The following is a 1153433-nucleotide window of genomic DNA, read 5'->3' as shown; positions in this document are numbered from 1 at the left end:
ACACGGGCCTCTCACCGTTGTGGCCTCTCCCGTTGTGGAGCACAGGCTCCGGATGCGCAGGCTCAGCAGCCATGGCTCACGGGCCTAGCCGCTCCGCAGCATGTGGGATCTTCCCAGACCGGGGCACGAACCCGTGTCCCTTGCATCAGCAGGTGGACGCTCAACCACTGCGCCACCAGGGAAGCCCTATCGCCACTCATTTGACAATGCTTTCTATGTAATTTAACATAGCAAATAAGCCTAATTAGTTTATTATTCCTCTCTCTGAGATGCTTCAGGAGTCCTCTCTGAAGCGTCCCAAAATTAGCTAGAGGTCAAAAGAACGTCAATTAGAATTTGATATTTGGAAATTTTGTCAAAATATCAAAAAGGTTTCAAAACACCTGGTCAAATAGTATCATGGGTCACTGTAGAATAGTACTTATTCACTTAATCAAAGTGACAATAAAAGATTTCAGAAGAAAATTATAACAGATTACCAGTTAAAGAACTTATGGTTACTGGGGGGAAGGGGGGGGATAAATTGGGAGATTGGGTTTAACATATACACACTACTATATATAAAACAGATAATTAATAAGGACCTACTGTATAGCCCAGGGAACTCTTCTCAATACTCTGTAATGGCCTATATGGGAAAAGAATCTAAAAAAGAGGGGATATATGTATATGTACAACTGATTCACTTTGCTGTATAGCAGAAACTAACACAACATTGTAAATCAACTATACTCCAATAAAAATTTTAATAAATAAAATCCTCCCCCCCCGCCCAAAAAAAAGTCGATCAATATTTTAAGAAAACTTTGTCCTCTTAATAGAGAGAAAACCAAAGTCAGGTTTTGTACCACATTAACATTAAAATTTACTTACTTAAATTTATTCTAACCTTAGCCCTGACTACACATAGTATTCCTTTCTAAAGATTCTTTTATTTCTCACAAACCTCCTACAACTTTCTATATCCATATTAATTTGTCCCTTATTTTCTTCCCCATTTAGAAATAACCAGCTTTAGGACAAAATTACTTTCTTTTCCCCTTAACAAAAAAAATTTCCATTCCTTACACCTTCTTTTTCCTTGGATACAAAGATATTTTACTTACTAATTTTTAGTAGTTTTAATTGCATATTTTAATTAGAATTCTTAACCTTAAAAGATCTTAGTTTCTAGCAAAAACTAAGTAAGCAATTATGAACTGTTTGTCTTATCAGCACATTCTGGTTGGCAAACTTATAACATTTCTATAACCTAATTTCTTTCCTCAGTGGGGTATAAGGCATGTCCAAGGAACCTAAACATCTCAGTTTTTCTCTAATAAGACAAAAGTAGGTAAACTTAGACTTGTTTAGCAATTAATTTTCCAGTATCTTATTTGGAAATGATCTGAATATTCAATGAATTCCCATCATTTAACTTCATTTAGCAGTTTCAAGTTACCAAAAATCTAGAGAAAATATTTTAAGTAGACAGTCCTAAAACATAATTATTCCTAAAGAGTTCACCTAAAAACTCTTATCTCATTGACATTTAATTTACTTAAAAGTTTCATCTCATCAAGTTATATTTCTTGCTGACAAATTTTAATAACAGGAGTAATAAGATCTTATTTGATTTCTAGTAAACCTAGGTACAAGTATTACACTTAAATAATGATGACTCTATTGACCTTTCTTAATACTTAAAGGCCTTTAAAGTAAATAGGGGAGGTTTGGGGAGTGGTAAAAGGATTGGTAGGCTGTGGATTGTTTCTCGATTCACATTTCTAGTCCTGTAAAGACTAGATCTGTAAAACAAGGATAGCTGTTTTTAATTCCTCAAAGAATTGGGTGACCCCCTTAATGTTATCAAAGGAATGACATACCAATTCACCTACGTTGGAATGCTTTTCTTTCCCTCATTTTAGCTCAGAGGAGGTCCAAAAAAAAAATTTTTTTTTTTTCTATCATCAGGCTCTGAATATCAGCTAAATTTAGGAGTTTAGTCAGACTGGTGGCCCCTCATCTTGGTAATCCATTTACAAAAACTTTTGAGGATGCTCCCTGGGTTTAAGAAATTCTTTAATTATGGCCCTCAGTTTGGCCTTTGATCTGAATAGTTTCACCTACAGCCTCTTGCCTACAGCCTCAGGTGGTCCCATTTCTAAAGTAACCATTTAATAGTCTCTTCAGAGTAGAAAGGCAACCCAGACAGAGGATTCCTAGGATGAGTACTCAAATAAAGGAGGACAGAGGGAAGCAGTAGTTATGTCATCCTTAAACTTTGTCTGTTTTAGGTACCTTTTATATCATTCATCTTTCATTAGCCTTCTACAACAAATCTTTCAATGAGGCTATTTTGGAATTTTGAAGCCTTTGGGGGCTTCTGCATACCAATTAAAATAGGTAAAGTATTTTAAGATGAGCGCTCTCTAAAATTTTAACAATTTAGAAGACTCCAACTCAAAGGGTCCAAGGAGCTAGCTCTGCAAATATTTTCTCTGGCTAATCTAATTTTAGAAAAGAGAAAAATTCTTACCACTCTTGCTTCCAGCAGACCCTGCAGGAAGGGAATCCAGGAGACTGACTGACATGATAAGAAATTGCTTTCTGCTGGCTTTCTCTGTGTGCACAAAATTCAGTTTTGGAGGGCCAAAACCCCATCTTGGCCATTTCAGGGCAGGATTTCTTTCAATTCTCAATTAAGTACTTGAAAGCATACATAAAACCAGCTGGTATCCCCAGAGTTGGCTGTCTGTTGGCCTTTGAGGCACAACTTCCCATTATCAATTCAGTAGTCTAATTCGGATATGAGATGTGATCTGAACAGCTTTCTGAGGACAGTGTGGTGGAGCGGATATGAGCTGCTTCTGAGTCTAGCTCCCCAGGGAGTTACCCTTGGGCCAGTTAGACTCTTCTAATGTCTCAGTTTCTCCCTGTGACAGTTTAAAAACGCCATGGGCGCTTACAGCACTAAATGATCAGTCCTTATATTGTGTGTCCCTGGAAGAGCAGTATTTACTTAATGGTTTTAGTGGGGTGCCTCTGTAGGACCACTACACATCACAAGGATTGATCCTCAGGCACTAGTTAGGTTCTAAGTCACCTGAGAACACCTTGTGGCTCGAAGCAGCAAATGTCCCTTGTTCTTTGGAGCTGAATAATTCAGTCTCTCACTTTACTAACAGAAGTTTTGTTCAGACCAAATTTACACATATTTTTTCTAATGTGTTTCTCATATAAATTGTAGCATTCTCTTGATACTTTCTACATCCTACATCCTACATCCTTCTTTTAATATCTCTTAGCCAGTTCTATATATAAACCTATTTCTCTTTAATGGTTACATGGTATATTATTTCTGGATGTACCAACTTTTTTTTTTAATCTTAAAAAGTATTTATTGATATCTCTCTGTAAGTGAATCAAGTGGGTGTAAAGCATTGGAAATCAGCTAAACCCCGTTATAAAAATAAATTACAAAACAAAACAAAGACAGTGAAAGAGAGAGAAATTCTTACAAAATTCGTTCAGGGGCTGAGATGCAACCTGGATTGACCACATCTAGACCCACAGCTGGATGAGACGTAAGGCTGGACACTCTTGGGGCTGAGAGGTTTGGTGAGGTTGGGTGAGCAAATGCAGACCCTTTAAAGTAATACTGCGTGGTACCCATTCCATGGGTCCCAAATCTCCAGGTTCAGGGAAATCTTCCTACAGCTAAAACATGCATGGGAAACCCAGAGGATGTGGATGTACCAATTTTAAAAAAATAGAAACTTAAATGGGATGGAAAACTTACAGATTTTTCCCAATCTCCTACATTTAGAGAACTCTATAACAATAGCTAGTATTCATTATGGTGACACAGACTTGTCTTTGGAATCATTTTTAAAAGACTAAAACTTATGTTCAGGATAATTTTGCTTTAAAGCATATTTTCAATGAAATTGTGGAGACCAAAGACCCCTGAATGCTCTTTATCTTACTATCCACCCTTTGGAAATATTCCTTATATTCATTCCTGACCAGCACTACTCTTTGCCGCCACTAGGTGACGCTCCAACCACAATGTCTCTATGAGCCTCAGAAAACCTTCCTACACAGTCCTAGGTCAGGCCCCACGTTAGACAATGCCGTGTTGAATGAAATCACATTGCGTGAAGTTTGTTTATAAGCCCAGTGAAGTTTACACAGAACCCCAGAGTGAGGATGACAATTGTAAAGGCCTCTATTTAGGAAAGCAGTGGTAAGGAAATGACTAAGGCAGGTGGGGTACTAGTGATAGGCCCAGCCTTTTTTTCCTCCTGGGGATGCCGTCATCACTGGTTGGCCCAGTGATGCTGAAAGGCGAGGCCACGACCCAGCTCACACAGGTATCTTCCAGGACCTTCCAACTACCACAGCCTGGCTAATGTGTGCACTAGGGTGAGAAGGTCTGGGAGAAGGATGACCGATGTGGGGGCCTTAGGTCTGCACTGGCCGTGCTCTGCCCTGGTGTGATGAGGCCAGACTTCCACAGTCTGTGAATAAAGCTTGTGTCCCCATTTCCTGGAGTTCTTTCGGTTACATTCGGCTTCCCAAGTGAGTTTTGAGTCACTTCCCAAAAGAAAGACATGGACATGTCAGCTTCAAAGGAAGACAAATCTCCACACCGAGGTCAGTTTAAAAACATAGGCCAGAGTGTGTGATGTACTCACAAATGTGAAAGTGCTGCAGAAAAAGAAGAAATCTGTGTGGGCCGGGGTACTAGAAAGGTTTCATGGCAGAGGGGGCACTTAGAATGAGAGAGCTGCAATGTGTGCAGGGGGCTAGGACCTCGGTGAACATGTGGGCACTCCACAAGGCCCCTCAGAGTCCTAGAGGCTTGGGGAGGCACCGCAGGAGGCCAAACAAGGCGGGCTCCCAGCCCAGCACTCCCACCTCAGCCCAAGCAGCCCCAGTTTGGTGGGCTTCTGTACAAGCCATGTCAAACCAAGCCCCCCACTGCTTTTTTCTTTTCTTTAAGTTGGAATCACTGATCCAGTCCAAAAAGCACACTGGGGGCCATCCCAAAGTCACACACACAGTGGGGAACATTTTGGACATGCTGAAGAGGGGAGAACAGGGTGTCCACGTAGACAAGAAAGAACCACATCTCACCTGACCCACAGTTTAGAAAAGCACGTTTGTCAAACCATGTAAAACTAAAGACAGTTTGTATTTGCCTCTCAGGTTCAATTAAGAGACATTTTCTCTTACCAGAGACACACATGGAGGCTCAGATGCAAAACACATTTAATACCTACTAAACCCCAAACCACACCCTTAGAACCCGAAAAGTAATTGAATCATCATTTCCATTGTCCAGATGTTTTTTCTTTTTCTTTTCCATCTTTTTACTTACTGTCTTAAAGCTATTAGTTACTCTTTGTCAGGATGCAGTGAGGGACTTCCCTGGTGGCGCAGTGGTTGGGAGTCCGCCTGCCAATGCAGGGGACACGGGTCGGGAAGATCCCACATGCCGTGGAGCAACTAAGCCCGTGCACCACAACTACTGAGCCTGTGCTCTAGAGTCCACGAGCCACAACTACTGAGCCCACGAGCCACAACTACTGAAGCCTGTGTGCCTAGAGCCTGTGCTCCGCAATGAGAGAAGCCACTGCAATGAGAAGCCCGCGCACCGCAACGAAGAGTAGCTCCCACTCACTGCAACTAGAGAAAGCCCACACACAGCAACGAAGACCCGATGCAGCCAAAAATTATTTAAAAAAAAAAAAAGATGCCGTGAAGAAGGCAGCACTTCCTCCAGGGCTTAAATCTCTGGCTCTGAACCAGCCTTGGCAGGGGACACACTGGTAGACGTTTGACCAAAAAAAAAAAAAAAAACTATCTCGTAAAATACTCTCTCACCAACTTCTGTTTCCCCTTATTTTACAAGATGTGGAATTAATTTCAGACTAGCTTCAAGAGCTTGAGTCAAGACATGAGTTGGGAAAACCAAGGGTCAGCATGAAGAGATTAACTCTTAAAAAGTCAAGAGAAGTCTATAATGCAGGTCTAAAGGAAAAGGTCGATGTTGCTTTTCTACTCCACTGGTGAAAACAGAAGGTGCCCCCTCAGTTTCCTGCTGTATTTCAGTGAAAGAAAACCCATCTCAAACCAACTTAAGCAAAAAAGAGAAATTACCAGCCCCGGCAATGGAAAAGTGCAGGGGAGGATCCACACAATCAGAGGCAGGTGCTCAAATGGTCTCATCAGGCATTTATCTCTCCCTCTCTTGTCTCCACTTTATTCTGATGGCCTCCATCCTCATTCAGGCTCTCCTGGAGGGAAGGCAAAACTCCAAGAGTTGCAAGCAGACAAACTTAAAGCCCTCTAGGAAGACAGCACCTGTGTCCCAATGTGCCAGGTACCAGGAGTTGCATCTCATCGTCTTGGATTGTATCATGTGCCCCTCCTTGAACATACTGGCTTGGTTCTGATTGGTTAGTTTGTGTCACGTGACCACCCCTGGCATTGGGATTTAAGAACTTACCAGAAGTCACCTCCTGCTAGAACTGAGTCTTAAAGGATGGAACCCAAATCAAGAATAGGGGAGGGGTGATTCCCCAAAAGGAAAAGATAGATTCTTTGCTGGAAGAAGGGATGTTGCCCTGGCAGAAACCACAGCTGTGTAGCCTCTTCAACGGCCCAGCTCTGCTGCTCTCTGTGTTGATCAGATAATGCACACCTGATGCCTTTGGTGGGCTGGAGAGCAGTTAAATAACAGAAACTATTGGCTAAGCTAGCTTGCCCATTCACTTATATGTTCATTAAGTAAATATTTATTTGTAGCAAGCCACAAACTTAGACCCAGCACAGGTAGGGAGTGTTCCTGGGTAAACTGGCTTCCAGGAGCCACTATGTCAGGAAGCACCGCAGGCTTGCAGCTGGCTGGGCCCCCAGGGCCATATTTTGAGCCTTGTCTGGTTGTCAGCTACTTCTTCTGCCTTCCTGCGGGCCCCAGGATACCAGCCTTTTTTGTTTTTTTGTCTACTCTGTTTCCTGAGAGTTTCTCTACTCCCAACTTTGGCCTAGGACAGAGGACAGACTTGTCTTTCCAGCTACCTTTGACATTCTTGAAAACCAGGAAAAAGATTTTCTTCTTCACTAGAACTAGAGGTATACTGAGGACTGGGAAAACTTCAAAGATTCAGAAGTCTTACAGTTTTCTTATGGTCTTTATTCCTGGTCATCACCCTTTTCAGGTTCCTAAACAGGGATTCCCTGAGCCTTCGTGACATTTCTGCCTTCTCTTTCTAGCATGAAATCAAACTCCCAGTATCCCTCTCCCACCCCTGTGGGTCAGCAGTACCAGCTACCACTTAGGAGCATGGTGGCATGTCAGGCACTTACAGGATCTGTGTGCAAGCAAGGCTCACAGCGCAGAGCTGTCAGCGTGATGTCGAAAGTATGGAACTTTCTGCTCAGCCCAGCAAAACAGCAGCAGGGCCCAAAAGAGATGGAGCCAGAGTCAGGAGGAAGGTAAAAATTATCAGGGACGTCAAGCAGCCACTGAAAGGGCTTATTACTAAGGGCATGTGAAACACCCTCTGCTGCTCCCCAGAAATAAATGGAAGGTCTTTGCAAGGACTGCAGTTCTCCATTGGAAGATTCAGAGGAAGAAAACATCAACAGTGAAGCAGATGCTATACTTCTGTTCACAAGAAAATTAGATTCAATCCAATCATATTTTCTGGGGGGCCTGTAAGTGATGCAGGGACGGTAAAGGTGAGTCTACCTTCTCAAGACCCTACTGCAGGCACATTGGGGAAGGTTAGTCAAGGGACTCCTGGGATTCAGAGGAGGGAGAAAATGAATGAACAGTCCTTGAGATCTCTTTAGGATCCCTCAAATCTCTAATTCTCAGGCTAGAGAAGCCCCAAAGTTTCCCAATATTAACATTCCCTGGCATTCTTTTTTTAATTTATTTGTTTTATTTATTATTTTTGGCCACGTTGGGTCTTCGTTGCTGCACATGGGCTTTCTCTAGTTGCGGTGAGCGGGGGCTACTCTTCGTTGCGGTGCGCGGTCTTCTCATTGCAGTGGCTTCTCTTGTTGCGGAGCACGGGCTGTAGGCACGCGGGCTTCAGTAGTTGTGGCTCACAGGCTTTAGAGCGCAGGCTCGGTAGTTGTGGCGCACGGGCTTAGTTGCTCCGCGGCATGTGGGATCTTCCCGGACCAGGGCTCGAACCTGTGTCCCCTGCATTGGCAGGTGGATTCTTAACCACTGCGCCACCAAGAAAGCCCCATTCGCTGGCATTTAATCTCTCTTGGTCCTCTGACTTCAGGTTTCTGAGTCCCGTCTGGGTGTCTCTGCAACACGGTGGACTCTGGATTCCCCTCTGAGTGCCCTGAGTTCTCTGAAAGAATACACTCACAGGACAAGGAGAGTCATTGTAGCCGTCCTACTAGACTGAACCAACCCCAAACTCCAACCACAGGAAACCGGTTAAATGTATTAGAGTCCATTCATAAAATGGGATACTAAGTAGCATTATAAAGATGCTTTGGAGCTCCAAATACTCTAGATAAACTGTCATGTGACCAAAACAAAGGCAGAACAGTGAGCCGGTGGTATGTTACTGCTTAAGAAAAAATATATAAACAACCATCTCCACAAACAAGAAACAGGGAACCAGGAACCAGGGAACTGTGGTTGCATTTGGAGAGAGGAATTTGAGGCCAGGAATAAGAGGAAGTGTCTCTTCATATGATTTTTTGTAACAGTGACCCAGAGTTACTTTAAAACATTTCTAAGAGGAAGTAGGGGGAGGAGAAGCCAGCCACCCAAAAGCATCCGAACAAGTTTCAACTTCACTGTAGGTGTCCTGGAGGAGTCAGGGGAGGTTTTTGTAGCCACACCCACAGAAAACTGTAGGGATTTCTGGTCCCCACGTCCCTTTTTAACACCTGCTGCCAGGAGCTCCTCTGCAGGCCTTCCCCATCACACCTTTGGCTCTGCTGGACCTGCTCATGCATTGTTGTTCTTTCTCCACACACCAAACTTCAATTCTACCCGCTTCTTTAAAGCATTGGATGAAACTCCCTTCCTCAATGATCTACCAACAAATCTGTGTGTGGTGGGAATCACTCCACTGCCCTAGAGCATAAAAATTGCCATATTTTTAATTCCTCTAATGAAATCTAACAGCCCTAGCCACGCTGGCCCTGCCCCTCCTTTGGGATCGGCAAAGAACTCTAGGGTTCTAAAGTTTCCAGGATCCAGGAATACTGGACAGGGGCCTTGGGTGCATTATGGTAGCCAGCAAGCTGCCCAATGTCCAGCCCCTGGCTCCACCTGCAGGATCCTCTGGTGGCCTCCACCCCCTCCAGGCCAGGCCCCCAAGTCCTGACACTCAGTGCTCACTGACACGTGTCCACAGCCTCATTCGCTTGATTCAGCCCGGGTGTATCACAGCTTGGGGTGCTGGATGGCGAGAGGCACACAGGTGCCCACTACTCAAGACCCGCCACCCTCTTTCTACCATTGGAGCCAGGCCGTCCCCTTCCTCCCCTCAAAGCTCAGTCCCATACCCTCACTCCCTCCAGCTCCTCCTTACATTTCAAAACTAATTTTTGCATTCTAAAACACAAAAGAGCTGACACTGGCCCCTTCCCCATCCAAGACAAGGGAATCTGGGAACTCAGAACACAAAGCCCTGAGCATTTTTCCTGTTGAGGGGAGGGGAAGTTACCTGCACCAGAGAAAAATCCACATAGGAATTATCAACCTGCTACTCTATTATATTCTCCTCTCAATAAATCTTTGGGTTTTCTTTTTAAGGACCTTGATATTATAATTATATTTTATTTGGTTTGGTTTCTCTGAAGCAAAATATGAAGGAAAAGTGGGTTACAAAATAAGCTAAAAAGTGTGGAACGCATATTTCCTTTTGTTTTGTTTCCTTGTATTCGTTTGCAAATATTTTCTCCCATTCTGAGGGTTGTTCTTTCATCTTGTTTATAGTTTCCTTTGCTGTGCAAAAACTTTTAAGTTTCACCAGGTCCCATTTGTTTATTTTTGTTTTTATTTCCATTACTCTAGGAGGTGGGTGAAAAAAGATCTTGCTGTGATTTATGTCAAAGAGTGTTCTGTGTATATTCTCCTCTACGAGTTTTATAGTGTCTGGCCTTACATTTAGGTCTCTAATCTATTTTGAGTTTATTTTTGTGTATGGTGTTAGGGAGTGTTCTGATTTCATTCTTTTACATGTAGCTGTCCAGTTTTCCCAACACCACTTATTGAAGAGGCTGTCTTTTCTCCATTGTATATTGTTGCCTCCTTTGTCATAGATTAGTTGACCATAGGTGCATGGGTTTATCTCTGGGCTTTCTATCCTGTTCCATTGATCTACATTTCTGTTTTTCTGCCAGTACCATATTGTCTTGATTACTGTAGCTTTGTAGTATAGTCTGAAGTCAGGGAGTCTGATTCCTCAAGCTCTGTTTGTTGTTTCTTTTTCTCAACGTTGCTTTGGCTATTCAGGGTCTTTTGTGTCTCCATACAAATTTTAAGATTTTTTTCTTCTAGTTCTGTGCAAAATGCCATTGGTAATTGATAGGGATTGCATTGAATCTGTAGATTGCTTTGGGTAGTATAGTCATTTTCACAATATTGATTCTTCCAATCCAAGAACATGGTGTATCTCTCCATCTGTTTGTGTCACCTTTGATATCTTTCATCAGTGTCTTATAGTTTTCTGAGTACAGGTCTTTTACCTCCTTAGGTCGGTTTATTCCTAGGTATTTTATTCTTTTTGTTGCAATGGTGAGTGGGACTGTTTCCTTAATTTCTCTTTCAGATTTTTCACCATTAGTGTATAGGAATGCAAGAGATTTCTGTGCATTAATTTTGTAAACTGCAACTTTACCAAATTCATTGATTACCTCTAGTAGTTTTCTGGTGGCATCTTTAGGATTTTCTATGTATAGTATCATGTCATCTGCAAACAGTGACAGTTTTACTTCTTCTTTTCCAATTTTTTTTCTATTCATTTTATTTCTTTTTCTTCTCTGATTTCTGTGGGTAGGACTTCCAAAACTACGTTGAATAATAGTGGCAAGAGTGGACATCCTTGTCTTGTTCCTGATCTTAGAGGAAATGTTTTTCCCCATTCAGAATGATGTGTGCTGTGGGTCTGTCATATATGGCCTTTATTATGTTGAGGTAGGTTCCCTCTATGTCCACTTTCTGGAGAGTTTTTTATCACAAATCGGTGTTGAATTTTGTCAAAAGCTTTTTCTGCATCTATTGAGATGATCCTATGGTTTTTCTTCTTCAATTTGTTAATATGGTGTATCACATTGTTTGATTTGTGTATATTGAAGAATCCTTGAATCCCTGGGATTAATCCCACTTGATCATGGTGTATGATCCTTTTAATGTGTTATTGGATTCTGTTGCTAGTATTTTGTTGAGGATTTTTGCATCTATATTCATCAGTGATATTGGTCTGTAATTTTCTTTTTTTGTAGTATCTTTGTCTGGTTTTGGTATCAGGATGATGGTGGCCTCGTAGAATGAGTTTGGGAGTGTTCCTTCCTATGCAATATTTTGGAAGAGTTTGAGAAGGATGAGTGTTTAGTTCTTCTCTAAATGTTTGATAGAATTCACCTGTGAAGCCATCTGGTCCTGGGCTTTTGTTTGTTGAGAGATTTTTAATCACAGTTTCAATTTCATTACTTGTGATTGGTCTGTTCATATTTTCTATTTCTTCCTGGTTCAGTCTTGGAAGGTTATACCTTTCTAAGAATTTGTCCATGTCTTCCAGGTTGTCCATTTTATTGGCATATAGTTGCTTGTAATAGTCTTTTATGATGCTTTGTATTTCTGCAGTGTCTGTTGTAACTTCTCGTTTTTCATTTCTAATTTTAATGATTTGAGTCCTCTCCCTCTTTTTCTTGATGAATCTGGCTAAAGGTTTATCAATTTTGTTTATCTTCTCAAAGAACCAGCTTTTAGTTTTATTGATCTTTGTTACTGTTTTCGTTGCTCCTATTTCACTTATTTCTGCTCTGATCTTTATGATTTCTTTCCTTCTACTAACTTTGGGTTTTGTTTGTTCTTCTTTCTCTAGTTCCTGTAGGTGTAAGGTTAAATTGTTTATTTGAGATTTTTCTTGTTTCTTGAGGTAGGATTGTATTGCTATTAACTTCCCTCTTAGAATTTCTTTTGCTGCATCCCAAAGGTTTTTGATTATCATGTTTTCATTGTCATTTGTCTCTAGGTATTTTCTGATTTCCTCAGTGATCTCTTGGTTATTTAGTAGTGTATTGTTTAGCCTCCATGTGTTTGTGTTTTTTATGGGTTTTTTTCCCTGTAATTGATTTCTAATCTCATAACGTTGTGGTTGGAAAAGATGCTTGATATGATTTCAATTTTCTTAAATTTACCAAGGCTTGATTTGTGACCCAAAATGTGATCTATCCTGGAGAATGTTCCATGTGCACTTGAGAAGAAAGTGTAATCTACTGTTTTCAGATGGTATGTCCTGTAAATATCAATTAAATCTATCTGGTCTATTGTGTCATTTAAAGCTTGTGTTTCCTTACTTATCTTCTGTTTGGATGATCTGTCCATTGGTGTAAGTGAGGTGTTAAAGTCCCCCACTATTACTGTATTACTGTAGATTTCCTCTTTTATAGCTGTTAGCAGTTGCCTTATGTATTGAGGTGCTCCTATGTTGGATGTATATATATTTATAATTGTTATATCTTCTTCTTGGATTGATCCCTTGATCATTATGTAGTGTCCTTCCTTGTCTCTTGTAACAGTCTTTATTTTAAAGTCTATTTTATCTGATATGAGTATTGCTACTCCAGCTTTCTTTTGATTTCCATTTGCATGGAATATCTTTTTGCATCCCCTCACTTGCAGTCAGTATGTGTTCCTAGGTCTGAAGTGGGTCTCTTGTAGACAGCATATATATGGGTCTTGTTTTTGTATCCATTCAGCGAGTCTGTGTCTTTTGGTTGGAACATTTACTCTATTCACATTTAAGGTAATTATCAATATGCTTGTTTGTATTACAATTTTCTTAATTGTTTTGGGTTTGCTTTTGTAGGTCCTTTTCTTCTCTTTTATTTCCCACTTAGAGAAGTTCCTTTAGCATTTGTTGTAGAGCTGGTTTGGTGGTGCTGCATTCTCATAACTTTTGCTTGTTTGTAAAGCTTTTGATTTCTCCATCAAATCTGAATAAGATCCTTGCTGGGTTGAGTAATCTTGGTTGTAGTTTCTTCCCTTTCATCACTTTAAGTATATCATGCCACTCCCTTCTGGCTTGCAGAGATTCTGCTGAGAAATCAGCTGTTAACCTTATGGGAGTTCCCTTGTATGTTATTCGTCATTTTTCCCTTGTTGCTTTTAATAACTTTTCTTTGTCTTTAATTTTTGTCAATTTCATTACAATGTCTCCGCATGTTTCTCCTTAGGTTTATCCTGCCTGGGACTCTCTGTGATTGCTGGACTTGGGTGGCTATTTCCTTTCCCATGTTAGGGAAGTTTTCGACTATAATCTCTTCAAATATTGTCTCGAGTCCTTTCTCTCTCTTCTCCTTCTGGGACCCCTACAATGCAAATGTTGTGTTTAATGTTGTCCCAGAGGTCTCTTAGGCTGTCTTCATTTCTTTTCATTCTTTTTTCTTTATTCTGTTCCACAGCACTGATTTTCACCATTCTGCCTTGCAGGTCACTTATCCATTCTTCTGCCTAGTTATTCTGCTATTGATTCCTTCTAGTGTATTTTTTATTTCAGTTATTGTATTGTTCATCTCTGTTTGTTTGTTCTTTAATTCTTCTAGGTCTTTGTTAAACATTCCTTGCATCTCCTTGATCCTTGCCTCCATTCGTTTTCCGAGGTCCTGGATCATGTTCACTATCATTATTCTGAATTTTTTTCTGGAAGGTTGCCTATCTCCACTTCATTTAGTTGTTTTTCTGGGGTTTTATCTTATTTATTCATCTGGGACATAGTCCTCTCCTTTTTTATTCTGTCTGTCTTTCTGTGATTGTGGTTTTTTGTTTCTTTGTTTGTTTTGATTTTTTTCATTGTGGAGCACAGGCTCTGGGCGTGCAGGCTCAGTGGCCATCGCTCATGGGCCCAGCCACTCCACGGCATGTGGGATCTTCCCGGACCGGGGCACGAACCCATGTCCCCTGCATCGGCAGGTGGACTCAACCACTGCACCACCAGGGAAGCCCTGTGATTGTGGTTTTTGTTCTACAGGCTGCAGGATTGTAATTCTTCTTGCTTCTGCTGTCTGCCCTTTGGTGGATGAGGCTATCTCGACAGTTTCATTATCAGAAAATACACGCAGTTTCTGATCATCTGCTATTTCTATCATATGCAGACTGGCCTTCACTGCCACCTGTCCCTACATGTTGGTCCACATCACAGGGCCAATGGGGCCGTCTCATGCCCTAGCACTCAGGCATCACCAGCCACATGGTGACAATCTGTCTCCTCCAAAAACAGTTGTGTTTTTAGTAATTCAGAGTCCAAAGGGGAAGCCCTACAATTCCATCTTCTCCTGGGAAGTGCAGAGAAATTACTCCTCAGCAGTCTGGATAAGGCCTCTCCCCTCCCTGCTACCCCATAGCTGCTGAGGGATCACAATGTCTTGAGATGAACTTTCAAGCTCAGTCTCCTCACAGCTCTCTGGTGGTCCCCAAATCTGTAGAAATGAGGGGCTTGGGCCTAGCATCCTACCAAACTCTGTTCCCTTTCTCTTTTATGACCCTCTGTTGGGCAGCTCCCAGCAAGGTCATGCTTAGTAAACTGGGATGTGTCACCTCGCGTCTGTACCACCACACTCTGATTCTCTAATTGCCCAGGAAAGTATCAAGAGTTGATCACATAGTTGTTTTTTTGTTTGTTTGTTTTTTGCGGTACGCGGGGCCTCTTATTGCTGTGGCCTCTCCCGCTGCGGAGCACAGGCTTTGGACGCACAGGCTCAGTGGTCATAGCTCACGGGCCCAGCCACTCCACAGCATGTGGGATCCTCCCGGACCGGGGCACGAACCCGTGTCCCCTGCATTGGCAGGCGGACCCTCAACCACTGCGCCACCAGGGAAGCCCGATCACATAGTTTTAACTTTTGGTGTTTTTGCTTTTTTTTTTCTTATCTGAGTAATACATGAATACATCCTATTGTACAAGTTTCAAACAATTTAGAAGTCTACGGAGCAAAGCTGAAAACCGGCACCATCCTTCCCACAGCCAGTCTCCCCTCAGAGGCCACATGCCCACAGTTTGCTGCACAGTCTTCCAGCCCCCTTTCTGGACATATCCGTCATAAACAGTACATGGATCCATGCACATATATCATTTTTTAAGATATAGATATTTTTCAACTTTTAAAAATTGATATATTTTTCACTTGGAAATCTTTCATGTTAGGATATGTAGATCTATCTCATTCATATACAAATACATGTATAATAAATACACATACATATAAATAATCTCATACCCCACATTTTTCTTTTCTTTTTTTTTGAAGATGTTGGGGGTAGGAGTTTATTAATTAACGCTGTGTTGGGTCTTTGTTTCTGTGCGAGGGCTTTCTCTAGTTGTGACAAGCGGCGGGGGCCACTCTTCATTGCGGTGCGCAGGCCTCTCACTATCGCGGCCTCTCTTGTTGCGGAGCACAGGCTCCAGACGCACAGGCTCAGTAGTTGTGGCTCACGGGCCTAGTTGCTCCGCGGCATGTGGAATCCTCCCAGACCAGGGCTCAAACCCGTGCCCCCTGCATTAGCAGGCAGATTCTCAACCACTGCGCCACCAGGGAAGCCCCTACCCCACATTTTTATATTCATACAAAGGAGATTGTCCTATACACATGGTTCTGCACTTTGATTTTTAGACCCTAGAAACCTCAGCACATATAGAGATAGAGAGATACCTTGTTATTATTAACAATTGCATCCTCTTCCATCATTTGGATGTGACCAAATTTATTAATCAGAAGCCCATTGAAGAACATTTGTCTATCTTTAATTGAACTCCATGCCTATGGAGGAATCATGAAACCTGAGAGTTGTTACATGGGGAAAGGATGCTGGGTAGAAAGAAATGAAAGGGAGGATTCCTGGGTGTGGAACAGCTAAGACACTGGTGTTTCCTCTTGATTCATCTCCTAACACTCTGGATTACCAGAGTTCAATAGTTACTGTCAGCCCAGAACTTTATTTTCCAGTTTCAGCTTCATTTAAGTTTTACCTCAAGCACTTTGGACAAGTTATTTCAAATGACAGCTCCGTATACGTGTGCCCAGCAATTGTCTCTGGGTGGGACAAGCTGTCTTTTTCCATTAAAGATGCTCTGTTCCTAAGTGACTCATTTCCTTTAGCATCTCAGCTCATGTATAAGGAATTTTTCTCAGAACGAGTTGTGCATGAATGTAGCTTCTACTTCTGTAAGAGGCAAGTGCTGTACAGCTGGTAATCTGAAGAGATTAATTTAATGTGTTGATGAACTGGTAGCTAATTGGCCTCAGTGGTTTGCTTCCCTCTAGTGTCGCCTCCCTGGTCAAACAGACCGCGTTTAGTTGTGGGGTCATTTTAGCCAAAGGAAAGTTGTGTTTCCCAAGAAAGGCTTGAAACTGCTGTTTGAAAATCGTTCATAGCTTTGTTTCAACATTTCTGACATTGCTGCTAATATTTAGTCATGCAGCCAAGCATCTACCGAGTGCACGCTTATGAGCCTGAATTTCCTGTCACTGAGCATAACTTTTAAAAAAATTATTGTTTTTTTTAATTTCTGCCACTGAACCAGTTTTTCTTCTTCATTTTGACGTCAACCCCTCCTCACTCTGTTCTTTCACCATCTTTTCCTGGCTTCACTTGCCTCCTCTCCTTCCTGGAGCCCACCATTTGCTGTTTCAGCCATGTGTCAGTCTGGAGTCCCTTGGGCTTCTCACTGCTGCCACTTGGCTTGCCCATCCTCGGCCCCAGAACCACTCCCCATGAGGCCCCCAACGCAAGCATTCCCCTGAAGATGTGTCCCTCCTTCTGGCCAAGGTTAACCCCACTGCCTGGCCCTCTGTCCCCTACCCTCAGCTCTGTCTCTGACCTTGTACTAGCAAGCATCCACTCTCTCACTATATTTTCCTCCCTCAACTTCCTGTAAAAAAAAAAAAAAAGTACACAATGCTCCCTCATATTAAAGATGCTTTTTTCTCTGCCCTGCTATTTCCTTAAGCTATTGCCCTATCACTTTCTCACTTCCCTTTCTCCTGGCGAAGCTCTTTTAAGGCTACTCTATACTGCTTTTCTCCACTCCCTTACTGCCCAATCACTGCTTTAAAAATTAAACATAAAAGTAATATGCATATGGCAAAGAGTCAATGAAGAAGGTATAACATGGAATAAAATGCTCCTTCTTGAGAGGAAGAAATGAATAAGCAGAGCACAGAGGATTCCTAGAGCAGTGAAACTACTCTGTAGGGTAGATACACGTCATTATACATTTGTCCAAACTTGTAAAACGCACAACAGCAAGAGAGAACCCTAATGTAAACTATGGGCTTTGTGTGATTATGATATGTCAATGTGGGTTCATCACATGGGTGTGGGTGTTGATAATGGGGGAGGCTATGTACGTGTAGAGGCAGGAAGAATATGGGAAACCTCTGTACCTTCCTCTCAAATTTTTTGGTAAACTTAAAACTGCTCTAAAAAAACAAAGTCTATTAAAAAAAAAAAAACTAAAAAGGTCCCATAACTAAAGTAGGATTCATAGTCACCCTGGGGGCAAAGGGCACATAAAACAGACTCCTTTTTTCCTTTATGGAAGGCTCAAGGGAACAACACTTATTCACATACCCACATATTGTACACACACACACACGCCTCAAACTGCCTCACCCCTTCCCATATGTCAGCTCTGAAGACCTTTAGGCTGAAGGTTGAACATACCCTGTGTTAGCAGAAGTCCTACTCCCACCTGCAAATGGTGCTGGAGTAGTTGACTATCACGTCCCCTGTTGCATGTGGGGTGAGGCCCAGGGTGCCTAGGCCTTCATATCAGTTCTTCATCGCAGCACAACAAATTACCTCAAAACTTATCTGCCTAAAACAACAGGCATTTATTATCTCACACAGCGTTTGAGGGTCAACAGTCCAGGGACAATTAGGTGGCTCAGGGTCTGTCAGAAGATTGCAGTCAAGCTGCTGGCTGAGGCTGCTGTCATCTAAAGCAGGGCTGGAGGACCCACTTCCAAGATGGCTCACTCAATGGCTGTTGACTGGAGGCCTCAGTTCTTTGCCTCATGGACCTCTACATGGGGCTGCTTGAGTGTCCTCACACTGCGGCAGCGGTAAGGCAGAGTAACTGATCCAAGAAAGAGCAAGGAAGAAGCCACAGTGTCTTTTATGTCCTGACTCAAAAGTCATGCACATCATTTCACTCTATCCTGTTGGTACATACAGGTCAGCCCTATGCAGTGTGAGATGGAACTACACAGGACATGCGTTCCAGGAGGCCAGTGTCACCAGGGGCCAGCTTGGACGCCACCCTTCCACGGCTTTACCACCGCACTTCTGCCCGGGTCCTAGTGTCCCACCAGTCCTTGCTGGTTCTTGGCTGGCATCCTACTTCTTCTGGCAGGGTCGGCCTCAAACTGCCACCTGAATAGTGATCATTGTGACTTTAAATACTTTTATATTGTCTGAAACTCTTACAGGTAGAATGTGTTTTATATTTTAAAATATTTTCAAAATAAAATACTACCGACTTGATCAAGTTACCCTACCCTCCTCTGATTGCTAGTCATTTTCCTAAAGATAATTGAAGAAATTAATTAATCAATTGATTGATTAATAGGGTCCTGAGTTGCTTTTCAGAAAAACTATATTGCTTTTATATACTGTACTGTGTGTATATATATACATATTATGCATTATATATATGATATATTTTATATACACACATCTGCACATATACATACTTTAAAATTTTATGCAAATGGAATTGCATGCTGTTTCGACCCTACTTTTTTAAAAAGTTCAGTAATATATCCTGGCACATGTATTTGGGAACAGTGGCTGCTCCTGGTGAGAGGATCTAAGCAGCTGGGAAATGGGGGTGAAGGAGCAACTTTGCTTTCACTGTCTACTAATACCATCTTGTATCATTAGAATTTTGTAATATGTCCTCATATTGCCTATTTAGATCACTTAAAATTATATATCTTGAAGACCTTTCCATATTAGGACATACATATATAACTCACGTTCTAATGACTTCAAAGTAATCGGTTATATAGGTTACCATGATTTGTATAATTAATTCCTATTCATGAGTGTTTGGGTGGTTCTTAGGTTTTAGGGCTGTTGTTATTACCAACAATGCCACAAGGAAAATCCTCATACATACAACTTGTAATGCTTTGTTGACATTTCCTCTCTTCCTGCTTCCAGACTTTTCCTCTTGCACAGTCTGTACACACATGTCGTGATGGCTCCTTTTTGATTACTCATCCTTGCATGTTGAGTTTTTCTAGTTAAGCAGGACGGGCAGGTGGAGGGCTGTGTGCACTGCAGTCCCTCTTCTGTGCCCTGCCATTGGGACAGGCTGCTTCCAGCACGTGGCTTGTATGTGAGCGTCCAGATTCATTCTCATCTTCTGCTTCTCAGGAACAACCTGGGTGCAGAGTAGCCCCTACCATCCCCATACCCCGCTCCTGCTGGGGCAGAAAGGAATTTGGGTTTTACACCTCAGTGTGAGCCCGTTCCCTTAAAGAGGTGAACTTGGCCAAGTTTTTCTGAGATCTAAGGGTCCTGTCTCCACTTCTTCCACCACTCCTGTTCTATCTCACCGCTTTTGGCATGACTTCTGCCAATTTTGTGTCGTACACGTACATACCAACAAGCAAACAAAAAGCACCCCAAAGGTATGCAGGAAGTAGGTTTTCCTCTCATCCTTGAGATGCATTCAGTCCCCAAGTCACCCCCAAGAGTCAGTCTCTGCTCCCCATTTCTTGTGTGTCCCTCTAGAGATAGTCTATACATATTCAGATATATGAAGCTGCAAAAAACTAACCTGGGGTGTTTTTATTTTTCACTGACTGTGACTTCCTACTGTGCTCTGTCCAATCTCCCTTCTCTGCCGGGTGGGCAGAAGATGAACAGATCCCATAGCTTTCTGTTTGCCTTTAGTTATTAGGAGTCTCATCTAATCTAGTTTAAAATTCCAATCTCGGGCTTCCCTGGTGGCGCAGTGGTTGAGAGTCCGCCTGCCGATGCAAGGGACACGGGTTCGTACCCCGGTCCAGGAAGATCCCACATGCCGCGGAGCGGCTGGGCCCGTGAGCCATGGCCGCTGAGCCTGCGCGTCCGGAGCCTGTGCTCCGCAACGGGAGAGGCCGCAACAGTGATGGGCCCGCATACCGCAAAAAAAAAAAAAAAAAAAAAAATCCAATCTCATATCAGCTCAAACTCCACCCCCATTGCTGGCTGGGGGACCTGCAGCAGGCATATCTACTCCTTCACTCCTGACCCAGTCCAGCTCTTGGGGTGGACACGGGAGGGACATGATCGGCTCTATGAGATCTCTCCCCATCTTTTTTCAAGGCTGGGGACTGAGAGGGACAAGAGGGAAGGAAGGCAAATATCTCTTAGTGGCTTACATTGTGGTCCTCTCCCTGTGAATGGTCACAGCTCCCTGGCCACCACTAGCCCTTGGTGATGTGTTCTGAGTGGCTAGCATCCTAATACAGGCTCTTTGGGGCTCACAGGTAAGTTCTTCAGAGAGAGTTCCTCCCACAAAGCTTCCCCAGTGTGGGAGATCCAGCTGCAGGTTAACTTCTTCCAACCTCCTCAGGTTCCTGCTGCTACAACAAGACGGCTCAGTGCTGTCACCCTTCCTGGTGTTCATTCACCCCAGGGGAAACTCACACATCTTCTTCGAGCCAGGCCCTGCCATCTCTCCCGAGGCTCTTCGCCCTCCTCGGTAGGCACCAAGGTACTGACAACCTGAGCAGCTGACCAACTGGCAAGTGAGGTACCAGTCTCCCTCGTTGCAGGTACATGCCAATCTTTAAGAATGCTTCTCCTGGAGCCCTTCTCACTTGGCCTGGAGGAGGAAAAGGAAAAACACCCAACATTCTTTTCTAGGCCCCCAGGGTCGGGGGAGGTGGTGGGGAGAGCATGCTGATCACAGGGTCAGCTCCGTCATCCTTTGGCAAGCCCTGAAAAGGAAGTCTCACCAGCTGTTGGTGGCTTTCTATAGGAGGTGCAGTATTTACCCTTCTTCATCCCCAGCTCTGGCCTTCCCAATTCTAGTGCAAAAAGAAAGTCTCACTCAACATACCATTTCTTTGTACACAAGTGATGATAGCGTACTGCTGCCATCCTGCTGCATCTTAATAAGAGACTGTCCCAAACCAGTTCACATGTGTCTGCCTCTTCATGGGACATTCCCTGGCTGTCCAGTGATTGAGACTTCGCCTTCCAATGCAGGGGGTGTGGGTTCGATCCCTGGTTGGGGAGCTAAGATCCCACATGCCTCACAGCCAAAAAACCAAAACATAAAACAGAAGCAATATTGTAACAAATTCTATAAAGACTTTAAAAATGGTCCATATCAAAAAAAAAAAATCTTAAAAAAAAATTTCACAGTCTTCCATCATATTCCTATATTATTACTAAATTCATGCCCACCGATGGGTATTCAAGTTGAGCACTCATCAGTGTTTTCTTTTGTACTGACATCAAGGGAATTAGCAAGAAATAAAACCAGCTTGTAGACTGTTCAGGGGAGTGGATGTGTATCAACAAGAGGTATCCAGATAAAAGTTAGACTAGAACTTACATGATAACAGGAATGTCTAATTTGCGTCATAGGGTGAGTTCACCATAGGTCCAGTTAAGCTTTCTGGGCTTTACCAGCTTTGTGGAATCAAGCTGAGCTTCAAGGAGCGAGTTGGCACTCAGGCCACCAGCTGCGGGAGAGACACGGCTAAGAGACTTCAATATGAAAGAAGTGTGCTCAGGTGTGCTCTCAGAAAAGCCTGGCAATGTGATTTTATCTTCACTCCCATTTGGAACCACTATGTTCTTTGTCACAAGCAAAGCTGTGATTGTCTCTCACATGACGTCCTTGCACACACCTGCTGCTTTCTTCCTCGTCCTGGCCCTATAATCCGCATGAAAGTATCAAATGTTCCCTCCTTCTTGAAAGCTGTGTTCGGGTGGGGCGTGGGCATTTGCTTCACAGCCAGGAGCAGGCTCCACCCTCCGTGGGAGATGCCCAGTGTTCCTTCCATTGATTCCAGTCCCTGCCTGTTCCGCGGAGGGGCCCTAGGGCAGGCTGAACGAGCACGGCAGAAAAATGCCCTGGCGGGGATGCCAGCACGCGACAGGGCTAGTGTAGGTGGCCTTTGAGGCCCCTTCCAGACTGACGCTGGCCTTCCTCTAAGACCAGGGGCTTTGCTGGGCAGAGCAAAGCAGAGAGCGCCTGCTTTGGGCTCAGACACGCCTGGGCTTGAATCCCAAGTCTATCGCTGGAGGGCCCTGGACAGCCTCCAAACCTGCCAGGGGCTGCTTTCCTACCTGCAAACGGCAGGTATACAGAGGGGATACTTATCAGATAAATATCATTTTGATAACCTGCCTTCGGAAAGGAGGAAGTGACAGATCTGAAACCGCTGAAAACATTTAGGCTTGGAAGGCTTTGCGTCAAAAAAGTGGATACAACCATCTATTCGACAGCAGAAGCTGTCATCCTTTATTTCAGTGTTTTCAGCTTCGTTTGACTAAACAAGATAAAGTCCCTGCTGGCGGCTCTCTGCTTCCAAGAAGTTTGTCCTGGGAGCTGGTGGTTGCCTCTCCCACGTTCGTGTTCCCCTTCCTCCTCCCAGCTTTGCCCAGGAGTTCAGTCCTCCCCAACATGGCCCCCTCCCTCAGGAGAGGCTAAACTGTCTCCACTCCAGGCATGGGCCTACTCTCTCCAAAAGTGTGGTCATTCCATGTGCTAATCTGTGTCAGGAATGAGCTTGTGAGGCAAAGCAGACCAACACCACCAGGTGAGGTTTGGGAAATCTTCAGAAGTGACCCTCTCTCACTTCCCCTGGACACTGTTGTTCACAGAGATGAGGGATTCCACCGCCAGGCTGAGGGTGAAGGCATCACGTGGACAAGGGCAGGGGAATGGAGCTGAGGCCTCTCAGCTGTGCCAGCCCCGAAGCTGCGCTACTTCAGACTTTTGTTTTTTTGAATATTATTATTTAAGCCAGTTTGAGTTGGGGTTTCTGTTCCTTACAGCCAAAGGCATCCTAGCACATACAGGAATGATGGACTAGTCCAGAAAATCCCTTCACCTCCGATGTAGCTACCTTGGGAAGGAGGCACCAGTGAAAAGCAGACCCCTGCTCTTGATGGTGAAAGGTGGGTGTTAGTCGATAAAATCAGAGTGCCACGTATGACAGAGAGTAAGGCGGGTCGATTATCCAACAGCTGTGCTGTCTCTTTGTGCTGGCCCAGAGAACTCAGGTATCAAGCACACATCAATGGGCTTAGGGGAGAGAGCCCCTAACCTTGGGGAGGGTACGTGAACCAGTTCCAGCCCAGGAAGTATAAGGGGAATGTGCTGAGGGGAAGGCATGGAGGAGAGATGCCCTACCTGTGTCACCCCCTGGCGGGGCCACCCTCTTCCTCCTACCTTTGAACACAGTTATGTGAGGACGGACGCTTGGACCAGCTGCAGCCAACCTGCAGCCATGAGGGGAGGACCACGACAATCTCAGATACCCCCACCCAGAGCCCTGGATCCCTGAGCCTCTGAGCCTGCCTCCTACCTCCAACTTCCTGATGGCCAAGAAAATCAACCCCCTAATGAAAACTGGTTTAAACTGGGTATTTTGTTTCTTTCTACCTAAAATATCCAAGCTGATAAACCCGGTTAGAGGCTGGGGCTATAAAAGCAGGAGTTATCATATTTTGCTTGTTTATACGATGCTCTGAAGTCTAAATCTATGTGCTTTCTCTCAGAGTACCCTAGAACCCCTTAGAGGGAATCCAAGTCACAGCCCAAGGGGAATCCTTCACCTTTCATCTTTCCCCAATCACAACCATCCCAAAGGAGACAGGCCAGACGCCCTGTGAAATATCCTACCTTGGCACCGAGAGTTGGGAAAAGAGAGAAACATAAAGCCACTTCCTTCCTGCTGTCCCTAATGAAGAGATTCCTAATAAACGGCTCAGTTTGGTTTGCCTGACACGATTCGGTTGAGGAGAGCTCAAGAGAAAGCCCTCCCATGAAGCCAATAGAAAGAGTAAGAGCTGCATGTGGTGAAACACTTGGTAAAGGATACAGTCTTGAGCTCAAATGATAGCAAGAAACCTCAGTGGGTCCCAGGGACTCTCAAGGCACCAGTATCAGTGGGTGACATGCTATAGCGAACCGAGCCTGGATCTTAGAAAAGGTGGCAACTTTTGGAGAGACGTCCCAAGTATATGGTGGAGCCTATTGCAAAGCAGCCTCTACTCCTGACCTTGGTTGAACTTCAAGTCCTTCAAGTCAGGGACCCTCTCCTTATTCCTCTAGTCAGTTTGGGATCCAAAGTATCTACCTTTCAAAGTCGCTGTGAGGATTAGAGATGATGTATGTAAAGCTCCTAGCACTGAGCCTGGCACACAGTAGGTCCGTAGTACATGAGAGCTGTAGTGTTTCTGAGTTCAGCACCGAGCAGCCGCCCTCAGCGGTAGAAGGTGAGGGACCACAGTTAGAGTCAGCATCAGTGTCTCCTGAGGTCAAACTGGAGTTAGAGTCTACAGTGAGAGTCAGATTGGTGCTCTGCGGTCAAATCTAGAGAGATCCAGAGAGAGAGCATCAAACAAGATAGACTCTGAAAACGGGCACAGCCACACACCAGAATCGTCATGTGTCTGAGGCTGGAAAGGGTTGCTGGCAACGAGGTTCATTCACCTGAACTCCTGCAGGTGCACATAGACAGGGCCAAGGGCAGCCATGATGAGTCTAGAGGTCTTGAGGGCAGCTCAGAACACCGGCAGCCCATCACCCACTGAGCTGCCCTTCTGCACACTCCAAGCCTTGTGGAAGCCAGGACCAGTCCCAGGGTGAGCCTTGAAGGACCCTAAATGTTTACCTGCTTCAAAGCATCCCTACCACTCCTTCTGTGGTCAAATTGCATTTAGACACTCATTGTGCTAAATGGAAGATGTCACAACATGCTGAATTCATCAGACATTGAACTGCAAATCTACTCATGCCTAAAATATATCTATTACTGCCCCTCACTGCCTATATGTAAAGTCCTTAGTCTTCAGTTTGGTAAAAGACACCCATGATCCGCCTGCTCTCCAGCTGTCTCTCTCCTCTCTCCCCACCTCGCACCCTTAATGCTCTATTCACACGTGACTACACTTAACACCAAGTGCCCTCTATGTCGTTCTTGCACTTCCTGTTCCCTCTGCCTGAAGTGCACTTCCCTACCTTGTAGACTCCAAAACATCTCCTCTCTCAAGATTCAGCCTAGCTCATCTTTGTCTACCTTTCCCTAAGCACCCTCCAGGCGGGAATGACCAGTCTCTTTTGGTCACCCTCATTCCCACACATACTTCTATTATACTACCTAGAATACTTTATAACACTGGGTTCACTTTCCATGTCTGTATCGTCTCCCCTAGACTATAAAGTCCTAAGGGCTGGGGCTGCATGTGGTCTTTGTGTCTGGCCCAGAGGCGCTGATTCATGTTTGTAGAGTGGATGCATGGGTGGCTGGATAAGGACCAGTGTGCATCTGGCCTCTGGTAATACAGGGATGAAAGCTCTTTCCCTGCCCTCAGGGAGCTCACTGTAGATGACAGAAAGAGAGTAAAAAAGAACAATGAAATGGCATGAGTCAGAGTACAGCATGTTGTGTGAGCTCAGCTGAGGGGCACCCAACCCAGTGGGGAAAAGAGATCTGTGTTCGGGGGTACTACCTAGAGGAGTCAAGCCATGATCTGGGTCGTGTTGGACCAGCAGGAGTCCGCCACACAGAAATGGGGGCCGGGGCACCATGGACAGAGAGGGGAGCAGGTGCAAAGGCTCAGACTCGAGATAGCTGTGGGATAAAGGAGAAATGTGGGGCAAAGGCAGTGACGTGGCTAAGGCAGGGAGGACCAATCACACAGGGCCATATTCCCACTAGGGAATCTGGAGTTTATCCTGGAGAAAAATGGAAGTTTCCTAAGAAAAAGAGAGAACGTGACAGGATGTACATACACAAAGATCATCCCAGCAGCCGTGTCAGGCCAGGCAATGAGGTCAAGGTGGAGATTCTAACAAGATCTAGCAAAGAACTGATGAGGGCTGGCCCAAGGCAGGGGCCGTCAGACTGGAGAGCTACTTAGGAGGCAAAATTGTTAGAGTTTGGTCACTCTGCATAAATAAAAAGCAGGGAGCAGGGGAAGAAGCAGCAGTCAAGATGCCTCCCAGGTTCCTGCCCTGGCTGATGGATAGATGACAGTACTCCCGGGAGGATAAGCAGGGAGGGAAGAGACAGGAGGTTGCCTTCCATTTTGGTCACGCAGAGGCTGAGACGCCTGAGGAACCCCAAGCGGGTCTTCTCAGTAGGCAATGAACTATCAATTCCTGAGGCTTAGGAAAGAGTTCTGGATGAGAAAAATAAATGTGGAAGTCATCAACAAAAAGATGACAGCCACCTTTCTGGAGCCACGTGTGCAGACAAAATCTTTCAAGGAGGGTGTACACAGAGTGAGAAGAGGACCAAGCCCCAGGATATATCCCACGTGCGGGCAAAACTGAGGAAGAGGCTGAGACAGAATACCCAGAGACACAGGAAGGAGAAAGAGATCAAGCTGCAGAGGACATTGGGAACAAGAGAGCTGGGGGGAGGAGGGGAAATGGAGAGACAGTGATCTACGGGGTCAAATCCTGCAAAGCGGGCAAGTAAGCAACAGAGCCTGAAAAATGCTCATTTGTGGCCAGATTGTCCCAGCCCTCAACAGCCTGCGGTACAAATGAGATCGCATTAATAGTAATAGCCCGTATTTCACATTTCACATGGATCACTAGCTTGTTGCCAACTATCTGCGGAGCAGGACCTCCACTGCCTTGAAAAAAGTCCTTGCTTCCCAGTATTTCTGGGAGTGCCTGGGGGTGCACAAGCCCAAGAAGAGCCCTCACGTCTCTTCCACACACACCCCCTCTTGACGTCCACAGCACTCCAGGACGGCAGCCCCCATGGTGGCTGCCCACCCTGAAATACCCCCGAGATCCATGGGTTCCATCTCCTGACGTGCCAAAGCTATAAACTCATGATGTTAACACAACAGAGTATTCTATGCTTTGAATTCTCCACTGAAGAGAAGCCACGGCACTTTCTGAAAAGTGGAGAAGACGCCCCCTCTTTGCCATCTGTTTTTGTTCCAAGTCTCATGAAAAGGCCTTCTTCAGCTGTGTCCCGTGGCCATCCGTCCTAAGGCTTCAGACACCAGTCCCTGGGCCTCAGCGGTAGGGCAGACAACAGAAGCCCTCTCCTCCCACACCCTGATCTCTGCCCGAGGTACCCAACCCTCCAGGGACCCTATGCAAACAGATCCTTTGGGAGTTTCACTCCACCAGTTTATCAGAAACTCCACACCCACACTTCTGGGTTAGTCTCAGGCAGGACACCTGGCTGCAAGGTGATTTAGCAACGTGGTGGTCATGATCGACGTTGGCCAAAGGAGTTTCAGCAGAACGGTTGAGAAGGAGGTCAGACTGCACTGAGGTGAGGAGAGGATGGGAGGTGGGTCACGCTCAGATGGCAAACATAACAGCAAGTCCTATGAGACTTGGCTTTTCGGGAAGGGCAGGAAAGCAGGGTCGAGATGGAAGGTGGTGGTGGTGGTTTGTAACAAGGCAGAGACTTGACCACAGTCACATGCTGAGGAAAAAGAGCCAGCAGAGCGGGAGGGGCTACGCCCAGACGCTGAGAAGAAAGCGGTTCGGAGGGAAGTGCCCGGCGCGAGGCGTGCTGCGGACCCTTGCGCGGGAGAGAAGAAGGCGGCCCTGAGGAGGCCCCGGGCTTCAGCGAGGGGCCCGGCCACAGGAGTCCGAGCGAAAGGACGAAACGAAGAGAGACAACAAGGACTCTGCCAGGAGCTTATTCGGGAGAAAATGAAGCTGCAAGTCCCAAGACTGAGTGGACCCGTCACCTCAGGCCTCCCGCCCCAGCACATTCTTTCTGGTGCCAGAGATCTCGTATCTTAGTGCCTCTCTGTGACTCACAATCTGGGATTCTTGCTTTGCCATTTAATTTTAGTAATAATTAGAGTTGCTTCCAGGAGTCAATTTTCCTCCCTTCTCTCAATCATGCTATGCTTGGGATTCTGACGTGGCAATCAGTGAAGGTGTGCAGCTCCAGCTTGGGCCCTAGTTTCCGTGGAAAACCTCCTGGGGAAAAGGACAGTTCCCTTTTCAAGGAGGTTTTTTTCCTTGCTTTGTTTATTTAACTTACTGCACATGGAGAGGTCAGAACTGGCCCTAGAATAAAAGACTTCTCTCGCCCCACTCGGGAGCGTGGGCACCACAGGGAAGAGCATCAGGTCCTAAGCGTCTTACCACACTCAGGTGAATGTGAGAAGTGGGTTATTACACCCCTTAGACTCACAACAGTGAAAACCAAGGGTCACACACAGAGGGTCAAACAGAGAAAAAGACCTTCATTGGACCTGCAGGTTGAAACGTGGGTTTGTGTTGGAATTCACTTCCATGCTAAAGTGCAGTTCAAGGGTCACAAACTCAAATGCTTAGGGACGCACAGCAGGTGTCTGGAAGGCGTGAGCCAGCCCGGAGGGGGGTGGGGGGTGGGGGGCGGGCAGTGGCATACCTGAGCCGCTGTCTGCCCTACCCAAAGAACAACAACTCCTCAGCCCCAGCTGCTGCCACAAATGAAGACTACCTGACTTTTCAGAGAGAGGTCGCGGGTCCAGATTCTTTTGTGAAATCTCCAGATGTTTAAAAGTGGGGAACTAATTCCACTAAACAGTGACCGCGACAAACAGTGCAGGCCAAGCAAGACGGGACACAGAGTCACCATCTGAATTTCACTCCTTCTAAAGAGATTTCGGCGCATTCTGTTTCTTGAATGATTCTGTTTGCATGTGTTTTTAGAAACTGTGTCTGAGACAACAAAGGTTTGACTCTGCCTTCTCCGCCCCCTCCCTGGGGCTGGGCTGCACACTTTCTGCTTCCCCAGAGAGTGACAAGACTCTGTTCCCTTCCCAAGAGCAGGCGCTCCTGAAAGGGCTGAGGACAATGACACCCTGGACATAGCTACTGATGATGACATACCAGCGGGCGTTCCTCCGAAGCTCTAGCTGCTGAATCACTCCAGACTGAAACGACTTCAGGACTGGCCCTTTAAAAATCGAGCGCGCTACCGGGCAAACTCCTCCTCCAGGGAGGTTCCTTTAAATAAGAGCCAGCTGGCCAGGGCCCCGCTTTTCTCCCAAGCAATACCTGCAATCGAGGTTTCCTCCCCAGGAGATAGCAGCCTGTGAGCATGGCTCAAGCATTTGTGAACAGTAAAATCCAGCCTGGGAAGGTAGTTGTGTTCATCAAGCCCACCTGCCCCTACAGCAGCAGGGCCCAGGAGCTCCTCAGCCACTTGCCCTTCAAACAAGGGCTTTTGGAATTTGTCGATGTCACAGCTCGCAGTGACACCAACGAGATTCAAGATTATTTGCAACAGCTCACCGGAGCCAGAACGGTGAGCCTGGGGTTTCCTTCTAAAAGGCTGGGGAGGAGGCTCCCAGATTCCTTTTTCTTGTCGGGGCTGTGAACGTGGTATGCCTGTGCCTTTCTCTAGGACACCGCTAAGGTTCTGTCTGTCACTCCAGGCGGCTGGAGGGCTGTGCAGGTGGGGGAGGGCGCCTGAGAGAGGACACTGCTTCCTTGAATGGACGGCTGGACTTCGGCCAACGGTGCTCAGATCAGAGGAGGGAGCACAGCTGACTGTGTTGGGCGTCAGGGGCAGCGGGCCCAGCAGCCGCCCAGGAGTCACTGAGGAACTATCTGGACTCTTTGTTTCAAGCGCTGACAGTCTGCGCGTGCAGGGCTGGGGTGGAAGGAGGCATGCAGGGGCCATGTGTGATCGGTGCGTTTCTGTTGTGCAAGAATCGCGTGCACTCTGCGTGCACAGGGCCAAGTGGGATTTGCTGTCCTTCCATCTTTTCTCTAGGCTCTCTTTAACCTTCATCTAAATCGCTCATTCTTCCCTATCTTATCTAACTCCTCCCTCTGGAAACATCTAACGGCTCATTAGTGCTCCTTAATCTAAATTATGGGATGTTTCCAGGCCTGTTAGGGAGTCCAGAGGCCAGAGCTCCGGATGGCTCTCACAATGGTTTGCTGTGTGATCCTGGTAAGTCACCAGCTCTGTGACTCTCAGGGACCTCCTGGCTGCAGCACCAGGCTGGAGGAGGTGACCGCTACATCCCTTCTTGCTATAAGTAGACAGTGGGACCCTAAGAACCGCTGTCCTTTACGTGAACAGCCTTCCTCTTCCTCAGCACCCACGGCTTCCCAGTGAGATAGCCAGCCAACCAGATCGCCAGCATCAGTTCAGGTGGTAAGTCCTGTCCCACCAGGTCACCCAAACTCCCTTTCAGGGCGCACATTCTAGGACACAGCGCTTGCAGAAGCACATATCCTAGCTCAGGTTTAGTTTGACTTACCGTGTTCTTTCTGGCTTCTCAGTGTAAAGCCTGGGAGGCTGTTCTGTTCTTCCCGCCTCTCCAGTCAGAAATCAGCCTTCTGGTGCAGGAAGAGGCAAAACACGCTACCCCCATTGCTTCCAGGGCCCCTGCTGTGAGCTGAGGACCCTCGTCTCTGGAAGGAGGGAAAGGGCAGTGTAAGGACGCCTGTGGGCCCCGCTGTGAGGCATCCCTCTGGGCCAGCGGTTCCCAAATGTTGCTGCTCATTAGAATCACCTGAAGCGCTTTTAAAAAAAAAATTCCCAATGCCCAAGTCACACCGCATGCCAATTAAATCACAATATGGGAGGGGGCAGCTAGGCATCAGCAGTTTTAAAGATCCCTAGGACATGGATACACACATTGAGTTATAAGATGAATAAGTTCTGGGGATGTAACGTCCAGCATGGTGACTATAGTTAGTAATACTGTATCGTATGCTTGCAGTTTGCTACGAGATTAGATCTCAAGTGTTCTCACCACACACACGTGCAAATGGTAGCTGTGAGGTTATGGGTATGTTAATTAACTTGATTGCGGTAATCATTTCTTAATTTAGTATATGTGTATCAGACCATGACATTGTGTACCTTAAATACACACATATTTATCTGCCAGTTATACCTCAAAAAATCTGGAAGTGAAAATAGAGTTTCTCTCCTGTCAAAAAAATAAAAAGGTAATTCTAATTTGCAACCAGGTTTGGGAGCACATCTTTCAGCCCGGCAGCACCTACTCTCTAGCAGGAAAAACAAACCACTTCACGCATTCATTCAACACCTGTTTTTTCAATTCATTGTAAAGCAACACTTTTTCTTCTAGTGGTCTTTTGTTTTTGAATTTTTCAAAATACTTTTCACAGGTTCTTGAGTCCTGAATGACATTCCTCCAAGGGGAAAAACAAACCCTTTGAAGTTGTATACTTCATGATCCCGAACAGTGAAGGGTTTCTATTAGAAGAGACTGGAAACCTTGAGAGCTGTCGCTATCTTTGCTTATCCTGGGATGCCTGTGTGCTGTGCAAATAGTAGGAGCCCAGCAAGACTTGACTGATTACAGAGACGTAGGCCTTCTATCAGGCCATGTACTGGAGAAACTGGTTCTGGTTTCGCCATAGCCACAGCTCCTAGATCAGTGCGTTCACTTATTCCTTTTCCTGATGTTCTTTCTTTATGTAAATCCAAGTTTCTGACCTCTATCATTTTCCTTTTCTCTGAAGAACGTCTTTGAATGTTCCTTACGAGGCAGCTCTTTGGGCAACAAATTCCCTCAATTTTTGTTTGTTTGAGAAAGTCTTTTTCTCCTTTGGTTTTGAAGGATAATTTTGCTAGATACAACAAATATTTTTAAGCACCTACTACACTAGGTGCTTTTCTGGACATTGGAAATACTGCCATGAACAGAACAAACAAAAATGACTGCCTTTGTGGAACTTACATTCTAGTAAATGCAATTAATAAAATAGTATGTTGGAAGGTGGTAAGTGATGTGTGCTATGGAGAAAAAAACAGACAGGAAAGGCAGGTGGGCTGTAGGCAGCAAGGTACGGTTTTAAATGGAGTCATCAGGGCCTCACTGATTTTAGTAGATCTCTAAAGGGAGTGAGGGAGCAAGGCATGCAGAAATGTAGCGGTAGGGCATTTCATGCAGTGGGAACAGCAAGTGCTAAGGTCCTGGGGTAGAAGTATGCCTGGCAAGGAGGCCTCCATGGGTGGAACATTATGAGTCAGGAGGAGGTGAGGTCCGAGAGATCACGCGGTATAGGTTGGCGAGGCCTTTCAAGCTATCACACGGAGTGTGCTTGTGACGGGAGATGAGATGCCACTGAAGGGTTTTGAGCAGAGGAATAACCCTATCTGACTTGATTTTGAAAGGGTCACTCCAGTGGCTGTGGGGAAAGAGACTACAGGAAGGCCAGGGTGAGGGTTGAAGCTGGGAGACCTCTGGAGGCTAGAGCAGTAATTCAGATGAGAAAAGATGGTGGCTTGTACCAGGGAGTAGCCAAGGAGGTGCTGCAGAGTGTTGGGAGGCTCTGAGTAACACCAGAGTGCAGGAGATGCCACCTAGCTGGAGCTGGGGCTGGAGAAAGCTCCGGGAGAGGAAGGGCCCCAGAATTCCCAAGCTTGCTTTTATGGTGGCAGTTCTCTGCTTCTTGGCAGTAACAGACTCAAGTTCCTCCGAAGAGGCGGATGGGCCAGGAGGGGAGGGCACGGAGGACGAGTCTCCCTTCCTCAGCTGCATCAACAGCTTCCTGTTTTGTCACCACAGCCTCCCACACTGTCCTGCTGCCAACTGATCACACTGACCACAGCCAACTGTTGCCTAGCCTAGAGGGTGGGTGTGAGGGCAACGGGGCCTTTCAGCTCTCAGGCAAGCCAGCTTGCGTGCCAGATGGTCTGCACAGAAGTCCGCCTTGATCATGTTTCAGGGCCTGCCTCAGGTGGCTGGGGGCTGCTGCAGAGCTGTGTGTTCCCAAAGCCTCAGTTACCGCAGGAGGAATGAACCACTATCAGTGCCAACCAGCGGTTTGCAGATGTGACCGCTGAGAGTCAGCATCACCTGGGAACTTGTCAAAATGCAAATTCTTGAGCCCCAGCCCGGATCTCCTGTATCAGAAATGTGTGGGGAAGGAGTAGAAACCTATGTTTTAACAAGCCCTCTGCAGTTCTGATGCAGGGTTCAAGTTTGAGAACAGCTATCTGAGAAGACTCCTTACTCCTCAGGGCCTTCTCTCCAAATAACTGAACTCTAACCCCCTGGGCCAGCACCCTGGCCAAAGGTGGAGATGTGGCAAGTGGCAAGAGGAGTGACCATTGCTCAATTCTTTCTGAAAATAACAGAATTGACAGAAGTTCAAGAATGAATACATCTCGTCCTTATTGAAAGCTCAGATGAGTTTTACTCATTTAGGTAATGGCTTCAACAGAAGGAGCCCTGTATTAGAATTACATTAGGATTCTGTTTTATTTACCATTGCAACTGACCACAGCCAACTGTTCCTGGGGAGATAGAAGCCAGAAGGCCCCCAGCAATTTGAGAGGTGCTTTATTTTCCCTAAAATGGCCAGATCCAGGGGGCAAGTTAGGTCTCTGACCTATGTTTCTGCATATTCTTCCAGCTAGTAAAAAAGCAACGCTGCCTTGGTGGCACTTCCACTTGCAAGGCCCCCACACAGGCGGGCAGTGCAGGCGGGACGGGCGTCACCTTGTGTGACTGAGGTGGACATGACCAGGCTTTCTCGCCAGAACACAGTCCTGTGTGCTCTTCCCCACTCTTGGGACATAGGAAATAGCCATGGCAATGGAGTGTAGGAGTCTTTCAATTGGGGGCCTTAATTTTTAAAGCCTACTTCCACCCAGACCCCCTTCTTAATAAAAATAAGGTTAAGGACTTACCTGAAATAATCCTGCCCTTTTTCTCAACTCTCACACTTAAAAAAAAAAAGTCATCTGAACATGCACCCCAATGTTCATAGCAGCATTATTGACAGTTTCCAAGATATGGAAGTCACCTAAGTGTCCATCAACAGATGAATGGATAAAGAAGATGGGGTGTATATATATATATATATATATATATATATATATATAATGGAATATTAATTACTCAGCCATAAAAAAGAATGAAATAATGCCATTTGCAGCAACATGGATGGACCTAGAGGGTATTATGCTAAGTGAAATAAGTCAGACAGAGAAAGACAAATACTGTATAATATCACTTATATGTGGAATCTGAAAAAATACAACAAATTAGTGAATATAACAAAAAAGAAGCAGACTCACAGATATAGAGAACAAACCAGTGGTTACCAGTGGAGAGAGGGAAGGGAAGAGGGGCAATACAGGGGTAGGAGATTAAGAGGTACAAACTATTATGTATAAAATAAGCAACAAGAATATGTTGTATAACACGGATAATATAGCCAATATTTTATAATAAGTGGAATATAATTTATAAAAATTTTGAATCACTGTGTTGTACACCTGAAACTTATATTGTACATCAACTATACCTCAATTTAAAAATGCATCTGAATTACTATGCCTTCTGAGGAAAGTCAAAAGCTTTGGAAATATTCTTGCCGCCTTCTGTCTTTCACCTCTCCTGCCCCTTCTGGTATGTTCCTAGTGTTCTGGGAGAGGACCTGCTTGCTCCTGACCACTCAGGGTACCCGCATTGTGGTTGTTTCTTCACTGCCAGTCAGCCTTTCTGTAACATCCCTGGCCTGGAATTTGCCTGAGCCACAGTGAAAAGACTTCCTCCTCTCTCCTCCTTCCAAGAGCCACCTAGAAACCTGGAACACGCCTTACCTAGCAGCAGGGAGGGAGCCTGAGGTTGACTCAAGATGAACATGTTCAGCAGGTAGAATGACTGTGTCAGCCTGGCTGACCCTGGGCCACCCACCCATGCCAGGTGTGAAACCAAAGCAGATGCATGTCCTTGCTCCCGGGGCTGCAGCACTTAAACATCTTATGATGGGCCAGGTATTAGAGAAGGAGATTCAGACACCACCACCCCTTCCCCAGCTGAGGACAGAGCTCACAGATGAGAGAGACGACTCTAATAAACTGTGAGTCTAAAATCAGAGACAGAGAACTGATGCAAATACTTTTCCAGCTATACTTAGAGACAGACTCCTTTCTGGTTGCCATGGGTCAGTTTAAGGGCTCAGGTGTGGTCCCAGCTGTAGAGAAACCAGAATTCAATCAGGGTGGTCCAGCTGCGGCCAACCAAAACTCTTTCCCTGAAACATAGAGTAAAATTTTTAAATCCCTTTGACAAGTTAGACAATCTCACACACACAGAACATTCTATTTGAAAAGCATCTTGGCTTAAGAAGGTTCTTGAATGAATAATTTTATGCGTATAATAAAGTTCTGCCCTGAAAGAGTATACATGAGGAGGTTGTGAAGTGATTTGAAAAGCTTTGGATCATGGGAAATATTTAGAGGAAGGATAAAATGTCTAATCTAATAATGATGTTCTCTAAATGTCCTGGCTTGTTTGCTTTTTTAGGTACCTCGGGTCTTCATCGGTCAAGAGTGCATAGGTGGATGCAATGATCTAGTAAATATGCATGAGAAAGGGGAGCTCTTGACAAGGCTAAAGCAAATTGGAGCTCTACAATAATTATAGGTGAGTGACAGGTGGGACGCTGGGCCAGGAACACTGGGAGATGGTGGAATTGTACCGCCACGTTTTATTACAATCTAGGAAGGCACTCTGGATAGGGAAAGAATGATCGGGGTGATCTGAGGAACTGTGATGTCATGTATGAGTTTCCCATTTTACAAATGGGTTAATTTCATCAATGGGAGGAAAGCTTTTCACTCAACCTTCATTTAACAAATATTTATTTAGCACTTACTATGTGCCAGACACTGTACGAGGCACTGGGAATACAGAGATGAACAAAAAGATAATATGGAACTTATATTCTAGAGAGGCAGACTGATTCAAAACAAGTAAATAATTCCTGAAACAAATGAATAATTTGATAGAACATAGCAGGGGGATGGGGAGCAAATTAAGCTAATGTAGTAAGGGAAGGCCTTTTTCAGAGGGGCTGGTTGAGCTGAGACCTGATTGACAACATGGAGATGGCCATGTACAGATGAAGCAGAAGGGCTTTTCGGGCAGAAGGAATAATAGCAAGTACAAAGGCCCTGAGGTGACAAGTATGGAATATTCAAGGAACTGAAAGCAAGACAGATCAGACTGAGTGAAGCGCAGAAAGAAGGAAAAGTAGTAACAAATGTGGGCAAGGACCAGAGCACACAGGCCATGGGAAGCAACCTAGATTATTCTAAGTGCAATGTGAAATCAAGGTAAGTTTTGCTTTACCTGTGTTCACCCTGCAAATCCATTCAATCTAATTGGCTTCCCAAATGACAAAACAGAGTTTTCTAAAATTGTAACTTAAAGGAGATCTTTGACTGAATGGAAAACCACAGGGTGATGAATTCTTCAGAAAGGAAGCAAGATACCTTTGGGGTCTGATGGACTCTCCTCCCCGCAGCTCTTGTTAGTGCAAGCTAGCTTCTAAGCAGGCCAATTGCACTGACTCACATGTGGAAAGACTCTGTTTTAGCCAAAGGAGAAAGGGGTTCAAATTAAAATGTTCTTTGAAGAGTATTTATTGCCCACTAATTAATAATTAACCCTTGAGCAATGAGTACGTATAATTTGTGGTGGTTACTCAGAATAGCAACAGGAAGTGACAAAACAAGGTCTGAAAAATGCAACTGAATCCCTTGAAATAAAATAGTCAATGTTATAAACTTTTAATCACAATTCTACAACATCATCCCCTCAAATAAACACTGTGTCTGTTTGGGTTAGCTTTCTGGCCTCACCCCATGCACAAAGCACTCAAAACCCAATTAACTGCTGTACCAAATGTTTCCTTTTCTGGAACACTCTTTAGCAATTTAGGCTTAGATGAGAATGAGAGAAAACTTACAACTTTCCTGGGAAGGTGGGAAACACCATTTCCCCAGCTACCTCTATGTTGGCATGGGCACTAGAGTCTGCCATATTCCCCAGGTCTCTTTATCTGCATTGTCCTTCCGTATATTATACTCTCAGTATTCTACTGGCAACTTGCATCTCAAGGCCATCTGTAACCGATTATGCTTAAACAGCAAGAGTAAATGTTCTGGTAATGAAAGGGAAATGAGAGGAATTGATCTTTTCCAAGAAAATCCAATTCTTTGTATTTTTTCCTAGCAGAGCAGACCCCAGGCTGATATCCCCCTTGAGAGCTGGATGGCATTGCAGATACTGACACCACTTCCTGATGGATGGACCTGGGGCTACGTTTACCCAGCTACAGCAACTGTTTACTTAAAAGTTTGAAATATGTTAACGCAAATAAAGTGGGTGGGGGGCATTCTGGGGGCAAAAAACAGCTTTTTCTTCTTTTGACTCAGTATTAAAAGGGGACCAACTTGCCCAAAACAACAGGTCTGAGAAGTTCGATGGGTGTCTCAGGTTTCTTGTGGATTGCCCCTTTGGTTTCCAAAAAGACAAGATATGCTTAGGATTCACTCACTGACCCAAAAGATGTTCCTTCTCTTTGGCACATGTTCCTTACTACGTGTTCTCCACATGCTGGGGCTCCTCTACCTCAACACCAGTGTTTCTCAACCAAGTATATCCCAGACCTCCTGGGTTGAATCTATAGTTGGTTTTCTGCTACTGTCCAAAGATTATTTTGTTGAGTTTGACTTTATAGAATTTGCATTATGAAATCAATAGATATTCTGAATATGCTTTATCAAAGGGTATCTCCTTAGCCACCATCCCCACCCCACCTCCTACCCCCTCCTACTGTGAGAATCACTGCCGTGAACCAGTTTTCTGAACCGTGACAACTCATAGACCTCATAGGAAATATTCAACAATTCCGTGAAGGGTCTGAGCACGCAGTCTGAGAGACGCCACTGAAAAGTTAAGCACGGTTGGTCTTCATTTTGGGCCACAGGGATCAGAGGTATAAATGCAGATGCTACGATCACGTGGCAACACTCTGTTATGTAACAGGTTGTCCAGGGAATCCTGAACAAGTGTGTATTAATTTGTTTATAAGCAAAAGTAAAACATAAGGGCTTCCCTGGTGGCGCAGTGGTTGAGTCCGCCTGCCGATGCAGGGGACACGGGTTCGTGCCCCGGTCCGGGAAGATCCCACATGCCGCGGAGCGGCTAGGCCCGTGAGCCAAGACCACTGAGCCTGCGCGTCCGGAGCCTGTGCTCCTCAACGGGAGAGGCCACAACAGTGAGAGGCCCGCATACAGCAAAAAAAAAAAAAAAAAAAGTAAAACAAAAAATTTTAAATGTTACATAGACAACTTGTATACCCACCTCCAAGAATATGTCTGTGAAAGTAGCCAAATTTGGGAAGCTCTGTTCTAAATGATTTTCTCTCTCTCCTTTCTTTCCCCCTCACTCTATGAAAACTTAAGAATTCCTTATTGTGAAAGTTATTCTAGAATTGCAAGCTTAAGTTAATTTCCCTCTGTAGTCTCTGGTATGAATGGTTAATTTCTTCTCTAATAAAGAAGTACCCGTGGATCACACAGTGATTTTTGTCCTATTCTTTTCTAGTTCTCAAGACCTTAAGGAATGTGATTATTGCAGAATATACCAATTTAAAGTGTTTTCATGTTCAACCCCTGCAGGCGCATGCTATTGTCCTTCACTGAGTAGAAACGGTTGGTGTAATTTTGTAAATTTCATAATTTGACTATGTCAACACTAGCCTATTGAATAATGTTTAGGATTCAGTAATAGTCTTTTTCATACCACATTCCATTTTCCTATTTCTCTCCTAATACTCTCGTAGTCTTGGCTTCCTCTCCCTTCCCTTATGCACCCTAACCACTCCCTTCAACCAGATGGCTGTGGATGATCGAGTAGGTTACACACCGCACAACACTATGAATGCCACCTCTGGAGGCTGTGCAGTGTGCAAACTGCACCGTCCCTGATCACCTCCCGACCACTTGCCTGCTCTTTCTTTCACATTTCTATGTCCTTGCTCATTGTGTTCCTTCCTCCTGAGATACCCTTTCTTATCCTTTGTTCTTCTTTCAAACCCTGCCTTCACGGCCTGATTTACAGACTCTCTCCTCTGGACCTACCCTCTCCTCTCACTGCCTCTTGACTAAAAAAAGTCATTGCTCCTTCTTCTGTAATCTTAAAACATCAGGCTGTATTGTAGTTAATCATCTGTACTGGTCTCTCACCATATTCAGAAATACTCAAAGGCAGTAGCCTCGACGTAAAAACCTTCATATGCCCAGTTTCTAGCACAGAGGTTCTATTTTATCAAAGCAATACATGCATGTGGTTTAAAATGTCAGACAACACTACAACACTACTCAAACCCCAGTCCTGGCCACACATTTATCAGTTTCGTAGGTATTTAAGCTATTTAGAAATACTGTAAAATGTATTAGACATATATAAGAATATATAGAATGCATAGTTCTATTTAAATGAACACCCATGTAATCTGCTTCCAAAGTTAAGAAGTAAAGCACCCATATAACAGTGTGCTTCCAGAGGACTGATAAAGTACCTTAGAGGCCCAGGACTTCCCTGGCGGTCCAAGATCCCACATGCCGAAAGATTAAAAAAAAAAACGTACTGTAGAGGCCCATGTGCCCCCTCCCAATGTATCCCCTTCCTCCCTTCACAGAGATGATCTCTAGTTCATTTTGTTGTAATCATTCTGATCCTTTATAGTTCTACTTCCTACAATATCCCTCAGCAATACATTTTAGTTTTGAAAAGCAATAGCAAACACCAACCTAGCTGTGTAAGGAAAGGGCAATATTCTCACCATCAGATGGAGGGCCCCAGGAGAAGATAAGCTGAACAGAGGCTCTGAGTCATAGATTAGCTTCTGTTTCCCTGGGAGTTTACCAGAGGGGTATTCCCAAATGAGTCTTTGGAAACACTAGGCAACCCATGGCTGGGGAGGTTATTGTATGAACAAGTACTGGGCATCCCCCAGAAATATGTAATGGAAATGGGCTGCTCTGCATTTTCGGCTTCCATGGCCAGCCTCCAGCTTTCAGGAACAGGTCCAAGCACACTACGTCCATAGCAGTGTGTCAAGCCCATACCCCCTCTACTAGCCAAGGTTGTGTCATGGAGAACAGAAATGTCATCAACACAAGGCAAACTAAGTTCAGATAACAATCTGCTTCAGGCTCATTTAAGCATTCTCACCTCAAGTTAAAAAAAAAGACAACAGTTGAGCTCTCAACATGGGGCATTTCACTGCTCCAATCTGGACTGTTTGCTGTCCACGTCAGAGCACAGCTCTCTTCCTGGGATCTCCCTTCACTGTCATCCTGGGGATTCCATTGCTCTCTATCCTGAGTTGGATCTCCTGTTTCCCACACCCCATAAGTATTTGTTATAGCTAAAGTGCTGTAACAAAAACATAATGACAGTAGCTTATTTCTCTCATAAGAGTTCAGAAGCAAGCAGGTGGCTTTGCTCTCTGAAATCACAATCAACCCAGGGGTTGTGTGCACCTCTTCTGCTCATATCCCATTGCCCAGAAGTTAGCTGTGGGTGACACTAGGCAGTGGTGTCCCTGCTGGCAAGCCCCTTGCCCAGCTAAAACTCAGGGAGGTGTACATTGAAAGAAAATAGGAGTTTGGGATTAACAGATACACCCTACTATACATAAAATACATAAACAACAAGGACCTACTGTATAGCAGAGGGAACTATACTCAATATCTTGTAATAACCTATAATGGAAAAGAATCTGAAAAAGAACATATATATGTATATAAACGAATGATTTTGCTGTATACCTGAAACTAACACAACATTATAAATCAATTTCAATAAAAAGTTGTTTGTTTTGAATAAATAAATAAATGCTTAAAAAAAAGAAAGAAAGAAGAGGAGAATGGCTGTCAAAGGAAAATTAGCACATTGTATCTTTCTCTTTTTAGTCTTGTTCATTTTGGAGGACCATATATCCTCCATAAGTTTTAAGGAAGAGAATGGGAAGTAAACTTTTTGAAACCTTGCTTTTCTAAAACTATTTTTATTTGATTGATATTTGATTGACAGTTTACCTGGATAGAGCTTCTCGTTGGAAGTCATCTTCCTCTGGAAGTCTGAAGACACTGCTTATGGTCTTCGGCTTTCACTGTTGCTGTTAAGAAGTCTGAAGCCGTTCTCATTCTTGATGACCTGTTTGGTTTTCTTGTTTGTTTTATATTCTGGAAACTTAGAAAATCTCCCCTTTGAAATATCACAGTGATGTGCCTTGGGGAGGGTCTATTTTCATACACTTTAGTGGCTACTTGGAGGTTTGAAAGGCCCATTGGAGATTTTATTGGATTATTTTATGGATACTTTCCTCCCCTCCATTTTCCTTGTGTCCTCTTTCTGGAGCTCCTAGCAATCCGATACTGGCTTTCCTGGACTTGTCCTCTAGTTTTTGCTATATTTTCTCTCCTATTTTCTTTGTTTTATTCTGAGGGATTTACTCATTTTTCCCTCCTTGTTTTTCTATCAAGTTTTAAATTTCTGATAATGTTTTTAACTTTCAATAGCTCTTCAATATTATTTGAGTGTTTCTTTTTTTTCTAGAATTGTTTTTGCTTCATAAACGCAGTACCTTACCTTGCTGAGGTTATTGAGATTTTTTAAAACATTTTTACTGAGGTTTTTTTCCAACTGTGATTTTTTTCTTATTTCCAAGAATTTTTCCTTGTTCTCAGTTGTTTCCTTTTTAATATTTTTTTGTTCTTGTTTTATGGATGCAATCTTTTCTTTTCTCTCTCAAAGGATATTAATTATAGTTGGGGCTTTTTAAAAAAGCTGTCTTCTGATTCCAGCATTATCTCTGAGTTCCTATGTTCTGTTTCTGCTTAAATTTGAAGATCTTCCAATGTTCTGCATTGAACATTTGCAATCTGGCTGTGCGTAAATATTTAAGAATGAGGCACCAAAACCTGGTTGGAAGATTTGTGTGTGCATGAGTTGGGCTTGTCAACTTGCTGGGCTTCACCACAGAGCCTTTGTTCAAATGTCACCTTCTCAGCAAGTCCTCCCACATCACCCTATTTAAAATTTCACTTGGCATTCTCTATCCCTCTTCCTTGTTTTTTCTCTATAGCATTTATCACCTAATATGTTGTATAATTTGCTTATTTACTTTATTTACTATCTGTCTTCACCACTAACCCCTTGAGACCAGGAATTTGTGTCTGTTTATTTACTGCTGTATCTGCAGCCTCAAGAAGACTGCTTGCACATAGTAGGTACTTCATAAATATCTGTTAGGTGTTTGAATGAATGAATGAGTGAACGAATGAATGATTAGCTGCAGACCACCCATCTGTTAGCTCCCGGACGTTTTTCTTTTCAGCTGTTCAGTTTTCCAGGTGGGGGTTGAGGCATGCCACCAGGTTCTGGCTGCCAAGCAGGGGAAAGGGATTTGGCAGCCCCCTGGTCAGTGTGCAGACTCTCATGTAATCTTCTGTTTTCTGTCTGTTCCTTGCTGAGTAATTCTGTGTGATATACAGGAATAGAAAGCACTGTCATCCAAAGACCACCAAGAAGTTGGCACACGGGGTTGGCAGAGGGAAGCAACAAGAATAACCAGGCGAAAACTTCATAGCCAAAGCTCTATTCCTTTGGTTTACTTTAAAAAGCAAGTGATTCAATCTCCTGCATGTATCTCATTTTAATAACTGCCTTCAGTCTGCCCCTTCCAGCCTGGCCCCTGGAGTGGGACACCTGACAGCCATTCTTCCCAATTCAAGGTTGTCCAAAGAGATGGCCCTTAAGGGGAAACAACAGCCAGGGGTGATCAGTGTGGCCCAGATCACACTATTCATATCCCCAGTGGGTATCATTAGGCCATTATCTTGAAATTTGGTCGTAAGAGAAAGCCATGCTCCCTCATTCACTGCGCCATAACAATTTTTAGTGGGTCCTGGGAAATATTTTAAAGAATTGGGCTGAGATATTTTAACTAAAATCCCTTTGCTATATTAATAGTGATCTTTTCTTATTAAGTACATTGGACATTTGAAGGGGAAGAATTTAATCTTCCTAATTAGTGGAAGAGAATTCTGGCCTGGTCCCTTTAAGCATAAGTGATATTTAAACACGGGTCTATATTTACACATGATTTATGTTCCCTATCTGCAGGTGACTTTTCTGGTGAGCTATGCAGAGCTGAAGAGGGCAGGGATGAAGGGGTATCGCAGAGCCAGTGAAAGCGCAGAACTTTGCGTAACCTCTCGGGGGCCTCGCCTAGTACGCCTGGGATTTTATTCCTAGTGGCTCTTCCTGCTCGTTTGGGGTCCTCCGTCCCACCCAGCAGGGCTGGAGCCTCTGGATGCCTGTAGCTGAGCTTTCTCAGGAGAGAGCAGAGCAAATGCCTTCTTAGTTTTCTGTCGTGTGCCTTGTGAAACTTGGAATAGTCTGTACATAAAATTACAAGTTGTGGGGCTTCCCTGGTGGCGCAGTGGTTGAGAGTCCGCCTGCCGATGCAGGGGACACGGGTTCGTGCCCCGGTCCGGGAGGGTCCCACATGCCGCGGAGCGGCTGGGCCCGTGAGCCATGGCCGCTGAGCCTGCGCGTCCGGAGCCTGTGCTCCGCAATGGGAGAGGCCACACAGTGAGAGGCCCGCGTACCGCAAAAAAAAAAAAAAAAAATTACAAGTTGTCTTTAAGGTGGGAAGGTGGGGATTTTGCACTTCCTTTCTTTATGATTCTTCCAAGTCATCCTGAGGGCTGAGGATGGATGACCTTTAACCTAATCTGCCCTGGGTTCTAACTCTGGTTAGACTATGGGGACCAGAGGACTCACTCTAGGAATGGAGGACTGACAGCTCCCCGGAAGACCAAATTAGCTCAGCTGGAACCTGTGGCCACCCAGGCTGCCCCCCAACATCTAGAATGCAACCCCCCTGTGTGGCAAGAGTGGACGTGCAAAACTGACTCTAAGTGCCCTTAGCCCACTACTTGGAATATCCCAGTCACAAGCACAGTCGCTGAATGTTTGGAGAGTGCCAGAGAGGGCAAGAGAGTGCAAGGGAAGGAAAGGATGGGTCTCAGGCTGCCTCCAGAAAGGGAAGAATGTGGGTATGTGGGTGGTCCCAGATAGATAAACCACAGGTTAACCAGAGAGGAGCCCTGGTTCTTCTCTCCATCTAGGAAGCCCCAGGCAGGTAGCACTAGTGAGGGTACAGTGTGGCTTTAAGCCACTTTCCCTTTTTTCATAGTCTGATTCCATTTATTTTGTTGACATATATTAATATTCTTTTTCATATTCTTTTCCGGTTTATCACAGGATATTGAATATAGTTCCCTTTGCTATACAGTAGGATCTTGTCATTTATCCACCCTATATATACAGTTTGCATCTGCTAATGCCAAGCTCCCAATCCTTCCCTTCCTCGCCCCTCCTCTTAGGCCACTTTTGAGGCCAATTTACCCCAAACTCTTTGCATTCAGGTGAGGTCCAATGGCTGATGGACTGTCCTTAACCTAACTGAGAAATTCCCCTTGTCCAGATGAGGGATGGATCAACGGATGCAGAGTGTTCCCTTAAACACCCCTGAGCTGGCACAAGAAGGGACATCCCCCCTTTGTAAGATTTTGAGGAGTGAGGGATAAGGGTTTCTTACTAAAAGGATGGTCTTTGGTATGAGGACCCTTTCTCCACTGATTATTCTTTGACTGCAGGAGAGTGGACTCTGTGACCTGCAACCTGGGGAGGGGGTCTCAGGGTTACTGAGAGGGTCAGAGAATATACAGATACTCTGATTTTCCACGGGTACATATAAAGAGGTGCCGCTGCATGTATCTTTCACTGCATCTATATTTTCTAATATTTTAATAAAGGTGAATAATTGATTTACCCAGTTAAAAGGATTTTGGGGGGACTTCTCTGGCAGTCCAGTGGTTAAAACTCCGTGCTTCCAAGGCAGGGGGTCCGGGTTCGATCCCTGGTTGGGGAACTAGGATCCCACATACCACGTGGCATGGCCAGAAAAATAAAATAATAAAAATAAAAGGTTTTCTTGGTCTATTTCCTTACATGGCAGCAGCAGCAGGGAATAAAACATAAATTCCTTTCAAGGATCACTGCGTGTACATATAATTATCTATTTAAAACATTTACTTTTTAAAAAAGCATCCTAACATTGATAATAGCTTTTGATTATTACTGTTGTCTCAGTCGATGGTTAAAGCACAATGACTACATGTGGAGAGGCTGTGGCCTGTCCCATTTTTTAATATTGAAAAAAAAGAGGGGTGTCTACAAGTTTGGAAATATTGGAGACTAGTTCCCTGTATCAGAGAGGGCTAACACTGGTCCTCCTCCGTCTTCCTACTTATACAGATCAAAATCTAGAAAACAGCTGCAGAGTAAAGGTAGTATCAAATAATGGTTAACTCATACCAAAATCAAGGTATGGGTTTTATCCCATGTTTCCTAGGCATTTTAAAGAGGCTATATAGTGTCCCCTTTGGTTGCAACAGGTGAATGTGAGAGTCTGCAGGGTACACTGACGGAAGAAGCTTGGAAAGACCCAGCTGCACACACTGGGTGCCAAGCACTTTCTAAGTTTTGACCATGTTTTCACTCATGTGATCCTCACAGCAGCCCTATAAGCCAACTAACATGAGTCATTGTCATTTCCATTCTACAGATGGCAAAACTAAGGCGCAGAGAGGTTAAGTTGCCCAGGAGCTCTCAGCAGAGCCAGGATTCGAGCCCAGCAGGGTTCCAGGAGCACACAGCACTGCTCTGCCTTTAACCAGGGCTTTCATTGTAAAGGGGACTGTGTTTCCTGGTTTAATGGAATGACCAAAGGAGGGCCTCCCTGGGCCTCTGGGTTCTGAGCCACAACTTCAAGGAACAACTTGATACTTCTCCAGCATGGACTGTGCTCGAGCTCAGTGTTCCTCAGAGTAGGTTCTTCAGAAAACTGGTTCCATGGCATGTTGATAAATGGTACACGAGGAAAGGGGCTTCATGGTCAAATGCGTTTGGGAAATGCCGGGCTACGTGATGTGCTGGCCTGCAGGACTTGCACTCATTTTGAGAGTCCGGGCCTTTTATCTGATAAACTTTTTTTGTGTGTGGTACGCGGGCCTCTCACTGTTGTGGCCTCTCCCGTTGCGGAGCACAGGCTCCAGACGCGCAGGCTCAGCGGCCATGGCTCGCGGGCCCAGCCGCTCCGCGGCATGTGGGATCTTCCCGGACCGGGGCACGAACCCGTGTCCCCTGCATCGGCAGGCGGACTCTCAACCACTGCACCACCAGGGAAGCCCTAATAACCTTTTAAATGTATGCTACTGAGGACTTCCAGTTTCCAATTCGGCATGTAAGATGCTTGGAAGTTGCCACTCCATCCTAACAAAAAGTGAAAAGCTGAATAACTGAAAAATCAATAACTCTTCTTAGATCCATAAGAGAAGTGAGGTCATAGAGCAAACCAGTGCCCCCCAAACTGGGGAGACTGTCAGGCAAATACCGAGAATCTCAACTTATATGAGAATTAGTGGTGGGGGAGGGGAACCTGAGCTGTGATCCAGGAACGGCTGGAGGCTCCATGTGGACCACGCTCAGAGCTAAAAACTCCAAGGGGACCCAGTCATCAGAGGGTCCATGCTTTTGTGAGTTTTACCACCTGGAGTTCTAATGAGGTTCTCACAGTGAATGCTGGAGGGAAAAGCCCTCATGCTTTAAGCAGGGGGAGCAGAAAAGGAACCATTTGGAAATAAACCAGAGCATTCTGTCTTTCTTAACAAGGTCTGTTTTTAAGAGTTAACTCTAACTACAGCCTAACGTTCTGGGGTTTTATCAGAGCCTAACTGACCTGGGGGAAGGGAAAACCCCAACTCCAGCTCCCTCTGGCCTTCCTTAAGGGAAAAGGGAAATACCCAACTCCATTCTAGCCACTCTACTCTACTTAGACAGGGCAACCCACCCCAGGGTGTGGGCACCAAGAAGCACATGTGAAGCTCACAGGCTCCCTAAAAAGACTGAGACCTAATCAAAGGGATGTAACAGGCTCCCCTCCTTCCACACATCTTACCACTCCATTACTAAATACCTACTTAACAGCAGTTACCCAGTTCATTGTCTCATGCTATAGAGAAAACATTTCTAGTATATTAAAAGGCAAAAACCACTGTTGGAAGAGATAGAGAAGCCTTAGGCAGGGCTGTTGGAATGATCAGACTGGGAATTTAAAACAGCTACGATGAACATGCTAAAGGCTATAATGGATAAAGTAAACCACATGAAAGAACAAATGGGCAATGTAAGCAAAGAGATGGAAATTCTAAGAGCCAAAAAGAAATGCTAGAGAGCAAAAACACTGTGACAGAAATGAAGAATGCCTTTGATGGACTCATTAGTTCACTTGACATGTGCTATGATCTGAATGTTTGTGTCCTCCCCAAACTCATGTTAGAATCCTTATACCCAATGCAATGGTGTTAGAAGGTGGGGCCTTTGGGAGGCAATTAGGTCATGAGGGTGAATTAGTAAATGAGTGGGATTAGTGCTCTTATAAAAGAGATCCCACAAAACTCCCTTCCACCACGTGAGGACGCAGTGAGAAGCCGCAGGCTATGAACCGGGAAGAGGGCCAACACCTTGATCTTGGATTTTCCAGACTCCAGAACTGTGAGAAATAAATTTCTGTTGTTTATAAGCTACCCAGTCTGTGGTTTTGTTATAGCAGCCCAAACTAAGACTGAAGAAAGAATCTCTAAGCTTGAGAATGTCTCAAAAGAAACCTCCAAAACTTAAGAACAAAGAGAAAAAAATACTTGACGCAGGAGAGAGAGTGGGACACGAAAGGATGGTCACATCCCAGGTCATGTCTGAGTCCCTGGGACGGCCGCCAAGTCTGGGTTCTTGGCTTCGTGCAGGAAAGAATTTAAGAGCCAGCCACAGCAAAGTGAAAGAAAGTTTATTCAGGGAGAAACACACTCCATAGACAGAGTGTGGGCCATCTCAGAAGGTGAGAGAGGCACCAGGGTATGGGGTTGTCAGTTTTTATAGGGGTGGGTAATTTCATAGGCTAATGAGTAGGAGTAGTATTGTGGCTATTTTGGGGAAAGTGTGGGGATTTCCAGGAATTGGGCCACCACCCACTTTTTGACCTTTATGGTCGGCCTTGTAACTGTCATGGCGCCTGTGCGTGTGTCATTTAGCTTGCTGATGTGTTACAAGGAGCATATACTGAGGCTCAAGGTCTAGTGGAAGTCAACTCGTCCACCATCTTGGACCTAGTTGGTTCTAATCAGTCGTGTCCTCTGGCTATGTCATTCTTGTAAATGTTGTGCCCTACCCCCTTCCTGTCTCATACTGAAAAACCCAGAACAGGATATCGAATAACTATGGGACAACTACAAAAGGTGTAAGATATACATAATAGGAATACCAGAAGGAGAAGAAAGACAGAAAGGAACAGAAGAAATATTTAAAGCAATAATGACTGAGAATTTCCCCAGACACCAAACCACAGATCTAGAGAGCTCAGAGAACACCAAGTAGAAAAAAAATGACGAAAAAACCCACTACACCTAGACATATCATTTTTAAACTGCAGAAAATAAAAGATAAAGAAAATATCCTGGGCTTCCCTGGTGGCGCAGTGGTTGAGAGTCCGCCTGCCGATGCAGGGGACGCGGGTTCGTGCCCCAGTCCGGGAAGATCCCACATGCCACGGAGCGGCTGGGCCCGTTAGCCATGGCCGCTGAGCCTGCGTGTCTGGAGCCTGTGCTCCGCAACGGGAGAGGCCACAACAGTGAGAGACCCACGTACTGCATAAAAAAAAAAAAAAAGAAAGAAAGAAAATATCCTGACAGAAGCCAGAGGAAAAAACACTTTACTTATAGAAGAGCAAAGATAAAAATTACATCTGACTTCTCAGAAATCATGAAGGCAAGAAGAGAGTGGACTGAAATATTTAAAGTATTGAGAGAAAAACCCCACCAAGCTAGAATTCTGTATACTGGGAAATTACTCTTCAAAAGTGAAGAGAAATAAGGACTTTCTTGGGCAAACAAAAATTGAAGGAATGTGTTGTCAGCATACCTACCTTTCAAGAAATGTTAACAGTTCTTCAGAGAGAAGAAAAATGATATAGGTCAGAAATTTGGAACTACATAAAGAAAGGAAGAACACTGAAGAAGGAACAAGTGAAAAATACTTTTATTTTCCTTATTCATAATTGATCTAACAGATAACAGTTTGTTCAAAATAATAATAACAACAATGTATTTGATTATGGATGCTTATGCATATATATGAGTTTATGTATGCTTATGTATGCATGAAATGAGTGACAGAAATGATACAAGGGACAGGAGGGAGGAATTACGATTATTTTGTTATTATAAGGTACTTGCACTACCTGTGAAGCAGTATATTGCTTTTTGAAAGTGGACTTGAATTAGTTGTAAATGTATATTGCAAACTCTTGGGCAACCGCTAAAATAGAGAAGGAAAAAAAAAGTATAACTGATACACTATGAAAGAGAAAAAACACAATCAAATAAAATGCTAAATTAAAGCCACAAATGGCAGGAAAAAAAATGGAAAACAAAAATTGGAACAAAGAACGTGGGCAACAAATAGAAGGCTTTAACAAATATGATAAATAATCCAAGTATATCAGTTATCACTTTGAATGTCAATGGTTTAAAGGCACGAATTAAAAGACAGAGGTTGTTAGAGTGGATCAAAAAACAAGACCCAACAAGATGTTGTCTACAAGAACCCCACTTTAAATATAAAGACACATAGAGGTTAAAAGAATGGAAAAAGACATACCATATTAACACTAATCAAAAGAAAGCAGAGCAGACTTCAAAGCAAGGAAAGTTACCAAGGATAAAGAAAGGCATTACATAAAGATAAAGGGATAAACTCTCCAGAAGACATAACAATGCGTAACATGTATGTGCTTAACAAAAGAGCATCACAATACATGGGGCAAAAATTGACAGAACTGCAACAAACAACAGATGAATCCACCATTAAAGTTGAAGACTTCAACACTTCTCTGTCACAAATGGACAGATCCAGCTGGCAGAAAATTAGTAAGGACATAGTCGAACTCAACAACATGATTAATCAACTGGATATAATCAACATCTGTAGACTACATCCAACAACAGCAGAATACACATTCTTCTCAAGCTCACATGGAACATTCACTAAGATAGACTACATTCTGGGCCATAAAACACACCTAAAAAATTTAAAAGAACAGAAATCATACAATGTGTGCTCTTGACCACAATGGAATTAAGCTAGAAATCAACACAGAAAGATACCTGGAAAATCCTAAAATACACGGGGGTTAAGCAACACACTTCTAAATAAGACGTGGGTCTAAGAGTAAATCTCAAGAGAAATTTAAAATATTTTTGACCTCAATGAAAATGAAAAGACAACTTATCAGAATTTGTGGGGTGCAGCAAAAGCAGTCCTTAGAGGGAAAGTTACAGCATTAAATTCATATATTAAAAAAAAAGAAAGATCTAAAATCAGTCATCTAAGCTTCTACCTTAGGAAACTAAAAAAACAAAAACAAATCAAACCCCAATTAAGTAGGAGAAAAAAATAATGAGAATGAGAGCAAAAATCAACAAAATTTTTTTTTTTTTTTTTTTGGTACACAGGCCTCTCACTGTTGTGGCCTCTCCCGTTGCAGAGCACAGGCTCCGGACGAGCAGGCTCAGCAGCCATGGCTCATGAGCCCAGCCTCTCCACGGCATGTGGGATCCTCCCGGACTGGGGCATGAACCCGTGTCCCCTGCATTGGCAGGTGGACTCTCAACCACTGCGCCACCAGGGAAGCCCTCAACAAAATTTTTGAAAACAGGAAATCAATAGAGAAAATCAACAAGACCAAAAAATGATTCTTTGAAAAGATCAGTAAAATCAATAAGCTTTAGTTAGGTTACTTAAAAAAGAGAGGGAGAGAGGAAAAAAGAGAGGGAGGGAGAAAGGGAGTGAGGGAGAGAGGGAAAGACAGAGAGAAGAGACAAATTACAGATATCAGAAATGAAAGAAGGTACATCACTAAAGATCCTATAGACATTAAAAGGATAATAGGGACTTCCCTGGTGGCACAGTGGAAAAGACTCCATGCTCCCAATGCAGGGGGCCCAGGTTCAATCCATTGTCAGGGAACTAGATCCCACATGCATGCCGCAACTAAGAGTTCACATGCCACAACTAAGGAGCCCACGTGCCGCAACTAAGACCCAGTGCAACCAAATAAATAAATATATATATATATATTTTAAAAAGGATACTAAAGGAATACTAAAACAAATCTATGCCCACAAACCTAGATGAAATAGACCAAGTCCTTGAAAGACACAACTTGCCAAAACTCACCCAAGAAGAAATAGACAATCTGAATAGGACTCTATTAAAGAAATTGAATCAATAATTAATGATCTTCCAAAACAGAAAGCACCAGGTCCATATGGGTTTGCTGGTGAATTCTAATCAAGCATTTAAGGATGAAATTATACCAATTCTCTACAATATTTTTCAGAGAATAGAAGCAAAAGAATTCTTCCTAACTCATTATATGAGGCCAGCACTACCCTAATACCAAAACCAGACAAAAACACTACAAGAAAACTACAGACCTATACGTCTCATGAACATAGATGCAAAATTCTTCAACAAAATATTAGCAAGTGAAATCCAGCAAAGTATAAAAAAAATTATACACCTCAATCCAGCAGATTTATCCCAGGTATGCAAGACTGGCTCAATGTTTGAAAATCAATTAATGTAACCAATCACATTAACAGGCTAAACAACAGAAATTACATGATCATATCAAAAGATCTAGAAGAAGCATTCGACAAAAATCCATCACCCATTCATGATAAAGACTCTCAGTATACTAAGAATGGAGGGAACATCATCAATCTGATAAAGAAGATCTACAAGAAACCCACAGTTAACATCACATGTAATGGCAAGAAATTTAAAGCTTCCCACTAAGATCAGGTACGAGGCAAGACTGTCCCCCTCCTTTACAACATCATACTGGAAGTTCCTGCTGATTCAATAAGAAAAGAAAAGGAAACAGAAGGTATACAAATTGTGAATAAAGAGATAAACAGTCATTATTCATAGATGACATGATTGTCTATGTAGAAAATCCAAAAGAATCGACCAAAGAACTCCTAGAACTAATAGGCAGTTACAGCAAGGTTTCAGGATACAAGGGTAATAATATATGAAAGTCAATCGCTTTCCTATTTAACATAAATGAACCTGAGGATTTTTAAAAAACTCAAAGGGAATTCCCTGATGGTCCAGTGGTTAGGACTCAGCGTTTTCACTTCCAGGGCCTGGGTTCAACTCCTGGTTGGGGAACTAAGATCCCACAAGCAGTGCAACATGGCCAAAAAAAAAAAAAAAAAGTTAAAGAACTAAATAACTGGAGAGATATTTGATGTTCATGGATAGGAAGACTCAATATTATCAAGATGTCAGTTCTTCCCAACCTGATCTATAGATTCAATGCAACCCTAATCAAAATCCCACCAAGTTACTTTTGGATTTTACAAACCGATTCTAAAGTTTACACAGAAAGTCAAAAGACCCAGCATAGTCAACAGCAGAACAAAGTTGGAGGACTGACATTATGAGACTTCAAGATTTACTATAAAGCTACAGTTATTAAGATGATGTGGTATTGGCAAAAGAATAGACAAATAGCTCAATGAAACAGAATAGAGAACCCAGAAATAGACCCACATACATACAGTCAACTGATCTTTGACAAAGAAGCAAATGCCATGCAACAGAGCAAAGAGAATCTTTTCAATATATGGCACTGGAACAACTGGGCATCCACGTACAAAACAATGAACCTAGACACAGATCTTACATCCCTCACAAAACTTAACTCAAAATGGATCAAAGACATAGATGTAAAATGCAAAACTATAAAACTCCTAGAAAATGACATAGTAGAAAATCTAAATGACCTTGCGTATAGTGATGTCTTGAGATATAACACCAAAGGCATGACCCATGAAAGGAAGAATTGATAAGCTGGTCTTCACTAAACTTTTAAAAATCCTGCTCTGTGAAAGTGTTGGAAGGTGGAGATATTGAATAATGTCCTCCAAACTGAGAAGGAACTTTGAGACCAAAAAACAAAGCAGGCAATTCCATAAAGTGTAACTATGAAGTTTATTGGGGGTAACTGACACAGACAGGATCGGGTGTTTGATGATCCAGAGGCATTAGCAGCTGTATGCCACACTGCCTAAAGGGGTACAGGGGAATTTAAAGGGGTCGAAGCTAAAAATAGAATCTGACTAGTAGGGCAAATCACATCCTCACTGACAGGAACCAGGGGTCTCATTACCATCTGGTTCAGCAAAAGGCATTCTTCCAGTTTTCATATCAGATGAAGGAAAGGGTAAAAGTTGATAGGGAACCTAGCTGGCTTGGGTGCATTCCTTGTGAGTAGACTAAAGCTCAGTCCTGCAGAGAGGAGGGCAATCCAACTGTGGGCTTAAGGTGGAGCTGACAAAGTGGAGTCAGTGGAGTTCAGCCACACCCAAAACACTGTGAAGGGAATGAAACAACAAGCCAGAGACTGAGAGAAAATATTTGCAAAAGACATATCTGATAAAAGACTGAAATGCAAATTAAAACAACAGGGAGATATCTCTGCACACCTATTAGAATGGCCAAAATCCAGAACACTGACAGCAGCAAATGCCGATGAGGTTATGGAACAACGGGAACGCATTCATTGCTGGTGGGAATGCAAAATGGCATACCCACTTTGGAAGACAGTTTGGTGGGTTCTTACAAAACTAAACATACTCTTACCATGTGACCCAGCAATGCACTCCTGGTAATCACACAAAGGAGCTGAAAACTGATGTCCACACAAAAACCTGCACATGGATGTTTACCGCAGCTTCATTCATAATTACCAGAACTTAGAAGCAACCAAGATATCCTTCAGTAGAAGGTACTGAAAATAGACTGTGGTACATCTAGACAATGGAATATTATTCAGTACTAAGAAGAAATGAGGTATTAAGCCCTGAAAAGACATGGAGGAACCTTCAAAGCATATTACTAAGTGAAAGAAGCCCATCTGAAAAGGCTACATACTGTATGATTCCACCTATGACATTCCAGAAAAAGCAAAACTATGGAGACAGTAAAGATATCAGTGGTTGCCAGAAGTTGGGGGTAGGAGCGATGAACAGGCAGAGCACAGAGGATTTTTAGGGCAGTGAAACTATTCTGTATGATACATGTTGTTACACCTTTATCCAAACCCACAGAATGTACGACACCAAGAGTGAACCCTAATGTAAACTACTGACTGTGGGTGACTATGATGTATCCATGTAGGTTCATCAATTGTAACCAATGTATCACTCTGGGGCGGGGTGGGGGGGATGTTGATAATGGGGGAGGCTATGTACGTGTGGAGGCAGGAGAAATATGGGAAACCTCTGTACCTTCCTCTCAATTTTGCTGTGAAGCTAAAACTGCACTAAAAAAAGTCTATTAAGGACTTCCCTGGTGGCGCAGTGGTTGACAGTCCGCCTGCCGATGCAGGGGACACGGGTTCGTGCCCCAGTCCAGGAAGATCCCACATGCCGCGGAGCGGCTAGGCCCGTGAGCCATGGCTGCTGAGCCTGCGCGTCCAGAGCCTGTGCTCCGCAACGGGAGAGGCCACAACAGTGAGAGGCCCGCGTACCGAAAAAAAAAAAAAAAAAAGTCTATTGAAACAACAACTATGCTCTTAAACTCACCAAACCCCACACATATACACACTTTCATCTCTCTCCCTTTGCTGAGATATAGGAAGAGGACAACAAAGGATAGATGGCAAGGAAACAGCCTCCCTGAGGGGCACCTCCAACTTGAAGGGATAATGTGGGAATGGGTCACAAAGGGTCATAAGCAGGTGAGCCTAACCAGGCCCTAAATCCAGTCTAACTCTTTAGCCCCTCCAGATGTACGAAATCAGCATCTGGGATGTGTTCGTAAACAACACAGTCCTAAGCATCAGCGACTGTATCAATGGCATCCTTAACACAAAACTCTTTCAGTCAGTCTGAGATCCTAGGACTCTGTGGATTGCAGCAAGCATGCCTTTACCAAAAGCAAACATACGCACAAAAAGGTGTTTATACTTGCTCTTCATGGAGTGTAGAATTCTCTTGTCCCAAGGCTGTACTGTGGGTGTGATATGCAGTGGGGAAGGGGGAGGGGGGAAGGCGGCGGGGGGCGGGGAGGGGGGAGATAAATTCGCAAGAAGTTCACAAGGGCATATGCAAAGCGTTTACCCAGAAACAAAGTTTTCCAGTTTTTATCCAGTTCTGTGGGGCTTCACTGAACCCAGGCCACTGGTTCACAGTAGTTATTAAACCAGTCAGAAAATATTTTTCTAGCTACTCATATTTTTCCTTCCTCCTTCCCTCCCTCCCTTCTTTTATTCCTTTTTTCCTTTCTCTTTCCTCCTTTCTTTTTAAAATAATTTTATTCAGGCATACTTTATAGCTTATGTAATTCATCCATTTCAGTTGTACTATTTAACAAGAGAATGTTCATGTTAAGCTGCACATTTCCCAGAGGAACTGGCCCAAGAACCCAAAATTGCTGCTCCAGGTATATTCTCCTGGAGTAGAAGCCACATGGACATTATTCAAATCCTGGTTAGGCCATTTCTTAGCTGTGTGCCTGTGGCTAAGCAAATCTCTCCAGCTTGGGTTCTTCCTATGAGAATTAAAAGTAACTAAGTTAACTAATTAAATTAAAGTTGATTAAAAGGAAAGAGGACTAACAGAGAAAGCTCATTCCCTGGCTGTTCGTGCCCTGAAACCAGCTGCCTTCCTCTCTGACACTTCATACCAGGATATGCTGTTTGTTTTCCAGTCATCAGTCTCAGGTTACTTAACTTCAAATATTAACCACAGGGTGGTGTGCTAACCCATCATAACATTTGAAGAATCATGATCAGATTAGACCTTGGAATAGCATCCTGGGAGGAGGGTGGGGATGAAGGTGGGAGAGGAGTGATGACCTGGATGACTCCTTGACCTTGGAGCCAGGACATGTCCAGACTCCATTTGTTTTCCCACATTGAAACAAAGCCAGCGGTGTTACAACACCTTCAAAGGGAGCATCAATTCCCTCCTAAGCTGGATGACTTTACATTTTTCTTAGGATGCTTATGGAGGCTGTTTGCTAGTGGGTAGAGCATGTGGGCTTTGCAGTCAGGTATGAGTTCTGCCAGCTCTGCCACTTACTGACTACGTGGCCTTAGGCCGTCACTCACTGCTCACGCTAGAATGGAGATATGAGAGCACCTTGCTCACATGATTGCTGGGACAATGTGATCATACTAATCCTTACAGAGCACTAACTCTGCGCGAGACACTGGTTTCAGCCCTTTACATGTATGATCTCATTTACTCCTCCTAGCGAATCTACGAGTTTGCTACGTCCATTAGCTCCATTTTATAAATGAGCAAAGTCCAGAGAGAGCCTACCTCACCTATCCGCGGTCACACAGTAAGAGATGGAGCCGGGATCTGAGTCAATCCGGGCAATCTGGCTTCGTCACTGGTGTTTAATCACCTCACCAGATGACTTTTCTGTGCTATGTATTATCTTTTTGAAGAGGAAATAACATATGCAAAATGCCTGGCACTTAGTAAAAGGGCAATAAATAGTAATGTTGAAATAATAAATAGTACTTCAATTTCCCCAAGCCTCGCCAGCTTATGGAGTTCCTATAAAGAGTAGTAACAGAAATTTCACTCGATTACATCTCTGCCTGCAGGACACGAGCCCCAAAGTCTCCTGAAGTTATCCCTCGGGTGTCTCCTGTCCTTCCACACTCACCCCTCCCTGAAGGCCCTGCCCTTGAAGTCCCTTGTGAGTGGGGCCTCACTCTGCTTCTGTTTTGAGGGGCTTCGCTGCCCCTCCCTGGGGCCAAACCTCTGGTCAAGTTCCTTGGTCCCTAAGCAGAAATGGGGCCTCTGGGCCACAGCAGTCAACACTGTCAACTTGGAGGCCAGGAACTCTGCTGGGTTCTCCATCAACTGTGCCCCATTACATTCAACAGACATTTCTGAAGCAACTATTATGTTTTGGAAATGGTGATAAAAGACACATAAAAATGAAGTAAAATACAAGTAATCAGATGCCTATTAATACTAAGGTCCCATACAAGATCAGCCTTCCTTACCATATCCATGAAAACTAGTGAGGGATATAAAAGAGGAAGTGTTGTTTCTTACCATATCCATGAAAACTAGTGAGGGCTATAAAAGAGGAAGTGTTGTTTTTGTTGTTGTTGGTGGTGGTGGGTACCTACTTTAAGTGATCATCTTCACGTCTAAATTCTTGCAAAGGAAGTCATCCTAACTTCTTCTTTCTAAGTCAAGGAAAGCATGTGAACCGTACCTGGACATTGCAGCACTGTAATCTGCCTTTCTACCCTATTACCAGGGGTTTTACCCATAGCCTCTCAAGGACTTTGGTATGTAGTTACTCTAGACTAAAATGTCCTAATTTACTCTGCAGCAATTCATTCCTCAGAGAAACTCACTATAAATTTAAAAAAAACACCCTACTCCTCTTCCAACAAAGGGGCCATAAGACCCAAGAATCGTGACGTGTCCAGTTATCCAGGTGACTCTGGGGAGAGAATTAGACAAGAGATTTCTAGGAAAATATAGTCTACATAAATTTTAATTTTATGAAAACTGCAACTGAGGAGTTTGTAGTTATTTTTCAATAGCCTTAAACTTACTAAAGTTCAGGCAAAAGCAAGATACTTCCATTCAAGAGGAGGAAGAGAAAAGCACTCAGAAGTTGGAAGCAAGCCTGTGTGAGGGGACAGTGGTCACCTGCTGCCTATAAAAAGAATTCCCAGGACTCACAAAACTGGTTTAACCAAACTTTGTCCTATGAGGCCCTCTAGAGTAAAAAACATAATTTATTTATGATTGTGCTCCAATATTGTTTCTAATTCTTACAGGGAAGGTGAATATATATTTTTTTAATTGGAAGATAATAAAAAGGTAGACAATTTTCAGGAAAAAAGTAGATTCTGAGATAGTAGTAAAATCTGTCATTATAAACAGAAAAGATTGATGGACTCAGATTTTCTGTTTAAAAGTGCATATAGGGGGCTTCCCTGGTGGCTCAGTGGTTGAGAGTTCGCCTGCCGATGCAGGGGACATGGGTTCGTGCCCTGCTCTGGGAAGATCCCATATGCCGTGGAGCGGCTGGGCCTGTGAGCCATGGCCGCTGAGCCTGCGCGTCCGGAGCCTGTGCTCCGCAACGAAAGAGGCCACAACAGTGAGAGGCCTGTGTACCACAAAAAAAAAAAAAAAGTGCATATAGGGCTGTTTCTAAGTCCTTTCAGAATTTAATTTTACATTAATTCACTGAGAATTCCCAGCCCTATATCATCTGTTGGATAACAGGGTAAAAGGCCCAGTACTCAGCATAAGCCTAAAGAAAGCCCAAGCTCGACAGAAGATTGGAAGGTCAACGGCAGTGCGAGGTGAGGCCTGCAGGCCTAGTGTGTGATTCTGAGAGTGTCTGAGTCGAGACCCCACCTCCTGAAACCTCCCTCATGGCTTCCCCAACCAGCAGAAATCATCCTGGGTTGCTCTGCTCTGCCTGACTGCTCGACAGGCCCAGGCCTCAGGGGGAAACTCTGGTCTTTTGGTCAAACCCTTATGAAGCAGAATTAGCAAAATGAAGGGAAGGTGAAAGAGCCAGAAGAACTATCAAGAAGACAGAGAGGGACATGGGTCTAGAAGTCAAGTTAAACTGATGGAGGAGGGAGCCCTGGAGTAGTTGGGTGCTTCAGACCCAAGAGACATGGAATTGTTTAGTGGGTTCTCAAGGCCCAACCAAGACTGACAAAATCAGAACTCTGGGGCTAGAGTCCAGGGTTCTGTTTTTATTCTATTTAAACTTTTTAAAAAATGTGGATCGTCTTTATTGAATTTGTTACAATATTGCTTCTGTATTATGTCTTGGGTTCTTGGCCATGAGGCATGTGGGATCTTGGCTCCCCGACAAGGGATCGAACCCACACCCCCTGCACTGGAAGGCGAAGTCTTAACCACTGGACCACCAGGGAAGTCCCGGGTTGTTTTTAAAAGGCCTTCAGGTGATTTGATGATGGCTACGGTTTGAGAACAACCAGTTTAATGAATTACTAATGTTCAAGGTATTGAGACCCACCCAATCCTCCTTAAAGAGAACAAAGGATATAATTCATGTCATTTTTATATAAGAAAAGAGGTATATTTGTTTCCTTTTGCTGCTTTAACAAATGATCATAAACTTAACGGCTTTAAAACAATACAGATTGATTGTCTTACAGTTTTGGGGGTCAGAAGCTCAAAATCAGTCTGACTGGGCTAAAGTCGGGATGTCAACAGGGTTGGTTCCTTCTGTAGGCTCTGAAGGGAGAATTCTGAAACCAAGCAGAACCAAATGGGGCTCCAGGGCATGAAAGTCTTTCTACGTCCCCCACTTCCTGTTTGTAGGAAATAGGCTTCATTCAGCCTCTATGACCTTCCCTGAGTTCTAAAGGGCAGCTTCAAACAGTTGCTAAAATCAGGGAAGTGAGAGAATGCAGAGACAAGGGAGGAGCAGTCAAGAAACAACAGTGTAGCCTTGGGGCAGGGTCCTGGTTCCCCCTCAAGGGATGTACATAACAATATCTTTGAGCTCTTCTGCAGAACTAAAACCCCCAACAAATGGAAGATGTTAACTACTGGATGAAGCATTCTTCATTCCAGAAAGCAGGTCACAGTTCAATATTCTGAGAACCACCACAGATCACCGGATCACCGGATGCCAGATGATCTCTAGATTGAAGGGATGCAGGCCCTGCACGCACCCTGATCCTTATCAGAAATCCCGCCCCTTGACTATAAGACTCCTCACAACCCTCACCCTCACCACCACCCCCACCCCCACCCCTGTATGGGATACACTGTTTTGAGGATATTAGCCCGCTGTGGCCCCCTTTGCCTGGCAAAGCAATAAAGCTATTCTCTTCTACTTCACCCAGAACTCTCTCTCCGAGATTCAGTTTGGTGCCGGTGCACAGAGGCCAGGGCTCGGCATCGGTTCGTTGCCTTTTCCAGCTTTAGAGGCAGTCCTTCTCCCTTGACTCATGACCCCTTCCTCTATCTTCAAATGGTAGCGTCTTTAAATCTCTCATCCCCACGTTGCCTCCTCTCCTCTTGCTCTACTGCCTCCCTCTTTTAAGGGCCCTTGGGATCAAAATGGACCACTCGGGATAATCGTCCCTTATCCAGAGTCTTAACGTAATCATGCCTGCAAAATCCCTTTTGCCATGAAAGGTTAAAATTCACAGGTTTGGGGGATTAGGATGTGGATGTTGGAGGGAGGGCATTATTCTGTTGACCATAGGGAGAAAGATGAGACTATGCATTTTCCTTTGCCTGTACTACCATAAATAAACACTGTAATGATGCATAAAAAACAAAGGAAGGTGATCACCTATGGGAATGTGGGAAATGGGGTGATGAGGGACAGAGATGGGAGCAAGAACTCTCTTCCCAAAGTATACTTTTTGTAGTATTTTGAGCCAGGTAAATATATCACCTATCACAAAATGACAACACTAAAATATAAAAAGAATGAGAAACCTTTTAAATAACGTTTGGCTGTTCTGCTTGAACATGACACATCAGAGACTAAACCACTAGGAACTCTGGAGTAAGAGAAGTTATAGGTATTAAGAGAAAAGTATTTTAGTGGTGATGCAGTTACTAGGGGAAGAAGAAACACGATGAAAGGATGCACCATTTGGCTTGGATGTGAACAAAACAAGATAAGCACTAAGTCCTGGATGAAGGACTAAGCTCAGCCTTTAAGGAAAAGTTACTGGTTCAGTTTTGGTTAGTTTGTTTTGAGTTAAAGAGTTCTGCGGACTCTCCAGTCCAAGTTGCCAACAGAGGAAGAGGGGCTGAGATCCCATCTCCTTTTCACTTAATTTTTTAAAATAAGTAATATATTGTGTCTACTAAATTGTGTTTTCTTAAATAGGAGTAAATAAGAGAGCTCTTTGCTCTGAACATGTAAGAGAATCTCAGATACTCTCATAATAATCTGATCATTACTGAACATTAAGTTGTGATAGTAGAACAGGACAATTAAGATTTTGAGAACACAGCCAGCGCATGCCAGGGAAATTATTTGTATGCTGTTAAACATTATGTGTAACATTGGAGTGGTTTCGCCTTCATTATGCACAACAGAAACTTTTCTGTCCGCCACAGCCCATCTCACTGCTAACTGTTGTGGTCCAAACGCGGGTTGGAAAAGAATTTCCAGACACAAGGCAGAATGTAAAGAAGATAGAATTTATTAGAGGGAAGGGTCACTGCCAGAACAGCGGGCCAACTTCCTAGCAGTCTGCGAGAGTCGAGCCCGAACATGTGCTATTGACCTGTTTTTATAGCCAGAAAACAAAAGAATGGTCTGAGGTGAAAATTTCGTTCACTGATTTGTCGAGGCACATATACCTTCCTTCTATAGGGTGGGAGAGAGACAGGCCAGATGCCTTTCCTTATTTGGGACAGGTCCCGTTGCCCAGGTGGGCTCAGGAATTTTGTAACCATCGCAACATGGTGGGGAGGGCGATTAAGAGTCCGGTAGAGGGTGTAACGCCGACACTTTTTCAGGCAGGGTCGTCCTTTGTCCTTAAAGCATCATTGTCCTTGGAGCACCACACTAACCTCCAGTGGAGACTCGCAGGCAGAAGTGTCCCCAAGGATCATTTTGTACGTGTTCTGCATCCCCTCAATGACCTACCACTCTTCCAGTCTATCTGTTCATCAACTCCCCATTCAGCCAACCACCTGGGTCACAAAGATAAATCAAGACATGATACCTGCCCTCAAGTTATTACCATAGAGAGCCCAACAATACGTAAATACCTAAAACGCAATAACTGCCGTAAGAAAGGTATGAATAAAGAGCTAAGGAAAGACACAAGCAGAAGCAACTAATTCTTCCTGGGAGAGTCACGGAAAGCAAAAGAGATACGATAATATAAGTGTCACTCTACAGCATATGCTGGAGTTTGCAAAGTAGACAGGAAACGGCAACACAACCCAAGCCATGGGAAGAGCATGAAGTGTGCACGTACACAGACATCTGGATGGACAGTTCTACCTGTCAAGGCAGAAAAGATGGGGCTAGGTTAGGAAAGGCCTTGCTGGCAGTGAGGACTGTGGAGGTTCTCTAATAAGCAATGGGAGTTTTCTAGAAGGGTACGTTCCCAGGTCATATTTGTGTTAGGAACAGAATTCCAATGGAACTGTGGAGGCCTTTATGGGTTTAGGAGACTTAACTGACAATTCAGGAAACTTCTAGGGAGGAGTTGTTGTATTATATAGCACACATTCCATCCTCACGTTATGGCTGCCTGATCTCTCTCCCCCTCCTACCTGGGCTCCTCCACCCTGGAAAGGTCTAATTTTTTAAAATTGAGATATAATTGACATATAACATTATATTAGTTTCACGTGTACAACATAATGATATTTGCATATACTGCAAAATGATCACCACAAAAAGTCTAGTTAACATCCACTGCCGGACTTGAGGACACGGGGAGGGGGAAGGGTAAGCTGGGACAAAGTGGGAGAGAGGCATGGACATATATACACTGCCAAATGTAAAAGAGATAGTTAGTGGGAAGCAGCCGCATAGCACAGGGAGATCAGCTCGGTGCTTTGTGACCACCTAGAGGGATAGGATAGGGAGGGTGGGAGGGAGACGCAAGAGGGAGGGGATATTGGGATATATGTATAGCTGATTCACTTTGTTATAAAGCAGAAACTAACACACCACTGTAAAGCAATTATACTCCAATAAAGATGTTAAAAAAAATCCATTGCCATACATAGTTACAAATTTTTTTCCTTGTGATGAGAACTTTTAAACTCTATTCTCTTAGCTTCCAAATATACAGTATAGTAATATTAACTATAGTCACCATGCTGTATATTATATCCTCATGACCAATTCTGTAAGTGGAAATTTGCATCTTTTGATCCCCTTCATCCATTTCACACTCCCCCCATCCCTTGCCTTAGAGAACCAATATGTTCTCTAAATCTATGAGCTTAGTTTTTGGGGGGGTTTTAGTTTGTTTAAGATTCCATATATATGTGAGATCATATGGTATGTGTCTTTCTGTCTTTTTTCACTCAGCATAATATTCTCAAGGGCCATCCATATTGTCACAAATAGCAAGATTTTATACTTTATGGCCGAATAATATTCCGTTGTGTGTGTGTGTGTGTGTGTGTGTATATATATATATATATATATATATATATATAGCATATTTTCTTTATCCATTCATCCATTGATGGATACTTAGGTTGTTCCCGTATCTTGGCTATTGTAAATAATGCTGCAATGAACACAGGAGTACAGATATCTTTTTGAGTTAGTATTTTCATCTTCTTCAGATAAACACCCAGAAGTGGAAATGCTGGATCATATGGTAGTTCTATTTTTAAGTTTTTGAGAAACCTCCATAGTGGCTGCACCAATTTACCTTTCCACCTACAGTGCACAATGGTTCCCTTTTCTCCACATCCTCGCTAACACCTGTTATTTCTTGTCTTTTTGATGACAGCCATTCTGACAGGTGGGAGGTGATACCTCATTGTGATTTTGATTTTCATTTCTCTGAAAATTTATGGTCTTGAGAATCTCTTCATGTACCTCTTGGCCATCTGTATGTCTTCTTTGGAAAAATGCCTATTCAGAACCTCTGCATATTTTTATTTGGATTATTTGGGTTTTTTGCTATTGAGTTGTATGAGTTCTTTACATATTTTGGATCTAACACTTTACCAGACATATGACTTGGAAATACTTTCCCATTCAATAGGTTGCCTTTTCATTTTGTTGGAAAGATCCAAATTCTCAACCCTCTATTATGTGAAGTTGCTTCTCCATTTCTCAGAAGTCTTGCCCCCAGCCAACACTAAAGCCTATAAGGGCTCATTTCTAGGCTACATAATTATCAAAGTATTTTTCTAAATAATTGCAGTTATTTTTGTTAAGAGAAATTCTGCTATCAGCTGTTAAAGGTAATATAAATTTCTTTATCTCATCACACACATCTAGCATATCAACAACATTCTAAATATTTTACGCATAGTGGTTTTCATGAAGCACAATTACGCTTGAGAAATACAAGGCAGAATTCCCAAAGTTACTTCAGCAATTCAACAAGGTGAAAATAACTACATGACACTGTGTTGAACTTGTTTTAAAAAAAGGTTTATTTGTTACAAAAATGTTAAATACTAAAACTAAAAACATATAAATTCAGGTCAGGCTATATTAAAATACACACATACCCTTCTTTGCAAAATTATTAAAGATTGAATTAAACAGATGCCTTAAATTAAATAAAATACTCTTGAGGATGTTTTTGTCTAATTAGCTATATCAGTGTAGTGTAGTTTTTAAAACTACAGTTGAAAAGTTCAGCTGTCTTGGAAGTCAAATTTATCCAATTCTTCAGTTTTCTGCTTCTGCCCAATATGAAGCCACCATGCTGGCTTAGAAAGGGTGAATTTCAGCTATGTTACTGAACCTTCTATATTATAAGCCTACTCTCTACAATATGAACACAGAGTAGTCAGAATTATACAAGGGTTATATAAGGTGAAAACCTGGCCCAGAAAGAAAAAGCCTTAGTTCTACCATACAGTATCTTCTCTAATTAAAATGACTGGTAAATATATTGAAGCACAGATCAGCACAAAGCATACATTCATCTAGAAATAATCTTTCAATTAGAAAAACTCAAAAAGAGCACTCATTTCTCCAAGACAGTCTGTAAGGTTTTTTCTAAAAAAAAAATTCTTGTTATTTTAAATTGAGTTAATTCAAAGGTACTGAAGAGTCTAGTCTAATTTGACTACTGTTCTGACTAGCCCAGGAGAGCTGTGACATCGGGGTGTTTGAGTTACTCACAGGTGGCAAAGAACTTTCATAATAAAAACTACATGCAAAGCACCAGCAGAGCACCAGCTCCCAAACCCAACTTCCACTTTTGTTCAACAACCTAGAAACTATCTATGGTCTACTGAAATGCTAAATAGTATTTTCAAGAAAATATTTTGCTTTAGAACTTATATTTTTTAATTTCCTAGATTAAAAGTTAAGATTGACTTAGAATTTTAAGTGTTGTAATTAATGCACGGGTAAGAAAATGCTTATGAAAAGCAAAAGGCTATCACTGTATTTTAAAAGGCCTTAAATGTGAATGAATTTCTAAAAATTTACTACAGTATCTACTCTTTCCAATGCTAATCTTTGTCAAGTGGAATTTGTCAATAGTTGATTAGCTCAAGTGAGTTAAATACAAAAAATAAATGCATTCCAGTAATATTTATCAACACAATCCAATTAAAATCAGGTTTCTTGTAAGATATTTGTAGGGGACTTTTACTGTTTTACTCTGACGGTGTTGGTATACATCCAAGGACTAACTGTATAGTATTGTGTCTATACTATGGTATAAAACTGTTTAATCAAACCTTTGAACAGCTGGAAAAACTATGTGTATTCTAAAGTCACTGGCAATTAAAAGAAAAATATATTCCAATACTGAATTACAGATGAAAATGATGCTAACAACAAACAGTAATCTGGTTTTCCATCTCTCAGCTTGTGAGCTTCTGATGTAACTGTTTCTGTTGACATGTGATACAAGAGAAACTATAATTTTGTCCTGTGTCTTAGTACCATTTTCTCTACATGTAACAAGTCTTGATTTATATCCTTTCTCTGAACTTATTAGATAATCTTGAAGGACAAGGTTCATGCTATTCCTCATCAAATACCCTTTCAGTCCTCAGAAAGAATTCACAAAATTCAAGCCACTGACATCCTAATCTTAGTAAATACACTGAAAGAAGAAAAACTCTTGAGCCTTTGATTGCAAATTCTCTAGAAAGCGTCTTTTCCTATGAGCATTTTTATAAGTGCATATTAAAGTCACACTGGTCAGTCACTTTTACCAACATCCTGGTCTTAAGAGAATGATCAAGAAAGTATTCCTCTGTGTAGTGCCAGAATTGTGAGTGTTACAAGGTGAAACCAACATGATGCATTTCTCACTTGCCAGCGGAGGTGGCAGAGGAGGGAGGCCATGGGTGGTACAGACTTTCCCATGGGGGGAACCCCATATGATCTCTTCCCTCAGCAAGCTTCCTTCTCTTTCCTTGATGTCAGTGCCTCTTTTCTGCTTTCAGAGATAATAACGTTTGAGCAAGAAAACATACCCTGCTAGGAGATATGCATAATCTGGGGGGCCCAGTACACAGTGAAAATGCAGGGCCCTTCTTCAAATTTTAAGATGGCGATCGCAGGGCACTGAACTGAGCATGGGGCCCTTCTAAGCAGGAGGCCTTGTGTAAGCACACGGGTTACATGGCCACAAAGCCAGTCCTCTATAGATTTCTTGCCTAATCAGAATACCAGGCGAGAGACAAGGTAGCTCATTGTTCAGATAAAAACCAGATTTTTTTTTCCATTATGGTTCAAACACTGTCATTGATTCGGAATGAAGTGGCAGTTCACTTTCAAAATCCTAGGCAAATTTCTATTCCTAAGACCTCAGCCTCATCAGTCTTCTCCTAGATTTCTCACTATAGAAACAGTCATACTGGGTCTTTAAAAGGCCCTTATTTTAATAGAGCAATTAATCAGACATGATGAAATTTCTGTATTAATCCTACATAATTTTTTAAAAATTTCAACATTTCTTAAATGGAAGGGGTATTAATATCACTAAACCAATAGGGCATCTTAAAGGGAAAAATAGCTGTACACAGCCTTATATACTCGGGTGAAGTCTTAATTTTAGCCTATGGTATATTTTGTTCCCTTTTAAGATCATAATAGTAGTTTTTTTCAATAAGAACTAATAAGCATGTTAAGCTGTGTGGTGATTTTTTTTTTTAACTCCCATACCGGTTGCAGTCACAAGAATTTTCCTAGAACCCAGAAGTACCCCATTCTTCATAACAAGAAAAAGTGTGTGTACATAAAAACTCCAGGGTTACATTACTAAGCAACGACATTTCCGCGAGTGAATATACTTCCTGTATTCCGCAAGCTGCTTCAAGTACATATTTGATGGCCATCTGTGCTTTTCAACAAAACTGCGTTCTTCCACTAAAAGTTTCAGAAAAAGAATATTAATTGAATATATTTTATTTGGGATCAAGTTTCGATATTAACTATTGGTTTCCTATGTAATAGGTGAGATCCAAGCTCTGCTGTATACTTCCTCCCCTCCCCTCAATCAGTCATCAGTATTTATGTTATTCTGTGATTCACAATTATATACTGTTTTAGTTTTTTTCCTTTAATTAGTTTTCTTTGTAGCTAACTCAACCTTCCAAACTCTTTGAAGTCCTCTCAATTCTGTTTTCCACGGGGCCACAGTTATCAGAGGATCTAGCCATTCCTATGGGGGTGGTGGCGGTGTTCCCCTGGAGACCCCTCTCTTCACAGCCCTGTACCCTCTTGCCTTCTATGCCTGCTTCATGCTTTTGCATTGGATCCCTCCACTCCTGGACTCCAGATTCTTCACTCTGTTTTCTCTAGTTTTGGTGAAGCACAACTTTTATTAGCTTCCTGAAGCAGAGTATGCATAAGAAGTATTTTTGAGACCTTGCTTGTGATGAAACGTCTTTAATCTGTCCTTACACCCAATAGATCATTTGGTTTGGTATGGAATTCTAGGTTGAAAATTTTCCCTCAGTATGTTGAAGACAGTACTCCACTGCTTTCTAGTTTCCAAGGCTATTAAGAACTCTACTACCATTCAGATTCATGGTCGCTGATAAGTGATCTGTGGGTTTTTTTATTCTGTAAACGTTTAGATTTTTCTATTTATAGTCGGTGTTCCTGCACGTCCCAGTGATAGACCTTGTTATTTGTTAAGCTGAGCACTTAGCAGAGCCTTTTAATCTGTTGACTCAGTTCCTCAGTACTGGGATAACTTCTTGTATTATTTCTTTGATAATTTCCTCCTCAGCATTGTTTTTCTTTTTTCTTCCTGTACTAACTTCTATTACTGAGATACTTCACCTCCTGCATTGAGCCTCCAACTTTTTAAAAAAACCTTTTTCTGTCTCTTCATCCTTTTTGTCCTACTTTCTAGATTTCCTTACCTTTATCTTTCTACTCTTTTATTTATTTAGTTGTTTGTTTTTTTTTGTTATGGTTTCATTTTTGCTATCCTAATTTTCAAGAGCAACTTCTTGTTCTTTTATTGTTTTTTTAAAATTATGGTAAAATACACATAATATAAAATTTACCATCTTAACTATTTTTTTTTGTTTTTCCATCTTAACTATGTTTTTTTCCACTTAACTATTTTTTTTTTTTTTTGCAGTACGCGGGCCTCTCACTGTTGTGGCCTCTCCCGCTGCAGAGCACAGGCTCTGGACGCGCAGGCCCAGCAGTCATGGCTCACGGGCCCAGCCGCTCCGCGGCATGTGGGATCTTCCCGGACCGGGGCACAAACCCGTGTCCCCTGCATCAGCAGGCGGACTCTCAACCACTGCGCCACCAGGGAAGCCCCCATCTTAACTATTTTTAAGTGTATAGTTCAGTAGTGTTAAGTACATTCACACTGTTGTCAACCAATCTCCAGAACTCTTTTCATCCTGCAAAACTAAAACTCTATACCCATCAAACAACTCCGTTTCCCCTTTCCCCAAGTCCCAGCAACCACCATTCTATATACTCTGTCTCTATGAATATTGTTTCTTTTTTATAACATTCTATCCCTGTTTTATGAATGTATATCTCTTATTCTTTGAAGATATTAATTACAGGTTTTTTTAAAAGGTTTTCTTCTACTCTTTGTTCTTGTAAGTTCCTTCTCTTCTGTTTTTATTCATTTTGTTTTGCTTTTGGTATTCATCTTGCACATTGGACACTGCCTCAAATATCTGTTGACCCTCAGTTAGCCTCTTTATATTTAAGAGTGAGACGCTAGAGAGCTGTTTGGAAATCTTTTGGGGCATGGGCAGGACTTGCTGACTGGTGGGATACACTGTAGCACAACTGAACAGATATCCACTGGGTTAACTGAGAGAATTCTCCAATGACTGCACCTACAGTTTTTTATGTGAGGTCAGGGAAGGATGCTTCAATTTCATGCCCAGAGTATGAGTGTCAAAGTGGTAGTCGAGGTGGGAGTCAAATACCCGGCTGCCAGAATTCCGGAACCTGGATATGGGAAGAAGGCTGGAGGGTTACTATATAATGTGACACTTTCACATGATCTCTATGTTTTCAGTCCAGCTCCTTGCCCCAATCTCCGCTATACTCTGAGGTCATGATTCTATAACTTTTTTGGTTTAACTTATCCAGGAATAAACCTCCAAACTCCTGTGATGATGAGGGAGAAGCACTTGCCTGCCTGGGTGGGATGGAGTGTAGCAAAAGCATTCAACTAATCCTATGGCTTTCAGTCCCAAGCCTCATCCTGCTTTTTGAAGTACCAGGTACCTCAAATTTCTAAGGCTTTACAGTATTCTGCTGGGTGAATCAGTTTGTCTTTCATCGGTATTCCCTTCTGTGGGCACTTAGGTTTGCTTCTGCTAAGTCAGTTTTCACTTCTCCATCTACTGTTTGACCCCGTCTATTATAATTTGTATTAACAAGGTCTTGATCCAGGCTGCAGGGCCTGGATCAGAAGAAACAACCTAGCTGCCCGGGGAAATTAGTTGTAGGTTTCATTAGGGAGCAAAGGTGACATAAGGCTGCTCCCTCAGTTAAGATTAAAAAAACAAAAGCAAAAAAACAGAGAAAACTTGTCAGAGATGAGCTCTGGTAGCCAGCAAAACTCAAAACGAGACAAAAAACTCCATAATAATATATAACATAATACTGAGATAAATGAAACTGTGAGAATAACGAATCCATAAATGCCAAGGGTAACATATTCCTGTGCATTGCTGTTTGTTTTCGTATAAGAGTCCAGTATATAAAATATGCCTAGTATTTAATGAACTATTTCACTGAGTTCTGATGTATCGGTGCCAGCATTAACCTGAGAGCTTTTCCAGTCTCACTTTTAAATTTCTAAACACCCTCTAAAGAAGAAAACCCCCCAGTTAAGGGAAAACATGTCACAGAATTCCAATAATAATTTGATGATTTTTGAAGTTGAAAATGAGCAATTCTTTAAGGAAACTGTAAAGAGACTGTGACAAGAACCCTTTTCAATTTCAAGTGACCATGTGAGGTAGGCCAAGAGTCAGGCAACAGGGAGGAGAGGGGACTATGGCACCATGGAGAGGACACGCGCCTTTAAATGAGTAGCCACTGCTCAGTTCCAGGTTGTTGCCATGTGGGAAGATGGGCCCAGAGAAGCCAGATCTTCCAACTTTGTCAAAAGAAGCCAGAAATTTGGATTTTCAAATGTGACATGTTACAATTTTTAATACTGACACTAAAAAAATTATAATACCATGTGGTCCAAATAAAATCCCTTAGCAAGTTACATTCAACCCATAGACTGACGGTTTATGACTGCTGATATAGACTATCAAATTCTCCCTTATCCACAGGGGCTTTCTTTTGCTCTGCCCAAAAGGACACATCACAGCAGGTCCTGGACATGAACAAGGACCGCTAAATCAGAGCACTCAGGATACTGTTTTAATTCCCATCAAAGGAACATAAGACCATCACTGACACAGCCTCATTTTCTTACCCTGCCTTCTCAACTTACACCCTGGAGTCCTGCTTCTCACTGTGCCAGGTGGCGGTCATAACATACTTTATAGGCAATTGTATAAGTATCAGAATAAAATAAAGATTAATAACTCATAGGATTTAGAGAGCATCCTTCCCCCAAGGCTGTAATAGTACTCTACGTATATCACATATCTACACAAAATAGTAAGTAGAAAATCATCTGACTAGTCTTTTACAAATGAAGGTGACCTCAGGTGGCATAATAAAGGGGGTCCTAAAATCACAATGTTCATTTATTTCATTTTTAATTGCCTCCTTAAAGAATAACTGTGGAAGAATGCCCCTACTAACTAACAGCAAGGGGAAGTATGCCTTATGTTTATGAATGAACTTTGTTTCTTGCACAAAGTAAATGGTTAGTAAATATCTATTGTCCTGCTATGATTTATTATGTTACTCTTCCACACTAATAGTTATGTAAACAGCCTCCCAATAGGCATACAATGTTTGTTGACTGGCTGAATACATCTGCCCAAAACTGACTGTCTGTTTCTTGGTTTCCTTAAATATGCAATGTACAGCTGAATGAAACCAGAGATGCTCACCTCTTCTAGCAGCAGATTCTCTTTTACAAGCAAAATTTTACATAGAATTCTAAGATCTCAGCAGGTCAAAGTGAAACCACTCTGGATGAAGGTGAGAGGGAGGAGTCCAAGAACAGCGAGTGCTAGCCTCTCCTCCCCTCTCCCTCTTCTGCGCCACCCACCTCGCTCTCTGCTCCCACCTCACAAGAACTGCGGGCATCATCGTCAAGGAGGTTTCTCCACTTAGAGTTTGAAACTACTTGACTAGGAGATCTTTCATTTCCTTCTCCCCTTACCTTGATTATTCCTTGGGTCTGTTCTAGGCAATAACATGAGCAAACCATTGTATCTAAACTGTCTACTTCGATGACTATTCTATTTTCATTTTCTTTCATCTTATGCAGCACTCAGAAGCTCACCCTTTGATTGGTTTTAATCTTTATAATTTACCTTAAAAAATCACATTAAGTATACTCTCTGCTCAGTAAATTTTGCACCACTCTTTGATCAATAAAAAATTGTTATTGTCGAATGATATAATGGACTCCTGTAGAGACAGGAGATACCAGTACAACAGAACTATATACTAGGGATAATTTTTTCTTTTTAAAAAGAAAATTTAAAAAGCTGTACTATTTAAATTTTGCTTCTGACTTAGGTGGTTAAAACCAAATCCCATTTATCACAACCAAATGTCATGTGAGGCCCCCTTCTCTCTCTGCTTCAGAAGAAAAGGCACTTAAAAATGGATGGGAGCTATGAAACAATCATTAGGAAACTTCTTGTGTAACACAGGTCAAGCTTCTTATGAAACACCGGTTACTGTAAGTGTCCTCAATTACAACACTGCATACTTAAAAGGAATGTCTTACACTGCCTTTTTATTTTTAAAAACTACTATTCCTACAAATTATGTCTCAAATCTAAGAACAAAGAACGTAAAGGTTTTTCATTCCAAAAACATTAATTAGCAATCTACCTGAAAGATCCTGAAATTCAGGCTTCTGACTGAAGATGAGGTAGTTAGTGGCAATGAAATGAAGCAGCCAGGCTGAGAGGCAATCAGAGTGGTGAAACTGCAAGAAAAATGGAAAGTGAAACAATATTGTACATAATGACCATCAACATGATGATTAGATCGAGAGAATGGTTCAGGAGAACTCACGGAGGGCCCAATTCCACGTTTAATGTGTCTGTATATGATTCAGCCTTCAGTCTACTCAGACAGCAGAAAGGAAAAGGGAGCATTATTAACAAGTAATAATAAAAGCACATCAATGAAGAAACCAAATCAAATGAAGAACAAGCTACGGCTGCTATAGTGGCTAAATGTCTTTAAGCAGATGCATGGTTGCATCTGTGGGTAACAAAGACTACTAGAGGTTCTTGAGGACTTTGATTTAAGCTTTTCATCTAAGGTCATGGCCTTCACTAACTGCACTTATATCTGTGTAGCAGAGAGAAGATTATGGTTAGCAAAGGTATACATCTGGCCATATCTCAACAAATTCACCTGCAGAGAAAACCAAAGAATATTTTGAGGAGGAAAGGTCATCAATCTAAGGGTATGGGTTTCCACATGTAATTATTTCTATGAGAAGGTTATGTCTGAATAATTGCTTTTAACTGGGATGTACTGTTACACTGAGCAGGATTGCCAGCACATTTATCATCCATCCTGAATTCCAATAGCTCATGGAAGGGAAACTCAGAAACTTGGCCATGACATCATTACCTTGGTGCCAACCCAGTGACACTCACTAATCCACCTAACCACACAATTCAGATTACAGTAGCATGCTGCCAGGTAACTTAGGAACATGAGTATAGTTCTTTTATTATTACTGTGGTAAAATACACATAACATAAAACTTACCATTTTAACCATCTTTACGTGTACAGTTAAACAATAACTCCCCTTTCCTCCTACTCCCAGGTTCTGGTAACCACTATTCTATTTTCTATGAATTTGGCTATTCCAGGTACCTCGTATAAGTTATACAAGTTATACAAAATTATACAATGTTTGTCCTTTTTCTGACTGGTTTATTTTACTTAGCATAAGGTTCATTCATGCTGCACCATGCATTAAAATTCCATTCCTTTTTAAGGCCAAGTAATATTCCATCGTGTATATATACCACATTTTGTTTATTCATTCATCTGTTGATGGACTTTTAGGTTGTTTCCACCTTTAGGCTAAATATAGCTCTTTTAAGGACACTCAAAAATAGTATGTAAGCGATAAGTAATGCTAAATTGAAGACAGATTTGTAATCTCAAATCTTAAGAATGAAACTCAAGCATCACTCTTTTTAAAAGTTATAATGTGTGAATATTTTACATATAAATTCACAGGTCCCTCTGATTTTAATTATATAGACACTCAATTTTTGAATTGTAAGAGACTTCATGGTTCATCTAATACCACATCACATATTAACAATCGTTCTTCACTTAATGTTTTAGCAGATGAATATGAGTGATCTCAAGGGAATACAGCAAGAATGTGGAGCTATTTTAACAGAAGCCACCAGCACTACTAGATGGTTAACCCAGAGGAGAAAACCTACCAACAGACGTTCAGAACACTGCCTAAGGACTGTGACTTCGAAAGAGAGGGAGACCACAGAAATGAACAGCTGGCTATAAAAACATGGTTCAAATGCAGAATTTTATTTTTGAATAAGACTTAAGATTTCATAATTGTGGGCTCTTGGCAAGAGATGGAATGCATCCCACTGGAAAGACTACATTTTTGGAAGAATATCTGCTGACTTGAGAAGACAGTTTAAACTGAAATAAACAACAGAATTTTAAAAAGAAAATTTAAAATATACCATAAACCAAATGCTACAGCATTTAACAGCCCTGTGAAGAATAATAATGGTGGAAAAAGTACCCCAAAACTCACAAGGAAAAGGTCAGAAACAAAACTGGTGGCCTGAAGAAGCCAAATATTGAATGCACAGATTATAAGCAAGAATTTGAGTTTAAAACTTTAATATGAGAGTAAACAGAACTTCATAGGAATCACCAAAGTTTGCCAAGATAAGGTTTAAAGGGGAGGAGGAATAAGGAAATCTCTACCTCAATCCAAAGGAACTGATCCGATTAAGGGAAAAAAGCCTCTGTTGTGTGTTAAGATTTCAACGTCATGGAAACATATGAACCTGAAGGTAGAATCATGGTAAAGAACTGAGAGAGGTTAAAGGAGAGTTCCAGCTCATCTGTATCAAAACTGCTTATTTGTATCAAAAGTATGAATGATGCTTTCCTGATACACAACACAAAACTGGCAGAGATGATAGAGGGATTGGAAATTTCAATTATTCAGAGAGCTACTGGAAAGCTAATTCTGCCAAAAGACAATTTCACCTCCTAGAAGTCAGAGAAGCAATGAGGGAAAGGTTAACTGAAGTCTGACCAACAGATGAACTGGTTGGCGAAGTTGAACCTCAACCTAAGAACTTCAAACAGGAAGAAAATTATCCTGTTTCTGTGATTCATAATTGGCAAATTAGGGACCACCAGGAATAGACTAAAGGAAAACCGGTAAAGGTAGGCTTAATCTTAGCAAACAGAAAAGTCTTCAGAAACAAACAGTAAAATTCAAGAAAAGTTGGTATCTTACACTTTTAAAATTCAAAGGGAAAAAGGATAATCACATAGTCAGAAACCACACATTCAGGGAACACGGGTCAGGAAGAATTTCTGACAATACAATCATAAATGATGCTAATGAGGAACTGTGTGTACGTGTGTGTGTGTGTATGTGTCTGTGTGTGTGTGTTTGGGGGGGGCACTTAAAGAAATCAGTGCAACCAAGTAGGAAGTTCTCTTATGCGTGAACTATATAAAAGGATATTACAAGATAAGGAAAGAAAAGCTTGTGCCCATTTTTTAAAAGTATGACAGACTTGTTAGAACGTACGAAAATGATACATCAAAAATGCAGGAGGGACTTCCCTGGTGGTGCCGTGGTTAAGAAGCCACCTGCCAATGCAGGGGACACAGGTTCAATCCCTGGTCCAGGAAGATTCCACATGCCATGGAGCAAGCCCGTGCACGACAACTACTGAGCCTGTGCTCTAGAGCCCACAAGCCACAACTACTGAAGCCCGCGTGCTGCAACTACTGAGCCCATGTGCTGCAACTACTGAAGCCCACGCACCTAGAGCCCATGCTCCAAAAGAGAAGCCTGCGTACTGCAACAAAGACCCAACGCAGCCAAAAAACAAAAAGGAGGTTGTAAAAATGCGAGAAACAATAAAAAGAATTTTTAAATCTAGAGAATAGCTATTAATCCCAAGCTCAATGTAATTATATTACAAAGAGAGATGAAGGTTACTCATTTTTTGAAATTTTTTTTCCCTAATATTCAATATGTATGATCTGAAGACTTGATTATGAGAGAAATGAACTCCAAAATAGTTATGGAGATAATAAGAGAAGACCTAGGTGCTTTAAATGAATTCTCTTCCATTCTGAGCAATAGACATATTGATTAATAAATTCATCTCAGCGTGGAGGCAAGCTTTTAGCTGTCACAGAGTCAGTCCTTTGCCCCATTACGTGGCTCTATTTTAGAAACTTGGGTGAAGACAAATTTGTCATATTTTCCTAATTCTGGATGTCAACGTTCATAGGGACAGTCAATATGTTGTACACCAGGTAATATTTTACAAAGTCCTGATCATCTGTAACAATGGATCAAATATATTCCTATGAAAAAGACTTAGAAGGTTCAGCTTAATGCAAGTTCAGTACCCATCACTGTGCCATGACTGCTGCAACCCTACAACTGTCTTAGGGCAGGCGATGGAATGGTAGGATAACTCCTCGAACAATGAGACATTTCAACAAAAGGTGTTTGAAAGAATTGATGAAGTACACCAATACCTCCTACAAACAACCAGAACTTTAAAACATGCTCGTGAAGTGAATGAATGAACGAATGAATGAACGAACGAACAAATAAATGAGTTCTGCGTAACCATCTCTATCAGTATGTACGGACCAATCCTGTCATTTTCCATTCAGGAACCCTAAGATGTGATCATTTGAGGGAAATTCAATGTAAATTCTGTTTTCTATAATGCCTATACAAAATAATACAGCACCACACTCAACTGACACTAATAAGGGCCACCATTCAGTTGAAAAAATTCTGTATTGATAAATCCTACCTCCTTAGAAAGGGATTGCTCAAAAACACTATGCTTCAAAATTATCTAGCTGCAGAAATGGTTGTGAGGGCACATTTACTTCATTTAGCCAAATTTCCAAAGTACGACAAGCACTAATATATCTCTTAATGAACAGAAAAAATGAGTGAATAAAATTTTTGTAATATTTTTTAAAAAATCAAACCACCAGATACATAGGGCCAATTACCTTGGCTTTTTTGAGCAGGTCAACTATATCGAGGTTCATAGATGCCAGTTCCCGGCTTGGCATGCTTTGCAGCTGTGTAATGATGAACAGCTCACAGATGTGCTGCAGCCTGGACACTTGGTACATCTCTGCACAGATCAGGAGACACATAGCCTGGAAAATGCCAGCTGATGCAAGAAGGGAAATAAGAGAAAATGGACCATAAAACCATTTCTTTTATGACCTAAAAACAAAACAACAACAAAAAAACAAAAAATGCTGACTGTATCATCCAATGTAGAATAGAATGCCTAAAAAAGCCTTGAAGGGGTAAGTCAGCAATCTAAACTATTACTCCATTTTAAAAGGAATTCATTCAAGCCTTCACACACAGAAGTGAATCTGTTGCTATTGTTTTTAATTCTCCAGAGAAAGAGATTCTACAATTGCCCTTAATAATCAACTCCAGGGCTACCGGGTAATTCTGTCTGCTAGCTATACTAAATCCTTGCAATTCTTCTTCTTCTGGCTTTAGTCCCCAGGTTTGTTTGTTTTGTTTTTGTTGTGGTAAAATAAACATAACATAAAATTTACCATTAATCGTTTTTTTGTCTTGTTTTTGTTTTTTAAATTTATTTTTTGGCTGCATCGGGTCTTTGTTGCAGCATGCAGGATCTTTTGCTGTGGTGTGCAGGCTTCTCTCTAGTGGTAGTGTGTGGGTTCTCTCTCTCTAGTTGTGGCGCACAGGCTCCAGGGCACGTGGGCCCTGTAGTTTGTGGCACGCAGGCTCTCTAGTTGAGGTGCGGGTTTAGTTGCCCCGCGGCATGTGGGATCTTAGTTCCCCGACCAGGGATCCAAGCTGCGTCCCCTGCATTGGAAGGTGGATTCTTTACCAGTGGACCACCAGGGAAGTCCCTAGCATTAATCAGTTTTAAGTGTAAAGTTTAGTGGCATTAAGTACATTCATGTTGTTGTATAACCATCACCACTACCTTCTCCAAAACGTTTTCCTTCTTTCCCAACTGAAACTCTGCACTCATTAAGCACTAACTCCCCACTTCCCCTTTCCCTCAACCCCTGGCAGTCACTAAGGTTTTTTTGTTTGTTTTTTTAACACTTCTCTGTAATTCTTTCTTGTCCCTCTTTAAACGCCTTATATTCTTTGTAGCTAGGAACCAAGAAGAGCATGTATGATAACTATTTATCATAATGAATAGATTATTTTTCTTTCTACAATTTTCCCAATGCAAATTTTCCAGTATCCAGCTTAATTTTTTGATTATTCATTTTGACTCATTTCCCCACACACACACACCTTCACCTTTTACCAATTTTTAAAGTGTTTTGTCTTATAGTTATTATTGCTTTTCTGAGCATTTTTTCTAATTAGTAAGATAAAACTTAAAATCCAAACCTTCAATTACTCTAGTAAGAGGATGATTAAGAAACCAAATTTCCTTATTATTTCAAAACTGGTCAAATTTTTAAATTTAATATATAAATTTGCCCATAGTGAAATAATAAAATACACAATAACACACGATCTGATGAGAATCAATGATGTCTTTTTTTTTTGGCTGCATTGGGTCTTCGTCGCTGCGCGTGGGCTTTCTCTAGTTGCGGCAAGCGGGGGCTACCCTTCGCTGTGGTGCGCGGTCTTCTCATTGCGGCGGCTTCTCTTGTTGCTGAGCACAGGCTCTAGGCGCGTGGGCTTCAGCAGTTGCAGCATGCGGGCTCAGTAGTTGCGGCACGTGGGCCCTAGAGCACGCAGACTTCAGTAGTTGTGGCGCACGGGCTCTAGGGTGCGTTGGCTCAGTAGCTGTGGCTCACGGGCTCTAAGGTGCAGGCTCAGTAGTTGTGGTGCACAGGCTTAGCTGCTCTGCGGCATGTGGGATCTTCCCGGACCAGGGCTCGAACCTGTGTCCCCTACATTGGCAGGCGGATTCTTAACCACCACGCCACCAGGGGAGTCCAATGGTTTCATTTTTATTAAACAGAAATGATAAGCCAGTCTTTAACACTGATTTTGTAACTGGCTCCAAAATACTCTACAGAAAGCTGCAAGACCATAATTAATTCAATTAAAAGAATGTTCTGTTCTGGAACTTCTAAAACTTTTCACTAGAGGGCTCATGACTTGTTTAAAACTTAGGAGATTTCAATAACGAACACTGGAAGTCTTCCAAATCTAAAATTAAAGCAGTAAACCTGAAGAGAGGTATGGTCTGAAATGTGTATTTTCTTGGCCAGGTTCTGTAACCAAGGTCTCAGGCTCCTGGACTAAGCCACCACGGGCTTATTCTAGTTGTGTTTGTGGTGGGAGCCATCTGTTGGCCAAAAGACAAAGACTTATGAAAATGGGCTTCCATGCCTGCATCCCAAGGCTCCAGGCCTGTTGAAAGGATTCTGCAATTTCTCCAAAGTGCCTCCAGCTACAGGAAACCTTACAGGAAACCTGCAAGATCTGTTCCAACCTGAAGCTGCCATAGACAGTTCCTAGTTAATGGTGAGTAGGAAAATAAATCCCACAGTCCACTGGGCATTCTAAACCATTTAGGAAAAGTTTTTGGATAAGTCAGCTTTAGGACAGTCTGACTCTAGGAGAAGTCAGGAAAAGTCAGACTTTTTAGTTTTTAAATAAAAGTCAGAAAAAGGCCATCCTCTGGGCCAGAGAGATGACCAAAGGAGTCTCAGAATATTGAAATTCCTTGAAGTGCCTCAAACAGAAGTCAGAGCCATAACAGCAGCTGCCCAGCCCTTTTCTCCTCATGAAAGGGACAGTGTTCTAAGGAGCTCTTTGCTCCAGTGTGTAGAAGTGAAGTAGCCACTGGGTACCACGAGACACCTCCGTTTCCAGGGTGCCTACAGCGATCAGCATGCTGTTGGTGCTGGCTGGGACATGTGAGCTTATCCCAGGGTCTGAGCGCCCAGAAGAGGTACCCAGTCACTGCTCATCCACGTGAATTGACTGAAAGTTCATTGCTGTCCCCAAATCACCTCCACCTGCTTATTAGCACATTCCATGACGTCAACTCTCATACACCTTAAACAAAAAGAGATTTCATAGAAAGCAATTTCTCAAAATGGGTTATCAGGAAAGAAAGAGTTATGAGATTCTGTCTAACATTTATAATGGCTCACCTGGGCAACAGGAGTCTGTGTATAGGTATTCCAAGAATGACAAGAAAGTCTCTTTGGAAACACCATAAACTGGAATCAGAACACTCTTTGCTTCCATGTAATTCCCATTAAACATGGCCGCCATCACTTCACACCGGGCCACCAGGACGGCCCTGTGGGCTGGCACCGTCGTACCTGTAAGGTTCGACAGGGAAACAAAGCTAAGGGAGATAAACTTGCAGAGTTATTGTCCTAGCAATTTTCCTTCTAATTAGAATGGTATTGCATTAGGCACAGCTAAGCTGATATTCAGAAACCAGATGTGGGTGTGATAACCTGTATTAAACTTTGGAGACTTCGTAGTTTTAAAATAAATTGAAAAATTAAGAGTTCAAAAGTTGACTCTGAAACCAACAATTTGCAAGTCAGGCAATTATTTGTTACTTAGTTTTTATTTCCTAAAGATAGAAACACTGAAATGCAATATTTTGCTTCATGTCTTTTTATCATGAAACATCTATTCTTTGCAATTGGCTTGAGACACCACCACCCTCCCCTGCCCATGTGTCTCACAAGAAAACACAACCATTACTCACAGTACAGTCCTGGCTGGGCTTCCCTGTATCAGAAACAGTAAACCATCCTTAGCCTAAGTAGTCCATAGATCACAGCAGGAATGGCAAGGGAATCTCTTCTGGGGCCAAGGGGAGCATTGCAGACTTTATGGGTGATGTGGATGGGGATGACCTAGTCCCCTGCTTCCTCCCTGTCATATTACCTCCACAGGGAAACTCTTTCCTAAATGAACAATGCCTGCCTGCTTGTGGGAGCGCCAGAGCGGCTTTCAATTTTTTTATTTTTATTTTTTGCGGTACGCGGGCCTCTCACTGTTGTGGCCTCTCCCATTGCAGAGCACAGGCTCCGGACACGCAGGCTCAGCGGCCATGGCTCACGGGCCCAGCCGCTCCGCGGCATGTGGGATCTTCCCAGACGGGGGCACGAACCCGTGTCCCCTGCATCAGCAGGCAGACTCTTAACCACTGCGCCACCAGTGAAGCCCGGCTTTCAATTTTAAAGGCCCCTCAGCACACACCCCTCACTGAAGCTCATTACACTAAAGTGACTCTCCAGTGAAAGCTTGCTAAGCTCTCCAGCTACTGCGCCACCGCACCAAGGCAATGCCAGATGGGACGCATGTGGCCCAGGGCTCACAGGTGGAGAAGCAGTTCTTACCACTCCCACCACCTTAGGAAACCACGAACCCATAGTGAGCCCTCAGTTCAGTCTAGATCAGATCAACAGACCATCACCAAGCACCCACCATGTGCCAATCACCATGTTTGGTACAAAGATGAGAAACATGGAGCTACCCTGCTTTGGAGCAGCCAAGCTTTTAGTTTGGTGGAAGACACCACAGCCAGTGTAAGTGACAAAACTGTGGCTTTCCAGAAAGTAACACCATAAGCCAGACCACTCTGCTCTGCCCAAGGGTCTTCACCCGGCAGCCCCTAAATCTCATACTTCTCAGGGACATATATTCTTCTCCAAAATATTTACAATTACTGTTCTTCATCCTCTTGAAATCCACGCAAAACATCTTCTGGCTCAGAAAAAGAAGAAAAAAGTTCTACGTAAACCCAGTGACCTTCTCCAAAGCCAATAATCCCTCAGGATCCATACGCAATGCCTGACAGTGCCAGTTCTGAGCTCGCTCCTTGGCACTGTCACCCACACAGGCGCACCTCCCCCAGGAGGGCGCAGGGAGAAGCCACAGGAGCTCTCTTCCCAGGTCCTCACACCTATGAGCAGGCAGCCTCCCCTCTCAGCCCCTTCCCCTTCCTCTCTGCCTCTTTGCCTTTAGGTCACCTGCCCTCAAGGTTACAGTGTCCATCTCTGGGGGATAACCAGTTTCCATAACTAAAGCATGCTGGATATATTTGTACACAGTAATTAAAAAGGAATTCAGGGCTTCCCTGGTGGCGCAGTGGTTGAGAGTCCGCCTGCCAAGGCAGGGGACACGGGTTCGTGCCCCGGTCCAGGAGGATCCCACATGCCGCGGAGCGGCTGGGCCCGTGAGCCATGGCCGCTGAGCCTGCGCGTCCGGAGCCTGTGCTTCGCAACGGGAAAGGCCACAACAGTGAGAGGCCCAAGTACCGCAAAAAAAAAAAAAAAAAAAAAGGAATTCAAACAGGCAATGTTATTTGACTTGCAACTTTAGCCTTAAAATCTTAAATAGGGAACCATGAAAAAAAGAAAAAGAAAATTAGAAGTATGGCTTAAACAAACTAGATAACCTATCACTTGGATTAAGCAGAGGGATTTAAGATTGGCAAGAAAATACGTAGTAGATAGTAGCAGATGGGAACGAAGCTTGATGGGTAACCTTAAAATTTTAACAGAAATTTTCCGTTGATAATGTAGTTACAACAGAGTTACAAAACCAGCAACAAAACACTCAGTACCTTAAAGCATTTTCAAAGCCCATTTCAAGCTTCGAATTTAGTTTGAAAAAACATTATAACTCCAAGAAAACATCCATTTCTGCTTCTCACCTTTTCAAACTACTGTTTTGGTGTTACAAATTGTTCTATTTGAAACTGTAATACAATACCTCAGTATAGTCACATTTTTAAACATTGTATATAAACTGTATAAATGTATAAGCACTGTATAAAACATGCTGAATGAAAATAATGCAATGATTATTTATGCAACAGCAACAGGATAGAGCTGAAGAATTACTGGGGGGAAAAGGACATCAATTTTCAAGCTAAGAGATAAACATGTCCTTTCAAAATGTCAAGGCCTAAAGTAACTTTCCTTTGGAGTATTTAATTGTTGTTATTGTTTTTTAAGAATTTTTTTTAAGGAAAAGAGTTTTAAGAGTGAAACAAAATTTAAAAGCCCAAGTTTCTAGTAACTTTGCACAGATTATCAAAGATCTTTGTTTTTATCATATACTAAAATAAAACACTTCATTTGTCATACCTTCTTCACACTACTTGCCAAGTTTCAAAAATGAAACTTTTAGAATCATTTTTTGTTTTATTCTGAAAACAGGAAACCTGCCTAGCTCAAGAGAGATTTAGAATATGTACTAAGTAAACAAGACAGAATATAACTCTGTACAAGTATTTTTCACAAGGCACAGATTCAAATGTCAAAAGGAAACACATCTTTCTACATCAGATCCAAAAGTTTACCATGACTAGTTTTAGAGCTGCTTTTTTAAAAAGTATTTAATGGAAAAAGATACAAACTCAAACAATAAATTGTGGGTGGTACTTTTATATATATACATACATGTACACATATATTTGTGTACATATACATATATATATATTTGTATATGTATATATTTGATGACTATTTATTTCAGAGATAGTAAATAGGTTTTATATCCCATGTCAACTCCAGCCAGTTGTCAGTGATGCCTGGAACATTTCTTAAAAAGGATTTGCTGCAGCCCTCGGTTCAGAACACAAAAAAAGCAGTGATCCACCAGTGTTGGATGCCACTGTAGGAGAAGAGTCGTGGAGTCTGCCCATCAGGCCTCTAAACACACCTTTATATGCACCATCTCATCTCCATGACCACTCACCACTCTCCCAGGTAGAAACTAGTATCCCCATTTTATAGGTGAGGAAACAGAGGAACAGCAATGTAAAGTAACACAACAAAACCTATTATATATAGTATTATATATAAATAATTATATATTATATATATATTATATATATATAAACCTATTATATATAGGAAATATGCATCCAAGCAAGACCCTGACCTGGTCTGTTACTATCATCTCATCAAGCTTAACACTAAAAAGGACCTTTTAGACTCTACATGGTTCACTTTCTCCACTACAACTGAGAAGACTCAAGGCCAGACATATTAAGGACTTGCCCAAGGACACACACTGGTTGGAATGCAAAGCCAAGGCTAGAGCTAGGGCTCCAGACCCTCCTCCAGAGCAGACAACACTGCTGCTTCTACACACTGGAAGCTGCCCTCCCCACACTCCTCAGAGCGCAGTTTGCCTCTCCTCCAGCTTCTGGCAGAGAAGCTGTTGCTGGACCCTGCTTCCACCCATTCCTGCTTCACTCTGCTCCTGATTCCCTTGGAGGCCTTGGTTGTTGAGCTGAGGAGGCTACAAAGGGCACTAGAGCAGCTGCCGTTCAGCATCAGCACAGGCATTACAAGGACCCTTGCAGATCCAGCGTCTGCAAAGGTGGGGTGTGAGCAGGTGCCTGCAAAGGGTCGGTAGGTGGAATCATGGAAGAAAAGCAAAAGACTATGAGAAAGGATTCTCCACATCCCTGCTGTTTCTTTTCTCTTAATACAACATATATTTTCATGCATTAAATATTCCCCATGAAAATCTTTTCAGTAGGTTACATTAACAATGTTTGGTGTCAGTGCTTCCTATGCAAATTATAAGCAAATTTAGTCCCTTGTTAGCTTTCTTTTTTCCAAATCATTTTTTATATAATTTCAAGGTCACTCACTGTCCCATTCTCAGTGGCCCACGCTAACATTGCAGCTACTAACAGTAGGTTAGCCAAAGGCACCTTGGAAAGTTTCCAATTCACTGTTTGTCTTGGCAAGTGACCAGAGTTACAAGTAAAACGATCTTTCTGGGGAAAATTTTTGAAAAGTAAATTACTGTTAGCTGCCATACATTTCTACCATAAAATTAAATTATATCTTCCTTTTGGTAATAGCCCACCTGAAGTGCTACCTAAGTCATCTGAAACAACTCCTTCTAGCCTTCTTGCATAACTGAAGGTATTTCACAATTCATTTTTAATACTATGCTTTCAATCTACTAAAGTGACCAAAAGTATCCAAGCAAATAATCAATAATGGGCATTAACACAGTTCATGTTTATTAAAATTAGGTAGCATTACTTTCCTACAGAGATAAAAAGCAGCTCTCCGTTGCTCTGGTGATAATTCTGAGTGCCATAAGGAGAAAATGTAGCAATATCTAAGGATGCCTGATGTAAGCCAGGCATGACGCTCAACCAGAGTAGTTCCTTTTGCTCAATTAAGAGAGCTGAAAAAATAAACTACAGGTAATATAATGTTAAGGGGGCTGGTTTCAGATGATTCAAAAACTAGGACCTTAAAGAAACACACAAACAACAATATACAAGGGGGTGATATTACAGATCACCCCATCCCTTGCTGGTGCCTAAAAGTTAATGAAACATTGGGTAAGGAAATAAAAAGAAAGAAAAAATATATCCATTTCTTTTCTTATTTTAATAAAATATCTCATTTCCCTAGAAAATTTTTGGAGAAATTCAAGCCATGTTAATCTACATCCTACAATAGAGGACAGTCATTCCTTCACCCAAAATATTCGAAGCTGAAATAGAAAGTTAGGTAAGAAAACAAGAAATAAAAATGAATAATGAACTTTGTAAAAATTGAACTATACCTTGTATTTCGAAGACAACATCAGCAAGCATTGGTTTATTAAGGAAAAACTTGAGGGAAGTGTTATAAAACCATAGAGGTTTTCTGGCTTGATAGGTTTTGCAGTTCCTCAGGCAATTAAACTATAAGGAAAAGTAAAAATACAAGGGGAAATGTTATACAATATGCTTTGGTAATTTGCCTAGAGAATTTGGAAAACTGTGCTAAATGTCTAAAGAAGTAATGATTATCTACTCTATGGCATCTCTGATCACAGCTTTCACGGAAACTTACCCTCAAGAACTACATCTGCTATCTGTCAATGAGCAACACTGCCCTATGCGGCACTCACGGCGGTGAAGGAATTGGCTAAGTGAAAACTCGACTCTACAGCTGAGAAGCTGTGGGGTCCTGAACCCCCACGGGCTTTTGTTAGCTGGGAAACAGACAACAGTAGTGCAATCTCATATGAACACCCAGTAAAATATGTTTGCATATACAACCTGCTTGTTTATTCACTAATTAAGAAAATATATACACAAAACTTAATTTGTAATTAAGAAAACATATGTTTCACCTATCACACCATGTCCCACTGCTCACTAGATCCAACATTAAAACACCTGAGAGTGATGGATTAATTCGTCTCCGTCTTAATCTGCAAACTTATAATCCTAAATATCTTTCCTGCCCACAGTCGTCATTGCTGGAATCTTGATTATCAAAGGTTGCCTGCATCTATAACCTGGAGCTCTAAAGAACCTGTCCCATGACCACACCTATCTGTCCTCTCACAACTGCTAACTGGCAGGCTCCCCGAACACCATGTCTGACCTTGGGGTTTCCAGCCTTCCTCTGCTCCCCACTCAGGATTTGGTGCTTTGTTTATCCTTTCTGTGATCCTTCAGACAATCCTTTCTGCCAACCCCCGAAACTGAGGGCCAGCTGCTCTTCCCTCACCCATCACCCATGTCCCTGGCTGACGCTCAGAACCTCAGCCTGGGTCAGACTCTGACCCTCTGCTTGGCTAGGTAGGGAATTCAGAAAGCTTTATCCCTAAGAAATAACCAAGCATACAACTTTAGCAATAAGAATAAACGGCACCTACTCCCCACTCTGGGTTAATCTACTATGGTGGGAAGTTAAAATGTCTGGAGAGAAGGAAAAAATGTTATCCTTCCTCCCAAAGAAGAACATACACTCCAGAATGACATCCATGAGCTAAACAGACGACCAAAACAGGATCATACAAATCCTGCTCTTATAGTCTCAGGTCCTACACACAATATACTTTAATACACATTGAAGGAACTCGTGGAGAGGGTTTGGGTGACTGCCACACATAAAGGAGAGGAACAGTGAAAAAGCGTCACCAGAACCTGAGGGCTAGCAGGGGCTTTAGAAATCAGCCAGTTTATCCCTCATTTTATAAAAAGCCCTGAGAAGACTTACTCAAAGCCACAGGTTATTTGTGGCAGACTCACAGGTTAAATGTTTACTTCCTGATTCCCAATACTCAATGAAGGAGAGAGTCCCTTACCCCAAGAAAGCCCAGGAAGAAACCACAGAAGAACTCTTCTGTCCTCCTCTGCAAAGGAGGGAATTTAGTTCAATTTCATGGAATAATATAGTCCCCAGCTTTCCCTTCCCCCAGAAGAATTTGTTTTATTCTTGGTACCCAAAGGAATGACTGTGTTCAGAATCCAACCCAAGGAAAGGCTCAGGTTTAGAACAAAAGGCAACACTTCCATCCTAACCATTTATATAAAGCTTATGAATTTGTACATCATGAGTATGTGTAGATTTATTTCAGGTATGGATATATACAGATTCTGAATCTGTATAACAGATTTCCTTGTCACCTATGCCTTGAATTTTTTTTTTTTTTTTTTTTTGGCTGCATCACGTGGCTTGTTGGATCTCAGTTCCCCGACCAGGGATTGAACCCAGGCCATGGCAGTGAAAGCCCAAACCCTAACCACTGGGCCACCAGGGAACTCTCACCTACGTCTTGAATTTGAAAAAAAATGGGAGGGCAGAAGTCTGCAGAGAATACAGATGTACATTTTCACTGGTCCATGAACAAGTTAATCTAGGGAACTTATGAAAAGCAGAATGCAAGTTTATGTGCATGTTTCTACAAAAGAATTATTTAGTTGAATTAAATTGTAAGAGAGCTACCACCCAGCCATACACCTGTACAACTGGACAGCTTCTGTGTACCTACTTCAATGTGTTAGTAAAACAAGAAAAGAAAGGTCTTGCCCTTTAATTCCATGTTACTTTGTTTAAAAAAAAAAAAAGAGAGATCATTTTCTCAATTAAAAAATAGTTGGGAGTCTTTATAAAAGTTGATGCAGTTTTAAAATATTACCTTAAATTGTTAATAAACTTAGGTTGTAGAATTGACAGTCATCTGTATAAAAATTAAAGAAATAATCTTTTTTTTACAGTTAATATAAACCTATATTCTGCTAAGCATTGTACACAACTTACCTTTTTTATCTACTGTAGCCAATTTGTTTATCACAGAATCTGAAATAAGAATACACTGGCTAAACTGTATAATGCAGTCATCTTAAAATTTAACAGACCTCCTTTTAAGGCCCTTATAGACTCTGCACAATCTCAGTTACTAGAGCTTTCATGTGTACAAGTTTATGACCATATACGAAGTCTACATTTTTATCTTTGAACCTAATGTATAATTTTAAATCTATACTAGGTGAGAAACAAATCCTTAACTGTCTACCTAGTCAAACAGATTTCTCAGAACTCTTGAAAAAGACACACACAGAAACTGGCTTGCCCCTGAAAGCTGTTTGGAGTGAAATCATGAGCGGTGAGAAGGCATCCCCCCACAGCAAGCTTAACTGTAACTGGACAAATTCAACAGCCCTTCATTCTTGACATAGATTGCATATTCCCAGAGCCCCAGGGGAATGTCTCAGAGAATGGAATTCACAAACCAACATTTTAAAGACATGACTCACACATATTTGAATTCTTACATGAATTAAAATCACAGATAGCAAGAAATCATGTTTATATTTAAAATATTTAAATGGAAAAAAATACACTTAAAGGAAAACTATATATTATTGACACTCCTCACGACTCAGTATATTCATCCATAGTATATCAGTTATAATTCAGAGAAAGTCAAAGTAATCTAACTTACAATAAACTAATTTACCTTTCCTGGTGTTTTTAAAATACATTTAACTTTCTCAATTACATTTGAAACATCCCCAGAATCTTTCAACTTCTTCCTGATATCTTCTTCCAATTCTTCCCACTGGAAGGCGCCTGTGAACAAATTAATATACATTGGATTTTCTGTTAGAGCAGGAATAAAAATAAATCTTTTATTAGGTATCAATGTTCCCTTTTTTTTAGTATTTTCTTTTAATTTTTATTTATAAAATATATATCCATGTAATTACACTAAAACATTTAAACAGCTCTCACATTAAAAAAAAAAAGTTTGGGGCTTCCCTGGTGGCGCAGTGGTTGAGAGTCCGCCTGCCGATGCAGGGGACACGGGTTCGTGCCCCGGTCCGGGAAGATCCCACATGCCGCGGAGCGGCTGGGCCCGTGAGCCATGGCCGCTGAGCCTGAGCGTCCGGAGCCTGTGCTCCGCAACGGGAGAGGCCACAGCAGTGAGAGGCCCACGTACCGCAAAAAAAAAAAAAAAAGTTTGCCTTCACCTAAATTATTTCTCAAAACCTGGAGTCCTTCTTCCTGAACAGCTTCTATCTCTTTATAGCAGGTGATCAGCTAGTGATAACAGCAGTGGCTAGTATATGAGTTCCCGTCACAAGTGGTCCAAACCCAAATTATTTACTTGCCCTGAGTAAGAGGTAGTTGTGGTCCTTTCTAAGGTTGAGTTAAATCATACTCATCATGGAGAGTAGTGACTGCCATCAGGCAAAGGCGCAGAATGTATTCAGAAGGTCTCATGCATTGTCAGGGTCAGAGTAGGATGTTCCATAGCCAAGTCTACAGAACCAACCTGAAGAAGGGAGCTCGATAATTTTCTGATGAGCTACACAACCATGACATTAGAAAAAATCACCCCACCTGGTCCCTTCCTCCCTTGTTTTCACCCCAACCCACTTTCAAGCCATCTCTTTCTAGGCTCACTTCAATTCTGTCAGCCCCTTTTCCTCCGTGTCTGACAAAACACAGGGTCAACAAAAGCTCCCCTTTTCCCCAAACACTCCTCTCACTTGGCCTACAGCAGCCTCCTACCCAGCCTCCCTGCTCCTGGGTGGCCTTTTCCCCATCAAATGTATCTTGTTATCAATGCTGATAAATTTCCAAAAGTGTATTTTGAGATTACCCCTATCCATCCCATGGCTTATAGAAAGTCCTAACTCCTAAAAATATAACTCAAAAAGGTGTAGACACAACTGGGAGACCCAGTTTCTAGTTTTATCTCTGCCAGTAATGACTGGTGTTAATTTAGGCAAGTCGCTTCACCTCTCTGGGTAACTCGAGATCCTTTCCTATCTACTCTCAATCTAGCTCTTCTGATGTTTCCCTTCATGTACCCAGAACTTTGCCAGATGCCTTCATGAATACTGGGGAGTGGAGAGGGCACAGAATAAACATTTATTGAACCAATGAGATCAGGCAATTGCAGTTAGGCTGTACCAAGGAGATCCAAAGCTCATCGGAAGAGTCAAATTGACAGTCCAGTTGCTCTCAGGCCTCATTACAGCTGAGCCCTGCAGTACTTAGCATGTTTGCCTAACTTCTCCTTACCTGCCCTTGACAAGAATGCTGACAGAAGCGAAGTGTAGTAGTTTTCCTCTTCCTCGACTAATAATTTTCAACTTAAAGTCACATACTCTTTTCACAATCTGATAAATTTTTGGCTCACCACTCCCGAAAATTTCCAATGCACATACAGACATTGCAGTCTGTATAAAAATGTTAGGAGTATAGGTGATTCACTTTGTTACAAAGCAGAAACTAACACACCATTGTAAAGCAATTATACTCCAAAAAAGATGTTAAAAAATAATAAAAAAGGTAATTAAAAATATTTTTTTAAAATGTTAGTAGAAGAACCCCTTAGAAGCCAAGGGACCCCAAATCAAGAAAATTCACTCTATGTCAGTGATTCTCACCTCTAGCTGTGCATTACATTTACCTGGAGATCTTTTATAAAATACCATTGGAGGAGGTTTTATCCCCAGACCAGTTAGGTTAGAATTTCTCAGGCTGAGGCCCAGACAACAATTTTAAAAGCCTCCCAGGTGATTCTAATGTGTATTGAGAGCTGACACCTATTGCTCTTCCTTTAGACATTTCATCCACTATCAAAACCCAGGGTCAGGGCTTCCCTGGTAGCGCAGTGGTTGAGAGTCCGCCTGCCGACGCAGGGGACGCGGGTTCATGCCCCGGTCCGGGAAAATCCTACATGCCGCGGAGCGGCTGGGCCCATGAGCCATGGCCACTGAGCCTGCGCGTCCGGAGCCTGTGCTCCGCAACGGGAGAGGCCACAACAGTGAGAGGCCCACGTACCGCAAAAAAAAAAAAAAACAAAAAAAAAACAGGGTCAGTGGCATGCAACAGTGTATGTATGTAGTTTTGACTGTCTACACTTATGCATGTTAAAGGACAGCACAGATATTGTTTCTTAAAAGTAAAATTATATTAACTAAAGAACATCTACACAATATATCTCCATTCAGAAGAGTATCTGAAAGAAAGTAAGCATCAAATCTAAATATATGGGATTAGTAGCAGGTAAATCTCTACAGTCCACCAATCTGTTTGAGAACAGACACAGAAAGATCCAATAACTGAAAAGGAAAGTAAGACTAGTTCATAAGGGCACTCTAATGATTGGGCTGTTTTCATAATTAGAAATGCTAATCAAACCATCTTTGACACTTAGGTCCTAATAAAGCAATAGTCAGACTAAGATTTTCTTTTCTTTTTTGTGTGTGTGTGTGGTAATAACATTTAACATGAGATCTATCCTCCTAACATCATTTTAAGTACACAATACATTATGTTAACAATAGGCATAATGTTGTATGTACAGCAGAGCTCTAGAACTTGTCTTGCATAACTGACTGTGATTTTCTTTAGTTAACTTCTCAGAGCACCTATTTACTTAGACCCTTAGAGAGCATGGTCTACCCGTGTGCATTCAGCTGTGTTTTCATGCAGTGCAGAAAAATTTCAGGAGCTGGAGAATACTATGCTCATTTCCACAGATTCATTTACTCTGGCAGCATTTCATTAAGTGATGTGAAATTCTAAGGGCCATCTGTGGCAGGAAGAGCTCAAAGCTAAATTCTTGAGGCTCTTACAAAGGCTTCAATTCCTCACCATCTGAGATCGCGTGATTCAGGAATTTGCCAGCATAAAGACTGGGTAGTATATTATAAGAATGTTACAATTGTACACCATTTAAGGATTACTCCTCAAGACCAGGAAACCACTGGCCTCACTTTTCAGATTATTCTTCCCTCAGTGTTAGTCATTAAGTACTCAGACATTATGCAGTGTTAGCAGTTTCCAAGAGGAAATTAACATATGCAAAACATACACACTTTCACTGTATCTGTTTGCTCAGAAATTTGAATAGGAAAATAAACAGCAGCCTTTATTATATGGGTAAAGTGTTAACCAGAGGATTAAACAGGCCCTTCCTAAATACAGGACCCAAACGTCCATGGTGACACAGTACCTCCAAAATTTCAAATTCCTAAAGGTTAAAAAAAAAGAAACATGTTATTTAAAAAGAATTAAGACAGGCTTTGTAATTTGGTTCATTTTTTTAAATATAAAGCAGGAGATAGGTTTAATAGGGTTTTCCAGCCCATGTTTTTGCTCAGGGCAAATATTCCCAAGCACGCCCTGTCATGGAGTTCTGCCTGTGTATCCCAGCCCAACTGACGTGAGTACAACTGGCTCCTGTCCTCCGCGGTTCCCTACATAACCCGCGGGCAGGCCTGGGCTGCTGTGAGGAAACCAGTGTGTAATTGGGTCTTAAGACTTGTGCTCTGTTCAAAAGTTTTTAAATGTTCAACAACAATAAGACAAACAAACAAACAAAACACACAAACCTGGCCTCTTTATTGAAGTCTCTAAGAAAATAAAAATTAGGTTTAATATTTTAGTTTGCTTTGATTAAAAAAAAATTTTTTTTTTTTTTAAAGTAACCTATTCAGGGCTTCCCTGGTGGCGCAGTGGTTGAGAGTCCGCCTGCCGATGCAGGGGACACAGGTTCGTGCCCTGGTCTGGGAGGATCCCACATGCCGCGGAGCGACTGCGCCCGTGAGCCATGGCTGCTGAGCCTGCGCGTCCGGAGCCTGTGCTCCGCAACGGGAGAGGCCACAACAGTGAGAGGCCCGCGTACCGCAAAAAAAATAAAAAAATAAAAAAAAAATAAATAAAGTAACCTATTCAGAAAGACTAAAAGGGTAAAATAAAACATCAATAAACGCTTAGACATTTGAGAATGGGAATCTGGTTGATTTTTCTTCTCTTAACAAATTTTCTGCATTTTTCAAAATCGTCTTTACTGTGCAAATATAGCTTTAATGTCTTTTAAACACAGCAAACAATATCATTTTTGCTTGAGTCTAAGGTTATACTTTGTAAATAATTAAAGAATAATTAACAGGTACCTGCTGAAGCATTTATTTTCCCGTTTCCTCAACCCACATCCGGGTCTCCCTGTAGCCCCAGGTCAATGGCCTGTGGCCCTGGTCATACCTGACACCACCTCTTGACTGGGTCACGTACAAGCAGAGTTCAAAGCAGAAACGTTAATAGCTCAGTATCAGACTACAAAGCCTGAGCTCTGAACTGGTCAAGGGCTTGTAGCTCAGCAACTCCTCCCTGCCATCATGCCCCTCTGCCCTCTAATCACTATTCCCAGGCTCACTTAGTTTCCACCCAACTGCTAAGCATTCACTTTCCCCAACTTCAGGCAGGGGCTACAAGAAGGCCCAGGGAGCCCCAGTTCCAGAGAGCTCCGCATCAGTCAGCCTTGCAGCTGACTCCATTCTGACCCTGTGCCCTGAGACTAATAACTGGGTTCCTCTCCTGGGCCTCTGGGCTGAATTCCAGGCCCTTATCCGCGGTGGCTGGTCCCAGTTCTTCCAAGAGCAGGTGCTGCAGCTACTTGTGATCCATGGTATCAGCACTGCCTGGAGACTGTTGGAAATGCAGAACCTCATGCCCCACCCCAGTCCCACTGAATCAGAACCTGTACATTAACAAGATCGCCAGGTGACTTGTATGCACTTTAAGGTTTGAAAAGCACCGGTCCAGATGATGGACAAGCCGCAAGACCAACCAACTACCTATTGTCAGAATGTTGGCCTTCCTAAGGCTGAGCTCCAGAATAACAGGGCCTTCTGACTGGACTCCTGTCTTCCCACCATCACCAGAGATGATCTTTCTAAAGCCCAGTCTGATCATGCATAAAATTCTAGATCAGCTTCTAAGGACAGCAGGAAGAGCTCCCACTGGCCTTGCCAGCCTCAGCTCCTTCCAGCCATCACCTCCCACTCTGTGCTCCAGCCATGGAAACTACCTGTGGTTCCCAGAAAACAGCACTCACCAAAAATTACATTTTCATTAATGCAAGTTTCTCAATATATTAATTTCTTTCAAAATGCATCAGAGTGAACACATGAAAAAGTTATAATGGACTCTGGGGAAGGGGATTGGGGGATGAGGATAACTTTTTCTTTTCTTTCCCTCTTTTTTCCATCTGCAAGTATTAATTTTACAATTTAAAAAAAATTACCCCCTAGGAGAAAGACAAGCTGGTTCTGTCACTGGAAAGACATCTAGCTATTTTATTGCTACCATATTAAAGAGGATAAAACTGACCTCAAAGTGTTTGTGTGCCTTTGAAAGTATTTAATGGATACTGTGGTAAACTTGCTAAATAATTTATAATTTCAACAGCAAACTCATTGAAAAGAAAAGCCAAACACTTCCTTCATGGTTCTCTGACATATCATTAAGGACTTTTTTTTCTTTAACATGTAAACATTTTGGTTTTTCAAAATTAGTCTTAAATTCTGAACTGTGAGATTCTAAGTTTAAACAAAAATCCATAGTACTAAATGAAGTCTCTAACTTATCTGGTTTATTCATATGATTCACTGCTACTAGAGTCTACTCACTAGTTCAACCAGCACTTACAGAGAAGCCTCCATGCTGAAGGCACTGTGCTGGTATGCTCTCTAGGAGTGGTTATTTATGCCTTTTCCAAGCCAATATTCACTGAACAATGGATTTAATACCTACCATCACATTCTACTCCAATATGTATATTTTTAATCCACTTAAATCTGCATGCTGCAACTGTATTTTTCACAACCATTAATTTTTATTTTAACTTTTAAAACTAAAAACAACCCAAATGAAAAAAAGGGAATTCTTAACATCAATCATTTCAACTGAAGGCTACCCAAATCTTTGATGCTAAATAATACTTTTTTCTTTATTTGCAAACTTTTATAAACTTGTCATCAATCTCCAATTCTGAAGTCTAAAAACAGATCATAAATGTTTCTCCCGACACATTGCAGAGAAGGATCTACTTCAACCTAATAATTCATCAGCACATGATTCCAAGTAGAAAAAGAAAATTAAAGAAGAGAGAAATCTGGGACTTCCCTGGTGGAGCCATGGTTAAGAATCCACCTGCCAATGCAGGGAACACAGGTTCAAGCCCTGATCCGGGAAGATCCCACATGCCACAGAGCAACTAAGCCCGTGCACCACAACTACTGAGCCTGTGCTCTGGAGCCCGTGAGCCACAACTACTGAGCCCACGTGCCACAACTACTGAAGCCTGCACGCCTAGAGCCCGTGCTCCGCGACAAGTGAAGCCCACGCACCGCAACGAAGAGTAGCCCCCGCTCACCGCAACTAGAGAAAGTCCGTGCGCAGCAACGAAGACCCAATGCAGCCATAAATAAATAAATAATATTTTTTTTAAAAGAGAGGGATTCCCTGGTGGCGCAGTGGTTGAGAGTCCGCCTGCCGATGCAGGGGATGCGGGTTCGTGCCCCGGTCTGGGAGGATCCCACATGCCGCGGAGCGGCTGGGCCTGTGAGCCATGGCCGCTGAGCCTGCGCGTCTGGAGCCTGTGCTCCACAGCGGCAGAGGCCACAGCAGTGAGAGGCCCACATATTGCAAAAAAAAAGAAAAAAAAAAGAGAGAGAAATCTTCAGAAAATGTATATTTAGATGCTTACTTTAAAAATCACTTTACATCCATGCTTTTCCATTCCTATATAGGACACTTAGATGTGAGACCTTTAGTTCATTTGCTAAAATAACTCATAAAGAGTCTAATTTTTAGAATATACATGCTACTCAGTTTTTTAAAGGACAAGAAGAAAAACAATTGATAAGCTGAATATTACAAAGAGCACAGTAAATAAAAGAAGTAAAGTCTAAAATAATCATAGTCAAAGTTGATCAGATCTCAGCTTGAACTAACTTTAGACTAACTTTAGCAACTGTTTCTAGTTGCTAAACTGAATGCAATGACCATGCTAACTTCTCTCCTCAATTCCCTCCAAAATCTGGGTCAAACAAAACAAATGAATAAGTAGCTAAAGACACTTATTTTCATATATACTTGAAGTATTTTATTTCTTTAAAGTTAAACTGGACAATAAATTCTTGTATTTTCACGTTTTGGAGTTTTTTAAAAATAAAGTACTAACATAGCTGTTCAATAGGAAAAGAGATTATTGTTTTTACAAGTAGATTTAAAACCAAGGCAAGGAAACTTGTAAAGAGACAGAAAGCTTGGACCAATTCCTATCGATAAAGCAAATACTACTTCATGTATAATCGTCACCTCAGATGGTAGGAAGAAAAGAAACGTGAAACCAACCAGTATACCTGAGACCACAGGCCATACTTCATTTCAAAAGCTTATGAGAATGTGCCAGAACCATTTGACAAGATACCTGAATAAATGAAGCGCAGAATGTCCGATAAACAAGAACAGAAGAGGGCATCTTTAACAATGACTCGTAAGGGTGGGTTGCCTGGAGACTCCTGGCTAGCACCTGGAAACGCAGGATCTCTGTTTATAGCAAAGAGATCCTGGGTAGTTCGGATGATACTGGAATCCTGAATGTCAGCAGGACTCTTCACATTGAAAAGCAGCATGAAAACATGGCTGACGGCACAGAGAACGATCTTGTGAGCCTCAGCCACTTCCTTTAAATCTGGGTTGTAAAATACCACGTCCACGCACTGGCAGCAGAACAGCAAGTTATTTAGGTCAGCATTATAATGTGATGCTTCAGCCTTCAAGACAGGCATTTTTTCTGTTTCAAAGAAGAAAAAAAATAATAAATTATTCTTTAGGTCTATGGGCCCCCATCATTTCCGGTTTATTTTAAACACAACAAAACAATATTTTTTAGTATTATTAGGTTGAATTATATGAAGTTGCCAATATTTGGCCATTTTTGACCTATAAAACAGCACTTTCTGTATAGCTCAATCTAATTATGAACACATATAAACTAACTATCCAGGGATTAAAACAGACACACAGAAATACTGTATTTACTCTGTGTAGTGCAAATGAAAAATGTACTAATGCCATAAAGAGCATTTCTCACTATGTGTGTCCCAAAATAAAATTTTTCTCCAAATACTGAATTTTAGTATGTTGGTTGCCATCATCCTTTACTTTCACCTGATGAAAAAACTCAAAGAAATTACTGAATAAATTCTGAAGAACCCAACCTCACATCTGAAGTTGTTTTCTTTCTGGGACTAGAAATGGAGGTGGAGGGATAAATTGTTAAAACTGCAGCCGTTCAAAGCTAGGGCTCAGAGTCTTAGACTCTACTGTTTGAAACCATCGTGAACATTTTATTCTGATGCTAAATATTTTTTTTTCCTCCTAGTAAAACACTATACTTCCTGAGAACACGCTCCTTCCCCTCAGCACACCTCAGGGAGATTGCTGTTAGGCTCCCTGAGTTCCAAGAGGGGATGTTACCTTCCATTTCCTAGCGTGATTGCTAACAAAATTAGATTAGCCTCCATCAATGCAGGACCTCCACACAGAGGACCACACTCTAGGCCCTCATCATAGGTCCTAATTGTGAACTCTCTGCAACAGCTGCGCTGAGGACAGTGTGATCTGTGAAGGGTTGCTTGAAGGTTATGCAACCATCTAAACAAGTGCAATTCAAACTTCTTCAGGAATAAAAATTCTTTATTCTAAAGCAAAACTCCTGTCTACAAAATGGACAACAACAAGGTAGGTTGGGAGGCAGACTCTTTCTGCATTGTACCCTACCCAGCCTCCTCTCCACTGCCAGAGGCACCTTACAGACCCTTAAAGTCTGAGAACAGTTTGAAAACCATGTGCCCCAGAGCCCAGGATCTGTCCTTAGAACAAGTCAGCACCAGAACAAATGTGTACTCAGACTGGGTTATGTTCAGTGTGAACCCAGACTGGACCCTGGGTTACAATCAGTGCAATTCCACATCTCTCCCATTGGAAGGGGTACAAGAGACAGCCTTGTGGAAGCTGAGGCTGTACTGCTGACAGGACACTCCTGAAGGCCCTGCCCACGATCCCACCTAGCATTCCCAAATGAAGACCCACAGGAGAAACTCCTTTTAGTGCTAAATGACATGAAATGCTTTGCTTTCTCTGAGGAACTGGTATGTTTTCTCTTCTTGATTAATAAGAACTAAGAAATTATCTGTCAGTATTATTTACTTGGCTATTCCCCACTCCTCTTCTCATCCAGAAGGTACTTAAGGCTCCAGTGTTTGCTACATAACAGACCACGTGGCCCCTTTCACTGTGCACACCACAAAGTGCAAAGTCAATTTAACGGTCTATGTATTCACATTTTTTAAAACTTGGAATTGACTTCCTGTACAAATCTATACTTTCCTGGTTTGTTAACTTACATTCATTCATTCAACAAATATTTATCAAGTACCTTTTAAAAATAATATCCATAATTAATTGACCTGAATAGAGTACTAGTCTACCATTGCTATCACAAAATTATGCAATAAATTCTGATAACAGGGCTTCCCTGGTGGCGCAGTGGTTGAGAGCCCACCTGCCGATGCAGGGGATTCGGGTTCGAGCCCCGGCCTGGGAGGATCCCACATGCCGCAGAGCGGCTGGGCCCGTGAGCCATGGCCGCTCAGCCTGCGCCGTCCGGCGCCAGTGCTCCGCAGCGGGAGAGGCCACAGCAGTGAGAGGCCCGCGTACCACAAGAAAAAAAAAAAAATTCTGCTAACAGTTGATGTAATTTTATTTATTTTTAACTATTGTCTTCTAACCTTGTATTATGAACATTTTCAAACACACAAAAAAGTTGAAAGAATGATACAATGAGCACACATATATCTTGCCCTTAAATTCTATAATTATTAATATTTTGTCATTTTTGGCTTTATCTCTAGATTTTCTCTCTCCCTCTCTCACTCACGAACCATTTAAAAGTAAGTTGTAATCATCAGGATAGTTCAGTTCTAAATACTTTCACATTTATCTCCTAAAAATAAGGACATTCTTCTATTAACCACAATACTATTATCGTACATAAGAAAATTAACAGTAATTCCATAATATCATCTAATTTCCTGTCCATATTGAAATTTTACCCAACTGTCCCAAGAACATCTTTTAGATGTTTTTATTGAACCAGGATCCACTCAAGTTTCATGCATTACATTTGGTTATTTCTCATTAGACTGTAATCTAGAACAGCTCTCTACCACACACACTATTTTTAAGAATACATAGGCTCAAGTTTTCAAGACAACAGTCCTCAAAATGTGGTCCAGGTACCACCTGCTTCTGAATCATCTGGGAAGCTTATTTAAAAATCAGATTCAGGCTCCATACCAGATTTACTGAATCAAAATGCCAAACGAGTCCCGAACACACTCAAAATTGAGAACAACTGCTATGACTTCTGAAATGATCTACAATAAATATCAACTGAATGTCTAGACATTGGCTAATAAATGCACCTGGTTGTTCAAGCTGAGGTGGTCTAATTCCGTGAAACGAGTTGCTCATTTTCCTTTTCTTCATTTTTTCACTTGTCTTCTGATTTAAAGCTTGAATCATAAAATACTCCAACTAAAACATGAATCAAATTTTAATTAAAGCTCCAACGAAATGATGTATCTGACATGATTATTTGTACCCCAAACCACATCTGCCGTGTTTTTAATGCCAGTACATGTATGCTTTAGCAGACACTTTTAAACAATTTGTTTTATTAAAAAAAGACAAAAATCTTTCAAGTATAACAGATTGTGCCTTGTCTAAACATAAATAAACTATCAATCAAGCAGGAACTGTATTTTCTCTTGAATAATCAAGAAAGCCAAGCAGTACAACTGTGTGACTGCCAATAACCATCTTGTGGGCAACCACAGCAACTAATACTAGAGAAATTCAAGGCAAGAACAGATCTGGCTCTACGCTACATACACCCATATCAACTAGGAAAGTTCACACGCACTCTACTTTTTTTCCTGAGTAAGTTACTTTGAAATACATCATTTATTTTATAAATTAAATATCTTAACCACATGCACTTACATAGCTCTAGGCGTACGAGGCCTGGGGCAAAAGTACAAATGGAGGTCCACATACCACATACCTAAATATTTAAGCATTGTAAATCAAGAAAATAAACTGTTATGTAAAATATATTCTATCCTCCTGCTTTGACCAGTATGTCATCATTAAAGCCTGGAAAGCCAGGCTCAGATTTAAATTCTTAGAGTCCTCGGAGTTTCATGCAGCATAGGGAGAGCTGGCCCCTAACTCCTGGGACCGAAAACCACCCCTCCTCTTCTCTCCCCCTCCTCCAACACACACCTGCTCACCTGAGGAGGCTGGTGCATACAGGTGGACATCCACACCTATACAACCAAGCTCCATCCACTGTCCCCTCCCCAACTCCTCATATGCAGTCACCCCTCAGCCACCACTCAGGACTAGGGGTGCAAACACCAGCCATGCAGTCCACCTTCAAGAGGACAGACCCAGGAAAGAGGCTTGTACAGACCTGGGAAATAGATTCAGAGCCAGCTGGTCAGAGAATTCTGGGGTCCCGGGTTTGGGAGCATGGTTACAGCACTGTTCCACAGAACTCTCTGCTTTGTTTTGATGGAAATGTCCTATAACATTGGTGCTAATCATCGGAACAGTAGCCACTAGCTACATGTAGCTATAGAGTACCTGAAATGTAGATAGTTCACCTGAGGAACTGAATTATTTTTTAACTAATTTAAATATAAACAGCCACGTGTGGCTAGTGGCTACCACATGGATGATACAGGTCAGGAAGGGAGCTACTAGCTGTAGTGGGCACATCCCCATGGCTCCATCAACTCGTGCCCTATGGGAAGGGGTGCAACCCCCTCCCCCTGGAGGACCAGATAAGGCTTTCTAGAGCTCCACGGCACATGCCACCCTTGCCCAGGTCTGAGGGTAACACTGCACAGCTCTTCCTCCCCGACTCTTAAACACAAGATAGTAAAATGCTCCTTTCACTCTGACATTATCACTCCATCCATATTCCTGCAAACACCATTGTTTCTTACACTCAAGATCCCAGCTGTAGTTTACTATTCAAGAGTCTAAAACGAGACCTTTCTCATCTTATTTTCATATTCTCATTAAGTCTTGAGTTAGCGAAAAAAGAAACCGCCAAGTTTTTCTCCTGACTTCGACCACATCTTCAATTCTCATCATGCCTCCAACACTAGGTGTCAGGAACAAAGAGAAACAATGAGAGAAAAGAAGAGAAAGTGGGAGTTGGGAAATGCAAAGAGCGATCCTGAGAAGTTCAGGGTCAGGAACCTGGAAAGGGGAACCAGGAGACCAAAGGCCCCCAAGAGCTCCATCTTCTCCAACAAATGAAACCAGACTATCTTCCCCGACACACCCACAACTCCCTAGGAATTTCAGGGAAATGTAAAATTCTTAGAACTAGGATTTTTTTAAGCCACTACAATATAATCAGCTTGACAGAAAAATTATATTTCACCCCTCTTTACCTTTCTACCCACTGCTCATCACTAAACAAATAAGACAGAAGATTCTCACAGTCATTGATAACATCAATTGTGAGTGTATCTTCCTTAATGCTGTATTATTGTTTCTTTACATTACTGAATGAATAATAGCCATTTATATTTGACAGAAATCAGAACTATTATATTGGGTTCTTATTTTATCTTTGGTTCTTATTTGGAGTTGAGTAACTCTAGAACAAATGAAATTTCTCTGGTCATCTGTAGAAACCTCAACATTTTGACATGAATATATACAATGAATAGCCTGGCATACTGGATAAAGTACTTGATGAAGAGCTAGGGAACTGATGGGGAATCCAAAGTGCTCCCGTTTAATGTGGGGTTTACTTTGGTTTAAGTCTCTTGTCAATGTTTACTAGATTTGTCTGTTGAAAGGAGTCACTCCTTAGAGGGTTGGAAAGAGAGTTCCAAAGTCAGTAGTGCTTAAATGATACAACTCCACAGGTATTCTCCAAGGGCCACGCAGTCCTAGTGTCGTAGGGTAGGCGCTGTGGGCTAAGGTGGGCCTCAAAATGCCTGCAGGACCCAATGGATGCCTCTGCAACACAGCAACAGACGCTGGCTCCCCACTACCTGTCTAACAAGAAGCCATTTGTACACGTAGTTCCTCTGGATATTTTTTGAGCTACAGCAAAATCAGGAGTATATGAAACCTTGCCGAAGCACACATAGTGAAGAAAAATCATTCTTCTCAAGTAGCAGACAGAAATGAAGGAGAACTTTCAGGCCCTGCTGGTTCAGGTCGCCAGGCTCATCAAGCTGTGTAAAGATTACTACATCTTTTCACTAAAAGTGACAAAATGTCAGTTGCTAAACAGACATCACGGGTTTGTGTAAAGTGTCATCAAATGGAAAATTCAAATTATCATGTTAGACAACAGAAAATGTTTCATTTGGAGAGAGAAGCAAACTTAGAGAGCTTTACTCTGACAAAACCTTTTTTGTATTTGCTCCCATTTTATTTCACAAGGTTAAACACTAATCCTGCTTTTAAAACTAAAGTTCTAATTGATGCTATGGAAAACAGCTAAAGAGCCAACCTGACAAATGACTCTAATTTATGTGACTGGAATTTCCACTTACCACTCCTCCAAAATATTTTCCTATGTAGAAGTCATCAAGGCTGTGTAGTTCCAGATAGGTGGCTCCTAGTTCTTTAGCAAGTTGGATCCCTTCCGTCGTACTGACACAGCTCCCTCTGTCTGAGGTACACAGTGGGCATGTGCAAGGTAACTCTTCTGAGAAAATGAATATGAGGAACAAAGACTTTTGAAATTAAACATGAAAAGATGTACCTAGACAACCTGGACATTAAACAGCAAATTAAGAGCTCATGCCAGAATCACACTTCAGGGCCATTTAATATACCCACTATTCACTAGACTCTGAATGAGAAGTGTCAGTGATAACAGCAAGGTCCCTAAAATAAACAAGCTTTAAATGCAAGAAGAATGAATAGGACCTTAGAAAACAGAAGAATTTTTAAATAGGTGAATGAATATTACCAAGGCTATTATAGTAATTAGACCAATCAGACGGTAATGCCAGGTCTGCTTCCTTTTATACAACCTTGACATCCGGAATATCAATACAAAATCAACAACCTGACTGCCCACAGAAACCATGGATTGGAGCTTTTTTTTTTTTTTGTAATAAACTTTAAATTTATTCACTAAGTTTGAATAGATCTTATACTTTTATTTTAATAGAATCCTCAACTTGACCTCAACCTCTAAGGCTGCAAAATTGCCAGTCTTTGTAAATTGCATATGAAGTACATTCTTATTCATCCACACATTTCAATTATTGAACTCTAAAGTATTCGACTGCAGAGATCAAATCCAGTCACTTTTTATCTTCTGCTTCAAAATTAAAAAATTAAAAACTGAAGGAATAAAAAGTAATTACTCAAAATGTGAACTGTCCCAAGAGTCATGGCTGTACCACGTACAGATCTATGGCTGGGAAGGTTGTACATCAACCCATCTCTAAGGACACACCTTCATAACGCTGAAAATGTATGTTCAACTCCATATCCGTCAGCCAGCTTTGTTTTGTTTCATGCTACATTATCAGATATGTCATTGGTCAAAAGGCAGCCAAGTTAAAAGGGGGTAAATCCGTTTCTAAAAGAGCATTTTGTTGTAGGCTGGCTTCCCTGAGAAGCAGACTCTGAGATGGAGACTGATGTGCTGGAGGTTTACTCGGGGGTAATCTTGAGAACGTCTCTTCTCAAGGGTGTAGGAAGCAGGTCTGGGCAGAGGAAGAATTTGAACTGCAATGCTGTTGCAACAGAGACCTGAGCCATTTGACAGGGGCCTCTGGAGCTTTGATGGCTCTTTAGAGTGGTTCTCCATACAAAGCTGGGCCTTTGTATCCCTACATCAGCCAGTAATTAAAGGAGGGCTGCCCTGTGGAGGGAGCAAAGCCTTGGGCAAGCGGCTTCTATCAGCACAGGGATAATGCCTGGAAAGGGACTCAGCTGTTCACCATCAGCGGCCTAAAGACCAGGTAACTGAGGGAGTAAGTACAGTGGTCCTGAAAGGGCATTTAGGCTACTCCCCACCACAGCATACACAACAAATGTCCTACCAATGAACTGCATAGAGATGGAGCAAATGTATGTACACATGGCGTGCACGCTAAGGATATTCAGTGCACGTGCATACTATACATGTAACATGCACGTGTGCACATACACATACGACTTAGATAATTTAGCTTCACTGAAAGCATTTTGAGCTCAGAAACCATGTATTCACATCCTCATTTTGCAGAGGAGGAGGCTGAAGCTCAGAGAGGTTAACTGACTTGTCCAACTCTCCTTGTGTGTTAGAGATGGAGAAACAATACAACTGTTACTTGCTCTACCTGATAAGGAGCCATCAAAAGATAAGATAAAAATTTAGTTTGAGTAAAAAATTATTAATTCCAAAGATGTGGTGATTTAAAAATGAAGCCTTGGTTTCTCTAAATTATACAACAAATCCTAATCTGAGTTCTTGCATTTACTTTTTCTAAGATCATTTTTGGTTCGGAACAAATAAAGTTACCAACACAATTTAGCCTATCTTGAAAAATAACACATTGGTATTTCACATTCTTTACAAAGCCTTCATAAACAGCGCCTTTGATTTTCTGAAGACAGAGATCTTCTTATGACTACAAAGCTCTCCTTATGCTGATGGAATGGGGTGGGTAGGCAGATCATCTTATTAAACTTTATTTCTGGACAAAAATAAAGTCAGCAGTGTGTTGAGTGAAAAATTAAGAGAGCATAATGTAAAATAATGGCTAGGAAATAAACTTGGTTTCAGGGAAAATCCCGCTAGTGTCAGGTTTAACCCAGCTGAGCGAGGTTTTCCATTGTGGGTAGCAACAAGCATCTTACCAACCTAGAAAGTGCCTCCTTATATCCAATCATTATGTCTCCTCTATGTCACAGAAGACTTTTTTTTTTGTTGTTCACTTGCACCCAAAAGGAAAAATGCCTAGTCATTACATATTAGGTAGGAGAATCAATAAAACATTATGGATTAAATAAACCTACATTTAGCATTTCATCAGGAACAATGAGAAGACCCAATATAATCTTAAATTGTGGTGCCTTCTTCAGGACTCGCTCCTATGAGCCTACCTCAGAGTCCTGGAACTTCAGAATCAGTGTTATTCTTCTAGTTAACACTGTAGTCTTTTATTTTTTTTTCTTATATATTATCTTTCAAGGTGTTATCACAAAATGTCTATTATTTTTAAAAGCAAACACAATGTAACTCTTGAATTAAAATGAATGGCATCTCTTTCAAAGCAATGGACTTGAGAACATATAGGGTGATTCTTACAATCTTGCCAGTGCTTGAGATTCTTAGAAATCCTTTGAGGAATTCCAGCCTTGCAATGTACTAGGCATTGTCAGAGTTCCAAAAAGAAAAGATAGGATGCCCGCTTTCAGGAACTTAAGGCTATGAATACACCTTTGTCAAGTCTGGAGAAAAATTTCTACTCTAAAGATAGATTCAATATTTAGTAAAGCCAAAAATTTATTCAGAGCCAAGTATTATGAAGACACACACACAGTCAAGCTTGTCAAAACATGTATAACAAAGGAAAGAGATGAGACTGATTGTGTTTGCTGAAGTTGTTCTTAAAGGAGCTGGAGAGAGGAGTTACCAGAACACCTAGCACAGTTCCACAGACTGCAAGGGATTGGAGGAGGGAGGAGCAATACGTGTCCTTGAGTTGAAGAGACAGATTTAGCTTTGTAATCACATCTTACAAGGTCAATTAATTTCATCCTGTTAGTGAAAATGATCTTTTCACTTCTGTATATCATTCATAAAGCCATTCATTCACTCACTGAACAAACTGAGCACCTACCACACCTCAAATAGCAGGGATATAAAGATACACAGATAAATGAAACTCATGGTCAACTGAGCCAAGACAGATACGACTGCAGATAATTATAAGTACTGGGGCTTGCTTGGTGGTGCAGTGGTTAAGAATCTGCCTGCCAATGCAGGGGACACGGGTTCGAGCCCTGGTCCGGGAAGATCCTACAAGCCGCGGAGCAACTAAGCCCGTGCGCCACAACTACTAAAGCCCACGCACCTAGAGCCTGAGCTCCGCAACAAGAGAAGGCACCGAATGCAAAGTCCGAGCACCACAACGAAGAGTAGCCCTCGCTCGCCACAACTAGAGCCCATGTGAAGCAACGAAGACCCAACGCAGCCAAAAAAAAAAAAAAAACTAAAATAAAGGTGTACAAAATCACCATAGGAACAGAGGAGAAGAAATTAACTCTGCCTGGGGGATTGTGAAAGGCTTCACAGAAGAGGCAATGATTTAAAGGGTAAGGATGAATTCGCTATGCAGATATGACAGGGGTTGTGCTGAGGGCCAGTCCACTCAGAGCATGACACAGTATAGCACATGCTGAGGCCTGAAGGTGAGAAAAAAGGGAAGACATCGCTTCCACTTTCAAGAGAGCAAGCTAAGCCCACACTGCAATCTCCTCTCCCTGCCAAATCACAGAAATCATGAAATAATGAGGGGGAGGGGGAAGAGGTGGGAAGGAGAAAGGAAGGAAGGAAGCAAGGGATGGGGGAGGGAGAAAGAGAGAGGAGGAAGGGAGGTGTGCACATGCAGCAACATTCAAACATTAGGAGAGACTCTCGTCAGCCCAGAAACTAGGAACACCTGAGGGGCTGCAGGCAGTACGCACAGGATGACCAAAGAGGGATGCTGAGGCTTGGAGGACAGGTGGGACCTCATGCACTGCAGCAACATGTAAGTGCTCATTGCCTCATGAAGGGGGTCGAGGAGGAGACCAAGGGCAAATGAGGGGAGGTTAGCTGGAGGACCCCAGCAGAAGTAGAGAGGCCCATGGGTCCTAGAGCAGCCCAAGCCTAAGATGAGCCTGGAACATCTGTGCCAGAAAGCAAGGAAGGACTCAAATTAATTGGAGACAGTATGAAGAGGCTCCCTCTAGGCAAATTTGGGGTAACTGGAGTATCAGAAAGAATAATGAGAAGAATAGATTATAAAATACTGAATTTAAAAAACAAACCCGTGGGGGCTTCCCTGGTGGTGCAGTGGTTGAGAGTCCGCCTGCCGATGCAGGGGACACAGGTTCGTGCCCCGGTCCGGGAAGATCCCACATGCCGTGGAGCGGCTGGGCCCGTGAGCCATGGCCGCTGAGCCTGCACGTCCGGAGCCTGTGCTCCGCAATGGGAGAGGCCACAACAGTGAGAGGCCCGCATACCGCAAAAAAAAAAAAAAAAAAAAAAAAAAAAAAAAAACCATGAATCATAGTGACTCAAAGAAAGATGTGGGAGCAGAGAAAAGGGAAAGCCCTATTTACAGAAGAATGCCAACTAATAAGTGTAGAAGGAATGATAAGAAATCACTATTTTGTAACCACAGCTATCACAACTGAAGGAATCATGCAAAATAATGGGCTTGGATTCTTTAAAAATGTCATGAAAGATACCCCACCCCCCAAAAAAAGGCTGGGTGATTGGGAACTGTTCTGAATTAAAAGAGACCAGGGAGACTTGACAACTAAATGCAATGCATAGTTCTTAATTTCATCCTGGATTAAAAGAACAAAAAACAATAAAACCAGCTTTGGAATACGTGGAAAAATGTGAATATGGGTTATATTTTAAATAATAGTATAACAGGTAATAGTATATTTCTTGAGTGATGATTGCATTACGGTTAATAGGAAAATGGCTCTGTTCTTAGATGAGACATGCTTAATTAATCAGGATTGAAGAAATCCCATAATGTTTACAATATACTCTTAAATGGTTCAAACAAAACAAAGTGTGTGTGTGTGTGTGTGTGTGTGTGTGTGTGTTTGTATTTGTAATTTCTGGAGTTCACTGTCCTATTCTTATCAAGTTTCTTGGATTTGAAATTTTGCAAATAAAAGTTAGAAAAAAAAAAAGAAGAAAGTTTCTCAAGATTTTAAAGAATTGAGTACCATGATCTGACATATTCTAGAATGATTATTCTGAGAGGATTCATTTCAGAAAGAAGCCAAGCAGGAAAAGGAGGCCAGAGGCTGATTTACCAGGAAGCCTAAGTTTCAAGGCCCTTCCTTGTGGGCTGTTTCCAAGCCTTGGGAGAAACCTAGACATTAGATCCTTTCACATGACGTATGCTTTTGTAAAATCTGCAAAATAAGATATTCTGACTATGTCTGGTTAAGACATAAGTCTCTCTCCAGTCCAGCTCACTTCACCTTGCATCAGGCAGCTCTGGAGTAGCCACGGACATTTTTAGGATCCTGCTAAGGGGAATTTAAATTTAGGTTTAGCGAGATATTATTTGTGGTTTGTAGTCACTTCCTTGTAAGTGTTTGCGAGCTGTCTTGGTACATGAATGGCCTTCAGGAATGCTTCTTCCACCCACTGTGCAGACTAATTTGGCGTCACGACACAAAGAGGCAGAGCTGAAAAACAAACACAACAAAAACCGAAGTGCCCAGCATCACAAAGATGTGGAGAGTGAAGAAATACCCTGGAAGAAAAACTATCATTCTCTTCTCCCTATAGAAAATCTCAAAAAGTGGTTATCATGTGAAGAAATGCAAAGACTGTGAGCGCAAAAAACATAAGAAAAGTTAAAGAAGTGTCAGGTTTTTTTTGTTCTTTTAATTATTTTATTTATTTATTTTTGGCTGCATTGGGTCTTAGTTGCTGCGTGTGGGCTTTCTCTAGTTGTGGCAAGCGGGGGCTACTCTTCATTGCGGTGCACGGGCTTCTCATTGCCGTGGCTTCTCTTGTTGCAGAGCACGGGCTCTAGGTGCGCAGGCTTCAGTAGTTGTGGTTTGTGGCCTCAGTAGCTGTGGCTCATGGGCTCTAGAGCGCAGGCTCAGTAGTTGTGGCCCACGGGCTTAGTTGCTCCATGGTATGTGGGATCTTCCCAGACCAGGGCTCAAATCCGTGTCCCCTGCATTGGCAGGTGTATGCTTAACACTGTGCCACCAGGGAGGCCCAGGTTTTTAAACAATAGAAACTTTTTTTAATGTCTGTGGTATTTGACAGCTTTTTCGGAGTTGTAATTTCTTGTGGTTTCTTTTCACATTCTAAATAAATATTCATTTGTATACATATATGTATCTGTAATTTTGTAGTTTTTTTTCTTACAAAGGACCTCTAAAATTGCGTAAGTTTCAGATCCTGCAAATCTGGAACTGCCTCTTTAGACCAAAATGAAGGTCATTATGAGAGATAATTAAATGACTAGGAACTGAAATCCAGTGAAGATGATGAGAAAGCAATGAATTATTTTTGAATTTTTGAATTTTATTTATTTTTTATACAGCAGGCTCTTATTAGTTATCTATTTTATACATATTACTGTTTATATGTCTAGGGGTATGATTCTTGGTTTGGATCCAAGAAAGCAATGAATTTGAGGTTAATTTAAAATATAAAATCAAAAGAGCATCTTAGTCAGCTGGATATGGGGAACAGGAACGGAAGTTGGGTTGGATGATTCTAGTTTGGGTGAATGGATAGGTTTGGCATCATTCACCAAGACAGGGAACTCAGCAGAAAGAGGAAGATGTCTGTGGAGACATGGGTCAGGAGAGAGACTGGAGCCAGAAAAACAGTCTGGGTAATCACCAGTGTCTATACAGGGGAAGCTAGGGCAACAGATTAGCAGGTCCATGGTCACAGTAAATAGCAAGAGGTGAAGCTGAAGGATGGGACCCTGGGCAACAACTACTGGATGTATTGATTTGGTATATGTGTGTAAGGGAGGATGAGGGTGCCAGGAAAGAAGAAAGAGAATTAGAACAAACAGGAAAGAAAGAGTAGCTTTATTAAGTGGAGGGAGAGGTGTATTTGAATAATTTCAAAGAGAGGATTGTTATTAAAACGTAAATTAAATTTGGCAATAGGCATATAACTGGCAGCCCTGAGTGAAAACCAACCCAGTGTAATTGTGAAAGTCAGTCAGACTGTAGTGGACTGAAGAATGAATGGGAAGTCAAGAAGTGCACTCAGGAAGTGTGGATGACTTGTTCAAGAATCATGACCAGCAATAAAAAGAAAGTTAGGGAAGTAGAGGGGACATACGGTCAAAGAAGGGTCAGGCCTGCTTTATTCATATCTACTAATACTAGACACATACCTACCACATGACCCAACAATCCTACTCCTAGGAAACTACCTAAGCATCACTAAAAGGAGAATACAGAAATAAATCATGGGGGACTTCCCTGGTGGCACAGTGATTAAGAATCTGCCTGCCAATGCAGGGGACACGGGTTCGAGCCCTGGTCCGGAAATATCCCACATGCCATGGAGCAACTAAGCCCACGCACCACAACTACTGAGCCTGTGCTCTAGAGCTCACGAGCCACAAACTACTGAAGCCCTCATGTCACAACTACTGAAGCCCATGCACCTAGAGCCTGTGCTCCACAACAAGAGAAGCCACCGTAATGAGAAGCCCACACACCGCAATGAAGAGTGGCCCCCACTCTCCACAACTAGAGAAAGCCCACGCACAGCAACAAAGACCCAATGCAGCCAAAAATAAAAATAAATAAATAAATAAAAGGAAAGAAAGAAAGAAAGAAATCATGGCGTATTCATACAATGGAATAATACACAGCAATAAAAAGAATGTATTACAGATAAGTTCAGCATGGATGAATCTCAAAAGTATCACGCTAACTGAAATTAGGCCAACACAAGACACTACATACTATATAATTCCATCCGTATGAAGGTCAAGAATAGATAAAACTAATCTATGTTGTCAGAATCTAATCTATGAAGTCAGAATAGCAATTATCTCTGCAGAGGGGTGTTATCAACTGGGAAGAGGCATGAGAAGCTTCTGGAGTGAGGCAAATGTTCTAGATCTTGAGATATGTGATGGTTGCATAGCTGTATATATGTGCAAAAATGCATTAAACTGTGCTCTAAAATTAGTGAAGTCTAATGTCCTTTATTTTGCTATACTTCAATAAAAATGAAAAAATGAGTAAAAATGACATTTTAAGACACATTTACTGAGGAAATAACCACTAAGAACTATAAAATACCACCAATTCAAAGTGGATTCTGAGTTGACCCTGAGATATCTGCCAACAGTATGCACAGAAGCAACTACTGAAATTGACTGAACCAAATTAACCCATCAGCTACGGAGTCAACAATCCTCTCTCTTAGGTGGTGTTGTCAGTGTATTCAGCTCACTCATTGCTACCTACCTAAAAATGCTGCTCCCAATCCCACATCCTTATGGGAACAATCTGTCCTTCCCAACTGAATAGTCCCTTAGATTGTCAAAAAGAGTTTTCCAGGGCTCAGGGTCAGCCTAATACCTCTCCTATATCAAAAAGAACACAATTACTGACTTCCTTCACTTCTACAGAACAGCAGTTTAAAAGACAAACTTGTACCCATCAGAATCACAGCAGTAGTTTGTGATACTTTCCTTTGATGTCCCATTATCATATCCAATGATGAAGAGATAACAGATGGCATTTAAACCCAGTCATTTTGCTTTCAAAAAAAAAAAACTGTACTAATCATTAATAAGCTTAATGCTATTCAAAATTAATATGGTACCTGCACTCTCATATAAAAGAAAAATTAAATACTTACCATTTTGTCTTGTACCAACAGCAGCAATGATTACTGGAACTGAATTTAATGCTCTTTTTATCACTGGAATATAATTATCCTTCACTTCGTGAAATGAAAACTTGTCATTTACGTTGTATTTGATCACAATGATGTCAGCACCTCCAATTAGATTTCGAGAGGTGTACCAATCACTGTCAAAAATGTCCTAAACCAAAATGTAAAGAGCAATCTTTAGTCTGCTTATCTTCAAATCCATCATGAAATAAACTGTAACATATTAGATTAACTTCTTTACTATATTTTAATTTTTGGAATTCATTTTTAAAATTTATTTTTAAAAAAGTAACTACGTAAAATTTAAAACGTTTGAAGTCTATCAAGTCTTTAAATTTTTTAATTTATTCATTTAGCCTGGACAACTATGTAGTGATAAAATAGAATCTAGAGAATTCCTGAGACTCTGATGGAATAAGCAACCTCTTTAAACACCTGTACTTAAAAATGAACACTTTGTTTTAAAATTATGCCACAAAACATTAGCCAGACTCATCAAGAAAAAATGGGAGAAGACTCAAATCAATACAATTAGAAATGAAAAAGTAACAACTGACACTGCAGAAAAACAAAGGATCATGAAAGATTACTACAAGCAGCTATATGCCAATAAAATGGACACCCTGTAAGAAACGGACAGGGGCTTCCCTGTTGGCGCAGTGGTTGAGAGTTCGCCTGCCGATGCAGGGGACTGGGAGGATCTCACATGCCGTGGAGCGGCTGGGCCCATAAGCCATGGCCACTGAGCCTGCGCGTCCGGAGCCTATGCTCCGCAACGGGAGAGGCCACAACAGTGAGAGGCCCACATATTGAAAAAACAAAAAAAAAAGAAATGGACAAATTCTTAGAAAAGCACAACCTTCCAAGACTGAACCAAGAAGAAATAGAAAATATAAACAGGTCAATCACAAGCACTGAAATTGAGACTGTGATTAAAAATCTTCCAACAAACAAAAGCCCAGGACCAGATGGCTTCACAGGTGAATTCTATCAAACATTTAGAGAAGAGCTATCACCTATCCTTCTCAAACTCTTCCAAAATATAGCAGAGGGAGGAACACTCCCAAACTCATTCTATGAGGCCACCATCACCCTGATACCAAAACCAGACAAAGATGTCACAAAAAAAGAAAACTACAGGCCAATATCACTGATAAACATACATACAAAAATACTAGCAAACAGAATCCAACAGCACATTAAAAGGATCATACACCATGATCAAGTGGGGTTTTTATCCCAGGAATGCAAGGATTATTCAATATATGCAAATCAATCAATGTGATAAACCATATTAACAAATTAAAGGATAAAAACCATATGATCATCTCAATAGATGCAGAAAAAGCTTTCAACAAAATTCAACACCATTTATGATAAAAACCCTCCAGAAAGTAGGCATAGAGGGAACTTACCTCAACATAATACAGGCCATATGTGACAAATCCACAGCCAACATTGTTCTCAGAGGTGAAAAACTGAAACCATTTCCTCTAAGATCAGGAACAAGACAAGGTTGTCCACTCTCACCACTATTATTCAACACAGTTTTGGAAGTTTTAGCCACAGCAATCAGAGAAGAAAATAAATAAAAGGAATCCATATTGGAAAAGAAGAAGGAAAGCTGTCACTGTCTGCAGATGACATGATACTATATGTAAAGAATCCCAAAGACGCTACCAGAGAACTATTAGAGCTAATCAATGAATTTTGTAAAGTAGCAGGACACAAAACTAATGCACAGAATTCTCTTGCATTCCTATACACTAAGGATGAAAAATCTGAAAGAGAAATTAAGGAAACACTCCCATTTACCACTGCAACAAAAAGAATAAAATACCTAGGAATAAACCTACCTAAGGAGACAAAAGACCTGTATGCAGAAAATTATAAGACACTGATGAAGGAAATTAAAGATGATACAAACAGATCAAGAGATATACCATGTTCTTGGATTGGAAGAATCAACAGTGTGAAAATGACTATACTACCCAAAGCAATCTACAGATTCAATGCAATCCCTATCAAACTACCAAAGGCATTTTTCACAGAACTAGAACAAAAAATTACACAATTGTATGGAAACACAAAAGACCCCAAATAGCCAAAGCAATCTTGAGAAAGAAAACTGGAGCTGGAGGAATCAGGCTCCCGGGCTTCAGACTATGCTACAAAGCTACAGTAATCAAGACAGTGTGGTACTGGCATAAAAACAGAAATATAGATCAATGGAACAGGATAGAAAGCCCAGAGATAAACCCACACACATATGGTCACCTTATCTTTGATAAAGGAGGCAAGAATATACAATGGAGAAAAGACAGCCTCTTCAATTAGTGGTGCTGGAAAAACTGGACAGCTACGTGTAAAAGAATGAAATTAGAACACTCCCTAACATCATACACAAAAATAAACTTAAAATGGATTAAAGACCTAAATGTAAGGTCAGACACTATAAAACTCTTAGAGGAAAACATAGGCAGAACATTTTATGACATAAATCACAACCAGATCCTTTTTGACCCACCTCCTAGAGAAATGGAAATAAAAACAAAAATAAACAAATGGGACCTAATGAAACTTAAAAGCTTTTGCACAGTAAAGAAAAACATAAACAAGATGAAAAGACAACCCTCAGAATGGGAGAAAATATTTGCAAATGAAGCAACTGACAAAGGATAAAAAATTCTCCAAAATTTACAAGCAGCTCATGCAGCTCAATATCAAAAAAACAAACAACCCAATCCAAAAATGGGTAGAAGACCTAAATAGACATTTCTCCAAAGAAGATATACAGATTGCCAACAAACACATGAAAGAATGCTCAACATCACTAATCATTAGAGAAATGCAAATCAAAAATACAATGAGGTATCACCTCGCACCAGTCAGAATGGCCATTGTCAAAAACTCTACAAACAGTAAATGCTGGAGAGGGTGTGAAGAAAAGGGAACCCTCTTGCACTGTTGGTGGAAATGTAAATTGATACAGCCATTATGGAGAACAGTATGAAGGTTCCTTAAAAAACTAAAAATAGAACTACAATATGACCCAGCAATCCCACTACTGGGCATTTTTTTACTGAGAAAACCATAATTTAAAAAGAGTCATGTATCACAATGTTCACTGCAGAGCTATTTACAACAGCCAGGACGTGGAAGCAACCTAAGTGTTCATGGACAGATGAATGAATAAAGATGTGGCACAGATATACAATGGAATATTACTCAGCCATAAAAGGAAACGAAATTGAGCTATCTGTAATGAGGTGGATGGACCTAGAGTCTGTCATACAGAGTGAAGTAAGTCAGAAAGAGAAAAACAAGTACTGTATGCTAACACATATATATGGAATCTAAAAAAAAAAAGAAGAACTTAGGGGCAGGACAAAAATAAAGACACAGATGTAGAGAATGGACTTGACATGGGGAGGGGGATGGGTAAGCTGGGACGAAGTGAGAGAGTGGCATGGACTTATATATACCACCAAATGTAAAACAGATAGCTAATGGGAAGCAGCCCCATAGCACAGGGAGATCAGCTCGGTGCTTTGTGACCACCTAGAGGGGTGGGATAGGGAGGGCAGGAGGGAGACGCAAGAGGGAGGAGATATGGGGATATATGTGTATGTATAGCTGATTCACTTTGTTATAAAGCAGAAACTAACACACCATTGTTAAGCAATTATACTCCAATAAAGACATTTAAAAAAAATAACAATCCACTAGGACTAAGTACAAAAAATCAGAATGCTAGATTTATGCACATGAAGTAAAACATAAATAAAATACCATATACAATAAAATAAAATAAAATTATGCCATAGCTTTAACACCTAATAGTTTCAAAAATTAACACTATGCATTAGATGCAAGAGCATCAGTGTGAGTAAGGAAGCTTCAGAGGATTTTCTGTGACCCAGTTAGATAATGCAGGATTGTTCAGTCATTTAGATTGTATTGATAATACCCTGTGAATTCTGTGGAGTTCCATATATTTTATCCATATCTCAAAATTCATATATATTTTTCAACTTTATCCATTCTTTGGACAGTACTGCATATATGTAGTGTGCATGTGAGGGGAACAAGGGGCGCGGAGGGGTATGCCTCCACAAAAAGATAGTGTGTATTATAAGATGATGTTAACATGGTAAGGAGTATATGTGCAATTCATGTATTTTGTTCATATCAATTAAAAATTCAGGATAAACCTTTCCAATTTTGAAATGTTTACTTTTGGACTACAGCTAATAATATTCATATTTAGAATTAGGGCCAAAAGTAATTTATTACGGACGCTACTCCTTAAAACTTTGCACCTTGGTATTTTAAAAATAATTTTTCAAAGTTACTGTGTGAATAGTGGTAAAAGAAAAATATCGTTATGTACCTTAATACCATTGCTAAATATGCACAAGTGGCTTCCTTCTCACATTCTGGTTAACTATTAATCATTATTTGTCCTTTCATGTGGCCTTTGGTATGTATTCCTAGGATGTAATAAAGCTAGATTAAGAAAATAGACAGCTAGATATGGCTAACAAGTCCAAAACTGTTGGGCTATGAAAGTCTGCACTTTGAAATATGAGTCCAAACCAGGGTTTGAATCAATCAGTTGTGACAGAGCTTTTATCCTGTTAGAAAATTCTGGAGAAGTGTCACAGCAATGCCCTTTTGCAGAGAGCTTCTTCTCACCAGTACACCGCCATGCCCCAGCAAAGCCTCTCCCAATTCCCTACACCCTCACAACCTGCCCGTTTCCTACAAGTATATTCTGCATAACAAGAATTGCAGAATTTTTAGATAGGAATACTTTACTGAGAGTGGGATGGACAGAGCCTTTTTAGAGGAAGATTTAAAAACCAAAAAAAAAAACAAAAAACAAAAAAACGCAAACTATGGGGATATAAACAGCAAAGGCAAAATTCTTGAACTTAGTGGAGGATGTAAGAGGAGGGAGAAGTGAATTGGGACACAGATCAAGAAAATGTGAAAGCTTCCCAGCAGAGCTCTATGCTAATTTCCAAATCCCAAACCACAAAACCCATTCAGTTCCAGCTGTATCTGTTACAGTATTCAAGCTCAAAGTATATACGTACAAAAGGGTATATAAATACAATAAAGAAAGAGGACAAAGTTAGATGAATGGGATGAACAAACTCAACTTAAGTGGGACCAATATCAAGCAGCCATTTAACTCTGAGAGAACAAATCAAAAGTAACTGCTCTCTGCATTCCAAATAGTTCAAAATTCCAGAGTTACTGGAGACGTGTAGAAAGAAAAAGGAGACATTTAAGGGAAAATGTCACGAGGAAATGGGTTTTGGCTTCATTAACTCTGTGGTACTGAGGATATAAATCTATAAATAATTTTATTTTTAATACAAATCAGAGCTTCAAACCCTGCCCAAGAAAAGTGTGCATATATTATCTCATTGCTTTTTATGGAATATTTTTGGTAAACAGGAAAAGATCTAGAAATGAAATAATAATATAACAAAAAAGGGTGGGTTTCAGAGACATACTAAACAATAAGCTACATGTAATGAATTTGAAGCACATTTATTTAAAAAGTGCCAAGTATACATGGCAAAGATCCAGAGTGAGGCTGCGGATATACAGAAGAAAACTAGGGAAGAGAAGCACAACTATCTCACTCTAACTCCAAGAAAACAATGCTACATTTCTTCTCAAACTGTCTCAAAGAGAAAATGCTCCACTGGTTTCTAGAAATATGAAGGAAATCAAATTCTCCCACCCCTTGTAAATCAGTTCCAGGATTTCCTCTAGGCAGTTATGCAACACGAGGCTTGGAGCCACATTTGAGGAATGGAACTCATCTGTTGAAAAATAATCTTAATTTTTACAGCAAAACAACAATTTTATTCTACTTGGTTGTGAGGCTGCAATACAGCATCTACTAAGTACTAACACGGCTGCCTCTATGTACTTTATTTGTGTGGAGATCTTGAATGATGTGTGGGAAAACTTTACTTTTGCTTCATTTAAGCAATACACGGATATACTAAAGTTGTGATAAACACTTTATTATTACCGTAGCTACCGCTTATTGATTACTTACTACATGCCCGTCTAGATGTTAAGAACTTTACACATACTAACTCATTTATTCTTCAGCACAGCTCTGGGAGGCAGGGATTATTATGTTTATTTTACACACAGAGTAAATAAAGCTAGGAGAGGATGAGTGACTTTACCCAGGAACACAGCCACTAACTCGCAAGGTGAGGATCTGAAATCAGGTCCTTTTGATATCAAAACCTGTGCTCTATCTGCTCTGCTATGTTTCATATTCTGATTCAGTACATGGCAAATACCAGCTGATGAATACAATCAACTTTCATATCTCTGACGGGCTTTTACTTACCACCAAGAGAAGAAAAGCACCTCATAAAGAGTAGCTCTACAAATGTATTCTACTATGTCTGAAGACCACTATAACCCAGAAAACTGTGCCTGGTTACAAACTCAATGTCTTAAAAAAGGCCAGAGTCTAACCAAACAAAAGGTGATTAACATAATAAAACATAACAATAAACTTAAGACCAAAAAAATCCAGACTGTGAAGGCTTATTTCAATCGATTTGGAAGATTTCATTTACTACAATCCATGGGATCACAAGTGTTTGCTTTTGCTAAACTAACAACATAAAAAGGAAAGAGTTCACTGCTCAAAGAAAAAGCAGGAAAGGTTAACCTAACATCCTAATTCAGCTTATTTTATTTTCCTTACATTTATTTACTCTATTCACTCAACATTTGTTCAACTGAGTGTAGAACCAATTAGTTTTTAGACTGTAAGATTTTTCACAATGAAATGACCAAAGTAAAAGAAGGGTTTCATTTGCTTGCATGGACTCCAGCCAGTAAGTTCTCTACCAATGCTTCCATGATCAGCATCAGCACTGTCATAATTAGGAATTTAATAGCATCCCTGTTATTGAAAAAGCCCATTTTTCATTTATTTTAGCCTATTAAATTTACTTTAGCTGAAAATTTATTTGGGCAAGTGATCTTTTCTTTCAGTAATATGGAAATTTGCATAAGAAATGTTTTTATGTACATTTCTTTGGAAAGGTGTATTAGTTCCCTATAGTCCCTAATTCGGTTTTCTTAAAGTGCAGTTTAAATGTAAATCTCACATAATGATATCTGTATTTTTTTAGACATTAAACTTTCTTCTGTTATAAAATATAATACTTAGCTGCAACATAAGTTTTATACTAGTAAAGAATCAGAAACTTTCGAGTAAGATTACATGAAAACATTCAAAACATGATGCTATTGTGTACTGAAAACATTTATACATGTCAGAGAGTAGATTTCTTCTTTTATCACTCAAGAATTAGACTAGCATTTATCAACTTCATTACGATTTCTTTTAATTATAGCAAATTTTAAAGCTTTTTCAAGTCCCAAAACAGTATTAGCAATATTTCTGATTTACAGGTCACTAAAAAGAAATGGCTAAATATATCAAGAATATCTGCATTATTAAAATTAAAAACACTAATTAAATTTTTTCAAAGGTGGATAGTGCTATAAAAGAATCGTTTAAAATTAATTCTCAGTCCCTGTCTTTCCCGCCCCCTTTCCAGGGGTCCTATTTCTGAGCCGCCCCAGTGAAATGTATTTTTGCTGTGTTGAGCTTTCAGAGATCTTTATTTTTAGAACACTAATATTTTATATCACCCACAGGGTAGGCATGAAAAAACATTGCTGTCTGCTGGTGAAACTTAGTGACCTCGTCCCTTGGGGTTGGGACATTCAGTCATCTGTCTACCAAGGGACAACCCAGAGTCGTGAAGTGTACGCGTTAAGTGCTTCACATTCCCACTGGGGCTTTTTCCCTTCTAAGAGTGTTCTCTGACTAGGCTGGCCCCTGCCCAATGAAACGAAGGACCAAAGATTTTCCCCAAAATGTTTTAAAAACTCTCCCCAGGTGACCCAGACGTCCACATTCATGAAAGGGGAAAAAGGGGGAGGAGAAAAAGAAAAGAGAGAAAGAAAGAAAAGGAAAGCTCCATCAGCCTCTGCACAGAGCAGCTGCGGGCCCTTACCCAGACGGGACAGTCGTGGACCACTAGCTTGACATTCCCAAACGCGCTGGCCTGATACTCGGTGAACACGGGACGCGCGACCGTACTGGTCGCGTTCAGCAACAAGCTGCTTTCGTCCCCTGAGATCAGCGGGCTTCTCCCCAGGTAAGTGCGGATGAGCCCCGACGGCCGATTGTCCTGGTGAAACGCGTCCCCCTCGTTCCCCAGCGCCACGATGTGAATGGACCTACACGGCAGAGACGGGGGCGAGAGGGAGAAAAGGCGCGTGGTCAGCGCGAGGCTCCCTTTCATCCCAACAGGAAGTGCGGGGGGCAGCGCGCGGCGGGGGTGGGCACGAGCCCCTCGCCCAGGGGCGCACGGCACGCGCTGGGGTAGAGACAATGGCAGGACCGCGACGCGTACATACATGATCTCAAATCCAAGGGCAGGGCGGCGACTCGGAGAAAAGCGGCTCCTCACGGCTTCTAGGAGCCCGTCCGCGGCGTATCCACCCGCAATCAACTCATGCCGGGCCGCGTCCCCCCTAGCGCACCTCCCCCGCTGCGCGGCCGACGCAGAGCGGGCCCGCGCGAGCCAGCGAGCGAGCGAGCCACGGGGGCCGAGGGCGTGCGAGTCTGGCCGTGTGCGCGCGGCCAGCCAGTCAGGAAGTGCCAGGGAACATCCCGGCCGGCTGCGCCGCTCCCGCCTCCCCGGCGGCCGCCGAGCGTTGCCGGACGCCGTAACCCCGCTCCGCCGCGCTCCCTCGGCCGGTCAGTAGTCGCCTCCTCCGGCTGCTGCTGCTGCTGCTGCCGCCGCCGCTCCTCCTCCTTCTGGCCCAGAGCGGGTAGGAGAAAAGCCGGGCCTCCGCCCCCTTGGCGGGCCGGGCGGGCCGGGCGGGCGGGCGGGAGCAGCACGTGCCGGCCTTGGGGGTCGGGAGGACGAGGGGGCCGCGCTCCTCGCTGAGGCCCCGAAGCCCGGGCGGCGGCGGCCGGGTACAAAAGAGCGGCCCGCGCGCGGGGCGCCGCGGAATATAAATTAATAAATACGACGCCCCAGCCCGAGAGCTCCCGATCGCCAATCCGCCTGCAGCAAGTTTGTTCAACTCGACAGGCTGTAACCAGAGCCGGGGAAAGGGGAGGGTGGGTCGGTGAGGCCCCTGCTCCCTAAAGACTGGAAAAAAAAAGAGGTGAGGGAAGCCAGCTTCCCTGGGAGTCCAGCTCGCTGGCCGCTCCAGCAGCCCCAATTTTTTTTTTTTTTTTTCCCCTCTTGGCCTTGACCAAAAAGTGTTTTAGCAAGTCTGCCGCTTTGTCATTTGTCAACATGTAGTACAGCTGTTTTCTAGAATCATACTTGTGAGGAAAAAAATAAAGGCAACATTCATCCTGGTGCAGAAAGGGTTCTTTGTTCACGCAGCAACTAATTCGCTAATATCGCTTCAGAAGGATTATTTACTACTTCAAGCTATATTCGGCATCTTTTACCAAAAACTTAAGGGTTTTTTGCTTTTTTTTTTAAGTGTTGAGGTTCTTATTATGATAGTTTTAGAAACCAGTTACGAGTGAGGTGTTTGTGTTTACATGCTAAATGCTAGTTTACGTGGAGATTTTTCTGTACATATTATGGCCACATGTTTAATAATACCTCCTCGGACCAGCTGAAAAAATAACGATCATGCTAATGCAAGGATACTTTAGATTCTTTCATGATAACGCCCTGAAGTAAAGGCTGTGAATGTCCCCAAAGGGCCTCAAACTGCCTCAATGCAAATGAAGACTGGAATCCACTAATTCCAAGAAGGGCCAGAGTTTACTCTGGGGCTCTGCTTCTCCATAAACATGAAAATTCTTACAAGTGCTCTGTGTTGAAAGAGTTCTTGTTTATCCTTTTATTTATTTATGTATTTAGCCCGACTTTAAAATGTTGCTGTTTCTTTTCTCAACCGAGCTATTTTGAGGGTATGAAACAGGAGGTGCTGAGTAGGACAGTGAAAAGCCTAGGGTAAGAGCCCTTTGGAATGTGAACTACTTTTTATTATGGGCCCTTGGTTGCTCAACTGAAAGTAGTTTAATAGTTTCTCATGCTCAAATAGGGTATAATGGGGGGCATTCTTTATGTTGTCACTGATTTTTTAAAAATCTAATTTCCTTTGCACTCAGTATAGTTTCTCTTTTAGTCTCTAGAACCTAAAACATCCTGAAATCTTTGAGAGTACAGGATCACCTTTTCTCTGGGGTCATCAATCCTCTCCAGTAACCACAAGTCAAAAACAAAGACACTAGAATGGGTGAATGAATAAAGAAAAATGTAGTATATACATACAATGAAATATTATTCAGCCTTAAAAAAGGGGGAAATCTTGTCATATGTTACAACATGAATGAATCTCCAGGGCAATAAGCTAGTCATAGAAAGACAAAGACTGCTTATTCCACTTACATGAGGTATCTAAGGCAGTCAAACTCTTAGAAACAGAAAGCAGAATGCTGGTTTTAAGGGGCTGAGGGGAGAGGAAAATGGGGAATTCTGTGAGTATAAAGTTCCCATTTTGTAAGATGAAAAAGTTAAAAGATCTGTTGCAAACAAGGTGCATATATTAATGTATACTTTTAAACGGTGAAGATGGTAAATTTTGTGTTTCACCACTATATATATATATATGAGAAAGAGAGAGAGAGTTAAGAGTTAGAGTTGCTGGGAAGTGGAAGGAAGGGAGACAGTGTTCATTTTTTCCTCAGTTATTGAGTATGTGAGCCAGGTCTGTGCTGGTAGGCATGGGAGATACTAAGATACATAAGACTCTGTCCTCACCCTTGAGAAGCTAAATCTATTCAATATTGTTAATGGTCACCGTGTTGTGAATATTAATGCATTCAATCCTTTTGAAAACATACTTGTTCCGTAAAAATTATAATACAGCCTTATGCATTCAGTAATAGAGGTAGGAACAAAGTACATGGATAAAGTTCAGTGAACGCTAAGAAGAGATATGTGCCTTGTGTGTCATCAGAGAGACGTTCATGGAGGAAGTAACCATTGTGTTAGGTCTTAGAAGATGAAGAGAAGCTTGCTAGATTTGGAGGAATCAGTGGTTAGAAGTATTGGTGGAAAGAATGGACAGACGTCATATACAAATCACATGCAGAGGTAGAGATGTGGAAGATCGTGGCTGATTCAGGGAACAGCAAGAGCTAAAATTAGTGCTGGTGTTCTGATTCCTTTATTGCAGCAGGCAGAAAAGAGAGTGGTAGAGGCTTCCCAAGGGATTTCCAAAGTCAGACCTGGTGATACTCAAGTTATAGCTTTGGAATCCCTAGACCAACCTCTGTTTATATGACAAAAGCCTGTCTAGATGCTCACCAAACCCATTTCCTCTTCCGGAACCCATAGATAAAGTACATTTCCCAAAGTTTTTGCATGTAGATAGGGCCATGTAATTAGTTCTCACTAGTGAAATACGATCCCTGCTGAGCAGTTAAGAGAAGGTGGACCTTCTCCATTTTTTTTCATCCATCCATCTACCAACTGGATGAAGCCGGGTCAACCTTGAAGCCATGTGTTGATCTGCAGCTTAGAAGAAGCCTGAGTCTCTGAATGACGAGTTATAGCAGAGCCTTCTCACAGCATGCTTTGTACTGTGATATGGGTGAGAAAATAGATCTTTATTGAGTTAAGCCAGACATTCTGGGGTCAATTATTACAGCAGCTAGTATTACTTATCTTGTCTAATACAGTGTCACAGATGGTCCATTTCCTGATATCTTAAAGATTCTTTTCATAATTATCTTAAGACTACTTTTTAAATAATTAATTCTCTTTTATGTACGATTTTTATTTGGTTTATATATTTGTAGTTTCCCTCATTAGTAGCATTAAGTGTTTGTTTATCTGTTTGTTTGCACTTTTACCAGGGTGTAACAAATTGGATTATCATATGTCCTCCAACTTCAAGGTCACTGCAGAACACACAAGGAAGGTCCTTCAGCCCAAACAGTATGTTTTTCTATTTTCCTGGCTCGAATGCCACTGTTTCATATTCATTCTGATAGATGTTCTTATCCCCAGATAAAATGTAGCCACATATGAGTGTAAGATACAGAAGTTGACCCCTGAAATTCCAGAAAAGATATTTGAACTTTTATCTTCAAATACATATATTCCCCCCCCAAAGAGGGAAAGAAATTAAGCCCTACTAATATTTAATGTGAGGATTGGTAGTGGCACCCCAAACTTGATCCATTAAGTGGGCAGGCACTCAGGGTGCTCTGGGGAGAGGGTGGTAGCACAGCTGCTCACTGTGTGGGGAGGGGAGGACTCTCCTGTGTTCACTTTTAACATATTGCCACATGTTGCAGTTTCTGTATCTAACTAGATGGATTTATAGATCATATTTAAGTAAACTATTATAGCATGGATCAGTGGAGACAGTGTTAATAATGCAAGAACAGGCAAACACAATGGGCTGAGCTGACATTTCTGGCACCCTTTTTGGAGCCACACTGCAAGATGAAAAACTAATGACTAATTAGATCTGACAAGAAGTTGGCAATGCTAGTTAAAATTATTTCTAAAACTGTTTTAAGTATGAATTTATATCTACTTTTACTAACATCTTCACCCAAATTATGTATTACAGATAATGATGTTCTGAACTGATCACTGTTAGCTAACCACTTAAAAAGCAGACATCCAAACTCATAAAGCTCAACAATATTTCTAAAATATTTAAGGAGTGTATGATTCAAGCCAATACTTTAAAGAAAATTCACCAATTATAAATGCTATGAAGCCTTTTCTGAGCTTCCTTAAAAATAAAAAGTCAAAAAGCAACATACCATTGGGAAAATAGTTTTCTTCTTGTGAAGATAAAAATGTTTGAAATAACACATGGAACACAGATGGAAAAAAGAAACTGCATTCCTTTGACAGCAAATACCTTGAGAATACGCATATAAAACATTGCTAAAGGCCTAATGACACAAGTATTGGAACATGTTACACAATGTGGGAAGTTTACTATAATGTTAAATGGAAAGCACAGATGTTTTTAATATGTCTCACATTATGGTATTGGATAGATTCTGTTTCAGTGCGGTGTTTACTAGATTGTGTTTCAATAATGAGATGCATTTTAAAGTGACAATTCTGTGAGCCGCCAAAGGAAAGCTATAGTAGAGAAGGTATTTTTTCTCGAATACATCTTTGAATGGTATTTTCAACAATTGACTTAAAAAAATAAAAACTGTGTTTTATGCAAAACTTGTGTAAGTGTAACCACCGATGGATGAGTTACTTAGACTTAAAAAAATTTTTTTAAAGAAAGGAAGGATTCCAAGTTAAGATTACAGGGAGAGCAACCACATGAAATTCATTTGAGGTATATCTCATAAGCAGTTATTCCAGCAAAGAAGCTGGAGCCAGAAACTGAGGTTAATTTTGTGGAAAGAAAACTTGTATAACAGTTTTAAGATTTTTCTTCACTGGGAAATATAATCCATACAGAAAAGTGCATAATACCTATGCACGTAGTTAATAAATAATTATAAAATAAACATTCCTAAGCAATCTCCTAGGCCAGAAGATAGAACATTATCACCACTCATGCAAGGGTGCACACACCCAAACACTGCCCCCCACACACACACAGGTGCCCCTCCTCAGTTACAGTTTTCTTCTTTTTCTTAAAGATAATCATGAGCCTGACTTTTGTGATGATTATTTATTTATTTTTCCTTACAGTTTTGCTACCTATATGTGCATTCCTAAGCTAATATTTTGTTTTTTCCTCTCTTTGAACTTTATATAAGTGGCATCACACTCTACAGACTCTTTTGCATCTTGTTTCTTGTACTCATCATTATTTGTAAGATTCATTTATGTTGATGTAGCCGTGGTTTGTTCCTTTCATTCCTTTGTATTGCTGAATAGCATCCAGTGGATACATAAATTATCATTTTCTTATCCATCCCATTTTATTTTATTTATTTTTAAAAATTTTATTTATTTATTTATTTGGTTGTGTCAGGTCTTAGTTGCGGCATGCGGTCTTCTCTCTAGTTGTGGTGCATGGGCTCTCTAGTTGTGGCACATGCGGGCTGTAGAGCGCGCAGGCTTAGTTGCCCCTGGGCATGTGAGACCTTAGTTCCCCGACAAGGGATGGAACCCACTTCTCCTGTGTTGGAAGGCGGACTCTTAACCACTGGACAACCAGAGGAGTCCTTATCCATCCCATTTTAGATGCACATGTGGATTATTTCTAGTTTTTGCCTATTACAAACAAAGCCACTAGGACCACTCTCGTTTTAAAATATAATATCTTGGTGGGTATGCTAGATCACAGGGCATGTGTATTTCCAACTTTGGTAGATAGTACCCAACTGATTTCAAAAGTGGTTTTAAGTATTACACTCCCAATAGCAGGGCATGAGAAGTCTCCCTATATTTCTTAACGTACTTAAATAATACTTAGTATATGCCAGATATCATATTAACTGCTTTATAAATGTTGACTTTTTAAATTCTCAAATAACCCTATTGAGTTGGTTCTATTACTATCCTAATTTACAGGAGAGAAAATTTTGGCACAGAGAGGCTAAGTAATTTGCCCACAGCTATACAAGTAGTAAGAATCCAGGAGCTGGGATTCTTAGACAATTGGCTCCAGGGTCTATGTCCTTACCGACTATGCTATGTTTGTTTGTTTAAAATTAATTTATTTATTTATTTATTTTTGGCTGCGTTGGGTCTTCATTGCTGTGTGCGGGCTTTCTCTAGTTGTGGTGAGCGGGGGCCTACTCTTCATTGCCCTGTGAAGACTTCTCACTGTGGTGGTTTCTCTTTTTTATGGAGCATGGGCTCTAGGTGCACGGGCTTCAGTAGTTGTGGCGCATGGGCTCAGTAGTTGTGACTCACAGGCTTAGTTGCTCCGCGGCATGTGGGATCTTCCTGGACCAGGGCTCAAACCCATGTCCCCCACATTGGTAGGCAGATTCTTAACCACTGCGCCACCAGGGAAGTCCCCACTATGCTATGTTGATGTTTGAAAATTTTCCCTTTATATGTAATTTTTGCGATTGAAAATGCATGTAACCTATAAAAACTCTGATATCTTATAGGATTTTTTAATCCACTTGAGTAACATTAGGTAAAATGGAAATGCATCCATCAGATTTAACCAAAATCTTTGCATAATGAGTGATGAGACTGAAAAATAGGTATGATTTAGCAACCCAGCTAATGAAGCAGTTCTTCCATTTAAATACCCGTATCTTTGTGAATTCTTTTCAGAGAGCCTTTAAATAAACTGAACATAAAAGCAGACATCTGTGTTGCTGTATCACAAAATGTTGACCCAAGATCTAAAGAATAATGAGGCATATTCAATTATTGTTCCCCTAAAAGGCTTTGTTAACAATAACATGCTAGAGAAAAGTATATTTTGTATTATTAGTAATACATTTTGAAATTATTTAAAATATGATTTACTTCATCTTTATCTCATCTATTGAAAATTTTCAATTTCAGTATGTTTTATTGTATTCATAATATATTAACAGTAATACATGCATGTCATTTATAAAGATATTGGGGGTATGCTCAAAATTCTTTCCAGTAGGGGACTCAGTCAGAAAAGTTTGGAGACTACTGGTCTGGTGTCTAACGCTGTGTCTTAGAGAGCAGGCTTAGAAGGAAACCACAGTGGAGTCTTGGACTGCCAGGAAGCAGAACAGGGCATTGGACTGGGAACTGCTGAAGGAAAGCTGTGGGAGAGGAAGTAAAGGGAAGATAGGAGAAGGTAACACAGATAAACTGCACACCTACTTGCCTAGAAATCAGCCCAGTGAAAAATGTATTTGTATTGTATTAAGTAATCTAATGAGAGATAAAGTTTGCAAATTTACACAAAAATCACAAAATTCAAGATTAGCTTTTTTTTTTTTTTTTCAAACAACTATAGCTTGCAGTACTTCACATAGAGTAACCTAAGCAAAGTCATGTACCAGGGTCAGTAACCATACAGTCAGTCATAAGAAAAGTTGTTACTCATTTTATTACTTGGATAAATCTTCCCAGAGAAATAGCCAACAGCTTTCTTCTAAATTGTGGATTTCTTCTAAACCACAAGGCTGCAATACCATTAATTCTGTTTGGAGAAGCTAAAGTGAGAATCCAGAATGTTATGTATGTGCAAAATCCAACTACCCTAAGCTCTTTCGGAAAAGGTCTAAAATGTTCATTTGAACTTATATTATCCACCCACCTCTATTATTGTGCTCAATCATGTTTTTCAAACAATTGTTCTGTTTTTCAGTTAAAATGTTACTTTAAAATGCCAGAAAATTTGTTCCTTGGAATCAGGATTGCCCATTTCTTACCAGCATTTTTCAAAGGTTTGAACTTCAAAGAAACCTGGTTGTTTGGCCTTTAATAGGACTGCTCTGTTATTCAGCCCTGGAAAAATATATATGCGAGTATCATAATCAAGCACTATTGATTGTGTCATTTATTTATGCATAATATTTTGTGAAATGTTCCATTTGTAGCCATACAGAAATATAGGGTATTAGATTTAAATGGTATAATACTTTGCTGATAGACCTCCTTTTGGAAGAATTCGAATACATTAAAAAATAGATTGTTATCATCTGGCTCTAGTTTTAACTGTAATAAAAGTTATGCAATTTCCAACGGCAAATCCCTTTCAAGTCTTCCCCATCTCTTGTACTCCTTTTACTTGTTCAGGTACATGCATCTCTGCCATGGCCATCCATTGGGCATTACCCCAACTGGAGCATTTCACAAGCATGCTTTCAAATGTTCTCCTTTTTCATTCAACAGCTATCACTAGCTGCGTAATGTGACTTCTGCCCTCAGACAATACTGCTGATTCTATTTTTCTAGACTTGCTTTTTACTTTTCACTTCTGAGTCTTTAATCCTGTCTGCAGTTAAACTCTTTTTACAGTGAACAACAATTGACATTTTCTTAGCAATCTTTTTTTTTTTTTTCGGTACGCGGGCCTCTCACTGCTGCGGCCCCTCCCGCCGCAGAGCACAGGCTCCGGACGCGCAGGCCCAGCGGCCATGGCTCACGGGCCCAGCCGCTCCGCGGCACGTGGGATCCTCCCAGACCGGGGCACGAACCCGTGTCCCCTTCATGGGCAGGCAGACTCCCAACCACTGCGCCACCAGGGAAGCCCTTAGCGATCTTTTTTTCTGAGGAAAGCCCTACTGATACCATTAAATATTACGTTGGCAGCTTGTATCCTTGGGGAATAGTCCTTCTGGTGTTCTAACAGCTCATCTAGCTTATCTGAAGGATGTTGTTTTGTCTTCCCTTTTTCCTGCTTCTCACTTTCTCTAGAGATCCCCTGGGGCACATTTTTACTGGCATTGCTCTCTACACTCCTTTCTAGAGCCCATTCAATTTTAAAAATCTAAATCTGGGACTTGAGAACTATTTTTGGTGGGTACTGTCTCCTCTCACCTTCAAACTAAAATGTCTGGACTTGTGTGATTATTATCATCTCTCCAACGATATTACAGTTTCTCCTCCCCCCCGACCCCCACCCCCTCTGTAGCCAGATCCAACCCCTTTTCACCCAATAACTGCCCTACTCCTACAGGGCCAATACAGTTTCTGCTAATGAAGGGGCTTGTTCCATGTCCTTCCTCAAGACGTTCTAGTACTAGTTACAAGCTCCTTCTGGAGTTAGGACTAAGGTGAGACCAGGCAATTCAGTCTACATTAAACGGCATTCAGACCTTCCTCCATGAAGCGATAAATAGGGAAAACTAAAAGCAAAGGCACTTCTGAACTAATCCCAGTGGCAAGCACAGCCTCTCAAATTTTCCACTGAATATCCCCCAACTGAGAGGTACTTGAGCAAAGCCCCTAACATTCCCATCTCTAACCTGCCACCCAGGTAACAGCATAAGTTCCCCACCACAAACCCAGATTTTTTTTTTTCTCTTCTCAAGTTTTGTCATTAAGTCATAGTATCATTGTTGATTTAATATAAAAATAATAGTTAAACTACTTGACACCAGGTAAAATTAAAGGATGGGCCTTGTTTACCTTATGACTTAAAGAGAATTTATGAAATCTTAAAGAGAATTTATGAAGTTCTGAGGGGCAAGAAAACTCTTTCCTTCTGGAAAGAAACCACATTTTGTTGAACTGGTTAGTTAGAAACTATCTTTTTGTGGGTGAACAGAAACAGTAGGATAATCAGTAATTGTTATTGGAACGTTTGCCATGTAGGAAAAAATCTTGTTTTTACGGGTCATTATGTCTAACTCTTCAGAATTCTGGGAAAGATCTATGATTCCATGAACAAAAAGAATGAAACTCAGAAATGTGCAACCCTGGCATAATGCAGGAAGCAGTGAAGTATAACATAATACAAAAAATACAAAACTGACAAGAAAAGCAGTGTTTCCTTTGTTTTGTTTTGTTACAAGAGTTTTAGTACTCATTAGCTGTAGCCTTAAAATGGAACAGTCTGTTACTAGGTTGCTACCCATGAACAGTCACAAATTGTACACAATTAGTAACTCCCCATGCTGGACTCTAGAATTAGGAGTCATTTTCAGCCAGTGTATTTTATTAACTCACTATGGTTTCTAATAATTTAGTCAGTCGTCTCGCATTAATGATGATTACAACAGTGTTTTGCTAATGACTTCATCATGGTCTCAAAGATTTTTATTGCAGGAGGTCAAATTGATTTAAATAGAGTCACTGTTCTAAACAACCATGCCAGAAATGTCACAGGGAGAGGCCAGCTGGGCTGCTCAGGCTAGCCTCAGGATGACATTGCCTCAGTCAAGTCACATTTTCCAGGGCTCATTCCTTGGTTTTACAAGTCAGAAACTTTATTTTGTCAAGGTGTCCAGAGCTGATCATACTCAAGAGATGAAGCTTGTGTTAACCCAATGCACAAAGGGGCTGTGCAGAAACTAGAATACCAATTTGTTCATTTATAATGACAAGGTTAACTATCAAAGGGCCTAGAAATCTAGGATACGTGACTACCTTCTTTTTCCTTGAGGAAAGTCTACATGGGAAGCCCTGTATTACCTTTTCAGTTCAACAAACATTTATTAAGCACTTAAGGTACAGGTCATTTTGATCCCAAAGATGTTTTGCATATATAAACACTTTAATTAGAGTTATGGCAGCATTAAATTGTTATAGAGACATTATTTTCCAGAGCAAACTGCATTAAGTCAATTTATGCCTTGATCAGTTTTCTCGAGTTTTCTCTTCTGATTGGCAGGTTCAGTCTTTTAGAAGAGGCTAATATCTGTCTGCATGATGGAATTAGCAACAAAGTTTATCCAATAGCCACATTCACAAATCCACCTTCTAAATATGGTTCTTAACAAAGACTTCAAAGGAATCTGATAACCTGCTGAACTGGTATGCAAACAACTGTGTATAATGCACATGTGTGTTTTACTACTACATTCTCATAGCAAGGAGTGACCTAAAAACTTGGAGCCTTCCAGAGCCAACCTGGCATCTAGGCCACCAGTACTACCCACTACTCAATATCAGGGCATTTCTAGGGAAATTCTTCTTGAAAACTTTATAGCCCGTTCAACCTAACATGCTCCATTCCCCGATATCCTTATTACAGGCCCAACTATACGTTATCCTGATCATCTAGGTTTGCCCATACTTTCCTTTCTGCCAAAACTTTCCAGTTTACCTTCTGGAATTCCAATCAGAGTAGAAAGGGAGAACCAGACCATTACTCCTCCATCCTCCTGAAGAACTTCTGTTCTCTGAGACCCAAGAGAAACTATACTCCCCTCTCTCTCTCCTGTTGCTGAGCAAACTTCCAGTCAACCCCCCTACCTCACCCCCTTACACGTAGACTGTTCCCTGTTCGTCTCTCCACCCCAAGAAGTCCATGGTCCTCCATGATGTCAGTATCCACATGAATTCTCTTTTCAACATCTTAGCCTCTTCATCTTCAGTGACCTTCACTTCTACTCCACTTCAACCCACCTTTCCCGTGGTCAGATCTTAGGTGTTCTCACTATCTGCAACTGCTTCACACCTAAACAATGCATTCCAACATTCTACAGCCTGGACATACAACATTCTGTGATTTTTTTTCCATCACTCGGTTGCTCCCTGCTCATGCTCGCAAAGAACCTCCAAACCGTTGACCCTTCCACTTTCTCCCTCCCTGCTAGCCCTCTTCTCTCTTCATTTCTTTCCCTATCCATTTGAGGTCTCGTGGTACATCTCCTGTCTTTATCCTCACGTGCCTTGTTCTATTGTCCTTCAGTCCGAAACCCCAACAACCCTGGATCAATCCAGGTGTCTGATTTTTCTGTGCATATCTGGGTTGCTACATTTTACTGTAGAAATCCACAAAACTCTGCACATTAATGGTGCTACAAATTCATGGTCTCCATCTTCAATCAGGCATTCGGTACTGCCTGGCAAACCTAGTTAATGCTCTTGTTTTCCAAAGTGGTCCAAGCCTTCTCACTGTCTGCCATCTCTGACTTTGGCATCTTTTTCTTCCTTCACCTCCCTTATGTTTTCTGTCACAGAGGAAAAAGGAAGCATCAGATGGGGAACTCTCCTCAACTTCCCACTGCTAAGCTGACAAATTGATATGTAGCCACATACATCCTTTTCTTTTTCCTTCAGTCACAGTGCAGTAAATATCCTTCATCTTATTCAAGGCTAGTCCCTCTGATGGTGCTGTGTGTGCTTCCCCTTTTGACATTGGAGGGACTGCGCTCCATCTATTTCCCCTTTCTTCTGTGCCTTCAACATTTACCTCTCTACTGTTTTTTTACTATCAGCGTTTAAACACATCCAAGTCTCCAGCTACTATTCTTTCTTCCCCCTCTGGCTGGAAGGAACTTTTTACAAGTTTTGAGTTCTGAGTTATTTAGTTCTTTCACTTGTCAGGACTTGTATGCTTGTCTATAATAATTTCTCTAGTGTTTTAGACAGACTTAAGTGCTACAAACTTGCTCACCTGGAAAATTACTATGACTCTTAGAACTCATATATTATACAAGTTCTTATTGTTGAATGTTGTTTTCTTCTTTAAACTTTTAAATTATGAAATACAGAAAAAGCACAAAACATAAATGTATAGTTTAATGAATAATTGTAAGACAAACACTCATTGACCCACCCTGCTGATCAAGGAAATACACCCAACCCATGGGTCCCTTCTGTATCCTTACCTTCTCACCCCTCTGTAGGTGACCACCTTCCTGAATTTTATGGTAATAATTTCCAAGCTTTTCTTTATGAGTTTAACTCTTTGCCTGTCAAGGCCTGCTCTTCTCTCTTCTCCACCCTGCTCTGTATACTAGGAAGCTAACTTGTATGAACTATATCAACAGGCTTCTTTTCCTTTCTGGCTTTCAGTTTCATTTAGTCAATGGGGAGATCAGAGGGAGAAGAATGAGACAGGATATTTCCCTCCTCTGGCTGCTGTGCTACGGCGTCTCTCCAAGGGCTAACTAGGCTGGTTTTATTCATCGGGGTTAGCCAGAGAAATAGAAAAAATAGGATATGTGAGTATGTGTGTGTGTGTGTGTGTGTGTGTGTATACATATAAAAAACACTTTTATATATATATATTTATACGAGAGAGAGAGATTTATTTTAAGGAATTGGATCATGTAATTGTGGATGCTTGGTAAATCCAAAATCTGCAAGTTAGGCTAGCAGGCTGGAGACCTGAGGAAGAGTACAGATCAAGTCTAAAGGCAGTCTGCCAGCAGACTTCCTTCTTAATTGGGGAAGTCAGTCTTTGTTCTATTAAGGCCTTCAACCCATTGGATGAGGCCCACCAATATTATGGAGGGTAATCTGTTTCACTTGAAACCCTGATTTAAGTGTTAATTTCATATTTAGAAAAAAAAATCTTATCAAATCCAGAAAGAGTTTGACCAAATATCAGTGCACCGTGGCCCAACCAAGTTGACAAATAAAATTACCCATCACACCAACCAAAGGCCACAGTTCCTGTGAGGCTTACCTCTTCATGCAACTCTCTCCTTCTGGGTTCCCTCTGCTTACCCCTTCCTGCCTAGGGATCATTATGGCTCCTGCTGTTATGAGCCCTAACACTGCACTGTTTCCTATAGCTTCTCTTAAACCCTTCCCACACCTTTTATTAAACAATCCTCAATTACCTGGCTTGAGTATACCAAAACACTACCCAAGTATGTAGTCTTAGAGAATGTAGTTGCCTGCTTTTGAACTTAATATAAGTGGAGTCATGGTGTATGTATTATGTTGTGTCATGCTTCCCTTGTCAGTGTTATTTACAGAAGTTTCATCCATGCTGTTATATGTAACAACAGGTCATTCATTTTCATTGCTGTATATAATTCTGGTACATGAAGGTACCATGGCTCATATGTCGATTCTAGTATTGATGAATATGTGTGTTGATTACAGTTTCTGGCTATCATAAATAATACTTATGAACATTTTTGTACATGCACCTATGTACATATTTTTTATACAGCATATACATAGGACTGAGATTACTATATTATAAAATATGCATACATTTAATTTTATGAGATAATGCCAGACAATTTTCCAAAGTGGTAGCTCCAATTTACACTATACTACATAAGTGAGTCTGTTACTCTATTTATTCACCAAAGTAACCATCTTGTTATTTTCAGACCTTTGAATTTTTGCTGGTTCTAGTGGGAAGTCATTGTGATTTTAACTGGCATTTCCCTGACAAATAATAAGGTTGATTTTATTGGCCATTTGGATTTATTCTTTTGAGATATCTGTTGAAGTCTTTTGTCCATTTTTACATTGGGTAGTCTTTTCCCCTTGATATGAATTTCTGTATTCTAGATTATAGTCCTTTGTTGGCTATATCTGTTGTAAATGTGTCTTCTCATTCTTGTATCTTCTCACTTTCTTCATTTTTCTGAAGTTCTTCAATTTAACGAAGTCAATTTTATCAGTATTTCCTTTTTAGTTAGGACTTTCTCTGTCTTGTTTAAGAAACTTCTCCCTAACCTGAGATCATAATTTTCTTTTCTGTATTATTTCAAAAGTTTTATATTTCACCTTTCACAGGTAGGTCTTTAATCTACCTTGGAAATGACTTTTGTATATGATGCAAAGTGGATGTACAATTTTCTTTTCCTCCATATGAATATCCAATTGTTCAACAAACATCATGTATTGAAAGAGTATCCTTTCCCTATTGCTCTGCAGTGCCACATATTTCCTATGTTGAGTCTATAAATGCATGGGTCTGTGCTTTACATTGGTCTTTTGGCTATCCTGCCAATACCATGCTGCCTTGATTATCATAGTGTTAGGACAGCTCTTACATCCAATTCTACTTTTTCAAGTGTCCCTTGCTGTTTTGACCTTTTGCAGTCCTATCTTTAGAATCTTTAGAATCCGATTGTCAAGTTCCATGAAAAAAATCAGTTGAGATTTTAATTGGGATTGCATTAAGTCTGTAAGTCAATTTGGGATTTAGTCTTCCAGTTTATGACAATAGTATATCTATCCATTTATGTAGGTCTTCTTTAACGTTTTTCAATTAGTTTTATAATTTTCTCCATGGAGGTATTACATGACTCTTTAAAGTTTATTCCTAGATACTTGATATCTTATACTTCATTATATAGGGAAACTTTTCCCTGTTTCATCTTTTACCTGTTTGTTGTTGGTGTATAAAAATACAGTTGATTTTTTTTATATAGATTTTTGCCTTCAGGAACTTTTGCTAACTCCCATTATTAATTCTAATAATTAAACCAAACTTATTCAAAGAGTTGTTTACATATAAGTCTCTCTTGCTCATGTGCTACTCATTTCTCAACTCACTACAGTCTAGTTTTCATCCCCACCATTCCAGTCAAACTGCTTTTTCCAAGGTCACCAATGGCCTCCATATTGCCCAATCCACAAGACTCTCCTCAGGTTTCTCAAGACCTTGCAGATGTTTTCCCCATTCTTGAAATGCCATCTTTTTTCCTTTGTTACAAAGCACTCTCCTTGTTTTTTCCTACCTCTCTGTGGTCACTCTCAGGGTTACCTTGTTCTGCCAATCTTTTACATACTGGCATTTCTTAGGGTTCTGTCCTAGACTTTCTTTCTTCTCATGCTATACACTTTTCCTCCTGGAGCCCTTTCATCTGTTCTCATGGCTTCTGCAATTGTCTATACATTGATGATTCTCAAATTTCAAACTCTCAGACCCCAGTTTTCTCTCCTGAGCATCAGAACTGTATATACAATTGGCAAGCCATCTTCACTTGGTAGTTCCCCAGGAAACTTACTCATAAAAGAAAAGTTTGATAACTTTAACCACTTAAAAATAAATTTATGTAAACTCAGCATGTATAAAACATAATTTACCTAAGACAAATAGAAAATAAAGGTAAAATAGAAACATAAGAAATTGGAAAAAGGAATAAAATCATTTTCAGATGTTATGATTGTATGCCTGGAAATCCCAAGAGAATCAATAGGAAAATCATTAAAACAATAAGAAAATCAAGTAAGTTGGTTGGGAACAAATGAATACATATAATCCATATATATATAAACAACATCTAGTTAGAAAATACAAGAAAATATTCCACTTATAATAGCAACAAATAGGCTAAAATGTTTTGGAATGCAATTAACAAGAAATGTATGAGATCCATATGAAGAAAACTAAACATTAGTAGGAAAAACAATAAAAGAACTGAACCAATGGAAAGGCATTCCCTCTTCCTCTAGTTACTATTTCTAGGATAACAAAATTATCCTGAAAATAGTGGCTTCAAACAGCCATCTAATGCTCACCATTTCTGTGGATCAGAGATTCAGACAGGACGCAGTAGAAATGGTTTGTCTCTGCTCCATGATGTCTGGGGCCTCAGGTGGGTAGACTGTAATGGCTTGCAGTAGTGCATCTGCTTTGAGTGGTCCGATGATTTGGGGCTGGAATCATCTGGAGGCATCTTCACTTACATGTCTGGCAGTTGATGGCTTGTAGTGACTGGGACTTCAGCTGGGGGACAACAGGATGGCCTACACGTGCCCTTCCCTTGTGGCTTCCTCACAACCTAGAGACCTTACGATAGTTGGATTTCTTGCATGGTGGTTCAGGAATACAGAAGTGAGTATCTCACTGAACAAGGAGGAAACTGCATCACCTTTCATAACCTAGTCTTAGAATCCATACAGTGTCACCTCAGCTGTATTATGTTGCTTACAAATGTGTGACAAGTAAAGGGAAGAGGACAGATTAAAGGGAAGAGGACATAGACCCCCATCTCTTGATGAGAGGAATGCTAAGGCCACATTGTAGCAGAGCTTGTGGGTTGGCAGATATTGTTAGAGCATCTTTAGAAAATGTAATCTAGCACACACCACACACGTTCCTGGATAGAACAATTTAACATTATGTGAATGTCAAGTCTTTATCAGTTAATGTGTAAACTTAATGTATAATGTCCCCACCCCACCCCAACTTACATGTAATTGGTGTCCAGTATTTTAGCTTGTGTTTTTTAACTGCTAAACTTAGTCCTTGTTATTATTACTTTAAAGGTTAATGTTTGTTTAGTTTTATCCATGGGCTAACAGATCTTTTATTAATATTACTTCTCACATCCATCCTTCCTTCAGAATTTTCTTCTTTTAAAATTCTTCAGCTAAGCTGTCATTCAAAAATAAAATGAGCAGGCCCTCTCTGTGGTAAATCCTTCTGATTTTTGTCTGAAAAAAAGTTATTTCACTGTTATTGTTGAATGGTAATTTAGCTGACTACAAAATTCCAATATTCATTAATGTTTGTTTCTGATATTAATTATTTTTATTAAAAAATGCTTTTGTGTGAAAACACCCTCAGTTCAAAAACAGTAGGGTCAACATGGCAAGAACAAACCCTCTATTGCCCCATTGTATCATACAAGTGACTTGATGAGTCTTGTTCTTATTAGCAAGGAGCTTATTATCTCTTTAATATAAAGCAGAAATATTAAGCAAAAAAAGAATAGATATACTTTACATACAGATTTTATAAATATAATGTATATATCAAACAAAATAAATATTGTTTAAAGTTTGGATGATGTACTCAGAGTTTCCGTTTAGATAAGATTGAGAAGGGGAGAAATTGCCCTCTTTTCTAGTTACTGAAAGAAATGTTAGAATTTAAGAATTTATGTAAATGATTAAAGGAGTGAGCCAGGGAAGGAAACATCTAATTTACCTTTTGGATGTCAAGCAGAGGATCTGCCTGAGATCTACCTGAGACTGAACTGTTGTGCAGTTCCTCTGGGAAGTAACTGAGTCCTCTCTTGATACCGAAAGACTTCCTAGTCTCAAGGAATCAAATGAATCATCAAAGGATTTGTTACTGGGACTTCTCTGGTGGCGCAGTGGCTAAGAATCCACCTGCCAATGCAGGGGACACAGATTCGAGCCCTGGTCCGGGAAGATCCCACACGCCGCGGAGCAATGAAGCCTGTGCGCCATAACTACTGAGCCTGCGCTCTAGAGCCCACGAGCCACAACTATTGAAGCCTGCGCGCCTACAGCCCGTGCTCCGCAACAAGAGAAGCCGCCGCAATGAGAAACCCACGCACCGCAAGGAACAGTAGCCCCCCCTCGCCGCAACTAGAGAAAGTCCGCGCGCAGCAACAAAGACTCAACGCAGCCAATAAATAAATAAATAAATTTATAAAAATAAAAGAAGGTCTGGGGAATGTTGTTTTTTTTTTTTGTTTTTCATTGAGGGTGGGAAGAGGTCAAATTGCTGTGCTTTGGGAATCGGTGACCCCCCCACCCCAAACACTGTAGGAAACGTTTTGTCTTTCATCCCTTTCTCACTGCGTGCCTCCCTTACTTTCCTTACAGAAATAGAAAAGTAAGGAGATAGATGACTCCCTCTGGAATATCAAAAAGGAAAATCTGGGAAAGTTTCTGAGTAATAGAAACCTTGGATTATTTATGTTTGAATAGAAACCATGGACAAACACTAGAAATATAGTACCCTTGAGATAGGTTTTGACTAACTCCTGTGTTGTTTGAGATTTCAGTTAATATTCGTGTGCTTCCTGACAGTTATTAGCTATAAAAATCATTTAAAACGAAAAGGCTTCTAGATAAACAAAAATCAAACAAAAAAATGAAAAGCCTTCTTACATAACATAAAAAATTGGGTAGCTATTAGAGTATAGTGAAATTCAATCTAGTCTATAGTCATTCGAATAAATGTATAGTGTTAGGCTTAAAGCAGATTCTCCACAAATACTCAGTTAATTTTCTTTTTACAAAACTGTATTAGGGCAATGTAATACTTCATAAACATTATTACCAGCTGACATTTATTGGACTTTTAAAGAGAATTTTAATCACTAGCTCTGTACATAATTATAAAACTGAAAAAGTTGAGAATCAGAAAACTTTTCATTGTGACTAAATCATTTAAGTGAAAAAATTACTGTCTCCTATCAACTGTTCCATATTAATCTGATTTGATTCCCCAAAGCCATTTGCCATTTCCTTAGACTACCAGCTGCTACAGCCATGTATCTGTCACATGTCCCAAGATAGTCTAATACCCAAAACAAATAGATGGAACAGACGATCTAGGCACAAAAACCAAAACCCAAAAGGGGGTCAATCAGAGAGCTATCATTATACATTTTGTAATATGCAAGCATGAAAAATATTGCATTCAAGGGTTTCAAATGAAAAATAAAGAGAAATTTAGAGAATAATGAAAGCTATTTCCGAGATTAAAACCGTCAGATCTCTGCCAACTCTTTCTCTTACACTAAAGTAAGTTTTCATGAGACTGTGTATCTCTGTGTGTGTTTCTGTGTGATGTGGTGTGGTGTGGTGTAGCTTGGTGTGGTGTGTGTCTACTGTGTAGGAGACTGTCTTATATCCATGTATTTGTATCTCTGAGTGCATGTCTGTATGTCAGTGTTGGTGTATCTGTTGTGTCTTGGGGCAGGATCCAGGAAGCGGGATTTATAGTGGTATAAAAGAAAGAAAGGAATCCATTTCTACTGGAATCCATCTTCCATTGGATAAGAAAAGAGAGGTATATATTTATTACCAAACCCCCCACCCCGGACATTAGGTGAAATAACTGAATAATTTTATGCCTATAAGTTTTATACTTTTTAATAAAAATTTATTACAAAAGAAATGCATGTTCATTATTTTGTTTCAAATAAACACCCATTGAGAACCACTATATATATGTCCTTCCAGATTTTTTATGTATATATACATTTTTTCAAGGTGGAATTATCCTAAATAAACCATTTTTTAGCAATATGGCATGAAGTCAATAAATACTTACTCATTCTATCCCCAACACATAGCAAAATGTAGGGTATATGGAAGGCATTCAGAAAATAGCTGTTAGGTAAATGGAGGACTCCTTTGTGATTGTCTTTGCCAATATTTTTTCTTTTGGCACGTATATATTTATTTATGAATTCGATATGAATTGAAGATTTTAGCCCTTTGTTATATATGTTACAAATGCTGTTTTCCCCTATTTTACTTAATTTTAATTCTCTTTTTCCAAAAAGTAGAAAATAACATTCAGTTTAATTTAATTGAATAAAAAAGTCATCTGATTTAATACAACTGCTGCTTTATTGAGACTTTTAAGTAAATAAATAAATGCAATATACAGGAGCAAAATGCTGAATGCTCCCTAACAGAAATTCTGTTGTTTATATAAGTAAAGATATGGGAATGATTTATAGATATTAGCATAGAATATGCCTGAAAGCAGTAAATGTTTGCGTCAGACAGACTTGGTCCTTATCTCATTTCTGCCTCTCAGCAGCTGTGTGGTAGGGGAAAATCACTTAAGGCCTCTGAGCATCTGTAAATTGGGAATATTCAGGCCTCCCTCCCTGAGTTAGTAGCATTCCTCCCTTGATGGGTATTTCCAAAATGGATACTTATTCCTAAATATGAGAGTAAACTAGGTCTACAGCCCAAATTAGGTTCAGGTTCTCTGCCAAAAATTTATATGTGCAGTAAAAAAGTAAAACTTTACACTTATTGGAGAGAAGTTTTTTGGTTTTTTTTTTCCTCTACCAACTCTATTGATTAAAAGCAAACACTTTGTGTTCGTAAGTTTTCCCTTGAGAGAATCTTGGTACCATGAAATTGGAACTACTAGTACAGTTTTAAATGGAACAAGCTACTGAACAATTCTTTAAGAATTTAAATTACTCCATTAACTTTAGTCCAGTGAAAGTAACATCATGAAGTGCTTTAGTTCACTGTTTTTTTCCTAGAACATTACTGAATTAGAAATCTAACTTGACTACTGCTGTGTTTTGCCATCAATACGTAAAACAGGAAGTCTGTCAAGCTTTCTAATGTGACCACTGTACAAAGTCTATATCTCATGGCAATTTTACAAAGTGGTGTTTACTCAGCCTACAAATATTTACTTTAACCCTGAGCTTCCTTACATGGATCTTCTACTAACACTTTTGTCTAAGCACAAAATCTTTTACTATTTTTGTGAAATCAATTTCAGATCGTTTTGGGAGGGATAAAGGGGATCCAGTTTACAAATATTAATTTTCTTGGTAGTTGATCTAATACTATTGTCTTCCTAAACAGAGGAGGCCTCCCACTTGTCTGGCCCAGGTCAGAGTATCACAAATTTTGATGATGTTTTAGTTAAATTATTATTAAAAATAAGCAGGTAACAAATATTTTTGTTCAAAAATATGTTTTTGAACAATTATTAGTTTTTTCTCCCATTACCTAATATATGCAAGCCCTTCTGAGGCATCAGCCACATGTGGAAGCTATGTAAAATCTTTCAAGCTAATAGGGTCTTATTTACAATAAGACAACGATGAACTGCCCCACTGGTCACCTGTCTGATAAAGTATGAGACTGACCCTGACTCAAAAGAATTAATGCAGTAATCACAAGTTTCTGCTTTATGTCATGAGAACAAGCGATCTTAGAATTTTAAAATTGTAGAACTGCAGGGTTATAAAGGACTTCAGAAATCATAACTCACATTTTACTGATAAAGAACTTGGGGAACAGTGAGTGACTGGCTAAAGGTTTCAGAAGAATCTGGTTCAATATATTCAACAGTGTGAAACATTTACCAGTTCCTTGCTAATTAAATGTTTTAAAAATCTTTATGATCTTTGCTATCCTTGGCTGTTTGAACATTAGGGAATATCAGTAAACTACCAAAAAATGCTTTAAAAAAATTTCTGTGGTGTGGATTCTTCAAGTTACATAAGTAACTGGAATGAGGAAAAAAAAAATTTTAACAATTGATGAAATACGACATGAATCCATACATGGTGTAATAACATGGCATAGAACTATACACATATAGACACACAAGTGAGTGCATGTAAACCTGGTGAGATCTGAATAAAGTCAGTGGATTATACTGACTCCACTTTACTGGTTTTCATATTGTACTATAGCTATGTAAGACGTAGTCATTAGGGGAAACTGGGTGAAGGGCAAATGGAACCTTTCTACTATTTTTGCAAATTCCTGTGAATCTATGATTACTCCAAGATAAAGCGTTTAAAAAATATGAACAGCTACTATAGAACTCCTTTTTTTTGGTCATAATTAAATATAAACTGTAGATGGTTAAAATTTAATATAAAAATAATTACAACATGCGATCCTGATTATTTCTCACCCATAGGCCATTTCTTGTGTCTCCTTAACTGTGAATATACCCAGAAATTATCTTCTCTTGACACACTCCATTAGAAAATTGACTAATATTCATGGTTTCAGGGAACAGCTTTATGATAAAGGCCCCCAAGTCTGTCTCTCTGGCCCAGATGTCCCATTTAAACTCCAACTCTTTACCAGGTTGTTCTCCTTAGAGCCTAGCATCGTGTCTGAATCTAAGTAGCCTCTCAAGACAGATGAATAAATAAATAAATGACTTTCCAAATATCTATAGGATATTTGCACTTGGAAGTCCCACTGTCACCTAAATTTGAAATGTAACAAAACAAATATTTTCTTCCCACCACTCTGACTCACCTAATCATGCTCATTGTGCCATGGCTCTATTGCTTCCATTTCTATTATTCTCCCATCTAACCAAGCTTTAAAAATTTAAGCTGCTTTTGACTCTTCCTTCTCCTTTATTTACCATATTATATCTAAGCAGGTACTTCTTACGTTCATTTTCCTCTCAAATAGCCCTTATATTTGTCTATTCACCTCTTTTTCATCCCTATGTTTACCACTCTAGCCTCATTTTATTATACAATGTTCCTAATTTTTCTCCCAGATTCTAATCTTGACTCACTTTCAATCTATCTCACATGCTAATAGCTGGTAAATTTTTCTAAAATAATATTTTTGGTCACTACACTGACTAAGATCATGATGATCGATTCACTTTGTTATAAAGCAGAAACTAACACACCACTGTAAAGCAATTATACTCTAATAAAGATGTTTAAAAAAAATTTAGTGATAAAAGACTCTGGCTTCTGTGTTGCTTGCTCTGGTGGAAGCCACCTGTCACATTGTGAGCTACCCTATGGAGAGGCCCACATGGCAAGGAACTGAGAGCCACCTTTGACCAACAGAGAGCAAAGAACTGAGGATCTCAATCCAACAGCCCATCAGGAACTGAAATCTGCTACAAGAAGTGAGCTTGGAAGGAGACCCTTTCTCAATCAAGCTTTGAAGCAGCCTAAGCTCACATCTTTATGTAATCTCATGAGGGGCTGTGAGCCAGGGGACCCAGAGATGCCACCCCTAGATTCCTCACCCACAGACACTGTGATACTAAATGTTGTTGTTTAAAGCCACAAAGTTTGGGGGTAACTTGTTACACAGTAGTAGATCACTATACACATAGCCAAAAAGGGGGGAATTTTTTTGGCTCACTTAACTGAAAAGTCCGGGAGTAGAGTTTGTTTCAGGTTGGGCTGGATCCAAATGCTCAAAGGTCAACAGGAGATAAGGATTGACATATATACACTAATATGTATAAAATAGATAACTAATAAGAGCCTGCTGTGTAGCACAGGGAACTCTACTTCACTTTGCTGTACAGTAGAAACTAACACAACGTTGTAAAACAGCTATACTCCAATTAAAAGAAAAGATCATAATCATTGCTACCATTTATTGAGGGCTCACTATGTACCAGGTGCTGTGTTATGGCACCTATATTATCTCCTTCACTCTTCACCACACCCCTGTGAGGTAGGCATTACTTATTTTCATTTTATAGATGAAGAAACTGGGAGTTCAAGAGATTAACAATGTCACATTTTTTAAGTAGCAGAGCTAGGATGTGAACTCTGGGTAGCCTGGTTCCAATCACTCTGAAAACACCATTCTCCTAAACATAAATACATCTTGGCCATTCATTGAAACATGGCCAGCAGAACCTCAGCCTGCAAAAATAAGTGCTCAATAAATAGTTATTGTAACCACTTCGTTACAGGAGGTGAACTTAGTAGGGTGCAAGCTGAAAGCAACTATCTTTTTGTCCACTGTCCTTCAAACTTGCCCTGTCAATTTGTGCCAGCTCACTGTGCTCCACCTCTACTCCCTTGAATTCTCAGGTAGATTTTTAGTTTTGTGTTTGCTCTCAGGTAATAACAGTCTCTTTTTAGTAATTAGAGTCTGGTCCAGGATAAGAATCCAAACTCTAATCTCATTCCATTTAAAACTTCTTCCCTTTCGTACCTGTTTTGTGCCAGGCTTGGAAATCGACAGTGGAGGAAGGAGGCAGCTGTGGTAAGCTGCGCTTCCTCTTCTCAGTACCCCTTTTCTCTCATCGGTTGCTGGTTTTGGCCCTTTCAAAGATGCAAGAGGGAAGGAGAAAAGATAAGATGGGGAAAAGCTCTTATTTAACTGTATGGTTTTGACTAGCATTGGTGCCCTCAGGAGTGGGAAATAGAATAGTCAAAGGTGATTCTGTGTCTCATGGAAGCCTGCTGGGACCCTCCCGCTGCATTTCCCGGTAGTTAACAATCCTGAGCAGCCCTTGGACTTCCAATAGTCCTCCTCTCACACTGCCACTTCAGGTGGGGTCTATTTTATGAGGCTATCAGGCTGTTTCCCTTCACAGGTGCCTGTATCAAGTCCACAGCTTGCTCCCAAATTAGCCTTCTTTCCCTTCGTTCTTGAACATAACATGCTCATCTCATTCCAGTCCCACTGTTTTGCTTATTTTCCTCTCCCACCTTTCTTCCCCGCTGCCAGTCTTAAAGTAGCTCCCACCCAATGTCAATATACACCTTTCTCCTTGAAGCTTTTCTTGATTTACCTGCTCCTACAATGATTTTCCTAGTCAGAAGTTCTGAGTAGTCTAGTCTGTACCCCCCAAAAGTCAGTTTTACCTAAGAAGATGCAATAAAAATGATTAATTTTATTAAATATTTACCCTTGAGTATACATCATTTTAATATTTTGTGTGATTTAATAGGAAGTATGCATAAAGCTTTTCTGTGCATACTGAAATATATGATTGCCCCAAGGAAAAGCAATAGTATACTTGCTGGAGTCGTGAGCTAAAGTTGCTGCTTTCTCACAGAAGATCATTTTCACTTGAAAGAATGACTGACAGAAAAACTATGGTTATATAGAGTTGAGTGTTTGGCAAGATATTTTCTCAAAAATGAAAGAAGCCTGTCATTTCGAGAAAAACAACTGACAGTGTTTGTTGCCAATGATAAGCTTGAGCTTTAAAGGAAAAATTATAATTTGGGAGGAACTTGCATCCGGCATCATGAGTTTGACAACTTGTGGTGGTTTTGTAGCTATGTCTCCACATTCTTTGATCCAGCTCCCCTCAAGAGGTGGAGCTTAGCTTCCCTCCCGTTGAGTTTGGCCTGGACCATTTCTAGTGAACAGAACATGGCTGAAATGATGAGCTATCATATTGACACTAGTCTATGAAATGACTGTGACTTCTGTCTTGGGTTGGCTCTCTTATTCTCTCTCTCTCCGTGTGTGTGTGTGTGTGTGTGTGTGTGTGTGTGTGTGTGTGTGTGTGTGTGTGTGTGTGTGTGTCTTTTATCCCTGGGAAAGGGAAGCCAGCTGCCCTGTCATAAGGAGACTCAAGCAGACCATGGAAAGGCCCACATGGCAAGGAACTGAGGCTTGCAAGTAACCATGTGAATGAACTTGGAAGTAGATCTTCTGAAGCCTGCCAAGCAGCATGTTGAATGAGTTTGTAAGTAGATTGTCTCTCAGTTGCACTTTCAAATGACTGCAGCCCAGCCAACAGCTTGACTGCAACCTCTTGAAAGACTTGGAGGCAAACCACCCAGCTATGCCACTCCTAGATTCCTGACCCACTGAAACTGTGAAATAATAAAAGTTTGTTGTTTTAAGTTGGTAACTTGGGATAATTTGCTATGCAACTGTACATAACTAATACAACAAGCGCCCCAAACTTAAAGCCTTTTCTGGTAAGAATGGTGGTGATATTAACAAAGATTTTTTTTCTTTTTTTAGTGGGAGGCAGGGAGGTTGTTGTATAATGAAACTAATGCAACGTATCAATGGAAGATTTGCATAACTCAGAGAACCAATATTACTAAAATGATCAATACATGATGTTACAAAGTCATGCATTAGTAAATGATTGATTCAAAGTGCAAGACAGACCAATAAATTTTAATGTAACAAGAGTATATGGTTTCTACATTGAAACTCACCTTTAGGAAATTATCACTTGCTGAATGCTGGTATAAGACTAAAGAAGAATATCCACAGTTATCAGGAAAGACTATTAAAATACTCCCTCCACAACTACATGTCTGGGTAAGGCTGGGTTTTCTTCATGTATGTCAACCAAAACAATGTACTGCAACAGGTTAAATTCAGAAGCAGATATGAGAAATCAGATGTCTTCTATGAAACTAGACGTTAGGGAGATTTGCAAACATTGAAAACAATACCACTCATCTCACTACATTTTTCTTTTTGGGAAATAGTTATTTTTCATAGAATATGTTATTATTGTTATTTTAAGATGAATTGTATTAGTTATATGTTGCTGTGTAACAAATTGCCCCCAAATTTAGCAGCTTAAAACAATAAATATTATCTCAGCATATCTTGGGTCAGGAATCCAGGTGTGGCTTAGTTGGGTACCTCTGGCTTAGGGTCTCTCACAAAGCTATAATCAGGATGTCAGCAGGGCTGCAGTAATCTTAAGGCTTGACTGGGAGGGGGATCTTCTCAGCTCGCCTATGTAGCTATTGACAGAACCCAGTTCCTCACTGCTGTTGGCCAAAGATATCAATTCCTTGCCACATGGATCTCTTCATAGGACAACTTACAACATGGCAGCTGGCTTCCCTCAGAGAGATTGAGAGAAAGAGAGAGAGAGAGAGAGAGAGAGAGAACAAGCAAGGCAGAAGCCACAGTCTTTTTGTAACCTAATTCTGGAAGTGACATCCCATCATTTCAGCTGAACTCTGTGTTTTGAAAGGAGTCAATAAATCCAGGCTGCAAATCAAGGGGAGGGGATTTCACAAGGGCCTGACTATCAGGAGGTAGGGATCATTGTGGGCTATCTTAGAGGCTGCCTACCATATGAATTAATAAATATTTTATAAACGTATCAGTATTAATTTCTAGTAAAGTATTATCAGTAGGTACAACTCACATAAACAAAAGCTATCTGGGGTCTTCAATAATTTGTAAGAGTGTAAACAGGTTTTTAATAATTTGTTAGAGTGTAAACAGGTGTGTGTTACTACTGTTCTAGTAGTACAAACATAGGCTTCCCACGTGGTAAAGATTCAGGGCATTATTCAGGAGTTGATGATACATGTCTTATTTTTATTATTATGCATAGCTATAAACTCTTTTCCCCCAAACAATAGTATTTATAATAGCATTACAAGATACACAAATGCATATTGAAATATAGTAGCCTTTGTCACATGTATCTACACACTGGGTGTGATAAGACTAAAAAGTACTCAATATACTGTATATTAATCACATATCTGTGAATACTTCATTTTTGAAAATTTAATAATATTTATTCAATGTTAAGTGCTTAGATTTGTCAGCATTCAATAATTGGTGATTTTATTATTATTTTGTTCAGTAGGTATTTTGAAAACTCTGAACAGAGAATAGTATCAGAGTTAGGGATTTGTGAAGTTTCTACCAAGAAATAATAATTTAAGCCAATGTTCAGATGTGATTGCCATGGAAAAGAGTTTAATGAAAAAAAGGATAAAGTAGGAGACTTTGGAGTATGGAGAAAAAGGGAGAGGAAGAAGGGAGAGAAGACACAGAGAATATCCAGGTAAATAAAATAGGAAATTATCTTATGAAGGAAAAAGGCTATCTTAGGAATTATGGGCAATCAACAGCATCAGCTAGTATAAAGCTTGAAAAGGGTGAAGACTGAGAAAAGGCTTAGAGGTGGTGAGGAGACTTTATAAAGAAAATCCCCCACAGGGCCAGAATGCAAAGGATTAATCTAAAGAGGAAGTAAGAAAGCTGAGAAAGTAAAGGGAAGAGAAAACTTTGGCTAGTAACAAAAGAAAGTTGCAAGATCTAAGGAACAGGGAGATCTAAATATCTGTCTTCTTCCTGTTTGCTACTTTAAGCATTGAAGAATTTTAGCAACAGCCTGCTTTCTGTATACAAACCAAGAATGGCCGGTTTCGAAATGTATTCGTTTTTATATTTTTAAAACCGTATGGTTTAATGAACTAAACTTTAGAGATTTTGCTTTGACTGAGATTGTTTTTTTTTTTTTTCTTGCCAATATTTTATAGGTACGTCCTTATTTTCCCTGCACTGTGCCCTAATTTTTGGTTTTCATTCTGGGGAAATTACAGCTACAAAAACATGTAGTCATTATCTGTGATAATGTATCAGAGTTGCTAAGGTCAGACACTCAAAATTTTGAAGACCTCTATTTCAACTCCCTCAGTTTACTGATTAATAAGTTTGAGCTGAGGGATTAAGTGACTGGTAGTTCCTACAGGTAGTCAAATCAAGCCTGACACTAATATCCCAGGGTCTCTTGACTTCTAATCCTGGGGTCCCTTATTCACATCACATCATACTACATTATTTTTTTAATGACTTTTCCAAAATTATTACTGGTGTAATTTAACAAAAACTTGATACTTTAGGTTAGGGAGTGGATTGAGGGTGAAGAAACCTCTGAAAAATAAAGGTTATTGGGTTGGCAAAAATTAGTGTTAAGTCTTGGATTTAAATCTTTCTGCTGATACTATTCTGGGGCTTTCTCCCTAAAACTATCATCCATTTTCTTCAAAATGATGTATGGCAGGACCCCTATCACTAGAGCCCGCGTTTTCATCGCAAATGAATCAACCGCAGTCAGCACCATTTGCTCTTCTCCACAGGCAGTTCCAAACCCCTGGGGCCTAAGTGTCTCTGATTTTAGGCGAAAGTGCAGTTCTCTGGGTTGGCATTTCAGTCTCCAAGGGCATGCAAAGTTCGGGGAGGGGTGAAGTGGAGGAGAAGCCAAGACAACCGATCGGTGCCTGCGCCATAACCGGCCCTGGGGGTACGTTTGGACAGGCGCAGAGTACGGCAACACCGAGGCCAGCGGTTCGCGAACCTCCGGGGTCCGGCGCCTGAAATTTATCACAGGCTTCCTCACCCTATGCCCGGCTTTGCTACGCCCTGTGTGTGACGCGTTGACGTCACAGGTCAGGGCACATGCCGCGGGGCCTATGAGAACAGGCCCAAAGGTCTCCATCACAGATAAGTGGTAGTAGTCAGGGGTGAGTGTGCCCATTTGCAGCTGGGTGAGAGAGGCTGCGGTGGAGGCGAAGGCTGAAACCCCGAGGCCAGCGAGGGCCCCGGGGAGATGCAGCAGTAGTGGCTGAACGCCAGTGTGAGTTGGTGGCCTCCGCCTGCCAATCTGCCCACTTGCCCGTGCTTGAGGTGCACCGGGAGCACAGCAGCCTCATCGGAACCTGCACTTCCCGGAGAGCTGGCCAAGGTGAGGACAGCCCTCAGTGCAGTGAGCACCAGGCCGCTGCTGGGGCCAGCCTAGCTGAGAGCAGCCCTGTTGATTGGGAAAAAACCGAGATTTTTCTTCTTTTTTATACTGGGGAAGGATGAAAATTGAATCAAGAGATTTTGAGCTACGGATAAGTTATGCTATTAGGCTGAAGGTAAACTGTGTAGAATAAAGGTGCTGAGTTTTATTTTATTTTGTTAATTTATTTTTATATTTTATTTATTTGTTTTTTGGCTGCGTTGTGTCTTCGTTGCTGCGCACGGGCCGTCTCTAGTTGTGCCAGCGGGGGCAACTCTTCGTTGCAGTGAACGGGCTTGTTATTGCCGTGGCTTCTCTTGTTGCAGAGCATGGGCTCTAGGCACGCGGGCTCAGTAGTTGTGCCTTGCGGGCTCTAGAGTGCAGGCTAAGTAGTTGTGGCACACGGGCTTAGTTGCTCAGCAGCATGTGGGATCTTCCCGAACCAGGACAAACCCGTGTCCCCTGCATTGCCAGGTGGATTCTTTTTTGCATTCTCTCATTTGCTTTATTTACTTATTAACATCTTTATTGGAGTATAATTGCTTTACAATGGTGTGTTAGTTGCTGCTGTATAACAAAGTGAATCAGCTATACATATACATATATCCCCATATCTCCTCCCTCTTGAGTCTCCCTCCTACCCTCCCTATCCCACCCCTCTAGGTGGACACAAAGCACCGAGCTGATCTCCCTGTGCTATGTGGCTGCTTCCCACTACCTATCTATTTTACATTTGGTAGTATATATATGTCCATGCCACTCTCCCACTTCGTCCCAGTTTACCTTTCCCCCTCCCTGTGTCCTCAATTCCATTCCCTACGTCTGCATCTTTATTCTTGTCCCACCCCTAGGTTCTTCAGAAGCATGTTTTTTTTAAATTCCATATATATGTGTTAGCATACGGTATTTGTTTTTCTCTTTCTGACTTGCTTCACTCTGTATAACAGTCTCTAAGTCCATCTACCTCACTTTAAAAACTCAAGTTCATTTCTTTTTATGGCTGAATAATATTCCATTGTATATATGTGCCACATCTTCTTTATCCATTCATCTGTTGATGGACACTTAGGTTGCTTCCTTGTCCTGGCTATTGTAAATAGAGCTGCAGTGAACATTGTGGTACATGACTCTTTTTGAATTATGGTTTTCTTAGGGTATATGCCCAGTAATGGGATTGCTGGGTCCTACGATAGTTCTATTTTTAGTTTTATAAGGAACCTCCATACTGTTCTCCATAGTGGCTGTATCAGTTTACATCCCCACCAACAGTGCAAGAGGGTTCCCTTTTCTCCACACCCTCTCCAGCATTTATTGTTTGTAGTTCCTTTTTTTTCTCTTGTATGAATACTTTCTTGACTAGCAGCCATATGTAACTCTTTACTGCCCCCCCCGATCAGTTTTAGAAATGTTGATTTTTAAAAAATTTTTTTATTTTTTTATACAGCAGGTTCTTATTAGTCATCAATTTTATACACATCAGTGTATACATGTCAATCTCAATCACCCAATTCATCACACCACCATCCCCACCCCCCACCCCCCCCGCAGTTTTCCCCCCTTGGTGTACATACGTTTAATCTCTACATCTGTGTCTCAGTTTCTGCTCTGCAAACTGGTTCATCTGTACCATTTTTCTAGGTTCCACATATATATGTTAATATACGATGTTTTTCCCTTTCTAACTTACTTCATTCTGTATCACAGTCTCTAGATCCATCGACGTCTCAACAAATGACCCAATTTCGTTCCTTTTTATGTCTGAGTAGTATTCCATTGTATATATGTACCACACCTTCTTTATCCATTCGTCTGTGGATGGGCATTTAGGTTACTTCCATGACCTGGCTATTGTAAATAGTGCTGCAATGAACATTGGGGTGCATGGGTTTTTTATTTTTTTTTTGACATGTTTATTGCAGTATAATTGCTTTACAATGGTGTGTTAGTTTCTGCTTTATAAAAAAGTGAATCAGTTATACATATACATATGTTCCCACATCTCTTCTCTCTTGCATCTCCCTCCCTCCCACCCTCCCTATCGCACCCCTCTAGGTGGTCACAAAGCAGCGAGTTGATCTGCCTGTGCTATGAGGTTGCTTCCCACTAGCTATCTACCTTACGTTTGGTAGTGTATATATGTCCATGCCACTCTCTCACTTTGTCACAGCTTACCCTTCCCCCTCCCCATATCCTCAAGTCCATTCTCTAGTAGGTCTGTGTCTTTATTCCTGTCTTACCCCTAGGTTCTTCATGACATTTTTTTTCTTAGATTCCATATATATGTGTTAGCATACGGTATTTGTCTTTCTCTTTCTGACTTACTTCACTCTGTATGACAGACTCTAGGTCCATCCACCTCACTACAAATAACTCAATTTCATTGCTTTTTATGGCTGAGTAATATTCCTTGTATATATGTGCCACATCTTCTTTATCCATTCATCCAACGATGGACACTTAGGTTGTTTCCATCTCCTGGCTATTGTAAATAGAGCTGCAATGAACATTTTGGTACATGACTCTTTTTGAATTATGGTTTTCTCAGGGTATATGCCCAGTAGTGGGATTGCTGGGTCATATGGTAGTTCTATTTATAGTTTTTTAAGGAAACTCCATACTGTTCTCCATAGTGGCTGTACCAATTCACATTCCCACTAGCAGTGCAAGAGTGTTCCCTTTTCTCCACACCCTCTCCAGCATTTATTGTTTCTAGATTTTTTGATGATGGCCATTCTGACTGGTGTGAGATGATATCTCATAGTAGTTTTGATTTGCATTTCTCTAATGATTAAAGATGTTGAGCATTCTTTCATGTGTTTGTTGGCAGTCTGTATATCTTCTTTGGAGAAATGTCTATTTAGGTCTTCTGCCCATTTTTGGATTGGGTTGTTTGTTTTTTGGTTATTGAGCTGCATGAGCTGCTTGTAAATTTTGGAGATTAATCCTTTGTCAGTTGCTTCATTTGCAAATATTTTCTCCCGTTCTGAGGGTTGTCTTTTGGTCTTGTTTATGGTTTCCTTTACTGTGCAAAAGCTTTGAAATTTCATTAGGTCCCATTTGTTTATTTTTGTTTTTATTTCCATTTCTCTAGGAGGTGGGTCAAAAAGGATCTTACTGTGATTTGTGTCATGGAGTGTTCTGCCTATGTTTTCCTCTAAGAGTTTGATAGTTTCTGGCCTTACATTTAGGTCTTTAATCCATTTTGAGCTTATTTTTGTGTATGGTGTTAGGGAGTGTTCTAATCTCATACTTTTACATGTACCTGTCCAGTTTTCCCAGCACCACTTATTGAAGAGGCTGTCCTTTCTCCACTGTACATTCCTGCCTCCTTTATCAAAGATAAGGTGACCATATGTGTGTGGGTTTATCTCTGGGCTTTCTATCCTGTTCCATTGATCTATCTTTCTGATTTTGTGCCAGTACCATACTGTCTTGATTACTGTAGATTTGTAGTATAGTCCGAAGTCAGGGAGCCTGATTCCTCCAGCTCCGTTTTTTGTTCTCAATATTGCTTTGGCTATTCGGGGTCTTTTGTGTTTCCATACAAATTGTGAAATTTTTTGTTCTAGTTCTGTGAAAAATGCCAGTGGTACTTTGATAGGGATTGCACTGCATCTGTAGATTGCTTTGGGTAGTAGAGTCATTTTCACAATGTTGATTCTTCCAATCCAAGAACATGGTATATCTCTCCATCTATTTGTATCATCTTTAATTTCTTTCATCAGTGTCTTATAGTTTTCTGCATACAGGTCTTTTGTCTCCTTAGGTAGGTTTATTCCTAGATATTTTATTCTTTTTGTTGCAATGGTAAATGGGAGTGTTTTCTTGATTTCACTTTCAGATTTTTCATCATTAGTGTATAGGAATGCAAGAGATTTCTGTGCATTAATTTTGTATCCTGCTGCTTTACCAAATTCATTGATTAGCTCTAGTAGTTTTCTGTTGGCATCTTTAGGATTCTCTATGTATAGTATCATGTCATCTGCAAACAGTGACAGTTTTACTTCTTCTTTTCCGATTTGGATTCCTTTTATTTCCTTTTCTTCTCTGATTGCTGTAGCTAAAACTTCCAAAACTATGTTGAATAAGAGTGGTGAGAGTGGGCAACTTGTCTTGTTCCTGATCTTAGTGGAAATGCTTTCAGTTTTTCACCATTGAGGATGATGTTGGCTGTGGGTTTGTCATATATGGCTTTTATTATGTTGAGGAAAGTTCCCTCTATGCCTACTTTCTGCAGGGTTTTTACTATAAATGGGTGTTGAATTTTGTCAAAAGCTTTCTCTACATCTATTGAGATGACCATATGGTTTTTCTCCTTCAATTTGTTAATATGGTGTATCACGTTGATTGATTTGCATATATTGAAGAATCCTTGCATTCCTGGAATAAACCCCATTTGATCATGGCGTATGATCCTCTTTATGTGCTGTTGGATTGTGTTTGCTAGTGTTTTGTTGAGCATTTTTGCATCTATGTTCATCAGTGATATCGGCCTGTAATTTTCTTTCTTTGTGACATCTTTGTCTGGTTTTGGTATCAGGGTGATGGTGGCCTCGTAGAATGAGTTTGGGGATGTTCCTCCCTCTGCTATATTTTGGAAGAGTTTGAGAAGGATAGGTGTTAGCTCTTCTCTAAATGTTTGATAGAATTTGCCTGTGAAGCCATCTGGTCCTGGGCTTTTGTATGTTGGAAGATTTTTAATCACAGTTTCAATTTCAGTGCTTGTGATTGGTCTGTTCATATTTTCTATTTCTTCCTGATTCAGTCTTGGCAGGTTGTGCATTTCTAAGAATTTGTCCATTTCTTCCAGGTTGTCCACTTTATTGACATAGAGTTGCTTGTAGTAATCTCTCATGATCTTTTGTATTTCTGCAGTGTCAGTTGTTACTTCTCCTTTTTCATTTCCAATTCTATTGATTTGAGTCTTCTCCCTTTTTTTCTTGATGAGTCTGGCTAATGGTTAATCAACTCTGTTTATCTTCTCAAAGAACCAGCTTTTAGTTTTATTGATCTTTGCTATCGTTTCCTTCATTTCTTTTTCATTTATTTCTGATCTGATCTTTATGATTTCTTTCCTTCTGCTAACTTTGGGGTTTTTTTGTTCTTCTTTCTCTAATTGCTTTAGGTGCAAGCTTAGATTGTTTATTCGAGATGTTTCCTGTTTCTTAAGGTAGGATTGTTTTGCTATACACTTCCCTCTTAGAACTTCTTTTGATGCATCCCATAGGTTTTGGGTCGTCGTGTCTCCATTGTCATTTGTTTCTAGGTATTTTTTGATTTCCTCTTTGATTTCTTCAGTGATCCCTTGATTATTTAGTAATGTAGTGTTTAGCCTCCATGTGTTTGTGTTTTTTACATTTTTTTCCCTGTAATTGATTTCTAATCTCATAGTGTTGTGGTCAGAAAAGATGCTTGATATGATTTCAATTTTTTAAATTTACTGAGGCTTGATTTGTGGCCCAAGATGCAATCTATCCTGGAGAATGTTCCGTGTGCACTTGAGAAGAAAGTGTAATCTGCTGTTTTTGGATGGAATGTTCTATAAATATCAATTAAATCTATATGGTCTATTGTGGCATTTAAAGCTTGTGTTTCATTATTAATTTTCTGTTTGGATGATCTGTCCATTGGTGTAAGTGAGGTGTTAACGTCCCGCACTATTATTGTGTTACTGTCGATTTCCTCTTTTTTAGCTGTTAGCAGTTGCCTTATGTATTGAGGTGCTCCTATGTATGGTGCATATATGTTTATAATTGTTATATCTTCTTCTCAGGTTGATCCCTTGATCATTATGTAGTGTCCTTCCTTGTCTCTTGTAGCATTCTTTATCTGAAAGTCTATTTTATCTGATATGAGTATTGCTACTCCAGCTTTCTTTTGATTTCCATTTGCATGGAATATCTTTTTCCATCCCTTCACTTTCAGTCTGTATGTGTCCCTTGGTCTGAAGTGGGTATGGGTCTTGTTTTTGTATCCATTCAGCAAGCCTGTGTCTTTTGGTTGGAGCATTTAATCCATTCACGTTCAAGGTAATTATCGATATGTATGTTCCTATTACCATTTTCTTAATTGTTTTGGGTTTGTTTTTGTATGACCTTTTGTTCTCTTGTATTTCCCACTTAGAGAAGTTCTTTTAGCATTTGTTGTAGAGCTGGCTTGGTGGTGCTGAATTCTCTTAGCTTTTGCTTGTCTGTAAAGCTTTTGATTTCTCCATGGAATCTGAATGAGATCCTTGCCGAGTGGAGAAATCTTGGTTGTACGTTCTTCCCTTTCATCACTTTAATTATATCATGGCACTCCTTTTGGCTTGTAGCGTTTCTGCTGAGAAATCAGCTGTTAACCTTATGGGAGTTCCCTTGTATGTTATTTGTCATTTTTCCCTTGCTGTTTTCAATAATTTTTCTTTGTCTTTAATTTTTGCAAGCTTGATTACTATGTGTCTTGGCATGTTTCTCCTTGGGTTTATCCTATATGGGACTCTCTGCGCTTCCTGGACTTGGGTGGCTATTTCCTTTCCCATATTAGGGAAGTTTTCAACTATAATCTCGTCAAATATTTTCTTGGGTCCTTTCTCTCTCTCTTCTCCTTCTGGGACCCCTATAATGCGAATGTTGTTGCATTTAATATTGTCCCAGAGGTCTCTTAGGCTGTCTTCATTTCTTTTCATTCTTTTTTCTTTATTCTGTTCCACAGCAGTGAATTCCACCATTCTGTCTTCCAGGTCATTTATCCGTTCTTCTGCCTCAGTTATTCTGCTATTGATTCCTTCTAGTGTAGTTTTCATTTCAGTTATTGTATTGTTCATCTCTGTTTGTTTGTTCTTTAATTCCTCTAGGTCTTTGTTAAACATTTCTCGCATCTTCTCAATCTTTGCCTCCATTCGTTTTCCGAGGTCCTGGATCATCTTCACTATCATTATTCTGAATTCTTTTTCTAGAAGGTTTCCTATCTCCACTTCATTTAGTTGTTTTTCTGGGGTTTTATCTTATTTCTTCATCTGGTACATAGCCCTGTGCCTTTTCATCTTGTCTATCTTTCTGTGAATGTGGGTTTTGTTCCACAGGCTGCAGGATTGTAGTTCTTGCTTCTGCTGTCTGCCCTCTGGTGGATGAGGCTATCTAAGAGGCTTGTGCAAGTTTTCTGATGGGAGGGACTGGTGGTGGGTAGAGCTGGCTGTTGCTCTGGAGGCCAGGGCTCAGTAAAACTTTAATGTACTTGACTGCTGATGGGTGGGGCTGGGTTCCCTCCCTGTTGGTTGTTTGGCCTGAGGCAACCCAACACTGGAGCCTACCCGTGCTCTTTGATGGGGCTAATGGCAGACTCTGGAGGGCTCACACCAAGGAGTACTTCCCAGAACTTCTGCTGCCAGTGTCCTTGTCATCAGGGTGAGACAGAGCCATCCTCCACCTCTGTAGTAGACCTTCCTACACTAGCAGGTAATTCTGGTTCAGTTTCCTATGGGGTCACTGCTCCTTCCCCTGGGTTCCGATGCGCAGACTACTTTGTGTGTGCCCTCCAAGAGTGGAGTCTCTGTTTCCACCAGTCCTGTCAAAGTCCTGCAATCAAATCCTGCTAGCCTTCAAGGTCTGATTCTCTAGGAATTCCTCCTCCTGTTGCTGGATCCCCAGGTTCGGTAGCCTGACGTGGGGCTCAGAACCTTCACTCCAGTGGGTGGGCTTCTGTGGTATAAGTGTTCTCCAGTTTGTGAGTTACCCGCCCAGCAGTTATGGGATTTGATTTTATTGTGATTGCGCCCCTCCTGCCACCTCACTGTGGCTTCTCCTTTGTCTTTGGACGTGGGGTATCTTTTTTGGTGAGTTCCAGTGTCTTCCTGTTGATGATTGTTCAGCAGTTAGTTGTGATTCTGTTGTTCTTGCAAGAGGGAGTGAGAGCACGTCCTTCTACCAAAACCACATGGGCAGGCAGATTCTTAACCACTGCGCCACCAGGAAAGTCCCGGTGCTGATTTTTTAAAAACTTAATGATTTTGCCCCAGAGGTTAAGTGATAACGATTGGTAGCAGCATACACCCCTGACTTCTCAGGTGTTTCTCGTTGTCTCAAATGTTCTTCCTTGACATTCCAACTGAAAGTGGTGGCCCAGTTGTCTCTCTATGTTGCTCAGTTTAATTTCCATTATGGCATTTATTACTACATGGGATGACCTCATTTATTTGCTGTCTCTTCTCCTACAGTAATGCAAGCTCCATGAGAGTGACAATACCATCTGTTTTATTTATCACTGTCCCCAGTTTCTTGCACAGTGTCTGACGTGTTTCTCAAATAAAATCTTTTCAGACTTTGGCCACCCAAAGTTGGCACCCTTTCTCTTGCTTGCATAGAGCACTTTGTGTTACTGCTTTTATAATATTTTATTGTAATTTTCTTTGAAAGTGTTTGTTTTATATTGCCTGGTCCTTTATTTCGATCAAGGACTTTTTCTGTTCGTTTTTGTGTCCAGGTCCCTGGTATACAGTGGACACTCAGATTTTGATTGAGAAGGTGAAAGCCTTCCATAATAGAATTTCTGATCATCTGAACCTTTTTCTAAATTTCTTAGACCATTTTAGAGTATTTCACCTGTTGTTATTCTCTCATTTTTCTTTCTGCTCTTGAAAGTCACTCACTCCATCTAAGAGAGGCCATATGCTGGTAAGGAGAATTCAAAATTTTGAAAGGGAATCTAGACAAGAGTCCTTGCTCTGCCACTTCCTGGTTTGGGGATACTTTCTAAATTCCTCAGAGCCTGGTTCGTCATTTGTAGAGAGATAGTAATACTCATGTACGGTCTACAAAACCATCCTGTTTTCTTAACATAAATAGAATCTGAAAAAATAATCTGGCTTTACTACATCTGTTAAAAGAAAAACAAAGCTTGATTTCCCAATCTTCTAATTGCCTAGATAACGCATATTAGACATGTTTAGTTTTGGGCTTTATTGACTTGTTTGTGTGAAAATTGAATACCAACTACAAATTAGGCAGAGGCAATGTAAATCATTGGTCAAGAGGACTTCATTTTAAAATAAAGGGCATTGTTATTATAATTGTATAATTTGTCACACTTTTAACTTGTAAGAATATTTTTGTACAAATACCTTAGAAATACTTAAGAGGATTGGTTGGTACTGGCTGAACATAAATGTAGTCTCATGGTAAGTTTACATAAATGTGCACGTGGTGAATTATATCTTGTCTGGGCTCAGCTTTAAAGACGTGTCATCAACTTGCTGTCAAAGTGTTGGGTCAAAGAAAGAGTGGACTGCATCCTTCAGTGTTTTCATGTTTTGCTCCTTTGAGTGAACATAACAATTTTCTTTTTTATAATTATATAGAATTATTTGGAATTCACTGGTTTTCTTTTTCATTATGTTTGAATATTATTGGTTTGACCAGGGAGAGCTGCTTAAGTATCTAGGCAGTTAAGCTATACACTCTATGTCTATAAGGGAAAGGACCGAAATACAAAATCCATATTTTTAGTCACTCCTGGCAGAGGTTACAGCATAAAGTAGATAAGTCTGAGACTCTAACCAAAGCCCATAAAAATATGCGGACTATGGATACTTAAATGTGTTTAATATTGCTTTTCTTGAAAGGCTTCACTTATAGATTGCCTGTTTCCAAAGTGGAGATGTCTATCAGAAGATATGTAGCTGCTCAAAGTATCTTATTTCTGGTTATGACTACAGATTTGATGAGGGAGATGTAAGAAAAGAAAGATTTTCATCTAAAACATAGATTTGTAACATAAACTTTTCTAAGACTAAAATAAGATCTTTTCAATCAGAAGAATGTTTTATATCAATATATAGTTAGTTTTTTACACATTATGTAGAATATAGTTGTGAAACATTCACCTCAAAATCTGAGCAAGTTACTAATGAAAGAAATGGCTTTTCTAGGTCCATAGAAAATAGCAAATAGTTTGATTCTGTTCCACTGGATGTAAGTTCCAGTAGAGCAAGGGTTTTTGTCTATTTTATTCAGTACCCTATTCCCAGTGCTGAACAGTGATGACACATAGTAGGTGCTCAGTAAATATCGAATAAATGAAAAAAGTCCCTTTACCATTATTACTGGAATAGCTTTTAATGACAATTTTTTACCAAAGTTTTTACAGCAATTTGTTCATCAGGTTATTTCCTTTCATTGCTTTTATTAAATATTGAGAAGATATATTTATATGTCGTTGTAAGGGATAAAGATTATAGTCCTTCGATACCCATACACATGATTAAGTTTTAGAAAAATTACACTACCGTTACCTTCAAAATCCTTATGTGGCTTTGTCCAACCCCACCTCTTCATTCTTCTCTCAGAAGTAGTAACCACTATCCTGAATTTTATGTTTATGGTTCCCTTGGTTTTTTTCTCTATTTTGCCACATATATGTGTACTCCTAATATATTGCTTAGTTTTGAGTGTTTTTGAACTTCATATAAATGAAATCATGCTCTGCTTTTTTTTCTGTATCTTGCTTTTTCTCATTCAAAATTATTATATTACTGAGATTTATTCACGATGTTGCATGTAGCTATAATTCGTTCATGTTTACTGCTGTAGAGTAACCATTATGGGTATATTATAATTGATTTATTAATTCTGTAGTTGAAGAATGGATGTTTGGGTTGCTTACAATTTCTTGATATTACGATTAGTGCAGCAGTGAACATTCACATGGCCTGAGTCTTCCATTGTAAAGGAGGCCTTTGTAGCTCCTTCCAGCTGCCTTCTGTGTCCTCCTAATAGGACCCCATTAACCTTCAAAAAGCTTTCTTCCTTTCTGGCCTGAGATCTCCCTGCTTCATCTTGTACTTCTGCTGCTGCAGACTGATGTCAGCTATTTCTTCAAGGAGTCCTGGCTCATGGTAGGGGAGAATTATATTAAAGCCCAAAGGGACTTCCCTGGTGGTGCAGTAGTTAAGAATCCAAATGCCAATGCAGGGGACATGGGTTCGAGCCCTGGTCCGGGAAGATCCCATATGCCGTGGAGCAACTAAGCCCGTGTGCCACAACTACTGAGCCTGCGCTCTAGAGCCTACAACTAATGAAACCCATGTGCCTAGAGCCCATGCTCCACAACAAGAGAAGCCATCGCAATGAGAAGCCTGCACACCACAACGGAGAGTAGCCCCTGCTCACCGCAACTAGAGAAAGCCTGCATGCAGCAACAAAGACCCAACACAGCCATAAATTAATTAATTAATTAAAAAAAAAAGAGTCCCAGAATCTGGGTGCTAGGGGTGCTCTTTTCTACTGAGTTGGCAATGTTTCTAGTTATTTCATTCTGTACAGCTTGAAAAAATGTATTTTTGAAAATCGTGAGTTTATGATGATATAGTCAATTCTGTTTAACATTACAGTGTTTTACTCTGTTCTTTGATTTTATAATTAGGTGTTTTTTTCTCTTATCCTGAAATTCTTGATGCCTAACATTATTAACCTCAAAATGTGTTTAGACTGCATTATGAGGAAAATGATTTCAGATAACAAAACCGATATCAACACTTCCAAGGAAATGACTGAATGAAATCTAAAATGGCTTTTCTAGTTCTTTTTGTCCTTGGAACGTTCTGAACTGTGTTCTAAAGTCACTCAAAAAACTTCTAATTCGAAAAGATACATGCACCCCAATGTTCATAGCAGTACTATTTACAGTAGCCAAGACATGGAAACAACATAAATGCCCATCGACAGATGACTAGATTAGGAAGACGTGCTATATACATACAATAGAATATTACTCAGCCATATGAACGAACGAGTATTGAGTTCCCTGTGCCATACAGTAGGTCCTTATGAGTTATCTATTTTATATATAGTAGTGTGTATTACAGGTATATTCTTTTGATCTCTACTGCATCATATATTTTCATTTACTCATGTTATTATCAGTACTAAATCCATGAACTTGCTACACTTTTATTTTCTATCCTCAAATATATAGAATAATGGGCTGCAATTAATCTACTCAGTAGTATCTAGCTAAAAAAGTGTAAAGAAAAATCAAAGACATGTTCTCTATTTGTGTATCTACTTGCTAGTTCTTACTGAGCTCATCTTGAATTAATTCAGTTAATTATTTAGGTTATGTCACTGTCATGGGTAAAATAAATTAAAATGTAGTGCTTTGTGTGTGGGGAAAAAAAGTTTTCTTCCCATAGTGTTTGATAAACATTATGTGTGTGTATGTATATGTAATGTGTCTTGTTTTGCATTTACATATCATTTAATTGATTCCACAATGAATTTGTTAATGATAAAAATTTTCATCCTGCCTAGGACATAAGTAACAACTATGATTATATTCTTCCAGGAAATATTTTTGTAAAATTGTAAAAGCATTATCTACATATTGGGAATATAGCCTTGAGCCAACCAAAGACCCTGAGCTCATGAAGTTTATATTGTGATACAGGAAACAGACAACAACAAATCTGCTTCCTAGCTTCCTACCATCTAATGAACCTCAGCAGTTCCCAAAGTTCAGTAGCAATGCCAATGTTGTTAATTCTGTTCCCTGTGTGGCCTATCATTTTACTGTAACTATTTGAGGACTTGCATCAGTCTTTTCATCCATTAATATGGTTGGGTACCATACTAATGGTACCCAACTGGAATTGTAGAATATAGTTATTAAATAACTTTAAGGAGAAGCAAAATGTTATCTCTATTTTGAAACATCTTTGAAAATCTGTATTTACAAGATACATAGCAGGTATTTATTTTTCGTGGGAAAAAGATGGTTATTTACCTTATAGAAGAATTTATCTAGGGTTAGTTACTTTTAAAGAATAAGTTCCCTTAGTACATTTCAAATGATTCAATTTTCAAACATCCTACATACAAACTGCCTCAGATTCTTATTAGAATTTATTTTGTAAGTATGGACCACTCAATTATGAGTTGTAAAGAATAACAATTAAAGATAGCCATTGACATTATTTCATCTAACTTTATCTGTAATAATGTAAGATGTGTAAGGATATAGGTATAAGATATGATTAAATAAAAACCAAAACATTATCAGATATGGTCACAAATGTTAAGTGTGGCAAGGTGGAATTTTTTTTTTTTTTTTTTTTTTTGTGGTACACGGGCCTCTCACTGTTGTGGCCTCTCCCGTTGCGGAGCACAGGCTCCGGACGCGCAGGCTCAGCAGCCATGGCTCACGGGCCCAGCTGCTCCGTGGCATGTGGGATCTTCCCGGACCAGGGCACGAACCCGTGTCCCCTGCATCGGCAAGCAGACTCTCAACCACTGCGCCACCAGGGAAGCCCAACGTGGAATTTTTTTACTTATCACCCCCTGCCTTTTTCTACCATTCCCCATCCTGAGAGGGGGTCATTAAGAAAGAAAAGACAAAAAGAATTTTGTTAGAATAATTAACAAAGAGTCAGTTAAGCTTGAAGTGTGGGAAATATTAACATGATATGTTTTTCTTGTAGATTTGTTTGTTTTATAGGATGCCTAGGAGGGTGAGAATGGATGAAAAGAAAACTGAGTGAAACAACTGGGAGCTAGGACATTGAGGGTGGGCAGATGGAAAAAGAATTAGGGAGTTGATGGGAGTGGAGAACATAGAATAAGACCAGAGAGAGCAGGTCCTAACAGGTGTTACTCTGGTAGACTCTGATAGCCAAGTTATCTTAATAGGACAAATAAAGTTTTCATTTTCTTATAGGCTCCCAGTTTGTGTGTTCATCATTGTCTAATAATTCTTTCTGGCAATAGATTTCACTTTCCAAATGTTAGGGGTATAATTATCTTACGCATTAGATTTATGATGGAGGAAAGCAGGATCTGTTAAGGTTCAGAGAGGTGGTTGTGCTGTGATGGAGAGTATTCTCAGGCAGATAAGGACTAAGGACAAAGTGAAAGCTGGGGATCTGGCAGGCTTCACAATCTAGAGGAATCCTTTGATGAACATTTCTCTTTCCTGGACAGTTCCCTAAATAGACCTCCAGCAGCCAGTTTTGTGCTTGCCGAAGAAACCCATCTAGCTGCAGTTAAATATAAAGGCTTCAAATTAAAATGGGATTTGAGGGCTTCCCTGGTGGTGCAGTGGTTAAGAATCTGCCTACCAATGCAGGGGACACGGGTTCGAGCCCTGGCCCAGGAAGATCCCACATGCCGCGGAGCAACTAAGCCCATGCGCCACAACTACTGAGCCTGCGCTCTACAGCCAAAGCAAGTAAGCCCATGCGCCACAACTACTGAGCCTGCACTCTAGAGCGCGCAAGCCACAACTACTGAGCCTGTGTGCCACAACTACTGTAGCCCACGTGCCTAGAGCCCATGCTCCCCAACAGTAGAAGCCACCGCAATGAGAAGCCCACGCACTGCACCGAAGTATAGCCCCTGCTTGCTGCAACTAGAGAAAGCCGCACACAGCAACAAAGACCCAATGCAGCCAAAAATAAATAAAATAAATAAATTTATTTTAAAAAAATAATAATAAATAAATAAAATGGGATTTGAGTTAACCAACTCAGCTCATCCACACTAAAATATAACCAGGTAGTCAATCAAGTCTGCATAATATGCAGTTCTTCCCATGTTTGATAAGAGGAAAATAATGGTCATCTGAGGTGGGAGAGTGCTAGAAGAGACAAAGATGAAGAAGAAAAAAAGGTTGAGGTTTTAAAGAAGGCAAACCAAAGACTTCACGATTTTGCCTGGGTCTGACCTAGTGATCCTCATTTGGGTGAAGGAAAAACAACCTGTTCAGAAGTCTTTCTGAGTTAACTGCTGGTGTTTCTTTTCCACGTGGCATCAAGTGTGAAGTATTTCTTTTAAAGCGTATGCCAGCTTTTTTCAAAGGGAGCTTTGTTCTCAGGTGATCCAGTAATTGAAGTATCACTGCAGAAATTGGGGCAAAATTTAATTCATATTGCAGAACTCCTTAGTGTGCTTCACTTTCCAATCCCATTTCTCCTCCCCTTGTGCCTCCAAACACACTCTTCCTGCTCACTGCCAGAGTGATTTCAGAGGATTCTGTAACAAGTTCTCAGAGGCCCATTGTGAAGTAACAAAGAATCCCTGCAGTGAGCTGCAGGTTCTGTCCTTGCCTGCGTTCCTGAGTGGAAGGCTGCCATCATCCCTCACTAATGGTAGAGTAGGACAAGCAGTGCCCAGGCCTGTAAGCTTGCCTCGAACTAGGAACCCAGGCAAGAACTCAACATGCCAGTCAAACCTGTTGGGCGGATATGTGGGCAGATATTGAAGAACTTCTCTGGAAGAAGTATGCACAGTCTTCCTGTAAAGGGGATATGGGTGTGGAAACTGGGAATTAAATCCCCAAGGTGGACCCAGTGTTCCATGATCTTTTAAATTATGTTTAGGGGATTTTTAGTTAAGTTTTTTTTTTTAACCCCCTAACTTCTTTTTGTCTTAGTCGAGGGGATCCAGAAAGCAATCATGGTCCTTAAAGATAAGTTTAAAGATGAATTCCCTACCGTCCTAAGATTATCACAGTCTAATCAGGTAATGTGATTTTATAACTTTGAAAGGATTATAAAAAGTATATTGTATTTTTAGTACCAATTATTTAATTTGTGATTTTGAGATCAGTATTTTAAGCTTAGGAAAACATTACTTTCACCTCAGAAAAACACCATTTCAACTCTTACTCATTGCGAGGGGTATATGGAAAACAGAAGGACTGTGGACAAGGAAGTGAGGTAGAAAGATAAATAAAGTTTAAGGACAGTCACTCTACCATTAGATTGGAAATCTAGAACTTTCTCATAGATACAATTGCAATGTAGTTTACTTAAGATTTGCTTAATATAAAGTCAGAAAAATATCTAGATGTACTTTAAAATCTGTGGCAATTAAGTCAGTGAAAAAACATAATTCATATGTTATAACAATGGAAAGATAAATATGGCATGGGTGTGTGTTTTAATATGGAAAGAAAATAGTGATATCAATTTAAACAAAGTACATATGCATATGTTTTAAACATCTGTTGCAAAAAGGTTTTAGATATAATATTGGGAGTGGAAGGAGATAGGTAGAGAATCATAAAGACATTTAGTTAGGAAAAAGTAACATCTTGTTTAGGGGACACAGGTAACCTGATTTACTCAAAAGTACACAACTCGTTTTTTTAAAATATTTATTTGGCTAAACTGGGTCTTAGTTGGGGCATGTGGGATCTTTGTTGTGGCATGCAGGATCTTCGTTGTGGCATGCGAGATCTTCATTGTGGCACGTGGGATCTTTAGTTGCAGCATGCAAACTCTTAGTTGTGGCATGTGGGGTCTAGTTTCCTGACCAGGGATCGAACCCGGGCCCCCTTGCATTGGAAGCACAGAGTCTTAGCCACTGGACCACCATGGAAGTCCCAAAAGTACGCAACTCTTAATGGGAAAGTGCTGTTTTAGTCATTTTGGCCACAGTTGGAATAGAATATGTTGTAAAGTTATATGGTACAGTAACAACTTACTTACCCAGAAATCAGACTTTTGGCAATGTCAACATGAGGAACATAGCTAAAACCTGGAAGTAAACAAAAAAGCGCTGTGAGTAACATAGTAATCACAAAGTCTGTATATTTTATTCCAAAGGAGAGGTATTAGAGCTACCTTTAACCATTCATCCAGATAACCAGGCATTAGACACTTAATAAATACTTTGCCTGGAACTGGGAAGAAGGAATACAGAGATTAAACAAGGCACGGTTCCTTCAGTCGGTGAGCTTAATCTCATGGAGACACAGCCATAAACAAGTAATTGCCATGGAATATGGTAAGAGGCATATACAATTTAGAGGAAGGAATGACTCTACATAGGGTAGTCAGAGAAGACTTCATGGAGGAAAGATGCTTAGACTGGGTCTCAGAGGATGAATAGGGAAAAATATTCCAAAGGAAGCAGTGTCATGCCAAAAAAGTATGAAACATCATAGCACGTTTCCAGAATGTTAAGTAAATTTGAATAAATGGCGTCAGTCTTGGGTCTAGACTTTAGGAACGGGTGATACTGAAATGTAAGTATCTGGATGCACAGTGGTAAGGTGGCATCTAGGTGGTGGCTGGCTAAGTAGGAGAGGATAAGCCTTAAAAGCTCTAGAGGGCAAAATGGATTTTGTCATTCCATATCTTAACCTTGGTGTCTAGTTGCTTCCTCTTTTTGTATCCCCCTAGTCTTGGTATAAATTCTTTTGAAACATGAGAGATTTTTCTTGGCTATGCTCTGGGGTGTTAAGGAAAGAGATGCTTGGTCTAGGATGTAAAATGGTTAAGGCCAGCACAGTAGTGTCAGTAATTATTGAGAAAACCTCAAGGTAAAGCCAAGGAAGCCTAGGCCTGGAAAGCCCTGTTGTCCTTCCAAGTTGTGATTCTCCCACCATTGCCAACATTAGAGAAACTGGGTTTTATTTAATCGAAGTTGCAACTTTCTTTACAACTTCCTTCATCTCTTCCTACCCTCTGCATAGCCTCGTTATCACTAGAGCCATAAGTATGCTTTATGTGAAATAGATTGATATTCTGATCCCCAAAGAAATCTAAGTTCCTATTTCCAAATCCCTGAAGTCGTTCACTTATAAGAACTATATCCCATCCAAGTGAAGAATATAAACATAAAGTTACTTTATTTCTCATTTTCAAAACACTTACATTGTTCTTTTTCCACCATTTACTTTGAAGAAAGTGTTGCTGAGATTGGCAGGAAACCTGAGTAGTTAGGGGATATTATAACACATTGAAGTTATTTGCTCTTCAAAAATAAATTATCCAGAAAACAATGCTAATACTCTGTTCTTAACTAGATTATTTTTAAAGGTCAGATTAGAAATGTTGCAGATTTTATTATTTCTAGTGTGGTCCATAGTTCCCAAACATACTGAAAAGAATGGTTTTAAGACTACTTAGAGGGCTTTATTAATTGGGTTGTATTTTAAATCTCTAAGTTTTGTGATTGGCATTTAATTTTATTTATTTAGGAAAAAGCCATGTTGCTGGCCTGGAATAAAAAAAAAAAAAGATTTAGAGATTTGATAGGAGTGATGGTGGTGGAATTTTTATAGAGGAATACACCGAGAATACTGGTTATTAAATAGTTCTTCATGGCTAAAGATTTTGAAGGACATTTTTTTTCTGGGGCTGGGGAAAGTTAATTTTAGAATTTTGCCTTGAGGTCCTGGCTTCTGAGGTCTTGTACTCTCCACTCCCTCTCTTCCAAGCAGCCCAGACCCCAATATGCTCAGTATCCACATCTTTTAGTAAAAGTAACTTTTTAAGGTTTACACTTGCAAATTGCAAATGATTTCCATATGAGGACTTTAAAATATTAAACTTTTAAATTTGAACGAATGAAAAGATGCATGCTACAATTAGGGAATTAAAATTTTTTAATTCAGATGATCTTTACTTGAATGAGAGAAATCTTTTATGGTAAATAGGGTCAATTTTGTGGATTTTAATTATGAAAGGTGGTTTGTATTTTATTCTGTAATTATCTTGCACTTAACTGTATACTACAGAATTGAGGATTGTAGACAGAGCATAATAGAATCCATGCAAAATTTTGGCCTTTACATATGTAGATACATTTTTCTGAATTCTCTATGCTTTCTTTTTTTCTTTTTAAACATGTGGGACAAAAACTGCTGGTGTTACCAAACCAGGTTTCTTTGTCTGACATGCAGAAAGCCTAATGCTGAGACGCTGAGGTTTGCAGCAGAGAAAGGGTTTATTCAAGAGGCAGCCAAGTGAGGAAACAGGAGAGCAAATCTCTGATCCACCTCCCCAAAGGCAAGGGGCTTGGATTGTTTGTGCATGAAGAGTATAGCGTAGTCAGAGAGGCCCGTGAAGGTGTTTGGAGGCAGGAAAAAGGTGAGGTAATGTCTGCTCTTTGCAGGCATATCTGAGTTACATGCTTCTTCACAGGATGTATGTTCAGAAAATGTGGGTGTTAGCATGATCTGGGGGTGGAACTTTTGGCCCTCAGATGTCAAAAGGTCACCCATTGCACACTTGAGCAGGCTCAGTTGAATGGTCAAGTGGTCTTGACCAGTTTGAACTGGGCAAGATTAGCTCCATGTTTCTGAAGCAGCCATTACTGTAGCGACCCATATGTCAGAGGTGTTATCTGTAGGGGGTGGTTAAAGGAGTCTTGTGATATACAGTATTTGTCTAAGGTATGTGAAGCTTGGAAGGTACGCAATTTGCAGGAACAATTAAGGCAAGTTTGATGAGTGGAGGCAGATTACAAGCATAGGGATTTTTAACAAGACTCTCCCTTATCTGCTGTTCTGTAAGACAAGCTAAAGAATTGCTGTCAGTCGCCAGTTTCTGTTAACCCTATGGGGCACAGGTTCAGAATGAGCTTTCTAACCTTGTGGGGCACGGTTTCACTGGGGATGCACCAGTGATGTCTGGAAATTACTTGTATTGGCATTGGGGTTTCTAAATATAATGAGAGTAGAACTGTAACTAGAGTGTTCTATAATTCAGTTGTATATTTGTCTTTGGTGAGTTGTTTCTTGTGGGACACTATCATTGTGAAAATTCGCAGAGCACGTTGTGCACTGAAATCTTTCTGGGTAGTTTCTAATTTAATATTTGTTATATTTTTCCAATATATATCTATACTAACTTGTTATATTTTTCTGATATTTTTCATTCATTCACTGAAATGAATATATTTATAGAGCACCCACTATGTACCAGACACTATTCTAGGCACTGGGGAAAGATCAGTGAGCCAGATGGATATAGAACACTGCTGCCATAAAACTTATATCCTAAAAAACCCCAAACTTATATCCTAGTCAAATAGAAAACCAATAAACAAGGAAAATAAACTACAGATTATATTAATGGTAGGTCTTAAGGGGAAGAAAGCACATAGCAGAGAAAGGATATGAAGTAGGGGTAGGGATAAGGAGAACAATTGATGGGAAAGGTAAGACCAAGAGAGTCTTAGTGAGAAAGTGATTCTTGAATTAAGGCTTAAAGGAAGTATCCACCTCCTAGAGTAATGAAAATAAAAACAAAAATAAACAAATGGGATCTGATTAACACATTATTGACCCAGGGGATTTTTGCAGAAACTAATGCCTGTGGCCGTAATACGTCTCCCGTCAAATATGTGTTAAACTTAAAAATTTTTGCACAGCAAAGGAAACCATAAACAAAACAAAACCCTCAGACTGGGAGAAGATATTTGCAAATGAAGCAACCGACAAGGGATTAATCTCCAAAATATACAAATAGCTCATGTAGCTCAATATCAAAAAAACAAATAACCCAATCAAAAAAGGGGGGAAGATCTAAATAGACATTTCTCCAAAGATGACATACAGATGGCCAAGAAGCACATGGAAAGATGTTCAGCATCGCTAATTATTAGAAAAACGCAAGTGAAAACTACAATGAGGTATCACCTCACACCAGTCAAAAAAATCTACAAACAACAAATGCTGGAGAGGGTGTAGAGAAAAGGGAACCCTCCTACAGTGTTGGTGGGAATGTAAACTGGTGCAGCCACTATGGAGAACAGTATGGAGGTTCCTTTAAAAACAAAAACTAGAACTACCATATGACCCAGCAATCCCACTCCTGGGCATATACCCAGAGAAAATCATAATACAAAAAGATACATGCACCTCAGTGTTCATTGCAGCACTATCTACAATAGCCAGGACATGAAAGCAACCTATGTCCATCAACAGAGGAATGGATAAAGAAGATGTGATACATATATACCACATGGAATATTACTTAGCAATAAAAAAAGAACAAAATAATGCCATCTGCAGCAACATGGATGGACGTAGAGATTGTCATACTGAGTGAAGTAAGTCAGACACAGAAAGACAAATATATGATATTGCTTATATGTGGAATCTAAAATAAAGGGGGAGTACAATTGAACTTACAAAAATAGAAGTAGAGTCATGGATATAGAAAACAAACTTATGGTTACCAGGGGATAAGGGAGGGAGGAGGGATAAATTGTGAGATTGGGACTGACATATACACACTACTAAATATAAAATAGATAACTAATAGGAACCTACTGTATAGCACAGGGAACTCTACTCAATACTTTGTAATGGCCTATATGGAACAAGAATCTAAAAAAAAAAAGAGTGGATATATGTATATGTATAACTGATTCACTTTGTACACCAGAAACTAATACATTATAAATCAACTATATTCCAATAAAAATTTAAAAAAGAAAAAGACTTGAAGGAAGTGAGGGAGCAAACCTTGGCATCCTTGAGAATCAAATGGCATAGTTAGTTCAAAGTCCCTGAGATGGGAGTATACCTAACAAGTTCAATAAATAATGAAGGAGGAAAAGGGAGAGAAAAAGACTGTGAGGCCAGGGAGGTAAAGAAGAGGCAGCCTTTGTAGGACCTTGCAGACCATTGTATGTACTTTGGCTTTTACACTGAGTGCACCAGGAGGCCACTGAAGTGGTTGAGCAGAAAAGCAAGATCTGATGTGATCTAATTTTTAATTGTGTCTCTTTGGCCGATGTGTTGAGGAACAGAATGAAAGTAGGGAAGGGTGGAAGCAGGGAGGCCATTGATGAGGCTAATTTTCAAGTCTGGAGACGAGATGACAGTGGTATATAAATAAAGTGGACTGAGTGTTGGTACTGGGGCTAGTGAGGAGTGGTCAAATTCTGGGACTATTCAGAGAAAGAACTGAATAAGATTTGCTGACAGGCTGGTTTTATAGATGTACGGTAGTAAAAAGCTGATGTTACTAGAAATTGGAGTTCAGCATTAAAACTGCTGATGATAGAAAAATGGGCATGGCTCTGGAAAAAAGAAAAGTAATGGGGAAAGCAGGATATATATTCAAAGAATGGAGCTCAAATAGAGAAATATGGAGCAGGATTCTTGAATAAATCTGATTAAATGATGCTAAGTTTGTTTTGGCAAATGGTCTTTAAGTACCTTTGTTTATCTCTGAGGTGTTGGTGGTGGTTGGGAGTTGGACTTTCTTTTCTGACATTTGCTGATATGCTCAGATGATGAACATATGACAAAAAATATCATCTGAATTTGCACACTTTGCCACTGACTCCAGGATGTTTAGGCCAAGGGTCAAAAAATTAAAAAGGGAAAAAGAAGGAAATGAGGACTTCTTAATTTCAGTTCAACATTTAAATTTACACATATGGTTTGGTAGGAAAATACATAGCATAGAGAGTAGACAAAAAGGAAAAGCTGGTACCTCAGAGGGGAAAAACCTTTTATTTAAAAATTTTCTGTTAGAGCTAATTTAAAAAAATAACTCATTGAAAGTAAAAGTGAATTGGAACCATCATCATAAACTGGTGACTGTTTATTTAAAAAAGAAGAACGTCTCCTTCTGCATCTTAAGGAATGTAAGTAGCCTTTCCCTGCTGTCATCTTTGTATTCCCAGAGCCACGAAGAACCATTGACCATGCACCCCCAAGCCCAGATTTTCTAATATACTATTCTTCTTAAAAGCAATAATGGTCTTCTTGGGAACAAATTTATTTCATGTTTTGTGGCAGGGAAAATAAAAGGGGTCAGAAACATATTTTGTTGTTAGAAATAATTCTTTCAGTTATCTAGGAAAGTATCAAAAAAGGAAGGCATTTTAAAAGGGAAATGCAGTCGTCATATTGTAACCATTTAAGCATTAAAGGGAAACAAAAATATTAATTAGGAACAAGTTGAGTCTGTTGGAAAAAGCCATACACTCACGAGGATACTAAAATGAGAAAGATAACACAAAATGCGCTAAAGCATTATTATAATGCACTCGAATTTTTAAAAATATTGTCTATAATAAATGCTGTATTTTGGTGAACACATTATATGAACCTTGCAGGAGAATTTTTATTAATAGATTATTTATTACAAATAGGCTTATTTTTCTACAGAGATAAAAATTTAGAATTTCTGAAAGAGAGGAAAGTTGAATGGATCAATCTAGTATAATGTTTGGGGGAATGCATCAATACTGGTTAATAGAAATACATGTGTAAAAGTCAGTGAAATCCAGGCCAACACGTACAGATCACTAAGATTTTGTGAAGGAACTCACAAAATCAGAAGAGGGAAACTACAGGATGTTGTTTTGCAACTGAAGAAATGAAGGGTCCCTAAAACACTGAATGACCACATAGACAAGGTTTCACTAAAGGTGGAACTGCACATATCCAACTCCTGTTTGCCCTGGCAATGTGGTCCTCACCTCTGGTTACAAATTATAATGAGAGAAAACACAGTACTGTCAGCCCTTGGTATCCAGGGATTCAACCAACCTGTGATTGAAAAAAATTCCAGAAAGTTCCAAAAAGCAAAACTTAAGTTTGTTGATTTACATAGCACTTACATTGTATGAGAGTTTATAAGTAATCTAGAGATGATTTAAAGTATAAAGGAGGATATGCATAGGCTATACGCAAATACTATGCCATTTTATATAAAGAACTTAAGCATCCACGGATTTTGGTATCTTCAGGGGTTCTGGAACTAACTAATCCACATGGGATGCCTAGGGACAACTGTAAATTGTAATCAGAGGTAAAACCAAACTTATTCCAGCTGCTCCACCTTGAGGAGGAGTTAGGAGGAAGAGTCAGTGCAGCAAAGCATAACGTCACAAGAGAAATTGAATCTGTATGTGCAGGAACTTTGGATACTGCAGACAATGTGGTTTCTCTTCAAGGTGTGCATGCAACCAGGTTAGATAATATCAAGTGATTGCACCTGTGTGTTCTTTTCACTTGTTCTACCTACCATGTAACTGCTTGTAAGGATTGCTGTGCTCTAAAGTGGCTTGAAATTATAGCAACTGTAGCAGCCCACAACTTAGTCCATCCTCTACTGTTCTACTGACGAGGAGGGTTGAGACCACAGGTGGGCTACTGGGACTTTTTTGCTAAAGTTAATAGATTAAGCCACGGTAGGACACCAGGTGTTGCAGAAGTACATCTTCATTGACAGGCTAGAACAGCTTTTGGTTATCTCCACTGACAAATGCTGAAGAGTAAGAGAAGTACTGAACTTTGATGACAAAAACAGCACTAATAAAATTATGACTTCAGGATAAAAGTTGAGGCATTTAAAATAAATATACAGCATGTTAGCTCTTAACCAAATATATGATGCTTATTATAGACAAAAAAATCCAAAATATGTTTTGCACTTATATATTTGTACTCAATAATTAAATGAGATTCAAAGTTGTTTCTTTGTGTTATTAACCAACTCTTTCTCCCAAGTTATGTACTGAAAAGCCAGAATAGCTCATAAAATTACTTAAATGAATAATGGAAATTATACTTGTCTGTTGCCTGGAATGCAGTCTAACCTGTGGTTCACTTTCTGCTAGAACAGAGAAAGAACTACATGTCCTGTGTTTTAGAAATGCCAGAATTTTTTCCTGTCAGAGTGCTCATAGAAGATTTGAAGTTTTCAGAACTACAAGTTTTGTAAGCTTGTGGATTAGTATATAGGGTTTTTGTTTCATTTTTCTTTAAACAGTACAATGCAGTGTGTATATATGCTATATTTTAACATTAAAAAATTTAAAGTAAATTGTACATTATGATTATGTATATATGCTATATTTTATATACGAGGCTGTCCACTCTTACCACTTTTATTCAATGTAGTTTTGGAAGTCCTAGCCACAGCTACCAGAGAAGGATAAAAAGTCAAAGGAATCCAAATTGGAAAGGAAGAACTAAAACTGTCACTGTTTGCAGATGACATGATACTGTACATAGAAAATCCTAAAGACGCCACCAGAAAACTACTAGAGCTCATCAATGAATTTGGTAAAGTTGCAGGATACAAAAGTAATATTTAAAAATCTGTTGCATTTCTATACACTAACAACAGACTATCAGAAAGAGAAGTTAAGGAAACAATCCCATTTACCATTGCATCAAAAAGAATAAAATACCTAGGAATAAACCTACCTGTGGAGGCAAAAGACCTGTACTTGGAAAACTATAAGACACTAATGAAAGAAATTGAAGACACACAAACAGATGGAGAGATATACCATATTCTTGGATTGGAAGAATTAGTATTGTTAAAATGACCATACCACCCAAGGCAATCTGCAGATTCAGTGCAATGCATATCAAAGTATCAATGGCATTTTTCACAGACCTAGAACAAATAATTTTAAAATTTATATGGAAACACAGAAGACCCCAAATAGCCAAAGCAATCTTGAGAAAGAAGAACAGACTGGAGGAATCAGGCTCCTGGACTTCAGATTATACTACAAAGCTATACTAATCAAAACAGTATGGTACTGGCACAAAAACAGACACATTGATCAATGGAATGGAATAGAGAGCCCAGAAATAAACCCACACACTTATGGTTAATTAATCTGTGACAAAGGAGGCAAGAATATACAATGGAGAAAAGACAGTCTCTTCAATAAGCTGTGCTGGGAAAACTGAACAGCTACTTGTAAAAGAATTAAATTAAAATGTTCTCTAGCACCACATACAAAAATAAACTCAGAATGGATTAAAGACCTAAATGTAAGACTGGATACTATAAAATTCCTGGAGGAGGGCTTCCCTGGTGGCGCAGTGGTTGAGAGTCCGCCTGCTGATGCAGGGGACACAGGTTCGTGCCCCGGTCCGGGAAGATCCCACATGCCGCAGAGCGGCTGGGCCCGTGAGCCATGGCCGCTGAGCCTGCGCGTCCGGAGCCTGTGCTCCGCAATGGGAGAGGCCACAGCAGTGAGAGGTCCGCATACCACTCAAAAAAAAAAAAAAAAAAAAATTCCTGGAGGAAAACATAGGCAGAACACTCTTTGACATAAATAGCAGCAATATTTTTTTTTGATCCATCTCCTAAAAAGCAAAAATAAACAAATGGGACCTAATTAAACTTAAAATCTTTTGCACAGCAAAGGAAACCATTGACTAAACAAAAAGACAACCTACTGAATGGGAGAAGATATTTGCAAATGATATGACTGGTAAGGGGTAATGTCCAACATATATAAACAGCTCATACAACTCAACATTTAAAAATCCAACAACCTGCTTAAAAAATTGGCAGAAGAACTGAACAGACATTTTTCTAAAGAGGAAATGCAGATTGCCAACAGGCACATGAAAAGATGCTCAACATTGCTAATCATCAGGGAAATGCAAATCAGAACCACAATGAGATATCATATCACACCTGTCAGAATGGCTATCATCAAAAAGAACACAAATAAATGTTAGTGAGGGTGTGGAGAAAAAGGAACCCTCCTACACTGTGGTTGGGAATGTAAATTGGTGTAGCCACTATGGAAAACAGTATGGAGATTTCTCAAAGAAAACTAAAAATAGAACTATCATATGACCCAGCAATCAGACTCCTGTGTATATATCCAAAAAATCAAAAACACCAATTCGAAAAGATACATGCACCCCAATGTTCAGAGCAACATTATTTACAATTGCCAAGATATGGAAGCAACCTAAGTGTCCATCAACAGATGAATGGATAAAGAAGATGTGGTGTATATATACAATGGAATATTAGCCATAAAAAAGAATGAAATTTTGCAATTTGCAGCAAAATGGGTGGACTTGGAGGGCATTAAAATGAAATAAGTCAGACAGAGAAAGACAAATACTGTATGTTATCACTTATATGTGGAATCTAAAAAATACAACAAACTAGTGAATAAAACAAAAAAGAAGCAGACTCACAGATATAGAGAACGACCTAGTGGTTACCAGTGGGGAGAGGGAAGGGGGGGTAACATAAGGTTAGGGGATTGGAAAAAAGGGGTTATTATGGGATTATATGAAATCATGTATGTTAAACTTCTGAAAATTGTAAAGCACTGTAGAATTTAAAGAACTTTTCATTCAATTAAAAAAAACCAGATGTCTCAAGTTAATGAATTTAGCACTTTTCTATGTATGGGAAGAAGCAAGAGTCTGGGATCATTAAAATCATTCCTTTGATATGCACCTTAACTAATAAAAATTTTTTTAAGTAAATTGTACATTATGTATTATGTATATATGCTATATTTTATCATTTAAAAATTTTAAAGTAAGCTGGGAAACTATTTGTAACAGTTTTGAATAAGAATTATTATTTGAACAATTCAAACACTGAATGATATTTGAATACGAATTGTTTACTTTTGGGACTTCCCTGGTGGTGCAGTGGTTAAGGCTCTGAGCTCCCAGTGCAGGGGGTCAGGGTTTGATCCCTGGTCAGGAAACTAGATCCCACATTCATGCTGCAACTAAGAGTTCGCATGCCACAACTAAGGAGCCCATGTGCCTCAACTGAGGAGCCAGAGAGCTGCAACTAAGGAGCCTGTGAGCCACAACTAAGGAGCCCATGTGCCACAACTAAGGAGCCCACCTGCACAACTAAGATCCAGTGCAACCAAATAAATAAATATTTTTTTAAAAGATTGTTTACTTTTGAAAGAGCTCTTTTTAAAAAAATCAATGCAAAAAACAGATAAATCCAGAGAGAAAAATGAAAAATTTATATCTTTAGGCTACTAACTTAATTCTGGATATTTATCCTAAGGAAAAAATCATATATTCATATAAATATTTAAATACCTGGGGTGGGGCCAATGAATTGTAAGGAGGGTGGGAGATAATTATTGGACACTTAGTATCAGGCACAGTGTACAGTTATATGGTACTTGTCTCTGCCTGAAGTAGATTTTAAAAAATGCACTGGAAACAAATGGGTGGTTGCTGGTAGGGTGAGGGGGAATGGAGGGAGGGAGCAGTGTGAGTGAAACAGGTGAAGGGGATTAAGAGGTACAAATCTCCAGTTCTATAATAAGTAATGGGAATGCAATATACAGCATAAGGAAGATGATCAATAATATTGTAATAACTTTGTATGGAGACAGATGGTTACTAGACTTGTGATATTCATTTCATACTGTTTGCAAATGTCAAATTATATAGTATACCTGAAACTAACAATACTGTACATCAACTATATTTCAAATAAAAAATTTTTAATAAATAAATACTGCACTGGAGAATCACACATCTGTCACTTTTCAAAGGCTTATTTTCCAGAAAAGAGAACCCGTGCAAAAAACATCCAAAATCAGAATGGCTGTTGCTTTAGCCAAGATCAACCGAGGAACATTAATTTGAGGATTAAACAGCATATCCAGATCCTCCAAATCAGTTGCCAGACTTCTGCAGCCTCAGCTTGCTTGCAGACTTTTAGAGTTAAGGGACGTATCTCATCGTCTGCTCAAGGAAGTTAATGCACCAAAGCAACCCCTATATAACATGCAGGTAAGTAAATATTGCATTTGCACAGGCTATGGATCTTTTTTTAGGAAGTATTTTGAAATTGTAAGATTTGGAAAATGAAAATGTAGCACATTTGGTTGTCCTAGATGTAAAACAAGAATAGTTGGATAAGAGAAATAAATAGATGGGCCTTTTTTCAGTATAGTATATTCTCTTGTTTAAATAAATGTGAAAAAGGAAGTAATGCAGACTTTTTTCTCCCTTGTTATTTGATTGAACTAAATGAAACTATCAATTTCAAATGGTTCAACCTAAATATAAGCATGCAAATTACCACCTATGTCAAATCTGAAAGAAATTCTACAACAAGCCTTAAAAATGATTGTGCTTTGTGTCCTTTTCCCCATAACCTTGTTATGTTTCCAAGATAATCTTTGACATAACATATTGAGTATATTTAGCTATAAACTCATTTCGATAGACCTGTCAGTGTCCAGGTCTATTTCAAATATGTGTTCTATGTTGTTTTATTGAGGTCCTATTATATTTTGTCAAAGTTTTTCAGGACCAGTTTCTTTTTTTCTGAACTTTATGGCACAGAACTCTGGGTTTTTCAATCTGGGCATTATTCAAAGCATTCCTTTGTTGAAGGGAGAGTTAAGCCAGAAAGGAGATGTATTAGTTCTTGTACTCGAACAATCCAGAGTTGAGAACGTTTCAGGCATAGCTGGATATAGGTACTCAAATGATACCTTCAGGATCCTGTTTCTCTCTTTTACTGATCTCTTGGCTCTGCTATCTCTGTGTTGACTCCATTCATAGACTGACTTTCCCCTCGTGGTCACAAGATGATTTGCAATTGTTCCCAGGCTACATCCTTCCAGGTTCAATTACAGCAGAAAAGAATGAGTCCTTGACCCAGCATTCCTGGCCAAGTCCTGAGGTTCACTCTAAGAGAATGGCTTACCTCTAAACCAGGGAAATGGGGGTGCATTGATTGGCCTAGGACTTGATTACCTGCTTCATTTCTAGAGTAGGGGTTGGAGCCCCATCCAGACAACATGACTTAAGAATGGGGAAAGGATGAATCCTCAAACAAAAATCTGTGTTGTTTTAAGAATATGAGAAAATAGATGATGGGTCGCTAAAATAAATGAAATATTCAGTATATAGGAATCTGTTTTTAATCAAAGATTTTGACATTTCCAGAAATCATCAGATATTTCAATTATGAGTTGCCTGAGACAACATTTATAAAAGACACCTTTATAATACCTGATGTTTGAGAAAGTAAAAAATGGTTTCTGTTTGTTAACCATTGGATTTCTGAGCACTATTAAGGCTTATCCCTGTATCTTTAGATCATCAAAAAGAAACATAGCTGAACTGTATTATTTTAAATTCCCAATGAAATGTCTTTCTGAATCTAATGTTTTGCCTTGCTGTTTCTTTCCTTGCATTGTTAGACCCATAGTTTTCATAGAGAGTTGATGTAAGAAGTGTCCTTTGAAGAATATTTCTGTATTTATTATGAAATTATGTTTAAAGACACTGTCCATTATTGTTATTCAGAGTCTTTCTTTTTTCTCCTCTTTGCTAAGTTAAAACTGTGAAGGAGCTGAGATTTTACACTATTTATGAGCTAACAAGTTAGTTTGCCACAGTTATAGAAATACACAGGCACACACACTGACAGAAGAGACAAGCAAAAGTAGCAGCCAGAGCAGTATCTTGTGTCAGTTCCCACAGGGCAATGTGGTGACAGCCGGATGTTAACTATGCGTGTAGTAAGTTGCATTGCAGGAGAGGAACCTTGAAATCAGGAGACTCATCTTTTTATAGGGATCCTGGCACATCTGCCCAGCATCCGAGAGAGAAGCGGGGGTGGGGGGGAGGGAGAGGGGGAGAGAGAGAGAGAGAGAGAGAGAGAGAGAGAGAGAGAGAGAAGAGAGGAGAGAGAGAGAGGAGAGAGAGAGAGAAACAAATGTTTCTGGAGGGTAAGGAGAAGGTTTTATCTTTAGTGCCCTGTGACATATCTTGGGAAGTACATCTCTAGATCTCTCCAAAGGAATATACTTTCTCTAGCTTACAAAGCTGTTTGCTATTCATCCATATCAGAAGGCCCAATCTGCACAGCTGGGGGTCTGCACAGCAGGAGGTGAGCGGCGGGTGAGCAAGCGAAGCCTCATCTGTATTTACAGCCGCTCCCCATCGCTCGCATTACCACCTGAGCTCTGCCTCCTGTCAGATCAGTGGCGGCATTAGATTCTCATAGGAGCGTGAACCCTACTGTGGACTGCGCATACGAGGGATTTAAGGTGCGTGCTCCTTATGAGAATCTAATGCCTGATGATCTGAGGTGGAGCTGAGGAGGTGTTGCCAGTGCTGGCAGTGGCTGCAAATAACAGATTATCATTAGCAGAGAGGTTTGACTGCACAGAGACCATAATAAATCAGTTGCTTGTTGACTCATTTCAAAACCCTAACAATGGGGCTTCCCTGGTGGCGCAGTGGTTAAGAATCTGCCTGCCAATGCAGGGGCACAGGTTCGAGCCCTGGTCCAGGAAGATGCCACATGCCGCGGAGCAACTAAGTCCATGAGCCACAACTACGGGAACCTGTGCTCCCGTAGAAAAGCCACCACAGTGAGAAGCCTGCACACTGCAATGAAGAGTAGCCCCTGCTCACCACAACTAGAGAAAGCCCGAGTGCAGCAATGAAGACCCAACGCAGCAAAAAATAAAATAAATAAATTAAACAAACCAAAAACCCTATCAGTGAGTGGCAAGTGAAAACAAGCTCAGGGCTCCCACTGATTCTGCATTGTGGTGAGTTGTGTAATTATTTCATTATATATTACAATGTAATAATAATAGAAATAAAGTGCACAATAAATGTAATGCACTTGAATCATCTGGAAACCATCGGCACCCACCCCTGGTCCATGGAAAAATTGTCTTCCACGAAACCAGTCCCTGGTGCCGAAAAGGTTGGGGACTGCTGCTGTATAGGAATGAGAGATATCTATGGAGGATTGTCTCACAATACTCATGAAAGTTCAGTGGCAGGAAGATAATCTCCCTTTCCAGTGGAATCTGTTTCCTTCTATCCAATAATGAGAACTAAAAAACACAATGTGCTTGCCTTTTGCCTTGCCTGACAGTGAGTTTCCATAGGTGAAGTTAGAGCTCATTTGTGATAACTTATTCCAGGAAATGAGATGAAGGAACCAGGTTGAGGGACTAAGTGATTTGTCCAGGGTCCATATACTGTCTCTTTTGACATCAATACAGAATCAACACCTATGAAATATCTTCTCCTTTGCTCTTGTTCTAATTGTCTTAGGAACTAGCTTTAATTTTTTAAATTCTTATCAATAAAATATTTCAAAATATATAAAAAATAGTTTATCAGAAGTCCCACCCAAATTTAAACTGGTAGTAATATTTTGCCATATTGCCTTTAGATATCTGTTTTATAAAAAGAAATATAATTAACCATGCTCCGATCCCTTCCTTTTTTTGTCTACCAAAGGTAATCATTATCCTGAAGTTGATGTAAGCATTTTCATGCATGTTTTATAGTTTAACTACATTTGTATACATCTATCATCCTATGCATATTTAAAATTTATATAAATGATATGATACTGTACTTACTCTTCTGAAACTTCCTTTTTCACTCAACATTTTTGATATATATATCTATGGTTCTATGGTTTATTACTTTAACTTCTTTGTGGTATTCCATTATAAGAAAAAGTAATCCACAGTTTATCTGTTACTGAACAGATGGACAATTTAGTTTCCAAAATTTTTGTATTACAAACAGTGCTTCACTGAACACTCTTGTAAATGACTCCTCGTCCATATGTATGAGACATTTCTCCAGGTATATATCTACAAGGGGGATTGCTGGGTCATGAGGGATACACATCTTCAGTTTTTTTTTTTTTTTTTGCGGTACGCGGGCCTCTCACAGTGTGGCCTCTCTCGTTGCGGAGCACAGGCTCCAGACGCGCAGGCTCAGCGGCCATGGCTCACGGGCCTAGCCGCTCCGCGGCATGTGGGATCTTCCCGGTCCGGGGCACGAACCTGTGTCCTCTTTATCGGCAGGCGGACTCTCAACCACTGCGCCATCAGGGAAGCCCCACATCTTCAGTTTTATTAGCTGTTGTCAAAATGCTTTTTGGAATGGGTACGTATTCTTGGGAGCCTTTGTGATTTTTGAATTTGAGGATAATTTCAATTCTGGAAAACTCTTAGCCATTATTTCTTCAAGTATTGCCTCTTTCTCATTTTATCTAATCTCATCTGCTGGAATGCCTACTAAACATACTTTGGACCTTCTCATTTTATTCTTTATGTCCACTTACCTTCTTCATATTTTCCTTTTCTTTATCTCTTTTTGATACATCCTGAATAACTTCCTCTGATCTGTCTTCCAGTCAACCAGCTCTCTCCAGCTGTATCTAATATGCTCTTTTACTTATTAAATGTATTTTAAATTTCAAACATTATATTATCTCTAGAAATTCTATTTGGTGTTTTCCCCCAAATTTCCACTTCTTTCAAAGTGTCCTTTCATAGGTTTATTTCTTTTTAAAAATCTATTTTAAAAATACTTATTTATGGTCTTTTAAAATATTATTCTTTAAGATTTTGGAGGGATGCTAATCTTTCTGACTATTGTGATCTATATTGTGTCTCCTCATTATTTCTTTGTTTTTTTTTTAAAGTTTTTCTCCAATAAGGATTTTTTAAAAATAGAAATCCCTTCTGGCCTTGGTAGTAGAACTGTTCCTCTAGAGGATTTTGCTTGTGCTCTGGAGATATCAGTCCCTGGTGGAGACCAGCTTCCTCTCCTTCTTTTTGGACTGGTGGGTGCAGTTTTTCTATTCCCCCTTTCACTGAGATTGCAGCTCTGTAAAGGCCTGATCCTCACCTCACGTGCATCCAAGTCTCATCTCCAGGATCTTTATTAAAACTCAAGCCCCCAGCCATTATTTCAGGATCCAGTAGCAACCCCAGTGTTCCTGGGACATAATCTCACACGCTTACTGCTTGGCTTTTAGTTCCCTCTTCTTTCCTAGCATAGGAGGACTTCTTTCTTCCTTCCTCTCCCCTCCCTCCCTCCCTCCCTTCTTTCTTTCCTTCCACTTTTTGTGAACTCAGTCTTGTATTAAATTTTTGGAGTTTGATTTTATATAGAATTTCTAGATTTTTTTATGTGAGAGGTTCCCCACTAGCTCAGTCTGCCACGTTACTGGAACTAGATATCCTTCAGCTTTACTTCTTAATATCTTTTACAAGTTATAAGGTGGTTAAATTTCTTCTTGGAAGTAAATGAGGTGTAATTCTACTTTTTCATTCACTTGGTAAACATTATTCTTATTGAAAACCTGACATATAAAATCAAGAGTTTAGGTACTAGGGATTCATAGATGTCCTATGGACTCTAGGGATGATAGGCAAGTAAGCAATGTCAGTAGAGTGTACTGAGTGCATGATTAAAGTGTGCAAAGTGTACTATGGAAGCATCAACAAGGAGCGTATAATTCCTAAGTGTAATCAGTGTAGGCTTTCTAGAAGATGATACTGGATCTGAGACTTGAAGGAAGGGAAATTAGCCCAGTGAAGAAGTAGGAGAATCATTCAAGGAAGCGAACAGTGTATATTAAGAAGCTGAGGCAAGAGAGAGCATGACTTATGTAGGAAATGTAAGTAGTTCCATATGGCTGAAGTGTGATAAGTGGGAACAGTCCCAAGTCAGAGCTTCTGGGGTCCTTGAGGGTTAGGAGTGAGGAAGAAGCTTTTCTTGGGTAATATGTATTAGCTAGGTAGAGATTCAGGATTGCCACTGAAAGGAACCTAAGTTGTAGCAAGGAAGAAAACAAAATAGCTCAAACGTAAAGTCTCAGTGAGGAAAGATACAGAAGTATGAATAGTGAAGATACTGGCCTGGAGAATTAAAAGAACAACAGAGTAATATATGAGGTGTGGTGGAGGTCAGTGAATTGGTCTGTGAATGGAATGTATCCATGGTGCCAGAGTGTGCTGAGAGGTAAGTGGCACAGCACAGAGTTCAGCTTACCTGGAGTAGATTCCAGCATGAATTACTTCAAGAATTGTCAGGCTGGGGCTTCCCTGGTGGCGCAGTGGTTGAGAATCCGCCTGCCAATGCAGGGGACACCGGTTCAATCCCTGGTCCGGGAAGATCCCACATGCCGCAGAGCAACTAAGCCCATGTGCCACAACTACTGAGCCTGCGTGCCACAATTACTGAAGGCTGCGTGCCTAGAGTCCGTGCTCTTCAACGAGAGAAGCTACCGCGATGAGAAGCCTGCGCACCGCAAAGAAGAGTAGGCCCCGCTCACTGCAACTAGAGAAAGCCTGCGCACAGCAACAAAGACCCAGTGCAGCCAAAAATAAATAAATAAAATTTAAAAATTTTAAAAAAAAAGAATTGTCAGGTTGCCTGTGTCAAGATGGAACTTTGTGGCATGTAGAAATACAAGGAGTGAAATATGGAATTACTATACCAGGGGATATGCTTTGTGGCTGCATGGAGGGCATCACTTTAGAAAGGTAAGCAGCCTAGTTAACCTATCAGAAGCAAAGTTTTAAAGATCCTCTTCATGTGCTCTGTCTCATCACTGATCTGAGGATGATGAATGATGGAAAGATGCATTTCTACCTTAAATGGTTCTACCAGAACTCTGCTGGCTATCAGGTAGCTTGGAATGCCAGTCAGGCAGATTACTTCCCTCAAGAACTCGAAATAGAGGGGCATTGTCATTACTGCCTGTAACTAGGTAGTGTTTCAGCTTTTTGGTGTGGTCTGAGATGTAGCATATGGTGATGGTCTCGTCAAGATAATTAGAGTATAGACGCTGTCACAGGAGCTCTCTTGACAATCTATCCAGGCCTTTTGGTTGCATGCTCAGCTGTAGAGCATGTACTGTGTATCTTAGCATATTTAATGATATTGTGCCAAATATGAACTACCCAAAGACCCAACCAATATAAGTGACCTGAAGAGATTCCAGTGGCTTGTGACATGAGCACAGAGAGTTGGGGTCAGGGCTGTCCAACTGGCCGTCTTGTTAAAAGAGGCTTTCTTTGCACCTGGCTATATGGGTGCTGAGTCAGGTTGCTCCTCAAACATTTCCCCATTCTGCTGGGCTGAGATTATAGTAGTATACCTGCCTCTTCTACAAGGGGCCTTAGAAACGGAAAACTGAGAAGTTCCTGGTGATTTTTAAGATCCCCAGCAGCAGTACTTACAGAATGCTGCATCTGCTTAGCCTTGTAAGCTGCCTGGCTGAGCGAAGTTTGCAGCCTAGGCTTCAGTGACCTAGATAATTGCTTTGAATGCTGACTTCAGCCAAGACACGTCAGCTCCCAGACATAGTCGTTGACTTTGGCAGCCCAACGCAGGGCCACAGGACCAGGAGCTCTTTCTGTGATAGAATCTTCCTTATAGTGGCATTAGAGATGGCTATTTCTACTTTGTACAGACTCTGTGGAGTGGCATAGGCAAGAGATGGGCAAAGTAAAGAAAACTCTTAGCCTCAAAAGTGCGTGTGCCGTAAGTGGATCCCAGTGAACTTGTGCTCCCTTTTTCAGGATGAAGGTCAAAGGCTTATCTAAGTAAAGTTTCTTCCTCACCCCCACCCTCCGAGGTAGACTCCAGTTTGGGGTTTAAACTGGAAACCTCACAAATATCAGGAACTTCTGTAGCTCCTTGATGGGCTTGCCATGAGGCTATCTTGGGTGGTATAATTCAAGACCTGGGAACAAAGGACAATTCCTAGAAAGTAGAAGTCTCGGAATCTTGAAGACGTACTTTTGCAGGTTGGCCAAGAGTTTGGGACATTTGAGCTTTTATAGGACCACCTGATTAAGAGCTCATTCAACAGCACTGCTCCACAGGATGTTAATACTGGGGTAAATAAAGTCAGATAGCTTTCTTTTCTGTGGACTGTTAGGAGTATTTCCTGTCTTCACAAGTATTGTGGGTTGCTAAGCAAAGACATGATCATGTAGCTTTCCCAAACCTATAGGAAACACTATTTTCTGAACCTATAAAAGCAGTCAGTGCTTCTTCCAACACTTATTTGTGAATCACTGTTAGAGTTTTTTCCCCTATAACTCCCTTGATATCTCTCATCAAGATGGTTTTGGACAACATAAATTAAGTTGGACCTGGTAATTCTCCAACCTGCAGGTTATCTGTAAGTGGGTCTCTATTTTCTAAACAGCTTATAGTTTGCTTTTTTGTGATTTATCTCATTATTAGTGAAAATAAGATGAATATAGATATTTCTTTTATTAGACAAGGCAGTCAGAATTATGTGGGAGAAGTGGAACATGAGATAATGTGGGAGAAATTTAGTTAAAGATTGAAATATCCATGTATCTTATATGTTAATATTTCTAAATTCAAAAAAGAAATATATGGGTATAATGATATCAAGATACTTTTAACTTAAAATGCAAATAAAATTCATGTAATTATGAGGTTAAGATAAAAATTTTTGAAATAGGCCAAGACAATCTAGACAAAGCCTTCCATTTTCCAAATTTCTCCTGTTTATCTCAGTTTTACCATATACTGTTCCTGCTCATAGCAAACCAAAATGAAACAGTGTGGTTTATAATGTGAAAAACATGTATTGCAAGTGAGTCATAAAATGGAAAAATGGCTACTTAGCCAGTAGCCACATAAATTTTGGAGGAAATATATTTTCTACAGGGCTGATTTATTACAGGAATAGCAAGTATTTATTAAAAGCATTAAAATGGTGAAAAAGTGACCCTTAGGCAACATACAGGTTCATGGCTGAGAAGCATAACATATATAAAATACATATTTATTTTGAAACTCATCAATTTTAATTATTTTTAGGTGAAGGACAAAAATCTGAAAAAGAAAGATGCAGTGAAACAGAAACAGAGTAATTTTCCCTGCATGCAGACACCACTTTTATTTTTTATTGTTTATGGCCTACCAATTATTGACTATGGACCTTCCACTTAAACATTCATATATTCACAAACTCATGAATCTTTTACTCTACTAGAAGGCATTCTGTTGGAGTATATCTGATTTCCTTCCTGACCTCTGCTCCCTATTTATATGTTTGTCTCCTTATAGCCCAATAGTGGGATTCAATGTCAGGCTATCATTTTGATTCTTTCAGCAAGAGGGAAAGAGCAGCAGCTGCTTCATTTCATGGAAACTCTTTCCAGAAGCCAGGAACTTCTGGGAAATTTTCCAGACTGACTTATGGAAAGAGTGGGCTGAAACTGCCCCCACCTATACCTATGCGTAGGAGTTGGTATGGCCTGAAACGTAGGGAATAAAAAGGGAAACTCCCCTTCCCCCTCCCTCCTTACCCCACCATCTCTTAGCTACTAGGCTAGATAGTATTCTTGGCTTCGGCATCCCATAAATCACTTGAGAGAAGAAGAAAATTGTGATGGGCAGTTTTGTTCTTCATCAGTAGTGACAGCAGTAAGCAAAAACTGAGTATAGTACAACAACAAGCACTTCGAACAGAACCTGGTAGACAGTGCCATATAAATGTCTGTTCAATAAAATATTATCACATGTTCTTCAGAAGCACCTTTTAAAAGGCTGCAATATACCATTGGGTGGATATAGCATAATTTACCGAGCCATTCTGCTATCATTGTTTCAGTTTTTCAGTGTTATAAATAACTTTTTAATGAACACATACATACTCTTCTTTCTAATTTGTGTGCATTTTTACTATGCATTTACATGATTTTAGGATACAGCCTGTACCTTTGGGGAGTTATTGAAGCCTCTGAGTGGCTTGGCTCTTACTGCAGAGGAGCATGGCTAACTGCCACTTCACTGCTGAATGGGAAGGGAGTGTTTTTCCTAATGTCATCATTTCATGTCCTTATAGCTCAAGGCAACAGAGGTAGCCTATAAGAGAGTATAGGTCCCTTAATCTGAATATATTATACTAGTCCCTTAAACTGAATATATTATACTGTTATGTTGAGGCAGGGACACCTTCTAGAAGGTAGAAACATCTGAGAGACAAATTCTCTATTGGTGTAAACATCTACATTTCAAAAAGCATATGCTGAATATGAACACAGAGTATTTCTTGAAGCTTAATGATCATCTAAGGTTAATGCCTGGCCTTCAGCATTCTCATGATTAACATTTCCAAGCAGGTCATTAATCTCCAGGAAACGCTCGGTATTTTGATTGCTGTTTGCTTAATTGAAGAGGTGAAGAATTTAGTAAAGGATGACTACATTAATTTGGACAAAGACTGTTTTTCTAACAGGCACAGCGGCACCCCCTAGTGAGCACACTTGGTAAATGTAAGAAAGTTAAAAGTAATTCAGATTTTGGAAATGCAAGGTTTTTTATAGATTTGTCATAGATTTAAATTAGCAAAAGAAAGTATCTTTTTGTAAAGGAGAAAAACAATATATTTTCAGGATGTGAGAAAACTCAGAACTAAAGTAGATGACTTTATAAATATTTGAATTCTCATTTTACAATAACATTGTAAAATTTAACATTGTAACGTTGAAAATTTTTTGTTTTAATGAGAAAACTCTTTCGTTTTTTCAGGTCAGGAACGGATCTTTGTTTGAAATCATTTCTTTCCCAGCAAAGACTGCTTTAACTAGCATAATGTATGCTTCATACGCAGCACTCATTTATTTGGTAAGTTAATAAAATTATTAGAATCTAGAAATAAATATACTTATTTTATGTAAAGATATACTGTATAAACTGTATAAACCAAAGTATTTAAATTCTCTTGTTACACAGAATAATTTTACATTAAAAAATTACATTTCTAAGGAGCCAAGTCAATCCACCAAAAACTAAGTTGCTTAGATAACTAAACTTATTTTATTTTTATAAAACGTATTACTATTTGCTCAAAACATTTTGGTTTTGCTTTCATTTAGCTACAGTTGTTTTGTTCCAGCCATTGTGCCATGGTTGGTTAAAGTTCACTATTCTGTCTTTTGAATTCCAGAAGTGTTCATTAAAAAGCATGACAAAAATATAAAGAATATTATAAATTATAAGGGTTATTTTCTTTTAATCCACTGCCATTTATACTTATCTTTAATTTTTTAAAAATGTACAACATACAAAGAGAAAAGTACACACCTTGGTGAATTATCAGAAAATTTATTAATCTATGTATCACACAGGTCAAGAAACAAAACATTATACCATCATGTTAGAAGACTCTTTCTTGCACCCCTCACAATCACTAACCTCTTTTTTTTAAAATTAATTAATTTTATTTATTTATTTTTGGTTGTGTTGGGTCTTTGTTGCTGCGTGCAGGCTTTCTGTAGTTGCAGTGAACAGGGGCTACTCTTCGTTGTGGTGTGCAGGCTTCTCATTGTGGTGGCTTCTCGTTGCGGTGCACAGGCTCTAGGCACGCGGGCTTCAGTAGTTGCAGCACACAGGCTCAGTAGTTGTGGCTCACGGGCTCTAGAGCGCAGGCTCAGTAGTTGTGGCGCACGGGCTTAGTTGCTCCATGGCATGTGGGATCTTCCTGGACCAGGGCTCAAACCCGTGTCCCCTGCATTGGCAGGCGGATTTTCAACCACTGCACCACCAGGGAAGCCCCACTAACCTCTTCTGTAAAGGCAACCACTATTTTGACTTCTAATACCATAGTCAGTTTTGAGTTGTATATAAATGAAATCATATACTATACTTTCTTTTGTATTTGTCGTTTTGCTTAACATTATCATTGTGAGATTTGTTGCCTGTAACAGTAGTTTGTTGATTGCCATTGCTGTGTAGTATTCCATTGATTGAATATATAGCTATTTATCCGTTCTATTTTTGAATATTTAGATTATTTACAACTTTGTCTATTGTGAATAATGTTGCTATGAATATTCTTGTACATATGTTTTGGTGAAATTGCTGGACTGTAGAATTTGCATATGTTCATCTCTAGCAGATATTGCCAAAGTTTTCCAAAATGGTTTTAACAATTCATCCTGGCAGATTATTAATCCTAGTTGCTCTGTATCATCACTGACACTTGGTATTGTCAATCTTTTCCAGTATAGCCGTTCTTGTGGGTATGTAGTACTATCACATTGTGGTTTTAATCTGCATTTTCTTGATTGTTAATGAGATTGAATACTTTTATACAGTAATTGGACATTTGGATATCCTCTTTTGTTAATTTCTGTTAGTCTCTTCTCATTTTCCTACTTGGAGTTGTCCATCGTTTTATTATCAAATTGTACTTTTAACTATATTACTAGAACAAACCCTTTTTTGGCTGAATATGGGCAGAGTTATTTTGTGACTAGCCTTTCACTTTCAGCAATGCCTTTTAAAACAGAAGTTCTTAATTTTAATGTAGCCCAATTTATTAATCTTTATGTTAAGTGCTTTTTATGTCTTAATTAGGGAATCTTGACGTACATCCTAGGTCCTGAAACTACTCCCTCTGATATATCCTGGGAGCTTTGTTATTTTGCCTTTCACTTTTAGATTACATCTGGAATTGGTATGAGGTAAGGGTAAAATTTTTCCTCCATTGGTATCCAGTTGATCCAACTCAATTTATTGGGGGAAAAATACCCTTTTCCTGTTGCCCCAGAACACCTCTTTTTTAAATCAAATGTCCTTAGATATGTAGGTCTGTTTATATTCTCTTTGTTCTAGTCAGTTGCTCTGTTTGTCTTCTTGCACCAATTCAACACTGTATTATTTACAGGAGTTTTACAATAAGTCTTGATAACTGGTAGAATTTCTTTTTCCAATCTATGAACATGGTGTATTCCTCTATTTATTTAGATCTTCTTTAATTTCTCTTAATAATTTTATGGCTTTTTTGGTTAGAGGTCTTTTACATATTTGTTAATATTTTTGATCATATTGAAACACACAATAATAAAGATTAAAATTTCCCCATAATCCATAGATTCAGTGCAGTCCCAATTAAAATCTGAGCAGGTGTATATGTGTACATTGACTAGTTTATTCTAAAATTTATAGGGAAATGCAAATGGTAAAGAATAGCCAAGACATCCTTGAAAAAAAAACAAAGTAAAAGAACTTTTTAAACATATTTACAGTTTCAAAAACTCTGAATTCATCGAATAAAAAATGTTGCAAGTCTTTTGAATTTTTGAGACATGCTCAGTATCTTAAATGTGAATCTCATACAGAATTGATGCAAATACATTGCAGAAAATGGGTGGGGTGAAACAGCTATGGTGAAACTAAAACAAACTAGATTAAAAACCAAAATTTCTCTAATTTTTCAAAGGCTTTTGAGACCATCCTACATGATTTGTCATGCTATAAACTTTCTAAGTAGGTAACAGAAACCATTTTTTGGTGACCTCTGATAATTGGTCATATATGCATCCAAGATGTAGGAAAGGTCAGGGCTAGAATTACGCTTTTGAAGGCAAATAACATATATTTTGGAAGTTAGTGCCCTGTGAGTGGAACCATGCCAAGTGAAAAGAGTAGAAAGTCGACAGAAATGTGAAGAACAGCTTACATTTAAGGTGAGCTAAGAAGAAATCCATGAAGGAGACAAAGGACCAATAATTAGACAAAAGTAGGAAGTGAATCAGGAGAAACACTGGCAAGGAAGTAGAGACTTAGGAAGTTGTGAGTGGTTAAGTGTCACATACAAGCAGAAAAAGTCAAGTAAAGTGCAGATCTGAAAAGTGTCCATTAGATCTAGTAGTAAAGATGTTGGAATTAACCATCTTGAGAACTATTTCAGTGGTGTGATGGGATAAGGAAGACAGAAATAAGCAGGAAGAGTGAAGAGATGATAAAATGGAAATCATGAATGTCGGCCCTGGTGTGATGAAGAAAGAGTGCGTGTAGCAGTCAAGAGGGACACAGAGCCAGAGTGATTTTTAATTTTTAAATTTTAGGATAGAAGATACTTCAGCATGTTACAGGTTGCAGGGGAGGAGCTAGTCAAGAATGAGAGGTTGAAGAAGCAGGGAATAATTGATAGACAAAATGGTAGAGTATAGGTTAAAAGCAAAGATAGAGAGATGCTGACCTTGGTCAAGACCCTTCATTTTCTGAGACTTGGACAGAATTGGTTAGAATGGGCACAGATAAAATGTTGTAAGTGAGGGAAGAAGAAATGTATCAAATAGGATAGGGCTTCCCAACCTTTTTTCACAGCATGGCATACATAGAAAATGATCATATTTGTGATAAATGGCTAAAGCTGTTTGCATCTGGAAGTGATGGACCTCAAGGTTTATAGCTCTAGATTTGGCTATACTCAGATACAAGTAACAAAAAATAACTGAGAATACCTTAATCAATACAGACATTTAAATCTCTCTCTTAATTAGAAGTCTGGAGTTAGGCAGTTCCCGGGTTTGTACAGTGGATCTACAATGTCATCATGAACCCAGGGCCCTTCCATCTTTCTCTTTGGCTATCCTGTTTGTTGTTTTTGGTCCTTAGGTTTGTTGCCTCATGCTCAGGCCTTATATCCATATCAGTGTCCAAAGCAAGAGGGAGGAGATAGTAGAGGCAAAAGACAGAGTCTTTTTTATATAAAAGGAGGAAGAACTCTTCCAAAAATCCTATCTTCCTCCACAGCAGACATTTTTTTTAGTTGGCCAGAACAGGGTCACATTGCCATACAGTAACACAGGGAAGTGAAGGAAAGCATCTGGTGTCCGCCCATTCTATAGTGGGAGACAGGCAAGAAAAGAGGAGGAAGGAGGTCAGGAAAAAAAAGGCTATCCAAGCCAAGGCCCTGAATCCTTTCTGTTACCCTCTTCAGAAAAACCTTCTAAGCATTTATAGCCTATTATGTCACCTGGGAGGCATCTCTTTGGTAAAATAAGCTAGTTTAGGTGTTTTCATATTTTATACATTTTATTATTCTTGTTGCTTGCCTTAAATACTTGGCATCATCATCTTCATCAGTAAACTTATAGGTTTAACAGATACAGCTCTTAGTGATTCTCAATTTTTGAAGTTATTTTTCTCTGTGTGCTTTGTTTTGACACACTAAGTACTGAATGGCATTTTTTGAGGGAAAATGGATCACAAGTTTGCTTATAAATCACTGATCCATTAACTTACTAAATTCTTGCCAAAATGTTTATGCCCTTCCAATTGCATACAATTGGTATAAGCAAAGTCTAGGGGGGAAAATGTAAAAACAAAAAACCTACTTTGAGATATTAACATGTTTGAGGACAAATTCCATCTCTCAGAAAATGTTTCAGAAAAGTTTCATTTAATTAAATCAGAGAATAAAGATGTATAACATCTAATGAATTGGGGAAAATATAAAGCATGTCTTTATTAAAGCACACTATGTTTTAATTTTCTTTCTAGATTATGGTGTATTTATAATAAGGAATCAATCTCCTCATGTTTATCATGTGCCAGGGGTACCTGGAAGAAAGCGCTTAGATGTTTTAAAAAATATTTATTTATTTATTTGAGTGCGCCAGGTTTTAGTTGCAGCATGCAGGATCTTCGTTGCAGCACGTGGGATCTTTAGTTGCAGCATGCGGGATCTACTTCCTTGACCAGGGATGGAACCTGGGTCCCCTGCATTGGGAGCACAGAGTCTTAACCTCTGGACCACCAGGGAAGTCCCAAAAGTGCTTCTTTCTTAGAATATACAGATTGATGACTTTATGTTAAATGTTTTATTGGATTTTTATCTGTAAGTTTAGTAGCTTAAAAAGAAACCTTACTTAAAATTTTTTATTATTATTAGACAGTCTGTGTTAATGCTGTGCTGGAGAAGGTAATGACAATTTTCCAAGAAGAAGAATCCATAAGGCAAAACAGAGGGGAGAGTGAAAATCTTAGAAAAGCCTTTTCTGAGCCTGTGCTTTCTGAGCCTCTGTTTCCTGAAGGTGAAATCAAAGCAAAACCTTACAGGTCATTACCGGAGAAGCTGGAGAATATTTCAGATCGCCCCAGACTTCCTGCTAATAAGTTGAGGAATAAGATCCAGGTTTTACATTCTGTGTTTGACCCATCAACTGAAATGAATGAATGAGCAAATCTGAACTTAAATATCACTGAACAGAGCTTAAGAGTTATCTAATGACATTGCATCTGACAAAATTAGGAAACTAGTTTTCATATTCTAACTGCTCTGCTTTGAAAAAATAAAAACGGTCGGGGGGACTACTGCTAAAATGTCATTCTCAAGTATTTATATGGTGGAGAAAATAAAATGAATCGATGTAGTATATATGACTATGGATATTTTTTAATGAACCAGAAAATTGGTGGGTTAGACGCTATGCTATGGTTTATAATATGGGCATGTTTATAATATGTTTATGTTTTTATTAGAGACTCATTTAGAATATCTCTCCAATTACTTATCTGGGAGGGGAAAAAACCCTCCCTGTTAAAATGCTACATATCTTTTTCAGAGATAATAAAAGGATATATATATTTTCTATCTACAGGCTGTATAGTTTCAGTCTGCCTATTATCAGTTATTTTAAAACTCATCTGTAAAGTTATGAAGAACTTGTAATTCATAGATGTAAATTTATAAAACAAAATATTGTTTACAAATCTGATGAGGTCTGTATATGAGAGCAGGACATGACATGACATTTTTAATTTCCACATCTAGAGGAACAAATTAAGAACCAGAAGCCAAGTCCATATGACTCATTGTTGCCACTGGATCCTGAGAAAAAATGCTTGTGATTGGCCCTGCAAACCAGGGTCCTGGTTTTGCCTGCAGGAGGTACTTTGGTTTCCTCCATGCATTTTAAAATCTGGACACATGTTAAGTCACTGGAGGATTAGCACCTGATATAATAGGCTGGGATGTACCCATCCCAGAGATGGCACATTTCCTGTACCTGATGAGTAGCTGCTGCCAAAAATAGTATTTATAAAAAGCCCAGCCCTGGCTCATTAGTCGTCTAATGAATAGCAAGTGTTGGAATATGGGTAGCATGTAGCAATACATCAGAAAAAAAATGTAATAATATGTAGCAAAGGGCTCTGTAAGCACAGCCTTAATGATACATACTTTATTCACTTATTTTAATAATAACCAAGGGAAAGGACCCAGGTGGGCCCCTTAGAATATTAAGCCTTAATTCAGTTCTATGTCACTAAGAAGATTACTGTGGTTTGAAACTAAGTTCCAATTTTGACAAACAGCTTTTCTCACTCCGAATTGATAATCTGTGCATCCTAGTTCCTTCTGGTCCCACTTACTCTTACATTCTACTATGTGCTGCTGAGTTTTAGATGATCAGTACCCAGGGTTTTATAGTACAGTGTGGGCACGACGCAACCAGAACAGCGTTGGCCATAAATAACTGGCATAGAAAAAGCAGGGTGAACCAACTTAATATCAACCCTGCCTATGAACTCAGAAGACTCTGAGAAACAACACCCTATATCTCTTCTCTCTATAACATTTACATGAAACACTTAGTTGTACATACATGCACAAAATTCTATAAAAATAAAATTAAAAAAACTTTATTTGAAAATTTCATATAAGCATTCAAAGTACTTTGGTTCGCTGAAACTTTCACATCTCTTATGGCTGGGGAGCAGCTGTATCTTCCTTACTTTGAAACTGTCTGCCTTGACTGGAGAGAAACGGAGCCAAAGTTTACTTGGTTTTGATGTCAGGCAAATTAAGGTTCTTGTTTTTAAATTCAGCATGTAAACTGATCCCATTTGGGGAGGTATTTTTTAAGTGTAAATGGTCTGCTATATATTTGGAAAAACTGAACAGTTAAGATTTAAGTATTTCAGTGTGTTTAAATTTTACCTAAAAAAAATTATAACGATCAGTAGGGGAGGTGGTGAATACATGCATCAATGAAACAAGAATGGAAGAATGCTGGTAATTGTTGAAGGTGGGTGGTGGAGGTTTATTATTCTGTTTACTTTGTATACATTAAAATTTTTCCATGATAAAGTCTGCTATATCAAGTAGGGATTTTCCCCTAAGTTTTTCTTAGTAGATCTAATTTTTTTAACCTTTCTTCACTTTGGTTATTCTAAATTATTTTCATCCTTCTTAAAACGCTTATTCTAAACCTATAACCTTCAGGTTCCAATCAATCCAGAGGATTGGCTAAAATGTATTCTATACATCCTGATGATGATCCTTACATCACACTAAGTACATGTGCTTTGAACCTTTCATTTATATGATTGTTAAAGATAATAAATGTGCCTATTTTGGAAAAAGTTAATCATCTTTGGTATTGAAGCAAGGTTATTCTAAAAATACTTTCAAAACATATACAACATTTTTCATTGCCATAAAATTTTATCAGGAAGAACTCTGAATTACTTTGAAGATTCCAGTGGCATAAAAATCAGAGTCACACCTAAAAGGCTCGTTAGAAAGAGTCACATAAATATTCCCATTGTCCACTGTCACCGTGTGAATCCTTTGCTTTATTCCTTTGGAGCACCACTTGGGCTTTGCTGATGGATCTTTAGGGTTTATAGACTGATACAGTCCTTCTCCTGTGGCCAAAGTAATTTTGTATTTATGCCAGGGGCAAACTATACATGGTCGTCCATCAAATTCCTGGGGAAAGAAATAATTGATTTTATAATATGACATTTCCAATGTTGACAATAAACCTCAGGCTCAGAACAGAATCTGTTGCAGAAGCACCAGGTTAAAAAACAGGCTTCTCTTTTTCCCTGCCATTTACAAATTATTCAGCATAAGGCAGAATCTAATCTTAGCAGTCATCAAGTTCCTTTTGCAGCTGATAAGAAACCCAGTTTGTTAGAGCTCTATCAGAAGATAACTAGCTCAGGCAACTACACCATGTGACTGCAGTGTGTTGTTATCTGTTAGATATTAATGTCACTTTCTTGACAGAAATAGGGAAAGGGCTTCAAGTGCTTCCAAACGAATTTTCACTAGCTGGTGGAAGAATGGTAAGCTTCAGATATAATTTCAAGAGAGGTTACTAAAGGCATAAGTGCATATGTTAACTGAAGAGCAATTTATGATCCAAAGTAGTTAATTCCCAACTTTTAACTGTCTTAAAGCAGTGCTTCTAAAATTTTAAAAAGCATGGGAATCACCTGGATCTTGTTTAAAGGCAGCTCTTGTTTAAGTTCCATAGTCCAAGAGCAGGGCACAATATTCTGCATTTTTAAGACACTCCCAGGTGTCACCAGTGTTGATGGTCTATGGACCACACTTTGAGTAGTCTTTCAGCTCTCATTATGGTCTGAAACTGAGGGAAATTCTTCCACGCTATCATCCAGATGCTTACATTTTATCTCTACACCAGAAGTGCAGAAATGCTGTTTTGTACCACCCTCCCCTGACAGAACCGTCAGCAAACAACAGTTTCATAATTCATAAATTCATTCATAATTTAAACTCACATGTTTTAACATGAGGACAGGTGTGGAACTAGGTAGATATGAAGTGTAGAGAAAGTGGAACACTAAATTTAAGCATGTACTTTGTACCAGTCAGAGAGAGAGAGATAGTGAGGGGAGAGGGAGAAGGGGAGAGAGAAAAGTTTCATGAAGTAGAAAACAGGAAATTAGGCAGCTGGTTTGAGAATGCAAGGAAGTAAGACATTGCCCCCATTCCTCAGTTAAGCCTTCACAGTGTTACTTCTTTCTTAAAATATATATTTTTATACCTTTATTAAATCATAAAAGTAATATATACACATTGGAAAAATTCAAACTATGTAGAAGTGTATAAAGTAAAAAGTGAATGTTATTTTTTATTTTTAAAAAATGGGATCTCATTAGACCTATTATTCTACAACTTGCCTTTTTCACTCAAAAATATATTGTTGACAACCCATGCCTCATTAATTTAATGGTTGTATACTATTCCATAGCATGGCTATTCATAATTTAAACTGTTTCCTATTGTTAAAACATTTAGATTTCCTTCAACTTTTCGCTACACTGAACCTCTCCTATATGTGTGTGTGTGTGTGTGTGTGTGTGTGTGTGTGTGTGTGTATACTTTAGTATATATATAGGTAAGTGTATATATACTTAAACATTTGTGCAATAATATGCAGGGTAGATCTCTCGGAGTATATTTGCTAGGTCAGAAGACAGGAATATTTTTCATATTTACCTATAAAATGGTTTTCTTTACATTGTAGTGTTGTGAATTCCTAGAATATTGGTAATTGTACTCAAAGCATTAAAATATAGTTCAAGGGCTTCCCTGGTGGTGCAGTGGTTGAGAGTCCGCCTGCTGATGCAGGGGACACGGGTTCGTGCCCCGGTCCAAGAGGATCCCACATCCACGGAGCGGCTGGGCCCGTGAGCCATGGCCGCTGAGCCTGCGCGTCCGGAGCCTGTGCTCCGCAACAGGAGAGGCCACAACAGTGAGAGGCCCACGTACCGCAAAAAAAAAAAAAAAAATATATATATATATATATATGTAGTTCAAACCCAAATATAAATTATTTTTGAATAGAGACTGTAAATATAGTAAGAATATAAATAGGAAACATCTGAGTTTGTTGAGAATAGATTTAATCTTACATACCTCTATTTCTCCTAAATGTAAAGGTCCTCCTGAGTCTGCAAAGGAATTGAATATTACATCTAGTCACTAAAAAAAAAAATGAAATTTTGAAGTTTCGTGGATAGTAAACAAATACAAGGTTTACAAATGAAAAATAAAATCTTACGGTAACAGCGAATATCCATAGCATGATATTCTCCTCTGTGGTAGAAAATGACCACTTCTCTATCATGGACAACAGCTGTCATTCTTTCAGATTTTTTAATATCTTCTTCTCTGCCAACACAGACAGAAGAATATTTCTTCGTTTCAGGATCTTGCTCAGAGCCATCAGGATCCATGCTAGTTGAACAACAACAAACCACAAACAAAAAAAGAAAGAAAAAAAATTACAGGTGGTCTTCACTAGTTCCACTACACTTGACTCACAGAGATAATCATATCATAAGAGAAGACTTATTTCTCTGAGACTGATGGAGGTACTTTTTTGTAGCTATATAAAATAAAAAATAAATACTGGATTATAGTTAGTCATGATTGTCAGCTAGAGCTCTTAAAACTTGCCAAAATTAGGGAGGACTGCCTACTTTGAGGCTGGACTAGTACTTGATTCACTTCATTGCATTAGATATTTCAGAACAGATATTGAAGATACAGACACTAAAGTATCACTATCCTTTTATTCCCTCTCAAATTCAGTGGTAAACAACATCTGCGTATTATCCATGTTGTTTTCAGCTTCTGCTGAAGGTAGGAGTTTTCAATAGTCTGAATAGTCTTGGACCCCTTGGTTGACGTGGCTCACTTGGTTTTGCCTGGAGTGGGCAGCCAGCTCTTATAGATCCACCAAGTAACTGTGTTCTAGTGGAAGGGGGTAAGTGTGAATGGATGTCTTCCATTTTCTTAACTCACACAGAAAATGTCATTACGTACTTCTGTCTTATTTGGGCATTCAAAAAGATGACTTTCTCCTCAATTAATTTATAGAAGTATATAAATTTTAGAGAAGTTGTAGGTATTCTAAATATAATTTTTTCTTAGCACAGATATTCAGCCTATTTCTTTGAAAGCAACCCTTTCAAAGAGACTTCTGTGTACTTTAAGAACATAGCCATAGTCTGTTAATTCCATAAGAAAGAAACATCAAGATATATCATTGTCAGGCATTTAAGGCCCCATGTAGAGGATTTTCCCAAGGGCCTCCCATATGAGGGTATTTAAGTTTTTTTTCCTGTGATAGTTTCTGAATAAAACTATATATCCTGTTTTGCCAAGAATTTCTATATTTGTTCTTTCTCCACTTCTAATTCGAAATCTGTCCTATTATTCCTATCCTCTTTTCATTAGGGTTGCTATCCCAAAGTTTCTGGAAACATTCCTGCTTTTTCTCCCTATCTCAGGAGAGAGATTGTGGTGGTCCAGAACTTTCAAAAAGTGTAAAGAACCGTGTATCTTAGGATTGACAAAGAGCTTTCTCCCCTAGGCAAGAGTATATTTTGAATCTTTGCATGTAATGCAATAAAAATCACAAGACAAAAATTGAGGCCACTCAAAGGGTTGTGCTTTTTCCTTTATCTCCTAATAATTGGAGCAAGGGTTAACAATGCAAACTTCAGTGTACAAATTTGACATCTCTGTTATTTCCTAAACCTGATTTGTGTAATGCTTTCCTTTATACATTGAATTCAAAGCTCCTTCCTCTCCCCACTAAGAAAATTGAGTGAGGCACAAGAGGCTGGGCTCATGAACTACAGTGAAGGAGCAACAGAACAGAAATAAAGGATAGCTCCCAGGTTTTAGGTTTGTGCAACTACATGGTTTGTGAATGTGATTGGGAAGACTGAGAAAGGAATGATATTTTGCAGGAAGGGAAGAATCAGGAACTAGTTACATTTTGCACATAGTGAGTTTGAGGTACTTAAAAGACATCCAGGGAGATATCAAGTCGAAAGTCAGATATATGAGACTAGCATTGAGAATCAGTAAAGATATAAATTTGGGAGTTTTCAAATTACAGAATTCAACAGAATCACTTGGAGTGGGAGTATCAATAGGGAATAAGGTCTAATACAATTCTTGAAGTACATCCAACATTTAGATTTTCTGGGTTAGCCATGGCTGACCAGAGGCTGGATTACAACATCTCTAAATGGTTACCTGGTTTTACTTGACTTTGGCAGGCACTCAAAGTACACAAATTACTCAGGTGGTAACATTTACTCCACACCGTTGGATGTGCAGGCTTTATCACATTTTGTGACAGAACAGACAGAGGGGCAACAATGATAAGAAAAATGGGAACAGACAGATGAACTGAAAAGAGAAGAGGGGGAAATTGGCTAAAGAACAAGAAAAATATGGACTATGAAACACATATAACTGACAAAGGACTAAGATTCAGAATATATGAAGAACTCCTATAAACAAGTAAGAAAATGCCAAATAGCCATTACAAAAATAGGCAAAAGACGTGAAAAAATATTTCACAGATGAGGAAATTTGAATGGCTAATAATCACACGTAAAGATGCTCAACCTCATTAGTAGGAAAATGCAAAAGAAATGTAAAGCAAAGTCAAAATAGGATACTATTTTCTACCAACAGACTGGCAAAAACGTATAACAAGTATTGGTGAGCATATGGAGCAACTGATATAGTGATGACATAAATTAGAGCTGCGACAGTCTGGCGTTACCTAGCAAAGCTGAACATATTCATGACCCAGTAATCCCACTGCAGCTGTATTCCAGAGAAGTGTGCACAGGTACACCAGGAGACATGCACAAGAATGGTTATAACAGCAAAAGACAGGAAACAACTCAAAATCCATCAACAGTAGAATGGATAATTTTTAGACTCGTTCAATGCAATGCTGTTTAGCAGTGAAAAATGTATGGCTACGTCAAGCTGGATTAATTTCAAAAACGTAACTTCAAATGAAAAAAATTTTAAGAATTCAGAGTATGCTTCCATTTTTATCAAATGGGAAAAGGGGCAAAACTAAATATATTATTCATGGATAAATGTATATAGGGAAAACTTACAAAGAAAAGCAAGGGGATAATAAACACAAATTTTCTTAAATGTCAATATATTACATTTAGTCTTATATTTAAAATTACTTTTTTTCAATATTTGTATCCTACTTTATATTTATGTAGCAAATGATCCAAAATCCAAGAAAAGGGATAAAATGGTACTTTCTATCCTCAGAGAATGTGCCTGTACATAGGTCATGAATGGACTATTTGAAAGTTTTGTACAGCTTATTTCAAGACTTGCCACTACAGGAGGAAATAAATGAATAGTTCTCTTACTTTTTTTTTTCCAGGCAAAAACTGGAAAAGAAATACTAGTATCAAGCCAGTAACAAAACACATGAGATGTGGAGTAGCATCAGAAGTTAATTAAGTTCTACCCAACTCCTAAATATATGAGAACCAAACATTATCCTTCCTCGTTTAAGTCTCTTAGAACATAAAGTCTTTGCAGGGTGTTCCCCCAACTGAGGAAAACGGTAGGCAACTTTGCAGGGGCTGATAAATGAGCAGAGAAAGCTGGGGCTAAACGATAAAGATTTCAGAGAAATCTTTCCTGGCACAAATGCCAGGAAAGCTTGTTAAAAAAGGCCCACGGAGGCGGCAGGTCCAGGGTGCGGCTCAGACTCGACGGTGAACAAGCGCGGTGACCCCGCAGTGCACGGGCGGAAGCCTGCGCTGGGGGTTAACGGTTAAGGAACGCGGCATCGAGGCCGGCAGAGCTGCAGTGCTCAGAAGGGCCGGGACCAAAGGCCACACAACACCCGCCCTCGCCTGCTCCAACTCGCCGCCGCCGCCGCCGCCGGAAGCCCGAGCCCGGGCCCGCCGTCCGGCCGGAAGCAGCCAGCCTCGTGAGCCCCGCCCGGCATCCGGCCGCCCAACCCCGCGGCCAGAACAGAACTTACCTGCCTCAAGTCACCTGCTCCACCTCCGCGAGACCCGGCTGCAGCGCCCCCGCGTGAGGCTACTGAGCCAGCCAGGGCTCCGGCCACCGCGTGGAGCTCCGCGGGGCGGGGCGGGACGAAGCTGCCCACGTGACCCGAGCGCGCGTGACCCCGCCCCCGGGACGGCATCTGGGGTTCAGCTGGTCGACGACCCCATCTGACAGCGGCCGCCAACCACCCGCGCTCCGCCGGGACCTCCGAACTGACAGTCTTAATCGTGTTTGACAAACGTAGGTGCCATCAGTTTATTTTTAAATGTTTGTTGAGCTCACCACGTTTATCCAGACTTTAAACTCACTCAGGGGTCTTATAGGAATTTAGCTTATAAAAATATTTACCAAAGTTCGTCACGATGCATATAATCTATTTATAAAGATGTTTATTGCAAGGAAAGAGTGACAGTAGCTCAACTGGGCATCAACAGGGAAGTGGTTAAATAAAATACAGTGTAGACATGTGAATTACTTTGTAGCCACATACTCAAGAGCACATTGGAATGTGCTTTCTTTGGTGTAAATAAAAATTATTTCTCGAGATACAAATATGTAGATATATACATAAGCTTTAAAAAAAATTAAGAGTGGTTACTTGGGGGAGATGGGTTTCACTTTCAGTTTTTGAACTTTGCAACTTTGTTTTTTCTCTTTATACTTCTCTGAGAAAAAAACAAAACCAAACCAAAACAAAACCCACACACCTCATACTTGTGTTCAAAGTTGGAAGCTAGATGAGTCTCGTAGGTTTTTTAAGTTTCCTTGGCTATCTCCTAATGCAGTGGTTCTTAACTTTGGTCCCACTTTAGTCACCTGGGACTCGTGATGCCCAAACCAATGAAATCTCCACGGGTCATGGGAGGTGGGGGAATCGACATATTTTTTCTAACCTCCCAAGTGATTCCAGTGTGACCTTAAGGTTGAAACCCACAATCTATATTTAATATGCTGACATACTGATCTCAGGTCCTTGAGAGGCCTAACGGGCCAGGGGCAGCTGAAGCCCCAGAGCCTTATTCATTTACCCCAGTATGCCATACAAATGCCATTTTTTTCTATGAGCCAAAACATGTAAAAGATTGAGAAGCTCAGAATAATGGATTTGTCTCCAGTGCTATTTCTATTCCTTTCAGTATAGTTTCAGGGTGACAGTCATATTTTATGGGATAATTTCGTTTTTTGACCATTTGTTTCAATGAGCCAAGTACAAATTAACCATCTAGTTTTGTTGAATCGCTTTACCAAAGTGATAATAAAATATGTTTGGATTTATTATAATTTACATTATCTCTTAGCTGTCCCAAATTATTTTATTGGCACGTGGAGCGTGTTAGCAATCCTCGGCTTGTGTCATTGAAGGACTAAATAAGTTTGCCATTTTTAATGAAAAGTACTTCTTTTTTTCTTTGGCATAATTCGGGCATTAAAATAAGACACATCTTAGATCCACTGACCTTTAAATATGATTTTGAATCAATTGGAGACCTCAGTAGATAAGCACTCTTAGGTACCCAAGAAGAATGAGAGAGAAATGCAACACTTTCTTTTATCTCTACCTAAAGTATTAACGTGGTTGGTCACATGAAATGCTTAGAAAGCTGTCGTGGGAGGCAGAATAAACTACCCCTCCCCACTTCTGAGATTCACATGCACAATTGGGTGTGTGCCTAGCCTAGCTGGCACAGGCATGTGAGTTAACAGCAGGAACCCATAAAGTCCATTTGAAAGTCATTACAGTTCAGAATAAAATTCATGATTCCTACTGTCATTTTCCTTTTCTTTCCTTTCCTCCCTCCCTCCTTTCCTTCCTTCCTTCCTTTCTCCCTCTCTCCCTCCCTCTCCCCTTCCTTCCCCCCAACCCCTTTCTTTCTTTTCTTGGCAGTAGAACAGTTCCAGCCAGTGTGAGCAACACTTCCACAAAGTTCTACCTGAGGACATTTGGGGGCAGTTTCTACATCTCTCCTTGGAACCAATTTTTGTGTCAGTTCCTTCCATTTGTTCTTTCAGGCTTCCCTTTCCTACTAGTGACACCTAGTGGTAGCCCTGGCAGGAGTTTTGTTCCCAGTCACCCAAAACAGCTTTCCCTCTATGATCTTGCCCCTCAATATCTTTGTCTATAAATAGTTTCAGATGGCCCTTCCCACCTTTGTGAGCCCCCTGCTCTGCTCTTAGCAGCAAGCTGTTTCTAGGCGAGCTTTTCTGAGACCAAACGTTTCCTTCAGAGAGGTTCAAAAACTGCCTTCAGTCCTAAGCCAAAGTCCATCTTGTGAGCTAGTGAAAACCTTTGTATGTTGCTAGTTTCACTACAGAGAGTCTTGAAGAGTATCAGTTAATCTGGATTTCCTACTCCTTCAAACCAGAAAAGGGTGATAACATTGCCTGTATTCAGCCATTGGGATTATGATCATGAGAAAGTGATGGTGGCTTTATATACCACCTATCTGCTTACAACTTGAAAATGAAAGTCTGAACAACATGCATGTGTGTGGATTCCTACGTAATATTCCCACCTGGATATTATGACAGAAACTGTGGTGTTCATCAAACATCCCGTCTACTAGCCCACATTTCCCAGCCCCACCTATAGGCAGTTGAGGCTGTCACTCCCAGACTGAAGCATAGAAGGGCAGATATGAGACCTCATCAGTTGTGTCTTTTTCTGTCACAGTTGACTTTCTAGATGGTGGAGGCTCCATCAGCACCCCCAACTCACCAACGTCTGTCAAGCCATAAAAGACATGTAACTAATGTGAGAAATAAACTTTTGTGGTGTTAAGCCACTGAAATTTTAAGGTTGTTTACAATTACAACAGCACAGTTTAACCTGCTGTCTCATACACAGGTGTCTCCAATTTTATATGTTCAAAATTGAAATACTAAATTTGTCCCATAAACCTGTTCTTCCTTTGCCTTCTCCATCTCCATAAGTGACAACACTGTCTATTCACATGCTTAAGGTAGAAACCTAAATGCCATACTTGAGATCTCCCTTTTCTTCATTCTTCCTATGCAGAACAGTTAACACATCTGACCTGAGACTACTGTCCTTAAAAAGCTCTGCTGGCAAGGTTGGCCCTTAGCTGGCATCTGGGAACTCGGTTGGTAAACGTTTCCTACACTGATATAAAAATTTCCCTGAGCAATAAGGGTGACTCACTGTGCCTAAACAGTACAAACAGTATGGTTCATGCTAACCACAGCCTGCTTTCCTTCTGGGAGATTGGAACTTTGATATATGCTGGGCAGAGGTGCCTATGTGACCAGCCCCCAATAAGAACCTTAGGTGCTGAGTCTCTAATGGGCTTCCCTGGGCAGAAACATTGCATACATGTTTCTGCATTTTCATTGCTGCATTTTCATTGCTGGAGGAGCTAGCTGTGTGTGACCCCTCATGAGAGGGAGCATGTATAAGGAAGCCTGCACATGGATCCTTCCATATTCCACCTGTGTTCTTTTTCCTTTGATCCAACTGTGTATCCTTACAACATCATTGTAATTGTAATAATCTTAGCGTGAGAAGAACTATATCATGAGTCCCATGAGTCCTTTTAGTGAATCCCTGAACACGAGCTGGTTTTAGGGATACCCCTAAAACCACGTGTATCTAATCCAGCACTGAGTTCTGTCAATTCTGTTTCCTAAAATGTATTTCAAATGACTCTGCTTCTTTTCTTATCTGCTGTCATCACTCTGGAAGGTGATTTTGTGTTGGATTTTGAGAGGACCCAATAAATAACACGTTTCTTTCCTGCCTGAGTTTGGAATCAACTGAGATACAGAAAGTGATCAAAGTGTAAGCTGTGTTTATAATAAAAATCTAGATTGGAGTGGGTTAAATGTGCAGGCAAATGGACTTGCTAACAGTCTCCTGAATTAAACTGCTGCCTTCTGCCTTAGAGCTGTCCTCTTGAGAAGACAGGTGAGATTGTACTCCGCAGGCACACAGATCTGTAGAAAGGAGAAGGAAGGGGCTGAGCTGAGCGTACCAAAAAGGGAGTGAAGGTTGGAGATTTTAAGAAAAAATTAGAAGGCTTCTTGCTCACTTCTGATTTCTGTCTTCCAGGTGGAACTCCAAGTCCTGGGCATGAAGCAAATGAAACACAAGCTGGCCATAAGTGGGGTGTGGAGAAAGGAGTGTAGTCAGTGAACACCAGGGTAGTCTGCCCTGAGCCTGAAGCAAAACATGGGCCATTAGTACCAAGCCAGGCTTAGCAAATATGCACAGAGCTACGTGGGCCCAGCAAAGGCACAGCCCAGAGAGCCTTAGGTGATGTGGGCCTTAGGGTGCAGACTGCTGCTCCTTGACCTTGAACCATGTTCAGAACATATTTATTCTACCACACTGGGACTCAGCAGAGATAGGGAGGCCACAAAGACCTCAGAAATCAGGCATAACTAAGGCAAGGACTATATTATAGGAAAAATGTCTTTTGCTACATTGGCCTTTCAGACAATACTGGGTAGAATAATATTTGCTGCAGTTAGAGGCAGTGAGGTTAATGAAACTTATGCTTCAGGTCCCCTCGCATTTGTGGGCCCTTTCCAAGATCCTAAGGGACCCTAGTAATGTGTTCACATGGTCGTCCTTTATATCCTTTTAATGTAATTTGGAAACATACAAAATTACAGAAAAGTAATACAGGGAACTCTATCCCCCAAACAGCCATTTGAGAATATGTTGTCCATCTGATTGCCCATCAGCCCCTAATGCTTTAGTGTGTGTTTCCTCCAACAAAAAAAAAGGATATTCTTCTATAGAACCACAATACAACCCTCAAAATCAGGAAGTTAACACTGACATATTTCCACTATCTAATCCTCACACCTAGTTCAGAATCAAGTTGGCTTTAGTTGTCATATCTCTTTAGCTTCCTTGGCTGGGGCAGTTCCTCAGTCCCTCCTTAACATTCATGACACTGATATTTATTTTGTGGAATATCTCTCAATTGAGGTTTGTCTGACATTTCCTCATGATTAGATTCAGGTCATGCATTTTTGGCAGGAACATCACAGAGGCGACTCTGTGCCCCTGTAGGGTTGCCACTCCACTCCCTTCTCGCTCAGCACAAGCTAGACTCACTCCACCACCATGTTGACATCTACCCCACTCGTGCTTTCACCCCACTCTGAGCCAGTGTGCGTCACCCCACTCCCCCAGCCAGCCAGCATGGGTCTCTACTCTGTCCCACCTGCTGGCTTTAGGACTGAATTGTTCAGGAAGGAAAGAGAAGAGGGAAAAGAATAGTGGTCATATATTTCTGTAAAATGTACAGAAGTGAGATGATTTAACTTAAATGGATTAAGGCCTTTGTCTCTTTTCCTTCTGTCACTCAGGCATTTTAGGAATTTGGCTAAGAGGTAGTTGAGTTGGAAATACATGGGTTTAGTGGGATCATTTATATAATTTGCATCCAGTTCTGTGTATAGTTATGTTTTTGCTGGCTGTCCTAGTGTAGAAATGGCTTCCAAAAATACTCCCACTGTCCACTGTAATGACTCTCCTCGTTTGCTGACATGGAGGTGAGGACTAGGGTTCTATTAACATGTGAATATGTGCTGTGATGTCTGGCTCAGAAAGTATGGGAGTGCTGGAGGAAAAACAGAGTTTGAAATGGTAGAGCCAGAAACTGCTTTATGGAAAATTCTGTCATCAGATTTTTTGTAAAATTGTAAGCATAAGATTCTGTTCTCGTAGACATAGTACACATGGGATATGCTCAATAATACAGCATTTAAACTATGAATCCACCATATACCTTTCTTGATGGGAATCATGTGAAACAGAATTTATCAGGAGTCCTATGAGTACACAAACCTGTACTAGGACTACAAGCTGTTTTATGCTTCTTGTCAATTAAAAATGTTTAATGCAAATCAAAACCACAATGAGATATCACCTCATACCTGTCAGAATGGTCATCATCAAAAAGTCTACAAATAGCAAATGTTGGCGAGGATGTGGAGAAAAGGGAACCCTGTTGCACTGTTGGTGGGAATGTAAATTGGTGCAGCCACTACGGAGAACAGTATGGAGGTTCCTCAGAAAGCTAAAAATAGAATTACCATATGATCTAGCAATTCTACTCCTGGGTATATGTCTGAAGGAAACGAAAACACTCATTTGAAAAGATACATGCGTCCCAATGTTCATAGCAGTGTTGTTTACTATAGGCAAAATATGGAAGCAACCTAAGTGTCTATCAACAGATGAATGGATAAAGAAGATGTGATACATGTATGCAATGGAATATTACTCAGCCATAAAAAGAATGAAATTCTGCCATTTGCAACAACATGGATGGACCTAGAGGGTATTATGCTTAGTGAAATAAAACGCTTTATAATAAAGCGTAAAAAAAAAAAAATAAAGCGTAAAAAAAAAAAAAAAAGAGGGAAACCTATTTAACCTAGTGTTCCAAACATTTAACTATGAAACTCTTTTTTTCCTTTAGAATATATTAATATGGAAGCACCTGCTGCTTCACAAAGTATACTTGGACATGCTGGCCTAGGGCAGGCTCTCAGTGGCTACATTTAAAAAATATAGTGTAATGATAAATGCTCAGTGAAGAGTAAAAATCTTAAAGAAAAATTCAAAATATACTTAAAAAATTTCATCCAGCTGGTTGAGGAAATGTTCGCTATATCATTTACAATGGGACCATTCTAATGCTCTTAACAGTGGTGTGACTTTACTGGCCAGAGGAATGAAGGTCACAGCTTACATTGTGATTCTTGAATGTCCAGTTTGCGTTACCCAAGTCCTTTCTCTTAGTATAACCTCATGGATGATGGTACAGGCTGAATTTTCAATCATCTATATCCTTCTGTGCTTAAAGAATTAGATGAAGTGATAGATCATTTAGAGCACTTTAAGGAAGAGAAACAAATTTGCAAGCATAATTGACGATTCTTACTAGGGATGAAGTTATGAGACTTCATAGTTTCTTTTGTGTGTGTGTGGGGGGGGGAGATCTTCCCGGAACAGGGCTCGAACCCATGTCCCCTGCATTGGCAGGTGGATTCTTAACCACTGAGCCACCAGGGAAGCCCCTATTTTTTATTTATTTATTTTTGGCTGCGTTGGGTCTTTGTTGCTGCGTGTGGGCTTTCTCTAGTCGCGGCGAGGGGGGGCTACTATTCGTTGCGGTGAGCGGGCTTCTCATTGCGGTGGCTTCTCTTGCGGAGCACAGGCTCTAGGCATGCGGGCTTCAGTAGTTGTGGCATGTGAGCTCGGTAGTTGTGGCTCGCAGGCTTAGTTGCTCCGCGGCATGTGGAATCTTCTTGGACCAGGAATTGAACCCATGTCCCCTGCACTGGCAGGTGGATTCTTAACCACTGTGCCATGAGGGAAGTCCCCTCATAGTTTCTTGTGATGGCTAATTTTATGTCAACTTGACTGGGCCATGGGCAGCCCAGATGTCTGGTTAAACATTATTCTTGCCTGTGCCTGTGTGGGTGTTTCTGGATGAGATTAGCATTTGAATTGGTAGATTGAGTAAAGCAGATTGTCTTCCCTAATGTGGGTGGACATCATGCAATCCACTGAGGGCCTGAATAGAACAAAACAGTGGAGGAAGGGAGAATTCGGAGAATTCACTCTGTCTGCCTGAGTGCTCATCTGGGACATCCATCTTATACTCTTTTTTTTTTTTTTTTTTTTTTTGTGGTACATGGGCCTCTCACTGTTGTGGCCTCTCCCGTTGCGGAGCACGGGCTCCGGATGCGCAGGCTCAGTGGCCATGGCTCACGGGCCCAGCCGCTCCGCGGCATGTGGGATCTTCCTGGACCGGGGCACGAACCCATGTCCCCTGCATCGGCAGGTGGACTCTCAACCACTGCGCTACCAGGGAAGCCTCGTCTTCTACTCTTGATCTTGAACTACACCACCAACTCTCCTGGGTCTCCAACCTGCAGACAGAAGATAGTAGGACTTCTCAGCTTCTGTAATCACTTGGGCCAGCCAGTTACTTATAATGAATCAATCTCCCTCTCTCTCTCTTTCTTTTTCTTTCTTTGTCTGTCTCTGTCTCTCTCTATATATATATGTACTGTTCCTCTGGAGAACCCGGAAGAATGCATTCCTTATATCCATTTAGATGCCTTTAGAGAAAACAGCAATTCAAACTGATTAAACAAAAAGGAAATTTATTATTTCACATAACAAGATCTGAGGTTAGATGGCTCAGACTTTGGTTAATTCAGGTGCTCAGCTACATAATCCAAGACTTGGGTTTTTTACCTTTCTGCTGTTCTAGGATTAAGGTGTTGGCCTTCTCTTAGGGTTATCTTCCCTCTCTGGTTGCAAGATGGCTGTTAGAGCTTTAGGTCAAATCCATAAACTATAATATCCAGAGAAAGAGGAGGAATTGCCTCTACTGGTATCTACTATTTAAGGTTACAAAACCTTTTCCAGTAGCCTCCGGAAGGTCTTACCTCTAGTTTCATTGCCCCAAACCAGTCAACTAGCAGGAGGAATGGTATTACCGTGGTTGTCTTAGATATATCTCCCAGAGCGGGGGATAGGGTTATCTTCCTTGGGGGATGGTGTGGCAGTTTTAAAATATGACTGTAAATTCTTTGACACCTCTTCCCTTAGAGGGTAGGGTTTATGTTCTCTGCCTTTGAATCTGGACAGGTTTGGGACTGCTTCCACCAGTAGAAACAGAGGATATGCTTCTGTGAGACTTTTGAGGCAAGGCCATACAGAGCCATGTGGCTTGTTCACTAGAACACTTGCTCTTGGAAACTTGAGCTGCCTTAGGAGAAGTCTGACTACTCTCTGGCTGTCATGCAGTGAGAAAGCCAAAGCCACATGGAGGGCGATAGGTAGGCACTTTGGTTGATGTTCCTGTTGAGTCCAGCTTTGAATATCCCAGCCAAGGCATCAGACATATGAGTAAAGAAGAAGCTCCCAGGTGATTTCTAGCCCTCTGGACACAATCAGGATTCTTCTAGCAAGGCAAGAGAATAAGAAATGTTCATGTGGACAACCAGAGAGCCTGCCACATTTTGGATGCCTGCTTCTGTATTGATGTCCATGGACATGAGGTTTCTCTAACACACTCAACTTTTAGATTAAAATTTTTTTAAAAAAGTATTTCCTGAGGTTAAGGACTTCTTTGGGGACAATAAAAGATGCATCTCACAGGTATGGTTTGGCTCAGACATCTTGGACCTCTGAGGAGTTTCATATTCTAGACTTGGCTCCAGCTAAATTCACACCAAGCTCCCCTGGAAACACAGAGGGCCTCTGGAACTGATGAGCAAGACCATCTCCTAGTCTAATTTAGTACAACCTCAAAATATTAACTGAGGTAAAGACTAATCTACTGTAATAAACACACTCCCAGAGTTCATGGCTTAAAGAAGACAGAAATTTATTTCTGTCACATAATCTTCTGAACAGTTTAGGCTGTCTGTGCTCCCACAAGATCCTGAAGGAACCTCTAGGACGTTGTCCTCATCTGCATGGCTGAACCTGATCATTGTGTCTTCCAGCCAATAGGAAGGGGAAAGAGAGCTCGGAGGAGCCCAAGCCCTATGTCTTAAGGCCCAAGTCTGGAAGCCACACATATCATGTTTGCTCACATTCCATCACTGAGAACAGGTCACAGAGCTGTAACTAACTGCAAGAGAGACTGGGAAATATAGTCTGTGGCAGGGCAGCCACGTAAGAAAGGGAGAATGGATTTTGGTGACCAGTCTCCTCCATTCCTAGCAAGTGAGTTCTTTATTTGGATCGTTTGGAGGCTGAAATGATGAAACTCTCTGACATAATTAGGTACTGTTTTTCTAAAATGCATTTCACCCTTCTGGTAACCATTTTTATCCAACATCCCCCCTCTCCCACCCCTGTCCCCCACTTGTGTATGTCTAGGCCGTGTCTCTAACAGACACGTAAGTCTGTAAAGCAAGACCTTTATCTGAGGCTCAGCGAAACTTCTTGGCTATTACCTGTTCAGATGATGAAAAAACCCCCAAAACAAACAAACAGAAAACCCCACAGCTCTGTCACTTACTAGCTGTTTGATCCTGGGCAAGTTATCTGTAGACCCAGTTTCCTTATCTATAAACTGAAGGTGGTTATGATATATTCCTTTTAGTCGTTATGAGGATTAAATGAATTAATGCTTGTAAAGTGCCAAACTTAGTAGAAATTATTTAATAAATTTTGTCTGTTATTATTGTTGTGGTTCCCATTATTTATCTTATGGGTATTTTGTAAGGCAGACAATAGTACCTTGCTTAATAAAACGATACCCAGAACTGCCAGGGTTTGGCCATAGAAGGAGATTTCACCTTGTGGAAATGGAATTAGAGTTGGGGCTCTAATTCTATCCCCTGACCTTGGGGTTCTCTCATTTCAAGTTAACATGAGGCCTCATCATATTACATGGTAAGCAGTTAAATCTCCCAATTTAACATGTGGTTGGAGACTAGAACCCAGGTTTCTGATATCTGTGTCTTTTGACTCCCGTTTTTAATGCATCCAACACCACTTCACTACTCCGCCCATGATTTAGTGAACTGTTGCTGCAAAACAAACCACCCTAACACTTAATGGCTATGGTTTGTTATTCCTCACAAGTCTGTGGGTTAGCATGGTAGTTCTTCCTTTGGTTTCCCCTGGGCTCACTCATGTGGGTGCATTGAGCTGGAGGGTCATCTGGGAACTGCGCCCAGATAGAATGGCTGAGTAGCTGGGCCTCCGCTTGGCTTTTTCATGGCATGGTCATCTCAAGGCAGCTTTTCTGAGAAGGCAATCCCCATGCATAAATGCTTATCAAGACCCTGCTTGTGAGGGACTTCCCTGGTGGCACCGTGGTTAAGAATCCACCTGCCAATGCAGGGGAAATGGGTTCGATCCCTGGTCCAGGAAGGTCCCACATGACGTGGAGCAACTAAGCCCGGGTACCACAACTACTGAGCCTGTGCTTGAGAGCCCACGAACCACAAACTACTGATACTGAAGCCCGAGCGCTCTAGGGCCTGTGCTCCGCAACAAGAGAAGCCACTGCAATGAGAATCCCGCGCACCGCAACGGAGAGTAGCCTCTGCTTGCCACAATTAGAGAAAGCCCGCGTGCAGCAACGAAGACCCAACGCAGCCAAAAAATACCCCAAAAAACAAAAAAGACTGCTTGTGAAAGATCTGCTGATGTCCATTGCCAAAGCAAGTCACATGGCCAAACCCAGATTCTGTGGGAAAAGATTACACAAGGGATGGATATCAAGAAGAGTGATTCACTGGGGGCCATTATATAGTAGTCTATCCCAGCACATTTTAGGGTTGTTACTTCCAGATCTGGCCATAGAAAATACAGTAATGGTTGGCCTAAGTTCACACCCCAAAACCTAAACTTTAAATATAATGTATGTCTATGATAAGTGACATAGTACTTTGCACGTGATAGATCTTTAATAAATATTGAAATGAATGAATTAATAAGTCAATAATATTACCAATGGTAAGAATTTGCAAATAATGTCAAATAACAGTAATAATGACAGGTTGAGATTTCTCAACAAAGTCTTTACCACAAAAATTATAGTTCTTCATAGAGTATAAATTTTTTAAAAAAGAAGAGTTACATCTTTGATTTTCTTCCATCTGCCCCACTAAGCCCCTCAGTACCTACTGGCTGATGAACTAAATGAAATTACACTTGGAATGTTCCTATTTTTTTTGATAAAGAACGTGAAGTAAGCTAAAATGAGATACTTTTTCTTGCCAAACTTCTTCAATTAGAGGCTGTTTGCTGCTATAGATAACAGGAAATCCAGTTTAACTGCCTTAAGCAGTAAGAAAATATATCAGCTTATTTAACAGGACATCCAGTAGGTCGGCCTCAGTGGTGTTTACCGTTACAGCTCAGTGAGGTCATTAAGGATCTTAGTTCTTTTCATCTCTCCAGTGTGCTGTATCCACTGTTGGCTTCATCTTGTGGCTGGTGCCCCTCATGGTGAGAGGTGGGCTGCCAGCAGCCAGCAGCACTACATGCTCCCTCATTTACCTTCGGAGGGAGAGAGATGGAGAGAGCATGCTGGCTCCCATGGCTCTCTCAGAAGAGTTAAGGACTTCCTTCCTAGATGCCCCTATAACCCTACCCCCAATCTCATTGGTTTTAACTGGATCACATGACCATTTCTGAGTGGGACATGGTGGTAGGGGGGTGGAATTACTTTGATGTGCTTAGACTAATTAAGGCCCAGTCTTAGAGTGGGAGAGGAGTCAGCTTCCCTCTAAGCATTTAACTGTTCATAAGAGACATAGATAAGCTAATAATGAAACCGTGTACAAGCCCCTGTCCCCTGTGTCCTTGTCTTTTGGAGTAAAATGATGACTCAAGAGTTAATGTCGCCTGCCCATGCAGGGGACACGGGTTCGAGCCCTGGTCCACGGAGATCCCACATGCCGTGGTACAGCTAAGCCCTTGTGCCACAACTATTGAGCCTACACTCTAGAGCCCAGGAACCACAACTACTGAGCCCAAGTGCCACAACTACTGAAGCCTGTGCGCCTAGAGCCCGTGCTCTGCAACAAGAGAAGCCACTGCAATGAGAAGCCCACGCACTGCAATGAAGAGTAGCCCCCACTTGCCACAACTAGAGAAAGCCCACACGCAGCAACGAAGACCCAACACAACCAAAATAAATAAATGTATATATATATTTTTTAATTTAAAAAAAAGTTAATGATTAGGAAATTTGAAGATGTAGAAACAAAGAATAGCTGGTTGAGGAGCTAGTAACAATTTAGACTATAATTCTGTCACATTGCAGAATCACCAAACTCCCAATTCCCTGAAAGCTATAGATAAAGGCCTGACACACATTCCTAAGTTGTTTTTACAGGCAAGGTAGCCCCTCCAGATGAAAACCGCTAACCACAAGAACATGGACCCTAGACTGGTTGAAACCAGAAGGTTGATGATGCTTAAAATTTCGCCTTTGTGCCAACCAATCCGAGAATTGTCCATGAGCTAATCATGCCCTGCTCCTTGAACACTATAAAACACCTCACTAACCTCCCCGGGGTGGGCACGGTCCTTGAGGCACTAGCCTGCTGTGTTCCCTCTTTGCCTGGCAAAGAAATAAAGCTACTCCTTCTCTTTCCTCCAAACTCCATCTCCATATTTCTATTTGACATCGGTGCACAGAGAGCCAAGATTTTGGCAGCAATGAGAACCTGAGAACTGCTAGAAAAGAGAAAGTGGATTCAAGGAAGGTAGTTGACAATTACTGTGAGCATTCTCCCTTCTGTAAGGCCTAACTTCCTTATTACTGTGTAGCACCATTGAGTGCATTAATCTTTCATAGATTCTCCAATATCCCTTCCTTCGTTTCATGTGATATTACTCAGCTGGATTTTATCCCTCATAGCCCAGTGTTAGAGAATAACAATAGCTATCATATATTGAATACTAGGGTGAAACTGAAGAGACAAGCTGACAGGACCCGCCTCCCCAGCAATCAAGTATTTTACATACATGAATCCTATGAAGCAAGGTAATAGAAACCTCATTTTATTGATGAGAAAACCAAGACTCAAAAAGATTCAGCAGGGCTTTCCTGGTGGCGCAGTGGTTGAGAGTCCGCCTGCCGATGCAGGGGATGCGGGTTCGTGCCCCGGTCCGGGAAGATCCCACATGCCGCGGAGCAGCTAGGCCTGTGAGCCATGGCCGCTGAGCCTGCGCGTCGGAGCCTGTGCTCCGCAATGGGAGAGGCCACAACAGTGAGAGGCCCACATACCACAAAAAACAAAAAACAAAACAAACAAAAGATTCAGCAAACAGCTTAAAGTCACACAGCCACTAAGTTGTAGAGATGAAACAAGTCCAAGTCTTTAGGCTCCATAGACTCTGCTCTTTTCATTATATTACACTGTCTCTCAACTCAGCAAAACATGTTTAATTTAATTAGAGTATTCATTTGTATTAGTATTTTATTAATGTTTTCCCTTTGATCGAGGGAACTTTAGGAATGGGAGAGAAACTGCTCAAATTTTCTACTTCCTTTCGTGTTTCCTAGGAAGTGGCTTAGAAAAAAATATTTTAAATCTATCTCTTCCACAAATGAGCTAGACTATTCTATTTTTAGTAAATGATTTATAGCTAGTTGTGGTTTTAGTTACACTCCTGGCTGTTTTCTACATATCTTCTCCTTCAAATTATGTAATAGCTCATGTTTACTTATTTTAGCTGTATGTTACTGTGTGGCTAGTTCTTTTTAAAAAATGCAGAATTATTTGAATTTAGTCTTTTAAGTTGTGGTGACATTTGCATTGTTGTCTATGTAAATAGTGCTCTCTGGAGTCCTGAAGTCCAGACCTGTTTGCAGCAGCTTAGTTAAAATCTAACTCCAAGGGGAATGTACAGTGGGTGAGGGGATGTTATTTGTTTCCTCCCAAACTCCAAATATGTGGTCTTGATGGTCCTCTAGTCATTTCCTGTTTGGGTGATACCTTGAAAAGAGATCAAGTTCAGGGTCACCCGCTCATTTCCCTTTGCTGTGCAGTTTGAGTGGTATGTCCTACTCTAGGAAGAGTCTAAATTTAGAATAACCTTTGGGGGCTTCCTTGATTGGGACAGAGCTGAAATTATGAGTTGTCTATAGCAATGTAGATTCCTAGGATCAGTGGTCATGATTCTGAGGTGGTGCTTTAAGTTTCTTAACCTAGAAATGCCACCAGGGATGGGAATGAAGTCACCTAGATCTACCTTCAAATTTCAGATATAGTTAAAGTTAGAGAAAGTTTCTTAGTTATAGAAGAGAAGCATTTTAGTATGAAGTGGATTTAACCAAATCTTCCACAAAATCTAGGGAAATGTAGTTTAATTGTATTTTAAATTAACTACTTGAATTGGAATTCTGTATTTTTGACCCAGATGGAAATTTCTCTTAATTTCTAGATAGTAATCAGCTGTAAATCTTTAATAGATTTAAAAAATCAATCTTTTTAACAATTTTGCAATTGTGTAAAAGTTTAGTCTGGCCTCCCAACAAGCATTTCCCCTTCTTTCTTTCCTAAAAGAAAGAATGAGAGTCTCATTTTTCACCCCTTCTCTATGCAACTCATATCTTCAGTTCCAGGTCCAAGTCAGTCATGGTGGCCCTGTTTCCCTTGCAATGATATGTCTAGATATGGACTGGCCAATGAACCATGTGGGAAAGTCTATCCAGGACATCCAAAAAATGTTTCTTCATTCTTATAAAGAGTGAAAAGAAGAGAGAATCTCCTTCTGCACATTGTCATGTTTGAATGTGATGCCTGGAACTGCAGCAGCCATTTTGTGACCTCAAGGGAAACTGACTTTAATGTCAAGCCCACCAGCTCAGGATGGCAGACTAGAAAGACGAAAAGGATTGAGGTCCTTGGTTATGAAGTTATGAAGCTACTCAATTAACCAATCCTGGAGCAGCCCTACCACTGAACTTCTTGTTATGTGAGATAATAAATTTAAGCCAGCTGTATCTGTTTTTCTGTTAGTGTGTTCTCAACTGCAGAAAACAGAAAATCTGACTCAATTGGCTTAAATTACCTTGTTGAGAGCATTCTAAGTGATAAAACATTATAGGTTATATTTTGAGGTCTCTGAGCTTCTTCCTTGATCCCTGCCTCTAGGTATTCCCCCCTTCCAATTAGTTGATCCTTCACACCATCATTGGAATGACTTTGCAGAATTCAAATCTGATCATATTGCAACTCTGGTTAAATCTTTCAAAGGCTATTTTTGGCTTTCTTGGTGTGGCAAACAGACTTTTCTTCACTGGGTCTGGGCTGGATCTCTGTGGCCACATATCCCATCAGGTCAGACCCCACAGGCACCCTAATGCTAGATATTTCAACTATTGCCATTCCTTAACCATGCTATGTTCTCTCTCACTTATGCTTTACAAATGCTAGTCCCAACTGCATAGAATACCTTCCCCTATCTGATGGGTCACCCCCACCATCCCCCAGCCTCCCAAGGTTGTTAGATGTTCTTCTTCAGTATCCTGACACCCAGACTGGAACCCCTATTAAAGCACATCTGACTGTTTTTGTGCTGTATTTGTCAGATTGTCTCCTACGTATGATTATAAGGTCTTTGAGGGAAAATGTGTCTTATTCATTTTAGCATCTCCAATGCCTCGTACATTGCTTGGCACAAAATAAGCAAGTAAAAAATGTTTATTAATGAATAAAAATAATGCTATAACCCAGATTTAGGTTCATGAAGACAATTGTGTTCTTTTCTCTTTAGGTGGCTTATTCTTGGTATACTGCATGCCATACCTTCCTCAGCAGGGTAGCGAAGATGAAAGAGAGGAAGGAAAACCTCTAACTATATAACATTTTTGGACAAGATTTTGGAGGAAGGTAAGCCAAGTTTAATGAAGATTTCTTTTTGTAAATCTTTTTTCTATTCTATCTATGCCTGATTCATATGATGAATTAATCAACAAATGTGTGTTGTGTGCCTACTGTGTATCAAACATTGTTTAAGAGTTTGGGATTCATCAATGAACAAAACAAGGAAGTCCTCAGAGAGCATTGGCTTCACAAGTGAACTTTCCCAGTCATTTCTCCTTTCTGGATCTTAGTCCTGCGTTTGTGCATGAACAGGAAAGACTGTAATGGAAAGCCTGCAGATTCTCAGATGAAACATTGGTAAACAGATGGATATTTGTTCCTAAGAGCTGCCACTTCTCTCTAGAGCCAAGGACAGTTAGGAGGAGGAGGTCACTGACTAAATCTGCTCCTTGACCTTGTTCTCAGCAATCCACACCAATAGGCATTGCCTTTGTTTGTAAAAAAGAGAGTTTTATATATCCATGCAGCATTGGGAGGTTGTAGCTTTCTTCCTAGCTGCGAATATCCCTAAGGCTCCACCTGGGACAGTGAGCCTCACCCCTATGCACCACTCAGGTGCTTCCCTTCTCTAGTCTGCTGGCGATTCTGCTCAGAGGCTCCACCTGTGCAAAGCGTCACAGCTGTAGAGGCTGCTCTGGGCACAGGAACAATTTCCTACAGAAACGGGGCATATTTGAAAGGTTGGAAGGCAAGCTTTTATGTCTCCCTCCTACAATCCCGGCTTCTCCTGAAGTGGAAGCTAGACCAGAAATAAAGGCCACACTGATTTTCTTCTGACAAAACACATTACCATGTTAAAAAAAAAGTCCTAACTGCTCTGTGGGAAATGTTTTTATTTTACAAATACTCTGTGGCTCTGAAGTGACAGCAAGATTACATTTCTGACAGTATCACTGGTACAATTTCCAGGCTCCTCAGGGCAATGTGAAGATATTCCTCCAGGAAAGAGAGGCACATTCTCTGGTCCCCAAGCTACAGTTAAACACGACCCCAAACAAGGAAAAACAGATGATAACACAGCAAGTAATGAAAGCTTGGCAATTTAACTAAAGCAAATGGTCTTATCCAGAATGCTATGGGAGTGAAAAAGAACTACAAAAATAACTCTGTAACTTTGCTTTTACAAACAAATGGCTCACTCTCTGTCTCCAGATGGGGAAATGTGAGAACTGAAAAGGAGAAAAGAACCTGGAAGAGTGTAGAAAAATGTAAACATTAGAAAGAAATGTAATAGGGGAGTGGAGGATGGGGACAGCTTCAGTGTAACGCTCTTGGAGACGGTCCTGACGGTTGTGATCTAGATAGAGCCCGGCCGGCCTCGTGTTCCGTGGAAGCGGTGCTGCAGCGACAGATGACCTGACTCTGGCCAACGAACACCTAGAAGACGCTTTCGCAGGAGCAGGGCAGCGACCGGGGACGCGGCGGGGGTGGGCGCAAGTAACGCTCCTCCGGCTGATCCCGCCGAGCGTGGTGATAATGTGGGTGGGGCCAGCGGTGGCGGTGGAGCGCCTGGTGGCCCCGGGCGCCCTCGTCGTCCTCCGCGACTCCCTGCCGCGGGCAGCACACTGCACCCAGGCGCCTCCGCCAGCACCGCCGGAGCTGACAGTCGCCCGCCTGGAAGAACAGGTAGACGAAGGGATTGAGAGCGCTGTTGGCCACCCCCAGGAGGCGCAGGGCCACCGCTAGGTCCTCGGCCTCCCAGTCTCCCATCAGCCCAGACGACCACGTGGCCGCCAGCCGGGCAGCGAAGTAGGGCAGCTCGCACCCCACGAACAGCAGCGCCAGCACCAGGCTCATCTTCAGGCTCTGGACCTTGGCGCGGGGCAGCGCGTTGGGCGCGGGGGCTTGGCCGGGACTGGCCGACCTGGGCGCCGCGGCCGATGGGGCCTGGGGTGGGCGCTGCCGCCAGGCGCAGAGCAGGCGGCTGCCAGCGATGCCCATGACCGCGACCGGCGCCACGAAGCCCGCGACGGCCTCATAGAGCGCGTAGACCATCAGGTGCCAGCGCGGTAGCGGCGCGAAGATGTCGCGGCAGCGACGCTCCCCGGGCCAGGCGCGAGCGGCCGGGGGCGCGGCGGGCGGCTGCGAGGGGGCGCCCCCGCGCACCACGAAGGCCGGGGGCAGCGCCAGCAGCAGCGCCAGCAGCCAGCCCAGGGCGGCGAGGGCGCGCGCGGGCAGCGGCGGGCCCTGTGGACGGCGCACGGCGCGCTGGCGTTCGAGGGCAATGATCGCCACGAGGTGGGCCGACGCGCTGTGGCCGGATGCCCGTAGCAGATGCACGAAGCGGCACGCCAGGTCGCCCGCGGCCCGGCGCGGCTCGCCCAGCAGCTCCCAGGCCAGCTGCGACAGCGCGGTGCCCCCGCACGCATACAGGTCGGCCAGGGCCAGCTGCACCAGCAGGAAGTCCATCTTGCGACGCTTGGGACCTGCCCAGGGCCCGCCGCCCCCGCACAGGCGGCACAGCACCGTAGCGTTGCCGGCCACCGTCACCACCAGGATGACCCCCAGGAAGACCAGGCGGACGCGGCGGCTGGGCGGCCCGGACGGCGGCGGCGGCCCCGGGACTGGGGCTCCCTGTCCGGAAGTCAGGTTGAGACCCCAGCCCAGCGAGATGGGTACGGAGAGGTTGGGCGCCGGCGCCGGAGTTGAGGGGCTGAAGGGATCCTCCATCCCTAGCCTGGAGGAAGAGGAGGTACCGAACAGGGCAGGCAGGGCGCGGGAAACCAAGGTGGAGGCGAGGCTCCGCTGGGCGCGATGCCGGGTCTTAACGAGTTCCCAAAGTTAGTTGAAAACGCACACGCACGGAGAGGGAGATAGATGCAGGTAGCTTTGCGCTTAGTTGTTTTTATAGGTTGTCCTCGTCATTTGTCACTCAAATGGGGGGGGGGGTGTACGCTCGAGGAACACACATGATTCCTCTTCTCCACCTTCCTCTCCGCGTCTCCCCTCCCAATCCGGGTAGATCCCCTTCCAGTCTCTGCCGCAGCCCCGGTGCAGCCCTCGCGGGAGCCGCGAACCGCTGGGCTCTAGAAACCTCTCCCGTTGGGTGGTTACATATAGCACAGCCAGACAGAAGGTCGCTTTGCCTGGCCAGCGTTAACCCGGGACCAGCACACTGGAGAGGAAAGTCCTGACTGAGACTATACCCCTCAAAATGGTTTCAGATTGACAGTAAGAAAAAAAAAAAGGCACTAGTTTTGATTAAAATACAGAAGAGAAAGATTTGAAATGCCATGGTTCTGCACTAGCTTGAGAAAAACAGGAACCCAAGAAACCTAACAGTGTTTTGAGCAAAGAGGAGCCCAACAGATAAATCTTCCTCTGGCCAACAAGAGTATTTTACTCGGAGAGAACTAAAGTCAAAGGTGTTGCTTGGCAATTAGGAGCAGCAGTGGTTTGCAGATTGTTTCAAATACTCCTCATTACTAGAAACAGCAGATCACAGCTGCTCTCCGTGATGTAAAATTCATTTCATTAGTCTGAAGAGGGCATTAATAGGTTTTATGCAAATGGATAGTACATTTATTGCTTTTCTCCTAATATTTTCACTCAGTGACAGATGTATCATCGAGGCTCTTCATTCTCTTGATTCTGTTTTTTAGCAGATGGGAGGTTGCTAGGAGGGACTACGCCTCCAATAAGCCTGGAGAAAAGGTGACTAAGAAGATGATAAGGCGGCCAAGTTTTAAAAAAGAAATCCAACTCACAGGAAATGGTTTAGATTAAATGCAATCTCTTTTATTTTAGCCCTACCTCCTCAGAAACAGATTTTAGTTTTCCTGTTGGAAGCATCAGTTTGGTTTTTTATGCACCCTCCACATTAATTATGGTGAAAGTACAGCCTATGCTTCCTGGTCTGGGTGTCTGCTGGGGTTCACATTCCCAGGCTGAGGAAATATTTGACACTTTAAGATGTCCGGGATAGGAGGGTTTGGTGGGTGCAGTGGACAGGCCTGCCAGGTGGAGTGGGAATCTCATTTCTCAAGCTGTTGCTCTTTGTGGCCAGAGAACTTTGTCATTTTTATTATATCCCCAGTGCCTATCACTGGACCTGACCCATGGTAGGTATCAGTAAATATGTTTTGAGTTGATGAATTAATGGATATATGATGCATTTCAGATAATTTTGAGCAAATGTTTCTACCTTGATTATAAATCCATCAACCTAAGAAAAAAATGCCTGTTATACCTGTGCCAGTATCATCCAGAAGAGCTCAAGGAAGCTCTGGGGAGATGTAGGAATAGCCATTCTTGGTGGAACATTTAAGAGGTAGAGTGATAGCCTTGGGAAATCAAACTCCTGGTTTAATTTTTTTTTTAAATTTATCTTATTTATTATTTTTGGCTGTGTTGGGTCTTTGTTGCTGCACGCGGGCTTTCTCTAGTTGCGGCGAGCGGGGGCTACTCTTCGTCGCGGGCTTCTCGCTGCAGTGGCTTCTCTTGGGCTCTAGGTGCGCAGGCTTCAGTAGTTGTGGCACGTGGGCTCAGTAGTTGTGGCTCATGGGCTCCACAGCGCAGGCTCAGTAGTTGTGGCACAGGGGCTTAGTTGCTCCGCAGCATGTGGGATCTTCCCGAACCAGGGCTTGAACCCGTGTCCCCTGCATTGGCAGGCGGATTCTTAACTACTGCACCACCTGGGAAGTGCCTATGTGTGTTTTTCTTTGTATTCTGCTTGGGCTTCTCTAAACGTTTAGGTTGGTGATTTGTTGTCTTCCATTAATTTTGGAAAATTCTCAGCAATTGTCTTTTCAGATATTTCTTCTGACATTTTGCCTCTATTCTTCTATTATTTCAATTGCATATATATTATACCTTTTCATATTGTCCCACAGTTCTTGGATGCTCTGCTCTTTTTTCTCTACCTTTTACTTTTTCTTTTTTTCCTTCTTTTTTTCCCTCTTTTTTTCCCTATCCCATCTCTCCTCAGAGGAAGTTGTTACCCTTTGAAATTCAGTATTTTATCAGTATTTTATTCAGTAAATTCAGTATTTATCAGTATTTTATTCAGTATTTTATTGAAAAATTTCGCTTGGCCTATATTCAAGTTCACTAATTCTTTTTCTCTCAAGTTCACTAATTTTTTGTGTGTATCTAGTCTGCTGATAAGCCATTTGAAGGACTTCTTCATCCACAATAGCATGTTGTTTCTAGTGAATCAGTTTTATTCCTTTTTTAAAAAATAGTTTCCATGTCTCTGCTGAAATTCCCACTCTGTTCGTGCATGTTAACCACATTTCCCCCTAGATCCTTCAATAGATTAATCATAGTATTTTCAAGTCACTTTCTCATGGTTTCAGCTTCTGGGCCATCTCTCAGTCTGGTTCTGTTTACTGCCTTCTTTCTTCAAAATGGGTCTTTTCTTGCTTCTTTGCCATGTAAGTTTGACCAAATGCCAGATATAATATGTAAGTGAAAAACAGTGACTGATGTAAATAGTATTCACTCCTGAAAATGGGCATGCTTCAGATCTGTCAGGCTAGTAGGGTGGAGGGGTTGACTGAATGTAGGCAGTAGTTGAGCTAGGCTTGGGTTCTGATGTTGGTATAGTTATCATTATTCTCCTGCAGACTTCAGATTCCTGCAATACTGCTGCTGTCTTGCTTTAGTGAGAGGCTTGGAACACTGGAGGGTTTTTCTCAGTCTTCCTTCTCCACCCCTAGCTTTCGGCACACCTGGCCATAGGGAGTGCGGTGGGTGGTTTCTTTCTCCATGCTTCTTATCTTTCTCCCAGAAGTAGTGTGCTGTTGTTCATGGTGGGGGCAGGGTGTTTTTTTTTTTTAAAGAAACTCACTTAACTCCAGCTTCAGTCTTATGTAGGCCCTGGGGGCCTGAGCCTTAAGGGTGGGACTTTATCCATATTTGTCACTTTCCCCTATGGCAGCTGAACTCAGCCTTGTAACTTGCAGAAGAGCAAGTTTCTTGTCTGTACCGCTGTTGCAAGAAATCTCTGCTTTCTCTCAGTGCAGGACTGTGAGCATGACTGGGGTTCTGCCTCTCCTCAGGAGCAGAGAGCTTTTGCTATAATCTACCCCTTCCCGGTGATAGCTGACCTTTTGCTGAGGACTGGGGCTGAGAGGGTTTTCTGCTCCTTCCCCAGTGGCCGATGAGTTTTCGCTTTGTAAGAGAGAAGGTTCTGGGTTTTATGCTTCTGCTACAGAGGCAGCCCCTCCCCATCTGTTCGTCTGTCCCACTGTAGAGGCTCTGTCAGGTCACCTGCCCTGCTCCCATCTTTCTCATGAGTGCTGGTTAAGGTCCATGAGAAAAAGCTCATTACTGGAGGTGGTCTCCCTTGTGTGTGCGGCTCCTAGTTTCTGCTGCTTTTTTCACACACATTTGGCTTTTATGAATTTGTCAAAATATCAGTTGTTTCCTTTTTTTTTTTTTTTTTGTGCTACGCGGGCCTCTCATTGTTGTGGCCTCTCCTGTTGAGGAGCACAGGCTCCAGACACGCAGGCTCAGCGGCCATGGTTCACGGGCCCAGCCGCTCCGCGGCATGTGGGATCTTCCCGGACCGGGGCACGAACCCGTGTCCCCTGCATCGGCAGGCGGACTCTCAACCACTGCGCCACCAGGGAAGCCCTCAGTTGTTTTCTTACCTCCTCTTTTGGCTTCTAGTCTTTCTTCCCATGTACTGCCAAAGGTGGGACAGTTTGGGTGTCTCAGCTGTCCTCAGAAGGGCTTGCCACCCTTTTCAATTCAGTTCACCTGTCCTATGAGAGGCTCAAAAAAGTTTTAATTTTGTAGATTATCTAGCTTTTTTCTTTTCCTTTTGATTTCTTTTCCTGTGGGAGCAATAATCCCTATCCTATGTGGAAGCAGAGCTCTCAAGACACTGAGGATACCAATCCTTTACCATCAATATTACAACATTTATGATTATTTTGTTTTCTAACTTCTTGAACAGTTTATTTATTTTTTATTCCCCTTAATAATAAAAAGCTTAAGGCTGAGTATAGCTTTGGTTGTGCCATATGTTCTTCTAAGTTTTCTCATTTTCATTATTTAAAAAATAGCCTATACCTTTGATTTTTTGACCCAAGAATTTAAGATTCTGCTTTGTAACTTTAAGAGAAGAAAGGGGGCTAAAAATCTTATCTGAGAGTTTAATATACATAATTGTAAACATCACACACAGATACCTAGAATATCTGACCAGTGTAGAAGGGATCTAGATCTTTTGTTTTCCACATTGAGCTTCTTTCACCTAATTTGTGTTGAGATCTCTCTTTTTTGCTCATGGCCCCTCATCACCAAGTTCTAGTTTGATTCAGTGATTTACAATATGCTTTAATAGCCAGTAAGAATTGTCCTACCTCAATATTCATTTTCCATACTTTTATTAGTTATTTCAGACATTCAATGTTTTTTGAAAACTTTCAGATCATTTAGTCCAGTTAAAAGAAAAACAAACCCTTACTGGGACTAAGATCAGGATTGCATGAAATGTATGCATTAATTCTGGAGAAGTGGCATTTTAATATTAGAGCCTCCTATCCCAGAACATGCTGTCATTCCATGTTTATAGTTTGTTTGTAAACTTAATAGAATTTTATAATTTTTTTCATCTAGATTTGTGCTTCTTGTTGAACTTTAAGCTATTTTTATAGAATGTCATACTGTGAGTGGAATATTTTTCCTGATTTCTATTTTTAATTAGTGATTATTCTTACAGATAGGTATTGATTTATGTATATGCAGCCATTTAACAAATTTCATCAATTATAATAGTTTTTACTAGGATCTCCTGGGTTTTATGAAATGGAAAACCACAAACAGTAGAAAGAATACAGAATCCACTTTTTTTTCTTTCTGCAAAGACAGAAATATATAAAGCTTCCAGGTGATGTGGATGCTTCTGGTCCAAGGACCATAGTTTGAATAACAAGGTTCCAGACCCATGGTTCCCACATTTTGCTGCACATTAGAATCACCTGGAGAGTTTTAAAACCTCTCAATGCTTGCAGGTGGGAGCTAGGCATAATAGTTTTTAAACATCCTCAGGTGATTCCAATTTGCAGCAAGGTTTGAACCATTGCTCTAGACTAGCAGTTAGCAGTCTATGGCCCCCAGGTCAAATCCCGTGTTTTTGTAAACAAAGCTTCATTGGAGCATAGCCGCTCTCATTTGTTCACGTAGTGTGTGCTGCTGCTTTCTTGCTACTACCGCAGGATTGAGCAGTTGTGAAAGAGACCATATGGCTCACAAAGCCTAAAATATTTAGTATCTGGCTTTTTCATAGAAAAAGAAAAAACAGAGGGATAGAGTCCCTTTATCAATTCTCCTGTGCAGGATTTTCTAGAATTCACTGTTTCTAGAAAGCTCTGTTTTATGAGAAGCCTACTCCCTTTCACCCTCTGCCCTGCCATGGACAAATGTGTTGGTTTTCCAATACAACGTGATATCTGAGAAACTCGAATTCCTCGCATATTAATTCAACAAATATTTACTGAGCTGCTACTATGTGTCAGGCCCTTGGGGTACTTTAGGAAACAAAAAGGACAAAAGGCCATTCCTGTATGGAGCTTCCATCCTAGTGGGTAGGAGGGGTGGGAGACAGTATCAACAAATTAAGTATGTAAAACATACACTAAGTTGGACGGTAATGATTTATATGCAGAAAAATAAAGCAGTGAAGCCCTTGTGATTAGGTAACATTTGAGCAATGACCGGAAGGAGATAACAAAGAGAGCCATGTGTAAATCTGAGGGAAGAACCGCATTCCAGGCCAAGAGTTGATAAGCACAGAGGTCTTGAGGTGGTACTTGCCGAGTGTGCCTGGGAAAGGATAGGAAGGCCAGTGTGGCTGGAGCAGAGTGAACCAAGTAGAATGCGGGAGATGTACAATGTGCCGCCGGATCATTTAGAGCCCTGAAGGCCACTGTAATGATTTGGGCTTGTGACCAAGAATGCCACCTGCCATATCAATAAACAAAGGATCAAGCCATCAGTCACTGCAGCCACCCCCGACTGTGCACTCTGAAGGGATTCAGGATCTAGAAAGTAGGATACTGGCCCTAGATAGTTCAGGTGCCTATCAAAGGAATGACTTCATTGAGCCCAGACTCTTGCATCTTCCCATACCTAGAAAAGCGCTAAATTCATTAACTTGAGATGTCTGGTTTTCTTTAATTAACAGTAATCTTTTGATATTCCGACTGCCTGGTTTTTGTTGCAAAAACTACATATCCTGGATCCTCCCTTACCTCTTCAGAGCAGCCTCTCCCTCAGAGTTATCTGAGAGGCTGCCTGCTGGGCTCAAGTCCTCAGCAAGTTCGCGGAATAAAACACAATTCTCAACTTTTAGGTTGTGCTTTTTTTTTTTTTTTTTCATTCGACAGGCTTTCACAGAGTAAGGTGAGAAACCAGTGGAGGGTTTGAGTATCCAGTGATGTGATCTGATCACTCTGGCTGCTGTGTTGAGAAGAGACTGAGGAAAGCCAAGGGCAGACTCAGGGAGACCTCCTAGGAAGCTATTGCAAAATTCCATACAACAGATTATGGTAGTTTGGAACAGCGGGGTAATGGTGGAGGTTGGGAAAGATGAAGCCCAAAGATTGTCCTCAATCCAGTTTATAATTAATGTCAGTTCCTCTCAGATTCTGGCATTAGATAATTTGTCTCGTTTTCCAAGTTTTTCTTCTTTTTCTGTTTTCATGGTTGTTAGAAACCATGTTTGAATTAGATATTGTCTTAAAACCTCAATTTTACCTAATTATGATCCTATATTGAATATGCTTAAACCATTGCAGACGCTTGGTAAATTCTAACGATGAATGCATCTTAAAGAGTGTGAATAGAATGAGGTGGATTATGTTTATCTTCACATGCTTCTGTTTTCAAAACCACATTTCTATTATTATTGCTTTATTTTTCACTATGTTTAGCATATACATCACACATTAGCTATTTTTTATTCCTTAGGTTTAATTAGGAGATGAGAAGTAGATTTGTATATTTTAATTTTAACCTCAATAGTTTAAATCTTGAGATCTTTCTCTTAAGGGTTTTACTTCAGAATATATCTGAAGTGAAAATTATTTCTCAGAAATTCATACATAACTACAAAGATAAGCTCATACCAATTCACTGAAGAACAATAAAGAAAGTAAAGGTGATGAGCTGTCTAATGAAGAAAACTTCCAAGACAGTTGGAAAAAGGAAGTTAGGTTAAAAGGAAATTGGGTAAAATTATTATTTGCAGATAAACTTTTTACCAGAGAAATACAAGATACCAACTGGAAAACTATTAGTACCAAAAAAATTGTATTATTGGTACAAAGTAAATATATAGAAATAAAATTTGTATATACAAATAACCAATTAGAAGATACAATGGAAGAAACATCTACTTAAAATAGCACAACACCAACAAATGATAAAACACCTAGGAATAAACTCACCTCTGGCTGCACATTAGAATCGTCCGCTGGAGGGCTTACCAAACAAAACAGCAATAAGAACAAAACTGCCCAGGTGCCGTCCCTAGAATTCTAATTCCACTGGTGTGGGACGGGTCCTAGGTGGTATTTTTTTAAAGGTCCCTACTTTCCAAAAATCTTTAAGAAGAAACTAATCTATATGAAGAAAACTTAGAATGCTACTGAGCAATATGAAGAAGGCTTGAAGAAAGGGAAGAGTGGACTATATTCTTTAGAATAACCGAATATCACAAAGAATTCAGTTTGCCCTAAAGTAGGCTATAAATTTAATATATCATAAAAAGACTAAAAAGATTTTTCATTTTTGGAACTACACAAACTTATTCTAAATTTGTATGGGAAAAATAATTTAGCAAGAATAGCCAAGGACAATTCCAAAAATGAAAACTGTTGCAAAGAAAATAGTATCACCAGATATTGCCTACCCTATTAATAAACAAAATAGACTGGTCCACTGCAAAGTAAGAAATGTTTTGAAAGGACCCAAATGTCATTGTGACTTGTATATAATGAAAAAGGCATTTCAGATCAATAGAGGAAAAGATAATTTGTTCAATAAAAGATGTTATATAATAGAGTGGCATTTTCTAACTAATGGGACAAATATTAGCTTACTCAATAAAAGGTCGATTGGGGTGGCCATCTTAAAAAAACAAACGAAAGTTAGATCTCTAATATGTAATACATTCCAATGGGTCAAAGATCTAAGGGTAAAAAATAAAACTCTAAAAGAAGATAAGTGGGGAAGGCCATTCTAAATATGACACAAAATCTCCAAGCCACAAAAGCAAAGATTCATAAATTTGCATGAAAATACCAATTTCTACATGTCAACAAACACCAGGGCAAAGTCAAAAGACAAATTATGAAAAGGAAAAAAATATTTGTAGCTTCTCTCACAGACAGAGAGCTAATATCTAAAGTATGCCTGTAATAAAAAAGACAACCAACCAACAGAAAAATAGGCAAAGAATAGAAATAAGAAAGGTCATGTAAAGGAAATTCCAGTGGCTATTAAATATATGAAAATATGATCTACTTTACTCATAGTAAGAAAAAGAAGAAAAACAATAATAAAGTATTTTTTATCTACCCAGTTGGCAGCAAGTGTGAGGCCATGCATTGCTGGTAAGAGTATAAATTGGTATAACTTCTTTAGGGGTCATTTGGTGGTATCTAGAGTAATTTTGCTAGATATAGTCTTGCCCCAGTAATTTCACTTCTAGGTGTTTTTTTATTTTTCATTTTTAAAATTATTTATTTGTTTATTTATTTGGCTGTGCCGCACGGCATGTGGGGATCTTAGTTCCTGGACCAGGGATCCGTGCCCGCCACAGTGGAAGCGCGGAGTCTTAACCACTGGGCCACCAGGGAAGTCCTCGGTGTCTTTGTTAAATGGAAAAAAAGAGAGCAAGCTGTAGAACATCTTTTATAGTATGCTACCATTTGTGTGTGTGTGTCAGGGGCGGGTGCTGGGGAAGAATATAAAGTTTGTGGGAGCCTGTCTGTCTCTCAAAGGATACATAGGTGGTTACAGTAGTTGCCACCAGGAAGGGGTACTGGGTGGCTGGGGGACTGGGAAAGGAGAGAGACTTCATGCTCACTGTTAACTGTTTAGTACCTTTTTGAAGCTTGTACCTTGTGCATGTATTACCTATTTTAAAAAATAATAATTTCTGCCATATCCATGGTCTGTGTACCATTAAAATACTCCAAATACTCCCATCAAATACATCCAAATGATCTATATCCCATCAAATAAAAATAACTCATCAGACACCATCAAATACTCAAAAACAACTATTTTATGGGTCATAAGTAATAAAAATTGTTAAAATATTTTATATTCCATAATATTCAGAGGAACACAACTTTATATGATAGTATTTGATTCTACCCTTTTAATATTTTGGTTAAGTTGTCAGAAGTTTATAAGAATAAGGTCTTGATAGTAATGTTTGAAAATATGTATTTCTATAATGATTGATATTTTATTTTAGAAGAGTACATTCTTTAACTGAAAATCAGTAATTATTAAAACTAATGTTTAAAATGCATAATTAATCATGATCTTTTAACATATTTCTATATAGTTCTAGAACATTATTTTCTTATTTTTGTTCAAATATTTTATGGATCAGAGTGGCTTTTAAGCCACTGATCAATGGCATTTTCATACTTCCATGGTTCTTTCAGCCAGTCCTGATGCCACCTAAGATTTGCTATGACATTTGAATAGTTTTGCCCTATACTTTGTTTCCACTTGATAAACTGCTCTTTATTGTATCGGTGGACAGAATCAGAAACCTTAGGGTAGTTTATAATGGAACGAAGCTTCTGATCCAAAGAAGCAGTAACTTCTGGAAATTTTGTAGCAATATTTGTTAGTTCATCTGGATCTGAGGAAAGATCTGAAAGAAAAAAAAAAAAATTGAATACCTCTCAAAACAGTTATGTAACCGAGCAGGACCCTGTGGGTACCTCTGTCAAGTTTATGATTAACCTCCTTATCTGAATCTTTAGTCCTTTTCTCATTCAAAACTTGTTTTCCTCAAGATTGAGGAGTATCAAAGAAAAGGGGGCAGTTGTAACCGAGCAGGACCCTATGGGGCCTTCCTGGGACGCAAGTTCGTGTGCCTGATGCACAGTGGGGCTATAAACACACTGAAATGTCGCAGTTTGGAGCAGAGAAAGGTTTATTGGGTGGCTCACGCCCTAAAACCCCCTGAGCTCCCGGAAGAGTTTCGGCAAAGCATTTTTAAAAGCCAGGTTGAGGGAGGGGGCTCGCAGGGCACAATTCTCTGATTGGCTGATGAGGGAACAGGGTGGTGTCACAGGGGTTAACTTGATCAGTCCTTAGGCTCCAGGAGGCCTGGGGCTATGTGCTCATGGTCATCAAGTAGTTATAACATCTTCCATTTGGTGGGGGGTTTTCACATCTGTAAAACAACTCAGGAAATGTGCATCAAATACTGTTATTTAAGTACTTCAAAGAGGAGCTAAAGCAGAGGATATGGGGGAAGGCCTGTCCCAGGAAGGCCCCATAGGGTCCTGCTCTGTTACAATTATCTGCTTAAAAACCATCTTTTAGAATGTCATTACTCTGTGACGAATAACATATTAAAATTTATTTTTATTCTCAGTTCTTTTTTTTTTCTCAGTTCTTCTTAGTATAGTAAGCTAAAGGACAGTGTAAATGGAAAAATAATATACTGAAAGTTAAACACCTCTCTAAATGTATGTCCAAATTATCTTCCTTCTTACCATCATCCTGCTATCCCTTTTTTTTTTCTTATCTATTCTTAGATGGCTTAGCCACAATTCTTCCTATCTGTGATGCCTTGCTTACTTTGACATGCAAAAAAATATGTATATATATGTGTATATATATATATATATATTAATTATAGTAATGTTTATATTGTCCCATTTCAACAACCCCAGATGTTCCAGCTGAAGAATTTTTTATATAGTGGAGTCAAGTTCTTGCAACTTCACTAACTCCTAGTTTTTTTTGTTTTTTTTTAGCATCCTATGCTTGAATTTTTGGTTTTTTTGGTTTTTTTTAGCATCCTATGCTTGAATTTTTGAAAATTACATTCATTGATTGTGTCTATTTGAGCAAATAGCCATGGAAATAAAAACTCTCAATCACTATCATCAAGAAAATGATAAATATTTCAGATAACATAAACCCCCCTTTTACCTACAATGTAGGAAGACAGAGGGTATAACTAGGATGCCAGTCTAATTGGAAAAATCAAAGATCTTATGACAAGTTACCTAAGACAGTAAATGAACAAGTCACAGTGAGGGAGAACCCCCTACAGGCCTATTTGAGCGCATTGGCCAGAAGATCCTGAAGACATTTATGGTTTTGCTATAGGTGATTTCAGATGGCACCTCTCTGGGAAAGGGACGTCAGTGAATAAACCCCAGAGAATACAGGAAAGGCAGGCTCCCGCACTGATTCTTTGACAGGCACACCTCCTTTTTGCAGAACGTAACTCATGAATGAACAAGAGATGCCCATTATTCAACAGAATGAAAACTTAAGGACTTGTTTTGAAGCCAAGAATCTCCTCCTTTTAGAGTTAAGGGGGGGGGGTGTCAATCAGTTTGGCCTCTGAAGAATTATTTTGAGTTAATGATTTTGACATTTGTAACTGGGAAAAAAACTTAGGGAGAAAGGAATATTAAAAATAGCTTTAGCACATATTTTATATGCAAAAGGAGGACAAAGGATAAGTAAAACCATACATCTAATAATGCTGCTTAAAAACAAATTCAGAGTAGTGAATCTAGCAGGCTTTTGTAGGGTGGAAGGAGCATGGATTTTGGAGTCAAACCTGGGTTGAAATCCCAGTTCTGCCACTTCTGAGCTGTGAGACCTTGTGCAGGTATCTGAACGCTAGTCTCTGAACTCTAGTCTTCTCTATAAAATAAAGATGATAGTAACATCTTGTAGGGATGGGGTGAACATTAACTAATAAATGTAGAATGTCAGGCTCCATAAGAGAGCAGTTAATTTTCCAGAACAACTGAATCCAAAGTACAATAAGAGGGTGTTGACTACTGATTGGGAAAGATAACCATGAGTATTAGAAGACACCTTGATCAGAGAAAACAATGGTGGCAGTCTTGAGACCCAGATCAAAAGCCTCAGGGCACTTGCTTTGGAATTCAGATGCTGATTTGCAAAGAAGCTGCTCCTCACAAGGGCAACCTTTTGTAAACTGGCCTAGCATGAGAAACTGCAGATATTTATTTAGATGATTACTGGCTCCCTTGAGCAAATGCTGTGTAGGTCAACTCATTACACATAATCTATACTTAAAAAATATATCAACAAATTTACCAAAGAGTTGAGGCAATACTGAAGCACCATCAGAGTAGGCTACATACTTCCATTGGTTAGTTCGAAGCATGTAGGCGGAAGCGTTTACATTGCATCCATGGAATTCACTCAGAATCCAGGGCGGATGTAGGTTTTTGAATTTTTGTTCATTCTTAAACATTTCTGATGATAATGGCAGCAGAGAGTATCCACTCAGGTTCTGAGGCAGAGGAATTCCAGCAATATCTAAATAACACAGTATTTTAAAATAACTCATTCTTTCATTAGTTGGACATTCATAAATGACATCATTAAAGGTTGCAGAGACTAGAGGCTGTATATGGATTTTTGTAAACAGACTGCCTAGATCCAAATGCTTATTCCTCCACTAGACTTGTGACCTTGGGCATGTTATTAACCACTCTGAACCTCAATTTTGTCACCTGTAAAAGGGGTATAATAATAATGCCTGTATTTCATAGGTTTATTTTAGGTTTGAATATGAAAATTCATGTAAAATTCTGAGAACAGTGTGACACATAGGAAACCCTCGACAAATACTAGTTAATATCATAAGTACTGTATTTCCAAATGATGGAATGATCACAGGTGTTTTTCAAATTGGTCCCACAGGATATTAACAAGACCTATACGAGAAAGGAGTCTAGTAGTTACATATGTTTGCAAACAGTGGTTAAAATTAAATAAATTTATTGATGATGTGTATCATAAACCTTCAAGCGTGGTATGTAGTACGCCATCTGTCCCAAAGTTATTTGATGACAGAACATCTTTTTACCCCGAAGTAGCATTTGAGGAACTAGTATTTTGCAGAACAGACGTTGGAAATCCTGGATTATACTGATTTAGAGAAAAATAATCTATTTTTTCCTTATCAAATATAGACATAGAAAACAATAGCATGAGAAATGTTTAACGTCAAAGAAAGGTTGTATTTTAAAAAATTGCTTTTAAGTTATTTGTTTGGCACTCAAACTGTCTTTTTCCTATAGAAAAATTATCATTGGGAATTCCCTGGTGGTCCAGTGCTTTCACTGCCATGGGCCCGGTCCAATCCCTGGTCAGGGAACTAAGATCCCGCAAGCCGCGAAAAAAAAATTACCGTTAATTATGGCTGGGTCCTTGCGATAGTTCCAAAAGGAATCTGTAGTTGCCTCCCCTGCAGCTTTTCTGGTTTCAATGTTCCATGTTTTTAGAAACATTAATTTAGAAATAATTAAATATTTCCAATAAAAAATAGAATGTAATATATCTGCAATGCTAGAAATTAAAATTGAATAAGAAAATTAATTTAACTTGACTGTACATATTTGAGGAAAAACAAGTGAATTAAAAGACAATAAGGAAAAAAGACAATAAGGAAGTAGACAAAGACCTCTATAAATCTTCTGAAGGTACTTGTTTTACATATAACTTAATTAAAAAATTTGTATCTTCCATTTCCTTGGAAGGAGCATATTACAAGTACTAATCTTCTGCCAACCAATCATCATCAGGGACTTTTTCGAGAAAGAGTGAAAGAACAAGTGAAGGAAGGAAGGAAAGAAAGAAGTATTTCAGAGATAACTGGTTAAAAACGAAGAAGAAGGAGCAAAGATGTTAAAGAGGATGTGCATGAGAGAAAAAGATGGCCCAAGACGAAACTAATTGAGCTACAATACAGTCGACTACTTACTGTAAGGAGAGAAAGTAGCCAGGGAATAGGCTGGGTCGGGCTGGTCTGTGTGTCAGCCGTCAGGGGGCACCACTGCGAGGCAGAGGAAGGGACAGAAGAGGGCTTTGAAGATGGCTGGGAAGCAGCCTGGCAGATACCCATGACTGGGAAGTTCCTGTATTCAGCAGTTTAATCACCTTTAATACTTAGAAATACCTTATTTCAGATCTGTTCTTAGCCTAATTTTCCTAAAGAAGCTTGTTAGACTAAGAAAATTTAAATAATTCTGCTATGTTTATATGAGAAGTCAGCATTAAACTAGGATGAGTCCATTTAAGTATTAATTCTTTTTACTCAAAAGAAAAACCACCCCAGCATCTAACAAACTAGGTGCTGTTCCAGGTTTAGGGCAACAACAGTGAACGAAGCAGATAAGCTCTCTCAGACTCTTGGAGCTTACCTTCTAATGTGGGGAGACAGACAAATATGTCAGATGGTGATAAGTGCAGTGAAGAAAAATAAAGCAGGATCAGGGGAATAGAGAACGGTGGCAGGTATGTGTTTATGTGCTGTGTTATATAGTGTGGTCAGGGAAGGCCTCTCTGATGAGGTGACATAGACAGAGACCTGAGAAAGGGCTAGATGAGCTCAATAGATATCTGCATGGGGAGGAAGGGCATTCTTCCAGGGAATAGCAACTGTAAACACCCTGAGGCAGGAAGCTGCTTCATTCCGTTCCCCAAACGCAAAGGAGTCCAGCATGGCTGGAGCAGAGTAAGTGAGACGTAAAATTCTACAAGATGTGTTAGATAGGGGAGGAGATCATGTTGGACTCCCAGGCCCAATTAGAGATTCTCAATTTTACTCTAAGTGATTTTGAGCAGAATCGTGACATGTTTGACAGTAACTACTGTATGGTGAATTGACTAAAAGTGAGTACGGGCAGAAGGAAAGAATTAGGAAGCTATTGCAGGAGTTCAGGCAAGTGATAATGTGACTTGTTTCCTGTCTAGGATCAGTAGAATAATACACCTTTGTAAATTGATGTTGAAGAATAAAATCCTTGTCAAATATCCACAGTATTTAATAAATATGTATTTAATCTTTATTAAATTTTCTGTGCTTCGGGAAACTGTGTATTCATTTTTCATATGTTTATCAATTATTTCCTTAAAAGCACTTCAGCTTAAACTGCTTTTCAGAAAGCTCTTTGATCTTTGTTTAAAACCATTTTTCATGTTTTTTTCTTCTGGAAAATCTATCGTTAGAATTCCGTGTTAAGCAAGTTTCATCATTCTTGGCAGTAGAAGCAAATAGTAGTAGTAACTGCATGATTCTTAATAAAGTGACTTAAATTTAAAACAGTAATCAAATGGGTAAAAATGCAGACCTGGATATTTGTGATGGTCTCCTGAAGAAAGATAAGCTTATATTTCTTCCCAAGTGTATGGGTAGATAAGGGATTAGCCTGGTATGGCAATGATACAAGCTATGTACATTTTTTAGGGCATACCTAAGAAGAATAAAAAATATTAATGATAATAATATCTAACATTTAATTGTTTACCATGTTCCAGTCATTGTTCTAAGCTATGGAATAGCCACTATTATTTCTATTTTATTGATAAGAAAACTGAAGACCAGAGATGTTAAGTTACTGGCCCAAGGGTATACAGTTGGTAAATAATGAAGGAGGATTTGAATTTAGGCAGTGTTGACTCCAGGATGTCTGGACTCTTCAATACTGCTCCTCAAGTCTTGCCTTACTGTAGTTATTCAACTTCCCAATATTTTTCAGCCAATAAAAACAAAATAGTCTATGTAGAATGACCCTCCCAACCCTCCACTAAGATCCTGTGATAAGGAGGGTTTTGCAATTTAAATCACTAGCAATGAAGCATCCTTTTAAACACAACTGCATTTTTATACAATGACATTTTCACAATTCAAAAAAATTCTGGATTTATCCTTTATGTGAAAAGAAGTTAGGTGTTTTACAAAAAAGGCCAACTATTAATGAAAAAAATTCACCTGAAAATAAGAAGTTTAAAAGAGAAAGTCCAAACAATTTTAATTTAAAAATGAGATTACCTTTATTTCTAACTGAGCTAAAGGATGTTGATACTAGATTATTAGAGAAGAAAATATTTTGGGGAGTAATTTTTTTTAAATTTATTTTATTGAAGTATAGTTGATTAATAGTGTTGTGCTAATTTCTGCTGTACGGCAAAATGATTCATATATATATATTATATATATATATATACATACACATTCTTTTTCATATTCTTTCCCATTATGGTTTATCACAGGTTGGGGAGAAATTTTTAAAGAATAATCTATGCAATAATGATATCAACTTTAATAGTATAAAGAATTCCTATTCATAAAATGGCACTCTTCTGCCAGTACTAGAAAATGATAATGTGATAGGACTTACAAAGATACACAGACTAAGAATACTCTTCCTACTTTATCATAAAATATCATTTTATAGAAAATAATCACTCTTCTAAAACACCTTTAAAAACTATTTGTAAATTCAGACCTTTTTATAAATGCATTATACCATCTTAAATTTCAACAAGCTCTTTATAGTAAGGTAGGTTTATTAAAACAGGAATCCCAGTTGGTTTTTCCTATTTACTATCTTTCTATTTAAGGTTTTTTGAATCACCATCTTTTATACATTTCTAAGGTCCACAGAATGGAAGGGAAGAGGAAGTCTGGCTTGAGGCTTTGATCTGAGAAATTTAATCCCATACTCTTGTGTATAAATTGTTTCATACAAAACAACACAGCTGTGGCTAAGGTAATAAAGAAAGGACCTTTGGAATTCTAAGAATAGATTATATTTTATATCTATTTTAAGCTCCTAGTTGGTTAGAAGAATCACAAAATAAGAAGTCCTTCATAGATACTTTATCAAAATCTATTTATTAAGCTTAGGAAAAATAGAATACACTGTCCCACAGGTCAAATTTTAGAGTTACTAATCACTACTAAAAGTATTGATAGCTTTAAACCCTTCTAGAAGTAAATAATTTCATTTTACAAGGTTGAATTAAACATCAGATTAAACATAGACCATCAGAATTATCTTTGCCTTATTGATTGGTAAGGCTGTTCAACAAGGCAGCAGACTCAGTTGATGCTAATCCTGGTGTAATTGTTTTTTTTTTAAAGCAATATCTGGGAGTTTTTTTGTTTGTTTAAGTTTATTTATTTATTTTTGGCCGCGTTGGGTCTTTGTTGCTACGCGCGGGCTTTCTCTAGTTGCGGCGAGTGGGAGCTACTCTTTGTTGCAGTATGCATGCTTCTCATTGTGGTGGCTTCTCTTGCTGCGGAGCACGGGCTCTAGACGCACGGGCTTCAGTAGTTGTGGCACGCGGGCTCAGTAGTTGTGGCCCGCGGGCTTAGTTGCTCCACGGCATGTGGGATCTTCCCGGACCAGGGCTCGAACCTGTGTCCCCTGCATTGGCAGGTGGATTCTTAACCCCTGAGCCACCAGGGAAGTCCCTGGTGTAATTGTTAATAGTATCCTTTTACTCTAAAAAATGTGCTGATCTGGACAATAAATTAGATAGATACCTTATCTCAATAAACAACAAACCAAACCAAAAAAAATTTATACAGTTTTAGAACCTACATTTTCTTTTCAATAATACATGGGAGCCATTTCCATGTATCATTTCACTTTTTAAAACAAAATTGACTAATTTTTACCCAGTTCATTACTACTAAATATTCATACTGTTTCTAATTCTTTAATATAACATCATAATACAATAATATCCACGGAGATAAATCTTTCTGTATATCTACAGGTTAATTTCTAAAATTGGAATTTTCTAGGTCAAAATGTATGCATATTTCTAAGTAATTTGGAATGTAATGCCACATTTGCCTCCAGGAAATCTGTGCCAGTTTATACTCCCAACGGCAGAATATGAGAAGGCCTATTTCCAATATAAGCTTTTCTGCTGTTTAAAAATCTTTGCAGACTCTATGTGTGAAAGAAAAATGGTATCTTCTTATTTTAATATTTTTCAGACTACTGAGTTTGAATCTCTGAAAATATCTTGGCCATTTGTGTGTCTTCTGTTGTGAATTGCTTATTTATATATTTTGGTCAATTTGTTAATAGGGTATGTCTCTTTCTCTTATAGATTTGTGAGAGTTCTATTAATATTAACCCTTTATCACTTGTAAAAGGTTAATTTTAGATAAATAATGTTATAATGCTGTTTCCTGGCTCCAGCATAAGGTTCTTGTTGAATCCCCCTTGCATCATTCTCTTTCTGCCTTATCTCTGGTTAACATCTGGTTAATAGGATGTTTCAGTGGGGTTTTTTTGTCTTTTTTTTTTGTGGTGCGTGGGCCTCTCACTGTTGTGGCCTCTTCCGTTGCGGAGCACAGGCTCCGGACGCGCAGGCTCAGCGGCCATGGCTCACGGGCCCAGCCGCTCCGCGGCATGTGGGATTTTCCCGGACCGGGGCACGAACCCGTGTCTCCTGCATCGGCAGGCGGACTCTCAACCACTGCGCCACCAGGGAAGTCCCTGTTTCAGTGTTTTATATAAAGATCCATGCATAGATATTCTCTTCACTCTCCTCCACCAATCATATAAATGTAACTTTTCCCTTTTCATAATAAAAATGTTCGTTATGAAACACATTAAGCCTTGAAATGTTAATTTCCAGCTTAGAACTGGAGAGACACTAATTTTTGGCTTTACTGACTTTAGTTGGGCAGGTCTAATCAACACATGATCAAAATGCTGTTAATAAAACATGTTCTGCTGGGAAATGTGACTCAGAAGGACTCTATTACCAAACATCAGTCAAAGATAAAAACAAAACAAAACAAATCTATGTAGAACTATGAGTTTTAAAAAATTGTAATAATTGACAAATTATAGGAAAAAAATCTACAATTTCAGAGAACCTACATAATTTCCAGAAGAGTGGGGAAGGAATGCAAAGGGGTTTCTGGGAATGCTTTGTTTGGCTAAAGAAGTGCTAATTGTCAAGTAACATAAACTAGGCAGGGACAGGCAGGTTGTCCCTCTATGTGGATAAATGAAAATTCCCTCACTCCAAACAACTTTATTTAGTATTTTCTTATATAATCTGTTAAGATATATACATTGTGAAATCTTCCAGTTTGCAGATGACTTTTAACTTTTATGTATGAAATGGCAAGTAATGATAATGGTGTATCAAGACTGTAGAGAAGAAAATTTGCATTATAGGCAAATATAAAACAATATTCAAAGAAAAATGATATAAACAGTGCATATTAATCAACTAACATATAAAGTGACAGAATGAGTAGGAATAGACTAGAACTCACTGCAGACAGATACTGGATTATTTAGCTGCTACAGTCAAAAAGACAAACAAAATGCCAAATATCACTATGAAATATATTGAGGGAAAACTGAGATCATCCCAACCTTTAATAATCTTTTGCAGTTCTGATCAGTGTACCTCAAGAAAGCAGAACAAGGATAAAAAGATATGCAAATTAGGAAATGGGGTAGGGGAAGTTCTATAAGGAAAAACTAAGGGAGGAAACTAAAGAAATGCCACTGTAAAAGAAGCATATACTGATAAAGCTACAAAGATGATAATAAGAGAGACACTTAAAATATTTAAAAGAAGACACTTAAAACACAATTGCACATACATTTCTTATAAAAACAGAAATGAGGTGAGGGGAGGGATAGTTAGGGAGTTTGGGATCAACATGTATACACTGCTATATTTAAAATGCATGACCAACAAGGACTTACTATATAGCACAGGGAACTCTGCTCAATATTCTATAATAATGTAAATGGGAAAAGAATTTGAAAAAGAATAGATACATTTATATGTATAACTGAATCACTTTGTTATACACAGGAAACTAACACAACATTGTTAATCAACTATACTCCAGTGTAAAATAAAAAGTTAAAAAAAAAAAGAAAAAAAAAAAACCCCAGAAATGAGGAAAAGTAATAGGGATTGCCTGGAAATTGATAGAGCCAGAAAGTGGCAGAGACATGGCTGTGTGATAATTGCTTTGGGACAAAGGGGAACCAGCAAATGATGAGTAAGAAACTGAAGAGATTAAAAATATACATCAGGCAAAAGAACAACAAAGAAGTGTGCCCAAATATACAAGAGATGTGAAATAAAAGACAAAAGGAGGGCACTGATTTTTTTTTTTGGCCGCGCAGCTTGTGGGATCTTAGTTCCCCAACCAGGTATTGAACCTAGGTCCTCAGCAGTGAGAGCTTGGAGTCCTAACCACTGGACTGCCGGGGAATTCCAGGCACTGATTTAAATTAACTGTGAAGAAATTTAAGACCCTATAACAGTCTTTAGTTAAATGAAGGGAAAGAGTTTGTAGCAGAAAAAAGGAGATAAAAAGAACTTTCTTATTTCTTTAATTTCCAGATACATGTTTGTTTCGCATTTTGATATGAACATATTAAACACATATGTCTCATGCTGTGTTAGCTTTTTCTTTCACCAAAATCTATTTATAAATTGATGGTACTTTTTGCAATTTATGGTGCCTTCAAACAGAGTATTTAGATGTTATTGAATTTAAATGTTACTGAATTTAAAGTACTCTTCTAAATTAGATAGAAACAGTTCTATATAACTTCTGAATTTACGATGGCTTTATTCTTGTATCTTTAACAAAAACTGCTAACTACCCATATCCAGATGTTGCTGTTCTAGACCTATGGTTATGCTAATAGACATTAGAAGCTAGTAAAATAAATAGTACAGAACAATCTAAATATTCTGGGGAGAAATATGTTCATAGCATTAACATTAAGGGACATTTGTAACATTGTAAAAAAATTAGTAGTTTCAAAGTGGATGGAATAATCCAGAAGGGAAATGCTTACATTTTAGGTAGGTGGTGGTAGAGAATCAAATGATACACAAATCATATCTATAAAGTTATAGACCTGAATATCATATGTGGCTTACTTTATTGTCATATCCTGGTTGTGAATCTTTTGAAGGAAAAATGACTAGAGTAAGTGAAGGCCAAAGGAACCTGAGAAATATTATCCTCATTTTTCAGATACGGATTTGACTCACAGTTAAGTGAGCTGGTCAAGGGTTGTGAACAAGTCCGCAGGGCCTCTGACTATTTTGCTTATTCATTTTCCAGCATTATTACAAACAGATATTTACATAATTGCATTACTTACCAAGCATAGTAGGGTAAATATCCACAAGAGAAACCACATTTGATACTTGTAGGTTGGTCTTAATTCCCGGTCCCATGATCAAGAGTGGGACATGGGCACTAGCTTCGTACATACTCATTTTATAAAACTGACGATGTTCCATGGCCAGCTCTCCGTGGTCTGAGGTGTATATGACAATCGTTTTCTGAAGAAGATCTAACTGGTGAAGAGCCAAAATAATTTCACCTGTAATATAAATCAAGGTAAATCTTAATTAGCTATTAGCTCATGTTTTATTCTATCACAATAAGTTCATAAGAACTCTACCCTCTAAGAGTTTGTCAGGATGCTTCTTAACATCAGAATGTTATCTACTGTACTTTTTTTTTTTTAAATAAATTTATGTATTTATTTAGGCTGCGTTGGGTCTTTGTTGCTGTGCATGGGCTTTCTCTGGTTGCAGCGAGAGGGGGCTACTCTTTGTTGTGGTGCGCGGGCTTCTTATTGTGGAGGCTTCTCTTCTTGCGGAGCACTGGCTCTAGGCACGCAGGCTCAGTAGCTGTGGCTCGGGGCTCTAGAGCACAGGCTCAGTAGTTGTGGCGCCCGGGCTTAGTTGCCCCACGGCATGTGGGATCTTCCTGGATCAGGGCTGGAACCGTGTCCCCTGCATTGGCAGGCGGATTCTTAACCACCGAGCCACCAGGGAAGCCCTATCTACTGTTCTTAAGTAACTTATACCAGAGTTCATGTGCCTGCTTCTCAGTGGATGGACTAGAGAGAGGAAGGAGAAAATACAATACCCATAGGATAAGTTTCTTTATTTGGAGATCATGCTGGCTTGCTTTCTATGTTTCTATCAGACAATGGGGGAAAACATTACCCCCAGTGACTCAAATGAGAAAGGAAAGACAAGCCTGGATGTCAGCACTGTGCATGTCTCATGAAAGGACTGCTATCACCGTCGACCCACAATTCCTGCCCAGCGGGAGGTGATAAAAGGGTCAGAACCCCTCCTCCTGCTACCCTTTCTCTCAAATTCCCAGTCACCAGATCAAGATCATGCCCATGAAGTTGGCTGAGTGTTATGGAAATCCTACCTTTGAAAAAGAGCTGGAAGCAGTACAGATGGTATATGAATGTGATTTGGCATATTCTTGGGCAGTAAAATTTCTCTGACCACTCCCTCTCTCTAAGTGACGTGAAACTTCCTCCTCATTGCAATTAAGAGAACACAGTAAGGCGTAGTCCAGAGAGAAGCATCATCTCTACTTTGGCAGTTTCTGAATCTGGCCTACAGGAGTCTGTATTATTTAAAAAAAAACAAAAAAACCCCCCACAAAACCCACAGGTGATTCTGAAGTCCAGTCAGATTTGAGACCCACGGCTCAGGAGTTATTAACGGAGTTCAGATCATCAGGGCATCAGGGTCTTTCAGCTGGACAACTGTAATTGCTTCCTAATTAGTTTTGTGCCTCCACTCCTCTTTCCCCTTCATAATATCCCTTGTACCACTCTGGTGGCTATCTTTCTAAAATATCTGATCATGTCACACCCCAGCTTAAAACTTTCCCACAGCTTCCCACTGTCTAATTCTTGAGCAAGTGCAGCACCTTCAGCTACCCCCTAGACCTTTACCTTTCACAATCCTAACTCCCTAATTCAGTATAATTCTGGATCAATGTACATGGGGAAACTGATTTCAGCTTTAGTTAAGCCTTGCTCTAAACGGCCTACGGAGAATGGATTCGTTTTACACTTATTACATGTCTGGGAGAAGTCACAAGGTTCTACATCTCATCTGTTTAATCTCCTAGAACCCAAGATGCCTTATAATTAACTGTGTTTGGCTGAATACTGATTCCTGATTAAATCCAGCAAAACGTTTTGTTTCTAACAGATGATAGTTTTCTATGACCTTTTTTTTATATATATATGAACAAATCTAAGTATCTGTTAATTTATGAATAATTAAGATAGAAAAGACTTTTATTCTACTATTAATAATGCAAATTATCCAATTTTTATATGTGTCAGGAATCTTAAAATTCTAAGTCTGAAGTATCTCAGCAACTGTTGCAATAAATTTTCTGAGGATGTTCATACAAGTCACCAACCAGCATAATCACAGTTCGTTGGAAAAATATTTTACTTTTTCCTCATGTGATTGCTTTTGAATTATACCACTTACCAAGCATAGCATCTGTCTCAGCACACATAGCGTAATAAAATGCTCTAATATCCTTAATTTCTTTTTCTGTAAACTTCCCAGTGCAGTTTTTGGTATAAGAAGAGTAATAATCTATAGGGTGCATTTCTGACAGAGGTGACCACTTTGGGATTTTGATGGCATCATAGGACACCTAAAAAGGGGAGAAAAACAAAGTTGTAATATTCCTCTCTTCCAACAAGAATATATGGTAAACTAGACAAAGTTTTATTACTTAGGTTAGTAGAAAAGCATGGTTGTGAATTATGTAAAGAAAATAGTAAATCAAATACATAAATTAGGAACAGATTGTTAGTATTCCCAGTAACAACAAAAGGTATATATCAATATCTGTATATATAATAAGACAGCTGTGAAATTATTTTAAAGATTATATATGTCAATGAAAAGCATGAGCTATATTAGACAGTATTCTAATCCATAAGTATCTAATCACTTTAATATAGTTGTGTGATCAATTCAGAACTTCAGAATCAGTAACCTAAGAATCTAGACTCCTTTTTCCCAGTAGTTCACTAGTAAAAATGCCAATATCTAGTGAGATAGCCAAATGTTTAAGAACAAATACAACTTTTTAATACATATAAATGCTTACAGTTTTGGTGAAAACCATTAAGACTAGACTTAAGTCATACATATCTTCTAGTCATGTAGCTTTAATAAACTCAAATATCTACTTAAATTATTTGACTCATTTCATTAGGCTAGTACTGACTCCTGACAAGTTTTTTAAGATAGAGCCAGTTGGAACTTTTAATTTAATTTAATTTATTTATATTTTAAAATTTTTATTGGAGTATAGTTGATTTACAATGTTGTTAGTTTCTGCTGTACAGCAAAATGAATCAGTTATACATATATACACTCTTTTTTTAGATTTTTTTTCCATATAGGCCATTACTATTGAGTAGAGTTCCCTATGCTATACTGTAGGTCTTTATTAGTTATCTATTTTATATACAGTAGTGTGCAGATGTCAATCCCCGTCTCCCAATTTATCCCTCCCCCACTTACCCCCTGGTAACCATAAGTTTGTTTTCTATATCTGCGACTCTACTTCTGTTTTGTAAATAAGGAACTTTTTAAGAAGACATGAAGTATCTAAAACTTCGACACTGTTTCCTTTAAAATAGGGTGCACTACATAGTGTTTCTGGTTAGAGGTTTTAAAGTAACTTAAATTTGATTTAAGGTAACACACTTCAAAACACAGGCAGTCCTCGCTTTACATGGTTCAGGTATGCACGGATATCAGTTACCACAGCTTAGTTAAATAGCACCAGTTCCCCAACAACAGGGTTCACATTTTAATTACTGTTAACCAAAATTTCAGAAATGGAGACCTGACTGAAATAAAAATGTGTTTATATGGGGTTTGTTAGGACTGAAGCCCAAGAGACATGGATTCAGGAAGCACTTTGCAGTGTTCCATAGGACTATACAACGGGAGAGACTTATAAAGGCAAAAAGCTGCAGGGCCACAGTTAGTTACACGAGTTGTTTATCAAGAATTATAATTGGAGTTGATGAGAAGTAAGAAGGCTTAGGTTGTTTGGGGTCTGAAATGTTTGCATAGTTACAAGGGGAGACCTTGAGACCGTAAGGCTGCAGCTGGCAGGTGTTGTTCTGAATACAGCTGGTGGTGTCCCTGGGCCTGGTACAGTTCAAAGAAAGTTCAAGTTTTCAGTGGTGCAGAGACGTGTCTGAAACCAGATCCTCAATGGCTGCTCGACTCCAGTTTGTATGCCTGACTCTGACTGCTCTATTATCATATAAATTTGTCATCATTACCCAGGTATATTAACTGCGAGTTATTGCATAAAGTACAAACTTTCACATTCATATGCTGCTAGTTCTTTAGTCTCTACATCACCATGTAGATTACATATGTGTATCACAGTCAGTGATTAATTGTCATTTCTTTCAAAGTTTGTCTGTGTTTGATCACTGCACATCTTTTATTTAGTACATAAACAGACTGCAAAGGTGTGTAGGTATGCTGCCTCCTTGTCTCCCAGTGATAAATCCATGTGATATAAAAATGGATACTCAAAAGAGGAAATTGATCAACAAAGATGAACATACAGTTAAGAAATAAAAAGTGATAACACTGCAAGTAAAATTTGAATCAAAAAAAAAATTTTAAGGATTTTTTTGATGTGGACCATTTTAAAAGTCTTTATTGAATTTGTTATTATATTGCTTCTGTTTTATGTTTTGGTTTTTTGGCCGCAAGGCATGTGGGATCTTAGCTCCCTGACCGGGGATCAAACCTGCACGCCCTGCATTGGAATGCGAAGTCTTGACCACTGGACCACCAGGGAAGTCCCTGAATCAAATGTTAACTGGAGTTATAGAAGAAATAGCTGACCTGGGAATGCTGACACTGCCACCATTTGATACACTCAAGATATACAGCCAGAGGAACTTAGTGAAAACATAGATATAAGTAAGGAAGGTCGTTATGAAGAAAAAGATGAACATGTCCTAGAGGAAGTGACACTAGCAAAAATCTTCACATTATAGGAACTCTCAGGAATATATTATGACATTGAAAGTGCAAAGGGTAAAATGTTGGAAGGTGATCCAAATTTAGAAAGGAATATGACAATTTCTTGAGACATAGAGAAGATGCTTGCTTTGTATCTTAAGTTACACAATGAGAAGGCAAGCACTGTTCAAACTATTCTTGATTCTTTTTTTTACAAAAAAATCAAAACACTTTAATTCTTAATGTTTCTAGTGTTTTCAATTACGGTACATTAAATAAACATTAGTTTTACTATTTTGTCATTTCCCTATACGTTTATAACCCAAAAGAAGAGTTTTTAATGTTTTGACAAATGTTTTTAGAGTTCTAGAAAAACGGTCATTTTCCCAATTGATTATTAAGATCTCTTTATACAGTTTCAGCTTGCCACAGTCATTTTTACGCTCCTGAAGCAATGCAAAGTGAGGACTGCCTGGACTCCTAAGAGAGTATCTTTTAGTTTAGTTTTTTTTTAATAGACATATTATATGCAAATGTATTCAACTTAGAAGTAGGTTCTGAGTTTTAACACATTATATTTTTGTAAAATTGTCCCTTTAGTTTCTGTCAACCAGTTATTGGTCAAGTTTGATTTAATGTGACTATGCAATTTTCCAATTTTTCTTTAAAAATGATAATAAAAGAAACAGTGAGCAAACACCAATAATATACAGATAAAATGTTAGCTTTTACCTCTGAGCCCACACAGTATACCTACTTTTTTAAGCCAATAAAGAGATGTGTGAAATGTTGAAGATCCAAAATTTTCTCCTGAAGATGGTGAAGGATATGGGTGTGGCAAATTTAATCCCAAGTACAGAACAAATGGTTGAGTGTAATTAATTGCTTCCTTTCTTAACCAATTTACTGCTCTATCTGTATTCTTCCAGTCCCCTTCCATCACTCTTACTTTAGTCTTTTTAGGGACAAGATTAACCATAGGCCGGCCTTCTTGTCTGAGTAAGAAAGCAACATCTCTTGTCCAGGCTTCCACACGATTGCTGAGGGGGCAAAAAGACAGGTATACTGTAAGGTATTTTAGAAGTTTTAAAAACTGACTAAGCATAAATAAAAGAGAGCAATATGGAAAACAATTTTTAGACTCAGTCATGTAAATGTTCAGACTGACTGTACTAGATCTCATTAAGGTACTGAGCATTGCAAATTCAAAAACCAAGAAAAAAAATAACAAGAATCAAATATTCACCTATGTGTTCTTTAAAACTAAGACATTATTTACAAAGGTTACTTTTTTCTCGTAATAAAATATTTAGTAAAATAAATATTTCAAATTCCTAGTATTTCTTTTGAATTTTTTAGCATTTTGTCTTTTTTTCTGTCAGAATAAGAGAGATAGTATTTCTAACCAAAGCTACAATAATTTCCTCCTATCACTGTCTTTATATTTAGAAAAATCTTACCTCCCATGTGTACCTTAGGTGTTTCTGAAGCCTCAGGTTTTACATTGTTTTCAGCTATATCTTTTCTCATTATAAGAACAATTTTGACTATGATTTAAGCTAAGCTAATGGTGATGCAAATTTCTAGATGTATTTTCTTTAGCTGGTAATTTAAAAGCTAAATGATTTGATCAATTAAATTACTGTAAATACTTTATCTAACTGCTTCATAAGTATATAGTAGTACCACTACTTTTTCCTCAATAATGTATGTATTTTTTTAACATCTTTATTGGAGTATAATTGCTTTACAATGTTGTGTTAGTTTCTGATGTATAACAAAGTGAATCAGCTATACATATACATATATCCCCATTTTATGTAAGTATTTTTAGTTGGCATAATTGTTTAGGAAGAACTCTTGGACATTTCTAAGAAGCCTGTTTTTATGTTCTGGTTGAGGCAAACACCTCTGAAGTGCCCTATCAATTAAGAAAAGAGCTTAAAAAATTCAGATACCCACGTGAAAATAAAGGCTATTTTATATTAAAACATTATACTCCATATAAGGGAAGTTTCAAACCACACAAAATGACTAATGGCTTATAGATGAACTAAGTAGAACTTTTATCTGCCTTTTGAAGACAGGTAAATAAATTTAAGCAACCATAATAAAAATATAATTTTTCATAGTTGATATTCAATATATTTTGATAAAAACAATGAAAACTAGAATCTCAGCAGAATTGCATCTAACAGATTTTAATTAATTCTATCTAACACATAGAAAATCCTAACGTAAGTTTTGTAAAATTTATCATACTACCAAACAATGTAAATTTTGCTTAAGTCACTGCTGAATGAGAGAACTACATGTGGCTATTATCGGAGCTACTGCAGAGGAGTGAGATGCTAGGGGTTTATCACACCAGCAGTACTTGCGGTAGAGCTCTAGGATTTTGTGATAAGCAGAAATAGGTTACTGAGATTCACACAGGATGTTTAGGAACCAAAGTGCTTTCTTTTCAACAAAGAAGTGTTACGTGGGAAAATATGGCTGAGAAATTATTGCAGGAAGCAAGAAAATTACAAGAAAGATTGTAATACAACCTAACTAGTTGTCCGGTGTGATATTGTGATTTATAATAAAAAAATATACATTTGGTCTTCTTCCCTGATTCTGGTCCAGAGTTCCTAAAATCCTCAGATTTTCTAAGTGAAAGACACAAAGGTGTCTTTTGTTATGTTAATGAGGTTACTTTTGGGCTGGTTGCCAGAACCAAAGGAGAGATTAGAGGGCTGAAACTTTTAGTCCCACCCCACTGATCTCCGGGGAAGGAGGAGGCTGGAGAGGGAATGGAAATTGAGTTCAATCACCAGTGGTCAATGATTTAATCAATCATGCCTGCGTAATGAAGCCTCTATAAAACCCAGAAAAGGAGCGGACTGGGGAGGGGTGGGAGAGTGGCACCGCCTTAGGTGAGGGTAGGGAAGCATCATGCCCTTTCCCCATGCATCTCTTCCATTTGGCTGTTCCTGAGTTATAGCCTTTTATAATAAACTGGTAGTCTAGTAAGTGAAATGTTTCACCGAGTTCTGTGAGCCACTCTAGCAAATTAATTGAACCCAAGGAAGAGGTCATGGGACCCTCTGATTTTACAGCTGGTCAGTCAGAATCATAGGTGACAACCTGGACTTGTGATTTGCATCTGAAGTGGGGGAGTGAGGGCAGTCTTGTAGGACTGGGCCCTTAACCTGTGGAGTTCAGTTGAATTGAAGGACATCCACTTGGTGTCCAGAGAGTTGGTAGTGTGTGGAAACCACCCCACACAATGGAATTGGGTGCAGAAACCCTAATTGGTGATCAGAGCCTTTACCAGGCTTTGGATTAACTCAAGTATAGACTATTGTTCTGACTGTGCTAACCAAACTACTCAGTTCACCTTACAAGGCAGTCATGAGTGAGTCTAGAACATCTCAAGGAAAGATCTTGCCTTGAAAGATGGCTATATTGAACCCAGATTACCATCTTTTTTTTTTTTTTTTTTTTTTTTGCGGTACGCGGGCCTCTCACTGCTGCGGCCTCTCCCGTTGCAGAGCACAGGCTCCGGACGCACAGGCTCAGGGGCCATGGCTCACAGGCCCCGCTGCTCCGCGGCATATGGGATCTTCCCGGACCGGGGCACGAACCCGTGTCCCCTGCATCTGCAGGTGGACTCCCAACCACTGCACCACCAGGGAAGCCCCAGATTACCATCTTTTGCCACAGCAATGAGTAACTGTGATTTCATTTAATCTTTCTGGCAAGGTTATGCCCCTTTCCTTTCTTTGTTTTTTTTTTTTTTTTAAATTCTTTGTTTCTGAGATTCTTTTAGCCCAGGTTGGTTCCCTTAAGGGTAAAAAGGCTCAAATCAACTTAATTTTGGCCTGGTCTTACCATTATGGCTAATTTCAAACTTAGTTTCACTTTTGTCCTCTCACTAAATAACACGTGATTTACCCTTCTTTCTTAGTGGCATCTTCTTTTGTCTATTCCTGAGTGTGTGGGCTTTTGGCATGATTGCCATAACTGCTGGTAGTGAAGTAGAGTATAACAAATGCTTTCGGCATTACTGGGGCAGCAGAAACAGGATTATGGTTGAAGGTAAAGGTGCCTCTCATAATTTTCCCTTTTAACTCTTTCTGGCTATTCCAAGAATCTTGAGTAAGCTAGCTGATCAAGAGGGTAATACTTTGATTAGCTGACCCATGATCAAGCATTGTGCCTAAGTGTAAAATTAAAATTTACTTCGTTATAACTCAAAAACATTTAGCACTTTTTAGATATTCAATACATATTAATAGTTATAATCAATGATGATTCTCTCTTCTACTCTCACTACTCCCTGGGCCAACCCAATCCTCCTGGGCCATTGTTAAGTGTATGTAGTATAAGCAGTAGGTGCTCCAGGAGCTGCAATTCTCAGCTCAAAGTCCCTTTTCCCAGCCCAAATTTCTCCTGGCCAGTAACACTAATGAGGAAAATCGGGAAAGAGAATGTGAATATGCAGCCTCATAGTCGATGACAATTACTGTGACAGAAAGATAACTTAAAATTATAATTCTCTCTACTAAACAACGAATGTCTCCATCCCTTTTTTCTTTCTTTTTTTTTTTTTTTGCGGTACGCGGGCCTCTCACTCTTGTGGCCTCTCCCGTTGCGGAGCACAGGCTCCGGAAGCGCAGGCTCAGCGGCCATGGCCCACGGGCCCAGCTGCTCCGCAGCATGTGGGATCTTCCCAGACCGGGGCACGAACCCATGTCCCCTGCATCGGCAGGCGGACTCTCAACCACTGTGCCACCAGGGAAGCCCTCCATCCCTCTTTAACCAAACTGTTAAGGTCAAACTGTTGCACCAGGAAACATTATCTTTTGACCATGTGCTTAGACCTACTTTTTATTACTGTTCAGTGTTGTCTTCCCCTACCCGCTACCCACCATTACTTGCTATATAACCTCCTCCAAATATAACCTTTCTAATTAGTTGGTCACAGGGGTATTTTGAATAAATTTCTTTCCATTCCATTTCTATGTACTTTGTCTGAAATATTAAGAGTACGGCTTCAATCAGGACAATAAACAAGGGCTTGTGTTAATGGGGAGGAACCAAAACTACCTGTGGTTTAGATACTTTGATTCATTGGCTCCTCTCATTATAAATTTACCCTGTTACTTGCAAATAGACACAAACATACACTGTATAGTTTCCTATATGCCAGCATTTCTCAAAGTGTGGCTCAGGGATCTCTGGGACGTACCCGAGAGGCTTTCAGGAGGTCCACAAGGTCAAAACTATTGTCATAAAGATAGTAAGACATCATTTTTTGACTTTTTCACTCTCCTGCTCTCATGAGTGTACAGTGGCGGAGACCACTGTAACGAAGCCTCAGGTGGGAGTTTGGATGTGGAGTACCCCTATCTCAAAGGAAATTGTTCTCTATAAACTTAGGCTTCACTGTGTCATTTTGTGCATATATACTAAGTGCCCCTCCTAAGTGGTCCAAGGTTTACTTTACCTCTTTGTAGAAATGTAAGAGAGGCTTCTCTTCTCAAAGGGACACAAAAGTAACCACATGTTTCTGATAAAGGCATTCACAATTGGCTATACCTTGTCTTACCTCTCTCTGAGGTCCAGTTCCTTATATCTTTGCTATTTCAAGCAGCATCAGCATCACCTGAGAGCTTGTTAAATATGCAGAATCTAGAGCCCCATCCCAGACCCACTGAATTGGGAAGGGCATTTAATAAGACGCCCAGGTGATCTGCATGCATGTTACATTTTGAGATGCACCACTCCACATAACAGTGTAAGAATTTTTATGCAAAAAAGCCTCAATTTTTAGAGAAGATCATTAAAATAGCTTCCACAGTAGCCCATGAATAGGAGAATTATTCTACCTTGGATCGATTCCAGAAAATGGCTAAATGCACTATCCAGCAATCAGCAATTTTATTCTTTTTAAAAGCAAAATCTCCTCCTAATATAAATGGCATATAAAACTAACATGTTAGCAACGAATTATTGCATAAATTTGTATCTATGCCATTGCTTTGTGCGTTTTCTGTGCCAATGTGCCGAACTCCACTGCTGCAGTATTGGAGACAATCAGCTCACAGGTAGCACCAGGTGAATTTACATAGGGACTATAACATTTGAAAAAGTATCATACATTAAAATTGATGAGAACATAACAGTTTTCTTTCAAAATGAATTAGGAGCGTCGACTTAAACCTTCAGCTTCCTAAGATTACTAAATAATTCAACTATCTCAGACTTTAAGAGTTATGTGCAAATGGATCCCTTTCACACAAAGAATCATTGTTCTCGATGGGACTTTAACAGCTAATGTGTCTCAGATAAGTCTCTTGCATGGAAAAATTACAGTTCTGAATCATGCCCTTGCAAATTTCACTATCGGCCTGATAAATTCGGTAAGAGAAAATGGAATCCATATTCATTCCCATTAAATGTTCTTTTCTCAAAGCTGAGAAACACACTGTTTTTTAAGGGACTCACAAGGCTGTCATCTATCTTTACATATATGATCACTCACAAAAAGTCTGTTTTAATTGAATGAATAACAATTGTTATTCATTCTGTGTCTTATATTTTATTATATATTTATTGTAAATATATTTATGCAATTATATATTATAAAATTATATAATAGTAAATAAATTTCAAACAAAAGGTTTGTTTTGCATGAGTGTGTGTGGGGGTACTCAGGGGTTTCATGGACTTCAGGTTATGAACTCCCATTTAGCCATTTCCTAGCCTGCTAGTGAATTCATCACTGTTGGAACATCAATATTTAAAACTTTGAGTTCTAGGTGACAGTGACTGTAGCCCTTAACAGAGTATTTGCTGCAGTTTGGTTTTAAATAAAGGCAGGCTTTTTGATTTAATTCAAGAAAGAGTTATTGAATGTCTACCATGTACAAGGCATTGTGCTAGGCTGAACTTGAGGTGACTCCTTTAGCTACCAAAATGATACTACCTCCTCATATGCACTCAGGCATAAACTCCTACTACTATACTTTAAAAAATAAAGGCCCATTTGCTACCTTGTGGAAAAAGCAATTGTGATGAAATAGTTTGGTTATGATTATAACTCTAATGGTTTAGATCACATTGACTTCTTTTACATCGCATAAGGGGAAGATTCTTCTTACACTTTTAAAGTAATTTAATATATCAACTTAAGCAACTCTAACATTTAAAATTTTTTGTAAGCTTTTGCTTTTCAGTATTATACAGAAAATACAACCTGGACAAAATGTCATTATATCTGAAAGATAAAGTGGGTGGATTATCCCCCAGTAAATCTTTCATTAGTAATTAACCAAACAGTCACTGCATTGAATATGTTACCATGTCCATAGCCCTTGCCGAAGAGGTGACCCAGATGACCACACTGTGTAGGATTTAACTCTTCTCCTATCCTGTCCACTGGCCAGGGGTGCGCACCCAACCTAAGGACCAGATCCTTGGGTCCTTAACCTGGTCAGTGATTATGATGGAGTCTGGGATGAAATATGTGTTGGGCCTATCATCCTTGTTTACAGAATTTGAATTTGGAAAGGAAAAACAGGTGACTGGCAATTACCTAGAATGCAGCTATAAGGTAGAGAACGTCACTAAAAGGAGATGGAGTTTGAGTCAAAAAGCGTCATGCAGGTCAAAGTTCTAGTTGGAAATGATGTAGCTGAGAAAAGACCCAGAGAGGAGACAAGCAACTCATAAATTATGTTAATGACAGAGAACCAGGATAAAGTTTTCCTAACTCCTGCAACTGAGGTCCTTAAAGTTGTATTAGAATCAGAATTATTGGGCTTCCCTGCTGGGGCAGTGGTTGGGAATCCACCTGCCAATGCAGGGGACACGGGTTTGAACCCTGGTCTGGGAAGATCCCACATGCTGCAGAGCATCTAGGCTCGCAAGCCACAACTACTGAAGCCCGTGCGCCTAGAGCCCGTGCTCCGCAACAAGAGAAGCCACCACAGTGAGAGGCCCGTGCACCGCAACAAAGAGTAGCCCCTGCTCGCTGCAATTACAGAAAGCCCGAGCACAGCAACAAAGACCCAACACAGCCAAAAATAAATAAAATAATAAAAAAAAGAATCAGAATTATTCCCAGTTCCATCTCCTGAGATTAGTATCAGTACAGCCTCTGTTCTTAGACGGATAATCCAAATTCCTTTTCACTGCATAATTAGTCTTTTGGTAAATCTGCAAATTGTTCCTTTACCTACTAATAGATATTAAGTGTTCAATGTATGCTTCTGAATATATGACTCTACCAAGCCTACGAAGATACATAGTGACTTTTTGGAAATATTTTACCTTAAACCTAATGCAGTGCCTAGTAGGTAGTAAGAGCCTAATAATGATAGACATCATTATTCTCTAGGTCACTTTGATCAAAGAAATTCATTTAAACTGGTTAACTTTCATGGTAATGGAGGTATGAATGACATGTGTGAATTATTTAAAATCTCTTAGGTAACTAAAACTTGGCAAGTTAGCTCAGTGAGTTACTGGACATGGTGCAACTAAGACAGCCAAGTCGTGGATATGACATGTTTTCCAAACCACTTGCCCTTGGTGGGGGGAGCGGGGAGAGGAGGCAGAATTTCCCTGTGTGCCTTTTTTTTTTTTAATCTTTATTGGAGTATAATTGCTTCACAATACTGTGTTAGTTTCTGTTGCACACCAAAGTGAAACAGCCATATGCATACACATGTCCCCATCTCCCCTCCCTCTTGAGCCTCCCTCCCATCCTTCCTATGCCACCCCTCTAGGTCATCTCAAAGCACTGAGTGGATCTCCCTGTGCTATGCTGCTGCTTCCCACCAGCCAACTATTTTACATTCGGTAGTGTATATACGTTAATGCTACTCTCACTTTGCCCCAGCTTCACCCTCCCACCCCACATCCTCAAGTCCATTCTCTATGTCTTACCTCTTTATTCCTGCTCTGCAACTAGGTTCATCAGTACTATTTTTCTTTTTTTTTAGATTCCATATATATGTGTTAGCATACGGTATTTGTTTTTCTCTTGCTGACTTACTTCACTCTGTATGACAGACTCTAGGTCCATCCACCTCACTACAAATAACTCAATTTCGTTTCTTTTTATGGCTGAGTAATATTCCATTGTATATATGTGCCATATCTTCCTTATCCATTCATCTGTTGATGGACATTTAAGTTGGTTCCATGTCCTGGCTATTGTAAATAGTGCTACAATGCTTTGTGTGGGTTTTTTGTTTGTTTGTTTTTGTGGTACACGGGCCTCTCACTGTTGTGGCCTCTCCTGTTGTGGAGCACAGGCTCTGGACGCGCAGGCTCAGCGGCCATGGCTCACGAGCCCAGCCGCTCCATGGCATGTGGGATCCTCCTGGACCAGGGCACGAACCTGTGTCCCCTGCATCGGCAGGCAGACTCTCAACCACTGCGCCACTAGGGAAGCCCAGGAAGAATCTTTATAGAGTCATCTAGAGTAAGCTAATTTGATTAAACTGGGATCCTGAGTAGATAAATAACTTGCCCTGGTCTTATAGTTGTTAGTAAGTGGCATTTTTTTAAAAAATAAATTTATTTATTATTTTTGGCTGTGTTGGGTCTTCGTTGCTGTGCACGGGCTTTCTCTAGTTGCAGTGAGCGGGGGCTACTCTTCGTTGTGGTGCGCAGGCTTATTGCGGTGGCTTCTCTTGTTGTGGAGCACAGGCTCTAGAGCGCGCGGGCTTCAGTAGATGCGGCACGTGGGCTCAGTAGTTGTGGCTCACAGGCTTAGTTGCTCCGCGGCATGTGGGATCTTCCGGATCAGGGCTTGAACCCATGTCCCCTGCATTGGCAGGTGGATTCTTAACCACTGCACCACCAGGGACGCCGGTAAGTGGCATCTTAATGAGTAGTACCACCAGCACTTGTTTAACAGTTGTCTGGAAGAAACAAGCGTGTAGCCCTTAAAGTTCCCAGTCTGGTGCAGCATAGTATATATGGTAAGGGACACACAGCTGGACTATGTCCTTAAACTGGTAAAAGAAGAAAGCATCATTTGATGTTGAAAAAAATACAGATGGAGAATTGTAGTAGTAAACTAAAGGGACTTGTAATTCTGGCTGAAAATATAAACAGGTTCAAAAATGGCTAATTTCAGTGGTAAAGGTAGCTCAAAGTTATAAAAACGTGTTTTGAGAGTCAGTCTATCAAAAACATTGAATTCATCTATTTGATATTGAGAGACCTTTTTTTTCTGAGACCCATCTTTAAACTTGCACAGAAAAATCTGAAAGATAACGTGCTGTAATTCATATAACCTTTGCAGACATGCTATTAAAAGCAGCCTTGACCTATCTGTCAGTCAAATGACTATGTGGGTACATATAGCACTAATACAAATAGTCTTGATAGCTTATTTAAGCTTCCTAAGCTCAGGTGAGACAGTAAGTAAAGTGAAAATATGCTACAGCAATTATTATACTGAAAACCATCTTTGATTTCCCAAATGTCAACGTTTAAGTGGCTCTTTTCCTTTTAACCCAGGTGAGATAGAATATCAATGTTTATCAAATAATAAGTTGTAACTTTTTATTCCGTTCATTCATTCATTAAACAAATATTTAATTGTGTACCTACAACGTACAGGCACTACGTTGGAAGTGGGAATAAAGTAGTGAGAAAGAGAAACAGGGTCTGTGCCCTCCAAGAATTATTATCCCACTGAGGAATAAAACTCAGATCATATTTTAACCATCTCACACAGAGAGTGATAGTGATATGCAATACAAGGCATTCAACCTTAGATTCTTTTTATTATTGGACTGACTGAGAAAACAAAGAAAGAAAACAATTTCAAATAGGATAATATGAATAGTTGTATCTTACTTTGGATTAACCTTACTTTCCAAAAAAGTAGAAGGATTTTAAAGAGAAACTGGTGAAACTTTGTGAAATGAGCACATATTATTTCATTTAATGCTCACAACAAAGAAATTAAACTTCAGTTAGCTTAGATAATATTCCCAAGATTATACTACAAGTTAGTAGTAAACAGAGAAACTAGGATTCAAAAGTAGACAATCTGATTCTAGATCTCTACTCTTATTCCCTATGCTTAGTTGCCTAATTTTCGAGGACTGAGTAAAATGAAAGAAAAAAAAAGTTACAATAGAATAAAGTTGGGGAGAACTGAAAAAAGCAAGTAGCAAGAAGATTATGGTCTTTAGAACAAATTGTAAAGTGAGTAATAAAGTAGCCATTGTATAACTAAATCAAAATAAATCATGGACTAAACAATTTTATAGACCTTTAATGTTTAAGAAAAACAAAATTACTAGCATATAATTTCAATATTTTAAGAAGATTAAACAAAGCTAAAGATTTAGCCAAATTAACACAATCTAGGGATTAAGAGATTTACATTCACCTTTGTGGAGAAATAAAAGAAGTCAAAAAGGGTACATGTATGTATTATAGCAGTGGGCTGCCTGTTAGAATCATTTTTATTTTATTTTTTACCTGATGGAGTGATGCCCTGAAATATAGTCCAGTTTTCCAAATTTTTGTGTTCGGTAGCCATGCTTCTCCATGACATCCATCCATGTTGTATAATTTGGATCTAAGCCCTTAAAGTTATTCCAAGATTCTGTTAAGTGAGTGAAGAGGCCACTCCACATTGCTGGGGGAAAAAAATGGGATCAGTGTAAATAAAGCTTAACAATTCGTTTTAATGATTAAGACAATTATACCGAGAGAAAAGAGACTGACTACTAGTTTAGAGCTTGTGCTCTGCAACAAGATATATCTGCATTAAGTGTTTTACCTAACATTTTTGATTGTTACCTTGTTTTATCAAGGGGAAAACTGAAATGAATTACTATTTCCATTTTACAGGTGAGCCTCTAAGGCTTGCAGCAGCGGTCCCCAACCTTTTTGGCACCAAGGACCAGTTTCGTGGAAGACAATTTTTCTGCAGACTGGGGAGGGGGGGATGGTTTTGGGATGATTCAAGTGCATTACATTCATTGTGCACTTTATTTCTATTATTATTACATTGTAATATATAATGAAATAATTATACAACTCACCATAATGCAGAATCAGTGGGAACCCTGAGCTTGTTTTCACTTGCCACTCACTGATAGGGTTTTGATATGTCTTCAAGCAATTGATTTATTATGGTCTCTGTTTAGTCAAACCTCTCTGCTAATGATAATCTGCATTTGCAGCCACTCCCCAGCACTAGCATCACCGCCTCAGCTCCACCTCAGATCATCAGGCATTAGATTCTCGTAAGGATTGCACAACCTAGACCCCTCACATGCGCAGTTCACAGTAGGGTTCACAGTCCTATGAGAATCTAATGCAGCTGCTGATCTGACAGGAGGTGGAGCGCAGGTGGTAATGCAAGCGATGTGGGGTGGCTGTAAATACAGATGAAGCTTCGCTTGCTCATCCACCACTCACCTGCTGTGCAGCCCAATTCCTAACAGGTCACAGACCAGTACCGGTCTGTGGCCCGGGGGTTGGGGACCCCTGGCTTACAGGTTAAGTTGTTTAAGGTAAATAAATGGAATTAAATATAAAGCTTGTCTGACTTGAGTCATAAAAATAATCACTAAGTATTTGTTGGTTAATTTTCCAAGTTGGTCAAATGAAGTACAGATCTCATTTCCCAAAAATCCTCAAGGCTTTTCCCTATTTCTTGTCTATATACTGGCTTGCCACAAAAAACTTACATGTTCTATGTTTTCTCTCTCATTTTCTACAGCTATCATTGTTTAGTCAATAAATCTTTTTTTTTTCCAAATATTAACATACCTAAAGGGAGAAATAGATAGCAATACAATAATACTAGGGGACTTCAACAGCAGATAGATCTTCCAGACAGAAAACCAATAAGGAAACACTGGATTTAACCTACATGTTAGAACAGATGGAATTAAGATTTTCAGTACATTCCATCCAAAAGCAAAAGAAAGTACATTCTTCTCAAGTGCACATGGAACATTCTCCAGGAAGATCATATGTTAGGACACAAAACAAGTCTTCATAAATTTAAAAAGACTGAAATCATATCAAGCATCTTTTCTGACCACAATGATATGAAACTAGAATCAGTTATAAGAAGAAAACTGGAAAATTGACAAATATATGGAGTTTAAACAACATGTTCCTGAACAACCAATGGGCCAAAGAAGAAATCAAAAGAGAGGTCAAAAAAATATCTTGAGACAAATGAAAATAGAAATACAACATAGCAAAACAAATGGCATGCAGAAAAAGCAGTTCTAAGAGGGAAGTTCACAACTTTAAGTGCCTACATTATAAAAAAGAAATAGCTCAAATAAACAACCTAACTTTATATCTCAAGGATCTAGGAAAAGAAGAACAAACTAAGCCCAAAGTTAGTAGAAGAAAGGAAATAACAAAGATCAGAGTGGAAATAAATAGAGACTAAAAAGACAATAGAAAAGATCAATAAAACTAAGAGTTGTTGGGGCTTCCCTTGTGGTAAAGAATCCGCCTTACAATGCAGGGGATGCGGTTTTGATCCCTGGTCAGGGAACTAAGATCCCACATGCTGCGGGGCAACTAAGCCCGTGAGCCACAACTACTGAGCTCGTGCACCTCAATGAGAGGGCCTGCATGCCGCAAACTGTAGAGCCCATGCACCCTGGACCCTGCACGCCACAACCAGAGAGAGAAAATCCTGCACACCACAACTAGAGAGAAGCCCGCGTGCCAAGACAAAGAGCTCGTGCCACAACGGAAATCCCACACGCCTCCAGTGAAGACACCATGTGCCACAACTAAGATGCAGCCAAACAAACAAACAAAAAAACTAAGAGTTGTTTTTTTTCTTAAATAAAATGGACAAATCCTTAGTTAGACTTTCCAAGGAAAAAACAAGGGGACTCAAATAAAATTAGGAATTAAAGAGGAGACATTACAACTGATAACCACAGAAAGACAAAGGATCATAAGAGACTAACTACCATGAACAATTATACTAACAAATTGGAAGAATTGGATACGTTCCTAGAAATGTAAAACCGACCAAGATTGAATCATGAAGAAACAGAAAAGCTGAACAGACCAATTATGAGTAAGGAGATTGAATCGGTAATCAAAAACCTCCCAATGAAGAAATGTCCAGGACCAGATGGCTTCACTGGTGCATCCTATCAAACATTTAAAGCAGAATTAAAACTAATCCTTCTGGGGCTTCCCTGGTGGTGCAGTGCTTAAGAATCCGCCTGCCAATGCAGGGGACGCGGATTTGATCCCTGATCCAGGAAGATCCCACATGCCGCAGAGCAACTAAGCCTGTGCTCCACAACTACTGAGCCTGTGCTCTAGAGCCCACGAGCCACAACTACTGAAGCCTGTGTGCCTAGAGCCCGTGCTCCTCAACAAGAGAAGCCACCACAATGAGAAGCCTGCACACCTCAACGAAGAGTAACCCCCGCTGGACACAACTAGAGAAAGCCCACATGCAGCAACGAAGACCCAACACAGCCAAAAATAAATTAATTAAACAAATTTTAAAGAATAAGCCAAAGAGGTACATTTAAAAAAGAAAACAATCCTTCTCAAACTCTTCCAGAAAAGAGAAGATGAGGAAACATTTCCAAACTCATGAGGCCAGCAATACCATGATAGCAAAACAAGACAAGGACACTACAAGAAAAGGAAATTATAGGCCAAGATCTGTGATGAACATAGATGCAAAAATTCTCAACAAAATATTAGCAAACCTAATTTAACAATACTTTGAAAGAATCGTACATCATGATCAATTGGGATTTACTCCAGGAAGGCAAAGATGGTTCAACATCTGCAAATCTATCAATGTGATATACCACATTAGCAAAATGAGGGATAAAAAAAAAATATGATCATCTCAATAGATGCAGAAAAAGCCTTTGACAAATTTTAGCATTCATTCATGTGGGATTAATTGAGAGATTAGGATTGACATATATACACTACCATGTGTAAAAAAGATAGCTAGTGGGAACCTGCTGTATAGCACAGGGAGCTCAGCTCAGTGCTCTGTGATGATGTAGATAGGTGGAATGGGGGAGGAGTGGGAGGAAGGTCCAAGAGGGAGGGGATATATGTATACATATAGCTGATTCACTTCCTTGTACAGCAGAAACTAACACAACATTGTGAAGCAACTATACTCCAATTAAAAAAAACCTCTTGAAAAACTGGGTATAGAAGGAATATATAGAAGCCCACAGCTAACATCATATTCAATGGTAAAAAGCTAAAAGTTTTTCCTCTAAGATCAGGAACGAGACAAGGGTGCCCACTCTCAGCACTCTTATTCAACACAGTTCTAGAAATCCTAGCCTGAGCAGTTAAGCAAGAAAAAGAAATAAAAGGCATCCAAATCAGAAAAGAATAAGTAAAATTGTCCCTATTTGCAGAAACATGATATTATATATAGAAAACCAAAAAGACTTTACCAAAAAACTGTTAGAACTAATCAATATGTTTAGTAAAGTTGCAGGATATAAAATCAATATGCAAAAATCAGTTGCATTTCTATATACTAATGATGAACTACCAGAAAAAATTACCCAAAAAATCCATTTACGATTGTATAAAAAAGAATAAAATACTAACGAATAAATTTAACCAAGGAGATGAAAGATCTGTACACGAAAAACTTTAAGACACTGATGACAGAAACTGAAGAATATACAAGTAAATGAAAAAATAGAAAGCAAAGATGAGGAACTAGTCAGTAGCAAATGTGTGATTACTTATGTGTACTAACCTAGATTGCTGATTGAGACCAAATGAAATTTTTAGTGAAGAGATGTTGCATCTTAGTGTATTTGCTGTGTCTTATCTGATTTATCACCTTGTCTACCTGTGTGCCTTTATAATTCAGTATAAGCATCCCTTCAGTACTTTAGCCTCCTCTGCTTTGTGCAGATAGAGTGTGGAGTTTTTCTTTATGTTATCTCATTCCACTTGCTCAATAAAGAATAAAAACTTAACTTCATACCTGCTTTCATTAATTGTTATAATTATTTCCTAAAATGTCTGTTTCAGATTCTGAAAACCTGGTGATCAGGCAGATAGCAGGTCCTTACTGATTGCGGGTTGACTATGGCATTTATCATGTGTTCAGCAGTTATGTTGCTGTTGGGGACACAAGTGTTAATAAGGCCCCAGTGTTTGGAGCTTAGCTTTGGTAGTGACCTCATTGTTGGTTTTTTGGGAGGTAGCATTATGGCTGTATATTGGGGACAGATTGCCAGAAGTGTTATGTGGATGCACATAAGCCTAATCTGACTGGTTCAAGTCATGGAAATGTTCTTATTTTCTCTAGAATATGGTGTATACCTTAAACTAATACAGTGTTATATGTCAATTACATCTCGGTAAAACTGGAAAGAAATCCCTTTCCTTTTCCCTTTTCTGTGTACACACATGGCAGGGCTGAATCCTTTTCTCATCTAACAAAATGCTTTCTTTTTGAGGAGTGGAATGGGGCATTTCCCAGCTTTGAATCCCAATGATGCTAGTTACTGAGTGACCTTTGATAAGTTATTTAACCTTTCAGTACTTTAGTTTTCATCTGCAAAATGGGGATAATAAAAATATCTACTTTGTGAAAATGTGGGGAATTATATAAATTAAGACATATAAGGCAGTTATATTGCCAGGCACATAGTAAGAATGCAATAAATGTTAGTTTTTATTACTATTATTCCTTCTCTTTGTTCAAACTCTCCAAAATATACTTCTTCCAGAAAAAGCATCACCTAACATTTTTGAAACCTTTAGAGTTCATTGAGCACTTTTAAAAATCCATTATCTCATTTGATGCTGGGAACAACACTGTGAGGGACACAGCACATACAGCGTTCTGTAGATAAAGAAACTAAGGGACTTGCTTGACGTGGTCCATTGAGGATTGGAATCCAGACATCACCTCACCCTGGTCCATTGCTCATTTCACTTGCTCAATAAAGAATAAAAAAATTAACAAACGTGTTTTTAATGTACCTGGTCCTTCACTATTGAAATATTTAAAATAGAGTTTAGGTTTCCTTTAATCATTGGTGATTATATAGTTGATGGTGCTGAAAATGTAGGTGAAAGAATTTGTGACTCAAATCACAGAGAATATGATGTCAGGAATTTATGGACAAAAGAAGATTGTTGGGTGCTATTTATGAGTTCCAAAGCAAACAATCATAAATTAGAGGAGAAAGAAAACAACTCTATCAGACAATAGAATTTATAAAAATGTCAATTTTACCCGATTTTTCAGTTAGTCATGGCTTAATATCACTGTTATTTTGCCATTAAAACTATGCCTATTTGTTAAGTTACTATAATAAAAGTGAACAATTAAATTTGGGATAGAAGTGAATTGAAACTGAAGAGAAAAAATATGTAATCTGAAATAATACAGAAAAATCCAGATATATCTGAAAAGTTCTAACGACTTTGTGGTATACTTTGAAGTCTCCTCCCAGCTCCCTATCTCTTACTAAAAAATTTCCTTGGAAATAGAACTCTTCAAGGAAATATGAGCATTTCCTAATTTGCCTGGATAGTCAAAAGATTTTTTGTCACCAATCCTAAGGGAAATGAAACAATAATACTTGAACTAAATACCAATTTAGGTGATAAAATTCCTATTCTTAAAAAACCCCAATACCCAATACATACCTTATAACACACATCACATATATTAAAATTTTTTAATTAGATGCCAAATGAGACTTACTATCCTATTTGGGGGTATAATTTTTTAAATTGTGAAAACATTTTCAACATGGGACCACTTCCAGTAATGTTAAAGCATGCTCATACCTGCGCGCGATGGGCAGCAGATCGGAGAGTTTGTGTAGGCATTCAGAAAGGACGTGCCATGTGCTTTCATGAAGCTGATAAAAGGAAGTTTCACTACTTGACTCCCTGGATAAAATGTTAGCCTTCCATCCTGGAGTAAAGAAATTTAATTACCATTGATTACATCACAAAAGAAAATAATTTCCTTTCATTTTAACCATAAAATTCACAAATAGCAAAAGACTTCAATATGATCCTAAGAATCCTCAAAAGATAAAAACGGGTAGAGAAACTGTTATCATTCTCTGATTCATAATATTGAGAATTCAATGTAGTGTGACATTTGTGTGTGTGTGTGTGTGTGTGTGTGTGTTTTTTGCGGTACGCGGGCCTCTCACTGTTGTGGCCTCTCCTGTTGCGGAGCACAGGCTCCGGACGCGCAGGCCCAGCGGCCATGGCTCACGGGCCCAGCCGCTCCGCGGCATGTGGGATCTTCCCGAACCGGGGCACGAACCTGTGTCCCCTGCATTGGCAGGCGGACTCTCAACCACTGCGCCACCAGGGAAGCCCTGTGGTGTGACATTTGGATCCATTTGAATATAGTAAATAAATTAAAGGAACTTCCTGGAAGGTTTCTTTTTGGGGGATGATGGACTGAGTGAACCAATGTTTATTGAGTATTTAGTATGTGCCAGGCACTGTGAAAGATCTAGAGATACAATGGTGAATAAAAACAGAGTCCCTGGCCTCATGAAGCTTACAGTCTAGTAGGGGAGGCAAAAAACATACTCGTGAATAAACTAAGAATAATTACAAGTTACTGTGATATGTGCTTTGAGAAAAATCTAAGATACAGAATAACAAGGGAGACCTACTTTGATACAGGGAAGGCTTCTCTGGGAAGTGAGACCTAAAGAATGAGAAGAATCAGCCATTCAAATAACTTAAGGGACATGTAAAGTTAGAGATACCTTCATGACTTAAGTGGAGATAACAACTAAGCAGCTAGAGAAATGAGCCTGAAGATTGGAAGAGATGTTTGGGTTGGAGATACGTATTTTGGAATCGAATTGGGAATTGAAGAACTCTTCTTGGTAAAGAGCAAAAAGAGAAAAAAGGATGTTCCAGTCCTGGAGTTATATCTATTGTATGTTTTCAATGTAATTGTAAATAAACAGTTTAAAAGTGAACCAATCCAAAATACGGGATATACATAAATCTTTGAGATGTCTGAGATTTCCAAATGGATATATAAATTAGGCTGTAGGGTACAGACAGGAATCTGGAGCTCAGAGAATTTTATCCTGGTGAAATAAGTCTTTAACATATTCATGGTATTGAAAAGTGTGAGACTGACTCCTTTAAGACTCCTTTAAGGGAGAGAGTGAAAAGAGAGGAAAGAAAGGAACCCTGAGGAGTCCCGAATAAGAGGAGAAGGCAGCATGGGAAACTGAGAAAGAATGGCCAGTGAGGGAGGAAGATATCAGTAGACTGAGTCTCATGAAAGCTGAGAGAAGACAGTGTGTCAAGAAAGGGTAATAGCTGTGTTGAGAGGGTGTGTAAAAGAAGGCCAGAAAATGCACACTGGAATTAGTACAATGGAGATAGTTGGTGATGCTGACAAGAGCACTTCCAATGGAGTTGTAGGGATGGACACCTAAAGCAGACAGGGAAAAGAGAATGGGAGGTGACATGGTGAAAAAACCTCTTCTAAGTAGTTGTTTTTGCAAAGCGAAACAGAAAAATGGGATGGGTGTTAGAGTTAGCTGGAGGATAAATGTGGGATTAAGGTCAGGTTTTTTAAAAGATGGGGAATATTATAGCATGCTTGTATGTTGAAATAAATACCACTTCTAGCAGGAGTAATCGCTGAATGCTAAGCAAACTTAGCTTCCTGAATGATGAGCTAGGGAGCCTAAGACAAAAGTGCATAAGAATTTTGTTAAATTCATAAATTCAAACTCTCAGAAACATCCTCGTAAATCCCAAATGCCTAGATGTATTATTCCTACAATCTTTTGGATATGGGGGATAATAACCATTTGTGGCCACTGGCCACTCTGGACAACCCAGCCACTCAGGTTCATCTAGCTGGAGGGATGCAGCACATAGTCATGTGGCAGAAGCACTGCAATGATTCAAACAGTGAGGCTTGGACTCCAAGTCCTGCAGGCTAGGCTCAAATGGGTGTAACGACCACTGCAAATGGCTACAGCAGCATATCTATAACTCATGTTAGCAATTTCTTGGCTCATTTCTATGACTGGTACAAGGACTTCATCTGCATTGAAAGCAGGCTAGAAAGCAGGGATCTTTAAAGTGCAGAGCAGCAGGGATAGCAAATGGCAGAGGGGATAACTGCCTCACTTGGGGAAGTTTCTAACGTGGAATGTGTGAAAGGTGGTCCACGTGAAGATTACTGCCTAAGATATATAAGGCACTCCACAATATTTAGTGAATTAAATGAAACGAGTCTTTAATCCAGAGCTGTTCAATTTACAAAAGGCAAATTTAATATGTTCAAAATTCAACAGTGTATTTTTGCAAAGCTTAATAAACCTGGATTAAGTACATCAGTGGAAAGATTTGTATTTGATTAGGTTCTTAGAAAATATTTAAATTATGCTACACATATTCTCAATGTCAAAAGCATACCAATACTCTAAACAAAGATCAAAATTACTATATTATTAGAGAAAATATTAAACATTTCTAGAAGTTTTGGTTTTTTAACTTCCTGTAGTTTTTACACATTAGCAAATACTTTAAAAAATAGACTAAAACTGGTACCACTGCTCATGGTATCAATGGGAGGTGGTCCACATAATAATTAATTCTGAACTGAAATGGATCTTAACATGGTTAGCTGATAAAAACACAGAGAAAGTTAAGTCTTCCATAGTGTGGTACTGTGGTTCACAATGGATAGTCAGTCATAGGTCAAACTATAGTTCTATCACATTTAGTTGGGAGAGGAAATCTTACAGAATGGCTTTCAGAATAACTTCCATCATTTAACAATAGCCCATTTCAATTTTCTCAAGGTCATTCCTACAGTTCAGAACAAATACAGTACTCTAACAGGGGGCATTTAAAAAAGAAAAAGAGGCCCACTAATTGGCTTTCTGCATAAAAGTGACAAAAATGATACCAATTGCCTTAATTTCTGAATTCTGCTATTATTCTGGACTCTCGTGGGTCCAGGCATTTTCCCCCTTGGGATGGATGAGCTTTTTGTGTAGATATGATTTTGTGATCTGGATTGCTCCTTCTAGAACCATGACTTGGTTCTCAGTTCCTCATCATTCTGGGCCAGGGAAAACCAGTGAAGTTTAGATTTCAAGATATCATTCTAATGAAAGAATGTAACAGTAACTTTAACTGTCTAGATGTATTATCAAGCAAGACTGTTAAGAGCATGCTTTTCAGATCTGTTCACCAGACTGAATGAGATCCTCACTAGACTCTGGTATACAGTCCTGTGCCCACCTCCCACTCCTGAAACCTCACCCAAACTAAAAACAATGCAGGTGCAGGGGTGGAAGGAGGGAGGCAGAGAGGATGCTTGTGCCCTTTAGGACCCAGGCAGAGGTGCTTATTTTCTCTTTTTTAAAAAAGGTTTAAGATGTAATTCACACATCATAAAACCCATTTAATTTGTACAATTCAATGTTTTTTAGTATATTCAGAGAGTTGTGCAACCATCACCATAATCAATTTTAGAACATTTCCATCATGTATTCCTTGTATCCCTTAGCCACCACCTGCTAATCCTCCCATTTTCCCAAACCCTAGGTAATTGCTGACCTGTCTCTACTTTCTGTCTCTGTAGATTTGCTTTCTCTGGACAAACGGAATCATACAATATGTGGCCCTTTGTGAGTAGCTTCTTTCTCTTAGCATAACAATTTCTAGGTTCATCCACACTGCAGCATGTTATCAGTACTGCATTTGTTTTTTTATTGTTGAATAATATTACTAAATTTTATTTATCCATTTACCAGCTGATGTATATTTGGGTTGTTTTCAGTTTTTGTCAGTATTAACATTCATGTACAAGTTTTTGTGTGGACATATGTTTTTATTTCTCTTGGATATACACTTCGAAGTGGATTGCTGGATCATATGGTAACTCATGTTTAGCATTTTAGGAATTGCTAAACTGTTTTCCAAAGTGGCTGCACCATTTACATTCCCACCAGTAGCGTATGAGTGTTGCAGTTCTCCCATATTCTCGTGACCCTAGTTATTGTCTCCTTTTATTTTTCTCCTTTTATTTTTCTCCTTATATTTTTATTTCTCCTTTTATTTTTATTTATTTATTTTTGGCTGTGTTGAGTTTTCGTTGCTGCGCGCGGGCTTTCTCTAGTTGCAGTGAGTGGGGGCTACTCTTCGTTGTGGTGCACAGGCTTCTCATTGCGGTGGCTTCTCTTGTTGTGGAGCATGGGCTGTAGGCACGCAGGCTTCGGTAGTTGTGGCACGTGGGCTCAGTAGTTGTGGCTCATGGGCTCTAGAGCGCAGGCTCAGTAGTTTTGGCACACAGGCTTAGTTGCTCCGTGGCGTGTGGGATCTTCCCAGACCAGGGCTCTAGGCATGTGGGATCTTCCCAGACCAGGGCTCGTAACCCGTGTCCCCTGCATTGGCAGGCGGACTCTTAACCACTGCGCCACCAGGGAAGCCCTATTGTCTCTTTTTGATTATAGTCATCTTAGTGGGTGTGAATTGGTATCTCATTGTGGTTTTGATTTGTATTTCCCTAATGACTAATGATGTTGACTATCTTTTCATGTGCTTATTGACCATTTGCATATCTTCTTTGGAGAACTGCCTTTTCAGATCCTTTGCCCAGTTTTTAATTGCCTAATCCAGAGTCACAAAGATTTGCCCCTATGTTTTCTTCTAAGGGTTTTATAATTTTAGCTTTTCTGTTTCATTCATCAATTCATTTTGAGTTACTTTTTGAAAATGGTGTGAGGCATTTTGCATATGGATAGTCAGTTTTCCCAGCATTATCTGTTGAAAAGACTATTCTTTCCCCATTAAATGGTCTTTGCACCCTTACTGAAAAACCAACTGACTATAAACCTGAGAGTTTATTTCTCTACTTTCAATTCTATTCTGTTGATTTATATGTCTATCTATTGTTATGCCAGTAACACACTATCTTGATTACTGTAGTTTATGGTAAGTTCTCAAAGTAGAAAGTTTAAGTCCTCCAATTTTGTTCTCAGGTATTCTGGGTCCCTTGAATATCCACATGACTTTTAAGATGGGTTTCTCTGTTTCTGCAAAAACGTCATAGGGATTTTTATAGAGATTGCATTGAATCTGTAGATCAATTTGATGATTATTACTATATTAATATTAAATCTGATTTCAGTATAAGAATTGAACTTCTTTGGTTAGATTTAATCCTAAGTATTTCATTTTTTGGATGCTATTTTATTTTTACTTTTAAAAAATATTTATTTATTTATTTGGCTGTGCCAGGTCTTAGTTGCAGCATGTGGGATCCTCGTTGCTGCGTGCAGGATCTTTAGTTGCAGCGTGTGGGATCTAGTTCCCTGACCAGGGATTGACCCCGGGCCCCCTGCATTGGGAGCATGGACTCTTAGCCACTGGACCACCAGGTAAGTCCCTGGATGCTATTTTAAATTGAATTGTTTTCTTAATTTTACTTTCAGTTTGTTCATCAATCAAGTGTATAAAAATACAACTGATTTTTATATATTGATCTTACATCCTACAGCCTTGCTAGACTAACTTATTAGTTCTAGGATTTTGTAGTAGATTCCCTAGGATTTTCTTTATACAAGATTATGTTAAGTGCAAATAGAGATACTTTTAATTTTTCCTTTCTAATCTAGATGACTTTTATTTCATTTTCTTGTCTAATTTCCTGTCTAAAACCTCCAGCATAATTGCAATAAACATAGTGAGAACAGATAGGCTTGTCTTGTTCCTGATCTTTGGGAGAAAACATTGTCTTTTATAGTTAAGTATAACATTAGCTGTGGATTTTTTGCAGATGTTCTTTGTTTTTAAATACATTTTTTTAAATTAATTAATTTATTTATGGCTGTGTTGGGTCTTGGTTGCTGTGCATGGGCTTTCTCTAGTTGCGGTGAGCAGGGGCTACTCTTCATTGCAGTGTGCCGGCTTCTCACTGCGGTGGCTTCTCTTGTTGCGGAGCGCAGGCTCTAGGCTTGTGGGCTTCAGTAGTTGCAGCACGCAGGCTCAGTAGTTGTGGCTCACGGGCTCTAGAGCGCAGTCTCAGTAGTTGTGGCGCATGGGCTTAGTTGCTCCGTGGCATGTGGGATCTTCCCGGACCAGGGCTCGAACCTGTGTCCCCTGCATTGGCAGGCGGATTCTTAACCACTGCACCACCAGGGAAGCCCTGTAGATGTTCTTAATCAGAATGAAAAAATTCTCTTCTATTTCTACTTGGTGGAGTGCTTTTATCATGAAGTGTTATTGAACTTTGTCAAATGCTGTTTCTGCATCTATTGATATGATCACATGTTTTTTGCGCTTCATTCAATTAACGTGGTCTACTACACTGACTGATTTTCAGATATTAAACCCACCTTACATTTCAGGGATAAATCACACTTAGTCATGGTGTATAACCCTTTCTATATATTGCTGAATTTGATTTGTTTGTATTTTTTCAGGATCCTTTCTTTTATATTCATAAGGTATTAGTCTGCATACAATATTTGTATACACAAATATATAAAAATCTATGTGCTTTTACTATACTAAAAAATAAACCAAATATTTCAGTCATCTTCAGAAGCTTCTAGGATGTTTTGATGCACCACCCAGGTTCCCTTTTAGAGTGAAAGATTGCCTCTGCTGAAGAGAGTTGTCTTGCCCAAAATGGTGCCTCATTCTGGGAGCATTCCACAAGTAATGGCCATCCAACATGAGGGTACAAAGGCCTGGTCTCCTCACCACAAATGGAAACAGTTCTGAAGCATCATACTAGTTTGAGAACTACCCATAAGATCAGCTGAGGCCTCCAGTGAGACAGTGACAAAACTCAACTTCTCTCTGCACAGTCCTGCTTTCTTCCTTTCCCTTTGATCTCATGAGTACTCCCTAATAAACCTCTTTCATGTTACTCTCCAATATTGCCTGTTTCCTAAGTTTAGATAATCATAAAGATTACTTTAATATTCTCAGCAAACCCTATGGGTATATCCAGATTATGTAACTTTAATAATCACGGGTTAATCTATGAGGAAAGGCAATACAACATAATGATTAAAAGCACTCTTTGGTGCCAGACATGCTTAACACCAATAATCTATGTGACCACAGTAACACCCAGTCATAAAAAACTAATATTATAATTAGTAACCAAGCATATATTATAATTAGTGTCCAAGCATTAGGTTTAATATCATGGATAATACTAAAAGTATCAGGTAATGTTGACAGTAGTATTCTTTTTAGTTGATGGCTTGGGAGAGTTACAAAAACTGTTTAAGTTTGGGATTAAACAGCAACAACAACAACACACATACACACACATACACAATTAATCTGCAATATGGGCGAGTGTCAAATTATGTCAACTAATGAATATAAATCAGACTAACAGGATTATCAGACACCTGAGTAATAAAAATAACGTTGACTGCTGGAAAGCTAACAGGCTTTTATGTTGAAATAGAATGTTATTTTTCCCCACAATTGAATCAACCGGGGGTATGGATTGAAAGTTTATTAGTAGTGGTAAGATAATTTAGTGGGTCGAGGTCAGCAATTAAAAAAAATTTGCAAAGATGCTAATTGGAGTGCATCTTACTAAAGTATGTTTGTTTTACACGCATATCTATGTGGTGCACGTATGTGTGTACGGGGGCCTCAAGGTAAAATGCATTTCTTACTTTGCATCAGGGTAAAACACGTTTGAAAGTCTCAGATTCTGCTCCCCAAAGCCAGCAGCACAGGAAGGGCTGTGGGCCGGTCGCGGGTGTATAGCGGGGCGCCCCCTCCCCTGCCTTTCCATACTTACGAAGGAGTCGCTCACGACTAGCACCACGTTAGGCGCATCTGGCCAAGCCTTAACTGCTCCCCGCCTCTGCCCACCTGCCCCAGGAGCTGGTGTTGCCAGCGCCGAGACTGCGACCACCGCCACCCACAGCGGCAGCATCACGGGGAGTTGTTCTGGGAGCCCGGCCTCTGGGCGCTGGACCCTGCCCCTCCCCCTAGGAAGTTCCTCCCGAGAAAAGGAGGGCGGGGATCGCAGAGATCGCAGTTCGGTTTCCTTCACCCATGGAACTACAACTCCCATCAGGCTCGGGCTGAGCACATGCGCAAAGGAGGAATTTCCCTTTCTCGACTCACGTTAAGACCTTTTAATCAAATACCGAGCGAACTAAAACCCAGCCGTTTCCAGTCACGTGAGCGATGCCTGGGAAATGCGCATGCGCTCTGACTTCAGATTTGGCTTCTGCAGGAGAAGCATCTGTCCCAGGTTGGTTTTGGTTGCTGTCGCTTTTGCAGAAGTTGGAGCCGGTAGGCAGTTGAAATGTTACCTAGAGAGAGAAAGGATCAGGGGCCGAGGCTGCTTGTTTTGCGCAGAGCAAGCGTGGCTGAGTGTTAGGTGAGACCGTGAACTGGGAGATGATGAGGTGGCAGCGCGTCTGTCACTTAAGTTGGATTGGGCGGTTCTTTGTGGGGCCTCTGTCTGGACCGCCTAAGGTGCGATATGGATACCGGGTGGCCCCTCGAATACCTTCCTCCCAAGGATGTTTCTAGCCTGCCTCATCCTATTCGCCGCTTTGCCTGTGCAGTAAGGATTTATTTTGCTCTGGTGGGGTGAGGAGCGGGGCCTGGTAAGAAAAGTTTCATCTTCTATGTGGGGATAAGCTTAGGTGGACTTTACCTTCAGAGTGCGAGGGAGAAGCTGGATAGGTTCTCAGAGGGAGAAACGTTGGGCTGTGTGACGTGTTCGATTAACTGACGTAGATTCAGAATACCATTATTTGGCAGTGGTTTTGAAAAATCACTGGTCCTGTTGACTGTTGAACTCCTTTGGAGAAATCTGGAAGAAGCAGATTTCTGTCCCAGAGCCAGATTCCTGATTTCATTATTATAGTTTCAGGTATATAATTTGTGCCTCACATTAGTCGTTTCAGTATTTTGACAGGAAAAGGAGTTGTAGTATTTATTTACATAAAATCAACCTTTAATACTAATATTTGACAGTATTTTTTGCACACAGTAATTGTAAAAAGGACAGACCTTATTTATTTAACACTCATATGGTGCTTATTATGTGCTGGGTATTATACTATGCATTTATTGAGCACCTGTTTTGTGCCAGGTACTTTTACATGGAGTATTTTCTATAATCCTCACTTTCATCATTTTTCAGATAGGAAAGCTGAGACTTGGACAGGTTAAATGACCTGCCTAAGGTTACACAGGGAGCCAGTCTGAGTAGGACTTGAATTTGAGTAGTCTCTGCCCTAACTCATTGCCATGCTGTCTCTAATTAACTGCAAAATGTTATGCCATTCTAGTGATGTTAATCTCTGTTAGTGAAGCAGCGTTGTTAATCGAGCAGCATGCTAACGATCTATGGGAGCAGGCAAATATATAAACAATAGTACCTGACCGTAAGGAACTTACACTCTAGGGAAAAAAACAAAATAATAATACAGTATGAAAGGTAATATACATAGGCTCCCTCATGAACAGGCTATATTTCAAATATTTGTTTTGAGTTAATTTGGAATGTAGAACACATTTTACCATAGAAACAATGTTGACTGACATTTAGGTTCATAAAAATATATTTAACTTTATCTGTGGCATAGTATTGATTTTTGTAAACTATTTACTCTCTCTGGCCTTGTTTTCACAGGACGTGTATTCTGAGTTTCCGGTCAGGATGACAGGAACACATCTTTTTCTTTCTCTCTGTCTCCTTGGCAGTGTCAGTGGGAGCAGGTGCTGTACTGGGTTGGAGTGAGATAGATATTTTAGGGGCCCAGACATATAGCGCTGGAAAAATCTAAGAGACTTCTAGTCTTATTCTCATCTCACATTCAAGTTGTCGTACAATATTCCTCCCAAGTGGATTGTGCAGTCTGCGCCTTTTCATCTCCAGTGATGGGAAACACACTTCCTTCGAGGGGCCTGTGCCATATTTGTACAGGTTTAATTATTAAAAGTTCATATTTTGAGCTGCAGTCAGTCTCCCTCTACTTTTGATTGTTCATTAGTCCATTTACCTTCACTTTTACATGAATAATCTCTCCCTTTCAACAGCCCTTTTCAACTTCCCCACCATTTCTTTTTCCCCCAGGTCTCCCCCAGTTCCTTCGGGTAATTATCATGTAATTTCAGGTTTGTTTGTTATTTGGTCACTCTTTTCTGGACATAAAGCATGTTTGCTAATCAGTAACTTACCCTGTCGGAAAAGGTACTTCTGAGTTGTTTGTGCACACCTTTCTGTGTGTACATGTGTGTATATAGTATATTGTAGTGAGGGAGGGCTCCATTATGTGTATGTTTAGGTCATCAGTTAAAGATATCTACATTACGGGTTACCTGCTTTAGTGAAATACTTTGCGGTTCAGAAAAGTCTTCAGTTGAAAGTCTTGGTCTAGGTTTTGGCTCTTCATAGTTTTTTAATGTCCAGAATACCAGCAGCACTATATTCTGCCCTAAGTGTGCAGTTAGTGACTATCTGGAACAAATTCAGTATTATCTTCACCTGCTGAAGAGACAGAATACATCTGTATAGAACATAAAGCATCTGTTAAGTTGCAGGCTTTAGTCTAGTATTTGTGTAATGACTAATTTGAAGGAGATACTTGCATTTGATGATAGCTGTCTTTTGAAGAACATAGGCAAGAAGGTTGCTTCTTGAGAGATCAAGGAAGGAAGGATTGGGGTTTTTAAATGTGTAGAGAAAGTATATAATAACCACTGTTGGTTAGGAATGGGAAAAAAGTGGTGAAGTTGATTGAGAGGGTGGTAGGAGATACGGACAACAGAACTAATAGCTATTGTGTTCAGGTGTTCTGTCTATGTACATATCAGGGAAGTGATCTCGTTCTCACTTTACCAATGAGGAAATAGGCTTGGAGGTGAAGTAAGGTGCCCAAGATCTGCGGAGACTTGAATCCAGATCCATCTTTCTTGACTTGGTGGCTGGATATGGCAGAAGGAAGGGGCTGACAAAATCTGGGGCATTTTGTAAGAACAGAGTTGAAACAACTGAGTAAATCAGTAAAATTAGGTTGAGTGAGGAGGGTAATCATTTGTAGCTGGATGGCGGCTTAAAGAAGTTAGTGAAATGGGAAGTCAGGCTTTAACTTTTATTTAACCTCCTCACACCGTGTTTAACTTTTATTTTACTTTCCTAAACGTTATTAGGATCACAGTACTTTCTCTTCTTACCAGTAAGACCCTTTTCTGTGGAACTAACCCTTCTATTTAAGTACGTATATCACTAGTACATGTCTTCATCCCTACCAGGTTCACCTAAATTTTGTTCATTTCCTAGTTCTAAAGTAGCATTTTTTCCATTTTTACTTTATTCAGTTTTTCAAAATACCTCCATTCTCTCCGGGAAGCATTCTAGATTAATTTTGTTTGACAGAATCTGTTCCAGAGATACCATCGAAAGATACTTAGAATTTGTAGTCGTGTAAAGTTTGTGTTAGTATTTCAGATGGCTATTTAGATGGATTTTTAATATTTTAAAAAAAGTCTGCTCTATTTTATTAAATTACAAACTAGTCTGGTTGCGTCATATGGGCAACTTTTTTTCATGTTTATAATTCCTTATGTGGTTTAGAACAAGATTCACTTTAGTGTAGTCAGCTCGCAGATTGTGAGTAAATAGTGCCCTTTACTGTCCTAGATTCAAAGCAAAGTAGCGTAGAAATAGGTGACATTCTCTTCTGGCTCAGTTTTTTATGTTGAAGTCCGTGTATTTTGAGTTTCTGTAATTTTTTTCTGAGTCTTTCTGATTTTTTATGATGTTCCTTTTACACCTTGTGGCTATAGCAACACAGTTTAGACTGATTCAGAAATTTGGAGATTACAATTAGTGTCTCATGTTTTAAATTATGAATTATGAAAATTGAACCTGAATCTGATGTTTTAAAAAATTCAATATGTTTTGGGTTGTGTATGTCATCTTTTTTATGTGCCTGTCTCATATTTTACTTAATTTAGATGGATAAACATTTAAGGAACAATCTGAAAATCAATTTAAAGAGAAGATAAAGTGATAACAGCTAAAAGGTAAGTGTCTAGAATGCTAAATAATAGGTAATTGGAGTCTACTTTTACTTAATGATTGTTTTTACTGATTCTTTTCGGAAGGAAGATGTAATGGTGTAGGTTATGGTCATCACAAAGTACCTTTAGACTTTTGTAATTAGATTTAAAGGTATCATTTTTTGCTTTTCTGTAATTAACTTCCAGTGTCATTATTGTTACTATTTTTTAAATTATTCTTCTTATTTGTGCTTTGTGGAATCTTTGTTATCTCCACAACTTAAGGTTGTGGAGGTAGCATAAGGTTCCATAGCTTTAGCTGGAGTGTGTAGGACATATCAGTACATCTACCTATGTTAGTTTTGAGGTATATCATTGTCTTTTGGCATGGTTTTCACTTTCTTTTTTTTTAGATATAGTTATTGCTCTTTATGCTTGATTTGTTGAATAAAAACCCTTTTAGGTTGGTAGTAAAAAAAAACCTTCATTGAGTGAAAATGGGCTACATGAACACTCTTATTTAAAAAAGTCATTGAGATCGAGGAGAAAAAATGGGAGGAGAGGTATAAGGGAAAAATGTGTGGGGCTGTGGAAAAATATTAAAGACACTTGTAAGAGAGCCAGAGTTTTCTCTGAAGTGTTGGAAGTGCTTGGAATAGAGGGAAGTATCCCAAAGAGAGGAATATGAGGTCACATAGACTCATTTTGGGTATTAGCTTTCCACTTTGTGAAAGGAAATGGGTTTGATGGTACCTAGTAGATGGTTAGTGTTCCTTAAAGCTTTGTCTAGAATATGAGTGGGTGAGCCTCTTCCTTCTCCACACCACTTCCCAAAAAAGGGGAAGAAATTTTCAGGGCTAGAAAGCGGCAGATTGTTTTGTCTTTAAAAAAAAAAATCTCCTGAAACTAATATTTATGTGTATATATATATGTATTTTAGGTGCAGAGAGGGGGCCTCAGTGCTAGCTTATTATGCTAAATGCCACATCAGATGAATAAGGAACAGGAGGAGGCGAATAGAGGATTCCACTGCAGCAAGTGTAGGTGTAATTATATGTGGAGACATATAGAGATGTAGAAGGGTATTAAACATTAGAACTGGTTACCAAGAGAAGAATGGAGTTTGTCTCATATGGTCTTTAAAAGTAACCTACTTATGGGCTTCCCTAGTGGCGCAGTGGTTGAGAGTCCGCCTGCCGATGCAGGGGACACGGGTTCGTGCCCCAGTCCAGGAAGATCCCACATGCGGCAGAGCGGCTGGGCCTGTGAGCCATGGCCGCTAAGCCTGAGCGTCCGGAGCCTGTGCTCCGCAATGGGAGAGGCCACAACAGTGAGAGGCCCGCGTACTGCAAAAAAAAAAAAAAAGAAGTAACCTACTTAGAAGTATTTGACAGCTCCATGTTTGCTGCTCCATTTAAATCCAAATTTTTCTGTCTCATTTTCAAGGTCTTCTGTAGTCTGGTGCTCTACTTTACCTACCCAGCCTAATTTTCCTGTTCTTCAGCAAGTCCCTTCTGTTCCATTCAGCCTGGTTTCCTTATTGTTTCCTCCACGTGCCATGCTCATTCCTGTCTCTCCAACTTTGCTCGTGCAATCAGTGTCTCTGGCTGGAGTAATTTTCCTTCTTCCCTCCATTCTCAAATCCTTTCTCCATCTAGTAGCTGTTAATTACTTCACCCCACACTTCTCTTCTCTGAACTCCTATTGCACTTGCACTCGTTATCCTTAATTTAGCATTTGATTCTTCAATGACTCATATGTCTTAGGTCTTTCTCTTGATTGAGATTGTAGTCTTTAGAGCAGAGGCCTTCCTTTCTGTTTCTTTTGTGTCATGTACAGCATATAGCTTGAGAGCTGCATAGCTGCATGTTGTTTTAGTGCTAGTTGGTTCTACTTTGTCCAGATGTGCTTTTACTCGTATGTTGGGTAATAGAAAAGATGGTGATCTTTATCCTGGAAAAGTTGCATTCTTTTTTTTTTGCTTGGTCTTGTCTTAAAACTGCCTTTGTTCTTTTTTTTTCTTATAACTTAAAAAAATTTTTATTTATTTATTTTTGGCTGCATTGGGTCTTTTGTTGCTGTGTGCGGGCCTTCTCTGGTTGCGGTGAGCAGGGGCTACTCTTCCTTGTGGTGCATGGGCTTCTCATTGCCGTGGCTTCTCTTGTTGCGGAGCACCAGCTCTAGGCGCACGGGCTTCAGTAGTTGTGGCATGCGGGCTTCAGTAGTTGTGACTCATGGGCTCTAGAGCGCAGGCTCAGTAGTTGTGGTGCACGGGGTTAGTTGCTCTGCGACATGTGGGATCTTCCCGGATCAGAGCTTGAACCGGTGTCCTCTGCATTGGCAGGTGGGTTCTTACACTGTGCAACCAGGGAAGTCCCTCTTGATTTTTTTTTTTCCCTTGGATGCCTCTTTTTATCCCTTTCAGTTGGTCCAGATTAGTTATCATCATCATTGATGTTCTCTTCTTTTTAGTCTCAAGGTTTATCTACCAAAGATAACTTTGGTGTGAGAAATTTAAAGTGAAATCAGCATAGAAATTTGTTGCCTGCTCCAAACAAGATTTGTAGACTATAAAAAAAATCCTTCTCAAGTTTGCCTCTATAAATTTATGCCAAGATAATTTTAGGTAACAGAGCAATTTCTAAAATAAGAGCATATGAAATATGTTGCTTTAATTATCTAATTATTGTAACTACGGAAAAAGTCACTTTTCTGCCTATTTAGGAAATCTCGTTTTGGCTGTAGATAAATTGATATTATGATATCTTAATTTTTATATTATTTGAATCTAAAATTCCTTAAGTCAAAAGGATTGTTTTTTAAAAAAATTCCCTAGCTTCCTTTTTTGTTTTCTTCTTTTCCGGTACACGGGCCTCTCACTGTTGTGGCCTCTCCTGTTACGGAGCACAGGCTCCGGACACGCAGGCTCAGCGGCCATGTCTCACGGGCCCAGCTGCTCCGCGGCATGTGGGATCTTCCCGGACCGGGGCACGAGCCCGTGTCCCCTGCATCGGCAGGCGGACTCTCAACCACTGCGCCACCAGGGAAGCCCTCCGTAGCTTCTTAAATTTCTTTGATCTTGTACTTCTGCCTCAGCCTCTTTGGAAATAAAGGACTGTCTGTGTACCATGTCAGCAAGCCATCTTCTTGGTTCATTTTGCTGCCTTGAACATCAGTGGTCTATAATGACCTAATGTTTACCTAGCTTTGTTTTGCCTTCTTGAGATTAGAATTCAGTGGAGTGGGCAAAAAAATGTTTCTTTTTTCAACATCAAGTTGTAGTTGGATTTGACTGGTTTATTGGTAAACCAGAATAAGCTGTGAAATCTTAAGATATGTTTATTTAAAATTACATTAGTGTATCTTATATTTTAAGATTAAGTGAAGAAATACTTTGTCTACCAATTAAAATATCTGTCTATTTATGTTGGAGTTGAAATATCTTTTTATGGCTGAAATTAGTATATAGTCCTCTTGCATATTAAGTGCCTTCATTTAAGTGTGAACATTACATTTATTTCTCTTCAAAGAATACCATATTACAAAGAATACTATATTACTGTAATCCTAAAGTAGTTCTTACTGTGAAGAAAGTTAATATCCTGATTTATATTTTATAGAAACTAACATTAAAACAGAATGCTTTCTTAAACTCTTAACATCATAGTTACTGAAATTTGTTTGTGTTTGTGTTTTCACTCTGTGACTTAGACTGATTCTTCTTGCTTCGTGTAGAACTGGATTGAGCTTGGCATGTGTTTTCCATCCTGGCACATAAGATCATCTGTGTTTTAACCTACTACATGGGGAGTGGTTATAATTCAAATAACAATTCAATTCAACAAATGTTTATTAATATATACAGTTTGTCAGATACTGGGTACTGAGGATGCAGCAGTTAGACAGCAACAACCCAACAACAACAGATAAAAATCCCTGCCTGCCTGGAACTTAACGTTCTGGTGGGGTTGGGGAACAGATAATAAATAAGATAAAGAAGTAAAATATATACTGATGTATTAGATGGTGACAGGTGCTTTGAAGAAAAATAAATGCAGTGTTCAGGAGATTAGGGACTATTGAGTGGTTGGGAGTTGGGGGAAGGAAGTGTCGACACTTAAAATAGTGTGGCAAGGGAAGGTTTCATTGAGGAAGTGACATTTGAGTAAAAATCTGAAGAGATGATCTGGTTTTATGTTTTTTAAACATAAGATATATTTATTTTAGGGGAAAGAATGTTCCATGTAGAAGGAATTACATGTTCCTTTTTCAGAGGTTAAGTTTGTTAAATTTGTTGGAACTGTTGCAGTAGGCAGGTCTCACTGTAGATTCATTCAGGCTTTTTGTTTTGACAGCATGTCCAGCAAGGAAGTAAAGACTGCTCTAAAAAATGCTAGAGATGCAATCAGAAACAAAGAATACAAAGAAGCTTTGAAACATTGTAAGGTAACCAGTATTTTTTTCTTCCACAATAAAAATGTTACCCGATTATGAGCATCACTGATTTGTAATGTGAATCCCTTACTGTCTAAATACAACAAAAGTAGTCAGGCTTTTTGAGTAGGACCGTCCCAGTGGCTGTGCCAGGACAAGCTGCTTCTGCCACTTAATTTCGTCTCCCTCTGTGTTGGTAACTTACCAAAGCCAAGTTGTCAAAACCTGAATGTCTCTTAGGTGTTTTTTGATGGGTTGTACTGCGGAACACTATTGTATCTTAAAGTTTTTGTTCTTTAATGGTATGTGGACATTTCGATTCTGTTTGGTTTGTGGATGGGAGAATCAAGATTCCAAAGTTCCTTTCTATGCTGATGGGGATGTTCCAGTCCAGAGGGAGAACTTGAAGGTGCAGGAGAGATGCAGAGTAGTGCTAGGAGTGAAGTCCCTGGGAAGGTGGGTGAAGATGGGATCCAGAGCGTGAGAGGAGGGCCTTTGATACTTCTTCCATCTTAACAGAAGGGAAGATAGATGTAGATCCATAGCTGTCGGGTTTGCAGATTTGGGGATGGGAAGATAAATGTTCCCCTCTGACGGCTTCTATTTTCTTAGTGAAGTGTAACCTGAGGATGGAGGAGGAGTTGTATAGGAGGTTTGAGACAAAAGAAGGTATGAAATAGTTGTCATTTATAGTGAGGAAAGAAACTTACTAGTAAGGATTAGAAAGCTTACGAGGCCCTAATGAGTATCCATTTGAGATTTCATGTCATTAAAGTGAAATCGGTAAACTCAGCTGTGTAGTTTCTTCCTTTGTGTTAAACTTCTCAGGCTTGGCGATGGGCATGATGGAATTCAACTGTGGGTAGTAAGAAAGTTGAGGGGAAAGAGAGGGCAAGGAGTTGAGGATGTTTGCAAGGGAGTGATAATAGTGATTGGTCATGGAGTCAAAGATGGGAAAGGAGAGGTAAGAATTGAGCAGTGGGGTGACAATGCAAAGGGAGTGAGGTAAAAAAAAATTGGACATAACAGAGGTTAAAGAATTGTTACCATTACAGTGATTGAACTGGGAGGATAGGAGAGGTGCATACTGGAAACCCAGGTTTTGGATGGCTGAGTAATGCTGAGGCTAAGTAACTGGGAGGCCATGGCATTCATTGGGTCGTCTGCATGAATGTTAGAATGATTAAAGGAATTGAAGTGGAGAGGAAGAATACAGTATTTTCACTGAAGGAAAGGGGAGTTCCTAGGAGGCTAGTAGATGGTAGCAACAAGAAGGATATTTTTTGTAGTATAGCCAGATGGCTTGACCTTCAAAAGTACTGGGGTTTTTTTGGGCTTCCCTGGTGGCGTAGTGGTTGAGAGTCCGCCCGCCGATGCAGGGGACACAGGTTCGTGCCCCGGTCCGGGAAGATCCCACATGCCGCGGAGCGGCTGGGCCTGTGAGCCATGGCCGCTGAGCCTGCGCGTCTGGAGCCTGTGCTCCGCCACGGGAGAGGCCACAACAGTGAGAGGCCCGCGTACCGCAAAAAAAAAAAAAAAAAGTACTGGGGATTTTGAAGGAGGGAGGAGTAGAGGAAGAATGTAGGTATCAGTGTGAGCAAGGAGAACCCTTTCCTCACCTGCTCGTTGGTGGGATGTGGGATGTTCGAGAAAAGAAATCAGCTGCAGCAAGTAAGATCTGTAGGGGAATAGCCGAGTTTTGTTGAGGCAGAACTTGGTACAGTTAAAAGAAAGATTGAAAAGAGAGAGGGCCCTTGGCTGTCCAGATTGGGAGTTCCAGAGGTTACAATAAAGAGTTTAGACAGTGGGAGGGAGAGAATTGGGTAAGATTGGGGGAAATAAATACATAACAGTATAGGATGAGAGCCTTAAGGGGTGAAGGATGCCCTTGTGAGGTTAGGTTTCTAGTGGTGACTGAGCCCAGCAGGGATGGAGACCACGACAGGACTAATCCTGATATGGAAGAAGGTGGGCAGTCTGTTTAAACGGGGAGAGAAGAAGGAGGAGTGGGAGGGGAGGGACTGTTTCCTTCAGCACTAGGCTGATCTAACTAATGCACATCTGAATCTGCTTTTATTATATACAGCAGCGCCATAGCACTCTTCTTTGTGATTCAGACATGAATTCCTATAATTTATGCCATAGAGACTCAAATGGAAAGCAAAGATGGGGAGCTAGTCAGTGGCAAATGTATGATTACTTATGTGTAGTAACCAGAGTGTTGATTGAGACTAAAGGAGATTTTTAGTGAAGAGATTAGTGTATTGGCTGGGTCTTGCCTGATGTATCACCCTGTCTGCCTGTGTGCCTCTATAACCCAGTACAATCATCCCTTCAGGGAGCCTCCTCTGACTTGTGTGGATGGAGTTTGGAGTCAGATACTCTTTTCTTCACACTGTTTCAGCACTCCATGCTTGCTTTCACTACATTGTTATAATTATTTCCTTAAAAGTCTGTTTCAGATTCTGAAAACCTGGTCATCAGGCAGATAGCCAGTCCTTACTGATTGTGGGTTGACTATGGCATTTATCGTTTGCTCAGCAGTTATGTGCCAGTCATTGCTCTTGGTGCTGGGGACACAAATGTTAATAAGGCCCCAGTATTTGGAGCTTAGCTTTGGTGGTTACCTCATCGTTGCTGGTTTTTTGGGAGGTAGTATTATGGGATAGAATGGAGCTTGTGCTGCATATTGGTGACAGATTGCTAGGACTGCTATGTGGATGCACAAAAGCCTAATAATCTGACTGCTTCAACTCCTGGAAATGTTCTTATTTTCTCTAGAATATGTAAAACCTTAAGAGCTAATTTCATTTTAGCTGCTAGTTTTTTCTTTCACTAGAACATCTTTGCTTTCTGTTTCAAACTATTTTACCTTAGCAAGTAGTTGTTACTTGTGAAAGCAGCTCTGCATATAATTTTTATTGTAGTTGATAGGTGTTGTTTAAACATTCATTGCCACTATTTATTTATTTACTTATTTATTTTTGGCTGCTTTGGGTCTTTGTTGCTGTGTGCAGGCTTTCTCTAGTTGCGACGAGTGGGGGCTACTCTTCGTTGCGGTGCGCAGGCTTCTCATTGCGGTGGCTTCTCTTGTTGCAGAGCACGGGCTCCAGGCGCACAAGCTTCAGTAGTTGTGGCACGTGGGCTCAGTAGTTGTGGCTCATGGGCTTAGCTGCTCCGCAGCACGTGGGATCTTCCTGGACCAGGGCTCAAAACCGTGTCCTCTGCATTGGCAGGCGGATTCTTAACCACTGTGCCACCAGGGAAGTCCCGCCACTATTTATTTTGAACATATTTAGTACAGTCACACTGGAGTCAACCTTTCTTAGCGTATAATTTCAATGAAAAAAATCTGTTAAATATGGAGAGATGTTATAGTGAAGGAAAATATGGGAATTGGATAAGGTGAAATGATGTGGAAAATTTTGTGATTTTAGTTTTGTGAGGGACTAGCGGCAGTGTGGCATGGAGGCAGGCAGGATGGTTGGGTGGTAAGAATGATCTTATTGTTCTTTTTATACTCAGTATTCTCAAGGGACAGAGGGAGGCATTTGGTAGAGGCATCAGGAGTACTTGGGCAGCTTTTTAGAAATATACCTCATATTTCATACCCCTTACAGTCACTGATCCAGTCCAACTCCCTCTCCCTGAGGAAACTGAAGACCACAGGGGTTAAGTGATATTCTTAAGATTGTCCATTTAGTGGTAGATCCAGATTTCCTGACTCCTAGGTAGACTGTCTTTTGATTATTGTTTGTCCATGAGCTTCCAAAATTTAATTACCTTCTCTTTTAATTTTTTAATCAGACAGTGTTAAAACAAGAGAAAAATAACTATAATGCCTGGGTTTTTATTGGTGTTGCTGCAGCCGAGCTAGAACAACCTGATCAGGCCCAGGGTGCCTATAAGAAAGCTGCTGAGCTAGAGCCAGACCAATTACTAGCTTGGCAGGTACGTAGACATTTTTATTTACTATGTTATAGGAAAGAACTTTTTCCCATTTTTCAAAATACAGCTAACAGCTTTGCAATTTAGCATTTAAACCTCCATTTACTCAGAATAAGAAAAAAAAATTAAATTTATTGATCTTCTAAACCTGAAAATTAGTTGAAAAAAAAAAAGGTGCCAACAATGCTGTTTACCACTATTTAATCTCCAATCCAATGGATTATTTCCAAATGTTAGGACAGAAATTGAAACATGATTATATAAATCTTCAACTTAATTATATGTGCATATTAGAGACTTATGAAGAATATTCTTTATGCTTACCTGAGAGAAAAGAAATGTATATTATGTTTTTAAAATATGTTTTTGAAAATGAAATAATATAAAAAATTTGAAATTCTATGTCTCTGAGTACTAGTTAAATTCCTTCTTCTCATTTAATGGTCTTCATGGTTTTTACTTGGCTTCTCCAGCTTTTTCATATTTAATAACTGTTTCATATCTCAATCACATCTTGGAAACTATGATTAATAGGGGTAGTAGGCTCTGGAGAACATGAACCTGTTTGTCTCAGGTTTACATGAACAGCAACATGAGTAGGGTTATCTAGTAACATCTCCCTAATGCCAACTTTTATTATGTACTGATTGGTTTAGGATATCTGATCTTTATTTGAAGCAAAAATGACAATTTCCAAAGACTACTTGGATTTTTCTTGTTTGACCATGTGAAAGTAGTGTCACATGGTAACGTCTTAGGTGTTAAGATTGCATAATAATTATTAAAAGGTATTTTTTTTATTGTGGAACATTTCAAGTATATTTTCAAAAGTGAAGAGAATGGTAAAATGAACCCCTCTATGTCCACCATCCAGCTTCAGTAAAAACTCACTCATGGCCAGTATTTTTTCACCTACTCCCTCCTACCCCCAATTATTTGGAGGCACATCCCAGACATTTTATTTCATCTGTAAATTATAATAATCTCTATCATAAATAATCTTCATAGATTGTCAGTTTATTTAGCAAAACAAACATGAGCACACTAGATATCTTTGGAAGAATAATCTCTGTTGTTTCCTCTTTTAGGGGTTAGCAAGCTTGTATGAGAAATGTAATCACATAAATGCTAAGGATGACTTACCTGGTGTTTACCAAAAGCTCCTGGATCTTTATGAAAGGTAATCAATATGTGAGGAAAGGCTAGTTTCTTTAATGGCTTGAATTAGAATAAAACTGATTCAAAATTATATGGAAGTAGTCCAGACATTTACTGGGAATTGTGAATCATTTTTCTTTCAAACTGTTGTTACAGAATCTCTTGATTGTGATTGAAACACTAATCGTAAGGGGATTGACTTATTTGAGAACTTTGATATTATTTTTAGTCAATATAATAGAAGATAATATTTCTTAAACCTTTTCTTTTTTATGAGATGCTCATTTTATAAAATTTTACTGTAGTGTGATAGAGGATATGTTCTAATTTAAAATAGTGCCTAACATTATTTTGGGGATATTTTAATTTTTGTGTCTTAAGTCCTCAGTTGTATTCATTAATCAGATTCAAAATCCTTTTCTTCTATTCTAAGTGTTGACAAACAGAAGTGGTGTGATGTCTGTAAGAAACTTGTGGATCTGTATTACCAAGAAAAGAAACACGTAGAGGTTGGTTAATGATTTGCTGGGGTAGTAGATTTCTTTTAATAAAACCATTATTAAAAGAAAGCTTTCCTTTAGCTTAAGGAAAAATTTAGAAAATTAATTGTAGTGTGGTATCAAAACAAATCACAGTGCTTTGAAAACTGTAACTTGGAATTCAAATTTCAGGTGTCATTATTTCCAGACTTTTTTGAAACTGGGCAGGGATAAATAAAATAAGTAAAAATATCATCTGTAGAATTTATTGTCCTGTTTGTGGTGTGCGACTCCTGATGCTGTAGGTTATGAAGATTGGGGCATGTAGTCATTATCCCTGTATGTACTCTGGTATCTCAGTCATACTTGTAATATAAGCACTATGTGGACGTGCCCAATCATCTTATTTTTTATGGAATTCATAATAGATGGAGTTCTGTGCTTTTGCTATTTTTGTGTATTAGCAGATAAAAATATTTTTACTTATAGATTTAAAATTTTTTAATAGCACTTTAGTATTTTAGATAAAGTAACCATTTTAAATCTCCCTGATAGGTGGCCCGAACATGGCACAAATTGATAAAGACACGGCAGGAAGGAGGTGCGGAAAACCAAGAACTTCATCAGCTATGGAAGAAATTGACCCAGTTGCTGGCTGAGAGTACTGAGCATCAGAATAATGAGACCCAACAATTGGTACTAGCCATTTATTCCCCACAATTTGTGTCATGAAAGTTGATCATTTAGTTGAATTTAGAAAATGGAAACATAACAATATGATATAGAAAAGTACTGTACGTCAGACTAGATATTTTATAAATGTTCAGTTTTAAATTCATAGAAGCTCTTCCTGATAAAATCAGAACTACAGGCCTACAGTTTCATACTAAGTCTGGACAGAGTGGAAATAATATTCAGGGTATCAGAATTTTACTTCCTTGTATTCATAAGAATTCACAATAAATCAGTTACTTAATCACTGTATAAAAAGATACTATGAAATTGGCTTTTGCAAAACTGCTATAATTTCTAAACAGTTGTACCTTAAAGGTGTGTTTCTTTATATTTATGAACTAAGAGTACTAAATTACTTTCAGATTTAACAGTTCAACTAGAGTATTTTATTTACTTATTTATTTAACTTTTTGTTGGAGCATAGTTGATTTACAGTGTTGTGTTAATTTCAGGTGTACAGCCAAGTGAGTCAGTTATACATATTATATATATATAGCCACTCTTTTTTAGATTCTTTTCCCGTATAGTTCATTACAGAGTATTGAATAGAGTTCCCTGTGCTTTACAGTAGGTCCTTATTAGTTATCTGTTTTATATATAGTAGTGTGTATATGTCAATCCCAATCTCCCAATGTATCTCTCCCCTGCCCTTTCCCCCCTGGTAACCATAAATTTGTGACATACATCTGTGACTCTATTTCTGTTCTGTAAACAAGTTCATTTGTACCATTTTTTAAAATTCCACATGTAAATGATATCATATGATATTTGTCTTTCTCTGTCTGACTTACTTCACTCAGTTTGACGGTCTCTGGGTCCATCCATGTTGCTGCAAATGGCATTGTTTCATTCTTTTTTTATGGCTGAGTAATGTTCCATTGTGTATATATATATATATATGTACACTACATCTTCTTTAGCCATTCCTCTGTTGATGGACATTTAGGTTGCTTCCATGTCTTGGCTATTGTAAATAGTGCTGCAATGAACATTGGGGTACATGTATCTTTTCAAGTTGTGGTTTTCTCTGAGTATATGCCCAGGAGTGGGATTGCTGGGTGATATGGTAGTTTTATTTTTAGTTTTTAAGGAACCTCCATACTATTCTCCATAGTGGCTGCACCAATTTACATTCCCACCAACAGTGCAAGAGGGTTCCCTTTTCTCCACACCTTCTCCAGCATTTATTGTTTGTAGATTTTTTGATGATGGCCATTATGATCCGTGTGAGGCGATACCTCATTGTAGTTTTGATTTGCATTTCTCTAATAATTAGTGGTGTTTAGCATCTTTTCATGTGGTTTTTGGCCATCTGTATGTCTTCTTTGGAGAAATTTCTATTTAGGGCTTCTGCCCATTTTTGGTTTGGGTTGTTTGTTTTTTTGATATCGAGCTGTATGAGCTGTTTGTATATTTTGGAGCTTAATCCCTTGTTGGTTGTAGAGTATTTTATTTAGAGTATTTATATTTCGTATTTAGAGTACTTATACCTAGAAATATTTCTTTTTTTTTTTTTTTTGTGGTACGCGGGCCTCTCACTGTCACGGCCTCTCCCATTGCGGAGCACAGGCTGCGGACGCGCAGGCCCAGCGTCCATGGCCCACGGGCCCACCCGCCCCGTGGCATGCGGGATCCTCCCGGACCGGGGCACGAACCCGCGTTCCCTGCACCGGCAGGCGGACTCCCAACCACTGCGCCACCAGGAAAGCCTGAAATATTCTTTTTTAATGTACACATTTTCAAGTAATTGAAAAGACTTTTTAAAAGACTTAAAAAAACCTATTGGTTTTGAACCATAATTGGAAAATATTTTCATCATTCTATTTTTTATATTTGTAAGTTTAAAAGTAAACTTAATTTCATATTATAGTAAATAAACACTCAATGTACACTTGCTAAATTTAATAGAATTTTTAAATGTGAACAATTATAGACTCCATATAGGATTCGAAGCTCATTTCTTTATACGTTTGTTCATTTGTTCACTCATTAATTTGTTCCTTTAATTAGAAAATATTTATGGAGAACTTATTACTATATGTCAGGCATGTCCTAAGTGGTAGGAATAAAAACATGAGAATAAGATTTGCATTTGTTTTTGTATTGGTTTATCTGTGTATAGATTCAGTTGTGGAAAAAAATTGAACGTTGACAAAATTAGGTGATTTATTAACTTCTTTTAAACCATGTCTTCATATTATGACTTATTTCCTTAAAACAGTATCAGTTACCAGGATATCAAACACATGTCAAAATAAGTAAAAATATTTTGAATTATCTACACTATACTCCTCCATGAAAGAGAACTAATTATACTTATCATTTTAAGAATTGATTTCTAATTGTTAAATAGGATAAAAGGATTTTTTTGGGGGGAGGGTTATTTTCACCTTGAATGCTAGTGATACTCTGCCTTATTTAAGTCTGTTCAGAAAAAAATGTATCACATATTTACCACGTGGATTAATTTCATTACTATTTTTTTTAAACGTGTTATGCTAGACTGTTCATTAGGCTTCTTCTTTTTTTTTTCTTTATTTGCAAGATCATTAAACTTTATTAGCACAGTAAAATTTTACTTATTTATACAGACTTTATACCATACCTTAAAATGAAAATTTGAGGTGGTGAACTGTATTATGAATTTTTATTATAAAGTCATGGAACTTCATTTTGAAAAATGTAGAACTTACGTAACCAAATGAATGGTATTCTTTATTTTTATTATATATTTTTAAAAAATATTTATTTTTGGCTGCATTGGGTCTTCGTTGCTGTGTGCGGGCTTTCTCTAGTTGCGGTGAGCGGGGTCTACTCTTTGTTGCGGTGCATGGGCTTCTCATTGCGGTGGCTTCTCTTGTTACAGAGCACGGGCTCTAGGCATGTGGGCTTCAGTAGTTGTGGCTCGCAGGCTCTAGAGTGCAGGCTCAGTAGTTGTGGCTTACAGGCTCTAGAGTGCAGGCTCAGTAGTTGTGGCGCACGGACTTAGTTGCTCCGTGGCATGTGGGATCTTCCTGGACCAGGGCTTGAACCCCCCGTGTCCCCTGCATTGGCAGGCGGATTCTTAACCTCTGCGCCACCAGGGAAGTCCCATGAATGGTATTTTTTAAAGTGCTTGCCTTGGATTCTGGTATTGCTGTCCTTGCTGAGAAAATATTTAGGAGGCTTCTTTTGGAATTTTCTTCAAAGTCAGTTAATAATACTATGTAAGAAGAATGATTTCATGATAGTTCAGTCATATCTCTGTTTTTTTACCAAAAGTATAACTTAATAAAAATTTTTTTTTTGAGGTTGAAGATTTGCTATCCTGAAGATGTTCCAAAGACTGTGCTGGTGATTTCAGAAGAGATGTTTTAAAAGTGATCTGAGCAGTAACAGCTACACTAACATATGAGACTGTACCTCTCAACTAGTTAGTAGGGAGCAGCAAGCACTTACAAGAATGTTTTGTTAAATTAATGTCGCTAATTTATAGTTATCCCTTATTAGTTCAGTGCAGTCTGCTGGCCAATTGGAGTTAGATGTATTCCAAACTTAATTGTACATTTTTTTCCTCATTGAAATTGTAGGGCCAGACAATAAAACACATTTGCAGTTACTAGTTAAGGGTATGGTTTGTATAAGTAAGTCTTTTGTGTTCAACTATTTATTGTATTTGTCATTTAAGTGTGCCACAGATAATAGCTTTTTGTGTCTTTGTTTCAGCTATTAACTGCTTTTGAGAATGCACTGGACTTATCAGATAAGATTCCTAGTGAAGATCACCAGGTGCTTTATAGACATTTCATTCAATGTTTATCCAAAGTAAGTTGATTTTTAAAATCTCTAACGTGACTTTCTATTCTAATTAGGAAAGTGCTCACAAGTATATTTTTCTGCTACTCACTTTATTTTACTTTTATATTTTCAAGTTTCCTCATGAGACTGCTAGGTTGAAGAAGGCTTGTGAAGGAATGATAAACATCTATCCTACTGTACAGTATCCATTAGAAGTGCTTTGTTTGCATTTAATTGAAACAGGTAATTTATTCTTTGTTATATTGTGTGTCCCAGAGGTGTGAGAGTGATGTTGCTATGAATCAAAAATTGTTTTAGTGCCCGTTGTGTGTAAGGCATTGTTTCAGTATTTCTGGACATGAGAGGAAGTACAATATGTATTCTTTGTGCACATGAAAAGGCTAAGAAATACAGGAAGGTATAGTGACAGACGAATTATGAGCTACTGAGTTTATTGTTGATCAGTGAAGTATTTTTGAAGGTAAGAATTGAAGAAGGTCTTGAATTTTCCACAGAAATTAGATGAACAGGAGAAGGTGAAAGATACGCCACATGGCATGAGCAGAGGAATGGGACTAGGTGTGGTTTGGGGGAATAGTAAAATAGTTCTATTTGCTGTAGTAGAAAGAATAACTAAGATATATTTTGATTAAGTAAGTTAGACTGTATTACACAGGGATATGAATGTCATGCAAAAGATTTTGTGAAAGATTAACATTCTCAGTGTTGATGTTATGTGGTATGTCAATGTCACAACGACATTGTTACAAATACTATAGTATGATAAAGTAATGAAGTTTGTGAATGATCTACTTTTTTAATTAAACAGAGCAGATTCAAGTCAGAGAGTGTGTCTTAGTGTATGCTTCATGCTGTTGCTTCTTTGTGTACTTTTGTTGGGGGAAGAGAGAGAAGTGATGGCAGCTAGCCTTCTGGGAGTTGCCAAAACTTGTAGCTGTGGATATCTTGTGCTTGTCAGTTTACAGGATGTTGACCATATTGGTTTCCACAACAGCTGCTGTCTGTTTTGCCAGTGTCTGTGCTGAATAGGTGTTTTAAAAAGAATTTGAATATCATTCCTGTCCATTCCTGTATTCACCCGATAGGAATATAATTCATAGAAGTCAGTCATTGGAATGGAAATAACAGTACCAGCACCAGTGTGGTAGTGATTGTAAATTATTGCAGAGCTTTCCTAATCCATTTAAGTTTTTTCACTTTGTTGCTAAATGAGTATAGACATGAGAATGCTTTGTATGTTAATGACCATCGCATGTTTCATAATTGAAAAATGGTTGAAAACTACTGCTTGAGATAAATGAGGGAAAATTCCTGTTACAAAAGTCTCATTGCACTTATCTTGGCTCTCCCCACTCTAAGTTTCCCTTGTAAGTCCAACTTGTACTTTTTTTCCCCCTGGTGTCTGAATTAAACTCCAGAACTCTTCAGTTTTGGATTTTTTTATGGTGAGAAGTAAGCAGACCCCCTTTTCCTTACTTTAACTGAGTCAAAGATACATGTGCAAGAGCAGTTTTCACTAACATGAGAAAAGAAAACATTAAAAAGTGTTGTAGTGAGTAGATTTATGAAGTATAAAATCTTAAACTAATATGGTGTGCAGGATAGATTGTACAGAAGATAGACTAGATTGGGTAGAATAAGTGATGCTAGGAATGAATGAACTATAGGAATGAATGAACTGGGAATATGATAGCAGCAATTGAAAGTAACAGGTGAATGCAAAAATGGAAGAGATTTCTTAGAGGTGAAGGGAGGGAGAAATCAATTTTAACTTTCAACTCTCCTGAAAAGTTGCACTAATATGGAATGATGGTTTGTACGAAAGGTAAGTTGTTGAGAGGAGCTGTTAATGGGTATTCAGAGGGAAATGTTCATCAGGGTTTGCCCGTGAGAGATCAACAAGGTTTAGAAGCCGTTTGCGTGTACATGAAAGTGAACGGAGTGGATGACTTCAGAGGATGCCTGAAGGGCGGAAAGGTGAAAACTGTACCTTGGGCAGTGTTGGCTGCCTCGAAGGGAAAGGGAGGAAGAGGGGGAAGAGGGGATGGAGGACAGAGAAGCGAAGAGGGTCAGAGAGGAAGGTGGGGGAGCCGATGCAAAGCAACACGGAAGGTAAGGAAAGAGCATTTCAGAAAGGAGGTCTGTCTTGAGAGATTGAGCAACTAATTTTATGATTAGGAGGCCTTTAGTAGGGCTGTCTTTTTTTTTTTTTTTTTTTTTTTTCTTTTTTTGCGGTACGCGGGCCTCTCACTGTTGTGGCCTATCCCGTTGCGCGGAGCACAGGCTCCGGACGCGCAGGCTCAGTGACCATGGCTCATGGGCCCAGCCGCTCTGCGGCATGTGGGGATCTTCCCGGACCAGTGCAGGAACCTGTGTCCCCTGCATCGGCAGGCGGACTCTCAACCACCACGCCACCAGGGAAGCCCAGGGCTGTCTTTTTTAATCAAAGTGATTGAATTGGAACTTAGAATACAGCAATGGGAAAAGAGTAGGAAGAAATGGTTAGCAGGTATAAAAAGAAGCAATCCAGGGACGGACTGACTTCATTTAAGGGAGAAGAGGAGGAAGTGTGAGAGTGGGATAGTAGGCTTTTAGAGGAGAAAGAGAATTGCAGTAACTCTTCTGGCAGGAGAGTTTCAAGAAGAAAGTGCTAGTTAATGTTATGGACGTTGCCTTGAGGTCAAGGAGGAAGAGGCATGTTAAGAGACTTTCAGTACAGGAAGCATGCTTATGATTTTTTTTTTAATTAATTAATTTATTTTTGGCTGTGTTGGGTCTTCGTTGCTGTGCGCGGGCTTTCTCTAGTTGCAGCGAGCGAGGGCTACTCTTTGTTGTGGTGCGCGGGCTTCTCATTGCGGTGGCTTCTCTTGTTGCAGAGCACGGGCTCTAGGTGCGCGGGCTTCAGTAGTTGTGGCTCGCAGGCTCTAGAGCACAGTCTCAGTAGTTGTGGTGCACGGCCTTAGTTGCTCCGCGGCGTGTGGGATCTTCCCAGACCAGGGCTTGAACCCGTGTCCCCTGCATTGGCAGGCGGGTTCTTAACCACTGCGTCACCAGGGAAGACTTCTGTGATTTTTTTTGTGTGTGTTTTTTTGTTTGTTTGTTTTCCTCTAATAGGAAGCATAGTTCTAAGTCACCCAGTTTCTTCAACTTTTAGCATGAAACCCAGTGTGTTCCCAAGATAAGTGGACTGATTTTCTTTATTGTGTGGCCTCTGGTACTCATCCCTCCACCCCTTTTTCTGCTATTGCGAAATTCATGGCTGTTCACCCTTTTCTCTCTGTTCCTGTTCAGCTATTCATGGTTTGTGCCATTCCCTCATTCTTGACGTGCTTACATGCTAATTGGCACAAGAAGATACACTGATGTTTCTTTCTGAGGACTGATCAAATGTTTTCTTAATAGGCACATATAAGCCTATAATGTAGATTTGTTGAGTAAATATGCCCTAGTATATCAAAAAGCCTACAAAATTATAGAAGCAATAAGCTCAACAAATAGTCTGCAGAGTTTTGCCCATAAATTCAGTACTTGACAAAATGTTTTAGTAAAGAGATAGCAAAGGGATTTTCGGATTGATTAGAGAGAGTGTTGATTTTTGTGGAAAAAAAAAAAAAACATTCTCAAAGAGGGTTTGGGGATGGGTATTTTGCAGAATTACAAATGTCCTGGCAAAGGGGAGTGAGTAGGTGGATATTTACATGTATGGTACTCCAAGGAAGACTTCTTTCCCTGCTGAAATGTTGGTTGTAAGGATTTGTGGAATGGGGCAGTTCAGGCTTAGGTACATTCTGAGGTGAAGCATTATTTTGGGGTGGAAGTTTAATAGTTAATGTAGGAGAGTAGGAAGCTGTGCTTAATGATTTCTTTTTTTCCTTCTTTTCATTGCTCCTTTAAGCCAAACTTTCTATGTATTAAGAACTTCTGAAAATCTGTGAGGTCTCTTAAAGGCTGATCTATCCTCCCCCAGAGTACTTTAGTGCCTGCAGAATTTGCTGCCTCACAGCAGTTAATCACTGGGTTCTTTTCCACTGGGGACAAATATATTTCATTCTCTTTTGTCCTCCTTTGCATGTTGAGGCTTGAAGACTCATTTGCAAAATGACTCAGTTTATAAAGCTTCACATAACAAGTAGTGAATAGCTTTCACAGTTGTCATCTGATGAAATGTTATTTCATGCTAAATGACCTTTTTGATTTATTTTGTTTTGCTTTATTGCTGAATTGCAGGAGGATAAGAAAGCTTGTTTCTTCAAATCCAAACAGAAAAGAGTTTAAGATTTTCTGTTCCAGAAATACTAGAAAATCCAGGTGGAAATAAAAAAATGAGTACATGTTGTTTTTCTCCCTCCAAGCTAGGTTAATTTAAAAGAAAAATTCTACAGCACTGTTGGATTTCTTTGGGATGTCAGAAATAAATTTAAAAAACCTCTTGCCTTTTTTTGTGATAAACTTTAGGAAACAGAATTCTTATAGGTATTACTGAGCATCTACTCTGAACCTTTTCAGAACATCGTTTATCAGCTCCAAGTCTACCTTGCCTTATTGACAAATAAAAATAATATTGACAAACTGTTCTAAAGTCACTAAATCTGGAATCTTAGACTCTTTTAAATGTTAAAAAGAGCAGATAAGTTAAATAAACAATTTTCTATTCAAAAACAATGAAGTCTATTTCCTTTCTGGTTTTATCCTCCACATTTATTTAGGTAGTATTTTCAACAAGAATTAGTATGGAGAAGTGGATTGAGAGTTGAAGCTAGAATATTCCTGTCTCTTTACACAGGATCACTAGTGTTGTTATTACTGTTGATGGTTTTTGTGAACACTGTAGAGAAACCCTCTAAGTGCCACTTGGTCTTATGTAGAGAGTATGTTATCCAGGACTAGACGTGAATATAGTCTCCCCGAATCTCTTTTTCCTTTTATAATTGTGCTCCCAGATGTTAGCAAAGGGGAATATGTTAGGAAAATATACCTTGTTTAAAAGATTTTTGTGTTAGTCCTAGACCTTTTGGAAACTATTTTCATCTGCCTATTCACACTTTGCTCACCTGTGTGCAGTTTTTAGTTACCCTAAATATGGATGATTTTTTAGAAAAGATGCATGATTGGCTTTTCTTCTTTTCATCCCAGGTGTGTTTTCTGTAATAAGGGCAGTTTTTATAGCCAAGATAGACTATCATGAATTGTGTTTCTGTGGAGTAAGAGAGAGTTTTGACTCAGTTGGATAGAAATCGAAGGTAAAATTTTAGTAGCCATTTTATTTTCTTTTTTAGAATGGTGAATGTTTTTAATTTTCCATAGTAATTCTCAGCCTTTACCTATTAATAGACTAAGCCTTTTGGGACATCAATTCATAACGGTATTTTTAAAGGATCATTACAATATTTAATGAATGGCTACATGTACAAGATACTATACTAGTCCCTACCCTTCAGAAATTACTGTTTAGCTACAGAGGCAACAAAGGTAGGGTATATATGCTATAAAGCTAGTAATACAGTTGGTATATGGTATTGGTAAATACTGTAGACTGGTGATTCTTAAAGTATGATCTCTGGACCAGTAGCATCAGTATCACCTGACAACTTGTTAGAAATGCAAATTCTCAGGTCTAATATCAGACCTACTGAATCAGAAATTTGAGAGTAGCGTTCAGCATTTTTTGTTTTAACAAGTCCTCGAGGTTATTTTGATATCTAGTTTAGACAATACCGCTGGATATAAAAGGGGTGGGGGAAGCCCCCAGTGGTTTGCTTTTGGAGGATAATAGGGTGTATGGAACTAGGCATGTCTATTCTTGGAATTCATATATACGGAAGCGATAGTGAGAACATATTGATGGAAGGGAAATTCTTGTCTAGAAGCAGGCTTGTGTCTTTTTTACTGGCTTATTAACCGAGATAGTATTTCTTCCAGTTTATTCTCATATTTCACCAAACAGTATTGAAGTTTTAATTCTTTAGCCTTTATGAATTCTTTGAATTTTTGGTGCTAACTTGGACTTCTAAATTAATATATAAAATATTACTTAGGGATTATATACATTGTTGTATATCTGGTTTTAAATATTTTGAAATATATAAGCTAAATGGTATCATGCAAAGAATTCACCTTTGACATCTGTTACTGAAACAGTGGTTCCATATGTGGTTTGGGGCTGTTTTATAGAGATATTAAAGCATCAGGTCTCTTTTTCAGATAAATTATTTTTATTTGTTCCACTTATTTATTGCTTCAAGTTGTAAATTACTGTCTCAATTACTTTTTAAGAATTTCCGTATGTGATTAAACAACTTATTAAAGTGGTGAATGGTAGTCCCAGTTTATTCTCAAAACAGAAATCATATTTTCCACCTGTTTTTGTGCTTTTCTGGGAACAGGAATTCTGAGAATGATTGAGGTTGGAGAAAATGGAAATACAATATAACAGAACCTACAGTGTTTTCTAAACTAATTTTTTTTACCAAAATAAACTCAAAATGTAGGCATTGGATGACTACTACATAAGCCTAACTGTTAACTTATATAGGAAAGGAAAGTTTTGAATGTAAACTTAAGAAGAATGTGACTAAGTCTTTGTTCAGTATCCTGCTGAGTAGGCTGTCTTTTGATTCTGGGCTGCTGGAAGAGTCCACTGCATCTGGCATCTTGGCTGCCGCATCTCTAGCAGCACGTTGTTGTCCAGGGAGAGAGGTTGGCAAAGATACTGTCCTTTGACAGGGATTCCTTCATCTAACAACCAGAGTTCTTATTGCTGAATAGCAAAGGGAGACCCGGTGGCACGCAGAGCGCTGAGTCTTAGCCTTGTGGCAAGTAGCAGTAGGTTTCTTGCTTGAAACCCTTGAGTACGACAGCAAGTTCGGTTTACCCATACTGCTGTGTGTAAAGTGGTTTCTACTTCTGGTATTTAAGAAGAAGGAGGAACATCATTTTCTTTATGAGATGTTAATATTTTCTACATTTGTTGGTCTATTTAAGTTTCAAATTCCTGGAATCAAGATATGGAAGTGTATGCATAAGACAGCTCTTGGGATTTAAGTGTACAGGTGTTGGCACATATTGTTATATGTATGCTAATAAATTTTTCTTTTAATTCCAGGAAGCCTTACTGATGAGGGAGAACAGTACTGTTGTAGATTAGTGGAAATGGATTCAAAAAGTGGTCCAGGTCTCATTGGTTTAGGCATTAAAGCATTACAAGACAAAAAGTACGAAGGTGCTGTTAGGAACTTAACAGAAGGTGAGTGTTCAGTGTGCAACGTATAACATGAGGTATAGTTGTTAGCAGGCGTTTATCTTTGGGCCTTTCTTTAAGGAATATATATATTTAGGATAGAAGCAAAAAAATGTACTTACATACTCTGGAGTCTGCTTAAGTTTGAATTCCAACTCTGCCACTCACTAATTTCAAGACCTTACGAAAGTTAATTAAACTCTTTGTGTCTCAGTGTTTTCGTTTGTAAAATAAGGATACTATCTCCATGTAAAATAAGGATGCTATCTCCATGCTTAGGAGGCTTTAATTTAGTCTTATCAGGTATGACAATTCTGGATGAACTCTCTTTCATATTGAGGTCTGAATGACAAATACAAGCCTGGCAGCGGGAGGAGCATTTTAGGCCAAGAGTTGAAATAGCCTGAGGTGAGAGAAAAGCTAGTGTTCAGGAAACTCCTGATCGTTCAGCAAGATTTGAAAATAAAGTATGGGAGCAGGAGGGGACAAGAATTGAGGCTGGAAAGGGGCCTTGCAAACCTTGTTAAGAGGTTTGCATGTTATCCAAAGGGCAGCTGGGAACCAGCGCAGTCTTAAGTAGGGGAATTTCATAATCCCATTTGTATTTTTAGAAATATTCTGGCCACAGTATAGAGAATGAATTGGTGTAGATGGCAAGCACTTGCATTGATCTGGGATAGATAATGGAGCTCTGAACTGAAGTGGTGGGCCGTGGAATCAATGTGACTTTGTGACTGATTAGATATGGACTACAAGGGAGCGGGGAGGAGTCTGATCTGGGGAGTGGATTGTGGTGCCATTCATCTCAGTCGTAATGGAAACCTTGGATTTTGTGATTACTCTTATCCTTTTAGGATTAAAGGAAAGCCCTCTCTGCACAGCTGGATGGTATCATCTGGCAGAAGCCCAAGTCAGAATGCATAAACCTAAGGAAGCTGTTCTTTCATGCAATCAAGGTATTCTTGACATCTTCCAGGGCGGCCAATGCTGTTTCTTTTCATCTTAAAGGAGAATGATAATGGTGCTTTATTTTGTATTTTAAGTTACCAACTAATTTAAATTTCATTGAGGAGGTTAAAAAAAAAAACACACCAAGTCTGTGTGCATGTCTACTACTATATTTTTAAACCAACAGTGAGTATTTATCACAGGTTTCCTACACTTGGAATTTTGACAAAGTCAGTTTAAGCTTGTGTGGTGATGCTCTGTCTTTGTAACAGGGAAGCTTCTTGTGTGACCGACCTTCACTCTAACGTAGATTCTTGATTCCTTCAATGTAGGTAATGGACAAGGAGAGGTATCTTAGAGCCTATCTGCATGTGCTCATGTAGGTCAGGTGTGGGGTAAGAAATCAGAGAAATGATGCACTGCTCTTGGCCTGGCTGGTGACTTTGCCTCTGCAGTTGGGAAACAGTTTACCTTGGTTCATCCTAATTCAGCTTCTTTTCCCTTCCATTATCCTTAATGTGCTATTTTTGTGACAGATGCTTTGGATAAGGGTTAACCTCTATTATGTAGCAGATATAGACAGCCATTGTTGTGTTTCAGGATGTTCAGTTTTATTATATGTTACGTAAAGATGGAGGTTTTAAATTTAGATCTATTCTGTTTCAAATTCAGATATTTTCATAAAAAGTTCAGGGAAGAATTTATATTTAGCTTTGAATTATTCTTCATGTATATTGTTTTGACAGTTTATTCTTACTATATCTACAATTTGTTATATGTTACCCTTAAAAAGAAAAAAAAAAGTGAAGTGATATGATTGTCTTCATTCAGATGTCCTTAATTTTGTCAGCTCTGAAGAACATAGATAATCTTGGTGTGTCTGGTGGCAATCTTCATCAGAAGAATCTTTGTCTTCATTTGAAAGCAGAGGCTTTGATTAAACTCTCAGATTATGAATCTTCAGAGGAAGCAATTCGTACTCTTGATCAGGTAGTCTCATCATTGCATTTTTCCCTTCACCTTATTTAGTTTTCGGTCAACCAGGCATCAACCACTCTCTGCTTACCACAAATATTTACTTACAAAAATTTTGTGTTAGAGGTTTGAATTCACCACCTCTGCACTTTTTGGAAACTCCTAAAGTTATTTGTTTGCCTCTTGCTTAAGTACTTACAATGTTCTTCATATAATGCAATTTCTTTCTTTAGTTCTTGCTCTTATTCTCCTTTTCTCTTTTTGCCCTGTTGGGTTATCAATACTTGATTATTATTAATTTGGTATTCTAAATTTTTCTCTCCAGAAAATATTTCATAGATTATTGACAAGAATTATTAAGGACACTTGTAGCTTCATGGTAGAGAATGTTGCTTGTTTTATTCAACTTAAAAAACACTCTGAGAAAGATTGATATTTAAGAAGGAAACTGATTTCTTACTGTTTTTGATTCAAGCAGTTTGAAATTCCCTAGCAAAAACTAGTAAATTATGAATTATAACAACATGGGGCCTTTAACAATATAAAGATATTTTTCAGATAAAGGCTATTTTTGGTATAAAATTAAAATTATATCACTCAGCATATTGCAGAGTTCTGAATTTTTATAAAAAATCATTGTTTTTTATGTTTCAAAAGGCTTTGCATTTCATAGTTTTTCTTTAAAATTAGAACAGTTGTCAGGATCCTTCAAGAACAGATATCTTATTTTCTTGTTTTCTCTCAATACTTGCCTTCCACCAATAGTGTGTTTTGGGTGAATGCTTTGGAGAGGTCTTTCCATACTCTTTTTTTTTTACAAAAAACAAAAACCAAATGAAAAGTGCCTTGAAGAACTGGTAGAATCCAAGTCTGAGACAGAAAATGTACAAGATGAGCCCAGGACACCTTATAATGCTAGAAACCAATGAAACCATAAAAGGCTATTAGAATTATGTCAGAAGTGCTCAGGAACTAGCATGAATTGATTTTTACTGGCTAAAGAGGGGATGGTTTGAGCAGTAGTAACTGCAGTAGATTAAACCACATCATTTAAGTTTAAATCCATGTGTTAATGATGATACCAAAAAAAAATCAACAAATCATCCTCAGTAAAGTGAATCTTTGAAGGATGCTAAGGAACCAATTGGAAAAAATCGAGGTATTTATCCTATGTTTCCTTTATGAACTGTTCCTCAGAATGATCAAATAGATAGAGGAGGGGAAATTTCTCTTTGTTGAAGTATGCCATCGAATAAGGAAAGAAGGAATGATAGAATTAGGAAATCACCATTTTGCAGTCCATAATGAATTAATAGATCTAGGCATTGAGGATCAATGGCTGCTTAACTTCACAAGAAAAAAAGACAACTAGACATAACCAGGTGCAAGTACACATGAGGTATTCTTGCCAGAACATCAACCCTGAATCAGATCAAAGGTCTAGACCTACTAATTTATAGAAGATACATGGGACCAGGGAACATGTCAATACCATGACAATACAATCATCAAGAGCCAGACTCTGAGAAACTGTGAAAGTGGCCCATATTTTTCAACAGTTAAATTTTAAGGGAGAAAAAAAGGGATGGAAGGGAACCCTATAGATTAAAAGAGACTTAAGAGACATATCAGCCAGTTGAAATGTATGTATCTTATTTGGATTTTGATTAAAACAAATTCTTTAAATATTTTATGAGACAACTGATAAATTTGAACACTGGTTAATTATTTGATGATGTTAAGGATGTATTGTTGGTTTTGTTTATGTGTTTATAATGGTAGTATGATTATGTTATTAAAAATAAACATATTTTTTAGATACAGATACTAAACTATCAGATGAAAAGCTATAATTTCTGGGGTAATCTAAGCAGGAGTGTGGTGAAATGGGTGGAGGTATAGATGAGAAAAGATTGGCTTTGAGCTAATAATTTTGAAACTAGATGATAAGTACATGTGGGTTCATTATGCTGTTCTCTAATTTTTTAATGTATTTGAAATTTTCTTTAATAAGATTGCAAAGAATGAAAGTGTTAATAGTGATAGAAATCAAGACCTCTAAGTCTTTATACCATGGTCATTCTTTAGTTAAAGCAAAACATTGCTGCATTGTGTTGTAGGAGATTTATAGCAATTCTTTACAATTATTTTCTAGGTTTCTGATGCAAATAATATCCCAGGACTTTTGGTTCTCAAAGGCTTGGCCTATCTGAACAAAGGCTCATTAGATGAAGCTTCAAAGGTTGGTGTTTTCATTTAAACTGAGGGGTTTTTTTTTAAGTTAAAAGTTATTTTTATCTGGATATGGAATTGATAGATATATACTTTATAGATTATGGAAGACCTTCTCTCTTCTTACCCTGACCTAGCTGAAGCTCATGCACTGGAGGCTTTGATTCATTTTACCAAAAAGGAATATCTACAAGCAGAAAAATGGTAAGGATGTATTTAGATTGCTCATAAACCTAGTCCTATCTTAATTTAATATATCTTGAAAAATTCAAAATGAATGGGTTTGATAAAGATCTAGTTTTGCATAAATTTGATCTTTGTAAGCCTAAGTTTTTTTTTTTTTTTGCGGTACGCGGGCCTCTCACTGTTGTGGCCTCTCCCGTCGCGGAGTACAGGCTCCGGATGCGCAGGCTCAGCGGCCATGGCCCACGGGCCCAGCCGCTCCGCGGCATGTGGGATCCTCCCACACTGGGGCACGAACCCGTGTCCCCTGCATCGGCAGGCGGACTTTCAACCACTGCGCCATCAGGGGAGCCCCAAGCCTTAGTATTTTTAAGAAATGTATTTGGCATAACTATAAGAAATGTATTTGGCATAACTATAGAAAATTTCATGATGGGTTTGAAATCTCATTAGCTGATTATAATGTTCAGTAAGCACATATAATGTTTGGTTTTAAGTTTGGTTTCCTCTTCTAATCATTTTTTTTTCTCATGATCTATATCCTAAAGTAATGACTTGCTTCTAATTTACCATCCTTGAATAAGTCAAACTTTGATTGTTCCAACTAGGTGTCTCCTATTTTTTTTTTTTATCTATCTATCTATCTATCTGAATATTCCTTTCTTCCCTTTTGTGACTTAGTTTTCAGCTAGCTCTTGAGAAAGATGCTGAAGTTGCTGAATATCATTACCAACTTGGGTTAACATATTGGTCTATGGGTGAAGAAACAAGAAAAGATAAAACAAAGGCTCTTACCCATTTTCTAAAGGTAACATATGCTATTTAGTTCTTAGTTGAAATGGATTCATTATGAAATCAAATCTAATAATCACATAAGTTAGGTACTTAAAATTACCCTTTACTGATTTTTTTTTTTGTGTTTCATCTCTCACACATAAGGTTTTGTGAGAATGTTGTATGGGTTTTCAAGGAGAAAATTAAATCATAAAAATGTAAAAGTTACTAATTTAAGAAACACGTGTTATAGAAAATGAGACATCAGTACCTTTGGAAAACAATACTGTTTTTAGGTAATTTCCACTGTACTTTTATTGCCATGTGAGTCTTATATACTTCTACGTGTTTAACTTCTTATATTTTAGATGTGTAACAGCTAGAAGTTTTACATTCCTATCTTGACTCTTAGAAACAGATTGATGAAATAATAACTCTAATTTCGCATTTCTTTTAGCAGAGAAATAGTATTTTTATATTTGTTTGTTTTCTGTAACCGGTGATGGCCAGTTTTCATGTCTGCTTTAAATCTTACGTTAAAGGATGTTTTGGCATATTTTTGTATATTTATTTATTTTTTTAAATCTGTATATTTATCTTTTGTGTTTTTAAAGGGACCCATCCAAACAAACTTTAATATTCTGTTATTATCAATTTTTATTTTTCAGGCTGCCAAACTGGATACATACATGGGCAAAGTTTTCTGCTATTTAGGTCATTATTACAGGGATGTAGTAGGAGATAGAAACAGAGCCCGTGGATGTTACAGGAAAGCTTTTGAATTAGATGACACTGATGCTGAATCTGGAGCTGCAGCAGTTGACTTAAGTGTAGAGCTTGAAGAGATGGTATGTCTAATAATTTAAACACTTTTGTCTTTTTTTTAATCCTGAGTATAGAAATAGAAATATTTTTATATGTGTACTTGAAAGTTATTTTTTAATTTTTATTTGTAGATGCTATAGAAATATTTCTGCCACTGCTTATAGAGTAAATTTTCTTTTTATTGGCAGATATTAAATTACTTAATGTTGAAAGTGTGGTTCAGTATATACCAGTGTAAGTTTAAAAAATCAAAAGTGGTAAATGAAAATATATCTGTTTACTTTACATAAGTGTTCAGTATTTTTATAATATTTAATATCTCTAATACTAGTCTTTTCTTCTTATTAGGAAACTGCCTTAGCTATCCTAACAACAGTCACTCAAAAGGCAAGTGCTGGAGCGGCAAAATGGGCCTGGCTTAGGCGAGGACTATACTATTTAAAAGCTGGTCAACATTCTCAAGCAGTGGCTGAGTAAGGCACCTTTCTATATTTAACATCTGATAGACAACCTAATGGTTCCTTAAATTAAACTCCATTTATATCCAAAATGAACTTATAAGTTGCCTCATACCAGGTTGTATTTCAAGGGAAGAAATAGCAAAATTTATTTATGGTTCATTGGTTCTTACTATCTGCACGGCACTGGAATTACAAAATTGCATTAACTGATGTCCTTGTGTTAAGGAGAGAGCCGTCCAGGGAAGTGAAGTCTTAATAGTATCATGTATATAGCAGGTTCTCAATAGAAATTTAAGGAATGATAAAAAACCAAGGTTAATATCTTTGTTGTTCTCCCACTGACAAGCATTGTTTTGGGGAAGGGGAGACACTGGCAGCTTGAAGGGCATATGGAGCAGCTCATTTTTAATAGTTTGGTTTGAACCATGTAAAGAAAATATGTTTGAGTCAAAGTTGTTCTGATTTATGTTAATACCTAGAATACAGGCATTTAAAATTTTTTCATGGCTTTGGAATCTGATCAGAAATTTAAAGCATGCCTGTTGTTCCTATTTTTCAACTCTCATATTTTTGTTTTGGTAGGAGGCTTGGTGGGGGCTTATAGACTGTGATGAGGCATATTGAGATATATACCTATTCTGGTAGGATAGGAAACTGGAGTTCTCCTACATAGTCCAGGGAAAGAAATTTTGGTGAGCATTTCTTCAAAAATTTATTTTGTTTTTATTCATTCTAAAATTACAATAAAATTTCTTAGTATGAAAAAACCCATGTCATAAAAGGAACAGGTATACTTGCTTTAAATAAATACGGTTTTTCACTTTTATCCATAGGAGGAACCATGGATATGTGTGATTCAGTTAAATTACTTTGTATTTTTCTTTCAGATATGGAAGTAGTTCTATTACTTTTAGTTCTCTTACTCTTTCTTGAAATTTTAGTTTACAGGCAGCATTGAGGGCAGACCCAAAGGACTTCAATTGTTGGGAGTCATTAGGAGAGGCATATTTAAGCAGAGGTGGCTATACAACAGCCTTGAAATCCTTCACAAAAGCCAGTGAGCTGAACCCCGAATCCACATACAGTGTGTTTAAGGTTGCAGCAATACAGCAAATCCTAGGCAAATATAAAGAGGCGGTAGCTCAATACCAGCTGATCATTAAAAAGAAAGAAGATTATGTGCCTGCTTTGAAAGGTAATTTCTCTTTCATAGCTCCTTTGTCTTTTGTGATACTGAAGTATAAAATCCTTGAATAAATTTCTAAATGTATCGAGTAACTTGAAAGCGACTTCTTTAGTCAACAGCAAGTGTCTGGTATGAACTGTTTATAGTATAGCTTTTTACATAGATTTGAATATAGAAAGATGAAATTTTGTTTCATAACAGTTAATAAATAGTAATATGATAGAGATTTAGCTTTTAGATAAGTAGTATGATAGCTGTGGGATCTAAAAACGGATCTCTAAAACAAGAATTTCCCTGCTCTTATATTTTGATAATTAATTCACTATATTCTCAGAATATCGTAATACCTTTTAGTTACTTTGTAAATTATAGAATCTCATTTTTAAACTTTTTGAACTTTAGAGGCAACTTGCATTGTTTTGTAATTATCTAAATTAATTTTAGTTCCTTTATAGATACTTGTTCCTTCTTAACAAATTATTTTTGGTAATTTAAAGTAAAACACCACCATCCATATTTAATTAATTTTTTAATGATTACTTCTAACCATTAAAAAAACCTGGAGCTCATTATATTTGCTTCTCTCTTTCCTTTTTAAAGAAACAGTGGGGGGTTTAATTCAGAAATAGTGTTATGTTTTAAGTGACATGTAACTTAGGCCTTGAAACCCTTTTTAAAAATTTTTTTTATAAAACTCCTTAACAGAAGGAGAACTCACATTTATTACATGTTTACTGGCCACTTTAGGAAATTGCTATTTAATTTTGATAGTATAGTTTGCTACATAGTTTTGAATATAAAGAGGTCAAATCTTGTTTCACAGCAACCTAATAAATAGTAATATGATAGCAAGTAGCATCATATTAGATATTATTAGGTAATATCCCCATTTTCAAAGCTAAGATTTTAAGAGGTAAGTAATTTGCCCAAAATCAAGGAAATTCTTAGGTTCCATAGATAGTTTTTATCTTTTAGTACATGTTTACTCCAGCAGAACCTTGCCATTTGAATTCTTTAATAAATGCATCAAGACCATGCTTAAGATAACTTTTATAAAATACCATTAAGTTTTGTTTTCTGGAAAGTGGCTGTAATATAACACCAATGAATTTATTTGATGTTCATTCTCAGTGTTTCTTTTACATATTTTAACAACTACAAACTTACCTGATTTTAGGTTTGGGTGAATGCCATCTCATGATGGCAAAAGCAGCTCTAGTTGATTATCTTGATGGAAAAGCTGTAGACCACATAGAGAAAGCACTGGAATATTTTACTCGGTTAGTATCATTATTTATGAGTCTATTTTCTTAGTATTATATAATAAAGCCAATTTTAGGAAATCATGCTTTGTTTATCCTGTTAGCTATAGCAATCATTATTCAGAATCTCAAACATAAAAGAGTAACAGACTAGTCAGTTAATTCTGTAACATACATATTGTATTAATTTTGCACTGGGGAACAGATACAATTTCTTGCTTTTAGCAGCTAACATGCTGGAAGCATAGAGAAGGATGGGAAGGGAGAAGCAGTCAGCTAGTGGAGCAGCAGCTTGGGTACCACGTGTTATTGTTCTCTTTCAGGAGACCTAGAGATGCAAGTATCTCTAATTGGAACTGATTGGAAAATGGGGCTTCAGGTGCACAATAGGCTTTACATTCAGTGATCAGGGCCCATTTTAGACTAATTAGTAGGGCTGAAGGTGAAGGGAGATGAGCAATCTGATTGCTCCTGGAGAGAATCTGTGTAGGAAAAGAAGTGATGTCAAATAACAAGAAATAAATCAGAAAGATTTCAGTAAATCTGGTGATTTTATAGAACTAAATTCATTAGTTAGGTAGAAGTGTTATTTGTGATAGATGACTAAAAAGTACTCAAGTTAGACATAGAATTAAATTTTTTTGCTCTTAAACATCTTTCTTGTGCTTCACTTCCTTTCTTTCCCTACTTGCCCTCTCCTGTGTGTCGTGTTGATTTGCTTGCTCTAGAATTCCTTTGCTTTGAGCATGAACCAAATCTGAAATGAAAACTTCATTCTTTTCTCCCACTGATTTTTATTGCTACTTTTCAAGTCTTATGTAATACATATAGCTCTTTCCAAAGGAAGGTATTGTGAAGAGGGGTGTAATTTGTTTGAACCAGTATTTAAGGGTAAATGTGAACCTTTGAGTGATGATACTTCAGCTACAAATACTGCCTTTCTGAGTCTGGGAAATTTTGTTCTGGATAACACTCACAACTAATTATGAGGAGGTATACAAAACTTTTAAAGTGATATTCCCACATTTATATTTACTTTACTTCTAGACTTAAAGTTCACACTACCACAGTTCTAGTGTAAGGGTGATAGAAGTTATTTCACTTTACAGATATTTTATTTTTTATTGAACTTAAAAGGAGATAAGAGTTTAGGTTGCTAAAATTGCCAGTGTTTTCTTTTCTGTTTTCCTCTCTGCTTTCTTCTTTCCTGCTGTCAAGTTTAGAAATTACACTAAGATATTTAGGCAAAAGAGCTACAAATAGTGTCCTTCCTTCTGATCCTCACAGTGGGCTTTCAGTGATGACTGCAGTAATTAATCTTGTTTCTCAGGAAGACATTGAAAAATGATTTTTGGCTGGACTCCATGAGTAGAAAAGGCTATGAAAAATGTTCCATCTGCTTGCCCATCTGCCAGCAACATAGCTGTTTGTGATAGCTGATTATTGAGACTTGGCTTAATTGAGAAATTGCTGTGTTTTATTTGTAAGATTTTGAGAAGAGAAAAGTGAAGAGAAATGAATAACTGAGATTTTCTCATTCTAAAAAGAAGTGCCCTTTATCACCATAGTTAATATTTTTATTTACTTTTTGAGCTTGTCCACTGAGTCTTTCTTGCTTCAATAAATACGGTTTTTCACATTCTCATATTTAGATTTTTGGTATTCTTGATCTCAGAGAGTAAAAAGCATTTGGACTACCAAATATATTTTATATTTACTAGTCCTTTTTTTTTAATATGTAAAGGAAGATCTTCAAGCAAAACCTAAGTTTACAATAATCAACTATGAGACAGTTACCAACTTTACTGCTTTGCTTTTTGTTTAAATAGACAAACACAAAAAGCATAATTTAAAAAATTCAGCATTAAAGATAAATTGGTCCTGGAAAATTCATTGATTTATTTATGTGATTTCTGCTGCTTCTAAGAAAAATGATAAAGAGTACCAAAGAAATGTTTGCAAAGTTTCTGTCACTTAAAACAGTCAATTTCTTCTCCTTCCCCTCTTCCTTTCTTCATAATAAGGAGGTGATAAGATATAAGATGGCTAGAAGGAATTCAGTAAAGCATTTGCTGCATTTAGCTGAGGAACTAAATCAAAATTGTATGTATACTTTTTCTGTTTTAATTGTATGTAGTAGTGAGGGAGATAAACGCCATACGTTTTGGAAATAATTTGTAAGAATCACACCGTTTCTTTTTTTTAGGGCTCTGCAGCATCGAGCTGATGTGTCTTGCCTTTGGAAGCTAGTTGGGGATGCTTGTACCAGTCTGTATGCTGTCTCACTATCTAAAGTGAATGTTAGTGTCTTAGGAGTCCTCCTAGGTCAGAAAGAAGGAAAACAAGTATTAAAGAAATATGAGCTCCTCCATCTTGGAGGAAGGTAATTTTCAATGATTGCCAGTGGATGACATTCAAATCGAATTAGAACATCATAACACAATATAACATTCACTTTTATATTTCTATAGGTGTTATGGTCGTGCATTAAAACTGATGTCTACATCTAACACGTGGTGTGATCTTGGAATTAATTATTATCGCCAAGCACAACATCTAGCAGAAACAGGCAGCAAGTCGAATGATCTTCAGGAGCTATTGGAGAAATCTTTGCATGTATGGTTTTGAGAAATTTTTCATAAACTTTTAAAAAAACTAAGGGCTTTTCTGAAAGATGCTTTTGATAAATTCTGTAGTGTTTTCACATAAAACCACACTTACCTTGATATAAATGCTGATATTCTGAGAAAAATTTATCTACTTTTATTTTTCAGTGTCTGAAAAAGGCTGTGAGACTTGACAGTAATAATCACTTATACTGGAATGCTCTTGGTGTAGTTTCATGTTACAGTGGTAAGAATTGAATGACACTTCAATATTTTTAGAAGATTGCCTGTTTTCAGGCAGTAAAGTTCAGTTTTATTGAAATCTGTATTTTTCAGGTATTAGAAATTATGCCCTTGCGCAGCACTGTTTCATCAAATCAATCCAATCAGAACAAATTGTGAGTGTTACGTGTCTCTGTCTATGCAAAATAACTTCAAAATTTAGTGTTAATGATTTTCTGAGACTGCTATGTAGACAAGGGACCTAATTTTGTATATGTGTGTTTTTTAGAATGCTGTTGCATGGACCAATTTGGGAGTGTTATACCTTGCAAATGAAAAGATTGAGGTACATATATTGTCTGTTTTGTCCTATTAAAAGTAAAGAACATTTTCTATATATGTCCTCTTCATAATAGCTTAACTTGTTGTGGAGAAATACTTTGCACATTGTTATCTATCCAGCATGCTCTCTAATATGCTAGATCATTGATAGCATTCACTTTATTATATTGAATAATGAATGTGTAAGATTTCCCTTTTCATGTCACAAGAAATTTCTGGTTTTATAATTATGTTGTTTTTTTCATTTGGAGATTAAAATAATTCTGTTATGAATTATTTGGGTGTGTTTCTTTTTATCTTTTACACATTAAGAGGAGTCCCATGTAGGCTGTGTTGGGGGTGGGGTGATGAAGTAAGGGCATTTATTAGTACTCTCTAGAAACTTAAATTTAACCTTTGCTTGGTAATTTAGATTTGGCTTTAGCAGATATTAATCCCTTTACATGCCACGGTGTAAATTGTCATACGTGAAGAGTTGTATATAGAGAATTGGAACTACAGTAATGGGGAGCATGTTTATAGGTCATGTTTAGAAGTTTCCACAAATCTATATATAATAGCACATCTGTACTGTTTTGTGTTTCAGCCGGTATATTAAATATCATCCTTTTAAAATAGCTTCAGTGGTATTCTCAGGGATACATGAAGTCACTGCGGAGATTGCTTTAGAAGATTGTAAATAGAATGAAGAAAAATATTAATTTGGATCTTAAAATATGTGAAAATATTTTTTTAAAATTTAAACAAAGATAAGTCTTAGTTAATAAGCTACGAATGTGGTTTTATGGTAGTGTGGTGCAGTTGTTGTCCATGAGCTTACTTTCTTAAGAGAAAAAAAGACTGTTTCCTGCCACACATAGATAGATGGAAAACAATACAAAGCAGCATATAATAAGTTATTCTTTGTAGCAGAAAAAAAAGCATATGATTTAAAGTGTCCAGGTGGGGTAACTTGAAAGTTTCCTAACTGTTAGCTCAGATTTATGTTGACCACTCCTTTCACCCAGTAGCAGGTCTCAGACCTCACTTGTTGGTAGTTTTTATCTTCCCAGTTGAGCTCCAAGAGAGGGGAATAGATTCAGCCTTCTCTAATTATTTCCATCAGACCTGTGGCTTAGCAAATAGATGGGTAATTGGTTCAAAGTTCTGCAGGCTATGAGGCAGACACCTACAGTGCCCTTTCATTGAGGACCAGAATCCCTAAGCCTGTAGAGAAATCTGTTGAATTCGGGACTCTTTCAGGACTATATTTAAGACATAGTTGTAAGCATTGCCAATTGTGCTTAAACAGTGAAGTTTTAGGTTCATTTGTATTTATGTTTACAAGTCTGGCTTTTCTTATTCTCTTACGCTTTTTAAATATAAGTGCTTTAATATAAAGTTTATAACATGGCTTGTTATTTTTTGTCTTTTTTTCCTAGCAAGCTCATGAAGCTTTCAAAATGGCTCAATCCCTTGATCCATCTTATTTAATGTGCTGGATTGGACAAGTAAGATATATAACATATAGTTATTAATAATCTGTTTTATAACTAACATGTTAATAGAAAGTGGTATAAATAACGTGTCAATATAAACAACACTGATAATAATGATAGCATTTGAGGGCTTACTTTGTGCCAGTTGCTGTGCTAGGCTCTTTGTGTGTGGAAGCTGAAGCTAAAAGATCCTAAGTGTCATGCCCAAGGTCATACAGCTTGTAATGATTAAGCTTTGATTTGAGGGGCTGTGAACACCATCATTCTGCCATTATTATTCTTAAAAAATAAACCTAGAACTCTGTTAACATACATTTATCAAAAAAATGAACATTTACAAGATCATTTTGATTATGTTTTCTCATTTTCTGTAAAATCTTCATATTTGATTTGGTACTTGTTTATGAGGGCCCCCCACCCCCGCCCGGCAAAGTTTAGATTTTTGTACTGCCAAATAGGAATCAGGTTACTAGTCTGAGTCTGTCACTTACTAATTGTTTTACCTTAACATATCACTTCTGGATTTCATTTTTCTTACCTGAAAAAGAAGGAGATTGGCCTGAGTGGCCTCCAAGGTCTTGTCTAGTTGAGAAGTTGTAATAAATTAGTAAGTGGTTGATTGTTTCAGTTCAGAGACTAGTGGGAGCATCATCCCTATTAGAAAATCATTAATCAGGGATTAGATATCTTCTCTTATACTTTGACTCTTGAGTCTGATTCTAGTTAATCGGTGAAACATGCAGAGTTAGGAAAGGCAAACTCCTGTTGCCATTAGCTATGGTAGCATCTGGGAGCAGTGGCGTTACTACACTAATCTCTATGTAAGGTTTTGGACCTAGGGGGTCTGAGAATTTGCATTTATAACTGCTCCCAACTGAGGACGATGCTGGTGGTCCAGGGCCTTCACTTTGAGTAGCACTGCTGTAGGTCAGTAGGTCTGAGATGCTCATCAGAGTCACTTAAGTATTTTTTTTCTTATTTTTATTTATTTATTTTTTAAATTTTATTTATGTTTGGCTGTATTGGGTCTTCATTGCTGCACGTGGGCTTTCTCTAGTTGTGGCGAGCGGGGGCTACTCTTCGTTGCAGTGCGTGGGCTTCTTATTGCGGTGACTTCTCTTGTTGCAGAGCGTGGGCTTCAGTAGTTGTGGCATGCAGGCTCAGTAGTTGTAGCTCGTGGGCTCTGGAGCGCAGGTTCAGTATTTGTGGCGTACAGACTTAGTTGCTCCGTGGCTTATGGGATCTTCCCAGACCAGGGCTTGAACCCGTGTCCCCTGCATTGGCAGGCAGATTCTTAACCACTGTGCCACCAGGGAAGTCCCTTTTCTTATTTTTAAATTATTTCTGTTCTTAAAAATAATTTATTTCAGGAGGTAATTAGTAGATTTAATTAAAATGGTAACAATAGAGTGTGGCTTAATATTAATTTCTTAGTTAGTAATGTATGATAACTAAAAAAAAAAACCCTGCTTTCTTATAAAAGATAGATGAGCTTGAAAGTAATTTTAACTATCACATAATCTATGAAGTCAGTGGCATAGATATAATATTTAAAATCCTGAGGCAGTTTTAAAAAATAAACATGAGACTCTACCCAGATCTATGGAAGCTAGATTTCTAGGGGAGAGGATCTCCTTTTTAAAAGCTTTCCAGTTGAATCTGAGGGGACCCTGTGATTAACAACTCTAATCCAGACAAATACCAGTATGAATAGATTGGGGGGAGGGAAGGGAGAAGGTAGCATAACTTTATCAGTGTTCTAAGGAATTTTACGTGGATTATTTCACTAACTCCCTGGTTGCAAATGGAGTTCTGCAAGCATCTGTCAGCTTAAGGGCTAATTTAACAAGTCATTCTGGTCCTCTGAGCCATGGGAATACGGTAGCCAAGATTGAAAAAGAAGTTAACTTTGCTTTTAAGCACAGCTAGTAAACCTTTGGTTCCTCCAAAGAGTTTCATTTATTATTATTGTTAGTAAGAGTAGTGGTAGTAGTAATAGTAGTAGTAGTAGTCCTTTTAAACATATTAAGAGCCTCCTTTTTCCTTTTATAGGCTCTAATTGCAGAGACAGTTGGAAGTTATGACACCATGGATCTCTTCAGGCACACTACAGAACTCAGTATGCACGTAAGAATTTGAGCATTCTTCAGGATTCATTAATGAATAAAGTACTGTCCTTCTTGAAAAATTGAATACATAGTGGTATTAGATGTTAATGATAGCAGTTGTCCCTACTCTTCATTCTTTCTTAAAAAACAGATTGAACTGTCATTAAAGAGCTGATGAAGAAATGACATTGGATTCAGTAGATGAAGTAGTCATGTAGAATAGAAACTGAGACTCTAAAAAAAAAACCACGATCGACAGGTGAATGGATAAAGAAGATGTGGCACATATATACAATGGAATATTACTCAGCCATAAAAAGAAACGAAATTGAGCTATTTGTAGTGAGGTGGATGGACCTAGAGTCTGTCATACAGAGTGAAGTAAGTCAGAAAGAGAAAAACAAATACCATATGCCAATACATATATATGGAATCTAAAAAAAAAAAAGGTTCTGAAGAACCTAGGGGCAGGACAGGAATAAAGACACAGATGTAGAGAATGGACTTGAGGACATGGGGGGGGGGAATGGTAAGCTGAGACGAAGTGAGAGAGTGGCATGGACATATATACACTACCAAATGTAAAATAGATAGCTAGTGGGAAGCAGCTGCATAACACAGGGAGATCAGCTTCTGCTTTGTGACCACCTGGAGGGGTGGGATAGGGAGGGTGGGAGGGAGACGCAAGAGGTAGGGGATACGGGGATATATGTGTACTTATAGCTGATTTAGTTTGTTATACAGCAGCAACTAACACAACAATGTAAAGCAATTATACTCCAATAAAGATGTTAAAAAAACAAACAAACTGGTACGTCCATACCTACGGAATGCTAAGCAATAAAAAGAAGTTAACTATTAATACAAAAAAAAATGAGATAAATACTAGACTGGGTTGACATTTCTCGATTATTTATGAAAGTGTTTTAGAATTCTTTTGATTGGTAATTATTTGTTTGACCTATGGAAATGATGCTGAGAAGAAGCAAACCAACCCATCAGGAGGGGCTCTGTTTTTTCCCCTTTATTTATCCTGCTTGATTCTTCTACTTAGGTTTGAAGCAAGTGATTTAAATATGTTCTTAGCTGTGTTGTATCATAGTGACCCTTTATTTAAAGGCACTTACCAGTTGACTTAGAAGACTGAGATGTGATATTTACTGTATTGAAGTACATTGTTTCATTTCTTAATTTTTCTTGGAAGATTTATTACCCTGTGTCTACTTGTTAACTTTGGCCTTTTTACAGACGGAGGGAGCAATAGGTTATGCGTATTGGGTCTGTACAACATTGCAAGATAAAAGCAACAGAGACACGGAGCTGTACCAGTACAACATCCTCCAGATGAATGCAATTCCAGCAGCACAAGTGGTTTTGAGTAAATACACAGGTAAGGCACCTGTTATACAATGGCAAGATACATGAAGAATTGTTGAGATAATTTAAAGAATTTAAATTAATTAAATTTAAAATTAATTCCAAATTAAATATTAGCTCCTTAAGACATGAATTTGCCCTTTCCCCCCACGGCCAAGTATTCTGCTTTTTAAACTTTTCTAAAGATTTTTGAAGAGTGCTGAAAATTGTTATTACCTATTGATTCAAGGTAGAAGTGATTTCCATGTTGTAGTAGGAAGCATTTTGGAGCCTAATGGTCCTGAGTTGCTGCTGTTCTAGCTCTGCTGTTTACTTTCTCTGCAGTCTTAGGCCAAGTATTTTACTTGCCTTAACTTCTGTTAATCTTGGGAAGTAGAGATGATAATACTGAGGTTGCAGAGATGTGAGAATTCAATGAGGTAATATGCTTTAAGTTCCAAACCCAGTGCCTTTAACGTCCCACTTTAACACCTAATCTTTCTTCAACATACTGGAAATGTTTAGGCTTAGGAAAAGGACAGAATGGTGAAATTTAATTAGCCATCTATTGTAATAACTTTCTTCCTTAATAAAACTAACATTGGGTGTAGTCTCAGCTCCACCACTTAGTAGCCATGATGAAACCTTGGGCTTATTACCAAATTGAATTTTAGTTTTCCTACCTATAATCCAAGAGTGAAAGTATCTATTGCTTAGGGTTTAATGAGATGATACATATAAAATGTTATGGAGAGTACCTGGCATATCCTAGATGCTCAAGAAATATTAGTTTCACTAGCATCTTATTTATCCCTCAACAAAATTCTAATAAAGAAGCAAGGCGTTTAAGCAGTAATATTGACAGTTGAATAATATGAAGAATCAGATAAACTGAAAAGCAGAGGAGAAAATGCCTCATCATTGTAATATGCAGGATGGTAATACTCTTCCTGCATTGAGCCTGGGGCACTTGAGCAGAAGGCAGTTCATTTATAAACATCAGCACTTCGGGACGTTAAAATGTTATGCAGTGTGCCCAAATGAATGACTCTAATGAATACCTAGAGCCTCTGAGAAAGTGTATGATCAGAAATTTTATTGATAGGTTTCCTTACAGAATGGGAAACATTTGTGAAGTGTTTACATAAAGAGGTAAATTTTTAGCTGTCTGCAAAATTCAGATACCTAGAACAACAAACAGTCTCTGACAGTTATAAATAGCTAGGTTTTTGAGTCTGTAGTGGAGCCGTATCATATATTCATTTAACAAATTCAATTATATGTGCTTGACCAAAAAAATATTAATTTAGAAGCAGAAAAGAGAGAGGGGGGACAAGAGAAAATGCAGATAAATCATTTGTCCTGCTGACCGTTGGCCTCAGGGTGAGAGTGGATGAAGGTTATGGGTCTCCTCTTAATTTGACTCAGTTTGGTGACCTTCTCCTTGTGTGATGACCTAAGAATTTTGCAGGAATCATTTTAACCGTGTGATTTTTACCTTATGCTTTGACAGTTAGAACCTAACCATCACATAAGATGTGATTATACTCTACTCTGTTAAACAGTTTAAGAGATTTGAAGGCTTGCTTCCCAACACAAGTTGATCAGATGTGTTTTTTTCTCCTTTGCACGTTAGTAGATGATATATGATGTTTTTTGACATTAGAATTCAAAATACTACACTGAAAGTGCCCAAATCATCTTCTGTTTCTAGAGTACAATACTGAATTTTTTAAAAAATACATAGAAATTGGAACAGAACCACCAAGAGAAATTGTTGCTAAATTTAATCCCAGGAAGGTTTAAGTGACTAGCCAAAGAACTGGATTTCCTTACAATTCAAATGACCCGTTTTAACATGAGCTATGATTTCAAATTGTTATACCTTTGGGAATAAAAAAGTGTTTAAACTTTAAAACATAAGTAGAAGCCATATGTAACTATAGATGTTACTCAGTAATTTAAAAGAGTTCTGAAATGATTACTGGTATTTTATAGTCAGGATAAAATCAGACTACTATTCTTAGCAATGCCCATGACCTCAGGAAATAATCTAGTGTTTAAAATGTTGAAAAAAATTGAAAATAAAACTCATATTTTACAAACACAACCATTATGCACATGCAAAGAAAAGATATTTTTGGATTTCCAGAAAGAATTCAGAATTATGCTCCAGCTTTCACAATGTTGGGTTACTTAAATGAACATCTACAACTGAAGAAGGAAGCAGCAGATGCATACCAGAGGTAAAGGCGCCCTTTAATTGAAATGTGGTCCTTATTTGTCAGTTGGCCTTTTTAAGATATAGTTTCATTTTCATGAAGAAGGTACTAATAAAATGTTCTGATTCTTTTCCTGATCTTTCATTATTTATTATTATTACATTTTGTATATGAAAAGATACAGTTCTAAATTTTCAGCTATATTTTCGTTTCTGTTGCTCAACTTGAGAGAAAGAGAGGAAGAGAGAGACAGAGAGAGAAAAAAAATAAAAACCAAACCAGAAAACCTCTCAGGTTTTAGAAAAATCTGTCCCTTTACAGTTTGTCTCGCTTTATTATTAAAGACATGTGTTTATTCAGAGAAGAAATGAGATTTAAGGCATGAGAAAAAATTACATGTTATTTTGAATCACTTTAATGTCTACTATATCGTATTTATTCATTCAGTAAATATTTGTTAAACTGCTATGTGTCAAGCAGTGTCCTTGGCAGTGGCAATTTAGCAGTGAGTTAAAACAAACACAGGCTCAGTTCTCATGGAGCTCATGTTCTGGTGGAGGGGAGGCACAGTGTAAGCTAATAAACATCTGTGATGGTAACAATTGCTAGGAAAGAAAATCAAAGTAAAGGGCTAGACACTAGAGAGGCAAGCAGCAAATTTGAGATAGGTTTAAGAGGTAGGTTTCCTAAGGAGGCAATTAAGACCTGACCTGAATGAAGCGAGGCCACAAGCCGTTTGGTTATCAGGGAAAGAGCATTCCAGGCAGAAGGAACAGCAAGAACAAGTGCTCTGAAGCAGGAGTGGACTTGGTATATTGAAGAAACAAGGACAGCGTGCTTGAGTGAGATGACCAGCCGGGAGAGTGAGAGGAAATGAAATCAACTTGAAGTTTTATTCTCTACAAATTAATTGATCTGTGGGGCTTCCCTGGTGACGCAGTGGTTAAGAATCTGCCTGCCAATGCAGGGGACACGGGTTCGAGCCCTGGTCCGGGAAGATCCCACATGCCGTAGAGCAGCTAAGCCCGTCCGCCACAACTACTGAGCCTGCGCTCTAGAGCCCGCGAGCCACAACTACTGATCCCGCATGCCAGAACTACAGAAGCCCATGCACCTAGAGTCTGTGCTCCACAACAAGAGAAGCCACTGTAATGAGAAGCCCATGCAACGCAACAAAGAGTAGCCCCCGCTTGCCACAACTAGAGAAAGCCCGCACGCACCAACAAAGACCCAACACTGCCAAAAATAAATAAAAATTAAAAAAAAATTAATCGATCTGTGAATAAGAAAATCACTGTTGATCTCATGAGTACTAGACGAAAAGTTAAAAGACCTGATTGCCTAACCTCTGAGGCACATCACTGCCCTAAATCTAAATAAACAGATATTTAGAAGAAGCCTTGTCAGATAATAAATAATTGAGGTGTCCCAAATGCTTTGCCATCCTTGTATGGATCTCTCTGTAGTTAAAGAAGTAATCACTAGATGGTACTGGAGGCTGTATAATCAAGAAGTTATTTTGCCAGGTGTATGTGGAGAGAGGTTTATGAAAACCCACAATTCTATTTCTTTCAACGTTACAATAAAGTTACCAATAAAGAAAATAGAAATTTGATAGGATACAACAGTGAGCAGGATTTTTAAACAGAGAAAACTAGGCAGCTTTAGAATGCTTGCTACTTTTTTCGGTATACATTATAATCACAAATATTGTGAGTGTAACACTGGTTATACCTTTGCTTAAAATGGCAACTCTATAGTCACTTGGGTATACACCACTCTTTCTTGACTGATCACCACCGTTGTTTTCTCCTTAAACAAGTATTTGAGACTTCAAATTACAAATTAGGTATAAATATAACCACAGGTACAGTCTTTAATATGATACTGTTTCTGTAATACTGTCTTTTAGACTTCTCTGGCAAATTTTTGTTTTTCATGTAACATCAGGGGCATTAAAAGCTTTTCTTGGCTATTTCTCCCTGGCTAATCTTTAACAGAAAAAAAAAAGTCATTAAATATCCAACTGCTTTGGTGGTTGAGACATTTCCCTGCTTGCCCAAAGGGGACTGAGCCTGAGAAGGTAAAAATGTGGGCTGTCAGCATGTTGTTGTAGTTATTCTAAGCCTCTTGGGACTCCTGATGACTCATTCCCTTCTCTGAATTCATTATTGCCTAAATATCTTTCTGTATGTAGCAGGAAAACGCACATGAAAGCACTCAATTTCCTGGCTTCCTACCTCAAACTTCTAGTAGATAAATAATTTTAAGAGTATACTATGTACTTCAAATTCTGTATACTTCAAATATGTCAAAACTTTAAAACATCAACCCAGTTGTTCCCCATGTTTAGATTAAAATCTTTGGAATATTTAAAGCTCAAGTATGGTAAGTAATTTCTCTTATTAAGAGGTCACTTTTTATTATTTTCCTGACAATCTAAAATCTATTAAGTGCTTTTGTGGTACCAGTTTAATAAAATATAAATAAGCTGTTATGGAACTAGTTAAATAATTAGTAGAATTAAATGAAGAAAACAAAAATCTGTAGATTCAGTTAAGGAGGAAGAGTAAAAGAATGCTATTGCACGTAGATAATTTAAAATACCTTGTCCTTTTTTTAAAGGGCAATTTTGTTGTTACAGACTGCAGAAGACAGAGATGCTTATAATGTTACAATAAGAAATTATGGCAGATTGTTATGGTAAGCATATTTTTACCCATTAATTCCATGAACCTAACAGGTTTTTCTGGTGAAAGCTGTGGGGCTAGTGAAGTGATGACCAGTTTCCAGAGTAGCGGGTTGTGTATGAATGAGTACGATGATGACATTCCCCCAGGATACATCATTCCCACTGTACCAAGCTGTGTTAACAGTTTACTGTCCCTGTAATGACCCCTAGTCCCAGTGTCCTTTGTGAGGACCAGGTTTAGAACTGATGTTTGTGAACTAGACAGGAGAGGTAGTTACTGTTTCTAATAGTAGAAGCCTAGTTAATTGGAAGAGGATTCGATTTATTCTGATATGATGTATATTCTTAAACTGGGGGTGGGATTAAGGGTCCAGAAACCCTTTTGAGATAGTACACAAAAATTTTTGTATGTGTGCATTTTGGGGGTGGGGAGGGAGCAATATCACTTTCTTCAGAGTCTCGAAGACTTCCCGACTTCAAAAAAAAGACTGAAAAAAAAAATAGGCTGGAAACCAATTGTTTCAGAGGATAGGACTCGGTTGGGACAGTAGGAGTGTTAATGGGAGGAAGACTTTTGGCTCAAGGAGGCATTCCTCAAATTGAGAGCTGCCCCAAAATTGAATGTTCCAGTTTGAAACACATTATTAGAACTATAGTTTGATATTTTGGGATTAGTACCTACATCTTTTAAGGAGCTACATAGTAGAAATCGGAAGTAGCCAGTTCGTTTCTTTTATAACCGTGTAACTGAATCATATCTACAGACAGAAAATTTTCCCTGTTTTGATTGCTTCTCCTTTTAATTCTTTTAAATCATTGTGTTTAGGAGTTGATAGAGCTCTGTCAGTTCCAACATTTGTTGTAAGAAACTGTATGGAGCAAAGTTTCTGTTCTCTTTAGTTAGATGTTTCATATAATGTAACTGTTTTAGAAGAAAATTTATACCTCCCATTGAAAATAGGTCATCTGATTTCTTTTTAATTTGTTTCTATTATGAAATATATTAAACATGCAAAACATAGCAATAGAGTATGGAGCATAATTTAGTGAATAGTCACCATTCAGATATAACAGGTCTTAAAATTCTGCTAATAGGTTTCAGGTTTCTTTTTCAAAAAAAAGTTACAAATAAAGTTGAAGCCCCTTGTGCCCTTCTCTAGTTCCATTCTTTTCTCTACAGAAGTTATCAAATGTTTGAAGATAGTGTTCATTAAAAAAAATACTTTAAAAATACATGTATGGGGGGCTTCCCTGGTGGCACAGTGGTTAAGAATCTGCCTGCCAATGCAGGGGACACGGGTTCGAGCCCTGGTCTGGGAAGATCCCACATGCCGCAGAGCAGCTAAGCCTGTATACTACAACTACTGAGCCTGCGGTCTAGAGCCCGCATGCCACAACTACTGAAGCCTGTGCGCCTAGAGCTGGTGTTCCACAACAAGAGAAGCCACTGCAGTGAGAGGGATGTGCATCACAACGTAGAGTAACCTCCGCTCACCACAACTAGAGAAAGCCCATGCGCAGCAACGAAGACCCAGTGCAGCCAAAAATAAACAAATTAGATTAATTAATTAAAAAAATACATGTATGTATCCATAAACAATCTAAGGTAGTCCTCTTCCCTTCATTAAATATTTATCAAAAGTTGAGTTAATGGATTTTTAAATTCTTTCACCTTCATAAAATTAATTTTAGAAGCAAATATTGCCTATATTTTTAGCTCCCATCCACACCTCCAAGATTAAAAAGATTTTATGAAAAGATTTTTCTTTTATGAAAAAGATTTAAAAATAGAAGCAGTTTCTGATTATAGTGATAGATACCAGAAATCAGAGTCTCAGAGGTTCAGTGAGTCTGTTCCAGGTCGTGGCAGCCTCTCTTCATTTTTAAGTAAACAAAACACGTTTTTTTATTTTGTTGTTATTAAAAAGCATTCTACTTTAGTATCATGTATAACAATTTTTACTTTTATTCCTATTAAATACCAAAAAGATAATGTATAGTTTTGTCTGTGGGATTTTAGTGTATCTATATGCCCTCCAAAAACATGGATGTGCAGATAAACAGTTTACCCGAAGGCTGAGTTTGGTTATGACTTGCTAAGCTTGTCAAAGATGCTCATAGGGTAATATTTAACTAACATATTAAGCTTAAAAAATTAGAGTTCTATATCAAAGTCAACTTGAAATTATTTTTATAACAGAGTTTAATTCAAGTTTGTTAAAAAAAACAGTTTGTAATTCAGCAGAACTGTTCATTTTCACACATAATTTAAAAGTGTGAAATTAAATCCCCCTAGTGCATCCTGTTTGAAATAAGTGATAATGCCTTCTATTTTAATCTGAGGCTTTTCTACAGCTTTAACACTGATAGATGAAGTAGGTTAAGTTGTTAAAAGAGCTTTAGTATAATAATATTTCTGAATTTTGATGATATAAGCCAAAATGATTTTTGATATTAAAAGTAAGTTATGTTTTGCTTCTTAGTTCTATTGGTGAATATGATAAAGCTATCCAGGCTTTTAAGTCAACACCCCTTGAGGAGTTAGAAGACATCATAGGTTTTGGATTGGCTTTATTTATGAAGGGTCTGTATAAAGAGAGCAGCAAAGGTAAGTGCGTTGCTTAAAGGATACTTTCTACTTTTCCAGAGCTGAGAAGAATTTAATCATGATGAGCTTACATACAGAAAGATGTAATATTAAGATGGGGGTAGGGGTTGCAGTGTTTATTAAAAATCTGACTAAAAGTCAGGAACGTTAAGAGGTACTTTTTAACTGTTCCTTCCTTTAGTACATTATTATGATGAATAGTCTTTTTATCAGTGTTACGAACTGAATTTTATCTTTATTATTTAGATGAGGAAACAGACCCAAGATTACTTAGGGTACATGTATAAGGTAGCATTTGAAAGCAAGTATTTACTACTCCACAGTGTTTCAATATACATTTCTGATAAATGACGGCCTCAACCATTGTTAGTAATAATACATTTTGGTTTCTCCAAAAATGCTTATTGAGTGCATTTTCACATATATGGCCCAGCCTATGTGTGTGCAGCTCATTTTAAGTACTGCTTAATGGAGTTGCTGGTCTGTACATGGGAATGTGGGTGATACCTCAATGGCTCTAGACCTCCACTTCTTTTGAAGATAGTAATTCAAACCTGCCTATAGATTCTAAAGAAGGAAATTGAGAAATACCACATAATAACCCAAATGATATTCCCAGAATCACCTTGGAACAGCTAAACCAAGTTAGATATTCTAAATTTTTATTCCATTCACTTGAGAGCAAGGGAACAATAAGATGTAATTTTAGTTAGACCCTTTTAAAAAATAGGATTAGGTGGGCTTCCCTGGTGGCGCAGTGGTTGAGAGTCCGTCTGCCGATGCAGGGGACACGGGTTCATGCCCCGGTCCGGGAACATCCCACATGCTGCGGAGCGGCTAGGCCCATGAGCCATGGCCACTGAGCCTGCGCGTCCGGAGCCTGTGCTCCGCAACCGGAGAGGCCACAACAGTGAGAGGCCCGCGTACTGCAAAAAAAAAAAAAAAAAATAGTATTAGGAAAGGAAGTATCCCACCATTTGTCAGTCAGGATTGCTTTTATATTGTTTTGTTTTTGTTTCCAACTCTATGTAACAGCCTATGAGAGAGCCTTGTCTACTGTTGAATCAGAGCAAGACAAAGCTCATATCTTGACAGCTCTGGCAATAGCGGAGTATAAACAAGGAAAAATGGACGTAGCCAAGACATTGTTATTTAAATGGTATGTATAGTTGACATCAACACTCGACATGACCAGATACTTAAATATTGGGTTAAAATTTGGAGGAACGTAAAATGAAGTTCTTAATGTTTCAGGAACATTTTTGTGAACAAAAGGGATTGGACCCACCTGGTTCTGAACTGACAGTCACAGGTGGAGCTAGAGATAATGGCTTAATTTTAAATTCTGGATTCATCCAATCCTTCGAAACCATCCTGTACTCTGTGTGTATTATTTATTTTTTAAAAACAGTAATTGATCAGCTGATCTCTTCGGATCATAAAATTTTAATGAAGGCAGTCATTAACTGGCTTGTTTTTGGCCCCGTAAGTTCCCAAAGAGACTTTTTTTCCTCTTTCATATTCAGGATAACCTGATAAAGTTCATTTAAAGTTGAGTCTTTAAAAATGTGTATATACACCAATATAAATTGTAACTGTTTCTTTATTTTTGGAATAATTTAATAAAATAACAATCTCTGATATCTGTAATTACTTATATGGTATTTTTAAAAAAATAATTTATTTTATTTTATTTTTGGCTGCGTTGGGTCTTGGTTGTTGCGCGTGGGCTTTTCTCTGGTTGCAGTGAGCAGGGGCTACTCTTCATTGTGTGCAGGCTTCTTTTTCTTTTTCTTTTTCTTTAATTTTTAAATTTTATTGTATTTATTTTTTTATACAGCAGGTTCTTATTAGTCATCAATTTTATACACATCAGTATATACCTGTCAATGCCAATCGCCCAGTTCATCACACCACCATCCCCACACCCCGGCCGCTTTCCCTGCTTGCTGTCCATACGTTTGTTCTCTACATCTGTGTCTCAGTTTCTGCCCTGCAAACCAGTTCATCTGTACCATTTTTCTAGGTTCCACATATATGCGTTAATATACGATATTTGTTTTTCTCTTTCTGACTTACTTCACTCTGTATGACAGTCTCTACATCCATCCACGTCTAAACAAATGACCCAATTTCGTTCCTTTTTATGGCTCAGTACTATTCCATTGTATATATGTACCACATCTTCTTTATCCATTCATCTGTCTCTGGACATTTAAGTTGCTTCCATGACCTGACTATAAATAGTAAATAGTAAATAGTGCTGCAGTAAATAGTTCTGCAATGAACATTGGGGTGCATGTGTCTTTTTGAGTTATGGTTTTTTCTGGGTATATACCTAGTAGTGGGATTGCTGAATCATATGGTAATTCTATTTTTAGTTTTTTAAGGAACCTCCATACTGTTCTCCATAGTGGCTGTATCAATTTACATTCCCACCAACAGTGCAAGAGGGTTTCCTTTTCTCCACACCCTCTCCAGCATTTGTTGTTTGTAGATTTTCTGGTGATGCCCATTCTAACTGGTGTGAGGTGATACCTCATTGTAGTTTTGATTTGCATTTCTCTAATAATTAGTGATGTTGAGCAGCTTTTCATGTGCTTCTTCACCACCTGTATGTCTCCTTTGGAGAAATGTCTATTTAGGTCTTCTGCCCATTTTTGGATTGGGTTGTTTGTTTTTTTAATATTGAACTGCATGAGCTGTTTATATATTTTGGGGATTAATCCTTTGTCCGTTGATTCGTTTGCAAATATTTTGTCGCATTCTGAGGGTTGTCTTTTCATCTTGTTTATGGTTTCCTTTGCTGTGCAAAAGCTTTTAAGGTTCATTAGGTCCCATTTGTTTATTTTTGTTTTTATTTCCATTACTCTAAGAGGTGGATCAAAAAAGATCTTGCTGTGATTTATGTCAGAGAGTGTTCTTCCTATGTTTTCCTCTAAGAGTTTTATAGTGTCCGGTCTTACATTTAGGTCTCTAATCCGTTTTGAGTTTATTTTTGTGTATGGTGTTAGGGAGTGTTCTAATTTCATTCTTTTACATGTAGCTGTCCAGTTTTCCCAGCACCACTTATTGAAGAGACTGTCTTTTCTATATTGTACAGCCTTGGCTCCTTTGTCATAGATTAGTTGACCATAGGTGCATGGGTTTATCTCTGGGCTTTCTATCTTGTTCCATTTATCTATATTTCTGTTTTTGTGCCAGTACCGTACTGTCTTGATTACTGTAGCTTTATAGTAAAGTCTGAAGTCACGGAGTCTGATGCCTCCAGCTCCATTTTTTCCCCTCAAGACTGGCTATTTGGGGTCTTTTGTGTCTCCATACAAATTTTAAGATTTTTTGTTCTAGTTCCATAAAAAATGCCATTAGTAATTTCATAGGGATAGCATTGAATCTGTAGATTGCTTTGGGTACTATAGTCATTTTCACAATATTGATTCTTCTAATCCAAGAACATGGTATATCTCTCCATCTGTTGGTATCATCTTTCATTTCTTTCATCAGTGTTTTATAGATTTCTGCATACAGGTCTTTTGTCTCCCTAGGTAGGTTTATTCCTAGGTATTTTATTCTTTTTGCCGCAATGGTAAATGGGAGTATTTCCTTAATTTCTCTTACAGATTTTTCATCATTAGTGTATAGGAATGCAAGAGATTTCTGTATATTAATTTTGTATCCTGCAATTTTACCAGATGCACTGATTAGCTCTAGTAGTTTTCTGGTGGCATCTTTAGCATTCTCTACGTATAGTATCATGTCATCTGCAAACAGTGACAGTTTTACTTCTTTTCCAATTTGTATTCCTTTTATGTCTTTCTTCTCTGATTTCCACGGTTAGGACTTCCATAACTGTGTTGAATAATAGTGGTGAGAGTGGACATCCTTGTTCCTGATCTTAGAGGAAATGCTTTCAGTTTTTCACCACTGAGAATGATGTTTACTGTGGGTTTGTTGTATATGGACTTTATTATGTTGAGGTAGGTTCCCTCTCTACCCACTTTCTGGAGAGTTTTTATCATAAATTGGTGTTGAATTTTGTCAGAAGCTTTTTCTGCATCTATTGAGATGATCATATGGTTTTTATTCAATTTGTTAATATGGTGTATCACATTCGTTGATATGCGTATATTGAACAATCCTTGCATCCCTGGGATAAATCCCACTTGATCATGGTGTATGATCCTTTTAATGTGTTGCTGGATTGTGTTTGCTAATATTTTGTTGAGGATTTTTGCATCTATATTCATCAGTGATATTGGTCTGTAATTTTCTTTTCTTGTAGCATCTTTGTCTGGTTTTAGTATCAGGGTGATGGTGGCCTCATAGAATGAGTTTGGGAGTTTTCCTTCCTCTGCAATATTTGGAAGAGTTTGAGAAGGATGGGTGTTAGCTCTTCTCTAAATGTTTGATAGAATTCACCTGTGAAGCTATCTGGTCCTGGACTTTTGTTTGTTGGAAGATTTTTAATCGCAGTTTCAATTTCATTACTTGTGATTGGTCTGTTCATATTTTCTATTTCTTCTTGGTTCAGTCTTGGAAGGTTATACCTTTCTAAGTATTTGTCCATTTCTTCCAGGTTGTCCATTTTATTGGCATAGAGTTGCTTGTAGTAGTTTCTTAGGATGCTTTGTATTTCTGTGGTGTCTGTTGTTACTTCTCCTTTTTCATTTCTAATTCTATTGATTTGAGTCCTCTCCCTCTTTTTCTTGATGAGTCTGGCTAATGGTTTATCAATTTTGTTTATCTTCTCCAAGAACCAGCTCTTAGTTTTGTTGATCGTTGCTATTGTTTTCTTTGTTTCTATTTCATTTATTTCTGCTCTGATCTTTATGATTTCTTTCCTTCTGCTAACTTCAGGTTTTGTTTGTTCTTCTTTCTCTAGTTCCTTTAGGTGTAAGGTTAGATTGTTTATTTGAGATTTTTGTTTCTTGAGGTAGGCTTGTATAGCTATAAACGTCCCTCTTAGAACTGCTTTTGCTGCATCCTATAGGTTTTGGATTGTCATGTTTTCATTGTCATTTGTCTCTAGGTATTTTTTGATTTCCTCTTCGATTTCTTCAGTGATCTCTTGGTTATTTAGTAACATATTGTTCAGCCTCCATGTGTTTGTGTTTTTTATGTTTTTTTCCCTGTAATTGATTTCTAATCTCATAGCATTGTGGTCAGAAAAGATGCTTGATATGATTTCAGTTTTCTTAAATTTACTGAGGCTTGATTTGTGACCCAAGATGTGATCTATCCTGGAGCATGTTCTGTGTGCACTTGAGAAGAAAGTGTAATCTGCTGTTTTTGGATGGAATGTCCTATAAATATCAGTTAAATCTATCTTGTCTATTGTGTCATTTAAAGCTTGTGTTTCCTTATTTATTTTCAATTTGGGTGATCTTTCCATTGGTGTAAGTGAGGTGTTAAAGTCCCCCACTATTATTGTGTTACTGTCGATTTCCTCTTTGATAGCTGTTAGCAGCTGCCTTATGTATTGAGGTGCTCCTGTGTTGGGTGCATATATATTTATAATTGTTATATCTTCTTCTTGGATTGATCCCTTGATCATTATGTAGTGTTGTTCCTTGTCTCTTGTAACATTCTTTATTTTAAAGTTTATTTTATCTGATATGAGTATTGCTACTCCGGCTTTCTTTTGATTTCCATTTTCATGGAATATCTTTTTCCATCCCCTCACTTTCAGTCTGAATGTGTCCCTAGGTCTGAAGTGGTTCTCTTGTAGACAGCATATATATGGGTCTTGTTTTTGTATCCATTCAGCAAGCCTGTGTCTTTTCGTTGGAACATTTAATCCATTTATGTTTAATTTAGTTATCGATATGTATGTTCCTATTACCATTTTCTTAATTGTTTTGGGTTTTTGTAGGTCCTTTTCTTCTCTTGTGTTTCCCACTTAGAGAAGTTCCTTTACCATTTGTTGTAGAGCTGGTTTGGTGGTGCTGAATTCTCTTAGCTTTTGCTTGTCTGTAAAGCTTTTGATTTCTCCATCGAATCTGAATGAGATCCTTGCTGGGTAGAGTAATCTTGGTTGTGGGGTCTTACCTTTCATCACTTTAAGTATATCATGCCACTCCCTTCTGGCTTGTAGAGTTTCTGCTGAGAAGTCAGCTGTTAACCTTATGGGAGTTCCCTTGTATGTTATTTGTCGTTTTTCCCTTGCTGCTTTTAATAATTTTTCTTTGTCTTTAATTTTGCCAATTTGATTACTATGTGTCTTGGCGTGTTTCTCCTTGGGTTTATCGTGTATGGGACTCTCTGCACTTCCTGGACTTGGATGGCTATTTCCTTTCCCATGTTAGGGAAGTTTTCGACTATAATCTCTTCAAATATTTTCTCTGATCCTTTCTCTCTCTCTTCTCCTTCTGGGACCCCTATAATGCGAATGTTGTTGCATTTAATATTGTCCCAGAGGTCTCTTAGGCTGTCTTCATTTCTTTTCATTCTTTTTTCTTTATTCTGTTCCACAGCAGTGAATTCCACCATTCTGTCTTCCAGGTCACTTATCTGTTCTTCTGCCTCAGTTATTCTGCTATTGATTCCTTCTAGTGTAGTTTTCATTTCAGTTATTGTATTGTTCATCTCTGTTTGTTCGTTTTTTAATTCTTCTAGGTCTTTGTTAAACATTTCTTGCATCTTCTCGATCTTTGCCTCCATTCATTATCCGAGGTCCTGGATCATGTTCACTATCATTATTCTGAATTCTTTTTCTGGAAGGTTGCCTATCTCCACTTCATTTAGTTGTTTTTCTGGGGCTTTATCTTATTTCTTCATCTGGTACATAGCCCTGTGCCTTTTCATCTTGTCTGTCTTTCTTTGAATGTGGTTTTTGTTCCACAGGCTGCAGGATTGTAGTTCTTGCTTCTGCTGTCTGCCCTCTGGTGGATGAGGCTATCTAAGAGGCTTGTGCAAGTTTTCTGATGGGAGGGACTGGTGGTGGGTAGAGCTGACTGTTGCTGTGCTGGGCAGAGCTCAGTAAAACCTTAATCCACTTGACTGCTGATGAGTGAGGCTGGGTTCCCTCCCTGTTGGTTGTTTGGCCTGAGGCAACCCTACACTGGAGCCTACCTGGGCTCTTTGGTGGGGCTAATAACAGACTCTGGGAGGGCTCATGCCAAGGAGTACTTCCCAGAACTTCTGCTGCCAGTGTCCTTGTCCTCACGGTGAGACAGAGCCATCCTCCACCTCTGCAGGAGACCCTCCAACAGTAGCAGGTAGTTCTGGTTCAGTCTCCCCTGGGGTCACTGCTCCTTACCCTGGGTCCCGATGTGCACACTACTTTGTGTGTGCCCTCTAAGAGTGGAGTCTCTCTTTCCCCCAGTCCTGTCGAAGTCCTGCAATCAAATCCCACTAGGCTTCAAAGTCTGATTTTCTAGGAATTCCTCCTCCCGTTGCCAGACCCCCAGGTTGGGAAGCCTGACATGGGGCTCAGAACCTTCACTCCAGTGGGTGGACTTCTGTGGTGTAAGTGTTCTCCAGTCTGTGAGTCACCCACCCACCAGTTATGAGATTTGATTTTACTGTGATTATGCCCCTCCTGCCATCTCATTGTGGCTTCTCCTTTGTCTTTGAATGTGGGGTATCTTTTTTGGTGAGTTCCAGTGTCTTCCTGTTGATGTTTGTCCAGCAGCTAGTTGTGATTCTGGTGTTCTCACAAGCGGAAGTGGGAGCACGTCCTTCTACTCCACCATCTTTGTTCCAATCTCTGCAGGCTTCTTATCGCAGTGGCTTCTTTTGTTGTGCAGCATGGGCTCTAGGCACATGGGCTTCATAGTTGTGGCACACAGGCTCAGTAGTTGTGGCTCACGGGCTCTAGAGCACAGGCTCAGTTGTTGTGTCTCACGGGCTTAGTTGCTCTACAGCATGTGGGATCTTCCCAGATCAGGGCTCAAACCCATGACCCCTGCATTGGCAGGTGGATTCCTAATCACTGTGCCACCAGGGAGGCCATATGTGGTATTTTTTGACTTTTCGAAATATTTTGTGGGGGGGGAATGTTGAACTTATTAATTCCTTAAAAAGCAGGAGATGATTAATGGATGCTGTTGGACAGTGGTTATCAGTGAGTGCTCTGTTGGCATTTTCAGTGGTACAGATCTTCATAGTACAGAATTGTTTCCCCCATTGTAGGAAGATCTTATCCTTGTCCCCCATCTGTTAGATGCTAACAGCACTCCTCAATCATTGTGGAAATGAAAGAAGTGCCTCCACATCTCCAAATTATGCTCCCGTGCCAAAGGTTAGGGGGATGGAGATGACTAGATGGTACTACTTGAGAATGACTTCTATACGATAAGCTTTGGTTTTGTTTATTCGTGGTGATACTTTTGTTCCATCCTGATTAAAGTAATTTTCCTGTATAATAAATAAGCAGTTCTTTCTCCTTCTCTTAGCTGTTTTGAGAAGACCAATCAGAATTTTAAAAATCTTGTCACTTTACATGGATATACTAATGTAACGTGAATATATGTTCAGAATATCCAAATTTGCAAATAGCTTGAGAAAAAGAATCATAGATGCTAATATGTTGCTGCAGTAATCAAGAGCAAAAGTAACACCAAATTAGTTATGATTAGATTAGTCTTGGGTTACTGTTTAAAACAGTAAATGAAACTGTTTTGAACATTAGTAGAAGTGGGGAAAATAGTAGAATATTTTCTTGTTCTTTTCTCCTCTTATGAGGGAAAACCTTTACCTCCTTTTTTTTGCGTTGTTGGATCCAGGGCTAGGTATTTTATCTGATCTATGTTTTTTTCTTTGTTTTTGGTTCTCTGCATGTCATCTTTCAAACTTAACACTGCAGACTGCTCCCTTTCCTGCCCCTTGGCATTCTTTTCTTTGACTTCCTTTCTATGAATAATTCAGTTACATGTTCTTTATTCACCTTGTTTGGCATTCTCATGTTGGGAACAAAGCAGTGTCTTCGGTGCTTAGGCGGAGTGTGAATAAGTTCAATACATAAGGGGAAAAAATCTGGTTACCAGCATCATAGAATTTTTGATATAAATAACTATATGTAAAATTCTAGCACGTGGTACAGGACAACATGCAGGTACCGTGCATTCAGCATGTGTTAGCTTAATGGGATGTAGTCATTTCAGTAATAATTTAGATTTTGTTTTGTTTTTTTTTTTGGCTGCATTGGGTCTTCGTTGCTGTGCGCGGGCTTTCTCTAGTTGCGGTGAGCAGGGGCTACTCTTTTTTGCGGTGCACGGGCTTCTCATTTGTGGTGGCTTCTCATTGCAGAGCACAGGCTGTAGGTGTGTGGGCTTCAGTAGTTGCGGCATGCTGGCTCAGTAGTTGTGGCTCGTGGGCTCTAGAGTGCAGGCTCAGTAGTTGTGGTGCATGGGCTTAGTTGCTCAGCAGCATGTGGGATCTTCCTGGACCAGGGCTTGAACCCGTGTCCTCTGCATTGGCAGGCAGATTCTGAACCACCGTTCCACCAGGGAAGTCCCTAGATTTTGTATATTAATACATATTAGAGTATATGTTTGTTCTCTTTTGAACCAAGGCACAAATTAGAATTTCTTCTTTTGTTGTTAGTATTGGAATATATATTTTACTATTTGCTTTTTTTTAGTTACAACTTACCGTGTGGTTTATTTATATTGATGGAAATGACTGTAACTAATTGATATTCTTCCATATTTGGATGCCTCCATCTATTAACCCTTATCGTAAAAAGAGTTACTATGGATGCTTTAAGTTTACTCCAGAGCTGCCCATGAAAATTCATGACTTTGTAGCTGTTTGTCAAAATAAAATTCTAAACAGCTTGTTGTCTCCTCCCCCAAAATAATAGAAAGACGTAGTGGTAGGTATGTGATATTTTATAATGTTACAGCTATTTATATTATATTTTAATGAACTTTGTTTAACAAAATTTTCAGAGTTCCTATGTTTTGTTACAGTACAACATTCATAATTATTATTAGAAGTACTGTTAAGTTTATAAAGAGCTCAGGTTTTCTTCATTTTAATTAATAAGGATTCCTAAACATTATTGACTTTTACCTCCATAAGCTTAAATCAGATTTCACAGCTGAAGAAGGAAAAGAAAAAAGCTGGATGTTTACACACAAAATTTAAATTCTCCTTCAATTATAAATGTGCTCACGTGGAATATGGCGGATATAGACAGTTTTTATAATTATTATATATTGCTCTTGTTTCAAATACCACAGAACAGTAAGACAAAAGCTTTTTGCGAATGATAAAAATCAGAACTTAGGTTAAGGATTTTTCTTTATTATTCATACCTTTTAGGATTTTATTGGAACTAAAGATTTTAGCAAAATTATTCTAATTATTTACCTAGAACGGTGACCCAAAGAGACTGTGCTGTATATTTGTTTCTAAACGTAGATAAAATGACCAGAAAGGAAATTTGGCTATTGATGCTCTGCAAAGGCCATTGGTACTTTTAACTGCTTCAGAAATTCAGGGAAACGGGACTTCCCTGGTGGTCCAGTGGTAAAGAATCCGTTCTGCAATGCAGGTGACATGGGTTTGATCCCTGGTTGGGGAACTAAGATCCCACATGCCATGGGGCAACTAAGCCACACGCCACAGCTACTGAGCCTGCGTGCCGCAAACTACAGAGCCCACGCGCCATAACTAAAGACCTGACACAGCCAAAAAAAAAAAAGAAATTCAGGGAAATTACTGTTCCTAGAAACCATGGAACTTAGTTTTATAGTTATTTTAAGCCGGACTGTAGTTTGGTGAATCTATAAGTAAATTGTTTCTTCTACCAACTGTTAAGTATGTTTTAATAGTTACAGACTATTGTACTCATGGCTAATAGGCAATTAAAAATATATTTACAGCTCTATCTTAAAAGAACCAACCACGGAAAGCCTTCAAGCCCTGTGTGCTCTAGGATTGGCAATGCAGGATGCAACACTGTCCAAAGCTGCACTTAATGAGTTACTGAAGCACTGCAAACAGAAAGACAATGATTATCAGAGGTGCCTTCTTACTTCAGCGATCTATGCACTGCAAGGTCGCACTGTGGCAGTGCAGAGACAAGCATCTAAAGCTGTTCACAGGTAAATTCTGTACTTGTGAACTTGGGGTCTAGTTATACTTGATGAAGTTGTCTTTGATGTTTGGACCTTATTAAGACTATATAATGAGGTAAGCATATAAATTTGGGAACCAAGTTGTGGTTTTATGAAACTGTACATAGGATCAGGTAACTGACTCCACATTATTTCACCTCTAACAATTTAAATAAAAAATTCAGTTGGTAAAGAGAGAACAGAAAATCTTTCAGATTAAGCCCCAAATCTCGTTTTTTTTTTTAAGAACATGAAAAGTTTATTCACAAATGAAGGAATAAAAATGGTTAATATACAAGAAAATATCTGAAACTTCATTAATAATACAATTAAATGCAAATTTTAAGATATAATTTTTGACAAATTGACAAAGATTTTTAAGCTTTTTAAAAAAATTAGAAATACTGAGTAAAGGCAGTTTATACATGGAGGACTCATACGGGACCTGTAACTGGCCACAAAACATTTTCCCCAAATTCTCCTGAACCAAATCTTGTTTTAATATGAAAGCCCTTACAAATTCTCAGGTTTGTGTTATTGTCAGTTTGTTATCTGATACCGTCCAGTTTGATGGTTTTAGGAATTTTTTGGCCACTCAAACATTCATTAATATTCAAAATTTGGAAAATAGAAACCTGTTATCACTAGCAACAGCAGTTATTTATTAGATTTATTTTTAGCAGTAAAGTGTTACATCTGTAGTTTATTTTCCTTCCACAGTTCTCATCTCTGTGTTTTCTTTGAACACAATGTATTAAAATTTCCTTAACCTTTCCTAATTGGATCTCATGGCTCTGTAATCATCACATTGCTGAGTTTTCTTTCTTATTTTAATAAAAACTGTAGGTGTATATAGGAGATATAAAGTATGTTTCTAAAAATTCAGTCACTTTTAACCACATGTAGAGAATTAATTTGAACTTGTTTTAGATGTCTAAAAGATTTTTAACTTAGATACTAAATAAAATGTTGATTTGGGGGGGTACTTTTTGTGATTAAAGTAACTACCATCTCTAAGCCCTGTGCTTTTGATGATCATTATAGTAACCCAGCTGATCCTGCTCTTTGGTCTTTGTTGTCCCGAGTAGTTGCTCAGTATACTCAACGAAATGCAAAGGTGAGTAATGTTCTAAATTCTAGCAAAAGACAAAATAACTTACGATGTGGTATATAATATAATTTTAAAGTATCAATATTAACATTATCATTCTGGAAAATAATTAACTAATAGAGCAAGGGAGTTCTGTTATTTAGTGCAGTTTTTCATTAGTCATTCAACAACTAGTACACGGAGTTTCTTCCATGTACTGTTGTACTGCTCTGGGTGTTATGGAAGATACAAAGAAGGAGGTGGACTTTTTTGAACATGTATAGATTGTTATGTTATTCTTATAATTCACTTTCTTTTCCAGGTAAAATGTCCAATTGAATTTTTTTACATTAAGGATTTCAGATCGACTTTATGAAAACTATCGTGCTGCGTATATTTTCCTTACATTTAGTACTGAGTTGAATATTGAGGTGGTGGTGGTGAGGTTCATGATGCTCTGAACTTTAGCTACTTATTTTACTGGGGACTGTGGACATTTTAAAAATACTTAATTTTCATGGAGTAAAACTATGTTAGTTTATCTTAAAATAAGTTTTGTGGTCTCTCTTTTTTTTCTTTCAGTCTTTATTTCACAATCTTGTATATTGTTATAAAATTGTATATTTGTTTGTTACTACTGTAAAGTCATGTAACTTTTGGACCTTTAATGAATATTTTAAAAGAGCAGAGTTGAACTGATCATAGGAGAAAAGATTTTCTTTTATAAAAATATTAAACTGCTTTTTTAAAGTTCGTACTTAAGGAGTTTAAAAGTTACAAACGTGATAAAGCTGAACCTTTCAAATGACTTAATGTAAAGATTTTATCAGTCTTAATTTTTACTTTTTTGTGAAAGTTTATGCATTTATATAAGTAATAATTTGTTTACTATTATAGGGAGGTGCGGTAGCAGGAAATGTGGCTTATATTCTGGACTCAAATCATGGAAAGGTTAGTTTACCCCAATTCAAAGGAAATGTTAAATAATATTATTATTATTTAACATTGGAAATGTTAAATAATATTATTTACTGTTAAATAATATTGTTAAATAATATTATTGATGAATAATTTTTCTTCTTAGGCTTAGGGGTCATACAATATCCAATATAGTACTACTTTTAGTCACTTTGAAAGTCAGGGAGCTATAAAGAGAATTGATTAACACCCTTCCTTTCTCTTTGTAGAAGGCACTACTATACACTGCAGTAAATCAGTTGGCTGTGGGAAGCAGTTCAGCAGATGGTGAGAAAAATACTGCACTAAAAGCCATTCAGAAGGCAGCTCTCCTTTCTCCAGGTGAATATAATGTGATCCATTTCATTATTTAGGATTCCGTCCATCTTGCATTTGTGTTAAAGAGGCAAAGTTTGTATTTTTATGAAATAAGAAGGGAATTTTAAAATATTTTAAGATCTTGCATATTATTTGATTACTGCATTCAGCTACTGATATTTAAGAGATAATCAGTTATTGAAGCAGGCTCAAAGGAATATCTGTATAAAGATACTTCATTAACCATTATCGAAACTCTGCATTATATATTTTCAAAAAGTGGTTTTATTTCTGTTTTCCATCAGTCTGGTTTAATGAGGTTTATTTATAGCTACTAAATTATTTAATAAACATGTTTAGTTATTTTTATGTGTAGTTAACTTCTTGAAGAGTGGAGATATGTCTTGTATGGTAACTGTTAGAACTGCCAAGGTGCTGGCCTCACATGAACTAATTTCTTAGTTCTAACCAGAGTCGTATGTATGCCATTGGCCACAAAAGGCACTGAGGAACTGCATGTAACCTGCATCAGCATGCTTCCGTTACCACGGCTGGAGAAATGCTATAGAGGATTGGAATGTCTAACAAAGTAGGGTTATGGGATGTATTTTTACATAACATTATTTTTAACATGAAATATAACTTTAAACAGTATATTCCCCCAGAGCACTTCAAACATTTGCTGGATCAGAATGCTATTGCTTTTGGCCAGGGACTGTGGGGAAACATACAAAGAACAGGTTCAGTACTGTCTTCACAGTAAATGAGAAGGATCCTAACTAAACTTCAGAGATCATTTTATAAAACAAGTAAACAGACCAATGTCCTGTTGTTTATGCTTTCTTTCATTTTTGAACTAGAACAAAAAGAAATCCTAAACATTTGGTTTTATCTATGTTCTATGTTAGGTAAGTTTCTGATTTTAAAGGTGTTCCCAAACAAGTATTAGATATAGAATTACTCTCAAGAATTCTTACTGTGGATCTAGAATGATAGATGTTAGCCTCTGATTGTGTACATGGCATACACTTTAGAAAGGTGAGATTGCCCAGCTAAGATCTTCTCTAATCATTTTTTCTGATTTTCCCATTTTATCTGGAGAAATTCATAAACAAGGAAGCAGAGTCATATAGGAAGCTTAAAACAAGGACTGACTGATGAAGCTGAGTGCTTATTTGAGACTTGTTTGGAGTCCAGTGAAAGTGAATGTAATTGTAGTTATGTGTAGTAGCTGTACATCTAACCTTTGTAGATCTTTAGTTAGACAAAGTACAATTTTGATAGATGGTACTCCAAGGAATCTTTTCAGAAATTTAAATATAATCCCAGGAATTTAGAATTGAATGGAAAGAAATCCAATGTCTGTTAGATTAGTACTTCTGTGATATTAAAAGGTATTTTTAGCAAACCATATTAATTTTTTTTAGGTTTTTAGTATATAGTATAAATTATATATATGTGTAAATACATATATATGTATAAATTGTATATATATGTGTATACACATATATATGTATAATATTTATATTATCACTTTGTTTCATAGGGAATTTGAGTTGCTGGTTATCTGTAGAAGAGTTCATGAAGACAGCAATTCTTTTGAATTGTGACAAAAGAAATTGCTGCCAGCTAATGTCCATCCCCCTCCCAAAATCTAAACTATAGAATACCCTAAGATCCTTAAATGAGTTGTTCACTTAATCTTACAAACACAAAAATTGAGTCCACTTCAACTGGAATTATAGGATTTTAGACCTGAGGGCACCTGAGCCATCATCTGATTTAGATGCCTTATTTTGTAGAATTATGTGTTCCAAAGGAAGAGCGGCTGCACAGTTAATTAGTGGCAGTTAGACCTAAAATCCAGATCTAAGATTCAGTCATCTGCCTTTCATTATATAGTATTCAGATCTCACCATAAATTGTAGGAAATGGTCCCTGTTTTCTTATTCTGGATTTAATTATGTCTTATGATATTTAAAATAAGGTAGGCATTATCTGGGCAGAAATTATTTTATAATATCAAGGTATGTATTTAATTTTTTATAAACATTTTTGGTCTACATAAGATTTCTAATGATTCTTGTACAATTAGCAGTAATACTGACTGTCTATAAATGAAATACATGTATTTCAGCCATTTGATAGGAGATATATATTGAATGGGGCAGTTAGGTAAGAAAAAAATAAAAAACTAGAGCTAAGAAGTATGTTTAAATGACTGTATTGTTAATTGGAACCCCTTGTAGGATTTAAAAATTATCCATTTGTTTTTTTAAGGGTAATAGTACTGAAAATATTAACCATGTAAATATTAACTTGCAAAATATGATTTGTGAAACAAAAGACCAATCAAATTAAAAAGCCTAAGTTCCAAATCCCAATCCAGCTTTCTCTTTTCACAATTAACTTTCTTGAAAAGAGGAGTCTATACTCATAATCTCTTTTATTACCTTCTCAACCCACTGCTATTGGGCTTTCCCTCTTCCCCTGAAGCTATATCAAGGTGTGAAGGAAGGAAGGAGAGATCAAATGGATGAAGGGATACATCAGTGTAATCATAAGTGCTTCCTTGGAATGATAAAGTGACTTTTATGCTTGGCTGTTAGAACATAGGTAAAATGGAGTTGTCTTGAGCTTTTCCTTTGTCTCAGACTTTTCTTAAGAGCTGAGAAATTGTGTTATCTTCCTTTTCCCATGACTGAGTCTTTAATATAGGGACAGTGATGAACACAAGTGTCTCTGTGAGACTTGCCCTTGGTATTCAGTGAAAGTAAATATAATTGACCTTTCCACAACAGCGTAGTACTCTAGGCAACTCACGTAACCAGCCATGGAAGAAGAGTTAAATAGGATATTTTTTATCCTCTGATGTGTTTGGAAAAAATGGCAATTTTTTTTTTTTTTTTTTTCGATACGCGGGCCTCTCACTGTTGTGGCCTCTCCCATTGCGGAGCACAGGCTCCGGACGCGCAGGCTCAGCCGCCATGGCTCACGGGCCCAGCCGCTCCACGGCATGTGGGATCGTCCCGGAGCAGGGACGAACCCGTGTCCCCTGCATCGGCAGGCGGACTCTCAACCACTGCGCCACCAGGGAAGCCCCAAAATGGCAAATCTTAAAGGATGAATATAGTAATGTGCCTTATGAACTAGTTTTTCTTTAAGAAAATGGAATTTTTCTGGGGATACTATTTTATTTCATTTGTTGGTATTTGTAAACTCTTACTTTCATTTGTGGTAGTTTTTCAGCAACATGTTGGTATTGACAGCCTCCTAACTGTATTTCCTGTGTTTAGGTGATCCTGCTGTCTGGGCTGGGCTAATGGCAGCTTGTCATGCTGATGCTAAACTGGCCCTAGTGAAGAACACTCAGCCAAAGAGGATGGATTTACACTTGGCACTGTTATCTGCTGTTTCTGCTTCAAGTAAGTTTAAAGAAGCATTTCATACATGATATATTCAAGATAAAGAATTCAGAAGGATATTGCCAAAAGGTAGTAGGCAGAATTAGCCCTACATGAAAGGCTATTATATTCTCATCTAACAAAGCTTAAAAACAAGGCTTAAGGAGTTTACCTGCATACAGAACAAAGCTCAAGAACATTATAGGAATACAGAAATATCCAGCATTCAGCAAGGTAAAATTCACAATGTCTGGTATCCAGTTAAAGCTTAATAGGCATGCAAATAAGCAGGAAAATACCACCCATAATGAGAAGAATCAATCAATAGAAACAGATCCACAAGTGACACACGATAGAAATCTCTTTAACATGTAATTTACTGTTTAACGCACATATGACAATAGCACAGAGGCCAGGAGGGGAAAATGGAAGTATTTTGTTGTAAAGTTTTTATACTGTAAGTGAAGTGGTATAATATTACAGTCATCCGTAAGGATTTGTGGGGGATTTGTTTCATGACCCTCCTCAGATACCAAATCTACCGATGCACAACTCCCTTACATAAAATGATGTAGTAATAGTTGACTCTGCATATCGATGGGTTCCATATCCATAGATACAGAGGGTCAACTGTACTTAAAGGTAGACTGTGACACGTTAAAGATGAATACTCTAAACCTTAAAGTAGACAGTAAAGAAAAAATGGAATTATATACTACAAAAAGGAGGAAAAGGGAACATAGAATAAAGAGAAAACAACACAATAGAGTTAAACCCAACCATATCAATAATCAAGTTAAGCATAATGGTCTAAATACCCCAGTTAAAAGGCACAGATTGACAGACTGGATAAAAAAGCAAGAGCTAACTATATACTGCTTAAAAGAAACATAAACAAAATATAAATCTATATTTAAAGACCAAAATAACCTCACAGTACTATATATAAGATAGAAGAACAGCAAGGACCTACTTTATAGCACAGGGAACTACATTCAGTATCTTGTAATAACTTATAATGGAAAAGAATCTAAAAAAGAATCTATATGTATATATTTATATATATGTATAACTGAATCACTTTGCTGTACACCTGAAACATTGTAAATCAGCTATACATCAATTTTAAAAAGATGCAAATAAAAAGACAAAAATGACCTAAAAAGTAAAAGAATGGAAAAAGATACACCATGCCAACACTAATCAAAAGACAGCTGGAGTGGCCACGTTAATTTCCTACAAATTAAGATTTCAGAGCAAAGAATGTTTCCAGTGATAAGGAGGGTCATTTCACATTGGAATCAATTCATCAAGAGGACAATTTAGGCACCCAGTAGCAAAGCTTCAAAACACATAAAATCTGTGTTGTATTTCCCAATAAAATAGGTAGAAAATAGGTAGAAAAAATGAAATTATGGAAAAATACATGAAACAAACTTATAGAACTGAAAGGAGAGATAAATAAATTCATAATTATAGAGATTCAACACTCTTCTTTTGATAATTGATAGAACAATTGGACAGAAAATTAGTAAAAATATAATTAAAAACTTGAAAAACACTATCAACTAACTTGACCTAGTTAGAACTTATAGAACAATTCTCCTAACAACAACAGAATGCATATTTTTGTCAAGTGTACACAGACTATTTACCCATATATATCATATTATGAGCCATAAAACAGGTCTAAGTAAATTTAAAAGGATTCAAATCATACAAAGTATGTTACCTTAATACAATGGAATTAATTTAAAAATCAATAACCAAAAAATCTGGAAAATTCTCAAATATTTGAAAACTTAATAACATACTTCTGAATAATCCAGGTCAAAGAATATGGCAGAAGGGAAATTAGAAAATATTTTGAACTTCATGAAAATGAAAAAACAACATATAAAATTCTATAATACTCCTAAAACACTGCTTATATGAAAATATTAGCATTATATATCCACATTAGACAATAAGAAGGGCCTCAAATCGATGATCTCAGCTGTGCCTTGAGAAATTAGAAAAAGGAAGGGGAAATTAAATCCAAAGTAAGCAGAAGAAAAGAAAATAGAGTAGAGATCAATGAAATAGAAAACAGAAAATCAGCAAAAGCAAAATCTAGTTCTTTGAGAAGATCAATGAAATTGATAAACCTAGCCAGGCATCAGGAAAATAACAGAGAGTACCATTGTCAGGATTTAAAGCAGGTACAACACTATAGCTATTAAAAGGCTCATAAGAGAATCTTAAGAAGAACTTTATGCCGTTAAATTTGGCGATGTAGATACAATGGATAAATTCCTTAAAAGATACAGAGCTCACTTAAGAAGAAATAAACTGAATAGCTTTATATCTATTAAAGACACAGAATTTATAGTTAAAAATCTTCTTATAAAGAAAACTCCAGGACCAGATGAATTCCAGCAAACATTTAAGTAAGAAATAATACCAGTTCTATACAAACTCTTCCAGAAAATTGAAAAGGTGGTAACACTTCCTGACTTCTTCTGTGAGATCAGCATTATGCAGATACCAAAACCAGACAAAGACATTACAAGAAAACTACAGAACTACAGATGTAGAAATTTATAACAAAACTTTAGCAATTCAAATCCAGTAACACATAAAAAAGATAGTAATACTTAATGATCAAGTGAGGTTTATTCTAGGAATGCCAGGTTGCTTTAATATTTGAAAATGAATGTAATTTACCACGTTAGCTTCTATGAAAGATGCCAGAGTTTATATTTTATGATTCCATTTATATGAAATTTTAGGTAATGCAAACTGATCTATTGTGAGTGAAAATGATTAGTGATTGGGGACAGAGGAAAGGAGGAGAGATGGGTTGGAGACAGAAGTGATTACAAAGTAGTAGGAGGAAACTTTTCATGATGATGGGTATGTGTATTATCTTGATAGTAGTGATGGTTCACAGATATATTCTTATGTCAAAAGTCGTCAGATTTACAGCTTGAATATGTGGATATGTGCAGTTCATCATAAGTCAGTTATATTGCAATAAATCTTCACTTTTTTTCAATGAAGTATTTTCAGTTTTACTGAAGATAGTGATGTTTTTTAATGTAAGTCACAAGTATATAAAGTCTTAAGTTATTCAGCTGTAAATGTTCCTGCTATGAAACTTTGCAGAAACCTGTCTCATGTTGAGATAGTCTATGGTATTCCAGTGGTATGTGTAAAAGTTGTATATGCATGGTAATTTAATTTTAATACTTCTTAACAACTGATTACTTCTCTGAGAACACATTATAAATTGCAGAAAAAAGTAACATTGACTTTTTTTTTAATAAAGACAAAGAATTCTTTGAAAATTACAACCAATCTCTTGAAAAGTGGTCTCTCTTCCAAGCTGTCACTGGTCTAATAGACACAAGAAGAATAGCTGAAGCTGAAGCCCTCTGCACAAAGGTATTGTTATGGAATTGAGATTCATGGATTCTTATCCTACTTGGAAAATAACTTCAAAAATAGAATGCACATTATTTAAAGAGCATTTGGTGGTGGTGGTGGTGGCGGTGGTGGTGATGATGATGATAATAATACCCAATATTAACTGAGTAATTACTGTAAGCTAGTTAATACATTTAGTACTTTGTATTTGACCTTCACAACAATCCTATGACATAGGTATTTATTATTATCCCCATTTTTACAAGTGAGAAAACTAAGGCTTAAAGAGGGTAAGTAATTTGCACAGGAGTTCACAGGTAGAAATTGATGGAGTTGCTGTTTGAGCTCACATTTTTCTGACTCTTAAGACTCAAGGTTTTAATCTATTTTTTTTTTTGGCACCATTATGGAAGCAGTATTTTCCTTTGATTTCTAGTTACTCTCTTCAGAATGCTATGTTTTCCAGTATCCCTACATTTTTCCAAAGTTCTGAACAATGTAGAATGACTGTGGGGATTGTTAAGTGGGTGACGGGAACTATTGAGTAGTCAGTTTTTACCTACCTGGATTGTAGGCTGTGTGAATAAATTCTTACACCTTGCCCAACCCATAGTAGGGTCTCAGTAAATATTTATTGAATGAACAAATCAGTTTCATAAACCAACTCAAAAATAATTTAATGAATAAGGGGAGTTTTAAACATCATTTTTTCCTGAAAACGTCTGTTTTCATAAATGCTTACCAGGGAGGTGGTGTCTTTCTAGAAATGTTTTTTGAAAGATCAATATAAATTTTGCAGAGAGAGAAGAATGGATCTTTGAAGATCCCTTTGGTCCTTGAATTCTCTGAAAATCAGAATAATACATTTTCTCTTTTATTTAAGAAATTCCACCTAGGTTCAGGACAGTTTAGTATAATACAGTGAATGTTTAGTAAGCATAAATTGACAGTTGATTCGTGCTCCCTCTGACAGAATAAGGGATACTTTTATGAACCTTTACTTGTCATTTTAATGTCCCAGTCTCTTACTTAGAAGAAAGCAGTCACATTTCAGAAATAAGGACATTTAGGACTATGACCTAATAATAGAAAATAAAGAATTATGTCATTGAGAGACAAGCAATAAAGAAAGAAATGTTTAAAACAATAGTGGAAGGACTTGTTTAGAGAATCTCCTTAACTTCTTCTTGTATGTGTATATTGTATGTATATATGTATATACATATAGAATATATACACGCACATATACACATATACAACATACACATATGGTGTATGTATATATATATATACACACACACACACACATACAATACATTTATATGTGTGTGTATGTGTTTTAAGGTATAAATAAATGGCCTGGGTAAATGGGTCATTTCTCTTACTCCCAGTGTGTAAGAAGTCTGTGCCTGGAGGAAGGACAATGAGTATCTTTGTTAAGAGGTTGAGAAAGGAAAAAATTTATAACTCTTTCCCTCTTAAAAAAAGTTAAGTTTGGGCTTCCCTGGTGGCACAGTGGTTGAGAGTCTGCCTGCCAATGCAGGGGACACGGGTTCGAGCCCTGGTCTGGGAAGATCCCACATACCGTGGAGCAACTAGGCCCATGAGCCACAACTACTGAGCCTGCGCCTCTGGAGCCTGTGCTCCGCAACAAGAGAGGCCGCGACAGTGAGAGGCCCGTGCATCACAATGAAGAGTGGCCCCCGCTTGCCGCAACTAGAGAAAGCCCTCGCACAGAAACGAAGACCCAACACAGCCAAAAATAAATAAATTAATTAATTAAAAAAAAAAAGTTAAGTTTCTTCCAATAAGGATTAGTTTTAGCTTTCACTGTTAATTTTATGTTTTCTTAGTTCAGCTGTTTATATGTAGTACCTAAATTTTTCAAGATATCACTTAAGAATAAACCAAGTCAAAGGGACATACTAAATCTAAGATTAACAACTTATAGCTACAGTAATAGCATTACTGATTTTAGAGCTTATTTAAGTGTAGAGTTTGGTATTCCCAAGATGTTCAGTGTTCTGTTGACTTTTGCTGTTGTTTACTTTTTAATAAGAAAAGGTTAAAGTCAGGGGTTTTTTTTCAATATGGAGAATAGCTTATTTGCCTTTTACATTTAACACTTAAGAACCTGTTTGATGTATTTCTGTTTGGGGTTTGATTTTTAGAATTTAAAAAGTAACCCTGATCAGCCAGCTGTTATCTTACTTTTGAGACAAGTTCAATGTAAACCACTCCTAGAGTCACAAAAACCTCTCCCAGATGCTGTACTTGAAGAGCTGCAAAAAACAGTCATGTCCAACTCAACCTCTGTTCCAGCTTGGCAGGTAAATAAATTCTCTCTTTTCTTATGTGAGTCCTGAATTAAAATGCTCTGTGATATTAAATGAGGTCAGGGGTATGCTACATTTTTGTCTTGCCTTTAGATTCACTGTATATCTCTCATTTTCAGGCTTTAAAGGGTATTGTGGTTAGAGAAACTAAGGAAGTTGAATATTCATTTAGAATCTGCTGCTGCACGGCTTCGAAGCTTTTAACATTGTTGATTGTAAATTTTCTCCATTTAAAATAGTGTTGAAAATACTGTCTTTTACATAGGATTGGTGTAAGAGAGCTAAGTGTTACAAACATTTTATAATAAAGTTACCATAATGGTGTTTAACTCTGTCTTTAGAGGGGATGTGTGTAGTTTTTCCTTAGCTACTTTACAGGTAACCTATATCCAAGATTTTAATGGGTTTTTAGTGCCTTTAGAAATAGTTCTTTTCAGGACTGATGCCTCAATCAATAGACTGTCTGCCCTTTTAGCTGGCTCTGCTTACCACAAGGACAAATACATAATGATCACTGTGTACTTTATTCTAATTGATAGTAAAATACAAAAAGCATATAATTACTTTACTCAATTTGTTATAGTTCTTTCTGTACCACAAGATAGTATCAAGGGACTTCTTGATATAGGTTTTACAGAAGCTTATTTTACTACAGTTCTTCATTTTGATCTTTTGTTATGTCAACAGTTTTGATGTCCTACTTAAAAAGATTATCTAATGGTGTAAAATAGTTGGACTATGCAAGTTAAGCCACTTTGTTTACTCTAATCCTTGAAGAAATATGGTGCTTTTTTCCCTCTCAGAGTAAATTTGCCATATGAGAGTTAAGATACTTTAATTCTAAGGTCAACTGGATATTGATGATCTCATGTTCTTTATCAAGGGGAAAAACACCTTGTCAAACTAAAAGGGAAAATTAAAGGATAAATTATACAGTAGGTAAAGTCTTAGAGATAGTATATGTGTTTTCTTTTATACTGTGATATAATTCACAAAGAAAAGAGTGTAAAAATCTTATACTCATTATATGTATGTACCTTTTTAACCACGACCTATATCAAGATATAGAACATTTTCTGCAGCCTAGCTGCCTTCCCCATGCTCTCCCTTTGTGATCGCCCCCTACGTCCAAAAGAAAAGGGGAACACTATTCTGTCTTCTATCACTTCTATCTAATTTTGCCTGTTTTTGAACTTGATATAAATGGAGTATCACTTTGTATCTGGTTTTACTCAACATCACGTCAGTGAAATTCATTTAGTTGTTTCATTTAGTTGAAATTCATGAAGCCATAGTTTTTTTTCATTTATTTTTATGAATATACTGTAAAATATCCCTTTTACTGTTTGGATTACAGTTGACCCTTGAACATAATGGGTTTGAACTGCACGACTGCACGGGTCAACTAATAAATGGATATTTTTCAATAGTCCATGGTTGGTTCAATCCTTGGAACCATGGATACGGAGGTTGACTATAAGTTACATCCGTGTTGTTCATGGGTCAACTGTGTTTCCAGGTTTTGGCTATTATGATTAATGGTGCTGTGTCCATTCTGGGATATGCCTTTTGTTGGGTGATAGAGTATGTGTATATTGACTTTAGTAGATTCTGTCAAATGGTTTTTTTAAATGGATGTCCAGTTTACATTCCCACCAGCAAATTATGAACATTCCAATTGCTGATATTGCCAGATCGTGGTTATTGTTTTCCCTTTCCAAAGGATATGTAGGTAATAGTATCTTGTGGTGGTTTTAATTTGAATTTACCTGATGACAAATGCTGTTGAGCCACTTTTCATATACTTATTGGATCTTTGGATTTCCTCTTTTTAAATTACCTTTTCTTTACTGTAGTTTTTCATATGCTGTTTTCTTACTGAATTGTTGGAATCATATTTTCTGGATACAGACACATTTTTGGATATCTGTATTGCAGATATTTTCTCACATCTGCACCTTGGCTTAACATTTTCTTAATATTATTTTTTGATGAATAGTTCTTAATCTTAATGAAGTCTAATTTATCATTTTTTTAATGGCTAATGCGTTATTGAGGTGTTCTACTCAAGAACTCTTACTCCAAGTTTATGAAGATATTTTTCTGTTTTTCTTTAGAAACTGTTGTTTTACCTTTCACATGTAGGTCTATGATCCATACTGGATTAATTTTTGTGAGTGTTGCAGGGTCAAGGTTCATTTTTTTCCATATGGATGTGTAATTGTCCCAGTACCATCCTTTGAAAAGACCATTATGTCCCCACTAAATTGTAGTGATGCTTTTGTCATAAATCAGGTGACTGGGTCTTTTAAGGCTCCCTGTTCTTTTCCTTCTTTTTCATTGATCTATTTGTTTATTCTTGCTTATAGTTTTATAAGTAGTTTTGATATGTGGAGGTAATATTAAGACCTCCAACTTTCTTGTTTTCCTTCAAGTGTGTCTCAGTCACTTTAGGTGTTTTGCATTTACATGTAAATTGTCAAGTACCCTTACTCTCCCCACCAAACAAAAGTCCTACAGAGATCTTGATTGGAATTACATGAATCTATAGTTTAATTTGGGGAGAATTGACAAAGTATTACTATTGAGTTTCTCTATCCATAAATGTTATATTCCTCCTTGTTTAAGCTCTGAATTTCTCTCAGCAGTGTTTTAAAATTTTTGCAATAGAGGTCTTTTACATTTTTGTGTTAAATTTATTTCCGGGTAGTTGATTTTTTTTGTTGTTCCATTGCAAGTGGTATTTTTTTCTGTATGTTGGTGTCAAACATTTAAAAATACCGTTGATTTTTATATACTGACCTTCCAGAAACCTTGCTAAATTCACTTATTCTTTTGAAATGGTTTTGGGTTTTCTGTATACACAATTACGTCCTTTAGAAATAATGAAGTTTTACTTTTTTTTTCTAATATTTTTATGTTAAATTTTTTTCTTGCCTTATTGCACTGTTTATAGAGCCTCAATTACAGTGTTAAGCAGAGTGGTGATAAGGGAACATTCTTGTCTTATTCTCTACCTCAGATAGAAAACATTTGTGATTTCATAATTATAATTTTTGCTTTAGGTTTTTGTAGGTATTTATCAGATTCTAAAATGGCTGTCCAAATTATGTTTCAGATTAAGGAAATCCTTTTCTGAGTTTGTCAAGAGAGATTTGTTTTTTATCATGAATGAGTGGATTTGGGGTGGGGGCCATCTATGAGAATGCTTCTTTATTCTGTTAATGTGGTAGATTGCATTGATTTTCAAATGTTACATCTGTAATGTATAAAAAATTATATTGCATTTTGATTTTGTTCCTGACTTGCCATCTTGGGAGACTTTTTAAGGCTTCAGACTGGATGTGGCTGTTGCCAGTAGAATGGGCAAGATGGCTACCCCTTTTTTGACCTGTGATTTTTGTTTTGGAGGCACAAAATTTATCAATAATTAAATTAAAAATTTAGTTTCATCAAAGTTTATTGAATTTGTTGGAAGTAGACTGTGTACGAAACTAAAATCTTTTGGGTCCTTTTCTCTTGCTGTTCCTCAGTGGCTGGCACACATATATCAGTCCCAAGGAATGATGGGTGCTGCAGAGATGTGTTATAGGAAGAGTCTACAAGTAGCATCCCAACAGGGTAGCTGGAGTGGGAAACTCTCAAGCCTGTTGAGACTAGCACTGCTTGCATTAGAAGTCTGCATGGTAAGATCATGTTATAATTATGATGTGAAAAGTTGACTCTTTTATTTTTCTTTAAGATAAAAGTTTTTTACATAGTGATATTCCATTGAGTTCCTATAGTTTCATCACCTTCTAGTGTGATCTCCTCATAGACTTTGTATTTGGGCTTTTTGATGGACATAAGAGTAACATAACATAAACCTATAGACTCTAGCAGGACACTGTCAGTGTTTAGGGGGAAAAAACAAAGATTGCAATTTTAAAAGTTGAATTATGGCAGAATATACATTTTTGTTTCTTGGTGATTTAAGTTAGAATTAACCCAGCTACTCATCAGTGACAAAGATACCAATAATTAACATTTTAGTCATTTCTTAGTTCAATTTGACATTCTGTAAGAGGAATTTCTAGTAATTTTTGACTTGATATGTTTTCTGATACCAAGGTAGGTATATTAATCTAGAAGTCTTATATACTAGTGTGGAAAACTTTTCAAGATAAATATTTAAGTGGCTGCATGGAGGAGCAAACTCCAGAACAGTGTGTATGATATGCTATTTGAGTGTATATGTGTGTGGTATGAATTTTTAAGAATATATATCTCTACATCGTGTGTGTGTGTGTGTGTGTGTACATGTGTGCACGCTAATAGGCACATGGAAAGATACAAGAAGATACAAAGGAAATTTAATGGCAGTTATTCTGGAGGATAGTACCTAGGGGTCTTTAAGGGATAGTGGAGGAGAATTTTTCATTTTATATCCTTTGATAGTGTTTGAATTTTTTATCATATGCATGTTATTTCTGTAATTAAAAGATAAAATGTCATTTTTTGTTTTGGAAGAAATTACCTAGACAGGCCTGAATTAACTCATGCTTTTGCCATAATAGCCCATTGTCAACGTTATTTACTTGCTTTAACTAGACATTTTGCCAAAGAAATATAAGAATTAGGAAATTTATTCAGCTTTGGTGCTATTACTGTGGAGCACGTTTCAGAGTTCCTTAGGTTGGGGCCATGTTTTGTTCATCTTTGCATCTTTGCTTTACCACTCTGCCTTATATATAGGAGCTCCTCCACCAATGGTTTTTGAATGACTAGACTAATGGTAGTCAAATTTGAGATGATTTGGCTGGAAAGAAATGGTGGTTAATGGTAATTCTAGATCACCAAACATTTTGTTTTGTTTGTCTCATGTTTATATTTAACAAAAGTCTTTGTGACATTGGCAGTCGGTGGGCTATGGAAGCCACATGTAGCACCTATAAATGCTCTTGAATATGTGAACTGGAGAAGTCGATACCCTTTTAGTCTAACTTATTATTTGTTAGTTAAATATTATTAGTGATGTGGTTTTTTGTTTGTTTGTTCTTCATGCTGGGAAATTAAATCTGCCCTGAAATAAAATAAAAATAGCAATAATAATAGCAAACATACAGAACACTTAGCCTGTGCTAGGTTCTGTTACAGTGCTTTATACATATTAACTTCATTAATATTCATAAGAACCTTATTTTACAGATGGGAAAATTAGCTTACAATTTAGTAATACCCAGGTATACCTGCCCCCATTGCCCCACCACTACTACCACCACAAAAGTGTTTTCTATAAGAGCCTTGGTTCTGGTTCTACCAGTTACAACCTGTGAAAACTTCAGCCAATTAAGCTGTCTAGAGCTCCCCCAACCTTTTTTGGTAATAGTGGAGGTGGTAATACCTACTTTGCCTAGGTATTAGGAATATCAAATGAAGTTAACATTACAAATGCCTTTGTAAACTTTAAAGCACCATCCACATCTAATTTGCTTGTTATAAGATTTGATACCCAGCAATTATTATAAGGAGATGTCATATTTCTCTGGTAAAGAGCTGGCAGTGTGCAGAGGATGGGTATATTAAAATTAGACTGTTTTAAGAGAAGCTATTGTATGTGTAATAATATATGAAAAGGCTATTAAACTGAAAGTTTCCCCTGAGATATTAAATATCAGATTCCAAAGAGAAATATCAGACCAAGATACAGATTTCTGAAGTGTGTAGAAGAGTAACCTATAAGGAAGCTATAAAAGGATTAGAAGAGCAGAGTTGGAGGATTGGGAAGAAATCTCTCTGGAGAAAGCTGTTGCCTCCCCTGTCGTCCCCCTGGCACGTTTCCACACACAGGTGCCCACGAGAGGAAGGGAGTCTCGCTGCCAGAGAGAGCGAGGCTTTGATGTGTGACCTCTGAGGTCCGGGAGGCACACGTCTAGAAGCACATGGACAGGTATCTGACACATGCCTCGGAAGCTTTGGCTCTCCACCTGCTGGGAAGAGTTGCTCATGTTGTAGAAAGTGACTGCATGCTTCTGGGACAGAGTAGTCAGCAGTGGGTGAATCCCAAAAGTGGGTAGGAGTGAATGTTTGGGTACAAGATGCCCTCCGTCTTGTGAAGGAGGGTTGCTGCAGCGTGGGGTCAGCAGTGCTCCTAGAGCTTGTTAGGGCCAGTAATGAGTGATGCCAGCTGAGATAGTGGACTGCCATGGGAATTATCTTAGATCCTGACATGTAGAGCCACCTAGAGGAATGATGGGATCTAGCAGAAAGGAAGCTAAAGGTTTCCAGATTGCCATAGCATGTGAGGAGAGTAAGTGGAATAGTTCATTCACCCAGGTTAGTGGAACTGCAGCTGAGCAGGACTGCTTCGTGGGTGTGCATCCTACCTGTGCACCTGCATAGGCCTCCACACTGGGTTTAACGCTCTGCAACCGCCATCTTGAAATTAATCATTTTGTAACAAAGGGCCCTGCATGTTTTTGTTTTTGTTTTTGTTTTTTGACATTGAGCCCCACAGATTTCATAGCTGGTCCTGCAATAAGAGACTATGCGTAAAGTTGAGAGTCTCTGATAAAGCTAGGAAAGTCTGGATGAGAAAAAGATCTTTAAATATCTGTCAGGCCTAAAGAGCATCATCTTATGATGGCATCAGTCAAACTTCTGATATTTCAGTTGGTTCCTGAAACTACAGTTAGTAAGAAAAGGTGGGAGTGTTGGGCGGAGGAACAAGCCATGTGCTGCTCCCTGTAAGCATACCCTAGCTGGGAGCTGAGGAGATGGGAGTGGGATGTAAATATTACCTTTGAAAGAAGATTGAAGTATTGAAAAGAGAACATTCTAGTTAAGACCGTGTTTGTGAATGGATGTCAGAGTCATGGGACCTACTGTAATTTACATCCTTATTATATGAGGAAAAGTCTCCCTTATATAATAAATTTTAAAAACATAATGGGAGACAAAAATATACTTATTTTTCTAATCACATTGTTTAGTATACCAGTTACATATAGAAACTGTTATATCATAATATGGGCTAAACTTACGGGATACTTTATATGAATTCTTGGAATTTAAAGAGTGCATTATAAAAGCAACCAGTGAGAGTTTTGTGTTATTAGTTTTTAAAAATATATTAGGAGTAATTTTATTAGTATGGGCTTTGCCTTACATTCTTTTCCAGATGTACCCAAGGTGACATTGCTCCCGTCTTTATGGAGGATGCCTCATTATCTCTGATCTCTGTTTTCATATTCATTATCCCTATGGCTTCCTCTTCCTTGATTACACAAATTACTCTTGCCTGTGCTGAACTCAGAGTTTATTGCTCTAACATTTAAAAAAATAATTTAGTGTTTGAAAGTGACTGTGTATTCACTCATTATATTGACTTTATTAAAATGTGTATTCTAGATACCTGTAATTATGAATTCTTGGTTACAATTTGAGGTTTTCAATGAAAGATTTTAAATACATTTTTTTCCTTATGTAATTCAGTAGAGTGTTCACCATTTTATTTGCAGTTACTGTTTCTTTGGAACTACTTATCTATATTATTTCTGAGTCAGTACATACTATAACAAACTAAAGTTTGCAACCTAAGTAATGTATAGATATCTTAACATTTTCCCCATAAAGTGAAATTCTTAAAATGTTTTTCAGAATTGATGACTTTGATTTATCTCTGATCTGCTTTGCACCTTTTTTCCTATATTGGGATTTTATTAACATATTTCATTTCAGTCTTTCTTCTCTCCTTAGATAATTTTTGAAATGTGGAACTCATACACTACCAATTAAAGAATCACGTTAAATTGAGTTTTGTATATTTGGTAGACCAGAGGCTTAGTAATTGATAGATTTCATTCACCCATGTAATAGAATAGTGCATTTTCTTTTAGCAAATATTTTAGTGTTTTTAAAGTGATATCTCCTTTTTGAAACCTTCCTTAATCCCTGTCAGCCTTGTTTTGTAGTTCCATAAGGGCAGGAATCAGATTTTAATCATTTTGAAGAATTTTTATCCCTGTAGCATTTACATGGCAACTTAGACAAGTAGGCAGTCAACAAATAAGAGCTGATAACATTTTTTAAAGTAAACATGTCAGAACTTCCCTGGTGGCACAGTGGTTAAGAATCCACCTGCCAATGCAGGGGACATGGGTTCGATCCCTGGTCCAGAAAGATCCCACATGCTGCAGAGCAACTGAGCCTGTGAGCCACAACTACTGAGTCTGTGTGCCACAACTACTGAAGCCCGTGCGCCTTGAGCCTGTGCTCCGCAACAGGAGAAGCCACCGCAATGAGAAGCCCATGCACCGCAGCAAAGAGTAGCCCCTGCTCACTGCAAGTAGAGAAAACCCACATGCAGCAACGAAGACCCAGTGCGGCCAAAAATAAATAAATAAATTTATTTAAAAAATAAACGCGTCAAATGTTTAATGATTTAATATTTGTATTTTATTTTTATAGGCTAATATTTCCAGTGATCACTGGCCATCCTTGGTTCAAGAAGCTACAACTGAGGCCTTGAAACTTTGCTTTTGTCCGCTTGCTGTCCTTTTACAAGCTTTGTTACAATTCAAACGCAAAATGGGAGCAAGGTATGAAGAATCTTTGTTCATTTTTTTCTTCAAAGTGATTCTTCACTTTTAATCCTTCTACAAAACAAAGGTTTAAAAAAAAAACAAAAAACCCACAAAGGTTTAGAATTAGTTTAACAAACTTTGATATTATTCATATATATGTTTCTACTTTGGAAAGGCTGGTTCTAGTAACCCAGTAAGGAAGAAAATAAAGTCTTACTTAAAAAAAGTGATTTGGTACCCAGATATAGAATATGAGAGATTTGCATGACAGCATTTTGAGTGAAGAAGGCCTTGGAATTTTTGCTCTTCACTGTTTTAGGATGAGCCAACAATGTAAATGTGGATTCTAGAAACAAACAAAACCCAAAAGGCTCAAGTTGAAGGCTAGATTGACATAAATTCCTGCAAGGCAATAAGCTATGAAAAACAGTAATAAATATTAAAAAGGCAGAGATATTATAAATAATGTGGTTTTTATATCTAGAAAATCTAGAAGCTTTACAGATTTAAATATAAAAATTTTAAGTTATAAAATTTAAATTTTAACAGTCTTTTTATTGGAAGCAGAGATGAGGTCAGAAATAAATTTGAAGAAAATTACTTAAAAGTCATATGGATGAAAAAACAGGCAAGAATATTTTTGAATTCTGAGAATATTTAGCTCTAATGGATATCACACATAATACAAAGCATAAGTGAAACAATGGTTTAGGAGCATATATTGCTGAAACAGAATAAGCATTGTAGACATAGAGCTTAACACATATAAATGTGTGGCAAAGGTCACATCAATACCACAAAATAGGAGTGAAGGAAGAGATAAGACCTATGACTAATTAGCAATTCCAGCATCATTTACTGATATTTATTTATTTTTGCCACTTCTTATATGACTAATTTCACCAAGAAATGTTTTAGGCTATAATGTGAACTTCCTAATGAACTCTTTCTGCCGCAGCTCAGTATACATGACTTAGAGAGCCTTAACCCCCAATTGCCTGTAATCTCTGTTAGCACCTCCCATAATTTTTATCACCACCCAAAATCAGCTCAAATAAACATACCGCCTAAGAAAAAGCAGTGTGCTTTACTATGTGATTCCTATGTAAAAGCGTCTTCAGGGCATGTTCTTCTTTAGCTCCTACTTCAAACCAGTTGCTACCTACAAAATCTTCCTATTCAGCAGTTCTGAAGTTACCACAATTTGTGTTGTTTCTACCCATACAGAAGTGTTTAGAGCCATAGATGTTAGTAAATTTGGAAAGAAAAAATTAGAACACAACTGTAAATCAGCCTGTTATTACATAGGTTCATATATTGTACACGTTCTTAAAAATATATACTAAAAGCCTGATATTATACACTTAGCCTCTAGTGTAGATGTTAAATATTTCTTCTTGTTCCACTCTGTATTATCTTTGCATAATTTATTTTCTGTCTACCTTCAAGAGGGATTAGAAGTAGAGTAGTCAGAAGTGCTCATGAAATAGGGGTCATTTTCCCATTCTATTTGGAAAGAGCCTTAATTTACTTATTTGTAAAATGAAAATAATAGCAGCAGCCTACATTATAAGGTTGTGAATGTTAAATGTGACCATATGAGTAAAACACTTGGCATACTACGTAGCACATAATAAATACTTAGTAAATGTTAACCATTATTACTATCTTTTTCATTACAAGGATGAAAGAATTCATGAAGTAATCAGCACGTTGTCTGCAAAAGAATGAGAAAGATAATGTGTGTTTGAGGCTAGTATATGAAATATCTTATATTAATTTATATGCTTTGGACTGAAAGTAAATATCTTTTCCCCAGAGAGACACGGCGACTTTTAGAGAGAGTGGTGTATCAGCCTGGGTATCCCAAATCTATTGTTTCAACAGCACGTTGGTACCTTCTGAGACACTTACATGCCAAAAATGACTACGAGCTCATTGATGTAAGGCATTGATTGTATTAAAGTTCTTAATCTTGGACCTTTGTTGGGTGAGGGCTAAGGGTTGCTTTCCTGTGCGTTGTAGGATGTCTAATAGCATCCCTAACCACTCTAACCACTAGATGCCAGTAGCATTGTCCTCCTTCCTCCACCCCACTTATAACAACTGAAAATGTCTTCTAGACATTGCCAAATAATATCTGAGGTGTAATCACCCCTGGTTGAGAACCACTGATTTAACCTGTAGGAAATATATTCTCCTGATGTGCTATGTAGCATAAGAAAAGATAGATGAAGACTCTGGGTTCTGGTTGTAGTATTTCTTATGACCATTGCAGTGGAGGCAAATAGGTAGATAGGATAGGTTTAGAAGTAGCAGAAATTAATGGAATGTTCATATTATCTTTGGAAAGATTATTTTACTTCTTATTGTCTTTTCTGTAAAATTCATATGACAATTTCTACTCCACTTCTCGTGGGATGGGTCTGGTTTCTAAACATATAAACATGTACAGTTGAGTCTTGAAGAATGCAGGTTTAAATAAATGGTGTGGGTCCCCTTACACTTGGATTTTTTTTTTGATAGTAAATACTACAGTACTACACGATCCTTGATTAGTTGAATCCATGGATACCAAGGAACTGCCTATTTGGGTGGCTGACTATAAGTTATATGTGGATTTTTGAGCATGTAGAGGGTCTTCATCCCTAATCCGCATGTTGTTCAAGGGTCAAATGTATGTGTGTGTGTGTGTATTCTTTTTAAAAAGGTAGAGTCTGTATGACATGTACTGAGTTAAAATTCTTATAACTTCAGCCAAGAGTTTTAAAAACAATGAAAATTAATGAGAAGCCTTTTTTAAACACCCCCAGCCTTGGGCGATGGAGATAAGTGTCTCCCTCCAGAGCAAGGAATAGGCATGTTTACTGCCAATTATAAAAGATTCAAGTCTCCTAGGTGCCTAGGCTTAAATCTAAGGTTCCCCTTTTGTCAACCCACTGTGTATGTGGGAAACTATATGCATCCATCCATGTCACCCCTTTGAGACTTAGGAGGGGAACAGATGCAAATATGTTGATACTCATGTCGTTTGCTACACCATGAATGATAAAGACATTTGTCTCTGACCCAGGTGTCCCATCATGAAACTGTGACAGGCTAACTTGTTAGCTTGCAGATAGAGCAACATCTCGGATCCTTCACAGTGTTTGAAAATGAACAACCAAAAAATGTTTTAGTAATCAAATGATAAACTAAAATTAAAGCTTCTAGTTTGTGGAACTGATGAAACTTATGGAAAGGTTCTTAATAGAGCTTAGAACCCAAGCCTTGATCCTAAGCTGTGGTTTTAAAGGAGAGCAATGTCATTTGAACAATTCTATGCATAAAATGGTCTTTTGGGGTAAGGGTTTAAAGGTGACAGTATTGTAAACCAAAGCCTCCAAACAAAACCTTTAACTTTATGCAGTGCTGGCGGTGGTAACAATCAAAATGTTGACATCTGTACTGTTGAGCATTTGAGTAAATTGTGCTTATCTCTGATGTTAGCTTTGTTAGAACAGTTTATTTCAGCAAAAATGACAGAAAGTTTGCACATAGTCACTTTTGTGTAGTTTGATATTGCCTGCTGCCCTTTGGCTTACTTGACTTCTATGACTCTAAATGTAGGTATTGTTAATAAAGAAAATACTAACATTTCCTGTATATAATTTCCCACAGGTGCTGGTAAACAATGCCAAAACTCATGGAGATACAAGAGCACTGGAACTGAATCAGAAATTGTCCTCACAATAACAATGCTTTATTTTATAGTAAGCAAGCAAAGAAAAAGCTATTAGAGAGAATGAAACAAAGAATCAAGACTTTTCCCCAAAGCAACATTTAAAAAACTATAGTTATAATCATCCATTCCTTTTTTAAATCTAAAGATGTTTAAGTTCTTAAGCTAGGGGTATAATTTTCCATAAACTCTTAATATAACTTTAATTTGAAAAATATCTTTGATTTTGAGAAGTCTATAATGAAAGGAAAAACCATGGTTCCCTTAGTTGTTCATTAGTTATTTGTAAATCATTATTTTCTCTATCTTGCATGGTTCACCATTGGACTGTTTTTTGGTAATCCCTTACAATAAAGCCTTAATAGCCATTTGCTAAATAATATGCAAAAGGAGATTAGCACAATGCAGAATTGTATTTGTTAAACAACAAATTCAAAGATTTAATTCCTTCTGTGAATTCTAGAGTTCAGCAGACCAACTCATCTAAAATCCAGATAATCTTATAATCTGTTTTACTAGTGGTTCATCTTGGATTCTGTTGAAGAAGATGTTAGGTGAATCTTAGACTGCTAATGGATATGTTTATGTAATTCAGAACACTCAGGTGTAAGGTTGCATGTAAAACATTAATGAAAAATTTTGGAAAATAGTGCTGACAATATTTAACTGGTCATGCAGTTCCTTCAATCATGATGAAAAGATGAACTTCCTTAAATAAAAAAAAAAGAAATGGCTGTTTTGTTTTCTTTATAGTATCGATATCAGGTATAATTTCAGAATTTCACATTTTAAGACATGAAAGCACATTTTCCTATTTTATTTTAATTTACAAAATGCCCTTTATGGAGTGTTCTAATTTCATTCTTTTACACATAGCTGTCCAGTTTTCCCAGCACCACTTATTGAAGAGGCTGTCTTTTCGCCATTGTATATTCTCGCCTTCTTTATCAAAGATAAGGTGACCATATGTGCATGGGTTTATCTCTGGGCTTTCTGTCCTGTTCCATTGATCTATATTTCTGTTTTTGTGGCAGTACCATACTGTCTTGATTACTGTAGCTTTGTAGTATAGTCTAAAGTCAGGGAGCCTGATTCCTCCAGCTCCGTTTTTCTTTCTCAAGGTTGCTTTGGCTATTCGGGGTCTTTTGTGTTTCCATACAAATTGTGAAATTTTTTGTTCTAGTTCTGTGGAAAATGCCATTGGTAATTTGATAGGGATTGCATTGAATCTGTAGATTGCTTTGGGTAGTAGAGTCATTTTCACAATGTTGATTCTTGCAATCCAAGAACATGGTATATCTCTCCATCTATTTGTATCACCTTTAATTTCTTTTCATCAGTGTCTTATAGTTTTCTGCATACAGGTCTTTTGTCTCCCTAGGTAGGTTTCTTCCTAGGTATTTTATTCTTTTTGTTGCAGGCCCAAGTTCCTCAACACGAGTTAACACAGCTCTTTGTGATCAGATACCCCACTCCCCTAAAGTCTGCAGTGTTCTCTTTCCTGCTGACCCCCCTCCCCTGGCCCCCACCTCAGCCATACACGCTTTAGGTTCTGACCGTGTTGAACTTCTTCAGCTCCTGGCATGGGCCCCATTCTTTTGGTCTCCAGGCCTTTGCTCAGGCTGCACCATCTGCCTGAGCCCCGACCTTTACCAATCAAGCCCCTTCCCCCGGGCTAACGTCTCTTTATACTTTGGAGGTCTCGATTTAGACACCCCTTCTTCTGGAAGACCCCTGTGCCTGATTGCCCATGTTTATGCTGAATGCCTCTCCCACGTGCTCCCATCACACCCTTTACTTGCCCAAGTATTTGCAAGTTTGATTGTTGGTCTTTTCCACTAGACTATAAGTTCCCTAAGGGCAGGGTCCATGATTATTTTGTTCTGTATTGTATCCCCAGTGCCTAGGACGTGAATGAATGAAAATATAAAAAGTAATATCAAAAAAGTTCAGAGGCCCCATTTATAAGGTAAAAACATGTATATTACAGATCCAGTTTTTCCTTCTTGGTGTTTTTGGATGCTACTTGCTGATATTATTGGTGACACCATAGAAGTGAGATGATGTTTCGTGAGTTTCTGCAGAAAAGGGGAGAGCTGATCGTGTCCAGAGCACTCTGGGAATGGTATTTCTTTGACCTTGAGCCTTATTGCTGTCCTGGCTAACAGGTGGTGAGCACATCCACCTCACAATGGGGCCAAGAAGGAAGTTACCTGGGTAACATAAGGTGAGGGATTTGTCCTTCATCTTTAATAGGGAAGCAAAATACTTTAAACATGCTCAGACATTCTCTTGTATTTGTGGGGAGAGAAGTCTCACATTTCCCAGAGGATTAAGTATTGGTGTTTGATAAAGAATAAAGCGCAATGTATATTGAGCTTCTCAAGGGGAATTATTCATTTTTATCATCTTTTTGGATCTGTGGCAAAATAAATGTAAAAAGAGGGAAACCCAGTGCTCAGCTGGTCCTCCAAGCAGAGGTGAATTTACTGTGAAATGATGGCTCTTGAGTTCCAGGGTCCCTCACTTACATGAGCTTTACGTGTTGTAAAATTTGTATTTTAACTTCAGTAAGTCCATTGATTAAGACCACTCTTTCCACTCCCACTTCTGCTGATGTCAGTTGACCCTGGAGTGGCGGTGGACATCTTTGGATCCAACTAAAGGGAAGTTCAGTTGGGGATACATTTGGGTTAGAGGGTTATATAGATTAATATGTTGTTCACAGTCACTTCTGTTTGGAGTTAAGTTGTTGCTGTCCTGAGGTAGCAATGGCTTCCAGGAATATTCCTACATACTACTGTGCCCACTCATCAGGACAGGATATCAGCAACAAATTAAAACTGTATAGGCTTTAGGCTCTACAAAATGTGTCTCCACCTTCTCACTAGGCATAGTTCTCAGGCCATCTAGAGTCTGCAAACCTCTGAACACCCCAACTTGGGATCCCAAGCAAGAGAATTCTAGCAGAGGATCCTTTGAGCCCCTACTCGCTTGCATTACATTCAGTTCTACATGGTTTTACCCTGTCAACACCAATACAAAATAACCATTCTAGGAAAGCTTTTGCCTTGATCTTGCGCTATTATTTGAATTACGAGTTAGAGCATTTTTGCTTACAAGGAAAAGAAATGCATCAACATCTTTTTTTTTTTCCTATCTATGGTATATCATCACAGCTTTTGTTGCTAAATGGGTAGAATAAAATGTGGGTCTGAGTGAGATGACTTGGCTCTTGATCTGTGTGAATTTCTAATTTAACCCTTCCTGCAACCACTTATTTGGTTTATTATAAAGAGTTACTCTTTGAGCCCTGTAGTATATTTGTTGTTGTGGTTGTTTTCTAAAACATTTTTACTGGAAACATATTATATTGTGATAATATAAAAGCATTAATAATTGCTTAATGTAGAAAACAAAACTCTTCTTAATTCAGTCACTGCTAGTCTGTTGTAAAGTCTTACTTTTTTTTTTGCATACTGTAGTATGTGTATTTTAACTTATTTTAAAATATTTTTGACACAGGTGGGATCACATCCATTTAGCTTTGCAACTTGCTTTATTCTCTTAACAGCATATCTTGGATATCGTTCTGTGTTCTTTTTAAGTGTTGGATAGCATTTTTTGTTGGTGATATCATTAATTTAGTCAATCAGTTCCTTTTAATTCAGTAGTTTTCAGTTTTTTTACTATAAAAAATGGTGTTATAATGAGCATCCTTGTTCATATATCTTTCCACATTTTGGAATTCTTTTCCCCCCTGCAATATATATTTCTAGCAGTAGAATTCCAGGGTCAAAGGTTATATACATTTTAAAATGTTAATAGATGTTTCCAAGTTGCCCTTTAAATTATTGCACCAATTTGTAGACTCTCCAATAATATAAGAGAGTACACATTTCTCTACAAAGTGCAAGACATGAATATTTTATTTTTCATGATTTTACTGCCCAATACCAGGCTCTCAATTTAACATTTATATCTACAAAAGTTAGATATATTTTAATTTTATGGGAAATTAATTAGCGTTTTTGAAGTGCTTCTGAGTTTAGCACCAAGATGAAATTATGTTGGATGTTTTTCATGGAAACTGTTGTATTCTTTTATATCGTTAACTCTTACTTGCTCGTAATTCTGATACATATTGAGTACAATGAATCAATATTTTAAATATGCATAAGTTAGACTTGCTATAAATATTGGGATTGTTAGAAAACTAAAACCTCTGGATCAGAAGTTGCAGTCTGACAGTTCATTTGACTGTATCTGCCCTACAGACATTCCCTCACAGTTTAAGAACTATTTTGCACTAGTTGCTAATGCTTATAAATGGTTTCATATAAAATCAGATTTCTGGTTTCTTTTGAAAACTAAAATTTTTGGCAATAATGGATTTTATGCATGTAAATAATGGACTGGAACTGCATAGTTGCTATTATTTTTAGACAGGTAAGTGGTCTCCAATTTTCCACAGTTTCCGCCATTCTTTAATATATTACACCAGGCCTGCTTCACTCGTTTATGTACAACATTCAGATTTGTGGGCAAATAAAAATATAAAATGCATGTATGGAAAGAAATTCCTTAATTTTTTCACTAATAAATTAATGAAGACATAATAAAGCTTCTTTGCTTTATTGGGTTTCCTGGTGCATTCATCTCCTTAAAAAGGTGGTAAGAAATAGAAGCAGTAAACATCCCAGAGATATTAGCTTTCTTCTTCCCAACTTTTGCCAACAAACCACTTCACTGGCTGGTGTAAAGGAAGATGACTGGAAAGTTTATACTTCCTGGAGTTCCACTACCTTACGCTGCAATTTCTTTAGGTCTTTCTGTACTTTATATTTCTCTAAATCCATCTTTGTTTTCTGGATTCGTTGGAGGGAGTTGAGTGAGTCATGAATCGATTTAAATCCTAGAAGAGGATATGAAAATAGGTATACTGAAACTAAACAATGCATTGGAACTTTTAAACGTTTTAACAAAAGTTGCTAATCAGCAGTCCTGCCATAATTGATCATTGTTTAATTCAAAGCATATTAAATTCCATTAAGACCAGTCTAAAAATGTACAATAATTTATTTCTTGTATGTCATGAAGATGCATTAGCAACAGTGTTTCAACTTATATCTGGCTTCATTGTGAAAATTCAATTCCTGTCCTTCCCCTCCATCCCAATATATTGCATAATGAAATAATTCTATATTTCAAGAGAGAAATTTAAAATATCTTCTTTCTATACACTTTGACAAGAAATTTGGATGATCTTTTTATTCTTGTTACCAAATTGAAGGTAAAGGCCACATGAGATTTTAAACCTGAAAGCAACCTGTTTGAAGGACCTAAGGAATGGTCCCTCGCTGGCTGCTGCCCTGCCCCTGGCGCCAGCACTTTGTATCTCTCTTATGCAAGTCTAGCCACTCATGACCACAGCCTACCAGACCTCAAGCTTCGTAGGGTACAGCCCATATCTTATTCACTGGAGGCTTTCACAGGGTCATTTCTCAACACATTTTTATTAAAGGCATAAAAGAGCAAACTATTAGTTGGGAGTCCTCATTTGCTAAACTCACAGTAAAACGCAGAAACATGTAGATTGCAAATTGATCTTCAGTTCATCCTGGGGTTGTACTAGAATGAGTAAATTCAACTTCTGGTAGCTAAGTAACAAGCAGGGCCCTGAAAGAATGGTTAAGTTAAGTTTGGGGCAGGATTCCTGGCCAGATAATTCATTCTTTTGATTTGGTGGTGGAAGTTGGTGGGGAAGGGTGGCGAGGGTCTGATTTCTAGGCAGGAAATATTCCTTATATGCTTGGAACATCTGGCAGATTGAGACCATATCTTTCTAAGACACCTCCAAGGCATCTCCATACAGGACCATTTCCATGAATTTTTCTGAGATCTAGAGGACAGAGAATGAGTTGGGGCTGCCTCTCGTAAAGGAACCTTCTGATTCGTGGTAATTCTCTCAGAATTGTGGCCCGGGACACATGGTTGCTCCACAGCACTTGTCCCCCCCCACCCTCTCCAACCCCCGTCCTTCCCTTTGACAAATTAGATGAGCCTTTCAAATTAATCCTCTTTGATGTTAGCTCAGCTTGACACTGCTGCCATTAGCCTCTTTAAGAAGAAAAGCAGTCATTATACTGGACTTTGTTCATTCATCTCTCTTTCTTACTTCTAAAGGTCAGGTCTCCAGTTTGACAACTATCCAGGCTCATTACCTGCAGTTCAATGAGGGACATTTGATTTAGGCTCCTAATTTCATGATATACCTACAAATCAGGTCTTGATGATCTCCAAGGACTTTCCAAGTCTAACAGTTTTATGATTCTATGATCTTGGTTAAAAAAAAATCTCACAGCAATGGCAAGCCTGTGACACTGCCAAGTGTGAATGAGAAAGGGAATCTACATATTCACCCACCTTCTGGTGGTATGCTGACATTCTATGGGATATTTAGGAAAGCTGGATTAAATACAAAGGATGTCACTTCGCTAATGACAAGATTGCTCCCTGGCCATTAGCTCAAAGTAGAAAACCCTGAGGGACTGGATAGGAAAGGACTGACGTTCTTTACTTAATCAAAGGTATCTGCTCACCTGATTGATATTCATTCTGCATTTTCTCTAATTCACCCCAGATGTGCTTTTCCAGTTGGTTCATCTTTTTGGACAGTTCATTTTCTATATGCTTTACTTTGTTTAGATCTGCTTCCTGTTTCTGCCTGTTAATGAAATTCTCTAATTTGCTTGAAAGCTTCAGTAATTTTTCTTCCATTTTTTTTTCAGACATATCCTACAAAAGATATCATGTGATAAAGCTTCAGAACACCTTTGTGGATTTGACTTTCAGCTTAGAGAATGCTTTTTAACAAGTTTGGATTTCTGTGCTAAACATAAGAATTCAAACCAAGTTCCCTTGTATCTAAAGCTATTCACAAGCGGAAGTTTGGCCTTTGTTTGGCCTTGTTAGTTTCTGGAATTCTACATGCTATGGGAGAAAAGAAAGGGCTGTGGTATTTATGAAATGCCTGAGGATTTGGAATTTTAGCGTTTAAAGAAGTGTAGCCAAGTAAGGCGTTTTAGATACTGCTTGACCAGAGCTCCTTGGACGTGCTTGTGTGTTAGACGTCATTCCCTCAAGCTGCCTATCTCTACGTGGACAGGCTTCAGGTAAAAGTGCTTCTCTTAACCCTGCTGTCTATTAGAATCACCTGGCCCATAATTCCCCTACCAGCACCTCCCCACCTCCACAATTCTGATTTAATTGGTCTGCGATGGAGCCCGGGGAATCGATGGCATTTAAAAGCTCCCCAGGTGATTCTGATGGGCAGCAGGTTGGGGGCTGTAGAGGCGGCTTGACGCTAATTAGCTTCTTTGCTCCTCCTGGCTCCTGTGCGGGCAATTTACCAGCAGGGCCTGAGACTGACTTGGCCCCTTTGATCCTCTTTGGTCCCACCTGCCTGAAGAACGGGTAGATTCCGGTCTCTCTCTTCCTTGTGATGGGCGGCTTCTGCCTGCAGATGACCCTGTGGTCACCTAGGTCTGCCTAGAACTGGTGGAGGAGTCTGCCTAAATCCGGAGCAGGACCAACAGGCCCAGTTGGCTGCAGATCTGACCACACATCCTTCAACAGCCTGTCAGTGAGAAAGCTGTAACATTTACCTCCCTCTCTTGGACTCCTGCTTCTATCAGTTTGAACAAACTCAGGTGGGGTAACTGGAGCGTCGTTTACTGGCTGCCTAAAGCCCCTCTACTGAAGTTCCAGAAACATCTGAATCATCTGCAAGACTGGCAGCCACTGGTGAGACTCATGGCCCTGTGCTGTCCTGCCATCAGGGCTCAGCAGCGTGCTGGCTGTGCTGGCTGGCGTGGGAGAAGGGAGCCTGCGACGGGTCTCCTGTATGTCCCGGTCACCTCACCCCAAAGCGTGGGGGCGTCTCTACAAGGTCTGACCTGGAAAAGGAGTTTTGATAAACCTTTGATCTACCAGTGGATCTCCGGAGAGGTAAAACGACTTGTTTAAGGCAGTTTTCAGGCTTTATTGTATCTAAGCATCACCCAGGGAGCTTGTCCGGGAGCACAGATTCCCAGGGAAGGCCCTGGAGGGTCTGATGCTTCAGCTCTGGGTTGGGACCAGGAATCTGTACTTTGAAAAACTCTCTTTGGGTTATTCTGGTACAGGCAGAGCCCGTTCTGAGAAGTGTGGGTTCACAGAGCTGGGGAGTAGCAAACAGGACCTGAAGACAGGCCTCTGGATTCCTGTTCCAGTGCTAAGAAATCAGTGACTGGCGCAGGGAGGGTCACTGTGAATTTTTAAGTGTGGCTTTCGAGACTGACTCGTGGCTCACATCTAGACAGTGGCCGTGCGGCTGTTAACTTCATGAGCAACACAACCCCTTACCAGTTTCTCCTGCAGGAGCTTCAGACACTGATTTATGTGGCCAAGGTGGTCTTGTTCACATCTGATGGACTGGTTTTCTGCCCATTTTTGATGGTTCTCCATTTCCTTATATAGGCTCGTTGAAAGGGCGTTAAATCTAGGGGGAAAAGTGGTTTGTTCTATCTTAATAAGTAAATTTAAACCTAAACCCAAAATTTATTGAAAAGTCTGCAGTTTTTTCGGATGAGGGTCCATGTGCCCAGCAAGCACTTATGGGGTGAAGGGGGGGTGAGGGAGCACATGCTGTGTCCCTGCCCCAAGCTGGTGTTCAGCCCACCTGCTGACGACACCCATCTGCACCGCCCAAAATGCAAGTACACACAGTGGCAGGAGCACGCGCACGCAGAAAGGCCTGTGTCATCCACGCAGGCTTCCTCTCGGGGCCCAGGGCGCAGTGAGTGTGTGCAGAAAAATTACTTCGACAAGCCACTTAGCATGGTGTTACTCTATGGTAGAGGTTAGCACGCTTTTTCTGTAAGGGTTAGATAGTAAATAGTTGAGGCTTCTCAGGCCATGTAGTCTCTTTTGCAGCCCCTCCACTGCCAGTGTAGTGGGAAAGCAGCCACAGATGACACAAATTAGCCTGGCTTGTTTATAAAGAAACAATGAGCATGGCTGTGGTCTGATCAAACTTTATGTACACTGAAATTTAAATTTCATATAATATTCACATGTCATGAGGTATAATTTTCTTTTCTTTAAAAAATGATTAGAAAGTGTAAAAGCCATTCTTAGCTACGGGAAGACTGGCTAAGGGCAGTAGTTTGCCGAATCTTTGCTCTACAAGGGCCACTATGAGGTTGGGGAGGAGCTAGGCCAGAGAGGACTTGCATTGTCTAGTAAAGGAGAGAACAGTCAGAGGGAGAAGCGGGGAGGGGAGAAAGAAGAGAGCCCCAGAAGGAATCTGGGGAAGCAGAGTGTCCAAAGGAGACACTTCTTGGCTGTCATCTCTGCTTTAGGCAAAATCTTCAGTAAAGTCCCCATGGTCAGCAATGGATCTCTGTGAGTGGATTCTTTTGGGGGTGTTGGGGGGACTTAAAGAGATGCTGAGTTACTCATGTGAGGCAAAATCAGAAATAACAAGAGGTGTGCAGGAAGGAATCGCTGGCATCAAGTTGATGCAGCCTAGGAGTGTTAAATAACAGAGAACGAAGGATTCTCAACAACAGAGGTAGATGGCATTACAGAGGTTAAAATGATTGGAATCATGTATCAGCAATTTGAAAATTCACTGTGGAGGGGTTGAGAGTGTGAGAGGGGAATCCTCATCTGCAATGACAGAAATACGGGATTGAGAAGAGGCGGGAGGGGGACTGGCAGGTAGTTTCTGTGTATGTTTTCTGCTTGGGACCTGCTCTTGGTAAGAAGTTAATTTCAGACTCCCTTTTAGACTAGGCTAAATATTAGATTGGCAGGAACAATGCATGTTGTTTGTTGTTGAAAATATTCAGGACTCCCTTACAATGTGGGGTGACTTGAAATAATTTACTCTAAGGATCAGGAAAAGTTACATGCAGCTAATTTAACTTGTGATATTTATCACTGGAAACTGCCTAAGGCATGCTGGACATATACTGCATGGATACACTTCTTTAGCTCTCCTGAAAAAGCGTTTGGACTAATAGTTGGAAAAGACAAGTTATGTGAGGCCACTTCCATTTTTATTTAGACTCTGGGTCACTCTGCAGTGTCTGCAGTCATTTTTGGTTGTCACAAATAGGAGGTGCTACTGACCTGTGGTGGGTAGAGGCCAGGATGCTGCTAAACATCCTACAGTGCACAGGGCAGCTCCACAGCTAAGAATTATCCAGCCCAAATGCTAATAGTGCCGAGGTTGAGAAACTCGGATTTGGATGATGAAAGCAAGGAACGGAAAGGTAGTTACTTTTCCAATACTTATATTTGTTGTAGTATGATAGTTAAATTCCGATCTTCATTTTTCACCTAGAAGGCATACCTGATGCAGATGAGTATCTCAACATTGAAGAAGATGAAGTTGGTCACTCTTCCTGTTCTTAGTCTCATCATGACTTTTAAACACTTGTGCTGCTGGCTGACAACAGGTGTTGGATCTCAGACAAATAAGCCCCCAGCTGATAGGTGGACAACCTCTTTTTAGCCAACTGTTACCTCTATCTGGAACATTCTTCTTTGGAATATACAATGGCTCCTGCCCTAATTTCATTCAGATTTATAGTCAAGCACCACCTTATCACAGAAGCTTTTCTTGTTTTTGACAACATTAAAAAAAAAAAAAAATGTGTCCAACCTGACACTCCCTATTCCTTTATCCTTCTTTATTTTTCTCCAAAATGCTCATCATCATGTGATATATATTATATATATATCTTCTCCACTAGCACATGAAAGCAAGGATTTTGCTTTGTTCATGGCTGTGACTAATGCCTGGAATATAGAAAGTGCTCAGTTAAGTAGAGGTTGAATAAATGATTTATTATTTTTCATTGAATACCTTTTATTAGGACCATTCACAAATAACAAATCATAGACTTGTCAAGCTATTTAGAGACCTAATCTTTGATTTTCATCTTCCCTGGTCTCTGGTGGAAGAATTAATTAATAGTGATGGTTAAGGGGGACAGTAAATCTCCAGATCTCTAAGAGGTGGCTTTACAATCAAGAATCCGTCCTTCAGTGCTCACCTTCACTGTGTAGATAAATGAGAGCATTTACTCTCGTCACTGATAAAACATTAAAATCCCTCTGAAAATCAAGGAACCATTAAATGTACCCAGGTAATGTCTCTAGAGGGACATGGCAGTAATTGAAACTCTGAAATTAAAATAAACCATAAAGACTGAATTACTTCTTATGATCCTTATTACAAGGTTTTGCCTGCAATTGGAGACTCACTTTGCTGATAACAATCAGAAGTCAGATTCTGTCTGCTGGTAGTTTATTAAAATATGAAAGCATTATTTAAAAAGCATTCTCCTTGAAAGGTATGAAGCATAAAAACAGAGGTTTATGTAAATCTTTGTCTCTCTTTATACTTTTTCCTAACATAGTGGACATGATTTACTAGGTAAGAATGATTTTTCTGTTAATTATAACATACAGTTATTGTGTCAACTGTATGTTAATTTTAACATACAGTTAAAATCTCAATAGGATGAATTTATCTAGTATGACGCTCACATTTTAGTTCCCAAATCTCCTATACAAGTGGTTATGGGAGCACTTCAGTCAGATATAGTTAGATACAGATAGGTAGCTAGGTAGATAGATGGCTAGGTAGATAGATTGATAGATAGCTTTTTCTTTCCTTTTTCCTCTAAACACAAGTCAGACTTTTAAATTATAACCAGAGACCTCGCTAGGATAAATGTGAGATAAAGGCTGTTTTTTTAAAAAAAAATTTCATACTAATGGTATCAGGTTAAAATGTACACCAAGTTCAATTATAAGGGAGAAAGTTACAGAAAACTAAAAGAAAATTTAACAGGGCTCTATAGACATAACCGGAGCCCAGGGTAGAGAGCTGTGGCGAGAGTGAATGGTGAGGGCAGTGTATGGGGCTTGGAATATTCCAGTGACCTCCCTGGTTCTGGATGACATACATAAATGAGGACATAGCTCCATCCTGGGCTAGTTTTACCAGTTCACTTATGTCTCAAACCCAGTTGTCTTGCATTCAGCAATCTGTTGCATGAACTTTTTTAGAAGACATGAACATTTTGAATTCTTGGAAACTGTTACTATTACCAGGCTCTCAAGAATTCAGATGGTGGCTCTAACCAAATGGGAATATAAAAAGATTTAGTGCTCTTTGATGGGCTGTAAACACAGAAGATGTTTTCATTTTTTGTAATCATATCTGAAAAAGGGCTTTAGACTTGGTACTATTGCTTCTTTAGAGATTGAGTCTAAGAGTCTTAGTTTCATGTCAGAAGCAAGAAATAAATTTCAAGAAACTTTTTTCTACTAAGTTTATACCAATATATCTTAAATTAATTTCTTCTCAATGTTCTGTGGTTTCTAATTAGTGAGACTAATTAAAAAGCAATTCCGACTCCACTCTGATACAAAGACTTTTGTTAATTGTTCATTCTAAATTGTACTTGAGTTTAAATATCAGTACCTTTATAGCCTCATACCATCATAGTTTTGAGCACATGTGATTTTTCCCTTCCCTAAATTTCTGTAGCACAGTTAGTTTACTACAGTAGGTGGAATTATGAGATGGAGACATCACAAACTGACAAAAATAACCTGAGATTTGGAGTCAGAGACTTTCTAGCTGTGTGACTTTGGGTAAATTGTTTAATTTCCATGACTATAAGTTTCCTTGTCTTTAAAGATAAGACCCAGACTGCAGAGCTGGGTGTACCTGCACATCTTGAGCACTTAGGGATTGGTAGGCATTTAAAAATGACAATGAATATTTATTATTTCTGCCTACTGATATATCTCATTTAACACCATCTCAACTTTTACTTTACCTGTTACGAGCGTGTCACTTATTTATGTGTTTTCTCCCCCACTGTATATGGCCATGATTATGTCTTTGGATATTCCAAAACACAACTTACATATTATAGGTGCTCTAAACATACGTTCATTCACTGGCTTCTATTTGTGTCTGAATGTGCTGGGTGTGAAGGATACAAAGATAAATGAGACAGGTCCTTGCTCTGGTCCACTTTCTACTGTGGTAGCATTTTCAAAGCTGTGTGGTAAGGTTTGACTCTGCATTTGCTTCATTCACCGAATGCTTTTTCTTATAAATCACTATCAACTGAACAGCGTCAGCAACAAGAGCTATCCAGGGAGTGACTGTTCGGTGCTGACCTGCCCACCCCTTGCTGAAAGACAGCCGTAGTTCATGATGGCTGAGACTGTTGCTCTATAAGCACTCAGTTGTCAGCTTAGGACATTACTTAGCTGAACATCTGACTAAGGCCCTTCTGGAAAGAGAAGGCTCAGTGCAGGGGTCCAGTTGCACAGCCTGTGCATTTTCTTTGTCAAGTCTAGTGATCAGTGCCAAAGTCCCAAAGATTCACTAGAAAACCCCAAGAGAGTATGGTGGCTTTTAAGTTCAATATAAAATATGTTCAGTTGACCATTAAACTTGAATTTGTTAAAGTTTCTAAATGGGAAAATTGCTCAGTTAAACTTACACTTTAATGTTATCAAAAGAGTTTAATCCCTTTGTTCAGAAACAGTTGTTTCTTAAAAAAGTAAAGCAAATTCTATACCCCATCCACTTTGCTTTGAGAAGTGCTCTGACTGAAAAGAAGAAAAAAAAAAAGAGCCTTACCTGCCTTACTTTCTCTTTGAGCAAAATACTTTGCAAATACATAGCTCAGTCAAAGGGTTAATATCCCTAATGTGAAGGAATCCTACCAATTGATAAGAAAGTGATGAAGATAAATGGTAAGAATGGGCAATTCACAGAAAAGGAAATTCAAAGGGTGAAGGGAATGCAAATGAAAACAAGAGATGCTATTTTTTATCCTTTAATTGGCAAATATTAAGAAGAGTATCCATTGTGGATGAGAATGTACAGAAAGGTCTTCTCATGCATTGCTGGTGTGAGTAAATTGCTACAACATTTTTAGAAAGAAATTTATAAAAATTAATAAAAACATAAACTCAGACCTAAGAATCTTGCCTGTAGAAATAAAAGCACCTATATCTAAGGAAATTTAAGGATATGCACACAATAATTTTTGTTTGTGGTAGCTATAAACTGGAAAGAATTTATTCATCAATAAGATAAATGAGTGAATTAATTATGACATCTGTAAGTTAAAATATTATGCAGCTGTAAAAAATAATGCTAGAAAAATATTCACTGATCTAGAGAGAGATATCCAAGATGTCCTGGAAAACCACAAATTATTGAGTAATGTGTGTAGGATTTATTTTAAAAAACCATGCTCTCTCTTTGTATATAATGTATGTTATATATATTATATATGTATATACATAAAATCTCCCTTTTCTGTTACATATTTATATTAATGAGGGGGAAATTGAGGAAGGATACACCCCTGGTGTTAGCATTGGTTACATTACGAAGCTTGAATGGTTACCTCTATTTTCAACTTTGCCTTATTTTATTTGTTATGATGAATGCATATTACTTTCTAATTTAAAAGAGTCAATTGTGTAATTGAATTACTAGAGCTTATAAGTGTTTGCCTGGGGAAAAAAATCTCGTTTATAAATTCACTACTACCTACTGTAATACTAATGAAATTTTAAGACTTCATTATTAAAAGTGAGAGAAAGATTCCAGTTTATACTGTTACAAAAGTGTCCAGATGCAGATTTAACTATTTAGATGATTCATCTGTAAGCCGATTTCCCACTGGACTGCAGGTGGAAAAAGTATGCAGCACCTGCAGTGAAGCAGACAGCCCTAGATCTCAAACATTTCCTTTTCCCCTCTTTTCTATTTGTTAATATTCTTGATCCCTTTAAGCCAGTCTTCCACTCCAGATTATAAGTCCCTTTCCTCCCCCAGTAAAATCCCTTCTTAAATTATACTTCTAGAAACAGTTTACTTTTCTATTTCTCCTTTGGACACTTTTCTCTATCTTAATTCTAAGCTAAAGGGATTAGATCAATCATGACACAGATATCTACTGAGCACCCTCATTGTGCTAGAATTTAAGAACCTGCTTTTTTAGAATATGAAGAAAGTAGGTATTTTCTGTTTACCCAAGACACCTACTTCTCTGAGTTTTAGTGATGACTACTGTTGTTCATCAATTTCTAAGACACACGTTTTTCCTAACTTAACATCTCTGAAATTGGGAGGTGTCATAAAATGATAGCATGCTATGGTTTAATTGTTAGCTTCATGTCTTCGAGGTACAAGAATGTAATGGTATATCTTATAGTCAATGGCACTTAGATTTAATGAGATACGGTAGAGATGGGGAAAAATGGAGAAAGAGTATGCTCAGAATATGATCTGACCAAGGCATTAAGCTCAAGTGATGTGGGACAGAGAGGAAAAGAACAAGAATAGAAGGAGCAGTAAGGTGGTATCATCTAAGTGCCTAGAATTTCCCTTTGCCTGAACCATGGTGTCAGGAAATGGTGTCATTTAAATAAGAAAGGAGGATTTGAGGATAAGGAGGCCAGTAATCTGAATGTTTGTGGCATCTTGTCTCCTTAGTTGCTCTCTCCATTGTACAGGGGAAAACTCAGTGTAATGTGGGGTAGAGACCAGTATTAAAATAGGGAGACTGTAAAGAACTAAGGAGAGGGTCTTAGAAGAAATCATTAAAAAAAAGCTTGTGAATCAAAGTTTTTAAAAAATTATTTGATAATCTTGTGGAATCAGTGTATGTTCAATAGTGCTTTACATTGAGGCATTTTAATGTACGATTGATAAGTTAAAATTATACTCTATCAGAAAGTATCATTTTAGTTGAGATATTATACAAAAAAGAGAATGACAAATTAATATATATATTTTAAAATTAAGAATATTGTATAAATTACTTTAGTGTAAAATATTCTCTGCATCAGTTTGTTGCTTTAATTCTTGGACAGGTTCAAATTCCTGGGATAGGACTTTATTTAATGCCAATGCTTTCATTAAGCAAAACCCTTTGGAATGCATTAAACAATTAAAAATCTTCCATTCACTTACTTGAACTCCAAAAGGTTCATTTCTTGGTGATAATCCCTCTGGACCATCTTTAAATTTGAGATTTGCTCAGAACTGGAAGCCTCTATCTTTCCTAAGAGCGGCATTACCTAATGAAAGTACAAAAGGCAGATTTTTTGTGTGTGAACAAAACCACTAGCACTTACGTTAATTATACTTTATTCCTAAAGGAGCCCAGAATAAAAGTCCAGCTTTGAGCCTAAAGCATGTCTGCATTTGAAAATTATTTTTTTTCAAAGGAACGATTCAACAGTTATAGCACTATCTTCAGGGAAAGAACAATAGGGGAGTGTTCCATTCTGCTGTCTATAATATTCTTTCTGATAATAGATTACCTGATGATGTGACAAAAACATGCTAATGTATCAGTTTGTTAATTTGATTATTTCTTTACTTTCTGTCTCCCCAGTTACAATGTAAGCCACTCTAGCCTGTATCACCACTGTATCCTCAGTGCACATTAGATGACCAATGGTAGATGCTCACCAAATGCTATTGAATAAATGCTTAAGTGCACAATTGCGCTCTGCAAAGAAAACACCTGAGTGGCCTAAGATCAGACCTCAGGAATTTCCAGGTAGGATTCTGACAGGAGCACAAGTAAATCCCAAGTGAAATGACTTATGGCATTTTAAACATAGGAAAAAACAAGCTCATGTTTGGAAGTTAGGGTAAAAGCGCCTTCCACATTGCTGGAAGCATTGAAGAAGTTCTTCAGGTAAAAGGACTGGATTGAGAAATAGATGCATGATTATGCAGCCCATAATCATGTCAAAAGTAATCGCTGTCAAGGGGAATGAAACTACATGATTGCTTTTGGCCAAACTCAAGTGCTGAAAGAGATGGTCATGTGGGGGTGAGTGGGTACTTAAAATCCAAGTTCTCTTAGAAAAGAAAGAGGTGAATAATAGAAGGATTTGAATAGGTAAATGTTGGGTGGGCAACCAACAGCACACGATTGGTTATTTATACGAGATACACGTAAAACAGGCTACTTATAGAAAGTACACTGAAAAGCAGAATTGTTTACAATGAAGCATGGGCAAATTAAGCCTGGCCAAAGCAAAGGAAAAGAAAGCAGGCAGAGCAACATCATTAGATAAAATGTTATTCAAGGCAAAATACGTAAAAGGGAACAAAGATGATCATTTTATAGGTAAAAATCATTCTAAAATACACAGTGAAAAATAGTTTTGAAACTTTACCTTATATATTGAGCAGTTGTAGAATTACAAGGATAAACTAACAGAGACAATGTATTACAGATTTTAAATGACTTCTCTTGACTTACTGGTCAAATAAGTAAAATATAAATAAGTATATAAAAAGATAAGACAAATATAGTTTATTTATACATTTACATGCCAAACAATCAAACTTGCAAACAGAAAACACTCATTCTTTCCCAGTGCCCACTGAGCATTTACAACTAAGTACACATGTGACTACAAAGAAACTCTCAAATTATTCCAAAAAGCAGCAAAAGCAACTAACTACACTAGAAATTAATAAGAAAAGTATAAAGAAACAAGAATCTAACCATTTGAGTAAAAAAAACTTTAAAAATTCTATTGTTTAATTCCCCAGTGTTTCACATGAAAATGCCTCTCAGGTCACCTACAATAAAGAGCATATTATGGCCAAGGGCCTTGACTGCTGTGCTCAAAACCCATCACCATCCCTTTCCCACCAAATCATCAGGCCCTGACACTTTCAGAAGTAAAGCTACCAAATCCTTAATGAATAGATAATTATAATGCTCTTTAAACTGTTACAGAGCATAGAAAAAGAAGAGAAATTTCCAAATTATCTTAAATCAGTGCAACATTGATTCCAAAATCTGAAAAAGATTGCACAAAAAATGCCCCTGGAGACTAATCTCATTTGTAAACATTGATGCCAAATTCTTAAATAAAATATCAGCAAACAGTGTTCAGCAGCCCAATGGAAAACACATCATAATCAAGTGCAACTGATTCTTTTTTTAAAGTAAGGATGGTTTAATAATAGGAAATTTAGGGCTTCCCTGGTGGTGCAGTGGTTGAGAGTCCACCTGCCGATGCAGGGGACACGGGTTTGTGCCCCGGTCCGGGAAGATCCCACATGCCGCGGAGCGGCTGGGCCCGTGAGCCATGGCCGCTGAGCCTGCGCGTCCGGAGCCTGTGCTCCGCAACGGGAGAGACCACAACAGTGAGAGGCACCCGTACCGCAAAAAAAAAAAAAAAAAAGGAAATTTATTAATACAAATAATTATGCTAGTATAGGAGAAAACTGACATTATTTGCACAAATGCTACAAAGTTATTTAACATAATTCATAATTACTTTTTAAAATGAGATGATTGACATTTAACATTGTGTTAGCTTTAGTTGTAGAGCATGATTTGATATATGTATATACTATAAAATGAGCACCACAATAACTTAACATCCATCACCTTACAATTTTTTTTCTTGTGATGAGAACTTCGAAGATCCACTCTCTTAGCAACTTTCAAATACACAATACAGTATTGTTAACTATAGTCATTATGCTGTACATTATATCTACAAGACTAATTTATTTTTATAATCTTTCTTGATTTTCACAACCTTAGTAAAATAGGAACAATTGCGTATTAAACAGACTTATTGAGAAAACTTACTTCCTCCATCACAGGAGAGACAGTAGGAACATTTCTGTTAAAGTCAGGAACAAGACCAGGATGCCCACTATCGCTGCATTACTATTTAATATTGCACCAGAGTTATTATTCAAAACAATTAGAAAAAAGAAATTATGTGTATAAAATGGAAAAAGATGAGGTCAAATTATTATTGTTTAAAAATGATATGATTGTGTGCCTGGAAAAACCAAAACCAACTGAAAAATTATTATAATCAAGAGAATTCACTGAAGTATAAAATTAATACAGCCTTTATAACACACAACTAACAACTAGTTAGAAGATATAATGAAACCCCCATTACAGTAAACTAAAAAAAAAGATGATGAAATCTCAAAATACATTTAAGGTGTTACCTAACCTACATGAGGAAAATTTGAAACCACTCCTGAAGGATATAAAAGTGAACCTGAACAAACAGGAAGTATGCTGTCTGTGTTCTTGGATAAAACACTCAGCATTATGACTATATCAGTTCTAAAATTAATTTATAAATTTAACATGATTTCAATAAAAATTAAGGCAGAGTTATTTGTTGATTTATTTGCTGGAACTAGACAGGCTGATTTTAAAATCATATGCAAAAACAAACAATTATCACCAGGAAAAGGCAAAAAGGAAAGCAGTGGAAGGGACTGGCCCTACCAGATAGTAAAAATACTACAAGGTCTCAGTAATTAAAATAATAATTAAGACACATCCTATTCTAGGGAAAACTCCAAACTCCAAGAATTTAAATATAAACAATAAAGCCATGAAAGTGCTTGAAGAAAATATGAGCAATTCTTTCAAGCCTTTGTGTGGGGAAGCTCGGTCTAAATGTGACTTAAAATTCCAGAAGCCACATACACAAAAAAAGACTGATAAATTTGGCTACAAATAGAGAACATATGCATATCAAAAGTCAAAAGAAAACACACTGGAAAAATGTATTTGCAGCTCATATCATCTCCCTAACATATAAAGAGCTCCTAGAAATTGAAAAGAAAAATAACCCAATAGAGAAATGAATAAAAGCTATGAACAGACAGCTCACTGGAAAAGAAATACAAATAGTTCTTGAATATATGAAAAGATGTAATAAGAAAGGCTAATTGTAATACAGAGATGCTATCTTTTTCCTTTAAAAAAGGGCAAAATTCAAAAGTCAAACACTCATTGATGAGGCAATGGGGATATAGGACATTTTATTTATTGTCCGTGGATATGCAATATGGTAAAAGCCCTGCAGAGAGCAAGATCTTTCAAAATAACAAACACAGGTACCTTTGGCCCAGCAATCCCACTTCTGGGTATTTATTCTACAGACATACCTACAGACACACTAAATAACATAAGTGCAGCAATCCCACTTCTGGGTATTTATTCTACAGACATAACTACAGACACACTAAATAACATAAGTGCAAGTTTATACATTGCAGCAATGTTTGAAAGAGCAAATTAGTGAAAAGAATCCAAATGTTCATCTATGAGAGACTGGTTAAATGAGGCATTATACACAGAGGGAGAGTACACAGTTGTGAAAAAGAATGAGGAAACTATGTATTGATAGGGTAGATCTCTAGGATATGTTTGTTTAGTTAATAAAACAAACAGGTGCATAGTAATACACATATGTTTTGTGTAAAAAGGAAAAAAAATATATATTTGTTTTTGCTTCTATCTTTTTAAAGGCATACTGAAAGGATTCACAACAGACTAATAAAAAATGTTACCTGTGAGGGGCATGAATGGTTGTGATAACTGGTGACAGAAGTGGGAGTGAAAATTCTTGGGCTGTATTTTCTCGTATAGTTTTGAGTTTGAATCATATGTATGTATTATCTTAGAAAAACTAAGGAGAGGGAACTAGAGTCTAATATCACCTTTGAAGTTAGATGCAAAATTAAATACTGAATTATTACAAAGACTGTATAGCTTTCATTATAGAAATTCCAGAATGTTTCAGCATTGGGAAATGCTCTGACATAGCACATTAGAAGGCCGAAGAAATAAATAAGCTAACAAACAGAAAGCCAAACCAAAACACAACCATGCTGAGTTAGGCATTTGTTAACGTCCAAAAGGTGTTTTATAAAATTAAATGTTCAGTTCTAATAAAAACTAAGTAAAGTAGGATTGATGGATACTTCCTTAATTGTTGGATACTTACTTAATACTTCCTTAATAAGTCTGATAAAAATATATCAAACCAGTAGCCAACAGCAAACAACAAAGACATTTCCAATGTAATCAGGAACAAGATAAGCTGCCTTCTTTGACCTCTTTTATGTAATATTATTCCAGAAGTTCTGGTCAAGGCCTTAAGAAAAAAGTCATGAAGTTTTACCAGAAAACTAGAGATAAAACTGTTATGATTTGTTGTTGATATGATTATCTTGAAAAACTGAGGGAATCGACCCAAAAGCTATTAGGACTATTGAGATGGGTTTGTAGGAGGATGGACAAGCCTGGTGGGACTGGAGTAAACTGTGTGCCCCTGTGCACCTTCCACTCTTGATAAACTGGCTCCATGAACAAATAAACAGCAAGATTTCATCTCCCCCAATTCCCAAAGGATTTCCACTTTGTTCTGCCCAAATGACTTCAGAGGAGATGTGTTTGCCTCACATAAAGTACGTGACAAAGTGGGGCATGGAAGAGTTTGCATTGGCTCCTTTCAGTAAACCATTGCCTGGGAAGGTGAAAAGGGGGAGAGACATTTCAGGCAAAAAGAGCACAGAGAACATGGATGCAGTGCAGTATCTTGGAGTGAGTGGGACCTACCTACAGGCAGCTCAGTGTCACTGGGTCTAAAGGGTGAGCCAGGAGGCATGAGGGTGAGCTGTAGAGAAAAGCAGGGGCCAGTGTAGAGATGGCCTTTAAAATCCAGGCCAAAGGACTTGTGTATTATTTTGTAAGAGACGTAACCCATGGCAGGGATGTAACGTGATCAACTGACATTAATGCTGAACCTTTAATAGTATTATAATAGCTTCCATGGGAAATTCCTTTGCTTATTCTCTCTAGTTACACAGCCTTTGAGAAGAACCCAGAGAGTAAGGAAATAATGGCAACAGTAGAATCAAGTAGCATACGCTTACAAGGGGCGGCCGTTTTGGAACATCGGAGGCACTCATTCAATATTTGTTGATTACCCTGGCAGTACTCATGGTGTATATACATGAGCTGTCGTATTTAAACCTTTTGGAGGAAAAGAGTTCTTTTGAACAATTACCTCTTGACTGAGCTTTTTGATAAGCTATAATGATCTTACTTCCGGCAGTAACACGTAAGAGTTCCAAATATTTTCAGTTACCTTCATATCCAAGTTTTTAGAAACAGTTTCTAGGGCGGACATGAGCTCTTGAATTGTTTTTTCGAGTCGCCGGTGCTCGTGCCTGATGAAGTGAATGTCTCCAGAAAGCTTCATGATGCTGGAATCACATCTAGTGGCAAGATGAAAATTGGTTGTGAGATTGATAGGCTTATACCAGTTTTAATACTATAGTAGAATCCGTGCATTCATTTGATGGCAAAAGTTCTAAAGTTCTTTGAACAGTGAGTTGGCAGGTGTAGGAGCATATACAGAAATCTCCCTCATCTTCCTCTTTTTTTCCAGAGGGAGAGAAACCAGGTTGGATAATGATACATTGGCCCAAATCAAAGCACTGAGATGGAGTAGATGAAGACTTTGGGGGAAATTGGGTAAATTGGGTAAAATTTTAGATTTTTGGCCTGATATGTTAATTCAGCCATAGGAGTTCCAACAGATTTTGATGTTTTGGGCATACTCCCTGCTGCCCATGGTTAAGGCATTGTGTTCTGAGTCCTCTTTCCTCCCTTTAGCCTCTTCCCTTGGCTCCCAGACTGTCAGTTCTCCTTTGGCTAAAAGAAGTGTCCCAACACACCAAAGTCTTCCATCCCATCGTCAAAGGACAACATCCTTTCTCTTAGCCCCAGTGAAAACTCGCGCTCCTTGAGTGGTGTCAATCAAGTGTTGTCTTAGGTTAGGACAAAAATAATCCACACTAACGTGTGTATTGAGCTTTGGCCCATTGGGTGGCATTTGGTATTTCCAGGAAGGAACCCTGGTGAAATGGGGTTGGAGTTCAGATTAACAATCTTCCCAGCATATCAGGGAACCCCACCCACTATCCCAACTCACGGCCTCCCTTGGGAGAGAACAGGTTACATACTGTATTACCAGTTTCAATACACTCATGTTTGCATGAAGGATAGGGTGGAGAGCGCTGTCGTGTTGTGTCTTTTGTATGTGAGTCACCAGAGATCACTTTGAAGTTTGTCATTCTATAAAATAACTGTTTTGACTATCATCGAGTAATATTTATTAGGAATTATATTTTCATATTGTCATGCTAAGTGCTATAAATATTGTTTTATGACTGTCAACATTTTTTTAGGCTCTAGAAGTGAATTTCTTAAGATTTTTGGTGCCAAAGTTGAGCCAAAGGTGAGCTAAGGATGGTAATTTTCCTGAGAAACCTCTTGAAAGGGATACCAGATAAATGGTGAGGGGTGGGGAGACTGCTGGGAGGAAAAATTAGGAAGTATTCTGATAAAAAATGGAAGCACCAAAGTCATGGGCGAAAGCCATTTCACACGTTTGTATATCTAAACTGTTATTGTCAGAACAACCTCTACTGTTGGTTAGAATATTCTTACGTGAGTTCACATTAAGACACCCAAAGGCTACACGGGAGTAGTTGCTGCTGCCCCCTCTCCCTGCCCCCTCTCCCTGCCACCTCTCACCCAGCGCCACCTGCTCCCACGCTCAGGGACCGCTGGTCTGTGCGTCGTAGGCTAGTGGTTGAGGATTTAGTCAGATAGATGCGTCTTTGAGTCTGGCCTCTACTACTTCCTAGGTTTGTGATCTGGGACAATTTTCTTAACATCTGTAAGTTTCAGTTTTCCTTTTCTGAGAAAAAGGGATAACGATGCTGAGGTCACTGCATGTAGCTGCACAATTTGTCCCCTGCACAACTCCAGGGCGTGCCAGACATATGGTGAGGGGGACAATGTGAACAATGTCTCCCGGAGTGCTGTGTGCTCAGCTTTCCAAACCATAAGCGGCTGTCTTGAAGGGTGGACCTGCCTAGGGTTATTGAAGGATGAAGGAGGTAATGAATGCAAAATGTTTAGCCAGTGGCTGGCACAGAGGAAGCACCCACACAGGATCAGCAGCTACTGTTTATTTCCTCAAATAAATAAACAGTTGAGAGTTGCCACCTTTTCATTCTCGCCCCACCTCACCAGCTTAACCCCACACGTTGAAGTCAAGGGTTAGTGGTTTTTCAAAGCTGCACTCCATATTTCAAAAGGAAGTTTCTCTCTCTCTCCTTTGAAGTGATTTTATTGTTTCTTTTAAAATAACACATGCTCGTTATAAAAAAATTACACATAATACAAAAAGAAAAGAACAAAGAAGAGAGTTAACATCATCCCAAATTCCACTTTTCAGAGATAGTCATTGCTAATATTTGGTTATTATTTCATTCACCATTATACAAAATACACATATTATATAGATGTGTAGTTATATGTATATATATGTATATATATTACACATGGAGAGAGGAAGAAAGAAATATAATAAATTAATTTTAAAATATTAGGATTATAGGTACCAGTTTTAGTTAAAAACCTTACATTGAATTTTTTTTTTTTTCGGTACACGGGCCTCTCTCACTGTTGTGGCCTCTCCGGTTGCGGAGCACAGGCTCCGGACGCGCACGCTCAGCGGCCATGGCTCACGGGCCCAGCCGCTCCACGGCATGTGGGATCTTCCCGGACCGGGGCACGAACCCGCATCCCCTGCATCGGCAGGTGGACTCTCAACCACTGCGCCACCAGGGAAGCCCCATTACATTGAATTTTAATTTAACCTAAGGAAAGGAAACTGTAGTGAAAAATGAAGAAATTGCTGAACTTCAAATATATATATATATATATCTCCTCACTACAAGAGCTATTTCTAAAGAATGAAGTTATAAAAAGCTAACATAGATTGGAATCATTATACTTTTTACAACTGCCATTTCAACTTTAGACATTATCTATTGGCCATATGCCAAAAAGTGAGCAACTAAATGTTTATATCCTTGCTCTTTCAACAGTTTTTGTTAATACTTTTCTATTTTAAAAATAACAGTTTTTATGACATTTACAGTGCGTTCTGCAACTAAATTTCCCACTCTTATTGAATCTTCATTCTATATTTAGAGTCTATGTTCAATGACAGTCCTTTAAAACTATGATTTCTTATCTGAAATCCTTATTTTGATTTTTTTTTGGCTGCGTTGGTTCTTTGTTGCTGCCCGTGGGCTTTCTCTAGTTGCAGTGAGCAGGGGCTACTCTTTGTTGAGGTGCTCAGGCTTCTCATTGCAGTGGCTTCTCTTGTTGAGGAGTGTGGGCTCTAGGTGCATGGGCTTCAGTAGTTGTGGCACGCGGGCTCAGTAGTTGTGGCATGCAGGCTCAGTAGTTGTAGCGCATGGGCTTAGTTGCTCCACAGCATGTGGGATCTTCCCCGACTAGGGCTCGAACCTCTGTCCCGTGCATTGGCAGGCGGATTCTTAACCACTGCACCACCAGAGAAGTCCCCCCTTATTTTGATTTAATTCTTTGGTTGGCCAGATTTTGTCATCCAGATTTCAAAAGAAGGATCCAGGAAGTATTGGAATCTTTACATTCATGAATACTTGAGAATGTCTGTTCTCTTATACTTGAAAAGTAATTTGGTTAAGAAGACATTATTGGGTCACTTTTTCTTCTGTTCAGAACATGATAGACATTGCTCCATTCTTATCTGGCACGGTTTGAGGTGGAGAAGTCTGAGATGACTATGTTTTTTCATTATTCTTTTATGTGATCTGTTTTGTCTACCTAGATGTCTAATGATTCTTTTTGGTTTTTCTCTTCTCTTCTATTGATTCTTTATCCTTGATATTCAGTAACTTCAACCAGGTATCTTGGTTTAATTGTTCTTATGTACATTTTTCTGGGGTTGCAGTTTTCCTTTTGATCTACAGATTCAAATCTCTTGTTTCAAGAAAGCTTTCTCTCTTATAAGCATAAATATTTTTTTCTTCTGAAGAATTTGTTCTTTTTCTTCTTTAGGAGCTCCTCTTATGTCTCTGTTGAATGAGGTCTGTGTTGTCTTCCCTGTACATCATTTCTCTAACCATTTTTATATAGAAAAGCATTTTTGTTTTGTACAGTTTGCTCATGCCTTTTGGAAAAAAAATAACTTATTTTCACTTGTATGTATCCTCTTTTGGGGACTTCTAAAGTAGATTGAACCCCTGTAATATTTTAATGTTTTCTTTCACCTATCCCTGAGCAATTCCAGTTTATCTATCTCCTTTTGTTATTTGATAATCTCTTTTTGGGGGGGAACACTTTTATCTCTTATTTTTATCGAAGTAAAGCATGTTTATAGTTTAAAAGTCAATAATAACAAGAAGGCTAATAACACACTGCAGTGGTTCTTGGTTCTGCCTCTCCCTACTTCTCTCAGTTCCTCTCCCAGGAGGCAAGAGCCCACCTTCACCCACACTCTCAGAGGTGCCTGGCCCAGCCCTCCTAAGCCTGTGAGAGGTCTGTGGTGTGAAACCAGGTCATTCTCAGCTTATCCCACAGCTTTAAAACTGGTCTCATTACATCTGCTCAGTCAGTTTCCACATGTCTGTCTGTCTTCTAGGTTCCAGTATTTCTAGGCTGATATCCCCTGTCTTTGTGGGTTTATGTTTTAAAGGGAAAACTCTTTTTTACTGTAGACTTAGTGGGGCTTTTGGAAGGAGCAAAATGACATGTGACAGTTCAATCAGCAATCTTCTTTTATCTCTTTTGTTTACTCTTAATTTCTTTGAAACCAGGAGAACTTTAATTTGAACTCTTCCTCTGTTTTTCTGGGTAATTCCTGTCATGAGATATATTCATCAGTCTTACACTTTTATCTACCTACGTACCTATCTATCGATCGATCGATCGATTGACGGTGGTGGTGGTTTTCACGCACAGGCCAGATTCTTCCTAAGTCCCACTTTCACATCTTCCTGAGATTCTGGCCACTGGCCTATGAGTGAGAGTATATATATATATATATATATATATATTTTTTTTTTTTATTAAATAATTTTTATTGGAGTAGAGTTGATTTCCACTGTTGTGTTAATTTCAGGTGTACAGCAAAGTGAGTCAGTTATACATATACATATCTCCACTCTTTTTTAGATTCTTTTTCCGTATAGGTCATTACAGAGTATTGATTAGAGTTCCCTGTGCTATACCGTAGGTCCTTATTATCTATTTTATATACAGTTGTGTGTATATGTCAGTCCCAATCTCCCAGTTTATCCCTCCCTGCCCCCCTTACTGCCAGGTAACCATGAGTTTGTTTTCTACATCTGTAACTCTATTTCTGTTTTGTAGATAAATTCATTTGTAACCTTTTTTTAGATTCCACATATAAGCAATATCATATGATATTTGTTTTTCTCTGCCTGACTTACTTCACTCAGCATGACAATCCCTAGGTCCATCCATGTTGCTGTAAATGGCCTTGTTTCATTCCTTTTTTATGGCCGAATAATATTCCATTGTATATATGTGAGTTAGTGTGTGTTTGGTGGAGAGTAGATCACTTCCTCTACTCAGCCTTATCGTTATCAAATCTGTTGTTTCTTTAGGCCCAGGGAAGAGGGCACATCTCCCCGTTTTCTCCTCAAAAACCAGATTGGTGTATCTCACAGCAAATCATCATGATAGATTCTTTCATGTGATGTTATCGCCTCCTCTCCTTCCTCAGCCCGTTGCGCCCCAGCTGGTTTCTCTCAGGCATGAAGTGGCAAGAAGGGAGGCCCCAGATGATAAATAGCACGATTGCATCTTCAGCTCTACCCACTCTGCTCTTCTGTGTTGCTGACCTGAATCTCTCAAGGGACGTTTCCTATCTCTCCTGTGACTCACCCCATCCCCTAGGTAACATTGCTATATTCAAAATATTTGGTCTATGCCTTTCTGAATTATGCCTCTTGATTTGGAGGAAATCATTATGTTTAAGGTCTAAGGAGAACGCTGTCAGTCCACACATCTCAGTATTTGCTAAATGTGCTCTGTTTGTGGTTCGTGGTTATGGCAACTTCCATGTTCTAGTAAAGATGAAGTTTTTTGTTTTCTTCCTTTTATTTTTACTGGCATTGAGATGTCTCAAGTGGAGTAAAAATATCTTTAACGAGAAGTCCCCACTCTTTTCAAAAGTTGACAGTATCCAAATAATATCGTTATTGTTTCTCCAAAGGACATGACTTATGCTTTTAATCCCACATCAACACAACTTTTTTTTTTCATCTGCAGATCTGCCTTGGGGTCCCAAATAGTCAAGTGTGGATAGAGGGTTGGCCTCCTCTGGCTGCTTCTACAGATTGTAAGCCGTCTGTGTGGCTGCCTTTTACATACCTGCCTTTTTCTTTCTTTGCACATGAGACTAATCTATCAAATACAGTACAGAGTGTCAAAAGCAGGCCAGACAACTTCGCGAACCTCATCTCATTGGAAGTATTTGCTTTTAAACTGCCACTATATTGGAGTGGAAAATAAGATATAAAATTCAAAGCACATTGTTGTTATCAAATATTGAGTTTGATTTATGAAGCAGTAAAAGGTTTGCTAGGAATTATGTTAAAATAATCAACTTAGGACTTCCCTGGTGGCGCAGTGGTTGAGAGTCCGCCCGCCGATGCAGGGGACATGGGTTCGTGCCCCGGTCCGGGAAGATCCCACATGCCGCGGAGCGGCTGGGCCCGTGAGCCATGGCCGCTGAGCCTGCGCGTCCGGAGCCTGTGCTCCGCAACGGGAGAGGCCACAACAGTGAGAGGCCCATGTACCGCAAAAAAAAAATCAACTTTGTTTCACTTATGCCAAAACGCTAACTGGAATTAAGGTCAATATATGTGGGAAAAAAGTAATTAATCTGCCTCAGCTGGTCCATGGGTCACTTGCCTGCAAAAATACGGAAAAGAAAAAATGGAAGTGTGAATTTAAATCTCATGGGTTTTAGCCAGAATCTGTCTCAAATCACTAGATTTAAGAAAGTTTCATAAAAGGGAGACATTTCAAGGAAAAATAAGACCTTGTCCTAAAATCACTGCTTCATATTAAAGGGGAAGGTAAGTAAGCAATCAGAGAGCAAGTTGGAGGAATAGGGGGCTGTTGATTTTTCCCTCCTCCCTCAGATGCACCAAATAACCAGCAAAATGTGGATCAAGTCCTTCTGAGTAAAATTCAGAAACTGGTTTAGAGACTTCTACACATCAGGCAACTAATACCCACATCAAACTGGGTGGAAAAAGTTGAGACACACCCATGCCATAAGCCCCATCCCTGGTGCAGCACCTTACTGTTGGGAGGAAACCCCCAAATCCGATTCTCCATGGGGAGCAAAGGGTGTGGACCATACATCTAGCTGCCACCCAAGAGACTGGCTCCCAAATCACCTAGCCCTGAGACCCGATGGGGCTCATCTGTGAATCCCTTGGGATCACAGAAAACAAAGAGGGCGTTTTAAATGGTCACATGATTTAAAAAAATGGGCAAAAACCTGAACAGATATTTGTCCATAGATGACGTACAAATGGCCAACAGGTACATGAAAAAGAGCTCTATATTACTAATCATCAGGGAAATGCAAATCAAAACCATATCACCTCATACCTGTTAAGATGAGAATTATCAAAAAAATAAAAGATAACAAGTATTGGTGCAGATGTGGAGAAAAAGGAATCCTTCTACATTGTTAACAGGAATGTAAATTGGTATAGCCATTATACAAAACAGAATGGAGGTTCTTTTAAAAATTAAAAATAGAACTGTTATATCATCCAGAAATCCCCCCTCTGGATACATATCCAAAGGAAATGAAATGAATACCTGGAAGAAATATGTACTTTCATGTTCATTGCAGCAGTATTCATAATAACCAGGATATGGAAACAACCTAAGTGTCTTTGGATGAATAGATAAAGAAATTGTGATACACACACACACACACACACACACACACACACACACACTCTCTCTGAAATTTTCAGCCTCAGAAAAGGAGACATTGCCATTTGCAACAACATGGATGAACCTGGAGGACATTATGCTCAGTGAAAAAAGCCAGACACAGGAGGAAAAAACTGCATCATTTCATTTATATGTGGAACCTAAAAAAGTCAAATACATAAAAACAGAGAGGAGAACAGTGGTTATTAGGGGTGAGGAGGTGGGGGAAATGGGGAGACGTCGATCAGGGGCACAAAGTGGCCGTTCTGTAGGCTGCATAAGTCTAGAGACCTAATGCACCGTGTGATGACTACAGTGAATAATGCTGTATTGAAGAATGGAAATATGCTAAGAGAGTAGATTTCAGGTGCTCTCATCACACACACATTAAGGTAACTCTGTGAGGAGAAGATATGCTAATTAGCTTGACTATAGTAATCATTTTAGTATGTATATGTATATCAAATCATCGTGTACACCTTAAATACATACAACATTTTGTAAAAAGGAAACAAAAAAAAGAAACTGGAGCAGAACAAAAATAGTTGCACATCTTTTCCTTGATATTATTCCATTCATCTCTTGGCTTCATCTGAATCTGTTTGTGACTTTGTCTTGTACGTAAGAGAGGATTTACAAGAATGAAATAGTAGGGTCTTAAGTGGTTTGCAGAAAAAAAACTAGTTGAAGTGTCATCAGCACCAAGTTGAACCAAATTCCAAATTCCATTCAAGAGATTTTTGGTGTTTATCTTCTTTGTAAAATCATGGCACATCTAAGTAGGGTGATGGGTTTGCTGGGGTTTGTTTTATTATCTTGCTTCATAGCTTACCCAAATATTATAAAGATTCTTTTCCATGTATCAAATATTATAGAATAAAATATACAATTTTATATATTTTAAAATATGTATACATATAATATATAATTATATATGTATATACGTATGTATGTTTATGTTTGTGTATACACACATACACACACATATGTACTAATCCTGTAGATTCTGTTTTCTGAATGTCTGTTACGTGCTCTGGACTTGCACGGCCAGTGCTTTCGTTTAGACATTTCTCACCTTGATTGCTACAATAGCCTCCTTTCATCTTCATGCCTTCTTTCTGTACCCCACCAGTTTGGCTACTACTAGAAGGTCACTAAATGTCATCCCCTTACTTAAAATCTTCCCATGGCTATTTATAACTTTCTACATAAAGTTTAAACTTTTTACCTTGGCCAAAGATCCTCATCACCCAACTCTGGACCATTTCTCTAGCTTCATCTCCCAATCTCCCATCTCTCCCTAAGTGCAAATCCAAAATAACATAACTAAAATACTCTTCTCACAGGTAGCCCCTGAACATGTCACAGTCATTTACCCCTCAGTTCTTTTGCACATATCTTGCCTCCTATGTGAAGTGTCTTTCCTTTCCTTCCCTGTCTAGTTAACTGCTACAAACCTTTCAAAATTCATGTCAAGTGTCACCTCCTCCAGGAAGCCATCTTTATGCCCCCATCTGATTTGGATATTCCCATAGCACCCCAGGCTTTCATTATAGTGGTCACCTCATTGATTTATGTTTTCCCAGGTAGACTTTGAATTTACAGGAAAGGGACCATGTTGCTGAAACCCTGAATATTAGCACACTGCCTGGCATATAGAAGTGTTTAATACTTTTTTTGTCGTTGTTGTTGAATTGAATGGACGGATAAACTAGAAGAGGTTTGTCTTAGGTGTTAATCACCTAATTATTATTGGTCATTAATAATAATTATTGGTCATTAACACTTGAGAGCAGATTAATGAGATGAAGGTGGGGGTATTTCAGGAGAGAGGAGAGAGGTGCTGGCAGAAGATGTAAAGGTGGAAAGGTGTCCACGCTCAGCCACTCACAAGTCATCTTTCATGTGTCAACCAGAGTGGTCCTGCCATTGTCAATGCCTACAAATTTTTGCTGAACTGTACACCATGAATTCTTCCAACTTACAAGTCTCATACAAAGGATATCATTTAAAATTTTATTCACTTGACCATTAAATCCCTTTTGCTAGGCTTCTATATGTAATTATTGTATATTTTAAATGTTTTAATCACTAGATTTGATACATCTGGGGATCTTGTGTGTGGTTTCAAGGGTATGTCTTTGTATAGATGTTGGCATTTGGACAGCTGAGGGCTGTAAAGACAATACTTGTCATTTGCAGATGAAACCAAACGGGGCATTCTGTATGAGAGGTCCTTTATAGAACCCTTGGATCTCACAGGGAGCATGAGGCTTTCAAATTTCATGATACACTTTCAAATTTCATGATACACTTTCTCATCATTTAGCTTAAAGGCAGTATCTTGTTTTCTACAATATGGGAGTTGTTTAGGGATGAGAACTCAGTGGCCAGCAACTGACCACTAAGCATTAGTTAACACGCTTCTTCTCACCTGGCTACTCTTCCTCGAAGATCTCCAACTCCTTGAAGGTGTTTGGTGTTTAGGTCCTGTACTGCAAAATTAATTCCTGTGGCTGCCACGTCTCGAGCTTTTATTTGTTCCTCCAACATCTGCAATATTTGAGTTAAAATTCCCATTAATTTCCCATCAGACATGATAAGAAAATATTTAAAGTAGAGGTTACAAAATTGGGTGCATTTCCTAGTTAGGCTGATAGTGTAAGTGAGTGAGAGGGTCCTGTATCGGAGAGAAGCCATCTTTGCTTTATTTGAGGGAGATAGTGATGGCGTTGAGTCCTGCCGATTGTTGCCAGGTGGGCATGATGGTTCAAGATGTCTCAACAGAAGCCAGAAATCCAGATTTTATGTTAAGTTTCTCATTTTAAAATATTGACATCTTATTTAAATTCTTTTACAGACACCATATGGGCCAAACAAAACATATTTATTGTGTTATTATGGCCATGGCCATCATCGACATAAAAGCTTTTCACAAAAACCTCTTTCAGAATTGGTGGTACAGTTTAGAAGAAGGAACCTTTCATACGGCATCAAGCAAGGCCCTTTACAGATTGAATCAGAACCACAATGAAGCTAATACAATTAACACAAGCAAATCTGAATCAAACTGTTTCACATACATGGAGTGAAAAACATTTATTGTTTTAGATTTTTTAGAGAACATGAGAAATGTATGGCTTGAGTGTGTTCAGATTTTGCCGAGTATCCTTTGTCATGCCTTCATTATGTCTTGGTGTTCTGCAATGAAGCTGACTGTCCTATACCACCAGGTCGGTGTTCCCCCAAACAGTGGGTTTTAATTTTTGGCACTCATACATAAAAATTAAAAAATTTTGCTTGTCTATAGAAAAAATTTATATCTTGCTTGACATTCAAACACATTTCAAAATAAAGACATAAAAATTAATTTATGTTTACTCAGAAAACCGTTTAGAGGATAGGAAAACACAACCAACTTTTTGATTTACTGAAACATTAAAGGTTAATTGCTATATTTTACCAAGGCCTGAACAGTGTTAAATTTGTGATTATGAATTTTTGGAGGAAAAGAAGGAATTTTATAGGAAATGAACTATAGAAATTTCAAAGACTATATACAGAATCTTTCCCATTTGTAAACTGGCAGATTGAGACAATCCAAGAACAAATATAGCTTTAACTGGAGACATAAAAGTGTCAAGAACACTGGCTAGAGGTGTTTTTGTTTTTTGTTTTAGCTTGTTTGTTTGCTTTTGCATGCCTATAGGTGTTTTAGTTCGTTCGGGCCACTATGAAAAAATACCACAGACTGAGCAGCTTATAAACAACAGAGATTTATTTCTCACTATTCTGGAGGCTGGAAGTGCAAGATCGGGGTGCCTGCATGGTTGGGTTCCGGGGAGAGCCTTCTTCTGGGCTGCAGACTGCTCACTTCTTGCTGCATCTTCACATAGTGGAAGGAGCCAGGGAGCTCTGTGAGATCTCTTTTATGAAGGCAGTAATCCCATTTATGAGGACTCCACTCTCATGACCCAAATACCTCCCTAAGCCCTCCTGATACCATCACATTGGGCAGTAGGATTTCACATATGAGTTTTGAATGGGGACACAAATGTTCAGACCATAACAGTAGGTGTTGTTTTGCTTTGTTTTGTAAGGAATAGTGATAAACAGGAACTTGCCCTATTAAATAGTAAAGCATTTTGTAAAAACGAGGATAAGTAACTGAGTGTAGCTAAATAGCTGAGTGTAGCTAAATAGCTGTGTATAGCTAAATCAATCATTGTAATTTAATGAAGATCTTTGTAAATGTAAGAAAGAAATATGCTATATATGAGACTCAAAATCCCTGGGGAAGGAATTTCACAAATGCTGTTGAGATTTTTGGTTACTTATTCAGAAAACAGTCAGTTTAGATCCTTACCTTACACCATACATGAATATAGATTTTAGAAAAAAATAGATTTAGAATATTAAAAAAGTGAAGCCATAAAACTAACAGATAATAGAGGAGATTATTTCATCTTTGAAATTTCTTAAGGAAATTTCTATTCTTGAAAGTAATGAGGGAAGTCACAAACCAAAATATTGGAACATTTAACTTCATCTAAAACTTGTGAAAAACAATATAAATATAATTAAGATATAAACAACCAACTGGAAAAACATTTATAATAAATGTTACTGCCAAGGGTTTCAATGGTGTGTTGCAATCATTTATACACCTGTCCTTGAGAGCCGATTGTGCATGTACATCTCTTCCCATCTTTGTGTTTAGTAACATCAGTTGGTTTTCTAAATCAATCATAGTGAGAGTATTTACACCATGGAAATAGGTAAACACTATAAACCAGGTATTTTATCCCTCAGAAAAAAAACTGATTGCTGATTGTTAAATATTTACCAAAGCATCACTGCTTATTATTCTTTTTTTAAAATAAATTTATTTATTTATTTTTGGCTACATTGGGTCTTTGTTGCTGTGCACGGGCTTTCTCTAGTTGTAGTGAGTGGGGGGCTACCTTTGTTGAGGTGCACGGGCTTCTTGTTGCGGTGACTTCTCTTGTTGCAGAGCACAGGCTCTAGAGCGCAGGCTCAGTAGTTGTGGCACATGGGCTTAGTTGCTCTGCGGCATGTGGGATCTTCCCAGACCAGGGCTTGATCCCATGTCCCCTGCATTGGCAGGCGGATTCTTAACAACTGTGCCACCAGAGAAATCCCACTGCTTATTTTTCTTAATAAAAAAAACTCATAAATAAAAACTAAAAAGCACTAAAATCCAAAAATACAAATTGGCAAAAGACATTAGATAGATTATTGACAGAGAAAATGTAAATTGTTATAGTCACTTTTAAAAAGTGAAAAAAAGGGAAAGATCTCATTTCTATCTCATCAAATTAGCAATAATTAAAACAATAAATCTCAATGCTGGGATAGGTGCAGTGAAAAAAGCACTCTCATATAAGGCTAATGGAAGTGTAACTAGACCAATGTGGCAATATGTGTAAAGAGCTTTTATAGTGTTCTTATCCTGCTAATTCCATTTCCAAGAACATATACAATAGGAATAATCCAAATGTGGACACATTTATGCACAGCGATATTTCAATATTAGGAGAATAATTAAGCAAACCATGATGTACACACCATGCAAAGAGCTTTTAATGACATACGAAAGGGTTTATGATATAATTTTATATTAAAAATTGTGCTTACAAATGTAGTCTCAGCTTCCTAAAGGGAATGCCTGGAATGACCAGAGGGAGATGCATCTAGGTATTTGTAGAGAATGCCGTTTGGTGGTGAAATTGTGAGAACTCTTTCCTAGGTTTTAAAATTGTTTCCTAAACTTCCAAATAATTACAGTGAACAAGTATTGCTTTTATAAGTTGGAGGAAAAAAATGCAATTAAGCAATGTTGTACATGAAATGCTCTTTTCCTGAATTAAAAATAAATTAATTTTCAAACTTTAATTAGCTGCCAGCTTAAAAAATAAATATTTTGATTTAAAAAGGAACAAGCAACTTAACACAACATTGTAAAGCAACTATACTCCAACAAAAATTAATTAAAAAAAATAAAAAGGAACAAGAAACTTAACTGCTACAATTATTGTTGATTAAACAAAAAAATCTTTTTTTCATTTCTTTTAAAAACCCAAGTCAAGCTTCTGCTCACACTTGGATCTAACTTGTTGGCTAATTTACAAATGGGCTGATCTGATTAAAGAGTTTAGGTTTTTAAAAAATACTTGGATAGCATCCATTTCTCTATAAATGCTTATTACTTTATAGTCTTAGTTATTTACTAATGGTAGTTTAATACTTTCTTCTTCATAATGTTTTAACTTCATATCTATAGTCTTTAAATACTTCCTAATTCCGTTTTCTGCACAATCAGACCAGTCCTTGTCATTTTCCCTATATATGCCAACTCCTTAACAGGATTGCAAGTATTTTGAGATTTTTATGGTATTTGGAAAATGCTTTGGCTTTGTCTTTTTTCAGAGCTAATCTAAGGTAGTTATTATAGGAAAAGAAGCTCTTAGCAAGATTTCAGGTATCTGGAAACTTTCTTCCCCTTAAAGCTAATAGTATTTTATTGGGGTATAATTAATATGTATTAAAATATATAAATCAAAATATATCTCTGGATGGATTTTGACAAATATAATCAACTATGTAACAAACACTGAAATCAAAATATAGAACATTCTAGAAGCATTTTGATATTTCTGAGAATGCTGTTCTTTTCAATTACCAAGAAGTTTTGACTCCTAAATTAGGATCTTATTTTAGTCCTGGTGCTGTACCTGATTTTCTCATCATCTCAGAGGCACTGAGCCATGTGTCTCTTGTCACTTTCATGAAAGTTCATTATGCCTGGAAACACCTTTGACCACTTTGAGAAGTAACATTGACTCTTTAGGTCCTGCTGTCAATTCAATATGTGCTAAATACCAAAAAAGTGCCTTTTAAAAGCTCACCAAGATTTTTTGACTTTCCACAGTCCCTCAAATGCAGTATGGCATTATGGGGTCTACAGATAGAAAATAAATTGACAAATATCCTTAGCCTTAAATGTATAGTCATGAGTAAGTCATTGCTGGGTCAATCTCATGGTTTTTGTTTTTTTGTCTAATCCACTATTCTATCTGATAGGAGAAAAGGACATTATTGTGTGAGGGCACTGTTGTCAATTCTCACAATTCCACACGTTTTGGGCCAGATTTTTCAACTGTATTCTCTGGAACTTTTGCCTGAAAGTTGCTACCCCAGAGTCATAATGCTCATTAGTACTTTAAAAACTCTGAAAGACCTGTAATAAGAATCTACTTGTCTTGGTTTAACCCAAGCATTTCATTTTTTGATCAGAAGCTCTATTTTTCCTTTAGCACCTTAAATGTCATTCATTCATTCATTTATCTGTTCAAGAAATATTTACAGATTGCTGACTGCCTCTCATACACTGTCATCAGTTTGATGTGTGATTTAGCAGTGAACAAAATGAAGTCCCTGTCCTCACAGAGATTATATTTTAGAAGGGAAACACACTAAACAAATAAAGACCATGGTCATTTGCGATAAGTGCTATAGATAAAAATAATGTAGGGTTTAAGGGAGGTTGTGACTGTTGGAGTGAGGAGGGGGTATTTTATGGCATGTCAAGGAACCACCCTCTGATATGATGATTTTTGAGCAGGGACTGAAGGAATGAAGAATACTTTATAGAAGCATCTAGGGGAAGATGATCCACCCAGAATACACAGCAAGTGCAAAGGCCCTGAAGCCTGAGCGTGTTTGGGGTGTTCTAAGAAGAGCTGGGAGCCCAGTGTGGCCAGAGTGAAGGAGAAAGGGGTAGGAGATGGGGTCAGAGTGTGATGGGCCTATGAACTAGCATCCCCACTGCCTAATGAAGACCTCTGTTTGAAATGATTATATTAATAGAATCTTGGAGATTAAGATGAAAATAAGCACCTTAGCACAATGTCTGACATTTAATGTTAGACAGTTGCCTTTTCTGTCACAGAGACATTCAACAAACATTTTCTGAACGTAGAATTTCCTTCTACTTTTTGGCAGAAATGAGAAGTTGAGATATTGACTATTTCCCTCTGAGGCAACTAAACTAAAATCATTTAAACTTAAGTAATAGTGACTCATTTCTCTAGTTGAAAAATGACACTGGTGCTCGATAAACTTTGTCAAGCAATGATGCCAACATATGGGAAATAAAGAACTACCTCAATGTTCTGGCTGAGTTTTTTGACGATGCTGGTGATGGTCTGGATGTGGTTTTCCAGAAGCTTCCTGGCAAGTGACTCCTCCTTTTGAAAGCCATGCGTCCCCTGAAGACAGGCAGAGATATCCTCCTTGATGTGGAAAGCTTGTTCAAGGAGGAAAGCTATGGTGCGACCCTGGTTGTTCAGTCTGTCTTCTAGCTGACTTCTCTGGGTGTTTGGAATGGCAGGAAGAAAAGAATGACCCCTGGTCCGGAAAAGGAAACAACACTGCGGGTGTTACAAGGATGAACTGGACGAGCCAGAACCAGATCTTGCATCCGCACTCCTACTCCTGTATAGATAAAATCCATATATATAAAATCCTATATTTTCTCCCCTGTGAGAAGTCTGTCTGTTAGGACTTTAAACCCTGTGTAGTTAGTATCTCGGTTTATGTCTCATCTGAGAACTGGATCTGCCTTATGCCCTGATCTTGTATCATGTATTTTTCCTGTTTCCCAAGCAGGAATTGTTCTACATTTTACCTGCTATTCTAACAAGCCAAGTTGGAGCCACATAAATTTCATGCCTGATGATTCTATACTGAGGAGAGAGCTGCTTTCCAATTGCTGGAAGAAATAATAGCTCAAAGGCAAAGATTAACAAAAGAGTCAGAAGGTCAACAAAAAGTAAAAAAATAAATTAGAAAAGGAAAATACAAAGACTAGGGCTATTTAGTATTCGGGCAAAGAAACATGGAAAATCCCAATAGCTCCTACTGGCATTAGCAAATTACTCCTTCCCTTCACAGATGAACTTCTTGGAGAACAAGTTACTTTTGTTGTGTCTTTTTCTTTATTTAATTTACTTTGCTTATTTTTGTGACCTAATCTCGAAGTCATACCCCATAACTTTTGCTTTAGTCCATTCCCTAGAAGCAAGTCACTAAGTTGTGCCTATATTCAAAGCAAGGGGAGTTAGTCTCCACTTCTTGAAAAATGGAGTGTCAGAGAATTTGTGGTCATTTAAAAACCACCACACTGTCACAGTCATCTGACTGGCTTCTCAAGAATATCAAAATGCTTCTAGCATGTTTTATATTTTGATTTGGGTGGTTGTTAATAATTGATTATATTTGTCAAAATCCATCCAGATACATACTTCGTATATTTTAGGACATATTAATTATACCCCAATAAAATACTCTTAGTATTAAGAGGAAAAAAGTTTCTGGATCTCTAGAAATCTTGCTAAGAGCTTCTTTTCCTATAATAATTGATTATCCTAGATTGGCTCTGAAAAAAGACAAAGCCAAAACATTTTCCAAATACTGTAAGATCTCACTACATCCACATGTCCCAGGGGTGGGAAAGCAACTGCTCTTCTAGTGTTGCTTCTTCCCGAGGAGCAAAAGGAGAAGACCTGACAGGAGAGGTTATTCTGTAGGATGGGGAGTGGCTGACTACGGTTTTACTGTGTCTGGGGCTTATCCACACCCCACCTCTCAAGCTCATTGGAGCTGACAACACTTCATTGGCGACCAGGCTCTGACTGAAATCTTCAGGGAAAGATGAACTCACAGGCCAAAATATCAGGATATTTGAGGAGCACAGTCTTTTTAAAAGCAAATTAGCCAACAAATAAACAATCTATTGGATTATCAATTCCTACAAAAGAGAATTACTGAAATATATGCAATGAGAAGTTTTTTAAAGAGCTAATAAAGGTATTAAAAGGGAAGCTATGGGAAGATATTAGCAAAATGAAAACAACTAGAAAACATAAACAAGTAGAAATATTAGGCATGAAAAATATAATAGTTGAAATAAAGAAACATAAAAGATGGGATAGCTATGACACAAGAAATAGCTGAAGAATGAATTAGTGATTTAGGAGAGAAGATTGAGAAAATTTACCAGACAGAAGAAGGAGCGGTCACACAACTTGGAGATGCCAAGAGTCAGAATTCAAAACTCACGTCTGTCTGACTCCAAAATCAAATGTTAACCTTTACTCCCATATATTCCTGTCATTCTACGAGATAATAAGCAGAAGCAGAAGACACACTTTGATTAACGCTCCTGATGTGGCCTAATAGAGTGACAGCAGAAATGACAAACAGAAGTGTCCTCAGCCTTCAAAGCTTCTCTTTCCATAGTTCTTTCTTCTCTTCTCGGTCCTGGCCGCCGTTATCCCCTCCACTTTCGCCTCCTAACAAAGAGTGCATCTTCCACACAACAGCTAGAGTCATCTTTCTAAAAGTGTGAAGATAGAACTTGCCTACTGAAAACCCTCTGATGGCTCCTCCATTCTCCGGAAATAAAATCCTGGCTCTCCTTTCCAGCCTCATTTCCTCCCACTCTTCCCTACACAGACCAATGTCTTTCTGCTCCTCAAACACGCCAAGCAGTTCCTAGCTCAGAGCCTCGGGATCTGCTGTTCCTTCTGCTTAGAGTGCAGTCTCTTCATGGCTGCCTGCTTCCCATTCTTTAAGTATCAACTTCAATATCCCCTCCTCAGGCAAACCTTCCGCTCAGTCACTTTCTATCATAATACCCCATTTCACCTTCTCCATAACATTTGTCATTACCTAAAATCATCATATTTACTTGTTTGTGTTTATTTTCTGCCCTTCATCACTAGAATGAAAGTTCCCTGCAGGCAGGCACTTTATCTAACTTGTTCTCCACGGTTTCCCCAACACTGAGAAGAGTGCCTGACACATAGCAGGTGGTCAATAAATATTTGTTGACTGACTGATTGCTGTAGCTGGACTGTTTCCTTAAGTCTCAGTTGTTAGAAAATTGGAGGAAAAAATGGTTCCACAAAGCTCCAAGTTGTTAGAGGCTGAAAGTTTTCAGTTTCCTTTCTCGAGCAGTATAAAATAGCTTCAGCCTGGGTGAGACTCATCTTTCCTATCACCTGCACATCTGAGGAACAGAGATGGCTTAGCTAAGTGTTTCAGTAGTAAGATTCCATCCACCACTCATTTGGCTCAAAAATGTTCTTCTGGAAAACTACCAAATGGAGCCTCATATATATAAAATCCATTTTTCTCAAACCCCAGCATGCTGACAGTGCTACCCTGGATGGGATGTATGAGTCACAGGCAGAAGGGAAGAGGATGTCAGGCCCTGCTGATGGTGACACGTAGCCTACCAGTGGATTGCAGATTTACTCATTGTTTTCCTTGAGCTGGTGCTTCTTTCTGGACTCCAGACAATCTGCGGCCTGGATTTGCCGGTGAGAGAGGTCTTCATTTGTTCTGTACAGACCTTTGTAAATCACGCTGAATTCCTCTCCAAGTTTAGAATTTGTTCTCTCTTAGGTGTTCTCATTGTGGCAGACACAGTTGGTTAACTTCTTAATAGCCATCCCTGCTTCTGCCTGACTCGGTACGTCCTCCTGTCCCCCATGTCCTTCAGGGTGGGGTGGGGCGCAAGCTAACCATGGTGGTCCCATTCTTCTGGGCTGAGATGCAGTTGGTTTAGGTAGGAGCACGTGAAGCAATACTGGCCAATGAGATGCAAAGGGAAACCTACTGTGGGGATTTTGGGTAAGGTTGCTTTGCCTTTAAGAAGACATACCCAAGGAGAACCTTCTCTCTTTTTTGCTGGATGTAGTCATGTCTGTGTGTGATGCCTGGAACTGCTGAAGCTACCTGTGATCATGAGGGGAAAGAGGATGGCTGGGAAGAAGGATAGAAAACACCTGGGTGTTTGATGATGTTGTTAAGCCTCCAAATTAACCAAATCCTAGATTTTTAATGTGAACTAATGAATGACCTTACATTTAAGCCGTTTTGGTTGGAGTTTTCATGGGTAGCTGAAAGCACTGTATCTGTAACTAGTAACTTACCAATGAAAATGTCAGTTGAAATAGAAATGGATCAGTAAATATTTACTAAATGTCTACTCTAGTCCATGTACAATGTATAAAGGTCCTGTCCCTCCAGTAACTTAGTCTGATTCAGTGTTTCTTGTGAAGAAACTTGCATTAGTATCATGGGGGTGGAGAAGGGAGGGAAGTCGCTAAAATGCAGATTCCGTGGCACAACTATAGACTTACTAAATCATAATTTTGGGGGTGAGGGGAAGAACAAGAATATGTATTTTAAATAAGGACTTAGATGAATCTAATATATTCTTAGGACTAAACATCACTGATTTATTTAAGACTGGTCATATGAGTCATGACCAGTCTTGAAGGCATAAAGGTAAAGAACATATAATGAGGTGCTGAGGTGTGAAATGTGGACTCTGAGATTTCAAATCATGCAGATATTCAGAGGCAGCTTGGCAAGTTAGAAGGCAAGGTAGACCAAGGGTAGAATACAGGTTCCACCACTTACCAACCAAATATTTCTGTTCATTCATTTTAGACAGAGGTCATGGGGCCACTTTGCCATATGGCTGTTAAGTTCTGAGATCACATGTAGAAGCAGGTGGTAGGGAGCAGTGAGACCAGTGAGACCTGCACTGCCGTCCAGGCTCACACGGGGCCTATGTGCACTCAGTCTTCGGGTGTGTTGTTGGCTGGTATCAGGATTGTATTCAGAAAGAGCATTGTATCCAGAAAGGTCTGAGGAAACAGACCTAAGCCAGTAGATGGGCCAGTGGAACAGGGCTGCCACCTCTGCTCAGATGCCAGCCTGTGGTCCTGCCTTCAGAGTTGGCCTCAATGTTGTTGCTCTTTGGCACATGGAAGGAAGCCTTGCAGGGCAGCACCTAGCGCTATGTGAATGTATTTGCCTGCAACCATGGGGCATTAAATGGCACATAAATGATGGACTGTAGTTACTTATTTTCTTTTAGCTCTTAACATTTATTTTTAAAAGTTATTTTATATTTAAGTGGAGAATGTTCCTTTTTGAAATGTCTTTTCATGTCTGAGATTTAGTATTGGAGTATTGTTGTTGTTTATTAATGATGCTTAATGAAGCAACAAATCATGCTCTGTTTAGTTCTATTTGCATGATTCCTACAGGATGAAGATAGAGCTTATATATATGTTTCCTATTTTTTGCTGTAAGGAAAGAGAATATTAGTTTCCAATTGACTTTTCTAAATCAGTGACTGGAATAACATTCAACACACGAACATTCTCAGTCTTCTAAGAGAGATTCCTAGTAATACTGTTGTTCAAAACATCAGATCATCCACAAGTTTAAAAACTGAGGCTTTTCATTAGTAGCGAGATGTGGCTACCATGAATTTAAAAAATTCACTGCTTTATTAGCATATCATAGCAGTGGGACTTATATATCTAAATTTAACTGTGAAAGAAAGATATAACGAATATTCCAGACTCGTGCAGATGGAGTTACTAACCACAGGAGGAAGTATTCCTAGGGGGCCTTTTCAGAGGGATATTTGGACTTTATATAAATCATTGATTATGTAGCTGACAACTGAATCTGAACAGATTTTCCACAAACTCTGAGTTCTATTTCTCTGCAACTCAATGTGACTTACACCAGCTGTGCTGTTGCTGGCAGATGCATTGGTACATAGTAACTCTCACTTCTCTGCCCGTTCTGTTCTTGCGACTAGAGCACTAAATTTACTTAGATTTTAATAACCATTTCGGCAACCTGTAATATTCAAGAGACAAAAATTTGAAAATTTAAGCCCCTTTCTAGAACACGAAAGGGCATAACTGAAGAGAATTTTCATTTCCGTGAGATTTATTCTATGACTAGTTACATTCTCAGTGCACAGAGTCCTGCAAAAAAAAAAAAAAAAAATTAGAAAGTGGCATTTCAGAGAATATTTTGCTGCCTCACAAAAATAATCTGTGAGTGTGTGCGTAGAGGGGTGGAACTGAAAATGTCTTTTCTATTGTTTCTCCATTGCTTGTTCCTAAGCATTACCCTGGCAGATGGTTTTGGTGACTCTAGAAGCCTCCATTGCTGAGTTTTACACAGGGCTGAATGCTGTAGGTGGGTGAGGGAGGCATCTCCTGTTTTAAATAACACATAACAGGAAGAAGCAGCCCAGCGGGGCTGGGTCAGCATGGGGTCTTCGTGGAGGAGCTAGGAAAGGGAAGGACTCCAAATAATGACCTGGCCGAGAAGAGACTGGCTGTGGATCTTTTCCAGAGGCAAGTTATGTAATATGTGAGGCAAACTCCCCGTGTTCAGTAACATTTTCAATACAATTACAGAATTAGTAATGTACCTATTGTGATTGGCTTTCTGGTAGAGGCATTCGGGTTGGCAGGTCTTCCTGAGTCCCTGTGTGAATGGGGGCTCGGTGGACACCCGGGTGACACAGGGGCAACATGTAAATGGCAGCAGCAAGTTGTTTTGAGGGTGTTTGGAGTTCTTAGAGCATTTTCTAGGGCTCTTGAGATGCTTACCTATATTACCTTGCTAATGTTGGGCTCTGAGAGTTATTTATGTGAGTCTCCAGGGGAAAGAACATTCTACTTGGAGTTGGAAGACTGGGGGCTCGAGCTCTGCCTCTGCCACTTAGTACCCTTAACCCGTATTAAGCTGTCCAGAAGCGAGCTCCTTATTTGTCCTGTGGAGATGACTCCTACCCTACTTATTTGGCTGAAGGTTTTCAATTTACATAATGTATCTGAAGTGCTTTGTAATGTCTACAAGGGTCACGTACGTGTGTTCTTGTTCTAATTATTAGTAATGATTAGATGGTGCCATGGGCTGAACTGTGTCCCCACAAAAAGATATGTTGACGTCCTAACCCCCCCCAACCCCGTACCACAGAATGTGACCTTAGAGGTCATTGCGGATGTGATTAGTCATACCTACTGAGGTCTTACGGGGTTGGTGGGCCCCTAATCCAGTATGACTGATATCCTTGTAAGAAGATGGCTGTGTGATGGCAGAGACACAAGGAGGAGACCACGTGAAGGTGGAGGCAGAGACTGGAGCGAGGCAGTTACAAATCAAGGAACACCAGGCCTGCTGGCTGTCACCAGAAGCTAAGAGAGACCAATGGGACATGTTCTCCCCAGAGCCCTCAGAAGGAATCAACCTGCAGACACCTTGATTTCAGACTCCTAACCTCCAGGATTGTGAGATAATACTGTTTGAAGCCACCCAGTTTGAGGTACTGTATTGTGGCAGCCCTAGGAAACTAATACAAATGGTAAATTATTTGAGGGGAGCTTCTAGCCCAAGAGAAATGTAAGGAATCTATTATTATTACTGTTTTATCTCTCCATGATGCTTATAGTCAACATAGCACTTTCATAAACATGATTTCATTTCATCCCCACAACTTGTCCTTGGCATAAGTAAAATTTTTCTCAATTTAGGTGGAAACTAAAGCTTAAATATGATCAGTAATCCAGCTGGGAAACATTTCAACCTGCCCCCTTGACTCTTTTTCCCTACACCACAGCACATTTGTTTAGACCAGTTAGTAGTTCTGCCTGTTATATTTGAATTTTTCTCAGAGAGATAAGATATATTGATTCCTCTGCATATATTTATATAAATATAAATATATATTCAAGGTATATATATTTATAGGTATAAAGTTATATACATATAACTGGCATATATATTTACACATGTATATTCCTCTGCATATATAAATATGTATTCAAGATGCATATGTTTATATATAATGTTATATATAACTTGTATATATAAATATATTCCTCTGCATTTACATATATATATATACATATACATACATATATATATATATATATATATATATAAAACTTGCTTCCAACATCATGTAATTTTTCACCGCAGTTACCTTTGCTTGGCTCACATCTCTCCGTGGAGCACTAAGTGTCCTCTTCGTGGCCCAGAGGTTGGAGGGGCTCCCTCTCTGCTCTAGTGAACTGAGACTAGCCTCGGCCTCACCTCCGCACAGTTCTCACACTTGAGCAGAAACTCTCAGGTGTGGGAAGAATTCAGTCCCTCCTGGGGTAGGAGGAACTAAGCTTCATGTGGGCAGCTCCTGCCTGGACTGATATGGGAGTGCTGTGGGTAATGCCCAGTTCCTGTAGCTGTGTCCACCCCCAGCACAGTGAGATGATGCCAGAGAGAGTAAAAGACTGCACTGTGGCTGATGGTAGCGCCTCCCAGGCTGCCTACATCCCACACAGGGACACCCATGGAGGAAGATCAGATATGGCTGCCTTCACACCTTCCATGCTGCGAGGGATGGGCTGGAGGTGACGATGTCCCAGGCTCTATGTGTGTGTGTTGAGAAGATAGCTGGCAGGGGGTGTGGGTAGCGAGTGGTTAAGAAAATAGGCTTTGGAATAACGTAGACACAGATTTCTGTGTTAGAATCTCGGTCTGTCATTGCACTGTGTGACCTTGGGCAAGTATTTGACTTCTCTGTGAACCCCAGTGACTTCATCTTTAAAATAGTGACACTCTCCACCTCTTAGGGTTATTGTGAGGATTAAATGAGATGATTAACACGGAGTAAGAGCTGGAAACGTTAACGCTGAATGCGGTCAGTGGGGCTAGAGTACTGTGCAGGGTGGGAGGGGGTCTGTTAGGTAATAACTAACTTGCTAACATCCCAGAGTGCCCCATGTATCTTTTTTTATAAGCTATGCAGACTATTTTGAGCTTTCTCACCTGGAAGCTAGTTGCCCTTGAAGATGGATACGATACTGCAAAATAAAACCCAAGAGATCTCCAACCTAACACGACCTATCCCATAAAAAGCTCAACCAACAGTGTTTGGTCTTCCTTTCCTGTGTACTCTAATGTGAAATATGTGTCTTCATGTAGCAACAAAAGCAATGCATCACAGTATAATAAAATGGCTGCCACGGTACTAAGACAAAAACCTTGAAAATGAATACTTCCCAGACCCTGAATGCCCTATTCTACTTACAAGTAGAGATCATTACTAATTTATTATTTTGCCCGTTTGACTCACTGATAGTTTTATACATCCAAATTTTGCATACTATTCTTTGGCTGTCAGCCAGACCCGCATCTTCCCAAAATGTACTCCTGAGAGAATTCCTGAGATGTATATTGGCTGTAGCCCAGCCTGGACAACTCTTCAGTACAAAACAATTTCATTTTCTTGGCCTAGATAGCATTACAGTTCGGGTTTATACTTCCCTCCTTTTTATTCCAGTCCTTTTTGTCCCTGTGTTGTTTCTGCCTCACCACAGGAGTGTTCCTGCCTTAGAAACTTAGCTTTCCCCTGTATGTCCCCATGGCCCACTTTCTCATCTCCTGGTTTTTGCTCAAATGCTAACTTCTCAATGAACTCTACCCTGGCCAGACCACCTAACAATGTGTATCTCCTCCTCTTACTAGAACAAAAGCTCCATGAGGACAGGGTCTTTGTTTTGTTCACTGAAAACCCTCCAAGTGCCTGGCATAGTGCCTGGCATGTAGTAGATTGTCAATAAATATTTGTTAAGTGAATAAATGGTTATAACCAGTTTTTGAAGACCAAAGAATCTAAGGGAGGGAAGAGACCTTAGAAATTATTTGATTCGGTGGTGAGAAACTTATTTTTTTCAGGAGAATCAACTGAAGGAGAATAAAAAGTAATTTATGGGCAGTATTTGTTTTCTACACCATATGAAATCCTGTGGGGGAATAACATATGTTCTTAAATCTTAACCACTTACTTTATTACATAAAAGAGTGTTTATGAGTTTAAACTGTGGGCAGAGTTAAGAAATAGAAAGTAGTGGTGGCTCTGATCTGCATTCTGGAAATGAATTCTGGGTCTTACCTTGAACAGAGACAGCCCTTGGGACTCAGGCACCTAAAACCCCACCCCATTTTATAGAGGAGGCAGAGATTGCCTGGAGAAGCAAAGACATTTTAGTTTTCTCAAGGTCACATAGCTGATTACAGGCAGATTCAAGAGTGGACCTAGGTGCCTAGCCTCCATGCCATGCTCCTTCTACCAGCAGAAGAAAAAGAAGAAAAAGAAAAAGCCTCTGGCGCTTTTCTGCTTAATTAAGCTTAAGTGAGCATTGACTACACCGTCATGAACTCAGCAGACATCTGTTCATTGTGAATCTATAAACACATGTGGAAATCAGAATTATTTACTGCCTTTAATATAATGTCACCATAATTGTCCTAGAAATGATTGCAAGCATTCTGCCTGCCCCTGCTGCATGGATTATTAATATGACCTAACATTTAGCAAGTGTGGGTGATGCTCCAGCTGCCTGAGGCTGAGAAGGGCCCTGTACGTGCTCAGTCTACCTTTCTTTTTAATGTGCTCATCTCTAGACAAACCTTGTTCATAGACTAGGCATCATCTCTTTTGTTGCTGAATTTTTACTCTTTTCAGTTGTTTTTATTATTTGTTTTTAGTATTGCCTATAAGTATGCCCACATAGATTTATAAGGCAGAACCTCTGAGAGTATGCAACATACATTCAGGCTGTTTAATGAATCGATAATGACTTTTACTTGTGTGAGTACCCCACTTGCATATCAATACATTTGTTGCCATTCGATACATACTATGACTGTGAGGAAGAAGTTATTTTTAAAATTATTGTTTTTTATGTTTATTTTGTTGGATTCGATATGTCAATTCAAAATATCTGCACTGATGATTGAAATGCCCGAATGCCATTTTGCTTTTCCAGTTAATCAGCTACCCAGGAGTCTGCTGCTCTAAGCAGAGCCCTAAAGATTCAATTGCTCCACCATTATTCTCCATTAAATCTGTCAACTACAGTTCCTTAGGAATTGATATTCAATGCATCATGATAGGCTACTGTAGGGGTATCAGAAAGCATTAAGGACAGAGAGTCCCTGCCTTTAGGGAGTTTGCAGCCTGCTCTGGGAGATTAGAGGAGTGAGACCAAAGGAAAACCAGCCATCTTAGGCAGTACATAGAAAGTTCTTAGATATATGACTTGGACAAAAAGAGAAGGAATGTGGGAGGGATCACGGCGGAAATGAATGTTGGGGTCATCATGCTTTTGCTCTGAACTATAGACTACTTCTTTCCCTTTGTCTTAATTTTAGTTTCTCTGGAATCCAAGAAATGGCAAAAATTTCCTTGGATTTCGTTTTAAGCTTGTTGCCATCTTCCAGGAATTTTCTCTCATTTCCTATGATGTAAGTCACCATCCTGAGCTAAAGAAATCCACTTGGGTTCATACTGGAGTTTGACAGATCAGAAGAACTATTTCTATTTTGTTTGTCATGTGGAGAGTCAGGTGGGAATAGGTCTTTGTGTTCTCCTTGGATGGCAAGGTTAGCCAATACATCTTTATAATAATTATTTTTGTGCATACCACATTCATTGTACTTAACTAAGAAAAAATGCCATCGATCCAAATGTCTCATTTCTAAACATTAAAAAAATCTTTCAGGCTTCCCTGGTGGCGCAGTGGTTGAGAGTCCGCCTGCCGATGCAGGGGACGCGGGTTCGTGCCCCGGTCTGGGAAGATCCCACATGCCGCAGAGCGGTTAGGCTCGTGAGCCATGGCCACTGAGCCTGTGCTCCGCAACGGGAGAGGCCACAACAGTGAGAGGCCAACGTACCGCAAAAAAAAACAAAAACAAAAAAAAACCTTTCCCCTTGTTTGGTTCCATTCTCTAAATTACAGCCTCATTGTCACATAAGCAAATACAAATCATGGGTAGCATGAAAAGAGGGGCTGAAATACTGTGGTTGAACTTTTTGGAATGCCTTAAGTTCAGCTGGCTAAGGAACAGGGAAATTCTTAATTGTGAACATACTGTAATATTAGTGATTTTTAAAACTTTGTCATCTTCATTGTTAAAAGTAATTTAAAAAATGAAAATCCATTTTCTTTTCATGTTGAATCATTTTCTTTGTTTGGTCAATTTTTTTCACTGTGGTCATGATGTATATTTTAGAATCAGAATTATTTTAAAGATACAGTGAGTGGGTCTTAGAGAGTTTCTAGTTCAGCCTCTTCATCTGGCAAATGAGAGAACAAGCCCAGAGACATATGGGACTGCGTGAAGTCATGCAGAAAATTACTGGAAAGCCTGAGACTAACTCCCAAGTGCCCTGAGAACATTAATGCGCACATCAGACGGAATCCCCCTCTGACATACTCAAATAGAAACTCAAACTAATATGCCTTGCCCTGTATCCTTCCTTTACAAATTGGAATTCTAGGATCTTTTGGACAGTGTGCATGTTATCAATTGTATGCTATATTTCCAAGTCCCCGGAGCTCTCCCCCTTTTGTAGACCTTCCCTGGATGAGCTCCAGGTGTGACACTGTAAATAGCAGAAACAAAAACGTTCTGATGATTAGTTTAATATATTTCAAAATTTCCTGAGTTTTTATCATGAAATGTTAACATATTTATTTGATTTATTTTGAAAGTCACAGTTAACTATATCCGATCTTGTCGTATGTCATTCATTGCCTATGTTGTGTTATTCATAAATCTATAGGAACCTATGGCGGTTACTTAAAGAGGAAACAGTAAAATTGGCTTGTTCTGTTAATCAGAGAGGAATAAGAGAGAGGTTCGTCTTCTTGAGATGTTTTAATGCAGTCCTTCTGAAAGCAGAGAACTAGTTTAGATGAACTCAAAGATCTCATTCAGGCACTTTAATTTCTAACGTAATCATCAAGTATAGTAAATAGTTAAAACTGTTGTAATTCACAGACTTACTTGTCAACATATTCAACTAGATCTGTAGAATTCTTGGTTGACATTTTGGCTGGAGATAATCTTACCTAAAACAAAGATCATGGGTTTAAAATGTATCATTAGCTACTTTACAGGGAAATCTTATCCATCTTATAATGTTTTAACTGAAAACAAAATATGTGCTATAGATCATAGATCACCAGCCCAGTTAATCTTGCACATACCCCCATTTGTACTGCTCAAGGCTAAAATCAAAATCAAGTTCTGGGAAGATTCTAGAGTGTTACATTTCATAGATTTGGTATCATAGTTAAGAAAAATTTTCAGGAAAAGTCAAAGCCATAGATTATTCTTGGATAATTTTTTAATGAAATAGCAAATGATTATTGGCGGAGTTACTAAAGATGTCCTCATAGAGTGAATTATTCCTGACATGGTGAATTCTGAGGGGAATCAGCTAATTTTTGAAAACAAAGCCGAAACCTAGAAAAGTAGTCTATTCAAATAATTTTGTTTTCTAAGAAATCTGGATGTCAGATTCTTATAGTCAATGAGAAATAAAAATACAGAGCACAGTTACATACATAACTTCTAGTATTAAACATAGTTGGCCGTATGAACACAACTAATTCAATAAAATGGTACTAGAAAGTTCTACTTGCATGAAAATTCATAATTTTGTAGCATTTCTAGGAGGAAAGAGGTTACCAAATGTACTCACTATTTTGCTTATGCTGAAAATGTTTTAACCTCTAATGTTCTCTTATTTAAGTTTAAAAAACAAGACAGATTTACCTTCATTTTAATAGCCTCTCACTGAATTGGATTCAATAGGGAGAGTATGAGTTGTATTCCACCTCAGTTAAAAACTTAAGCAAAATATGTTTCTGGGATATTTTTTCTTGGTTTACGTTATTATATACTAGAATGATGAGCAGAATATGTTAAGACCCACTACAGAAATCATTCCTTTTGCAAATGCCTTAGGAATGACCACATTTTGCTTCTTAATTTAGGGCCAAAGAAACTTAATTGGAACCCCTCTCCTCCAATAAAAGTTAAAGAAAACAAGTAGGGTAAGTTTCTTATCAAAGAAGCTAATATAGGACACCTGACAATAATCAGGCTCTCCTGACCAGGCCACTCCGTGGTGGGAATCAGAAAAAGCTTGAGGTTGCTCAGATGGAGCCAGTGAGCCGCTGTGACTGTGCTTTAGATCCTCTCTCCCCAGTGCTGAGTGGGCTTTGCAATGGGTCTGATGCTCCGAAGCCAGGTCTTCCCTTAGAGAGTGGATTTACTAATACACTGGGCACCCAGGTGTCCGCGTTATGGAAACCATCCTAACTCCCTAGAGAATGAGATTGGTCCTCTGCCCTGGTTCCTGTTTTCACTCTGGATTCCAGCTGGAACAGTACTGTGCCCTGGGCTCCTCACCTACTTAACGGCAGCTCTTTCCTTCTCGTCTCTCCGCTGCTACAGTCTGGCCTGTGGGAGATTGTGGGCTGGTCCCTGGCCTTGTATGTTTGGAACCTAGTAGTCCTTTGTGAGTACTTGTGGAATGAAAGGGTGTGATGAATACTGTGTCCAAGGGCACTACGTTACTGGACTATTGTCTTCCTTTCTCCTTCCGAGGTGAAGCAATTGGATATGCCTGTTTTATTTATTTATTTATCTGTTTTATTTTTATTTTGTTCATTTTTAAGTCTTATTTGGAAGACTATAAATAGCATCCTCTTAAAAGCACACCTACAACTTACATACGTGTAAAGTAACATGCGAAACCTGACAATGCAGGGAAGTTTGGAAAAATATAGAAAAAGTAAAAGGTACAGAAAAAAAATTCTCGTTAATTCTAAAGCAAAAGCTGTTAACATTGTGGCATATTTATTTGCTCTTCGTGCAATTTTTTGATGTATCTAAGACTAAATTTTTATATTTTTGCTGACTGAATATGTCAGCTCTTCCACCCCTATTCCTACAGACTAAGCATAATTATATCAAATTTGTTTCACAAACAACTTTATGATTATTATGGAACATTTTACATGTATTAGTTTTCATCTGTTTCATAATAATGCTTCATGGCTTAACGGACTATAAAATACTTTCACATATATGATGTGATTTCATTCTTGAAACAGCCCTTTAAGGTGGGAATCATTACCTTTAACTTATGGATAACAATAGTTACCTTAAGTAACTGAAATCTTTATTACAGAAAGAACTTAAGATAATTATTTTTATAGGTGAGGAATCTGAGGATCAGAGACGGAACTTACTTAAGATCATATAGATTATGATAATAATCAGACTATGTCCTTCCTACCTGCCAAGCCCTTTATCTTAGTGGCTCATTCAAACTCCACATCTTTATCTGATAGGCCAAATTAGCCCATTTCACCACAGAGGAAACAGGAGAGTTTAAGTAATTGTCCAAGTCACACAGCCAATATGTGGTACAGCCAATAGATACCAAAAATCAGTCCTTGACATTGTGCTAGCTTTCCAGTCCTCTTCCCATCACAAGAGGCTGCATCTGCTGGTCAGGTGTTTGAGAATTACAATGCAAGGTCTAAAAACCCTGCTTATTTGAATGTTCTTTTTCATTAATGGGAAAGATATGACAAGTCCATACCAATAAAAATTCTAGTTAGCTATTCTCTGTTTTATGTTAGAGATAATGTCTCCACTTGGAGTTTATCATCTTTCCTTTTAAATCTTCACAAAAATAATTGTCAAATTTTTGTTAATTTTTATCTCCACATATTAAAAGTCAGTGCAATGAACGTATCGACACATTTTTCTTTGCAGCTTGTGCTGGCATCAGTCACTTTTGCAAAGCAGGACAAACAGGAGATGTGGGAGAATGAAAAGAAAAGCAGCTCTTCCAGGACTCCTTAGATCTCTCTAAGCAACATTAAGCTTTAAAGAAGCTGAGCAAAATATTCTATTTTGAATATGAATATCTAAGAGTACTTGCTTTCTTTTCTTGGTCACTGGCTGAGCCAACAAGGGGGCCATCAGGTTCATCTGGCTCTTCCGCAGCAGTGGCAGTCGTGGCAGTCGGGGAGGAACTTTTGTGTACATCCGTATCTAGGCAACCAGAACGCTGAGTCAGATTAGGAACTATGGCAAGTGAATTTTTGCAGTGGTGGCAATTTTCTACTTTTTTAAATTGAGGGCAGTTTCTATACATACAGTGAAATTTAAAGGGAGGCTTCCAATTTCTTTTAAACTTCTTCCCTTCTCCCCACCCCAGTTCTCTCCCAGGTCCCCATCACACCTACAGAAAGAGCTTATCACCTCAGGTACTGCCATGAGACAGTCAGGAAACTGTTAAGATGCACTCATTTAGATCAAGCTGTTCTAAAATAATAGGAAATGATTCCTCACCCTGTTGTGCCGAAGCCATCTGAGGATCTTCTTTGGGATTTGCTACGTTGTTTGTATGGAAGAAGAAATAGAAGTAAGATAGCAAAGTATGAGAAATTTAGAGTCCTTGAGTAATCCATGAGATAAATACCTGAACTCCTGATGCCTGATTTCCTGACTTTATTTTTTTGTTGATTGGATTTTTTTTGAAAGGGCACAGATATTTTTAATTTTCTCTCCCAGAAAGCCAAAGTACTAAGGAGTCTTGATCGCATCCAGACTAAAGTCTTCATGTTTCTGGGGCATCTTCCTGGGGTGGCCCAGCAACACTGTGACTGCAGGAAGGATCTGTGATGTCAGTGGGGTTGGTTCTCACTCTTTAAGTCGTTGAGTCCCTGGATTTAGGAGCTTCAAGTGTTTTCCTTAATGCTCAGTGTTGTAAAAATCACTGGGTCCTTCAACACCTCTTTGTCTCAATGGATGGGAAGTGGTTATTTTTAAACTGATATTTCACACCCTTCCCCTGATCTCACCTTCACCGTTTGGTAAGAGACCACTTTCCATCAAATTAGACAAAGAAAATGAGATGCTGCCATACTCTGGAATCTTCCTCCAAGTATACTAGTTAAGGCAGCTAACTTTTCTAGGCCACCAGGGAGAGCATCACGAAGAATGCAGCCATGACAGGTGGGTGGGTGAACTTGGGCTTTGTAGACAAAATTTTGTTCAGTGATTTGGCTTGTTTAAAAAAGATGTGGATTGTTTTAGCTCTGAAATAGTTTCATGAGGTTTAAAATTAGAATTTGCGTTCTTTGCTAATACCACTTGACCCTCACATACAGAAATGATGTTATTGGCTGAGTTACTTTTCAAATGATGGTGCTGAGTTTGCCTTGCTCCGAGGACATGCAGGAGGTACAGGATGCTGCATGACAAATTTTGATCCCACAGATAAAAGAACGCATGATTTTTGGCTTCGATGGTGTGTCTTCAAGTGTAAAGCTAAGTCCCTAAAACTTAGAGATATAATATTTCACGGTCTGCAAGCAGTCTAAAACGCTCATGACACCACTCTAATTGTCATTTTATAGAGTGCCAAGTGAGACGGACACACCAGTGACTGAGCGCAGGTGGATATGGGTGCTAAGGGAGTTGGTTAGGACCCTGACTTCTCAGCCTTCTGGCTATTTACTTTGGGCAAAATTACCTCCCTTCTTCAAGCCTCAGTTTTCTCATCTGTTAGGGGGAGCTAATAATATCGATCTCATAAGGTGGTTGAGAGGATTCAATGCAATGATACGCTTAAAGTACCCAGCTGAGTGCCAGGCTAGGTATCCACTAAACGGTAGCTATTATCAGTGATTATATCACGAGGTGGCAATTATCCAAGAAATGGATAGAGTCTGTGAGAAAGGAAAACTGGATTTGACCTTTTGCTAAACAACTTCTTATGATTCTTTCTTTCCTTAACTTGAGCTTCTAATCCACAGGATTTGGCTAGAAAAATGGGCCCCAGTGAAATGAGCGTCTAACTTGTTTGTTCTCTAAATGGCTGCTTGGCTTTTTACAAAATGTTTTTAATGTATTTATTTTTATTTATTTTATCTTTGGCTGCGTTGGGTCCTCGTTGCTGCGCACGGGCTTTCTTCAGTTGTGGCGAGCGGGGGCTACGCTTCATTGCGGTGCGCGGGCTTCTCATTGCCGTGGCTTCTCTTGTCGTGGAGCACAGGCTCTGGGCACACGGGCTTCAGTAGTTGCAGCACATGGGCTCAGTAGTTGTGGCACATGGACTTAGTTTTTTCACAGCATGTGGGATCTTCCCGGGCCAGGGCTCAAACCCGTGTTCCCTGCATTGGCAGGAGGATCCTTAACCACTGCGCCACCAGGGAAAACCCGGCTGCTTGGCTTTTAATAGGACAGTGCACGTCAAATACATGTACCACTGAATTCCCACCTGCCGAATGTGTATGAAAATCCTTCCTGGAAGTCAATGGTCTTCAAAGAGCCCTCCTAATCCAGGGCTACCAAGAGTATAGCCTAAAGCAAAGAAGCCAATGATGTTCAATTTCCACCTTAAAAACTTAAAATGACATTATATTCTGATATTACTGTAAATATAGGCATAAAGGAATAATCTTGAGATGGTGGTCAGTGAAGTGGGTTTGTTAGTGCTGAGGGTCAGCGGAGACAGTATTGCTGTGTGCTGTTGTGCACTACACAGCCCTAGGGGGCACCATGCACACAATAACAGTGCAGATTTTCATGTTTGTTAGGCCTAACAAAATTTTCAATTTGTTGCCTGAAAAATTTTCAAGTGTAGGTCAAGAAAATATTCTAATACGGTAAGTATACTTGGCCAGTTTTCTCATGAGTGGAAGTAAAGGAAGGGTCTTGAGAAAGGGGTGCCTATTTCTAACTCACACAAGAGTGTCAATGGGTCAGTGGCAGCCCTGACTCTGGGTGTCTGCTGAATGCTGTGTCCTCAGCTAAACTAGCCTCACCAGCGCCGGGCCACAGTAGCCAGTACTCATTGGTAATGTCCTCCTCGACTTCCTTTTCTTTTCATGTCACCTCTCACCTGTTGTCCTAAGTGCCCTCAGGCCATCTTTCCTGGAAAGACCTCATTTGGACCTGAGGACCCCTTAGGGCCCTTCACCTTTCCTTGGGCTATTCTAATTTTACTCAGTCTAGTCTTCTAGTAATCTCTGAAGTGTTTAGCACTTGACATTTTAGAAGATATTCTTCATGTTCCATCTCATGGTTCTTATGAGGAAGCCAGTTCAGGTGTGAATATCCTGATTTCACAGGCAAAAATACAAGGAGGTTCAGATAGGTTAAGTGACTTACATTAAGTGAATGATGAAACTGATTGACCAGACCCCAAGTCTTCTGATCATTCCTTGGGCACCATCCATCCTGGGATGCATTATACTAAATTATGCTAAGGTGTGAGTGTTTACTTCTAGTCTAAAGGGGAGCTCAATGCTAAGTGGATCCTTAATGCTCCCTGGCAATTGTATGTCATTTCCTTAGTCCATCACTCTCCCATTCTCCTAAATTACTCTCATACTTTTTCCTCTGAACTCAAACTGTCAGCTGACGACCTTTTTTTTCTATTTCACCATGAATATGGAAGTAAATAGGAGGGAATTTTGGTAAGCCCACCCAATGCGTTTATAGACCTGTGTGCATTTGGGTCCATAAATTCTGACTCCACTCATTCAATGGATGAACAATCTGTGCCCTCATTCAGGTCCATCCCCCAATTGTCCTGAGTCCCACTTTCTCTCACTATTCAAGGACCCTTCTTCCCTCTACTAGATAACTCCCATTGGCATTAAACATACTTTTTTTTTTTGGTCTTCCACCCACCTAAAAACACATAACTTTCATTTGATTCTATATACTCTTCTAGCTACCATTCACTTTTTCCCTTTTCTGCACAGGAAAAGATCCTGAAACGTTGTTTTGCTCTTTCCAATTTCTTTCTTTGCTGTGGTCTGAATTGTGTCCTCCCCCCCACCCACCCACCCCTGCCAATTTCATATGTTGAAGCCCTAACCCCCAAGTGTGACTGTATTTGGAGATAGTGTCTTTAGGATGTAACTAAGGTTAAATGAAGTCATGGGTTGGGGTCCTAATCTGATAGGATTGGTGGCCTTATAAGAAGAGAAAGTGATCTCAATCTTTTTCTTTCCCTTTCTCTCTTTCTCTCTCTCTGCACACACACACAATGATGAAAGTGTGAGGACACAGTGAGAATTCAGCTTTCTGCAAGCCAGCAAGAGGGTTCTCACCAGGAAGCAAATCTCTTAGCGCCTTGATCTTGGACTTCCTAGCCTTCAGAACTGTGAGAAAGAAACTTCTGCTGTTTAAGCCACACAGCCTATGGTATTCTGTTACAGCAGCATGAACAGACAAAGACACTACTCTTGAATCACTAAAATCAGGCTTTCTGCCCCTTGCACCTTCCATTAAAATTGCTCTTGTCAAGGTCCCTGGTGACCTCTCTGTGGCTAAATCCAGGGCTCAATTCTCAGTCCTCATCTGGCCCCATCAGCAGCATTCGACAGAGTTGAGAGCTATCTTCTACTTGAAGCTCATTCTTTACTTGGCTCTCAGGGCTATGAGTCTCCCATGGCTCTGCTCTTCCTTTTCAGCGGTTTCTCATTCATCTCTCTGACTCTGAGCCAGGTGATCAACCATCTCAGTTTGCTTAGAGCTTTCCTGAAAGTCCCGTGTCCTGGGAACCCTCAGCCCTGGGCAAAGCAGAACAGTCGGTCACCCTACCTCTGAGGGATGAAGTGTCCCAGAGCTCAGTCTTGTACCTCTAGACTCACTACCTTCATGATCTCACCCAATCTCATGGCTATCAGCTGATGATTCCCCCAAATCCCTGTTTCCCCAAATGTGACCCCTCCACATCCAAGCTTCCCCATTGCAGTAAATGGCAGTAGGCTTTTTCCAGTTGCTCAGGCCCCCAAACTTGGAATTCTCCTTCACTCCTCTCTTTCTCTCTTACCCTACCTGCTCATCCCACCTTCAAAATATATCCAGAATGTGTCACTTCTCCCCACCTCCTCTGCTGACACATTGGTTTAAACTATCACTGTTTTTTCTTATATTATTGCAGTGGCTTCCTAAAACCAATATCCTTTCTGCCAAACTTCCCCCACCTCCCCAACCAACTATTCTCAACAAAATAGCCAGTGACGATGTCGAATTTAAGACTCACCATGGAACTTATCTGCTCAAAATCCTTCAATAGTTTTCCATCTTATAAAGGACAAAACCTTTCTAATAGCTACAAAAGCTTTCTGAGATCTATGTGATGGGGTCCTTCCATAGCCATCTGACCTCATCTCCTATATCTCTTTCCCTTGTTTACTCTCTTCCAGCCACAAAGGCCACCTTGGTACCCCTTGAACAAGCTCTTGCTTCTGGGCCTTTGATCTTGCTGTTGCTTCTGCTTAAATGCACTTTCCCTGGAGAGACCCTCTGCTCACCCCCTTGCTTTTTTCTGGTCTTAATTCAAATACCACTTTCTCGAAGAGGCCTTCCCTATCTAAAACTTATAATTCCTCTTATGTACACACACTTCCTGTTACTCTTTCCTGCTCTACTCCCCCCTTAGCATTTATCTATCTAATATGCATTTACTTTTCTTACTAATTGTTTCCCCTGCTAGAATCTAAGTTCCATGGGGCAGAAATTTTTATCTCCTTTGTTCATTGCTCTGCCCTGGTGTCTAGAATAGTGTCTGGCACATGGTAAGTACACAGGAAGTATATGGTAAATAAATGAATAAAAGAACTCCGTAAAGATGTGTAGACAGAATTCTACAGGGGAGCTCAGAAATACGGGTGACAGTGGATGAATGTGATGTGAGTTGGGAGGAGCTGGCATTTACCTGAGCTTTGCAAAATGCACAGACTGGCTGTCCCTAAAGTCTGAGTGGCAACCGCAGGAGTTTGACTCTTCTCTTGCCGCCCTAACAGGCCTAGAGACACCTCCAGGAGCTCTTACTGCCTAGGACTCTCCTGACACTTGGAGAGAGGAAAGGCCTCTCTCTCTATCACCGAACGTTCCTTGTCCTATCCTCTGCCTGTGTTTCAGCCAGTTATCTATCAGAAAGGATCTAATAAATTCAGCATGGCCTTCACACCCAACAAGGGATAATATCCTAGTCCAGGCATTTTAAACATTAGTGTGTATAAAACTTGCCTGGAGAGCCTCTTAAACTGTAGACTCCTGGGACCCACCTGCACAAGTTTCAAACAACTGGTTTTGATCCAGAGATCCAAGGGCCACACGTTGAACAACTCAAAACAGAATTTCTAAAGGTGACATCCCTGCAAACCTACAGGGAGCATACTTTTCATTGGGGGGATCTCCTTCATGTTCGTAAAATTGCTACTATATTCCTGTAAGCAATCAGCTGTCTGTCTACCCTCCTGTCCGTCTGCCTATGCATCCATCAGCATCTTAGATTCTGTGTCTATGTGGATTTTCCTACACTGTAGTGGTACTGGAGGAGTTTTCCCTTTCAGAACAACTTCCTTGGGTCGTATTTACCATCTGCACCTCCCCCCAAGGCTGAACCACATCCTACCGGGTTCTGGTTCATCCTACCACATACTGCCCTCAGGTGCCAATGGGCAACTTGCTGTCATCCTTACCTTGTGTTTATACCTTGCTACTCCTCCCATCTGTCAGCGAGGCTCTCTTTTTCCATTCCTGGTTCCCTGTTACCACTTCTGTCTCACCCACCTCGGAACAGACAGCTTCTCCCCAGATACCTAATTGTAGCCAAGCTGCTATAGTGAATTCTCACCTCCCTCTGCTATGTTTCCTGCCTCCGGACTCCTACCGCCCTTTACCGGGCTTCGGCTAATATCAGCCAAATTAATTGACTCACCACATTATGAAGTGCAACACATTAAAATATAGTAACTTTGGACTTCCCTGGTGGCGTAGTGGTTAAGAATCCACCTGCCAATGCAGGGGACATGGGTTCGAGCCTTGGTCCGGGAAGATCCCACATGCTGCAGAGCAACTAAGCCCAGGCGCCACAACTACTGAGCCTGCTCTCTAGAGCCCGCCAGACACAACTACTGATTCCACGTGCCTAGAGCCCGTGCTCTGCAACAAGAGAAGCCACAGCAATGAAAAGCCGGTGCACTGCAACTAAGAGTAGCCCCTGCTCTCTGCAGCTAGATAAAGCCTGCACCCAGCAACGAAGACCCAATGCAGCCAAAAATAAAATAAACAAAATAAATAAATAAAATAAATAAAATAGTTAAAATATAGTAACTTTGATCATTTACAATGAAATAAAATGTCAAGGGAAAAAATACGCCCTGGGGACATGAATTCATCTTTGTATACAGTCTGCCACACGTACTCACATGTGCAGAGTCCAGGACAAACAAAACACAGCAACTAAAAAAAAAACCGCCATGGTTTATAATGACAAAGGTAGATAAACTAATAATTCAAAGACAATAACAATTCGAGTGGCTAGTTATTATGTTGCCATCCGATACAGAAACCATGAGTTTTTGTGGAGGCAATAAAAGCTTGTGCTCATTGTTAAATTAGTTTACAGAATCGCTATGAGACTGGGAACGGGAATATTTATTCTAGCTGCTCTAGTCCCATGGCTTATTTCCCTCATTTCTCTGCAAAAATCTCTTCTGCTACAAGGAAGTTTCTTGCTCTGCAAGGTGAGTGAGCCTTGTGCCTTCAGCAGCCTGCCCGGAAAGACCTCAGTTCCACATCCCTGAGGGTGTCAGCTCGCCAGGCACAGGTGCTAGTGGGCAGCCATCCCACTTGCTGATCTGATGATCTCCAAGAGCCTTTTTGCTGTGTAATAAGACCAGTGTCCCCAGCCATCCAGCCTCACACAAGCACCAGCACTTCAAGGTGAACGGAAATATCTTTTTGAAAAGCATGTAAGTAGATTCTAATCCCCAAATCAATGAATGTATTTTTGGCCCTCGACATCCACATGTTTAGCCAAATGGCTCTAGGACAGAATTTAATATTGCATCTGTTTGTCTCATCAGTAGAAAGGGTAATGGAATCCATAAGAGGGAAGTTTTTCCTTGCTCTGGGAATACCTTTATGTCCCACCATTAAAATATATGAGATTCTGTTCTGTACAAAACTTACCTCTGGGGCTCATTCCTTCAGTATGTACTACAGACTCACATCCTCTCATGGTCAGGATGCCTAACCTTGCAAGAGTTTGGGCACCTTCCCTTTGCCCTTCTTCTAGCTTGGCTAGCTTTTAAAATGAAAGTGAAAATAATTTTGTCCAGCACATTCTTTTCCCTAGAAAATTTGTAATCGGCTTTTCATGGTTATAGAAATAACTAGACCAAACTATAACCTAAGAGGATGGGAAAACATTTACTGAGTGCCCATTATGTGCAGGGTTCTCACAACAACTAAATGAGCATAGTATCCCATTTTACAGGTACAAGTTGAAGAACTTTCTCAAAGTCATATAGCAGTGTGGCTGACTAAAGTCTATGCTCTTTCCACATTGCCAAGCTGCTTATCTTTGACGTCTCTATATATCTTCATCCTTTTCTGCCCCCTTCTTCTTTGTGGCATCTCTTCTGCCTCTTTCTGTTGAATTCATTCAATCATCAATCACTCATTTATTCTCTCAGTCAGTTACATAAGCATTCAAACGTTTATTGGGTAATTTCTAAGTTCTTTCCTAGACATACAGCAGTGAGTGAAACAGAAAAAAGTTTTCTCTGATGTTATTCTAAAAGGCAATGTACAATAAGTACACAGTCATTTAAGATGAAGTATGGTGAGTGTAATTATAAAGGAAAGCAGAGGTGCTGGGCAGCCCAGCAGAATTCTTGTATACTCATCCCCTCTGAAATTATTATTGAAATAATCATTACACACTTTGATGTGTCTTTAGCCTTTCTTCTATGAACATATGCATATATATGTATGTGTCATATATATACGTGTGTGTGCGTATGTATACTAAACATCATGTTATACATATAATTTTATATCATGACTTTTCCATTTAGTCTTAATGATATGCTATATTTTGACATTTTACCTGTTTTTTTTTGAAAATAGGATTTCAATAATTGGCTAATCATAATTCTATTTCACTGCTTTTTTATTTTTGGATCTTTAGATTGTGGCCAACTTGTTTTGGTAATAGTAATAATACTGTGATAATATTTTACACAAAATCATTTCATATACCTCTGATTGTTCTCTAAGGAAACGATGGATCAAAGGATAGGAATATTTATGAGAATCCTGATACACATTGCCAAACTGCCCCCCCAAAATTATATTTTTGCAAGGCAAATTGAAAATATGTAACAAGAGACATAAAATTTCTATACCCAAATGTAGAATTTGTACATCTTAAAATATATTCCAGGGAACTATCCCAAAATACAGAAAAAGACATACAAACACATTCACCATACTGTTAAAATAACTAAAAATTGGTGTTTGTCTTAATTGTCCAAGATGAGGGAAATACTAAGAGTAATATTCTGTAGGACTTAATTATGACAACCATTAAAAAATAGTTTTATTAATGATTACTTATGATATGTTAAATGTATATATTACAATGTTAAGTGGAAAGCTGAGATACAAAATGTTAGACACAGTTTGATTTCAACTACGTTAAGAGAAATTCCGAAAGGAATTTTATCAAAGCTTTAATGGGTTTGAGGAGGTAAGATTATGGATAATTTGTTTTCCTTCTTTCTAGTTTACTATATTTTTATTAATATGAATTGCTTCTATATTTTAAAAACGACTAAGGCAACTCTTCCTTTGTTGTGCAATTATGTTTTTCCCCCAGATTTCCTTACCAATGTCAATATGGGGACAAAATTTCAGCCATATTTTCATTTTCTAATGGCGTGCACCAGTTTTTACATTTTGTTAAGAAGTCATACTAGAAATCACAAGTTTCCTGGCTGCAGGCTGCTTTGAAGTGAGCAGGCTGAAAATGCCTGCTAATTCCAGATGCTTTCACAGAATACACCCGACAGAGATGGGGATGGGGTGTAAGATGAGGAATTCTGGTTGCATTCACGACTTGCTCAGTTCCCGCATCTCTTAGAAAGCAGCAGCAGCAGGGAAGGTTCCTATCTGATCTGCTATTGATCCCTAGAGAAGCAGGCAGGGAAGCACTTTCAGAGCAGAAGATTCTGCTTCAGGCTGAGAAAGCACTTTTCAGTCCAGATCTCAGACTCGATTTCCATCCGTCAATAACTGTTTTAGACTTTAGTTTGTGTTTATTTTTTAAGATGGAAGAGAACATTATTTGATCTGACATAGAATAAGAAATGTCTTGAAGAGGATTCACTAGGAGACATTTAACATTTTTCTAAGAATTGAGGTGTCTCTGTGGTTATTTCTTATATTTTAAATTCAATATCCTTATATATCCATATACACTTTTACAGCAAATGCATAAACCTGACATATTTTTCAAGTGAAGTCTTTTTTTCTTTCTATTTTTACTTCCTCCTTCCCTCAACCCTCTCACCCATGTTAACTACCTACCATGTAGCCTTTGTAGGAGATCTTTGTATCTTCAGAATATGTCAGGTAGATTAAAACATCTCTTTCCTACTCAGATTTTTGGGGGAATGTTAAACATCAAATGTTAGCCAGGTTTGAGAGCTCTGTGGCTCTCATTAGTAGCTAGTCTGTGCTAAAACTATACTTAGAGAAGTGTTATCTGAGTTTATGTTAAGAATCAAAGATTTGAATGTTGTTTTTGGCAAGTGAACAGATTCTTTTTTATGCTACCTCAACTTTAAAATGTTCAAATAAATGTCCTATGACTTAAGAAATAAAAAACTACTTCCAGTGGGCATTTACAGGGAAGGGCACCAGGGAAATTTCTGGAATGGTAGAAATCTTCTATGTCTTGACTGTGTTGATTACCTAGGTGTATAGCATCCATCCAACTGTACTGAATGATATGCTTAAAATGGGTGCATTTTTTATTAAGTTATACTTGACATATATTATTATATTAGTTTCAAGTATGCAATATAGTGATTCGATATTTTTATACATTATGAAATAGTCACCAGAGTAAGTCCAGTTACCATCTGCCACCATACAAAGTTGTCACAATATTATTGACTATATTCTAAAATTGATGCACTTTATAGTAGGTAAACTATACACAAATAATGTTTATAAGACAAAAGCACTTCTGTTTATCTAAACTCTGAGTTTTTAGAATTTGCCACAAAGACATTGTTGCTTGCCACTACAGTCCTCACCCCTCTCCCACCTGTGATGATATGTGGATTTCAGAGGATTTATTCTATGGGGCTATTTATGGACTGGGAAGTGATGAAGAGGCAAAAGTGGCTCTGCAGGTGACAGGTGTCACTCAAGGAAATGTCACCAGAGCTGTTTGCAGAAGCTGAGATAGGCTTAGTTCTTTCATGAGCATCTCCCAGGTGGTGGTGAAAGATGTAGGAGGCATCTTGACTTGATGTCATGGAGACAGAGTCCAATTCTCTGTGCATATTCATCTCCCTCTGCTCCCTTTCTCATTACTGTATCAGAGGTCAGGCAGAACGATAGGTACCAGTTAATAAAACAAACATCATTATTTCTGAACCAGGCAACTCTCCAACTGCTTGTTATAGTCTCTCTAAAGGCAATTTGGGGCTAAACTTTATTGTGGCTTAATTCTACTGTTTAATTATGGTGGTGACTAAATTATTTTTTAAAGAAACAGCTTCATAATGCATCTAACTCTAAATTGCTCTTGGTTAGAAACAGTGAAATTTAGACTGTGAAATGGCCAACGTAGATAATTTCCTTTCCTTATTCCCCAACATTTGGCCTTTTTTTGTAAACGCTTTTTAAAAAGCTCAAGTCTCAATAATAATGTTAATGCTATAAATAAAATTGAAGAAGGATATTGAAGATACTTATGAGTAAAGACTTCAACTACTTTGAAGAAAGTCAGAGGAATGGATTTATCTGTGCAGGTCTAGTATGTATTATTTATTTTAAATTTTCTTCAACAAAATCTTTGGGAATTTCACTGGATAATTCTTTGTTTGCCTAGTATGTTTTAGTAATAAATAAACTCTATGTTTAAGTAATAAAACTATCCAATAATGCAATTTTTCAATTTATCCAAATTGACAGAGAACAAGCTATTTACCTGATAACACTGAAAATGTATGATCATGTCACTGACCAAGCGGTGAAGACTGTAGAAAGTCATCCAAACATCCAATTGGAGTTTACTTTTTACCATCTCCCCAGGCAGTATGTCTCAGTGGATGGGCCGGGCATGCTGCCACACCTGGTGGAAGGGGTGGGGATGGGGTTGCCTCTCTCTAGGCCTCAGTTCCTGCAGGGGTCCTTCCCCTGCCAGACTGGGTGTGGTGAGTATATCTCAAGAAGGAGCCAACCACTTATTAAAGGAAAATGCCTCCATTATCCACTGGGGAGCGTGTCCACTAGTGCCCTGGCTTCAGGGAGGAGGGGAAGAGCTGCTCTGCAGGAAGCCAGTGAGGACATTTGCTCCTGGAGGGAAGAGAATTGCTGGGATGTGTGTGCAAGAGTGAGGATACAGTTTCACTTAAAGAGTGTGGACCATTTGGGGCTTGAGGCGACCCCTCCTTGGACTGCAAATCTTCAGCTGTTTCTAGAAGCATTAAATGCTTAGGAAGAATAGTATATATATTTTTTCTTTTTATTATTTTTTTAATGTCTTTATTGGAATAAGAATAGTATTTGTGTTTGTTTGTTTTTAGAAACCAGTGAACAGGCAGAGTTTTGTGACTGGTTTACACTTGTGGAACAGATATCTGAGCACAGATGTAGGAGCTGGACACAAGGGAGTATCAGGAAGTAAGCCCTGAGGATTTCACACAACCCAGTTTGAGACAAAAACCAAACCCCTGTCGGGGGTAATGGTTCCAGTCTTAGGATGAAGCAAAACCATGAAAGGCAGAGCAGACGATGAAAACAATATGAGATCCTGGGTGACTTCCCTGAACACTAAGTCAAACATCTTTTGCAAATGTCCCTATTAGACTTTCAAGTTTTATGAAATAATATAATTCCTTTTTGAATAAATCAGTTGGAAGAGGATTGTATATTACCTGCAATAGAAACAACCGAATTGATATAAGTAATATAAAAGAGTATTATTACCATATATGTAAATCATACTCTTTAGAGTTTAGATATACAAATAAGTAAATGATATTTTAATTTTAAAAAGCTTTGAACAAGCAAATCAAAGATGTAAAACAGGCCACTGACTTAGCAGTATGTGAAATGGATATTAAATCACTTGATGTGGAATAGTTTTTAATGTTTTAAATATCTTTTATGGAAGGTTAGTTGAACACTAAAAAGCATAAAAAATTTACAACATCTTGGCAACATGTTTAGGTCTCAACTCCAAGTTTATGTTTATATTTTCATAGTTTTTTTATATACAGATAAAGGATGATAAATCTAGTCTGGGATAAACTTAAATTAACTCTCTCTCTCTACAAAAGCAAATTTTTTTTTTTTTTTTTTTTTTTTTTTGTGGTACGCGGGCCTCTCACTGTTGTGGCCTCTCCTGTTGCGGAGCACAGGCTCCGGACGCGCAGGCTCAGCGGCCATGGCTCACGGGCCCAGCCGCTCCGTGGCATGTGGGATCTTCCCCGACCGGGGCACGAACCAACGTCCTCTGCATCGGCAGGTGGACTCTCAACCACTGCGCCACCAGGGAAGCCCTACAAAAGCAAATTTATTTCATATTATTCATAGTTGCTCACAGACCTGTGGTGTTGAAGAGATGTGGAACAATTTCCCCAAAGTGTGAACTTAATCATTTTTTTCCTGTACCCTTTGTAATAATTCAGGTTTTTAAAGCTTCAGAAATGAAAATGTTCCAAGTAACAAAAGAGTTCTTAAGGTGAGAACATAGATCAAATCTTATCACGTGAAGTAGAGCAATTTAATTATAGACCATTTGAACAAAGCTTGAAATATTAATATAGATGGCTGAAGGTACAGATTCCAGTCCTTCGATATTTTCACCTCCAAACAGGAGGAGCAGTCCTGGGAACATGAACCCAGATCCATTTTCCCTGCAGCAACTTTCTTTAACCTTGAAGACTCTTTTTCTTCATTGACTGAAGAACCGTGACTTGTCCTATTGGAATCGTGCTCTTGCAGCACGTCTCTGTTACTGTTCCTAGTCCGGGAGGCTTGCTGTAAGGGACAAAGAAATGGTGCTTTGTGACCACCTAGAGGGGTGGGATAGGGAGGGTGGGAGGGAGACGCAAGAGGGAAGAGATATGGGAACATATGTGTATGTATAACTGATTCACTTTGTTATAAAGCAGAAACTAACACACCATTGTAAAGCAATTATACTCCAATAAAGATGTAAAAAAAAAAAAGAAATGGAGAGGGAGAAGTTGACATATATGCTCATTCAGTTTTCTCTATTCCGTATGCACTCTTTGAAAGAACATGGATATGTATTTCTCTGTGTAAATGGGGAAGGGTGGATTCAGCAAGCTGTGAGTCAGTCAGACAATTCTGGAAGGACTGTATCAGACCAGGAAGGTTTATTAACCCAACTGGTCACAACTAACAACTAGGTAGAAAAAGCACTGGCGTTCCTGCCAGGAGATGGATGTGCCAGCCGTCCTCACGGGGCATCTGACTCTGCCGGTTCTGTTCAGACTCAAGGGAGATAAAGTATCTAGGTGACTCTCCTAACTAGAATGAGCTGCCAATAAGGCATGATAAAGGAAATGATAAACTAAAGTGGGGCATTCTGTGACCAAGACTTGAAGGACATAGGGATAGAAAGAGGAGGCTTCAGGGGGGAGTTGGAGGTGTTGAAGGGGAGGAGAGAGGGAGACAGGAGCAAGCATTCGCACTGCGTCATTATCTTGGCCTGGCTACAGCTGGTTGCTAGCTCCCCAAAGGCGAGGGCGTTCAAGTAAGAATCTCATGAAAGGCGGTTCTGCAACCCTGACCCTGTGCTCCTACTAGGAAAGACTGCTGTCCAGGTGGTTTCTTTGAGAACGGAGTGACCAATGTCAGTCTGCCCAGAACTTTCCTGCCTTTTTTCACTGAAAGTCCCGCACTGGTTGGTCGCCCTGGGGTCCTGGGATATTCGATGCAGGCTGGTGGGTAGGACCTTGCAGGCAGTGGTGCTCTCTTGGACACAGTATTACTATCCAGGGCAGGTCAAAGGAGGAGCAATGGAAGCAAATCTGAAAAGCATGGTTCACATGGGAAATTTACTTTTCTCTCATTTTAATTTGGGTTCTAGGATCCCTTGATTCAGAGAAAGCAGCACAAAACTGTTACTACTGAGGTTCTAGATAACGCTCAGGTATCAGGAGGCCAACAAACCTGGTTCAGGGGACAGAAATAAAGAGATTAGAAATATGAGGTACAGGGGCTGGCAGTAGAGGCCTGGCCATGGAGTACGTTTCTTTTACCCTCCACCTCTACCATGGCAAGAAGCTGGCTGTTCATTTAACTTTACTGTAGTTCCTATTGGAAGAAGCCCTCACTATATGAAAATAACCATGGGAGAGGCAACTAAATTACGTAGAAAAAAAATTCCACTGATTTCAATTCAAAATATGTGTACACATAGCAAAACCCCCTGGAGGAAATGTATAAGGAGGTTAAAATAGTGCCATGGAACGTGTTAGCTACCTGTCCTTTTGTAGGAATTAGAAAATAAAAGTTATATTACGTTCTATTGAAAAGGCTTTCCAACACATGGGCTGAGTACCTGTTGATGTTAATCCATGAAGGACACAGAGCGGAAGACGTAAAAGAATCTGGAGGGTTGTCAGTAAGAAGCTGTGCAGGTCCGTGGTGACCTAAATAGGAAGGAAATCCAAAAAAGAGGGGATATATGTATACGTATAGCTGATTCACTTTGCTGTACAGCAGAAACTAACACAACATTGTAAAGCAACTATACTCCAATAAAAATTAATAATAATAATAAAAGTAGCTGTGCAGGTAACAGTGGGGCAGGACATAGAGAAAGAGATGATTTACGTTTGAAGCTACCTCAGTGGCTTCAAATTCTTCACTGAGACATTTCATCATTTTTCCTTGAAAGGAGAGTTCATGGTCAAGTAAGTTTGGGAAACTGTTTCCCTTTGCTCCCTCTTCAGCAGGTACTTTAGCAGGTCGAACTGCTTAACTTTGTTTAGGTATAGTATTTCCCACAGTTATAGAACCAAGTAATCTTATTTTATTTTCAATTGAGAAACAATTATTATCATCCCAGGGAAATAGTGAACCACAGAACATACTTCAGAAAAACTGCTTCAGAGAGTTTGTTCCTGAGAATACTCCCAGTGACATTCTTTTCAAGGTCAATGGCATCTTCAGTTGGAATATGTGGCCTTTCCGAAAAGAAGCATTGTCTTAATTAACTGGAGCTCTGCATGATTGTATCTTTGTGAATCTTCTCTTTGAAACGACATCTAAGATCCAAAATGTAAAACGAGACCAGTCTTTTGGAAATGCTGTAAACAAGAGAAGAGTTAAAAAGGCAAATATGAAAATTAAAGTGGCCATTTGAAGATCAGAATGATATTTCAATTAAAATCATTCAAAACAGGTGTTGAAATTCTTGCTAAAATTTGGATGGAATTAAACGTAAAAATTAATGAGTAAGGGCCCATTGGGAAAAGATTGCTGTTTACTTGAGAAAATGGCTGAACTAGAAAAAATACATAGTTCCTACCCAAACACTACCCTTTCAATTGCAAACCTGTTGAAAGTGCAAAACATAGGAAAATTATAAATATTTTATAACTAGAGGACATTTTAGCTGAGCAGCCTAAACATAGGCTTTTAGGCTAGAAGCAATATACTTTCGTTTTAATATGATATAAATAGGTCATCCATCTTTACCGGAGAACATTATTTTGCACTGAGTCAAAAAAAAGGGAGGCTTTATTCAGATGTGAGGAAACAACAGGCATTCATTAAGAATATTTAGAAAAAGGGTGTGGGGGGAGGGATAAATTAGGAGTATGGAATTAACAGATACACACGATTATATATAAAATAGATAAGCAACAAGGATTTACTGTGGAGCACAGGGAACTATATTCAATATCTTGTAATAACCTGTAATGGAAAATAATCTGAAAAAAATATAACTGAATCACTTTGCTGTATACCTGAAACTAAAACAATATTGTAAATCAACTATCCTTCAATTTAAAAAAAAGAAAAAGGGGGCTTCCCTGGTGGCGCAGTGGTTGAAAGTCCGCCTGCCGGTGCGGGGGACGTGGGTTCGTGCCCCGGTCCGGGAGGATGCCACGTGCCGCGGAGCGGCTGGGCCCGTGAGCCATGGCCGCTGAGCCTGCGCGTCCGGAGCCTGTGCTCTGCAGCGGGAGAGGCCACAGCAGTGAGAGGCCCGCGTACCGCAAAAAAAAAAAAAAAAAAAAAGAAAAGAAAAGAAAAAGGGTGTATTATCTTTCAAGAAGTCTCTGAAGATTTGTCTCGATTGAATTGTCCTTTCCAAAATAAATGAAGCACTAAAGAGCTTTGTTATCACTTGACTGAAGTCTTCTAGAAAAGTAGTTTCTCTCTATGAGTTATGTGACACAGGAAGGTGAGTAGATGTCTTGGCCTTGGATGAAGCTATGTACTCTTTCTGGAGTTGTCACATCCATACACAGGACCATGCCCAGGAAGATTTGTGAGCAGTTTTCCTTGGGGATTTCCACATGCCCAAGAATATTCCTCCTCCCCTTCTCAGTATCTCCATAAGCACCCAGTGTTTCAGGTCTCCAGCTGCCAAGAGTCCCTTCTTTGGTACTCCACGCTGGCCCGCTTAGGCAATGCATCTTTCCTGCATCTTATTGAAACTTCAAATCTTTTCCTCCTTCCTATTTACAAGAGCAAAACACTGGAAACAACTTACATGTGAAACAGTAAAAAAATTTAAGAAATGGATTCTGATGAAATATAAATCAATCACTAAAATGATGATTTTGTTCACCAGCGAAATGTTAAGTGAAAAAAAACCGATATAAATTCTATGTATTATATAATCCATATATATAAATTCTATATATGCATTCTTTCTCTATACAGGTATGTATACATATTCTATGTAAGTACTCTCTATACACACATATTTACACATACATGCAGCACTAAAATGTTAATAGCACTTATGGTACAATTACAGTTGATTTTTGTCTTCTTTACCCATTTTATTCATTCCAAATTCCTCACAATAGTTGTGTATTACTTTTCCATTAAGAAAAAAAATTGTTTAGAAATAATAGAACTATTTTCACTATGATCCATTCCAGTCTTTGAATCCCTGGTTTTTGCTACAGGAACTGGACTTATTCATGCAATTATGTTAATATATGTGGCACAGACCTTGAATTTTGTGTCAAGAGGTCTGGAGACTAGACTTGTCCTCTGCTGATCGGCTCTGTGACCATCCTTGGACAAATGCCCTGGCCTCTCTGGGCCTCAGTCTTCTCATCAATAAAGAAGAGGCTCAGGCTTCCCTGGTGGCACAGTGGTTGAGAGTCCACCTGCTGATGCAGGGGACACGGGTTCGTGCCCCGGTCCAGGAACATCCCACATGCGGCGGAGCGGCTGGGCCCGTGAGCCATGGCCGCTGAGCCTGCGCGTCCGGAGCCTGTGCTCCGCAACGGGAGAGGCCACAACAGTGAGAGGCCCGCGTACCGCAAAAAAAAAAAAAAGAAGAGGCTCGGTCCTGGCATCGCGGCAAGGCGGAGTCCAGAGGGCGGAGTCCAGAGGGAGGAGTAGGCGTGCGAGCCCCGCCCCTGGCGCCTCGCGGATGACTGTGGTGGCGCCTTTACCATGCGCAACGTAGGTGGTGGTATCTTTCAAGCCCTCAGAGGTTTTCGCAGTTCTCGGGTGGGAAGAAACCACAAACCAGGAGGGAGTTTGACATCTTAAAGCCAGGGCTCCGCAGTTGGGAGATAGCTTTGCAGTCTGGGGAGTTCAGTTTTCCATGACTGACGGCAGTGTGGTTCAAGTCAGAGGGCAAGAAGATCCCTGGAATTCCATCACAAGTGGTGCCTGCAGAGGAGCCATTCTGGCATCAAGAAACGGACCAGTGGTTATGGTTGGGTCAGCCGTGACGGCTGGCTTTTTCCGAGCTCTAATTGAAGGAGCTGGTATCTTGTTGGCAGGACTTGCCTTCACACAATTCCCCAACAGTCCTCCGTTTGCTGAAGACTTCTCCCAGTTGCCTTCAACCCAGTTTACCATACTCACCTTTCAGAGACTATGGACGAAACCAATAGGACTTCTTTCCCAGGATTTCTTTAATGGAGTGAGCTGTCGTTCAAGGAAGGATTTCAGAAAATCAAGTTACAGTCTGTTTTTAAAGCCATAGGTGGGACAACTATGGCCAAATAGGCTATGAAGAGACATTTGGCTCCTTTTTCTATTTAAAGGAAGATGGTGGGAGGGGGGTTCTTAAAAGATAATACATTTATTTATTCATACTTGGCTTGCATTTGTGATCCAAATAGATGTCTAAAATATTTAAAAGGAACTACAGTAAGTCCTTAGAAGATGAAGGACCAAACGCCAAACGGCAATGAAGCACAACCATCATTTCCTTGGGGACTTCTCCGCCTGGTTTTGTTGTTAGTCAAACAATAAAAAAACACCTGGAGATTGCTCTTTATTTAAAAAGAAAAGAGAAGAGGTTTGGATGAGACAGATGACCCTTGAGGCACCTCTCTGGTGAGTCTGTGGCTCTGACTCCCCCAAGTAAGGTATGGTCACTTTAAGGGGCTTGTGCATCCATCCCAAAAAGTACATTTAAATGATACACATTTTTTGTGACATAACTGGCAGTCCTGTATGAGAATATTTGTGGGTTTGTGGGCTTTTCCAGGCCTTACTTTTGTCTCTAGGACAATGGTTCTTAAACTTGAGCCGGCATCAGAATCACCTGGAAGGGTGTTAGAATAGAGACAGCTGGGCCCCAGCCCAGGATTCCTCATTCAGCGGGTCAGGGTGGGGCTGGAGAAATTAACGTTTGGAACAAGTTCCAGGTGATGCTGGTGACCTGGAAGAACCCGCCTGAAGAAAATAACGTGGTTGGGGGAAGGCATTTCTCATGTCTGTAAGTATCTTGGATTTCTGTTTTTTCCCCTTTCCAAAATTCTTAGAGAAGTGTTCTGAAGATTATGCAAGGATATCTTCAAGACAATTTTATTTTAAAACTTCCTATAAAAACAATGAAAACATTATTCCTCTGGATGCTCTAAGTAGGAGCAAATGAAGAGATTAATGAGAGGCTTGGGTCTGAGGGTGGTCTGAGGAAGAGAGTGTGTTGTTAGGTTGACTAGAGTCTCCTGCACCTAGAAGGCACACAGTTTCTTTGATGAATTCGACAAGAAAGTGAGACGGTTTTCTCTGTAGAGCATGTTTAACCTAAATACCAAGATGGGCTCAGGATGTCACAGTTACTTGATTGGTACCTGGATAAGCCCTCATAGACATTTCCCCTGTCTTGTTACTCAACTTACAGAATCAATAGCATCTATGGGCGTGAACATCAGAGTCGGCAAACTCAGGCAAGGACGCTGACGAGGCAGCCTCCTCTGCCTGTGGAACTAGTTCCCATTGCAGGAATAAATCATGTATTGTCACTTCCCGTATCTTTTGCACACACACCACCCCATCTACCTATAGTGCCTCAGACTAAGCTACTTGTTTGCTGTTGTTGTTGTCCTACTAGCCCTCTGTGAGTGACTTGACCGTGGAACTTGTCACATCTTACTGTCATTGTTCAATGATGTGCTGCTTCTTCCGTGGAACTGGAAGGACCTTGAGTACACAGCTGGTCTTCGATTCATCTCTGTATCTCCAGAACCTAGTAGAGCATTGGACAAATGTTTTCTGTTGAAAATAGGGCCGTGAATATTCACAGGCAAAATTTTATCTTTAATATGAGTAAAATGATCAATAAAACAAGACCATAACTCAAAAGTAGGCAAACGGAGTGTGAAAGATCAAATCTCTTTGTACTTTCTCCACGTTCAAACTAACAAACCAACAAACTTCCCCTAGTTTCCAAACACTCTCGGCTCTCAGCCTCTCCTGGTCTCTGTCTGCTCCAGGATCTGCCAGGGCTCTTCTGGAAATTTTAGAAATCCACCTTGGATTTCTCACCTGACTTCTCTCCTGCACTCTCTGAAGGAGATTACTGCTTGTTTTTTCTCCTTAAAGGCAAATCAGAGCCCTGATATTTCCACCAATAAAAAAATGGAGGCTAAAGTACTTCGTGCTTAGAAAGAAGCTTGGAGGTATTTGATGCTACGTTAGATTTTATTCTTGCTTTTAAAAGAAAGAATTTGATATTTCTCTCTATTTTTCTATCTAGCTATTCAGTATTTAAACCAGCTATACTTATACTTGTTTGTATGTATAGAAAAGTGTTTGAAATGATGTTTACCTGCTCGTAATTATGGATAATTTATATAGTGGGATTCAAGTGGCTTTTAAAACACTGTTCTTTATCCTGGTCAGTATTGATTCTTAAAAAAAAATAAGCATTCATGATTTTTACAATTGCTATTCCAAAGTAATTGCCTCTATAAATATTTAGAAGATCCCATGCCTCATATAATGTCAAACCATGGATTCATCTGTTCTGTTTCTTAAAAGACACAAATGTCAAGATGCATAGACTCAAGTTACCAAAGCCCAGAGCAGAAAGGCGAGTTGTTTTTGTGTATAAATAATTCTGCAGAACTGACCTTTTGTGACTTTTCAACCTGCAGTACATGGAGCATTCTTTGGGGGAAGGAATCTGACACTATTACAGGTAGATCAAGGAGGGAGTTATTTCAGGCAGCCAAGGTGGTTCTGTCTTTAGAGTGAGTCAAGGCAATGCTGTTTGGCTAGTTTTCCCCCCAAAGCCATGTAACCTCAGAGATGAGAAATAGAGCACAAGGTGATCATGACCTGACTGTTCTCCTGGTGAGACATGATGAAGGGCTGTTCTAAATGTGAATGGTAAAGAATCTTCTAATTTTTTGTCTGGATGACTTTATGGGGTTTTGGTGTTGCTACAGGCTAGCTATATGTCCTTGCTGGGACAGGAAATTAAAATGGAATTTTTGGCTGAATTCTCTGGTGATAGATTGCAGATAACAATGTGAGCTGTGAGACAGAGCATCCTATAGGAATTTCCAAGTTAATATCCCAAAATCAGTTACATGATTTTAACATATCTCATCCACCTCAAGGATAAAAAAGGGTCCAGTTGTTGGGGATCAAGGAGAATTTGTGAGAAGGATTTCCTTGGAGATCAAACTTCAAGGGGACAAGGTTTATACGTGTGTGTCAGGGCACTTCTCTTGCAGAAAGCGGGGAGTTCCCTGGTGGCCTAGTGGTGAGGATTCTGGGCTTTCATTGTCATGGCCCGGGTTCAATCCCTGGTCGGGGAACTGAGATCCCACAAGCTGTGTGGCACAGCCAAAACAAACAGACAAACAAAGAGAAAGGGACTCCAGGGCTTCCACGGGATCACGTGGAGAACTTGATATGTGACACAGTCCAACCGCTACCTAGGAAATGTTCAGGGTGAGAGATGGGCTGACTGCTGGCTGTGGTCTGATTGAGTCTATGGGGTGGGATAAAAGCACTGGTCAGGATGGGAGGGAATAAAGACGGCCTGGAGGCAGAGCTCTGTGGGCTCCCATTGGGTTAGTGGCAGAACATCCTCCCTCAGGAAGTGGAATCCCACAAGGACAATAGCCACTCCAGTACTAGGATCCAATGCAAGCAATGTCCTTCTCCAAACCAGGGATGACAGGCCAAAGGCAGGATATGACAGCAGGTCGATCAAGTCATGAGTTTTTAAGGTATGTTAAGGTATAGTTAGCATAAGTCAGAATTATGGCCCCAGTTACTTCACGTGTCCACGTGTGACCTCTTACATAATGACTGAAACATGAATTGGTCCCACTCCTGCTGAAGAAAGCACTGCCCTGAAGTGGAAATTAAAACAACCTCAACAGTGAACCAAGCAACCAAAAACCAAAAACTGCTTGCTGGCAGTTCACGTAGTCATTTTGAATTGAATTTTCTATAAATGACAACAAAGAGAATAGGTACGTGTATGTGTATAACTGAATCACTTTGCTGTACACCCGAAACTAACACAACATTGTTAATCAACTATACCCCACTATAAGATAAAAATTAAAATATAAAAAATTTTCTTATAAAAAAATGACAACAAAGAGAATTCTGAATGATAGACAAGTGGTGAGGCCCATATGAGTCAAGGAAATCCTCTGGGTCTCAATCAAATGTTGAACAATTAGAAGTGGGGGGAAGGCAGATGATTAGCCTGACCTGGGACACCCACATGTCATAGTTTAGCCTTGTGCCTGGGACTCTTGACTCATATGGTTTGGTCCTAAGGTCACCGTTCCACTCTGTGGAGTCATCCCTCATCCCTAAAACCTATCCCACATCCTGCTTGCCTCACAGAGAAAACACAAGATTAGGGCATTTTAAGTCCAGACTTGTAAGATTGGAAAATTATAAGCCCTATTTTATTTAAATCAATGTTGGATAGAAGGTATAACTGAATTTGATGGATTTCCACTTCCCACTAGAAATTGTTTATAAAGAACCAGGAAAGAATGAGTCTGTTGACACATCAGGTTTGAAAAGACAAGACTCAAATCAGCCTTTACATCTTGAATAAAGTGAAAGTGACAAATACGTTCAGAACAGTTACTATAAAATTTAAGTTAAATATAAACTTATTCTGTATCTTGTCATCATAAAAATGAATATTTCTGTCTGTTTATTATGAAGGACCTTCAGTTTTCCTAGTATATTGAGATGCTGACTTGAGTAGTTTCAAGGATTGTTATAAGTTCCAGAATAGACTATGATATACACAGAAATCCAATTTATTAGAACGTTTGTTGCAGAAAACTGTGTTCTTTTCTAAAGTTGAAAGCTGTTTTTCTTGGGAGGTTCATTTACCTTGGGAGGTTAAGTGTTAGATAACGGACGGTATCGTTGATCTAGTGCAAATTAACTCAATTAGAAAAAAAGGACTGTAGATTGTCTTAAAATTAGGAACATAATTAAAGGCATACTTCTTCTTTGAGATATTTGTTTACAACTAAAATAGTCTAACACATTTACTTTGAAACACTATGAGAATCTCAATTTCTTTTCCATAGCTTATAGTAACCTTTACCCCTATTGATTCAACCAAGTCTACCCCAAGTGTAGGGGCAGAAACAGATCTGACCCTGAGACCCAGAGGATTTCCTTAACTCATATGGGCCTCACCACTTGTCTATTACTCAGAATTCTCTATGTTGTAATTTTTTTTGATAAGAATTTTTTTTTATATTTTAATTTTTATTTTATATTGGGGTATAGTTGCTTAACAATGTTGTATTAGTTTCAGGTGTACAGAAAAGTGATTCAGTTATGCATATACATGTATCTATTCTCTTTGTTGTAGCTTATAGAAAATTCAACTCAAAATGACTCAAGCAAAAAAATTATTCGCTCCCACAACTGTAAATTCTAGGTAATATGTGAGGCAAGATCCAGCAGTCATAGGATGCCATTAGCATTGGCTTGCTCAATCCTGGTTCTGCTTCCTCTATGTTGGCAGCTTCTCCCCCCATATGGTCAGATGACTACCAGCAGGTCTGGGTTTTCATTTGATCAGTTTAGCAATCGCAGTGGAAGCAGAGCTTATCTGAAGAATATTGGTTCTGATTGGCCCAGTTTGGTCCACCCCAAACCAATCACTATTTTAGAGGGATGCAGGCTCCAACTGGCAAGGCCTGGGGTACGTCCACCCTCCCTGCCAACAAGAGGGGAGTCAGATAGACCTAGAGTGTGTGCGTGCAAGGTTGGGGGCAGCGGGGATGTTTCAAGTAAGGAAAAAATCTCCCTCATCTATGTCCAGCCCTCTTTCATTCTTTTCCTCCCGGGTGGAGTTTTTCAGGGTGCCCACTTCACACTGTATGCCTGGCCCTCTACCTTCTCCGTCTCTTCCTCATGCCTAAGCCCGCTAGCCTCATAATCATAGCCCCACTTTAGAAGCTACACAGGGCACTTTAACTTTGAAAATTACTGGTGTCCAGGCCCCATCCCTTGAGATTCTAGTTCAGTTGGTCTAAGGTAGAGTCCTTTCGGTTGTGTCTTGTAAAAGCTTTGTAGGCGATTTCAGTGTGCAGGCTGGGTTGAGAACTGCTGCTGCCAGTTAAACTTGATGCTGGGAAGCACCTGCCCATCCTCCATACAGAGCAAGATGAAGTTTGAGTCCTCATCCTCCCTGGGTATTGCATTTAGCCATATCCAGCCCTGCCGCTAAAGGAATGAAGCAATAATGATGACGTGTCAATCAGTTACTAAGACAGAGAAAGCAGTTGGAGAAGCATCAGGGCCTTTTCATTACTCCTGCAATAATATGAAAAGGATCCCTCAGTTTGCCCTCACATACGGTTTACCCAGTTTATAATTAATCTGACTGAGATGAGCTACCAAAGGGATGTTGTTTATTGATTTTTAGAATAAGAGATGCTTTAAAGTGCAGGGGTGTGTGTGTATGTTTCCTTCATCAAAAAAAAAAAAAAATGATTCTCTTAAAGAGAGAAATTTTCTGTCTGTACCACTGGGTTTTTCTACAGATCCTTTTTGCATTTTCTCTGCCACAGGATTGAATTGTCATTGCTTGGCTCTCAAGAAACAACTTGTATATTTTCTGCTGCATGAATCATTATAAACAACAGCTTTGGGAAGGCATTCTAGGGCCAGTAATTATACTGATGAAACAGAAAGACTGTATTCCAAGTGAGGTTAATTTTAGCAGAAGTCAGATGAAAATGTTGTTGACTAACAGCAAATATGCTGGCAATAGAGCCCAAATCACTGGTGCCAGTGACTTGTTGTTTGGGCTGAAAAGTATCCAGGGTTACCACAGAAATCCAGATTGCACCTCTGGGCAGGCTTCAATTGCTTAAAAGTTTGAAGTAGACATATTGAGCTGATTACATAATAACTCTGAGAAATCAGAAGTAAAAAGTAATCCTAAATTAGAAATGTGACTGAGAATATAGAATGCTAACAATTTAAAGTCTCTGTGTGTGTGTTGTGTGTGTGTGCACACGTGTGTGTGTGAGTGAGTGTCGGGGTGGAGAGAGGCTCGTAACCTATGTAGTTGATAACTGACACAAACATGTTTATTTCTCCACAGAGTAAGCTCTTCGGTGAAGGAAATTTCCAAATGGAGAAAAAAATATATTGCATCTTATTATGAAAGCAATTTAGATGTCTTTAAAAAAATCCACGTTTAAATTTTGTTCAGAATTCTGTTTTCTACAAAGAATACAATTCTTTTAGGAAATCAGCTAGGCTCCTTGTAGCCAGCATCTCAACTCAGTTTGCAGAAATGAGTGTTACCAGATGATTCAACAAATGAGTCCTTCTAGAAAAAAAATTAAGGCAGAAAACACAAAGGTAATTGGTAAAGAAGTCTGCAACTAAAGAGAACTTTGGCATAAGGAGGAAAAATGCAGTTATATTCTCATTGGAAACGTGCCACATGTAGCTTTTCTCTTCCTTTTTTCTCACGTGGAGAAAAGAAGCAGAAACTCTGACCACGAAAATCTTGAGTACAAAAGAATGTTTTCCCTACGGTTAGTTTGAATCAGTTAGGCCAGGGTAGTATACTGACTTGGCATCTGGTCTAGAGATTAGAGATTGGTCGACAGAAAAACAATTTATTAGAAAGAAAAAAATTTCAAATTAATCAAAAAAAGAAGGAATGAACCATGGTACTGAGATATTTGTGGGTGGAAACACTATTTCAGGATCTACTGGATAAGGAACCTTTAAGGATATCACTAGGGGTCTGGCCCTCCCCATCCTCTCCCACACACTCATTCATTCCTTGCTTCTGATTTTTCCAGACTGACTTAAATCTGCTTCAGTCTCTTTAATGGCCATGTGTTAGATAAACAAAACTGGTAGAAAGAGATTAAATTTCTCCACATCCACATATCAACCTTAGACAATTCTTTACTTGTCTCTTATTGGGCTATAAGCTCATTCTTGAAAAAGCTTTGTGGCCAGGGCTATTGATACTTGGACTGGCCCAGTGTAGTAGGCTGAACCACTGGGCTCTGTGAATATGTTGCCATAAAACGCAAAAGGGACTATGCAGATGTGATTAAGTTAAGGATTTTGAGATGGGGAGAGTATCCTGGGTTATTTTGATAGGCCCAATGTAGTCACAAGATTCCTTATAAGGAGGAAGGCAGAAGGACCAGAGTCAGAGAGAAGGCGATGTAACAATGGAAATCAAGGTCAGAGAGAAGGAGAGTCTGGAAGAGACTAGGCTTCTGGCTTTGAAGATGGAGGATGTGGCCATGGGCCAGTGAGTTCAAGGCAGACTCTAGAAGCTAGAACAAGCAAGGAAATTAATTCTCCCTGCAACCTCCAGAAGGGTTGCAGTCTTGTGACACCTTGATTTGAATATTTCTGACCTCCAGCACTGTATGAGAATAATTTGTATTGTTTGGGCCACTAAATTTGTGGTAATTTGTTGCAGCAGCAATGGGAAACTCATGCACCCAGTCTGTGCCCAAACTACTAGGGGAACCAGGGCACAGTGATTGGTAGCCCAACTAGGAACCCATGAAGGATGGGGGAGAGGTGATTTTTCCGGAGGGACACTGGAAAACAAAAACAACGTATGTATCATATTAATCAAGAAAATTTGATGCTGAGCAATCCGAAAGTTGGGGAGAAAACTTTAGAAGTGCAATTGGAAGAAAGGAACCAGGACCCTTACAAATGAAATTAATGGAATCCATTTGTAAAGCCCCTTCAGAGCTTGTTTTCTCTGGACTTTGCCCATCTTTTGCTCGTGTCTTCCCCTGGGAGGGAGGATCTTTTGGAATGGTTTGCATTATTTTGGTGGACATATTAGGATGAATCAGTGATACTTATCCTTGCAAGGAAGAATCAGTCACATTTGTCTTTGTAAGGCATATCTCTATGAACTAATATATTTAAATTAATAGCTGTTCCTAAAGTGTTCATTTCTTATGTTTAGCTATATGGCTTGGAGAAATGAATCATGATAGGCAGATATGTTTATTCAATGTAGTTTGAAGATGCTAGCTGGCTTAAAGCTAGGGCTCAAGATGAAGAATTAATTTATATTTTGAATAAAGCCAAAAAAAGGAGTATCTCTCCCACTTATCTATGTTCCCTACCATCATTTGTAAAAATTCAGTTTCTTCTAACTACAGTTATTTGTGAAAGCTATCAATGATTTTTGCCACATTTAAACACTACCTTTTTTCTTGTTAATGCTTATTTATTTATTTTTATTGAGGTATAGTTGATTTTCAACATTAGTTTCAGGTGTACAACATAGTGATTCAAAATTTTTATAGATTATACTCCATTTAAAGTTATAAAATATTGGCTATATTCCTTGTGCTGTACATTATATCCTTGTAGCTTATTTATTTTATCCATAGTAGTTTGTTCCTTTTAATCCCATACCCCTGTCTTGCCCGTCCCCACTGGTAACCACTAGTTTATTCTCTATATCTGTGAGCCTGTTGCTGTTTTCCTATATTCATTTGTTTGTTTTATTTTTCAGATTCTGCATATTAGTGATTAACGTACAATATTTGTCTTCCTCTGTCTGACTTATTTCAGTAAGATTAATACCCTCCAGGTCAATCCATGTTGTTGCAAACAGCAAAATTTCCTTCTTTTTTATGGCTGACTAGTATTCCACTGAATATATATATATATATATATATATGTATATATATATATATATATATATATCACTTCTTCTTTGTCTATTCATCTGTTGATGGACACTTAGGTTGCTTCCATATCTTGGCTATTGTAAATAGTGCTGCTATTAACATTGAGTTGCAAGTATCTTTTCAAATTAGTATTTTCATTTTCTTCAAATATATACCCAGGAGTGGAATTGCTGGACCATGTAGTATTGGGTTGGCCAAAGGTTTGTTCAGGTTTTTCTGTAACGTCTTATGGAAAAACCCGAACGAACTTTTTGGCCAACCCTATAGTCTATTTTTAATTTTTTTTTTTTTTTTTTTTTTTGCGGTACGTGGGCCTCTCACTGTTGTGGCCTCTCCCGTTGCAGAGCACAGGCTCCAGATGCACAGAATCAGCGGCCATGGCTCACGGGCCTAGCCGCTCCGTGGCATGTGGGATCTTCCCAGACTGGGGCACGAACTCGTGTCCCCTGCATCGGCAGGCGGACTCTTAACCACTGCGCCACCAGGAAAGCCCTATTTTTAATTTTTTGAGAAACCTCCATACTGTTTTCCACAGTGGCTGTACCAATTTACATTCCCACCAACAGTGTACAAGGGTTCCGTTTTCTCCACATCCTTGATAACATTTGCTATTTGTGGTCTTTTTGATGATAGCTATTTTGACAGGTGTTAGGTGATATCTCACTATGGTTTTGATTTGCATTTCTCTTATGATTAGCATCTTTTCATGTTCCTGTTGGACATCTGTATGTTTTCTTTGGAAAAATGTCTATTCAGGTGTACTGCCTATTATTTAATTGGTTATTTGCTTTTTTGATATTGAGTTGTATGAGCTGTTTATATATTTTGGATATTAATCCCTTATTGTTCATATCATTTGCAAATATTTTCTTCCTATTTAGAGGTTGTCTTTTCATTTTGTTGATGGTTTCCTTTGCTGTGCAAAACTTTTAAGTTTAAGTAGGTTCAATTTGTTTATTTTTGCTTTTGCTTCCTTTGCCTTAGGAGACAGGTTAAAAAAAATATTGCTATATCAAAAAGTGTTCTGCTTATATTTTCTTCTAGGAGTTTTATGGTTTCTGGTCTTACATTTAGGTCTTTAATCCACTTTGAGTTTGTTTTTGTATATGATGTGAAAAAATATTCTAATTTCATTCTTTTACATGTAACTGTCAGTTTTCCCAGCATCACTTATTGAAGAGACCGTGTTTTCTCCATTGTATATTCATGCCTTCTTTGTCATAGATTAATTGACCATAAGTGCATAGGTTTATTTCTGGGCTCTCTATTCTAGTCCATTGATCTACGTGTCTGTTTTTTTTTTTTTTTTTGCCAGTACCATACAGTTTTGATTATTGTAGCTTTATACTATAGCCTAAAGTCTGAGAGCATGATACTTCCAGCTCTGTTTTGCTTTCTCAAGATTGTCTTGGCTTTTTGGGGTCTTTTGTGTTTCTATACAAAATTTAAAATGATTTGTTCTAATTCTGTGAAAAATGCCTTTGGTATTTTGTAAAGGATTGCAAAAATTGAATCTGTAGATTGCCTTGGGTAGTATGGTTATTTTGACAATAGTAATTCTTCCAGCCCATGAACATGGTATATCTTTCCATCTGTTTGTGTTGTCTTCAATTTCTTTCATCAGTGTCTTACGGTTTTATGAGTAGAGGTCTTTTACCTCCTTAGTTGGATTTATTCCTAGGTTTTTTTTTTGATGTGATTGTAAATGGGAATGTTTCTTTAATTTCTCTTTCTGATAGTTTGTTTTATTAATATTTTTCTTTAAATAACTCATTTTTAACTTTCCACAAAGAAAAGGAAATTTTAAAAATTAATACATAACTGTTAAAATTAAAAAGTTCATTTGTCACCTAAAATCATTTCATATACCACTAGTTTTTCAGATTTAAAACTTTTGAGTACTCTTTGTTCACAGAGAGAATAGCTTTAGTTAACTTTCACCCTAACTATGCTAGTAATCTAAAAGCATAGACATCAGCCTTTGGCTTCTAATAAAGGCAGGGTAACATTCCCATGAGTAATGGGACTAACATTCCCATTAAGAACAATGAAAACTTTGGGAGAAAATAATCTTTTTGAAGGCATCATAGAGCTACCGAGTCTGCAAAGAATTGTAGGACTAAGATTCAGGACAGGTAAACCCAGAAAGATGAGCTCAGAATTTGGGGCTGCTTTTCCCACAGTGATACTTACCAAATCCAGAAATGTTGGTTGAGAACCTGTAAAGCTGAGCAGATGTTTCAAAAGACTCATGTGGCCAGGGGGAAAGCTGGAAGGAAGGAGGTCTCTGATAAACGTCTAGGTGTTGGGTTGGTATCTCATAGATCCATCCACTACCCAAGTAAGGGTGTATAGAAATTAGGCCAGTGCTCTCAGGTACTGAAGCCCAGCTTCAAAAAATTTTCATCCCTTGTTTTATTAAGCAAATCCAGAATTGCAGTGTTCATGGTCCCTACCAGAAATAAAGGTAAATTCTCTTTGGAGAAAGATAACATCATCATGGGGCTCACATTACATCTATTATTTTCAATTGACAGTATCTGGCACTCAGTAAGAAAAGGCATATGAGGAAACTAGACAATATAACTAAAAACTATAAACAGAAACAGATCCACAGGGGAGCTACATAATAGAATTCAAAACTATATGCATAATTTGATTAAGGAAATAAAAGAGAGGATCTAGAACTTTTGCAAAGAACTGGAAATAAAATGAAAAGAAATGAGAAATATAATGTCTAAAACTAATGGCTCGAAGTTTGCACTTAACAGAAGATCAGATACCACTGAATGGAGAATTGATATCAGAAGAAGGTATCTAGAATGAAGCACAAAGGAACAAAACATTGGAAATACTGAAAAAAATGAAAGACACAAAGGAGATATAGAAAAAAGTAATATGTATATTGTTAAAGTTACAGAAGCAGGAGAAACAGGACAGAAGAAATATTTGAAGAGATAATGGCTAAAGATTTTTCCAAAGCTGATGAAAGACATCAAGCATTTGTTTGAGAAGCATTACAAACAAACCTCAAACAAGGTAAATACAAAGAAAATCACACCTAGAGACATCATGGTAAAACTGCTGAAAAGAAATGATCAAGATAAAAAAATTTTTTTTAAGTAGCCAGAGTAAAAAGATAAAAATTAGAAAACAACGGACTTCAGAAAACAGTGAATAGTATTTTCCAAATCACTGGAAGAAAATAATTTCCAACCTAGAGAAAATGAATATAAGATAAAGACTTTTTCAGACAAATAGAAACTGACAGAATTCATCACCAGAAGATCTGCACTAAAGGAAATAGTAGAATTATTCAGGTAGAAGAAGATCTCAGATGAAAGCTCAGAGATGCAGGAAGAAATAATGAGCACTGAAAGGGGTAAATCTCAATGAATACTGACAGTATGAAAAAATAATACTATATAAACATATAAATAAAATGCATACACTTTTAAATTATGTAAGATGATTTAAGTTGAGAGAAGGGATGAGTGAAATCAGATTGTTGTAAGGTCCTTGCATTATCTGGAAGGCGATGAAATACTTTTTTATATTAGGCTTTGCTAGTCAAAGACAATTGTTATGACCTCTAGTAACCACTGAAAGGACATTAAAATACTGTTAAAACTATGAAATTAATAAAGGTGGGAGTTAAAATTTTAAAAAATCAGTCCAAAATAAGAATGGGAATACAAAAAAAGGAATATAAAACAGTTCTACAACCAACCCAACAGCAATGAATACTTTTAGTTCTCAGATTGTGATATCTAAGTACCATTTCCCTTTGAAGGAATAAGAGCATCGTGCAGAAATATCTGGTTCAAGGAAACACTCAAGACTAGCCTTGTTCAGCAAACAACAAGAAAGCTACCAAAGGCTACTGAGGTTGTGTCAAATGAACTCAAGAGCCAACCTGAACTGATCTTCACCGGTTTAAGTTGGGAAAATTGCTAATAAATAAGAATAAAATCAAATATATTAAAATCCATCAGTTCAAAAGAGCATTTTTTAAAAGTCTCCAATAAACTAAGAGATTGCCTTTCCAGGACACGAGGGCACCAACTCATTCTAAATAATGATAAATACAGGGAAAGAATCAAGCATTTATTGTATTTTTCCTACAAGGACCATACCTCAGTGTAACCAAGTGGTTGATAAAGAAAAATTACTCCTTATAAAAGTATATTAACTAATCAAGAAGGAATGATAAATAGAATTAGCAAACCATATTTTAAACCCTTAATGAATTAATGCACCTATGAACCAACTATCAATGCTTCCTAGCATTACATGAAAAAAGGCAACCGGATATCGTGTTCCTTCTAATGGAAGCACACAGCAACTCTGATGAAGTTGTCTTGCAAAAACAAACAAACAGGGCTTCCCTGGTGGCGCAGTGGTTGAGAGTCCGCCTGCCGATGCAGGGGACACGGGTTCGTGCCCCAGTCCGGGAAGATCCCACATGCCGCGGAACAGCTGGGCCCGTGAGCCATGGCCACTGAGCCTGCGCTCTGCAATGGGAGAGGCCACAACAGTGAGAGGCCCACGTACAGCAAAAACAAACAAACACCCCCCCCCAAAAACCCAACCTGAATGAGATTAGGCTTCTAGATATTACTATCAATTTGTAGGAAAAAAAAGAGACAAGAACATGTTAAAAAGACACCTTGAGGATACAAATGGCTGAAGTCAGACTGGGAAACTCCATAAGACAAACAACCTGGTTTCTTCAGCAATACAATTTCAAGGAAAAAGTAATTAGATATAGTCGGGAGCTGTAAATTATTACAGATGTAAAAGTCATATTAACTAATTGTAATTATTAACTAATTGTAACTAATTGTAAAAAAAAAAAAAGGAAAAGAAAGTTTGGGTAGATCAGAAATCATAAATGTAATTAAATGAGTCTAGAAAGCAAGTCCTATCTGGGGAAAGAAGAGGAAATATGGAGAGAACAGCACTGCAGTGACTCAGCTCCAGCCTAGATTATTCTCCTAGGTTCCTGCTTTCTCTCTGACACAGCTAAAGTTGTTTTTTACGCACTGACGATTTCAATGTTAAAAGTAACTTCAGGCAGAAAACAGAGTATAATGTAATCCATCCAGGTAGCATGTGTTATTGGGTGTCTACATAAGCCAGGCACAGTTCTAGGCACTGAGCATCTACCTGTGGCCAAGGCTAGACCTTGCCTCTGCCCTTACGGGGCTTACAGTTTAAAAAGGCGCTTGTTGTTGGGTGGGGTGGGACAGATCCAAAAATGTTAGCTAACTAATTAATTAACATCTACAATTGTGATATGCGCTACAAAGAAAATAAGCAAGGAACTGAAAGAGAATAACGAGGAATGATGACCTCGATGGTGATGATGAGGAATGGAAGAAGCAGGGCCAGGCTTTGTGGATTTGCTCAGCATCGCATGCTTAGAAGGGTCCCAAGCTTGGTGGAAAGCACTGCTGTCTCCATCTTCAAATTCTCAGTAAGTTTTTTTTCTTTTTTTTGTGGTACATGGGCCTCTCACTGTTGTGGCCTCTCCCATTGCGGAGCACAGGCTCCAGACGCGCAGGCCCAGCGGCCATGGCTCACGGGCCCAGCCGCTCTGTGGCATGTGGGATCTTCCCAGACCGGGGCACAAACCCGTGTCCCCTGCATCGGCAGGCGACTCTCAACCACTGCGCCACTCAGTAAGTTTTGAACAAGAACCCCTGCCTGCATTTTAATTTTGCCCTGGGCCCTGCAAAGTATGGAACTGGTTCTGGGGAAAAGCATTCCAGTTAGAAAGAACAGCCTGTGCTCAGACTTGAGGCAGGGAAGAGCAGGTTGTATGAGAAGGAAGGACAGGAAGGCTGAGGGGAAGGAGGAAGGAGCAGGGTAGCACGAGGTGAGGTTAGAGGCAGGCAGAAGCTCTGGCAGCTGTGGGAGTGGACTCTCTGCCATTGCCATAAACTCAAGTGTTTCCAGTGGCTCAGGGACACTCCCTTGAGAAGTTCTCCTGGAGACGCCTTTCCAGAGAACCCATCACTAAACTGGGGCTCAAGTCCTGGGATGCGGGCCAACAGTAGATAGCGGTTGTAAGGCAGCCAGTGACTTGAGGCTTCCTGTTGATGTTCTCATCTCCAGGCAGAGGCAGCTAGGTCCGGAGGCAGAGCCCACTGTGGCCAGTGCCGGGATCCAGCCTTTGGAGGCCTATCATCAGGGGCCCAGGAAGCTGTGAGCACCAAGTAGAAGGATCTTCAAAATGCTTAGGAATTCTTTTTCTCCATGTTCTTGCTTTAAAGTAACGTTTCAAGTCCTGGGTTCGTGCTTTGTAAGAAATCTGACATTTTAATTGAGTCTGTTTTGATTTGAAGAAACTTTTTTTTGTAAAGCTGGTTGGCTGTTACTGTTACCTTTTGAATAGCAAATAGCACCATCAAGTGATGAGTATCTGAAATCATTTGTAAGTTTCAAGTGTTTTTCACTGTATCCAGGACAGGACATTCTAGACTTTTTTATCATGTGAAAAGCAGCTACTGTACTTTTTATTTCTTTCAAACTGTGAGATGGCCAGATATCCAGGAGACAGGGTTTTAACAGAGCTATCTTAGAATTGGTGGGGGAAGGGAAGTTGCTATCAACTGCTTTTTCTTCCCCTTGGGAATCCAGGAGACCCTTGGAGAGAAGGCACAGGGCAGTAAGAAGGTCGTGCTGGAATCATTCTGCAAGGTATTTCTCTAACACGTCTAAATCTGAGACCCCTCAGCATTGGGAACCCCAGTCCCATGGTTCTACTGAGGTCCCTCGCCTTAGGTAAAGGGGACAGGGTAGCAACTGAGCTGGTACAAGATGGCCTTGGTAGGTTGGTGGACTTATATACCCTCAACCCCTGCCATATCTCTATGGAAACGGGGAATTGCTTGGGGGGTGTTCCTCTACTCAACTGAAAAATGAAGTTTATTATTAAGACTAATGAAAAAGATACCTGCTATTGTTGAACAACTACTATGTGCCACACACTTTAAACACATTCTTGTACTTAATTCTCACAACAAGTCAAATAAGTAGTTATTACAATTTTCTACAGTTGCTAAAAGCAAAGCTTGGAGAGGTTAGGTAAGTTACATAGGGACTGAGGTCTTAATGGCTGGCAGTGGCAGCCTAGAATTTGTGCTCAAGTCTTCCTCATGTCAAAGTCCATCCTCTCTTTGGTTACCGCATTCCTTGCCAAGGAAGCCTCTTTTCCCAATTGTCACAGAGCTGGAGCAGAGCTGGGGCAGCACTCAGCATTTTGTCCTCTTTAGATCTGCTGAGTCCTAGTTGGCTCCGTGCTTACAGGAAGCAGATGGAAGAGACACTAGGATCCTGCTGAGCTGAAAAGAGGCAATCAAGCCCTGCTCCTTCCGTCCTTTTCACATGACATTTTGTTAGGCAGTTTGAAATGTTATTAAAACCTGGTCCCTAAAAGGCAAAGATTAGTCCAGCCTAGTTCAATGGATGTATGCATTTAAAACCTAGATTGGTTGCATTATGTTTAAAAATGCTGACCAGTTCTGCACAATAGGTTTTGTTTTAAATACCAGATGGCTACCAATACCCAGCCAGATTCTCTCAGAGTATACAGGATTTCTTGGCAGTAAACTGGACGTTTTGGGAAGTGTGTTAACTCTTTCTGACCACTGGAGTGGTAGCTGATGCTTTCAACACATTCACTCTCAAAAGGCTTCTCCAGGGTTGAAGACAGACTCATTCAGAAAATTCAAAACTACTTAACTGTATAAGAAAAAAAAGTCATTACTAAAGTTAAGGAAGAAGTTATGTTCCAGGAAATTAAAATGGTGCATTAGACACGAGAAATAATGTCTCTAAATTGGGTTTAACGGTGATCAATGAGGTGAGTGAAAATAATGATCCAGCTAGACTGGCCTCCTTTCTATGTCCTGGCCTTGGTGAACCCTTACCAGACTCTAGACATGTACATATGTGTTCCCTCTGCCTGGAGGGTTGCTCCCCTACACCTCCACGGTGTGGTTGTCTTTTACTCTTCCCCTTGGCCTCACTGCACTTGCTATGTCCTCAGAGAGGACTTCCGTGAGTGTTCTGGTCACTGGCTACTCCTTTACCTGGTTTGTTTCTCGCAACACGACATTCTGTTGTTGCCCATGTGTTTATTTCCTGCCTCCTTCTCTGGAACAGGACGTCCGTGAGGGCAGGATCTAGCGTTTGGTTCAGTGCTGTGTCCTCGTCTCCTAGACCATAATGACTGGCACATTCAGGGGATCAATAAATATTTGTTAAAAGAATGAATGGTTGACTATGTCTCGATAGTTGATGGTACTTTAAAATCATGATGTCTCTTTAGAAAAAACTCAATTTTATCTTTACATTTGATCTTCATCTTAATAATTGTGAATGCTTTATTTCTAAAACAGAAGTTGACCCACACATTATGATACATTAGAGATAGCAAGCAGATGTGCGGGACTATAGATTTTTTTCTCTTTTTGAGGGAAAAAAATGAAAGTACAGTGTAACGTGGTGATTCAGGGCAGAAATAGCCTTGAAGCAATAAAGACAGGAATCAGCCTTCACATTTGCCTGAGAGAGAAAAGTGAGGACAGAAAGAACAGAAACAAATCTATTACTATGTTGAGAATTCATATTGAAGGGCTCTTGACTGAATTAATGATAGCAGAGATGAAAAGTAGTCTGAAAAACACTGGGAAATGGAGGATAATATTGTGGTTTTTACGTGAACTAGGTTTGGAAATTCTTCAGAGTCCAGTTATTTCTGGAAGATATATGCTGGGTTGCATTTTATGAGACTAGGCTAGATTATTGGAAATAGAAAAATAAGTTCAACATTCTAGATGAAGAGAAAAAGAAAAAGGCAAATCCAGGAAAGGACAGGAGGCCGTCTGAGCACAGATCTGCTGCTTCTGTGACCAGGGCCACCCAGGGCCCGCCCTCTGTGGTTGTTGGATCATTACCCAAAAGCGAGGGGCAGAAGACAGGCGACGTCCCTGCGTCCGGTGCAAATTCCTGTGAAATATGCCTAGAAGTATTCAAATCCAAAAATGTACGTGTGCTGAAATGTGGGCACAAATTTCACAAAGGGTGCTTCAAGCAATGGCTTAGGGAGCAGAGCACTTGCCCAGCCTGGCCTGGCTCGTGATCTCCCGTCAGAAGAGTAGCCTGCCCTTCTGGAAGAGGCCCACCCACTATTCTAGGTAGTTACAATTCACTTAAGAGTATATACTGTTTGTTGAGTTGGAAGAATAACAATATACTACCTTTGATACAAAAAGCAACATGTGAAGATTCTTTGCACCGTGTTTCACAGTGCTAATAAATGGAAATCTTTAATACAGTTGACAGTAAGTAATTTCCCAACTCTGACTAGCTACTTAATAAGCCCAATGGTGGCTGATAAAGTTATGTGTGACCACATCCTTATGTTGCTGGGGCTGCTGCAGAGGTGCTCTCTGAGATGGAAGGAAAATATGGTGAGTGCCTCAAAGCAGGACTTAAATTATAAGTAGCCTTGATCTTTTAAAGTGCCCCACGTTAAAGTTTTTTGAGATCAGTATTGCTAAACAAATGCCTATGTTTTTCCTTAAAGATTCTGCGTTTTAAAATATGGGCTTAAGCAAACCACATTTGAATAGGTTGTAGCTGATGTTAAAATATTGGCTGATTCAGACCAAAAGATTCAGATCTCCTTCCTCTTCATGTGATGTTGATTTTTCATTTCATTATTTTATTTCTCCCCAGTAGATTGATAAGTGCTTGTTTTTCACATTTTAAAGACATAATGATTTTTGAAAATCACACGAAAAACTTATTAACATCTGCCAAGACTTTTTTTAACCCCTGAAACTGAGGCTCCGTATCCATTATCCCAGCCCCACGCTGGGAACTTACTCTGAATACTTCTCTATTCTCATTCGTGATGTCGTCCCTCTTTATGAGTTAGACAACAAGTGTTTGGGTGTCTCTGTCTAGCACACAGTGGGCACTTTCCTTATCCTACCACCAAAAAGAGACACTTGTGTAATTAGACTGTCCCGAGGAGTCCCTGTTACAATTGTTCTGTGTTTGACATTTGTGTAAAGTAACGCATGCTCTCTTGTACTGTGGCCTGAGAACAAAACTGTAACTGCATTAGAAACTGTTAAAAAATTAGTTCTCTTTAGTGACTTCATAGGCAGTAGTAGTAAATACAGAAACATGAATTCTGGACACATTCCATTTCTCTCAAACAGGAAGGGTTAAAAAATGTTTTTCCGTGTGTTCTTTGTTACCCCCTAGAAGCTCACAGTCCCAAGTTCATGAGCTGATTTGGTCGCTTCCCTCTGCCTTGGTTCCCTGTGAGTTTTGATGTCTTAGTGACTTAGTGCATAGAAGCTTCCTCCGTATTTTGAAGCAGGTCCCTAAAACATTGTCTGCATGTTCAGAATAACTGAGGAGTTGTGGATATGAAGATACACAGGGCCCAGTTTGTAGCAGCAGGTACAAAGGGAAAGAAGAGCAGCTGGAGAGAAAGAGAACGTGTTTTGTACATAACTTCAAACAAATACTTGTGAACATGCCTTACACATGTCCTGTAAGTGTCTAAATAAAAAGCATTCTAAAATAAAAAAAGAAAAATAAGTTCAGCATCCTGGTATAATTAGAATAAGAGAAACCAAAACGATGGCACAGGTCTTTCAAAAGATTTGGAGAGATACAGAATTCTGTAGGACTTGGATTGAAAGCCTGAAACTTTGTACTAATCTAGGTAAAGTAAAAGCATATTGAATTATACTAAGAATCACCAAGTTAAAAAAGAAGGAGGGCAATACATTTCAGAAGAAAAAATTATGTGACCTTGATAATACTAAGTGCTGGATGTCTTTATTTTGAATCTTTTGTCACAGATGGATTGACACCAATAGCATATAAAAATATTATGATAGATGGGGAAACCGAGTTTTTAATTATCCCAAATTTATCTCATTTAAAAAAGTTAATTAATTAATCTTTGGCTGCATTGGGTCTTCGTCGCTGTACGGGGGTTTTTCTCTAGTTGCGACAAGTCGGGTCTACTCTGTTGCTCTGCACAAGCTTCTCATTGCGGTGGCTTCTCTTGTTGCGGAGCACGGGCTCTAGGCACTTGGGTTTCAGTAGTTGTGGCATGAGGACTCACTAGTTGTGGCTTGCGGGCTCCAGACTGCAAGCTCAGTAGTTGTGGTGCACAGACTAAGTTGCTCTGAGGTATCTTCCTGGACCAGGGCTTGAACCCATGTGCCCTGCATTGGCAGGCGGATTCTTAACCACTGTGCCACCAGGGAAGTCCCTCTTATTTGTTCTTATATTCTTATTAAAAAACAGTTTACATTTTAAATTAATAAGCTTGCCTTAGCCCAAGAATTTGGCATCTGGATCTATCTTGGTATGGATAAGAGCACATTTTATTTGAAATATGTTGCCTGCTTGATTATTTTTTATTTTCCCTTGATCTTCAAAGTGCTTCATTGAAAACCAATTCCTCTCCCATGTTTTGTTTTAAATCCCACTGAAAATCTGGGCAGAGTTCTTGCTTAAGGTCTTCTGCAGCATTTTGGCACCCAAGTGTGAGGAATACCATAGGCTATGATGATATTCTCTAAGCTTCTTCATGGCAGGTTGCCTCAGTCACAAATAGGATTTCAGAGCTGGAGAGGCATTGGAAGTTGATGTAGGTATCTGTCGTTTTGACCACATGAAGCTCATCCTCCTATCTTCAGGTAACAGAACATGCACATTTTCCTTGAGGAACCAGCCCTTGATGTGACCCATGCCTGGCCACACCCACACATGCTGTCTTCCTGGCTGCAGTGTTTGGTTCGGGTGGGCACATGACACAAGCTAATCCAATCAGGACTGATCCTGAGACTTTTCAAGCAGCCACAGGCTTTTATTCTTACTGGACCTGGAGCTATGCTCATGATAGCCTGGAGAAATGAAGCCCACATGAGAACTGAGCCTGCTGGAAATGAAGCAACACAGAGATGGAGACAGGCTGCTTCCTGACAGCTTTATTTGAGCAAGTGAATTCAGCCTGCTAGTTGAGTTCTCATTGAATGGAGAGTCATCTGTCCTAGAGCTTCAGGGTTGGTTCATGGACCAATGCCTATCAATAATGAAGTTTTCACTTATTCATGGTGAAATGAGAAAAATCAGGTTTAAGGCAATGAGTTTTTCAGAGAGCTGCCTTTCCAATCTGAAGGACTGATCCTGTTTCTAAGGTTGTATGCTTCCTACAATTTTGATGTTAAAATGTCCTTTCTTTGTGATAGTAGATGCTTTTTTAAAATATCCTTACCTGCTATATAAGCTGCTGTAATTCCCGAATATCAATGGATTAACCCAATACATTTCATGTCTTCCTTAAGTAAAATCTGAATATAGGAAAACTTACTCATTCTGGAACGTCCTGTTCCAGTTCACTCAGGGATCCAGGCTGCTTCCTTCTGTGGTTCTGCTCTCATCTAGATCCCAAAGTGTTCTCCATCCAGCTGGAAATGTAGAAAGAGAAGGAAGACTTCAGGAGGGAGGTTTTTATTGGCCATGCCTGGAACTGCAGCACATCACTTCTATTTCCATTTCATTGGCCAGAACTCACTATGTGGCCAAACTTAACAGCAAATGTTGCTGAGAAATATAGGTTAGCTATGTGCTCAGGAGGACAAAGAAGCAGGATTAGTGACAAATTAGCCAATCCCTGCCCCATTTGGCAAAATTAAGTTTCAAGCCTCGTCATGTCTCCTTTTGTTCTTTGAAAATTTAGTACTGCATAAAGTCCAGAAAACTTGGTAGCCACTGATCTAGTTCAATTTCTTCATGTTATAAATAAGAAAATAAGTTATAGAAGGTTAAATGACTTGCCAGGATAACACAGCTAAAGAATAGCACATCTGTACTTAAATGAACCGAAGCCAGGATGGACAGTTCCCATTGAGCCAGTGCTACCCAAACTTCAGTCATTTAAGTCATTCCTTTGTTATTGCATGAATTGTGCCTCCCCCTTCAAAAGATGTGTTGAAGTCTCCCAATACCTCAGAATGTGACCTTATTTGGAAATAAGGTCTTTACAAGGGTGATCCAGTGAAAATGAGGTTATTAAGGTTGGCTCTAATCCAATATGACTGGTGTCCTATGCTAACACATATATATGGAATCTAAGGAAAAAAAAAAAAGGTCATGAAGAACCCAGGGGTAAGACAGGAATAAAGACACAGACCTACTAGAGAATGGACTTGAGGATGTGGGGAGGGGGAAGGGTAAGCTGTGACAAAGCGAGAGAGAGGCATGGACATATATACACTAACAAACGTAAGGTAGATAGCTAGTGGGAAGCAGCCGCATAGCACAGGGAGATCAGCTCGGTGCTTTGTGACCACCTAGAGGGGTGGGATAGGGAGGGTGGGAGGGAGGGAGACGCAAGAGGGAAGAGATATGGGAACATATGTATATGTATAACTGATTCACTTTGTTATAAAGCAGATACTAACACACCATTGTAAAGCAATTATACTCCTATAAAGATGTTAAAAAAAAAAAGGGATATTTACACACAGAGACAGACATGAATAGGGGGAAGATGATGTAAAGACACAGGGAGAATGCCATCTACAAGCCAAGGCATGCCTGAGGCTATCAGAAGCTAGGAGAGAGGCATAGAACAGATCTCCTTCACAATCCTCAGAAGGAATCAACCTTGCCGTCAACTTGATTTTTGAAACTCCAGCTTCCAGAACTGAGAGGCAATAAATTTCTGTTGTTAAGCCACTCAGTTTGTGGTACTTTGTTATGGCTGCTCTAGACAACTAATATAACCTTCATGATTTTTGCCACGTGAACTTCTTGCAGTTATAAATTAATACTTATAGTTTTTTCCCAAGATGACTCACTTTTAAAATTGAAATAAATGTAGTACCCTTAGTCCCTTGCCATATAGCTGGGGCCTGTCTGCGTCTTCATGGGCCCATGTCTTCAGCGTGGGTGACAGCCCGCACCTGGCCTCCTTCCCTCACAGAGCGGGGTAGTGGGAAGGGAGTTGCCTCAGTAATGGGAGGAAATTAAGTACAATGGCTGACTGCAGAAGGCAGGCCATGGTGCAGGGGATGCCTTACCCCTGCTTGTTTTAGGTAAGTCTGGCATCTCCTTACCTGTGTGGTTTTTAACTGTTAAAATATAAAATTAGTTTCCTTGTATCAACTAAAATCATGTAGTGCCTCTGCTGTTACATGGTCCACACTTCGGAAATATTGCTGCAAGCCAACAGCTCCTGGCCAAATGTGGTTTAGATTTTCTATTCTCTATACCTTTGCTCACACTGTCGCTTCCACCTGCAGTGTCCTCACCTCTTCACTACATTATCCAAATCCTTGAGTGCTCAACAGTGCCTCTTCCTTCAGGAAACCTTCCCAGACCTGGAGGACCACAGTAGCGTCCTCCTCTTTGGGCCACAGCACCTACTGTTCTCCCCACTCATTGACTCTTACGGTGGGACTGTACTGCTTCACCTTCAGCACCCTGCTCTTGGGTTATTATTTACTTTTTCATTGCCCCATGTCATACACATCTCTATATCTTTATGCCCATTTTTATGATTAAACATTTATTGAACTGCAAGGGCACGAGAGATGTGGTAAATAGAAAGCAAGAGAAAAAAAGCAGTGACATCTCAATTTTTCTTTTTTTAAAAGAGCCAGCACTCGTAAAGATGGAAAGGTACTTAGGAGGCAGGTCATCTGAGAACTGAAGTAGAAAATACCAGATGGGTTCAAACCTATTCCAGTATCTTAAGCCTCCAAACGGATTCTAAAAATGGTCCGGAAGATGGAGAGGTGAAGGACGGTAAGTCGTACGTAAAGGGAGATGGCTTTACTTATAAAGAAAAATCGGAATAATAATTGGAAATATAATAAAATCAAATTACTCTGTCCGTCCTCCCAACCTCTTGGATTATTGGATTTGTCGCTTTGTTGGCCTCATCTCTTTGCTGGAACATTTCCTTGCTTGTTGGCACTTCAATCAGGGAATTTCTTTTTGCAGCTTAAAAATGGCAGTAAAGGTCAGGTGAGAGAGGAGGCTGAGTTCATGCAATGATGTGAGTTGGGCTCTGCAGGGAGAGAGTTCACCTTGTTCCCTTTTGGGAGGTTCCCTTTTGGGAGGTTCCCTTTGGGGAGGTACAGAGGTTTCTCAAGCCCGTTTTCTCATTTCTAGTGTCCTTGAGTTCACTTAGGGTTTGAAATGGGTTTTTTTTTTTTTTTAAAGAATCAGAATCTGCTGAGAGATACAGTATTGTATTTCATTTTCTGCAACTGATGCCACAGGGAAATATATATATATATAATTTTTAACTGGCAGATTTACTGTTTATTTTATTTAAACTAGGGATTTGAAATTATTGAGGAAATTAGTAAAGGGTTAAAATTTATACATTTAGTTTTAAAATGATTTAGGTGGGGGGGGGGTTGGATAAGGAGTGAAGAATGAAAGCTAAGAGTTTTTCAACACTTAGTTTATGCCAGATATTGTGATTCATCCATCCATCCATGTATCCATGTATCCAGCCATTCTTTATCAAATAGGCAATACGTTTGATGGTTTAAAATGTGAAAAGTACAGAAGGGTACACAGGGAGTTTCCCTCCCACCTCTGTCCTCCAGACTCCCAATTTCCCTGCTCAGAGGTCACCAAAGTGATATGATCCTTGTGTGTCCTTACAGAAATATTTTCTGCATATTAAAACTAATATTTTTCTTTAAAAAAACACACAAATGGTGGTATGTTACATACTTTCTGTATGTTGGTTTTTCACTGAACAAGTTGTCGTGGAGATCATTCCATATAAGTACTCAAAAACGTCCTCATTTTTCTTATAGCTCTGTAATTTTCTTTTGTATGGATGTGAATTTTTTGAGCCAGTGCCTGATTTTTGTGTGATTTGGATATTTCTAAACCTCTGTACTATCCTGTAATGAACAACCGTGCGTGTGATGTCATTTCCTAATTTTGTGAAGCTGTGTGATACATTTCTTGAAGTGGAATTGCTTGTTCAAAGACTGTGTCCACTTTATGAGATAGATGTTGCCACGTGTCTCTCCTCAGATGCTGTACCAGTTTCTATTCCCACCAGCAGAGTAGTAGGATTTACTATCATAGTTTATTTATTTATTTAATTTTATTTTTGGCTGCATCGGGTCTTAGTTGCAGCACGTGGGATCTTTTGTTGCGGCGCGCGGGCTTCTCTCTAGTTGTGGTGTGCGGATTTTTCTCTCTCTAGTTGTGCCGCGCAGGCTCCAGGGCCCATGGGCTCTGTAGTTGTGGCGCATGGGTTCCAGAGCCGGTGGGCTCTGTAGTTTGCGGCACGTGGGCTCTAGTTGAGGTGCTCGAGCTCAGTAGTTGTGGCGCAAGGGCTTAGTTGCCCCACGGCATGTGGGATTTTAATTCCCTGACCAGGGATGGAACCCACATCCCCTGCCTTATAAGGTGGATTCTTTACCACTGGACCACCAGGGAAGTCCCTACTATCATATTTTTTAAATTAATTAATTAATTAATTTATTTATTTATCAGTCGTATCTTCATAAACTTTATTAGCATTTTAAATAAGACTCTGTGTGAGAGTGCTTATTTATATTGAAAAGAACTTGAGAAACAATGGATATAATTTATCTGGAAACAATATTACCTCTTCATAGATGTTCATGTGGAATAATCTGCTATTAGTTATATGTCATTATGACCACATAACTTTAGTTTGAATTTGGAAGAGTTAAGTGATGGTGGTGGGATTTACATTTAGTGAATTTACATTTAAATTTGAATAATTTACCTCCTAAAGATGTTTTCACTCTTATTTTCAACACCTTAGGAATTTGGGGTTTTCTAAAGAAACCTGCGATAGGGTTCCTGGAACAATTACTTGCCTCCCAGCTTGTCTCTAGATGCAAATATGTCTACGCTGAAAATAGCGTTGGGTGAGAGCTCTGACACAGGTCATGTCTGATTTGTCCCTGCCCTCACTCCAACTGCAGGAGCAGCTCATCTCTCAAATTAAGATGGTTACAAGAGTGATGTTCCTGTATATTCCTCTCCCCATGTTCTGGGCCTTGTTTGATCAGCAGGTAGTATGAAACTATGTTTCCGTACATCTTCATTAACAAAACATTCTTTGGGCGTTATCGCATAGCAAGCTGTACCTACTCAGTATTTAGCTCCTGAAAATATTCTCTTCCAGTTCCTTTTTTATATTTCATTTATTTGGTAACTGTTAGATCACCTTGGGTTTCTTTCTTTCTTTTCTTTTCTTTTTTTTAAAATTATCTAGATGGTTCTAGCCACATTTCTGTGACAAAACAATGAAGGAAATTAGGTGGGGTCAAGTAAAGGAGCCTTGGGAAAGAGAAGTATCAAGGACTCCTGCCAGTCAAAGTGAGAATACAGAGTTTTTCTACTGATACAGCATGTAAAAGCTGTATTGTCTTTTATGGGATCCACAGAATATTTAGACTGAGAGGGACTTGATATCTTCCACACTGAAATGGGATTCTTGGGCTAGAAGCACCATCCAGAAATGTGAAATGCCTGCCAAAGTCATTCTTTTTTTTTTTTTTTTTTCGGTACGCGGGCCTCTCACCATTGTGGCCTCTCCCGTTGTGGAGCACAGGCTCCGGACGCGCAGGCTCAGGGGGCATGACTCACGGGCCCAGCCGCTCTGCCGCATGTGGGATCTTCCCGGACCGGGGCACGAACCCACGTCCCCTGCATCAGCAGGCGGACTCCCAACCACTGCGCCACCAGGGAAGCTCCCAAAGTCATTCTTATCAGAGCAGGAACTAGAACACATCATTGACTTGTCACCCTGCTCTTTCTCCCACAGCTGGAAGATGCGTGCCGAGGAATTTTTCTAAACGGGGTTAGAAAACCCAATGCATAATGCTCAGTAGCCAAAGTAATAAGCTATCCTTTCTTTTAGAAACTGGGGTTTAAGAAGAAATTTACACACATGTATGGTTTTATTGTGCAGGGAGGATTATTAAAAGGGTAAACCATCTCTTGGAAAAAACTGAGTATAGACATTAATCTCCTTATCTGTAAGTATGGAATTTAGACCAACATCTTAAGAACAAGTTTTGCATGTTGGGCAGGAACTGGTTATTAGAATCAGGCTTGCACTAGAAATGCACCGAACACCTTTTATCTGTGTGACTTAGTGTAATCCCTTAACCCTTCTGAAAGGGTAATAACCCAGGGCAAGGCTGTGAGGATCAAAAGAGAGAAGGTATAGTAAGTAATCAGTGACTGGCTTATATTAAGAACTCAGCCGGTGGCATATTTCCTGACTTTCAATGATGATCTCCTAGTAGAGATGATAGATTATGTTGAAAAATTCACATATCCAGTTCTCCATGGAATATATAACATATACTTGTACAGTCCTGCATCATCTTTTACTACAAAATAGATTGAATATAACTAGGCTGCCCACGTTTAAATCCATCACTCTCTTGATGGAATTACATTTCAGGACAATCTGGGCTGTCAACAATAGGCTCTTTTTCTTTTTTTTTATAGTCATCATAATTTTTATTTTAGAATAAAATAACAGAAATATTTTTGGAAAATGATATAAATTTGTTTCATCAAAAAGGAAGTTAGGTTGAGTTATTTTTCCTGTTTTCATAGAAGTAGAATGTAAGAGACAAAGAAACCATATTGCCTTAAAGAGAGGAAGGAAGAAAAAAATGCTCTTCATCAACTACTATGAAGCAAGGACTTACGTTTGTCCTGTAATTTTTCCAACAGCTTTATGAATAGGCATTATCTCTAATGTACATGTAAGGTAACAAGCTCACAGAGGTTAAGTAATGGTTCCAGGGCAATAGTTCCAAGTGAGGAACTGGTATTCCACTGAAGAGAAATTTGTGAGGGAAAGGAAAACATTAGTGACCTCACAATTTCGTGCAGGTCTGGCTGTTCTATATGACTTTTTTTTTTTCACACACACACACTATATTTTATTTTTTCAAGAGATAAATAAACTGACACCAAGGATTATAAATGGATGACAACAACAAAAGCGACAATGATTGCAATTACGAAACACGAAACACACTCATACTATGCCATAATATTGACATTCCTTCCAGTAATCCTCTGCTGTAACAGCTCCTTTACTTTGCAGTGAAAATTGATTTCTATATTTTTTGCCTCTGAGTTCTTATGGGATTTTTTTTTTTTCAAACAGAAAGTCACAAAAATTATAATCATCCTAATCAGTTCATTCAATCCCATGCAATTAATTTTTTTTAACCTTGATCTTTTGTTAGCACTTTTATGAATTCATCAGTTTTCCATTAGAGTTCTGAAAATGCTTATTCATTCAGTTCATCAGTATAGTCAGTTACTAGAAACCTGTACTTGTCAGAGTCTTTTCCATGAATTCCTTGAAGATGAAACCCTTTTATAGGAACATATTTGCAAAAGCATCAGAGTAGACCCAGAAATGTCTGTAAATGACAAAAGACTTAAAAATGACCACGGTTAAAGATTTGATGAAAGTTCATAATAATGCAATTGACAAGGAAATTTAGTAATTTCTGAGATATACATTTTAAAGTAATAACTAGAATTATAACTTATAACATTATACCAGAACATACAAGATTTTTAGAAATTTTATGTAATGTCTGAAACATTTATATTAACCTATTTCCATATAAATAACCCAGAGAAAGATTAGTATTAGTTATTTTGTTTGTTTGTTTTTTTATACTGCAGGTTCTTATTAGTCATCAATTTTATACACATCAGTGTATACATGTCAATCCAATCACCCAATTCAACACACCACCATCCCCACCCCACCATGGCTTTCCCCCCTTGGTGTCCATACATTTGTTCTCTATATCTGTGTCTCAACTTCTGCCCTGCCAAATGGTTCATCTGTACCATTTTTCTAGGTTCCACATACGTGCGTTAACGTACGATATTTTTCTCTTTCTGACTTACTTCACTGTGTATGACAGTCTCTAGATCCATCCATGTCTCAACAAATGACTCAGTTTCATTCCTTTTTATGGCTGAGTAATATTCCATTGTATATATGTACCACATCTTCTTTATCCATTCGTCTGTTGATGGGCATGTAGGTTTTTTCCATGACCTGGCTATTGTAAATAGTGCTGCAATGAACATTGGTGTGCATGTGTCTTTTTTTGAATTATGGTTTTCTCTGGGTATATGCCCAGTAATGGGATTGCTGGATCATGTGGTATTTCTATTTTTCATTTTTTAATGAACCTCCATACTGTTCTCCATAGTGGCTGTATCAATTTATATTCCCACCAACAGTGCAAGAGGGTTCCTTTTTCTCTGCACCCTTTCCAGCATTTGATGTTTGTAGATTTTCTGATGATGCCCATTCTAACTGGTGTGAGGTGATACCTCACTGTAGTTTTGATTTGCATTTCTCTAATAATTAGTGATGTTGAGCAGCTTTTCATGTGCTTCTTTGCCATCTGTATGTCTCCTTTGAAGAAATGTCTATTTAGGTCTTCTGCCCATTTTTGGATTGGGTTGTTTGTTTAATATTGAGCTGCATGAGCTGCTTATATATTTTGAGGATTAATCCTTTGTCCATTGATTCATTTGCAAATATTTTCTCCCATTCTGAGGGTTGTCTTTTCATCTTGTTTGTGGTTTCCTTAGCTGTACAAAAGCTTTGAAGTTTCATTAGGTCTCATTTGTTTATTTTTGGTTTTTTTCCCATTACTCTAGGACGTGGATCAGAAAAGATCTTGCTGTGATTTATGTCAAAGAGTGTTCTTCCTATGTTTTCCTCTAAGTGTTTTATAGTGTCCAGTCTTACATTTAGGTCTTTAATCCATTTTGAGTTTATTTTGTGTATGGTGTTAGGGAGTGTTCTAATTTCATTCTTTTACATGTAGCTGCCCAGTTTTCCCAGCACCACTTATTGAAGAGACTGTCTTTTCTCCATTGTATATCTTTGCCTCCTTTGTCATAGATTAGTTGACCATATGTCCGTTGGTTTATCTCTGGGCTTTCTATCTTGTTCCATTGATCTCTGTTTCTGTTTTTGTGCCAGTACCATATTGTCTTGATTACTGTAGCTTTGTAGTATAGTCTGAAGTCAGGGAGTCTGATTCCTCCAGCTCCGTTTTTCTCCCTCAAGATTGCTTTGGCTATTCGGCGTCTTTTGTGTCTCCATACAAATTTTAAGATGATTTGTTCTAGTTCTGTGGAAAATGCCATTGGTAATTTGATAGGGATTGCATTGAATCTGTAGAATGCTTTGGGTAGTATAGTCATTTTCACAATATTGATTCTTCCAATCCAAGAACATGGTATGTCTCTCCATCTGTTGGTATCATCTTTAATTTCTTTCATCAGTGTCTTATATTTTTCTGCATACAGGTCTTTTGTCTCCCTAGGTAGGTTTCTTCTTAGGTATTTTATTCTTTTTGTTGCAGTGGTAAATGGGAGTGTTTCCTTAATTTCTATTTCAGATTTTTCACCATTAGTGTATAGGAATGCAAGGGATTTCTGTGCATTAATTTTGTATCCTGCAACATTAGCAAATTCATTGATTAGCTCTAGTAGTTTTCTGGTGGCATTCTTAGGATTCTCTATGTGTAGTATCATGTCATCTGCAAACAGTGACAGTTTTACTTATTCTTTTCCAGTTTGTATTCTTTTTATTTCTTTTTCTTCTCTGATTGCAATGGCTAGGACTTCCAAAACTATGTTGAATAATAGTGGTGAGAGTGGACATCCTTGTCTCGTTCCTGATCTTAAAGGAAATGCTTAATTTTTTCACCATTGAGAATGATGTTTGCTGTGGGTTTGTCGTATATGGCCTTTATTATGTTGAGGCAGGTTCCCTCTGTGTCCACTTTCTGGAGAGTTTTTATCATAAGTGAGTGTTGAATTTTGTCAAAAGCTTTTTCTGCATCTATTGAGATGATCACATGGTTTTTCTTCTTCAATTTGTTAATATGGTGTATCACATTGATTGATTTGCGTACATTGAAGAATCCTTTCATCCCTGGGATAAATCCCACTTGATCGTGGTGTATGATCCTTTTAATGTGTTGTTGGATTCTGTTTGCTAATATTTTGTTGAGGATTTTTGTATCTATCTTCATCAGTGATATTGGTCTGTAATTTTCTTTTTTTGTAGTATCTTTGTCTGGTTTTGGTATCAGGGTGATGGTGGCCTCATATAATGTGTTTGGGTGTGTTCGTTCCCCTGCAATTTTTTGGAAGAGTTTGAGAAGGATGGGTGTTAGCTTGTCTCTAAATGTTTGATAGAATTCACCTGTGAAACCATCTGGTCCTGGACTTTTGTTTGTTGGAAGATTTTTAATCACAGTTTCAATTTCATTACTTGTGATTGGTCTGTTCATATTTTCTGTTTCTTCCTGGTTCAGTCTTGGAAGGTTACACCTTTCTAAGAATTTTTCCATTTCTTCCAGGTTGTCCATTTTATTGGCACAGAGTTGCTTGTAGTAGTCTCTTAGAATGCTTTGTATTTCTGCAGTGTCTGTTGTAACTTCTCCTTTTTCATTTCTAATTTTTTGATTTGAGTCCTGTCCCTCTTTTTCTTGATGAGTCTGGCTAATGGTTTATCAATTTTGTTTATCTTCTCAAAGAACCAGCTTTTAGTCTTATTGATCTTTGCTATTGTTTTCTTTGTTTCTATTTCATTTATTTTTACTCTGATCTTTATGATTTCTTTCCTTCTGCTAACTTTGGGTTTTGTTTTTTCTTCTTTCTCTAGTTCCTTTAGGTGTAATGTTAGATTGTTTACTTGAGATTTTTCTTGTTTCTTGAGGTAGGCTTGTATAGCTATAAGATTCCCTCCTAGAACTGCTTTTGCTGCATCCTATAGGTTTTGGATTGTTGTGTTTTCATTGTCATTTTTCTGTAGGTATTTTTTGACTTCCTCTTTGATTTCTTCAGCGATCTCTTGGTTATTCAGTAACGTATTGTTTAGCCTCTATGTGTTTGTGTTTTTTTCCATTTTTTTCCCTGTAATTGATTTCTAATCTCATAGCGTTGCGGTCAGAAAAGATGCTTGATATGATTTCAATTTTTTTAAATTTACCGATGTTTGATTTGTCACCCAAGATGTGATCTATCCTGGAGAATGTTCTGTGTGCACTTGAAAAGGAAGTGTTATCTGCTATTTTTGGATGGAATTTCCTATAAATATCAATTAAATCTATCTGGTCTATTGTGCCATTTAAAGCTTCTGTTTCCTTATTTATTTTCATTTTGAATGATCTTTCCATTGGTGTAAGTGAGGTGTTAAAGTCCCCCACTATTTTTGTGTTACTGTCGATTTCCTCTTTGATAGCTGTTAGCAGTTGCCTTATGTATTGAGGTGCTCCTATGTTGGGTGCATATATATTTATAATTGTTATATATTCTTCTTGGATTGATCCATTGATCATTATGTAGTGTCGTTCCTTGTCTCTTGTAACATTCTTTATTTTAAAGTCTATCTTGTCTGATATGGGTATTGCTACTCCAGCTGTCTTTTGATTTCCCTTTGCATGGAATATGTTTTTCCATCCCTTCACTTTCAGTCTGTATGTGTCCCTGGGTCTGAATTGGGTCTCTTGTAGACAGCATATATATGGATCTTGTTTCTGTATCCATTCAGCAAGCCTGTATCTTTTGGTTGGAGTATTTAATCCATTCATGTTTAAGGTAATTATCAATATGTATGTTCCTATGACCATTTTCTTAATTGTTTTGGGTTTGTTTTTGTAGGTCCTTTTCTTCTCTTGTGTTTTCCACTTAGAGAAGTTCCTTTAGCATTTGTTGTAGAGTTGGTTTGGTGGTGCTGAATTTTCTTAGCTTTTGCTTGTCTGTAAAGCTTTTGATTTCTCCATCAAATCTGAATGAGATCCTTGCCCAGTAGAGTAATCTTGGTTGTAGGTTCTTCCCTATCATCACTTTAAGTATATCATGCCACTCCCTTCTGGCTTGTAGAGTTTCTGCTGAGAAATCAGCTGTTAACCTTATCGGAGTCCCCTTGTATGTCATTTGTCATTTTTCCCTTGCTGCTTTCAATAATTTTTCTTTGTCTTTAATTTTTGCCAATTTGATTACTCTGTGTCTCAGCGTGTTTCTCCTTGGGTTTATCCTGTATGGGACTCTCTGCACTTCCTGGACCTGGGTGGCTATTTCCTTTCCCATATTAGGGAAGTTTTTGACTATAATCTCCTCAAATATTTTCTCTGGTCCTTCCTCTCTCTCTTCTCCTTCTGGGACCCCCATAATGTGAATGCTGTTGCATTTAATGTTGTCCCAGGGGTCTCTTAGACTGTCTTCATTTCTTTTCATTCTTTTTTCTTTAGTCTCTTCCGCACCAGTGAATTCCACCATTCTGTCTTCCAGGTCACTTATCCGTTCTTCTGCCTCAGATTTTCTGCTATTGATTCCTTCTAGTGTAGTTTTCATTTCAGTTATTGTTCATCTCTGTTTGTTTGTTCTTTAATTCCTCTAGGTCTTTGTTAAATATTTCTTGCATCTTCTCGATCTTTGCCTCCATTCTTTTTCTGAGGTCCTGGATCATCTTCACTATCATTATTCTGAATTGTTTTTCTGGAAGGTTGCCTATCTCCACTTCATTTAGTTGTTTTTCTGGGGTTTTATCTTGTTTCTTCATCTGGTATATAGCCCTCTGCCTTTTCATCTTGTCTGTGTTTCTTTGAATGTGGTTTTTATTGCACAGCCTGCAGGATTGTAGTTCTTCTTGCTTCTTCTGTCTGCCTTCTGGTGGATGAGGCTATCTAAGAGGCTTGATGGGAGCGACTGGTGGTGGGTAGAGCTGACTGTTGCTCTGGTGGGCAGAGCTCAGTAAAACTTTAATCCGCTTGACTGTTGATAGGTGGGGCTGGGTTCCCTCCCTGTTGGCTGTTTGGCCTGAGGCAACCCTACACTGGCGCCTACCTGGGCTCTTTGGTGGGGCTAATAACAGACTCTGGGAGGGCTCATGCCAAGCAGTACTTCCCAGAACTTCTGCTGCCAGTGTCCTTGTCCCCATGGTAAAACAAAGCCATCCCCCGCCTCTGCAGGAGACCCTCCAACACTAGCAGGTAGGTCTGGTTCAGTCTCCCCTGGGGTCACTGCTCCTTCCCCTGGGTCCCGATGCGCACACTACATTGTGTGTACCCTCCAAGCGTGGAGTCTCTGTTTCTCCCAGTCCTGTCGAAGTCCTGCAATCAATTCCCACTAGGCTTCAAAATCTGATTATCTAGGAATTCATCCTCCCGTTGCCAGACCCCCAGGTTGGTAAGCCTGATGCGGGGCTCAGAACCTTCACTCCAGTGGGTGGACTTCTGTGGTATAAGTGTTCGCCAGTCTGTGAGTCACCCACCCACCAGTTATGGGATTTGATTTTACTGTGATTGCACCCCTCCTACCATCTCATTGTGGCTTCTCCTTCATCTTTGGATGTGGGGTATCTTTTTTGGTGAGTGCCAGTGTCTTCCTGTTGATGTTTGTCCAGCAGCTAGTTGTGATTCTGGTGTTCTCGCAAGAGGGAGTGAGAGCATGTCCTTCTACTCCACCATCTTGATCCCTCCAAAAACCCTATTATCATATTTTAATTAATCTTTCCAACAGTCCTATGAGGCTAGTAGTATTATTCCATTTTATAGGTGCAGAAACAGAGGTTCAAAAGAATGAAGTTACTTGACAGATGACACAGACAATAACAAACAGAGCCAAAGTTTGAACCCAAGCTTGTCTGGCTACAAATCTACCTTTTTTGTGCCACACTATGCTCTTGCATCTTATTATTTGTATTGAATTATTAAGCACAAACTCCTTTACAAATGTTTATTAAATTCACATACTTGTAATAAGAATACTCATCATAGTATTTTTTTATTGCTTTACAATGTTGTGTTAGTTTATGCTGAACAGTGAAGTGAATCAGCTGTATGTATACCTATATCCCCTCTCTCTTGGACCTCCCTCCCACCCCACCCCTCCTTCCACCCATCTAGGTCATCACAGAGCACAGAGCTGAGCTTCCTGTGCTTTATAGCAGGTTCCCACTAGCTATCTATTTTACGCATGGTAGTGTGTATATGTCAATCCTAATCTCCCAATTCATCCCAACCTCCCCTTCCCCCACTGTGTCCACATGTCCGTTCTCTATGTCTACATCTCTGTTCCTGCCCTGCAAATAGGTTCGTCTTTACCAGTTTTCTAGATTCCACATATATATTAAAAAACCCCCACAGAATATTTGGTTACTTGTATACGATCACACAACGAGCTAGTGCTAGAAATGGGTCTAGAAACACTTTTCAACTATTCAGCCCTGTGTTAGACGTGAGGTGTGCCAGGGGCTGACCCTGCCTTGAGTTCCAGCAGCAGGAAACAAGCAAGCAAGAACCAAGTGCAGCCATCGCTCTTCTCATTAGGTGGCAATGATCCTTGAACCTCTGAATTCAGGATAGACGATCACTTATGAGTTAATAATGCTCTTTAATTAACAATTTTTTAAAAATTTAAGTGCATACAGTTTGATATTTTCCGTAAAAAGGGGTGACAGACTTCTAAGCATGGAGGAGTGAGAGACTGTGGTTACAGTTCAAGATATAAGAAATAGCTAAGTGACCACAGAAGGCTACAACCTCCTTAAAGCAGAAATTAGTTGTTTCTTTTTAAAATAAATATTTGATACACCAAAAGAACGTAAGTAGAGTATATGTATGTTATAAACATAATAATAGAACAAACACCTGAGGACCTACCGTCCATACCTTTGGGATTACCTGCATACTCCTTGCGCATCCCATCTCTGCCTCTCCCAGAGATGACACTTTTCTAAATTTTGTGGGTTTTAAACATCAATTTAATCACATGTATATATGTTCCTAAACAATATGTGATTTAGCTTTTGAGGGAGATTCATAATTCCTGGAACATTGCATGAGCTTAACAAACATTTGTTGAAAGAATGAATACATGAATGACTGAATGGCAAGCCAGAAAGCTCAATCCATTCTCTTTCACCTACCATTGAAATTAACAAAGATGTAGTCCATGACTAATACCTCTTTTCTAAACAATGCTCTGTGGTATTTTTTTATGTATATTGCTGTCAATCATAATAAAAGAGCTTCCTGTTATTGATCACCATTAAGAGTATAAGGGTGGGACTCTTCAGACTAATGCAAAACCAGCTCTTTTTTATGCTTTGTATGCATGAAGATGGATTTTGTTTAGGGTTGTGATCTCTTAGGGGATCTCAGAACTTATTAAAAATAAAAGGACTTTATGTACCTAAAAAAATTTTTCTCTTTTGAAAATGTAAATTAAGTTAATCAAATACTGAAAACACATTACATTTCTCAAATAAAAGGGCTAGATGTACTGTAAACACACCAAATATATGAAACACAGTATACTTCAAAAAGAATTAAAAGTTCAGAAACTGCCAAAATCTGTAATGAGAGTCAGGTCATTGGCAAGTGTGGTTAATTTTATCCCATCATCATGGTGCACCCTTAAGCTGACAAGCTAATCAGAGAATGCACTTTCACTCAGTTGTATCAAGAACTGAAATGACTGTGTTTATTTCAGGGTCTTGGCTTAAAATGCAAACTCATCAACCAGCAGCATTATAATTAAGTCCTCAAGAAGTAATAAAGTACTTTTAAAATATGGTGTTAGCACAGCTTCTTCTAGCACATTAGAAACGAGCAAGATGAGTTAGATGTTCACAGCTGAAAACAACATCCTAAGAAGGTACTCCAGGCAATTCAGGATCTTAAAGCTGTTAAACATTTAGTAGGCATTTTTCCTGTGCTATTTAAATGGATGTAGGAAAAACATTATTTGCAGTATGGTTCTCAGGTGAAATCTCATGATAAAAATCAAAGAGGAAGGTAAATACAAAACAACAATAGCAATATTTAACATTTTTTGAGCATTTACTATGTATCTGGCATTATTCTAAATGGTATATGTATTATCTCATTTAATCCTCAAGTAGATAGTATTGTTAGTCTCATTTTACAGATAAATAAACAGGAATAGAAAAATTAATTAACATTCCATAAGTCCCACCAGTGATAAATGATAGGATTTGAACAGTGTAGTCAGTATTAGTTTTCGCCAGCTGCCATAACAAATTGCCATGAATTTAGCAGGTTAAACAATACAAATTCATTATATTCCTATAGGTCACGAGTCTGACAAAGGTCTCACTGGACTAGAATCAAGGTCTCAGCAGGACTGCATTCCTTTTTGGAGGCTCCAGGGGAGAATTCGTTTCCTTGCCTTTTCCAGCTTCTAGATGCTGCCTGCATTCCTTGGCTCCTGGCCCCTTTCCTCCAACTTCAAAGCCAGCAAAGGCAAGTTGAGTCCTTCTCACATTGCATCACTCACACCTCCTCCCTTTCTTTCCTCGTATGCTTTTAAGGGCCTTTGTGATAACATTGCCTACCTGTATAATCCAGGATAATACCCCTATTTTAAGTTCAGCTGATTAGCAATCTTAATTCTATCTGCAACTTTAATTTCCCTTTGCCATGTAAGATAACACCTTCACAGTTTCCAGCGTTAAGACGTGGAGTTTTGTTTCTGGGTTGAGGGACTTGACTGCATACCACACAATCTTATTCCAAAGAACATGCTCTTAACAATTTCACCCTACTAATGGAATGCACAAATACTAGCATTTATTATTTTGGGAAACCTGATTTGTAGATTTTGGGTTATGTATTGCACAAAATGAATATGCCTTAAGAGAAAAATCATAGTAATTAACTTGGTAATGTTACGTCAATGTTATTTTATTTAGAAATGTTGACTTGTTGTAGGCATGCTAGCCTTAACTGTTTTCTGAGTGTAGTCCATTAAGTAGAGGGATGGGGCTCTCATTACTGAGTAGAAAGCCTGGGGAAGCCAAGTTCTGCTGTGAGAGAGTGGCCTGTCTGTCTACTGAACAAGAGCAATCATGCACAACCAAGTTATAGAGGATTCAACTCTGCACCTCCTTGCTGGGTTAATTGGACTGAATCCCCTCTCTACGGCTTCCCTGGGACTTTGACTCAACCTGTACAGTACATTTATCCCTACAGATTTGTCCTCTACCTGATGCTTCTCCAACTTCTTGGCATGTACCCAACTTCACTGACTGGTATTGGCAACTGGATCCTGTTTAAATAATGGACCTCCCTCCCCAGTACTCCCTGCCCCACTCCCACATGCCTCTGGTCCATCCTTATCATGTCCTTTAGCTGGTTTAACCCACTACCTGGCTGAGCATTAAATGTGGACATGACATGTGTAGGCTATTCTCAAAAGGTGAGAAGTAAAAAAGGAAAGAAACAGGGAAATCACTTGAAGAGTTATTTTAAGAAAAGGGATTGGGTTCAACCTGGGAGTGTCTGTAGACTAAAGAAAGGAGCCCGTAACTGAGCATACAGAAAGATTAAATTTTGAAAGAGGCAGAAAGGGATTAGATCACTAAGGGTAGATCTGAGAAATTCTAAGAAAGGTCACTGTAGCTATGCATATGGTAGGGGAGTTTAGGGTTGAAGCCAATGGAAGATATGGGGGAGGAGGCAGAACATCTCTGAAGTAAGGGCAAAGCTCAGCTGCAGAGAGAGCTAGGTAAAGGAATGGGAGAAGTTACTAGTGGCACGTAGAAAGTATTATTGTTTCAGTTACTTATTGGTTGGTGGCAAACCACCCACAACAGTGGCTTAAAAGAACAGCCACGTATTATCTGTGATTCTGTATTCTGGGCTAGGCTCAGCTGGGCAGTTCTCCACGTGGAGATGGTTTCTGTGTTCTTTTGTCTGGTGCCTCAGCTGGGATGCCTGGAACAGCTCAGACTCGTTCACAGCGTGCTGGTCTCAGGATAGTCAGACTCCGTGCATGGTAGCTGGCTGCCGAGAGGGAGCCAGCAGGAGCTGCTTAAAGGGCAGGCCTGGGATCGGCACAGTGTCACTTCCATCTTACTCTGTTGGTCAGAGCAAGTGACGAGGCCAGCCCAGATTTAAGGGGCGCGGAAAATAGGTTCTACCTGTTGATGTGGAGAACAGCCGGTGCATACAGGGAGGGGAGGAATTGATAACAGTCATGGTTGAAGTCTCTCCCCCACAATTTCTGAGAGTTTGCAGACTCATCTGAAGTTAGAGACGATTAGTTTCCTACTGCCACTGGAACAAATTACTGCAAACTTGGTGGGCTTAAAACAAAGCTTATTTATTTATTTACTTACTTCCTTATACTTTATTCAACTCTGGTCGCAAAATACTGGGAAGCAACAAGGGCGACGCCTCTAACCGCTTGGTTGCACACGTCTTTCCCGTCTCCATCTGTATACGCCTCTGTGCGACACTAGGCTCATGCTGTCCCGTGGCGTCTCTCACGCTCTAACAGCTGCAGAGGATGATATATGACCATGTAGGAAGTTGAAACAGATGCCTCATTCACAATTCAGTGTTCTCCTTCAATTAGTTTTCCAGCTCACTTGTGCAAATATTGGAACTAAAGTTGTTCCTACTGTTGGTGTTTAAAAACTCTGTCATGAACCAGTGGATTGTAGACAGATTTTGTCTGCACAACCGTTAGAGCTGTGTAAAGTAAATTTTTAAAAGACAGGCCTTTCTTAAACTGTAACAGTGACTAAGGTCCCTTCTGTGCCCCCAGCTTCCTAAGTCCCAGGCTGTCTTGTCCCCTGGATGGCTGCCCCTGGATCCCCACATCCAGGGCAGTGATGAAGGAAGGGCAGGCCAGGCCAAGCATGAGGAATAAACAGTCTCTACTGGGCTCAGACCAGTAGTCCATGGTTCTTGATCACCCCTGTGTATTCGTTGATTTTCTTTACGTGTTCTTTTCATCCTGTTTCCATAGCCTCATGAGCTGTTTTCTCTTTCAGTAATGGACCTTGGCCTTTTCCTTTCTCTTCTCCTTCAGGGTGGCCACCACTGCCTGGTACTTCCAGCCAATCACATGGCACCCCAGGTAGGCAAATATTCGTATAGACTTCAGATGCATAACCTAGAGGGCAGCAGGAATCATCCACTTTGCCTTGTCATAGGGCAGCAGGATCCCATCAAACATCTTGTGGTGGTCCAGGGACCCTAGTCTCGTTTGGTCTTGTGAGGCAGCATACCTCGAATGGTCTGCCCTTGTTTCTGTAGAAATTGCTGGAAATGCTGATGCCCTCACAGCGTACAAACACCACCTTCTGGCCCAGCAGTACCTCCTTGGTCGTGATGCCCCTGGTTGGCCAGTAGATGGCATCAGCCATCGAGCTCCATCTGCCCCTCTGCCATCTTCGGCAGCCACCTGGGAAAGCCACATACTTATTATCTTACAGTTCTGGGCATCAGAAGTCTGAAATGAGTCTTATGGGACTAGAATTAAGGTGTCTGCAGGGCTCTGCTGCTTCGGAAGATAGAGGGGAGAATTTGTATCCTTGCCTTTTCCAGCTTCTAGAGGACACCTGCAGCGTTTGGTTCATGGTCCTCTCCTACATCTTCAAAGCACATCACTCCCTCTCTGCTTCTATTGTCCCACCTTTTCTGTTGATTGACCCTTGGGTCTACTTGGATAATCCAGGATAATCTCCTAATTTCAAGACCCTTAACTTAATCACACCTGTAAAGTTCCTTTTGCCATATAAGGTCACATGTTCCTAGATTCTGGGGTTTGGCACGTGACATCCTTGTGGGGAGCGTTATTCTGTCTACAGAAGCTTGACGTATGTAATACTGCCGCCAGATGAAGTTGTGAGATTTCTCCAGTAGTACTCAGCTTTGTAGCAGTAATGGTAGAGAAAGTAAACTGTTGAACTGATCCAAGTTTAGAGATCGATAGGGTAGGATTAAGGTATAAGGACATTGAGGTAAGAGAATTAGGGAAGCTGGTACAGGTGATTGAGTTGACTGATCAAGGGGCCTGCTAGGGAGGGAAGGAAACCCAGGGGGAGTTTGATAGATTGGGAGAAGAGTGAGCTTCTTCCTTCAACTTCTTAACTCTGTTTCCTCTTTGATATGGCTTTTGCACATCATTAGCCTCCCCCTTGAGGGGGTTTCTGAATGGCTGCAGTGAAAGACCTTTATCTGATTCCTATTACCGAATCTTTCCCCTGTGTTAGTAACACCCAACATTACTGTATTCACGTAGTGGCAACCAGTGTTTGAATTCATGGGTAATTTCTGTGGGGGAATCATGTAGGATGAGAGATTACATACTCTACTCAGGGTGGATTTCACCATGTCCCAAGAAGACCAATGGACATCAGACAGGGGAACATAAGTTCTTTTGCGGGACATGAGGTTAACTCTCCTTACAGAATTTTCCTGAATAAATAAAACTAAGGGTTTTTATTCCTCTTAGGAGGAAATCCAGTGAAATGACAACATTGACAGAGATTTTGTGATTGTAAAAAATGGCAGTTTGCTTGATCAAGGTCTTGATCAAGGTGGCCTTAAAGTTCCCTTTAGCTTTAAGCAGGTTTCCGCTTGATTTGATGCCCCTGACCTACCTTTTCCTAGAGCATTTACTTCAGAAAACTTGTCATTATGAGTCCTTTCTCGGCCCTTTGAGAAATAAATCTTTTAAAAAGCCTCTTGCCTGTTTTACAACCCAGGAATGTCTTTCTCAAGGACCTGGGAGCCTTCACTTTGAAATGTAATCATTGAAGGAGATAGAGCCCCTCTCTCGTGGTCTCAGTGGGAGGGTAGGAGCCTACCCTCAGACTCTTTGGTCCAAGTTGTAAAACTATCTCTTGTCATGAAGATCAGAGGAAGTTTACTTTTCCTTTGGGTAAGGCCAATTAGCAAACACAGGTGGCCTATGATCCCCCCATCCCAGCTCTCCAGCCCTTCGTTTCTACAGAGCCAGGCATCTAGACATGGTCTGTGCTCTCTCTCCTTGTTGCTGGCAATAGTATCAGAAAAAAATAAACTCTCTGTAAGATTTTTTCTTTAACAACCTTCCAACAGTGTCAATTCAACAACCACAAGGGAAGAAGGTATGAAGAGAATGAGGGATTGGATTTTTTTAAATTTACATGTTATTACTATTACTTTATTTTGTTATTTTATTGGAGTATGGTTGCTTTACAATGTGGTGTAAGTGGTCGGATTGAGTTGTAAGTAACAAGCAGGTAACAAAGAGCTATGATTTCTAATTCAAGTCACAAGACGACTGCACTCTGATTTACTTCACGTATTACAAGGGCAGGTGGAATATTATGCAACTTAATGAGTATGGGCTTTGCTAGGGAAGGAGTAGCTAAGGAATACATATATATATATATATATATATTTTTTTTTTTTGGCTCGGATTTTTGGGAAGAGTAGATTTGTATAGAAGAGTGATATCTTAGTGTGATATCACAACCTTAGTTGCAAATGACAGAAATCTGACTCCAAATGGCTTACCCATAAAAGGTAATTTATTGGTCCATATAATTGAAAAGCCAGGGGATAATGCTGTATCTGGGGCTCAGACGATATGTTCTATGAATATTTACCAAGTGCCTCCTACGTGTGAAATATAGTTACAGGCACATGCGATACAAATTGTTGTCAATAAAGCAGGTAACATTCTGTGCCGTCATGGAGCTTAGGGTCTAGTGTTCATGTCATTGGGACTTTGTCCCTCTCCCTGTCATCAGGGCCTCTTCATTCTCCATTTGCTGGGTGGGTTCTGTGTTGCCTTCTGCTGGTTCATGAGAGGAAGAGAAGCTGGCCTGTACAGGATGGGGAAAGGGACGACCAGGAGCCCTAGCTTCTTAAGCAGACTTTCAGGCTGCCTTTCTGTTGCTGGTCCCCTTCGTCTATTCCAGAGGTGCCTAGTGCTGTTAATTCCTGAGTCTTTGGGAGAATCTGTGATGTAGATCCAGTTCCTTTTTGGCTTTCCCCGGTACCTATTTAGACTTCAGCTTTCTCAAGTCTGTGCAGTCTGTTATCAATGATCCATGTGCTTTCCAGCTTCCAAAAGTTTGTGGCTATTGCTGCTTCCCCTTTTGCCCTTTGTTCTTGTAGTTTTATGCCTTAAAACATTCCCTTTACTGTCATTTTAGTGGGGTTTCAGGAAGGAATGATATACATGCATTTGTTAAATTTGTGATAGTAATCAAAATGACCAATTATTTTCATAAAATAAAATTTATTGTGTATTTTACTATGATGAGATCAATAGATGCTTATTGTAGGTAATGCAGAACTGTATAAAGAAAAGGAAATCCTTTTAAATTCCAGAAATACCATAGTTATATGACCACTCAGTGGCTGAACATTTAGGTTATTTCCAATTTTCTGATATTGCAAGTAGCATGTGTTGAAAATCTTTACAGCTAAATCTTGATGAACATCTACAAATATTCCTTTGGAATCAATTTCTATAAAAGAACTTCAAGGGCAAAGAGACTGCATAATTTTACTGCTTTCAAGAAAGACTCTACCATGCATTAACATCTAATGGTAGAATTTCCAAACCAATAGCGGATGGGGAGCAACAGCAAATAACACACAAGATCAATGTGTTTTATTTTTGAACTTAACTTTTTGTAAATTTTTTATGCAGTGGTATATTTAAAAATTATTCTGAATAAGAAGGAATTTCAAATGATTATTATTAACTGAAAGAAAGGAAGCTATATGTTTTAGTAGAAGCAGTTAGAATAAAATAGAAACATAGATGAATCTTTCAACTTTTATGTTTTAATTCTTCATTAATTACTAGCCACAAGGTAAACTTTACCCCACTTTTCCTCTAGTAAGTTACCTTTGTTTATTTGAGGAGCAGAACTTTTCAGCCAGGAGTGAGGACAGGATGAGTAGAATCTGTGCCCTTAGTGGAATGTGAATGTCTTAATAGATTGTCTTTTCTGTTAGTCAGGGGCTGTATTGCTGCCTTCTTCATCAGCACTACCATCACCGCTATTTTCAACATGATCCCTTACAATTTACTTTCACAATCACTATCTCATTTTATTTTATTTATATCTTTATTAGAGTATAGTTGCTTTACAATGGTGTATTAGTTTCTGCTGTATAACAAAGTGAATCAGCTATACGTATACATATATCCCCATATCCCCTCCCTCTTGCATCTCCCTCCCACCCTCCCTATCCCACCCCTTAGGTCTTCACAAAGCACTGAGCTGATCTCCCTGTACTGTACAGAAGCTTCCCACTAGCCATCCATTTTACATTTGGTAGTATATATATGTCAGTGCTACTTTCTCACTTCGTCCTAGCTTCCCCTTCCCCCTCTGTGTCCTCAAGTCCGTTCTCTACATCTGCGTCTTTTTCCCTGCCCTGCCACTAGGTTCATCAGTACCGTTTTTTTTAGATTCCATATACATGCGTTAGCATACGGTATTTGTTTTTCTCTTTCTGATTTATTTCACTCTGTATGACAGACTCTAGGTCCATCCACCTCATTACAAATAGTTTCGTTCCTTTCTATCACCATCTCATTTTAATCTTCAGAGCAATTTCGTGAAGTATGTAGGACAGATTCTTTTATCCTTCCTGTTATACAAATGGGGATCATGAAGGACTAGGTTTAAGGGACTGGTTTCCCCAGCTGAAAAGAAGCAGAGGAAGGATTATTTTTTTAATTTTTATTTTATTTATTTTTTTATATAGCAGGTTCTTATTAGTTATCCATTTATACATATTAGTGTATATACGTCAATCCCAATCTCCCAATTAATCCCACCACCAACACAAACATCCCCCCCCACTACTTTCCCCCCTTGGTGTCCATATGTTTGTTCCCTACATCTGTGTCTCTATTTCTCTATTTCTGCCCTGCAAACTGGTTCTTCTGTACCATTTTTCTAGGTTCCACATATATGCGTTAATATACGATATTTGTTTTTCTCTTTCTGACTTACTTCACTCTGTATGACAGTCTCTAACTCCATCCACGTCTCTACAAATGACCCAATTTCGTTCCTTTTTATGGCTGAGTAATATTCCATTGCATATATGTACTACATCTTCTTTATCCATTTGTCTGTCAATGGGCATTTAGGTTGCTTCCATGACCTGGCTATTGTAAATAGTGCTGCAATGAACATTGGGGTGCATGTGTCTTTTTGAATTATGGTTTTCTCTGGGTATATGCCCAGTAGTGGGATTGCTGGGTCATATGGTAGTTCTATTTTTAGTTTTTTAAGGAACCTCCATACTTTTCACCATAGTGGCTGTGTCAATTTACATTCCCACCAACAGTGCAAGAGGGTTCCCTTTTCTCCACACCCTCTCCAGCATTTGTTGTTTGTAGATTTTCTGACGATGGCTATTCTGACTGATGTGAGGTGATATCTCATTGTAGTTTTGATTTGCATTTCTCTAATGATTAATGATGTTGAGCATTCTTTCATGTGTTTGTTGGCCATGTGTATGTCTTCTTTGGAAAAATGTCTATTTAGGTCTTCTGCCCATTTTTGGATTGGGTTGTTGGTTTTTTTTAACATTGAGCTGCATGAACTGTTTATATATTTTGGAGATTACTCCTTTGTCTGTTGATTAGTTTGCAAATATCTTCTCCCATTCTGAGCGTTGTTTTTTCATCTTGTTTGTGGTTTCCTTTGCTGTGCAAAAGCTTTTAAGTTTCATTAGATCTCATTTGTTTATTTTTGTTTTTATTTCCTTTACTCTAGGAGGTGGATCAAAAAAGATCTTGCTGTGATTTATGTCAGAGAGTGTTCTTCCTATGTTTTCCTCTAAGAGTTTTACAGTGTCAGGTCTTACATTTAGGTCTCTAATCCGTTTTGAGTTTATTTTTGTGTATGGTGTTAGGGAGTGTTCTAATTTCATTCTTTTACATATAGCTGTCCAGTTTTCCCAGCACCACTTATTGAAGAGGCTGTCTTTTCTCCATTGTATATCCTTGCCTCCTTTGTCATAGATTAGTTGACCATAGGTCCGTTGGTTTATCTCTGGGCTTTCTATCCTGTTCCATTGATCTATAGCTCTGTTTTTGTGCCAGTACCATATTGTCTTGATTACTGTAGCTTTGTAGTATAGTCTGAAGTCAGGGAGTCTGATTCCCCCAGCTCTGTTTTTTTCCCTCTAGACTGCTGTGGCTCTTTGGGGTCTTTTGTGTCTTCATGCAATTTTAAGATTTTTTGTTCTAGTTCTGTAAAAAATACAATTGGTAATTTGATACGAATTGCACTAAATCTGTAGATTGCTTTGGGTAGTATAGTCACTTTCACAGTGTTGATTCTTCCAATCCAAGAACATGATATATCTCTCCATCTGTTTGTATCATCTTTAATTTATTTCATGAGTGCCTTATAGTTTTCTGCATACAGGTCTTTTGTCTCCTTAGGTAGGTTTATTCCTAGGTATTTTATTCTTATTGTTGCAGTGGTAAATGGGAGTGTTTCCTTAATTTCTCTTTCAGGTTTTTCATCATTAGTGTATAGGAATGCAAGAGATTTCTGTGCATTAATTTTGTATCCTGCAACTTTACCTAGTTCATTGATTAGCTCTAGTAGTTTTCTGGTGGCATCTTTGGGATTCTCTATGTATAGCATCATGTCATCTGCAAACAGTGACAGTTTTACTTCTTCTTTTCCAATTTGTATTTTTTTCCTTCTCTGATTGCTGTGGCTAGGACTTCCAAAACTATGCCAAATAATAGTGGCTAGAGCGGACATCCTTGTCTCGTTCCTGATCTTAGAGGAAATGTTTTCAGTTTTTCACCATTGAGAATGATGTGTGCTGTGGGTTTGTCATATATGGCCTTTATTATGTTGAGGTAGGTTCCTCTGTGGGTCCTCTATGCCCACTTTCTGGATAGTTTTTTTATCACAAATCGGTGTTGAATTTTGTCAAAAGCTTTTTCTGCATCTATTGAGATAATCATATGGTTTTTCTCCTTCAATTTGTTAATATGGTGTATCACATTGATTGATTTGCGTATATTGAAGAATCCTTGCATCCCTGGGATAAATCCCACTTGATCATGGTGTATGATCCTTTTAATGTGTTGCTGGATTCTGTTTGCTAGTATTTTGTTGAGGATTTTTGCATCTATATTCATCAGTGATATTGGTCTGTAATTTTCTTTTTTTGTAGTATCTTTGTCTGGTTTTGGTATCAGCGTGATGATGGCCTCATGGAATGAGTTTGGGAGTGTTCCTTCCCCTGCAATTTTCTGGAAGAGTTTGAGAAGGATGGGTGTTAGCTTGTGTCTAAATGTTTGATAGAATTCACCTGTGAAGCCATCTGGTCCTGGATTTTTGTTTGTTGGAAGAATTTTAATCACAGTTTCAATTACATTACTTGTGATTGGTTTGTTCATATTTTCTGTTTCTTCCTGTTCAGTCTTGGAAGCTTATACCTTTCTAAGAATTTTTCCATTTCTTCCAGGTTGTCCATTTTATTGGCATAGAGTTGCTTGTAGTAGTCTCTTAGGATGCTTTGTATCTCTGCAGTGTCTGTTGTAACTTCTCCTTTTTCATTTCTAATTTTATTGATTTGAGTCCTCCCCTCTTTTTTTTTTTTGCAGCACGTGGGCCGCTCACTGCTGTGGCCTCTCCCACTGCGGAGCAAAGGCTGCGGACGTGTAGGCCCAGTGGCCTTGGCTCACGGGCCCAGCCGCTCCACGACACGTGGGATCCTCCTGGACTGGGGCATGAACCCATGTCCCCTGCATTGGCAGGCGAACCCCTAACCACTGCGTCACCAGGGAAGCCCCTCTCCCTCTTTTTCTTGATGAGTCTGGCTAATGGTTTATCAATTTTGTTTATCTTCTCAAAGAACCAGCTTCTAGTCTTATTGATCTTTGCTATTGTTTTCCTTGCTTCCATTTCATTTATTTCTGCTCTGATCTTTATGATTTCTTTCCTTCTGCTAACTTTGGGTTTTGTTTTTTCTTCTTTCTCTAGTTCCTTTAGGTGTAATGTTAGATTGTTTACTTGAGATTTTTCTTCTTTCTTGAGGTAGGCTTGTAGAGCTATAAACTTCCCTCTTATAACTGCTTTTGCTGCATCCCATAGGTTTTGGATTGTCGTGTTTTCATTGTCATTTGTCTCTAGATGTTTTTTGATTTCCTCTTTGATTTCTTCAGTGATCTCTTGGTTATGTAGAAACGTATTGTTTAGCCTCTATTTGTTTGTTTTTTTACGTTTTTTTTCCCTGTAATTGATTTCTAATCCCATAGTGTTGTGGTCAGAAAAGATGCTTTATATGATTTCAATTTTCTTAAATTTACTGAGGCTTGATTTGTGACCCAAGATGTGATCTATCCTGGAGAATGTTCCGTGTGCACTTAAGAAGAAAGTGTAATCTGCTGTTTTTGGATGGAATGTCCTATAAATATCAATTAAATCTATCTGGTCTGTTGTGTCATTTAAAGCTTGTGTTTCCTTATTTATTTTCATTTTGGATGATCTGTCCATTGGTATAAGTGAGGTGTTAAAAGTCCCCCACTATTATTGTGTTACTGTCGATTTCCTCTTTGATAGCTATTAGCAGGTGCTTTGTGTATTGAGGTGCTCCTATGTTGGGTGCATATATATTTATAATTGTTATATATTCTTCTTGGATTGGTCCATTGATCATTATGTACTGTCCTTCCTTGTCTCTTGTGACATTCTTTATTTTAAAGTCTATTTTATCTGGTATGAGTATTGCTACTCCCGCTTTCTTTTGATTTCCATTTGCATAGAATATCTTTTTGCATACCCTCACTTTCAGTCTGTATGTGTCCCTAGGTCTGAAATGGGTCTCTTGTAGACAGCATGTATATGGGTCTTGTTTTTGTATCCATTCAGCGAGCCTGTGTCTTTTGGTTCGAGCATTTAATCCATTCATGTTTAAGGTAATTATTTATATTTATATTCCTATTACCATTTTCTTAATTGTTATGGTTTGTTTTTGTAGGTCCTTTTCTTCAGAGGAAGGATTTGATTTTATTATTATTTTTTTGCGGTACATAGCCCCCTCACTGCTGTGGCCTCTCGCGCCACGGAGCACAGGCTCCGGACGCGCAGGCTCAGCAGCCATGGCTCAGGGGCCCAGCCGCTCCGCGGCATGTGGGATCCTCCCAGATCGGGGCACGAACCCGTTTCCCCTGCATTGGCAGGCGGACTCCCAACCACTGGGCCACCAGGGAAGCCCCCAAGAGGAAGGATTTTAATCTGAATCTTCTGGCTTCAAAAGCCACTGCTATTTCTTCTATGCAGTGTATGCTCTGTCCTGTCCAGCACTAGAGCTTCAGATAATAATATTTGAGTGAATAATTTTGAAAGGTCCAGAGTCAGAACCAGTGTTCAAAAAGCAATAACCATCAGAAAAAAAAGTGAAACAGTGTCACATATTAAACTGTACAGTGTTTTTTCTGGCATCTCTATTCCAAATGACTGTCTGTAATGACTCCAGGAATAATATCATATTTCCTAGCAAATGGTTGAAACCGAAATTACTGCAAATTTTATGCAGAGCATTGCCCTGAATGGTAGGAGAAATGCATATTTTCTCATTTGATTAAGTTTGTTCATTTAAGTTGTCTGGAAGGAGAATCCATTTTTACAGAAACGAACTGTTGTACTGAATTTGCTGTGCTGAACAATTTTTCTGGTTGGTTACCAGTTCCTAAAAAGTGAGAATTTATCAAGGCTGTCCTTCTCTTTGGATTTGTCTAGACTGCAAAGTGTTTTTCGTTCTTTACCACTGATTAATAGGTAATTGGTGGCAATGGATGAATGTACGTCTGAAACGTAACTATTATTGGGGGAATTGGGCCCCAGATTCACTGTCAGAGAGCTTCTCAGGAATATAGATATAAAACTTAAAAAACCCTTTGAATATTTCTCATGGATGATTGATTATTTATTGATTTGACTTGAATCTAGTTCACCTTGACTAATTTGATAAATTTCTCGAACTATTAATACTACCAATTCACAGCTGCATACCAGGTCAATCATTATGCCTGGAGTTTGAATAACAAAAACAAAGGGACCGAGTTCCTTCACTTTGACACTGATTTTTGTTTTTATCAATTCCAAATAAACAATCATTACAACAGGCTAGGGATCCATTTCTCCTCAAGGCAAGCATACTTGGATAAATGAGTTAGTGAATAAATAGAGCAGTTTTTATGAGTCATTTCTATAAACGTTTAAATGTTTTATTGTGATAAAAATAACAAAATTTATCATTTAAACCATTTTAAAGTGTAAAATTCAGTGCCATTTAGTACATTTACAATGTTGTGCGACCATCAGCATTATATAGTCCCCATCACCCCAAACGGAAACTCTGTCCTCATTAAGCAATCACACTCTATACCCCTCATCCTAGTCCTTGGCAACCACTAAACTGCCCTCTAGGTCTACCGATATGCCTATTCTGGATATTTCGTATAAGTGAAATCATACAATATGTGGCTTTTTGTGTCTGGCTTAGTTCAATAAGCATAATCTTTTCAAAGTCCATTCATGGGGTAGCGTATATCAAAGTTTCATTCCTTCTTATGGCTGAACAGTATTCCATTGTATATCTATACCATGTTTTGTTTAGCTGTTCTTCTACTGATGGACATTTGGTTTGTTTCCACCTTTTGGCTATTGTGAATAGTGCTGCTATTAACACTGGCGTACAGATATCTGTTCAAGTCCTTCCTTTCAGTTCTTTTGTATATATGCTTAGGAGTGGAATTGCTGAGTCATATGGTAGTTGTATGTTTAACTCTTTGAGAAACTACAGTGGCTCTACCATTTTACGTTCCCACTAGCAATGTATGAACGTTCTGATTTCTCTATATCTTGCCATCACTTGTTATTTTCCACTTTTTGTTTTGTTTTGTTTTGTTTTTAGCGATACGCGGGCCTCTCACTGTTGTGGCTTCTCCCGTTGCGGAGCACAGGCTCCGGACACGCAGGCTCAGCGGCCATGGCTCACGGGCCCAGCCGCTCCGCGGCATGTGGGATCTTCCCGGACCGGGGCACGAACCCGTGTCCCCTGCATCGGCAGGCGGACTCTCAACCACTGCACCACCAGGGAAGCCCCTATTTTCCACTTTTTTGATTATAGCAATCCTAGTAGGTGTGAAGTGGTATCTCACTACGGTAAATTTCTATTGCTTTTTTTTTTTTTTTTGGCTGTGCCATGTGGCATGTGGGATCTTAGTTCTCTGACTAGGAATCGAACCCATGCCCCCTGCATTGGGAGCATAGAGTCTTAACCACTGGGCCACCAGAGAAGTCCCTGTTGCTTTTTTTTTTTTTTTTTTTTTTTGCGGTATGCAGACCTCTCACTGTTGTGGCCTCTCCCGTTGCGGAGCACAGACTTCGGATGCACAGGCTCAGCGGCCATGGCTCACGGGCCCAGCCGCTCCGCGGCATGTGGGATCTTTCCGGACCGGGACACGAACCCGTGTCCCCTGCATCGGTAGGCGGACTCTCAACCACTGCGCCACCAGGGAAGCCCCCCTGTTGCTTTTTATTACAGAGAAATTTACTCTCACTTCAATCCTGAACCCAGACATGTTATTTTATTTTTATTTTTTAAATACATTTATTATTTATTTATTTTTGGTTGCGTTGTGTCTTCGTTGCTGCGTGTGGGCTTTCTCTAGTTGCAGTGAGCCGGGGCTACTCTTTGTTGTGGTACTCAGGCTTCTCATTGTGGTGGCTTCTCTTGTTGCAGAGCAAAGGCTCTAGGCATGTGGGCTTCAGTAGTTGTGGCACACGAGCTCAGTAGTTGTGGCATGTGGGCTACAGAATGCAGGCTCAGTAGTTGTGGCGCGTGGGCTTAGTTGCTCCACGGTATGTGGGATCTTCCCGGACCAGGGATCAAACCTGTGTCCCCTGAATTGGCAGGCAAATTCTTAACCACTGGGCCACGAGGGAAGTCCCTAGGACATTTAAAATTGTAGAATAAAGGCTCAGGGCATGTGAGGTTCGTCTTGAGTGGTTTTGCTTGACTGGGAGGCCATCTAGGTGTGAGGACGGGTGGAAGATGAAACGGAAACATTACACTGGGGCCAAATTGTACAGGGACTTCAAAGCTAAGCAGAGACACTTCAGAGGGTAAAAGGACAGTTTTAAGAAAACAAATGCCGTAATGAGAGTTGGCCATTAGAACAATAAAGGGCACGATGATGTAAGCTGAACTGGAAAGAACAAGGGTTGAGAATGGTTACTCCATTGTTGAGGTGGTGCCTAGGGCTCAAAATATATAAATTGCTCGTGTTTTACTGGATAGCACCTTATAATTTATCAAATTAGCCAAAAATTGTGGACTATCCCTGCCTTCCACAGAAATGCCACACTATCCCCAGTTTGGTAGAGATAAATATATTTGGAAGTATTTTAGACAGTGAGCAGTTCACACTAAGAATTCTAGAGTTCTTTGAGTCTAGGTAGAAATCTTTTTTGAGCTAATGGTTGACGGTCTCACACACGGTAAATTTTGTGGTGAAAAACATGAGACTTGACATCTGACAGACCTGGATTTGAATCCTGTCTATCCACTTACTGATTGTGTGGCCATGTTCAAGTACCTTTCCTTCTCTGAGTATCAGTCTTCTGTTTTAAAGCACAATGATATCTATCTCATTGTGTTGCTGAGAAAATAATTGAGATTATGCATGTGAAGCATGTAGCAGAGAGCCTGGCACATAGCTGGTGCACAGTACATGTACCACCAAGGCAAAAGTACTGAGGCCACCTCCTTTGTAAGTGGGCACTTGAGTTATGGTTCAGGGGAAGGTCTGTGAGAGTAGGAATCATCTTGGAACTTGTAAAAAGTGTGTGTGTGCGAGGGAGAGAGAGATTTTTGCCCAGAGAAAGACTTGAGTCACTTTGATGTGAGGATAACCTGGGAACAAGGATTAGGCAAATAGGACCTAATTCAAGCCTACCCCCTGGTATTTGCCTTAAATTTGACTTTTGCATTGACATTAATTCAATTCATTGACATTAACTGACATTAACTCAACTGTTGACCGAAATGATTTGCAGATTATCTACAGACCAACTTTTATTTCACTGGGAAATTAAAATCCTTGTAAAATTGTACTGCAGTCTGTTCTCAGAGCAGACACATGGTGGCAGGCAATGGATCACAGAAGTGTGTAGCACATAGCTGGGCCTCTGTCCAGCTCTGTGCTCCTCTCTGAGAGAAAGACATAAACAACATAAGCAAGCTAGAATACCATCACTTGCTATTGGGAGATGGTAGTGATATTTTTAGCTCTTGGATGAGATGATTTGCCCGATATTTCTAGCTATGTATTTTCTTGAAAACATGGTGCCCAGGGGATCAGGATACCAGAGTGTGGTATCTCAGCTTCAGTCTGGCACGTCAGCTACTGGCTGTGAGTGTTGGCAAATACTACCCAAGTGGTTGTTATTAATTACCCTTTCCAGTGGAAATTTATGATGCTTAATAATATCAGCAGCTACCATTTGGCAAGTATTATGCTGGGCTTTTACATTTCATCTTCATAACAACCAGATGAATAGGTGACTAAACTGAGGCTCAGCTGAATTAATTGTCTTGTACACATTCGTGTGGCTACTGTCATGTAAAGGAAAAAAATGCTATTTAAAAGGACGACTGTGGTGGTTGCATTAAAATTCCAGGATAGCAATATAATTAATTTCAGGGGTAGAGAGCTTGTTTTTGGCTATTTAAAGGACCCAACAAGCAGTCTAAGATGGAGTTTGAGAAACAAAATGGCTCTGCATAATCAAGTAACTGAAATGCCTAGTGACTTGAGAGGAGGACAGGATTTCTGGAAGACATAGGAATGAAGAGAATGGAGAGAGTGCTTGGAGACCGTGTATGGCCAGGCACCCAGTGGCAAGTCAGAACCTGAAGAAGAAAGACCATCTGATTGAAAATGGTCAAAGCATTTTTAGGCACAGTGAGCTATGCATTGAATTCAAAGCTCTTTTTTGCACCATGTTGGATTATTCTTGGTTGCAGTCAAAACTTAGTAAAACCTTGTTACACTTAAGAGTCTTGCATAGAAAGTGCTTTGGTTGTGTGGCCCATGTTTAGGGTGAAGTGAGGAAGAGGGAGGAGAGTGGTTACAGGAGAGAAGATATGAGTGGGGATGGAGAATTGAATTTGGAGTAAGAATTTAGAGCAAGAAAGAGTGGGAACGTGAATGTCTCTCCTCCTAAAATCCTCAGAAATATTGGGAAGGTGCTGGACTGTGAGTCATTTTGTTTAGATCGTAAAAGAAAGGATAATTCTAGGAAGTGAGAGTCTTGGCGCTTTTTATCACATAAGTGGGTGACAGAGAAGAATCTTGAGGCCAGGTTTGCCTGACCCTACAGCCCAGTTCCTTCCTAGTTGCAAACTGCCCTGCACTGCGCTGACAGTATTCACACTGAATGAAGGGCAGGAGATTCAACTTGTTAGTCTCATACTCTGTCTTGACGTCCTAGACTGGAAAGGACCTACCACTGAGGACTCTCTTTTCCTCAGAGCTTGTGAGAATTCTTGTTCTTTTACACATCACTCCCACATCAGTTTTCATTAGAGCAACTTCCTGGTGTCAAGGAATTTCTATTGCAGGGCAGTGAAAAACTAAAGAAATAATTATAGCTCAACAGCCACAAAGTTCTCAGATTAGCTAAAAGTAGATTTATTGGCTAAAAGTGGATTTGCTGTCTCCGAGACTACTTTGAAGCTGAGTTTGTTCTATTCTATTTCGAGCAGAATCCCTATGTCTCAGTTAAATATGAACTGACACTATGCAATATGCAGTGGATGGACTAAGAAGCATGGTGGTGACTTGATGACAGTATTGTGTGAATAACAATAATTTCACAAGAGTAGGGTTGATGACAAATATGGGTTGGACATTCTGAGTTATTGTCTTATCTTTGTAAAGACTTTACTGAGAAAATCTTTGTAAAAATGAATGTCGCTCTCTCTGTAAAGCGAGGTTATGTAGCAATAGCATCTAACCATTTTTCAAATTTAGTAGATATCTTTTAAGTTACATGTCCTCTAAATGACTATTACAGTTATCGCTCACTTATTCCACATTTATGTGGATAAAAATACTTCTTTGAAGCTCAGCTAGGAGTCAGAAAATAAAGCAAGCAAGGTCTGTGAGTAGCCAAAATAGATGCAGCTCAGGCCTTTTCTCTGAGTGATAGCCTGGAGAAAACTCAAATACATGTTGGTTGAATGAAGAAATGAATAAATAAGCCTATTTATGCACTTATTTTAAAGAGGGTTCTAATAAACTTGCATGTTTATCTTCTGAATCAACAGGAAATTAGAAGAAATACCTTAGAAGGAATAAAAGGAATTAGAAGACTAAGCTCGTTAGGGACAGGTATACTGATAACGGACACCTAAGACCAGATGCTGATGGACTACAAAATGCAGGCATAAGAATGAAGAAAGAAAGGGACAGCTATCTGAGATCACTGAGTACAGTCTGTGCTTCTCACAGTGTGATGCCTGGACCAGCAGCATCAGGACCACTTGTTAATTTAGAAATACGAGTACCAGGCCCAACCCCAGACTGACTGAATCAGAAACTCTGAGGGTGAAGCTCAGCAATCAAACAAGCCCTCTGGTGATTGTGATGCCGACTAGGGTGTGAGGTCCAGTGGTGTAGCAGTACAGAGTACGCTAAATCCAGAGGGCATCATTGCATTTCAACAGAGTGAAATGAGTGTTCATGACTTGGATCATAGTGGAAAAGTTACTTTATATAGAATACCCCATCCAAGAACGTAGGAGAGTTACTGTGGGTAAACATACATCTGGTTTTACTGGGATAGTCCTGGTTTACACAAGCCCTGGCACTGTTAAAAATAGCATTCCCTTTCATTCTTGAAAGTGTCCCCATTGGTTTGGTAAATTATATGGTCACCCTACTAGTAGGCTTAGAAAGATTATAGTCAAAATAGTTAAAATCAAGAGATGTGTTGGAGTTTAGATGAGGGTTGAGTTATTTGGTAAATTTCCACCCCTCATCCTGTGATAACGATAGATAATAAGATTCTAGCTTCTCAGTACTTTTCTTGCCCAGACTTATTACCAACTTTATTTGGTTAAAGGTGGATTCTCACCATTCTCTAAGCCAGGTTTTAGGCTGTTCTTATCCTTTGCAGAACAGTACTTCGATCTCTTGTGAACCATGGCATCTATGCAGATCTGTTGAGAACTAAAAAATCTGGGTTTAGGGCCAGTTTCTTTTGCCTTCCAGCCTCTTTGTTATCCACTTTTTAACCCCTGATGGTGAAGTAATCTCTTCTCTTTTCTCATCAAAATTTTATCTGAGGAAAGGGTCTATAAACTCATGTACACTGAAGAAAAACTGAATACACTCTCACCTTGGGATGTTTGCATTTGAACAGCAGAGACTGTATTGAGTTACTGAAATAAACTGTAGGTATTGCTCACTGAGTGGAATAGTTGTGAGTCTCAGGAAGTGATGCAGTAGCAGGGGGCATAAGACCAAGGCTTTGTGCCTAATCTCCTAACTTTACTTAAGGTATCATGAGGCCAGCGATGGGATCTGACCTCAGAGAGTGTCCCAGAACTCAAACCTACTGTCAATGTAGAGAAAGACCAACAATCACTGCATCTTGCCCATCTCAATTTGTTCCAAATCCCAAATATAAATTTACTTTCTCGCAAGTAAATGCAGTCACTGAATTCTTCTTTCTCTTAAGTCTCCAATTTCCTACTTCCTCCCCACAGCCTGATCAGACAAAGTCTTCCTAATGTCAAGGCAGAGACTGACTTACTGAGTCTGTAAGTGAAGTTGTTTCAGTGAATTTGCTGTTAAAAATTATTTGTTTTAGTGTTGTGGATTTTTATAGCTAGAGGGATGGCGCTCAAAATGAGGGAAGTCCAATTCTCTCATTTTGCAGATGTGGAAACTGAGGCCCAGAGAGGTTAATGACCACACAGATGGTTGTTTCAAGAGTTGAGGAAGGGCTTCCCTGGTGGCGCAGTGGTTGAGAGTCCGCCTGCCGATGCACGGGATGCGGGTTCGTGCCCCGGTCTGGGAGGATCCCACATGCCGCGGAGCGGCTGGGCCCGTGAGCCATGGCCGCTGAGCCTGCGCGTCCGGAGCCTGTGCTCCGCAACAGGAGAGGCCGCAACAGTGAGAGGCCCGCGTACCGCAAAAAAAAAAAAAAAAAGAGTTGAGGTAAAGACCCAGATTTCCTGACACAATTTCCTTACTTCTTGTTCCTTTTTGGATACCCAAGGTTGAGGGTGGGGGAAATTTCATGGTTACCTCAATTCTGGTTTAGACCTTGAAATGAGGAATAAAGTGGAGACTTTGGGATTGCTTTTGTGGGTGATGATATGAGAATACTTTTCTGAAGCCTCTTTTGGAGACGATAAAAGTGGAAACATCATTAAGTAGAGTCTCATTTTAAAAATTCCCTGCTGCTGTTTAAAGACAGCACACTGTGTAGTCCAGGTGACTTTCATGTTCAAGTGAAACAATAGAAAAAGTTTATTCACGCACAATTTTACATCTTGCTTTATAGTAACAGGAATCCTATTTTAGTCAAATGCTTTTTTCAAACTTATGAGCAACTTCCTCCTGTTTCAAGTAGAAAAGGAGACTGCCAATTTCACAGTCAATGCTGAGAGAATGGGGTGGTTTGGTACCCCATTTGTACTTGCAGTTCCCCCCACCTCGTTCTGGGTCTAGGAGGAAGGGCAACTGTTCCTGGAGAGAGCTGTCACTCTGGGCACTTTTCTTCCTCATAGGTAGTAAGAGACAGTGCAAGGACATTACCCTGCACTGATAGAGAAGAAAGACTCAGGAGCAGGGATGATGACAAAAACATGTTCAAGGTGCAGAGTTTTGAATAACAAAATTTTCTATTTTGCTTTATGAGAAAATACAGATATTGAATTGCAATTTATTATAAAATTTGAACCCTTATTAATGGATAAAAAGTGTTATTATTGAAGTGCTCATTCTTCATTAAGTTTTAAAACATCATCAATCTAACAAAGTATATTGAAATAATCAACTAATATAGAGGCAGAGAAATGTTTTTTTCAAAGAAGTACATTTCTCAAATTGACTTTTCTTTCAACAGAAATATCACTGGTTAAAGTATATTTTGTTATATTACTCTATGCTATTTCTTATAACTTCTTATAAGAGATAGAGCAATATAAATTGTTGTATTTTTTAGCATATGCTCAACTGAAGACAAGTTTCATCTCTGCAGGGAAACTTAGAGTTTATTTCTTCAACACTTTATTACAAAAACAAAAGAACCAAAAAAAAAAAACACCCAGAAGCAAAAAACCAAGGCCAGGGAGGTTGAGTGCCCAATACTGGAGAACAAAAGAGAACTGGGATCCATCCTGGGACTGTGGTGCCCAAACAAGACTCAACTAGACTTTACTGTAGGGCGAATTGTTAGAGTCCCTTTTGTTCTTATCATTTTTATTTCCAAAAGATTAAACATGGTAATTGATTTAATTTTAACCCCAAGTTCTCTATTTAATTTCTGTATTAAAATACGATATAGAGGAGAATATAAAAACAAAAGAGTAATAACAGGAAAGATAGCGAAAGGAAAGGAGAGCCAAGAATGCCTCAGCATCTAGTTTATTGGCAATGATATAAACAAGTGTGTTATTCCCCTCATGAATATCCTTTGATTTTATCAAATGTAGAGAAACATAGTAAAGATTTGCTTTTTCTTTTTTTTACATCTTTATTGGAGTATAATTGCTTTACAATGGTGTGTTAGTTTCTGCTTTATAACAAAGTGAATCAGTTATACATATACATATGTTCCCATATCTCTTCCCTCTTGCGTCTCCCTCCCTCCCACCCTCCCTATCCCACCCCTCTAGGCAGTCACAAAGCACCGAGCTGACTTCCCTGAGCTATGCGGCTGCTTCCTACTAGCTATCTATTTTATGTTTGGTAGTGTATATATGTCCATGCCTCTCTCTCGCTTTGTCACAGTTCACCCTTTCCCCTCCCCACATCCTCAAGTCCATTCTCTAGTAGGTCTGTGTCTTTATTCCTGTCTTACCCCTAGGTTCTTCATGACATTTTTTTTCGTTAAATTCCATATATATGTGTTAGCATACGGTATTTGTCTTTCTCTTTCTGACTTACTTCACTCTGTATGACAGACTCTAGGTCTATCCACCTCATTATAAATAGCTCAATTTCATTTCTTTTTATGGCTGAGTAATATTCCATTGTATATATGTGCTACATCTTCTTTATCCATTCATCCAATGATGGACACTTAGGTTGTTTCCATCTCCGGGCTATTGTAAATAGAGCTGCAATGAACATTGTGGTACATGACTCTTTGAATTTCTCAGCGTATATGCCCAGTAGTGGGATTGCTGGGTCATATGGTAGATTTGTTCTTGTTGCCACAAATATTGAAGCAACTCAGAAAATATTTTAAAAATATCGGTAAATAGTCAAAAAGAGACAAGGATGATGTGAGCACTAGGACAAGGAAACCAGCCACTATGACCAACTCCAGTGAGGAAAGAGTCAGGGCATGAGGAACTGCCTCACCAAGACATCTACTTACAACCTACAGGATAGTTCCTCATAGAAGTGAACTGACTATTTTTTAAAAAGTAAAAGAGGGAGACCTTCAAGATGGTGGAGGAGTAAGATGTGGAGATCACCTTCTTCCACACAAATACATCAAAAATACATCTACATGTGGAACAACTCCTACAGAACACCTACTGAATGCTGGCAGAAGACTTCAGACTTCCCAAAAGGCAAGAAAATAACCACGTACCTGGGTAGGGCAAAAGAAAAAACAGAGACAAAAGTATAGGGATATGACCTGCACCTCTGGGAGGGAGCTGTGAAGGAGGCAAAGTTTCCACACACTAGGAAGCCCTTTCACTGGCAGGGCCAGGGGTGGGCCAGGGGGAAGCTTCAGACCCACGGAGGAAAGCCCAGCAACTGGGGTGCAGAGAGCAAAGCAGATAGATTCCCACACAGGATCGGTGCTGACCAGCACTCACCAACTTGAGATGCTTGTCTGCTCACCCGCTGAGGTGGGTGGGGGCTGGAAGCTGAGGCTTGGGCTTTGGAGGTCAGACCCCAGGGAGAGGACTGTGGTTGGCTGCGTGAAGACGGCCTAAAAAGGGCTAGTTTTCCACAGCTAGCCAGGAGGGAGTCTGGGAAAAATTCTGGACCTGCCGAAGAGTCAAGAGACCATTGTTTCGGGGTGTGCGAGGAGAGGGGATTCCTGCTCCATGTACCCACAGAAGGCGGAGCACCACCTAAACGAGCTCCAGAGATGGGCACAAGCCATGGCTATCAGCTTGGACCCCAGAGACAGGCATGAAACACTAATGCTGCTGCCGCTTCTACCAAGAATCTGTGTGCAAGCACAGGTCACTACCCACAACCCCCCCAGGAGCCTGTGCAGCTTGCCACTGGCAGGGTCCCGAGAACCAGGGACAACTTCCCCAGGAGAACATGTGGCACACCTCAGCTTGTTGCAATGTGACACTGGCCTCTGATGCCACAGGCTTGCCCCGCATTCCAATTATGACTATTGTACCCCTCCCTCTCCCTGGCCTGAGTGAGCAAGAAAGCCCTAATCAGCCCCTGTTTTAACCCCCTCCTGTCTGGGCAGGGAACATGGCTGAGGCAGCCTACATGCAGAGGCAGGGCCAAAACCAAAGCTGAACCCCAGGAGCTGTACAAAGAAGAGAAAGGGAAATTTCTCTGTACAGCCTCAGGATCAGCAGATTAAATTCCCACAATCAACTTGATGAACCCTACATCTGTGGAATACCTGAATAGACAACGAATGTTCCCAAAATTGAGGCAGTGGACTTTGGGAGCAACTGTAGACTTGGGATTTGCTTTCTGTGTATGACTTGTTTCTGGTTTTTCTGTTTCTCTTAGTTTAGTTTTTAGTGCTTATTATCATTGGTGGATTTTTTTTTATTGGTTTGGTTTTTCTCTTTTTAAAATTTTTTTATTTTATTTTTTAAAAATTTTATCTTTTAAATTAAAATTTTTTTTCCTTTTTTTCCTCTTTTTGTGAGTGTATATTTCTTTCTGTGATTTTGTCTATTTGGGTTTGCTTTTACCATTTGTCCTAGGGTTCTGACCGTTCGTTTTTGTTTTATCTTGTTTTTGTTTGTTTTCTTTTTATGACTGTGTGTTTGTATGTTTCTTTGGATGACTTTGTTTAGTTCTTGCTTTTCCATTTGGTTTGGGGTTCTATCTGCTTGTTTTTTCCTTCCTTTTCTTCTGAGCTGTGTGGCTGTCAGTGTCTCGGTGCTCTGGCCGGGTGTCAGGCCTGAGGCTCCGAGGTGGGAGAGCTGAGTCCAGGATATTGGACCACCAGAGACCTCCCGGCCCCACGTAATATCAATCAGCGAAAGCTCTCCCAGAGATCTCTGTTTCAACAAAAAGACCAGCTCCACCCAATGGCCAGCAAGCTCCAGTGCTGTATGCCCTATGCCAAACAACTAGCAAGATGGGAACACAACCCCACCCATTAGCAGAGAGGCTACCTAAAGTCATACTAAGTTAACAGACACACCAAAATGCACCACTGGACATGGCCCTGCTCACCAGAAGGACAAGATCCAGTCCCACCCACCAGAACACAGGCACCAGTCCCCTCCACCTGGAAGCCTACACAAGCCACTGAACCAACCTCACCCACTGGGGACAGACATCAAAGACAACGGGAACTATGAACCTGCAACCTGTGAAAAGGAGACCCCAAACACAGTAAGTTAAACAAAATGAGAAGACAGAAAAACACACAGCAGATGAAGGAGCAAGGTAAAAACCCACCAGACCTAATAAATGAAGAGGAAATATACAGTCTACCTGAAAAATAATTCAGAGTAATGATAGTAAAGATGATCCAAAATCTTGGAAATAGAATAGACAAAATACAAGAAACATTTAACAAGGACCTAGAAGAACTAAAGAGCAAACAAACAATGATGAACAACACAATAAATGAAATTAAAAATTCTCTGGAAGGAATCAATAGCAGAATAACTGAGGCAGAAGAATGGATAAGTGACCTGGAAGATAAAGTAGTGGAAATAATTACCACAGAGCAGAATAAAGAAGAAAGAATGAAAAGAATTAAGGACAGTCTCAGAGACCTCTGGGACAACAGTAAACACCCCAACATTAGAGTAATAGGGGTCCCAGAAGAAGAAGAGAAAAAGAAAGGGACTGAGAAAATATTTGAAGAGATTATAGTTGAAAACTTCCCTAACATGGGAAAGGAAATTGTCAGTCAAATCCAGGAAGCACAGAGAGTCCCATACAGGATAAATGCAAGGAGAAACACTCCAAGACACATATTAATCAAACTATCAAAAATTAAATACAAAGAAAAAATATTAAAAGCAGCAAGGGAAAAGCAACAAATAACATACAAGGGAATCCGCAAAAGGTTAACAGCTGATCTTTCAGCAGAAACTGCAAGCCAGAAGGGAGTGACAGGACATATTTAAAGTGATGAAAGGGAAAAACCTACAACCAAGATTATTCTACCCAGCAAGGATCTCATTCAGATTCAATGCAGAAATTAAAACCTTTACAGACAAACAAAATTTAAGAGAATTCAGCACCACCAAACCAGCTATACAACAAATGCTAAAGGACCTTCTCTAGGCAGGAAACACAAGAGAAGGAAAAGACCTACAAACATTAACCCAAAACAATTAAGTAAATGGTAATAGGAATATACATATCGATAATTACCTTAAATGTAAATGGATTAAATGCTCCAACCAAAAAAGACACAGACTGGCTGAAGGGATATAAAAACAAGACCCATATAATGCTGTCTACAAGAGACCCACTTCAGACCTAGGGACACATACAGACTGAAAGTGAGGGGATGGAAAAAGATATTCCATGCAAATGAAAATCAAAAGAAAGCTGGAGTAGCAATACTGATATCAGACAAGATAGACTTTAAAATAAAGACTATCACAAGAGACAGAGAAGCACACTACATAATGATCAATGGATCAATCCAAGAGGAAGATAAAACAACTAAAAATATTTACGCATCCAACACAGGAACACCTCAATACATAAGGCAAATGCTAACAGCCATAAAAGGGGAAATTGACAGTAACACAATCATAGTAGGGGACTTTAACACCCCACTTTCACCAATGGACAGATCATCCAAAATGAAAATAAATAAGAAAACACAAGCTTTAAATGTTACATTAAACAAGATGAACTTAATTGATATTTATAGGACATTACATCCAATAACAACAGAATACACTTTCTTCTCAAGTGCTCACGGATCATTCTCCAGGGTAGATCATATCTTGGGTCATAAATCAAGCCTTGGTAAACTTAAGAAAATTGAAATCATATCAAGTATCTTTTCTGACCACAACGCTATGAGCTAGATATCAATTACAGGAAAAAACACTGTAAAAAATACAAACACATGGAGGATAAAAAATATGCTACTAAATAACCAAGAGATCACTGAAGAAATCAAAGAGGAAATCAGAAAATACCTAGAGACATATGACAATGAAAACACAACGACCCAAATGCAGCAAAAGCAGTTCTAAGAGGGAAGTTTAAAGAAATACAATGCTACCTTAAGAAACAAGAAACATCTCAAACAACCTAACCTTACACTAAAGCAATTAGAGAAAGAAAAACAAAAAAACCCCAAGTTTAGCAGAATGAAAGAAATCATAAAGATCAGATAAGAAATAAATGAAGGAAACAGTAGCACATATCAATAAAACTAAAAACTGCTTCCTTGAGAAGATAAACAAAATTGATAAACCATTAGCCAGACTCACTAAGAAACAAAGGGAGAAGACTCAAATCAATAGAATTAGAAATGAAAAAGGAGAAGTAACATTGACACTGCAGAAATGCAAAGATCGTGAGAGATTACTATAAGCAACTATATGCCAATAAAATGGACAACCGGGAAGAAATGGACAAATTCTTACAAAAGTACAATCTTCTAAGACTGAACCAGGAAGAAATGGAAAATATAAACAGACAAATCACAAGCACTGAAATTGAAACTGTGATTAAAAATCTTCCAACAAACAAAAGCCCAGGACCAGATGGCTTCACAGGCAAATTCTATCAAACATTTAGAGCACAGCTAACACCTCTCCTTCTCAAGGTCTTCCAAAATATAGCAGAGTGAGGAACACTCCCAAACTCATTCTACGAGGCCACCATCAGCCTGATACCAAAACCAGACAAAGATGTCACAAAAAAAGAAAACTACAGGCCAATATCACTGATGAACATAGATGCAAAATCCTCAACAAAATACTAGCAAACAGAATCCAACAGCTCATTAAAAGGATCATACACAACGATCAAGTGGAGTTTATCCCAGGAATGCAAGGATTCTTCAGTATATGCAAATCAGTCAATGTGATACACCATATTAACAAATTGAAGGACAAAAACCATATGATAATCTCAATAGATAGAGAAAAAGCTTTTGACAAAATTCAACACCCATTTATGATAAAAAACCTTCCAGAAAGTAGACATAGAGGGAACCTACCTGAACATAATAAAGGCCATATATGAGAAACCCACAGCCAACATTGTTCTCAATGGTGAAAAACTGAAACCATTTCCTCTAAGATCAGGAACAAGACAAGGGTACCCACTCTTACCACTCTCATTCAACATAGTTTTGGAAGTTTTAGCCACAGCAATCAGAGAAGAAAAAGAAATAAAAGAAATCCAAATTGGAAAAGATGAAGTAAAACTGTCACTGTTTGCAGATGACCTGATACTATACATAGAGAATCCTAAATATGCTACCAGAAAACTACTAGAGATAATCAATGAATTCGGTAAAGTAGCAGGATACAAAATTAATGCACAGAAATCTCTTGCATTCCTATACACTAATGATGAAAAATCTGAAAGAGAAATTAAGGAAACACTCCCATTTACCATTGCAACAAAAAGAATAAAACACCTGGGAATAAACCTACCTAAGGAGACAAGAGACCTGTATGCAGAAAACTATAAGACTCATGAAAGAAATTAAAGATGATACAAATAGATGGAGAGTTACACCATGTTCTTGGGTTGGAAGAATCAACATTGTGAAAATGACTCTACTACCCAAAGCAATCTACAGCTTCAGTGCAATCCCTATCAAATTACCAATGGCATTTTCCACAGAACTAGAACAAATCATCTTAAAATTTGTATGGGAACACTAAAGACCCCGAATAGCCAAAGCAGTCTTGAGAAAGAAAAATGGAGCTGTAGGAATCAGGCTCCCTGACTTCAGATAATACTACAAAGCTACAGTAATCAAGAAAGGATGGTACTGGCACTAAAACAGAAATATAGATAATGGAACAGGATAGAAAGCCCAGAGATAAACCTATGCACAAATGGTCACCTTATCTTTGACAAAGGAAGCAAGAATATACAATGGAGAAAAGACAGTCTCTTCAATAATGGTGCTAGGAAAACTGGATAGTTATATGTAAAAGAATGAAATTAGAAAACTTCCTAAAACCATACACAAAAATAAAATGGATTAAAGACCTAAATATAGGGCCAGACACTATAAAACTCTTAGAGAAAAACATAGGCAGAACATGATATAAATCACAGCAAGATCCTTTTTGACCCACCTCCTAGAGGAATTGAAATAAAAACAAAACTAAACAAATGGGACCTAATGAAACTTAAAAGCTTTTGCACAGCAAAGGAAAACATATACAAGACAAAAAGACAACCTCCAGAATGGGAGAAAATATTTGCAAATGAAGCAACGGACAAAGGATTAATCTCCAAAATACATAAGCAGCTCATGCAGCTCAATATCAAAAAACAAACAACCCAATCCAAAAATGGGCAAGAGACCTAAATCGACATTTCTCCAAAGACATGCAGGTTTGCAACAAACACATGAAAGGATGTTCAACATCACTAATCATTAGAGAAATGCAAATCACAACCACAATGAAGCAATTATGCTCCAATAAAGAATGTTAAAAAAAAAACACAATGAGGTATCACCTCACACCACTCAGAATGGCCATCATCAAAAAATCTACAAACAACAAATGCTGGAGACGGTGTGGAGAAAAGGGAACCCTCTTGCACTGTTGGTGGGAATGTAAATTGATACCGCCACTGTGGAGAACAGTATGCATGTTCCTTAAGAAACTAAAAATAGAATTACCATATGACCCAGCAATCCCACTAATGGGCATATACCTTAAGAAAACCATAATTCAAAAAGAGTCCTTTGGGCTTCCCTGGTGGCGCAGCGGTTGAGAGCCCGCCTGCCGATGCAGGGGACATGGGTTCGTGCCCCGGTCTGGGAAGATCCCACATGCCGCGGAGCGGCTGGGCCCGTGAGCCATGGCCGCTGAGCCTGCGCGTCCGGAGCCTGTGCTCCGCAACAGGAGAGGCCACAGCAGTGAGAGGCCCACGTACCGCAAAAAAAAAAAAAAAAGAGTCCTTTATCACAATGTTCATTACAGCTCTACTTACAATAGCCAGGACATGGAAGCAACCTAAGTGTCCATCGACAGATGAATGGATAAAGAAGATGTGGCATATATATACAATGGAATATTAGTCATTAAAGGAAACGAAATTGAGTTATTTGTAGTGAGGTAGATGGACCTAGAGTCTGTCATACAGAGTGACCTAAGTCAGAAAGAGAAAAACAAATACCGTATGCTAATGCACATATATGGAATCGAAAAAAATGTTTCTGATGAACCTAGGGGCAGGACAGGAATAAAGACACAGATGTAGAGAATGGACTTGAGGACACAGGGAGGGGGAAGGTTAAGCTGGGACGAAGTGAGAGTGGCATTGACATATATACACTACCAAATGTAAAATAGATAGCTAGTGGGAAGCAGCTGCATAGCACAGGGAGATCAGCTCGGTGCTTTGTGACCACCTAGAGGGGTGGGATACAGAGGGTGGGAGGGAGATGCAAGAGGGAGGGGATATGGGGATATATGTATACATATAGCTGATTCACTTTGTTACACAGGAGAAACTAACACAGCATTGTAAAGCAAGTATACTCCAATAAAGATGTTTAAAAAAAAAGTAAAAGAAAAGAAACCCCTAAGATATAATATTTATGGCTTAAAAATATCCCAAAATGTGAATTCAATTTTATTCAAAAGGAGAAGACAGTTTTCATAGATGCAATACTTAAAATAGGCCCAAAGAAATAGAAAATTACTCTAAGAACTCATGAATCAGCGCCATGAGTGTAAACTTTATCTTCCTGACACATCATGCTTTATGAAGCCATAAAAAATGGTAAAACAGTAACCAGAAAAGAGTAGCTCATGTCAGTGTTTCATATTCTTCACTTTAATGAAGATAAATGAAAAGACGATTGTACTATATGTACCAAACCCCAATACGATCAGTCTTAGAAATGTAATACATCAATTAGCGTGCTTTGAGGTATATTTGCAATATCAACCTAGTTTATTTGCAACAAAAAAGATCAAATAGCCTGATTCAAGCCCTTTTAAATACTTTGTTAATAGCCAACATATAATGAGTTTTATTATATTTATTGAACATTCATTATATATTTGTCACAAGGATTATGATAAATGCTTTGCATGGATTATCTCATTCAGTCCTTCCAAAAGTTCTTTGAGATAGACACTAATATCATCATTATCCCAATTTTGTTAGGAAATTGACCCCCAGAGAGCTTCCAAAGATCACACAGCTCATAGTGGTAAACACGGAATTAGAACCAGCTAGCCTGACTCAAGAATCTAAATGCTGAGCCATTATTCTGTCAACACTCTACTAAGTGATGCCTATGATATGGTGAACAAAATGGACATGGTCCTGGCCTTCCTGGAGCTTAAAGTCTAACATTTTTTTTTAATTGTAAAGTTTAGAGCAATAATAGTCAATTAGACCTGCCCTTTAAGACAGGCTAGAAATTAAACCATGGATCTCTTACAAGCATTTTTCATATTAAGTATAGTAAAGACCATATGTTTCAAATTTCATGGAAAGGATTAGTGTTAATCCTGATGTTGGAGGAAAAACCAAAACACCCAAAAGACAAGGAAATAAAGAAAAAGAAACAAGGGATATTCTACTTTTTCCCTGAAAAAGTCCAGGGAACTCAAGTAGATATAAATGGTCGACATTCTGGTGTTCAGGGAGATGCCTGAGACTGGTATCAATGGATTAATTCTCCTATGGTGTCTGTATGATCCAAAGATGAACTACAGTGGACACTTGCTGGGAATTATGTCATCAGGCAGATTGGACTGCCTTATGTGAGGCCAGATGACCTCTGGCTGAACTGGGCCATACCTGCTCTTTCTCTCTCTGAAGTCCTTGTTTTGACTCCCCACCCCTGCTGCTCTCCTTTCTTTGTTGCTTCCCTGGCATCAGAAAGACTTATTTGGAAGATGCTGAACTTACTTACAGGCCTTCAATCTCTCCTCAGGCCTCCCAGAGGCCAAACTGGTTTTCTTTAAAGGAAAATGATGTTAATTTATTAAAGGCAAGAAACAAACCTAAGGCGACGTTGACAGTTAAATATATTGGAAGCTTTGAGTCATTTTCTTCTTATACTTAATTTGACTAAAATGCAATTAGGATGGAATAAATGCTAAGATTGTGGTGATATATATTTTAGTCTCACTTCTCTGGAACCTTTTCATTGGGTTAAAATACTTTGCTGAGGTATTGAGAAGCTTAGTTCTTAAGAGCTAGAAACATTTATTTCCTGTTAGTTGTTTTAGATTATTCAGATAAATTTTGCCCTTAATGCGATTTGCTCAGGCAATTGTAATTACCTTTAGATGTGCTGTGCTTTGTTGGAATTAGGAAAAACTTATTTTAGCAAAGGGGGAATAAATATCCCCAAAGTGTGAAGCAGACACTAATCATTATTAGGGCATTTTTTTTCTTTTTTCTTTCTCTTTTCTTTTCTTTTTTTCTTTTTTATTTTTTTGTAGAAGGGAGATGGGGACAGTATCTTATATATAATAGGCTGTCATATTTGTTGATTTAGGTTAATGAAATTTACACTCAAAAAGAAGGTACCACAATCCAAAGAATTACACTTACACCAATGCCCTTAGTCTTCTGATGTTCAAATAATATACTCCAGAAACTAGTCTTATGAGCTCAGAATACATCTTCTCTTTCAGAGAGACAGCTTCCTTCATGAAGTTATTTTGGGCATTTTCCATGAACTGTAGCTGAAAATATTTATTATATACTTGACTTCACAGAAAAAACAACTCATGGAACATAAAACTTTATACTTCTCTAAATTAACTTCTGAACTTCACCAGCTTAGGTATATGTTTTACACAGTTGTACTTTATTTTACTTTTAAAATTTCTTCTAATTTATACTTCTTCCAGTTTTATTGAAGTATAATTGACATATATCACTGTATAGGTTTAAGATGTACAGCATAATGTTTTGACTTACATATATTATGAAATGATTTCCACAATAAGTTTAATTAGCATCTATTATCTCATATAGATAAAATAGAAAGAAAAAGTAAAAAAAGAGAAAAAAATTTTCCTTGTGATGAGAACTCTTAGGATTTATTTCATGTATATTATATAGCAGTGTTAACTATAGTCATTGTTATACATTACATCCCTAGTACTTATTTATCTTATAAATGCAAGTTAATTTATATTATCTCTTATGTGTTATATATTCTTCAAAGTGACCAATTTTTTTTCTGGCAAAAGCAGAGTTTACGTAAATAAACTGTAATAATTTTAAATAGCATGTACATTATATTTTGCAGTTACTTTAAAAATGAGCACCATTTTGTATACATATTTCCACTTAAACTATTAGTATATTTTACATACTTGTAATTTGAATGAAAATGCTGTATTTCACTGGTTGATATATCATTATTTGTTTAACTGTCTTCCTCCATCCCATGGTAAAGCGTCCCATGGTGTTGCACAGATTTGGTGAAAAGAATGATGATCAACACTATTAAAAATATCTGTCATATTTAATCTTGAATTATGTACTTGAACATTTTTTCATGATGTCCTAAAAAATAGAGCCACCATGGATAGATCTTCAGCAAGGGAAAATCAAATGCTTGTATGTGCTCCTTTAGATAGAAAATGTCCTGTTTCAAATTATAAAATATGGGCACGAACTGAACTGGTATAATAGTATTGCAGGAAAAAAAAAAGTTGAAGGATAAAAGTACAGTTTCATTTTCTGGGCCTACTTGTCAAGGAGAAACTATCACACACTTATAAAATTGAACTGGGGGACTTGAAAGTCTTGGAGTGAAAATCTGTGGAATGTATATGCTCATGACGGAAAGGCTATTTATCCTCCCTGTAATGCATTTTAAATTTCTTGGTGATTTATGGTAAATAAATGCAGTAAAGATTTCAAAGGAGATGAAAATTATTTGACACATTTTACCATTGAGAAATATAATACTTCAGGGCAAGGGAGTATGGACATAATTTTTAACTCCACATGGGTTTGTTTCATTAATTGTTTTTATTTTAGCAACCATCAACACTGTCTTTCTGTTGCTATGTACAACTATAACATGGTTCCACACTAATTACGGAAAAGGTACTGTCCATAAAAGCATGTTATAGCCTAATGGCAGAAAGGAGATTTTTGCAGGTGAAAACAGCAATTACTGCCAGGTCAAATCTCAGCTGTGTGAAATCAGTCAGTGAAGGACAAGGATAGTTGGCTCCTTTTGAACTGAGGTGTGGGTCGTCCTGTGAAGCAAAAGACTGAGAAGTAGCCAGAGAGGTCACCCTTGTACCCCACAGGAAAGAATTATGTGCTTGTTTCCATACTGATCATCTGTTTTCATACCTAGTAATTTTGTCATCAAGGACTGGGAGAGGCTAACATTTTGGTATAAAACTGTTCCATGTCCCATTATATTAATTTGTTCATCAGTGTTCAAGTATCAGTTATAAAATGATTATTGGTATTAGTTTTCCATGTTCTGACCGAATTCTTACAGTTAGAAAAAGAGCTGCCAGAGGTTTCTTGGCTGCTTGGAGGAAAGACCATTCATCCCCAGGAGGGGTCAAGACTGACCCAGGGATTCAGAATATGCCCACCCCTTCCCATACCTCCAGACCTCCATCAGCAGGAATGACCAAGGGGCTCCACCTTCTTTCTACCCCTCTTTCTTATGCTGCCTCAGCACGCCCAGTCTTGCCTCGCTCTGCCTTATGACATGTAGACTGTGGGCAACAGAATCATGTCGGGGGCTTGTTCCAAATGTAGAGTCCCAGGCCCCTCTCAGCATCACTGACAGGGAATTTCTGGGGAGAGATCCCTGGAATCTTCAATTTTACCAAGTGTCCCAGCTGATTTTTATGCACATAGAAGTCTGAAGCACTGCTAGATAAACACAGAGAATCTCCATATATATATATTTTACAAATGTAAAGTACTTTAAAGTGTACAAAGCACTTTTATACACCTTCTCATGAGATCCCTAGAAGAATCAAATGAGATAAACAAGGCAGGTATTGACATTTTATTTTATAAATGAGACAATGGGTATCTGTAATATCCAATGTCATGGCCAAGCGGTAGTTGAGCTGAAGAACTAGCTTCTCTTAGCACAGCAGGCTGCCTGCAGATTATATTGGCCCTGGAACGGACAGATGTATAGTTTACTCCTCCTCTTATGCTATCTCCTCTATTCTCCCTAATAATCCTGTGAGGTAGATTAGGCAACTATTATTAAATCTATTTCACCGACGAGAAAACTAAGACTAGAGAGTCGAAGTGCCCAAAGTCATAAACAACAAAGTGGCAGGACCTGGACTCAAACTCGGGTTTTTCAAGTCTAAGCGCTACCTCCGGTCTACCTTTCACTATGAAGAAGTTGCAATGAAGTGTATATATTTTAATATTTTTGATTGCTTAGTATTTAATAAATATTGCTTATGTCATAAAATGTTTCTTGTGTATGTTTGGCTTTCTCGCTAGTGTAGCAAATAAAATCTTTTCTGGATTCCACTGTTTTGATAACTTAGCATCATAAAACTTTTTTATGAGATAATTGCTTTAAGAACTGTTCTTTTTAAGGTCATAGTAACTTTCGAAATGTAGTCAACATATCCCATTACCATTTCTTGGTTTTTATCCTCCTGTCTCTTCACAGCACTTGACCCTGTTGATCACCCCCTTTCTTCCTGAAAAATTCTGTCTGTGAAGTGGCATACTCACGATTCTGAGCTCTCCATCTGTCCCTTTCTGGCTTCTTTTTTTCCTACTCCACCCAAGACGTGTCTGTAGTTGCCTTCCTTTTGCTTTCATCGATTTCCCCTGGTAATACATACATTTCCACAATTTCAGCTATTACAATCATTCTGATGACTCTCAAATAGATCTCTTTTTTCCTGAGCTCCAGATCTACTCAGAATCTTGAACAGACTAAATACATCTTATTTAAATTTCTATCTGTTTGCTAAACATCTCATTTATTTGATGGATATTTACTGAGTACCTACTAGGTGTCAGGCAATGTTCTACGTGCTTGGGATACATCAGTGAAGAAAACAAAGTTACCTGCCCTCACAGATCTTAGTTTTTAGTGGCAGAAGACAGACAAGAAACCATAAACATGAAAAATACAAAAATTAGATTTTATGTGAGAGGCAGTATGAAAAAGGAGACAGAAGGATAGAACATGATAGAGGGAATCCAGAGTTCAGCTAGAGGATGAGAGTGCTGGTTGCACTTTTCTATAAGGTGGTCAGGGTTGGCCTTGCTGAGAAGAAACATTTGAGAAGATCTTAAAGGATGTGAGGGAGTTAGCTCTGGGGGAAATGCATTTGGGGCAGAGGAATAGCCATTGCAAAGACCTTAAGGCACAAGTGAGACTGGTATATTCAAGAAATAGTGGTAGGCGAGCAGGTCAGAGAGGAAATGAGAAGTCAGATTGTGCAGGGTCTTGCCAGCCCTTGTAAAGGCTTTGGCTTTTATCCTTTGTGAAATGCGGAGCTACTGGAGAGTTTTAAGTGGAGAATGACAAGATATTTTTTATGTGTTTAAAGGATCATTCTGGCTACTGTGCTGAGAATAGGCTATATGGTAGTAAAGGTAGCATTGACAAGCCAATTGTGAAGCTACTGTAGTAATCTGGGCAAAGCTTGGACCAGAATGACAGGAGTGGAGTGGACAAGGTGGGCAGGTTGTGGATATATTTTGAAGATGGAGTCCTTAGAATTTCCTGATGTAGCAGATACGTTTAGCATGAAAAACTAGAAGGCTGGAGCTGTCATCAGTTGAGATTGGGAAGGCTGCAGCTAAAGGAGGAAGGTCAGGAGATCAGTTTTGCACATGTTATATTTGAGGCATCTATTTGATGTTCAGGTGAAGATGTTGGGTAGGATGTGAGATTACAGAAGTCGTCTGGAATTCAAGAGTGATATTGGGCTGGAAGTGTAAATGTGACCATTGGTGGCAAATAAATTTAAATTTAAATTTAAAGCCATGTCTCTGGATGAGATCACCAAGAGGATGAGCATGGATGGAGAAGACAAAACGACCAAGGACTGAGCCTTGGGGTACTACATCATTACAGGTTTGGGGAGAAGAGGAAGGACCAATGAAGGAGACTGAGAAGGTTATCTGTGAGGCAAGGGGAAAAGCAAGAGAGCATAAGGTCTTAGAAAGCAAGTGGAAAAGAAAATTATCAGGGAGGAGAGAGAGCACAGCTACATCAATAATGCTGCTGATAATTTAGGATGAGAATAGAGAATTGGTCATAGGATTTAACCATGAGGCAGTTAGTGGTGACCTTCACATGAGCAGTTTTGGTGCAACAGCAGGGATGAAAGTCTGATCTGAGTGAGTGAACAAGAAATAGGGTGACAGGAATTAGATACAATGAATATTCACAAAACTTTTGAATTGATTCAAACTCAAAGGGTCTAAAACTTTGACCATCATTTCCCACCTAAATTAATTCTTTCTCTAGGACATTTTATTTTTATTGGTGGCATCTCCATCCTCTAAATAACTCATGGCCAAAGCCATGGAGTCATCTTTCACTCCTTTCTCTTTCTTGTTCCCCCACATTAATCCACTAGTAAGTCTTGTCCATTTTACTCAAGAAGGCAGAAAGGTACATTAGAAAGAATATGCACTTTCAAATCAGACACATCTAGTTAGCAAGTCATTTAATCTCTCTTAGCCTCAGTTAAGGAGGATAATATTCCTTACCTCCTAGGATTCTTGTGAGGATTACAAATGCTCATATATAAAACATGGAGAACAAAATAAGATCTCAATGTGTGTTAGTTTCCCTCCTATGTGCCACTTGTCCCAGGTTTCAAGATCTCTTTTTAACCCAAGGCTCCAAGGCCCTTGTGACTTACCTCTTGTCAGTGTAATCCAAAACTGTCCTCCCAGCTTCCAGTTTTGCCCGTGTCCAGTACACTTTCAGAGGAACCTCTCTAAATCACAGCTCTAACCATTTCATTTCTATGCTAAAAATTTGTTTTAGTGACTCTCCATTACTAGAATGAAGTCCAACATACTCTATAAAATACAGTACTATCCTGCTCCTACTTAATACAGAACACCACCTCCCCAATACTATTCAATATAATACTACTCAATATTATCTATGAAGAAATTCAGCCTCAGAGAAACAAAGTATTTTCCCATTATTTTTAAAATAAATTTATTTATTTATTTGTTTATTTATTTATTTATGGCTGTGTTGCGTCTCTGTTGCTGCGCGCGGGCTTTTCTCTAGCTGCGGCAAGAGGGGGCTACTCTTCGCTGAGGTGCGCAGGCTTCTCGTTTCGGTGGCTTCTCTTGTTGTGGAGCTCAGGCTCTAGGCGTACGGACTTCACTAGTTGTGGCATGCGGCCTCAGTAGTTGTGGCCGCACGGGCTCTAGAGTGCAGGCTCAGTAGTTGTGGCCACACGGGCTTAGTTGCTCCACGGCATACGAGATCTTCCCAGACCACGGCTCAAATCTGTGTCCCTGAATTGGCAGGCGGATTCTTAACCAATGCGCCACCAGGGAAGTCCTATTTTCCATTATTGCATAGATTCTTTTTTTTTTTTAACATCTTTATTGGAGTATAATTGCTTTACAATGGTGTGTTTGTTTCTGCTTTATAACAAAGTGAATCAGTTATACGTATGTCCCCTTATCTCTTCCCTCTTGCGTCTCCCTCCCTCCCACCCTCCGTATCCCACCCCTCTAAGTGGTCACAAAGCACCAAGCTGATCTCCCTGTGCTGTGTGGCTGCTTCCCACTAGCTATCTATTTTACATTTGGTAGTGTATATATGTCTATGCCACTCTCTCACTTCGTCCCAGCTTACCCTTCTCCCTCCCCATGTCCTCAAGTCCATTCTCTAGTAGGTCTGCGTCTTTATTCCCCTCTTGCCCCTATGTTCTTCATGACCTTTTTTTCTTTTTTAGATTCCATATATATGTGTTAGCATACAGTATTTGTTTTTCTCTTTCTGACTTAACTTCACTCTGTATGACAGACTCTAAGTCCATCCACCTCACTCAATTTTGTTTCTTTTTATGGCTGAGTAATATTCCATTGTATATATGTACCACATCTTCTTTATTCACTCATCTGTTCATGAACACTTAGGTTGCTTCCATGTCCTGGCTATTGTAAATAGAGCTTATTGCGTAGATTCTTAAGCAGATTGTTACATAGATACGTAAAATAATGCCTACATGAGCTATTGTGAATTCAAATTTAGGGAGAACATTTTAGAGAAAAAGAAATGATTATACATATTAAAAACATATATCGGGCTTCCCTGGTGCCACAACTACTGAAGCCCACGTGCTGAAACTACTGAAGCCTGAACACCAAAAGCCCGTGCTCCACAACGAGAGTGGCCACCACAATGAGAAGCCTGTGCATCAAAACGAAGAGTAGCCCCGCTCACCGCAACTAGAGAAAGCCCACACACAGCAACAATGACCCAATGCAGCCAAAAATAAATAAATGAAAAAAATATATATATCATACACTGTGGCTAGATATTTACTGTTTACTTATGGAGTGTGTTATAAAATGACTTTCAACATCAGAGACCTAATCAGCTCAATGCCAGCATCCCTTTTGAATGGAAGAGTCTATCATCTCTGTTGTTTGCATAAGGATTTTGATTTTGGAATCTGAGTAGAAGAAATTATCATATGAAAATCTTGTCTTCCAGACATTTGTGCCCTGTATAGAAGTAGTAAAGGGAGGTATCAGCGTTCTGTAGAAGGGAAGACAATATAGTCAACTATATATGGCATGACTAGAAAACTCCTTCCTGAGGAATTTGGTGTGTCGATAGTGATTTGGAACTCTTTAAGGGCTTATCACTTGGAATATTGGCAAGAGTTCAAGTCAGAGGAGAGTCAATAGTCCTAAGATTATACCTATGAGGTCCCAGAAACAGACGAGTATTCTAATACTGTTTGCTTTTTCTTTTTTCTTACATCTTTATTGGAGTATAATTGCTTTACAATATTATGTCAGTTTCTGCTGTATAGCAAAGTGAATCAGCTATATGTATACATATATCCCCATATCCCCTCCCTCTTGTGTCTCCCTCCCACCCTCCCTATCCCATCCCTATAGGTGGTCACAAAGCACTGAGCTGATCTCCCTGTGCTATGCGGCTGCTTCCCACTAGCTATCTATTTTATATTTGGTAGTGTATATACGTGAATGCCACTCTCTCACTTCGTCCCAGCTTACCTTTTCCCCTCCCTGTGTCTTCAAGTCCATTCTCTACATCTGCGTCTTTATTCCTGTCCTGCCCCTAGGTTCATCAGAACCTTTTTTTTTTTTATGATTCCATATATATGTGTTAGCATACGGTATTTGTTTTTCTTTTTCTGACTTACTTTACTCTGTATGACAGACTCTAGGGCCATCCACCTCCCTACAGATAGCTCAATTTCATTTCTTTTTATGGCTGAATAATATTCCATTGTATATACATGCCACATCTTCTTTATCCATTCATCTGTCATGCCATCTGTTGATGGACACATCTGTCCTGGCTATTGTAAACAGTGCTGCAATGAACATTGTGGTACCTGTCTCTTTTTGAATTATGGTTTTCTTAGGGTATATTCCCAGTAGTGGGATTGCTGGGTCATATGGTAATTCTATTTTTAGTTTTTTAAGGAACCTCCATACTGTTCTCCATAGTGGCTGTATCAATTTACATTCCCACCAACAGTGCAAGAGGGTTCCCTTTTCTCCACACCCTCTCCAGCATTTATTGTTTCTAGATTTTTTGATGATGGCCATTCTGACCAGTGTGAGGTGATATCTCATTGTAGTTTTGATTTACATTCCTCTAATGATTAGTAATGCTAAGCATCATTTCATGTGTTTGTTGGCAATCTGTATATCTTCTTTGGAGAAATGTCTATTTAGGTCTTCTGCCCATTTTTGGATTGGGTTGTTTGTTGTGTTGATATTGAGCTGCATGAGCTGCTTATATATTTTGGAGATTAATCCTTTGTCCATGCTTCATTTGCAAATATTTTCTCCCATTCTGAGGGTTGTCTTTTCATCTTGTTTATGGTTTCCCTTGCTGTGCAAAAGCTTTTAAGTTTCATTAGATCCCATTTGTTTAGTTTTGTTTTTATTTCCATTACTCTAGGAGGTAGGTCCAAATGGATCTTGCTGTGATTTATGTCATGGAGTGTTCTGCCTATATTTTCCTCTAAGAGTTTTACAGTGTCTGGCCTTACATTTAAGTCTTTAATCCATTTTGAGTTTATTTTTGTGTATTGCATTAGGAGTGTTTCCTTAATTTCTCTTTCAGATTTTTCGTTGTTAGTGTATAGGAATGCAAGAAATTTCTGTGCATTAATTTTGTATCCTGCTACTTTACCAAATTCATTCTTTTACTTGTAGCTGTCCAGTTTCCCCAGCACCACTTATTGAAGAGGCTGTCTTTTCTCCATTGTATATTCTTGCCTCCTTTGTCAAAGATAAGGTGACCATTTGTGCATGGGTTTATCTCTGGGCTTTCTATCCTGTTCCATTGATCTATATTTCTGTTTTTGTGCCAGTACCATCCTTTCTTGATTACTGTAGCTTTGTAGTATTGTCTGAAGTCAGGGAGCCTAATTCCTCCAGCTCCGTTTTTCTTTCTCAAGATTGCTTTGGCTATTCGGGGTCTTTTGTGTTTCCATACACATGATATTTTTTTTTGTTCTAGTTCTGTGAAAAATGCCCCTGGTAGTTTGATAGGGATTGCACTGAATCTGTAGATTGCTTTGGGTAGTATAGTCATTTTCACAAGGTTGATTCTTCCAATCCAAGAACATGGTATATCTCTCCATCTGTTTGTATCATCTTTAATTTCTTTCATGAGTCTTATAGTTTTCTGCATACAGGTCTTTTGTCTCCTTATGTAGGTTTATTCCTAGGTATTTTATTCTTTTTGTTGCAATGGTAAATGGGACTGTTTCCTTAATTTCTCTTTCAGATTTTTCATCATTAGTGTATAGGAATGCAAGAGATTTCTGTGCATTAATTTTGTATCCTGCTCCTTTACCAAATTCATTTTTTTTATTCTTCTAGTTTTTAATGACTCTTACATACAGATTCAAATATTTGGCCCTTTCTTTTGACATGTAGCACATAGAATTAACATGTTTTCACATTTCACAGTAACGTATGTAAAATTATATGCTTTCTGTTGTTTGGCCAAATCCTCTCTTTGTGTATTTTATTTTTACAAGAGATAAATAAACTGACACCAAGCTTTGTAAATGGATGACCACAACAAAAGCAACAATGATTGCAATTACCAAACACAAAACACACTCATACTATGTCATAATATTGACATTCAGTCCAGTAATCCTCCACTGTAACAGCTCCTTTACTTTGCAGTGAAAATTAATTTGTATATTTTTTGCCTCTGAGTCCTTGTGGGATTTTTTTTTATTATTATTCAAACAGAACATCACAAAAATTATAATCATCCTCATCAGTTCACTCAGTCCCATGTAATTAATTTTTTTTCACCTTGATCTTTTGTTAGCACTTTTATGAATTCATCAGTTTTCCATTAGAGTTCTGAAAATGCTTATCCATTCAGTTCAGCAGTATAGTTAGTTACCAGAAACCTGTACTTGTCAGAGTCATTTCCATAAGTTCCTTGAAGATGAAACCCTTTATAGGAACGTTTTTCCAAAAGCATCAGAGTACACCCAGAACTGTCTGTAAATGACAAAAGACTTAAAAATGACCACAGTTAAAGATTTGATGAAAGTTCATAATAATGCAATTGACAAGGAAATTTAGTTATTTCTAAGATATACATTTTAAAGTAATAACTAGAATTACGACTTATAACATCATACCAGAACATAAAAGATTTTTAGAAATTTTATGTAATGTCTGAAACATTTATATTAACATATTTCCATACAAATAACACAAAGAAAGTTTAGTATTAGTTGTTTTTTTTGTTTGTTTTTTTATACTGCAGGTTCTTATTAGTCATCAATTTTATACACATCAGTGTTTACATGTCAATTCCAATTGCCCAATTCAGCACACCACCATCCCCACCCCACTGCAGTTTTCCCCCCTTGTGTCCATACATCTGTTCTCTACATCTGTGTCTCAACTTCTGCCCTGCAAACCAGTTCATCTGTACCATTTTTCTAGGTTCCACATACATGCTTTACCAAATTCATTGATTAGCTCTAGTAGTTTTCTGGTAGCGTGGATTCTCTATGTATAGTATCACATCATCTGCACACAGTGACAGTTTTACTTCTTCTTTTCTGCTTTGTATTCATTTTATTTCTTTTTCTTCTCTGATTGCCATGGCTAAAAATTCCAAACCTATGTTAAATAATAGTGGTGAGAGTGGGCACCCTTGTCTTGTTCCTGATCTTAGAGGAAATGGTTTCACTTTTTCCCCACTGAGAATGATGTTTACTGTAGGTTTGTCATCTACGGCCTTTATTATGTTGAGGTAGGTTCCTCTATGCCCACTTTCTGGAGAGTTTTTATCATAAATGGGTGTTGAATTTTGTCTAAATTTTTCTGCATCTATAGAGATGATCATATTTTTTTTTCTTTTTTTTTTGGCTGCATCGGGTCTTCATTGCTATGTGTGGACTTTCTCTAGTTGCAGTGAACAGGGGCTACTCTTCGTTGCAGTGCTCAGGCTTCTCATTGCAGTGGGTTCTCTTGTTGCAGAGCACAGGCTCTCGGCACATGAGCTTTCATAGTTGTGGCACGCGGGCTCAGTAGTTGTGGCTCGCAGGCTCTAGAGTGCAGGCTCAGAAGTTGTAGAGCATGGGCTTAGTTGCTCCATGGCATGTGGGATCTTCCTGGACCAGGGATCAACCCCGTGTCCCCTGCATTGGCAGGTGGATTCTTAACCACTGCACCACAGGGAGGTCCTGATCATAGGGTTTTTATCCTTCAGTTTGTTAATGTGGTTTATCACATTGATTGATTTGCGTATATTGAAGAATCCTTGCATTCTTGGGATAAACCCCACTTGATCATGGTGTATGATCCTTTTAATGTGCTGTTGGATTCTGTTTACTAGTATTTTGTTGAGGATTTTTGCGTCTATGTTCATTAGTGATATTAGCCTGTAGTTTTCTTTTTTTTGTGACATCTTTGTCTGGTTTTGTATCAGGGTAATGGTGGCCTCCTAGAATGAGTTTGGGAGTGTTCCTCCCTCTGCTATATTTTCGAAGAGTTTGAGAGTGATGGGTGTTAGCTCTTCTCTAAATGTTTGATAGAATTCATCTGTGAGGCCATCTGGTCCTGGGCTTTTGTTTGTTGGAAAATATTTAATCACAGTTTCAATTTTAATGCTTGTGATTGGTCTGTTCATATTTTCTGTTTCTTTCTGGTTCAGTCTTGGAAGGTTGTACTTTTCTAAGGATTTGTCCGTTTCCTCCAGGTTGTCCATTTTATTGGCATTGATCTTACTTTCTACAATTGTGCTTTTACTTATGCTCTTCCCTCCCTTTGGTATTCCTTCTCCTTATCTCCTCCTGTCAGACAAAATCTTATTCATTTTTCAAGGCCTAGCTCAAATGTCACACTGATCACAGAAACTTCCATATCACCTCCCCCATCTGCCAACCAAAAGTTTCTCTCTCCTCTATTCCTAAAGCATCTTTTAAAGGACATAAATCATTCTTTATTATTTAATCATTATTTGTGCATGTGTCATGGCTCCCTCTCTAGAATATATGCTCTGCCAAGGCAAAGATCAGTCATGATTCATCTCTGTGTCCACTTAGCACCTAGGACAGTTCTCTTTGCTTTGGAAATGCTCATAATGTGTTTGCTGAATTGATTATTGGTTTCTTTTATTACATTTTTGACTATAAAATTGAAGTTATTGTTTTAAAATTTACTCTTGTCCCTCGATTTTCTTAGTTTTTCAATTTACTATCAGAGAGAATAAATCACAGAATAATCCAAAAAGCACCAAAAAAAAAAAAAAACAAAATGCCTTGCCTGAGATAAGCGTGATCACTCTTCACCATGTCTACTATAGTAAAATAGCAGAGTCACCTCTAATTCAAGTTGACCAAGTGATTTCCAAACTGAAATGCCTTTCAACCTTTATATATGAGTAATATGGGTAGAAAAGTAATTATCTTTAATGTTATCAATGGGTTTAACATAAATATGGTCTATTCTTCCCTTTTACCTCCTTCTTATTGATTTTATCCTTTTTTCACTTCAACTTAATTTAGTTGAGTAAACCAATGAAATATAGTTGCTTGCACAGTATCATAATAACAATCTTTAAGAAAGATTGTTAAAATACTTTTAAAGTAAATATTTTAAAAGGAAAGTCAGGTTAGTCAATATTTGAATGAACTTATGCAATATCAATTCTGTCATCTTTCATTTACAGATTCAAGCTGGGAATCCTAGGATGTGAGCCTAGCAATAATTAGCAAACCCAATCACATCCCAAGAGCTTTTTTTGTGATGACATATGCCAGTTTGACATATCAAAACTGTCATTTGTTCACAGGATTGCTGACAAATGCACTCAAATAAAATAATATTTCTATCTTGGTTGATGCTTAGGAGGGAGTAATATCCTCTCATGAAATGAATGAATGTATTGGTATCTGTTATGGACTGAATGTGTCCTTCCCCAGATTTACATGTTGAAACCCTTACCCCCACTGTGATGGCGTTTGGGGGTGGGCCTTTGGGAGGTAATTAGGTTCAAATGAGGTCTTGAGGGTGAGGTCATCATGATCAGATTAGTGTCTTTATAAGAAGAGGAAGAGAGACCAGAACTCTCTCTCTGCCATGTGAAGACACAGCAAGAAGGTGGCCACCTGCAAACCAGGAAGAGAGCTCTTTTCAGGAACACAATCTATCAGCATCTTGATTCTGGACTTCCCAGACTCGAGAATTATGAGAAAAAAATGTCTGTTTAACTCACCCAGTCTATGGTGTTTTTTTCTAGCAGTCGGGGTGAGTAAGACAATATCTATCATTTATTTTCCAAACAAAGGTACTTTCTATTTCCACAAAAAACCCAGGCTAGTGAAGTCAGATGTGAATGCACACACTTTATATTCAGCAAATATTTCCTGAGGGCTTATTATGTTCCAGGCACTAGCTAAATACTTTCACATGCATTAACCCTTTTAATTTTTACAATAGTCTAGGAGGTGGGCACTGCTATTCCCATTTTACAGATGGGGATACTAAAGACCAGATAGATTAAATGATATAACTAGAAAATGGGATTGTTGGCTCCATAAGGGAAAGGTCTGTTCTGTCTCATTAATTACTAGAATTCTGGTAGTTAGCACAGAAGCTCTAGTATCTCAGTAAATATGGGTTTGATAAATTATTGAGAGTAAGTAACAGATAAAGCTGAATTCAAACACAGGTTTTCTAATGCCAAGCCTTCTAATGCTCATTATATTATGTCCCATGTTAACATATAGTTAGTATTAAGTTGATATTGATTGACTAATATTAATATATTGTGTTATATATTAAATTCATTCTTTATTGTTAGAAATATTAAGCCTCTTCCATATTATTTTAAAATTTTAACCAGTTTTTTTAAAGGTTATTATTATAAAGCTAACAAATGACTGTAAAGATCTGACAGCTCAAAACTGGGTGATGTGAGAAATCCTCTGTGCTTCATGCCAGAAGTAACCACTCTTAAGAGTTATGTGTGTTTCCTTCCAGATGCCCTAAGTGCACACATGGACTGTATATATACCTACATATACACTTTTCTTTAAATGTCAAAAATGGCATTCTCATGTTATTTTGTGATTTTCTTTGAAATTTAAATATGTATTATAGTTATTTTTCATATTTTGCAAATTTACTTTATTTTAATGGCTGTGTGGCATTCTCTTGTTTTCATACATTTCTATTTAACTAGACTCCTACTGATAAATATTTAGCTTGTTTCCAGATTTTACTATTATAAACATGCTGAAATAAATATACATCTTTGAACATTTGTGACAGTATATCTGTGGACAAATTCTCAGAAAGACTTACTGTTGGTGGAGGAAGCCATGGAGAGAACATGAAGGCTCCTTGACCCGAGGTGGTGGGTCCCTGTCCTTAGAACGTATGTCATGCCTACTACCCACTTACTAGCAGCCCTTTCAAGGATGCAGCCTTGAGAGAGTAAGGTGTTGTTTAGACCAGCTGGACTGAATCCATGACTGAAGCTACTTAAAGCCTCTATATAAACTTTTAAGATTCTGGTGGGGGTGGGGTACAGAGATCTATTTGCCTTGTAGCTGCTCAAGAAAAGCCTCCTTTGTAAGTTCCCTTGTTTATTAAACCTGTTTAAGGGGCCAGTTGCAAATTTCACCCAGGGAACTCCTGAAGTTGCAAACCAACAATTACTGGATCGAACTGTAAGCATTCTTAGCATTTTGATCTATATTGCCAAATTACCTTACAAAGGTGTTCCAGTTTATATTTCTACTAATAGTGCATGAGAGTTCCTCTTTTAAAAAAAAATGACACATATGAACACTGGGTGTGGCCCACTTATCTTTTCCAATATTTTAGGTTAGAAAATGTGGCATTAAAATTTTTGTATTTACTTAATTATTGATGAAGTTACTATTGATCGTCTGTACTCATTTATCTCTGAGTAGTGTATTCTCTATTCATGAATTTCTGCTCATTTTTTCTGTTGAGTTATTGGTGTTTTAGTATTGATTTGGAAATTCTTTTTGAAAGTTAAAGAAGTTTGTCTCTGCCTCTCAAAGACAAATGTTACTAGATGAGAATTTTTATTGAGAGAACAAGTTTAATTTTCATCTGACCAGGCTTATCAGCCTTTTTCACCCCCCAGTGGTTTCTGGATTTCCTATTATAATGAGAAAGACCTTCCTAATTCAAAGATTTAAAAAGAATCATTCCTGTTTTCTTCTGTAGTTTTATATCTTTATTAATTTTTTTGGTTCCTGCATTTATCAAACAAATATTTACTGTAACACCTACTGTGTGTCAGGCATCATATGTTAGTGAACAAAACAGACAAAAATGTCTGTGTCCATGGAATGATCGATCCACTGGGGTTATTCTTGTAATATATTCAACTTGATTTGCTATGATATTGTCAATTATTTTAGCATTAGATTAACTGTTGAGTTATATGAAATTTACTTTGGTAAAAGGAATGAGGTAGGAATCCATTTTTGTTTTTCTCCATAAGATTAGCTGTTTATCTCAATAAATAGTTAATCTTTTACTATTGACTTTGGAGTAGCACCCTTACGAAAAACTAAATACCTGTAGGTACTTGGGTTTATTTCTAGACACCATTCTGAACATTGATCCTTTGTGGCTGTTCCTTAACCAGTGTTGTAATTTTAAAACTACTGTAGCTTTATAATAATTTTCATTTCCAAAGTGACTCATTTCCCCTTAAAACTCTTCTTTTACAGATTTATTTTTCTTGACTCTTATATCGTGTTTAGTCTTCCAAATGAACTTTATAACTGTTTAGTCATGTTTTAAAAATTCTCAGTATTGTGATTGAGATCCCATTGGTTTTTATGGATTCCCTTAAGTAGGAATAATTGCTAATCAATAGTGAATCTCCACACCCAGGTGTTTTCATTTATACAAGTCTTCTTTTGCATCCCACAATAAAGTTGTAAAGCTTTCTTCATATAGCTCTTGGGTTTATCTTATTTTGTTCACTTGGTTTTTATTTTGTGGCTATTATTATTATTTTTTTTCATTTTGCTTTGCATTGTTAAGTTCATTGTATGCCTTTCACAGTTTGCAGTGTTTTCAGGCTATTTAACAAGATTAATTTTGTAACTTACACCTTCACTGGCTTTTCTTATTGTTTTTTATGGGGTTTTTTTGAGTTTTTCAAATACACAATGATGTCATCTATAAGTAATGAAAAATTTGCCTCATACTTTCCAATATTTACACATCTTATTTCATTTTTTAATTTAAATGCACTGGCTCACTCTTAGAAAACACTTTTAAGTAGCCGTGCCCTTGTTTGGAATCCTTGCCTTATTCTTGACTTACACAGGATTGCCTCTATTACTGCTTTGCTATGAAATATATTGCTGGCTTTGGGGTTTATGTACTGATATATATTATTATATCACATTAAAAATTATTCATCTCTTTCTCCTTTACTAAGATTTTTGTATTAGAAAAGCATGTTGAATTTTGTTACATACTTTCTAAGTATTGATCTCATTTGACCAATTAATAGGGCATACTATTTTAATAAATTATCATCAAACTGTTTCCTATTATGAAACTATTTTTCCACTGTGAAGATGAATCTAAGCATGTTGTGGTATATTATTTTTTAAATACTACTGATTTCTACTTGTGAATTTATTTATTAATGTAAATATGCTATCATAACATAAATATCAATTTACAACTTGCTTTTATTGACTCAGCAATGCTTTGGTGATCTTTCTTATGTAAACATATTGATCTAGCCCTTTCTTTTTGTCTTTTGTCTGTTACATAGAATTTCACAGTGTGGATAAATTCACAATTTATATAATCATTACTGTGTTGAAGAGCATTCAAATTTTTCCTTTTTAATTTTTCCTTTTTAATTTTTTTTTTGCAAATACTAGCCATTATTGATTGCTATTTCTAACAATGCTGCAATACTATTCTTATACATACCTCCCAGTCTATGTGCAGAGTTTGGGGGGTGGGGAAGAGGCCTAGAAATGGAATTTGGGAGTCATCAATTACGTGCAATTATGTTTAAATAATGCACACAAATTGACCTCTGAAGTGGCTGTAACATTTCACACTGCCGTTAGTAATGACTGTGATATTCATTTCCCACACACATACCAAAGCTGACACACTCAAGCAATTTTATATTTTACTCATCTCTATAATAAATTAAAAAAACTGTATCTTAGTGGGGTTTAAGTTTGCACTTTTTTTTTTTGCTATTAATATTTTTCTTTTGTGAATTTCCTGTTCATGTCTTTTGCCTATTTTTCTGTTGAGTTGTTTGTCTTTTTCTTACCAGTTTAAGGAGTTCTTTATAATTTCTGCATTTTGATCTCTTGCCTATTATATATTTTACAAATGTTTCCCCCCATTTGTTTTTTTTACCTTTTACTTTGTTTATGATGTCCTTTGTTTGTGAATATTACATGTTATGTAGCCTCTGGGAAACCCCACTGGACACTTGTGAGAGACTGAAAAAGGCACAAGACATCTTAGAATTATTGAGAAAATAGTTTTGGCCTGAAAGGATCTCAGGTCTCCTGACCACATTCTGAGAGCCACTGCTCTAAACCTTGCCACACATTTGAAGATAATTAAATTTATTAAGTTTATATTTAAATTTCCTTATTTGAGGGTGCCATCTATTTCCTACCGTAACCCTGACTGATAAGCCTATCCTGTCTGGGTACCAAAGGCCAGTCCACAAGGATGGAGGAAAGGCAGGGGAGATACAGAGAGAGAGGGAGAGACAAGAGCAAGAGTTCCAACTATTTACTCCCAGAGGACAGAGCTGTTGCAAACCAATTTAGGGTGTAGCAACATTAACAAAAACTAGGCGGCTCTCTGTAGCTGGCAGGAGGAGGCCCTGACGTTCAGCTTTTCTGAGCCTACCTTATTTTTTAATGTTGTGGGTACTGAGTTGAGAGCCAGTGGGCCTAGATGTACTCCCAGCAAAGGCTTAGTATGGATAGTTGGGTCCAGGCTGGATAAGGGATGTACAGATAGATGTCAGGGGCCCCAGCCAGTGAGAGCCAAGGGCAGGTCGAGTCATCTGGGAGCTTCTCTGGGCTCTGATTCTGGTGGGAGAGACCAGATCGTGTAAGCACAGACTTGCTTAGGATTGTTAGCAGGAAAACCCGGTGGACAAGAGGCATCACCCCCAGAGCAGAAAAGGCAGATGACACCGCCTTCAAACACTCTTTCCTGCTTTCACGAAGACGTGGAAAATCACACCCTTTCTGCATCCACCGAAGATACCTTCTTAGGAAGAGTTGGAAGAGAAGGCTCCCTTGAGAGACAAACGTTTTGTCCCAAGAAGACTGTGGGCATTTTCTAAAGGGATTCTCAAAAGGATTCAATCTTGATGAGTGTTAAAATTGGGTTGAATATTTTGTTATTTTTTTCTCCATTAACCTCTGGTTGAGTGGCGTTACTCTAAAGGAAAACCAGATTCATTACAGAAAACATAAAGGAGACTATATTTTTCTTCTTATCTGCACAAAAGTTAGCAGGACTGATTTTTGATCCCAGTGCACTGCTGTTTGCAATGAGAAACTGTCCCTACACGTCCCTAGCCCTCTTGCCATATATCAAACCTCATCACTGCTCAGAGGTCCTATTTATAGATGACAGCCCCAGTAAATGATGAATACCATTTTGTTTATTTTTGGCAGCAATATTTCCACCTCAAATTAGTTTCTTAACCCGATGCTTGGGGAAAAGCACCAAGTTCCCAGGCACTGCTGTCCAGCCTGAGCCAAGTCTGTGCAAGGCCAGACCTGATGTCTTCGGAGTTCAGGCTATTGTCTGATATATCCTGACAGAGACAAACAATTCTCGATCTTGGAGTGGTTACACTGTGGTGAGATCCCATCTGCTGAATTGTAGAATTGAATGAGAAATAGATCCACAAATACTGGGGGTGGTGGGGAGTAAGGATGGATTACACCTAAGGTCCCCTAAAAGGTGTTGCTACCTGTAATGATCTCACTGGTTCCACCACTGACTTTACATGAGGCCTGGGCTAAGTCCCCTCATATCTTGATTTCGCAGGTGTTCAATTGAAGGGGGAAAACATACCTGTACTTTCTATATAACTGCATGACCAGAATTTAGAGGTTTAACTGTGGATGATGGCAGAAGTCAAGATTAAGAACAAACACGGGGGATGGACTTACAGGCTACAAATCAGGGTCTGAGAAATATATTTTAGCCAACTGAGTTTCATTTAAGGTAATTTTCTTCATAAAAGACATTGTACTTGATTTAATTTTTCTAAGGATGTTTATAGACATTTAGTAACTCCATTTTTCCTTCCATTTTCCTACTTCCCCTATGTGATTCAGAGGAAAGTTCAGTTCAGAATAAAACCATACAAAAGGGCTTCCCTGGTGGTTTAGTGATTAAGAATCCGCCTGCCAATGCAGGGAACACGGGTTCGATTCCTGATCCGGGAAGATCCCACATGCCGCAGAGCAACCAAGCCCATGTGCCACGGCTACTGAACCTGCGCGCTAGAGCCCGCGAGCCACAACTACTAAGCCCATGCGCTGCAACTACTGAAGCCTGCGCACCTAGAGCCCGTAGTCTGCAACAAGAGAAGCCACCGCAATGACAAGCCCGCACACTGCAACGAAGAGTAGCCCCCGCTCGCCACAACTAGAGAAAGCTCGTGCGCAGCAACGAAGACCCAACACAGCCAAAGATAGATAGATAGATAAATAAATAAATAAAAAGAAAACCCTGCTTTATTAAAAAAAAATCAAAAATTTCATCTACTTAGTTCTTGCCTGTGCATTTTTTAGGCAGGCATTTTTAAACAGGGCTTGCCAGAAAGGCAGTTAAATTTTCAGGCACCGGTTTGAAATCAATAATGTATATTTCTTAAATAACCATTTTATCTCACTTAGGGGAAAATGTGTGAGTTGGGGGATTGGATTCGAAATAAACTAAAAACTGGTTGCAACCTGGAAAGCATTATGTTAGAAGAAAATAGGGGAGAAGTATGAGTCTAATTAGCAAAAGGGCCAGAGTCAAAATAACACAGCAAAGATGAAAGGTCTGCCCTGTTTAGCTAGTCTCTTAGTGTTCTTATCATTGATGAATGTCAGTCTTCATTCTGTTACTTTGTAAATCTGAGCCAGTTCCTCTGGGTTTAATACCCCACTGTGAATGAGGCAATCTGGGGAGATGTAGCCTTTTTTCTGGTCTACAATGAGGATGTGTCAATCAGGATGCTTTGGGCTCTAGGAAACTGGTGGTACGCAGGATTTTAAAGATGTCCCCTCAAGATTCCTGTCCCTAGTTACTCAGTAGAATGCTAGTATAGGTACAGGTGGGGAGGGACTTTGTAGATGTAATTAAGTTTTCTAATCAACTGACCTTAATATAGGGACATTATCCTGGGTTACTCAGGTGGGCCTAATGTGATCACATGAGCCTTTAAAACTAGAAGACAGCAGAGGAGTCAGTAAGAGAGATGAAGCAGAGGGTGAGGTCTGAGAGACTGGAAGTGTGAGAAGGACTCAATTTGTCCTTGTTGGCTTTGAAGACAGGGAAGAGGGCCAGGAGTCAAGGATGTGGGCAGTCTCTAGAAGCTTAGTATGACCACTGCCCCTCGTTCCTGTGGAAAACCAGCAAGGAAACAGCAACCTCAGATCTGCAAGTCCGTAGAACTTAATTCAGCCAACAATCTGAATGAGTTTAGAAGCAGATTCTTCTCTGGAGCCTCCAGAAAGGAGTGCACTCCTGCCAACACCTTGATTTCGGTCTTGGGAGAGCTGAAGCTGAGGAAGCAGCTGAACCACCCCATGCCCGGACTTCTGACCCACAGACACTGTGAGGTAACAAGTGGGTGTTGTTTTAAGCAGCTAAATTTATGGTAATTCGTTGTGACAACAATAAGAAACTAATATAAAATTCGGCTAAAACTAGCTAAAAACCTAGATAAATTAACTTTCTAATGAATAATAAATGGATAATTACATAATAATAGTATCAGGGTTAAGAAAGGCCTCAGGTTGACTGATTCTGTAGCTCAATGACATCCTCAAGCGTCGAGGTTGTTTTCCATCTCTCTTCTCTGCTAACTTGGGTGTTCGCTTCACCCTCAGTTTCATAACAAAATGGCTGCGGCAGTTCCAGCCATCGCACCAAACACCAAAACGTGTAGATAAAGAGATCATTTCTTGTGTGCTTCTTCCTTGTGAGTGAAGAAGCCCTCAAATGACTGCTCCTCTGTGTCAGAGTCTGCTTGTTGTCCCCCCATATTCACCTTCTCCTTTTTCCTCAGTAACAAAATCCAGATTTTTAGCTGGGCACATAACTGCCCAGAATAAAGATTTATGGCTAGGCATGGCCATGTGCTGAAGTTCTAACCCTCGGGCTATTAGAAGAGTTGGGAAGTAACTTTAAAGCAAGAGGCATGTTCTTCTTCACCCTTTCCTCCTGTTTGCTGGCTGGAAGGTGACTGTCATGGCAGAAGCTCCACTGACGATCTTGGAATTTACAGTGACTTGGGGAATGGTAGGCATGTGTGGTGGAGCAACAGGATAGAAGAAATGCCATACTAGGTTTGGATGATGACCTTCAGGCTTATTGAACACACTTAAGGTTTATGTGTTACTCACAGTTGAATCCAGTCCCAAGTAATACACTCTTATAGTTTCCAGGAATGGTTACAGGTCTGAGAAAAGGGATAGAATGATCATGATCAGTTGCGAATAATTTTCCAGTGCGTAATACTTAGGCGTCTACTCTAGGAGGTCAGTGGACCATATCAAGGAGGTAAATCATAGATGAATACTCTGGTTCTCAAGGGGTCTCACTTTCAGGGGTAGACTATAGGCTCTGGGATAACTTATGTCTTTCTAGTCTTTAAAAGAGAATTGTATGACCCAAAGGAATCTTGCTGGAGGACATTACTTTTATTCTCATAGAGTGCTCAAATTGGGAACCTCATTGGCTAGAGTTGGAAATGTCTCTATAATGTGCCTTACTTTGGGTCCCCCAGAAGCTAAGTTGGCAACAAGGATTCAAATGCAAGCAGTTTATTGATGAGGCACAGGGACCAGCGGTAGGGTAGGGGGCATGTGAAACAGGAACAAAAGGAAGCTGAGAAGGGGCATGTTTCAAGCCAACCAGTAAAAAGGGCACTGGAACTGGGAGCAGTATAGAGTCCCTGCCTCTGAGTTATTGAAACACCGGCACATCAATGCCAGCACTCATTGGTTGAGGGCTGTTCCAGGCACTTGGAGGGAGAAGGGATGCAATTTGGAAGACAGCCTTCAGGTGGAGAGATCAGATACCTTCATTGAAGTGCTGAGGCCTAAGGGATAGGAGTAGGGCCCTAACAGCTTCTGCAGCAGGGTATATATTCAAAGGTATTTTTTTCCTTTTTTTTTAATTGAAGTATAGTTGATTTACAATGTTGTGTTAGTTTCTGGTTTACAGCAAAGTGATTCAGATATACATATACATATATATGTATATTCAGATATATATATAATTTTTCATATTCTCTTCCATTATGGTTTATTACAAGATATTGACTATAGCTCCCTGTGCTATACAATAGGACCTTGATATTTATTCATTCTATATATAATAGTGTGCATCTGTCAAAGGGGGTTATCTACACGCCCATCCAGTAGTACCTGTCTTTGTATCACCACGGAAAGTAGGAAATCAGACCAGGCACGAGTAGATGGATCGTATCCTACACTGGAGATTTGTTTCAGAAGCTTACATCATCTTTAAGCTGAAAGGGACCTTAGAGGGAAACTAGTTCTTTTATTTTTTTTTTTCATTTTACTAGTGAAAAACGGAGGCTCCAAGGGCTGCCTGTGGTGACAGAGCCTTCAGATGCAGCACCAAGCCCATGTCCATGTCTTCTGACATTGTGTAGCACAGAACTGGCACTGAGAGGCGGGCAGGGGAGGCTTTGGCTCCCTGCAAATCTCCAATAACCCCTTCTTCTCTTCTTTTATATGGACAAGTGAGTTTTTAAAAATTATGCAAGCATAGCTTCAATTCCCCCCTCTCTAATGTAAGCTGCATAGACAATCCTATGTCCTTCCCACACAGAAATTCCAGAACATCTCTTGGTCTAGGACTCTAGAATTGTTTACCACCCTGGTTAAGATGAAAATAGGAAGTGGCTTACGTTAAACAGAATAAACAGAAACAGCTCCTCTGAAGTTACCTAACATTAAACTGCTTTTGAGAACTTTGAGAAAACTTTCAAGGAAGAAATGAAAACTTGTTTATGCCCGAACGGGAATTTATTCTGTTAAGTTGACTGTATAGTCAGCAGCCATCTCAACATGTGGAATTGTGACAACTGGCTTCTTGGTTTTGAAGGGTTCAAAGTGCTTCTTTCCACACAGGCAAGGATTTTCCATGTGAGGAGGAACAAGTCCGTCTGGTAGCTTTTCTTGGTTTTGGTTACAATGTGGTGATAACTTCTCTCTTGTGGACAGGCTTTCCTCTTCAGAAATGCTGCCTCCATTTGGCTTTTTGTTGGGTCCTTGTGAGGTGGGTCAGCCCAATAGATATTATTGTCCCCACTTCAGAGACTGAGAGAGAACATGACGGCCTGAAGGCATCTGGCCCAGTGCCATGAGCTGGGACTGCAGCCAAGGCTCCACTGATGAGAGGGTTCTGTAAGTGCCATTTAGTTGGCCTTTAACTCAATTAGTCCCAGAAACGTTGTTTTAGGGCCTGCACTTATGTCCTTGATCTCATCAAGTGGAAGTTGTGGTTCTGCCCAAGACGGTCTTGTTGCTCACCCAAGGTAAGGACATGGATCACTGCCTATTTTGAGGCCTCTTTCAATTATTTTATTCTATTTATTTATGCATACATTTAAAATTAAATAAGTTCTGTGGCTTTGGAATCTTGTAGACTTGGGATCTGCTGATTACTCAGTGAGTGACTTTGTAAGATCACTTAACATGCCTCATACTTGGTTCCTTCGTCTATAAAATGGGGTTGCTGTGAAGATTACATATGGTAAAGGACACAAACCATTTAGCATTATGCTTGAGCACCCCACATCCAAACTATGGCTAGTTGTCTCAGTTCTATCTTCAAAACATTGTGTATCTAGAATTTCACCACTTTAACCACTTCTCACCTACCACCTCTGTCAAAGCCACCATTGTCCCTTACATATATATTTATAGTGATGGTCCTACCCAAGGTCTGTTCCCACCCATTCCCTCCCTGCACTTTATTGCCTAGGGGCCAGAGTGAGTCTTTTATTTTTTTAATTATTATTATTATTTTTTGTGGTACGCGGGCCTCTCACTGTTGTGGCCTCTCCCATTGCGGAGCACAGGCTCCGGACGTGCAGGCTCAGCGACCATGGCTCACGGGCCCAGCCACTCCACGGCATGTGGGATCTTCCCGGACCGGGGCACGAACCCGTGTCTTCTGCATCGGCAGGCGGACTCTCAACCACTGTGCCACCAGGGAACCCCCAGAGTAGTCCCCAGAGTGAGTCTTTTAAAATGAAAGTTGGATCACAGAGAAACTCTACTCAAGCTCCCCAGTGACTTCCCATCCCAACCAAGCCCAAAGTCCTCACTGTTGACCACAGAGTCCTCCGTGATCTGGCCCTTAGCGTCTCTCAACACCTTCTCCTCCCATCCCCTCTTGCTCTCTGTTCCAACTATTTTGTCTTTCTTGCTCTTCCTCAAGCTGAGCATGTCCCTGTTTCAGCCTCTTTGCATTTAACGCTCCCTTTTCCTGGAAAAATTTGCCCTTAGATTCACTACTTGGTACCCTCCCTCACTTCCTTGAGTTCCTACTCAAATATGACCTTATCTGTCACCTTCCCAGCCTCTTGTATATCAATGTGTGATGCATATATTAATTTCATATTCATTCAAGCAATAGATGCTCTATAAATATTTAAGATGCTTAGTAAATTGTCATGAAGGAATAGCTAACCTTTACTGAAGTCTTGCTATGTGCCCTGAATTTTGCTTTCCTTTGCAGGTGGCAATCTATCTTCTTGGTGTATTCTGTCACCTGTTAAAGATCTTAGCTCAGATGATGTCTCCAACAAATCTTCCTTGATCAGTCAAGCCAGAAGTGATTCTTGACTCTTCTGTATTCCCTTAGTGATCACTTGGTACCATTCACTGTCCCCTGGTGTTGTAGAGTTTTTTTATAAGTATCTTTTCTTAAATATAACAAGACATTTGATGGCAAGGACCATATCTAGTGCAATTTTATGTAATACACAATTTGTAGGGCAGCCTCTCAATTTATAATCCATTTCAGATATTTAGGAAGTTTCATATGCTCTCACCAGTTCTATAAATGAATTCACATTGATGGATAAGTGTTACTTGGGATTGTAGATTTCAGAATCCAAAATCTCAGAGTTAGTATGTCCAAGGCAAAATTAGGTAGAAGAGAAAAATGAAAACATAAAGCTACAAAAGGCCATTAAATGTATCATTAAAGACTATATGAACATAAGGTTGAATTGTGTAGAGTTATCTCCATGGGTCCATGGCTCCTTGTGAAAAAATCTGACAAACGACCTATTTATAGAGTTTTGGTAAGAAGCAATGATCATTTCTTCTCAATTTGCTATAGTAATCATTTATCTCTTTACTTATCTTCTCTGTGCTTTCATTTATGACATCCTAGAAAAACTAGTAACAAAATATTTTTCCTATGCTGCAGAGAAGCCTTCTGGATGTAACAGTTTCTTTTCCGGGCTATCAGAGTAGCTCTATATTGAGGTAATTTTTAATGGTTGTGATATTTTCAGTGTGACTCTCTAGTGTGGAAAAGCCTCGGGCACTGAGTGAAGTCGTTTTTCACTTAATCCTTAAAACAGCCCTGTGAGGTAGGGCATATCATATCACCCTCATGCTTAAAAACCCTCCAGGGCTTCCCTGGTGGCGCAGTGGTTCAGAGTCCGCCTGCCGATGCAGGGGACACGGGTTCGTGCCCCAGTCCGGGAAGATCCCACATGCCGCAGAGCGGCTGGGACTGTGAGCCATGGCCACTGAGCCTGCGTGTCCGGAGCCTGTGCTCCGCAACGGGAGAGGCCACAATGGTGAGAGGCCCGCATACCGCAAAAAACCCCAAAAAAACCCCCAAAACCCCCCCCAAAAACCCTCCACATGGCTCCCCATTTCACTTACAGGAGACCTAAGCTCTTACTATGGCTATAGGAGCCAACCCACAAGGACCCTGCTCACTTCTTCCCTTCCATCTCTTTCCAGCTCTACCCACCTTTCTCCACATTATTTGGAGTGGTTCCGTCTGTCCTTGAACAGGCCCAGCCAAGCTGCTTCCTGCCTTGGGGCCTTTGTACCTGCTGTTCCTTCTGCCTGGAATGCTGTAATCAGATCCTTCAATGGCTGTTTTGTCCTCATTAAGTCTCAACTTAAATTTTAGCTTCGCGGAGAGACTCTCCCATACACATAATGTTAAAAAAAAAAAAACACCAAAAAACCTTCTGTATGGGGTTGTCAGATATAGCAAATAAAAATACAAAACACTCTGTAAAATCTGAATTTCAGATAAACAACAAAGAGTATTTTGGTATGTCTTGTGCAACGTTTGGGACATACATATACTCAAACATTATTCATTCCTTGTTTATTTGAAACTCAAATTTAATTGGCTGTCCTGCAATCTACCTGGCAACCCCACCTCCACAGCCGCTCTGTGTGATCTCCTGTTTTATTTTCTCCGTGGGACATTTCACCATTAGAAATTCTGTTTGATTCTCCCACTGGAACATGGGCTCCATGAGGGTGGGGCCCTCTCCGCCTTGCTCACAGCTGCATCCTCAGAGCCTATCATATGGCCCGACACAAATAAATGATTACATATAGTAGGTGCTCAATAAATATTTGTTAAGTATTTGTTATAAAGGAAAAATAGAAGAATAAAAAACTTAAAGAGGTTGGTAACATATCCAGAGCATACTGCCAGCTGGATGAGATTGGAATTAGACAATACGGTGCCAAAGCTCTTCTGAGTTTTCCACATTTTGGGGTGTGGAAGGCAGTGGAGTTGAGAAGGGGCATTGTGTCACCTGCCATTCAAGAGGCTCTCAGTAGAATCAGAAGACCCTGGGAGCAGTAGATTTCGGGAGAAACAAAGTCTAAATGAGCCTTTCCCATTTGCTTTGCACGTAACCAAAGGAAAACGCACTTGAGTGAAAAGAACAAGGTACTCTGCGTTTGGAACGGGGTCAGAGGCAGTGCGCATCCTCCATGTCTTCGGACACGGTCAACTCCCTGCAACTTGAGGGCTGGCTTTATTGTCAGACTCCGGAAACCTCTAAACCCGGATTACAAGAGAAACTAACGGCACAAGCAAAGAGCGGGGAGGGGCGGATCAGGATGAAGTCAAGACAGAAGAAATCGAACTCTGGTCTTGGGCCCAGGCCGGGCAGCGGGGCGGGGGCAGCGGCGTTCAGCCTCAGAACTCGGTCAGCTTCACCTCTTGGTGTGGACACTGGGCGCTTCGCAGGACCCACTGAAGGCGCATAATCTCCACTCGAGCTCACTTCGTCGGACCTAGGATGATTGCCGGAGGGCGAGTCTAGCGGCCGGCCCGGAGCTAGCTGCGTGGGTAACAGTGGTCGGATCCTGGGTGGCAGCCTGGCTCTGGTCCCTAACCAGCTCCACCCGGCTCTCGCCAGCGCGTCCTCCCACCCAGGAGCTGGAGGATGGTCCCGGGGCGCGCCGAGTGTCTTCAGCCCGATCATCCCTGTTGTGTGAGTCGCACGCGCGCCCAGTTCGGAGGCAGCCACCCTCGCCGCCGCTGACAGGTGCTGCCCGGAGAGCGTCGGGTGCGGTCCCAGGCGCAGCTGGAAACGCACGCCCGGTGCGTGTAGCGTCCCGAGCCCGGAGCCACAGAGGAGAAGGGGCCAGGGCGCGGCCTGGGGGACTCCAGTGGACTGGAGCCGCGGAGCGCGGAGCTAGAAACTTTGCGGCGGCCGAGATTTGGCTACAGCGCCAGCCCACCCCCGCGGGTGCGGGAGGAAGAGGCAGCGCCGGAGTCCCGCGGCCGGAGAGCCTCGGCGGCGGCGGCGTCTTTTCCCCGCTCTGGCCTGAAGCCGCCGGTCACTCCCGGCTTCTGCTGCTGCGTCCGCCGTCGTCGCTGCCACCGCGGGGCTCCGGGAGGAGGCGCAGCCGGAGCGGACGGAGAAGAAGGAGGAGGGGAGCGGAGGAGCAGGGGGTGAAGGATGGAGCCCCCGGCTGCCGCGGCGGGCTCGCCCGAGCCTGCGGCGGCGTCCTCTTCCTTCCAGGCCCGGCTCTGGAAGAACCTGCAGCTAGGGGTGGGCAAGAGCAAGGGCGGCTGGGGCGGGCGCGCGGGGGTACCCGAGCGCCGCACTGCGGACACCCCGTCGCCCTCCCCGCCACCCCCGGGGGGTAGGCGGGACGCACTGGCCGGCTTGGGTGGCGCGGGCAGCAGGTGGAGCGGCTTCAAGAAACGGAAGCATGTGCTGGACCGCGTCTTTTCCTCCTCCCAGCCCAACCTGTGCTGCTCCTCGCCGGAGCCTCTCGAGCCCGAGGGTGCGAGCAGAGCGGAGCAGGGGTCAACGCTGCGCCGCCGGATCCGCGAGCATTTGCTTCCCGCGGGCAGGGGCCCGGTGGCAGCCGCCGGAGCAGCCGGAGTGACGCCTCCTGGCGGACGCTCTCCGGACTCAGCTTGCTCTTCGTCCTCTGCCTCATCCTCCCTGTCCTCCTCACCCCAGCCGCCCCCGAGGGGGGACCGCGCCCGAGATGAGGGTGCACGGCGTCGGGGCACCGCGGCGCACTTGTGCCATCAGAAGAGTTCCTCCCTGCCAGGCACCGCCTGCTTGGAGCAGCTGCTGGAGCCGCCGCCGCCGCCTCGAGCTGAGCCAGCACGGAGCCGAGCAGAGCCGCGAACCACGAAGGGCGAGGCGCGCGGCAGCAGACGGGTGAGTGACAGGTGGGCGCGGCCCGAGCCTAGGTGCGCGGGGCCACGCCTCCAGCTGTGGGCGATCGAGACCCCGGGAGTTGCTGGCGGGGTAGGGGTGCTACCAAGTTCAAGCAGTGGAAAGAAAACGTCCCGCTCCTGCTTAGTAGAGTACTGACTTGCGCTCTGACTTTACTTTTGACAGAAATAATACCTACTGCTAGAAGCTGTTTGAGTAGCTTTCCCAGTTGCCGATGAAAGTGGAAGTATTAATTGTAGCCAAATAGGAGAGGAATAAAGTTAGACACAAAATGGGTACTTTTTGGAGATCTCCTAAAAGGACTGTCCAGCTAAGTCTCATCTTGTCAAAAGAAAAACAAGCAAACCCAACAACTTGCAGGGAAAATTAGAAATGCGAGGAGGTGAATTAATGGCAAACGTGAGGTCATGTCTTGGGGAAACCCTTTAGGCAGAAGTCTGTTCATCTTCCAGCCCTCCCTTCTCAAAACTTTCTGCTGCGAGTGGATCGCTGCTTAACAAATAGCGTGAGTGTCGCTTCCGAGTTAAACCGATGTTCCTATGGCCTTTTTTGTTTTGATAGTCATCTGAAGTAGTTGCGTTTAAATTATTCTGCTGTAGACGTGATGTTGACTCTCTGGTCAGGGAAGAGTCAAGTAAAAATGTACCTGTAAGATCTGTAAAGCGTTCCACTGAGCGGCAGCTTTTACTCCCTCGGTTTTGTAGAGGCGATGTTCTCCTTTTGTAAATTTTTATCAAATCGTGTTAATGCCAGCAAATATTTTGAAAGTTCCATTCTGCCAGAGACCTAAAGAACTCTTTTCTGCCAATACATCTTATTTTGTTTAAATTCTAATTATTTTGACTCTGATTAATTGTTAGGTTAATGATATATACATTAAAACTTTAATTAGATTAAAAGTTGGGTCACAAAAACCATGAGGCCATGCGTTGAAGGGTAAGATATGGGAATAGATGGGATTTCACTTGAAAATGTTTATAGTTTATTGGCTAATTTATTAGTGTAATTTCAGAAAGTAAACCAGAATACTAGTATGTTTTGTTGTTTAATAAACACAATTGCTTGCAGTAACCTGATGTTACTAATGCTCTAGAAAACACCTGATGGTTTAGTAAAAGGTTACAGTTATTCTCAGAAGCATAGGCAGAAATAATACTGACAAAAAGCCTAAATAAACCTATCTTTCCTTTTATCTTGAAAGAGAATTGACTAGAACTCCTGTTTCTGGTTCCAAAATGAGGTAAAAAGTGGTTTTAAAAAGATTGTTTAAATTCAGTGTAGGTGAATACTATATATTTTAAAAATATTTATATTTGAGTGTGTACCTAATCCTAATGTACAAGAATTTTAGAGCTGGGGTACTTGCTTACACTTGTTTTTATTAACTTTGATGATCAAGAATGATAAAAAATAAGAACTGAATTAGTTTGGAAGGCAGAGATCATATTGCTGCAAATGTTAACTTAGTAAATAACTTTGCAGTTCACTGAACCAAGATATTTTCACAGTGAAAGCAGAGAATTCAGAATTAATCTTTATATTCATTTTTACCCAAACGTTTTCAGACACTATCAATCTTTATTTGAAAAACTGCTATGTAAATATAAATTTTGTATACAAAAGACCAAAAAACCTTTTTTGAGAGGATACTAAACAAACATTATTGTGTGTGCCTTCACTATATGTTGGGCACTTCCGTGATTTAATCCTCATAGCTGCCCTACATGATAGAAGTTCTTGTTGCTATTTTATGCATTAGGAAATCAATGCTCAGAGAAATTAAATAATCTTTCCAAGGTCACATGGTTAATATATGACAGAGAGAGTTTTTGTCATTCTCCACAATGTTTTTCCATCGCTACAGCTAGGTTTGACAACTTTTAGAACTTTCTATGTCTCTGAGATAACTTCAGTCCTATTGATTAATACTTGCAAGTTTACATACATTCTGGATTCCTAGAATCAGTTCTGTGATGGATTAGGTGAATTAATTTGTTCTTTGTTCTCTGTAATGCATTGTTGCATATCTTTTATATCACATTTACAAATGACATTATTGATCATACTGTCTGTAGTTCTAAAGAAGCTTCTCATTATAAAGAACCAGCATTTCAATGAAGTCATAGGAGGAATACAAAAGCTAAAATATCTTTCCAAGAGTAGGTGAAAAGTGGAGTGTAGGCAGGAAAATAAGCCCTGATGCTTTATTGTTGATTGCCTGCATCTGCTGCTCAGGAAGCCTTGTGCCCTGAGAAGTGGACAGTTTTCTCCGTTACGAGTCACAAATCCAGTTTTCAGCAGCTCTCTGTCACTAATGCACAACAGAGGATTCCTCAGTCCTCTAAATGCCTCTTTGCCCAACTCAAGGAGTCTGGCTCACCTCTCTGAATGGAGAGAAGAAAGAAATGGAGTTGGAATCTGGAACTGGAAGAGGACTCTCTAAGGTGTCCAGGAGTAGGTGTAACTCGGCAGCACCCTTCCGAGCTTCCTGCATGTCTCAGAGATCTTTCCTTGCTCTCCTAACACCTCATTGCTGAAGATACTTGGGCATGGGGAGGAAGCTCGTAGCACATGCAGATTTCAGTTTTATTCACAGTTCATAAGCACAGATGGGAACACATAAAAAGAAAAGATGCTAAAAACATTAAATCCATCTTCAGATCGCCTAGATAAAAAGCACTTTCTCTCAAGGAAGAAAGAAAATTCGTTGCAAAATGAGGCAAATTGCTCACATTTTCTCTTGTTCTCTGCTTGATCCTGGCATCAGCCATGTTCTCCAACACACTCCCCACCTCTCCACTGCCCAGCCGAGCACGAGGACACAACAACATATGGGCACATACACTGACACTGAGTGGAGATAGTAAGCAAAACCAAAAAAATCATTTTGGACTGCTAGGGAAAGAGATTTGGAAGTCACTGAAGTATAATAATTACAACTAAACAAACCATTCTACCTCCTATGCCCCTGTCAGCCCTCTTGCTATTATGTTTTCTGTAGCCAAATATACCTTTGAATGACAGTTTAATAGACTTAATAATGCCTTGCTGTTGGGCCATGTGCATTATTTAAAATGTTCTGCTTTGAAAAAAAAAAGAAACCCCGTTCTTCCCACTGATTCTAGTTCACGTGCTGGGCCATATTGTCATACCAGATGCATTTCATTTTCTGCAACGCAGTTGGGAAAGATGCATTCTCAATTTGTGTGCATATCAAAAATGTGCCAATTTTATGTATTCTATCTTGATGAGTTACTAAAATTATACTTTGCTAGAATCAGAAATTCCGTTAAGATAAAGAGTTAGGAATGAATATGTTGCATTTTTTAAGTGTTTTAACAAAAGTGTGTAGTGTTTATGAATGTTAAACCTTTGTTGTTTTTTTTCAAATTCATTTTGTTAAAATTGCTGTCATCGAGGAGCAAAAATGATTTTGAAAAAAAGTGGATAAAATATTCAGGGTATGATAGGAATATCCATTCATTGGGATAAAATTCCTAAAACACATATGAAAGCCCCCCAAAAAAGTGGAAGATATTTTCTAAGATTAAGTCTAGACATGAAGTAAATATTGCTTTATTAATTATCTGATCTTTTAAAGAAAGCCTGTATTTTCAAAAACTATTAAAAATGTGATTTGGGTAATTTTTGCTATTTATTTTTCAGGTGTCTTTAATCTTACTTCAAAGAACCTAACTTAGTCTTGGGGAAGGCACAAGTTTTAAAAATATTCCTAATGTAAATCATTAAAACCACTAAAAATTCCCCAGTAATCTAAAAAGTAAGCTCCTAAAAGGAGTGTTAGTAGCTTTTTCAAAGCTTTTGCAAGTGAGAGAGTGAGGGTGAGATCTTAGAACATTTTGGAGCAGCGTGTAAAGTTTGATGTGTGATTGCATTCTTGAGAAATATTGGGACATCAGGTTGTTCCAGAGAAAGGGCATAAACAGAGTGATAGGTTTACTTTGGAGTGGAATTGTTTCCAGTAACTTTTAATTACTATCAGGTGTATCTGGTGGATCTGCGTAGAGCTGTGGATACTGTATAAATGCAACTGTTATGAGGTAGATGTTTGAAATTGGCTTGAAACCTGTCTCAGTAGGCACTAGCAATTGTGTGCTGTTATTATTTTTGAAAGGTATATTAAACTTTTGCCACTGCCACCGTTACAAGTAGGTGGGTGTTGAAAACAATTAACAGGGGCTTTGATGGTCCTTTTCATTGAGGATGTAAATTATTTTCCTTGCAGTGGTGGCAAAAGTAGCCTAAAATTAACCCAGGCAGTACTGGTGACATCACAGCTTCACACAGTAATGAAAAAATCTTATGTAACTTTTGGAAAATATGTGCACATTATCATAAACATGAGAATACATACTTGGAGGAATAAAATAAATTTAACAGATTCATAAAGAAAGTAGGACAAATATTCCCCCTTTTTTTCTGTTGCCCCATTGTTCGGAAATATGGGATGATTTCACAAGATTAAAGGTTAATAATATGTCTTTGGCACCACAAGGAAACATGTAGTATGATTTCTTTGCTCATAAGGATTATCAGAACGTTTGCCAACTCTAGACTGATGAAGAGTAAAAAAGTATGTGTAGATAACATTATAAGCATTGAGAAAATCTGCAGATTCACAAGTTAGGGTAATGCATTTTTTAGTTAAATCATCGTTACTTACAGTATCGTAGCAGACATCTATTTTAGATAAGCAGAAATTAATTTTTTGAAATCTGAAACTTTTTTGCTTTGAACTTTTTATTTTGCTGGAAAACTTACTAAAAACTATATATTTCCCTGCCTCAACAAACCAAGCATCCTAAATAAAAGGACTTGGAAACAAGAAGGCAAGAACATCATTACATGACCATAAAGTGATTTTGAAACTTTTCCAAGAGAACTTATCTCTGAACTTATCTCTTGATATCTGAGAGCCATTTTTGTGAATACTGGCTTTTGGGGCGGGGGGTTGTTTTATGTGAATGAAACAGATATTGTCTTAACTTTCTTTAGGTAAGCTCGCTTGTTTTCATAAAATTACAGTATAACGCATACCTATTTATGATAAGCTTATCTTCCTATAAAGTTAATTATTCAAAGGTGTGAGGCACTCTTCCTCAAGTCCTTTTTTTCACTTGCCAAATAATCTTTACTGTCTTTATTTGTGAATTTTGATTTGTCAACTACCATTGAAAATATCATTTTTTTTCCCTGCATGGTGAACTTTATGTGCTATCTTGATTTCTTTGTCATTGTCAACCTTTTCTTCTAATTTACATTGCTTTTTATAAATCACGTGTGGAAAGTGATTACTGTACCTCAACAATTCAGGATTGTACGCAAATATGTTTCCCTCTCCAATGTATACCAGTTTCTTATCATTAGAAAGGTTTTTTCAGCAGAATAGCAGGCCACAATTTCCCCAGTGTCCCAAGTACTCCTATTTAATATTAGTCTGAGTGCAAGCAACATGAAAACTGCATTTTCAATATAATGAGATTTTAAAGTCCTGCATACTACCTTCTTGAGAGAACAATTTTCCTATGAAATCTGTTTGAGATATTTTATGTCAGCCTTATTTCCCATTCTCTTGGGCCCTAGCCAATCTGGAAAATTATGACACATGATAGGCAAATGGGACTCTGGACATTTTAGGATCAATGCATCCTCTTGATCACATGGGTTTTATTTAGAGAGGCTCCTTCAGTATTAGCAATCTCACTGTATTTTGCACTGCTAGAGTAGAATTCGGCAAGCCTTAGTACGTACAGTGGACCTATTTAATCAGCATTGTAAACTGGATCGGGGAAGACTACTCAATAAATGGTTGCTGAATGAACGAAGGGATGAATGGGTGGGCTGGAGCTGTTCAGAGATAAGTTCTCTTGGAAAAGTTTCAAAATCACTTTATGGTCATGTAATGATGTTCTTGCCTTCTTGTTTCCAAGTCCTTTTATGCCTGGCAAATGTAGTTGACATTCCCCTCTTCTCCCAGTTGCTGGCATGGCTTTCCTTTAATTCTGGTTCATGTCTGAGGGCATAAAGGGCGGATTTGACCACCATATTGTGCTCACGTGGGGGATGGAAGAGTGATTTCTGCTTCCGAGGTCTCTGGCTCAAGGATGCATTTCTTGTTACTGGTCTCCGATTCCAGGTATCTGTTTTGCACCCACGTTTCCTTGTCTGGCCTATGAGATCGTACCCCGACACCTGGATCACCAACACCTGTTGACATGTCCTCACTCATGATCTCTGAGCCTTGAACTCTCCTTGGATCTAAGCTCAAGATACTTTCCTGCCTGCTTCCTTGCACTTCTCCTCAAACCCATTTACTTTAACTAGATTAAAACCCCAATCTTGATCAAGAATCCTGCCCTTACTAGCCTGACTCATTCTGTTGCCAAGTGTGTGAACTGGGGTTCAGACGGTTGGTCAGTTGCTTTTCATAGTGACTACCTGTCTAATGCTGAGCCTATTTTTAGAACACCAAAGACTCCTCCAGAAAATCTGCATTGCCTGTCGACTGCATTTGCCTATACAGGGCGTTTCTTCCCTTGGAGGACTGGCCCAGAGCTGGTCGTTGTCTCTGTGTCCCTACTTCCTCTTCTCCTATTTTCAAACTCTCACCATGTCTGCTCTTGGACATCATCACCCTTTTCCTTCGTCCTGCTTGCTTTCTCTTCCTCCTTAATATCGTCTCTCTTTCTGATTGCAAGACGAGTTTTGTAACTGACCATTAAGCATCTGGAGTTGTGCTGTCCCATATGGCAGAGCCACTGGCTGCCGAGCACTGGAAAAGTGGCTAGTTCACGTTGAGATGGGTGGAAAGCATAAAGCGCACACCACATTTTGAAGCCTTAGCTCAAAGAAGAGGAAGTAAAATATCTTATTACTAATTTTTTATGTTGCTTGTGTGTTGAAATAGTATTGTGGGTATATTGGATTAAGTAAAATATATTATTAAAGTTAATTTCACCCACTCCTTTTCATTTAAAAAGGTGGCTGCTAGAAAATTTTAAATTATATATGTGCCACATTTTTATTTCTGTTGGCCAGCACTGATCTAGAGCAGGTGTTCAAACTCCATTACCCACAGGGGCCATCAAAATAAAGAAAATGAGCAAAGGTTTGATGGGGCCCGTGGTGAGCGAGGAAGCTGGTGCCTCATTCGAGGGGCAGCTGCTTCTCAACTCCAGCTGATTATTATCATGCAGTGAAAGCAGTGCTGCCAGGGTTTCTAGATTCTTTAACAGAAGCCAAAAAAATCCAGATTTTTGCATGAAGTCTCCAGAATCTTGAATTTTTGACAAAGAATTGATTTTTAGAAAAACGCAACACAGACCAAATAAAATATATCTCTGGGCTGACTTTAGCTATCAGCTTGAACTTCTGACTCAGAAAGCTCATGTTTGATTTCTCCTCTCCCCTCCCAGTGCTAGATGAATGTTATCTGGACGTAGTAGGTGTCAGTACATTTCACAGAATAACAGCATCAGGAGTGGTGGGATGGAAGACGGAATGCGGCGGGTTGGAGGGTGCGTGGAAAGATGAGGTGGGGACAGAGAGAGTGGCCAAGCAGTTTGGCTCTCCACAAGGGATCAAAGAAAGTGGTGATGAGAACACGAGAACCATGCTGGGATGGGATCATGGGCAGGTTTTTGTTTTTTGTTTTTTTTTTAACATTTTTACTGGAGTATAATTGCTTTACAATGGTGTGTTAGTTTCTGCTGTATCATACGGTATGCTGACACACATGTATGGAATTTGTTTTTTTTTAATGGATATCACCTGAGTGGGTTGATGAGTCGGCGCTTGTGGAGGGGGAGAAATTGAAGTTAAAGGAGAACGGAGGTTAATTGATGGATGAAGGCCTTAAGGACTCAGGTGGGGGTGGGTCCCAGAGACCAGGGGAATGGTAGCGTCAGTGGAAGAAGGATCCTCTCCCTTGCAGATGGAAGGGATGGTGCGGGTGTGGATGCAGGTAAGGAGTAGGCTGGGGGGCAGCAATTTGAGAGTGTTGCCACCCGATGGCCTCTGCCTTGTTTTGAAGTGTGCTTAGGATTCGGACACGGGGAGATGGAGGAAAGAATATTGCCATAGGCACAGAGGCGAACAAGTGCCCTATGTATTCAAGAAATGGGGTATCACTAGTGGGACTGAAGCCTAGGGTGTGGGGTGGGGTAGAGGAAAATGAAGGTACAGCTGAAGGTCTGGGATCTCTGGGGGTTGAGGAGCGTATCTAGGGAGGCAGAGGGACCCCCGGAGGCATTTGAGCAGGGGAGACAGGGGCACGTGAGCCTCGGAAGGGTGAAGTTGGCAGCAGGGGCAGGCGACCACTCGGAGGCCAAGGCCTCTCAAGTCCCGTGAGAGCCTGATGTTGGGCAGGTGACTGACCTTGGGGATGGGGAGATGGAAAGATTTATTAAGACCAGGGATGTAGCTGAACCTTCAGGAAAAGGGAGAGTGAAAGGAATAAATTAGAGCACATGTCCTCCTTTACTTATGTTTTTGATTTTTCCTGGTTCTGTTCACAAATGCTTGTATTGAAAAGTATTTTCCGTTGGGAGGGAGAGGGAAGGTTAAGTTTTGAATTTGCATTTGTGTAAAATGGTTAAAGGTGCCAGGCTCTTGAGTGCCAAATTGTCACCTATTTACTGTAATAGCTCAGATTCTTTTTTAAAAACTTATTTTATTGAAGTATAGTTGATTTACAATGTTGTGTTAATTTCTGCTGTATAGCAAACTGATTCAGTTATACATATATATTCTTTTTCATAGTCTTTTCCATTATGGTTTATCACAGGATACTGAGTATAGTTCCCTGTGCCATACAGTAGGAACTTGTTTTTTATCCATTCTATATATAATAGTTTGCATCTGCTAAGCCCAAACTCCCAATCCACTCCTCCCCAAGCCACGCCCCCCCGCCGCCTTGGCAACCACAAGTCTGTTCTCTATGTCTGTGAGTCTGTTTCGTAGATAAGTTCATTTGTGTCATATTTTAGATTCCACATATAAGTGATATCATATGGTATTTGTCTTTCTCTTTCTGACTTAACTTCACTTAGTATTGTAATCTCTAGGTCCATCCATGTTACTGCAAACGGCATTATTTCATTCTTTTTTATGTAAGAGCTCATATTCTTTATATTATAGTTATTTTGGATTCTTCCATGAGTAAAATAGTTATTTTCCCTGCAGTATTAAGCACTGAAAATAGTGTTAAGGGAGCGAAAAAAGGGCAAAACATGTTTGGCAGTTTAAAAAAAAAAAAGGTAAAACAAGAAAACCTCCTACACATTTCTGTTACATAGATTTTTTATGGTGTCTGATGTCAGAGAGACTAAATATTTGGGGAAATATTTATAATGAAAAGGTTTGGAATTGAAGGACTCTGTTGGCAATTTTCGATCTTAAGGCATTGTGGCTCAAATGTGTTGAAATATGCATTCTCTCTCAGATGCAGGGTTGACCCATGCATGACACAGGATCAATTTCTGAAAATTACAAATAGTTACTCTCTCAAAATAGAAACGATATTCTATCTGGACCCTTAAGCCATATTTGACCCTTGTTCTTTTATTGAAATGTAAAATAGCTTTTTTTTTTTTAAATAGCTTTTGATAAGAGAGAAATTCATTTCTATAGTTTCCTTTGAATAATATTTTCACCACACCAGACTAGAAGTCTGAGTGTTTTCCAGAATCTCTTTTGCGATTGGAATAGGTTTTGGAGACAAGTTCTGTGTCACTACAGAGCTGTTGCCAAACCTCAAGCTCCCTGGCGGTTGGAACACTCTCCTTCAGCGTGGCCGCTGTCTCCTGGCTGAGAGCAGTCACAGGCTGCGCCTCCCTTTTCTTTCTTTGCCTCCCTGGACTTTCAAAAGGAAGCAGGAGTAGGGGGCAGGGGCGGGGTCCAGCTGAGATTGGGATCTCGCCTGGTTCTCTGTGGCCTTGCACACATGCCCTTTCAACTCAGTGGCTTTAAGCAAAAAAAAAAAACCACATTGACTTAACCAGTTTGGTTATCGCCCCAGTCCCACTCTGCTCCCTTCGGCCTGCTAGGTGGCATTCGTTTACTCCAGACTCAGGCTGCTGCTTCTGTGACTCCTGAGACTTAGGGGAATGGGAGAGTTGGGAGGGAGAACGACCTTTTGCAGTTAGCTTCCCAGGCCCCACGCCCTCTGCCTCTTTTCAAGGAAGATGGAGCTTTGTAAGGTGTTCTTAATCTGCTCCTCTCTACCTGACATTTTCACTGTCCCCAGTGCCAACGTTTTTCTTCCTGGGTATATGCCAGGGTATGAAGAAGAACTTTACGGGCCTTGCCACGAGAGGGTCTTTGTGTATTTTGAATGACCAACCATGGTTCGTCTGTGTACCTCTGTCACAGGACTATCCAGGTGGTATATTCTTTGGGTCCTGGCTCTTCATTCTCTGCCCTCCTGCCACTTGCCTTTCAGCTATGTCATTTCTCTTTCTTTCTGGGAATAAGAGCAGAGAAAATAAAAAAGAAAAGTCAGGCATTTTTTTTTTTTTTGTTAGGGGCTTTCATAATTTTTTTCCCACAGTGAAGTTTAAATAATTGGCTCCTATAATGTTTTGACATTTTGTGTTGCTCTGACATAGGCTGTACACACACACGCACACCCACACCCACACACAATTATGACGTAACCTAGTATGGTTTATACACGTACCTGTTTTTCACATGCATCATATTTCCCACTGGAGTCAAAGATAAACAGAAGAACTCCAAAACTCTTCCACCTAAATTTAATGTGATAATACTAAATTTCAGTGATAACATAGTCCTTACAAATGGTCTAGGTTCATTTAGTATGAGTAGGTGTACAATAACCAGCTCAACCAATGAGAAAAAAAAATTAGAAGACAGTTTTTATCGTTCACTATGGAGTGTGTTCTACAAAGGGAATGAGTAATCTTCCTTTGAATTTAAACTAATGTATAAGGAATACCTTTTCTTCAGTAAGAATAATCATTCTTCTGTAACTATTCATCTTATTTACAGCTACCGTGGAAGAGAGGTCTTTGAATTATTTCCTTAATCTTTTGCAATCTAGATGTCACAGTAACTAAGATCTGTCGTTAGTATTTTCGGCTTGGCCTGGCTTTACTCTCACAAAGTGATCCTCACAGATAAAAAATGGGGAGACATTTTGGAGAGTTTCCTTACTGATACAGTTCACCTTTTAATTAGAGAAAAAGTGATCCCTTTATTCTTATTTTTTTTAATTGGGGTATAGTTTTACAATGTTGTGTTGGTTTCTGCTGTATAGCAAAGAGAAGTAGAGTTCCCTGTGCTATACAGCAGGTTCTTATTAGTTATCTATTTTATACATATTAGTGTACATATGTCAATCCCAGTCTCCCAGTTCCTCCCACCACCACCCATCCCCCCGCCACTTTCCCCCCTTGGTGTCCATTCGTTTGTTTTCTGCATCTGTGTCTCTATTTCTGCCCTGCAAACCGGTTCATCTGTACCATTTTTCTAGATTCCACATATATGCGTTAATATACGATATTTGTTTTTCTCTTTCTTCACTTACTTCACTCTGTATGACAGTCTCAACCCTAAAGAGTTATACCTTTAGGGTTGTAAAGATGTATTCTCATAATCACAGAAAGCTCAATTTTTGAAATCACCTGAAAAAGAGAGTTGGAGAATAACTGAGTTAGGACCAAATGGATCTGGGACAGCAGAGCTTTTGTTTGTGTTGGCTACTTAAAGGATGTTCTATTTTCTGTTAATGTTGCTAATGATTCTCAATGACTCTTTTTATAACATAACTCTCTTAATTATATATGGATGGCATTTTGAATGGTGTGTTTGTAAGTGCCCATTTCATATTTGAAAATCTATTTTTTTCTTTCTAGGAGTATAAGTCTAATGTGAGTTCCAGGCAGCTACACAAATTTTGTTTGTATTTGGTGCTAGAGCTTTGTACCAGGTTTGTGTGGACTTGTTTTGCATAAGTGTCCATGACCATCTTTGTAATGTTATCTGCTGGGGTAGGGCTTGGCCTTCACTCCCCTGCCTTTGAATTAATATTTGTTAAATCACAGTGCACACTCTGTCTTCTGAAGTTTCATTATATGAGGTAGGACATGCTCACGATGGTCCTCTGACCCCCCTGGGCTGGGCTCTCTTTGCTCAGTTGTGTCATGTTACCTATGACATGAAGCCAACTAACTATGGGTCCTCTCACCCCCATTTTATTTTATTTTATTTATTTTTCTTCTAGGTTAATTGAGATATAATTGACATTAACACTGTATAAGTTTAAGGTGTACAGCATAATGATTTAGATACATCATGAAATGATCATCATAGTAAGTTTAATGAACATCCGTCATCTCATATAGATATAACATTAAAGAAATAAAAAGAAATTTTTTTTCTTATGAGGAGAACTCTTAAGGTTTAATGTTATAACAACTTCCATGTGTAACATAACACAGTGTTAATTATATTTGTCATGTTGTACATTACATCCCTAGTACTTACTTATCTTAAACTAGAAGTTTGTACCTTTTGACTGTCTTCATCCAATTCCCACTCCTCCCCGTCCTCTCTGGTAACCACAAATCTGATCTCTTTTTCCTTGAGTTTATTTGTTTGTTTGACACTTTATAACTAGTATTAATAACAGCTAAACACACAGGGCATTTATAATGTATTGGCACTATTCTAAGTGCTTTTTATGTATTAACTTATTTATTTACTACAGTACTTTCTGAAGTAGGTTTATTATCATTTGCATTTTCCAGATGAATAAAGTGAGCTAGAGGAGAATAGGTGACTTGTCCCAAGTCACACATCATATAATTTGGATCCAGTGCACTTGGCCCTTAAGCTCTACAAAGGAAGGCTGTTTGTAGTAGGTTGTGCCTGAGAAGCCCGGTTTAGGAAAACAGCTCCAAGTGGAGTTGTTTTTTCTCCTCATCTCAGTATTGACATCAGAGCTCTTCTTTGCCCCTGCCATTTCCTTCCCATCTTTCTGATCTCTGAAGGTTGTCTCATAACAAGAAAATTTAATGAAGACAGATTTAGTATAAAAGATTTTGGTGTCAGGCATAAACCTGGCTCTACCACTTCCTTCTTACTGGTTGGAAGCCCTCTGAGATCTCTTTGATTGCTAGATAATGGTATAGCTAGCAACTTTTAAATGTCAGTCCTGCTTAAAAAAACTCTTCCTCACCAAGTGCCCCACTATACATCATTGTTATGTCTGTTATTGATATGATCCTGAGGAACATGTTATAATTTACAAGACCCTTATAATTATGTATTTTCTATATTCTATGGCCTCATCTCATCTCTGTCATTAATCCTCTCTTGTTCCATGAACAGCATGGTAGTAGTGGAAGGAAACAAAGTAGATCTATCTACTAGGCATTCTTTGCATTGTATCTCAGATCGATGTTATAAAATATGTACATTATTTCACTTTAACTCTCACAGAAATTTTGACGAAGAGATATTGTTATATATGCATTTATTTATGACACATAGGTATATGCTATAGTTGTATCTTATATACGGGAAATTCTTAGAGGCCATGTTAGTAATTTGCCTGCAGTCCTGATTCTGTCTACAGTTAGTAAGTGGCAGAGTTTGGGTAACAGACAGCTGATTTCTGCCAGGGCCATAGTTTCCAGGGTATCCACTGCTCCACCAGTAGTGAGGGCACATCAGTGCACCAGTGCCAGGTACATGACGTGCCCAAACCGGTGATTTGTGGTTAAGTCTGGTATTCCTTCAACACCAGCCCTGTCAATGAGTTTGAGTCTTACCATTGTTTTGGAGGGATAGCTGGAGGAATGTGCCATTATTAGTTGGAGAAAAGTATCTAAAAAAATATAGTGAGGGGCTTCCCTGGTGGCACAGTGGTTAAGAATCCGCCTGCCAATGCAGGGGACACGAGTTCGAGCCCTGGTCCAGGAAGATCCCACATGCTGCGGAGCAACTAAGCCCGTGCGCCACAACTACTGAGCATGCACTCTAGAGCCCGCGAGCCACAACTTCTGAGCCCGCATGCCACAACTACAGAAGCCCATGAGCCTAGAGCCCGTGCTCCGCAATAAGAAAAGCCACCACAGTGAGAAGCCTGTGTACTGCAACGAAGAGTAGCCCCCACTCGCAGCAACTAGAAAAAGCCCACGTGCACCAATGAAGACCCAATGCAGCCCCCCCAAAAAATATATATATATATGTATATATATATAGTGAGTGGGAGTGTGTTAGTTTGTTTATTTGTGGGCTCAATTCCAAGAGCTCATAAGTGAATATTTCTCAGATCATTCTTCTCGTGCATGCTGTACATGTATTTTGACTTCCAGTGATGTTGTTAAACTCGTGTAAAACTAAAGGTGTACATTCTGCAGTTAGTCTAGGTGTTAGGATCTCTGGACAGGAAAACAAATCGTTCTCAGAGCATCTAGTTGTTTGTGAATATGCCCAAGTGGGGTATATTCTTTAAATAAGGAGAAGGCAAGATAGCTCTTGCCTTATGGTACAACCAGTGGAATTGGTACAACTTCTCATGTTTCTTGCTAATAACAATAATAGCACTAAAATCTTAGCCTTGTGCCAGTCAGTGTTTCACAGGCATTACTTCATAGTCTTTGTGACGATAAGGAGCTGGAATTCTTAGTCTCATTTTGTAGATGGATCACTGGAGGCTCAGAAAGTGTGAGGACTTGCTCAGGGTGGTGCAGCTGTAAGTGATAGAGCTGGGATTTCGTACGTAAGTGACTGGCTCCAAACCTCATGACTCTAATTGCCATGTTCCATGGTTTTCCTCAACACTGAAGAGCTGCTACATCTCCTGAGTATTGTCATATAGCTCTTTGCCAGGTGTCTTGGAATAGGGGAAAAATTTGGTTAGAATGTTCTATGTCGTGAACCAGCCCCAAGTACATATGTGTTGCTGGAAGATCCCATTCCAATCCAACACCAATGATTTTGGTAACTCATCTCTCCTCTTTTCTCTCTCTGGTCCTCACACGTTTATTAAATATTTACCCTGTGGTAGACTTGGTATCTTTTTAATACCTTGATAAAGAAGACAGACCAATTCCTGTTCCCATAGACCTTATGATGTAGTAGAAGAAACTTTCATTAAATTAAAAAAATACACAAATAATTATCAATTACAGTTGTGATAACTCATTCAGAGGTATATAGAGAGAAATAGAACTACAGGAATGAATTGCAAGAGGTCCCAACCTAATCATGCAGGAAGGGGAGGGACAGGGCAGATTTTCCAGAAGTGACATGTAGGATGAACTACAAAGAATGAATAAAAGTTGGCCAGATTTCCTGAGGAGAGGAAATGAGGGATGTGGCGGATGGTTATGGGCAGAGAAAACCACAGCAGAAGGTACTTAGAGAAAGATTGTGTGGGCAGCTGGAATTTGGTTAATAAGAGGGAAAGTGAGGGGGGATGGGTCTGGAATGGTTGGCAGGGGCCAGATTATACAGGGTCTTTTGGGTCATGGGGAGATTTTGGACTCTTAGGTACCGAAGCAGTCTTGAGAGCCTAGATGCCTCTGAAGAGCAGAACCACCTTCAGGAAAGTTCTTGACTTTCCTGGGAATAGCTTTCCTTCACTGCTATGTATGGAATCACATTGCACTCATAGGGTTGTTTTGTAAAGAGGTAGAGAAGTATGTTGGGGCCACCTTTCTCTACTAAGATAATGGTATTTTTTAAATGTCTATAATAAATAGAAATACCAAGTGGATGAAAATATTATTCCCCCTGGAAAAACACATCATTTCACTGTCCTCTTGCTTTTTTATTGAGCACTACTGGAAGGTAAATGAAGGTAGGAAATGCAGTCTAATTTCCTCCTGTCAATACTCAGGGGAGAGATTCTCTTTGACAGCACTTTTCAGAGCCTAGGTAGGGATGAAAATGAGATAAAGCTTGGTGATCCAGGTGTTACAGCTGTAAATTATGGAGAACATATTTTTTATGAGCTTCCAATTTCTTCCCTGAAGTCAGAGTGGGGAAAAAGAATGAAGAACTCTGGAAAGGAGTTGTGTAAGGAGGTGTACATTTAAAAGTCTGTATTTGTTAACATGATCGTGGGGTGATTAGGAAGACGGCTTATTGAACACGGTGGAGCAGATTTGATTTAAATTTTATATTTTCCTATATATTTTTTAAGATATAAAAATCTAAGTTTTATATTTTCATATAAACATTAGCCAATATTCACATTTGCGAAACAGATACGCAGTAGTGCCTAAGCAGGAAGGAAAGCTTAAAGTATGTAAAAGCTCCCCATTACACTTATTGTACAATGTTATAGTAGGAAAAGAAAGGAAACGTAAAAATCCCTCATCAAGACTGTAATCTGTCAAAGTTGAATCAAACCTGACATGGGAGCATAAGGCAGCCTACCTGCCACTCTGAAAGCTTAGGGTATGGATTCTAGCATGTCCAGCAAGTGTGAGTGCTCAGAAATTGTACCAAGCCCTGCCCAAGTCAGGCCTGCCAATCTGTGCTTTGATCTCCCCAGCCAACTACTGTCACGACCAACACCCAGACAACATGGGTTGCCCTGAGCACCCAAGCATCACTGCCATCTAGTATAAGAAATAGCATCTAGTAAAAACTTTCAATGATATAAGCCATGCCCAACTCAAAAGAGTATCAAGAACCTACATATTCTTTATCTGCGTAACGTGGTTTCTTTTTGTTGTTGTTCTTTATGTAACATTTTACTGGAGTCATAACCAAGTGAACACTATGCTATTAAAATAACAAAGGGATTGAACATTAATTCTCATTCCATTTGGGGATCATAAAACCTTTCCAGAAACTAATGAAAGTGTGGCATTCTCTTCATAAAGAAATACAGTTGTACACAAAACTAATATTGTGCATTCACCTTCAAGCAAGGAAGTCCATGATTTCCAATCCATGGTCTCCAAAACCCTCAGTTACTCCCCTTGGGATAAAAGGAAGACTCAGTGATAATTCTCATGAAATAAGATGGCCTTAATAGCACTATAAAAAAATAAAAACTTGAGTCTCTGAATTTTCAGCCATGACCTTGTTTACTTACTTATTTATTTTAGAACCTTGCAGGGTGCATGGACTGATTCTTCAAAGGAAAGAGCTATAGACAGGCCTTCTAGGGAGAAGGGCAGACATGCCCAGAAATAAGAAGTCAGTCGTGCCCTGCAGCATTTCCTGAAGAGACCGGCATACAGTTAGAGCCCTAATTTGGTCATGATTGGCATTTTTTGTTAATATTGGGTTCTGTTTTCTGGAAGTTGATTTCTCTTCCCTTGTATGGAGACTCTCCTTTGGGACTGAACCACTGAGAAGCAAGATTCTATTACGAGAGAATGTGATATCGAATAAAAGCTTCCTCTGATTCTCCTCCTTAGTGGACAACACTTGCTGACTATTGGCTGCCCTCACAGGGTCTTGTTCTAGATTCTGGGGACTCAAGGCTCCTGCCCTCTGGAAATTTTTCCTCTTAGCTGGGGAGATAGTCAATATACATAAAAGATACATGTCACTACCAGGTAGCATAAATATCCATCTTTAGGGGGATAAAACCATGGGAATTCCTTTTCTCAGGAGATAAATACAGAGGCTTAATTATCTCATTGTAACAGCTATGGGGACAATTGGTCTGGTTTGCACCAGCAGTAGTGTCATTAGACTTTTGTGCTGTCAGCTCTCTCTACTCATTTTCTCTCAATGATTCCACAGCTATCTAATGTGCTAAAAAAGGTAGAGGCCTGCAGCCTGGAGGCCTCTTCTTTTTTTGAAGGAAGAGCTTTGTTCAAGTTAGAGGGCAGTTCTCAAACCTAAGATGTGGATGATTCAGAGGGACGTGGATCTCTGCTGTGTGTGCTGGGCCTTGACAAACTGAAGCACAGTTATTCCCTTTAAAATCAACCAACGAACCACAGGTCCAACTCAGAGCTCCTTGTCTGGAAGCCTAATTGTCCACTTGGGGCAATGGCCTTTGAGAGGAAGGTGGGTGGAGCTGGGGGTGGAATGTGAGTGCCTGTTGGAGAACTGTTGCTTGGTGCTTGGTGGACCAGGAACCAGGAAACTGACCTGCTGCTGGCTGGCTCCATGGGTCCTGCCAGGTGGACCAGGCTCGGGCACTGAACCACACCATGGTTCCTGTCATCATAATTTGAGGAGAGGTGGGTAGGAATGGAGATGTCTAATGAGACAGATGGAGCACAGGCATCAGGGATGTCTTATTCAGGACTCCTGCCTTGTTACAGGAGCTCAACTCTTCTTGGATATGGCTTCAAAGGAGAGCGTATCTGCTCACACCTGGCAAAGCCCCAGGGCAGCCTGGATCTAGAGCCTCAAACAGTGCCATCAAGTCTCTGTCTCTGCCCCTCCGTCCTTCTTTCTTCTCTTCCCTCAGAATTGCTTGGCCTTGGGCATCTTCTCTCTCAGGTAGGTTCTCTCTACCTGGTGGCCTCCAGCAGCTCTTGGCATCCATCCTCCCCACAGTTCTTGGGAGTGAGTCCCATTGGAATGATTTGGAGCGTCACTGTGCCTCCTGTGGCCGGGTCACGTGTGTACCCTTGGAGCCCAGGAGTGAGGGGCATCCAGCTTAAATAATATGGACTGAGAGGGGGAGGGAGGTGGGTCCTTAAAGGCAAATCAGATTGCTTGGAGGAGGCAAAATTTTTCAGTGTCCACATGGGTTCAGTCAGTAATCAGCAGTTGGGAAGATGAGTGTTCAGCCATCCAGAAAATCTGTCTGGGGGCTGCTGGACCAGGCTCCTGGCTTGGAACACAGGGTCCACTCCAGTTCTGCAGAGGGAGACTTTGTTTTCTGTGTTTTTAACGTAAAACGAGCATAGAATATGGCAAGTAGGTTCTTTTTTTTATGCCTTTCTTCTTGAATGGGTTATACTATGTAAAGCCATAGTAATGAGATGACTCATTTTAAAGTCAGGTATTCTACAAGCGATAGCACCTGAATTAACCTAAAGGGTAGCTGATTTATTGAGTCCTAGAATGTTGGAAAAGGACCTATAAAACATACTTTAGGGCTTCCCTGGTGGCGCAGTGGTGGAGAGTCCGCCTGCCAATGCAGGGGATACGGGTTCGTGCCCCGGTCTGGGAGGATCCCACATGCCGCGGAGCGGCTGGGCCCGTGAGCCATGGCCGCTGAGCCTGCGCGTCCGGAGGCTGTGCTCCGCGACGGGAGAGGCCACAACAGTGAGAGGCCCGCGTACCGCAAAAAACAAACAAAAAAACAAAACAAAACAGACTTTACATAGGTAGATACTGATACTTGGGAGATGAATATACTGAAGAAGTTAAGATAATGTCCTCTTCTCCCTTTCTCAGAGCCTAGAATATAAGCAGTTCCTGATCCACACCCCACTGAAGAAGTTTCATTTATACAAACATGCTTGAGTATATTCAGCCAGTGCTGCCTCAGTTTCTCCTACCATCCCTGCCATCACACAATGGAAAAAAAACTTTGCTTTTAGGGTATCTGTGGTTTCAGTACAAAGGAAGAGGGAAAATAGTGCAAAAGAAGAATGGCTTAGGTGAGCTGCCTGCCCCTGGGATGCGGACCAGACTGGTTGACTTTGCCAAGGCAGAGAGAAGACCAGGTGACTGTCTTCCAGAGCTCAGTAAGACACAGAACCTCTCCAAACCCCCCGTTTCTCTTCTGTAAAACTGGGGGAATAACATGCCTCCCCACTGGTGGTGTTAAGAGGGTCCAGTGAAGCCGTGTTAGTTCCTGGCATCGTAAGTGCTCAATATATACTCATTATTCTCCCATGACCCTGCCCCCGCCCATCACTGCTATTAGCCTGTTGTTCTCCACATTTGGCTTAACAAGTCTTTTCTTTAAAAGCTACACCAGTGTCTTTGGAGCCTTAAGGAATGAGCGTTTACACGTTAGCATGAATTAATTCAGTTAGATTCTTTCCTCCTGGATAGAAAACTGTAAAATTTGAACAAGGGGTGGAGTTGGTGGGGTGGGAGTGAATTAGCTTGATCTGTAGAATTTGTGGCAGTAAGCTGGGTCTGGGTGAGTGCTACAGGACTTAAGTCTTGGGAACTAAGAGGCTAGAAAATAGTGCAGCATTGAGTGGAGGTGCATGGGAAGGGAGAATGCTAACTAAAGACTTTCTCTGATCCAAGACTTGGCTACAGAATGGCTCTGGATCTGGCACGGGCATGGGAAACTACGATGTTCTCCTCCCGTCCCTCATAGCTTCTTGCTCCCAGAACTTGGGGTGGACCCGCTAGTGCTGCATTAGGAGGGCTCATTTGGAAACCAGCCCCCATTTATGACATTGCTTCTCTGGGCCAATAAAGGCAGTAAACAGCTTTCTAATGAACTTCGGGAACCTCACCAGTTCAGGAAGCCAGAGGGTGCTTGCACTTTACAGATAATATTTTCAAAATGATTAGCCTTCCTACACTTGTGAATTTCCCGTCACCACATCTTAAGTGGAGTGTCTCAGATAAGGTCACTTTTAGTTACTTCCTTTGCTTAATATTTGCCTCACACATAGTAGATACTCCACAAATGTGAACTCAAATTGAATAATTAATATATGATTTTTCTATTAAGTGAAGAAAAACCTTTAATTTTTAGAGTATTAGGAGGATGATCAGGGACAGATTACATGGTATGACATAAACGAACTTTTACTTCTAAATTTTCTGACATTTATTGAGAGTTTTGGTCATTCATTTTATTAAAAGACTATCTCAAGGAGCTGATTAGCCGTAAGTTTTTTAAAAAATTCAACATATCAGGGCTTCCCTGGTGGCCCAGTGGTTGAGAGTCTGCCTGCCGATGCAGGGGACACGGGTTCGTGCCCCAGTCCGGAAAGATCCCGCATGCCGCGGAGCGACTGGGCCCGTGAGCCATGGCCGCTGAGCCTGCGCGTCCGGAGCCTGTGCTCCGCAATGGGAGAGGCCACAACAGTGAGAGGCCCGCGTACCGCAAAAAAAAAAAAAAAAATTCAACGTATCTCTATTAATTTCCTGATATCTGTATGATAGTGAACTTTTTCAAATAAAACATTTCATAAATCTAAAATTCTGTTCTGAAAGAAAGGATCTAGTCAACATGTTTGAAATTTTCAGACTCGCATAAAATCTGAAACAAACAAACAAATAAACCCAACCTAGGAAAGTTGAATGCAAACTTTCATTTGTAAAATCATAAGCTTTTCTGTTAAGCTACTTTTTATTCTCTTGGGAATATCCCACAACATGTTTTAAGGTTAAATAGACTGAGATAATCAGTTTCTCAAATATCGATGTTCTAATGGGATTCCCAGTCTTTCTAAGCACATAGCTATTCACATAGATGTCTCTGAGATTTTTGTGCTGAGAACTGATACAGGCATCTTTATCTCATTTTTGGTCTTTTTATCTGATTTGTATTTTTATTTTTAAGTGTAATTTCCTTTCACTTCCTAAAAATTAGTGTAATGTGTAAAAATAGTGATGCTTTTGGTATCTTTTAAAGGTGTTTACAGAGTGCCTCCCTAGGAGTGCCTAAGTTCCTCAGCCCTTTCACATCTGAAATGAACTGTGTGCTCTCAGAAGTCTCCTTGATTAAAAAATGTGTCTAAGGATTATAGATTCCATTTTTAAGAGCTTAATCCTTTTAAGATTAACTGGTGAGAGTAAATGAGCAGGCAGAGACTTAATGAGGACAGATCCATGGTGGAAACTTTGATGCTCCGCCCTCATCCCTTCCTTTGGTGATGTGTCCATCCCTGGGCAGCTAAGGCAATAGACCATGATGGCCTCGCGGCTGTGTCCCTCATCGGGCCTTGCCCTCGACCACAGGAAATTACCTCTTCCAAGGTTGTCCCCCTCCAACCGGGCACTTGGAACCAGTGACTGCTTGATGAGGGGATTTAAAGGCCCAACCCTCTTGCCCCAATTTGGGACATCTCTGTAGTCCCAGCTCCAGGACCCCCTGTACTCTTGTGGCAGCCTCCATTGAAACCACATTGTGGGTCACCTTCTCCCTCTACTCGATCCTGCCCCCTCCCTTCCTTACATGTGTATCTCCCCGGGCATCCCCATCTTCTAATAAACCATTTGCAGGCATCTCTCCATTGTAGAGAACATTTCCAGGGAACTCAGTCTGATAGACACCATTGTTGAATTTCCTAGTGATCTTTAAGTTTTAGGAAGAAACAATTAGATGTCATGGAAGCAATGGGAAATTTTGGAGGCAATCAAAGGAAGTTTGGTTGGTGGGCTTACACCGAGGCTTAAAATAACATTTATGGGAGGATGAAGAAGCACAGAAGTGCCAGAGGAGATGGCACTATAGGGCAGTAAAGTTAAACAGAGACTGAAAACACTACAAGAAATCATTTATTATAGATTAAAAATTTTGTCTTTTTTCTTTTAACATCTTTATTGGAGTATAATTGCTTTACAATGGTGCGTTAGTTTTTGTTTTATAACAGTGAATCAGCTATACACATACATATATCCCCATATCTCTTCTGTCTTGCGTCTCCCTCCCACCCTCCCTATCCCACCCCTCTAGGTGGTCACAAAGCACGGAGCTGAGCTCCCTGTGCTATGCAGCTGCCTCCCACTAGCTATCTGTTTTACATTTGGTAATGTATATATATCATTGCCACTCTCTCACTTCTTCCCAGCTTACCCTTCCCCCTCCCCGTGTCCTCAAGTCCATTCTCTACATCTGCATGTTTATTGCTATCGTGCCCCTAGGTTCCACAGAACCATTTTTGTTTTAAGATTCCATATTATATGTGTTAGCATGCGGTATTTATTTTTCTCTTTCTGACTTACTTCACTCTGTATGACAGTCTCTAGGTCCATCCACCTCACTACAAATAACTCAATTTTGTTTCTTTTTATGGCTGGGTAATATTCCATTGTATATATGTGCCACATCTTCTTTATTCATTCATCTGTCGATGGACACTTAGGTTGCTTCCATGTCCTGGCTATTGTAAATAGTGCTGCAATGAACATTGTGGTACATGACTCTTTTTGAATTATGGTTTTCTCAGGGTATATACCCAGTAGTGGGATTGCTGGGTTGTATGGTAGTTCTATTTTTAATTTTTTAAGGAACCTCCGTACTGTTCTCCATAGTGGCTGTATCAATTTACATTCCCACCAACAGTGCAAGAGGGTTCCCTTTCTCCACACCCTCTCCAGCATTTATTGTTTGTAGATATTTTGATGATGGCCATTCTGATTGGTGTGAGGTGGTACCTCATGGTAGTTTTGATTTGCGTTTCTCTAATGATTAGTGATGTTGGGCATCCTTTCATGTGTTTGTTGGCAATCTGTATATCTTCTTTGGAGAAATGTCTATTTAGGTCTTCTGCCCATTTTTGGATTGGGTTGTTTGTTTTTTGAAATTGAGCTGCATGAGCTGCTTGTAAATTTTGGAGATTAATCCTTTGTCCGTTGATTCATTTGCAAATATTTTCTCCCATTCTGAGGGTTGTCTTTTCGTCTTATTTATGGTTTCCTTTGCTGTGCAAAAGCTTTGAAGTTTCATTAGGTCCCATTTGTTTATTTTTGTTTTTATTTCCATTACCCTAGGAGGTGGGTCAAAAAGGATCTTGCTGTGATTTATGTCATAGAGTGTTCTGCCTATGTTTTCCTCTAAGGGTTTTATAGTCTCTGGCCTTACATTTAGGTCTTTAATCCATTTTGAGTTTATTTTTGTGTATGGTGTTAGGGAGTGTTCTAATTTCATTCTTTTATATGTAGCTGTCCAGCTTACCCAGAACCACTTACTGAAGAGGCTGTCTTTTCTCCATTGAATATTCTTGCCTCCTTTATCAAAGATAAGGTGACCATTTGTGTGTGGGTTTATCTCTGGGCTTTCTATCTTGTTCCATTGATCGATCTTTCTGTTTTTGTGCCAGTACCATCCTGTCTTGATTACTGTAGCTTTGTAGTGTTGTCTGAAGTCCGGGAGCCTGATTCCTCCAGCTCTGTTTTTCTATCTCAAGATTGCTTTGGCTATTCGGGGTCTTTTATGTTTCCATACAAATTGTGAAATGTTTTATTCTAGTTCTGTGAAAAATGCCAGTGGTAGTTTGATAGGGATTGCATTGAATCTGTAGATTGCTTTGGATAGCATAGTCATTTTCACAATATTGATTCTTTCAATCCAAGAACGTGGTATATCTCTCCATCTGTTTGTATCATTTTTAATTTCTTTCATCACTGTCTTATAGTTTTCTGCATACAGGTCTCTTGTCATCTTAGGTAGGTTTATTCCTAGGTATTTTATTCTTTTTGTTGCAATTGTAAATGAGAGGGTTTCCTTAATTTCTCTTTCAGATGTTTCATCATTACTGTATAGGAATGCAAGAGATTTCTGTATCAGGAAATAGCATAAAATTTTGTGTCCTTCTACTTTACCAAATTCATTGATTAGCTCTAGTAGTTTTCTGGTAGCATCTTTAGGATTCTCTATGTATAGTATCATATCATTTGCAAACAGTGACAGGTTTACTTCTTCTTTCCGATTTGGATTTCTTTTATTTCTTTATCTTCTCTGATTGCTGTGGCTAAAACTTCCAAAACTATGTTGAATAATAGTGATGAGAGTGGACAACCTTGTCTTTTTCCTGGTCTTAGAGGAAATGGTTTCAGTTTTTCATCATTGAGAACAATGTTTGCTGTGGGTTTGTCATATATGGCCTTTATTATATTGAGGTAAGTTCCCTCTATGCCTGCTTTCTGGAGGGTTTTTTTTTTTTTTATCATAAATGGGTGTTATATTTTGTCAAAAGCTTTTTCTACCTCTCTTGAGATTATCATATCGTTTTTCTCCTTCAGTTTGTTAATATGGTTTATAACATTGATTGATTTGCATATATTGAAGAATCTTTGCCTTCCTTGGATAAACCCCACTTGATCATGGTGTATGATCCTTTTAATGTGCTGTTGGATTCTGTTTTCTAGTATTTTGTTGAGGATTTTTGCATCTGTGCTCATCAGTGATACTGGCCTGTAGTTTTCTTTCTTTGGGACATCTTTGTCTGATTTTGGTATCAGGGTGATGGTGGCCTCGTAGAATGAGTTTGGGAGTGTTCCTCCTTCTGCTATATTTTGGAAAAGTTTGAGAAGGATAGGTGTTAGCTCATCTCTAAATGTTTGATAGAATTCACCTGTGAAGCCATCTGGTCCTGGGCTTTGGTTTGTTGGAAGATTTTTAATCACAGTCTCAATTTTAGTGCTTGTGATTGGTCTGTTTATATTTTCTATTTCTTCCTGGTTCAGTCTCGGAAGGTTGTGCATTTCTAAGAATTTGTCCATTTCTTCCAGGTTGTCCAATTTATTGACATATAGTTGCTTGTTGTAATCTCTCATGATCCTTTGTATATCTGCAGTGTCCATTGTTACTCCTCCTTTTTTGTTTATACTTCTATTGATTTGAGTCTTCTCCCTTTTTTTCTTGATGAGTCTGGCTAATGGTTTATCAATTTTGTTGATAAACCAGCTTTTAGTTTTATTGATCTTTGCTATTGTTTCCTTCATTTATTTTTCATTTATTTCTGATCTGATATTTATGATTTCTTTCCTTCGCTAACTTTGTGTGTTTTTTTTTTCTTCTTTCTCTAATTGCTTTAGGTGTAAGGTTAGGTTGTTTATTTGAGATGTTTCTTGTTTCTTAAGGTAGGATTGTATTGCTATAAACTTCCCTCTTAGAACTGCTTTTGCTGCATCCCATATGTTTTGGGTCGTCATGTTTTCTTTATCTTTTTTTTCTAGGTATTTTTAAATTTCCTCTTTGATTTCTTCAGTGATCTCTAGGTTATTAAGTAGTGTATTGTTTAGCCTCCATGTGTTTGTATTTTTTACAGATTTTTTTCCTGTAATTGATATCTAGTCTCCTAGCGTCGTGCTCAGAATAGATACTTGATACGATTTCAGTTTTCTTAAATTTACCAAGGCTTGATTTGTAACCCAAGATATGATCTATCCTGGAGAATGTTCCATGAGCACTTGAGAAGAATGTGTATTCTGTTGTTTTTGGATGGAATGTCCTACATATATAAATTATATCTGTCTTGTTTAATGTATCATTCAAAGCTTGTGTTTTCTTATTTATTTTCATTTTGGATGATCTGTCCATTGGTGAAAGTGGGGTGTTAAAGTCCCCTACTATGATTGTGTTACTGTTATTTCCCCTTTTATGGCTGTTAGCATTTGCCTTATGTATTGAGGTGTTCCTGTGTTGGATGCGTAAATATTTTTAATTGTTTTATCTTCCTCTTGGATTGATCCATTGATCATTATGTAGTGTGGTTCTCTGTCTCTTGTGATAGTCTTTATTTTAAAGTCTATCTTGTCTGATATCAGTATTGCTACTCCAGCTTTCTTTTGATTTCCATTTGCATGTAATATTTTTTTCCATCCCCTCACTTTCATTCTGTATGTGTCCCTAGGTCTGAATTGAGTCTCTTGTAGACAGCATATATACGGTTCTTGTTTTTGTATCCATTCAGCCAGTCTGTTTCCTTTGGTTGGATCATTTAATCCATTTACATTTATGGTAGTTATCAATATATATGTTCCTATTACCATTTTCTTAATTGTTTTGGGTTTGTTATTGTCTTTTCCTTCTCTCATGTTTCCTGCCTAGAGAAGTTCCTTTAGCATTTGCTGTAAAGCTGGTTTGGTGGTGCTTAATTCTCTTAGCTTTTGCTTGTCTGTAAAGGTTTTAATTTCTCCATCGAACTAAATGATATCCTTGCTGGGTAGAGTAATCTTGGTTGTAGGTGTTTCCCTTTCATCATTTTAAGTATGTTCTGCCACTCCCTTCTGACTGCAGTGTTTCTGCTGAGAGATCAGCTGTTAACCTTATGGGGATTTCCTTGTGTGTTATATGCTGTTTTTCCCTTGCTGCTTTTAATATTTTTTCTTTGTATTTAATTTTTGATAGTGTGATTAATATGTGTCTTGCCGTGCCTCTCCTTGGATTTATCCTGTATGGGACTCTCTGTGCTTCCTGGACTTGATTATTTTCTTTCCCAAATTAGGGAAGTTTTCAACTATAATCTATTCAAATATTTTCTCAGTCCCTTTCTTTTTCTCTTCTTCTGGGACCCCTATAATGTGAATGTTGGTGCGTTTAATGTTGTCCCAGAAGTCTCTGAGACTGTCCTCAATTCTTTTCATTCTTTTTTCTTTATTCTGCTCTGCAGTAGTTATTTCCACTCTTTTATCTTCCAGGTCACTTATCTGTACTTCTGCCTCAGTTTTTCTGCTATTGATTCCTTCTAGAGAATGTTTTATTTCATTTATTGTGTTGTTCATCATTGTTTGTTTGCTCTTTAGTTCTTCTAGTTCCTTGTTAAATGTTTCTTGTATTTTCCCCATTCTATTTCCAAGATTTTGGATCACGTTTACTATCATTACTCTGAATTCTTTTTCAGGTAGACTGCCTATTTCCTCTTCATTTGTTAGGTCTGGTGGGTTTCTACCTTGCTCCTTCATCTGCTGTGTGTTTCTCTGTCTTCTCATTTTGCTTAACTTACTGTTTTTGGGTCTCCTTTTCGTAGGTTGCAGGTTCGTAGTTCCTGTTGTTTTTGGTGTCTTCCCCCAGTGGCTAAGGTTGGTTCAGTGGGTTGTGTAGGCTTCCTGGTGGAGGGGACTGGTGCCTGTGTTCTGGTGGATGAGGCTGGATCTTGTCTTTCTGGTGGGCAGGACCGCACCCGGTGGTGTGTTTTGGCATGTCTGTGACCTTATTTTAAGTTTAGGGAGCCTGTCTGATAATGGGTGGGGTTGTTTTCCTGGCTTGCTAGTTGTTTGGCGTAGGGGGTCCAGCACTGTAGCTTGCTGGTCGTTGAGTGGAGCTGGGTCTTAGCGTTGAGATGGAGATCTCTGGGAGAGCTTTCACTGTTTGATATTTCGTGGAGTTGGGAGGTCTCTGGTGGACCAATGTCCTGAACTCGGCTCTCCCACCTCAGAGGCACCGGCCTGACATCCGGCTGGAGCACAAAGACCCTGTCAGCCACATGGCTCAGAAGATAAGGGAGAAGAACAGAAAGAAAGAAAGAAAAATAATAAAATAAATTAACTTATTAAAACACAGCATAAAAAATTATTAAAAATGAAAAAATTAAAAAATAATTAAAAAAAGAAGAAAGAAAGTAAGAAGAAAGTAACCAAACCAAAAACCAAATCCACCAATGATAACAAGTGCTAAAAACTATACTAAAAAAAAAACCCCAAAACGGACAGATAGAACTGTAGGAGAAATGGTAAAAGCAAAGCTATACAGACAAAATCACACATAGAAGCATACACATACACACTCAGAAAAAGAGAAAAAAGGAAAAAAATATATTTATATATAAAAAAATAAATGGAAGAGAGCAACCAAATCAATAAACAAATCTACCAATGATAATAAACTCTAAATACTAAACTAAGATAAACATAAAACGAGAAAACAGTCAGTCGCATACAGCAAACCCAAGTCTACAGTTGCTCCCAAAGTCCACCACCTAAATTTTGGGATGGTTCGTTGTCTTTTCAGGTATTCCACAGATGCAGGGTACATCACCTTGATTGTGGAGATTTAATCCGCTGCTCCTGATGCTGCTGGGAGAGATTTCCCTTTCTCTTCTTTGTTCGCACAGCTCCTGGGGATCAGCTTTGGGTTTGGCCCCACCTCTGCATGTAGGTCACCTGAGGGAGTCTGTTCTTTGCTCAGACAGGAAGGGGTTAAAGGAGAAGCTGATTCGGGGGCTCTGGCTCACTCAGGCCGGGGGGAGGGAGGGGTACGGATGCGGGGCGAGCCTGCGGCGGCAGAGGCCAGCGTGACGTTGCACCAGCCTGAGGCGTCCTGTGTGTTCTCCCGGGGAAGTTGTACCCGGATCACAGGCCCCTGGCAGTGGCGGGCTGCACAGACTCCCAGGAGGGATGGTGTGGATAGTGACCTGTGCTTGCACACAGGCTTCTTGGTGGCTGCAGTAGCAGCCTTAGTGTCTCATGCCGGTGTCTGGGGTCCGCACTGATGGCTGCGGTTTGCACCCATCCCTGGAGCTCGTTTAGACGGTGCTCTGAATCCCCTCTCCTCAGCACCCCGAAACAATGGTCTCTTGCCTCTTCGGCAGTTCCAGACCTTTTCCTAGACTCCCTTCTGGCTAGCTGTGGCGCACTAGCCCCCTTCAGGCTGTGTTCATGCTGCCAACCCCAGTCCTCTCCCTGAGGTCTGACCTCCAAATCCGAGCCTCAGCTCCCAGCCCCCGCCTGCCCCGGTGGGTGAGCAGACAAGCCTCTCGGGCTGGTGAGTGCTGGCCGGCACTGATCCCCCTGTGTGGGGGTCTCTCTGCTTTGCCCTCTGCACGCCTGTTGCTGCACTCTCCTCTGTGGCTCCAAAGCTTCCACCACCTCCACCCCCTGTCTCCACCAGTGAAGGGGCTTCCTAATGTGTGGAAATTTTTCCTCCTTCACAGCTCCCTCCCAGAGGTGCAGGTCCCACCACTATTCTTTTGTCTCTGTTTTTTTCTGTTTTCTTTTGCCCTACCCAGGTACTTGGGGAGTTTCTTGCCTTTTGGGAAGTCTCAGGTCTTCTGCCAACGTTCAGTAAGTGTTCTGTAGGAGTTGTTCCACATGTAGATGTATTTCTGAAATATTTGTGGGGAGGACGGTGATCTCCACGTCTTACTCCTCCGCCATCTTGAAGGTCTCTAAAAATTTTACGTTTTAAAATAAGTATTAAAAAAAAATCACCAAATGCTAATGTGGGAGGAGTCTTTTGTAGCTGCGGAATCACATTATGTCCTGGAGGTTCAAGTGCTGCAAAAAATTAGTGTAAAAGCACTTACCACTTACTATTCATGTACTATCTGATTGTAAAGATTAGGAAACGGTTTTTAACTGTCAAATGTAAGAATTTGGTGAATTAGGTTTTCCTTTATTACAGATCAGAGTATAAGGTCTTAAGGTGGTTGAATGTCTTGCCTAAAGTACATTTGTCTGGTGCATGAATCAGTGAATAAGGCTGGGTGTTGAATGCAAATTCTGGATGTTTTCCTTACCCTTTCTAGAGGAATGGAACTTACTTCAGAAAAGTTGCACAGTCTAATGAAGCTTCTGAGGCTTTTGATTATTATTGTGGTTAAAGCCACTGTAGGTAAATGTGTTATTTTGACTTAAAAAAAAAAAGTAGAATGAACTTATAGGAATCTACTGTTAGGACGTAATAAAAAGTATGAACCAAATATGTATGTAGAATTGTTCATCACTCTGTTACTTTTAACAGGAACAACTAGCAATGGTTCAAATTTTCAACAATAGGGAAATGCTTAAATAATGATAGTAAACTCTCTGGGGCATTATGTAGTAATTTAAAGTGTTTTCAAAACATTTTGTGGTATGCATTAAAAATCAACTTTATTTTTGAACCGTTGTAGATTTATAGAAAAGTTGCAAATGTAGTACAGAGAGTTCCCATATACTCAGCACCCTGCTTCCCCTATTATTAACAGCTTACATTACTGTGGTACATTTGTTACAATTAATGAACTGACACAAATATATTAGTACTAACTTAAAGTCCACATTTAATTCAGATCTCCTTAGTTTTTACCTAAAGTCATTTTTTTGTTCCAGGATCCCATCCAGGACACCATCTTGCACTTAGTCCTGTCTCCTTAAACTCCTATTGGCTGTGACAGTTTCTCAGATTTTCCTTATTTTTGATGACCTTGATAAACTTGAGGAGTACTGGTCAATGTTTTGTAAAATGTTTCTCAGTTGGGGTTTGTCTGACGTTTTCCTGAGTAATGGGTTAGTTATAGGCGTTGGGGAGAAAGACCACTGAGGTAAAGTGCTATTTTCCACATCTTGGTAAGGGTACATTTTATCAGCGCGACTGACCACAGTTAATGTGAACCTTGGTCACTAGGCTGAGGTGGTGTTTGGCAGGCTTCTCCTCTTTCACGTTATCCGTGCTCCCCCACTCCCCCTTCCCATGCTGTACTCTTTAGAAGGAAGTCACTATGCACAGCTTATGCTGAAGGAGTGGGATGTTATGTTCCACTTCTTTGAGGGTGGAGCATTTACGTCAATTATTTGAAATTCAGTGCAGGAGATTTGTCTAGTCTCCCCCATTATTTATTTATTCGATCATTTATTTCTATCAATACAGATTCATATATATTCCTATTATACTTTGTGTTATAACTCAACACTGCTTTCTTTACATTTTTACTCATTGTTTCCGCTTTGGCCATTGAGAGCTCTTTTAGTTGGCCCCTGTGTCCCTTTGACGTGCTCCAGTCATTGTGTGTTGTTTGTTTCCTTGATTACTTCTTTACTTCCTTACTGTAAGATGCTCCAGGCTCATCTTGTATGTTTCCTGCCCTAGTCCTAGGAACTGCCATTTCTCCAAGAATCCCTTGTTCCTTTTATTGGAGAATGGTATTAGAAACCCAGATCTGGGCACTAGGTGTGCTCATTGCTATTGGGAAGCATTTTTTAATGGCATAGAACAGTGTTTATTATAATCTGAAATTTTAAAAACATATAAAACTGGATATGTGAGATGAATTGTGTGTGTATACAAGCTACAAATGTAAGTCCATAGAAAAATAAAGGAAAAATACCAAATGTCAGCGTTCATTTATCAAAGTATTGTAAGGTTTTTGTTTTTTTATACCTTTCTTTTTTCTCCCTAAGCTCTGGATCATGAATCTCATACCTTGCAATTCAAAAAAAAAGGTAGCTAGTGTTTTCTTAACATTAAATTATTAAAAAAAATAAAACGAGGCAGATCTTATTAATGTTACTGTCTCACCAGACTGTCCTTGTAGTAATCATTAAGCTCTTATGTCCTACAAGTTCTCATTATATACACCAGGAATTGAACCAGAAGCTGTTATCAACATCTGTTTTGAGGAGAATTTGAGGATGATTAATATAATGATGGAAATTTCACAGTGAACAACAAGATTGTGAAATGTCCTTACCAGTATTGAAGTGATTCAAGAAGGTTATTAACTTCTGATGTCAGGGTTTCTTAACCTTCAGGAACTCATAGTTACTGTCATATCTACCTACCACCTGTCCAATATTTATTCAATAGTTGTCTCTAAATTGATTTTTTTAAACTTTAGATGCATTTAAGAAAAACTTTTTCACAACCCTAAGTAAAAATCTCATGTCCTGAATGGAATGTAAACATAAAACAAAATACAATGGAACAATAGAACAAAACAATGTTATTAAAGTTAAAAAATAAAGTGAAGGTTGCCCTGATGTAAAATCAACACATACATATGGCTAAAATGTCCTGCATGATCTTGGACCCTATTTTACCTCCTCATCTTGGGTCTTCTTGCTCCCTCCCATTGAGCCATGCTATTCTTATTTGAGAGCTTTTTAGTCATAACCCTCCCTGCCTTGTTGTTTTTCTTGTGTGGGGAATGTTTAGATAATGCCTGCTCACTTGCCAGCTCTGAGCTCATCCTCAGAGAAGGCAATCCTGGTCTTCTTGACTCACTCAAATCCCCAGGGATAGTTCTCTCCTTTACATACTCTGTTTTGTTGCACTGTTCCCAACTGCAGTGTTGTAGTAGTGAGGTTATTTGATTGCCCATCTTTATTTTTCCTCAGTGAGGGTGTGGATCTGTCCTCACTGTTGTTTTCCCAGAATGTTGGCTAGTGTGTGGCCTGCAACAGGAACTCACTAAATATTGAAATAAATGAATAAGTGAATCCAACAGTCCCAGGGTTTTGACATTTAAATTAGTGAATTCCAAACATTCCTTGTGAGTATGATTTTCTTCTCTGCACCCAACTTGTTTCTCTCCCAGGTAATGCTAAATTTGACTAAGCAATAATGAAGGGTAGGGAATAATAGCCAATTAACTTTTGTACCCCTAAGAAGGATTTTGAGGTTCAGACCTTTGACTCCTCCTTAGCTAATGCCATTCCAGCTATTTCCCAAATCAGTGGCCTAACTTTCACATAAAGTACCTGTAATATGACAAAGCTGTAGCTTCAGCACATTAAAATATATGCATAACTATTAAATTAGGGAAAAGGAGATTATCTGTGTATTGGGTTGGCCAAAAAGTGCCTTCTGTTTTTAAGTAAAAATAAAAGACACATTTTTCATTTTCACCAAGAACTGTATTGAACAGCATATTCAACCTTTTGTTCCGCTACTGTCTGCCATTTTTCAGGCAGCTTCATAATTCCACCTTCCGAAAACTTTTTATCTTTTTGAGCAAAGAATTGTTCCAGGTGCCATTTATAGTCTTCCAGGGAATTGAAATTTTTTCCATTAAGAGAATTTTGTAAGGACCGAAATAAATGGAAATCCAAAGGTGCAATGTCTGGTGAATATGGTGGATGAATCAAAACTTCCCAGCCAAGTTGTAATAGTTTTTGCCTGGTCATCAAAGAAACATGCGGTCTTGCGTTATCCTGATGGAAGATTATGCCTTTTCTGTTGACTAATTCTGGACGCTTTTCGTCAAGTGCTGCTTTCAGTTGGTCTAACTGGATGCAGTACTTGTTGGAATTAATCATTTGGTTTTCCGTAAGGAGCTCATAATAGAGGACTCCCTTCCAATCCCACCATATACACAACATCACCTTCTTTAGATGAAGACTGGCCTTTGGTGTGGTTGGTGGTGGTTCACTTTGCTTGCCCCACGATCTCTTCCGTTCCACATTGCTGTACAGTATCCACTTTTCATTGCCCGTCATAATTTGTTTTAAAAATGGAGCATTTTCTTTACGTTTCAGTAGAGAATAGCGTGCGGAAATATGGTCAAGGATGTCTCTTTCGCTTAACTTACGTGGAACCCAAACATCAAAGCGATTAACATAACCAAGCTGGTGCAAACGATTTTCAGCGCTTGATTTGCATATTTTGAGTATGTCGGCTATCTCCCGCATGGTATAATGTTGATTGTTCTCAGTGTCTCGATTTGATTGCTATCAACTTCAACTGGTCTACCCGACCGTGGAGCATAGTCCAGCGTGAAATCTCCAGCACGAAACTTCTCAAATCACTTTTGACATGTTCAATCAGTCACAGCACCTTCTCCATACACTGCACAAATCTTTTTTTGCGTTTCAGTTGCGTTTTTACCTTTCTTGAAATAATAAAGCATAATATGGTGAAAATGTTGCTTTTTTCTTCCATCTTCAATATTAAAATGGCTACGCAAAAATTCACCAATTTGGTAAGTCTTTTTTAAAATGCACGCCGATATGACAGCTGTCACATACAGTCTAACAAAATTGTTTTGAATGAAGTTAAAGACAACTAAGTGCTGCTAGAGCCATCTTATGGAAAAAACTGAACGAACATTTTGGCCAACCCAGTATCCCCTAAAATCATTTTGCATATCTCCAATGGCATGCGTATCAGGCTGTGAGCCACACTGACTTTAGTGATTTGCATAGTAAAAGAAGGGTGAAGTTATTAAGTTTTTAAAGAAGTTATTTAGTTATGTATTTTATTTTATTAAGAAATCACATTTTTTTAAATTGAAGCATAGTTGATTTACAGTATTGAGTTAGTTTCAGGTGTACAGCAAAGTGATTCAGTTATACATATATATGTATATTTCTATATTCTTTTTTTGATTCTTTTCCATTATAGTTTATTAGAAGATATTGAAAAGAGTTCCCTGTGCCTGTGCTATACAGTAAATCCTTGTTGTTTATTTTATATATGGTAGTGTACATCTGATAATCCCATACTCCCAATTTATCCTTCCCTCTCTTCCCCTTTGGTAAATATAAGTTTGTTTTCTTGTTTTAAAAAGTAAATTTATTTATTTTTGGCTGCATTGGGTCTTCATTGCTGTGCATGGGCTTCCTCTAGTTGTGGTGAGTGGGGGCTACTCTTCATTGCGGTGTGGAAGCTTCTCCTTGCAATGACTTCTCTTGTTGTGGAGCACGGGCTCTAGGCGCGCAGGCTTCAGTAGTTGTGGCTCATGGGCTCTAAAGCGCAGGCTCAGTAATTGTGGCACATGGGCTTAGTTGCTCCGCGGCATGTGGGATCTTCCTGAACCAGGGCCTGAACCCGTGTCCCCTGCATTGGCAGGCGGATTCTTAACCACTGCATCAGCAGGGAAGTCCCTATAAGTTTGTTTTCTATGTCTGTGACTCTGTTTCTGTTTTGTAAATAAGTTCATTTGTACTACTTTTTACATTCCACTTAGAAGTGATATCATATAATATTTGTCTTTCTCTGTCTGACTTCACTTAGTATCTCTAGGTCCTAAAATCATGTTATTACAGTCATAGTTATACAGGTTTTTTTTTTTCTCCTTCTCTTTTTAGTCCTATTTCTGAAGAGTTATATTAGTTAAGGTCCGATAAGGAAAGCACAAACCACTCTTGAGTATTCGAAGCAGAGGGAATATAATGTGGGGAATTGGCTTCACAGGTGGTAGAAAAGCTGGGAAGTTAAACAGGAGACCACTGGGCCAGCCGGAGTTTGGCAAGAGTAAGCAGTCAGGACAAAGGGAGGAGGTGATTGGAGCCTTGTACTTGGGGTCAGCCAGTGAAGCGGGTGCCACACTGCAGCCATGGGAGACACATAACTCTGCCAAGTGCCCCCTCCAGAGGCACAGAAGTAGGAGGAGAGATACTCAGGTTTCTCCCTCCAGTTCCCCTCCTATTGGCTGAACCCAGTAGGACATCAGCTGTCATACAGCCAGCAGGAGTCTGAAGTGAGTAAAAGGAGGGCAAGGAATGGACCTGCTGGCACATGGGCCCTGGACCAGCACGATATTGTGCCATGCCCTTCGGCTAGGTGGAGGGGATAAAATTTTTTTTCTCCCAACACCTGGGAGAAATACATATTATAGCCCTGTGACTCATTTATTTTATAACTGGTAGTTTGTAACCTCTTAATCTTCTCCTATTTTGCCTATTCCCCATCCTCTCCTGTCTGGTAACCACTAGCTTGTTCTCTCTGTCTGTGAGTCTATTTCTGTTTCATTATATTTGTTTGTTTTGTTTTGTAGGTTCTATATATAAGTGAAAACCTACAGTAGTTGTCTTCTCTGTCTGACTTATTTTACTTAGAGTAATACCTTTCAGGTTCATCCATGTTGTCACAAATGGCAAGATTTCATTCTTTTATGGCTGAATAATATTCCATTGTGTGTGTGTGGACACACACACACAACACCTTTACCTTTTCATCTGTTGATGGACACTTAGGTTGCTTCCATTTCTTGGCTATTGTAAATAATGCTGAAATAAACATTTGGGTGCATATATCTTTTTGAATTAGTGTTTCATTTTCTTTGGATAAATACCCAAAAATGGAATTGCTGGATTGTATGGGAGTTTTCTTTTCTCCACATCCTCACCAACACTTGTAATTTCTTGTCTTTTTGGTGATAGCCATTCTGAGAGATGTGAGGTAATATCTCATTGTTATTTAGATTTGTATTTCCCTTGTGATTAGTGATGTTGAGTATCTTTTTGTGTGACTGTTGGCCATCTGTATGCCTTCCTTGGAAAAGTGCCTATTCAGGTCTTTTGCCCATTTTAAAAATCAGATTGTTTGTTTTTTGGGTATTGAGTTGAATAAATTCTTTGTATAGTTTGGATATTAGCCCTTTATCAGATGTTTCATTTGCAGATATCTTCTCCCATTCAATAGGTTGACTTTTTGTTTTGTTGTTGGTTTCCTTTGCTGTGCAAAACCTTTTTAGTTTGATGTGGTCCCATTTATTTATTTTTGCTTTTGTTGACTGTGAGGAGACAGATCTAAATAAAATATTGCTAAGACTGATTTCAAAGTGTGTACTGCTTATGTTTTCTTCTAGGAGTTTTATGGTTTTAGGTCTTACATTTAAATATTTAATCCATTTTGAGTTTTTCAAATATGGTGAGAAAAATGGTCGTTTCATTATTTTACATGTAGCTATCCAGTTCTCCCAACACCACTTACTGAAGAAACTGTTATTCCCCATTATATATTCTTACCTCCTTTGTCATAGATTAACTGACCATATGTGCATGGGTTTATTTCTGGGCTCTCTGTTTTGTTCCATTGATCTTTGTGTCTTTTTTTTTTGGTGTGCCAGTACCATACTGTTTTGATTACTATAGCTTTGTAGTATAGTCTGAATTCGGGGAGCATGGTACCCCCAGCTTTGTTCTTTTTTTCTCAAGATTGCTTTGGCTATTTGGGGTCTTTGGTGTTTCCATAAAATTTTGGGATTATTCTAGTTCTGTGAAACATGTCTTTAGAATTTTGATAGAGTTTGCATTGAATCTATAATTGCTTTGGGTAGTATGGACATTTTAATAATATTAATTCTTCCAATCTAGGTACAAAGAATGTCTTTCCATTTATTTGTGTTATCTTTAATGTCTTTTACCAGGGTCTTATAGTTTTTAGAGTACAGGTCTTTCACCTTTTTGATCAAATTTATTCCTAGATATTTTATTCTTTTTGATACAATTGTAAATAGGATATTTTTCTCTTTCTGATAGTTCATTATTAGGGTATAGCTATGCAACAGATTTCTGTATATTGATTTTGTATCCTGCAGCTTTCCTGAATTCATTTGTTAGTTCTGATAGTTTTTTGTTGGGGTCTTTAGGATTTTCTCTATATAGTATCATGTCATTTGCAAACAGTGAAAGTTTTATTTCTTCCTTCCCAATTTGGATACCTTTTATCTCTTTCTCTTGTCTGATCGCTATAGTGAGGACTTCCAGTACTAGTTTGAATAAAAGTGGTGAGAGCGGGCATTCTTGTCTTGTTGCTGATTTTAGAGGAAAAGCTTTCAGCTTTTTACCGTTGAGTATGATGTTAGCTCTGGGTTTGTCATAAATGGCCCTTATTATGTTGAGGTTTGTTCCCTCTGCACCCACTTTGTTGAGAATTTTTATCATGAATGAATGTTGAATTTTGTCAAAAGCTTTTTGTGCATCTATTGAGATGGTCACATAATTTTTATCCTTCATTTTGTTAATGTGGAGTATCACATTGATTTATTTGTGGATATCTAACCATCCTTGCATCCCTGGAATAAATCCCACATGATCTTGATATATGATCCTTTTAATATGTTGTTGAATTCAGTTTAGTAATATTTTGTTGAGGATTTTTGCATCTATGTTCATTGGAGAGATTGGCCTGTAATTTTCTTTGATTGTGATGCCTTTGCCTGATTTCGGACCAGGGTAATGCTGGCCTCATAGAATGAGTTTAGAAGTGTTTCATCCTCTTCAATTTTCTGGAATCACTTGAGAAGGATAGGTATTAACTCTTCCTTAAATGTTTGGTAGAATTCTCCTGTGATGCCATCAGGTCCTGGACTCCTTTTTTGTTGGGAGTTTTTGATTAGTGATTCAGTTTCATTCCTAGTAATGGGTTTGCTCATATTTTCCGTATCTTCATGATTCAGTCTTGGGAGATTGTATGTTTATAAGAGTTTATCTACTTCTTGTAAGTTGTCCAATTCATTAGCATATAATTGTTGATAATATTCTTTTATGATTATATTTCTGTGGTATTGGTTGGAAGTTCTCTTTTATTTCTAATTTTATTCATTTGGTCCCTTTCTCTATTTTTCTTGATGAGCCTGGCTAAAGTTTTGTCATTTTTCCTTTATTTTTAAAATAAATTTATTTATTTACTTATTGGCTGCATTGGGTTTTTGTTGCTGAGTGGTCTTTCTCTAGTTGCAGCGAGTGGGGGCTACTCTTTATTGTGGTGCATGGGATTCTCATTGTGGTGGCTTCTCTTGTTTCAGAGCACAGGCTCTAGGGGCGCGGGCTTCAGTAGTTGTGGCACGTTGGCTCAGTAGTCGTGGTGCCTGGGCTTAGCTGCTCTGTGGCACGTGGGATCTCCCCGGACCAGGGCTCGAACCCGTGTCCCCTGCACTGGCATGAGGTTTCTTAACCACTGTTCCACCAGGGAAGTACCCATTCTTCTTTATCTTTTCAGAAAACCAAGTCTTAGTTTCATTGATCTTTTCCTTTTTTTTTTTCTACTTCATTTATTTCTGCTCTGATCTTTATTATGCCTTCCTTCTGTTAACTTTGGGCTTTGTTCTTCTCTTTCTAGATCCTTTAGGTATAAAGTTAGGTTGTTAATTTGAAATTTTTCTTGTTTCTTGAGGTAGGCCTGTATTGGTATAAAATTCCCTCTTACAACTGTTTCTTCTGCATCCCATAAATTTTGGAAAGTTATGTTTCTATTTTCATTTCATTCAAGATATTTTCTGATCTCCTCTTTGAGTTCTTTATTGATCCATTGGTTTTTTAGTAGTGTGGTTTTTAGTCTCCATGTGTTTATGTGTTTTTCCAGTTTTCTTTCCATAATTGGTTTCTAATTTCATACTGTTGTGGTTATAAAAGATGATTGATATGATTTCAGTCTTCTTAAATTTATTGAGACTTGTTTTGAGGCCTAGCACCTGATCTATCCTGGTGAATGTTCCATGTGCAATTGAAACGAATGTGTATTCTGATGAAATGCTTTGTAGCTGTCTTAAGTCATCCGGTGTAATGTGTTATTTAAGTCCAATGTTTCCTTATTGTTTTTCAGTATGGATGATCTATCCATTGAGGTAAGTGGGATATTAAAGTCCCCTACTGTTATTGTATTACTGTCCACTTCTCCCTTTATGTCTGTTAATATTTGGTTTTTTTATGTTTAGATTCTCCTTTGTTAGATGCCTATAGTGTACAAGTGTTATATCCTCTTACTGGATTGACCCTTTTATCATTATAACAAAAGACAAAGAAGGGCATTACATAGTCTTTGTGTTAAAGTCTTTCTCACTTAAGTGTTGCTATCCCAGCTCTTTGTTTCAATTTGCATGGAATATCTTTTTCCCATCCCTTCACTTTCAGTCTGTGTGTGTTTTTAGCTGAAATGAGTCTCTTGTAGGCAGCATACACATGGGTCTTTGTTTTTTTATCCATTCAACCATCCTGTGCCTTCTGATTGAGGCTTTTAGTCCATTTACATTTTAAAAAAATTATTTTATTTATTTATTTATTTTTGGCTGTGTTGGGTCTTCGTTCCTGCGCATGGGCTTTCTCTAGTTGCGGTGAGCGGGGGCTACTCTTTGTTGCTCTCATTGCAGTGGCTTCTCTTATTGCAGAGCACGGGCTCTAGGCGAGTGGGTTTTAATAGTTGTGGTGTGTGGGCTCAGTAGTTGTGGCTTGTGGGTTCTAGAGCGCAGGCTCAGTAGTTGTGGCACACAGGCTTAGATGCTCCGTGGCATGTGGGATCTTCCTGGACCAGGGATTGAACCTGTGTCCGCTGCATTGGCAGGTGGATTCCACCAGTGAAGTCCCTAGTCCATTTACATTTAAAGTGATTATCGATAGGTATGTACTCATTGCCATTTTGTTACTTGTTTCCTGGTTGTTTTTGTAGTTTTCTTTTCTTCTTCTTTTAGTCCCTTCCTTTGTGGTTTGATGATTTCCGTTAGTGGTATGTTTGGGTTTCTTTCTCTTTGTGTTTTGTGCTTCTATTGTAGGTTTTTGGTTTCTGGTTACCATGAGATAGATATATCTATATGTATCTTTCTCTCTAGATATATCTATATATATTTTTCCCTGATAGTTAAATTCAGACACATTCTAAACGCTGTACATTTTTAAATTCCCCACTACATTTTATGTTTTTATGTTGTGTTTTACATCTTTCTGTGTATCCCTTAACTACTTATTGTAGTTTTTGTTGATTTTACAACTTCTGTCTTTTAACCCTTTTTACTAGCTTTTTAAGTGGTTGATCCACTGCCTTAACTATATATTTGCCTTTACCAGTGAGATTTTTTCCATCATGTATTTTCTTACTTCTTGTTATGACATTTTATTTTCTCTTGAAGAAGACCCTTTAACATTTCTTGTACAGCCGGTTTAATGGTAATGAACTCTTTAGTTTTTGCTTACAGGGAAACTATCTCTCCTTCAATTCTGAATGATAACTTTGCTAGGTAGAGTATCCTTGGTTGTAGGTTTTTCCCTTTCAGCATTTTAAGTATATCATGCCACTCCCTTCTGGCCTGCAGTGTTTTTGCTGAAAATTCAGTTTATAGCCTTATGGGGTTTCCCTTTGTTTTTCTTTTGTTGACTTTGTTTTTCTTTTGTTGCCTTTAACATTCTCTCTCTTTAACTTTTGCCATTTTAATTATGTTATATCTTGTGTGGATCTGTTTGCATTCATCTTGTTTGGGACTCTGTGTTTCCTGGACCTGAATATTTCTTTTCTTCCCCACATTAGGGAAGTTTTCATCCATTATTTTATCAAAAATATTTTCTACCCTTGTCTATTTATCTTCTCTTTCTGAGACCCCTATAATGTGAATGTTAATATGCTTGATGTTGTTCCAAAAGTCCCTTGGAATATCCTCATTTTAAGAAAATTCTTTCTTTTTGCAGTTCTGATTGGGTCATTTCCACTATTCTGTCTTCCAAGTTGCTTATACAGTATTCTGTATTGCTAAATTGCTATTGGTTCCCTCTAGTGTATTTTTCATTTCAGTTATTATTTTCTTCAGCTCTGATTCATTCTTTTTATGTTTTCTGTATCTTTGTTGAAGTTTGCACTGTATTCCTCTATTCTTTGCCTGAGTTAGTATTTTTATTACTCTTGCTCTGAACTCTTTATGAGGTAAAATACTTATCTCCATTTGATTAGGGTTTGTTTCTGGGGTTTTATCTTGTTCTTTCATTTAGAGTATATTCCTGTCTTCTAATCTTGTTTAATTTTCTGTGTTTGTCTTTATGAATTAGGCAAAAGTTACCTCTCCTGGTCTTGAAGGTGTATCCTTGTGTAGGAGTGTCCCTGTGCAGACTGTGTGTGCCCAGTGGCTTTAGAGGGAGGGCTGGAGCAGAAGTGAGCATGGCTTGGGGCTTCTTCTGGGGTCAAAAGCTGCCACCTTGGCAGGGTTGCAAGGCCTGGAGCCAGAGCCCAGCATAGGCTGGAGCTTCTCCCAAGGTGCATCAGAAGCTGCTGCCTTGCAGGGGTTGGGTGGAGAGTTGCCCAATGTGAGGTTCATACCTCTCATCCTTTAGGGAGGACCTCTGAGTTTGTGATATCCCTTTCCTCTTTTGGATCACCCGCTGGGAGTGTGGGTCATGACTAGATTGCTTCTCTTTTCCTCCTATGTGTCTTTGTGTGGTCTTTTCTCTATATCCTTAATTGTAGAAGAGCTGTCCTGCTAATCTTCAGGTTGTTTTCAGAGAGAGTTGTTCTATACGGAGTTGTAGTTTTGGTTTTGCTATGGGAGGGGATGAGTTCAGGGTCTTCCTACTCTGCCATCTTGATCCTGCCTTCACACCCAGTGCTTCTGATTAGGCATCAGTGCCCTGAGCTGCAGATAAACCACCTTCCCTTGTACTGGTTTATGACTGAAGTACTTCCTGGTTCAGTACTTGGGTGCACAGACTGCTTAGGGAATGCAGTGACTCACTGATTTCTTTGGAAGAATCGTTGTATAGTCTGGCACCCGGTCCTTAAAGGCAGGTTGCATTAAGATGCTAAGGGAATTAACCTGAGTTTTTAATTCCTGGTTCTCTGACCTTCTGCTTTTTAGGTAATGTCGAACCTTTGTTCTCTGTACTCCTGTTTAAAATAGGAAACATGAATCACAACCCTCTGATTTTATCTTTTCTAAGAAAAGGGTTAACATTGGCTCTTTTCAGTGTCTTCAGTGCATTTTTCTAGCCTCAAGCTCCAGGACCTATAATCTTCCCATTATTCACAAGGCTCTGGGTGGAATCAGTGAAGTGGGGGGACCATCATGGCTTAGCAGTGTCATTCACTTTATTCCCTCCCTCCTCTGAATCGAAGGCTTTTGTTCTGTGTCCTTCCCATTCCTAGCATGTGGTCAGGAAACGAAAGAATGAATTCTAAGACTGCCCATACTCTTTCAAAAAAATTATCCAAATACTATCAATTCTTTAAAATCGAGGTAAATTCTAAGTTCCTAAAATTTCTCTGGCTCTTTCCATCTATCTATTGAGCTCTCCATTATTGAAAACTGGCTCTGTGTCAGGCACTGTGCTCGTGCTGAGAGTACAAATATTATTTAGTAAGACAACGTTGCCATTCTTGGAGTTCACAGTGTAGAGAAAGCTACTTCTTCACCTTTCAAAAGATCTTTATAGGAACAAGAACTTCTAACATATATAATTTCCTGCAAACCCTATCAATTTAGAATATAACTATGGCTTTCAAACTTTCATGACCATGCCCATATTATGAAATATGTTTTACATCTGTAAAATTCCACATACACACCCAAATACACACATGTGCTTTAAAATCCAAGAAACTTACTAGAACAACTTCTGATATTTTTCATTACGTTCCATTTCATTTTTTATGAAGTTGTTGGTTTTGACCCATTTTCTTGATTTCACGATCCACTAATGGATTGTAACCCATGATTTGAAAGAAGGTCATATCAATATAATTTGGAATTATTATACAAATTGATACAACGATGCTCCCAGAAACTAATTTACTTGGCTGAATCACAGGGCTGGTGAGTGAGGTGTCAGAACTAGAGCCCGTATCCTGGAGTTCTCTCTCCTGCCTCTAAATTTCTAGAGCATATATATAGATAATTAACTAGACAATTAATATATGCAGTGGTTTTTGAAATGTATATTTTTACTGTCTTAAACTCTAATTATTTTACTATTTCTTCACCTTTTCTCACTTTATTTTAAGCATCCTGGCATAGTATCCATGTCTACATTTCATTATAGCACCAAATGACCCAGCATAATAACTTATATAGAAGAGTCAGTGTTAATTTTATTTGAGATTAAATACTGAAAGGTATCATTTTTAGATAATCAGAATGGACAAAATGCTTTATTAGCAGTTAAACTTGTAGTTAAGATGTGACCTCTGGAGCCTGTCTTCATGGGTATGAATCCTGGCTCCATCACTTACTAGTTGTGTGAACTTAGATAAGTAATTTAATCACTCTGTTCTTCATTTTCTCATCTAGAAATTGGGATAATTTCACTAATTATCTCATAGGGTTGCGCTGAGGATTAAATTCATGTAAAGCACTTTGGACAGTGCTTGGCACAGAGTAAGCCCTCAACAAACATTAGCTGCTATAATTATCATTGTCAGTGTTATCATTTCTGGTTGACTTTATAGGTGATCACAGAGCAATATGATGAGTGGGAAATTTAGGACCTTGAATATAAAGTTGATTTTTAGGAATTCAACAGGGAAGGGGATTATTTAAAGCTTTGTTGGTCTATTATGAATGAAATGCTTCAGTAGTTTGTGTTTTGAAAGACTAAGTTACTGACATTTTTAGTGACTGGTTTTGTAGCAAGAGTAGTAAAATTGTATGACTTGAGTTAATAAAAACTAGGAATTTATTCCTGGTTCAATAAAAAGTTAATATGATAATAGGTATTTTGTGGCTTAGACTACAAGTATATTTATCAATCATGAAAGTTATAAACTGAACAATAGACTGACTGCTATTAAGATGCTGGATTACGCTTTCAAAATAGCAAATTTACAATTCCTGGTGTCCCCAGCACAATGTTTCGTATGCAATGAAATGAGATGTTTTCTTTTCAGAACCTTTAATAGTCTTGTATTTGTATTTTAGTTTGGATTTAGATATTTATTATTTTCATATTACTTATACCTTTATTTTACTCTAATGATGTGTTCTGTAGTTATAATGGGATATATGTCAATTTGGTCCTTTCGTTAGTAAGTCTTTTCATGCATTTTTCATTCAGAAAGAGCAAAGACAAAGATTCTCTGTGGAAGGCTAATAGAAGGAGATACTTAATACAACATCTGTGTTTGCAGTACATTGTTCAACTGTTATCTTGGTTACTTTTCTATTATATTTAAACTAGTGCATATCATACATATCCCTTTTTCTTCTTTTGTAAGAGTTATTAAATTTATTGTGGTTAGAGGGAATTCTTCAAATTATACCAGGCAAGAGGTTATCCTCTCTCATGACAATATTCTGGTACAGTATAGATAAAAAGTTTTAGTAGAGTATATGTATGAAAACAAATATTTTACAAATAAAAATTTTATTTCTAAGAAAGGCAGTAATTTTCAGCAGAGACAGGGCCCAATTTTCAGGCTCTTCCCTACATTCTCTGCACTCCAGTTGCATCTTTCTTTGGGGACCTCTAACATGCAGTTCCCCCTTTCACTTTAAGTAGTGTTAAACGTCCTGTGTTCTCTCTACAACGTCTCCCTTCACTGTCCACCTCCCTGGTGATTGTAAGCCGCATTTCCTGTAGCCTTTATGTGTGCAAGTGTGTAAAATAAAACATATATGTGGAGAAGCATACCCAAAGTTAAAAAACCACTTCATGTTTCCCTTCTTTCCAGAACCAGAGATGTATGCCATCTATTGTTCTGGGTTTGAAAACGGTGGCCTCTTAAAGTTTTCCTGTTTTATAGTTGTTCCTTCCTTTTTCTGTTTTAAGCCACTCTCGTCTTTTCATATCATTGGGGATTTTCTGTGAATTTGATTTATCCATTACTTTTACAGTCCCTCATTGCTACATCATCAAGAGGTAAATGTCTAATAAAGCCACATTTCCCTTGTCCTCATAATTTATGGCCACATTGTGTCCCATTCTCTCCTACCCACTTTGATGTGGGCCTTCTTTCATTCATCTGATGTATAGGAGATGCTCAGCCAGTTTTTAGGTTTTTTTTTTTTTTTTTTCCAGAGGAAGTTGTTCCATACATAGCTATAGATTCAGTGCATTTGTGGGAGGTGAGTTCAGGATCCTCTTCTGTCTCCATCTTGAACCAGAGCCCCTGGAAGTTCTAATCTTGACAGGAACTTCAGTGACTTCTTTGTGGGAGTGGCATTTTATGAGCAGATAGTATTTTAAAAAATAGCTTTATAGCAGCATTGTCATATAATAAATTTCACTCGTCAAAAGTGTACAATTTGAGTTTCGAATATGTAAAATCTTCCTTATAATCAAATAAAAAACATTTTTGTGGATCCAGAAAGTTTCCTTGTGCCACTTTTTAATCCCTCTTCCCCTCCCTCCATCCCCTTCGCTAGGCTACCACGGATCTGATTTATGTCATTGTAGATTTAGTTTGCATTTTTCAGGAGTTTTATATATGAGATCATATAGGAGATATATTTTTTGGCGGGGGGAGCTATATTTTTTGACTCAGTATAATTATTTTGAGATTTATTCATCTTACTTCAGGTATTAATAGTTCACTCCTTGAGTAGCATTGACATATATACACTATCCAATGTAAATGGGTGGCTAGTGGGAAGCAGCTGCATAGCACAGGGAGATCAGATCCGTGCTTCGTGACCACCTAGAGGGGTGGGGTAGGGAGGGTAGGAGGGAGATGCAAGAGGGAGGGGATATGGGGATATACGTATACATATAGCTGATTCACTTTGTTATACAGCAGAAACTAACACAGCATTGTAAAGCAATTATACTCCAATAAAGATGTTAAAAATAAATAGTTCACTCCTTTTTATTGCTGAGTAGTGTTCCACTGTATGGATATATTTCAGTTTGTTCATGCATTTATCTGTTGGTGGACATTTGGGTTATTTCCACTCTTGTGCTATTACTTATAAGGCCAGAATAGGAAAATTTATTATTGCTTCAGTAGAATATTCTCTTACTGCTTCTCACGATTCAGTAATTTAAGGATGCTTGTGAAAAATACTGGCTTTTAAAAGATGCCAGCCATTAGAAAATTTTCAGAATCCCAATTAAATCTCCAAATGACTGAGTTTGCATAGTACTTTTCTTTTCTTTTCTTTTTCTTTTTTTCATTAATGCCTCACCAGAAATAAGTGGAAAACAAAAAAGGGAGAAAAAGTGAAGAATGATGTAACAAATTAGAAAAATCTAGTTTTCATTCGTTAGAGATGAATCTCTTCATTTCTTAGTTGAAAATTGCCACAGAGTTGTGTTTTAAATGATTAAGGGCTGCTTCATTTAATGTACTATTATAGACATTTTTCTGAGGACTTTTTTTTCACACTAAGCTTTTTTGCCTAGGCGTTTTGATTCATAAAGATGTTGATGTTCATTAAACCTTCCACTCAATTTATATTTTTATTTTCTCTGCCTATTTTCATTCAGTGAGAGACTATGGTTCAGTGTTTCCTTTTTTGTTAAGTGTGTAACTTTCTAGCTCTTCAGACTATTTTGCCTTGCAGAGTTGTGTTTTAAATCTCCCCCAGAAGAGGAAATGACTCATTTCTATACAGTAGCATGTAGGTGTTGGATGAATGGTGCTGCCAGGGAGAAATCGACTGTAATGCCAGTGTAAATGGAGTTTTACAGCTGCTAAAATCTGAAGGATTTAAATTTTCCTAGGAATTTAAGTTGGGGAAAAAAACAACTTCAGAAGTTGGTAAGTCTCTGTGTTCTGAGGGAGAACTTTGGGCATATTAAAGTGGTACGAATGTTATGAAATTGTTGATGGCCTAATGCAAGAATGGTGTGTTCTTTGAGATGCTTTTATTTCTCCCTAAAATATTGGCTTGGGACTGTGCAAGCTGGAGCAGGATGGCGCCCAGGTGTAGTGTAGGCCTGATGTGTCACATCACCCAGGTCACTTTTTAAGACTTCTGACTGTTGTGAATGCACAGAAATCTCCAAATTTATCTGTTCTTCAGACTTCTGTGCAATAGGAGACATGAGGAAGTGGGTTCTACAGTTATCTTCCTCTGCAGACCTCTAAATGTTCTAAAAATAATGGCATTGTCCTTATTTTGGAGACCAAGAGAAACTGAGTTGGAAATACCACATTGTCCTGCAACACAGGTGTCATGCTGAGACATGAGAATGATCTTTACCTGCATAAAGAAAGGCTGATGTTAGTGTTTTGGGCACAGCTCTCACATGGACAGGGTTTATTAAATATGAAGGAGGATAATATGTAGTAGATATCTGGCTAACTCATTTTTTTCTTAATTTATGGCAGTGTCCAGAGCAGCACCTTATATATGATATGTACTTAATAAAGTTTCATAAAAAATGGTTAATTAAAACTCAAAGATGGTGCAGTAAAATTTAAAATTCTTTCTTGAGGTAGATTGTGAAACTGTGTTTTAAACTTTGCAGTTCATGGAAATGTAACCATTCTGATTTTTCAAACTGCTACACTTTTATCATTTATCTTGATCATTTAAAAAATGTACAGTATTATATTGTAGCACCTCCTTGGATTTGTGAAACCTGATCAAGAATCTGTAAATAAGAACAAAATGCCAAAAAAAAGCAGAAAAGAAAGAAATACCTGGCTGGTTTCAAGTAAAATACAGTAAATAATATTTATAGAATAAAATATCCTACTAAGATGTTTTCTAATATGTGCTCCTTAACATGAAGAAAGGAGTGTGTGTGTGTGTGTGTGTGTGTGTGTGTGTGTGTGTGTGTGTTTGTGTGTTAGTAGACAACAAAGAAGGAAATATTAGGATTTAACTGGTCAGAATATAAGCTCTAAGTATGAAAAGAAATGTGGATAGTAAAAGAATGATGAGAGAGTCTAAAGGTAGAGCGTTGTTTTGATTAAATGTAAAATGGTGTGCTGCTAAGAATTCAGTGTGTATGACCAGGTTTGAATCTGCCTAGGTACATGCAGCTAACAGAGGACTTACAGAAATAAGCCTGCACTGATTTGATAGGTCAGTTTATTGAGTATTCAGAAACTTTTCTGAATATTCACTGTTTGTCAGACACTATCCTAGGTGGCTAATGTAGAGCATCTGCCCTCAAAGGGTCCACGGTGTGGTGGGGGAAACAGAGAAGGAGACCAAAAATTACAGTCTAGAGTGTAGGGACGCATCGAAATTCAGCCTTGGTCTTGATACTCAGCCTGAACCTGTTGTCAGGTGTGAGCCTTTGGAGAGCTCAGGAGGAAATGCTCACCTTGACATTGTTTTTGTCATCCCTGAACCAGTGTGTGAGCACCAGGTTAGCATCATGTCTACTCTATGCAGCATTTGTTACGTACACAAGGTATGACATTAACTTAAGGCTGATTAACTTAAGGTTAATGTCTGAATGTTGACATTTAATTACAGGGATTGTTGCTGGTGAGGTTGGGGAGGAACTGGGTCATGGAGGATTTCTCTGTGAGGCTTAATAGTTTAAACTTTTTCTTCTGAAGATTTTTGAGGAGAGGAGTGAGTAGCTCAAAACTGTATCATTCTGTGGTGGTCTGAATGGCAATAATATAGATATTGGGCTTGACAGAGCCTTGGATGCTTCTGGGCTAATGAAGGGACAAGAGGAGAAGAACCAGACTGAGACATTGGTAGAGTTGAGAAATGTTTCAGAAGTCGAATCAGTAAACCTGATGCTGATTGGATTTGAGATGCCAGGGGCTGGTTCTAAGAAGCTGCAAAGCTTAGTAGTGGAGTAAGCACCTGATCTTTGCTGTGGTTAGAGATGTGAATGCAGGAGGAGCTGAAGTGTGTGGTAAAGGAAGGTGTGACGTTGAGCTTTGGTGCCAGTGACTTATCGAGAGGCTGGGCTAGCAGGGATCTGGGTATGTGTGCCTAAGGCTCTCTGGAGTGGTCAGGCACACCCTGAGGGAGCTCTAGTTTTGAGATCCACCCACACGTGGGTGGTGGATGAAATGATGGGAGTAGATGGGATCACTTGAGGAGAGCAGCAGAATGTTGGGAGGTTATAAGTGCCATGGTGAAAAGAAAAATAGAACATGGTAAGGGCATGAAGAGAGCTGGAGTTTAGGGAAAGGGTTTTAAGTTTTAAATGGGGTGGATGGGGTAGGCTTCATTGGAAAGGCGAATTGGAACAAAGATGTGAAGGGTGTGAGGGAGTCAGCCATGCAGATATCCAGAGCAAGAGTATTGCAGGCCAGAGGGAACAGCTGGAGCAAAGGCCCTGACGCGGGAGAGTGTCTGGGGTGTGCTGGGGACATGGAGGACCCAGGGTGGCTGGATGGGTGAGTGTGTGTGGGGTGGCAGGAGGGGAGATCATGGGGACTAGATCATGTAGGGCTTTTTAGCTCTTTGTGAGCACTTTTGGCTTTTCCACTGTATGAAATGTGAAGCATTAGAGGGTTTTAGGCAAAGCAATGACATGACCTGACTTAGATTTTAAAGAAATCATTATGTCTGCTGGGTTGAGAAGAGGCTAGGGATACAGACAGTAGTGTAAAGAAAGACCTAGGGAGGCTGATGATGCAGCAATCCAGGGAGTTTCCAGCTTTGTCTTCTGCTGAACCCTGGACTCACGGCATTTGTGCCCCTCTCCCACCTCAGGACCTTTGCACATGCTCACCTTTAATGAAATGCCCTTCTCCTTGTTATTCATCTTTGCCTAATAACTCCTCCTGCTCTTTCGTATCTCTTTTAAATACTACTTTCTCAAAAAGAGGTCCACCCTGACTGTCTCTCAGACTATATTAGGTTCTCACTGTTATATATTTTTGTCTCTTAGTGATTTCCCTTCTTGTGGCTTGTTTGTAAATATATGATTAAATAGGTCTACATTCCTTAGAGTCTTCACTCCATGAAGAGTCTATACTTCATGAAGACAGAAACTTATGGCACCCAATAAATTTGATGGATGACTTGTGAATGAGTAAGTGTGTAACTGAATGGGTGAAATAATAAGATGGAGACAAGACTCTAAGTCTGTGATCAAAATATTGAATTCCTTGGGCTCCTGGCTTGGTGACTGCGGTGAGGAGGGAGATAGGGTGGTACGGTCAAATGTCAGGAGGCTCACAGGAGAAGAGGTATCTGTCTTAACCAGCCATCAAAAGCATGTGCCCTTTGCCTCTTTCTATCCCTTTAGTTTTTTAGAAATTAGAAAAGCAAAGAAGAGAGTTGTAAACATGTACCCAAGAATCTATGTAACTCAGTGCAGGGAAATGCCGATGGCAAGGGATAATAATTAGCAAATTCATTGAACATCTTTAGCCCAAGCCAGATAGTCTCTGAATTGAAATATTTGTCTTTTATTACAGACCTCTAGGAATGACTACTGTTTGCATTCTTTTTAAAACATCTTTATTAGAGTATAATTGCTTTACAATGGTGTGTCAGTTTCTGCTTTATAACAAAGTGAATCAGTTATACTTATACATATGTCCCCATATCTCTTCCCTCTTGCATCTCCCTCCCTCCCACCCTCCCTATCCCACCCCTCTAGGTGGTCACAAAGCACCGAGCTGATCTCCCTGTGCTATACTGTTTGCATTTTATGTTTGATTTTCCCAAGTCTTATAATTCAAACCCGGACCTAGACTCACCAGATATGTCTGTGAAAACACCTTTAGTTAAACTCTTCGTTAAAACCTACAGCCGTGAAAATAAATAAGCCTTAAAGCACAGTAAATAAATTTGTGAGGACTTTTCTATTATGGGCATGTCCTGGAAGAGATTTTTCCTGAAAGTGGAATGCTTGGACGATGGTCACCACCATTCACTGGACTGACTGTGCTTACAGAAAGTCCGCGAACTTGAAAACCTCAGACTCCTGAACTGACTTGACTTTGTCTATTCTATTTCCACCTGTCTTCAGGAGGGTCCTCCAGGGTGCTTAGATATGCATCATAACATTTTCATAATTTTGCCACTGGAGGGCTCAGTGGGCTTTTTAATGTTCCTTTTAGGAGATCAAATCTTATGTTTGTATAACAGTGACACTTTGAGGCAAAATTTTTTCCCTTTTTCGAGAAAGCCTGTTTTTTCTGGGCAGGTGGGGGAGGTACATTTAGGTGCCCAAGTGTCTGTGTCTTTATAGCCAAAAAGCTTTCGTTATGCACTCAGATAGAAGGTCTTGTCATTGTTGCATGTAAACTGAAATCAAATAGGGCTACACTAATTTCTCTCCCAGAGAAAAGGGAATTGAGGTTATACTGAGCAAGACTTTGAGCATGTGCACGTGCGTCCGCAGTGTACTTGCCTGTATGTACAGGCAGCAGTGTGGAGGGCAGGTGGAGTTGGGAGGGCTGAGAGCTCTGCAGTCATCCAGGAATTATATGACTAAGGTAGTTGGGTGGGAGTGGGAATATTTTTCAGGACTAACTGAAAGGACATAGGGGTGAGTGTCAGGGGAATGGTGGTCATGGACAGTTCCAGGGCTCCTTGTGTGTTCTGTTGTAAAGATTGTGATTGGAGTTTTTCTCCTGTGTATGTTATCTGCATGTGTGGTCCAGCTTCTCTGAGGCTGATACTGGAGCATGGATTAAGCAAAGGCATTCCGCTGTAAGTGCCACATCAATTTGGCACGTGCATGTTTTTTTGTGGGATATTTAAGAGGTATCCAGAGGGTGACAATGAGGTGTTATGCAAAGAACGTGGAGACAGGCTTGGCCCCCAAGTGAAAGTATAAAATCAACATAAAGTACAGAGATGGAAATATCAGAATGGCTCTTCCAGATCTGGTAAGATTTAACTATAAACTAATTGAAGAATTAACGTATTTAAAGTTTAATAATTTGCAATCAGAAGGGAGATGATTGCTCAGACTGAAATTTACATAGCAGGTAGGGGAGAATCTGAGAAAGAAACTTTGGAGGCACTGCCTAAGAACTGCTCAAGAAGGCTGGCGTGGAAACTTCAATTCTTTTGACTTTCCTATCCATGTGATGGGTGCTTGTGCCTCTAAAATTTTGAATCATCAGTGAACTCTCTTTGTTCAGATTTCATGCCTATGCAACTATGTTTGGTTTATTATTTGGCCTTTCATAGATGTCCCTATCACAGGGAATGTACTGGTTGTATGAAGGTGTATATTCAGATCTCTGTGTCAGTTGTGCTCTTCACAACAGCTCAGCATCTACAAGTGTGGTGTGCTGAAAGAATCCAGTTCTGAGCAGGCACAGTCGAGAACAAGGCTGTGGACCATGGCAAGTTCCCCAAGGTAAATGCCACTTTCTTAGGCTATTTGCAGTTTGCCATTGGGCCTGTCATAGTGATTCCTCTCAGGTCCACCTTTCTTCCAGTCTCTACAAATCCCACTAAATGTTTCACAGTAAATCCGAAAGAGAGGCTGAGACCAGGAAAACAGTATTTTTTCTTTTTTTAACATCTTTATTGCAGTATAATTGCTTTACAATGGTGTGTTAGTTTCTGCTTTATAACAGAGTGAATCAGTTATACATATACATATATCCCCATATCTCTTCCCTCTTGCGTCTCCCTCCCTCCCACCCTGCCTATCCCACCCCTCTAGGTGGTCACAAAGCACCGAGTTGATCTCCCTGTGCTATGTGGCTGCTTCCCACAAGCTATTTTACATTTGGTAGTGTATATATGTCCATGCCACTCTCTCACTTTGTCCCAGTTTACCCTTCCCCCTCCCCGTATCCTCAAGTCCATTCTCTAGTAGGTCTGTGTCTTCATTCCCGTCTTACCCCTAGGTTCTTCATGACCATTTTGGTTTTTTGTTTTTTAGATTCCATATATATGTGTTAGCATACGGTATTTGTTTTTCTCTTTCTGACTTACTTCACTCTGTATGACAGACTCTAGGACCATCCACCTCCCTAGAGATAACTCAATTTCATTTCTTTTTATGGTTGAGTAATATTCCATTGTATATATGTGCCACATCTTCTTTATCCATTCATCTCTTGATGGACACTTAGCTTGCTTCCATGTCCTGACTATTGTAAATAGAGCTGCAATGAACATTTTGGTACGTAACTCTTTTGGAATTATGGTTTTCTCAGGGTATATGCCCAGTAGTGGGATTGCTGGGTCGTATGGTAGTTCTATTTGTAGTTTTTTAAGAAACCTCCATACTGTTCTCCATAGTGGCTGTACCAATTTACATTCCCACCAATAGTGCAAGAGGGTTACCTTTTCCCTCTCCAGCATTTATTGTTTCTAGATTTTTTGATGATGGCCATTCTGACTGGTGTGAGATGATATCTCATTGTAGTTTTGAATTGCATTTCTCTAATGATTAATGATGTTGAGCATTGTTTCATGTGTTTGTTGGCAATCTGTATATCTTCTTTGGAGAAATGTCTATTTAGGTCTTCTGCCATTTTTGGATTGGGTTGTTTGTTTTTTGAAATTGAGCTGCATGAGCTGCTTGTAAATTTTGGAGATTAATCCTTTGTCAGTTGCTACATTTGCAAATATTTTCTCCCATTCTGAGGGTTGTCTTTTCGTCTTATGTTTTCCCTTGCTGTGCAAAAGCTTTTAAGTTTCATTAGGTACCATTTGTTTATTTTTGTTTTTATTTCCATTTCTCTAGGAGGTAGGTCAAAATGGATCTTGCTGTGATTTATGTCATAGAGTATTCTGCCTATGTTTTCCTCTAAGACTTTGAAAGTGTCTGGCCTTACATTTAGGTTTTTAATCCATTTTGAGTTTATTTTCGTGTACGGTGTTATGGAGTGTTCTAATTTCATTCTTTTACATGTAGCTGTCCAGTTTTCCTAGCACCGCTTATTGAAGAGGGTGTCTCATCTCCACTGTATGTTCTTGCCTCCTTTATCAAAGATAAGGTGACCATGTGTGCGTTGGTTTTTTTCTGGGCTTTCTATCCTGTTCCATTGATCTATATTTCTGTTTTTGTGCAAGTACCACACTGTATTGATTACTGTAGCTTTGTAATATAGTCTGAAGTCCGGTAGCCTGATTCCTCCAACTCCGTTTTTCTTTCTCAAGATTGCTTTGGCTATTCGGGGTCTTTTGTGTTTCCATAAAAATTGTGAAATTTTTGTTCTAGTTCTGTGAAAAATGCCAGTGGTAGTTTGATAGGGATTGTACTGAATCTGTAGATTGCTTTGGGTAGTATAGTCATTTTCACAGTGTTGGTTCTTCCAATCCAAGAACATGGTCTATCTCTCCATCTGTTTGTATCATCTTTAATTTCTTTCATCAGTGTCTTATAATTTTCTGCATACAGGTCTTTTGTCTCCTTAGGTAGGTTTATTCCTAGATATATTATTCTTTTTGTTGCAATGGTAAATGGGAGTGTTTTCTTAATTTCACTTTCAGATTTTTCATCATTAGTGTATAGGAATGCAAGAGATTTCTGTGCATTAATTTTGTATACTGCTACTTTACCAGGTTCATTGATTAGCTCTAGTAGTTTTCTGGTAGCATCTTTAGGATTCTCTATGTATAGTATCATGTCATCTGCAAACAGTGACATCTTTACTTCTTCTTTTCTGACTTGGATTCCTTTTATTTCTTTTTGTTCTCTGATTGCTATGGCTAAAACTTCCAAAACTATGTTGAATAATAGTGGTGAGAGTGGGCAACCTTGTCTTTTTCCTGATCTTAGTGGAAATGGTTTCAGTTTTTCACCTTTGAGAACGATGTTGGCTGTGGGTTTGTCATCAATGGCCTTTAGTATGTTGAGGTAAGTTCCCTCTATGCCTACTTTCAGGAGGGTTTTTATCATAAATGGGTGTTGAATTTTGTCGAAAGCTTTCTCTGCATCTATTGAGATGATCATATGGTTTTTCTCCTTCAGTTTGTTAATATGGTGTATCACACTGATTGATTTGCATATATTGAAGATTCCTTGCATTCCTGGGATAAACCCCACTTGATCATGGTGTATGATCCCTTTAATATGCTGTTGTATTCTGTTTGCTAATATTTTGTTGAGGACTTTTGCATCTATATTCATCAGTGATCTTGGCCTGTAGTTTTCTTTCTTTGTGACATCGTTGTCTGGTTTAGATATCAGGGTGATGGTGGCCTCATAGAATGAGTTTGGGAGTGTTCCTCCCTCTGCTATATTTTAGAAGAGTTTGAGAAGGATAGGTGTTAACTCTTCTCTAAATGTTTGATAGAATTCGCCTGTGAAGCCATCTGGTCCTGGGCTTTGGTTTGTTGAAAGATTTTTAATCACAGTTTCAATTTCAGTTCTTGTGATTGGTCTATTCATATTTTCTATTTCTTCCTGGTTCAGTCTCGGAAAGTTGTGCATTTCTAAGAATTTGTCCATTTCACCAGGTTGTCCATTTTATTGGCATATAGTTGCTTATAGTAATCTCTCATGATCCTTTGTATTTCTGCAGTGTCAGTTGTTGCTTCTCCTTTTTCATTTCTACTTCTATTGATTTGAGTCTTCCTTTTTTTCTTGATGAGTCTGGCTAATGGTTTATCAATTTTGTTTATGTTCTCAAAGAACCAGCATTTAGTTTTATTGATCTTTGCTATTGTTTCCTTCATTTCTTTTTCATTTATTTCTGACCTGATCTTTATGATTTCTTTCCTTCTGCTAACTTTGGGGATTTTTTGTTCTTCTTTCTCTAATTGCTTTAGGTGTAAAGTTAGGTTGTTTATTCGAGATGTTTCTTATTTCTTAAGGTAGGATTGTATTGCTATAAACTTCCCTCTTAGAACTGCTTTTGCTGCATCCCATAGGTTTTGGGTCGTCGTGTTTTCATTGTTATTTGTTTCTAGGTATTTTTTGATTTCCTCTTTGATTTCTTCAGTGATCTCTTGGTGATTAAGTAGTGTATTGTTTAGCCTCCATGTATTTGTAGTTTTTACAGATTTTTTCCTGTAGTTGATGGCTAGTCTCATAGCATTGAGGTCAGAAAACATAGTTGATACGATTTCAGTTTTCTTAAATTTACCAAGGCTTGGTTTGTGATAGAAGATATGATCTATCCTGGAGAATGTTCCATGAGCACTTGAGAAGAAAGTGTATTCTGTTGTTTTTGGATATCAATTAAGTCCATCTTGTTTAATGTATCATTTAAAGCTTGTGTTTTCTTATTTATTTTCATTTTGGATGATCTGTCCTTTGGTAAAAGTGGGGTGTTAAAGTCCCCTACTATGATTGTGTTACTGTCGATTTCCCCTTTTATGGCTGTTAGTATATGCCTTATATATTGAGATGGTCTATATTTGGTGCATAAATATTTATAATTTTTATATCTTCTTCTTGGATCGATCCCTTGATCATTATGTAGTGTCCTTCTTTGTCTCTTGTAATAGTCTTTGTTTTAAAGTCTATTTTGTCTGATATGAGAATTGCTATTCCAGCTTTCTTTTGATTTCCATTTGCATGGATTATCTTTTCCATCCCCTCACTTTCAGTCTGTATGTGTCCCTAGATCTGAAGTGGGTCTCTTGTAGACAGCATATATACAGGTCTTGTTTTTGTATCCATTTAGCCTGTCTGCGTCTTCTGGTTGGAGCATTTAATCCATTTACATTTAAGGTAATTATCGATATGTATGTTCCTATGACCATTTTCTTAATTGTTTTGGGTTTGTTATTGTAGGTCTTTTCCTTCTCTCGTGTTTCCTGCCTAGAGAAGTTCCTTTAGCATTTGTTGTAGAGCTGGTTTGGTGGTGCTTAATTCTCTTAGCTTTTGCTTGTCGTAAGGTTTTAATATCTCCGTCGGATCTGAATGAGATTCTTGTTGGTAGAGTAATCTTGATTGTAGGTTTTTCCCCTTCATCACTTTAAATATGTCCTGCCACTCCCTTCTGGATTGCAGAGCTTCTGCTGAAAGATCAGCTGTTAAACTTATGGGGATTTCCTTGTATATCATTTGTTGTTTTTCCCTTGCTGCTTTTAATATCTTTTCTTTGTATTTAATTTTTGATAGTTTGATTAATATATGTCTTGGTGTGTTTCTCCTTGGATTTATCCTGTATGGGACACTCTGTGCTTCCTGGATTTGATTAACTGTTTCCTTTCCCATATTAGGGAATTGTTCAACTATAATCTCTTCAAATATTTTCTTAGTCCCTTTTTCTCTTCTTCTTCTGGGACCCCTATAACGTGAATGTTGGTGAGTTTAATGTTGTCCCAGAGGTCTCTGAGACTGTCCTCAATTCTTTTCATTCTTTTTTCTTTATTCTGCTCTGTGGTAATTATTTCCACTGTTTTATCTTACAGGTCACTTATCCGTTCTTCTGCCTCAGTTATTCTGCTATTGATCCCTTCTAGAGAATTTTTAATTTCATTTATTGTGTTGTTCATCATTGTTACTGTTAGCAGTTTCACCAGAATCTGAGCAATCAGTTTCTTTGTTTTCTTCTAAAACTGAAGAAATTCATCAAGTCCTGTCCTGTGGCCTCTGATGCTTAGTGGACCTGACTGAGTCTATTTATTCAAGAGGCAGAAAAAGACTAGATGGGATCTTGGAGACCTTTAATCCAGAACCTCTTTCTTTACAGTAATCTAATCTCTAATTTTTTGAATAGCCTAAAGTTCCATTGTATTTTGTAGTCCAGCTTCTGTCCAGACTTGCCTAGTCATTTTGTCAAGTGACTCAGAAAATGCAGTGTTCTTTCTTGATGACCTCATGGAAAATTACCTCAAATTAATTTCTTTCTTTGCTTCAAATCATCTTTAAATCAGCATAGTTTAAAATGCAATTGCTGGGCTTCCCTGCTGGCGCAGTGGTTAAGAATCCCCCTGCCAATGAAGGGGACATGGGTTTGAGCCCTGATCCGGGAAGATCCCACATGCCGTGGAGCAGCTAAGCCCGTGAGCCACAACTACTGAGCCTGTGCTCTGGAGCCTGCGAGCCACAACTACTGAGCCTGCGCTCTAGAGCCTGCGAGCCATAACTATTGAGCCCGTGTGCCACAACTACTGAAGCCCACACGCCCTAGAGCCCGTGCTCTGCAGCAAGAGAAGCCAGTGCAGTGAGACGCCCGCACACCAAAACGAAGAGTAGCCCCCGCTCGCCACAACTAGAGAAAGCCCGCATGCAGCAATGAAGACCCAATGCACCCAAAAATAAATAAATAAATTTATTTTAAAAAAAAGCAGTTGCTATTTAAAAGCAAGTTATTAGATTTTGGATATTTGGAATTTGGGGGGGAGTTACATTTTTCTTCACAATAATCATTTATACAATTCAAAAATCCCAAATCTATAAAATTTAACAAAATCCTCATGGAAAAATAGAGTAAGGAGCCCTCAATAGTTGTTGGGTTGAAAGAAGTGTTTTTGAGGGTGCGGTACGTGGTGAGGGAGAGATTAATAGGAAGAGTAACTACAGAAAACATTTACTGTGGACATATAGACCACTGGCTGAAGTTCACTCCAAGAAAGAAAAATCCTGCATGTGTTATGCAGAGATTCTCCATGCTGTTTGTGCTGACGTGACAGCCTACAGAATATTCTTTGGTGTTGCTTTGGTGGAGGGGAATATTTGTTCAAAAGAGGAGGAGAGGTTTTCTTTCAGTTAAATAACTTAAAAAAAATGACACAGCTGTGATATTCCACTCGAATATACATAACATACTTTCCTAAAGACAAAAATAAGAGCAAACACATTAACAGTAAGTATGCCTCAGGTCCAGATTATGGCTACAGAGGAGGGGTGGAGAAAAGAGGGAGGGCAGAAAGCAGAGGGAGAGTGGAGGAGAGGGTGCTGGACTGAGGAGAAGAGGATGGAGAAGGAAGTACCCATAGACACAAAGAAAAATTAAACCAAACCTCAGGAACAGAGCAAGGCACAGATTTAGAGAAGAGAACAGAACACAAGGCAGTAGCAAGCACTGAGGACTCTCACTGGAATCTAAAGTGGATGAAGTGTTTTTCTCACTTGAACTTGGACCTAATTAACAGTATTGGACAATTGTGTATATGTATGAGTGTGTGTGTGTACGTGTATGTGCCTGTATCAGGTAGAGAATAAATTATCTTTTAACTGCCATGTTTTTATAAGGATCTTTTAAACTAGTAGCAAATAAATAGGCTGTCAGCTTTTATTAATAGTAGGCTCAATCCATAGAGAATGCGGAGGAAACATTATCATATAAGAGATGCATGAGTCCACCGATGGATGCATGAGTCCACTGGTATGAGATGCCTCCAATCTACGAACCTAGGGGCAGCACAGGAATAAAGACACAGACGTAGAGAAAGGACTTGAGGACGCGGGGAGGGGGAAGGGTAAGCTGAGACGAAGAGAGAGTGTGGCATGGACATATATACACTACCAAATGTAAAATAGATAGCTAGTGGGAAGCAGCCGCATAGCACAGGGAGATCAGCTTGGTGCTTTGTGACCACCTAGAGGGGTGGGATAGGGAGGGTGGGAGGGAGACGTAAGAGGGAGGAGATATATATATATGTATAGCTGAGTCACTTTGTTATAAAGCAGAAATGAACACACCATTGTAAAGCAATTATACTCCAATAAAGATTTTTTTAAAAATGCCTTTTTTTTACAATTTGTAATGACATTTAATATGTTAAATTTTATAGCTTCAAAATATTAATATTATGTTCACACTCTATTACAAAGGAGAAAGAAGAGAAAAGCAATCTACAGCAAAATTACACATGCACACACACACACCCCCCTATGTGCTTTATCACAACTATCCTATGTGACCTCCAAACGCACCCTGGGGGTTGTGCTACCCTCCTTGGATTTGGAACCATTGTAATAAAGTAGCATTTCACACAACTATGCCTTGCTAGTTTGCCTTTGGTATTGTTTTTCTCATTTTTATCAATGTATTTCCTTGTGATTCCTGACAATTGAGTACTGTATAGGAATAGGAAGGACTGGATTTATGCTATCTACTTCTTTAGAGTGATTTTAGCCAGGGGATTTTGTACATAGATGACTTACCTGACATATGCACACGTGGGTATGCCGTTTAGACCTAAGTCCTGCACTTCTGTATCACAAAATTGTCAGTTTCTTCTGATAAAATGATATCAGTCCAAAGGTTTATAATGATGACATAGGATATTTGTGGTGTATTTAGATTCTTTACTTCATGGCATTTTATTACCAATACATTTTCAGAAAAAAAAGTTATATTCTTTCTGCTAAGATGTCACTGATTAACAGAATAAAAAATCTCCTCAAAGATACCTTTGAGACAAGGCAATATAAATATGATACTTATTGAAGTGAAATCTTCTGAACCATAATGTCAGGTATTGCCTATAGTATATATGATGTTACAAAATTTTATTGGGAACTTAAATTGTGTATTTAATTTTAATAAATTAAAAATCAAGATTAAGTAGCTTTAGTCATTTGATCTAGTAGGAAATTAAGGAGCAGATATGTGCCTCGAAAACGAAAATTAAAAGTCAGTTTGGGGGCTTCCCTGGTGGCACGGTGGTTGAGGGTCCGCCTGTCGATGCAAGGGACACGGGTTCGTGCCCCGGTCCGGGAGGATCCCACATGCCGCGGAGCGGCTGGGCCCATGAGCCATGGCCACTGAGCCTGCGCGTCCGGAGCCTGTGCTCTGCAACGGGAGAGGCCACAACAGTGAGAGGCCCGCGTACCGCAAAAAAAAAAAAAAAAGTCAGTTTGGAAAATTGGGGACATACAGTTAAAAGAAGTCACACTCATGGGCATGTAATTTTAGGATGCAAGGTTGTAAAGATGTCATATTAAAATAAATTAAAATTATAGGTTAAATATTCCTGTTCATAAATTTTTCTCATCTGTGAAATACTACCAATCCTGTGGAAAATTGTTAAATAGTATCTATTTTTCATCCTATGGCCAAGTTGGTGTAACTTCTCTACCTAAGAGGCTCTATGGCATGGAGGTTAAAAGTGTGCACTCTGAAGGTTTGAATTTCAGGTCTGCCACTCATTAGCTGTGTAAACTTGGGCAAGTCACCTAACCTCTTTGGTCTAATAATAGATATAATAACAATATCCACTTCTCTTGAAGTCGTTGTGGGATTAAATGGGTTAATGTGGATAAAATATTAATAGCTGTGCCTGGCACAGAGTAAATGCAGGTATGGGTCAGTTATGGGTCTTACCACATGTGAGTGAGGACAGCCGATCTCTCAGTTCCCTCTCCCTGGATCGTTCATATCTGTCCCTAGATAGTTATCATCATGCCCTTGAGTGAATGGGCACAGCCCCCCTGTTTTAGCTCGGAGGTGTCCCAGGATGGGTGCCTATTTTAGCTTGGGTTCCCTAGAAGCTGATCTTGAGAGAGTTCATTCCTATGAATGTGACTTATTAGGAAGTTTGCTCAGGAAAACTGGTAGGAGGTTGGGAAAGCAGGACCGGAAAGGAAGCAAGCCCAGCAAGGACATGATATTAAACGAAATCTCAGGAGCGCAGTTGACTCAGTCTTGCAGGTGGGCCCTGGAGACACCACAGGCCACACCCTGGAGGTGTCCAGACCAGGGCAGGGGAACTGGTATGACCATAATCCCTCATCCCTTGGGCACTGGGTTAAGGGCTGCTCCTGGGGAGACAGAAATTTCCAGGCACTTTTATCTCTGCTGTGGGGCTTGAACAGGAAGAATATTTGTCTGGATAGTTAAAGATACTGCTGTTCAAGGCTGTACAAAGTATTAGGTTTGTTTATCCATAATGAGTGAGTTGACAACTTTGATTTTGCTTTATAAGTGCTGGTCACTTCTGAAATGCCTGTGTGGTTTGCTTTTCAAATAGATTTTGGAAAAAAAAAGAGCAGGTGATATGATTTAGTAGTTTAACTTCAACACTCTGTTTAATTTGTTTGCTTGGTTTCTCCCTAAGTGTGCAAAGAAATGTTCACCCCAGAGTTTACAATGGTGCTGAGAATCTTGCTTCACACATGAACAGTGGAAAGAAACTTGCATCAATGAAGTCATATTATGTGCTAGATACTGTGTGATAGGCTCTTGAAGATACTGCATTTAGTCCTTATCACATGCATGTGAGTTAGGTATTATCCTAATTTTAAGGCTAGGGAAATGGAAGTTCAGAGAAGTTCAACTTTATGCCCAAAGTTGCACGGAACTAGAATTAAAACAAGTCAAAGACTGCACTCTTTGCTAGTTCCTATTACATAGGAAGTAGGGAGAAGCTTTATATCCTGATTTTCGGTTGGCATCTGGAAACACAGAATTTTCTGTCTTTGAACAATTATAGCTTTTTAGTGTCACTGAACTGTGCAGGAGGAGGGAGTCTTGGGGGGTGTGTGTGTGTGTGCATGTGCACACGTGCACATACTTCTGTGTGAGAGAGAGAAAGAGAATTAGCATAAGTGACATAAGTTGTTAATAAATTTTCTTCCTGTGAGCACTGAAAAGCACAATGATAAGTTGTGGAGCACTGTTTGGAAGTTGCCTACCTTTTAAACAGTCATTGCTTTTCAATGTAAAGGGGCACACTCTTTGGACATGAGAAACAGTTACTCTGGGTAAAGGATTAAGAAAAAAATGCATTTAACTCATTCTTCTTCTTTCTCAGAAGCAGAGTAAGGCTCATGCCTTCATTTAGGTCAATCTGCGTGCACCTAAAATTGTGTTGATTCAGGGTCCTTGACTCCTTGGTTGGAATTGGTTTTAGACAGTTGTTCAAATGCAGAGAAATTGGACTGTAGACTGATTCTTTGGATGCCTCAGAGTGCTATGCATTATTTGCTAATAGCTGGATCTAAATAGTCCCATAGAGCTTGACAAGTCAAGAAAGAATCTTGAAAGTTCTTTTGGTTTTATCAGGAAGATGCCTGCAAGACTAATTCCCATCTCTCAGGGGTGTGAGTAGCTGCTGCGTAACATAGAAACCTTACCCCAGGCAGGAGTGGCTCACCTCCCTACAGCCCAGAAGTTACGTGGTTTTTCTGGGGTCTGCTGTGATTAGAGGGAAGTTTCGTAACGTGCTCTTTCTGATAGCTGATACTTACTTACTTCACCAGCGCCATTACATTTCTCATGTTGGTAAAGACCAGAGGTTCCTCTATTTGTATTGTATTTCCTGCACTTTACACATGATTTCCTGCAATTTAGATATATTTTTAAGAAATATTTTCAATTAGCCTCATGGTTTACTATGAAAAAAACCTAGAAAAACAGAAAAATGTTTCTATTCAAGTGGATCATATATGTTTGATAGGATCTTTAAAAATTCACAGCTACAGGGCTTCCCTGGTGGCACAGTGGTTGAGAGTCTGCCTGCCAATGCAGGGGACACAGGTTCGTGCCCCGGTCCGGGAGGATCCCACCTGCCGCGGAGCGGCTGGGCCCGTGAGCCATGGCCGCTGAGCCTGCGCGTCCGGAGGCTGTGCTCCGCAATGGGAGAGGCCACGACAGTGAGAGGCCCGCGTACAGCAAAAAAAAAAAAAAAAATTCACAACTACATTGTTTTTAGGAAAAGTAAAGGGAATGGCTTAGAGACTTTAGAAGTGAACCTTACAGTTAGGCTCAAGTTACCTTTTAGGAGGAACTGTAATTTTCTGCTGTTAAACCTGAAGAAAATTCCTTCTGAGTATTGCAGTGTTTGACGTTCCTTTCACTTAAGTCTGCTCGTTATTTTTTCTGAGTTTAGACTTTCTATTATTGTAATATTTTTTCAGCTTCTAGAAATACGAAAGAGAGACTTGTGGAATCATCAACAATTAAATAGTAACTAATACAATTGTTATTGTCCCTGGTTAACAATTATAACCAACAATGAGCCACTTGCTAGGCAAAAAGTAGCTGGTTCACTCCCTCTTAAAGAAGGGTTAAATGAATAGTTGGTCATATGATGTGATGGGATATATTAAAAAAACACACCAAATGTTTATTAATTACATACTTAAAAAATATGAAGAGGGGTACATAAAACTGTTTGCTGTGGCAAAAATATTTAACATGGCCTTTACTAAAGTGATTATTTTAGCTAGTCCTAAAATTCTACCTTTAAGAAAAAGTAAAGGCCTTAGTAGAAAAAGAGAAAGCTTCAAGTTTACCTTTTATCATCTCATAAACACTTTTTATTTCCCCTTGCATCTTATAGTAATAAAAACAAAGAAATCCCTGTGATACAACACTCTGTAAAACTGAATTCTTTAAAAGTTGAGAAAAAATAGGAAATTTTATTCAGGTACCAAGCTCAAAGAAACTGTGTTGAATAGAGTCAAGAATTAATATTTATTTTGTTACCCAAAGTCTAATATTAAAAGAATCTTTAAAATGACCAAGTTTTGAATGTTAAAATATGATTCTTTTTTTTCCATTTTGTTATTTTATTTTGCAAATGGAGTTGCTTTCCATCTCTCATCTCACAGGTGTGTTTCAAAGTAAATTGAAGTAGGATCCAAAGGAACCTTCAGCCACCTGGAGGGGCCTAGTGGCCTCTATGGGCTAGGTGTTCAGAGACAAGCTGAAAGTCTTCTGCACTGATGTTTCTCTAGTTTGCTATCTATCATAGTCATTATCACTGTCAGCATTATTTGTTGTATCATCATCGTTATCCACCAGGCTCTGGTTATTCAAAAAGGACTCTTTGGTTCTATAGCACTTCTAATCTTTCTGAATATTATTGAAAGCTTTTTTTTTAAACTTTCTTCCTTTGTTCATTGATCTATGAAAAGGGAAACTGTTGCTTTAAGATGACAACACCTGCACATTTAAAGAAATGTTGTCACTCTATCAGCCAGTTGTATAAAAACATACCTTCAGCCAAAGACATTTCTTACAAGTTAGATTATAAAATAAGATTCTTAATTTAAACTAGTCATCCTTCAGAATCTATTCTCTTTCTCTTATTCAGTAATAGACATACTAGAACTTCTAATTGTTACCTGGCATGGGCATGTCTGGAGTAAAGACCTTATTTTCCAGTTAGTTTGCAGGAAGACATGGCCATACGACTAACTCTTGGTCCGTGGGCTGCAGGTTGGACAGTTAGAATCAAGCAACCATCTTGAACTGTGAGGTAGAAAGTGCCTGCTGAAGATGGCAAAGAAACAAAGTGGATGGAAGCTGGGTGCCTGACATCGTGGGATGCCATACTAGACCTGGCTTGATGACCTCCTGTCTTTTTCTTTTCTTGATGGAGAGAAATAAACTATTGTGTTTAATCACCGTATTTTCAGTGACTGGATTTAGATCCCCTTTTAGGGTCCAGGGATACTGAAGTTAACCTTGACAGAGAGATCAAATTATTTTTCTTTTTGATCACTTGTAAGATGATTTTCTGTGCAAATAAATTCCTCAGGATAATAAAGTTCAATGGAACGTACTCAGATCAACAACAGCATTGAAAGCTAGTCTTAACAATAAGACCTCATGTGTCAGACTCAGTGATCAGAGAACTCAGTTGGGTAGAAAAGGTGGATGGACCTGACTCCTGAAAAAGGAAAAAAAAAGAGAGCCTATACTGAGTTCATCAAGACTTTATATTCAGCAACTGTTGTCTAACACCTGAACAAATCAAACAACCAACAGGTGTATTGGGAGCCAAGGGGGAATAAATATATTTTGATATTAAAGTGTTTTTGATATTAAAAGTGGGTCTGAATTTTCCAAAAGGCACAGTTTGGAGCATAGAAGATGGAAGCATTGTGTCGGTGTCTACATTATCTGTCACCACGATTGCAGATGGTATTTCTAACCACATGTTTCAGTTGTACCCCATTAGTCACCATGGGAAGTAGAGGACAAACTCGAAGCCACCTGCAACCCCGAGCACAGCCCTCCTAAGACCCATTATTTCTGTTTTGGTCCCTATCCAAAATCTGCTCAGACAGATGGCTCTGCCTAAATGGGAGACAATTTAAGGCTTACAAAAATGCTGAGGATGAAACACTTTTACTTGGGATAAGCTTCCTAAATGGAACTTTGTATTCTTTCAAAGTTATAAACATACAAACCGGAACTTCTCATTGGCAGTTTCTAATGAAATCATAGGTTTTCACCCCTGTCTATTATAAGCTTTATGTGACTGCCAGCCCCCCTTCAAAGCAGGTTGTCATGTTAGTTGATTTTGAAGAATTGAGAATGATTCTGGCTTGCATGTTTTTAAGTGCTGGTTGTAGCATCTACACCGGACAGCGTATCTCGAGCACACTAAAAAATGTTATGTTCTTTCCCCCATAAAGTTAAAAATGTTTTGCTTGTATTTAAATGTTAGGTCTTTTTTGCATAATTTTTCCTGCATTTACTGATGTTTGCAACACTTCTCAATTTAGTACCATCTGCGAATCCATCAGCTTGTTATTTACTGCCTCTTCTAGATCATTAAGGGAGATGTTATGGCAATAATGCTTTATTTTCACGTCACTTTTCCAGGAAACTCAAAGTATATTTATAAAGTTATTGTATTAAACAATGGCACCCCTGTGAGGTAAAGAATTTTACAGTTAGAAAGCATTTCAACGTTAGTATCACATTTTAGATAGAAGGGAATATTTCAGTGGTTCTAGAGTTTACGCATGTCTGTTATTAGGTGTTCTTGTTGTTCTGAGCCATTAAGGAAGTTGTTGCAGTAGCGTCTCATGGTTGTATAATAACCTGAGAGGTGGGAGTGATTGGGTTAGACTGATGAATGCATTTTACTTTTCTTCCAGTTCCCTCTTGGTCCCAACGTCTAAGTCTTAATTACTGTGAAGTGGCAAAAAGCCAATAAAATTAGAGGAAGACAGAGACACAAAAGAATCAGGTAAAATGAATTATTAAGGATGAAAAATTCTCCATTTTGTCTCTCTTCCTTTTAAATGATGGTAGTGTCAATGTTTATGCATGCTTCTAGAGGCCTGCAGACCAAGGAATCCTTTGTAAAAATGGGGAGAATGAGAATCCATTTTGTTTACTGAATGTGTGGATTTTATTTTATTATTTCACTTTTTAATAGTGTTGTTCTGTGGCAGTCTGGTTGTGCTTGGTTAAACACAGAAAACAATGAATCTCTTCTGTAGTTAATCGGTATTTTCATTGACTGTCCAGTGGTATAACTATCAGCAAATGCATAAGGAACCTCAGCTCTGGTTTAGCCCCTTTTTATCCATAGTTTTGAATGGCAGAAGTTAAATGTCATCGTTGAGCAACTCATACCATGTTTGCAAGTTAGTTCGAGAACTTTGGTCTCCCAGTTTAGATAATGCAGGCTGTTGCTGAATTTAGTTTGAGATCTATCAGTTATTTATTATGGAAGTAAAGTTATAATCATCCAAAAGAGTTTCTGGTGTTTAACAGGATTTCTAGCTGACATTTGACTTCTAAATTTATATTTTCTCTTATTTCTTAAACTCATTAATTAATTAACTTAGGATTTATTTATAAATTAGCTTAATGGTAGAGAGTCGAATAAATATGAAGGGGCAGTTACAGGCATCTCTCTCAATAAGAATATAACCTTTATGGCAGGTTTTGGGTAGTGGAGTTTTGTAATATTTACATTTAAGTTGCTCACCAGGAGACTGAAGAATACATGTGGATTTGTTTGACGGGCTTTTGTCTCAGGTTGCTGTGTCTGCTGGGCAAGGCAGTGGCTTCTAGACCTATAGCTCATCCAGTGCATTGAGAGAGTGGCTTCTAGACCCATGGCTCAGCTGGGAGGGCCATCCAAAGTTGACATTAAGTCTCTATTGTTAGAACAGCAATGAGATCTAATTCCCACATGAGACCCAAGGCGATTAGAACAGAGCCTCCCAAATTTAACTCATTTGAGTATCATCCTCTCATTTTTGCCTTATATACCCACAACCTTCATTATTTTTCTAATGTTTTGCTTTTAACTCAATGCAGTTTAGGGACTTAAATAAATTATTTTAAAACAGAATATTATATTACTACCACAAATCAGAAAAAATCCTCTTCTAAAATAGATGGTAACTATAAAATAGGATGAAAAATCAAAAAAGTATACAGTTCTAGTTAGATGATGTTACCTGGAGGCTCAGTGCCTGAGAACATCTTTGTTCTGTTAAAACAACAATAGAGAGATGTTAAAGACCTACTAGCACTAAACTGAGATTTTTCTCCTTGTTATTAGAAAATCAAAAATGGAAAACTTTGTCAATCTCTGAGTTAGGGTTTGTAATGTACTGTTACCACCTACAATGATATCCTGGACCATGCTTTGGGAAATAATGGATTAAAAAAAACAAATAAAGAAAATGGATCCAATAGCCTAACCAACTCACTCACTTATTCATTCATTTGACTTACTATGTGCCCCCAAACTGGGTATGCAATATTGAACAAAACACGCAAATCCCTGCCCCTGTGGACTTACCATCAAGTATGGATCTTTCCTTCCAACCTCTTCTACCATGCATGCAGTCCTACTTCCTCTTTTTTTTCCTCTCAGCTCTTCTCTCATTGCCACCCCAGTCCAGTGTAACTTCTTATTGTGGGGAATAGAAACTCCAAAGGGTCCTTGTTCTCTTCTGACATCATTTGGGTCTCCTTGTCTAAGGTTCAGCCTTGGAATGCACCATGATCTTGCCCACACGCAGAACTTCTTCAGACCTCTAGCAAATTTAAATAGTATTTCAAGTGTCTTACGCAGTTTCCACAGTTCCCGCACAATCAGAGGAGTAAGAACGCCAGGAGGCACATCTAATATTAGGAGGCTCAGGGTCCTGGATATTCTTTGCATTTGTGTTCCTGTTTGGTAGTGAGCTTGGTTTTAATCCCAAAATGTGCTCTGAGGCCTTGAATATACAGTCAGGTCACATCAATTATCTCAATACTGCCTGGTAAAACCACTTCACTAAAGGTGGTTAATACAAAAGTTATTTATTTTACTCATATTATTTAGTATACTAGTAAGTGCTTTTCTAGGTTTCCATGTAAAACCTCGCCTCTGGTGTTATTACCAAGCCTCAGAACTTCTTCAGGGTCAATACCTATGAACTCCTCAGTTAACTCTTCCTTATCCCCATAGAAATTAATCACAGTGCAGATTATCTGATGTCATGAGAGTTTAATAACAAAGATTATGGTCTCATGTTCCATTTGCCAGAGGAAAGCAGTTGTGGCCAAGACCAGCTATGCTAATAAGGCCCCCCTTTATCTTATCAGAAGAAATATAAAGAGTTGTCTATTGTTAGAGTGTGGAACCTCCAAATTCCATTTGTTGTTCTGACCTAACCTCGACGTGATTATATAAAATGCTTTGAGAAGGGGGTATACCTGTTCCATTAGCCTTCTAAATTTAGCTGTGATAAATTTTGACATCCTCTAGGGGAAGAAAAATCTTGAAAACTCTGATGAAAGCAAATTTACAAACAAATTAAAAAAGTAATTTCAATGGTAAATTCCAGGAAAATAAAGCTATTTACAGAGTATGCTAGGAATATTTGGAAACAATACTGGGAAATATGAATGTGCTAGAATGGATGAGTAATAACTGTTTTTTAAAGTTTGCGACGGCATCAGTGAGCCTATAACTGTGGTCTTATCTGAAAGTGAATTTATCTTGTTGCTTCTTGAAAACTTTACTGTGCGTACCTTCAACTGTGGGTTCCACTGAGGTTGTATATAACCTATGCATCTGCTAGTCATGTACCCCTCGGGTAGTCAATAAAAATGCTAACTGAAAAGAGTTGAATTGCTCCCTTTTTATGCTGACTTTTTTTTCCAGAGAAAGCTTCAGGAGAGATGATACTGGCTGCCCTCTTGTACTTTACTAATGATACTAATTTGGAGATGAAGTCTTTGAAAAGTTTGGCATGCAAGACAGGGGAGAACAGTTATACAGCTTAGATTGAAAAGACAATAAGTATATGTTTGTTTGCTGCTAGATTATCCATCAGCTTAATACAACTCTGCAATTCCTCACTTTGGTATGACAGTGTATTTATAATAAGAAAGTATAATTTGCCATCTCACTCCCCAGTGTGTGTGACCTATGTCTCTTGTAAGTGGCTGCTTTTGAGGTGCCGTGATGTTGGTGGGATTTTGACATTTGGTGTATTTTCCTCTAAATGCTTTAGGAGAAACTCTTGTAGACATTTCTGTGGGGCCATACCAGCAGGTACCTGTCAGGATTGGGAGCCTTACTCTCCTCTGAGCTGGAGAAGTGCCAGTAGAACACAGTATATCAGGAATAATGCCAAGAAAATATTATCATTATGAGTAGCTGTGGAAAAAGCACAGCCGACAGGATGGGGGTAGTTTCTTAGGAATTTTCTGGAAAGGGAGGGAGTGACTTTCCCAGCTCTAGTTTCTTGGACCAAAGCCCAGACTTCCTATAGACATATCATAGCAAGAATTCCTGGCAACCTAGTAGTATCTCCAGTTGTACTGGCACAACCTTACAGAGACATCTATCAATAGGAAGGACATTGACACAAGGGTATTGACAAAGTCACAGCTCTTTTATTTAGATAACATTTAGTATATATATAATTTTAATTGGAAAAGGAATCTCTGTCATAGGCTCCCTTAGAGTAATGTGAAAAAAAATGTTTACAACAAATGCCAGAGATCAGAGAGTTAATTTCTTGGTGATTTGTTTCCATTTAAATCAAAGAAGGTAAACTCTTGTCTTATCAAATTGAAAAATGTATTAATTACATTAAATTAATATAATATTAATCTATTAAATTAAATACATTAATTTGAAATTTATTTGAAATATTACATTTCAAAGACGTCAAGAAAGTATTGAATTGTTCCACAAATTTTATTCCTTCAGGTTGTATAAAGGTTTTTGTTTGTGGTTTTTTATTTATTTATTTTTTATTTTATTTTGTTTTTTTTGGTACACGGGCCTCTCACTGTTGTGGCCTCTCCCGTTGCGGAGCACAGGTTCCGGACGCGCAGGCTCAGCAGCCATGGCTCACGGGCTCAGCCGCTCTGCGGCATGTGGGATCTTCCCGGACGGGGGCACGAACCCGTGTCCCCTGCATCGGCGGGCGGACTCTCAACCACTTCGCAACCAGGGAAGCCCTGTGGGTTTTTTTGTTTGTTTGTTTTGTTTTGTTTTCTGATTCTTTAGATATTAAAAGTGCAAACAGGCTAATATTAGTCAAGGTGTTGAGGAATTCTCAGTGTATGACCTCCTTTATTTACAAATAAATATTGTGAGCATATATATAAAAGTTAAAATTTGGGGTGTTAGAGATGGTCGTTGTTGGTTGGATGCAGTTGGGACTAAATTGCCCTGAAGGTGCTGCCAGGTTGGACTCAAAGAGAGGCCTTGGCTGCAAACAAACGGGATTATCCCTGTCACTTGCCTCAAAGATTTTTCAAAGAATCCTTCAGTTGTCCTTGAAAAATCACCAGTGAGGGAACTGGTTGAAGAATAAGAGAAATAAATGAAATCTAAGGCAATTTTAATTTTTATTATGAGCCAAAGACTCTGTTCCATTGCCTTGGACTTGAAGCCTTGCTTTCTACTTTTTTTTGTGATAGCTGATATTCCTGGAAGGGTATATAAGACCACTCCTGAGCTTTGACTTTGAATTCTGAGGTAGAAAGCCTATTTAAGCACAAGTCTGATGGTGGAGAAATTAACTAGCATCCGAGTTGCCCTTTCTCAACTCTCTAATAAAATAACTCTGAAAATAAATAAATAGAAAGAACATTCAAATAGCTCCACTAACTTAGGGAAAGATCCAGGTAGTTTGTGCTGACTTAGGCCTACTCTATTCCAACAGGGATATAAGTAAGAAGGGCTTTCTCCATATAACAGAAACTGTCCCCTCTTCCCCCCCACCCCAAATATAACAGTGGCTTAAACCTTTAAAAAATTTAATGTGGAGGTAGGTGGTTTTGCCAGCTCAAGGATTTCAGAGTCTATGTCCTGAATTTTTTGCCCTTTTCTTTGTGGTCTTCTTGTGGTTACAAGGTAGCTGCTCCATCTCCAACATCACATCCATATTCCAGGCAGAAGAAAAGGGAGAGCAAAAACTAAGGCAACATGATTTTACTCCATTTTTGATGAACTGCTCAATCAACTTATATCTCCTTGCCCAGAATTGTATTTTTCATAGTATCCTCTCTCTACCAGAGAAGATGGTTATTGTTTTCTATATGAGAACATTACTGTCCTCCACTCCCCAAATTGCTATTCTCTTAGGAAGGAAGATGGAAAGGGTAGGAAGTTAGTCTGTTACAAATCTTCATCATTAATGTTACCTCACTTAATTCTCAGATCTATTCATTTTTCTGTATTTCCATTTACACGATATTTAACAAATGAGAACTAAGATATCAGTCAATTGGATTGATCAGGGAGGGTCTCGTGGAGGAGGTGAGACTTAAAGATGAGTCTTGAAGTTTAACTATAATTTGGAGAAGCAAAGAGGGTGGAAATTCTAAGCAGAAGGAAAGAAGGGATAAAAGCCCCAAGATGGAAATGATTATAATACGTATGAGTGTGATTATGGTTATGGGCAAAGGAAGTATTAGGAAATTAGACATGCTTGAGCTGAGGTATTTGGAAAATCTTATAGCTATTTCTTTAAAAAGTAGAATGGATGGGGAGAACTAAGTCAGATACTCAGATCTGATTGTTGTATAGCATTATGGAGAAGCATGAAGCAATCCAAATTATAGTCCAAGGGAAGCTCTAATCCTTAAGATCTGAAAAAGAAACTCCTGTCTAAATGTAGCCTCTGTCAATAGCTATTTAATATGTATTCTTCATTTCTATGGCCCACCTTCTTTGCAGCTACCTTGAATTTTCTAAGTTTTTAAGGTTATTTACATTTCATCACCTGCCTAGAACATAGGAAGTACTCGTATGTTTGCAGAATCAAATTACATTGAATTATGCCCTACTCACCAACACTCCTGGGAATGGCCCATAGCTCCTGCTGGTGGGTCAGGCCTAAGCTGTCATGTTGGTTCCTCCAGACATGTCTTTTTTTCATAGAGTCAGAGGAAGCTCATTCACAGCTGATGATTTGAGCCAAATATGTTTGCTCTTGTGGAAATGGGGTCACTGACAACCAGATCTAAGTGGTGAAGGGGAGGGGAGGCCATAATCCCTGAATAATCAGAGGAAGCTGTTTTGCATGGTGAAAAGTACAGGGTAAGGCATCATCATTCCAAAGACATCAAATTTTCCATTTCTCAGGTTTGGCTTGATGTCACCTTTCCTTCCATAATACCTACAGTGTCCCTTCAGTAAATTTTCTTAGACTGGTATGTATAGGTTTCTCTTTCTTGTTTTCAGTTATGCCTAACAAGGACAGAAATATATTTGAATAATATTCCTATATATCCCTATTGGAGGGATGAGATTGCATTAAAAAGGGAGGCACTCTTAATACATTATATCTTTTTAAATGACAGCATAAGAATTGGTGCAGCCATATTCCAACCATCTTATTCTTGCATGGTGAGCATCATTACTCATTTTTGAAAATTGTAGGGTTGATAGTGAAGTCTTTTTAAAAATGAAAGTCTGTGTCATCTCTGAAGTTAATGCAGATTGTCTTAATCTACTATTATTTATGTATTAGTCCAGTTAATTATCACAATTCATTCAGTGATGGAACTTCTAATAACATAGGATAGGAAGGATATAAGTGGATTTTCCACATTTTTATTGGGAAAATCAGAAGCTTCTACAGGGGCCATTCAGAAGTGTGGTTAATAAAAAGACCACAAATCCATGGTCCCTACTGTGACACTTTTGGTCTTACCACAGACATTACATTCATCCCCTTGATCTGTTGAATGAGAATTACCTAATGGGCCAAACTTGACCTTAAGTGGTTCATCAAAGTGAATCCAGGGATGCTGCAAAGCAAGCACTGATTACAAGCAAAGGTATAGCTACCACCGCTCTGTTTAAGCAGCTGCCTGAGACGAAGAATGAAGGTTGGCAGACCATAGCACGTGTCAGAAGCATCAGTCATATAATTTTATTTGGTTTGTTTTCGTCTTATGGAAGTCCTCTCTAGTAGGAATAAAGATGTTTAGAAGGAAAGGACTTGTTTTGATTTCTGATTAATTTAGAAGATATTCCTTTGGAGGGCTTGTATGTTGTCTATGCTAACCTGTACCTGTGTCTGAGTCAGAGGCCTTGGAAAGGTAAGGTTATAAAGAGTAGGGTGAGTGGATGCAAACCTCCAGTGTTTTACCCCTTAACACATTAGTGGAGCTTTATTTTGGGGGAGGAAAAAAGAAATGAGGCAGGATAAGGAAAGGACCTAGGGCTACCCTTGGACTGGGCAAAGAGCTTCTGGAGGCCACAGCTCAGGGAGATGGGGCATGTGTGAAGGCATGAGATGTATTGAGTAGATGGGAATTCAAGAAACAGGAAGAAATCCTCTTTACTCACAAAACCCTTTTATTTCCCCTCCCCCAACTGTCCTCCGCTTGTTTTGCTAATGAGGGATGATGAATCATTGTGCATTGAGCAGCTGCTACAAACCAGGCTTTGCTTTAGGCACTTCATGTCCAACCTCTGACCAATCCACCAACTGTCCTGGGAAAACTCTGCGTAGTGAAGTGGTCCATGGTAGTCTAATTAGTGTAAACTGTCAACTTGTCAGTGAAAATTCACTCAGGTGACTGTGGAATCAGAAAAGGAATATCCGTTAGAAGGACATAGAAATAACATGTAGAGAAGTTGTCATTTCCCGTGTCTGGGTACATTTATTTTTGATTGTTTATACTGAATTTATTTTTTGTTTTCCAAGTATTTTTTTTCAAAAGAGAGGCAGAGAGAGAATGAATGTCTGGAAAGCTGACTACTTGAAAATTATTTTGCTAGCGAACACTAGCAAGCATCACATTTGGTGACTTTACAAGAATCATCAATTTTATATTACAGGTGGTTCTCAGGTTGTAGTTCCAGTATTTTATACATGCATCCAGTCTGTTTTCTGCAACCTAGAGGGATGAGCTGTTGATAATTAGTTTTATGCCATAGGGGTTCGAACTTTGTATTAAAAGATATGTGTGATGTCCCTTTGTATGTAATGTGAATGAGTTATTTGATTATAGGAATTAGTTGTTTAGTCTGTTTGCTTTGAGAACAGGGGACAGTTATCTTCTCTTGGGAGAGATCAGCTTTCATCTTTAGTCTATATTATTATAAATCTTTTTTCTTAGAGATAACAGATAAATCGCATTACTCATTGAATTAAGTTATGCTTTTAAAACTTGAAAGAACTTTATTGGAGAGTTTCAGGTATTTTATTAAAATTTATTGTAATTTACTAGACATAAATTATTGTGTGATAATTATCTCCCTTAGAAGTAATATATGAAGTAAAATTTTACCAATGTTAGCTCATTATTTTCACTCTATTTTATCATTTTTATTTTCTTTAGTTTTAAGTGTTCTGAAATAACCCCCCCCAAAAACTTAATGCGTTTTGTTGAGAGAATTAATTATGTACCCAAGAAAATCTATTTTTTTATTAGAGAGCAGATATTCTAGCTATTTGCTTTGCCTTGAGAGAAATTTATGACAGATAAGGATAGGTATTTAGATTTATTTTTAATAGGAAAGTGATGTTGGTTTTCCATGTGAAGATTAAAAATTATTACACATGAGAAAATTACTATATAACAATGCAGTTTGTTATTATATGTTATTGTTATATGTTTATGTTATATGTTATTTGGAAAGTGGACAAATAGATGAATAACATATTATTTCTCTGACAAAAACTCTAAAGGTAATCCCAAGCCAATGAACTCCATGTAATTCAAAGAAAACTCTGCTGTGAAATGTACAATAGATAATCTAATGTAAATTACTTCCTTGGAGAGTTAATTTTTCTCTGGTGGCAAGTTATTAGTAGAGATAATTGAAGTGGTCATTGATTCAAAGGAAATTTATGGAATTAATGCCAGTGATATCTCAGAAATTCATAAACTTGATTTCTTAATGAGAAAAGTAACACAAAGAGTTTTTTCACTTTTTATGTGGTAATACTTTATAATATCATTTGATATAACAGAGGATTTTGATTCTCCAAGTGGCCTCAAACTAATGGCAGTTAGTCCTTCCTCTCTCCAAACTGGTATAAACTGAATTTATTTACGTTGGAAAGTCAAGCATTTACAGGACAGGATGTTCCTGTTTGATATTTTATGCTCTCTCATTTTCATCCACTGTGAATATATTGTCTTGAGCTCTTTTGGCAAAGGGAGAAATTAGCTTAGCACAGCTATTTTTTTCTGACCTCATTTTATTCTTTGGAAAAATCCTTAGTATTTTGCAGCATCAAAGTGGCAAAAATAGAAGAATTTAAACTCACATATATAGGGTCTGTGGCAGGACTAGAAAATAGCCCTCAGTACACAGAAGTTGCAAGTCACTGAGGGAAATTGAGCAGCCAGAGTCGAGCTTCTAAGTCATACTGCTGATCAGAGCTGAGGGTCATGGTTAGGATCTTTAAATAGAAACAGCATCATACTGGTTTTCTTTTACCCCCTCAAGCTACTCCCTCACCCTTGTGTACTCCTTATAGACTTCATTCTGATTATATGAGGATCTAAAAATAGAACAAAGATGGCTACATCTTTTTGTATGTGTGTGCTGTAATAAAAAAAAAGAAAGAGATGAAACAATTTTATTGTTTGTTTTATTAACTGTAATATAACCTTAAGAATTTCTGTTAAATATGTTTACTTCCTTATAACTTGTACTACACTAGGCATTGTATCTGGCAAGAAAGGTAAAAAGTACACTTTTTTTCTGTCAGAGTCAATTTTATGTTGTATAATATTATATACTACCTGTCAGTATAATACTTTTTATCTTTTAAGTTAAATGTGGTGATGCCACAATTCAATAAACATTTGTGCAGCATTTATATGCTAAGAGCTGTGTGTAATAAAAAAAATGGGAGGTTGTAATTTAGCAGGGGAAATGCCTATTTTTTTGACTGTATCAATAGTATGAGTAAGTATGTATAAAATGGATAAGAGAGGTAAAATGAAATAGAATTATTAAGAAAGATAGCATTAATTTTGACTGAGACTTTGGAGTAGAGATGATATTAAAAAGAGGTTCCTAGAGGAGTAATGTTTAAACAGGGACTTGAAAGATAATTAGGACGGGGGTGGGAACAGTCCAGGGTTGGCAGTGAGGTGGCCTAACATGAGTTAAAACATAGTTAAAGATTGATGAGTCTTAGGTATGTTTGGAAATGTCAAATAATCCATTTTTTAGGTGGAGGCTTAAAGAGTAAATTTAGACCAGACAATGGAAGGGGTTGAAGGCTGTGCTGAGGAATCTGGACTTCATTCTGTGAATTATGGGGATTCTCTGAAGGCTTTTGAGTAGAAGAGTTATCTTTAAGGACAGTAACTGATGACAGTAGGAAGGATGTAGGTGAGAAGGAGACAGAGGGAGGGAAGGAGGGGCCTGGCACATGGAGATATTTCTTGGCAGGCTACCGGTAGTTCAGAGACAATAGACTACAATGAGAAGATCACAGTGAGAATGGATTTCTGAATAATATGGCTGGGGTTTGATGGCTGATTGACCTGGGAAGGGGAAAAGGGAGAAAGAAAGGAGTAAAAAATTTTCCCGTCAATATTTTGACTTAGTAACTTGGAAAATGCTGACGCTATTAGCTAAAGTTGGGAATATTGGAAGACAATGGGGAAAATAAAAAATTCCACTTTGGTCATATTATACATGAGAATTAGTGGGATGTCCTTGTGGGGCAATCAAGCTCACGAGTTATGGTAAAAGTAATATTGATAAACCGATTTCTGAAATCATATATATATATCAACATTTAATACATGAAATAATTCAATTTTTTTAACATCTTTAATTGGAGTATAATTGCTTTACAATGGTGTGTTAGTTTCTGCTTTATAACAAAGTGAATCAGTTATACATATACATATGTTCCCATATCTCTTCCCTCTTGCGTCTCCCTCCCTCCCTCCCACCCTCCCTATCCCACCCCTCTAGGTGGTTACAAACCACCTAGCTGATCTCTCTGTGCTATGCGGCTGGTGTAGATACTCTTCAAGTTCTGTGATCTAATACAAAACTCTCCAGTTGTCTTTTAAAAAAAATCTATAAAATAAAGGCTGTAAATGTCCTTTTATCTCTGAAATTCCATGACTCTGAGTGGTTAGGGATTCTTTAAAGTTTTTTTTTTTCTTAAAACAGCTTCATTGAGATATAATGCATATACGATAAAATTCACCCATTTTAAATGTATAATTCAATGGTTTTAGTATACTCGTAGAGTTGTCCAGCTGTCATCACAATTTGGGAATATTTTCATCACCCCCCCACACACAAATAAATTCCATATCCCTTACCGCTAAGTCTCCATTTCCTTCTAATCTCCTGAGTCTTAGGCAACCACTAATCCACATTCCGTCAGTATAGATTTTCCTGTTCTGAACATTTTGTACAAATGGAATGATACAATATGTAGTGTTTTGTTTCTAGTTTCTTTCACTTAGCATAACACTTTCAAGGTTCATCCATGTTTTAGCATGTATCAGTACCTTATTTTTATTGCCAAGTAATATTCTCATATATGGATATACCACATTTTATTTATTGATTTATTAATGAATGGGTTTTTCACTTTTTGGCTCTTATGAATAATGATTCTGTGAACATTTGTGTTTATTTGTACTTACGTTTTCATTTCTCTTGGGTATATAACTAGAAGTGGAATTGCTGGGTCATATGGTAACTCTGTGTTTAAACTTTCAAGGAGTTCCCTGACTGTTATCCAAAGTTGATGCACTATTTTGCATTCCCACCGGTAATATATGGATTCCAATTTCTCACATCATTGCCAACACTTGGTATCATCTGTCTTCTTGATTATAGCAGTCTTGGTGGTGTGAAATGGTATTTACTTGTGGCTTTGATTTGCATTTCCCTGTTGGATATGATGTTGAGCATCTTTTCATGTGCTTATTGGCCATTTGTATATCTTCTTTAGAGAAATGTCTGTTCAGATCCTTTACCTGTTTTTAATTGGCACACTTGTCTTTTTATTATTTAGTTTTTATTATTGAGTTGTAAGAGTTTTTTAATGTATTCTAGACACAAGTTCCATATCAAACATATGATTTGTGAATGTTTTTCCTGTTCTATGGGTTATCTTTCCACTTTCTCGATGGTATCTTTTGAAACACAAAATGATTTAAAATTTGATGAAGTACAATTATTTTTTCTTTTGTTGCTTATGCTTTTAATGTTCTATCTAAGAAACTGTTCCTAATATGAGATCATGAAGATTTACACCTATGTTTTCTTCTAGGAGTTTTATGGTTTACCTCTTGCATTTAGGAATTTGATACACTTCAACTTAATTTTTGTATAATTTTGTGAGGTAGGGGTAAAATATCATTCTTTTGTATGTGGATATCTAGTTGTCCCAGCACCACTTAATGAATAGACTATTTTTTCCCCTTTAAATTTTCTTGGCACCCTTGTCAAAAATTAACTGACCATAATTGTGAGGGTTTATTTCCGGAGTCTCAACTCTATTCCATTCATCTTTATTTCTACCCTCATAATAGTATCACACTGTCTTGATTACTGTGTCTATGTAGAAAAGTTTTGAAATTAGGAAGTGTGAGTCCCACAAGTTTCTTCTTTTTCAAAATTGTTTTGGATATTCTGATTTCTTTGGATTTCCATATTAATTTTAGGATTATCTTACCAAATGTTGCAAAGATGCTAACTGGGATTCTGATAGAAATGGCATTGAATCTATAGATAAATTTGGGGAGAGTTGCCATTTTAACAATATTAAGCCTTCTGATCCATGAATAATATCTTTTCATTTATTTAGGTCTTCTTAATTTCTTTTGAGAATGTTGTATAGTTTTCAGAATATAATTTTGCACTTATTTTGTAATTTTATTCCTAAGTTTTAAAATTGTTTTTGATGCTATTGTAAATGGAATTGTTTTATTAAGTTCATTTTCAGTTTGCTCATTGCTACTCTATATACAATTGTTTTTTTTATGTATTAATTTTATATCCTGGAACCTTGCTAAACTTATTATTCCTAATAGTTTTGTAGTGAGTTCCTTTGGATTTTGTATGTTTAAGATCATGTCATCTGCAAATTGAGATTGTTCTACTTCTTCCTTTCCAATCTGGATGCTTTTTATTTTCTTGTTAATTGTTCTGGAAAGAATCTCCAGTGCAATGTTGAATAGAAGTGAAGAAGACATTCTTGCTTGTTCCTAATCTTAGGGGAAAATATGCAGACTTTCACCATTAAGTATGATGCTGGCTGTGGGTTTTTCATAGATGTCCTTTATCATGGTGAAGATGTTTTAATCCTAGTTATTTGAGGGTTTCTTTGCTTCCTCTGCCTGGAGTGCCCTTTCTTTTCTCTCATATCTGGTGAATACCCTCATATCCTCTAAGACCAGCTTAAATGTCTCCAGTCAACAAAGCTGATCCTTTCCCTCTTTCCACTTCTGGCTTTAGGGTTATAAGTCATAAAGGAATGGAAGAAATTGACTTTGAGTCACTTTTAAAAATGTTTTTCAATTTGGAAAATATCCAATTATTAATTCAAGGCACTCAGATCAGAGCCCTCACAGATCATTCCATTTAACCTGACGAGGGACTGATTTTCAGGCACAAAACTTGGATGGTGAATTTGCATAATACATTTTCAAAGTACATTTTCAAAGTAAAAACTGATGCACATCTCTCTGCATAGGTAGTAATCATTTTCAAAGTACAAACTGATGCACATCTGTCTGTATAGTTAGTAATCCATGCATTTGCAAAAATCTAATAAAATGTGTCCTGAAGATACAAGTTCTAAAATGATAAATATTGAATATTCTGCAATAGAAAAGACATTGTGAGCTATCTGATCCAGTGAAATGAATTTTTCATTAAAGTGGCATATTAATTGAAAACTGAAGATTAATGCTTTTTACTTACATGTATATTAAGTCACAATTCACTTCTGCCACTTTTCTTTTCAAATAGTGAAAGCATTGAGTTTTGCCTTCACTTGAGCAGGTTAGCTTTTAACTTATTTTGCTGGATTTCTTTCACTCACTTATTTACTTACTAACTCACCAATTAATTTATACAATTAATTTTAAAATGTTCATTTATAATAATTTCTATAGGAAAATTAAATAAAAACAAATCCCTATTCTGCAGGAATTTATTTTATTAGAGAAATTAAAAGAATTTAATGTGAAGTAGTTGATACAGACTTCTAGTTGAAGTTAGCAGCCTCAGTACATGTGTCAGCTTCCCTTTGCCCTAACATATATGCACATGTCAGACATGCACGCACACAAAGGGGAGACAAGCTGGGAAAACGGACTTATAAAACCATAGAAGAAATGTAAGCCTATTATTTATACCAACAAGTGTAGTCTGTGATTCATAAACATAAATGGATGTAAAATATACCAGATACTTGAGAAAACCCAGCAAAATGAAAGATGAACCAGGAGAGATGATTCTAGACCAAAAAAAGAACAAAATAGAAATTAAAGTTTTTAAATTAATATCTTCAGGAAGATTCTAACTTTTTTGCATCCATAAATTAATATAAACATGATATGAGAAAATAAGCAATCAAAATTAAAATAATCTGGGAAGTTAAATATATAATAATAAATTGTAATAAAGTTTGAGTTGGCTAAATCATGAGATGCTTGTAGTTGAAAATAAAGTAAGAATCTGGAAGATAAAGTGAAGGAAACTGTTAATTTCTTAGGACTGCCTTAACAAATTACCACAAACATGGTGCTAAAATAACAGGATTATATTCTCACAGTTCTGGAGGCCAGAAGTACAAAATCAAGGTATCAGCAGGGCTGGTTTCTTCTGGAGGCTCTGAGGGAGAATCTGTTCCATGTTTCTCTCTTAGCTTCTGGTGACTGCTGGCAGTCCTCGGTGTTCCCTGACTTGTAGATCCATCATTTCAATCTCTGGCTCTCCATCTTCACATGGCCTTCTCTTGTGTGCCAGTGTATCTATTTCTCTCCTCTTCTAAGGATTTGCCGTTGGATTTAGGGCTCACCCTAATCCAGGTTGGTCCCATCTAGAGATCCTTACTTTAATTACATCTTCAAAGACCCTTTTGCCAAATAAGGTTATATTCTGAGGTTTGAGATGGACATATCTTTTGGGGGCCACAGTTCAGTCCATTACAGAAACATACCACAGAACTGGAAAATATGAGAGTGAAAGTCTTTAAGGACCCAAGGAATAAATCTAGTTGGAGGTACCATTCAAGATATTTAACCACTGTTATGGCATAGGCATAGACTGATCAAATGGAGGTTATCCAGTCAGAATTGATGCTAACTGAATATTAGCTCAGGATTCCAAAGCAGAGAAAGTGGGCAGTGAAACACAGGAAATAATCAAAGACATAGTAGAAGAAAATTTCTTCAGGCTTAAGAAAGGTTATTTCTTAATATTGAAAAAGTCTGGTAAGTATGTCAAGTAAGATAAATAAAAAAAAAAGTTCTAGGAGAAAATAATTTGGATACTTTCTAGGGGGAATCCCATCCCTCCAAGGATAAGGGAAAATCTGAAAAGTTTCCAGTGAAAACAAATGGGTTACCTACAAAGCAATGTTAGAAATATGAATCAGATTTTTCATCCTAATTCCAGGTGCTAGAACACAAAATAGCAATATCTTCAACCAACTATCTGAAAAATTAGGAAAAAACGGTAATAAAGAAACTTTGTATTCACAGTTTTTGGGCATTGAAACTGGAGTAGGTGGTGGGGAGAAACACTCTTCATTTTCATTTTATGTCCTTTTGTACTTTTTTTTTTAAGAACAGTTTTAAGTTCACAGCAAATTTGAGTGGAAGGTACAGAGATTTTCCATATCAGGTTTCCCCCACTATCTGGAAGTAGAGTTTTCCCATAAAACCCTTTCTAAACTGAAGTGTCCTAAAGCAAAGAAGCAATTACCTTAAGACACATCTTTTTGGATGGATGCACAAAATAAATCAAGATAAAGTACAGACACAGTTCAAAGCTATGATGGCTTGATGTTGAGATGCTGAGTAGTTCCCAGGGAAGGAGCTTGGAGGTGCCACTTTCGCTGCTCAGGGTGCGAGCTGCCTTTGTAACACCTCACTGCAGAACAAAGGCTGAGTGCTAATTTTGCTTTTTGCCTTTTTTGGTAAAAGCAAAAGTCCTCTTTGGGTTTCTTTCAGTTAATGAAAACATGTACTAATGTAGGTCTCTCATAAAAGCCATAAAGTGGACTTTGGAAAAGCGGGGCATACCTGTATTCCCTACCCCACCTATGCATAGCCTCCTCCATCGTCAACATCCCCCACCAGCGTGGTTACATTTGTTAAGCTTGACAAACCTATACTGACACATCATAATCTCTCAAAGTCCATAGTTTATGGTAGGGTTCATGCTTGGTGGTGTACGTTCTATGGATTTGGACATATGCATAATGACATACATCCACCATTATAATATACAGAGTATTTTCATGGCCCTAAAAATCCTCTGTGCTCCACGTATTCATCTCTCCCAACCCCTGGCAACCACTTACTATCTCCATAGTTTTGCCTTTTCTGGAATATCAAATAGTTGGAATCATACAGTTTGTAGCCTTTTCAGATTGACTTCTTTCAGTTAATAGCACGCATTTAAAGTTCCTTCATGTTTTTTCATGGCTTGATAGCTCATATAATTTTATCACTAAATAATATTTTAATGAAATAACATTCCATTGTCTTCCAGCCTCTACCCATCCATTGTCTGGATGTGCCACAGTTTATTTATCAGTTCATCTACTGAAGGGCACCTTGGTTGCTTCAGTGTCTGGCTGTTATGAATAAAGCTGCTGTAAACATCTGTGTACAAGTTTATGTGTGGACTTAAGTTTTCACCTCTTTGGGTAAGTATCAAGGATCATGATTGTTGGATCATATGGTAGGAGTGTTTGGTTTTGTAAGAAACTGCCGAACTGTCTTCCAAAGTGGCTGTATTGTTTTTGCATTCCCACCAGCAATGGATGAAAATTTCTGTTACTCTACATCCTTGCCAGAACTTGGTATTGTCAGTGTTCCAGATTTTGGTCATTCTAATAGATGTATCTGGTATCTGATTGTTGTTTTAATTTGCATTTCCTTTATTTGCTTATTTTCCATCTGTATATCTTCTTTGGTGAGGAGTCTGTTAAGGTCTTTGGCCCATTTAAAAATATTGTGTGCTTTATTGTTGAGTTTTAAGAGTTCTTTATATATTTTGGATAATAGTCTTTATCAGATATCTTTTTTGCAAATATTTTCTCCCAGTCTGTGGCTTGTCTTCTTATTGTCTTGACATTGTTTTTTAAAGAGCAGAAGTTTTAAATTTTAACGAAAGCCGGCTTATCAATTATTTCTTTCATGAATTGTATCTTTGGTATTTTACCTAAAAAGTCATCACCATACCCAAGGTTATCCAGGTTTTTCCTTTGTTATCTTCCAGGAGTTTTAGAGTTTTGCATTTTACATTTAGGTCTATAATCCATTTTGAGTTAATTTTTATGAAGGATGTAAAGTCTGTGTCTAGATTAATTTTTTTTTGCATGTGGATGTCCAGTTGTTCCAGCATCGTTTGTTGAAAAGACTATCTTTGTCCATGTTTTGCTGAAAGACTTACTTTCAGCTTCAGGTTCAGAGTATTCACCAGCAAAATAACCACTCCACACTTTAATGAGCAAGAATTAAGGAAATTTATTATATAAGTAGTAAGTTACAATATAAGGACAAGTAATATGTATGTATACAGACAGAGAAATAAATGTACATACATCACCAGTTGGGGAAACACCTACATCCAGATCCAAACAATGCTGGGAAGTCCCTGGAACAGCAATCTGGAATTCGAATTGGAAGGTCCTGGACAGTGTGTCCACCCCACGGGTGAGACTTCAGAGTGTCACCCAGAGGAGTCCTGTTTTTAACGCCAAGCTGCGAGCTCATAATCATCAGCTTACGTGCAAATATGCAGCTCTGGCTATTATCATAAATGCTTTGATACTTTAGTCATAAGTCTCGAGGTGTTCACTGATCCCGGGAACTGGCCAGATTCCCAAGGCCCAGGAAGTTCCGTGACTTACTCCCTTCCTTATCTGTTGGTTCCCAAGACTTGCTAGCACCATTTCTGCTGACCTGCACATAGTCCAGCAGTTCAGTATGTAGCTTCTTTCAGGGTCTTCATTTAGTCAAAGGCCTATCGTTGCCTCTGAAGCCTGAACAAGACTATTAATTTTCCCAACAGTCCATTACATGGCCTTTGCTCCTTTGTCAAAGATCAGTTGGCTGTATATATATATGGTTCTATTTCTGGGTTCTCTATTCTGTTCCATTGATCTATTTGTCTATTCTTTCACCAACATCACACTATATTGATTACTGTAGCTTTATAGTAAGTCTTGAAGTTGAGTAGCATCAGTCTTCCAACTTCGTTCTTTTCCTTCAATATTGTGTTGGCTATTCCCAGGTCTTTTGCCTCTTCATATAAACTTCAGAATCAGTTTGTTAATATCCACAAAATAACTTGCTGGGATTGTGATTGGAACTGCATTGAATTTATAGCTGAAGTTGGGAAGAACTGACATTTTGATAATATTGAGTCTTCCTATCCATGAACATGGAATATTTCTCCATTTATTTAGTTCTTCTTTGATTTTATTCATCAGAGTCTTGTAGTTTTCCTCATATAGATCTTACACCTATTTTGTGAGATTTATACCTTAGTATTTTATTTTGGAGGGTGTTAATATAAATGGTACTGTGTTTTTAATTGCAAATTACACTTATTCATCATTAGTAAATAGGAACGCAATTGACATTTGTATATTAATCTTGTATCCTGCAACCTTGCTGTAATTGCTTATTAGTTCTAGGAATTAAAAAAAAATGATTCTTTTGGCTTTTTCTGCATAGATAATCATGTCATTTGCAAAACAAAGATAGTTTTATTTCTTCCTTCCCAGTTTGCATAACTTTTATCTCCTTGTCTCATTGCATTAATAAGGACTTGCAGCATGCTGTTGAAAAGGAGTGGTAAGAGGGAGCATCCTTGCCTTGTACCTCATCTTAGTGGGAAAACTTTGAGTTTCTCACCATTAAGTAGGATATTAGCTGTAAGTTTTTATAGGTTTTTTATAATCAAGTTGAGAAACTTCCCCTCTCTTTCTGGTTTACTGAGGATTTTTATCAGGAATATTGTTGGATTTTGTCAAATGCTTTTTCTGTGTCTATTGATATGATCATGTGATTTTAAAAAGTTCTGTTGATATGAAGGATTATATTAATCCATTTTTGAATGCTGAACCAACTTCGTATACCTTGGCTGTTGTCTTAGTTTGTTCAGGCTGCCATATGAAATATCACACACTGGGAAGCTTATCAACAGTAGGAATTTATTTCTCACAGTTCTGGAGGCTGGAAGTTTGACATTGGGGTGCCATGGTCAGGTGAGGGCCCTCTTTCTGGTTGCAGACTTCGCATTGTATCTTAAAATGGTGAAGGAGCTAGGGAGCTCTGTGGGATCTCTTTTACGAGAACAATAATCCCATTCACGAGGGCTTCACCCTCATGACCTAAGCACCCAAAGGTCCCACCTCCTACCAGCATCACATTGGGCATTAGGATTCCAACATGTGAATTTTGAGGCGGTGTAAACAATTAGACCATAGCAGTCATGGTGTATAATTCTTTTTAAAAATATGTTCTTTAATTCTGTTTCTAATATTTTTGTTAAGGACTTTGGTGGCTATGTTCATGAGAGATATTGGTCTGTAGTTTTCTTGTATTGTCTTTGCTTTTGGTTGTAGGGTCCTTTAATACTTTAAAAAACATATACATGTGTTATCTCTATAATTTAAAAAGTTAATTTCAATAATAACAAAAGAGTAGTATATGGCAGTGCTTCTCCAACTTTAATGTGTATATGAACCACTGAAGAATCTTATTAAAAACAGATTTTGATTCAGTAGGTCTTGGGTGATATCTGAGATTGTCTGTTGCTAAAGAACTTTCATGATAAGCTGATGTTGCTAGTCCTAGAACCATACTTTGAGTAGCAAAAAGTATACAGTAAGTCCAATGAAGGGTGCAATAGTTTTTTTAAACCAAAATAATTAAATTGAAACAGTGGTTGAATTAAAAAAATTATTTATACTTAATGGCTAATGAGGGTTTAGAAGCTATCCCTAAAAAGTCATTTTATGATAATTAAGTACTACTTGGATTAAAAAAAAAAAAAACCTGACAGGAAAATTAACGACTTAATGTCCAGGGCTGGAGAGGGATGAAAGTCTATGACATGAGTCTTAATTTGCTTCTGGAGATCAATACTTAGCATCATTAACAAGATCAATATAACAGTGTAGCTTAGAATAAAAGAGATTTTAGTTTTTCCTTGAATATTCTGTAATTCCTCTCTGAAAATTGCCGGGTTTTCAATCCTGACCAATGCTAGGAAACATGAGTATAATATTTACCGATGTTGTCATTTATCTATTGGTTGGTTCATTCCTTTGTTCTTTTATATTTATTAAACACCCATTTTGTGGTGCTGAGTAAAGGAAGAGAGCATGTGCTGCTCCCTGAGTTCCCAACCATGCTTGGACACCCATAAAACTGAATTTCTATCAGGACACGAGCCTGGGACATACAAGTCTGCAAAATGCAAAAGTCTGATCTGTTTTTTTTCAAGAGGGGGAAAATCTCTAAGAATTACAGGCTATTTAACTTTAATAAGTTGGTTAAAAATGGAATGCAGTAGATTAATTTATGATAAATTGAAAGTATATTTAGTTTTTAATTTATTTAAAAAATTTTAAAACTTTCTATTTTATTTCTAACTCTACAAGTAACATAGATATTGTTTTTATAGCAATTAAGTAAATAAATGGGGACAAAGTCTCTTGAGTACTTCCCTCAACCCCAGTCACTATGCATTAAATATATATATGTATATATGTATGCATGTGTATGTATAAATGTACATTACATATAGATCGAGAAAGAGGTCGCTACATAAATACATACATGAGTGGGTGTGAGTGTGTGATGTTTCTACATAATTAGTGTCTATACTGTACATATTCCACAACTTGATTGTTTTCATTAACATGTCTTAGAGATCTTACTGTGTTAGTCCATAAAGATTTACCTCGTTGCTTCTAACTGCTATCCAGAATCCCTATTTAACTATTGCCTGGTAGATGATCATTTATGTTGCATCCAGCTTTTGCTCTTACCACTAGGTACACTGCATTGAATCTCCCTGTGCGTGCCTCATTGTGCCCACCTGTGTGGGCATTTCTATCAGGTAAACACTGAGTAGTTAGACTGCTCTGTTTTAGGTTATACACCTTTTATGTTTTGTTAGATACTTCTAAATTGCTAAGTTAATTTGTGTAGATCTCATCTTACTGATATTGCAAAGTACTAAATCTTAAAAGTGGTCTTTGAAAAACAACTTGTTCCTGCTCAGTTTAATTTCCTCAGTAACAAACCATAGCCCTGGAGATAAGGAGGGGGAGAAAGAAAAGCAATATATTTGAAGCGAAGCTTTGGATTTGAATTAATAATTTTCTTACTAGTGAAATTTAGAAAACTGCTTTGAAATATACAGTGGTCAGACACCCAGTTAGCTGGGCTGCCCAAACCCAAAGCCAGTAATCAATAAAGTAGCATCAATCTGAGGGTCGTTATTGAAGTTCCTCTGGTTTTACTCTTAATTAAAAAAATTGAACAGAATAAAAAGGAAGCTTAATAAAACTGAACATATCTTAAGAATAATGGGGGCGTTGGGCTGTTTTGAAAAAGTGACCATTAAAAGTAGAATCTTCCTCATTGGTGATGCCATCCAGTGATTCATTTCATTTATGTTTAGACTGAATTCAATCAGCAGGTAACTGGCTCTCCTGGCTGGATACTTTCCACCCCCAGCTCTTCCCAACCCTTCTCCACCTGGCTCCTCATTCTGTGGTCCAGTGCAGACATACCCGCCTTCACTGTTCATACTCAGACTATTAGTGCTAAGTCTATGTTTCTTACAGAACTCCTTCATACTCTTATGGATTATATCTGTTCTTTTCCCCCTCTCTCTTCACTCGTCATTGGACTCCTTGAGGACTGAACCATGAATTGTCCATTATTGTAGTCCCAGCTGGCAGCACTGAGCTTAGGTGGTTAAGGATCTGAACTTCAGACATCCGTGTGCAAACTTCAGCTCTGCCACTTTCCAGCTCTGTGTATTCTTGGGGAAATTGCTTGAGACAGTGATGCTTCCGTTTCCTTATCTGTAATGGCACAGTATAAACAATGAAATGATAACTGCTGTTATTATTATTGTCATTGTTGAAATATAGTTTAAGAAGAACTAAGTAAGAAAAACTCTTCAGACTATGTGAAAGAGGGCTAATGTATTATAAAAATTTAACTCAAATTTCCCAGTCTCTCTTATTTTCTAACAAAAGGAATAGATATGAGTTACTTTCGTTTTCATCTAGAATAAGCTGTATCTCTCTGCGTTTATTTAGCACAGACTTAGGGATCTCAATGCAAAATATATTTAGGTTTCCAAGATGTATGTTTTATCAGGCACTTCAAAATTTGACACTTACTCTTAATAATGATGAAAATATTCAGGAATGAACAAGCACCCTGAGTACCTCAGTGGTCTCCTGTTTGGCCCAAGGTAGCAATTTCAAAAAGGTGAGGGATCACATCTAAAGAAAACAAATGAACATTTTTAGAATGCGGTCTCCTAGCTGGCATACTCATCTTCCCAGATCTTTAGTTCTCCTTTGGGAATTAACTCATATATCACTCTAGTTTCTATAGGTATAAAGTAGTCTTTGCACCAAGAGCTATAATGCTACCATTGAAATCTGGGTCTAGGAATTATGATTTACCTCTTAGCTTAGGCATTTTTTGCCTACCCTTCACCATGTTGTTTATTTCAGACAGCCCCTGTGCTCTTTTAACAGGGCATCTGGATTCAAACCTATACCTTTTATAGTGTCTGCCTGTCAAATTGGTACTGCTTCTGAAACCCTTTCTCCTCCCTCCTTTCCTTCTCTGATTTTATGTGCATCCTTTAATTCTCTCTTTCCTCTTAGAAAAATGCAGGTCACCAACAGAACCCCTTTCTAAAAGCATGCTGCCCAGGGAGCTCCGTTTCCTGTGCTCTCCACCATTGCCAAATATCTCCTGCTTTCTATTTTCTCTTGTCTTCTGTCACAATAGTCTCTCTCTTTATTCTTTTAGAAATAGATATGAAATATCTCTTTTAGAAGAGTGAATTTTTATTTTCACATCCCCTCTGAGCTCTTGTGGGTAGTGGTAACAGGAAAGCAGATGTTGTATATCGAAATTGTCATCTCCAGTCAAGTTGTCTCTGTGATAAAACTTGAGATTCTGTGAGGCCGCTGTGTCCTGGAAATGTCATAAGCAAGAACTTCTCTGCCGTTGATCATTCCGAATCCCTGGACTGTATTAGTCTAGGGTGTGCTGTGAATAAGGACACTCTTGGTGCCACTCACTGTATTTTGATTGCCTGCCATCTCTCGGTCTTGAGATTCAAGGTCTCGAAGCTCTGGCCAGACTCCACCTCATACTTCTGCTGCTGACAAATGAACCAACCTGCCTTTCTATTTCGAACTGTCTCTGAAAGCTTTCCAACAGTTTTATTGCCAAGGTCTCTGCCCCCAATTTGAAAGCCTTAGAAGTCTTGCCTTTTCCCTTCCATCCATCTGGCCTCATTTGATCAATGACCACCCTCATGGCTAGGTCTCAGTTTCTCTGGGTGCTATTTTATGTGTTCAGAAAGTTCCTTTCCATGCCATTCACCTCCTGCCCTGATCCGAGGCCCAAACGTGGAGCGGGCTCTTTTGGTTGCTTTTTCCTCTTGGAGGGTTCCGGTTTAGGCATGACCCTGAACGTGGAATTTTATTTTCTTTCATGTAGGTGCCGTAAGAGTCATTGTTATCTCCAAGATATTGGTTAAAAACTAAGGTATTGGATAGTGATTGTACATATTCCTGAATACCTTCATAAGATAGGAGATTTTTGATAACAGATCCTAAGAAGGAAACTCTAATGATGGAAAGCCAGTGAAGTGAGTATTTTAAAGGGTGTCTTACTTGTTTTTCCCTCAAATCATGCCTATGGGTACCACCTGATCATAATATAAGCCCCTGCCCTCCCCTTTCCTTCATACAGCTTCAAGTTCCCGTTCACAGTAACAGATAACTTCTCAAGGCAGTGGAGTGGGTGAGGCAATTTGTAGGGAGCCAGACTGCCTGGGTTTGAATCTCACCTTGGCTACTTATTAGGTATGTGATTTCAAGTGACATGTTTTAATCTGTTTCATAATTTCCCCATGAATAAAATGGGCATGATAATATTACCTACCTCAGAGTGTTCTTAGGTAGATTTTATATAAATTAAAATCTACTGGGCTTCCCTGGTGGCGCAGCGGTTGACAGTCCGCCTGCCGATGCAGGGGACACGGGTTTGTGCCCCGGTCCGGGAGGATCCCACATGCCGCGGAGCGGCTGGGCCCATGAGCCATGGCCGCTGGGCCTGCGCGTCCGGAGCCTGTGCTCCGCAACGGGAGTAGACCACAACAGTGAGAGGCCTGCGTACCGCAAGAAACAAAAACAAAAACAAAAACAACAACAACAACAAAATCTACCTTATTATTATCTTGAACTGAAATAAGAAAGCGCACTCCTAAGTATCTGGGCTGTAGCTGATAAAAGACTAAAATTTTTTCTTAAGTTATGTACATTTATCACATCTTTTATTCTCTGCCTGTATGCTCCTTCTGTGTTTGTCCATGTTAACAGCTCATAGTTTATCCTGGAGAACATTGGATGGCGAACATGTTCCATATAAATATTACTTCGTAAAGGCTTTTCAGTGATCTTGGTGATAAAGTGCACATAGTCTTGGGTTTGCGAGGCTTTCAGAATATTTAAACCCTATAGTCTTAATCAGCCTGATTTAACTCTGTGTATTTGGTCTATTTGTTAACTTCATCCAATGCTTTTAATGTAAATATAATCTGTTTTCCCAGAATGGTGAGGCTTGAGCGAGGTCATCTATGAGTGAAAATCCTTTGTAAACAGAAACATGCTATGCAGATATAAGATATATTAATAATAGCCTTATGAACTCACAAAATAATGAGTTATCTTCAGGTGAAAATAAGGCAGGTGTGGTTAGATTCATGTACTCATAAAAGCCTTGAAGATGATAAAAAGCACATGAAGTTTGCCTCTAATTTGTTGATCAATGACTATGGTTACTTATTTGCTTGTAAATATTTCAGATATTTAACTTTAACCATGCTTGACGTGATTTTTAAAATGTATCAAGTTTAGGAGAGCATAATTTTGTTGCCCTCTAACATTTATTCGGGTAGAACTCATTTTAAAGTTTTGAGGAAAGTGACTACTCTCCTTCGAAAACTCAAGGTAAATCCTCTTAAATGACAGGTGAGATGTTACATGCTTTACATTTGATAATACTTTATTCTCAAGATTCTAGTTTCTCAAGAAACTAGAGGCCTCAAGAATCCCAGCATTGGGGAAAGTAGCATTGAAGGTCTAACTCGCATGTTGAGCACCAGTGGAAGCCCTGCAGATGGACTCAGTGTTACGCAAGGTCCATACAGCAAAACAGACAGCTTTGCAGCCCTCTCAGGGGGCGCACAGACTGGTGGCATTCTTTCCAGTGGCAAGGGAAAATACAGCAGGTTAGAAGTCCGAGCCGATGTCCTAAAGGAAATTTTCCCCAAAGACACAGCCAGTCTTGGTGCAATTAGTGACAACGCAAGTACTCGTGCTCTGGCCGGTTCCATAATCAGTTCCCACAACCCACAGGACAGGGAATACAACAATATGGAGATCCAAGGGGACAGTGAAGCCAAACCAAGCCACTATCAGCTGGTGAGTGGAAGCAGCATGGAGGACTCACTCCATGTTCATGCGCACGTGGCGGAGAATGAAGAAGGAGGCGGTGGTGATGGCGGTGATGGTGGTGATGGTGGCGGCGGTGGCAGCGGTGAAGAGGAGCCCCCCCCTGCAGACACCAAAGCTGTGAACAGAAAGACTGCCAGGCCAGCAGACCTTGGGGCACCAGCCTGGCCCAGCCCAGAGCATCCGCAGTGACCTGGAGAGCTCCGATACGCAGTCCGACGATGTGCCAGACATCACCTCAGATGAGCGTGGCTCCCCCGGCTGCCAATCCGCAGCCCCTCAACACCCAGAGCCTCAGGTGCGCCGAGCCCAAGTGCGCCTATGAACCTCTCTGCCCCAGCTGAGGGGACAGTGTCTTGAAGCCGGAAGATACAGAAGCCAGAGTATGAAGTGGAATGAATGCTCCTGAGAAGCACACTTGTAACTGCATCTTTTGGAATCTTTTCTGGGGGGCAGGGATTTACGTATTTTATTTCAGAGATTCTCTGGTCACAGGCTTTCCCCAGGGGAATTCTGAGAAATTTGCAGTTTCTTACCAGATGAAACATGGAAACTTTGCCCTTAGTTCCACCCCGCATCCCCTTTGCCCCCCACCCTTTTTTAGTTTTAATTTGTTGGTTAAACTGATGGTGGCAATCCGTGAAGTGTGTCGAAGAGTATACAGATGTATGTGTGTATATTGTATGTATGCTAAGATATTACTGAAGGACACATTTTAATAAAGATTTCTGTCGTAAAAAAAACCCCACAAAAACCTTACCTGCCCATGTTCTCCGCTTCCATTCCCTGCTGCCCCTTGCGCGCGCAGGTACTCCCGCCCGGCAAGTGAGCGACTTTTTTTAAAATAAATTTATTTATTTATTTATTTATTTTTGGCTGCCTTGTGTCTTAGTTGCTGCTCCGGGACTTCTCATTGCAGTGGCTTCTCTTGTTGCAGAGCCCGGGCTCTAGGCACACGGGCTTCAGTAGTTGTGGCTTGTGGCACACGGGCTTAGCTGCTCGGCGGCCTGTGGGATCTTCGTGGACCAGGGATCGAACCTGTGTCCCCTGCATTGGGGGGGCAGATTCTTAACCACTGAGCCACCAGTGAAGTCCTAGCCTATTCACTAGCCTATTCACTATCAGAAGATCTCACCAGCAAATAGCAGTGCATTCCCTCAAGATGTCTCTGCTGATATGGAAAAATAGGAAGGAAATATCACTGGAACCATCATAGGCCTTTATAAACTTTGGCTTCACTGTTGACACAAACAGCCATTGTGTTCTTAAATCCTCTGACACCCTTTAAGTATCCTAGGAAGCCTGATAATGGCAAACATGTAAGCTAAAATAAAATCTGCTTTATTTTATGGTATATGGTTTTAAATGATTTTTCAAGATGTATAAAAGCATGTCAACTTCTGTTAATTTTTTATTAAAATCAAAACTTACCCCCTTGATTGTAACATCTTTACATGTACATATACCGATATATGTATACATATTTACACTTTCATTGTATTGTATACATATTTATACTTTCGTTGTATTCTACCAGTTCCCTAAAAGAGATTTGGAAAAGGTTAAGATAAATAACATATGCATAATAAAACTCATGAATTTCTACTAGACAATACTCTAGAACCTGGAAAAGAAAAGGAAATAGATTTGCTCAAAAAGAGGCTAATATAATTATGTCATGACCAGCTGATTTATTTGACCTTTAGCTTCTTGGAAGCCAGGAAAAAAATGGAAGTAGTCTGAGTTATACATTCTCAGTATCATAAAGGAAAGAAAAAGTCAAATTCTTAATGTATTATATTTAAATGTGGTTTTATATACATGATTTATCACACATTGGAAAAGACTAACGCAAAACATGTGTCTGTTTTACTAAATTTATATTTGTAGTTACCTTGCTTAGGGTAATGTGAAAAGTTTTTTCGTTCCCTGGGCATACTTTCTGTGTGCACACAATTTTGGGTAGCAGAAGGGTATGGGTGATAGGGAAAATTTTGCCATAGAGAAAAGAGTGAAAATTTTGAGTGTATCTAATTTTTAGAATATTGGCCGTATAGATAGGATTCTGACTTTCATAGTAACTAGCTGTCGCAACAATTGGGAAGTAAGGTTGAATGAAAAGAAATTGATTTTAAAGTTTGGAATTTGTCTAGAGAATGAAAACCTGTATCTTTAACATAGCTATTTGGAATTTGATTCCCAAAGCTCTGGTCTCTCTAAAATCTTAGCCTAGGAAATTCTTCTTTATTCAATAGGAGGGGAAGACAAATGGATTACTCACTATACTAATGCATTTGTAACATATTTGAAAAAATTAAACAAAGGAAAGCAACTCATAGAGACTCATAACTGAGAGGCATGGGATGAATAAGAAGGTGTAGTGGTAGAAAAGAAAAACATTTCTTCTTTGGATGAAACGGTGAAGACTCTGACAGATGGCTTTCTAGATTAATAGCCTCCTTTACAGATTCATATGTGATAGAAGGTAATGTAAATATAGATTGGCTTATACTCTTGTATTTTCATTAGCGTTATTAAACCTTCTGTTTGAAACCTAAGGGCACATAAAAGTTTCTTTAAAAAAAGCTTTATTCTGTGTAAATTAACTTTTAGTCTAAACACAAGTATTTTTAATGTGAACCCTGGCATATTTTAGTATATCATGATGAATAGATTTTATGTTTTCATTATGACAAGTAAAATGAAAAGAATAGAGAACATGAACTTAACAATTTGTATTTATTTCTATTAGGTACTTTGTTCTTCAGAATCAAATAACTTGTAATAAAGTTGTAAGAATTCATAACTAGCTGTACATTGTTTAACCGTGCAAGACTTTCCCTTATATTTGATTCATGCTGGTTCACACCATTATCATCCTCCATAAAACCAAATATATAAGTTAATTCTCAATTTCTCTTGGAGTTTTGCACGTTTCAGAATTGTAATCTCTCAGAGGAGTTTTATTGTTGGTTGCTTGTGTTGTCAAAACAAGAGTTAATTCTCAAATTTTACCAATTATCCGTGTAGTAAATCAGTCTCTTCTGTCAAATTTCTTCTCAAATATACATCAAATAGCATTTGTATAGTACTTAAGACATGAAACATGCTTTGTGTCTTAGGTGTGTTCATTCATTTATTGATTCTCCAAATGGTCTTGATAGGGAAGGAATTATTTTTATCCCTGTTTTTCCAGTAAGGAAACTGAGAAGCAGGCAGCTAGTAAGTGACATGTATTTCAGGTTTCAACAGCTCAACTCTTTTCTGGGTTTCATATCAAAAGTTAACACTTAAGTCGATTTGCTCCCAATTTTGCACGGGAGGAGATTAAAAAATCAATGTCTATGGAATATGTGTCTAAAAAGAAGAGGTTTAGCGGGAAAAAAATACATAAATAAATATATAATCAATACATAGTTGATTAACCATGTTGTTTTAGTTTCAGGTGTACAACGAAGTGATCAGTTATACATATACGTGTATTCTTTTTCAAATTCTTTCCCCATTTAGGATGTTACATAATATTGAGCAGAGTTCCCTGTGTTACCATATCATATGATATTTGTTTTTCTCTGTCTGACTTACTTCACTTAGTATGATAATCTCCATGTCCATCCATGTTGCTGCAAATGGCATTATTTCATTCTTTTTAATGGCTGAGTAATATTCCATTGTATATGTGTACCACATCTTTATCCATTTATCTGTCAGTGGACATTTAGGTTGCTTCCATGTCTTGGCTATTGTAAACAGTGGTGCAATGAACATTGGGGTACGTGTCTCCTTTCGAACCATGTTTTTCTCCGGATATATGCACAGGAGTGGGATTGCTGGATCATATGGTAGCTCTATTTTTAATTTCTTAAGGAATCTCCAGACTGTTCTCCATAGTGGTTGTACCAATTTTGGTGTATTGTTTTTGATAGTGCAGAACTGGTTCTCTCAATTGGATAACTGACTCCAGAATAATTGAGTTCTGTCATTATATTCAGCATCTCAGACATCTTTTTCTCATGTCTTAATTTTTTTTTTAAATTAAGTTAATGACATGATTTCTTAGAAGTGACTTCTCTGTAGGCTAATTGGAGATTCTAAATGTCTGGGCATCAAAATTCAGTGGCAATTCCAGAAGACATAAATGGTGGAGAGCTGGTTGTATCCTTTCCAGATTTCCCTTCCAGGCTGTAGTGTGCCGCTGGCATGCTTGTGTTAGAATCACACTCTGCTTTAAAACACAGCAAAATTGAGGCAGTTGAAGGCCATTAATAAAAGGCTGATAGCTTCACCTTCTAAGCTTACTGTTCTCTGGAATATACGTCAATCTCTTTGTGTATTATGTCTCTCCTGCCAAGCATGGATATTAAAGCCACCAATCAATATTTTCCATATCATTTAATCTCCCAGTCTATTTGTTGATTCTCTGGAAGTGCACAGTCGGGAGGACATGATAAGTTAGGTGTTTTCTGAACCAACAAGTTTGTTTATTTAAACCTTAAATACTAATTACACATATGTGGAAAAATGCAAATTATAGCTTGTGCAAATTACATCATCATCAACAGTATTACCGAAGTGTAAGCTTTAGGGTTCCTATTCCCCACACACCCTGTGGTGTGGAGAGATGCTGTAACAGAAAAGGGGCTTTATCTCTCAGTGATTTCAAGGCTTTCTTGTTTTTCCCCAGTTTTATTGAGATATGATTGACATGTAACATTGTGTAATTTTAAGGTTTACAGTGTGCTGATTTGATACACATATATATATTGCAAAATGGGTACCACAGTAAGGTTAGTTAACGTAGCCTTACCTCACATAGTTACCATTTTGTTGTTGTTGTTATGGTGATGACATTAAAGCTCTACTCTTACAGAATTTTTCAAGTATACCAGTATCGTTAACTATAGTCACCATGCTGTAATTGGATCCCCAGAACAAATCTTTTAACTGAAAGTTTGTACCCTTTGACCTACATCTCCCCACTTAAGAGATTTGAGGGGTTGCCTCAGCCCCTGGCAACCACCATTCTGTTTTCTGTTTCTATGAGTTTGAAGTTTTTAGAGTCCACATATGAGATAGATCATACAGTATTTGTCTTTCTCTGTCTGACTTGAGCACTTAGCATAATGCCCCCAGGATCCATCCATGTTGTTACAAAAGGCAGGGTTTCTTTTATTTTTCATGCCTGAATAATATTCCTTTGTGTGTATGTGTGCGTGCATGTGTGCATGCAACATTTTCTTTATCTGTTCATCCATTGATGGACACCTAGGTTGTTTCCATGTCTTGGCTTATTGTGAATAATGCGCATTCTGTGTTTCCTTGGCTGGTGTACCCTGCCCTTCAAGGCCATCAGACCAGCATATAAGATGCCTGCACAGTATCTCCACAGACATTTCCTTGCCTCCATTCTCAATATCATGGCTTCCTTTTCTTTCTGTCCTACAACCATGCAGACATTAAAAAAATAACTTACTGAGGTATAACTAACATACAATAAAAAGCACAGATTTCAAGAGTACAGTTTGATGGGTTTTGACAAACGTGTACACCGTGTATTTCTGGCATCCTAGAAAGTCCTATCATGTCCCTTTGCAATCACTCCACTCCTCTCAGGGAGCCACTGATCTAATTTTTGTCACCATAGATTAATTTTGTTTGTTATAGAATTTCATATAAATGAAATATTGACTTCTTTCATTCAAAATGTCTGTGAGATTATCTGTGGTGTTGCATGTATAGGCAGTTCGTCCATTCTTATTTCTGAGTAGGATTTCATTGTGTCACTATACTACAAGTTGTCTCTTCATTCACCTGCTGATGGGCATTTGGGTTATTTCTACTCTGAGACTCATATAAACAATGCTGTATGAGACTGTATGTATGAGACTGTGTTTTAGTAAAACTTTTTTTTTTTCTTGCGGTACGCGGGCCTCTCACTGTTGTGGCCTCTCCCATTGCGGAGCACAGGCTCTGGACGCGCAGGCTCAGCGGCCATGGCTTACGGGCCTAGCCGCTCCGCGGCATGTGGGATCTTCCTGGACCAGGGCATGAACCTGTGTCCCCTGCATCGGCAGGTGGACTCTCAACCACTGCGCCACCAGGCAAGCCCAGTAAAACTTTTTATTTTGAGATAATTATAGATTTCACATGCAGTTTTAAGAAGTAATATTGAGAGAGTCCATGTACCTTGTATTCGGTTTTCTCCAGTGGTAACATCTTGCAAAATTACAGTACGTTATCACTACTAGGAAATCGATATTGATACAGTCCACTGATCTTATTCAGATTTTTCAGTTTTACTCATTTCTGTGTGTGTGTGTGTATTTAATTTTAGGCATTTTTATCCCATGTGTAGTTTTGTATATCCACCACCATAATCAGATTCAAAACAGTTCTATTACCACAGAGATCTCTCATGTTGTCCTTATATAACCACAAGCATCTCTCCCATTCCTTACCCCTGGAAACCATTAGTATGTTCTCCGTCTCTATATTTTAGCATTTCAAGAATGTTATAAAAATGGAATCATGCAGTGTGTAACTATTGAGATTGGAAGTTTTTTTACTCAAATTAATTCCCTTGAAATTTACCTAAATTTTACATCTGCCAATGGTTCCTTCCCATTAAAGGTTGTTTCAGTTTTTGGATACAATTTATAAAGCTGTCACAATTATCAGCTTACAAGTTTTTGTGTGAACATACATTTTCATTTCTCTGGTATAAATTGCCCAAGAGCACAGTTGCTGGGTCATATGGGAACAGTATGTTTAAGGAAACTGCCCATCTATTTTCCAAAGTGTCTGTACCATTTTACATTTTCAGCAGCAGTGTATGAGTGACCCAACTTCTCTACATCCTCATCAGCCTTTGATGTTGTCACTATTTTTTACTTTAGCCATTCTTAAAGGTTTGTAGTGGTATCTCATTGTGGTTGTAATTGTTTCCTTAATGGCTAAAGATGCTGAACCTCTTTTCATGTGCTTATTTGCCATCTGCTTTACCTTTTTTGATAAAACATCTCTTCATGTCCTTTGTCCATTTTCTTTTTGGATTGTCTATTTCTTTCCTGTTCAGTTTGGAGAATTCTTCATATTTTCTAGATACTAGAACTTTATTAGATAGGAAGTTTGCAAATATGTTCTCCTGTCCACAGCTTGTCTTTTCATCCTCTTATACAGGTCTTTCACAGAGCAAAAGGTTTTAATTTTGCATAAGTCCATTTTATCAGTTTTTCCTTTTACTCGGCTTGGTTTTGGTGTCATCTGAGAACTGTTTGCTTAGCCTTAGATGTCAAAGATATTTTCCAGTGTTTGTTTCTAAAATGTGTTTTTTCTAAAGGCTTTATGTTTTTACATTTTATATTTAATCTGTGATCCATTTTGTATAAATTTTTGTATTAGGTGTTTAAGCCTTAGATCGAGATTCATTTTTTTTCTTTTTTGCCTAAAAATGGCCTATTGATCTAGCACTGTTTTTGATTTTGAAGTGGCCATCCTTCTATTGAATTTCATTTGCATCTTTGTTAAAAATCAGTTAGTGTATTTTGTGGGTCTATTTCTGGGTTCTCTGTTCTCTGCCATTGATCTGTTTTCTATTCCTCCACCAATATAGTACACTGACTTGATTATTGTATCTACATAGTAAACCTTATTATCAGTTAGAGTGATTTTTCTCTCCACTTTATTCTTATTACCATTGTTTTAGCTATCCTAGGGCCTGTGCCTTTCCATATAAATTTTAGAGTAAGCTTGTCTATGTCTACAGAGATGGGATTTTGATGGGAATTTTGATAGGAATAAACCTATATGTCAATTTGGGGAGAATAACATTTTACTATGTTTAGTTTTCCAATCCATGAGCAAGGTGTGTCTCTCCATTTATTTGTCTTTGTTTTGGTTCATCAGCATTTTGCAATTTTTAACATAAGATCCCATACATGATTTGTTATTTTTATACTTAAATATTTAATTTTTTGAAGTGATTCCAATTAGTATTATGGTTTAATTTCAGTTTCTGCAGATTCATTGTTAGAAATGTGATGGATTTCTGTGAGTGATCTTGTATCCTTGCAACCTTGCAAGTGTTAGAAGCTTCCAGAATTAAAGTGTTTTATTTCCTGAAAAAATGTGTCAAGAGTATTTTGAACAGTGCTTGCCACTTTCTTCTCATTGTATAACCTGTGGTACAGAGTGAGCAGCTTCTTTATCTTGACAAATTGTCATACTCTTTTCTAAGTTTGGATCAGCTTCCAATGTTTTATCCTTTGTGCCTTCAGTGTCATAAAATACTTCTGAGAGTGACTTTAAGGGGATGTTTTCGGCAAGTGTGACCTCTGGGACATCTTCACCTTTCCATCACAACCACTTTTCTCATTTATGTCAATAGCTGTACTTCACTAAGTTCCTCTAGCTGCCTGTCTAGAGTTTCCCCAGTGGTGGCAGTGTCAACATTTCCATAGTCAGCTATTTCTTCTATAATCTCATTTATATTTGATTAAAATTTCACTTCCAATGATGCCATTGTTTGTTTCTCTAATACCTTTTCATCTTTGTTGGCCAAGTCTCTCTTCCACTTACTCATTTTTGTAAGATGTCACATGAGTTTACCAGTGGGAGACTAGGAGTCATCAAAAGTACATTCTTTCCTATCTGTGGATGAACTGAAGAGCAGATACACAGTGACCAGTCACTAGCAGACATAAAAAGAAGTGATATGGTTAGTTACTGATCATGATGCACATTTTTTTTTTACACTGATTTGTGACCTGAGAGCCTGGCAGCAAAATTTGTGCTTTATACAATTACTTACAGTTAATCTATCATGGTAACTGAAGTGTGAACTATGTTATTGAGGAACTGCTGTTTTTAACTAAACCATGATCACTGAAACCCATGCATGTTGGAACTGTGCAAAGTGAGGACTGCCTCTGTGTGTGTGTGTGTGTGTCTATAATGTCAGGATGTGTGATAATTGCTGTGAAGTAAAACGAAGAGGGAATGGGGATATTAAATGTGAGTGGGAAGTGCTGTTTTATATCATTACGGAAGACCTCTTCATGAGCTAACTTTTGAGCAAAGAGACCTGAGTGAAGTGATTAACTAAACTAACACACCATTGTAAAGCAGTTATACTCCAATAAAGATGTTAAAAAAAGGGCTTCCCTGGTGGTGCAGTGGTTGAGAATCTGCCTGCCAATGCAGGGGACACGGGTTCGAGCCCTGGTCTGGGAAGATCCCACATGCTGCGGAGCAACTAGGCCCGTGAGCCACAACTACTGAGCTGCGCGTCTGGAGCCTGTGCTCCGCAACAAGAGAGGCCACAATAGTGAGAGGCCCGCGCACCGCGATGAAGAGTGGCCCCCACTTGCCACAACTAGAGAAAGCCCTCGCACAGAAACAAAGACCCAACACAGCAAAAATGAATTAATTAATTAATAAAATCCTACCCCCAACATCTAAAAAAAAAAAAAAGATGTTAAAAAAAAACAAACAAACATACAAAATAAATAAATAAATAAAACATTGCTAAGGTCAGGGAGAGGAAAGTCTATGATAGGGAGTTTGGACGTTACACTTTGTATAATGGAGAGCCACCAGAAGGTTTTAAGCAGAGGTGTTATGTAATTTTATCTGCATTCTTAGGTCATTCTGGCAGCTGAAGTAAAAACTGATTGCAGGGCAGCTATAGTGGAAGCAAGGAGACCCACTGAGAGGCTTTTTTTTTTTTTTGCGGTACACAGGCCTCTCACTGCTGTGGCCTCTCCCGTTGCAGAGCACAGGCTCCGGACACGCAGGCTCAGCGGCCATGGCTCACAGGCCCCGCCGCTCCGCGGCATGTGGGATCTTCCCGGACTGGGGCACGAACCCGTGTCCCCTGCGTCGGCAGGCGGGCTCTCAACCACTGTGCCACCAGGGAAGCCCTGAGAGGCTTTTGTGAGAGAAACTTATGGTTTGGATCAGGGTCTTAGCAATGGATATGGGAGAAGAGGTCAGCTCCAGGATATATCCTGAAGACAGACGGAGCAGACTTGTTATTGGATTGGGTGTCAGCTATGAGGAAAAGACAAGATTTAAAGATCATTCCTAAGTTTTTGGCTAGGACAAGTGAGGGTATTATAGCATCACATGCACAGATGGGGAAGATGAGGAGGCAATAGATAGGAATAGAGGATATAAAGTTCCCTTTCAGATATAAGTTGAAATGCCTATTACCACCTATTTAGAACTCAAGGAAGAGATGGGGGCTAGAGATACAAACTTGGGATTCATCGATATATAGATGTTATCTAAAAGCCCAAACCGGATGAGATCATATAAGTAGTGACTGGAGAACAAGAGATGGTTATGGACTGTACCTTGTGAAATAGAGAGGAGAAATCCAGCAAGAGATTACAGAAAGGCAGCCAGTGAGGCAGTGGGGAAACCAAAAAGGCATAGTGCTCAGAAACTAAATTTTGATAGTGTTTCAAGAAAGACGAAGTTGCCAGTTTTGTCAAAATGCTCCTAAATGGTCAGGGAACGTGGACTAGTTAACCACTGAATTTGTAGTATTAACCGGGGTTGTCTTGTAGTATTAATAGAGCCTAGAGGCCACCCGGAATGTCTGAGGACAGACAGGGTGGTGAGGAAATGGAGACAACAGTATAAACCACCTCTTCAATGAGATTTGTTCTAAAAGGGAGAAAAGAAAAATGGAGTGCTATTTGTTAGGTCTACGGAGAGGTTATATATGTATATGTATTTTTTCCATTTCAGAATATTATGTTTGTACGCATGAGTTTAGTCACCAAAGGTTAGTGAAGCAACACCAGACCTTCAACAACATGGTTCATATTTCCGTTGCCACAGTATGTTACCTGAGATGAAAGTACAGACTTTGCAGCTACCCCTCCAGTCCACAGATCATGACACCTTTGGAACTCTCCCCCTTGAGTCTTCAGTGTGCTAGTCTACCTCATCAGATTTTGGACTTCCTAAGCCTTCACAATCACATGAGCCAATTCCTTGAAATGAATGAATCTCTCTCTCTCTCTTTATAATACACACACACACACACACACACACACACACACTCACACTACACACACACACTACACACACACGTACATCTTGTTGGTTCTATTTCTCTGGCTAATACAGGTACTATATATGTATTATGTACAAGTATTATATGTGTATGTATATCTTCTTTTTTTTTTTTTTTTTTTAAATGAAAGCTCAGTGGAGACAAGGGCTTTTCATTACTCATTGTTATGTGCCCCAAACCTAGAATGTTGAGCTGGGCATGCTCAACAAATATTTGTGAAAAATACAAATTTTATTAATTGACATAAAAACGTTTCTGAGTCCTTTCACATCAACTAGCTCACTTGATTTTTCAAGGGTACAATAAGGTGTGTAAATAAGAGTCACCACTACTTTACAGAGAAGAAATGTAGACCAGCACCATCCCATCAGGTAGGAGTGGGTGGGGCCCCTGAGGCTGTCCTGAGGACACTGTATTTATGTAGAGGAAATGTGGCCTCAAGAAGGCATTTCCCCTTAGCTTAAAATGCAATTGTACTGAAAGTCTGGACTTAGCCAGAAGCTATTTCAAGTAGTCTTTACCAAAAGTCATCCGTGAGAATTCTTTGGAATTTGATTTGAAAGTAGATTTTTCTATGATACGGGAGTCAGGGGATTTTTGGTGTGGTAGAAAGAGGATATTGCTTTGGAGATTCTTCTAGTTTCTTCCAAGGGCCACCAATTTGAAATCTTCTATTTTCTCCTCAACTAAAACTATAGCTTCATGAAAGAATAAAATTGAAAGGGACCAGTATTTGTTGAACACAGGTACTAAGCAGCCGCACTAAATGAAAAACTGGGTCTAAGAACAGGAGGTTGGCTTAAAGCTTCTTGTGCCATTTCCTGCATGTTTTCTCTGCTGAAAGGCAGTGAGTGTTCAAAGCTATCCCTCTTAGTTTAAAACTCACCTGACAGTAATGAATCGTGTCAGCTGAGGAAGGTGTTAAGAGCGGAGAGGTACCAAGTGCTTGTCTTCAACATTGAGGAATGAATTACGATCTCACAGGAAAATTTTTCACTCAGAATTTTAATTTAAAAAAATGGTTTATAAGCACAACATGAGTTTAATTCTATATTTTTCCCACTATGTCTGAAGGGCAAGTGTTCTCTTGTATTATTTTCTGCAGTGGTATGAAAATTCTTTACTAAACCATGGATCTTATGCCCTTTTCTCCTCACTTACCAAAACTTAACAGTTATCCCAATATGATAATAAATGTTGAAGTAAGGAAGACAGGGAGACAACATAGGAAAAAATAAAGGAGAATGCAAAGTATGGGTAATGCTATGGGAGTAGAAAAATCCAGATGGCTTTCTAATAACTGAATAAAATGTGTACGTGAACTTTGTAAATATCTTGTTGGTTTGTAGAAGCTTTTTTTTTATATATTTTAGAATAATTAAAAAATGGTAACTGCTAGTCTATTGAGTGCTTACTTTATGCTGGCTCTATTCTCAGTACTTTCCATGAAATAACTCACAGAATCTACACAACCTTGTGAAGCAGGAACCAAAACTGTCCACATTTTACATATGAACTGAATGAGGTGAGGTCACTTATCCTCGGGCCACATCCACTTCCTGGTTAAATGGTGAGACCAATGTTCAAAGGCAGGCAGCAGGGCTCCAAACGGAACATTGTTAAGCACGGTACTATGGCCCAACTTTGACATCGTTGGTGCTGTTGTTGCTTATCACACTGGTACTTTTTCAGATGGCTATATATGGGAACAAACAGCTATTTTGAAATTGTTCTGCTAAGCCATTTCTGACTAAATTTAATGAACTTTCTAATTTCTAAATCCAATGGATACCAAATTCAACAGTTAAATATGATTTTAAAAAATGAGTTGCCAGTCTGTTAATTGCATTATAGCACTTAAAGAAAAGTATGTTAGCTTTAAACATTATGATAAAAGTAATCCATTTTCGTAGATTAAAAGGTCAAGCAATGATAGATAGCTTAGAATAAAAAATTGTAGATCTTTCTCTCTTTCCTAGCTTACTCCACAGTGTCCTTCCTTTCCCTAGTCCTAAAATGAGGATTTTAGCTCTCTTATTTCTTCTGTATATTCCCCCAATATACTTTGGTTAAATTTTCCTTAAATGCATTGTCAATGTTTTTAGTTTTATGACTGTGTAAATACATTTCACAGCTGAGCCATGATGAATTTCCTTTCATGTATAACTTGTTCTCCTGTGATTAAAAAGAAATTATTAGTTTTCTTTGAATCTATGCTGGGTATTTCCACATTCTCCGATAACTCTATAATCTTCCACATGGTCAAACTTGTCAGATCTACTGCTCCCGTTTTTTTTTTTTTTCCTGGAGACATTCCTGCTGGAACTCTCCGTCCCCTGGCTTCCATCTGGTCTAATTGCTCTTTAGGTTTGCTGATCCCTTGTCATTTCGGGACTTCTTCTTTTTTTTTTTTTTTTTTTTGAGCAGGCTCAGCGACCATGGCTCACGGGCCCAGCCCCTCCGCGGCATGTGGGATCTTCCCGGACCGGGGCACGAACCCGTGTCCCCTGCATCGGCAGGCGGACTCTCAATCACTGCGCCACCAGGAAAGCCCTTGGGACTTCTTTTGCTGTCATCGTGGAGTTCCTATTGCATCTCTCTTGTATTGAATCCCATTTCATAGGGTCCATGTGAATCTTTTTCTTGGTTTAATCTTTTCTTGGGTGGAACATATCCTCCAGTAGTTTCCTGAGAAAAAATATTTGAGACAGAAATTTTCTGTTACTCTTTACATACAAAAATGTCTTCACCCTACCATTTAATTGATAGTTCTGGTCTAAGAAATGATTTTCTCTTAATATTTGAAGGCATTATACTTTTGACTTCTGGCTTTTAATATTTCTTTGAGAAGTTCAAGCCATTTTGATTTCTAATTCTTTGTAATTGACCTGATTTTGCTATTGCATTTAGGATCTTTACTTTATCCCTGATTCTGAAATTTCGTGATACTGAACATTGATGTGAATTTTTTTTAATAGTTGTGCTGGACACTTGGTGACCATTTCATATGCATGTTCTTCATTTTCGGGAATATTCTGTTTTCTTTTGTTTCCATCACTAGCTCTCTGTTCTTTTGGGGACATTCATTTACTCATTCAACAAATATAATTATTAAGTACCCTCTGTATGTCATGTATTGCGATTTTGTGCTAGAGGTTATAGCAGTGAAACACTGCCCTCATTGAGCTGATTAGTCCGATATTGGGCCTTCTTGATTCAGCCTTTAATTTGCTTAATTTATTTTTCCTGTAGTCCATCTAGTCATCTACTTTGTTCTACTTATTGAAAAATTTCCATGGCCTTATCCTTCAAATCTTTTACTAGTTTATTTTTACTTTCGGTTTTTTTTTTTTTTTAACATCTTTATTGGGGTATAATTGCTTTACAATGGTGTGTTAGTTTCTGCTTTATAACAAAGTGAATCAGTCATACACAAACATATGTTCCCGTATGTCTTCCCTCTTGCGTCTCCCTCCCTCCCACCCTCCCTATCCCACCCCTCCAGGCTATCACAAAGCACCGAGCCAATATCCCTGTGCCATGCGGCTGCGTCCCACTAGCTATCTACCTTACTACGTTTGTTAGTGTGTATATGCCCATGACTCTCTCTCGCTCTGTCACAGCTCACCCTTCCCCCTCCCCATAACCTCAAGTCTGTTCTCTAGGAGGTCTGCGTCTTTATTCCTGCTTTACCCCTAAGTTCTTCATGACATTTTTTTCCTTAAATTCCATATATATGTGTTAGCATACGGTATTTGTCTTTCTCTTTCTGACTTACTTCACTCTGTATGACAGACTCTAGGTCTATCCACCTCATTACAAATAGCTCAATTTCGTTTCTTTTTATGGCTGAGTAATATTCCATTGTATATATGTGCCACATTTTCTTTATCCATTCATCCGATGATGGGCACTTAGGTTGTTTCCATCTCCGGGCTATTGTAAATAGAGCTGCAATGAACATTTTGGTACATGACTCTTTTTGAATTTTGGTTTTCTCAGGGTATATGCCCAGTAGTGGGATTGCTGGGTCATATGGTAGTTCTATTTGTAGTTTTTTAAGGAACCTCCATACTGTTCTCCATAGTGGCTGAACCAATTCACATTCCCACCAGCAGTGCAAGAGTGTTCCCTTTTCTCCACACCCTCTCCAGCATTTATTGTTTCTAGATTTTTTGATAATGGCCATTCTGACTGGTGTGAGATGATATCTCATTGTAGTTTTGATTTGCATTTCTCTGATGATTAATGATGTTGAGCATTCTTTCATGTGTTTGTTGGCAGTCTGTATATCTTCTTTGGAGAAATGTCTATTTAGGTCTTCTGCCCATTATTGGATTGGGTTGTTTGTTTTCTTGTTATTGAGCTGCATGAGCTGCTTGTAAATTTTGGAGATTAATCCTTTGTCGGTTGCTTCATTTGCAAATATTTTCTCCCATTCTGAGGGTTGTCTTTTGGTCTTGTTTATGGTTTCCTTTGCTGTGCAAAAGCTTTGAAGTTTCATTAGGTCCCATTTGTTTATTTTTGTTTTTATTTCCATTACCCTAGGAGGTGGGTCAGAAAGGATCTTGCTGTGATTTATGTCATAGAGTGTTCTGCCTATGTTTTCCTCTAAGAGTTTTCGGTTGTTTTGTTTTCCGTTTCCAGTTGCTCCTTCTTATTCTCTGATTATTCCTTTATGATAGTATTCTGTTTTTGTTTCTTATCTTTCGCTGAGGAAATTAACTAAATGGGTGTTTTCTTTTCTTTTCTTTTTTTTAAGTATTCTGTCCTCTGCATAATCTCTGTTTACTATGAACTCCTTTCATGGTCTTGCTGTTTGAGTCTCTTCATGTTAGTGGCTCTCTTTAAATATGTGATGGTCCTTGTTGATGTGTTAGTATTTAAGAGTTAAGCACTAAGATGCTGATTAGATGTTCTGCCTGCGCCTGTGAGTTTACAGTCTGTTAAACTTGTTCTGTGGGTCATTTATGTGGCCAGAAGGCAAAAGAGGAGAAAGTGAAACTGAGACTGGACGTAATTGCTGGGGTCAGAGTGTAGTGTGTGTTGAGTACCTAGATACACAATTTAGTTTTATCCTGTGAACAATGAGAATCTAGGTGATGGTCAGAGGCAGGTCTTTTGCAGTCACTTCCTTTAGTCCTAGGATGCAAATTTCCTGTCTTTGTTCCATTTTCTCATAAACATTTTCCTCTGGCTACAATATTTTAATCTTAGAGATTAAACATTAATTGATTGCTTCCAATGGCCATATCCATAGTAATGTAATTTAATTCTTGCATTTTGAATACAAGTATCAGGTAACAACTCTACTCAGTTATTCTCTTGCTATCCAGGGAATAGTTGAGATCTAATTGATAGAAATCATTTGTAACCTCATTGATCCCAACATCAGTCATTCAAAAGTGTATATTTTAAGGGTACATGTTATAGTAACTACTTAAAGTAACATTGTGAGTCTTTGTTTTCCATAGTACATAATAACTTTTATCTGTTGTAAGCAATTCCAAGTAAATAAACTACAGTGTCCAGTTCAACAAATTATACAAACAAAACACCTCAAAAACCAATTTCCTTTCATAAAGAAATGGCTGAAGTCTTTTTTATTATTTGGTTTATAATTTGTACAAATTACCGTGTGTGAACGAAGTGGGAACATGTTCGATGAATATATATACTTTTTTATTGTTAGGTTCTGAGAGTGTTTGCTGTGGTCTGTCAGTCCTTGGTACCCATGAGCTCTTGGAGATTTGCCCTGTGGTGATTAATACTGCCCCTACCCATGAACAAAAGGTCATTGGTCTTAAAGCATGGAAATGGCACACAACAGCACAAGAGATCCCATACTTTGCTTTACTCATTCAGCAAATATGTTCCTATGCAAATATTGTCCAACTATTATGAATGTGGCACCACTAACAAAAAGCAAATTTTACATCTTGGTAACTGCAGCACCTCAGGTAGTAGCAGATATCATACAGGCACCAAATAAATGTTTGATGATGAAGGATGTGGTAATTCACCTATGCCTGTGTAGAAAGTCAGGGAAGGCTTTCTATCACTCTGGCGGTTAAGTAGAGCGGAATCCTCAATGAAGCTTCCCATATAGGAAGAGTCTTACAAGCGACATGAATTATGAGCTGCTTTTTACAAGAGAGGTAAGGATCTAGCTAAAGGACAGTGGAATGTTTAAGAATCTAGCTCCTAAGGGTTTTCATGCAAAGCGCACTTACCTGCATTTTGATTACATTGCCATCGGGGAGGAACGTTTTGACGTGAAGAGCTAATAAATGCTTATAGAGCAGGCTCATCTGTTTGGAGCATTTAAAGCTCTTAGGAAAGCAGAAAAATGAGAGAGAAATTCCTTTGAGCGGCATAGAAAAAAATAAACACACTGATTCCACTTTCTCCTTGCGGGGGAAAAGGTGTGGAAAGCCAGGTCTCAAGCAGTCTGAGCAATTTTCACTTCCATATATAGGACTGGAGCTCATTGTTAGTGTATGAAAAGCAAGAAGTAGCCTTGTGTCATTTCAGATATGTCAGGAGAATTCTTTCATAAAGACTTAATTCAGGGGATACCGCTTACCAATAGTGGCCACAGATTTAATATCAGTACGCACAGGAACTGAAGCCAGCAAGTGAAATGGTAACAGTGGGGTTACAGAAACTTTGGCCAGGAGCCCAGTTACAAGAAAAGGGGTGTTACTGTGGTCATTACAAGTTCTGAAAATGAGGTAGACCTAACAGCAGGTCAAATGCAGAATTCTGGACCAACTGGGGAGGTCAGAGAGAATGGATAGAGATTTAAGATGGACAAAGACACAGGAAGCAGCTGGACAGAATCAGAAAGTGCAAAACTATAAGTCTTTGTTTCCTTTCAGACCAGGCATGAACAAGCAAGTAAGGAACTGAGGCATTTCACACTTTCAGCGTTGGAAAAATGGAGGCTCACAGATCAGGACACATAAGTCTTGGTTAATTTTTGTGGTTGAGTTTCAAGCAGTTTTCAGAGCTAATGGTTAAGTGTAACATGCGAGAGTTAAGGAGAATTTGCTTGTGATCTTTGCAGCAGACAGCTAGATCCTCTGAGAGGTCCCCAGCAACATGTGTTTTGATTTGATCTGTGAATGGCATTTGAATTCCTCAAAGCAATACACATCTGTTATCTTGTTGATTCTTATGATAGATCCTTGACATACATTGATACAGCTACATATCACAATTTTTCAGTATCAGGAAAAACAATTCCACACAAAACCATCAACTAGGTCAGCTTCATCTCTGCTGTTCACTAAATATCACAGGTTGTGTACCGCTAATACAAAGAGGGAGGGCCCCAAGTGTCTTCAGTGTTTTATCTTTCCAAAGTACAAAGTAAAATGACATAAGGTGATTTGTTCTAAGCTAAGGCACAAATGACTAACTTTTCACCAAAATGTCATCTCTCTTTTTCGTTATGTAGAGTTGACTGGCAAGGCACTACCCAGCAAGGGGTTAAATTGCTCAGCCTGTGATTAATCTACATGGGGCCATAGGACTACTTCTGACCAATAATTTGTGAGTGGAAACTATGTCACTTCTGGGTCAAGGCAGTTAAGTGAGTGTGCCTTAGCTATCCTTCTTGCTCCTTCTGTTAGTGGATGCAGGGACTCCCATTAAGGCCTTGGAATGGCAGAACCACAACATGAGAGGAGCTTGGGTCCCTAAATGACCATTTAGAGAAAAGCCACCTGCCAACTAGGAACATTCACATTAGAAAGTAAGAAACAGACTTCTGTTGAGTTAGGCCACTTGGGGTTTATGTTCAGCAGCTCTGATCACCCTAATTCCTTTAACAAATAAGAATTAAGAAAGGGTGGCCAGTAAAGCAATTATGCTCCAATAAAGATGTTAAAAAAAAGAAAAGAAGGGTTGCCAGATTTAGCGGATAAAAAGATAAGATATCCAGTTAAATTTGGATTTTAGATAAATAGCAAATAATTTTTAATATATTAATCATTTAGTATAAGAATGAATTTCAGCATAAGTATATTCCAAATATTGCATGCATAGTTATACTAAAACTTATTCACTGTTCATCTGAAATCCAAATTTAACTAGGCATCTTGTATTTTATTTGATAACCCTAGAATTATGAGTAAGCAAATTAGAGTAGGTGACATAATTATGTTTAATAATTAATTTGTTGTATGAAGCATTTTATTTTGGAAGAGATTTGTTTCTGAGCAAATGTTTTCTTTAATTTCTCCTTCTGTGATGAATTGTAGAGTTTGCAGTCCCAAGACATATACTGTTACAGTCTAAGGTGAGAATTTGCTAAGGGGCTGCTTGTAAATCTGTCCTAAAAATGAGCAAGACTGGAAAGTGGTTAAAGGAAGAAAAGAAGGAAGGAAGGAAGGGTTAAATGTTTTACATAGAGGGATAATATTTTGAATGGAGACAAATAATTCTAACACTTTAATTTCATACTCTTTTGATGGAGAGAAAGGAAAAAAGTTCAGTGTATTTTCAAAGAAAATTATGCAGAATACCATCACTGTATACAAGGGCTGGTTCCTTTTCTGCCTGCCTGTGAAGTCATAGAATATATGAACTCAGATGCAGAAGTAATAAATCATAGGTACAAAGAATTTCAAACAGTTCCCAATTAGAGAAAATGTAGTTGATTGACATTACAGTGTTTTAATTTAATACCCCTTCACATAAACTAGAAAAGCTGTAAGAAAAATGCCTTTCCAAAATAAAAGCATGATATAATTAAAGTGGTATTTAAATTAAGAGAATTAGTGATTCTGTACTACCTTTTAATTAAATACCCCCCTTTTTTAACAGAGAGAACTGAGGCCCAGAAAAGTTATGAATATGCCCCCAAGACAGCACAGCTAATTAGTTCTACAAATCCCAGCCATATGTATTTTCCACGTTATCTCTTTCTCCTACAGAGAATTTCCTATAATGGAAGCAAATTTGGAGAATAAAAAGACCAAATTCTGTTTCATCATTTAGAGGACAATACTTCATTTAACTACTTGAAGAACAAAAGTAGAACTTCTGTGATATGACTCATCTCTCAATAAGAGTAGCAAATCAAAAAAATTTTAAGACATTTATGTGGTTTATACACTAATGAATATACAGTATTTTTCAACACTTGTACTATAGAGAGCAGTACTACTACTCTCTATCTAATGATAATGTCTTATCAGTCAATGTTTTATTTTTTCCCTTTCATTTGAAACAGTACAGGGATTTTCTCAGCAGAAATGAACCAGAAGAACATTTAGAATACTTTAATAATAAAGGATGAATTTTTAATATTAAGTTAATGCCAACCAGGAAACATCAGTACAGGGCATATATATATATGGACTACAGCACACTTAACAAACATTATCTATCTAACAGTTTATCTAACATGTTGGCAGCTGAGGCCATCTTCATTCAGTAGTTATTGATCCTAGACCTGGTGACAGGAATGGGGCCAGACCCTGGCACAAACTTGGGCTTTTCTGATTCTTTCTACTTCACTATAGTGAATCTTTAACTCTTTAAAAATAAATACAAAGTTAAGATATTTTGGGTAAAAGTAATTATAAGAATGTACTTTAGATAGTTCATATATAAAGAAAACAAATTTTGATGTATAAATTTAAAAAAATTCTTAAATATATTTTAAGAGTCAATAAAAGTAAACTTCTGAAGGTCTGGATCACATGGACTTGTTCAAGAGTAAGAATGATATTCCTAATACTGCTTTCCAGTTTAGACCATCTTTAAGGTGTGACTTAATATTTAATCCTCATTCCTGCCAATATTGTGCCTTTGCTGAGTAGAGCCAGAAAATGGTACCAAATGATGCTGTCAGGTTTACATGTAAATCCTCAGGGAAAAGTGCGAGGTTAAGTAATGTTCATACTTGACAGATTAATGATGATCGTGACCTGCAATCTCATTGTTACAGAATGAAGTAAGCTGTTATCGAAGCTGGGAGATATGAAAGTAATCCAGAATTTTCCTTGCCACTAAAATGATGTGTGTGCACCTTTCACAGTTTCACATTAGATCACGGCATTCCATTAATATTTTGGTTGAAATGTCTCAGAGCAGTATCGTGAGTCTTATTGGAATAACCCTTTAAAAAATAGTTTGGTAAAATTTTACTGATATAAGATAGCTATAGATTTAGCCGCGTGTGTGGTAGCTTGACTGTTTCCCTCACAGCCCATAAATAATCTGAAAGAGGAAGTCATATTGCTTTGTTTTCATTTAACAGTGTCCCCTGCCCCCATAACTTTCCTCTCCTATAATTTTAAGCCAACAGAGAAGTGTTGAAAAATGCTGTCAAGTAATTGTTTCATTTCTTTTTCAAAAATATAATTTTTAGTATCTTCTGATAAATGAAGAAGAAGCCTTCTCTCAAAGAAATGAAGTTCTGTTTGTAATGGAATACATAAAGAGATAAGTAGATTGAAATCTACAGATATCTAAATATAACATTACATTGTAAATGTTATGTTTTGCCTCCCTCTAAATGCTCTTTGTAGGCTACTTCTCTTCTTACTTCACATGTTTTTCCTGGGTATCTCCTTTACACCAGTAGTGTCAAACTGTCTACATACTTAATGACTTCCAATTCTAAATGCCTGGAGACGACTGCTCTATTTACTTCCAGATCCACACTCTCAACTGCCCACATGACATCTCAAGTCTCTCACATGGACCACAGTGTCTTTCCTACCAACCCAGCTCTAATTCCTGAATTCCCTTATGCTTCTTCATATTATCTATATTTAGGAGTATAGCAGAGCAATCAAGAGCACAGGCCGTGAGACCAGCCTACCTGGGTTCAAATCCTGACTTTGTCACTTTCTAGTTGGTGATCTTGGGCAAGGAAGTCATCCTTTCTGTGCCTCAGTTTCCTGATCTTTAAAACTGGCATAATATCTATCTCTTGGTGGTAAATGAGAATTGAATGGACAGTGATCTCAGGACAGTCCTAGAACATGGCACATGTTCTATAAATCTTAACTGTTATTACTGTTTCCAGTATGTGCACAATCTAGTTAGTCTCTCAAATTAGAAACTGCTAATTTTCCTCCTTCTCACAATTCATTTTATCTCCTAGACATATCATTACTACTTTCTAAAAGTCTATTTTTTTTTTTGCGGTATGCAGGCCTCTCACTGTTGTGGCCTCTCCCGCTGCGGAGTACAGGCTCCGGACGCACAGGCCCAGTGGCCACGGCTCACGGGCCCAGCCGCTCCGCGGCATGTGGGATCTTCCCGGACCGGGGCATGAACCCGTGTCCCCCGCATCGGCAGGCGGACTCTCAACCACTGCGCCACCAGGGAAGCCCTAAAAGTCTATTTTATTTTTCCTTTCTTTTTCCCCCTGACACCGCTATTTTAGTTCAGGTCTTCATCATTTCTCACCCAGGATAGTATTTCTCCCTGCTTCCATCTAATTCTCCCTTACTAGTTGCAATTTGTCTAATAATATCACTTACTTGATTATAAAACTTGAGTAACTCCTTATGGCCCACAAGATAGTGTCAACATTTTTGATAGTACATACACGGTCCTTCATGGCCTGACTTCTCCTGCTTACCTTTCCAAATTCTTCTCCTGGGATTTTCCCATGCATCCCCTCCATCCATACCTAGCTATTTGCAATTCCCCAAACATACTGTGCTGTTCTCATGACTTCGTTTCTTTCCGCATGGATTACCTCTTGCACATGAGTTATGTTTATCTGTTTATCTGCTTGGTGAATTTCTCATTTGTTATGACTCAACTTGGAGGCTGTCTCTTCAGAGAGCTCTTTCTGATCTCTTCAGGTAGAACTTGATGCTTCTTTCCAGGTATTTCCATTTTATTCATGGCACTTTCCTTATCTATGTGCTATACAGTGCATCTTCCAGACAAATGACTCAAACTTCAATGTGCCTAATAAGCAAGAGTTGAACTTGCAAAAATTCAAAGTTATGGTTCCTACCATCAGAAATCCTGATCCACTGGATCAAGATGGAGCCTAAGCTTCTGCATTTTTTGAAATCTCCAGGTATATCTGCTGCACATCCATGTTTTACCCCATTGTTCTGTTTAATTATCTCTTGATTCTTAGAACCTAGCACAGTGCATAAAGTATATATTATGGGCCCTTAGCAAACACTTGTTGGAAGTAGAATATGGCATTCTGTTTCTGTTGAGTTATCATACATGGTGATAGAACAGCTAATGTACCTGGCATGTAGTAGGTCATCAGAAAGTTCGTGATGCCTGGACATATAAATGAGTGATTAAATGAATGACTGAATGAATAAACAAATGAAAAGAGCTCAAAGAAGCTAGAGGAAACTATTAACATGGTCCCTTGAACCTCTCAAATATTGCAAAGTTCAGATATGTTATCTGAACTTTGGGTATTTGAATTTTAAAGTCAGTGGATGAGCTCTCTGAAGGCATATTTGGAGACAAGATATTATGGTTTGGATTTTCTTATACTAGATGAACAGATACGTCCTTTTATAAAGTTGACAGCCTTTCATAAAAATCAGGTACCCTGACTTGAATTTTTCTCTAGACATGATGTCATTCTACTTCCACATTGTCATAGACTGGGATGGTTGCTTACATAAAACATGTTTTCAAAAAATAATCATCTCAAGAATATGTTAAATACTAATTAGAAACTCAACAATTCTGTACCATAAAGAAAGAAGATATATTTGAGTTTTAACCATTTGCTTTTGCGTTTATTTATCTAAAATTACATATGCCATTTAAATTACATGCCTTTTGGAAAATTCTAGGAATAGGCTTGCTTTAACTTGGCTATTTTCTTTTCTGGATCTCTTAAAATAGTGTCCCTAAAATATACTAGATTTAATATTTATTGCAAAAACACATCCTATAATTTCAAAAGCTATTGTGGCCTTTTTCTTTTCATTTCCACTCTATTTTCCATCTGAGCCGGGTTCTAGAATTAGTTTGTACACAGAGGGTTATAAAATTTTTCTGCAGCATTGTATTACACAAGGGTCTACAAGAGAAGTGAAATGCATTAAAAAATGTTTTCTGACTAAAAAAATGAGATTTTGCAATAAATGAATGATCTGTAATGACCAAAAATACCAAGGGAACTTGTTTGCCATTTTATGATTGCTCACGAAAAAGAACAAGATGTCATCACAATTCATACTGTACGGATCTGAGCCAGGCTCAGTATATATAGTATCTAGGTCATGTACGTTTATTGCCAATTCCATTTATTTACTTAACCAAGGACTTTCTTTAAATAGGGTCATATATAATTTCTTCTAGGTGTTGTAGATATACTAATATAAACTTAGACTAAATACTGATTTTTGATGAACTAGAAACGGGTTGGCAAATGTTTTCTCTAAAGAATCAAATAGCACATTTTTTAGGCTTTGCAGGCCATGCAGTTTCTGTCATGACTGTTCAGTGTTGTCATTGTAGCAGGGAAGCAGCCTTAAACAATACATAAAGGAAAGGGTGTGGCTATGTTTCAATACAATTTTATTCACACAACCCATAGCTGGCTGAATTGGTCATGAGCAGTAGTTGGCTGATCCCTGATCTACATAATCATACTTTCGATTCCAAAAACGAGAAGCTAGAAAGGCCATAATTGCATGTGACTTTGTGCACTGTCTTCTTGTTTATAACTAGACATCTTAAATCTTTTTCCTAGTATTTTCAATGATATGTTTAGTTGTTATTCCTTGATTTGAAAAATAAATGCAAATCTCTTGCCTGCCGTAACCCCATCTATACAGCTGACCACGGGCAAGTTGCTCAAGTTTTCTATTCTCCAGTTTTCTGTATGGGCAGTTGAATTTCTCTGCTAGAATAATATAAACTAGAAAATTAACTTTCAATATCATGTCTGTATCTAGAGTCAGTGCAAGTAAATTCATGAAGTATTCAGCTTCTCTGTAGGGCACCCTAGGGTCCAGTGCCTTTATCCTCTCTCTTAGCTCTCCAGGGCCTTTTATGGCAGCATCTTCTATCAAAAGAGAAAACCTAGCCAATTAGTTAGTATATGCCAATACGTAACACTTTTTAATGTATTTGGATTTCCATAGGCTTTCTTAAGATAATTTTAACCCTCCAAGGTGAAACTCTCATTTATATATGTGTGTGTGTTTATATATATATATGTGTGTGTGTTTATATATATATATATGTGTGTGTGTATATATATATTTTTTTTCTTTAAAAAAATAAATTTATTTATTTTTGGCTGTGTTGGGTCTTCGTGGCTGCGCACAGGCTTTCTCTAGTTGCAGGGATCAGGAGCTACTCTTCCTTGCGGTGCACAGGCTTCTCTTTGAGGTGGCTTCTCTTGTCACGGAGCACGGGCTCTAGGTGCACGGGCTTCAGTAGATGTGGCACATGGGCTCAGGAGTTGTGGCTCACGGGCTCTAGAGCACAGGCTCAGTAGTTGTGGCACACAGGCTTAGTTGCTCCGTGGCATGTGGGATCTTCCTGGACCAGGGCTCGAACCCATGTCCCCTGCATTGGCAGGCAGATTCTTAACCACTGTGCCACCAGGGAAGTCCCTATTTCTTCTTACTTATTTAGAATTTTCTCATACATCTTTTGAAAAAAGTATTTGGGGCACAGAGTAAATCTTAATGATAACAATATTGGGTACCTTATTAAGGTGATGTGAGAGCTTTGGGGTGAAGCTTTTAGTTACTCCTCAAATCGTACTTCACAGTGACCATGGCTGCTCTGTCTACTCAAAGGGCCAGCCACGAATGCAGGATAAAATATGAATTAGTAAAGTTTCACCTGTATATCAGATACTGGGGAAATTATGTTTTATTGCCAAATCAGTGTGCTGAAATATTTAGTTTTAAAATTGGTTTGTGGCTTTAGTTGACCAGTGACTTGGATATGAAAACCTCCATATTTTTGTGCAAATATTTCCAGTTAATTACAGAAAGAGGCAAAGACATTTTACAGTAAATATACAGATATTGATATAAGCCCAGATTGCTCATGTTGGAATCTCAATCGGTATGTGTTCTTTAGTGAGTCATTTAGTCTACTTTTCTTTGTTCATTATGTTTAGAATCATTATCAGTGTATCTGTGAAGAAAGCAGTTGAGAGTTTTTAAAAAACCATAAAATATCACATGCTGGGGAAGTAGTGTTTGTGAACAAGACTGGTTTGAGATAAGGTAGATAGAGAAAGGGATTACTGCATAAATTAAAACTTATCCACACTACTGTGTCATGTATATATAGTATAAGTAAAAACCACAAAAGAGGTTTCCAAAGTGGTTTGGGCATTTGATTCAGAATAACTCTAATTCACCCTGCAGTTCAGATCATCACTTATGAGGTATGTTTGTTGACCCTGAAATGTATCATGGACAGCCAAGTTGGTCATTAGTTTTCTCTTGCTATGTAATAAATTATCATCAATTTAGTAACTTAAAACAGCACAAATTTATTATCTCACAGTTTCCATGGGACTGGAATCAGGCTGCCTTTTCTCTGGGTCCTCTGCTCAGAATCTCACCCACTGTATCAAGATGTGGGCCGCACTGTGGTTCTCCTCTGAAGCTCGGGCTGCTCTGCCAGGTCCAGTGAGGTTACTGGCAGAATCCAGTTCCATGTGGCTGTAGAACTGGGGGCCCTTTTGTCTTGCTGGCTGTGAGCCAGGGGTTGCCCTCAGCTCCCAAAGGACAATTCAGGGCCTAGCCATATGGCAATCTCACGATATAGCGGTTTAGGTCTTCAAAGTTAGCTGGAGAAAGCTCTCTCCGGTCTGCTGCTGGGAGGTCTGTGTAGTGTAATGTGAACAAGGGAGTGACGATTCCATTAGGTTTGTCACAGGGTGGAACCTAAGCGAGGGAAAGCCTATCCTATCATATTCACAGGTCTCCCCACACTGAAGGGAAAGGGATTTTACAGGCTGTGAACACAGGGGCCAGGAATTTGGGGGCCGTCTTAGGATTCTGACTTCTACAGTTAATGTGCAGTTTAGGTCTCCTTACATGGCTTTAAGGGCTGTGCAGTTTACCGGGTTCCAGCCATCTTGTTTGTAGGTTGCTATCTTGGAATATGATTAAAATCCTAAACTTGAGTGCCAGCCTTTACTTTCTGTCTTTGTTACAGGCTCCATTTGGGGGTCTTAGGTTTAAACATTTCTAAAGATTAGGGTGTCAGGATGCAAAAAACCCTACTTATTTCCACCTTGGTTTCCCTCTTTTATTAGCTACTAGAAAGCAAAACAATTATACACATGCTGATTAGTTTTGAAAGTTTATGTATACTTGAAGGAATTTTATACTCAAAGGGATTAAGTAAACAAGAATTCAACAATCTTGCCAAAACCTTTCTTAGAATATAGAAATGTGCCAAAGCCCCATTTTCCACTAATTATATGTTCACGATTTCCTGCTTTTCCCTTCTTATAACATGTCCCTCTACGATATGCCTTTAATGTCAGCTCAACATCTCCTCACCTGTGTCTTTATATTCTAATAAGGCAATTCTTTCTCACTTTTCTAATCATTCTTCTTTCTATGTACACTGCATGATATGAGTAGAATGCTAATTAGCTAATATTTTTCTTTACAGCAAAGGACTAGAAGGAAATTTTTATTTCGCCAATAATTATTGCTGTGTTTATATTCCTAATGCCATCTGTTTTGTTTCTGTTCATATTCATCGGGCATGTTAACTATAAAATTATGCAAACTTGTACTTTCTATTTACAAAACATAGATACCCAGCATAATACCTAAATTTTGATAATCCCCATCTTCTCTATAAGTCACAAAACTCATCGTATTCTCACCGTAACCAACTCTAATAAACCATGGAAAGAACAAAGTTATCACAAAATTTATTTACTGTGGTCACACTTTTCACTCTTATAAAAACAATTCTGATATTTATTATTATGAAAGGTATGTCATACTAAAAGTTAATTTTTCCAATATTCTAGATGATCTCGTTTCCATTAGCTTTCTTTATTGTTTCACTCATTTAAAAAATTTCTCTATGCAGGAATTTGGGGAAGTATTACAAAATTTTAGTTACAGGATTGATTAAGTTGTTTGCCGTAATTACGCAGAGCCCCAGTCCTGGTTTTTCAGTTGGGATCCTGCATCATTTCATTTTGAGGAAGTTAATTTATGTAAGCTAAAAAATTCTTCATTAGTATGTAAATGTAGTGGCAGCTGTCTTGTTCATTATGTTGGATGTTAGAATTTTATAGCTGCAATGGGACTTACAGTTCATCTAATTCTATTCCTTTATTTCACAAATGAAGAAGCGAATACCAAGGGAGTTAACACCTAGTAGAAATGTGTTCAGAAGCTGGGAATGGTTCCCTGGCCTCCGGCAGGTTTTATGCCAACAGGTTTCTGTTGGCATAAAAGCTTCATTTTGCTGCATGAGTGTGCTGTACTCTTTGATTGCATTACCCTAAACCTGGCAAGCTTCTTTCTATTATGAAAGGGATACATCATAGTTAAAATCAATTTTTCCCAGTATTCTAATTTTCTGTAGCTCTAATTTTTATTAGCTGTTCTAATTCTTTCATTTCATAGAAAGAAGCTCGCTTAATAGCTGTTAGTATGAAACAACTGAGCCCTGGGCATGCACCTAATTCACCTTTGAGGGAGGACACAGTGTGTCAAATATCTGTTGGTGGCTGAGTGACCCAGTGTGACCAGATGAGCACAAATACATGACCAATACAGCAACACAACAGCACCACGATCCCCCACAACTCAAAGGTTTCTGTTGGCAGCGTCACTGTTATATCAGATTCTAAGAGGGTTAAAATGTATTTTATCAGAAAGGAATATTTCTTTCAGCATTAAAAATTATTTAGCAGTTTTTTTCAAGCATGATTTTTCAAGCAGTTTTTTTCAAGCATGATTATCTCAAGGTTCAAGAGATAAAAATGTAGTTCCTTAACTTTTTAGAAGTACAATAACAAAGTCTTTGGTTTTAGAAAGACGAGCATGGGTAATTCAAAGGCCTCTAATTACTCATTCTCTTTGGAGAGAAAAAAAAAAAAAAACACCTAAAAAACAAAGACTGTTCCTAATGAGGCTTCAGAATCCTGCAGCCCTTCCTGGCAACTGAGAGCGCTCTATATCTTCTTTATGGGAAAGCATTTTGCCTCACTACCTCTTGATCACTCCTCAGAGACAGAACCACAGAGCAGATTCAGGGACATATTTTTTATTACTTTAAAACTTTGTCCATCTGTTGCCATCACACTGAGCTTTCAAACTTCAGTGGAGACTTTAATGCTTACAAGCATTTTCTCTAATTTCATTCTGTACCTTTGTCACTGCACACAGATCTCTGAGGGTCAGAGGGAGAAATGTAGGTACCACAGAGCCTGAGCCTGCTGTCCTGGGCATAGTTGACTGTGTGTGTGCACTGCTGAGCTGGTTAGTCAAACTGGCCAGGATTCAGTTTAGGTTCATCGATCCTTTTGTATGTATACAATGATTACCATAATGGTATGTTGTTGGTTAAGGGGTGCGGTTATGTTTTCTTTTGTTTTCGCTTAATGGACATGGTGGATTTAGAAGACCACATGCCTGTATCCCCAGGGACGTGTGTCTGTCTTCCCTTTATCACATGACTGGTTGGGACTAGGGAGGTGTGTATTCTGCTGGAAATGAAAGGTTATTTGGGATCAAGTTCATGTCTTTGGTATCTTAACAGGTATTATGAGGCAGCTGAGCCAACTACCACAAAGCCTATGTGGACTTGTGTTCCTGTATCTAATCTACCGAATCAGTTAACGTGAGATTGTTTTCCCTTTGGCAAACTTCACACAAACATAGGAATATAAATAAAGCATGAAGCCAAAAGTTATCGCTCCCCTGGTACCCTGCCCTGCAGGAATATTTGCCAAAAGAACAAAACAAAGGAATAGAATTTAACTACAATCCTCATTAGTGAAGCTAAATTGACATAGATTCACTTCGTGGATCCAACCATATCCATTTTCTTTTTTTTTTTTTTTTCCAACCATATCCATTTTCTAGAACTAGTATTTTTCTCCATATCTGGTAACATTCCCTAGTTTTTAAATAGAGAATTATTATAGATATTATTCATATATTTTCTGATGAAATTCCAAAAAGAAGAGCTGAGAGTTAAGGCCCAGCATATAAGAGGAATCTTGTGCCCTACACAGAATGCATTTCTCTGGCTTTTGGTTTTCAGTCTGATGTGCCTGAGGCTTCCTGCCTAAGCTCAATTTCATTGCACGCCTAATTTGAAAATGCAAAAATAGTGGAATAGAATTTGGAATGATCCTGGTGTTTTGATTGGATTTAAGTTAGGAATAAATCCAAATTATCTCTCATTTTTGAATTCCCATTTGCATCTTATTTGAGTGGTGGAGAGCAAGTGACATTATTTTTAGGCTTTAGTTCAGTTTTTCTTTAGTTACTGTTTTGAGTATATTAAATGACTTTTAGATTTTAAAAACTTGTGTTAATTGCATTCATAATCTAAAGCTCTCTTTTCCATACTGTTTAACTAGTTTAAAGGAAAGATAAATGGCAAAGCCTTTGGCTATAGCCTAGAATATTCATCAGTAAAGACCTAGAATATTCATCAGGAAAGACCTAAACAAGTGTTGGTATTTGCAGCTGCTGGTTGTCTAGGGAGGAAGCCCTAGGATGGTGTGTGTGTGTGTGTGTGTGTAAAAGACAGTAGTCAGGGGCTATTCCAGGAGTGCCAGCCTCCCTGGTCGGAGGCATTGAGTCAAAGGATGGAGCAGAGAGGAGATGCCAGGTAAGAGACTACTGTTGGCCTGTGGAAAGAAGGATTTTGCCTGAAAGTTAAAATAAGTGGCAAATGGTAGGATCTCCTAATCCTAATAGCCAAGTCAGAGAGGAAGGCAGGCAAGTGGGGAGATGGGATGCATGGTGATATAGCATTACTGAGAGTCCAAGATGGTAAGTTATGGGCTGTATTTATCTATTAGGTCCTTCTCTTTTGTAGAGCTGTAAAATAATGGCCCTTGCAGATGTTATCACCTGATAATAATAAGCTTAATGCAATAATATTTAAAAATATGTATTCTTCCCATGGTATCATTTTTAGATGTTACAGCCTTTAGGCACATGAAACAGAAAGTCAGTTGAACTTGAGTATTCTTTTTACTTCCTGAAAATAAATGCTAAATAAGTCTAATCTTTATATTTTTGTGGCATTAGAAAATGATATAATAGCCATATTTCCTAGTAGCAAGAGATTCAGTTTATTCATAAATTAGATTTCGTTGTTGTTGTTAACTTTGCCTTTATTTTAATCCAAAAATAGTTGGATAAGACTGCTAATGAGGAAACCTGTCTGCTAAAGTCTAAGTTTTTACTGTTAGACCTCACAATATAATTCACTGATTCTTACTTAGGATTCCATAGTACAAAATTTAATTAGCTGATCAGAAACAGCAGTTAAGAAGGACAGTTGTTCTGCTAGAGGGTAGCTCCATGACAGCATGAGTTTTCAGTCCAATGTCAAGAACAAAGGTAAAGAAGTTAGAAAGCAGAGACATAATTGCTGCATTAACTCATAAAATAAAAATGCTTATAACATCCCAGCCATCAACAAAAGCTTGAATTATCATTATTAGGTTATATCCTTAAATCAAATATGGAGAATGGATACTATCTTTCATCAAAAATTGTTAAAATATAAAAACATTACTTTCATTATCTGGGGAGTTGAGCTTCTGTTTTCTGGAAATTTATTTGTATAGAACAGTTCACTCTACAACTTCATAGCAAAATGTGTTGTTTGTAGAGAAGTGGGCCAATTGGGGACATATTAAGTAGGGGAAAGTTTTTGTTAAAACCTATGAGCCCATTGGTGAGGATGGAGCCTGTGAGATTTCCCATGAATAATTTGAGAAAGAGCCCAGAGCTGCATCCTGTTCCTCTGTGTCCTTCTGCCAGGCATGAGACAGCATCATGGTGGGTGGGTATCCTGTGGAAGCAGAGACTGCCTGTGACACAGAGTGAAGAGGATGCTTCTCAGTAACCCGTAGTTTTTGTTATTTTTTGGCATTTCTGTCTTTCTTTTTAGAGTTTTAATTTTCTTGTCATTAGGAAATGTAATACCTTTTATTTCCACAGTAGTGTTTATATTTCTCTTTCATGTCTATCATCACTTATAGCCCTTCACTTATAGCCTTTTCTTCACTGGCTTGAGTCACTCCATGACTTCAAGTAGGATAGTTGCTATTTCTTACCATGCCATTGGCTCTTCTCCCTTTTAAATGTTATTTTATGTTAATAGATAATCAGGGTGTACACACTGGGCCCAAGGTGAAAGGTCCAGAGCAATCACTGGTTAGAGCCCAATGAGCTCTTTTCATTCCTATTGGTTCTATGCAAATAGACTCTGAATTTTGACTTGGAAACAGGCTTTTGTTAAGTTTTTTCATTAAACAGAAGTTAAATTTACAACTTTTCATGACTGTGTCCTTGGTTCACAACCCCTGCTTATATTATACTTATGTTTTTCTTTACCCACAATGACTGTCATAATGGAAAAAGCAATTATAATTTTCGGTTTTCTGGGAACTGAAGACTTTGATCACATATGTCTGCAAGGAAATGTGACACAGGGCCTAAACTGGAATGAAATTTCCAAGCATGCTGAAGAATTGCTCCTTGTGTAGAAATATCATGTTAGATTCCTAATTATAATAAGCACACGTTCTAATTTTAAAAGTTATTATTTTTCCTGTTCGCTTTGTTTCTTGGTAGGCAGTTCAAATTAGTACTAACAATAGAGGTAAGCCATGATTCCTGTTAACTGGAGACTTGGCAATAAGAAGAATCCCGTGGTGTCTTTCTGTAGACAATGACCAAGCTAAAGTGTATGTGTTAAACTTCCTAATAACTGAAGTTAACTATGTGTATGGACTTCATGAGACCTACATTAGAAATTTTAGACACTTATAAAAAAAATGATGGGAAAGATTCTAATGTCAAATCAGTCTGAGTCAATAATGAAAAAAGAAATTTTGAATATATTTCAAAAGGAATCAAGGTTTACTTCCTTGAATTCATACTAGCTCATCTACTGAGACCTTTTCTAAGCATGTGATAAATGACTATGATGTTTTGTTGAAAAAGGAAACTAGCATTAAGTAAAGTCTTATTGTGCTTATTCAGGTAGTTTTTCTTAATGTCTTCACCAATAATTTCTCTAAAGAAAAACATTTTTGCAGGCATCTTACTGCCTAACATAGGTGTATGACTTGCTCTAATCAACATTCTTATTTAAATAAAGGTAAAAGTTATATTTTTATATGAAAACTAGCACTAGTACACCAAAAAAAGAAAAAAAAAGAAAAGGAAGGAAGGGAAGTATGGAAGATGAGAGAGAGTTTGAGAGAAGAAAAAGAAAAGAAGAGAAATCACGAAGACAGTGCGGATGAGCAGAAGCAAGGACTACCTGATACTGGCATGTAAAACCACTCTCTTTTGACAATTTGGTATCAGATGGCAAAAAGGAGTAAAACCCAATCAAGACATATGGGCCTTTGCTTTCCAAAAAATGGCCAACTCTCAGGTCCTTGCGTATTAACAGCAGTGTTCTCAGCTGAGCCAGGATCTGAGAGTGCCCCAACCACGTGAATAAGTGCTAGACTGTGAGGGTGTTAAGACTAAGACAGATACCCTTGATGTAGTTCCCACAGTGACTGTAGGTAAGTAGTGGGTTTCTAAACTTTTTTTAAAAAAGATTGTTTTTTTGAGTAACCAGCATATTCCCATTGCAATCTTTATACACTTTTCGTTTGGTCAGATCCTTTTAAATGTCCATAACAAAGGTTAACTTTCCGATAATAAAGTCTACATTTATAGGAAAGAAACTGAGATTTTATCAAAACATTGAAATGTATGTATCGTAGTTAGCAAGCCTAAGTAAATTGCAACAAAAAAAGTTTCAACTCGGTACAATCCCATTTTTAAGGTCTTTAGGAAAGAGAAGGCATGGGTAAACCACTCTGCCCTGTGTGAAGGGCAGTGGATATTGTTCTTGATGAGGAAAGACACACCAAGTCTCTTGGGTTTATTTTGTGCCGCCTCTGTTGGAAAACACCTCCATTCTGAAACTGCTGATCATGGAAGGGATCCATAGTCTTTTCTAGTACATTCTTGTTAAATTGTTTTTAAAGCAGAATAAGAGTCCATACATTTATTGTGACAACTGGTTTTTAGAGTAATGAAAAAAAGAAAGTGTTTTTACCCTTTGAAGGTTTCAAATCTTTAAAATACTCGTCTGCTTTGAAAGTTTCTACATAGAATAATTTTGTGTTTGATGAAAGATTCCTTTTGTCCTCTCAAGGTTTCTTTTGGAGTATAGAGAAGGAATAGAAGAATCAATTGTGTTCATTTATTCTTTTCATGTTACTGATGGGCCCAGAACACCTTCCATATCGTGTGACAAAGTTCAAGGTTGCAGATGGACGTGAATGATAGCTGGCACTTCGGGGCTGAAGTCAGTGGAACAGGTTGGGACTTCCCTGGTGGTCCAGTGGTTAAGAAACCACCTTCCAATGCAGGGGACGTGGGTTCCATCCCTGGTCGGGGAACTAAGATCCCACATGCCATGGGGCAACTAAGCCCGCGTGCCACGACTACTGAGCCCGAGGGCCTCAACTAGAGAGCCCACGTGCCGCAAACTACAGAGCCCACGTGCTCTGCAGCCCTCGCGCCACAACTAGAGAGCCCACCTGGCACAGTTAGAAGCCTCTGTGCCGCAACGAAGAGTGAGCCTGTGTGCCGCAACTAAGAACCGACGCAGTACCACCCCACCAAAAAAAAAAAAAGGAACAGGTTACCCAAAACACAATTTTTGCAAATATCAATTTTTTTTTTTTTTTTTTTGGCGGTACGCGGGCTTCTCACTGTTGTGGCTTTTCCTGTTGGCTCCGGACGCGCAGGCCCAGCGGCCATGACTCACGGGCCCAGCGGCATGTGGGATCTTCCCAGACCGGGGCACGAACCCATGTCCCCTGCATCAGCAGGCAGACTCTCAACCACTGCGCCACCAGGGGAGCCCCACAAATGTCAGTTTTTTGAAGGAGTGTGTGATTACTCTCCTGAAGGCAAAAGCCTATCAATCCTCTCTAGAAATGAGACATTTTCTCTAAATCCAAATCATAGCTGCATCTGCGAGCATGAGGGTCAGAGGAAGACAGGAGGTCAGGCTGAAGTGAAAGCTGATTTAGCTCTTGATGAAGAGATTGCATTGAAGAGGAGCTGGGACAGGATGAGAGTTAAGTTCCCTTTAAACATTAAATTGTCATTTAAAAAATTTGCCCATCCTTCCCTGGATCAACTTATTTTTAAGTGGAGCTTAAATTTTGGAAGTTGACTAGTATTCCCTTATGCATTTATTATTCAACCATTTTTTACATTATATTAGTATCAGGTGTACAACATAATTTATTAAGCCCTACTAGGTGTCAGGTTACATGCTCGATATTAAAACAGAAATTAATGACGACTTTCACTTTTAAGAAGCTCACAGTTTAGTGGGGAGCAGGGTTAATAGCACTTAATGTTGCCCATAGGGAGACAGCTTCTGCAGATCAGTAGTTATTCAGCTTTAGGCCCTTGTTTCTGCATAAGTAGCTACACGTAGAAACATTTGGTCTAGAAACTGATCTTTCTGTGAGTAGCAAGATTTTTTTCTTATCTAGTATCAGGCTCAAAATACCATTTTAAATTAACTTTTTAATATTTTAATAAGGTTGATTTTAAGACTCCTTTTAAAATTCCTTTGACTAAAATAGTTTTGGAAAAAAAGAGATAAATGTAAAAAGAAACTGTCTTGTTCCAAGAGTGAGAGGCAAAGATATTGCAATAGACAAATCTTGCTCTCACCTGCACTCATTTTCATTTGACATGCTGCAATTTTTGGATCTTTTTATTTCCTTAAGAAGTTTTCATCTGCCAGAAAGTACATCATGCAAGTATCTATAAATCTCTAATCCTGTTTCCTCTTGCTGGGTGTATTCTCATAAAGCTTCCTAGATTACAAAGACATTTGGAATGGTATAATTTAGTTCTATCTTCTTTGTTTTGAGTAGCAAATGTTTCTGGCTATTAGCATGTATGCATTAATTCTTCTATTCTTGACGTTTATATTTCAGGCTTTGACATGAAGATCTAACTTTTTTGGTGGGTGTATTAAATCATTTATATTTCTTAATTGGTGTTAAACTAATGTGAGTATTGAAAGAAAAAATTCTAAAGGTTCTGAACAAATTCTGTTTTTTTAAAATTTAATTTCAATATCACACTATAAAAACTCTTAAAATGCATATACATATAGACATGTAAGAGTAGATATAAATGAAAACTCTGACCAATTCAACACTTCAGAAAAGAATCCAATGAAAATAACTGATAATGGGATTGTCTAGACACACTATATTATTTTGTATATAAAACATAATGTAATACACATTACTTTGTCCAGATACATGACAGATAATAGTTAAAAATTACCAGTCCAGCTAATGGGCAAGGTCTACTTTTTATATTCTAGAGGTAGTACCAGTCCAAAAAAAGAAGTGAAAATAGAGATAATTGTACATTGTGATAAGGACTCCAAAGGGTGATAGGATAAGGAACAGCTGGTAGGGGGTGGGCAGCAGAAGGGACAGTTGCTTGTATGGATTGTCAGAGAAGGTCTCTATGAAGAGGTGACACTTGTTTCATGAGCTGAGAGGTGAGAAGGCTGACTATTCCTTTTGTTAGCAGACCTTTTCCTAAACTTTTCAGAGGCTCTGCCAGACCAATACATGAGTTCCAATACATGATAAAATACATGGAATTTCAATTTAAATAGTTTGTTGTTTATATAATAAGACATATTAGAAAGCAAACGAAATGAAAGAACAGATGATTCTTTCTGTGTATATGTCACTAATTTAGTGTTCTGTCATTATGATTCTTGCTCTTCTAGGAAGTTACAGGTGAGTATAGTAAGATCCTGGATGAGGCTTGAGAAATCTGTGTTCTTGTTCAACTCTGCTGTCACTATCTTCATAGCATATAATCCCTCTGGACCTTATTTTCTCTCCTGAAAAATGACGCAACTGGCTTTAATGCTCTCTGCATTCCTAACCAGTTCCAAAAACATTATCATTCTAATAGGGCTATAACAGGAAAGTCTATGAATGCATTTTGGTATACTATAATCACGGCCTGTTCACTAGCAGACATAACACAGCTCTTCTCCTGGGAGAATGAGAAAGGGATATTAATTGAAATTATTATGAAAGATGGCCAAAAATGGGGAAGAATACTTCTAGTTAAAAAATAAACTTGAGGTAATATTTTAACTAGCATGATTGTTATCTAGAACTAGAATTTTAATGGTTTTGGTAGGACTTTCATTAAGTATCATATTCCCTATAATTCAGTATTCATGTATTAATTCAGTGAACATTTTTTAAAAAACATGTTGCATACCAATCATCAAATTGAATTTGGGGGGAACCAACACTTTCCTGACTTGAAGGGAATGGTCTTTCCTGGGGGTTAGCAGACATAAACAGAATTATTTATTCATTTGTTGTTTTTGCTTTATTCCACAAATATTTGAAGCATCTTACAATAATGAATATGCCAATACAAACAAACAATCAGGAAGAAGGAAAATGTAGATGGAATGGAGAGCAGTGTTACACAGGAGATCAGCAAACAACAGAATTCCACAAAGCTGCTAAAGTTGAGGTGAAATTTTGGCTATGATCTCAGTAACGGCCAAAAAAAGTTCAGTGTCCGTAAAAACAAAAGTGTGTCAACTCTTCTGGAGAGGCAAAGCCTTTCCTAGAATGAACGTCTTAAAGAAATTGCATGAAACTTTTGTATTGGGGGATACTGTTTGATGATGACATTTATTGAGCACTTTCTATGTGCTAGACGTGTTCCTAAGTGTTTTACAAGCATTTTCTCATATAATCTTCACAACAGCTCTAGGAGCTAGGGAATATCATTTTTTAATTGAAATATATTTGATTTATAATATTAGTTTCAAGCGTGTAGCATAGTGATTCAGTATTTTTTTTTTTTGCGGTACGCGGGCCTCTCACTGTTGTGGCCTCTCCCATTGCGGAGCATAGGCTCCAGACGCGCAGGCTCAGTGGCCATGGCTCACGGGCCCAGCTGCTCCGCGGCATGTGGGATCTTCCCAGACCGGGGCACGAACCCGTGTCCCCTGCATTGGCAGGCGGACTCTCAACCACTGTGCCACCAGGGAAGCCCTAGTATTTTTTATACATTATGCTCCATTAAAGGTTATTTCAAGATAATGCTGTAATTCCCTGTGCTATACAGTATATCCTTATTGCTTATCTACTTTGAGTAGTTTGTATTGCTAATCCCATATGCCTAATTTTCCCTCTTCTCTTCCTTTTCCTCACTGCAACCACTGCTTTGTTTTCTGTATCTGTGAGTCTGTTTCTGTTTTGCTATATACATTAGTTTGTATTACTTTTTAGATTACACATATAAGTGATACCATATAGTACTGGTTGGCCAAAAAGTTCCTTTGGGTTTTCCTTTAAGATGTTATAGAAACACCCGAATGAAATTTTTGGCCAGCCCACTTGTCTTTCTGTGATTTATTTCACTAAGCATAATATTCTCTGGGTCTATTCACATTGTTGCAAATGGCAGAATTTCATTGTTTTTTTTTATGGCTGAGTAATATTCCATTGTATATATATATATATATACCACAATTTCTTTATCCATTTGTCTGTTGATGGACACTTGGGTTGCTTCCATATCTTGGCTATTGTAAAAAGTGCTATACCCACTTTGCTGAAAGTTTTTGTCATGACTGGATGTGAATTTTGTTAAAATGAATTTTGTTAAAAGCTTTTTCTGTGTCTATTGAGATGATCGTGTGATTTTTGTCCTTCCTTTTGTTAAGGTAGCGTATCACATTGATTGATTTGTGAACATTGAACCATCCTTGTGTCCCTGGAATCAATCCAATTTGATCTTGGTGTACGATTCTTTTTGAATATTGTTGGATTCAATTTGCTTATATTTTGTTGAAGATTTTTGCATCTATATTCCTCAAAGATATTGGTATGTAATTTACTTTTTTTTGTAGTGTTTTTGTCTGGTTTTGGTATAGGGTAACGGTGGCCTCATAGAATGAGTTCTGTTCTCTTCAACTTTCTGGAATAGTTTGAGAAAGACAGGTATTAGTTCTTTATATGTTTGGTAGAATTCCTCTGTGACGCCATCCAATTCTAGACTTTTGTTTGCTGGAAGATTTTTTGTCTTAATTACAAAATCAATTTCAGTACTAGTGATTAGTCCATTCAAATTGTTTCTTCTTGATTCAATCTTGGCAGGATGTATGTTTCTAGAAATTTTTCCATTTCTTTTAGATTGTCCAGTTTGTTGACACATAACTGTTCATAGTATTCTTTTATGATTCTCTGTGGTATTGGTTGTTATTTTTCATTTCTTATTTTGTTTATTTGAGTTATCTCTCTTTTCTTCTTGGTGAGCATGGCTAAAGGTTTATCGATTTTGTTTATCTTTTCAAAAAACAAGCTCTTGGTTTCATTGATCTACTGTTTTGTTTTTTTATCTCTGTTTTATTTATTTCCTCTACTATCTTTATTATTTCCTTCCTTCCTGACTTTGGGTTTTATTCTTTTTTTTTTCTAATTCTTTTAGGTTTTATTTGAGATTTTTCATTTCTTAGGAAGGCCCGTATCACTATAAACTTCCCTCTTAGAATGGCTTTTGCTGCATCTCATAGATTTTGGAGTGCTGTTTTCATTTTCCTTTGTCTCAAGGTATTTTCTGATTTCCTCTTCAATTTCTTCATTGACCCATTTTTTAGGAGCAAGTTGTTTTTTCTCCTCATGTTTGTTCTTTTCCCATTTTTCTTTCTGTAATTGATTTCTAGTTTCATACTGTTGTGGTTGGAAAAAATGCTTGATATAATTTCTATCCTCTTAAATTTGTTGAGACTTGTTTTGTGGCCTAGCATGTGTGTATCCTGGATAATGTTCCATTATCACTTGAAAAGAATGTGTATTCTGCAGTTTTGGGATGTAATGTCTTGTACATATCTAATAAGACCCTGGTCTGTTGTGTCATTTGAGACCACTGTTGCTTATTGATTTTCTCTCTGGATGATCTTTCCATTGTGTAAATGGGGGTTAAACTTCCCTACTATTATTGTATCATTGTCAATTTCTCCTTTTATATCTGTTGTATTTGCTTTGTATATTTAGGTACTCCTGTATTAGGTGCATATATGTTAATGAGTGTAATCTCCTCTTCTTGTATTGATCCCTTTGTCATTAAAAATGCCCTTCTTTGTCTTTTGTTATTAGTTTTGTTTTAAAGTCTGTTTTGTCTGATATGAGCATTGCTAATCTTGCTTTCTTGTCATTTCTGTTTGCATGAAATATCTCTGTCTCCTCACTTACCGTCTGTGTGTGCCTTTAGTTCTGAAGTCAGTCTTTGGTAGGCAGCATATAGAAAGGTCTTATTTTTTTAATCTAATCAGCTACCCTGTATTTTTTACTGGAGCATTTAGTCCTTTGACATTTAAAGTGATTCTTGATAGGTATGTACTTATTGCCATTTTATTACTTCTTTTCTGGTTGTTTTTATAGTTCTTCTGTGTTCGTTTCTTCTTTTTGTTTCTTCCCTTGTAGTTTGATGTTTTCTTTAGTAGTATCCTTGCGACCCTTTTCTTTTTATATTTTGTGTAGCTATTTTAGGTTTTCGATTTGTGGTTACCATTGGGTTCCTGTATGTTGACCTATAACTATACCTACTTGGCTTTAATCTGGTAGTCATTTAGTTCAAACACATTCTAAAAGATCTACATTTTTGACAACCCTCCCCTGCATTTTGTGTTTTTGATGTCATATGTTACATCTTCATGTTTATCCTATAATTATTTATTGTGGTTATAGTTGCTTTTATAATTCTTTGTCTTTTAATCTTCATACTGGCTTATTTAAGTGGTTGATGCTCAGTCCTTCCTATATATTTGTCTTTCCTATAGATTCTTATTCTTTTTCACTTGGAGAAGGCCCTTCAACATTTCTTTTAGGGTAAGTTTAGTATTGATGAACTCTTTTAGTTCTTGCTTGTCTGGGAAGTTCTTTATCTCTCCTTCTATTCGAAATGATAATCTTGCTGGGTAGAGTATCCCAGGTTGCAGGTTTTTCCCTTTCATTACTTTGAATATAGCATGCCACTCCCTCTGGCCTACAGAGTTTCTGCAGAGAAATCAACTGATAGCCTTATGGGGATTCCCTTGTATACAACTCTGTTTTTTACTTGCTGCCTTTAGAGTTCTGTCTTTATCTTTAACTATTGCCATTTTAATTATACGTCTTGGTATGGATCTGTTTGGGTTCATCTTGTTTGGAACCCTCTGTGCTTCCTGTACCTAGAAATCTGTTTCCTTCTTCAGATTTGGGAAGTTTTCAGCCATAATTACCTCAAATACATTATTGATTTCCTTTTCTCTTCTCCTTCTGTGACCCCTATAATGTGAATGTTGGTATGCTTAATGTTACTCCAGAGATGTCTTAAATTGCTTTCAGTTTTTTAATTTTGTTTTTCCTTTTGCTGTTCTGATTGGGTGATTTCCATTATTCTATCTTCCAGATCACTTATGCTTTCTTCTATATCACTTAGTCTGCTATTCATTCCTCTAGTATATTTTTTACTTCAACTGTTGAATTCATCATTTTGGATTGGGTATTTTTTATATTTTTCAGTTCCTCATTAAAGTGTTTGCATCAGTTCTTTTCCCTAATTCAGTTCACATTTTTATTACCAATGTTTTGAATTATTTATCTAGTCAGTTCTTTTATTTCTGTTTTGTTATTTTTTCAGAGGTTTTCTCTTGCTCTATCAATCGAGAATAGTTCCTCTGCCTTTTCATTTTGTTTAACTTTTTCTGCCTATTTGAATTTAGGTGAAACAGTTACTTATTGTGGTCTTGAAGGGGTGTTCTTATGTTTGAGCATCCCTATACAGACTGCATGTTCCCAGTGCCTTTGGTGGGAGAACTGGATTTAACATAGGCTCAAGTCACATCTTTCTTCAGGATATGCTGGTGGCTATCACCTCAGAAGAGGGTGGGGCTGGAGATGGAGAGGCTAGAGCTGGCACCAGGTGGGAGGCAGGGCTTCCTTTCTGCTCTCTGGCTGTCACCACCCTTTTGGGCAGAGTCTAATCCCAAGTTGCTGGAGAAGAAGCCTTAGGATTAGGACAAGCTGGCTCTGTTTTCTTTAAGTGTGCTTTTCTCCCTCTCCCCACACTGGGACCCTTGCAGCAGAGCTGGGGGAGTGCTGAAGCAGGTGAGGCCCATGCACAGACAGAGGTCTGACGCGCTGCCTGTTCAGGTTCCTGCTCCTCCACTCTGATGTAGCCTCAGTTGCAAGTCCCCTTTGTCCCTCACAGCCAATCACTGCCCCAACTTCTGCCATCCCTACCCTGTTTTAGAAATGCTCCACAGGGTGGATAGGCCCCATGTGTATCAGGAGGTGAGCCGTGGTAGAGTGGCTGAGGTCAGAGATCTGGGCTACTTCTGGACCGCTGCTTGAACAAGCGTCCACAGTGGCCACTGCTGCCCCACCCAGGCTCCACTCCAGGGATGGGTTGCTTCTGTCTCCTAAGGTCGAGTCTTTTCCCCAGTAGTGGTTGCCCCAGATCCAGTGCTGCACTGTGATATGGAGTGAGTGGGGTGAGAGCATTTGGTTGGCTTGTGCTAGGGTGTCTGGCAAGGCAGTTGCAGGAAACCTGGCAACTGGTAAAGCAGACATCTCTCTGCCCTGCCTCGGGGGCAAGCCAGTGAGCTTGTGCTCCTTGTGAACGGAGTTTAGGCTTCCCACAGCCCTTCTGTCTGTTCCAGCAGCCTTCCAGCCAGCTAAGGGGGCTTGTCTCTCCCATGTAGGACCCTAGGACTTAGCTGTCCAGTCTGTGGCTAGAGCTGCTCAGTCCCCAGGGCAGGTGTCCACCTGTGCAATCTCCCTTTTCCTCTGAGTCCCTTCCTAGGGGGACAGGTCCCAACCCAATTGCTTTTCTTCCCTTCCTACCCAATTATTTATGTATCCTTCTTACAGCTATGGTTGTACAGGAGTCCTTCTGCCAGTTTCCAGTTAATTTTCAGTGAGGAATGTTCCACATGTAGATGTATTTTTGATGTGTTTGTGGGGGAAGTGAGCACTGTGTCCTCTTATTCCATCATCTTGATCCCTCCTCTCATTCGGGATTATCATGTTGTTGGTGACAAAACTAGGCTTAAAGAGTCTAATAAAGTTTACATGTCACATAGTAATAGTTGAGGCAGGGCTTGCACAACTGCAGTCTGTCCTTTTCATAACTAGTTATACCTCCTCTCTGCAGTGCTCCCCGCCTTCTCTTGCAGGGAGCAAGGTCTTAAACAACTAGCCAGCAACAAATACAGCATTAGATTTCATAGGGCTGTTGCTTATAACGTCTCTGAAGATAACCTGGGGCATTGTACTGAAGGAATTCAGGAGAAGAATATCTGCTACAAACTGAGAATAAGGAAGTTAAATACTTAGCTTAGTAATTGCTTTTGTTGACTGAGTTTTAGAATCTAGACTATTTGGGTGAATAGAAGGAAATAATCTTTGCAAAATATTTTTTTTCACAAATAGTCTTTGCAAAATATAATTTTTCCACCTGTGGTCTTGATGAAAGTGATCAGGGGACAGTTCCAGGCACGAGGCTAGATTTAAGGGCACATCAACATGAATCAGGAAGGCTTAGTGGCTGTTGCTCTGGCTTGAGGTTGTTTAGACCTTTATTAATTCTCTTGCCCTGCCTTTTCCTAATTGTGAGATTCTGGATGAGGTACTGAACATCTGTATGCCTCAGTTCCTTCATCCGTAAAAATAGGGGTAATAATAGTATTTACCTTATAAGACTATTGTAAACATTAAAAAGATAATGTATGTAAAACCTCGAGCAGGGCCCATTGTAAGCTCTCCAGGAGCTGGTACTGCTACTTATCCTCACTTCTCCCTCTTCTCCTCCCTGACTCCTTCTTCCCAGTCTTCCTTCCCCACCTCAGCCCTCCTTGATTTTCTTCCTTCCTAACTTCCTTCTCTCTCATCAACTTCTCATTTTCCATTTTCTCTCTGCTCTCCCCACCATCCCAATTCATCCTCCTGTCTTCAGTTGAACAGATAGCTTGAGCTGATACCTTGTCATGAATCTGAGTTATCTAACCCAGGCTCTTCCTGAGTGGACAGGGCAACCCCCCAGGAAACAGCTCACGGGGTAACAAAAACTGTCCAGGAAGACAAAGTACCTCCAGCACTGTGGGAGCACAGAAGTGAGTGGGCAGTTATCTCTGCTTGGGGACATTCCCACACAAGGTGCCATTTCTCTGGACCTTCAGAAAGAAAAAGAAGAGATGAAATTGAAAAGAGAGGGAATGAATGTCAAGGCATAGAATCATGATTATGGACCTGTACATGTGAAAGGATCAAGTGTTTTAATGTACTTGGAGGGTAGGAGGTTTGTGTAATGTAGTAGAGAAGGGTAATTAAGAAGTTCAGGGACAGATTTTTGAAACCTACTCCAGTGACATTGACGCCTATTCCAATTGCAAAATTAGTCTGACTCTTAATAAGTTTGTTATTTTCTGAAATAGAAAATGTTTAATGAACTGGTTTGAACCAGTAAACCAGGCTATAATTTTTCTCACTGTATTGATCCAGAATACTTTAATATTCACTGAACCCAATAAGATTTCATTTGACTTAGGAACTTGTTTATTTCACAGGACTTTTAAAATTCAGTCGTAATTGTCAATATCCTCAGTTTACCATCATTATATGTATATTTTTTCTTTCTTTCTTTCTTTCTTTCTTTCTTTCTTTCTTTCTTTCTTTCTTTTTCTTTCTTTCTTTCTTTTTCTTTTTTCTTCCTTCCTTTCTTCCTTCCTTCCTTCCTTCCTTCCTTCCTTCCTTCCTTCTCTTCCTTCCTTCTCTTCCTTCCTTCCTTCCTTCCTTCCTTCCTTCCTTCCTTCATTCCTTCCTTCCTTTCTTTCCTTCCTTTCTTTCTTTTCTTTCTTTTCTTTCTTTCTACTTCTGCTCCCTGACTGAAAAGTTGAGAATTATTCACTATATTTTTCCGAAATTATAAAAACTGCTTCCATATTTGTTCTGAAAACATAAAGTTTTTCTTCAGTTTTATGTCTCTGCACTGGTACTGGAGCTGTGGTGATCTAATGAAATATTGATTTTTCACATGCCTCAGTGTCTGAGTCTGACCTTTTTTCTAATTTGGAAAAAAGAGGATATTTCTTTTGCCATCAGACAAAAGTGAATCAAGCCTCTAGGAAAGCAATGTAACATAGAGGTTATAATAAACCACAGTTGCTATCCAGATATTGCGTATTATTTAGTCAAAGATAGTAACTGCACTGGTATTTTGAAAACTGAGAAGAAAGATAATCTTAATTAATCTATTATATTCTATAGCACATTGTTATTATGATAGCCTCTAATTAATCACTCCTCCCTATATCTGTGTTCCCTCTGACGTTGAGCTCGACCATGTGATTTGCTTTGACCATTAGGATATTAGCAAAGTGTTGCAAACAGAGGCTGGAAAAGCAGTTGAGCTCTTGCTGTTTTTGGAATCCACGTGCTATGTGCAGAAGCCCTGGCTAGCCAGCAGGAGAATTGTGGCCCAGCCAACAGCAAGCACCAGCATATGTGGGTGAGGCCATCTTGGACTATCCAGTCCCAGCTACAGAGCTATCTGATTGCAGCTGCATGAGTGAGTCCAGCAAAAGAACTGCCTAGCTGAACCCAGCCCCAATTGCCAACCCACTGTATTTTGAGCTAGTAAGGTGATTGTTGTTGTAAACTATTAAGTTGGAGAGGCTTGTTACACAATAATACTGAGGTATACTGTATGCCATTCTTTTATATGTAATCTCACCTGTAACATACGAGAGTATACAGATATGAGAATTGAGGCTAGGTTTAAGTGGAATAATAGTTAATAACTCAAGAGTTTATGACAAATAGTTTAAAAAGCATAAACTTAAAATACTTAAAAAACTTGACTTTGGAAAAATAGTTTTCTAATATTTAGTTATTATTTATAATCTCACTTATTTACAGAATAGCCTTGAAGCATTTTATAGTGTGAAAACATGCAGACTCAAGGTAATTAAGAATGGTAGAATAATCAATCAGAAAGATAAGGTGAAAAGTAAATGCAGAGTGCACTAATCCCTGTTATCAAGAGCTCAGCCTCAGTCTGACTTTCTTGTTAGCCAAGAAAAAGTGAAACATTTTGGTTTTAAACAGTTCTTATTCTAGTAGGGAGCACACAAATTCAGCCAAAGAACAAATGTTTTTTCCTCTTCCTATAGGAGAAATTTACTACATGGACCTTAGTTGCAGACAATAAATTTTTGACTCTTGTTTTGCAGAAGATACAAAAATATTATTCTAATGGACATTTCTTATATTGTCTCTTGTAAAAAGCTTAGTGCATATGATCAATTCTTATGTCAGCTCAGGACTTCCCGAGAGAGACCAGGTAATTAGATGTGACAGTTTTCATATGAGTCCAAGAGCTTGGTCAGTATTCATAAACAGTCATCTCCAGTTTTCCCAGCACCTCATCTGGTTTCTGTCAGGTGTTCATCACTCAAGCAATGTGTGCAGGATTGATGAATGCATTTCTTGAGCACCTGTTTGTGCTGGGCTCAGCAGGAAGCACTGGAGGGATTGTGGGGAGTGAAATAGCCGTGGCCCCTGCCCTCGTGTTTGTTAGGTAACTGTGTATACAGATATGAATCAGTCACCGTATGTATAACCTTATGTTGCAGTCAGTGCTATAGAGCCACAGTGCAAGGGACCTACCATACCTGGAAGTGACGAGCCTCCCCTGAGGAAGCAGTGTTAGAGCTGGGGTCTGTTGGGTGAGATGGTGCCACCAGATAAAGGGAGGGGCCGTGGGGGACAGCAAACCTGGCAGAGGAGGAGCCATTGGCAAAGGTGTCGAGGCAGCAGGACCCTGACGTGAGTGGCCAGGGATCTGCAGGAAGGCTGACGTGCCTGGAGCACAGAGAGCAAGAGAGTGGGACCTGAGATAAAGCCGTGGCCATCAGACCACCCTCACGCTCATTTCCTGCACACTTTTCTGTTCTGTTATGCGTCTTTCAAGTTTTCTCCATTGAGCACAGGATACTTTTGTATTGGGGGGAAAAAAAGTTGTTTGCAAAAGGTAGTCCCTTGGAAAATCTTATAAAGAAGTATAAGTTTGCTAATTTTTTATGGCTTTCTTCTTGTGGTACTTAATGTCCTACCCAGCTCAGTGTATTTAATTTTCACAATTTAATTAAATGAGGGAGAGATGGTGAAACACACAGGTACAAAAGAACAAACACATTGTCAAAGGTGATTATCTAAATGCCTCTGAGAAATGAGAGTTATGCATTCAGCCCAAATTGTAATATGCAGTCTGTACTGATATTAACAACATTATAGGATGTTACTAGGGTGCTCTTTGTTCAATTCTGGTGATTGTGTAGTGAGAGATTTTTGTTGTTAATTCTCTATGAAATTGTCACAAGTCTTCTTTCAGATTGAATTTGACTTGGGGTAAGAAATAAAAGTCATTTGGAACAAAGTTTGATAAAGAAAATAGATGATTATGTGGCTCATAACCAAAGCTTAAGAAACTATCAAAAATTTTTTGAGTAATGGCGTAACTGGAATAAGGCTAGAGTCCCTTAGGGTGGCTATTTCAAGAGACAGCACACTGATGTAACTATGCATTCTGGAATGCACGTTTATATATATCATTTTACTTCATTTATTAAAACTCGTATACTCATTCATTTCTTTACTCAGTCCGTGTTTATTGAACGTCTGCTATAGGACCAGCTTTATTCTAGGTGCTTGGAATACATCAATAAATGTATTATGTAAATAAATATAATAAATAATGTAAATAAAATAGGCAGAGACCTCTGCCCTCAAAGAATTTACATTTTAGTGTAGTGTAGCAGATAATAAAAAGTAAATGGGGCTTCCCTGGTGGCGCAGTGGTTAGGAATCCGCCTGCCAATGCAGGGGACACAGGTTCAAGCCCTGGTCCGGGAAGATCCCACATGCCACAGAGCAATTAAGCCCCTGCACCACAACTGCTGAGCCTGCTTTCTGGAGCCTGTGAGGCACAACTACTGAGGCCCACATGCCTAGAGCCCATGCTCTGCAACAAGAGTAGCCACCACTCTCCACAGCTAGAGAAAGCCTGCACGCAGCAATGAAGACCCAACGCAGCCAAAAATAAACAAATAAAATAAAATTTTTTAAAAAAGTAAATGAAATAAAATAAGTAAATTGTCGTATTTTGCAAGTGATAACTACGCTGACAAAAAATAAAAAGTAGAGCAGAGTAAGGGGATTGGGAATGTACCCAGACCCATGTGCCTAACATTGTAAAACCAAAAATGAGACCTAAACCATAGTAAATAATGAGGTTTACTCTTTAAATTTCTCTTTATTATTAAAAAGCTTGATCCTGTTTGAAGTCCTTACCCTAAATTCCACTTCATGATCACAACCTTGGCCACTAATTAGTCTAACTCTAGGGTTATACTAGCAGCTCTCAAAATTTCATGATCCAGTGAGTAAGGGAAAAGTCCTTGGCATCACAACCTAGCCTCGTGAACAGAAACAGGTCTGTTGGCTCAAATCCATTCCCTTAAGTCCTGTTTTCTGGAGCTCAGCCTGCTGCGCTAATAATCCTGTCTCTCACGTGCTCGGCCTTGCCCTTTCTCTCTTGCTCCTGTTTACAGAATCTTAGGTCTGAGAGTTATGCAGAAGTAGTGTGAGAAAGGTGGGGTTTCCTTCCTTGTTTCCAGAGGCAACTCTTTGACAACATCAGGATCTAGAAAAGCAGCTCTAATTTGTTCCTCTCCTATCCCTGAAGAGCATGAGAGCCTTTCAGTAGGGCAAAGGGAAATCATTGATACCAATTTTAGCCACCAGCCATTTGCCAGACTGTGTTGAATATAGAATGTGAAGCCACCAGTTTCTGAGCATTGGAAGAATAGTTTCAGTTAAAACAAAACATAACAACAAAATGAACCTGGGATTTTCCTCAGACAAATTTAAAGAGATATTATAATTCATTGAGTGACTGATTTGTACCCTCAAATTCTACTTCCTTGTACTTGGCCAAAAAGTCTCTTCCCAGTGGAAACTAAGCACCTGTTCTCTGCTTATGGCCTTGCTATCAGCAGCCCATCCCTCCTCAGTTACCTCCTAGTTTCTGGAGGGAAAAAAAAGACACTTTCCTCACGGAAAGATTGAAGACCCCTGTATGCTCTGTGCCCCTTATTTTATAGATGAGGCTACTGCTCCCGGTGGAGGTTAGGTGAAGACCAATTGTGATGCGTCTGCCAGGACAACACACTTTAGTCAGATAGTTTGTTGAGTTACATTGATCTGATGCACTTGATGAAAGCTCTGAAACTTGCATCAGATAAAGAAGATGCTGCAAGTTATGAGCTGAAAAATACCAAGCAAATAACTTGCTCTTTTCTTTTCCTGTGCTGTCCCTCTCTTGTAAAAGGTTCCTGAGCTAGTGTTTAGTTTAATTCTGTATGGTTTAGTAAAGAGTCCTTGATGTTTTGAGGAAACTGGATAGTGCTTTGTTTTCCTGATAGTGCTTCATAAGTATGGTTATAATCTCATATTCCCAACAGAATAAACTTGAGTCATCATTTTTTTAGGCATCTTTCACTCCTTTAACTTTCAATTCTGAAATGTTTCTGATCCTTTTTTCTGTCTCTTTGGGGGGTTTTCCTTATTATTCCACCTGGTACTTATATGTTGGTGTTCCCCTGGTGACCACTATAGGACCACTTTACAATGTTTTTGCTGCTGTTGGAGGGACTCTTACTCTCTCCGTTTTCAAATAGCTTTATTGAGCTCTACTTCCCATACTGTACAATTCACCCAATTTAAAGTATACAATTCAGTGGCTTTAAATGTATTCACAGAGTTCTACATCCATCACGTGATCAATTTTAGAACATTTTCATTAACCCAAAAAGAAATCCTGTGCCCCTTAATTATCACCCCCCGAATCTCTCCATCCTTTCTCTTATACCCCACCCTGCCCAGTCCTAGGCAACCACTAATCTACTTTCTGTCTCTGTAGATTTTCCTACTCTGGATATTTCATATAAATGGAATTCTATAATATGTGGTCCTTTATGACCGGCTTATTTTCACTTAGCATAATGTTTTCAAGGTTCAGCCATGTTGTAACATCTATTAGTACTTTATTTCTGTTGTTTGCTCAGTGATATCTCATTGTGTTGATATACCACATTTTATCCATTCACCAGTTGAATAATGCCGCCGTGGACCTTTATGTATCCATTTTGGGTGGACACCTATTTTCCTTTCTCTTGAGGGGAATTCCTAAGAAGGGCATTACTGGTCATAGAGTAACTACATTTAACCATTGAGAAATGGTTTGAGGAACTGCCAGAATATTTTCCAAAGTTCTCATCTACTCTTGTAGTTTGAACGGCCACAACTAGCTGTGGTGATGGTCCTGGAGCTTCAGACAAGTGCAAGGTACTCACTTCCGACCACACTTGTTATCTGGCCTCCCAGCCTTCAGCCTTTTCCTCTTCAAACCAAACCCTGCATAGAGGCCAGAGTGAACTGTCTCAAAGGCATATCTAATCGCATCATTTTCCTGCTTAAAACCGTCCCATGTTTGTCCATCATCACCTGGATGAGTGCAAGCGCTAGGCGACAAGGTGTCTGAGTCCCCAGCATCTGCCCGCCACCCTTCTCTGTAGCCTTATCTTGCTCCACTCCCAGCCTCCCACTTGAGGTCCCAGCAGCACCTTGTAGCTCTGGTTCCCCTCAAACATCATGCTCAATCTTTGGACTTCAGTCATATACATCTACTGCTTTGAGGCCCAGTCTGTGTTATTTCTATCCTGGGGTTTGGGATGTTCAGTGTGACTTCAAAGGTAGAGAATTGAAGGAGACATGATTTGGAGTAATCTGGAGTTGGCTGCAGGAGATTTTGTTGAATAATTAGACATTTGGTATGCATAGATTAGATCAATGCAAAATGGGGGAATTGAAACAGATTTTCCAGACCTGATAAATTGTGAACATTAATTTCAGGGCAGGTATAGCCTATGTATATTGTTTCATTTACTTATTTATTCACTGAGTATTTATTAAGCACCTCCTCTGTGTCAAGTGCTATTCTAACCCTAGGGATACACCAGTCAGTAGCACAGAATCCCTGTCCTCATGGGGTTTATATTTTATTAAGAAAAAACACAATAAAGAAACAAGTGAAAAGCATTCAGGTAGTAATGAGTGTTAGGAGTAACACAGGACAGTCTGATTTTATGGTGTCTTTGCATGGTGTTGCGGACAACTTAGATGGCCAGAGAAAGCCTCACTGAGTTGGCAATGTTTGGGCTGATATCTAAAAGACGAGGAGCCAACCCGGTGAAGATCCAGGGCTATAAATGCCAAATGAAGGGGTCATCAGGGGCAAAGGTTCTGCGACTCAGGTGGCAGCTGAGGTTAATTATCTAATAGCAGAGAGACAGCTTGTGATCATATTATTGCTCTATCCTCTATATAACAGTATATATTTAAAACTGTTCCATCAGAACTCAAACTAAGCAATTGACATATCTGGAAGTAAACAAATATATGCTTGTATTAGTCTTCTTGGGCTGCCATAACAAAATACCACAGACTGGGTGGCTTCAACAACAGAAATTTATTTTCTCATCGTTATGGGGCTAGAAGTTCAAGGTCAAGGTGCCAGCACATTTGGTTTCCGGTGCAAACTTTCTTTCTGGGTTGCAGCTAGTCGCCTTCTCGCTGTGTATTCACATGGTTTTTCTTCTGTGCACGCGCAGAGAAAGAGAGAGCTCTCTGGTGTCTCTTCCTCCTCTTGTAAGGATAACAATCCCCTCAAATTAGGGCACCACCCTTATTATTACATTTGACTCTAATTACCTACCTGAAGACCCCATTTTCAAATGCCGTCAAGTTGAAGGTTAGGGCTTGAACATGTGAATTTTGGGAGGACACAATTCTGTCCATAACAATACTACAAGACCCGTTTTGCAAATAAGGACACTGGAAGGTTAAATAACTTGACAAAAGTTGGTAGGTGGTAGAGCCAGGATTTGAACCTGGGCGGTCTTGTTCAGAATTTCTTCTCTAAACACTACACCATTCTTTATCAGTACCCTGTTTCCCATCTCACCAGCACTTGACACGATTGACAGTATCCCCCTACATAAACCACTTCATCTCTAGGCCTCTGTGAACTATAAAGAGTTTTACATTTTAATTAACTAATTAATTTTAATTTCCTGCTTTCTTGGTTATTCTTTTTCAGTCTTACTTGCTGGTCTTCTTCCTCCATCAGCCCTTCAAGGGTACAGATCCCTAGAACTCTGTCCTCAGCCCCCTTTTCACACACGCCCTGGGCTCATGGCTTAAAATACCATCTCTGCACTGCTGACTCTCAAATGTACACCTCTGTGCTGGTCTTCTCCCATGAGCTCCAGACTTACAGACTCAGTGGCCTACCTTGCATCTCCATTTTCATTTCTGATAGGATCTCAAACTTAACATTGGCCAAGACAAGACTACTGATTCCTCCCTCTACCTAACCCTGCAAAAAAAATCCCCTTCCTAAAAGCCTTTCATGCTTCAATGAATGACAGGAAGGCTATGGAAAGGGCATAACTATACTCAGTGCAAATTGAACCAGATTCTCTTTGGAGTGCTATTTTAGATTCCTGTGGTCAGTTTTTGGATAGGTGCTGAAAGTCTATGGAAGTGTTCTGGTAATAGAGCTGGTGCCCATAACACAGGACCTGACTTTCTGTTGTACATTTTCCAGCCAGTTACATGCTGCAGATACTATGAAAAATAGGTTCTTGGCCACAGCATCACAGCAAAATGTTTGAAGAGGATTGGGAATCAAAAGCTGAGAGTAGCTTTTATGACGATAAGAATGTTTTTTTTTTCATTTATTTTTTAATTGGGGTATAGTTGTTTTACTGTGTTGTGTTAGTTTCTACTGTACAGTGAAGTGAAGTGGAGTTCCCTGTGCTATACAGCAGGTTCTCATTAGCTCTCTATATTATACATATTACTGTATATATGTCAATCCCAATCTCCCAGTTCATCCCATCCCCCCTCCCCCTCCTTGGTGTCCATACGTTTGTTCTCTACGTCTGTGTCTCTATTTCTGCCTTGCAAACAAGTTCATCTGTACCATTTGTCTAGATTGGAATCTAGATAAGAATGTTTTAAAGCATCATTTTGAGTCCTTTGTTTAATCCATACATCGTTGAATCAGACTTTCCCATTTTGTAAAGTGCCTTTCCCCATTTTATAAAGATAGTCTGACAGGTAGTATGTGCTTTCCCACACAGATCTGTCAGTTCACTCATTTTTATCCACCACCTCCACCTATGGTTCGAATTTGAAAACCTTCTGAAGCAGCGAATGCCAGTCAGCTAGAGGCAGTTTGATGAAAAGTCAAAAGTAAAAATTTGTCTTAAACCGTCATTTAAGTGGGATCCTAAGCTCCACCACAGTAGGTAACTGCTGGATGGATAAAGGCTGGGGCTTTTGTGGCATCCCTGAGGCTCCACGTTGGGTACACAAACAGGATAGTGCTATTAAATTCATATATATGACCCTTAGAAACCTTTTCTTCTTTATGCATTTAGACATCCAAGAATGTCTCAGAAACTCTTATTTGTAAATTACTACATGACTTTATCCGAAAAAATCAGATCTTGTTACAATCCAAATGCTTTCTTGGAAACCAAAAGTATAATCTCCTTCTGAATGGTAAATTCTGCTTCTACTCAAGAGCGCAATGATGTCTTCAATGAAGGGGGCGACAAATATTGCTCATGAAAGGAGGTGGGTGTTTTTCTTGCAAACCTCAGGATGGATGTCATCTCTTAAAGGAAAAGTATTTTCTCTTCTGAAATATACATTATGGATCCTCAGTGGCATGTAAACTTTGGTGAAGCCTGCAGTGAGTCTAAGCTTGTGAATCTTGTTTACAGTTTTTTTCCTAAACCAGTGGATTAGAAAAATCAAACTCTTAACATATTATGTTCTATTCTCCCAATTTTTTAATAAAGGCTTTATTTCACCTTCATGTTTTTTTAAACATTTTATTTATTTGTTTGTTTTTTGGCTGCGTTGGGTCTTCGTTGCTGTGTGTGGGCTTTCTCTAGTCGCGGTGAGCAGGAGCTACTCTTCGTTGCGGTGCACGGGCTTCTCATTGCGGTGGCTTCTCTTGTCGCGGAGCACAGGCTCTAGGCACGTGGGCTTCAGTAGTTGCAGCACATGGGCTCAGTAGTTGCGGTGCATAGGCTCAGTAGTTGTGGCTCAAGGGCTCTAGAGCACAGGCTCAGCAGTTCTGGTGCACGGGCTTAGTTGCTCCGCAGCATGTGGGATCTTCCCAGATCAGGGATTGAACCCATGTCCCCTGCATTGTCAGGCAGATTCTTAACCACTGTGCCACCAGGGAAATCCCTATTCTCCCAATTTTTTAAAGAAGAGAGTATTTTAATAATTCTGTTTTTTAATTTGTGTAGTTGGTACATGCACGGGGCCCTCTGTTCAAAAGGTACTAAATGACCCAGTGAAAATTCTCTTTCTCATACTGTGTTCTATTACTTAGTTCTTCCAGGGGGAAACCAGGGTTACTAATTCCTGGGCACATACAATACTGTACTCTTTTGACCACTGAGTTTATATTAACTTGAAAGTCAATGTAAATCACTTAAATTTTGAATATAGTTTTAAAATTTTATACTATAATTATATAAGTAAATGATATTAGCTGAGGACAACAAATAGACTCACAAGAAAAGTTTCAGTTCTAATAAGTATTTCTTTCATTCTTCTTGTATTATATTTCCATAATATTTTTATTGCATGTTACATGTTCTTTGCTAAGTATCTCATTTAATTGATTCTGAGGTGAACTTTTATTTCACATTTTAACATTTCAGAAATGAAATTGTTTCTTATAATTGTCGGCATCTGACATTTAGTTGGCAATTTTTTATTAATTTCTCAACAAATAATGGTACAACACAAAATAATTGTGTCTTAGATTAGATTAAATGATTCTTCTCTGATTTTTTTTCTTGAAACAGATGACAAATTGGAATTATAGTGGATTAAAAAAACGAGAAGGTTGCTAGATTTCTTTTTAGACCTCCAAATAAAACTTTAAAACATTTTAAAGTTTATTCCCAATCATAATTGCTTTTAGACTTTTAGGCTATGGCAGGATGACTATAACAAGCATTTACAAAATACAATATGCTGACTTTCAAATGTCACTTGATGTTGTAGATGAAGAAGTACTGTGGGATATTTTAAGCACAATGTTTAATAAGATGATTAAATCTATATGTTTTTAAAATACTAGTGTTAAGGCATTTATTCTAGGTGCAGACCCACTGAAATTACCTTGAGAACTGTCCTCTCGCATTATTCAGAGAAGAGTTTAGTTATTGGGAAAATGTCCAGCAGCACCTTCACTATAGCTGCTTTGTATACAAGGTACAGAAAAGGTATCCTCATCCGTATTGACACGTGGATATGAGCTTTTTTCTCATAAGACATTACAGACAGGGGTCCAGTGGATAGAGTGCTATAGTGTGTGTGCTTCTTTTAAAATATTCGTTGTGTTCTTTCTACACGCCTGACGCTGTGTTAGGTACTGAAGTGCAGGAAAGATCAAGATAAATCAGAAGTGGATGATTCCTCAGAGCTTGGGTCTATTAGAATATGTAAGCAGTGTGCAAATAGCTAGAAAGACAAATTAGAGCGTAATCAGTGCCATAAAAGGTACATAGATAGAGAAACATTTCATCTATCAGAGGAAGATAAGGAGAGCTTCAAAGAGAAAGTACTCCTGCAAAATTGATTGAAAATTAACAACCCAGGAAGTTCATTAGTTATTTGGGTCAGTTATTGGAAAAAATAATTCCACTGACTTCTTATGTTCAATTCAGTTGAAATAGACCCTTTTCCAAGATAAAAGCAGTATTTTTTTATATGTATGGTTTTCAGTAAAAAGTTTGTATACATCAAAATTCTTTCTGGGTAATCTCCCCTTGTTATTTGATGAGTGTAGCGCAAAGTTAAAACAGGTGACATTGCTTAGAGGATTGAGAGTGTGAGCTATGTGAGCAAAACACCTCAGATTAACCAACCGTAAAGTCAGCTGGCTTGGTGTGAAGGAAAAGGTAGCAGACTTGGTCATGCTGTCCGCCCCAAGCTGTGACAGAAACTTTGTGGGACTCAGCACTTCCCATTTATTTCAAGCCTTTGTTTTAGAGGATGCCACAAAAGGGAACAAACCTTCCTGGGTCCATTTCCCTAATCTAGATCAGAATCAAGTAACTCATCTTCTTTTAAGGAGGCACCATTGTCACTAGTTACTATAAAAACAGATGCAAAATAGACGACACACATTTCCATTAGAATTTAAGTCATCATTTGAACAAAAATAGATTGGCAGTTGGAAGTTTATACCTTGTGTGTTTTTTTGATTAAAAAGGAGGCGCAACTTTAATTTTAGTCAGAACCTTGGACATCTGAGCATGTTTTAGGACCTTATTTATTGTAGATTGTAAAGTGTCTCCAAAGGAATCTTTTACGTTAACACCAGGAGTTGATGCTTTCTTTTTCCTCTTAAAAATAATAAGGCCCCTCGTATGGAGCCTACTCCTGAGGAAGAGGGGTTGTTTTGTTGAGCTCTTAAGAGAAAGAGTCCCAAGGAAGTATCCTTGGACTTCAGAAACTTACAGAGAGATGTAATGGACAGCAGAAATCTGGAGTCAGGTACTACTGCAATAAATTTTTTCACCTACTGTTTTAGTATAATGAAGAGTCCTTTTAAATGCTCAGATCGACCACAGAGATTCTGATTTTGGTTGCACTTAAGCCTCACCAGTGACTGTGATCTTGGGAGCAGGCCAGTCAGAGGAGAATTTTAATTATAAAATTGATAATATTCTATGCCACATATTTATGGCATAGAATATATGCAACTACTACCATCTGAACGTCTACTTTGCCTATGAATGTATCCAGTAAGGTCAATGTGTCACTTAGGGCTTTGCTAGTGGCTACAAAAAATAAAGTCAAGCATTTCGGTGGCTAAACACAGTAGATTTTTTCTCACATAACTTTCAGTATGTGTGTTTTTTGTTGTTGTTTGTTTGTTTGCGGTACGCAGGCCTCTCACTGTTGTGGCCTCTCCCGTTGCGGAGCACAGGCTCTGGACTCGCAGGCTCAGCGGCCATGGCTCACGGGCCCAGCCGCTCCGCGGCATGTGGGATCTTCCCGGACCGGGGCACGAACCAGTGTCTCCTGCATCGGCAGGCGGACTCTCAACCACTGCACCATCAGGGAAGCCCCAGTATGTGTGTTTTTGAAGTTTTTCTGGAATCCAGGGTCCTTCCATGTGGGGCTGTGCTATTTGCTAGGGGTCTTAAAGTCCTCTGTGTTCAGGCAGAAAGAGAACATAAAGAAGAGAGAAGAGAAAACACAGCCTTCTCTCATCCACCTTGGCTAGTAAGTGACACACTTCTCTTGCATTTATGACATTCCTCTGGTGAGAACCAGTCTTATGGACCCATCTAGATGCAACAGTAGCTGGGAAATGCCACTGGCTGGGCAGCTGCTTTCTAGGAAAACACACCACAAAAGGGTGGGTAAGTTTGCTGGATCCGCAGGATCTGCCTTACAGCGGGGAGTATACAAATTTTGTTAGGGAGTAAACTGTCTCTGCACAGTTAGAGTTGATCACACCAGATTAGAGAAGATGCTGTGAAACGTCCAGTTGTAATTTGTTTTGAAAAGCTGTGTTGCTTTGAGGAAAATATTTCATGCTCACCAGCTGAGTGTAAGAATTTCTTGAAAGAGATAACTAGAATACAATGATAATAAACACTCACAAGTCAACCAGACACGGATTAGTGGTTTACTTATTATAAGCATAGTCTATGAATATTTTGTTGTATGATTCTGAGAATCTAGTAAACACACTTACTCTTTTTTTTTTTTTAATTTTGCATATCCCTTTTAAAAGGAAATGGGAATTTATGCAAAAGTACTTTTGGCTTGTTTTGCTTGTCTGCAAACATTTGAGCTGGTGAAGTATGGATAGAAGGAAATTGTCTTCTGACAAAGGTATTAGCCTACAGCAGAATGTCATGACTAGGAACTGTTGTACTCAGAGACATAAGGTAGGTGTGCCTTATTAAAGTCAGTATGTTTTTCTTCTGATCTTATTTTCTGCCTCTGTGTGACCCTAGGCAAGTCCTCACTATTTTCAACTGTAAAATTAGACTTGAACCTGATTTAGTGCCTGACTCTTTCTGGCACTAAAAATTTTTATTAATCTAGAGTTAGAAGACTCTGGAATTTAAAGGAACAGAAGTCATATTCTAAAGAGTTCATTAAATATTGAATGGCCTGAAGAGTTAAGGGTAAAGAGAATATTGCTAGCGTATCAAGCACTTCATTGGGGAGCAACAAAGTAGCCATCTTTTGAATATTTATATTCAGAGAAAAAGATATTTAAAATCTAATAATGATTTCGGAATTATCTGCCAGTTTGGGGGACTTTTAGAATTTTGTTGTTCCTCTCAGCATTGTAAATTCACTCTGGTTTGTATCATTCTTATTTTTCCATTGGTACTCTGCCTTGCTTTTGCTTTAAGAGTGCATCCTCCTACATTGGAAAATGTAGGTCTTTTTTTGGTATTAGGGGAAAACCTAAGTGGTCAAGACTGACTGTGTTGAATGTGAACATCCCTGAATTCTGGATGGTCTGTGAGAGCAGCCGCACTTTCTGAAGAAAAATGTCACTGACCTCAGGCTGTGTGTTGACTAGTTCAGACTATTGGTAAACCTGTATATACACTGAAGCTGCCCTTATTAGATAATCTTCATGTGCCAGGCATCGACTAGTGTTTCAATGAAAACAATTTTACCTCGATTTAATACCACTTTTCTTTTGTGATTTATTTGAATGACATAGTATTATTTTCACTTAAAAAAGAAAAAAGGAGCATCTATCATATACTAGATACTTGAGCAATAGATAGCTACCTATTAATTCTACCTCTTAATATTTTCCCTGGATTTTCATCCTTTCAAGACTTTGCTGATTCTTCTAGATTTCTTTTAACCCATGCTAAGAAACCTTGACAAATACTTATTAGCATCCTCTAGGCATGAGGGACCTTATTACATGTGTTGGTGGATATCATGGTACATAAAAAACAGTATCAGAAGGTGCAAAATGGAAAGGTTTCTGGATATGAGTGATTTATCAATTGTTAGCAAAGCCAATTTTCCTTTATGATAAGGGGGATCAGTGTTATGAAATTGATTTGATTTGAGGGCTGCTGGGGTGCCTTAATGGTCTAAAAACTTTGTAAGCTGCCTAGGTCTTTGAGATTCCATTGTAGTATTCCATCCCCTTTGCTTTGCTCTTTTAAAATGTATTACTGGCTTGTGTTTGAGCCATAACACATTAAGCTTGTTATTAATCATTAACACCTTGCTGTGAATTATTTTGTGAGGTTGCTCTATGCCAGTTAATAAGGTGTGTCTAGGCCTGGGACTTGGCAGGAGGCAGCTGCTCTGACTTTTAGCAAAGGTTCTTAGTTTCCATCTGGTTCTCCTCGTGGGATCCAGAGTCGGGCTGGCTGCTCTCATAACTGTACCCGGAATGAAGAACACTTGAAGGGAGTATGGAAAAATCCCTTTCCTCTAGGACAGCTCAGATGAGGCTCAGTCTTTAAAGAAACTGTTCCTGGAGACTGTGAGGAAAAAAAGATAAACCCTGATGTATGGAAATAAAGAGCAATGCAGAGCACAGATATGTTATCTTTCCTAACTATAGTACACACCCAGGTTGGTTTGGCAGATACCTTTACCTTGACTTAACCATGTTATTGGAAAGTGATCCCCCAAATTCCCTTTCGGTATAATCGTGTCATATGGCCTTTGAATGGTGAAACTAAATAGACTGAATATTGACTGATATTTCCCTAGCCCTGTTGCACCTGAATAAAATTGCTTTTCAAGCTGTATGTCAGCGTATCATTCTTCCCTGCTTAAGAATTGTGAGTGATCCGTACTGGGACAAAAGAAGAGCAATACCTTTAGAATTTGAGGAACTTTCTAGATATATGGAGGTGAGGGGCACATGGCCCCTGAAGAATGCAATAACTAAACTAAGAGCTCAGAAAAGTGAGGGCTAAAGCCAAACTTCATAGTTACTTCTTAGTTTTACTTAAGGTTTGCTGTCTATGACAACCTTTGTATTCCTACCAGATTTATTTCTGTAAAAGTTATATGCTAATTCTATTTTATCTTTTTATTATGACCTACTAAAAATACTTTTGTAATAAAATGTTACTGTTATTTATAAATAATGAATGATACTAATATGAGAACTTTGGGAAAGGTCTTTTTTTGGACTCAGCTTAAAGTTCTCATCTAGTTTTATATTCTTATGGCAAGTACTACTCTTCACTTATTAAAAGAAAATGCCCTGAAGCATTGCAATGCCGTGTCCTCCAGAGTACCTGATTCATAGGATGAACTAAGTAAACGTTGACTTGGAAAGATAATCTCCCTCTTCATATATTTTTAGATTGAAAATGAGTATTGATTAATGGTATCAAAGTAAACTACTTTAAATACAGAACTCTCTAAATGAACTCCTAGATTATTACGTACCCATGTTTCATGCTCTCTCTGGGTTCATTTGTTTTATCTCTGTCATAATTAACACTCAACTAAATTTAGTATGAGTTTTTTCTGCACTGTTATTTTTGGTACAGTAAACTTTGAATAAAGTGTTTACTATTGTGTTCTAGAATACTGTTTTTACATGATAAATATTCTGCTGCTCATAGAATAGCTTCTCAAGTATAATTTTATTCTTTGATTATTAGTCTGTAAAAATGTACTGCCAATTTTGTTTTTTAAAGCATGCTTACCACTTGGGTGGTATTCCCTTTCCTTTCCCTTCAAAATGACTGTTCTGGTCCAGTGAGATAGGGTCAATACAGATATCCATGGTCTGTGCTTTCCAAACAGCATGTGGCCTGCTAGCCTATACGGAACCTTTAAATCTTAGGTTTACTGCCAAGCACAGAATTCCCAGGAGATCGGCAACTATGTTTAATTCATTTTTGCAGCCCCAGCACCTAGAACAGGGCCTGGCCATCAGAAGGTCCTCAATCAATGTTTGTTGAAGTGAATAGAAGTATAGGCAAGTAAGTCAGGATTCTCTCATTTTCAAGTGAAAAAAAAAAAAAAAAAAAAAAAAAGCCAGCTCAAACCAGCAAGAACAAAATAGGAATTTATTGGCTCAGGTATCTGAGATGTCCAGGGCTTCAGACTTGCCAGGATCCAAGGTCTCTCCAGTGTTAACAGAACACTGTGCTTCTCCCTTTCTCTCTCTGTGCAGGACTCTGCTGTCCTCTATGTTGGCAGGTTCCCTGCGTTTGGAGGCAAAGGGGACGTCCAGCAGCTTCAGACTTCCATTGCCTTGACAGCTGGCCTTCTCAGGAAGAGAAGTGTCTCTGTAGATAGCTTCAGCCCAAGTCCCAGGTCTGACCCTCTAAGTCTCAGTGGTCTGACTTCGGTGGCCTCACCATCCCTGAAACCATCCATTTGCATAGGGGGAACAGTGTATTCTGGCCAGACCTGGGTCAAGGACAGCCCCCCTGCAGTCAGCTCCCTGCAGATGGTCACCACCTTAGGGAAATGTTATTAAAACAAAAAGAATGGTAGCAGTTGACAGCAGATCGCGAATGCAAAATATACTGTAAATTTGACTAGGTTAATCTCCTTCCAATGAGCTATATGCTCTTGGTAGTCTTGGTGATTTTAGGGACTCAGTAAAAGATTTAAACCTCCACGTGGAGGTTTAGGCTCCACGTGGAGTCTTTGGGCCTCTAATCTCGTAAGATGTGGTGGGAAAAAATGTATTCCCTCTCCTAAGTGTGAGAATATTAAAAGCTTAACCATCATTTTTGCCCTGGGTGTTATGCCCATTGAGGACTGAATTATTTTTCTCTTAAAGATGCATCATGCTGGAGTGGACCTCCTAGGCCGAGTTCTGTTTAGCCTAACATTCATTCCTGCTGCTCCTGTGGTAACTCTGTTAAGGGACAATTCCTGGACTTTCCTCTAAGCCATGCTCCCAGGGCTCCATCCTGGTGGCAGAAGCTCTCCAAGACAAGATAGACAAACGAGGCCCTAATACTGACCCCAAGTTCCCTGAGAAAGTCCATTTCTGAGTTAACACAGTACCTTGACCCTGAGTTAAAGTACTGTCTTATGTTCTTGAGGTCAGGAGAAGTTAAGAGTCATATCAAAAACTCTAACCCCTAACAGTAAACCTTCTTCTTTCCCCCCTTGGTTTGCAAATACAGGATGTACTTGCCCGTTGTCTGGGGCCCTCTATTACTCCTGAGATAGAAATTCCTGCAGTCTTTGACTTGTATTGTCATTTCGTGACTGTCTGGAGAAATGGTAGTAATTGAAAGTATTGGAAAGTAAGGTTTTAGCAGAATATAATAAAATTTCAATGAATATTCAAATAAACTTGTTTTCATTATACTGAGATGTTGAGTAAATTCACATATCAGTATGCTACTCTTATTTCATGTTACGAATATTTTTTAATTTCTTGGAAAAGATTAATTGATCTTTAAAGAATTTCCTATCAATTATTACTTGAATATAAATAAGCTTTCACTAACTGTGGTGGAATATACAGTTATAATCAAATACTATTGTTTTATTTATACCGTTATCTAAAGATTCATTTTCTAAATATTCAAGTCCACATTAAAGTTGTTAAACTTTGGAAAAATTTTCTTTTAGCAAATTAATTCAAATGCTAGACAAGCAGCTTCTAGTTTGTACAGAACCTTTCCTGTAAAATATAAATGGTGAGTCTTCGTATTATTTCAGTTCATACATGGGTGCATCAAGACCCACCTGAGGATATGACTGCTAAGTGTGTAGTGCTGTGTTTGCTTTCTAAGAAATAAGGGATGCTCACCACTCCTTAACAGTCAGCTTTATTATTTTTGTTGTTGTTTTGTTGTTATTCCTGGAAGATATCCTAGAAGGTTATTTGAGCCCCCACAAACTTTCATCTTAATATTTAGCATGATATTCTTTTATTTCTTTGTGGAAGATCTGATTCAGTACCATCACTTCTGTACTATTTTTACACTCATCATGGGTCAGATCTGTTCATCAAAACAAAATAAGTGGTTATAGTAGACCAAAGAAAACACATAGCAGAAATACAGCCATATACCAATATCTTTTACTTTCTTTCAATTTCTTAATTTAGTTGTAATATTGTAATTCTCTTTCTCCTTTGATTAGTTTTTTCATTCATAGCATTGATTTTTAAAAATTGTTACAGATGTATATATATTATATACCACAGATGTATAAATCTATCACAGATATATGCACATTTAAGTATATATTTCACATATGTGTGTGTATGTATACATACGTATATAATCAAGTGAAACAATAAAAATAATAATAACTAACACATACTAAGTACTTTCTATGTTGTTAGTAATATCAGCCTCAACTTCAGTGGTAGTGAGGCATATAACATGGTGGTTAAGAGCATAGTCTTGGACACAGAAAGACAAATACCATATGATATCGCTTATATGTGGAATCTAAAACAAGGGTATAAATGAACTTGATTACAAAACTGAAATAGAGTCACAGATGTAGAAAACAAACTTATGGTTACCAGGGGATAAGGGGCAGGGGGAAGGGATAAATTGGGAGATTGGGATTGACATCACACCACTATATATAAAATAGATAACTAATAAGGACCTATGGTATAGCACAAAGAACTCTACTCAATACTCTATAATGGCCTATATGGGAAAAGAATCTAAAAAAAAGAGTGGATATATGTATACATATAACTGATTCACTTTGCTGTATACCTGAGACTAACACAACATTGTAAATCAACTATATTCCAATAAAAATTAAATTTTTTAAAAAAAGAGCTTAGTCTTGGAGCTGGAGTGGCTGAGGTCGAAACCTACTTCTATAATTTATTACTGGCCAAGGGCTGCTAAAGCAGCTTTCATTCATGGAGAGTATCTTAAGTATGAGAATTACACAGAATATATACAGCATACTGGAATAGATTGTTACAGTTCTATTTTAAAGAAATGTTTTTACTACTACTTGAAGTATCTTTCAATGGCACACATGAATATGTACAAATAAATTTCTTCCTAATAGATAATGGTAAAACAGGAGCTTAGAGGATTTCAGTCATCCAAAAGAACATTATTTTATGTTAATCTCATCGATAATCCTGCCTATTTAAGTGTGCATTTGATGACAGAAGTTTTACAAAAGCAAGGAAGGGTCACTAGATGTTGAAGATGATGGTTTAACTTTCCCAACCTAGTCAGATATTTGATAACCACTTAGAAGTTTTCCTTGTGTTTATAAGAAAAACCATAGTATCTATTCTTTAGTACACACTTATTCTTGCAGTAGATTTTGGTATAGTAACTAAATTAAAATAGTCAACGTAATAAAAGTACACATTGTGGTGTAGATGAACAGAAACTGAACACAAATATAAAACTTGAAAATATGGATCCGTAGGCGAGGGTCCCTGGTAAGAAGGGTCCCTGTGTGCCACCATCTATGATGGATGCTTGTATCTCGGGATTGGAGGCGTGGCCAGTAAGGGTGCTCTTACTAAACTGACTATAGTAACCCACATAATAACAAAAGCTATTCAGAGTTTTCCATGTTGACTTTTGCTTTTTAAAAGTTTTTACTGTGGCTTTCTGTTTTACCAAACATTCACATTTTATGGGATAAATCATAATATGGCTTTTAATGTATGATCTGACATTGAACGAAATTGAGAGCCATGGGGTTCAAAGTTGGATTTTTGCTGAATTGTGTGGTTGGTTAACTGAGTTTAGTGAGCTATTATGAGTTTGAGTCTCATTAAAAAAGGGAAAAAGTTGCAAAATGTTACTTCTGGGACTTGGGAATTAGGTAAATCTAAATATACAGTGTTTATGATTTAATTCTGTTGGGCCCAGGTTATATAATATAAATAATTGTATTATTCCTTTTGTAATTGGTGCCTAAGGCAGTCACTTTGGCAATCATAGGCAGTAGATGGAGGAACAGAAATGGTACTCTGATATGATGGAGAGGATTATAGGAAGGAGTGGTCTGTAGAGAAGTTGGAGATCACAGAAATGGACAGGGCTGAGGTCAGATTTCATTCAGTGCACCATTCGAATCTTTGTCCTTAACATCCCTGCCCATCCCCATCCCCCAGAATTAGTACTTCCAACCTATTATACTCATAGAAATTGGTCCATTTTCGTATTACAACATAACATATTGAATTGTAGCAATTTGCTTCCAAGGCTGTCTGACCTACAAATCTGGAAGTCCTCTGAGAGCAGGACCTGGATCTTCTTACTTGTAATCACCTATGTTGGGGAAGTACTAATCTATGGAAGACACTCAGAAATTGTTGTTGAATAAAGCTGAATGAATGAAATGCTGTCATCTCACCCCTACTTAAACAGAAAGTGTATCTTTTGATCGTTTTCTCAGAGGTCCGCCCCCCATGTTAATTCCTAATAAGAAGTAGAAATGGCTCCCCATTGCCTTTGGAGTAAACTCTAAACTCTGCTTTATATATGAGGTCCATCACGACCTGGCTCTTACTATTTTCTCTGCCTCATCTGTCAGAACCCTGTCCCTGGCACGTTATATTTTGATTACATTTGGCTTTTGCCATTCCACATATGTGCCAGATAGTTTCACACTGCTCTATTTTATACTTGCTGTTCCTTCTGCCTGGAAAACCTTTTTTCCACTTTTATTAATTTGGACTTATTACAGAAACACAGAATATAAAAATTCAGGTAAGAAATTTGCTTCTTTCCAAGATTTACATATAATTTGTAGTGTTCAGTGATGTCTTTGGTTAGGATTTGTTTTATACTTTGTTGAAATACTTTTAAATTCAAAGAAATATGTGCTTATGGTAACAAGAAAATGAAAACAATAATAATAGACAGCCTTTAAGTATTGATATATATTACATGCTGGTACTATGCTAGCACTTTACATCGTTTATTATTTTTTTAATTGAAGTGTAGTTGATTTGCAATGTTGTTAGTTTCAGGTGTACAGCAAAGTGATAGAGTTTTATATATATAAATAGATATATATATTCTATTTCAGATTCTTTTCCATTATAGGTTATTACCAGATATTGAATGTAGTTCCCTGTGCTACACAGTACGTCCTTGTTGTTTATCTATTTTATATATAGTAATGTGTGCCTTGATATTATACTAAGGGAAGTAAGAGAAAGACAGATATCATATGATGTCATGCATATGTGGAATCTAAAAAAATGATACAAATGAACTTTTTCACAAAACAGAAACAGACTCACAGAGGTAGATAACAAATTTATGGTTACCAAAGGAGGAAGGAGGGGAGGAGGGATAAATTAGAAATTTGGGATTAACAGATACGTAGATTATTTTGTGTATTGCTCAGAACAACTCTGTGTGCCAAGTACAGTTCATGTCCTGATTTGCTGATGAGAAAATACTTAGCTGAGGTAATTTTCTGAGACCCCCATAGCTGGTAACAGAGCAACACTAAAAATTAATCATCTTCACCTCTCATACTCCAGTCCCATTTTCCTGAGCAGTTTAGTTTTTAGCTTTCCATACTTTTCTCTCCATTTGTATGGTATACACATACCTGCACAACCTCCACTACTTCATCTAGCCGCTCGTGCTCATTTTCTTATCACTCAGCTAATGAATCACCTCCTCAAGGAGCTTCCTCTGACCCCTACTCCTAATCTGGGTCCTGGGCATCTCCCACATTTTTCTGAATGTACTACTATCATGAATTGCGACAATACCTTGTATAAATACCATTTAATTGTCTCTTCTACTTGCCTGAAAGCTCCTTGATGACAGAGACCATGTCTGTTCTCTCTGTATCCTCATACTTAGCGCAGCACTGGCCCACTATGGGCATTATGTTAGATGAATTAATTTATTCAACAACATATTTATCCATCTTGTGATGTGTGCTTTCTAAATGCCTGATAGTATTAGCTTTTGCTGCATGAATAACCACTGTAAACTTTGTGGCTTAATACAGCAGCCATTTATTTTGTATATAGTTCTGTAAGGTGTCATTTTGACTTCACTGAGCTGGGCTGAGCTGGGCTTTCATTCTGGTGTTGACTTGGCTTACTTATGCATGTGCAGGTAGCTTTTGGGTCAGCTGAGGCTGGCTAGGCTAGAATGGCCTCAGCTGCCTGTCTCTGGTTCAAGTGGTCTCATCCCTCAGCCAGCCAGCCTGGGCTTGTTCACACATGCAAATTTGCAAGTGTGTGAAAGGCCTCTTGAGGTCTATGCTTGGAACTAACACAACGTTACTTCTGATGCGTCCTGTCGTTCAAAGCAAGTCACAAGGCTAGTCTCCATTCAAAAGTAGAGAAAGTAAATTCTACCTCTTAACAAGAGGAGCTGCAAAGTTACACTGCCTCCTGTGTGAATACAAAGAGAAGTAAAAAATTGTGACCATGTTAGCAGTTGACTACATGTGGTGAGAAAAGGAAAAAAACCCACAACACAGTCCGTGTCCCAAAAGCCATGATCTAGTGGCTGAAATACTGTATTATTTGTGAGGTCACAAAGAACATAGCTCTATACAAATGGAGCTATCTACCAGTCACCTGAAATTAGAAACTATTGAAGGTGTTTACTTAGTTTTGATGGGGGCTCCTTAGTTTAATTAACTCTTTAGCCCGTTCATGTATAACTCACGTTCTCCATTGTCATCCTCTCCATTGATACCCATGCAACAGAAGGCATTTCCCGTAGGAAACCTGGGAACTGCAGGAAGAGTGGGATCACCTCCTGCTGCAGCTTCAATCTGACTCTACAGATTGAATCTGATTTTCTCTCTGCGGGGGCAACTTCTGCCTCCACTGCACCCTGCCCTGGGCACACACACTGCCTGCCACCCATAGTCAGGATCAACCTGATAGATGGACTGCACTCTTCGTAGGGGCAGCAGTGAATCACTCACATCCCTGGTTCTGGCTCAGAACCCCCATTGCGTTTGTTGTACTGACCACAAAACATAAATACAGGAAAATTGTTACTTTGATTAAGAGTGGACTTTGTATGTGTCACATATATTGCTCTTTCCCTGATTGAACCAAAAAGAAGTAAGATTTCTTTTCCCTTGTATATGCTATTTTGCACCTTGACAGGAAAAGCTATCCATTTTGAAATGAGGGTTTTGTTTCAGGATATAGAACTTTTTAAAACAAATATATCAGATATGGACTTTTTATTTATTATACTTTTAAAGAATTCTAATTCTCTCATTCCTTCTGTTTTTTCACCATTTATCTTGTTAGGTGCTGTCTGAGCTTCCTGGGTCTGTGGTTTGGTGTCTGACATTAATTTGGGGGAAATTCTCAGTCATTATTGCTTCAAATATTTTTCTGTTCCTTTTTCTCTTCTCCTTCTGGTATTCCAATTACATTACAGGTAGATATACTTTGTAGTTGTCCCACAGTTCTTGGATATTCTGTTCTACTTTTTTTCAGTCTTTTTTTTGTCTTTGCTTTTCAGTTTTGCAGTTTCTGTTGACATAGGCTCAAGCGCAGATATTCTTTCTTCAGCCTTGTCCAGTCTACTAATGAGCACATCAAAGGCTTTCATTTCTGTCACAGTGTTTTTGATCTCTGGCATTTCTTTTTTTTTTTCTTTTTTAGAATTTCTGTCTCTTTGCTTACATTACCCATCTGTTCTTCATATGTCTACTTTTCCTATTAGATTCCATAGCATATCAATCATATTGTTCTAAATTCCTGGTCTGGTAATTCCAACATCCCTGCCATATCTGAGTCCCCTCCCCACCCCGTCCATTTAAAAACAGGCAAAAATAGGATTTTGCTTGTATTGGTCTATGTTCTGCACACAGTGTTCTCTTGGGTCTTGCCACATCTGCTTCCTTCTCATCAGTTGGCTTTCTGCTCAAGGGTTACCTTTTCAAAGTGACCAACCCTTCTTTGCCACCTCAAGCTCTGCCCTCTCCTACCTGTCAGTCACTCACTATCACAGCCTATATTATTTTCTTCATATTTTTTAGTATTTAATATTACTTATTTGCTTATAGGTTCATTTTCTGTCTCTTCTCACAAGTATGAAAATTCTGCTGTATTCTAAGACAGGACTGGCACAAAGGAGTTGCTCAATAAATATTTGTTAAGGACATAAATATGTTAACCTTAGTTATTCATGAGAGTTGGTATTATAGGCAATTTTTAATCTATATTTTTCAGAATTTTCCTAATATGTAAAAATAAACATTGATTACCACTGTAATCAGGGAAAAATATTAAAAAGAATAAGCCCTTAAGTCCTATTACATATATGTGTTTGATCAATTGTAATGCATAGTGCATTTAAACACTATGAAAAAGCCAAAGCATGATGGAGTCACACAAAATTGTGTAGCAGGGGCTCCCAGTAGAGCCACTTCGAACAATATTGTATATTGATATCTTGACTGATATCTTCATTGATGGGTTGAGAGCTATTTTGAAAATTCAGCTGATTCTTTCTCTTTCTCCCCATTTAATATGCATGAAAAGACTTTACAATTAAAATCCTGCCCTTTATAAGAAAAGGTGTTTCAGGCCTTTTATGGTATTTAGCTTTTGTTCCTGAAGTTCTGCTCCCATTTATTTCATGTAGCTCCGAAAGATGCTAAAAGCTTTTGTGCTTTAGCGTGCTGCAAGAATGAGAGCTTCTTCCATTTATGGAAACTCTTTTAAAGCAGACACATTTTCTCAAGAAAAATTTGAAACAACTCTTTGCTTTTCGCCTTCTCACTTTTCTTTCTTGCTTCACATGCACTCTGTGTCTTTCCTCCTTTTCCTTCTCTACTTCTAAGGCTCTCAGCAAGGCAGAAGCTGAACAGCCTGTAATGACTCCTCTTGGAAGTTTCTCTGTTGTTACCAACCGAAGCTATACTGGTTGTAAGGTTTATTCCTTTTGTAAATGTATAGCTGTATCCAGCTGAATAAGCATTTAAGAGTCTCCATTTAGCCTGCTTGAGAATGAAAAAGTTCTTTGGTGTTTTGTCCACCAGCTATAATGGGGTCATCAGTTCCCTCTTAAAGAAGCTGTTGAAATACTTTGCTTTTTTTCCTCCTATCAAAAAATTCTCTCAAGAAATCACAATATCCACAATGGAAATATTGAATTCTCTTGTGTGGCACAGATGGAACACTGGCATGTGCTCTTCTAGTTTTGTTTAGCTGAAGATGTGGAATTTTTAAATGTGTCCTTGTCCGTATGTCTTCACTGTCCTTAAGTCAGCTTAGTTCTAACTCTTAGTCCCCGTTCAGAGAGTGTCTGAGGCCCTCACTTCTGTAAGTGTCACAGTCTTCCCCTTGGAGTTCTTGTCAACCTTCAGGGCAAGGAACCCGTAGCACTCTGTGCCTCCCCTTATTTCATACCCAGTCACCACTCCCCCACCACCCCAGTAATGTGGTGTATCAATTCATTTCTTCAATGAGTTTAAATATAGGGAAAGTCAAATAGAGTCACTGACTTCAGGCTGCCCAAATCCTTGCCCAAATCCAGCATAAGGTACAAAGAGCAGGGATGACACCTCAATTTCTAATCAGTTATCTTGATACAAGTATGAGACTGGCAGAAGCAAAGTAAAGATGAGAGATCAGGACACCTTCTTTTCCCAAGGGTAGCACTATAAAGTTGAAAGTGGGTTGGACGCAGTTATTTTCACACTTCCCTGAGTTCTCACTGCTCTACAAATAAACCAACTCTGCTTCACTTCTGACCTTGTTACTCTGTCCCTTGCTCTGTGATCTTTTCCTCCTAATTTTGTTGTTCTTTGCTATTGCAATGCCTGGAAGATGTTCATTAAAACAAACAAATGAAAAGAAAAACACCTCTGTATGCCAAACATCTTAAACTTCTTGGAGGAAATGTATAAAAATCTAACATAGATAATAAAAGGAAAATAGTCTGCCTTGGGAAGAACTGATCAGTAAGAAGCAAAGAAAAAAAGAAGTGCACATACCAAGAATTTTTTTACAGAGGTAATTTGGGAGTGGTTGTGTATTGCAGAAAGAATAAAGGAATATTGAGAAAAAATATATACAGTATATAGTGTTAACAGAAAATTTAGAAAGCCTCAGAAATGGTAATAGCAAATGTTATGCTTAAGATGTTGAGAATTGCTTATAATTCCATACATTATGTGATAAAGCAGAACTATGTTTGTATTTATAGTTCAGTACTTACCAAAATCAGATTATTAAGGTTTAGGCAAAACAGTGTATGATCTGCTTATGAAGAAATGTTAGTGATTTTCATAACATTTCATATTTTCTTAGTCACAAGTTATTTTCATCAGGGATGTCTCTCAGTTTATATGTACAAACTATTTTAACATTTGAAAGTGGATTAATTCTTTCCTTCGATTCATTAAAGGGATCTCAGTATTATTAATTTGGTAATTCAATTTTGCGTAATTTGCATGTTATCAGTCAGGACTCCATTATGGATCCTATTAAAGATCCAGGAAAAAAATATTTTGATAATTGATCTATTCAGTAAATGTTTAATGTTTCTATAAAGTTAAGAAATCATTCATGATCTTGAGGTGATTACAGTTTAGTGGCAGAGATCCAAATGGGAAAAATGAGAAAGGTCTGCGACATAACTTGAGCAGCTTTATCTTCTAGAAAATTTATGTGGAATGAGGAGAAATAGAAGACAGCAAGCAGGGAAGACAGAGGGTACGCCAGTTGTATTTTGCTGCATAACACACTACCCCCAAACTTAGTGCCTTAAGACAGCATCAGCCATTTATTTTGTTCATTGACAGGTAATTTGAGCAGGGCTTGGTAAGAGCAGATTGTCTCTGCTCCATGCAGTATCACTCAGCTGGGGGCTAGAGGATCCACTTTCAAGATGGTTTATGGAAACACCTGGAAAGTTGGTGCTGGCCATTGGCAGGGAGCTCAGCTGAGGCTATAGGCCTAGCATTTCTCCATATGGGCCTCTGCGTGGGGTACTTGGCCTTCCTGTGGTATGGTGACTGGGTTCTGAGAGCAAGCCCACGAGAGAACCAGGTGGACTGTGTACCAGCTTTTATGAGCTACCCTCAGAAGTCATATAGCATCACTTCTGCTGTAGTCACAATCCTGCTCAAGGTCAAGAAGTCTCTTATCATCTCTTGATGGGAGGAGCGTCAGTTCCATTGTGAGAAGAGCACGTGCAAAGGGAGAGATTTTTTTTGTGCCTCTTTAGAAAATATAATCTTCCATAATCTACCATGCAGCTACAGCTCACATCCTCTTCACATGCCAAATGTACTCACCTTCTTCCCCAAGACCCTCAACTCTAAACATCCACTAGTTTTTTTTTATCATTTAAGGTCCTGGTGAAGATTCGACTCCTTCAGTGTAGTTCTTTAAGCACAGCTCTTAAATCTGAGGAACTGTGAACATAAGAGACAAGTTATCTGCCCCACTATGCCCAACTTTTTTTCTTTTCTTTTTAGCTTTAGTGATGTATAATTGACAAGTAGAAATTATATGTATTTAATGGTGTACAATATGATATTTTATATATGTATACATTGTAAAGTGATATCACAGTCAAACTAATTAACATATCAATTGCCTCACATAGTTATTTCTTTCATGTGTGGTGAGAACATTTAAGATATACTCTTTTAGCAAATTTCAAGTATACAATATAGTATTATTAACTATAGTCACCATGCTGTACACTAGATTCCCAGAGCTTATTCATCGTGTATAAATGAAACTATGTACACTTTGACCAACATTTCCCCATTTCCCCCATTCCTCACAACACCCAACTTTCAATGGCAGAACAGGCATAGGTAAAGTGCTGTAGACACACAAAGAGGGGAGAGCAAGAGGCACATAGCAATCACTGGCACATAGCAATTAAGAAATTTAGCCAGGCTCATGCTGCCAGTTTCTTCATTAACACATAGTCCTTGGGAATTGTATTTTCCAGCTCTTTTTTTCTTTTTTTTTGTGGTATGTTTGTCTGGTTTTCGTATCTGAGTAATGCTGGCCTTATAGAATGAGGGAATCCTGGTCTTATAGAAGTAATCTTTCCTCTTCAATTTTTTGCAATAGTTTGAGAAGGCTAGGTGTCAACTTTTAAAAAAATCTTTGGTAGAACTCACCTGTGAATCCATCTGGTCCTGGATTCTTTTTGTTGGGAGTTCTTGTTTTTTTTTTTACTGATTCAGTTTCATTACTGGCAGTTAATCTCTTCGTATTTCCTCTTTCTTGGGAGAGTGTACGTTTCTAGGAATTTATCCATTTCTTCTATGTTGTCCACTGTGTTGGTGGGTAATCGTTCACAGTAATCTCTTATGATCCCTCTATTTCTGTGGTTGGTTGTAACTTTTCTTCTTTCATTTCTGATTTTATTTATCGGGGTCCTCTCTCTTTTTTTCTGGATGAACCTGGCTTACAATATACCAATTTTGCTTATCTTTTCAAAGAACCAACTCTTAGTTTCATTGATCTTTTTTTTTTTTTAAATCTCTATTTTATTTAGTTCTTTATGACTTCTTTCCTTCTACTAGCTTTGGCTTTTGTTCTTCTTTTTTCTAGTTTCCTTAGGTGTAAGTTTAGATTGTTTATTTAACATTTTTCTTTTTTCCTGAGGTAGGCTTATATCACTGTAAACTTCCCTCTTAGAACTGCTCTTGCTACATCCCATAGATTTTGGACCATTGTGTTTTTATTTTCATTTGTCTCCAGATATTTTTTTATTTCCTCTTTGATTTATTCCCTGACCCATTGGTTATTTAATAGCATATTGGTTAACCTTCAGTTGTTTGTGTTATTTGTAGTTTTTTTCTTGTAGTTGGTTTCTAGCCTCATACCTGTGGTTATAAAAGATGCTTGATATGATTTCAGTCTTCTTAAATTATTGAGACTTGTTTCATGTCCTAGCATGTGATCTATCCTAGAGAATTTTCCATGTGCATTTGAAAAGAGTGTGTATTCTGCTGCCTTTGCATGAAATATAAATATATATTTATTAAGTCCATCTGATCTAATGTGTTGTTTAAGGTCAGTGTTTCCTGGTTGATTTTCTGTCTGGTTGGTCTGTCCATTGATACAAGTGAGGTGTTAAAGTCCCCTACTATTATTGTTTTACTGTCAATTTCTTCCTTATGTCTGTTAATATTTACTTTATGTATTTAGATGCTCCTATGTTGGATGCATATATATTTACAGTTGTTATACCTTCTTCTTGGATTGGTCCCTTGATCATTATGTAATGTCCTTCTTTGCCTCTTGTTACAGTGTTTGTTTTAAAGTCTCTTTTGTCTGATATTGATATTAATACCCCAGATTTCCTTTCATTCCATTTACATGGAAGACATTTTTCCATCTCCTCACTTTCAGTCTGTGTATCTTTAGATTAGAAGTGAGTCTCTTGTAAGCAGCATATATATGGGTCTTGGATTTTTACCCATTCAGCCACTTTATGTCTTTTGAATGGAGCATTTAGTCTACTTACATTTAAAGTAATTATTGATAGGTATGTACTTGTTGCCATTTTATTAATTGTATTCTGGGTGTTCTGTAGTTCTTTTTTTTCCTTTGTTCTTCTTTTCCTCTCTTCACTTGTGATTTAATAACCATCTTTAGTGTTACGTTTGGATTCCTTTCTCTTTTTTGTGTGTATCGATTCTAGATTTTTAGGTTGTGGTTACCACTAAGTTCATATATAATACCTCTCTATATAAGTGATTATTTTAAGTTGATGATCTCTTAAGTTCAAACACATTCTAACAATCTGTATTTTTACTCATCACCCCCATATTTAATGTTTTTGACATCATGTTTTATACTTCTTTGTTTTGTGTATTCCTTAACTACTTATTGTGGATATGGATGAATTTACTATTTTTATCTTTTAACCAGTTGATCAACTACCTTTACTGCATGTTTGCCTTTACCAATGAGATTTTTCCTTTTGTAATTTTTATATTTCTAGTTGTGATGTTTTCTTTTCTCCTTAGAGAAGTCCCCTTAACATTTCTTGAATACCTGATTTAGTGGTGCTGAACTCTTTTAGCTTTTGCTTATCTATAAAACTCTTTATCTCTCCTTCAAATCTGAATGATAACCTTGCCAGGTGGTGTATTCTTAGTTGTAGATTTTTTTTCCTTTCATCACTTTGATATATTGTGCCACTTCCTTCTGGCCTGCCAAGTTTCTGCTAACAAGTCAGCTGATTGTCTTATGGAAATTCTCTTGTACAAACCTAGTTGCTTTCCTTTTCCTGTTTTTAAGATTCTCTCTTTATCTTTAATTTTTGCCATTTAAATTATAACGTGTTTTGGTGTGAACTTCCTTGGGTTCATCTTGTTTGGGACTCTGTGTGCATCCTAGATGTCTGTTTCCTTTCCCCAGTTAGGGAGGTTTTCAGCTATTATTCAATAAGTTCTCTGTATGTATAGCTGATTCACTTTGTTATAAAGCAGAAACAAACACACCATTGTAAAGCAATTATACTCCAATAAAGACATTTTTTAAAAAAAAGTTCTCTGCTCCTTTCTCTCTCTCTCCTCCTTCTGGGAGTATAATGCAAATCTTGTATACTTTATGTTGTCCCAGTGGTCTTGCAAACTATCCTCATTAAAAAAATTTTTTTTTTCTGTTCAGCTTGGATGATTTTCACTACTCAGTCTTCCAGTTCACTGATCCATTCCTTTCTATCATCGAATCTACTGTTGATTCTTTCTAGTGTATTTTTTATTTAAGTTATTGTATTCTTCAGCTGTGTTTGGATCTTCTTTATATTTTCTAACTTTTTGTTAAACTTCTCACTGTGTTCATCTCTTCTCTTGAAATATTCTCTTTGTTGAGAATTTTTTGATCATTACCTGGAACTCTTTATGAAACAGGTGGCTTATCTCCACCTCGTTTTGTTTTGTTTTGTTTCTCTGAGGTTTTGTCTTGGTACTTCATTTGGAACATATTGCTCTGTCTCCATTTTGCCTGATTCTCTGCCTTATCCTCTGCCTTGTCTCTATGTATTAGGCAGGTCATTTACATTTCCTCATCTTGGAGAAATGGCCTTATGTAGGAGATGTCCTGTGGGGTCCAGTTGCCCATTCTCCTCTGGTCACCAGATCTATATGCTTTAGAGGTACCACCCATGTGGGCTGTGTGGGCCTTTCTGTTGTGTCAGGGCTGACTGCTGTAGTGTGCTGGTAGGCAGGGCTGGCCCCCAGCCTGGTTGGCTGCTAGGATTGCCTTATGCAGTGGCTGCTGACCTGCTGGTGGGCAGGGCCAAATCCCAGTGCATCTGGCTCCACAGCCCTGGGAGGTGGTCTTGGGGCTGTTGCTGACCTGCTGGTGGGAAGGGCTGGGTTGCCAGGTGGCTGGCTGTGGAGGCCGGGGAGTTCCAAGACTGGTGCTGCCCTGATAAAGTAGTCAGATTTTTAAAACCTACTCTTTTAACAACCATGGAATGTTGCCTCAAAAATGACTTTAAAATTCCTAAAATGGTTTTATGAAATGGAGACAATGCAAAGAAGAATGGAAGTAGCAAGAGAATGAGAAGAGAAATATGAAGGGGCCCCAGGAGAGGGGCCCGAGTGTGGGTTGTATTGAGAATTCTCAGGTATAAAACTAGGGAAGCAGTACTGCTAGGGGAGTAAGCTATGTTTTGATGACCAGACTACGTGAATTGTGTAAGCAAAGATGGTTGGACTGTTTCAGAGAAGAGAGAACTGAAAGAAAGAAAGCATTACAGATATTGTCTCTTTTTGTTGAGTGCCAGTTTATGAACTGGTTCAGAAGCATGCTCTATCTCCCAAGATGACAGTTTCTGGAAAGAGTTTATAAACTTAATCAAACACCAGAGACCGTAGGGGAATGCAGCATATCCCACACTTAAACAGATCTTCTGAATTCAGGATTGAGTTAACTTTGTAGACCCTGTCTGGGAGGGTCTAAATTGGATTGTTTAGGTGGCATAGGAACCAATGAAGGCCTTTTCTCACTATTTAAATAGAAATGTTCCCTTCACATTTACTACATGAGTCAGAAGGTGTTATTTTTTACCAAATCTATTCCAAAGTATTATTTTTAATAAAAGTTGGCAATTTATGGATCTGAAAGTTCCATTTTCAGTTTAACAGAAAGTGTGGTTTAAAGTGGAATGTATCCACATCAATTTCTTTATGTTCAATGCACTTTTGTTCTGAAATTAAGCTTCCTCAATTTCTAAGAGAAAATGACCTTTAAATTAAACTCTGGAATATTTGATTCATCTTAGATTTCTCAAAAGTATTCCAATCTTTACTTCCCAGAATTTATAAATGCAGAAATAAAAAGTATTCCTTTAATTTCCTCTGCAATACTGAGGAAAAACAGGTATAGAATTAAATTTGTCACCCTCCTTGGATATATCTCCTAAGAATAATTGTATCTAGGCCTGTAATATTTTATGGTGGTTACTTGCTTCATAATTATCAAATATAGAAGAATTGCAGTTTTTCTAATTGGTATATAATAAAGAGAAATGATATGGCATGAATTTTTCCCCTTGTATTTCTGTCTATCCTCCTGAAAAATTGCACTTACAATAGTGTAGAAATTAACATTTGAAATTTGAATCTTCATCATTTCTTCCAAGGAAACATTGTAAGAGTGGCACAAAACTGAAAGCGTGGACATTGGAGCCAGACTGCCTATGTTTTAATCCTGGTTATGCCACTTACGGGCTGTGTAATCTTGGGCAAGTTACATAACTTCTCTTTGCTTCAGTTTCCTTATCAGAATAAGGATATTTTAGTGCCCACTTCCTAAGGTTATCATGAGGAAGAAATTAGTTAATATTGGTAAAGTACTTGGAACAGTGCCTGGCATATAATAAGTACACAGTGCATGTTTGGTGTTAAAAACAGTGAAGTGAAATAAAGTATACAGACAACAAGAGCGTAGTGTTTAAAGGTGTGGATTCTAATCCCAACTCCACTACTCGTTAGCTGTGTAAGTGTGGTCAGGTTACTTAAGCTCCTTAAGCCTCCATTTCCTCCTTTGTAAAATAATTGCCAAAAGTAGTACTAGCTTCACAGAGTTTCTGAGGATGACATGGAATGGTCTTTAGCAAGCACGTAGCACAATATCTGCTTCCTAGCGCTGATGATTGCAGATATGTATTTTCATTTCTGTGGGCATTCTGTGGACAGTCCATGTTCATTGGGTTTTCTCTTTGATTCTTCACTTCACACTTGTAGGTCACTTCTGGACCTTCATAGAATCAGATAGGAATCCTTTGAAAGGTATGGCCATGGGGGCAGAGTGAGGGTAAGTGAGGTTGTAAGATAAATTACTTAAGCTCCCAGGAGGCCTTGCAGGGTGGACTTGTGTTAGGGCATTTGCCACTATCCATGGTCTGGCCCAAAGCCTTGTGGGCCTAGAAACCACACTCATCAGCAGTTCCAGAGCCCATTTGTCCCCCAGAGCTGCGCTCATATTAACAAAGCTCATATGACTAATGTACAGAATCAGGATGCCAATGTTTCCATTTACAATGAGAAGTGATACTGCTGGGGTCTGGTGGCTCATGTCCCCACCCAGCCCTTTCTGTGCCTGTAGGCAGGCCACCACTAACCAGGCTGCCAGCTTATTAATTTATAATGGGAGACATAGCTGCTGAGTTGCTCCTTAAGTTCCTTAAATTTCCAGCAAGTTCTCCCTAAAGTCATGTAAACAGGGTACCAAATTCTAATCAGAAAGTAGTTTGGTGAGCGTGGAATCAGAAGACAGTTCTTTCTCAGACTGATGGATGTGATGGAATTAGATGCAGGTTTATAATAATAAGGGACATGCCACCAGCCCAGAGCACCCTCGCCCAGCATTTGAATGGCCATGGCCTATGCTTGCTTCTGAGATTGCTTTGCACCTATTTCCTTGTCTGGACCATGTCTTTCTACTGGCAGAATCAGTATGTTTAATAGATTATTGTCATGTCTGAGGATCCAAGACTGGCTTTTCCATGGGCACATCTGACCTTCAAAAGCTTTAGTTTGTCTCATACTATATAGAGGCTAAGATTTAAAAATCAGGAGTATTCACATAACCAGAAAAATTGGAAAAAATATTTGAAAAATCCAGAGACCTAGCCTTCCTGGGCCCTTCCCACATGGGGTCAACTCTCCGGAGCTGAGTACAGACTGTCCCCTGTAGATGAGGCTGGAGTACTGCCATTCAGTCCATTCATGCAGGTCCCCACCAGGTGCATGACATTGATGCATTACCTCCTGGTAATGCACACGCCTTCAGGCGTTTGAGTTTGTCTCATTCTGACAATTAAACTTGCCTTTATTTATCTATGTGCTCTGACCTACTATATTTTTATTTCAAAGGTTAATTCTCAAAGGGCAGTCTTATTTTCTTTTTTCCAGATTCATTTTACGGTCACCCCCAAGTGACAAATTGAAAACACATTTGAGTTTAAGTCCTAGAGGGTTCCAGTGATAGAAGACTGAAGTATAAAGCTGATAGCTTCAAGGAAGTAGGATACCCTTAATCTTTGCAGAGGAAATATGTGATGCTGCTGGCCACCTTTCTCTAATTCTAGCTCAAGTCCTTTCTTCCTCCTGGGTGAAGAATATTAAGTACTTTCATATTCTATACTTTTTAAAATGCTCTAGATACTACCTACACTGAAAGAAACATAATATGAACATTGTATTTACAAAAGTGATAAATATGGATGTTTTGTTTAAAGGTGTATTTACCATGGAATTTCTTTAAGGAACAAGAGCTTATTTTTAACTTCAGTATTACAAATTATGAATAATCAGACACAGGAAGATTTGCCATTTGTTATGGTTCCTAAGAACTACTGGCTTTTTTGTTTTTTAACTTTCATGAATGGAGAAAATGTCATTATGTAATTGGATTACTGATCGTAAAAAGGAATTAGCTTCCCAAGGAAGCATTTTTTTTCCGGTAAATAACCTGCCCCTTAATTCCTATTAATCTTCTAAATAAATTAGGATTAATTTATGAGTGACCTATTTGGGAAAATGGATTTGCTTGAGAAAAGAGAAATGGCAGTTGTAGATCCTCCTGTATCTCACAGGTCTCTTTTACCTCAAATTTGACTACTTGATATAATCTTTTATAAAAGGTAATAATAATCTTTGGGGTGCAAGGTAATCTTTTGAATACTCTTTGGGGTGCAAGGTAATAACATATTCTCTTCTCTCTGCCTCATAGCATCTTGTATATATCTCTTACAATAACATTTACTCCATCTTACTTAAACCGGTCCTAAATTAAGTAATGAATTAGCACAATCTCTGGCACAGAGTTACTTCTCCATTTCACCATCTTCGTCATCTGCTCCTAAGTTTTCTTTCCTCGATTAGACTCCATATTTCTTGATGATACGGACTGCTTCATGTGTGTGCCCAGTGTGGGGCACAGAGCAAGTACTCAGTAATTGATGAACTGAACTCATTGGAAATAGGAGATCTCAGATCCTCTAGATATGCGGTCTGCCATTATTTTTGGAAATGCTTCAGGAATCATGCCTGAGGAACACTTAATTTTCACCATAATTTTGACTCAAGAAATATAGACAAATAACTGGAAAAAATAAAGTTTTAAATTAAAAAAACATAAAATTTTAAAATAATAAACCACAAAAGCTATTGTGAACAATGATAAAACACACCACACACTGAAGGGTGAAATCTATAGCTCATATAATTGACAAAGGAGCTGAACTGTAATATAGAAAGACCTTCCCAAAAATAAGTAAAAGAAAGACAAACAACCCAACAGGGTAAAGCCCAATAATAATTAGATAAGATGCTCAACTTCAGTAGTAATCGGGGAAACCATAATTAAAACACTGAGATACTATACCAGTCACAAACAAATGGCAAAAATGTCAGAGTCTGGAATATCAGTACTGTGGATATTGTTTCTCGGAATCTAGTGCAAGGAAGACTCTCATACACTGCTGATTGAATTGTAAATTAGTCTAATTATGTTGGGATGCAGTTTGGCAATTTCCAGTAAAGGTGAAGCTGTGTATATCCTTTAACCCTACAATTCTATCCCCTGTTATTCACCTTTAGAGAAATTCTTGCACATGTACAAGAATTAGGGTCGTTTAATAATAGCAATAAATTAAAGAGAACCTAAGTTTACCAACGGGGGAATGGATGCATGGATTGGGATGCTATATAGCAGTTGAAAAGAATAAACTATGTAGAACTACACGAAACCTCAAGGTAATGCTATGCAAAAAAAAAAAAAAAAAAAAAAAACCCAAAGCATCTATATACCATGCTACCATTTTATGAAGCTTAAAACATGCAAATCAGTGTCTTGTTTATGGATAAACACATATTTAATAAAATATAAAAAGTTGTATGGGGATGATGAAAGATAATCCTATAGAGTGTTTACCTTAAGAGGGAATGGAAGGAGATAGAATAGGCAGGGGCTTGTGGTGGCTTCCATTGTATCTGTTATGTTTTATTTCTTCCAGGAAGTCTGAAGCAAGTTTGGCATAATGTTAAGATTTTCATTGGAGGCAAGGATAATGGAAGGAGAAGGCCATCAGACTCTGTAGGAGGTTTAAGTTACCAGGATAAATGGGCTTTGAGAATAAAATAGAGCAGTACTCACTGTTAACAAACACATCAGTGTGTCAGCACTGTGTAAATTCCAATTCTGCTCAGCTTTACTAAGCATCAAAAGGGCCCTGACTCCTGTCTCACACTCTGAGCATCTTCAGCTGTGTGATATTTAAGGAGGGAATACTGTGGAAATCTAGGGCAATATAAAAGCAGGAGGCGGTACCTAAGATAATGTGAAGATTTCTGAGGACTAGATCAAGCCAAAAAAAACAACAAAGGTTTAGATTTTATGTTAATTAGGAAAGCAGTTGTGCCCAGTTCAGAGACCAGAAGGCTTTCAGTGAGCTGATGATAGGCTAGTTTATTTACTGTGATCCAAGACTATCTAAATTAATATAAAGATTATTATTATAAATATTTGGCTGTTGATATGTTGACAGTTGAATAAATCCAAACTGTATTTTTATGAAGTCAATTAAAAGTGCTTTCAGGAGGCCAAGAGAAAAAAAAAATCAAAGACCTTAGCCAATCTTAGAAGGTGCACTGGAGATTTCTCTTGTAGCTTGCTGTCTGTTCCTATCTGTCTCTCTCCTGTCTTTGTCTCTCTCAACATATCTTTTAGCCAGACTGAAAAAGTAGACAACACATAAATTTGGGCTAGTAAAGAATGGAAAGAATGGGGTAGAGAAGAGCACTTTCATTTCTGTTACATTGTTTTAAAGAAATAACAAGAGTAGTCCACTCAGAGTGAGAATGATGTAGTACGATGAGAAATATAAAATATCAAGTTGTTATTTATTTATTTTTTTTTTTATTTTTTTTTCTGTACGCGGGCCTCTCACTGTTGTGGCCTCTCCCAACGCGGAGCGCAGGCTCCGGACGCGCAGGCCCAGCGGCCATGGCTCACGGGCCCAGTCACTCCGCGGCATGTGGGATCCTCCCGGACCGGGGCACGAACCCGTGTCCCCTGCATCGGCAGGCGGACTCTCAACCACTGCGCCACCAGGGAAGCCCTGTTATTTTATTTTAAAGAGTTGTAAAACATGTAAACATGTTGTTTTCAGATTACCTAAGGAGTATACGAATTCGTTTTCATTTTATGAGATTTATGCAGGGGCTTCCCTGGTGGCGCAGTGGTTGAGAGTCCGCCTGCCGATGCAGGGGACACGGGTTCGTGCCCCGGTCCGGGAGGATCCCACATGCCGCGGAGCGACTGGGCCCGTGAGCCATGGCCGCTGGGCCTGCGCGTCCGGAGCCTGCGCTCCGCGTTGGGAGAGGCCACAACAGTGAGAGGCCCGCGTACCGCAAGTCTACAAATAAAAAATGTTGGAGATTTATGCAATAGGCAGTAAACTAAGGAAAATGATTGGCTCTCTCCTTGTCCCCCATCACCCTCTTATTTTGAATCTCTTTCCCAGACATAACCACTTGTCCACAATTGGTGTGCACTCATCCAGGTCCTTTTCTATGACTTTGTATATAAAAATTCATGTACCCAGAACTGGGATAATGTATTTTTCTGCAACATGTTATTTCCATGTAATGTCTTTTAGGGAGCTTTGTGTGTCAGTGCATCTAGATAGCCTGTGTTTTTATTAGCTACATAATATTCCTTAGTATAGATAACTCATTATTTATTTAACTATTCCATTGTGCATGGCCCATTGCAAAGTTTCCAGTTTTTTACTATTATAAAAAACTCTGCAGTGAATATTCTAGTACATCCATCATTACAGCAGAGGGCAGATATGAGTTACTGAATGGCCAGATCTAGGAACTACAGTAGTGTTGTCCAGAATCTGCCTTTCTCATCTTCGACTTTGGCTTTTTCTTGGTTGGCCTCATTTTCAGACAGCCTCACTTCATGTGGTAGCAAATATGTCAAACAGCAGTTCCCGACTTACATTCTACAAACGTTACAGCCTCTCTCCCAATGTCAGCAAAAGTGTAAGGGTTGCCTCTCACTGGACCAGCTTGGATCATGTGCCCATCCTTGACCCTATCACTGCAGCGCTGTGGTCAGTCAGGCCTGGGTCACATGCCCACTTCTGGGGCTAGGTCAGCATGATGTAAACCACATGGGTTGAGAGGGAGGGAGAAATAGGTGATTTGCTAGATAAAAATCAGGATTATGATACTAGTAGAAGGAGGAGGCACGTTGCTGCTCAGGCAAATATATAATTGTCACTACAAACGTCTTATAGATAGTATTTTATGTTTTTGTGAGTAGCAGATAAATAGATCTACTAATGGTATCTAGATTTATGTCATAAGGACCAAAGGATTCTTATAAGTATCTTTCAAAATCTTTGCTAGAGTAATGAAACAAGTATATTGTTTCTATATAATATTGTGTGTGAGAAGAAAGCATGTTATAGATTGAGGATCATTATCATTATGAAAAAGAGATAGTTTTTCAATTTAGGAAAGTGTTACCCAATATATTTGCTAAATATTCAGTGACAATGGTAGATTGTATCAACAACATGATAGATACTTGGTCTTAAATCACATTTCTTAATATTCTACTATTTGCCAATCCATAATACAAATTCTGTATTTTATTTATTCATTTATTAAACAATGTTTATTAAATTTTGCTATGGACTGATCACCATGCCAGGGGCTGGGGATGAAATACTGACCACAACAAGATCCCTCAGGTTTCTTACCTTCTTGTTAGGGCCCACAGACTATAAATAAGTAAACAAACAAATAAAGAAGAAAATTCCAGGCTGTGAAGGAAATGTAAAGGATCATGAGATGCAAAGTAATTGGAGAAGGTTGTTTCAGGCAAGGTGGTAAGGGAAGCCTTCTCTGAAGAGAGAGCATTTGAACTGCAGCTGAGGACTAAGAATGAACCCAAAACTCTAGACCTATGCTGAAGCAATATGGTAGCCACTAGCCATGTATTGGCCATTGAGTACTCAAATGTAGCTAGTTCAAATTAAAATGTAGTATAAATGTAAAATACACATTAGCTTTCCAAGGCTAGTACAACAATTATAAAATATTTAATTAATTTTATATTGATTCTAGGTTGAAATGATAATATTTTAGATATATTAGGATAAACATTATTAAAATTAAGTTTACATGTTTCTTTTCCCTTTTTTAATGTGATGACTAAAATGTTTAAGATTACATATGTGGCTCACCTTATATTTCTACTGAACAGTCCTGGTCTAGATGGTTTCAGTGTATTTGCTATGATTGACATGTGTGTTTTCATTTTTTTGTCCTTGCTGTTGGTGATGGCAACTGAATTTATGTAGTAGATTTTTCTCCAAGGGTCTATGTCTATAATGTTTATTGACTGAGGTGTCCAAACATCATAATTCAATGTGTGATTAAGCTTAGTACAGCTCAGAGTTAAGAGGTATTGGGAGGTGGGAAAAGCACAGAAAATTGCCGCAGTTACTAGAGAAGTTGTGTCATTAGTCATGTTTCTTTAGAAATGTTCACGAAACAGATAAAGGAAGACTCTGAGTTGGAGAGGTAGGTAGAGCTCGCATCACACGGTAATGACAGCGTAGGACAGGATTTCTGTGGGAATCAGCGACAGCAAACCACGAAGATCTATTTCCATTCTCTACTTAGTGAAGAAGATTCTGTTGTGTTTTGTGGAATTGCTACTTCTTGCATGTTAAAATAGAGTTTTATCCTACACTGTGTTTGCACTGATGGAACATTAGTGACTTTAGTGTGCCTCTTTTTGTATCTCTGTCAGAGGGATGTTGGCAAGTTCACACACATTTAATAACATTATACTGATTCACTGTGGAGAGCAAGCAGGGTAGTTTTTCTTTGTGCCATGCTATTATTCGAATTTCCATTTGCGACTTGTGCCACAGGGAAGAAGTTGACTAAAAATGCACGTATGATTTAGCGGGTGAAAATTTTCAGTTTTAGTTTGTAAACATTTGAGACCCCCAAATGTGATGTTTGTTACGCAATCTAAGTTTTATGAGGGGAAACTGTGTCCCTACTGATTTGAGAGAGAGTTGAGTCATATCCTGTGAATGTGAAGCAACCGTGTTTAAACATCACGGGTTCCTCTTACTTTCATTCTAAGTCGCTGCCGTTCAGAGCAGCAAGTGCTATCTGCGAAGAGGCTGCTACTAGCCCTTGGAGGAGAACAGCCTCTCTTGCCGGGATTCAGTAAAGAAAGCCAAGTCTGAAGATGCAGTTCTGTCACTGGAGTGAAAGATGTTTTGTTTGTTTCTAATCAGCTATGCTATATAGCTGCAAGCTGAAAAGTGTCTGTAACTTGCCAGTTATTTATAATAAGGTAAGTGTTATATTTTGGTTCACTCATTGTATTGTGGCAGCCTTGAATTAATGTGGCAGTTGTAGTATGTGATCATGCCTCAGAAAATGCCATCTCACAGGGTCTTGACAGCGGCTTTGAGATTCTCATGCAAATAATTTTAAATGTATGGTACAATCCATTTGTGAGATACTTATTAGATTGATTGCTTGTATGATAGTTTTTAATGAAAAATATAGTGCCTGAGATGTGGAAAGATTATAGTAGCTTTGTGTTGTTTTAGTTGTTTTTTTCTTAAGGATTAAGTTGTACCAGAATTATTTTTTTCTTTTTGCTACTCTAATGTCTTGGTTAAAGGTGAAACGTGAATGCATAAAATTCATATGATTATACTTGGATTTATATTCTAAATAATCATAGCTCAACAACTATGTTTCTCCATTACAAAAAAAGTCTTAGTAATTTTTAGAAAAAGTTGAAAGTTGAAAAGTAGCACCTCTTGCTTAGGCTTTTTATTTTAAGTGAAAGGCCATCATATTTTTAAACTTTGGCTCTGTTTGTTTCAAAATGTGTATGAGTTTGTCACAAGTTCATTTCCTCAGTTTTTGTTGGCGACACATATACGTTGTATGGATGGAGAAATCTGTGGATAGAGAAGTGAACAAGAGGTTTGCTTTTCAAATTCTCGAAGCTTGCTGCAGAAAGGTTGGGGTGGAAGACAGGAATGTTGTCTTAGTTTTTATTGATTAAAGAAATGACATCAGATCAGAGCTAAAGGTGTGTCTGGTGTCACATCACTTTGGACAATCATATTTAAGTCCTTTGAATTCTTTTGAGGTAGAAAAGGTTAATTTGATTGTGAGAGCTATAGCTGTGAATTTGTGAGACGTTGCTGAATTGAGGGGTTTTGTATGTTTAAGGACAGTTGGCATTACGATACTTTTTTTTAATTGAACCACTATCATGCTTAGAGATCGTTTCATTTCTATTCAAAATTATGCCCACTACAAAATTGCTAGATTCTAACTACAGCTTGGAGATTATTTTCCATTAGATATATACTCAATAACTCAAGTTTTACAAAGGTTAAAGGGAAGGCATGTAGTTTTCCTCTTCTGTGAAGGAGAAATTAAAATTAGTTCAACTTCCAAACATATTTGAAGGCAATATTCTGAATTAGAAGAGAAAAACTTTAAAGAAAATGACTTAGTACTTTGAGAGCCTTTGGGACCTTGCATAGTGAAAAGGCACATATCCCAAAAGATGAGAATACGAGATGTTATGAATAGAATATCCTGATATGTATAAAACTCTGCTGAGTTAAGTATTCTGCCTGAGAATTTTTTCTTATGCTATATGTGGATTATTAAATGTCAATAAAAAGATAGACTGTAATACATCAACATCAAGACAAAAGCATATCTTATTGCAATTTGCACTGTTTCAGATTCTTAAGTATGGATTATAATGGCCATCCAAACTGTTGTTATATACGAAAACTCAGACCGATAAAATGTTGTAAAATCAAGATTTGATAATATGTTCTGTTTCAATTGTAGACTTAATTTTTTATGACATTGTACAGCCAACTGGTAGCTACCTGATTAGATTATTGTTTCTCCTCCTTTCTTTCTGTTTTCCCCATCCTTTGGCTGTTTTCTTGCTTCTTTGCACTTCCAGGAGGAGTGTGGGTAATGGGCAGGGAGAGAGAAGGAAAGTGAGCAGACCAAATAGTATACTGCTTTTATTTCTCACCTCTCATGATGGTTTTGATGAGAAATGAGGTCAGGAAGAGGTTAAATATAATGACAAAAATGAGTCTTTTAGATTTCAGTTATTCAAGAAATTCCTTGACCTCTGAGATGAAGAATAATTGGGAGCTTGGTTGTGACAAGCTTATCTACCTTACAGAATTGTTGCAAAGATGAAATATCACATCTGTTATAGTATTTTATTAACTGTAAAGTTTATTTATGGCTGCATTGGGTCTCCATTGCTGCGCAGGGGCTTTCTAGTTGCAGCGAGCCGGGGCTGCTCTTTGTTGCGGTGCGCGGGCTTCTCATTGCAGTGGCTTCTCTTGTTGTGGAGCATGAGCTCTAGAGCACGGGCTCAGTAGTTGTGGCTCACAGGTCGCTCCGCAGCATGTGGGATCTTCCCGGACCAGGGCTCGAACCCATGTTCCCTGCATTGGCATACGGATTCTTAACTAGTGCGCCACCAGCGAAGCCCTAATTGTAAAGTTTTATACGTATTTTTGAGGAATTGTTTTTTGTGTCTTCTTGAAGTAAAGGTACTGGCAAGACATCAGAGATACTCAGAATTCCACTCTGGATTCAGAATACTTATTTTTAGTAGTAAGGGTCTCCTTTTTCTCTCTTTTTGTAAACTATTTTACTTGTTAATTTCCAACCTATATAAAAATAGTATGCAAAGGTAAGCTGCAAAAAGAAAAATAAAAACCCAATTTTACCTAAGCCTCAAGTGCTGTTAAAAATTTCAAATAGCTGGAGGAAGCTCATCCTCACTCAAAAGATACTTATCAAGTGGCGATTACATTTTATCTTCAACCTAAAATCAACACGCAGTAAGGGGCAGCATCAGCAGAAGCACATAACATGACTTTTTTTCCCTTTTTAAATATTTTTCTTTTAAGTAAGGCTTTGTTTGAAGGGTTCATGATGAGGAACTACAGAGTAGGAAGAAATTATTTTATAAAGTAGTCTTTCTGACTCCTGAAAACTAAATCTTTCTGGATTCTGCTTTAGATCTAGGGTCCCTAGTGAATTCTACTGGATATCAAAAGCAGCACACTCACTGGGTAAAATACACAGTGATCACTCCCCTACCTACTTCTGAAAATCAGTTATGAGGATCACACAAGACTGTTGTGTGACAGTGCTTGTGAACTCCACAGAGCTTATAAATATCACTATCACCAGGTAAGGTATACAGAATTACATATTTGGAAGGGAACTTAGATGTCATCTCATATCTTCTTATTTCACAAAGAAGAGAATTAAGGTCCAGAATGCTTAAGGAAGGTGCTTAACTTCACTCAGCTAGTATCTAAACCTGGATTTTTTTTTTCTCCCAGGTTAGCTAGAAATTGATCAGAAGATTAGCTGTTTCCTACTGTAAAGAGTTTTTTAAAAGATAAATACTATTTTCAGTATTGATGAACATCCTTATAGGAAGCTATATCCCCTGAGAATGTTTCAGAGAAGACATATTGCCCTGTCTACAGGTTTTGTGGGCTGAGAATCCTCATTGGATCTAGTTTAATGGAGCATGGATTTGTGGAGTGATTATCAAACTATAGCATGTGACTCTTGGAATCTCTTAGCTATTGCCACAGTAGAAGTGTCCAAGCCCTTACTCTGCGGAGTTGAATCATAAGAGTAAATGTGCATAATGAATAGGGGTAGATTTTGTAGCTTTTAAAGTTATAGTTAGCATCATAGATTGTTTTGATGCTTGTTGAAAGTAGTTAGAAAAAAGAGATTCCCCAAAAACTTACCCTTAAAAAGAGATTAGGAAAATTAAAAAAAAAACAAATTAACTTACAACCATTTCTGTTAGAATTGACCTGGCTATTTTATTTTTATGGAACACTATTTTTCAGAGAGATGAGATGGGAGAACCATGACCTTTAATAATTATAAAAGTTAATGACATATATCCTACTATACTAATGAACAAATTAGATTCATAAAGAAAATTTTTCTTTAAAGCCTCTTAACACTAAAATTAGAAGGCAGGCAAATTAAAAGGATTTTTGGTGTGTTGGTGGTATTAATAAGGGTTATATCTTACTCCTAAGAATTCAAAATATGGTTGCCATTTCCTTTAATAAAAAATGTAACTCTTGTGAAAGGTATATACCGTATCTTAATTTGCTGTGCTCCAATTTATAGCTTCAATAAATAAGTGGAGTTTAACATCATCCTATCTCATGAATAAATTCTAGCCCTGCTTTGTAATAAAATTCATGTTAACTTTGATTCCAAGGACTACATGAATCTGCTTTATAACTATTAGGAGATAAAGGAAAACAGATGAGATAAATAGTTTAAAAACTTTGCTAAATGTAAGTGCAGTGAGATTGTGTGTGGTCTGAGGGACAGAGGTCTGGGCTACAGGATGGGTGGTGGGAGAAGCAGTATTTCTTTGTACTCTTGACCCCTCCTGTGGTTTTGGAGCTGACAGGGAAGCCCGTGACTTCTTTTTTTTGTGTGAGGTACGCGGGCCTCTCACTGTTGGGGCCTCTCCCGTCGCGGAGCACAGGCTCCGGACGCGCAGGCTCAGCGGCCATGGCTCACGGGCCCAGCCGCTCCGTGGCATGTGGGATCATCCCGGACCGGGGCACGAACCCGTGTCCCCTGCATCGGCAGGCGGACTCTCAACCACTGCGCCACCAGGGTAGCCCCCCATGTCTTCTTTTGATTTTGTTTTCCAATCTACAAAGTTGAGAAGACAACTTTTTCGTGCTAGACGACCATCCCACACATCCTGCAGGTACTTCGTAAATATTGGTTAATAACCCTATGAACATCAAGGTGGGTGAAGCACTTTCAACTCAGTTGCAGAGTCCATAGATGTGCCATTGGTATAAGTGCCAAGGCTGGTAATGAATACCCCCTTGAGAGAAACCCAAGTAGGAAAGCTTTGGAAATGCTTTGTTGGGTTTTAATTCCATCTTAATTTAGTAGAGGTACTTGAATTAGTCACTTGGTCTCCCTTTACTTGAGTCATTTCACTAGTGGGATGGATTAGTAATAGTTATTCATGACAATTTACAGCATACCCAAATATAACAAACCAGGTTCCAAATCCCTCACTCTGTGTTTCTCTCCAAGATGGGAATAATAATAATGGCTAACATGTAAATCAGATTGTATAATACTGTCTCTTTTAATGAACTGTCTAATTTATTTCTTAAAACTACCTTATGAAATTTGGGCACTATTATTATTGTTCCCTTTTCACAGATGAGGAAACTGAAGCGTAAATTAAGTGACTTATCCCAACATCACACAAATGGTAGTAGAATGATCAGAGTTGAACCTAGGTAGTCAGACTTCAAAGCCAAGATTCTAAACTACATTCCGTGCCGCCCCCAGTTTGAATCCCTTGATCCCAGTAATATGAAGTGACTCCTATAAAGTGCTACAGAGAGGAAAAGAAATATCTTAAATGTTACTACATTTAATCATCTTCAGGACTCAAACATTCTCATTTGTAGTGAAACCCAGGCCTTTATGAGCCAGAAATAAATGGAACTTATTTGAGAATTCATGTAGAATGAGGCTAGTAATAATGCAAAATGCATCTGGAATGAGCAGACATAACAGTTCTCCTAGGTGATCGTAGTCTTTGGTGATGTGAAAAGATTTCCTTTTTTTGAGAGAGAGAGAAACAGCTCTCGATGTACACATAGTCAACAGTCAGTCCTAGGAAAACTTTTGGGAATTTGTATGTTTTGAGGGAGGATTAATGAATGTCATGTCTCCTTTTCTTTGTACACTCCCTAAACATTTCCTGATGAAAGTCATTTGGGGGAAGGAGCACACTGAATGAATGGTAGAAGGATTTTAGGTCTGTTGTGTGACTAGATCCGTTTCGATCTGCCTTCTCCGGAGAGTCCACAAATTATGCTTGAAGTTCTTAGGTAATTTTCAAACCTTCTTGTTTCCTTAGGTCTCACAAACAAGAACTTGCTTCACGATGTTTTATACCCTCAGTGCTAGCACAGTGCCTAACACAGTAGAGCCTCAGTAAGGCTTTCTGGCAAGATGGCTGGATGGACACATGAATGGATGATAGGGATAAACTGGGGCATATCCAGATCTGCTTTGAGTCATGACTCATGTACCTGAGACTGGATTGGGACCAGACTGTTACTGAGCTTGTGGGCACAAGGGAATGAAGTATGAGATGTAAAAGGATTTATCTCAGTTCATCTCATACTTCATCATCTGATGGTTTTCAGTGTGAAACTGACATGCCTATAGTCATTTTTTGCCACAGACCTTTCCCACTGTATCATATTACAGATTCTTTAATTACACTTAGGAACCATAATTGCTTTACTCCCTTGATTCAAAAGCTAAATTAAAGCAGATATATACATATATAATTAATATACATTATACATATGCAGAGAGAGAAATTAAGTAATAAAATTAAAAGGTCAAAATAAATGTGAATACCTAAAATTAATAGGAATTGTCAAAGTTTGACTATTTTAAAATTTATTGTGGGAAACAATAAAAATTCAGAAGAACAATTGAAGCAGCATATCAAAGAAAAGAAAGGTATTTTAAAAATCATTTAAAAATGCTTATTTACAAAAGTACAGACTTCTTTCCATCTTGGAACAGAAGCTTTGTTTTTCCACAAAATTTCATTAGAGAGCTCAGATAAGAGGCCTGAGAACCAAAGTTTATTTGGCATAATCAGTCAGTTGTAAAGGATGGTTTCCAAAATGAGGATGGTGACTAAGGGCTTGGGTTAGGAAATGCTGTAAATTTTGAGAGAGGGTATTAAGGTGGTTATTGTTTCAAGTTTTCCGGTGGGGGAAAACACAGAGAAAACTGCTCTACAAACATTTGATCAAAAATAAAATATATACAAGTTTTAGACAGTGGGAGCAATCTGTTGTGAAATTTACGCATTTGTCCTTGACCCAAAGCAGTCATTAAAAACAAAAGAAAAGAATAAAAGTCCCAATCATCAAAAAATTTTTGGATGGATTTTCTTTTGCCTGGTCCTAAACACAATAGCATATGTTCACTGTTCAAGGGTGTTCTATTTTTTGGTGTACAGGTGCCTTGTGTTATTTGAAATGCATTTGATTCCTGTGGCTATTTTCTGGAGGTGATTTTCCTACCTTAGAAATAACATGTTCCAAGTCAGCAATCAGTGGAAAGTGTTAACCTGGCCAACAGTAGACCTGCATTCTACATCATAGAGTCTGGCCCTCAGGTTCAGCATCCCTCAAATGAAGGATTCATCCTGTAGCGCCTCTCGCATTTTCCAAAGACTAGGAATTATTACAGGATAGGATTCTTGTATTATTTTAATTTTTCTTTTAATTTTCAGTTCAGTGGTTGCTGTGAATATTGAAATCAGTTCTGAAACTTCCAAGGTTATCTAGCCAAAGTGGCTAGAGAGCTTTTGCTAAGCCCATGCCTGGAGTTTGATAAGTGCTTATGCTATATATATAGAGAGACAGACAGACACACACACCGCCACACACACACACACACACAGTGAGGTTAGTCAGATAGATAATTAGTTAAATGAATGATGGATGGATGAATGAATATCTCTTGGGAAATGTGCATTCTAAATGTGTAAATAGCTACAAAGAATCACCCATAGACCAGACATAAGAAGACTTTGTAGCATTATTACCTGTTTTAAATCATTGGTAAATTACATGGTATATTAATGTTCAAGAGTTTTTGAAAACTATACTGCAGTTCCAAAGATGTCTAGATTACTACCAGGAAGCCACTGATATCAACAGGAATATGACTTCTTAGGTTGCTTTCAAGAGACAGTATTAAGGTGGTTATTGTTTCAAGTTTTCCAAGGGAGTAAAAAACAGAAAATTTTCTGGTAAAAATATTTGATCAAACACAACTAAATAGGGTCAAAAATATATGCAAGTTTGAGACAATGGAAACAAATCTATTGGAAAAATAGTTTTGTTCTTGGGTCCTACATGGCAGGTGCAAAGAGCAGAGGTCCCATTTGGGTGATATTTATATAACAGGCACTAATATAATTTTTTTAGAAATCAACTAAGGTCTGAAAATTATATATTTGCTGCATTAAAAGACTTTCTTCGTTGTACCCGGACCTCTTCCTCATTGTCTATTATTTTTTGTAAGGTTTCATGAAAGATTGCTATTACATTTTCTATTTTAATTGAAGTTTTTAAATAAAAATTAAAGAAAAAGTTAACTAAAAACTAAACCTCAGTTTTATCTAAAAGTACAGTGTTATTTTATCTAATAAGCCAAATTAGTTCAACATGCTGTACCACCTGTAAAGTTTCTGTGATTCCTTCCTTTACCTGAGCAGCATGTAATTCATATTCACAGACTTTTGGAATTAGAAGTTACCTTAAAATAAACTAGCTCAGCTCCTTTAATTTGCAAATGAAAAATATTCTGGCACAAGCAAATTAAATGACTTTTCCAAGGTTATATACACCCAGCTCCCAACAGAGCCAAGCTGGACCTGGAGTTCTAACATGCAACGCTGTAGTCTTTTTACTGTATCAATCAGTGAGAGCATCACTACCTGAATTTAGTAATCAAGTGGTGCATTGGATTTTCACTTCGTATTAAAATTTTAATTGTGCACAGCATAAATCAACTTAAGTTTGTCCTAATTCCCTTTTGGACACTAAACAGTTTTTATCATATTTTTTTGGAAGGGCATTTTTTTACCCACAGATTCTCCATAGATGCTTTTCCTAACACCTGATAGTTTACCTTGATTCTATTCACTTGGCAACGCAAATGCATTTGTAATTACAGAGACGGGTCCACATTTAACCACTCGTGCACATCTAAAACTGGTTATATTTTCCACCCCCTCCAACTTTCCAGATCCTCAAAATAAATGCATTACATCAAACTGACAGAAATGCATAATGCAGAATGCAGAAATGCAGAAATGCAAACTCCATAAATGCAAATGCATAATGCAGAAATGCAAACTCCATAAATGCGAATTATTGTATTGGGAGCAACATACACATCAATTCAAATCATTTAACCAAACAAATGGAAACAATTACTGAACAATGCTCTGTACTAATAACTGTACTATTGTCATCGAAGTAGTGATGTGCTGCAAGTTCCCTGCCCCATTGCCTTGCTCCGTGGCTCCTTCAGAAGCTGGGCGGCCACACCCAGGCAGCAGCACTCAGGGTGCAGGGTTCTCTACCTCTCCAGGTGGAAGGTCCCCTTAGGAGATAGCCCAGGTACAGATGGCACCAGGTAATCTGGTCTACCCTCTTTCTTTTAGATGAGAACCAGCAAAGATTGTACCTGATTTGGCTTCTTATTTGCAACTGCAGTGGCAAGTGAGGAAGGGAGATTTTTTCCAGTGTGTTCTTTAGAATACTAGTTCTATGAAATCAGCATCCTATAATCAAATAACTTTGGGAAACATGGCATATTTTATTCCGTTTTGAATATTCATACTGGAGGCAAAAGGCAAACACTTTACAAGCTTGAAGTGGGGATAGTTTAATATTCTTTAACCCGGTATTTCCCAAATAAATCAGTTTCCAAAATATGACCTATTCAGATTGTGGAACACACTTGGGAAACACAAATTAGACATTTTCCTCACTGACTGTATGTCCTGGAAAGAGGGTGGTTTGGGAAATGTGAATTTGATGTTCCCTTGGGGTCTCTGTCCCTACAAGCCTCTCATAAAATGAGCTCAATACTGAGTGTAAGGATAATTTTGACTTTGAGATTTTTCATCTCATTCAATAATACTGTTCAATAGCACCCAAGATGCTGTTTCTCTGCGCTGGTTGGATCACAAAAGAAGAGCGGCTCAGAGCAGGGAGTGATAAACCTCTGAAGTGGGAGATGGAGAAAATTTCACAGAAATGCTCCTTAAGCTGCATCTGGAAGGACGTATTGGCATTTTCCCGGTGGATAAGAGCACAGGCACAGAGGCTTCCCTCAATGTAAGAGTTCAGGAAACTGGTTAAAAAAAAAAAAAAAGTGTCTGGAGTCTGAGGTGGAAACGGGCGTGGCTGATGAACCAAGTCAACCCGGGTCAGCTCATGCATGAAGTTCTTTCACTGCTATGCTGAGAAGCTTGGCCTTCACCTTGTAGGGCAGTGACTCTTCAACCGGATGGTGCATCAGATTCACCAGGAATCTTTTCCAAACTCTGTACCCTATGCCCAAGAGATTCTGGTTCATTAGGTTGTGGGTAGAGCTCAAGAATGTAAATTTTGGGAAAAGCACCCAGGTGATTCTAATGTACACTCTAAGCTGATAAAACTTGGGGCATCAAGAAATGGTGTTAAGGAGAGGGATGTTGTAATTGGAATTTTGAAGACTTTGAGGAGGAAAGGTTGAGAGGAATGTTCCCAAAGGCAGGGAAACCATTTGGAGGCTGTTACACCAATTTGAGCAAAAAACAACTAGGAAAACAAAGGCAGTGATATGGGAGGCGCATGGGGGACCACAGGTCTGGTCCAGATCTGATCCATAGTATTTGGTGGCTGACCAAATAACAGGTGTAAAAGGGAGTGTCTGGGTCCTTGGCTTGATGATGCTGACAACCAGGGCAGGAAACACTGAAGGGGATGCACCTGAGCTCCTGTTCATTCCTCGCTCTTCTTCTTCCACCTACAGCTTTGCTACCGTGTGGCACGTCTAGCTTGCCTCCACTTCATAGTGCTGTCATCTTCTTCCATAACTTTTCAACCATTAGACCTTCTGTGCAACTGAGCACCTCCTTGTTGAAAAGATACCAGAGAAGCCCTGATCTGTTGGGAGAGCCGTCCTAGGACCAGGAGGGCACTTGAGGCATTTTGAGCACGGGAGTAACCATTTGGGAAGATGGCGGATACGTGAATGGCGGATCTTTGTAGGAGAATTCACAGAGCCCTGTACTGTGAATCTAGTTGGGGCTGTGATCAGCCACTTCCCCACTCCATACTCAGTGAGGCTGAGGAAGCAGGGTTGGGCAAATGTGTAGAATAGTCACAAAATGCTTAATAAATAGGTACCCTCAGGCCTAAGTCAAGGGCTCCCAACCAAGCCTCAGCAGCAGAGAGAAGTTAAGCCATGAGTCTGGATGAAGAGAAAACTAATGAAGTGAGGAAGCTGAGATTCTGTTGAACAATCAAAGAATAGCTTTGGCAAGTGCCACGATGTGGGCCTCGACCCCACCTCTGCCCAAGGCTAAAAAGAATTAAGGGGCTCCTGGCGTGGGGCTTGGTGAACTTCCTGAGAAGTTCAGCTGTACAGTATAGCTGGGCCAGTGAAAAAGGTCCTGTGAGCTGTGATGTGAATGCAGGCTATTACGATGAGCTATAACAAGGAGCAGAAAAGGCCAGGTGGCACCAGGCTTGAGAGAGGCTCTCAATACATCCCATGAAAACAGGTGGTAAGTGGAGTCCAGACTTTGAGCTAGAAGACCTGGGTTCAAATCCAGACCCCACTATATACAGAATATGTGATTTTGAGAACATTATTTGACATCTCTGGGCTTCAGTTTCCAACTTCAAAAATGAGAATAAAGATACCTTCTTTGGAACTAGCTAGCGCAGGTTAGATATAGAGTGTAATGTGGGCCCCCTCCTGCTGTCAGTATTCCCACCTGATCAATGCCCGAGCCTTTTTGCAGTATCATAATTGAAGCATACACTAGTCTAGTGGTCTGTGGAGCAATCAATTCATGTGAGACAGTCTTGGGCAAAAACTGAAAAAGCCTGTACTATGCAAGGTGAATTTGACAGGAGCGTGATTGATTAGAATCTTGTTTACAAGCTCTTGTTTATATTTCCTCAGCCTTATGTAATTTGTTTTGTTCAGGATTTAACGGAACTAGGGTTAGAAGGATAGGACTTAACGTACTGCAGAACTGACAGGATGCTTCTTAATACTGATTTTACTGGAACATAAGAGCAACTAGTCAAACTATGTTTCTAGATGAGGTGAGGGGAATGGGGTCCATCGGTGCCTCCAGAACCAAAGCCAAAATATGCTTAGCATCCATATGCCAACCGACCCCCAAGCACAACACAACACATGCACGGCTGGGGGAGGCGGGAGAGACAGAGAGAAGGAAAATTGTAATGAATAGTCTCAAATTAGAGTCTCTGAGAAATCCAATTGTTAAGAAACCTGTATATCAGTTAAACTTGTTTACGCTAAAGGAAGACTTGTTTTTCTCATGGACCTATTAAAATTTCTCTAGCAGTTTTTCTGTATAAAAATACTGGAAAAGAGTACAAATAGATGAACTTTCAGAAGTATGTATTTCTGCCCAAACTGATTTCTCAGAAGTTCAGCAGAGAAGTAAAATATAAAATTCACCTTTCATATGATTGCCAGATTTTAATAAAAATCTAGTAAATATTTTATTTAAGACAGTCTCATTTATGTGATCATGGATGTCTTTCTGATTTTTAGATGCATTGGTCTGCGCAGTGGCCACAATCCCATAGGGTGAAACTTCAGACCTAAAAGGGCCTGTGTAGTCACATGCGATTCACTGGTCGTTTCAGTGCATTCCTCTCCATGCATTCATTCAACGGTGCAGAAATATTTTTTGAGAGCCTTTGTGCCAGGTACTGTGGGGACACATTTAGCAGATAAAATGAACACAATGTATGCCAACAAGAGGCTTTAATCACTCTCACACATACCAAATTATAAGCTGTACTGAGTGACATTAGATAAAATAGATGATGATAGAGTATAATAGGGGAAGTTAATTTAGATTATGGGCTCAGGGAAGTTGACCCTGAGAAAATGACTTTTAAGCTGAGACTAGAGATGTGTAGAATTAATTTTGGTTTCCCATGAGCTTTAAAAAATTTTTATTTTATATTGGAGTATAGTTGATTAACAATGTTGTGTTAGTTTCAGGTGTACAGCAAAAGAGATTCAGTTGGACATATACATGTATCTATTCTTTTTCAAATTCTTTTCCCTTTTAGGTTATTACAGAATGTCTAGCAGAGTTCCCTGGGCTATACAGTAGGTCTTTGTTGGTTATCTATTTTGTATACAGTAGTGTGTACATGTCAATCCCAAACTCCCAATTTATCCCTCCCCAACACCTTTCCCCTTCAGTAACCATAAGTTTTTTTTCCAAGTCTGTGGGTCTGTTTCTTGTTTGTAAATAAGTTCATTTTTGTCATTTTTTTTAAGATTCCACATTTAAGTGATAGCATGTGATATTTGTCTTTCTCTGTCTGCCTTACTTCACTTATGATAATCTCCAGGTCCAACCATGTTACTGCAAATGGCATTATTTCATTCTTTTTAATGGTTAATATTCTATTGTATATATGTGCCACATCTTCTTTATCCATTCCTCTGTCGATGGACGTTTAGGTTGTTTCCATGTCTTGACTATTGTAAACAGCACTGCAGTGAACATTGGGGTGCAGGTATCCTTTTGAACCATGATTTTCTCTGGATATGTGCCCAGGAATGGGATTGCAGGATCATATGATAGCTCTAGTTTTAGTTTTTTAAGGAACCTCCATACCGTTCTCCATAGCGGCTGTATCAATTTACATTCGTGCACCAACAGTGCAAGAGGGTTCCCTTTTCTCCACACCCTCTCCAGCATTTATTAATTGTAGACTTTTTGATGATGGCCATTCTGACTGGTGTGATTTTTAAGTGTGTGAGGATAAGAGAAAACTATGTTAGGTACCCAGCACAGGATTTGGTACAAAAGATTTCCGGGAGATTCAGATCCACTCTGTCTCCTAATCAATGAATATCAAGCCAGACTCTAGAGACCAGCTGGTGGGCTACACATGCTGCCATCAGTTCTGGCAGTAAGTCCCAGGTTATCTGTGGACCCACTTGACTCCACAGCCTTTCTGATTAGCCTTCACTGAGCATATTCTCTGTGCGAATTTCTGCACAAATCTTCTTTACTCAGCATTTCTCTGCAAAGATGAGCACCCTGTTTCTCCCTTCCCCTGCATTCCAGTTCATCCAGTTTGGCTGTGGTTCTCTGTCTCCTCTCCTTGAGAATACGTTCATCTCCTGGAACCCCAGCCCCGTGGAACTTCCCTTGAGCCAAGACATTGCCATGTTCCCAATAAGGATTGTCAACCTGTTGTCCCTCCACCCCCTGGACCACCTTAACAGGTCATACCCTTCCAATGCAGTCCATAGTTGCATAGTTAAAATCAGAATGAGCCTCATCTGCCCCCTAGACTTTGTGGTTCCTGCTTCTGCATTGACTCCTGGGGGGATGGGACTAATGCTACATGAGTTCACCAAGCCACAACCCAGGCCTGCCTTTCCTCTCACCCACAGCCAGCCTTCCCTTGATGATCCTGCCTCGAACACAGCCCAAACCCTGTGCGTAACTGGTGAGATCTGAGTTGCTCCCTGGGCGCAGCAGTACAGGACAACTCCCAAGGCAGAGGGGATGGTAGCAGTGCTTCTATTGGGATCAGACCACAGTGGGCTTGCCTGAGGAGAATGATGCCATCCTCTGGAGTGGGCTTGAAGTGGACTGGGTTTGAATTCATTGTTAGAGGATCCAAGAGTAATTATGAAGTAACCAGAGTTACTGTGGAGGCTGGGAGGTTTGGAGCTCCCTAAAGGTATTCCCCAATCAGCACTGCAGGATTGGAGTCCCCCTAACAGAGGAGAAAGGAACTAGAGGAGGCTGGAGCACTCCTTGCTGCCCAAAGTCATCAAAGGGCCGGGCACTGCAGCAGCAGAGAGAGCAAGCGCGTTTCCAGAAGCATTGCTTCAGCACCTGTTCTCTCCTCGGGCGAGATGCACAGCTGGGTTTCAGAATATCACCAGAGCAGCTGGCTTGTGACCATAGACCCTAGTGGGCCTTTCATGGATGAGGTGTTGGCAGATGTGTAAGAAGACAACTTAGATGCTGACTGAAGAGTGCTTTGATGTGGGTATAAAAATGACAGGCTCCACCACAGAGAACAGGAAGACAGTTCTGCCTCTCTTTGTGGTTTCTGAGGTTTGTGGTTTTAAGGCTACTGGGACCACTTACAGGAAACGTTGTTCTTTTGTTTTTCTGTCTGAAACACCCGCAACAGTGAAGAGCCAAAAGGCAGGGGCCTCCAGGAAGAGCACACTTTGAAAAAGGATGCCTTTGCTGTTCTTACACGTGTTTCCTATTTCCAGCTATTTCCAGATACAGACATAGACACGCATATCAGATTCTACCCTTGCAGGTAAGGCACCTGGCTGTGTCATCAAAATGTAGCATATTTCCATATATTTTATTCTGTTAAAAAAAATGCCTATGCTTTCAAGCCTGGGTTGACCAAGGGAAGGTCCTTATTAACAGCTCCTTTATTGTTTAATGTGATCAGCTTGATTTCTGCATGGAAGACCCCACAAAGCCAGTGAAAACTGTGATCTGCAAAGTTAGGAATGCATGAAAATGCTTATGCTATGTGGACTTCTAAATGATTTTATGCTCAGTTTCTGCTATATCTGTTTCTATTCAGTGACCTACCAAAAATATGGCAGAGCTCTTGCTATTGCCTTAATACATTCTCCGTCACACCACCCCTTTCTTTCTGAGCAATCACAGTGGGCGATGAGAAAAATAGGACACGTTTGAGAGAAAATGGGTGGCTATACAAAAGACAAGTACATTTCTTTAGCTGTCAAAATTAGCTATGAAAATTAAGATTGAGAACATCTGTCTTAATTATGTATGTAGCACAGACTGTTCTGTTGTTTCACAGTCTCTCTCAGAAAAAAAAAAGAAAGAAAAGTTACCTGCTAGTCTCATGATCTTCTCCTAAGTCTAATTTGCTTTTGGCTATAAAATGCTACTGTTGATATTAAATAGTGTTCTTATGTGCAAATATGTAAAATTTTTGCAATTCCTTTTGCAGACCCTGTATTGTAAGGTTGGAAAGGACAGACTAAATACAGTAATCATAAATTTCAAAATAGAAATGACTACCAAAGTGTGTTAGCTCAGTGTTTAATTAGGCATAGAAGCTTTATTTTTTGACCCAGTTGTGAAAACCATACTAATGCAAACTGATATCAAGAAAGCTGCTGGGAATAGCAAAGGAAATGGAAGTGAACTAAGTAGAAAACAGATCCTGACCCACCAGGCAGTTGAAGGCTTGATATATTTACCATTCACTAAATGTCCTCAGAGTACTAGACACCACAGAAAACCCATAAATCTGCTAGGGCCTGTGCACCTGCCACCAGCCACTGAGGCTGTTGACATATTAAACTACAACCCTCCTGTTTTTGTGTTTCCTTTATTTTCCTTTTTAAGAATGATTGTGGCCAAATTCCTATATTTACTGTCCCTTAGAATTAGACGTTTATTTTCCTCTTCTGTCAACATTCCTTCTCTCTCTCTTCCCTCTCCCTTGCCTTTTCCTGTCCGCTTGCTGTGAATTAAATCTATTTTCTCTGGTTGGGTATTTCTTAGGGGGAAACCTACCCAAGATATTATCTCTGTCTTTGAGAAGCTTACTGTCAAATGTGGCTCAGTTCACTTTCTAGTCTTGCTGAATGTATTTTTCATTTTAACTTGATTTGAATATAATAATAATAAATTTAATAGAATAATTACCTCTTTTTTCTGTATCAAAAAAGAAAGATCTTATTGAAAGATTGAATTAATTAAATGATTTATGTTTTAAATTGAGGTTAAGAAATAGATTGTTTAGTTTATTATAACAATATATATTTAAAATACTTAAAAATATATGTAAATATATTTCATAGGTTAATAATAAATATACCTTAACTTATTTTTGCATAACAATTTTATTTTTCAGCAAGTTATCAATTTATATATTATTTGTAGATCCTTTTGAATTTTCTGTAGAGAAAATCTGTGAATGATGTCACTTTTATTTCTTCCTTTCCAAATCATATATTTTGTATTTTGTTTTCATCTTCACTGCTGTGATCAGGACTTCGGTAAAACATTGAGTTGAAGTGATGGTAGTGGGTATCCTGTCTTTCTTGCAATCTGAAAGGGAAAGATTTAATTTTTACCATAAATAACAATGATATGTGTTAATTACTTTTATCAGATTAAGAGATTTGCTGGCTTGCTAGGATTTTTTAAATTATTAGACATTAAATTTTATGAAATGTTTTTCCTATATCTTTTGAGATGATCATATGAATTTTGCCTTTAATTTCCTAATTGGTGAATTATATTAATTGGATCTCTGATAGTAACCCACTTTCAAATTCATAGAATAAGCCCATCTTGGTCATAATGTTTTATCTTTAATATACATTGCTGGATTTAGTTTACTAATATTTTGTTTGGAATTTTTGCATATACATTTGTGAGTGAAACTGGCCATATTTTTTTCTTTCTTGCAATTGCCTTGTCAAATTTTGGCATTAACTTATTGGCCTCAAAGAGTTGATAATTTTTTTTTATACTCTGGTATAATCTGTATAACACTGAAATGATTTTTTAGATATAGGAAGATTTTAATTATGGATAACATTTGTTAAATAGTTTTAGTTATGTTCAAGTTTTCTAGCCCTTGAATTAGTTTTAATAGATGATAGTTTTAGATATAAGTCCATTTTATGTAAACTTCAAAATAATTGACAAAATTTATGTGTTGTTTTATTTTGTGGGAAACGCAGAAGCAGTAAGGACTTTTAAGCAGAAAAATGGCACAGTATTCAGAGATGTTACGCAAGATGAGCTGCATCAGGATTGAAAACCTGTAACTCTTTATTGGTCAGAAATTTAAATGGCAACTGTTAAAGTCATGTTTGAAATAGTCATGCTCAGCTTCATCAACATCTCAACCATTAACAAAATGATTGAATCTGTTGCTCACTTTTAACTCTGTAAGATTTCCTGTAAGATGGTTGCCTGTTCGTTTATTAAATGTCCAGTCATACTTTAAAGGAAAGTTCTGTGGGTGGTTCTATATTCCATTCTTATACATCATACTAGTGTACGTATGGGCCTTTGTATATGGCTCTAACTCAAAGTTTCTCTGAGTTCATTGAACCTCTGGTGGGCCTCAAACGTTCTCCACATGGACTGAGAACTCATCCAAAATGCCAAATTATTGTATTTGGTCTTAGGGTCAAATGACATTCATTCTTATGTACACATACAGGATATTTACTAGTACCCCACTGAGTGATTTATTGGTTACTAAAATTTGGTATTTGTTAATAAATGTAACATTGTACAGATTCTAGGGATACAAAATCAGTAGAATCCGAGGAAGTCCAGTTGTCACACCACAACTGGCAGCATTGTGTAGCTCCTATTGCGTACACACATAAAGAGTCAGAATCTTCACAGATTTCTGGATCAAGGGTTGTTAACAGTGTATTATTAGTGCCATTTTTAGGTGATTGTGTCTCTCAGTTGCAGCTATTTTTATGTAATCTATCGTCAGTTTTGCTTCACTATTAATTCCATTTGCTGTGGATTATCTGGTTAACCTTATAGTATGTAGATTGCACATATATATGTGTGTATATATATATAAACCGTTGTTTGGGAGCCACTAATTCCAATGGTCAGACCTTAAGGCACATGTTGTAGTTTGAATATGAATAATTCATACATTTAGTACTAAAGCAGATGTTTACACAGTTTGATTAGTTGTGATGTTTCATTGTTATCACAGTCTTTCTTACACCTCCGTCTCCCTGTCTCCCACTGGAAAACGGAAAATGGTGGGGTAGGGTGGCTGTGGGGTTGTTTGCTTGTTATAATTGGGCTGAGATAACCACCTTTTCTGGATTAGTCATTAGAGGACTCCAGGGGTAAACATTCTATGATAAAACATGAAGCAGTCATGAGTGAACATCCTGCATCGAAAATTCTTTTCTATTGTCTCTTAAGAAATACAGACTAAATGAACATTTCCTTGTTTCCTATTTCCAGAAGGGAGGCTTCTTCTGGAATTAACTTCTCTGCTAATGTATAATCTTTGGGCAGAGAAGGTGAGAATCTTGCAGCTTAGTATTTCTTTAAAAGAATGAATGGCCACATCGGCACCACTGACGAGTTTGCTGTAATAGAAACAGTTCACAGAAGGGAGGGTACAGTGAAAGGGAAATGGAAACAAAAATGAAAATCGGAAGATCCCTGAGCTCTGGTGTTTGAAGGTTGGAGGTCAGCTTTCCCAGTGCAGTGTTCTTCTACAGGGTCACCCACACGCATGTCCTCTTTGTTCATCTGTGAATGTTGAATCCATCATTTCTCTATGGACATTGGGGAAACTTGTTTTGAAAATTATGCAAGGAAAGTTCCTTTTCAAAGATCAATTCCTAGACTCAGAAATAATAAGAAAACATTGTCCTGACAATCACCGTCATTTGCAGTGCATATTAGGATATATTTCTGCATGCCTATTTGAATGTGCTTGGATTTTTCTGGCTTAGAGAGAACTTGTAATTACAAAAATTAAATAATGCAGTTGCCAGAAGGATCTGTGGGGACTGTTCAGTTTTTTTTGACCTGTCTTATGCAGAAGGGACTCTCAGATGCGTTCAGAATACCAGCCTCTCATTCATGTTCCTGCTGCTTATCTGATTTCCACATCTATAAAGGAAGCTGGATCTTAGCACGGGGAGGGAACTTTGAAGCTCTTTTCTTGTATCTTAAATCTTAGCATGGGGAGGGAACTTTGAAGCTCTTTTCTTGTATCTTAAACTGGAGTGCATGCTACTCTGAACCTAGATATAGATATACTACCAACCAAGAGTTGAAAGTCAGAATAAGTTTTGGACCCAAATAAGCTAGAGTACATCAAGGCATTAACTGTGATGGGTTTTCCCAGCATCTGTTTTTTTTTTTAAATCAAAATATATACTCTTCAATAAAAAACATAAAGGTCACTCGTGGATTCTCTAAGATCTTGCTTGAGTAAAATTTTTAATACTATAAACACATCAGAGGCTGAAAAAAATCAGTTATTGTAAAAAATAAATAATACTTAGTAAATGCTGTGACCAGACCCCATTCATTGATCACATTGGTGGAAACGGTCATTCTTGAATCCAAATCTCATGTCTGTTGATTGCTTTGCTTCCCATTTTAACTATGAACTTGCTAACTACTAGCTGGGGCAAGTAACATAAACTCTCTTAACGTCAGGTTCCTTATTAGAAAACAGGATGAGTATAGTGAGGAAGACCACAGGCTCTGGAGTTCACCTGCAATTGTAGCCCAGTCTCCTGCCCCTCAATTGCAGCTGCTTAATCCGAGGCACGTTGGCCTCTGTATGACTCAGTGTCCTCGTGTGTCAAACGTTGATCACCATAAAAGAGCCTCCTGTGAGTTTCAAATGGGACAGTGAATGCCAAGCACTTACACCGTGCCTTCCACAAAGAAAGCATTCAATAAATATTCGTTATTAAAAACAACCTTGAAGAGGATTTGTGGAAATACGTTGGTCGTGCATTGGAAGCAAAAAGGCCACGTATAAAGGCAGACCAAGGGAATCTTTTACCATTATGACTTTGAAAACCTACTTCCATTTGTAAGAATTCTCTAATTTTTTCCCCTGATTTATCTGTTTCATCAATAGTTGTTCCGCCTTTGATTCATCAGCCCACACTTTTTTAGTCTTTTCTTTTTCTGTATTTGGCATAAAAGGGGAAAAGAAAGATGTCAGAGAGTCATTGTGGCTGTATTTATATCAGCCCAACTTCCATGACTGGCGTGTTCCCATCATTTGCCAATGGAGTTGCCAGATGATCAAAGACCTTACTGACCTTTTGCTGGGAATTAAGAGTACGGAAACAAGCATAGGTTAAGGATAGAGTCTTCTTTAAAATCTGTTTTAGTATATCATCTGGAATTCTGCATAGAACAAAGTCATTTTGGATAGACCCAGAAACTACCAACAGAGGGCAATGACTTTGATATACTTGCAGATGTGGCAGTGTTTTTTTGTGTTTTTTTACTTTTTTCATCCTTCTGAGTTTAGCAGTAAATTATGCTCTGCAAGGCTCTTTATTAGAAGTTAGGGTGCATTTTCCAACAAATAATTTTACGACTAATGAAAAACGTGCTAGAAGTCGGAAGCTCACAAGCCTGCTTAACCCACCGATTATTAAATGTATGCTGGTGAGGATCTCACAGCTCTGCAGAAGCTGGTCACCCAGAATGCCAGAGGTGCCCTGCTGCATGGGATGGGTTCTTCCCTCCTTCGCTTCCATTTGGTAGCAGGCAGATTAGGTGCCCCTCTAGCTTCAGGAACCTGGAATAGATGTTCCAAAGAGACAGAGATGAGAAAGGGGAGAGGAGTGTGCCTGATGGCTCTAGAAACCAAGGAGTGAGAGAACGGGTCAAGTATAAGCAGAGAAGAGCCAGGGGCTAAGGACCCGTGGCCTGCAAAGCATACTTCTTGTTTCCAAACCAACCCCTTGAAGGTCTGTTTTCTGTCCCAACAAAGATCCTAGGGTTGAGCTACATACTTCCTATTCCACTGCCCTCAATTTTTTGCTTTTGACTATGATTTCTGTACATCTTGGGTTCACACAATAGAATAGGCTCTCACTCAATTTCCCTTCTCCTTTGCCTTTTGAGAAAGTGTGAGGGATTTTAGTCCAAGTGATAAAAGAAAGCTGACTAGAAATAAAGTGTTCTTATTATGCTTAGCCTTCCCGCACCCCATACCGTGACTACTATCACCACTCTCCACATCTTCTCTTTCTCACCTCTCCTCTCCTTTTCACTTCAACCTGCTGGAGACAAGGTTCCAATAATAAAACTTAGGGCAGACAATGGACTCAACTGAGATTTCTGCAACTTTTCAGAGAATAATCTTAACGCAGCTCTTTCATGCATATGGTGACAAGCACGTTTCTGAGCCCCTGGATCCCAGTGAAGATGGTGGCCCTAGACCCGAGGGGCTAAGATAGGAGCTGGAGATGTTGTTGAGTGGACCAGACTGAAGTCAAAGAACTATGCATTTTTTATGAAAAGAGCATCAAAGATACTAGAGTGTATTGCTCTCCTGATTCCCTGAAAACTTTCTTTGGAGTCATCCCTAGGGTGAAGTAAAAGGAGGAATAAATTGTCCCTGGTGGCAGGAAACTCTGCAACAACAAGAGGCATGAGGAGCGAAGGGAACATTCCCACAATCTTCTCTACATGGAAATCTTTTATCCCCACCCTTGCATTTATTTTTATTTACATCTACCTTGCAGTAGTGTATTTTAAGTTTGAATAAGGCTTAACAGTTTCCAAAGTACTTTCCCAAACAGTATTTCATTTGAACCTCATAATAGTTGTAAGGTGGGCAGAGGAGGTCTCAAGAGCCCTATTTTATCGAAGAAAAAAAAGTCCAGAAAGACTGAGTTACCAAAGGTCATGTACAGAGTGTGCAGTACAGATCTGGGCCTGAAATTCAATTATTCATTCACTGTTTTCCCTTCACATTAGAATTCTTCCTCATAGTACTGATCTTGACTCATGGGATTAGCAAAAATACAGTAATATGAAAAAACAGTAAATTTAAATGTTTTGCATCTCATGAAAATCTTTACAAGTAAAATCTGAACAATGCAACAGATTATACTAAAGCAGGAATGTGTTTTCCTTCAGTAATTCTTCTTTAACATTGTACTATTATATTAAATTCTATTTCTAAGGATCAACCATAAATATAATTTATGTATTTGAATTATTCAGAAGAGATTTAACAGAATAAGAGAAAAGAGCTGAAGCTAATTCATTCTATTAAAATACAAATGGTAAATGAAAGGCTGTAAAAATTGCTGGGTTGAAAATGATTTCACTGTGAACGCTGATTTATCTCGAAAAGCCTGGTTTTACTCTGTAACTTAAACGAACACAGTTAGTAGAAATCAAGTTACTCTTTTATTATAAACAAGCCTGTAGTCATTGGAACAAATCCCATGAAATAGAGTGGACAATAAATGTTGTTCAGGGATGATTATCTAGTTTATTATAGTTGATTTACAATGTTGCATTAGTTTCAGATATCTATATATATCTATACCTATCTATATATCTATATCTTTTTCAGATTATTTTCCCCTATAGGTTAGTATATAACATTGAGTATAGTTCCCTGTGTTATACAGTAGGTCCTTGTTGGTTATCTCTTTTATATATAGAAGTGTGTGTATCTGTTAATCCTAAACTCCTGATTTATCCCTCCTTGCTTTCACCTTTGGTAACCATAAGTTTGTTTTCTATGTCTGTGGTTCTATTTCTGTTTTGTAAATAAGTTCATTTGTCTTTTTTTTGTTTGTTTTTAGATTCCACATATAAGTGATATCATATGATACTCGTCTTTCTCTGTCTGCCTTACTTCACTTAGTATGATAATCTCTAGGTCCATTCATGTTGCTGCAAATGGCATTATTTCACTCTTTTTTATGGCTGAGTGATATTCCATTGTCTGTATATATAACATATTCTTTATCCATTCACCTGTTGATGGACACTTAGGTTACTTCCATGTCTTGCCTATTGTAAATAGTGCTGCTATGAACATTTGGGTGCATGTATCTTTTCAAATTATTTTCTCCGTATAAATGCCCAGGAGTGGGATTGCAGGGTCTATGATAGCTCTATTTTTAGTAAGGAACCTCCATAGTGGCTGTACCAAATTACATTCCCACCAACAGTGTAGGAACGTTCCTTTTTCTCCACACCCTCTCCAGCATTTATTATTTATAGACTTGTTGATGGTGGCCATTCTGACTGGAGTGATCACCCCACTCACCATTAAGGAATAAATAGACTAAATGCTAGGGAAAAAATTACACCCACAGCATGAATAAATCCTTGATAATTCACTTAAGTAGGAAAATTATATCCATTTTTGATATTTTAAAATGTTATTTTGATAATGCACATTTTACCTAGATTATATACTTCAAAACCTTAGGTAAGAAACCCTGAAATATAACTACAAAATTACTGATAGTTTACCTACCATGATCTGATTTTCCCCAGCACCTTTTTCTTAAATGTGTTTCTATCTGCACTTCTGTAAAGTTTCATGTTAAAAAGACATGCCTGCAATGAGAGAATTTGAAAATGCATTAATGAAATTTTAAGTATAAGCATTCTTCAAGTGTATGTATTAAGAACTAATAATTCCCTTCATCTGCATTCCCTTCCCTTCATCAGCATTAAATATGTGAAAACTCAAGTTAACAAAGAAATTAATATATTCACAATTTCATGTAATATTCCAAGTCATGTACAATTTACTTCCACTCTTTTGCTGGGTAACACTGACTTTTGTATTTTGATTGATGTCAAATATACACCATGAAATATGTAGTGTGTATAATATGTGGATAAATATTCACATAGACATTTATTTTCATTTCTATTTCACGTAATTTATATTGCATTAAATTTGGTGTGTACAAACGTAAGGTAGATAGCTAGTGGGAAGCAGCCGCGTAGCACAGGGAGATCAGCTCGGTGCTTTGTGACCGCCTGGAGGGGTGGGATGGGGAGGTGGGAGGGAGGGAGACGCAAGAGGGAAAAGATATGGGAACATATATATATGTACAACTGATTCACTTTGTTATAAAGCAGAAACTAACACACCATTGTAAAGCAATTATACCCCAATAAAGATGTTAAAAAATAAATAAAAAATAAATAAGTTGGTGTGTAACATATTAACCTTGTCATCAAAATATTAATTTTTATTATAGACAATGATAATAGCTACTGTTTATTCATTGCTTATAAGCCAGGCACTGCCCTAGCTTCTTTTCGTATATTGCTTCTAGTTATCTCCCAAACCCTGCCCAGTAGACACTATTGATCCTACTTTACAAGTGAGGACACTGAGGGAAGTCTAGTGATTTTAAGTAACTTACTGAAGGGGATACAACTAGTATGTGGCAGAGACAAGATTTAAACCTACATCTGTCAGTCTCCAAAGCCAGTGCCTTTTCCATCACACTACACTGCTTCTTAGGAACATGCAAAAAGGCATGATAAACTAATACTGCCCATGAGATGATAGCCATTCTGACCAGTGTGAGGTGATACCTCATTGTAGTTTTGATTTACATTTCTCTAATAATTAGTGATGTTGAGCATCTTTTCATGTGTCTGTTGGACATCTGTATGTCTCTTTGGAGGAATGTCTATTTAGGTCTTCTGCACATTTTTTGATTGTTTTTTTTTTTTTTTGATATTGAGCTGTATGAGCTCTTTGTATATTTTAGATACTAATCCTTGTTGGTTCCATCGTTTGCAGATTATTTTCTCCCATTCTGTAGGCTGTCTTTTTGTTTTGTTTATGGTTTCCTTTGCTGTGCAAAAGCTTTTAAGTTTAATTAGATCCCATTTGTTTGTTTTTTCTTTTATTTCCATTACTCTAGGAGATGGATCCAAAAGAATATTGCTGCGATTTATGTCAGAGAGTGTTCTGCCTATGTTTTCCTTTAAGAATTTTATACTATCCAGCCTTACACTTAGGTCTTTAATCCATTTTGAGTTTATTTTGTATATCATGTTAGAGAATGTTCTAATTTCATTCTCTTACATGTAGGTGTCCAGTTTTCTCAGCACCACTTATTGAAGAGACCGTCTTTTCTCCACCATATTCTTGCCTCCTTTGTCACAGATAATTGACTGTAGGTGCATGGGTTTATTACTGGACTCTCTATCCTGTTCCACTGATCTCTATTTCTGTTTTTGTGCCAGTATCATAGTGTCTTTATTACTGTAGCTTTGTAGTATAGTCTGAAGTCCATTCCATTCTTCACAAGGATCTCTTGTGTTTTCATACAAATTTTAAAGTTTTTTGTTCTAGTTCTGTGGAAAATGCCATTGGTACTTTGATAGGGATTGTAGATTGTGTTGGGTAATATGGTCATTTTAACAATATTGATACTTCTAATCCAAGAACAGGGTATATCTTTCCATCTGCTTGTGTTGACTTCAGTTTCTTTCATCAGCATCTTACAGTCTTCAGAGTACAGGTCTTTTGCCTCCTTAGGTAGGCTTATTCCTAGGTATTTTATTCTTTTTGTTGTGATTGTAAATGGGATTGTTTCCTTAATTTCTCTTTCTTATATTTTCTTGTTAATGTATAGAAATGGAACAGGTTTCTATACATTAATTTTGCACCCTGCAACTTTACTGAATTCATTCATGAGCTCTAGTTTTCTGGTAGTGTCTTTAGGGTTTCAATGTATAGTATCATGTCATCTGCAAACAGTGACAGTTTTACTTCTTCCTTTCTGATTTAAATTCCTTTTATTTATTTTTCTTCTCTGATTGCTATGGCTAGGACTTCCCAAACTGGGTTGAATAAAAGTGGTGAGAGTGGGCATTGTTGTCTTGTTCCTGATCTTAGAGGGAATGCTTTCAGCTTTTCACCATTGAGTACGATGTTAGCTGTGGGTTTGTCATATATGGCTTTTATTATGTTGAGATATGTTCCCTCTGTGCCCACTTTCTGATGATTAAAGGAATGCTGGCAGAGAAATCTTGAGCTAGGCAATGGGTGGTCATCTCAGCAGGTGGGTAGACTCACTGTCACAGAATTGGATGACTGCTGGGGATCCACCCTGCATATTTGGATTCATGTGCTAGGCTATAGTTGCTAAGTAACTGGGGATTCTGTAGGATCTCTGTCTTTGAGAATCTGGAGTACTGAGAAGGTACAGAGCCTCACGCCTGGGATGGGATTGGATAAGATGAGGGTACAAGGTATGCTTTGTCTGAAGCAATTAGCCCAGAGTCCAGTTCCTGTTACCATAGTTTAAAAAAAAGACAATGGAATGCTGATTTGATGCATGTTTATGTTTCTTAGAGCCACTCTAGCACAAAATAAATGGTTTAAGCAACAGAAATTTATCATCTCACAGGTCCGAGACTTGGAAGTCTGAGATCAAGGTGTCAGCGTAGGCATGCTCCTTCTCAAATCACTAGGGAAGGCTCTGTTTAGGCCTCTCTCCTAGATTCTGGTAGTTCCTTGGCTTGTGTCAGCATAACTCCAGCCTTCACATGGTGTTCTCCTTGTGTGTGTCTCTGTGTCTGAATTCCCCCCTTTTTGGTTGCCAGATAAAATACAAGAATCCCAGCTAAATTAGAATTTCAGATAAACAACAAATGTCCCTTTTTAGTATAAGTATTTCCCAAATGTTGCACAGGAAATGCTTATACCAGAATATTATTTATTTATCTGAATTATTTATTTGAAATTCCAGTTTAGCTGGGCATCCTACTTTTTTCCCTAAATCTGGCACCTGCCTAAATATCATATTGCTTGTGTCTTTTTCAGCTGTAAATGAGAATTTAACCCTAATTCTATGGGACAGCATGTCTCCCAGATGTTTCTTTGGTGGCATAAGGACTGCCACATCATCTAGGTGGCTGCCAAAGAGTTCTTGGGGGAGAGGGTCACCTGGAGCTGTGCTTACGCTCCATCTCCCTGAGGGCCTAAAGAGGAAACACTGAAGATGTTTTTCAAATGTTTATTTTGAACTCGAATATTCTTTCTTTATACTATATTTAATCAGATTTTGATCCATGTGACTTAGGGGAGAAGATAGGGTGAGAAGGCAGCTTTTTTAACATGCCAGCCATGGCTAAGCTACCTTGTCCATTTTCAGGTGGGATTAGGTGAAGGGAGATTTATTCTTTTTGATTCTTTTGTTCTACTTGGTCCTAGAGCTGCTGTTGATTTGATGATTTTGAAAATAGCATCTTTGTGCATTATGTTAAAGGACATCATCATTAGATAATGATTAATGAATTGTTGAAAATCAGAAGATTGATAAGTGTGGTAATAAATTTCTTTTTACCAGGAGAATTATTTAAATATAGAAGAGATTACCACCCTCGTCGGAGTCCAGTCTTTTCATAACCACTATTCTGCATTTTAGCCTTTTTAGTTTTGGGACCTCTGAGTGCAATTTTATCCTTCTTTCTCTTTCTCATGTTGTATTATTTCATTTATTTAAATGAATTTAGTGTAAGTTTTTAGCCTTTATCATATTCCAAATTTTTATTTGTTCACCTGAGGTCTCTGCTTCAACAAACTTTGCTCTTATTAGTGGACAGTAATACAAACCTCAAAAGCATTTTGGCACCGACTCTGAGGTTGTTTTCCTTGAATGAGAGGCAAATGTTATGAAACTTAATGGGAAGTGCTAACTCCAGAAGTGTCTTGCTGACATTTATTTATTTTGCCCAGAAATGAGCTAATGTCGAGACTCAGCATTATGAGCTCCTCACACTTGAGCTTGGTGAGGAAGGTAAGACTCTGAGGGCTCAGTTGCATCATTCTTTAATTAAAGATGATGCCATTAAAGAAATTAGAGGTGTGAGAGCAAAACAGCTAATGCCCAAACTTGGGAAGCTTTGCCACCAGTGCCTTTTAGAATTCAGTATGTCCAGATACACACAAAGATTTTCCATTAGTGCCACTTCCTGGCTATACACATCTCTCTTCCAGTGCCTAGGATAAAGTTCCTTGGAAGTAGACGCAAGCAACCACCCATTAAGAGCTCTTTGCTCTAAAATTTGACTTCCTGTTTTCTGCAAGGAGGAAGATGATAGCATTGATCCTTTATCACTCTTCCTCCCTCTAAATCTCCTGCCCTTTGCTGATGGCGAAGCAAACTGCAGAACTCTCTTAGCGGTTGTAACTTGCTATAACAAATTCCTCAGTTTTCCTCAACTGAGGAAACTCTGAATTGGGCCCTTCAGGCATTCAGCAAGCAGCCATGCAACACCCATGAGCTTTGCCTTCAGACCAGCAAATCTAGTACATGGGCATCTTCTTCCCAACTATTTCTTTGGCGTTACCTTAGCTGCTTAGTAAGTGGGGAATTAATATGTTGTTGGGCAGTGGAGAACTCTTACTTCTGATGATGATTTATCTAAGCTTCTTATCTTCCCTCAAGGGAGGCAAGTGACATTTTGACTAGATTCTGTAACAATATTTATTATGATTATTTGGTAGTCTCTGCATGACAACAGTGGGCATAAATTCTTTATGAAATTAATCCCAGTGACAAAGGATTATTTTATAATGATCTGTGTCTTTTCTTCCATGGGGTGTAAACTCTAGTAAATATTAAAGCATTCAAAATAATATTTTTTTCTAAAAATTTTCATATAAACCATATGTTACACTTTTTTTGCCATCTTTAATTTACGGCAACAATTACAACTAATGGCTGACAAAGGTTAAGAGCACATCAGTAAAGTACTCACATTCTGGCTCCTAAATAATCTATTTTTCTCAAAGCACCAAGTTCTCTTCCTTTGTCTGATGTTCTGGAAAGAGAGGAGAGGCAATTATACTGCAGTTATGTTCGTTGGTTTGTGTTATTCAAGCACAAAGGTGATAAGCTCCCTGTACTTAACATATTTTAAATGCAGTCATGCTTAATATCTCATTATGTTACTGCAATACCAAATTTATGAGTTTCCTAATGGTTTGGGAGCCATGTCTTAATCCATGTTTGTGTATCTATTCCCTAATGGATGGGTGGACGGATGGAAGCGAGAGGTAGGGGGCGGGATAAAGAGGGATAGAGGATGAGCAGGATTTTTGTTAATCAGAATCCGTATTCCTCAGAAATAATGACATGAATTTCTTGACTCAGTGTCAGACTACAAAAATGCCACCATTGTTCATTTTGTAGGAAGTACAGTGTTTTCATAGGAGGAAAGGAGAACGCAATGGTGATGGCCTTTTGTTTTCTTTATTCTTTCAAACCTACGTTAACTTATTAGTGAGTCAAAAAGAACTACTAGTTTTTATTAAAAGGACAATATTACGAAAGTTTCTCAGTTTATTAATGCATTTGACATAATGGTTTTTTGTTTGTTTGTTTGGTTTTTTTTTTTTTTTTTTGCAGTACGCGGGCCTCTCACTGCTGTGGCCTCTCCCGTTGCAGAGCACAGGCTCCGGACGCGCAGGCTCAGCGGCCATGGCTCACGGGCCCAGCCGCTCCGCGGCATGTGGGATCTTCCCAGACCGGGGCACGAACCCGTGTCCCCTGCATCGGCAGGTGGACTCTCAACCACTGCGCCACCAGGGAAGCCCTGATTTTGATTTTTAATGTTCTCTTTACTTCAGTAAATATAAAAGTAAAAATGTTGACGAGATCTCCAACAAAAGAGACATGGTGCACAAATTAGTTTACTTTAAGCAAGCAGATCCTGAGTTTTCAACGAGGAGAACTTCATGCCCCCTGGGCCACCTATACAACTGCAAAGAGTGTCACGGAGACCTGGTTCCAGGCTGGTACTTAAGGATTTTTAAGGCCTAGGAATCCAATCCAATCTTTGGAGCTGTAAATAAACCAAACACTGTTTCAGTTAAGCCCCAAAAAGAGTATTAAATGAAATATTTGGTAAATTTGAATTCTCATAGCCTTTGCAGATCTCAGGGTTTGTGTTCACAGGTGATGTACAAAGTGAAATGGAGGCTAGTACATGGGAAAAACAAATGGTCTCATCATCTACTTGCATATAGTTGTTGCAACCTCTGGTCAGTTCTCAGGCCTGTTCTGATACAGGAACCATAAGTAGCACTTAGGCTATAGGTATCTCCTCTTTTCACTCTTTTAATATTTATTGAGTGCCCACCACGTCAGACACTGTTCTAGAAACATACTGGAGTGGATCACATAGATCCAAATCACTGCTTTCAAAGAGCTTATCTTCCAGCAGGAATACTATTTGAAATACTGCATTAGTGTCGAATATTAAACATGAATGTTGTCTTTCAAGAACTTCAGATCAATTTGATAAACCCTCATCAGGGTACCTGCAAAGATGAGTCAGTCCTGGGTCTGGTATCTAGGAATTCACAATCCAGTAGGGTAAATAGGAATGTGTAGTCAAGGGTTAAATACTGTGAGACAGTAACTGAGGTGTGACGTAGCACAGGTGGGTATTGACATAGCACAGAGCGGAGGGTAACTGGCTGCAGGGAGAGGAGGTAGTGGGAGAGAGATGGTAATGGCGGGGTTGGCAGGGATGACTTTTCCTAGGATATGACCCTGTCTGGTGAACTCCTGATTATCCCTTAGAACACTCATAATTGACATTTTAAGTTGAAAGTGGTGAGATCGTATTTATACTTCTACTCATGTTCATTTATTCTTTAGTCCTTGAATATTTTAACATTTCTTCCTGAGGCTTGAGAAAAATGAAGAATAGAGTTGATCAATAGGGAGCCTATTAGCATAATGAAGTAACATCCGAGATAAAAATTAATAGGAACATTTATTTCTAAGAGCTCTATCTCTAGAGGTATTGAAGGGCGGTCAAATCATGAGATTAGCTGTCAGAGCTGATAGAGATTTCACATTTGTTTAGTTGACCACAGCTTTGTTCAAGGTGTCTGTGCATCTTTGAAAGAATTGCATGCATGGCTAATTAGCCTTTCAAACAAATTCTTTTCAAAGTAATAACAGCATATAAAATTACAGCACCTCAATATGTACAAATTTTCATGAATTGCCTCATGCGGTTGGATCCATGGAATACTGTATTGCTGGGAGGCATGTTTTCAGAGTTCATCCTCTCCAAATACAACCTTTCCTGCTATTTCTAGAAATAGAACACTAAAAGCTAACATTTGTATAGGGCTTACTATGTCCCTGACACTACTATAAGCACTGTACAATTTTTAACTCATCAAAATCTCACACCTGATGAGGCATGACCTCCATTTCACAGAAAGGAAAACTGAGGTACAAGAGGTTAAGCCACTTGCTCAGGGTTCCACAGCTAGAAAATGTCAGAGCCAGGATTCATCCTCAAGCAGTCAGGTCACAGAGTTCTATTCTTAACCACTATATTATACTGTTTCTAAAATACAGAATGAGCACTCTTATCATGGGATTATTTTGAAAACTTTAAGTATCAAAAATTACCGTGTAACCATATTTTAGATGTTAGGTATGTGTTTGCATATTAGATACAAATTCCATATTCAATGATGAGGCCACCTTTGTATCTCTTTGGCTCACAAACAACCACTGTCCACAAACCCCTTTCACTGTTGATGCTGGTTGACACATGACTCTAGCCTCACTTCACTAACTCCTGAGATACTTCACCAAATGCCGAGGCCTCGGTTGCCTCCTAAAACTGTATTCTGCTCTTCCTGAGGGCTAGCCCTGTAACTTTCACTGAGTGTACGAACTATTCTTCATTCATTCAAACAGAAACTGTTTATTGAGTGCCTTTGCGCCAAGTGCTGTGCTAAAAGCAGGAGTTATGAGGGTATTCCGCACAGACGGAAAAATCCACCAAAATAAGGTCACCTCACAAAATATTTCCAAGTTATGGTGTTGTATTTAAAAAACAACAACAACAACAAAACAGATTACTGTCTTAAAGAATCACAGATGGAGAACTTCTTCAACGAGTGGTCAAGGAAGGCTTCTCTGAGGAGGTGACATGAGCTAACACCTCCAGGATGAGAAGGAGCGTTTCATGCAAATAATTAGCCTGGGGAAGAAAGTTCCAAGCAAAAGTGACAGCTTGTGTATCACCCCTAGTGGTCAAGAGCTTAGCACACTCAAGAAAGGCACACAGGGCCAGCATGGCTAACATGTGGTGAAGGGGGGAATAGTAGTGGCTGGAGATGAGATTAGAGAGGTTGGTGGTGAAGACCACAAGGCCTTGCAAGCCACGATGAGTCAGTCCTCAGTGAATGGGAGTCCACTGAAAAGTTTAAGGCAGAAGAGTGACATGATCATGTTTATGTTTGATGATCACTTTGATGATGAGAGGCATGAGTGGAAAGAGGAACATCGGTAGAAGGCCACTGGGCTACTTGCGGTTCGAGATGGTGGGGAGTGGTGATGGGTTTGGAAAAAAGAGGACAGAATCCAGGCATGGACAGAATCTGGACAGAATCCAGAATCCAGAATCCAGTCTTGGAAGTGTACTTAACAGATGGGTCTAATGAGACGGTTGAAGAGAAAAGAGAGCAAAGGATGATTCTGAGCAACCAAATGGATGGTGAACACATTGCCTGAGTTGACAGATGGGGCCAAAGTGGGACAGTCAAGAGATGAGATTTGGAGACGTTAAGTTTGAACTGCCTATGAGGCATACAAGTGGAAATGTCAAGTAAGTGGTTGGCTACGTGGGCCTGAAACTCAGGAGAGTCTGAGCCCCAGGGCATGGGTGTTACCTAAAGCTTTGGGAATTGCTGTATTCACCCAGGGACGGAGAGTGACGTAAACGTGAAGAAGGCCGAATGCGCCCAGGATGGGGCACACCACATTTAAAGTGTGCTCTCTGTTCTCCCAAGCAGAGCTGTTCTTCCTCTACTACCAGCTGGAAAGGCAGACCTAGCCAGGCCATGTATCCTGACTTTTTCCTGTGGCTGCACAGAGCAGAAGGCCAGCTGGATTCTACAAGTGGAAAGAAATTCATGTCATTGCTTTTATTCTTCTCACCCTAGAGTCCCTTTCTCTCTCACCTGGACTTCAGTTCTGAGCCTCCCCCTGGGCAGAACCTCACTCTGGGATATGACCCCCACCATTGATAACAGAGTCCTCGGACAGGTACTGGCCTCCCTCTGGGACACAGACACATCCCACATACGTGCAGAGAAGGATAGGAAATCCATGCTCCTCCATTACATTTTTCTCCCTAGGAATGCTAAATTCCGTTGTATTGCCCAGGGAGAATCTAGCAAATAGCTTCTGACAGAAAGACATTCTGTTGGAAGCCCTTGAGTGTCCAGTGTTTAGCAGGCAGAACTAGAATGGGTGAGAGTCACCCTGAAGGTTTGCTCCCTGCTTCCTGGCTCCATCCGCCCAAGCCATGTCCTTTAAAAGGCAGCTCTTACTAATCTCCTTAATTTACAAAGAGTACATGCTAACCAATTGAAAAGAGCTCAATATGAAATAAAAATGAGTCGAGGATATTCACAGGCAGGTCACAAAAAATACAAATGGCTAATAGACATGAAAGGCAGTCTCCCTAGTAATTAAAGGTGTGAAAACAAAACAAGGAGGTGCCTGTTTTGATCTGAGTGGTAAATGTTTCAAAATTTGTATCACAGACAATGTGGAAGGTATGAGCATTCATGATTCCCCACCCAGAATCTGCAACAATTTTTTGCTTAATTTGTCCCTCCACAACTGCAGAAGAAAAATGAAGGAAAAGGGCTTGATGGGAATGGTTTAATCATGGAATTGGGAGTCAGGGTAGAGATGGGAAAGGGGACACATGGGCCTCAAGAACGCGGGGACCTTGCTGGCTGGGCTGGAGGAGAGCAGTGCGATTAGTGAGAAGTACCGCTTAGTAGGGGCTGACTTGTGAGTGAATCTGTGGGGGGGCAGACCTGTGCACAGGATTTTTGGAGGAGGGAAGAAGGCAATATTGAGAAGGGCATCCTTTGTATGGGGCATACCTGACACAGTGAGTTCATGCATTTATTGGCTCAGTAAATAGGCTTAATACCTCTTTGATTTGGTTGTATAAACAAACTCTTCCTGAATGGCATTGGAACAACAGGCCACCGCCTGTGAAAATATGTTTGGCTATTGTAATTATTGATAACCAGGAACTTCTCAAAGTATTGCACTGAAGCAACAAATAGCTCGTCTAATATCTTCGTTGATGAGGCAGTGAGATTCAGAACCCAAGATAAGAGCTTCAGTCTTCAGACTTTGGCAATTGGAATGAGAACTTCTGTAGAAAGTGAGACACTGAGCTCACAGGTGGAGAGTTCTGTCTTTTCAACTAACAGCTAGAAACGGGACACATTTAGCCAAAGGTGTGAAGATGTAAAAGAGCTTAAAAAACTGAACAGCATTTTTCTGTAAAATGAAGGGGTGCATTTTAATCATTAAAATCAAAAAATAATTTTACAATTTAAATTATATATTCTACTTCCTTAGGAAAGATTTTTTCTGTACTTCTGGATGGAGAAAGTTATATATTATTTCTTTACTACATGAACTAATATAAAGGCAGTATGTATGATTGTGTTCCATTTCCTAGTTATAAACTTCTGATTTTTATATACATTGAATAAGGCCTTTATCCCCAAATAGTATCCAACTACTTAGTTTAGTTAATGATACCAAAGAGACTTAATTAGAAACCAAAAAAAAAAAGCCCTACAAATTACTTAAAGTAAATATTGATAATAGAAGGGAGGGAAAAATATCTTTTCCATAAGAAAGATTCTGAGCCTGTGATTTAGAAATCCTTGCTATTAGAAATTTAAATTACTTCTTCCTTAACCATGACCAACCCTTTCCTTTTGGTGTGAACTTTTAGCTAAGGAAAATTATGTAATTAGGGTCCAAGAAGTTAAAACTGACTTGGAGTTTCAGATGTCTAGTTCACTTTCTGATTTTTTTTTTTTTTTAATCTGGGAGTAAAGCATTAGTGTTGTGGTTAAGAGCGTGGACTTTTGGCACTAGACTGAACAGTTTGAATCTACTTCTACTTTTTCCTAGTTGAAGCAAGTCATTCAGCCTCTCTAATCCTTAGTTTCTACATCTGTGTTACTAAGATTAAAAGAGTAATTATTTCTTAGGTTTTTGTGCAAAATAAATGAGACAGTGTTTGTGCTCCATCATTGTTAGCTGTTTCATCAGTTGTGATACTCTTTGGTGCACTTAAAAAACACAACTCAAAATCTGGAAAATCTAGAGGTTAACTTCGTGGTTCAATCAAGAATCTAGTGTATTTCTGTCTCTCCATCCAGCCTTCCCCATTATTAGCTTTATGCCAGTTTAATTCCGCTCATGAACCCAAGACGGCTGCCAGTGCTCCCACAGCTGTCTATATGTTTCCTCATTCTCATCCAGGAGGAATAATTGAGCCTATTTGTTCCAGTGTTCTTACCCAAGACCAAAGATTTACCCTGATTGGAAGAGCTAGGTCACATTCCCAACCCTGAGCCAGTCATTGTAGTCACGGGGTTGGACTGGCCTAACCTTTGAGATGTTCTCCACCCCTGAGCTGAGGAGCAAGTCAGCTTCCCACAACCACACTGATTATTAAGAGGAAATTGAGGGCTGTTAGGAAGGAGAGAGGTAGAAATACCTACCTGAAAGGTGATCAATACCTGTCACACTGTGATCACTGTTATCCAGGCACCACGGAAAGGGCTGTCACTGCCCAGGCAGGAAGCTATCTGTGTCCCTGGGTGGGCACAGGGAACACTTAAACCCCCCCAAACTTGTTAAAATTGCTATTAGAAGCAGTGTAATTTCAGGAAAACAAAACAAAGCAAAAAACACATAACTCTCTTGCCAAGACAAATACTATATGGTTCTATAATAAGTCAAAGCTTCCCAACATTGAATGCCCATTACTGAGAAACATTTGGCATTTTAGATTATTGGTTTAATGCTAAGCTATGAGGAAGTTTTTAAAAATTAGAAATGACACCTAATGATTATTATCTACTCATATGATAGAGCTCAAATTTTGGCAGTTTATTACTTTTTTGCAAGTAGTACTGAGAAAACTTAAGCTGTCGCATGCTTTGCTCTAGCAATTGGAACACTTGAAGAATATCGGTTAATTGAATAATTGAAGCTCAGAATTTATTTTCATTGTATTTACTTAGCTATTATAGTCACCTCGTGATGATTTCTAGGATCTACAATTTATCCATAGCAGATCCTGCTCTAACATTTGTTAATCCAATAGATTTTACTTATGTATGGAAAACCCTTCTTTATGACAGACTTGTGTACTGAGTAAATTAATGCTCCTTCTGCAGTGTGACACTAGAATTTTCAACCTCATGAACAAGTTTAAAAGCATGCTACAAAAGGAAAGAGAAATGTGTTTTTGATTTCTTGTCTTTTTTTATTATTCATGCCTCAGCCCACAGCCCTCTCACCAACTGTAGGTAAGAATAATTGAGAATGACATACTGTTCTCACAAAATCATACTCAAGCAAGAACATTCCAATTCATGGGCAAAAAGCTATTGAGTGATGGAGCCAAAATTAAAAAAAAAAAAATCTGACTGGAATCTGCTCTATTTTGAAAGCAAGAAGGAAATTTGGAAGTAATATATAGATCAACCTCCTCTTTCTACAGATGAGGAATTGAGGGTCAAAGAGAATAAGTTATTTGCCAGAAGTAATGAAGTTACTTTTATGGATGAGTAGGACGTAAAACCAAAGTCTTATGACTTAGAGCCTAATGTGTGGTCACTGGGCTCATCCTTCTCGGTTACCTGCAGTTAAAATGTTTACAGTAGCTGTACTAGAAAATTATTTTTATTAAGCCTAATTATTGTGTAACTGTATCCCTTAAATACGTCACCCTCATTTTCCTTATCTGTGAAATGAGAGAAGGGTAAGGGGATGGTGAGATGGGTTAGGTTAATCAATCATTAGCATGCCTTCTATGAAGTGTATCATTATACTTACTGAGCAAAGACCAAATTAGAACGGTTGCCCCTACCAAACGCTAGGTTATCTACACAAAAGAATTAGCCCTACAGAAGCTTTTTAAAATTAAGCTCATTATTTTAGAATATTTTTAGATTTACAAAAAAGTTACAAAGATAGAATTTTCATATACCTCACACTCAATTTCCCCTATTGTTAACATCTTACATTCTTATGGTACATTTGTCACAACGAATGAACCAATATTGATACATTAATATTAACTAAAGTCCATCCTTTATTCAAATCTTTAGTTCTCACTTAAGATCCTTTTTTTTTGTTCCAGACTCGCATCCAGGATACCACATTTTATTTAGCTTTCATGTCTCCTAAGGCTCCTCATGGCTGCGACAGTTTCTCAGACTTTCCTTGTTGTGATGGCCTTCACAGTTTTGAGTAGTGTGGGTCAGATATTTTATAGATGTCCTTCAATTTGAGTTTTTCTGATGTTTTTTCATGGCTAGACAGAGGTTATGTGTTTTGGAAGGAAGGCCACAGAGGTAAAGTACCATTCTCATCACAAAGCAAATCAAGGGAGCACACTATCAATATGACTTATCAGCACTGATTTTAACCTTGATCACCTGGTTGAGGTAGTGTTGGCCAGGTTTCCCCACACCGTACTCTTCGGAAGGAGGTCACTATGTGTGGCCCACACTTCAGAGTTGGTGACTGACATCCTTGAGGAGCAGTATCTACGTGAATTATTTTAAATTCTTCTGCACCATAGACTTAGCTCTTCCTCCCCATTTATTTATCTATTTATGTATTCAAATCATTTACTTATATCAGTATGGAATCATGGTTATTTATTTTATACCTTGAGTATAATCCAATACTATGTGATTTATTTTGTTGCTTGAAAACTCTTCTTCTGCCAGGGTTTTCAAATACAGTAAATAATTAAATAACATCACAACTTTCACTGAAGGCTACTTTGTGCCAGGCTCCGTGGCAGTTCCATGTTTGTGCTTCGGTTATACCTGTGAGGAATCACTTGATATTTGCACAACTGAGTGTATGAGATCCTGCTTCAGCCACAGCTGTGCACCTGTGGCCATGAGATTGTTTAAAGGAATAAAATATGCATGAGTTTCATATTAAGCTCATATGTCAATGAGAGTAGTACATTGATATGCTTTGCCCAGTGTGAAGGCGTTTATTAAATCAAAGCAATTTATAAAACTCCATTCCGTAGAATCCTTAACACTGTTATCAAAGGGTAGAAGCAGCAGAGAATAGTATTATTTTTATTTTCAAGTCTTGAAATTATTAGAACAATACATACTATACATGTGTAGAAAATTTGAAAACTTCTGAAAAATAAGAGGAAAGAACAACTACCTTTAATCTCATCGTGCATAGAATAACCCCTGTTTACGTGTTGTTATATTTCCTTCCCTTTTTTTCAGTGCATAAGGATATTTAACCTAGTTAATTTCATTCTGTATGCGGTTTTGCATTATACTTTTCACCTCACTGTTTTTTCCTAAGCATTTGCCCATGTGATTAAAAATGGTCCTCCATTTTAAGTGACTCAGTGAACAGAAGAGGTCAGAGCCTGAGAGCAGGCAGGAGGTTATGGCAGTTGAGATGCAGAAGAGAATTATGGGGTAGACTGGAGTGGTAGAAAAAGCTGACCAAAGAAACATGTTCAAAATATAACTGATAGAACTTCACCATTGCACGCTTGGGTCCAGGTACAGTTGGTGCTAAGTTTCTAGCTTAGGTGGATGGGCATTCCATAATGATGCCTCAAACCCACATCCAGAGCAAAGAGGAGAAGCAGCAGGTTGGAGAAAGAGAGAACTTCTCATTTACTGCCATGAAACACCTCTTGTCCTGTTTTTCCATGCTGGCGTTTAAACTTTATGTGCAAAACTGTCTCCATGATGGTCTTTGAAGGAAAAGAATGTGTTCAAACATCTTTCTTTGTTCTCCATAACATTGATTCTGTGCTGGGCAACCAGTAGAGGACTGAAAAGTAGTAACTGAGTGAGTGAATGAGTGAAATGCTGAATGAAGATGAGGTGAGCTTTGGGTGTTTGGGGTACTCTGGGGGGGGGTGGAGATTAATTACTAAAATTTGCTAATTTCTTTTTCATGGTTTTCATGGTTTTCCTCCCAAGAAAACCAAGTGTTAGAATAAAAGGAGTAGTATAGGTCATGTTATCTATGGCTGTTTCATGTTCTTTTTAAAGATACCTGTATAATTTTACTGGAAGGAGTGATAGGACATTCACACAAACTTGATATCTGATAGAAACACTAAAATCTTACTTCGATTCTTTGGTTTTTCCTGGCTTTCCTTTGAAATAAATAATAGAGTTGTGAAAAAGAAACCCAAATGACAAGTACTTGTATTCACAGAAAAAAGTAAAGATTATAGAATTATTCCAAAAAAAGTAGATATATGCATTTAAGTCTAATAAGAAGGTTTCTTTGTTCATCACAAAAGCTGGTGAGGCTTTGGATCTGTGTGAATGCGTAAAAACACTAGAAGTATTTTTCAGCAATATCCCAAATGTTTAGCATCAATCTAACATCTGTTACACAAGATTCTCTCTCTGAGATTGTTGGAATCTCAAAAATTCAAATCCTCTAAGAGCAAATGTCTTCCTCTGCATATGCCCCAATTTTGGAAATAATAGAGCTAGCTTAATCTGTTTAAACATTTATTGGTAGAAGTATTCATGGCAAGGAGGATAACATCAATAAACAAGTTAGTATATTATGCCTTTTTCTGACAAGTCTTTTCTTCTCGAGGTTGGGTTCTTTGCAGGTAGCTCTGCATTTTTTAATGCAGTTTGGTTTTCTTTGGGGAAGAAAGAGCATGCTGGGGAACTCACCAAAAGACAAAAGGTCAGAAGAGTTAATACAAATAAAATCTGTCATGCTCTCAGGTCTCACAAATATTATTCTGGTGAAATGGTAAAGATAATAATCACTAAGTAATATAATAGTACTGAAAATGGAAGAGTCAACCCAAGCATGATCTACTTCCTAATCTCTAATTAACCATTAATAAACACTAGCAGTAGTAATATATACATAATATATATTATTATTTGAAAAAATCAGGAAGAAGCTACTTTGCATTTGTAAATCACTGGACTCTTTACAAAGCACTTTAAATTACATGATTTCTTTTAATTTTCACAAGTGTCTTTTTTTTTTTAAGAAGAAAATTAGGCTCATAGGCTCAGAGCAACTTAATATAACTAGGTCTTGTATACAGATCTTTGTGTTTTGACTCCTGTAATCTTTCCTCTATTTCATAATAGCTCTTCTCATCACCCACCCCCAAATAACTACTTATATTTAAATAATTTCTTACATTTACAAAGCATTTTTACATATTTCATCTCATAATCAAAACAGTCCTTTGTAAGGTATTTTATTACATTTTAAGAATGAGAAGAGAAAAGTGCAGAGGGGATAAGTATTTTTGGCTGAAATTAAATAGTTGATATCAAGCCTGCCCTTTCATCATCAGAATTTGCTTCTTGTAACACAAGGCTTGGTTATAGCGTCTAATTACAAAAGGGCGTGGTCCATGTACAAAAGGGTTGGGAAAAGAGAATTTTTTATTTGCTTTCCTTTGGTTCAGGTTATTTTATACACCGTATGTGTAGGTGGGAAGGCTCTCAGTGATAATAAAGTTATGCTGCAGAGAAGCAGTTTAGCGGACAAGCCCAGGGTGAGTAATCAGTGTTGTGGGAATCCCAGAAAAGATATTTGGGGAGTACTGAATTTTATACTTTTTCAGCAGCAGTTAAACTTTGCCATTTAGTAGGCCCTGAGAATTTATAGATCCATTTTGTTTGGTTTGGGCTATTGCAAAATCAAAGTCCCAGAATTAAACCCAGGGTTGCAGTTCAGTTCAAAAACAAACTGTAGTAAAGCTTTGATATGACCAGAGGATCAGCCTTTTCTGCTTAGTTTATCTTTCTGGTTGCCTGAACGCTAACATATTAAGTACATGCATAACACTAACATATAACCACGTATAGCAGTTTACCTGGGACAGTTTTGTTTATGCCTCTTTACACCGTATAATTGTCAATAGCACTCCCTTTCAGTCTCTAAAGTATCCCAGTTGGAATGCTAAATTATATGGTTACCTTAACCTAAGCCTTTTCCCCAGTTCTTATTGAAACTAGTCATAAAAATACAAAGTTTTCCTCACTTAGTAACTGAGGAGCGATGGCCTGCAGTTGGACCTCTGTCTGGGTCCCCTGCACTGCAGGGGCATCTGTGTGTGAACATCCATGATCACTGCACATTACTGGGGAGGAAGTAGTTGAAGGCATGGGACAATTTCTGTCTGTCTGCATCCTTTCTCTGCAGCTCACTTTCTCCAGTAGCACGGTTCTCTGGCAGTTCATGGACATCCGGTGTCACCTGGCTGCTTTCTTGTTTCTGTGCTTCTTTTGCTCATTCTTGTTGCTCTTTTTTGTCACTCTATTCTGTTGTCAGAGCCAAGGACTCACTTCAACTGTCTTTCACCAAAGGAGGTGAGAAGGTGATGGGGGGTCAGATAGAGCTCCAAGAGCACAGAGCCCAGAGCAGCCTGCCCTCTGTTCCCAGCTGCTCCAGGCCTTCAGCAGTGGGAGTTCACAGATCTTTACCCTCCTGCCCAGCTGTTTATCATACTCCCCTTTGGTCAGTTGATCTGTCTATATGTCCTACTACAAAGTTCTACTCTACCCTCTACTATATATATATATATATATACATACATACATACATACACACCCCATACTTAATTATAATTATAGCAGCTGTTTTCTGATTCGGGGTTATCTGTGGGCCATTATGGCCTCTCCAGTCTGTCTATTATTACCATTTGGCCTTAGCAGGCACTTTCAACTTCTTCTTCTCTCTGAACTTGGTCCAAACAACCTTTGCCTAATAACAGTTTTGCTGACTAACAGCTTATCACTGACCAGCCTATTCATCATCTGCCTCTAGTTCAGGTACCCAGCTCTGGAATAATCAGCTGTGAACAAGGGGCAAGGAAGTTAAGTTTACATAGACTCAAGCATAAGCAGTCCTTTCAGATGGGGCTGTGGATTAGACAGGCACTATGACCAGCATATCTAGTGGGGGGCCCATTGGTCACCATAGATTTTCCTATTTTGTGTGGTTTTAATTTTTGAAGTCATTTACTCAGTTGACCTCTAACTAATTATAATGTTCCCTTGACAAGTGAATCCTTGAGCTTCATTGAACTTCGAATATCCCAGTGACTTTTGAGTTCTGTTTTTTGAAAGTTGAGTTTTAAAAACGTTTTATTTCCACTTGATGGCAGTTTCACTGTGCAAATATTTCTAACGTCATAGAAACTAGGAGAGATGACTAAGTAGCGTTGAACAAAATTCATCACAGCAGAGCTGCAAAGAAATAAAGGCTTTATTTGGGATCTTAGAATTGTAATTTGGGAGACACAGATTCGAGTAGGAGTCAAAAACGTGTTCCAAGGAGGAGAGAAAAGGCAGGGTTTTATAAAGGCAAACTTTAGGTTTGCAAAAATTGCAAAGGTTGCAAAAGTTGTTTCAAAAGCATAATGATTGGTTGCTGGCAGACTAAAGCTATTCTTATGTATACATATTTGGTTGCTAAAGGCTATCACTAGAGAAAGGTGGAAGTCTGGTACTGTGACAAGTTGCAGGTTTTCTTGCAGTGTCCTTAGAATATTTGTGGTTTGGCCCAGTTCAAAAGTTTATGGTTCTACCCAGTGAGGACGTGCACGACCCTGCTTCCTTGATGGCCTCGAGGCTCCATTTTAAATAGCTCTCTTAGCAATACCGACTCCATTTTTTTTTTTTTTTTTTTTTTGCGGTACTCGGGCCTCTCACTGTTGTGGCCTCTCCCATTGCAGAGCACAGGCTCCGGACGCACAGGCTCAGTGGCCACGACTCACGAGCCCAGCTGCTCCGCAGCATGTGGGATCTTCCCGGACCGGGGCATGAACCTGTGTCCCTTGCATCGGCAGGCGGACCCTCAACCACTGCGCCACCAGGGAAGCCCTCTCTACTTTATATTCTTGATGCCCGTATAGAAGATTAGTTGACTGTATATCTGTGGGTTTATTTCGGGGCTTTTTATTCTGTTCCATTGATCTATCTGTCTCTTTTTATACCAGTATCATACTGCTTCAATCACTATAGCTTTGTAGTATAGTTTGAAATCAGAACGTGTGATGCCTCCAGCTCTGTTTTTCTTAAGACTGCTTTGGCTATTCAGGATCTTTTGTGGTTCTATGTGATTCGACAATCCCACTCCTAGGTACTTATACAAAGGAATTTAAATCAGGATCTCAAAGAGATACCTGCACTCCCACGTTTATTGCAGTATTATTCACAATATCCAAGATATGAAAACAACCTATGTGTCCACTGACGGATGAATGGATAAAGAATATTTGATATATACATACAATGGAATATTATTCAACCTTAAGAGAGAAGGAAAATCTGCCATTTGCAACAACATGAATGGACCTGGAGACCATTATGCCAAGTGAAATAAGCCAGTCACAGAAAGACAAATGCTGTATGATTTCACTTACATATAGAATCTAAAATAGTAAAACTCATAGAAGCAGGGAGTAGCATGGTGGTTTCCAGGGGCTGTGAGGAGAGGAGAAAATGGAAAGGTAATGGTCAAAGTGTACAAAATTTCAGTTACGCAGGATGAATAAGTTCTGAGATCCACTATATAGCATAGTGCCTATAGCTAAAAATACTGTATTGCATACTTAAAATTTTCTAAGAGGGTAGATCTCATGTTAAGTATTCTCACCACATGCGCGTGCGTGCGCGCACACACACACACACACACACAAATGATAATAATATAAAGGGCGTGGGAAGAAACTTTGGAAGCGGTTGGATGCATTTGTGACCTTGATGGTGGTGATGGTTTCAGAGGTGTATACTTATTCCCAAACTCATGGAGTTGTATAAGTTACATACGTACAGCTTTTTATATATCAATCATACCTCAGTAAAGTGGTTAAAAAAATAGCAGCACCCATCTAAATGTGGGACATGGCAGTTTAGCGAGGGGAAGAGTATTCAAATTTCCTATAATAGTCACTAAATAAATGTTAAATCTGAGAAAACATAAAAAATATTTTAAATGACAAAGTCTGTTTTAGAGCTGTGTGAGTGCCTGGTACTTCAGACACATCTTTCCTAATACATCCTTACATTTGAGAACTTAATAAACATTTGAAAAAGAGACTTTATACCCATAAAAATTATAGTTCTAGTATCCCTCCATAATCCAGTTTTCTTCTTGGAAACATTTCACTGAGCCTGAGGGGAGATGTATCTCTAGATCTGTTTAAGTTCTTGACTTTCTTTTTTGCTGGAGTTGGGGGTATCCTTGGAGGTTGACACAGGGGTGGCCTGGAACTTGCTCCTCCTGTCTTTTCTGCTCTCTGCTGCTGACAATACCAATCTCCCAGGAGCTCAGCTCAAACTTCTGTGTGACTCATCCATCCCTTTCCCATATCCCCTACATCTTGACAGTTGACAATTCAGTTGATTGACTCTCCTCAATGTCTCAAATTCATCTTTTATTTCCATTTCCACTGACCAGATCAGGCCCTTGTGACTTAAACTGGACTGTCGTAAAATCTTTTAAATAATTCCTGTATCCACAGGATTTCTCTACTCTCATCCATCCTACAGAGATAAAAGGCTGAATTTCCTCCTTTCTGAAATCTAATCACTTAGTCCAGAACAGGAAACATGAAAGGTAGGGGATAAATGTTTGTTAAATGAGTCCTGGCCATACTGCTTCTCTCTTCAAGAGCCCGTGATGGTTTCCTGTTGCCCACAGGTTGAAACTCTTCTCAGGCTGGCATGACTGAATATCAGTCTTCCTTTCCACCTTATTTCTCACACAATCCAATGACACACCCTCTTGTGACTACTCACCGTTGGGCTTGTGTTGATTTTCTCCTCCTCCCTTCTTCCAAATCTTTACTTGTCAAAGTCCTACTCCTGTTTTCAGACTTCTCTATTGTCATCTCTGTGAAGCCACCTCTAATTCTTTTCCCACAATAATTGGTCTTCTTTCATGAATGACTTAATAACTCCATTATATCACACACAGTCTGTCTTTAAGGATAGCTCTCGAGTGGACAGGGTTTCATTTTAAGTGCAATTTTGATCAATTGTTAATGTCAGCCTAAAGCACTGTATTGAGAACGGGTTTTTTTTTGATAGAAGGTGCCAAAACAGATTAGATGCCATACACGGGCACAGGAGAGGAGAGAGAAAAAAGTGCCCATGGAGTAGCCAACTTTGTTATAGATCCCCATGTGTGTGTCTACTCAGCTAGACACACATGCCCGCAAAGACATTGTCTATCCTCATAGTCTCCATCACATTTCGTGTTCAGTTGGATGCTTAAACACCCTATTCCCTGTTGTTAAAAGTTTATAATCTAAACTGGAAAATATGACATTTTGAGATATAATGTGATAATGGACAAGAAATATATAAAGTGCTAATTAAATGGTCCTTGAAGGCTGGATAGGAATACATAGAGAACAAGATGGGGAAGGTGCTGTACATCCAAAAGAAATGAAATCAGTTTCTTGGAGATATATCTGCACTCCCACATTTATTACAGCATTATTCACAATAGCCAAGATATGGAAATAACCTAAATGCCTGTCATAGAGGAATGGATAAAGAAAATGTGATCTATAAATACACACACACACACACACACACACACACACACACACACACACATACACAAAATGGAATATTATTCAGGCTTTAAAAAGCCAATAAATGTAAGTCCAGTGAAGTCATCTCTTAACTAGGTGTTGAATTCTCAAACAGCAAAAGTGGAAAATCTGGTATAATTAAAATTACCTTTGGAAATTCCTTAATTTGCTCATGTAGTATACATTTTAAAATGTTAAACCAGGTGCTCTGTAAATTATTCGCTCTAAACTTCAAGAAGCACTGAATAGAGCAGTGAAAGCTACAAAAAATAAAGATATCTGAGCATTCAAACTTTTCTGCCTTTAAGGTACCTGCCAAAACACTAGAAGAGGATGCAAGGTCAGCAGAAAATTTCTACTTTCCTATAGATTTTATTCAATTTTTTAGAAAGTAATAAATCTACATTTAATATTTGTTAGTGGATTTGTTTATTTTGAAACTATATATATATATATATATATATATATATATATATATATATAAAATAGAGCCTCAAGAAAGTCTTAGAACATACTAGGAGCTTAACAAATGTTTGCTGGATTTTAATTTAAATCTTGCTTATTAGTTAAACCCAAATACAAACTGTCCTTTGAAAAGGCATTCAGAAGACATCGGTTGGCTTCCTCTTTCCAAGTGGGAATCATCTGTGTGGTCCAGTGAAGAGCTATCACTCTCTTACCATCTATGCTAGTTTCAAGACACCTTACCATAGTGCTGGAAATGTGTTTTGAAGAAAGATAATGATTTTGCCCACGAAACTTGAAAATTAGTAACATCCTGTGCTGACTAGGATATGGGAAATAGACACTTGCGCACTTTCAGTAGGAGTGTGAACTACTTAAACCTTTTTGGAAAAATTCATCCTGTAAGAGAAATAAAAGCACAAGTTCTTTTGCAGTGGCAAATACTGAAGCCAACTCATATGTTCATCATTAGGAAGATAATTGAAGAAATTATGGAAGTCCCAACACTGTGGAAAATCATGTACCTCAAAAAAAAAAATAGATCTATGTGTATTGATTAGAAAAGTGCCCATGATATTTTTCTTAAGTTAAATAAATTGTGAAATAATAAGGGAAATGTAATACTTTGCTCAAACAAAAACTGGAAACCCAACCACAGGAAAATTAACCTGTATGTATGTGTATTTGTATAAGACGTTCAAAATGTAGAAGGATATACCCTAAATTGTCAAAATTGGTAATCCCAAGGAGGTGGGGCAGTTGGATGTCTGAGGAAAGTGAAAGAAAATCATTTTACCTTTTACTCCTCTGTTGTTTGAAGGCCTGACCCAAATTCTTGGTTAACGGAATTAAAAGAAAAGAAAGAAAAAAGGAATTAAAAGAAAAAGACAACCAGGAGATGTAATGTGGAAATGAAGTGGATGGGATCTGGCAACTGTTTGGATGTGGGAAGAGGGAAATGCTTGTAGATTTCTAGCCTGAGTGGCTGGGGGAATGGTGCTATCATTCATAGAAACAGGGATATCATGAAAAAAAAAGTGAATTCTTTTTTATTGCTACCAGAGGAGAAATGATAAGTTTAGGTTATCAGTCAGAGTTGTGCTGCTTCTTATTTTAAATCATAATTGCTCCCATAGGAAATCTCCTCATCTTGGTCTTGAAACATTAAAAAAACTGCTTTCTAGCTGTATTTCATGTAAACTATAGAATTAAAGAGCTGGAATGGTATCTACTATTTTACCTTATCCATGCATATTATTCCAAAACAAAAGTATATTTCTTTTTGAATTGGAAAAAAACTATAAGCATTTAAAATCACCTCAAACGTGTAAAGAAAAGTAAGTTTTCCTGCTGTATTCAACGTGGCAGAAAGTATAATATGACCTGTAAAATTTTCACTCTATGTTTCTCTTATGTTGTTTTAATAATAGTTATTCCTCTTGCTAGTGCATTTATAACTCAATGTCTAGTATATTGTCGCTAAAGATATTCTATAGAGGTAGGCTTGCAAAGATTTTTAGTTCTAGAAATAGCTTGTGCACCTTTAGTCCATAGAAAGCAGCATTAGGAATTTAGCGCTACTGAGAATTTATTTCTTGCAAGTACTGTCAAAATGCTGGTTGAACTTATTTCTGTATAATTGCATCATATTTTATGTAGGGACTAAAATAGACATGTATAATCCATCAGTATGAGCCCCTTTGCATGAATAAATGAATCAACAAAGTCACCTAAATAAATCATTTTACTTTTCAACTCAGTTACCCATACCTTTATTCTCCATTCATCACTGATTGTGTTTTTACTTCAGACACTATTTCTTTGTTAGTCTTTCTTCGTTGAATTATGTGGGACTTTCCATGGGAAATGTTTTTCGTATTTTATGTGTTATTCTAATCTGAGTTAAAACATGAACTCCTGTAACTACTGTGTCTTCATTTTGAGTCTAAATAATTTCATGAATTTCAAAACCTTCAGAGAACTGTGTGATTATGATGCTGTGTGAAATCATAAGATGATTTATTATATTGACTAATTCTTGGAGTTTGCATTTAGCTACACGTGGTCCCCCATTGGAGGAAATAAAATAGAGATAATAAATTTAATATTTTGTATATTTTTCTTGGTTTTCAGAAAATAAATACTGCTGGAACCAGTAATACAGATGTCCCCTTGGCTGTTCCCGGAATGTACCAATTGGACATTACATTAAGAAGGGGTCAGAGTTTAGCTGCCCGAGATCGAGGAGGTAAGAACATAAGAAAAATGTCACCTGGAAGCTTATTCTCTGTGTTTTTGACAAACTTTGTTTTCCTTGTGGTTTCTTAAGTTAAAAAAAAGTCAACTATAATATCAGTTTTAGAAGTTTCGGTTCAATGATGTGGCTCGAAATATCGTCTGACTCCCGTGACCGTAGAGGAAGAGGTTATGATGCAAGTTTGAAAACTCTGAATTGTCCCAACCCAGACAGCAAGGTCCCTACCAAACTTCTGACAAACTAGACTCTACATTATATATAATTAGTGGCATAATCAGTTAAGTAGATGAAGCACATTTTTGAAGCCATATCAGAATTCATCTTTTCACAGACCTGAAATACTTTTTGCTGCATAGATTTGCTCCATTGAATCCCCTGAAACTGCAGAATCTTGGACTAACATCTCACCAAAACTTTGGAGATTCCCAGCAAGTGATTTTCTGAGGCTTGGTTGGACCTGGCAGTAATCTCATGGTGGATTAAACAGGTCTCTGTAGTCCATGATGAAGGAAAAGACAAGGCAAATACTCTTTAGTTCCTGGATTCCATATCACAAGGCAATCTCCTGATGAACTTACCTGGGGTACGTTAATTATTCCTTGAACCCTGGTTAGGGGCAGGACAAAAGATAGACCCTAACCAGACCGTATAGCATCTTTTGCACGTTTTGAGATAACACTGCTTCGGGATGTGGAGATCTGAGGGCCTACATTCCTAAAGGAAGCTGAATTTGGGTGTAATTCCTCCCACTAAGAAGGAGGAGAGCCCCTGAGCTTCTAACTCATTGTCAGACGACCTGCAGAGTCCTCCTGGAATCACAGGAGCTTGTTTTTCTCCTCCCACTTTTTTTGACTTCCATACTTAGGCAGGGAAAGGAACCAAATAAGACCATAATTTGTAATTTTTATCTCCTGTCTCTACAAAAATAAACTAGAGAAAATGAGTAACATAACAGTGGGTTTTGTAAGATTAGAGATGATACAAATAATAGATTTAATGTTTAAGTACAAACTAGTAAATATCAGAATATTCTTAATGAATGAAGGTATGATTAGAAATGTTAGAATTTAAACACAGGGGGAATTTTCAAAATTCACCATCGGTTTTAGTAGCTGAGGACAAATGTTTATGGAATTGAACTGCTGGTCTCAAAAGAAGTTACAGGGGCTTCCCTGGTGGCACAGTGGTTGAGAGTCCGCCTGCCGATGCAGGGGACACGGGTTCGTGCCCCGGTCCGGGAGGATCCCGCGTGCCGCGGAGCGGCTGGGCCCGTGAGCCATGGCCGCTGAGCCTGCGCGTCCGGAGCCTGTGCTCCGCAACGGGAGAGCCCACAGCGGTGAGAGGCCCGCGTACCGCAGAAAAAAAAAAAAAAAAAAAAAGAAGTTACAATTAGCTTGGAGGACAAAAATAATACTATTACCATAGTATTATTTCACTGTATTTATAAAACATTTTTTAGTCTTCAGAGCAATCTTAATTACATTACATTACAACATTTGATCTAAAACAGAATTGAACCAGGCATCAGGAGATCAAAATTTTAGTCCTAGATATGTCCTCCCAACAATATTAAATACATATGCACACAATTATTTATTGCAGAATTTTTTGTCATTATAAAATGCCCATAAATAGAAGAGGTGGTTAAATAAGCCATGGTACACCCACATGATGAAATAATATGCAACTGTAAAATAAATAAGGAAAATCTTTAGGAATTGATATGGAAAGTGTTACAGGACATATTATTAAGTGAAAAAGCAAAGTGCAAAGGGTATCAACATTATGAAATGTTTTAGGTAAGAAAGGAGGGAGTATAAGGGATTATGCGTTATCTGTTCATTTCTACAAAAAGGAATATCAGAAGTAAAATCCAGAAATGAATGAGATCGATAACATAACACAATATCGGTAAGAACAGGTGTCCAGAATGTGGGATAGGAATGGGGTAAAAAAGGTAAGGAGGAAGTCCTATATGCATTGTTTACAAGAATGTCAACAATATACTTGTCACTATACAAGTAAACTTTCTTGTATAGTTCTAACTCTTTAACCATGGCAATGTTACAGAAAGAATTGAATGAGTGAATGGAAGGATGGATATATAGATAGATAGATAGGTTCCTGCATCCTGTTGATATCTATAATCACACCTCAGGGGAATGGGAATAAAACAACTAATCTAAGTGATTAAGTAAAACCATATTTGGGTTATACACTATAAGACTCAAGACAAAAAGAACGATATATAAATAATGTACTTCAGAGAATGATTTTCAATTCTTAAAGTACTTACTGCATATGCTAGGAATGAGCAACTAAGTAAGTATATTGTAGATAGGAAGAGTCAGATTTCTTACTGCTGGAGAAAGAGGCCAAAGACATGGAATGGGGGAAAGCTAGAATGCACCTTGTGGTGTTAGAAAGGTATCGGTATGAACTGATGGTTTCTAATATATATACAGATAGATAGCAATTAAGATGGATAGAGGTGTGTGTGTGATCTCTCTGCTGAGAGGGCCTAGAAGTCATCACAAAGGTGTAATGACAAAGTAGAAATCCACATACTTTTGGCCCAGATCTTGGTTTCTAAATACAATTCCTCCAGTGAAAGTAAGCAGGGCTCCTGGAGAAATGGTTGACTGCAGATCTGGGGCAGGGACAGGACAAGATAAGCCTGGAACATTTTGCAGTGCCAGAAAATAAGGAAGTACTGAAAAATTGATGTCAGAATGTCAAAATGAAATAGGAGCCAACTTAAAGGAGCTCCTAATGATCAAAACTGGGACGATTTCAGCAACAAAATAAATAATGGTAATAATGGATTATACCCCATAGAATAATATAAATATCTATGATTTCATACTGGTAAATACATAATTAAATAAATAAATAGGTGTGAGATAAGGTAAAGCTTTTCCTTGTGGTAGAATTCTAATGAACAAATATAGACAGGAAAATAGAAATCACCTTACAACACCATAATAATTATTACAGGGCTTCCCTGGTGGCGCAGTGGTTGAGAGTCTGGCTGCCGATGCAGGGGACACGGGTTTGTGCCCCGGTCCAGGAGGATCCCACATGCCGCAGAGCGGCTGGGCCCGTGAGCCGTGGCCGCTGAGCCTATGCGTCCGGAGCCTGTGCTCTGCAATGCGAGAGGCCACAACATGTGAGAGGCCCACATACCGCAACAACAAAAAAATTATTACAGGCAAAAATCATCAATTGAGGCTAAAACTATATGTGCAAAATTATGAGGTGAAACAGGATATTTGCATCATTTCAAAGTATTTCCCCACAAGATACATATAAATTACAAAGGGGAAAAAAAGTAACTTTACAGTAGAGAAACTTGGAAGACATCCTTTTAACCAAGGGCAAAGTTAACATCAGCAGTAATGAAACAGACAGGTGTGATGACCCTGCTGATATGATGCGCTGAGAAAGGGACATCCTGTGTGGCATTCTTGTCAACAATGCATAAAGTCAATGTCATCATGAGAAAACATCAGGCAAACTCTGGCAACATATGATGCCAGTTACCTGAGCTAAGTAGCATCTGCCCTCTAGGCAGTGCATGCACAGTCTTGTTCCACCATTCCGTGTCTCCACAGTTGTGAGTCTGGATGGCATTGTGTATGCACCACTGTCTTTCTTGTAGTAGCAATTTATTCTCTCCAGATGCCTCTGCCCAAAATAGGAATTTTTTAAACATAAAATGAGAGGGCCGTGTTCTTAAGAAATATGGGAGAGAAAATATTACTTTGTAGAAGTGAAGAATATCCCAAAGTGTTTAAAATGCAAACTGTAATCCAGCTTCCCTATCTGACTCACATGCCTGCATTTATGAAGTTTTTAGTTGGTAGATATGAGAGGAGATATATAAACAGAGGAAACAACCTGAGTTAAGTTTGGGATTGATTAAAATTTATCATAACCTGAGTTAAGTTGGGGATTGATTAAAATTTATCATAGACCCACCTGTAAATAACAGTTGGTGTTAAGCATATGATTGGATAGATAGCATTGGGTCCCTTCAGATTTGTGAATTTTATATATCTACAGATATAGATGTAGATATATAGATATATAATTTTGAGGGCCTGAATGGGGATTATGGTTGTGGAACTGGAGAAGGAAACGAAAATGGGAGGGATGGTTTGGAGAATGTCCAGTAGCATCTGAGATCAACTGGGTGAGGGGGGTTCAAAAACCTATTGAGATTTTAAGGCTGCTGATGACTAGGAGCCGTGTGGACTTTGGAAAAAAGTGCATGTAAGCAAAAATATTTGTGTAACTATTAGAATTAGCAGAAATTACACTCTCTTGTCATTTATTACATTGATACCCTCACCTACTGCCTAGCAAAACCAAAATGCCTATGCCTTCCATGTCCTATCTCACCCTTGCACAAAATAATGGAAGGGAAAACTCATTTCCCCATCGCCAGAAGGTTGTTTGAACTTTGCATCTTCAGAATCTTTATATGTAATAGGCACTGAGGTGGGCTCAACAGGCAAAACTGGCCGTCATTCTTCCACTTTTATAACCTGTTTTACAGAACAACCAGGTAGCTTTTTGGAATGCTACTGCCTTTTTCAAAGTTTTATTATACCTGCTTTAAGCAGCCTGATGGACTAGAAAGTACATGACCTTCTAGGGAATCTGACCACATAATTTCAAAGCCAATCTCAACATTTTATTAGCTGTGTGACTTTGAGTGAACTGTGCAGTCTCTCTGCTGCAATTGTAGGGTTCCAGATTTAGCAAATAAAAAATGCACAATGCCTAGTTAAATTTGAATTTCAGATAACCCATTATCTTTTAATATAAATATATCTCATGAATCTAATCCACAGTATAATGAATATAGATAATAATATTATACTATAATTATGTAATGTGGTAAATATCACTACATTGGCAAACATATTACAGTATATAAGTACATCAAAGTAACATGCTGTACACCTTAAACTTACACAATGTTACATGTCAAATTTATTCAATAAAAAATAAATAATATAGATACATACGTATCTCTCATGTGCTATTTGGAGTACTCCTATACTAAAAAATTATTTGTTGTTTATCTGAAGTTCCAATTTAACTGAGTTCCTTGTTTTATCTGGCAGCCCTTTGACAACTGTCATATGTAGTTCTCTTTTAAACTGCCATTTTTATTTTAATTGGGTTGGGCTTTTCAGGACTATATTATCATCTGTCACGTTTCGAAAGTCATGTCTTGACAAGATTATTTGTATTGTTAGAAAAAAAGAGCAATCCGTGTAGATATGTCTGGTGATAGCAATTCCCTACAACTTAATTCCTTGAAATTTGTATCGTGGAGAGTGTATTAATTTCCTAGGGTTGCCTTAACATATGACCACAAACCTGGAGGCTTAAAACAACAGAAATTTATTCTCTCAGTTCTGGAGTCCAAGAGTCAGAAAAGTCAAGTTGTGGTAGGCAACACTCCTTCCAAAATCTCTTGGGAGGAATTCTTCCTCACCTCTTCTGGCTTCTGGTGACTCCAGGCATTCCTTGGCTTGCGGCAGCATCACTCCAATCTTTGCTTCCATCTTCCCCCTCTGTGTCTCCAAGCCTCAAATCTCCTTCTTCTTTCTCTCATAAGGACAGTAGTCATTGGTTTTAGGGCCTGCCTTAAATCCAGTATGTTCTCATCTCAAGATTCTTAAATTAATTTTATCTGCAAAAAGACTATTTCTAAATAAGGTTACATTCACAGGTACCAGGGGTTAGGACTTGTAATGTATATATACATTATATATAATGTATATATATGTATATTATATATATTATATAATGTATATCTACTATACATCATATATACTTATATGCTTCTACAGAACATATACGTTCTGTTGTGTTTTTCCTGTCCTATTTTCATAGATGAAAAAAAAAAAATCACTCATTGACACCCAAAGATTTCCTTGCTTCATGTTAATATAACTAGAGCCATACAATTACTAAATCTTAAGAATGAACTTCTATCTTGAGATTTTGTAAATGACTCCAAGACCACACATTTTTCCTAGGAAGCTTTTTATACTAGTCTTAACGCTTCCTTTATTTTGAGGCAGAAGCAAAGGGTCTGGTGGCCCTTCTCCAAAGAGGCGCCATCCTTTACCAAATGTAACTGAAGTCCTTAAGACACAGAGCAAGTACTATGCAAAGTTTCTGAAGAAACTCTGAAGGTGATGTTTCCACATATGAAATGCAGTCATACCACACATACCAAAGTTAGGTTCACTTTTAAACATGCTATCTCTTCTGCTATTATGGTTACAAATTTGCTTTGCTTAATGATATTTAGGTTGGAAGAGGGACCAATTTTTATTTAACTTTTACAAAAAAAATACATTGCCATGAAAAGTAAAAAGGCCCAGGAAAGGCACTGTGTATAATACCTGACACTGTTCTCAGGAGTTGATAGACAAGGCCAATCAATATGTGTCATATTTTCTTCAGAATCTGCATCGACTTTGACAATGGTGGGTTTTTTTTTAAATATGATTTGATTATTTATAGATGAATTTGATTTAAAATAAGTATAATTTAATTCAGCCTCTATTAATAAAGGATGATTTTAAGCTTAACTCATTTTAAAAGTGCATCTCTGGGCTTCCCTGGTGGCGCAGTGGTTGAGAGTCCGCCTGCTGATGCAGGTGACACGGGTTCGTGCCCCGGTCCGGGAAGATCCCACATGCCGTGGAGCGGCTGGGCCCGTGATCCATGGCCGCTGAGCCTGCGGGTCCGGAGCCTGTGCTCCGCAGCGGGAGAGGCCACAACAGTGAGAGGCCCGAGTACCGAAAAAAAAAAAAGTGCATCTCTGAGTTCCATTTATTAGAGACACCGTCCTTAAATTCACTTGAGGTTAATTAGCTTGCTTTCATAGTTTTCCATATTTAGATTTCTTAAAGGACATGCTCCTTCTTGGTGTAAGGATAAAGGAAATTTTATGTGTTCATGGGTTTCAGTGCATTGTGCCTATAGGGAGAAATAGTCTCAGGAATTTAGTTACACATTCTCTGAAATTAGATCATATAAAGTATACAAAATTACCCTTTCCATAAATTTTGACAGGTCAGTTGGCACAGTTGTACCAAAAATGTAAACCCATTTCTAATTGGTAAACTGTTTAATATAGTCAAACCTTTATAAGGTTATGTATGGCCCATTAATTAATATTATTTTAAGAGAGAGCCTTCATTCTAATTAGCACTAAATTAGTCTTCTAAATTTGGGGTTAGAGAGAAAGTGAAAAGGTCTATGGGGCTTTATTAGTGCTTATCATAAAATAAACCATTAAAAATAATAGCAACAATATTCTAAAGCAAATAACAACAATTAGATATGTCTCTTTGCTTTTACAAGGTGCTATTTCTTTTTCTGCTGATTTTGGGTTAGCAGTCTCCTTTCACAAAGTCGTCTGTCTTTAGACCAGAATAGTCCTGGAAATCCTGACTTTCAAGTCCACTGGCTCAGTTGGTCAGGTATTTACTCTCGGTGGCAATCTCAGCTTACATTTGGAAACCTCAGCCATGGGTTTATTCTTAGCAGCCTCAACAATCTTCTCCACCAACTTCTGAGACTTACTTTCTAATTATTTATTTATTTATTTATTTTGCGGTACGCGGGCCTCTCACTGTTGTGGCCTCTCCCGCTGCGGAGCACAGGCTCCGGACGCGCAGGCTCATAGGCCGTGGCTCACAGGCCCAGCCACTCCGTGGCATGTGGGATCCTCCCGGACCGGGGCACGAACCCGTGTCCCCTGCATTGGCAGGCGGTCTCTCAACCACTGCGCCACCAGGGAAGACCCTTACTTTCTAATTTTAACGAAAGACACAATGTCTGAATTTTAGCTTACAATGGGAACCTTTAGGCAAGCAGGAGGCGAAAAAAAGAGGCCACGCATTGGTGGTAGATGGAATGCTTCTGGTTAATTTATTACAGAAACTAATCATACCAGAATGAAAGAGTAGAATCTCCTGTTGGAAGTGATCACATAAGCATCAGGCAATAGGGTCATCAGGTGATGATTACCCTGAGGGGAAAAATATGTTAGGGACAGTGAAGACATTGGCAAATCTTCAAAACCTTGCAATCAATAAATACTACAGAGCATGCACCAAAAGCATCTCCAATTGATAAAAAGTGTTTTAAAACTACAAATAAAATGTTCCCAGAAGTAAATTTATTGACAGCCATTGCGTCATCCCTTGTGCATAAGTATGAACATGCTTCCACTCCTAGACCCCAATGGGACCTGTAATTGCATATCAAAAAGTAGTACTTTATTGATATAAAACTGACCTTGGGTAGACTGAGCTTTTCTTTTTGTTTTGAAAACTTTTCCCTATCCCCAAAAAGAATATTCCATGCCCATTTTGACCCCCTAGGTTCAAGTAAACATCAGACCCACAAGACTATCCACAAGACTACCCAAGGCCACACTTGACACCTCTTCAGGAGGATATAGGGCGGGAACCACAGTTCAGCAGCAAGACAGCCTCAGCTACCCCTTGCTGCAGCCCATGCAGCCGCCCCTGCAGCCATCCGGGAGGTATCTTCCTTAGCTACCAGGTGGCACAGCGCAGATGGAAAAAGACAAGATCTCATTGAGCAGGTGTGGGAGCCTCTATGGTATAAAAGCCTCCTTTCTCACAGGAGCTAGTATCTCTTGTAACTACTTCATAGTTTCCAGGGACATGCCCAATTACAAGCATCATTACAGTCAGGAAGCCCAAAGATATGGCTTCCCAACAGGTGTTTCTACTTCTCCCAGTCTAGATGAAATTTACCAACCAGGGCATCATTTTTACCTTGTGTTGCTTAACAACATAGTTAACATACTATCTATTGAGGGTTATAAGAGAAAAGAGTTAACCAAAGGTTATATTCTCATGAAGAAGAAGGAAATGGTTTCCTCATACTGGGGCAAGCATTGAGAACATTAAGAAAATACAGGGCATTCCAGTTGTGCCTAATTGTATCAGTCGGCCCCTCCTTGCTCAAGTGCCACAGGAAGGGCTTCAAGGTGAGGTGATTTCAAGCCTTTGGTGCTACCTAGCAGCTGTTGAAGAAGCATTAGAGTTGGTTTGGATGTAGAATACCCTGTCAGATGTGTTAGTCCAAACTGAGGGGCTGACCTTGGAGAAGAGGAAAATCAAAGAGAATTTTCAGACAAACACACAAATGCTCAAGGATGAGAAATAGCTACAACCTTGTCTGTGTTATTAGTGAAAGTAACAACACTTTACAGCAACCATAACAAAGGAAAAACAGCAAACAGTTTAGTGATTTTAGGTTGTGTAGACATAACAGACCCTTACTATTCTTTCTGTTTGCTTATTTTTTGTAAATAAATGACCATGGTCATAAAATACACAACATCACAGAAAAAGCAGATCTTCTGAAAGTATGTATTCAGTTTGGGCAAGACAAAACCTTTCTTCTATGCAGAAAGCAATAAATTTGTTATTACCTTGTATTGAGAACAGTCTCGGTACTCAATGACCATTTTTCTTTCTAAGCTACCAGTTCTCTGTTATACATAAACTTCTTTTAAAAAATGATTTTATTTATAATTTTTTCATCTTAAACTTATTGGGGTATAATTTACATAGAGGAAAACCTACAGTTTGATGAGTTTGACAGAAAAATACAGTCATAACCACCATCAAAATCAAAATATAGAACATTTCTCATCGCCTTACAAAGTTCCCTCATGATCCTTTATGGCTAATTCTCTCCTTACACTCCTAGCCCCTGGCAACAACTGATTTGATATCTGTAAAAATCATTTTAAATTACCTCAATATGTATATATGTTAAATATGGGCAGATGTATATGAAATAATGATAGATAATAAAAACTTAATTATAAATTAAGTTATGTTATATATCTCTTTCTGATTTAGGCAAAGAGAACACGTTTAGTTGTCTTTTTAGCCAAATTTAACAAAACAATTTGTTATTCAAGGCCACAACAGTGAGAGGCCCGCGTACCGCAAAAAAAACAAAAACAAAAATGGGCAGATGTAGATATAGAGCAGTGATTCTCAAAGTTGAGTCACTAGACCAGCAGCCTCAGAATCACTTTGGAATTTTGGAATCTTTGGGCACAACCCCAGGTCTACTGAATCCTAAACTCTAGGTGTGTGGCCCATCCATCTGTGTTTTAAGAAAATTTCTAGGTGATAGTGATGCATGCTTAAGTTTGAAAAACAGTGATGTAAATGTCCTAAGAATCTAGCCACATGGAACTGCTCAAATACAACTCAGAGACCACAGAATTTCTCGTATCTAACCATTCTCTAGAAACCTGTGAAACCATTTTGGGCTCCCCTTCCTGGAGCCCCGATGTCCGCTAGATACTTAACTCTCTCTCCAGTCCGCTAGATACTTAACTCTCTCTCTAGTCTCACTTCTCACTCACCATCTCACTTCTCTCAGGTCTAATGTTAGATGGCAAGATGCCATAAAACCATAGTACAGGAGCCCTTTCAAATGGCCCTTAGACTGTACAGCAAGGAGCTCTGAACATGAGCTGGAATGGCCACACTTTTGAAAAGCCTAGTAGTTTGTTGGTCATAGCTGCTCTTAAAGAGGAAGGTCAGGGAAACACAAGGAATCTAGAGTGTTCTTGTGTTGTTCCTTGATTTAGAAGCTGACGTCTGCTTGACTTTGATGTTCCAATGAAGCAGGCTCTGTGGGTGCTCCAAGAATTGTGACTAGAACTGACTGAAAATTACAGTCAGTTGAGTTATGAGAGTGTATCAGAAACTTATTACAAACTTTTCTGCAAGTAAAAAGGCCCCTGGTAGGCCCATTTAAAGATTCACTCCTAAGAACATTTTATTGATAAGTTTTTAATAGCTATATTTTATTGATGAAAAATTAGTCGATCTAAGAAAGAAATGGAAAGTTTTATTCGAGCCAAATTGAGGATTATAACCCAGGAACAGCCTCTCAAAAAGCTTCAAGAACTGTTCTGCCCATTAGAGGTCAAAACACAGTTATATAAGTTTTTGAAACTTAGGGCTGTACGTTAAGTGACGTATCATTGACAGTCGATACAATCTAATGGATAGTGGATTATGGGTCATCATGGCCCCTCACAAAATCTTTTTAAGGAGTTGTCTTGGTACTAAGAGAATGCTGTTCTTTGTGGTTGAGCACCTATTTCTGCCTATGGGGAGGTCTGGTCAATGTATAATGCAGATGCACAATGCCTAGTAGAGGGGAGAGGAGAGGCCAAAGGGCAGAGAAAATTTTTTAATGTTTAAATTTTTCTTGTCTTGCCATAAAGTATCAATTTTATTTCACATTTTTTTCCTAAAAGCAAACAAGTTTCTAGATCAAAGATCAGACGTTATTATTTATAGGATTTGTTCCCCATGCTCCACTGTCTCCCTTTGGGGAGATGCAAATGTCAGCTGCAAACACAAGGGGTCTGTACTGTGGGAGAAAACCCCCAAATTACGCAATTTGGAGTTTCTATAAGAACTGCTGCACAGCAGCCCCTCTTGAGAGAGAAAAAGAACACATTTTCCTAACATAAACATATCCTCTCTTAGGAACAGAGAAGATTCTTAGATCTTTACAACCATTTAAAATGTAAACTCATAGCTAGCTCTAAGCCTATCATATGGTCAGGCCACTCAAGATGACTATTCTTTTGCTCTCTGTGCATCCCCTGCTCAACCAGTCTCTGCTTCCCCTACCCCTACTCACTTGGCTGACCTTCCTTCTTAATCATAGAGCTTAATGAGTAACTGCCTACCTGCTTGCCCACCACCCACCCCTCCATCCTCCCCTAGCCCCAGCTAGTGATTGTGCTAATCTTTAGATCAGAAGGGCTCCATTATGATCATTTATCAAAGGGCCAGTGAGGGGTGTGCCCCTCTGCTAGTTTCCCTGGTAACCGATGAGTCAACTTAACATCACACCCCCCCTTTAACTGGTAGCCTCCCTCTCCCTCCTACCCCACTAGCAAAGACTGTACATGGTGTGATGCTGCTCCAGGACCTTGCTTCAGGCACGTGAGATGCCCTATGCACTAAACCACTGATGTCTCTTTCGCTCTCAAGGCTGGGCAGCTACAGGGCTCGTAGGCCTTCGGGCTGCAGCCCAACACCTATCAACCGTAGACCGTAGAATATAAAAAGAAAATGGTTCTGGGGAAAAGGAAACACCCTATCTTTATAGCATATAGTTCATCATTTATTATGCCCTAGTTATTTGTTTTACCTTTCTGTTAAGCATGGATGTTGTCCATTATGAATATGTGTAGATGTTTTACAATTATGGTATAAAGTGAAATTTTCTTCATTTTTAAACAATGACCAATTTGTCATTCACAGACATCTTTCAAATGTAGACTAATGGGTTCTTTCAAATTTTGAAAGATTACAGTTTTATAACAAAAGGTACTTAGAGACAATGACTACAAAATTGTATAATTATGCTTTTCTAAATTTTCTAGAGTTTTGAGAATATATTATCTCTTGAAAAAATTATTGAAGAACAATTCCTCATTAAATTTAGAAAAGAGTGAACAAAGCTTTGTTCTTTATTAAAGAAAAATCTGTGAGTGTAAATTATAACTAAAATAAATTGCTTTTCCACAAAGTACGTTCAAGTTTAAAAATTCTCAGACTTCAGTCAATTTACTTTAATATCTTATTAGCAGTCTGTAATAGAAGAAAATACCTCGTGTTGTAGGTTGGGTACTCCAGAAGCAGAACTTGAGACAGGGCTTTGTGCTTCTCTGTGGAATAATCCCAGAAAGCAGCAGTAAGGGCAAGGATGAGACAGGGAAGGAAGGAGGCCAGTACAGGATTAAGAAGAAGCAGGTTATCTTGGGGACCTCTGGGATGTGGTGTGAAATGTCCCCAGCAGGTTCCAATGAGGAACCAAGAAGGTGGACTATTTATTTAACAATTCCCATTTGCCATTTGCTAAGGCCTGCTCCCAAGGGTGTGGCACCTGTGGCCTGGTGCATGGACAGGCCAAACATGCTACTATAACACCATAAGTGCTTGAGGAAGGGGTGGAGATAGAAAGCCTTTGGTGTTTAGGAAAACTGGGAGTGCAGACGGGAGTTGGCTGGACAAAAATAGCATCTGCTAGAGCATAGGTTGGGCATCAGAGAGACCAGAAGTAAGTTGCTGAAAAACTAACCTTCATACGTAAAACGGGGATAACAACAGCATCTACCTCCTAGGCTTGTTCTCCTAGGCTTGTGATGTTGAGGATATTTCTCATCCTTTTGTTTCTAAACCTTAAAAGCACAGAGCTTGTATTTTCTCCTAAAATATCATATTCATAGTTCCTTAATCATTTCAGAATTGCACTCTGAGATCATCAAAATACAATTATGGAAAGGAATCATTGTCAGTTTTCAAGACGGCAAGAAAAATAAAGCTAGAAAAAAGCAATTAACGTCTCAGAGTATTTAAAATTGCTTGAAGTTTATTTTTACTGATCTCAGTTTCACTATTCTGATTCAGTAAGGTTGAGAAACCAAACTGTTCTTTACTGTTGTGAATAATAGGTGTCACAGAGGAAGTCAATAGTTTTTCTTTTTACTCCATCACATATACCAAGCCACTGATAGAGCGAAAGGACAGTGCACCTCAACTAATTATCACTTTTGAAATACATTAATGTAGAGTATCAGTAATGGAGAAGACTGAACAAGATTACATTTTAACTTTTCCCAAGAAAATAAATCGTCCTTAAAATTTTATTAGTAAAGACAAGAACATTTTAGATTTACTATTGCTTCATGGTACGCATACTATCACTTTACAGATCTCAGATTTGTAGGATACTTATGAGGCTGTTTCTCCTATGATTTGATCTATTATTAGGTGTTGTGCTTCTCGGTGGATAGGAGGATCTAGTTTATAGCCTTGTGAAGACAAAGCATTGCATATACTACTTTGTAGGAGAAATGGTAGCCAAAGTAATATGGGAAGTCTGTGGGGAGACAGACCTAGCCATGCCAAGGAGGGCCTCAGAGTTGATAATTCTCTGATTTATCTGTGTCTTGGCCTCTAGCTGGAGAGCTTGTGGTGAGATCTGAAAAAAAAAGAGATAAGAAACTGGTTTAATAAAATTGGATTTAGGACCTGTGGAATAGACAGAATTCTAAATCAACCCTTAGTGATACATGTCTTGGTATTAGTCCCTTCCCCTTTAATATGGGTGGAATCTGTGAATATGGTGCTATATCACTTCTGTGATTATGCTATATTATGTTATATGGCAAAAGTAAAAAGATGTTTGCAAACGTAGTAAATGTCTCTAATCCACTGACTTTGAATTAATCAAAAGGGAAATGATCTTTGGTGGGCCTTACATAATGAGATGAGTTTTAAAGAAGGAACCAGAGCCCTTCTTGAGATAGAGAGCTCCTCTTGCTGGCCTTGAAGAAGCAAACAGCCATCAGGTCTTACAGCCAGGTTGGGGGCCAGTCCTGCCCACCAGTGCACTATTGATACAATAGCCATAGCCAGGCCCTGCAGCTGGGCCCTGGGCCAGCCCTACCCAAACATGTGCTGCAGAAGCAGCCTTGGCCCTGTCAGTACAATAGGGCATAAGCGTCCACATAGGGGGCTCCCTTGAGCTCCTGGCTCTGGTGTTCAGGTGGGATTGCGCTTCTGAACCCTACATGATATCTCCTACATGAGGCCATTCCTTCAAGACTGGGAGAGGTAGATGATTTACCTAATACACAAAAACAAATACAGAGAATTAGGCAAAATGGGGAGACAGAGTAACATGTTTCAATCAAAAGAACAATACAAAATCTCAGAAAAAGAACTACCTGATAAAGAGTTCAAAGTAATTGTCATTAAGATGCTCACTGAACTTGGGAGAAGAATGGATGAACCCAGTCAGAACTTCAACAAAGAGATAGAAAATATAAGAAAATACCAAACAGAAGTTATCATGGAACTGGAAAATACACTAGAGGGGTACAACAACAGACTGGAATCAGTGAGCTGGAAGGCAAAGCAATGAAACACTCAGAGTAGCAAAATTTTAAAAGTATTTTAAAAAATAATGATACCTTTGGATTACAGGGGTCCCAGAAGGAGAAGAGAGAAAGAAAGGGCCAGAAAATATATTTGAAGAAATAGTTGCTGAAAACTTCCCTAATTTAAGGAAGGAAAGAGGCATCCAGTCCAGGAATCCCAGAGAGTTTCAAATAAGATAAACCCAAAGACACACATAGACACCAAGACTCATTATATTTAAGATGGTAAAAGTTAAGGATAAAGAGATAATCCTAAAAGCAGCAAGAGAAAAACAACTTGCTACATGCAAGGGAAACCCTAAAAGCTATCAGTACATTTTTCAGCAGAAACTTTTCAGGCCAGAAGGAAGTATCATGACATATTCAACATGCTGAAAGGAAAAAAACTTTCAACCATGAATGCTCTACTTAACAAGGTTATCATTCAGAATTGAAGGCAAGATTAAGAGCTTCCCAGATAAGCAAAAGCTAAAGGAGTTCGTGATCACCAAACCAGCCCTATAAGAAATGTTGAAGGACCTTCTTTAAGCTGAAAAGAAATGGCAAAATTAATATTAAAAATCTCATTGGAAAAGGTAAATGTATAATAAAGGTAGTGCATCAGGCACTTATAAAGCAAGCATAAAGGTTAAAACTGAAAAATAGTAACATTAAATAAATTACAATGATTAGTTAAGGGATAAAATAAAAGACATGGAATGTACCATCCAAAGTATAAAGCTGAGGGGGCAATAAGAAGATAAAGGTTTAGAATGTGGTTTTTCTATTTTTTTTTTAAGTTTATTTTATCTTCATTTTTGAAAGATTTTGTTGTCTTTTCCCCAAAGTTGACAATATTTTTTATTTTCAGCCTTTTTCTTTTTCTTTTGTTGCACTGCTTCTGGCAATCTTTATCTTGCCTTTTTTTTTTCTTTTTTTACATCTTTATTGGAGTATAATTGCTTTACAATAGTGTGTTAGTTTCTGCTTTATAACAAAGTGAATCAGTTATACATATACATATGTTACCATATCTCTTCCCTCTTGCGTCTCCCTCCCTCCCACCCTCCCTATCCCACCCCTCTAAGTGGTCACAAAGCACCAAGCTGATCTCCCTGTGCTATGCAACTGCTTCCCACTAGCTATCTATTTTACGTTTGGTAGTGTATGTATGTCCATGCCGCTCTCTCACTTTGTCACAGCTTACCCTTCCCCCTCCCCATATCCTCAAATCCATTCTCTAGTAGGTCTGTGTCTTTATTCCTGTCTTACCCCTAGGTTCTTCATGACATTTTTTTTCCTTAAATTCCATATATACGTGTTAACATACGGTATTTGTCTTTCTCTTTCTGACTTACTTCACTCTGTATGACAGACTCTAGGTCCATCCACCTCATTACAAATAGCTCAATTTCGTTTCTTTTTATGGCTGAGTAATATTCCATTGTATATATGTGCCACATCTTCTTTATCCATTCATCTCTTGATGGACACTTAGCTTGCTTCCATGTCCTGACTATTGTAAATAGAGCTGCAATGAACATTTTGGTACATGACTGTTTTTGAATTATGGTTTTCTCAGGGTATATGCCCAGTAGTGGGATCGCTGGGTCATATGGTAGTTCTATTAGTAGTTTTTTAAGGAACCTCCATACTGTTCTCCATAGTGGCTGTACCAATTCACATTCCCATCAGCAGTGCAAGAGTGTTCCCTTTTCTCCACACGCTCTCCAGCATTAATTGTTTCTAGATTTTTTAATAATGGCCATTCTGACTGGTGTGAGATGATATCTCATTGTAGTTTTGATTTGCATTTCTCTAATGATTAATGATGTTGAGCATTCCTTCATGTGTTTGTTGGCAGTCTGTATATCTTCTTTGGAGAAATGTCTGTTTAGGTCTTCTGCCTATTTTGGGATTGTTTGTTTGTTTTTTTGTTATTGAGCTGCATAAGCTGCTTGTAAATTTTGGAGATTAATCCTTTGTCAGTTGCTTCATTTGCAAATATTTTCTCCCATTCTGAGGGTTGTCTTTTGGTCTTGTTTATGGTTTCCTTTGCTGTGCAAAAGCTTTTAAGTTTCATTAGGTCCCATTTGTTTATTTTTGTTTTATTTCCATTTCTCTAGGAGGTGGGTCAAAAAGGATCTTGCTGTGATTTATGTCATAGAGTGTTCTGCCTATGTTTTCCTCTAAGAGTTTGATAGTTTCTGGGCTTACATTTAGCTCTTTAATCCATTTTGAGCTTATTTTTGTGTATATTGTTAGGGAGTGATCTAATCTCATACTTTTACATGTACCTGTCCAGTTTTCCCAGCAACACTTATTGAAGAGGCTGTCCTTTCTCCACTGTACATTCCTGCCTCCTTTATCAAAGATAAGGTGACCATATGTGCGTGGGTTTATCTCTGGGCTTTCTGTCCTGTTCCATTGATCTATCTTTCTGTTTTTGTGCCAGTACCATACTGTCTTGATTACTGTAGCTTTGTAGTATAGTCTGAAGTCAGGGAGCCTGATTCCTCCAGCTCCGTTTTTCATTCTCAAGATTGCTTTGGCTATTCAGGGTCTTTTGTGTTTCCACACAAATTGTGAAATGTTTTGTTCTAGTTCTGTGAAAAATGCCAGTGGTAGTTTGATAGGGATTGCATTGAATCTGTAGATTGCGTTGTGTAGTAGAGTCATTTTCACAATGTTGATTCTTCCAATCCAAGAACATGGTATGTCTCTCCATCTGTTTGTATCATCTTTAATTTCTTTCATCAGTGTCTTACAATTTTCTGCATACAGGTCTTTTGTCTCCTTAGGTAGGTTTATTCCTAGATAGTTTATTCTTTTTGTTGCAGTGGTAAATGGAAGTGTTTTCTTGATTTCACTTTCAGATTTTTCATCATTAGTGTATAGGAATGCCAGAGATTTCTGTGCATTAATTTTGTATCCTGCTACTTTACCAAATTCATTGATTAGCTCCAGTAGTTTTCTGGTAGCATCTTTAGAAATCTCTGTGTATAGTATCATGACATCTGCAAACAGTGACAGCTTTACTTCTTCTTTTCTGATTAGGCTTCCTTTTATTTCCTTTTCTTCTCTGATTGATGTGACTAAAACTTCCAAAACTATGTTGAATAGGAGTGGTGAGAGTGGGCAACCTTACTTTTTCCTGATGTTAGTGGAAATGGTTTCAGTTTTTCACCATTAAGGATGATGTTGGCTGAGGGTTTGTCATATATGGCCTTTATTATGTTGAGGAAAGTTCCCTCTATGCCTACTTTCTGCAGGGATTTTTATCATAAATGGGTGTTGAATTTTGTCGAAAGCTTTTTCTGCGTCTATTGAGATGATCATATGGTTTTTCTCCTTCAGTTTGTTAATAGGGTGTATCACGTTGATTGATTTCCGTATATTGAAGAATCCTTGCATTCCTGGAATCAACCCCACTTGATCATGGTGTATGATCCTTTTAATGTGCTGTTGGATTCTGTTTGCTAGTATTTTGTTGAGGATTTTTGCATCTATGTTCATCAGTGATATTGTCCTGTAGTTTTCTTTCTTTGTGATGTGCTTGTCTAGTTTATGTATCAGGGTGATGGTGGCCTCATAGAATGAGTTTGGGAGTGTTCCTCCCTCTGCTATATTTTGGAAGAGTTTGAGAAGGATAGGTGTTAGCTCTTCTCTAAATGTTTGATAGAATTCGCCTGTGAAGCCATCTGGTCCTGGGCTTTTGTTTGTTGGAAGATTTTTAATCACAGTTTCAATTTCAGTGCTTGTGATTGGTCTGTTCATATTTTCTATTTCTTCCTGATTCAGTCTTGGCACGTTGTACATTTCTAAGAATTTGTCCATTTCTTGCAGGTTGGCATAGAGTTGCTTGTAGTAATCTCTCATGATCTTTTGTATTTCTGCAGTGTCAGTTGTTACTTCTCTTTTTCATTTCTAATTCTATTGATTTGAGTCTTCTCCCTTTTTTTCTTGATGAGTCTGGCTAATGGTTTATCAATTTTGTTTATCTTCTCAAAGAACCACCTTTTAGTTTTATTGATCTTTGCTATCATTTCCTTCATTTCTTTTTCATTTATTTCTGATCTGATCTTTATGATTTCTTTCCTTCTGCTAACTTTGGGGTTTTTTTTGTTCTTCTTTCTCTAATTGCTTTAGGTGCAAGGTTAGGTTGTTTATTCGAGATGTTTCCTGTTTTTTAAGAAAGGATTGTATTGCTATAAACTTCCCTCTTAGAACTGCTTTTGCTGCATCCCATAGGCTTTGGGTCATCGTGTCTCCATTGTCATTTAGAATGTGTTTTAATTTAAGTTGCTACCAAGCTAAAACAGACTACTATTTCTAGGATGTTATATATGAACGTTATGATAACCACAAGAAAAAAACTTATATAAATACACAAAAGAAAATGAGACAGAAATATAAACATAACACTAAAGGAAACCACCAAAATGCAAGGGAAGAGAGAAAGAGAAGACGAAAGGAACGGAGAGAAACTACAAAAACAGCCAGAAAACAATTCAAAAAATGTCAATAAGTACATACCTATCAATAATAACTTTAAATGTTAATGGGCTAAATTTGCCTATCAAATACACAGAGTGGCTGAATGAATCAAAAAACAAGACCCACCTATAGGCTGCCTGCAAGAGACTTGCTTTAGAAGTAAGGACACACACAGAAAGAAAGTGAAGGAATGGACAAAGATATGCTATGCAAATGGAAATGAAGAGAGCTAGAGCAGCCATACTCATATCAGACAAAATAGACTTTAAAACAAAGACTGAACTAAAAGATAAAGAAAGCCATTACATAATGGTAAAGTGGCCATCGATAGATGTGTGGAGAAAGATGTGATATATATATATATTTACACACATGCACGCACACACAGGAGTACTACTCAGCCATGAAAAAGAATGGAATTTTGCCATTTGCAACAACATGAATGGACCTTGAGGGTATTATGCTAAGTTAAATAAATCAGAGAAAGACAAATATAAAATGATTTCACATATGTGAAATCTAAAAAAACAAAACAAACAAACAGAACATACTTGTATATATAGAGAAAAGATTAGTGATTACCAGAGAGGAAGGGAGTGGGGAGAAGTGGATGAAATGGGTGAAGGGGATCAACTCTATGGTGATGGATGGTAACTAGACTTGTGGTGGTGATCACTTTGTAGTGTATACAGGTGTCAAATTATAAGGCTGTACACCTGAAACTTACATAATGAAAAAAGCAGCAGCAGCAAACGTCCATGTTGTGAACTGAGTATGGAGAGGAATGACCTCTGGGCACTAAGAGCTTCAGTCTTGTAGCTGTAAGGGACTAAATTCTGCCAACGACCTGAATGAGCTTGGAAGAAGATCCTGTGGTCCAGATGGGAACTCAGCCAAACTGACACTTGATTGCAGCCTAGTGAGACCCTTACTCCCGAGCTCCCTGTTATGTCAAGCCTGACCTACAGAAACCTGGAGATGGTAAATGTGTGTTGTTTTAAGCCACTATGTTTACGGTAATTTGTTACACTGTAATAGAAGACTAATACAGAGTCTAAGCTAAGGAGAGAGACAGAAGGTACCTTCTTTGTCTTTGCTTCCATGTTGTCCAGACTGTTTCAATCCTTCTGGAAAATACTCTTTAAAAAAAATCTTTGAGTCATTGGACTTAACCAAATCTTAAAAAGTTTCCCTTAATGAGGGTAGAGGTAGAGAACCAAATAAATTAACGTAAGGAATTATCAGATGCCAAGTTTTTTCAAAAATCCACTTCCAAAAAATTATTTCTGCGGCATCCAATGAACAGAATTGCTAAAGAGCACTTTCATTTCACTAAAACATTAACATTTAGAAAATATATTCATTAATTCTTGAGGTAGCAACCACTTGAATACAATAGAACTCAGTTGTCACATTCTAAATGGAAATGGGGATGTTAGAGAAGATTGAAATGACTCAGAAAAAATGCACTGCTATTCTGTGAAGACTTACAAATCAGCCCAGAAAAAAAAAGGCCTCAATATCCATTAACATAGAGGTATTTTTAAAAGATATATCTCTGTCTCAAGAATAAATATTAATATAAACCTTCAGTGTTTTTACTATCCATGAAAAGTAGATTTGCCTTAGCTTGGAAGAAACTAGTTTAATAAATTTATAGTGAAACAACTTGAAAGAAAATTAGTAAATTGAAATATAAAAATAAACATCACTAGCCTAGGAGAACAGTTTTGTCACACTGTACAGGATTAATGTGTCTGACAGTAGCAAAGAGGAAATTAGGTATTTGGACTTTATAATTTTTACAGACTTTTGTAGTGAGAATATAATTAAATGTGAAAGGCTAAAGCAAACAGTAAGCCCATAAAACTCCCTGTGTAAAACCGCCCTAAGCATGAGGAAGCTCTCCAAGTGATCTTCCATGTAACCCTGAAAGCTCTGGGGCTTTCCTGGAATCATACATTTGACTTATCAAAAACACTGTGTTACCTCCTAAACACCAGTGACAGAGTGTACTACTGTTTTCTATTCATACCCGTTGTGTGTTCAGGTCATGCAGATGCTGGTGGTGATTATCTCGAGGAGGCCCAAGGTGTAGCCCACACTACTCCATCATTAAAAGACCTCTATTGTGTTGTTTTTGCCCCTGAAATTTTATTCCCTGTGCCAATCTAAGGCAGATTCTACTTTCAATTTGTACTCCCTTTGAAAACTCTATAAATATTGCCTTTTCGAGAGCTGATCTTCAACATAGGTCAGAGGGACTTCTTAGAACACCAGAGGTATGAAAAGGAACACAGAAAAGCACAAAGTGTAAAAATGTGAGAAAATCAAATCCCATGAACATTTGCTGAGCACCTAGTCTGTGCAATGACTGGCACGCTGCCAGTTCAAGGAAGCACCCTTCACACCTGGAGTTCTGTAACACAGCAGCCCTGCAAAGTCCTGTGTTGTGAGTGACACAAGTGATGATGGTGTTAATAATAATTGTAACTATCAGTTAGAGAATATATAGTATAAAATAGTAAAACAATATAGTGAGAAATCATTTTGAAGTTTCGGTGGGTTGAAACATGTAAAGTGACAAGAGTCATGCCTGGTATATACTAAGCAGGGTAATAGGTGTTAACTATATTAATAAAAATAACAACTACAAATGGACCTAAGCACAGTGTTAAGGTGTACTGAAGTTTGAACTACTGGTTGTCAGGGAAGAAAAAACAACCACCCAGTATTACATCCTTAGTAAAACAGATGATGATCAAAGAACCGAAGTTTGGCAGAGGCCCATGATAACACACGCCAAAGTGGATGCTTTGCTACGAAACATGGAAAACAAGAGAGAAGTAGGGAGGTAAAGGTTGAGGAAGTAAATAAGAGCAGACTATTTATCTATATGTGCAGGGAAAAAATAATAAAAACAATGATTGTCACATTCTGCATTTCTAAAATTTTTATTTTTCATACCTTTAAAATTTCATTCTGGCTACAGAGCCAGAAAAAGCTGGACCGCTCAGCACGTGTTTTGAGAGTTCAGTAAACAGAATTTATGAAATAACTATCACAGATGAATGAAAAATTAGAGAGTAGGACATGGGTTTGGAATTCATTTTTTTAGATAAAAAGCTCCAGAACTGGGAGAATTTGTAAAAATCTGTGATACGTTGATGATGGTAGCATTGTTGCCAGTCCTTAGGGCAAGACCTTTGATCTCTATACTGCACTTCCAATTAGGGATGGTAGATGTGAAAATTTTAAGAGCAGAAAAAGTAAAAATAGATCTTATTTATAACTAAATGAAATTTGAAAACCTTAATGACTGGGGCTTCGAATCATTTGTCACATTTAAGGTGGTGTTCAGATTCAACTATCAACATATTTGCTTATCAATATTATATTCAATTATCAGTTATCAATTTAGTGTCAATATTCTATGTTAACAATGTATGTCAGTCATATATTGACATTAAATAGTCTGTTTTACTGGCCTGTGTTATTAAGGAAAGAGGAGCTATTGTTCATTCACTAAAGAAGGTACTTGGTTACATTTGCCACTCATGCACTTATTTTTCCCCAATTTTTGGTTGTTTGATCAAATTAGTTTATTGGATTTGCCTTTTAAGATCACTAAGATTTGCTCGTTTTCCATAAAATGTTATTTTTTCCCAGCTTCATTGAAGTATAATTGATGAAAATTTTATATATTTAAAGTATACAATATGATTTTTAAATTTAATTTTTTTAAATTTTGTTGAAGTATAGTTGAAACAATGTGATCTTTTGATATATGTATATGTTGTGAAATGGTTACCCCAATCAAGCTAATTAGCATATCCATCACCTCATATAGTTACCCTTTTATTTTGTGGTGAGAACATTTGAGATCTACTCTCTTAACAAATTTCAAGTGTATAATACATAATTTTTAATGTAGTACAATATTATGTATATATCATACATAGTATAATGTATTATCATTAATGTGTCATAATCATCATGCTGTACATTAGGTCTCTAGAACTTATTCATCTTATAACTGAAAGTTTATATCCTTTAACTAACATCTCTCCATTTGCCCCACCCCCAATGCCTGTTAACCAACATTCTACTCTCTGTTACTGAGTTTGACATTTTTAGATTCCACATATGAGTGAGATCATGCAGGATTTGTAGTTCTGTGTCTAGCTTAGTTCACTTAGCTTAATGACTTCCAGATTCATCCATTGGTTCACAAATGGCATGATATCCTTCTCTTTTAAGGCTGAATAATATTCCATTGTATGTATATGTATATATACATACTTGTCCTCTTGGCCAACTCAAGTTTCTAGCCAAGAGCCTTTCACTTAGGACTATATTCTTTGCTGAAGGCCATATTTTAATGGATTTCTTGACAAGCAAAAATGAGTCCAGAGCATTTAAGATAGTGAGGGATGGTAACTAAGGAAGAATAGGAGAGGCATCAGAGGGTAGTAAGTCTGGAAACGTATGGAGGATGCTGACAACCTGATTCCAATATTTGGAAGACTGTTACTTAAAAGAGGAATTGTTTATTTTTTGCTTTAAATCTGGAATCTAGAAAATAGCTTTAGGTCTAATTGGGGAGAGTCTTGATGAAGTAGATATCTGACTCATTTCCACAGAAGAAAATCATAACAATTTGAGTAACTCTCTATTTATAATGCAGTACCGAGCTCATCAGTTGGATTGTGGCAGAGACTGCTTATTGTCCACCAGTATTCTTTTCCTCCAGCTTTCGTCATAGAGCTCCCATGTTTTAGGTAGGCAGAAGTTTTATCAGCTAAAGCTGGCATTTACCAACCTCCCTTGCAGCTAAGTTCTAAGTTCTGGCCAATGAGATGTAAGCAGAAGCCGTATGTGCTACTTTGGGTAGTGCAACTTCTGGATCACACCCCTAAGACAAATACACAAGTGTTTCTCTAGCCTTCTTCTATCTTCCTTCCAGTTGGGAGATGAAGAGAACAAGAGTTGTCTTGAATACTGTGTGATCTCACTTATATGTGGAACCTAAAAAACAGAACTTAGAAAATAAAGACTAGATTGGTAGTTGCCAGGGGCTGAGGGATTGAAGAAATGGGTGATGGTGATCGAAGGATACAAACTTCCAGTTATAAGATTAGCAAGTACTGGGGGTCTAATGTACAGCATGGTGACTGTAGTTAACAATATTGTATACTTGAAAGTTTCTAAGAGAATAGATCTTAAATATCCTCACCACACACATACACACACACAAAAGGTAACTGTGAAGTGATAGATATGTTAACTAACCTTATTGTGATAATCATTTTCACAGTATATACATATATCAAATCATCATGTTGTACACCTTAAACTTACACAATACTATATGTTAATTATATATCAGTAAAGCTGGAAAAAAAGAAGAGTAGCTATCTTGAACCAAGGGTCAGAAGCCTCACACTGAGAATGGTGGAATTGTTTTATTGGGTTAGGATTACCTTTCCCTGTACGGTTTTGCATGAATGGAATGAATTTCTCTTAGTTTAATCCACTATAATTTTTTGATCTCTTTGTCATGGCAGCTTAGACAGAACTCTAGGTAATACACTGACACCCTTTATAAGAAAGTCTTTCATTAGGTTCAACTAAGTTTCCTTCTAGTTTTCTCAAAAATTTCTCTAGGTACATCATAAATGTGTTCTGCAAGGTAGACTCATTAGTTTTCTATTGCTTTCTAAGTAATTTCCATGAGCTTAGCAGCTTAAAACGACATCCATTTAATAGGTGGATTACAAATTCTGTAGGTCAGGAATCTGGGCATGGCGTAACTGGCTTCTCTGCTCAGAGTCTTACAAGGCCAAAGTTAAGGTGTCAGCTGGGCTTAACATTAAAAACTGGAGCTCAGGGTCCTTTTCCAAGTTCATTCTTGGTCTTGGCAAAATTCAATTGCTTGCAGCTGGAGGTCTGAAGTCCCTGTTTTCTTGCTGTCTGCCAGCCAGGGTTTTGTTTTGTTTTGTTTGAGCTCCTAGAGGCCAGTCTTAGCCCCTTTTCTTTTGACTCCTTCCATCTTCAAGTCAGGGACAGTGTGTAAAATCCCCCTCGTGCTTCAAATCTGATTTTCCTTTTTGCTGCCAGGTAGAGAAAACCCTGTGCTTTTAAAGGAGGTTAGATTAAGTCCACCCTCACAATCTTCCTTTTGGTGAACTCAGAGTCAACTGATTAGTAACCTAATTACATCTGCAAAATCCCTTTCATCATATAAGTAGCAATAATCACAGACATATCATATTCACAGCCCAGGGATGGGGATGAGAAATCTTAGGGGTGCATTTTAGAATTCTACCTACCACAGTAGGGAAGACATTTACCACCAGCTCCCAGTAAAGGCTATCTCACTATGTGCTGGGCCAGCCAAAAACATTTAAGAAATTCCCATTGCCTTAAATATGCTATTTTAGTGATGAATGTGGCTGCCAAATCCCCCCTGATGTTATTATACTAATATCAAGATAAGATAATATTGACATCAACAGGAGTCATAACAGATTCTAAAAATAATTTCTATTTGACTATATTGTTATGTGTAGTTTATAAATCTAAATTTTAAAGGATGCACTGTAGATATAAAGATGAATGTAAGAACTCACATTCATTGTACATGCATTATTAACCTGTAGGTTGACATTGTCAGCATATTTCAGACCAGTTAGTCTTTAGAAATTGTTTTGAGTAGGTTTTGAAAACAATATACTTGCCCTTTTATAATTGGCCCTTTGAGTACATCCTGTTTTATTTTGGTATATTCGCTAATAAAAGACTGATCACTTGACATTACATGAGGCCGTCTTAAAATATTTTATCCATTGATTTATTTGCTCTTCTCTTTTAACTCACTTGAAGAAAAATCCCACGTCCTTACCAAGGATCTGTAGAGTCTCACATAATCTGTTGTCCCTCCGAGCTCTGATTTCATCTCCCACCACTCTCTTTCCAGGTCACTCACTTTATCCACACTAGAATTCTTCAGGGCCACTGCACTTGCTGCTTCCTCTGCCTGAAATGCTCCCTTATTGGTTCAGGTCCCTTTTCAAATGTGTGCTCATAGGTGAAGCTTCTCCTCCACATCCTATCTAAAATAGCAGGCCCCTCTTGCTACCATCCCTTCACCTGTGGCTTCATGTTCCTTCCCACATCTATCATTACATGACATGTTACCTTTTCATTGGCTCTTTGCCTGATTCCCTCCACTGCAACCAAAGATCCTTGGGAGTGGGGACTTTATGATCTGCTGGATCCCCGGGACCTAGCAGGACCTATTTACATAATAGACATCCAGTAAATATTGTTAAATGCATCAATGTATTTCAGAAAAGGAAAAGTATACCAGCTGGAGAATTCCTTTACTCTGCAAACTAGCACAAGTCTTGTATTAAGAAAGAGCCCTGTCTTCTTTTAAAAACTAACAGAACATTAATGGAAATGGGAAGAGTAGCAAGTCTGGCAGAAAGGCAGAAGGCAAGAAAGAGTGGGTCATCAACCTAGTGCCTAGGTTGGTTCTCCAGTTTTTATTAAACTTACCAACTCAGACCATGGACTTTTCCCACACCCTGTCAGAGAGTTGAAGGGAGTGCTGTGTTGAAGACAGGAACAAGGATTCACAACACCTACTACTCTCCTGTATCTGCGTCTTTGCTTCTATTGGTGACGACATGCTTTAGCAGGATAATTGCAAGTTTTGAAGTCACTTGTCACATTAAAAACTTACTAACCGTTTTTAGCATAAGGGATGAAGATTCTTTTCATTGTTCCTCAAGTATTTTAGTTACATTGTAGGTGTTAACATTTTGCTTTGCTTATCTTTTTTACTTGCTTATAAAATTTATATAACCATTGACTAAATCAAATAATAAGATAATTGAAGAAAAGGCTTTAATTAATAATCTGGAGACATGGATTTTAAACTTGTATTTTGAAAAGAAAAAAATCTTTCACTTGTGGAAGCATATCCTTTAAAATTTCTCTCATTGACAAACAGTTGACAAGAAATCAGCTTATTGCATCTTTGTTTTGATGACCTCAGATATGTCATTGTGCCGATGACTGTATATATTAGAGATTCCACATGCTTGAAAGGGGTGTCTGTGAAACAGGGACTAGCAATGTTCTTATAGCTCTAGAGATCTGGAGGAGGCATCTTAGCTCTATAACATACACTTTATAACAGACCTGTCCAAAATAAAATACTACATCACAAAATGTATGTGTTCAATAAATACTGAATTTAATTTTAAAGTGCTGAGTTGAAAGTATTCAAACTGTCTACATTCTGTCCACATGGGCATCTGTCATCTGTTACTTTTTTTTTTGCGGTACGCGGGCCTCTCACTGCTGTGGCCTCTCCCGTCGCGGAGCACAGGCTCCGGACGCACAGGCTCAGTGACCATGGCTTACGGGCCCAGCCGCTCCGCGGCATGTGGGATCTTCCCGGACCGGGGCACGAACCCGTGTCCCCTGCATCGGCAGGTGGACTCTCAACCACTGCGCCACCAGGGAAGCCCCGGCTGCTCCTAATTTTATAGGAGGCTGGGAGCTACTGGCCAGCCATGTGCCCAGGAAGAAGAAGAAAACATGGATATTGCCAAGTAATCTCAGACTTGGCTACAATCCACCTTTCTGGTCACCAAATATCTGGTTCACTCTTGTTCCTGAACATAGAAGGCATTCACCCTTCTTCAAGGCAAACAGCCCAGGGTCCCATATGGTCCCTGTATCCAGCTCCAAATCAAGGATATCTGAATAGAGGGAAATCCTTTATCACGTCCAAATGTGGTTCCTTGTAGCCCCGTGGACTGTGAATCAACCTAACACTTCCCCGTACACGTCCAATATATAACAACCAAAAGGAAAGCATGGGAGACCCATAGCAGTTACTTGTCCATAGCATTTCTGAAATCCCCATCGACAGGCTTTATGAAGGTCACTTACCTGGAGAATAGGGAGATTCCTTGACTAGAACGCTAATATTTGGGGAGAGTCCTCTTGTCTCTTGTTCTCTGTAGCAAGTAGCTCCACCATCTGGGAAGTTCTTTACCCTCTATTATCCTCTGTAGCATATCTGAAATGGGCGTGGAGGAGCCTGCCCCCTTGGGAACTGCACTGCATCCATCTCCTGCTTCCTGCTGGTGCAAGATCAGGGATCTCAACCAAGTGATTTCTTTCTCTCAAAAACTGAGTAGGCTTCGTGCGCCAGCAACCACACCCAGTATTCTTTCTCCTCAAATATGACGTATGCCTTTGCTCCTCCCTTTCAGTGCAATGGCAGCTACCTTAAGGCCATCGTGCTTAGGTGGGAGGGCCAATCTGACCTTTGCCTCTAGACATTTTTAATGAGCTTTTGTTGTTCAAAGTCGTTTTAAAATTCTTTACTCCCTTTCGTTTCTACTTGTGGATCAGCCTATTTTCTCCTGAATGCATCTCTTATGATTACTTACTAAAAGCAACCAATTTCAGAAAATACACACCTTCATTCTGGCTCTTCCCAACCATGTCCCCTCAAGTTCAATGGCAGGCAGACTGCCTTTCGGGTTACCATAGGAACAGTTTTACCACATGTCTACCATGGTCTAATGAGACTCTACAGCCTTCCTTTCTACCCATCACCCATCCACTAAGTCAATGTCACATATTTTAGGGATTCTTTTCTTTAATATCAGCACTCATTCTTAGAATCAATTTTTGTATCAGTTGAGGTGAGTAGTGTTAGGACCTGTAAAAGATAAACACACAAATCTCAGTGGTTTAACAAAATCAAAATTTATTTATTTTTATCACTTCGTTGTTCGCTGTAAGTGATAGTAGGGCTTCTGTTTCATTTGGAAACACCAGGCTTTTTCTGTTGTGTGGCCCTGCCCTCATCTAGGTTCTCAGTGTTGGGGGAAAAGAGAGAGAATTGCATATATGAATATGTCATGGGCTGGTTGGGCCTGGGAGTGGCATTCAACTTCTGCTCATAATCCATTGGCCAGAACCCACTCCTCTATAACAATAGCCACACCTAAATAAAAGGACTTGAAATGAAGTTTAGCTTCTTGCCTGTGAAGGAGAGGAAAACACAGATGTCAGTGAAGGGTAGCAGTTTCAGCCATTATTTCTCTGTACACATAAAAATAACCTTCCTTCTAAACATTGTGCATAAAAATATGACAGCTTTTACTATATGTTTATTATATCTGTTTATTGGACATATGACATAAAATGTTAGGAGAGATATGTCATAAGCACATTCATTCCCCTTTATTCTGGTATGGTTTCTAGTGGATTGTTCTTAATAAATCTAAATCAATCAATCAATCATAAATAAACACTATAAGCAAATTGCTACTAAAATGAGATTGTCTAAAAGCACTTTGTAAAACTAGAACAGATTGACCATTTTGAGGAATCACAATGAACGTCAATTACCATAGTTTGGGAAAGTGGCAATGGCAAAATGGGTACTGTTGCAGAAATGATGGCACAGTGCTTTTGTGATATTAAGCTTTACATATTTCAGATTCAGTATTTGAGAATTAAATTCAATGAGATTCCTAGAATCACAGTGAATAAGAGTGGGAAAAAAACAGTAGGAAATAAAGGGTGTGCAATGTAAGTACTGGTTACCTCATTAGTTTCTGTTATTTTTTTGAGATAGTACAGATATTTGTTCATTCAGTTATACAGGAGTGTTTTCAGTCAACCAACATTTCTTGATCACACATGATAACCCAGGGGTTGTATCAAACATCAGGGATCAGAAATTAAACCAGGCCTCAATGTGACAAGTGTTATTTGCGGAGGATGTTAGGGAGCACGTGGGAATGGCCTAATAATGTCCATGGGATGGCTCAGAGAAGATGTCCAAGCAGCAGTGAGGCTTGAACTTAGTACTGAAAGAGAACTAGGGATGATGGAAAAGTTCATTCAGGGCAAGGGAAAGAGATGAAGAGGGGCACGGACACTGGAGAGAAGCTGTGGGTTTGAGGTGCTGCAAGGTGTTCTGTAGATTAGAGCTCTGGTGAAAGATGAGTCTGGAGAAATTAGCAAAGAATACTTGTATGTCGTGCTAGAGAGTCTGAACTTTATTCTGAAATCAATGAGAACAATGAAGAATTTTAAAGCAAGGGAGTAACATCAGATTTTTGTTTCAGAAAAATTTCTAGCTGTAAGATTTTGGTGAAAGAGTTGAAGTGGGGAAGACTAGAGCAAGGAGATAAAGAGGAGCCCATTGACTTTTCTTTTTTCTCACATTGCATTCGTGAATATGCTAAGGAATGGGTTATTCAAGTACCATGCATTTGTGATGCGTTTTAGTCATACTGTAATAGAACTGTTTTGAAATTGGTTCAGGTAATGATAGTAATCAATCAACAGGAGTCAAAAAACTGTTTTCATTGTTATTACTTACAGTTTTGATTGAAGAGGATTTTGTTTTCTTTTTAGAGTAGTAGTGACTTTTATTTAGTCATTTTAATGTCATATTTTATGGTACTTCCTTATCCATAGGCTTATTTATGTAATCTTTATTATTATTTATAGGCTATTTTTTCTTGATTTAACAAATCCAGTAGAATTGCTATCTCTACATAACTAGGAGGAAGGAAGTACCTTGAAAATAAGCGTTACTTTTCTGCTATATATTCATGTATTCTTAAATGGTTAAGGAAAGTAGCTAAATAATAATTGTTATCTCAACTTCAGTTGAGGTAACAGAGAACCCCGGTTTTAGGCGTCTGAATAAGTGCCCAGCTTAGCAAATATGTTAATAGTAATGTATGTATGTAATATTAATGTTTGTATTCATACAGTCAGCGAATATTTATTGAGCAGTTGAGTACCTGCTCTGTGGTAGGTTCTGGGATGCACAAGAGGTCTCTGCCCTCATGAGATTTCTGTCTCTTGGAGATAAAAGGCCCTAAATAAATCATCTCCCCAATCAGATTCAGTCATGCTTGTCTAACTGCTACTCTGATGTGATAACGGTTCAGAATTAATGTTTGCCAAGCTTAGTGAGATCCATGACTTCCTAGTAAGGAATCCAGTTTCTGATGGGGGCACCTTACGGGACGGCTAAGCTCAGAAATGATAGTTTGAGATACATGGGACAGGTCGGTTGATGGGTTAGACTTAATGGTGTAGTAAACTTGGAATCTGAATTCTGGAGCTGTCACTTACTAGCCTTATGACTAGGGCAAGCAGCCTAATCTTTCGGAACCAGTTTACTCATCTATAAATTACTAAGAATATTAATTTATTCATCGATTGAACAACAGGCATTTATTGGAGGCCTCTGCTTTGCTGGTTTAACCTACCTCACAGGTCTACAGTTGTAACTAAAGGAAATATCATATGAAAAGCCCCAGGCACATACTAAGTATTCAAGAAAATTAGTTTCCTCCCACCTCAACTCATTTTTTTTCTTTACTGGGTATTATCTTCCATTTTGTAAGTGAGAAACCCCTGTGCCCAGGAATGGCCACGTTGTAAGAAGAGGTGGTTCATACCACCTAGTCTTATGAAACTGAATTGAATAGAATTCAACCAAGACTGATTGTACAAAGTCAAATAAATCATTCCAATAAGAAAAACACTTTTCTAGAAGGAATGTCTATTTGGAAAGTCCAGGACCACATGGCTTCACAGGTGAATTCTACCAAACATTCAGAGAAGAGTTAACATGTATCCTTCTCAAACTATTCCAAAAAAACTGCAGAGGAAGGAACACTTCTGAACTCATTCTGTGAGGCCACACTCTGATACCAAAACCATACAAAGATATAACAAAAAAAAAAAAAATTACAGGCCAATATCACTGATAAACATAGATGCAAAAGTCCTAAACAAAATACTAGCAAACAGAATCCAACAGTACATTAAAAGGATCATACACCGTGATCAAGTGGGATTTACCCCAGGGATGCAAAGATTTTTCAATATCTGCAAATCAATCAGTGTGATACACCACATTGACAGATTGAAGAATAAAAACCATATGATTATCTCAATAGATGGAGAAAAAGCTTTTGATAAAATTCAACATCCATTTATGATAAAAAAAACTCTTCAGAAAGTGAACATGGAGGGAACATACGTCAACATAATAAAGGTCGTATATGACAAACCCACAGCTAACATCGTACTCAACAGTGGAAAGCTGAAAGCTTTTTCATTCAGCTTAATATCAAACAAACAAACAACCCAATCAAAATATGGGCAGAAGACCTAAATAGGCATTTCTCCAAAGAAGACATACAGATGGCCATCAGGCACATGAAAAGCTGCTCAACATCACTAATTATTAGAGAAATGCAAATCAAAACTACAATGAGGTATCACCTCACACATGTCAGAATGGCCATCATCAAAAAACAGACCACAAATAATAAATGCTGGAGAAGGTGTGGAGAAAAGGGAACCCTCCTACACTGTTGGTGGGAATGTAAATTGGTGCAGCCACTATGGAGAACCGTATGGAGGTTCCTTAAAAAACTGAAAATAGAGTTATCATATAATCCTGCGATCCCACTCCTTGGCATTTGTCTGGAGAAAACTCTAATTTGAAAAGATACATGCAACCCAGCGTTCATAGCAGTATTATTTACAAAAGCCAAGACATGGAATCAAACTAAAAGTCCATTTACAGATGAATAGATGAAGAAGATGTGATATATATATATATATATATATTTGAATATTACTCAGCCATAAAAAGAATGAACTAACACCATTTGCAGCAACATAGATGGACCTAGAGATGATCATACTAAGTGAAGTAAGGCAGACAGAAAAAGAAAAATGTCATATGATGTGACTTATATGTGGAATCTTAAAAAATTATAAAAATGAACTTATTTACAAAACAAATAGACTCAGACATAGATAACAAACTTATTGTTACCAAAGGGGATAGCAGGGTGTGGGGAGAGATAAATTAGGAATTCGCTATTAACATGTACACACTACTATATATAAAATAGGTAAACAACAAGGACCTACCATATAGCACAGATATCTATACTCAATATCTTGTAATAACCTATAATGGAAAAGAATCTGAAAAAGAATGTATATATATGTGTGTGTGTGTGTATATATATATATGTATAACTGAATCACTTTGCTGTATACCTGAAACAAATACACTATAAATTAACTATACTTCAGTTTTTTTAAATGGTTAAAAAACTAAAAATAAACAAAAAAATACCACTACAGGAAGCATATACTCTATCAGCCAACTTACCAAAAAACCCCAAAACAAACAAACAAAAAAGGATCTGGAAGTTGCATATGTCACTTTACACATCTTGCGGACTCGGCCACGTGGCCATACCCGTTGCTTGGAAAATAAGGAATTCTTTAATGGAATAATCACATGTCCTGCTAAACTCACAGAGACTCTATTACTAAAATGAAAAAGAGGAGAAATGGATGTAGGGGTTCAGTCTGCCACAGAAGCCAAATTAGGATCAGAAGCCTCCATGGTAAGAGTATAAGATAATAAAAATACACAAACACATGTGCAAAATCTCCTGGACAAGGAGAGGCTTTGAATACTGACCCTAAGCCAGAGTTCTGGAGCCTGGGTTACCCACAGCAGTGCTTGTGGGTGCAGAAGTTGGAGTGAAATGTAGTCCAAGAAGAATCAAGTGCCTTGATTTGTATTTGACAAGAGAGAACTCTGGCAGTGTTCAGAGGATAGATTGGAAGGGAGAAGGGAAACCAAGCAGAAGGCTCTTAGAATAATCTAGACAAGGAATGATGAGACAGTGGTGGCAGAGATGATTTCAAGAGATATTTTAAGAATTAGAATCAGAGGGCTTCGGAACATTTATCGGGTGACATAGGCTAAACTGTGGTTGCAAGTGGAATTTTAATTAGAATTCCCAAGGCTTAGGAATCTTCATCAGTTAGGATAGGCTGAACTGTGATTACAAATACACCCCCAAATTATTTAATGGCTCAAATGTAATAGGAGTTTATTTCTCACCCATGTGATAGTCCAAGGCACGTGCTTCCGGTTGGCAGATAGCTCTCCTCCACACGATGTTTCAGGAAATCAGGCTTCTTACACCTCAGATCGCTTTTAATTTGTTATATTTTAAGAAACACGTTTTGTTCACTGGCATATATAGCAATAGAAATAATACTGTTGTTGAGTTTATAACTCTAAATTGAAAGAAATGAAACAAAATAAGAATAAACAGATTATAGGAGTATCCATGGGGGAGACTGTCTGTGATACAAGGAATATCTCCTGGTTTTTAGCAGCATTCCATTGGGAGTTTCAGAAAATGAAATATTGCTACTCGAGTTTCACTGGTTTTCCACAGAAGATTTAACTTTGCTTTCCTAGAACCTCGATGTTAATTTCCCAGATACATATAATCAGCAAATGATGCTCTGCCCCATTTTTAAAAATTGTATTCATTATTTACCCAAAAAGAAGAAAAATATAATTTAGAAATATTTCCTTCAAACTTATTAATAAAAATGGTCTTGGTGTTTGACACGGTAATTTTTAGTTTCCTGAAAAATACACTTATGTGGAATGGCTCATTCTCTGTCAAGGGCATGGAAGTGAAATCTTATAGATCCTTGACTTTTCTCAGAGAAAGTTGAGAAATCCCCTCATTTTAAAGGTTGAAAAACTATAGACAAGAGCAGTTAAATGACTTTTCTAAGACCACACTGCTTATAAGAAGCAAAAGTGACTTTGGTCAGTATTCTTTCCAGCACAGGACTTACTGTGAGCAGTGTCACAGAATCCACAAAGAAGAAAATTTCGGGGTCAGTGGAGTTAATAACACTCACTGTGACCCGGAGATGGAAGGGGCTGCAGTATAAGAAAAAGCCATTGAAAGCAGTGATGAAAAGTTACTAGTGACTAATACGTTCTTGTTGTATAAAATGATACAATACAACATATATGGAAGCCAAAAAAAGTTACTAGTGACACTCAAGGCAACAGTCTCAGAAAAGTATTGAGATAGCCAGAAGAAAAAGGATTGAGGAGAGTATAGATATTTAGGGTATAAAATTTTAATATTCTGATATTTTTTACATGCGAAAGTTCAGTGCTTAACATTTTTTTAAAAAAATTATATTTGATCTTGTTTGGTTAGGATGGCTGTAAAAACATAGTAACATATTCTAGAAGAATTCCAGAGAAAATTGTTTCTCCTTAGGTAAAAATCATGCTTAAAGGATGAGTATATTTGTACCTCCAAAGTCTGTTCTCTGATCACTGGTCACAGAGGGAGCTCCCAGGGGTGGGAGGAGCAGAGCCGTTTGGAAAGAATGACTGTGACATCCAGAACACGCTTCTCTATTGCAGTTGTTCTTATGCCATAGATTAATATACAATTAATTAATATTCACAATTAGAGCAGTATTTGTCTAAATCTGTGTGAAAAAAAGGTAAGTAACCACCCCCCTTCCATGTTGTAGTTTGCCAAAACTTCCAGAAGTTACCAGGAAATTGCTTGTAGATACCACCTATAATTTATGCCGTGTGTGCAGGGGAACTTGAGTGAGCTGTATTTACCCCAAATACGTGTATTATTTTTTCTTACATATTCAGAACTCTGCATTTACAAGAGAAAAATAAGCCAAAAAAATTATTCATAAAAATCAATAGTCTGTTCCTGTCATTTACACCTTCTCTATACGGTGTGTCTGGAAGTTTCTTCTACTCCTCAAAGAAAGAAATTTATTTAGTTCAGTCCTATACTGCATTTTATCACAGTATTAGTTTTCATTCATCTCTGTGCTGTATCATGGTAACTTCATTAACCAACAATTTAAAAATCACTGGAATATTTGTATTCCTCATTATGGAAAAAGATTTTAGTTTCCTTTTATTTTATAACATTAAACCATATGTGATTATAAGCTTTTTGCATTTTAATTTTAATATAGTTATTTAGCCCTATGTAATGTTTCCACTGTAGGGCATTATAAATCTCAAAAAAACAAAAAATGAAGAAGGAACAAGACAGTTTAAGGAATAATTTTAATGTATAAATAAGGTACCTGTTTTGAAGATTTTTAAATCATTAATAAAAATAAATGTATATAAAGATATAATCTATTGCTCTGAGTGTGCTTTGAACTTCTCTATTTTTACAGGCCTCTTTCAAGTGTGAAGGACCTTGTTATAGAACAGATATTTTCTCTGTTGTATTTGGTCAACAAAAGTAGCTAGCTTTAAATGTTTGTAGAAGGATTGAATACCTTCAGGAAGATCCAACCTAAATTTGAATTCTTTTTAACTGTTCACACTTAATATTTATATTCACTTCTCTTTTGTCTTTTTCGTCTTTCTTTTCATCTTCCTCCTTCTCCTTCTCTTTCTCCATACGACTGAGTTTCAATTTCACATTGTTTTTGATTAGGAGTTAGCATTATTGAATAAGTATAAGTCCCTGAAACAGGAATAGCTGTTTCTGTTTCATTATGTACTAGGTTTGGGATAAGACTGATTTAAACTTGTTAACCAGGAGGCTCATTTATTCTGAAAATGAAAAACAGGACATTCATTACTATATGGCTATTTACATTTTAAAGAGCTTTCGTACTATTTTAAGGAAAGGAAGACTGCCATCTTGTGTGTGCTGTGTTTATTGCTGCACAAAAGGGGACCCATTCAGACAAGTTTAGTTCTATGTTGGACTTAAATTACATTAAAGGCTAAATAGTCACACAAAATATTGAAATGCTCAGATGTCCTGACTCAAATAAACAAACAAAAACCATAGCTTGGGGACATGTTTTTCTTTACTACATGAAGAAACATTATACAAACCATCTAATTCCTCTTTTTCAAACAATTTGATCCTAGGATTCAGATATATACAATGAAAATTCCCTAGATCTAAAATACTCTAGAATTTTTAAAGCACAGAATTTATAATTATAAGATAAAATAATAATGTTTTAAAATAAATTCTGAAGTTAATGCTATCTGATAAAATGAATGTGTGAAAGGTTGCTCTTGAATATGATAAAATAAATCTGTATTTTATTTTAGGGCTAACACTTCCTAGTGTCTTCTTCTATATTTATTTTCCCTGTTTACATTTTATTATCACCATAAAAAAGATTGTAATGAGTGTCACAGTCCAGCGAATAACAGCAAAGCACAGGTTGCTAGAAAATGCCTGAGAACTGCCAAGGGTGCAGTAGAAATGCCTTAACTTTGAAGAGCAGAACCACAGGCCTCACAATAGTAATTTGATAAGTGTTTGTGCCATCTTATGGTTGAATGCAATATTGCAACAAAACAGCACTGGCACTTGAATTTACTTTTTGAGTTTTTTGAACCAACAAACTAAATCTCTTTTGTGTGTGTGTGTGTGTGTGTGTGTGTGTGTAATATATTTGTTAAAGGCTAACCACAAGTTAGTGGCTTGGATTTACTTGGAGTTTTATTATAATAAAATTACTTGAATTCACTGGAAAATCTATTACAATAAAAGAACCTCCAAAACATGTGAAACTTCCTCATCTATGAAATATAATAAGGTAGCATTTCCCAAAGAGAGATCATGGATTATTAGTCCTGAAGGATACACTCAAGATAAATAGGCTCTACGGTCAAAGACCTGTCATATCCCCTTGGAGAGTAAAAGTGCACATTGTCTTATTTAAAAGCTATAGATGGGCTTCCCTGGTGGCGCAGTGGTTGAGAGTCCGCCTGCCCATGCAGGGGACACGGGTTCATGCCCCGGTCCAGGAAGATCCCACATGCCGTGGAGCAGCTGGGCCTATGAGCCATGGCTGCTGAGCCTGCACATACGGAGCCTGTGCTCCACAACGGAAGAGGCCACAACAGTGAGACACCCACGTAACACACAAAAAAAGCTATAGAAAATTAATCTGTTTAATTTTGTATTAAATCAGCATTTTCCAAATATGCTTGACCACAGAATTTCTTTTTAAAAAACAAATAATACCTATTAATATTACCAGGTAATAAAGTGACTACTTTTCAACAAAAAAGATTAGAGCATTAGGTACAAATCTTTTACTGAAACTAAATTAAAAGAATGATGTCTCCAGTTCTGTGTTGGAATCACAAGCTGAAGGTCTTGAACTTTAAATTAAGGACTCTCAGTCCACAAAGGTCCCTTAGTTACAATAATAAGTAAACTATTAGAAATTCCTTAAAGAGTTTTGACTACTAAAAAAGTTATTAAAATTTAATAATAGCACCCAGAAGCCTCTGAATGATAGTTGGAAAGGGAGAAATGTAGCAGATTTTATTCTATGGAGTCAAAACACAGCGGGAAAAGTCAGATGACTGACTCACCATGTGTGTGCATCTGGAGCTGTTTTCCTGTACTTATGACTGTGAAATTTGCTGACATATGTACCATCTCCAATCCAGGTTATCCTGTGACCAAAGCCACACATTTACAATATATTTCACCATCATAATATCTTTTCAAAGTCCCTTAAAACAGCCTTTCTCTCTTTTTTATACCAATCCCTGAGATCTTAGTGCCTATCGAAGAGTCAAAACTCTGTCCCTAAACCTTAACTTAACCCTTAGACCAACTCTTGTTTTCTGGATTGTTATTTCTTCAGGCCATTGGATATTTACTGCCTCAGGCGGCATCAAGGATACGATACCAAGCATGAAAAATGTTGTTTGGAGGTGGCCTAATGTAATATTTAATTTCAAGTTCCAGCATCCTAGCTGTGTGACTTTGGGGAATTTACTTACCTGTTCCACACTATATATTTGTATGTAATACCACTTGAGGGTATTCAATAAATGCCAACAGAACAAATGAAACATGGTTTCCTCACCCGTAACCTAGGTAACACTACAACTCACCTCACAGGCTCATTGGGTGGTATGTTATATTTGACATAGTACGTGTTCAGTAAATGTTAACAAGAGTGATCTAGATTCCTTTTTGTAATTTAAGTTCTGCCATCAAGACCTAGTGGATCACCCAGCAGGATTCTAGGAACGAGTTGTCCCTAATTCTAAGGAGATTTTGACAGTTAGCATAGACAGTGGTTGAGGAAAATGTTTCTGGTAAGGAGCAAGCAACAGATTGCTTCCGAAAAAGATTTACATTTGAGTGTATATGCTTCTGTGCTAAATCATAAGTTATGTCAGTTGTTTGCATAATAGCTAAATTAAATAGTGTGAGATACTAATATCAATAACTGTTAAGAAACACAGTCCAACTTTCTTGAAGTCACTTTTCTTGTAAAAGGCTTATTCATACCTTTTTTGGACCAAAGAGATACAAGATTGTTATACCTTGAAGGGGGTGAACGGTTTATGATGATGTGCCAGAGAGAGAATTAACTGGACTAGGCTCCAGATTTGAATTCTAGGCTGACCTGGAGCAAACCACTTGACCTTTCCTACTTGTCTCATCTGTAAAACGGAGGCAGTAGGTAGACTCACAGAGGCCTTAGGGTGATTAAGACAGATAATAAGTGTGAGAGTTTTTTAAGTGAGAAATAAGTTACTTGTCGATATTGGCACGATTTGTAGTGTCTAAATAATTGTTCAACGTCTTTACATAATACTTCTGTGATGGTGTTTTAGAGTTAAAAAAGGAAAATATGGATGTCCATGTTTCCTAAAAAGCTGCATAGAAGGAACCCTGGACTTGGCATCTGAAGTGTAAATTTGCCTTTCATCCTGTTACTTGTTAGCTTCTTAAGTGATTGGTACAAGTCACACTGAATCTCCGGTTGTTTTTCACCTGCAATATAGGTTGATAATATATGCTTTCACCAACTTCACAGAGTCACTTTGAGGATGTATTTAATAGTACTGTGTACACTGTGAACTGTAAGGTCATTCATTTACTCATCCATTGAACAAATCCTTACTGAGTACAGGCTCTGCCCCAGACACTGTGCCACGTGCTGGGGCAGAGTCCTGCCCTCGCGGGGGTTATAGCCAACGGGAAAATTCCTACAGCAAACTGGTAGACATACAAATTAACCTATAAGTAGCATAATGATTAGTGCTACTAAGCAGAAGAGCAAATGTCAGGAGAAAGTGACAAAGAGAGCTAATTCAGATTGGGATGGTTGAGGAAGGCATTCCTGAGCAAATTGTATTTAAACTAAGGCCTGGAAGATAAGAAGTGTCAGCCAGGCAAAAGGGGAAGAGAGTGGGAAGGAGGGACTTTTCAAGCAGAGAGCCTGGCTGGAATATGTGAAGACTGGAAGAAACAGAGGAGAACTTCTAGTAACAGGAAAGCTGGAAGAGAGTAGGGGCCAAAAATGAAGGTGGAGAAACAGCAAGCTCTGTATACCATGCTAGAGATTTTGGATTTTATTATAGGTGTAGTTGAAAGGTGTTGAGAGGTGTTAAGCAAAGAAGGGGGAAGATTAAATTTGCAGGTTTAAAAGGTCAGTCTGGCTGTCATATAGAGAATTAATGGGGGAGGACACGGAAGCGTGGAGAGCCCAGTTAGGAGGCTATCATTGTAGTTGCACAGCACAGAAATCATGGTAGCTGAACTAGAGTGGAGGAGAATTAATCAGACTTGGTGGTGTCCTGGATGGAGAAGGAGGTATGGAAAGTAATTTTCCTGCGTCTTGCTTGAGGAACTGTCAAATAATGGAGCCTTTAACAACCTGACAAAGCCTGAGGGAGGATCGAGGCCTATGTTAACACTGGAGTGTCTATTATGTATCCAAGTGGAGGTGACAAAAGTCAGCAAGAAGAGAGGTCTACCACCCACATCGTTAAGTCATTAAGTCATTCAATTATTCACCAAACGTTTATTGAGGAACAATATGTCTAATTCTGTACTAAGTGCTGGAGGTTTAAAACACAGTGATACAAATGGCTCTGATCTCATGGAGCATACTGTATTTTAGCAGCTGGTAGTAGCTGCATAGGTGATTTTAACAATCAGAGACAAAACTGCATGACTGAGGAAATTCAGACGGGTACATGGATGTTAATATCTCTCAAATTACGTGCTATGACACTTCCACTCCCCGGAGTGCTTAGCCTGTAGCTGGGGATCAGGGCCTTAAAAAATAGCCATTTTAACTGTTAAACATTTTGGTTCCATTGACTCCCTTAAAGAATGCATTGTAACAGTTTAGTATTAAGCCTACATTTACATTTATAAACATTTTGTAAAGTTTGTCTTGTTATAAAATCAAGCTGTCAAAATGGGAGTTTCACAAAATGGAAAGTCGTTATTTTATTAGACCCAGGTCTAGTCATACAAACACAAGGTCTTCAATTTACTAGGGGAATGTGGAGAGTTTTGAGAGAGCCCCCAAATGATTAAATAAGAAAATCCATATCCTATAAGCAATCCTTATAGTTAGCATAGATATTTATGTGTCATGGAGGTGAGTGGAGTATTGAGGAGGAATATAGGTAGTGAGTTTAAGTATATCAGCCTCATAATTTTAATACCTAACATTTACATGGTGCTTTACAATTTTCTGAGCCCCACTCATATTTTTCTTTAAATCGTGTAGACCATAGTTATCAACTATAGTTTCAGGTTGGACAAAACAGGAAGAATTACAATTTTATTCTAAAGGAGTCAGGTCACGTGTAAAGAATTATTTTCTGAGGTTGAAGATTGTCACGCACTGGAGTGGTTTCCTTGGGGATGTTCCTGATTCACCTTTTTAGGAATCCTTAATAACAGCATAGAGTTATGAGGCCAAGATCGATGTTATTCATCGGTCAAAATGAGAAATGGTATAACATAAATGAATGTATATAGAGGCCCTTCCCTCTTGAAGTTGCAGGGAAAAAAAAAAAAAGCCCAGGCATTAGAGCCACACAGCCTTGGTTGGAACCTTCACTCCATCTCTTGCTGGCTGTGTACCCAAGAGCAACTGATTTGATTGCTCTTATTTCCTTTATCTTCATAGGGAGCTTAGGAGGTATTAATGGATAATATGAAGTACCCAGGTTATTCAACAATCATTTGTGCCTCTCCTCCTGATGCCTTCCTCTGAGGCATCCTTCCCTAGCATTCTAAAATTGAAACCTGTGAACAAAATACGGGACCAAGGATAAAATTGATACCTGTGAAGAAAATATGGGACCAAGGATAAAACTGAAGCTCAATTTAAGACTCACCTTTTCCAAAACCCATTAAACTAGTGTAAATTTTTAGCAGCATATATGTCTAAAACTTGTTAAATCAGCCAAGATCATGGATCATCTTTTTTACAGTTGACCAGATGAAACGTCAGATTAATCTCTATCATTTACAACATGAATTAAATTTATAAATGCAGCATGCAGTAGAGTTTTAAAATACCAGAACAGGGTTACAGTATTAAGATCAGAAGATATAATAATAATAATTTTATTATTATTTACTGTCACTTGAATATTTAAGGGAAAATTTAGGAAAAGTCGCTTAATCCTTATTTTTCTCATGTGATAAGGTTTACTTAAATTTTATTCCTTTAAATACTTTCTGATGTTTAGATGAGCTATTCTCTTGCTTCTGTAGAAAAGCACGATTAACATGGATCAATTTGTATCTCTTTAACAGGGACAAGTGATCCATACGTGAAGTTTAAAATTGGAGGAAAAGAAGTTTTTAGAAGTAAAATAATACACAAGAGCCTCAATCCTGTGTGGGAGGAGAAAGCTTGCCTTCTTGTTGAACATCTTAAGGAACCATTGTACATAAAGGTGAACCATTTATTTGTTTTTCCCTAATGTAATCTGATATAGAAATCCCCGTTCAATGGTTTTTTATAATGTCTGTCTGTCTGATGAGATTTTTCACCAGAGGTATATTCTGCTATGCGCAATTCTAATCTGTTGGTGATGTGATAGAAATGAGCTATAGGGGAGGGGGAGCTGGTGGGAGCGTCTTTCTTCTGGACAGTTCTATTGCCAGTTATAGTTAGGAGAATTATGAAGTCTATCTCCTCCTGCTTGGTGCAGTTAACTGATTTAGTGCACTTTGGGAACGTATAAAAACAAGACTCCATATAATCTAGCAGGAAGAGCTTACACAGAACACACCTTTTCTGTTTAAAAATTATAGCAGGGGAGACTTTCCTGGTGGCAGAGCGGTTAAGAATCCACCTGCCAATGAAGGGGACATGGGTTTGAGCCCTGGTCCAGGAAGATCCCACATGCCGCGGAGCAACTAAGCCTGTGTGCCACAGCTACTGAGCCTGTGCTCTAGAGCCCGCAAGCCACAACTACTGAGCCTGTATGCCACAACTACAGAAGTCCATGCGCCTAGAGCCTATGCTCCGCAACAAGAGAAGCCACCACAATGAGAAGCCCGCGCACCACAATGAAGAGTAGCCCCCGCTCGCTGCAACTAGAGAAAAACCCGCGCACAGCAACGAAGACCCAACGCAGCCATAAATAAATAAATAAATATTTTAGAAAGAATTATATCAGGGATCTACCATTCCTGGTTGCAAACAAAATGCTTTACTTGGAAGGTGAGGAGGGTAAACATAATAGAGGAAGGAAAACTCCTGTCTCTATTACATTACCAAAGATGGGGGGAAAAAAGTATTTCCTTTCATTTGATGTAGTTAGAAAAAGAAGAAGAATTTATGGAGTTAACCTTAATTCCTTATTTTACTTTCAAACCTGACTTCCCTTTAATTCATATCTCTAGGTACTTATATTCTTTTTGACTCTTATGTTCTGACTATCCATGCAGTGACCAAACCTTTTTCTGCTTGTACCACATCACATGCCCCATCCTTCTCTCTAAATTGTCACAACTGGCACATGAGCCCCAAAGGTCACTTGATCACTCTTTCAGCAATCTCTGGGCATCCTTCTTCCCCTCAAATCTTCATTTGCATTGCTTCCAGTTGTTTCTGTTTTCCACAGAAAGGAAAAAGTAATCAAGATGTTACTAAAATCATAGCAGGGCCATTTATCAAATCGATGAAAAAGAGAACTACAAGTATGTCGTTGATAAGTTTCTAGAAGTCATTATGGGGAGCATAGACCTGTATTTGCTTAAGAAATTGTCTCAAATGGACAATGGCTAAAGGAAATCAGTTAAACAGAATTAGTGAGCTATCTTTTAGTGTTCAAAAATCATGACCCGGGCTTCCCTGGTGGCGCAGTGGTTGAGAGTCCGCCTGCCGATGCAGGGGACACGGGTTCATGCCCCGGTCCGGGAAGATCCCACATGCCGCGGAGCGGCTGGGCCCATGAGCCATGGCCGCTGAGCCTGCGCGTCTGGAGCCTGTGTTCCGCAATGGAAGAGGCCATAACAGTGAGAGGCCCGCGTACCGCAAAAAAAAAAAAAAAAAAAATCATGACCCAAGAATTATTAATGTGAGAGTAGAGAGAAAGAAATGTCTACATGAGAAAAAAGGAAATACCTTCATAATAAAGAACTGAGATAAGGGGAAAAAAGGAATTTTTTAAAAGACAAGTAGGATTAAGGAAGCTTATTCCTAGGGAGGTTTAGAAGAAATAAGTTAGAGCAGCTGCAACCAGGAAGGAAATGGATACGAAAGGAAAGCAGGGTTAATAAGGATAGCACTGGACCATTGGGATCTCATATAATGTCCCTTAAGAGAAAAATTATGGAAGAAAAGGATTAATTTCTAATTGCGTTTGCTGTGGATCTGTTTCTGTAATGGGATATTACTCTATGACGGAAGCATGTGGATCTCCAGTCTTTAAAGCAGTTACAAATGAATGTTCCAGTGTTACATTAGGTAATGGCTGGGTCCCTCTGCTATTCTTTTGTGTTCAAGAATGACATTCATCTGTGCAGAAATCCAGATGTCAAATGTGTATTTCAAAAGGAATATCATAATAGGCTCAAAAGCAAACAAAAATCTGAAGTACACAGAAAAAAATGGTGGCAAAAATTTTTGTTTTGGTTTAAGAGAGCAAGAATAGATACACTTACATACTGAAAACAGAGACTGTAACACTGCCTATAGACCAAAGGCCTGGTTAATGACACACTGGGAACAAAGAAGTTAGGAGAGAAAACCCAAAGGTGGTTTTTGTTTTTTACCACTTTGAGTTTCCTGTAGCCACAACTTAACTTCCACCTTACAGAAGAAGATACATAGTGAATTGTAAAAGATTTGACACTTGCTTTTACATTTCTACATAATAAAAAATAAGTTAAACAGAAATCACACTGGCCTCTCAAATACTAGTACAAACATAAAATAACAAGACTTTATTTTTATGAATGCTTTATACTTTTTAATATGCTTTGATCGTTTTCATTTGATTTTCATTTTCTGGACCATGCATAGGGCTTCTTTTGAAAAAAAATTTCTGACTTTCACCTTTACTTTTCCCATGTTTTGCGTTATCTACTTTTTGCCTAATGTGGGACACACAAAGACCTAAATAATATACATTGGTGGAAATGATATTTTAAGTTACTAGAATTTCATGAAGATTGCATTATTTTCATCGTCTCTACATAGCTCTGTGTGATTGACTTTTATATGATGCCCATATCCTCTGTGATTGGAAATTAATCTTGCCTGAAAGATTTCTTAGGGACTAACTGATTCTGTAGTGACAGGTAATATGAAAATGCATCCATGAACTAGATGATTAGAAAATTTGTCTTCAACCCTCCTCTCTATGGTTCAATGAAAAAGAAGTCCACATGCACACTGTAATCTGATTTCTATCAGTGTAAAGATTACCAAGGGAAACAAAATTCAGTTCTAAGCTAAGGTTATAAAATCACACTGAAGTTACAGTACTTGTAACATTTCTAGTAAAAACAAATTTTAAAAAATCTTGGTAGTGTCATTTTTAAATACTACACCAAATAAATAAATACACTTTCCAACTGGTTGGAATTCATATAGCTTTTAATTTTGATAAAAAGAGAATATTCCTTCAGTTATGAATGACTTCACAGTAAGGGCAGGTATAAAAACAAGGCTGCAGGGATGGGCTTGAAACATATTTATCGTAGGGTAGCAGTAGAATCTGGGAGTTAAATGCAGTGCTTCTAATTGAGATAAGAGCTGCTGGAGCCTGCTCTGTGTCCACAGAGATGCTCCAGCACACATCTTAAATAATAGAGTAAATTCAGCATCCATTGCAGTTGAATTAAATTCAGATTCTCCATTGTAATTTCACTGACACTATTATTCCAGGTACATGATGAGCACCCAGAATTACAGTGGAAAGAGGTAGAAGTAATCTAAAAGGAGAAATGTAAATTGTTGCTTGTTTGGCCTAATCATGAGCTACAAGAGCTAAATTGAAAGTGCTCTTCTAAATAATAGAAAGATTTTGATAACTAGAAAAACTGTTCTGTTTGGAGCCATAGTACTGATTCTAAGATTGTCATTTTAACAAACTTGATAGTTTCTTAAATAACTCACATCTATCCAAGCTTAAGATTTAAAATTGAAAAGTTACTTAAAGCATGGGTCAAGCTAAGGACCATATAACTGTCTTGTCCAAAATTATTTCTCAGTAGGTTCTAAGGGTCCTAAAAAGAATTTTATATACCAACGACCCTCAACCCTGACTGTACATCACTTTAAATATGCTCTGTGTCTGAAATCCATTACAAAATTTGAATCTGACCTCTTCTTAGCCCGGGCATTTAGGGGCAAGTAACATAAATATTTTAAGCTTTGGATTCCTTATCTGACAAATGGAAACAATACTTTGTTCACTGAGTTGTATAAGAATGAAATTTAAAAATCTGTATGATATGTTTAACACAGTGCCTTATATATGGTAAATGTTGAGTAAACATTAATCGTCATTAACTCTGCTTCTTATTGCAGTGGGAGTGCCTCTCCTATTTCATCACTCTTCTATGTTCTATATTTTCTGACACTTCACCTAGAGTAATGCTCCCTCTGACAAATAGTTTATAGAGCTTGGAACCAAACTGCATAGCAAACGATTTCATTAAGGAATGGATTCTGGTGTTTCCATTCTTCCCTGTGTTTATGCCTTTGCTGAATAATAGGAATTGAGAACTATTGTAAACATCTAGCATTAGGACGGTAGAAAAGGGTCTCCCCATGAGAATAAACAGAGTTTGAATGTTGACTCGCCCATTTGGGCTGTCTATGCCGATCAATTCACTGGATTCACAGCCTTCCACTTCATATGTGTAGGTGAATCCCAGGTGTTCTCATGGATTGTATGTCACTGTAGTCACCCCAAGATTTTAATCCTTAAGGCTGATACAATCAGAAGAGATTGCACAAGAGAAATTTCTCTAATTTTGGTGTAAATTTTATGTTGTAAAATACACTACTGCAGCCACTTGCAAATACCAAGGTGTCAGTTGTATAAGATATGCCACTGAGCAGATGACTAAAGTTCAGAAGTGTAATTGATCAAGGAGAATATTTACTGCGGAAGTGCTGTGCTTTCTACAACAAATGTACTCCTGCAAGGTTGTAAGTAAATCAAATGACTATAAATTGAATAATTTAAAAGGCATTAGAGGAGCTTATAACTTAAATAAATCCCTTGTGACTCTTCTAATTTAAGAATCCCTTTGTAAAGCAAGGGATTTATTTTTTTTTTAATATCAACTTTTTACATATTAAGTTTGTTTAAATTGCAGTACACCTGTACTAGAGAAAAGAAAACAGTAACTGATACAAGGCTTCTGTACATGCTACTCCCTCAGCTTTTTTTTTTTTTTTGCGGTACGCGGGCCTCTCACTGTTGTGGCCTCTCCCGTTGCGGAGCACAGGCTCCGGACGCGCAGGCTCAGCGACCATGGCTCACAGGCCCAGCCGCTCTGTGGCATGTGGGATCTTCCCGGACCAGGGCACGAACCTGTGTCCCCTGCATTGTCAGGCAGACCCCCAACCACTGCGCCACCAGGGAAGCCCCAGCTTGGAGCTTTTTAACTGTTGTGTCAAGGATTGGGCAGAGGGATGCTGAGCTACGGGTTCTCTCAGCCCAGTGCATTCTCACCTCCTGGAGAGTCCAGTGGTCTGGGTCATCCTTTCAAGAGCAGACTTACCTGTTTATGCTCATTTACTCCAGTGAGCAATACAATGATTTTCTATTTGAAAAGGTCAGAAACACAACTCTAAACTCCATCTATTAACCCTTTTATCAATCTTAAAAGCTTTCCCTGATCCCCAATGTAATTTTTTTCTTTTTGTACCCTGTTCTTTTCTTTACAACAGTCATCTAAGTTTGTAATTCTATCACCTGTGCACTTCCTTGTTTAACATCTGCCTCCCTCACTAAACTATAAGCATTGACAATGTGAGATTTCCTCACCACAGTTTACTCAATACCTAGCACAGTGTCTGGCACATAATAAGCATTTAATCAGTGTTGACCAAGGAAATAAATGAGCAAGAAAATGTTTAAATGGATGGAAATTAGCCAACTCCCATTCACTTAGAGTTCTTTGGAAATGACCCCATCTGATCTAGCTCTGAGCTCTCCCTCCAACTTCCTTCCTCTCTCCATCTTTCTCAGTCTGCTTCAGCCACACTGGCTGCTGGCTGATCCTTGAACATGCTAATCACTTGCTGTTTCCTCCACCTGGTGCGCTCTTCCCATTCCAGTGTCACTCTAATGGCTTAATCGTTCTCATCATTGTAATCTCTACAAAATCACACTTCCTCTGAGAGGCCTTCCTGGACTCCCAATTTAAAATATCAGCTTGAAATGTATATTCTCATTGAATGCTTATATCACTCAGCATCATGGGTTTTTTACTTTTTTAAATTAGTTTTTATTGGAGTAGAGTTGCTTTACAATGTTGTGTTAGTTTCTGCCGTGCAGCAAAGTGAATCAGTTACATGTATACGTATATCCACTTTTTTTTTAGATTTCTTTCCCATTTAGGTCACCACAGAGCATTGAGTAGAGTTCCCTGTGCTATACAGTAGGGTCTCACTAGTTATCTATTTTATACATTGTGGTACATATATGTCAATCCCAATCTCCCATTCATTCCACCCCCCCTTTCCCCCCTTGGTAACCAGTAGTTTCTTATATGAAATTATAGAAAAACAAAGCAAATCTATGAAACAGAAAGCAGATCGGTGTTTGCCAAGGGCAGAGCAGGCGAGGAAGAAGAATGTCGAAAAGGATCATGAGGGAACTTTGGGAATTATGGAATTGTCTTCCACCTTGACTGTGTCAGTGGTTGCATAGCCATAGACATTTGTCAAAACTCATTGAACTGTACCATTAAAATGGATGTATGTCCACTCCTGGATATATATCCAAAGAAAATGAAAACACTAATTAGAAAAGACACATGTACCCCAATGTTCGTGGCAGCATTATTTATAATTGCCAAGGTATGGAAACAACCTAAGTGTCCATCAGGAGATGGTTGGATAAAGAAGATATGGTGTTCGTGTGTGTGTATGTGTGTGTGTATGTGTGTGTGATGGAATATTACTCAGCCATAAAAAAGAATGAAGTTTTGCCACTTGCAACAACCAGATGGACTTAGAGGGTATTACGCTAAGTGAAATAAGTCAGACAGAGAAGGACAAATTCTGTATGATGTCACTTATATGTGGAATCTAAAAAATACAACAAACTAATAAATATAACAAGAAAGAAACAGACTCATAGATATAGAGAACAAACTAGTGATTACCAATGGAGAAAGGGAAGGGGGGAGGGGCAAGATAGGAGTAGGGGATTAAGAGGTACAAACTACTACGTATAAAATAAATCAGCTACAGGATATATTATACAGCACAGGGAATATAGCCAATTTTTATAATAACTATAAATGGAGTATAACCTTTAAAAATTGTGAATCACTGTGTTGTACACCTAAAACTTATATAATATTGTACATCAACTATACCTGAATAAAAATATTTTTTTTAATTAATTTTAAAAAATTGGGCTTCCCTGGTGGCGCAGTGGTTGAGAGTCCGCCTGCCGTTGCAGGAGACACAGGTTCGTGCCCCGGTCCGGGAAGATCCCACATGCCGCGGAGCGGCTGGGCCCGTGAGCCATGGCCGCTGAGCCTGCGCAAAAAATAAATAAAATAAAATAAAATATCAGCTCCCAACACATTGCCTTACACTTCTGTCTCCATGGTGCTCCTCACTGAACTGTATATATCTATTTGGGTTTTTATGGACTCTCCCAGCTGTTCAGTGTAGCGTCCAGCAGGTCAAGCACATTGCCTGTCCTGTTCATCATAGTATGAATACAAACCATGAAGGGCGCAAAGAAGATAAATAGTTTTGACAGAAGAAAGAAATGCATTCTTTTCTTTTTCTTTCTGTTTTGTTGTTGTTATAACGTCACATTAATATTATGCCCTAATCATTGCTTGTGATTATAAAAATTTAACCTTAAAATAACTTTATGAAGTACTTTAATCATAATATCTTAATGTTTACTTATTTGTATGTTTAAAATGGCATTGTCCTATAATATCAGAGAATATATCTTTGATGACCTGAAAAATACAAGAAATTGGAGTCATATCTTCATCACCTACAGCCCAGTATGGAAGACATATTTGTTGAATTTCATACCAACTCACTCTGCCTTTCAGTAATGCTAATAGACCATCTATAATGAGAGGAAAATATTATAAGCCTGTGGTTCCCACATTTTTGAGGATTCACTATAATTTATTTGATTTTGTTATCACCTTTGATGTTCTACTTTATACAAATCAGTAATTTTAATTATAAAATTAAGTGTAATTTCCTTTGAATGTTTTGTGAGACCTTAGTATTTCAAAACACAAAAACAAATAAAATTTTAAAAATAAATCTTAGGAAATTTTATTGATTTTGGTGACATAGACAACCAGTATTTTATAATGAAGACGTTTTTCACTTAAAGCTTATATTGGAATTGTTTATAATAATGTCTGTGTCTTTGGCTTCATAGGTATTTGACTATGACTTTGGACTACAGGATGACTTTATGGGCTCAGCCTTTCTGGATCTCACACAATTGGAGTTAAACAGGTAACATTTGAACTGTTGTAATATCACTACACCTTTTTATGAAACTGGGCCTGTGTAACAGAAAGTGTCAGTAGATCTGGGTTCTAGTCACCGTTCTGTCATTTATGGTTGTGAGTCTTTGTGCTAGCCAGACTTTCTCAAGTATGTCTTTCTCACTTACCTGGTGGAAATAATACTTAGCATCTTCCCTCACTATCTCATTTGACAACAACTATTCAGCAGAAAAACTCTTTTTTTTTTTTTTTTGGCCACGCCATGCAGAATGAGGGATTTTAGTTCCCCAACCAGGGATAGAACCCATACCCCCTGCAGTGGAAGCACGGAGTCCTAACCACCGGACCTGGACTGCCAGGGAAGTCCCCAGCAGAAAAATTCTTAAGACACTTTCTTTGTCCCCCAGACTGTGCTGAGCACCAGGAATCTAGATTAAGACACGTTCCTTGCTCTCACATTGATGGTATGATTATAGTGGGGCATAAAGAAGATGATACATGTTAATCATAATTATTAATTTAAGAATGAGGCCATCACATAGGAAATAAGATGAGTACACTATGCATCGAAAATAGCAGCACTCTTATCACTTAAGCCGAAGTAGAATCTAATTTTGCCATCATCAGTAGTCCTAGGTTACCGAGGAGTAGCCCGAAAGTGGAGGCAGATTGGTTGTATTTACTCAGTTACATTAACTTATCATTGCTTGACTAGTTGTAAAGTAATGATTAGTTATAACTAATGTTATAAATATTAACCATTCCTTGCACCAAATTATGGGCTTTTATTTTTTTTAATGTATTTCAACATAGGAGCTAAGAATTGATTAATACTACAGAAGAAAAAATAGGTTTTAAAAGGTTCAGCAGTGGGGCTTCCTGGTGGCGCAGTGGTTGAGAGTCTGCTTGCCGATGCAGGGGACACGGGTTCGTTCCCCGGTCTGGGAAGATCCCACATGCCACGGAGCGGCTGGGCCCGTGAGCCATGGCCGCTGGGCCTGCGCGTCCGGAGCTTGTGCTCCGCAAAGGGAGAGGCCACAACAGTGAGAGGCCCACGTACCGAAAAAACAAAACAAAAAAAGGTCCAGTAGTGCTGGAATGGATTGCAAAGGAGGCTGCCAAATCATCTTTGGTGGTTTTAAAGAGATGGTTTAGATCAGGGGCCCCAACCCCTGTTAGGAACCGGGCTGCAGAGCAGGAGGGGAGCGGCAGGCGAGCGAGCAAAGTTTCATCTGTATTTACAACCGCTCCCGTCACTCGCATTACCGCCTGAGCTCCGCCTCCTGTCAGATCAGCAGCGTTAGATTCTCATAGGAGCGCGAACCCTACTGTGAACTGCACTTGCGAGGAATCTAGGTTGCACAGTTGCATGCTCCTTATAAGAATCTAATGCCTGATGATCTGAGGTTGAGCTGTGGCGGTGATGCTAGCTCTGGGGAGTAGCTGCAAATACAGATTATCATTAGCAGAGAGGTTTGACTGCACAGAGACCATAATAAATCCATTGCTTGCAGACTTATGAAGCTGCTGTATAGCACAGGGAGATCAGCTTGGTGCTTTTTTTTTAAAAATAAATTTATTTATTTATTTGTTTATTTTTGGCTGTATTGGGTCTTCATTGCTGTGGGCGGGCTTTCTCTAGTTCTGGCGAGTGGAGGCTACTCTTTGTGGTAGTGCACAGGCTTCTCATTGCAGTGGCTTCTCTTGTTGTGGAGCACAGGCTCTAGGTACACAGGCTTCAGTAGTTGTGGCACATGGGCTCAGTAGTTGTGGCTCACGGACTCTAGAGCACAGGCTCAGTAGTTGTGGCACATGGGCTTAGTTGCTCCGCGGCATGTGGGATCTTCCCGGACTAGGGCTCAAACCTGTGTCCCCTGCATTGGCAGGCAGATTCTTAACAAGTACGCCACCAGGGAAGCCCCTCAGCTTGGTGCTTTGTGACGACCTAAAGGGGTGGGATGGGGAGGGAGAGAGGGAGGCTCATGAGGGAGAGGATATAGGTATACATATAGCTGATTCACTTTGTTGTACAGCAGAAACTAACAGAACATTGTAAAGCAATTATAATCCAAAAAAGATGTAAAAAAAAAACCCAAAACCTATCAGTGAGTGGCAAGTGAAAACAAGCTCAGGGCTCCCACCGATTCTGCATTATGGTGAGTTGTATAATTGTTTCATTATATATTACAATGTAGTAATAATAGAAATAAAGTACACAATAAATGTAATGCACTTGAATCATCCTGAAACCATCCCCCACCCCCCAATCCCCGGTCTGTGGAAAAATTGTCTTCCATGAAACTGGTCCCTGGTGTCAAAAACGCTGGGGACCGCTGGTTTAGATGATCATGTTATATCATGTGGCAGGAATAGTGGAAAGCAGAGTAATGGGTCAGATCACAACTTTATATTTTAAATGTAGATGAAATATAAATAGTAGAACTCCTTATATGTTGTAGTCTGAGCACAGTGGCAGCTTATTGGTGGTCTTCCAATGGTCATCTGTGCCTCAGACTGGACAAAAGCATGGCCTTTTCTATACTTCCTATGTGTTCTTCATTCCAACCCAGAGCCTAGCAGGCCTGACCTCGGGGTGATTGCTTGCTCCCCGCCTCACCATGGCTGAAGGAAGTCCTAGGTGGTGTCGTATGTGGTCCGTTATCATGAAACTGAGCTCCAGCTAGACTGGGCTGTGCTGTTCTTCGTAAAGGCCACGGTTATTTTCTCTGTAGATTCTGCATAAGGGTATGCAAATTACTAGGTTTAATCACAGAGCATAACTTTTTCTTTTTCTCTATTAAAGATAGATTACTGGTGAAAAATAATTTTAAATGGAAAAAAACATATCAGATGGGTAAAAAACCAAAAGATTATGTATAAGCATTTGGTGTTTATTTTACCACATTACTTATTTTATGTATTTAGCTAACTATACCCTCCCCTCAAAACCACATAAACATCAAATTACCACTTTTAAAAATCACATATTGGGCTTCCCTGGTGGCGCAGTGGTTGAGAGTCCGCCTGCCGATGCAGGGGACACGGGTTCGTGCCCCGGTCTGGGAAAATCCCACATGCCGCGGAGCAGCTGGGCCCGTGAGCCATGGCCGCTGAGCCTGCGCATCCGGAGCCTGTGCTCCGCAACGGGAGAGGCCACAACAGTGAGGGGCCCGCGTACCGAAAAAAAAAAAAAAAGAAAATCACATATTTGTGTATGCCATTACATTCTATGTATAGAAATCAACATGGGAATTCCCTGGCAGTCCAGTGGTTAGGACTCCCCACTTTCACTGCCAAGGGCCTGGGTTCTAGGTTCAATCCCTGGTTGGGGAACTAAGATCCCATAAGCCATGCAGTGGGGCCGGAAAAAAAAAAAAAGAAATCAGTACCCTCTGGATGTAGACAGATGGATAATAATAGTAGCCGTATAAATACTTACGCTACTATATAATGCATTAAGGTATTGCTTTTGAAAAAAAATAATAAATAAGCATCATAAAGAATTACAAATGTTCTTAAATCTTTATCATGTAACCATTATAAAATGTAATGAAGTTTTGGCTATTAATTTTTATATGTAATCATTTTTACAGGAAAATGAACCAAATCAAATTGTAACCCCATATAAATACATATGTGTATATGTGTGTATATATATGCATATGTGTGTATGTACATATATATATACATATATACTATAATGCCTAATATGCATCTGTTAAAATAAAAGGAACAAGTTGTTATCATCAAACACAATGATTAGTTATAACTAAATTAATATTGGAGCAATTTGCATTCACAACTATTGTAACTTATGTATATTATCAATTTGATAGGTTACTTATGTTTCAATTAAAACCTCTGACATCAAAAAACTGTTCATATTTTTCATAACACCATTTCTTGAATTGGTAAATTAAGCATCATTTGAAAGAGTGTCCTAGTATTGTAAAATCTTAGCATTGAAAGGTACCTGTGGTTCCCCCAAATTATTTGGGGACCTTTATAAATGTATAGATTTCCAGACACCACCCACAATCTATAGAACCAGAATCATTATGGACAGAGTGCAGGATTATGCACTTTTTAAAAGCTTCCCAGTTGATTCTGAGGTGCAGCCAGGATTGAAAGTTTTTATTTGGACCACTTTCCCCATCAAGCCCTCTCCCCAGTACTAGAATCCAACAGTATCATTTACTAAATGTTAAGCTCCATGAAGACAAGTGTCTTATCTTTGGTCTTGACTGCTGGTTTTTACCCAGAACCTAGTATCACATATGTTCAATTCATGTTTTGTGAATTAAATGAATAAATGATTGAACAAGCAAGGGAACATTCCTAATTTGCCAACATTTCAGGATTCAAGTGTGGTGCTGAATGTTCCACAGTCCCTTAGGCTTATGGAGGGCATGAACCCCTATTTGTTCAATATTAATTGAAATATGTAAACAAGATATTACCTACACATTATCAACTGAATGTGTATTCTACATTATTTTCTAAAAGTTACTGTGGGTAATATTGCGCAATTCATAATCTCTTCCTCAGAGATACTTATCTAATTCTGAAGCCTTCTAAGTATTGATCACCTCTTCTAAGTGCTGGTTTCCTTGCATTTCTGAATCTAAAAATTTAGGCATAGGTTTAAATAGCCAAAAATAGAAGCATTATTTTAAATAGAAGTTCTTCAAATAACTATACGTTGTTTTTAAAGTATATTTATAATGTACATCAGGCAATTTATATTTTATATTTTCCTCTTCTCCCACTTGTTTATTTACTCTAAATCATACTTCTGATTAAGAAAAAAAAATCTTAAAGAACTAAAAGGAAGGTAGTGGTCAGTAAAAGACCGTCATTGAGTTGTTGGACTCAAATTTATAGAAAATAGCTGCTATTGCTCTCTGTGTATTTAGAGATCACAGAGAAGGGCCTTACAGTTTTCTTAATACTGCTGTACTTCCTTAGCCTTTCCAGCAACCCCACAGCCTTTCTAGAACCCCATGAAGAGCTGAAACTTAGGCAGTGAATCCAAGTATACCCAATTGGCCCATGATTTATTGGACAACTTAATATATTGATGTTATTTTAATAACAACAAAAATTGTACCAGGAAATTAAAGGAAGACAAAATTTTTTTTCTTCTTAAAAATATATAGTATATATAAGTCCATGCACTCTCTCACTTCGTCCCAGCTTACCCTTCCCCCTCCCTGTGTCCTCAAGTCCATTCTCTACGTCTGTATGTTTATTCCTGTCCTGCCCCTAGGTTCTTCATAACCACTTTTTTTTTTAGATTCCATATATATGTGTTAGCATATGGTATTTATTTTTCTCTTTCTGACTTACTTCACTCTGTATGACAGACTCTAGGTCCATTCACCTCACTACAGATAACTCAGTTTTGGTGCTTTGTGACCACCTAGAGGGGTGGGATAGGAAGGGTGGGAGGGAGATGCAAGAGGGAGGGGATATGGGGATGTATGTATATGTATAGCTGATTCACTTTGTTATAAAGCAGAAATTAACACACCATTGTAAAGCAATTATACTCCAATAAAGATGTTAAAAAATATATATATATATATAGGGAAGGTGGGAGGGAGGGAGACGCAAGAGGGAAGAGATATGGTAACATATGTATATGTATAACTGATTCACTTTGTTATAAAGCAGAAACTAACACACCATTGTAAAGCAATTATACCCCAATAAAGATGTTAAATATATATATATATATATATATATATATATAGTATATATTTTGGCTTATTCATTTAATGACAGTTCAAAATCTTTTTTTATTTTATATATTTATTTTTTATTGAAGCATAGTTGACATACAGTATTGGTCTCAGGTATACAACATTGTGGCTCTGACAATTATAGACATTACAAAATAATCTCAATAAGTCTAGTAACCATCTGTCACCATACAAAGTTATTACAACATTGTTGACTATATTCTCTATGCTGTATGTTATATCCCTGTGTATTTATTTTATGACTGGAAGTTTATGCCTCTTAATTCCCTTCACCTATTTAGTCCATTCCCCCACTCCCCTCCCTTCTGGCAACAGTTTGTTCTGTGTATCCATGAGTCTGTTTCTGCTTTGTTTAGTTTTTTCATTTGTTTTGTTTTTTAGATTTGACATATAAGTGAAATCATATGCTATCTGTCTTGGTCTGGCTTATTGCACTTAGCATGATACCCTCCAGGTCCATCTGTATTGTTGCAAATGGCAAGATTTCACTCTCTTTTTATGGCTGAGTAATATTCCTTTGTGTGTGTGTGTGTGTGTGTGTGTGTGTGTGTGTGTGTATGTATGTATATATATACATATATAGATATATATACACATAAATACCACATCTTTTTTATCCTTTCATCTATCAATGGATACTTTGGTTGTTTCCATATCTTGGCTCTTGTAAATAATGCTGCAATAAACATAGGGGTGCATGTATCTCTTTCAATTGCTGTTTTTGTTTCCTTTGGATAGATACCCAGGAGTAGAATTGCTGGATCATATGATAGTTCTATTTTTAATTTTTTGAGGCACCTCCATATCATTTTCCATAGTGGCTGCACCAATTTAAATTCCCACTAACAGTATACAGGTGTTCCTTTTTCTCCACAACCTCACGAACACTTATTGTTTGTTGCTTTTTTGATAATCACCATTCTGACAGGTGTGAGGTGACAATATTGTGGTTTTGATTTGCATTTCCCTGATAATTAGTGATTTTGAGCATCTTTTTATGTGTCTGTTGGCCATCTGCATGTCTTTCTTGGAAACATGTTTATCCATTTTTAAATCAAATTGCTTGTTTTTTTGATATTGAGTTGTATGAGTTCTTTATATATTTTGGGTATTAAACCCTTATTGGATATATCATTTGCAACTATCTTTTCTCATTCAGTAGTTTGCCTTTTGCTGATGGTTTCCTTCATGCTCAAAATCTTAATATTTTATATCATAGGCCCACGGATGTGACCGTCACACTGAAAGATCCCCGCTATCCTGACCATGATCTTGGAATCATTTTGCTCTCAGTCGTCCTTACCCCTAAGGAAGGAGAACACAGGGATGTGGTAAGTTCCCCCTCAGCCTAGTTGTAGCTCACTTGTTTGAATGTCGTGAGCCTTCTCTGAACCCAGAGGTAATATTAAAGAGAAACAGCATAAGAAGATCTGGCCTGTTCTTTGTTTCTGTGAGTATCCTGGGTATCAGTAGTCTAGTTGTATTGTATTTTTTGAATTCAAATTTCCTATTTTATTCTCCAGATCAGAACCTCTTATAAATAAGGGATACGTTTGCATCTTTTATCATTATTTTATTTTCCAATTTCAGACTGTTATTTGTAGCAAATGGTGGTATTTATTCAGAGATTATATTTTTCCACATTGAGGTGTCCAGACCTTACTATTTTGATTATATTGTCAGATGTACCATAACAAAGAAAATGAGGTGAAATTACAATAGAGTTCCTGCTTTCTGGTATTTGTTTGATGAATGATTAATGTGTACTTTTCATCTTCTTGATGGGCTTCCTTATCGGTGTTACCCATTTTCCAGCCCTGGCTGGGTGTACTTCCTTGCACACCATGCTGCTATGAGAAACTGACAAGGGATACAGAGGAGCTAATTACTCCAGCACTGTTGAAGTGACGTTAAAAAATATCAGGTTTGACCTGCATCGGTATGCTTGCCAGTGCACTTTCTGCCACAATTTACCAGAATTTATTTATTAGACTCAGGGTACTTTCACATACTGGTAGCTATTCTCACTAGTTCTGACTGCAACACATTTTAGGAGTAGACATAATTTTTTAGGCAAGTTTAAATACTCTATTTCAGCAATGTGTGTATTGCTGGTTTAAAATAATGCATGATTAAAGTTGGTATATGTTTTCTGCTGGAAAGGTATTACTGGCATTTTTCCCTAGATTATAAATAAAAATAGTGAATTACAATTTCAAATTTGGAAGTGTTTTAAACTCATTGAAAAATTCACCCTTTTCAAGGTATTTTCCTCTATCCTTTAAAAAAATTAAACAACGAGCACATATGTAATATTTGCAAAGAATGATTTAAGTATCTATATTTCATTCAGTGAGGAAGAAGATTTTCTTTTCGAACAAGTACTATCAAATAATACCTACTTGGAGAACGTAGCACTGTAAAAGAATGTATGTGCACAGGCATAGGCCCATATGCGCAGATGGAAGGGTGTATGAGGACATTTTTTCACAGAGACCATTTAGAAATAAAAGCCCATCATTTTAAAAGTCACCAATTCAGAATATATTATTTCATCCAGTGCAAGCCAAGGAGTATATGCTAGCTGGCTAATCCATACACAGGAATAAAGTATAAGTGTTCATTTATTCAAATAATCCTGGTATTCACGAGGAACCTACTATAAGCCAAATCCTGTGCCAGACCCTTTGGATACAGTAGAACTGAAATCCAGTGGAGAGCTCAGAAATCAAATAATCATGGAAGGAAATGTAAAATGACAACTGTTTTAAGTGCCATAAAAGAGAGGTGTATGCTGCTGTAGAGCAAATATAGGAGAATTTGTTCTAGTCGGGAACAGGAATTCTCCAAGGAAGTCAAATGGGAGATGAGGTCTGAAGTGTGAATAGAAGTTGATAAAGGCAAAAACGCAGGAAGAGAGGAAATATTTCAAGCAGAGGAAATAGCACATGCAAAGGCCCTGTGGCTAGAGAAACCAAGGTGCACTCCAAGAATTGAAAAAGTACTGGAGCTTGGAGAAGGTGGAAGCAAACAGAGCGTGAAAGATCCTGGTGCATGATGACAGTGAAAGGGAGACTCCCAGACTGCATAGGGACTGTTGGCCATGTTAAGGTTTGTGGTCTTTCCCCAAAGAGCAATGGGAAGCCTTTGAAAAGTCTGTAAATAGGAAGTGGCATCATTTTATTCGCCTTTTGTTGTGTAGCTGCATTGTAGAAAACAGATGAAAGTGTAAGAATGAATGCTTGGAGACCGCCTAGGAGCTATTTTGAAAATCCTGGTGGAAGATGATGGAGATTTGGATTAGAATTGTCAAGAGGTAGAGATGGAAAGAAATTAAGTTTATCTATAGGAGGTAAAATCAACAAAACTTGGTGATAGAATATTTTTTTGGGGGGGGATCCTTTGTTATTTTAATGAAGGACAACACCATAAATGAAAATACCTAAGTGCCTGAGGTCTTAGGACATGTCTCCAAACCATCCAAACTGCCAGTATTACTGGGGATTCAAATGATATGGCAGCTGTTTTAGTCATTTGGGTGATTTGATGATGGAGGGTCTGCTGATTTTTTACATTAAAATCATATTTATTAAATACTCTAACACCAAACTGAGGGTTTGAGGGATTAAGTTAGTATCAAGAGACTTTACGACGAGGCTGCTGAGTTGTTCTAAATTACACACAAATATATGTCAGCACAGGCAAGGTAGTTCCTGACATTCGTTTTTCTTCAACCATTCTCGCAAAAACCCTTCAATCTCCACTGCTGTTCAAACTTATTTAGGCACACTGTCTTTCTATTTAGAAAAGATCATTTTAAAATATTATAGTGGTTGTCAGTGATTTATCAAACACAAATAGGAACGAAAACAGGTTACATGAAACAGTTACACATCAAAAATCTGGTATTACTAATCTTCTTTTCTTCCTTTTTCTTTCTCCTTATCGTATCTCTCCAGCCACATTCACCCTTAACACAAAGAGTTCTTCCTGAAATCTTCATGCCATTTTCTTGGTTCAGATTTCTTTGGCTACCCTAGCTTTTTGGAAAAAAATCTTTTACTGCTGAGTATTTTTCATTTGCTTGCCTTACTTCATGCCTCCCCCTTCACAGTCCCAAATAGCACTGGATTGATTCTGCTGCAGCAACTGAAAACCGGTGTCTTCTTCCTTCCCATGTTGGACTCTCACCTGGCTTCTCTCTTCTTCACCAGAGAAGCAAGTGGCTTATCAGGGGCCAGTGCCTCAGAATAGGTACAGCAGTTCGCCTCTGGCTGGCGAGCTCTCTTGACTTCAGCCACAACTGAGAAGCAGTGAGAAGAGTGACCAGTGTGGCTATACTGGCTCCTCCTTGTGGACGTGATCAATAACCAGGAGCCTGGGGTTGGTTGTTGACAAGCAGCTGGGGCAGGGACAGGGGAGGAAGCATGAAAGGTCCCCTACAGGAAATTCTGTTGGGACCCCCAGTATCCTGGCTAATAGGATTCCTAGATTGGGATTGGGGCTTCTAAGCATATACTTTATATGATGAAAATTTCTAACAAAGACATAAATTTGTGCTTTTTCCCCTTTGTTTATTTCGGTCTATATAGCAGTTCTAGAGCTGTTTATTAATTAAGATCTCTAAAATTGGCAAGCGACACTAGTTAGGAGATTTTGACACTCTGACTAAGAGATGCCAGTTGTAGGCATCTATTGAAAAAAAACCACTTATTGAGCATCTATAAGCATTGTACCAAGTTCTATAACTCCCTCTTTATTCTTCTAAGTGTTCAGTGACGTGTGGTTATTTCTCTAATGAAATGGAAACTCCTGATGAAGGGCTTTAAGACTCTCCAATGAGTGACATATGTTCCCTCACTTGTAACCTTTAACCTTTATGCAGCCATACAGACTCCTACACAGCTGACCTCCTCTCAAGTCCAAGCTTTCTTCAATGTGACCTTTCCTACCTAAAATATACCTGTACTGTACCTCACCTCACTTCTGTCCTATAGCCCATCACTCCTGGTTAAAAATAATAATTCATAAATATTTATATATATATAAATTATTGCTTCTGATTACCTTTCTTATGATGACTCCTCTCAAAACCTAGTCCAGCTTTCTGTACCTAGTGGTTATTCAGTAGGCTGTGGATGAACCTCTAAGAGGATTCTTAGAGAATGCTTGATGGGATGCTTCAAAGGTCCAGGGAAAGGTATTTTAAGTTTCCTTCTTAGTTCCATATTCAAATCCCTGAGGTTGTCACAAACAATATTGGAGATAATGATTTAATTTTCCTATTGAATTCTTAAAATTATTCTATTAATGATAATCTGATTAAAATCAGTCTATATTGCTCTTCTCAAGATTTCTAATGATGACGATGAATTAGAAGCACATCAATGTATTTTTTTCTTTTGATAACATGTCTAGTATTGGCTAAGTATATTTCCCTGGAATACATTTGAAATTTCTTGGTTAAAAACAGTCAATTATCCAATGTATCTTCAAATTAAATTTTTATATGCCTGAAATATATAACATATTGCTGCAGTGAAAATGACATGCTGAACTTCCACAAATTATCCAAGAACAAATCTTGTTTAGAGAAATTCAGACTCATAATGCAGCCAACCAGAAATCAGTTACTAAATGCTTCACAAGTCCACTTACTATTCGGAATGATGTATAGAGAAGGAATAGAGGATGATTTTACATTGACCTTCACACAGCAAAATTATGAGTTCTGTTCTCTTTGATTATTAGCTCAGAAATAACCTATTTTAAGCTTTTGGGACTTAAGACTTTAGTTCAGAAAAGCACATGTTTATTCTTATGCCTGTGTTTTGTAGACTTTGCTAAATATTTTTTAAGGATTAACATGGAGAATGGATGATATGAATTTCAAGAGCCATTGACAAATAAATCCTAACCATCAAGTAGGAAGTAGAACATTAATGTAAAGAAATGCTATCAAAAGTGGGAAGAAATGAGTAACTGGAAATACAGAGGGCTTAGCATCACAAAGTGCTAAGAGTTCTCAATCAGTTTTCTTGTGAGTGTTTAAGTCACTGTTAATACTGACAGTGTGTTCCATGAATCATGTGGTTGGGATGATTTCTCCTTGTGTGGATTGCCAGTTCTAGAACTCAGTAAAAATGAAGAACAAGTTGAAAACCCTACCAGCCTACTGTATCTACTAAAGCCCCTCAAACATGGAACATCTAATTATAGCTAATTAAGAAGTAAATATGAGTCATAGCAAAAGTATTTCATAGTTGCTTATATTAAAATATTCTCCATTGAGTCATGATTGAGTCTTTTTTAAAAGATTCCAGATGTGAACATATATATATATTTTTTAATTTTCAGTGTTGTATGTATGAGAAACCAAAATCTTCTTGGGGGGCATGTTGATGACTTGCATGACACAACTGTCATTGTTTTGAATGCATGCCCTGTTTGTTTGATCCTGCAAAAGTGTGTAGTGCATATATGTGTGTCCTATATATATGGTATTTTGGTCTGATAGTGTGTTTGAGTTCTTTCTGGCTCTTTTTCTAGCAGAGTTCAATCCACAGCTTTCTTCATTGGAGGATTTATGAAATAAAAGTGAGTTAATTTGTGTTACACACTCTCTTAGATAACCTAGACCTAACAAATTGCTTGGCTAAAGATAAAAAGTAAAAACTTTTAAGAAACATATGAATTAACCTCAGTTGATCTTTAGTGAATTCAAAAAATATATTTTTCTCTATGGTTTATTTTTGAAAAATTTCTGAATTATTCCATAGGCTAACATTTGAAAAAATATCCACCTATAAACAGTTAATATATATGTTTTATAATATGTATCTACCATAGTATTTAGCCATTCTGTGATTTTTTTTTAATATCTATAGTAGTCATGTAATTGCCTAAAAAAAAATCATTGCAACAAAAGGGAAAAGCAAAAAATGGATTGAGATTGTGGAATCTTTTAAAAACATAATCAGTTCTGCAGCTCATAGGCCATATTTTTATGCTACTTATTCCATTTATTGGGCTTCAAAGAAAGTTGAGTTGCTAATAAAGAATTTGAAGGTACTATAATATTAGATAATGACACTTTCAAAAACAAATTCATATGTTTCTCAGCTGAAGTTAAGATCAAATAGCAAAAAATAAATCTTATTTTTCTATAATTTGCTTCATCCCCTATTTTTAACATTCCCCAATCTTTCTTCTCTAAGTGTCCCACAGTTAGTAAAGGTAACAATGTTAATAGTATGTCTGTTAAATTCACTTTTTAGAAAACTTTTATACTGATTCCAGTTTTACTGAATCTACTTTAACCCTAGAAACCCAGTTTCCTAGAAACTGAACCAGGAAAATAATGAATTGGTCCCTGTAACTGCCAAATCTTTCATACTGGTACGTAGGGAAATCACTGACCTTTTGTTTGTATCAGTGTCCCAATCTGAAAAATAATACCATGCATCTTGTTTGTAAGACTGATTTTGAAAGACAGGAAAATACCAACCCTATAGTTTGCTTTACATGTGGAAGGTTAATCGCGTGCAGTAGTTTTGAGTGGGGGGATGTGGCTTTGACCAGCAGTAGTGAATCTGTGTAATATTGAATAGTGTTGCCCTGAGAGTCAACTCTTCCTCATGTTCTTAGCCCCTTTTTCATAGTAGCATTTCTTACCAAATGGAACTTTGTAAGATTCTTTGATACTAGTTGATGATGATAAATGGCCATGAGTTAAGAGATTTTCCTTTTTGATTTACTTATGTTAATTGTTCTCACCTAATTTGACTCAGAACATTGTCCCTAGGAATTATCATTCTTTGTTCACTGAAACGCTGCTTTCTGAGAAAGTTGAAAATTTATTGCCTGACTCTTCACGGGGCAGTTTTTATGAATGTGGCATACCACAAAAGTATTTCGTGTCCAATTGCCTTTTAGTGATGAGAAAGTGGTGGTGGTGGTGGTGATGACGACGACTAACTCATTTAACATCAACAACGAACATCTATTAAACGTCCATCGCCCTAACCCGATGGTGGGTTTTGCTTCAGAATAAATTGGACATTAGTACTTAGAAAAAATATAAAATAATACTTTGCAGTTCCTGACTCCATTTGAAAAAAATTGGGAACTGTTGTAACCTTAGGAAGTCTATTTCTCTTCCATATTTTGGTCAATATCTAACACAGGGTGTATATAGAGAAAATGTAACCTATAAAACCACTGTCTGCAGAAAAGAGGAATGTATCCTTAACCTTGACAATTTTATGAAATTTCTCCTTTCCCCTTCTAGAACCTCTACATAATTCCTTTGTCTTGGTTTAGGCCAAAGGTTGCCTACTAAATGACTTACTCTTATATTAAAATCTTTCCTTTTTTGTATTTTTGTAATTTATGAGTGGTTTCTGAAATGGTCTTGCTTTATAGTGAATTTTGCTGAAGGAGATAGGGTCCTTAAAGGCATGAGTGTACTTCCTTGATATATAAATATGGCAAGCATTTCTATAAGCTGTATTCTTTGTTCCAGATATTCCCTCATCTGCCTTAAAAGTAATGATAAAGCTAAGAGAGGGTAAAGAGGTTATCAGGAAGTTAATACCTCAGTGTTCATTGAGAATTTTTTTTAAACTGGAGAGGAAATTAAAAGCCATTGGATTTTTATGAGTTACTTTATGCAAGAGACCAGTGATCTTGGGCACTCATCACAAATCTCCATCAACCTTAATTAAAACTTGAAGTCATAAATATCTCTTACTATGACACAAAAAAACTAGTTTAAAAGATATATCATGGCTAAACATTTAGCAGGAAGATCCACTAATAGCCATCATGATATGCAGCACTTTTTCTCAGTTGAAAGCATTTGTCAACCCTGATGTAATTAAAGATTAACTGGAAGCAGAGACAATTCTAAGATGCTGCCAATGCAACGGACTTTGAATGAGTTTGAAGAGAAAAGTTATTATACACCCTGTAAAGTCATGGCACATCATCAGCCTCCACCACCAAAAGTAACAATTGCTAATTGGGAGACTTAGTGTGTTTTTTTCCTATCAATAAGATATTTCAAATTTTCCATTCTATTCAAAATATACTGTCCCATCTCTTTGTACAAAAGAATAAAGGAAATGAACTCTTACCAGAAAGACTGCTTGAATGTTAAAGGTGCTTCTTCTAGCTGCGTGTACGTGAAAAACAATTTTTGTCTTGTATAATTGTTGCTGGAAACCGTTTGCTGTTTAAATGTCAAGCTTCCTCCAGAAAACAATTGGCTGCCCTGTCCTGTACTTGAGTGATAAGATAATGAAAATGCTTTATTTCATTTACAGACAATGCTAATGAGGAAGAGTTGGAAAAGATCAAGTAAGGTAACACTTAGCATGTGATCTTTCAGCTTTTCTTGTTGAGAAGCACTATCAGCTGCTTTCCCAATCTCTCTCATACCTTGTTAAACTATACCTCAGGATTTCATCACTCTTCAATTGTTTTTTTTCCCCATAAACTTTAAGCAAACCATGTGATGCTTTTTAAGTAAATAGAAATCACACTGATCAATCACATCCAAATCATCCTCTTGCTAATCTCTGGTCACTTCTCAGCATCATTCGCAACATCTGGTTTCTGTTCTCTGTACCACAGGGTCTAGAAAATGCCTTTGCTCCAGATCAGGTATAAAATAATGGCATTAGGGTAGGGACAACTCCAGAGAGAAGGAAGATCCCTGTAATTTACTGTTTTTTGTTCACTGAAAACTGAGTCTAAGATTTTCTAAACTCAAAAATCCCTTTATTGTTACATCTTTGGAGTGTATCATGAGAACAATTTTCCATCATTTTCTCTTCTCACTTCAAGAAATAAATAGCTCTTTGGAGTGAGAGGAGTTTATGGATCCTATAACTTACCAAGCTCTGGCTCTTCTTATAACTTGTAAAATATATAAGATATAAACTAAGCTTCTAATTTGTTCAGTGGTGATACCACTCTTGGACACAAATAAATATCAAGATGAAACTGACTTTTGTATGACTACTCCTTGGAATAAATCAAAGGGATTTTATTTGTGAAAATCTTTTTTGCTCAAATTGCTATTTTTAAAAGTTGGTATTCCTTTTGAATAGTGATTCATTTTCTTAGACCCTGGAACATGACAATCTTTTTTCTTCCATTCTGATTGAATCATGCTGTTACTTAAATTTTTCTTTGATTTTGTCACTTTCATTATTGTGAATTAAGAAAATACTTATCAAAATGATTTTTTAGTTATGATAATGTCTTAATTGCTTTAACAAGTATTTCTTACTGTAAAAACTTTCTTCCCAGTTGTTATAGAATTAATGACCAAAAGATAACTTGGATCATAGAAAGGTCAGGTCCACATTAAAAATCACCTTTATTGTTTTAATAAAATTAAAAACATTTATTAAGGAAAATTGCTGAATATTTCTGGCTTACTGTTCACTATGTTTTCTACAGGCCAAAATAAAATTTCAACAATCTTAAAGAAATGTTTGCACTGTTCATATTTGTATTACACTTTTTTCTTTGTAATTGTACTTCAGAATTAGTGTTATCTTGAAAGTATATATGTTTAAAAATTCAGGTAATTTGGTTTTCTTCATTCTGTGTCTATCTTATACTATATCTATGTAAAAACATTGTAATCCATTAATATGTAGCAATATCTCTCTTCCAGTTGTAGTTAACATGTAATGCTAGAACAGGATATTATATAGTTTTTAGTATTAGTGGGAATAATCCATTTTATTGTGAGGTAAAAGAAGAAACATAAAGATTCTTCTTTAAATAGTTCATTTAATTTATATTTAAATTTAATTTTAAGGATCAATTCAGTCAACATAAATCCATGTCTTTGATCTACAATAAATAAATAAATAAATAAACATCTACTCTTTACTATTTTTATGTCTAAACTTCTTAGAGTTTTTAATTACTAATAATCCAATTGTACATTCAAGCTGGTGAATTTTCTAGCTGGCCGTTGATGACACAGAATTCCCTGTGTCTAACTGCACTCATTGGGAGATTAATTTTAGTGTACATGGTAATATGGCTTTTGGGTTTTTAGCCTAAGGGATTTTCAGTTTTATAAAGTTTAATGGGGATATTGAATGCTGTGTAGAAAAAAATCATTTTTTTTTCCATTGAGAACGTACTGAATACCTGATAATTCATTCAGTTTGTCAATGTCCCCTAAAACATATGCCGTATTCATCCATATCAGTGTTACAAGAGCAGAGTGTTAAATTCAAAATCCAGGGAAAGTTTGAAATTTCAATTACCACCTAGTCCGCCATCCTTCACATACAATGAGACTGCTCCCCCAATTCTTTCCTCCAGGGATTGAAGGAGGGAGGACAATGTTCAAGTAAATTGTGCTTCCTGAGAAACTAAGGGATAAATGACTGTACGTGTAGTTGCGTGTGTTACTGTGTTGTGGAAATGCATCCCTTTTCTAATGATTTCAGCCTTCCCCTTAAAGATTCTTGTGTGAGATTTTTCCTCTTTTATTTTTGGAAAGAGAATATAATTTATTTGCATGACACTTAAATACAAGTATTTTACATTTGATAGAACTATGCTCAAAGTCAAAGGTGAAGTTTTCATATAAATAGGTCATTTTCTTCTTTGGAATCTTGGTTTCTGGGAATGAGGTCTACTTTTTTATAGCAGGGCTTCGGTATGCTGCCTGTATTTGAGCACCCACGGTGAAGGTGAGATCTGAGAATTATACACTTTGTGGCAAAGACTTCAATAGAGTCAGATAGTGTTGTTAGATATTCTCTCCAGTATGGAGTTTTTCTTTGCTTGTTTTTTGCAGAAGTGATATAACCATGGAGCGGGGAAGTGCTTTATTGACATTGTTAGCTTTTTAATATGCACATCTCCCCTGTATACAATTTCATCAGCTTATGGAATTTTCCATTACTTAAATATCTGCTTTTCATTTGCATTGTCTTGCCGATAGCAGATTTTTTCTGCTATGGAAATCTAATCTGTGGCAATCACATAATGTGGGGTTGTATTTACTAATGAAAACAAGAGAGGTGAAGAGCCGACTTGAGGAGTAATTGCTGTTCAGGACAGACTTAGATATTATTTGGAGTACATGTGTTACCACCTAATAATGAGTAGGAAAAAAATACACCTAAACTTACCCCTGAAAAGGAAGAATGTATAAAGTACATGCTATATTTAAATGGTGTGTTAGCCAGTAAATAATTACGGATTCCGTAGTGTTTCCTCTTTTGGGGATAGTAGCATCCTTTAAAACATTCATTCTGGTTTTCCACAAGCACACTTTCCATTGTGCACATTTCTAATTCTGCCCACACTCAGCTGTTGTAGAAAAATGTTATTTTAAGAAGGAAGGGATCGATGTCTCCATAAACTTGGGCAACTGGATAATTATCCTGGTCAAAGTATTATACTTCGGTGACAAAATGCATTTTGGCAGAGAAATGATGATGCTTTGAGTTATTGTAATATTTTATTCTTTAGAAGAAGCTTATCATTGATAATTTATTATAAGGCTAAATTATTCAACAAGAAAGTTTCATGAGCTTGGAAGAGAAGGTGTATATGAATTTTGTGAATAAATTCTGTGGGGGTCCAACAAAAAATGGAAAATAAATAATGAAATAATTGCCTCTATAGATGGCAAGCAGAAATGATTTTATACTACATTGTGTGTGTTTTAACATAGAAGAATGAGTTTATCAGTGGGTATGATAATAAACTTATGTGCTTTCAATAAATCACTTTAATTCTATGAGAAGTAACCATTGTGATAATATAAAGACATACACATTGCAATTTCTATTCCCAACAATAACAGTTGAAAATTGTTTTAAAGAGAGTTCATCCTTTGAATAATATAATATGACTATGTGATGACATCTCATTAGCATATCTTCTGTTACTTGATGGCTTATTTTTTTTAGTAATATATCTTTTTTATAAAGATTTTATTTTAATCACTTAGCATAATTTTAATGAACTATAAAACACTTTATTCACTGGTTGAATGAGACAATTTATAATAAGACTTTTGGCAAGGATATTGTTAATTTAAACTAGAGAACACTCTCAACACTGTAAGTCTGCAGGGCATAGTTAAACCTGACACCTTGGATGACACATTAAAAATGCATCAGTGAAAACCTCTAAGTGCTTTAATTTAAGAAACGGTAGAGAAACAGATTAACACATTTTTAAGTGTCTCACACAGTCAGACATAGTGGGGAAAAAAGTCATTATTTAACAATTATCATGTCCTTTCTACAAAGACCTCATATCCTGATAATACGTAGATGATGATCCTTAAAAAATTGCAAAAACTGAAAATCTTATTGGTCATTGACTTTCTCAACTGTGAATGACCAAAATGGCTTTTCTTTGCTGTCTCATTTCAAATGATTCTGCCTATGTATTTGAACAAATTAGTTGCTTACATGTTTTTGAAGGAAATATAAAATTCTTTTAAAAATACTTACTATTAATTTTGTCCCCCCAAATTTCTGTTATTTGGAAATGCTATAAAGTCAACCTCATAATTAGGGCTTATAAGAGTCCACAATGCTGCAATAAACAAAGGGCTAATAGCATGAGCATTTGCATTCTAAAGGACTGTATTTTTACCTCAATTAATTACACTCCTAAAATTTGTAGTAAGTTTATTTAAAATAGAGATAGCTTAATGTCAGTAAATATTTGATTATCCCCTCAAAATACATGGCGCCATAATTAAATTTTATATTGAGATGATTTTTTTCTTGCTGTTTTGACAGGGTTTTCCCATAGGTATAAGATATCATACATTTTTATGTATTGTAATTCATAACTACAGGGATTTCTGTAACAATGGCATTACATTTATTTGACCACTCATGTTGAATTTTTAAAATGTTGTGGGTCCTTTGGGGAGAGAATCTGGATGAGTTGGCACAAAGTGAAAGGACAAAATGTAATCTCAGGCAGAAGATGGATTCCATAATGCCTGCGTGCTAGCTCTAAGATGTTTAATTTGGGGTCATAGACTGGCCTTCACATTGCTAATGTGTGCTACCAAGTCAGCTGATGGTTTCCCAAGACCCTTTCTGGGCTGATCAAAGGGAAGGGAACTAATATAACTTGACTCCAGGATGATGGAGCTAAGGGTTCGTTCACACATTACATGGCTTTTTAATTCAAAGGTATATATATATATATATATATATACACACATATAATGTATATCAGATATATTTAACACATATATGTATATATGTTAGATATACATATATATATACACATATGTATGTATGTGTATATATATGTTAAATTGAGTGTGACCGGGAGGAGATTTATTGGTTTTAAAGCCCCCTAAATGTTTACAGTGAAATTAAATCATAATTTTGTAAGGACTGGTTGACAAGCCCTGGTTGACAGCAATATATACACACATATGCATGTATTTATATATACATATCTACAAACATACACACACATATGAAACACTTAAGGTAAAATTTCTAAAAAAAATAAAAGACAAAGCAAGGCCAGGCTTCAGCCTGGTGGGTCCTCTGGGGAGCTGACCTTGTCTCTCTCCCTTCAACAATATTTGAAAGGACAGTGGGAGTGGCAGGGGGATTATATTTATGTTTAATGAGTATAAATGATATGAACATCTATTTGAGGAACCAGAAAATTGTGTTTCGGTGTGCAGTTCTACTTACTTCACATCCCTGTTTTCAATGACACATCGATAGGCTTAGTCAACTTGACGGAGGCATCCGAGAGCCACAGCTTTGATAACCGGATTGCAGTCTGACCAGGAAAGTCTATGAAAATTGTTTACTTATGAATTTATTCATTTTTTACCTCTTAAATGCCCAAAGAGGTATTCATAAAAGGAAATTATACACCTATAAAAACATGCTGTGTAATAATACTGCTACCTGGCTTGACTTTGACATTGGAATCTCAGGCTTCACAATTTCCAATCTATTGTGAATGTCTTGAGTGTCATAGAATTGCTGAATTAAAATAACACGCAATGGATTTAAAGGCCTGTACGTATTAAGGCTAACAAAAGATACCACTTTCAATAAAAGTTCAGTGGCTATCCTTGTTTTTCTGATGGCAAAGACATTGAAGATTTCTGTGATTTATGTTACATAGAAGGGTGAAAAATAGCATCATATTCATTTGTTATGGGAAAAAATGAACTGTAGTTTTATTTCTCTGAGAAAAAGAATACATGTTCTAGATTTTTTAATTTAAAATCTCATTAACTCTTAGATTGACAGAAGGATTTTTGATCTTTGAGGAGAAATTTTCTTAGTCTGTTGGTTTTTTCGAGGCAAAAAATAGATTTAAAAACAATATTACCAATGGATCTTGCTACTTAATAAATTCAAAACCTCAGCAGAAATAGTTCAACAATTCATCATTCAGAATAACTTCAGTTATTTTCCTTCATCAACTTGATACCTCTGGCTTTCGTTCTGTTTCCATTTGTTGTTACTTTATAATTTTAGCACTTTTAAAATGGCACTTTCCCTCACTTGCCAACCTCTTGTCTTGATGGACACTGAAGTGTAACTAAATATCTATAATTATAATTTAGGACAAGTCTTCCCTGGGATTCTTGAAGAGTTTATTCTGCTTTTCTTGCCCTCCATATTAAAATCACCACTTTTGTTTAGAGCTCATTATCGTAATTCCAGGTGTTTTATTATTATTGTTTTCTGTTATTGTTATTATTAGAAACTCTAGGGAAAAGAAGGCCTTGGCTAGTTTGCTGTGAATTTTATATTTATCAGAGCTATAAATGGCAAAAGGGTCCACAGGAAAATTAACTTGTTTCATTTGAAATAAAGACCTAAATTTACATGACAATGTGGGTTGTAAAATGAAATATAAATTTTAGTTAATAATGACAGAAGTAGTTAAACATGGCATGAAAAGCACAGCCTGGGGACTTCAGTGGATCCTAATGTGACTGGTATTTTTGTTTCTCAAATTTTAACAGAGAAATGTAAGTTCTAAATCTTGATAATTAAAATCTCCCCTCCCTGCCGCCAATTCATCAATCTCATTTTGCTCTTTGCATACTAATCACATAATTAGATCATTGCCCTCGGTGTTCATCTGAGGAAGAATGGAGAGTATGCAGTTGGTGCAATTTCAGTATTAGATCACCTTAGACCACCTAAACTTTAAATGAAGTAACAATATTTTTAAATGCTAAATGGTTGTCTTAGTTGTTGTAACTGTCAAGTCTAGAGCCAAGACTTTCACATTGATTTAACACATTTTGCAATCGAGAAACATTGAGAAAAAACTCAATGTTAGCTAAATAATTTGTGTTATTGGCTCTGGGGAAATTATTTGTGTAAGGAACTTCGAGAAATAATTTCTTCCATTTGATACTTTAAAATTTATCCACATTTTGCTAAGCATGCTGCTTAATTAAAAGAGAACTGGGAATCAAGGTAAGAAGAGAATTGGCAGTAGAATAGGAAAAGCTGCATCTTTTCCAAAAGCTAGAATAAGGTTTCTTTGAGTTAAACAGTAGCATAGCATCAAAAAAATTGCAATCATTCCATCTAAGGTTTGTGCCCTCACGTCCAAATGTAAGTGTATTTTTTTAGAATTTTCTTTTCAGAAACTGATACAACAGTGTGCGAAGTGTGGCAGATGAGAACCATACCTGTAAGGGTAAATGAATTATAACTCTGTAGTGATGGTAAAATCGTGTCTTAAACTCAAGACTTTTTCTCGATGACCCTGACATTAGTATGCTACCTGACCGAACTGTATACAAGTAACTTAGGAAAATGTAATTAGTTTCATTAAGAAATAGATTTCATGTAAAAAGCACAGGTAGATTGCATAGATGATCTCTGATATAATTCTAGCTAAACTTAAATTACTCAAATTGCTGCACACCCTAAAGTACTTTAGTTCGTTATTATTTTCTGATATGATTTTTGGAAGGATCACTTTGAAAGAAATATATATCCTTAAGCAAATGAAATTCCATGTGACTAACAGTCAATCAAATATTTATTGAGCACCTACTATGCATAATTAAGTATCATGTGAGGTGCTGGACCACTACCATCTTAGTTGCTAAAACAAAATCATGGAATAATCAAATAAATTACAAAACGGCTTCCTCTACATCACAGTGTCAAAGGCTGATGCTTTCCCATAACTGTCATCAGTTTCCCATAATATTACCATAACTGACACCCAGAAACAGGATGCAAAACATGAAAGTTTAAAGGATGCATGTAATTTAAATGTTCTCTTTAAAAGTGAGTGACTGTGCTTTTGATTTCCTAAAGGCAAATTGGTTTCACTTTATAAAAGTCTGAGGATTAAGTAATAAAATGTCCAATATGAATCCATTGCTTTGTTTCCAACTAAATAGCCACCTTTTCTTAGTATTCGTTTATTTTTTAAATTATTTGGGGGGAGCTTCAGTTAACTAAGGAATTTATATCTTATATATTAAATGTTATATCATAAAACTAGGAAGTTTTTAGTAAGGAATTAAGCCAAATTTGACTAGGTATATGTTTATAAATAAGATTTCTGTTATCATTCTTTAAAAATGCTCTGAAGGTCTGTGGTATTAAATTTTTTTGTTAAAAGGAATGGATATTATCTGGTTTATTTCAGAATTTTAAAATATGTTTAAGCAGTTCTACTTTTTAAAATAAAATGTTAGACTCAGATATATTAATCAACAGCTAATAAAGAGGTAAGTATATTCTTTTAAAATTACAGAAATAATCCTCTCTAAACTTTACTACCATTGTATCAGATATGAATAAGACAAACTTTAATTGAAATAAAAAAACTTTATTCAGAAAAAGAAAAAAAACTTACAGTTTATAAACATCCAAAGTGTCTTTAGCATATATAATTTTAGGGTTTTCACTTGTCTTAATTTTGCTGAGCCAATCAAGTATTCTCAAAACACCTCAAAATTTAGCTAAATATTTGTTTATTTTTAGGAACTCTCAGAAAACGAAGTGGTTGGATCTTATTTCTCTGTGAAGTCTTTCTTTTGGAGGGTAATGTCTAAATCCTTTATATTAATGTTCCTGACTTTTGGTTCTGAATAGTTATTTTGAGAGTTAAATGTGAATTAAGAAATTCCCTTTTTAAAATAGGTTCTCAGAGAGATGTATTCATTTGTCTTCTTTATTAACTCTTATTCTAAGTCATTTAGGTGACTCACTCTTCATTTTTAAAAACTAAGAACTTCATATATTTAACATATTGCTTTGAAATCAGTTCCTTGTGGGCCCAAATTTATCCCAGATTCTTAACAATTAGAGGCCCACAGATCTTTCAGGAATATGATGGCACTGTCTAGAGGGTCCATAAAGGTTCTTTTTCCCTTCTTATAAAATCTGTTTCATCTATCTGGGAAAATTTTACTTCTATTACAGTGATCTTGTACTATACACATACTAGATAGTGTTTTTTCTTTGGAAAAAAAAATCCTATGAATTAGAAAACAGCAACTCTGCTTTTGCTTTGAATAAAAAAAAAAAGAAAATTCCACAGAGAACTTGTTTTCAGTGCCATTGCAATTTAATGTTATTTACGCTTTCATGACTTAAACATAATGAGTTCTGTCATCCTTTTCCTCTGCTTTAATTCTGCATTGTGCAAGGCGTAATTTATGCCTTTTTGCTAATGATTTATGCATTTTTACTAATGCACTCACTGCTTTGCCTTCAAAAGTTTCCCTCTTTCTTTGAATGTTCACACTTGGCACGTGATTACCTAGCAATAGATACTGCAATGAAAATGCTACACTCATAGAACTTTGCCATTTTCTTTTTTTTTTTTTTTTTGCGGTACGCGGGCCTCTCACTGTTGTGGCCTCTCCCATTGCGGAGCACAGGCTCCGGACGCGCAGGCTCAGCGGCCATGGCTCACGGGCCCAGCCGCTCCGCGGCATGTGGGATCCTCCCAGACCGGGACGCGAACCCGTGTCCCCTGCATTGGCAGGCGGACTCTCAACCACTGCGCCGCCAGTCCCTGCCATTTTCTTTTCTTGGCTCTTAAACTGCTCATGACTGAAAACTACATTTCTCCTTTTAGAATTTTAAGATTTGTTGCAGTGTCTCATAAGCAGACTGGCAGGTACTAGATTAAGTCATACATCGACTTGACCAGTGAGCAAGTAAACCCACATCTATCTTCTGCCTCCTCCACACACATTTTTTTTTTTTTTTTGCAGTCTTGTATTTGTGTGAGCTCATTTTAATTATTATAGCCTCTTCATTTCCTTTCAGTCTACTGATGGCTGCCTTCACTGATGTTATTCTGTATCGTTGGTAAAATAATATTTCCTCTTATATGTTCATGCATTATCCATGAACACACAGAGTGACTGCTTTCGAATTGTCCCATTACTTTAAATGGAAAATGGCTTTTGGGAAATTTTTTTTCTCTGTTTTCTTAAGACCCACAATTACTGTAAATTCATATGCCAACCAAGCAGAATTCAGGGGTGTTCTGTGTTGTGTCTGTTCTGCATGTGGCAAATATGCAGCATGATCATTTTGAAGACTTGTCACCAGGACCAACTCCATAAACACTACTTTTCAAGGGTTTTCTTTTCAAACGATTTTTTTCAGCATCTTCTTTTCACTTTCTACTTCCAAATTAGTCTTCCACTTATCAGTACTTCCCATTTGGTTGTATCCATCCTTAAATATTCTTTATTAACCTTTCTCAATCTCTTAAACTGTCTTATTTTATTTATTTTTGTTTGTTTGTTTTTTTGTTTGTTTGTTTTGCGGTACACGGGCCTCTCACTGTTGTGGCCTCTCCCGTTGCGGAGCACAGGCTCCGGACGTGCAGGCTCAGCAGCCATGGCTCACGGGCCTAGCCGCTCCGTGGCATGTGGGATCTTCTCAGACTGGGGCACGAGCCCGTGTCCCCTGCATCGGCAGGCAGACTCTCAACCATTGCGCCACCAGGGAAGCCCAACTGTCTTATTTTAGAATATCAAATATGCACATTTAAAAGATAGCTTTTTTTGTATCTGAAGTACAGTGGTCTATTGTCTTTCTTCTGAGCATATATTGAGTGACAAACAAATGGAGTCATAAAAGCAGAACCTTTCGGGGTCATTTATTTTACCAATGAGGAAACTAAGGCCCAGAGAAGTGATGCCATTGCCCTGGAGTACCTAAATGGTATGATCAGGGCCAATATTTCTCTTTCTGAATGTCATAGAAATAAATGTTTTAGTGAAGACTTAAAGCACTCGAGTTCCTTTTGGGGTTGATGAATAGAGATGCGATATATAAGTAGAGGTGCCCCTTAGTTAGTCTTCATTGACAGCCTTTCAAATTCTTAATGCGTTATGTGACCTCTCCTCCGCAGCTCCTTAAGCCACCAATGAGTAGATATGTTTCAGGGCTGTGATGTTGCTGTATTTTAGGTTCCATTTTACAAAATCAGAAAATCAGTGACCAAGTCTGCTTTAGATCAGTGTGATCTTTCATATTCACAGTCAAAGGTCACTCTGATACCCAGCCTCATTGACCTTTGCCCCAGCAATATTTGTATTCTGATGAACTTTTAGAGGAGATGTATATGAAAAGAGGTTTCCCATAACATTTTCAGATATGCAGAAAACCTAACAGCTCAGATAAAATCTTACATGAAGAGACTATGTGTGCTTTGTGAATTAAATAGAATGTGATTTGAAAGAAAAATTTAACAGGTTATTTTTAAGGATTAATACATGTGTCCAGGAGACAGTACCTGAGTTACACCGAGTGAAACTAAACCTGTTGAGAACTTGCTCAACGAATGTCAGTGCTACTTGCTGTATCTTAATTTTCTTGAGAGCAGAATAATGGAAAGAAAAGTGATAAAGGGATATTCTAATTTTTCCAAAAGCATGCCATTTATAATTTATCAAAACATGGTATCTTAGGATGCAAAACATTAAGCAGTGGTTATGGCAATTATCGTGTTTCTCATGAGAGTAATAAAAATGTGAAGCCAATTGGATTACTCTAAGTCAGAATTTCATTAAAGACTTTTAACTTCCCATTAAAGGATGGTAATTCAGTGCAGTTCTTTCAAATATTTAGTACATTTAAGTTCCTTCTCAGTTATCTCCATTGACTAGACATTTAGATTCTGATGACTGAGAGCTAATTGAACAATCCATCTTATGAGAGCATTGTAGTGAATTAAAGAGAGATTTTAATATTGTTTAAATGGAGAAGGATGGGCTATGCCAAGATACCTCATACAAAAAAGTGGAGAATGGATCGTAATATGAAATGGGTGAAAAGGAGTGCATAGAATAGAGAACAATCCAGAGTTATGAGAGAGCACTACCTTGTGGTAGGATCAGACAGAAGTATGGTTAAAGGAAGACCCTGCAGACCAAGGAGAAGAGATATTGCCTTTGTAAAACAAGAATGTGATCCTTTGCGGAAGTGTTTACATTCTGAACAACTCAACTGTATATGACATACACCCAAGAATAGTTCAGGTATTATTTCTATCAATAGGTGTGAAAGTAAGACCCTCTGGAAAAAAAAATTAACTTTTAATTTAAAGTCTCGAAAAATGTCTCTGTAAGTCAAACACAGGACTCATTATTTCTTTACCATACCATTGGTAGAAACCTATAGATTACTTCAGCAAACCAACAGGGTTACAAGTTATATGGTGCTTTTCTATTAGTATATATTTTGAGCAAATATAGTAAAAGCTTAAGATCATTTGTTTGGCCAGTTAAGTTTAGAGAGGGTAGTTAGAACATCTGAAGTAAACATAAATACCTTCCTGACAATGTAAATTGTATCAAGAAGCAGTAGAAATAGGAAAGAAGGTTTGAAGATAAAAACCTGGAGAATTTCTCTAAGTATTATAGTGCCAGTGAATCATCTTCTAAGAAAAAAAGGGATCGAAGCCTTATTATTAGATGAGACACTTCAAACTAGGCTGGACAAAGCACTGGGAGGGTTTTCTGTAAAGGCAATCCTGCTTTGAGCGGATGGATGGACTGTAGAACAAATCTACTTGTTGGACTTATCATCCAGGTGCAATTCACTGGAATAAACTCAGCAGGAAAAGGGAAAGATAGAACATGCCTGCGCCTGGGATTGAGCTAATAATTGCTCCACGCTCCAAGCTTTGCAGCACAAAACAGTCATTCCAGGCTGTCATTATCTCTTCTTTGTAGTGTCTGTGGATCATTTGATTAAATAAAAGCATGTGCACCTCTGTGCTGAAGATAGAGGAAAGGGCTGCCTCCACACACAGCCATTGTAAAGACACAAGCAATGTCTTTCACTCCAGTTTCATAGTGTCTAGGTCTCATTTAGAAGGATTAGGTTGTACACAGGTTAAAAAAAAAAAAAAAAAAAAAACAAGATAACAAAAGCCAAGGATTATTTGCACACAACAGGGAGAAAATTGGTATGACTGAATGTTCCTTTAGCCACCGTTAAGTCTAAACAGACTTTTTTGGTTTTGTTCTCTGTTTTAATCAGGATCTAGAATAATAGGAATTTATCATTAGTGATCCAGTTTTTAAGGAATGCAATTAGTAAACTTTATTAATGAGAACTGGAACATAGACATGTTCTTAATTTGTATGAAAGATTCTATAACTTCACCGCCTTTTTAATGAGACTACAGTTATAGAGTACAGTTAACTCTCATATGTTTTGCTTAACAATATATGCTAGAGTTACTACCACTCGAAAACTTTTTCTTCCTTTAAGCCCTTGATTAGCCTTTCTTAGTAACCTATACCCAGGGATATATTTCATCTAAACATAAGTCAGAGTATTTCAACAAATCCTGTACAAATTAAACGCATTTTTGGGGTTGAACTTCATAGGCTCTGTCCACAAATTGAGATGTAGTGGGGAAAATCGTCAGTTATCAGCAATTCCAGATTCAAATCTCAGACTTGCCAATCTCTAGCCATTTGGCGTTAAGTAGGGTATTTATCTTCTCTGTGCCTCAGTTTCTGTACCTTAAAAAACACTTGTCATGAGAAACACTGGATTATGAAAACTCCAGCACATAATACCTGCTCAATACATGTTTACTTCTTTGTGCGATCTAACCCATCTTTCAGACTGGCCTAATTCAGTCCTCCTTGTTGATATCAGTAAAGCTGATGATTCTCATCATAATTCTGTTGTTTGGAAACTTTGTCTAGCTGCTCTAGAAGTCATTTAATACAGACTTTTAGCTCCACCATGATAATTTCCTTCCATTGTTTCCTGTTCATCTGTATCTTTTTTATCCATCTCTTGCTGCTCTTGGTCTTAATAGTGAAGGGAACTTAGGCTTATTTTTTTAGTAGCAAAGGCAACAAAGATAAGTATTGTGTGGGGCAAAATTTCTCTGTTACTTTAGAAATATCTCTTTAAAAGTTACAGAAGATTCACATGTGGGATGCAGTTAACATGATTATAGTTATTGCCTGTCCAGGCAACATTTATTCTTCTGGAGGCTTACCACTTTTTTGACATTGGAAACAGTCTCCAGAAATTTTGGAGCAACAGACTTGAGAAAGTGATTCTTTCCATGATTTCTCTTGCTCTGTTTCTTTTCTCTGCTACACCTACTAATAAAACCCTGAAACCACTCAAACCGGATCCATCACCATACAATCTCTGCACTTTATTTTCTTGACCACTGCAGCATTATGTTACTAAAGAAGGAGCTGGAAACTATCGTGGCATTGGCATTTGTCTTCACTGTGTTAGGAGACATTTTCTGACAGTGACTTGAGAAGCAAATACATATTTTTTTCAAATAATATTTTTTAAAGAGTGATGCTAAACTGATTGACATGAGGTGTTGATAGTTGCCCAAAGATTTCCCATACGGCTCTGATCATTCATTTCCATCCAGACATGCGGCAGGACTGCTCTTCCTGTCCTGGGCTTCTGCAGAGCAGAGCTTCAGAATGCTCATTACCAAAATGCACAAGTAAATTCAACCAGTTTGTTTATGTTTTCTGAGCTTACATGAGCTGTGAACTCTCATGGATGACTTACTCTCCTGAAAACCATTCCGTATCCTAACATCTTTTATGTATATGAAAAGGGATTGAAGTCTTGAATTCGTTTGCAAGGGATAATGTGCATAAACTAATATTCTGTTTAAAATGCCAGCTCACTAATTCTAAAATCTTACTAAAGATACATGTCTGTGACTAATTACCTGAGACTTTGAAATTTGTATTATTACCTAATATCTTGATATTCTTTATTAAATCTGAACTTGGACGAATATTCCTTATGAGAGTGGATCTCAAACTTCAGTGTGCATGAGAACCACATGGGGCACATGTTGGAGAAACACGTGCAGCTCTGCCCACAAGAACTGAATCATATCCTGGAGGATCAGGCCTGGCGATTTCAACAAATTGCCCGTTAAAACTGGGGAATTACTGCTTTAAAAGTTCAAAGAGTACTTTTTCCTTTTTGGAGTTGGCTCTTTGCTTCGAAGCTGGGTTGCTTTTCCTTTTTATTCTTCCCTTCTTTTTTCTTTCCCTCCTATTTCAACAAGGACATAGTTGAAAACATTACCTTAGATGACTAAGTACCAGCTGTAATATGTTAATTTTATTGAGGGGTTTCTTGGATGTATTTAACACTCCTTGCCCTTTAGGTGCTCAATAAGTAATTTTTGGTTGACCGATTATCAATTATTCAGTTAATTATTTAGATACATCCTATTAGAAAAATCATTAACAAAGGAAATAATAAATTAAACCACATAATTTTTCAATGGCCTCCTATTTCTCTCTTTAAATGTTCCAAATATCCAGACCAATGTGCTTTTCTCATCAGTAAATTAGGAAGCAGAACTAAAGAGGGACTTTAATTAGCATATATAGTACCCATGCCAGAGAGTGGATGATGTCTACGATTATAGTAATTAATACTAGTTATTAGAACATAGGAGAAGACCAGTGTGCATGTACCTTAGAACTTTCAAAACAGGGGCGGGGGGTGGTGGTCTCACACTTGAGTGCGCATCAGACCCCTCCTCCCGGGAGGGCTGGTTAAACCAGAGCAGTGGGCCCTGCATCCAGAGCTGATGATTCCGTTGGTCTGGGATGGGGCTAAAGAATCTGAATTTCTAACAAGTTCCTGAGTGACACTGATGCCACTGCGCTGTGGACCATACTTGGAGAACTTTGCTATACAGAGGAAGGAAACTTTAACCAGAACAGCAAGTTACTCAGAAGCTATGTTGGGGAGCATTAACGCTAGTGCTTTTCAAAGTTTGTTTGTTTTAGTTGTGGAATTCTACTTGTTCCCCAATGAGTTCCCCAAAACTTTGATTTAAAAACTAAGTTTAGTATTAGCTATCTTAAGTGGACTAAATCTTCTCTGTTTGTGGAATATACTTTTTTTCCATTCAGACCCCCACCCCCCCCCCGACCACCCCCCTCACACAGAGCAGTGCTCTTGGTACATGGGGGCCTGGTGTACTGTCTGGAACCGTAGATAAGAAAACTGAGGCCCAGAGAGGGAGCAATGTGCCCAAGTCACATAGTCAGAAATTGCTAGAAAGATGCAAGTAAACATTTATGCTAAGCCCTTGTCTTTTCTCCTGTTGATAGCCTAAGTTTTTGGGGTTTTTTGGTTTTTTTTTTTTTTTGGTACGCGGGCCTCTCACTGCTGTGGCCTCTCCCGTTGCGGAGCACAGGCTCTGGACGCGCAGGCTCAGCGGCCATGTCTCATGGGCCCAGCCGCTCCGCGGCATGTGGGATCTTCCCAGACCGGGGCACGAACCCGTGTCCCCTGCATCGGCAGGCGGACTCTCAACCACTGCACCACCAGGGAAGCCCAATAGCCTAAGTTTTATATCTTCCCCCTTTACCTTATAATTTTATTTCAAGTTCCTGTTCTTCACACTCAAACTAAATATTTATCTGTTTCATGACTATGTAGCTGGTCAAATCACAGCTGAATTAAGAAGTCTCTTTTTAGAAGAGTACCATTTTAACAAAAATAAATTTTTAAAAAATCACTTTAAAAAATGATATTTGGTTAGTATGTTTTTAGAACCCAACCTTTGTTTTCCTTTTAGCCTTTTATACAGGTCACCTTAAATTCCACAATCACTAGCCCTGTTTTTGTTAAGAAATATTCTCCCCTCCTCCACCCCCCACCCCTTAGCTTCCCAAGTCGTTTTGGGAATGTTCTTCCAGGTTATAGAAAAGCATTTGGTCACAACTAGTGGCACTAGGTAAAGCCTCCATTAAGTTCATTCTGTTTCTGTGAAAGCATGAAGGATCCCATGGAAAGCATTCCTTCTCATCTTAAAAGTAAAATTCTTGTTCTCCTGTGAAAAATGGGAGGAGGAGAGAGCAAGTAAGGGTTTCAGACATGGTACCATTCAAGAACCTAACTCAGCATTGCTAACCGAAGTTGCTGTGTAACCTAGATTGTACCCAACTGTTATTTGATGAGTGCAGTGTATGACTTGTGCTGCTAGAGTGTGTAGGATATGTCATTAAGTATATCCATCTGCAAGCTGGAATGTTGTAAGTATGAATACATGTGCTCGTATGACAGAGAAGTGGAAGGTGATGCCATGTATTAGCCACATAGGAAAACATAGACCGAATGTCATTTCAAATATAAGCAACTCACCTAACTGAAGAGTACCCTCTAGCAACATTGTACTTAACTCATGACTACTTTGAAACCTCGGGGAGAGTCTCTGCCCTAAAGACCAATATTGGAAGAAGCTCGGAATAAAGGTCAGAAATACTGGATTCTGGTCCCATATCCACCATTTATTAGCCCAGCCACTTGGAGCCTCAAATTCCTCATCGGTAAAATGGAAATAGCAGGACTTGCCTTCCTACTTCATAGGGTTTTAGTGGAAACCAAATTATGTAATGTATATATAGGCACTTTCAAAGTCTAAAGCTCTATATAAATGGGTAGTTTTTAACTCCTTAGTCTTTGCTAAGATAATTATTTCTTCTTACTTGCCAAAAATTTGTTTTCCTTCTTTGCCACTCATACCCCTTAACAAAAGTTTCAGATGCATAGTTGAGAACCTGATTCTCTAGAGTCTGCTGTTGGAGTCTCAAGAGCAGCAGTAGTCAGATAGATAGATAGGCACTGAAATCGATTGCTGCATTATATAAAATAAGTAGCATGAAATCTTAGAACCAAAAAAAAAAACTTGAAAATTATTTGGTGCCATGAATTCTAAACAATTATTTTAATCTGAGAAATCCTTGGTTCAAACAAAATCAATGTGGAAACCCAATGTATTGATATAAAACAGATGGGAGCAGAGGGGCTTCACTGAAGTGGGGTATGGAGTCCTGTGGAAGTTACAGGTGCTGCATGTAACCTTGGCTTCTCTTCAGAACACAGGTGACACTGCTCTTGGGCTCACAGAGGTGAGGGATGTGTAGACAAAGTCCTGTATTGATATTAATAAGGCAGAGCCACCAAGAAGTGGTGTTTAAAATTTGCTGATCACCAAGGCAGGGAAATACGCAATGTGATTTAGAAAGATTTCCATGGACATGTTCAAATATTAAAAGTATTATCTTTCAAAGAATATAGTTTTCATTTTCCTAATAAGCATCCTGAAATGCATGACTTTTGATGATAAATAAAAAATGGCTATGCCGTTATGATGGTGTGGGGAAAAAGTAAGAATTCAAAGTGGGAGGGGGAGTTATACAAAATAAACTATCACTTTAGTGTGGAAGGAATTAGGCCAAAAGTAGAGCTAATCCATAATTTAGAAGTGGAGTACTCTGAGGTTGAGAGAAACATTGAATTTCTTCACGAAATCACTATAAGTGAAGAAAACGTGCTTGACAACATAAAAAAAAAAACAGCAATTTTTATAATACTCCTTGGTTCTGGATCCAGATTGAAAAGATCTTTAACATTTTAGCTACTTTCTCTGACTTGTTTTATATGCTATTTAGTTCAAGAGATTATATGGCATTTTTAGACTTGCTGATTTTTAAAAATTCTGAGTTTGTTCAATGGCTTAAGTACTGTGACTTAGAATTGAGCAATTAAAAGTTATTAAAGAAAATGTTCAAATACTAGAGAACTAAATCCAGAAACATACCTGCCAATATAAATCACATATGTAATTTTTAAAATTTGTGATGCAAGTTTCAGGCATAAGCAAGCTATCTCGGGAGGGCATATTGACTTTTCTCTGTTCTGTGGTACCTTAAGTAGTTTTTTAGAGAGCTGAAACTCAGTTATCTCTTATTGTGGCAATAAAGAAGTTTTAAAATTGTCTGAACAGAACTTAAAACTAATCTTAGAACTAAAAACCGCCTGTAAAATCCACTTGTAACACGAAAAAAATTTTTCAAAAACTGTTACTGACAAATGCTAGATGTGTTTATTATGATTTTTGATAATAAAAACTTTGAAGCAGCAAAAAAACTGTTACTAATTAAAAATTACATATCACAGTGTGGATGAGGCCTTTTACATTTATATTTATTTATACATATTTAGACAGGCATATTTGACACATATGCAAATATTCTGTGATATTCTTAAAATATCTACATGTAATTTTAAGAGTTGAAGTAGACTGTATTTTGAGCACACACCTCTCTTACACAACAACCTTAAATTTATGAGATAATTTCATATTTATCAATAATTATATAATAACTAATAATCTATTAATTGTTTTTATTTTAAAAAATTGTAACTGCATATTTTTTATTTTTGAAAAACTATAACAGATGAAAGAGTAACGCCAAATGTGGTATTTTGGTTTAAAACACAGTAATCTAATTCTTTTTTCCTTTGCCACAAGTTTCAGACCCAAAGTTTACGTCTGTCAGACGTACACAGAAAACCACATCTTTGGAGAGGTATAGTCAGCATCACATTGATTGAGGGGCGAGACCTCAAGGCGATGGATTCAAATGGGTTGAGTGACCCCTATGTGAAGTTCCGGCTTGGACATCAGAAGTACAAGAGCAAGGTGACCTATCTCTTTTGTGTTTCCATCAGTGCTTGGAAGGCAGTGGTTGGTTAATAGCCATGCTCTGAGACGTGAAAACACTAGACACTTTTTTAATGCTTTACAGAACTACTTTTCAACATCATGTCAGGCAACAGTGCTAACAATTGTATTGCATTTCTTACTTTATGTACTATGTGACCTTTGATAAACTATTTCTCTATGTCTCAGTTTCTTCACCTATCACATGGAATAATACTAGGAATAATTTAATTAATTAATTAATACTAGGAATAATACTAATCTCTTTAAAAAAAAAAAAAAGCCGGAGCAAACCTAAGTCAGTGCTCAAAGAATGTTGACTACTATTACTACTGCATCTAGTACTAGTACAAGTACTACAAATAGCACTATTTGACATGTATGAAAAATCTTTGTGCATTACTCTGAACCATTTTTTCAAACTGAGTTGCACCAATGCAGATTGCAAGGTTTTAAAAATGTACTTAGAAAACAGAGGGCCAAGGTCCTGCTGCCACTACAGCAGTGTGCCATGGCACAAGTTACTTTGCCTCTCCATACCCCCATTTCCCCATCTGTGAGAATGAGAATTAAAATAATGCCTGCCTAATAAAGTTACTGAGAAGATTGAATACTATGTGTCATTCATGTAAAGGGCTTAGAATATTGCTTTGCCCATAATAAATACTCAGTAAACGGTAGTAGCGGAAGGAAGAGGAAAAGTAGCAGCAGTAGTAAGTATATTATGTAATAACACTTGTATTATTAGTAATAACGTATTATATTAAATATTCATATCACTACCATACTATTAACAGAAATAATAATAATTAGTAAAGGTCATAGTAGTCATGGTTATATAGTGATAGTTACATTTATCTGTGTTGCATCCAAATACAGCCTCTTTTTTTTTTTTTTTTTTTTTTTTTTTTTTTGCGGTACGCGGGCCTCTCACTGTTGTGGCCTCTCCCGTTGCGGAGCACAGGCTCCGGACGCGCAGGCCCAGTGGCCATGGCTCACGGGCCCAGCCGCTCCGTGGCATGTGGGATCCTCCTGGACCGGGGCACGAACCTGTGTTCCCTACATCGGCAGGCGGACTCTCAACCACTGTGCCACCAGGGAAGCCCAAATACAGCCTCTTTAATGGTCAGCTTCTATAGCTGGTATTCATTGACAGCTTGGGACAACTGATTACACCCATCTTGTATTAGAAATATCACAGAGGTGATTTCTTAGCAGGCTGATTGGTTACCTTCTTAAGTGCCCACATCGAAGGGGAAGGCATCACTTCTGACCTATAGGAAATCATATAGGGAAGAGAATCCTACAGAAGAAAACTGAAAGCTTAAGTTCTTTTTTGGCCAAATAAGTAAGACGGACCACTCTCCAAAATACTGAAGGAGTTCATCTGAACCCAATTATGAGACATTTGAATTGTCATACCATCCATCCAGTGCTGTCTTTTTTTTTTCTGCCATGGGTTTAATAATAACATTTTAAAGAAACTACTGATCCCAAAAATAGGTACCTGTGACCATTTCTATCTTGTCTTTTATCAATTAACATTATTTCCCTGTTCTGGTAGGCTTAAAACATTACTTATTTTTATAGTTCTGCTCTTTAGGTATGAAATATGAAACCCAGCTATGGACATGTGTCTCTCTTTGCTCTTTCTTTCCATGATCTATTGCTGATTAATTTCAGATTATGAACTTTAAAAATTGTGATTCATTTGCGTTACCTTTGCACATAACATACTTCATTGCTTTCAAAGTCTTTACATCTGAAGATCTGTCTCTCATACATTAAAAAGAGAAAAGGCCGCTACAGGCCCTCCTGCTAAAAAGAAAGAGTAGGGAAACAAATATGAATGTGGTCTAACTCAATGGTGATGGAATTTTAAAACACATCAGTATGAGTCACTTGATTCATTGATTCAGGTGTCTTATCTGAATACTTGAAGTTACAAAATTGCACGTCAGATAAGATATCTTTCTTATATATGCAACACACACATATTCATATTAATTCACAAACATTAATTCACAAACATTTTTGGCATAGTGCTTTGGGGAAAGAGATCTGAAGCTCTAATAAAAGACTTGAGTTAGCGTCTAGCTACTAAATCCTAGTTACTGTAGGTGGGTCACTTAAACCTCAGGTCTCAGTTTCTCCATGTATAAAATTGGGATGATACATCAGTGCTATAATTTTAAGGTAAAAGTTTGCCTGACCACCCCGAAATTACTTTTTTTTCCTCTTTCTCCCACAGAACTTCATTGTCCATTTTCTTCATTATTCAGCTCGCAATTCTTATGTGTGTGGGAAGTGAGGGAAAAAAACTCTGGGAATCCTCATCTTCCTTTATTATAAGATGACAGACTACGAGTTATATCTGTGTATTAATTGGTTATGTAAAATAAATGCTAGTATCTGAGTGAGCTATTCCACTTACAGACTCTTTGCCTTTTCTATGTAGCTCATATCTGTTATCTGTTACTCAAAATAATGAGAGGGTGCCTGTTGGTTTTCAGGACACATTCTTTTGGGTTCTCTCATACAACATGTAGTAAAGATGCTGAGATCTAATGACTTATTTCCGTCATTTCTAGAAGCTCACATGCTTTTCTAGATAGTACATAAAGTTTGATTTATATCTCAAGTTAAATTTTTTAAGACTGATATTGAGGAGATATTAATGACTTTTTGGTTTTCCAGATTATGCCAAAAACTTTGAATCCTCAGTGGAGAGAACAATTTGATTTTCATCTCTATGAAGAAAGAGGCGGAATCATTGATATCACTGCATGGGACAGAGACGCTGGGAAAAGGGATGACTTTATTGGCAGGTTTGTGCAATTTGGTATTTTTGGATCACCCTAGACAGGATGAGCTTTGTTGTAAGTCTGGTATTATAATTGATCTTTACTGTTTTGAAGCAAGGGATCTTATCATGGTAAGGCAATGCTTGGGTGAACTGAAAAATAGATTTGAAGACTGACCAGTAGGTGGCAGTTTTGACCACTTGATGGACAGGCTATCCATCTGAATTTGATATCCAGAAATTTTCTCCAGATGTCAGTAACATTGTGCATAAAAGTTACGGGAGTTGAGAAAGAGGAATCTCATTTGATATAAGATACTTAAAAGGAACAAAGAACATATTCAAAGTCTGCAAAGTGATCTGAGATAATATTACTTTTCATAAAGCATATTGTGACCGCAAAATGCATTGTTTCATACAACTCCCTGCAAGGTAGAGAATCTTGATAATCTCCTAGGAGTTCATAAATCTCCCAGGAGTTCAAGTTTCAGCGAAGGAAGTGTGTAAGTGAGGCAGATCCAGGTTAATCTGATAATGTGGTGAAGAAAAGAGTATTCTGAAGCTTACATGACATCTCTGCACAGAGACAAGGTTATTTTGAATGATTGCTTGAATTATATGAATTGTTTTCTAACTTTAAAGCCTATTTTAATATTTTCAATAGTTACATATGTGTCTTTATAGCAAAACACATTGAAACCTGCCAATACTGAAATAAAGCATGGTGTACAGAAGAATTTGTTAGTTTAGAAAATTCTTTCTTCATCATAGTTGACATGATTTCCAAGTCTCTAAACATACAGCCTGAAGAAATGCATACATACTAATAATAATAAAGGGAATTTTACACTAAAAAAGCAAAAATAGGAATCCAACCCAATATATTTGTCTCTTTGGCTTTTGTTATTCTAAGAAATATGTTTTAAACAATGGTTTTCTTCATAGTATTATAAAGTGAGGGGTCACAGATCAGCTTCAGTTAACCTTTAATATTTTACTTATAAAATGAAATGAGAAAAACACCACTGCAAGCTAATGCTGTATTACATTTCAATCCTTTTTAGAGGACAAGCTTTCACTGCATATTTTTTCCCTCTAGTAAAATACTATTTTCAGTGTTTTCTTAAAGTTCTACCTTGCTCTCTTTGGGATATACCACCGGCTTAAGTATCAGTATAGATCTGTTAATACATTGAATACATTTTAGTATATATATATGTCTGTTTCCATCTTCTGCTTAAGTATCAGTATAGATCTGTTAATACATTGAATACATTTTAGTATATATATATGTCTGTTTCCATCTTCCTCAATAAGCTATGAGCACTTTCAAGTAGATGCTGTCTAGATATTCCTTGAATAATTAATTCATTTTCATAATTTATAGCAACATTAGCTCTATTTGGTGACCACAAAGAAATCAGAATGGCTGTCATATGTAACTTGCTACCTCAATCTCATTACTTTGTATTCAAACTTGCTTATCATAGTAAAATAACGAAGTGATTGATGAAATGTACTGGCTCCTTGTACTTCTGGGTCCACATTACATGAAGTCCTTCTTATCCTTTTTTCCATTTTTTTCCCATAATGACAGATACCCTTTTACGTATTTTTCTTTCTTTGAAAAGCATCTCCAAATTTGGAAATTATGAAAATTTCTCAGCCCATTTTGTACTGGCCTTTCCCTTTTCCTCACTTGATAATATTACAGATTCTTCAAGGGCATGCCTAATTATTTTAATAAATGTTTGGCAGAGAGGTGGACTTGTTTATCTCACTTCATCTCGTTTCTATGGGTTTGTCCATATTTGGTGAACTTTGAGAGAACAGTGATAAATGGCTGGTGTGAAGATCATAGTGATTGCTCTAGACAACTAGGGGAGCTGAGAAGGTTTATGAAGTTTGGAAAAAGAGAAGAAATCCATTTTTGGAGCTTCTGGGTTGGTGAAGATGTGCAGGTGCTGGGGGAGTGCTGTGCCCTGAGAGGGCATGGAAGCTCCACACCCGTTACACATACCTTACCCTGTGCATTTCTTCCATCCAGCCATTCCTGAGTTATATCCTTTCATAATAAACTAGTAATCTAGTTGGAAGTGTATCCTCCCTTCTTATTTTTTTAGCTGTTAGAGGTGTTTACCACCTGCATATAGTTTCTGGCTTGGGCTTTGCCTGAGTTGTTGGATGAGTTCTTTATGCCCGTGGCTATTACACAGGAGAACCTTGCAAGCAGGATCAAGAAACCCTGGGCTCCAGCACCCTCATTGCTTTGATGGGCAAATCTGTGTGCTCTGCTTCCCAGTATCTTGGTTGGATTAAAACTGGCTTGGATGGTGAGTCCAAATAGTACCATTGAAGAATTATAGGGATTTCTAAACCTCTCATTTATTTTGAATGACTTACATTTATTTCGAGTTACTTTTTTTTCTAAATATAATAAAAACTTATCTGGCATCAGCCTCACTAAAAAACATTCACTTTTGATCATATGCCAAATATAATTGCCTAAGAAAGCAATTTGAGCCAAGAAGTTTTGGAGTAAACAAGAGCACAGGTAGACAAGAAGACTCCTAGGACAGCTTTTGAGTATCAGTTTAAACCGTTTTACACAGTAAAGGGATTTATTGTTGAATTTTGAGATAAGCAAAGTGGACAATACAAAATTGTTGTACACTTTGCTAATTTAACAAAGATGCCTGTTTCAGAAAAAAGGAAATGACCCTGGCAAATATCATCACTTCCAAGCTACTTGATGGCCAGATAGCAGCAGATACTCTTGGTATCTGACTTTATACTTACTAAATTGTACTTTACACACATCCTGCCACTGAAGAACAATATATTATTAGATCTAAGTGGTGGGCAAGAGTGTTGCATGTGTTTATGTCAAGGTTGTGTGGTAACAGTGGAAATAATGCAGATTATAATAGAATCCCTTGGTCCTAGCATAGTTTAGAAGAGAATAGTTACCTTCTAATTAAATTTGAGTTCTAAGATTAAAGTAACAGGAGTAAAACTGTCATCAGGGTCTTCTGTATTCTTTTCTTTTTTTTCCAATTTTTGAATTTTATTTTATTTACTTTTTTATACAGCAGGTTCTTATTAGTCATCAATTTTATACACATCAGTGTATACATGTCAATCCCAATCGCCCAATTCATCACACCACCATCCCCACCGCCACCACCGCTTTCCCCCCTTGGTGTCCATACGTTTGTTCTCTACATCTGTGTCTCTATTTCTGCCCTGCAAACTGGTTCATCTGTACCATTTTTCTAGGTTCCATATATATGCGTTAATATGTCATACTTGTTTTTCTCTTTCTGACTTACTTCACTCTGTATGACAGCCTCCAGATCCATCCACGTCTCTACAAATGACCCAATTTTGTTCCTTTTTATGGCTGAGTAATATTCCATTGTATATATGTACCACATCTTCTTTTTTTTTTTTTAACAACTTTATTGGGGTCTAATTGCTTTACAATGGTGTGTTAGTTTCTGCTTTATAACAAAGTGAATCAGTTATACATATACACACGTTCCCACATCTCTTCCCTCTTGCGTCTCCCTCCCTCCCACCCTCCCCATCCCACCCCTCCAGGCGGTCACAAAGCACCGAGCCAATACCCCTGTGCCATGCGGCTGCTTCCCACTAGCTATCTACCTTACGTTTGTTAGTGTATATATGTCCATGCCTCCCTCTCGCCCTGTCACAGCTCACCCTTCCCCCTCCCCATATCCTCAAGTCCGTTCTCCAGTAGGTCTGTGTCTTTATTCCTGTCTTACCCCTAGGTTCTTCATGACATTTTTTTTCCCTTAAATTCCATATATATGTGTCAGCATACGGTATTTGTCTTTCTCTTTCTGACTTACTTCACTCTGTATGACAGACTCTAGGTCTATCCACCTCATTACAAATAGCACATAAACAGAAAGATAGATCAATGGAACAGGATAGAAAGCCCAGAGATAAACCCACGCACATATGGACACCTTATCTTTGATAAAGGTGGCAAGAATGTACAGTGGAGAAAGGACAGCCTCTTCAATAAGTGGTGCTGGGACAACTGGACAGGTACATGTAAAAGTATGAGATTAGATCACTCCCTAACACCATACACAAAAATAAGCTCAGAATGGATTAAAGACCTAAATGTAAGGCCAGAAACTATCAAACTCTTAGAGGAAAACATAGGCAGAACACTCTATGACATAAATCACAGCAAGATCCTTTTTGACCCACCTCCTAGAGAAATGGAAATAAAAATAAAAATAAACAAATGGGACCCAATGAAACTTCAAAGCTTTTGCACAGCAAAGGAAACCATAAACAAGACCACATCTTCTTTATCCATTCATCTGTCGATGGGCATTTAGGTTGCTTCCATGTCCTGGCTATTGTAAATAGAACTGCAATGAACACTGTGGTACATGACTGTTTCTGAATCCTTTTGCAAGCTGTTGCAACATTCTCTGTCTGTATTATATTTTTTTAATTAATTAATTTTATTGAAACATACTTTACATGTAACATGTAAATTTAAGGTGTACAATGTATTGATTTAATAGATTTATATATTGTAACATGATCGCCATCATAGCTATAGTTAACACCTCTATCATGTCACATAATTATCTTTTTGTGGGTGTGTGGTGGGAATAATTAAGATATGCCTCAATTCACTTAGAAATTAGAGACTTCTGGGAGTTGATTGGTGGATGGTGAATAAATTTAAAGTTGATTATGGAGGGTAATACTCTCCCATCAATGTCTAATAATGGTTTTTAAGGATCCTGTCTGAATTAGTCCCAAATTTGGAACACGTGAATGGATTAGATTATCTACACACACTAGTGTACTGTGTTATAGTTTTTTTATTAATCACTTTATTTTCCAGTTTGGGTCACATATAATGATTTTTTTTTCTTTTTCCTTTTTTTTTTTAACGTCTTTATAGGAGTATAATTGCTTTACAATGGTGTGTTAATTTCTGCTTTATAATAAAGTGAATCAGCTGTATGTATACATATATCCCCATATCTCCTCCCACTTGCTTCTCCCTCCCACCCTGTCTATCCCACCCCTCGAGGTGGTCACAAAGCACTGAGCTGATCTCCCTGTGTGTGGCTGCTTCCCACGAGCTATCCATTTCACATTTGGTAGTGTATATATGTCCATGCCACTCTCTCACTTCGTGTGAGCTTACCCTTCCCCCTCTCCGGGTCCTCAAGTGCATTCTCTACGTCTGAGTCTTTATTCCTATCCTGCCCCTAGGTTCATTAGAACCTTTTTTTTTATTATTATTCCATATATATATGTTAGCATACAGTATTTGTTTTACTCTTTCTGACTTAATTCACTCTGTATGAGTCTCTAGATCCATCCACCTCACTACAAAAAATTCAATTTCCTTTCTTTTAACGGCTGAGTAATATTCTATTGTATATATGTGCCACATCTTCTTTATCCATTCATCTGTCCATGGACACTGCGGTTGCTTCCATGTCCTGGATATTGTAAATAGAGCTGCAGTGAACATTGTGGTACATGACTCTTTGAATTATGGTTTTCTCAGGTTATGTGCCCAGTAGTGGGATTGCTGGGTCATATGGTAGTTCTATTTGTAGTTTTTTAAGGAACCTCCATACTGTTCTCCATAGTGGATGTATCAATTTACATTCCCACCAACAGTGCAAGAGGGTTGCCTTTTCTCCACACCCTCTCCAGCATTTATTGTTTCTAGATTTTTTGATGATGGCCATTCTGACTGGTGTGAGGTGATACCTCATTGTAGTTTTGATTTTCATGTCTCTAATGATTAGTGATGTTGAGCACTCTTTCATGTGTTTGTTGGCAGTCTGTATACTTTCTTTGGAGAAATGTCTATTTAGATCTTCTGCCCGTTTTTGGATTGGGTTGTTTGATTTTTTGATATTGAGCTGCATGAGCTGCTTGTAAATTTTGGAGATTAATCCTTTGTCAGTTGCTTCATTTGCAAATATTTTCTCCCATTCTGAGGGTTGTCTTTTGGTCTTGTTTATGGTTTCCTTTGCTGTGTAAAAGCTTTTAAGTTTCATTAGGTCCCATTTGTTTATTTTTGTTTTTATTTCCATTTCTCTAGGAGGTGGGTCAAAAAGGATCTTGCTGTGATTTATGTCATAGAGTGTTCTGCCTATGTTTTCCTCTAAGGGTTTTATAGTCTCTGGCCTTACACTTAGGTCTTTAATCCATTTTATTTTTGTGTGTTGTGTTAGGAAGTGTTCCAATTACATTCTTTTACATGTAGCTGTCCAGTTTTCCCAGCACCACTTATTGAAGTGGCTGTCTTTTCTCCATTTTATATTCTTGCCTCCTTTATCAAAAATAAGGTGACCATATGTGCGTGGGTTTATCTCTGGGCTTTCTATCCTGTTCCATTGATCTATATTTCTGTTTTTGTGCCAGAACCATACTGTCTTGATTACTGTAGCTTTGTAGTAGAGTCTGAAGTCAGGGAACCTGATTCCTCCACCACCGGTTTTCTTTCTCAAGATTGCTTTGGCTATTCAGGGTTTTTCGTGTTTCCATACAAATTGTGAAATTTTTTTGTTCTCATTCTGTGAAAAATGCAATTGGTAGTTTCATAGGGATTGCACTGAATCTGTAGATTGCTTTGGGTAGTATAGTCATTTTCATAATGTTGATTCTTCCGATCCAAGAACATGATATATCTCTCTATCTGTTTGTATCATCTTTAATTTCTTTCATCAGTGTCTTATAGTTTTCTGACTACAGGTCTTTTGTCTCCTTAGGTAGGTTTATTCCTAGGTATTTTATTCTTTTTGTTGCAGTGGTAAATGGGAGTGTTTTCTTAATTTCTCTTTCAGATTTTTCATCATTAGTGTATAGGAATGACAGAGATTTCTGGGCATTAATTTTGTATCCTGCTACTCTGCCAAATTCATTGATTAGCTCTAGTAGTTTTCTGGTAGAGTCTTTAAGGATTCACTATGTATGGTATCATGTCATCTGCAAACAGTGACTGCTTTACTTCTTGTTTTCTGATTTGGATTCCTTTATTTCTTTTTCTTCTCTGATTGCTGTGGCTAAAACTTCCAAAACTATGTTGAATAATGGTGGTGAGAGGGGACAACCTTGTCTTATTCCTGATCTTAGAGGAAATGGTTTCAGTTTTTTACCATTGAGAACAATGTTGGCTGTGGGTTTGTCATATATGGTCTTTATTATGTTGAAGTAAGTTACCTTTATGCCTACTTTCTGGAGGGTTTTTATCATAAATGGGTGTTGAATTTTGTCGAAAGCTTTTTCTGCGTCTATTGAGATGATCATATAGTTTTTCTTCTTCAATTTGTTTATATAGTTTATCACATTGATTGATTTGCGTATATTGAAGAACACTTGCATTCTTGGGATAAACCCCACTTGATCATGGTGTATGATCATTTTAACGTGCTGTTGCATTCTGTTTGCTAGTATGTTGTTGAGGATTTTTGCATCTATGTTCATCAGTGATATTAGCCTGTAGTTTTCTTTCTTTGTGACATCCTTGTCTGGTTTTGGTATCAGGGTGATGGTGGCCTTGTAGAATGAGTTTGGGAGTGTTCCTCCCTCTGCTATATTTTGGAAGAATTTGAGAAAGATAGGTGTTAGCTCTTCTCTAAATGTTTGATAGAATTCGCATGTGAAGCCATCTGGTCCTGGGCTTTGGTTTGTTGGAAGATTTTTTTTTTTTTAACATCTTTATTGGGGTACAATTGCTTTACAATGGTGTGTTAGTTTCTGCTTTATAACAAAGTGAATCAGTTATACATATACATATGTTCCCATATCTCTTCCCTCTTGCATCTCCCTCCCTCCCACCCTCCCTATCCCACCCCTCCAGGCTGTCACAAAGCACCGAGCCAATATCCCTGTGCCATGCGGCTGCTTCCCACTAGCTATCTACCTTACTACGTTTGTTAGTGTGTATATGTCCATGACTCTCTCTCGCCCTGTCACAGCTCACCCTTCCCCCTCCCCATAACCTCAAGTCCGTTCTCTAGGAGGTCTGCGTCTTTATTCCTGCCTTACCCCTAGGTTCTTCATGACATTTTTTTTCTTAAATTCCATATATATGTGTTAGCATACGGTATTTGTCTTTTTCTTTCTGACTTACTTCACTCTGTATGACAGACTCTAGGTCTATCCACCTCATTACAAATAGCTCAATTTCGTTTCTTTTTATGGCTGAGTAATATTCCATTGTATATATGTGCCACATCTTCTTTATCCATTCATCCGATGATGGGCACCTAGGCTGTTTCCATCTCCAGGCTATTGTAAATAGAGCTGCAATGAACATTTTGGTACATGACTCTTTTTGAATTTCGGTTTTCTCAGGGTATATGCCCAGTAGTGGGATTGCTGGGTCATATGGTAGTTCTATTTCTAGTTTTTTAAGGAACCTCCATACTGTTCTCCATAGTGGCTGAAACAATTCACATTCCCACCAGCAGTGCAAGAGTGTTCCCTTTTCTCCACACCCTCTCCAGCATTTATTGTTTCTAGATTTTTTGATGATGGCCATTCTGACTGGTGTGAGATGATATCTCATTGTAGTTTTGATTTGCATTTCTCTAATGATTAATGATGTTGAGCATCCTTTCATGTGTTTGTTGGCAGTCTGTATATCTTCTTTGGAGAAATGTCTATTTAGGTCTTCTGCCCATTTTTGGATTGGGTTGTTTGTTTTCTTGTTATTGAGCTGTATGAGCTGCTTGTAAATTTTGGAGATTAATCCTTTGTCAGTTGCTTCATTTGCAAATATTTTCTCCCATTCTGAGGGTTGTCTTTTGGTCTTGTTTATCGTTTCCTTTGCTGTGCAAATCTTTTAAGTTTCATTAGGTCCCATTTGTTTATTTTTTTTATTTCCATTACTCTAGGAGGTGGATCAGAAAGGATCTTGCTGTGATTTATGTCATAGAGTGTTCTGCCTATGTTTTCCTCTAAGAGTTTGATAGTTTCTAGCCTTACATTTAGGTCTTTAATCCATTTTGAGCTTATTTTTGTGTATGGTGTTAGGGAGTGATCTAATCTCATACTTTTACATGTACCTGTCCAGTTTTCCCAGCACCACTTATTGAAGAGGCTGTCCTTTCTCCACTGTACATTACTGCCACCTTTATCAAAGATAAGGTGTCCATATGTGCATGGGTTTATCTCTGGGCTTTCTATCCTGTTCCATTGATCTATCTTTCTGTTTTTGTGCCAGTACCATACCGTCTTGATAACTGTAGCTTTGTAGTATAGTCTGAAGTCAGGGAGCCTGATTCCTCCAGTTCCTTCTTTCGTTCTCAAGATTGCTTTGGCTATTTGGGGTCTTTTGTGTTTCCATACAAATTGCAAAATTTTTTGTTCTAGTTCTGTGAAAAATGCCAGTGGTAGTTTGATAGGGATTGCATTGAATCTATAGATTGCTTTGGGTAGTAGAGTCATTTTCACAATGTTGATTCTTCCAATCCAAGAACATGGTATTTCTCTCCATCTATTTGTATCATCTTTAATTTCTTTTATCAGTGTCTTATAATTTTCTGCATACAGGTCTTTTGTCTCCTTAGGTAGGTTTATTCGTAGATATTTTATTCTTTTTGTTGCAATGGTAAATGAGAGTGTTTTCTTGATTTCACTTTCAGATTTTTCATCATTAGTATATAGGAATGCCAGAGATTTCTGTGCATTAATTTTGTATCCTGCCACTTTACCAAATTCATTGATTAGCTCTAGTAGTTTTCTGGTAGCATCTTTAGGGTTCTCTATGTATAGGATCATGTCATCTGCAAACAGTGACAGCTTTACTTCTTCTTTTCCGATTTGGATTCCTTTTATTTCCTTTTCTTCTCTGATTGCTGTAGCTAAAACTTCCAAAACTATGTTGAATAAGAGTGGTGAGAGTGGGCAACCTTGTCTTGTTCCTGATCTTAGTGGAAATGCTTTCAGTTTTTCACCATTGAGGATGATGTTTGCTGTGGGCTTGTCATATATGGCCTTTATTATGTTGAGGAAAGTTCCCTCTATGCCTACTTTCTGCAGGGTTTTTATCATAAATGGGTGTTGAATTTTGTCAAAAGCTTTCTCTGCATCTATTGAGATGATCATATGGTTTTTCTCCTTCAGTTTGTTAATATGGTTTATCACATTGATAGATTTGCGTATATTGAAGAATCCTTGCATTCCTGGAATAAACCCCACTTGATCATGGTGTATGATCCTTTTAATGTGCTGTTGGATTCTGTTTGCTAGTATTTTGTTGAGGATTTTTGCATCTATGTTAATCAGCGATATTGGCCTGTAGTTTTCTTTCTTTGTCACATCCTTGTCTGGTTTTGGTATCAAGGTGATGGCGGCCTCGTAGAAGGAGTTTGGGAGTGTTCCTCCCTCTGCTATATTTTGGAAGAGTTTGAGAAGGATAGGTGTTAGCTCTTCTCTAAATGTTTGATAAAATTCGCCTGTGAAGCCATCTGGTCCTGGGCTTTTCTTTGTTGGAAGATTTTTAATCACAGTTTCAATCTCAGTGCTTGTGATTGGTCTGTTCATATTTTCTATTTCTTCCTGATTCAGTCTTGGCAGTTGTGCCTTTCTAAGAATTTGTCCATTTCTTCCAGGTTGTCCATTTTATTGGCATAGAGTTGCTTGTAGTAATCTCTCATGATCCTTTGTATTTCTGCAGTGTCAGTTATTACTTCTCCTTTTTCATTTCTAATTCTGTTGATTTGAGTCTTCTCTCTTTTTTTCTTGATGAGTCTGGCTAATGGTTTATCAATTTTGTTTATGTTCTCAAAGAACCAGCTTTTAGTTTTATTGATCTTTGCTATCGTTTCCTTCATTTCTTTTTCATTTATTTCTGATCTGATCTTTATGATTTCTTTTCTTCTACTACCTTTAGGGTTTTTGTGTTTTTCTTTCTCTAATTGCTTTAGGTGTAAGATTAGGTTGTTTATTTGACATGTGTCTTGTTTCTTGAGGTAGGATTTTATTGCTATAAACTTCCCTCTTAGAACTGCTTTTGCTGCATCCCATATGTTTGGGGTGGTCATGTTTTCATTGTCATGTGTTTCTAGGAATTTTTTGAATTCCACTTCGATTTCTTCAGTGATCACTTGGTTATTTAGTAGTGTATTGTTTAGCCTCCATTTTTAAAATTTTTTACAGATTTTTTTCTTGTAATTGATATCTAGTCTCATAGTGTTGTGGTCAGAAAAGATACTTGATACGATTTCAATTTTCTTAAATTTACCAAGGCATGATTTGTGACTTAAGATGTGATCTATCCTGAAGAATGTTCCATGAGTACTTGAGAAGAAAGTGTATTCTGTTGTTTTTGGATGGAAAGTCCTAAAAATATCAATTAAATCCATCTTGTGTAATGTATCATTTAAAGCTTGTGATTCCTTATTTATTTTCATTTTGGATGATCTGTCCATTGGTGAAAGTGGGGTGTTAAAGTCCCCTACTATGATTGTGTTGCTGTTGATTGCCCCTTTTATGGCTGTTAGCATTTGCCTTATGTATTGCAGTGCTCCTATGTTGGGTGCTTAAATATTTATAATTGTTATATCTTCTTCTTGGATTGATCCCTTAATCATTATATAGTGTCCTTCTTTGTCTCTTGTAATATTCTTCATTTTAAAGTCTATTTTGTCTGACATGAGAATTCCTACTCCAGCTTTCTTTTGATTTCCATTTGTGTGGAATATCTTTTTCCATCCCCTCACTTTCAGTCTGTACGTGTCCCTAGACCTGAAGTGGGTCTCCTGTAGACAGCATATATAACGGTCTTATTTTTGTATCCATTCAGCCTGTCTATGTCTTTTCGTTGGAGAATTTAATCCATTTACATTTATGGTAGTTATCGATATGTATGCTCCTATTACCATTTTCTTTATTGTTTTGGGTTTGTTATTGTAGGTCTTTTCCTTCTCTGTGTTTCCTGCCTAGAGAAGTTCCTTTAGCATTTGTGGTAAAGCTGGTTTGGTGGTGCTGAATTCTCTTAGCTTTTGCTTCTCTCTGAAGGTTTTTATTTCTCTGTCGAATCTGAATGAGATCCTTGTTGGGTAGAGTTTTCTTGGTGGTAGGTTTTTCCCTTTCATCACTTTAAATATGTCCTGCCACTCCCTTCTGGCTTGAAGAGTTTCTGCTGAAAGATCAGTTGTTAACCTTATGGAAGTTCCCTAGTATGTTATTTGTTGTTTTTCCCTTGCTGCTTTTAATATTTTTTCTTTGTATTTAGTTTTTGATAGTTTGATTAATATGTGTCTTGGCGTGTTTCTCTTTGGATTTATCCTGTATGGGACTCTTTGTGCTTCCTGGACTTGAATAACTATTTCCTTTCCTATATTGGGGAAGTTTTCAACTATAATCCCTTCAAAGATTTTCTCAGTCCCTTTGTTTTTTTCTTCTTCTTCTGGGACCCCTATAATTCAAATGTTGGTGTGTTTAATGTCCCAGAGGTCTCTGAGACTGTCCCCAATTCTTTTCATACTTTTTTCTTTATTTTGCTCTGTGGTAGTTATTTCCGCTATTTTATCTTCCAGGTCACTTATCTGAACTTCTGCCTCAAGTTATTCTGCTATTGGTTCCTCCTAGAGAATTTTTAATTTCATTTATTGTGTTGTTCATCATTGTTTGCTCTTTAGTTCTTCTAGGTCCTTGTTAAACGTTTCTTGTATTTTCTCCATTCTATTTCCAAGATTTTTGGATCATCTTTACTATCATTACTCTGAATTCTTTTTCAGGTAGACTGCCTATATCCTCTTCATTTGTTTGGTCTGATGGGTTTTTACCTTGCTCCTTCATCTGCTGTGTGTTTCTCTGTCTTCTCATTTTGCTCAACTTACTGTGTTTGGGGTCTCCTTTTCATAGGCTGCAGGTTCGTAGTTCCTGTTGTTTTTGGTGTCTGCTGCCAGTGGGTAAGGTTGGTTTAGTGTGTTGTGTAGGCTTCCTGGTGGAGGGGACTGGTGCCTGTGTTCTGGTGGATGAGGCTGGATCTTGTCTTTCTGGTGGGCAGGACTGCATTCGGTGCTGTGTTTTGGCGTGTCTGTGACCTTATTGTGATTTTAGTCAGCCTCTCTGCTAGTGGGTGGTGTTGTGTTCCTGTCTTGCTAGTTGTTTCGCATAGGGTGTCCAGCACTGTAGCTTGCTGGTCGTTGAGTGGAGCTGGGTCTTAGCATTGAGATGGAGATCTCAGGGAGAGCTTTTGATGTTTGATATTATACGGAGCCAGGAGGTCTCTGGTGGACCAATGTCCTGAACTTTGCTCTCCCACCTCAGAGGCACAGGCCTGACACCCGGCCAGAGCAGCAAGACCCTGTCAGCCACGTGGCTCAGAAGAAAAGGGAGAAAAAAAGGAAGAAAGAAAAGAAAAGAAAATTATTTAAAAATATTATTAAAAATAAAAAATTAAAAAGTAATTTAAAAAAAGAAAGAAAGAAGAGAGCAACTAACTAAAAAATAAATCCACCAATGAAAACAAGTGCTAAAAACTATACTAAAAAAAAAACCAGGCAGACAGAACCCTAGGACAAATGGTAAAAGTAAAGCTAAACAGACAAAATCACACAAAGTCCACTGCCTCAATTTTGGGATGATTTGTTGTCTATTCATGTATTCCACAGATGCAGGGTACATCAAGTTGATCGTGGAGATTTAATCCGCTACTCCTGAGGCTGCTGGGAGAGATTTCCCTTTCTCTTCTTTGTTTGCGCAGCTCCCAGGGTTCAACTTTGGATTTGGCCCCACCTCTGCGTGTAGGTCGCCTGAGGGAGTCTATTCTTCGCTCAGACACGACGGGGATAAAGGAGCCACTGATTCGGGGGCTCTGGCGCACTCAGGCCTGGGGGAGGGAGGGGCACGGAGTGCGGGGCGAGCCTGCGGCGGCAGAGGCCGGCATGACGTTGCACCAGCCTGAGGCGCGCCGTGCGTGCATTCTCCTGGGAAAGTTGTCCCTGGATCCCAGGACCCTGGCACAAGGTGGGCTGCACAGGCTCCTGGGAGGGGAGGTGTGGAGAGTGACCTGTGCTTGCTGCACACAGGCAGCTTGGTGGTGGCAGCAGCAGCCTTAGCGTCTCATGCCCGTCTCTGGGGTCTGCGCTGTTAGCCGTGGCTCGCGCCCGTCTCTGGAGCTCGTTTAGGCGGCGCTCTTAATCCCCTCTCCTCACGCACCGGGAAACAATGGTCTCTTGCCTCTTAGGCAGGTGCAGACTTTTTCCCGGACTCCCTCCCGGCTAGCTGTGGCGCACTAACCCCTTCAGGCTGTGTTCACGCAGCCAACCCCAGTCCTCTCCCTGGGATCCAACCTCCGAAGCCCGAGCCTCAGCTCCCAGCCCCGCCCACCCTGGCGGGTGAGCAGACAAGCCTCTCGGGCTGGTGAGTGACAGTCGGCACTGATCGTCTGTGCGGGAATCTCTCCGCTTTGCCCTCCGCATTCCTGTGGCTGCGCTCTCGTCCGTGGCTCCGAAGCTTCCCCCCTCCGCGGCCCGCAGTCTCCGCTCGCGAAGGGGCTTCCTAGTGTGTGGAAACCTTTCCTCCTTCACAGCTCCCTCCTACTGGTGCAGGTCCCGTCCCTATTCTTTGTCTCTGTTTTTTCTTTTTCCCTACCCAGGTACGTGGGGAGTTTCTTGCCTTTTGGGAGGTCTGAGGTCTTCTGCCAGCGTTCAGTAGGTGTTCTGTAGGAGCTGTTCCACGTGTAGATGTATTTCTGGTGTATCTGTGGGGAGGAAGGTGATCTCTGCGTCTTACTCCTCCACCATCTTGAAGGTCTCCCACATATAATGATTTTTGAAATGTGTTTTTTTAAGTGTATACTCTATAACAGGGCTTTGTTTGTTTATTACAAAGATGAGACTGGCTTTGAATGAAAGAGCCACTTGCAAACCTGGAGTGTCAACACAGTGAAAACTATTTTTACACTGAACAGTAGCCACTCCCATTCTCACTTGATCCCACGTAGTCAGACTTTTGCCCCCAACAAACTGCTCTTGTCAAGGTCACCTGTGACCACCACGTTGCTAAATTCAATGGCCAGTGTTTAACCTACATCTTACCTGATCAGCAGCCGCGCTGGACTTGTCTGATAGCTCCCTTCCTTAAAACAGGTTTTTTCAGTTGGCTTCCAGAACAGAGGGCTCTGTTTTCTTCTTACCTCATCACATGCTCTTTCTTCATCTCCCCCGCAGATTTTTCCTCGTTTTCCTCCTGATTTAATTCTGGAGACCCTCAGAGCTCACTCCCTGGGCATCTTCTCTGTCTATACCTGCCCCCATGGTGCCTTCACCCACCCTTGTGCTTTCCATACCACCTAAGATTGACAACGACAAACATATAGATCCACTCCTTAACTCCACGTCCAACTGCCTGCTTGAAATCTCCATTTGGACGTCTAATAGGCTTCTCCAGTTCAGCAGGTCCAAAGCCAGACTTCTCACCCACAGCGCCCCAAATCTGCTCCTCCATCAGGATTCTCTCTCGTTCGTTGCTAACACTAAAAATCTTGGAGTCATTTTTTATTCTTTTCTTTCATTCTCATCAAGTCCATTCAGCAACTTGCAAACTTCTCCTTCAGAATATAGTCAGAAATCACCCTTATCATCTCAATCATTCTGTTTCCTGTTGAAGCCACTGTCAGTTTCATGTGGGCAGTGGCAAGAGCCTCCTGTTCTCCTTCCTTCCACAAAACATCAACAAAATAATTTAACTCCTCTGCTCGAAGCCCTGTGGTTGTTTCCCATCTCAGTCTGTGTACAACCAGTATCCTCATAGAGCCCTCTGATGCTCCTGGTGATCTGGCCCTGCGATCCCTCTGCCCTGAACTTCTGCTACTTTGCCCCTCCCTCCCTCTGCTCTGTCCCAGGCTCTTTGCTATTCCTCAGGTGCACCGTATACCTCCCCACCTCAGGATCTTTCCCTCCATCTGTGACACTCTTTCTTCAGGTGTCCACCTGCCTTGCTTCTTTACCTTCTTTAGGTCTATGCACAAATGTCACATCAGGGTGATAGCCATACCAACCCTATTTAAAACTGAAACTTCTTTTCCTTGACATTACGTTTCTTCTATCCTGCTTTGTTTTCTCCATCGAAGTAATCACCATTTGACATACGATGCATTTCACTTACTTATTTTATCATGTATTTTCCATCACTTGAATGTGAGCTTCATGAAGGCAGGGGTTTTTGAGTGCTTTGTTTATTGTGGCATCCTCAATACCTATTAAGGTATGTGGCAAGTAATAGGTGCTTAATAAATATTTGCTAAATACCTGAAGTTTGACTGAATACTGGAAATTATGGCTCTTCCTTCTCTAAATAAATATAGCATTTGACACCTGATGTTAATGCGAAGGCAATTAGAACAGCATGCCTTAGTGAAAAGTACAAAGTTTCAGTATAATTAAGAAAGATATTTGTATATAATTCAAAAGGGAGAATTAATGGGTTAAAATGTCTAGGTGTCTGAGTAATCTTTGTACATAAAAAATACTGAATGGTTGCATTTGAATAAAAAGTAGCCTATGCATTTACCAAGATACTTATAACTTTTTTACCATTATAATATCAAGTGAGTTAATGCCATCTGGTTGTTAAATTTTACACAAAAATAAATGTACCATGAATGGAAAGAAACAATAATAATAGTGCTTTACACTGTATAGGGCACTATTATTACATACATTAGTTCAATATTAGGGGGTAAGAAGGATGCTTCCTATTGTACCAATTTTACCGGTGCAAAAAGTGAGGCAGGTTTAGAGGTATAGCAAAAAAGGAGGTTTAGAGATTGTTCAGCTAGTGTGAATTTGGGGTGATTGATCTGAGACTCAGATCCAGCACTCCTGATTTTAAAGTCCATGCCCCTTTCACCTCGGTCTCGTATTCAGTATGTCCTGAAGCCATTAAGGGCTCGATAAAGTGCCAAGAAGTCAGTAAACCCACTTGGGTGGTGTGCACCGTACTGCAAGTTTGAACAAATTTTATCTGTTGCTAAACTACAGATTTCAAGTGAAGGTGAAATAATGTTAATCTGCATGTAATTATTTAACTTTCTGATCACCTGCATTTTGGCAGGCAAGACGGACTGCCACCTTTACGATAATCAGCTAATAAATCCTCAGGATTGTTACACTTTTATGCAGAGCAGTAATCTGAACAAATTGTCTGCTGACAGCTGTGGTAAATTGCCAAGAATGAGTGCTGTCAGAGAACAAGTTGTTTTTATGAACATGCAGAGTAAGTAAATCCCATGTCAAGCAATTTCATTCAGTCAGAGTTATTTGCAATCCAATATAGCAAGATTTATAGCATTATTTATTAGTGTGCAAAATGCTTTTTTATCTTTAAAGTGGCATTGATTTGGGGCACATATATTTTAGGTTGGTGGATTACTACTAACTTTATTTGTTGCATTGTGATCAGGGCCGAGGCATTGGTACTGCCCATGACAATAAAGTGCTATAGATGTACACTTCAGTAGAGAGTTCTATTTCAACACAATTTTTATTACTAATATAGAAGAAAAAGTTATCCCAAATGGGCAAGTTCCGGGTGAAGAACAAATGCTTTCAACCATAAAATAAATCTATGACTCTATATTTAATGCCAAAGGAAAGAGAATGTGGAATGAGTACCTCCTATGTACTATACATAGTACATGTATGTCTGTCCAGGTATAGTGTGGAAAATGAGGAAAACAGCCTTTGACTTTGCATGTTAACCAAATTAATGTTTTCTTAAAGTTGAAGGTCACTGCGTTTGAGCATTTGACACTCTATAGATTCTGATTTGCAGTGTTTCTTATTTGTGATATAAATACTATGATGATTGTTCTACTTCCTATGTAAATAAGTGTAGGAGCAGTCCTGCCTCATTATTAATTTGAAAAAAGCACAAAGATAACTAGTCAGAAAATTCTAAACTGAAGAGAGTGTTTAATGAAATCTTTCTATTTCACCATTTTTCTTACTAAGGATTGAGTGAAATATCTTATTTGGGAGAGAGACAGTATTTCAGTAAAGAATGTCATTGATCCTTGTCTTGGCTTTTCCTAAACTCAAGCTAAGCCAAATATATTAAGATTTTAATCCATTTTCTTTCATGGCTTACTATTTTTTCTGCTAAAGATTTTCTCAGAAAGTTTATACTCACTGCAGTATTTTGTCTACGATAGGCATTTCCAAAGACAGTTTCCATGCACCATGCAGTTTCCAAAGACAGTGTGTGTATTAAATAGCTTACCTTCGAGGCAATGAATGGGGAAGCTCCCAAGTTTGTAGAAGTATGCTCTGATAAAGCCATCTCCCCAAAGACAGTTGGACAGTGACAACTGCTGACAACAGAAAGGCAATAACTGCATTAGCAGTTAGTAATGTCAGAGGTGGCGTGTTCACTGCATAATCGTGAAACTTGAAAACACATTAGTGGTTACCTATTGAATTCTTTAAAATGCAAAGATTCTAAAGAATTATGTATCATATTGATTTATAATATGAGATCTTATACTATGTGTTTGTTTTACTAACGTAAAGTAGCTCTCATGCAGTAAATCTCAAAAAGCTTCCTAATTTTATCGTTAAATTTGGTCCAGATTAGTAAAATGTGTTTTTAGAAATGACCCCCCCCCCACCAAAGAAATTCTATAGAGGCTTGTCTTCCTGTCCTGAAGGCTTCATTTTTAAATGTCCTCTTATCATGATGGCTTCGAAATATCATGAGCTATTACTTCAGGGCACAAAACACACTTAGAAGTTCCTTGTTAGAGGAGATGTAAATTTTTGTTGCAGATATTCTTCCTGATAAGTTTAAGTTGAATTTTGTTTGAATTCTTGCTATATCTGATTATGCCACATTATTGGTTTGTAAATCAGAATCAGAGTGTAGCTGACAGACAGATGGGCTAGGAGTAAACGTGTCAACTCTGTGTGTTCTTGTTTATCATTCTGTTCACTTATGCTTGTTCAATTAGTATTATATTCAATCCACAGTTTCTTTACTGGGATCTTTTATTTTTTAATTTTTATTTTACATTGGAGTATAGTTGATTTACAATGTTGTGTTAGTTTCAGGAGTACAGCAAAATGATTTAGTTATACATATACATGTATCTATTCTTTTTCAGATTCTTTTCCCATAGAGGTTGTTACAGAGTACTGAGTAGTGTTCCCTGTGCTATACAGTAGGTCCTTGTTGATTATCTATTTTATACATAGTAGTGTGTGTATGTTAATCCCAACCTCCTAACTTCCTGGGATTTTTTAAAGCCACTGTCCATTTTGTGAGGATTAGTTCAGTTAAAACTGGATGATATAATCTGTAAGTCTACCTAACCGAGCATATGTGGACTGCAATTCACTGAAAGCCAGTCAGCAAGTTCGGGGGCCACTGTCAACCCCCCCATGTCATGCAGCTTCTGCTCATCCCTCAAAATACTTGCAGGTCACACGTGACATATCTGATGTATGGGCTACCAGTGTTAATGCATTTATAAAATATTTATGAAGTTTGAATCCTGTCCTATTTTAAATTAAAAAATACATCCAAATAGGCCTAACATTTACTTCCTGTACCCCGTGTGTACATCAACGGTGCTAATCACAAAACTGTTTCATCTGAGTAAAACTCTCATTGGTTACTGGTTTAGGCATGGCAGAAGGAAAGGCGGGGAGAAAAAAGGTGACAAGAATACTGAAAATTTTCTCCTTGAACTTAGGGGAAAACGTCACCAAATAAATGTGATATATTCCTTTCATGTGACTAAGTAATGCATATAGTTTTTAAAAGGTTCAAAGAATTTCAAGGTTTGCTATGGAAGTCAGTAAATGTGAAGTCTTGCCATCACTTAATTCCTCTGAGCCTCAGTTTCCCCATTTGTGGAATGTAAGAAAATAGCTCTCCAATCTCAGTTTTGAGTCTCTTTTGATTCTTCTATTGATGATTGATTGATGAGTTCGGAACAGACAGTACATTTTAAAATTGTACAATATCAAACTAAGGCATATGAGATAATAAAACTACATATTATAGTTACATAGTACTTTCATCTTTTCAAAGTAGTTTTTCATCTGTTATTCCTGTGTTTTTACAATTCTATGCAAAGAGAAGGCATAAACGAGGAAAGCTGATGCACAAAAAGTTTGTAACTTGCTTGATATCACAATACTAATGAATAATTCAGCTTTGTTAAAACTTTGGTGTTCTGAACCCTGACGCGAACTCTGAAGCCGAATGACTTCACTAAAAGCAACACACTAGGTCTGCGGTAGTTCCGGAAATAAGGATGTGAAAAACCAGAAGGCTTAGAAAGGGCTGAATCCCCCAAATTTAACAGAGGCCTGACACACAGTGCACTTAATAAATAGTTAATGAATGAGTGAATGAGTGAGTGTTGGAAAGAAAGCAACCCACTCTCTGGGAAGACAATATAGAAATGGTAGCATGAGCACATTACATGCTAATCCTGGCTCTGCCACTGTCGCCTTTCTGAACCTCTGTCTCCTCATCCATAAGTACTTTAATACTTACAGAGCACCAACTATATTCCAGCTCTGCGCTAGGTGCCTGCCCTTGAGGTGTATCAGGAGATTGACAGGAAAAGACATTTCAATGAGAATTAGTTAAAAATTAGCCAAGCAATAGGTAGATACATCATCTCAGGCAGAGGGGTTGCTTCATGCAAACACAAAGAAACAGGTGAGCCCTAGCATGGATGATGGGAGAATTACAAGCTGTCAGGAATTACTTAAGTAGTAAGTGTAAGTCAACAAATGACACCCAAGCTGATGGTAGGTTGTGGAGTGCCCCCACTGCCTTACTAAGGATATTTTATAGGTGGTGGGGAGCCAGGAGTGGGACATGGTCAGGTTTGGGTTTTGGACATCTGTAACTGTGGGGATTAAATGGTACCAATAATTTTTGCCTTCGACCAGGTTCCCTAGGAAACAGAGCTTGAGGCAGGGATTAGGTGCTGGTACTTAATTGGGAGGTACAATCCCAGGTCCTGAGAGTGAGAGAGAAAGAACGTGAGGCAGGGAAGACTAGGAAGTAATGCACGGTGATAAGTTACTGGGCTGGCCATGTTCCCTGTGTTTCAGAGACACAGTGGTTGCCCAGCAGGTGTGCCCACTTGGCCACATGTGGACAGGCAATATGGAGAATGCTGCTTTGGAATGGTTTGTGAGAGGGTGGAAGGCATGGGGAGTTATCGTCCCATCACCTATGCCATTGATCTAAGTTCACCCCGTAAGGAGAAAACTTCTGCATTGTTTCAACTGGTTTCTTTGGCAGTTGATCAGGAAGCCAGATCCCATACTCCACGGTGTGGCTTTTTATCCAAGTGCAGAAGTGGCCTTAGAAGCCAGAAATTTGGGGCATGTGGCAGTTGGGCCTAGATGCACAGTGGCAGCCAAGCAGAGTGCTCAGCCCATTTGGGCAAGTGAAAGTTAGGACAGTCCTAGGCCAGCCCCAGGTGGAAGACCTATGAGGACTCAAGCCCAGCTGTTTGGTCACAGTGGTGGGATGAAGACCAGCCCCTTGGAAAGACCCAGCCAAAGTCGAGGCTGAGGCAAAGCAGGCAGCTGAGGACCCAGGAGTTCCTTGTGGAACCCAGATATAAAACAGATGTAAGGGGAGCTGTTCTTTGAACGAAAGAGGAGAATCCACACTCCCTTTTTCACTCCATGCATGGTGACCTGGATGCACCGCCCCCCCGCCCCCCGCCAGTGCTCCTTAGAAGACAATTTGATATTAGGTTAGATTGTCTGCCTTCTGGCACCAGCATTCAGACTTTTTTCAGCAGGGTAGAGGCATAATACGTCTGAGGAATAATATTTCATTTCCTGTAAGATGAATTTGTTCTCTTACCATTTTATTGGTCTGAGGAATTGCAAAGAATGGAAGATGTAAACAAGGGTAAACATGGATAGAGTTATAATTGTGGAATTTGAGGTTTTTGAGAATTTGAAGTTCATCTAGTTCAATTCCCTCATATCACAGATGAGAAACCTGGAATTCCAGGGGCTAAGTTGTCTTGGAAAAGGTCATCCAACTAATTAGTGACAGATGGAAGGCTAGAACCAAGGGAATCTGATGCCCAGTCTTGGGCTCTTTCCCCTGTGAATGGCTCTTTCCCCTGTGAATGTGTCTGTGTATATATTTTTGGAGTTCATGAACTTGCTTCAATACTTTTAAAAATCTGCCTTTTCATTTTCATAACAATATAAAACCATCAATTTTTGCTTATTCTGAACTATCTGAATGATCGCCTAGTATTTCTGTAACCAAACTATAGTGAATTCTTCCTTTGTTGAGAACATAATAGTACAGGTAAGCCAAGTACAGGTGAATCTGCCTGTTGGACTGCTATAACCGAACACCATAGACTGGGTGGATGGAATTCAACAGAAATTTATTTTTCACAGTTCTGGGGGTTGAGAAGTCCAAGATCAAGACAAAAGCAGATTTGGTGTCTGGTTTCATGGTTCATAAACTGCTGTTTTCTTCTGTGTCCTCACGTGACAGAAGGGGTGAGGGATCTCTCGTGCTTTTTTTTATAAGGGCACTAATCCCATTCATGAGGGCTCCACTCTCATGACCTAATCACTTCCCAACCACCCCACTTCTTAATATCATCACATTGGGCACTAGATTTCAACATATGAATTTTGGAGAGCACACAAACATTCAAACCATAGCACTGGCCCCTAGTAATTAGTCCTGAATTCACTTTGCAATACAGTATGTCGCAGGACTTCCATCTTTGTTCATATTTATTCAATAACAACAAAGGAATAGCAAAAGCTTTTTCTCCACCAAATTCCAGCAATAATCTGATTCGATACCCATTTAATGCAGATATCGGTGATGCTGTAATGCTGACTTTATCTTGAAGTTAATAGGACAATTTTGCTTGGTTATCAGGTGACATTTTGCTTTAAATGGCATCTGAGGATTACTCCTCAGCAGAGTTTTCATATGAATAGGAGATCTGAGTAACGTCAACTAGCAAAAAGCATCTTGAATTCATTAATGCTCTCTTTTCAAAATATTTGTATACATAGGCATTTTCTATATTAGAATGATTATAGTCAAAATTCTGAACCATTAAATATAGGACAGAACCTGGGACTGTTTCTACGAGTGTACCCAATATTGAAAATTTAGTTGCAGCAGAAAGGTATAATCCTTCCTATAGATGTGCAATGGTAATTTAAATTTTATTAGTTCCATAGCTTTTAAAATTCAATTTGTAATTTTTTCTTAGTTTATCGTCTTCTAAGAGCAATTACTTACAGCATTCTTCCTAGTTCATACATATTTTTAAAGCATAAAAATAACACGCTTCTGTACTTGAAACCTGAGTTAATGTGTCCTGTTCAAAACAAGTCTGGAGGGGCTTCCCTGGTGGCGCAGTGGTTGGGAGTCCGCCTGCCGATGCAGGGGACGCTGATTCGTGCCCCAGTCCGGGAAGATCCCACGTGCCGTGGAGCGGCTGGGCCCGTGAGCTGTGGCCGCTGAGCCTGCGCATCCGGAGCCTGTGCTCCACAGTGGGAGAGGCCGCTCCAGTGAGAGGCCCGCGTACCGCAAAAACAAAACAAAACAAAACAAAACAAAAAAAACAAGTCTGGATATCACCCCGTTTAAGAGCTGCCTCACATAGCACATTCCTCTAGGATGCACAATTACAGCAATGACAGACCGGTTAAGGAAAAAGCCTAGATCTTAGATTCCAGAGTGCTAGGTTCAGGTCTGGCTCTGCTAATTACTAACTGTGTATCTCCATTGATTCATGTGACTTCTCTGGCCCTCAGTTTCCTCATTGGTAAATTAAGGAGATTTTGAGGATCACAAATCCTTATGCCTATTGGCACTGGGTACAGAATTAAGTGAAATAGTCCAGCTGTAAGTTAGACAGTATTGGGGACAATAACTCAGAGGACATTTGCTCTCTCTTTAAAGTTATTTAAATTCAAAACTTTTTTAGCACAATAAAAACAACAAATCTATGGACCAGCTTTGATCTGAGAGTGGCCAGTGTGCAGTTCCTCGACTGCATCTTTAGAACACCTTCCCCAAGTCTAAAGAATTAAGTGCAATGACTCTAATATATATAAAAGAGGAGGAAGGCCAACACCTAAATGACCAGCACTTAATGGTAATAGGCATAAAAGGAATCTTCCAGAAGGTTTCAATGTGTTTTAAGAGTGATGCAGTATCATACATAGGAATAGGGCATGAGCAGGACTGGAAATGCATGATCAGAGCGAGTGAAATACCTTTCTTGGTCCCAAGTTAACTAACCAAAAGTACTATCTGAACTGTCATCCCTGTTCAATTCTCCAGTGTTATACTCTCAATCTAGTCCAAAGATTCATTCACATTCAACAAATTATAGGTTAGGCACTGTGCCAGATGCTGGAAAGATCTGTAGAAAATCATATTCATTTTTCTCCTTTTTCTTAGAGAATGCATTTGATTAGCTGTTCTTCACCGTTGCATTTTTTAACCCTAAATTTGTTCCAGGTATTATTAAGAACTAATTCCAATTAAAATTTGAATATTAAATAAGGCATTTGATATGTTTTTTCATCATTTAGAATCTAAGGGGACAGCATGAGAGTATTTTGAAACGGATATTGTGTTTGCAGAAACAGTGAGGTTACTTGATATACATCCTAACTTTAGGAAGATGTTTTCCTGACTTGGTACAGACCCTAATTTCCTGCTGTCTCGATAGTTAGCATTTAATGCATGCAAATTTTCTATCACTGACCAAGACGTTTCTATTCTTCTTCATTTCTTGCATCTATATTCCTCTTTCTCCCAATTGTTCCTAGTCTGGCTATCTTTCATGTCATTTTTGATAGGCAACAATAAAACATAAATGTCAAACTTTGATTCAGTTTCTAAAATCACTCTCACTAAAGATGTTTGAACTCAACCATAAGCTTTGAGGCCCTATTCATAGATGTTTAACTTAGAAGCAAAATAATAAACAATAAATAGAGTGAAGAATAAGAAGGGGCAAAAATTTAATCTGTCCCTAATAGCTGACCACCCCTTGTTTATGACGATACCACATCTATTCTTATAATTGGCTATTTCCTGTTTCAAATGTCTTTTATTCATGTCTGCCCCCTTTCTCTCTGTTTATTGCCCTTGTGGTTTTGGTCACCACAGTATCTTTCTCTCCCAAATCAATTGACATTTTTATGAAAAGAGTCTGCAAAGTGTTCAGCTCTGAGGAGGTGATATATCGAGCATGGGTTGCCATACTATTACAAAGTCTCTCTTCAGGCAACTCTCGTACATAACACTTCAGCTATAATGTTTTCAGAGGATTTGTTTGTTTGTTAACTTAGATTTATGCAGTGTTCTATGAATAAATTGGCATGGTTTTAAAAATGTAAAACGTATGACATCATCATAGTAAATGGTCTATTCTCTGCTTAATAACATTTCAGAACGAGGGCAAAACACCTATTGTTTTAGAGTGACACAAAAATTCACTCATGGTAGTTTGCCTCTTTAGACAGCTCATATTAATCTCTGTAAGCAAAGCCCCACTGATCTGGGCCATCTAGGGACTGAAAGCCCCTACTGATTTATAAATATGGTGACAGTGGGTAGTAATCAAATCAGATAAGCACATTTTTTTGCATCTTACAAGAAATAAGCAATTAGATACTAAAATAATCAGAGTCTGAATTTTGTGAAGTCAGCTGACATGAAATACATATGCTTCCAGTGGTCCAAATGGTATTTCCATTGATTTATTTTTCACATAGCTCTGAGCAGCCTGCACCTCCACTGTTTGATGTGGAAAAAAAAAAAAAAAAAAGCCTTTTGCTAATTCAAAACATTTCTTTTTAGGTGCCAGATCGACCTGTCGGCTCTCAGTAGGGAACAGACACACAAGCTAGTGTTGCAGCTGGAGGAAGGGGAGGGGCACCTGGTGTTGCTGGTCACCCTGACAGCTTCGGCCACAGTCAGCATCTCTGAGCTCTCCATCAACTCCCTGGAGGACCCGAAAGAACGCGAGGAAATATTAAAGAGATATGTACGTATGTAAGCCTCCTCCTTCAGGGTCATGGGTGACTAGAAGAGGTTGTAAATAATTTACGTGGAGTGATAGAAGTACATCTGCAAAGCTGTCTGACAGATGAATCAGCAGAAGCAGAAGGCTAGGCAGATGCAAATACCATGCATATCTTTGCAGAAGCACTTGGGGTACCCATGGATATCTAGACACCTGGTCTTCTCTCAACTCTCTTCCAGAGCAAGTTCTAGATTCTGAGATTCTCCTCAGTAATTTTATCACACCACAAAATTAGCATACAGGGAAACTTCCTGTAATGGAAAGTTGAGTTTATATAATACTTTAAAATGAGTTCATTGATTATTTGTCATTGGAATTAAGATTTCCTTGTCTTTACAAATTTGAAATGGAGTTAACCACCTACTTTTTAATTAGTAGGTTGGTTACTGGAGGATAGTCACAGAAATAATTTTTCCTTTCAACTGCTTAGAAAAGCCTCACCTCATTCCTTTAATTTTTAAAAATCGAATGTGAAATATAATGAAAAGGAAGCTTTCTTACCTTTCAATCAGATGTAGAGTGATAGGGTGGCATAGTGAGTCACTAAAATAAGTACCCTTCTCAAATTTTATCAAACCCAAACATTCACAACCAAATCTACCTATTTCCCAGCATCCTCACGGTCTGCATTTCTCACCATGTAGTTTTCTTGAATCAACAGAGAGGGGAGCTCTTACTCCATTGTTCTCTCTTAGTGAAGCCTCGAGAAAGTGAATGTCTCGGTACCCGTGAAGCTGGAAGAAAAAAGAAAAGCTTTTGCACTTAAAATTACAAAGCTTGTATTGTACAATGCTGCCAGGTGTTTAGAAGGCTCCTCTAGACACTCAGTCATGAAACCAAGCTTTGACTAACAAAGAACCGCTTAATTTTCTTTTTTTTTTTTTAGATTTTAAAATATTCCTATTTGCTGACTGACATCCTTCCAATAACTGAATTTAATAAAGATGTACCTTATCAGGCTGTGCAGATAACATGAAGTGCTGGTACTAATGCTCTACAATATTCTTCAAACAGATTAGCAGGATGTGTGCTTCAGTAAATTTATTCTGGCTATCTCCACTGAATCAGCTGTCTGCTAATACTTGTACAACTCATCCACCAATGGTGTTATCATAAACAGTTTAATAGAGGTGACTTAGCAAGGCTAAATAGTATATATTTTTAAACCACCTAAGAGCCAAAGGTATTGTGTGGCCTCTTCTAATATATAATTGCAGTTGTGAAAATTATTTCACGTTTTGGTACCCACCAAGACATATTCTCCTGTTCACAGAAGTGAGACTCATGAATTAAAACAATTTTAAAGAAATTAATTCATATATTAATATAAAAATGATTCTAGGTATTATAATATTGTATTTGATGGATTAATATTTGATACTATCCCATATATTAGAATGATACTATGGGCTAGGTAATTAGAAATGATCTAATTACTATTATTTTTTTTTTCTTTTTGCTGTAAGGGATTCCTTAAGTCAGCCATTTCCATTTAGAATTTGAGTATTCGTTTCTATACCTACTTTCAAATATTAGTTATTATTTCAGTAAAATGTAAAATATTATGTGGATGTCCCGGCTAATTCTCAGATTATATTCTGCTCAATATACTAAAAAGTGAACCAAGTTTAAATATACTTTTTTTTAAGCCCTGAATTTCAAGCATAGGCCTGTATCTCCCTTTAGAATCCTATTTGCTAAGAATCTAGTGTATGTAATATAGCACATGTATTATGATTACTCATAGCAACGCAAGGACAAAGATCTATGATTTAGGGTTTCAGAGTGTTTCCTTTTTATTCTATAGATTATAAAATGAATGAATACTGTATGATGTTTGAAATATCACTTGTTTTGGAGAAACATACAATATAAAAGAGTTTATTTGGAGAATTATACATATGTTTTCCTGTGAGAACTTGTGTATTTATTTTTTTTAAGTTTAGGTTCAACCTAAGAATTTGATTTTGCTCTGGTTCTGGTGAGGAGAGTAAGTGGATTGCCCCACTCTCATAAGAAACAGCCCTGAAAAGGTTCTCCGTTGCTGTCATTCAGCTGTTCATTGCAAAGCATTGAAGCCCCACAAATTAAACAGACGTTACTGTGTGTGCCATTATTTGATCACCCCATTCTGAAAAGATGGCTAATTCCATTTTTCTTTTTTTTTTCTTCTTTTTGCGGGGCGGGTGGTGGGGAAGCAGGGAAGGTCAACAGGGGGCGGGTAGTAATGGGTAGTAGACCAAGAGCGATTGTATGACCTTTTCAGAATGGGGATGCTGAACCCTTGCTCCCCCTTGTCACAGTTTAAAAACCAGAGGAGCTAGTTTAGAGAAGAAGTTGTTAGCATTCCATTTTTATTATGACATTTCACAGTCATCTGATTTAATGTCCCTTGACCGGATTGTCCACCGTGAGACGATAGGCTTGAAATGTTATTTAGAGCATTGATAAAAGGTGAGCGGTTCTAAGATGACAGCGAGTCATAAGGCTGGTGGTGTGACATTAATTTTCTCCATAACAGAGATGGAATAAGACGTCACGGTGACAAGCTGTCAATCAGTTCTGGCCCCTCAGAGCATCTCGATGCCATAGGACGGGGTATTGCCTCTCCCGTAATAGAGCTGAACTGAGTTGCTCTCCCTGACAGCTGCTGCAGCCATAGAGAAAATATATTATACAGCCTTTCATTAAAAAAATAAAGAGGACTCCTCTCCAGAGCCTTTCAATCTTTTCCCATCTATTGAGGGCTGAAAGGATGCACAGCAAATCATAGATTCCTCTGCTATGGAAATTTCTGGCTTCAGAAGCCATCCAGGTTTTGAGGCCTTCTAAAATAACCATAAATAACAAGGCAGGAATACCTCTTGATGAAGCATTCCTTAAAGTTATATTTTTAAACTGATATATTTACATTTTTTGCTTTTTTTTTTTGATGTTCTTATTATAATCCATGTGTTACTGGCCTAAGCAGTTGAAGTTTGCAATAAATTACTGAGCGTCAGCTGACTCGAGGAGGAAATGAAACCTTCAAATAATAATTACTCCTCCAAATGGAAAGCAGAACTTCGGAGCTGAAGCACCAGAAGCAGTGTGACTCTGCAATGAGGTTACCAGTATGAAAACGATTCTCTGACTGAAGATATTTGTTTTAGTCACAGTGAAACTTAGTTTAAATTGCTCCTAAAAATTAAAGGACAGGCACCTTTTGCTAAAACTCTTCTCCATCGTTAGATTAGGAGACTTACCTGGTCTGTAACACTCAGTAAGCTCTGAGATAAGAAGCAGCTTCCCACACCTGATCATTACGACCTTAGGAAGACAACATGCCTACAAATCTCTGAATTATAATACTGCGGTCTAAAGTTTCCGCTTCTAAACCCTTAATTTACAGGAATGTAAATGGAGAGAGAAGTGCATTTTTATTGAACCCTGTCACCGGTGTAGTATCAACACAGTTTGGGTGATAAACAACTGTTTAAAAACAATAAAAGATTAAGAGCTAATCCTTGGCTAAACACTCTTTTTTAAAAGTTAGGCTCTGAGATTACACGTCTATCTGCATTTCCTCCTCTCAGTGTGCCAAGGTCAGAGCATCAGTGTAAACAATGACTAGTCACGTGGGGTTGATAAAGTTAATATCGCGGTAAGCTTGTGCTTGTCAGTCTTCTCACATTCTCAATGCAAAGATGGGAATGTTCCGTAGTAACATTTTAATAGATAACTTTATTAGGTAAAACTATGTTATGCTCCCGGTTTTAAAGCATTTTAACGATTATGATAAAGGAAGCACCTTTGATTTCCTGAATAAAAGTGCTGATCTTGTCATGAGAAAGATGCAATGAAGCATAAATAAACAAATGCATATCATGTTCTATAGGTTGATTTTACTCTCTATTTGTGTCTGTTAATTAGAGTTCTGAATTATTGCTATCCCTCTTTTAATTCCTTCTGGTATACGCTTATTCAAACGCTACCATTATTAATTTATGAAATTAAATAGGTTTCAGCATTTGGATCTGATTCCTCTATCAAAATTTGTATACTTCTATACCTACTACAATGAAAAACAAAATTACAAATTTAAGAAAAATTACTCATCCCTTTTGAATTTATTTTTTAATCAACTTGATTTATTTTCGAAGGCAAAAATAAAACAAATAAATTTTAAAAACACCTAAAAGGTGTGTGGTAGAAATACGTCTTTTGAATCAAATATTAGAAAATAGTGTTAAATAATTTAACCCTTATCTAGCACCTACCATTTGCAAATCTGCCCAAGAAGAAAAGAGTAGAAAAATAATTAATTTAATGTTGTCTTTCTTATTCCCAAAGTCTGAAGTGTGTTACTTAACCAACAACTTAAGATTCAGTATTAAGAATCAATAGTCTACAAATCATCATGCCCACAGATAAAAGATTTCTTGGAGCGCTTTGGTAAAGGAGACTGATGGAAGAATGCAGACATGTTGTATTTTATAATTTATTGTTCATCATCTACTGCTAATTACTTACGGGGGAGAAATGTTGTGGTATTTTTTACTCTTTCAAAAAAATCTACTTAGCAACAATTATCTACATAAATGTGTGTTTGCGTGTGTGTATGTGTGTGTGTGTGTGTGTGTGTGTGTGTATACATTCTTGATGGTGGAAAGGTCATCTGTACTGAAGAAACACAAATATCCCTTTGATAACTTAAGCAGCATCCTGAGATCAACTGTAACACTTAATGTTTCCTCAGCGCACTCTTTATGACCTTTCTTTTCTAATACTGATGTTGGGTTCTTTCAGAGCCCATTGCGGATATTTCACAACCTGAAAGATGTGGGATTCCTCCAGGTGAAAGTGATCAGAGCAGAAGGGTTAATGGCCGCTGATGTCACAGGTAAGAGCCGATGCAGTTTGCCTTTTGTAAGAGCCTATATCAAGCAGCATGCAAGGTGTACACCATTTGATGACTGAACTTTTCATTTCACCTGACTCGATCATCAGAGTAAATAATACAAAGTTTGTTGATCTTACAAAGATTTGCTATCCACCTGATTTTTATACTGTCTCTGCTTTTTAAAAGAAGGGTCACATGTTAACAAGTAAACAATAAAAAGGGAAACAACTTTTGAATTGTTGCCTTCTCCAAGGTTTAGTCAGCATAGTGGTTATATTGCTTCCAGGTTTCATCATTTTGGCATTTTGGGGTAGTAATGCTATATCTTTTTCTCTTAGATAGTATCAGCTTCCCTCAGATGATATTGTAGCATCAACACTAATAATTCAAACATGCATGAAATCTGTTGCATATTTCACTGAAAAGTTTAGATACATAATACTCAATTCCTTGGTATGAACTGTTGGTATTTGGGTTGCTGATACAATTCCTTAGCTGTCCAAATTCCCTAGCACATCCCAGAGATCATTCTGGATCTAAACTAAACATCTACATTGTTCTAAATTTTTTTTTAACCAAGAAGCAGGCCTGTAAAAATGCCAAACTCAGTATGATGTCTTAAAGCTTCCTGATTTGGATATTGCTGTTTCTGTGACATGTTGATTAATTAATTATTTCATCAATTACCGACATTAAATTATTGTTTTGAATTTGCAACTATGTGAGCATTCACTTATTCTTTAATTTCATAGGCTTTGAGGGGTATTTATACAATTCCTTAAATTGTCCATCTCAAGGTGGATAATAAATAGGACTGATTTGACCAATTTTGCGCAGATTTCCCTGTTCCTGAAAGAAAGTATCCACTTATTATTTGTGGAAATATGCTTACCACTGTGAATGGCCAGCAAGTTGACCCTTAAATGGTAGCTAACTTATTTGAAGGGGAGAAATGTATTTTTCCTACCATATAAGGGCTTGCAAACCCATTACATGATCACTGCTGCCCTTAATTCATGGAACAGAATCAAAACCTAATTAAAAGATCACATGCCTTAAAACTAAAATAGCAGATGTCTGTTCAAAAATGGCAATATTTAAAATTTTTTAATGTTTGCATAGTATTGAATGACTATTTACTGTATGATAAAAGTAAAAATGTTGAGAGTTTACAGTTTCTTTAAAGAGGATTTTATCAACTCATTTGTAACCAAGAAGATAATAACAACTGTCAGATATTATTTCAAAATAGGCATACCTGAAAATAGTGGGAGAGAGGATTGTTTGTAATCTTTTTGCAAATATACTGACTTGGCTCCTTGTACTAAACAATTAGTGAATGCTAAGTTTATTCACTTTGTATTTTATTTCTGGTGTGGTTAAAATCAAATTAATCTGGACACAATTATTTCTAAATTATTATGCTGCTTTCGTTATTAGAACCAACAGTCAACAGTGAATGGTTGACTAACTGCTTTTTTTTTGTTGTTCACTTTGGACATTAACTTAAAGACCAGAACAGGAACTCAGGGCTGCTTTTACACTACAGAGGTTCTGGCCAGCCTTTGATTCCCAGCAGCAGGTAGATTCAGGAATTCATGGCCAAGATGTTCACCATCATGGGAAATATCTTCACTTTTCTTCAGGATTTTCTGCGGGGTAGGGGAGCACCCAGTGTTGGGCTAAAAACATCTGAAGATAGGGAGAAAAGCCTAAAATAAAAAGTATCTCAGAGGGCACCTAAGTGTTCAGAACTATCACTGGGTATTTATAGTGGGCACAATAATTTCTTATAGAAAAATTCAAGTCCCCTTTACTTCAAAAGTTTATATACTTGCCCATTACACAAGTTAAATGCAATTATATGTTTGTCTGTCTTGGAGAGAAGCTGTCATTGCTTTTGAAACTTCATGAATATGCAAACTACATTAAGCCAGTTGGCTTATATGCCACTAAGCAAGTTAAAGTACATGTTCTCTTGAAGCTGGAAAAAATAGATATATTTCTTTCGTAATGGTTCTAGGTAAATTAATGTGACTAAGAATCACCTTTTCCCTAGGGATTCAGTGAGACATAATTTTGATCTGATAAAATGAACTTTAATTTGGGGAATATTAAATAACAGATTCTCCATTTTTTCCTTCTGGTTTTAGGGACATAATGATTCCTCCTTCCTCACTGACCTTATAATCTAATGTGCTCTGAATTGAATAAGAGAGATGTTAAACTATTCAGGGGCAAGAGGATAATTCAGTCTTTGACCTTGCTCACTCTTGGACCTTTTGTGGTCTTTATGACATTTGTGATGGTGGCAGAAACCGAGGACCATGTTTTTAAGATAGAAATGTCTGAATAGTCTACCAAGTTTTTAAAAAAGTCTTTACTTCTGAAAAGGATAAATATTTATATGTATACTGATCCTTCCTGGTCTTTGTCATGAAATTTGGGTATCATGAAATTTGAGCTTATCACAAATAAGCTATTTGCATACTTTATCTCCTACTTGCTCAAAGAAGAACTTTAAAAATATGTTTTATATCTCAGTGGATAATCATAGTCAGGCTCTACAAGATATTCAGCAACCATTTGAGGGAAGGGAGTAGAGTCAATGGTGCGTCTTCAGATGCTCAAATTAGCGTCCATTTAGGATTGTTGTGGATGGAGAGGGGATATTTTAAATCACTGAGAGCAAAGAATATTTTTTGACCTGATATAAATGAGGCTATAGCTATAAGATACCTAGTTGGTTTCTGAACACTTTCCCAGACAAGTCCAACAACACAAACTCATATTTGCCCAACTTTACCCTATATTTAAAATATTTTTAATGATTAAAACATAAAGTTAAACTTCCATAGTTTAAGCAAAAAGTTTTAAATAACAATATTCTATCATTTAGCATGAGCACAAGAAAAAAGAGATTCTATAATCTTTTAAGTAGCCATCAATCTTACTGCAGTTACAAAGAGTTTTTTCCTTTCAAAATGTAAAATTTTTCTTTTGTTACAACACATTCATTGAGAAACATTGTGATACTGTATTAACTCTGTGTGAATAAAGAGCAATTGAGACTCTCTTTGAATGAGTGAGTATAAAGCACAAATTACTTTTTAATGAAACCCTCAATTCTTTCCCTTTCCACAAAAAGCCTATAGCCTTGTTCAGCTGACGTCTACTACAGTAGGTCACTTCAGTTAAGCCCCTAATAAACTGTTGACAGTCGAGGGTAGTTTTTTCTTCCATCTCAATAGCCCAGTGTTGGACAGTGCACTTCAAATCATTAAGGTTAATACAGATTTTAAAAAGAGATTAACTCTGGTGGTTAAGGCCTCAATTTACAACTCCCACACATACACATGCATTGAGCGAGGCACAAGAGTGGATTGAAATTTCAGTCAAATTGTGGGCAGCCTTTCACAGCCTGAGAAAGTGGCACTCCGGTTTTCAAAGTTGGTCAGCTAAATTCTTCGTGAGGGAAAAAGTTTGATTAACTGAAAAATACTGCACGGTACAACTTACTTACCTTTCACGTAACCAGTGAAAAGGTTAATGTCTCTCTGGATCATCAAAGCAAAACCTGCAGGTCGTCTGGCCCTGTGTTCACTGGGGGAAGACTCTACCACTAAATCAAGTGCTCCCTGAAACTGGACAGATTGTGAGGAGAGAGAGACCAATGGTGGATTTTTTTTTTTTTTTTTTTTTTGGTGGTGGTGGTGATGGGAAACAGTTCATGTATGTTGGAATTTGTCTTTTCTAGTTTCTAATTATTCTTCCTTGGACGGGGCCTAATTTTTGCTTTCAGCCGAACATTTAAAGTCTTCTGTATTGAGTGGGGCTTTCTTTGCAGCGTATTTAGACCTGGCCTATTGGTTCTTTCAAGTTCTTAGAGAAGAAAAAGAAAAAGGTTCTTCTCCTCAGCCCCTCCCCTTCATTTTCCCCTGGGTTTTTTTTTGAGCTCCTGAGGAAGAGGTCACAGCCTCCCCAGGGATTACCAGCCACTCAGTTTCAGAAACACTGATATGGGAAACTGTGAAACCCTTTCAAAAGATGCCCTACCTTTTCACTCTATTAAAAGGTACACTAATATAAAACTTCTTCACTCCAGGTGAATTGATCTCTCAAATTAATGCACCATCTCTTTTAGGAAACAATAGAGGGAGAGAGAGAAAAAAAAGGAAGAGAGGGAGAGAATTTTACAGTTAACATAAGCTGTCATTGAAATAGTCCCATTAAATGAGCATATCTTTTTCTAGAACAACACTACACATAAAGATTTGTAACTCACCAGCTCCATAGTCTGGAAATCTACTAGTTTTTAAGAGAGCTGTTGACTACCCCTTTTTCTGCATAGACTTTTCCCATGTTTTTCTTTAGGAAAACTGTCTTCATTGTTGGAAAATATTTCAGTAACAAAACAGCAGAAAAAGACATGCTACGGTTTTTTTATCAGCTTCCGTGAGAGTCTTATTATCTTAAGAAATAACAGTTAGCAGCTCAGATTCATTAGCAGAGCTAAATTTAAGCCCCATTTGACAGGCTGCCTAGAAAACATTTTGTTTTGCTGTCTGTGGGCTTTAATTAAGATGTGTTCAATTTCAGTCCTCTTCAGTCTAGCCTCCACACCCCACCCCAACTTGCTGTGTCACAGACCGGCGATCAGACACTTTCAGATGGTCCGGCCCATGACTTTGACCTTCTGTGCAGTCCAGCGTTCCCTGGGGAACCGTTCAACTCATGAGGTCTGATTTCACACTTCCAGGATGCCTCAGCTCTCTTAACAATGACAGGGAGACAAAGCCCTTTAGAGCAGGCCGCATGGGGACTTGTTTAAATTGGAAACCAGAGAGGAGTCAAGGAACAAGGTTATGGGCTACAGAATAGTGCTTTTAATAAAGAGCTCACAGCTCCGGCTCAGCTCAAAGAAGTCTACCTCTGTACAATTAATTGAGCCATTTATCTGGAGCATCTTAGGTCTCTACTTTCTCACAGATTGTGTGGTAAATATCAGCTAGGAAGCAAATGAGATATGCATGAAATGAATTTTAACACTTTGATTACTGTGCCTCCAGTCTTCATTAAAAGTAAATTTATTTGTATTTCTGACCTCATTATCAGTAGGCTGCCTGCATTTTTATTGGTTCCTGTGATTTCCAGCTTGAGTGTGTCATGAAGGTATATTTTATACAGAGATTTGGATTTATTATTCTTGATATTTTCTCTGAATATTATAGGTCTATTCAGAGAAAGAAAATGAAAAGGTAGCTGTACAGAGAAAGGCGAGCCTCTTCTTTGAAAGTTTTATATACTGAATGCCAAGCACATTTACATCCAAGCTATTATCCTTTTAAAAAATTAACTCTTGCGGGTTACTCAAGCAAATTGCATACGATATGAGCAATTGTCACTTGAGTGGCTCTCAGAATATGATAGCTCTACCGGTAGAAGTAGCTATGCTGTTTCTTTTATAGAATTGTAGCAGTTTTAATTTTTTTTTAATTTTATTTATTTATTATTTATTTTTGGCTGCGTTGGGTCTTCATTGTTGCGTGCAGGCTTTCTCTAGTTGTGGGGAACGGGGGCTACCCTTCGCTGCGGTGTGCAGGCTTCTCATTGCAGTGGCTTCTCTTGTTGCGGAGCACGGGCTCTAAGTGCACAGGCTTCAGTAGTTGTGGCACGTGGGCTCAGTAGTTGTGACTTGTGGGCTCTAGAGCGCAGGCTCAGTAGTTGTGGCGTACAGGCTTAGTGGCTCCGCGGCATGTGGGATCCTCCCGGACCGGGGCTCGAACCCGTGTCCCCTGCACTGGCAGGCGGACTCTCAACCACTGCGCCACCAGAAAAGCCCTGCAGTTTGAATTTTTAATAGCGTATGACTTTCATTGCCCTCATCACATTTAATAACACTGACGATATCTGATAAATGCAGCCTTAGAATTTATGATCATTATTTAAAACCTATGTTAGAAGAAAAGAAAATGGATATCCTTTAAACTCTACATAGTCCCATTGAAAGTATTATATATCTAATGCAGTGGAATTCCTTCCTATTTGTAATTAGCAAGGGTAAAATAATTTACCCAAAAAGGGGGTTATTTGTGGATGTAACTTTTAAACTTTCACTATCTTAAAATCTTGAAACTGTATTTCTTGAGCTTCCCTGGTGGCGCAGTGGTTGAGGGTCCGCCTGCCGATGCAGGGGACACCGGTTCGTGCCCCGGTCTGGGAGGATCCCACATGCCGCGGCGTGGCTGGGCCTGTGGGCCATGGCCGCTGAGCCTGCACGTCCAGAGCCTGTGCTCCGCGGCGGGAGGGGCCACAACGGTGAGAGGCCCGCGTACCGCAAAAAGAAAAAGCAAAACAACAAAAAAACTATATTTCTTGGAACATAAACCAAAGTTTTACACAAAATATATTTTAAATTTCCCAAGTATGCTTTATTTCCTTTATATAACCTAATGTTTCTATTTGCATTTTAATAATTAAGCTTGTAGAAGACTGTTAAGCAGATAGTATACTTTGAGAAGAAATTTCATGCAATTTAGAATGCATTAAAAACATCCAACACCTGACATTCTTATCATTATAATATACCTAGTTTAGAAAACACTATGACGCACATACATGTTAAATGTCTTAACACTATATAAATCTCTTCCGTAAGAGTGAGACTAGACAAAGGCATCACAAGGAAAGAAAGCAAATCATTGCTCTTTATTGTTTTATGCCACCATATTGCATCTAGAAATAAAAGTTGCTTCCTTTTAGTAATTTTATTTTTAAAAAGCTAAATCATAGTGTAATTATAGAAATGCAAAAGTATCCGTCTAAAACCAAAAGTTGATAAATTTGTGAAAAGAGGAATTAAAATGAAAATTTAACATAAGGGCTGGTGAGGCCTGAGTCTGAACTAGTGTTTTACAGGGAATTACAGAAATCATGTGTGATTCATATGCAGGTCACATGGTTAGGAGATACTGCTCTGGAAGAATAGGTGGGATGACAAAACAGATTAATAATTGGGTTTGATATGCTCTAGAGGTGAAGGACTATGGGCTGAGAAAGTGGTGGTCCCACTATCAATGGGAAATGAGGAAAAAAGAAATACTATAAAATACTTAATTGAGTTCTGTGGAACTAAGATTACAAAATGATCCTTTGAGTAAAGAAATAGAGAATTGCTGATTTGGCTTGGAGGGCTAGCTCCAGGGTTTCACTCAGTGCTGGAAGAAATGCTTTCAGGTGTTAGAATTAGTGTTTAAAATTAAACTATTATATATATTTTGTTACATTATGATATTGGTGTGTAAATAAGAAATGCATTTTCTAGAACGGCGGGTTAGGGAGGTGCTGCAGACAGGATCTGGATTTAACTAGGCTATTGAAATAAAATCTTACTACAGGGATGTTTGGATGATATGATAGTGTAGTTAGACTCATAAATGACTAAACCTTCAAGCCCAAAGGGTGATTATATTAAAGGATTAATGGCTAAATGGAGGAATGCAGGGCTCTATCCTTGGTCTAACCTGTTCAATGTATTTACTAATGACTTTGAGGAGATAATTGGCTGCTTCCTTATCAAACTTGCTAGGAGGCATAGTTAATTCATTTTACATGAGACCAACATATGTATGCTATTTATATTTATATATATATATATATAATTGGTACAATATACAATTTATATATATATATAATCAACAGACTGAAATGACAGGCTTAGTTCTGCAAGATGAACATTAAAAAGTATAGATCAAAAATCTTACCTCTGTATGAAACAATGATGTCTTGCTTTAACAGTAGAAAATACAGAAAAGACTTTGAGTCTGACTTGAGTTTAATCTCCATGAGAGTCAATGATACATATGTCAGTTTTGTTACATTGAATAAAAGGAGAATGTTGAGAATGATACTGTCTTTTGGGTTCATCAGACATCCTGGGGTATGAATTCAGTTTTAAAAGCTACACTTGAAAGAAGGACATTGACAAACTAACCAGAAAATATCCTTGGTTGGTATATCTGGCATTTTAAAATCAAGGCCATTGAAAATAGCTCAGTGAAAGTGATAATGACAATAATAGTGGCAACGAATATTTATTGAGACCTTATCACATGTCAGACACTACCCTAAGCTTGGTACAAGGATTATCACAGTTAATCTCACAACAATCTAATTAGGTATTGTTGTTATCTCCACTTTACAAATTAGAAAACTGAGGTGTGGAGAGGTTAAGTAACTTGCCTAGATCAACAGACACACACACACTCCAGCTTGTACATGGCAAGGCAGGGATGCCAATCCACATCTATTCAGTGAAGCCATGAAGTTGAACCAGAGAAAGGAAGATGTGGAATTGGATATGATTTCTATTGTCAATTATCCAAAGCCTGTCATGGGGAGGGTGTTGATAGGAGTTGGCAGAAGTAGTAATGGCCAAGGTTCAATCCAAAGAGCAAACTTCCTTCTAGCACATTTAATCAGAAAGGGATTTGTTATAGAGTTTTCAATGGATCACAGAATCTTTGGAGGCAGGAAGGGTCTAAGAAAACAAGCTCTAAGCTCACTTTCCAGAAGTTAATACTAAAGCTACATGAAAGAACCAAGGAGTTGCAGCTCCTGCCACATGGGTATGTTGGGAAGACATTGTGTCAGCTGCTTACACTACTCCCGCTTGCCGTGTGAGCAGAAGCAAAATGGACTCCACACCCTCTCAGATAACTGAGTTCTAAAGTCAAATCTTAGGCAAGTACCTCTGATTGGTGCAACCTAAATCACATCTGCAACCCCAGCTGCAAGGGAGGCCCTTGTGGCCTCTCTAGGTCAGGAAGAGACATACTAAAAATAGTTAGAATAGATGCTCAGCAAGCCATCCACACTGTCCAGTGCAGGAGAGCAGGTAACAAACATGAATCAGACACTCTCAGTGACAGATGCTGTGCCCCTCCTTTACACCCGTTATTTCATTTAAACTTCAAAAATTACTACAGAGGGCAAATCATAGAATAGACAAGAGCTAGAGAGACATAAAATGTAAAGAAGCATTTCCCCCAAATTATGATTGCCAAAAAATAGATCAGAATATTCCTGTGGATGTAGTGATTCCACAGCGCTGGAACCTTTGAAGCCAAGCCTGTATGACCACCTGGTTGCAGAGGGGATTCAAGTCCTATATGAGCTTTTGAACTTGACCTCTAAGGCTTCTCTCCCAGTCCTAAGAATCTGAGATCCTGCAAAGGGTGCCAAGATGAATAACAGATACCTGAATGAGTAGATATTATGTAGAAGAGAAATAAAAAGACAAAAATATCATTCTAAAGACAAAGGCTTGACAGATGGCAATTTTCAGCTTTATTGCCTAAAAATATAAAAAGGTTTAATCACCTAATACAGTTCTTAATTTTTTAAGTCTAAAGAATTTTATTCCATTGCAAAAGACCTCTCCAGATAGTTAATTTACGTATAGGAAAGAGTGTCTGAAACCTCATGCTTCTCTGTGGAGAATCTAATTGAATATATATTTACAAAAGTCCTAAAGTGTCTTCAAGGGCTTGGAAAATCAAAGGAGCTTATGATATATTTTTATACGTATTTGAGACCAAACAACTTTTGTGTTTCTAATCTAGTAATGTCACTTGTATGTAGTTTCTTATTAAATATTAATGGAAAATAAAGCCTTTAAATGTTTTTTTACCATAATTTATCTAAACTCTTAAAAGCTTAGACATAACTTCTCTATTGCCTCTCTTCATTTTCTAAATCCCATAGTCTCCTTTTTCTTTGTTTTCCAGTTTCTTGTCTGTCTTGTTTTATTGCCCGTTCATCTGTCATAAATTTTGAGCTTCCCAGCTAATACCAAGAAGGTTTACTTCTAGGACTCAAGAATGCATCTAGTTAAACACAATGCTATAAATATTCTTTTGCATCTAATTCTATATACCAAATAAACTCATGTATACATTAAGCTGTATTTCCATTGCTCTTAGTCATGGTTCTCCAAGTGTGACTTGGGAACCTCTGGGGATCCCCAAGACCCATTTAGGAATTTGTGAATTCAAAACTGTCTTCATAATAATACTGAGATGTTATTTGCGTTTTTCACTGTCATTCTCCCATGAGTGTACAATGGAGTTTTTCAAAGGCTACATAATATTTGATCACTCTTATGTTAACATGTCATGGACTTATTATTGTTATTTCTTAATGAATGATAGGTTACATCTCTCATTTTTTTTAATTGAAGTATAGTTGATGTATAATATTATGTAAGTTACAGGTGTACAATATAGTGGTTCACAATTTTTAAAGGTTATTCTCCATTTATAGTTGTTATAAAATATTGGCTGTATTCCCTGTTGTACAATATATCCTTGTAGCTTATTTTATACCTAATAGTTTGTACCTCTTAAACCCATACTCCTATATTGCCCCTGCCCCCTTCCATCTCCCCACTGGCAACCACTAATTTATTCTCTATATCTGTGAGTCTGTTTCCTTTTTGTTATATTCACTAGTTTGTTGTATTTTTTAGATTCTACATATAATTGATATCAGACAGTATTTGTCTTTCTCTGTCTGATTTATTTCACTTAGCATAATACCCTCCAAGTCCATCCATGTTTTTGCAAATGGCAAATTTTCCCTCTTTTTTATGGCTGAATAGTATTCCATTGTATATATATACCCCATCTTCTTTATCCATTCTTGGACACTTAGGTTGCTTCCATATCTTGGCAATTGTACATAATGCTGCTATGAACATTGGGGTGCCTGTATCTTTTCAAATTAGTGTTTTCGTTTTTTTCAGATATGTACCCTGGAGTGGAATTACTGGGTCATATGGCAGTTCTATTGTCACTTTTTTTAGTAACCTCCATACTGTTTCCAGAGTGGCTGCACCAATTTAAGTTCCCACCAACAGTGTACAAGGGTTCCTTTTTCTCCACATGCTCACCAACATTTGTTGTTTGTGTTCCTTTTGATTATAGCCATTCTGACAGGTGGGAAGTGATATCTCATTGTGGTTTTGTATTTCCCTGATGATTAGTGATATTGACCATCTTTTCATGTGCCTATTGGCCATCTGCATTTCTTCTTTGGAAAAATGTCTATTCAGGTCTTCTGCCCACTTTTTAATCACGTTGTTTGTTTTTTTGATTTTGAGTTGTATGAACTGTTTATATATTTTGGATATTAACTCCTTATCAGTCATATCATTTGCAAATATTTTCTCCCATTCAGCAGGTTGTCTTTTCATTTTGTTGACGGCTTCCTTTGCTGTGCAAAGGAAATTAAGTTTAATTAGGTCCCATTTGTTTATTTTTGCTTATATTTCCGTGCTTTAGGAGACAGATCCAAAAAATATTGCTCTGATTTATGTTAAAGAGTGTTCTGCCTATGTTATCCTCTAGGACAGGGGTCCCCAACCCCCAGACCACAGACCGGTACTGGTCTGTGGCCTGTTAGGAACCAGGCTGCACAGCAGGAGGTGAGCGGCGGTGAGTGAGCGAAGCTTCATCTGTATTTACAGCCGCTCCCCATCGCTCACATTACTGCCTGAGCTCCGCCTCCTGTCAGATGAGTGGTGGCATTAGATTCCCATAGTTGCGCAAACCCTGCTGTGAACTGCGTGTGTGAGGGATCTAGGTCACGTGCTTCTTATGAGACTCTAATGCCTGATGATCTGAGGTGGAGCTGAGGCGGTGATGTTAGCGCTGGGGAGCGGCTGCAAATGCAGATTATCATTAGCAGAGAGGTTTGATCACACGGAGACCATAATAAATCAGTTGCTTGCAGACTCATATCAAAACCCTATCAGTGAGTGGCAAGTGACAATTAGGCTGCATCTGGTGGCAGGCTTTAAGTCAGAATCTGACACCTAGTTTAGTCTGCGCATGGCCGACCCATTATTTTATTTACCACTTTCATCCACGCCTCTCTCCTGCACTGTGCTCTTGTCTCAGTCACAGTTTTGGTAAGCCCACAAGCTAGCCCTAGCCAAAATGAGTAAAAACCAAACATCGCTAGAGAGCTTCTTTGAAAAGAGGGAAAGACCCAATGATGAGACACCAGAAGTAAGACTGCCAACAAAAAGAAAGCTGCATTTAAAAGAAAATACCAAGAGTCCTACTTAAATTACAGGTTCATTGCAAGAGGTGATTCACATCCTCCAAGCCCACTTTGTTTAACGTATGACAACTGGCTATCCAACAAAGCCATGAAACTTTCAAAACTGCTTCACCACATGGAGACCAAGCACCCTGCATTAAAAGACAAGCCTTTGGAGTTTTTCAAAGGAAAAAACGTGAACACGAAGAACAGAAGCAATTATTGAAGGCCACCACTTCATCAAATGCGTCTGCACTGATTCTTAGTGGCTAAACTCATTGCTAAAGCTAAGAAGCCCTTTACTGTTGGTAAAGAGTTGGTCCTGCCTGCTGCTAAGGATATTTGTCATGAACTTTTAGGAGAGGCTGCAGTTCAAAAGGTGGCACATGTTCCTCTTTTGGCTAGCACCATAACTAGATGAATTGATGAAATAGCAGAGGATACTGAGGCACAATTGTTAGAGAGGATTAATGAGTCACCATGGTACGCACTCCAGGTTGACGAGTCTACTGATGTTGACAACGAGGCAACAATTCTTGTTTTTGTGCGATTTATTTTTCAGGAGGGTGTGCATGAGGATATGTTATGTGCACTTTTGTTGCCAGCTAACACCACAGCTGCAGAACTATTCAAGTCTTTGAACAATTACATATCAGGAAAACTGAATTGGTCATTTTGTGTCAGTATATGCACGGACAGAGCAGCTGCCATGACTGATGGCTTTCTGGTTTCATTACTCCAGTCAAAGAGGTTGCTTCTGAATGTAAGTCTATGCACTGTGCCATCCATAGAGAAATGCTGGCTAGGTGAAAAATGTCACCTGAACTTAACAACATTTTGCAGGATGTGATTAAAATTATCAACCACATTAAAGTACATGCCCTTGATTCACGTCTGTTCGCACAGCTCTGTGAGAAGATGGACGCAGAGCACACACATCTTGTCTTATACATAAAAGTGAGATGGTTTTCTAAAGGTAGATCACAGGCCAGAGTGTTTGAGTTACGAGAGCCGCTCCAGAGATTTCTTTTAGAAAAACAGTCACCACTGACAGCACATTTCAGTGACACAGAATGGGTCGCAAAACTTGCTTACTTGTGTGACATATTCAACCTGCTCAGCGAACTCAATCTGTCACTTCAGGGGAGAATGACAACTGTGTTCAAGTCGGCAGATAAAGTGGCTGCATTCAAAGCCAAACTAGAATTATGGGGTCGATGAGTGAACATTGGGATTTTTGACATGTTTCAAATATTAGCAGAGATTTTGAAAGAGTCTGAGCCAGGGCCTTCTTTCTTCCAGCTGGTGCATGATCACCTATGTCAGAACTTTCTGAGAGTTTGAGCATTACTTTCAAAAGAGTTTGAGCATTACTTCCCAGCCACGAAAAACCCCTGACCTGGAAAGGAATGGACCCTCGACCCATTTGTGAATAAGTCAGATGAATTGACTTTGTCCATGCTAGAAGAGGATCAACTACTTGAGGTCACAAATGATGGTGCCCTTAAAAGTATGTTTGAGACAACTTCAGATCTCCATACGTTCTGGATTAAAGTCAAGGCGGAATATCCTGAGACTGCCACAAAAGCACTGAAAAGCCTGCTTTTATTTCCAATATCCTATGTTTGTGAAGTAGGGTTTTCTGCAGTAACAGCCACCAAAATGAGATTATGGAGTAGACTGGACATAAGCAGCACACTTCAGGTGTCACTGTCTCCCATCACCCCCAGATGGGACCATCTAGTTGCAGGAAAACAAGCTCACAGCTCCCACTGATTCTGCATTGTGGTGAGTTGTATAATTATTACATTATATGTTACAATAATAGAAATAAAGTGCACAATAAATATAATGTGCTTGAGTCTTCCCAAAACCATCCACCCTGCCATCCCATCCATGGAAAAATTGTCTTTCACCAAACCAGTCCCTGGTGCCAAAAAGGTTGGGGACCGCTGCTCTAGGAGTTTTATGATTTTCAGTCTTACAGTTAGGTCTTTAATCCATTTTGAGTTTATTATTGGATATGAGGTGTGAGGAAATGTTCTAATCTCATTGTTTTACATGTAGCTGCCAGTTTTCCCAGTACTCTTCAAGACTGTTTTTTCTCCATTGTATATCCTTGCCGCCTTTTTTCATAGATTAATTGACCACAAGTAGGTGGGTTTATTTCTGGGCTGTCTATTCTGTTCCATTGATCTCTGTCTGTTTTTGTGCCAGTGCCATACTGTTTTGATTACTGTAGCTTTGTAGTATAGTCTGAAGTCAGGGAGCATAATTCCTCCAGCTCTTTTCTTCTTTCTCAAGAGTGTTTTGTCTATTCAGAGTCTTTTGTCTTTCAACTCAAATTTTAAAATTATTTATTCTGGTTCTGTGAAAAATATCTTTAGTATTTTGACAGGGATTGCATTGAATCTGTACATTGCCTTAGATAGTATGGTCATTTTAACAATATTAATTCTTCCGACCCAAGAACACAGTGTATCTTTACACGCTCTCATTTTTAATTTCTAAAATGATAAATTTTGATAGATATAACCCCCACACACAAAAACTGTTTGAGATCCTCAGCAATTTTTAAGAGTTCCTGAAACCAAAATGTTTAAGAACTGTTGCTGTAGGGAAATGATTCTCAATTGGGAGAGGGCAGTATTGCCCCCTTGGGTGCTTTAGAAATCTGTAGGGGAATTAAGTTGCCACATGGTTGGGGAATACTATTTATGTTGGGAGTTGAGGGGCGGGGATACTAATTGTCTTAAAAAGCATTAGACAATCATAAAGAGTGAAAACTGTCCCATGTCCTGCATGAATAAATATAGACACTAATATAGCTTTAAAATCTGTTTCATGATTATGAGTCTAGATTACATCCTGAAATACGTATTATTTACTCAGGTCTTGTTGATGGCTGTCACTTTACACAGTAAACACCAAAGACCTTAGGATTGCTTCCAAAGCACTTCATGACCTGGTTCCTTGTTACTTCTCTGACATGTTCTCTTCTTCCTGTTGCTCGCTGTGTCCTATTATCAGGTTCCTGGAGCACACCAGGCTTTTGCTGTAGCTCCTCCCTCTACCTGGAGCACTTTTCTCCCAATATCCAGTTAACTACTCCTTCACTTCATTCAGTTCTTTGCTCAGACCTCCCTTCACAATGAGGTCTACTCCAACCACCCTAATTAATTGTATAAACTGTGCCCCTCCCCCACACTCTTCAAACCCCTTATCCTGCTGTAGTTTTTCTGTTTTCCATTAACATATATCACTCTCTAACATACAATATAATCTGCTTATTAATTATGTTCAATATTTATTCTCTTTCCTCCCTCGCCACTGCAAGCAAACTCCAGGAGAGCAGAGACCTTTCCTTTTATTTTGTTTGTTTGTTCATATGGCCTAACACGTAGTACGTACTCAATAAATATTTGTTGAATAAATCAACATATGACTTTATTGTACATTCCCAACTTTCTATTTATTCCTCTGTATAATAGCATTAAATTAAATATTGAAATCACTTATGGGTTGGTTTTATTGTATTTCAGAATAGTGAGGAGGGCATTACAAAATCTACACTATGAGGAAAATGTTTTATACCTAGTGGGCTGAGACCCACAACGCTAGAGGGTCCATTTTTATGCCACAATGAAACCTGCTTCATGACTTAGTGAGAAAAGAGAAGCCCTATTATTACTTAGTCCCAGAGCCAGACCCAGTGGGAACTTAGTGAAGAATGTCAGTTAATGTAATTCTACTAATCAGATGTTTAAAATATGTTGAGGTCAGTCGATGAAAAAGGCTAAGGTCAAAGCCTCATCTCCAGTGATAAGGGGAGGATTGGAAGATGTCTCCAATGTAGGTTGCTCTTTATTTTGGTGGACTCCAATGGGATTCCCTCAACTATAACATTGTTATGTGTTATGATTGAAATTCCAGTTTGTAGAAAGATGGCAACCTTGATTATAATTTTTTTAAAGGTTAAATTATAACCATTTCAAACTGTGGCAACTGAGGAAATTAAACCAAAGAGTTTAATTTGTGCAAGGTAGCCCCAAAATAAAAGGCCCCTGTGGGTATGAATTGCTTTCAGTGCTACTGAAAGCCTCTGTGTTTTCAGAGACATGGCAACAAAGAGGTGGTCACTGGGTCCCCACACACTCACCCATTTTTATAACACATCACAACCAGCAAAGTGTGCCACTTGTCAGCAGCAAAATGACCTTGGACAAAGCCCACCACTGATGGATCAGAATTAACTTTCTATTTGGGGAGCAAGAATATCATTCAGTATCTCTTGAGTGACTTTAATACTCAGACCAGTAGTTTGCACAAACTGAAGTTATCCACTTGCCCACAATACAGGTAGCAAGTGAACAGGGGTGGTGCTGACTTTCCCACAATTCTTTGTAAATATGTCAGTGTGGTGACCTCAGAGAACAAGGGCTAAGAGTGAGAGAGAATTAGCCAGTCAGTGCACCCTGTTTAATCCTCACTGCGATTTGAAGTTTGCCATTCGACATGCCCATTGAAGACATTTCTGATGTTTATTTTTATGGTTATAGGAATGTCTTTTCACCGCAAGGAGAACTGAAGTAATAGAGTAGATGCTTTAAGATCTGTTATAAGTTTATTTTTATGAGTTAAGGTAAAAGAGTCTCGTTCTAATTTTAATTCCCTTGGGAGATTTTTTTCCCTATAAAAATCCATAGCAAAAAAGATAGCTCTTAGTATTTAACTAGATTATGGATAAATGCATCAGTCCTAACATAATATTTGTAAGTATCTATTTTATAATTGTTATATAACATAGATTTAGGTTTTGTGTTACAGAGACCCTATTAAAGGGCTAAACAAGTAGATGTAAGCTAAATAGTCCTTATCACAAATTCTTAAAGTCCTTCACTTCTAAAATTGCCGGTGATAGAGATGTGTAATTAGCATAGATCACCAGCATCATCTCCACTGGGAAAAAGTCTTCATTTTCTTTTCCTCTTCCTGTTCTAGACTTAGAGAATGATATGCTTCCTTTCATTGCTCCCATTGCACTCTTTACTTACCTTTATTACAGCGCTTACAACCCTGCATTATAATTGTGTATTTACATGTCTATCCTGCCCACTAAATTGTGTGTGCCTTGAGAGCTGGACTAAATCTTATCATAATTATAACTCTGGGGTGAGACAAGCAGACACGGAATAAGTAATGAATGCTTCAAAATGTATTCCTATTTCTCTCTAGAAATTATCGACATGGAAAGTGGCCATGTTCTCAAGGAAAGCTAAGATTCTCTTCTAGCTGTCATGGCAGGTAACACAATCAACCCCCCTGCCCCCGTCCTCACCCAGCACTGCTTCAATTTCTATCTTGCATCCAAACCAAAATCTCCAGTTTCTTGCACTGGAAAGGAGAGGGATAGGCACTTTTTAGCCAAAATGGCAAAAGTTAAGGAAGAATGCTTTAGTCTTCTGACAAGAATGAGTAAGAGGGAAACGAGATTATAGAATCTTTGTTCCCATGCATTTCTACTCTTTATTTTAGATAGACAAAAATGATCAGAAACAAAATACACTTCGGCTTTGGATGCTGCTTTCATTCCTTGCACTTCTAGCCTGACAGGACCGAATAAAATGATAACAGGGGCCGGCTTTGCATCACTCTCTAGAACTTTGCAGAGTACAGTGCACTTTATAGACATCAACACTGCATCCTGTAGTCAACTCCACTCCTCCAGTACTCTCAGCAAGCAACGCAGCATATCACAGGGTCTAACTGGAATGATAAAAGGAGGAAAAGAAGGAATAATTAAGGAGATACTTAATGGTTAGGTCCATCATTGGTATTTCTGTGATTGTTTTTGTTTGTTTAGGTGGCACATAATCAAGACTGCAAAATTTAGGAACTGAAAAGCCAGTCATTTAAAGCATCATTTAGCAAACCAGATAAACACATTAACTATGTGTAGCCGGTTCTTTAAAATAAAAGTCTAGTGTGTGCTTTCTAGTAGTAAGTTTATAGTATTTGATATTGTCTGTTTACTGTTATTTTGGCTGAAATTGCTGTTAATTTTTAATTGCCCTTTAATGCCTTGAATGGCAGGAGGATTCTTTTCAAATTAGTCAAAAAGAACATAGTGTGCAAAGAACTAATGTTGGCATCCACACTGATAACTGTAAAAACATAACTTTTTAGAAGGAAAAGATGAAAATGGGAGTTAAAAATAAAATTGCCTTTCTCTCCTTACCTAAATTTTCCTCTGCTGGATTCTAGAAATATCTAGTCAGAGCATTTTGTTGAATGCTTCTTGACCTTGCAAAAAAAGACTGACTTGGCTAAGCTCAGTAAATTGTTTTCCATTCCCAAATAATAATATGAGGCACAATAGATTGTTCAATAATGACATCTGCAAATTCTGTTGGTTCTACCTTCAAAATATATCCAGAATCGAACCACTCCACGTCACCTGGGTTATTGTAATATCCTCCCAACTCTTCTCCCTGTCTCCTCCATTGTCCTCTCTCTACCTTATTCTCCAAATAGCAGCCGTCAGATCCTGTCACACCTCAACCCAAATCCCTCCAAAAACTTGCCCTAGCACTTCAAGTGAAAGCTAAATCCTACAGAGGCCTGCCACCCTCCCTGTACCTCTCTAACTATGCCATCTAATACTCACCCCCCACCCCCAATCCATTCCTCCAGACACACTAACTTTCTGGATATTCCTAGAAACACCAGGCACAGTCACTTCTCTGAGCAACAGTCACTCCCTGGCCTCTTGCATTTCTTTGCCCATATGTCACTTTCTCACTGAGACCTTCTCTGGCAGCCCTTTTAAAAATTACTCATATATACCAGCAGTCCTTATCTCCTCACTGACATTCCCAACTTAATTTTTCTCCATAGTACTTATCACCTTCTAAAATACTATAAAATGTTCTTATTCATTGTCTTTCTTCTTCCTCAATGCAAACTCCATAAGTTCAGGGTTTTTTAAAATTGTTTTATGTCTGTCTCCCCAGCATATAGAATGTGCCTGGTACGTGGTAAACAGTAAATATTTGTTGAATGAATGTATCTATAGACAAGGCATTACCCAGCTCTTTCCTTGGGTGTGGCCCACTAAATACTGAGGTAGGCACAGTTATTGGGAAAGGTCTTGCCTAGTGGCTTACATTTAAATATTATTTAATTAAAGGGAGCATGGACAACAGGGGTAGAGCAAGGGCTCTGAAGATCAGATAGACCTGGGTTTGAATAATAGCTTCACTACAACCTGTGTGACCTGGTGAGTTATATAATCTGCCAGCTTCAGTTTCCTCTCTGTAAAATAGAAATAGTAAAAGCATCTTTCTCATAAAGTAGTCATAAAATTTTTTGAAAACATAATGTTGGGCTTATAATAAAATCTCAGAAAATATTTACAATTATGACAATAATAAGTATTGTAATTGCGCTTATTATTGCTACTATTATTGCCCTTATTATTGCTATTATTTATTGAGGTCCTTGCTAGTGTGCCAGACATTCTGCTACTTGTATTCTAACTATTATATCTGCAAGGGACCATTACAGTCACTGCTGAATGTGTGAGGAAACAGGTCCAGGGTCCTAGAGTGAGTATTCAACCCCAGATTGCTCAGCCTCCAAAGTTTAGGCCCTTTTTCCCAGACCACTGGGCTTTTGCTTTGAACTTTAATGCCTTGCCCAGAACTCTGGAAGTACATGGAATATTTGAGGAATCAAAAGGTGTGATACAGCTCAAGTAAAGGACTTTAAGGACCTTGAGATTGGAGATGAAAGACTATATTCTATACCATATGATGTGGATTTTAACCTATGGGCTCTGAGAAGACATCAAAGATGTGTTAAACTTGAGAAGAAGATGTGTTAAACTTGAGAAGAAGTTTTCAAAAAAATGAAAATGACAGCATTTACATGGATTGGGTCATGTCACTGACCACAGTCAGCCTTTTATATGACTGTAAGCAGGTTAAGAATAATAGATTTCAGATTGGAGAAAATCGGCTTGAATTAAAGCCATGTTAAATAGCAGTTTGATCTACCTCAGGCAAAAGGCTCTTTTTTTTTAACGTAAGCACCATTACATTCTGCATAATGTCTAACATGGTCTCTTAAAAATTATATTGGTTACCCATTCCAAGTTATAATATAGGTTCTGATAGGAGAATATCTTTGCCAGTGATGGTATGCCGCTGGAATTTAGAATAGCAAAATGACTGAGAAGTGGCTCTAGAAGGCTCTACACTGTTTTTGGTGTGGAAATGCCTCTAGTTCTTTAACATCTTTCTTCTAGTAGAGGAGAGTAACTGAGAGATTAAGTAATGTGATGATAGATGGCTGATACTGGTTTTCCCTAGGAATGGTCTTCAGAAATAATCAATTAAATAGTAAGAAAATATGGATTGCCACTACCTCATGGGCATAGAGTTTGATAAATGTATCAGTTTCTTAACAAGATATGAAAAATGTTAAACATTAAGCACAGATTTTGTTTCTTTCTGATCCTTTAGCCAACCACTGACTCTAGATCTTCTACTGTCAGTAAATTAAAAATACAGCAATAAAGGTGATGATTTGGGAGACTTTCCATGGGGTTGGTTGAAAGAACTGTATTCAGTCTTACACAACTGAATATACTTCCTGTGGGGAAAAAAGTCAAGTAAAGATTTTCATCCTCTGTTTGTAGAAGTTTAAGGTAAATTTTTTCACCATAGATTTCGGTCTCTGGAGCGTGTTCTTGTGTTTTGTTATTGAAGCAGTGGTACCGTTTTGACTGAATCTGTTACACATTGTTGGTCATTTGAGGGAAAGTAAAACCAAGTCAGTTGAAATAGAATAGTAATTGAAGTAAAGCAAGTGAAAATGAGGGAACAAAAATACTGAAAAGTGCTATCTTTTTGTAGTTACTTTTTACTGATTAACGTGAATGTACGTGTATATAAGAAAAGTTAAAATGAGGTCCAAGCAAGAGTATGAGAGTTACACTTGTCTTTTAAGTAAATGTTTCCAAAGCTTATCATTTCATCTAAAGTGAAAGTAAAATACTCTTTTGACATGAATTCTATCATAAATGTGGCTTTAATCTTCCCTATGTTTGTTATATGTAGATATATTTTATCTCTCCAAACCTTTTATAAACTATTTGAGGTTGGAATTTATGTGCTCTGTTCTTTTGTTTATACCATAGTACCCAGCACAAAGCTAGATGTGGAGAGAAGATGCTTAATATGAGCCTTCAGAATAACTAAGCTTTTGAAAACTAATCTATTTTTCATGCTTGTACCTGAATTCTTTGGGAGAAAATAAAGTTGTTGATGTGGCAAATAAAACCTATTACGCCGTGTTTTAATGAACAAAAATTTTTTTGAATACCATCTTTCATGGCATGTGTGAGTTGTAAATGAGAGTGGTAACAGGTAGGGCAAGAGGACTGAAGAAGGTGGGGAAAAACACAGATCCTAAACCAGAGGTAAAATTTTCACCCGACCTTAAAGAGTTTCAGTTCTCTATTCTTTATTGAAAATTATTCCCAAGACCAAAAACTGAAAAGACTGCCATAATGTTAAATTACGCAATTATCCTGGGCTATAGGAGGCCACTGAACTAACACACACATATTAAATCTCTTTTTTAATGTAAAATTAATAAATTAAATTAAAGGTGAATCACAGTTTGTACAGCTCATTTTCAAAATTACAATATGGAAAGTAAATACACTGCTGTGTGGGAATACATAGCTTATCTGTCACTGATAGCTAATGAATTCTTTCCTATTAAAATTTAATTGAAAATCTTCAGTGATATTTAAGCTTTCACAGAAGTGTAAACTACTGTGACTACAATTCACAATGCATTTAAAACAATTATTCTTTATCATTAAAGTTAATAATATGCACATTAACCTCTTATGTAGTCTAAATCAATATTGTAGTTTAAAAGATATGACCTCTGGACAGCTTTCTCTAAATATTGATTTCATTGTCATTTGTATAAGGTATCAAACAAATTACATGCTGCACTAATATCATTAATGCTGCCCCCATAGAGCCAATGACTTTATGGGTTCTTACAATACAGGACATGACATTACAAAAATATTGAGGACATCACAAGATATAATTACCGAATGGATGAGGTTTGACTATGGCTGAGTAGAGTGGCTCTGAATATATGATAACTTCCAAATCCTTCACTCTCCGTGGACAGAAAAAATACTGCTCTTTAACATGCAGATTGGTTACTGAGGTTAAGTTTCAAATGGCAGAATTTTTTTCTGCCTCAGAGGATCTAATTTACCTTTTTGTGATGCCATAGATATTTCAGAAGAGAATCTAAAGTCAGATAAAAAGGTTGTAATTCTGCAATATAACAGTTTTCCCAAAATAAACTTGTTTAGGAATTTCTATTACAAGTTCCTAGTGAGTCAGATGAGCTGGAAAATACATGCATTAAAGTAAAGGGGCTGAACCTTTCAAAGGTCATTGAATTAAATAAAATCTGATTTAGGGATGGACATGTATCACGTTTCCCCTCATAACCAGCAGTTATAGTAGTATTTTTGTAAAAAAAATTGCAAATTAAAATAGCAGCCATGTAATTTGCTCTCTTTTACTTTTTTCAAGTTCTAAATTGCTCTGAATCACAATTGTTAGCATCACCCAGTTACATCTAACTCTATTTTGATGTTACTTTTTAATTTTTAAAGTTTTACTTTACTTTTTGTTTTCTATAAAACTTTTTAGAAAAGAGATGTGGTCACGGTCACGACACTGTGAACTGTGGGTGCAATTTGTACTAAAAATGTTCCCTCCGTATCTCTTGTAGGTAAAAGTGACCCGTTTTGTGTGGTTGAACTGAACAATGATAGGCTGCTAACACACACCGTCTACAAAAATCTCAATCCTGAGTGGAACAAAGTCTTCACATTGTAAGTAGTCATTCTTTGATCTCATTTCGAAACTGCTGCTAAATGATATTTATTTTTGTGCGTTTATTCTTAACTGATTAACAACTCAATGAATCTGGCCTGCCTTTGCCAGCAACAATGAATTGCATAATTGCATTACCTTCCTGATAGTGAAACCTGGGGAAAGGGTATGCCATTTTTCTTTGTTTTCACAGATATTTTTTTGAAACTATGCATTTTATATATGATTTGATGAAGGATTTTGCTCCCATTAACTGAATTGCCGTACTGCTTCTTCCTTTTATACTTTCTATTGAAATTCTCCCCAATTGCACTGACACCAAGGAGGACAAAGCTCTATTTGTTCCATTGCTCAAATCAGCAAACAATCCAGTCTCGGATTCGGCAGATGTTTTAGTTTTGGTTTGTTGCGTTTTAGCACAATAAGAATATTAAGTACTGTCCTATGTACCAGAAAACACTTTGAGTTAATTTTCTTTTTGTTTTAAAAAGTTTGTAAATCTTTTCGATCATGCACTGTAAAAGCTGCCGATGCTACACTATAGTATCTCCTAAGTCCGTGGTTTTTTTTTTTTTTTTTTAAGCTGGGCTTTAGAAATGAACTCTGAACAAAGGAAAACTCTCCAAACAGAAGTACTTCTTAAGTTTTCTAACATAGTTTTATTTTATTTTCGTATATGAGAAACTGTTTTATTTTCGTATATGAGAAACTGCTAAATTCCTCATTAATTTCTTATAATGTCCTTGCTTAAGAGCCAGTAACTAATCAGATTTAATTATCTGACCAATTTATCTTTAAGGAATTTCACATTTTTATAAGAGATGAAAGCCTGGTCAGGAGACTTGCACTCCTAAGAAGGTTGTGGAGAGTGTTTTTCTCTGGAATGCATAATTGAATGAATAGGTTTGATAATTATCAAAGCCATTAATTGATTGTGCTCTGATAAAGCCTTTTCTCACATGTGGTTGCAGTCTTTCAGTAATGAATATATTCATTTTTTGTTTTCTCTTAATTCATGTTTTCTTGGTAAACAGTTTGATCAAAGAATAAATGCTGTCAACAATTGGGGCTTATTTTTCTAGAAACAAAATATGAAGAGCTTGCATACTTGTTTATTAACATATGTTGTCTTTGGAACATAATGGAACACTACTTAATTTCTAAATCCTAGGGTGGTACAATAGCTATCAATGTTACATTTTCTTCATTCTATACTCTGTGTTGGTTAATTTTTACTATAAACCAAACAGAAATAAGTCAGAGTTTTGGTGAGAGCTATAAAGATAAAGGAGATATTCTATTATGATAAAAAAGAAAAATTATATAAACTATACTGTGACACTTGCTGAAATCAAACCTGGTAGTGCTTCATGTGGGAGTAACAAGAAGATGGGAATTATTGTAATAATAAGAATAGGACAAGTCTAAAAAAAAAATAAGTGCCACTTATTGATTTTTTTTACAATAACTTATTCTTTGCCCATCCAGATGGAAATTATATTTTATTGAAAAATTATAACTTAAAGTTACAGTTGTATTCAAAGTTCCAGATAATAGAACCATCATGTCTACTAAGGTGCATTGTGGGAAATTCTGTCAGATACCAAGCTACCTTATGTATGTGTATGCAAATGGTATACATAAAACATATATATACCAAATCAGCTGGAGCTATCTAAATTTTCGAAAGCATTTGTGTTCTCGTTCCCCACTGATGAAGTCTTTTTTTCTTTACATATATTTATTATACAGCAACATTAAAGATATCCATTCAGTTCTTGAAGTGACAGTTTATGATGAAGATCGGGATCGAAGTGCTGACTTTCTGGGCAAAGTTGCTATACCATTGCTGTCCGTAAGTTTCATTCACCTGACACACTGCTCTGTGTTGCTTTTGCTCAAGGAAAAAAAAAAAAACCCTCAGCTCTATATCTGTCATTTCTCAACCAAGGTCTGTAATAAGAACACTAAAAATTTTAACATACTCAATGCACGGCCATGTTGAATCCCATGATAGTTAATTTTTCCTGACAGACTTGATCCTGGTAATGAACAGGTACTTGTCAGAATTGCCACAGTTGTTTTGGGTTCTCTGTCAGTTTCAGCAGCTGGGGGTCAAAGGTCACTGAGGGAGTGTATTCAGTGGAGACCGCGAGACAGACGGCTGTCATGTCCTTTTCCCGCAGATTCAAAATGGTGAACAGAAAGCCTACGTCTTGAAAAACAAGCAGCTGACAGGGCCAACAAAGGGGGTCATCTATCTTGAAATAGATGTGATTTTTAATGCTGTAAGTCTTAACTTTGGCTTTTTTGTACTGCTAAAGAGTTCAGTTTCATGAAAGCTTTTGTTCCTGATTTGTAGAGAATTTCTGTCATTCCTCATTTTCTCTAAACCTTGATGTATCCTGGAGAATACGCTTCTGCCACTGCCTGGCACACCCACACTTTCTGTTATAGCTGGCGGCTGCCGCTGTGGCTGTGCTCTGGTCGCTGCCTGCCGGCGTCAGAAATGGAAGCGCATGCATGTGCAACTGTATACATTTATATTTTATGAGCACAGCAGCCAGGACTTTGAAACTTTCGAAATTATTGCAAATTGAACTGCGTGAAAAACTTGTAAACATTTGTACTATATTACTCCATAACAGACACATATGTTGATGTATAGGTGAAAGCCAGCTTACGAACATTAATACCCAAAGAACAGAAGTACATTGAAGAGGAAAACAGACTCTCTAAACAGGTAAAAAGCAAGGAAAGATTAATCCCTCTGGGAAGACTTGATTATATCTGTAAAACATCTATGTAAATTCAAATAAACTTTGGAGGTAAGGAGGGGGGAAGACTATGGAATTTTTGATCATCTACTGATGTGAAATGGCTCTTTCTTTTCTTCTTTCTTTTTCTCTTTTCCCTTCCTTTCCTTAAAAGATCAAACAAGGACAATACCAAACTAGTAAGTTGGATGGGGGTGGTCAGAAAGGAAAGGGGATACTGTAGGCTCTGCATAGAATGGATATGTGTTCATGCGTTAGCAGAAGAATGATCATTTTGAACATAAAATACAATTTGATTGCCATGGAATGTGTAAATGAGAACACCAAAAGCTGAGGTTCAAATATATGTCCAGACCACCCACAGGTATGATGCAGGTGTCTGTAAAGTGAGCCCAGTATAAAGTTCTTCCCTCTAATCCACGAGAGAGGGGGCTCTATCTTTTAAGGGAAGCCTTCCTCTTAATTAGATTTTAACTATGATCTTTTAGAAGTGAACTATTATTGGCATTTTTAGCTAAGAAAATAGAAAATCAGGAACCCTGATTTTTATATCATGAAGAAATTTTAAATTATGCTTGATATCTCATAATTAGACTTGTAGTTTTAAATTCAATTTGATAACAAGTTAAGAAAAGAGTATTAAGCTACTCCTTTTAAAAATTGTTTACTTCCAAATAACACAGCTAAAATCAAATGTATTTGAGGTTATAAAGTTTACAGAACTCATTTGTGCGTGTTAAAATCTTTAATAATTTCCTGTGCTATTAGAAGACCAAAAATATTTTGGTTTTAATCCAATCACTTCACCATAAACAGTGCAATCTTTAGTTGTTTAAAGACAATGCATGAGTTACAAATGTAATACCTATCTGAACAGAAATACAGATTACATATTTCCACAGTTATAGTTAAAAGTTATAAAAGTAGCACTTAAAGTAAGGTGATCAGGGGCCAAGAAGGAAACAAATAGAGACACTTTTTACTTTCCCTGAAAGAAATTTTAACTTGTTTAGACTGGTATGCATGTATGTGCATCTATATGTACACATATATACGTTATTTTTTCTATATGACCCCGGTTAACTTTACATAGCTCCTTTAAAATACCAGATGGGCCTTGAAGTGTACTTGGAAGTAGCAAAATATTAACCTGCAGACATATTACTCTAATTATTAACATAGCTGTATGTAATTTTTTGAACCTATATCTAGAGCACGGGCTGTTTTTCTTACAGCTGCAGTCATGCCTTAATTTAAAATTTTTAATTTAAATTATTTCAATTCTCATATACTTTTTTTTCTTGTTCAATATCTGTAGCTTTTCTATCTCTTTTTTTTTATTGAGGTGTAGTTGATGTACAGTATTATATGTTACAAGTGTACAGTATAGTGATTCCCAATTTTTAAAGGTTTGTTCCATTTGTCGTTCTTATAAAATATTGACTATATTCCTTGTGTAGTACGATATATCTTTGTAGCTTATTTTGTATATAATAGTTTGTCATATACCTTTTTAAGTAACAGTTTTTGTAAAGTACTTGTCATACATTTTTCCCTAAATCCAAAATTATGAAAAAGTAATGAGAAAATGTGGGTGAAATTTATTGTGGGAAGGAGGGAGATAGAGAGACGAAGAGGGAAAAGAGAGAGAGAGAATGAGACTATGATAGTAAGAAAGGGAGAATCCTACTGAAATGGTGAAAAAAATGTTACTTTTCTATAATAAAGCAGTACTTGACAGGTTTTTCCCTAAGGCCCTAAATAAAACCATCCCCAGTTATCCATTTCACTTTGAAATATCTTGAAATTAAAGCATTTAAAGCATTTTAAAAGCACAGGACTTCAGAATTCTTAAATATATTTAAGGTTCCCAGTATTCTAAGTGGCAAAAAAATGTTTTTGAACTGTTGGAGATTGTTTTTTTTCTTTTGAATAGAGGTAGCCCAATTTGCATGATAGTATTATTTATGCAAATATATTTAACTAAGAAATTGCACTTATAACTTAGTTCTTTTCACCTTCTTAGAGATACTTCTTTTCTTCTAACTTGTGAGCAAAATTGCTTGGTATATTCTTACAACTTTATTAACTTTCTGAATCCATTTTAAATCACACTAAACTTGAAGAATTTTGTAGCATATCTGATGGGTTTTAGTCTTGCAAATTCTAATAATACTTTCATTTTCCTGTAGCTGCTACTAAGAAACTTTATCAGAATGAAGCGTTGTGTCATGGTGCTCGTAAATGCTGCATACTACATTAATAGTTGCTTTGACTGGGATTCACCCGCAAGGAGCCTCGCTGCTTTTGTGGTATGATCATACTGTATTACTTACATTATTATTCATTAAATTCAGTAATCATAGCTGCATGTTTCTGTGGCAATAGTTACAGTTATGTTGATGTGGCCATTTTAAACTTCTATTTTGAGACTTGACTGGGCAGATTTGCCGTGGGCAGGAACCTGATGGATTGTTCAGGGTCTGAGTCCAAGAATACATCCCCGCCTCAGATTTCCGGAATATAAGACATCTCAGCCAATGTATAATTTTCTCTGTGACAGTTAAAATGTAAAACTTTACATATTGCATAATTCCAAATCCCAATAGCAGAGCCAAGAAAAGTCCTTAGCATTAAAAAATAATAATAATCTTGACCATCTTCATTTTAATTTTATTTGTCCTGTAGATATTCTTTCAAAATATGAAAATCTTGGGCAGTAGAATGCTAGTTGGTAATACTTTAATATGTGAATCAGTTGGAAGTGGATGTGACCTATTTAAGGCACATTTTATTATTTCTGAGATTTCCAGCTTTTAAAAACGCATGAGTGAGAGTTTGATAGATCCAAATAGTCCTCTGACAATGTTCATCTTGTAGCCTTTTACTTTGGTTATTTAAAAACTGCTGATGAGACCAACTTGCAAAGCTAGAAAATCTGAAAGAATACTTTCCTCTGAGCTTCAGCTGGGATTTTCTGCTCTCACATTATTTTTGCTTATTCAGGGTTTCGGTTTGAAGTTTAAGTGGAGTCGTTCTTTTGAAATCTTTTATTTTATTGTCATATTTGTTAGAATATGAGTACCTTATGCTTCCTTATAGTTACCGGTTTCTCAGAATATGACTTTATTATAAGGGGCTTACAAGAAGAGTTTTAATTATAGTAACAAATCAACATTTTAGTATTACCATTCAAATGAGTGTATGCACATCTGTTTAGTACTTTGAGCTCTGTCCTCCTCTCAGGCCTTGTATGGGACTTTCATTAATGTCTGAGCACATGGAACAAAGAGTGTATATGTCCCTTTGTGTTGTAAGTTACCAGAAAGTTAAGCAGCCTGCTTCCCATAGACATGTCGTTGTCTCCTTAAAGAAAGTGACTGTCATCATCATTAAGTTTTAGAAAAGAAAATCTGCCTCTTTCAATATTCTTGTATTTAGCTCTTTCACATAATAAATACATTGGAGTACTGTTAAACAAACTTTATTATTATTTTTCAGCATCATAGAGGCACTTTGATGTTAATGAGGAAAAAATGATATTGAGTTTCTGTGTGTATTTTATGCCATTATTTCCAGGTTCCAGGGGCCTTTTAGGAGACACAATAATATTCTACTGAAAATGTCATGCTGCCATCTTTGATTCACTCCTCCCAAAGTCATTCCTCACAGCTATATGTGAAATTTGAAAACAGAGAAACCTATATAATTATATCATTTGTTCAGGAACCTTCATTTTGAGCAATTTAGCATTACAATGTGTGTAAGTCTTCATAAACTTCATCTGGCTTCTAGAGGTCACTCATGTAAAATGAATTCAAGATGGCAGACTTTTTTTCACAATTTCTTTCTGATTGAAAAATAAACCAGGCAGTGAAACTCTGAGAAACTTAGCTACATGTACATGATGGTACTTGAGTAATTTCACTGGAAGGGAGTCAAAATTCACTGGGGAAGAAATGTACTATTCTCTCTCTTAGCTGGTGGTCAGTTTCTAACAGACTGGGTCCTACAAAACACAAGCTGAATGAAAGATGCTTTCAAAATAAGGGGGGTGGGGGAGGCCACAATAAAGGTAGGAAAAGGGACTCCTGACACTGATGGTGAAAAAAGAGACCAAAAACTACAATGTGAATGCACATTAACAGTACTTTTGAGAAGAAACAAAAATATTAATGGTTTTATTGAAAAAAATAAAAGAAGCACTGAATTACATTCCATTGAATGTTATTAAAACAATGAAAACAAAAGCCAGCTTCATTTATCTGGACCTGAACTAGGAGTTCCAGGAGAATGGGGACCCTGCCTTTTTCACCTGGGACTCTAGCATCACCTGCAGTGTATATAGCGTTAGTAGGCTCCCAATATAAATGACTATCTAAATCGATAGACCAACCAATGATCCAGTCAGTCAGTCTGAAATTTTTTTCTTATGTGGAGAAACTTTCTTCAATGATACCATATAAATAAGGGTTTGCTCTAATAAAGCTAGCTATTAAATGATGATAGACATAGCTTAATGCTTTGTAGCCATTTTTCCTGTACCTTCCATTTGAATTTTAAACTATTTCATAATCCTCTCTCAGTCATCTATTTTAGTCTCAGATTAAATTCTGATATAAAAAGATCCTTATATAGTAATAATAACAACTAACATTTATTACATATCTATGTGCCAAAGAACAGTTTTTCAGGCACTAAAGCAGGAAAGTGCTTTTCATGCATTAATAAATTTAATATTCCAAACAACCTTATTATGAGGTAGATACTATTATTTTCCTGATATACAGAGGGAGAAGCTGAGGCCCAGACAAGTTAAGTACCTTGCCCCAAGCCACATGGATATTATTTCCTTTTCAAAAGAGCTTTTAAAATATGTACCTTGTAATCTTAATATCATAACGATTTGGGAAAAAAAGAACTGTTGTAGGATTTTTATTCATCTTATAGATATTCAATGATGTATTTAAAAATGAAATGTTTCAAAGATCTTATTGCATAACCAGAGCCTTTTTTAGGCCAGTTTTTTGAAAAGAACTGCTTTCCATTAGGAGAAGCTATGAGCAGCACCCCATTGTTACAAACATATTGTTCCCATCATTCCCTGTTGATGGATCACGGGTCTATTATTATAATATTGGTTCCACTTGGCCCACTTTTTCATAAATGCAGCTGCCTCACATGGAGCACATGCATTTGTACCATTATGCCACTTGGTTTTAGGCCCAGATCAGTAAACTTTATGTTTAAGTGCCTTTTTTCTATTCCATTTTATTTTTCTTTTCTAATTTACTATCCAAAAATAAATATAGAATAATGAAATTAAAATGGAAAAATAATAATTTTGTCCCTATGTCAGTTAAAATGGGGAGTATGTGAAATGCAGGGGGAGAGCTGCCCTGGCTTCTTTATGTGCTACCTGTGTGCTCTGTGGAAGGTTCAAAGCTGGCTTACAGTATTAGAAGAGGAAATCGGCCTGGAAGGTGATGGATGAAATATAAGCAAACACATTCCCGGGAATGAATGTCCTTATTGTCGTGTGCTATGAATTAGGTTTCTAAATTTTACTATGAATATTGTATGCTTAAGAGCAAACACAGACGTATGTGATGTGGAATGCACAACCGCTTGTCTTTGGGATTCATCTATTGTAGACGTGGAAGTGTCTCATAAATTGGGCCTAATTTTCATCAGGCTCTTGACTAGACATTTGTGTTCTTGTGGATGTCAGTGGGTGCAACATGGGAAAAAAAAAGTGTACATTCTCTCTTTCTTTTCAGTACTGTCATTTCTCACTGTAATGAGCACAAAAATAATTGGACAACCGGGCTATCAGTAAAAAGGACACACTTCAGTGTGCGTCAAAGAATTATTTTACAGGACAAACTTTAATCCTTAAATGGGATTGTAGATAATTTGTGGTACCATCTGTCCATTTGGAATTGTTTTAGCCTTTTCTGTCGTTATACAGTAAGTGCCGCTGTGTTTAACATTAACATTTGATATTTTACACATTTAATTTCTGTTCTGCTGTGTGGTCCTTAGGGAATGGAACGCTAGTGCTACATGAGAGAGACAAAGTATTGATCAGTTAACATTTCAGCTACATTTATGTATGTCGCAAAATTAATGAAAATGCCAGACAAAAATGTCAGAGTGCACAAAAAGGTAGAATTTAAATTTGGTAGTTTAATGAAAAGTTTAAGATGTGCATTATCAAAAATGTCCTCTTGCCTTTAAAGTACAGTTCCTAGCAGAATAACTAAAGGGAGACACATATTTTACTTAGAGGAACAATGAACATGAATTACGAAGGGATGTCAACTCCTCAAAGTACCTTGTGTTCCAAAACAGCATGTTTGAATGCTTAACTGTTACTCATAAAATACATGTGTTTCTGTTCCTATCTGGAGAGCTACTGGCTTCAGCCCTCCGGGCTGACCAGCCGATGAGGCAGGCTTCCTACCGAGATTCTCCCCCTAGGTTTTCCTTGGTATCCAGGCATTCCTTTTGTGTCAAAACTGAGAATTCCCTCTACAGCAATTCATTGAGGCCACTCTGGTTCATTACTCGTTCCTTTCTAGGTCGTTTTCAAATGCCTGGTTTTCCTTTGCTCCTAGATAATTTGAGCTCCACCTTCATTCAATCCCCATTTTAGTAAAGGATCACACTCTGGACAACAGCGACTCTCAGAAAAGCTGGGCCATTATGCAGGCAAAGAGAAAAAACAGTGATGATGTATGCAAAGAATGACATGAGACAGCTCTGTGTAGCCAAATGATTTAAAAAAAAAAAAATGGAGGAAGCACAAGCAAAGGAGGAACTGAACTTGCAGAGGCGATGGGAATATAGTACAATGATCTGAAGACAATAGGCTCCCAAGGAAACCTTATCAAGTACTTCCTGTGTAGAAAGCCTGCTGCTATTAAACAACATATGGATTTTTCTAAAAGTTATTACAAACAATAAGGACATTTTAAGTGACCTTCATGTTCAAGGACTAAAAAGGGAGCATCGCTTAAGAAGAAATGTTAATGTGAAAACAGACATGTCTATATCACCTGTAGTTTAGATTCAAGTCTTACTAGCCTTCATATCACTGAACAAAAGAGGGTGATTGTACCGGACATATGGAAGGTAATTTTAAATTTCAACAGAAATTTCTATTTTAAAGAGTGTGAGACATTAGTAATACCACACCAACAAGATTATGATTCAGGTTTCTAGCAATTTTCAAATGATTTTTACAGAAGCTTTTGTTGTTGTTGCTACCATATTTTTTTAGTGCCAGCAGAAAAAATTGGAAATGTTCTAGATGTAATTTTTGTTACTTTCCCCACAACAGCAAAATAGAAGGACCCCTGAAAACCAAAGAAACAAGTACTAAAGCAGAATGATCTATAACTGATGGTCCTATCCTTGTATTCTTGAATTTTCCTGGAATTATGTAAATCTAAACTTCCAAGACCTTTTGCCCACCCTTCTTTATAGATGCTTTCCTCTGACATAAGGACTTACTAAATTTATAAACAATACTTCCAATTTAATTTACACAAATTTTAAAGGTACGTTAAACATTTCCTTCACAAATGTGAAAGTGAGAAAAAAAGAAAGTCTATACAGAGTTTCATTGATTTAGAATATTGTATACCTCCTAGTTGCCTAAAATTCCTTTTACAAAGTCAAAGAGTATTGACACTTAGAAGATTCTAGTACTATATTTTTCTTTTCAGTAAATAGATTGTGTGCCCAATTCATATGAACCTGCTGGCACTTTAAGTTGATGTATACGCTTTTTCCAAATTTATCTGAATTCCATGGAAGGAAAATTTTTTTCAAGCAGTGGCCTATGAAAAAATTGGTTTTTTGTAAGTGGTACCTTCCGAAAAGTGTTGCATATAAATTCTTGCAACTGTGTAAAAGCCCCCCCAAAGACCACAGTTTAGAAGTGAGTTGAGTTTTAGGATTGATCACAATTAGCTAAAATCAGATATTAATGAAACAAAGCGTTTTGACTAGATTTCTCCAATCCTTGAGGAGTGATGCTCTAGTTCAGTTTGTAGGTCTATTTAAATGTATAATCTTTTTGTTTTATTTTTGTGGCTGTTACATATACCAATGCAGCACTTCCTCAAATCAGCGCTTAGCTTTCTTTAAATGGTGCCAATACCCTTTTTTGTTTATTTTAATAATGTCAGCAAAAGGGGCTCCTGCTCTTTGGAGGGAGATAATAACATAAGGCACAGAGTCTACCACTCTCTGAAAAGCTTACTCCTCTTAAATTTTATTTTATATTTTCAACAAGAAGAATTTAATTCTTATAACACATCACACACATTATCTATTATTTCTACTCTCCCTCCTTTGTTCTCTAAAGCAGGAAGTAGTAAGATGCTATAATCTGGAGATGTTTTCTTCTGTGGGTGATTTGAGGAAAATCGAGTTATTTCACTTTTTCTCAAGTACAGTACTGTTGTGCTATATTATAATCAAACATAAACTGCAGATATCGTCAGCATAACAATGATACCATATTGAATCTAGGAATTAGCCTTCTCATGAACCTTAATGATATGTGCAGTGAAAGTTGGGGTGACACCAGTGCCTCATTGTGGTCTCCTTCTGGCTGTATGGCTGCTGTACCATTTCCCCAGGCAGCCTCCTTGTATTATGTATCAGGTAGTTACAGCCTCAAAACCTTTATGAGACCCTTAAAAAATATGTTGCATCCAGATTTTACAACTCAGTTGACTAAGGATCAAAAATTATAAAATAATGAAATCAGAGGTGTCTCACTATCTGTCCTCAGATTCCTAAACCAGTGTTCTTGTCCTCTGAAAAATTTTCCACCCCCTAGCTTCAATTTAAATTGTTAGGCACATGCGTTCTAAGCAAAACAGCAAGCCATATTCCATTGCAAAATATTATTCTGTAAAATGTTTTTCAAAGGAGAAAATTTAAATGAATGAGATAATTGTATAATTTATTTTAGTAAACTTCTGTAAAGTAAGAGTAATAACTCTTCTGAAAGATTGTAAATTACAACAGCAATGCAGTCATTAATATACTTTAGACAGTGACTTCACTCTCCACATGTTTTCATGCCCCTTTGTATTGGGTAAATATTAAGAAATAAGGAGTAGAATGCTTTCTATTGTCTGATTTTTCTATTTTGACCAATTATGAAGATATACCTTAGAATTGTGGTGTATTAGAGTTAATGTACCAAGTGAGAAACTAACCTGAAATGCTGTTAAGGAAGATTTTCATTGCCTTTTTTCTTGCCATCATTTTACCACGTTTTAACATTACAGTCAGAATCGACTATAGATGCAGTAGTCACTCCTGCCATAGTAGGTGTGTGAGTTATGACACTGTGTTGCGTCCTCTATTTTGCTGTGATGACAGAGATCCAATACTCAGCAAGTGGTAACATTAGAGATCAGTAACAGAGGGAAGATGAAAGAGTGACCATTTCTCGTGTTTGCACCAGTCATCAGCCACTGGCTCAAAGGGAAATAATGAAGAGAAAATCAGAGAAAAGCTAAGAAGCAAGGAAAGATAGAAATCACATCAAAGTGTAAACAGATATTTAGATAAAAATGAAAGGCAACCCTGATTTTAAGGGTGGGAAAAAAGATTTTAGAGACAAAGCTTGGCTTTTATTTTGTTTTAAATCAGTGTTTCTCTGTTTTTCTCATATTCACCTCTCTAAGGGGAAGCTTTTCATTTACTTTAATGAGACAAATGAAATACTAAGAAATAAGATTTTTCTCAGGGAATGTTGAGCTTTGAAGGGCCACAAATCATTGTGATACCTAAGATTCTTTTTACTCTCCCCCAAGGACCAATTTTTACCCCCTTGGGTGCCATCTCAACCCTGTTGAGAATTCATGCTCTAGATCAAGTTTAATGTGAACTTAACTATGTTTACTTTCATGCTCTTGGTGGTAAAGTCTAGTTTAGATTTTTGGTAGTTTGCATACAATGCAAATTATTCCCATAGGTAATCAGTCTGGAGAAAGAATTAGTGATCTCTATACAAAATTACTGACTACATTGGAGTCCAGTGAAAGGACAGATTTTGTTTGGCTTCACAGAGATTGAAGAATTGAATCTTCCCCTTATGAAAACCTATATGAGAGTTTTCTTCTCTACACCTATTCCAAGGGTACATTGTTGTGCTTCACTGAAATGGAGAAGTGGGGTGAATATTAATTCTGGCCTAAGTAATATAACCTCTATCATTATGAAGGTTAGATGGGTTTTGTCCATACATTGTACTATAGTTATGACTAATAGATAGTCTTTATATTCCTAAATGAATATCGTTATGTTAGAGATATAAAAGAATGCTTTATTAGGCTTGATTACCTATTAGATTTTCATTGGAAGGGAAGGAAAAAGGGTTGTGGAATAGGAAAGTCATTTAAAACAGGGAAGATACACGTTCTACTGGCTATTCTTTGTGGCTGGTTACTCAGTTCCCCAAAGGAATCAAAAAACTTTCACTGTTGTAATTTATCAATAATAAGTAAATATATGATGTTTTATATTCTAGTTAGCTGTATACAAATAATTCAGCTGCATTTTCCATAGTTAGCATCTTTACAGTTTCTGCCAAGAAGACTGCAGGCAATACTTACATGTTTGAAACAAGAATATATCATCCAATTTTGTCACAAAATGTTGGTGAATTAAATACTATTTTCCTGAGAGAAATCTTTTGGATTTCATTTAAAATGAGAGATTGCCAAGGCTACAAGTAGTCCATTAATTATCCACAAATTATTATGCTGAGGTTGCATATAAGAGGTGTTATATTTTGAAGTGATATTAGTAAAGTAATGGCTGCTACTCAGAGAAAATTAATTCATAAATATAGAAGTTCAGATAGCTGAGGTCACTTTTTCTAGTTAGGCAGCAATATTGAAAACTTATCTGGTTTTGTTTAAATTATTTTAAATCGAGTTTGGTTTTTCCATCGCAAGAGACTATTGCATGCCTCAACCAGCAGGCTGGTATTTTTAAGAGAGACCTTTAACCAAGGTTCTACTAGTTTGGGTGTGCACTGTTTCCTTTATTTTTTAAATTCTCAGAATATGAGCCTCCTACCACAGTTTTATTTCTAAGTCCTAAATCTTGGTTGATATGTAGTTAAAACTACATATTTTTTCATATAGACTCACAACCTCCAAACAAGATGTAAAAGTCTGTTTTGTAAGACAGCTGCTTAAACCTTGGAATGCATTTCCCCACAGTGTCAATATCATAAATACTGCAATAGAACCATTCACAAAGCCTATCGATCCCTTCATAGAGTACTAGCTGTAGAATGGAAATATCACATGTAGGAAGTAAATTCAATGCAATCATGGCTTGGTGCTCAGGATGCCAGGAACACACCTACCCCAATCCTATCTCAGGATAAAGCACCTTCCTCATGGCAAAGGCAAGGGGTCTACAAAGGTGGAGATTGTGTAGGCTTTTAAGGGTGCAGATGAATTCATAGAATGTTACAGTTGGAAGGGAGCTTAGAGATCATCTTACAGTAGAGGAAATTAAAGTGCTCTAAGGGAGAGGAACTTACCGAGGCACTGACTCTTCTTCTCCCCCAATCGTTGGTAATGGACGCTTCAAAGACAGCAGCATTGAGAAGAGAAGAAGAGGGGGAGAGAGGGAGAGAATCTCTGTCCCGAAGTTTATAAGTCAAGTTGTCCTTAATTAAGGAAAACCAAGTGACATTGTCCTGTAGAGTTCTAAGCATGTAAAATTAGACTCCCAGTTCTTGGTATTCCCTATTAAGGAATGTGTTGATCGAAAGGGCTGGAACTGCCTATTCAAAATAGTAAATCTGTGCTCACTTTGCTTAGTATTATTCCTGTGGTTCAAGTAATAAGTGCATATCTTATCTTCTGATGAACTTCTCTATTAGTTGCGATCACATCACATTACAGCTCCCCCAAACACTGCAGAGATGTGTATATAGTAATAAAGGACACAAAAAGTTCACTGTGTATTTAAGTGAGGTACATTTTAGACAAGCAAAGAAATGTCATTTGGCCTCTAAGTAGTATAAATTACTTATTCCCAAAAGTAAATGTAGACTCATTAAGAATATATTTCCCAGGTTTCAAACATACTTTCATGAGTTGCTTAAACAGTTTAAACCATCTATATTGATCCATATTGATTTAATGGTAGCTGAGATGAACCTGTCCATGGCCTAAATTTCCATTAGACTGAATAAATGCCAGGAAAAAATGTATGTATTGTGAATTATCTAGGAAAACTGGTGATCCAGTTTCATTGTTTTGCTTTAATCCTAAATTTCCTTTAAAATTACATAGATCAAAACTTTTCTAGCATATAATTAAGCAAAAGAATGGAAGCGTATATTCCTTTACAAAGTGGTGGAAGTACTGAATTAATAATAATTTGGACATATGTTAAGATACTATTAGAATTTGTAGGGTGTTGCCCACTTTGTTACATAAATTATGTGAGGTATTGTTTGCTATAAATTTGGTGCACCAATTTATTGCTATTGGAGTTACTGGAGTGAAGAAAGCTAAATGAAATCATCTATATGAAATGCTTTGAAGTCCTTAAGTATGAGGGCCCTTGGATCATTTAGGCTTGAATAATACATAAGACCACAACAACACAGGTTTTTGTTTCTGAGAGCTGTTGTAACCTTTCAAAATTTGTATCAATCTTGAGAAAATGATTTAACTTAAAATTATTATTTGGAAATATCCTATACTGGACCTAAGAAAGGGAAATAAACCACAAGGAAAAATTTCTCATCAGTGTTTGCTAAAAATGCACGAGTCTTCCTCCAAAAATATGCGGGAGACGTAATAATACCTGGGTTCTATTTCCAATTGACTAGAATGTTTAACCTAAGTTTAAGGAACTAGGAAAAAAAATAGATTGCAAACTGAAAAATGCCATTTTTCAGTATTTTTAATCCATTATTACAACCAGTGACAGGAGATAAATTCAGGCTGTTCTGCTTGAGATGTATTTCAGTTCCATTAACAGATCTTCCCCGTTTTCATGCACACTCAATAAAGCTGTGTTGAATGACTGACTCAGATGACTTCAGCAGCAAAACTGGAAGTTAAAGCTGTAATATTGTAACAGAAACCCCCAACAGTAGTATCAGATGAAGCTGAGAATAAATGTAGTATATCAGGCATCATAAAAGGGTGAATGTGGGATACATTTATGCCCTCCTCTACCTACTGTGAGATTCATACATAAGATTCACACTCATTATTCTCGTCATCTTAATGAGATCAGTGTGGGAACATTTCTCTACTCTCCCTCTTGACTGTCAGAAATGGGACACTCCATTATTTCTCCTTCTTCTCTCTACTTTTAAGGGACAAGCTATATTTTCTTGGAAGGCCAGAAATGTTAACTGATTGCATCAGGCAGCCCCAGAGCATAACACCGAAAGGCTAAAGGACTCTAGGTAGAGACCACAGCGTTGGTCTCTCTCTCTCTCTCTCTCTCTCTCTCTCTCTCTCCCCCCCTCTCTCGCTCGCTTTCGCTCTCGCTCTCGTTCTCTTTGTCTTTCCTATGCGCACTTTCTTTTCTTTCAGACTTTTATTGTCTGCCCTACTTCCTAAGGGGTTTCCTTGGAAAAGAAGGGAAATTTCTCCATGTGGAGGAAAATAGGGTACCTGAGTATTATCTCTAATTGCTACCCTCCTTCTCTTTGGATCTATTGCTCTGATTAGTTTTGCGCAGTCTTCCTAAACCAGCTCTGAACATGATCGGTTCATGTGTTCAAGCCAGACATGTGTCCGGCCTTGAACTAAAAGAAATAGCATGGGCAAGGCACCCATTCTAATGCATCTTATCCTCAAATAAATTTTCAAATCTGTCAAGTAACAGTCACTGTTTATAATTAAAGTTGCTAGGAGAGATTTTTATCATGTTTTTAGATCATGAATTCCCTTCATCCTTAAGGACAAGACAACAGGAACTTACAAAAATATTATTCAAGCCAGCTAGGCTATTGATTATTAATTTATATTGTAACCACACTGGTTTTAGTACTGTTTTCCTTGAGAGGAGCTCAGATTCCCTTTAACATGATTGAAGAATTTTAAAGTAGACATTTTTAATATTTGCTGCCCTCTTATTTATAACTTGTTTAATGCACCACTGTTAGCACAGGAAATATGAGTTAATAAAAATGTCATAGTATTAGTGAATAAAACACTATGTAATTGTCCCCAGGTAATAATTAACAGCATAAGGCTATATTAACAATAGTCTTAGTGTACAGTCCCTAAATGTATTTGATTCTCATCTTTTAAAAAGTAATTTTGTACTGAAATTCAGTAATAAAATATTTGAGAGATTTAGTTAAGCTAGTTAATGTAAACTTCTTAAGTGAGCGAATCTTTTCAAGCGATTTGTATTATATTGCTATGTTAAACATCATTCTATTTTAAAATCAATCTGAAAGTTTGAAATGTTAGCTTAATGATCGCCAGAGCAACCTTATTGAGATTCATAAAAGGCTTATTTATCTCATCACAGTATTTGTTAAAACAGTTGAAAAATAAAATTAATAAGCCATGAGGTCATTATTACGTAATGTTTTTGCTCACATAGATAAACAGGTTCCTTGTTCTCTCTTTCTTTTTAAATAATGTCTCGCTGGCTTTGTTCTGTGGCTGCAGCAGGCTGTTAGTATGTATCTTTATACCATCAGAATGAATGAGATATATCTGTATAAATTATTGATTCACTTGAGCCTACCTCTGTAATTCAGAGCTGAAAACTCTGGCAGCTTATCTAATAGAATGATACAACTAGGAGAATGAAGTTACCTACCACAGCAACAGTTGCCAGCTGGGGGGTCAAATGCCCTTTTACCTTTATACCTGAACACCTGCAAATTGAGCTGTATCCCATTCAGAATTTTAAGAACAGGTCCATTGTCGCAGGAAGTAGGAGTTTGTTTCTTGGAGAAAATTATGCCAGTTCTAGTTCTGAATGAAAGACAAGGCTTTTATTACTCAAGGGATATTAGGGCTGACTGCTTTTTTGAGAAAACAAATTTGCTGTAACTTTATCTGTAATTTAGTCCTGAATGGGTGCAAATAGACTGCACATTGTATGGTGCAGAAAGAAGAAAATAGGGGTTTGTTAAAGCCATACAAGGGCTATGTAACCATTATATTTCCGAGGGAAGTCTTATCGGAATTGCAGGCTATAAGGGGGAATATTTTGGTTACAGCCTTAGCATCAAACACCTGTTTTGAATTTTAGTTTAGAATGACATTGGAAAAGAAAGTTTTTGTCTAAAATTATGGAGGATGAAATACCCATCTCCTGAAAGTTGCTGTACAGGCTGTCTTTGACTTCGAGACTGGCCCTCTCCAGAAACTTCAGAAATCATTATAATCACTCCTGAGGTTGAACGCTAGAGTCAGACCTAGGTGGACTGTGTTGACTTGTTTCACTTTTATAAGCAGATTAAATGTATAGCTTTATATACCCTTTCTGATTAAAAAATAAATACTATGCTCTATTCTTCACGTAAGAGTCTAATTTAAGCTTTGCCACGGCTGAGAGCAAGATGGATGTTTTGAGGAAGGGACAAGAGAAAACACACTCTGGCTGGTGAGCCTCCAGGTCACACAGTGTGGGACTAATGGAAGATACATGATTTGGAGAAACTCATCCCTCAAGTTGGTCACCCACACCTTAGTCAGCAAGCTCAGTAGTTGTCATAGAAACCCTTATTTTTACAGTGTTATAGTTGATCACTGACATGGAACCAGACTAGGTAATCAAACATCTTAGCCATATGCTTGTTCTGAGTTCCAACATAGTCAATTAGCGCATTTTCTATTAAAAACTTAGTTGTAATAGGTCTTCATTAGTTAGCAGTTGCCATAATTGGATAGTTACTCAATTATGTCCATTACCCCAACCTCATTTTCACTTCTTTTCTGAGTCCAAGTAGGAATATATCCAAGAGCATTCATGAGCCCCGCTTTAAGCAAAATTCATGACCCCTACCTCAAACAAGCCAGGGCTGTTAGGGGTTGAGCCAGAGTTTAATACTTAATTTTCTTACTATGTTTTAGCATATGTAACTAGGCCCTTGAGCTCTCCCTTTTTCTATTTATTTCAGAATTTCTAGTGTTTCTTCACTGAGTAAGGAGAGGAGAACTCTATGGTAAAGGCCCATGGTGCAATAATGTCTCTAGGATGTGATGACCTTTCTACCCTTAAACCCATCCCTTCTTTCACCATTTTCCATTCTCCCCATCAGATACCCATCTGGGCACATCATTATCCTGGGATTACTCCCATTGTCTGCATTATGGTCCCTGTTACGCTCTGCCTGTGTCTGCCATTATGTTGTCACTGAAACTCACCTGTGCCCTGTATCATCTGATGGTCAAATCTGTTGTCTAGGAGTGGGAATGGGCCACCTCCAGATAACATATGTGCATTTTATCACTGGCCTTGTGGGCAAAGTATTTCTGATTTTCTTAGCCATCCAAACCCTTACTTACAAGCAGGTGCAAATGGTTGTAACTGGAATATCAGACAGCAGGTAGAGCATTCAAGTGGCCCTTGGATAACACCATATGGGACATTTCTGGCCCCAGTAACGCACACAGATGCTCTTCTTGGTGAGAATTGTACCTCTTGACCTTTGTTATAAAATTACGAATGTGAAACAGTCTGGAAGAGAATTGGTCATGCAGGTTTTCTAAGCTTGGTAGCCTCATTGTGCTTTCCTCTGTGTAATACAAAATAAAAGAAGCAAAAGCAGGTACCTTCATAAGAAGTGTAACAAACCACAGTTAGCTTAAGGAACACAGAGTTTAAACTTCCCTGCATAATGAAGCATCCAGGCTGCAAATTTTCAACCAGTGGAATGGCACAGGAAAAGGAAGGATAGTCAAAGTCTACTAACCTTCCTGCTTCTGTCCATTTTCTGGAACACAGTAGGGTTCTTTCTAATGCATCCCTCCTCGCTGACCAGGTCTTTGCGATTTAGATTTGTAGGCTGGACTCAATGTAAGAATATAAATTGTTTCAAGGATGACAGATTACACATCTGGTTTCTTCTCCCCCCGAACCCCCACATTCACCTTTATAACAATTTTTTTTTCAAAAAGTAATGTGGTTTAAAAATCATTTTAAGTTGCCCAACATAAATGATACAATCAAATATTGGATTCACAAACAATAGCCTTTATTGGTTTGTGACAAGTGATCCATCTTTTTGCATTAGTGCAGCTTTCTGAACCAGATTATTTTTCATAATTGATAATTTGTGAGTCATATATTTGTTATCTGTTCTTTTATGGCTTTGAAAATAGTGAACGATGCCAAAGATCACTGTGCTTTTATAAAGAAAATTATTTTAGTGTAGTTTATTGGCTGGCATTTTCTGAAAGTATGTTACCGATAAGTTTTGCAGAGAATGTAACAAAGGTAAAAGTAACATTCCTTGCTAGAAGGAGACCTGATGGGCCTAGAATTCCTGTTGATAATGTGAATTTAGTTTTAGAATTTATTCATGTTTAGCATGAGAATAATGAAAATACACAAATAAGAAAAAAATGTCAAAATTCTGCAAGCTGAGAGAAAATAGTTTTGTTGCATATATGAGCAATTTTCCCAATACAAAATCCACATTAAAACAATGCACAAACACAGTAAAAAGTCTATCTTGGTTTGAGCATTACAACTATACCAGCAGAATAATGACACTCTTTCTTGTGATCAATAATTTTAGTTGATTGTGATAGATAGCCTTAGGAAAAGTATCCACCATAATACAATTTTTATTATTCAGCTTTATATTTTGTTCCTAAAGCCTTCATAAATGCAATGGAAAATTCTTACCCTTTATTATGGTTAATAATTATGTTATGGTAGAATTAGGGCTCTACATATGAATTTGTTTGCCCCAGGTAAATAATAATACGGCATTTGAAATCCATTTTGCCTAAGAGGGCAATATTAAAAACTTTTCTTACCCTTAATTAATAATTCTCTCACATAACCTGAACATATTCACTAATTCTATTCACAATTATACTGACTGACAAAGTATAAATCCGTTGGAAAAGTAGCAACCCAATTTACTGAGAACTAATATTGTTAGATGAATTAAATATTAATTTCACAGAAAAATTGTTATGAATCTTTTAGAAATTACATGGTTCGTCCTCAATCTTTACTAAAATTTCTCCTGAACAATTTAATTATAGAAAACTATTTCTAATAAAAAGATTATCTACTTAATTAAAAGAAAATTGATATCATTTCATCATTATATACAATTGTATAATTATATACAATTAAACACCATGTATAAAACATTTGCTCTTCAGGAGACCCTAATAGTAGGGGAAGAAAAACACCTGTAGGTTAATGTCTTCATCACTTCCACTTTTAAAGTCATGGATTCTATTACACACATTTATTACATCCCCTAATTGCTTAAAATTCATACTTTAGTTGGGGGGAAATGCTGACCAATGTACAGTTGGCTATAAATCAGAATAAACAAGCATATTTATTACTAGTACAATGTCTTTTCTTTGATGATTTTGTTATATTTGAACTCTTTAATTAATTGAATTTCACCTGTTTATTACCTCTAAATATTTCAAAGATATATTATAATTAAAACTTTATTATTCAAAATCAAAATCCAATCATGAAGAATAGTATTCTTTCCTTCTTCAACCTGAATATGTTCTAAATCGTGTTTAAAATTAAGGATGTGTGGAACATCTTCATCAGATGGGCAAGCAGCATGTTTGAACTATATAAATAGCAGTGTTAAGAATGATAACTTTCCTTTATGCATCTCTCAGAAAAGGCTGACAGTGTTATTTAGCGTCTGTAACAGTATGACGAAGAATTTGCTCTACCTTTTCAGATGTTTCATTGGCTTCATTTATGGCATGTGCAGTGATAGTGGGATATGTTTATTTATACATATGGTGTGCCAGATTGTTGATGTGTTTTAACCATAATATATTATTCAGTTTTGAAAACTACTCTCTTTAGAGTTGGAATTTCTCTACAGTTGAAGGGAAAATGCATTTCTAATAACTTGTCTTATAGTTTTGAAGATCTGCATTTTAAAAATCACTCTCCATATTTCAGAAAATGTGAGCAGCTATATAAATTACTGAAATTCAGTATTAATTGGATATTTTTCCAGTGAAAAATCAGGTTCCTTTATGTTAGATGGACTACTATCTGTGCTTAATTAAACCCCAAAGTATTTGATATTTTCTTAAAGAAGAAATACAGTTTAAAATATACATGATCTTTAAATCCCTCTAAATATTGAAAGTAGGTAGTTTTGAACAAATGAATTTTGAAAGCTGTGTAGAGTTGGGGAAAGTAGTATATAAACTGTCACCTCCGCACCACCACTGCCTCCTCATGAGATTTGTTCAAATCATGGAAACTAATTCCAAATTTTGTGACTGATCACTCTACCAAAAACAAACTTATCAATATAGATTCTCTATAGAATTCTATAGAATATAGAGATTCAATAGACATTCAGAGGTATTAGAATACATTATTGAAACAGAACTTTTTTCCCAGCAGAAAAGTAATTTACATTTTTCAGAAGATTAAAGATACCTCCAAAAGAAAGAAGTAGGAAATAATGGAGAACTCTAAAACTGGATTGTAGTTTTAGAAGAAAAACTGTCAATACGTATCCCGATGTGTGTTATACAATCTTTACATGCCTCCGCACTCATCTACTTGTCAGTAAATAACCTACATGCCTTATAAAACATTGTTTATCTCTTTTTCCCCTCCACCCCAATTGTCTTGTATGTCATTCTGCAGTTTGGCCTGTAGGGAGCAATCTTGCACCATTAAACCTCTCCATTACTCGTTTATTTAGGCTGGAAAAGCTTACAGCCTTACAGATCTGTTCAATGTAAGCAGAATTATTTGCATAAATTCCAGACTTTGATGATGGTCTGTGGCCTACAGATTATTTATGCAGTTGTTTGGCCTTGAAGTTCACAAATTTGCTCTGAGGTGGCTTTACTTTCAATTGTGACCCCGTGTAGGTGGGAGATGGCCAAATGGTTGGGTGAATAACCTGGAATCTTGAAAACCATGAGGTCTCTTGTCTGAAACATAATGCTTTGTTCCTCATACAGCCTTTCAGATAAAAAGGAAACCCACAAGTCATCTAAAATGTAGAATAATATTTTAGTACTTAAGTAGCAAAGATTACAATGAGGCAACTGCTGTTAGCATCTCAGAACATTTATCAGTTTAGACCTATTTAATCTTATTTCAATTAAGAATAGTTAAAAACCAAAAGGGCTGGCGTTATTATTGTGACTTGTTATTTTTACACAAATACTACAAAGTGCCACTACGTGTATATTTTTTAAATGGCAAAGATCATTTCCTTCCTTTCCTCTCTGCTGTTTTTTGGAATAATTGACAGCAGTATACTAATTCAAACAGTTGCAGAGCATGTGTTCTACACCAAAATGTACCTTTACTTCTAATTCATGTGTTGAAAGTAGTACATGATGTTCTTAGAAGTAATAACTTTTTATTTATTCTGGAAAGAGAATTCTCTTTTGTTAACAGGTATCTGTGCCCAATTTTGAACTACTTTCATTCCTTCATCCTTCCTTCCTCACGTTGACTGAGCACCCACTGAATGTCCCGGCTCTGTTCCTCACTGGGATTCCAAGTTGGTTAGGACCTGACTTTGAAAACATTTATATTTTATTAAAGTCATGCTTCACTGAGGAGAGGAATGGATTTTAATTACACTAACATCACATTAATATGGTTTACATTTAGGTAATATGTCACACCTGTGATTGTCTAATTCCATGATGTTTTTGTGGAGTTAAAAAAAATGTATAAACCCTCACTTCTATGTATATTCCTTTGCTACCAAGGAACTCATTGGGTTTTAGAGAGTGGAGCTTGGTTTACTTCAGGGATCCTTTGAACAACTTGTTTCTGAATGATTGTATTTCTTAATATGGAAAATTGTATTTAGGTGAGAGAGAAACCAACCTTTGATTGTCACTACTATATCAACATATTTTAAATTCAGCATTTTAAGTTTCAGCTGTTGACCAAATTGGCAATACAGTGCATCTTATTTTGCAGAAATTGCCCCATAGTCCTGGAAATTGGATGTCCTCAGTTATCACCTTTGTTCATAAAACTTCAACTACTTACTTTTCTGAAGTTTGAAGTTAAGCCAATTGTAAAAAACTTATGGCTACAATTGCATTTTGGACCCGTCACACTTACTTTTTATAATACTTGCAAAGGTTACAGAGTGTGCTTTCAGGAACAAGAAGAGTGTATTGTTTGTGAGAATTAGCCTTTGATTCCAGGGATCCGTGGTTATTAGAGCTGCAGCTGGTTCACAACAAATATTCACATCTTAAGTGGTTAAATAGAGAAGTCATTTTCTCACAGGGTTACCCCAGGGGCTGGGTGGTGGTGGAAAAGCTCAGAAAGAAGTAATTTGAGTAACTAAGAAGTTTTGAACAGACCGGTGAAACTGGGACAAGAAAACTAACTTTCGTGTGGCAGGGAGACTTCTTCATTTCTTAATGCTCCACATTTGATTTTGAATCTTTCATTTTTCTAAGACTTTCTGACTATAAGATGGGATTAGCAGATGCAAACTAGTATATATAGAATAGATAAACTACAAGGCCCTACTGTATAGCACAGGGAACTATATTCCATATCCTGTAATAAACCACACTGGAAAAGAATATGAAAAAGAATATATATATATGTGTGTAACTGAATCACTTTGCTGTACACTAGAAACTAACTTTGTAAATCAACTATACTTCAATAAAAAAATATTTTTTAAAAAGATACAATGATAGATTCCTTTATTAAGTGTAGTTGATTTGCATGTTGGTTTTAATCAGATTCAAGCATAGTATTAAATCATTATTTTTAAGTATGCTGTTTTAAAGTCTGAAAATGTTCTGTTACCTACAAATATAGATCATCTGACAGCCCTTCTCCCCATCTGCTCACTACCCCTCCCAAACTAAGGCTTAGGCTAGGATACCAAATAGATAAAGGACCTGCAGTTTCAAGGGATCAGTTCTTATCTGAGCTAAATGAGGCTGAAGATGCAGATGAAAATAGAAGAGTAGAAAAACAGGTGCTTGAACAGGTGGGTTTGTGATCTTTTGCCATTACACTGGTTCTCATAGTTTTAGAATAATCACAGGAAGCAACAGAGCTCCCTCTGTTATAGAGAAATCTGGGGCATCCTCACACCAGGGCTTGAACCTAAGGGGTGATGAACTTGACTTGGTGGGAATGACATTTCCCTCTCTAATTTACCCACCCCAATATATACACATACACACATTGCTGCCTCTTAATACAGTCAATAAAGATTTTTTTTTACACCCAGAGATTCCTTCCTGTGTGTGAGAGAAGACCCAAAGCAAAGATTCCATCTTTGTTCTTTGTCAAACCTCAGAGTTCCTATTTCCAGAGGAATAAAATGGATACATCTCAGAATTGAGGAACACGTCAGGAATTTTGACCTTTTTTTTTTTTCTTTTGAGGGGAAAAGCAACAAGTTACATACAAAGGAATTTTGACCTTTTATTTCTTCATTTTCTCAGGAGATTTGAAAATACCCTTAGAACAGAAACAGCAGTGTAGAAAAGACTTAGACGTGGCAACAGATAGGAAAAACAGCTTTGTTTCTATTTTAATAGCTAAAGAATAAATGGGTTCCATTTTGAGAAATGAATGATTGTTACATTTTTAAATAAGATCGTAACAGTCAACTGTGTGGCAAAGGGCATGGAGCTTTGAATAAGTTCTTGGAACAGTGCTTCTCAGCCTCTGCTCTACATACACATCACTGTGGATCTTGTTTAAAACCTCAGTAGGTCAAGGGTAGAGCTCTTGGGTGATCCTGATGCTTCAGGTCAGGGAGCACAGTTTTACTTTGAGGTCTTGTCTTAACTTAGACAAAAAATATCCGTAATCTAGCACAGAGGCTTTCAAATTTTAACATGTTTCAGAATCACCTGGAAGAATCTTAAAAATGCAGAAATCTGGGCCCTGATTCCGAGGGCCTGGGGTGAAGGTAAGGCTCAAGGATTTGCATTTTTAACAAGTTTACAGGAGATGCTGATGATGCTGGTCCGGGGACCACACCTTGAGCACAACTGGTCTACTATAATCCACTCTATTGGATATTCATTAGAATCACTAAGGGTACATTAGAAGAACATACATGCACACGCACACGTGCATGCACACGCACACACAATGCAGTTTCCGCCCTTGAATGATTCTGCTGTAACTGGTCTTGGCTAGGGGCCAGGTCTGATGAGTAAAAATCCAACTATCCTGAGGTTATTCTAATGTAAAGTCAGGCTAGAAAACCCAGCTGGGTTCGTTCCACAAAAGGATATATAATCAAGTGGAAAAGGAAGAACTAAATCAAGAGAGGAAAGGAGTTTCAAAAGACCGAGGAAAGAAACCAGAAATTGCTGGAGGAGGATGGGAAAAGGGTAACTATTGTTTTTAAAAATCATCAATGTAAAGTAAAACTTGTGAGTGAAGGAGGTTCAGAAAATGTTTCTGCAACTGGCAGTTGAGGAGCTGCCGTCTTGTCAGTGAGACTGACATTCTGATACTCTTCGTTCCATCTTTCCGTGCCTCGTGCACGCCTCTCTGCCTCCTTGGACCCGGAAGACAAAGTAGGCTCTTAAAGTGGCATCCATAAAGTTTTAGTGCTCTTGGAGTAGATGAGTTTAGCTATAGATGTAAATTAATGAAATGAATACAAATAAGTCCACACAGATGTGGAAATATTTTTCAGCTTTCCTTCTCTCTCCTACTTCTTTTAAAGAATGAAGAGTGAAAGACTTGTCAGTTCATGACGTCACTTGATGACAGTGCTAATGGGGGAACATACAAGAAGCAGAATGAGGGGAAATCTAGGTGGAGGGTGACCTTTCATAGTCCTCTTAGGTACATGGTATCTGTTCTATCTAGAGAGTAGAATGAGAAGCTGCTTCCAGCTAGCCTTTTTTAGTTAACATTTGGAGACATAGCAAAAAAAAAAAAAAAATCTTAACTTTGCAAGAACACAACCCTTCTCTCTACCTAATAATCAGCCTGTTTGCCTCATTCAGATATTCTGGTCCCACACTGCAAATTCTTAGAACCCCTGACTTCTTCTCTACTATTGTGTCCAGTTCAAAGCAATCTCTCATTTTGTATTTATGATACTTGTAAACTTTTGTACCTTCGGTTTTAACATTGAATATTTTGTTCATGCTTTTATTTTCTACATCAACCACTCTGAAATTCATATAAGGAGGCACAATTAATGGCTCCAAAACCCTGGTTAACAATTGGTTATTTTTTGAAAGATAGTGAAAATAAAACCTCACTAACCATTCGAACCTTATTTCTTACATATAATCTAACCCCATCCTTATATTCCATCTTCTAGGCCAGAGCATTGCATTGGCAGAGACATTGCCTATGTTCTACACTTCTAATGCCCTCTCTCAACGGGCCTTATAAACGGATCACAGCACAATCACAAGCACCCCTGTCGTATCTCAACAAAACACTCCAGGTAGCTAAATCGCTCCAGTTATTTTGAGTTGATTCTCAAGATGAACCTATTTGCCATTCCCCAGTTCTTTGTGAACGTGTCTGTCTTCCCTCCTGGGTTGAATCTCTAAAGGATGGAGATGAGATTGAGTGTGTTTCTCTATTCTACCGAGGATGTGGTAGAGGGCTTTGAATATAGCAGATACTCAATGTCAGTGTGTTTTTGTTGAATTTTATTTTCTAGGCTAGTCTAGACCTATGGAAATATATATTTTACAGAATTTTTCATGTAGGCTTTGTTATTCTTAATAAGCAGTATCTCGACTAACAGAAAGCAAAACATAGCCAAATAGAACTACCCTGAATCAGAAATGATTTCTAGCGATATCAGATACAAATGGTGTAGCTAAAATAAAAAGTAGACTCTCACGTTCTCTCCCCTGAAATCCTTTTTATGTCATTATAATTTTCTTTGGTAAACCCTTTTACCAAGGCAAAAAATCAATTGCAACTCTCTCAATTTTCACAAAGCCTGACTTAATGGGATTTACACTAATGGTCTTCTTAATATTACTTCCGTGGTGTTGCAGTAATAAAAAGCAGGTTGCTGAAACCTCTATTTACTCAGTTGTGATATTTCAGTGTCATGATTATCAGAGATATTGTTTATTCATAGATAGCATCCATGACATTCACTTTGAGGAAGAACATTTTAAAGTAGTTAGACTTGTCCTGTCCTTATCATATCACAGAGATAGTTTAGTAAGAAGGAATTGTTTGTGGCCTTTTATTCCTTGATGATTTTTCCTAAGACATATTACCAATTAATAATTTTGCTGAAAATCTCAATATTTCAGAAGGGTAAAATAAAGTGAGAAGTAGACATGGAGATAAAAGATTGTTGTTTTTATAGATGACACAATCCATATGTTAGCATCTAACAAAGAGCTTGTCTGCTTATGAAGTAAAACATGCCCTTTTTCATGGCCACGTCTTATAGACTCTGCATTGAGAGAGAGAGAGAGAGAGAGTGTGTAATTTTGATGTGGAAGGAAACATAAAATCAAGTAAAAAGCTTTCTTTACTGGAATACTAATAGTTTCTCAATAAGTTTCCCTAATGTCTTCAGGGGGAGAAAAAGACCTTAACACCTTTTAATTCTGCAGCTGTTTATACACTTTTATTTCCTCCTCTTTCCTCCCACATTTACACAAAAACCTTCTCAAGTCTCTTTTAAGCACTGCAGCAACTAAATCAATCCTAAGTGGCAACCACTTCTAACAGCTCTGTGTATGACTGGTGTTAATTAGCTCCAGTAGATTATCCCCCGGTGTGCAGCGGGGTGTTGGTGGGAACTTCTCAATGTGCAGAGAGTGCTGAGGATTTCATGTTTATTTTCATGTATTGAGGCAAATTCTCAGTATGTCTTCAAATTATCTCCTTGGGGGTGTTTTTCCTGAGCTAATCCTGACAGAATCTTTCTGTCAGATATGCCCATCATCAAGAACAGGAGAACGGTGCACATACAGGAACCTCTGAGCTCGGGGCTGTATGCAAATTCAATGCCCAGCACATTTCTGTTTCTCTTACATGGATGACAGACATTTTAACAATGTGTTCCACATTTCCCTCTGGGAATCCAGTTGGATTCCTATATGTATATGAATGCATATATACATCCATTTGGAATGTGTCTTTGAATACAGTATTGGGAACATATATGCATACAAATGTGTTTATATATGTGCATATCAGCACATTTATTATAAGTAATGTGGATATTGGGATGCATGTGTGAGGATGGGAAAGAGTCAAGCAGCTCTTGATCAGAGATGTGTCTACCTCCCAGGGAGACTAATCAGCTGCTGAAAAATAGATAGGGTAGATAACTGATAAACAAATCTATACTGAATATAATTCCACAACATTTGGGGTGGGAGTTGTGCCACTATGAAATGAGGAGTAGCAACGGCATAGAAAAATCAGCTTTGTTTTTCAGCTGTTTTTAATGGGGAAAAGGTACATCCTAAGAGCGTTTCCATTCTAAGTGCCAGTCTTCGTCATTGACCATGGATTTGTGATTTAAGTTCCCTTTTGCCACCATTGTGTCTGAGGTTGCCAACCTCTGAAGTACTTCCTTTGCAACGCCATTATTTTATTTTCAGTGGCACCTTTCCACATCAGGGGTGTGTCCTTGAATCCCTGTCTCCATTTCCTGGTGAACTGGGCTGGCAACCTTAGAGGGACAAGGGAAGAACCCATCTACATCTCTCCTTTAAGCCTAGGATGCATGCCACGTAGCCAGCTCTGTGCTCTCCGGTCTCCTGTGGCATTCCACTGTTAAAGATGCTTCCCATATTAAACACTTACTCTGCCAAGTACTTAGATGTTTTATCTGAAATGGCCAAACCTAAGGGTAGAACTAACTCTTCATCAGCAGCCCCTGCCCCAGACACACAAATCCACCTCAAATGAATGCAGATGCTTTGTCAAAATAGCTTGATTAATATTCAAATGCAACTTCAAAACAAATTTAGCTATCTTTCAGATAAGCAATACTGCCTTTCTAGAAATGAGGAGGAATTGCTATCTAGATTATATTGCAATGATTATGCTATTTTGTTCTAACAAAGGTACTTGAGTCTTGTGATAGTACTCCTAGTTCAGAAACGGAAAGTCCACTGAGTTTAAATCACGTGCTCATAGCACATGGCTAGTAAGCCCTGATCAGTCCAAGTGTTTCCCTCTCCCAACCCAAAATAAGGAATAAAGAGGAAGCAAAGGGGTTACATGGAAAGGATGAGGGCCTTAAGAAATCTAGAGCAGCCCAGGAAATGAAAAGCCCCAATCAGATGGTCCTAGCAGGGTCAAAATCTCTTCTTGCCTTATAAGCTCTTCTCTTGGGAGATCTAAGCACAGCTTTTCTCTCACACTCACCTTCTCAGGCCCCCAGTGTTGCAACTAAGGAGTAAGAAAGGAGAGAAGAAGCGGATGCTCTTTGTCACCTTTATGTTCCTCTGTGTATCTATCCCAGGATTCCTAATTTTGATGTGTTTTCCTATTAATATCATTGTATTATTAAAGGATATTCTCTCTTCATTGTTTCTTCCACTCTCAAACTTATTTAGATGGCTCCAGGAATCCTCCTGAGAGTTGAGGAATGGGGGATCTTCCCTAGCTACATTATTTGAATTAAAATGGGTATCACTCTGAACCCAGCCCAGTTTTAGCGTATGGGATTCATTTATGGTGATTCAAGGTTGATTCAAAGGACTTGACTTTGTATCCCCTCTGGTGGTCAGATGCATCCATATTTCTAGTGCTTAGCCTGAGGTCATTATTCTAGATCTCTAATTATCACCAGAGGACATAATTAAATACTGAGTCGAGGTATAGAAAGTACTAGAATGTGATGTGTGAATTTGTTTCTTTCAATTAAAGAGAATGAATATTTATTGAGCATATATGATATGCCTGGTGGTGTACAAATGTCATCATGTGATCTTTATAATCATCTTTTAAGGAAGGTGCTGTTATTCTAGCATTTCATGGAAGAGGAAATCTAAGCTCTGAAAGAGAAATTTGTCTGATATAGAGTTAGAAAGTGCTAGAGCCAGACTTCAAACCCAATGTTGGGTTTGTGTCTCACTGCTTCCCAGATACCCCGTCATCAGTCATCAGTAGAGCAGAGTGAACACCCATCACAGGGACGCCTGGGCTGCCCAGCCTGAAAGGGACCATGGTGGACAAGAAATTTTTTTGAAGCCTCACATGATTTTTAAATAAATATGAAAGCCATTCTATTATGAAACATTTTCAAGCTTATTTTACATCTTCTTAAAATTCCCAGCAATAAAAAAAAGTTTCCTGTCTTGTTTAGCCTTACCTCTGCCTGCCATCAGCAAACTGCTATATAAACCCTGGTACTTTTTAGTACTCCAGTGTAAAAACTCGACTGCAGGGGAAATAATACATATTAGCTTCATGTCTTTCTATTCTGGGTTAGCAGGTAAAGCAGAATCTGGCAGTAATGGGATGTTGATTGACCCAAAGGCATGGTTACAGTTGATTATAAAACTTTCTGGATATTCAGATGTGATGACTTCAACTTGGAGATGATAGCCAAGTACGTGTATGGGGCAAAATGTTTCAAAAAATTGAATTTTGAGCTCCTGCATTTCACTGGGAGCTTACTGACTGCAGGATGGCACCCGAGAAAAGTAGTCATCTCTGTGTCCTGGCACCTAGCCCATGGCTTGGTTAGTCAGTTCATTGATTGTTTAGTTGGTTGATGAGCAGGCAAGCATAGATCTTCACAGTATTCCAGACTAGATAGTTCCAAAGACATTCAACGCCACAGGACTAATTCTAGGCCAAATCAAGATGGAATTTTGTCTTGAGTCACACCATACTACTTAGAGAATTCACCACTAACAACTCTCAGGATCCCTTTGGTCCCAGCGGTCCACACCTGCCCGTGTCAACACTGTATCATTTCCCTTATCCAGCATCATCTTATTGCCTTTGCTCTACCTAAATCCATCACATTCACTCCAGATACATACTGTAAAACTCTCTGGTTGTTGCAACAGGGTAATCATGCATTTAATACATTTATTTGTCCACCAGCATTTGTTTATTGAGTACCTCCTATATATCTCGCAAGGTGCTGGATCCTAAGAAACAGATCTGGTCATCTGCTAGAGAATTTCAAGTTCAGATGGGTGAAGATTTAACTTGATGCACTGAGATATCCTCACTGCCCAGACGTGTCCAGTGCATTTTCCAGGAGTTTCTGGAAATGACTTCCTGGCCATTGTTCTCTGACTCTACTACAGTGAGTCTAATAATTTAGTTGAGTCCTCTCAGAGACCCAAGAAAAAGGTCTTGGTCCTACATGCCTGCCACCCATTTTTCATATCATAAGAGGTCACAGTTGAGACATTATCAGTTATAAGAACACCATCATGAAACTGTTGTGGACTTTGAGAAGTTCTCATGTAGCAATCCACCACGGAATGGAGCTAAACCGAAACACAGCAGTGACTGTCCTTTTGGAATTAGGGTTAACACCTCTATCTTAATGCAACTTTTATAACTTACATAATATTCTGGCAGGAAAGATGCTGGGTAAGTGTAAAGCATGATGATCGCTGCTGCTGTTACTTCTGTGACATTTGGACAACTTAAACCATATGGCCTAAATGTAACTCTAGAAAAGTGTATAATTTTAGGTTGATTTTGTTTCAGAGCACTTGGAGGTCTGTTCGAATTAGGAGCCAAATCAAATCCCAGAAACAGGTGTATTTCCAAAAAAAGGAAGGGATATGTGTTACAGATGACCCAGTTAACAAATCACTGCCTTAAATCAAATAGTGGTATGTGAAGGAATGTCTAAATACCATTTGCCAAAAGTCCTGTCCAAGAGCTGTGCCTCAGGATGTCTGCCTTTCTGACTCCTTGCAAGCATAAATGAATGTTAAATATACCGATGAATACTTTACCGATCTGTGAACATGAAGAGTCGTCTGATTGGGGGGCCCTTCTTAAGACTCATTCTACTTCAAGAGGTGGCTGATCAGTTAACCAGTGCCCCCTTCCCTACCCTCAAACCCAGGGGCTTCAGATTTCAGATATTTACTTGTTCTGCCCTCTAACCAGAGAGCTGCTTAAAGAAAACTAGCTCGGGACTTCCCTGGTTGTCCCGTGGTTAAGACTCCACGCTCCCAATGCAGGGGGCCAGGGTTCGATCCCTGCAGGGAACTAGATCCTGCATGCCTCAGTGAAAATCCTGCATGCTGCAACTAAGACCTGGCACAGACAAACAAACAAATAAATAAATAAATATTTTTAAAAGAGAAAGCTAGCTCTAGAAATGTTTAAGCAAGCTTAGCTCTTACTCATTTAACCTACACTTAAAGTTGTGCTTACCATGTGCCAGGCTTTGTTCTAAGGACTTTATAAGTAGTAACTCATTTAATCATTATAACAATCTCATAAGGTAGTTACTCCTATTATCCTTAATTTGCATACAGCTGAAGAGCCTGAGGAACAGAGGGGTGAGGTAACTTACCCAGAGACCCGTGGCTGCTAAGTAGTAGTCTCGTCCCCAAACAGACTAGCTCTGTTCTTAACCACGTGCTTGGCTTACCCCTCCAGGGACAGTGTGACTCAGTTTCGCTTCTGTCAAAACCATAGAATCTTCCTAGAAAGAGATGAAAAGTCAGGTTTTCCACAAGAAGCTTTGCTTTTAGGGTAAAAAGCACTATATTGAGAGTCCTATATACAGCAGAGTATATTTCCAGTCAAAACCTCTTTGCTTCCTGGGATGCAAATGGCCCTCATTTATAAGTCCATGGTTTTTAAACCATACAGCAGGATCCAATAATACCTTGTCTTTTTGTCTAAGCGAAGCAAAGATGTAATAAATGGAAAATTGCACATTTTATCAGCTCCAGTTTATATAATAAGCAACTAAGGTTGCCACTTTGGACAAAACCATGAGCAATCGGGTGGGTCTTTTAAATCTGTTCCAAAGACAAAGGCTCAGACTGTGAAATCTTAAAATCACTAGGGAAAGGGAATTTCATAGTATAAATCTTCCAGCAGTAAGTCTCAACCCTGAGTGTCTTTATAAAGAATCTGAGTTGATTCCAGCTTCCATGGTAACCAGAAAAATCACAGGAGACTGGAGAAGGTGAAGAAATAGAGTAATGAAAACCCCTCAACTCCTCAAGTGCTTTCTGTCTTTACTCTTCATTGCGCTGCTTCACAGCACAATATCATGTTTTCTGTATTAAATCGGTCCTATGTGTGTGTCTTCTCTCCCCGGCTGGATAGTAAGCCCTTGAGGACCAGTTAGTACTTGTATACCTTTGGCTATACGAGTACCTCTCAATGACTCAGTACAGACATACAGATGGGTTTATTCTTTCCTTCATTCTTCCTATGATCCAGTTTGAAGAACTATATTGAGGAAAGGGCAAGAGCTTAAAAGAAAGACAGCCTGGATGCAAATTAGAATCTAAGTGTGGTAATGATGATGTCGTGGTTGTGCCAAGCCCTGAGGATCGCAGCCCTGGCAGAGGCGACCTTTTTAGTGGGCACATACGATGGGTCAGGCACCCATCAAATTGGTGTACATAGAGAGCATCCCTGCTCTTGACGGACGATAACCCCATAGATGGGCACAAAGAAGCTCAGAGATGTAGTGTCTCTTGCCCATTGCCACAGAGCTACTAGGACAGAGCCAGGCTTCAGACCCAGGCCGTTATAACTCCTTGCTGTTATATTTTCTGCATTGGACAAGTTAGCTAAACTTTCGGACCTTCAGTTAGCTCCTTTGTCAGAATGGGGAAACTCATACCTACCTTGCAGGGTTCTCTTCAAATAAAGGAAGAAAACGTACGAAGAGATCTATTTACTGAGCCACTCCTATAAGAGACACTCAGTAAAAATCAGTTTACTTCCCTTTCAAAAATCCCCTCCTCCCCAAACCTATGCATTCTTAACTGCTAAGAAAGGTAATGTATAATAACAGTACACTATTGTCTAATCCAGTCGCTAGGTCTCCCAATGAAGAGTTGTTTTGGGAGGGGTTATTTTGGGTTAGATTGTTTCCAGAGAAACTGCAGAATTGCTGAAAGAGTTAGACAGATGAATATGTTTCCTGACTGAAGGAACTGTCAGGTCAGTCAGAAATGAAGATTAAGTGAAGCCATGTGGATGATGTGGGAAGAGACCCCTTTCACTGGCTCCGCCCTGCACACCCTGTACAGGTGGCCACCTGTGCAGCCTGAAATCTCTAACTCTAGAACCAGCTGCCTCTGGCTTGCCATGGGTGTCTCTTCCTCATGATGACCCTTCAGTATTGTTCCCCAGTTACTGACTCCTAGTCTGAAAATTAATTCATTGCAGCTTTGAGATTTTGTGAACAAAACTTCCTAAAATCTTCATGTCCTGAAACATTATAAACCTCATAAATAAGGCTTACAGCCATAAAAAGCAGTACTAGTTTATGCCTGGAGAAACAGATGTCTAGTGGTCAGTAGCTTTCTGCATGTTGTAAAAAAAAAGTATGTCTTGAAAAAATTCTAGAATATGCTTAAAATTCAAAACAGCTAGTTCTGGGGAGTGTTACATGGGTGATACCAAATGTCTCTCTTTCCCCTGACTGAAAAAAACAAAAACAAAAACAAAAAAAACCCCCAGTTACCTACCTATTTATCTGCAATTGTTCTGTGCGGTTCTTTAATGGGGATTGGAAAGACCAGATAACACACAGTCAGGAGAGCATCCTCTGTTTTACAGTGGTGAAATTTCACTGCCATAAAGTCTGCATTTCTTACTTTTATAAACTTGTCACAAACTTTTCGCCATAATGTCCAAGTCTCCCCTGAAGATTGTGCAAAGCGAAAATCAAAAATCTTGCACAGCTTTAATGATGACATCAGTGGTGAGAAAAAGATTATGCACGCACATACACAAATCCAGCTGGCACATGAGCATAAATAACAGTTTGGTGACAGCAGAAAAGTATTGATGCCTTTCAAATTTGATGTCTTTCCCTGAAGAAATTTGCTGATTTGCTGTGTTGAATTTAGGATAGTTCTCTCTTTTCTTGATAAATCTATTTTTTTCTCACTTTCTTAAGTTATTATGCATTCATAAACTGCGTCTTGAAAGATCATAGTTGTCATCACCCACCCCAATGTTTCTTCTGTAGATAATCTCGGGAACTTTTTTAACCTTTATTTTGGCGCTTGATGAACAGCGAGATATTAATACATTGAACAGAAATGGGGAAAATAACTTGAGTAGCCAACAGCAGAGCTCCAGAAAGAAAAGTTCTGATAGCACAAGCAAAGGAATAGTCCTGGTAATAATTTAGGAGCATGCATATATTAGTGTGCCTCTAATTTGAGAGCTAATTATCTCTGTTTTCTTTCTTAAAAACAAATTTGTTTTTTCCATTAAATATAAAAATGGTTCCACCTTCTAGCAACCCCTTCATTAAAACTATACAAATAATTAAAACAAAGAAATTATCACATAATTGGGCCATGTTGCACATAATTTATTACGCCTTTTTAGTCTTTAGATAATAGTTTATTTGTATACATAATTTTTATAGTACTTTTGTGTTGTGTAGGGAGGATACAGTGTCTAGGATGAAAGAAGCAGTGTGATTAGTTGATGAGGTGTTGACATTGCCTTTACATTATTATAGCTACACAGGTTGATTAGCATCATAACATTAGAATAAATCTGCATACAATTAAAAGAAAACATATTGCCAGAAAAGGCACACAGAACTTATCGGCCAGATTCAGTAAGTTCTGGTATAGATGAAATTTTGCTTTAAAAAAATTGCTCACAACTCTTCTTTTGCTTACGTTTTTCAGGTGTGTTTTCTTTGACTATTTTTCTTTACCTTCTGAAAGATATTTATAACTCTCCAGGGTGCACCATCCTACTGAGATAACTGTGTTCTTAGATGCTTGAAGACAAAGATGAACAACTCACTTGTGATGTGTGGTTATCTCATTATCTCTACCCACCCTGTTGTAGGGTATTGCTGGAGCTGCAGTGAACTATTTGCCCTGCTGGCAAACAAGCCCCTTGCAGCTCATGACACAGTGTTTTAACTGTTATTTAGGCTTGCTCTTCACAGTGAGCCTGAATATGCCCTTAGGCTCCCAATGAAAAGGGAACTTAATGATGTGTCAAAAATTGCACTACAAGGGCCCACAGTAAATTCAGATGTTGTAAATACAGGAGCCAACAGGGCAGCTGAAATTTAAGGTACTGCTCCAACTCAGACCACTCGTCATGAAGTCATTCGAAGGAGAGTGTGTGTGTGTGTGTGTGTGTGTGTGTGTATGTGTGTGTGTGTGTGTTCAGATAACCCAAATCAAGAGAAAAGAACCTATGTCCAAATGACTGAGGGAAGAAGTCAAAGGATAAAGCGTGGACTGTGAGTCAAAAAAGGCCAAATGTACTTTTTCAAAGCAATTTCTAGAGGAAGATCTAAACGTTTAAGTTGTGCATCAAAGAAATCACTGGCATATGTCCCCAACAAAAATAACCTTAGGTAGAAATGAAGTTTTGAAAGCTGGGGAAGAAATGGCTCTATTCTATCATATGACCTAGCAATCCCACTACTGGGCATATACCCTGAGAAAACCATAATTCAAAGAGCGTCATGTACCCCAATGTTCATTGCAGCTCTATTTACAATAACCAGGATATGGAAGCAACCTAAGTGTCCATCGACAGATGAATGGATAAAGATGTGGCACATATATACAATGGAATATTACTCAGCCATAAAAAGAAAGGAAATTGAGGTATCTGTAGTGAGGTGGATGGACCTAGAGTCTGTCATACAAAGTGAAGTAAGTCAGAAAGAGAAAAACAAATACCATATGCTAACACATATATATGGAATCTAAAAAAAAAAAAAAAAAGGTTCTGACAAACCTAGGGGCAGGACTGGAATAAAGACTCAGACTTAGAGAATGGACTTGAGGACAGGGGGAGGGGGAAGGGTAAGCTGGGACGAAGTGAGAGAGTGGCACGGCCATATATACACTACCAAATGTAAAATAGATAGCTAGTGGGAAGCAGCTGCATAGCACGGGGAGATCAGCTCGGTGCTTTGTGAGCACCTAGAGGGGTGGGATAGGGAGGGTGGGAGGGAGACGCAAGAGGGAGGAGATATTGGGATACATGTATATGTATAGTTGATTCACTTTGTTATACAGCAGAAACTAACACAACAATGTAGAGCAGTTATACTCCAATAAAGATGTTAAAAAAATAAAATAAAATAATAAAATAAAAGGATGAGGAAAATACATTACAGCTATTAAAGAAATTGGCTAAATCCGCCAAGAAATGGCTCTGTTCTTGGTAAGGGCATGGTGATTACTTGCAGACTTTCTTCCCTACACTAAGAAAGTCAAGGCAGAACTGGATAACTTCTCTCACTCCTTTGGTAACGTAAGTAGCTTCTCACTGTATCTTCTCTTAATCTCGTTTAGAAGAAATAGCTTATGCAAGGAGGGACTGCATGATAAAATAACTCCCAAACATTTGTCTAAAGAGAGGCAGACCTTTTATTTTCCTGAAGCAGTTGTTAAATAATGAACTCAAAGTAGAATTAATTAAGGATATCACAGAAACGGCAGAACCCTTGGGATTGCCCCATTTTTAAAGAAATCTTTTAATACCCTAATCAAACATCAGTAGGTTCATTAAAGAAATTGTCCTAGGCTGCTACTTGCTCAGTAAAAGATTCCATAGAAGTGTTTCTTCCTTAGAACTTTCCTTCTTCCCTTCTCTCTAGCCTGAATATTATTGGCATTAACACATTTCTTCTCATCCTTTTTATTATTTGAAAGAATTGAATACCTGAATATTTGCCACCAGAAAATGTGTATATCCTTCCCGTGAAATCATTGTGGGCATTTGCCCTCTGAAACATCTTAACTTGAGTTCAATTTGTAAAGAGCATTTAAAAGAAAACTCATTAAAGCTTAGGTTAACCACAGTACACAAAGATCCTTATTTAAGCACCTTTGACTCGTAAAAATGGATCCTGTAGACAAGATGGAACACCACGCTTAATGGCTAAAATGTCAGGTGTCTCTCGGCTGTGAGAAGAAAGTTTTCGGTGTACCTTTAAAGGACATTCAAAGATTATTTCTGGCATTAAATTTAGTAGTTTAAAAACTAAACAGGAGTGTTATAAAAAGTCTTTGTTAACACATTTTTATTTGCCTATGGTTACGAAAGACAAAATAAATGCTTTATAATTTGTTGTAAGTTGGAAGCTTACAACAGTGGTTTGGAGGCTCTTGTTGGATACCTAGCGATGAAAAATTGAAGGAACTGGAATATAATATGAAGGTCCATTTTGCCTTGTCAGGAGTATCCTTGGCTTAGCGTCATCAACTCTGAACTACGTTACCCCGTAATCCAATAGTAGTTAGAATTTTTCTTGGCATTCCCACTTATCAACTTAATTCTCCATCTTCGGTCCACTGGCCATGCTCACTGTCTCCCTAACACTGGTGTTGAGTTCTTAATATGACCCTGCATTTCAGTAGCCGACAGTTTTAGAAGACATGTATAGTACCATGTGTTCTGGCATAATCTCACATCACTCAATAAATGTTAACTAATCAGCAGCAGCAGAATGAAAATCCAGAGTCTCCTTTATTTATATCTAGATATGGACCAGAATCTGGATATAATTATCTTTCATTTGTTAATGTTTTACCATCTACAAAGCATATTCACACGCATTATCTTCAAAACAATCTTTCATGATTGGTTGGGCCATGGTTTGCCCAGAGTGGCCCACTTCATGGGTAGTGGATTTGGGGCTAAACCTGGGGCCAAATCCAGGGCTTGCTTCACTATCCTGTAGTTCCTCTCATTTTGTTAATGAATCAGTGCAATTTACAAATGACCCAACTTGTCTGGGTTTAGAAATCTCTTCCATGGAGATAAGACTAAGGAGAGATGCCAAGAATGTGACGGTGAGGTAGGGTTTCCATGTAGAAACATGAGGAATGTGCACCCCACCTTACATATTTCTTCCAAAAGGAACCAACTTAACAAAACCTAGATTTGGGGCTTCCCTGGTGGCGCAGTGGTTGAGAGTCTGCCTGCCAATGCAGGGGACACGGGTTCGTGCCCCCGGTTCGGGAAGATCCCACATGCCGCGGAGCGGCTGGGCCCGTGAGCCATGGCCGCTGAGCCTGCGCGTCCGGAGCCTGTGCTCCACAACGGGAGAGGCCACAACAGTGAGGGGCCCGCGTACCGCAAAAAAAAAAAAAAAAAAAAAAAAAACGTAGATTTGATCTAAAAAATTAAGAACTCAAGGAAGTTCTCGTTTTCGGAATGTCGAATCCAAATAGGACCTACGGAATTCGGCAGCTACATAGACTAACTCTCTCAAAGACTATCAGTATGACAGATATTAATCTCGAAGGTATTTCCAATGGTACAGTCACAGACACCTAGGTGGTTCCAATGTGAACTTTTAAAATCCATATCATTCCTTAATCTATAGCAGATCCATTAAAATTTCATGGGAAAAGAAACCTTCATTTTAAAAATAAATCTTAAATTTGAAAGTAAAAACAAGGAAGCCGTTTTCTAATATAGCAAGGTCTACTTTTAAAGTGTTCTGGAGGGTTCATTATTAATTCATATTCCAGGGATAACTTATTCTGATGTATACAACCCCATGTAAATCACTGTACTTTTCAAGAGTGATTTTTTTTTTTCCACATTCACCTTTTATATCCCTGGCTGTGGAAAGACACTAAAAAGTGATATTTTCTTGGTCTGGGGTCAGAAAAACAAAGGAGTTTGATTTGGGGTTTGTTTTTATGTGTGTGTGCATAAATCTTTTATGCGTATCGATGGCAACAGACAAGAATTTATTTGGAGGGAAAAAAAATACCAGGCTCTTTCCTGGAAATCAACATTATGAAACATCATGAATGCTGCCTCTGCTAGGTCAGTGCCATAAAGAGTATGGCCCCATTCTCCACCAAGTGACAGAATCTAGGTTGAGAGCCGAAACACAAAATGGGATAAATAACAATAGAGGATAGCATATACTTTGGCAAAGGAGTGTTTCAGACAAGAAGAGATACAGAAGTGTATAGTGAAGTTTACATATAGAAGTTTATAGTGAAGAGTTGGTACTCGTGCGTTGATAATACTTGTGGCTGAAATGTCAAGAAAAAGTCATTCTGACAGTTCACACGATTATACACTTCGGAGGCCCGGTTGTGAACACATTCCATCTCTGTCCCATGTTCTTCCTCTTCTCTATTAACTTTCATTCTTTTCTCTACCTGACTTTTCATCTATTTTTACTTGTTCCTTTTCTTCTCTTTAGGGCATCTTTTCCCTGTCTTTTCTTTTTCCTTTCTCTTATGTATCCTTTTATTCCCATTCTACTGTGCCCATCTATGCTTATTAACTGACCATGATATGGAGCTGAAGAGGTACAGCATAGTGGTTAGTAGTTCAGATTCTGGAGTCGGCCAGAAATCTGGCTCTGCTGTATGACTTTGGACATTTTACTTAACCTCTCTGAACCTCATTTTCTTCATCTGTAAAATGGGGCTAATAATATAATCTAGTTTACAATTACAATAAAGATTAAAAAAGAAAATATTCCACTTAGCACGGGCCCTGAGACTAAATGCTTAATAGGTACAGACTTCTTATTTGGGTTTGATTATATTCTGTCTGATTCCAGGAAAATAATGGAAGTGAATTACAAAAATACATGCACTATAGCAAGTTAATGTGTAAGTAAAGGAATCACACCGATGACTGCAGAGTCGGAATATAAGTAAGATGATGCTAGTGGTGAAGGTAGCACATAAAATTCATAGCTCAAGTACTAGATAGAGGAAGGTCAAAACTTGGAATCTGGGCTTCCCAGAAAGCAGATTAAGGGGAAAACTACTAGTTACATGATTCCCAATCTTCTTAGTATTTTATGAAGCCTATTAGTTACTCAGTGAAAGTCCAACTATTTCCAGTACTTAGAAATTCTTATTCAAGAGCCTGCATCAAGTTGACAATGTATAACGTGAACAAAATCTCCAGAGTTAAATATGATGCTGTGCTTCATAGAATTCTGTCTTATACTTGCCCTCAGTAGGGGCTGCTGCAGCACCAAAATGCAATTCAGTTAAACAACGGCAGCTCTGTATACAGGGCATGAAATTTGGAGCCAGACAGACTTTGGTTTGAATTGTGATTCTGCTGTTTACTTGCTGGGTGGTCTTGAACAAGCGGTTTGATGGTGCCAGGATTGTTTCCTCCTCCTCTAGAAAGCAGATATTCACCCTTGTTTTGCACAATTATTTCAAAGATTATTCCAAGTGCATGAAAAGCACCTAGTTCAGTGCTAGGTACATAACCACAAATGATAACTGTTATTTTGAAGTGGCGTAGCCATGGGGTTTAAGTATGTTACTCTCAAATGGTTTGGCTAAATCCAAAAATAAAATTTAGAATATCTAAAAGGGAATATATGTCCTTCAGGCAACCTTCCATAAATACGATTTCCTATGACTGATTTTTGATAGGCACTGGGCAGCAAGCATTCAGTGTTATCCTCTTTTGACAAGTACTTGGAGTGCAAATATTCTGTTGCCAATTAGGGACAGACCATGCTTTAAGCCTCAGCTGAGATGGGAGTACAGTTGACAACTCTTTTAAAAGTTGAGAAGCCTAACCAAAACATACGTCTGTGAAATGCCACCTCGCCTCCACATGGACATGGGCTGAGAATGGGACAAGATTTTTCTCACAAACCTCAAAATTCTATGCCAAAGAGCATGACTGTGATTATTTTAGCCTGCAAAAATGTTAAAGAGAGTGTTAATGAAACTCCCAGTGCCATAGACATCAGGAAGGTCCATTAGAGCACCCACAGAAGAGCTTACCTTTTAACTTCCTATGAGTCCTCAACCAAAACTTGCTACCCTTAGATGATGGAATCCTGTTCAGAGGGGTTAGCGTAAGTGAGCTAAGCGTTACAGAGTATCTGCCAAAAGTAATTATTTGGGTTTTAAGATGATTAATCTTAACACCATTTTTTCAATACTGAGTAAATGGTAGACTATTTGTTTTTTAAGCTCACACCTATTTTGTGACAATAACACCATGACATCAATACTTTAGGAAACGCTTTTTCTCTCTTCTCTTCACACTCTGCATCTAGCTCAGTCAAGAGATAACAAGTCATTAAGGTACAAGTTAAAAAGAAGAAAGTGTGGGCTGCTGTGAAAGAGGGTAGAACACATCTTGTTTCATCTCACTGGAAATTCCTTTCCGTCAAGACAACTTGCCCATAAAACCCAACTCAAGGTAACACAAAGGGACAGGTTCTATAGGATCACTAATTTTTGGAGACCCAGAGGACCTCATGCAGCTTCTTCACAGTGAATTCCTGTCCATTTTGAAAAATATTAGGATGAGCTTTCTGAAAGCACATGGTTTGTGGTCACTTTTCTATTCAGTGGTAGAATGCTGTCCCTAGAATCTGCCTGCTAATTAGACAAAATTTTGGCCTGAGAAGGTAGACTTGCAAATTTTTATGGGGAAAACTAGCCCAGAATGTCCAATGATATAAAAAGGTCAATAAATTTGATAATAATGATATAAAAAGGTCCCTCTTTTTAGTGGGATGGCCATACTGGGCCTGTTGGCTACCCTTAGGGCTGACATAGGTGAACAAACCTGCAGGAACTGGAACCCCTGTTAAGTAGATCTGAAGGCAGGAAATCTTCTCAGAAGTGCTTGTTAATCTCAACCTTTCTAAACAACGGCACTATGAGAACAGTGTTATTGGAAGCAAGTTAGAAACACCGGAGGGTAAATTTGGAGTAATTTCTCTTGCTTTATAAAATGGGGGAAAAGAAACCCAGCCAGTCGAGTGAGATCTCACTCCAAACCTCAGGAGACTATGTCCGCCAAATAATCCCCTGCCCTGAGTTCTAAGATCTAACAGACAAACTTAGTTCCTTCCATTCAGGCCACCTGAATTTTCTAAGACAATGAGAAAAATGGAATTTGGGTACCCACTTTCAAGTTATATTTTATCTGGTCATCCTACTTTTCTCACCAGTCAGAGTCAAACAGATCAGGAGAGTAAGCCCCACATATTCCAGATTACACACGGATTAGAGACTGCTTTATCAGGAACCTGTTGAGAAGAAGAAAGAAAAGAGACCTCCTCTCATTAAAGTCTCTCCCACATAACTGCCGTCTGTTCTCTTAACTGGAGGAGAAAAGGGGTGGTGGCATGACAACTACCAGGAAGAAAATTACCATGGCCCTCAACCTACTCTATTTTGTAGTCTGTTCTCTGGGAAGCCTCTGGGGCATTAGGTGAACTTCATGTGGCCCGTTGATGGTGTTGGAACAGGAGTGAGAAGCGTTGATGAATGCCCATAGTAGTTCCCTAAATTAGCTGATCACCAGAAACACTGAGGGAATAATGAAAAATATAGATTCTAGGGCCCTCCTGCCAGAGATTCTAGTTAGGTCAGTCTGGTGGGGGCCAGGGGTGGTGGGTGAATTCTAAATTTTTCAAAAGCTGTAAGAATTTCATCAAAATGTCTGAATTGTCCTTTCTATCTTCTTTTGGATGTGGATGTGTATGTGTGAGAGGCCAAATTATGCTTCCAGACATGTCTGGATCTGGGGGCTTCAATGATTCAATCAGAACTCAGTTTCCGGCCATTTCTTGCCTTAGTGTTCACTGTGTTAGCATTGATCTTAGGCAAGACTTCTCCTAAGTGGCAATCAACACCCCCAGGTCTACATTCTTCTAGCTTTTGGTAAGGAAAAAAAGACTCTCTTTTTCAATAGACCCAGAGACCCAGAGTTCAGTCTCACTTGTTCTGATTGGCCCATACTTGAACCAATCACTATGACCAGGAGCAGGTACTGCTCTCATGACCAGGTTTGAGTCAAATGTCCATCCTTCTGCAGCCAGAGGTGAGTCAAAAACCATCAACTGAGAGTGGTAGAGGGTTTGCATAAGGAAGTTCAGGGCACTGAATAAAGAAACAAGAGGTGTCAACTATAGAGCAGTGTTGGATGGCCCAATGGTTCCTAAAGAATGCAGTAATTAACATATATTTAAACCAACAGTTATAGGACTAGGAACTACTACCTATAAATAATAAACTGATTAACTGATTTTGGGTGAGGCATGATGCCTTCCCACACTCCCTCCCACACTAACTTTCTTGTATTGCAGATCAAGTCAGACTCATATGACTAAAATTTACCTATAATTGAGGCTGAAGTAAAACAGAAGAAACGACAACAAAAGCAACAACCAAAACCAAAAAAAAAAAAAAAAACAACAACAGTACCTTTTTTAGGTCACCAGTGTATCAGGGGACTAGGACTCATGTAATTGTCAAAAAGGAGTGGAATTGAAAGGTTATAATGTAGCAAGTTTCAACTGCTTCTGTGTGATAGGCCAGGCATATTTTATTCTATTTATTTAAAAAAAATTTTTTTAATTTAATTTTATTTTTGGCTGCATTGGGTCTTTGTTGGCGCAAACGGTCTTTTTCTAGTTGCGGCGAGCAGGGACTACTCTTCATTGCAGTGTGCGGGCTTCTCATTGAGGGCTTCTCTTGTTGCAGAGCATAGACTCTAGGTGCACGGGCTTCAGTAGTTGTGGCACATGGGCTTAGTTGCTCCGTGGCATGTGGGATCTTCCCGGACCTAGGATCGAACCCGTGTCCCCTGCAATGGCAGGAGGATTCTTAACCACTGCACCACCAGGGAAGTCCCCAGGTATATTTTAGCTGTGCTGAAGCACTGGGTGACTCTTGAAGATGTGAGAAGATAAGAGGTTTTCAGCAAGGTATAGGATTTCTCTGTTACAGGTTTCTGGTACTGATTATCATTTTCTTATCTTTGACACCTTTATCTTTAACACAGTGTTTTAAATGGATCTTAAAATGGGAAGGGAGAGTTCTAAAAACATTAATAAAATGATGACTTTAAATCACATAATATAAAAATATTCTTTTACATTTAACAAGCTTTTTTTTTAGATGTTGGGGGTAGGAGTTTATTAATTAATTAATTTATTTCTGCTGTGTTCGGTCTTCGTTTCTGTGCGAGGGCTGTCTCTATCTGTGGCAAGCAGGGGCCACTCTTCATCGCGGTGCGTGGGCCTCTCACTGTCGCGGCCTCTCTTGTTGCGGAGCACAGGCTCCAGACGCGCAGGCTCAGTAGTTGTGGCTCACGAGCCTAGTTGCTCCGCGGCATGTGGGATCCTCCCAGACCAGGGCTCGAACCCATGTCCCCTGCATTAGCAGGCAGATTCTCAACCACTGCACCACCAGGGAAGCCCCTAACAAGCTTTAAAAATATATTTTTAGGATCTTTTCATGTGATCTTGAAGAGAGGCTACGAAAATTGTTTAAAATCCTTCAAATATTACCACCTTATTTCTGGAAATAAGATAGTAAAGTAGACGTTAAAAAATTATGGCTAATACAGATGGTAATAATTTTATTTAATTATAATTATTTGAAGCAGGCTTCATTTTCAATTCCAGTTGAGGTTTCAAAATAATAAAGTTCCTTAATATATTAACAGTACTATATCAATATATATCCCGTGTAAAATTATTTCCTTAGAAGTGAGATAAACTATATCATTAATGGCATTTAATGAACTTTCATGTTATAATTGAATTGATATTTCTATTCTACAGTTGAGGGAGAGGGTCCCATAAATAATCACTTAATATTTAAGTTACATACTTCCCATGGGATGGATGAATAAAAGTATCGATAGATATAGATACAGTATAGATATAAATTTATATACACACATCTTATGTTATATCCATATACACAAACAATTCATGTTGTATTATAGCTTGGTAAGTGTATTCATACATAACCTCTTTTACCCTGAACACTAAAGTGTTTTAGCTGATTTGGGGCTCTCATTATCTCTAAAGTTTCACAATAGAAAAAGAAAACAGGCTTAATTGTTTTATGGGAAAAATCTTAGAAAACATTTTTTAAGCCCTTTTTATTTTACCTTTTCACAGTGTTCCTTTTTAGGCTCTGCCTCTCTAGCTGTATGCCAGTTACGCTTTATTTTGCATAGGTCAGTCATAAGAGAGAAAGAAACAAAGCCATATATCCAATCCAGAAAATTCCATGATAGATATTATGATCTGTGTTTTGTTTCTAGGGAGTATATTGCCCTCTCTTTGACACCAACCCCAATCCATTTACTTTTTGCTGTAATTTACAATGAGGTGCTCTTTTCTAGTTGATATTTAGAAACTGTACACCTCTCCCTGCCTCCTCAAGATTGAGCTAATACTTCCTTGGGGCACAGTGCTTAAGAATCCGCCAGCCAGTGCAGGGGGCACGGGTTTGATCCCTGGTCTGGGAAGATCCCACATGACGCAGAGCAACTAAGCCCATGTGCCACAACTACTGAGCCTGCACTCTAGAGCCCGCGAGCCACAACTGCTGAGCCCGCATGCCACAACTACTGAAGCCCGCGCGCCTAGAGCCTGTGCTTCACAACAAGAGAAGCCACCTCAATGAGAAGCCCACGCACCACAACGAAGAGTAGCTCCCGCTCGCCGCAACTAGGGAAAGACTGTGTGCACCACAAAGACCAAAGCAGCCAATAAATAAATAAATGTTCCTTTAAAAAAAAAAAAGATCGAGCCAGAGCTAGAGAAGAGGAAACATGTCACTCTCGCTTATTACACCAGTAAACGGTGAACCCAGAGATGCCACTAAGTCGATGTCTTTATTAGAGTGAGAAAGGTGATGAGCACTTCTGCACAGTGTGGTCAAACATGTCTGAAAGGCAACCACGTCAATGAAAGAAGTGTGATGTTGCCACAACAGTGAACTTGTGAAAGGTGAGCTGGTTTCTGCCCAGTGTCATGCACTTAGAGGACAAAGCCACACCTGTCGCCCTGGGAGATACAATAGCTCTGCAGCAGTGACAGCAGAACAGGGAGCCAGTGTAGATTGCAGCAATTGATAGAGAAAATGGCTGTGAAAACAATGGGAAATCTGCCAGGGCTCACCCGCTTCTCCATGCTTGCTATAATTTAGTTAACTTACAAACACACGTATTAAGCTTTATCGTGAAAAAAAATCTAAGAAATGTACGCAGCAGTATAGGAAAATACAGGATTAGCCCAGAGTTTTCGAAGTGCTGGAATAAAAACAGCGGGAAGCAGTTTTCAGATTTATTTCACTCTTCCTGCTGTGTTCAGCAGTTTTCCTTTCTATTTTCTTGATGTAATATACTGAGAAAAACAAACCCAACCAACCAAAGGGAGCTGCTGACTGTTGCTGACCAGAAAAATAAAACGAATCCCTCCTAATGTTTTCCTGCTATTTTTGTGGATGGAAGTGGGGGTGAAAAGTTTTATTTCCTGATAGGTGGTACTATAGGTAACTTGGTAATAGACATCACTGAGGAATTCAAATGAAAACCGAAGTCTCTTGGTCCAAATTAAAAGAGCTCCCCAGCACGATTACAGAGTAAGAAAACATTGTCATATTTATGCAGTAGTGCTTTCTTCTGGGCAGGGAAGGTGACCTTGTGTGCTCTATCCTCATTTTCCTGTACTAAGATTTGCTTCCGTTTTGCTTTATCTGATTTTTTTTCTTTCAGCCTGTTCTGTAAGCTATCCTTCCTTCCTTCCTTCCTTTTTTTCCCTATCTTCTCTGACCGAGTTTTCCTCAGCGTTTTTTGGTCATCCTTTGAGCCATTTCTTATTCACAGGGTAGGGAATTCAACATTTTCTTTTCAAAATGGGTCATATTTTTCATGGGAATTTAAAACTCATTGCGTAATAGTCTCACCTTAAGGTTGGAAGCATTTTATTACCATTTTTCATCACCTGCCTCTAGGACCTTGGTTTTCCAATTATAATTAGCAATCATTGATGCTGATGTTAGCTTTAGCTATTCCTTAATAGCCTTTGTGGAACTTCTCTGAACTCAAAGGAGCAGCAACTGTTAGAAGAACCATCATGTAGATGGTGTCATCAACTAGCATTTTAAATATTTTGAGAGTGTTGGCAAGCTACATCCAAGAGCTATGATCATTCATTGCCTTGGCCTAGTTTCTCTCAGTTCTTTGGATTGGAATTTACCTCCACAGAAATTATCACTTTTTATTTTAAACAACTTTACTGAAGTATAATTTATATGCCATAAAATTTACCCATTTTAAGTGTATAATTCACTGATTTTTAGTAAATTTACAGAGCTGTGTGACCCCTCGTGCCAACTACAGTCACTCCCACCATCAGCCCCTAGCAACCACTAGTCTGTTTTCAATCTCTAGTGATTTGCCTTTCTGGACATTTCACATAAATGGAATGATACAAATGTAGTCCTTTACTTCTTTCTGACTTCTTTCATTTAGCACAGTGATTCTGAATCCATGACAGATTGTGTCAGGAGTGCCTTCTTTTTATTGTTGTAGTATTCCACTGTATGGATATAGTACATTTTGATTATCTATTCACCAGCTGATTAACAATTGGGTTGTTTGCACTTGAGGGTATCATGAATAATGCTACTGTAAATGAGCATTCACATACAAGACTTTATGTGGGCATATGTCTTCATTTCTCTTGGGTCGGTAACTCGGAGTTGAATTGTTGGTTCATATGTTAAGTTTATGTGTGTTTACCTTTTTAAGAAACTACCAAACTATTTTCCAAAGTGATTGTACCATTTTACATTCTCACCAGCAATGTATGAGAGTTCTAGTTTCTCTATACTTTCACAATTTAGTACTTTCTGCCTTGATTATAACCAGTCTAGCAGGTGTGAAGCAGTATCTCATTGTGGTTTAATTTACATTTCTCTAGTGACTAATGATGTTGAGCCTCTCTTCATGGGCTTATTAGACATTCATGTGTTTTCACTGGTAAAATGTCTATTCAAATCCTTTGTCCATTTTTTAATCACTTTTTTTTAGATTTGATTTTAAATGTTCTTCATATACTCTGGATGCAAGTCCTTTATCAGCTTAATGATTTGCCATTTTTTTCTCCCAGTATGTGAGTTGTCTTCTCATTTTCTTAATGATGTCTTTTGAAGCACAAAGTTTTTAACTTTAATGAAGTCTAATTTTTAAATACACATTTAGGTCATGTTTTTAGCATTGTATCTATGAGTTCTTTGCCTAGCCCATGGCCACAACTCTTCTCCTATGTTTTCTTCTACACGTTTTATAGTTTTAGCTCTGTGACTAATTTTGTATCAACTTTTGTATGTGGTAATTTCATTACTTTTAAAGACAGATTAATTTATACCATCCTGCTCATTCCCACAAGTTTACCTGAAGATATCTTTGAGAAAGTTCTGAAGGCAAGTAGAAGGGGATAATTATTTTTCTGTTTTTTTTTTTTTTTTTATTTTATATCTGACCTGATCTCAGACTACACCACGTTTTGGTTAGTATTTAAATTTCCTTTTTGAAATATCTACCTGTTAATAGCTCATATTTTTCTTTGAGAGGACATTAAATTGCAGAGAGCTCCAGAACCTAACTGAAGCTTGCGAATAACTTAAAAACTGAGCAAAATAATCTTGTGTGTTACTGTCCTAACAGTGAATACTCTAGTAAATTGTCAACAAGAAACTGATGACCATCACATGAGAGTTTAACATCAAAGTTATCCCATCTGAACCCATTGTTATGCCCCCTTAATGTCCTCTTTTGTTTAGACAAAATACAACATTTAGTTATTCAGGAAAACATGATAACACACTGATAGAAAAAGTTCAAAAAATCTTAATTTAAAAAATACAAGTATGTGTTTGTTGAGAATCATACATCAGTGCTTTGTGGCTCAACAAAATGTGTCCACTTACGACAGGTCGTTTTTAGAAATGAGGTTTAAAATCTCATCAAATACAACAACAGCATCTCAGCATCTCCGTGTCAATGAAATGAAAGCTTTTCTGAAAATGAAATGGCCTTCTTTTAGAACTCTGGAATCCTAAACTACCAGACATTTCAGGAACTATTTTGGCTGAAAATGATATGAGAGATTTTTCTTTTTCATAATTTTTATTACAGTGGAAATGGTTTTTGTATTTCTAACAGTTTGACAAGAGCTAATTACAATGCGCTCATCTGTTTTGTGGACTAATTTGAGCCATCGGGCATCAACACCATAGACATGCAGCAGCATTGCAAATGATACGCATGCTTCCCTTGCTCCAAGAATTTGTACTTGCTATAAAAGAAAACAGATTTGGACAGCCCTGAAAAAGTTGAGTTTGGTTTGAAGACAACATTTCAGAATTACATTAGAGCTGGCCTACAAGTGAACTAAAAATACCTGCTCATCTCAGTGGTCTTGGCCCAGGGCCTTTCCTTTTACTGTAAAAGTCAGGCTGTTTGAACAGTTGGAGTGCGGCTTGCTTGCTGTCTAAACTAGTGTTCTCTGATAACTTCTGTTACCATTGAAACACAAGCCCTGTTGCATTGAAGAGAATGTTTAGAGGTGTGGAAAATAGCCAAGAGAAATGTATACTTAGTGTTCAAACCTCTAGGCTTCCCGTGTGGTAACTAGACCACTTAGATCTGTTAAGAAAGACATTCATCAGTAAACATTACACAGCAAGGGTAAAAGATGGAATGGAGTAAAGGAGGCTGTTAAAATCAGCCTAAGATGATTATTTGAATTGCAAAGAGAAATGTTCAGACATAGCTAGAGCTGCTAAACATAACTCTTGAAGTTTTTCCAGAACAGAGGGATTGGGGAGAATGAGACCAGTGAAGGAGAAAATTAGAAAATTATAAGACAGAATGGGAAATGAAGTTTCAGAAACCGGTAAGATCACTGAAATATATGATATTATTAGGTCTTAAATCTATTTATGAGGGTGAAAATTTAAAAACGCACTTTCTGACTTTGGCTCTGTGATCTTAAGATTGAAATGAAGATATTAAATCTGGATAAAGAATAACCTGCAGTAACAGCTAGGTTATGTCAGGAGGGATTAAAAAGAAAGATCGGAAATCAGTAGCCCAGGAAAGATAATCACGTAAGTTGGATAAGTCTGGGGGAGATAATTTGAGTGGAAATGAATCAGAATGTGGTACCAAACATCCCCAAACTTGGCAGAGTGCAGCCCTCTGCATACCAGCTACTGGATGATTATTGATCTGTTTCTGTTCAGTGAGATAGAAGGAGGAGTATAAAGACCACAGGATTAATTCTTAGAGTAACTTGGATCGCAGACTTCACTAACATGTGTTTGGCTTGTTAGATAGCTGGGTAGCCTATTTTCTGGCATGTCATATGGAACAGAGGGAACTTCCCCCCCATGAGCAACTGAAGTGCCAGCTGTTGCCCTAGATATTGTACCTGTTCGTGATGGAGATAGCTTTAAAGCCAGATTTCAAGCTTAGGGAAAATTTTACATTTTGTACATCAGCAAACATTGGTATCAGATTTGTGTTTCTAGATACAGCATCTACACACACAAAGAGGGAAGTTGATCAAGAACCTACTTCAAAAATAGTAGTGATAGGGAATCCCCTGGTGGTCCAGTGGTTAAGACTTCACTTTCCAATGCAGGGGGTGTGGGTTCGATCCCTGGTCAGGGAGCTAAGATCCCATATGCTTCGTGACCAAAACATAAAACATAAGCAATATTGTAACAAATTCAATAAAGACTTTAAAAATGGTCCACATCGGACTTCTCTGGTGGTGCAGTGGTTGAGAGTCCGCCTGCCGATGCAGGGGACACGGGTTCGTGCCCCGGTCCGGGAAGATCCCACATGCCGCGGAGCGGCTAGGCCCGTGAGCCATGGCCACTGAGCCTGCGCGTCCGGAGCCTGTGCTCCGCAATGGGAGAGGCCACAGCAGTGAGAGGCCCACGTACCAAAAAAAAAAAAAAGGTCCACATCAAAAACAAATCTTAAAAAAAAAGTAATGATAATAGATTAATTTCTTTAAAAATTTAAAAGATAACTATCTTTAATAAGCTTTAACAAACATTTACAGTGCTTCCAAAGCCCTAGAAAATACATAAAAATGGCACACTTGTGTGACAATATCCCTAACTAAAATATCACAGTTAATCCAACAGTTTTATTAAATAATAGTTTAAAAATTTAAAAGACAGGAAGGGATATCAGAACATACTATAATGACTTGAATATCATGGAAAAATATGCGTTTTTCATTGACACTGGAGAATAAACAAAAGCAAAACAGGAACAAATTGAGAACCAACATTAAAATGCCTTTTTTTTTTTTAGAAAATAATTCAAGCATGAAATGTTCTGTACCTACACTAGTGAGATAGTCATGGGTCCCTACAAAACCAGTTGGATTCTAGAGAAATGGGATTCTGGGAAAAGACAAGCTTCAGTGAGCTTAACAACCTTATTCACTCTTACATGTTTTTTGATGTAGTCTTTAAGTATTTTTTAAGAGCAATTGTTACTTCGGACCAGAAATCTCCTCATGGACCAAATAATACCAGTTCACCAATTCCTCTTAATTGTTGGTATTTGGTCACTTAAAACAATAAGTATGTGTTGATCTGTAACCTGCAAGAAGGACTGTGTGCAGCCGTTTTTGAATGAGAACTTCTGTGAATGATGAAGCTATTAAAATTAAAAGCATAACTGTGCTTGGTTCTATGGTAGGCATTACAAACTACTAGGTAAAGTACTAATTTCTAATGAAAGGGACCTCAGAGAATCAGCATTCTCTGGGCATCTATAAGCATTTGTCACTTTCATTCTACATCCAAACTTTTACTAACAAGAAACTCACAACATTACAGGGATTGCTTATCAGTTATTCATGTGTGGTTGATGCGATGCTGTAGTTGGACGCACTCTGGGCTTTACATTTTGGACTTGTCAGTGTTCTCAAAGCAAAGCCAGAGCCTTTCATCTCTGACTTTGATTAAAATGACACCAAATAGTGGTACAACTTGTAAGCTGAAAAAGAAAAAAATCTAAATAAATAAATAATTTCCCAAGCCTTCTGGCTTGCAGGTTCTATTGATATAATATCTCCATCAAGGAGAGTAGGGTGCATTATGCTATGATGAGTTGATAGCACCATCTCTGAGGTTGTTTTGGTCCATTTTGTTGTGGAGATTCTTCAGTAGGTATTTCTGTGAGTCATTTGTAAGACAGCTTCAAATGAGTCCTATCTAGTTGTCATGCTTGCTTCTTTAATAGATGAAGTCAAGCTATGCTTTTCAAAAAGGCCTGGATGTTCTAGGATGGTAGACTTTAAGTTTCAGGTAGCAATTTCCAAAACCCTGTTTACGGTTTCACAAAGTAAAGAATCAGAACTTCCTGGTGTATATTTATAAATGGTCTAAGTAAATCTGAACAAACAATGATATTTTTAACACCTTCAGTAAATATATGAACTAAGTTATAGTATATGCATTCAATTCAAAGCTTTGCCAATAAATCAACCAATATATCATTTTTTTGTACTCCTAACCATATACCTCATTCTGTCACCAGAACAACAGAGAGAGATGTTCCTCTTAACATATTTTGCATTTTGCCTAATCAATATAAGTGATCATTTGGTAGAGAGTACACTTTGACTTTTTTGCTCTAAACACATACACACACACACACACACACACACACACACACACACAGCACAAGTCTCTTCAGTCTGGTATTTGGTTGTAACTACTCAAAAAGAAAGCAATAGAGGGAATCATCTCAGTTCTCATTCTGATTGAGAGAGGGAGAAAAGCCACTGTATGTAAGCATGCATGTAAGCATGATAAAGTTCTCTGGGTCATTGCAGCAAGACCATAGGAAACAGGTAAACAAGGTGGAGCGATCCAGCAGGTCTAAGGTTGCGACCAATTCCTTACCACTGTTTATTTTAGAAAATTGTCCAAACAAAGCAAAGCCTCTCTTCAAGAGAGTAACGTGTCATACTTTAAAACCACCTTAAAAAGGCTATTGTTAGGCTGGGAATTAATCAGGTTCACATTGCCTATCTTCTCTCTCCTGTTCACGTAGGTGGTACCAAAAGCTCTAGTGGAATCAACCAGAAATAAAGACCTTAGAACAGGTGGTGACACCATCTGGCTATTTAAATCAAGGCAAAACCACCCCCTTCCCAGAAGATGAAGTTCTGAAGTCCCTGATGATGCATGGAGCCTAACTTAAGCCAAGGGAGAGTAAGTGGGCAGAACGGGTTCACCTCCAGTTCTTCTTTAGACATATATTTAAGAAATATTGAGCGTTAATGGAGAGAAAGAATCTAGTGCAAATACATATGAATGAGTGCAATTCTTTTTCTCTGCTACTCTCATGCCATCATCTAGGAAATATATCTAGCCTTCTTCTGTGCACATTTGTATATGTATGTACCTACTGTTTCTTCTTTTCTAAGTTAGCTGTGGAATATCCTAGTGTCTATGTGAGAATTGGCAATGTTTCTCAAAGAGGAGTACTGTTAGCATGGGGGACAGGAAGATTTTTCACCGGGTGGAACTGTTCCGCATATTTCAGGGTGTTTCACACCCATGCCCCACCCAATAAATGCTGGTATCACCCCTTTCCCACTTGAGTCATTGTGATAACTAAAAACATCCCCACATGTTTCCAGATGCACCCTGGGGGAGGGAAGTGGCAACACAGCGCCCAAATGTTTGAAAGTTGACCCTCTTCCCTTACACCCCTTCTTTCTTTCCTTGTGCCGAAAAGGATCTAAGGAGGTGGTTGATGGGATTGATTCGCAAACAGTGTTTTCATTTGCTTCTTACTGTTCTCTCCTATCATGTTTTTAATTCAGGAATTTTTTTAACCTGGATGATGGCTTTTTCAAAGAAGAAAAGACATATATTTTGGGTTCCACTTTACATCCACTAGCTTTCTTCTTTAGGGCCAGTCTTAATGGTAGACGTAAAATAGTTTCCTTTTAGGGATTAATTACCATAACCAGTTTTTATATGTGGCTAGACCCCTTAAAAGTTGTTTTTTTTAAAGCAATGCTTAATTCCTCAAAAGGCAAACACTATGTATTTATTATCTTTCTAATTTGAGGCCTCTCTCACATCAGTGAATATTGTCACATCAAATGCTGTTAGCATAAGCATGTACTTACTTTTGTTATATTTCCTCATTTTATTTCATCTGATATAGACATTTTTGAATGATGAAACAAACAGGTAAACAGAGGGTGAAGGCTGGGTGAAAAATGGGTTAATACTGTAAAGGCCGTAAATGTGTTAAGTTTAAGAAAAAAAAATGAATTGAAATTAGGGAGGAAAGGGATTTTCTAAAAGAGCCTTGAAATAATTAATTGTTTTGTAGGAGATGGCCTTTCCATGTAGGCAGAGAATTTTTTCTTCACTTCTTTCTGAAGAGACAGTCAAATAGAGAATCTCATCTCTTAATTAGAAAGAAAAATACTCATCAAACACATCTCATCACTGGAGAGCTAATGATTCACAGCTGTTAGTCTGAAAGGGCAGGCTTTTTTCCTGAACAGTAGGAAGTGTTAATCATTTTGGATGAGATTTCTTTTTTAAAATATACTGTAGTTTGCAAAAGAATAGGATATTTCAATATTCCAACTTAAATGATTTTTCTGAAGTGCGCTACCCCAGGGATACTGTCATGTGTCGCACTGAATGATCATTGAATGCAGGCATCTTCCACTGCACTTCAATGAGAGCATCAATTGATGGGATGATCTGGACGGCCCAGTCCCTGCCTGGGACTCTTAAAACCCCAGGCTCAAAGAAAGAAAAATCAGGTACATCTTGCACCTCCTAAGAAATGGTATTGCTATAAAATCTTAACATTTTGAATCATTCACTCTACTTTATATAATTTGCCGTGTTTAAATGGAAGTGAAAAGCCCAAGCCCACCTTCATTAGCTTCTGAGTAGAAAAGGTCTTTTTGTTTGTTTAATCTTCATGTGAAAAAGTAAGGCTTCTTTTGCTTGTAAAATGTAATTGGCTCAATTATTTTCCAGTCTTTGCCTTTACAGCCACCTTGCTAACCTCTTCTAAACATTTCGGACAGAAGAAAACCCCATTTAATAGAAACCATGTGAATAGCTAACTTTGATTATTCAGAGCCATGCAAGAGAGTGAGGAAAAGGAAGAATGAAATTGTCTCTACAAACCTCATTTTGACCATTAGTGTTTGACCTCTTTGACATGCCAGACCTTTACCAGAGCACCTAAAAAGTGGTATTGCATTTAGTGGTTATCCCAGAGCAAGAGGAAGGAGAAGAAGTAGAGATAGAAAAAAATCTATAAATTGTATAATCAGTCCCTAAATAATTGAGACCTTCAGAGCATCAACATTCACTATAAAATTCTTTACCTTAGAAGCAGTGGAGCATTGTGGGAAAAGCACACTGGATTGGGAGTTACCTGACTTTGCCACTCAGTAGAGGATGTCCTTAGACGAGTTTAACCTTCTGAGCCTCAGTTTCCTCATTCATAAAATGAAGATAGTCTCAGCCTTCCCAGCCTTCCTTGCAGGACTTTACCCCTAAAGTTCATTGTATGCAATGTGATATAAGATACTTGTTAGGACAGATTATGTCATTTACCTTTCAGTAAATTATAGATTTTCAAAATAGCCATTCTGAATACTTATGATTAAAATGTAGGTCGCTCTTCTTTCGACAATATTCAACACCCATTTATGATAAAAACCCTCCAGAAAGTAGGCATAGAGGAACTTACCTCAACATAATTAAGGCCATATATGACAAACCCACAGCAAACATCATTCTCAATGGTGAAAAACTGAAACCATTTCTACTAAGATCAGGAGCAAGACAAGGTTGCCCACTCTCACCACTGTTATTCAACATAGTTTTGGAAGTTTTAGCCACAACAGTCAGAGAAGGAAAAGAAATAAAAGGAATCCAAATCGGAAAAGAAGTAAAGCAGTCACTGTTTGCAGATGACATGATACTATACATAGAAAATCCTAAAGATGCTACCAGAAAACTACGAGAGCTAATCAATGAATTTGGTAAAGTAGCAGGATACAAAATTAATACACAGAAATCACTTGCATTCCTATACACTAATGATGAAAAATCTGAAAAAGAAATTAAGCAAACACTCCCATTTACCATGGCAACAAAAAGAATGAAATACCTAGGAATAAACCTACCTAGGGAGACAAAGACCTGTATGCAGAAAATTATAAGACACTGATGAAAGAAATTAAAGATGATACAAACAGATGGAGAGATATGCCATGTTCCTGGATTGGAAGAATCAACATTATGAAAATGACTATACTACCCAAAGCAATCTACAGATGCAATGCAATCCCTATGAAACTACCAATTGCATTTTTCACAGAATGAGAACAAAAAAATTTCACAATTTGTATGGAAACACGAAAAACCCTGAATAGCCAAAGCAATCTTGAGAAAGAAAAACGGAGCTGGGGGAATCAGGCTCATGGACTTCAGACTATACTACAAAGCTACAGTAATCAAGACAGTATGGTGCTGGCACGAAAACAGAAATATAGATCAATGGAACAGAGTAGAAAGCTCAGAGATAAACCCACGCACATATGGTCACCTTATCTTTGATAAAGGAGGCAAGAATATACAATGGAGAAAAGACAGCCTCTTCAATAAGTGGTGCTGGAAAAACTGGACAGCTACATGTAAAAGAATGAAATTAGAACACTCCCTAGCACCATACACAAAAATAAACTCAAAATGGATTAAAGACCTAAATGTAAGGCCAGACACTATAAAACTCTTATAGGAAAACATAGGCAGAACACTCTGTGACATAAATCACAGCAAGATCCTTTTGACCAACCTCCTAGAGAAAGGGAAATAAAAACAAAAATAAACAAATGGGACCTAATGAAACTTAAAAGCTTTTGCACAGCAAAGGAAACCATAAACAAGACGAAAAAACAACCCTCAGAATGGGAGAAAATATTTGCAAATGAACCAACTGACAAAAGATGAATCTCCAAAATATACAGGCAGCTCATGAAGCTCAATATCAAAAAAACAAACAACCCAATCCAAAAATGGGCAGAAGACCTAACTAGACATTTCTCCAAAGAAGATATACAGATTGGCAGCACACACATGAAAGGATGCTCAACATCACTAATCATTACAGAAACACAAATCAAAACTACAATGAGGTATCACCTCACACCAGTCAGAATGGCCATCGTCAAAAAATCTAGAAACAATAAATGCTGGCAAGGGTGTGGAGAAAAGGCAACCCTCTTGCACTGTTGATGGGAATGTAAATTGATACAGCCACTATGGAGAACAGTATGGAGGTTCCTCAAAAAACTAAAAATAGAGCTACCATATGACCCAGCAATCCCACTACTGGGCATACACCCTGAGAAAACCATAATTCAAAAAGAGTCATGTACCACAATGTTCATTGCAGCTCTATTTACAATAGCCAGGACATGGAAGCAACCTAAGTGTCCGTGGACAGATGAATGGATAAAGAAGATGTGACACATATATACAATGTAATATCACTCAGACATAAAGAGAAACAAAATTGAGTTATTTATAATGAGGTGGATGGACCTAGAGTCTGTCATACAGAGTGAAGTGAGTCAGAAAGAGAAAAACAAATACCGTATGCTAACACATATATATGGAATCTAAAAAAAAAAAAAAAAAAATGGCTCTGAAGAACCTAGGAGCAGGACAGGAATAAAGACGCAGACATAGAGAATGGACTTGAGGACACAGGGAGGGGGAAGGGTAAGCGGGGATGAAGTGAGAGAGTGGCATGGATATATATACACTACCAAACGTAAAGTAGATAGCTAGTGGGAAACAGCCGCATAGCACAGGGAGATCAGCTCGGTGCTTTGTAACTACCTAGAGGGGTGGGATAGGGAGGGTGGGAGGGAGATGCAAGAGGGAAGGGAAATGGGCATATATGTATACGCATAGCTGATTCACTTTGTTATACAGCAGAAACTAACACACCATTGTAAAGCAATTATACTCCAATAAAGATGTTTAAAAAAGCAGGTTGCTTTTAAAGCCTGGCACAAATAGATACTGAAGGATTGTGTTTTGTGATGTTAGTGATAAAATCATATGCAAGATAACGCTGATTTAGATAGAAGGTATTTGGATTTAAAAGTGAAAAAAATATATGGACAGGAATTGACATTCTTAAAGCTGGTAGTTCAGAACAAGATACTTTTATATCTAGGGGAATGAGAATGTTAAAAATTATTGACGTTTAAAAACCTAATTTTTTTCAACTCCAGACTTCACAAAATCTACAGTGTATGCTAATGTCATTTACTAGCAATAATGACTTTCTCTAAAGATCTGGATTTTTCTTGCTCTGATTATTAGTAAAACATTTCAGTGCAACCCCTCATAAGTTTAATATTGGGTTGGCCAAAAAGTGCCTTCAGCTTTGAAGTAAAAATAAAAGACACATATTTCATTTTCACCAAGAAATTTATTGAACAACGTATTCACCGTTCCACTGCCTTCTGCCATTTTTCAGGCAACTTCGTAATGCCATCTTCCCAAAACTTTTTATCTTTTTGAGCAAAGAACTGTTCCAGGTACCTTTAACAGTCTTCCAGGGAATTGAAATTTTTCCATTAAGAGAATTTTGTAAAGACTGAAATAAATGGAAATCCAAAGATGCAATGTCTGGTGAATACAGCGGTGAATCAGAACTTCCCAGCCAAGCTGTAACAGTTTTTGCCTGGTCATCAAAGAAACATGCGGTCTTGTGTTATCCTGATGGAAGATTAAATGTTTTCTGTTGACTGATTCTGGATGCTTTTCGTCCAGTGCTGCTTTCAGTTGGTCTAATTGGGTGCAGTACTTGTTGGAATTAATGGTTTGGTTTTCCGTAAGGAGCTCATAATAGAGGACTCCCTTCCAATCCCACCATATACACAACATCACTTTCTTTGGATGAAGACCTGCCTTTGGTGTGATTGGTGGTGGTTCATTTCACTTGCCCCACAATCTCTTCCATTCCACATTATTGTACGATATCCACTTTTCATTACCCGTCACAATTTGTTTTAAAAACAGAACGTTTTCATTGCATTTCACTAGAGAATCGCATGCAGAAATAAGGTCAGGAAGGTTTTTTTCTCTTAACTTATGTGGAACCCAAACATCAAAGCGATGAACATAACCAAACTGGTGCAAATGACTTTCGATGCTCTGGATATTTTGAGTATGTCGGCTATCCCCCGTGTGGTATAACGGTGATTGTTCTCAATTAATATCTCTATTTGATTGCTATCAACTTCAACTGGTCTACCCAACCATGGAGCACTGTCCAGCGAGAAATCTCTAGCACAAAACTTTGCAGACCACTTTTGACATGCTTGATCAGTCACAGCACCTTCTCCATACACTACACAAAACTTTTTTTTTTTGCGTTTCAGTTGCCTTTTTACCTTTCTTGAAAAAATAAAGCATAATATGCCAAAAGTGTTGCTTTTTTTCTTCCATCTTCAATAATAAAATGGCTACACAAAAAATCACCAGTTTTGATAAGCTTTTTTTTAAATGCACGCCAGTATGACAGCTGTCACATACAATCTAACAAAATTGTTTCGAATGAAGTTAAAGACAACTAAGTGCTACTAGAGCCATCTTACGGAAAAAAAACAAACGAACCTTTTGGCCAACCCAATACTTATGGCTTCCTTCCAGCAAACCCCTTCCTCCCAGACCACACAGAAGTCCCTCTAAGGAACACCATCCATCTTCTATAACTGCTCGAAGAACAATTATCATGTTGACTTATCTTGGAGTATTATTTTATAAAGTCTGTTATTTTTTAGAAACAATTTTAAATATGAAAAACATAAAATTGACATTACTTACATTGGTATAGTACTTTCTGATAAAACATTTTCATGTATATTACATAATTTGTTTCCCACAGCCTACTTGTGAAATAGACAGGTATTACCATTTCCATTTTATAGATAATAGACTAAAATAAAAGAGAATAACTGACCTGCCCAAGGTCTTATGATGATCATATAGCAGAAATGGAACTAAAAACGCTTCTTCAGGCTCCTGGTCCAGACCATATTTTACTCTACCATACTTTCTCCTTGGAGAGAAAATATGTATCAGTTAGCATTTGCTGTATAACAAACCACTCCATTAGTAGCGCAAAGCAACTACCATTTATTTAGTAATGATTCTGTAGGTGAAAAAGTTGGATCAGGCTCAGCTGGGTATTTCTTTTGTTCTCAGCTGGGCTCACTTATGCATCTCTGGTCAGCTTCTGGCCAGTTAGGCAACTTTGCTTCTGGATGCTGTCTGGCTTCCAACTGGGGCAATGGAGACAACTGTATCACATGTTTCTTATCATTCAGCAGACTAGCCTGTGCTTGTTGACATGGGCTCAGGGTTTGAAGAGTGCAGAGGGAAAAACCCAATGAGCAAGTGCTTTTTAAGCCTCTGTGTTCAGCATTTTTACAACTCTTACCCTCGGCCAAAACAAGTCCTATGTCTAATCTCAGTGTCATCGTGGGAGAGTATTTCAAAAGGCCTGGATACATGGAGATATTAACAAATTGGGGTCATTACTGCATGTAATCACTATAAGCTAAATATAAAAATACTGAAAATGGCACTCGCTTTATCATCTCTTCCTATTGTAGTTGACGTAGCTTTTTAAACACAGCTCTAATGCTTGAATCCACCCTATGGATTCTAGAGTGGAATAGGGAAAGTGATGAGCTACAAGAAGGGCCAAAAAAATTATATATAGTATGAGCCAATATATTCCTCCTTGTAATAATACCTAATGTTTATTGAGCATCTTACAGTTGCCAAGCACTAGGCTAATTCCATCTCAAATCTGTAAGTAGTATAGTTTTAACTTTCAGATTATAAAATTAAGAGTAATCTAGTAATACATCACATAGATAGTGACTAGTAAACTTGGATAAAAACATGGGCCTGATTCAAACTCTCAAGCTCTCTAGTGCATCACACTGAAGCAGCTTTTTTAGGGATCCCATGATTGTGGCTAACAGTCCAAGGCAGATTGACAAAGAGCTTCTACCATCCAGGATAATGTGTAAAACTCACAAGATCCTTTTTCTAATGAAGAAGGTTGTGTGTACTTCTAATGTCCCATGAAGATTTTCTGATATAGAGTTTTAGCAGTAAATCACAACCATCTAGTAATTTGCAAAAAGGAAACCACCAAATTCTTGGAATAATTTTAGTTTCTAATGAGCAAGGCTAAATAATGTAGGGCTAGATGTTTTGTTTGGAATGGGGTCATGGATTTTATGAAAGTAAAATATAGATGGTCCAAGATTCCTTATTAAAAGTGTTGGAGGGAGTGGGGGAAAAGTCAAGGAGAATGTGACAGAGAGAGAGAGAGAGGAAAAATAAGGAAAGGATGTCATAGTGATGAAGTCAAAGGAAATTAAACACTGTACAAATGTGCAGGAGTCCTTATTACCTAGTTTAACCTGGAGAAATTCTAGAATCATCAGATCCTCTCTCCATGTCCCATGCAGGCAAAAAGGTTTCTGGATATATGGGTCGCAAAAAATCCTAGGCATTTTTGGGTTTATATATTTTTTTAATTGCTGTTTTGGTTCCATTTTAGCCCATTATGTCTCCTTTTTTCAAACCCCAAACTTATGAAAAGTGTGGTCAGGACCAAGGACAGATCCTGCATTGTCTTAGCCTTCCTGGAGTTTTTCTGAGCTTCCTTCTTTCTCCTGCTGCCCTGGTGAAACACTGAAGACCCATCCAGGAGTGTTTTGGTATTTTGTAGGATAAAGGAAAGGATCCTATCTTCATGCAAGTGGACTCCAGGGAGAAAAGAAGCTTCAGTGTGGAGAGAATAAGCTAAAAGACCCCTTTCTTCCTCTGAGGGCTCTTTGTTAGTGGATCATCGCCATTGACAAGTATTAGAATCATCACTAGTACTGTAGAGAATAATTGCTTTTTTCGTAGTGATTCTTAGCAATATGAGTCCAGAGACCATGTCTTATCCTAATTTTGAACACCCAGTATTGCATAGCACATAGGTGTTTAATAAATAACTTTTATTGTTAATCTGTGTTCATGCTCTTTTTCTTTTTTTAAATTGAGGTATAATTGACTATAACACTATATTAGTATCAGGTGTTCAACATAATGACTCAATATTTGTATACATTGTGAAGTGATCACCTGCAGTAAATCTAATTACCACCCCTCACCGTACAGTTACAAGTATTTTTTTTTCTTATGATGAGGACTTTTCAGATTTATTCCTTTAGCAACTTTCAAATATGCAGTACAGTGTTATTGGCTATAGTCATCATGCTGTACACAATATTCCTATGACTTGTTATTTTATAATTGGAAGTTTGTACCTTTTGACCCCCTTAGCCCATTTCACCCACCTCCCTCACCTCTGGCAACCACTAATCTGTTTTCTTAATTATTTGTTTGTTTCATTTGTTTGTTTCATTTTTAGATGCCACGTATATGTGAGATCATATGGTGTCTTTCTCTGACTTATTTCACTTAGCATAATTCACTTAGCATAATGCCCTCTATGTCCAACTTGGTTATCGCAAATGGCAAGATTCCATTCTTTTTATGGCTGAATAGTATTCCACTGTATATATGTCATAACTTCTTTATCCATTCATCCATTGATGGACACTTAGGTTGTTCCCATATCTTGGCTGTTGTAAATAATGCTGCAATGAACATGAGGGTGCATATATCTTTTTGAATTAGTATTTTCATTTTCTTCAGATAAATACCAAGAAGTGAATTGCTAGATCATATGGTAGGTCTGTTTTTAATTTCTTGAGGAACCTCCATACCGTCTTCCATAGTGGCTGTACCAATCTGCATTCCCACTAAGAGTGCAAGAGGGATCCTTTTTTTCCACATTCTCATCAACACTTGCTATTTCTTGACTTTTTGATAATAGCCATTCTAACAGGTGTGAGGTGATATCTCAGTGTGGTTTTGATTTGCATGACCCTGATGATTAAATGATTAGCATCTTTTCATGTGCCTGTTGGCCAACTTCTTTGGAAAAAATGTGCCTTCAGATCCTCTGCCCATTTTTAAATCAGTTTGCTTGGTTTTTGGCTATTGAGTTGTATGAGTTTTTATATATTTTGGATATTAACCCCTTATCGGATGTATAATTTGCAAATATTTTCTCCCATTCAGTAGACTGGCTTTTCATTTTGTCGATGATTTCCTTTGCTGTGCATAAGCTTTTTAGTTTGTTGAAGTCCTACTTGTTTATTTTGGCTTTTGTTGCCTTTGTTTTGGTAGTCAGATCCAAAAAATCATAGCCAAGATCAATGTCAAGGAGCTTATTGCCTATGTTTTCTTCTAGGAGTTTTATGGTTATAGATCTTACATTCAAGTCTTTAATCCATTTTGAGTTAATTTTTGTGTATGGTGTAAGACAGCCTAGTTTTATTCTTTTGCATGTGGCTGTCCAGTTTTCCCAGCACCATTTATTGAAGAAACTTCCCTTTCCCACAAGAAGAGAAAATTACAGGCCAGTATCCCTGGTGAACACAGATGAAAGAATTCTCAACAAAATATTAGCAAACTGAATTCAACAATACATTAAGAGGATCGTATACTATCATTAAGTGGGATTTATTCCAGGGATGCAAGGATGCTTCAATATCCACAAATCAATCAACAGGATATACAATATTAATAAAATGAAGGATAAAAATCATATGATCATCTCAGTAAATGCAGAAAAAACATTTGACAAAATTCAACATCCATTTACGATTAAACTCAACAAAGTGAGTATAGATGCAACATATCTCAGTATAACCAGGGCCATATATGATAAGTACACAGCTAACATCATGCTCAATAGTAAAAAGCTGAAAGCTTTTCCTCTAAGGTCAGGAACAAGACAAGGATGCCCACTTTGCGACTTTATTTTACATAGTGTTGCATGTCCTAGTCAGAGTAATTAAGCAAGAAAAAGAAAGAAAAGTCATCCAAATTGGAAAGGAAAAAGTAAAACTGTCACTATTTGTAGATGACATGGTTTTTGTATATAGAAAACCCTAAAAACTCCACCAAAAAACTATTAGAACTAATAAATGAATTCAGTAAAGTTGCAGGATACAAAGTCAACATACAAAAATCTATTGCATTTCTATACACTAACAGTGTACTATCAGAAAGAGACATTAAGAAAACAATCCCACTTACAGTTGCATCAAAAAGAATAAAATACTTAGTAATAAATTTAACCAAGAAAGTGAAATACCTATACACTAAAAACTACACGACAGTGATGAAAGAAATTGAAGACAAAAGTAAATGGAAACGTATTCCTTGCTCACAGATTGAAAGAATTACTATTATTAAAATGTCCATATTACCCACAGCCATGTACAGATTCAATGCAATCCCTATCAAAATTCCAACAATATTTTTCACAGCAATAAGCAATCCTAAAATTTGTATGAAACCACAAAAGACACCAATAGCCAAAGCAATCTTGAGAAAGAAGAGCAAAGCTGGAGGCATCATGCGCCCTGATTTCAAACTAAACTACAAAGCTATAGTAACCAAAACAGTATGGTATTGGCATAAAAACAGACACCTAGATTAATGGAACAGATTAGAGAGCCCATAAATAGGCTCATGCACATATGGTCAATTAATTTACAACAAAGTAGGCAAGAATATATCATGCTGTTTCTTTTTTGACCTTTTGAAATCTTCCATTAAATTTTGAGAAGAAAAATAAATGCTTTTGTATTTAGAGTTTATTCAAAGCTCTCTTGTTTGTTTGTTTTTTAAAGATATTTTCAAGAGCAAGGGCTCTTTACTTAGTTATCCAAATATTAGATTCTTAAAGAGCACATAATGGGGAAGGAGACTATTTTTCCACTATGAGAATTCATAAAGCTAATGCAGTTTCTTTCTTTGTCTCTCTCTTCTATATCTTTTCCCATCCTGTGTTCTGGTGTTCATGTTGTTAGGGCATATTAAGACCATATGTATTCATAAGAAGTGTTCTGTCACTTCTGAGTGCTATATTTTAAGAAAGCTATTGATATATTGATTTGGATGTGGTAAGAGGATGTCCACAATGGAGAAGTGTCCAGAAACCATACCTTGTAACTGGTACTTTAAGCAACTAGTGTTGTTGAACCTAGAGAAGAAAAAGACATGATAGGTGGATTGATTACTTGCAGAATTATCATATGAAAAGTTTATTTGGTGCAATACCTGGCCTACAACTAACACTAATACATAAAGGAACAAGAAATTCACTCTGGGTAACACCAGGACTCTTAACACCAATGAGTGGCCATTACAAGGAGGAATATATTTGTTCAATAGGTTAAAAATCATTACAATTGGTGATATTTAGCAATGGAATAATCTGAGTCCCATCCATGAGACCAGAATACACTGAGTCAAGTGAATATTCTTGGAAAAGGCAACTATATAGGAAGGTCTAAGAGGAAAGATGGTTCATGACTGCATAGCCAGAATGGATAGACAATTTTTCTAGAAGTACTAAGGTACTTCTTCTACCTTATGTGCCTCAGGGAGAAATTCATTAGTGCTATCACAGGTTGTAATTCTGAATACATTTTCCAGATGTCACTTGGTTTTAAATAGTGGCTCTATAGGACTTTTACTAATGCAAATAATTAAGTAGACTTATGTTAAATGACTTGGGAACCCAGTATCCATTTATTCATTAATTCAGCAAATATATATTTATTGAGCACCTACTATGCCCCAAGCACCACTCTATGCTCTGGGGATAGAACAGTGAGCAAAAAGAAAAAAAAAATCCCTTCCTTTAAAGAGCTTATATTTTAATGATTGTCAAAATTTTACAAATAAATATGTAAAGAATTAATATGGATTCTAGCAAAAAATAATTTTCTCTTTTATATATGTTGATGTCTATCAAATTTGCCTTAAATCACTTCCTGAATAAAAAAATATATTTTTTAAATATACTTTAATAGAATAATCATAGCCATCAGTTATGATTTGTATCATCTTTAAATATATTGTATATATTTCAAAAATTAAACAGAAATATTTTCCTTTTCTAGAAATCTTTATACTTTTCTGGTGAAAGAGAAGATATGGCTCATGTTCCACGCATTAACATATTTGAGATTTTTCTTATTCAGGAACTTGAATCTATGGTTACCATGTAATTCTGTACAAAATTCATTTCTTGGGTTACTAAACCATTATTTATGCTTTTTGGTGTCCATGTGGGTTATGAATATCAAAGAATTCAGTAAAATATACAGTCTTCAAAATTTAATATCACATTAAAAAAAATCCCTGATGGTACAGTAACATCATGAAGTCATTTTAAATATTAGAGAAAGGATGTTAGAGGAGACCAGATCTACAGATCTATGTTGAGAAATGAAAACACTGAGGGAGAGTGATTTTCTAAGGCCCAGAACCAGTCTTCTGGCCCGTGGGCCAGGGGTCCCTCTACCACTCCATACAGGTTCATTTTCTCTGCAGTTTGAATAGGCTGCGGGCTTGGCTGGGGTTTGTTAAGAAGGCTGCAAACAGCCCATGCTGCTGTGCCTGATGTGAGTGTTCTTAGGGCACTGCTCCTAACCCTTCTGATCTGTCAAAGGCAGGATGTTTGCATGACCCCAACCAGCTGGCTCAAATTCTCAATTATACTTTGGTTCAGCTAAAGCTTAGCAGGCAGATGACTTTCTAGTTTTCAGTATTAGAATATGTACTACCTGAGGACCTTAGTTAATAAATAGTTAACTTTCTCAATTTTGTAATGTATTGATATCATTTGCACAATACTTTTTTGAGCACTTACTGTGTACCAAGCAGTGTGTTAAATCCTTAACACATTTCAACTGTTTAATTGTCACAGCCACCTCTCAGGTGGATACTCTTATCATCCCCATTTTACAGAAGAAGAAACTAAAGGGAGGATATATACCATGCCAGAGGTTATAGGACTAGTTAGCACCAAGGGTGGAATCTGGCTCTTAACTACCATCTGACTTAAATTACCTTAATTTGGCAGCAGGGGCCACAGCCCCAGAGAATTTAGATGATCTGTGCAGGGTTATAAGAGGCTGGTGGGGAATGGGGATGAGTCACAGTTTATAACCATTGCTGGTTATTTTATGATGCAGATGCTCTTAAAATGGTTCCTTCTGCCAGCCTAGGTGAGTTCTTAAACTTACATTCCTCATACAATTTTAAAAATCATTTATATACTTAGAGAAGTAGGTAGTTTTAAAAGATAATAAAGGTAGACATTTAAAATTTTCCTTTGACAAAGTTACTCCATTGTTTTAATAGCTGTTTGATTTCTATGGCAAGGCTGAATTTTTTACACTTGTTGGTAGCAGTTCTATTATTCATAATGTGAAATCTTGGGAGCTCTCTGGTGTAGACTTGGTATTTTCATCTGCCTATTATGCTTGTTACATTGTATTATCCAAGTGAGATTTAAAAATAGTTTCTGATATTAAATGGTGATTCATCCTTTATCATTAAGGCAGATAGGCCAGTTATTTCTGACAATGTGGTGAAGCTCATTTTGCTGCCTTTCTTTTTTAAAACTTTATTTTGTCCAACCTAACAATAATTTCACTGGAGGAGAAAAATTAAAATTGCCTCGTTGACAATGTAGTGATATCAGTTTTTCCTTCATAGAAATTAAACAAAGTAAAAATCTTAGTGACTTTCCAGGGGTCGGTTGTGCTTTTAGAAAAATGCCTAACAAGTTCTCAAGTTTTTGTTTTCAAGACAAATCTTTCTGTTCTGAAGCATTTAATTGTGTGCTTTTTTGAAGTGCAGTATGGATAAGAGAGTCCATTTAATGAAATTCAGAGTTGACTCATCTTTTTCTTCTTCCTTCTCTCTCCTCCAGCTCTTCCTCTTTGTTGTCTGGAACTTTGAGCTCTACATGATACCAATGGTTTTGTTGTTACTATTGACATGGAACTACTTCTTGATAATATCAGGGAAAGATAACAGGCAACGCGATACAGTAAGTCTCTACTTTCTCATTTGCATGTGTTTTTGTTCTTATTCCTAGTCTCTCCATCAAGATCAACATTGAATTCGGTTTTGCAAACCAGAAATTCTGTCTGTAAATACTCAAGTTTGGAGGAAAGTTTTATCAGTTCAAAACTAACAACTCTTTGGTCCTAACACAATAGAAAGTATTCACCTATTTCTAGCATTACTCATTTTGGTAGGAACTAAAATTGAGAGCACACCAAAGAATGAGTTATGATCTTTAGGTATAAGTCGGTTATTCCAAATGATTATTTCTTTTATGCTCCTTACTTGTTTTTATGTCTTAATGAATCCTGAGTTAAGACATAATATCACAAAATTATCTGTGGTCAGACCAAACGAATGTATTTTATTTAAGACAGTTCTCTGTGGTCTGTCATTGGAGGGAAGGAAGACTTGATGGTTGTTGGCCTAGAAAAGTGCATCAAGTACCTTAATTCAGTGTTCATTCACTGAACAATAACAAATACCCTTCTCTGTGTCAGGGGTGTATCAGGATACTGGCTCATGGATCAAGAGCTTTCAATTAACCTAAGGAAAGTTATATTGCACTCACTTGCCCTCTCGACATTTTTGAACGTTTTTCAAATGTGTGAAACAACCTTTTCTCTCTCAAAGAGTTTTAGACTGAGAAGCAGAAGCTAGCCACATTAGAATCACGTTTGTTACTCTCCCACCAGTCTTCATTCCCCTTAGGCTCTCGGTCGCTACGCCCCTAGCAAACATACAGCTTGAAAAACTTTCCCATATGTAAATAAATGGGAGGGGAATGTCTTACGCACATAGAACATTTGCAATTTTATAATTCTGTAGACAGCTGTTGAGGATAATTTAAGGGTTTGTCACACATAAGGATCTCTTTGGCAGGTATTTGTCCCCATCAGATTACACTGATTTTTTTTTTGCCATTAAGGGCCTCCATTTGATTGATAATCAGGACTTTGGCCAACTATTGTGCCCATAATGACGCAGGAAACAGAGTTATTTGACCATAAGTTTAGTAGTAGTATATAATACTTTGTTATAATAGCATCATAATGATTGCACATATACATATGACATAAAAGAATTTTCTTTTTAAATAACTCAAGCAAAATATACTTTAAATGGTTACACAAGCAAAATAGACTTCTTCAAAATAATTTTCTTTATCATCAAAATAAAAGAAAAATCCAGGTGCACAACCACCAAGTACCATGGCAAGGTTGCCAACAACGCACCACGTTTATTTCCCTATATTATTTGATATATTTCTGTCTCTCTCATGAGATTATAAATTTGAGGTAGGGAACTGTTCATCTCTGTACTTGCCACCGTCTCTAGCACGTGTTTTGCAAATTAGAGGTGTTCAAACATTTTTTTATAAAGTTTATCAAACCAAACATGCGATTGCTATTAGAGATTTTAATGGTTAGGTAGCATCAACAGACAAGGCATTGTTATTATTATTGGCAAGGATTTATGGATATATATTTAACTTGCACACTGACAGACAAGCCCCAAATGCCATAAGCCTTGGTGTCGTGGGGACTAATAGGCACTTTTTTCAATTAATCCAGGATGTTTTCTTTAAGAAGATAGGACTCTCTGAGCCAAGTCCTTTTTGTCCCATTTATTTCCAGGAGGTTGTTGAGAGAGAAGAAAATCTACTTTTTAAAAAAAAATTTAATTTAATTTATTTATTTTTTATACAACAGGTTCTTATTAGTTATCTATTTTATACATATTAGTGTATATATGTCAATTCCAATCTCCCAATTCATCCCACAAAACTCTACTTTTCATTCAGTTGCCTTGAGACAAATCTGTAAAATAAGAATGTTTGCCAAAAAGCGGTAATTTAGTTTCAGGTTCTTAATCCTATGAGGGGGCTTATCTTCAATATTTAGTCATTGGTTTGAGTGTTCTTAGTAAAAAATTCTGAAACTATAGACTTTGCTTGTTATTTTCTTCAGAATATACCTGCCTTGGCTGGAAAGGTCCACTTTTAGAGGAAACATAATAATATATAATGTATCCCCTTGTACTTAAAATTCTCTGAGAATTTTTATAAGCCTATTGAAAAGTTAACATATTATGTAAATTTTTCTACTGCCCTTTTCCCCCCAAAATATAACTCTGATATAGTACTTACAAATCCTTCCTTGTGGGCATATCTCTGACTGAATCCCCCTTTTAGCCATGGACAATATTTTATTCTCCAACACAGGACACTGTGAAACATGCTACAGTCTAACTTTCATGGAATGCCAACTACACCCCATAACTCCCAGTGATTGCCTTTTATTTGCCCAAAACACACATATCCACATATTCTGTTCTTTCCAGGCACCAGAGCAGCAATCACAACGCTTCATTCAGCTTCTCATTCACTGGCTCAGCTGAGACCTTACGTAACTCTTAAATCCAATTTGTCTAATTACGTGTTTTCTGCCATACCCAGCTGTGCATTTGAAATGGTTGCTCCTTTTGAAAAGAAACCTGGGTTATACTTTGCTGGTTATAGATTGCACACACACACACACACACACATATATTCACAAGCACATATATGTAAATTAAGAGAAGTGTTTGGAGGGGTTGCTATGCAGTGCCTGACTACTTATCTACCGCGTAGTAGATAGCCCTGGAAGAATGGTACTTTGCCCTAAGTCCTTATTGGTGTCCCCAAAACAATGCAGAATTTTTCAGCATGTGTGAAAACTTTAGGGAATCTCTGAAGTGCATTAATCACACCATTGGCTGATTCCAAATCAGGAAACTTTCTGTTTCAGGAAAAACAGGGGGCGTGGGAGGGCGGTGGATATTCTGTCGCACACAAAAAATCATCTGTACATTATTCAGCTGAGAAAATTCAATTAGGATGAAAATTATAAAAGAAAAACAAATCAAAATAAACTTCAGGTTTGTGTAGCAAAAGAAAAAAGAAAATAATATTTCCATGGCATAAGAAGTTATAAGGGAAAAGGAAATAAATACTGTAAAAGATAAAAAGTACATAGTTGGGTAAAAATTCTGTCTTCAAAATATTGGTGGATAGTTGAGATTAATACTAAAATAGGAAAGGATTCCTTTGTCTGTTTATTGTTTATTAAGGAGACCATTTCCTTTTTGGAGACTTAAAGATCACAGGAACTGAAACCCCCAACCTTTTCCCCACCATGGTGCCTGTTCTAGTTTAATGAAAAAAATGAGATGTAATCCTTGCCAAGTAAGTTTTGCTGCATATGATGAGCTGAACCCGTTGAGGACAGGATAAGGGAACAGCCGTTCCTGCGTCTAGTGCTGTAGACTTAGAGATGCACATGAGAAAGAGGTGTGGTTAACGATGGTATTTCACCTCTGCTGTTTCTCAGTCAGACTTGTTAAAAATAAGCAATTCTAGATCTAAATCTATCTCTACTTGGACCATGACATTAAAATTTATAGCATAAGAATTGTTAGACTTTTCCAGAGAAAACTGTTTAATACAAACTTCATTCAGAAATGTCTGTGGCATGAATGTCATACTTCTCTTGGTTTAAGCCGTCACTCCAGAACCAGGGGAAAATCACCCCTGCACTGCCCATTGGGCTCGTACCAACTATCCACATTACAGTTACTATAAACTGAGATTTTGTAAGAGTAGATGCCAGGAAGTGATCTTTACTTTGGAGTTAAAAATTTTCGGATCCTCATTACACCCTGGGCACTGTGTTACGCACTTTCTTTTATCATGTCATTTAGTTTTCCCCCAGGAGAGAGAAGATGATTGTGTCAGCCCAGCCCATGTGTTAGGGCCTCCTAAATCAGGTGATCGCCTGTTCTCTTCTCTGTGACAAGGAAGGGAACATACGTGGAAGAAGCATGGCTACAAGAGCCCTTCCTTGAGAGAGGGGAAATCAAATCTCAGAGGATGAAAGAAACAGGTTGGCCAAAGAAACCAGAGCTCTATTATACTCACTGAGACAGGTATCATCATTACTACTTCACATACAGGGAAACAGGGTAGAGAGGTTAAATGGTTCCAAAGGCACACAGTTAGTTAGAAAGTGGCAGAGTGGGTGTTAGAATCTGTCAGTCTTTCTGAAGTTTGCACTCCTTATCACACCACTCAACTACATTTCCTCTTGAGGCTATATTTTGGTCCATCCCAGGTCTCCCTGGGTACCTTTTGAGCACATTTCTCCTTTAAGCTTCAGAATGGTCAGTAGTACTAACTCTATCTTTAAGCAAACAGATTGTTGGAAAACCCTCATTTCCCCCACTCCACCCCCATGTCCTCCTCACCTCTCATTCAGGAAAATGGAGCAACTTGAATGTATCAGGTATCCTGCTAAGCCTTTTAGAGACATAGTCTCCTTTAATTCTTCATAATAATTTTTTTAAATTATTATTTTTAACATCTTTACTGGAGTATAATTGCTTTACAGTGCTGTGTTAGTTTCTGCTTTACTTCATAATAATTATATCAAGTAAATGATTCTAAAGGTTTTATCCTCATTTTACAAAAGAGGAAATTCAGAATCAAAGAGAATGATGAATAACAAACTCCATAGAGTGAGTGGGGTGCAAACCCAGCTCTGCCCTATTCTGAAGCCTCAGGGTATTTCTGTGGTACACGTTTGGGCATGCCTTTACCAAGGGATCCATTTTCTAACTGTTTGGAGCTTTACCTGGAATCCCAGGTATCCCCAGATTCCTTCCTGTGAGGTACCTGGTGACCTCTCAAGAATGGGTACTGATCACCTGCTTGATCCCAGGTGACCCCGTTCATTTCAAAAAACATCCATGACCGGGAGGACTACCTTCCATCCACCCAGGTGAGCATGGAAGAGTAAATCAAAGCTAAAAATCCTTCACATTAGTGAAGAAAATCTTTGAATATCTTTGACATTCAAAAATTCTTCAAGCAGTGCTTTTTAATTACATCTTAAAAGAGCATTCACTTTTACTGTCATGATATGCCTCCCACTTAACAATCTTAGTTGCCTAATCAATGGAGGCATTAAAAGACTGAAGAGTAGGCTAGATCAATGAAATCATTCTCTGACTCATGCTCTCACTGTGATACCAATTGAGCCCAAATCTGTCTGCTAAAATACTTTAGGAAATACTGAAATGTTTTGTTAGTTCCCTCACATGGCAAAGCCCTCCATGCTTCTTTTCCCCTTTAGAATAGCACTGACTATATTTGTTATTGTTGGGACTATTCCACTTAGGCCCAGAACATTGATGTCTAGAAATAAAGCTTGTAAGGAGAGAATTTCCTTGGCCACCATAAATGCTGTTGATTGGAGGGCTTCCGTGGTGGCACAGAGGTTGAGAGTCCGCCTGCCGATGCAGGGGACACGGGTCCGTGCCCCGGTCCGGGCAGATCCCACGTGCCACGGAGCGGCTGGGCCCGTGAGCCATGGCCGCTGAGCCTGCGCGTCCAGAGCCTGTGCTCCGCAACGGGAGAGGCCACAACAGTGAGAGGCCCGCGTACCGCAAAAAAAAAAAAAAAAAAAATGCTGTTGATTGGACAATTTAGGATCATCCACAAAAGAAACATCTGTTTGTTTGACCTGATTTCCTGTAAATCAAACTCATTTATTATTTTCTCAGCCAGTACTGTCAGTTCCAAAGAAGTCGTCCTGGTGGAATATTTGAATAAGTAGACTATTGAGTAAGTGAAATTATTCCTAACAGGATCTGGAAAGACTGGCCAAAGCTGAGCTGAGAGGAGCGGACTCCACGCGAAAAGCACTTTTGGTGCGTGGTCAGACTCCTGACACTTCAATAAGGGCTTTATCGTTCACAGAAAGTAGCGTAGATCAGAGCCTCCTGAGTTTGCATCTCAGTACCAAAAAAGACCATGTACTTGCTCTTAACAGAAGCAGCACTGAGTCATACAGCCTGTAAACACATCTAAAAATTGATGATCACTCTTTTCTTTTTCCTGCTTATTTCAACAAATTTTCTCAAATTTTTAAGAAGGTCACCAGCTTGCAAAAACGTGAGGAAGACCATGAAAAAAACCAGACCTTTATTTTTCCAACACGATCACAAGCATAAAGAGGTAGAAACCAACAGCCAATCAGATGTCAGTAGAAAATTTCATCCCTTGTGACCCTCTCAAATCTGTTCAACCACTTAGATGTGCCAGATTATTACTCAGTCTACAGACTGGTGCCCTGTACACTGATGACCATCACCTCATCAGGCTCTGGACATACCCCAACAGGACTTCCACATTTTTTCCACTCTCCTCAAGTGCCCCACTCCCACCACCATGCTACATTCCCTCTCTCTCAGGTGACCAAGGCCTTCTGCGTTGCAAATTTTCCTCGAGCTCCAACCCCTGAAGCCCTCTGAATTTGTTCCCAGTTTAGGGTTGCCAGATTTAGCAAGGAAAAATACAGATGCCCAGTTAAATTAGGATTTCAGATAAACAACAGGAGATATTTATGTAAAAATAATATTCATTATTTATCTAAATTCCAATTTAACTGGATGTCTTGTATTCTTCTGGCAACTTTCCCCCAAATCACAGCTTGTATTCTTACCTCAACATTAGTAGGAAGGTGATAGTTCTGAAACAAAATGCTGATTTTTTTCCCCCTGCTACTTTTGTCTTTCTGTAATATCTTCGAGCATGGCATAGAAGATTCCTCATGTGTATGCCCCACCCAAACCATATAGCTTCAGCTTTATCTCCCCTGTATTCCAGCAGGATTGTTCGTTTGTGTGTTTTTTGGTTTTGAGAATGGAATGTTTAATGAGCAAAAGGTGGAGATGGTGGGCAGAAGGGGGGAGGTACAGAAATGAACCAGACAGTGCCCCATTCTCTTTTGTCATCTCTTTCACCCAGAAAGCAACCATTCACCACTTGGGAGAGCAGGAAAACAAAGCTCAGAGAGCTTATGCCACTTGCAAAGGCTCACACAGCACAGTGGGACTGGAACCCACGTCCAGCTGGTTCCCAGGCCTGTGTTCTCTGCCTCTCCTCCAATGCACCCATTCCATAGGCCCAGGGTGGGCAAAGACTTGGTCCACATAACACAACAGAAAGCAAAGAAGGAAGCAATGATGCTTCTCTCTTTGTATATTTGGGGAAACTGAGGTCTAGGATAAGGCAGTAACCTCTGCACTGGCAGTGAGTTTGTGTAGGTGGTGCTGTGTGGGACAGACGTGATGACCCAGGGAAGGGCAGTGCAGGCCTGGTCTTGAACTTAGTGGAGGTGCTCGTGCTGTGCCTGGAAGCCGCATGGGCACCAGAACAGATGTGCAGCGGGCCATCTGGCACGATGTGTGGCACTGTGCCAGGACAGGTGGCTGGAGCGCTTGAAGTCCTTGCTGCAGGTGCCAAACATCGAAGGGGTTGAGCTCAGAAGGCCTGCCCACAAAGAGGTGGGCACACTCCCTTGCGAGGGCCTGGCTCTCCTGGGGCACCTTGCTCTGGGATGAGCTGCACCGTGAACTTGGAGGAGACCCTGTGGGTGTTGATGAGCAGATGGGAGCCTAGGTGTGTGCAGGTCAAGGCCCCGCAGTGGAGGAGGAGGTCAAGTAGTGGTCTTCTGCCATGGAGGAAGGGGAGCTTTGACGGATGGGGTTTTGACATAGTCTTGACAGAGGAGGACCCAGGGTGGCTGGGACAGCTATGGCGGCAGCAGCAGTATCTGGAGCCAAGTGTATTTGTAGTTTCCCAAATAGTCAATACACTCTCTCTATAGCTTTTACTCTTTTCTTAAAAAAAAAAATATGTTTGCAAATGTACGGTGTAGTTCTTGCTTGTCATATATATTTTATTTTTTACGAAAATTGGATCACATTAAAGGTACTGTTAGCATACCTACTTTGAGTTGCCCTCAAATTACTGGGAAACAACATGCTTTTTAATGACTGAATAATTTCCACCATATGAATACTTTATTTTTTCTCAATTAAACACTCATTTTAGAAATGTTTGTTTCCAGTGTTTATGCCATCTCAAAGAATGTTGCAAAGAAACATCCTAAACAGATCTCTGAGCAGGTTGTCGGTAATGTCTTTTGATCAAGTCCTTGAAGGGGAATTTCTGGGTCAGAGTGTAAGCATTTTGAATATTTTTGGTAGTCAATACTGACTTGCCACCCATTAAGGTTTTAATATTTTATATCTATATGCCTGGGTAACCACCAGTTATCTTCATCATTTCTCCTGGCGAGCCATCTCTGACTTCCTGCCCATTCTCACCCACCCCTACGCCTACCAACCCATCTCTACCATCATATACTCCAAGAGCTTAAGTGAACCCTCCCCTCTCAGTTCCCATATCCCCCTAGCTGTATTATAATAAAAAGCTCACTGGGGGTCTTCTTCACCTGCCCCAGACTGTTCTAACTGTATCTTCCATCTGTGTATCTAATCCCAGCACAGAACAAGATGTCTCAGATATAGCAGCACAGTAGTTGCTCAAAAAATGTTTAATGAATGAATACTAAGTATGTTAATCTGATCCTTTTTCCACATCAAAAATTGTCTAATTTTCATTCAAAAAAATGTATTGAACGTTTGCAGGCACTGTGCTAGCTGTTGTCCAAAGATGATTAAGACCTGGTCCCAGTAAATCTATTATACTTCAATACAAATAAAAGAAAGGGAGAGAGAGAAAAGAAGGAGAGAAAAAAAGACCTGGTCCTTGCCCATGACAGTTTGTGGTCTAGTGAGGGAAACAAACAACTAAGTGGAATACGTGGGTATAATAGGTGCAGTGATGGAGGTCTATATATGAAATGCAGAGCATGTGGCCAAAAAACATTTAGATCCTCCCAGATATGTGTGCGTGTGCTGCATATATAAAGAAAGAGGGTCTACCTATCTGTGGCCACAGCTCTATTCCACCCTTCCGTCTGTCCCTTCACTCAGTAACTCCATGTTTGCCTTTAATACTGCAGTGTGTTGTCTATCTTTTTGCTCTATCCTCAAACTGCAGCTCAACTTCAGATGGGAAGATGAGTGTTACCTGTACGTGACATGTCAATTCACATAGAGAAAGATGTAAAGGAAAACAGTTCTATTTTTAAAAGTCAATATACTAAAGAGCCGCCTGTCTAGAAGGCAGACTTCTTTTGCTTTAGATCTATTAGGACTCAGGAGAGATACTTAGAATTTAAAGTTAGTGGTAGTTGCTGCAGAGGACGCTTATAGTTACTCTCATACTGCAGCCCTCACCATCTTCCTGAATCTCTCCCACCTTGCTCAGATTCCCCAAAGATACATATGAGAATGTAACAAGGTAAAGAGATATTCTTCATTCCTATAGAGGATTTCTGCCCTGAAACCCAGCTCTTTTTCCACCAAATGAATTGTCTTGGCAGCCTTGAAGGAAACCTGAAGATCTTGCCCCCATAAATGGCTGAATTTCTCTTATTTGAACCCCAGTTGACTCCTGGATCCCCAGGAACTCATTTGAAAACCAGCTTCCTAAACTCTCCTCGAAGTCTCCCATGGATCCAAAGAATTCACCATCTCAATGGTTTTCCAAAGGGTCCAAGCCAAGCATCTACCCATTTGTCAACCAAATAGTTTTATTATTTCTGTTCCCTTTCCAAAAGGTCTGCCTCCACAATTTTGTCATTTCTGTCATTGAAGAGTGGGACTTAGGAGAGGAGAAAAAGGGATATCCATGGTTTGGGTCTCATTTCTCAGGGTGGATGTGTTTTCCCACCTATTTCTAGTGATGATCTGGTGGTTCTTTCTAAATGATTTTACACCCTCCTCTTGGTAGATAGCCAAAACTCCTTGACACATTATGGTGAGGGAGATAGCATGTAGGACCAACAGAAGCACCTTCTGGCCGACTCGTGATCCCAGGACTAGTTTGCATCATGCCCCGGGTGGTGGGGTGGTGTTAGCTGGAGGTTTCATACAATATTTGTGGAGACTTACTGTCCCTAGTCCAGAAAGGGGACAAGAAATGGCAAGACTTCAATTAACAAACTAAAAATAGAAACCAAGTGATATGTCTTTATCTGCTTGTGGAAGAAGTTTATAAATCAGAACCATTGTTGGGAGTCCAATAAACCTGAGAGTTTTTTATTCATGTTTTTTAGTGTTCCATGAGTTAAATTTATTAAGAACATGTAATTTTAAAGCCTTTCTGTACATGGAACTGGAGTAGTATGTGCAGGTAACCAAACTAAAATATGCCTTCAAGGGCATTTTCTTTCATGTATTATTGAATTTATTTCATCATTCAAGAAAACGAAAATAGTCATGATACCATATCACTTATTTTTTAAACAATAACAATATTCTGGTAACATGCTTAAATGAGAGACAGTTCACCTAAACAAAGTTTCCAGATATGTTACACTCCCATGGGCAACAGCAGAAACATCTTAAAAATGAGTGTTGCCACTACCACTTTACAGTTGGTAGAGGTTAAGAGTCCAAACTTTGAAATTACAAAGACCTGGCATTAAATTTCAGACCTTCTACTTTTTAGCTGTATGAATTTATTCATTTCCCTAAGCCTCAGTTTCCTCACCAGTAAAATGGGGATAATACCTACCCTTGTTGAGGTCTTGTGAGGATTAAAGAGACAGCACACTGTGTTAAGCATATAGTGAGTGCTCAGTAAATGATAATTAGGCACCTGATTATGTATAAAACAGGGCAAACCAGTGGGGGTAAAATGGGTGTCTAAACATAGTAGCAGTAACCACCTCTCTTAAACAGTTCACTTGTAAGAACTATTGAAGAGAGTGGTTTTCCATGGCCATTAGTCCTTCTTGGTTTTGAACTTGTAGACAAAGATAGTAAAATTGCCACAGAAAGATTTCCTGTGTCTGTAATCCCCCTGCTATACATATGGAAGTCCCACAAAATGAAAACTACATTTTTATCAACAAAAAAAGCTGACAAAGAAATTTGAACGATCCTCTACGGATTAAAGCTTCTTGAAAACTGAAATTTATAGAAATACCCAAAATGTATGCCATTTTACAGATCATATCCATAGATATTTGGAAGAAACGTTTTTCTTGATGATCGTAATACAAATCTCCACCATGCACAGGACATAAAGACAAAGGCCAGCAGCACCATGAGCAGAGAACAGGGCATTTCCTTCCCTGAGACCATCACTGAGTCCATAGCAAAATACTCTTTCCTAACAGCTTCACTCTGGGTGTTGACTAAGAGAAGGAGAAAGGTAAACCTACTAGCATGCCAGGCCTGGGCACAGGGACTAATTTTAATAAATCAGAATAGAACATAAAAATGTCAACTTAATCAAGCATTTAAATTTTATTAATCAAGCCTAATTTTTATGAGTGCAAATAATCACCGAAGCTGGACAAATTTGTTCTCAATTGCATCAGAAACATAATTTTAATATTTAATGGACTGATGAATTTAAATGGAGAATTATCTTTATGAAACATGCTCCTCATAATTTGCCATTAAATGAGAAATTTTTTAAAAATCAACATAAATCTTACATAAAGGTTATTTGACTAAATGTTGGAACTATAAATATTATAAATACATTATGCACTAATTTAGCAATCACACAGTACACTACGTAAAGCTGAAATGATAAGTGGACCAGGCAAGCTTTTCCTAGAATATAGAGCTCTTGTGTTATATTGTGGGAAGCTCATGATAAAATGGATACAGAGGTTTTGTGTGAGGTTTCCTGAACATCCTTTTCATGCAGGCTTTTGTGCTACAATTCACCATTCACCACACACATTCTTTCCAGTTCCAATGTAGGTCTAAACCCACATAGGCTGTCTTTTGGGAGGTGATTATTCTTTACAAAAAAGGTAAAAAATATTTTATCATTATTATTTATAGAAAAGAAATACAAGGAAAAAACTGAAGTTTTCTATGATTTTTTGACATTCAAAATCTGCTCCATTTTTAAAGTTAAACTTTCTGACATAATGTTCTCAGGCCTCAAAATATTCTAGGCACAAGGGAAAAAAAAGAAGAAGAAAAATCAAATTAGCATCAGAATATTTTTCTCTTCACATGTCCACCTATTCTTCTCACCCCCTCTACTACTCCCAATTACATTGCTTAAAATAGGCAGTAGCAGTGAATTTTTGTAAAAAGTACATCAAACCTAACAGAGCAATATGGTTCAAAAGTTTGCTCATATTAATCTCCAAGATTAGTGTTTTTTTTGTTTTCAAATTCTATTCTTTAAAAGTACCTAATCTTCCCGAAGTGTACCATTTACCTTTATTATATCTGCTAAACTATACATTTACCTGAAAAGAACTTCTTGCCTATTACAACTCTAATGCTCCCAAACATATCTGATGGGGTTAGAGTGAAGAACATTTCTGAGAAGACTGGAAAAGACTGGAGATCATAGCAGCTCCCTCCTGCTGCTTTGCAGAAAATTTTTTAAATAGATAACTTGGACTCTTTATTAGACACTTAAAAAAAATTCCTAAGGTTGTTTTTAAAACCTGAGACATTTAAAATTGTGCCCTTTTTTGTTACAAATTTGTGCTTCTGCAATGGAAACTTGGTTTTACAGAGAGAGGCTAAAGCATATAATTTTCTTTTTTATTTGAAATCTGTTTATTATTAATGAACAAAAATGTTTTGCTTTGAAAATATTCAATTTTATAAAATAGATTAGTGGTAAGTCTAGTTATCTTTCGATTTCATTTGCAAAGCACATTAAACAATTCAATTTTTTGGCCTTTTGTATAATTTTTAACCCGAAAAATAATATTGCTTCAATAAAGCATTAGTTTTTAAAAAGCACATTGCAAGTTAATAGTTGACCTATTTTTTCCCTGCTCAATCAAATTAGCATGCAATATTGTAAAGATGCCAAGATTAGAATTTTCCCTACAAGCGAAAATACAATACATTGTGAAGCCTTTAGATGGAGACATAGTTCAAATAAACACTAGAATTCTGTTCACAGTGCTTTGTTTAAAAGTATAAAAATGAACATTTAAGAATACTGAGAAGGAAATATGAAAAGAAATTCATTTAAGATGCTTATACTGATTATACAATTTATATTGTATTTAGCCTTTCTTAATGGAAGGGTTTTTCTGCATATTAAGCTGACAAAGACTAAAAGGTTACATACTCTTGGCCAGTAAAGTAAATTTACTGTCCTTGCACCTTACAGCAAAGCATATTATACTGCAAATAAGAATGCTGTTGTTGATGATGCAGAATTCAGGCCGTATGTAATCAGTGGCATGCATCAAAAGTCATCTGGTAGCCACATTAAAGCCACGTTTCCTATTAAGAATCAGACTAAATTATAACATGGCACTTCCCAGAATGAGCCAAGGAAACGCATTCTGCGAGAAGAAATAATTGTATTTGAGTGTCTCTGTAAAAATCCGGAAGTCTTTTAGCAGTAAGTAATAATGCTTTTCTTTTTAGTCTGCCTTCTTTTGTATTGCAATATATTCAGCTTCACTGGCAAGCCTATCACACTAATTATTATTACATCTAGTGGTTCAGTTATCTTGATGACTACTGTAGCTGAAATACTCCAAGGTCAAATTCTTAATAGCGTGAATCAGACTAAGCAGCCATCATACATGCAGTTACTTTTGAGATAGACTAAACAGTGTATTCCAGGCCTGTTTATGGGTTTTATTATTCTTTCAGATGTGGAGTAAATTATACGTACAGGTTAATTGCGCCATTCATTTTGCAAAAGTTCCTTCTCAAAAATCTTGAGAGGTGCAGGTGTCCTGTGGTGAAAATGACAGCACAGGCGCACCTATGATGATCTTATTGACCACAAAAGTCTTCAGCCCAACCTCCAGTGCTTTTAAGTGATCCGAAGTAATCTGAGTGGTTGGTTATATGCATCTTCTCAATTCATAGACTTTCAATAATTTCATATGATACTTGCACATGTAATACATCCATTGGCACACAAATGCCTGTTCTGCTTGGTTTATGTACACACAAAATGGTATAAATGAACTCCAGACCATGTGGAAGCAAACTGCTCTACCCAAATTCCTCCATATCTCTAGAGTGGAAATAAGCATTTAGTTTGTAATGTATCCAAATATAAGCATCTGTACACATTTGGATGTTCTATGAATATAAAATTAAATATGAAACTTCTTTCTTTTGTGACAGTTTTCTTTCTTTAATTTTTTAACATTGCAGTTGCACATCTGGACAGCAGTGATTTCTTCTTTAATTTAAATGTGTTGCTTTTTTATAGACCGTTTTGAGTAAAGCAATTTGAATTGTGCAACTGTTCGTTCTGAACATAGAAAAACATCCATTTAATTCAAAGATTATTTCTGAGGGAAAAAGTAAACATATAAAAGAAACTGGTTTGTGTCAGCGCTGGCTTTCCAGGGTTTTTGGCTTTGTGGTACTCAATACTTATCTTACAAAGGTAACATAACCAAGATTTTTCCCTTTTTGTTTTAAGACATATAAATAAGTGGAAGACTTTAGCCCTGGGAAAATCATAATACAAAGTGTTTTAAGAATTATTTATGGAACTTTTAACCCCCTTTTGTCATTTTAGCTTTCAAACATGCACCCTAAATTAGTATTAAAAAGCGGGACTCAGTATCCACTGTCCTGTGATGATTTTAATAGTGAAGTTTACCCGAATCTACTTTTCCTCATCCTTTGACTGTTTTGGTCTGCCTTTTCTGCATCCTGTTGGTCCCCGCCCTTATACATCTTTGTCTAGTGCAGTAATTCTAAACATATTGTCATATTTTTGTTCAGATTACCAGAATCATTTTTAACATTTTCAGCCAAATAAAATTTTATTTCCTTGCAAATCATAAAGCATTTAGTTGTGTCAAATTATAATTAAAAGTCATAATTTTAATAGACCTCCTATACAACTGTATAAAACATACAGATTCTTCAGATGCAGTTTTGCTCCATTTTGATAATGGATTTTTAAAATATACAGCTACATATTCTATTGTATATGTTAATGACGAATGTTCAGCAAATGTGGACTATGAAAGAAGAAATATTATGCTTCTAAAAATAGTGTTATCTGCTTATTCTTTGGCTGTAATGTAGCTGGAATGCTGCATTTGGGGCTGTCTACGTGTGTTTTTTAAAATGTCATCTTTATTAGTATTACATTCAAGGAATAGTACCAAGAATCAGTTTCTTTCAAGACCTTCCTCCAGTGTGTGGCATATAAGTCTGTGACGGGCGACATTACAGAAGGTCATGTCACTTTTAACTGCTTGCATTACATCTTTCTGATTTCCCTAGTGCCCTTCTTTTGTTTGATTAATACTACTTGCTTTCAAGCAAGGTATCAGAAAGCATAATTTGGAAAAAGAATTCTAGGGCCAATCTGAGATATTCTCCCTTACAAAAAGAGGAAAAAAACCCCAACTTTGTAAAAATGTATCTTTTCTAACACATGCATTTTTGTCGCTCTTCATTTTTTTTTTCCTCAAGGAAATCCTACAGATGTGTTGTTATTATATTATTGCTGACAAATGTTTGGGCAACTGGACTTTGTATACTTGAAAACAAAACTATGTAGCCCTTATTTGGTTTTATTTGAAGAGGAAAGAGCTGGAATTTGAGACTGGGACTCCTTTATTTTATTTGTTTCCTTAGTTAAGTGTTAAACTCCAGCAGTCTTTCTAAATAGCAGGTGTTACTTGAGTTCTCTGGGAAAGGTTGCAATTTTGTGCAATCCTTAAATGCACTTCAGTGATATATACAGTTTGTTTTTAAAAGCTCAGTTTGCAGTTTCTGTATTCATTGCATTTGTCCAGGGCTTATGTCTTAGAGCACAGCCCAGCTTCTGAGACACTGTTGCCTTTAAAGCCATCCATTTCATTGGACCCTTAAAGCCTGAAAATTAGTTGCGAAACCATTATCATTTTAATTGGGAATCTTTATCCACCACTCTACCTGTGCCCCTTTATATGTTCCTTAGTGTCAGTGAAACAACCAGAATTGTGTATGTCATTCAGAACCCTGAATATTTTGCCCAGGAAAAAAAATATATATATCATTTAATTAATGTTTAAATATTATTAAATTGATGTTATTTCTACTTTTATTAGTAGCTCACATTTTTTAGTACTTCGGTACAGGAACTGTGCTGAACACTTTAAACACATTGTCTCATTGGACCCCTAATCAACACTGTGGGGAAGGTGCTATTATCATCTCCATTTTCCAAGGCACCTTAAGCTTCATCTGAGCAAACTGTAACAGTGGGATACATTCTGAAGCAGCTTAAAGGCATCACTAGGAAACCATCTGTATTATAAATCCTCACTTGTAGATGTTTATGTTGTAGCGTTAAAAAGTCACTGGAGGAGGGGAAAAGCCCTCACTCGGGTGCTACAACACAACACAAAGGCCTCTCGCTAACACAACACTTTTCTGCCAAATGTAAAAGCAAATAGTTGTGTTTGGGTGATTCTGGCTGCGCATTTGTGGGGCAGTTGTGCGTAGCCAGTTACCCACTTGTGCAGGGTGGGAACAGTTTGGGTTTTGCAAATGAAGAGCCTGATTCTGTAGACCTTTGGAGTCCTTCTTGAACATAAGATCTGCAACTGATTTGTGAAATGCATAAATTAACTTCTTGGTTTTTTTATGGTTCAATAATATTTTGAATCTTTGAAAATTAACTTAAAGATAGTGGAGATCTCCAAATCTTAAAGTAACGATTAAATATCCATGCTTTCTATTGCCAGGCACAGTTTGAATATTTGATTCATTAATCTGCATCATTGAGTAGGAGGTATGTCTTTGCAGGTGAGCTAGTTGAGTTCTGTGAGATAAATGATAGGCCCTCTACCAAAATGCATGTTCAAAGATATGAAGCATAGATGAGGTTTTCTTCTGTTTGGTCTATCAACAAATATTTCTTGAATACTTATTATGAACTGCTAGGCACAATCTGAAACCATTCTGCCTTCCTTGCACTGTAGTACGATGGTAAGTACTGAAGAGGAGAGATACATAATACATTCTTAACAATAACCACCTAAAATATTGTTTGATTTTTATGTATAAGAATAAAAGTATAATATTCATTTCATTTTCCATATTTGGTATATGAGTCTACATGAGTAATTTTAGGAAAAAATTACTTAATCTAATATATATCAAATAATCATATTGTATACCTGGAATATATATAATTTTTATTTTTAAAAAATAGATAATGACAACCTTAAAATATTACTTAATATAAATCTAAAATTTATAACACCATTTTATAAGAGATACAAAAGTATGATCATTAAAAAAATCATGTGAGAGGTCAAACGTTTTTTTGTTTTGCTTTTCCTTTTTTTTTTTTTTTTTTTGGTTTTAGAACTGGGCGGGGTTTCAGAGCTGGCTGTGCTATCCCACAATCTGGGTCTGAGTTCTAGTTTAGCTACTTGCTGTGTTAGGTGAATTCTTTTGATGCAACACAATGTACTGAAATATTGTGACTGCCTCTCCTATTTCAACCTCCATCACAAAGGTCCCAGTTTGGAATAGTCTGGCATGCAGCACCCCAGTTATACATTGTCACTATTGTTGTCTATATATTTATGATATGCATGCTTCAAATTTTCGGGAAGTTAAAAGTCAACATGAAAGGCTATCTGACAGCCCCCATTTAAATTCTATTGGATTATAAGCCTCTTGTGGGCTGACATGACTATAGATTAAGTATTTGGGTGTTATTCATCTTTCTATTCCCACAGTCCCTAGTACTGTGTGCCTTGGTCAAGGGCATTTGTAATAAATGCTTATGGAGTATCTGAGTATAGTTAGAATGTCAAGAGTCCTTTCTTGCTGAGGCTGAACTACTTTATATGTCCCCCAAATCAGTGTAAACTCTAACTCGATAAAGGAAACAGAACATTGTGCTACTCTGATTCTTTTGAAATGCTGAGTGTCCAAATGAAAGACCACCAGATTCTACCACTTAATAGAAGATTTAAAGGGTGACATTAAATTAAGAACAATTTCCCAGTTTGTCAGATACTTTTAGTTATATATCAGTTCGTGAGAACTAGAAGTTTGTGTTTGGGTTCTTCTTTTAAATCCGTTAATGCTTTTAGAAACTTTGAGAAAAATTATTAGGATAACTGAGCGTCCTGACGTATTATCTCAGTTTATGTAACTCTTTGTTTAGTAAGTCTTAGTTACTGAAGTTTTCATTCATAGCATATTCCTTTCTCTATCCTAAAGCCACATGAAAGAAGAGCTAGCTATCTCTGTCTTCTAAAGTTAGGAGCTTTGGGAGAAAGGTTTAAAAATATTTGATAACCATGATTCTGTCGAGTTTATTCAGAGATAAAGATACTGGATAAAAAAATAGAAGCACCACAAGAAATTATATCAAATGGAGTAAATACAGTTATAAGTTAGCACTTACCTGAATAAGAGCTCCCCCCAGAGTTTTTAAATTTTTGGATTCCATGGAGTGTGTGTGTATAAAAACATGATAAAACACCTGAAATGGGGTGAGGTCTCATTTGTAATGCCTGTAGTTATATATTGATCCAGGCAAGGGGAAATTATTTGGCAAATCCAAAATGACTATACCATTCTGCTGAAGTAGGTTAACCAGGAGCCATTGAAAAATACATGCGTACATATCTATCTACATGGGTTCTATATACATAATATACACATTTGATTATTGAATACATCTCTTCTTTTCTTTCAGTAGTAATGTTCATTCTCATAACATAATCCATGTGTAAAATCACAGAGAATTAAAATTAGAGTTTCAGGTAATCCACAAAATGAACAAGTAATTCAGAGATGGTCAAGAGTTAACACTGTATGTCAGAATTAAAATTGGAGCCATGAAAGATATTGTTAGCATTATGCCGTAGCTTACCAGCATGAATCCACGAACAGGCATAGATTTTTATCTTAGGGTTTGGTGACAAGTGAATTAGAAATAGCAGAGCTCTTTTCTGCTATCTAGCTCCAAATTTAAAGTGCCTAATTAATATAGACAGTGGAGTAGGTAAAAAAAGAAATCTCCTGATTTAAAGCATCCTTCAAATGAGTGTTAGTTTACCTTATGCATATTTCCAATTCTTTAAATTGTCACAGAACATTTCACACAAATAGGGTTCCCCTGACTGGGATTCAGGTCCCTGGTGTTCATCAATTAAAGGCATAGCATTTTCCTAATCCCTGTCTCTAGATCAGATATTCCCTCTCAGTGCGTCCGTTTCAAATGTTAATAAAGTTTTCACTTCTAAAAGGTTCAAAATGACAGAACAAAATTCTCTCCTTTAAGAGCATGAAAACGACTTCTGTTTCTGTCTGCAGGTAGTGGAGGACATGCTAGAGGACGAGGAAGAAGAAGATGACAAAGATGACAAGGTAATTATCTTTCCCAGCACTTGGGTACCTGGGGATGGGGAAATGTAGACATGACACTGTTTTCACAGACAGTTAAAAAGGAGTTGAAGTGTTTGAGTCCAGAAAATTGGACAGTGCCGTTTATCATCCTAACAATGCCACTGCATGTTGCAAAGAGGGAGAGAGGGCTATAAATCGTCTTCGCTTTTGTCCAGAGCTGGGTCAAATATTTTTCTGCCAGGAACAAAAAAAAATAATTCAGCTTGTCTGGAACTTGATACCTCTCACGAAGATAACGACAGTGACAACTGTTTTTGAAGGGCAAAAATTTGTCCTATCTTGAGTATTACAAATCAGGCTATACTTGGGGGGAAGAGAGGAGTGAAAAAAAATAGCAGCCTGCATGTGTCAAACATGGATATTGTCATCTGTAATTTTCCAAGAATTGCTCAGCAAAAGAACACGTGTGCGGAGGGCTCCAGAGGGCATTTAAATAATCCCAGTGCTCACTGCCCTGGCTTAGACTTGGAATGGCCCGTGGCTCCTTGGTCAGGAAAGTCTGTTCAGAGAGGCTCGTGTTTCGATTGCTGGTTGGCTTGGGGTTGGTGGCCACAGTAAATAACAGCTAGTTTCTGGGACTGCTTGGATTGGTTGTCCCCTGGGGAGAGTGGACAACTGGAAGGAGGAATCAGAATGGCCTTGCACCACGGCAGCAGTGGCTGAGGTCGGAAGGACAGCTTTCTATGGCAAGGAGGCTAGTGATGCTGGTTTATCATCATCTTTGGGCACTTCTAGACCTAAAATCCAAAAAGTCTTAGGGTGCGATAGAGGGGGGGAGTGACGGAGGGGGGAGTGAAAATATCATTCATTATTTCCACATTGTTCAGCCTATAAAACCAGATTTTGACCTTCATGGAATCTACCTGACTTCTGCTATAGTAAAGCACTGAAATTTTTTAAAGAAAGGAGAAAAACAGTGTATCTTAATTTATGCCCTTGACCTTTGATTCCAGTAGAGATGTACACTTATATCCCAGTATAAGAATTTGAGTGCTGGAAGCAAGCATTGGAAATGTCAAAACAATTCACAGTGATTAGTTAACTTCCCAAATGATTTTTTTCCTGACATATTCAATGCTGGAAGGAAAACGGAAACATACACGCACACACACTTTCTCCCTTCTACTGCTATTTCAAACATTTTTAAATTCATAGAGTTTTTATGTGAGATTTTTCTTCTGGACATCATTTAGTCATTAGCAACATCATCAAACATAAAGTAACAAAATCTCCTTTCTGCAAAAACACATATGTGCTTGTTTTTAATGTTGAATAACATGAGCATACACTTCTGGCAATAAATGATATGATTTATTGTTAAGGTCAGTTGTAGAGCTGTAGAGAGCTTGTATTTAAACTCAACATGCCAGCTCTGAATCATCATTTCTCTACTGATAAACGCTGAGCTGCCATCCATTTATGGCCACTTTCCCTTGCTTGTTGCTGCTTTATTATTAAAGCCACCTTAAAGGTCCATTCTGGTAGCAGGCGTTTCCCGAGAAATGTTAATAAGTGGAAACCCTTGGTGAAGTCTAGTACTTCGGTGCCCCTGCTTGAAGTCAACCTATATTTTTTTTTAGCCAGTTTGTTGATATTCTATACCACTAATCTCCCTTTTTGGTCATCTTTTAATAGAGAGGGTGTTAGGAGTGGCACATTGTTAGACGTTAGCACAACCTGGTTAACCAGTTCACCAAAACATAGACGTCAAGTAGAACATGCCAGGGTGGAAACAACCCCAGATCTCTGGAGTGGCATCTGTTGTTATCCAGTGTTTGGTTGTCTGAGATCAACACCCTGGTTCTAATGTATTTTCAGGTCTCGTTACCAAAGTTGATTGAAAGCGAGCGCTTAAATGACTGTGTGAATTTAACTGTATTCTTCTGTACAGGATGCCGACAAACAGTGTGTTTTCCATATGAAAGGATTGTGAGCTGATTTTCATAAATCCAGCCCTTTATTTGAGTGATATATAAGAAGGTTTTGCTTTTCTTCACTCATAACGCAATTGATAGTATAAAAATCATATCTGAACAAAAATAAAATTTCAAATGTAATAATTTACAATAGACTTTTAGGGACTTGCATCATAGAGAGAAGAATCTTAGAGTGGAAAGCTTATATTCTGGAAATACAAAGTTTTTAATATAAGAAATGAAAACATGAAAGGATCCTTCAAGTTTCTATTTACCAGTTTCCGTCTCTCGACTGGCTCTCGCAGTGGTAAATCTAAGTCTTGGCTATCAGATGTGTCTGAGTGGGAGAAGGGTAATTTCCTACTTAAAAAAATTCATTGGTTCCTCTATTTAAAGTTTGTGTATAGAGTCATGCGTAATGGAGTTTCATGAGAAAACAAGTGTGTTTTTTGCCGTACGAGCAGGTACTGACCTCTAGCTCTCATTATTTCTCTGTTTTCTCAGATGGTATAATAGTGGGGTCAGGTCAGTGGGTCCTCTTATAGGATAAAAGTAAAGAAGATTAATAAATGTGCCAAAGCCTCACTTTAATTGAACCTGAAGCATATGTTGCAAGTACGTAAAATACGTCCCAGATGTTTCACCAGGGCTAGTGTCTTGGCTTTCCCTGATTACCACAAGGCAGCTATTAGTCCTGTAACCTTTGGACTTGGGGGTAAATGGGGTATTACGTGGCACAGAATGAGAGCACCTGTTTTCCATTCAGCAAAGACCCCTGGCAGGCTTTGCCTAAGCCCATTCATATGTTTTCACTTAGCAGATTGTTGGGCGATTATGAAAAGTGTCTTTCTTTAGAGCCAGCATTGATATTAGTCACTCACAATGAAAGGACAAGTCATTGGCTACTTGACAAGGTCCGTGTGAGCAGAAACTGAAGTTGTTCACTTCTTTTGAGCTTGGAGTGTTTTCCCTCAACATAATTACATAGATGGCATGTATAGACACAGGTATAAGAAGTTGAAGCAAAGATGATAATTACTTAACAGAATAGTTTTGTAATAGCTTTTCTTTAGTACTGACTTTAGCACCTGGGAAGACTTTGGTTAAAGTTGGTAAAAACAAAGTCATGATTTACCTGGATTCCCAGATCTTGAAGTTTTTCCACATTATGGACTATGAGTATTTTTCGTAAGTTCTTCCTTTTTACTAAAACAGCTAATCGTTAATCAGGTGAGGGTTTGTGATGCTCAGACTTATCCTTTATTCTAAGAATCCATTGTCCACGTTTGCTTAAATCTAAAATTAGGCGGCTTCTCTCTTAATCCAATTCCATGGTTTTCACAAAGGCAGAGAATATGGGTCTTAGTTATAAATCATTGACTTGTTAATATTTTCACTTATATCTGCATTATGTAGTAGCTCTAGGTTAAGCTGTGCTGGAGATGAAATTTTTCTTGAATTAAATGTTAGAAAGACATCATATTGCATTCTCATTTGCCTTGTTGTAAAGCATTCTTTCAGCCATCAACCACAAAGTCACAGTTTGATCTGATTTTTTTACCTGACACCAAATTCTGCCTTTGTGGTTAATACAATATCTTTATAAATAAGGCTTAGATAAATTACCTACGTGGAACTATCAACAAACCATATAATAGTGTTTTTCACCATGTTACATATAATAATACAGTGGTCAATCTGCATAATCTGGACATCTAATTAATGAAGATTAGCTTTTGTTTTGTAGCTTTAAAAGTTTAGGCATGCTTCCCATGTTGTGTCCTACCCTTATAATAGGATCCAGCTGCAGTATCAGGAAGCAGAAGATAGAATGCAGGTTTTCCTCAGGAAAAACATGGATCCAAATGCATGGCATTCTAGTAATGTTTATCGAAAAAGATATTAAAATGTTCAGACATTTATGCTTACATTGCTTCTCTTTTTTCTTCAGCAATTATGTCAAGCTTACTGTGTTTCAAGATAAGTAGCTACAATGAACGAAATATATCTCAGTTACGTCAGAACACAGATTATTTGCCTTACTTCTCAAGATCTGTATTTTCTGGTTTGATCCTCCAGCCCTAAACATGTATATAATATACCCAAGATGCATACATCTCTGCATCTCAAATTAACTGTGAGGGGGGGAAGAAAGAGATAACTCTAATAAGTAAGTGGTATGAGAGGAGCTTTTAGTCTGACAAAACAGTATTTTCTAGTTATAGTCAATGAAATAACTGCATGGTGGGGAAATGGATTAAAGCTTTGGAGAAAGGCAGGAAAGGAGGAGACAAAAAAAAAATCCTAACTTATCTTTAAGTGGAATACCATTGTATTAGCTTATTAGTATTTTATTTTTTATTTATTATTTTATTATTATTTATTTTATTTTTATTTATTATTTATTTTAAAATTTTGTGGTTAGTATTTATTAGTAGTATTATTGGTGTCATTGCTGCATAACAAATTACCACAAACTTAGAGGCTTTTCTAATTTTAAAATATTTATTTGCTAGGACTAGTAATAGTTCATTATAAAATATTAAAATAGGATTTCTTTTTTTCATATTTTAATTTTATTGGAGTATAGTTGATGTTCAATGTTGTGTTAGTTTCAGGTGGACAGCAAAGTGATTCAGTTATACATATACATATAGTCATTCTTTTTTAGATTCTTTTCTCATATAGGTTATCACAGAATATTGAGTAGACTTCCCTGTGCTATACAGTAGGTCCTTGTTGGTTAAATCTACCTTATATATAGTAGTGTGTGTATGTTCATCCCAAGCTCCTGATTTATCCCTCCCCCCCCTCGTTTCCCCTTTGGTAACTGTAAGTTTGTTTTTGGTATCTGTAAATCTATTTCTGTTGTGTAAATATGTTCATTTGTATCTTTTTAAATTAGATTCCACATATGAGTGATATCATATGCTAGTTCTATTTCTCAGTCTGACTTTCTTCACTTAGTATGATAATGTCTAGTTCCATCCATGTTGCTGCAAATAGCATTATTTCATTCTTTTTTATGGCTGAGTAATAATATTCCATCGTATATATGTACCACATCGTCTTTATCCATTCCTCTGTTGATGGACATTTAGGTTGCTTCCATGTCTTGGCTATTGTAAATAGCGCTGCAGTGAGCATTGGCGTGCGTGTATCCTTTCGGATTATGGTTTTGTCTGGATATATGCCCAGGAGTTGGATTGCCGGATCATATCGTAGTTCTATTTTAAGTTTTTTAAGGAACCTCCATAGTGTTCTCCATAGTGGCTGCACCAGTTTACATTCCCACCAACAGTGTAGGAGGGTCCCCTTTTCTCCACACCCGCTCCAGCATTTGTTATTTGTAGACTTTTTGATGATGGTCATTCTGACTGGTATGAGGTGATACTTCATTGTAGTTTTGACTTGCGTTTCTCTAATAATTAGTGATGTTGAGCATCTTTTCATGTGTTTTTTGGCCATCTGTATGTCTTCTTTGGAAAAATGTCTATTTAGATCTTCTGCCCATTTTTTGATTGGATTGTTTGTTTTTTTGACATAGAGCTGCATGAGCTGCTTGTATGTTTTGGAAATTAATCCCTTGTCAGTTGCTTCATTTGCAAATATTTTCTCCCATTTTGTGGGTTGTCTTTTCAGTTTGTTGATGGTTTCCTTTGCTCTGCAGAAGCTTTTAAGTTTAATTAGGTCCCATTTGTTTATTTTTGTTTTCATTTTCATTATTCTAGGAGGTGGATCAAAAAAGATATTATAGCGATTTATGTCAAAGAGTGTTCTGCCTATATTTTCCTCTAAGAGTTTTATAGTGGCTGACCTTACATTTAGGTCTTTGATCCACTTCAAGTTTATTTTTGCATATGGTGTTTGGGAGTATTCTCATTTCATGCTTTTACATGTAGCTGTCCAGCTTTTCCTGTACCACTCATTGAATAGACTGTCTTTTCTTCATTGTATATTCTTGTCTCCCTTGTCGTAGAATAATTGACCATAGTGTGTGAGTTTATTTCTGGTTTAAAACCATACGCATTTATTAGCTCTCAGTTCAGTAGATCAGAAGACCAGGTGTGGCTCAACTGGGTTCTCTGCTCAGTCTCACACTCAGGTATCAGTCAAGCTGAGTTCCTGTCTAGAGGCTCTGCAGAAAAATCCACTTTCAAGCTCATTTAGTTTGTTGGTAGAATGAAGTTCATTGTAGTTGAAGGACTGAAGCCCTTGCTTTCTTGTTGGCTTTCTGCTCTTCGTCTCCACTTTCCATGGCCCCATCCATCTTTATATCCATCAGTGGAGAATCACCCCTGTCTCAAATCTCTTTCATACTTCAAATCTGTTTCTTCAGGAAGACCCCAGTTGTTTTAAGGGCTCGCCTGATTAGGTCAGGCCCACCAAAGATAATCTCCCTTCTTAAAGTGAACTGTGCCGTGTAACATAACCTAATCATAGGAATAACTATCCCATCATATTCCAAAATCCCCCTCACACACAAAGGCAGGGGATTATTCAGGACATATACACCAAGAGGTAGGAATCTTGGCAGCCATCTTAGAATTCTGCCTGATACAACCATCTAGTCCCACCCGTGCTCTAGAACAAAAATGGAACAGTCTTTCCATTTCTTGTTTTGCTAGACCCTGATATAACTATCCTAAAGTAAAGAAATTAGAAAAGCCTGCCTGACTAGACATGTCCTTTCAAACATTATAGGAAACATCTCATACCAGAGGTATAAACTGAGATATATTTTATAGGCTTAGTACATTATGTTCCACTTGCTTATTATCTAATTCACCTCTGCAGTGAGGGCAGTTGGGCATGCAGAAAGCCCGACGGGCTCTTTACCCTTGTTGCTTCCTTCTGGGGAGAAGAGCAAATAAGAATAAAATTGGCAAAAAGTGGGAAAGGGTCCATTCCTCCTATTGGGAACCTGTTGATGCCTGGGCCCACTGAGCAGGCAGCCTACTGACCTCAAGTCAGTAGAAACAGTCTCTACTACATCTAGAATCATAGCAAAATTAAAACTGGTGGATACCCAGGACGGGCAAAAGAAGGCTGCCTTGCTGCCCCATGGCCTTCCGTCTCCTGGAAGGCAGGAGGCCTTCTGCCTGCACACACGCAGCTGACTCCCCCATTTGGCCTCTCAGGAGCTGCCTGTGCACAGCCCTTGGGCCAGAGCCCATCCAGCACACATGGCTGGCCCCTGGAGCCAGGCTCCGTAACACTGTGACCCTGACTGGGGCATCAGGGGATGTGTCCACAATGACTGAGGTTTGCTTGATAGGTGGCATGGACCAGAGTCCTTAGCAGGAGTCTAGGATTAGGGGCCTCTGGCACCAGGGGCACCAGGTGTTTCTCATCCCAGGGTCCCCTTATGGGCCAGTGGAACTTCTGCAATTCCATGATTCCTTTCTTTGAGCCCCTGACACTCAGCAGATGCCAGTCCATCCTCTCCCTGCCCCTTCTAGACCTCATTTTAAAATGAGGAAACCATAGTTCATACAACTTAAGTGAATTGCCAGAGGTGATATAGACAATAAGTGGCAGAGCCAGGGCTAAAACTCAGGTTTCTGAGTATAGAATCTTTATACTTCCTTAAGGTTTTCCACTAAAAAAAAAAAAAAAAAAAAAAACAAGTAGATGCAAATTATCTCAGGGATGATCTTTAGTAGCACAATCAGAGAACATACTATCCCACCCAGCTAGGGGCTGTTTACATCTAGGTTTCCACTTCTTCTCACTTTCCTCTTATGCTTTCAGCTCTTTCCCATCATCCCAGCTAAGGAGCTATGTGGTAGGCAGAATAATAGCCCCTCAGAGAGGTCCTGTCCTAATCCCTAGAACCTGAGAATATGTTACACTACATAGCAAAGAGGCATTAGGTAGCAGATGGGGTGAAGGTTGCTAAACAGCTCATTTTACAATAGTGAGATTATCCTGGATTATCTGAGTGGGCCCAATATTACAAGTGTCCTTAAAAAGTGGAAGAGACCGGGCTTCCCTGGTGGCGCAGTGGTTGAGAGTCCGCCTGCCGATGCAGGGGACACAGGTTCGTGCCCTGGTCCGGGAAAATCCCACATGCCGCGGAGCGGCTGGGCCCGTGAGCCATGGCCGCTGAGCCTGCGCGTCCGGAGCCTGTGCTCCACAACGGGAGAGGCCACAACAGTGAGAGGCCTGCGTACTGCATAAAAAAAAAAAAAAAAAAAAAGTGGAAGAGACCATCAGAGTGTGCAGCAATGGCCAAAACCAATGCTCAGAACCTTCCCAGCAAGAAAGAAGAGCTGCTGAAACATCTGGACCACCTGAAAGTGGAGCTCTCCCAGGTGCACATCGCCAAAGTGACAGGTGGCATATGGTCCAAGCTCCCGGAGACCTGAGCTGTCTGCCAGTCTGTCACCCTTGTTCTCACCATCATTAACCAGATTCAGAAGGAGAACCTCAGAAAGTTCATAAGCCCCAGGATCTGCTGCCCAAAAAAGCATGTGCCCTGCACCGCAGGCTCAACAAGTACAAGTACAAGGAGAACCTGGAGATCAAGAAACAGCAGCTGAAGGAGCAGCCATAGAGGACCCACCGTGGGAACCCACAGTCAGGGCCAGAGCATTGGCATTAATAAAACACACACTGACTGGGGGCAGAGCAGGGAGGTGAGCAGCTGTACTGGCTTTGAAGGAAGAGGAAAGGGGCCATAAGCCAAGGAATGTGGGCAGCCTCTAGAAACTGGAAAGGCCCCTAGAGTCTCCAGAAAGAAATGCAGTCTTGTCCACATCTTGACTTTAGGCCAGTGAGATCCATTCTCAACTTCTGAACTGCCAAATTGTAAGATAATAAGTTTGTGTTGTTTAAGCCTAGGTTTACGATAATTTGTTACAGCAGCAATAGGAACTAATACAGGCACCTTCCAACTGCATTTTCTATACTTCTCAAAAAAAATGCTGCATATTAAAGCACTAGATCTGAGTTCCTAATTTTTCCTTATTATCTTAGTCGTACTCTTCTGCAAAAATATAGCTCTACAGTTCTTCATTTAATATGGAAACTAAAAACAGAATCTAACAAAACAAATATTTTTATCCAAATTGCCTTAGTTTTTATTTCAGAAAAGTTTGTCCAAAAGGAGAGTGGGTTAGAGCCCATCTCTAGTGCAGTTGATTACTTTCCTATTGAGGAACCTCTATTATTCATTGGTGAGTGGAGCACCAAGGCATGGTTAACTTCAGTTTTCAACAGAAGTTCACTTCCTCACAACTTTCATTCCATTCCTTAAAATGTTTCACTCTGCAAAAAACCAGGGCAGACGGTCCTAGCCTTATTTAGGTCACAGACCTTTTCAGAATCTAAAGGCAGCTGTAGACATTCTCCCCAGAAGAAAACATATAAACACATATACAAATAACTTTTTTGTGCCATTTTTTTGCAATGGAAATTGAATTATTTTACAGAGACTATAACGTATCTTCCTAAAGTCTTATCTCTGTTGTTCTCACCACATTTTTCTTGACATTAATGCCTATTTTCCTCAAACACCTGAGATAAATGCAAATTTTTCAAGTAAAAATAGAGTTGAATTCAGCTCAAAAGTAAGCTTCTACAAGAAGGCTGATGTTTGGCTTTGATATTAAAATTACGGAGTGGTTTTTTTGACACAGCAATAGACTTATTATTTTTGACATCTGTTTGACTATGACTTTTCAGTTTCACAGCAATAAGTGCTTAAAATACTGATTTGGCAAAAGAAAACAGTAACAAACAAAATGGGAGCTGCTGTGGCTTTATTAGATGAGGGTTAGGCATAGTGAGATTCCTAGAGTTCTCCAAAATCCTTGTTGAGATCATGCTTTGAGAAGTCTGCATCATTAATGCTTTGTCATTTTTTTTTTAAAGGATCAAGTATTCATGGTTGCATGTTAAGGTCATCAGAGGCAGGATTAGCTTTCAAAGGGTTATCTAAGGATTCCAGCTGTCTATGGGTTTCTACCTGTAAACAAATTGGGAAGCTTTGTCGCTCCTTGTTCCAGTTTGCAGAAGCCCTTCTCCAGCCTTGGAATGTTTAGATAGCTGTCTGCCCGCCATGTGCCCCTCCAGAGTGGCTGTTGAGCTAAAAGAATTTAAATGAAAAGATTGATTACCTAGGTGATTTGGCAAGAATATCCATCAAGTAAAGCTAACTATGATTGGACCATTTCCTTTTGGGTTATTCTAATAGTTGGATTTCCTTTGCCTCAAAAAAGAGGAACTTTCATTTGAAGGTCAACCAAACATTCGAAGACAGGTCCTCTGGAAAGCTAATTAACTTCTGTATTGCAGAAATGAATTGACTCTTCTACTCCCATTTCTTGACAAAACTTCTTGAAATAGAAGTGTGTCAGCCCTGGCTCTCAGGAGGTTGACAACGTTCATAGAAATAGAGACAAGTTTTTCATGATCGCTGGCGGAGTCGTTGACACTGGCTGACACAACTGCATGTTGAGATGAGGAGAATGTTTCTTCACCAAAGCAGCAGAACCAGATGTGTTGCCAAGCATCACAGATGCTCCATCTGAGCGCAGAGTGCCAAGATTTTTATTCTGCCTGGAAGTTTGTTTGGCAAAGAAATTCTTCACCATGTTAAAGACGTTGACTCTGCAGGTTCTAAAAGGAGTTCACGAAGTAGGAATTCTTCCTCGATTGTGATAACTTGCCAACAGGAGTTGGCTATGCAAATGGAGGTATCTATTTTCTCTAAGTTACATGCAGAAAATGAAATATTAAAGAAAGGTCAGAAACTCTGTAGTGGTGACATCATTTGATGAGAACACAACTTCAAGAGATGTGTGGCTTCACCACAATATTTCAATGGCCTCTGGGTTATTTCTCTTGGTGATATGTTGAACTCAAAAAATGTTTTAATACAAGTGTTTTTTCTTGGGGAAAATCCAAAGCCAGGTAAACCTCCAGTCTGTAAAAATCAAGATATTTTTATATAAAGAAAAAGATCCACAAGGTCTAATAGATTTTTAGAGTACGCAGCCTAAGGTACTCATTCAATTTTAGTGGTTCCATGCTTCCATGGGCCAGAATCTTGTCCCACAAAAAAAATACTTCACTTTTTGTGTTTCATCACACTCCATAATTAGTGTAGAATTAATAGATATAAAAACTTCATGGTACTTTTTTTTTCTTTGAAATTTTCCAACTTTAGCTAGACTCAAAGTAAACAAAGATATATGGCTATAATCATGTTAGCAGGGTGTGTTTTCTTAGATTCCTGTCAACAGGAAACTATTCTAGAGGTCTTAACATGGTAGTGACAATGTCACCTGTCTCTTTACCTTCTGTAGCATCTATGGCAGATTGCCTTCTGTTCAAAATGTACTTTCCTGCCTACTGATCTCAGACTTGGCCACGTAACTCACTTTGGCTGACCCATGCCACTTCCCAACGTGAAGGCTCAAGAGCCATCCTTGGCTCTGCCAGTTCTCTTTGTTTCCCCCTGAAACACAGCTGGAACTGTCCATGTAGGAGGTCTTCAGTCAGCCTGAGTTCTGGAATAAAGAGGACCTGGAGCCAACCCATGTGGACAGGTAACGTGAGCAAACAATAAGCCTTTGTTTTTATAGGCCTCTATGATTTTGAGGTCTTTTCTCACTGCAACATAATTAGGCTAGGCTGATAGATACAGCATTCTATGCCGTATCCTCTGCGTGAATCAATGTCCTGATATAATTTGACAAACGTTTTTTCAAAAGCAATCAAAGTCTCAGATAGGAAGTTTTAAAATGTTATTTTCTTCCTAAATTCACAAACATATTCCCACCCCTTGAAGCCCAATCTCAGGTATAGGTTGAACTATTTTTCCATTGTGTCCTTCTTATTGAAAACGGATACCTTTTTTTTTTTTTTTTTTAACCATAAACATATATTGAAGGACAAGTCACTGGGTAAACAAAGAGAAATATGACACAATATGGGCCTTTCAGGAGTCACTGTCTGATGGGGCCCTTGGTGATGTAAACTAATACTTGTAATATGGTGAGAAAAATGCTATAATAAAGTTGTGAGCAGAATCTGGGTGAGAAAAACAGGAGGGTGACCATCTTCATAGGACTGTCTGCAAATGTTGCACGGAGAAAATGGCATTTGGTTTGGGTCTTGAAGGATGAATGAGGATGTATGAGGAAGTGTGGTGTGTAAAGTCAAGGAGTATGTGGGGTAGTAGGGGCAGAAGTGGAGGAAAATGACACTGGACAGGGAAATTTACGGTTGTGAAGGCTTTGGCATCATCTAAGGAATTTGAATTCTATTCTCCAACCAGTGAAGAATAAAAGGCAGTTCTAAAGTAGAGATTTGTCATGGTGAAACTTGTACTTTACAAAGGAAACTTTGGCAATGGGGCAGAGGATGGCATGAAAAGAGATGAGACTTGAAGTGGGGAAATAGGCTAGAAAGTTCCACAGTTACTCCGGCCATCAATAATGGCATCTTACACCTAAATGGTAATAATGACAATAGAAAGAAACAAATTTGAGAGATATTTTTAATAATGACTGTAAGAAGATTATTGAAAATTTTTATGTTGGGTAGAGTAAGGGGAAATTGAGGGTTTTGGATGACTGGGAGATGCCTAGCTGAGGCATCCTTATATGTAGGTAGCACTTCAGTGTTTCAAAGTGCTTTCCCTTCCTTACCTTATTTAATGTTCTCGATGACTCTGTGTATTGGCTTATCAAGGATCCTTCCCATGCTTCAGTATCAGGAAGATTAACTTGGCTAGTGAGGAAGCAGCTAGAAACCAGATAATGTGACTAAATTAGAGAAGTAGTTGAGCCTAGAAACCAGTTAACTTATCTAATAGAGAAGAAGCTAAGACTAGGAATTAAGTAACTTGTCTGACGATGAAGAAACTGAGATCGGAAAAGAAATCCTCTCATTAATTTTCCTTCCCAGCAAAGCCTGTTGACCCACCTAGAGATGACAGCTAGGTCACTTGGGATGCAATTCTGCAGAGCCAGAGCCCGTTCTGTCCAGTATAGACAGAGAAAGTGTCCTATATGCCTGCCCCAGTCCTCTTTTTTCCCTGCATTCTAGGTCTTGAGAGAGTGTTTGGAAAAATGATGGCAACAGGTCTACGAATAGTGCCTTTTTCCCATTCACCCATTCAGTGTGCTTCCAATAAGTAAACACAGATCCAATGTGGAAGCAAGAAGTATGAATGTAAAAGGAGACCAAATATTTTTGATGCCTCAAAAGTTGGTTCAGAGTAGAACATATATAGTAACCGTGCTTATTCTGGCCTTGATCTAAGAGTCATTAGGAAAATATGATGCTGGAGGAATATGGGTCAGTTGAGAAGCAGCTACTATTGTCACTATTTTTCTGATGAAGACAGAAACCTCTGAGGCATAAAGGAACTCACTAAAAGTCACAAAAGAAGTAAAACAACCAAACTTCAAACTCTAGTCTGTTGCCTCCAAAGCCTGCCATTTTTTGTATAACAGCCTTACCCAAGCCCCAGAAAACAAAACTTAGTGACCTAAAGCAATAATTTTCCATTTCTCCACTATGCAGTGCATTGACTGGGCTCACCTGGGCAGTTCTTGCCTGAATCTCTCGTATGGTTCCAGCCAGATGTCTGGGGCTGTGGTCATCTAAAGGCTGGACATTCAAGGTGGCTCAGTCAGATGACTAGAGGTTGTTGCTGGTTTCTCCTAACATGGCAACTGGGTCCTGAGAGGGAGAATTCAAAATCGAGTGTTTCAAGAGGTCCAGGTGGAAGCTGCAAGAGTGCTTATGACCTAGCCTTGGAAGGTTCCAGAATGTCACTTCTGTCATATTCTATTAGTCAAGCAAGTCCCTAAAAGCAGCCCAGATTCAAGGAGAGGGTGAATTCGACTCTCCCTCTTCATCAGGAGTGTCAAGGTCATATTGCATAAGAACCTAAAGGGTAAGAGATGTTGTGTGGCCATCTTTCAAAAATTAAATCAGCCACAATTTCCAAAGAGCAAAAACTTCTAATAGATGTCCTGTAGCCTTCAGGAATATGGAGCCTATTACCAGGAGACTCTCTCCTAAGGTTTATCTGTCTAAGGTTTATCTGCACATAGTGCTGGATTAGGTTATCTCAAAAATAAACAAACAGAGCACTTTCAAATTGCCAGGTATATCCAAGTTTTATCATGCTATTTCTTTTTATTTCACTTTTGTTTTTGCTTTATGAAAGGAGAAGCAACAAAGGATTGACCAAATTGTCATTCTCAACTTCTCCACTGAAAACTTGAAGGGCTCCCTAAATCTCTCCTCTTTTGCTTTGCCCATAGACAAAGATGTAGTCTCCAAATTTCACCTTCTACCTAAGCTCTCCTTTGAAACGAATTGGGGGGTGGGGGTAGGAAGGAGTTGTAAAGAATCCTTTTTAAATTCCTGTTTAAGTTGTAATGGGCATTCATCGTCCTCCACCGATGGAGGACGAAATGCTAGTCCTGTGTTCTGGAAGTACTTATTTACTCTGCCTGGCTGCCAGAAATAAAAAGCCAAGTGAGGAAAAGAGGTGGTACAACACTTCCGACCTAAAACGTAAGAGTTTCTACTTTTTAGAAAATGTACTTGGAATTGCCAGCAGTTCACATCTGGTATTTTATTAATTTGTTCAAGGACATTTCTCATAGGATTTCAAAGATCACTTATATCTCTAAAAATTGTGCTGTAAGAACTCTGAGTAACTCGGTCAAGCCTCTTTTCCAGGATCTTTGAAGCTAATGTTTCTCTGCTGTAGTGAGGTGACATTTCGTGGATGTTAAAATCAACATTCAGCACGTTACGCACATGAATTCTGTTTCTTGGTTCTGGTTTCTTAGCCGAGTCTTCTGATCAGCAATGATTTTGGAATGGGGACAGTATCTGTATTCTTTGTGATTCCACACCTGAATATTTTGGAGACACACACGACAATATGATAAACGAATATACAGCTGTTGCAGTCTGATAATGTAAGATTTTATTGATTATCCAACAGAGTAACTACCCTGGGTATTAGATTTGCTTGTCTCAACCTTCAGTGCCTGGGGTACTTGAACAAGTTCTTTTCCATTGAGTTGACCTCAAAGTCACATAGTTTCTGAATCAAGGTGCTCGGATTTCATACTTTGGCAATTTCTTTCCTTTCTAATGGGGTATATTAGAGAAAATGTGTCACCTTTTGCACCATGTAATACCAAATCAGATCAGAATTCACGCACAATTATGTCAGTGGAAATCTAATAGTACAGGCTGGCTTATCTCTAGATAACACATGGAAAAATAAACTTCCACAACTGACAGATTTACTTGATTTTTTTTTCAGATAAGTTATTTGTAAGTAATCGAGCTAAAGAATGTAACTGGATTATTTTTCATACTATAAAAAAAAAAAGACCCTCAATGGTAAAATGGTTGCTAAGTATTCAAGCTCTGTCATTCTGCCTTTTTCTCCCCGCTTTCTCTTTGAAAAAGTTCCTGGATAATGAATGCAAGGAAAGAACCAAAAAAGAAAAAAAAAAGAGAGAGAGAGACATTTTGCATTAGCTATATTTATTAAGAGAACTAACAACTTTAGGCAAACAAAATTTACATAAAACACTTACGTGAAAATAACATTCGTTGATGGTTAATGGCATTTAAGTAACACAGGTTACGTGGTAGTCTACCTGGGAATGATATTAGGCTGTCTAAAAAGCATTCATCTGTGTTTCTCTTTTATAATCAGGAAAAGTCAAAGCCCATTACTAATCTGAAGTCTTCTTGAAACCAATTAAAATAATTTAGGATAAGTTGTACTGCAAATGTGCTTTTTAAGTGTTTTAGACTTAGGATGTCTTAGGGATGTTGTAACCCCTTTTAATGTTACTATTTATATATAACTACCATGTGTATAGTATTACACCTTTAATGCACTGTATTAGCTGTCACTTGAAATTAAGTGCAGGCGTGTTCTTTTTTGGCCTTCAGTTTCTCCTGCATTAAACGTTTAAATAATGATACTAGTAGTAAAAGGGTAGGTAGCATTCCCAGCGGAAACTCGCTTCTGCATCTGGTTGGGTGGTGTTCAAGTTTCTATGTGAAAGATACTGTAATATCAGAATCTCTTAGTGTTTACACACCTGGTATCCAGAACTCTACCTGATGTCTTTTCTCGGGAAATTAATGGAATCAAAGCTTATGGTAGGTACATTTGATAGATATGCCTTGTCTGTGGAAATCTGGCGATAATTCCATCAAAATTTGTCCCTAGCTGGTCATATATTTATACATTTTTGTATCTTTGTGGTTTTCTTCACCAACTCTGCTTGTATCAGTGCCTTCATTAGAAGGTCAGGTTTTGAGGATTTAGTAATTCACCTTGACACTGTACTAGAAGTTGAATGTGTCAAGCATGAGTTTTCTCCACTCTGCGTGAATTCTGTAGCATTAAAAAAGGCAAACCCGGGCTTCCCTAGTGGTGCAGTGGTTGAGTCCACCTGCCGATGCAGGGGACACGGGTTCGTGCCCCGGTCTGGGAAGATCCCACGTGCCGCGGAGCGGCTGCGCCCGTGAGCCATGGCCGCTGAGCCTGCGCGTCCGGAGCCTGTGCTCCGCAACGGGAGAGGCCACAACAGTGAGAGGCCCGCGTACCGCAAAAAAAAAAAAAAAAAAAAAAAAAAGAAAGGCAAACCCATAGCTAAAATATTTTATTGATACCTGTTTTTCATTTAGATGGGGAGAAGTAAATAGATGCTTATTGATTTCAGGTGTTTTTCTGTTTCTGTAAGTCATGTTTGCTTTTTATGGTATAAAGACATGATGTAGACTTTTCTCCATGATGATAAAATTGTGCATTTTCCAAACATGCAAAACAATTAGTTTTAATAAAAGAAACTATCCAGATGTGAGCCACTTGGAGGGGCTATCGCTTATACTAAAACAACTGATATGAAAATTTAAATTCCTTATATTTATTCGTAAATATTCCCCTCCCACAGTCTAATGCAAAGTGATACAACTTTCTGGGTGGGTCTTTTCCCATAACAGCAGGTAAAAAGAGTAATATATTAGAAAGAGATAAGTGTTTATCTTACAGGTTTTGACCAACTTTGTCACCTACGAGTACATTTGTATCTATTTACATACCCACAGCACAGAAATGAAGGTGAAATGTTTCTGATTAAGAAAAAGAAATCGAGATAGTATTTTTTCCTATTCAATATGAATGATATTCAGTGGTATTCAATATGAGTGATTTCATATTCAATTCATTCATTCTTTCACATATTCATTATGAGTGCACTTAATTATTGGCACACCTATGACAAATGTTTATTCTGTGCAATACATACTGACACATTTTAAGAAAAAAGTGCAGTGAGGGGCAATGAGGTTTCTTCCCCTTCATTCATCATCACCATCTGTTGCCTTCATTTACTCCCTGCTTTTGTTCAACCTTAATTCTTTCCTTTGTGGCTTCCATCTGTAACATTTGACTAAACTTGCTCCCTGAAGACATCAATAACCTCTCTTGGTCTTCCACTTTTTTAGTGCATTTATCCCAGTGCCCCCTTGACCACCATTTAATATCCCCTTCTATCCCTATCTCCCTGTTCATTCATGTTTTTTTACACTAACTCTTCAATTTTTGTCTTTTGTCTCCAATATTGGAATAGTCCCAAGTTTGTTCTTCCTTAGAGAACTGATCTGTGCCCACAATTTTAACTATCCCCAAGGAAGATAACAACAAAATGTTTACTTTCATTCATTTATTCATTCATCCATGCAACAAGTGTTAATCTACTTGGAATATTCAAAGCACCATGGTAGGTGCTCTGAGGGATACAAAGAGAAATGAGACCTAACTAATTCTTCTTCTCAAGGAGCTGAAAAATCTCTGGCTATGCCTTTTGTCCCAAGTCTGTTGTCTCTTTCTATCCTCTAGACATTGAAAGTTGTCCCATCATAACCCCAAACAGTGTATTTCAACCTGAACTTGTGTTTTTCCTCTAAAACTGGATTCCTTTCATAGCTGATGGATTTCTACCAGTAGCACAGTTATTTTACTGGCGAAGACTCAAAAACTCAAATCATCTTCGGTGGTTCTCTCTCTGTCTAATCCGTAATATAAGTTCTGTAGATTTTGTGTTTGTACTGCTCTTTATTTTGTACCTTCCTCTTAGATTCTCTTGATATGCTCTGCCTTGCTATCTACATGAAATGCCCTTTCTGCTTATTCAAGACCTGTCCATCCTTTAAGACTCAACTGGAATCTGCTTCTCCCACCCCAGCCAGTTACCTCTTTAGCCAATATTGAGCTCCACTTCAGAACATATAATAATATATTTGTTTTCCTCAGTTGACACTCATCTTTTTTGCCCTTCCTTTGTGTGTGTGTGTGTGTGTGTGTGTGTGTGTGTGTGATTATGTGCCAGGCACCATGCTGAGCATTATCTTCACATACATCCTCTCATTTCTTCCTCATGGAAAGTATTTAGTAAGTTCTATCATCTACATTTTACAGATGAGGAAAATGAACTCTGTTTGGCTAAGTGACTTATCCAAGGTCACAAAGAAAGGCTGAAATTAGGACCCAATTCTATCTAGACTTTAAAGCCCATGATTTAAACCACTATGCCACATTGCTTTATGACTTTTACATAGTATTTATTAACTCATGAACTTATTTAATTTTAATGTGTCATACCTCCACAAAAATATTATAAATTCTAGTGACCAGAAGTAAGTAGTATAATACATATTATGCACGCTGGTATACTAATAGCAAGCATTTGGTTAAATACTCAATGAATAGAAAGATTATGTATGAATAGAAAACAGCAAATCAGACATTAGAGTCCCATAACCACTCAAAGTAGCCATGTTGTATGCTGTATATTATTTAGTAAAAGAAAAGTGACTGGGGCTTCCCTGGTGGCGCAGTGGTTGAGAATCCGCCTGCCGATGCAGGGGACACGGGTCCGTGCCCCGGTCCGGGAGGATCCCACATGCCGCAGAGCGGCTGGGCCCGTGAGCCATGGCTGCTGAGCCTGCGCGTCCGGAGCCTGTGCTCTGCAACGGGAGAGGCCACAACAGTGAGAGGCCCACGTGCCACAAAAAAAAAGAGGAAAGTGACTGTCAAATCATCTTCATTTTGCCAGTATCTTTCTGATCTTCTCTCTAACATCTATACTTCCCATAAGGAATCAGAATTCCTTCTACCTTTGCCAGTATGGTAGAAAAAGGAATTTTCTGCTCCCTATGTGTATAATTCACTCCTATCCTCATTCACAGGTTTCTGAGACCCAGCCACTACCCATGGTGCTATAGGTAACTGAGTTGAGTGCGGTTCCTGTCATTAAATATCCCCATGTGTTCCCATCAGTCATTCTCCTTTCCATTCCCATGACCACCACCCAATTTCAACTCCTTCATACCTCGAATGAGCCACTTTCCAGCCACTCTCAGCTATAACACATCTTAAGAATGCTGCCAACAGTCACTGAAGATTTCTCGAGGCAGGATAGCATAGTGGTTAAGAGTATTGGCTCTGGAACCAGGCTGTTGTGTGACTATCCCTCAGTTTCCTCGTCTGTAAAATGGGGTTAACAATATAGGGTTGTCATGAGGATTAAATGGGTAAATATGTGGAAAGCTTAGAACAATGTCTGTGATACAGTAAGGATTTCCTAGGTGTAATATTATTAGTAGTGTTATCATTATTGTTTGCAGCAGAAGCAGCTTCACTGGTCATGGGTGCCTGGGAAGATTATCAAGTCATTAAATGGAACAAAGGATCTGAGTTAAGGATAGATTTTAGAGGGGAGGAAAACTACTTCTGTTTCTCATATGTTGTGTTTGAAATGTCACCAGGCCACCAAACTGAGTATTCTAGCAGACACAGGCATACCTCAGAGATATTGTAGGTTCTGTTCCAGACCACTGCAATAAAGCGAATATCACAATACAGTGAATCACATAATTTTTTTGGTTTCCAAGTGAATATAAAAGTTATGTTTACACTGTATGCAGTGTATTGAGTGCACAATAGCATTTTTAGGTCTTAAAAAACAATGTACATAGCTTAATTGAAAAATACTTTATTGTTAAAAAAATGCTAACCATTATCTGAGCCTTCAGCAAGTCATAGTAGTAACATCAGAGATCACTGATCACAATCCCATAACAAATATAATAATAATAAAAAGTTTGAAATATTAGGAGAATTACCAAAAAGTGACACAGAGACACGAAGTGAGCAAATGCTGTTGGAAATATGGTGCCGATAGACTTGCTTGATGCAGGGTTGCCACAAACCTTCAATTTGTAAAAAATGCAATATCTGCAAAGCACAATAAAATAAGGTATGCCTGCACTAGAAATAGAAAACTAAATCTAAGAAGAGGTTATGGCCGGAGACCTAAATGTGAGCAGTCCTCATTAGAGATCAATGTAATTACTGAACCAGAGGCTGCTGAGAGTAAAGAGAAGAGGGCCAAGGACAGTTCTGTGGAGAATGCCTGTATTTACGGGGCCAGGGAAGAGGGGGAACAGAGCATATGGCTGACAAGGAATTGTCAGAGTGGTAGGAGGGGAGTCAGAGGGTCCCTGTCATGGAAACTAAAAGTTTTGAGAAATATGTCTCTCGAATTAAATATGGCAAATTCTCGTGGAAGATGAGAACTGAGAAAAAAGTCATAAACATTGGTGATTATGTTAGTCATGACCTTGGTGTTCATAGTTTCCCTAGAGTGGTGGGAGCAGAAAGCCAAGGGCATGTTGGAGGCAGCTTGTATGAACTGCCCTTCAGAATAGTTTGACTCTGAAAGGGTAAGAGAAGGAAGGACAAGAACTTAAGGAAGTTGGCAAGAACTTGGGGTTTGCCTTAGTAATGGAGAGCTCATACTGTTTTAGAAGGAACCAGTGGGGAAGGTGGAATTCCAGAGCTAGAAGAGGAGGATCAAGGTCTCAGAAGAGATAGACGTGGATGGAAGGAAAAGCACAGGAGAAGGGATGAAGTTCCATGGGGAGCTTCTGGTGAAAGAGTGAGTGTTGAGAAAGCACATGTGACCTCAGTTCTCTCAGGAAAGTGGGAGAAATAGTTGAAAGTTGGGATGGAAGGCTCTGAAAAAAGGAAGAGGATTGAAAGAATACTTGGGAGGAATGTGATAGCCCGTCAACACAAGATGAATGAACAGATCGTCAAGTAACTGCGAAGGCTCACCTGGGGCTACGTGACAGCACAGGAGTCTGTAGTGGCCAAAGCAGAACAGTGCACAGCTCAACAGCCCAGAACAATACAGAAAGGACATAAGGGCAGGTACACTAAAGTCCATTTAGGTTGCAGGGGAAGGAGACAAGTGAAGCTAAAATTGAGTGGATGGGCTGGGAGAATGGTGAGGTGTTAGAAGGAGCAAGTCTCTTAATTAGCAGGATAGAGAAGGCTTCCCCGCCAAATGAAGGTATAAATGACAGAACAAGATAATTATTTTACTCTAGATGCTGAAAATTCTCTCCCTCTCTCCCTCCCTCTCCCTCTCTCTTTGGTTTATAATTTTAAAAAACCCAAAAAACCTCTTTCTGGAAAATAAAAGAGGATATATTTTAAAGTTAAATATACTTTGACACTCCTGAAAGCATCAGTCAGTTTAGTAAGGAAAGTTGAATTTTGTTCTCCATCTTCTTTTTTTTTTTTTTAATTTATTTTATTTTTTTTCCCCATCTTCTTTAACGCTTCACCTATGGCTTTAGATGAAGTCTGCTTTAAAAGAAGAAGTAGAAAAAGATGTCAAAGAGAGTTGTAAATTATAGAATGACATCTACCGTGCAGTTCTTCTGTCACTCTCACTAATATTGCTTAGCATTCTGAGTTTTAAAAATAACGCAGTTATTGAGATTTAAAAGTCTGTGGACGCAGAATACATTTTTTAAAATAAGACTTTTTACTATGCATAGCCAATTATAGTCCACTGAGAAAATGATGTATATTTCCAATACATTTTTATTATGTACTTAACTGACGCACCTTCCCAGCTTCTTCATAGACATTCCACTCTATCAGCCACTGTACATAATATACTTCTTAGAAATCTACTTAAATTTGTATTTACCTGTGAGGCTAGATTGGCTCCAGAGGACACAGTCCTTTTTTCCTTGAGTAAATTATACATATTTTAGAAAACTATCTAAAAACATATTTACCTCATATGGAATTCTGATCTCAAGGGTAATTAAGACCACTTTTTGAAAAGCATAGCCAATACATTTTAACTCTCTCAGGTAAATAAGATATATTTTATAATCATCTAAGAACGAGTTCTCTCTTCCTTTACTTCCCTTTCCCTTCTCCTGTAACTATCACCATGCCTCTTTAATACACATATTTAGTAATTATTTCAATGTTTCCTCAGATACTGCTCTTCTCTTGGGGTCAGCAGGGCAATTTTGCTTCCCTTGCATTCCAGGCACAGGCAACTGTGCACGGAAGAGGCATGGTCTACCCTACGTATACTTTCTAAAAGAGAAGTTACTTTATGAAGATTCAGATTCTTCTGCATATATATTTTCTTTGGTCTTCACATTTTAAGACGGGGGTTCCAACTTTAGGGCTAGGAGTAGAGCTAAGAGTAAAGTTCTGTATTGAATGAATACAATATTTTGAGTTTATTTTTTAAATGGAAGTAATATCTGAACGTAAATAGGCAATTTTTACTTTCATTGTATTTATTTGCAAATCCATTGTAATTATTTGCAAAAGCAACTATATACCACAGTCATTATTAAAACCAAAGAAATAAATGAAATTTCCTAGATAAACATGCTCTCTCATTTAGCTATTTTGTACTTCTAAAACAACCTTTATACACTGATTTCTTTGTATACACTGAATAATGAAAATGCACAACCCATTCTTCCTTTGTCTTACAATAATATTGCAATCGTTCACCCAGGAAGAAAGCAGTAGGAAATCCATGTGACAATAATTGTTAGGTGGTTTGTGCAGACTGTATGAGAATAGAACTAAAAACTTAGGGAAAAGATGCTTCCTAAAAACTGTAAGATGAGTATAGAATAATGCCTGGTTTGTTTCCCCTCTTCTCTGCCTTTGAGGACCAATCATTTACATGTCATGAGACTGCTGAAGTTGCTGTGGGTAAATGTCACTACTGTGCGCGTTCTTCCACCGGCATGTCATGGTTTCTACTGGTCTCTTCCTAGGCAGGGTAATTGGGACCTAAGAATTCATCCTGCTCTGCTCAAGCCAGTGTGAGCTTCTGAACCAGATCCTCTGGCTTTAGGACCCTCTTAAAGTATTTGCAGTGATTGCTACACTTCGAGACTTGGATGCAGGCTTCTGTGGGATTAGTGGCCTAAATCTTAATCAACTCTCCTGCCCAAGTTAGTCTTAGAACTCAGGTAAGCAAGGGCCCTCGTTTGCCTAGCAGAGTCCCAGTTTATGCCTGTTATCCTACTGTAATTATGAATAGCGCCCAATTTCACCTTCAGAAGTGTCTTGGTTTGGATGATAGAGGATATGATTTTTCACTTATATCAGTTCTTTGGATTGAGTTTTTGTTTTCTTAGATATGATTGTGTTTGTGCTTTTTATGTTTATGAAGGGTTATATTTTCTTTTTTCTACTCAAGTAAATTTGAGAAAATTTTGAAAAAGACTCTAGTTTTTATTGAAATAATCTAGGAACCATGTTAAAACAGATTCCTTAGCCCCACTTCAAGAGATTCTAATTCAGTAAGGATAAGGTAGGATGTGGGAATTTTTTTTATTAGGTGATTCTTAGGCATCCTAGAGTTTGAGAACTTTAGTTTCACACACCTGCAAACTCAGCCTAGTTCTTTGACCCCTAAACTCTAAACTCAGATACATGCAAAGGGATATAACTGCTCCAAGATCCTCCAGTGAACGTTCGGTCAAGCTGGTAAGCTGCAGCCTGGCTGGGTGATACCGACAGGCTTGAACAACTAATATTTCTCAAGCTAGCCCCAAGGACTTGTCCTCACTACCTTGTCATGGCTGGAACTCAGGTGATCATTTTGGATGAAATTCAATCAGAATTCATCCCCGATTCTCTGGCCAAACACACAAACCCAGCTTCAGCCAGGTGAATTAATCTACATACCTGATGCAGCTATTTTGAATATTTTGCAAGTTGAGTGGTGAGTGCGGATTGAAGAGTGGTTTATTTCCAGAAGGTTGATCCTAGAACAAAAGACAAATCATTGAGTGATTCAGCCGCCACCCTCCATTCCTTCACGAGGCTTTGTGTGGAGCCCGATCAAGGACACACGCCATTCAACAGCAGCTGGCTTTGCTGACACTCTCAAAGTCATTCTTTCCTTTGACAGCTGTCAGCGCTCTGCACACTTTATGCATTCCTTCTGGGCACTTGATCCTCACATTCCAGCAGGCAGGAGAAGCTGGCACCTGAACAAAAGGAAGCGAGGACCCGTGGCCTCCCAAAGATCACGGCTATGGGCCTCGCACATATTAACGAAGTGTCGTTTACATTCTCCAGGGCACTTTTATTAGTCTTTCAAGGGCACCTGCATTTGAGGGGTCTTAAACATTTTTTTCTCACTCTCATCTTCGCCCTCTCCCTCCACCCCGCCTTGCCCCTTCTCCCATACACTATCTCGCGTGCCTGGGCTCTGCAGAAGGAAATTAAACTGTGATTTGGTATGCTAAATTACCTGAACTAAAAACTATAATTTGCAATATTATTAAGTCATCACTGTCATGGATTTCAATTTCTTTCTGTTTAAACCCCTAACTCACAGCATCGCTCTTTTCGATGATTACTGAAAAGGAGAAAAGGAGAGAGAAAAGCCCTTGGTTAGTCTACCGTCTGTCAGGAAAGTTAAAATAGTCTGCTTCCGAGTGGTTGCTTCAGCCTGGCCAGTTTTCAGTTAAAAACTCCACACTGCTTTCACGGTGTGCTTGCTCAAGTCCGAGGGCATATGGGAAAGATGTGGGGCCTCTTTGGGGCTTCTGACAGTTTGAGTCAATTGTAGAAACTGGAAATTTCACATTTCTACTTCCAGAGAAATCTTGACCACATTCAGTCCTGGATCATGAGGACCTTTTCTTTCTGTACTGCTGTCTTTAGTCCTTTTGGAAATGCCTGGATATTTCCTGTTAGCTGGCAGCACGGACGGCCTTCACTACAGCCAGAAGCCCAGTCCCCTTCTTCTGCCATATTCACTATGTTGCCGCTTTAGATTAGGCATCAGTATTTTCTGCAAGGGCAGACCGGTCAGGATAGGATAGGTTTTGCTGCAACAATGACTTCAAGTCTTGATGGATAATTTCTTGCTGATAATGCTTTATTTCTTCCATATAAAATGTATCCATCAGGGGTGGGCAGGGAGCTTTGCTCCACACTTTCACTGTTGTCCTGACCTTGGGCAGCCACTATCTGGAATATTGCCAGTTACTAAGTCTAAAGGATAAACATGGCAAAGCATGCACTGGGTCTTAAAGCTTCCTCCCGGAAACAACAGAGACCACTTCTGTGCACCTTTCACTGGCCAAAGCAGGTAACTTCCAGAGACTGGAGAAGTACAATCCTAAAAGAAAAGAGCCAGAATATTTGTGCATGGCCTTAATGATTACTACAGAGTTCTAGTAGGTTCCTAAAATAATGAAGGGAGAGAATGACTATAAAAATCAAGTTTTTTCTACCCCCAAAATATGTACCTTGAACCATTAAGAACTTATTGCTTCCCCCTGCACTTCAATAACATTACAAAAGCAAGGTGCAGACTTTGGTAACTGTTTGGCGATAGTAATGTTAAGGTCTGAACATGGGTTTCTGTGGTTAGTGTTCTCTTTGTGACTGCCCAGGACACATGTTGTGGACAGTAGCACGAGGTGGGATGTGCTCTGTAATACGTAAGCAGTGATCTGGGGAACAATGGGACTAAAATATACTATCTCTCGTTCATCAAGTCTCTTTGTCTCTCATTCAGCAATTCTCTACTGAAGGATATAGATTTTACCAGGTGATTATACACATTAGAGTAAAGGTGCATTCAGGTTCTGGATGGGGTCAGACTTCCTCAATTTAGATCCCATCTCCATCATTTACTACTGTGTGACCTTGGGTAAATTGCTTAACCTCTCTGTAGCCTCAGTTTCCTCTTCTGTATAACGGATGTAATAATAGTATTTACTTCACAGCATTGATAAGATGTATTTATACTTCTTGGCCCCAGGCTCCATAAATGTTATCCCTAGCAGAAGATCACTTACAGTTTTCTTACTTACTTTGATACAATACTTATAGATTCTGAAATCGGGGGAAACTAGCTGTTTTTCCTCTGCTTTGATAATATATTTTAAATATTTTCCATTCTTCAGAAGCTGGTTTCAGGGCACAAGGCTGCATATATCTTAAGTGCTAGGAGGTGCCAACTAGTAAGACACTACTGCAGGTGTCTTTTGCTTGGTCATCCACAGCAAATACTTCTGTCTATTCAAAGAATTTTTTTTTTCCTTTAGTCTCCTTAATGATAGATTGGGCAAGCAAAAATTATATAGGCGGATGAGAATTCTGAACTTCTTCCAAGGTTGATCTAAGTTTTTAAATATGATGTGCATAACCTAATAAGACATGGACACTCAGAATCAAAATATAACCCCTGGTCATGGCATAAGTCAAGGACAAGAATGCTGTGGAGCCATAATTAGAGCAGAGGCATGAAGGATAACTGTATTTCTCGACCTTCTAGAGTCAGCTCATCTTCCAGCCTCTGGTTGTGTTGAGTGCTCCTGAAGAGGCTGGCCAGTCTTCCAGTGGTTAGTCTGCTGTGAACAGTTAAGGTAACAGCATCTTGTCTTTACTTAGGAGAGTAAAGTATATTAGATACAGTTTACTTCTCCTCTCATTTTCTGATTAGCTTGTGGTCCCAACAGAGATCTTGAAATCCAGTGTTACCATACTTCTGGCTCCAAGAAATTCTTGCAAACTATTTTTTTCATCAAGGAGTCCTAAGACAAAGATTGAAAAACTGCTGCAAACAGTGCTCAAGAAGTAGCTGTGCAAGAGAATGTTAAATATATTTTCCATGACATTCCAAGGCTATTAATAGAAGTAACAAAGGTCACAGAATAACAGCTTTCCCCACAGAAATTTTATTTCCTGTCAAAGATTTGAATCAACAATGCAGAACTAAATTTTTTAGAGCCAGCATGGGGCTAAGGAGGTCAAGCAATCGTGGGTTTTGTCTTATAGCCACGAAGGGTGTTCCTACCCCTTCTAACCATGTCAGAATGTCCCCTGGTAAAATAGGAGGCCAAGTTAAAAAGCTGGCAGGAAGCCATGTGTACTCAGAGCCACTCCAAGGAATCTTGTCAAGGGACTACTGTCCTGACAATGTTTCCATAGTTCCAGAACCACCAAATCCTGCTTTTTAACAAGCACTGAGTCTTAACTATACGTGGAATTGTGGCCTGTGTTTGTCTGGTATGGGAAATGCTTTCCTCTGCGTGATAAACAAGGAAACTAAATTTAAAAGTCCATTTACCTTTGGAAGATCCAGAAGACAGAATAAAATCCACCTCAAGTTACCTGAATCTAATAATCTAGGTCAAAATTATGTAATTTGTTGGTAGTTTCAGATCTGTCTTATGGTTTCACAAGCTCAATTTATTACAGAATAATTATCCCAGCTCCGTTAGTATGAAAGACCACAACAAGTCGGAAGACCTGGATTCTAGGTCTGCCTCTGATGCAGTCTGGAGCGAGTGGCTTATAAAATGGGTTATTTGAACTAGAGCAGAGAGGTCAGCAAACAAAAGTCCGTGGACCAAATCTAGCCCGTTGCCTGTTTTTGTAAAGAAAGACTTATTGGAACACAACCACATCCATTTGTTTACTTAATGTCAACGACTGCCTTCGTATGACAATGGCAGAATTGAGTAGTTGCGACAGAGACTGTATGGCTATAAAAGCAAAAATACTTACTATTGAGCCCTTTACAGAAAATAGTTATTGACTCTTGGATTAGAAGCTATTTATTTCCTCTGTTTCCTCATCAGCAAAATGGGAGTAAAAATAGTACCATATAAGATTATAAGGATCAAATGATAATTCTTAATACAGTTCCTATTTAGGAGATGTTAGCTAATATATAATTACATAATTGCTAATTGAATGGTCAGCACAATCACTATCAGAATTCTAGCAATCAGTTTCCCATTACGGAAGAAATCATTGCTGTTGCAGTGCTCTGCTGAGTAGGATGTTGCATGAAAGGAAAGGATGGCAGTTTATACAGGTGCCTCTTGGAAAACTGGAGTAACAAAACCCAACATAGAAGATATTCCATAGGCATAGAAGATATTCCATAGGCAAACTGTATTTCCAGCCTAAAAAATGCTAGTGACTCACATTATCTAAATGTCAACTTGATACTTGAGCCAACCTTCATAGGCTAAGTCAGATTCAGTCAAGCCAAGAGAGGATTTGAAGGTATTCAAGGTCAAGGGAAGTAGAAAATGCCCAAGAGCCATTGAGGGGCGTGAGTAGAAAAATTCGGCTGGAGCAAAATATTCTGATACAAGAGTTATGAGTGACAGAGCTATGAGGGTAGGTTGAGGCCAGGTTAGAGCATTTTGAACACTGGAGCAAGGAGGAGTGTGGAAAGATTTTTCTGTGCATTGAGATCCACTGAAGATTTCTGAACCTGAAAGGAACAGTATTTCTAGAATAATTTATCTATCTTTATGTTACAGAATGCATTAGAGGATAAAGAAACAGGAAATTAACTTCATTTTTTAGAGGTGAATTTCAGTTTTGTCTGCACTGTTGTTACAATTATAAGAATGTTTTATGTTTGTTGTTTATATTTGTTCTTATATCTCTTTCTGAAACTTCACTTAAGCCTACTTTACTTAGTGTGTTTAAAATGGAATAGTAGCTAATGCACAAATGTGAAATGAATTCATGTTTTTTTTATAGCTACTTAAAAAGCCTCATTTTACATGTACTCCAAAAAACATTTATAATATTTTCAATTTATTCCACAAAACCTATTGAGGGCCCCCTGTGCAAAAGATAGGGGAAAATGAGTAAAATATGTGTTCTGCCTTCAATCTGAAGGGAAAACAAGTGACAATAAATTAATACAAGGTCATAAGTAATTGGAGTATTCAGAAGGAGTTGGGTGTAGAAGGGCTCTAAAAGTGTGGCAGACGCTGTTAATTGTCTACTCAATGTCCATTTCCCCCTTTTCCCTTGCTAATAGAAGACTGAATTTATATACGATGGCAAAGAATATGGCTAAATACTCATTTTCTAAGGTTATATTACAACTGTGAATGTCCATCTAATATAGGTCAGACCAAAGAGCTAGAAGAGGACGTTTTCTGGGGGGTTCTAGAAAAGCTTTTTTACTTTCTTGATAAAAGAGGACAGCTATTGCTGGCTCCATAATGTGGATGTAATGCCTAGGACAGGGGCAACCATCCTACCACCATGAGGCAATAAATAAGAGGATGATGGAAGGGAAAGATAAAAAGTTCTTGGGCCCCCGATGATATCTTTGAACATCGAATACAACAGCAGTTACTGGCGACTTCTGAGCTTGCTTTTATGTGAAGAAAATTAATTCTATCACCTAAACTACTGTTAGTTGAATACTCTGTTCCATGCAGCTGAATGCTAGAAAATTCATTGAGTAAAGTTGATTCTGTGTTTATTCACTTATATAAAGAGACACTTATTCTTTTCTACAAATACTTATTACTTCAACACTTTTATTTTTTCATCAACCTACTGTGTGTCAGGCACTGTGTTAGATGCTGGAATTATAAGTATAATAATTATTCTGCACTTAATTTCACTCAGCAAGAATACCTGAAAATTTGGTGAAGCTGGAGAACAATAGAATGCCTCTTTTCTCTCCACCTCTATCTTTCATATCACTCTAATTGCCCTCTGTTCCTACCCCCTGAAAAGAAACAAAGCAAAGGGATTTCCTTGGTGGTCCAGTGGTTAAGACTCTGTGCTTCCAATGCAGGAGGCGTGGGATTCATCCCTGGTCAGGGAACTAAGATCCCACATGCCGTGCAGTATGGCCAAAGAAAAAGAAACAAAACGAGACACAGTGAAAATGTGGCCAAGGGGATCCAATTTAGTTTTATATATACTACTCATGCCTCCTCCCCATTTCTTCAGAAGAAATGGTCACTCTATAAGAAAAGAATAAGAAATCCAGTACAACTCCTTTATTCCACCTTGAATCTTTCTGAGCACTGGTGTAGCTATGGAACCCTCATCTAGAATGTAATCATAGACCTATTTGTGAAAAAGGTTCGTTCACTTGTGGGTATATTGCTCCCAAACAGAAGGCTGGTCATTGAGTGAGTCGTCAAGCCCAAGCCCCTGAACTCCCCCTTGGACCTTACTGTACTCAGGCTGCTGCAGAAGGAAACCCACAAGAATGAGCCGCAGCTGGAGAGCATTTCTATTCGATGTGGGTGGGAGTTTATCATAGGAATGCTCTGGAGTCTCTGCTTGTTTTTCACCACCTTAAAAGCAAATGGTTATCTGACAGGAAATGCTTTGTGTTCAGCCTCTGCCTTTGATACTGTATTTTGGGAAACGAGCTGAACATAGGTTTAGTCTTGGTATCAAATCTCTGGATGTAATCCAATTAAAAAGTACCTTTTGGTAAGAAAACCCAGCAGCTTCAGAAATGATCACTTGACCAAGATGCTGCAGTGGAGCCAGTAACAGACCAGTCTGCTATTTATCAAAACTTTACTGGGATAGAGTCAACTCATAATTCTTGTCAACAAACTGGTATCTCCTCTCACCTTCTTCGTTTCTGCTGATGCCATCATATCTGCCCTGCCACGCCAGCTCAAAACCCTGAGTCCTACCAACCACTTACATTGCTTCTCTCTCCTTACCATCTCTTGACTCATCTCCTCCATCATCTCCTAGCAATGCCTTAAATCAGGCCCTCATTACCTCTCGTTGGAGCTAGCAATGGCCCACCAACTAGTCCCCAGACTCCTACAGTCTAACCCCCATCTGCTTCCTATCGCCTCTAGCATTTAAGTGCCATGGAGCCGTGATCTTGTTTGTTTGCCTCATTCATCACTGCATCCTCAGGACTGAATAGAATGCCTGGCACATAGTAAGCCCTCAGTAAACCCGGGTCGAGTGGACACATCGTATAGAACAACCCTGATCTGATTTGGATCCCTTGCTAGAAGACCTTATTGTCTCCTCATTTCCCCTGACATAAAGTCCAGCCCTCCCTAGGGTGGCATTCAAGGAGCTCCAGAGCCTGGGTCACAGTCTGACATTCTGGAGTTCATTCTCTCTACCCTCCGTCATGTATTCTGTTCCAGCCAAGCTAGGTGACGTTACATTTTTGCCTCCTTCCAACATCCAAATATTTGCTCCCTCTCCCTAGAATGGTTGGAAAGCCCTCCAGGCCATCTTTGCCAGTCCAAATCCTAAATTCTACCTATCCCTTAAGAACCAGCTCTCATCTTTCTTCCTTCATCAAGGCGTTTCTGAAGATAACAATAAACCTGTCATTTGGGGGGACCTTACTATATGCTAGCTCACGTTTTTCCTCTCACAGAAACCCTCTGAGGCTGATCTGCTTATCCCCAGTTTAAAGAGAGTGAAACCAAAACTCAGAGCCATTTTAGGATTTGACCAAGTTTGCACAGCACCGGCAGGGTAGGATTTGAATCCAGTGCTGAAACCCCTGCCCTCTGTTATCTCCTTATCCACCATAATTGCTCCTGGTGAGGTTTGGAGGCACAGAGGCTCCAAATTGGCAGCCAGCATGTTGAATTCAGTTGTGGACAGCATTTTAAAGCAATCTTCAAAAATCCAGAGATCTCACAGAAAGAATGTGGATCTGAGCTTTTCTTGAAAAATAGGAAGTTCTGGCAACAGCAGGTCTGCGTTCCCACCTGGCCATGATCCAGGGGAGCTGGGTCGTGGGTGCCCCTCTCCATGGGGCCTGTACTCTCACCCTGCCAGGTCTGTGAAGCATTTGAGTTTGTGTTCCTGAGAGCAACTTGTTGGCACCTGTCATAAAGCATTTTTCAAATTCTGCCTTATCTCATTTCACCTTCCCGAGGCTGCAAGCTTTCTACTTTATTTCTGCCTTCTCTGCTGTGTTTTCTCTCCTCCTAGTATGAAATCAGTGCTCGGCATATTATAGGCCCTCAATTATCTTGTTATTGAATTGAATATAAAAGTAAGTTTGCAGGTTTGCTAATAAGCCCAACACTTAATATTTCTCCAAATGGTGATTTGGGGTTAATTTTAGTATAGTCAATTCTTAGTCCTATTTGTTAAAAAATTAGAAGAGACAAAGCAGTGAATAACCCTTCAGATTTTTTTTTTAAAACATTGGATTACATTGATGTTTTCATTAGCTGTTTGTTGCTGATTGCTCTCAATGGTAGATGATAAAATCATTTTGCTTTCTCTATGAAGTCTTCCCTGCTTCCACTGGTTAGCCATCTCCCTGCCTCTCTGTGCTTCTGGTATAGAATTGATCTGAGAGGTTCTAAAGACTTGTTTACTAGCCTGTTCTCTTATGGGCAGGGACTAAGTATTATACATCTTTGTATAGCTCACACTCAGCATACAGCCTGATGGATAATAGGTGTTCAATACGGTTTCAGTGACCGAATTATTGCCTGAAGCATATGCACAATAGATACAAAGATGATCCAAATTGAAGTTTCTTTAGTCTGACATGAAGGGACATAGCCACTACTTCCTCAAGGTTAATCAGTGGTATTGATAGTTTAATATAACATTTTTCTTGATATTTCCTTGCAGTTAAGAAGTTAACATTAAATTCAACACCAAAGGGGATAGATATCTTGTTGGTTGCATTTTGGGCAAAACCAAGAGGCTTCAGAAGTTCCTTATTCTTTCTTCCTTTGAAGTGGTTTTAAGAGGCAGTAATTGGGTTCATTAGCCTGTGCATCTCTCTGCCTCTGGAGACCGCCAGGAGACCCTGTGCAGGGCTGGCGTGTTTGATCTGTCAGTAGCCACAGTTCTGGGCTCAACTCTGACTGCATTGACCAAAACAAATGACAACCATGGTACCCCATTTTCTTAGTATCACCAAACCCAAGAAATTAAAAACCAGTAGAAAGACTTAAAATTAATAATAATAAAAAAGACCTGTCCTTTCTTGTATTTTCTGTTGTTGGGCGATAGTAAAAGTGTGACATAGTCATTTCTTCTTAGTTTTCCACTTTCCAGGAGTTGTACTCTAGTATTTTATTGCCTTAATAACACTCGAGATTTTGTCTTAAACTATGCAGCTTATGTGATGCATTTTAAAAATTCTGGGGGCTTCCCTGGTGGCGCAGTGGTTGAGAGTCCGCCTGCCGATGCAGGGGACACAGGTTCGTGCCCCGGTCTGGGAAGATCCCACATGCCACGGAGCGGCTGGGCCCGTGAGCCATGGCCGCTGAACCTGTGCGTCCGGAGCCTGTGCTCCGCAATGGGAGAGGCCACACAGTGAGAGGCCCGCGTACCGCAAAAAAAAAAAAAAAATTCTGGAAGTAAAATAAGTGCTAACATCTAACATTTATGGAATATTGCTGTGGGCCAAGCAGTGGGATAAGCATTTTAACCAGATTATTACATGCAATCCTTACAGCAACCCTAAGAAATGGGTATTGCTATTAACCCAGATTTTACATGTGAAGAAACTGAGGTTTAGAGAGGTTAAGGAACTCATGAAGAGTCATAACTAGTAAATTACAGAGTGGAATTCTAACTCAAGGCATGCAAGCATTTGCCCCTCTGCTATCTCAGCATTCTGCTCTCATAGGCTTTGTAGAGTTTCCCCATCCCCATGCCGATCCCCATAGTGGCATCAGCAGAGCCTCTCAAAGTAGCTGTCCAGATCTGAGTCCTAAGCTTGCATTATTTCCCTTTTATCAGCATTGTTTTCATATCGGACACCATCTTGAATTTAACACCATGATTATTAGCACAAGAAGAGAAGTAAAGTCACTTTTTTTTTTTTTTACTAAAAGCAGATACAAATATTTGAACGTTTGAAACCAGAGTGTCTGTTAGTGTTTTCTTTCATACTTTGGTTTAGGAAGCAAAGTACAGTTAGAAATGCATAAACCAGGGTTCTAGCTTGTATTTCTATTGTGAGGGAGCATTAGTTCTTTTTTTAATTTAAGATTTTCATTTACAAGGGTCACTTGTGTGAGTATATGCAGAAGCCGAGTATTTTCTGTGAAATACCTGAAATTATAAGTTTTGACAACAGAATTATAAATAAGACTCTAATTCATTTGCTTCTCAGGGTTCTGTCACTTTACGTGTAGACTGAAGATGAATAGTGAATATTTCACACTTCAGGGAGGAAAGAGATGGTACCAGGATGGCTGAACAAGAGCCCCTGGTTATTGAGGCTCTGGGCAGCTTCCCACCAGCTTCTTGTAACCTCAGTCAGTGCTCCTTGATGTAGATTCTTGGCTTAAGCCATCACATCGTCTCATCCTCATACAGTAACTTGTGTATTTCTGTATCCTATGTCCTCACCTTCTCTAGGAAGTCTTCTTTGATTAATCTCGCCTATCCGATAATCACTCCCCCCCAGAATTAGTGGATTTAGGATTTTCAGGTATTTGAAAGCATTTTCATGTAGGGACTATTCAGCTTCTCAAGGGTACAAAAGTCCAGTGTATCTTCACATGCCTGACTCACAACGCTGCATACAATTGGTACTCAGGAAATATGGACTGACTCATGAGAGCTCAGGCCTCTCTCAGAATGAAGCCCTTTGTACTTTGCATAAGAATTGCTAAGGCTTCTGGAATAATGTCTCCATTTGTATTAAAATTATGAAATCCAACAGACAGATTTTCTACCACTTAAAACCACACTAGATATAATCCCAAGGGGCAGCTATGTTCACTGGGAAAACCTGACTCAGCCGGTTTATTTCTTTTGAATCACTTAACTTCTGAATTTTCTCATTCAGTGGCTTAAACTCGACTTTAAGACTGCATGCACTCAAAACATTTGCATCTAATTGCAGCAGTAGTATGTTTCCCTGTTGCCGTCTGAAACATATTCATTATCAGTGTCAGGCTTACACTGAGAGGATTTGGTTATTTATATCTAAAAAATCAAATTCAGAAAGATAACTGAAGGCATGTAAGTCGATTTTTCTACTTTTTTATTGTCAGAATATGCAGGCTGTAGATACACAAATTCAAATCCTTGGCAAATCGTATTTGCAATGAGTGTTTGTCTAGAGATAAATGGATATGAGTAGAGAAAGTTATTTTAGGAATGATAAGTCAACATGAATTTTATTTTTGTAATGTATATATATATATATATATATTCAATATGTGTATGATTCAAGAAAATATTGTGTCTGGCAAGTAATTGCTGTAGCAATCCATGTAATGAAGAGATTTGAGCCTTATAAAAATGTATTTAAAACTGTGTTAAACCTTATTCCAAATTAAACATTAAGGTCTTGGTGTATGCTTATAACTACAGGGTTAAAACGGAGGTTTGAGTGGGCTGGGCGTGCATTCCCTGGGTTATCCATTTTATTAAGACCAACACATCTTCCTATTAGAATGCCGTGCCCTTGAGGGCACATGTGGCAAAGTTCCATACCTTTTGTTATTCCAGGATATAGTTAAATTAATTTAAGAACAAAGTGTTCCTGTAGATCCATCAGGTGTTGTTGCAGTAGTTTTAATCAGAACCAGAAGCATGCTGGCTGCCTCAGGTGATGTCACGGGAATAAATGTTGATTTCACGAATCCTATGCCCTGTGTGATCCACCACATTCTTGTCTAACGTGTTTGTGAAACAGTAAGTTTCTTTCCTCAAAGCGGAAGGCTGCTGCTGAAGATTGATGTATTTTAAGGATGGATAGTGACCTTTGAAAGGTTTTCATAAATCACTTACAACTGACCTGCAAATACAAAGTGAAATGAATAGATGAGACAGATCCTTGCCAATATTAACCCTAACTTTCACCTTAAATGCCCAGGTAATCCAAGAAGAACTGTTCTCTTGGCCTAAATTACTAGGAAACATCATGCCAGTTCTCTTCCTACATGAATATGCAGATGTATTGACATGAAGCTCCCGCTGCTGTTGAAAAGATCATATGTGTTTAACTAGAGAAAGGTGACAGGGTGGTCAGAAGCCACACCTGGGAGTCACCTGCAGGCTCAAAGATCAGAATAATGAAACACTATTAAGGATGGGTGGACACAACCCTCCAGTATTTATTGAGCCTCAATTCTTCATTGAACTGGGTCCAGTGGAGAGGGAATATTTTCAAACACACGCGAACGATTGCTGCCTACAAGGTGTTTCCCTCAGAAGCGGTCTGCTAGTCCACAGACAGACTGGACACTAATGAGAGGGCAGAAAAAAATAAATCCAGGGTGAATCTTGGGCTACAGACCATCATCATTCTTAAAATTCATCACTGGGAGAGATGAATGGACTGCAGTTGTCAAGGAAGTCTTCTGGCAGGCAGTGGGCTTTGAGCTGAGTTTTGAGGAGCGGGTAGCAATTCCCCAGGTGGAGGGGAGGTGGGGAGTTCAATACGGGGACAGGCTAGGCAGCGTGATGCATGTTCAGAGTGGTCACAGTTGAACCTCTTGCTTCTATAGAATTCAGCTTGCTGAGCAAATTCAGAAACAGGCGCTTTGTAACAGCTCCAGGTGCTTCTACTGTATGTGTTGCAAAAAAAATTATTGCGTATTTCTTACGTGGAGGAATGATACAAATGGCAGTGTTTGAGAGGAACTGGAGGCTAGTACCCTCCAGTCAGGAGGCTAGTACCCCAGTGCCAGGAGAGGTGTGGTTTAGTCTAGACAGCGCAGTGGGACTTGAGGAGGAACAAAAAGAGAGGTGATTCTGCTGAATTGCTAGGGGCTAATACAAGAGAAATTATCTGGAAAATAGGAGTCATCTATAAAGCTTCTGATGTTATCCATGAGTTAAATTAGCAGAATATACTGTTTTAAGTGTAACGTACCTGCTGTTTGCTAAAAGTGCCGCTAGGTGGTGAACGTGTATTATTCGTGGCTTTAGCCGTTTGCTTCTCTTCTGGTGAAAGGGATTTAACTCATTTTGAAAATTCCAGTTCTTATTAAATCACATTAGATTTTCAATTAGTGAAATATCGCTTAATAACTTATGGAAATAGTTATTAATAGATATAGGAAACTGAAATATTACTCAGTGGTAGTTATTTCAAACACATAAGAACCTATGTACAAAATTAGAGCTATCTGAATAAAACTCCTATAGGATTCTCTATTTTATTTTAATTTTTCCTACTCAGTACCCACTCAGGAAACTTCCTTATTTTGTATTCAAGTAGTGACAAGTATCTTTGGTAATAAATGACATCAAACTGTTTGGGTGCTTAGAGATTTGGAGAACGTGCTACGTTCTAATATCGGAACTGACTGTTCTGGGTGAGAGCCTATTTCTTCTACTTAGCTGTTTGCAGTAGTGTGTTAGATAATACTCTTATCTGGCAGTGCTTCTGCTAGCACCAGGAAGCTCACTGAAAGTGTATCTTACTTGCACTGTCTCCCTCATGGTGTCTTACCTGACTGTAAGCATCAGGAAGTCAAGGCCTGTGTCTGCTGGGCTTAGCATTCTACTCCAGTGCCTGGTACGGTGCCAGACAGAGTAGATCCTCAGTGAGTTAATGAACTTTTTCTGCTAGTCAAAAAAATAATGTAGTGTCCTTTACACCTGATCTCAGTAAATCAGGTACAACTGTATAGTATATTTTTACCTTCTGAGAATGACTCAGAAGAAGTTCATGCAAAATTTTCATGTATTCTTTGTTTCTTGGAATCTTTCATTTAAAATATTTGCATGCATATATATGTGTGTGTGTGTATGTTTGTGTGTAAGAGGCCTGGCACTCTGGTTTTAATCTTTCTAGATTAACTCAGCAAGATTATGATTTGGGTTATGCTAAATTCTCAGGGTCAGCCTATATTTATATTGCTTATATTTATCTATATGAACATGGGAACACATCTTACAATAGGGTAGAATATTTGGATTTGAGACAGTGCTTCCATAGCAATATTGTAAGTGTAGTGGTAGTGGTAGCTATTTTATGGAGTAATTAGTATTTGCCATTTAATATTTCCAATAATCAAGTATTGTCAATAATACTGTATAGGTAAAGAAGTTGAAGCCTAGATGGGATAAGTTAGGGTACACAAGGACAAATGGTTACCAAACTATGGTCCAAACCTGGGACTGTTTGGGTGCATAGCCTGGTACTTCACCTGATGCTATACTGCCTATCTCTACTACTATGTTGAATTTTTCTGCTTAAAAACCCATCCAAAGCAGTAAAAGAGAAACATTTATCTAAACATATTTATGGGGTTAGATACCTTGGATATAATGTATAAAGAATATTAAAATCTCTTTCAGAATAGCCATTTTGGAGGAAATTGCCATTGAACAAGAAAAAATCTACTTAATCTAATAGTGGTTCGGAAATTATTCACGACCCTTCTATATTGTAAGATCCTCTACTGGTCTGACCATTTCTATAGCCAGAGGAAAATCATCCTCTTGTCTAATATATATTACATACCCAATAGTCCTATAAATCACAATTATTATTGCTTACTACAAATACAAACATAAGTTTAAGTATTACTTCATACTTAATACAAAACATAATGTAAACAAATACTTGATTAAAAGTGTAAAAACTGACACTATGGAGCTGCCACAGAAACGAGTCTGGGTCTCCAAATATTCTTGAAAACACAAGGGAGAGAAGAGGCACATCTCTGATACAGCCTGGCAAGGAATCAGGCACCTCCGGGTCTTCCCGGTGAGAGTAGGAAGGGTACAATCTCTTTTGGAAGGCGATTTGGCAGTGGGCATCAACATTACAAAAACACAAATCCTCTGGCCAAAACAATTCCACTTCCAGGAGTTTATCCTACAGATGTACTTACACATGTGTGAAATTATCATATACACAAGGTATTCTTTGCTCCTACTTTTTTGTAGTAGCAAAATGTTGGTAAAGAACCTAAATATCCACTAAGGGAAAGCTGATTTAAAAAATTATAGTCGTCAGTACAATGGACTATTATGCAGTTGTAAGAATGAGGAAGTTTTTTAGCACTGATATGAAACAATCATATCTATATAGATAGATATAGGTATAATCCATAGTTAAGTAAGAAGGAAGGGCATGGCAATGTTTATAATATGGCACTATTTGTGCCTTAAGAAAAGAAGAAAGGAAAGAATAGACACAAACACACACATACACTCATGACTACATATATTTGCTTGACTATGCATAGAATAATCTCTGGGAGAATATGTAAGAAATTGATGACATTAGTTCCTTTCAGAAAGGGAAGCAAATTGGCCGGGAGCCAGGGAGCAAAAGGGAGGCTTTTCCATACATCTGAACATATATTATCTATTTTTTTAAAAAAACATTTTTTAGTTTAAAAAACATATAGATACATGTACATCCTTCAATCCTGCATTTCAGGTTCTAGGACTTTAGCTTGAGGGTATCATAAAAGACGTATCAGGGCTTCCCTGGTGGCGCAGTGGTTGAGAGTCCGCCTGCCGATGCAGGGGACACGGGTTCGTGCCCCGGTCCGGGAAGATCCCACATGCCGCGGAGCGGCTGGGCCCGCGAGCCATGGCCGCTGAGCCTGCACGTCCGCAGCCTGTGCTCCGCAACGGGAGAGGCCGCAACAGTGAGAGGCCCGTGTACCGCAAAAAAAAAAAAAAAAAAAAAAAAAAGAGGTACCAAAGATTTATGCCCAAAGATGTTCGTTGTATGATTATTTTTAATGATAAAATAGGGAAATCAATGAAATGTTCAGCATTTAGCCATTAAAGCCATGAAATATGTGCATAAGTGCACATACTACACATCTCCTTTGTAAAATGCAACAAATTTATATGTTAAATATCAGGGATTCGGCTCAAGACTGTCTTGTTCATTGAATCCTTAGCATCTGACACATAATACACACTTGATTAATAATCAAGAAAGATTAATAAACAGAAAAGAGACTGGAAGAATATTTTCTAAAATGTTAATGGTTACCATAGGTGTTTACTTTCTTCTGTGCTTGTTTTTATTTTCCAAATTTTACACAATAAGCATGTACTCTTTCTATGATTGAAAAGAGGGACACTAAGTGTTGTAAGACTGCATCCTAAAAAAAATTCGTGTTTTTCATGCCATGCTTATCTATAGAAGAATGAATAGCTATTTTAATGAGTACTAGTGAGTGTTTACATTTGATCAGCAGTGCTTACAGAAATTCTGGAAAGGATGGTGGTGGTGTGTAAGTGGCAGCTGGTACATTTAGTGAGTATTGGAGGTACATGAGGGGATAATTTGAATGCTAATTACAGTACCACTCTGCACTTAGGAGGGATCACAGAACGAGGATTAGGGTTATTTGATTGAATGGAGTTATAGTTACATTGAGATCTTTTCTGTAACATTAGACCTGATTCTTGTTTTTTCCTTGTTTTTGACTACAGACAGATCTAGGTTCTGGTCCCCGTGCAGCAACTTACATATTCTGTGATCTTTCTAAGATTATATTTCTCCATCTGCAAAATGAGGCTAATAGTATGATCTTTGCAGGGTTGTTCGTAGAGTATATTCCTAATGCAAGTGAAGAGTTTAGCCCAGGACCTGGCATATAGAAGACACTCAGGATGCCTCCCTCCCCCTTCTGCTTCTCCCACACCCATCACTGTGTCCTGGGTGTGAATGAAGAACTAAAAGTTGGTTTAGAAATAGAGAAAGGACTAATGTTTTAGACAAACATTTTACTTAATCCTACTAATGATCCCTTAAGATATAGATCATCCCATTTTATTAATATGGGCAGGGAGTGCTGCCTGAGGAGCTGTGACCATCCAAAAACCACAATGATTAGCACCTACGATGTGTTGATACAAGGTATACACTGACCCTCTCTGTGACCTCTAGAATTTTGTTCCAAGGGAAGAAGATGGAAATCCTCTATCGATTGTATTGCTGTGCCTGAGGACACTGCAGAACTTATTACATTAGTATGGGTTTTGGATGTTTGCCTAAAGCCACAAACCTTTTGATGTCCACCTTCTGGCCCTGAGAAATTTCTCATCACTCATATAATTCCTGCAAATAAGATAATTTTTCATTAAAAGTCCTGCTTTATCTGCTCCTCCTTGTTCTCTGACTTCAATTGCATTAAAAAAATTCTTTTAAATACTAATTTCACAAAATACTTTTCTAATGTGTGTTCCAATTAACTTTTAACACTCTAAACGCAATGAGCTTGTTTAAATAATAAAGTAGATGAGAATGATCATATTTGGAATAGATAAAATTACTCTATAAGTAATTGTGCAAAATTAAGCTTTAAATTTTGAAGGTATAAGACTTTAACTTATAAAAACATTTTTTATATATGAATGATATGACTAAATGACTAAAATGTTAATTTCTCAATGAAGCTAATAGGGTACTAAGGTGCAATATACAAACCATTTAGATAGATGAGTATTTTATCCTGGCCAAAATAAAATTCATAGCAATCAGCAATACTAAAACAAATATTTCTTAAACCATGTTTCTTAAATGCAGTCACTGAGGACTAACTTCTCCCCCGTACTGATGAAACTCACAGAATGTGTGCCACTAGGTGTCTCTTCCACAAAATGACCTTATGTTGATACCTGGCATCAGTGTTTTACATTTTCAGTTGATATTGCCCATTATCTCTGCTAAGCTAGAGGAAATAAGTAAATGACCATATCCTAGAGAAAAGTATTTAAATGATCCTCAGAAATAGAAAAACAAGAATGCAGAAATTAGAAGGAAAACTTTGGCATTTGTACTAATAAAGTGAATAATAAAAATTCTTTTTTTTTAAATGTCAATTTATAATGTGGTCTTTGTTTCCCCCAGCTAACTATCTGTCTGGAGGATGATAATTCTATTTGTGTTTATGCGTAGCAGCAGTTTGGCTCAGATAAAATATCTAATTCATAATACTGGTAGATGTGCCAAAAAGCCACACAAACCAGAAGGTTAAAAATAATTTCTATCAACTCTGCACAGGGTGTTTGAGGAAGAGCAGATTGTTGTAACTTTTATGCTTACAATCAGGGCGCTTTCATAAACAGAGGCATTTGAACATTTGCATATACCTGATATCATAGAAACACCAAAAATTGGGTAGGGAAAGTCGACATTTATTGTAATCTATCTTCCAACCCTCAATGATAGTAACAAAAATAATAGTGATAATATTTAAATGGTAATAAGTAACGTTTTTGAGAACTTACTATATACTGAGAGAAGGCAAAATGCTTTACAAATTCAGGGTTAATTTACCATATTAGACTCAAAATGACCTTAAATCCCTCTAAGTGTGTAGTGATTTATTAATCTCTGAGAGGAAGTATACCTAAAATAGTTTTCTTTGTCCTCCTGGAAAGTGTACTCAAAGAAAAGTACTAGAAGTAAATCACATCCTCTTGAGGCAGCATTATTTCCCAACTCCTTGCTATTGGAGGTTTTCTTCATATGTTTTCAAAACAGGTACTTGATTTTATGTTGGTCAGATTCTCATGCAATTTGTGTGTGTGTGTGTGTTTGGCTTGATTTGCTAACATTAACTGTGATTCAGAACTCAAAGTGTTTATGATTTTACTGTAGAGGTTTCAAATGGTAATAAATATCTATTTCGAATTCCCTTCTGAAACACATGGGAATAGGGGGTTTAGCAGGGAAGAATGGGGTTCACAGGATGAGAGGCATGTAACTTACAGACAGCAGGTAGGGGGACCTTTGTGAGATGCCCAATGAGATCCTCCTTCTACCTGGTATGGCTTTGAAACTTGCCTCTGGGTCACCACCTGTGTGCAGGGCCTTCTCTGTCACCAATTCTTTCAGCTTCCGTGGAAAACAATTCCTCATTCTTATTTGATGCTGGTATCTCCGGCACAAACAGGACTGGGGGTAGAAGGTCCAGTCAGAATATAGACTTGAGGGATATTTATTTCAAGAGCCAGACCGAGTATAACACACTTTACTAAAACTAGAACAGCTTGTGGTGGGACAGTAGTAACCTTTTTGTTTTTCTTCTTTACTGTGACCAGTGGATGCAAATGCACCTGGAGGTCAACAAAGATCCTTTTCTACTTCTTGGGATCAGCACATAACTCCCTGACAGACAATATAAATCTGATGGGGCTGTTGACATACCTTAGAGACTGATTTCTGCCATCATGCCAGCATAATGAAACAAACCTAAACTACCTGCGACCTGGCCAAATTCTAGATTGTTTATTCAGTTACTTAGCCAAGAACTGTCTTTAGTGCCCTTAGAGATCAAAAGAGCCAGGAAGAAGCAGGAATTGGTGAGAAAGAAAGAGCCATAGAGCCATAGCCACAGCCATATCTTCTTGTTCTTTGGCACCAGGTTTTGTCTCAAGTGCAGGTTGGATCACCAGTTCTGCTGGGGAGTCTTGATGCAAAAGAAGAGTCTGTTTTTCTCTTTAGAGGAGCAAATCGTGGCTATTAAACAAAATTCGGGTTGAGACATTTTAACAGTACGGTATGTGACATCATTTTAAACGTCATAAAAGGGAGTTTAAAAAAAGACTGGCTAGGCAAGATTGATAAAATTCTTAATTTTATTAAGGCAGTGAAAGAGACTGAAATGCAAAATCAATAGCAAGGAGGACAGTGCAGAGCTCATATACATCACCTGACAAGGCCTGTGAACAGACCTGAGAAAGACAGTGTATTTCCCAGTGAAAAGACAGTTGCATGCCCGCTACCGCTACACCAGCTTCTACCAGCCGCTGCCCCAGCTCGCTCTCAGTGAATGATTTTTCCGCCTGCGTCACTGAGAAAGCAGAAGCAATTAGGAACCCCCTACACGTTCACGTCTTTCTTCCGCCAAATCTCAGACCTACTTCACGTGCACCGCACTCTTACCTTCCCTTTCCTCCCGTCACAGGGAGGAGGTATCCCTGCCTCTTCCTCCACTGGGCTATGTCCCATCCCTTCCCACACGCGTCACCCCTGCAGTTAGTGCCCCTTTCCTGCAGCATCCCTTTCTCCTCTATACTAGATCATTCCAAGAGCAGGTGACACACAGTAGCAGAGCACTTCTCAAACTTTAACGTGTGTAGGAATCACCCGGGGATATTGTTAAAATGCAGATCAGAATTTGAGTAAGGCTGCATTTCTCATCTTCCAAAAAAAAACAATCCCCTCTTTGACACCATACATATATACTCTCCACTTTCTGAGACAGGTGTTTACAATGTGTCTGCTTTTCACTCACATTTGCTGCTCAGTCTATCCTAAGCTTCTGTCCCCACCACTGAACCAAAATTGCTTTTGTCAATAAACTCCATTTGCCGAATCCATTGGCAGGCACTACTTGACCTTGCTGCGGAGTTTCAGAGACATTACCCCTCCCTCCTTGAAACACTTCCTTTTGACTTCTGAGATGTGACTTCCTAATTTTTCTTCTACTTCAGACTTTTTCAGTCTCCTTTGCTGGCCCCTCCTGATCTGCCCAACAGCTAAGCTTTGTTGTGCCTTGGGGCTCTGTCCTGTTCCTGTCCCTGGGTGACTCCTTCTGTTCTCATGACTCTGTGGGCCTTCTAAATGCCAAGGACTTTCAAATCTGTGTCTCTGGCCCTGACTCATATATCCATCCACCTATTGATATCACCTCCTGAATAGCCAACAGGCATGCTTTTTCATGGCCCAAGCGCAGCTTTTCATCTCCTTTTCTCCTAAGTATGCTCTTCTTCTCCTCTTCTCTAGCTCAATAAAACCAGCCTCATTTACCCAGTCCCTCAACCAAGAATGTAGGCAGTTCTTTGATTTCTCTTTTTCTCACCTCGCAGATCCAATCCAGTAACGTGTCTACAGCGACCTTACTTCTGAAACATCCTGAATAGGCCTACTTTGGCTTAGAGCAAGTAGGCATATTCCCTTGTGGACCACAACTATAACATCCTATCTTGTTTTTCCTCTACATTATGCCTAAATGGTCTTTTAAAAATGTAAATTAGCTCATGTTATTTCCCTGCTTGAAACACTCTGATGGCTTCCCATCACGCCTAGAATAAAATCTCCATGGCTTACTTTGGTTTACAAGGCCTTCTGTAGCATCACCTGTTTCTCTGCTATCTTCCCATTCCTCTCACCGCTTCACCTGGCTACCACGTCTGCGCATCCTTTGTTTCCTAAGACAAGTTCAGTTTGTCTCTCCCTTAGTGCATTTGTATTGCCTGTACTGGTTCCCCTGATCTTTTCCTGGCTAGTCCCCTCCTTGTTCTGGTTATTACCTCTTTCCTTCCACGTTGGTCCCCACCCACCCTTCTCCCTCACACCACATTTTCTGGCTCCCTTGACAATAGCTTTTGGGGGACTTGGCCAATGGGAGATGCTGGAAGGAGGGAAGAAGGAAAAGAAACAGGAGAATTTCCTTCTCTCTCTCTGTGTCTTTCCTCTTCCCCCACCACTTCTGGAGGCATTTTCCAGAGACAGCCTCTCCTCCACAATCCCAAGTACTGCCAAGCAGCGCCAGCCATGACTCCAGTTCTTGTCATGATTCATCCACATGGTCTAACATCTGGGCCCCAGTAACATCCCCTCCCTCGGGTAGGCTTCCTGCATTGCCGATGTCTATCACACTGTTATCCTCACTTCTTCCATCAGCAGGGTAACCACTTCTCTGTGTGAAATTCTGGTTGTTTGAAATACCTAAAGTAGTTTCTATTTTCCTAACCAAAACAGGTCTCAACTGTGAAGTTCGTCCTCAGAGCAGCCCTCCCTGACCTCTGGGTCACTGTCCGGCCCATGCACCCAGTTCAAGTCTCTTCATTGCATTTTTCACTTTCTGCTCTTTTCCTTCTTCATTTACTTATACGTTTGTTTGGTGCTGTCTTGTTTATCACTGTATGCCCAGAGCTTTGAATAGTGTCTTATACATAGCTGCAATTCAGTAAGTCTTTATTGAATAAAGGAATAAAGGAGATGGACTGAGATTTGGCTAAACAATACTGCTCAGATGGGGAGGTCATGTGAATGAAGCTAGTGACCGTCAGGCTTCTAAATGCAAATTTCAAAAAGAAAGAAAGAAAGAGAGACAGAGAGAAGGAGGGAGGGAGGAAGGAAGGAAAAGAGAGAAAGGAAGAAAGGAAGGAAAATAAGAGAGAGAGGGAGAAACTAGGCAAAAATAGAAAGTGTTACCCCTTGGGAAGAAAGACAATTAGTGGGGAGAAGGAAACTAATCATTATTTAATATCTACTAATGTGCCAGTTGCTTTATGTACATGATTTCTTTCTGTTCCCATATCAACACTCAGGTAGACATTAAGTCCATCTTACTGATGGAGAAACTGAGTACCTGAGAGGTTAAATAACTTATATAAGGTCACACAGCTGTAAAATGCACGAGAGGATTCAAGCCCACAACAGCCATCTGCCTGATTAGGATAAGTACAACGTAGCCTGGATCCATGTCCATCCTACTTTTATTTTAAATACAGAACATTTAAATACAGATACATAAACTACCATTTGTAGAGGACTTATTTTATCCTATTAAGTAAATGGCCCTCTCTAGTGTAAGAATTTGAGATACTTTTGCAAATTGATTCTCGTTTTTCTTGCCCTTTCCCACTTCCTTCTCCCCCTCCGCAAATAAACTGAAAGGCAGACCATGATCCACACAACTAAGTAAACAACATGTTGCCATCAGCGCAGTAAAGTGGGCCTTTGCTCTTTTCTTCCAGGTTGGCTTCAGGATGAGCCTGTTTTTGTGATTTAGTCTGCAGTAAGGAAGAGGTTAGGAGATAGGCCCACCCCATATATCAGCAGCATCCCATAGGGCACAGAGTTGGTTTTCAGGTATGTGCTACATATAGCATCAATAGAGAAAGATGGTCTAGTTCTCTCCAAATTCACCAGGCCCTTTATTTGTACTGACATCACCTCTGTTTTGTTGAATTTCATTGAAGAGACCAATTATCCTCTTAAAGGGGACAACTGAGTTCTCAATCTTGTCCTTGATTTGCTACATTATGCCCAGGTCTGAAAATGGTAGATGATATTAGATTATTCAGTGTATGGGGAAACTGAGGGAGAAAAGCCCCAAATGGTAGAACAAATTGTTTTTTCCTAACGCTTATCTCCCTTGTTTGGTGGTTTCAAGTTAGGCCATTAACACAACTTTTTTTTTTTTTAATTTTATTTTATTTATTTATTTTTGGCTTTGTTGTGTCTTTGTTGCTGGGCGTGGGCTTTCTCTAGTTGTGGTGTGCGGGGGCTACTCTTCGTTGTGGTGCGCGGGCTTCTCATTGTGGTGGCTTCTCTTGTTGCAGAGCGTGGCCTCTAGGCCCGTGGACTTCAGTAGTTGTGGCTCACAGGCTCAGTGGTTGTGGCTCGTGGGCTCTAGAGCACAGGCTCAGTAGTTGTGGCACATGGGCTTAGTTGCTCCGCGGCCTGTGGGATCTTCCCGGACCAGGGCTCGAACCCATTTCCCCTGCATTGGCAGGCGGATTTTTAACCGTTGCGCCACCAGGGAAGCCCCATTAACACAACTTTGACATTGCTTTTTCCCTGATTTGTTCTTAAGATGTTTCCCTATTCTCAAACATCATGCACTCAGAACACTGAAAACTTACAGCAAACAAGCAAATCACAGAAATTAAATAGCAATAAAACTGTTGTTGGCTTCATGTAAAAAAACAAAGTGTCATCCAATATTTAAATGGCGGTTATTTCCAGAAACTTGGCAATTGTAACCATACAAATGATGAAATTCATTCCACTCACAGTCCATCTCTGTTTGGAAAGGAAATACCAGCAGTGTTTGAAAAATGGATTATTAAAGACCTTGGTCTGCTGAAGGTGGCTCGTATGTTCTATTTGCTAACACAGCATCTTGTTGGGGGAAAAAAAAATAATAAGTGCAGCTTTTCCCTACCCCAGATTATTTTCACTACTGATCTTTAGAGCAGGAAATAAAAAACAGCTAATGGTTCACAGGGCATGTGGAATTAGTTTAAGCAAAGCCAAGTCCTGGTCCTGCTGACGGCCTCCTCTCTCCTGTGCTGTTTTGTCTATGCCGGCCTTAGAATATGTCAACAAATCTCTTTTAAGCTCAGATGGGAAGAAAGGATGGTGATCCTCTCTCTTTCTGTAAGGGAGTAATTTACAACAGATGTGCTTTTTCAGAAAGGTACAAGTTCGTCTTGTAAAATATTTGTAAAGAAAAATAGCCTCCGGATTTCACAAAGCAATCCTTACTCAGTCTTGGAGATGTCACAAAGAGCATTGCTTTTATAATACTAATACGATTCTGTGCTCAGACAATTTGATTAAACTCAAGATGAGTTTTTGGGAAGAGCCAAGTTTAAACATCTAAAACAATGTAGTGAAGAAATACCATATGTGACTTGATGGCTTTTTGACAATGACCTGAAAGGAGCCCAGTTTCAGTTATGAGACCTGGGTTAAAGTCCCAGGAACTCTTTCTAACTAGAGTAATGAGATCCTAACTTCTCCAAACCTCACTTTCCTTATCCATAAAATGGCGAAACCACCTGACCCTGCCATCCAAGTGGGAAGATAAGTTAAAAATGCTTTATAAGGGCTTCCCTGGTGGCACAGTGTTTGAGAGTCTGCCTGCCGATGCAGGGGACACGGGTTCGTGCCCCGGTCCGGGAAGATCCCAAGTGCCGCACAGCGGCTGGGCCCGTGAGCCATGGCCGCTGGGCCTGCGCGTCCGGAGCCTGTGCTCCGCAACGGGAGAGGCCACAACGGTGAGAGACCCGCGTACTGCAAAAAAAAAAAAAAAAAAAAAAAAAGCTTTATAAAGTCCTCTATAAGGTGAATGATTTTCATAACAAATCTATTGAAGAAAACATCCTCGAAGGTTCCACACCTTCGTGTACATGCTTTTTTGTATATGGAGTAAAAGGAATTTTTTTTTTAAACTACTTTAGTAAGTAGATTAGCAACAAAGCTCGTGCTGTTTAAGATAAAATAAAAAATTCTGGCCTTGATTCAGCCATGAGCCTTGTTGAAGAACAAGTCACTGATTCTAACGGGAAGTGTTACCTGCATAAGCGCTGACAGAAAAATCACGGGAGAAAAAGGTGTGTGCTTTGCATGAGTATGACTAACTTTGGCCTTAGAGAGTGTGCAACTTTCAGGATGCAGGGCATACTGTAAACAGGTGAATTTACTCCTCATTTTTCAAATCCCATATCTCAGATGACAACAGATATGGCTGGAGGCACCAAAGGAGAGTGAGCGTAGATTGGGGTAGAAGTTTGAGTTGCTCGTCTGGTCTTTGGTTTGCTAATTAGGGAATGAGAATAATCCCTTTACCCTTGTGTGACCATTGCAAGGATCATGTAAAATGATACGTGTGAGATAATCTGATTGTATTAGATGTATAATTCTAAGGAATTATATAAACACACTATTCCTTAGATATATCATAAATAATAAGGGAGAAAACTCTGTCATCTTTATAGAGATTTAATAAATTTAGCATTTAAAAGTTTTTCTGTACTTCCTTTTCAGTCTCTTCAAATTGTTGATAACGTTAATGACTAATACGTACTGAGCACTTCCTATGTTCTAGACATTTGGGGTAAATGCTTTAAATGGATTAAGCTCATTTAATTTTATAACCATCACTGAGGTAGGTTCTGTTATTACACCCATTTTACAGATGAAGATAAGTAAATTGCTCAAAACCACACAGTTAAGGCAATAATGGAGGTGGGGTCTGAACCAGGTTTAGCCACAGAGCCAGTTAGTCAGAAATCTAGTCATCCTCTAAGACTGTGGTCGTCCAGAAGACTCACAGCCTTCTCTAAACTCAGTTGCCTTCTCAGCTGTGCATTTGAACTCTAATCAGATTTAAAAACCCATTTGGAAACGAAACAAATGATTTCAAAAGAGGGTTTTAAAAACACACGCACAGGGCTTCCCTGGTGGCGCAGTGGTTGAGAGTCCGCCTGCCGATGCAGGGGACACGGGTCCGTGCCCCGGTCCGGGAAGATACCACATGCCACGAAGCGGCTGGGCCCGTGAGCCATGGCTGCTGAGCCTGCGCGTCCGGGGCCTGTGCTCCGCAACGGGAGAGGCCACAACAGTGAGAGGCCCGCGTACTGAAATAAATAAATAAATAAAAATATAAGAACACACACACGTACACTCAACTTTTTCATTAGAAATTGGGATAAAGAAGAACTCTCCTGGCTTGCTGTTTGGATTCAGAAACAAGCCAGTGCTTCTCTTCGCTACTGTCACTCAGGCTTACAGTACTGACCCCATAGAAAGGGCAGGAGAAATTCCATCCACCAGCAATGTCCTCAAATAAGCTTTCAAATGGCTACCAGCGGCAGAGGCTATTCCACACCCTTGTTATCTTCTCTGTAAACCTGCTAATTTGTCATCAGAAGGGAGTTTAGGACATACCTTGTTTAACCTTTTTTTTTTTTTTTCCAAATGGGGTATAAGCAGAAGCAGTAACTTGTCATAGGCCACCATAATCCCGAGTGTGCTTTCACATTTTCTAACCCTTTCCACAATGTGTTCATTTTGACTTTACGGAATTTTTATCTCAACACTTGTATTGTACTGTCCTGGGTGAAAGTATGCTTTGTCACTTATTTTCCTGTCTGGTTATTTGGGAACAGCAGCCTCACAGCTTCTGGTGTGGCTTCGATCAAGGTTAGCCCGGAGCCAGGCCTTCCGGCCCTTGCACTTGAGAGTCCATCTGAAAGCAGAGTTTCTCCTGGGACAGAAAGCCTTGAGAGGGGATCATCTGGAGAACGGCTCTCTGGAAAGTGTATTTCCTGCCTGCTGGCAGGGAGATTAAGTCAAAGGTTTTGATACTGATATATAGTCCTAATCTTGCAAGAACTTTCAAGAACTATCAGGGCAGTTATAAGGAGTTTTCTTAAATCATTAGGAAGAGGGAGATAGGCAAGTCCCTTAGAGTCTACATGATGAGGGCTTTGTCAAGCAAGAAATTTAGCTCCAGGGACCTCTCTCCCCCCTGACAACAGGTACATCTGCATCCCCTGGGTGCTTTCTGTAAGGTTTATATACATTTATATTTAATGGAAATTTAACATTTTATGTATAGCCTTTTTTTTTTTTTTTTTTGTGGTACGCGGGCCTCTCACTGCTGTGGCCTCTCCCGTTGCGGAGCACAGGCTCCGGATGCGCAGGCTCAGCGGCCATGGCTCACGGGCCCAGCCGCCCCGCGGCATGTGGGATCTTCCCGGACCGGGGCACGAACCCGTGTCCCCTGCATCGGCAGGCGGACCCTCAACCACTGCGCCACCAGGGAAGCCCTATGTATAGCCTTTTACAAATAATTATTTTTGCTTAATTAGAAATTAATATGAGTAGTCAGCAAGTTTTATTTTTGCCTTGGCTTCAAGTCATTTTCGTTTCTGATAGAAGATATGTTCCTTCCCTTCCTCATATTCACCTCCCGGACTCTCTCCATCTCCTCCCCCTCCTCCTTCTATCCCATGGGGTGTCTCCTCTTCAGGTTTTCCTCTCCCCTTCCACTTTCTCTTTCCCTCAGTTTCCTCCTCTCCCTTTTTGCTCTTTCTTCCTTTTATCTCCTTCCTTCCTTCCTCTCTTCCCTTCCTTCCCTTCTTTCTTCTTTTCCTTCCCCTTCCTCCCTCCCTTCCTCTTCCTTTCCCTTTCTTTCTTTTTTTCTTTCTTTCTCTCTCTCCCTTCCTTCCTTCCTTCCTTCCTTCCTTCCTTCTTTCCTCCCTTTCTTTTCCCTTCCTTTCCTTCCATGCTTTCTTTCCTGGCTTTCATCATAACCTTAAGAGTGCCAACTGCCATTTTGAAATGCCTGTTGTTTACATTGCCTAGCCCAGGGGATACCTCTTTCCAAATTGTTGTTATTTTACAATCACCTTTAAAGTTCCATGCAAAAAGCATAACATTAAATTAATGGGGCAAGGCACAACTAAATGTGATGAAAAATTGTACTGTAGAAAATGAGCACTGAAAAGCTTAGTACCTTGAACAGAGGAAGCAAAAAATTAAGATGAGGTAAATACTCATTCTGGATAAAAAAATGTGTAGAGTCAGGGGAAGGGGAAAAAAAGTCTTCTCAATGTAACATTATAAAGAATCTAATACCATTTTCTAAAATGGAAACTGACAAGTTAACACTAAGACATCTGGGGCAAAACTAAACATGCCTAAAAGGTTTCATATATTTAGGAATTCTCTCTAATATTTCAAAATTTTGTTTTTAATATGAGCAAAAATAAATAAAATAATTTGAATTCTCTTAATAAGGAATTGTATACATAGTTTTATTACTACTACTACTAATAATAGTTATTTGTACCAGGCATTGTACTAAGAGCTCTACATGGCTTATCTTATTTAACTTAGTCCTCTTTATAACCCTGAAATGTAAATGTTTTTGAGAACTGTTTTATTTTTTAAGAGAAAATATACTGTCTTTAAATGGTCTCCATGTGTCTTCTTAACCTTAACCATATCTCAGAATCCTTTAATGTTTCAATGGAGTGTTCCTACTTTCAAGGTTAATATGAGGAAAAGCCAAGGCACCCAGTAACCTGGGTAAGATTTGATATCATAAAAACTGTGTAAGACACTGAGATAAGATTCAGTAGTCAAGAGTCTCTGTGAGTTGTTAAGTTGCTCTCTGGGAGAATTTCAGTGCTCTAGATTTCAGGCTGAAGGGTAGTTTTCTATATCTGAAAAAGAAGGAATATTGGCACAGAGAAAACATTTCACTACTTTGTGTACCTTTATTCAATCTGTACCTCATGTCTACTATTTCCATAGGTTAGAAGCATAGATCTGAGAGGAAGTCTGTATTGCAGGGCATTTTACTGAGTGAAGTAAGAAAGCAGTGCACAAAAACCATCTTTAGCATAAAAGATAAATCCCGTGAACCCTAAACATATTCCAAACACAATGTACACTTCGTGCTCTGTGAGGTTTAGTTTGCTCACAGAAGAGCTGTAGTCAACAGTAAACTAGAACAGTTATGTCTCATAGCAGATATCAGTCTGACTGTTCCCCTTTGCCAGAGGTTACACAGCAAGACTTTAAAGGAAAAGCAGAGTTATGATCCAGATTAGCTCTTTGGGGTGCAAATTTGCATGCCTCTTCTGTGAAATCCTCAGTAAGGTGAACATATGCTCTGGTTTCCTGGGACAGTTCCGTTTTATGCTCATCCTGATGTAAGACTTAATAGCTCTCTCCCTTAACACTCTTAAGACACTCTCAACCTAGAAAGAAAGTGAAATAACGTTAATTTTGTAACATCAATATTTTGAGCAAACATGTTCTGTATACCTGCTGTGATCGATACAGCACAGGTGTCCAAGAGATTCATTTTCTATGATGTCAGCAGGGCTGACAGTGACCTCTTTGGCATCAGTGACTGTGGCAGGATGCAGCTGGATGCACGAAGACCCCAACCCCACAGTACACATACCCTGACACCTATCACATTGGCTTCTCGTTCCCATTTGGAACGAATCAGTGAATGGGAGCACTTGTCATTTTGGTTTGAAAGTCAATGAACAGGATTCCCCAAATATGTAAGGAGTGTATATTGATCCTTCACGTCTTTAAGAGTTTCCTAAATATCTCACAGCTAGGAAGTAGATATTTCTTTGGAAAAATCTAGTTAACTTTCTGTTGAGAAACAGGATAGTAAAATAGGTGATATGAAAGAATCACTGTATTTCAAGTGTGCAGTTATTGATATTTTTTGGACTATTTAAAATAACAAGATTTTAAGAAATCATATGGAATTATTAGAAAAACTTGCACAATATAAATCTCACATTTTCAGATTTATAGTTATAGTTCTTTTTTATGGGTAATTTTCTTTTTACATCTTCAAAAGAAACCTTCATGATGCATTAAAAAAAAACACTGTCACTACCAAGCCTTTGTATGATTAACTACCCTATGATATTTCTTTCATCCAAGCTGGTTTATAAAGGAAAGCAAAAACGACAATAAAAGAAATGTACCAATTTATTCTCTACTAATAAAGTATTGAACATTAGTGAAAAAAGTGTGAAATATTGGAATGCAACACAGAACCATTCCACTACCCATTGCAGTTTTGGGTCATATACTGTATATAAACAGTAATTACTTCATTGGTTGGAGACCAATGAATTACTTCATTGGTTGGAGACCAGTGGAGGAATATAGAATTTGATGAAAGAGATGTTAAGATAAAAATTTTATCCCAAAGCACTTGAAAACTTTGCCAGCACTCCAGACTGTTTTATTTTGGACTGTGGTGGCCAGGGGTGAGGGGAGTGGGTGCAGGGTGGGAGTGCAGAAGAAAGAATGAAAATTAAAAGTGAGCAGATTTTTAAAAACTCTTGAGCCAATAATCAACATCAGTACTTGGATTTAAAGAATCTACTAAAAATAGTCTTTGTAGATACCTGAAATGACATGTTACTAATGAAGATCCCATATTTAATATATGCACATGACATTATTAACATTAAATCTGGTGGTTTCTAACACATCTTCCACTTCCCATTTTTGAATCAACTTTCTGGATTTCATTTTCTTGCTGATCATGGTGTTTGCGATAATAAATTTCTAAACGTTCGCAAGTCTTTTCTTCTTGTTTATCTCACAGGGATCCTGGGTAGGAACTGAAATCTTCCTGGGTAGAGTGGGAAGGTCACATAGTATATTGTGCAGAGAACAGACTCGAGTTGGCTGGTTGTAATCCTAATCCAAGCTGTGTCACTTTTCCGTGAGCCTCAGTTTTCTCTCCTGTACAGTGGAGAAAAATATCTGTGTTGTAGGGTGGTTGTGAGGATTGAATGAGCTGTGTGAAAAGCACTTTATGGTGCTTAATGAGTATCTATTTACATTCTACTTCTTTCTAAAGATAATTTAGAATACAAAAACATACATTAAGAAGAAATAGATAAACCGTGTAAAATCATGCCCAGTGAATACTGATTCATTTATGTCTTCTATCCATGTTACTTTAACAATGATATTGGAGAAAATCAGGGGATCATCCTGATTATAAAAGTAAAATATATTAATTGCAAAGAATTTGAATATTACAGGAAGGTATGAGGAAGGTAAACATCCATTATCTTTAAGATTTTGACACATTCCCTTCATCTATTTCCATCCTACTCATTTCAAAAATAAGTTAGAATTATACTCCATATCACATTTACTTCCCATTCTTTTCAGTTTCTATTAGATCATAAGTATTTTCACTGTCTTTAAGCAATATTTTGTGATTTCCTAATAGTCTATCATTTGTATGTAACATAATTAATTCTACCCACCATGTTAGTGATTTTTCTTTTTGTTATTATAAACAAAACTGCAATGAAAATTGTTTCAGATGTTCATTGACTATATTGGTAATCCCATCCCTTCATTTGTCATATTTGTTGCAATTTTTTTCCCACTTAGCCTTTTAAATTTATGATAAATTTTGATATAAGTTTTTAACGTTATTTACCTTTTACTACCAGTTATTTTTCTTTGTGATTTTCTCTACTGCTTGTATGTTCAGAAAGTTCTTTCCTATTCCAAGGTCAGTAAATAAATTACCTATCTTTTTCTGTTTTTATAATTCATTTTTAGCTTTTTGCTTTTAAATTAATATAGTATATATTTGGGGTACCTCAGTTTGAGGTAGATGCTGGGGTAGATTTGAGCTGTCACAAATAAGTTTGAGAATTTATTAAGGCAGAATTTAATATAATTTTCCCCAAATAGTTAAAACAATTACCCAGTAACGTAATACTTCCTTCTTTATGATAGATTTATGATGGTGCTTTATCATACAATGATCTCTCTTTCAATACTTATCTTTCATATTTTAATTACTTAAATATCTGGTACAATAAATGTTTTCTCATTATTTCTCTTTTGCAAACATTACTTGGCTATAGGTATTCATTTATTCTTCCAAATAAATTTTAAAAACACTTGATCAAGTTCTCCCCATTTCACTCCACTCCAAACACAATAGGATTTGCTTGACATTGCATTAAACATTTGTGTTCAACTGAAAAAAAAAAAAATACATTCTTTTAATATTCAGTATTCCAATGCAGAAACATAGTATCTCTAATTTCTTAATATAGATTCTGTACATTTCTTGTTAAGGTATGGCTAAGTGTTTTACATATTTTATTGCTATTGTGAAAGAAATATTTTTCACCTCATAATTTCAAACTGGTACGATATTATTCTCAGTGAACTTTCATTGTATAATCTGCATGCTTTGTCTCCAACTTGATTTATTCTGCATGTAGAAAAATAGTTTGTAAGAGCACTTTACTTCATAGACAAAATGAACTTAGCCGGTGCTTGAGAGAGAACATTGAAGGCTGTGGAGATTATTAGAGCAGACCAATTTTGTAATTATGAAAGGAACTAGAAGGAGCCACTGGTTATCCATTTTATTGTAAAATGTACAATTACATAGGTGAAATGAGTGCATTTTATTACTGGGGAGGGAAAAAAGACAAGAAATTGATGCACCCATGTCTGTAATGACATGTGAAGGGCAACTTTTGAAGACAGTGGGGACTCCGAGAGTGTGTAATTGTTCTCTGTACTCTGAGCCTTATGCATTTCATCTACCTCATTGCCTTACAGTCCGTTTTGGTATAAGTGAGATGAATAATGTAGACAATATCTCCCATGGGAATTAAATTTAAAATGAGGGCTCTAAGTAACTGGTATCTAAAGATCATGTTATAAAACTGGCATCCGTGTCCTCAGTCCCACTGTACCCTGTTGTCCTTGGAGGCTGCCCACACACCTGTCATTCGCTTGCCCTCAGTTTCTAAGGTGGCAGGATGCCAGCCCCAGCCAAGTGTTCACAGTGCAAAGTGCTTTAGACTCTTCTAAAATGAAAGTCAGTATGTAAATGTGCAACATGACGACATTATTATTCTAGCTTCCTGGCTGCTTTCAGCAAGCACTGACTGCCACATGAGGTCTCAAGTGTTCTGGCACAGTGTGCAAGTGTTCAAAAGAAGTTAAAGTAATGAAATTGGATCTACATTTCCATAGAGATTCAAGCTGGCATGGAGGAATGGAGTCATGGGTTGGATGGTCTCCACCAAACAGCCTAGGCAAGTGCCTGTGATGCCAGGCTACTAAGCAGAATTTTCTATCGTGAAAGGGCACCACTGTTTCTTCCTCTGGGTCTAAAATTACAAAATGTGCCCATTTCTCCCAGGCTCACACCACTCTCTGGGCGCTTTATGCTCAGTCCTCACCCATCCATTCCCTGGAGCACACACCAGCTTTGCTTAAATCTAGCACAAGTTTTAAAATGAAGAATTAAGTACAAAGTGTGGGGCGGGGGATGTTTAGTTAGAACCCTGGCTAATAGAGCATGAAGTATGTGACTATTATTCGTAAGAGGCGGGGCCAGGCTAACTGTGTATCTGATCTACCTAAGGTGCTGTTTAGAGGTGGCCACTTACTGGATTTCAGTTGACCTTGTTATTTTTTTTATTTAACATTTTTTTTGCAGTTTTCATTGCTCACAGGTCTTCTCATTTGCACCCAGCATTCCCTTCTATTAAAATATCTGGAGCCAAGACCAAACTTAGGTGTATGGGTGCTGGGGCCAAGAAACTGGGTTTGCTGAGTATCGCGTCATGGTAGGTCCAGGGTCAGCACAGATTCCGCATTTGGTCATTCTGAGACCTGATCTCTTTATACCTCCCCTCCCCCTGGCTGGAATGTTTCTGTTCGCCAGGGCAAGAGCAACAGAATCTGAGTCTTGTGCTTTGCAGCCACCCTTATACTAGCACAGCTCCATAATGCTGAGTACTCTTCCTCCTCTACCTCCTTTCATATCCTAAACATTTCATGGGCTTCACGTATCCATTTATATATATGCAAAAATGAAGTTCATTTAAGTTTAAAAATGTAAGAGTGGGACAATTAAAAGAATTCAAGCCCTCAAGGATACCTTTACTCATATAGAATCTCTCTTTTTTATTGTGTTTTAGGACAGCGAAAAAAAGGGATTTATAAATAAAATCTATGCCATCCAGGAAGTATGTATCAGTGTCCAGAACATCCTAGATGAAGTTGCTTCCTTTGGCGAAAGGATAAAGAAGTGAGTGAGGCTGACATGTGAGCCCTGGTGTTCTGTGGGACAGTGTCCATTTGTTTCTCAGAGGGTGAACTGCCACATTCTTTCTGGCAGGGGACACTCCTGGGTGATCTATTGCTCAGTTTTATCATTATTTACTTTGTTTCTGCCTGTCTTTGGTTTTATGAAAGTTCTGTCAATTTCCTCCTTGAAATTTAGAACATATTGGTTGGAAAGAAGTCATACTTGTAGCTTTGAAGAAATAACACCGTCCTAAATTTTAGCACATTTTCACAGTGAGACTTTGTTCTTACACAGAATATGAAATTGTGATAGAAAAAAAATAAACCAAGTTAAATGAGGATTTCAGGTAATCAAGACACACCTGCAGTTTATTATTGGTCGAGTTATAATTTCTTCAATAAAGTTAAATTTAAAAAAATCATACTATATATAGCACCCTGCAAAAACATGCTTTCAATTTTGTATATTTAAATAGCTGAGATCATAATTATAGATGAAATAAACTAATGCTTTCTCATTTAGAAAATATACATAATTTTTATAATTTAAAAAACAATTTTTTAAACAAGGAAATAGAGCTTCATTGAGAGCTGATGTAAAATTAAGAAACATATTACTTGCATTTTACTTCAAATAGTTTTATTTATTAATATATTTTTTAAACCAACTGTTTAATTATAAAAATGGTAAGGTGGATTTATAATTAGTTATTAGTAAAAAATATTCTAAGGCCCCGTACCGACTAAACTATGTGAAAATTGGCCTACATAATGATTTCTAAATGATCTATTCAAGAAGGGGTGCTGTATATCTGGATAAGCCTACATTTTCCTCGTTTTATATATCTATTCATTGTTTATTATTCATAACCAAAAGTGTTCTGCAGATTTGGATCCTTGGGCATACATAGAAATTGAAAGGAGTAAATTATTTAAACTAAAGGTGTGAGTCATTCATCTGGTGCCTTTCATGTTTCAAGGCATAATGCATTTTATTTTGTATAATTTTTTGTTTAACACATTTCCACATATGCATAGGTGCTGAGTTTCCACTTTCTCGTATCATATTAGACAGAACAGCCTCCTTCTCACTCCCAAATGTGCCTCTAAGCAACATTCAGTATCAGACTTCTAAAGACTGATTTCCACATCTTTTCTCTTTTCTTCTTCTCCATGTTATTTACATCTCTAAGCATGTTTCCTTGTTCTCCACAACCTATCTGCAGAAGCAGAGTGTGAAGTCCTAAATGGGGCATTTCCCTATTGAGTATTGTCCTTTCTCTGAGGTACACTGTGTATTGATTACCTGACAGAAACATCTCATTTATATCAGAAGACTCTGGGTCAACTCTAAGGTCAGGATTGTGAATGCCTGAAGGGGAGAGGCTTCTTTGTAACTCTGGGTGTTAGGAGACTCAGACAGGTGCTTGGCTGGAAAAGACCATGGCCAGTTGAAGGAAATGACCAGATCCTGGCTGTGGACCAGGCTTGGGGAAAACTGGATTTTGTGAACTTTCCAAGGTATAGACAGAGGTGCAGGTATAGGCTGAGGTACAGGAACACCGCATAGGATCTAGTGAGTCTTGTAGGAGCTATCTTTTCGGCACAGTAATCTTTCAAATACTATAAGAGAGAAGCTCCCCTGGGGTCACGCGGGATAAAATGGATCTATCCAGAAAGCAGATACAGAAGCAATCTTTAAGTACAAAATGAAAGCCTCCATAATTACCACATCTTGTTACTAAATCATTCCAGAACTTTCTTGAATTGCATCTCTTAAGATCATATTCTAGATATAGATTCCACAATGCACTGTGGAAAAAGAAAAGGGCAGTCTTTTTTCCCCCTGGGAAAAAAGCTACACTGGTATTCCTTGCCATTTTTCCTTCCAAGAGGAGTAAGAACACAGGGTGTTCTTCAGTGAGGGTGCCCAGAGGGAGGGTTTTCTGCGTGAAGAGCCAGTGCCCTCACACATAGAGTGGTGTGATAGATGGCTCGGAGCTGAGCCACAGGAGAGCAAACAGACCCTCAGCCTTCTGTTCTCTCCACAAGCGGGCAGAAGCAAGGGAACTACAGGTGTCAGTGAAGGAGGGAAGGCAAGATTCTTTGCCTGGTGACAGTTATAGGACTCACTCTGGCCATAGGAGATAAAAAAACATGACAGCAAAGCCAGACCCCAAGAGTTACTAAAAACAAGACAACCAGATTGATCCAACTTTGGCTTTCTTACTAGAAAAAAAACATTTTTAGGAATTTGACCTAGAGAAAGACAAAAAGCAAGCCATATGCCACAAAGCTAAGGAATAACTCTTAAGTGTTAGGCTGAAGGGCAGTACATGAGAAAATCTCTTGAGAAACATCCTTTATTGGATCAAAAACTTCCCTGGAAAAACCCAGCCCAAGTGAGCATAGCATCCATTACTGGGAAATTAGAAGAAATAAAAAACACTGACATTTATCCATATCATGTACAATTTCATATTTTCTTGAAGTGTCTTGGGGCCCTTCTCACTGCTTGATAAGAAGAAATGCCATACTTTATAGATTCCTAGAGTTGAATGGCTCTAATAACTTCATCTTGATTCACATAAACATGTTGCCATCACTACCAGTCTTCCTGGATACAATAAAAGCTGTCCCCATTTTATAACCGGGAAGGTTGACGCTTAGAGAGGTTTACCACCTAAAGTCACATAGCAGAATCTAGGCTTTGAACACGGATTCGCTACCTTCTTTGGTTTTTTTTTTTCATTAAATTATGCTAAAGAGTCACTCAGCAAGATATGTTAGTTCCTCTTTGGAGGCTGAACTTCAAGGCAATGGTATGCCTATAAATGGAGATATGATTATATACCCAACCTCGAAGGCTCCGTGGAATGGTTCTGTTTACTTTATAATTTTGTCACTCTCTCTTAGAAACTACCAGACTCACAATAGATGTTCTACACAAAAAGCCTAAAAATATCCCAGTTTTTCCACGTTCCATTTGCCTTCTGTCTTGATCTTTCTTTTTGTCTCATTAAAGTCCTTCCCATCTTAGTACTGTCTCTTTTGTAACTTCCTGTCCTTCTGTTCATTGATCCCATTTTTGTTCTTTGTTCTGATGTTATATCATTGTCAGTACTCCGTCTTGCTTCCTTCCCTGACCTTCTACATTATTAGTCACCAGCAGTGTGGAAACACTGCAGAGCCATCAGCCAGGCCCTGTTATAACCCACCCTTTTCCAGCTTATACTCCCTTTTTGGTCTTCCCAACAAATCTATCATGTGCCATGTTCTCCTTTGCTATCAACAAGGTAGGGAGAATAGTAGGTAATGTTGACTTTATTTCTTAATTATGTATTTCTGGGAAGAGGGCTATGATGGCAGGTGAATTTTTACACAATTCCCTCTTCCTGACTTCTAATTCCATTTGAAACATAACTGAAGTGGGAAGTGAGTATTCCTCTAAGGATTTCTAAAGTTCTGAAGATTTACACAACCATGTAAGATTTAGATCTATGGACAATCGTTGGCAACATTTTATTTCCAATGTGGTTAATCTTGTGTGAGAGTTCATAGAAGAAAGAATGGTAGGCCCAGGGGCATTCTCCTCTATGAAAATTTGGAGAAAACAAGATTCAGTACTAGTTTTAGAAGTAGAAAAAGATTTTTAAACCATGGGGAGTCACCCAAGTAGTGTGATGACCTTAGACCCTTAAGTCACCTGGGACAATCTGGAGAGGTTGGTGTCAACACCCTTCACCTGGGCCCTGTGTTCATGAAGTTGAGCAGATTATGACTAACCTGTATCTTCTGATAGCCTATTACAATTGGAATCTATTCCAGTGAGAAATACAGTCTTTACTAGATCCTTAGTCCAGATTTTGAATCAGAATCACATTTATTTTCATCTTTGTTTGAAAAAAGTATGAAGTGCTCAGATTGCTGATGTATTAATTTCTCATTCAGTACTTTCAACTGGACCATCCCATTCTTAAGCTGGCTGGCCATTGTAGCCCTCTGTGCGTTCACAGTCATCCTGTACTTCATTCCGCTGAGATACATTGTCCTTGTCTGGGGTAAGTAAAGCCTTTTTTTTTTTTAACTGTCACAGCTGCTAAGAAAAAACTATTTTTAAGGGATGAGTTATACTGTCAGTAGTTCCCTATATTTATGGTCATGAAGCTACTCCATGATGAAAAGAGACAGGTCAGTTAAAAATCACAAGAGTATAAAGATTTAGGTCTATCTGCAAATGCATTTTTCTTATCTGGCACCATAGGCTCCATCATACTATAAACATGTAGTTGTGCAGATTCTTCATATATCAAAGTGTAGCTTTGTCTAGATATCACTCTGATTTATTTCCACCCTTTATACATAAACAGAGGCATTTTGATCCATATGGTGCATTTAGGACAATATGCTTTTGTGCTGTGTACTTCATCTTACGGAAATGTCCGTAAACATGGTACTATATATGGCTGCCTGTTTAAGAGGTCACCTTTAAGGAAGCAGGAAAAGGGTCCTTGGCATTGGCAGGCTGCTTGGGAACAAAAAACCCTGCTTTATGTGTACTAAACAAGAATGCTTCTGTAAAAACCCACTTTAAAGGTGATATTTGGGAGTCCTAATTTCTAATGCAATTATGCTTCATGCTAACAGTTCCTATGTACCTAGACTATACTTAGGTGGTACTTTCAGCATTCTTCATAGTTTGGGGTTTTTTTGGGTTTTTTTTCTTTCTCTTATCTGACACAATTCTTTGTTTGGAAAACTTAATTTTCAGTTTCCAAGATCAACTAACATATAAAACTACATTAATTATATATATATATATATATATATATATATATATATGTATATATACATATATACATATATAAACAAGACTGGGTAGGAGTAGAATTCTCTACTTGCCCCTGGACTGCATACACCCGAGATTGCTAAACTTATACAAAATGCCAAGAACCAAAATGGGTTTTAATTTCAGAACACATGTGCTTACACTGAAAGCAAAAAGATGAAAAGGAATGTTTTGTTCTCTTAAGGCTTTTAAAGAAATATATCCTGGAATAAAATGAAAAAGGGTCTGATGTCTCCAAGCCCTCCAGTTTACAAATCCTTACCTCGCTATTCTTTTTGGCATATCTTGTCATATCTTCAGCAAGCCCTCTTGCCCCTATCATCACTATCCTTACATTTACCTCTTGGGTAGGGAGTGGAGGGTGAAGGGAAGGGTGATTATGTTTTCCTGCCTTAATTTCTATAATTTAAAGAAGCAGTTTCAACTAAGACAGTGCTTTCACTAGACAAGGGAAGAGGCATTTCCACCATGTTCTTGCGTCGCTATTGTATGCTCTTTCATTCCTTCCTCTGATATTTAAAACGGCTGCTGTTTTATTGGTAGGGCGTTAGGTGTGGCAGTTTATTACCTCTAACCTACTTAGGGTCAGACCTGCCATCTCAGTTGTGATAGGTGGGGAACTTCGGGTTTCCTTTCCCCAGGTTCTCAGAAACTGGAGCCCACGGCAGACATCTGGCTGTGTAATCTGGGTTGGCCTCACTGGCAAGCTGTCTTAAACGTAATTTGCAGAGAATGTGTTTGGGTCTCTTGTTTCATCAAATAAAATAAAACAAAACAGTATTCCTTTAGTGGTAGGTGATTGCTGAAATATTAAATAGAAATTTAAGACATGAGTCTCACATGGGGAGACAGGGACCAAATCATAATTGCATTGGTTTATTGTGCTCAACTCCCTGAAGAGCCAAGATGCTCCAGTTTGTGACCCAGTTTTTACCACTCTGATTTCATAAAAAGCTGTTTATTTATGTATTTTTATGTGAATATGCTTGGTAATTTATTAAGTACAATATAAATTTAAAACAGTAGACTTATCCAATTGAAATTCTACATTATTCCATAGAATATGTAGAATAGGTACTTCTAGTTTTATACATTATTTTGACATTTCTACCTCATTAAATTTGCGTTTTTTTTTTTTTTTTTTTTTTTTTTTTTTGTATAATAGCTCCAAATTCATCTGTATTTGCCCCTCATCCACATTTGCTCTTCAGGTAGCACAGAGGATTCACTGTTGAATAATTTAGCATGGGTAGGTTTGGCTCATTTTTAATGGTTCTTGGCCATTTTAATCCAAGAAGTGATCCAAGTCAATCACAGTAGCATCTTTTGCAAGCCTTAAATTTAAATTTCTTACAATTTAAAAGGAAAATTGGTTTCTATAAATCTCAATGCCAGAAATATAGAAATGGAAACATTCTTTCTTGTGATGAGAACTTTTAAGATCTACTCTTTTAGCCACTTTCAAATGTGCAATACAGTATTATTAACTATAGTCACCATGCTGTACATTAGATCCCCATGACATTTTATTGCTGGAAATTTGTACCTTTTGACTCCCTTACCCACCTCCCACTCCTCCGCCTCTGGTAACCACCAGGCTGTTCTCTGTATCTATGAGCTTGATTTTTGTTTTTATTTAAGGATTCCACATATAAGTGAAATCATATGCAGTATGTGTCTTTCTCTGTCTGACGTATTTCACTTAGTATAATGAATGCCCTTGAGGTCAATGCATGTTATCACAAATGGGAAGATTTCAAACTTTTTTATGGCTGAATAATATTCCACTGTGCATATGTATACCACAACATTTTTACCCATTCACCCGTCAACGGACACTTAGGTTGGTTCCATGTCTTTGCTATTATAAATAATGCTGAATGAACATGGGGGTGCACATGTATTTTTGAATTAGTGTTTTTGTTTTCTTCAGATAAATACCCAGAAGTGAAATTACAGGAACATAGTGGTAGTTTTATTTTTAATTTTTTGAGGAACCTCCATACCTTTTTCTGTAGTGGTTGTACCGACTTACATTCCCACCAGCAGTTCACAAGGGGTCCCTTTTCTCCACACCCTCCCCAACATTTGTTATTTATAGACTTTTTGATGATACAGCTATTCTGACAGGTGTGAGGTGATATCTCATTGTGGTTTGGATTTGCATTTCCCTGATGATTAGTGATATTGAGCATCTTTTCATGTATCCGTTGGCCATCTGTCTTCTTTGGAAAAATGTCTCTTCAGATCCTCTGCCCATTTTTTAATTGTTTTTGACAGTTGAGTTGTATAAGTTTTTAATATATTTTGGATATTAGCCCCTTATCAGATATGATTTGCAAATATTTTCTCCCATTCTGTAGGTTGCCTTTTCATTTTGTTGATGGTTTTCTTTGCTGTGCAGAAGCTTTTTAGTTTGACGCAGTCCCACTTATTTTTACTTTTGTTATCACCTATAGTTTCTTCTAGGAGTTTCGTGGTTTCAGGTCTTAACATTCAAGATTTAGTCCGTTTTGAGTAATAATTTTTGTAAGCGGTATAAGATAATGGTCCAGCTTCATTCTTTTGCTTGTGCCAGTCCAATTTTCCCAACATCATTTCATGAGGAGACCGTCCTTTCCCCATTGTATACGCTTGGCTCCTTTGTTGTAAATTAATTGACCAGGGACTTCCCTGGTGGTGCAGTGGTTAAGAATCCGCCTGCCAATGCAGGAGACACAGGTTTGAGCCCTGGTCCGGGATGATCCCACATGCCGTGGAGCAACTAAGCCTGTGTGCCACAACCACTGAGCCTGTACTCTAGAGCCCACGCACCTAGAGCCTGTGCTCCGCAACAAGAAAAGCCACTGCAATGAGAAGCCCACACACTGTAATAAAAGTAGCCCCTGCTCACCACAAATGCACAGCAACAAAGAAAGCCATGCACAGCAACAAAGACCCAATGCAGCCAAAAATAAATTTATAAAAAAAAAATTAATTGACCATATATACATGGGCTTATTTCTGGGCTCTCTATTCTCTTCTATTGATCTATGTCATCTGTTTTTATGCCAATACCATACTGTTTGTTTTAATAACTATAGGTTTGTAATATAGTTTGAAATTAGGGAGCATGATGGCTCCAGGTTTGTTCTTCTGTTTTAGTATTGCTTTGCAATTCAGGGTCTTTTGTGGTTCCATACAAATTTTGGGATTTTTTTCTATTTCTGTTAAAAATGCCATTGGAATTTTGAAAGGGATTGTATTGAAACTGAAGATGGCTGTGGGTAGTATGAACATTTTAACAATATCAATTCTTTTAATCCTTGAGCAGGAAATACCTTTCCATTTATTTGTCTTCTTCAATTTCTTTCCTCAGTGTCTTACAGTTTTCAGTGTACAGGTCTTTCATCTTATGGGTTAAATTTGTTACTAAGTATTTTATTCTTTTTGATGGGATTGTTTTAATTTCTCTTTCTGATACTACATTGTTAGTGTATAGAAATGCAACAGATTTTTGTGTATTGATTTTGTATCCTGCAACTTTACTGAATTCATTTATTAGTTCTAACAGTTTTTTGGTGGAGTCTTTAGAATTTTCTATATATAAAAAACCATGTCATCTGCAAATAGTGAGTTTTACTTCTTCCTTTCCAATTTGCATTGTTTTAAAATCTATTTGTCTTATATAAGTATAGCTTCCCCTGCATTCTTTCAGTTCCATTTGCATGGAATATCTTTTTCTATCCCTTCATGTTTAGTCTGTGTGTGTCCTTACACCTGACTTAATCTCTCATAGGCAGCAATACAGAAGGGTCTTGCTTTTTTTTTTTTTTAATCCATTCAGCCACTTTATGTATTTTGACTGGAAAATTTAGTTCATTTACATTAAAGTAATTATTGATAGGTATGTACTTACTGCCATTTTGTTAATTGTTTTCTGGCTGTTTTGTAGTTCCTCTGTTCTTTTCTTCTTCTCTTGCTTTCTTATTTTGTGGTTACCACGAGGCTTATGTACAAGAACTTAATTTTTAAAAAAAAATTTTTTTTTTAGCTGCATTGGGTCTTCGTTGCTGCACGTGGGCTTTCTCTCTAGTTGTGGCAAGCGGGGGCTACTCTTCGTTGCAGCGCATGGGCTTCTCATTGTGGTGGCTTCTCTTTGTTGTGGAGCATGGGCTCTAGGCACATGGGCTTAGCTGCTCCGTGGGATCTTCCTGGACCAGGGCTTGAACCCATGTCCCCTGCATTGGCAGGAGGATTCTTAACCACTGTGCCACCAGGGAAGTCCCAAGAACTTAAGTTTGAATGCATTTGAAAGTTCTAAATTTTTACTCTATTTCCCTGTTTTATATGTTACATTTTACACCTTTTTATTGTTGTGTATCCCTTAACTAAATATTGTACTTATAGTTATTTTTACTATATTTGTTGTATAATCTTCATACTAGCTTTATAAATGATTAAGCCACTATGTTTAGTATATATTTACCTTTACTAGTGACATTTGTACTTGCATGTGTTTTCTTTCTACTTACAGCACACTTTCTTTTGGCTTAAAGAAGTCCCTTTAACATTTGTCATAAGGCAGTTTAGTAATGATAAACTCTTTTAGCTTTTGCTTGTCTGGAAAATTCTCTTTTTCAGTTCTGAAGGATAACTTAGCTGAGTAGAGTATTCTTGCTTGGAAGTCTTTTTTCTTTTAGCACTTTGAATATATTATGCCATTCCTTTCTAGTCTTCAAAGTTTCTCCTCAAAAATCTGCTTATAGTCTTTTGGGGGTTCTCTTGTACATAACAAGTTGTTAATCTCTTGATGCTTTTATGACTCTTGTCCTTAACTTTTCACATTTTAATTATATGTCTTGATGTGGGTTTCTTTGGGTTTCTCTTATTTGGAACTCCCTGGGCTTTCTGGATCTGTTTTCTTCCCCAGATTAAGGAAGTTTTCAGCCATTATTTCTTAAAATACATTTTCTGCCCCTTTCTCTCTCTCTTCCCCTGCTGGGACTCCTTATAATGCAAATGTTAGTACACTTGATGTTGTCCCCATGAGTCCCTTAAGCCATCTTCACTTTTTGTCATTTTTTTCTTTTTGCTCCTCTGATTTTCTATGATCCTTTCTTCTTCTTCATCTAGTCTGCTGTTGCATTCCTCTAGTGTATTTTTCAGTTCAATTATTTTATTCTTCAGCTCTGTGACTTCTGTTTGGTACTTATATGTTCTATCTCTTGGTTGAACTTCTCACTTTGTTCATCCATACCCTCCTGAGTTTGGTGAGCATATTTATGAGCATGACTTTGAACTCCTTATCAGGGAAATAACATCTCCATTTCATTAAGGTTTTTTTCTCTGAGGTTTATCTTGTTCTTTCATTTGAAACATTTTCCTCATTTTGCTTGAATCTGTTGGTTTCTATGCATTAGATGAAAGAGCCACCTCTCCCAGTCTTGAAGTAGTGCTCTTGCATAGGAGATGAACCTTATCATTCAACCTTGCCTTAGCTCTTAGTTGTCTCCCAAACCTTTGTGATTGTCCAAGCAGCCTATTCTATTTTTTATTTATTTTTGGCTGTGTTGGGTCTTCGTTGCTGCGTGCAGGCTTTCTCTAGTTGCAGAGAGCAGTGGCTTCTCTTGTTGCAGAACACAGGCTCTAGGGCGTGCGGGCTTCAATAGTTGTGGCACACGGGCTCAATAGTTGTGGCTCATGGGCTCTAGAGTGCAGGCTCAGTAGTTGTGGCGCACAGGCTTAGTTGCCCTGTGGCATGTGGGATCTTCCCGGACTAGGGCTCGAACCCATGTCCCCTGCATTGGCAGGCGGATTCTTAACCACTGTGCCACCAGGGAAGTCCAAGCCTATTTTATTTTTAATAGCCCTCATAGTTGAGGATGTGTGAAGACCTGTCAGTGTCTCAAACAGGAGGATCTCAGGCAGCACCTAGATTCAGGCTAATTGAAAATCATTCCCTTAGGCAGCAGCTTTTAAATTATGCAGATATATACAGTGGGAATGCAAGTGTAAGCCCAGCTGGCCACCAGAGACAGATGATCTGGAGGTGTCCCCTGGGTGACAGTCACAAAAATCAGGGCTTTGGATGAGTTTATAAGCTCCTTTCTGGGAGATACTGATGAGCTGTGGTGAAGCAGAGGGAGAGTGCAAAGATAGCATTCCCTGGCCTGTGTCCCCTGAGAGCACCTGCATACGTCCCTAGATGTGTGCCAAACCTGAAAGCTGCCCCTGAGGCCAAAGCTCCAGGACAAGCAAATAGGCCTCTTTCATAGAAAGACTGGGGTGTGTTTCAGTCTCCTGTTTGTTCAGTGCCCTGCCTGGTGGTGGTACCTTGCAGATAACTCTCTCTTGATTGTTACAGTCCTGTGAGACTCAGGAACACCAGCTCCCCTGACCACCAGAGTCAGGCAGTCAAGGGGCATCCCCTGGGTGGCAGCTGCAAAAACTGGGGCACCAGCCATGTGTAAGAGCTCCCCTCTGAGGTGTCCGGAAGGGTTTACAGTCGGCCCTTAGATGTGTGTTTAATTAGAAGCCTGCCATGATAAAATTATAGGCCCATTTCACAGAGAGATTGAGCTCCTTGGTCTGTTACTTCTTGCTGTGCCCTGAGGGTGTTAGCTGTTTAAGACCTCTTTCTCTATTGTTTACAGTCCTTTGGGACCTGCAAACATAAGCCCCTCTGGCCACCAGAACTAGGTAATGTAGAGGTGTCTCCTGAGAGCAGTTGCAAAAATTGGGGCACCAGCCGAGGTTCTGGGAGATACTGGCAAGCTAGAGCAAGGCAGAGAGAGAATGCAAAGATTGCATCCATCAGCCTCCGTTGGCCTCTGTTCCCTGAGAACACTTCCATAGGCTCCTAGAAGTGTGCCAGAGCAGATTCCTGCCCCTCAGGCCAAAGCTCCTGGACAAGCAAATTGGGCTCTTTCTTGGAAAGACTGGGGTGTGTTTCAGTCTGCTGTCTGTCCAGTGCCCTGGGAGGTGGTAGCCTGCCAAGAACTGTCTCTCGAATGTTATAGCTCCAGGGGACCCAGAAGCACCAGTCCCCTGGCCTCCAGAGCCAAGCAATCAAGGGGTACCCCCTGGTGGCAGCCACAAAACCCAGAACATGAGACGTGGGTAAAAGCTTCCCTCCAGGAGACACTGGTGCTCTGAAGCGCAGTATAGGGAGAGCTCAAAAATGGGGCCCACCAGCTTCTGTCCCCAGATAGTATCCCAGCAGGCCCCTGCCTCTCTGGCCAACTTTTTAAGATTAGGAAATGAATTTTCTTCACTTAAAACCTGGGCACCTTTCAAACAGCTGCCTCTGTGCTGGGCCCTGGGGTGAGTGAGTGCTCACGAGCTCTTTAAGAGCCATTCTCCTTTCACCACAGCACGTTGGGTCTCATGGATGCAAGCCCATTGACTTTCAAAGCCAGATGCCTTGAGGGCTCAACTCTCAGGTGCAGGGCTCAACTCTGAGGTGCCTTACGTGGTGTACAAACTCTTGGCTACTCAGGGAGAAGCTCCGGGTTTGTGAGTTTCCTCCTGATGGTGGGTAGCTGCACTGGGGGTGGGGTTTATGGTGAGATTCTCAGCATCTCCTATCCACTTGAATATAGCCTTTTTCTCATTTGCCCCACATGAAGACGGTGCTCAGCTAGTTTTCAGGGGGTGTTTTTTGTGTTTTTTTTAACCGGAAATTGTTCCATATGTAGCTGTAGAGTCGGTGTGTCCATGGGAAGAGGTGTGAGTTCACGATCGTCCTAGGTCACCATCTTGAACTGCCTCATAGATGTAAAACCTCAGGCACCAGATGTGTGTGAAAGCTCCTTTCGGGGAGATACTGGTGCTCTGGAACATGGCAGAGGGAGAGCATGAAGATGGTACCAAATGGCTGGACTGAGGCAGTCGGGGAGAGATGGTTCCTGCCAGAAAAGAAAAAAAAGATGGTGGTTGCCAGTCTCTGTCCCTGAAGAGTACCCAGGTAGGCCCCTGAATATGTTTCACATCAGATGCCTTCCCCTCATGACAAGCAAATGATCCTTTCCCACACAAAATCGGGTTGCCCCTGGATCAGCTGCATCCATGCTGGGCCCTGGGGAGGGTGAGTCTGAACACACAAGTTGGTTTCTGAAGCTAGATGTTTTGAGACAAATAGACTAATAGAACAGAATTGAGAGCCCAGAAATAAATCCAAGCATATATGGTAAATTAATATTTGACCAGGGAGCCGAGAATACTCAATGAGAAAAGATAGTCTTCTTTTCAATAAATGGTGCTAGGAAAACTGGATAGTCACATGCAAAAGAATGAAACTTGACCCCTATGTTACACCAGTCACAAAAAATAACTTGAAATGGATTGTAAGACCTGAAACCATGAAACTTCTAGAAGAAAACATTTTTTAGGAAGTTCTTTGACATGGGTCTTGGTAATGATTTCTTGAAACTCACACCTAAAACACAAAAACAAAATAAACGAGTGGGACTGTATCAAGCCAAAAAGCTTCTGCATAGCAAAAAAAAAAAAAAAAACAAAACATTAACAAAGTGAAAAGACAATCTACAGAATGGGAAAAAATATTTGCAAACCATATATCTGATAAGGGGCTAATATCCAACATATATAAAGAACTCATACAATAACAAAAAAAAAATAAAAATGGGCAAGGGACCTGAATAGACATTTTTCCAATGATATACGAATAGCCAACAGATCCATGAAAAGATGCTCAATAACCCTAGTCACTAGGGAAATGCAAATTAAAACCACAATGAGATAGCACCTCATGCTTGTTAGAGTGGCTATCATCAAAAAGATAACAAATGCTGGTATGGATGCAGAGGAAAGGGAACCCTTGTACACTCTTGGTGGGAATGTAAATTGGTACAGCCACTATGGAGAACAGTATGGAGAGGCCTTAAAAAAATTAAATAAATATAGAACTACCATATGATCCAGCAATTACACTTCTGGGAATTTATCCAAGGGAAACAAAAAGACTAACTCCAAAAGATATCTGCACCCCCATGTTCATAGCAGCATTATTTACAATAACCAAGACATGGAAACAATCTAAGTGTCCACTGATGGATGAATGGATAAAGAAGTGGTATACAATGAAATAGTATTCAGCCATAAAAAAACAAGGAAATCCTGCCACTTACAACAACATGAATGGCCCTTGAAGGTGTTATGTTAGTGAAATAAGTCAGAGAAAAACAAACACTGTATGATTTCACTTATATGTGGAATTGGAAAAAAAAAAAAAAAAAGCAAAAATAAAAGCCCAAACTCACAGAAAAAGAGAAAAAAAATTTTTCTTTTATCTATACAAGATGATGGATATTAGCTAAACCTACTGTGGTAATCATTTCACTATATGTGTACATCAAACCATCATGCTATATACCTTAAACTTGTATGTCAATTATTTCTCAAACCTAGAAAAAGAAAAAAAATCTTGATGTTTTGGGGGCTCATCTCTCCAGGTGCAATTCTTAAAAGTTGGGGAAGCCTGATTTGGGGTTCAAACCCTCACTGCTCAGAGAGAAGTCCCTCCTGATTGTGGGTTCTCAGGCTAGGGGTGGGGTTTATGGTGTGGTTGTGTCCCTGCCTCTCTTACCTGCTTCGATGTGGGCCTTCTCACGATGGCCAGTGTGTAGACTCACTCAGCCAATTTGTAGGTTATTTTCAGAGGTAGCTGTTCCATATGTAGCTGTAGATCCAGCATGTTGGTGGGAAGAGATGTGTTTGGGATCCTTATGTGTCGCCATCTTCAAAGCTTTTTAGTTTTTTAAAGCTGGTGGTAAACCCTTCCAAATTCCAGGTCATTTTGAAATTAAAACAGAAAAAGCAAAAACCCCGGTTAGTTTGCATAATAACAACACCTCCCCACCACTGAAAAAAAAAAGTATCTTTTGAAATGGGGGAACCAGTAAGTCAGATTTCTTGCCTTAAAAACAATCCCAATCCAAAATGTAGGGAGACAAGTTTCATCATAGTTGAAACATTAAAGCAAAGCTTCTAAGTACTGTAACACTGAGGGGAAAGGCAAGATAGGCCAGGTGCCTTTTGTTTCCCAAATAGAAAGCCTTTCCTGCTGGGAAGAAGCCACTGAAGTACAAAGAGAAAAACAGAGCAGCCATGGAGTTGGGAAGGTGGAAAGGAGGGAAAGAGGGAAAGAGGGAGGGAGGGAGGGAGGGAGGGAGGGAGGAAGGGAGGAAGGGAGGAAGGAAGGAAGGAAGGAAACTGGGTTTACTGGTTCATTCAGTCAAGGCTGAAATAAAGGCAGCTTAATCTGGATCTTTAAATCACCACAACACTTTTGCCAGAAATGTGTATTTGAACTCCAAACTTTATAGATTTCAATAATGTTTGATCTGTCACTTTTTCAGGCATCAATAAATTTACAAAAAAGCTGCGGAGTCCATATGCAATTGATAATAATGAACTACTTGACTTCCTTTCCAGAGTCCCTTCAGATGTGCAAGTGGTATGTAGGTTTCATTATTATAACTACAGGCATAGCTCATTTTATCGTGCTTCACTGATATTTCTTTTTATTTTTCTTTACACGTTGAAGGTTTGTGGCAACCCCGCATTGAGCAAGTCTATTGGAACAATTTTTCCAACAGCATTTGCTCACTCTGGGTCTCTGTGTCACATTTTGGTAATTCTTGAAACGTTCTGAACTTTTTCATTATTATTATATTTGTTATGGTGGCCTATGATCATTGATCGTTCATGTTACTATTGTAAAAAGATTAATACTTGCTGAAGGCTCAGATGATGTTTAGCATTTTTTAGCAATAAAGCACTTTTAAATTAAGGTATTACTGTTTTAGATATAATGCTATTGCACACTTAATAGACTTCAGTATACCATAAACAGAACTTTCATATGCACTGGGAAACCAAAATATTCATGTGACTTGAAACATTTGCTTCACTGCAGTGGCCTGGAAACAAACATGCAATATCTCTAAGGTATGCCTGTATCATTTTAATGTAGTGTGGCATTAGGTTTTAACTTTTATATCCATTTAATTTTGAAGGATTTAGAAGAGCTAAGTAAAGCTAATAAAGCCTGTAGAAGATTTTGCCATTCAGGAATTAGCCCAGTTGGGGTGTTATCCAAGAAGAACTTACAGAGAAGATTGGGGAATGAGAGGGCATTGCATAGAGAACCTACCAGGGTGTCAGGGGGACAATCCTCCCCCAAGGTTCAGCTGGAGTTTGTGAAGGGAAGTCACCATCACCTGAAGGAGGAATTAGGAATATTAGATGGTGAAAGCAAAGTATGCCAGCAGATATTGAGAAAAACATTCCTTAAATAAATTGCATGAATTAAGTGAGTTTTAAAGATGTCTGTTTTAGAGATCAGTGAAGGGGGAAAGAGTAACTGATTTTTGAGAACCGGGGCATATCTCAATCCTTTGAAAGCCTTGGAGGTTAATTAATGCCCATTGATCATTAAATATTTTCAGAGTAAAATGAGAAATGTTTTTATCAAACTATTGAAGCTGGGTTGCAGCAATACCTTTTTCCTTTGTTTCAGCTGAGTTTTTGATTTGGTATCAGACATGAGAGTGGGCTGGATGGAGATGAAGCTTATATTAAACAAGCACACAGTAAAAAATTATAGAGAACCATTATTCGGCCCTTCAAAATAGATGGAGATGGTTCTGCTTTTAATGTTACTTGGGTATAGGCAATAGAGACCTCAGCCTGTTACCAAAGTTCACATCAGGGCTCTCATGTAGATTCTGGCAAGATTTCCCTTTTCTGCATCCCAGCTGCAGATCGCATACAGCTTCCAGAGCGAGCACTTTCTTTTTCCCCAAGCATAGTCTCCTCTCAATTCCTTTGCTTTTCCTTCCTTTGCCAGAAAGTGGCCACCTGACCAGCCTTTCTCTGAACTCTGTTTAAACAGGTGCAATACCAAGAACTGAAACCAGATCCTTCCCATAGCCCATGTAAAAGGAAGAAAAACAATCTTGGCTAGCCAGCTCCCAGCACTGAGGAGACCAGCATCTGTTTGGGAAGATAAAAGGAAAAGCCTTCAGCCTGAGCCGCATTTCCTTTCTTTCTGTTTTTTATTTATTTTGCCATTTTACCATGATTGAGAGAATTTGTAAATAGTGTACAAAGGCATATGTCTTTGAAAATATACTTCCATTGTACAGAATCAATTTGATAAAGGTTTAGCTATTGCTGCGTGAAAGCCTTGTTAGCTGTGGATAATAATATAACACATTGGAACAACAAATGTAAGAATGGTAACATTGGGAGATACACATTTCTCTAATTACAAGTGTAAGAACTAGAATATTAAATGCTCAGCTGTGCTCTGATTAAATCTACATAAAATGTAAATGTCAATTTGATTTTAAAGTTTTTTTTTAATGTGACTATTTTTTATCTAAAAAGTAATCCATTACGGTTTTCTATGTTTTATACATTTCAAAAGGGAGGAGGGATCCCAGAACCTAAATAATGGAACAGATGCATTACAACTTAACATAGATTCGGATCCTGATATTCATTCCTGTGCAAATTATTTAGATATGACTAGGCTGACTTTAAGCTAATGAGTGAAGGTATATTCACCTCCTCAAGAGAATCTTCCACACACTGAAATCCTACAAAGAAAATTTCCGAATCTTCTATCATTCCATCTAAAACCTTAAAATCTCTACAGGACTACACAAAAAAATACTGCCAGGTTTATAAATGATGATTGCCTATAAGGATTTTTATACCAATCACTATTAATTTGTGCCAAATTAGCAAATTAGCAACCCAGTTCAGTTGTCAAAAATCTAGCAAATTAAATCCACATTGCTTTTGGTGTCAGATTATGCCTCTGTGCATCTAAAAATATTTAATACTCAAGTGTTCTCACAGAAAAAAAAAATGTATCTACTTTCTTATTAGGTTACTGAACTGCTTTAATATGCATATTATGATTTTTGTTATTAGTGTGAATTTTAACATAGAGGAGAATGCAGTGTGCTAAGTGATATGCCAGTGTTTCATTACATTCATTTATAGAAAATAAAATCATTCTTGAAAATATGAATGCATGAAAACCTATTTTGTAAAATAAACTGCTTATGGGGAGGGGGTTTGCCTTTGAAAATGTTTCACTACTTACCATAGCATCTATACTTAAAAATTGCATTCCCGACTCTCATGTAGTTTTTGTACCTAACTTCCTGGTATATCAAGGGAGTATACCTCTAGAGAGAGAGAATCTGGTGAGAATGTCTTACTTCCCTGACTTGGTAGGGGACTAAGCTTGGTTGAAATTGCTGCAGTGTTTTGCACTACTTTATTAACAATGGACTGGGATAGGGTGAAGGTGGGGGGTCATGCTGGAAAAATGTAGAAAAGCCAGAAGCGAGAAATATATATTTCACTCTATAGGAAGATTCTTTAAAAATAAATTTAATCTCATCAAAGTTGATTTTTAAAGTATTTTTATTTTAAAGCTATGTTGTTAAATACTGTTTCTTATGATAAAACTATTTTGATCTGTTTATACACTATGCTTGAAAGAATGTCAATTAAATTCCCTTTCTACAGAAAGGCTTTGACCTCAATATGCTCTATTTAGCGCATCATGTTTATAATGACATACTTACATCCGCATACCATCATCGTTTAAGACAGACGTAATACTTCATAAAGTTGATGTTGCTACGGGAAGTTTACTGATGGAATAATTTGTTTGAAATAACTTTTGATTATACTTTGTGTGAGATTTGTGTTCTGTGCTGACATTGTCTACTCAAATGTCTACAAGCCTGATATTCTAACACCTCCGATGTACCTAGTGGATAGCAACCATTAACAGATGACTAATTTCTGTTTCATGCTATCAAATTTCAGATGTTTAGTTCAATGGTAAGGTTGACTATTCACTGCATTAAATAAAAAAATAATCTTTTCTAAAAATAATCAGTACTTTTTTTTTGGTCTCATATAAATAATATTTTACTTAAAGAAACCCAGGTTTGGTTTGGAAGAAAAAAGGCTTTCCCTGAAACCTTGCGTGCTGTATAAAACGCAGCACCTTGCAGGGGTGAGTATCCAGTGACACTCCTAGAGAAGTAAGAACTATCTTGAGGCATGAAAGTGATATTTAGGGGAAGCTTCATTGCTTTTACAAACTACTGCACTCACAGACTGAAAACAAGAGACTGAATAATAGAACTTTAACCAGTTCTTTCTCCTTCTCACGAAGGCAAGATTTTGCCTTTTGAAAGCTGCTTAAGTTTATTTGTTTCTGAGAGGTTTGTAAACACATAAATATTTTAAGATATCTTAAGAGACTGGAAGTCACTCTAACACCTATTTGGACTGCTATATACAGTAGTCATATGAACTATGAAATATATTCCTCAATATCCTTTACTGAGTAAATTCACTGAAGGTCATTCATTATCCAAACTACTATTATTGCCACTAATTGTGGTAATTTATAAGAAATGCATATTTAAAACTATTTCCATTTACAAAAAGAACATGGTAGTTCTTGTTTATTTTGGTGCTGGTTCCACAGACTCAAACTGATAGGTGCTGTCTGGATTCCAAATTAATTTTGAATCATTCTATACACTAGGATAATCTGAATCGAAAGATTCTTTAAGTGACTTTGCTCTGTGATATATTTATTGAGTACCAACTATATGACTTGCCCTGTCATAGGCAATGGTCAAACCAATGATAGCATATTAAAATCAAATCTGGAGTTAAAGTATAGTAAGAGCAAATTTTAATTGATGTTTCTGAAAGTATCTTTTATAGAATTTTATTGTGTTATTTAGAAGTGAAGAAAAATTTAGTAGTAAGTTCTCTTATCCAGGGACCATATTCCCATTTTGATCTCAATATCCAAATGTCTCTAAATGCTGAAAGGAATCTACTTCTGTATTAACAGGTCTTATTCAAAGGCTTTAATTTCAGTTTATACACTAGTTAAATATACCTAAATGTTTATTTTTGAGTTTTGTAATCAGCATTAAAAACAAATCAAAATATAAAAGGCAGTTGCTGTTCCAGAAATGCAAGTAAAGAGAGCCACCATTATACTTCTTGCAAAAGCCTGTTTATTATTAAATTAATGCTTAAATTCTGGGGCTTTAAATGTCAAGCGTGAGTGTGTGTGTGTATTTGTGTACAGATGCCTATTCATTTGTTTGATTAGTGTGTCTAGAATCAGCCTTTTCTAATTGCTTGGTCAAGTATGAATTAAAACCACATAAAAAATAATGAAAAGAATACTTACAATAGTGTCATTCCTTTGGATTATAATTCTCCTTCCCAGGATGACTGGTGTAACTCACTGAAAGAAAAAAATATAAAACATCCTTTTTTTCTGGTGAAACTGTTACCTCTTCTGCCTCAGTTTCTACATTTGTACAGTGGCAGTCACATCATGACTTATTCCAGCTGAATCGCTGAGATTTAAGAAATACCAAGGAAAATTTCTCATCATGTAAGAATATTATGCAGATAAAACCCCTTAAATGTCCAAAATGGGTCATATGCTATAGAAACTAACAACACTGTGAAAGGTTTGCAGGAATTTAATGTTTCTATCTGTGCTTTTCCAAAGGGATCTGGGGTTAAGAACCAAAAACCAAAAAAGGTCAGGGGAGATGAATCAAATAATTCAAATTGGTTTCAAATGAGTTTCAGTTTATTGGGCTATTCCTTCGCATTCTGAACTGGTAACAACAAAAAAAGTGTTCTGTTGCATGCACAAGCAGTATTTTTGTAGACAGGTTTTTTTTTTTTTTTTTAATGTATATGATGGTTTTGTCTCCAAACGTCACTGAAAAATTATATGACTCCATTTTAAAAAACAGTAACGAAATGGCACTGCTCTTCTGCTCTACTCAATTAATGGTGTTACTAGATTAAGCTGAAAGCTCTATTTGTATTAAGAAAAACAGAAATAGGTAAGTAGCTGTGCCAAAGTTTTTTTCAGTTTGTAGCAAAAATAAAATTGCAACGTAATTCTCCCCTGCTGTAGATTCTTCAGTGGTCTTTCAAAAAGAGAAAAGGAATGACCAACCTGAGAGTCAATGAGCGAACCTACAAACCACCTCTCATTTTCTCGGGAATAAATAAATGCATCTGAGGAGACCTGGCTGAGTGAGGTTGTTACTGCTACTAGTGAGGCAAGATGGTAATATAGGCTTAGTTCCCCATTTTGGTCAAAGACAAGCTTCAAAATGACACGAGTCAACATGAGGCATTTTATTTTGCCAGAGTTCAAATGGTAAGTTAGGAAATGCTAACTGCATAGAGAAAGGTGCGCCCCTGGCCCCAACCACTTTTAATTGTCTCTTGATGACTGAAGACACATCTGAGACAACAGTCAAGAGTAATTACAAAGACAGCTGGACAACAGCAGAGAGGTGAGGGGGAAGGAGATGCCAAGATCTGTCCCAAGTTCAGAGATGTTCTTTTAATAAAGCTACTCAGAATACTGGAAACCTTAAAACTAAACTCTACATTATTTCCGCAAAACATTTTTCCTACAGTACTGATTATAACAATTACAAGTCAAAATCTGTGTATAACTTGTAATATTGAAACCATGGAAAACAATTTATTGATGTCAAGAACTAATAAACTCTGCAACCTTACACAATGGTATACCTACCCCTTCCCTTTGTCCTGGAACTCTTACAAAGTTCAGATTTCACTAACACAGAGACCTAGCAAACCGTAGGAAGGTCTCTGAAGCACATGGTAACCCACCCAGAAAAGTAAAATACTATGTACGTTTTTAGAAGTAGTTTTAAAACAGATCAATGTAGTATTCGGTCTTATTTGAAGTTGCTGAACATTACCTTTTAAATTTCCCTGTAGGATGAAAAAAAGCATTTTCAGATATAATAGATAAAAACTTTTGGGGGGATATCATGAAACATCCAGCATTTGATAATTTAACCAAGAATCAGGCATACTAACTCTTATAGGGTGGGTTACCAGGTACACACCATCCATTCTTCTGGCACTATGATGCTAATACAAAGAACACACATGTACTTGGATTTCTCAGTGACTGACAACAACACTGACAAGCAAGTGAGAAATCTACCCAAAAAGACACAGTGATGTGATACTCACCAGTGTACTGTAGTTATGATGTAGGTATCCAATGTATTTATATAAAACAATTGTTAAAATATTGTATTTTGAATTGTACTACTTAAAACAGTAACTTACAAGAAGCCATTTTCCTCACCTTCACAGAAGAGGTGCAAAATAATATGCTCTGGACAACAGTGGCAAGACACTTTCGCTCAGAATTCTCTCAGTAGACGACTGACTGCTTACATGTGAATTAATGCTGTAAATAGTAATATTTAGAAGGGAATTTTTTCCAGGCGTATTATAATAAAAGAAAACAATTCTCAATTTAATCACACAGTAGTGAACTTCCTTTAAAGGAATTTAAGATACAGCCTTTGATAAATGTAGTCATCATTTAATCTTACAGTTTCTCCCTGATTTGGGGTGTTGAATCTGGAAAAAAAAAAAATCAGAACAAGTAATTCTTCAGGTTCCCTGAAAGCTTCTAAAATCAGAAAAGGCTAATAGTGAAGATATGGTATCATGACTCCACAAGGTGTCTACATGAAGTTTAAACTTTAGCAATTTAGGAATCCTACTAAACAGTAATGACCCCGCCCAATATGGTAGGGCACTGCTTTGAAGAGGCTTAAACAGAAGACAGAAGCAGCGTATCAGTAAAATAAGCCAGATTTACTTTCAAAGGAAGGGCATATAGTCCAAGAGTATTATTTGAGATCTGCATTAGATGATACTAGGCTTAATTACATCCTTACCTTGAAGAAAAATGGCATATTTTAAAAATGCACTTTATATTTTAAAAAGTCCAGTAGATGCCAGTTTAAATAAGACAACTTTAGAAAAATTTCAAAACTGATTCTTATTTATATTAGGAGCATTACTTTAAAAAATAAATTGGCTACTGGTGTTATACACAAATATAAATCATGTTGCAGAGAAACTTGGAGAAGTGAAAAACAAATATTCAAAATTCTATCAGAAATACACCACTATTAGCAATGGATTTGCTTACAATCTTTTCCCCTCTGTAATTTTACTTAGATAAAATAATTTTTAATTACATTTAAATAGTTTCTATTTTTTAAAAAGGACTAAAATTAATCCAGGAAAAAGGAATTAAGGGAACAAGTTCAACCCCTTTTTATAAATGGCTTTCAACCTCTCTTTAAGTCTATTTCCTCCAATAACATGACTGAGTATGAACTTAAAAGTATTTTGAAAAAAAGAGTAAAAGAACTAAAATCATGGGAAAACAAGAAATGAGAAATCTAGATTTGCATCACTTTTAAGAAAGGACTGAATATCACTAGTCGAAATAGCCTATTTCTGATGATACCATTAAAACTGGTATTTTTATTCTTTATTTTGAGTGAATTTTAACTAAAAGAATCTTCCACCAAACACTTATCTTGACCCTTGGTTTACTGAACATTGTTCAAAATTTTCAAAGACAGTTTGTTCCTGAGATGAGGAGATCTGTCTGCCATTTTTCTGATTTTATACCTTCACTACCTCCTCAGTATATTAAACAGCATCTAGAAATCTTTACCCTCTTTAAACCACAATGATTCCTAACCATTTTCCCTCATCCCTTTGCCAAGTTTTCATCTTTACAATTCTGCTTTTAAGTTTTCATGGAAAGCTCTTTAAAATGCATATTTTAACACCACATATTACTTACTGCTCTATAATTTTGTCTCTGTTATAAAATAGAAACAATGCAAAGTAGAAAACAATGCATCTTCAGGATGAAGTCAGATAACCAAGATATATATTCCTTAAAACCAAAACAAAAAGCTATTACAAATCAAACCATTCTGGTCATTAGAAAAATTTATCAGTGTCATGACATAAACCATGGCTGACCTAACCTTTAAGTTGAGAAGTACTGACAACAAACTAAATTCTTTTTATCTGTCACCACTTTAAGATTAATGATTTTTTCAACATGACTATTTCATCTGAGGACAGAAGAATGGAAAATCATTGGAAATTTTAGTTCATCTCTTATTAAGATAAATGATAGTATAATAGGTGTAAATTCAAAGCTGAATTCCAGACTTTCAGTTCAGTGCAATTTACCTGCTGGAAGTGCTAAGCACATTTTTAAAAAATTCCACTCTTTGGTAGAAATAAATCATACATTCCAACATAGTCATTCTCTATTAAATGTTTAACACCCATTATGCATTAATGTTCACTTGATCTAATTTAGATACTTTTGAAAGGAAGAGGATTAGATTTACCAAATCTGGGCTCAACTGTCTGAAAAGATTTGGGGACCACAGTAAAAAGACAAAAATTTGGAGAAAATGTTTCATCTTTAACTGGAGACAGCTCTTTATAGATGCTTGAATAAGGAACTTAATTTTTTTGGTCTATGTTAAGGGTAATACTACATATTACAAATTAAATATATAAAAATAACATTATATACTTATCTTATTAGGAATATTATTTTTATATAACTAATCACTGGTTACACTTTGTTGATTTAATACTGTTGGATCTTAATTCAGCAAGTAGTTTAAAAACAGAATTCACTATATTTGTTCTAAAAAAGAAAAAATATATATATATATTCAACAGTACAAATACAATATTACAAAAAAAATCAATCACTTGTGTCTAGTGCTAAGGGTTATATTTCAAGATTACAAAAATATATAGTGTAAGTGTATTTGAACTATATGCCTACACCAAAAAACAAACAAAACCCAAACCATATGGTAATGAATTCAAATACATAAAATATTAGAAAATATTTTGTACATCAAATATAAATACAAAATGTAATTTTGATTAACACAAAAGTACTAATTAGCAAATTCCTCTGTGATAAAAAGTTAATCACTTGGATTTGTGATTGGAAAATGTCCTTTTAAAAATAATTTAATATAATGTTCCCCACCCCCAGCAATTCACGTAAATTCATGTGTCTAAGAAAGAAAGTTGCTTGGTACTTTCATAAACTGGGAAGCATGAGTTAAAGTATAACATTTTGGATGTTCTCAAAGATTAGCATTTACTTAAGAGAGAAAACTTTTTTGACTGTCTAACAATCAATAATGTTAAAACTATCTTGTTTGTTTCCTCTGAAAAGGTCTTCTTTTAGTGCGATTTGCAGTACTCTAAAAGATGTATGCTTAAAACCTAAAAAAACAATACCACAACCTTTTCTAATTAACTTATAGTCTAATAATCTCTGATTCTGTATCAGAGCAAATAACCACCAAAGTACATCATCCTACCATAATTCATCTTAACCTACAAGGTGAATTTTTTGATAACATAATTTGATTTATAAGAAATAGTTAACTATTCCATGTCTTCAGTTTTGACATCACCAGGCACAGCGTAATTCCAAAAATGCCATCACTGACCTTTCTAACTCAATCCACATTTGTTATAAAAACAATTATCATTCTGAATTTTGCAAGCTCCACGTCAGCAAGAGGTGCGACTGGTGTGGAAGCTACGTGATAAACGCCTGAGGGAAAGAGTGCCTCATGTCACTCAAAAATGACCCCTTTCTACTGATTAAGGGGCAACAGTGACAGGCTCTCATCAAGTTCATCACTTAACTGGAAAGGTGTGTAAATGCATATGGATTGCACATTCCATCAAAAATTTTCTCCTGTGAAGGTATTAATTTAACTTTCTATAACAGAATAAGCAAAAATGGCAAACATTTCCTAGTGTTTATATAAAGGATCCTAGCATTAATGCATTTATCTAGGAATGAGTACTGGGGTTCACTAAGATTGCAAAAGCACACACCACACTCTATTCACTCTGAAACTGCTAGTCACACTGATCAAATGATTAAACTATCAAACCTTTCACATTTAAAATGAAACGAGAACACCAATTATTACTGTAAATTTAAGAAACACCCAAACTGAAATTAATTTTCTTCAACAGCCTATACAGAAGACAATAAAACTAGACTTACCTTCCTAGAATGTAAGATTTTCCTCTTTTACTGTAGTCAGCCCCTGTCAAGCATACCACCTGGTACATAATAGGTGTTCAAGAAACGATGAATTCAAAACACTGATTAATTTAGCATTTAATTTATATGAGGACAAATGTTTTTCTGGTTATCTTGGACTTAATGAAAGGACAAAAATTGTATATACTTGGACCACTTTATTATGTGTAGGGAAATTAAGAACTAGTAAGCTCGAAAACTTCATAGAGACCCTTCCTAAAAAGCTGCCAGGAAACATTCTAAAATCTTTTATATTCCAAATGTTTGTGGGGATTACGCATAGAGAAAGCTGAATCTTAACAGCTCAGAAATCTCCTTCCAAGCTTTATTTTCTATTGTAATAAGGGCTTTCATAGGCCTTTTTTTCTTTTTTCTTTTAAAAAAAAAAAAACAACTCCATTGAACTATGATATGAAATCTGGCAGAGTACAATGATAAATAGCATTACTCAGCCTTCGCTTCTCTTCAGTGGCTGCAACTTTGAGATGCCTACAGCTAAAATGCCAGGGGTCAGAAAGTCTATGAATTTTATCTATTAAAATTTCCCCTTTCTCTACATCTAAAATAAATTTGAGGCAATTATTATGTTTTCTAAAATAAAACATAAGTAATATGGGAAATAAAGTTTCTTATTGCAGGTTTAAATTCATATATATTTATTGGTATTTTTAACTAGGCCACAAAGCAGTAATCTGTTTGCCAAGTTATACTTTTGAAGAAGTACAAACTGCAATGACACCTTCTTGAGGTAGAGACTTCAATGGCATTTGAGTGTTTAATATTTCATGTCAGCATGGCTTGTAGAAATTGGCAGACAGAACAGTTATGAATTATTAATACTAATTGCAACTAAATGAATATTTCTTGCGAACATTTAATTTAGAAAACTACTTTTTCTTAGCAGTTAATTATCTACTTTTTCTTAGCAGTTAATTATCTCATTAACTTAGAATTATTAGCAACTTAAGAAATTACTATCTAAATGATTCGTTATAACTAAAAAGAGGAGTTAAGAATGCAAAAGGAAGTAACATTTATTAAGTGCCATATAGGGTGAATGGCTAATAACTTAATTCTATCATGACCAAGATACCTGGTGTTATTTCCACTTGACAGGTAAGAAAACCAAAGCTAGAAAGAAACCTGCTTTGTAATTCAGTTAGTAAGAAATTACACAAGGATTTGAAACTATGTCTGTTTGATGTCAAAGTCTATGTTTTTATTAGTTTACCAAGCAAGTGTTATTCCACATGCCTTCACAAGTGACGTAAAGTGGCTACTCTTTGGAATAAAAATGTTCCTACACATCATCTGGGGAAGCACTTTACTCTCTATGAGCATTATAACGTTCCTTAGTCATGTTTTCTCTGATATTTTGGCAACTAACAATAAACATCAAAAGAGAGTTGTATGATGTCACATTTGAAGGCTAACTAGAAACAGCTAATACTTCTTACAGTATGTGTAAAAAATTACTGATTTAAAAATGTAGGAAAAAAACTTGACTTTTATTCAGAGCTGATAAAGTAATGTAGCAATTTTTAGTTTAGACTGTAAACCCAGTAATAAGACTCTCAGCATTTGTATCCTGCTAAAAGATCTATTTCCAAAATAAAACTAAAGTGTGCTTCTTTAGCAGATTAATTGCTGTGAGATCATCACTTAAGTTACATAAAATCGAAATGGAAGTTCTAATGTTTCTTTTCCAGCTGTATCACAATGTAACTTATTCCCACTAGTAAAGCAACTCCAGTTTCAAAAGTAATTATTATCCATATCCTTTCTTTTAGTTTTACTACAAATTACTATTAGGAAAAACTGCAAATTGAAATGTTACTACTCTGTAAATACATACTGTACATTAAGATTTTAGATAAGCTCAAATTCTTTACTTTGTTGCCATTTATAATCTTAATATTTAATAAAACGTTATGAAGCAAAATGTTTTCACTTACAGAACAGTGGTTACATGGAGTAGAAATACACTTTCTATAGGAACTGCTAAAATCAAATAGATCAAGGGATCAAACTATTAGCACATTTACTAAATTTAAAAACCAAAAGAATATATTATTGCGAATTTTGAAATGTTTACTTTAGAAACACGTAAAACTGAGTATTTTATTCCAACAGCCTACAGAGAAGAAACAGGGAGCTACATGTTTATAGGTGCACATTTGCATGAATATTCTTGCCATGATGCTAAGACCCAGAACACCTAGAAGAGAGGACATTACATTTTGATTTGAAAAAATATTTAAATTAAAAAATTTTACATGTACAATATAAATAAATAATACTTTTAGAACAAAAAATAATAAAGACTAATAAATGCAATGTGTATCAAACAAAACTATTTTTTACTTTTGAGTTAAGTCCTACACACTGGAAAAAGAAGCCTATACTATGCTTTGGATAAGTTCTTTAAGTGCTTTAAAGATTTAGCAAGGCTGCAAATTCTGTCAATAAATAAATGAAATTATTTATTGTTTATAAGCTATGAAGTCCATAATAAATGACAAAGCAAGCTGAGCAGGTTTAGAAAGCTGACCCATATTTTCTGTTATCATCATGAAAACTCAGTGACCGACCGACACATCATTTCCAATGTCACCAATAAGGCCTCAGTGTGTACTCCAGGACACGCTTTTAAATTCTCAGGGAGTTCCTTAAGAATATTTGGGAGTTTCTGCAATGTCTTTATATTTCTAGCATAAAGATCCAATAACCAGTCAGTACGAGCACTAGTGGTTTCCTTATAATTCTGACAAACTATAAGCAGGTCATTTAGATGAGTTAATCCTCTGAAAGCTAAGAAGAGCTCTGAAGACAAACCAAAAACTGAACAAAAATTTAGCAACATCCTACTAAGTAAAAATGAGCCAAATTCAAGTTGCTGGTGGTAAAAATGTTTCTCTGCTTGTGCATGAAAGTTCTCCACTGTATCTTCTATTTTTGTGATAGCAAATAGTTCTTCCTTGACTTGAGATGATACCACATAATCCAAGGGCAATTCCCCCTTAGAGTTCCTCTGCTGCAGAAGCACTGGGCCTGTGAAAAAGAACATGCAAAACGTTAAGAGTTAAACATTCTTATTTTGGCAGTGTAACAGCCATTTTCTCTCTCCTTTTTTCCCCAAAGCATCCAGGGCTCACTTTACAGTCATATTTTGTAGTAATTCATATTGACATAATTAACTGGTTCTATATACTAACTAATAAAGGTGCATTAGAAAAAAATAATCTAGTCAATTGCCTAATCAGGTTTGCCTAAAAGCACATGCCTTAGTTCAATAAATAACATATATAGTTATAAATTAAAAAAAAAACTTTGATAAAACTTTATAAGTTGCCATCTTCAAATAAGAATATCAGTGTTCCTGGAGAAAATTTAAAAAAAATACATTTATCTTAAATTCTGTATAAGAGCCTTAAAGGTATTTCATAATATCACCAAGCGGAAAAAGTACTGACCCCTTCCATTGCTAATAGGCAATGGTAGCAGTGCAGACTGCAAAACTTTGCCCAGACACAGAACACGTTTTTCATTATCCTTGCTTATGTTCAATTTTTAATATGGGTAACTGATTCACAAAAAGTAAATATTAACTGCTCTGGGAAAAACTCAGATTTCATCCATCTATGCTAGCTACACCCATCTAACCATCTACTAAGAAAGTTTTGAATATACAGTTTATCCCCTGGGTAGTTAAGGATGATATGAGAGGGGCAAAATAACAATGACTCAGTATTTGGTCACACAGCAAAGTACAGGAGTACTTCGCACCTCTGCCAGTCAAGTCCTATAATTATTTATGTACTTTGCCATAAAAATGTTACAAGGGATATAAAAGTTTGAGTACTAGCAGACATAATCAGAAGATTCTACCATACAACACAGATCTTATTGTCAGAGATTACAGATCATAGCTGCTAAAACTCTTAATGATGAATCTGATGAGACACATGTAGTGGCCTAGATATAAAACGTAATTAATGTAAAAGATCAACAAGTAATGACATACGATTAATGTATAATTTACGGAAAACATTCTAAATCAAAATTAGATCTGTTTTCATTATGTTGATATTTCAAAAAAAATGTTTCAAGTTATTCCTGTTTAAAAGAGAAAATACAACAAAATTATGAACACAAGATACCAAAAGTAAACAAGGGTTTTAGAAACATAATTTAAATTATTGCTCTCAATACTGAGCGACTCACAATGAAGAGATAATATAGTTTCTACAATGATGGTGTCAAACCATTTGACAGGTCCAAACTCAGATTATACCTAAGGCAAAGAGAAATCTGTATGATTGCTGAAGGACCTTGATAAATGCAAATACAAGTAGATTTCCTCTCTTGGGACAAAGAACTCATCAATTTACTATTCTTCACCAGAGGTCCTAAAACAATTCACATTGGTTAGTATAATGCCTTCTTCTTCTGAAAAGTTGGACTTAATACCTTAATACAATAATGGCTTTTACATCACTTAGACCAATTGAAGCAAAGCCAAATATTGGCTTGGAATGTCACATACATAGTTAAGTAGAAAACTAAAACACTTAGGAGATATAACAGTACGGTTTTGTAAACATATAATACTAAAAAAAGTATAAAAACTGAAAAATACATCGATTATGAAATGGTATAAGTAAAACAGACACACTAAGGCCTTTAGGGGGCAGGAGAAGACTATAAATAACCAAACATGTTAAACTACCATGATATAGAGCCTTCCTCAGATAGATGACAGATAGATATAGATATATAGTAAAGAGATAGCTAAGGAAAATATGCTGTTTATTTTCATGCAGAATCAAATAGCTTTAATGACTGGATAAATAGTACAACAGTATTTTTAGTACAAATAAAAGTAATAGGAAATTTATACAAATCTTTGTGTATTATAAGCTAGTCATCACTTTGCTTTTCCTTTTAAAACGCAAATTAGTTTTGAACACTTTGATATAAAATTTATATTATTCAGTTCAGATATAAGAAGAATATCACTGAGTTAGGGGGTGGAAAAAAGGGTTCTGAAAGCAGAGATCAGATAAGAAATCAGCAGAAAAAGCAGTAGATGAATATTAAGCTCAAGTTACTTCCATCACATACCCTCTACACAACAGTTATTATCATTTGGAAGTCCTCCTACTTAACTTATTGACTACAAAATGTGAATGAAGAAAAGATATTATTCTAGGATGTCTTTTTTGTAGTCTATAAAGAAAAGACTAATTAAAGAAAAGAATAATCGTTAGCAGTTATATATAGGAAATGAAACAAGAATGAAAAACCCAAGTACTCACAATTGAACATTTACATCCATTTATTAATAAGCTTTCAGAAATGGCTGGTTTACAGACATTACACACTTTAAGTAAAAGGATTAATAGTAAAAACCAACACACTCAATTCAAAATACACTCTCATAACAAAGGTAAAAAGGCTTAATAATACAATAAATAAATACATTTTATGAAAAGGTTTTTATCCTCAGTAAATAAAAGGTGCTTACATTCTAGCAGACTTTTCATCTTTACTTTTTCATTAAAATGTAATAAAGGCATCTTTCCTTATAGAGCTTAAAATATAAAATACTTTCTACCTCTGAGGGATTCATCAAAAAACTGGATAATTTATCATAACCCGTTTAGCATAAATGCACTCACCCCCATGCTGGAGTAGCAGCTTGCCAATTTCTACATGTCCGTTTGACAGTGCATCATGCAAAGGAGTCACCCCGTCCACTTGAGTGAGCAGATCTACCTCTGGACAACGTTGCAAAATTTCCTGGACACATACTGTGTTGCCATAGTTACAGGCTTCATGCAAAGGCGTCCAGCCAGCATTGTCTAAATTAGAAATCAAGGCAAATTTTAAAACGGCAAAAGTAGGACTTTGGTAGTGAAGTATTGATATTTTACTTCCCTTCTCAGTGTGACTTTCTAAGTGCCTCATATACAAATAGAACTCTTTGATAAAAATGCCTAGGGTGTAATCATATTTCTAATTGTAAAAAATAAATTAAAAACTATTTTAAAATATTGATGTTGGGATCTGATCAAAATATAGATGTCAAAAAATGGTTGTGCACTATTATACATCAATATGTGATGAATTTCTTGGTTTTGCTACTAGCAATACTTTAAAGATATGTTAGGTAAATATACTTAAATGATTTTTCTTAATGTTGAAATTAAACTATTTAATATCACAAATATTAAGACATTGAATTAGACAACAAAGATTTAGAACTTACCTTTAACATTGATGTCTATTCCTGGCATAGAGAGAAGAAGAATCAATTTCTCCACTTGGTTATTTATGCAAGCCCTATGGAGGGCTGTTTCTCCTGCCATAAAAAATTAATAGATTATTCCAGAGAAGACAAGATATCAACTAAAGAAAATAATCAAAGGGCATGAACTAGGAGATCTGGCCCCATGCCAGAAAATTATTTATTGAGTTTTCCTTTTGACTGGTTTAAACATCTCTCACATTAAAAAAAAGAGGGGGGAGGGAACCCCACCAATCCATAGAGCCTCTCTGTTCTATCAGCAATTCAGCAATGAAATTCTACTAAAGGTTTAATATAGGCATTGTCTCCCCCTAGTTCAAGGTTTGAAGTTTCAATCCTGCTATAAAACCCTCAAATGATCAGAGAACACCAAATATACTGGGTTTTGCAGCAATAAAAGTTTAAAGTGCAATTGCCCTCTCTTAAATTTATTCATGAACCTACGTTAAATGTATGGCTCTTTTTTATACAGCATTTATAGCTTAATTCAAATGAATGTTTCTGGCTAAGCATGAGTGCCTCTACACACTCAAGTGTAATTCAGAACTTCAAATCCATTAACAGATGGTTTGCTGCTTCTCAATAGGCTGTCTGGCTTGGCTACAGCAGCACAGAGAAGGAGAAATGGGGGAATCTTAATATAAACACACACACACGCACACGCACATGCACACACACGAAAAAAATCCCTAGTACCATTTAAAGCTGAACAAGAATGACAAATAGAATGGCAAAGTCTTTTCTAGGAGGGGTGCAGTTAGTGCCTGCTGCCTAAAATTGACTACACCCCTCTCTGCTGTAAGCAAGATTAATAAGATATAAGTGATAATTTGATGTAAGGGGAATTTAAAAAAAACATAATAACTGCTTTGAAAACAAATGAAATACATATTGAATCAAACTTTCTTGCTATAAAATACTAAGTAGCACATTTTTCCAGTGTTCAGTTTTACAGATTATCTCTGTAACTTCTACCAAAACATTTCTTTAACAAGCATTGAAAAGCTTTCGAAGTTTTTCTCTACTATTTCTCAATTCTCTTCCTCCCTCCAGTTCCTTCTGCTGTTCAGCTTAAAGCCATTCATATTCATTTTACTTTCTGACACAATAAACAAAGAAAAAGGACACAGTTTTGTGACGTTAATATCTGAGTTCACATTTAATACATTTTTCATATTTTGAGCCAAACGGGCAGTTATTTTGAATTTGTGATATGCTATTATGAACTCATCTCATGTTGAAAGATGATGAAAGCTTGGTGCCATAATGATAATATTTGTATTAAAAACACGATATAGCTCATAAACAAGAGACTTGGCAATTTACTTTGGCCAGATACAGACTCTTGGTAGTAATTTATAATTTTGAGTTAAGGGGTACCTAAGTAAAAGAAGTGCCGGAGTGAATTATTACAACGCTATTCTTGTTACTCCATCCCTTTAGGTACTTAGGTTCCAGTATAGTTAGAACCAAAAGCCAAGCACATTTCATAGTCTGGGCTCAATGCCTGGAAGAAAAGAGTCCATATGCTTAACACAGCTATGTAACATAGCCTACTTCTCATTCTTTGTTCACAAAACGTCTAGGACTGAAAGAGATGAAGACTGAATTATACTTTCAAATCACAAGACACTGATCCTAAGCAGCACAGGTTGAGGTGGAATAGAAAAGTAAGGCAGGCAAGTCTGGAATGAGCTCAACATGAGTTACACAGTGTTTAATATTTGAAAAGGCAGGTGGAGAAAAGAAGGGAGGAATACTCTATTACACCAGGTATTAAACACTTTTTTTTTTTGGTATAAATGCCAGTTCACAAAAATAATATGCTCTCCAGGAAGGTATTTCCTGGACCTAGTCCAATATTTAAGTTCAAGCATTCATCAGGGCCAGTGTGTAAAACTTGCAAATACTGACTATAACCACGAAAAGTTCCTAGCATAAATTAATTTAGATACTTGGAATACCTTTTAAATTAGTCTTGTGAAAATTTATCTTTGTAACCAAAGAGGGGCAATTCTCCTTGGAACACGACAATTCTCCTTCTGACTTCTTTTTCAATCTTTTTAATGATGAGGAACATTTAGCAAGATTCAGCTCTCTGAAAAGAAAGTAAGACATAATGAAAGCTTGTTTTTCACCAAGGCGTAGAAGCACAAATTATATGGTGAGTTAAAAAAAAAAAAATCTAGCCTTCTTTTAATTTAAACCCCCTTATTCATTCAAATCTTTACTGCTTTCTATTTTTATATTTATTTCAACTGTACAGAAACAAATTTTATGCATTAATTTTCATTTTATTACCCTTGCACCCCCCAACAGCCCACCAAAAAGTTTATGAATATTGAATGTCCAGTAAAGCAGACGAGACCAAGTAAACCATATTTGGCAGAGAGACTAAAGCAAACTGCTAAGATCAAAATGCAGGCCCCTACTCCCTATTCTTATGTTCATATTCTAATCCTATCCTCTTCTTCCTAAAAAGATTTCAGGTTTTCTGAATTTTATATAGCATACTTTTAGAGGAGGTTTCTCATTTGGGGAAAGCTATTGTAACAACTCAGAGTATCTCACATGGCGATGCATTCTGAAATCCCATCTATATTATATACAAGTAGTACTTTAAAAATCACAAGGCAAAAATTGTGTGGAACAATAATTTGATGAAGAGTTTTATTTCTTTTGAAAAAGACTTAATAGAAAGTGTGTACCTTGAATTAAAGAAAGTGAAAATGTTGATCATGTGCATTTATAGGTATAAAACTGAGTTTTCTGCTATCAGTATAATTCAGACAACATCTCAGATAAAGATACAGTTCAAGAAATGCCTAAGAAGAAGAGCTGTACTCGAAAACAAAGCATAGCTGGTATATAAGCATCACTTACGGTAACTCTGGCAGCCCTTCCACTTGTTTCTGTTTAGCACCATTCAGCATAATTAAAGCCCTCTGAGATTCAAAGCAAGGCCGCTGTCCTATTTTCTTTGGTATCTGCATCTTTCCAGTCCCATGCACACCAGTTTTCCCCAAAGCTGGCAAATAGGAATATACCTGTTGCAAAATAATATTATATTGTTTTCTCAACTACAAAAACCTGGAAACAGTAAAAAGAAAATACTTGATTCATTTCACCATTAAATTTAGTTATAATTTCTTGGTTTCATCACTATGGTTGCCACCCTATCTCATATGAACATGCTAAAATATTAAGAAACCTGCTAGTTCCATGTCATTAAGTCAATATGACATACACAAGAAAAATGACTTCTTCAAAATAATTGTTTTTTTGAATTCAAATTTGACACTCATTTAGGAAAGTTCTTTTGATGAGTCTTATGCCCAACTTGTTATAATTAGCCTATTTTTAGTATTTATGGTTTAAGTACAACTGGTATTTTGTCATTTCCATTTTGGTAATGTCTTCCTTCAACAGAAAAGAAGTCTGGAATAAACAGAATGAGGAGCGCAAAAGTCACTGAAGACAAGGATTGTTGCAAACAGTATTTGCCCAATCTGACCAATTATTAACAAGCATATTTCTCATTTGTTGAAGAAACTGATGGAGATATTAGATATCAATAATAGCTAAAGATAGCCAAGATAAAACTGGAAAACCTTGGATCAAATCAAGTTTATATGTGTATATACATAGGATAACTGGAATAACCTTTGGCATCATTTGCAAATTTTGCTTTTTAAATACCATTAAATACTATGTAGAATGTTTCTGGATCAAGGTCTTTCCAAAATAATAATCTTACATACTGTGGCAAGTGATATAAAGATTCCTGTATAATTTTTCTGTTACCAATTCTTCATTACTCTCAAGTAATTAAAATTTCTATTCACGAATTATTCCATTTTGAGGAAGAAAACGACCTGCTTATATGTTTGAAAGATTTATGATTAATATGCTCTGTCCAATTATTAGAATAACTAAGAATATTTAAAAATAGAATTTATAAACTTACTTCTTAAAAATTAAACGAACTAAAATAGAGTGGTGCTTACCATTTTCTGAAGAGAAAGTGGCTCAGAAGAAATACTAATGGAACTCTGTAAACACAACTTTTTAAAGACTGCCTCTGCAACAAACATTTGAAGCCAGGAAGAGGAAAAGGAACAAATAAAAATCTCTAATTCCTGTGAAGAAAAGTCTGTAGAAAACAAGAGAAGTAAATATAGTTATTGCTACACCTTATAAAATTTCTTTCTACAGACAATTTCTTTCATGGACTTTATTCATTCAGATGATGATTCCTATACCAGTAAGATTCACCCACATAATTTTAAACCACAAAAAATAGATAATATTCCTATTCCTTGCCCTTCAAGAGAAATTCTTATGGCACATGTTCTCACATTTGAAACAATCACTACTTTTTATTATTTTAAATAAAAGGCTTGAAATTTTATATATACGTATATATACATACATGAATGGATAGATGATATATGAATAGATAGACAGACATGGACTTTTATCACTATACTTTCCAATTAATGTTAAAGATCTCTTCCCACAATAGGGCTGTGTCTTTGGAAAACTGGTACTTGGTTTTTAAATGGGCACACATGTATTTAATTTGCACTGATTAGTCTTGAGCTGATAGGAAGACATTTTTCCCCCGACAACATCCATGAATCCTATCACTGCAGAGAAGGAGGAAAGGTAAAGAAGAGGGATAAGGTAAGACAAGAGAATGCATAAGAATTTCCTTAGAAGTCTGCACCCACTGTACTATACCAAGTGCGGGAGAGGAGTATAATTTTAAATGACAAAACAAACAAACAACAAAAACACCAAGAGTCTCAAATCTCTTCATTCTAAAATCCTCAAGTTCTCCAATAATATGGAAATACATAAATATATACATGAATTGAAAGTGATAAAGGACTGAAGTGACTATTTCCCTTGTAAATTTAATGTTATGAATTCTCTATTAATACTCTCTGCTTAAGTAATAGCATGGATAATACACTGGAATGGTAAAGAATAATCAATCAATAGGATACTAAAAAAGCTAAAATTAAGCAAAACAGGATGAAAAAAGTTGATATACAATAAGGCAGATTAAAATTAACTACAAATAATGGAAGAATAAAGAATTAGAAAAAGTCAATAAAGTTAGCAAAATAACATAACAGGTCAATATACATTTTAAAAATTGGACAGAATAATAAACTTAATAGCAATATAAAGCTTAAAATTTGAAGTCTCGACTCAGGAGCTGACTTCCCTTGGCTGAGCAGACTTCGCAGACATCCAGTGAAATCCTGTCCTTCTCAGATGCCCTCCCGAAAGGCTAGGGCCTCTGGTGTCCTTGCAGTCCTTGCCTGACTTTCAATGAGGGAAGGAGAGTTGGGGTGGGATGGGGGTGGGGTGTGGAGAAGAACAACAGTTTAAGGAAGAATTTTGCCCCTGGGAACATTTGGCAATTTGTGGTTGTCACAACTGGGGAGAGAAATATACTGGCAACGTAGTAGGCAAAGGCCAGGCATGCTACCAACTGTCCTACAATTCACAGTTCACAGGACAGCCCCTCACAATAAAGAATTATCTGGCCCCAAACATAAACAGTGGCCAGGCTCAGAAAGAAACTGCCTGGACTAAAGAGATCTGAGGTTCTTGCTTGTGGCAGACTGCCATATGGGCAAATGGCTCCAGTCAGATGTTAAATAGATCCTCCTAGCCCCACACAGACATATGGTTGCTGAATTCAAACAATCCTGTCCAAATATGGCCTCAGAGATATAATTTATAAGAACTGGAAACAAGAAAGGAGTTATTTACAACTTTTTGTTACAACGGACTACTTACAACCTACTAGGCTGCTAGTATTATCTGAAACTATGCAAGCAATGAACTGAAGGATGAGCAGCAAAAGATCTTTCCAATATTAAATCTCTAGTTATACACATTAAAAAAAAGCACATCTATCATCACAGACTTTACTACAACCAACTGATCTTACGTATCAACTCTAAGCAGAGGCAAAAGCAAAGCAGAAATAACTTGTACTGTACAGTTCAAAAGCAACGATCCCACAGTGGAACTTCTAAATGGAGTTATTCACCTAGAAATAACATTTGGTAGCTTTAAAGAAATAGCAAATACAAACTATAATGGATCCACATATGACCAGGTAACACACACTTGAAGGGAATGATCAATAAGAGATGAACAAGAGAACTTAAGAAACTTAACCCCTGACTGACATGTACACACTGCTCTATTTAAAATGGATAACCAGCAAGGACCTAGTGTATAGCACAGGGAGCTATGCTCAATATTAGGTAACAACCTAAATGGGAAAAGAATTTGAAAAAGAATAGATACATGTACATGTAAAACTGAATCACTTTGCTGTACACCTGAAACTAATACAACATTGTTACTCAACTGGACTCCAACATAAAATAAAAAGTTAAACAAAAAAAAAAAAAAAAGAAAGAAACTTAACCCCTGGACTTTAAGACCTTCAATGGCAGGATCATTTTTATTGCCCTCACAGCTAGTAGGTTAGTAGCTTGCACAGAATAAACATTTAGTACTTAATAGATAAATGAATGAATGACTGGCAGATAGCAATAACTGGAGAGCCAAGCCAGGATGATCTTTAAAAAAGTTACTTAGATCATGCCACTCCCTTTGAAAAATGGTTTCTAACCCCTAAATAGGGCTTGGAAGTTCCTACTCAAGCTCCTCTATTACTTTTTTGGCTTTACTGTGGCCACTCTTCTCCCTTCTGCTTGTCATCAGCCAGGCATCAAAAGATTTCAAACAGGCCCAACTCTTTCCTATCTCCGAGTTTTAGTAAATGTTGTGTCTTCTGAATGGAATACACTTCCCTGACTCTGCCAAACTCCTACTTATCCTTCAGGTTTTGCTCTCCATGACCACTCTACATAAAATAAGTTTATCCAGCTCAACACCTAGTTTTTCTTATTTGGAGCACTTAGCACTTTAAAATGATGTATTTACATTAACTTAATTACAGTCTGCCTCTCCCACCAAAAGCTCCAAAAAGGCAAGGATCATATTTTGTTTCCCTCTTCCACTGTATATGAAGTGTTTACCTCAATGCCTGGTAGAATGCCAATAAAAATCTGTTGAACAAATGCAGGCAACAGAAACATTTTGATTGAGATGATTAGTCAAATTATAAAAATGTATATTTTTGGAAAAGGTCTGAAGCATGGAGAGGGATTAAAATAGAGAGTAAAAAAAAAAAAGCCAATAAAGGTTTGGAAAAACTCTCAGGAAAAGATAATGACGTAGCCTGAGAAAGGCAAAGGAAGCTTTATTAAAGTTCTCTAAAGATGTGAAAAATATTATAGTAACTTCTGATGACATGTTTTCTTCCCAGTGAAAACAGGAGAAGAAATAAACTGAAGTTAAGGATTGACAAACTATGTCTTGCTGCGTATTTTTATGAATAAAGTTTTACTGGAACACAGCCATGTTGATTTATGTACTGTGTATCACTGCTTTCTTAAGAGTAGAGTTCAGTGGTTGGGACAGAGATGGTAGAGCTGAAAAGCCAAAAATATTTACTATCTTATATTTTATCAAAAACAGTTTGTCAACCCTAGTTTAAGCCAATACATCAGGAATTTCAATTAGGCACAAAAAAGAAATTTCAGATCTTGATGCTAAAATATAGAAAGGGATATAAGGAAACTCTTTCTGTTCAAAGTGTTTCGGAACAAGAGAGAATGGCATCTATGTGGGACTGCTGGACATGAGCTCTGATGGAAAGAAGAAAGAATTTTACTTATCTACTGAAATATCTTCTGCCATAATTTTCTACAAAACAATTAACAACTAACAACAATTTTACTAAACTAAAATTAATTCAATAGATCTGAATCTGAGTAGTACCATAGTATGTATTTTATACTTTTGGACTAGAAAAAAAACAAAACATCGTTTGTCATAAATGAGAAAGATGGACCAGTATCTTCAACTGGAAGCTATATAACAGCCAAATTATAAAATCTTTACTAATGACTTAGGAAAAGCAAATAATAGTTTAACTGAGCTGAAGAATAATACAAAGACATGGTCAAACAAACAAACATACAAACTCCGGAGTATCTACAGAGAAAAAGAAATGGTTCTCTATCAAAAGAGCAAAATATTGACCAAAAGGACATTATTAGAACACCTGGTTCACTTGTAGGGATGAGTGTATTATTCTACAAGCTCTGTATTATACAGTTTAACTTTGCATATTAGCTGTAGAAAAGCTACTGCTCTCTTAAGGATAAACTATTCACTTGATTTCTATCTCTTGACAAAGGCTAAAAATCAAGATGTACTAACAAAAATTTAGGAAGATTAATTTGAACCATTTTTAGATATGTATGTTGAATTTTTAAAACTGCCTATCTATGGTTTAATTGGAAGTCTAAGAAACCAATTGTGTGGTACCTTGAGAAGAGAAAGGAAAGGCTTAAACACACAGTTCAAATGGGGATATAGTTTAAATCTCTTGTAGTTTTAAATATTAGTGATCAAACATATTGAGAGCAAAGTAATCAGTCTGTCGACAGGATTACAATGGTAACATTAAAGTCAGTCAGCTTAAGTCAGTCACAGGCTCAAATTTGTTGAGTTTAAACTTGTGGAAACTGGGAGTAACAGTGGATAACAATGCCTTGCTTTAAAGTGAAGGGACATTCGATTATGAGCAAAGAAAGCATTAAAGCTGATGCATAACATGTAGTAGAACCTTGTTATCACAAGGCTCATTATTTCATGCATTTGGCTAAGATAAGTTATATTTCCCTAGAGGTAACCAATACACACTGGAAACAACACATATAAATACACTGATAGTCTGTAAAGGCACTGCTAATTCTATCCTGGGGTCCCCAAACTCAAAGAAGTTTCATTATGGAATGAAAACAGGGAATCCTTTTAGCTGAATGTTTATTCCCATGCTAGCAAATAATGCCAGAATTCTGCTGTTTCTAAAATGGAAAAAAAGAAAAAAAAAAAAAGATCTAGTAGGAATGGTGGGAAAGAAATGAAAAGAAAGGGTTCTGAAGGAAGATTGAATTTGAGCTAAGAAATGTTAAAAAGTCATGCAACAAAGGACAGCTACTTCACAAAAGGAACAGTAATCACCCCTCAGCTCAATGAAAAAGAAAGAGGAAAAAAAGAAGATAAAATGCTTTAGATAAAAATCTTCTAACTTCAGTAGTATAAAAAGAGACCTCTCTTTGCAGAGGGCATCATCGAATAAATCCTGAACCCAGTTAGAGCCTGGATTTCTATTCTAGAATCTCTCTTCAAAGTATTAAAGTGATTGACAGCATATTCAAGAACTTTTTCTTTTATATAAAACCAAGATGCAACGAAACACATGTGTAACAAAACAGAATACTTACTTAGCAGTCTAAAATAGTTTTAAGTATATAAAAATCATCTTTTATATTTGAGAGGCACAGAAGTTCACTTACTTTAAAATATGTTCATTTTAGAAATTTAGAAAGGAAGGAAAGAAAAGAAGGGAGGGAAGAAGGAAATGGTTCATAGGGCCCTAAACTGGCTTTGAAGTGTAAGAATGAACATAAACATTAATAACACTGTAATAACTTTGTATGTGGACAGATGGTTACTAGACGTATGGTGGTGATCATTTCCTAATGTATGAAAATGTCAAATCATGTAGTACACCTGAAACATAATATTGTACATCAACTATATTAAAAAAAAAGAATGTACACATAAAATCTTATAGAAGCCTATAGGTAGAACCTTTCATAAGGTAAGCATGTGAAGATGAGTTCTGTCATCATATTGCTTAAGTAATATTCCTATTACTTTAGAGGAAACTTTAAAATTAGATAATGCGGGGAGGAGGAAGAGTGAGAAAATTATACATATGTATTACTTTTATTTGCTTCATCCATGCTAATTTGTTAGATCGTCAGACTCAATGGAAAAGAAATATGGCAGCTTTTTGTTATAATAAGAAAAATTACACAGCAACAGGTACATGGGGAAAATGTTTTAGCCAGTGATATAGCTCAAGTTAATCCAAGTGGCTTTATAACATAGTAAGTATTCTGATCCAAAGATTTTCATTTTTTAATACTGTTAAGTATTTATGCAGGAAGAGACCTGGAAACTGTTCATAGGGCGCAGACAACATTACAGACAGATAATGCTTTCTAGGTGAACAATTAGAAGTATTAAAGGTACTGAAAATAGTTTCTACCATGTGAGATTCTAAAACACCAAACATTAAAAAGCAAATCTATCTCTTCAATGAAAAGAGAATAAACTGGTTTTAAATTTGTCTAAATATTTACTTTCACAGAACGGCTTAATTTTAATATTTTGTTGTAGGATTAAGGAAAACATTAATAACATTATATATAAATATATAATAAGTTATTTCCATGTACTATTTTCCATGCTATATTAAATTTTTATGAAAGCATCAAAATACTATTTTTGAATAATAAATGATATGTGTGGGGAAGAAGGCTCATGTAACATAGACACACTTACCATCACATGAAAGGGAAACGTAACTTCCTAAGTCATCAGACATGTGTCGCATCACGTTTCTACCCATCTTAAGACCAAGGACAATCCAATAATCTATTGCTGCTCCAAGAATTCCAGTCAATAAGTAAGCTAGTTCATGTTTGAAGACCTAACATTGAGATTGGAAAAATATCACTAAAACATACTGAAATGTATTATTTCTATTATTTTGAATACTTGTTGAGGCAAAACATAGCTATTTAAAAAAACAGGGTATGCTAATGCCAAAAGGTATTCTTAAGAAACCTAGCAAACTAATTCCCTCTTTCCATTCTCTCCATCTCCTTCCTTCCCTCCTTCCTCCCCTGATCTATATCTACATCTAAATCTGTATCTGTATGACAAAACAGTTAATAAAACAAATTTTCCAGGACTTATATATGGATAGCTTGTAACAATCTTTTAAGATAACTTTATCCAGTGGTGTCAAGTGCTTTAGTCAGGCAATAATTCCATTAAAACAATGAGGAAGTACTTGGCTTCTGTGGATTTCTGTTAACAAGAATATATGACTACAAAAAAAGAGATTTAGCCACTCCTACTGTTTATGTACAAAATTAACCTTTACATTTCCCTAAATGGCATTCGCCAGAAAAAGACTTGAAAAACACAATGCATACAAGCTTTAACAAGCAAGACTGTACTTTGTTGTAAAAAATAAAAAAAATCGGCTCATCAAATTTTAATTATTAAATTATATCATATACCATTACCTAACTTAGAGATATAGATATCAGTTTTAAAAGTATACATATTCTTTTATATCATCATTTATATATTAACGATATTAAACTACTGTAAGAAATACAGCAAGGCACACAAACCTTACTTACAATAAGCATGCTTCACACTGTGTTTAAAAATATCTTTCTAATCCATAAACTATGAAGATGAAGAGGTGTGAAAATAATATTTTTAAACACCTTTGATTTAAACATAAACACTTTTCCACAATGACATTAAAACTAGTTGAAATTCCTGTATTTTTGGTATTTGTTGTCTAGGCGTGTTGGATGTGTGAAAAAAATCACTAAATTAACAGTTGGGGAGAAGCCATGTGAAAGGGTTTTAATAAATGTTATATCTAAATAGATAACTGCTATGTTCTGCCCCATACTATACCTGATATGAGATTACTGACAGAGAAATCTCCAGCACTTTGAACCCTCAGTGACTATAGGATTTATTTCTTCTGCCCTCAGCAGACAAGGTTCTTACAGGTATGTACAGCATTTCATTAAGGCATCATTCCTAGCGCAAGAAGCTATTAAATGGTTTCAGAACTGAAGTGCTGTTTTTGGGTTGTTGCACAAACAAGGACAAATGGTCAAGCAGCACATACATCAGGCCTGCTGAAACAGTGTTTATTGAGGGAAAACCCACAGAGACAGGATCTTCAGCAGGTGCCTAGGTCCCCTTTTGCCCTACCACACTGTTGGGTAGCAGATGGTATTCTGGCAAGGCTGGATATCAGAATGTGGGAGAGAGACTCTGAAGAATGGGACGAAGGGGATTTTAAGCTGCATGATTAGCGAAGCACTGCCCTTCTGATACGATCAGGGGCCAAGATATGGAACCTTGACCACAGCCTGATCCTGTCAGGTCAGGATTCGTGAGTGGGCATCAGCAGGACCCCTTCTCCGGTGATCAGAGGGCTGAGTTTAAGCCTTGCAGTTGTAGTTGTGTGCCATGGGAAGTGAGCAGCAGGACAGGCCATATCAGCAGGCTAGGGAAATACCCACACCTCCCTTGGACCCTGACAGGTGTCAAGCCTTGCAGCTGACCAGAAATAACTCCTTTAAGTATGGGTCTTAGCCAGTCTTCAACAAACTTTGCAGGAAGCCAACTCCATTCTTTGCAAAGCCAAAATGTAGATGATCACTCTGAGCGATTTTACCTCTCATGGTTCAACTTATCAAGAGAACATAGAACAGGACAATGAAAATCTCTGTTTAAACTAGCAAATGATCATGTCAATATCCATGCCACAGAATGTTCCTTCCAACATAATGTATATCTGAATATCAGCAATGACACTTCTCAGGAAGAAAGCAAGAGACTACTACATTTTGATTTCTCAAAGTATTCCCCCATCTCAATCAGGGTTACTTTAGCTCCCTGGTCCTAAGACTCTGGATAGGGAAGATGAGGTTAGCACATAGAGCTAAGCCTCATATAAACAACAATCTAGCACTCTATCAAGTAAAAATAACATAAAACCAACCAGGTAAGACTCTCTCTCTTTCCTGATGCAAATTATGTACATGTGTACCTGACACCACAAATGAGTATCAATATTGCTTACGACTTCCGGGAAGATGGTGGAAGAGTAAGACGCGGAGATCACCTTCCTCCCCACAGATACACCAGAAATACATCTACGCGTGGAACAACTCCTACGGAACACCTACTGAACGCTGGCAGAAGACCTCAGACCTCCCAAAAGGCAAGGAACCCCCCCACGTACCTGGTTAGGGCAAAAGAAAAAACTAAACAGAGACAAAAGGATAGGGACGGGTCCTGCACCAGCGGGAGAGAGCTGTGAAGGAGGAAAAGTGTCCACACACTAGGAAGCCCCTTCGTGGGCAGAGACTTCGGGTGGCGGAGTGGGGGAGCTTGGGAGCCGCGGAGGAGAGCACAGTAACAGGGGTGCGGAGGGCAAAGCAGAGAGATTCCAGCGCAGAGGATCGGGCCGACCGGCACTCACCAGCCGAGAGGCTTGTCTGCTCACCTGCCAGGGTGGGCGGGGCTGGGAGCTGAGGCTCCGACTTCTGTCGGAGCGCCGGGAGAGGACTGGGGTTGGCGGCATGAACACAGCCTGCAGGGCGTTAGTGCACCGCGGCTAGCCGGGAGGGAGTCCGGGGAAAAGTCTGGACCTGCCGAAGAGGCAAGAGACATTTTCTTCCCTCTTTGTTTCCTGGTGCACGAGGAGAGGGGATTAAGAGTGCTGCTTAAAGGAGCTCCAGAGACTGGCGCGAGCCGCGGCTAAAAGCGCGGACCCCAGAGACGGGCATGAGATGCTAAGGCTGCTGCTGCCGCCACCACGAAGCCTGTGTGCGAACACAGGTCACTATCCACACCCCCTTCCGGGGAGCCTGTACAGCCCGCCACTGCCAGGGTCCCGGGATCCAGGGACAACTCCCCCGAGAAAACGCACGGCGCGCCTCAGGCTGGTGCAACCTCATGCCGGCCTATGCCACCGCAGGCCCGCCCCGCACTCTGTGCCCCTCCCTCCCCGCCGGCCTGAGTGAGCCAGAGCCTCTGAATCAGCGGCTCCTTTAACCCCGTCCTGTCTGAGCAAAGAACAGACTCCCTCCAGCGACCTACACGCACAGGCGGGGCCAAATCCAAAGCTGAGCCCCTGGGAGCTGTGAGAACAAAGAAGAGAAAGGGAAATCTCTCCCAGCAGCCTCAGAAGCAGCGGATTAAAGCTCCACAATCAACTTGATGTACCCTGCATCTGTGGAATACATGAATAGACAACAAATCATCCCAAATTAAGGAGCCCTGTGGATGAAAGGCTCTTGGTGCTGCAGCCAGGAGTCAGTGCTGTGCCTCAGAGGTGGGAGAGCCAACTTCAGGACACTGGTCCACAAGAGGCCTCCCAGCTGCACATAATATCAAACAGCGAAAATCTCCCAGAGATCTCCATCTCAATGCCAGCACCCAGCTTCACTCAACGACCAGCAAGCTACAGTGCTGGACATCCTATGCCAAACAACTAGCAAGACTGAACACAACCCCACCCATTAGCGGAGAGGCTGCCCAAAATCATAATAAGTCTATAGACACCCCAAAACACACCACCAGACGTGGACCTGCCCACCAGAGAGACAAGATCCAGCCTCATCCACCAGAACACAGGCACTAGTACCCTCCACCAGGAAGCCTACACAACCCACTGAACCAACCTTAGCCACTGGGGACAGACACCAAAAACAACAGGAACTATGAACCTTCAGCCTGCAAAAAAGGAGACCCCAAACACAGTAAGATAAGCAAAATGAAAACACAGAAAAACACACAGCAGATGAAGGAGCAAGATAAAAACCCACCAGACCTAACAAATGAAGAGGAAATAGGCAGTCTACCTGAAAAAGAATTCAGAATAATGATAGTAAAGATGATACAAAATCTTGGAAATAGGATAGACAAAATGCAAGAATCAGTTAACAAGGACCTAGAAGAACTAAAGATAAAACAAACAATGATGAACAACACAATAAATGAAATGAAAAATACTCTAGATGGGATCAATAGCAGAATAACTGAGGCAGAAGAATGGATAAGTGACCTGGAAGATAAAATAGTGGAAATAACTACTGCAGAGCAGAATAAAGAAAAAAGAATGAAAAGAACTGAGGACAGTCTCAGAGACCTCTGGGACAACATTAAACGCACCAACATTCGAATTATAGGGGTTCCAGAAGAAGAAGAGAAAAAGAAAGGGACTGAGAAAATATTTGAAGAGATTATAGTTGAAAACTTCCCTAATATGGGAAAGGAAATAGTTAATCAAGTCCAGGAAGCACAGAGAGTCCCATACAGGATAAATCCAAGGAGAAATACGCCAAGACACATATTAATCAAACTGTCAAAAATTAAATACAAAGAAAACATTAAAAGCAGCAAGGGAAAAACAACAAATAACACACAAGGGAATCCCCATGAGGTTAACAGCTGATCTTTCAGCAGAAACTCTGCAAGCCAGAAGGGTCTGGCAGGACATATTGAAAGTGTTGAAAGAGAAAAACCTGCAACCAAGATTACTCTACCCAGCAAGGATCTCATTCAGATTTGATGGAGAAATTAAAACCTTTACAGACAAGCAAAAGCTGAGAGAGTTCAGCACCACCAAACCAGCTCTACAACAACTGCTAAAGGAACTTCTCTAGGCAAGAAACACAAAAGAAGGAAAAGACCTACAATACGAACCCAAAACAATTAAGAAAATGGGAATGGGAACACACATATCGATAATTACCTTAAATGTAAATGGACTAAATGCTCCCACCAAAAGACACAGATTGGCTGAATGGATACAAAAACAAGACGCATATATTTGCTGTCTACAAGAGACCCACTTCAGACCTAGAGACACATACAGACTGAAAGTAAGGGGATGGAAGAAGATATTTCATGCAAATGGAAACCAAAAGAAAGCTGGAGTAGCAATTCTCATATCAGACAAAATAGACTTTAAAACAAAGACTATTAGAAGAGACAAAGAAAGACACTACATAATGATCAAGGGATCGATCCAAGCAGAAGATATAACAATTGTAAATATTTATGCACCCAACATAGGAGCACCTCAATACATAAGGCAAATACTGACAGCCATAAAAGGGGAAATCGACAGTAACACATTCATAGTAGGGGACTTTAACACCCCACTTTCACCAATGGACAGATCATCCAAAATGAAAATAAATAAGGAAACACAAGCTTTAAATGATACATTAAACGAGATGGACTTAATTGATATTTATAGGACATTCCATCAAAAAACAACAGAAGACACTTTCTTCTCAAGTGCTCATGGAACATTCTCCAGGATAGATCATATCTTGGGTCACAAATCAAGCCTTGGTAAATTTAAGAAAATTGAAATTGTATCAAGTATCTTTTCTGACCACAATGCTATGAGACTCGATATCAATTACTGGAAAAGATCTGTAAAAAATACAAACACATGGAGGCTAAACAATACACTACTTAATAACGAAGTGATAACTGAAGAAATCAAAGAGAAAATCAAAAAATACCTAGAAACAAATGACAATGGAGACATGACGACTCAAAATCTATGGGATGCAGCAAAAGCAGTTCTAAGAGGGAAGTTTATAGCAATACAATCCTACCTTAAGAAACAGGAAACATCTCGAATAAACAACCGAACCTTGCACCTAAAGCAATTAGAGAAAGAAGAACAAAAAAACCCCAAAGTTAGCAGAAGGAAAGAAATCATAAAAATCAGATCAGAAATAAATGAAAAAGAAATGAAGGAAACGATAGCAAAGATCAATAAAACTAAAAGCTGGTTCTTTGAAAGGATACACAAAATTGATAAACCATTAGCCAGACTCATCAAGAAAAAAAGGGAAAAGACTCAAATCAATAGAATTAGAAATGAAAAAGGAGAAGTAACAACTGACACTGCAGAAATACAAAAGATCATGAGAGATTACTACAAGCAACTCTATGCCAATAAAATGGACAACCTGGAAGAAATGGACAAATTCTTAGAAAGGCATAACCTGCCAAGACTGAATCAGGAAGAAAAAGAAAATATGAACAGACCAATCACAAGCACTGAAATTGAAACTGTGATTAAAAATCTTCCAACAATCAAAAGCCCAGGACCAGATGGCTTCACAGGCGAATTCTATCAAACATTTAGAGAAGAGCTATCACCTATCCTTCTCAGACTCTTCCAAAATATAGCAGAGGGAGGAACACTCCCCAACTCATTCTATGAGGCCACCATCACCCTGATACCAAAACCAGACAAGGATGCCACAAAGAAAGAAAACTACAGGCCAATATCGCTGATTAACATAGATGCAAAAATCCTCAACAAAATACTAACAAACAGAATCCAACAGCACATTAAACGGATCATACACCATGATCAAGTGGGGTTTATTCCAGGAATGCAAGGATTCTTCAATATATGCAAATCAATCAACGTGATACACCATATTAACAAATTGAAGGAGAAAAACCACATGATCATCTCAATAGATGCAGAGAAAGCTTTTGACAAAATTCAACACCCATTTATGATAAAAACCCTGCAGAAAGTAGGCATAGAGGGAACTTTCCTCAACATAATAAAGGCCATATATGACAAACCCACAGCCAACATCATCCTCAATGGGGAAAAACTGAAAGCATTTCCACTAAGATCAGGAACAAGACAAGGTTGTCCACTCTCACCACTCTTATTCAACATAGTTTTAGAAGTTTTAGCCACAGCAATCAGAGAAGAAAAGGAAATAAAAGGAATCCAAATTGGAAAAGAAGAAGTAAAGCTGTCACTGTTTGCAGATGACATGATACTATACATAGAGAATCCTAAAGATGCTACCAGAAAACTACTAGAGCTAATCAATGAATTTGGTAAAGTAGCAGGATACAAAATTAATGCACAGAAATCTCTGGCATTCCTATACACTAAGGATGAAAAATCTGAAAGTGAAATCAAGAAAACACTCCCATTTACTATTGCAACAAAAAGAACAAAATATCTAGGAATAAACCTACCTAAGGAGACAAAAGACCTGTATGCAGAAAATTATAAGACACTGATGAAAGAAATTAAAGATGATACAAATAGATGGAGAGATATACCATGTTCTTGGATTGGAAGAATCAACATTGTGAAAATGACTCTACTACCCAAAGCAATCTACAGATTCAATGCAATCCCTATCAAACTACCACTGGCATTTTTCACAGAACTAGAACAAAAAATTTCACAATTTGTATGGAAACACAAAAGACCCCGAATAGCCAAAGCAATCTTGAGAATGAAAAACGGAGCTGGAGGAATCAGGCTTCCTGACTTCAGACTATACTACAAAGCTACAGTAATCAAGACAGTATGGTACTGGCACAAAAACAGAAATATAGATCAATGGAACAGGATAGAAAGCCCAGAGATAAACTCACACACATATGGTCACCTTATCTTTGACAAAGGAGGCAGGAATGTACCGTGGAGAAAGGACAGCCTATTCAATAAGTGGTGCTGGGAAAACTGGACAGCTACATGTAAAAGTATGAGATTAGATCACTCCCTAACACCATACACAAAAATAAGCTCAAAATGGATTAAAGACCTAAATGTAAGGCCAGAAACTATCAAACTCTTAGAGAAAAACATAGGCAGGACACTCTATGACGTAAATCACAGCAAGGTCCTTTTTGACCCACCTCCTACAGAAATGGAAATAAAAACAAAAGTAAACAAATGGGACCTAATGAAACTTAAAAGCTTTTGTGCAGCAAAGGAAACCATAAAGAAGACCAAAAGACAACCCTCAGAATGGGAGAAAATATTTGCAAATGAAGCAACTGACAAAGGATTAATCTCCAAAATTTATAAGCAGCTCATGCAGCTTAATAACAAAAAAACAAACAACCCAATCCCAAAATGGGCAGAAGACCTAAATAGACATTTCTCCAAAGAAGATATACAGAGTGCCAACAAACACATGAAAGAATGCTCAACATCACTAATCATTAGAGAAATGCAAATCAAAACTACAATGAGATATCATCTCACACCAGTCAGAATGGCCATCATCAAAAAATCTAGAAACAATAAATGCTGGAGAGGGTGTGGAGAAAAAGGGAACCCTCTTACACTGTTGGTGGGAATGTAAATTGATACAGCCACTGTGGAGAACAGTATGGAGTTTCCTTGAAAAACTACAAATAGAACTACCATATGACCCAGCAATCCCACTACTGGGCATATACCCTGAGAAAACCATAATTCAAAAAGAGTCATGTACCAAAATGTTCATTGCAGCTCTATTTACAATAGCCAGGAGATGGAAACAACCTAAGTGTCCATCATCGGATGAATGGATAAAGAAGATGTGGCACATATATACAATGGAATATTACTCAGCCATAAAAAGAAACGAAATTGAGCTATTTGTAATGAGGTGGATAGACCTAGAGTCTGTCATACAGAGTGAAGTAAGTCAGAAAGAGAGAGACAAATACCGTATGCTAACACATATATATGGAATTTAAGAAAAAAAAATGTCATGAAAAACCTAGGGGTGAAACAGGAATAAAGACACAGACTTACTAGAGAATGGACTTGCGGCTATGGCGAGGGGGAAAGGTAAACGGTGACAAAGCGAGAAAGAGGCATGGACACATATACACTACCAAACGTAAGGTAGATAGCTAGTGGGAAGCAGCCGCATAGCACAGGGAGATCAGCTCGGTGCGTTGTGACAGCCTGGAGGGGTAGGATAGGGAGGGTGGGAGGGAGGGAGACGCAAGCGGGAAGAGATATGGGAACATATGTATATATATAACTGATTCATTTTGTTGTGAAGCTGAAACTAACATACCATTGTAAAGCAATTATACTCCAATAAAGATGTTAAAATGAAAAAAAAAATAATAAAATAAAATATATCTCTTGGGAAAAAAAAAAAAGCCTTTGGAGTGTGGGCAATCTCATACCATCTATATTGGAAGAGAGCTGATGAGCAGACCATCCTAAGAAGCAGAAAGTCTAAATATATTTGATGATTGGCTGTGGAATGTGTTATTAGAACAGTAATTTTACCTTGTAAATTGGTTTTAGCTAATAATGAAATGATTTTGCATTTTCCACGTGTATGCTGACTCCAAATGGGTGAAGGATCAGAGAGATATTTGCTGGGTAGCAAAAACAAGCCCATATGGGGGTTTGTTCAAAACCCTACCAGGACTTGGCTCCCATAACATAATTTGTCACAGTATATTATAGTTTCCTGTAGACTTGTCTTTATCCTCCACTAGATCAGGAATTTCAGGAAACCATGGATTTACATCTGGGATACCGTAGTATCCCCAGGGCCTTACAATAATTGGCATTTGGTGGGCATTCCGAAAATTTGTTAAAAGGAAGCAAAGAAGTGAGAAAAGTAGCTATAGACAATAAAAAAAAAAATATTGCTTACTATTCAATTCACCTTGAAATTATTGTTATTAAGCAGTTAGAAATAGGTACGTCTTACAGTACCTGCAAGGAAAGACTGTAGTTCCTTTACCATGGTAAGAAAAAATTTGCCAAAGTTATTCTACCTGTGTGTCATTGGCTAAACATACCTACCACATACCACATATATATCATAGAAAATTTTTATATAAAAAGATACTTTCAAATCAGGTTCTTGGATCCTTTTACACTACTTTCTTAACTATGACACTCACTATAACCATAGGAACAAGACACTGTGCTATGGACTGTACTCACTGTAACGTAACAATGCTACTATTTCTAGCACCATGGATATATATGCTTTGGAAGTGGATTAGTGGGAAAATGGCAAAAAAAAAACCATCAAAAGAGAAAAGCTTTCTTGGAATACCAAAATGTTTGCTAAAGCTGAAAGAACAGAACATAAATACCCTAAGTATTAACAAAGAAATGAAAGATAGATATGATTTGCACATATGACATATATTTACCTTAGATCTCCCTTCTAATAGGGAAAGGCTATTAGAAGACATTCTGTCAATATCTCTATTATCTACCAGGACTAGTAATCTTCAGTTTACAAACTTGGCAATCTTCCAAAAATTGACCAGTATATAATGCAGAACAAACTTGATTCTTGGCCTCTGACTCTCAGGTTAAGGCTTTCCACAATATCCCACAGCAATAGATGACAAACTGCTCCTCTAGTACCTCTGGCAGAAAGATGCAAACATAATGTACATACTGTGCCTCTTCCTATTTTAAACAGTGACATGTGAAGTAAGAGAAAGTATGTTGCAGTGGAGACTTGGCCACTAGTCAAGGTTTTGCCCTAAGAAGCTGTGATACCTTGAATAAATTACTTATATTCTTTAGCCTCAATTTCCTTATCTTTCAACAGAAACTAGCTTCCATTTCTACCAATAATTGTAGGGTTATGGTTAAATAGTATTTAAGGACATCCACAAAGAAAAGCAGAACTAACCACCAAGCTTAGTAAAATGTGTACCTCCTCCATAACCTTGACACATCCCACCTCTGCTCTTTGCCAAGGAAAGCCCAAAGCTTTCTCAGATTATGACAATGAAATTCATTGCCACTGTGTCACTCTGCAATACATTCTGATTGACATTATGACAAAACAATATTAGCATAAACTGAGGACTTCTGTTTAGCTAATGACTTAAATTGAATGCTTCAACTAAGCAAATCAAGATACAAATGCTTTACAATACAGAAAATGATGTCTGGGAACATGCATGGAATTCTTGAAATTGGAAACTGCCAAAAAGATTTAATTAAGTACAATAATGAATTCTAACACATAAAGTACCACAATAAAAAAACAGTTTATATGAATTTAAGCAATTCAAATGTTAAATAAAATATTAATTTGCAAAGTTTAAAACCAGTTCTCGTATTACAACTGATGGTACAATTTATGGTACATTGCTTCACAAATATGTTACATTTATTTATAAATCTGAACAAAAATCTTCAAGTTAAATATGTATGAATTTGTTACTATTTACATTAGTATTCCCTAAGTAGATTCTTATCTGTGGCAGTCCTTTGGTGATTTAGTAAAACTGTGAAAACATCCGTTTTATTATTGTTTTCAATTATAAAAGAGCAATTTCATTTATATAATCAAATGGATAAAAAAGAAATGCTCCTTAACGAGGAAATATTTTCTATCCTTAATGATTCTATTGTCTAAACAGTAGAAAAAAGGCAGACGATAATCAGGATTTTATCAGTTTTAGCTTAGACATCTAGTTATACCCAGAAACAATCCTCCCTTTTTAATGCCAATTAAAAAAAAAAAAAGAAAAAAGCCCTGAAAAGAATGTTTTCTTTAAAGAATGCCTCACACACTCCCTAAATAGAATTTTTAAAAATCAGTAAGGGGTTCTGTTTCTAATAATGGAGGCCTAGGTAATTCAGATAAACCATCTTATAGAAGAAAACTTAAAATGTTGAATAAAATATGTAAAATATCTTCAGTAAAGTTAAGAGGAATTGCTCAGCCAAGATCTAGGAGAAGGTAAAAACCAAGTGAGGCATTCAAAGCTAGCTGACTTTGCCCTAAGGACATTTGCTGACCCCAGAGAAAGAGCTGATACACAGTTTGGAGCCTAGGGGAAAAAGGAGTATAAAAGTCATAGCCCAAGGCCTAATGCCCAATACGCTGACACCCTGCAGGGCTTCAGTCTCAAAGCAAGCATGAATCAGAAGCAAAACAACATGTATCTGTGGCCCTGTACTTTACTTTGACTATCCAGGAACCCTTGAACCACACAACAAAAATTTTCGCTAGAGGGAGATATTCTGTGTCTTTGCCACAAACTATTTCTACAAATAATTTTTCAAATGCAATTTACGGCACACAGTCAAACATAACTAGCTTGCAAGAGAATATAAAAGACATGAAAGAAGGAAACAGCAGAAACAACAAATACAAACTGACTCACAAAAACGTCAAATATGGAATAATCAGATGTAGACTGTAAAATAACTATTATCGCCATGTTCAAAGACAAAAGAAAACCTTGAAAACTTCGTAGGGAACCAGAAACCATAAAAATATATCATAGTAATTTGGAAGGAAAAAGTCTAAAACTGGGAAAAATACAAAAAATAAAAAATGCAATAGCCATGTTTATCATATTAGATACAGCTGAAAAGAGACTAGTGAACTAGAAATTGGATGAAAACACTATCCAGAATGCTCCGAGTACAGAAAAAAATGGAAAATATAGATGAGAGGGTAAAACACACAGAGGATACAAAGAGGAGGTGTGACATAAGTTCATTTGGAACTTAAAAAGTAGAGGAGCAAAAAAGGATCAGAGGAAATAAATTAGAAGAGAAACTATGTAAGAATTTTCCTTAAGCTAGAAGGGACTTCATGGCTATTTAACACCAGAGGTCTCCACTCCATCTACTATGTTTTCTATCCCCAAAGAAAATATTACCTAGCTAGCAATTATGATGATACATCAGTCATGAATAACAAGAAGGCATCACTGTATATAAAGCAGACACTGTTAAAAAAAAAAGAATAAATTCCCAAGGTAGAGTCAGAGGAGTTGATTAAAACATTTAAGCTTGACCTAATAGGTGATAGAGAAAAATGTAGAATAACAGAGAAAACACATTTTGGCCTCTAATCTTATATGAGGTCAAAAAGAAAAGTTGAGTTAATTTCAGAAAGCGGAAATCATACAGGGCTCATTTTTTAACTATAATTTAATATTAGATATTAATAACAAAAGCATAGACAAAATCTGACAACTAAAAGCCATCCATTTAGAAGTTTTAAAACACTCTTTTAAAATATTTCTTGGATCAAAGGGGAATTTGTAATTGACAATAAAAAACACTTTGAAAAAAACAATAAGAGCACCCGAGATTAAAGTATCAAAACTTGCAGAATGAATCTCAAGTTCCACTCAAAAGGCAATTTATATTAAGTGTACATATTAGAAATAAAGACTAAATAGAAAAAAGATTCAAATATTCAAGATAGAAGAGAAAAAGAAAGGAATTTTAAAAAATGAGCAGAAATTAATGATATAAAAATGTAAATAATAAAGTCCCCAAAAGCTCATTTTGAAAGGAAAGGTGACTAACACTTATTATGCACCTAAAATGTGGGGCAGTATGTTGCTATGCACTTTACATATTTTCTGCATTTAATGTTCCTGGTTACCCTTCATATAGATAATATACTAAAATCACTGCATGCTGATTTTCTAACAAGCAAAACCTACTTATGAAGAAATGGTTCAGGAAATAACTCTTAACATCCAGAAAGGTGTTTTAAAAAACAAGTAGAACTTTTTATTAGTAGTACCAAAAAGTTGTATGGATTCACTCAATTTTTATAATCACAAGTTCCTTAAAAATTGAAATGTACAAAAATAAAAAAATCTAGAGTGATAAGTAACTATAGATTTCTTAACAGTAATGGTCAAGTAACTGTCCAAATGTGGATGTAGAACTACAGCCAAGTGTGAGATGACAAAACCAGCCTCCAAGAATCTTTACCTTAAAATTAGATAAACGAAGTAGAAAACGATGTATTTGGGTGCATGTTAATTTGTCTCAAGTAATTCAAAGAATAAAGGGAAGAAAAAAGACACATACTTCAAAGAAGTACTTTTTTCCATAGGCCAATATTCATTTGTAAATTAATCCTACTTACATCACTAGACTTGCATTTTTCCTTGTGAGAATATATAGTCCACTCCAAAAGCATATTTATTGGTTTGGTTAAAAGCCCAGATGTCTCGCTTCCTGACCAAAAGATTTCAAGAAGAACTGCCTTTCCTGTTATTTTCAGACTCTGAGAATCTGACCAGTCATACAACCTAATAAAAATATGAATGAAAAGTATATCTTTATGCCAATTTGACCACTACAGTTATTAGGCATAATATCTGCTAATTTGATCATTATGGTTATTAGGCATAATATTTTGTCATAAAACAAAAAAATTCTAGCAATTTCTGAATATAGAAGTCTATTAATATATAAGGATTATAATATCTAGTTATAATAAACAAAATTTTTTAAATGGCTTCATTTCAACATAATCATCAACAAGTACACACTAATGCAACTGCAGGGTTTAGAACATAGGCAGAACTTACAGATATTATAGATTCAGTATTAAACCTAGTATAGCTTTTTACTTAAGCATTCAGTTACTAAAGAATTCAAAAATATACAAATTCTGAAAAATAAAAAGTCTTACCTATCCAAATGTGTAAGTTAGTGAAAAATAAAAATGTGAAGTAAGGAAACATGAAAAAAGCATACAAACCTTTACAGCTACTGAAGGACTGAATCTAGACATACGTTTTTAAAATAAATCTATATACTTGAAACTAGAAAACAAGGTGTTTTTTTTAGAAATATGTAGATAAATAATTAGAAAAATGGTACATAAGACAATATATAGAAAAAATGTTTTCTGGTGATTAAAACTTACTTTTGACTCAGATGTCGGACTTCACTTTTAACTAAATTAAAGAAAAATTTGAGCAGTGTCAGGTGGAGCAACTTAGAGCCAATAATATTTTCTGAAATTTGATGACAAAAACTTTCACTGAAAAGGCAAGACCTGGAAAACATGAACCCAACAATCATATAACATGCAACAACTCATTGAGTAATTTGTGAGCAAAGTATTTCTTTCTTCAGAAAATCACTGGAATTTTAATAAAGCTTGCTCTAACAAAATATAAAGCAAATTCAACAAAATTTTATGAATAATATATTTTCTTCCTTTAAAAATTAAACTCTGTCAAATACCCCATGACAGTTAATTTTCTAATAATAGAGATCTAATTTCTCTATTTTTCAATGCTTGTTAATGGTTAACAACCATCTGGTACTCTCCCCTTGTATTCTTTATTTCACTGAAAAAGAAAAAAAAACTATGAATTTCATTAAACCCTTTTGATTCAGATGACCAGTTACACTTTCAATTTATAATACTCCCTATAATCCTCCTCTTACTCAAAATTATTTCATTTTTCATTATTTAGTAAAATGAAGGTCATTTAGAGCTATTTTTTTTGAAGTTTTAAAAATTCAGGATTTATTTTCTTTCCATCTTCTGCAGCAGTCCTATCCAACAGAACTTTCCATGATGATGGATATGTTCTACTGAACACCTGAAATGTGGCTTGTGCAAAACTGAGGTGTTGAATTTTTAATTATTTAATATTAATTAAATTTAAATATAGTCACATGTGGCTAGTGGCTATGGGGTTGGACAGCACAGTTCTATAGTATTTGTTTGTTTGTTTGTTTGTTTTTTTGCGGTATGCAGGCCTCTCACTGCCGTGGTCTCTCCCGTTGCGGAGCACAGGCTCCGGACGCGCAGGCTCAGCAGCCACGGCTCACAGGCCTAGCCACTACACGGCAGGTGGGATCTTCCCGGACCAGGGCACGAACCCATGTCCCCTGCATCGGCAGGCAGACTCTCAACCACTGCGCCACCAGGGAAGCCCTATAGTATTTTTTAAAAGAGAACATAAAATTACTCAGAACTCCAGGACTAAGAGAGAGAGTCCAGGCAACAACATTTATTACAATTTTCTTCCAACTTCATTATCAATTATACCAACAATGTACTTATAACTCTGTACCTCTGTCTCCATCTTCCCCATCTATTTTGAATACCACACTCGCAGATTAGGAGGGCCCTTAACAGCTATTAAATGTAACAATCCATTTAATACTCAAATCTGTTCTAAAAGATCCTCCTTGACCATATAGTTATTCAGTCTATCTGAAAACTGCCAGAGATGGATACCATAGTATCTTTTCTCTTTTTCTAAAAACACACATTATGAAATATTTCAAAAATACACTCAGGGACTTCCCTGGTGGTGCAGTGGTTAAGAATCCGCCTGCCCACGCAGGTCCGGGAAGATTCCACATGCTGCAGAGCAACTAAGCCCGTGTGCCACAACTACTGAGCCAGCGCTCTAGAGCCCACGAGCCAGAACTGCTGAGCTCATGTGCCACAACTCCTGAAGCCCGTGTGCCTAGAGCCTGTGCTCTGCAACAAGAGAAGCCCCCGCTCACTGCAACAAGAGAAAAAGCATGTGTGCAGCAACGAAGACCCACTGCAGCCAAAAATAAATAAATAAATTTATAAAAACAAAAATACGGGGCTTCCCTCGTGGCGCAGTGGTTGAGGGTCCGCCTGCCGATGCAGGGGACACGGGTTCGTGCCCCGGTCTGGGAGGATCCCACATGCCGTGGAGCGGCTGGGTCCGTGAGCCATGGCTGCTGGGTCTGCGCGTCCGGAGCCTGTGCTCCGCAACGGGAGAGGCCACAACAGTGAGGGGTCCGTGTACCGCAAAAACAAACAAAAACAAACAAACAAAAAACAAAAATACACTCAGAAGTAGACGAGTATCACCCAGCTCATCTGTATTCCTACCACTTTCCTGGGAACCTTCCCCGAGACTCTCAACAGACCCAATTATTTTGTAATTAAACCTGGGTATCTGTTTATTAAAAAGTCTACTTTTAAGCTGCCTGAATTCCATTTCCTGTAGCATCAATTAATTCATCCAAGCATTTATAAGGCACTTATTATGTTCCAGACATTATAAGCACTGAGGAGGGAGATGTTTAACACTGAGCATCTACTCTTCTGAAAGTCAGAGGTTGCATACACTGTTGGTGGGAAGGTAAACTGGTGTAGCCACTATGGAAAACAGTATGGAGATCCCTCAAAAAATTAAGAGCAGGACTACCATAAGATCCAGCTATCCCACTTCTGGGCATTTATCCAAGAATATGAAAACACTAATTTGAAAAGATATATGTACTCTTCTGTTTATTGCAGCATTATTTACACTAGCCAAAATATGGAAACAATCTTAAGTGCCCATCAACAGATGAATAAATCACAATGTGATACATACACACACACACACACACACAAGAATACTATTCAGACATAAGAAAGAAAAAAATCTTGCCATTTGTGACAACATGGATAGATCTTGAGAGTATTATGTTAAGTGAAACAAGTCAGATTGAGAAAGACATATACCCTACGATTTCACTCATGTGGTATATAAAAAACAAACAAATGGACAAAATAATTGAGCAAACCAGACCAAACCAAAACAAACACAGATATGAATAGAGTAGTGGTTACCAGAGGGGAAGGGGTAGGGCGGTGGGTGGAGAGAAGGGGATCAACTGTATGGTGACAAATGGAAACTCAATTTTTGCTGATGAGCACACTGTAGGTATACAGAAATAGAAATATAATGTTGTACACATGTAACAAATATATTACAAACCAATGCTACCACAATAAATTAAAAAAAAAGTCAGAGGCTGATTTAAGTGAAAAACTTAACTCAAAGGAAAGGGCAAGAGATAGGAAGTGACATTTGACTTGCATTTTAAAGGATAATTAGGAGAGGCCAGGTATTTATAGGGTGGCAAGAATGGAGGTTTATATAGACAGATAAAACATAAGAGCAAAGGGATAAGAAATGAAAATAGTTCAGTCATTGGGCATGCCTGGGAAAATGATGAAGAATGGAGACATACATAGGGCTAAATCATGAAGGGTCTTACATGTTTTGCTAAGGAATTTAAAATGTTTCCTACAGGTGATATGTGTGTTGAAGGACTTTTATCTGGGAAATGAAAAGACCACTTTGGAAAGAGCATACTTTCCAAAGCACACTTTGGATAGAGCATGCTTCCAAAGCATGTACTTTGGAAGATAAAGGAAAAAGTAGGATCAAGATCAATAAAGTGGATATTGCAACAGTTTACATAAGAAGCAATGAAGGCTTTTTAAATAAAGGTGATGACAGCAAAGGAAGAAACAGATTTGTAAATTAGGAAGAATGGCAAATATGTAAACCATATATGCTCACATCCTACACCTATGCTGGAACAGTACTGTGTTAGAATTGTGTTTACACCTTCAAAAGTGTGGGAACTGTTATTTTATCTTTATACCCCTGAAACATAGCACAATGCCTGGCTCCCAGTAACTACTCAATAACATTTTTTGAAAGAATGAGTAAATGCATGCTAGCTAGCTGATTAGCCTCCTTCAAATATAACACAACCAAGATGGTAGGTAAATCCCTATGATCTCAAAGAGGTAACCAAAGATCTAGCTTTTGCCTGGCTAGTCAAGTATCCTTTCTCTTACTACTATGGACCGCCCTAAAACTGAACATTTGGATAAAAATAAAGTACTTCCCAGACAAAGGAAGGCTATCAGATACAGAGAGCTATCAGAGAAGACATAGAAAAATGATTACTTCTGTTTGAGAGAAAGAAGCAGAAATAGGAGGGATTTCTGAAGAGATTAACATATGGAAGACAAAGGAAGGATCTAGGCAGATGACAGCATGTGCAGAGGCATGAAAGAGATGACATATTTAGGAAACATTAAGTTCAGTTTCAAAATTCAAATTTCTAGCTGAAAAAATATAACAGAAACACTAAAACAGATATTGTATACAGTTACAAATGTTTATACTGTTGATAACCAAAATTTTATGATATTCATATCCAATAAATTCATTTTCTTAATTTTTAAAATATGCAAACTTATTTTGTTAAAAAATAAAATAAAAATAAATAATGATTTGGCATTCCTGTGAGCCATTTCATATATTTATTAAACATTTTTTAAAAATAAAATGATTGACAAACATGACCAACTTAGACTTGGCCTTTGCAATAAATACAACACACAGACATTACACACACACAAAAATTTTTCTAAAAAGAAATGTACTTCTTTTATCAGTATCTAAAAAATACATAGCAGAACACTAACTATATGAAATTTAACATCCTCACATGTGAAATTCCTTACCTGATAAGCACTTCTATTAGAGACCATGCCCCTTTCATACAAGTTGGACACTGAAACAATTCTAAGTAATATCTTGACATGGCTGGGGACTTCCAAGGAGGGTGAAGGTGAAGAAGAGCTGACAATATATGAAAGTATCGACCAGAAAACGTATCTATGTTATCCTATTATTTAAAAATAAACAAACAAATAAAACACAATAGCTAAAAGTACAGTTTTACCAGCTAATTTAGTTTAAAACTGTAATAACCTAGACCTAACTTTCTTGGCAAAAATATGTGTTTGGACAAAGAACAGATGGAAGCATGATGTTTAGCTAATTAAATACTGCAACTGAGAGAGAGGCACACTCTAAATATGTACCTACATATTAGATAATCCTAGCTATTGGGACTAATCTATATCATATGTCCATTTTACTTCTCATGATTATAGTGTGATTAAAAGAGTTCCCAAATGTGACCTGAAATGAACTGAAGAAACTTTACATGTAACATTCTGACTTATCACCAACATTAGTCTGACATAGCTTAAACCTGTTGTTTCTTCAAATTGTCACCTAGATGAAGAATATGACTAGAAATCTACCTTTGAAAAGCTGTTCCTAGTGATTTTCACAATAGGAACAAGGAGTAAGTTCAGTGTCTACATATACTATGAATAAAAATCATTACCAGTGTACTAAATGAGTAATTTACTAAATGACATTCTAGATCCTTATAATTTGATTTTTACATTAGATACTTTACTGCCACAGAAAAAAATTCTGAGAAAATATTAAGTTAAAACACTCAGAGTAATACCTAGCATAGAGTTTAAAAACAGAAAAGAAATGGTAATAAATAGGTACTGCATTTATTATTAAAATGAGGAAAAGAAATAATGAAGAGAGAAAATAAACTATAAACTTACAAAAACTGAGAAAGTGTTCATAGTTTAACATTCTTTGAAAGACTATAAAACCCGTAAGACTGCTCTTACCTGTAGAATGTTCTCTAGAAGAGCGTGAAGAAGGCAAACAGGAGGGATATAATGTGACTGCAAAGAGGAAAGTTCCTCAATTGCTTCTTTAAAAAACTGTCCTTCTATGAGGCTTTCAATTAAATTTAATACACCTCTGGGAAATTCAGCATTTTTAACCTAAGAAAGGAAAGATTCTATGACTCAAAGAAAAGAAGGGGAAAATTCTGAGATGAAATTTTGTATTAGCAAGGAGCCTGAATTTCCTCATCCGTAAAATGAACAATCCCTGCCCTCACTACTTCACTATGTTGTTATGTGGTTCCAAAAAAATGATTAGTATGAATGTGTCTTACAACAATAAAATTGCACTGCAAAACATATACATTATTGTTTTATTTATTATTCTCTGTCACCTTGAATAGTAAGAGGAAACACTACCTCTAAAGGAAAACTTTAAAAGGCATTTGCAAAGTCTGGCTGATAATGAGACTTCAGTTGGAGGTACAACCACACATAGTTTTAATTTAGATGCAAAATTATTTTTTGGTGTTCTTTTAAACTTATAAGCAAACTATGCCTATTAAGATATGCTACATATATTAAGATGTCATCAAGCAGAATCAATATTTGCAAAAAGTGACAACTGCTACAGTATCATAAAATTACTCTGAACATGCACATTAATATAACTCTTAAGAGTTCCACAAAATACAGCCCCCTTGGTCAAAATATTTTTAACAATAAAAGTGACTCATTTCACCTAGTTGAGAATCAAGAATACTCTGAAAGACTCATGGACTAAAACAATCAATTTTAAAGGAATGAATAATGATATAAAGAAAATAATATACTCATAAGTATTACACTGAAAATTTAATCTAGAAGTAGTAATTATGAAACCTATGAAATGTATGAATAGGGATACATAACTCACCTGTGATGAGCACAAGGTAAGTTTTTAATTCCTCTTATCAATTTTTATTACTGTATAGAATTTTTTTTGGAGCTTTGATAGAATACTATTTTTCTTTTTCACTTCTGATTAGAGAAACTACATTTCAAATTTGATAAGAAGCTTTGTCTTGCTGACAACACATACCTTTATATCAAAACAACTAATAATAAAACATAAAGCTTCTTTTTGCCCCCATCAGCACCCTACTCCAAATTTCTTACCTCAACATTGTATGCTGGTTGTTTATCTATTCTAATGCAGCTGTATCTTATAGCCTACAAAACAGAAACCATTAATTAAAATTAAACATTTTTAGGTCAAAAAATACAGTTCAGCTTACAAAGCATAAAGCCTTGGCCAAACTTACAAATCAGATTCAGGAAGACATTAATAGATATAATTGATCTGATTCTCATGTTTAACTAGGGACCTCCATCATTTTAGGGTAATGGCACTCTCATGACTATGAACAGTCTCTATTCTCCCCTTCTAAATTAAAATAATGTAAAAGGTAAAGTCATATTTACTTTGAAGACCTGAATAGGTCCATTGTCCTCAGTATTTTAATAATTAGAAATATAAATGGAGAGAGCATTTATAAAATGCTCCTCTGGACTTTTGTATAAAACTCCATAGGAGAAAAAATTTAGTCATGTTTTGTATATAATCACATGTAAAATCTTCCTCTATTGTAAAATACCTGTAAGTTTGTATTTGTTTAAAAGATTATACTGGAGAAATATTTGTAAACATAACAAGAGATAATATCCTGATTATATAAAGAGTTCTAGAAGCAGTGGTATAAAACAACCTACTGAAAAAATAGAGAAAAGAGTACCAACAAGCAGTTGGCAGAGGAAGAAATACACAAATGGCAAGTGAAGGCATAAAATATGCTCAAACTTGCTACTAACAGAAGAAATACAAATTAAAACAATGATAGAGGCTTGGCTTCCACTTAGGATATAGAAAGCTGAAAAGAGAGGCCTTCCCACATTACAAACAATAAAAATGGAAAATCTACGAAATGATAACTTCACCTGAACCCTTAGGACAGCAGAGGTCTTAGTGCAACAAACTAAACAGAGATATGAAGAAAGAGAGGAGCCTCCGAGGACATGGGACATGAGCACCGATTTATCTGAGAGAGTTTAGCAGGAATAGGAGGACTCCACTACAGTGGGTAAGATTTCAGCGTAAATTTTTCACCATTTACTAAAGGCCAAGTGTGGGCCAGCATGAGAAAGCAGAACCCCTGGGAATCAACAAAATGCGGGGAGTTTGCACTCAATGGCGTGATTTTCTCCACGGACCTCACTGGGTGCTCATGTAAACGAAAAGAGACAGGGTGGGAGACCAAAGAAAGTCTCCCTAGTGGTGGAGGCTGAGGCTTGAACAGCGGCTGCTGTGGGAAGGGTAGCAAATGTGGTTACCCTCAGGGCACACATGCAAACCCATAACCTGCTGGATAAGGAAATAGGAAAAAAATCCTTTACCCCCAGAGAGAGGCAGGAAGAGATGGTGATCCCAGATCATCCCCTATTACTTGAGGCAGGGCAAGAACACTGAAAAAGCCCTTCCCCAAAACCCAGGGAGCCTCAAAGCCTTTCTCAGACTGAGGCTGAACAAGGACAACAGAAACGGGGATCCTCTAGCCCTCATTCTCCAATAGCAGGTTAACAAGCAACAAGTTACAGCAGTTTATAAAACACATAACTTATCCGTGATATCACTGAGGTATAAATGGCAGAGAATTCAGCAATTTACTAAATGTCCACAGACAATAATTACTATTAACAAAAATTAATGAATAAAATTATTTTAAGACATATTAAACATAATAATAAAATGACTCATTATTATTATTATTATTATACTTGGTTACACTACAGAATGAGAGAAAAGTATACAAAATTTTTAGTACGTCAAGTTCTACCTGAGCTCTGTATATGTGTTTCCTTAAGGCATTTTTTATGTCAGCAATATCCACATCTGTCCTGATATCCTTGGTTTTTGATTCTTTGGCATGATCAGCAAAAACAGAATTCTTCATTTCTTTCTGTATACACAAAAAAGTACTTTACACAATGTACTAAAGAGTGTCAACACAAATGCTAAGTATCACAATAGACAACACAAGAACACATTCATGCAGTGTTAACTACAGCAAAGGTCCTTACAATTATATTACATAAAGATTACAGATTGAAATTAAAAAAATTAAAAACCAAATGTTTTAATTGCAAAGTTTTACCTGATATTTACATGTGCACTTTCTTAAGTACTTTTTATTTTAACCTGTTCCAAACCTTTCCTGGAACCTCTCTCTCTCCCTTGTTTTGTTTTTTTGTTTTTTGGTTGCCATGTTCCCACAAAACATGATTATTTACCTTTATCATTCTTCTGAAGATCCTTCTGAATACATATAAACACGCTGTCTAGACTGTAAAATAAAGTTATACTCTAGAAAAATTAACACAAGAAGGATCCTGTTTAAAAGACAAGCTACTGGGCTCCCCTGGTGGCGCAATGGTTGAGAGTCCGCCTGCTGTTGCAGGGGACACGGGTTCGTGCCCTGGTCCGGGAGGATCCCACATGCCGCGGAGCGGCTGGGCCTGTGAGCCATGGCCGCTGAGCCTGCGCGTCTGGAGCCTGTGTCCCGCTACGGGAGAGGCCACGGCGGTGAGAGGCCCGCGTACCGCGAGAAAAAAAAAAAACAAAAAACAAAAACCAACCCCTAAAATTTAGATTATTTAGATTAGAATGTATTAGCCAAACTACATACACGTGTATTTTTCATTTTAAGAATTTTAGCCTCTTTTGTCAGAACCTTTCTTTTTTGTTTTAGTCAGGCAAAATAAAATATATTTGAATATCCTGATTATTAACTCAAATTCTTTCTGTACACATGTAAAAATATTTGTGAACCAAATATTGTGAACCAAAGCTAATTATAACATTAATTATGAATATTACACCAGATCAAATCAAGAAGATTCTTTTCATAAGATGTACAAGTTATATTTAACACAGCACGCAATCACAAAAATCAGATTATATGTGTAGGTGATATTAGGGAAGAGCCAAAAGAAATTAAAACTGTTCTTTGTTTTCTTTCAGCTTAGCTTACAAAGTTTTACCTGATCTCTATAAATGTGCTTTCTTACGGTAATTTTGTCATGTTCATTGTCCTTCCTGGAATCTCTTTCTTTCTCTCTTTTGTGTTTTTTCCTCAAAGTATAATTCCTTTGAATATCTTCATCCTTTTTCTTAATTCCTTTCTAAACATATTTAGACCACAATTAAACAAATGTAAACATGAATGATGTATGTTACAAAATCCATATAAATTCAAGACGAGTCTGAATTATGACACATTAAAAAAAAAGTTATATACAATACAAAATCTCATTCACTGTTGGAGTGGGTATACATTAGTAAAATATTTTGGAAAACAGTTGTTCATTATCTAGTAGACTTGAACATGCACAGTCCTTATAACCCAGAATTCTCTTAGGGATATATCCTAAGCTAGAGGAACTCTTGAACATGTGCACCAAAAGTAATATAAGAAAAGGTTCATACTATTCATGGCAGAAATGCTCACAGTTACAAAAACCAACCAATCCATCAAAAACAAACCAGCAAAAAGACACCAAAATATTTATCAATAAAATGGATAAAAGGTATAACTGTGAAACAATGAAACATATACACCTGCAAAAAAGCAAGTCACAGAAGATTATAAATACCACAAACTAGAAAAGTTCATTAACAGGCAAAACTAAACAATGTATTGGTAGGGATACATATGTAGGTGGTAAAACTATAATGAAAAACAAGAAAATATTAAAACAAATTCCAAAACAGAGGTTACCTATCATGGGTAAGAGGAAGAAAAAGGGATGCAGTTTGGAAATGACACAGCAGAATCTTAAAAAGCTGGTAATGCTCTATTTCTTAACCTAGCTGGTAGGTACATAGCACTCATTTTTGTACTCTTTCAAAAATTATACACAAATGCTTTATAAACACATATAACATATACATAATTCAGAAGAAACAACTTCATAACTGGCATTATTAGAAAAGAGTGTAAAATATAAATAAGTTACTTTTAATTTGGAAGGTCTTACCTGATTTCCATATGTGTGCCTTCCTAAGGCATTTCTCATTTTAACAAATTTCAAATCTTTACTAGAATCTCTGTATTTTTCTTTTCTGTGATGTTCAGTTAAAATAGAACTAATATTAACATCTTCATCATGATTTTTCACTTCTTTCTGCATGTTTATAAAAATACTTTAGTTAGACTATGGATTAGCCATAGCCTCAACACAACCAATGCAAGTCACAACAAAAAAACCCTCAGGAATGTAGGTTTTATGAAACATACACATGAGATTAAATACAGTAAAGAGCATTATGAATTATATTACATTTTAGTTATACTAAGATGAAACAGAAAAATAAATATTTTTAGTTCTTAAAGTATATACTGTGTTTACAAACACATTTAATTTAGGTATTTTGTTAACTTACTCTTTCCTGGAATCTCTGCCTTTTACAAAATTTGTCATATGATTAGTCAAAACAGATTTGGTTATCTTCATTATTTTCTTTTATTTTTCCAAATGTTTGTGAAAACAATTTAGGCTCTACATCAAACAGTCTTGCCATTATTAGGCATATCAAATGAAACATCTCAGAAAATCTTTGTATAGGAAATAGGTATAATAACATTAAAATGGATAAGAAGTATTGCAAACCATATTGTTTATTCTTTACACTAAGAAATTAAAAAAAATAGAAATTGTGACCTGAATTTGATATACATTCTCCTGAGTTCTAAAAGGAACTCAAGATGTTTACAGATGTATTCTTTTTACTTTTTTTTAAATTTAGATATAGTTGATGTACAATATTATATAAGTTACAGGTATACAATGTAATGATTCACAATTTTTCAAGGTTATACTCAACTTATAGTTATTATAAAATACTGGCTATATTTCCTGTGTTGTACAATATATCCTTGTAGCTTATTTTATGCCTAATAGTTTATACCTCTTAGTCCCCTACTCCTATATTGCCCCCTCCCAGCTATTCCCTCTCCCCACTGGTAGCCACTAGTTTGTTCTCCATATCTGTAAGTCCATTTTATTTTTTTTTTATTTTTTTATTTTTTTAATTTATTTATTCACTTATTTACTTTTGGCTGTGTTGGGTCTTCGTTTCTGTGCGAGGGCTTTCTCTAGTTGTGGCAAGCGGGGGCCACTCTTCATCGCGGTGCGCGGGCCTCTCACTGTCGCGGCCTCTCTTGCTGCGGAGCACAGGCTCCAGACGCACAGAGCTCAGTATTTGTGGCTCACGGGCCCAGTTGCTCCGTGGCACGTGGGATCTTCCCAGACCAGGGCTCGAACCCGTGTCCCCTGCATTGGTAGGCAGACTCTCAACCACTGCGCCACCAGGGAAGCCCCTGTAAGTCCATTTTAATTCTGTAATATTCAGTAGTTTATTTTTTAGATTCCACATATAAATTATATCATACTGTATTTATCTTTCTCTTTTTGACTTATTCCACTTAGTATACCTCCAAGTCCATCCATGTTGTTGCAAATGGCAAAATTTCATTTTTTATGGCTGAGTAGTATTCCACTATAGCTGTATGTCTATACAGATCTCCCATCTTCTTTATCCATTCATTTGTTGATGGACACTTAGGTTGCTTCCATACCACGGTAATTGTAAATAATGCTGCTATAAACATTGGTATGCTTGGATATTTTGAAACTAGTGTTTTCCTTTTTTTCTGATATGTACCCAGGAATGAAATTGCTGGGTCATATGGTAGTTCTACTTTTAGTTTCGTTTTTTATTTTTTAGAAACTGCCATACCATTTTCCACAGTGGGTGCACCAATTTATACTCCCATCAACAAACAGTGTATGAGGGTTCCGTTTTCTCTACATCCTCACCAATATTTGTTATTTCTGGTTTTTTTCATGATAGCCATTCTGACAGATGTGAAGTGATATCACATTGTGGATTTAATTTGCATTTCTCTGATGATTAACGATGTTGAGCAGCTTTTCATATACCTGCTGGCCATCTGTATGCCTTCTTTAGAAAAATGTCTTTTCAGGTCTTCTGCCCATTTTTTAATTGGGTTGTTTTTTTGGTGTTGAGATGTATGATCTGTTTATATATTTTGGCTATTAACCACTTACTGGTCATATCATTAGCAAACATTTTCTCTCATTCAGTAGGCTGTCTTTTCATTTTGTCGATGGTTTACTTTGCTTTGTGAAGGCTTTTAAGTCTAATCAGGTATCATTTATTAATTTTTGCTTTTATTTCCTGTGCTTTAAGATACAGATTCAAAAAAAATACTGTGACAATTTATGTCAAAGAGTGTTATACCTATATTCTCTTCTGGGAGTTTTATGGTTTCAGGGCTTCCATTTAAGTCTTTTATATATTTTGAGTTTATTTTTGGACATAATGTGAGGAAATGTTCTAATCTCATTGTTTCATATTTAACTGTCCAGTCTTTCCAGCATCACTTGTTGAAGAGACTGTCTTTTCACCATTCCATATTCTTGTCTCCTTTGTTGTAGATTCATTGAGCATAACTGTGTGGACTTACTTCTGGGCTCTCTACTCTGTTCCAATCATCTATGTGTCCATTTTTGTGCCAGTACCATACTGTTTTGATTACTGTAGCTTTGTAGTATAGTCAGAGGTAGTATCGTCCAAAGTCAGGGAGCATGATTCCTTTGGCTCTGTTCTTCTTTCTCAAGAGTGTTTTGGCTATTTGGGCTCTTTTGTGTTTCCATTCAAATTTCAAAATTATTTATTTCTGTGAAAAATGCCCTTGGTATTTTGATAGGGTGGCACTGAATCTGTAGATTGCCTTGGTTAGTATGGTCATTTTTAACAATATTAATTCTTCCAACCCATGAACATGGGATATCTTCCCAATTTGTTTGTGTTGGCTTCAATTTCTTTCATCAGTGTCTTATAGTGTCTTATAGTTTTCTGAATTTCGAATTTTTACCTCCTTAGGTAGGTTTACTCCCAGGTATTTTATTCTTTTTGATGCAATGGTAAATGGGATTGTTTCCTTAATTTCTCTTTCTGATAGTTTGTTGTTAGTGCATAGACATGCAGATTTCTGTATATTAATTTTTTATTCTGAAACTTTACAGAATTCATTACTGAGCTCTAGCAGTTTGTTGATGGCATCTTTAGGATATTCTATGTATAGTATCATGTCATCTGCAAACAGTGACAATTTTACATCTTCCTTTTCAATTTGGATTCCTTTTCTTTTTCTTCTCTAATTGCCATGGTTAGGACTTCCAATACTGTGTTCAATAAAAGCAGTGAGAGTGGGCATCCTTGTTTTGTTCCTGATCTTAGAGGAAATGCTTTCAGCTTTTTCCCATTGAATATGATGTTAGTTGTGGTATATATTTGAGGTCAGCTGTGGTATATTTGACGAAATGCTCTATATACACATATCTATTAAGTCCATTGGTTTAATGTGTTATTTAAAGCTAGTGTTTCCATATTGATTTTCTGTCTGGATGATCTTTCTGTTGATGTAGGTGGGGTGTTAAAGTCCCCTACTATTATTGTATTGATATTACTGTCAAGTTCTCCCTTTTGTTTGTTAATATTTGCTTTATGTATTTAGGTGGTCCTATGTTGGGTGCATATACATTTACAATTGTTATATCTTCTTCTTGGATTGATCCCTTGATCATTATATAATGTCCTCCTTTGTCTCATAACAATCTTTAAAGTCTATTTTGTGTGATGTAACTGTTGCTACACTGGCTTTCTTTTGATTTCAATTTGCATGGAATATCTTTTCCCATTCCCTCACTTTATCTGTGTAAGTCATTAAATCTGAAGTGAGTCTCTTTTTGGCAGCATATATATGGGTTTTGTTTTTGTATGCATTCAGCTACTCTGTTTTTTGATTGAAGCATTTTATATACAACCTCTTGAGTTCTAAAACTCAAGATGTTTACAGATGTATTTTAATAATTACCCTATCTTTCATAAAATCTCCATTTTTTCATGTTAAATAAAACTAATTTAATAACTCCATTATTTTACATCCTTTATGTAAAAAATGTTATACTGTGGCTTATAATGCATATTTCAACAGACATATGAACTCAAAAGCCTCTAATTAAGATCATGTACACATAATCATAGAAAATCATCTAAGTCACATAAATATCAACTGTATTTTGAAAAAGCTAGAGAAAATCACAAAAATATTTTAATCTCTTGCAAAGTTTTATTTAGTCTCCATATATGATTTTGTAAGGTACTGCTCAGTTGAAGAAGTTCCAAATTGTTCCTAGAATTCTCTTTGCAAAATTTGACAGATGCAGTAAAAACAAATTTTAATTTCTTTCTACTCATATTTAAAAATATTTTAGTTTAGATTAAGTAATAATAATTACTAGGCTAATGATTTGGTAAACCAATTAGAGAGTCTCTTTTATAAAAAAAAGTATGAAACTGAACATAACTGAACATTAAGTCTTCGAGGGTAGAACTAATAATGTCTTTTTTGGTTGCTCCTACTAACTGAAAAATTTTAGTTGAGAGCCACAAATATGCTTTCTTAACGTACTTTTCATTGCTCTAAGTTCAGAGTCCTTCATGTTTTTTGGTTTTCCATATTTAATCATACTGGAATTCACTTGTGCCATTTAAAAAAACTTGATCTATATGCAGTAAAATACTTGACTTTAGACCATGAATATGAATACATATATTGATGAATCCTTTGTAAGACACACGTTACATTCAACATACCGAGTTGTTTTAAGTAATTACCATGTGTTGAGAACACACTATGTATTAGGAACTGTGAATTTCCATATGTACATATATATTATTTCAATAAGAGCCTCAAAATAGAGACATGGACAATATCCCAATATGTTCACATTATAGACTGTAAATCAGAGCTGGGTTCAAATACCAGCTCTGTGATTCCAAAATCATTCTTATTTCCACCAAATAATGCCTCTCACAAATTTTGTAAGAAAAATCAGAAATGTAAGATATTTTTAGAGTATAAAGTGTTACCTGGGTTCTGTACATGATCTCTTTTAAGGCACCTTTCATTTCAAGAAATCCCATATCTTTCCTGAAATCTTTGTTTTTTTCTTGATTGCTGTGGTTATTCCAAACAGAACTGGTTTGGGAATCTTCATCATTCTGAATCTCTTTCTGTATGTAAAAATGGTTTAGGCAATCAATTAAGTATGATTTCAACATTATGTACTCTTTATGGTATCCAACTTTATAATTGCAAAATATTTTGGTAGTCAAACAAGTAGGTACAAGAATGCACTCTTCTAAAAAAAATGCACTCTTCTAAATCAAAGGTTATTAAACAGTAGTAAGTTCCTTGAAGGGAAAAAAAAAATCATTACAACAAAGGTCCCAAATAATAAAATAATAATAATGTATCTCAAGGAAAGCTAATGCTCTGTTGGTCTAGTAACAAGCAGCCCTTTTTATGAATAATCATGAACAAAACTATTTTATCTAGTCCCTTACCAAGTTAAAGTTACAATCTACTTCAACATTTTCTGATTATAGATTATTTCTCAGATTATTTTTCAGCTTTTTACTAGTAAGACTTCTTATTTGCACATCTATCATACAGAGAAGAAAATAGGCTAATAGTTGAATTCACAGCTCTTATTTTACTTGAACATTAGTAAGCAATTATCTTCACCTAACTCTATCTCAAACACATTTATTTCTCTTGTTAAGGAATCCAAACTGAATTTTTAACTACCTACCAATAATAATTTAAAATATAGTTGCATATGTACTTATACATAAAATTCTCGAAGTTTAGTAAGATAAAGAATTGAGAGTAAAGATGAATTCAAGTATTTATTATGCAAGAGTATTCAAAGATTCACCATCTTTACACAAAGAGAGTGGAGAATCATTGTCCTCCTAGGGAACAATCATGATATAGATGAAATGTGGTTAAGGCCTATGGTGTGATCTTTGGTTCCCTTTCACTTGTACTGGGCTTCCTATATGGATATGAGGGCCCTTTAGCAGCTTGCAATCTTGCAACCAGACAACAATCCCTGAGAGTAGCTGATTAAATTTCTTTAGTTACTCAGAAAAGTGAAATTGAAAGCCATGAAAAATGAAGACTTTTCTTCTGTCTTATTCCTGGAATCAAAGAAAGTATTACTCTGAATGTACAATTTTCATTAAGAACAACTTTAATGGGGATAAACTGAGTTTCTGGCTTCAAATTTTACATGGTTGACAAAGAGGATAAATCCTCAGGCTTAGATCATCAAGAAATGTCTAAAATACAGGATGAATTAATCCCATATAGTTTCCAGTTACACAGAATACATACGCAAAAGAACATACCATTATCATTAGCAACTAGGGAAGAACATACTGTTTTCTAATTCTGACTATTAAGATGCTATATACTGATCTGTGAATTAGAATGTATGATTCAAGTACCCTATTTAAATAATTAAAAATCACAACGTGATAAACGATGACATTTGGAAAATTTTTAAAAATAATCTATTTTTATAGCACTAAACAAATGATCAACATGTAATTGTCTCCAAGCCACACTCTCTCCAACCAGCTACTCTTATGAAAGATATGGGCATTATTTTTCTGTAAATATTCATTACTTATTCCTTATTTTATAAAATTTTAGTGCCAACAATACACTAGGCATTGTGTTAGGTGTTTGTCTCCTATATGATCTAGGAAGAGAGTACCATGTCTAATCTCCCTTGTATAGTATAATGCTATGTTACAAACAGATGACCAAAAGCCTATTAATTCAGTAAATTATTCTATTACCTAAGATAGGGCAGCACAGTGTGGAAATGATAGTTGCCCTGGCTTCTGATTCACATATTTGACTTTGTTTTCTGTCTTAAAATAGGTATGGATATGCTTTGGTCTCAGGTCTTATTCCTTGATTCAGCCATGGCATTTGCCACACAACTTGAATGAATTCACAAGACTGGATGGAGAGCCAGAGAGATAAAGTAATTAGAACAAGCATCTTTTGAGTACTCTACATGGTTCTTTTTTTTTGGAGGGGCCACACTGCGTGGCTTGTGGGATCTTAGTTCCCCAACCAGGGATTGAACCCAGGCCCCCTGTAGTGGAAGCGCCAAGTCCTAACCATTGGACCACTAGGGAATTCCCAGAGTGTTCTACATGGTTCTTAACTAGACTGACTACTAGCATATGGTAATCTCTACAGCATTAAGTATTTTTAACTACCCAGAAAGAGACCTTCCTATTATCAAGGAAACCTAATAATACTCAAAATGAGAAAAGTAAAGGGAGACTCGAGGAGAGCAGCCTTTAAAGTTTTTGAGTGCTTGGTCTTCAATTTTTGGTCTGACATACGATAGCTGTGAGATCATGGGAAAATTATTAAATTCAATTATATGCCATTTCACTAACTGTAAAATGAGGCCATAGTGCATACCACACAGGAACATAAGGTTTAAAATAAGATTAAGTGTGTAAAATGCTTAGCATCGTGCCTGGCACACAGTAATCACTCAATAAATAATGGCTTAGAGTAACAGTTGTATAACAACCAAAGTAAGGTAGGTATTACCTTCTACATGCAAAGAAAGATATTCGGTCACAGAATAAATGACTTCCCTATGGTTAAAGAAGTAATAAGTTACAAATCTAGGTCAACAATTAGTTGATCTGGAACAAAAAGTGTATGTTTTTGCAATTACTAATATATTTCCATAAGACTTTTCTGTGGATCATTCTATTTTATTTCTTGGACAGATAATCAAAAGAAGTTTTGAGTATTCCTAAGTATTCTCGCCTTTTTGTGACATCTTCCTTGGGCCAAACAATTTAGATACATTAGTCACTTGCTCTTCTGTATTTCTATACCTTGCACAATACATACTAAATTGTAATTAACAGTTTCCACATTCTGTTTATGCCACATTTTGTTTTTGAAGTCTGGCAGGTGGTCTTATTCATTTTCTATAGTGCATAGCATAATGACTGGTACAGCAAAAGTCTTCAGCAAGTATCTATAAACCTGAACTAAATAATTCCTGATTCTGTTACTAAGTGGCTTTCCAAAAAGTTAAGTAGGTTAAACACAACTATTTTTTAAACAATTGCTCAATTGTTACTTTTGACTCAGTCATTTTATATGGCAACTCTTCTTAAAGGACACTTCAGAATCCATCTAATGAGGAATGTATTATATTCTATGCCAGAGAGGTAGAAGAAAAGCAAGACATCAAAATGAAGTTAACTATCTTATCCTCAGAAGGGATCACAAAATGCCTCATTTGGAATGAATGGTTATGAACTAACTCTTAGCTGTCTAATCTAGAGCTTACAAAACAATGTATTCTAAAAACAAATATAAGTTAGAGATTGTCTATTATTTTTGCTTGATATACTAATGCCCTCTAGTACTTCAGAAGCTGAATCTTATTGTGTCAGATTACTGCAAAATACGATTATGGAGAAAGCATAATACGTATTACATTTTGTTCATTTCTTTCCATAGAGAAAGGGAAATTCAGATACTTTTTCTAATTTAGTTAAGAATGGTTTTCATTCTGTTGAGAGTTAATACTAACTTTAAACTGTTCAGTTAGGTAGATCAGATAGGATGCTTTAGGCTGCAAATAATAGAAAACCAATTCAAACTAACGTAAACAACATGGAAATTGTTACCTCACAGAATGGCAATATGGTCCATTGCTAAGTCAGGTTTCAGGGTTGATTAATCCAGCAACTCAAGTATCTCTACAAGAGTCTACATTCTGTCTCTACACTTTGCTGTCTACAAGATTGGTTTCAACCTAAGGCTACTTCTCCTCATGGTCAAAGAATGGCTGCCAGTAGTAATTACGGTTTCGTTTCATTTTTCCATGTTTACATTTAGCAGATGCCAGGCTGCCAGAGGCTCGTTTCAGAATGAGAAATAAACTTCCCAGAAGCTCTTACATACCTCTCTTCATGTCCCATGAATCAGAACTGGTTGACATGCCCATTCCTAGACCAATCACTGTCAAGGACAATGAGATTATCCATAGTCCAAGCAGATCCATCCTCTGAACTAAGGTCAAATTTCCAATCCACACTGCCGCTACTCAGTAGGGAAAGGTAATTATACGATGGTATATTACATCTACTCTTGGAATACTCAAGGGTTGTTCATAATTTCTCTATTAATCTAACAAATATAAAATGAGAACTCATGTGCTAGGCTTTATGCAAGATGATTCAGATATAACTATGGAAAAGACAGACATCATCCTTGATGACACAGTGCTTTTGGTTTAGGTGGGGAAAAAGACATGAACCAAGTAATCAGCCAATTAATTACAACTGTGATGAGTACTATAAAGCAAAATAGTGATATCAGAACACATTAGAGGTGAACCTAACTATTTTAATAAGGGGCCAGGGAGGCTTCCTTGAAGAGGCAGCATTATAACTGCAAACTGATTAAGCAGGAAGTAGGCAGGCATAGGGAATGAGAGAATAGTGGAAAGGACCTTTTTAGGAAGAGAAAATAGCTTTTCAGAAGACACTGAGGTAGGAAGTAGCCTAGCCTGTTTAAGAAACTGGAAGAAGGCAGTTGTGTTATAGTATAGTGAGCATAGGAAAAAGTAGAGCAGGCTATAGTTGCAAAGGTAGGAGTGACAGGAACCCTGTGCTAACTTAAAGCTGTATTAGAGGTTTACAACTTTATCCTAAGGGCAATGGGAAGCCATTGGACAGTTTTAAGTAGGAGAGAGACAGCATCAGAATTATTTTAGAAAGAGCATTTTAGATGTTACTTCTGGATGAAGCTGAATGGACTAGAGAAAGAAAAGTAAGAGTTACTAGGAAATTAGCAAAAGTAAAGAAGTAGAACAATAGGGAGAATAATAGGAGTTGATTCCAGGAGCACAGGGCAAAGAGGATGAACTCAATATGATGTCAGTACAGAAGAGAAGCAGTTTATTCAAGAAGTATTTGAAATAAAATCAATAGGACTTGGTAATTGACAAGATGTGGGGAATAAAGGAAAGGAAGGTTTCAAGGGTGATTCCCAGGTTTCTAACATAAATTATTAGACAAAAGGTTGTATAGTATCTATCGAGATGGGAAACACTGAAGAAGGTGCTAAGTTTTCCTAGAAGACCAAGGTTCAGTTTTTAGACATACTGCAGGTTCTCTTCCACCTTAAGTGACGCTTCTTAAAAATTCTTCTTTGCTTACCTTTAGAGCAATTCTTCTAGGGTTATTTCCATTCAAACTACTTAAGGAGTGGTATGTGCACCAAGTGAGGAGATGTAGGTGGAGGAAAAGGACAGGAAAATATTTCTAAATTCTTAGAAACAGCTCCCTCTTTTCCAATGGGAAAATACCGAAGAATTCTCATATGATACTATAGCCCACTGCTGTTTTATTTATACTCTGGTTTAAAATGCTTAAAATTATTTTGTAATAAACATCACCAAAGCACTGAAAACAAAAGTAGAGACTTAAAATAAGACAAATTTTAAATTTAATAAGTTCTTTTCAGATTTATTAGAAATACTCTCAAATATTTAATTGAGAGCAACTGTCTTAAAAATGTCATTTTAATTCTAACCGCACTTTCAAAACTCAGAACATAATTTGATTTTTACATTTCACTGTATCAATATTTTATAAAATAAACATTTAAAAATGTTTACTAATTTTTTGTTTGTTTTTTACTTACCTCTAAAAGAAAATCTCCTAGATACTGAATTGGATAAAATGGAGCCTTAAAGTTATCTTTTTCTTGTTCAGCCTTGATTCTCGCATTACTGGCAATCACATGAGTTATTCCACTTGGCGAATTTTTTGGTAAAATAACATTTGCTTTTCCAGCCTCCAAAACTCTAAATGAAAATGTAGAAAGTATATTAAAAAGAAAGTATGGGGCTTCCCTGGTGGCGCAGTGGTTGAGAGTCCGCCTGCCGATGCAGGGGACACGGGTTTGTGCCCCGGTCCAGGCAGATCCCACATGCCGTGGAGCGGCTAGGCCTGTGAGCCAGGGCCGCTGAGCCTGCGCGTCCGGAGCCTGTGCTCCGCAACGGGAGAGGCCACAACAGTGAGAGGCCCACGTACCGCAAACAAACAAACAAACAAAAAGAAAGTATGTTTAGTCAAATTATCTAAATCAATTACTTCCTAGGAGTAGGAGCAGATCTTTCTGAAAGGAATTAATTCCTTTGGTCTATTTGAGTGCCACGGAGAATAACTATTGCAATAATTTCCTAAATTTTAAGTTTTTCAGAACAGATGTGTTTGAGAAATCATGCTATTCCCTCTACTTATCTGTTTCTTGATATGGGAAAAGTTTTTAAGAATCAAGAATACTAAGTTTACAAGGGGGGAAAGCAGCAGGGAGTGGGGGTGGTGGTGTGATGAATAAAAAAAAATAGAACACTAAGTTTATTTCCTAAGGAAAAGTCACCTCTATAAGCCAAAAAAAAAAAAACAATGCAAGAATTCTAAGAAAGTATTTACCTCAGAAGACAACATACCTCCAAGGAAATCATTCTGGACCACAAAAAAACAGAACTAAACTTGCCAAACTTCTTCTAAAAATTAGCTTTTGAAAAAGTTTAATAACTTTGATCTACATTAAGAAATACATTTTACATTTAGGCTCAGAAGACACACAGACACAGACACACAGGCACAAACACACCCAAAAGTTTCATGAAAACTCGTTACTGCAGAGGATTTAGAAAGCCAAGAGAACACTACTACAACCTGACAGTAAGAAAAAAGCCAAATAATCCACAAAATCATAACTTTTCATGAACCTATCAGAGAACTGAGATAATAAGCCAACCAAGAAATTGAATTTCCGAAAGAGTGATAAGCACCTTTGTGAAGAGACTGGATACCCAAACTATTTCACTTTTGCCAGAACACCAGAGAGAAGTAGCCACCATAAATGCAGGCAAGAATCAGGTAAAATCTTAATAAATTTAAAGGCCAAGTGTAGGCAGCATGAAAGTTTAGAATAACTGAGAGTCCCTGACACATGGAAGGGCCCCCCTCAGTTGCAAGCTCTTTGCCACCAGCATGTATTAAGTATTCATGAAAAAGATTAGGGGCAGGTAACAGCAGGAACCCCATTGTTAGCGAAGGTGGGCCAGTGGGGACTGCCTGCCAACAAGAGATAGATGTAAAACCAGGCCCACTTCCCTGGATCTATCTCTCATATAAAGCAAAAGCCTTAAGTTATTTGGGTAAGGTAAGAAAGTCTTCTATTTCAGAACCCAGGAAAAGATGCACTGCTTTTGTTTTAAGAGCAGAAGTAAAACTCATCTGCCTTTGGGAAAGGGGTAGGAAAACTTCCTGCTGTGCAGCCAAAAAAAAAAAAAAAATGGGATAAAGGATAGAAGCAAAAGCCACCTGTCCCTGGAGAAGGGGCAGGAATGACACTTGGGCCTGGGTTCCTGCACTAATACAAAGCAGAGACCTAATGCTGGGGCAGATGCTAGAAAATCTCTTACCCAAGACCCTGCCCACAATACAAGGGAGAATTTGGCTGCCATGGGAAATTGAGACAGAAGCAATGAATTGGTATATCCCAACCCCAGAGACCAAGAACATGAAGAATGCTTAAGACTAAAGCCTATCCAACAAAACGAAAACACACCAACCCTTACTCCCCAACCTAGAAATGAGTAGGAAGCAAGAGGGGAAGAATATGAAGAGCCCTTCTGTGATGAAGTAGTAAAGGGACTACCGAAAGCTGAGAATGAATAAAGAACACTGATTAAAAAACCTCCAGCATCACAGGCCCCACGCTAAGCACAAGGGAACTGTAAACCACTGCTGGAATAAAATGAAATGATGCGCTGAAGATGAAAATAGCACTAACAAAACCCAAAGCCAGCTCAACAATTGACAAGATTAACTCAACGATCCCATACTAACTGCCTTACAAGTAGGTCCATTTTTGGATATTAACATTATTCACCTCAGCCTCTACTGTTCTTCTATAGGGAATGTCTATGTATGCAAAACAAAACAAAACAAAAACACAAGACATACACAAAAATGGGAAAAAAACCCAACAACCAAACCATTGTCAAGAGATAAAACAATAAAGAGCACAGAGAGATGATCCACATGTTGAAAGTTTAAAAAAGTGACTTTAAAATAACTTGTGAATGACATGTTAAAAGATATAATAGAATAGGTGGACAATCTGCACGAACATATGGGAAATTCAGAAGATAGTACAATCAAAAAGGTAGAATTAAGATACTATATCAAAGAAGAATTTCTTTGATAGGCTTATCAATAGACTGCACAAAACTGAGGAAGAAATCATTGAACCTGATAAGTCAATAGTAAGTATCCAACTGAAACACACACACACACACACACACACACACACACACACACACGAAGGGAAAAAAAAACAGAACAGAGAAAGCAAATACTGTGGAACGGAATCAAATGGTCTAAAATATGGGTAATGGATCTACAGAAGAAGAACACAATAGAACAAATATTGGGCTGGCCAAAAAGTTCATTCGGGTTTTTTCCATAAGATCTCATGGAAATAGAATCAGTAAATAGAATCAGCAATTATTAAAAATGGATAATACACTACAATGAAGTAGAATTTCTCTCAGGAATACAAGTTTGGTTTAACATTTAAGAATTGATCAAAATAATTTACCATATTAACAGAATAAAGGAGAAAAGCCAATTATCTCAATAGGTGCAGACAAAAACTTTCAGAGCTGATATATTTATAATAGCATCCCCTTTTTCCATAAGGTATTATGGAAAGTCCCGAACGAACTTTTTGGCCAATTCAATATTTACAAGATAATGGCCAAGAATTTCACAAAATTAAAAAAGATAAAAACTCCCGTTTCCCTAAAAAGCTAAGAGAACTCCAAGCAAGTAACATGAATAATAAACAATAAACAAAATGCACACACATATATATGGATACATAATCAAATCACCAAAAACCAAGAGTTGTGTTGCTTTTTCAATTTTAATTTCCAACTGCATCACTAGCATATAAAACACAATTTTTATTTAGTCACTTATTATCCTGTGATCTTGATTAAAGTTATTAATTAGTTCTAATAGCTTTTTTTAGTAAATTATTTGGTATATGAACACGTCTTTTGGAAATAAAACCAAGTATTCTTATTTCTTTATTTCCAACTCTATGCCTCTTATTTATTTTCTTTGCCTTATTGCACTGGCTAGTACCTCTAGTAAAATCCTGAACATTAATGGTCAGAGGGGGCATTCTTGTCTTGTTCCCAATTATGGTGGAAAAAAAAAATTCATGATATTGTTTAGATTTTTTCATAGATGTCATTTATCAGATTGAGGATACAAAAATTCTCAACAAAATATTTATAAATAGAATCAGCAATTATTAAAAATGGACAATACACTACAGTGAAGTGGAATTTCTCTCAGGAATACAAGTTTCATTTAACATTTAAGAATTGATCAAAATAATTTACCATATTAACAGACTAAAGGAGAAAAATCAATTAATGGATATAAAAATATCCATTATAATAGCATCCCCAAAAATATCCATTATAATAGCATCCCAAAGTATGAAGTACATAGAATTAAATTTAACAAAATATGTGCAAGGTTTATACAACAAAAACTATATTAATGACAGAAATTAAAGAAGCCCTGGAGAGAAACAGAGTCTACTGATAGGATGACTCAATATTAAGATCTCAATTCTTCCCAATTTGATCTACAGATTCAACACAATTTCAATAAAAATCCCAGCTTGTTTTTTTGTAGAAGTTGACAAGCTGATTCTAAAATGCATACGGAAATATAAAGGATCCAGAATCACCAAAACAATTTTGAAAAAGACAAAGTTGGAAGACTCACAAGACCTGATTTCAAGACTCACTATAATACTATAGTAACCAAAACAGTGTATTCTTGGTGTAAAGTAGATATAGATATCAATGGAACAGTAAGAAGTTCAGAAATAGACCACACAAATATGGTCACCTCATTTTTGGACAATAGTTCCAAAGTAATTACAGAACAATTGGAACTCTCATACATTGTTAGTGGGAATGTAAAATGGTACAACAAGTTGGAAAACAGTTTGGCATTTTCTCATAATGTTAAATGTACAACTGCCATCTGAGCAAGCAATTTCACTCCTGGATATTTACCCAAGAGAAATAAAAACACATCTACGTGAAGACTCGTACTCAAATGTTCATAGCCACTTCATTCATATTAGCAAAACCAAATCAAAACCAAAAAAACCCCATATGTCCATCCATGGGTGAATAAACAGACTGTGATATATACATAGAGTGGAATACTACTCAGTAACAAAAAGAAAGGAACTGCTGATACACACAACAACATGGATGAATCTCAAAAATAACAAGGCAGGCAAATGAAGCTACATCAAAGGAGTATATACAGTATGATCCCATTTATATGAACCTCTAAAAAAGACAAATCTAATGTACAGTGACAAAAAAGAAATTAGTGGTTGTTTGGTTTGGTGGTGCAGAATTAAATGTACAAAAACACAAGGGAATATTTTATGATGATGTAAATGTTACAAATCTTGATTGTAGTATGGGTAACATGGATGCATAAATTTGTCCAAACTCATCAAAACGTACACTTAAAATCTGTGCATTTTATGGTCTATAAATTACACTTCGGTAAAGGTAACAAAAAGCCCTTAGACCATGCTCTCCCGGCAAAAAGAGTCACAGCAGTCTAAGAATACAGTTTACCCAATAAGAAGTCTTCTTAAAATATGGTGTAAAAGATAAAAAGAAATGAAATTATGATGGAAACAGTATGAACCATGAAGACTACACCACATAAACCTAGAAAAAAGCCTTTGTTTAACGTAATACTTCACTTACAAAAAACTGTAAGTGCTTCACAACTGAAAACAAATATCTTCCAATTTAAAATAAAGATTTTACTTGAGTTTGCAAAGAAATAACATGTAAAGTGAAACAGAGACCCTGAGAATAATGCAAAACTTATAAAACAGATTTTGTTCCATCAGACACATACGCTTAGAAGTGCAGAATGGCTTAACTAGGAGATCAAAGAGTAAATCATCAAGGCTCATTTGGAATAAATGAATAATTGCAAAGAAATACAAAAAGATATTTAAGCAAACCAAAATTGTTTTCACATTCACTGCTTTAGCTTCTATGAAATCTCACCTTACAAGAGAATCACTTCGTTTATCAGCTCTAACAAGGAGGACAACTTTCCATCTATGGAAGGCTCCTGGAGCACCAGTGCGTTTCAGTTCTTCACGCCATCTTTTAGGTGCAGACTGCATTTGAGGTGAATAATGGGAGTCTTTTTCAATTTTATATCCCCATTCGTAAGTTGTTTCATCAAGCCATTTGCCACTTTTGGCACTATGAATTATGTAGTCCTTAGTTAGTACCCACTTTCCTAGAAAGCAAATGAACTGTCAGTCACAGAAGAATTTTTGTTCTGATAAATGGTAAACAATAAAGACCAAATATCAAATAAAATTTGGCCTTTTTCAACACCTTTTTCTACATTGCCAATGTTATTTTTGAACTATGTTTTCCTAAATTTTTTGATAGTGAAAGGCTTACAACATCACTGAACATTGTATGTAAACTTTCCCGTAATAAATAATTTTAATTCTAACTGTTACTAAGTAAAATATAAACCAAAGGATTAATAAAATGTGGTACTACTTAAATTATGACTACTATTATTATTCACCATTTTGAGTGAGGTTTATATTCTTCCTGCTATACCAAAAACTTTTCCAATAATGTTTACAGCATTGTTACACTATATAAAACAAATTAACTGAGTTAGAGAATTTTCTAGGATATGTAACAACATTCTGATCTGGGCATCAACGATCTTTTTAAACAGCAGGGAAAATATATGTTTTCATTTGTGTAGGTAATAATGAATACAAATTTTTTTTATGGTAAGTTATTCTAAAAAATGGTAAATTCACCTGAGTTAAATACTGCAAAAAAAAAAAAAAAGTAAAACAAGTGGACTAATGATATGCCAAATCAATCACAGGAGAGAAAAGTATATGAAAAACATCAATAGTGACAAAGGCAGAAGACACTAAGCCCTAATTTAGGTTTATCGAATTTAAAATCTTAGAAAAATAAAATAGAATGATTGCTTCATAGCATGGATGGCAGGGGAAACAGGAGCAAGAGAGCAAAAACAGTAACTCTTCCAATGATAGATCAAAGAAAAGAAACTTGACTGCAAATCGCTGAGGCTTCAACAAAAGATTTTTTTTGGGGGGGGGGGCGGCATTTTGTGCCAAACCTTTTTATTAAAATATTTTTTCTTAGATGAAGCACTTACTAGGTGAAGTAAATATTTCTGCCTCTTTAATACGTTTTTCAAGTGTTACAAAGTTCTATTCAGAAAATCAAAGCAAAAATATTATATCAAACAAATATCTTCAGGGACTTCCCTGGGGGCGCAGTGGATAAGACTCCGCACTCCCAATGCAGGGCGCCCAGGTTCGATCCCTGGTCAGGGAACTAGATCCCACATGCGTGCTGCAACTAAGAGTTCACATGCCACAACTAAGGAGTCCTGGAGCTGCAACTAAAGGAGCCTTGGGGCCGCAACTAAGACTGGGTGCAACCAAATAAATAAACAAGTATTTTCAGAAAAATATAAGAACCACATTTACGTTTGATATAATAAACACACTATCTTCCCAGAGATTAAGGTACTTTTTCTTCACCATGAAGATTTTTTTTTCAAAGGTGAGAGGAAGGTAGTTAACTTACCTGCTGCACAAGCTGCTAAAAACTTCTCACTCTTACACAGGCGTTCAGCTATTAGATGTGTACAATTTTTGTACTTCTGGAAGGAAAAATCCACATGAAAAAATGTTACTTCGGAAGATTTCCTTTTTAAGGTATTTTTTCTATTCTTGCAATATCAAGGGTGCATTTTATCATTCTTAGGCCAACATTTTAATTGCAGTTATTCTTCAACTATATCTTGAACTTTTTAAGTTACTGTACTCACCTCACTCTTGATAAAAGTGCAATCTAGTTTTAAAAGCAATTTGCCTAGAGCTTCTTTTTCTTCCATCTTAAATCCTGTCATCTGGATAATATGCTTTGGGGCACCATCTTCCATCTAACATATACACATAAAGAAGACCACATATGTTAAAGATAGTATTCACAGGGTTGACATTATTTTTTATTAACTACGAATACTAAAAATAAAAACTAAAACTACTTAATATATAAGGCTTAATTGTAAATATCAATGTTCAAACTGCCTATGTGCAATAGAAATTAGTTTTAAAAGCGATCTTCTCAAAATGTGGCTGTATATAAAGTGAGATTTGTTTTCTGGTCTGAACAATGAAAGCTTGCATTACTACATTACTTGCCACTAAAACACAATGATGAATGTAACTCTTCAGAAAAAGACTGATACTTATAAAATTTTAGCATAATATTAGCTTCATTTTAAAAGTATTGTTTTTGCTAAGAGCGTTGGAAACAAGGACACTTGTGGACAACGACACCCTCAGATCTCATACTAACTTTTAAAAGTGTCTGTGGACAGATATTGAAGAATATTTATAAATCAATGGAGAACTTGATAAACTTATGGTACCACAGCACTTACAACAAATAATTTAGTATAGTAGGTATATACTGTTATTCCCAATCTACATTTCTTAACTGTGCTATATATATGTTAATTTCATCACCTACAAAGTAGACTGAAAAAATCACGTGGGTTTCAAATATATTTTGATAGGGACATTAACCTATATTTCAATGGAGTTCACAAAGCACTTTGTATTTGAGGTGGTACATTTATTGGCCAACAAAAGGAAAATTCACAGCATTTCTAATTAGAATACAGCTTTTTTTGTTTTTGTTTACATGAGGTTAGAACTTCAGACCTAGATCATCTTGGAGAAAATCTAGTTTCTCATTAAAGATGAGGAAAGCAGTGAGGAGAGAAATCAGGGTAATTTTTTCATTTCTCTAACAACTGTCACCATTAGCTCTGGATTAGTATTCACTTAATGCCACAGGCTGAGCAACAGCAGTTGGCTTCTTTCAAAACAATTAAAAGTAAACTTCAAAAATTATAACAAAAACTATTACCAGGACTTGTAATAGACAACTGGTGAAATTAAAAATGTTCTTTATAGGAACTCTATTTTCAAAGGCTGCATATACATGTTATATATATATTTATATTAAATACCTATAAACTATATACACATATGTAGTTATTTAAAGGTTGAGATTCATTTTAGAGTAGAAGTTGAAAGAAAGTCTCACTATAAACAATTTAAAGCATTACTCAGGGTTAAGAGTGAAACTTCTGCTAGGGTAATAGCACTCCTGGTTTCTCTCTCTACCCTGCATCACTCCTTGCTTTACGAGGAGAAGCTACTTGAGAGAACTAACTGAATATGCTTTGCCAGACACATCTGCATATTTACAAAGATGGTTCATATTAATGCACGTGGACATGGCATAAGGAGCTGCCAGTAATAGTACTGCACTGCCTGGGTGGGTAAATCAATTCAGAAGTTATGTAATAAGAAACACACTGGAGTTGCATATCAAATCCACCTCCTCTAAACCAATTTTTATTCAGTAAAAAGGGTGATCTTTTGACCTCAACCTATCTGACTTTTATATTTCTCTGTTGGCTCCAAAGGAGGGAAAGGGATATTACGTATTAACCCCTAAAAAACCCAAAATTCAAGATACAGAACATAAAGAAAGTGTCTTTAGGGATAGGGCTCTTTGGGATTTCCCTGGTGGCACAGTGGTTAAGAATCCACCTGCCAACGCAGGGGACTCGGGTTCGATCCCTGGTCCAGGAAGATCCCACATGCTGCAGAGCAACTAAGCCCGTGCGCCACAACTACTGAGTCTGCGCGCTTAGAGTCCGTGCTCTGCCAACGAGAAGCCACCGCAATGAGAAGCCCGTGCACCGCAACGAAGAGTAGCCCCTGCTCACCGCAACTAGAGAAAGCCTGCGTGCAGCAACGAAGACCCAACGCAGCAAAAATAAAATTAAAAAAAAAAAAGATAAGGCTCTTTGATGAAACAATTTCTATAAGTTTGGCCAGTACAAAATTATAAGGTGTACACAGTAGGGCTTGGTGTCTTATGAAATAATCAAACATGTAAAATACTATCATCAGTAATTAAAATGTAAGTAGCTTCTTGCATAAGGAACTCTACTGTATTAATCATCCAAATTTTCAAACCACTTACATGGGTTAAATAACATAGCTCGAGGGATAATATCCATTAATATAAAATAGTAATATGTAAAAAATTTACGAAAATGTCCTCTGTTACTAGAAATAATAATGAATTAGTCTGATGCAGAACACATATTAACACACATACAATAAAGCCACATGGGAATTATAAGGCATATAACCAAAACTAGGCAGAAACACTGCTATCACTAATTCTAGGGAATGACAAAGACCTTAAGCAAATTTCCTTTAGAAAGTAACAGGTCCTTTCAGAAACACTAGACTAGTGAAATTCAACATATCTGTGAATACCACCTTGATATTCTACTGGAAAAGGCAATCTAATTGTTTTTATAGTTCTTGAAAGCTATTTTTAGCAGAGGAATACAAGTGTTTTAACTGTATACATTTTGCCTACTATTATACTTGTATTTTATTTATGTATTTAAGAGTTTGAAAAACAATTTAGTAGGTATTTCAAGAAATGTTGCCAAAGAAAGGAAGTCTGAGTAGCCTTAAAAACCTAAAATCTTGCCCATCTGGCTATTTTAAAATGCTGACATACAGAAACTACTGTTAAGTAATAAGAATACACAGAAAGCAACGAAAAAATCACTGTAATGCTACCACTCAAAAAGTCTTATTTAAAAATTGTCTTAAATTTTATTTTTCTACTTCCTGAGAACTAAATATGTTATACAGAACTATAAGGAAAAAAAAAATCTACTACACTATGTTCCTCATTTAGATCAAGTTAGTAACAGCTATTTCACAATCTGAATGTTTATTATTAACAAGGTGCCATTTTAACATATTTTGGTTTGATGCATAAATTACTAAATAACTTGGACTTATTTGAGTCGTGTATAATGCAAAGTTTTCACCTTAAATCATACTGTCTTTATGATGGAGTAATTATAGCCACTTTACATATTTAACAGCATTTTTTGTGAAAGCAAGAGTCCTCAGTAAAATGAAAACAGGACCAATGGTGCTTAATGGTAGAAATCAGGAAAGCCTTTTTAACAGCAACTTCTTTCCTTTGAAAAACAAGTAAAATGAAACTGATATTAAACAAGCAAAGTGGAAAGGCCAGTAAGAAATACAAGTGAAAAAGCTGGTCTTCCTGATTCAAACAGTGTGAAAATATGAGTGTTAAAAAAACTTAGAATACATAACATTAACAAGTTTATCAGAAAAACTGGGCTATTAGCTAAACTTCCACAGAATTGTGAATCCCAGTGATGGTACACAATAACTAGCACAGCTTTTTTAAAGAACAAATTCCATTAACCTAATCTAATACAGTCCTATAATAAAATGATCTACTTGAAGTAACAGAATTTACAATACATTTATCAATGCTTTTTAATACCACATCACATGACAAACTAATAACCACAGATCTAATTCATAGTTACATGGGAAAATAGTTCTATGTCTATATAACAGAATAGACATAGACAAATATAGATAAAGATAGATTTATACTTATAAAATTAGTGGTTTAATGGCTCTTCCTATGACCCTGCAGGAGTAAGAAAACAATAAACAATAGCCTGATATACCAGTGAACCCAAAGAAAGTACTATACAACATTGGTGCAATACCTATCAATGACTCAGACAACTCAAAGTCAAGTTTTGTGCTGGTAATAGGTTCTGGGATATGGAAGATGAAAAGCTAACTGCTAGAAGTCTTGCAGCTCAAGAAATAAAGTAAATAAACTGCAATATAATTGTATGAGTAGTATTTCTAGAAATTAGATATTTTTCTAGAAAATATAGGAGGTGATCCTTGAAGTATTCACACAGAAGATACTATCCTAACACAATTGGAAAAGAAAACAAACAAAAACATTTATTTTTAACAGACATTTTATCTTTACTGTCAAAAAGTTAAAAAATACACGAGATTCTTAGTTACAAGGAAATGCTCTCATAATAATTTTTAAAAATTTTGTAGTAAATTAAAAAACAATCTACTTACCTTGAATCATATAATACACACAACTAAGGAGATAATGATTGTGAACAGAGCTGGCATTTATGTAGAACAAGCAACTGTCTCTGTGGTGTGGACTTTCCCAAAATATCTCCCACATGGGCCTATCCCTGATGCCTGAGATTCTTCTGCAGTTGGTGCCAGTTAGAAATGCAAATAAACCTATAGCAGTCATCATCATAATTAAGAACATTTTATTACATACTAGCTTTTAGGTCTATGAATTCTTTATAATATGATACCTAGCTAGAACACCTTTCAGGAATATAACACATAGCTAAAATATGTTAAGAGAACTCAGAGAAACAGAGGCAGTAATAGAGATATGAATAGAAAGGTCTGGTATGGAAAAGAGGATGAAAGAGCAGGGTGTAACAGTTGGGTGAAAGGGAAAGTGCTGCAAAAGAGGTGCGAGATGCTTATAGAGGTCTGGGACAGAAAAATAAGGATAAACCTTTCCTACTTCGCATTATAATTTCTTTTATGATCAGACACAGGTTATTATAGAACTTTGAGAATATAATGCATCTTATAAATTGTATGCTGCTAACTAAGATAAATAAGGGATTTATTTTAAAAAGTTTTATTTATATATTTGCATTTAAGAACTAAAAACTTCCCCCAAAATAACTTTTACCAATTTGTGCTTTAATTTTAATTAACACAGGATATAAAATTTGAAAAATACTACAAAGTATATAGAAAGATTAAAATTGCTAATTCCTTTACTCTGTAATACCATGGTTAACATTTGGGAATGGGGGAGGGGTCTGTCTTGAAGGTTTTATGTTTGTGTGTGAAAAAATATTAAAAAACAAAATTTAGATTATATAGTTCTGTATCTTAATTTTTATGTAAAATCACATCATGGTCTTTTTCCACACTACTGAGTATCTCATGGTTTTTAAGGCAACAGGTTGAAAACTAGTGGTTTCTTAATGTTTGTTACTCTAGTGAACTATTCTGATTTTAAACCTACTTCTACTTTGATTTTAAACCTACTAAGGAAAATCATTAAAACTTCCCGCTTCTGGAAAGGACATACCAATCCTTAAATTCAATCAGTATTGCTGCTTTGAATTTAAGAGTTTAAAAGATTTTTATGATTTCTCTTATCTAAAGCATTGAACTGGGAAGTAAATAATGTTAAATGTGTTGGCTCTCTGTTTAACCAATACTACAAAAGGAACACACAAATCACACTACTCATACCGTGTGAGTAAAATCCTGTTTGGCTCTGAATGCTATAACGTCAAGTGGAGTTTAGGAATTCTGCATCCTCTTGGCCTAGGAGCCAAATTAGGCCTTTGGCTTAATATAATTCAGCTGGGCTTTGGAAATTTTTTTTTTTAAAGACATAGTATCTGTTTCCTGTCCCATCCTTCAAAGATCAGAGATATGTATGCATGTGTTTTTGTGCGTATATATATATATAAATTATTTGACTAAGGTCACCAATGGTGAGACTTCAGGGATTTCTTACTTCAATGGCATTATTTCGGAAAGCAGCAGTCATAATTAGTCTCTTTGATGACTGACTTAGCAGTGGAGGGAGGAAGTGGAGAAGTAGCACCAAAATGAGTATGGTGGGGAAGAAATGAAAGGCTAAGAGGACTTAGAGAGAGGTCCAATCTATCTGGTACTGTACAAGGCACAGGCTGCACTGGAGATGCTAGTTTTAGGGATAAAGGGGCCTTAAGAGAAGCAAGATGAATGAGAGAGATGTTTAGGGATAAAAAAAAAGAAAGGACAGAACATGTTGGTTAGCCATGGGGGATGAAAGTCAAACCTGCTTTAGTATCCTAGGAACTTTGTACTACTTAGTAGTAGCATAAGGTCTGAGATTGACCAAGCAGGATTTTGTGGCCTATGTACTGCGTATATGCTCATTTCCTTCTTGAAAATGTAAGTGCTATTTGCCGTTCTTATACAGATGAGAACAATGGGGGATCTGAGAGATTAAGAAACTAGCTCAAGGGTACAAAGTTAGTAAATGGTGAAACCAAGATTCAAAATCTAAGTCTGTTTCTGCACAAACGGTATGTCCTTTCTACAATACACTTTGACTTTAATTTCAGAATTTAGTTGAATACTTTTAACCAAATTTTAATTTTACAAACAATCTACTTTCAAATAATAAAAGAGAAACATACATCATATGAAAAGGAATCTGTGAGGGTGGGGTGACATTTAGATAGCAATATTACTGAAAATAAGCATAATTACAAATTAATTTCAGAAAAATAACACTGTCTAAAATTTCAAAGCATTTCTAGGAACAATCTAAAGAGGGCTGTTTTTTCTTATGAAAAAGTTTATTATTTTCCTCTCAAAGTGGATTTGGTATTAATGACTCAGACTAATTCATATGGGCTTTTCTTCTTCTCCATCAATAATAACAAAACAGTTTTTTATTTCAAAGTAATTCTGATATCAAGAAAGTAAGAACTATGTGAATTTAAAAGTTTCAGGGATATTTTACTTTTAAGCAGTAATATGTCTTTAGAAAGAAATAGAATATTACTTTTAATTGACTCTCCTTAAATTTGCTAATAGGAAATAGGTGAAATAAAATGTACTATGTACTATTTTAGTTATTATTTTTGAGAAAGAGGGTGCTTCACTTTGTTTTTTCAGAGCCTATATGGAATTATTGATTTTATTTTGTAAATGTTTTGCTTAAACAGTGAAAAGATTATCTCAGAGGGAAATACTGTCTAGATAATAAAGTTATACTATTGGTTTTCTTAAAAACAATGTTTTTGGACATTAGTGTAAATTGTGGATACCTATTATGAAATCTTAAGCATTTTGAATTTTATGAAAAAACCCACCTTTGACCACTTTTTCAAAGACTGTTTAACATGACTTATGCTTTCTGCTTTAGGGAAGAAAATATTAAATCATATAATTGAACATAAGTCAATAAGGTAAAAGAAAATCTGTACTTAGAAAACAGATCTAATAGGAGCACATTTGCATTACTGAAGCCTAATTGTCTTCACAATAAAAATTTATATATTCAAGTATTTAAACATTCTAGTACATTTAACTTAACACTCTGAGTTAACTTAGACATAATCAAATTAACTCCCTTATAAAAATCCACCTAAACACCAATACTGGTTAGTCAAACTTGCCTAAAATGGGAACATCTTGCACATCAATAGGTACTTCTGAGAAATGAGGCATAAGGTAATAACACAAACCCAAAAGTTTACAAGGCGCAGTCTGTCACACGTACACTGGAAATTCGGTTTAAATGTTCATTCCTAATGCCTCGACGGAAATTTTTTTTTGGTATAGGATATTCATCAGTCAAAAATAGCTTGACGCTTCCAAAATCAAGCTCCGTCCAAGTTCTGGGTCAAATCCTGATATAGAGTACTCAAAGCAGATCACGTTTTTGTCAATATTCAATCAGAGGTTTTGGGAGCAGAAGAAATCTCAGGATAACCACTTTGTCTTATTCCCTGCCTTCCAACAGCTAATATCATAATCCCCAGGAACACAGCACCCCTCCCCACTCCCGCTCCCTTTAGGGAAACGTGTGTGTGTGTGTGTGTGTGTGTGTGTGTGTGTGTGTGTGTGTGTGTGTGTGTGTGTGTGTGTGTGTGTGTGCGCGCGCGCGTTTCAAGGCCTACAGTAGCTGCAGAGATGTTCATTACCATTTGGATATGTTTAGAATTCTACTAGGGAGAAATGAATGATAGCATTTTCCTCTTCACAGGAAGGTGGGCCTGGGGGATTCCCACCACCTGCACTGACGCTAAGTTATGGAAAGCAGCCAAGAATCTGGGACTCAGGGAGAGGCGTCCCAGTCGGTTCTATGGAAACGAGAGACGCGAGTGGCCTAGCGCCTTCCTGGCAGGAGACCGAGCTGCGGAGCTGCGCAAACAGGAGGCGAGGGAAGCGGCTCAGCCCTGCACTGCAGAGGCGCTCGGGGCCGTCCCCGCCGCGGCACGGGCGGAGCGCGGCGGGGTCTGCGGCTGCAGCCCATCGACGCGCGCGCCGAGCGCGGCGGGTCGGGCGAGTGCGAACCAACGACGGCTGCGGAAAGCGTCAGAGGTAAGCACCGCCACCGCTCTACCCGGCCCCTTCCCAGCCTCATAGCTGGGAGCTGCAGAAACTTCGGGGGCACGGAGGACACAGTCAGGGTACACTGTGTCTTCCGAGCTGAGGCCCTTTACCTTCCTGGTTGGAGTTTCTGGGCTGCTTCCTTCGCGCGGCGCCGGTGACAGGCAAGAACACTGCCGCAGCACTTGCTACTTCACTAATCCGGGCTCTAGGAAATAATTTCCCGCCGCGCGCTCCGCGGCCCCGGAAGCTATTGTGCCATTTCCGGGTGGTTGTCAGTGACGCTTTCGAGCCGTCGTCAGGGTCGTCTGAGCGGGTTCAGGGCTTCCTTATGGCTGGCGCGCTAGGCTCCTGATAGTTCTGCGCTGAAGGTGGGAGACTGGTGAGTGATTTTTCTGGGTTGCCTCCTGGGCCTGGTATTTCCGTCCGCCCGAGGCTCCGTGTAGCATCTTATCCGGACCGAGTAATTAGCGGGAAAGGGTTGAACCAGAACCAGGAGTCCCCATCCAGCCCCGTGGCGCTTGACCCTGTGTGCTGCGGGAAAAGGCCTTGAGATTCCGACTTACGGTCTTCTCCACTCGCAGTATCTATCTCCAACTTGGAGCTCTACCTCGGGTCCCCAAGTGCCCCTGCGCAAGGCCAAAGACACCTCTACCGCGACTCGGTTTAGTACAGTCTCTCTACCAATGATCAAGGAGTGTCCACACTCTCCCATTGGCAGGGTTTAGTCACCCTCGATTTTCGAGAGCTGCTTTACCATCCTTTTCCTGAGCACTGTTTCCATTATCCTGGGGTGCAATGCCTGGGAGACAGGCAGTCGGCTGAAGTGCGCACCTTTTATATTTTGGAAGTGGGATGAGGGGGGTCGTTCCTGATTTAGAACTCAACGATACCGCCGCCGTTTGAATTGGGTGAGAATGGTCTTTGTTTTCCTGGCTGCTATGAGCTAATGAGATAGGAGAGCAAGCTTAAAATTTCACGCATGGGTTTTAGATACACATGTTACCTTTTGGAAAGGAGTGGTCAGGAATAGATGTGCTTTCAGAAAGGAGTGCCTCTGCACTGTTCCAGGCTTCCTCGATAATGAAAGATTCAGGAGAATTTTAGATGAAGGTCTGAGTTAGAATAGCTTTAAAGAGAAATTGCTTACGATGAAGAGGTAATGTGAGGGAAGGTGCTCATTCCGTTGAAGATTTTAAAAATGTGATGTAGAGAACCTCTTTTTGGTGAATTCTCTTTCTTGAGTAATGCAGTTTTTCAGGTAAGTTTTCACTCACCACCTTATATTTAAATAATCACCTGTTCCATAAGAGGCAGCTGCTTGATTTTTTTTTCCCCCTTCAAAACAGCCAGTTCCACAAAGAGTTCTAGGGATAACTCTACCATAAAGAAAAATGCATTATTCAATTCAAGGACCTTAATGCATCAAGCAAATGCCTTGTTACCTTTTGAGAGTAACAAACACACTAATCTCCTTGTTGATTAACAATTCAAACTTTTATAATCTCATTTGGTCCCAATTTTGCCATTCTTATTAAATCTTGTAGTTTTTCCTTATTTCCCCAGTTGCAAGGATTATAAATATTGATAATTTAAGGGAGGTTATATGTTTCTATATAGCAACTAGTTTTTAGATAAGCAGTGTTGTTTTGTTTTGTTTTTAAATCAATGCTCTTGACTCGTGATCTCTTTTTAAATTAATATAGCCAACCACGAATACTAACCACAAATAGCTACTGTCTGCCAGCTATTATCTTATTTAAACTTACTATAGTTCTACAAGAAAAATCGTATTATCCCTATTTTGCAAACATTTTATACCGAGACTCAGATGTTCTTACAAATTACACAATTAAATGGTAATTGAGATTTGAACCCAGTCTACCTGACTCCAAACTTGGGCTCTTTTTACTGTGCTCTATACTTCCTTTCATAAATAACAAAATCATTCTTTTCACTCTCAGGTAAAATTGGATAGTATATCACATTCCAAAATCAAATGGATAGCAAAACTTGAGTATAAAGAGATTTAAGGAATTTGTTAAGGAATTAATTCCTTAATGTGTTAAGGATTAAGGAATGTGTTAGGGATTTAAGGAATCACCATAAGGTAATTTTGACATATGAATAATCCAAATTCTTTTCTGTATTGATCCTTAGCCAGTTTTATCATCCTAACTCAAACAAATACAAGCAATCTAGAGACCATCAGTATATTAGTGACTCCAAAACCCGAGTATCAGCTATCTCTTTAGGCAGCTTCTATTTGTGTGTATGTAAAAAGAGAGAAAATGAGTGAATGAGCACAGATTCATAAAATTGAACTTTGTGATGCCCTGTAAGGAATTACTATGTACTGGCTGTTAGCAAAACTGTTCTATTCCAGTCTTGTAACCCTCAGACAGATGGTGATTAACATATTTCAGGAGAATATGCTTAACTAAACCTACCCCTTGCAATATTCTATTTTATGTAAAGAAATAGAATAGCTTAATTATCAAGGAATTTACTAAAATCTAGTTGAAATGACCAGCACTAGAAATGACATAGAACTTAATTCTAAAGAATATCTTGTTTTACAAAAAGGCACAAGTATATATGTATAGCTCATTTCAAATACTAATATCCATTACATTGTATTGACTTCTGTGAAAGATATTTGGTTTTGCATGTCCCACAGGTAGATCTCAGTGATATTTTTGTTTTCAATCAAACTTCAGTGCTTATCAAGGTTGAAATTAGATCTGTTTTGTTGATCTCATACTCAGCATCTAGCACTGCGCCTGGCATGTGGTAGGGGCTCAATAGATATTTATTGAATGAACAATTCCTTTTAAAAGTGTTATTTATCCGCAGAGAAATATTTGTACATGTTTTTTTTTTTAAAGGGACTTACCACATAAATGCACACTTCTTTATCTTTACTCACTTTGACCCTGAAATGTATTGTCCACTCCACAACTCATCCATAAAAGGCAATGTGGTGTCCTGCAAAGAAGAGCAGGCAGTGAGACAGGAGATAAGAGAATACCTAATATTTGTTATTGCTTACTCTCTGCTGTGCAATGTTACGTTTAATCCTCACAGCACTATGGGGTAAGTATCATCCTTCTTTTAGGGATGAGAAGACAAAAGATAAGCTTTGTAAAGTTTCCGGGGCTACACACAGTCACTAAGTACCAGAGCTGTGATTTGAACCAAGGCTGACTCCAAAGGCCACAGTGTTAACCACTTTCCTATACTGCCTCCAACTGGATTTTAATCCTGCTCATCTACTGACTGGGTATATACACAGGAAAATTTATTTCTCTGAGGATCATATTTCTTATCTGTAACATAAGAGTTGGATTAAATGATCTATAAAGTCCCTTCTGGCTCAAAAATCCTCTGACTTTAGTTGGGTCCCAAGCATTATCTGAATGAAGCAGTTCTAATGTGCTAGAAAATCTTTATGAGTGGAGCTTTACATGTATTTATTGGTGTCTTCCACATTGATAGATGTACAGTTATGTTTTTGTAATGCAAAGAATAAGACCAGAGTTAAAAAATCTTAGCCATGTTTTTGCCAGTTTTTGACCCTGATAAGTCTCTGATTCTTTGTGAGCTTATGTTTTCATACGTAAAATGGATACAGAAGAGTGCTGTGAGGGTTAAGTGAGATAGCTTCAAATACCCTGACACATAGTTGGCATTAAATAAATATTGACTCTTCCCCCCCCATCTCCCATCTTTTGAGGATAAAAGAAGATTGGTGAATGTAAACATATTTTATAGGTTAGCCAAAGATAAAGAATCTTCACTTATAATCTACTAAGAAAGATCAAGTTATATACACAAATAGTTATTGTATGACCGACAATTGACATAGAATCATTTAACAACAAAACGATGGGAACACAGAGAAAAGAAATTTTGCTTCCAATAGGACAGATGAAGCAAGATTTTATGAAGAAGGTAATGCTAAGTTTCGGCGTTGAAGGATGGTGAGGATTTTGGTAGGGGGGGAAGAGGGAAGAATGTTCCACTGGAGGATGCAAAGGTATCGGAAAAGATTAGTGAATACATATTAGATACGTGGGATGGGTGAAGGCTAATGATAAAAGGTAAAAACGCTGAGTTCAGGGCAAGCTATGGGTAACTGGTCATCTTAAAGATGTTAGGCCTTGGGGCTTCCCTGGTGGCGCAGTGGTTGAGAGTCCGCCTGCTGATGCAGGGGATACGGGTTCGTGCTCCGGTCCGGGAAGATCCCACATGCCGCGGAGCGGCTAGGCCTGTGAGCCATGGCCGCTGAGCCTGCGCGTCCGGAGCCTGTGCTCCGCAACGGGAGAGGCCACAACAGTGAGAGGCCCGCGTACCGCAAAGGAAAAGAAAAAAAAAAAAAAAGATGTTAGGCCTTCCACAAGGAGCCATGATTTTTCTGTATAACTAGGATCGGGTGGAGGATGGGGTAGGCATTTGATTACTTTGTTACGGAAATAATACGCATTTATTACAAAAAGAAGAAAAATGCACCTAATCCCACTCCAGACCCAGCCAAGCACCTACTCACTGAACCCCAACCCCAGGGAAGTCCCCTCCTGGCTTGGGAGTACCCTTCTCCATCCTAGTGAACAGTGAGCTGCGACTCGCTCCTCAGGCTGGGCCAGAGGTAGGAGGGGGCTCTGAGGGGTCACGGGGCCCAGTTTCTGGGCCTCCACCTTAAGAGGACTCACATGGGGACGGGTCCACAGGCACACGGTCCTGTCTACAAGCTCACTGCTCCAACGGGGTGGCTACTGGGCACTGGCACACCGCTGTGATGGCAGCGGGCTTCTGGGAGTAGGGTACGGGTGCTGTCTAGGGCTATGACGTCTTCCCACCCCTCCTTCCTGTATCCTCCCTGGCCCCTGCCCCTTCCTGATGTCTGTGACGCTGGGCAACCACCTACTCATCTCTGAGCCTCAGTTTCCCCATCTGAAGTCACAGGGTAGACTGGGGGTAGGGGACTCGTGGCTTTCCTCTCCCAGGAGTGGTACCAGGACCACCCCCTACCCCAGGCCCACCATATGACCATGGTGTGGTCATATCTGGATCTGCCTAGATTTCCTGACTTGCCTGTGCCTGGGTCCCCTGAGATCACTCCCTTCTGCTCCATGTCCTCTCACAATGCCTACTCTACAGAAAAACAAAGCAAACAAGCAAACCATCTCCCTTCCAGGGCTTGTATACTGCTGAGTTGCTACCCGGTTGCTCCACGCCCGGCTCCGCCCAGTACGGCTAGGCTGCGTCATTTTAAAGGCTGGTAAAACACCAGGGTTTGGTCATCAGAAGTGATGAGTCTGCAGACTGCTGACTCATCTCATCAGGTGACTCTGGTGAAGGAAGTTTTTGAAATGTGAACTCAAAGGCTGCAGTTGAGTCAGGAAGCAAAAGCAAAAATCAGCATAATTACATTAAATTATATTAAAAAGTCTCAGAAAGTGGGCAGAGGATACTGCCTTCCAGCCTCAATTGCTGATTTGTTGTTGGAGGCAGGTTTTTGAAACAGTGCTCCAGCTATTTCCCTGTAAATTTTGGTTAAAATACAAATAGGCGGCAGCTCAAGAAATACCCTAAATTGCTAATATTTTATCTATAACGTATCGTACACACACACACACCCCCATAAAGAGAGAGAGAATGAACATATATAGCTGTTTAAATCACTTGGGGGATTCTTTGCTGAATAAAGTTCTCAGGACAAATTATCTAATACTAAAAAGTAAAAAGGGACACAATTGTCATTTGATTAATTAGGCAAATCAATATAATGTTAAACAGCTGAATTCAGAGACGACCTGAGTGAGCTCAAACTCATGAACTTATGTAATATCTTGAGAAAGTTACTTAAATTATTTGAGCCCCAATTTCATCAGTAAAATGATAATATTAACTTCATGGATCTATTAGGATTAAATGTGATAATGTCTGAAAGCACACAGAGGCATCAGAAAAATTTTATTAGGGATCTGTTTAGTTTTTGTTGTTATTTAATAAAATTTAATTGTTTTAAAATAAGGTCTGCAGCTCCAACCATGAAATTAAACAGACTTGAGTTCAAATCTCATCTCTGTCAGTAGTTGCATCATGCTGAGAAAATTGCTTTTCTACTCTGTTTCCTTATTTATAAAATGGGAATACTAATAATGTCTTCACAGGGCTTTTGTGAAGACTAAATGAAATAATGATGCCTAGAGTCTAATATGGTGACTAGACATGTACTTTGTTTGCTCAAATTCCCAGAGAAGCACATACAACGAAGGGAATAGATGTGCAAGAGATTTATTGGTGATACTCCCTGTGAAGGATAAAGGAGAGGGAGCTAGAGTAGGAGGGAAGTACCTTCAGGCCTCAGTGGAGGTCTGACAACCTGTGCAGGAGAGTCGGAGGGAAGGAAGAAGAGGAGGGGGAAAAGAATCTCAAACCTCTCAAAGAAAGCTTCAACTTGTTCATGGGAATCCGAGAGCCAAAGTCATCTGTTAGAGGAATCCCATATCACCACAGTACCCAGTATATGTTGGTTATTTGCAAAAATAATTAACAGTTGTCACATACTGTAATTTACAATTGTGTTTAAATTTCAACTCTTGAATTTTACGGCCTATCCCCACCTCCCCTAAGAAAAGTACAGTCCCTGCTGCCAAACACTGACATTAACATTTGAGGCACATGTTCTTAGACTAACAACTTCTTATATTTTACAATACAGCTTTGTTAGCCAGAGAACAGTTGAGGAATCAAAAGATCTGCTCCAAATTACAGTTGAAAAATGTAAACATTACCTAAGCAACTGATTTTTTGACATTAGGTGATTTAAACACAAACTGTCTAAATTTCTAAATTCAGATAGCCAATAAATGTAACAACCTTAAACAGCTGAGTAATGTTAATATCCATAGTGTGAATATTAACCTAAACTTGAATGTTCATTTCCTTTCTTACTAAAGGGAAGCAAAATATATGACCCCAAAGTATGCCACTTTGGCGTGTGGAGTGTTTTGAGCCAAAGGCAATCAAGATCCAGCAGACTCAAGAGCAACTTTTACCTCTCCCTTAACTACCTAAAAATTTAAACACCGGGCCTGTACCAGGAAGGGAGCTATTACCAGAGAGAACTTTTACCTAAATGACTTATATGTATGGCAGGGCAAATGACTAAGTACCAAACTTCTGCTCTTCTTAGTGTCCTATGAATTACCCTCCTCCCCTTTGAAGCTCCAGGCCGTTATCCCATTCCTCGGCTCAGGATGGCCTATAAACCTCAACTGCCCACCTCGCCCTTGGGTCTCAGTCTTATGGAGCTCCCATATGTATGTAGTTAAATTTGTTTCTTCTGCTAATCTGCCTTATGTTAATTTAATTAATAGATCTGCCAAAAGAACCTAGAAAGGTAAAGGAAAATTTTTACTCCCCTATATTACCAAAGATATCTCTATGGTCAAACAGATCAAGGTATTATATTTTTGTCTGTCTCTACCGATCTACCCCCCCTCTTTTGTTGTTTTTAATGAGGAATTGTAGCCATCAATCAATTCAGTACTCTGCAAATGGCAGGTCATGACCCATCAATTGGTGAATACTAGTCCGCACTTTTGTTTCAGTTATGTATGGCTTTAGGATTTGGGTATTAAATGTGTTTGTTACTGTGAATCAAAGGATTTAAATTTTAAAGCAAGGGATTTAGACTAACTTCCTTATCTTACAGGAGGAAATGAGGACTAAGGAGGTGATTTAATTTGCCCAGATAACTCAGGAAACATGTGACTTGAACCAGAAGCTAGGTCTTAAGAATCGAAATTTAGGGTTATTTGTGTCATGGTTCCAGGAAAAGGCTTCTTGTTTACAGTACTTACGGCACATAATTACTTTATTTTCCAGTGAGTTAATATGATAGTCCTTTTCTGTCACTTTCATTATTTCTTTGCTAAGATTTATTGAGAAGAGCTTTTCCCTGACTGTGGCCATTGAGTGTCAGGAAGGATGTACAGCTGCAGTTATTTTTTAGCTGTCAGCAGCTGTACCACATCACCGGAATTTACTGTTTATTTTCCCTATGCGAAACAGCTAATTTAACAGTTTAAATCTGGAGTTTACCTAATTTAAACTGAGCAGTGATGGGAGTTCTTTCTGAGGGGCATTATACTGGTAAAATCTTAATTTTTACTAATACCAGTGAATATTTTTCTGTACTTCATTGTTATGACATTGTTTATCCATTTTCCTTGCTTTTTAGAGTTTAGCTCACCAAATATTTTCATTTTCAAAATATAAGTTTTGTGTATAATCATGTGATAATTTATTCCTTTATGATTTTTAAAAAAATATATCATTCTTTATTTTTCTAGCAAATATTCATACTGAAGGGGAGCAGAATAGGCTGACCCCAAATCTGCCATTGTGGCATGTGGATTGTTTTGAGCTGAAGGTAATCAAGATTGAACAGACTCAAGAAAAACTTTTACCTCTCCCTTAACTACCTAAAAGTATTTAGATAGGGGGCCTATTCCAGGAAGGGAGCTACTACCAGAGATCACTTTTATCTAAATGACTTATCTGTATGGCAAGGCAAATGCTCTCCTTATCATCCTATGAATTACCCTCCTCTCCTTTGAAGCTCCAGGCCCCTATCCCATTCCTTAACTCGGGATGGCATATAAACTTCAACTGCCTGACTTGCCCTTGGGTCTCATTTTTATAGAGTTCCTATACAATGTACAAAATTAAATTTGTTTTTCTGTTGTTACTCTGTCTTCAATTTAATTATTAGACCAGCCAAAGAACCTAAAGGGAAGAAGGGAAAATTTTTCCACCTCTATAGTATCTGCCCTCAGAAGTGCCCTGTGAGCAATTTAGCTTCTCTGTGGTCAGTTCAGTCCTCTGCTAT

The 1153433-nt window shown here is 38.3% G+C and overlaps 10 protein-coding genes and 1 pseudogene across 30 annotated transcripts; 5 read left to right on the top strand and 6 right to left on the bottom strand.

Moving 5' to 3' along the window:
* The first annotated feature begins 29459 nt into the window (after nucleotides 1–29459).
* Nucleotides 29460–38788, top strand: GLRX (glutaredoxin). Its single transcript, XM_082650935.1, has 3 exons — nucleotides 29460–29724; nucleotides 35729–35848; nucleotides 37445–38788. Exons 1-2 carry the CDS (start codon nucleotides 29518–29520, stop codon nucleotides 35840–35842), a joined length of 321 nt encoding a protein of 106 aa, XP_082507061.1. The 5' UTR covers nucleotides 29460–29517; the 3' UTR covers nucleotides 35843–35848; nucleotides 37445–38788.
* Nucleotides 38789–64614: 25826 nt separating this feature from the next.
* RHOBTB3 (Rho related BTB domain containing 3) lies at nucleotides 64615–120545 on the bottom strand. 2 transcript variants are annotated; one of them, XM_082649803.1, is made up of 12 exons: nucleotides 120377–120545; nucleotides 119971–120196; nucleotides 111851–112037; nucleotides 102795–102949; nucleotides 99627–99738; nucleotides 96566–96931; nucleotides 88787–88899; nucleotides 85613–85733; nucleotides 80188–80361; nucleotides 77068–77234; nucleotides 72650–72746; nucleotides 64615–67540 (listed from the first exon to the last, which is right to left on the bottom strand). In XM_082649803.1, coding segments are annotated over exons 1-12 (1836 nt in total). In that variant the 5' UTR covers nucleotides 120379–120545; the 3' UTR covers nucleotides 64615–67424. The 2 variants fall into 2 exon arrangements, with proteins under 2 accessions (XP_082505929.1, XP_082505930.1); XM_082649804.1 differs by having other exon boundaries at nucleotides 102795–102946.
* Nucleotides 120546–120729: 184 nt separating this feature from the next.
* On the top strand, nucleotides 120730–194728 carry SPATA9 (spermatogenesis associated 9). The gene is given in 7 exon segments (XM_082649810.1): nucleotides 120730–120793; nucleotides 123858–123939; nucleotides 165398–165486; nucleotides 178052–178129; nucleotides 178133–178279; nucleotides 188864–188959; nucleotides 194019–194728. Coding segments are annotated over 5 exon segments (675 nt in total). The 5' UTR covers nucleotides 120730–120793; nucleotides 123858–123939; nucleotides 165398–165420; the 3' UTR covers nucleotides 194307–194728.
* Nucleotides 194729–195753: 1025 nt separating this feature from the next.
* RFESD (Rieske Fe-S domain containing) lies at nucleotides 195754–202838 on the bottom strand. The gene is made up of 4 exons (XM_082649809.1): nucleotides 202726–202838; nucleotides 198949–199124; nucleotides 198804–198838; nucleotides 195754–196841 (listed from the first exon to the last, which is right to left on the bottom strand). The coding sequence occupies exons 2-4, from the start codon at nucleotides 199121–199123 to the stop codon at nucleotides 196578–196580; spliced, it is 474 nt and encodes a 157-aa protein (XP_082505935.1). The 5' UTR covers nucleotide 199124; nucleotides 202726–202838; the 3' UTR covers nucleotides 195754–196577.
* A 17655-nt stretch (nucleotides 202839–220493) lies between these two features.
* GPR150 (G protein-coupled receptor 150) lies at nucleotides 220494–221786 on the bottom strand (the record flags this gene model as incomplete). Its single annotated transcript, XM_082652102.1, has 1 exon — nucleotides 220494–221786. The coding sequence occupies one exon, from the start codon at nucleotides 221784–221786 to the stop codon at nucleotides 220494–220496; it is 1293 nt and encodes a 430-aa protein (XP_082508228.1).
* A 9584-nt stretch (nucleotides 221787–231370) lies between these two features.
* ARSK (arylsulfatase family member K) lies at nucleotides 231371–274073 on the bottom strand. 4 transcript variants are annotated; one of them, XM_082649806.1, is made up of 8 exons: nucleotides 273829–274073; nucleotides 265824–265953; nucleotides 259491–259650; nucleotides 248938–249028; nucleotides 245460–245631; nucleotides 243293–243517; nucleotides 234414–234638; nucleotides 231371–231966 (listed from the first exon to the last, which is right to left on the bottom strand). In XM_082649806.1, exons 1-8 carry the CDS (start codon nucleotides 273964–273966, stop codon nucleotides 231686–231688), a joined length of 1422 nt encoding a protein of 473 aa, XP_082505932.1. In that variant the 5' UTR covers nucleotides 273967–274073; the 3' UTR covers nucleotides 231371–231685. The 4 variants fall into 4 exon arrangements, with proteins under 4 accessions (XP_082505932.1, XP_082505931.1, XP_082505933.1 ...); XM_082649805.1 differs by having other exon boundaries at nucleotides 248746–249028; nucleotides 273829–274071; XM_082649807.1 differs by having other exon boundaries at nucleotides 248746–249028; nucleotides 273903–274036.
* Nucleotides 274074–274259: 186 nt separating this feature from the next.
* Nucleotides 274260–359918, top strand: SKIC3 (SKI3 subunit of superkiller complex). The gene is made up of 42 exons (XM_082652124.1): nucleotides 274260–274290; nucleotides 278013–278081; nucleotides 282413–282503; nucleotides 286299–286442; nucleotides 287528–287619; nucleotides 288031–288106; nucleotides 288632–288772; nucleotides 292517–292615; nucleotides 292723–292831; nucleotides 299712–299852; nucleotides 300701–300802; nucleotides 301645–301784; nucleotides 303925–304011; nucleotides 304102–304205; nucleotides 304866–304992; nucleotides 305627–305806; nucleotides 306132–306256; nucleotides 307186–307439; nucleotides 308608–308710; nucleotides 310899–311075; nucleotides 311164–311308; nucleotides 311467–311545; nucleotides 311635–311696; nucleotides 311810–311866; nucleotides 313284–313352; nucleotides 315393–315467; nucleotides 316697–316838; nucleotides 318957–319050; nucleotides 321652–321729; nucleotides 324202–324326; nucleotides 325362–325485; nucleotides 335159–335380; nucleotides 336437–336509; nucleotides 337380–337433; nucleotides 337670–337781; nucleotides 341054–341182; nucleotides 344472–344587; nucleotides 346741–346899; nucleotides 350439–350591; nucleotides 355354–355484; nucleotides 357289–357412; nucleotides 359130–359918. The coding sequence occupies exons 3-42, from the start codon at nucleotides 282414–282416 to the stop codon at nucleotides 359202–359204; spliced, it is 4689 nt and encodes a 1562-aa protein (XP_082508250.1). The 5' UTR covers nucleotides 274260–274290; nucleotides 278013–278081; nucleotide 282413; the 3' UTR covers nucleotides 359205–359918.
* A 4053-nt stretch (nucleotides 359919–363971) lies between these two features.
* FAM81B (family with sequence similarity 81 member B) lies at nucleotides 363972–424929 on the bottom strand (the record flags this gene model as incomplete). The annotated part of the gene is given in 13 exon segments (XM_082650309.1): nucleotides 363972–364105; nucleotides 365793–365988; nucleotides 367597–367732; nucleotides 375269–375375; nucleotides 381253–381382; nucleotides 391435–391553; nucleotides 397187–397430; nucleotides 403345–403355; nucleotides 403358–403400; nucleotides 409770–409834; nucleotides 412729–412841; nucleotides 420795–420909; nucleotides 424834–424929. Coding segments are annotated over 13 exon segments (1509 nt in total).
* A 6557-nt stretch (nucleotides 424930–431486) lies between these two features.
* LOC309821013 (mitochondrial import inner membrane translocase subunit Tim17-A-like) lies at nucleotides 431487–431977 on the top strand (annotated as a pseudogene). Its single transcript has one exon. The product of its transcript is annotated as a mitochondrial import inner membrane translocase subunit Tim17-A-like (transcript).
* Nucleotides 431978–530093: 98116 nt separating this feature from the next.
* MCTP1 (multiple C2 and transmembrane domain containing 1) lies at nucleotides 530094–1067279 on the top strand (the record flags this gene model as incomplete). 16 transcript variants are annotated; one of them, XM_082650511.1, is made up of 23 exons in its annotated part: nucleotides 530094–530813; nucleotides 759315–759429; nucleotides 802537–802679; nucleotides 810852–810931; nucleotides 817909–818020; nucleotides 826016–826054; nucleotides 834716–834775; nucleotides 840627–840704; nucleotides 845559–845729; nucleotides 848448–848578; nucleotides 874447–874633; nucleotides 879461–879554; nucleotides 902499–902601; nucleotides 904355–904457; nucleotides 904789–904890; nucleotides 905271–905345; nucleotides 907572–907691; nucleotides 972559–972678; nucleotides 991971–992024; nucleotides 1050123–1050232; nucleotides 1054183–1054292; nucleotides 1065442–1065539; nucleotides 1066980–1067279. In XM_082650511.1, the coding sequence occupies 23 exons, from the start codon at nucleotides 530094–530096 to the stop codon at nucleotides 1067049–1067051; spliced, it is 2997 nt and encodes a 998-aa protein (XP_082506637.1). The 16 variants fall into 16 exon arrangements, with proteins under 16 accessions (XP_082506637.1, XP_082506645.1, XP_082506646.1 ...); XM_082650522.1 differs by lacking the exon at nucleotides 530094–530813 and adding an exon at nucleotides 710778–710834; XM_082650519.1 differs by lacking the exon at nucleotides 840627–840704.
* Nucleotides 1067280–1078685: 11406 nt separating this feature from the next.
* SLF1 (SMC5-SMC6 complex localization factor 1) lies at nucleotides 1078686–1136334 on the bottom strand (the record flags this gene model as incomplete). Its single annotated transcript, XM_082651255.1, is given in 22 exon segments — nucleotides 1078686–1079207; nucleotides 1081838–1082020; nucleotides 1082428–1082520; nucleotides 1084431–1084564; nucleotides 1085350–1085513; nucleotides 1086474–1086619; nucleotides 1092991–1093138; nucleotides 1106958–1107123; nucleotides 1107747–1107878; nucleotides 1112142–1112305; nucleotides 1113123–1113281; nucleotides 1114281–1114334; nucleotides 1115996–1116118; nucleotides 1116450–1116452; nucleotides 1116454–1116474; nucleotides 1117200–1117340; nucleotides 1118196–1118342; nucleotides 1123180–1123323; nucleotides 1128866–1129028; nucleotides 1134378–1134618; nucleotides 1135977–1136052; nucleotides 1136221–1136334. Coding segments are annotated over 22 exon segments (3198 nt in total). The 3' UTR covers nucleotides 1078686–1078725.
* Nucleotides 1136335–1153433: the final 17099 nt, after the last annotated feature.

The sequence above is a fragment of the Grampus griseus genome (assembly GCF_964374135.1).
Source record: "Grampus griseus genome assembly, chromosome: 3".
In the NCBI taxonomy this organism is placed as follows: domain Eukaryota; kingdom Metazoa; phylum Chordata; class Mammalia; order Artiodactyla; family Delphinidae; genus Grampus; species Grampus griseus.
The sequence above is the reverse complement of the archived record's forward strand: the minus strand, read 5'-3'. Positions and strand labels throughout refer to the sequence as shown.

What these genes read in the sequence shown, in the direction of transcription:
- GLRX (XM_082650935.1), top strand. Translation starts at nt 29,518, where the DNA reads ATGGCTCAAGCATTTGTGAACAGTAAAATCCAGCCTGGGAAGGTAGTT. An exon ending in AGCTCACCGGAGCCAGAACG is followed by an intron (nt 29,725 to 35,728) that starts GTGAGCCTGGGG and finishes TTGCTTTTTTAG; the next exon opens with GTACCTCGGGTCTTCATCGG.
- RHOBTB3 (XM_082649803.1), bottom strand. An exon ending in TCTGCGCTTCATTTATTCAG is followed by an intron (nt 88,900 to 96,565) that starts GTATCTTGTCAA and finishes ATTTGTTCACAG; the next exon opens with GCGCCTTCCAGTGGGAAGAA. An exon ending in TGTTGTCTTCGAAATACAAG is followed by an intron (nt 80,362 to 85,612) that starts GTATAGTTCAAT and finishes CGAACCTTACAG; the next exon opens with GTACGACGGTGCCAGCCCAC.
- RFESD (XM_082649809.1), bottom strand. Translation starts at nt 199,123, where the DNA reads ATGGATCCTGATGGCTCTGAGCAAGATCCTGAAACGAAGAAATATTCT. An exon ending in TATGGATATTCGCTGTTACC is followed by an intron (nt 198,839 to 198,948) that starts GTAAGATTTTAT and finishes ATTCCTTTGCAG; the next exon opens with ACTCAGGAGGACCTTTACAT. An exon ending in TACATTTAGGAGAAATAGAG is followed by an intron (nt 196,842 to 198,803) that starts GTATGTAAGATT and finishes TTCTTTCCCCAG; the next exon opens with GAATTTGATGGACGACCATG.
- ARSK (XM_082649805.1), bottom strand. Translation starts at nt 273,966, where the DNA reads ATGCTGCCGCTGTGGGTGGCGGTGGTCGCAGTCTCGGCGCTGGCAACA. An exon ending in TAGTCGTGAGCGACTCCTTC is followed by an intron (nt 265,954 to 273,828) that starts GTAAGTATGGAA and finishes TCTTTACTCCAG; the next exon opens with GATGGAAGGCTAACATTTTA. An exon ending in AGTATTGCCTCAACTCTTTG is followed by an intron (nt 231,967 to 234,413) that starts GTAAATTTGTTG and finishes TTTTTCTTTCAG; the next exon opens with ATCTTTCCTCAGATCCAGAT.
- SKIC3 (XM_082652124.1), top strand. Translation starts at nt 282,414, where the DNA reads ATGTCCAGCAAGGAAGTAAAGACTGCTCTAAAAAATGCTAGAGATGCA. An exon ending in TGTTCTTTCATGCAATCAAG is followed by an intron (nt 300,803 to 301,644) that starts GTATTCTTGACA and finishes TAATTTTGTCAG; the next exon opens with CTCTGAAGAACATAGATAAT. An exon ending in CTCTTACCCATTTTCTAAAG is followed by an intron (nt 304,993 to 305,626) that starts GTAACATATGCT and finishes TTTATTTTTCAG; the next exon opens with GCTGCCAAACTGGATACATA.